This window comes from Oncorhynchus mykiss, chromosome 2 (genome assembly GCF_013265735.2).
Source record: "Oncorhynchus mykiss isolate Arlee chromosome 2, USDA_OmykA_1.1, whole genome shotgun sequence".
NCBI lineage: Eukaryota > Metazoa > Chordata > Actinopteri > Salmoniformes > Salmonidae > Oncorhynchus > Oncorhynchus mykiss.
In genome coordinates, this window is record NC_048566.1 from 45,174,569 (window position 1) to 46,302,461 (window position 1,127,893).

Consider the following 1,127,893-nt stretch of genomic DNA (forward strand, 5'->3'; position numbering starts at 1 on the left):
TGGGTTCAATTACAGGCTCAAAATGGCCAGAAACAAAGACTTTTCTTCTGAAACTCGTTAGTCTATTCTTGTTCTGAGAAATGTAGGCTATTCCATGTGAGAAATTGCCAAGAAACTGAAGCGCTCGGACAACACTGTGTACTACTCCCTTCACAGAACAGAGCAAACTGTCTCTAACCGGAATAGAAAGAGGAGTGGGAGGCCCCAGTGTACAACTGAGCAAGAGGACAAGTACACTAGTGTATAGTTTGAGAAACAGACGCCTCACAGGTCCACTCTAATGTACTTGCCTCCCACTCCTCTTTCTAGAGTCTGCAATACCACTAAGCAAGGGGAACCACCAAGCAAGCACTATGAAGACCAATGATCTCTCCAAACAGGTCAGGGACAAAGTTGTGGAGAAGTACAGATCAGGGTTGGGTTATAAAAAAATATCTGAAACTTTGAACATCCCATGGAGCACCATTAAATCCATTATTAAAAATGGAAAGAATATGGCACCACAACAAACCTGCCAAGAGAGGGTCGCCCACCAAAACTCACGGACCAGGCAAGGAGGGCATTACTCAAGAGAGGCAACAAAGAGACCAAAGATAACTCTGAAGGAGCTGCAAAGCTCCACAGCGGAGATTGGATTATCTGTCCATAGGACGACTTTAAGTTGTACACCCCACAGAGCTGGGCTTTACGAAATAGTGTCCAGAAAAAAATCCTTGCTTAAAGAAAAAAATAAGCAAACACGTTTGGTGTTCGGCAAAAGGCATGTGGGAGACTCCCCAAACATATGGAAGAGACAAACATTTTGGGCCATCAAGGACAACATTGTCTGGCGCAAACCCATCCCTACAGTGAAGCATGGTGGTGGCAGCATCATGCTGTGGGGATGGTTTTCATCGCAGGGACAGGGAAACTGGTCAGAATTGATGGAATGATGGATGGCGCTAAATACAGGGAAATTCTTGAGGGAAACCTGTTTCAGTCTTCCAGAGATTTGAGACTGGGACGGAGGTTCACCTTCCAGCAGAACAAGGACCCTAAGCATACTGCTAAAGCAACACTTGAGTAGTTGAAGCGGAAATATTTAAATGTATTGGAATGGCCTAGTCAAAGCCCAGTCCTCAATCCAATTGAGAATCTGTGTGTCACGGATGACTAGGAGTGGAAGTAGGAATCAGGTGCAGAGAGCAGAGGGTTCACGGAAAAAAGCACTTTATTCCGGCACAAAATGGTCATGCCCAAAACACAGGGTGGAAAACACTGACCAATCCAAAACACAGGGTAACACGGTCCAGAGCACAATAACACCTCCGATTCAAAACGTGAACACAAAAATAATCCCACACAAACAAGGACGGGCTTCACAAGCTTAAATAGGTAAGCAAATCAAGAAAACACAAATAGGAACAGGTGCAACTCAAAAGACTAAACTAACAGAAAAGGGAAAAGGGATCGGTGGCGGCTAGTGGCCGGTGACGATGACCGCCGAGCACCGCTCTAACAGGCAGGGGAGCCAACTTCGGCGGGAGTTGTGACAGTACCACCCCCTGACTCGCGGCTCCCGCAGCGCGCCTCCACCGGCCTCGAGGGCGACCTGGGAGGTGAGGTGCCAGGCGATCCGGGTGGAGGCGGTGGAAGTCCCTCAAGAGTGAAGGGTCCAAAATGTCCCCCACCGGTACCCAGCACCTCTCCTCCGGACCGTACCCCTCCCAGTCCATGAGGTACTGTAGGCCCCTCGCCCGGCATCTCGAGTCCAGAATGGCACGTACTGTGTACACCAGGGACCCCTCGATGTCCAGAGGGGGCGGAGGGACCTCAGGCACCTCACCTTCTTGTAGGGGACCAGCCACCACTGGCCTGAGGAGAGACACATGAAACGAGGGGTTAATACGATAACAAGTAGAAAGTTGTAACCTATAACACACCTTGTTTATCCTCCTCAGGACTTTAAATGGCCCAACACACTGCGGCCCCAGGTGCAGGGCAGGCGGAGGGGCAGGTTTCGGGTCGAGAGCCAGACCCGGTCCCCCAGTGCGAACACAAATTGGTCTTCTGATATTGTTTGTTGCGTCCGATAGTTTGTAGGTTAAGCCAACAAACTATTATGACTCTTCTATGGAACAATGAGACTCTCACAAATAAAATGGTGTTCACCGTTTTGCTGTACTACCCCCACAAGCGTCTTGGGACTTGTCTATAGTCGGTACTGCAGAACTTCTGTCTGTAGCGTCCGAACAGTTTGGGCTACACACTAATATGTCCCCTTTGTGGAAAGGTGAGACTCTCACAAACACATACATGTCGGTTGATTTTCTCTAGGAATCTTCTGAAGGTCTCCCGGTACCACTTCATTTTTTTTCTATTACTATTGTACAAATTTGGTAGTTGATATTTTATTAGGATCCCCATTAGCTGTTGCAAAAGCATTAGCTACTCTTCCTGGGGTCCAAACAAAACATGAAACATAATACAGAATTGCATAATACAGAACATCCATAAACAAGAACAGCTCAAGGACAGAACTGCATACATTCTTTAAAAAGGTACACGTAGCCTACATATCAATGCATACACACAAACTATCTAGGTCAAATGTATAGAACGTTTTTTTATCCAAAAATTAAAAGAGCGCCCCCTATATCGAAGAAGTTAATATTTGGTACAGAAACCTTTGTTTGCAATTACAGAGATCATACATTTCCTGTAGTTCTTGACCAGGTTTGCACACACTGCAGCAGGGATTTTGACCCACTCCTCCATACAGACCTTTTCCAGATCCTTCAGGTTTCGGGGCTGTCGCTGGGCAATACTGACTTTCAGCTCCCTCCAAAGATTTCCTATTGGGTTCAGGTCTGGAGACTGGCTAGGCCACTCCAGGACCTTGAGATGTTTCTTACGGAGCCACTACTTAGTTGCCCTGGCTGTGTGTTTCGGGTCGTTGTCATGCTGGAAGACCCAGCCAGTCGTCCTGTCCCCTTTGCAGAAAAGCATCCCCAAAGAATGATGTTCCCACCTCCATGCTTCACAGTTGGGATGTTGTTCTTGGAGTTGTACTCATCCTTCTTCTTCCTCCAAACACGGTGAGTGAAGTTTAGGCCAGAAAGCTAAATTTTTTTCTCATCAGACCACATGACCTTCTCCCATTCCTCCTCTGAATCATCCAGATGGTCATTGGCAAACGTCAGACGGGCCTGGACATGCGCTGGCTTGAACAGGGGGACCTTTCGTGAGCTGCAAGATTTTAATCCATGACGGCGTAGTGTGTTACTAATGGTTTTCTTTGAGACTGTGGTCCCAGCTCTCTTCAGGTCATTGACCAGGTCCTGCCGTGTAGTTCTGGGCTGATCCCTCACCTTCCTCATGATCATTGATGCCCCACGAGGTGAGATCTTGCATGGAGCCCCAGACCGAGGGTGATTGACCGTCATCTTGAATTTCTTCCATTTTCCAATAATTGCACCAACAGTTGTTGCCTTCTCACCAAGCTGCTTGCCTATTGTCTTGTAGCCTATCCCAGCCTTGTGCAGGTCTACAATTTTATCCCCGATGTCCTTGAACAGCTCTCTGGTCTTGGCCATTGTGGCGAGGTTGGAGTCTGTTTGATGGAGTGTGTGGACAGGTGTCTTTTATACAGGTAACGAGTTCAAACAGGTGCAGTTAATACAGGTAATGAGTGGAGAACAGGAGGGCTTCTTAAAGAAAAACTAACAGGTCAGTGAGAGCCGGAATTGTTACTGGTTGGTAGGTGATCAAATACTTATGTCATGCAATAAAATGGAAATTAATTAGTTAAAAATCATACAATGTGATTTTCTGAATTTTTGTTTTAGATTCCGTCTCTCACAGTTGAAGTGTACCTATGATACAAATTACAGACCTCTACATGCTTTGTAAGTAGGAAAACCTGCAAAATCGGCAGTGTATCAAATACTTGTTCTCCCCACAGTATGGGATACATCCATCCCAGCTCTGTAGATTTTCCTGCTGAGACAATCATTAGAATCAATCAATCAAACTGGTTTTGGTACTGTCTATAAGTAGCTTGTTTTTGGTTGCAGGTTCAGGAATGCCTATGGAATTTCAACCTTTCCCTGGAGCTAACTCTGCAAATAGCACTACTGGGTGATTTAAAAAGTTTAGGTCAATCGATAAAAAATATAATAATACTTTTAGTAAAAAAAATTGTCTTTCATTTACAATCTGTATAAACTAGGAAAATAGAAATGTTCAGAACATTTGTGAAACATCACAGCAGAGTCGAAAAATATAGTCCAAACAGAAATCAAAACTGGATGGTGTTCAGAGATTGATGGGAGGTTGAGTGGAACTGAAGGGTGTGACTAAAAACAACATAACTAATGTGAAATATACTGTGTCCTTAACATGTATATATTTTAAGACCTTTTGGGAATGAGCACAGTTATAAATATATGGCAAATAGATATCAAAACTGGATAGTCTTCAGATATAGATGGGAAGGGTTGAGGGTAGCTGAGTGGGTTGAGGTACTGACGTGATCTTCCTGCCCCGGTTGGTGCCCCCCTCGGGTTTGTGCCGTGGGCTATACTCAGCCTTGTCTCATGATGGTAGGTTCGTGGTTGAAGATATCCCTCAAATGCTGTGAGGGCTGTGCTTTGGCAACGTGGGTGGGGTTATATCCTGCCTGTTTGGCCCTCTCCGTGGGTATTGTCAGACGGGGCCACAGTGTCCCCTGACCCCTCCTGTCTCAGCCTCCAGTATTTATGCTGCAGTAGTATGTGTCTGGGGGCTAGGGTCAGTCTGTTATATCTGGAGTATTTTTTCTGTCTTATCCAGTGTCCTGTGTGAATTTAAGTATGCTCCCTCTAATTCTCTGTCTCTCTTTTCTCTCTTTCTCTCTCTCTTCTCCCGGAGGACCTGAGCCCTAGGACCATGCCTCAAGACTACCTGGCCAGATGACTCCTTGCTGTCCCCAGTCCACATGGTCATGCTGCTGTTCCAGTTTCAACTGTTCTGCCTGCGACTATAGAACCCTGACCTGTTCACTGGATGTGCTACCTTGTCCCTGACTTGCTGTTTTGGACTCTCTCTCTACCGCACCTGCCTTCTCTGTCTCTGAATGATCGGCTATGAAAAGCCAAATTACATTTACTCCTGAGGTGTTGACCTGTTTCACCCTCTACAACCAATGTGATTATTATTATCTGGCCCTACTGGTCATCTATGAACGTTTGAACATCTTGGCCATGTTCGGTTATAATCTCCACCTGGCACAGCCAGAAGAGGCCACCCCTCATAGACTGGTTCCTCTCTAGGTTTCTTACTAGGTTCTGGCCCTTCTATGGAGTTTTTTGAAGCCACTGTGCTTCTATATCTGCATTGCTTTCTGTTTGGGGTTTTTGGCTGCGTTTCTATACAGCACTTTATGAAATTGGCTGATGTGAAAAGGGCTTTATACAGTGCCTTGCGAAAGTATTCGGTCCCCTTGAACTTTGCGACCTTTTGCCACATTTCAGGCTTCAAACATAAAGATATAAAACTGTATTTTTTTGTGAAGAATCAACAACAAGTGGGACACAACCATGAAGTGGAACAACATTTATTGGATATTTCAAACTTTTTTAACAAATCAAAAACTGAAAAATTGGGTGTGCAAAATTATTCAGCCCCTTTACTTTCAGTGCAGCAAACTCTCTCCAGAAGTTCAGTGAGGATCTCTGAATGATCCAATGTTGACCTAAATGACTAATGATGATAAATACAATCCACCTGTGTGTAATCAAGTCTCCGTATAAATGCACCTGCACTGTGATAGTCTCAGAGGTCCGTTAAAAGCGCAGAGAGCATCATGAAGAACAAGGAACACACCAGGCAGGTCCGAGATACTGTTGTGAAGAAGTTTAAAGCCGGAATTGGATACAAAAAGATTTCCCAAGCTTTAAACATCCCAAAGAGCACTGTGCAAGCGATAATATTGAAATGGAAGGAGTATCAGACCACTGCAAATCTACCAAGACCTGGCCGTCCCTCTAAACTTTCAGCTCATACAAGGAGAAGACTGATCAGAGATGCAGCCAAGAGGCCCATGATCACTCTGGATGAACTGCAGAGATCTACAGCTGAGGTGGGAGACTCTGTCCATAGGACAACAATCAGTCGTATATTGCACAAATCTGGCCTTTATGGAAGAGTGGCAAGAAGAAAGCCATTTCTTAAAGATATCCATAAAAAGTGTCGTTTAAAGTTTGCCACAAGCCACCTGGGAGACACACCAAACATGTGGAAGATGGTGCTCTGGTCAGATGAAACCAAAATTGAACTTTTTGGCAACAATGCAAGACGTTATGTTTGGCGTAAAATCAACACAGCTCATCACCCTGAACACACCATCCCCACTGTCAAACATGGTGGTGGCAGCATCATGGTTTGGGCCTGCTTTTCTTCAGCAGGGACAGGGAAGATGGTTAAAATTGATGGGAAGATGGATGGAGCCAAATACAGGACCATTCTGGAAGAAAACCTGATGGAGTCTGCAAAAGACCTGAGACTGGGACGGAGATTTGTCTTCCAACAAGACAATGATCCAAAACATAAAGCAAAATCTACAATGGAATGGTTCAAAAATAAACATATCCAGGTGTTAGAATGGCCAAGTTAAAGTCCAGACCTGAATCCAATCGAGAATCTGTGGAAATAACTGAAAACTGCTGTTCACAAATGCTCTCCATCCAACCTCACTGAGCTCGAGCTGTTTTGCAAGGAGGAATGGGAAAAAATGTCAGTCTCTCGATGTGCAAAACTGATAGAGACATACCCCAAGCGACTTACAGCTGTAATCGCAGCAAACGGTGGCGCTACAAAGTATTAACTTAAGGGTGACGAATACTTTCGCAAGGCTCTGTATATACTGCACTCTAAGGTCTCTAAGGTCTCTAAGGTAGTAGTTTTGGAATTGTTAGCTAGATTACTTGTTGGTTATTACTGCATTGTCGGAACTAGAAGCACAAGCATTTCGCTACACTCGCATTAACATCTGCTAACCATGTGTATGTGACAAATAAAATGTGATTTGATTTGATTTGCTCCCGGACAAGCTAAACATCTTCTTCACCCGCTTTGAGGATAGCACAGTGCCACCGACAGGGTCCGCTCCCAAGGACTGTGGGCTCTCGCTCTCCGCGTCCGACATTTAAACGTGTTAAACCTGACGAGGCTGCCGGCCTAGATGGCATCCCTAGCCGCGTCCTCAGAGCACGCACAGACCAGCTGGCTGGAGTGTTTATGGACATATTCAATCTCTCCCTATCCCTGTCTGCTGTCACCACTTGCTTCAATATGTCCACCATTGTTCCTGTACCCAAGAAAGCAAAGGTAACTGAACTAAATGACTATCGCCCGCCCCATAGCACTCACTTCTGTCATCATATAGTGCTTTGAGAGGCTAGTTAAAACCTGTTATGGCAAGGCGATCCCCTAGGGGAACGTCCCCCCCATTCAGCTGAAAAGGTGGCGCAGGGAATTAAAAAATATTCTTTAGAAATATTTAACTTTCACACATTAACAAGTCCAATACAGCAAATGAAAGATGAACATCTTGTTCATCTACCCATCATGTCCGATTTTAAAAATGTTTTATAGCGAAAACACAACATGTATTTACCACCAAATCAACAAAAAAACACAGCCATTTTTCCCAGCCAAAGATAGTGTCACAAAAGTAGGATTAGAGATGAAATGAATCACTAACCTTTTGAAAATCTTCATCAGATGACACTCATATGACATGTTACACAATACATTTATGTTTTGTTCGATAATATGCATATTTATATCCACAAATCTCAGTTTACATTGACGCCATGTTCAGAAATGCCTCCAAAATATCCGGAGGAATTATAGAATGCTACACCAGATAACAGAAATACTCATCATAAACTTTGATTAAAGATACATGTTCTACATATAATTAAAGATACACTGGTTGTTAATGCAACCGCTGTGTCAGATTTTTTAAAAACGTTACAAAAAAAGCCTACCATGCAATAATCTGAAACAGCGCTCAGACGTAAATATGTTTCTCCGCCATGTTGGAGTCAACAGAAATACGAAATTACATCATAAATATTCCCTTACCTTTCATGATCTTTCATCAGAGTGCAGTGCAAGGAGTCCTAGTTCCACAATAAATCGTTGTTTTGTTCCATAATGTCCAATACTAGTGTCCAATAAGCTGCATTTGCTAGCACTTTCAGCTCATGTGCCCAAAAGCTGACGCTGGTCCAGGAGAACTCGGACGAAAACTTCAAAACTATATATTCCAGGTCGAATAAACTGGTCAAACTAAGTAGAGAATCAATCTTCAGGATGTTATTTTCATATATATCCAATAACCTTCCAACCGGATCATACGTCTTCATCTGCAGTCAAATGGAATGACGGTGACACCCACAGACAAATGTGCCACAGGGAAATGGCATTCTGCTAAGACAGTGACTATTTCCCCTCCCATTCGGTCACACCAGAGGCTCCATTCCACGTTCTACTGAATGAGGACATCTAGTGGAAGGCATCGGAAGTGCTACCAGATTCACATATTATTTGGAAGGGAAGGGGCGATGACGTCAAATTTGACCCACATTCAGAATTTCACTTCTTGTTTGGAAGATTGCCTGCCCTATGAGTTCTGTTATACTCACAGACATAATTCAAACAGTTTTAGAAACTTCAGAGTGTTTTCTATCCAATAGTAATAATAATATGCATAGCAATCTAGGACAGAGGAGAAGTTAACTATGGGCACGCAATTCATCCAAAGTGAAAATATTGCCCCCTATCCCCAACAAGTTTTAAGCATCATATCACCTCTACCTTACCTGACACCCTAGACCCACTTCAATTTGCATACCGCCCCAATAGATCGACAGACGATGCAATCGCCATTGCACTGCACACTGCCCTATCCCATCTGGACTAGGGGCCCTGGGTCTGAACCCCGCCCTGTGCAACCGGGTCCTGGAATTCCTGATGGGCCACCCACAGGTGTTGAAGGTAGGAAACAACACCTCCACCTCGCTGATCCTCAACATAGGGTGCCCCACAAGGGTGCTGCTCATCCCCCTCCTGTACTCCCTGTTCACACATTACTGTGTGGCCATGCATGCCTCTAACTCAATCATCAAGTTTGCAGACAACACAACAGTTGTAGGCCTGATTACCAACAATGACGAGACAGGGGGTGAGGGCCCTGTGGTGCCAGGAAAATAGCCTCTCCCTCAACGTCAACAAAACAAAGGAGCTGATCGTGGACTTCAGGAAAGAGCAGAGAGAGCACACCCCTATTCACATCGACGGGACCGCAGTGGAGAAGGTGAAAAGCTTCATGTTACTCTGTGAAATAGTCCACCCATACAGACAATGTGGTGAAGAAGTTGCAACAGGAGGCAGAAGAAATTTGACTTGGACCCTAAGACCCTCACAAACTTTTACAGATGCACAATCTCCTGGTATGGCAACTGCACTGCCCACAATCACAGGGCTCTCCAAAAGGTGGTGCGGTCTGCCCAACGCATCACTGGGGGCACACTGCCTGCCCTCTAGGACACCTTCAGCACTCGATGTCACAGGAAGGCCAAAAAGATCATCAAGGACATCAGCCACCCGAGCCACGCCTGTTCACCCCGCTACCATCCTGAAGGCGAGGTCAGTACATGTACATCAAAGCTTGGACAGAGAGACAGAAAAACAGCTTCTATCTCAAGTCCATCTGTTAAATAGTCATCACTAGCCGTTTACCACCCAGTTACTCAACCTTGCACCTTAGAGGCTGTTTCTCTATATACATAGACATTAAATCACTGGTCACTTTAATAATGGATCACAAGTCACTTTAATAATGTTTACATACTTTTTTAGTATTTTCATATGTATATACTGTATTCTATTCCACTGTATTTTAGTCAATGCCACTCCAAAGCTAGTCCTAAAATGCTAGTCCTAAAATGTATATATTTTTAAACTCCATTCTTTTACTTTTAGGTTTGTGTGTATTGTTGTGAATTGTTAGAAAGTACTGCACGAGGAACACAAGCATTTCACTACACCCGCAATAACATCTGCTAAATATGTGTATTTGACCAATAAAATTGTATTTGATTTGATACTGGTACTATAGAAACATACATTGTATTTTGCCAAGTCCTCTCTGTGTTAATCTTGTTGCCCAAATATAGCAGGTAACTTGTGTCTGTGTTGACGATGTTATTGAGTTCAATTTAATATACGCTTTGACCAATTTCACATAACCTTGATGTTTGACTCACTAAAGCTGCTTTGAAAGAACTGTCCAGTCGTTTGTGCTTTACATTCCGACTTCACATTCGAACTTGTACTTTTGAATGTCTCTTGAATGGAAATATCTAATAATGTCTAATAAAAAGAGCAATGTATTTAAAGCATGCATCTGTTTTAAGGTTAGTGTGTGTGTGTGTGTGTGTGTGTGGTGTAGTTCCTCTGGATGTCCACTAGGTATCAGCACAGTTTCAATGTTTTTACACCAGGTTCAGAATGACCTCATATGTAACAATGTTGCTTTCAAGTCCAGTGATGTAAATTACTTAAGTAAAACAACTTTAAAGTACGACCTTAGTAATTTTTTTGTGTATCTGTAATTTACTTTACTATTTATATTTTACCAACTTTTACTCCACTACATTAAGTTTAGATATATACAATGCTCAAAAAATAAAGGGAACACTTAAACAACACAATGTAACTCCAAGTCAATCACACTTCTGTGAAATCAAACTGTCCACTTAGGAAGCAACACTGATTGACAATACATTTCACGTGCTGTTGTGCAAATGGAATAGACAACAGGTGGAAATTATAGGCAATTAGCAAGACACCTCCAATAAAAGAGTGGTTCTGAAGGTGGTGACCACAGACCACTTCTCAGTTCCTAAGCTTCCTGGCTAATGTTTTGGTCACTTTTGAATGCTGGCGGTGCTTTCACTCTAGTGGTAGCATGAGACGGAGTCTACAACCCACACAAGTGGCTCAGGTAGTGCAGCTCATCCAGGATGACACATCAATGCGAGCTGTGGCAAGAAGGTTTGCTGTGCCTGTCAGTGTAGTGTCCAGAGCATGGAGGCGCTACCAGGAGACAGACCAGTACATCAGGAGACGTGGAGGAGGCCGTAAGAGGGCAACAACCCAGCAGCAGGACCGCTACCTCCGCCTTTGTGCAAGGAGGAGCAGGAGGAGCACTCCCAGATCCCTGAAAAATGACCTCCAGCAGGCCACAAATGTGCATGTGTCTGCTCAAATGGTCAGAAACAGACTCCATGAGGGTGGAATGAGGGCCCAACGTCCACAGGTAGGGGTTGTGCTTACAGCCCAACACCGTGCAGGTCGTTTGGCATTTGCCAGAGAAAACCAAGATTGGCAAATTCACCACTAGCGCCCTGTGCTCTTCACAGATGAAAGCAGGTTCACACTGAGCACGTGACAGACGTGACAGAGTCAGTCTGGAGACGCCGTGGAGAACGTTCTGCTGCCTGCAACATCCTCCAGCATGACCGGTTTGGCGGTGGGTCAGTCATGGTGTGGGGTGGCATTTCTTTGGGGGGCCGCACAGCCCTCCATGTGCTCGCCAGAGGTAGCCTGACTGCCATTAGGTACCGAGATGAGATCCTCAGACCCCTTGTGAGACCATATGCTGGTGTGGTTGGCCCTGGGTTCCTCCTAATGCAAGACAATGCTAGACCTCATGTGGCTGGAGTGTGTCAGCAGTTCCTGCAAGAGGAAGGCATTGATGCTATGGACCGGCAGGCCCGTTCCCCAGACCTGAATCCAATTGAGCACATCTGGGACATCATGTCTCGCTCCATCCACCGCAGACTGTCCAGGAGTTGGCGGATACTTTAGTCCAGGACTGGGAGGAGACCATCCGCCACCTCATCAGGTGCCTGCCCAGGCATTGTAGGGAGGTCATACAGGCACGTGGAGGCCACACACACTACTTTACTGTTCCTGTGTCATGTCTGTGCATTGTTCGTGTCTCTTATTTTGTATTATGTTGTGTTTTGTTATTAAAACACTAACTCCCTGAATTTGCTTCCTGACTCTCAGTGCACATTGTTACAGAAAAACGCCTGCCCTAAGGGAAGCATCAGGGAGTGTTTTTTTTTTTTTTGTTGGTGGGAATGGCGTCGGGTCAGGGAGCTGCTACAGGCTCTCATGCCTCAGACAGATCGCCAGGCTCATCTGCCTCCGTCGGTTTGTCAGGCTTTCATGCCTCAGCCGGATTGCCAGGTTCCCCTGCCTCAGCTGGCTCGTCGGGCTTTCATGCCTTCGCCGGATCACCAGGCTTCCCTGCTTCCACCGGCTCATTAGGCTCTCATGCCTTAGCTGGATCGGTAGGCTCCCCTGCCTCAGCCGGTCTGTCAGGTTCCCATGCCCCAGACAGATTCTGCGCATTAGCAGGGGTAACTGGTCTGCTCCTGATCCCAGGGATCGTCCCTTTGGTTGGCGTCCTGCGGCTGGAGCCAAAATAAACCGTGAAGGGGGTACCTTCATGTATGCATTCTAGGTCGTCAAGCTCCCGCATCTCAGCTGGACTGACAGGTTTCCCACGCCTCAGCAGAGGTGACCGGTCTGCTCATGATCCCCGGGATCGTCATTTTGGTTGGCGTCCTGCGGCTGGAGTTGCGTGTAGGGGAGGAGTTACTGTCATGTGTACTCCCTCTTCATCCTCTTGGTCACCAGGCTGCTCATTATGGAGCATACCTGTCACCAGCGTTACACGCACCTGCGAATCATCAGACTCACCTGGACTCCATCACTTCCCTGATTACCTTTCCCATATAAAGTTGAAGTCAGAAGTTGACATACTCCTTAGCCAAAAACATTTAAACTCAGTTTTTCACAATTCCTGACATTTAATCCAAGTAAAAATTCCCTATCTTAGGTCAGTTAGGTTCACCACTTTATTTTAAGAACCTTCTGATAGGCTAATTGACATAATTTGAGTCAATTGGAGGTGTGCCTGTGGATGTATTTCAAGGCCTACCTTCAAACTCAATGTCTCTTTGCTTGAAATCATGGGAAAAGAAATCAGACCTCAGAAAATAAATTGTAGACCTTCACAAGTCTGGTTCATCCTTGGGAACAATTTCCAAACGCCTGAAGGTATCATGTTCATCTGTACAAACAGTAGTACGTAAGTATATCAATCTACTAATAATATGCATGTCTTATATTCTTGGCATGAGTAGCAGGAAGTTGAAATTGGGCACGCTATTTATCCAAAAGTGAAAATGCTGCCCCCTATCCCAAAGAGGTTAAAAACTTCTAGCGACCTCCTATCCCGCATGCGGGAGCGTAATCATCGACTGACACTAATTAGCATAAGCAACGGACATAAATATTCCTAGAAAATATTCCTATTCATGAAAATCACAAATTAAATATATTGAGACACAGCTTAGCCTTTTGTTAATCACCCTGTCATCTCAGATTTTCAAAATATGCTTTACAGCCAAAGCTAGACAAGCATTTGTGTAAGTTTATCGATAGCCTAGCATAGCATTTTGTCCAGCTAGCAGCAGGTAGACTTGGTCACGGAAATCAGAAAAGCAATCAAATTAAATCGTTTACCTTTGATGAGCTTCGGATGTTTTCACTCACGAGACTCACAGTTAGATAGCAAATGTTCCTTTTTTCCCAAAATATTATTTTTGTAGGCGAAATAGCTCCGTTTGTTCTACACGTTTGGCTGAGAAATCGCCCGGAAATTGCAGTCACGAAAACGCCAAAAAATATTCAAAATTAGCTCCATAATATTGACAGAAACATGGCAAACATTGTTTAGAATCAATCCTCAAGGTGTTCTTCAAATATCTATTCGATAATATATCCCCCGGGACAATTAGTTTATCAGTAGGACCGATTGGAATAATGGCTACCTCTGTATTTTACGCGAGAGTCACTCTGGGAGCCATCAGGTGACCACTTGCGCAATGTAGCCGCTTATTCTTCAACATAAATGCGTAAAACTACGTCACAATGCTGTAGACACCTTGGGGAATACGGAGAAAGAGTAATCTGGTTGATAGCCCATTCACTGCTCAATAGGGACGCATTGGAACGCAGCGCTTTCAAAACATGAGGCACTTCCGGATTGGATTTTTCTCGGGCTTTCGCCTGCAACATCAGTTCTGTTATACTCACAGACAATATTTTTACAGTTTTGGAAACTTTAGAGTGTTTTCTATCCTAATCTGTCAATTATATGCATATTCTAGCATATTGTCCTGACAAAATATTCATAAAAATGAAAATACTGCCCCTAGTCACTTAAACATAGACGAGAAATCATGCAGCTGACGATATAGGCCATTAGACTAGAAAACATGTAGCTATGATGGCCTATAGAATTGTAGCCATTTCAACGTGGGGAATCCGTCCCGACATTCTCTGACTTAATGTACATTTTGAAGGAAGTGGTTTTATACTCTATGGAAAAATGGGCAATTCCATGATGCCTGATGTAATGTCTGGCCTCAAGGGGGCGTGGCCACTGACTAGTTAAACTTTATATGAAAATCCATACTCTCATTTAGAAGGCTAACATTTACTCATTCATTTTATCCAACATCTAGATGTAAATCTGATAATTGAAAAGTGTACACGAACAGAGATACAGCAATGTGTGTTTCCTGTCTTTCATGAGATCACCAAATGAAACAACTTTGGCAGGATTGTTCTTTAAATACCCACGGACTATTCCCACATTCTCAAAAATAGAAACATTGTTTAATTATTCAAACTTTTGATTGTCCAAGTGTCTCTCTGTGTTCCAATCTCGAACACCACAGAACATAGAGGCAGTGTATTTTACTACTGCCATAAAACAGCTCACACCGAACAAGAGGAGACATAGAGCCTCGCGTCCTTGGCTAAGGACCCCACACTGTCCTCGCAATCCCCGGATGAACTGAATAAGGTAGTGTGTGAGCCCACCGAATCAATTGATCACGGACACCAAGCGGCACGTACCTGAGACCGGCCGGACACTGTGAAAGCGTAGGTTCCAACCGCAACGCCCGCTCAATGTCCGCGTCCACCTCCCATACCACCGGAGCCACCAGCCTAGAAGCTGGAAGGATGGGAGTAGGATCGATGGACCGGTCCTCAGTGTCACCTAGCCTGACGCGGATTCAGTCTCCTCGCCGCCCGGATATACTCCAGATTGCGGTGGTCAGTCCAGATGAGGAAAGGGTGTTTAGCCCCCTCAAGCCAGTGTCTCCACACCTTCAGGGCTTTTACCATAGGTAGCAACTCCCGGTCCCCCATATCATAGTTCCACTCCGCTGGACCCAGCTTCTTAGAAAAGAAAGCGCAGGGGCGGAGCTTCGGTGGCGTGCCCGAGCGCTGTGACAGCACGGCTCCAAACCCAGCCTCGGACGCATCCACCTCCACTATGAATGCTAACGAAGGGTCCGGATGCGCCAACACGGGCGCGTCAGTAAACAGCGCCTTCAACTGGTTGAAAGTTCCATCTGCCCCGGCCGACCACCGTAAACACACCAGCCTCCCCTTCCGCAGTGAGGTAACTTGGCCGCCACTTGGCCAAAACCCCGGATTAACCTCTGGTAGTAATTGGCAAACCCTAAAAACCGCTGCACCTCCTTTACCGTGGTCGGAGTCGGCCAATTACGCACGGCGTTAACGCGGTCACACTCCATCACCACCCCCGATGTGGAAATGCGATAACCCAGGAAGGAAACGACTCGTTTGGAGAGCACACATTTCTCAGCCTTGACGTATAGGTCATGCTCCAGCAGTCGCCCAAGTACTTTGCGCACCAGGGAGACATGCGCGGCATGTGTGGCAGAATAGATCAAGATGTCATCAATGTATACCACCACACCCTGCCCGTGCAGGTCCCTGAGAATCTCATCTACAAAGGATTGAAAGACGGCTGGAGCCTTCTTTAACCCATACGGCATGACGAGGTACTCATAGTGGCCTGATGTGATAATAAATGCTGTTTTCCACTCGTCTCCCTCCTGAATACGCACCAGATTATACGCGCTCCTGAGGTCCAGTTTTGTGACAAAAAACGTGCTCCGTGGAAGGATTCCACCGCCGTAGCAATGAGAGGTAGCAGATAAATAAATCCCACTGTGATCGAGTTTAGACCTCGGTAATCACTGCACGGACGCAGTCCTCCCTCCTTTTTCTTCACAAAAAATAAACTTGAGGAGACAGGTGACATGGAGGGCCGAATGTACCCCTGTCTCAGAGATTCCGTGACATATAGCCAACATCTCCTCCTGAGACAATGGGTACACTTGACTCCTGGGAAGTGCAGCGTTCTCCTGGAGGTTTATCACGCAATCCCCCCGTCGATGGGATGGTAATTTGGTCGCCCTTTTTTTACAAAAAGTGATAGCCAAATCGGCATATTCTGGGGGAATGCGCACAGTGGAAACCTGGTCTCGACTCTCCACCGACGTGTGACCAACAGGGAGCTCTGGATGAGTTTGGTGCCTACTCACCTGGGGTGGCCGAGAAGTGTTCCGCCTGCCATCTCGACTCCCCGACGGACTCCTCCTGCACCTACTGCGGCCAGAGAGGACACACTTCGGACCGGTGCTGGAGGAGTCCGTCGGGGAGTCGAGATGGCAGGCGGAACACTTCTCGGCCACCCCAGCCTCCTCCTCCGGTCCCCCTAGATGCAGCTCCTCCCAACTCCATCGGAGATGGAGCGGGAGGGCTGGGAGGTGGAACTGATAGGACCCCCTCTGAACGCCCACGGGCAGCTAGAAGGTTGTCCAGTCGGATCGACATGTCTATAAGCACGTCGAGGGAGAGTGTGGTGTCCCGACAAGCCAGCTCTCTGCGGACGTCTTCCCGGAGGCTGCATCGGTAGTGGTCCATCAGGGCCCTGTCATTCCACCCTGCACCAGCAGCCAAGGTCCGGAACTCCAAGGCGAAGTCCTGCGCGCTCCTCGTCTCCTGTCTGAGATGGAACAGTCGCTCCGGGTAGTGGTCCCGAGCCGAGTCTGGGCCGTTCCAGACAGCGTTGGCCCATTCCAGGGCTCTACCCGTCAAACAGGAGATGAGGAGGCTCACACTCTCCTCGAGGGAGTCGCCGCTCCATCGTACTCCCTCGGGGGCGCGAGACGCAACGCGCCGGTACCAGACGATGACGTTGGAGGAGTGGGTTGCGTCGTCTGTGGGGGAGCCGGGGTGGATTTCGGGAGACCACTCCTCTCCCATCGCTCCATCCTCTCCATCATCAGATCCATCGCCGAACCGATCCGATGATGGATGGCTGTGTGATGGATGACGGTGCTCCTGCTGACTCCATAGTGGTGCGGGCTTCTGTAATGGCTTCAATAAGTAGTGAGTGCAGGAGTCAGGCTCAGAGAGCAGGGTAGTTCAAAAGATGTGGATCTTTAATATTCCAACAAAACCAGAGGGAAGGTCACGCCACACACACAAGGGCGCGTAAAGTCCCAGTCCAAACAAACAGGACGAAACTGATCGGAAAAAAGAAACCACAAGAATAATCAAACACCATAAACAGAAAAACAAGCCCGCACAAAAAACGTTGGGCCTACTGGGTTTAAATAGCCCACAACCAAACCTAAACACAAAACAAATATATCTGATATTGCCCTTTGATCAACGTAAAGAAAACATAAGTTCTCAATTTTAATTTGATTATATTTTAAGTCATTTAATTTAATTTCAGAGCAAAGCAACCATAGTTTTCCAGGATAATGTCACGATCGTTGTATGGAGTAGACCAAAGCGCAGCGTGGTTAGAACACATTATTTTTTATTGAATGAAGAACTCGAACACTTAAACAAAAACAATAAAACGAATAAGACGAACGAATAAACAATGTGCTAACGTGCAACATTACAGAGACAATAACCCACGAAATACCCAAAGAAGATGGCTGCCTAAATATGGTTCCCAATCAGAGACAACGTTAAACACCTGCCTCTAATTGAGAACAAATCTAGGCAACCATAGACTAACATAAACAACCCCATAAATCTACAAAAAAACCCTAGACAGTACAAACACCCTAGAATAAGACAAAAACACACATATTACCCATGTCACACCCTGACCTAACCAAAATAATAAAGAAAAGAAAGAATACTAAGGTCAGGGCGTGACAGTACCCCCCCGTCTGGACTCCAGACGCAAAACCCTAATCTAAAGGGGAGGGTCCGGGTGGGCCTCTTTCACGGCGGCTTCTCGGGTGCTGGACCTGGACCCCACTCCACCATAGTCTTAGTCCGCTTTTGTGGCCTCCTAGGAACGGCGACCCTACTAAAGGACCCCACTGGACTGAGGGGCAGCTCCAGACTGAGGGGCAGCTCAGGACTGAGGGGCAGCTCAGGACTGAAGGGCAGCTCAGGACTGAAGGGCAGTTCTTCACATTTTCAACAGTCCATTTATATTTTCCAACAGGGCTATACATTTGGGTGAGCTTTTTTCTCACCTGAGTAGCCTCGTTTCACTACCAGAAATTAAATTAAACCATCTCGTTTTCAGCGAAATAACACAATGTCAAATACAGGTAGCCTAGTCAAATAATTAACATCCAATCACATTAACTGCTATTCTCTCGTGGGAATTCCACTAACGGTTCGTATGTAGTCAAACGTAACTGCGGCTCATTCCGTTTGCTGAAAATGGATAAATAGTGAAAATAAGTGAGAGACACATACCAGCTCAACTGGTAGTACTGCTACTACCAGCAGCACTACACCTGCACCTGTCGACAACACAAGTTGTTCTGCTTCCAAGAGTACATCCAATGCTAGCATCAGTAATTCTACATTTGTTGTTAACCCAACTATCATGGACACTGACAGTTGTGAATCTGATGCAGCCAAAGAGCTACTGCCCCCTAACCCGGGAGAAGCCCTGAACAACAGACACGGACGTTGTTGGACCATCGAAGAGGCGCAAATATGATGAGAACTAAATTGATTTGGGGTTCATATTGGGAGTAGTGCCTTTCCTCAGCCATAGTGTGTTATATGTGCAAAAGTACTATCTCACAACTCAAAGAAACCTTCACTTTTGGGCAGACATTTAGAAACATAACATGCCAATTTGAAAAATAAGTCACAGGAGTTTTTTTAGCAAGAATAAAGATGACTTTCAAATAGTAAGACATGTATAAAAGCAACAGATACCATTAATAAGAAGGGGCTAGCAGCATCTTATATGTTGAGCTACCGAGTGGCTAGGACAGGCAAGCCCCATACTATTGCGGAGGACTTAATTCTTCCTGCTGCCTCCAATATGGCTGGGACAATGCTGGGGGAAAAGGCCCTAAAATGTATACAGGCAATGCCTTCATCAAACAACACTGTTTCATGACGCATCTGTGACATGGCAGGCAATGTTTTGAAACAATTACTGCTTCACATACAAGCCAGTGAGTTCTATGCGTTACAGCTGGATGAGTCAACAGACATGACGGGCCTGGCACAGCTCCTGGTATATGTCCGTTACATTTATGGGGGGTCAATTAAGGAAGACATCCTCTTCTGCAAACCACAGGACAACAGGAGAGGATATTTTTAAAGTATTGGACTTTATGACATTTTATGACAACTTTGTGACATCAAATGGACTTTGGTGGACAAGGTGTGTTGGTATCTCTACTGATGGTGCAAAAGCCATGACAGGGAGATATAGTGAAGTGGTAAAGCACGTGCAAGGAGTTGCTCCCAACGCCACTTGGGTACACTGCAGCATCCACGAGAGGCTCTTGCTGCCAAGGGAATGCCTGACAGTTTAAAAGACAATTTGGACACTACAGTGAAAATTGTTAACTTTGTTAAAGCAAGGCCCCTGAACTCTCGTGTATTTTCTGCACGATGTAACGCTTTTACAACATACAGAAGTGTGCTGGTTATCAAAGGGCAAAGTATTGACATGTTTTTTTTATTTTGAGAGATGAGCTTAAAGTTGTCTTTACTGACCATAATTATCACTTGTGTGACCGCTTACATGATGACGAGTTTCTCACACGACTGGTCTATCTGGGTGTTGTTTTTTCTCGCCGGAATGATCTGAATCTAGGATTACATGGACTCTCCGCAACTATATTCAATGTGCGGGGAAAAATGTAGGCTATGATTAAGAAGTTGGAGCTCTTCTCCGTCTGCATTAACAAGGACAGCACACAGGTCTTTTCATCATTCTATGTTTTTAGTGTGCAAATGAACTCAAGCTTACGGACAATGTCAAATGTGATATAGCAAAGCCCCTGAGTGAGTTGGGTGCGGAATTACAGAGCTTCTTTCCCGAAACAGATGACACAAACAACTGGATTCATTATCCCTTTCATGCCTCCAGTCCACTTACTGATATCTGAACAAGAGAGCCTCATCGAAATTGCAACAAGCAGTTCTGTGAAAACTTTTTTAATCAGAAGCCACTGCCATATTTCTGAATTGGACTGCGCTCAGAGTATCCTACCCTTGGCAAATTGCGCTGTTAAGACACTGATGCCCTTTGCAACCACGTACCTATGTGTACCTATGTGAGAGTGGATTCTCGGCACTCACTAGAATGAAAACTAAATACAGACACAGACTGTGTGTGGAAACTTAATAAAGATTGAGACTCTGTCCTATACTACCCAACATTGCAGAGTTATGTGGATCCTTTCAAGCACACCCTTCTCATTAACCTGTGGTGAGTTATTCACAATTTGTGACCTGGTCCTAAAAGAGCTCATTGTCACTTCCCACGTGCCAGGTTGTGACAAAAAAAACACTCATACTTATGTTTAATAAATATATTGTATAGTGTGTGTGGCAGGAGTACAATGATGGCAAAAAACAACATTTGAGAGTGCGACCCTGGTGCTAGAGGGGATATGCAGCTGGGGGTTGAATGTTTGAAGGGGTACGGGTCTATTAAAGTTTGGGAACCACTGATATAGACGTTATCGCCATATTCAATAACCGGAATAAATGGTGACTGAATTATTTTGTTTTTGCTGTTCTCGAAATAGCATTTTAGAGTTTTTAAATTGTGTTAATGAGCTTCAACTTTCTTAATTAACATTCTTTAACCGAACCCCACTAAAACAGACCCTGGTTACAGCCCTGAGGGCACCATCCAAAGTACATATGCATAAATCATCAGATACATTTTTACATTATTTGGAAAACACATACTTGGTTTTACCTAAATTATTAAATATATTCTAACATTTTGAATAGGCGACATGCCAATGCATTTAAATGCTGCTTTTGTTTACCACTTGTCCCTGTGCCACAGTGCAATCACAGGCATTTTCATTTGTTTTTAATTAGCAGTGCATAATGCCATTGTCCTCAGATGGAGCCTGAGCTAAGTGTTGCACAAACACTACTGCAAATAGCTCTTTGACAAATGCTATGACAGCTGGCTAGCTGTAGACTTTTTTTTGGTTCTTCACGCTGCTATCTATCAATGGCATTTCATTTTCTTTTTGAAGCATGATACCACTCTAAGATATTTAAAAGATACAGTGCCAAGGAAAAGTCGCCACAGTTGTCACATTTTGTTGCCTTAAAATGAAATCTAAAAAGATATTGCATTACATTTTCTTCCTTCATAACTCCACAACCTTCTCCACATTTTCAATGTGAAATTAAAGTATATAACATTTTCTAAATTAATAAAAAATAAAAAACAGATGTCTTGATTGCATTTGTCTTCACACCTCAGAGTTAATACTTGGTGGAAGCACTTTTGGCAGCAATTACAGGTGTAAATAATTTTGAATAAGATTCTGCCAACTCTGCATTCATTTATTTTTATTTTACTAGGCAAGTCTTATTTTCAATGACAGCCTAGGAACAGTGGGTTACTTTGAAAGATGAAAGATTTGTACCTTGTCAGCTCAGGGATTTGAACTTGCAACCTTTCGGTTACTAGTCCAACACTCTAACCACTAGGCTACCCTGCCGCCCTCTTAGGGCAACATATATTAATTGATATTGTCAAAACTGCTCAAGCTCAGTACATTTATTTGGAAATCATAGATGGACAGCAATATTTAAACGGTGTCTGATTTTCAAGCAGATTTAAGTTCAGGACTGAGACTGGACCCACCTGGAACACTCAACACCTCTTGGAAAGCCATTCTGGTGTGTCTTTGGCATTAAAATGTGTGCAATTGTCACGCTGAGAAATTGTATCCTATTCCAAGTGTCACGCCTGCTCCCACTCTTCCCCCCTGGTGCTCGAGGGCACCAGGCTCCCCAGCATTACGCACTCCTGCACCATCATTATGCACACCTGCCTTCGCCGGCACACGCATCAGCAATTATTGGACTCACCTGGACTCAATTAGCTCTATCATTACCTCCCCTATATCTGGCTGTTCCCCCGCTCTGTTCCCCGCTTCAGCATTAATTGTCATATGTCCTTGTATACCCATGTGCTGACGCTGTTCCTGTCTTGTTCCAATTAAATATTTGACTCTCCATACCTGCTTCTCTACTCCAGCGTCGGTCCTTACACCCAAGGTTAGGTATTCAGAGGACTGAGACAGGTTTAACTTTTTACCTTGGCTTTGCTCCTTTCATATTTCTTTTGATCCTGACAAACTCCCCAGCCCCTGCTGGTGACAAGCATACCCAAACATGATCCTGCTACCACAATTCTTGAAATTACCCATCACTTCAAACCACAACTGCCATTCCCTCCATCTCTCATCCACTGCAACTCCTCCCCCTCCAACTCCTCCTCCTCAGATAAACACTCAACTCATTCTTTCCTATTATCCTCTCTCATTCTCACTCTCTCATTCTCTCATTCTCTTGGGAAGCTCAACACTGTTATGCTTGAACTTCTCAGTCTAGATGGTAAGTCTTTTCTATTTAGTCATCCAAATAACTCACAATGATTCTAAGCTTCGTGATGATAGTTTTATCATGAGAGTGTAGATCTGAAATGTACATTGAGTTAAATTATTCAAAATATGCAGATAATGTATATATTTTTGTCGTGGGTGGGATTGGGAGAAGAGGTTTGCAGGGGTGAAAATGCATTCCTGTGCCGTCTTTTCCTGTAAAAAAATGTCCTGTCCTGTCCTGAACCAGCAACAGTTCTATTACCACTGAACTTTCCTGTCCCTTCTGATAAAAATCACTCCCATCCCATGCTAATTTCTATGCACAGAAATATGTAGACTATTGTTTGTGTTTAGGAAGTATTGAACATATTTCAGTAATGCAATATAGTTGTCTTACCTTTCTTAGTAAAATGCACTGACTGTAGTCACAGAGCATGTTATAAATTATTCCCGGTTCCGGGCTAATTTCTATGTGCAGAAATATGTAGGCTATTATGTATTTTTAGGAAGTATTGAAAATAATTTCATTAATGCATTAATGGTTGTCTTACCTATCTTAGTTAAATGCAATGACTGTAGTCAGTCTGGATGAGTATCTTTTAAATGACCAAAATGTAGATGATTAAGGCTTGGTGATGAGGACAGAGACCCCAGTATTATGGTCTGCTCATCATATAAAATCACAGCCTACAGCTGAGCACTGCACAGATATAAACATTTAGGCTACAACATTTACAACAAGAACATTAACATTTACAACAGCAGTACTGTATCAGTCAATCTATTTTTTTATTTATCTCTTTACTTCAGATGGCACATGTTTAATTAAAAAGCAAACAATTCAGCTTGACCGGTAAAGTTGTTGGGAGTAGAGCAGCTAAGCGCTTCAGGTCGCATGTCCCGCTCTCCGGTTGGTAGCCTAGCCAATTTGATTAAACCACAGCCATGTACTCGGTTCCTTCATTGTCAAAGACAACTCTATCAAATGCAGCTAAAACATCGCTCTTTCCTTGGCTCTAATGTTTATGTTAGTGATAGGTCCTTGGCTGCAACTAAATGATGCATTACCTCTCTTGACTGCTTCATTATTCACAGACATAGCCTACATTGGCATTGGCATCTGAGGTAAAGTAGTGACTGGCTCCAACTGCAAGGTAGGAGCGAGAGTGAGTCGAAGGGGGATCATTTATTTTGTATAGATTTTTTATTTTTTTTAAATGCCCCCTGTCGATCCTGTCCCATCTCAAGCTTGACTAGAACTTTAGTCCCATTCCTGCCAGAATCCCACAGGGCCGCAGTAGCCACGTTCACGCATCAACCTCTAATTGGGAGACCAGCAACAGGTAACCCTCACTAACTCTTGTTTCAACCCACGTCCTTGCTAGAGGCATACTGTAGGCCAAATGGTTCAGTTCTAGACAATCTTGTGCCTATACCAATTCAAAGCAATCCCATGGTATTTTCTAATAACGGGTTACCTTGTATTAGAGACTCCATCTGACCTGAAATCCCGCAGCTGCGGTTTTGGATTTGTTCATGTAAATGCCAGAAGTTTGATTTCAAATAAGGATGTTATTGAAATTCTGGCTTCTCTATCCAATGTGGATATTCTGGTAATTTCTGAATCTTGGTTGAATATTCTGTGCTGGACTCTGACGTGTCTCTGTCTGGTTATAATGTTTACAGATCAGACAGAATTGGCAGAAGTGGGGGTGTTGCCATGTTTACAAAGGGCAATTGAAGTGTTTCTGTATCTCTTGCTACCTCAATCCCTAAGAAGTTTGATTGTCTCATTGTTAATGTGAGCCTTGGTCATGATAACCAGCTGACACTAATAGAAGAGTATCACCCTCCCTCTGCTCCCTCATGTGCTCTTAGCAATTTTTTCTGAATTGCTATCTAAGCATGGTTAATCTGAACTACTAATTATGGGGGATTTTAATATTGATTGGAGGACGCCAGTGCCAGAGACGGTGAAGGATATTTGTTCTGAGCAAAACCTACCTCAGTAACCGAGCCTCCATGCCTGAATCCTAATCTGCTCTGATCTTATTTTGACGAATACACTAGATGAATATGTTGCTAGTGGAGTTTTCACACTGGATTGTTGTGACCATTGCCCAGTTGTCTGTGTCAGAGATGTGAGAATGCATACATCCATGTGTTTAAGAATATTTTTTTTACAAGCTTTTTTACATTATCTTTATTTTAATTTAATTTATTTCAGCTATCCCTGAACATGATTTACCTTTAAGCTTTTTTGCAAATGTCTTCAATACTATTGTAGATAATCATGCCTCCTTCAAAACTCTGAGAGTTTAAGGTACTGTAGATCGAATGCCTGGTTCACTTCTGACTTATTCATAAGAGAAATGTTGCCTGGGACAAGGCCAGAAACACAGGCTTAGGTCCGGAATGGCAATCGTTTAGGCATTAGAGGAATCAATGTGTAAAACTAATCAGAAAGGCAAAATCTGATTAATATGTAACCACTCTTTCTAATTGTAAGGGGAATCTGGCTAAATTCTGGAAAACTGTACAATCTCTGAAGGATTGCACTTCCTCCTCTCTGCCTCAACAAATTAATTCAGACTCATCATTGATACATTTTAGCTTCATTTAATTTAAATGGGCCATCTTTTGGAAATATCGTCTAACTCTACTTTATCTAAGGGTGGCTTAAATGCTGTTTCTGGAATTTTCAATACAATTATGCAATTTTCTTCCTGTAAAACCTGTCATTTAACCTTTATTTAATCAGGGAGTCCTGCTGAGACCATGGTCTGTGTGTGTTAATATGTGGTCTTTCCCACTTTACTGAGTTGGTAACACTTTATAATAACTTACACGATTAATCCATTATAAATATATATATACAATTTAAAAACTCTAAAATGCTATTTGGAAAACAGCAAAAACAAGCAAAAAATTACCCCAGCCATGATGTTACATTCTGACCTTTATTTCCATTGTTTTGTTTTTATTTAGTATGGTCAGGGCGTGAGTTGGGGTGGGCAGTCTATATTTGTGTTTCTATGCTTTTCTATTTCTGTATTTGGCCTGATATGGTTCTCAATCAGAGGCAGCTGTTTATCGTTGTCCCCGATTGAGAACCATATTTAGGAAGCCTGGGTTTCGCTGTTGGTTTGTGGGTGTTTGTTTCCGTGTGAGTGTTTTTCGCCACACGGGACTGTTTCGGTTTGGTTATTTCACGTATTCGTTTATTGTTTTTGTATTTCATAGTGTTCAGTGCTTTTCTTATTAAAATCGTCATGAACACTTACCACGGCGCATCTTGGTCCGATCCTTGCTACACCTCTTCTTCAGACGAAGAGGAGGAAATCTGCCGTTACACATGATCACATTGGTTGCTGTAGCTTCATTCACATGGCTGATTAGCTATGCAATTAGCCGCTACACATTATCTCACATTACAAACAATAATAGAATACATACAGAGGGATCTGTTAGCAGAAAAAAATATATTAACAAAAAAGTTGTCAGGGTTTTCGCTGCTGGTCATTTGAGTCAAGTGCAGGAGAGCAGAGATAGGTGATCAGGCAACTTTATTTGCCAAGAGCAATAACAGACAGGCGCAAACAGCTACAACTCAAGCCAAACGACAAAAGTGACAAGCGCAGAACACCGTCACGAATACAACCATAAGTTTCACCAAAATTTCCCCAATAGGGTACAGGCAATGCCCAGGGTGAAAAACCCAGAGTGGCGCGATACAATAAACACAAAACAAAACAATTCCACACAAAGGCATGGGGGGAACAGAGGAATATATACTGTATATGCAGTGTGATTAGGGAAATGTAAACCAGGTGTGCGGGAAACAAGACAAAACAAATGGAACAAATGAACAATGGAGAGGCGATGGCTAGTAGACCGGTGACGTTGACTGCCGAACGCTGCCCGAACAAGGAGAGGAGCCAACTTCGGCGGAAGTCGTGACAAAAGGGAACAAATGAGTTTGCTTCACCGAACAATATTTTTTGCAGTTTTACAGCTAGTTTCCTGCAATTCTACAAATGTTGCAATGGCTCATGCCATGATATCTGAGTGAGAGTCACTAGCTAAATCAATAAAGCCATATTTACTACAAGTTTAGATTCTGTAGCTAGCTAGATTAACTAGACTAGGGCCTGGTGAATCTAGACCTTAGTCTAGTTAATCTAGCCAGCTACAGATCAAGGTAACCGGCGATAGCCGACACCCGCATAGCTGATGGTTTGGTGGTGTCAGAGGTGTAACTGCATTGGAGCTGTCAAATCGGTGAGCAGCTGCTCTTGATCATTGTCACGAAGCCACACTCATCCCACTCATGTTAGAAGGTCCCACTAGTTCAGAACGAGAAAGTGTAGTCTATATAGAAATAATTATGCTTAAATTGAAATTATTAAATAAAATAATTTGGAGTTTTATCAGCCTAATCGAGGCGATGTAGATTATATCCCACATTCCAATGTTCAAACTTGGCTCTTAATGTGATTCCATGCAGCCAATGGCAATGTCCGCTTTAGGTATAATGTCAATTGCTAAGCATCATAAGTTTAAGCATCATTATCTCTATATAGCCTACACTTTCTTGGTATGAAATTCCCCTTCTCCTTTCATCTGGTAAGGCTCCTCCTGCTACCTTCTGCCACTCAGAAAAACAATATGGTTTTCACTTTAGCCAGCATGTTTGAGGCAGAGGAGGCAGGTGAAGGGAGAAATAGGGAGGAAGGGCTCATTGTAATTGCTACAATGGAATGGACAAACAGTACCAAACACATGCAAAAGTCTACCTCACTGGTTTAAGACATATTTCAAAAGTCTGATGATACTGGGTTTGTGCTAGCATGGAACTGTGATTATACCACAATGGTAGTGGGTTGGTACTGGGATGATACTGGCAAAATCCTGGATGTGTCCTTTCATTTCAGGTTCTGCAGGCAGCTAAGATATTACTCCAGCAGCAACAGAAGACGAGTGGTTTGAACTCTGCAAAGAGCCACACTAAACCACGGCCCCTACAGATGTGTATTAAATCAAATTAAAACCAAAATCAAATTGTATTCATCACATGAGCCGAATACAGCATGACCTTACAACCTTACAGTGAAATGCTTATTTTCAAGCCTTTAAACCAACAATGCAGTTTTAAGAAAAATAATTGTAAAGAAAGTATTTACTAAAATAAACTGAAGTAAAAAATAAAAATGTCAAATAAAAAAATAAATAAATAAGAAAAGTAGACATTTAAATGATTTAATTATACTGAAATTATATTATTATTATTATACCAAATATTCGTTTTTATTTTATTTAACCTTTATTTTAACAGGGAAGACTGCACTGTATAATATAACAAAACATACACATTATACTATATTGTCACACCCTGACCTTAGTATTCTTTGTTTTCCTTGTTATTTTGGTTAGGTCAGGGTGTGACATGGGTGATGTACAGTGGGGCAAAAAAGTATTTAGTCAGCCACCAATTGTGCAAGTTCTCCCACTTAAAAAGATGAGAGAGGCCAGTAATTTTAATCATAGGTACACTTCAACTATGACAGACAAAATGAGAAAAAAAATCCAGAAAATCACATTGTAGGATTTTTAATAAATGTATTTGCAAATTATGGTGGAAAATAAGTATTTTGTCAATAACAAAAGTTTATTTTCCACCATAATTTGCAAAAGTGTTTTTAGCTTGTCTAGGGGTTTTTTATGTTTATGGGGCTGTACCCTTTCTAGGTAAATTGTATGTCTATGGTTGCCTAGATTGGTTCTCAATGAGAGGCAGCTGCCTATCGTTGTCTCTGATTGGGAACCATATTTAGGCAGCCATATTCTGTGGGTATTTTGTGGGTGATTGTCTATGTTAGTTGCTTGTGGTCTCTCAGTGTAATTGTCTGGGTAAATATATAATATATTTATATATGTTTTTTAATATTTTCCTTCTTTATTATTTTCCCTCTTTGTAGCACCTGACCCCGCGACTGAACAGTAGTCCAGTAAACTAATCGACAATGATACTTAAGCTTACACTTCCAGCTTATACGTACTACATACATTTCACGGACAGTATATTTTACATGAGTCATTCTTTGTTCGTTTTTAGTCTGAGTCCTCAGCTACCCTCAACCCCTCGCATCTCTGAAGACCATGGAAAAGTTTTGAATCTGGCGGCGCTTTATTTATCAGTTCATACACCATGTGCTATCGAATCAGTACATCAAAAATCTCCTCCCAACTTCAAATTTTTGGCCCTTATCCCTTGTGTAGTCTTAACATTATGTATACTCCCCTAGTGTATACTCCCCTAAAAATGACCCGCCTTCAACAAACCCCTAAAATGAAGCAGCTTAATTGAATTTTAAACCCCAAATCTATTTTGCATGAAGAAACAACCTGTTATTCATCGCAAACTTTGTGAATATCTATGTTTTCCCTCTTCACAATGCAGAAAGACTGCATTTAATCAGTGGAAACCACTCATTTTTATTACAACACCTGTCATAATTGTTTTCTTTACTAAAGTACAGGTTTATTAGTATTGCTAAAGGTACTGCATAGGTGTAAACATACTTTTTTGTAGCAAGCGATAGCACTTGTATAGCCTAAGAAAGGAGCAGAAATGTGCAGAAATGTGTTTTGCATGCATTTTATTGAAGGGAAACATTGTCTTGAACTTTTTTGGCAACATAGTGATATTTTCTTATATAATGTACAATGAGGAATTCAACTACAAAATTCTAGTCTTCTCCCATATTTTTAAACATTGCCCCCATCCAAAAGGTGTGTAAACAACAACAATAAATAAGAAAAAAGTTAGATAATAGATAAAAAACACAAACGGGAAGAACATAAATCAAGCAACTCTAATTAGCACATTGTACGACAGTATGCAAGTGTGTGTGCATGGACTTTGCAGATTTATTTCTCACATGTGCAGCACATAGTATTTATTTTACAGTCCTTCTTTGGGGGACAGATTTGGAATCCTGTCCTCTTGCCTGCCCCAGCTGCAGTCTCAAGTGGATCAGGACAAGATTCAGCCCCCTGAACAGCTTTCACAAGCTCTGCAGAGGCTGCTGTGCGGGGGAGGCGCTCCCTTCTTTGAATGTGTGGGTTACAATTGCCTTTCCCAGCTGCTTCAGGAACACCCTCCTCTTGTTCCGCTTATCAGGCATCCAGGTAGGGTTAATCTTGTTCCATATCACGAAGGCATTGTATGAGGACACATCAATGATGTCATGTAAGATGACCAGGGGCTAGCAGGCAGTCATCCTCCTGCAGCTGTAGGTGCCAATCACCTTGTCCATGTTGTCCACGTCTCCTTTGTTGTGGTAGTAGTCCAGGATGATGGCTGGCGCCCTGTCCTCATGATCACTGATCTCAGACGTTTTGTGCAGTGTTCTCAGGAGGACCACATTCTTGTTCCTCTTTGGGAGGTAAGAAACTAGAGTGGTGGTGGGGTTGAAGGCAAACTTTGATGAGAAGGCCTCTCTCCCCCTTGTCGCGCAGAGGGGAACTAAGGCTTGTTCTTTCTAACTGTGCCAACCATGGTGATTTCCTATTCAGGAGCTGCTGGCTGAGTTCAATCAGTAGCACACATAATCTCAATTTCTCATTGTGTGTGTGTGTGTTTATGGTGTGTAAATAATTTTATAACTGCCGGGTAAAAAATGACCCTAAGACAACATTTGTACCCTGGTGGTGTACAGCTTTCATGAAAATATGAACAAAGGCGATGTTTCACTTTCCCTCATTTTGGGTTCACTCTAAGAAAAGTCAACAAATGTGAAGTTGATAAAATATCAGTTTTCTCTGCTGTTAAACATAGTGGCAGGTCATTTTCTACCCTTAAGACAACACAAGGGAAACTTTTTTATCATAATTTTTATTAGCCAATTTTGGTCTTTAATGCAGGGCCGACCTTTCTACTTGCCTACTCCATTTTTGCAGCAATGCTGTAATCAGTTGGTTGTAATTTTGGATAGAGCATTACCATATACTTTGTTAACTCCATGTGTGACATAACTCCACCATTCCCATTTATTATTTAATTTACCAAGATTATACGTAAATATCTCCACAATTTTTTTTAAAAATCTATTTGTATATTTCAGTTTCTTATTGCTAGTTTTAAAAATAGCGATATTTTGGAGATTATTTCATTTTCAAATACCCCGAAAGTGAGAGGTTATAATTTGAATGAAGGGAAACAGGACATTCTTGAACAAGGGGTGAGCTATTCTTACTAATCTTCTGGAGAACCAGTTCAAATTTAAGTATAGTTTTTGTTTGACTGAAACCTTTAGTGAGAGGTCAAATGCTTAAATGTTTAATTATTTCTGCCCTCAGAATTCATATTCCTTGTATAAATAGGCCTGGTTCATTTTGTCTGGCTGGTCTTTCCAAATAAAGTTGAATATTTTTTTCTCATATAATTAAAACAAGTCGTTAGGTGTAGGCAGGGCAATACGTTCATAGGTAAACAGGGATATGACTAAAGAATCAGGGTGATTTTTCCACAAATGGACAGGTGTTGTCCTTTCCACTGTAGCAAAATTGTGTACAACTTTCTATAAAAATGTATTGTAGTCAGATTATTTATTTATTTTGGGATATGAATACTGAGTATGTCCACTTCACCTCGGACCACTTTATTGGTAAATTACACGGTAATGTAAAAGTACTATTTTTTAGAGATCCAATCTTGCATTTATCATAATTAGTTTTTAATCCAGAGAGGTTAGGGATCCAAATTGCGGATTTAAAAGAAAACATGAATTGTCAGAGTACAATTTTAACCACTGGATATTTTGTCCCTTGATATTATTGTTGGATCTGATTTTAATAGCTAACATTTCAATGGTCATAATAAATAGATATGGCAATAATGGACAGCTTGTTTTACTCCTCTTGACAATTTAATACCTTCTGAGAAGGAGCCATTATTTACTATTTTACACCTGGGGTTAATATATATAATTTTAACCCATTGTATAAGAGATTCTGCAAAATTAAAATAGTCCAGGCATTTATATATATATATATATATATATATATTCCAGTCATACTTCATCAAAGGCCTTTTCAAATTCAGCTGTGAATACCAGGCCTGGTTTCCCAGATTTTTAATAGCGTTATAGTCTTTCCAGTACTTGTCTAATATTATCTCCATTTAAAAAACCTGTCTGATCAGGATGAATAATAACCGACAATACCTTTTATATTTCTATGAGCTATGCATTTTGCTAGGATTTTGGCCTCACAACACCGAAGTGTAAGGGGTCAGCAGTTTTTTGATTGACTGCACCTTTATATTTACCATCTTGGTCCTGTTTCAGTAAAAGTGAAATCAGACCTTCTTGCTAGGTATCAGATAGTCTACCATTGTTTTAGGAGTGGTTTAAAATTCTTTAATTTGCGTCTACAATTTCCTCCTCTGTAATTAGTAATTAGGCCTTTTCATGAGTCTTTCTGCATAGCTGTTCATTTTACACTATTAATATAAGAAAAATCCTTACAATTCACTTCAGTTAGTGGACATGGAGGAGACTGAAATTAAAACATATACTTAAGGCACTATGCTTCCCCTTTCAAAATATTGTTTAAGGAATCATGGATTACTCTGTCATTAGTAACAAGGTTCTGTATATTCTTTTTGGTAGTAATTATACGTTGAAAATTAAACGTTTTTTCTGTATTTTTCACCATATTCCATGCAGTTCACTTTATTCCACTTGATCGTTCCTCCATTTTTTTATTTTTTTTTCATCTAACTTATTCTGTGCCTCTGTTAGTTTTTATTGCAATCTATCTGAACTCTTTTGACTTCAATAGTTTTTGTTTTAAATATGAGTGTTGACTTGTATGGCCTCTAAAGGCACATTTTAAAGTGTCCCATACAATAAGGGGATCTGTTGTACCTATGTTACACTATATATACAAAAGTATGTGGACACCCCTTAAAATGTGTGGATTCGGCTATTTCAGCCACATCCGTTGCTGACAGGTCTATAAAATTGAGCACACTCCCATGCAATCTCCATAGACAAACACTGGCAGTAAAATGGCCTTATTGAAGAGCTCAGTGACTTTTAATGTGGCACCGTCATAGGATGCCACCTTTCCAACAAGTAATTTAGTTACATTTATTCCCTGCTAGAGATGCCCCGTCCTCTATCAACACTCTTAACTTTTGGTGCCAGCAAAAATTACATAAGAAAGTAGTCAAGACGACTAGCTTGATTGAGCCTCCGCCATGTATATCTCAGTAGGTAAGGATTTTTAAGCCTCCATATATCCAGTAGTTACAATATATCCATAATATTCATAATTTCCTTAAGTGCATGAGGGTGATATTTTGTAGTGATTTCCTTTCTGGTCTATTGAGGTACTTAAAACTGTATTATAATCTCCCAACATAATTATTGAGGCCTGTATTGCCTGTAAACTTGATAAATTATTATGCATATTTTCAAAGAAGCTTGGATCATCATTATTTGGGCCGTATAGATGAATGAGCCAAATCTGTTTATAGGATCCACCTTCCTTGCGGATCTGTTTGAACAGTTTGCACATTTGGACCAAAATAATTTTAAATTGATATCATCACTCCTATTGAGTCCCCCCCCCCCCCGCCCTTGCTTTTTCCATACAACTTAATCTAAAGGTTTAGAATGAGTTTCTTGTAAACAATAGATATTATATTCCTTATCTTTAGGCCAGGTAAAAACGGATTGTCTTTTCTTATTATCTGCTAAGCCATTACAATTATAACTACTTATTTCACACCACTTACCATAATGTAATAAACGTTTTGATTGTACTTACCATAATATATATTTGTAAACTTACCATAAGAAAGTAACTTAAGTTACTTAAGAAGTAACATGATGTTTAAGTGTCCATATAGCTGCACTGTTAAGCATACTGCAGCTGCAACTAAGTAAACCTCTAATTGTCCTCAAATATTCCACCCTCTAAAGCCTCCCCCTCATGTCAAGTTGGGTTGTCATTCCAGTGACTGGCTGACCTGAACACATGGATCCTAGGGCCTTTAGCCCATCCTTTAAAAAAGAGCACATAGTGCCACCTATAGTACAGAACCAGATCTGCAGCCAACATAATTTTGAATGGCTTCGCCTCGGGTATAGTATATCTAGTGATTTAAAAAAACATATACACACACAGGCACACACACAGGCACACACACAAGCACAAACTCAAATATTTAAGTTGTTCAATCCCCGAGCCCAACTCAACAGAAGACTTGATGTGTTAATGCGTATACAGTTATGCTGTTTAAGAAGGCATGCCAAATTGAGCAGAAATGGAAAGATTTGATTAACCAATATTTGATTAACCAATATCCTAGTTGATGGAGCTCGGATACCCCCCAACAACCACACACGTTGGTCCCTCATTGTGACAAATTTTTCCAAGTACCTGTGTGCAGTCAGACCGTTTGCCTATTCTGTACCGCCAGGGCCACAATAAATGTTGCCAGCACTGCCATTGCCTTGGTATGGTACTCCACTAGAATTCCTAACAGCTAGGTACAAGGTTATCAAGGTTCTCATTAGCAGCTTTAAGATAATCCTTGTATATTATGCTCACCCATCTGGGGACTTTGGCTTTTGGACCAGGCAGGCTCAGACTCTTGAGGGGGCGGTGCTGCTTTAGTGGGTCTCTGACCGCGTCCACCTTTCTGTCATTGCTGCACAAGTTTAAATTACCAAGGGATTCCTGCATAGCTATAGAATCGGACTGTAGTTTTGACACAGACAGATCAACAGTCGGGGCATTAGCATACATAATAGTCTCATCCGCATATAGATTAACCATTTTTTACATAATGACCGCTGGTTTTAATACAAATAGTGACGAGAACAAGTCCCAAAATTGACCCCTGTGGTACACCTTCATGTACTTCAAGAAACTCCCATGAAACCATGATCAGGCCTATAGAATACAACTTATTCAATAAAATACCATGATCAACAGTATCAAAAGCTTTTGACAGGTCCTCAAACAAAGCAGTACATTTTTTTTTATTTTTTTGTCTAAAGCATTGTCAAGATCATTAACAGCTAAAGTGGTTGCTGTAATAGTTGCTGTAATAGTGCTATGCCCAGGCCTAAACCCTTTAAATAAAAAAAATGACATTTACTAGATAAAGAGCAAAGTTGTACATTTACCAAGGATTCAAGAATTTTAGCTAGACAAGGAAGCCTTGAAATGGGGCGATAGTTATGAAGATCACTACTATCCCCGCACTTATGGAGTGGCAGCACAATAGGTGATTTCCATACTTTCAGAATATTTCATGATATCAATGTTAAATAAAATGATTGAGTCAACAATGATTATTATTTCATCATACCAGAATCATAGTTTGCATCATTTGTGTGTTTTCTTAAACAAAAAAGTACATTTTAAGTGTGTTTGCATTACCAAAATATTGACAGTGTACATTTTTATTTGATATTCTGTTTTGCAGTCTGATGATTTGATGTTTTCTTGCAATTGAAACACTGATAAAATATTTATTTCCAATTGGCATAAGATCTGTCGAGGTGTAGTTTGTCCTCAGATTGCATAAGACATACATTTAATTTAGTCATGTCAGTTGTTTAGGTTCCTGATGCAAAATAAGATAAAACATGCTGCTGTTTATTCTTTATCACTGTGGCCATTCACCGGTGTCATTGGGCACTGGTCAGTTAGTATTCATTGTGTATTTGTCTCGAATAATGTCCATAAATTCCCATTAGGAGTGACATCATGCATGTAATTATGTTGTTAATTAACCGGTGAACACAGCTCCTTCTCATTCTAGGGTCACCTTTAGAAATAGACGCAACCTATTGTTATGCAGTCATATAGTCAGACATTTATGAATATGTCTGTTCTCTTGTGCGCTACCCCTGTGTCTTAAAAATTCCATACTATTCCATATGGTTTATAGGTGCAAATTCAAATAAAATAAAATCTAAAATAAAATTGTATTTGTCACATGCGCCAAACACAACAGTGAAATGCTTACTTACAACCAATAATGTAGTTTTAAGAAAAAAAGTGTACTAAAAAAACAGTAGCAGCAGAGTAGAAATGGGGGGGACAATGCAAATAGTTCAGGGAGCCATTTTATTAGCTGTTCAGGTGTCTTATGGCTTGGTGGTAGAAGATGTTAAGAAGCCTTTTGGGCCTAGACATGGTTCTCCGGTACCGCTTGCCATGCGGTAGCAGAGAAAACATTCTATGACTAGGGTTACAGGAGTCTTTGGCTATTTTTTGGGGCTTCCTCTGACACTGCCTGTTATAGAGGTCCTGGATGGCAGGAAGTTTGACCCAAGTGATGTACTGGGCCGTATGCACTACCCTCTGTAGTGCCTTGCGGTCGGAGGCCGAGCAGTTGCCATAGAACTTTTTGAGGATATGAGGACCCATGCCAAATCTTTTCAGTCTCTTGAGGGGCATTGTCCTGCCCTCTTCACGACTGCCTTGGTGTGTTTGGACCATGATAATTTGTTGGTGATGTGGACACCAAGGACTGCTTTAGTTTTTGCTTGTATACAGGATAATGTTATGAGTTATGGTCAGATTTGCCAAATGGAGGGCGAGGGAGAGCTTTGTACACGTCTCTGTGTGTGGAGTAAATGTGGTCTAGAGGTTTTTTCCCTCAGGTTACACATTTAACATGCTGGTAGAAAATAGGTCAAACGGATTTAAGTTTCCCTGCATTAAAGTCCCTGGCCACTATGAACGCCGCCTCTGGATGAGCATTTTCTTGTTTGCTTATGGCCTTATACAGCTCATTGAGTGCTGTCTTAGTGCCAGCATCGGTTTGAGGTGGTAAATAGACAGTTACGAAAGATATAGGTGAAAACTCTCTTGATAAATAGTGTGGAGTACCACTTTTCATGAGATAATAAACATTGAGACTTCCTTAATATTCAATTTTGTGCACCAGCTGTTATTTACAAATAGACACAGACCACCACCCCTAGTCTTACCGGAGGCAGCTGTTCTATCTTGCCGATGCACTGAAAACCCAGCCAGCTGTATGTTATCATTCAACCACGGCTTGGTGAAACATAAGATATTACAGTTTTTAATGTCCCATTGGTAAGATTGTCTTGATCGGAGCTCAACCATTTTGTTATCCAATGATTGTACGTTGGCTAATAGGACTGATGGTACAGGGGGATTACTCACTCCCCGTCGGATCCTTACATGGCACCTCGAGCTATCTCCGTCTCTTCTTCATGCAAATGAATGGGATTTGGGCCTTGTCGGGTGTCTGAAGTAAATACTTTGCGTCCGACTCATTAAAGAAAAAGTCTTTGTCCAGTACAAGGTAAGCAATCGCTGTCCTGATATCCAGAAGTTCTTTCCAGTCATAAGGGATAGTGGCAGAAACAATATGTATAAAATAAGTTACAAATAATGCGAAAAAACATATAATACACATAATAGCACAATTTATTAGGAACCCGTAAACGACAGCCTTCTCCTCCTGCGCCATCATATGCATTTTGAGTAAAGTAGTGCATTATACAGGGAAAGGTGGTATTTTCTGTCAAAATGAGTGGACAATATAATGAATATATGCACGTGAAAAGTCCACAAGAGCATGGTACAATGTTTTCAATTCTAGTCAAGGTAGTGCACTATATACGGCAGCGTTCTCCAACCTTGTTACTGGAAAGCTACAGTCCTGTAGGTTTTCGCTCCAACCCTAATCTAGCAGACATGATTCTAATAATTATCTGGTTGATAAGCTGAATCAGGTAACATACAACTGGGGTTGGAGAGAAAACATACAGGTGGGTAGCTCTCCAGGAAAAGGGTTAGAGACCCCTGATATAGGAAATAGGGCATTTGTAGGTGCTGCAAATTAGTCCAAGCCAGGAGGTGCTGCTGGTTTTGTGTTCTACCTGATAATAAATTGCACTGACCTGCTGTCCCAGGTCTAAATCAGTCCTTTATTAGTGGGGAAGAATACATATTTGCCGTGGAACTGGCTTTGAGGTCCAGTTTTTAATTTGCCTGGAATAGGGTGTAATTTCCTATGCAAAACTTTTACACTGAATACGCTCTCTCTCCTCACCTTTGTGTATGACAGGGGCCATGGAACGCATGGCGCAAATTAGTCTGAGTCATCGAGGAACATGTATTGGTTGACGGGATTAGCCAAAGGGATTAATTATCCTGAGGTGAATTACTTCATGAATGTGTATTGTGTGACTTAAAGAAGTTATGGCACAAGTTATTGAAGTCTTTGTTTATGTAAAACTGTTGTTTAGGATGTTATATGTCCATGAGAAATTACATATTTATGGTAGAACTGTGTTATAAGGCTGTCATAGTGGAACATTCCTACTTGAAGGGAGTTCCTAGAAAGAATACTAGGTGCTAAATTGATTTTGCCTGAGGGAGAGCAGTCGAGGCAGGTAATATTTTCTGTACGAAGTTTATGGGCCAATTAGTCCAGCACCTGTTAATATTGTAAATAAAAGCCTCTAAGAGAGGTAAGCACCAGAACATCCTGTCTCCTCAATGTCTGATCCGATGCTTCTTCTTCACACAGGTCTCAATGACTATGATGAGTCCTCAGCAGATGCAGCAGCTTCTGTCCCCGGGTCAGCTCCAGGCTCTGCTCCAGCAACAGCAGCACGCTATCCTGCTCCAGCAGGTACAGCACGATCCAATCCAAATTACTATACTATACTATACTATACTACAAAGGTCTTCAACCTTTTCTTGCCCAGGGACCACCGCCCAGGCAATTTGTCGACCCAGGGACCCCCATCATATGTTTTTTTTCCACGTCTTGTCTTATTGTCCGGTGAATGGTAATGGCAAAGACAAGTAATCAACATTTTAAACTGAATATATTTGGTTTTCATTATTTTGACCTCCCCACACTATAATTGGAAGAAGTGTAAAGTCTAACAGCCTGCTAGAACGGTAACTCGGGCTGTGACGATTATGTAATTTGGGGTAACGATTAATTGTCATGCAAATGCCCACAATTATTGTCATAATTGTCATTTTTGTTGAAAAAAGTTTTGAGCTTGTAATGCATCTTTGAAAATTAGCAAATTAGACACTCCTGTCTCATAAACCAATGGTTTTGACCGCTTACAACTTTTGGAAATGAAGCTTCTCCTCCCAACTGAGCCACTCTGCGTGTTAAATGAATACCAACTTCACCCACTTGAAAAACTGAAATTGGGTAAACTATATCTACTTGATTATAAAGTTGAATCCACCTGTCTCCTAAACGAATGTATTAATATCAGCCCAAACACATCTTCACTAATAGCAGCTGTTTAGCTTGTTAAGCAAGGTTAGTATTTTTATTTGTATTTATTATAGGCAGCTAGTCTTCCTGGGGTCCGGCAAAATTAAGGCAGTTACTTATACAATTTTAAAAACATTACAATACATTCATAACAGATTTCACAACACACTAAGTGCGTGCCCTCTGGCCTCTACTTGAGGATTTCATTCCTATGCTGTTTGTAACTACCCTGGTTAGCAATGTGTATGTCCAACTGAAGAGTTTTTGCCAAAACGCTATACACTGAGTGCACAAAACATTATGAACCCCTGCTCCTTCCGTGACAGACTAACCAGGTGAATCCAGGTGAAAGCTAGTCAGTGTATATGATGGGGAGGAGACAGGTTAATAAAGAAGGATTTTTAAGCCTTGAGACAATTGAGACATGGATTATGTTTGCCATTCAGAGGGTGAATGGACAATACTAAAGATTTAAGTGCATTTGAACATGGTATGGTAGGTTATAGGCACACCGGTTTGTGTCAAGAACTGCAACACTGCTGGGTTTTGCAACACTCAGTTTCCCTGTGTCTATCAAGAATGGTCCACCACCCAAAGGATATCCAGCCAACTTGACACAACAGTGGGAAGCATTGGAGTCAACATGGGCCAGCATCCCAGTGGAACACTTTTGACACCTTGTAGAATCCATGCCCCGATGAATGGAGGCTGTTCTGAGGGCAAAAGGGGGTACAGCTCAATATTAGGAAGGTATTCCTAATGTTTTGTACACTCAGTGTACATCAATTTTCGGAAATGTTGGTAAATGAGCTTTTATTGTTTAAAGAACTTATGAAAGAGATTGGTGTGTTTTTTAAGTATCAAATCACGGCATGGGGTTGTTCAATGAAAGATATATTTGTTTGAAATCTATCACTTGATGGTTAAATTTCAGAGAGACAAATGTTTTTAACAAAACACTATATATATCTGCCTCACTCTCAGAGAAATACATAGTTCTGCTGGGTTTTACACAGTCAAATGTATCAAATAACTACATTTGTATATGTAGTTGGGCTCCCGAATGGCGCAGCGGTCTAAGGCACTGCATCTCAGTGTTAGAGGCGTCACTACAGACACTCTGGTTTGAATCCAGGCCAGCCATGATTGGGAGTCCAATAGGGCAGCGCACAATTGGCCGGTGTAGGTCGTCAGTTTAAATAAAAATTTGTTCTTAACTGACTTTCCTGGTTAAATAAAATACATAAATAAAGAACTGTACAAATAATACATTTGTGATGGCAACATGTTTATTTAATCAATCAATACAGAAATGAGATATGTACATAAAACATGTATATTTGACATTTTAGTAATTTAGCAGATGCTCTTATCCAGAGTTACTTAGTTAGTGCATTAATCTTAAAATAGCTAGGTGGGACAATCACATATCACAGTCAAATATAGAGTAAATGAAAATGCCATTGTATTACAAAACGTATTTAAAAAAATCTGAGCACATACTTTACACACACATGAAGGTACCCATAAGTAGGTACCCTGTGTTCTGCCTTTCACCCAGGACAACGGAATGGATCCCAGCCGGTGACCCAAAAAAACGACTTCGTAAAAGGGGGAAACGAAGCGGTCTTCTGGTCAGACTCCGGAGACGGGCACATCGTGCACCACTCCCTAGCATTCTTCTCGCCAATGTCCAGTCTCTTGACAACAAGGTTGATGAAATCCGAGCAAGGGTAGCATTCCAGAGGGACATCAGAGACGGTAACGTTCTTTGCTTCACGGAAACATGGCTCACTGGAGAGACGCTATCGGCTATCGGAAACCAGCTGGTTTCTCCACGCATCGCGCCGACAGAAACAAACATCTTTCTGGTAAGAAGAGCTTCATGGTTAACGTGACGTGGTGTGGCCACAACAACATACAGAAACTCAAGTCCTTCTGTTCACCTGATTTAGAATTGCTCACAATCAAATGTCGACCGCATTATCTACCAAGGGAATTCTCTTCGATTATAATCACAGCCGTATATATTCCCCCCCAAGCAGACACATCGATGGCTCTGAACAAACTTTATTTGACTCTTTGCAAACTGGAATCCATATATCCGGAGGCTGCATTCATTGTAGCTGGGGATTATAACAAGGCTAACCTGAAAACAAGACTCCCTAAATTGTATCAGCATATCGATTGCGCAACCAGGGCTGGAAAAACCTTGGATCATTGCTATTCTAACTTCCGCAACGCATATAAGGCCCTGCCCCGCTCTCCTTTTGGAAAAGCTGACCACGACTCCATTTTGTTGATCCCTGCCTACAGACAGAAACTAAAACAAGAAGCTCCCGCGCTGAGGTCTGTTCAACGCTGGTCCGACCAATCTGATTCCACACTCCAAGACTGCTTCCATCACGTGGACTGGGATATGTTTCGTATTGCGTCAGTCAACAACATTGACGAATACGTTGATTCGGTGAGCGAGTTCATTAGAACGTGCGTTGAAGATGTCGTTCCCATTGCAATGATTAAAACATTCCCAAACCAGAAACCGTGGATTGATGGCAGCATTCGCGTGAAACTGAAAGCGCGAACCACTGCTTTTAATCAGGGCAAGGTGACCGAAACATGACCGAATACAAACAGTGTAACTATTCCCTCCGCAAGGCAATCAAACAAGCTAAGCGTCACTATAGAGACAAAGTAGAATCTCAATTCAACGGCTCAGACACAAGAGGTATGTGGCAGAGTCTACAGTCAATCACGGATTACAAAAAGAAAACCAGCCCCGTCACGGACCAGGATGTCTTGCTCCCAGGCAGACTAAATAACTTTTTTGCCCACTTTGAGGACAATACAGTGCCACTGACACGGCCCGCAACTAAAACATGCGGACTCTCCTTCACTGCAGCCGATGTGAGGCAAACATTTAAACGTGTCAACCCTCGCAAGGCTGCAGGCCCAGACGGCATCCCCAGCCGCGCCCTCAGAGCATGCGCAGACCAGCTGGCTGGTGTGTTTACGGACATATTCAATCAATCCCTATCCCAGTCTGTTGTTCCCACATGCTTCAAGAGGGCCACCATTGTTCCTGTTCCCAAGAAAGCTAAGGTAACTGAGCTAAACGACTACCGCCCCGTAGCACTCACTTCCGTCATCATGAAGTGCTTTGAGAGACTAGTCAAGGACCATATCACCTCCACCCTACCTGACACCCTAGACCAACTCCAATTTGCTTACCGCCCAAATAGGTCCACAGACGATGCAATCTCAACCACACTGCACACTGCCCTAACCCATCTGGACAAGAGGAATACCTATGTGAGAATGCTGTTCATCGACTACAGCTCGGCATTTAACACCATAGTGCCCTCCAAGCTCGTCATCAAGCTCGAGACCCTGGGTCTTGACCCCGCCCTGTGCAACTGGGTACTGGACTTCCTGACGGGCCGCCCACAGGTGGTGAGGGTAGGCAATAACATCTCCACCCCGCTGATCCTCAACACTGGGGCCCCACAAGGGTGCGTTCTGAGCCCTCTCCTGTACTCCCTGTTCACCCACGACTGCGTGGCCACGCACGCCTCCAACTCAATCATCAAGTTTGCGGACGACACAACAGTGGTAGGCTTGATTACCAACAACGACGAGACGGCCTACAGGGAGGAGGTGAGGGCCCTCGGAGTGTGGTGTCAGGAAAATAACCTCACACTCAACGTCAACAAAACTAAGGAGATGATTGTGGACTTCAGGAAACAGCAGAGGGAACACCCCCCTATCCACATCGATGGAACAGTAGAGGAGAGGGTAGTAAGTTTTAAGTTCCTCGGCGTACACATCACAGACAAACTGAATTGGTCCACCCACACAGACAGCATCGTGAAGAAGGCGCAGCAGCGCCTCTTCAACCTCAGGAGGCTGAAGAAATTTGGCTTGTCACCAAAAGCACTCACAAACTTCTACAGATGCACAATCGAGAGCATTCTGTCGGGCTGTATCACCGCCTGGCACGGCAACTGCTCCGCCCACAACCGCAAGGCTCTCCAGAGGGTAGTGAGGTCTGCACAACGCATCACCGGGGGCAAACTACCTGCCCTCCAGGACACCTACACCACCCGATGTCACAGGAAGGCCATAAAGATAATCAAGGACAACAACCACCCGAGCCACTGCCTGTTCACCCCGCTATCATCCAGAAGGCGAGGTCAGTACAGGTGCATCAAAGCTGGGCCCGAGAGACTGAAAAACAGTTTCTATCTCAAGGCCATCAGACTGTTAAACAGCCACCACTAACGTTGAGTGGCTGCTGCCAACACACTGACTCAACTCCAGCCACTTTAATAATGGGAATTTATGGGAAATGATGTAAAATATATCACTAGCCACTTTAAACAATGCTACCTAATATAATGGTTACATACCCTACATTATTCATCTCATATGTATACGTATATACTGCACTCAATACCATCTACTGTATCTTGCCTATGCCACTCTGTACCATCACTCATTCATATATCTTTATGTACATATTCTTTATCCCCTTACACTTGTGTCTATAAGGTAGTAGTTTTGGAATTGTTAGCTAGATTACGTGTTGGTTATTACTGCATTGTCGGAACTAGAAGCACAAGCATTTCGCTACACTCGCATTAACATCTGCTAACCATGTGTATGTGACAAATAAAATTTGATTTGATAAGCAATGCCATTTCTTGTTAAAAAAAATACATTTAACATTTCGGAAATAAACTCAAGTCAAGAAAGCTTGCCAGTAGCCAGCATCACTTCGGGTGCTTTTTGAAAGCCTAATTCAGATACTCCAGTGAGTGCAATTAGCTCCAATAAGTGTAATTGCTCAATATTCAGAGTTGAGAAATAAAGTTGATGTCATTAGAAATTATATTCCCCTCTTTTATACTGTAGGTATGTAATAAAAATATATTTTTCTGTTGTTGCTAGTGATATTCATAAAAACATTGCAATAAAATAAATCCACTATATATATATATATATATATATATATATTATTATTATTATTTTTTCTTTTTCGCGGACCCCCTGCAGTACCTCCGCAGACCCCCAGTTGAGCCCCCATGCTATACTATATGATACTATAATGTAATGTCCCTGTCCCAGGCTGTAGTCCCCACCTGCTTTAAGGAGACTACCATCATCCCAGTGCCCAAGAAAAAAAATGACATGCCCAAGTGACTATCGCCCCACCTCGCTCACCTCGGTCATCATGAAGTGCTTCGAGAGGTTGGTCATGGCCAACATCAAGGCCAGGATGCCAGGCACACTGGACCCACTCTAATTTGCCTACCACTCCAACAGATCCATGGAAGATGCCATTTCCATCTCTATTAATTCGCTATTGACAAGAGGAACAACTACTGTATATGAGCATGCTGTTCGGCATTCAACACTATTGTTTCCTCCAAGCTCGGGGCGGCAGGTAGCCTAGTGGTTAGAGCATTGGAACAAGGCAGTTAACCCACTGTTCCTAGGCTGTCATTTGTTCTTAACTGACTTGCCTGGTAAAACAAAAAATAAATGATACGCTCGTCACCAAGCTTAGAGCCCTGGGTCTGGACATCACCCTCTGCAACTGGATCCTGGACTTCCTGAAGGGCAGACCGCAGGCTGTGAGGATTGACACTTCCTCCACACTGACTCTTAACACAGTCCTCTGTTGTACTCCCTGTTCACCCACGACTGCGAGGCTTTGCAGGCCTGATAACCAACAATGACGAGGGATTGAATGCAGCATCATCAAGGATCCCACACACCACTGCCATGAGCTGTTCTCTCCTTTACCGTGGGGCAGATGGTATCAAAGCATGAGGTCTGATAAGAGGCTTTGAGAAAGTTCCTACATACAAACCATCAGACTGCTGAACATGCTCTGATGCTCCACACATTAGCACACATGCACTCATTCATACATATACATTGATGCTGCACACACATCACAACTGCTGCTAACAGACTCTTATTATAATGCTCAGTTTATGCACTGCCCCCTATTCCCCCTTTCTCCAATACACATGTAAATATTGGACTATAAATGGTGCCTTCCTGTATTATACTTATGCTAAAATGTTTATTCTATTCTACTAAGCCATTTACTTTATGTTCGTATTCTCATAATGTATAATTTATTATTGTTGTGGCATTGTTGAGAAGTAACCTACAAGTAAGTAGGTGTTGCAGTACTTGGAACTTGTCTCGCATAATCTATCCAAGTAAAATGTTATAGTTATTTTGTGTGTGTTTCTATGCTGATGGACAATGTAGCCAAGATGTGGTGTCTATATATGAGTTCAGAGTCACAGCACCTGCTTCAAACTCCAAGTGACACAACTTCTATGGATGTGTGAATATGAGCACTGTAAACATAGACACTGAACCCTTAGCATGTCTCACTCACTCTCTCACTCAGCTCTCTAGGCAGCAGCTAGTGTTCCAGCAGATCCTCCAGCAGGAGCTGTTCAAAGTGCAAAGACCAGGCCTGGCCTCCCACACCTTGTTTCCAGGTAAATCCTCTCTACTCTAGCTAACTCCTTGGTTTACTTAGTGCAGGGGTTCCCCAAACTTTTTTGGTCCATGACCATATCTTGATATTTAAGAAAAAATTGAGACCACACCAAAAAATGTTGATGAAATCAACAGCGGCTATGAGAGTCTATAACAAATCAGTCTGACAGTACTTTCAATCAGAAGAAAGTATGGTTTGAAGAGTAACGTTTTACTTTGACCTCATAGCCATAACGCATTCAATACATATCTATAAGCATTTCATTAACGTGATATAAAAGATCCCAACCGCATTATTAAAGGTTCATTAAATATTTCCAAAGCATATCTATTGCGTATTCATGTCATGCTATGCAAGAGCTCATATTTAGGTATCTTGATACATGTAGTGTCATCATTATGGCTGTTCTCAAAAGTTTTTTTATTTTTATTATGTTGATACCAGCCCCATTTCCCCCACCGGCCAGTTTACCACTACTACTACTACTCCTTGAAGTCAATTGTGGATGAAGATCCGCACAAGGTTACATCTTCAGGACAAATTTTACAGATCAAATCGCAAAGTTAAGGATCACATCAAAACTCTTTCGGAAGTCATTACCAGCCCTCCTCCTCATCACAAATTAGTTGGTCATACTAGTCTAAAGTAAAATCTATTTTCCCATTCATAAAGCATTTATAAACATTACTCACATATCAAAAAAGAATATGGACACAACACAGAATGTTAATAAAATATTAACTTTTCCTTACAATTTTCCAGATGTAACATAGGTAGTGTTGAGGACTTCACCAAAGACTCCTAACTACTATTGACATTTTGGGGTTTTATTTTCTTACAGCTAGCTAAGCCCCTGGCACAATGTCAACACTTGTTTTAACTCTCAAAATGTAATACAACTCATGAGGCATTTAGTTAGTGATGTTTTTTCACTATCTCCATTGTGCATTTGCACATTGTGACAGTTATTTAAAACGGGACAAATTAAGGGACTGGTATGGTAGAAACACACATTTGAGAACAGCAATTATGATGACACTACACTATCATTGAAATAATGCAGCTATTAGGATGCCTAAATATGAGGTCTTTCATAGCATGACATGAATGCACTATGCTATGGATATATTTCATTAACCTATAATAATGCGTTTCGGACCTGTTATTAGATGTTCATGAAAATCTTATAGATGTGTAATGCATGCGTTTTTGATGTAGTCAAAGTAAAAAATCATTACCTCAGAATATAACCCGGCATTTGTGTATGAACTTCTGTGTAGAAATGAACACAATCATTGTTTTCAATTATGATGTTTTCTTTCCCCCAATCTGATTTGGTGCTGTCCACTCTGTTCTAGCATTATAGAGGGAAACAGCATATATTCCTGAGAGTCCTTGCTTTCAGGAAATGGGTCATAATAGTGTATAGCTACAACCGATCAAAAGTTAGAGCCACATTTGTCATTTAGTGGATATCGGAGGTTACTCACGGTACCCGAGTTCGATGAACCAAGCAGTCCATTTACATTTTTTTTCTTTCGCAGACCCATTTTCAAATCAGGCGACCCAAAATATTCTCATCAAGCATACTCTTATATCTGCCCTTACTTTGACGGCTCAGAAATACTCAAGTAAAGCTATACCCCTACCTACACATACTTTCTCCCTGAAGCTACAGTGCCTTGCGAAAGTATTCGGCCCCCTTGAACTTTGCGACCTTTTGCCACATTTCAAGCTTCAAACATAAAGATATAAAACTGTATTTTTTTGAAGAAGAATCAACAACAAGTGGGACACAATCATGAAGTGGAACAACATTTATTGGATATTTCAAACTTTTTTAACAAATCAAAAACTGAAAAATTGGGCGTGCAAAATTATTCAGCCCCCTTAAGTTAATACTTTGTAGCGCCACCTTTTGCCTTTTGATTACAGCTGTAAGTCGCTTGGGGTATGACTCTATCAGTTTTGCACATTTCGAGAGACTGACATTTTTTCCCATTCCCATCCCTTGCAAAACAGCTCGAGCTCAGTGAGGTTGGATGGAGAGCATTTGTGAACAGCAGTTTTCAGTTCTTTCCACAGATTCTCGATTTGATTCAGGTCTGGACTTTGACTTGGCCATTCTAACACCTGGATATGTTTATTTTTGAACCATTCCATTGTAGATTTTGCTTTATGTTTTGGATCATTGTATTGTTGGAAGACAAATCTCCGTCCCAGTCTCAGGTCTTTTGCAGACTCCATCAGGTTTTCTTCCAGAATGGTCCTGTATTTGGCTCCATCCATCTTCCCGTCAATTTTAACCATCTTTCCTGTCCCTGCTGAAGAAAAGCAGGCCCAAACCATGATGCTGCCACCACCATGTTTGACAGTGGGTATGGTGTGTTCAGGGTGATGAGCTGTGTTGCTTTTACGCCAAACATAACGTCTTGCATTGTTGCCAAAAAGTTCAATTTTGGTTTCATCTGACCAGAGCACCTTCTTCCACATGTTTGGTGTGTCTCCCAGGTGGCTTGTGGCAAACTGTAAACGACACTTTTTATGGATATCTTTAAGAAATGGCTTTCTTCTTGCCACTCTTCCATAAAGGCCAGATTTGTGCAATATACGACTGATTGTTGTCCTATGGACAGAGTCTCCCACCTCAGCTGTATATCTCTGCAGTTCATCCAGAGTGATCATGGGCCTCTTGGCTGCATCTCTGATCAGTCTTCTCCTTGTATGAGCTGAAAGTTTAGAGGGACGGCCAGGTCTTGGTAGATTTGCAGTGGTCTGATACTCCTTCCATTTCAATATTATCGCTTGCACAGTGCTCCTTGGGATGTTTAAAGCTTGGGAAATCTTTTTGTATCCAAATCCGGCTTTAAACTTCTTCACAACAGTATCTCGGACCTGCATGGTGTGTTCCTTGTTCTTCATGATGCTCTCTGCGCTTTTAACAGACCTCTGAGACTATCACAGTGCAGGTGCATTTATACGGAGACTTGATTACACACAGGTGGATTGTATTTATCATCATTAGTCATTTTAGGTCAACATTGGATCATTCAGAGATCCTCACTGAACTTCTGGAGAGAGTTTGCTGCACTGAAAGTAAAGGGGCTGAATAATTTTGTTTTATATCTTTATGTTTGAAGCCTGAAATGTGGCAAAAGGTCGCAAAGTTCAAGGGGGCCGAATACTTTCGTAAGGCACTGTATAACCTTTAACCCCAGTGTTGCAAGGTAATATTGTACATGTATGTCTGTGTTTCAGCTGGCTTGAATACTATTGAGCTCCAGCAGATATGGAAGGAGCTAACCAACAGCACAATGGAAGATGAAAGCACAAAGGATAGCTGTCCAGACCGTATCATCACTCTGTCCCCTACTGAACCCGTAACCACAGCCAAAGCATCAATGTCAAACACCCACAACTTCCCTACCAACGGCCAATCTCTTAGTTCCAGCCCAAGAGAAGGGTAAAGCCTTCTCCATAACACTTTACAATAAAGGTATATGGATTAGAATCCTTAGGGCACGTGTCAAGCATAGGCCAGCTGGCCAAATCCGGCCCATAACACATTTCTCTCCGGCCTGCGCAATTATATGGGTTGTCAATTAATTTTGCCCATTTACTATATAGCCAGCAATAGTCTCCTCAAAAATCACAGCAAGCACTGCCGATGTGCTGCACGCCAAATTGCAGTGCATTGCCACACACACATGCCAGCCATCCAGTGCACTGTGTCATATCATCACTAATGGCACTGACGAAATCTTCTACCAGACCGAAGTTTAAAGATGTTGTAGGGTAAGTGTCCATGCCAAATTTCGATTCCAGCAGTAGCCTACAGCAAATATAATCTTGGTTGTCAAAAAGTTAGAAGATACAGTAAAGGACTAACAGTAAAGGACTAAATTACTATACTACTAAAGGACAATAGGACACCCAAGTGAGTATAAATGAGTCAACAGTTGAGTCATTTACTTTATGACATTACAGCCTGATGTGCTCACATCTGTGTATTCAACATCAATTGTGCTGCATTCACGTGTCCTGTTTACATCACGCAGTGGTGCAGTCCACATGCCACAGTCCTAGCTATGCTACTAAAATGTTGCACTCCGGCTTTGGTTTTTAAAGCATGACAATGAATAACCAAAAAACTAAACCTGCAACAAAACACCATGCAACGAAGAAACATCTAGGCCTATTACAGCAACATTTGAGAAGTAACCTAGGCTGGCTAGTCAACGACAAGACATTTTGAGTTCACCATACAGAAATGCTGCAGTCAACCACACCAGTGATCAATGCAGTGCAATTTTTTTTCTTAATGTTACACCAACCTAGCAACATTTGTTATTTGGAGTTAAATACTTTTTTATTAGGGTCGCAGCACTTTATGCAAGTATAGCAGCAAAGGCTGGACAAATAGTATTGATATTATTAAAATATATTAATTGTAATATGTTAAATGATTTATGCAACAGGTGGATCTAATACTGAATAATTATTGGTTAAAATCACATTGCAGCCGATGTCTATTCCACAAGAAACCAAAGGCTAAATCTATGACGTTAAAATGCCTATTTACTATGTTCCATCTGACTGTGCAATCCACTGTCTCACTTAATAAACTTGATCTCCACTATAAAAAGCATCTAGACATTATCTCACATTTCTTTTAGACTATTTAGTTTTCATGATCATCCTATTGTCAGGCTGTGGGTAACTGGTGGTGAATGGAATCAGGTGCAGGAGAGCAGAGATGAGTGTACAAGGTGATTTATTCTACGAAAAGTTCCAGTGTTTCAATTACTAAAGGTGCATGAAAATACCGGTCACTCGTAAATAACGGGCGTAAAAACGAACCTGGCAAACAATACCAGCCAACAAGTAAAGCATCGACCAAGCACCTTGCGCACCAGGGACACATGCTCGGCACGTGTAGCGGAGTATATCAAAATGTTGTCGATATACACCACTACACACTGCACGTGCAGGTCCCGGAAAATCTCCTCTACAAAGGCCTGGAAGACTGATGGAGCATTCATCAACCCGTACGGCATGACGAGGTATTCATAGTGCCCTGAGGTGGTACTAAATCCCGTCTTACACTCGTCCCCCTCCCGGATACGCACCAATTTTGTGAAGAACCACGTCCCGTACATTGACTCGATAGCACTGGCGATGAGAGGCGGGTAACTGTACCTCAGTGATTTGGTTGATGCCTCGATAGTCAAAACACGGACGCAGACCTCCATCCTTCATTTTAACAAAAAATAAACTTGAGGAGGCAGGTGAAGTGGAGGGCCGAATGTACCCCTGCTCCAAGGATTCCGAAACATATGTTTCCATAGCCGCCGCCGTCTCTTGCGACAGGGGATAAACATGACACCTGGGAAGTGCTGCGTCTACCAGGAGATTTATTGCACAATCCCCCAGTCGATGGGGTGGTAATTGAGTCGCCTTCTTTTTACAGAAGGCGAGAGCCAAATCGGCGTATTCAGAGGGGATGCGCACTGTGGAGACCTGGTCTGGACTTTCCACCGTAGTAGCACCAATTGAAACCCCTAAACACCTCCCCCAGCACTTTCGTGACCACCTGTGAGAGCCCTCTGTTGCCACGAAATAGTGGGGTCATGACAGGCCAACCAGGGTAGGCCCAGCATCACGAGAAACGCAGGAGAATCAATAAGGAAGAGACTGATTCTCTCCTTGTGACCCTGCTGCGTAACCATGCCCAGTGGAGCGGTGGCCTCCCTAATTACCCTGACCCTAACGGTCGACTATCTAGGGCGTGCACAGGGAAAGGCATATCCATAGGAACAACGGGGATCCCTAAACTATGGGCAAATGATCTGTCAATAAAATTCCCAGCTACGTCTGAATCTACGAGCGCTGGGAATGTGGGGAAAACTCAGAAAAATTAATAAACAAAAACATGTGAGCAACAGGGGGCTCTGGGTGAGCCTGGTGCCGACTCACCTGGGGTGACACGAGAGTGCCCTGCCTGCTGCCTCGACTCCTAGAGGAACCTCCCCAGCACCGACCGGCAATGTGCCCTCTGCGGCCACAGATGATGCATGGATCGGCCCCTCCTCCGGTCGCCCTAATTGCAGCACCTCCCAGCTCTGTAATGGTGCATGGAATCAGGCGCAGGAGAGCAGAGATGAGTGTACAAGGTCATTTATTTAACGAACAGCACCAGTATAAAACAAATACTAAAGGTGCGTGAAAATACCGGTCACTCGTAAATAACGGGCGTAATAACGAACCCGGCAAACAATACCAGCCAACAAGTAACCACCTGAACATTATATACAAACACGTACACAAACATGGGGGAAACAGAGGGTTAAATAATGAAAATGTAGTTGGGGAATAGAAACCAGGTGTTTAGAAAACAAAGACAAAACAAATGGAAAATTAAAAGTGGATCGGCGATAGTTAGAAAGCTGGTGACCGAACGCCACCCGAACAAGGAGAGGGACTGACTTTGGTGAAAGTCGTGACACCTATATACATAAGAGGACATTATAAAGGGCCATATTTTTTTTAAAATTAAACAATGGCCAGTTTGGGTAGCAGTTGTATGCAATAATAAAAAAAAAATACATGTCTGGCAAACAAATTTGTTGTATTTTTTCAATTTGGCCCTTGCGCTGATTGATTTTGACACCCCTGCCTTAGGGTAAAGTACTACCACTTTCTCTGTGCAGCCTACTGAAAAAATACATTTAAAACGGTCTGTTTTTTAAACATCAATTAAACTGTTAGCCACAGACAGCTTCACTTCCCCAAGTCGTTTGTTCTCAATTTTAGCAAGAGTCCCACTGGGACAACTTATTTTGTTTGTTTGTTGTTTTGCTTTAGGTTTTTTTTTATCAGCAAAATCTGTAGTAAAGTTTATAGTAAAGCACTGTAGCAGCTTGTTAAAATCAAAAGCAAGGTAATTTTCATTTTTATTTTAACCCCTCCCTCTTTGTTCCTCAGACTGTAAAATAACACATTTTTTTCTGTATTTTTTTAATATGATGGTGATGCTCTTCTGTATGTGTAACCCTTAAACCTTCCTCCTCTACCTACAGCTTGCTGGATGTGGATCAAACACACTCACTCTATGGATATGGTGTGTGTATTTGGCCGGGCTGTGAGACTGTTTGTGAAAACGTCAGCCAGTTTATCAAGTAAGTTTTCCTATGGAGAGTGTATGTATAGTGTATAAAGCAGTTTCTGCGTGTGTGTATCACCCCAGTAACTCATGTGAGCGTTCTCAGGCACCTAAGTATTGAGCACATGCTGGATGAAAGGAGCACAGCCCAGTGCAGAGTCCAGATGCAGGTGGTGCAGCAGTTAGACCTCCAGGTAGGTGTGTGTGTGTGTGTGTGTGTGAGAGAGACTGTGGTGACGGCGTACCTCAGCTCAAACTACTTTGGGGTTTCTTCACCTCTTCTTGCTCCCTCCATCCCTTGGTACCTCTCTCTCTTTCCTCTCTCTCTCTCTCTCTCTCTCTCTCTCTCTCTCTCTCTCTCTCCTCTTCTTGCACTCTCTCCTCCTCCTCTCTCCTCGATCCGCCTCTCCTCTATCAGCTCTCTAAAGAACGGGAGCGTCTCCAAGCTATGATGGCCCACTTACAACTGCCAACTTTGCAACCACAGTCCCCTTCCAAACCTGTAAGTATACAGACACACCACACCTACAGTGTCTCACAGAAAATGACCTATTCAGTCAACATGTATAACGTGCTTTGAAGAATGATGAGTTGTGAACAACAGATTCTAAATAGTATGGTTCTTTAGAAATAATGCCATACCATAAAAGTTCCATCAGAAATCCAATTGTAAGTGTAGGTGACAGTACACATGAGCATGAGCAGGCAAATTATATTTCTGGAGTCCTTTGGTATATTGCTCTAGCTATAGTATGTGTCCCAAATAAAATTAAATAAAATGTTATTGGTCACATTCACATGGTTAGCGGATGTTAATGTGAGTGCAGCGAAATGCAGTAATATCTGACAAGTAATCTAACAATTTCACAATAACTACCTTATACACAGTGTAAAGGAATGAATAAGAATATGTACAAATAAATATATGGATGAGCGATGGCCGAACGGCATAGGCAAGATGCTGTAGATGGTATAGAGTACAGTATATACATTTGAGATGAGTAATGTAGGGTATGTAAACATTATATAAAGTGGCATTGTTTAAAGTGACTAGTGATACATTTATTACATCCAATTTGTAATTCTTAAAGTGGCTAGAGATTTGAGTCAGTATGTTGGCAGCAGCCACTCAATGTAGTGATGTTCTGTTTAACAGTGTGATGGCCTTGAGATAGAAGCTGTTTTTCAGTCTCTCTGTCCCAGCTTTGATGCACCTGTACTGACCTTGCCTTCTGGATGATAGAGGGGGGAACAGGCAGTGGCTCGGGTGGTTGTTGTCCTTGATGATCTTTTTAGCCTTCCTGTGACATCGGGTGATGTAGGTGTCCTGGAGGGCAGGTAGTTTGCCCCCGTGATGCGTTGTGCAGACCTCACTACCCTCTGGAGAGCCTTGCGGTTGTGGGCGGAGCAGTTGCGGTACCAGGCAGAGATACAGCCTGACAGGATGCTCTCAATTGTGCATCTGTAAAAGTGTGGGAGTGTTTTTGGTGACAAGTCAAATTTCTTCAGCCTCCTGAGGTTGAAGAGGCACTGTTGCGCCTTCTTCACTACGCTGTCCGTGTGGGTGGACCATTTCAGTTTGTCCATGATGTGTACACAGAGGAACTTAAACTGTCCACCTTCTCCACTACTGTCCCGTCGATGTGGATAGGGGGGTGCTCCCTCTGCTGTTTCCTGAAGTCCACGATCATCTCCTTTATTTTGTTGATGTTGAGTGTGAGGTTATTTTCCTGACACCACACCACACATTAAGAACACCTGCTCTTTCCATGACAGGCTGACCAGACCTCGCTCAACAGTTTCCAGGGTGTATCAGGAATAGTCCACCACCCAAAAGACATCCAACCAACTTGACACCTGTGGGAAGCATTGGAGTCAACATGGGCCAGCTGCCTTGTGGAATGTTTTTGACACATTGTAGAGTCCATGCCCCAAAAAATGGAGAATGTTCTGGGGGCAATAGTGGGTGTTTTAGATTAACTGTCTTCAAAGTATTGACTCGGGACGTCGGGTTTGATATGAAAGCTTCTTTTAGTAATAATCCTTGTTCACGTTACGATTAACAACTTTAGATTCTACAGAGCAATGCAAACAAGATGCTAACAGAAAGTCAGCTTAATCAACTTTGCACCTGCACATAACTGGCGCGTTATCTCTCTCATTCCTGTCGCAAGGCATTCTGGAACTTGCAGTCAAAAGCGTAATTCAATACTAACCAATACAATTACATATGTAAATAACTGTATAGAAATATCTTTAGATACAGCTCAATTAATTAACTTAAACATTAACTCTGTAACACATTAAAGTTACAACAGGGTGCAACTCAATAATAGGAAGGTGTTCCTAATGTTTTGTACACTCAGTTGATATGAGTCCAGATCTATAATAAGTGAGGTTATATCTGATTTTAAAAGGTGCAGCATGGGATGAAAGCACATATAGTTCTGACCCTTTGGCCTGGAGTGAATGAGGGAAACCATTGTAGTCCTCGTGAATCTCTCAGCAGCCTATAAGGGGAGTCAGACGTCGTGAACACTAACAGAAGCTATTGTAAAGATATGATGTGTAAGCAATTGTTGAGCAAAAGGTGCTTGTGTGTGTGTGTGTGTGTGTATGAAAATCTAAGGTGACTTTTGACCTCTCCCAACCCCATCAAGAATGTTTTTGAATGGACTCAATAGGTTACCCACACTCAATTGGTATTGCTTTTTCATGAGAAAGTAGATGTTACGGTGCGTGAATGAGGACCCAAAAGCGAATCAACTAAAACAGAGCTTCTTTAATTACCAAACATAGGTAGGCTCAGATGGACCGGCAGATTCCGACAGGACAGGACAAGGTTACAGCAAACATGACGACAGTCTGGTTCAGGCATGAATGACACAAACAAACAAGAATCCGACAAGGACAGGAGCAGAAACAGAGAGAGATATTGGGACCTAATCAGAGGGAAAAAAGGGAACAGGTGGGGAACGGGGTGAATGGGTAGTTAGAGGAGACAAGGGACAGCTGGGGGAAAGCGGGGGAGAAAAGGTAACCTAACACGACCAGCAGAGGGAGACAGGGTGAAGGGAAAGGACAGAGACATGACAACATGACAGTACATGACAGTACCCCCCCACTCACCGAGCGCCTCCTGGCGCACTCGAGGAGGAAACCTGGCGGCAACGGAGGAAATCATCAATCAGCGCACGGTCCAGCACGTCCCGAGAGGGAACCCAACTCCTCTCCTCAGGACCGTACCCCTCCCAGTCAACTAGGTACTGATGACCACGGCCCCGAGGACGCATGTCCAAGATTTTACGGACCCTGTAGATAGGTGCGCCCTCGACAAGGATGGGGGGGGGGGGGGGGGGAGACGAGCGGGGGCGCGAAGAACGGGCTTAACACAGGAGACATGGAAGACCGGGTGGACGCGACGAAGATATCGCGGAAGAAGAAGTCGCACTGCGACAGGATTAATGACCTGAGAGATACGGAATGGACCAATGAACCGCGGGGTCAACTTGCGAGAAGCCGTCTTAAGGGGAAGGTTCTGAGTGGAGAGCCAAACTCTCTGACCGCGACAATATCTAGGGCTCTTAGTTCTACGCTTATTAGCAGCTCTCACAGTCTGCGCCCTATAACGGCAAAGTGCAGACCTGACCCTCTTCCAGGTGCGCTCGCAACGTTGGACAAAAGCCTGAGCGGAGGGGACGCTGGACTCGGCGAACTGAGATGAGAACAACGGAGGCTGGTACCCGAGGCTACTCTGAAAAGGAGATAGCCCGGTCGCAGACGAAGGAAGCGAGTTGTGGGCGTATTCTGCCCAGGGGAGCTGTTCTGACCAAGACGCAGGGTTGCGAAAAGAAAGACTGCGTAAGATGCGACCAATAGTCTGATTGGCCCGTTCTGCTTGACCGTTAGACTGGGGGTGAAAGCCGGAAGAGAGACTGACGGAAGCCCCAATCAAACGGCAAAACTCCCTCCAAAATTGAGACGTGAATTGCGGACCTCTGTCCGAAACGACGTCTGACGGAAGGCCATGAATTCTGAAAACATTCTCGATGATGATTTGTGCCGTCTCTTTAGCAGAAGGAAGCTTAGCAAGGGGAATGAAATGAGCCGCCTTAGAGAACCTATCGACAACCGTAAGAATAACAGTCTTCCCCGCTGACGAAGGCAGTCCGGTGACAAAACCTAAGGCGATGTGAGACCACGGTCGAGAGGGAATAGGAAGCGGCCTGAGACGGCCGGCAGGAGGAGAGTTACCGGACTTAGTCTGCGCGCAGACCGAACAAGCAGCCACGAAACGACGCGTGTCATGCTCCCGGGTGGGCCACCAGAAACGCTGGCGAATGGAAGCAAGCGTACCCCGAACGCCAGGGTGGCCGGCTAACTTGGCAGAGTGAGCCCACTGAAGAACGGCCAGACGAGTAGGAACGGGAACGAAAAGAAGGTTCCTAGGACAAGCGCGCGGCGACGGAGTTTGAGTGAGTGCTTGCTTTACCTGCCTCTCAATTCCCCAGACAGTCAACCCGACAACACGCCCCTCAGGGAGAATCCCCTCGGGGTCAGTGGAGGCTACTGAAGAACTGAAGAGACGAGACAAAGCATCAGGCTTGGTGTTCTTAGAGCCCGGACGATAAGAAATCACGAACTCGAAACGAGCGAAAAACAGCGCCCAACGCGCCTGACGCGCATTAAGTCGTTTGGCAGAACGGATGTACTCAAGGTTCCTATGGTCAGTCCAAACGACAAAAGGAACGGTCGCCCCCTCCAACCACTGTCGCCATTCGCCTAGGGCTAACCGGATGGCGAGCAGTTCGCGGTTACCCACATCATAGTTACGTTCCGACGGCGACAGGCGATGAGAAAAATACGCGCATGGGTGGACCTTGTCGTCAGAGAGGGAGCGCTGAGAAAGGATGGCTCCCACTCCCACCTCTGACGCGTCAACCTCGACAACGAACTGTCTAGAGACGTCAGGTGTAACAAGGATAGGAGCGGATGTAAAACGATTCTTGAGGAGATCAAAAGCTCCCTGGGCGGAAACGGACCACTTAAAGCACGTCTTGACAGAAGTAAGGGCTGTGAGAGGAGCTGCCACCTGACCGAAATTACGGATGAAACGACGATAGAAGTTCGCGAAGCCGAGAAAGCGCTGCAGCTCGACGCGTGACTTAGGGACGGGCCAATCAATGACAGCTTGGACCTTAGCGGGATCCATCTTAATGCCTTCAGCGGAAATAACAGAACCGAGAAATGTGACGGAGGAGGCATGAAAAGTGCACTTCTCAGCCTTCACAAAAAGACAATTCTCTAAAAGGCGCTGGAGGACACGTCGAACGTGCTGAACATGAATCTGGAGTGACGGTGAAAAAATCAGGATATCGTCAAGGTAAACGAAAACAAAGATGTTCAGCATGTCTCTCAGGACATCATTGACTAATGCCTGAAAGACAGCTGGAGCGTTAGCGAGGCCGAAAGGAAGAACCCGGTATTCAAAGTGCCCTAACGGAGTGTTAAACGCCGTCTTCCACTCGTCCCCCTCCCTGATGCGCACGAGATGGTAAGCGTTACGAAGGTCCAACTTAGTGAAAAACCTGGCTCCCTGCAGGATCTCGAAGGCTGAAGACATAAGAGGAAGCGGATAACGATTCTTCACTGTTATGTCATTCAGCCCTCGATAATCTATGCAGGGGCGCAGAGACCCGTCCTTCTTCTTGACAAAAAAAAACCCCGCTCCGGCGGGAGAGGAGGAGGGGACTATGGTACCGGCGTCAAGAGCTACAGACAAATAATCTTCGAGAGCCTTACGTTCGGGAGCCGACAGAGAGTATAGTCTACCCCGGGGGGGGGGTGGTTCCCGGAAGGAGATCAATACTACAATCATACGACCGGTGTGGAGGAAGAGAGGTGGCCCTGGACCGACTGAACACCGTGCGCAGATCGTGATATTCCTCCGGCACCCCTGTCAAATCACCAGGCTCCTCCTGTGAAGAAGAGACAGAGGAAACAGGAGGGATAGCAGACATTAAACATTTCACATGACAAGAGACGTTCCAGGAGAGGATAGAATTACTAGACCAATTAATGGAAGGATTATGACAAACTAGCCAGGGATGGCCCAAAACAACAGGTGTAAAAGGTGAACGAAAAATTAAAAAAGAAATGGTTTCACTATGATTACCAGAAACAGTGAGGGTTAAAGGTAGCGTCTCACGCTGAATCCTGGGGAGAGGACTACCATCCAGGGCGAACAAGGCCGTGGGCTCCTTTAACTGTCTGAGAGGAATGTCATGTTCCCGAGCCCAGGTCTCGTCCATAAAACAGCCCTCCGCCCCAGAGTCTATTAAGGCACTGCAGGAAGCTGACGAACCGGTCCAGCGTAGATGGACCGACAAGGTAGTGCAGGATCTTGAAGGAGAGACAGGAGTAGTAGCGCTCACCAGTAGCCCTCCGCTTACTGACGAGCTCTGGCCTTTTACTGGACATGAAGTGACAAAATGACCAGCGGAACCGCAATAGAGACAGAGGCGGTTGGTGATTCTCCGTTCCCTCTCCTCAGTCGAGATGCGGATACCTCCCAGCTGCATGGGCTCAGCACCCGAGCCGGCAGAGGAAGATGGTAGTGATGCGGAGAGGGAGGCGACGGAGAGCGCGAGCTCCTTTCCACGAGCTCGGTGACGAAGATCAACCCGTCGCTCAATGCGAATAGCGAGTTCAATCAAGGAATCCACGCTGGAAGGAACCTCCCGGGAGAGAATCTCATCCTTTACCTCTGCGCGGAAACCCTCCAGAAGACGAGCGAGCAAGGCCGGCTCGTTCCAGCCACTGGAGACAGCAAGAGTGCGAAACTCAATAGAGTAGTCTGTTATGGATCGATTGCCTTGACATAGGGAAGACAGGGCCCTGGAAGCCTCCTCCCCAAAAACAGATCGATCAAAAACCCGTATCATCTCCTCCTTAAAGTCTTGATACTGGTTAGTACACTCAGCCCTTGCCTCCCAGATTGCCGTGCCCCACTCACGAGCCCGTCCAATAAGGAGAGATATGACGTAGGCGACACGAGCAGTGCTCCTGGAGTAAGTGTTGGGCTGGAGAGAAAACACAATATCACACTGGGTGAGGAACGAGCGGCATTCAGTGGGCTCCCCAGAGTAACACGGCGGGTTATTGATTCTGGGCTCCGGAGATTCGAAAGCCCTGGAAGTGGCCGGTGGATCGAGGCGGAGATGGTGAACCTGTTCTGTGAGGTTGGAGACTTGGGTGGCCAGGGTCTCAACGGCATGTCGAGCAGCAGACAATTCCTGCTTGTGTCTGCCTAGCATCGCTCCCTGGATCTCGACGGCTGAGTGGAGAGGATCCGAAGTCGCTGGGTCCATTCTTGGTCGGATTCTTCTGTTACGGTGCGTGAATGAGGACCCAAAAGCGAATCAACTAAAACAGAGCTTCTTTAATTACCAAACATAGGTAGGCTCAGATGGACCGGCAGATTCCGACAGGACAGGACAAGGTTACAGCAAACATGACGACAGTCTGGTTCAGGCATGAATGACACAAACAAACAAGAATCCGACAAGGACAGGAGCAGAAACAGAGAGAGATATTGGGACCTAATCAGAGGGAAAAAAGGGAACAGGTGGGGAACGGGGTGAATGGGTAGTTAGAGGAGACAAGGGACAGCTGGGGGAAAGCGGGGGAGAAAAGGTAACCTAACACGACCAGCAGAGGGAGACAGGGTGAAGGGAAAGGACAGAGACATGACAACATGACAGTACATGACAGTAGAGGCCATGAGTATCTTGGTCAAAAATAATGTCACTGATTGGCCTATAGCTGGTGTAGTTATAAGCAGTCTCACTTAAAACCTCATATCCGCTGCCCCATTTGACCTAGAGACTTGAAACGTTGTATGTCTTTACTCATGCTGAACCAATTTGGCCATAAGGTCCGAGAGGATAAATTTTCCTCCATATTGGACATTTTGGAAAACATTTGAAAAAAAATATTTTCATTATCCATTAGTCTAATTAACACAGGTATGGTAGATCTCTTAACTTAGTTTGAAAAAATATAAGGGATTGGTTCAGAGATGGCTGTTATTGATATATCAGGAAATTTGATTTTACATGTCACGTTAAATCCTTTGTTAATCCAATCGATAATGGTCTATCAACTTGAAACTTTTTATGGTAATCAAAGACATGATGAACGATGTTAAGTTTGGCATTGATATCATACAAAATAAGGTAACTAAAAAAGTGCTCCTTTGAAAATAACATTGATGCATTCAATGATGTCCACACTATACCAGTATATGCACTTCTTCTCATGAGCCATAGGACGAAATTACACCAAATTTGAATCAGTGGAGGTTCCTCAGAGGAGGAAGGGGAGGACCATCCTCAGTGAATTTATTTAAAAATTGCAAGAACTTAAAAAGTTAAACTTTTTAGATAAAACTATACTAAATATATTAATGTCACCCAATAATTGGTTAAAACACACTGTTGTGTAATCACAGTAGCCTCAACAGCACTCTGTAGGGTAGCACCATGGTGTAGCTGGAGGACACCTAGCTTCCGTCCTCTGGGTACATTGACTTCAGTACAAAACCTATGAGGTTCATGGTTCTAACCCCCTTCCACAGAATTACACAGTAATTATGACAACTTCCGGAGGATGTCTGCCAAACTATCAGAGCTCTTGCAGCATGAACTGACACGTTGTCCACCCAATCAAAGGATCAGATAAGGATCAGAAAACAGCTTACTGAGTATACACTGCAACGTTAATGCATGTTTGTAGCGGGTTTACTTTGATGTTAATTTAGCTAAAATGGTGACAACTACAGTGCATTCAGAAAGTATTCAGAACCCTTGACGGCCTTACTAAAAATGAATTAAATTGTTCCCCACCCCCTCATCAATCTACACACAATACCCCTTAATGACAAACAAAAACAGTTTTAGAAATGTTTGGAAATGTATTACAAATAATAAACTGAAAAATCATATTTACATAAGTATTCAGACCCTTTACTCAGTACTTTGATGAAGCACCTTCGGCAGCAATTACAGCCTCGAGTCTCTTGGGTATGAAGATACAAGCTTGGCACACCTGTATTTGGGGAGTTTCTCCCATTCTTCTCTCTTCTCAAACTCTGTCAGGTTGGATGGGGAGTGTCACTGCACAGCTATTTTCAGGTTTCTCCAGAGATGTTCGATCAGGCTCAAGTCCGGGCTCTGGCTGGGCCTCTCAAGGTCTTTCAGAGACTTTTCCCGAAGCCACTTCTGTATTGTCTTGGCTGTGTGCTTAGGGTCATTGTCCTCTTGGAAGGTGAACCTTTGCCCGAATCTGAGGTCCTGAGCGCTCTGGAGCAGGTTTTCATCAAGGATCTCTCTACTTTGCTCCGTTCATATTTTGCTTGAGCCTGACTAGTCTTTCAGTCCCTGCTGCTGAAAAACATGACACTGCTACAACCATGCTTCACTGTTGGAATGGTGCCAGGTTTCCTCCAGACATGACACTGGGCAGTCAAGCCAAAGAGTGGAATCTTGGTTTCAGCAGACCAGAGAATCCTGTTTCTCATGGTCTAAGAGTCCTTCAGGTGCCTTTTGGCAAACTCCAAGCAGGCTGTCATGTGCCTTTTACTGAGGAGTGCCTTCCGTCTCTCCACTCTACCATAAGGCCTGATTGGTGGAGTGTTGCAGAGATGGTTGTCCTTCTGGATGGTTATCCCATCTCCTTTGGTTATCTCATTTTTGGTACCCTTCCCCAGATCTGTACCTTGACACAATCCTGTCTCAGAGCTCTACGGGCAATTCCTTTGACCTCATGGCTTGGTTTTTACTCTGACATGCACTGTCAGATATGGAACCTTATATAGACAGGTGTGTGCCTTTAACACAGGTGGACTCCAATCAAGTTGTAGAAACATCTCAAGGATGATCAATGGAAACAGGATGTACCTGAGCTCAATTTCGTGTCTCAGAGCAAAGGGTCTTAATACTTATGTAAATAAGGTATTTATTTTTTCTATACATTTCTCAAAATTTCAAAAACCTGTTTCCACTTTCATTATGGGGCATTGTGTGTAGATGGATGGGATTTTAAAAAATCCATTATAGAATAAGGCTGTAACCTATCACAATGTGGAAAAAGTCAAGGGGTCTGAATCATTTCTGAATGCACTGTATGTAGGTTGTGTGTAGCGGTTATGATATGGTTTGGCTTGTAAAGGTTTTTTGCCTAGTCACATGCAGCTGATGTGTTGTACATTGAAGTCCACAAACAAAGGGGAGAGAGCATAGACGCAAGAAGGAATACAACGTTTATGCTCTGAAAGTGAACTGTGTTTACAAATGATCAGTGGTGTATTTATTCCGCTGATTCTGGTGAAAAACATTTCTTAAACGGATGCAAATGGAACGAAACTGAGAATTTCCATTTGTCCAATAAACACTCTCGTTTGCAACTGTTGGACTAACAATTACACACAAGATCAGCTAGATGCAGGCAAGAGTGTGCAATGTAGTACTGAGTCAATATTGTCTGTCCATGTGTCACCAAAAAAATGTATCTCGATCTGTGTGCACCTACAATGTAAACTTTCATTCATAGGCTAGGTTGTAGCAACCTTGTGATGGGTATAGGGAAAATTTGAGTATCATGTTGAAGCCTAAACCTATCGATGTTACACACTGGGTGAATGGAATTTGAATGACAGTCATCCAAAATGCTATAATATAAATAATGCCATGCAAAGGAGAAAATAAAATCACCCTCCCTCATCAACTTCTTCGGGATAGGGGGCAGCATTTTCACTTTTGGATAAATAGCGTGCCCAATTTCAACTTCCTGCTACTCATCCCCAGAATATAAGATATGCATATTATTAGTAGTGTAGCGACCTGCACAGACAGCTGTGTGTTATGTGTTAGGCTAGTAGGTGGTTGTGTTGTACTTACCAGTACCCAGTGTTAGCGGGGTCCGACATGCCAATCAACCTGCTATCTGCCAATCTCGGGAATGCCTGGAATGTTCTGATGCCGGGCATCCTGGCGGTTGGCAGAGTGGCGTGGAGGGGGGTTGGGCAGGGGGATGGAGCATTGGAAGTTAAGACCAGGTTTAGCCTTTGTTCTCTCTTGTATGTCTGGCCTTCACAAGAGAAGGTCATGGTTGGCTTGTGGGGTATCTTTCGTTTATTTGGCGTGGGCTACGGCCAAACAGTAGCCTGTGTAAAGTTGGGTTAATAAACCGTCAATTCGTAAACTCAACCCTTTGTCTGGACAATTGTTCCTTTATGATCTAGTCAGGTCATTACAGTAGATAATATTAGTAGATAATAATTAGTAGAAAACACTCTGATGTTTCTAAAACTGTTTGAATCATGTCTGTGAGTATAACAGAACTTATGTAGCAGGCAAAACCCAGAGGACAAACCATTCAGAATTTTTTTTTTTAAGGTCAATGAGGTTTCATTGGGAAACTAGATTTCTAAGGGACTTGTTCGCAGTTCCTACCACTTCCCCTGGATGTCACCAGTCTTTAGAAATTGGTTGAGGATATTCCTTTGTGTAATGAAGAAGTACAGCCATCTTGAATGAGTGTCATTTGAAGTGTACTTTTTGAGGGGCGCATGACTCGAAAAATAACGTCAGTTTGTTGTCCCCCTGTATTGAACACAGATAGTCCCGTCTTCAATTTGATCGATTATTAACTTTTAAAAATACCTAAAGTTGTATTACAAAAGTAGTTTGAAATGTTTTGGCAGGTAACTTTTGAGATATTTTGTAGTGACGTTGCGCAAATTGGAAGCTATTCATGAAAATCGCAAATGAAATGAAATAAATATGCCATCTCTCAAGCTTAGCCTTTTGTAAACAACACTGTCATCTCAGATTTTCAAAATATGCTTCTCAACCATAGGAAAACAATCATTTGTGTAAAAGTAGCTAGCTAGCGTAGCATTTAGCGTTAGCATTAGCATCCAGCACGCAACATTTCAACAAAAACATAAAAGCCTTCAAATAAAATCATTTACCTTTGAAGAACTTCGGATGTTTTCAATGAGGAGACTCAGTTAGATAGCAAATGCTCAGTTTTTTCCAAATTAACTCCATAATATCGACTGAAAACATGGCAATCGTTGTTTAGAATCAATCCTCAAGGTGTTTTTCACATATCTCTTCGATGATATATCGTTCGTGGAAGCATGGTTTCTCCTCTCAATCAAATGGAAAAATACTTGCACGTGGCTTTGCGCACCAGTTTCGACGCAGGACACCAGGCGGACACTTGGAAAATGTAGTCTCTTATGGTCAATCTTCCAATGATATGCCTACAAATACGTCACAATGCTGCCGACATCTTGGGGAAACGGCAGAAGGTCTAAGCTTATTCCTGTCGCATTCACAGTCATACAAGGAGACATTAGAAAACAGAGCTTCAGAAATTCTGCTCATTTCCTGTTTGACGTTTCATCTTGGTTTCGCCTGTAGAATGAGTTCTGGGGCACTTACAGACAAAATCTTTGCAGATTCTGAAACTTCAGAGTGTTTTCTTTCCAAAACTGTCAAGAATATGCATAGTCGAGCATCTTTTCGTGACAAAATATCGCGCTTAAAACGGGAACGTTTTTTATCCAAAAATGAAATAGCGCCCCTAGAGATGCAACTGGTTAATGTTGTGCTATCCACAGATAATAGCATCTCATGCCTTTTTTAAATCTGGCATGTTGGCTGGATTCACAACAAGTGTAGCTTTAATTTGGTATCTTACATGTGTGATTGAATGAAAGTTAGATTTTTTTGGTATTTTTTTTTTATTTGGCGCTCTGCATTTTCTCTGGCTATTGGCCAAGTGGGACGCGACTGTCCCGCCTATCCCAGAGAGGCTAAATGGCATGAAGCCTATAGAACACTTCTTAAAATCTTCATAGGGATAGGCATCCCGTCTAAGAGATAGTTGTAAATCATGCAGCACCTTGTGTCGCAATCGCAGATTTTAGAGAAACAACGGAATTCATCAAACTAAACTAATATTTGTAATGTTTATGGGACATATTGGAGTGCCAATATGTCATACAAGTGTACATATAAGTGTCTTATATCAGCTGAAAGCTTAAATTCTTGATACTCTTGGAACTACCCATCCCGGATCCGGGGGAATTGTCATCAACTACACTAATTAGCATAGCACCATGGTCAAAAAATATTACTAGAAAATATTCATATTCATGAAATCACAAGTGAAATATAGTGAAACACAGCTTAGCCTTTTGTTAACCTGTTAGATCTCTAGGGGCGCTATTTCATTTTTGGATAAAAAACGTTCCCGTTTTAAGCGCGATATTTTGTCACGAAAAGATGCTCGACTATGCATATTATTGACAGTTTTGGAAAGAAAACACTCTGAAGTTTCAGAATCTGCAAAGATTTTGTCTGTAAGTGCCCCAGAACTCATTTTACAGGCGAAACCAAGATGATGCATCAACCAGGAATTAGCAGAATTTCTGAAGCTCTGTTTTCCATTGTCTCCTTATATGGCTGTGATTGCGCAAGGAATGAGCCTACACTTTCTGTCGTTCGCCCAAGGTCTTAGCAGCATTGTGACGTATTTGTAGGCATATCATTGGAAGATTGACCATAAGAGACTACATTTTCCAAGTGTCCGCCTGGTGTCCTGCGTGGAATTCGGTGCGCAATTGCCAGCTGCTTGTACTTTACCATTTGATTCAGGGGAGAAACCATGTGTCCAAGAACGATGTATCAATGAAGAGATATGTGAAAAACACCTTGATGATTGATTCTAAACAACGTTTGCCATGTTTTCAGTCGATATTATGGAGTTAATTTGGAAAAAAGTTCGCGTTTTGAGGACTGAATTTTCGTTTTTTTTTTTGGTAGCCAAATGTGATGTATAAAACGGAGCTATTTCTAATACACAAAGAATCTTTTTGGAAAAACTGAGCATCTGCTATCTAACTGAGAGTATCCTCATTGAAAACATCAGAAGTTCTTCAAAGGTAAATGATTTTATTTGAAGGCTTTTATGTTTTTGTTGAAATGTTGCGTGCTGGATGCTAACGCTAATGCTAACGCTAAATGCTTTGCTAGCTAGCTACTTTTACACAAATTATTGTTTTCCTATGGTTGAGAAGCATATTTTGAAAATCTGAGATGACAGTGTTGTTTACAAAAGGCTAAGCTTGCGAGATGGCATATTTATTTCATTTCATTTGCGATTTTCATGAATAGTTAACGTTGCGTTATGGTAATGAGCTTGAGGCTGTAGTCACGATACCGGATCCGGGTTTGGGAGATCAGAGAGGTTAATCACCCTGTCATCTCAGATTTTGAAATTATGCTTTACAGCCAAAGCAAGACAAGCGTTTGTATAAGTTAATTAATCGTTTACCTTTGATGAGCTTCGGATGTTTTCACTCACGAGACTCCCAGTTAGACAGCAAATATTCCTTTTGTTCCATAAAGATTATTTTTATACCCAAAATACATTTGTTGGTCACGTTATGTTGAGAAATCCACCAGAAATAGCGGTCACGACAACGCCAAATTTCTTTCCAAATTATGTCCATAATATCGACAGAAACATGGCAAACGTTTTTTATAATCAAGCCTCAATGTGATTTTCAAATATCTATTCGATAATATATCAACCGGGACAATTGGCTTTTCAGTAGGAGCGAGAGGAAAAATGGCTACCTCTGTCTTTTATGCAAGAATCACTCTGAGAGCCCTCAGCTGGCCACTTACGCAATGTAGTAATTTTACGCTCATTCTTCAACATAAAGGCGTGAAACTACGTCAAATGCTGTAGACACCTTAGGGAATACGTAGAAAAATGAATCTAGTTGATATCCCTTTCAATGGCCAATGGGATGTGTAGGAACACAACGGTTTCAAAACATGAGTCACTTCCTGATTGGATTTTTCTTAGGCTTTCGCCTGCAATATCAGTTATTTTATACTCACAGACAATTTTTTTTACAGTTTTGGAAACGTTAGAGTGTTTTCTATCCTAAGCTGTCAACTATATGCATATTCTAGCATCTGGTCCTGAGAAATAGGCCGTTTACTTTGGGAAACTTATTTTTCCAAAATTGAAAATAGTGCCCCCTAGCTTCAAGAGGTTTTAATATAACTGCACTGTTCACTTTATAGTAGCTAGTTCTGTGAAAAAAAATGCCATGCTATTGTTTAAGGAGAGTTCCTAACAACAAAACACTTTTTCACCGCGATAGGTTTGATAAATTTACAGCTGAAGGTGAAATGTGTACTTACATTCTGAAATCTTGCTCTGATTTATCGTCCAAAGGGTCCCAGAGATAACATGAAGTGTCGTTTTAGATTTAAAAAAAATCATTTTTCATATCCTAAAAAGGTTCATGTATCATGCACGATTGATTTTGTATGTCCACTCATTCAATTTGTAAAGAAAGGAATCTGTGAAAATCTAAACCTAAACTTTGTTTCAACCAGTCAAATCACATTCGTATTTATTCCTCAGAGATCCTAGAACGTAACCAGACTTCACTATATCAGTACGGGTGTAGTATATCCTATAGGATACCAAATTTGGTCAGAGAGCAACGTGGCACACCGATGACGCGGGCGGTCTTCACTTAACCGGGGTCCCTTTAGCGGGATCATTTTCATCAACACCCGCTGAATTGCAGTGCGCCAAATTCAAATTAAATTACTAAAAATATATAATTTTCATGAAATCACAAGTGCAGTATTGCAAAACCCAGTTTAGCTTGTTGTTAATCCACCTGGCGTGTCAGATTTTAATGAGCTTTTCGGCGAAAGCATAACAAGCATTTATGTGAGAACATCTCTCTCAGTAGACAAAATATTACAAACACTAGCAGCCAAGTAGATTGGTCAAGAAAGTCAGAAAAGCAATATATTAAATCACTTATCTTTTATGATCTTCTGATGTTTGCACTAACGAGACTCCCAGTTACACAATAAATGTTCCTTTTGTTCCATAAAGATTATTTTTATATCCAAAATACCTCCATTTGTTTGGCGCGTTATGTTCAGAAATCCACAGGCTCGAGCAGTCAAGACATCGCAGACAAATTCCAAATAGTATCCGTAATGTCCACAGAAACATGTCAAATGTTTTTTATAATCAATACTCATGTTGTTTTTAAAATATATAATCGATAATATATCAACCGGGACTGTCGCTTTTTCAATAGGAGAGGGAGAGACAATGGCTGCCCCACTCTGTTGCGCAAGCAAAACTCTGCGAACACCCAGCTATCCACTGACGCGATGTTATAAATAAATAAAAATAAAGAAGAAAAATAACAAATAATTAAGGAGCAACAATATACAGGGGTACCGGAATAGGGAGGAGGTTACATTATTATGTGGTCTGAACGTAGTGTAAGTGGATATTTTATTAGGGAAAATTTTAAACCGGCAGTCTTGCCACTTCAACAGTCAGTGTGTTACATATGTATTGAAGCATTTTGAAACGCTAATGTAGAGTGTACAAACTGAGATTTAAATCCTTTACGAACAGATTGACAAAATAAAGTCCCAGAATTCAAAGATGACCGCAATATACCAATACACTAATGCTGAAATTATTTCACTAATCTTAACATAAACCACCAATCAAATTGACCCCAGAATTGGTATATAAACCCAATAATGAACTATTTTAACAATCGTTACCTGCTGCATTCAAAGAACCAACCTACAGCACTATACTAAACTTCCCTTGCATCCTCCTTGTGGTACTGAGAGATAAACATGGTAATAATTCCACTGATTGCACCTAAATGAAGATAGTTCCTACATGATAGAGTGCTTGCTTTGTTATCCAACTGATCTTGCGTCCTTTTAGTCATCCTGTGAACCCCATTCATTGCTGCTGCTCACAGCTATATTTGATTTTTATTGTCTGAATGATATTTAGAGGGATGATATTTTCAACCTGAACATGACATAGAGTGCTTAAAATATCAGCGATGCAAAAATAAAGCTGAAATAAAGCTGACATTAAATTAACGTGATCACAGTAACATTTCGTTTTTGTGAATTCTGTTTACATCAGACATTGATCAGACATTTTGAAGACAGCAGGCTAAGTCACAAGCTTGGATAATAGAGAAGCTAATTATTAACTAATCAAGCTAACATGACGCTGTAATGACAATACTTATGATACAATTTCACCCTTTAATTACTGACGATTGACTTCCTTCTCCAAAGGATATTAGTGGAAACACCAATGAAGAGGCAAATCCAATTGCATTGGTCACACCCATTTAAAGAGCTCCCTCTCCCTCTGGTCTTTTTCTTTCCTCTCCTCTCCTTTTCCACCCTGGTCTGTGTTTCTACTTCTTCTTCTGTGTGCAGCTGAGTTCTGGGTCCGGTGTCACCATGTCCAAGAGCCTTCCACCACTGTCCCCTCAGATGCCCCCAACGGCCCCTGTCACCTCCCCATCCTCACCCCGGGGGCCTGTAGGACTCTGCCCCACAAGTGTGGGGGCAATGCAAAGACACCACTCAGACAAGCACCCCTCTCTATGCTCTCTGTCTTCAGGTAACAACCCGCACAGATGTCAACACAGTCCATACTGAATAGATGTACATAGCTTTGTCCCTGCTTCACTGTTGCTCCAGTCTTGTACTATGAAAAACTCAATATTGGCCTTTGCATGTCCTTTTCAATATCATCTTTGACACTTATTTAATACTCAGGATTTTTGCTGAATATTAACCAACCTGGTTGAAATATCTGTGTGAATGAAATTAACCAATTGTACAATGTATTTTTTAAAAAAATAGAATTGAACCCAAATCATGAGATGTACAGAAATGCAGATATCAGGCCACCTTTTACCTATGCTACTCTGATAAGACAGGTAAGAAGACATGGATTTAACTTATAGTTTCCCCTGTAATCCCTGCGTAAAAAGGGGTATATCAGCATTCACCCCATTTGATGGATTACAACCTACATGTTTTTTGTGGTTATCGTTTTAGGCTATAATGGATGCATCAGACATGCAGTTAACACTTAATGAGATATACAGCTGGTTTACACAGACCTTTGCCTACTTCAGACGCAATGCTGCAACGTGGAAGGTACTGTATTGACTTAATCTTTGTTATAATGTTGATTGTGACTTACAAGTTGAAACAAAGTGTACAGCATCCATATTAGGAAGTCATCAGTTTTCAGTTTTGTCAGACTTCCTAATAGGGTAGCCATAACTGTAATAACGCCTCCCTTGAGTTCTGTACGTGAAGCCTTTTCTGGCCCTATTGCCTGTCAAACACACACAGAATGCAGTCCGCCACAACCTGAGCCTGCACAAGTGTTTTGTGCGTGTGGAGAACGTGAAGGGGGCCGTGTGGACAGTGGACGAGATGGAGTACCAGAGAAGGTCTCAGAAGATCACAAGGTATTGTATATTGGGTTGATACCTTTATAAAATTATATAGAGCATACAGTTATTTATTTATTTATTTCACCTTTATTTACCCAAGTATGTCAGTTAAGAACACATTCTTATTTACATGAAGAGTGTTATATCTCCAAATAGGTATTTTATACAGTATTTTGTACACATACTGTATGTATTTCTGTTAAGGATGTCTATTCTAGAAATCTGGCTTTTCAGATTTTTTTAACTTTGTTTTGAAAAGGAAAGAGATCGTACCAGTCAGATTTAATTAGTGTTAGCTAAACCTTGCCTCTAACTACATCAGTTGCTTGGAATTGTATTGATTTATGAGAATACATTACTATAAGACCTTGTCATTTTGTAGAAGCCCAACGCTAGGGAAGAACCTTCTCTCCAGCCTTGCTTATTGGACTGCTCTTAATACCAGTTTACAAGTGAGTGTACCTTTATTATTAATCTTCAGAACTGTTACAAAAGGCATTTCACCATACTTGTGCATGTGACATTTAAAACTTTAAAAAGCAAAACTATACAAACTCCTACTCTGGCAAAAAAAAAATAACAGGGAGACAAGGAGTCAAAGCTGAGACCAAGGTCTCGTTTTCAGATGAGCTCTGTATAACACAACGCAACGATACAGATCAAGATCTTATATACACCTCAAACTACACATCCATAGACACATTAATATAAACAACACAAAACCCCAAATAAAATCAATCATAAAAAAAACATTATTCTTCCATAAAAAGGTATCGTACCCCCTATAAAAATACCAATCCAAACTCATCTCTCAGCATGTCCAGCCCATCCATCCTCTCAGCCAATCATGGCTAGAGTTAGGATTCCGTCTTTTTCTGTGGCTAAACGAACTAGGCTTTTAATTTAACAATTGTATTCTTATTTACGGATGGAATACAAGTTTGTTATCAAGGCACATGAAAGTTAACATGTTCCAGAAGGCATTTCTGCCCCAAAACAGATAGAGATATATATATATATATATTAATCCTCAATTACCTAATAGATTGCCAATCTGGGTCCAAGACTTTGTTCCTGGCCTTGATTTAGGCAACAATTATTTTATGAATGATTTCAGATAATTCAGGAATTAACCAGGCATGCAATCTATTTAACTCTTGAGTTTTGAAGGGGGAATGATTATCTACAATTGTATTGAATACATTTGCAAGAAGCTTAAATTAGGTTCAGGGATAGATGAGATACAATCAAGGTCACTAAAATAAAGATAATGTAAAATAATATATATATATATTTTTTAAAAAGCTTGTTCACTAAAGTTTTTAAAGTTCCTCTTAGTGTTGACATGAGGTTCATGAGTGATACATTGTGTCATCCATTCCCACCCAATCACATCTACTCAGGCTCCACTGACTGAGAATGCTCTGGCTGTATTAAAGAACAGGAGCCCTGCAGGCCTGATAGGCAGCAGTTATTTGGGTCTGGTACACCGGACCAAGTCACTAAAACATCTGGACCTCCAAGACACCAATGGACAACGCAGCACACACTCCACTTCACTGGCCCAGCTGTGAGTATGTCACAGTATATCACTGTTATGGTAAAGACATGACAGGTGTCATGTTGTCCCGGAAATCCCAGACCTGGGAGTTTTATTGGCTACTTGGACAGACAACTCCCCAAAGAAATCATGATTTTGGGTAGGGGTTTAATAAAATGTGGGCAGGAATTGGGCTTTTTGAAAAATGATTGCACCAGAAACATGACAGAGGCGGACACAATACGGACGCAGAAAGCTAGGCTAATTATAGCCCCAGCCAGTCAGTGGTGATAAACTTGTAATACTAACGTTAGCTGTCCATAGCGCATGTGAAATACACTAATTGAAAATATCCTCCATGATTTCCATTTAGCTAGCTATCAACTTTGTATCCGGTGGGGATGTTTATGCCAGGGCATAAAGCTGTGGACAGATTTCCTGCACGTCTATTTAGGACTATAATAACCGGACTTTAGTATCTGATCAGACGTGTATGCTGGAACAATGCAATTGCCCCTTGTTTTTAAACAGTTTGGGTGGCATCTATATGAGCCAGAAACATTAATTACAGTGTCAAAATGAACTACAAAGTGTTAATAGGATAACTTTGGTCATACAGTCAGTCTCGTTCAAATGTTGTTTTGTGAGTTCGTCGCGATTTACTGGAGGGTTGGGTAAGAATTACTTACTTGCCCACTTTTGCCAATGATGCCCCAATTGCCCAGAGACAAACCGTTGTGGTCTGCCCCCAGCTGCCATGTGGACATTTGTTGTGAAGTGTGCATATGGATGTAATGCAAGAACATTTCATTCGGCAAATAGGAGTGAAAATGGGCTTCCATAAAGTTGGTGCAAACTTCCAATTCATTTGGTCTAGAATGGATTACATCCGACAGAGTCACTTCTGCTGCCTGTCAACTGTCAAACCACTGGTGTTGGTGAGTATGTTAGCTAAGTAGATATCTGGTTCAAGCTAGCTAGTGCTACTTTTGGTTATACAATATTATATGATATACTGTAGACCTCGGCTACCCGACCACGGCCCGACATTATACAATGGATTAGGGCCTCTTTTTCATAAATAACTAGGGTACGTACAGGGCTCTGATATCACCGAATTGATCACTAACATTTTGAAGCTGACATTTGCACATGTTCTGCTGCGCAGTATAGTCATATCTGACAAAGAGCAGAACATGGTGTCAGAAGTGCTTCAACCTCAAATATAGAACAGGGGAGATTATTTCACAGAAAATAAAACTGTTCCTTAACTTTTGTCTCTGCTCTCTCTTCACAAAGTCAGTGCACCATGAGCTGCGTGCAGGGAACAAGTCACAGACCGAGAGGAACAGCTATTGGATTTACTAACGGGGAAGTTATTTCTGATTTTGTGTTTCAGGCAGGGCCTTAAATTTGGCAGAAGCAATTGGGCCTGCGGAGGGTAGGGCCTGAATATTGCGGGCAAGGGTAGGGCTGAGGGTTTAAAATTCATGCCCGTGCAGGTTTCTTGTAATCCAAGATAGCGTAGCAGTGAAGATGTGTTTGTTTTGTCCTTTGTATTTTTTCGTATTTTTTTGTATATATATTTAAATGTATTTTCAATCTCTTCTCGATTTTTTTATTCGATTATACCTTCCGGTAACCTGCCTCACCCAATGTGATATGGAATCGCTATTATTTTCAATTTTGGAACACATTCAAGAATCTCCAGAAGCTAACCAGCTAATTAGCTACAAGCTATTTAGTCATTGTTAGCCACTGCTAGCGGCATTTACCTTCTGCACAGATACCAGCCCTGTTTTTAGCCTGGACAATACTCGCCTGTCTACCAATATCGCTTGTCTACCAATATCGTACTGTCTCTCCACAACAACACCGGATTCCGTAATCCCTGGACCACTACTTCTGATCTTCACAGCTAGCTAGCTAGCTCACAGCTTGCAGCTAGCTAGCTCACAGCTAGCTTTCACTCACCGTGGCACCTAATACCGAAGCTATTCCCTGAGGCCCACCTCCCGGTCTACTCAGCTGTTCACCTGAACCCCACTCATACACGGCTAGAGCCCTAACTCCACCGGATCCTTGCTGTAAACTCTGGACCTTGGCACCGGATCACCGCTGCTATCAATTGGATATGGTGGCTAACGCCACTGCCACGAAGCTAGCACCAGTTAGCCGTGAGCCGTGAGCCACGCACATCTCCCGGCTAGCAAATTAAATTCCACAATACCTCTTTCGCCATCTGGCTTGGATTCTCTGTCGACACGGCACCCCGCCGCACCACCACGACTGGTCTGTCGATGAATACTCCCCATCCGCTGTGCCTTCATCCGGCCTCCGTCGGAGCAGACGCTACTAACTTTAAACGCCGTGTCGCTAGCGTAGTGGGGCTCCTCTGTTCCATCTACTGCTGCCCCTGGAAACTATGATCACTTGGCTACATAGCTGATGCCTACTGGACTGTCCATTAATCACGGTACTCCTTTCTGTTTATTTATTTTTTATCTGTCGGCCCCAGCCGCGAACTCAGGCTCTGTGTGTAGTTAATCAGACCCTCTGTCTAGTCATCGCCATTTTACCTGCTGTTGTTGTGTTAGCTGATTAGCTGTTGTTGTCTCACCTGTTGTTTTAGCTAGCTCTCCCAATCAACACCTGTCATTACTTTATGCCTCGCTGTATGTCTCTCTCAAATGTCAATATGCCTTGTATACTGTTTTTCAGGTTAGTTATCATTGTTTTAGTTTACAATGAACCCCCTAGTTCCGCTCTTCATACCTCTGATACCTCCTTTGTCCCACCTCCCACAAATGCGGTGACCATTACAACCAGCATGTCCAGAGATACAACCTCTCTATCATCACCCAGTGCCTGGGCTTACCTCTGCTGTACCCGCACCCCACCATACCCCTGTCTGCGCATTATGCCCTGAATATATTCTACCACGCCCAGAAATCTGCTCCTTTTATTCTTTGCCCCCAACACTCTAGGTGACCAGTTTTGATAGCTTTTTTGACCAGTTTTGATAGCACCCTCATGACCTAAACTGGGATATGCTTAACACCCCGGCAGTCCTACAATCTAAGCTAGATGCCCTCAATCTCACACAAATCATCAAGGAACCCACCTGGTACAACCCTAAATCTGTAAACAAGGGCACCCTCATAGACGTTATCCTGACCAACTGGCCCTCCAAATACACCTCCGCTGTCTTCAATCAGGATCTCAGCGATCACTGCCTCATTGCCTGTATCGGGTCCGCAGTCAAACGACCACCCCTAATCACTGTCAAACGCTCCCTAAAACATTTCTGCGAGCAGGCCTTTCTAATCGACCTGGCCCGGGTATCCTGGAAGGATTTTGACCTCATCCCGTCAGTTGAGGATGCCTGGTCATGCTCCGTTTAAAAAATGCAGAACTAAGAACAGATTTAGCCCCTGGTTCACTCCAGACCTGACTGCCCTCGACCAGCACAAAAACATTCTGTGGCGGACTGCAATAGCATCGAATAGTCCCCGCGATATGCAACTGTTCAGGGAAGGCAGGAACCAATACACGCAGTCAGTCAGAAAAGCAGAAATTTGCATCCTGTAGCTCTAACTCCAAAAAGTTCTGGGATACTGTAAAGTCCATGGAGAACAAGAGCACCTCCTCCCAGCTGCCCACTGCACTGAGGCAAGGTAACACGGTCACCACGGATAAATCCATGATAATCGAAAACTTCAACAAGCATTTCTCAACGGCTGGCCATGCCTTCCTCCTGGCTACTCCAACCTCGGCCAACAGCTCCACCCCCCCCCCACGCCCCCGCAGGCTTTTTACACGCAGCTGTATTTCGGAAAGTTGTAGTTTCAACAATTTCATTGAAGATATCATGGCGAATAAATCATGTAAAGCGAAGTCAAACTCTAAAGTGAAAAAGTGAAAGTGAGACAGATTTTTTTGTTTGAGGAATCTTGGAGTGTTATGATTCAAACGAACTGAGGAGCTGTTTCTGCAAGGACAGGACGTACTTCTGGACGGGTAAGTGCTAATGCAGTTTTATGAAATATAAAAATATATATATTTTAAAAAATATTTTAAATGTTTTTGCAATGAAATGTGTAGTTTGTGTGTGTGTTGGTTTGTTTGGGTGTGTATGTATATATATATATATATATATATATATATAAATACATATATACATACAGTGCCTTGCGAAAGTATTCGGCCCCCTTGAACTTTGCGACCTTTTGCCACATTTCAGGCTTCAAACATAAAGATATAAAACTGTATTTTTTTGTGAAGAATCAACAACAAGTGGGACACAATCATGAAGTGGAACGACATTTATTGGATATTTCAAACTTTTTTAACAAATCAACAACTGAAAAATTGGGCGTGCAAAATTATTCAGCCCCCTTAAGTTAATACTTTGTAGCGCCACCTTTTGCTGCGATTACAGCTGTAAGTCGCTTGGGGTATGTCTCTATCAGTTTTGCACATCGAGAGACTGAATTTTTTTCCCATTCCTCCTTGCAAAACAGCTCGAGCTCAGTGAGGTTGGATGGAGAGCATTTGTGAACAGCAGTTTTCAATTCTTTCCACAGATTCTCGATTGGATTCAGGTCTGGACTTTGACTTGGCCATTCTAACACCTGGATATGTTTATTTTTGAACCATTCCATTGTAGATTTTGCTTTATGTTTTGGATCATTGTCTTGTTGGAAGACAAATCTCCGTCCCAGTCTCAGGTCTTTTGCAGACTCCATCAGGTTTTCTTCCAGAATGGTCCTGTATTTGGCTCCATCCATCTTCCCATACATTTTAACCATCTTCCCTGTCCCTGCTGAAGAAAAGCAGGCCCAAACCATGATGCTGCCACCACCATGTTTGACAGTGGGGATGGTGTGTTCAGCTGTGTTGCTTTTACGCCAAACATAACGTTTTGCATTGTTGCCAAAAAGTTCAATTTTGGTTTCATCTGACCAGAGCACCTTCTTCCACATGTTTGGTGTGTCTCCCAGGTGGCTTGTGGCAAACTTTAAACGACACTTTTTATGGATATCTTTAAGAAATGGCTTTCTTCTTGCCACTCTTCCATAAAGGCCAGATTTGTGCAATAAATGACTGATTGTTGTCCTATGGACAGAGTCTCCCACCTCAGCTGTTGATCTCTGCAGTTCATCCAGAGTGATCATGGGCCTCTTGGCTGCATCTCTGATCAGTCTTCTCCTTGTATGAGCTGAAAGTTTAGAGGGACGGCCAGGTCTTGGTAGATTTGCAGTGGTCCGATACTCCTTCCATTTCAATATTATCGCTTGCACAGTGCTCCTTGGGATGTTTAAAGCTTGGGAAATCTTTTTGTATCCAAATCCGGCTTTAAACTTCTTCACAACAGTATCTCGGACCTGCCTGGTGTGTTCCTTGTTCTTCATGATGCTCTCTGTGCTTTTAACGGACCTCTGAGACTATCACAGTGCAGGTGCATTTATAAGGAGACTTGATTACACACAGGTGGATTGTATTTATCATCATTAGTCATTTAGGTCAACATTGGATCATTCAGAGATCCTCACTGAACTTCTGGAGAGAGTTTGCTGCACTGAAAGTAAAGGGGCTGAATAATTTTGCACGCCCAATTTTTCAGTTTTTGATTTGTTAAAAAAGTTTGAAATATTCAATAAATGTCGTTCCACTTCATGATTGTGTCCTACTTGTTGTTAATTCTTCACAAAAAAATACAGTTTTATATCTTTATGTTTGAAGCCTGAAATGTGGCAAAAGGTCGCAAAGTTCAAGGGGGCCGAATACTTTCGTAAGGCACTGTATATATATACAAACAACAATGACCGGAGTTGAATGGAACACCTTAGTGAATGTTCCCTCTGCTCTATATAATCAATATATATCTGTTTATTTCATGTGATGATAAAAGACTCATACAATACAAATATTTTTTTAATGTTTTCTTTCACAGTGATAGCGACTCCGACTGGGAGCCCCCGGTGCCCGCTCTACCTGTGCCCACAGTGGTGTTCATATGCCACAGTTCATTACTGCAGGCATGACTGTGCCTCAGGGCCAAAAGGGCACAGCATGGAGGCGTTGTTGTGTTATGTGTCGCATGAAATGCACCACTTGTTCAGTTTGCCTCTGCTTTACATCAGAAAGAGACTGCTATGGGACATGACACAGGCAGCAAAATATTATGACGGGGACTTCCAAGGTGTGTACTGTTTTTGTTTTTTTATATTTATTTTCTAATATTTTTTTTAAACATTTTTTTTTGTGTGTGTGTGTGTTACAATTGCTTTTTGATATGTTGTATATAGTTATAGGTCATTTCACCAATTCGGCCACTTGAGTACATTTGGGCAACTTGTGTGGGACACCTGGGTGACTTCATGCTAAATGTCATGTAGCTCACCCATTCCTGAAGTTATCAGTCTGAAACTTTGCACACCTACAGTTGCCCCCTTGTGTTATCCATCGAAATTATCTCCAGCATCCTATCTGACTGTGTGGCTATTCTAGTACATGTGAAAGATGATACTACAACAATAAAAAACTGAAAACGTATGCTCTTTCTTTCTCTTTTCTTCCACCAGATCTACTGTGTTATATTCTCCTACATTCAATTAACATTTCCACAAACTTCAGAATGTTTCCATTCAAATGATACCAAGAATATGCATATCCTTACCTCTGGGGCTGAGCTACAGGCAGTTAGATTTGGGTATGTCTTCAGGCGGAAATTGAGAACAAAGGGATGCAGCCATAACAGGTTGATACTGATGTCTGAATTGGGAGAGACCTTGCCCTCAGCATTAAACATTTAAAGACTTACTTTTGTTATTATTTAATCATAGTACTATCAATGTGTTTGAGGGGGGTGTATTCTTCAAACCTGTCAGAGAACTCCTATTTTAAATGGGACACCATACAGGAAGGTATAATATTTGCACATTGTTGTATTAACAGAACACTGCTTCTACAATATTGTGGCGTATGGTTTACATGAAACTGTTCAACTTGAAAGTTATCAAAACACTTTTAAAAATATCTACATAACTTTAGCAATTGCACTCATTTTACTAGGTAGGCTACTGAATGATGCAAAGTTTCCTCTTGCTATCTTGCCATAACTGATTTGACAGAGAAATATCAGTTAGATAGGAAATAGCTGCAGCTGGTTATGCTTGCTAGCTGCTGCAAAACGCAAGGTCAGTCCAGGCTTTAGCCTACACATAGAACTGAATTAGCTGACCATCTTGATATGGTGAGTCAGGAGGGGAGAAGTCCAACTTCAAAACTGTGTTCTCTCCATAGCAAAGCAATCTTTGCTTACCTTGCTGTACTCACTACTGCTTGTTTGTTGTGATTGAAAGGCAAACACACACCCAAGAAACACCCACTGGGCGTGAGACACGCATTTGACCCTCTTCACATACAGTAACAAATTTAAACGTGATTGGTTTAGGAAGGGTTCGAGACCCAAGGCACGTTTGTAAAGAAATGCCCCTCACAATTAGAGTGGAGCAGGCTGCCATGCAGACTGGACAGGCATGTTCATTTTCCGCTGAACGTTTATGAACTCAAAATGTTGTCAAAAGAGCAGCATGGCAACTTTTAGCGCTGTTTTGTACACATACTTGTCAACAAATTAATTTGCTGTCACTCCTGTTCCTGTCGCAGAATGCTTCCTTATGTCAGCAGGTGATGATAGGCTATAGCCTAATACTAGTGATTTAATCCACCACTTGCATGAGCCCAGATACATAGGCTACATAATTTACCTTGTTTGGTCAATGTAAATTTAGCAATAGGTTCATTAGGCTGTAACATCAAAAAGGCAGCATTCAGCAGGAATTTTGGTAGGATGACCAGATTTGTAAAACTGTTATGAACGTAACAAATTCTTATTTACAATGACATCCTACAAGACCAAACCCTAATGATGCTGGGTCAATTGTGCGCCACCCTATTTAATGTCCCTCAGTTAGCATACTCTAAATGGCCAAATAATGGCCAAATAATGGCCAAATAATCTCAAAGTAACTTCAAACAAAGTGGTCAAATTTGTAGTGTGTATTCAACTTTAAAATAATGATTTTTAACATGTTTATTCCACCCTGGTCAAGGGCCTAAGCAATGTGAAAATATGTAGAATTGGAGGAAATTATAGTGACCGCACTATAACTTTCCCAGTTGGGACAATACATATATTGATTGACACACATCGGTTGGTTGGTTGATTGATTGAGAAGAACTAAGTCATCTTGATAATGTATGTTGTTTTTTTTATCGCAGGCCCCTCGTTGTCAAGGAAGAGGAGACACCACCAGTGATTAAGAATTTGGAGGATAAAGAATGTCTGATGTAATTGCTGACAACAGCAAATCCCAGTCCAGAGATGCAGCAGGACATGGAGCAAAAGAAGGGACATCAATCAGATCTGGAATAACAATGGGAACCTCAATGATTGAATATAGCTACAACTCAACATCCTGACTCTGACACCAACGCCTTCTAACTCTGAAGCTGTCCTAATATGGACACCATAATCTGGAATGGACTCCACCCTACGGTCAGAAACCTTACTGACTGGCCTTTGTTGCCCAACTCTATTTTATTGTTAATAAGACTTACATTCCATGACAGTGAGAACTCTCAACTTCCAGTGTGTCCAGTTTGCATTTGTTTCTCTAACTGGAAAAAAATATCCTTTATAATCACTTAATGTAATAATGGCTCACAGATTATGTTCATTTGTTTACAATATTATGAGACGTGCAAACTATTGCATTGTAGTGATTTTTTTATTCATGATTGTCTTCTCTGTCAGTGTTTTTTGCAGAACTGTAAACATATTATTGTAACATCCACCCAAGGAATACATCAAAACAATATATTGAATATGATTGCTTCTCTTGAAATCTTTAGCCCACAACACAAAATACATGCAAACCAAACATAATAAAATCTGAATGAGCCGCAGTGGTTTGACCAGGACCGTGTTCTTTAGGCACCATACAGAAAACGTTTTAAAGCGCATTGCAATGGAAAGTGTAAATGAGACTTTCTTATTGGACATGTCCAGGTATTCTATCCCTGTTTCAGTCCATTTGGTGCCTAATGAGCACAACCCAGATGCAAATATGTGATTCGCAGAGATATGTAAGCTTGTTTAATGTTTAATCGTTGTCTTTGACTTGCTTCTAAAAGTAAGAGATGTAAATGTGACAAGTATGTCCTATGTCTACTTCTGTTTGGCTCATGCAATATAGTAGTTACACAAATGCAAAAACAGTTTTTTACGACACAATAAATTAATGTGAACTACAGTGTGTGTTTGAACAGTGGGGAACCATAATGGCCTATTTTTTTATTTTACCTATTTAAATAGGCAAGTCAGTTAGGAAAAAATCTTATTTTCAATGACGGCCTAGGATCAGTGGGTTAACTGCCTGTTCAGGGGCAGAACGACAGCTCGGGGATTTGAACTTGCAACCCTTTCGGTAACTAGTCCAATGCTCTAACCACTAGGCTACCGTGCCGCCCCATCCCCCAAAAATGTTTGTTTTTATTTCATTTTAGTCTTTGATGTTTTAAATTATATTATGATTTCTTCACTTCAGTTTGTGTTGGAAAAACACTGAAGAGAAAATAAAATATCCAATCAAGATTTTTCTTTGGTGCCCTTTGGGGAGAAAAATTTTGATGGTGGTGGGGGCCACAAAAAAATCTAAACTCATCATGAGGGGCCGCAGTTGCTCACGGTTTTGTGTACCCATATCCCCAAAATGTTACGATTTAGAGTTAAATTCGTGCAATCTAAACATTTTGCAAAGGGGTGTAAAGAAAAACTTGCCATTTTAAAGAAATGTTGCTACTATTCTGACCTGTTTCAGGAAACCAGGCGTATGTCGCAGGTCACTTATTCACAGGAGAGCCATTTGAACTTAAACCTTTCTGGCAGAAATGCCTTCTCGAACATGTGAACTTTCATGTGCCTTAATAACAAACGTGTATGCCATCTGTAAATACAAATAAAATTGTTAAATTATGAGCCTAGTTGGTTTTGCCGCAGAAAAAGTTAGCAACCTTCCCGCTAGCCGTGATTGGCTGAGATAAGGAGTGGGCTGGACATGCTGAGAGATGAGTTTGGACTGATCTGCCATATAGCACACTTCTGTCTATTTGAGCTGGTGTAGGTAATCCGGTTTAACGTGGCTTTTACATTTTTTGATCACGTAGTAAAACTGCATGAGTGTTGCTCTCCACTTTCTGGAGGACCGAGTTTTGAAATCAGTGGAATTTGAGTATGATGGCTATAGAGATGGAGAAAACACCTGTCTCCAGATTACATCTTTGAACTAAGGCATCCGTGACAGGAGACGCTAACCCCATAGGATAACCCAGGCATAACCGTTTTGGTTCCATGTAAATCCCTTTCCACAGAGGGTTCTACATGGAACCCAAAAGGGTTTCTACCTGGAACCAAAAAGGGTTCTCCTATGGGGACAGCCAAATAACCCTTTTGAAGTGTATACACAACTGTAATCCCGTCCCCTGACAGGAAAAGTGGAAGAGTTGCACAATTATTGCATCGACACAATTACACTTAGCTCCTCAACAAAAACTTGTTTGGTGGAATCCTAAAATCTACCTGAGAATAGATCTTTAGGAATCTCCAGGTGGTGACCACGGCCCCTACACAAATGTGTATTCAAATAGTCATCCAGTCAAACACAGATAGACATAGCCCCTACCAATTTACAATTCCTACTAATTCCTTATAGGGCATGGTTTAACCACTACACTCTGAAAATAATTATAGGACAGGAAAATGTTCTGCCAGGACTTGGTGTGGGTGAGAAGTCAGCAGGTGGTGGTTAAAAGTGGTCTGGTTTGAATCCCTGAGCCGACCTTGGTGAAAGCAAGGCACTTAACCATAGCCGCAGGATGATGTATGGAGGTGGGTGTGGAAGAATATATTTTTCTGCATGTGCTACAGATCGCTATATCAGTCCGCTACTGTAAATTGCTCTGGATAAGAGCATCGGCTAAATGACTAAAATGTACATGTAGAAGTCTGGCTGCAGAGTTTTGAACCATTTGGAGTTTAAGGAGGGAGCTTGTGTTGATTTCAAAGAGTAGTGAGTTACAGAAGTCTAGTTGTGCAGAGATTAATATATGAATGAGGGTTTTAGCGCCAGGACAGGAGAGGGAGGACCTGACTCCAGAGATGTAGCAGTGGTGGAAGAATGAGGTTGACAGTCTGTCAGATGCTAGGGGGAGGGGCTGCTGCAATTTTTTTGCCCAAGCAACAGACAACAGATATTAGACGGCTAAAACAGGACTAGTAATACCTTTGTGAGAAATAAATAAATAAAAATGCAATTAAATATACATATATATTTGACCGACCAGTTCGATTCGGTCTTATATTGAAAAATTTGAAATTGTATTTTTTACATTGGATAAAAGTAGAGACTGAGCTACAAAATGGTATATCATCCACTACAGTTGAGGAACAATGGGAAAGTTATTCTGCTGTGAATGTTGATAAACTTGTAACCCCACTTTTGAGAAAATGGCACTTCAGTGTTTTGGTACACCTATAGTCACTTCGCCCTCACCTACATGTACAGATTACCTCAACTAGCCTGTACCCCTGCACACTGACCTGGTACCGATGCCCCCTGTATATAGCCTTGTTATTGTTGTTCTTATTGTGTTACTTTTTATTTTAGCCTACTTGGTAAATATTTATTCTTCTTATATCTTCTTGAACTGCACTGTTGGTTAAGGGCTTGTAAGTAAACATTTCACGATAAAGTCTACACTTGTTGTATTCGGCGCAGGTGGCAAATAAAGTTTGATTTGATTTGTATAGTACACTATTACTTATACAGCTGATATAAGGACAGGACATGAGACAGGAGTAGAAACTAATGTGGGCATATTTAATGCTTTCCACAGGACAAAAAAATCCAAGCATTGCAATGTACGTAAAAAAGGGGGGTGTTAGAGATCCATAAAGGGACAAACTAGAACACAACATATTCCTCCCCCTTTACTTTTGATACCTTGTAAGGAAAACGTAAATATTCACTGTTTTTCATATTATTTTCTTTTCAACATAACTGTTCTCTTTATGTACATAAAGGAACTTTTCAGACTAACCTTTTCTGACCTAGGGAAAGAGGGAAGACTGCCTCATTTCCCAGACTTAACCCTGGGGTGTATTCTGCCCCAATTTCGGAGATTAGTCTGAACTAAATATTAAACCTTTCACCTTTCAGGGGTCGTCTTTCTTTTGCAGGGTAATGGCGACGTACAGGTGAGTCTACAGTCCCATTGACTCTGACTCTGAGTGGTGATGGTGTATGCCCAGAATGGTGTGTAACAGTACCCTGAATAGGCACTCTGGCTGTTTCAGGTGAGTCAGGTGCACTTTCCACATTTGTGGTTGCTGCTGAGGATGTTCAGGTGATGGCTCGTAGTCATGGTAGGTCTCCAGTAGCTGATCTTGGTTTGCCACTTAACATGAGTCATCTCTGAGGTTGGTTCCTGGCAACATTTGATCCACATGTCTCCTCCAGATTATGTTCTCCGGTATGGGAACTGTGTAGGACACAGGCCCTGTTTGTGCGACTACTGTTGCTGGTACTCACTTTGAACTTTTGTAGTAGCTCCGAACAAGAACTCTCTCTGAAGCTTCTGTCTTTTGTCTCTCCACCTGTGCTCTCTGTTGTGTCTGTACAACCTGTTTAGTCTTTGGAAGTCTCAGGACATCGAGTCGCGTGTGAAGCTGTCTTTTCATCATGGCTGACACAGGTGTCACTTTGATTGTAGCATGGGGGGTGTTTCTGTAGGTCAACAGGAAGGTGTTTAGGCACCCATTGAGGGACCTGTTGTCTTGTGATGATTTGAAAGCTTGCTTCATCGTCTGAATAAATCTTTCAGCTAGGCAGTTCGTTGCAGGGTGATACGGCGATGATTTGATGTGCTGAATTCCATTTGCCTCCATGAATGACCACAACTCTTCAGACACCAGTTGGGGGCCGTTATCGCTAACAAGTTGCGTTGGCAATCCGAAGCGACTGAAGATTGACCGTAGTGCTTCGATGGTTCTCTCTGCTGAGGAGCTCTTCATCATTGTGACCTCAGGCCATTTGCTGTGAGAGTCAACTATGACAAAGAACATACCAGGGCCTGCATAGTCTGTGGCCTCGCTGCCAAGGCTCCTCTGGGAAGTCTCATGGGTGTAGTGGTGCTAGCTGAGGCATGTTAGCTAATAGGTCCATCAGCCAATTTCTCGTGCCACTATTTCTATTTTGCCAATCGGCCTGGGCCCCTTTTACCACACAAAGCCCTGCTTATCCATCACGACTGGACTACTGACGTAATCTAACCGAGGTTTTTCTTTCCCAACAGGCCCCTTCGTTGCGACGTCCCCTGAATGCCCATCTGCTAGCCGCTAGCTGTCTAGAGCATATTGGACTGTTAGCTGAATAGATCCATTTGCCAATTGGACTGGACCCCTCTGCTACACGGAACTCTACTAATCCATCACGACTGGTCTATTGACGGAACCGCACGAGGAGGCTAAAACAGACTTCTCTCCGTCGCGACGTCCCTCTAAGGTCCTTTCTGCTAGCTTGCTAGCCCTGGCCTGCTAGATGTCTGAATCGCTGTGTCTCCAGCCAGCCCAACCATTCACTGGACCCTTATGATCACTCGGCTATGCATGCCTCTCCCTAATGTCAATATGCCTTGTCCATTACTGTTCTGGATAGTGATTATTGTTTTATTTCACTGTAGAGCCTCTAGCCCTGCTCAATATGCCTTAACCAACCATTTTAGTTCCACCTCCCACATATGCAATGACATCACCTGGTTTAAATGTTTCTAGAGACAATATCTCTCTCATCATCACTCAATGCCTAGGTCTACCTCTAATGTACTCACATCTGACCATACCTTTGTCTGTACATTCATTATGCCTTGAATCTATTCTATCACGCCCAGAAACCTGCTTCTTTTACTCTCTGTTCCAAACGTACTAGATGACCAGTTCTTATAGCCTTTAGCCGTACCCTTGTCCTAGTCCTCCTCTGGTGATGTAGAGTTTAATCCAGGACCTGCAGTGCCTATCTCCACTCCTATTCCCCAGGTTCTCTTATTTGTTGACTTTTGTAACCGTAAAAGCCTTGGTTTCATGCATGTTAACATTAGAAGCCTCCTCCCTAAGTTTGTTTATTCACTGCTTTAGCACACTCTGCCAACCCGGATGTCCGAGCCATGTCTGAAGGCCACCAAAAACCCTGACATTTCCCATCCCTAACTATAACATTTTCCAACAAGATAGAACTGCAAAGGGGGCGGTGTTGCAATTTACTGCAGAAATAGCCTACAGAGTTCTGTCTTACTATTCAGGTCTGTACCCAAACAATTCGTGCTTCTACTTTTAAAAATCCACCTTTCCAGAAACAAGTATCGCACCATTGCGCTTGCTATAGAACACCCTCTGCCCCCAGCTGTGTCCTGGACACCATATGTGAATTGATTGCCCCCCATCTATCTTCAGAGCTCATGCTGCTAGGTGATCTAAACTGGGACATGCTTAACACCCTGGCCATCCTACAATCTAAGCTTGATGTCCTCATTCTCACACAAATGATCAATGAACCTACCAGGTACAACCCCGAATCTGTAAGCATGGGCACCCTCATAGATATCATCCTAACCAACCTGCCCTCCAAATACACCTCTGCTGTTTTCAACCAAGATCTCAGTGATCACTGCCTCCTTGCCTGCATCCGTAATGGGTCTGCGGTCAAGCGACCACCCCTCATCACTCTCAAACGCTCCCTAAAACACTTCGGGGAGCAGGCCTTTCTAAATCGACCTGGCCAGGGTATCCTGGAATGATATTGACCTCATCACGTCAGTAGAGGATGCCTGGTTATTCTTCAAAATTGCTTTCCTCACCATCTTAAATAATCATGCTCCATTCAAAAAATGTAGAACCAGGAACAGATATAGCCCTTGGTTCACTCCAGACCTGACTGCCCTTGACCAGCACAAAAACATCCTGTGGGGTGCTGCAGTAGCCCCCTGTGATATGCAAGTTAGGAACCAATATACACAGGCAGTTAGGAAAGCTAAGGCTAGCTTTTTCAAGCAGAAATGTGCATCCTGTACCACAAACTCAAAAAAGTTCTGGGACACTGTAAAGTCCATGGAGAATAAGAGCACCTCCTCCCAGCTGCCCACTGCATTGAGGGTAAGAAACACCGTCACCACCGATAAATCCACTACTGTTGAGAATTTCAATAAGCATTTTTCCACGGCTGGCCATGCTTTCCACCTGGCTACCGGTCAACTGCCCGGCACCCCCCACAGCAACTCGCCCAAGCCTCCCCCATTTCTCCTTCACCCAAATCCAGATAGCTGATGTTCTGAAAGAACTGCAAAATCTGGACCCCTACAAATCAGCCAGGCTAGACAATCTGGACCCTCTCTTTCTAAAATGATCTGCCTAAATTGTTGCAACCCCTATTACTAGCCTGTTCAACCTCTCCTCCGTATTGTCTGAGATCACCAAAGATTGGAAAGCTGCTGTGATCATCCCCCTCTTCAAAGGGGGAGACCTACCCTGCCTTTCTAAGGTTTTCGAAAAGCCAAGTTAAACAGATGACCGACCATTTAGAATCCCACCATACCCTCTCCAGTATGCAATCTGGTTTCAGAGCTGGTCATGGGTGCACCTCAGCCACGCTCAAGGTCGTAAACGTTATCATAACCGCCATCGTGAAGAGACATTACTGTGCCGCTGTATTCATTGACCTGGCCAAGGCTTTCGACTCTGTCAATCACCACATTCTTAGCGGCAGACTAAACAGCCATGGTTTCTCAAATGACCGCCTCACCTGGTTCACCAACTACTTCTCTGATAGGGTTCAGTGTGTCAAATCGGAAGTCCTGTTGTCTGGACCTTTGGCAGTCTCTATGAGGGTGCCACAGGGTTCAATTCTCGGCCCGACTCTCTTCTCTGTTTACATCAATGACGTCGCTCTTGCTGCTGGTGATTCTCTGATCCACCTCTACGCAGACGACACCATTCTGTAAACTTCTGGCCCTTCTTTGGACACTGTGTTAACTAACCTCCAGACGAGCTTCAATGCCATACAACCTCCAACTGCTCTTAAATGCAAGTAAAACGAAATGCATGCTCTTCAACCAATCGCTGCCTGCACCTGCCCGCCCGTCCAGCATCACTACTCTGGACGGTTCTGACTTAGAATATGTGGACAAATTCAAATACCTAGGTGTCTGGTTAGAATGTAAACTCTCCTTCCAGACTCACATCAAGCATCTCCAAAATTAAATCTAGAACCAGCTTCCTATTTCACAACAAAGCATCCTTCCTTCATGCTGCCAAACATACCCTCGTAAAACTGACCATCCTATCAATCCTCGATGTTGTCATTTACAAAATAGCCTCCAACACTCTACTCAACAAATTGAATGCAGTCTATCACAGTACCATCCGTTTTGTCACTAAAGCCCCATATACTACCCACCGCTGCGACCTGTACGCTCTCGTTGGCTGACCCTCTCTTCATACTCATCGCCAAACCCACTGGCTCCAGGTCATCTACAAATCTCTGCTAGTTAAAGTCCCACCTTATCTTAGCTCACTGATCACCATTGCAGCACCCACCCGTAGCACGCACTCCAGCAGTTATGTCTCACTAGTCACCCCCAAAGCCAATTCCTCCTTTCCTTCCAGTTCTCTGCTGCCAATGACTGGAACGAACTGCAAAAATCACTGAAGCTGGAGACTCATATCTCCCTCACTAACTTTAAGCACCAGCTATCAGAGCAGCTCACAGATTACTGCACCTGTACATAGCCCATCTGTAATATAGCCCATCCAACTACCTCATCCCCATACTGTATTTATTTATCTTACTCCTTTGCACCCCAGTATCTCTACTTGCACATTCATCTTCTGCACATCAATCACTCCAGTGTTTAATTGGTATATTGTAATTACTTCGACACCCTGGCCTATTTATTGCCTTACCTTGCACACACGGTATATAGATTTTTTTCTACTGTATTATTGACTGTATGTTTGTTTATTCCATGTGTAACTGTGTTGGTGTATGTGTCGAACTGCTTTGCTTTTTTCTTGGCCAGGTCGCAGTTGTAAATGAGAACTTGTTCTCAACTAGCCTACCTGGTTAAATCAAGGTGAAATAAAAAATAAATAATAATACAAATGTTTTTTTGTTGACATGCGGAACTTGACTTAGCCTTGTCTTCGATAGCTGCGTCCAAACCTGGACACCAAAAGTAGCTGCGTGCGATCTCCTTCATTCGCACCATGCCACAGTGCCCTGAATGGAGTTCTTCAAGCGCCTGCCTTCTCAGTGGCGGCGGTGTGATGACTCGAAAGCCCCATAGCAAGCACAAAGACTGAACTGTGAGCTAATTTCTCCTCACTTGGTAAGGTTTTAGACTAGTCAGAATTGGGGTAAAGATGAACGGAGCAAAACACAAAGGTCCTTGATGAAAACCTGCTCCAGAGCGCTCAGGACCTCAGACTGGGGCGAAGGTTCACCTTCCAACAGGACAATGACCCTAAGCACATAGCCAAGACAATGCAGTAGTGGCTTTGGGAAAAGTATCTGAATGTCCTTGAGTGGCCCGGCTGGAGCCGAAACTTGAACCCGATCTAACATCTCTGGAGAGACCTGAAAAGATCTGTGCTCCAAAGCTCCCCATCCAACTTGACAGAGTATGAGAGGATCTGCAGAGAAGAATGGGAGAAACTCCTCAAATACAGGTGTGCCAAGCTTGGGGGAAAAGTCTGAAAAAACAACAAAAAACAATAGATTAGATTCATAGAAATAATAACAGCACAATATTATAAACTCATGCTCATATTTAGAAAGTCCAAGCAAGCCTTTAGGCATGTCAGCCCAGCCTGCTCATTTCAGTGGATCCAATTAAGAGAAAACTACCTATATACTGTATATCACAAGACCAGTTCTTTATGTTGATTACATGCAAGGAATATGTCATGTAGTCCTCATTATATCCTGTTTTATTTCGACAAAAAAAGGAAGGAGGAAAAAGGAACATAGATTCTACTGGCCACTAATGACTGCCAGTAGAAATGTGTCTTAAGCATCACACTACTTATAAAGGAATACGTAAGTTTAACTTACAACCAACCCAGACACAGCCATGGCACAATAGCCAAGAAGAGATGGAGTTATGACAATCCAAAGCGAATAAACATGTAAAAAAACAATCCTCTCTCCACCCACACACATTTTGTTTTTATTCCAGGGTCGTTGCTTTATCACCTTGGCTGTTTTACATCTAGGCCTATGTCATTAGGATCAAGAAAATAAAAAGTAGTTTAAACAGCTTATATAGAGTAATAACCTAGGTGGTTCGAGCACTGAATGCTGATTGTCGGAGAGGTGTGGCACATCAGACCTTTTACCACGGGTATGACAAAGCATCATATTTTTACTGCTTTAATTACATTGGTGACCAGTTTATAATAGCAATAAGGCACCTTAGGGGTTTTGGGTATTTTGCCAACACACCACGGCCCGTAACCAGGCACTTCGCGTTGTGTCGCTTCGCGTTGTGTCACGAAGCAAAAAAAAGTGTTAAACAAATCAAACTATATTTTATATTTGAGATTCTTCAAAGTAGCCACCCTTTGACTTGATGACAGCTTTACACACCCTTGTAATTCTCTCAACCAGCTTCACAAGGAATGCTTTTCCAACCAGTCTTGAAGGAGCTCCCACATATGCTGAGCACTTGTTGACTGCTTTTCCTTCACTCTGCGGTCCCACTCATCCCAAACCATCTCAACTGGGTTGAGGTCGGGTGATTGTGGAGGCCAGGTCATCTGATGCAGCACTCCATCACTCTCCTTCTTGGTCAAATAGACCTTAAACACCCTGGAGGTGTGTTGGGTCATTGTCCTGTTTAAAAACAAATGATAGTCCCACTAAGCGCAAACCACATGGGATGGAGTATTGCTGCAGAATGCTGTGGGAGCCATGCTGGTTAAGTGTGCCTTGAATTCTAAATAAATCACTGATAATGTCACCAGCAAAGCAACCCCCACACCTCATCCCCCATGCTTCATGGTGGGAACCACACAGATCATCAGGTCACCTACTCTGCGTCTCACAAAGACACGGTGGTTGGAACCAAAACTCTCAAATTTGGACTCATCAGACCAAAGGACAGATTTCCACTGGTCTACAATCCATTGCTCATGTTTCTTGGTCAAAACAAGTCTCTTCTTCATATTGGTGTCCTTTAGTAGTGGTTTCTTTACTGCAATTTGAAGCAGGCCATGAAGGCCTGAATCACACAGTCTCCTCTGAACAGTTGATCTTGAGATGTGTATGTTACTTGAACTCTGAAGCATTTATTTGGGCTGCAATTTAAAAAATATATATTTGGGCTGGTAACTAATGAACTTATCCCCTGCTGCAGGGTTAACTCTGGGTCTTCCTTTCCTCTGGCCGTCCTCATGAGAGCCAGTTTCATTATAGCGCTTGATGTCTTGAAATTTTCCGGATTGACTGACCTTCATGTGTCTAAAGTAATGATGGACTGTAATTTCTCTTTGCTGAGTTGAGCTGTTCTTGCCATAATATGGGCATGGTCTTTTACCAAATAGGGCTATCTTCTGCATAATCACCCCTACCTTGTCACAACACAACTAATTGGCTGAAACGCATTAAGGAGGAAAGAAATTCCACATATGAACTTTTAACAAGGCACACTTGTCAATTGAAATGCAATTTTTGGGCACCAGTAGAGTAGCGATCTAGCTATATAAACCACGATTTGTTTAACACTTTTTTTGGCTACTACATGATTCCATATGTGTTATTTCATAGTTTTGATGTATTCACTAAGCACACAGCCAATACAACGCAGGAGTGGCTTCGGGACAAGTTTCAGTGTTGTTGAGTGTCCCAGCCAAAGGCCGGACTTGAACCCAATTGAACATCTCTGGAGAGACCTAAAATTAGCTGTCCAGTGATGCTGATGTCCAGTGATGAATACTTATGTAAATATGATATTTCAGTTTTGTAATAAAATTTCAAACATTTCTAAAAACCTGTTTTTGCTTAGTCATTCTGGGGTGTAAATTGATGAGGGGAAAAAAACTATTTAATCAATTTTAGGATAAGGCTGTAACGTAACAAAATGTGGAAAAAGTCAAGGGTTCTGAATACTTCCCGAAGGCACTGTATTTTTGGTTATGTGTTGTACCTTTGCAAAACACCCTTTTATAATTTCCATGTGCCATGTATGTTTCAACTGTGCTGTGATGTTTCACATAAATTCTGAACCTTTCTAATCGCATTATATCTACAGATTGTAAGTTAAAGATAAATATTTGTACTAAAAGTGTTATTATTTTGTTGACGGAGTCTTTCCAAACCTCCCAACCTTGCTATTTGTAGGGTAATTTTAGATAAATGTTAATTTTTCAACCATTCCTGAACCTGTGACCAGAAAAAACTACATAGTGCCAATACCACAATAAGTGATATAACGATTCTGTCTCTTCGTAGAAAAATCTGCAGAGATGAAATGGTTCTTTGCTCCATACACATAATTATCTATGTGGCAGGAATTTTGTATAATAATTTCATTGTTTTTTGTGTCGGTTTATAAACCATGTGCTACAGAATTGGTACATCGAAAATCTCTTCCCAACTATTTTGCAACCTGTATGGCACCGCTGTCAACATTTTGGTCCAAGTAAAATTGGTATATTTTTTTTTATGCCAATTTGTCTTCAATAAAGGGCAGACATACAAGTTCTCCACCTCCTCCCCGTTCCACTTGCCTGCTCCATTTTTGTTGTAATTTTGTATAGAGCTAACATTTCCATATATTTGTGTTAACTGCACGTGACATAACACCACTTTTCCTATTCATAATATCATTAACAAAGATAATTCCTTTTTTCAATGTTTCCATAAATAATGTTTTTTTTAATCAATTAGTATATTTAAATTTAACCATAATATTTGTTCTGACTTCTGGAGGATTAAACTGCCTTTCTATGGCTTCTTTTAGAAAGGGCAATATTTAGAAAAAGGTTCCATTTTCAATTAAATTAAAGTGAGAGGTTGTAATCTGGATAAAAGGAAAAAGGCACGTTTTCAACAAGGGGTGAGCCATTCTTACTAATCTAATGGACAGTATAACTTTTGTATGACTGATGTTTTTAGTGAGAGGTTTAATGCTTTAATATTTGAATTGAATCATTTTAGCCCCCCGAACTCATATTCATTATATAAATAAGCATGTTTAATTTTGTCTGGTTTGCCGTTCCAAATAAAAGTGAAATATATTTTGCACTAATAATTTCAAAAACAAATAATTCAGTGTCGGCAGGGCCATAAGCAAATATGGAAAACAGGGATATGACTAAAGAATTCATCAGGGTGATTTTTCAACAAATAGAGCTTCCCATGGTAGCAAGATCTTACCTTTTTTTGCTAACTTTCTATTGAAATTTGTTTAAGTAAATTCATTTATTTCTTTAGGGATATAAATACAGAGTATGTCAACTTCACCATCAGACTATTTTATTGGGAAACAACATGCTAATGTAAAAGTTGTATTTTTTAGTTGTCCATTAAGTAGTATGGTCCCGTGTGGCTCAGTTGGTAGAGCATGGCGCTTTCAATGCCGGGGATATGGGGGACCAGTATGAAAAAGTACACAAATGTATAACTGAGCAATCCTATTGAATTGCATTACATCTGAAGGCATATTTAGAAGTGTCACATACAATAAGGGAATCTGCTCTACCTACAGTATGTTACGCAGGAAAAAGTCATTTATAAAATCCTTTGTCTTGGTTAAAAACAGTTTGTCATTCAGTAGCCTTTTATTACATTTCCAATATCCTCGCCCATGTGGAAATTCTGTAAGAGTGATGTGGATGCCAATTATTTGATGGTCCGACAACATTCTGTCCCCTATCAAAACGTGTTTTACTTTTGGTGCCAGCACGAAGGAGTACAAGAAAGTAATCAATGTACTGTATACATAACTAGGTCTGGATTTTTATGCTACCATATATCCACTAGTTCTGATGTGTCCATGAAATTCATTATTTCATGTGGGTGATAGTTTCTAGTGTGACTTCCTTTTAAACCTGTATTATCTCCCACCATAATAGTAATTTGTTGCTTGTGAGCTCGATAGATTAGTATATATATTTTCGAATCAGTGTGCATCATCATTATTTGGATCATATAGATAATTAGCCAAATATGTTTATAGTCCAATAGCATATTTAAGGGATTCACCTTCCTTGCGGATCTGTTTGGACAGATTGCCCATTCGGATCAAAAACCTTTACAATTATAACTACTGTAGCTATACTTATTTCACCACTTACCATAATGAGTTTCAATTATGCTTACTGTAATATGTGCCTGTAAAATTACTACTGACAAGTACCATGATGATCAAGCTGGTAGACACCCTGAATGTATCCATACTTACCAATACTACCAGAATCAATGTCTGACATCTATCCATGTAGCTGTACCTTAATATATACACTACTAAGCATTATGTAGCTGCAAATTAGTAACCCTCCAATTGTATTGCAATATCTCTCCCGTCATAGCCTCCCCCATCCCAAATAGGGGTGTTGTCCCTGATACTATCATACCACCCACGTACACGGAACATGCCTTTAGCGTCCTAAAGCACACCTTCAACCATCAATTGGCGTGGCCCGAGTAAGAAATTGTGACTGTCCCAAAAAGCTTTTTCAATGCTGCCACCCCTCAAACGTAAGCCCATGGCATGACCATGAGGGGAGTATCATTTTTTTGGAATTAGCTACAAAACAAATGGGAAATAAAAATAAAAAAACGAAATAAAGAAATGGATAAATCAATTAGATAGTACTGAGGACAACAAGACAACCAGATATCAGCAAAAAGTGGAACATAATACTAATGACAATAACTAATTGTATCAATAGTGATAATCATACTAACAATATTAGCCATTAAAGAAATATACCAACAATAATATAACAGTACTCACCTTCCCAATATTCAACAACATCCAATTATGGTTTTCACCAATTACAGCAATTTCAATAATAATAATAGCAATAATGATAACAATAAACATATCACCATTACTGCTGTTAGATCAATTCCAATACTGACAATGACAATAACAATCATAGACACCAAGATCCTACCAATTATTCCTTTGTGATCTTCGTCAATTAGTAATAATAACAATATTTATGATAATGATACTTATATTGGTATTAATCATAAACACTATCATATTAATAGCTACAAAAATAGTAATAAATTGTAAAAAGAATAATAACAACAATCCAATCATCATCCTCATCACTGGATTTTTTTGTTGTTGCAAAAACAGGCATGTGCAAATATCCATATACAGCGGCTCATTATTGTCTCACTTTGCAAGTTGTCAGTTGTCAAATTCAACAAAAGAAAGGCATGTCGAGCCATTTCGTTCAGCTCATTAGATCCGTTTGCAATTCTTCTTTAAAAGTTCAGTAAAACATTAGGCTCACTTATTCCCATTCCTACAATCACAATAGAGGTAAAATAATTTGTTAACTTCTTTAGATCAGAATTTCAGTAAAACCAGATTTTTATTTTTTTAACAACAAGAAAAGTTCTTGAATTACTCACACATTTCCAATTTGGCAGAACATAAATATAAATTAAAAAATCCACGTTATCCTTCTTATATTCTAGCATTACAAATATAATTTGAAGAACCTGCAATAATTGATGATGGGAATCTGATTTACACATCACAAAACCCTTGAAAATAATACATAATCCTAATTTTCTAATTGCACTTGACCCTAAATGTCACGTACGTGAGGAGAGACGGACCAAGGCGCAGCGGATGTTGAGTTCCACATATTTATTATAAAGTGAAACTTAGCAAGAACAAAACAATAACTCATAACGAACCGTCGACGTGGTGCACATACACAAAACAATATCCCACAAATGCAGGTGGGGAAACCACCTACCTAAATATGATCCCCAATCAGAGGCAACGATAAACAACTGCCTCTAATTGGGAACCATATTAGCACCCACATAGAAATATCTATACTAGATCACCCCCTAGTCACACCCTGACCTACTACACCATAGAGAACTAAGGACTTTCTATGGTCAGGGCATGACACTAAAGGACAAATAGCACTGTATGCAGATCTGGCAATTATAGTGATTGTTATATACAGTACCAGTCAAAAGTTTGGACACACCTACTAATTCAAGGGTTTTTCTTTATTTTTACTATTCTACACATTGTAGAATAATAATGAAGACATCAAGACTGTGAAATAACACATATGGAATCATCTAATAATCAAAAAAGTGTTACACAAATCAAAATATAAAGTTGAGATTTGAGATTCTTCAAAGTAGCCACCCTTTCTCAACATCAACTGCTCAGAGGAGAATGCGTGAATCAGGCCTTCATGGTCACATTGCTGCAAAGAAACCCCTACTAAAGGACACCAATAATAAGAGACTTGCTTGGGCCAAGAAACACCAGTAGTGGAAATCTGTCCTTTGGTCTGATGAGTCTAAATTTGAGATTTTTGCTTGCAACTGCAATGTCTTTGTGAGACACAGAGTAGCTGAACAGATGATCTCCTCATGAGTGGTTTCCACCGTGAAGCATGGAGGAGGTGTGATGATGCTTTGGTCGTGACACGGTCTGTGATTCATGGGACTATCATTTGTGTTTCAACAGGACAATGACCCAAAACACACCTCCAGGCTGTTTAAGGGATATTTGACCAAGGAGAGTGCATCAGATGATCTGGCAGCCAACAAGTGCTCAGCATATGTGGGAACACCTTAAATACTGAAAAGCATTCCTCATGAATCTGGTCAGTCTCGTTAGTTTTCTTATATACTGCTCACAGACACATGACATAGGCATAGTTCATAGGGTTGGTTCCGGCATGTGTCCGGCACCGTCTCCTATCTTAAATTAAAGAACATATTCTGGGCGTTCTGCCAGATGGTCCTATGTAGGGGGTCATGTCACCCCCCCATATCTTTACCAAGCACAGGCAGGAACCAAGGATTATTTTGAAGGCTGACTTTTCACAGGATAACATTTTCCATCACAAGGCCTAGGTGCATTGGTTGTGTTCAGGCATGTCTTAAGAAAAGGTATACCAAATGTTTGTTTTTCAAAGAATCTCTAATATGATAATAACCATGCGTCTTGCGATAGGTTATGAAAATGTATAAAAGGGGCAATGGATAAAAAGCTGAAAGGTGCATGCATGTAAAGCAAATACCATGGCTTTATAAAGGAATAAAGTGTACGTGTAAATATGAAAGTAGCCTAAAGTGTCCATCTTATTGTACAACATCATATTGGACAGTGGCCTCAAAATCATGCTTACAGAAAGCTATGGACTTTACGCATCAGTTCAAATTAAATGTTTCTCTGTCACATGCTTTGTAAACAGGTGTGGATGAACAGTGAAATGCTTACATACGAGCCCTTCCCATCAATTAAGAGAAAGAAAATAGAGAAATAACATAAAAATTAACACAAAATAATAAAAGTAATTATACACAAGGAGTAACAACTTGCCTTCAGAAAGTATTCATACACCTCAACTTATTCCACATGTTGTTGTGTTACAGCCTGAATTCAAAATTGATTAAATATTTCTCTCTCACCCATCTACACACAATGCCCCATAATGACAAAGTGAAAACATGTTTACATTTTTTTGCAATTTTATTGAAAATGAAATACAGAACTATCATCTAATTTACATAAGTATTCACACCCCTGAGTCAAAACTTTGTAGAAGCACCTTTGGCAGCGATTACAGCTGTGAGTCTTTCTAAATAAAGAGCTTTCCACACCTGGGGCGGCATGTTCGGTATGTTAGTTGGCCTTTCTGTACAATGTCTTTAAAATATTAGATTTTGCGCTGGAATTGGATTTGGGAACCATTTCTCTCTCATTCGAGACAATATCTCTTCATTAATATCTTTATTTTCTATATGCGTGATCAACACTGAACAAGAATGTAAACGCAACATGTGTTGGTCCCATGTTTCATGAGTTGAAATAAAAGATCCCAGACATTTTCCGTATGCATAAAAAGCTTAATTCTCAAAATGTTGTGCACAAAATTGTTTACATCCCTGTTAGTGAGCATTTCTTCTTTGACAAGATAATCCATCCACCTGACAGGTGTGGCCAATCAAGTAGCTGATTAAACAGCATGATCATTACACCTTGTGCTGGGGACAATAACAGGCAGTGGGGTTATGGTATGGGCAGGCATAATTGTCATGCCATTCATCTGCCGCCATCACCTCACGTTTCAGCATGATAATGCACGGCCTCAAGTTGCAAGGATCTGTACAAAACTCCTGGAAGCTGAAAAAGTCCCAGTTCTTCCATGGCGTACATACTCACCAGACATGTCATTGAGCATGTTTGGGATGCACTGGATCAATGTGAGGGGGACAACATTCCACAGGCCACAATCAACAGTCTGATCAACTTTATATGAAGATGTGCCGTGCTGCATTAGGCAAATGCATTTTTTTGTGTGACCAACGGATGCATATCTGTATTCCCAGTCATGTGAAATTCATAGATTAGGGCCTAATTTATTTATTTTGATTGACTGATTCCCTTATATGAACTGTAACTCAGTAAAATCTTAGAAATTGTTGTATGTTGCTTTATATGTTTTTGTTCAGTATTTCGATTGGACTGAGGCATCCGACCACAGTGCCAGTAGGTACTTGGTTTCTAATGAAGACATGATCTTAATTCTGGAGGAATTGTAGGTGTCATTGTCCATAATTACTCCAATAAAATGTTATTTGTCACATACACGTTTAGCAGATGCTATTGTGGGTGATGCGAAATGCTATATGCGTCTTCAACTACATCCAGAGGTGGTCAGGAAGCTCTATCACATCTTTTGATTGTCTACACCTGTTGTAAAATGTGGGCACAATCAGAATGTGGACAAGATCAGGACAACAGACATATGTTAGAACCAGGTATTAATGGGGCTTTAATGACCAAAAGGGTTGTGTGCAAGTTGGGCATATGAGACCTATGCATTAGGCCAAATTGGTACCATAATAGAGAGAATAAAGTAGACGGCACGGGTCAAAATGTCGATTTATGGCCCTGTGTCCAGGTGACATATCCAAATATGGGCATCCGGCCAGGACATCCTGTTCCTGTTGTCACGTCTTAGAGGGTGTGTTATTTTAAATCTATATTGCATCTATTCCTTTGAAGTTGTCATGCTGATTGATGTCTAGGGACCTGGTTGAACTGGGGGGGTTCTGTGTTTGAACTTTTGAAAGAGTATGGCCCCACACCCCCAGTTTTATTGCCTTATGGTTGCTATCTATGAAGCAGGAATGTCTGGGAGGGTGATTGTGTGTGTGTGTTAGAAACAAGGTCCTCTTTATATGTACATGCACAGAGCAAGCAGAACAAACAGAGCAATGTACATGCAAGGTTCTCTTTATATGTACATGCACAGAGCTTCCAGATGGCTCCAGCCTATGGATGTTCGGTGCATGTACACCGGGGAGATTAGAACCCCAAAGAAAAGATCCTAAAGTTAATTTCAGATTCAGGTTTAGGGTGTAATAACTTTAGGGAAACCACATTTCACACTATGTACAGACATAGAAAGCCAACACATAAATGTGTAACAGGGATGAATGGATATTCAATGTACAACAGTAGTCTTTGGTAACAAGCAATACGTGTTAAATATGTGTCACAGTCAATCATGACAGCCTCTTCATGAAAGGCCTTTACTTATGGCTAAACAGTTTCTACCCAGCTTATTAATTAATGCTGTGGGATAAATCAGGTGCTTCTAGGTGGGCTTAAACAAATCTACAGTGAAACAAACGTGTACACTTTACACACGTTTATTGACTTTTAAAAAGACCACAGTAACATGACAGATATAGTGCAAATGCGACGAAATCTGTCAGTTCATATGTATTTTCCAAAGCATGCAAGGATGTCAACTTTTTTATACCTGTGTTCAGTTTTAAAGGGCGTGATGAATGAGCTGGACAGTCTTTTCCAAAATCGTGAACAATTAGAGCGAAAACGTCCGGAGCAAAAACGTCCGGAGCTTTGATGGAGCGGGCAAGCGTCTTTGCGATGGTGAATTGTAAACGGATAATGGTCAGGGCTAACCAGACCCTTTATCTGTAAGAAATAGTAAAAATGTTGAATTATAACGTGTGTTAAAATGTATGTAGTAAATATTTTGAATTAAATCATTGGTTTTAAAAATGGACACAAGTGATTGGGAAGCGACTGTTAGACGGGGATTCTCAGAAGCAAAACCTCTGCAGCCAATCGCCATCACACAATTTTACCAAATTCAACCATTGGTGGATGGTAACTAAAATAATGGCAATGCGTGTAGTCGTGTTAAGGTTTTCATTGTTTTCTTGTCAGAGTTTTATGGTTTTGCATATGACTTATGAAAGCCCTTTCATAAAGAGGTTGTCATGATTGACTGTGACACATATTTAACACGTATTGCTTGTTACTGAAGACTACTGTTATACATTGAATATCCATTCATCCCTGTTACACATTTATGTGTTGGCTCTCTATGTCTGTACATAGTGTGAAATGTGGTTTCCCTAAAGTTATTACACCCTAAACCTGAATCTGAAATTACCTTTAGGATCTTTTCTTTGGGGTTCTAATCTCCCCGGTGTACATGCACCGAACATCCATAGGCTGGAGCCATCTGGAAGCTCTGTGCATGTACATATAAAGAGAACTAAATAGGAAGCTCAACAGTGTGTTAGGCTGAGAAACATTATTTAGATGGCTGTTTTATTGTTGTTGAAAGCTTGAAATGTACACAATGCCAAGGGACCTTGTTTCTAACACATACACACATACCCACCCACCCACACAATCACCTTCCCAGACATTCCTGCTTCATAGATAGCAACCATAAGGGCAATAAAACTGGGGGTGTGGGGCCATACTCTTTCAAAAGTTCAAACACAGAACCCCCAGTTCAACCAGGTCCCTAGACATCAATCAGCATGACAACTTCAAAGGAATAGATGCAATATAGATATAAAATAACACACCCTCTAACACGTGACAACAGGAACAGGATGTCCTGGCCGGATGCCCATATTTGGACATGTACGCATCATCTGGACACAGGGCCATAAATCAAAATGTTGACCTGTGCCGTCTACTTTATTCTCTCTCATAAACCATTGGACCATGGGTGAGACAAATTGAAGGGGACAAGTGAAACAAACATGAGTGTTTATTTTCTTGTATATGGTCATCAAGCTCTAAATTAAATGTCATCACTGTTATTTGTCATTGGCAGAAAGCAGAATTAAGATGTGTTGTGTGTAAAAGGGATGCTTTGATTCAATATTTTTGCTCTAACGTGCCTTTAAATGAGCCTCTTTCAGCTAGCCTGGGACAGCTTGACAGTGTTGTCTTTTGGTTGGGCTTTGTTGTATTTTTGGCTATTTACACCTGCCTCTTGGCTGTCATCATTTGCAAAGAGCTTAAAGGAGCTGACATCGATCTTCAAGCTTTCGCATTTTCAAAAGACCCCTTGATGTTTAGGAATTGATCTCCCAAAAATCACACACAGGATAAATATTACATTTATTGCTGCTTCTTGTCAGCCTTTTGCGTTGACGCAAGGCGTCCTTTCATGTTTTAAGTGCTTTATCTGACACATGAAAAGGAATTAAAAACTGAGCTGACACGTTCGACATTGCTCCATCCCATAGCTGTTAAGGATTGTGAAGGTAGGAGTCAAAGCAGGTATCGTATATGGAGAGAACCCAGACTGAACCACAGTGAAGGGAGCCCTTTCTTTCTACTGGGATACATTGGGGTCAGAATCATTACAATATTTTAATTGCTAATTTGCCCCAACATTATTTAATCAGCATTACAAGATGCATATTTCTTGATGTTCAGTTGATCCCACAACAGTTAGAACATTCCAGTTGCTGATGTTCGTGGGAGGTAAATAACATTATTCACAATAACTTTCCACAAAGTCACACGGTATGTTTGATTGATAGTGTTTATACTCCATTTTACCCATAGTGAATACAGATATTGACATATACACTACATGACCAAAAGTATGTGGACACCTGCTCGTCGAATATCTCATTCACAATTCATGGGCATTAAAATGGAATTGGTCCCCCCTTTGCTGCTTTAACAGCCTCCACTCTTCTGGGAAGGCTTTCCACTAGATGTTGGAACATCGCTCCGGGGACTTCCTTCCATTCAGACACAAGAATTAGTGAGGTCACTGATTGTTGTGCGATTAGGCCTGGCTCGCAGTTGGCATTCCAATTCATCCCAAAGGTGTTCGATGGGGTTGAGTTCAGGGCTCTGTGCAGGCCAAGTTTTTCCATACCGATATCGAGAAACCATTTCTGTATGGACCTCACTTTGTGCACGGGGGCATTGTCAATTCGGGCAGGTCTCCTGGAAACCACCAAATCCAGATTTTCCGTCAAACTGCCAGAGAATGCGTTTCCACTGCTCCAGAGTCCAACGGCTGCGAGCTTTACACCACTCCAGCCGACGCTTGACATTGCGCATGGTGATCTTAGACTTGTGTGTGGCTGCTTGGCTATGAATAGCCATTTCATGAAGCTCCCGATGAACAGTTATTGTGCTGACGTTGCTTCCAGAGGCAGTTTGGAACTTGGTAGTGAGGGTTGCAACTGAGGACAGACAATTTTTACACGCTACTTACTTGGAGGTCCCGTTCTGTGAGCTTGTTCTGTGAGCTACCACATCGCGGCTGAGCCATTGCCACTCCTAGACATTTCCACTTCACAATAACAGCACTTACAGATGACCGGGGCAGCTCTAGCAGGGCAGAAATGTGATAAACTGACTTGTTGTAAAAGGTGGCATCCTATGATGGTGCCACCTTGAAGGTCACTGAGCTCTGTAAGGCCATTGTACTGCCAATGTTTGTCTATGGCGAATGTATGGCTGTGTGCATGATTTTATACACCTGTCAGCAATGGGTATGGCTGAAATAGCCAAATCCACTCATTTGAAGGGGTGTTCACAAACCTTTGGTGATGTAGTGTATATCAAGTGACCTTAACAAATGGCAGAGAACATTAATGAGAGGGTATTTCCTTGTTGACATACATAAACTGACTCAAAAATTGTAGATGTTGGGAAGCCCTGTCATGTACCCCACCAGTAGGTCTGTGTCACTGTAATGACCAATGTCTCTGTGATGCGGACATATAGACCATTTTCTAAGTAAATTTGTCCACTGACTCAATTACCTATAGCAATTACTCATAGTTCAATACATTGGCTGTACGTTCACTTTAGCTGTAGAGTTAAATCTCAGACCACTACCCACACGTTGACCAGTGCCACTAATAATAGATTCTGACCATTTAAGTTTTTGTTGATCTGTCCTCTTGAAATTAAGTGAAGTCATAGTGAATTGGTTGAACTGGGTGTATGATTGTACGTAGCTAGCTAATAACTAGTTCCAAGTCTACATTATGTCACGTGAGAAAGCCGGAAATTGAGGTTCAAGACTAACTAACTCTTGTGGCAGAGCTCACAACATTCCAGAAAGAACTCCAGACACTCGGTGGGCTCGCAGCAGGACTCGAACAGGATCTGGTGGCAGTGGGTGTGGCAGTGTAAGGCCTTACACAGGTGCTTCCTGGAGGGCAGCACAGCAGCAGGAACAGCAGCAGAAGCAGGAGGAGCAGAAGGTGTGGAGGCAGGAGGAGCAGGCCTCTAACAGGCCCAGGATCAGTGTGGAGCACTGGCAGGACAGACAGGCCAGTACCAGGGGCAGACAGCAGCCTACAGGCAGGCAGCGAGGGAGAGAGAGAATGGGAGGGAGAAAGAAAAGGCTTTGATTTAGTGACATACAGTACATCCAGTGGGAGAGCCAAAGTAGATCAGGTCAGATTGAGTGCATGCATACAAATCTACAATATAATCTAAAGTAGAATCCAATGTAGAACAGGTCATATTCTGTGTTCATACAAAATTGCAATATAATCATACAAAACTACAAATAGAATCCTTTGAAATCCACCGACATGCATAAATGTCAGTACTGGGGTTAACAACTGCATTATTCCCAATTAATATGATATTGTATTAACAATATATATGCCATCCAGAACTTAAAAGAGATTTTACCAGAGTGTGATTGTATTTACATAAACTCAGTGCTTGATTACAGTCCACAGGGAGAGTAAAAAAATAAAAGTGCACTGGTAATGAGCCACTGGTGCTGTCATGGAATAATTGCTACAAAATTTAAACTAAGTACATATGAAACTGCATATATTAACCTCTGTAATTATCATAATAGTGCGTACGTTTTTGGCAAATCCACTGTATTGTTGGTGTATTGCTGTTTTATCCCTACAAGGAGCGGGGTTATGCAAATTAAGGCATTTTATACTGTTTACTCAAGTGAATAAATGAAATGATAATAGATCACTCCTGGGAGAGGGAGTTTAGCTCGTCACTGCTTTACACACACACACACACACACACACACACACACACACACACACACACACACACACACACACAGTTATGGTAATGATGCTTATGAACATGAAAAGGGCTCATGTATGAGGCTACAGTTTTGATTTTGTACAAAATACTTGTTAGTACATAACTCTATAAAAACAACAACATGAACACAGTGGTAAACAAGACCTTGACTACAACAGACTTTTTCATAGTTATGTAAGAATTATTGTTTCAAATGATTAGTGTGTCTCTGGCATCTTCATTGTGGCACAGGGGATGTGACGTATAAGCAGGCAAGTCTGGCAGCAGGTGCAGAAGGTTTTAATAAAAAAATTAACCTGAAGTTGTTACAAAACAGGAGATGCATACTGAATGAAATTAAAACCAATACTGCCTGATGACTGAGGAAACTGGGGGCTATATGAAGGGCGAGTAGGTTTTTTCTCCCTCCTTGAGATCAACATTTAAAATGTTTGCCAGAGCCAGATTAGTTAAAATCGAACGAGGAGTAGATAAACCCTCTCAAACATTTTCAGTTTGTAGCTGGCCGTCAGATTTGCACTGATAAACGATGGGGATGAGTAGCATGACTGACTTGTGACCATTGCCCTTGCTAGTTTGATCGTAGTGACATTCCCAGCATTAGTTACATGTGTCTGTTTTTGTCCAAAATATTGAGTAATTGAAACGGATACAGTGCAGCACGAATGGGTGGAGGCAGCAAACTATGTACCAAGCCAGCTGTGATTTACGACCTGATAACAATATTTTTGTGACTACCAAGAAATGTATTGGTATTTATTACTCATGCATTGAACTGCATCAATCTATTCTACCAACAATGCCTTACTCTATGTCATGAAATGGAGTCAAATATAACCCATTTTTAAAACCTCTTAGAAAGTTGGTTTTGTAGCATAAACTAGGAATTTTATATTTTTGACATATATTATGATTGTCTGTTTGTTTCATATCTGCAAAGTAGTTAAAATGCTGTCAGTTCCACAGTAAATAAGGGTGTTAATTGTCACCATGAAAGGTGAATGATGGGCATCTTTCAGGCAGAATTATAATGCTTGTTCACCCATGCACTCTGCTCATGGCCAGGGAGAGGAGGGACATCCTGTGGTCCGTACCTCTCTGGGTCTCTGCCTCCGGGAGCACCAGAGCGGAGGCTGCAGGCCCAGTGTGGAAGTCTGTATGGAGATCACTGTGGCTCCTGGTGGTAGCCCCTCTCTCCTCCAGAGGACCCCAGAGTGGAGGTTACAGCCGGTAGAGCCAAGGCCTGAGGCTGGGGTGGAGAGATCTGTCACATTACGATAAGAAACATGCCTTTTTCATTTGTTTTTATGGCAGATTTAGTGGAGTAAGACGGGAAGGAGACATATGGTTCCCCAAGCTGCAGAGTTAAGTTAACCATCCATATGGTCAAAACAGCCTTTTCCTATGGGTCTTCCATTAGATCTGAATGGTATGAGTTGAGTCACTACTCAGTCTTGTTAATGACTAAATCTCTGAGCAGTTTTAGAATATGAATGAATTGGAAGCCTCCCTCACATTTTTCTCACTGATTGACTGAGCTGACACACTGATGATAATTACTTCCCTTTCAATCAACCTCAGCCCAGGGTGAAAGGCCACTTTAATATTAACCTGTCTAACATCGATATGATTTATGAAACATCATAATTTAACAGTTGATTAAGGCTAGTGCTAGACCTAGTCTAAAAGCATACAATGGAGATTTATTCATTGAAAGTGCAGTTGGTTTGTCTACATGCCTACTGCCAATATGTCACTTACTTGTGATGAGGTTATTGTTGGTGGTGTTTTCCCTGGTCATGCGACCTTGTGCTGGAATTTTCCTCTGCAGTGGGATCGGAAGTGTGTTAACTTGAAGGAGAGCCAACAAAAAAAATGTTTAAAAATGTATGGACAGTACAATGAGTACACAATTATGGATATTTGATAAGTTCACTATCCATTGTCCGTGAACACATTTGTTTCCATTTTGCAAAATATCAGCCTGGGTGCTGGACTGTTTCTGTATTACAACGCTATATTGCCATCTCACCAAGACAGCGACAAATCATTTTACTAAAGCAGAAATAAACTGTCACTTTGGCTAGTAAATTACTTCATAATACCATTCTAATTCATAGAGCTATGTTTTCCGTAAAAATATAATTACCATGTTACCATAACATCGTCGTATTGAATTTGACACTATTTGTTAATTTGTAAATGTACACATTTATAATATATTCTTACCGTGTTCCTCCATTGAAGGTATTTCAACTGTCACGTCCACAGGAGAATGTTCTTCTATCTATGGACATGTCTTCTCATGACTGGTAGCTCACAAACACACTTTCTAACAGGTTTAAAGAAGACAATATTCAAGATATTCAAACTAAAATGAGTAATGTCCCTGCAATGCTTCCCATTAAGTTTTTCTCTTTCTCTATCAGTCACAGACAAGAAGTCAGTGCACCTCTTCACAACTCAATGCTTCCAGCCAACTAGAGTGAGTCATAACTGAACTGCCCCGCGTGCGTGTGTATGACTTCTGTACGTGTCTGTCACTTTTCATAGACACTGGGGTAACATGCCTTTGGTTCCTATTTAGTAAATGATCAGTGTAACTGAAGACTGTATATTCTTTAGGTTAGGTTTTACTGTATGTGTTCGCTCCTGTGTGCTGGTAAGGGCACAGATAACAGACAGGTAGGATTCCTGTTGAGGTGGTTTAATAACGCTGACTATGCACAGGCACGGAACAGCACCGCACAGTGTATGTAGTATGAATGGGCTAAGGCACTTAGTGGTCTGGTAAATATCAACAAGGACGCACACTGGCCTTGTCTAACACAATGAAAGGTACCTGGTGAGAAAACACTTTCTCTCACTTGACTTCTCTTGAGCTGATCTTCTCTGAGCTGGAGATCGCTTCACCAGTGGGCGGAGCTACAGCTGTGAAATTATTAATTAACATTACTGATATGATTACAAAAGGCTGTGAAGTATTTGTAGTTACAATCAGTGAACTTCATTTGGGCCCCAATAACAGAACAGCTTGATCATGGAATAGGGAGGACAGCGAAGGTACAACTGTATGTATGACCAACAATAATTCCTTCACCGTTCTGCTTTAAGTCATCTAACACAATGCAGACTTATACCCCATGGTCTTGTTAGTAGAGCAAGAGCGCCCAAACCCTCACTCAACCCACCCAACCTCACTCACCTCTCCAGAGCATCGCAAACAGTTGAACACAAATGGAAAGATACGTGCAATAACAATCAACACCTACAAACTTTTCATTAAAAAAATGATGATATACTTATTTCTGTAATGTCAGTCTTCCTGTTGATAAACCACTGTCATTATCATAAGAAAGACTAGAGCTTTTCATGGGTTAGAAACAAAATGTGGATGATTTCATCATTAGAATCACGACAGGTCACAGCATCACAAACAGTACTGCAAAGGTTAAGTGGACTAAATGATGAATCTTTTAAGTTAGCTTATGATATTTATAGCTCACCGGACATCTTCAAACAGAAAAGGGCTGGCTGTTGGTGGGAAAACAAAACATTGAGGCCAGTCCTTTTTACCGTTACTAACAATGCTTGTCACAGCTACGGATGTTACACGGCCAGCAGAAGACAAAAGTAGGGCAAGGTGAGAATTTAGGAAAAAATCTTCCAAGACCCATGTTCAAAAGAGGATGTCTACATAGCCTATATTTTGCACACTTCATAGCCGGTTGTATATTGGTTTGCTGCTTCAAATAACATGTACGCCCTGGTGGGCACAATTCTTGAAATGATTAATTTATTTCATCCTACAACCTGGAGTACATTTTAAGACACCTTCAGCCTCACACCTACCCCTTCTTTGAGTCAATCATACTGTATTGATGATATTTTTTGTATTCTTCAAAACAATAGAAAATGTGCCGTTTGAATAAATAACAGAGTACAATATTATATATAATGCATGATTTTTCTAATCATAAATAATATTTGAGTACTCATAAAAGAAAAGTGCATTTTGAACATTTATTTTATCTAACCTTCATTTAAGAAGAGTCATGCTGAGACTACAGTCTCTTCCGCAGATGAGCCCTGATGAATACATCAATAAACAACAATTACACTATACAGTGCATTCAGAAAGTATTCAGACCCTTTGACATTTTCCACATTTTGTTACGTTACAGCGGTATTGAAAAATAGATTAATCCCCCCCCCCCCTCATCAATCTACACACAATACCCCATAATGACAAAGCAAAAACGGTTTGCAAATGTATACAAACAACTAATGAAATATCACATTTACATAAGTATTCAGACCCTTTAATCAATACTTTCTTAAGCACCTTTGGCAGCGATTACAGCCTAATGTCTTAAGTATGACGCTACAAGCCTGTCACACCTGTATTTGGGGAGTATCTCCCATTCTTCTCTGCAGATCCTCTCAAGCTCTGTCAGGTTACAAGGGGAACGTCGCTGCACAGCTATTTTCAGGTCTCTCCAGAGATGTTTGATCAAGTTCAAGTCTGGGCTCTGGTTGGGCCACTCCTGTGTTGTCTTGGCTGTGTGCATAGGGTCCTTGTCCTGTTGGAAGGTGACCCTTCGCCCCAGTCTGAGGTCCTGAGCAGGATTTCATCAAAGATCTCACTGTACTTGCTCCGTTCAGCTTTACCTCGATCCTGACTAGTCTACTAGTCCCTGCCACTGAAAAACATCCCCACAGCATGATGCTGCCACCACCATGCTTTACCGTAGGGATGGTGCCAGGTTTCCTCCAGCTGTGACGCTTGGCATTCAGGACAAGGAGTTCAATCTTGGTTTCATCAGACCAGAGAATATTGTATCTCATGGTCTGGGAGTCCTTTAGGTGCCTTTTGGCAAACTCCAAGCGGGCTGTCATGTGCCTTTTTACTGAGGAGTGGATTCCGTCTGGCCACTCTACCATAAAGGCCTGATTTGTGGAGTGCTGCAGAGATGGTTGTCCTTCCGGAAGGTCCTCCCATCTCCACAGAGGAACTCTTGAGCTCTGTCAGAGTGACCATCAGGTTCTTGGTCACCTCCATGACCAAGGCCCTTCTCCCCCGATTGCTTAGTTTGGCCAAGCAGCCAACTCTAGAAAGAGGCTTCATATTTCCAAACGTATTCAATTTAAGAATGATGGAGGCCACTGTGTTCTTGGGGACCTACAATGCTGCAGAAATGTTTTGGTACACTCCCCCAGATCTGTGCCTTGACACAATCCTGCCTCGGAGCTCTACGGACAATTCTTTCGACCTCATGGCTTGGTTGTTGCTCTGACATGCACCATCAACTGTTGGACATTATATAGACAGGTGTGTGCCTTTCCAAATCATGACCAATCAACTGAATTTACCACAGGTGGACTCCAATCAAGTTGTAGAAACATTGATCACAAGGGTGATCAATGGAAACAGGATGAACCTGAGCTCAATTTTGAGTCATAGCAAAGGGTCTGAATACTTATGTAAATGATTTATTTCAATTTCTAATAACCTGTTTTTTGCTTGGTCATTATGGGGTAGTATGTAGATTAATAAGGAATATTCATTTGTTTTAAAATAAGGCTGTAAAGTCACAAAATGTGGAAAAAGTCACTACATATCTACAGTTGAAGTCTGATTGTTTACATACCATTAGGTTGGAGTCATTAAAACTCGTTTTTCAAAAACTCCACAAAAAAAAAAAAAACTCCACTTCTTGTGAACAAACTATAGTTTTGGCAAGTCGGTTAGGACATCTACCTTGTGCATGACACAAGTCATTTTTCCAACAATTGTTTACAGGCAGAATATTTCACTTATAATTCACTGTATCACAATTCCAGTTGGGTCAGAAATTTACAAAAAAAAGACTGTGCCTTTTAAACAGCTGGGAAAATTCCAGAAGATGTCATGGCTTTAGAAGCTTCTGAGCTAATTGACATAATTTGAGTCAATTGGAGGTGTACCTGAGGATGTATTTCAAAGTCAGTGCCTCTTTGCTTGACATCATGAGAAAATCAAAAGAAGTCAGCCAAGACCTCCACCAGTCTGGTTCATCCTTGGGAGCAATTTCCAAACGCCTGAAGGTACCACGTTCATCTGTACAAACAATAGTACGCAAGTATTTATACTTGCGTACTATTGTTTGTACAGATGAACGTGGTACACCATGGGACCACGCAGCCGTCATTCTGCTCAGGAAGGAGACGCATTCTGTGTCCTAGAGATGAACTTACTTTGGTGCGAAAAGTGCAAATCAATCCCAGAACAACAGCAAAGAACCATGCGAAGATACTGGAGGAAACAGGTACAAAAGTATCTATATCGACATAACCTGAAAGGCCACTCAGCAAGGAAGAAGCCACTGCTCCAAAACCTGCATAAAAAAAGCCAGACTACAGAATGCAACTGCACATGGAGACAAAGATCGTACTTTTTGGAGAAATGTCCTCTGGTCTGATGAAACTGTTTGGCCATAATGACCATCATTATGTTTGGAGGAAAAAAATGAAGAACACCATCGCAACCATGAAGAACTGGGGTGGCAGCATCATGTTGTGGGGGTGCTTCACTGCAGGAGGGACTGGTGCACTTCACAAAATAGATGACTTCATGAGAAAGGAAAACTATGTGGATATATTGAAGCAACATGTCAAGACATCAGTCAGGAAGTTAATGCTTGGTCGCAAATGGGTCTTCCAAATGACAATGACAATGACCCCAAGCATACTTCCAATGTTGCGGCAAAATGGCTTAAGGGCAACAAAGTCAAGGTATTGGAGTGGCCATCACAAAGCCCTGACCGCAGTCCTATAGAAATTTTGAGGGCAGAACTGAAAAAGCATGGAGGCCTACTAACCTGACTCAGTTACACCAGCTCTGTCAGGAGGAATGGGCCAAAATTCACCCAACTTATTGTGGGAAGCTTGTGGAAGGCTACCTGAAATGTTTGACCCAAGTTAAACTATTTAAAGGCAATGCTACCAAATATTAATTGAGTAAACTTCTGACCCACTGGAATGTGATGAAAGAAATAAAAGCTGAAATAAATAATTCTCTGTACTATTATTCTGACATTTCCCATTCTTAAAATAAAGTGGTGATCCTAACTGACCTAAGACAGGGAATTTGGCGTGTGCCATCGTGAGCTATCATGCATAAATTAATTTTGTCCCCGTACACCAAACGCGATCACGACACACAGGTTAAAATATCAAAACAAACTCTGAACCAATGACATTCATTTGGGAACAGGTCGAAAAGCATTAAACAGGTACGGCAATTTAGCTAGTTAGCTTGCACTTGCTAGCTAATTTGTCCTATTTAACTAGCTTGCTGTTGCTAGCAAATTTGTCCTGGGATATAAACATTGAGCTGTTATTTTACCTGAAATGCACAAGGTCCTCCACTCCGACAATGAATCCACACATAAAACAGCCAACCGAATCGTTTCTAGTCATCGCTCCTCCTTCCAGGCTTTTTCATCTTTGAACTTATATGGTGATTGGCACTTTCAAAGTATTACCACGACAACCGGCAACAGTTAGTCTTTCAATCACCCACGAGGGGATAACCAATGAGAAGATGGCACGTGGATACCTGATTCTATAAACCAATGAGGAGATGGGAGAGGCATGACTTGCAGCGTGATCTGTGTCAGAAATAGGAATGACTTCTAAATCCATGAAGAACATGGATTTTTACATTTATTTTGCGACGCTTGCGCACACGACGTGTCCGGTCTGGGCAGCATGTAAATGAGGCCTGACAGAAGAGCATAAGTGAGGCCTGGCACTAATTTTGGATGATTAGGCCTGGCTCACAGTTGGCGTTCCAATTCATCCCAAACGTGTTCGATGGAGTTGAAGTCAGAGCTCTGTGCAGGCCAGTCAAGTTCTTTCACACCGATTTCAACAAACCATTTCTGTATGGACCTCGCTTTGTGCACGGGGGCACTGTCATGCTGAAACAGGAAAGGGCCTTCCCCAAACTGTCCCCAAATGCACAGAACCGTCTAAAATGGAATTGTATGCTGTAGAGTTAAGATCTCCCTTCATTGAAACTAACGGGCCAACCATGAAAAACAGCCCCAAAATATTATACCCCCTCCACCAAACTTTACAGTTGGCACTTTGCTTTGGAGCAAAGTAGTGTTCTCCTGGGATCCGCCAAAACCAGATTCATCCCTCGGATTGCCAGATGGTGAAGCGTGATTCATCACTCCAGAGAAGGTGACATTACATTTCATAACACTTTTCAAAACAGAGTGAAGACCCCCTTGTCTGGTTTTGAAGAGAAGGCTGTAGAGGGTATAGACTAAGTTCACACCCCACAGTGTTAAAGTACCATATTCTCCCGTTTTCTTTCTTTTGACATGGAAAACAAAATTCAAAAGGCACTTGCACATCTGAGCAATTTTTTTGCAGGTGCATGGCAACAGTTGAACAAGATGAAGGAAAACGGAAACCGCACACTGCTCTTTATAGTATCACTGATATTTAATAAGCTTATGTATCGGCCTCACGGCTTTTGTGAATTTTTTTAATTCGCACCCTTATGTAGACCTAGCCCCACCCACATCCGTTCCACACATCGAAAGGGGTTGGAGGCAAAGGAAAAACAAATAAGTGTCCACAATGAGGACATAGCAAGTTTTAATTAATCATTGGGAACATCGTACGAAAAACAGAGTAATCTTAAACAGACAGGGGAGGTGATATTAATAATACTCCTAGCAAAAGAGAATGTTTTTGGATTTTCACCATCCAGACATTATTTCCTAAAGGACTTAATGATGAAATGCCTATGTATGTTATGTTGTGAATTTGAACATGAATTATGTCCCTATTTAAGATTACACTGATTTTTTTCATACGACGTACCCAATGATTAATGAAAACTTGCTATGTCCTCATTGTGGTTTTACAGACGTGTAAGTCTTATTTATACACTTTTGTAATATGTATGAAATGCATATTGTTATATTTGGCAGCACTTATTTGTTTTTCCTTTGCCTCCAACCCCATTCGATGTGTGGAACGGATGTGGGTGGGGCTAGGTCTACATAATAAGGGTGCTAATTTTTTTTTTTAATCACAAAAGCTCTGACAAGGCCGTGAGGCCGATACGTAAGCTTATTAAATATCAGTGATACTATAAAGAGCAGTGTGCGGTTTCCTTTTTCTTTTGACATGGAAAATTGAGTATGGTACAGTATTGTGACAGCACTACTATCAAACCCCCTGGAGCTGACTGCAATGCATTGCTTGTCTGTCATACAATATACAGGAAGATCCACTGTGTTTTTTTACGTGTTATTTCTTACATTAGTACCCCAGGTCATCTTAGGTTTCATTACATACAGTCGAGAAGAACTACTGAATATAAGATCAGCATCAACTCACCATCAGTACGACCAAGAATATGTTTTTCGCGACGCGGATCCTGTGTTCTGCCTTACAAACAGGACAACGGAGTGGATCCTATGCAGCGACCCAAAAAAACGACTCCGAAAGAGAGGGAAACGAGGCGGTCTTCTGGTCAGACTCCGGAGACGGGCACAGCGCGCACCACTCCCTAGCATTCTTCTTGCCAATGTCCAGTCTCTTGACAACAAGGTTGATGAAATCCGAGCAAGGGTAGCATTCCAGAGGGACATCAGAGACTGTAACGTTCTTTGCTTCACGGAAACGTGGCTTACTGGAGAGACGCTATCCGAAGCGGTGCAGCCAACAGGTTTCTCCACGCATCGCGCAGACAGGAAAAAACATCTTTCTGGTAAAAAGAGGGGCGGGGGCGTATGCCTTATGACTAACGTGACATGGTGCGATGAAAGAAACATACAGGAACTCAAATCCTTCTGCTCACCTGATTTAGAATTCCTCACAATCAAATGTAGACCGCATTATCTACCAAGAGAATTCTCTTCGATTATAATCACAGCCGTATATATCCCCCCCCAAGCAGACACATCGATGGCTCTGAACAAACTTTATTTAACTCTCTGCAAACTGGAAACAATTTATCCGGAGGCTGCATTCATTGTAGCTGGGGATTTTAACAAGGCTAATCTGAAAACAAGACTCCCCAAATTTTATCAGCATATCGATTGCGCAACCAGGGGAGGAAAGACCTTGGACCATTGTTACTCTAACTTCCGCGACGCATATAAGGCCCTGCCCCGCCCCCCTTTCGGAAAAGCTGACCACGACTCCATTTTGTTGATCCCTGCCTACAGACAGAAACTAAAACAAGAGGCTCCCACGCTGAGGTCTGTCCAACGCTGGTCCGACCAAGCTGACTCCACACTCCAAGACTGCTTCCATCACGTGGACTGGGAGATGTTTCGTATTGCGTCAGATAACAACATTGACGAATACGCTGATTCGGTGTGCGAGTTCATTAGAACGTGCGTTGAAGATGTCGTTCCCATAGCAACGATTAAAACATTCCCTAACCAGAAACCGTGGATTGATGGCAGCATTCGTGTGAAACTGAAAGCACGAACCACTGCTTTTAATCAGGGCAAGGTGTCTGGTAACATGACCGAATACAAACAGTGCAGCTATTCCCTCCGCAAGGCTATCAAACAAGCTAAGCGCCAGTACAGAGACAAAGTAGAATCTCAATTCAACGGCTCAGACACAAGAGGCATGTGGCAGGGTCTACAGTCAATCACGGACTACAGGAAGAAACCCAGCCCAGTCACGGACCAGGATGTCTTGCTCCCAGGCAGACTAAATAACTTTTTTGCCCGCTTTGAGGACAATACAGTGCCACTGACACGGCCTGCAACGAAAACATGCGGTCTCTCCTTCACTGCAGCCGAGGTGAGTAAGACATTTAAACGTGTTAACCCTCGCAAGGCTGCAGGCCCAGATGGCATCCCCAGCCGCGCCCTCAGAGCATGCGCAGACCAGCTGGCCGGTGTGTTTACGGACATATTCAATCAATCCCTATACCAGTCTGCTGTTCCCACATGCTTCAAGAGGGCCACCATTGTTCCTGTTCCCAAGAAAGCTAAGGTAACTGAGCTAAATGACTACCGCCCCGTAGCACTCACATCCGTCATCATGAAGTGCTTTGAGAGACTAGTCAAGGACCATATCACCTCCACCCTACCTGACACCCTAGACCCACTCCAATTTGCTTACCGCCCAAATAGGTCTACAGACGATGCAATCTCAACCACACTGCACACTGCCCTAACCCATCTGGACAAGAGGAATACCTATGTGAGAATGCTGTTCATCGACTACAGCTCGGCATTCAACACCATAGTACCCTCCAAGCTCGTCATCAAGCTCGAGACCCTGGGTCTCGACCCCGCCCTGTGCAACTGGGTACTGGACTTCCTGACGGGCCGCCCCCAGGTGGTGAGGGTAGGCAACAACATCTCCTCCCCGCTGATCCTCAACACTGGGGCCCCACAAGGTTGCGTTCTGAGCCCTCTCCTGTACTCCCTGTTCACCCACGACTGCGTGGCCACGCACGCCTCCAACTCAATCATCAAGTTTGCGGACGACACAACAGTGGTAGGCTTGATTACCAACAACGATGAGACGGCCTACAGGGAGGAGGTGAGGGCCCTCGGAGTGTGGTGTCAGGAAAACAACCTCACACTCAACGTCAACAAAACTAAGGAGATGATTGTGGACTTCAGGAAACAGCAGAGGGAACACCCCCCTATCCACATCGATGGAACAGTAGTGGAGAGGGTAGCAAGTTTTAAGTTCCTCGGCATACACATCACAGACAAACTGAATTGGTCCACTCACACAGATAGCATCGTGAAGAAGGCGCAGCAGCGCCTCTTCAACCTCAGGAGGCTGAAGAAATTCGGCTTGTCACCAAAAGCACTCACAAACTTCTACAGATGCACAATCGAGAGCATCCTGGCGGGCTGTATCACCGCCTGGTATGGCAACTGCACCGCCCTCAACCGTAAGGCTCTCCAGAGGGTAGTGAGGTCTGCACAACGCATCACCGGGGGCAAACTACCTGCCCTCCAGGACACCTACACCACCCGATGTCACAGGAAGGCCATAAAGATCATCAAGGACATCAACCACCCGAGCCACTGCCTGTTCACCCCGCTATCATCCAGAAGGCGAGGTCAGTACAGGTGCATCAAAGCTGGGACCGAGAGACTGAAAAACAGCTTCTATCTCAAGGCCATCAGACTGTTAAACAGCCACCACTAACACTGAGTGGCTGCTGCCAACACACTGACACTGACTCAACTCCAGCCACTTTAATAATGGGAATTGATGGGAAATGATGTAAATATATCACTAGCCACTTTAAACAATGCTACCTTATATAAATGTTACTTACCCTACATTATTCATCTCATATGCATACGTATATACTGTACTCTATATCATCGACGGTATCCTTATGTAATACATGTATCACTAGCCACTTTATACTATACTATGCCACTTTGTTTACATACTCATCTCATTTGTACATACTGTACCCGATACCATCTACTGTATCTTGCCTATGCTGCTCTGTACCATCACTCATTCATATATCCTTATGTACATATTCTTTTTCCCCTTACACTGTGTACAAGACAGTAGTTTTGGAATTGTTAGTTAGATTACTTGTTATTACTGCATTGTCGGAACTAGAAGCACAAGCATTTCGCTACACTCGCATTAACATCTGCTAACCATGTGTATGTGACAAATAAAATTTGATTTGATTTGATTTGATATGGAAAAAAAAAAAAAACAGACTACTGAGGAAGTAAATTATTTTCTGTCATGTTCAGTCCCAGTAAGCATTACATATACTTGAACTGTGTAGGCAATGCCGGCCATGTCTGAAGCTGTCTATAGCAGACACTATGAATTATGTACAGTGGCACTGCCACATTTCTTTATTTGTAAAAAAGTGTTTAATTAGTCCAGGTTTGACTAATTTGAGGCCACATTATTAATTTACCAACAAGATAGGGGAATGTCTATCAATGTTAAAAAATATATATATATATTTGCACAGTATTGAGGTAGACCAGTTGAAGATGTTAATCAAAACAAAAAAAACTTTTGTGACTTTTGCCTATCGACTTGCTAGCTCGTTATGGGGCCATTGGGTGGGAAATAGATATCTTTTAGTTTTCCCGAAGTCTATTATTGGTTTGACTGGCAAGCGGAGAGAACAGAGTGGCAATCAACAGAACGGCATTATAGAAACAGAATGACCGACTGTGGAAATTATTTGTTTTATGCATGCGATTATTTTCAAAACAATCTCTCCAACATGTCTTAATCACATTCCGTCTCTATTTGTATGGCTCCCTGTTCTCCAACTTGATAATAATGTTTGAAGTTGTGTCTATAAAAGGATGAAAAAAATAATTATAAAGCAGTCAGTCTGTCAGATGTGCCCATCAAACTGTAAAGGAAACAAGTAAATGTAACCAAATTTGAATATAGCAACATCAGAAGATGACAGAGGACTGATCAAAGGAGAGAGACACACGGGATGGGGGCATCATAAACACACTACAGACCCTAATTTTAAGAAGTAGAGGGGAATGCGGTTTTAGGTGTATAACATCAAGTTTCAGACATGAATGATTTGTGGTGTGTGTGTTAGGAGTGGGGAGGGTGTAAAATATGTCAAATGAGCTAACGAAAGTTGGGATCACAAATGTGTGTACAATCTATACATGAAAAATGAACAAATGTTTGTAGACTTTTATTCATAAATTTACAGATCTTCTGTAATGTACTGTACAAGGGTTCAGATGGCTATTCTCTTTTTCCTTAAATATATTTTTTTTATAGCAACTGTTGACCTTAAAAAAATACTGAAATGTTAATTTTTTTCTCCCATGTAATATTTTTTGTAACTAAGATCAAACAAAAACTAATGTAACGAGGTACAACAAAATATGGGTACCCTGTTTAACTACAGAATATCCTCGTTTGTCTCATTCAAGTATATGTTGTGCATTACAACAACAACAACAAAAAAACAGGAAAAAACATATTGAACCATTACACGGCACATACCAAAAAAAGTGATATCTTGGTAATGTTACTCATGGTACATACATCCAATACTATAAAATATCCAATAAATCAATACCATAAAGTAAATGGCAAACAATTTTCAAGACAATCTGTACGCAGGAACCTATAGTGTATACACACTGTACTGAAAAGGACTGAACCATAGAAAAAAACAGATCATACAAGAGTAACAATACTTAAGAACTTATATGTATGTATATATGTATACATGTCTATATATACACACACGTCTGCTACTAGCCCATTGAAACGCATTGAATAACAGATTTGTATATGGAAAAAGGTAAAACATTTTTTAAAGGAAGCTTGTTTTGAAGTGTCTGTCCTATTTATGAGATAAGATTATTATAATATCTTTCAGCAAATATTTAACCCCTTTTTTTACACACTAAACTACTTCCATATACTCACTGGACAGTTTATTTTAGGTACATCCATCTAGTACCGGGTCGGACCGCCCTTTGCCTCCAGAACAGACCGAATTATTTAGGGTATTCTTCAAAGGGATGTTGGTCCATGCTGATGCGACGGAATCACGTAGTAGCTGCAGATTGGACGGCGATACATTCATACTGCCCAACAGCCTGTTCCATCTCATCCGAAAGATGCTCTATTGGGTGCTCTAAGATGCTCAGTCTGGGGACTGAGCCAGGCCACTCAAGTAAACTCTACTCACTGTCATGTTCCATGCAATGTTTTTCCACTCCTCAGTTGTCAAGTGGTGTAGAAGGCATTTTTTAAACTGCTACTGGGCGAGTCTTGTGGTACCGGGTGAGTCTTCGGGCGAGTCTTGTGGTACCGGGTGAGTCTTCAGACGAGTCTTGTGAGGTATGTGGGCATCTCAGAGCAAATCATATATGTTTTCGTTAGAGTCTCACCTTTACATAGAGGGGTCATAATAGGGATGTCTCATGGTTTGACAAACACAGCTGTAGCGCTGCCATCTTTCACCGTAGATGATGAAGGCTGACATCGGTGAATGTTGGATTGAGAAGTAGCCCATGAAAAAAAACAGATATTTTTATGAAGATGTTTAGATTATATGTCCAAAGGGGCGCAGACATTGTCTCCAGGAGGTTAATAACAAATATGTAAAAAAATATGGCTTTGAAAAAAAATATCATGCCATCTTTCTCGTGTATACAGTACATTCCGAAAGTATTCAGACCACTTGACTAACATTTTGTTAGGTTATAGCCTTCTAAAATGGTTTAAATAAAACATCTCAATCTACACACAATACCCAATAATGACAAAGTGAAAACAAGTTGAGAAATGTTTGCAAATGTATGAAAAATAAAAAACTGAAATAACTTATTTACGTAAGACCCTTTGCTATGAGACTCGAAATTGAGCTCAGGTGTACCTTGTTTCCAATGACCATCCTTGAGATGATTCTACAACTTAACTGGAGTCCACCTGTGGTAAATTAAATTGATTGGACATGATTTGTAAAGGTACACACCTGTCTATATAAGTCCCACAGTTGACAGTGCATGTCAGAGCAAAAAACATGTCATGAGGTCGAAATGTCAGTTGAGCTCCGAAGCAGGATTGCGTCAAGGCACAGATCTGGGGAAGGTTACCAAAACATTTCTGCAGCATTGACCATAACCAAGAACACAGTGACCTCCATCATTATTAAATGGAAGAAGTTTGAAACCACCAAGGCTCTTCCTGGAGCTGGTCGTCCAGCCAAATTGAGGAATCAGGCGAGAAGGGCCTTGGTCAGGGAGGTGACCAAGAACCTGATGGTCACTCTGACAGTGTTCCTCTGTGGAGATAGGAAAATCTTCCAGAAGGACAACCATCTTTGCAGCCCTCCACCAATCAGGTTTTTAATGGTAGAGTGGCCAGACGGAAGCCACTCCTCAGAAAAAGGCACATGACAGCCTGCTTGGAGTTTGCCGAAAGGCACTGAAAGGAAACAAGAATATCTAGTTTGATCAAACCAAGATTTAAATCTTTGGCCTGAATACCAAGTGTCATGTCTGGAGGAAACCTGGCAACATCCCTATGGTGAAGCATGGTGGTGGCAGCATCATGCAGTGGGGATGTTTTTCAGCGGCAGGGACTGGTAGACTAGTCAGGATCGAGGGAAAGACGAATGGAGCAAAGTGCAGCGAGATCCTTGATGAAAACCTGGTCCAGAGCGCTCAGGACCTCAGACTGGGGCGAAGGTTCACCTTCCAACAGTACAACGACAACGCAGGACTGGCTTTGGGACAATTCTCTAGATATATCCTTGAATGGCCCAGCCAGAGCCCGGACTTGAACCCGATCTAACATCTCTGGAGAAACCTGAAAATAGCTGTGCAGCGACACTCCCCATCCAATCTGACAGAGCTTCAGAGGTTCTGCAGAGAAGAATGGAAGAAACTCCCCAAATACAGGTATGCCAAGCTTGTAGCGTCATACCAAACAAGATTCGAGGCCATAATCGCTGCCAAAGGTGCTTCAACAAGTACCGACTAAAGGGTCTGAATACTTATGTAAATGTGATATTTCAGTTTTACATTTTTAACACATATGCAAACATATCTAAAAATCTGTTGTTGGTTTGTCATGATGGGGCATTGTGTGTAGATTGATGAGGGGGGGAAAAAAATCGATACAATCCATTTTAGAATAAGCCTGTAATTTAACAAAATGTAGAAAAAGTCAAGGGGTCTGAATACTTTTCGAATGCACTGTAAGTGCAATGTGAAACGTCTGTTTCCTTTCTTAAAAGACGTAGAATAAAGAGTAAACATTTTTTGGGGGGAATGTGTTATAGTGGAGTGGCTTTACCCTTTAGTGTTTTTCTCAATGTGCATGTCCTTTTTATATAAGCATGCATTGATGAGGCCCAGGGTGATGTTCATTAGAGCACCAAACGGGAGAAAACAGAATGAAACGGAAGGAATACCCTGGACCTAAAAATGTCATTTTTGCCTTCGATTGCAAAACGTTTCCCACCGCGTGCCCTAATAAACACCACCAAGGTCATGGTAAAGCGGACAGTTGTGGCTCCCTTTGGGTAGCCCAGAAGCTGCCTGGCCCTGCTATGGGTTGGTCAAATCATATAGTTTTTCTTGAGCACTTCCAGGTACTGCTGTGTGGCCCTGCTGACCGGGTCCTCCACCACACTGAGACCCCAACCCAGGCTAGTAGGGGAGCCCGAGGCAGAGCCCACCGGAGACATCCGGGCAGAGCACTCAAGCTCTGCTGTTGCTGAAGAGAGAGAAGGCAGTGAGGGGAGAGAGAGAAACAAGGAGAGAAATAAATTATTAAAGGTAATGAAATGTCAAAATCATGTTTTTCATGGAATTGGATGATATTTGGATGAAACCAGATCAAAGTATGAAAATTGACTGTTTCTACATTACTAAAGTTTGATCATAAAGTTACTGGTCCCCTCCCCCATGTCAAACACTTGGATTCAGGAGTCGGGATTATTAAGGGGATAGAGTGGCATCTCCCTAATGCTTGTTTAAATACACCAACGGTAAAATCATATTCTATTACCTAATTTAAATAAAGATGTAACCAACATCGAAGGTGTGTTTTCAGAGGGGTGTGGTTTATAAAGCTAGATACAGTTGAAGTCGGAAGTTGACATACACTTAGGTTGGAGTCATTAAAACTCGTTTTCAACCACTCCACAAATTTCTTGTTAACAAACTGTATTTTTGGCACGTCATTTAGGACATCTTCCTTGTCCATGACAAGTAATTTTTCCAACAATCGCTAACAGATTATTTCACATAAAATTCACTGTATCACAATTCCAGTGGGTCAGAAGTTTACATACACCATGACTGTGTAAATTCCAGAAAATGATGTCATGGCTTTAGAAGCTTCTGATAAATGATGTCAATTAGCCTGAGTCAATTGGAGGTGTACCTGTGGATGTGTTTCTAGGCCTACCTTCAAACTCAGTGCCTCTTTGCTTGACATTGGGAAAATCAAAAGAAATCAGCCAAGACCTCATACATTTTTTTTTAGACCTCCACAAGTCTGGGTCATCCTTGGGTGCAATTTCCAAACGCCCGAAGGTACCATGTTCATCTGTACAAACAATAGTAAGTATAAACACCATGGGACCACGCAGCCATCAAACCGCTCAGGAAGGAGACTCGTTCTGTTTCCTTGAGATGTACTTTGGTGTGAAAAGTGCAAATCAATCCCAGAACAACAGAAAATGACCTTGTGAAGATGTTGGACCACCTGAAAGGCCGCTCAGCAAGGAAGAAGCCACTGCTCCAAAACCGATATAAAAAAGGCAGACTACGGTTTGCAACTGCACATGGGGACAAAGACTGTACTTTTTGGAGAAATGTCCTCTGGGCTGATGAAACAAAAATAGAACTGTTTGGCCATAATGACCATCGTTATGTTTGGAGGAAAAAGGGGGAGGCTTGCAAACCGAAGAACACCATCCCAACCATGAAACACAGGGGTGGCAGCATCATGTTGGTACGCAAGTATAAACACCATGGGACCACACAGCTGTCATACCGCTCAGGAAGGAGACGCGTTCTGTCTCTTGGAGATGAACGTTCTCTGGTGCGAAAAGTGCAAATCAATCCAAGAACAGCAACAGCATCATGTGGGGGTGCTTTGCTGCAGGAGGGACTGGTGCACTTCACAAAATAGATGGCAACATGAGGGAGGTAAATTATGTGGATATATTGAAGCAACATCTCAAGACATCAGTCACGAAGTTAAAGCTTGGTCGCAAATGGGTCTTCCAAATGGACAATGACCCCAAGCATACTTCCAAAGTTGTGGCAAAATGGCTTAAGAACAACAAAGTCAAGCCCTGACCTCAGTCCTATAGAACATTTGTCGGCAGAACTGAAAAAGCGTGTACGAGCAAGGCGGCCTACAAACCTGACTCAGGTACACCATCTCTGTCCGGGGGAATGGGCCAAAATTCACCCAACTTACTGTGGGAGGCTTGTGGAAGGCTACCCGAAACATTTGACACAAGTTAAACAATTAAGGCAATGCTACCAAATACTAATTGAGTGTACGTAAACTTCTGACCCACTTTGAATGTGAAGAAAGAACAAAGCTGAAATAAATAATTCTCCACTATTCTTCTGATATTTCACAATTTTCTCTACCACATCTCCGGATTCATACTGCAAGCTCTGAACCTTAACACCGGTTCATCGCAGCTAGCAAGCTGCTATCCGAGTGGCTACTCCTGGCTAACGCCTCTGTCCTAAAGCATACACCAGTTACCCTGGAGCTAGCCTCAAGCTAGACCCATCTCCCAGATAGCCGAAGAGATTCCATCAGACAATTCCTGGGCTACAATACCTCTCTTGCCAATTGGCCTGGAACCTTTACTGCCGACACGATCCATCATGACTCGTCTGCCGACGTAACCGTCCGAGGGGGTTTCTACAGGCTCTTCCGTTGCGACGTCCCCCGCAGGCCCATCTGCTAGCCCCAGCCTGTTAGCTGTCTGAATCTCTGAATCGCTGTGTCTCCAGCTCGCCTAGCTACTCACTGGACCCTATGATCACTCGGCTACACACGCCTCTCCCTAATGTCAATATGCCTTGTCTACCTGGCTTAGGAAGGCCACCAAAAATCCTGACATTTCCATCCCTAACTATAACATTTTCCGTCAAGATAGAACTGCCAATGGGAGCGGAGTTGCAATCTACTGCAGAGATAGCCTGCAGAGTTCTGTCATATTATCCAGGTCTGTGCCCAAACAATTCGAGCTTCTACTTTTAAAAATACACCTTTCCAGAAACAAGTCGCTCACCGTTGCCGCTGGTTAAAACCTTTTTGGGATGCAATCCCGTTAACGGGATTGCATGACAACTGCCAGTGAAAGTGCATGGCGCCAAATTCAAAACAACAGAAATCTCATAATTAAAATTCCTCAAACATACATGTACCTTATACCGTTTTAAAGGTAGTCTTGTTGTTAATCCCACCAGTGTCCGATTTCAAATAGGCTTTACGGCGAAAGCAGCACAAACGATTATGTTCGGTCACCACCAAGCCACAGAAAAACACAGCCATTTTCCCACCCAAAGAGAGGAGTCACAAAAAGCACAAATAGAGATAAAATGAATCACTAACCTTTGATGATCTTCATCAGATGACACTCATAGGACTTCATGTTACACAATACATGTATGTTTTGTTTGATAAAGTTCATATTTATATAAAAAAAATCAGAATTTCCATTGGCACGTTACATTCACTAGTTCCAAAAACATCCAGTGATTTTCCATAGCCACATCGATTCAACAGAAATACTCATCATAAATGTAGATGATAATACAAGTTATACACATGGAATTATAGATTTATCTGTCCTTAATGCAACCGCTGTCAGATTTAAATAAAAACGGAAGAAGCAAACCATGCAATAATCTGAGACGGCGCTCAGAATAATCAAGTCAAAATAGTCGCCATGTTGTAGTCAACATAAACCATAAATTACATGCTAAATATTCCCTTACCTTTGATGATCTTCATCAGAATGCACTCCCAGGACCACAATAAATGCTTGATTTGTTCGATAATGTCCGTTATTTATGCCCAATTAGCTACTTTTGTTAGCGCATTTGGTATACATATCCAAACGCTTGTTCTGGTCAGAGTTACGTCGGACAAAAACTTCAAAAAGTTATATTACAGGTCGAAGAAACAATCAGAATGTTTTATCATTAATCTTCAATAAAGTTCCAACCAGAGTATTCCGGAGCCATGGAACGCAGGTAGCTATCATGTGAAATGCGCATGACTAGGAAATGGCTGACTGGCAGACACCTGATTCATTCTGCTGTCATTCAGTCCCATAACACAATAGAAGCTTCATTCAAATTTCTATAGATGGTTGACATCTAGTGGAAGCCCTAGGAAGTGCAACTTCATTAATATCCCAAGGGGATTTCAATGGGAACTGTGTTGAATACATACCAACCTCGTCAGTAGAATATGCCTGGTGCTCTTCCAAAGGGTTTTCCTCACCATCTTAAATAAGCATGCCCCATTCAAAAATGTAGAACTAAGAACAGATAAAGCCCTTGGTTCACCCCAGACTTGACAGCCCTTGACCAGCACAAAAACATCTTGTGGCGTTCTGCATTAGCATCGAATTGCCCCCGCGATATGCAACTTTTCAGGGAAGTCAGGAACCAATATACTTAGTCAGTTAGGAAAGCTAAGGCTAGCATTTTCAGACAGAAATTTGCATCCTGTAGCACTAATTCCAAAAAGTTTCCGAACACAAGTCCATGGAGAATAAAAGCATCTCCTCCCAGCTGCCCACTGCTCTGAGGACTTATAGATCCAGCAAACTGGATGTAGTCTATCACAGTGCCATCCGTTTTGTCACCAAAGCCTCATATACCACCCACCACTGCGACCTGTATGCTCTCGTTGGCTGGCCCTCACTACATAGTAGTCGCCAAACCCACTGGCTCCAGGTCATCTAGAAGTCTTTGCTAGGTAAAGCCCCACCTTCTCAGCTCACCATAGCAACACCCACCCGTTGCACACGCTCCAGCAGGTATATTTCACTGATCATGCCCAAAGCCAACACTCACTTTGGCCGCCTTTCCTTCCAGTTCTCTGCTGCCAATGACTGGAATGAATTGCAAAAATCACTGAAGCTGGAGTCTTATATCTCCCTCTCTAACTTCAAGCATCAGCTGTCAAAGCAGCTTACTGATCACTGTACCTGGACACAGCCAATCTGAAAATAGCACACCAAACTAACTCATCCCCAAATGATTACTTACCCTCTTGCACCCCAGTATCTCTACTTGCACATCATCATCTGCACATCGATCACTCCAGTGTTAATGCCAAATTGTAATTAATTCGCCTCTATGGCCTATTTATTGCCTTACCTCCCTACTTTTCTACATTTGCACACACCGTACATAGATTTATCAATTGTGTTATTGACTGTACGTTTGTTTATTTGTAACTGTGTTGTTGTTTTTGTTGCCCTGCCTTGCTTCATCTTGGCCAGGTCGCAGTTGTAAATGAGAACTTGTTCTCTACTGGCCTACCTGGTTAAATAAATATAAAATAAAAAAATGTGGAATGCATTTCAATTGCTAAAAGTTATTTTTGTGGACTTGATCTCCTTCTTAATGTGTTTGAGCCAATCAGATGTGTTGTGACAAGGTAGGGGTGGTATACAGAAGATGGTCTTTCACCAAATAGGGCTAAGTCCATAAGAACAGCAAGAACAGCTCAACTAAGCAAAGAGAAACGACAGTCCATTACTTTAAGACATGAAGGTCAGTCAATCCTGAAGGACACCAATAAGAAGAAGAGACTTGTTTGGGCCAAGAAACACGAGCAATGGGCATAAGACTGGTGGAAATCTGTCCGTCGGTCTGATGAGTCCAAATTTGAGATTTTTTTTGTTGAACGGATGTTCTCTGCATGTGTGGTTCCCACCGTGAAGCATGGAGGAGGAGTTGTGATGGTGTGGATGTGCTTTGCTTTGCTGGGGACACGGTCAGTGATTTATTAAGAATTCAAGGCACACTTAACTAGCATGGCTACCACAGCATTCTGCAGCGATACGCCATCCCATCTGGTTTGCGCTTAGTGGGACAATCATTAGTTTTTCAACAGGACAATTACAACACACCTCCAGGCTGTGTAAGGGCTATTTGACCAAGAAGGAGAGTGATGGAGTGCTTCATCAGATGACCTGGCCTCCACAATCACCAGACCTCAACCCAATTGAGATGATTTGGGATGAGTGGGACAGCAGTTCAAAATTATGACGCAGTTGTCATGTCAACACATCTGTCAGTGTTGCTGTGAACCGCATCACAATAGACATGCCAAACGGGAGACGTATAAACAAATTGACATCAATAACCACATTTTCATCCACAGTTTTTATGCAAGTATAAAAAAATACTTCAGTTTCGGTGCAATTTTAAAAACGGGGACAGAATTTGTTCGTTCGACATGGTGGGATCTTTGTGTCGGTAAAACGTATAATGCAAGAAATGGAGGTGGAAACGCCGAATATGTGCAGACATTGATATAATAACCATCATATCGAAGTCAACTTGGAGTCACGCAATGACATGCTGTCTGTGATCCTTCCACTACGACTCGGGAATCCATGTAGTTTAAATTAGGCTACAGATCAAATAAAATATGATTAACTTCACAGGGTGGTGAAAGTGGCACCAAACGGAGCTTGATGCTCATTTCCAATAAATGTTTTAGGGTCTTATTCTGGTGACATGATGATCAATGCTTTACTGCCATTTTGACAAATAAAAACATCATTGCTCTTTACCACAATCCACCCGCAGATCCTACACACACCGTATCTGCGAGCTCTTGTCCAGCGTAGGCACATTTTCTTTTAATGTGGATTTTTGCATGAAACTCTGTTGCCAATTGGATTGAAACCTAGCTATTGATGGAATATTAATGCTGTTTGAGTTTGAGTTGCTTAGTGTATCACCAAATTGGCTCCCCACCCACTAAGCCAGTCTTTGCAAACTTCCTGGCATTTAGCCATGAGAGAATGTACTTGATATTTATAGGTGATGTTTTAGTCACTCAAAAGGCTATTTTACATGGAAATCAGAATGACTGTTCGGGAAGCTAGTGTGTAAAATGTATATTTTTTGCAATAATCTGGACTTGTTCTTCTAGTATTATAATTTAAAAACAAATACATAATTTCCAGATCTGAAAATACAACCCTGTTATTTTGTGTTATGATATGAGCTTAATTAAGTCCCTGCATAAACACTTACCATGGTCCAACTCCTTTGATATGTTTCTCTCCAATTCATTCTGCATCTAGAAAAGAAGAGGAAGCATATTCTGAGATATTGTGGTATAACCAAAATCTTTATCACTGCTGTGGGCTTATAAACAAGAAACAAGTTCACATTTTTTTAATTTTTAATAATGGATATCCTTATAAAACAAAAATAACTTGTACCATCTGAAAAGTAGAAGACCACTTTCCATAAAAAGAGGGAAATTGTTTGCTTTACTTGTTGGTATTAAATCCACTTAACATAAGCTAATGTTGGTAAATTGTGCTTGATGAAAAAAGGCATACAGAACTGCATGAGAAAAAGCACTGCAATTTAGCAACACAACAGAGCATGCAAGCAAAGCTCTGCTTCAGCCTAAATGGAAACCGAATGGTGTTTCTATAGTGATTGAATTACGCCAACTGAACAGTGTTCACTGTTAGATTCAATTACTGGGATGTCAGTGGCAGTCGGTGACGTTTAAGATGATCATTGTTTTTATGAGCATGGCCTTATTTCTATTGCAACATATTGGATGACTGTCACTCATATTCCATTCACCAAGCTCGATGTAACATCGATAGGTTTAGGCTATGAACATGATACTGATATTTTCAGTTTAAAAAAGGATTTTCAACAGAATCGGAGGAATGAATAGACCCCTGATTACACACAAACAGTTTTCATAGCAGCCACATACAAAGAGCATGATCATTTTGCCGTTGTGTAATTCCTTCTCGCATCTAAGCACTCTCCTCCTTTTACCTTTTCCATTCGCTTTTGGACTTCAGTACACAACCCATCAGCTGTGACCAGGAAAAAAATACTTTCCAAGCCAAAACATATAAGCTAACGTCATAGTCAACATAGCTACTAGAACTAAGACGTTAGTAAACCCGCTACAATCACACAGTACAGTGTCCTGCAGTTTTGCAGTTGCAACAGCGGGCCCCGGTGGCAAGAAATTAATACAACCAAAACCTTAACTTGTAAGAGTTCCAGTGTTGGATAGCCATAGCCACCTAGCTAAGATAGCATCCCTCTCCATTTGATACAGGTGTTTGAATAAGCTAAACTAGCTAGCTGCATTTGCTAGCTAAGCAAGATGTTTTTTTATAACTAAATATAGCTAGCTCTCTCACTCTTGCTTCTACAATTTTAAAGAAATATATTGCTGTGCTAACTAGCTGTAGCTTATGCTTTCAGTACTATATTCATTCTCTGATCCTTTGATTGGGTGGACAACATGTCACTTCATGCTGCAAGAGCTCTGATAGGTTGGCAGACATCCTCCTGAAGTTGTCATAATTACTGTGTAAGTCTATGGAAGGGGGTGAGAACCATGAGCCTCATGGGTTTTGTAATGAAGTCAATGTATCCAGATGACAGAGGCTAGGTGTCCTTCAGCTACACCATGGTGCTACCCTACAGAGTGCTGTTGAGGCTACTGTAGACTTTAATTGTGCAACAGTGTGTTTTAATCAATTATTTGGTGACATGAATATATTTAGTATAGTTTTATATAAAAACGATAACTAATGTTTTACTATTTTATAAAAAGTCTGAGGAGCCTCTCGTTAGATAATTTCAACAAGCACAACACCTCAGCAAGACAATACAGTAGCTGCATTTGCTGCAGTTTTATTTAACAGATACAGAACACATTGTATTTAATTTAAATCTAGTCAATTGTTTCTGAAACATTTGTGTGCAAATGAATGATATCCCAAACCATCAAATCGTTACTAAAGAATAGTAGTATTGACATCTGTGACAACTGGCCTGCGTTGAGTGGGACAACGCTGCGGGAGGTTCAGATTTCAAATATAGGCCTATAATGTAGAGCAGAGTCTCCAACCCTGTTCCTTGAGAGCTACCATCCTGTAGGTTTTAGCTCCTGATTCTAATAAATAAGCTGAATCAGGTTAGTTGCAACTGGGGTTGGAGCAAAACCTACAGGAGCATAGCTCTCCAGGAACAGGGTTGAGAGCCCTGATGTAGAGCAACCATGCCTCTCTGACATGTAGAATAAGGAATTACACCTGGTCTATACATGCCATTTCTGTGTAACGTTTGCCAAACTGAACGTGACCCTGTATTACTTGATTGGACCCTGGTGCAGCTGCAATGGGTAGCCTTAAAGCTAACTGAACTAGCACTGGGTGAATACACTGTCACCCACCCGGTGCCCCAGATTTTTGACCATTCTATTTCTCATAGAGAAATCTCCCCCCACCTGGGGCACTGGCCAAGCTAAAACAAATTTACCCGCTCTCACATGCTGTGAAACCACGGTTGTGTGTGGAGTGTTGCAAGCTTGGGCCAATGGGAAGGTGAGGGGAGAGGCCCAATGTGAGGGGGAGAGGGGAGGGTCAGAGGAGAGTGAAGCAGCAGCATGAGCTAACACACACCTACACACCTGGTCATGAGTCTGGCTGAAGAGAGGAGAGATGAGAGACAGACTTTTGAGCTAGAAGCTGAAGGATTGAGAAATAGAGAGGTTAGGCACAAAGTCCCACTATAAGAAAACTCTAAAAGAATAGGAAGGAAAGATGGCAAGAGAAGAATAGAGGTGATACAGGATGGACATTTAGTCATATATAGGTCTAGTGAGAAAAGGAAGAAAGACAGCATTTGGAAAAAAATGTAAGCAAAGCATTAGAAGAGTTTTGTCATTCAGCTTCATTTAACGACAGACACTTATACATTTTTTAAATTACAATGTAACTACACTGCATGTTACATAAAAACAACATAAAAAGTACACTGCTAACTAACAATTATGACACCATGGAGATGGGATATGTTACAAAAATGGTCAAAAGTAAACCAAGGCAACCTGAATGCATGGAAACCCAATGCAACATCCCTGCAAGTCAAAAAGGTTAGTTAAGTCAAGTCAAAAATATACTAAATCTCCAAAAACGTAAACTATCCCTTTAAGCAATGTGGAGCACAGTCCCTGTATATTTGATATTGCCATTAAAAATTCAGACAGCCTGTTACCTTAGCCAGGTAAGCCTCCACCCTGCTGCTCTGACCCCCATCCCCCAGGGGGCTAAGGAGAGGCCCTCCCAGGCTCCTGTTGAGGGGCCCCAGCGTTGCCCCGTAGGCCCCCACCGGCCCCAGGGAGCCCATGTCCAGAGGTCCGCCCAGGCTGCCGTTGACAATGCTGCTGGCTATCAGGGACTTGCTGCGGTGGCGCTCGCTCATCAGCTTGGTGTTGGCCTCCGCCAGCCGCTCATTGGACCTGGGAGGGATGACGCAGAGAAGCACCATGACTGGGGGTTCAGCTTTCAGATTTGGGGTTGCAAAATTCCGGAAATGTTCCCAAAATTCCCAGGTTTTTCAGAAATCCTGGTTGGAGGATTCCTGCGAATCAGGAGGGAAACCTTCAACCGGGATTTCCCAAAAAAAACTGTAATTTGGGGAAAGTTTGTGGAATACAGTACAACCTCAGAGACAAAACTGTGGTTTTGCAGCGTGTCAGAGGGTGAGTGGGTGAGTAACGAACTGACAGGTCAACCAAATAGGCAGTTCAACCCGGGACATTAAGCCTATTCAGTGCAACAACAACAAAAAACTTTGGAAACACTTTACTGTAGGTGTCCTTATGCACACGTTTATAAAAGCCTTTATAACATCTATATAACACATAAGAGGGGTGAGCAAACGTTTTGGCTTGAGGGCCACATTAGGATTTAGAAAATCAACGGAGGGCCGTACAGATACTTTTTTTTACTGATCTCTTTGTCAAAAAAAGGGCATCTAGTTTTAGACATTCATGAGTTTTAACCCATAATGATAATTTCAGTATTTCGGAAAAGTAGGAGAGATTTTTTACTTTTCCAAAATCTCACCTCACTTGTCCAAAAATACAAAATGTTTTGTAACAGCATTTTTACATCAATGTAGGATGCAAGGAACCACTTTACAAAATGAAATGCATTACTATTTTTATTTTTCATACCATAATCAGACAAAAATGTAGGCTACACCATGGCTATTAGATTAAGGCTCCCCTGGAGAACAATTGGCTACAATTGGTAGCCTACAAAAAAAAGCAACATTTAAATTACAACCTCGAAATTAAGGGCGTCCCGCCATCGATCGGGCGAAACAAAGTATGTCTACGGTTCAAAACAGACTCTGGGACAGTTCTGGAAGAACAGATCTAAAATTCATACAACCACTGCACATTAAAATATTTAAGAAAAGCAAAAGGCTGATGAAACAGATCAGACCCTTTATCTTAAAATATTGAAGTTTTATTTATTCATATTATCAGCTCAATAAAGCACACATGGGTGTAGGCTAGAATTAAGCCTTTGGCAGCAGTACAAAAAAAGAATGTTGATTTGAAAACCAATAGATGAGAAAAATGCTTGTTTCAAAGGCATATTAAGTATTTCTAAAATAATTCCCTCAAAGTGCGGTGCATTCGGAAAGTATTCAGACCCCTTGACTTTTTACACATTTTGTTATGATACAGCCTTATTCACAAAGAAGTTTGTGAATTTGTAAAAAGGTAATAACATACATATTAACAACCACAACAGTGATGAATGTCGTTGGGGTGGAGGGTGGTATTCAGCAGCCTGATGGTAGAAAATATTGGCCAGTCTTAGTTGTTTTCCATGATACTCCTGTACTGCCTGCATCTGAGTGACTGAAGCGGGGAGAACAGGGCATGGGCTTGGGTGGCTGGTGTCCCTGATGACCTTCTTGGTCTTCCTGCGACACCTGGTGTTGTAGTTGTTCTGCGGAGCAGGCAGTGTGCACCCAACGGTGCACCCTCTAAAGAACCTTGCAGTCTGTGGCGGTGTCCGTTGCCATACCAGGCCGTGATGCAGCCCGACAGTATGCTCTCGATGGTGCTCCTGTAAAACACTGCGAGGGCCCTCTGGGACAGGCCAAATCTCTTCATTATCCTGAGGTTGAAGAGTCGCTGTCGTGCCTTCTTCACGAGTGTCCGATTGGTTAGACCATTTCAGTTTCGCTGAGATGTTTATGCCAAGGAATTTTAAGTTATTGACCATCTCCATGGCAACGCCATTGATGAGCATGGGGGAGTTTCCAGCCTGGTTCCTCCTGAATTCCACAATCAGCTCCTTTGCTTTGCTAACATTAAGGGACAGGTTGTTTACCGGGCACCATGCCGTCAGAGTGCCTACCTCCTCCATGATGGCTGTCTCATCGTTGTTGGTGATCAGGCCTACTACTGTCGTGTCGTCAGCGAATTTGATGGAGTTGGAACTGTGTGAGACCACTTTGTCATTGGTATACAGAGAAAACAGGAGGGGACTGAGGACACATCCTTGTGGGGTCCCCGTGTTGAGGATCAGTGTCGAGGTGGTAATGTTGCCTACCTTCACCACCTGGGGGCAACCTGTCAGGAAGTAAAGGACCCAGTTGCATAGGGAGGAGTTCAGACCCAGGGCTGTGCGCTTTGTAATGAGCTTATATGGTATTGAAGGACGAACTGTAGTCGATGAACAGAATCCTCACAAACATTTATTTTGTCCAGGTGGGTAGAGGTAGTGTGCAGTGCAATGGTGATTGTGTCATCCATGGATCTGTAAGGTGGTAGGCAAATTGGAGGGGGTTGAGTGTGTCAAGGCGGGAGGAGGTGATATGGTCTTTGACTAGCCTCTTGAAGCACTTCATGATGGCGGAAATAAGTGCTACTGGTTGGTAGTCATTCAGTTACTTTCCCTTGGGCACAGGGATGATAGTGGACATCTTGAAGCAGGTGGAAATAGAGGTCTGAGCTAAGGAGAGATTTAAAATGTCTTGCGAGGGTTAACACATTTGAATGACTTACACACATCCTCAGTGGAGACTGGGTGTGTAGCCATCGGGGGCTCTCCTCGGCAGCTTAGGGTCATTGTACTCGAATCTTGAGTAAAAAGGTGTTTCACTTCTTGGTGACAGGGGGCAGTATTTTCACATCTGGATGAAATGCATGCCCAAATTAAACTGCCTTCAACTGACGGTGAGTACCCAGCAATTCGTATTCCAAAAGTTCTACCCGGGTGTGTGTAATAATGCACAAAACAATCAGATTAAGAAAATTAGAGAAAACCACCAGAAAAAAATACAAAAAAGTAGAAACCTGCAATGTTATGTCGGAGCTCGAGGCAAGGGGCCCTCTGTCGGTGTCATCTTAGCCAAATTATATGGTTATGATGCTCATCATTCCATTCAATGTAATAATGTGACACAGGAGGTTGTAAATTACACCTTGTTATAGCATTGTAATGTAGTAGTGTTGTGCAGTTCATGAACGATTCACTCAACTCTTTTTACTGACTTGAGTGTCACGATTAGTTTTTCTGAGTGACTAGTTCATTTCAGTCGTTCGTTTGACCTGCGGACCACAATGAATACTTCAGCAGGATTAATACATGCTCCACCGGCTCAGCAGCTCCGGGCACGTGCTCAGTCCAGCAACTGTCTTGTTTAGTCTATCATGTGCACCAAAGGGGAATAGATCATGCTGTTGTCATGACGTGCCCTGGGGGGTATCATAGGTCTCTCTCGTTTTATGACTGAACGACAGGTGGTAAGAGAGTGTTGAGAGAGAGAGAACAAAGGACTTCACTTGGCCAAACTGCTAAATCCCCAAAATGGGAGAATTAAATCATATTTAGCACTTCTGGGACCTGTTGGATCAGACGGTGAGGGCTAGGGCCATTCCTCACAGAGATGTCTGGGAACTTGCAGGTGCCTTTGTGGAAGAGTGGGGTAACATCTCACAGCAAGAACTGGCAAATGTGGTGCAGTCCATGAGGAGGAGATGCACTGCAGTACTTAATGCAGCTGGTGGCCACACCAGATACTGACTGTTACTTTTGATTTTGACCCCCCCCCCCCCTTTGTTCTTTGTTCAGGCACAAATTATTCCATAATAATTAGTTAGTCACATGTCTGTGGAACTTGTTCAGTTTATGTCTCAGTTGTTGAATCTTATGTTCATACAAACATGTTAAGTTTGCTGAAAATAGTTTGCTGAAAATAAACACAGTTGACAGTGAGGACATTTATTTTTTTGCTGAGTTTATATTGCAATTATTCTTGAATGAGTGGCCATTCATGTGCAAAGGATTAGCATTTCAATGAATATAATTATAGACTGTGTAGTGAATACATTTGTCTATACCGCTCTCTCAGTCCCCACCACTCTCCTTTTGTCTACCAAGCTGTCATATAGGCATAGCCCACTAGCGACTTTTCTATCTCTGTTAGTAACCAATATCTACTGTTTGTGATGTATTTCTGTGATTATTTAGTTAGTAAATAAATAATTAAGCCAATGTTTATATTGCTGATTCATAATGGAAATTAGGGTTTGTGCATTAACCAAGAATTTTACGACGTTCAGATGAGACTGATAGAGGGAAAGAAAAATTCATGACTGATTGATGACTGAAATGTAAGAGATTTTTAGATCTCTAAGAGTTCATTCGGAAGATGGAACTCCTTAAATAAACTTGTCTGTGGTGCCCCAGGTTATTAATGAGTTAATTGTTGCATGATTGAATTCAATCACGTAATCAATTAAACGTTAGATAATCGATTTGATAAAATAGCATGTCATCACATTGATGATAGTCAGACTGTAAGCAGCAGAGAGGAGGAAAATACATGTTTAGAATTGATAGTTGATCGCATAGTAAAAGAATGAACACAATTAATTGATTATTGAATATTACTCGATGGACACAGCGTTTATTAGAACCGAAACATACACAGCCTGCCTCTGCTCAACACTCGAACTAGAGAACAAATCGTTCCGGGGCAGCTGCAGTTCGCGACTGAAATTGTGCTGATCTGCCTCGCTGCAGTCAAGCAGTGTCATTCCGCCAAGAGCCGTTCACAATCTAGTCCGGTTGCGGCCACAACTAGACCTCGTTTCAAAGGTATCAATAAATAATCTTATTTGTATGCCTACCAATCACAAATGTACAATGCTTGAAGAACACTTTTATTAGTCTCAGTCACAAAGAACAGCTCCAATAACAAGCCTTCTATGGCGAATGAGAGACTTGTAGAATCTAAGTTTTTAGTTCATTGTTCGCCGATAGGGGACCCTGCGTGCTCTGGGCGTTACCGAATCAAATGAACAAAATGAGTCGAAAGATTCATTGTTTTGACTGAACAAGTTGAAAAGATCTGAGAGAGTAAAAGGAGGCGAACTTGCCATCACTAGTACGCAGATTCTTAATTAGCATGTAGTTACATAAGTTGTCATGAAGACTTCATAATAGCAGTTGTTAGTAACAGTTGACAGAGCATATGAAAATAGGATGAACAGTAATTTTAACACCCATTACAACCGATTTTATAACGTCATGCCGTGACTCATAACTATTTAAAACTACTAATGACAGCTTTTGACAAAATGTTATGTTATATAGCTGTTATAAAGGCTTTATGAATGCCTGTATAAGGACACATACAGTACATTTTAGTCATATCCAGAGCGACTGGATCAAGCAATTAAGGTTAGGTTCCTTGCTCAAGGGCACATAGACATATTTGTCACCTAGCTCGGGGATTTGAAACAGCAGCCTTTCGGTTACTGGCCCAATGCTCTTCACCGTGAGAATACCTGCTACCCCAGTAAAGTGTTACCAAAACTTTTGTAGGCTGCAGACAGATAACAGTTGCGTTCATGTGCTTCAAATCATGTCAGACATTAACATTATCTGCAATTAAAATACAGACCATTTCAAAGTCACAATGACCTCCATTTGGTATCTCTGAGGTCCAACTGCACAGGTAACTCCATACATACTAACAGCACACAGCCATGATCTATCACATCTCTACGGTTATCAAAGAGATGACACACCCAAACTAAGCACACATAACCACAATGAAGTTAAAGGGAGAGTTCACCTAAATAACAAATGCACATATCCTTACCTTGAAAGTAGTCTACGGGGCAGGAGAGGAAGGGAAACGTAAGTAATTTTTTCATTCAGGCAATCTATCCTTTTAAGCTTGAAATGATAACATGTCCTATTTGTCTGGTTGCCACAGAGCTACACTATGGTTGTGTTCATTAGGTAAACAGTGAAAAAGTCCAGGTTGTCCCTCCCCTGTTCTGGCATAAATAAACACGACCTACATCACCTTGCTTTCCCTCTTAACCTATCTAGGCCGAATCCCAAATAAACACCTAGTTACTACGCACTTGTGGAAATCTGGGAGGATTTGACAGGTGTAAGCAATATGGTAATAGCGCCACTTGCTCGCTGATGGGCTAGGAAATAGTCTCTCCATGATACTTACACCTGTCAAATCCTCTCAGATTGCCACAAGTACATAGGGTGTAGCGTCTAGGGGTCATTTTGGGATTAGGACCTAGATATATGCAGCCAGTACTTGGTCTCACCTCTCTAGTTTGACAGCCAGGGCCTTGCGGAGACGCAGCTCCTCAGTGTAGAGCTCCCGGTAGCGATCCAGCTCTGTGCGGGTGGAGTCTCGCAGGCTCATGCTGTCGTGCTGTGTGGAGTGCGCTCTGCCCAGCTCGCCCTCCAGCTCCCGGATACGCTGCTCCAGCGTGGAGCGCAAGCTGGCCTCGTTTGCTGCCTTGATCTGCTCCAACGCTTCCTGGGACGCCGCCTGGGTCTGAAGGAGGGATGTGTTCAACAGGCAGCAACAGGAATGGGTAAAAAAATGTGTATACACACTCTCACCAAGTGAGTGCCATTCATCTGTTAATTAACTGCCAGGCAGAAATGGAAAACCAGCAGGACTAGCAGCCCTCAAGGACAACTTCCTTCCTTGAGGAAATCACTGATCTAACACGGTAAGGCTGATGATAGTCACAGGCTAGAAACCATGTTGAAACCTTTCCACGTCATTATTTCAAGGGAGGGAGGGAGGGAGGAAGGATCATTTTTTTTATTTTACCTTTATTTTACTAGGCAAGTCAGTTAAACCTCTTCAGTCTACCCCCTACTTTTTCGAACTTTCTGTTAAAAATCGCGCAACATTTCAGCGTCCTGCTACTCATGCCAGGAATATAGTATATGCATATGATTAGTATGTGTGGATAGAAAACACTCTGAAGTTTCTAAAACTGGTTAAATCACGGCTGTGACTATAACAGAGCGTGTGTTTCATCGAAAAGCGCAAGAAAAACTGGTCACTGAAAACTGAAAAGAATATCCATGCGCCACTTGCATGTATTGTTTAAGGGACACCAAATTAAATGGGGATTGCAATTCCTACAGCTTCCACACGATGTCGCCAGTCTTGTCAATTTCCTGGGAGTCATTTCTTGGTCAAACAAAGGATAGAGATTCCATTCCATCCGGTCTCCGACAGGACGTCTTGGAAGAGAGATTTCCCAAACATGATTTGAAGACATGGAGCTATTGAATACACATCGCCCCGTGTTCAATTTGATAGATTATTAACGTTTACTAATACCTAAAGTTGGATTACAAAAGTATTTCGAAGTGTTTAGTGAAAGTTTATCGTCAACTTTTTTAATTTAAAAAAATGGCGCTGCGTTTTGAAACTGTGTTTTTTTCTGAATCACACAGTTTCCATAGATGGATATTTTGGGTATATATGGACCGATTTAATCGAAAAAAAGACCCAATAGTGATGTTTATGGGGCATATAGGAGTGCCAACAAAGAAGCTTGTCAAAGGTAATGAATGTTTTATATTTTATTTCTGCTATTTGTGTAGCGCCGGCTACGCTAATTATTTTGTTTACGTCGCCTTCAGGTATTTCGGGGTGTTGCATGCTATCAGATAATAGCTTCTCATCCTTTCGCCGAAAAGCATTTTAAAAATCTGACTTGTTGGCTAGATTCACAACGAGTGTAGCTTTAATTCAATACCCTGCATGTGTGTTTTAATGAACGTTTGAGTTTTAACGAGTACATTTAGCATTTAGCGTAGTGCATTTGCATTTCCAGGTGTGTAGTTGAGAAATCTGCGTCTCAGGTAGGAGCAAGAAGTTAAGAACAGATTCTTCTTTTCAATGACGGCCTAGGAACAGTGGGTTAACTGCCTGTTCAGGGGCAGAACGACAGATTTGTACCTTGTCAGCTCGGGGATTCGAACTTGCAACCTTTCGGTTACTAGTCCAACGCTCTAACCACTAGGCCAAGTTCTAGAATGTATCTTGTGTCCCCCCCCACCTGTAGGAATAGGTTGACCTCCTCCAGTTTCTGTCTGATCTCCTGGCGCGCCCTCTCCTCTGCGTCTTGTCGGTACTGATCCACCAGGGTCTGGTCCATCACCCCCGACTCCACCTGCCGCCGCAGGCCCAACAACTACAATACAGAATATTACTTTACTAATAGACCTTGTAAATGCTTTACTTACTGAATATTTTACATATTAAAATGAAATACTTCATTGCACAGCCCTTTTTGTTTTTTTTGTTGACCCCCCTGGGATATGAACCGCCGACCTTCCGGCTACTGGATCATCTCTAACCTCTGGGGCTACCCACCTCCTCCTCCAGGTGCCTCTTGCTACGCTCGAGCCGCTCGTTGCTGCGGCCCAGGCCCTTCAAGGAGGTCAGTTTCTCCTTGAGCTCCCCGTTGACCCTCTCCAGCTGGCTGCAGCGAGACACTTCCTTCTCCAGCTGCACCGACAGGTCATCCACCTGGGGACAGAGGGTCATTGAGATGAGAGGATGTGTATGAAGTGGTGTAGGGTGAAGTTGTCCCTAAATGCTGATCTTGGACCGGTTTTGCATTTTCCAGATTGGGAGAGCAGAAGGTGATCCTAGATCTATACCTTGGGGAAACTTGAACCCAGAGCTGTATGAAGTACAGGGTTGTGTTCATTCGGAACCAAACAGAAGAAAATAACCTGAAACAGGGAGGACTACCTGGACTTCTCTAATAAGACACATTTTTGTTTTAAGTTGCAAAACATTTAAAAAGGTTTTCCGTAGCGTGCCCTAATAAACACGACCCAGGAAATTGTAGAACATGAGATAAGATAGATAAGATGTCAAATAAGAGGAAGATAAGGATCTGTGTGGGTCTAAACTTAACTTGATGAGTCGTCAATGCGTCCCAAATGGCACCCTAATCTCTATATAGTGCACTAGTACTTTACTTATTATGTCCATTGCACACATTTCCAGAGGAGCACAGATTCGAGAGTCAGCAGCAGTGCAGCACCCTTGGAAGTGAAGTAGTAGCACACTTTATAATGAATAGGGTGCCATTCGGTACACATCCTTGGTTTCAGGATCAATTGGGCTTAGTACCTTGTCCTTCATCCTGCTGATGTCAGCCTCAGTCTGTCTGTGGCCCATCTCCCCTCTCATGCTGCTCATTGGCGATCCAAACTCAGCCCCGGCACCGTCCTGCTCCCGCAGCTTCTTCTTAGCCGTCTTCACCAGTGTCCGCAGCCTGTACAACATTCCACACAGAGACAGATACACACATATAATCTTAATGACACATGGGTCGTTCCACCAATTTGGTTCCTTGAGTACTGTAACTTGGAGAAAAATATTTTTCTTTGTTTCACTTTATTTTAACATTGTATAAAGAACACAACGTAATAAAAATATATCATCCCATCCCATCTCTTACTATACTATTAAGTGCCAAGTAAAGAAACAGGATTGACGATTTAATCTTAAAATCAGCCATAAATCCTCTTGTGATAGGGGAATAGAAGCTTGTTGTCTGCAACAGCATGGAGGGGCAATTGAATGAAAGCTTCACAATTGTTAAAAAAATGTTGATTGTTAAAACATTTCTTGCCTGCAACAGTATTATGCTCGACCGTGTTCCACCACAAAACGGTGAAAGAGTGTAGAACCAGCTCACCTGCTTTTACACTAGGGTTTGACTATTCTTTTTAAAAATAATTAAGGAATAGTTTCATCGTATTAAAACAAGAGTTCAGTAAGAGGGTTAAACTTAAAATGAGGGACAGGTGTTTTTTGTTACCACTTATTACATTAAATAAATAATAGTCAGAAATGACTGTCAATGCTTTCCAATGAAAGTGAAAACCTAGAAGTCACACAGAGGGACATGTCAAAATGCTACATTTTTGCACTTTATTCTTTATTCATATAAAAAATCTGATTGAATTTTCCATGCGGTCTATATTAAAAAGGGCACTACATTTAATATAACAAGCATTTAAAATGTCTACTTAAAAGATCAAAAGGCACTAATTTCATAGAACGACCTAGATGCACTAGATCAGTCTGACTGATCAGACACCGAAACATCACACCACTGATGGGAAAAACCCCCACATCTAACTCACAAACCCAGACACACAAATCATATCACAAACCTATAGACAGCAAAACACATCTAACCCATAAACACAAGGCATCGGCTAACTCACAACACACCCACAGAGAGGTGCACCAGACAAAAGCCGGGAATGAATGCGCTGGGTCTACTTTAATTGGGCTCTATAGTAGTACTACCGTCCTGAGGAGGGTGCTGTGAAGAAGGGAGGTTGTACTGTCACCTGTACATTTCTTTCTGTAGTTCTGTGTTTCTCTTCATCTCCTGGTCCAATCTGGTGTCCACTGACTTTTTCTGCTCCCCTATCTTCTTGGCCTTCTTCTTCTCTAACTCCATCTGGAACACACAGGACAAACAGGGATGAAATACTGAAGTCTTATTTTTAATCTTCATCCAGATAAGTCAATTAAGAACAGATTCGACCTGTCAACAATGACGTCTTCACACACCCCTACAGTGTAATAAGGTAGATTAAGGATGTGCATCTTTCCTTTTCAAGACGATTCGATACGTATCTAGATACATGGGCTCCGATACGATAAGTTTTGAAACGACTCGGTGTGATTCAGTTTGGTCAACTGGCAGCCCGCGGGCCGGCCCCATTTTGTAGGCCAGCGGATCAATCCAGTTTTTTGGAACTCAGTCGGATTCTCAACTTACTGTTGAGCGTTAAAATAGTAGAATAGTAGAAAATCACTTATATCTTAAACATTTGAACCAGGGAGCAATGCAAATTGGTGAATCCCTATGGTAGATCCCTTTATCTGTGGCTTTTTTTCTATATGGCCTGTTGAATTAGACGGTAGTATTGTGACTTTCGACATAAAACATTCAATAGAAGCGATGCTGGGGATTGTTTCTGAACAGGGCCTTGGTTTAAGGCAGTGCTTTTTATGTTCACAGGTGAGGTGTTAATGGCCAGCTGTGCGTTTGTGTGTATGCCAGTGGTCGTCTTGATTGGTCACCTGGCTGCTGAGCTCTCCTTTCTCCTTCTCCAGCTCAGCCAGACGCAGACCCAGCTTGGAGCGGCTCTTCAGCTCCTCCTCCCACAGCGCATGGGAGTCCTGGGCGTTATGGGACAGCATGCTTTGCTTCTGCACCTGAGGGTAGAGGGGTAGGGTTACGCTACTAATGTAGAGCTGAATGTTAGTGGTCCATATCAAGACTAAAAACGAAAACCCTTTGCCCGTCTCTGAATTTGTGAAGCTAAACACGTAAAGATATATTGCGGGGCACCTGGCATATTGAGTTAATATTTTTGCAGCGTTGACATATTAGCGCAAATGACGGAGAGATGTGGTATGTGGAAGCATCTTTAGACGATGAAGACACAATACAAATTTCAACAGAGGAAGTAGTAAAGTAATCAACCAACCTCCTGACTGAGCTGGTCCTCCAGGGTCATCTTGCTGCACTGCAGGCCAGTCACCAAATCCTCCAGACGGTTCCTGACCTGAGGGTTGAAGAGTAGAAGAGTGATGCAACATGTGGACAAGAGATGCGGCTCCTCATCCAAATAAGATAGGATCAACTTAATTGTCCCAGAGGAAGAATCAATCCCGAAAAGACACAAGAGGGAGAAAATAAATAAATACATCCAAAGCATGTAACACCATGCAGCTCTAGAGAGAAACAAAAAAATAGGTCCCAGACCACACCGAGATGATATACCGGTATAGGGAGAAAAAAGAGATCAAAAGACCTCCGACTTGCAAAGAGACCACCACCAATCAAAAACAACACAACCAGAAGAAAACTCAAAGACATTTATAAAAAAACAACTCATTCAAGCAATGTTTTTGAATTTCTGGTGTAGAAATAGTGCCCAAACGGCAGATCAAATCTAAAAGCAGTGGCTAAAGTGTAGGGAGTCTTGATCATTAATTTATTTTTCCTTTTGAGGGGATCTTTCTTCAGAGAAGAAAATCAAACGCAAAGAAATGTATACAGCTACTATGTCTGAAATACCAACCCCTCCTCCTGCTGCAGAGTCAGATGGCTGTGAAGAGATTGAATACCTTTAAAGTCAATATTAATTTAATTACAACTAATTTACCCTTATATCTCCTGTAAAACAGTAACTTCTCTACTGTAAATTATAATTTCATGTCATAGCATTAGTAAGACCACAAAAAGACAGCCAGGGCTTATAAAGATTAAAATCAGCACTAAAGTATAGTTCTGCAAAGTTACTCAATGTTTATTTACCTTGAAAGGCAGTCTCCCCTTGTCCATAGACTACTTTCAAGATAAGTCAACAATATGAATACATACATTCTCTGAAATAGCCCTTTAACATGGCACATTATATCTAAACATGGTGCTTTTTCCCAACCCTATGCAAAGACCATATGGAAAACTGACTGGGGGATGAAAATGTTTGGATGCAGATTGACTAGACTCACCATGGCAGAGTCTTGGACTCCTTTCTGCAGTGCCTCAATCTTGTTGGTCTGCTGCTTTGCTGCTGCCTCCAGCCTGGCATTCTCAATCTCCAATCTGCAGTCACACAACATTAATACGAAAGTCACAACGTTCACATTCCTATAGTATGTAGTCATATTCAGAAACAGTTTAATTTAACATTTTCCCCCAAAATATGACAGATTAAATTTCATACAACCCTAAATTGGTGACTGAGTTTGTGTGCGTGCGCTCACGCTTTTATGTGAGAGTACAGTCGTGGCCAAATAGTTTTGAGAATGACACAAATATTAATTTCCACAAAGTTAGCTGCATCAGTGACTTCAGATATGTTTTGTCAGATGTTATTATGGAATTCCTTAAGTATAATTACAAGCATTTCATAAGTGTCAAATGATTTTATTGACAATTACATGAAGTTGATGCAAAGAGTAAATATTTGCAGTGTTGACCCTTCTTTTTCAAGACCTCTGCAATCCACCCTGGCATGCTGTCAATTAACTTCTGGGCCACATCCTGATTGATGGCAGCCCATTCTTGCATAATCGATGCTTGGAGTTTGTCAGAATTTGTGGGGTTTTGTTTGTCCACCGCCTCTTGAGGATTGACCACAAGTTCTCAATGGGATTAAGGTCTGGGGGGTTTCTTGGCCATGGAACCAAAATATCGATGTTTTGTTCCCCGAGCTACTTAGTTATCACTTTTGCCTTATGGCAAGGTGCTCCATCATGCTGGAAAAAGCATTGTTCATTACCAAACTGTTCCTGGATGGTTGGGAGAAGTTGCTCTCAGAGGATGTGTTGGTACCATTCTTTATTCATGGCTGTGTTCCTAAGCAAAATTGTGAGTGAGCCCACTCCCTTGGCTGAGAAGCAACCCCACACATGAATGGTCTCGGGATGCTTTCCTGTTGGCATGACACAGGACTGATGGTAACGCTCACCTTGTCTTCTCCGGACAAGCTTTTTCTGGATGCCCCAAACAATCGGAAAGGGGATTCAGAGAAAATGACTTTACCCCAGTCCTCAGCAGTCCAATCCCTGTACCTTTTGCAGAATATCAGTCTGTCCCTGATGTTTTTCCTGGAGAGAAGTGGCTTCTTTGCTGCCCTTCTTGACAACAGGCCATCCTCTAAAAGTCTTCGCCTCACTGTGCGTGCAGATGCACTCACACCTGCCTGTTGCCATTCCTGAGCAAGCTCTGTACTGGTGGTGCCCCGATCCCGCAGCTGAATCAACTTTAGGAGACGGTCCTGGCGCTTGCTGGACTTTCTTGGGCGCCCTGAATCCTTCTTCACAACAATTGAACCGCTCTCCTTGAAGTTGTTGATGATCCGATAAATGTTCGATTTAGGTGCAATCTTACTGGCAGTAATATCCTTGCCTGTAAAGCCCTTATTGTGCAAAGCAATGATGACGGCACGTGTTTCCTTGCAGGTAACCATGGTTGACAGAGGAAGAACAATGATTCCAAGCACCACCCTCCTTTTGAAGCTTCCAGTCTGTTATTCAAACTCAATCAGCATGACAGAGTGATCTCCAGCCTTGTCCTCGTCAACACTCACACCTGTGTTAACGAGAGAATCACTAACATGATGTCCTTTTGTGGCAGGACTGAAATGCAGTGGAAATGTTTTTTTGGGGATTCAGTTCATTTGCATGGCAAAGAGGGACTTTGCAATTAATTGTAATTCATCTAATCACTCTTCATAACATTCTGGAGTATATGCAAATTGCCATCATACAAACTAAGGCAGCAGATTTTGTGAAAATGTATATTTGTGTTATTCTCAACTTTTGGCCACGACTGTACTTTAGTGTTTGCTTGTGTGTGTAAGTACAAGTGTACCTGTGTTCCTGCATGCTGTTGTGTGTGTGTGTGTGTGTGTGTGTGTGTGCGCGTGTGCATGCACGTGTATACCTCTGCACTGCCTCCTCCAGCTGTTTAATGGTGGTGTCTGAGCCTGCAAAGGCAGACAGCACCTCCTGCAGTTTCTGAGAGGCGGCGACCACCTCTCGCTCCTTCTCATCTAGACTGCTCTTCAGAGCTTTGATGCGCCGCTCCGCCTGAACGTACTGGTCCTCGCTCTCCTCCAGCTGTGAGGTAGCAAGTTCACAGAGTTAACGTGATTCCCTATTCTACTTGACAGACAATGACATTTGTTCTGCACAATATATTTATATCTGAACATTCTGATAGAATAGGGAATCATGCTATTATATCTGTCATATCTATTCTATACAATACTTTCAATCAAGGTCAATCTTTCAGAAGGTCAATCTCAGGTCACTAGCATCACTGTGAACATCGTTTAACCTATTATACATTGAACCATAGTTCTTACCGTAACCCTAACCCGGTCAGTAGCCAGCTGTACACAAAAAAATCCAACTTCATCAGTGAGCTGTCTAATCTAAGACAGGTTGATTGATGCCACAGCATCCACCACCAGCCAGTCTACATTGGAGAGACTGTAGATACCATCACCTGCCACAGGGAGGCACTGTCTCACTCCTACCAATATGGCTCCTTTAGAAATATAATTACTAGACTTGAACTTGAATGGGGATGTAAGTTCTAGTAAGTCTGGTTCTACAATGCTTCCAACCTTCTCCGGGGTGACGTTTCCCCAGATCTAGGATCATATTCCCGTCACCTGATCATAACCTAAACCATTTGTATTCGCCCACCTTCCCCTTAAGGCGGTCCATGTCCTTGAGCAGTCGCGCCTTCTCCTCCTCCAGGTCATTGCGGTAGCGTGTGTTCACCTCCAGGGAAGCCTCGCTCATTGACAGCTTCTTCAGTGAGTCGGCAAGTTCTTGCTGCAGCTGCCTCAAACTGGTCTGTGGGCCATGAAAAAGTAAGAGCAAAATAACGTTTTCTTTGTGAAACAGAGAGACTGAACTTTTCCGGGCTGGTAGAGAGAGAGAGTGCAGGGGGGTGATTAAGACAAGCTAATCCTCTTATGTAGTAGAAAACGGGAGGATGGGAAGCGCCACAAAACTACACTAGTAGATCATGAGAAGCGTAGGTTGAAGGTGCTCTTTGACTTGCAGCTATTAGTGGCTAAAGTTAGCTTCAGTTTGTAGTGGATGTTATAGAGGTGACGTGATTACTTATTCTACATGTCTGAGGCATGTTTGTTCTACATGAAATAGTTATATCTGTACATTCCACAGCGTAGTGTCCTGCTGAATGCTATCCTGTTCTCTATCCTGGGCCCTGTTCAAATTCTATCAAGCTGCATCCTTCCTCCCTTTTTGACGTGGTCACTGATTAGAAATTACTGAACAGGTGAAAACCATGCGTTTGGAGGCCTTGCATTCACCAATCTAATATCTAATCAGTGATTATTTCAATGAAGGAAGGATGCATTTTTTAGGGCTTTACATCAAAGCGTTTTTCTGTGACTCCTTGAATCCTATCTCCTTGCCTCCTTCTCAACCGTATTGTAGGAGGAAAGTTTGAGGTCCCTCCCCTTATTCTTCTCCAATACCTTTTTGATGTGAGGAGAGAGAATGTGAGGAACCCAGGAAAGATGAAGTGAGAAAGAGCCTTTATTCTACATTATAGATTTAAACCGTTCCACAACATTGTGCCTTGCTGAATGCACCCCACCCCTATATCACACCTCTCTGTCGTTCTTCTCCTCCTCCAGCTTGTAGACCTGGTCGCGGAGGTCGGCAGCCTTGGTGGCCAGCTCCTTGCTCCTCTCCTCTACCAGCTGCACACGCTCCTCCCCGTCCGAGCGCAGCTTAGCCAGCAGGTCGCCAAAGCGCTCCTGGGCGTCCGTCACCGCCTTCTCCTTCGCCATCCCTTTGAATTTAATAAACTGTATTACTCCCATGGCACTCATCGTAAGAGTAGGGGGTGTTTACACTGGTGCCCTGGCTAAATTTCCAACCCAACCTGGCTTCATTTTTATCATGGCCACCTAATCATCCCCCTCATTCCTAATTGGCATATATCTCTCCACCATGCTAGCTGTGTGGTGAGTGTTCTGGCACAAATGGTTGCCATGCATCACCCAAGTGGGTGCCACATATTGGTAGTGGATGAGTCGAGTTAATCTCAATAATTTTGAGCACCTAGGTGGAAAAGCACTTTTTCCATTTCATTATTATTGTAAATCCCCAAATGGGAACATGGATGTGTCACCAGCATGACAAAGTGAAGACATATTTTTAGAAATCTTTGCAAATTTATTGAAAATGAAATTCAGAAATCTCTCATTTACAAAAGTATTCTCACCCGAGTCAACACTTTGTAGAAGCACCTTTGGCAGAGATTACATCTGAGTCTTTCTGGGTAAGTCTCTAAGAGTTTTCCAAACCTGGATTGTGTAAAATTTGCCCATTATTCTTTTCAGAATGCATCATTGCTAGACAACCATTTCCAGGTCTTGCCATAGATTTTTCAAGTAGATTTAAGTCAAAACTGTAACTCGGCCACTCAGGAACATTCACTGTCTTCTTGGTAAGCAACTCCAGCATAGTTTTCGTCTTGTGTTTTAGGTTAATGCCACCACTATGCTTGAAAATATGGAGAGTGGTAACCAGTATTGGATTTGCCCCAAACATATGACTTTGTATTCAGGACAAAAAGTTAATGGCTTTGCCAAAATTTTTTGCAGTATTACTTTAGTGCATTGTTGCAAACAGGAAGCATGTTTTGGAATATTCGTATTCTGTACAGACTTCCTTCTTTTCACTCTGTCAATTAAGTTGGTAATTGTGGCGTAACTATAATGTTGTTGATCCATCCTCAGTTCCCTCCTATCACATCCATTAAACTCTAACTGTTTTAAAGTCAATCCATGAGCGGTTTCCTTCCTCTCTGGAAACTGAGTTAGGAAGGATGCCTGTATCTTTGTAATGACTGGGTATATTGATACACCATCCAAAGTGTAATTAACTTCACCATGCTCAACGGGATAGTCAATGTCTGCTTTTTAATATTTACCCATCTAACACTAGGTGCCCTTTGTGAGGCATTACAAAACCTCCTTGGTCTTTGTGGTTGAATCTGTGCTTGAAATTAACTGCTCGACTGAGGGACCTTGTAGATAATTGTATGTGTGGGGTACAGAGATGAGGTAGTCGTTAAAAAATTATGCTAAAATCCATGCAACTTATTATGTGACTTGTGAAGGACATTTTTACTCCTGAACTTATTTAGGCTTGCCATAACAAAGAGGTTGAATACTTATTGACTCACAGCATTTCAGTTTTTCATTTGCTTCTACAAATCTAAATGTAATTAATTTTAAATTCAGCCTGTAACAACAAAATGTGGTAAAAGTCAAGGGGTGTGAATAGTTTCTCAAGGCACTTAGTGTCAGAAGACTTAGCACTGGCGGCTGATGAAACAAGAACAATACATGATGTTGCCAATAGATTCAATAGGATAAACTTCAAGCAAATTAATTAAATTGAATAAGTTAGATCAATACATTAGAAAATCATCAGGGATCTCAGCTCATATAAAGTAACCAGTACCGATGCAAAGTGCAAGTACATAATTATAGCAACACCTGGATAATATGCATTAAAAAGCAAGGGAACTGTACAATACAATATCAACACATTAAATATCAACACATTCTTCCCAGTCAGTGGTGTCATGTCAGCTGAAGCTAGGGGTTGGCAGAATGATGTCTGGACCTCTGTCTCCTCCCATCACAAATCAAGACACAGGCTGAGGCAGGCAAGAGAGATCAGGGAGTTTTTCAATAATGGACTACTGGAATAACTATTGAAGTCTATTCAAAATTGTTGGTCTTGAGCTAGGGGATGGTGAATTCAATTGCTTGCCACTCCTAAAAGACATGGTCCACCTTAGGATACACCTAAAATACATTGGTTAAAAACTCTGCAATTGCATGCACCTTTGTTCTGGGCCTCCTCCAGCTGTTGCCTCAGCAGCATGGCCTCGCTCTGTGCCGCCGCCAGCCTCTCCTGCAGCGTCTCCTGCCGGGCGCACACTCTCCCAGCCTGCTCCCTCTCCGTCTGTAGAGCTGCCTCAAGCTCCTTCACTCGCCCCCCTATTTGCTCCTTGTCCCTCTGCAGCGTGGCGACCACATGCTCCATCTCGGCAAGCGACATTGTGACGCGGTGCACCTCATTTTCGAGGCCGTTTGCACGTGATTCTGCCTTAGCGAGTTTCTGCGACAGCCCACCCACCGCCTCGCGTTTGTTCGCTGCCTCGCCCGTAAGCTTGTCCTGGGCACGCTGGTGCCCCTCACGCTCGCGATGAAGAGCTCTTTCGGCGTTAGCGCGTGCCACCTGGCATCTCTCTGCCTCCTGAAGAGCGCCAGTCAGCCGCGTCCTCGCTGACTCACCTTCGGCTTCCAGCTGCTCCCTCACCTGGCGCTCGTGCTCCAGCCGTGTGGAAGCCACAGCCAGTTCGGCCTTGACGGCGGTCACCTGGCTGGTGTACTGGTAGACTGTCTGGGCCAGCGCCTCCTCGTTGAGTTTGAGGTCGCGCCGGGCATCCTCTAGGCGCTCCCTCAAAGCCTCGCTCTTCTCGGAGCGGCGGGACTCCTCCTGGCGACTGTGGGAGCAGGAGCGCTCCAGCTCAGCTCTCAGGGAGCTCAACTCGTCCTGGAGCACAGAGCTCTGTTGCAGCAGCTCCCTCTCTCGGTCAGTGGCCTCCGTCAACTGGGACAGGGCCTGACAAGTGAGAACAGCAGCAGAGGTGACACAGCACACTAAACATCACTTTCAATGGCGAACATGAAAAAAGACGGCAGAATTCAGTTATGACATCATTGTTCTAGCATTATCCAATGAGTTTTTAAAACTAAAGCACATGATATGGTTCAATGTGCCAATAAAATGATCTCCATCTACTTTAGTTGAATTTAATTGCCGTCATCTTGAAGCTAAAATTGGGATCATGTAAACCTTGCTAATGACCATACAAAAAAAAAAAAAGTGTAACGGTACAATACTGAGAACTTTGGAAAATTGCATGGGGCCGCCATCTTTATGCACCTCTGCTATTAGAGCCGGACCGGAATCTCTGCTTCAAGATTGTATTGATCACCCAGACTGGGATATGTTCTGGGTTGCCACTGAGAATAACATTGACGTACACTACCGTTCAAAAGTTTGGGGTCACTTAGAAATGTCCTCGTTTTTGAAAGAAAAACAATTTTTTTTGTCCATTAAAATAACATCAAATTGATTAGAAATAAAGTCTAGACATTGTTAATGTTGTAAATGACTATTGCATGTTACTGCAATACAGATAGATTGTGAACAATGCAGTTTCAGATTTACTTTAAGACTAAGTTTAATTCATTCAGCCAGCAGACTCCCCATTCTTGTTAATTAGTGTGCTTGTGTTTGATCAAACATTTCCACATAAATCTAATCCACTGCCATAGATGAAAACATTTTTAGTTTAGATTACCTTCTTAGGTAGAACTTAGTGTTTTGTATTAACTTTCGTATTTTTGTGGTTATCATGTAAATGTTCTTCAATTATGTTAATTTGAATATATAGTTAAGGGCCCAGTGCAGTCAGAATAAATGTTTTGCTGTGTATTGTGTCATATTTTTATTTCCTGATAGTTGCTGGTTGAAAATACAATCTACACAGGACCTTCTAATCAGCAGGTCTGCATGGGCGGCAGTTTCAGCTTTCAATGGTGACATCACCATGCAGTAAATTGTGCTCCTGGGTGACGCAGCGGTCTAAGGCACTGCATCCCAGTGCTAGAGGCGTCACTACAGACCCTGGTTCGATTCCAGGCTGTATCACAACCGGCTGTGATTGGGAGTCCCATAGGGCGGCGCACAATTGGCCCAGCGTAAACCGGGTTAGAGTTTGGCCGGGGTAAATAAGAATTTGTTCTTAAGTGACTTGCCTAGTTAAATAAAGGTTAAATAAAATAAATAAAAAATGGTTAATAGACTAACACCAAAGAGAGATCCAAATAACAGCTCGTTATTCCCCCCTCCCCCCAATCCGACCCTGGGTTTATAAGCGCGGATATTGACTCTGCCGCTCGAGCATGCTTTTGGGGCACAGTCGATAGCGCGCTGGACTTCGGGCTAGAAGGTCAAGGGGTCGAGGCCTGCTCCCTGCCCATTTCATTACAGTATGTTACCTCGTTGCTCTTACTGATGGTCCTCCTGTTCTCCTCCTCGATCTGCTGCTGCTTGCGGAGGTGATTGTTGAGGAGGGTCTCCGACAAAGCTCGGGCACCTCGCTCCTGGGTCAGCAGCCTATGGGTCTCGCTGCGGTCCTCCTCCGACTAGGGGATGACACAAACACATAGGCTACATTCATACTCATTCACGTCATAAATGATGTGTGCTCAATAACAGACTATTAAAGAGAAGATATGGAGAAAGGTGTATTGATGTGGTTCTGAGTGATTGTTTATAACACTCTTATGACACCTGTGGTATGTGTGTGGCAATGGCAGAATAACATTAAAAACTCGCTAAATATGATTGATGGTGATGGTCATTTTTGCTCGCTGTAACCAACAAAATAATACATGGTAACAGGAGTGGAAATCATGTTTTTTCTGTGAATGTTGGAGTTTAATTTAATTTTGTAGACCTAACCTCATATATATGTCGAGATCAGATTGCGTTTGATATAAATTACTCCAGAGTTGGAGAAAGATTTCTGCGGGAAAGTAAGTTACATTTGGACAGTGCAGTAAAAATGTCAGGCAAATGAGCTGGCACAAATACATATTAACACCTTTTGCTCCACACCAGCAAACACTGCTATGGAGGTAGAAAGCGGAGCAGTGGATTTTGTAGACAAGGAAACGAGGGGGCACAATGAGCAAAGGAGCCACAAGCAATATGACTTTGACCAAAGAAGTCACAAGCAATATGATTGTAATAGGTGTGGCACCAGGCCATGAAGTGCCCTGCTGTTGGAAAATGTTGCAACAAGTGCAAGGGGAAGTAATTTTGGAAAAATGTGTTTAGCAAAGGACAAGTATGGGACTTTGTGGGCACTGTGGATTGCATGGAGGATGTGCAAGAACCATCACAGGTCCATACTGTAGCTAGTGACCACTTGGTTGTACCACTCGTGGTCAATGGTACAATTTTGACCTTAAAGCTGGATGCAGGGGCTAAAGCCAACCTGATCAATGAGGGATTTTCATGAGCTAAAGCACAAACCAGAAATCATGCAAAAGGATGTCTCTCTGGCCAAGCAATTGAGACTAAAGGTTTGTGTCGGCTAACTGTAAAGAGGGAAAACAAGAAGCCACACACTTATGTTTGATTGTACCAGAGGGGCATGATTCTCTTTTGGGGGATAAAGCATGTGGGTCGTTGGGAGTGGGTAAGCGAGTGTACACCATTAATTTCTGACTGGCTGCACAGTGTTCAACAGGTGACAAGTAATCAAAATGGTGAGTAGATTGCACAAATATATTCTAATGTGTTCACAGGATTTGGAGCAATGCCTCTCATTTACTCTATTACTCTCACAGAGAATGCCAAGCCAGTGATTCATGCACCACGCAGAGTTCCAGTGCCAATACGGAAGGATTTAAAGACGGAGATCGGGAAGAATAGTGAAACTCAATGTGCTCGTGAAAACAGAGGAGCCAACAGACGGGGTCAATTCCATGCTGTGTGTTCGGAAAAGGAACGGAGATCTGAGAGTCTGTATGGACCCCAAGGACCTTAATAAATGCATCAAAAAGGAGCATGTTCAGATACCTAAGAGGGAGGACAGTATGTGAAATGGCGGGTGCACACTATTTCTGAAAATTGGATGCTTCAAATTAGAGGTTGAGTGATTCAGCGGAATGGCCGATTTCAAGTTTTCATAATCGGTATTTTTGGACACCGATTATGGCCGATTACAATGCACTCCACAAGGAGACTGCGTGGCAGGCTGACTACCTGTTACACGAGTGCAGCAAGGAGGTAAGGTAAGGTGCTAGCTAGCATTAAACGTATCTTAAAAAACAATCAAACATAATCACTAGTTAACCACACATGGTTGATGATATTACTAGTTTATCTAGCTTGTCCTGCGTTGCATATAATCGATGCGGTGCCTGTTAATTTATCATCGAATCACAGCCTACTTCGCCAAATGGGTGGTGATGATGATTTAACAAGCGCATTCACGACAAAAAGCACCGTCGTTGCACCAATGTTTACCTAACCATAAACATCAATGCCTTTCTTAAAATCAACACACAAGTATATATTTTTAAACCTGCATACTTAGTTAATATTGCCTGCTAACATGAATTTAGTTTAACTAGGAAAAATTGTCTCACTTCTGTTGCGTTCTGTGCAGCAGTTTGGGCTGCCTGGCTCGTTGAACTGTGTGAAGACCATTTCTTCCTAACAAAGACTGTTATTAATTTGCCAGAATTGTACATAATTATGACATAACATTGAAGGTTGTATAATGTAACAGCAATATTTAAACTTAGGAATGTCACCCATTAGATAAAATACGGAACGGCTCTGTATTTCACTGAAAGAATAAATGTTTGTTTTCGAAATGATAGTTTCTGGTTTTGACCATATTAATGACCCAAGGCTTGTATTTCTGTGTTATTATATTATAATTAAGTCTATGATTTGATATTTGATAGAGCAGTCTGACTGAGCGGTGGTAGCGAGCAGCAGCCTCGTAAGAATTCATTCAAACAGCACGTTCCTGCATTTGCCAGCAGCTCTTCGCTGTGCTTTAAGCATTGCACTGTTTATGACGTCAGGCCTATCAACTCCCGAGATTAGTCTGGCAATACTAAAGTGCCTATAAGAACATCCAATAGTCAAAGGAATATGAAATACAAATGGTATAGAGAGAAAAAGTCCTATAATTCTTAAAATACCTACAACCTAAAACTTCTTACCTGGGAATATTGAAGACTCATGTAAAAAGGAACCACCAGCTTTCATATGTTCCGAGCAAGGAACTTCAATGTTAGCTTTTTTACATGGCACATATTGCACTTTTACTTTCTTCTCCAATACTGTGTTTTTGCATTATTTAAACCAAATTGAACATGTTTCATTATTTATTTGAGACTAAATAGATTTTTATTAATGTATTATATGAAGTTAAAATAAGTGTTCATTCAGTATTGTTGTAATTGTCATTATTACAAATAAAAAATAAAAATTGGCCGATTAATAGGTATCGGCTTTTTTTGGTCCTCCAATAATCGGTATTGGCGTTGAAAAATCATAGTCGGTCGACCTCTAACCTGTGGTATGTGTGGCAATGGCTGAATAACATTAAAAACTTGTTAACTATGATTGATGGTGATGGTCGTCTTTGCTCGTGGTAACCAACAAAGTAATACAGAAGGTTGTACACTACTAGATGTTGTAGACCAGTCCTTATTGACGTTTTACCACTGACCAATATAAAGCGCTAGGTCAGGGGTCATCTACAAAGTACAACATAGTATAAAACAATTATGTTATTATCATAATTTAAATAGGAAGAGGAGGACTTAGAGAAAAAGAGTCAGAGTGCATTCTACCTGTTTCATGTTGTTAAGGATGGCCCTCATCTCCAGCTCCAGGTTCCTCATGGCCAGTTCCACCTTGTGCTTCTCCTCTGCCTCGGCCCGTAGCTCCTCCTCCTTCCTCCGCAGCATCTCCCGGTTCTTGTCATACAGCATGGAGGCGTTCCGGTGCTTCTCCTGCTCCTGCTTCAGCTGGAACCTACAGCACATAGGGCAGAGAGATGGAACACAGAGAAAGCAGTGGGTCACATCTACACTTAGTGTGTTAGCAGAGACAGAGTGAGAGGAGAGATGATAAAAATTAAGGTGAGAGAGAAAGATTTGAAAGAGCATAAAAATATGAAAAAGGTTAATTGAGAGGGAGAGAAAAAAAACATATTGTCTCACAGAACGACAAAAAAGACCTCAACTCTTTGGCTAACTTACTTAAAGTTGTTGAGGTCCGTGTCCAGCTCAAGCTGCCGGTGATCCAGGGCCTGCTTGCTGTCCCGGCTTTCCTCCAGTGAGGCCATCAGCTCGCGCTTCTCGACCTCCAGCTGGCTCACCTTGTCAGAGAGGTGCCCATGGCGGCCCCGCTCCCTCTGGATTGTGCGCTCATACTCGTGGAACATGTTCTGGAGCTTCACGATGCTCACAGAGTCTGAGGGGACAGAGGGGTGGGAGGGGAATAGGGTTAGAGCCTTGGGGTCTTCCTCAATTCATCTTTCCTAGATTTCTCGCCTTCTCCTCAAATATGAAGGAGGCAAGGAGATAGAATGCGAGGAATCATGGAAAGACAGTTTGAGATAGAGCCTAGGATACAAAGTCTACATTGTGCTTATAACATATCAGCTGATATTATCTACAGAGATGGATTTAGACATACATGTGTTACAGCAATTTAGGCACTGCACTACCCCCAAACATAAACTTTAGTCCCCAATCATCACAAAAAAGACTTGGTTAAAGTGGTAGGTTTTGGGCCATGTGTACCTAAAGTGGCAGAATCGAGCTGTTTGATGAGAAAAGAGGCGTGACGGTAGCCAGAGGTGGGGTCTTCGAGGTCAGATGTGGCCGTGTCCGATGACTGTGTGAGCTCATCAAAGTCCTCCGCCATCTCAATCTCACCAGCAGTCTGAGGTTGGGGACGCAACATAAAACAGATCAAAGATTTACACTACATACTAACTTTTACACATGGATATAGCGTATGTTTGAATGTAATTTGTTAATTCTTTACTAAACTCATGATATTTTCTTTAAGGGACACTGCACTCCAAAATCAACATTTGTCAGATTTTTTCAGACCTCAAAAGTCCACATCCCAAGTCATCAGTTTAGAACTGAGGGGTTTGACATTAAACTCTCAAGTATCTAAAATTGATTGTGTAACTCAATGAAGTCACTTAAAGTCACGTAAAAAAAATATAGCACACTAATTGGAAAGGAAATGCAGAGATATTTCATTTACATAAGTATTCACATCCCTGAGTGTCAGAATCATCTTTGGCAGTGATTAAAGCTATGAATCTTTCTGGGTACGTCTCTAAGAGCTTTGCACATCTGGATTGTACAATATTTGCCCATTATTATTTTCAGAATTCTTCCAGCTCTGTCAAATTTGTTGTAGATCATTGCTAAACAACAATTTTCAAGTCTTGCTAAACATTTTCAAGCAGAATTAAGTCAAAACTGTAACTCGGCCACTCAGGAACATTCACTGTCTCTTGGTAAGCAACTCCAGTGTCGACTTGGCCTTGGGATTTAGGTTATTGTCCTACTGAAAGGTGAATTAATCTCCCAACGTCTGATGGAAAGCAGACAACCAGATTCTCTTCTAGGATTTTGCCTGTGCTTAGCTCCATTCCGTTTCTTTATCCTGAAAAACTTCCCATCATCAAACCTATAGCACAATAAATAAATTACACATTGTGAACATCAGTTTTTTGGACCCAACTTGCTTACAACTTATTCCATGTGGTTTATTCCTTCAGACTCCATGAAATGACTAAGTCTTCTAAATATTTGGTCACATGATTCATTTTGTGTATGATTTCCTAGAAACAAGGGGTGGTTCAACTTACCCTTTGGCACAACTTACCCAACTCTCCCCAAAAGGTACTACTGATTTGCATTGGATTTTTGCCACAAACCCTAAAATGTAAAAAAAGAAAATAAAAAATTCCCTGTGCCAAGTAAGAAAATGTAGATGATAGCCTATAATTAAAGTAACCTAATAATACAAAATGTAAAAAAATATAACCAGGGAATGCATGATTGATATTTTGATGTGCAACCTGTCAAAATAGGATCCAGAATTATCAGATTTCCTTTGATCTCTTTAGAGATTAATTTGCTTACATCTTTGTGCATAGGCTATAGGCTACAGCTGTCTCCACATGCTTCAAGATGTTCCTTGTTCCTGTACCCAAGGCAAAGGTAACTGAACTAAATGACTATCACTAATAGACTCACTTCTGTCATCATGAAGTGCTTTGAGAGACTAGTCAAGGATCATCTCCACCTTACCTGTCACCCTAGACCCACTTCAATTTGCTTAACGCACCAATAGGTACACAGACGATGCAATCGCCATCACACTGCCCTAACCCATCGGGACAAAAGGAATAACAATGAGAGGTCGATCGATTTATCGGAATGGCCAATTAATTAGGGCCGATTTCAAGTTTTCATAACAATCGGTAATCATCATTTTTGGAATACGATTATGGCCGATTACATTGCACTGCGTGGCAGGCTGACTACCAGTTATGCGAGTGCAGCAAGGAGCCAAGGGAAGGTGCTTGCTAGCAATAAACTTATCTTATAAAAAACAATCAATCTTAACATAATCGCTAGTTAAACTAGTAATATCATCAACCATGTATGGTTATCTAGCTTATCCTGCGTTGCATATAATCGATGCGGTGCCTGTTAACTTCATATGGCTGCAGGGGCAGTATTGAGTAGCTTGGATGAAAAGGTGCCCAATTGTAAACGGCCAGCTCCTCAGTCTCAGTTGCTAATATATGCACATTATTTTTAGTATTGGATAGAAAAACTCTCTGAAGTTTCCAAAACTGTCAAAATATTGCCTGTGAGTATAACAGAACTGATATTGCAGGCGAAACCCTGAGGAAAATCAAAACAGGAAGTGGCTTCTATTTTGAAAACTCCATGTTTCATAGCCTCCCTTTGCTGGATTTAAAGGGATATGAACCAGATTCCTTTTCCTATCGCTTCCTCAAGGTGTCAACAGTCTTCAGACATAGTTTCAAGCTTTTATTTTGAAAAATGAGCCAGAACGATAACATCGCATCAAGTGGTCACATGAGTTTTTCCCTCTCCTACAGTGAAAGACATTTGCGGTTGATATATTGATATATTTTATTATTTGGAATTTCCGTCTGCGTTGTCGTGACCCCTTTTTCCTGTGGATTTCTGAACATAACGCAACAAACAAACAGAGGTATTTTGGATATAAAAATGTGTAACTGGGAGTCTTGTGAGTGAAAACATCCGAAGATCAAAGGTAAACGATTAATTTGATTGCTTTTCTGATTTTCGTGACCAAGCTTCCTGATGCTAAGTGTACTTAATGTTTTGTTGTGCGATCGATAAACTTACACAAACGCTTGGATTGCTTTCACTGTAAAGCATAATTTCACACGACAGATGTGAAATTGACACGACAGGTGGATTAACAAAAGGCTAAGCTGAGTTTTCCTATATTGCACTTGTGATTTCATGAATATAAATATTTGTAGTAATATTTATTGAATGTAACGCTATGCTATTCAGCGGTTGTTGATGACACTTATCCCGATAGTGGGATTGCAGCCATAACAAGTTAATGTATCATTGAATCGCAGCCTACTTCGCCAAACAGGTGATGATTTAACAAGCGCATTCGCAAAAAAAGCACTGTCGTTGCACCAATGTGTACCTAACCATAAATATCACTTCCTTTCTTAAAATCAATACACAAGTAAATATTTTTAAACTTGCATATTTAGTTAGTATTGCCTGCTAACATTAATTTATTTTAACTAGGGAAATTGTGTCACTTCTCTTGCGTTCTGTGCAAGCAGAGTCAGGGTATATGCAGCAGTTTGGGCCGCCTGGCTCGTTGTGAACTGTGTGAAGACCATTTATTCCTAACAAAGACCGTAATTAATTTGCCAGAATTGTACATCATTATGACATAACATTGAAGGTTGTGCAATGTAACAGCAACATTTAGACTTAGGGATATCACCCGTTATATAAAATACGGAACGGTTCCATATTTCACTGAAAGAAGAAACATTTGTTTTCGAAATGATAGTTTCCGGATTTTACCATATTAATGACCCAAGGCTCGTATGTCTGTGTGTTATTATATTATAATTAAGTCTATAATTTCATAAAACAGTCTGACTGAGCAGTGGTAGGCAGCAGCAGCCTCGTAAGAATTCATTCAAACAGCATGTTCCTGCATTTGCCAGCAGCTCTTCACTTTGCTTCAAGCATTGCACTGTTTATGACTTCAAGCCTATCAACTCCCGAGATTAGGCTGGCAATACTAAAGTACCTATTAGAACGTCCAATAGTCAAATGTATATGAAATAGTCCTATAATAACTACAACCTAAAACTTCTTATCTGGGAATATTGAATACTCATGTTAAAAGGAACCACCAGCTTTCACATGTTCTGAGCAAGGAACTTAAACGTTAGCGTTTATACATGCCAAATATTGCACTTTCTCCAACACTGTGTTTTTGCATTATTTAAACCAAATTGAACATGTTTCATTATTTGAGACTAAATTGATTTTATTGATGTATTAAGTTAAAATAAGTGTTTATTCAGTATTGTTGTAATTACCATTATTACAAATATATGTATATAAAACTTAATTTTTTTGTTCAATGAAAAAATAAATACATTTGGCCGCTTTAATCGGTCCTCCAATAAAATCGGTATCGGAGTTGAAAAATCATAATCATAATGCCAATGTAAGAATGCTGTTCATTGATTTTTGCTCAGCATTCAACACCATAGTACCCTCCAAGCTTATCATTAAGCTTGATGCCCTGGAGCTCAATCCCACCATGTGCAATTGGGTCCTGGACTTCCTGACGGGCCGCCGCCAGGTGGTGATCTACAGAATAATCATGTCATATTGTTTTTCATTTTGTGATGTCATTAAAAACTATCACGAAAATACTGTAACTTGAAGAGCTTTCACACTGTGTATGTCAGGTTAACGATTAAACTATTTTTGTTAAGATAGGAATGTGATTTTAGTTTTCTAACGAGATCCTAGTTTTCATGTCTTTTGCACATTAACTAAGCCACGTCACAAATGAGGTCAGAAGAGTGTATCAGTGTGATGGAACCGCCCTTTTCGTGTACAGTGCTTGAAATTATTTTAATTAATGAATTACTTAAAAATCATACAAATGTTATTTTCTGGATTTTTGTTTTAGATTCCGTCTCGCACAGTTGAAGTGTACTTATGATAAAAATTACAGACCTCTACATGCTTTGTAAGTAGGAAAACCTGCAAAATCGGCAGTGTATCAAATACTTGTTCTCCCCACTGTACACACATAAATATATAACATACATATATATATATTCTTGAGTTTAATTCGGGAGATGGTAACTCGTTAAACAATGGGTTAATTGTTAAATTATTAATTTAAAATCGGTTAACAATTAAACGTAGTTGGTTGATTCGATAAATAACAATCAGTCATCACAATAATGCAAGTCACAATGAATAATGTGGAAATTGAGGAGTTGAGGAGACAAAACTGCTTGGAGTAACCCTGAATTGTAAACTGTCATGGACAAAACATATTGATACAACAGTAGCTAGGATGGGGAGAAGTCTGTATATAATAAAGTGCTACTGTGCATTCTTACAGCACAATCAACAAGGCAGGTCCTACAAAACTAGGACTACTGTTCAGTCAGGTGCCACAAAGAGGGTCTTAGGAGAACTGCAATTCGCTCAGAGCATGGCTGGTTCTTGGATGTACACAGAGAGCAAACAATAATATGCATGTCAATCTCTCCTGGCGCAAAGTGGAGGAGAGATAATCTTAAATCCCTACTTGTATTTGTGAGAGGTATTGACATGTTGATTGCACCCAACAGTAGTTTGAACTACTGGCACACAGCTCGGACACCCATGCATACCCCACAAGGCATACAACCAAAGGTTTCTTCACAGTCCCCAAGTCCAGAAGAGACTACGGGAGGCGCACAGTACTACATAGAGTAATGACTACATGAAACTCTATTCCACATCAAGTAGCTTATGCCAGCAGTAAAATTTGATTTAAAAAAAACCTTATAGAACAGCGAAACTATGAAGCAACACAAACAGACACATGCATACAAACACACTTTTATACTATACACACACGTACAAATGGATTTTGTGTTATAGATATGTGGCAGTAGAGCAGAGGCCTGAGGGCACACACTTAATATGTTGTGAAATCTGTTATGACTGTATTGTAATGTTTTTAAAAAAATGGATAACTGCCTTAATATTGCTGGACCCCGGGAGGAGTAGCTGTTATCATCTTGGCAGCAGCTAATGGGGATCCATAATAAATACAAATACTTGATGAGGCCTATTCACCGTAAATGACGCGCTCCACTCTGCGGGCACATCAAAACCATACTACATAGCCTAAAGTGGTGCCATTCCTTCAATATTAATTAAGAGTTGATAAATGATACACTCACAGAAAGCTGTGCCTCTCCTCTATGTCACTAGAACAACAGTAGTTGCTTTGAATACTGTATTTTTCCTGTAATTCTATTTTGAGCAACGGTCATATGCTTGTGCATATCAAAATACAGCTCTCCCTCCGTGGGCACTCTAGTGGGTAGAGGGAGTGAGAGTGCCTCGAACACACAGCAGTCAAAAGGGAAATGGGGACAGGCTGATACTTTTATAGTAGGAATCAACATCATGCATAGGCTATTACTGTTGACCAAATAATGGTTTTAAACAGTCTACAGGAACGTTCTGTAGCAAAATCACTGAACATTACCAACGTAAGCAAAATGATTTGGTAAGAGGAAGGCAGTGTCGGTGTCTGTAATTTTTGGTTAATCGTCCCAGCTCTAGTGAACTAAGTGTTTATCATTTCCATTAATTTTGTACTGTGGTAGATCTACAAAACAGATAGCCTAGATATGAATTCACAACCTTTGATTTTGGAGTGTAATGTACCTTAAAAAAAAAAAAAATCATAACATTTTCTCAATGAATGAACATTCGGGTGCACAAAGAAAGCCATGGTAATAGTGGAGGGGAAAAAAGACCAAAAGAAAAATGACGATGCCAGAAGTTTACCTTGTCTTTCTGATGCCATGCAGATAGAGCCCTGACAACGACAAACAAACACAAACAGAACAAGAGTTGGAAAGATTATTTTGGAAAATGTCACGAATGCTCGCTCCTCAAGCTCTCCGACGAGCAGCATGACTTATTTCGTAGAAGCGCGATGGTATAACACAGTAAACCTTTCAAAATGATCAGTTTAAGAGTTTGACATGCAACATATTTGAAAGCAGAAGATAGAGCGATAACAGATTAAGTCAAAAGAAAAGTCCAGATCATATCCCACCACCAATCATTAAACTGTCAGAGTTAGTGACATCATCAGTTATATAAAATGGCATACTGCATATATACCTTCCATGATCGTCCGACACTTCACTTAAAGTACTATCGTCAAACACTGAGAGGGGGTCTCCTGCGTTAACATGGTTAGCTGTCTGGGGGGCTCGGCCATGCCTGGCTCCCCCCAGAAAGGGACACTGTAAGGTGGCCTCGTTAGATACAGCTCTCCCCTCCTCCTTCTTCTGCTGTTGATGTAGTTGGTCCTCCAGGGCCCTGTCAGCGCATTAGGGAGAGCATAGACCTAGCGGTGAACGTCATGCCCCATGACATGTAGCCGTAGCCAATAGCTGGGAATATGGTTGATTGCTCTGAAGTGGGAGGTGTCATTTAAGCAGTGGCAGCAAGGTAAAGGACAGGGGATGGAATCAAAACTAAACCAAAGTACAGCTGTAACAAGGGATTGTCTTAGAGTGGACCAGGGTATGATAATGGAAGATGCCCGTCTGCCAGCTGGTATCAATTCGACCCTTGGATGAGTATAAGCAAGGAAGTGGCAGTATTTCCACTATATTGCTTTCACCTTACAGAGCTGCATTTATCGAAATGGGTTGGGCCAAGGGTGAGCGGTAGGGAGATAATTGTAACCGAATGTCTTTGGTTGCCTTTGGACTGCTGGTCTTTAGGTGACAATTACAACTAATATCTGAGCTCATTTGATCCCACTCTTGCAAATAACTGCTCCAAGCCTTATAGGCCTCTTGATTCTGTCAGTTATGTTTTGATTGTCCTCTGTCCTTCAGGAACCTTATTGCCTGGCTCCTAAATCTATGCACAATAACAAAGCAAAGGGTATTAATTGGGGTGGGGCTAAATCTAAACAAAGAGGCATACCTCTTTGGACTTTTGGACCCGTGTCTTTGGGTAATACGGTCTGTTGCTCTGAGCTGATGTTCACTGTCTGTTGCTCCATTTCCACTGCGTGACACTTTAGGGTGTCCTAAACTGGTCTCAGGTTTCTCCTCTTCTTCTTTGTCTAGTTCACGTTCACATCGCCTGCTCATTGATCCTCCAGCAACCCGTGAGACACTTGATTTTTGCAGCACCTCCATGTTGGCCTTTGTCTTGTCTTCGCCCACCTGAAAAGACAGGGTAAATGTTTAATGATCAAAGCTGCAGAATTAACATAACACATACTATTTGAGAATGGTAAGTTTAAGCAGGCCTTTAAAATGTGTTTTGGAGCAGGTATACTACCAAACATAATTGAGTCTGTCACCCCTCTCCTGAGAGACCTAACACCTTCATGTAATATGCTCCAAATAGCACCATATACCCTAGATAGTACACTAATTTAGACCAAAAGTAGTGCACCGTAGGGAATAGGGTTCCATTTGGATGCAACTATTAGTTAGGCTTAATTACAGGGATGCCACAGCTTTACAGGCAGCTCCATTCCTATGCAATACTATACAGCTACGTTAACCTTTCACAGAGCAGACATTATCCAAAATGCCTGGAAAAACACATTCAAAAGGCTGGCCAAAATGTTTTAGTTAAGGGTGTATTCAAATTAATTTAGTTGGATTTGAAATTCTAACTTGAAATACCTTACACTATTAGAACTGAGTGGATGGAACTGCTTGCTGTTTGAGGTTTAAGGCTGGATTTCGGTACAGCACTTTGTGACATCGGCTGATGTATTTATAAAGCCTTATTTACGTTTGATTGATTGATTTATTGCATCTACTGAGTGAGAAAGGGGAGTGCAGAAAGGGCAACGGTCTGGTTTCAGTCACAGATAAGGTAGAACAGCAATGAGTTAGGGGGGAGAGAGGAATTCGGTCCGAGGTCAGATGAAGTGAGAAAGAACAATCACCACTAAAGTCCTGCCTAGCAACAGATGTATTGGCTGTCCAGATGTGCAAGGAGGACACAGCCTCGAAGGAGGGTGTAAATAAATAAAAACATATAAATATATGTACTTGTGTAAACATGTGTAAACTTCCTTACCTAGAAATCATCAGCATTTTCATACAAAAACAAACGGATAAGGACAGAAAGCAATCCATGCTTTGGTTTTGTTAAACTAGCCACTGCCCCAAACGCTAATATTAGCATTTGACCAATGTAAGTCAATGTCCTCCAGTTAGCATGCCCAAATCATCAAACATTATTTTTGATTTTTTTTAATGATTTATTAACTCAACAACGTGGTTTGAAGATACTTTGAGATGATTGGAGCATGCCATCTAGGGGACATTGGCTTACATTGGGCTTTGTTCGAAAATGTAACATTAGCTAATATTTGCAGATTTGGCTGAACTAACGCTTTAATGTCATCACAAAAACATGCACAAATGAAACAACCGCTACACCAAAACATCAGTCCAACTTGGCTTCTTTTCATAGAAAAGAAAGGTGTTTCTATAGGTAAACTTTTACCACTTCAAATCACACCAGCTAGGGAAAATAAGCAAATGAGAAATGACCAGAGTAGCAAACAACTGTTTTCTCAACATGTGGCTGCATGCAAAGCACACCGATGGAGAAAAAGACCCAACAATAAACAAAACAAATCACTACAAGAGAAGATGGATGGACGATGCCCCTTTGAGTGTGGATGATGAGGCGTTGGTGAAATCGTGGGAGTACACACTACTACAGCTGAGAGAGAGAGAAAAAGAAAGAAAGAAAAAAGAAGGAAAGAGAAAAAATAAAAAATAAAAAGCTTCCTGAGGCCTGTGTATAACTGACATTTATAGTGCTGATCTTTAATGTCAATCAGCTTAAAGCAGGAAAGGAGAGAGGAGATTTAAACGAGGCCAATGCGGTGTTAAATGTCACTCTGCACCTCATTAGGTGAGGGAGTGGTTGATGAAGTGAAGAACTGGCGCGAACAATGAGAAAAATAACGCTCACTTTGCTTCATGAAAAAAATTATTAAATGTCGACAATTTCCAATCAAATAAAAGAGGAATGGCAGGAAGTAGAAAAAAAAAGAAAAAAAGAGTGAAATAGGTTGTCTACAAGAGGTATTTCCCTGGCATTGTTTTTTTTTCTTCACATAGACTCAGCTGAGGTGATGGAATGGAAAAAGCGGAGAAAGAAAAAGAGAGACAGAACAAGAAAGAGTTGGGGGGACTATAACGGGAGCGAGGGCAGTCATAATCCTCTACCTCTTTCCAGAGCAGGGCCTTCTCTTTCTCCAAATCCAGGAACACAACCTTCAGCATCCCTACCTCATGCTTGAACCTCTGTAGGTCCTCTTCCAGCTCTTCGTCTGAGGGAAGTAAAGGAGCTGGGGGACACACATTGCTCAATGAGGAGGGCTGAGACAGGGAGGGACACACTTCGGGTTCTTCTTCGTACATGGAGGGGCTCGTCTCATCGCCCTGTTGGACTTGCCCTGGCCAACGTTCCTCTGCGGCAGGCGTTGGTTTGGTAGTGGCATCTTTGTCTGGCCTAGGGTTGGACTCTCCTTTGTTCAAGGACAAATCCATATGAACATTGTCTGATTTGAGTTCCACTGAGGCTGCATTGCAATCTGTGAAAGTCTTGGTGACATCATCGACATTGTAGTCTACTTCTCGCTCTCTGTCGATTTCCCCAAACAGTTGAGGCAAAACAGACCTGTTGTCTGGCTCAATGCCACAGAGGAGCTCCAGGTCCCCCATCTCACTGTCCTCGGCACTGGGGGAGAGGTCGGGACTCCCGGGGGTGTCACCATGCTGAGTCCTGTCTTCGCATAGGGAGTTGTCAGCCGACTCGGTCAGAGAGTCCTCCAGCCCGGACCCCCTCTGCTCAAGAATGGTCAGCAGGACTGCATTGCTGCTACTCCTCCTTGCCCTGCTCAACAGACAGACTTTAGGCTCCCCCACCTCTTCGTTGCTCGACTCTTCCTCAGTGGTTCTGGCGGGAGATTCAACTATCTCTACGTTCTCCTCCTGTTTTTCTTCTTCTGTAGTTTCGTCAGAGGCGGATTCAGCTGGAAGTTTTCCAAATTTCTGCTTCAGTTCGGCCGCCACGTTCCTGTAGGAGGACTTAACCTCCCTCTTCTCTAACTCCACCCAGATCTTCCCATAACGTTTCTCCCAGCCTGGCTCTTCCTCTTTACCGTCTCCCTCTCTTTCTCTAACTACATATCTCCCTTCTTTCTCTTTGTCCTCCTCCTCCCCAGTTTGGGACCCGACAGGGACAAGGTGGTACGGGTTACTTACGTCTAACTCTGATGCAACGTCTTTCTCCTTTGATGGCATGAGTAGACAAAGGAAATGGTGTTAACACAGACGCCTACAATGGGATCTACAATTAGGGTATACAAAGCATGAATGTTCTCAAAAACACTGAAAACGGCAACATTAAAAAACAATTGTGTGTAGGGGCATGCAGGTAACATTCAAACTTGTACCACTTTGCCACAATAACAAGACTAATATTTCATACATTTCATAAAATAGTCAGTGGCCAGCAGTCAAAATTTGGAACATTATGTACTAATGATATACATTTTCTGATTTTAAACGGGTTCTGGTTGAAAAGATGGGAAGTCATATAGCCGTTAATACAACCAGAGAGAACATATATATTTTGGTTATTATCTGTTCAGATAATTAGTTTACACCAGATAAATATGTATTTTTTGGATGCTAAAAAGACGTCCACAAAATGTCCTTATACAAGCAATGAACTCAATGATGTCATTGCAATTAGTTTTGCCGGTGAGGGCCTACGCATATAGTCACAATGGACCTCAGGATCTCGTCACAGTATCTCTGTGCATTCAAATTGCCATCGATAAAATGTAATTGTGTTCGTTGTCCGTAGCTTATGCCTGCACATACCATAACCTCACCTCCAACATGGGACACTGTTCACAATGTTAACATCAGCAAACCACTCGCCCACATGACATCATACACGCGGTCTACCATCTGCCCGGTACAGTTGAAACCGAGCTTCATCTTCATCATACTTCTCCAGCTTGCCAGTGGCCATCGAATGTCAAAATCTTCCCACTGAATACCGTTACGACGCCGAACTGCAGTCAGGTCATGTTGCATTTATATTTGTGTTCAGTATAGTTTTGCCTACTGTGTCAGTTAGGGGCTACATAGGGTGTTCATAAGGCAGTTTGTGGTGTAGTGGGTCATGAGAGACGAGATGCTGTAGAGGTGATGTAGATTATTTGTAACTATGCCGTGGGTATGATAGGCTATATTGTAAGATGGGGATTATACACTACTGTGAAGTAGCAAATGTGACGAGGTAGGTTAGAGGTGGTAAAGTAAAAACGTTAGATATATTTTAAAGCAGGGAATATGTAGTGATTTGGAGGAAGGATGAGATGAGGTAAGCTGGAGAAGGTTTTCCCTGACTAAGGCCCCCACCTCCTGTGTCTGCTCCTCAGGCTCTGGACTGCTTTCGCTCTCTTGCTTTACTGGCGAGGGCTCACGCAGAGGGTTATCTGCAGGGAGATAGAACCTGTTTTAACAAGGGCAGCAGTGGATGTACGTCTGCAAATAGTCAGTCTTAAATCAACGCTAATTAATTAGGTAAACTTTAGGTTACTCACTAGGTTTCAACACTGCGACGGTCTCTGTTACGTTTGGTAGTTGCTTCCCAGTCCTGACTGGGCTGGGGGTGGAGGTATTCACGTGGTTGGAATCCCAATTAAAGTCTAAGAACAAGGAAGAAAAAGTTAATTTATGCACTGCTTACATCCTTGGCACCAATGGACAAAAAGCCCATCTAAAGTTAGCCAGAAATACACTCAAAAGTACACTCAAAAGTACATGCAGTATCTATAATCTCCTTACTCCCTTACCTTCCTCACTCTCTGTTCTCTGGAGCAGCATCTTCCGAGCACAGGGCTGGGGTTGGGTTTGAGGGGTAAGGGAGCGCGGGCTGGCCAATGGCAGGGGTCTCTCCGAAAGAAAGTGTCTCTTCTCCTCAGGACCGCTCCTCTCCGCTATTAATGCATCTGGCTCCTGCTCCTGGACAGCTGGCAGAGGGACGGGGGATCGGGAAGAGGCCTCCTCCCTCAGCTCCTCGCCACCGGGGGAAGGCACTCCGTGGCCGGGGAGGGTTCTCCTGCTGGAGGTGCTGGCCGTGTCCCAATCAGAGGCATCTGCATCAGCAACACGGAGACAACAGTCAGAAAATCAGCATGTCTGAGGGGATCAATTTTCGCAAAGTAAGTAGCCTTACACGGGCCTTGGCTTGTTTGAGCCAGAACAGCTCATAGCAAGAGCCTATCTCCTGTTTCTGTAGCGTGAGGCAGCTTTATGTACACCCCCTGGACAGGACGCTAGTCTAACACAGGGCCTTACCCCAAATCTAAAGTGGGGTCTGAAATTATTGACACCCTTGATAAAGATAAGCAATAATGACTGTATAAAATAAATAATTCAAATACTTAGCTATATTGTACACCAAAAATTGGAAATTATATTATTTTAATTCTAATACAAATGCTCAGAGAAAGATATTTTGTTTAACTTCTTATGGATGGGGGGCAATATTGAGTAGCTTGGATGAATAAGGTGCCCAGAGTTAACTGCCTGTTACTCAGGCCCAGAAGCTAGATTTGGATAGAAAATTAGATTAGATTAGTAGATTTGGATAGAAAACACTATGAAGATTCTAAAACTGTTTGAATGATGTCTGTGAGTATAACAGAACTCATATGGCAGGCAAAAAACCTGAGAAAAAATCCAAACAGGAAGTGGGAAATCTGAGGTTTGTAGGTTTTCAAGTCTTTGCCTATCCAATATTCAGTGGAAATTTGGTCAGATTGCACTTCCTACGGCTTCCACTAACTGTCAACAGTCTTTAGAACCTTGTTTCAGGATCCTACTGTGAAGAGGGAGCGAATAAGAGCTGTTTGAGTCAGGGGTCTGGCAGAATGCCATGAGCTAAGTCATGTGCGCTGCCGTGAGAGCTAGCTGCGTTCCTTTTCATTTCTAAAGACAAAGGAATTGTCTGGTTGAAATATTATTGAAGATTTATGTTAAAAACATCCTAAAGATTGATTCTATACATCATTTGACATGTTTCTATGAACTGCAAAATAACTTTTTTGACTTTTGGTCTGGACTAAGTGTGCCTGCGCCTCATGAATTTGGATGTGTGAACTAAACGTGCGAAGAAAAAGGAGGTAGTTTGACATAAATGATGGACTTTATCGAACAAAACAAACATTTATTGTGGAACTGGGATTCATGGGTGTGCATTCTGATGAAGATCATCAAAGGTAAGTGAATATTTATAATGCTATTTCTGACTTCTGTTGACTCCACAACATGGAGGATATCTGTATGGCTTGTTTTGGTGTCTGAGCGCTGACACAGAGGTTGCATTGAGAAGTATATCTTTAATTCCATGTATAACAGATGTATTTTAATCAACATTTATGATGAGTATTTCTGTAAATTGATGTGGCTCTCTGCAAAATCACTGCATGTTCTGAACATAACGGCGCCAATGTAAACTGAGATTTTTGGATATAAATATGCACTTTATCGAACAAAACATACATGTATTGTGTAACATGAAGTCCTATGAGTGCCATATGATGAAGATCCTCAAAGGTTAGTGATTGATTTTATCTCTATTTCTGCTTTTTGTGACTCCTCTCTTTGGCTGGAAAAATGGCTGTGTTTTTCTGTGATGAGGTGCTAACCTAACATAATCGCATGGTATGCTTTCGTCGTAAAGCCTTTTTGAAATGGGACACTGTGGCTGGATTAACTTCTTGGTGACGGGGCAGTATTTTCATGTCCGGATGAAATGCATGCCCAAATTCAACTGCCTACTACTCATCCCCAGAAGATAAGATGTGCATAGTATTAGTAGATTTGGATAGAAAACACTCAAGTTTCTAAAACTGTTTGAATCGTGTCTGTGAGTATAACATAATTTTTTAGCAGGCGAAACCCAGAGGACAAACCATTCAGATGTTGTTTTTTGAGGTCACTCTTTTCAATGGGTTTTCATTGGGAATCCAGATTTCTAAGGGACCTTCTTGCAGTTCCTATCGCTTCCAGTGGATGTCAACAGTTTAGAAATTGGTTGAGGTTTATCCTTTGTGTAATGAAGAAGTACGGCCATCTTGAACAAGGGTCACTTGAAGTGTACTGTTAGATAGAGGCGCATGACCAGAAAGCCAGCTACAGTTTGTTTTCCTCCTGTATTGAACACAGATCATCACGTCTTCAATTTTAGAAATGATTTACGTAAAAAAATACCTAAAGTTGTATTACAAAAGTAATTTTAAATGTTTTGGCAAAGTTTACAGGTAACTTTTGAGATATTTTGTAGTCACGTTGCGCAAGTTGGAACCAGTGTTTTTCTGGATCAAACGCGCCAAAGAAATGAACATTTTGGATATATATCGATATATTAATCGAACAAAAGGACCATTTGTGATGTTTATGGGACATATTGGAGTGCCAACAAAAGAAGCTCGTCAAAGGTAAAGCATGAATTATATTTTTATTTCTGCGTTTGTGTCGCGCCTGCAGGGTTGAAATATGGTTTCTCTCTTTGTTTACGGAGGTGCTATCCTCAGATAATAGCATCGTTTGCTTTCACAGAAAATACATTTTTAAAATCTGACATGTTGGCTGGATTCACAACAAGTGTAGCTTTAATTTGCTATCTTGTATGAGTGATTTAATGAAAGTTAGATTTTTATAGTAATTTATTTGAATTTGGCGCTCTGCATTTTTCCTTGCAGAGAGGTTAACAACACGTTTCTTTAAAATGGTGTATAATACTTGTATGTTTGAGGAATTTCAATTCTGTTTTGAATTTGGCGCCCTGCACTTTCACTGACTATTGTCAAATCGATCCCATTAACGGGATTTAATCCGTAAGAAGTTAACAAGTAGTACCTTTTTTCAGTCAAAAATGTAAAAGTCTAATTTATTGACACCCCCCGATTCTTATAAAGTAGTCAAAGGTTTAGTATTTGGATCCATATTTCTTGCACGCAATGACTAGAATAAGCTTGTGGCTCTTAAAATCTCTACAGGATCAGTGTGTCCCCCACGGGACGGTTGAGCTAATGTGATTAGCAGGAGGTTGTAAGCAACAAGAACATTTCCCAGGACATAGACATATCTGATATGGGCAGAAAGCTTAAATTCTTCTTAATCAAACTGCACTGTTCAATTTACAGTAGCTACTAAAATGAAAGAAAACCATGCTATTGTTTGAGCAGAGTGCACAGTTATGAACTTGAAAATGTATCAATAAACCAAATTAGGCAGACTTTTATGACATCTACCTTGTGGGTAGACTTGATAAAACATTTTGAACAGAAATGCAGTGGTTCATTGGATCAGACTAAAACTGTGCAGAACTTTGCTGCCAAAATTTTCGTGACCAAAATCGAAAACGCGCCTAACCTGGAACAGTACATTGCAACCTTTCTCTAGCATTTCAAAGATGGGCGCGACACGTTTTTTTTTCTTTGTTTTATCTTTTACCAGACTTAATGTCTTAAATTCTCCTACATTAATTTCACATTTCCACAAACTTCAAGGTGTATCCTTTGGTATCAACAATATGAATATCCTTGCTTCAGGTCCTGAGCTACAGGCAAATACAGTCGGAAGCTAACATACACTTAAGAGTCATTAAAACTCATTTTTCAACCATTCCACACATTTTTTGTTAACACACTATAGTTTTGGCAAGTCGGTTATGACATCTACCTTGTGCAAGTAATTTTTCCAACAATTGTTTACAGGCAGATTATTTCACTTATAACTGACTGTATCACAATTTCAATGGGTCAGAAGTTTACATACACTAAGTTGACTGTGCTTTTAAACAGCTTGGACAATTTCAGAAAATTATGTCATGGCTTTAGAAGCTTCTGATAGGCTAATTGACATCATTTGAGTCAATTGGAGGTGTACCTGTGGATGTATTTCAAGGCCTACCTTCAAACTCATTGCCTCTTTGCTTGACATCATGGCAAAATCAAAATAAATCAGCCAAGACCTCAGAAAAACAAGTAGACCTCCACAAGTCTGGTTCATCCTTGGGAGCAATTTTTAAACGCCTGAAGGTACCACGTTCATCTGGACAAACAATAGTACACAAGTATAAACACCATGGGACCACACAGCCGTCATACCGCGCAGGAAGGAGACGCGTTCTGTCTCCTAGAGATGAACATACTTTTGTGCGAAAAGTGAAAATCAATCACAGAACAACAGCAAAGGACCTTGTGAAGATGCTGGAGGAAAAAGGTACAAAAGCATCTATATTCACAGTAAAACTAGTCCTATATCAACATAACCTGAAAGGGCGCTCAGCAAGGAAGAAGCCACTGCTACAAAACCACCATAAAAAAAGCCAGATTATGGTTTGCAACTGCACATGGGGACAAAGATCGTTCTTTTTGGAGAAATGTCCTCTTGTCTGATGAAACTGTTTGGCCATAATGACCATCATTATGTTTGGAGGAAAAAGGGAGGCTTGCAAGCCGAAGAACACCATCCCAACCGTGAAACACGGGGATGGCAGCATCATGTTGTGGGGGTGCTTTACTGCAAGAGGGACTGGTGTACTTCACAAAATAGATAGCATCATGAGGAAAGGAAAATTATGTGGATATACTGAAGCAATATCTCAAGACATCAGTGAGGAAGTTAAAGCTTGGTCGCAAATGGGTCTTCCAAATGGACAATGACCCCAAGCATACTTCCAAAGTAGTGGCAAAATGGCTGAAGGGCTACAAAGTCAAGGTATTGGAGTGGGCATCACAAAGCCCCGTCCTCAAACCAATAGAAAATGTGTGGGCAGAAATGAAAAAGTGTGTGCGAGCAAGGAGGCCTATAAACCTGACTCAGTTACACCAGCTCTGTCAGGAGGAATGGGCTGAAACTCACCACAATTATTGTTGGGAGCTTGTGGAAGGCTACCAAAAACATTTGACCCAAGTTAAACAATTTAAAGACAATGCTACCAAATACTAATTGAGTGTATGTAAACTTCTGACCCACTAGGAATGTGACACAGTGAATGATAATTTAACTTATCTGTCTGTAAACAGTTGTTGAAATAAACTGAAATAAATTATACTCTACTATTATTCTGACATTTCACATTCTTAAAATAAAGTGGTGATCCTAACTGACCTAAAATGGAATTCTTACAAGGATTAAAATGTCAGCAATTGTGAAAGATTGAGTTTAAATGTACCTTGGCTAAGGTGCATGTAAACTTCCGACTTGAACCGTAGATTTGGGTATGTCATTTTAAGCAAACATTTAAAAAAAGGGTCCGATCCTAAAGAGGTTGTTAACTTGTTGGATGCATTTGCAGTTCGTTTTGGTTGCGTTTCAGATTATTTCGGGCCCAAAAGAAATGAATGGTAAATAATGGATTGTCATTTTGTAAATAAGAAAGCTATACGTTTCTAAACACTCATACATTAATATGGATGCTACCTTGATTACAGATAATCCTGAATGAATAATGATGATGAGTGAGAAAGTTACAGAGGGTCAAAGATCATACCCCCAAGACATGCTAACCTCTCACCATTACCAATGACAGGGAAGGATAGCATTACTTGGGGGTATTATCTTTGACACTAAATTTCTCATTCATCATTATTCACAATTCATTCAGGATAATCCGTAATCATAGTAGCATCCACATTAATAATTATTATAATTGCACCTTTTTTTGCATACCACATAGCTCAGTATTTGAATAATTTATTTGATACAGTCATTATTGCTCATCTTCATCAAGTGTCAATCATTTCAGACGATGAAGTAGCACTACAAGTAGAAAAACTATATAGAATCACAAAACATTGAATCTATTCCTACTGGAGGTATGCACTGACCTGCAATATTTTTTTTAGCTTCTTAAAAGTGTTTAAATGAAAGAAAGAAATTGTTAACATTAATTATATGGTAGATTCAAGGTATTGAACTTGGTAAATTTACTAATTTAGTTGTGAAATTACCTTCAAGATCATCAACATCACCCAACCCAAGCTCCTCCATTATGTCTGTGGAAGAGAATATGGGAAAACGTTGCACAAATAGAAGGGCTTATTTTTAAAGTATATAATACATAAAATTGACAAATAAATAAATACTAAAGCACACAATAAAAAATGTTTCCTTACCAGTCTTTTTGTCAGCATCTTTTTTGGACAGTTCAAGCTTGGTCAAGATCGACAGAGTTTCCCTTTTGATTTTCTCTGGCTGTTGAGACCGAGAGGAAAACATTGTTACATTTCACACCAAGAATAGTGGCCCTTAACTTTGAGTGTTTTCCCGACATCTGTACTCACCTTTTCTGGGACATTGTCATTGTCGGCATCATTATCATAATTTCTTAAAACTGCAAGAGAACAAATGGGAATGTGGTGAAACATTGTGATTGGCTCCTGTGCTCTCTCAGCCTCAACAGTCAGGAGGACAGCACAAGGCCAGTTGGATGAGCTGGCTTGGCCATGCTAAATGAAGCCAGAACAGTTTTGTCTCTCATGCAGATGAGATCATGGTTAATACACTGAGAGACAGTAGGTGGTTAGGGGAATGGACGATCATAACAAAACAGATCTGGGTCCGTATCCACAGTCTCACGAAAGGTCCTAGGATTCCTGTTGTTTTAAAACTTTAATATTTTTTTATGACAATGTGGTGAGTGATGAACATTAATTTATCATGTCCTTCAATGTTGCAATCATGACAAGTGGAGCAAGGTTGTCAAATCCTCCCAGGTGTTTCTTGTACGACCAGCTGTTTTCAGCCACTGGTATTGTTGAATTTGGTTGTCATATTGGCAGATTTCCTACAAACTATTTAGCTGCTAGTTGAGGACTTTGTTTCTCAAACTAGACACTAATTGACTTGTCCTCTTGCTCAGTTGTGCACCGAAGCCTCTCACTCCTTTCTCTCTTCTGGTTAGAGCCAGTTTGCCTTGTTCTGTGAAGGGAGTAGTACACAGCGTTGTACGAGATCTTCAGTTTCTTGGCAATTTCTCGCATAGAATAGCCTTCATTTATCAGAAAAAGAATAGACTGACGAGTTTCAGAATAAAGTGCTTACTTTCTGGCCATTTTGAGCCTGTAATTGAACCCACAAATGCTGATGCTCCAGAAACTCAACTAAGTCTAAAGAAGGCCAGTTTTATTGCTGCTTTAAATCAGCACAACAGTTTTCAGCTGTGCTAACATAATTGCAAAAGGGTTTTCTAACAATCAATTAGCTGATAACGGGCCTCTGTAAAGCCTATGTAAATACTCCAGCTACAATAGTCATTTACAACATTAACAATGTCTACACTGTATTTCTGAACAATTTGATGCTATTTTAATGGACAAAAATGGGCTTTTCTTTCAAAAACAATGACATTTTTAAGTGACCCAAAACTTTTGGACGGTAGTGTATACCAATAAATGTCACTAGAAAACAGCATAAACAAACGCAAATGCAGCTATTTTGCCGTTATTATGCCTGCACTGTTTGACCTGATCGTTAGCAAGCAAGGGATAAGAACTTTTCCAGCCTGCAATGGCAACGGAACAAAAAGAACGAAAGACTGGGTCGTGTCCATAGAGAGAGAATAAAAAGTATAACCAACTGCTTCTCTGGCAACCAAACCAATAGAACTAACAACAAGGAGTATGAAAAATTAAGAATTTACTTTAAAATGAAAATATAATTTATAACCTAATTTCTAACGATAAAGGTGTGCTTTCGTATTGTTTTCCTTGGCAACTGTGGTATAAGCGGGATAAACGTCTCTGTTATGTACATTACCTTGGATCTAATGAACTCATCTGAGAGACTCGGCTCAGCCTTGTCCATTACTTCCACTGTAAGGTACAGAACTTTGGCGTTTATCCCTTACATGTAGGTCTAGAATATTTATGGGTTGAACATATAAATATACTCCAAAGCAACTGCATGTGGTGCAGGAACCACTGACTCGTTGCATTTTTCTATTATCAAGACATCTGCTGGTAACTCTTAACTGGTTAGAACAGCTTATGAAAATGATTATTGTCTATCAACAATGACAAGCCACCTGGGACTGACAACTTGGATCGAAAACTACTGAGGATAATAGTAGACGATATTGCCACATCTTCAATTTCAGCCTAGTAGAAAGGGAAGCAAAAGTCATTTTGCTACCTAAGAATAGTAAAGCCCCCTTAACTGGCTCAAATAGCTGACCAATCAGCCTGTTACCAACCCGTAGGAAACTTTTGGAAAAAAAATTGTTTGACCAGATACAATGTTATTTTACAGCAAACAAATTGATAAGACCTTCAGCACGCTTATAGGGCAGGCCATTCAACAAGCACAGCACTTATACAAATGACTGATGATTGGCTGAGATAAATTGATGCTAAAAATATTGTGGGGGTTGTTTTGTTAGACTTTAGTGCGGCTTTTAAAATTATCGATCATAGTCTGCTGCTGGAAAAACGTATGTGTTATGGCTTTACACCCCCTGCTATATTGAGAATAAAGAGTTATCTGTCTAACAGGTCACAAAGGGTGTTCTTTAACACAACATAATCCAGGTAGAATCAGGAATTCCCCAGGGCAGCTGTCTAGGCTTTGAGTAAAGACGATGTGTCTATGTATACGGATTACTCAACACGTCAGCTACTACAGCAACTGAAATGACTTCAACACTTAACAAAGAGCTACAGTTAGTTTCAGAATGGATGGCAAGGAATAAGTTAGTCCTAAATATTTCAAAAACTAAAAGCATTGAATTTGGGACAAAACACTCACTAAACCCTAAACCTCAACTAAATCTTGTAATAAATCATGTGGAAAATGAGCAAGTTGAGGTGACTAAACTGCTTGGACTAACCCTGGATTGTAAACTGTCATGGTCAAAAACATTGACAACAGTAGCTAAGATGCGGAGAAGTCTGTACATGATCAAGTGCTTCTCTACCTTAACAGCACTATCAAATCAACAATGCAGGTCCTACAGGCCCTAATTTTGTAACACCTGGACTACTGTTCAGTCGTGGTCAGGTGCCACAAAGCAATTGGCTCAGAACAGGGCAGCACAACTGGCCCTTTGATGTACGTAGAGAGCTAACATTAATAAAATGCATGTCAATCTCTCCTAGCTCAAAGTGGAGAGATTGACTCAAAAATCATCACTTCCTTTTGAACACGGAATGAGGAAGAGCTCGGTTTTGAAGTTTTGAAAAGTTTGTTGTTACAAAGTGTATTGAAAGTTCTTGGTAGGGTACAACTTCTTAGTTTGGATCCCATGACGCAGTTGGGATTTGTTGCTGGGACTGCTAGTCTCTGTCCAGTGATCCTGCCGACCAAGGGCGGGTCTGAGGAGCTATTTGGTGTCACAGCAAGCCTAGCTGCATATCAAGCTAGTGGGTTTATCTTGAACGCAGCCTGCGACGCGGTTAGCCATTGTGGCTGGGTCTGCGGATTGTACCAGGTTTGTGGCTGTCTAGATCTCGGCTGTTTGTTGTTTTCAATCTTCTCTGTGACCTGCCCTGTCTGGAACTGCGAGGAGTAACAGCGTAACCTACGTTGCTAGCTACCATGACAAAGACCAAAGTCGGGGGGAGTACCATTGAGGACAGTGGTGTCTCTGTATCACACGTGAAGGATCTTTTAAATGAACAAAAAGAGACCTGCAAGCAGTTGTTAGAACAAGAAAATAGCTTAAAGTGTTTTGTCCAAATACTTGTGGATTCCACTAACAAAAGAATAGACAACCTGACCAGAGAGGTCCAGGACCTGAATAACAGTTCGTAGTTATGTCGGAGAGGCTTCCATTAAAGAATAACCTCTATGTTATGTTAAGACAGGTAACTCTTTATCCACAATAGAGCAGGGGATGTAAAGCCATTACACATACGTTTTTACAGCAGCAGACTATGATCAATAATGTCAAAAGTCGCACTGAGGTCAAACAAAACAGCCCCCACAATATTTTGTTCATACATTTCTCACAACCAGTCATCAATCATTTGTGGAAGTACTGTGCTTGTTGAATGTCCTTCCCTATAAGCATGCTGAAAGTCTGTTGTCAATTTGTTTCCTGTGAAATAGCATTGTATCTGATCAAACAACCATTTTTTCAAAAAGTTTCCTAAGGTTTGGTCGGCTATTTGAGCCAGTAAAGGGGGCTTTACTATTCTTAGGTAGCGGAATGACTTTTGCCTCCCTCCAGGCCTGAGGGCACACACTTTCTAGTAGGCGATCCCGGTTGGTTGTCACTGTTGATAGACAACAATCATTTCTTAACCTCCACCACACATACTTTACAGAATTCTAAATTACAACGCTTGTCTTTCATAATTTGGTCAGATATACTTGGATGTGTAGTGTCAGCTTTTGTTTGCTGGCATGTTCTGCCTAAATTTGCTAATCTTGTCAACTAACAAATCTAAACAAATAGTTGGCAATATCAGTGGGTTTTGTGATCTGATTCAATGAATGATGGAACCGAGTTTGTCTTTTTACCCAAATTTTCATTTAAGGTGCTCCAAAATGTTTTACTATCATTCTTTATATGACTTATCTTTGTTTCATAGTGTAGTTTCTTCTTTTTATTCAGTTTAGTCACATGATTTCTACATTTTCAGTGCATTTGCCAATAGGTTCCTCATCAATCCAAGGGGATTGAACAGCTTTTAGTCATTTTCTTAATGACGGCATGCTTATTTAGTAACTGGAATAAGCAATTTCATAAATGTGTCAAATGCAGTGTCTGGCTGCTCCTCATTACACACCACAGACCAGCAAATATTCTTTAATCCTCAACATAAAAATCACAAAAAAACATAACCATATTAGGCCCAACATTTTCCTAGATATGGCTACTATATTGTGATCATTACATCAGATGGATTTGGATACTGCTTTAAAGCACATTTCTGCTGCATTAGTACAGTGCCTTGCGAAAGTATTCGGCCCCCTTGAACTTTGCGACCTTTTGCCACATTTCAGGCTTCAAACATAAAGATATAAAACTGTATTTTTTTGTGAAGAATCAACAACAAGTGGGACACAATCATGAAGTGGAACGACATTTATTGGATATTTCAAACTTTTTTAACAAATCAAAAATTGAAAAATTGGGCGTGCAAAATTATTCAGCTCCCTTAAGTTAATACTTTGTAGCGCCACCTTTTGCTGCGATTACAGCTGTAAGTCGCTTGGGGTATGTCTCTATCAGTTTTGCACATCGAGAGACTGAATTTTTTCCCATTCCTCCTTGCAAAACAGCTCGAGCTCAGTGAGGTTGGATGGAGAGCATTTGTGAACAGCATTTTTTCAATTCTTTCCACAGATTCTCGATTGGATTCAGGTCTGGACTTTGACTTGGCCATTCTAACACCCAGATATGTTTATTTTTGAACCATTCCATTGTAGATTTTGCTTTATGTTTTGGATCATTGTCTTGTTGGAAGACAAATCTCCGTCCCAGTCTCAGGTCTTTTGCAGACTCCATCAGGTTTTCTTCCAGAATGGTCCTGTATTTGGCTCCATCCATCTTCCCATCAATTTTAACCATCTTCCCTGTCCCTGCTGAAGAAATGCAGGCCCAAACCTTGATGCTGCCACCACCATGTTTGACAGTGGGCATGGTGTGTTCAGGGTGATGAGCTGTGTTGCTTTTACGCCAAACATAACGTTTTGCATTGTTGCCAAAAAGTTCAATTTTGGTTTCATCTGACCAGAGCACCTTCTTCCACATGTTTGGTGTGTCTCCCAGGTGGCTTGTGGCAAACTTTAAACAACACTTTTTATGGATATCTTTAAGAAATGGCTTTCTTCTTGCCACTCTTCCATAAAGGCCAGATTTGTGCAATATACGACTGATTGTTGTCCTATGGACAGAGTCTCCCACCTCAGCTGTAGATCTCTGCAGTTCATCCAGAGTGATCATGGGCCTCTTGGCTGCATCTCTGATCAGTCTTCTTCTTGTATGAGCTGAAAGTTTAGAGGGACGGCCAGGTCTTGGTAGATTTGCAGTAGTCTGATACTCCTTCCATTTCAATATTATCGCTTGCACAGTGCTCCTTGGGATGTTTAAAGCTTGGGAAATCTTTTTGTATCCAAATCCGGCTTTAAACTTCTTCACAACAGTATCTCGGACCTGCCTGGTGTGTTCCTTGTTCTTCATGATGCTCTCTGCGCTTTTAACGGACCTCTGAGACTATCACAGTGCAGGTGCATTTATACGGAGACTTGATTACACACAGGTGGATTGTATTTATCATCATTAGTCATTTAGGTCAACATTGGATCATTCAGAGATCCTCACTGAACTTCTGGAGAGAGTTTGCTGCACTGAAAGTAAAGGGGCTGAATAATTTTGCACGCCCAATTTTTCAGTTTTTGATTTGTTAAAAAAGTTTGAAATATCCAATAAATGTCGTTCCACTTCATGATTGTGTCCCACTTGTTGTTGATTCTTCACAAAAAAATACAATTTTATATCTTTATGTTTGAAGCCTGAAATGTGGCAAAAGGTCGCAAAGTTCAAGGGGGCCGAATACTTTCGCAAGGCACTGTAAATATGTTATCAATACATGTTGATGATTTCATTCCTGTGCCGTTTGGAACAACCCTGGTAGGTTGACTGATAACCTGAACCAGGCTGCAGGCACTGGTTACAGATTGAGACTTTCTCTTGAGTGGGCAGCCTGATGAAACCAATCAATATTGGAAATCACCGAGAAAATATAACTCTTGATATCACATAAATTATCAAGAAATTCACACATATTTTCCAGATAATGACCGTTAGCACTTGGTGGTCAATAGCAGCGTCCCACAAGAATGGGCTTTATGTGAAGCAGATGGGGTGGCAGGTAGCCTAGTGGTTTGAGCATTGGGCCAGTAACCGCAATTACAACCATACTGAATGAACAAGTATTTTAACTTAATACAATGCATCAATCAAATCAATTTAGCCTCAAATATATAATGAAACATGTTCAATTTGGTTTAAATAATGCAAAAACAAAGTGTTGGAGAAGAAAGTAAAAGTGCAATATGTGCTAGGTAAGAAAGCTAACGTTTCAGTTCCTTGCTCAGAACATGAAAACATATGAAAGCTGGTGGTTCCTTTTAACATGAGTCTTCAATATTCCCAGGTATGAAGTTTTAGGTTGTAGTTATTATAGGAATTATAGGACTATTTCCCTCTATACATTTGTATTTCATTAACCTTTGACTATTGGATGTTCTTATAGGCACTTTAGTATTGCCAGTGTAACAGTATAGCTTCCGTCCCTCTCCTCGCTCTTCCCTGGGCTCGAAACAGCAACACAACGACAACAGCCACCAACTCGTGATTATGATTGATTGTTTTTTATAAGATAAGTTTAATGCTAGCTTGGCTTACTGCATTCGCGTAACAGGCAGTCTCCTTGTGGAGTGCAACGAGAGAGAGACAGGTCGTTATTGCGTTGGACTAGTTGGCGATGACGAAGCCTCTGCTGGAGTCAGTGTACTTGGAGTCAGCACCGTCGTTGCAGACACAGGCAATCCCAGCAATGAAAGTGCAGGTAGATCAGGCACCAGTGCAGCGACACGACTTCTTATGTCAATCTGCTCCGAACCTATTGCAGTCAATCTTGTCCACTTAGCAGCATGCCGCTGCGTTTGGTTTCCACAACTTGGGACATTGGACCAGCGCTGATTGGAACAGTCTTCATTACAAGATTGAGGAGGAGAAGCAAATGGAGACGACTTCTTTGGAACACAAATTCCAGGCAGCACAGACCATTTGGATAGGGACAGATGACAAGTCAGGCCCGAATGGCGTCAAGCCATAGGAGTTGAGAACGAAAACGTTCTAATTTGCGTTTTCCTCAAATTCATGCAAAATTGAGATTTGCTTGCTAAGCATAGCCACCTCATTCCCGTAATCCTCCACGAGCAAACAATTGCCACATTGGCACTCTGGATTGTCATTACTGTCCCGGACCAGCGCATAATAAAACACAGCTTCTACAGCGCTGAAAATGTTTGTTAGATATTCCAGGTGTTCCATTGCAACCTAGCTAGCTAGCTGGCTAGTTGGTAGCAGGTGTTGACACAAACACTTATAAAATTTAAAATAACACCAAGTAAAAAAAACTTTGGAAGTAACAGGTAGATGAGCAGGAGGTATAAGAGTTTATGACAGGAAATGACGGCAATATATTTACCTGTATTTACCCCTCAAAAATGAAATGCTAATTAGCTGCTAATGTGGATATCATAAATAACTACAAACGCCATGATGCTCTGGATGAGACTGACAAATTGTGGCAAAGGTAAGAATCTCTGGATTAACTATCTAATGTTAGCTCAATTTTGTTGAATTGAAAATGCCATATAACGGTCTTGAGCAACTAAATTGACACAATACCTGTTAGCAAAGATGTTAGATAGAGATGACGTGCAGGAGCTTGCAGGGATTTGTAGTCTTGCATGTCTACTTTGATGCTGTTGAGCATTTTCGAATCTGAAGAGTATATAGGGCCAAATACATTGATAAAAGTCAACTTGTCGGGGATTGACATGGTTATTAAAACGTCACCCGAGGGTAAGCCTACACGAAACACAGCCCTTATTCTAAAATGGTGGAAAAACGATAGGAACCATTTCCATGTTTAATATGGGTAATATGACACCTCCACTGTGGGGCTCTATGGGCACAGGCATAAACATTGGACTAACTACTAAAGTGAGACTTTATCCTCGTGTTTCTTGGGTATTTACATTATTTGTTCACAAGTTAGGTTGTTTTTCATTGTTGGAGTCTGCTACCACTGCTAGCGAAGAAAAGAGACATCGTAGGCCTCTACTAGTCAGATTCGCACAGGCACAACTCAAGACTCGAGTGGCCCTGTTACCACAGCAACCATAAAGGGGCAGCTGAAATGTTTGGTCTCATCTGTGATATTTTGGTTAAAATAAATACAACAATATACCACATCAGTTCTTAATAGAAAGACATTCCCTGTTTTAGAAACATTACTAAACATGATAATCCGTTTTGTTGTGTTTTTTTGTTGTAATTAATGCAACAAAAAATATTTTGTCTGGTAAAATTTTTTTGTGACTGGTAATTTTTTTAATCTACCTGCCACGGTGGCTGGTCGACAAAAAAGTCTATATTGTTTGAAGGATAGTCATAATTGGAGTCAAATTATAGCTAGAATGATTGCAAAGCTATAACGGCAGTCATCCATCCATTTGCTAAGAGATCATCAAGTGCTGATGGGGTTAAACATTTTACAGATAAATGTGGGAATGAGAATTACCTTCTTTGTTCTCCCCTGAAATAATGGAAACATGTGGCACCTTTGCAGGATCTCGGCCATGATGTTTTCTGGGACTGACAGAGCCAGACTGGAAGAGGAGTTTGTATGTTAGTAAATCTGACAGTATGGCCATTGGCCAATGCTACCAGGGAGTCCAAAAAAATTCCTTGTTTTTTTACAGTACCTCAGTGTCCCATGAGTCTTCCTCATCATCTCCCTTCTCCAAACCCAACTCAGAAAGGAAATCTAAGAAGGAATTGTTTTCAAATGTTGCATTTAAAAACATATATACAGTGGGAGAATAAGTATTTGATACACTGCCGATTTTGCAGGTTTTCCCACTTACAAAGCATGTAGAGGACTGTAATTTTTTTAATCATAGGTACACTTCAACTGTGAGAGACGGAATCTAAAAATCCAGAAAATCACATTGTATGATTTTTAAGTAATTAATTTGCATTTTATTGCATGACATAAGTATTTGATAACCTACCAACCAGTAAGAATTCCGGCTCTTACTGACATATTAGTTTTTCTTTAAGAAGCCCTCCTGTTCTCCACTCATTACCTGTATTAACTGCACCTGTTTGAACTCGTTACCTGTATAAAAGACACCTGTCCACACACTCAATCAAACAGACTCCAACCTCTCCACAATGGCCAAGACCAGAGAGCTGTGTAAGGACATCAGGGTAAAATTGTAGACCTGCACAAGGCTGGGATGGAATACAGGACAATAGGCAAGCAGCTTGGTGATAAGGCAACAATTGTTGGCGCAATTATTAGAAAATGGAAGAAGTTCAAGATGATGGTCAATCACCCTGGGTCTGGGGCTCCATGCAAGATCTCACCTCGTGGGGCATCAATGATCATGAGGAAGGTGAGGGATCAGCCCAGAACTACACGTCAGGACCTGGTCAATGACCTGAAGAGAGCTGGGACCACAGTCTCAAAGAAAACCATTAGTAACACACTACGCCGCCATGGATTAAATTCCTGCAGCGCACACAAGGTCCCCCTGCTCAAGCCAGCGCATGTCCAGGCACGTCTGAAGTTTGCCAATGACCATCTGGATGATCCAGAGGAGGAATGGGAGAAAGTCATGTGGTCTGATGAGACAAAAATAGAGCTTTTTGGTCAAAACTCCACTCGCCGTGTTTGGAGGAAGAAGGATGAGTACAACCCCAAGAACACCATCCCAACCGTGAAGCCTGGAGGTGGAAACATCATTCTTTGGGGATGTTTTTCTGCAAAGTGGACAGGACGACTGCACCGTATTGAGGGGAGGATGGACGGGGCCATGTATCGCGAGATCTTGGCCAACAACCTCCTTCCCCCAGTAAGAGCATTGAAGATGGGTCGTGGCTGGGTCTTCCAGCATGACAACGACCCGAAACACACAGCCAGGGCAACTTAGAAGTGGCTCCGTAAGAAGCATCTCAAGGTCCTGGAGTGGCCTAGCCAGTCTCCAGACCTTAACCCAATAGAAAATCTTTGGAGGGAGCTGAAAGTCCTTATTGCCCAGCGACAGCCCCGAAACCTGAAGGATCTGGAGAAGGTCTTGTATGAAGGAGTGGGCCAAAATCCCTGCTGCAGTGTGTGCAAACCTGGTCAAGAACTACAGGAAACATATGATCTCTGTAATTGCAAACAAAGGTTTCTGTACCAAATAGTAAGTTCTGCTTTTCTGATGTATCAAATACTTATATCTTGCAATAAAATGCAAATTAATTACTTAAAAATCATACAATGTGATTTTCTGGATTTTTGTTTTAGATTCTGTCTCTCACAGTTGAAGTGTACCTGTGATAAAAAGTACAGACCTCTACATGCTTTGTAAGTAGGAATACCTGCAAAATCGGCAGTGTATCAAATACTTGTTCTCCCCACTGTATATTTCAAGTAAAGTACTCTCTGGACAGACAGATTTTTATCTCTAGATTTAGCAAGTTACCTCTTTGTTTTTCTTTGGAGGTGTCTTGACTTCCAGGGACTGGTGAATCATCAACAAGGGAATCATCTTTCTCCTCTTCTGTCTGATATTTTGTCTTTCCCATCTCCTCGAAGCTTTTCTCTTCCTCATCTTCTTCATCACCACCTCTGTCTTCATCATAATCTTCTTCATCCTCTGTGGAATCTTTTTCCTGAGTGGAGAAAATAATTTGTTCAGGCTCTGTTAACTGCAACAAGCACCTTTTCGATGATGATTAGTTTATAATATTGGTTTGTGTTTGTGTGTGAAAACATTGAACTACATGCCTAAAGCCTAGTTGTTATTCTATAACTCACCACCTATAACTCTTACCCATTTGATAGGCAGATTGATGCCTTTGACTGGGTCTTCATTGTCTCTAACCTCTAACGTTGCCCTTTCAATGTACTCTGGCTCGTCCTCAAAGGGCGAATCAACATCAACATCATCAATGTCTGTTTGAGGCAATTCTTCCTCTTGATCTGAAAATCCATCGCTCATGTCAGACTCATGCTGCTGAACAGCAGCGACATAAGTACGGTCTTTGCTGTGGGTACTCTGTAGCTCCACATCATCCTTCTCAGGTTTGTCCTCATGAGTTTCACCAGGGTCATTCTGGTCAATAGTCTCCTGGTCAAGTCCACCTTGTCCGTCAGAGATTTCATCTATATCCTCTATTGGAGTGTGAGCAGCATTCATGGCATCAGGCGTTGGGTCATCCTCGGAATCAAGGTCTGAGGCAGCCTCGTCTTCACTTGAAGTATTTCCAAACATTTTACGAGTCTCAAGACTATGTTTTATTGGTGTCACTGGAAGTCTTCCTGATTTCACATTGTAGTTTTCACCAATGCTCTCAATGTCCTCTTCTCCTAGAATTTCTTGTGTGTTATCAGAATCGTTTCCCTCATCAGGAACTTTGATAGTACCACTGGCAAAATCATATTGCAGTTTTTGGTATTGGCTGTCAGGGTCTTCGCTTCTCTCTTTGTCTTTGTCACTCATAGCAGACGACAAGGGACAGGATAATGCCATCTCTTTTTCATCCTGCCAATCATCAATCATTGACACAGGAACTGACTCGTCTGACACAACACAATTTTGGGGTTGAGAGAGATCCAGTTCATCAGCCGCTTTACTTAACATCTCGTTTGCAGTAGTAGGTCTGGATAATGCACTTGTAGACCTGGATATTGGTGATCGTGAGTCTCTTGGCTTCAACTTCTGCTCATCTGCACTCTCTGGCCTGGATATAGGTGATCGTGAATCTCTTGATGTCAACTTCCGCTCATTTGTAATGGCAGGCCTAGATACTTTACTCGTAGGCCTTGATATTGGTGATAGCAAGTCTCTTGATGTCAACCTCTGCTCATTTGCACTCGGAGGCCTGGATATTAGTGATAGCAAATCTCTTGGAGTTGAAGGCCCTCTCTCCAAATTGTCCATGTCCTTTATCTCTCTTCTGGGGGACCATGGAGGGCTTGTCCATTTACGAGGAGAGTTCTCATCTGTCTTGTGTTGAATGGGAGCAATGGCTTCTTCGGGTTCAGGAGATCCTGTAGCTGCTACATCCCTATTCACATAGTAATCATCATCCGAACCATCATCATCATACATATTTTTATCCTCAACTTGTTCACCATTTCCTGGTAAATCATCATCAAATGATTCTTTAATGGCAGCCTTTTTCTCTCCTGGTTCTGGAGACTCTGCAGGAGAGGCATCGTCATTTGGCATCTCCTCAACTTCATCTACCACATCTTCGTCTTCCCATGAATCATCAGAACACTGTTGGTCCTCGGCCCGGATTCTTGGTGATGCGACACTCAGGCTTGGTGACAACTTACCTGCCTCTACTGAAACATGAACCTCTAAACATCCATCTCTAATGTGTGAGGCACCTTTTTTGACATTGTCATCTGATGAAGAATTCCAGAAGGACTTGGGTTCATCTACCTTTGGTTTTAGTGAGATGCACTTTGGTGATATGCTTTGCACGGGGGAGGTCAACGGTTCTAGTTGGAAATCTGATATTAGATCTTCTCCTTCAAGATGGGGAATCTCATCAATTATCTCATCTTCTCTAGTTGTTGAGGCACCATTGACTTTATCATGTTCATCTGATGTGGAATCCCATGAGGATTTGCATTTATCTACCTTCGATTGAATGCAATCCTCATTTAGCTCATCATAATCATCTTTAGTGGATGAGGGGCCATTGTCTTCGTCATTTTCATCTGAATGGGAATACCATGAGGATTTGCATTTATCTACCTTTGGTTTAGCAATGTCATCATCATCTTTGGAATCAAAGGAATCGTCTGAAGAACTTGGCCTATGCGTTTCACCATGAGAAACTGTGTTCGTGTTTTTTGGCTCCCCAAGAGTTGAGGTATGATCTAAAGCTTCTCTGATATCTTCATCATCAGCAATAAGCTTTTCTTCATCACTCCAGTAGTCTGGAGGTGCATCTTCATCACCAATCCCTTCTTCATCATCATCATCAAAATCATCTAATTTTCTCTGTGATGGAAGAACTCCTGTGCTGTGTGGGGGAGTCTTGGGCACTGCCGGAAAACCTGGCTCTGGAACAAAATGATGATCTGATGTCCCATTTAGCTCATAACCTAAACTGTCCTCTTCATCTGAAAACCTGGACTCTACCCTGATGGCTGACACCACACAGTCCTCCTCTACATCTAGAGTTGCTGGGATACCATAGTTTGATGTTCCAAATAGAATCTCAAGAACCATTCTCTCATTGGCTTGGCTCTCCGCATTGAAAACCTTCTTAGGAGCCCCCATCTCTCCAGCTGTATCGACATGTTCTGAATCAGCTACTACAGTATCAGAGACCTTAATACCGGGAATAGTTTGATCATCCTCATCAACAATATGAACAGCTTCAGCACTGGACGTTTTGGGCACTTCCTCTGCTCCAATTCCTTCTGCCTTGACCGAAGTTGCAGCAACGTCACACTCTTCCTCCTCTTCGCCTTCCTGCTCTTCTTCATAGTCATCTTCATCATCCTCATCTTCCTCCTCATCCTCATCGTCATTGTCATCATCATCTTCCTCCTCGTAATCTTCATCGTCTTCGTCATCATCTTCGTCCTCCTCTTCATCATCCTCATTATCTCCCTCAGGGCTTTCCTCAGGTGAGTCTCTACCTCTCGCCTGACTACCAGATGGCTGCTCGGAGAGCAGCTCACTCCCCTGAGTCTCCTCCAGCTCCGTTCCGTCGCCTTCTGCTTGTAAATGTGTTAATGGATGAGTAAAAGGAGAAAAGGGAGAGAATAGAGAGAAGGGTGTCACACAGAAGCTCAAGTTAACAGTGTTAGCTACACTACATTACCTTTCTGGAACTCTGGAGACAGGTAGAGATCATCTGGGCAGGTTTGGAGGTAAAGGAGGCAGAGGGTGAGGGGGAGACTAGGTGCTGGGGGGCACTGCTGGGTGGGAAAGCCTTGGGGAGGGATGGATTTCTCTGGACTTGGTTCTCGCTCTCACGCTTGGCCTCAGGGCCGCTCCATGGCTTTTCGACATCGGTTACAGCTACAGGGCAGGGGTGATAAGTTACTACACAGCCACAGACTAACGGAGGGTTACTAATAAGTGAACAAACTTAAATTATTACCGTCATTCTTTCCCTTTTTGGAGGCATTCATCAGATTCTTTAGGTTTAGCTTTGGATGTTTCTGTAAGATACAAGGAAAATCATACAGCTAGTCAAACTCAAAATGAATCAACAGATGGTTGTGCAAATAATGGATTCATCATAAAGACCTTTTGGGTTATATCCAATTCGTCCTCTTCATCTGAGGATGGCCAGGAATAGTCTGCCGCACTTTTTGACGCCCTAAAATGTAAGTCAATTTGATGCAGAGAAGTAATGAGGTTCATGGTTGTGCAAATTGACTTACTATATCAGAGAAGATGTAGCCTATTCCCCCATCCTGACCACTGCGCTTGATACAGAATGTAAGCTCGCGAGATAAGGATGGTCGAACGAGGCTAAGATGATCATTGCTTACCGACTTATTGACTCCGTTTGCGAATTGTCTTCAACATCTGCAACACGGTAAGCCAAATTAGTATTGTCAAGGATCACTTTCAACAGTTCTAGGTGTGATAACATTTAAAATCAGCTGATGATCACAAATAACAAAATACATACATCTACAGCTTCACCATGAAATGATTAATCTTACACTGCAGATTTTCACACCCTAACTATCTTACATGAAAAAAGCCACCGGGAGAAAAGCTCACTACAAAACACTGCAATCAAGTGTATAGAACAACAAGCTCAGATGTCTATCCTCGTTGGGATCAAGAAGGCCAACACTAGCTGAACACAAATTAGTCAGTTAAATACCAAAGTTAGACCTTAGATAGAAGATACTTTAGCCTAAATGCCTCACAAACACGTTCCTTTCATCTCTGAAATTACACAATGCTTTACAAGTTTGTCTGATCTTGTTGTGCTATTTTCACTGCTGGCAATACCTCTCCCTCCTTCACTCGCTCCTTGCTCTAGATCCAGCCAAGTGGTATTGCATGAGGGGTAAATGAAACAATCGAGGTGAATGAATAATATTAACATGGAAATGAACATGAAAAATTGCACATTGCCTTAACCTGTTACAGAAGACAATACATACAGTAACTTACATTTGCATTATAGTCATTAGTAAACAACACACATAAATCAATGTAACATTATGAGATGAAATGGAATCCTTTATGTACCATCTTTGTCAGTTGCTGGTCCCCCCAGAGAGAAGCCTGCTTCTTCGGAAGGGCTGCACAACATGGAAGCTCGCTTCTTTTTGGCAGGGGCGTGGGCGGGAGACGGCATGGACTTCCTCTTGGTGCCATGCTCAATAATGAGATGGGAACAACTGAAACAAGGATGACACAGGATTGGAAATGCATCTACTGTTAAATAAACTTTATTGATCCCCAAAGAGGAAATTGGATTCGTCACCAGCATAAGTCACAAAAAAAACAAGACATAATCACAGGCTTACATCAGAACAAGCAGAAAATATGGCTGGTGGAACAAGAATAGAAAATCTGTTAACTGTGCTAAACAACTAAGAAAAGACAACGGACAACAAATAAAATGTTATTTGCCACATGCAACGAATACTTACATGGCTTTAACCAACAATGCAGTTCAAGAAACAGTTACATTAACTAAATAAACTAAAGTAAAAAAATAAATAATCTAAAAGTAACAAGAAACTTACATATCAATAATGAGCCTCTATAAAAAGTTAATGTGCGGGCCTATAGGTTAGTCGTGGTCATTTGTAAAGTGACTATGCATAGATAATAAACAGCGAGTAGCAGCAGTGTAAAAACTAAGGGGGGGTGTCAATGTAAATAGTCCGGGCGGCCATTTGATTAATTGTTTAGCTGTCTTATGGCTTGGGGGTAGAAGCTGTTGAGGAGCCTTTTGGTCCTAGACTTGGCGCTCTGGTACCGCTTGCCGAGCGGTAGTAGAGAGAACAGTCTATGACTAGGGTGGCTGGAGTCTTTGGCAAAATGTAGGGCCTTCCTCCGACACCACCTAGTATATAGGTCCTGGATGTCAGAAAGCTTGGACCAAGTGATGTACTGGGCCGTACGCACTACCCTCTGTAGCGCCTTATGGTCAGATGCCGAGAACTTGCCATACCAGGGGGTGATGCAACCATGGTGCAGCTGTCAAACTTTTTGAGGATCTGGGGACCCATGCCAAATCATGTCAGTCTCCTGATGGGGAAAAGGTGTTGTCGTGCCATCTTCACAACTGTCTTTGTGTGTTTGGACCATGACAGTTTGTTGGTGATGTGGACACCAAGGAACTTGAAACTATCGACCTATAGCCCCGTTGATGAGAATGGGGGCCTGTTCCGCCCTCCTTTTCCTATAGTCCATCTTCAGCTCCTTTGTGTTGCTCACATTGAGGGATAGGTTGGCATCACCCGGCCAGGTCTCGAACCTTCTCCCTATAGGCCATCTCATCGTTGTCGGTGTACAGGCCTACCACTGTTGTGTCGTCAGCAAACTTAATGATGGTCTTGGAGTCGTGCTTGGCCACGCACCCATGATTGCGTGCTTGGCCACGCAATCATGGGTGAACAGGGAGTATATTCAGACATAATACTCAGACATAATTTTAGTGTTTTCTATCCAAATCTACCAATTATATGCATATCCTAGCTTCTGGGCCTGAGTAGCAGGCAGTTTACTTTGGGCACACTTGTCATCCGGATGAGAAAATAGTGCCACCTAACTTTAGGAAGTTTTAAAGCAGCAAAGGGGGGGACCAACTCCATATAAAATGCCAATGATTTTGGAACAAGATGTTTGACAAGCAGGGATCCACATACTGATGACCATGTAGAGTACATAGTGCATTTGGAAAGTATTCAGACCCCTTGACTTTTTACACAATATTCCTTGACTTATTCCAAAAATTATCCAATTACCCCCCCCCCTCCCCTCATTTTAAACACAATCTCCCACAATGACAAAGCAAAAACAGGTTAAGCCATTTTAGAAAGTTTATTAAATATAAAATAACTTAAATATCACTGACATAAGTATTCAGACCCTTTACTCTGTACTTTGTTGAAGCACCTTTGGCAGCGAAGAGTCTTGAGTCATCTTGGGTATGACGCAACAAGCTTGGCACACCTGTATTCGGGGAGTTTCTCCTAATCTTCTCTGCAGATCCAATCAAGCTCTATCAGGTTGGATGGGGAGTGTCGCTGCACAGCTATATTCAGGTGTCTACAGAGATGTTCGATCTGGTTCAAGTCCGGGCTCTGGATGAGCCACTCAAGGACATTCAGAGACTTATTCCGAAGCCACTCTGCAGTGTCTTGGCTGTGTGCTTAGGGTCGTTGTTCCTGTTGGTAGGTGAACCTCCGCCCCAGTCTGAGCGCTCTGGAGCAGGTTTTCATCAAGGATCCCTCTGTACATTGTTCCGTTCATCTTTGCCTCGATCCTAACTAGTCTCCTAGTCCCTGCCTCTGAAAAACATCCCCACAGCATTATGCTGCCACCACCATGCTTCACCGTAGGGATGGTGCCAGGTTTCCTCCAGATGTGACGCTTGGCATATTAGTCCGGTGGAAATCTGTCCTTTGGTCTGACGAATCCTAATTTTAGATGTTTGCTTCCAACCGCTGTCTGTGTGAGACGCAGAGTAGGTGAATGTATGATTTCTGCATGTGTGGTTCCCACCGTGAAGCATGGAGGAGGTGTGATGGTGCTTTGCTGGTAACACGGTCTGTGATTTTTTTAGAATTCAAGGCACACTTAACCAGCACGGCTAACACAGAATTCTGCAGCGATACACCATCCCATCTGGTTTGCGCTTAGTGGGACTATCTTTTGTTTTTCAACAGGACAATGACCCAACACACCTCCAGGCTGTGTAAGGGCTATTTGACCAAGGAGACTGATGGATCAGATGACCTGGCCTCTACAATCACCCGACCTTAACTTAACTCAATTGAGATGGTTTGGGATGAGTGGGACCACGGAGTGAAGGAAAAGCAGCCAACAAGTGCTCAGCATATGTGGGAACTTCAAGACTGTTGAAGTTAAATGCCAGGTAAATGCCAAGAGTGTGCAAAGCAGTCATCAAGGCAAAGGGTGGCTACTTTTTAGAATCTCAGATATAAAATACATTTTGATTTGTTTAACACTTTTTTGGTTACTACATGACACCACGCACCATGTGTAAGGAATTGACAGTTTGAGTACTTACGCGTGGTGTCCGTTCATCACAGCATAGTCATCGGACGACCATCCATTATTGTCCTTTAAGGTGATGTCTGCGTCGTACTGCAGGAGTAGTCGCACCATACTGATTTGTCCATTGCAAGCAGCGATCATCAATGGGGACCTAAAGGTAGCATAAGATGAAGGTTACATAAACGTGCACATATCTGTCTGTGCATTCTCCAATATCGGAATCAAGCATTCCAAAATTCCATTCCCTTTCTTGAAGTAACCTAATCACAGATATGACAAAAGCTAAGTAATGGAACCCTTGCCGTCACCTAATAATGTGTGTCAGACCACAGATTACATCAAGGCAGGGAAGAAAGAAGGAAGAGTTGCCATGGTGCCCTAGGGGGGAGCCTAGCTGGGCAGTTAAGAGCTAGCAAATGTTATTATATTTAGTGTTTTTATGTTCAACTATTTTTCTGCAAGCTATTTGTAGACAGAGATCAAGTAAATCTGGGATCTGTTATTTTCAATAGCAGCAGGAAATGTATTAGAGCTATTGGACTGCCAAGATAGCTGCTAGCTTTGCCAATGCGGTTTTCATTTGAACATACTGTCTTAGGGGAGCTCATGCCGTGGCGCTGTAATGGAAGCATGCTACACCGGGACTGGGAGACCATTCAGCCACTGGAGATCACTTGGGAAGGTTTAGAGTAATGACTGATCCGACTCGACTCAGCGAGGATGGCGAGACAATGACAAAATGTGCAAGGCAAGGCGGAGCCAGGCTACTTGCAAGTCGTTGCAACCAAAACGGATTGGACAGTGAATGATGCTGGCTGGCTAGTTCTGCCATCTATACCCAAGGACAGCAACCATTGTCATCTGGAGGACTATACAAATGTGTTGTGTTTTGCAGTTAAATTATTTTGGCTGCGACTTTTACTGCAATTTAGCTTTTAGCTGTGAATGTGTAACATGTTTGAAGTTTGGCCAAATGTATTTAGGTTGCTGACAAGTCTTTAAAATCGAGCACACAGCCATGCAATCTTCATAGAGAAACATTGGCAGTAGAATGGCCTTACTGAAGAGCTCTGACTTTCAACGTGGCACCGTCATTGGACAGCACCTTTCCAACAATCAGTTTGTCAAATTTCTGCCTTGTTAGTGCTGCCCCGGTTGGCTGTAAGTGTTGTTATTGTGAAGTGGAAAGGTCTAGGAGCAACAACAGCTAAGCCACAAAGTGGTAGGCCACACAAGCTCACAGAACAGGACTGCCGAATGCAGAAGCGCGTAGCTTTTAGAAATTGTCTGTCCTCGGGCTGCAACACTCACTACCGAGTTCCAAACTGCCTCTGGAAGCTATGTAAGCACAATAACTGTTTGTCGAAAACTTGATGAAATTGGTTTCCATGCATAAGATCACCATGGGCAATGCCAAGCCTCGGCTGGAGGAGTGTAAAGCTCACCACCATTGGAGCAGTGGAAACGCGTTTTCTGGAGTGATGAATCACGCATCACCATCTGGCAGTCTGACAGACAAATCTTGGTTTGGCGGATGTTAGGAGAAAGCTACCTGCCCAAATGCATAATGCCAACAGTAAAGTTTGGTGGATGAGGAATAATGGTCTGGGGCTGTTTTTCGTAGTGCCAGTGAAGGTGAATCTTAACGCTACTGCATACAATGACATTCTAGACAAATCTGTGCTTCCAGCTCTTAGGCAACAGTTTGGGGAAGGCCCTTTCCTGATTCAGGATGCCCCCGTTCACAAGAGAGGTAGATACAGAAATGGTTTGTTGAGATCAGTGTGGGAAGAACTTGACTGGCCTGCACAAAGCCCTAACGTCAACCCCATCGAACACCTTTGGGATTAATTGGAACAGCAACTGCGAGCCAGGCCTAATGGCCCAACATCAGTGCCAGACCTCACTAATGCTTGTGGCTGAATGGAAGCAAGGCACCACAGCAATGTTCTAACATCTAGTGGAAAGCCTTCCCAGAAGAGGAGGCTGTTATAGCAGCAAAAGGGGGGACCAACTCCATATTAATGACATTGATTTTGGAATGAGATGTTCGACGAGCAGGTGTCCACCTACCTTTACATTTAACTTCTTTGGCTCATCCTCGACAAATGCTTAAATGCATTGTATCCACATTTGTGCTTGTGTTTTTAAAAATGGGTCAAATAATGAATTTCTTTGATATCATTTATTTGTTTACTATTCAACCAGATCTCTCCATCTCAGGAAAATGGATTTGATCTTTAAAAGCATCACACAAACCCACCTGTGTCCCTGGTCCTTAGTGTTGACGTCGGCCCCCTCCTTGAGGAGGAACTCGGCCATCTCGGCATGATTCTCCTTCACTGCCATAGTCAGAGGGGAGTATCCCTCCTGCAAGATCATCAAAACATGCATTGTCAAATATCTTGTATATCCACATAGCTTAGTCATGTTTGTACCACAGTAACAGCTCTCCTACCCTCAGCTTCATCCTCTTTCTCTATCAACCTATGAGTCAGGATTACTCTTCAGCAATCTGGGGCCTTGTTAAGATCTCTCTCTCGGACCAGTGCCTTAGCAGTGACAGTCCTGAGTGGTGCTAGAGGATCTGTGAGCAACAAATTGACTCATCTGTAGGATTGGGTTGGTGTACGCCAGGGGTGTCAAACTCAAATCCTGCAGGGCCGTGTCCTGTGTGTCTTCTGGTTTTTATTATTTCCTTTAAAATGTGTGTCCAATTAAGATCTAGACAACCAGATGAGGGGAATTCCTAACTAGTAGATTAAGTACAAGGGAGGCGCGAAAACCCGCAGATGCTCAGCCCTAAAATAATTGAGTTTGGCACTTCTGGTGTAACCAACAGAGAGACAATTCAACCTGGCCTATCATAGTGCAAGATGGAGCTACCACCATATTGCTCCTACTACAAGTTGGAGCTACCACCATATTGTCACTTATGGACCCACGGCTCACCTTGTTCTGGGCGTTAACATTGGCCTCGTGCTCCAGCAGCAGCATAGCGGTGGAGAAGGCAGGTATGCAGGAGGCCAGGTGCAGGGCCGTGTTGCCGTTGATGTCCACCAGATTAGGTTCGGCATCATGCTCCAGCAGCGTGGCCACGCAGCGTTCCTGCTGGCACTGCACTGCCTGCCAGGGGTACGGAGGAGAGGAACATTATGCACAAAAAACATCACTCTGACATATAGAATTAGGAATCACATCAGTTCCATTCATGACATTTCTATCTGCAACAATCCACAACGTTTGCCATTGCAAGAGTTTTGCAAAATTTAAAGGTAGATGGACAAGTTGAAGATTATAGTGATACTAATTTATCAAATTGCAGCTGCCACTACCACTCTTCGAGGGAAGCAGAAATTAAAGAGAACTTTACAGATGTTAACTATATTGTTGATGATGCATTCGCTATATGGATATATGACATTCTGGTGAGCAAGGCTTTATCAGTATTGTAGAGCATCAAGTAAGGACAGAAGAGAAGCTGCATGTATCTAATTATAAATAAATTGACAAACAAATTGCCTACTAAATAGTGCTGCTCAGTATACCGAAACGGTGGTACTTTTTCGATACCAGGATATTAAAAACTTCAGTCAAATGTGTCTCACAGATCACGCATATCTATCAGCTCAGCCGACCCTTTATTATAGTAAGCACCGTGCCTGCGCCACTTAATCATTGCTAGCTTGCAATGGGAGTCTGGGCTGCATCATGTTAACTTCTTTGTAGCATGAGTAGGAGGCTAATACACTTGTGACACAGCATGTAAAAATGTTGAAACTGTTACGGTTCAAAAAACAATGTCCATACAGGCTAGAACACTTTGCAATTTAGGAAGATACATAGATACACGCATAGATAATAACAGAGAGTAGCGGCAGCGTAAAAGGGGGGGGTAGTCTAGGTAGCCATTTGCTTAGCTGTTCAGGAGTCTTATGGCTTGGGGGTAGAAGCCTTTTAGAAACCTCTCAGACCTAGACTTGGCGCTCCGGTGCCGCTTGCCGTGCAGTAGCAGAAACTAGGATGGCTGGAGTCTTTGGCAAATTTTAGGGCCTTCCTCCGACACCGGCTGGTATATAGGTCCTGGATGGCAGGAAGCTTGGCCCCAGTGATGTACTGGGCAGTACGCACTACCCTCTGTAGTGCCTTGAGGTCAGAGGCCAAGCAGGTGCCATAGCAGGCAGTGATGCAACCAGTCTCAGTCTCCTGAGGGCGAATAGGTTTTGTGCCCTCATCACGACTGTCTTGGTGTGCTTGGACCATGATAGTTTGCTGGTGATGTGGACCCTATGGAACTTGAAGCTCTCAATCTGCTCTACTACAGCCCTGTCAATGAGAATGGGGGCGTTCACGGGCCTCCTTTTCCTGTAGTCCACAATCATCTCCTTTGTCTTGATCACGTTGAGGGAAAGGTTGTTGTCCTGGCACCACACGGTCAGGTCTCTGACCACCTCCCTTTTTTGTCCATAAAAATAACATCAAATTGATCAGAAATACAGTGTAGACATTGCTAATGCTGTAAATGACTATTGTAGCTGGAAACAGCAGATTTTTTTATGGAATATCTACATGGGCGTACAGAGGCCCATTATCAGCCACCATCACTCCTATGTTCCAATGGCACGTTGTGTTAGTTAATCCAAGTTTATCATTTTGATAGGCTAATAGATCGTTAGAAAACCCTTTTGCAATTATGTTAGCACAGCTGAAAACCTCCCTCTCCCCTGATTGCGCAGTTTGACCAGGCGGCCAGCTCTAAGAAGAGTCTTGGTTGTTTCAAACATCTTCCATTTAAGAATGATGAAGGCCACAGTGATCTTGAGAGCCTTCAATGCTCCAGATATTTTTTGGTACCCTTCCCCAGATCTGTGCCTCAACACAATCCTGTCTCTGAGCGCTACAGACAATTCCTTCAACAATATGGCTCTAGAAATCATTGAAAAGTGAAAGACTAAAGTTACATACATGGGATACTTTAGTGAATTTCAGAATGTCTGGAATAGAAAAGGCAGAAATAAAACTATTCAATAAACATTCGCAGCCAGTCATCCAAAATTAAAGAAGCAATAAAACTGGCCTTCTTTAGACTAGTTGAGCATCAGCATTTGTGGGTTCGATTACAGGCTCAAAATGGCCAGAAACAAAGACCTTTGTTCTGAAACTCATTAGTCTATTCCTGTTCTGAGAAATTAAGGCTATTCCATGCAAGAAATTGCCAAGAAACTGAAGACCTCATAACGCTGTGTTACAGAGCAAACTGGCTCTAACCAGAATAGAAAGAGGAGTGGGAGGCCCCAGTGCACAACTGAACAAGAGGACAAGTATATTAGAGTGTCTAGTTTGAGAAACAGATGCCTCACAAGTCCTCAACTGTAAAACACCAGTCTCAACGTCAACAGTGAAGAGTGAAGAAGCGACGCCAGGATGCTGGCCATGTGTCCGTGTTCTTTTGCCCATCTTAATCTTTTATTTTTATTGGCCAGTCTGAGATATGGCTTTTTCTTTGCAAATCTGCCTAGAAGGCCAGCATCCCGGAGTCGCCTCTTCACTGTTGACATTGAGACTGGTGCTTTGCGGGTAAAATGATAAACTTGGATTAGCTAACCCAACTGGATTGGAACACAGGAGTGATGGTTGCTGATAAATGGGCCTCTTCACGCCTACGTAGATATTCCATTAAAAATGCAGTGTCCAGCAACAAGTCAATTACAACATTAGCAAAGTCTCCACAATATGTCTGATTGCTTTCATGTTATTTTAATGGACAAAAAAAAATGTTTCTCTTTCAAAAACAAGAACATTTCTAAGTGACCTCAAACTTTTGAACGGTAGTGTACATTCCCACAGCTCCAGATATTTTTTGGTACCCTCCCCCAGATCTGTGCCTCAACACAATCCTGTCTCTGAGCGCTACGGACAATTCCTTCAACAATATGGCTTGGTTTTTGCTCTAACATGTACTGTCAACTAGAGGTCGAACGATAACGATTTTTCAACGCTGATACCGATTATTGGAGGACCAAAAAAAGCAGATTCTGGTTAAATCGGCCTATTTTTGTTTATATATATGTATATTTGTAATTAATGACAATTACAACAATACTCAATGAACACTTATTTTTGCTTAATATAATACATTAAATAGATTTATATTTGTCTTAAATAAATAATGAAACATGTTCAATTTGGTTTAAATAATGCAAAAACAAAGTGTTGGAGAAGAAAGTAAAAGTGCAATATTTGCATGTAAGAAAGCTAACATTTAAGTTCCTTGCTCAGAACATGAGAACATATGAAAGCTGGTGGTTCCTTTTAACATGAGTCTTCAATATTCCCAGGTAAGAAGATAAATGATAGTTATTATAGGAATTATAGGACTATTTCTCTCTATACCATTTGTATTTCATATACCTTTGACTATTGGATGTTCGTATAAGCACTCTAGTATTGCCAGCCTAATCTCGGGAGTTGATATGCTTGAAGTCATAAACAGCGCTGTGCTTCAAGCATTACGTAAAGCTGCTGGCAAACGGAGGAAAGTGTGGTTTGAATGAATGCTTACGAGCCTGCTGCTGCCTACCACCGCTCAGTCAGACTGCTCTATTAAATATCAAATCATAGACTTAATTATAATAAACACACAGAAATACGAGCCTTAGGTAATTAATATGGTCATATCCGGAAACTATCATTTAGAAAACAAAATGTTCATTCTTTCAGTGAAATACGGAGCCGTTCTGTATTCTATCGAACAGGTGGTAACCCTAAGTCTAAATATTGCTGTTACATTGCACAACCTTCAATGTTATATCATAATTATGTAAAAATCTTGCAAATTAATTACGGTCTTTGTTAAGAAGAAATGGTCTTCACACAGTTCGCAACGAGCTAGGCGACCCAAACTGCTGCATATACCCTGACTCTGCTTACACTGAACGCAATAGAAGTGACAGTTTCAGGCACCGCATTGATTATATGCAACGCAGGACAAGCTAGTTAAACTAGTAATATCAACCATGTGTAGTTAACTAGTGATTATGTTAAGATTGATTGTTTTTTTATAAGATAAGTTCAATGCTAGCTTGCAACTTACCATGGCTCCTTGCTGCCTGCACTCACGTAATAGGTGGTCAGCCTGCCATGCAGTCTTCTCGTTGGATTGCAATATAATCGGCCATAATCGGCATCCAGAAATGCTGATTACCGATTGTTATGAAATCTTGAAATAGGCCATTCCGATTTGGCCTTCTGACACCGTCATGTATAGATGTCCTGGATGCAGCAAGATTGGCCCTAGTGATGTACTGGGCCGTACGCACTACCCTCTGTAGAACCTTGCGGTCGGAAGCCGAACAGTTGCCATACCAAGAGGTAATGCTCTCAATGGTGCAGCTGTAGAACTTTTTGAGGATCTGGGGACCCATGCCAGATCATATCAGTCTCTTGAAGTGGAATAGGACCTTTTCAACTGTCTTGGTGTGTTTGGACCATGATAGTTTGTTAGTTATGTGGACGGCAAGGAACTTTAAGCTCTCGACCCGTTCCACTACCGATGTGAATGGGGGCGTGCTTGGCCCCCCTTTTCCTGTAGTCCACGATAAGCTCTTTAGTCTTGCTCACGTTGTTGGAGAGGTCATAGTCCTGACACCACACTGCAAAATCTCTGACCACCTCCATGTAGGCTGTTTCATTATTGTTGGTGATTAGGCCTACCACCATTGTGTTGTCGGCAAACTTAATGATGGTGTTGGAGTCGTGCCTGGCCATGCAGTCGTGGGTGAACAAGGAGTACAGGAGGGGACTGAGCACGCACCCCTGGGGGGCTTCAGTGTTGAGGATCAGTGTAGTAGATGTGTAGTTGCCTACCCTTACCACCTGGGGGCGGCCCATCAGGAAGTCCAGGATCCAGTTGCAGAGGGAGGTGTTAAGTCCCAGGATCCTTAGCTAGGTGATGAGCTATGAGGGTACTATGGTGTTGAAAGCTGAGCTGTTGTCAATGAATACCACTCTCACATTTCAAAACACTTCATGGCTATAGACGTGAGTGCTACGGGTCTGTAGTAATTTAGGCAGGTTGTGTTCGTGGGCACAGGGACTATGGTAGCCTGCTTGAAACATGTTGGTATTAGTCTCTGTCAGGGACAGGTCACAAATGTCAGTGAAGACCCCTGCCAGTTGGTCAGCACATGCCCGGAGCACATGTCATGGTAATCCAACTGGCCCCGCAGCCTTGAGTATGTTGACCTGTTTAAAAGTCTTACTCACGTCGGCTACGAAGAGAATGATCACACAGTCTTCCGGAACAGCTGATGCTCTCATGCATGCCTCAATGTTGCTTGCCTCGAAGAGAGCATAGAAGTGATGCAGCTCATCTGGTAGGCTTGTGTCACTGGTCAGCTCACGGCTGTGCTTCCCTTTGTAGTCTGTAATAGTTAGCAAGCCCTGCCACATAAGACGAGCGTTGGAGCTTGTGTAGTACGATTCAATCGTAGCCCTGTATTGATGCTTTGCCTGTTTGATGGTTCGTCAGAGGGCATAGCACTATTTCTTATAAGCTTCCGGGTTAGAGTCCCGCACCTTGAAAGCGGCAGTTCTACCCTTCAGCACAGTGCGAATGTTGCCTGTAATCCATGGCTTCTGGTATGTACGTACAGTCGCTGTGGGGACGACGTCCTCAATGCACTTATTGATAAAGCCAGTGACTGATGTGGTGTACTCCTCAATGCCATCGGAAGAATCCCGGAACATGTTCCAGTCTGTGATAGCAAAACAGTCCTGCAGTTTAGCATCTGCTTAACCTGACCACTTTTTTATAGACTCACTGGTGCTTCTCACGAGTCACTGGTGCGTCCTACTTTAATTGTTGCTTGTAAGCAGGAATCAGAAGGATAGATTTGTGGTCGGATTTAACAAATGGAGGGCGAGGGAGAGCTTTGTACGCGTCTCTGTGTGTAGAGTACATGAGACCTAGAATTTCTCGCTCTCTGGTTGCACATTTAATTGAAACTAGGGGGCACTATTTTTATTTTTGGAAAAATAACGTAAAGTAAACGGCCTATTTCTCAGGACCAGATGCTAGAATATGCATATAATTGACAGCTTAGGATAGAAAACCAAAACTGTCAAAATATTGTCTGTGGATATAACAGAACTGATATTGCAGGCGAAACCCTAAGGAAAATCCAAATCAGGAAGTGCCTCTTATTTTGAAACCGTTGTGTTCCTATGCATCCCTATAGCCAATGAAAGGGATATCAACCAGATTCTTTTTTCTACGTATTCCCTAAGGTGTCTACAGCCTTTAGACGTAGTTTCACACCTTTATGTTGAAGAATGAGCGTAAACGACTACATTGCATAAGTGGCCAGCTGAGGGCTCAGAGTGATTCTTGCGTAAAAGACAGAGGTAGTCAGTTGATATATTATTATTATTTTATTTTTATTTTTTATTATTTATTTATTTATTTATATTTTTTTCACATATCTTTAAAACCTTTTGCTGAACCTCAACTTCTTCTAAATACTCTCCTGCAATCCGCCTCACCCAACGTAGCTATTTTTCCTAAAGTATTTATATTTACTTCGGATCTGGAACCCCTCAACTGAAGCTAGCCAACTAGCCAACTAACTACCAGCTTCAGCAAAACATTGCTAGCGGTCTTCAGCTAACCGGTCATCAGCTAACCTTTAGCTCGGAAAGCTCTCGCCAGTTCGAACAACGCGACTCTACCAGAGCATAACGGACCTATTTATTATTTCATTTTTATTTTTCATCCCCGGATTCCCATCGCAAACGGAACATTTTGAGCTCCTGGGCTACAATATCCAGACCCACGACCGGTCCATCGATGTCACCGCATGAAGAGGAATAAACAGACTCCCCCCATCGCGACGTCCCCAAAGGCTAACTCTCTAGCCCTTGCTATCTCCTTGCTTGCAAATTCGGCCTGCTAACTGCTAGCTTGTTTAGCCCGGTCCACTAACTGCTACCGTGTTTAGCACCGTCTACTAACTGTTAGCTTGTTAGCACAGGCCTGCTAACCGTCTGAATCGCCGCGTCCCAAACACTCACTGAACCCATATTTACTTTCTATCCCTTTTCGATTTTTAATTTGTTTATACCTTCCGGTAACCTGCCTCACCCAATGTGATACGGAACCGCTATTATCTTTACATTTTTAGAACACACTCAAGAACCTCCAGAAGCTAACCACCTAACTGGCTACAAGCTATTTAGTCATTGTTAGTTTTCTAACCTGGATAACACTCGCCAGTCCAGCTTCCCTGCCCCATCCACCGCTGCCCCTTGGACACTCATCACTCGGCTACATAGCTGATGCATGCTGGACTGTCCATTAATCACGGTAATCCATTCTGCTTGTTTATGTTTTATCTGTCGGCCCCAGCCGCACTTAGGCTCTGTGTGTAGTTAATCCGACCCTCTCTGCCTAATCAATCGCCATTCTACCTGCTGTTGTTGTGCTAGCTGATTAGCTGTTGTTGTCTCACCTACTGTTTTAGCTAGCTCTCCCAATTCAACACCTGTGATTACTGTATGCCTCGCTGTATGTCTCTCTCAAATGTCAATATGCCTTGTATACTGTTGTGCAGGTTAGTTATCATTGTTTTAGTTTACAATGGAGCCCCTAGTTCCACTCTTTATACCCCTGATACCTCCTTTGTCCCGCCCCCCACACATGCGGTGACCTCACCCATTACAACCAGCATGTCCAGAGATACAACCTCTCTCATCATCACCCAGTGCTTGGGCTTACCTACGCTGTACCCGCACCCCACCATACCCCTGTTTGCGCATTATGCCCTGAATATATTCTACCATGCCCAGAAACCTGCTCCTCTTATTCTCTGTCCCCAACGCCCTAGGCGACCAGTTTTGATAGCCTTCAGCCGCACCCTCATACTACTCCTTCTCTGTTCCGCGGGTGATGTGGAGGTAAACCCAGGCCCTGCATGTCCCCAGGCACCCTCATTTGTTGACTTCTGTGATCGAAAAAGCCTTGGTTTCATGCATGTCAACATCAGAAGCCTCCTCCCTAAGTGTGTCTTACTCACTGCTCTAGCACACTCTGCTAACCCTGATGTCCTTGCCGTGTCTGAATTCTGGCTCAGGAAGGCCACCAAAAATTCTGAGATTTCCATACCCAACTATAACATCTTCCGTCAAGATAGAACTGCCAAAGGGGGAGGAGTTGCAGTCTACTGCAGAGATAGCCTGCAAAGTAATGTCATACTTTCCAGGTCCATACCCAAACAGTTCGAACTACTAATTTTGAAAATTACTCTCTCCAGAAATAAGTCTCTCACTGTTGCCGCCTGCTACCGACCCCCCTCAGCTCCCAGCTGTGCCCTGGACACCATTTGTGAATTGATCGCCCCCCATCTAGCTTCAGAGTTTGTTCTGTTAGGTGACCTAAACTGGGATATGCTTAACACCCCGGCAGTCCTACAATCTAAGCTAGATGCCCTCAATCTCACTCAAATCATCAAGGAACCCACCAGGTACAACCCTAACTCTGTAAACAAGGGCACCCTCATTGACGTCATCCTGACCAACTGGCCCTCCAAATACACTTCCGCTGTCTACAACCAGGATCTCAGCGATCACTGCCTCATTGCCTGTATCCGCTACGGAGCCGCAGTCAAACGACCACCCCTCATCACTGTCAAACGCTCCCTAAAACACTTCTGTGAGCAGGCCTTTCTAATCGACCTGGCCCGGGTATCCTGGAAGGACATTGACCTCATCCCGTCAGTTGAGGATGCCTGGTCTTTCTTTAAAAGTAACTTCCTCACCATTTTAGATAAGCATGCTCCGTTCAAAAAATGCAGAACTAAGAATAGATATAGCCCCTGGTTCACTCCAGACCTGACTGCCCTCGACCAGCACAAAAACATCCTGTGGCGGACTGCACTAACATCGAATAGTCCCCGCGATATGCAACTGTTCAGGGAAGTCAGGAACCAATACACACAGTCAGTCAGGAAAGCTAAAGCCAACTTCTTCAGGCAGAAGTTTGCATCCTGTAGCTCCAACTCCAAAAAGTTCTGGGACACTGTGAAGTCCATGGAGAACAAGAGCACCTCCTCCCAGCTGCCCACTGCACTGAGGCTAGGTAACACGGTCACCACCGATAAATCCATGATTATCGAAAACTTCAACAAGCATTTCTCAACGGCTGGCCATGCCTTCCGCCTGGCTACTCCAACCTCGGCCAACAGCTCCCCCCCCCCCCCGCAGCTACTCGCCCAAGCCTCTCCAGGTTCTCCTTTACCCAAATCCAGATAGCAGATGTTCTGAAAGAGCTGCAAAACCTGGACCCGTACAAATCAGCTGGGCTTGACAATCTGGACCCTCTATTCCTGAAACTATCCGCCGCCATTGTCGCAACCCCTATTACCAGCCTGTTCAACCTCTCTTTCATATCGTCTGAGATTCCCAAGGATTGGAAAGCTGCCGCAGTCATCCCCCTCTTCAAAGGGGGCGACACCCTGGACCCAAACTGTTACAGACCTATATCCATCCTGCCCTGCCTATCTAAGGTCTTCGAAAGCCAAGTCAACAAACAGGTCACTGACCATCTTGAATCCCACCGTACCTTCTCCGCTGTGCAATCTGGTTTCCGAGCCGGTCACGGGTGTACCTCAGCCACGCTCAAGGTACTAAACGATATCATAACCGCCATCGATAAAAGACAGTACTGTGCAGCCGTCTTCATAGACCTTGCCAAGGCTTTCGACTCTTGTCAATCACCGTATTCTTATCGGCAGACTCAGTAGCCTCGGTTTTTCGGATGACTGCCTTGCCTGGTTCACCAATTACTTTGCAGACAGAGTTCAGTGTGTCAAATCGGAGGGCATGCTGTCCGGTCCTCTGGCAGTCTCTATGGGGGTGCCACAGGGTTCAATTCTCGGGCCGACTCTTTTCTCTGTATATATCAATGATGTTTCTCATGCTGCGGGCGATTCCCTGATCCACCTCTACGCAGACGACACCATTCTATATACTTCCGGCCCGTCCTTGGACACTGTGCTATCTAACCTCCAAACGAGCTTCAATGCCATACAGCACTCCTTCCGTGGCCTCCAACTGCTCTTAAACGCTAGTAAAACCAAATGCATGCTTTTCAACCGTACGCCTGACCAGCATCACCACCCTGGATGGTTCCGACCTTGAATATGTGGACATCTATAAGTACCTAGGTGTCTGGCTAGACTCTAAACTCTCCTTCCAGACTCATATCAAACATCTCCAATCGAAAATCAAATCAAGAGTCGGCTTTCTATTCCGCAACAAAGCCTCCTTCACTCACGCCGCCAAACTTACCCTAGTAAAACTGACTATCCTACCGATCCTCGACTTCGGCGATGTCATCTACAAAATTGCTTCCAACACTCTACTCAGCAAACTGGATGCAGTTTATCACAGTGCCATCCGTTTTGTCACTAAAGCACCTTATACCACCCACCACTGCGACTTGTATGCTCTAGTCGGCTGGCCCTCGCTACATATTCGTCGCCAGACCCACTGGCTCCAGGTCATCTACAAGTCCATGCTAGGTAAAGCTCCGCCTTATCTCAGTTCACTGGTTACGATGGCAACACCCATCCGTAGCACGCGCTCCAGCAGGTGTATCTCACTGATCATCCCTAAAGCCAACACCTCATTTGGCCGCCTTTCGTTCCAGTTCTCTGCTGCCTGTGACTGGAACGAATTGCAAAAATCGCTGAAGTTGGAGACTTTTATCTCCCTCACCAACTTCAAACATCTGCTATCTGAGCAGCTAACCGATCGCTGCAGCTGTACATAGTCTATTGGTAAATAGCCCACCCATTTTCACCTACCTCATCCCCATACTGTTTTTATTTATTTATTTTTCTGCTCTTTTGCACACCAATATACATAACCATATGGTCATTTATCACTCCAGTGTTAATCTGCATAATTGTAATTATTTGCCTACCTTCTCATGCCTTTTGCACACAATGTATATATAGACTCCCCTTTTTTCTACTGTGTTATTTACTTGTTAATTGTTTACTCCATGTGTAACTCTGTGTTGTCTGTTCACACTGCTATGCCTTATCTTGGCCAGGTCGCAGTTGCAAATGAGAACTTGTTCTCAACTAGCCTACCTGGTTAAATAAAGGTGAAATAAAATTTTAAAAAATCAAACAGATATTTGAAAAACACCTTGAGGATTGATTATTAAAAAAAACGTTTGTCATGTTTCTGTCGATATTATGGATATAGTTTGGAATATTTTTTTCGCCATTGTCGTGACCGCTATTTCCGGTGGATTTCTCAACATAACGTGACCAACAAACGGAGGTATTTTGGGTATAAAAATTATCTTTATGGAACAAAAGGAACATTTGCTGTCTAACTGGGAGTCTCCTGAGTGAAAACATCCGAAGATCATCAAAAGGTAACCGGTTAATTTGATTGCTTTTCTGATTTTCGTGACCAAGCTTCTTGCTGCTAACTGGACATAATGCTAGGCTATCGATAAACTTACACAAACGCTTGTCTTGTTTTGGCTGTAAAGCATAATTTCTAAATCTGAGATGACAGGGTGATTAACAAAAGGCTAAGCTGTGTTTCACTATATTTCACTTGTGATTTCATGAATATGAATATTTTCTAGTAATATTTTTTGACCGTTGCGCTATGCTAATTAGTGTAGTTGATGACAATACTCCCAGATCCGGGATGAGTAGTTCCAAGAGTTATTAACATGTTGAAAGAAATTAGGTAGAACTGATTTAAGTTTCCCTGCATTAAAAAGTCTCCAGACACTAGGAGCGCAGCCTCTGGGTGAGCGGTTTCCTGTTTTCTTACTTCTTTAAACAGCTGACTGAGTGCGGTCTTAGTGCCAGTGGTAATTAAACAGCCACGAAAAGTAAAGCTGAAAACTCTCTAGGTAAGTAGTGTGGTCTGCAATTTATCACAAGAAACTCTACTTCAGGCGAGCAAAATCTAGAGACTTCCGTAGATTTCGTGCACCAGCCGTTGTTTATGAATATGCACAGACCGCCCCACCTCCTCTGCACCGGCAAGATGGAACGGCACACTCCGGTAAGACAATATCCCACTAGCTGAATATCCATGTCATAATTCAGCCACGATTCCATGAAACATAAGATATTACAGTTTTTGATGTCCCGTTGGTAGAATATTCATGATCGTATCTCGTCTGATTTATTATCCAATGTTTGCACGTTGGCGAGTAATATTGACAGTAATGGCAGCTTTCCCACTCACTTTCTGCGGGTCCTAACGAGGCACCCCGCTCTGTGTCTTCTGTACCTGCGTCTCTTCCTCTTGCAAATAACTGGGATGTTGGCCTTGTCGGGTGTTCGGAGAATGCCCTGTGCGTCCTGCTTGTTGAAGAAAAAATCTTTGTCTAATCCGAGGTGAGTGATCGCTATTATGATATCCAGAAGCAATTTTTTGCCGTAAGTTACGGTTGCAGAAACATTATGTACAAAATAAGTTACAAATATCACTGTATCACAATTCAAGTGGGTCTGCCTCCTAGAGATGAACGTACTTTGGTGCGAAAAGTGCAAATTAATCCCAGAACAACAGCAAACAACCTTGTGAAGATGCTGGAGGAAACAGGTACAAAAGTATCTATATCCACAGTAAAACGAGTCCTATATCGACATTACCTGAAAGGCCGCTCAGCAAAGAAGAAGCCACTGCTCCAAAACCGCCATAAAAAAGCCAGACTACAGTTTGCAACAGGACATGGGGACAAAGATGGTACTTTTTGAGGAATGTCCTCTGGTCTGATGAAACAAAAATAGAACTGTTTGGCCATAATGACCATCATTATGTTTGGAGGGAAAAGGGGGAGGCTTGCAAGCCGAAGAACACCATCCCAACCGTGAAGCACGAGGGTGGCAGCATCATATTGTGGGGGTGCTTTTCTGCAGGAGGGACTGGTGCACGTCACAAAAAAAAGAAGGCGTCATGAGGAAGGAAAATTCAGTGGATATATTGAAGCAACATCAGTCAGGAAGTTAAAGCTTGGTCGCAAATGGGTCTTCCAAATGGACAATGACCCCAAGCATTCTTGACAATGACCCCAAGCATTCTTGAACTTGTTCTCAACTTGCCTACCTGGTTAAACAAAGGTGAAATAAAAATAAATAAATACAATTCTTCTAAAGTTGTGGCAAAATGGCTTAAGGACAACAAAGTCAAGGTATTGGAGTGGCCATCACGAAGCCCTGACCTGAATCCTATAGAAAATTTGTGGGCAGAACTGAAAAAGCGTGTGTGAGCAAGGAGGCCTACAACCTGACTAGGTTAAACCAGCTCTGTCAAGAGGAATGGGCCAAAATTCACTAAAGTTATTGTGGGAAGCGTGTGGAAGATTACCCAAAACTTTTGACCCAAGTTAAACAATTTAAAGGCAACGCTACCAAATACTGAGTAAACTTCTGACCCACTGGGAGTGTGATGAAAGAAATAAAAGCTCAAATAAATCACTCTACTATTATTCTGACATTTCATATTCTTAAAATAAAGTGGTGATCCAAACTGACCTAAGAAAGGGAATTTTTACTAGGATTAAATGTCAGGAATTGTGAAAAACTTAAATGTATTTTGCTAAGGTGTATGCAAACTGTATATACCGTATTCTTTTCTACAGTATTTAGTCAATGCCACTCCGACATTGATCACCCTAATATTTATATATTTCTAAATTCCATTATTTTACATCTAAATTTCTGTATTGTTGTGTGTTGTTAGATACTACTGCACTTTTGGAGCTCGGAACACAAGCATTTCACTACATCTGCAATTACATCTGCTAAATATGTGTATGTGACAAATAAAATTTTATGTAAGTCAGAACTGTAACTCGGCCACTCAGGAACATTCACTGTCTTCTTGGTAAGCAACTCCAGTGTAGACTTGGCTTGTCACGTTCTGACCTCTATTTCTGTTGTTTTGTATTTATTTAGTATGGTCAGGGCGTGAGTTGGGTGGGCAGTCTATGTTTGTTTTTCTATGTTTTGGGGCATTTCTATGTTTTCGGCCTAGTATGGTTCTCAATCAGAGGCAGGTGTCATTAGTTGTCTCTGATTGAGAATCATACTTAGGTAGCCTGGGTTTCACTGTGTGTTTGTGGGTGATTGTTCCTGTCACTGTGTTTGTTGTCACAGGATAGGACTGTTTTGCGGTTTCACATTTCTTGTTTTTGGTAGTTTGTTCATGTGTAGTGATTTATTAAAGCATGAATAACCACCACGCTGCGCTTTGGTCCGCTTCTCTTCCTCCTACAGACGAACGCCCTTACAGAATCACCCACCACAACAGGACCAAGCAGCGTGTCAACAGGCAGGAGCAGCAGGAGAAGCAACAGCGGCAGCAGGAGATACGTAGTAAGGAATTCTGGACATGGGAGGAAATCCTCGACGGGAGAGGACCCTGGGCTAAGCCAGGAGAATATTGCCGCCCCAAGGCCGAGCTGGAGGCAGCAAAAGCAGAGAGGCGGCATTCTGAGAAGCAAGCACGGCGGCGCGGACGGAAGCCCGAGAGTCAGCCCCAAAAATTTATTGGGGGGGGGGCACAGGGGGAGTGTGGCAGAGTCAGGAGTCAGACCTGAGCCAACTCCCCCCGTTTATCGTGAGGAGCCAAGGAGGAGCTCAGAACCAGAGCTGGTGTTGGAGGTGAGCGAAGCAGAGACTGTGAAGGAGTTAATGGGGAAATTGGAGGAGAGTGATATGAGGGATTTGCTGGTTTGGTGCATGAGGCACGACATTCGCCCGACGGAGCGTGTCAGGGATTTAATGGCACCGGGGTCAGCTATCCATACTCATCCTGAGGTGCGTGCGAGGGGTCTGGTGAAGACTGTGCCAGCCTCACGCACCAGGCCTCCTGTGCATCTCCCTAGCCTTGCACGTCCTGTGCCATCTCAGCACTACAGTGCTCCTAGCAGTGCTAACTGTGGCGGGCATGGTGCTGGTCAGGCACCGTGTTATGCAGTTGTTCGCACGGTGTCCCCAGTACGCGTGCTTAGCCCGGTGCGCTACATCCCAGCTCCCCACATCTGCCGGGCTAGGGTGAAGATCCAGCCAGGGCGGTTGGTGCCAGCCCTGCTCTCAAGATCTCCAGTACGCCTTCACGGTCCGGTCTATCCGTCACCACCTCCACGCACCAGCCCTCCGGTGGCAGCCCCCCGTACCAGGCTGTCTCTCCGGCCCATCCTTACAGGGGCTTCCTCCTCTCCAGCTCTGCCGGAGCCTCCCGCCTGTCCGGCGCCTCTGCCGGAGCCTCTCGCCTGTCCGGCGCCTCTGCCGGAGCCTCCCGCCTGTCCGGCGCCGCTGCCGGAGCCTCCCGCCTGTCCGGCGCCTCTGCCGGAGCCTCCCGCCTGTCCGGCGCCGCTGTCGGAGCCTCCCGCCTGTCCGGCGCCTCTGCCGGAGCCTCCCGCCTGTCCGGCGCCGCTGCCGGAGCCTCCCGCCTGTCCGGCGCCGCTGCCGGAGCCTCCCGCCTGTCCGGCGCCTCTGCCGGAGCCTCCCGCCTGTCCGGCGCCGCTGCCGGAGCCTCTCGACTGTCCGGCGCCGCTGCCGGAGCCTCCCGCCTGTCCGGCGCCGCTGCCGGAGCCTCCCGCCTGTCCGGCGCCGCTGCCGGAGTCTCCCGCCTCTCCGGCGCTACCAGGGCCTTCCTCTTCTCCAGCGTTGCCTGAGCTTCCCGTCTGCCCAGCGCCAGCTGAGCTTCCCGTCTGCCCAGCGCCAGCTGAGCTTCCCGTCTGCCCAGCGCCAGCTGAGCTTCCCGTCTGCCCAGCGCCAGCTGAGCTTCCCGTCTGCCCAGCGCCAGCTGAGCTTCCCGTCTGCCCAGCGCCAGCTGAGCTTCCCGTCTGCCCAGCGCCAGCTGAGCCTCCCGTCTGCCCAGCGCCGCCAACGCCGCCCGTCTGCCCAGCGCCGCCCGTCTGCCCAGCGCCGCCAGTGCCGCCAGTCTGCCAGGAGCCGCCAGTGCCGCCCGTCTGCCAGGAGCCGCCAGTGCCGCCCGTCAGCCAGGGGCCGCCAGTGCCGCCAGTCAGCCAGGGGCCGCCAGTGCCGCCAGTCAGCCAGGGGCCGCCAGTGCCGCCAGTCAGCCAGGGGCCGCCAGTGCCGCCAGTCAGCCAGGGGCCGCCAGTGCCGCCAGTAAGCCAGGGGCCGCCAGTAAGCCAGGGGCCGCCAGTGCCGCCAGTCAGCCAGGGGCCGCCAGTAAGCCAGGGGCCGCCAGTGCCGTCAGTCAGCCAGGGGCCGCCCGAGCAGCTGCCCCTCTGTCCAGAGCAGCTGTCGCCCCTCTGTCCCAAGCTGCTGCCGCCCCTCTGTCCCGAGCAGCTGTCCCTCTGTCCCGAGCAGCTGTCCCTCGGTCCCGAGCAGCTATCGCCCCTCTGTCCCGAGCAGCTATCGCCCCTCTGTCCCGAGCAGTTGTCCCTCTGTCCCGAGCAGTTGTCCCTCTGTCCCGAGCAGTTGTCCCTCTGTCCCGAGCAGCTGCTTCACCTCTGTCCCGAGCTGCCCCTCTGTCCCGAGCAGCCCCTCTGTCCCGAGCAGCCCCTCTGTCCAGTGGGGTCATTGAGAGGGGTGGCCATGGTGAGTAAGCCAGGGAGGCGGACAATAAGGCGGACTAAGACAATGGTGAAGTGGGGTCCGCGTCCCGTGCCAGAGCCGCCACCCGTGACAGACGCCCACCCAGACCCTCCCCTATAGGTCAAGGTTTTGCGGCCGGAGTCCGCACCTTTGGGGGGGGGGTACTGTCACGTTCTGACCTCTATTTCTGTTGTTTTGTATTTATTTAGTATGGTCAGGGCGTGAGTTGGGTGGGCAGTCTGTTTGTTTTTCTATGTTTTGGGGCATTTCTATGTTTTCGGCCTAGTATGGTTCTCAATCAGAGGCAGGTGTCATTAGTTGTCTCTGATTGAGAATCATACTTAGGTAGCCTGGGTTTCACTGTGTGTTTGTGGGTGATTGTTCCTGTCACTGTGTTTGTTGTCACAGGATAGGACTGTTTTGCGTTTTCACATTTCTTGTTTTTGGTAGTTTGTTCATGTGTAGTGATTTATTAAAGCATGAATAACCACCACGCTGCGCTTTGGTCCGCTTCTCTTCCTCCTACAGACGAACGCCCTTACATGGCTTTTTAGGTTATTGTCCTGCTGAAAGGTGAACTCATCTCCCAATGTCTGTTGGAAAGCAGACATTCAGGTTTTCCTCTAGGATTTTGCCTGTGCTTAGTTCCATTCCATTTCTTTTTTTATCCTGAAAAACTCTATAGTCCTGAACAATTACAAGAACACGCACAAAATGATGCTGCCACCACTTTGAAAATATGGAGAGCGGTACTCATTAGTGTGCTGTATTGGATTTGCCCCAAACATTACACTATTTATTTAGGACAAAAAGTGAATTGCTTTGCCACATTTTTTTTGCCTTGCTGCAAACAGGATGCATGTTTTGGAATATTTGTATTCTATACAGGCTTCCTTCTTTTCACTCTGTCAATTAGTTAGCATTGTGGAGTAACTATAATGTTGTTGATCCATCCTCAGTTCTCTCCCACCACAGCCATTAAACTCTGTAACTGTTTTAAAAAGTCACCATTGGCCTCATGGTGAAATTCATGGGAGGTTTCCTTCCTCTCCGGCAACCATGTTAGGAAGGATACCTGTATCTTTGTAGTGACTCAATTTTAAATTAAACAAAATGTGAAACAAGTCAACAGGTGTGAATATTTTCTGAGCGCACTGTATCTAAATGCATATCAAATTGTGCTTGAAAGGAACGATTCACTTCCCAGTGTGACCTAATGAATACCACCCAGGTGTAAATGTATATGGAAGACTCACAGGTAATACATAAGAATTAGGCTACACATAAGCCTATAATCTCAGCAACATGTCTGAATTGAGATGGCCAATCAACTATCATATTCCATCCTCAAATCTTTTTGAAAATGATGGATAATTCCACCCACTGACAAAGCAAAAATAGGACACAGTACCTTCATCAACGGGGATCTGTTTTGATTGTCGCATAGGTTGAGCTTGGCTTTGCTCTCAACCAGGAACTGGACCACATCTGTATGTCCATTGGCACAGGCAATGTGAAGTGCTGTTCTGAAATGTGAACAAGGGTGACATAAGTGGCAAACAGTCCTTTGGCCCTCCATTTCAAGTCATTGCATCATAATTTCCGGTTACACTGGTGCGAGCTGCACATTCTACCTGGTCCCCATCAAATCAAAACAACTTATTATTAAGAAGATAAAACCTTGAATTTGTTCAACAGTAAAGTGCATTATGATTCCTGTAATAAAAGTGTCTGTCCTGCCACTGTGCATGCCTGTTTCGTCCCTCACACTCGCTCTCCCCCTCATGATTGCATAACATTTCAAAATGTAAAAACTACTTTGGAAGCAACTAAAAGTCTATATTAAAAAGGAGGGTCTCAGCTTTGTGTAGGTATAAATATATTGAGCTCAAACCACACTGATTTACAATCGAGATATTTGATATGGCTTTCAAATACGAAATTGCACATCGGCAATCGCGAGTGTACTAGGTCTTATTGCAAAGTTTTTTTTAGGATATTACATGGCTACTAGCAGTTTATAATTTTATAATTTAACTAGGCAAGTAAGAACAAATTCTTATTTACAATGACAGCCTACCAGAAGGCAAAAGGTATTCTGCGTGGACAGGGGCTGGGATTAAAAATAAAAATGTAATAAAAATATAGGACAAAACACACATCTCAACAAGAGACACCACAACACTACATAAAGAGAGTAGTAAGAGTAAGTATTATATTTAGAGTAAACGATCTAGCTAATGTGTTGTTTCCACTTCCTAAAGTGGTGAATTAGCACCAATTGAATTAGGCCTATAAATATTATTAGTGCACATAAAGATGAAGGAAAATAAATATATTTAACCAAAAAAATCTGAAAATTCTGGAGCCCAATTTTGACCATAAAATAAAAACAGCCTAATTGTCAACCCAAAATTCAAGACAATCACTGGATTAGGTCGCATATTAAACTATTTTGAATCATGCACTTCTGCTTGGACATGATATTCAATACATAACTAATCTCAAAAGTCTATTACACTTCTTAATAAAGCATTATGAATGACTATAATGACTTTATAAGATTACTAAAATGTATTATATTGTGCGACGCTGCAGATTTTTTACTTTTTGGTGTGCCACCAAAATTTGGGCTGGTGCCACCAACTGAAAAAGTAGGGGAAAATGTTAATTTGGAGCCCTGCAAAAGCCACGAAATGTTATCACTCCAGCTTGATTTGTAGCTACACTTAGCCTACACCACACACACACAACTGTTCAAAAGTTTGGGGTCACTTAGAAATGTCCTTGTTTTTGAAAGAAAAGCACACAAAAGTCAATTAAAATGACAAAAAACATCACTCTATTCTTGCTCTGAGAAATTAAAGCTATTCCATGCAAGAAATTGCAAAGAAACTGAAGATCTCGTACAGCGTTGTGTACTCCTCCCTTCACAGAACAGCGCAAGCTGGCTCTAACCAGAATAGAAAGAGGAGTGGGAGACCCCGGTGCACAACTGAGGAAGAGGACAAGTACGTTAGTGTTTAGTTTGAGAAACAGACGCCTCACAAGTCCTCAACTGGCAGCGCCATTAAATAGTACCCGCAAAACACCAGTCTCAATGTCAACAGTGAAGAGGCGACTCCGGGATGCTGGCCTTCTAGGCAGAGTTCCTCTGTCCAGTGTGTGTTCTTTTGCCCGTTTGTCAACGCTATTTTTATTGGCCAGTCTGAGATACAGCTTTATCTTTGCAACTCTGCCTAGAAGGCCAGCATCCCAGAGTCACCTCTTCACTTTTGATGTTTTTATATTTGAGATTCTTTAAAGTAGCCACCCATATTTTGGCCATCATACTTTGATTTGGTTTTATTCAAATATCATCCAATTTCATGAAAAACATGATTTTGACTGTTCATGACCTTTAAAAGGTCAAAAATAGCATATAAAGGATAAACTGTGCTGCCTGCTGCAAGCACAGGGATATGGATAGAAGTATCATAGAAGTATCCTAAAGTTTAAGGACAGTGACAGAAAGGGTTTTCTAAAGCTAGCCAACTAAAATAGGGTGGCAGTATGAGTAAGTAGTCTAAGTAGCCTCATCCAGTATCTGTGGCGCAAAGTACCTTGATCCACAAGTGCACCCCCTGCCCTGGAAAGAACGGTAGTCTATCACAGGTTGGTAGAGACTGGAGAAGTCATACTCCAACACTTGTCACACATACAGTACATTACACAAGGACTGTCTAAGTACAGACCTCAGAAAGTAACAGTGGCAATACCAGCTACTAACTGGTAATAGTCTCATCTTTCATACCTGTTCTCCTTATCAAGCTGATTGATGTCATTCTTCTTGGCCAGATGCTTCAGTTTGGCCAAGTCACCCCCATAAGCAGCCTTGTGTACCTTTCCAAGGTCCTTCTCCTTCAAGTCATAGCCCACAGACAGCACACTCCCAGTGTCTGAGGTGTTAGGTGAGAATCCTTTCTTTTTCTTGGTGAAGTTGAATATCTTCTTCATTGTATATGGTGGATGCCCAGATGACAGTTAGCAGACTGCATTGCCTTTGGCCTTCACTACCTGACACTGAGGTGCCGCCGGAGGATCACCACAGCATGCGTCTTTCCCATCCCTAAAAATAAAGCACAGCAAATCGGATTAAGTCATGTCAAAGTCGAGAGAAGGTTGCTGCTGCACCATCGCCGTTGCAAAGACAGACGAGGAACTCGCATCAAACGTACTGTGTATATAGCTACAGTACATTTCGGATCAATTAGCAGCTAAAAAGCCATGGCGATTTTTGGTGCATGGGTTATCATTAATAGGTCACCATATTGGTCTTCAGATTATGCTTATTCGTATGCTGCATACGATTGACAGGAGATCGTAGTACACATTGGCCATGACAAATAATGTACTGCTAAAATAATACGATAATGGCATCATGCACAACAACACAGTTGATATATTCTATAACCAAGGCTAGCTAGCTAACGTTAGCTAACAGCTGGCTATAAGATTGTGGTTACACACGCTCACACACGTTGACAGATCAAGCATATAGATCCGTCCTTACCTTGACTAGTAACTTTAGTAGAATGCCAAAACACCAATATTAATATAACATGTTTCAACCGGCATTAAGCCATATTAACAGAGCATGGCTTGCAGGAAGATAATTCACTAGAACCGATGTTATTTTGGATGGCTCACTCGCTCACTGTCATTACAGTCAGGAAGAAACGTTGATCCAGTCTGTTACCAAGGCGGCTACCCACAAATATCAGTAACAAGTATCAGAAAAACAAATAACGTTACGTTCAAATTCTAATATTATTGTTCATTTCATATGAGCAAATATTACATATCTAGCCATTTCAAGTCGATTCATACAGTTTTAACCCATAATAACATATTCAATCAAGTAAAAACCGATTCACATTTTTTTCCTGGAGTCTAAAGAAGCAATTCAGCTGGCTAGTTACACTAGTTAACTATGCAAACTATCATTAACGTGTTGGTAACCCGTAATCGCAGCCAACGTCGTCACCTCCCAAACGTGAAGCAACCGCGACTTTTAAATTTGTAACAGTCAGCACAGGCAAAGCAAAAAATGTTAGATTAATCCGGTAGTTGGTCCCTAACTAAATCACTAAATTACATTATTGTTTTGCGCTAATAAGGTAGCTAAACAACCTACAATTAACAAGCTAACGTTAGCTAGTTCCGACAGAGAAGTGATTGTAAAAATGTAACGTTATGTCTACAGTAGCTAGCTAGGCAGTTACTGGTTAGCTAATGTGTATTTAGTTAGCAGAATGCCCTGTGCGCTATCTTGGCTGTCGCATGGTAGCTATAATAAATTTTACTACAAAATGTACATGCAGAAAATAGGTCTAATTTAGATAGTTAGCTAGCTGACCTGTTGATCGCTCCTGCTGCCAGCTGCTTCTTCTTCGGGATCGGGTTGGCGGACCGCAGCCAACTGAAAGTTGTAAACAACGCCACCTACTGTACAAAATCATGAATACCCATGTTTGTTGACATAGTTTCTCGTCGGGTGATTGGTTGAGCATTCGTGAGTGTGTGATGTCAGATAGATGCTCTACCAATGCGCCTGTTTATCGAGATCGTGTCGCCTAAATGAGCAGAAGCACCAAAGATTATGGATAAACTAACAACATTTACGTGTCTCTCCGCCCTAACAATGAGAGTCCTCGTCCACAAAGCAGCACGGATGGCTTTCTAGATCCCGCCTTTCTTTCTGTTTTGTTGATAATGCCCAGTGTTCTTACCGGGCCAATATATCCTCCAAACACCGGCTTCGAGGGCATTATCACTTTTATACAACGGGTTACCAACATATTGAAATAATGATTCACATATTTTAATTAAAAACTTTATTTTGATTAATTTATTCATATTATTTAATCCTTCCACAAGATATTGTATCGACCCTGGGTTTATAAACGCGGATATCGACTCTGCCGCTCGAGCATGCTATTGTGGCACAGTCGATAGCGCGCTGGATTTAGGTCTAGACGGTGGAGGGTTCGAGACTGTTTCCTTACAGTATATTCCCGATGAAAATCTGGGGTTACTACCCAAATCGGCTGGTCAATCGTTTTATCGGTTCAGTTGCCAGAGTGGAGTCCCAGTCCCAGTCGTTCTGAGAATATGGATGTGACTCAGTCGTTCAATCAAAACGTTCCATTGCCATAACGAGCCAACTATGACTAATTTACAGTCACGTCAAACAGTGCAGCCAGAATAACAACAAAATAGCTGCATTTGTTTAAACTGTTTTCTAGGGACATTTATTTGGATACATCTATAATAATGAGCTAATTGAGGCGCAATTTCGCTAAGCATAGAAAATGTGCTCTCTTGTCAGAACACTTTTGCTCAGATGAGCTATATGAGGATTCTGTGTTATGCACTATAGCCCGTTACCATATATGTGATTGAATATTATCTGCTGTTGGCTTGTGTGGATGTATGTATGTGTTTTGCAACATAGCTGACTTGAAACATTGTTAACAGTTTCAGGGCCATGGGCCTTTCTCATGATGGAAAAATACAGAATAACATGAAGACAGGACCTGTGCAATGAGTTGGGGGGGCACATTCAGAACGTAGTGTTGCGAGAACAAACAGTCTTTTGTTAGATAACAGGAGCCAGGTGCGAGATAACGGTATCGAGCATGAGAGCATAGATATTCTTCACAGCAACAGTTACATCTATCAACTGAAGCGCTTAGGGGTCTGGGACCAGCCTCTGCGCCAACAATCAACGATAGGCTGGGTGAGTTTAAACCACGCCCAGTCTCTACTCTGACAGGCCGGCTCGGAAGCAGGAACTATTTCTGTCAGGGTATATATATAATATCTTTGTCAAGAACAAGTCAGTTCTCTGTTTGCCCTGCGAGGTGGGACAGAGTGCCCGTATATACGAAAATTGCATTTACCACTTATTGCTTAGCTAATAAAAAATACATAGTATACAATCGGTGACTCATTGTCATATTTATCCTGATACCAGATTCAAATTGACGCAAATCTAACTAACAGCTAGCCAACAACACATCTACTGTAACACAATAATTTCATACTGAAGCTGGAAAGACTGCAAACTAGCTGCATTTCGTTTCATTTTTATATTTTTTTCAATTGACATTTCTTTGTATATATCCATCAAAATGATGATTTCAATTGGATGAGAAAGCTGCCTATCTGTCTCTTCCAACAAGTTCATTACTATGGGACAGCTGGAGATCGAATTTAAATATTGAAACAATGTTGCAAATGTCGGAGAGCTGGACAGCAAGTTTACTACAAAACTCCACTGTTGAATACTAAATGTTAGTCTAAAAGAAATGTGAGATAATTTCTAGATGCTTTTTATCGTGGAGATCAAGTATTTTTTAAATGGGCTGATGAGACAGTGGATCAGATGGAATAAAGTAAATAGACATTTTAACGTCCTAAATTTAGCAGACGGTAACTTGTGGAATAGACACTGTCTGGAATGCGGTTTTAACCAAACAGCATTCAGGATTAGACCCACCATTGTATTAATCTCATTATTGTTATCTTTTTTTTGAATATTTGATCATGGTTGTTGACATCAACCTCCTGTATTCAAGAGAGAGATGCTCTGCTACTCTCCTGACATTTTTCTGTTTATTTTATTTGAAGTACTTTAAAAACACTGTTGTCACTGGTAATACTATGTCTAATGATTTTTATTTAGTGTTTTTGTTCATTTGCTTTACATTAATGTTATTTTATATTTCTAGAGAGAAAATATACTTGTAGTGATGTCCTATGTTTTTGTTATTGAACTGTTTTTGTACTGTAATTTGACATTACATAAGAAAAAAAATGAGAAAAAAAGATGCTATGCTATTAGGCTCATTCATGAATAGTCATCTGGAGACAATGCTGATATAACACTCCTTTTAGAGCAACTTACAGCAGGGAATGCATACATTTTCATACTGGTCCCCCTGTCGCGGTAGGGCATTTTGCTATAGGACCGTTAAGGTACCCCCGTCGAGAGTGATACAAGTCGTCTCACTCAAGTTCTTATGTCACCCGGCGGGGCGGACTGACCTGGTTATGTATCCTGCCCTTTTATTCGGAGATTGGCCTTATGTGATGCCGTTAGGCGTGTTTCGGGATCTTAGATAATATCAATCAGACTTAGAGTACCTCTTGTTTTACTTTCTCTTTCCCTTTGTATGCTCATATCTAGACTCACGCAAGCTATACCTTGGTTATGATTTACAGTCTATGTCCGTCGACTAATACTACTTGAGTATTAATATAGAGGATACCTGTTACAATAACATGATTATTCTGTCCAAACCATCATATTGTCTTTAGTGTAGAAAAAATACTTGTTTGCCTAGACTGGGACTGTCAGAGGTGTTCTCTCCCCTAGGGTTTTGGGTCTAGTTTCAAATTTTTATTTAATGTTTGCAATTCACAGTTGTACACGTCATTACAGTTTCTTTTTAGTCCTTAATATATATAACATCAACAATCATCAAAACACTTACTACTATTACTACTATTAATGCCTTATTACAACAAGTGGTTAATTAACTTAGCGTAGGCTGACCTGGTTGGTTCCCAAAGAGTATGTTCTTCCACTTACAATTGCTCTAGAGGTTTATCCAATCACTCAGTATCTGTTTCTCCTACTAGAAGTTTGTACTATTGTCACGTTCTGACCTTTATTTCCTTTGTTTTGTCTTTATTTAGTATGGTCAGGGCGTGAGTTGGGGTGGGCAGTCTATGTGTGTTTTTCTATGTTGGGGTTTTGAGTTCAGCCTGGTATGGTTTTCAATCAGAGGCAGGTGTCGTTAGTTGTTTCTGATTGAGAATCATACTTAGGTAGCCTGGGTTTCACTTTTGGTTGGTGGGTGTTTGTTTCTGTGTGAGTGTTTGTTGCCACACGGTACTGTTTCGGTTTCGTTCATGTTCACGTTTATTGTTTTGTATTTCATAGTGTTCAGTTTATGTCTTAAAATAAACGTCATGGACACTTACCACACTGCGCATTGGTCCTCCGATCCTTCTCGCTACTCCTCCTCAGAAGAGGAGGAAGAATGCCATTACAACTATGATTTACTGATTAGCGAAGAGAACGGTTCGAGACAAAAAAAAAAACGTATAACACCACTGATGCTATTTATCCACTTTGGTTAGGAGGTGGATGTATTCAGCACGAGGAGCGTGGAGGGTAGTTGTCTCAGTATGTCTCGTTCAGAAATCAGAAGTCAAGAGATACACTTGTTCTAGAGTACGAAAGTCAGATATGTATCTGTTTCTCCTACTAGAAGTTGTACTATGATTTACTGATTAGTGAAGTGAACTGTTCGAGATCAAGACCCAATACCACTGATGCTATTTATCCACTCCGGTTAGAAGGTGGATGTACTCAGCACAAGGAGTGTGGAGGGTAGTTGTCTCAGTATGTCTCATTCAGAAATCAGAAGTCAAGAGATACAATTGTTCTAGAGTATGAAAGTCAGATATTACCTTTTAGGTTGATGATAGTTGAAGTATCACGAGCTGTCTGCAAGTCAAGTAGCACTATCATGCCCTCTTAAGGAAGGCATTCGCCTTTTATGCTCTTTTCGGGACCAGGTCAGTTTTAGCACTGAGTCATATTCTAACCTTGTGGCAAGCTTTTTCTGTAAAGGGTCAGTTTGACATGTTACTGTGAAACATTACTAATGACAGATGCATCCTCTATCCCCAACTCTCGCATCAGTTTAACCCATTCAAATTCTACTGCTAGTTTAGCTTTTCTTCCTTCCGTTGATGGCCCGCTCTCTCCCCCTTCTTGGGGCAGTGCCCGAATGCAAGGCATCTCATAGAGCCAGCTATCCGGCCCCCACTCAAGAGGCGGAGCCGGTGGTGACAGTGTGTGCTGATCCAGCAAAGGAGATGTCATCAGAGTCCTTTTTTGGGCTACCGCATCACCCCGTGGGAATCAAACCCGCAATCCTTGTGTTACAAGTGCAACACTTTACCAACTGAGCCACATGGAACTCAGACTACACCATGAGGACGGCACCCTCAAGTCTGCGTGTCTCTCAGTTCACTTCCTCACTCTACCGGAGGTCCCACTTCGGTAACATACACATAAAACACATTTAAATTATTGTATATGGACATAGCTCGTCTTTTTTTTCTCTCACTTCCTTCCACTGTCTGTAAATCTCTTCCTCTCTGTGTCTGGTTGGTCTCTAGGGAAGATGATTTCAAGTTTGAACGTCTGGATGGCAGTATAAGAAAGAAGAGAAAGGAGTTCCAGAGAGACACACCCACCAGCCCATTGAAAAAGCAGCTTTCATTTAAAACTTGGGAGGTGGGCCTAAAGTCAACCTCACATTTGCCTCTCATCTTCCTCATGGACCCAGCCTGGAACTTAACAGAGGACCGCTGTAACCACTTTGGCCAGAAGAGGGACATTGTCATCATTAAGTTTATATAGTAGAGGACAACATGGTGAGGATTCAGAGGCAGAAGTAGGATTTGGTAGAGGAGGCTTTCGGGCCTCCCCAGTGAGAGGGTGATGTCTCATATAGCTGATATTCAAGCCCTAAAGGCAAATGGTATTTTGATTATTGTTCCAATTCACCTTTCACCAAAGTTTAGAATATCAAAGAATAGGGAATAAAACCTGATTATTTCAACTGCAAGCACTGTTTTGGGAGTCCTGGTTATACACCACATGACCACACAATCGGAGCGGGATAAATATTTGTGTGTTTTTGACTCCCTCTATTATTAATTTACTTTATGTAATACCTGTGCTTCAGGATTGTTTACCTTTCTTTAGCTTAACGGAATAGGTGATATTAAGTTTAGTTGGCAAGGACAATCTAAAAAAAGTAGAATGTGAGAAGTGATGCTTTGCACCAGATATGTCCTTAACATATATAGCCCACCAAATCATGATTTATATCATATATGCATGTTTATAAACTGGGTGGTTCAAGCCCTGAATGCTGATTGACTGACATAGCACAGGTATGACAAAACATTTATTTTTACTGCTCTAATTGCATTGGTAACCAGTTTATAATCACAATTATGTACCTCAGGGTTTGTGGTATATGGCCAATATACCACGGCTAACGGCTGTACCCTGACAATACTAAATAATGACAAAACAAAGGAAATAAAGGTCAGAACGTGACAACCCCTTCATGCCTTATTGCTTAAGTATATACTGCACATGTCCTTATCACATTGCACATTGTCTCTCCCTACTTATTGCTGTTTAGGAGTATTACTAACTATCTGTCCAGCTTACATTGAGAAACTGTTGCATCTGCCTGAGAAAAGAAGTTGAAACTTTGGGTGGAGTACATAGGATGGGTCTGAGATTATTTTATTTGGCTGTCCCATGATTGTTCGCACCCATCATATTCATTGATGTCTGGACAGTAATTTTAAACTAACTGATAATTTCACTAACCAGGCTAAAATGCCATATAATAGAAAGCTCTATATAACAGTCCGGTGGAATAGGAGCATGACCTTGGGTTTGACTCCAAAAACCCTGAATCTACCCTGAGTAAAGTCCACATTATGTAGCACCACACCATAGGTCACCAATGGATTTTAAATTAAAAAACATTTTCTTGACATGTATGAGGTGGTGGTGATCACAACACGCTCACACATGGTGCTCGTTCCATGGGTAAGCGAATGCTCCTACCACTGTCTCTCTCAAGCATCTTTGACTGGTGTTTTGACTTACTGCCCCCGCATATTGCTTGAATACACAGCACTAACTTGGGAGTTGGTAATCTCCCACTAGTTTAGTAATGTGCCGCCAGGATCCCCATACAGTGAGCAAGTTCTCCACTTTCTCTCTGTTTATCATACTGGTGCATGTGTCATCAAGTGTGTGTTGTTTGTGTATGTTTGCCGCTGGCGGAGCTTGTGTTCTGGAGGCGGGTGTGAACTAATTTTAGCTCACAATAAACTTGTAGAATGGCTACTAGACAACAACAAAAACTGCAAAGCTCAATGCGGACGAAGAATACTTATCAAGCACTACACTCCATGAACTACTCAACAAATAGTTACATAAAGATTTATTAGATCTGCAGGAAAATTACTTCAAGTCCTGAAACTCTTTATAGATTCTACCAACAGAATGGTTGATGATCTGTTCAAGGCTGTAATGGAATTTGAGCAGTCTGAGGAGGACGAGCAAAAATCAGTCATTCAAAACCATGTCTGAGGATTTCGCATGGAATTGGGGAGATGGAATTGGGAATTAAAGACTGAAACTTGTCACAGAAGCCAAGGCCAAGAAACTCCTGGCAGATCAATTCAAGCTGGACCCTAAACTCATCGAGATGGAGAAGGCTCATTGGAATGGCTTATAGGAATGGCACATTCTTCCTCGATGGACGGCCCAGTTCTATAGCGGTAAAACTGCATCTTTCTGATGGACGGCCCAGATCTATAGTGGTAAAACTGCATCTTTCTTTTTCCCAACGCAGTTACGCCAAAACTACACCCCGTTATTCAGAGGGGCGTTCTACTACTCTCCCATTGGCCTTCTAGAGTTGTCTCACTCACAGGCGATCAGCGCAAAGACAGTGACCTTCCAAGGTAAGGATGTAAATGTGTTGTCATAACTGCGTTGGTAAAAAAGAAAGATGCAAGGATGGAAAGTGTCATTTACAACTAGCTGCCTATCGTAATGCCGGCTTATTATTATAATGTTTGGTAACATTTGCCGATGTATTTATTTTCAGAGTTGCAATGGGTTGTAAAAATGTCTCAGAAAACTCTGCTGAATTCCCTCAATTGAAGGTCAGGTAAGTTAACCTAGGCTACTTAACATCACTAGCACGGTATTTGAAGTTGTTATATTATCATAAGTAGTCTATTATCAGATAAAAGCATTTACTTATTGTTCATAATTTGTCAAATATTTTTTTTTTAATCATTCAGTCGAAAACTCTATGCTCCAGCCGTTGAATCTGTCCTTGAGCGTTAAGGGACGTTAATGGCTAGCTCGGTCCACGACATTATGTTTTTATATTTTTCAATCTTGAAATACAAGGGCAACTGTTATTAATCAGTGACAAAAATTTTGCGCTACGTGATATTCACTTCCGGACTTGGAGAGCGCTCAAAGTATTGTAGAACGCCCTTCTGGTATTGGCTTAACTGTGTTGGGTAAAAGAAAGACGCGGTAAAACTGTTCAGGTTCAAAGACAAGGAGGAGATTCTCAGGAAAGCCAAACGCCTGAAGGTAACCAAAATCTTAATCAATGAATATTTCTCCAAAAAGGTACGCCTCAAAATAAAAGAACTGCTGCCACGACTAAATGAAGAAGGAAAAAAGGGAACATTGCATCCCTGAAGTATGATCAGCTGGTCGTTCACCCCCCTCTCATAGCCCTATGGCAAGTGACTCCGCTATAGTCAAATTATTTGAAACACAGATTTATTCTATGCTGCTCATGCATTTCACAAAACATTGCTCTAAATGTCATAACCCTCTGAAGTCTTCAGTGGTATTACGTGGACTGTGTCAATGTGCATTCAATAGGAAGTGTACCCCTATTGATAAAACAAACAAAATATATGGTTGTATTGGACACGTGAGGCCTTCACTTCTATGTTTCCGTTCCACTGTGTATCTCTCTTAGTTGAGCACGATCAACCCTGATAACATGGTCTTTAACCCATTAGATATTAATGAAGCAAATTATAAATATAATGATTGTGTTGATCCAAATTCAAATTTCCTAAGATTTACCAGAGATAACTATAATGTTAAGCAATTTAACGACCTGTATAGCAGCTTATCTAATTCCAAGACAAGCTTATTTTCTTCCTTTCATTTGAACATTCAGTCTTCCTAAAAAATCATTACAACCTTGTTCATTATCTGTCTTCTCTCAATCATGAATTTTCCATTGTTGCTCTTTCAGAAACATGGTTGACTGAAGAGACAAACAAGAGTGACCAGTTCATCTGACACCCTTACTGATAATATTTGTACAAATGATTTGAATAATGTGGCTAATACAGTTATACTTTATACTGACATTTGACCAGTTTTCAATTTTCCAACTTTCCTTGGCAGCTGGACATTAACAGATGGGAATGATTAGTAGCATTAAGGGTAGAATATTTAACAAAAGTAATTGTGAGTGCTTTAAGATGTTGATTGATGCTATTTCATGGGAAAATGTTTATAATCAGGCTGATGTGGAGTCTGCTCACCAGATTTTTCTCACATCTTTCAATTCTGTATTTCACCACTACTTTCCCTTAGTTAAATCCCATAAACAGCAGAAACCAAGGTTTCCAGAACCTGTCTAAAAGGTTGTATAAAAAAATTCTCTCACATCACTCTCCTCTGAATTCTGTAAATTACAAAAAGTATAAGAACAAACTCACTTTTGATATCCCCAACAATATCTTTTACTAACAAATTCCATGAATCCTCAAATAATATAAAGTAAACTTGTAAAATCATCAATCAACTGTTGAATAATGAAAAATACTTCTACAACCATCCCATCTCAATTTATTGTTGAAAAAAGAAGTCGGAAGTTCACATACACTTAGGTTGGATTCATTAAAACTCGTTTTTCAACAACCACAAGTCATTCTTGTTAACAAACTATAGTTTTGTCAAGTTGGTACGGACATCTACTTTGTGCATGACACAAGTCATTTTTCCAACAATTGTTTACAGACAGATTATTTCACTTATAATTCACTGTATCACAATTCCAGGGGGACAAAAGTTTACATACACTAAGCTGACTGTGTCTTTAAACTGCTTGGAAAATTACAGAAAATGATGTCATGGCTTTAGAAGCTTCTGATAGGCTAATTGACATCATTTGAGTCAATTGGAGGTGTACCTGTGGATGTATTTCAAGACCTACCTTCAAACTCAGTGTCTATTTGCTTGACATCATGGGAAAATATAAAGAAATTAGCCAAGACCTCAGAAAATAAATTGTGGACCTCCACAAGTATGGTTCATCCTTGGGAGCAATTACCAAACGCCTGAAGGTACCACGTTCATCTGTACAAACAATAGTACACAAGTATAAACACCATGGGACCATGCAGCCGTCATAACACTCAGGAAGGAGACGCGTTCTGTCTCCTAGAGATGAACGTACTTTAGTGCGAAAAGTGCAAATCAATCCCAGAACAACAGCAAACAACCTTGTGAAGATGCTGGAGGAAACAGGTACAAAAGTATCTATATCCACAGTGAAACGAGTCCTATATCGACATAACCTGAAAAGCCGCTCAGCAAGGAAGAAGCCACTGCTCCCAAACTGCCATAAATAAGCTAGACTACAGTTTGCAACTGCACATGTGGACAAAGATCATACTTTTTGGAGAAATGTCCTCTGGTCTGATGAAACAAATATAGAACTTTTTGGCCATAATCACCATTGTTATGTTTGGAGGAAAAAGGGGGAGGCTTGTGTCGTGGAAATTTCCTCTATTTACCAAATCATGGGAGCAAATCACAACACAAGTCAGAGTTAGTTATCAAAGTCCATCTTTAATTATATGAGCTCTATCACAACCCTGTGACTCTCAGATCAATTCAGTGTCTATCAATGAATTCTCTGACAGCCCCCTCTACATTGCAACTGAGATCCTTTAATAGCAAAAAACACACACATATATATCAAATTGTCATTTAGATACAACCAATTCTAAATACAACCAATCCTGGACAAGCTCACGGGGAGCATAGAATGATTCCAGACACTGCCATCCTCCTCTCCCCGATGGGAAAAGTAGGGCGTGACTGGCACACAGACACAGTGGAGCAAAAGATATGTTTACACATGATGACACCTTGACCTCTCCCCTCTCTGCGGCCCATGCAACTTAGTCTTGACATAGAACAGATACTGCAACCCTGCCACAGTATTATACAAAAATAACATTCTTGATGAGAAGTAACTTACAAACATATGATGAATATAAAACATCTTACCTATGTTACCAACCAATTCTGATTATTCCCCAACATTCCCCTCTCAAGGGACTCAGTCCCTTCTGAAGAATCAGAATAGTAACATGGCACCTTACTAACATATAGAATAATACATTTGTTGAGTAAAAATGAAAATAACAAAACATATAAATGCTCCCAAAATTACAAGAGAACCCAGTCTAAACACAGGCATCATAACAACCTATAGGACAGTCATCCCTCTAAATCCTCATGCTTAGAATTAGGTTCCCCACTATCAGAGATATAGTCAGGAATAGGGAATAGGTCATTGAAATCATTCATATTCCAAATCATAAGTAACAACCCAACTATTTATCAAACCAATATTTAGAATAGCATTCCTCAGTGATTCAAATTTGTCTTATCACTCAAAGTAAAAACCTCAATTTAACACACATCAATATTAGCAGATTTACATACAGTATAATTATCCCATAATTCTACTATTAACTTTTTTAATCATGATTATAATACAGATCAGTATCTCAATGCATTCTTAATCTAAATTACTACAATTTACATGGTGTAGACCTCTTCAATCAACCTGATACCACAAAAGTATAAACAATTTTAATGGCACAGTTGACCAACCCCCCCCCCCCCCCCCCCCCCAAACCCCCCCGGCCCATGATAATGTCTCAATTTCAATGTCATCTTTACCACTCATGTCTTGTCCATTCGTCAACCAACATACCAGCATCATAAGAAAATGTTAGAACAGATCTTTCTCCATGATCACTCCAAGTGGACTCATCACAGTATGAGAGAACCATGAAAGAAAAGCAGTTGATAGCTTAGATCTGAGACTGTACACCAATTTCTGGCTTGGTTCTTTTCTCTCGGTAGAAGTGGCTTGGAAAGCCTTCAACGCCTTTATCACTCTTCTTCAGCCAGTTAGAGGGGGTTTTGAGGTACACACACCATATGGTCCAATTATCTCTTCCATGCATTAAGATACCATCTGATGTCACTTTTCATGATAACCTCGAAAGAACAGATCAGAACAACAGTTTAGTTCAGTTCAGTTCATTAACTACATGATAAATTATTACTTTTACCAATTATTCTTAACACACATATCTAAACATATTTCACAGAGAATATCAAAACATTCTATTGAAACTATTCTTTCAAATTGGTTTATACTCCCCATCTCACTGTCAACTCCATCGTAGAGCCAAGGATCAAGAAGTTAGACCTATACCCCTCGGGAATAGGTAATAATAACAATACAATACACTCCTTCACATATCACTTAAGTTGTATAACTTCAATTCAAACCCTCAAAAAACTGGATCCTCCCCCATGTTTTACACACATCTCTCCGTATGAGAGTAATGTAAAACAAAATTTCAGCTAACCTAATCAAATTAAAATCACTAAACTGAAAAAAAACTCCACAAAGAAAAATTATTTAACCCCTATGGTCATAGGAAAATAGAATTAAAGCAGCATACCCTTAGTTAAAAGCAATGCCCTTCACAGTGGTCCAAATTACAAATATGGCTAAGAAACATATTTACCAATTACACAAATTATTTTGAAAGCAGTATTACAAATGACCATATATTCATTATCCAAATGGCTTTCCAATGCGGGTGATCAAGCCACAACGGAAAGTCATCAGAAGGTCATAGGTCATACAAAACCCTTCAAAGCAGTGTTTTTCACTATATAAAACAATTTGCAAACAATAATCAACAAGTTCCAACATTTTTGTATTTCCAAGTTCCCAGAACATTCCTTTATCGAAAGAATTTGCGTGTGTAATGAAAAGTCAGAAAATAAAAACTCATTAAAATCCCAATGTGGTAGTTTATGGCCTCAATTTCACTCACTCTCCCCCAGAGTATAGTCCCTGGAAACATTCCAGAGAGAGACAGTGAAATATCCATTTTCCCGGAGAAAACACAAAAACACTTAGTATTCATTACACTACATCGATTCAGATACTCAAACGTGAAACTATAAACCAAACCTAATGATAATTCCACTGTATCTCAAATCATTAATCATAAGTTTTAATCAACATCAATGTATATGTATGATACAATGTTTAATTAAGTTAAATCAACTCCTAAAAAAACTTTTAATCAGCAACCTAATAATTTCAACCTGTTGATATAAATTTAGTAAAAACCAATCCTGATTTTTTTAAACACATCTAACATCTTTCAAAAATCGGTGCCGTCTCATCATCGTAAAAATAAAAATACACTTTTTTTTTTCTCCCCCCCACTGATATCCACAAAAAGTCAATACTGTTCAGCACATCCATTAATTATCTTCCTTTAGTCTGTACAGGGTCTGAAGTTCCAATGTATGCAGATGATACAGTGATAAATTCAAGCAAATAACACACACAAGAACTCACTACTATAATGATTCAGATGACAAAATTGCTCAGAGACTCATGTTTACATCTCAATAAAATGAAACAGTCTGCATGTTCCTCAAAAAACAACTACTGATGGAAAAAGCTCCTGGTGGTATCTGATTTTAAGTGCCAAGGCATCATACTTGATTCCAACCTTTCTTTTAAAAAGCAAATAATAAAGGAATTCAAATACCAAATTTAACCTAGCTAATTTCCCAAAACATATGAATTGTTTTTGACTATTGCGGTAACAACACTATAATTAAAATCTACGATACTCCCCCACTTAACATACTAGTTTACTAGTTTGGCCCAAGCTTGCTTTTCAACATTCATACCCATTCAGTCTTCTGTCAACAGGCTCTCATACTATTCAATCCAGCAATCACCTTTAATGACCTGACATTGTTCCACATAATGGAAACATACTATAATGTTAGACTACATGAACTTTCCTGCTCAAATTAACTGGTGTTACTTAAACAATCAAACCAAGAATCAATAACCATCAGAATCTATTCTTACGATGTTTTATGATTCAGACATCCAGTCTCCCACAAATCTATGATGCCCACCTAGCGAATCAGTTGCTAGAAATACAGATATTGTTTTTACCTGAACAACGGTCAAAACAATTAGAGTAAGGTTATTGTATATTCAAACTAATAACGCAAATTTACGTTATTCTACAACAATCTACCTGCCTCCAGCAACTTTCCCTGACAATTAGTAGCCAACATAGCAACTAACTCTCTTCCATACTTTCAGCCCAACTTTCCTATTTCTTTTTCCCCCAGTTGGGCAAAAATATATAACCCCTCTCATGTCAATGTTTTTCCTTACCTCTATCGTAAGATTAAAAACCCAACTTTATAACTTCCTCTTCTCTTTGCTCTGCCCACTTATGAAATGTATCCTATTTCTTTAAAAATAACACACGCAGCGCCAAAATTATAACATGCGTCAGTCAATCTATAAGAATGAAAAACATTTCGGTAACCACTTTCTATTGCCATTCTCTCCCCGCTATTATTCTGAATTTCTTTAACTTAGGTAACTGTCTTCTCTATTGATACAGTAATTTAAATACGACCCAATTCTCAATACATTATTCCAGCAGATAATTTATTGAACAGACATCGTCTTTCATCAGAATTCGCTTCATTATTATTTTAAGTTGAATTAGTCTATCAATTTAACCTAAACAATCTATTGAAAACGTTCAATTTATCCCTTATACAAACACTAGCGACCATAACTTTCCAGGCAAAACATTCAAATAGATTATTTACAATCAAAAACTCAGAATTCAACCAGCGCAATGACTGGGATTGGAACCCGGGCCTCCCGCATTGCAGGTGTAAATTCTACCACTGAACCACGAATGCTATTGTGAAAAACTAAGATTCTCCGCATATAAACCCAATTTCTAAGTAAAATCAAAACAAGTCACAATCGGTAATTCCCAGAAGAATAATAGCCCAATTTTGATAGTGCAAACGTTACTCCAGCTATGATTCTCAAATTCCAAATGAATTTATTAGCAATCAAAGAATAAAATCGACAGTTAATGACTAAGAAACAGATATTGCGCCTTTTAATAAAAGTAGATTATGTTTACTTATGCAACGTATTTCAATTACTTCACTACATCACATTAATCACGCAATGATAATTAGTTTGATGGAAAACCTTAGGCTTTGTACGACATTATAAATTACATCGAGCATCCCTCAAATTATCTTTAACTTTATTTTTATATATCCCGCAACTTCTCTCATACTGGGAAGAAAAAATATAACATGTTCAGACCTTAAGGGCAGTTAAATTTCAAATGTTTCACCCAGACGGAGATAATCCAATATGCGTTTTATCGTTACATCGTTAGGGTAAGATAACCAAAAGTGGACACACTCTAATCAGTTTCTAGAGCTCAATTTCCCAGATTTTGTAGATTATTTTAATAGTGCTTAAAAACTTAATCTTTATCAAATTATCCATTTAAGATATCAACTCAAAACCTACGTATGTCTACAAATGGGTGGTTTAAATTGTATCTAATCATTCTCAGCATTACTTGATCAAATCTCTAGTAATTGATTATACACACATACAATTTATCATCATTTCAAATAATTCACAGAATCCATATAAAACTTAAGAAATCTTAGGTACTCACACAGAACTTTCAGGATCATCCACACAGGATTGGTCAGATGTTCACATAGAACTGGTCAGACGTCCACAAAGAACATCAGAAAAAAGGTTTGCCCACACAGAGTCAACCCTACCCCGCTCACACAGAACGGTCCGACAACTATTACCTAGTGATCCTATAACAAAATACTCACACAGAGTAACCCAGGGCATACCTGGCTAGCACATTTAAAATAATTGGAATTCACCACATCTGAGGGTCACTTAGACAAATCACACAGACGCACAGAATGAGGTCCTTCTTCCAATAGGGCTTCACCAAGTGCCGTGTTTCACCTAGAACACACAGTCCCCCTGGCCCCTCACCCCGACAGACGACCTCACCAAATCCCCACTGTGATCAATTCAGTGTCAGGAGGGCTCTTGGTCACTGGCAACCGGACAGTGCAGAGTATCTTTTGAGTCCACAAAACCCCCAGATTACTCTCCTCTGATTCGGCCCTGCTTACGCCGCCAAGGTGCCTTCCTTACAAAGGAATTCAGGCTCAGAGTATACGTAACAGGCATAATTAAAAAACTTGACTTCAAATCTGTGTGTGGTTCGCTCACCTTTTTCTTTAAAAAAAACTCAGTTCGAGATGTGGTATCCACTCGGCTCGCTTCCTCTTAGATCAAAGGTTGGTCCATCTGCTTAGTTCCCAAAGTGTGGTTTCCCTTGAGATCCCAAGTTTAGGGGATCCCTCGTACACAATTTATTTACCTAAATCGTAAGAACGGTCACCGAGTGAAGATTCACATCCCCTCCTCGTCGCCAAATGTTGTGGAAATTTCCTCTATTTACCAAATCATGGGAGCAAACCACAACACAAGTCAGAGTTAGTTATCAAAGTCCATCTTTAATTATATGAGCTCTATCACAACCCTGTGACTCTCAGATCAATTCAGTGTCTATCAATGAATTCTCTGAGAGCCCCCTCTACATTGCAACTGAGATCCTTTAATAGCAAAAAACACACATAGTCAGACAGCATAGACATAATAAATCGTTCAGCTTTGTCTCCTTACTCAAACCCAGAACCATAAACCAATCCTCCATATCAACAGGCATATATATCAAATTGTCATTTAGATACAACCAATTCTAAATACAACCAATCCTGGACAAGCTCACGGGGAGCATAGAATGATTCCAGACACTGCCATCCTCCTCTCCCCGATGGGAAAAGTAGAGCGTGACTGGCACACAGACACAGTGGAGCAAAAGATATGTTTACACATGATGACACCTTGACCTCTCCCCTCTCTGCGGCCCATGCAACTTAGTCTTGACATAGAACAGATACTGCAACCCTGCCACAGTATTATACAAAAATAACATTCTTGATGAGAAGTAACTTACAAACATATGATGAATATAAAACATCTTACCTATGTTACCAACCAATTCTGATTATTCCCCAACACTTGCAAGCCGAAGAACACCATCCCAACCGTGAAGCTCGGGGGTGGCAGCATCATGTTGTGGGGGTGCTTTGCTGCAGGAGGGACTGGTGCACTTCACAAAATAGATGGCTTCATGAGAAAGGAAAATTATGTGGATATATTGAAGCAACATCTCAAGACATCAGTTAAAGTTAAAGCATGGTCGCAAATGGGTCTTCCAAATGAATAATGACCCCAAGCATACTTCCTAAGTTGTGTCAAAATGGCTTAAGGACAACAAAATCAAGGTATTGGAGTGGCCATCACAACGCCCTGACCTCAATCCTATAGAAATTGTGTGGAAATTACATTAAGGGACATTGCCCTTTTCTGCTTCAGTTTTATCCTCCTGATGTAATGGAGGTGATGGAGGTAATTGGTAACTTAAAGATATCACCAGCAGGTCATGATGAGATTGGTGCCTCTTTGGTGAAAGCAGTGTTTCTTCCTTGATTACTGAGTCTCTAACGTATATCTTCACCAAATCAATATAAATTGGTATTATTCCTAAAATGTGAAAATTGCCAAAGTTATCCCATCTGCAGATCTGGGGATCCCAGATCTTTTATAAATTATCACCCAATATCTGTAATACCATATTCTTTCTAAAATCCTAGAATAATTGGTGTATAAGAGAATGACGAAACGTTTAAATCAACACTGTATACTATATGAGCACCAATATGGTTTTCGTAAAAACTATCCCACAGATATGGATCTTTTGCAACTTGTGGATAAAATCTTTATAGCCCTGAACAACAATGCATATGCTCCTGGCATGCTTTTAGATTTATCCAAAGGGTTTGACACGAGAGAGAATTCAGTAGACGGCACACGTCAAATGTGTGATTTATGAACCTTTGTCATGGGTCACGTGTGTTTAACCATATATGGGCATCCTGGCAGGAAGTTATCACGGGAGTTCATAGGGAGTTCCCATATATGGGCATCCTTTCGTTCCCGTTCTCACACTTTAGAGGGAGTGTTGATTTATGCATATACAGTGCCTTGCGAAAGTATTCGGCCCCCTTGAACTTTGCGACCTTTTGCCACATTTCAGGCTTCAAACATAAAGATATAAAACTGTATTTTTGTTGTGAAGAATCAACAACAAGTGGGACACAATCATGAAGTGGAACGACATTTATTGGATATTTCAAACTTTTTTAACAATTCAAAAACTGAAAAATTGGGCGTGCAAAATTATTCAGCCCCTTTACTTTCAGTGCAGCAAACTCTCTCCAGAAGTTCAGTGAGGATCTCTGAATGATCCAATGTTGACCTAAATGACTAATGATGATAAATACAATCCACCTGTGTGTAATCAAGTCTCCGTATAAATGCACCTGCACTCTGATAGTCTCAGAGGTCCGTTAAAAGCGCAGAGAGCATCATGAAGAACAAGGCACACACCAGGCAGGTCCGAGATACTGTTGTGAAGAAGTTTAAAGCCGGATTTGGATACAAAAAAATGTCCCAAGCTTTAAACATCCCAAGGAGCACTGTGCAAGCGATAATATTGAAATGGAAGGAGTATCAGACCACTGCAAATCTACCAAGACCTGGCCGTCCCTCTAAACTTTCAGCTCATACAAGGAGAAGACTGATCAGAGATGCAGCCAAGAGGCCCATGATCACTCTGGATGAACTGCAGAGATCTACAGCTGAGGTGGGAGACTCTGTCCATAGGACAACAATCAGTCGTATATTGCACAAATCTGGCCTTTATGGAAGAGTGGCAAGAAGAAAGCCATTTCTTAAAGATATCCATAAAAAGTGTTGTTTAAAGTTTGCCACAAGCCACCTGGGAGACACACCAAACATGTGGAAGAAGGTGCTCTGGTCAGATGAAACCAAAATTGAACTTTTTGGCAACAATGCAAAACATTATGTTTGGCGTAAAAGCAACACAGCTCATCACCCTGAACACACCATCCCCACTGTCAAACATGGTGGTGGCAGCATCATGGTTTGGGCCTGCTTTTCTTCAGCAGGGACAGGGAAGATGGTTAAAATTGATGGGAAGATGGATGGTGCCAAATACAGGACCATTCTGGAAGAAAACCTGATGGAGTCTGCAAAAGACCTGAGACTGGGACGGAGATTTGTCTTCCAACAAGACAATGATCCAAAACATAAAGCAAAATCTACAATGGAATGGTTCAAAAATAAACATATCCAGGTGTTAGAATGGCCAAGTCAAAGTCCAGACCTGAATCCAATCGAGAATCTGTGGAAAGAATTGAAAAAATGCTGTTCACAAATGCTCTCCATCCAACCTCACTGAGCTCGAGCTGTTTTGCAAGGAGGAATGGGAAAAAATGTCAGTCTCTCGATGTGCAAAACTGATAGAGACATACCCCAAGCGACTTACAGCTGTAATCGCAGCAAAAGGTGGCGCTAAAAAGTATTAACTTAATGGGGCTGAATAAATTTTGCACGCCCAATTTTTCAGTTTTTGATTTGTTAAAAAAGTTTGAAATATCCAATAAATGTCGTTCCACTTCATGATTGTGTCCCACTTGTTGTTGATTCTTCACAAAGAAATACAGTTTTATATCTTTATGTTTGAAGCCTGAAATGTGGCAAAAGGTCGCAAAGTTCAATGGGGCCGAATACTTTCGCAAGGCACTGTATTTCATCTGTTCCTTTGAAGCTGTCATGAGGATTGATGTGTAGGGACCTCGTTTGAACATTTCAAAGAGTATGGCCCACACCCTGTTTTAGTGACCTTAGGGCTGTTGTCTATGAAACAGGAATGTCCGGGGGTATTTGTGAGGCATAAATAAGCCCCAGAACACCACAAGCGCCCCAGAACACTAAACAAGAAATTAAAAATAAACCCAGAACATTAAACCGAAAATTAGACATGTCTCCTAGGCCAATTCTGGGTGTACTTTGTGCCTAGTGTCAAGAACCCAATGACAAAAGCATCAAGGACAGTTTATGTGAGGCCCCTGAATGTTTTAAAGGAGTTTTGGATATGAGTGATGGACATATGGCTAACATATTCCAACCGGAGTATTCAACTGTGAAGATTTTCACAGACCGCGGCCCCAGTCCCCTTTATCAAGCAAAATCCGGGAGTTTTTCTCCTGCGCTGCGTATGAGAGAATGGCTTAAGATACGGCTAGCGCTATGTCAGATCGAACACGCCCTGAGTTGTACATCCCTGCCCGGCTACACGTTGGAAGAGGTGGTGTGTGGGCGCGTTGATTTGAAAGCCATAAGAATCTATTCAATGGTGTATTGCCCCGACTCCAAAGTGACAATTTTTAGCTTGTGAACAATATGATAGTTCAAATGCTACAAAATCAGTTAGTTCATATGTATTTTCCAAAGCCTGCAAGGATGTGAACTATTTTATGCCTGTCTTTAGCTTTAAGTGGGCCGATTATTACATATTTATGGCCATGATGAAAAGCAGGAAATCATTACCAAAATCGTGAACGATTACGCCACTGGGCACTTCTATCCTTAAGACATACCTAGGGTCTACATGCACAATGTTTGATCTATCCATGGAATGAAAACTTACGGAATGTGGAAGGTGTTGGACATCTAGCGAGCAAGAGAGCCTGTCTTGACGATGGTGAATTGGAAACGGATGGATGTCAGGAAAGGAATAGTACAATTTTTGTACTAATTATAGCATGTTTTAAAAGGTCTGTACTGGTTTCAAAATTGCATCTCACCTTTAAGTCCTGGAATATCACGCTCCCTCTCTCAGAAAAAAAGGCTTTCAGGAAAGACGGGTGTGTGTGCGTGTGTTTGCGTGTGTGCGTGTGCGGGCGTGTGTGTGTGTTTCAAAAACAATGGGTTTTTCGAGGGTGTGTGTCTGCATGGGGGTGTTTGAAACCAGGTAGGCACTTTCGTGTCATTAGCACTCAAGCCTCTCAAAATAAAATGTATTCCCCCCCCCAGAGGATGTGGGGGCTCAAAAGTCAAACCCCACAGCCCCAATATAAACGGTCTAGACATCCCCTAAGTTTTAAAAACAATGTTATTTCTAATCAGCACCGGTACTAACAGTTCATTATGCATACTGGGTGTCACCAAAAACAGCAGGTGTTATATGCCAGGAGGATGTAGGAAGCAAAAGGCAATGCCGCCATCCCTGCATATAATAGGTCTAGACAGCCCCCCCCAAGGTTGAAAAACAATGTTTATTTCTAAACAACACCGTTACTATTGGTTCATTTTTGCAAATAGGATGTCGCCCGAAAAACACTAAACTTACCCATCGCTCTGTAAATTCATTCCATACTTTGTCTCAGTCAGGGCACAGAGGCCCAGCTGAAAACTATTTTCCTGCATTTTTGCAAGCCTATATGGAGAATTTCGAAGGTGAGGATATTAATATTTTCGCTTTTGGGTGCGTTAGGTAGTTTCAGGGAATTGTTTGATCTTACCAAATGAATGTCCTGTTGGGAACTCTCTCTCTCTCTCTAATATTAAACCGGTGTTAGATATGTTTTTACAGATATTCTAAAACGGGTGGACATCGATTTTTCAGGTATGTATTTATGACAATTGCACGTATTTTTACAAGTTAAAATGTATATATTTCGTATAAATATATGTTAATATTATCTAACGTCTATAGGATACCCGTCATTTACGCAGTTGCTACCGGGAATAATTGATTTGGATCATCCAACATTAGATGAGAATTCCGAGGTTCAAACCGAGACCATGTCTTCTTTATGAAGCCCGTCCCCATCACGCTATTTTCGACGTAAGTCCAAAAATAAAATCCATAATAATATTTATACATTATTAAAAACAAAAAAGTGTGTACCCTATTTTAAAAGACAATCTTGTGTTTACAGCGTAGGATACTTGATGCATTATGGATGAAACAGACAGTATTCTGCCATTTTGTACAAACGTTTTTTCCAGAATTCCAAACACTCCAAGAACCACGGCTGTAACCGGTAGTTATACACCCCCAGGAACCTCAAGCCAATCGCGCCATAATCTAGCATTTACGACGCATCACAGTCCTTCACGACTCCGCACAACTGTGGTCCAAGTGCATTGCGCAGAATCACCCCGGCCCGAGAAGGGCTACTGGGCTGAAAACGTACGGATTCAAGAATAGGAGCTCTATGGATACGGTATGACCCCAGTATACATTTGTTATTAGTTATATATTTTTTATTAGTTATACATTTTTTGATAGAATATGTTAAAACAATGTCAAATAATGTTTTTTTTCAGACTTCAACGATACACGCCCGGAAGAATATGTAAAGCCATGTGAAAATATTCTAGAACCCCCAGTATCCATAATTCCACAGAACAGCCTGCGTCAAAAAGCAGAGGTAATTTAACTATGTATATATTGTTAATATATAGTATTATATCTGAAATGTATTTGAAATTTTTATCTAAAATAATTTATTTTTAATACCCTAATTTGTATGAATATTTTCTTTCAGACTCCCCGGCGTATACCGGCACAGAAGGCACATCGAGAGCATGTGTTCGTGGAGGAATTCGGCGCCCAGGACATGCACAGTAAAACACTGAAACGGGATGATTTCAACGCTTTAAATGACAATTCTGAGCTAGAAAATTTGCTGTTGTGGCCAGCCACATTGATAGAGCCAATTCTGAGGTAGAAACACCAGATCCTGAAATAGAACAAGATAGGATTCTCACAGCCTTTTACAGGGCTCTAAAATCCAGAAAGGTCTTGCTACACAAACGTATGGTGGCTTTACTCAAGCGGCAATACAGTCAAGATTATCCTTCTGGCATAGAACAATGCCTAATTTGTTAAACAACAATCTGATTAAAAAACGCAAATACAAGCGCTAAAATCTATATGTAAAATGGATCCTTCCAGAATACCACAAGAACACACATCCTCAATTAACCAAATGATTGAGACCGGGGTGACAGATCCCATAATTCAGACACTTGGAAACCTGTTATCACAGATCCCAGAAGAACTCCTATCCTTAATTAACCAAATGAATGAGACTTGGGCGACATCTCCCATAACTCCGACAGATGAAAACCTGTTATCACAGATCCCCACCAAACTCATATCCTTAATTAATCAAATGAATGAGGCAGGGCCAACAGATGAAAACCTGTTATCACAGATCCCCACCAAACTCATATCCTTAATTAAACAAATGAATTAGAGCACAAGATCTTTGACAGCAGACCACCCACACACACCTACTTTAACTCCCATATCCAAGGAGTCTGAACCACAATACAATGTTTTTGAGGAATTTGACAATTGTATAATAAATCAGAGGGGCGATGGTCTTGATAGAAGTGTTCGGGTTGGGTACCGAAATAAATTCAGCAATACAGATTCGACAGTTTTTTAATTTCACATGGCTGAATCAGAACCTTGATTATGCAGTTTTTTTCTGTGATGATCTTGGATACTCTGAACGAACTGTTAGACAGGGCAACAGATTTTGCCGAACCTCGTGATGTCTTACAGCTTGAAATTTGTGGAGATAGCATGCAAAACACTGTATCTCTTGTTTTACCCAATGGCACAGCAGATCTTGAACAATTTATAGCCCTTCTGGAACAACTTGTTCAATCTAAATAATCCATCCTAGCTGATAGGAGCCTCGAGCTCATAGTACAAATAGTACATCAACCCTTAGGTGGAGGGGGTCAGAGAAGGAAACTTGATAATGTCATGCAATCAGAAATCATAAGCAATAAAAGGGCATATCTCATAAACATTCAATGCAGTGGGTCTAGGTATACAGGATGCTGTGGCTTTCTCTGACATAGTCAAATTTGAAAAATTTCTGAACATCAAGATTGTGGTTTTGTACCACAGTAGAGCTAATGCAGCTCTCTTGAAATTCCAGAACAACCCACAACCTCATCCTCAGATTCTGTGCTTTTATGTGCAAAACACCCATTATTATGCTATTACCAACATCACCGCGTTTTTAGGAGCGCCATCATGTCATACAGGCTACACCCAAAAGGAGGGTGCTCTTGTCGTTATAACTGTTCAGTATGTCTGGATGAAACATGTCCGATGCAACCCTTAAACCTAACACCCTGTGCGGATTGTCAACGCACATGTCGTTCGGGCCTACTGCTACGAAAAACACAAAATTGAGACAGGGCACCCCAAGCATGTAAATCTGTAAGCAGTTGTGACATTAACAAGAAATGTCCAAAATGCCATTGCAATTACAACCTTAAAATAGACAAGAAGTGCCACACGAGTGTTGTATTCAGCCCTTGGCTGAAGATGAACATTCAGAGAAATATGTGTTCTATGATTTTGAGACTAATCAGCAATCAGGTGTTCATTTGCCTATTTTTGTATCTACCATGACTTTCAAGGGTGAAAAGTGGTCGGCAGAGGGGCCCAATTGTGCACTACTATTTCTAAAACACTTCAGAAAACCCCAGTACAGAAACTTCACGTTTATAGCTCACAATTCTACAGCCTATGACTCCAATCTTCTTTTGAACCCTCTGATAAAACAAGGCGTTGCACCCAGTGTCATAGCTCAATGTAGTAAAATCTTGTGTTTTGTAGACCCCGCCTTCAACCAGAGATACATTGACAGTTTAAGTTTCTTACCCATGAGATTGGCTCAAATGCATGAGGCCTTGGGTTTTGAAAACTCTGTGAAAGGGTGGTTTCCTCATTTCTTCACATCTGAGGAGAATCTACATTATATTGGATCTTATCCTAGCCCCGAAATGTACGGGTGGAATCAAATGTCTCCCAAAGAGCGAGAGAGATTCATGACATGGTATGAGACAGTATGTCATTGCACCTTTGATTTCCACAAAGAGATGGAGTCATACTGTGACAACGATGTGGTTATACTTTGTGAAGGATGCTTCAGATTCAGATTCAGAGAAGAGGTAATCAAAGATGCCGGCATTGACCCCTGGAGTTGTACAACTATTGAATTGGCGTGAAAACCTATCGTACACACTTTTTACCTGCAGCATCTATAGCTATTCCATCGCCGGACAACGACCAACGCCAATTCAAGTCATACTCTAGTGGGTCCATTCAATGGTTGGAGTACTTGGCCCAACATGCTTTGAATAGGAGTGAGAAGGCATTTGGGGCTTATCACGTAGATGGATAGACACAGATTGACGGTGTTGAGACCGTGTTTGAGTACAATGATTGTTTCTTCCACAGTTGTAAATCTTGCTTTGTGCCCCAGGGCATGTGTGTCCTAACCCAAAAGACTTTGGGGAAAATGTTCCAAGAGTTCCAAGATAAATTGGAATCTTTACAGGCCACTTACGGGTTAAAAGTGAATGTGATGTGGGAGCATGTATGGATTGCACTCAAAAAGTCTGATCCTCATGTTCAAGCTTTCCTTTCCAGCTTTAACACACCAGAACCCTCGGAACCATGACAGGCCTTGTATGTAGGCCCTACCAATGCTTTGACATTGCGGTATGTAGCGCAACCCAACGAGACAATAGGATATGTAGATTATACATCCCTTTATCTTCATGTAATGAGTTCTTCATGCTATCCTATGGGATATCCTGAAATTATTCACCGCGACTTTGACTTACCCCAAAACTATTTTGGTCTGATCAAAGCAACTGTCTACCCTCCTAGGCGTTTGTTTATACAAGTGTTGCCTTACAAGGGACCTCAAGGAAAACTTTTCTTTCCCCTTTGACGCACCTGCAGTGAAAACAACAACCAGGAAAAGCCTTGTGATCACTCAGATCAAGAAAGAGCCCTGACAGGTGTATGGGTCACAGTTGAATTCTCTAAGGCTCTAGAGATGGGGTATTGCGTGGCCAAAATCTTTGAAGTGTGGAACTTTTCCAGGAAATCAGACACTCTTTTTAAAGAGTACATCAAGACCTTCTTGAGATGCAAGCAAATGGCTTCAGGCTATCCTGCATCGGTCACAGATCAAGAGAGCAAAGTCAAGTATATTCAAGACTATCACGACAGAGAAGGCATACCTCTTGACCCAGACAGATTAGAGGTCAACAAAACAAAAAGAAATGTGTCGAAATTGTACTTAAACTATCTTTGGGGGAAGCTTTCCCAGGAAAGCAATATGCTAACAACGTAGATCAAGACTTTTGGAATATGTTTTTTTCGTACCGATGCGAAATTTCAAAATGTTCATTCATCAAGACATTGCCCTGGTGCAATGGAGACGTAACAAGAAGTGGGTTCTACCCCCGGGTAATGTAAATGTGTTTCTTGCAGCATTTACCACGGCATATGGCCGACTTGAACTGTACGCCCTCATGGAGCAGCTTCAGAGGCGGGTTCTTTACCACGACACAGACTCTGTGGTCTATGTAAGCAAACAAGGTGATTGGAACCCCCCACGTAGCAACTATCTGGGTGGTTTAACCTCTCTGGGATATGTGGGATGCTAGCGTCCCACCTGGCCAAAAGCCAGTGAAAATGCAGAGCGCCAAATTCAAATAAATTACTATAAAAATCTAACTTTCATGAAATCACACATGTAAGATACCAAAGTAAAGCTACACTTGTTGTGAATCCAGCCAACATATCAGATTTCAAAAAGGCTTTTCGGCGAAAGCAAACAATGCTATTATCTGAGGATAGCACCTCCGTAAACAAAGAGAGAAAAACATATTTCAACCCTGCAGTTGCGACACAAAACACAGAAATAAAATATAATTCATGCCTTACCTTTGACAAGCTTATTTTGTTGGCACTCCAATATGTCCCATAAACATCACAAATGGTCCTTTTGTTCGATTAATATATCGATATATATCCAAAATGTTCATTTCTTTGGCACGTTTGATCCAGAAAAACACCAGTTCCAACTTGCACAACGTGACTACAAAATATCTCAAAAGTTACCTGTAAACTTTGCCAAAACATTGCCAAAACAAAACTACTTATGTAATACAATAGGTATTTTTTAACGTAAATAATCAATAAAATTGAAGACAGGATGATCTGTGTTCAATACAGGAGGAAAACAAACTGTAGCATGCTTTCTGGGCATGCGCCTCTATCTAACAGCACACTTCAAGTTACCCTCGTTCAAGATTGCCGTACTTCTTCATTACACAAAGAAAAAACCTCAACCAATTTCTAAAGACTATTGACATCCAGTGGAAGCGATATAAACTGCAAGAAGGTACCTTAGAAATCTGGATTTCTAATGAAAACCCATTGAAAAGAGAGTGACCTAAAAAAAAAACTGAATGGTTTGTCCTCTGGGTTTCTGTGGTTGTCCTCGGGGTTTAAGTTCTGTTATACTCACAGACATGATTCAAACAGTTTTAGAAACTTCAGAGTGTTGTCTATCCAAATCTACTAGTAGCAGGCAGTTGAATTTGGGCATGAATTTCATCCAGACGTGAAAATACTGCCCCCTGTTACCAAGAAGTTAATGAGACTCACTTTGGCATCGTTTGCAATATTAGTACTATCTCTTTTGGTCACTTTGAGACGTAAATGCAATAAGGTGTTGTTGAGGTCCAGAGAGTTGTCACCGTGGACTGGTATGAAAAATTATATAGGACCGTTTTCTGTAATGGCAGAGAGTGGGGCTATCTCCACATAACTGAACCTCTCTATTGAAAATTGGGTTAAAGGGGCCGTGAAAAGATCGAGCTCTGTCTTTAAGGCTTCAGAGAACATGCGGTGTAAAAGAGCCATGTTGCTTGTTCTTTTAGAAAATACCTCCGAATATTATTTTTGCCATTTTTGGTCCAGACCTCCTCACTTTACCTCATCTTTGACTTACTGAGTTTCTTTTAACGGTTAAACTCCTGCTTTTTACGGGCTGGCCTTCGTCTTATACCCTGAGGTCTCTTTTTTGGTCTTCGAGACAACAGCATATGATACTCGGCATCTAATGACGCCCTTCTGGTCTTAGCATTGGCTACAACCTCACAATATTTTTAGCCGCTGATTTTAAATGTGGTTTGGCTATGCTGAGGCCTCTTTTCATAAACGGTAAAACCATCCTAAAGAGGTTACGAAATATGCCTCCTATCCCCGAACCGTACATGGTCGGGGATCTGTGACAGCCGGGTAACCCATTACCCACTTAATGAACATAGTATGAGACATATCGGTTAGGGTCAAGATGGTGGTTGTGTTCCATAACCATTTTAATTTATTTGTATTATATTTATTAAAAATATATATATATATATAATACTAATAATATATTAGATATGTAGAGAGGTTTTGGTGGGTCTAAAGTGGATAACTCAAAACACAAACTCCAAAACCAAAGTCCATAATAAAAAAAAGTGAAACAAGTCACACACCAATCCATAAAACATGAACAAAGCAATAAACAATCTCTGACAAGGACATGAGGGGAAACAGAGGGTTAAATACACAACATATAATGAATGGGATTGGAACCAGGTGTGTAAGAAGACCAGACAAAACCAATGGAAAATGATACATAGATCAATGATGGCTAGAAGACCGGTGACGTCGAAGTCGTGACAGTACCCCCCCCCCCCGACACGCTGCTCCAGCAGCGCATCGACACCGGCCTCGAGGACGACCCGGAGGACGAGGCGCAGGGCGATCCGGATGGAGACGGTGGAACTCTCGTAGCAGGGAAGGATCTAACACGTCCTCCACCGGAACCCAGCATCTCTCCTCCGGACCATACCCCTCCCAGTCCACGAGGTACTGAAGGCCCCTCGCCAACGTCTCGAATCCAGGATTGATCGAACGGAGTACGCTGGGACCCCCTCAATATCCAGAGAGGGCGGAAGAACCTCCCTCACCTTAGCCTCCTGGGTCGGGCAAGCCACCACCGACCTGAGGGGAGACACATGGAACGAGGGGTTAATACGGTAATTGGGGGGAAGCTCTAACCTATAACATACCTCGTTCACTAGCCTCGGGACTTTAAATGGCCCCACAAACCACGGACCCAGCCTCTGGCAGGGCAGGTGGAGGGGAAGGTTTCAGGTCAAGAGCCAGGGTGGTTTAACTTCTCTGGGATATGTGGATGACTGGTTCCAGCGTGCGGAGGAAACATGGGACGCTGCCCACGTCCACCCAGAAAGTTGGCGCAGACCGTCACCACAGTGAGGCCGTGTTCGCACCGGGGCCTCACTGCGGTGACGGTCTGCGCCAACTTTCTGGGTGGACGTGGGCAGCGTCCCATGTTTCCTCCGCATGCTGGAACCAGTCATCCACCACAGGAGCCTCTGTCTGACTCTGATGCCATGGAGCCAGAACCGGCTGATACACCAATACACGCTGAAATGGAGAAAGGTTAGTGGAGGAGTGGCGGAGCGAGTTCTGGGCCATCTCTGCCCAGGGCACGAACGGCGCCCACTCCCCCGGCCGGTCCTGGCAATAAGACCTACCCACATCCTGGTTAACTCTCTCTACCTGCCCGTTACTCTAAGGGTGAAAACCCGAGGTAAGGCTGACAGGGACCCCCAGACGTTCCATGAACGCCTTCCAGACCCTTGACGTAAATTGGGGACCACGATCAGACAATATATCCTCAGGCACCCCGTAGTTCCGGAAGACGTGTGTAAACAGGGCCTCTGCAGTTTGTAGGGCCGTAGGGGGACCGGGCAAAGGGAGGAGACGACAGGACTTAGAGAAACGATCCACAACGACCAGGATCGTGGTGTTACCCTGTGAAGGTGGAAGATCGGTTATAAAATCCACCGACAGGTGCGACCACGGCCGTTGTGGAACGGGTAAGGGTTGTAACTTACCTCTAGGCAGGTGTCTAGAAGCCTTGCACTGGCCGCACACTGAGCAGGAGGAAACATAAACCCTTACATCTCTTTCTAAAGTGGGCCACCAGTACCTCCCACTAATACAGCGCACTGTCCGACCGATCCCAGGATGACCAGAGGAGGGTGACGTGTGGGCCCAATAGATCAGCCGATCGCGGACAGCAGATGGAACATACAGACGCCCAGCTGGACACTGATGGGGAGTGGGCTCTGCACGTGACGCCCGCTCAATTTCCGAGTCCAGCTCCGCGTCCAGCTCCAGTACCTCTTGGTACAGGCACCACCAAGCACGAGGCTGGGAGTATGGGAGTGGGATCCATGGACCTCTCCTCTCTGTCATACAGCCGGGACAGTGCGTCTGCCTTGAAGTTCTGGGAGCCTAGTCTGTAAGAGAGTGTAAACACAAAACGGGTGAAAAACATGGCCCACCTTGCCTGACGAGGATTCATTCTCCTCGCTGCCCGGATGTATTCCAGATTGTGGTGGTCAGTCCAGATGAGAAAGGGGTGTTTAGCCCCCTCTAGCCAATGTCTCCACACCTTCAAATCTTTAACGACAGCCAACAGCTCCCGGTCCCACACATCATAGTTCCGCTACGTCGGGCTGAGCTTCTTAGAGAAGAAGGCACAGGGGCGAAGTTTCAGTGGCATAACCGAGCGCTGAGAAAGCACAGCTCCTATCCCAGCCTCGGAGGCATCCACCTCCACTATGAAGACCAAAGAGGGATCTGGATGTGCCAACACAGGAGCCGAGGTAAACAGAGCCATCAAGTGCCTAAAATCCCTGTCCGCCCCAGCTGACCAATGCAAGCGCACCGGGGCACCCTTCAGCAGTGAGGTAATGGGAGCTATCTGACCATCTCCTTCACCGTGGTGGGAGTCGGCCAATTACGCACAGTTGCAATGCGTCACTCTCCATCTCCACTCCTGACGTGGAAATGCGATGCCCTAGTAAGGAGACAGACTGTTGAAAGAACAAGCATTTCTCAGCCTTGACATACAGGTTAACAGGTGACCAAGCACCTTGTGCACCAGGGACACATGCTCGGTGCGTGTAGCGGAGTATATCAGAATGTCGATATACACCACTACACCCTGCCCGTGCAGGTCCCTGAGAATCTCGTCTACAAAGGATTGGAAGACTGATGGAGCATTCATCAACCCATACGGCATGACGAGGTACTCATAATGTCCTGAGGTGGTACTAAATGCCTTCTTCCACTCGTCTCCCTCTCGGATACGCACCAGGTTGTACGCACTCCTGAAATCCAGTTTAGTGAAGAAGCGCGCCCCGTGCATTGACTCAATCGCTGTGTCAATAAGAGGTAACTGTACCTCACCGTGATATGTTTTAGACCTTGATAATCAATGCACGGGCGCAGACCTCCATCCTTCTTCTTCACAAAAAATAAACTTGAGGAGACTGGTGAAGTGGAGGACTGAATGTACCCCTGACACAGGGATTCAGAGACATATGTCTCAATAGCCACCGTCTCCGCTTGCGACAGGGGATACATGTGACTCCTGGGAAGTGCAGTGTCTACCAGGAGATCTATCGCACAATCCCCCCGTCGATGGGGTGGTAATTGAGTTGCTTTCTTTTTACAGAATGCGAGAGCCAAATCGGCATATTCTTGGGGGATGCGCAAGGTGGAGACCTGGTCTGGACTTTCCACCGAAGTAGCACCAACGAAAACCCCTAAACACCTACCTAAGCACTCTTGCGACCACCCCGTGAGAGCCCTCTGTGACCAAGGAATAGTGGGGTTATGGTAAGCTAACCAGGGTAGGCCTAGCACCATTGGATAAGCAGGAGAGTCAATAAGGAAAAGACTCCATGTGACCCCCCCCCGCGTCACCATACTCAAAGGAGTGGTGGTCTCCCTGATAAGCCCTGACCCTATTGGTCGACTATCTAAGGCGTGAATAGGGAAAGGTACATCCACGGGAACAACAGGGGCCCCTAAACTATGAGATAACACTTTATCAATGAAATTCCCAGCCGCTCCTGAATCTACTAGCGCCTTAAGCTGGGAACGAGGGGAAAAAAATCAGGAAAAGTGACAGACACAAATATATGTGCGACAGAGGGCTCTGGGTGAGAATGGTGCCGACTCACCTGGGGTAACGCAAGAGCGCCCTGGCTGCTGCCTCGATTCCCAGAGGAACCAACCCGGCACCGACCAGCAGTGTGCCCTCTGCGGCCACAGATGGTGCACGAGCGGGAGCCCCCTCCGGTCTCCCTGCGCACCATCCCTCCCAGCTCCATGGACATCAGAGAGGGGGTGCGGGAGGATGGAACCACTAGGCGCCGATCTGGACGTCCACGAATAGCCAGCATGTTGTCCAGCCGGATGGACAGGTCCACCAGCTGGTCGAAGGTGAGGGTGGTGTCTCTGCAGGCCAGCTCCTGACTGACTTCCTTGCGTAGACTGTAGTGGTAATGGTCGATCAGGGCCGGCAGCCAGGGTCCTAAACTCCAGAGCAAACTCCTGCGCGCTCCTCGTCTCCTGCCTCAGATGATAGAGACGCTCACCCGCCGCTCTGCCCTCGGGTGGGTGGTTGAAAATTGACCAGAAACGGCAGGTAAACTCCTCAAAATGGTCCAGCGCCGCATCTTACCCTCCACACACGGCGCTGGCCCACTCCAGTGCTTTCCCGGTGAGGCACGAGACGAGGTCGAAAACCTTTTCATGGTCTGCTGGTTGGATCGTGGCCAGAAATATTTATATATTGGACCGTGGCCAGAGATATTTTTTATCGAAAACACCCCTCAACTTGGATATACGTACCAAGTCCCCCACTATGAATATAAAATCCATTTTTTTCTTAAGACGAAGGGGGAACAAACCATACAGATTTTTAAAGACTTGAAAAGAGTTTTCAGAAGAGTATACGGGCTTCATCCGTATACTCTTTTGGTAGCTGTAGTTGTAACCCTTTACTAAATCTTGAACTATATTGATATATCTATGTTTGTTATGAGCTGTAAAATATTTCCACATCCTCTCCTTCAAAGTTCTGTTAAAGCGTTCAACAACTGAAGCTTTCAAATCCAAACCTGTAGCAAAATGTACGATATAACATTAATGAGCCCCTTTCAAATAATGACAACATTTCATTTGAATTTAGAATTTTTATTTTTGCAAACATCAAGTATTAAATATACAGTCGTGGCAAAAAGGTTTGAGAATGACACAAATATTAATTTTCACAAAGTTTGCTGCTTCAGTGTCTTTAGATATTTTTGTCAGAAGGGAAAAAGAGATGACTGAGAGTTTGATTTTGAGTATGCTAACACACTTTTTCAGTCAAACGTCATGTAGAATTCATTAGGTTAATCTGACAATATTTTCATAATATTTGGATTTACATTGGATTTCTGGTAGGGGTAATATTGATGGATTTAATTTTTGATATAATGTCTAGATGCTTTTAATAGTGGAGATCAAGTTTACAAATTGCTTGGCTGGGCAGATAAGACAGTCAATTGCACAGTCAGATAGAACAGAGTAAATAGTAATTTTAACATCATAGATTAAGACAGTGGTCATTTGTGGAATAGGCTGTTTTAACCAATCAGCATTCAGGATTAGACCAACCCACTGTATAAAATGAGCCCAGTAGTTCCCATTCTAAAATGGATTTGCTGCCAGATTCTACAAGAGTAGATTATTGAGCAAAAAACAATTTTATTGTCATCCTATGATGTTAGCCATGTTATAATAAGGAAATATAGATTTACTGGTAAATGAAAAACCTGTATAGTCTGTTTGCTGACAAAATAATAAGCCTATGAAGAACCCTTTTGGGTTACAGATAGAACCATTTGGAGTTCCATGTAGAACCCTTTACACAGACGGTTCTACATGGCAACCAAAAGAGTTCTAACTGTAACCAAAAAGGGTTATCCTTTGGGGACAGCCGAATAACCCTTTTTTCTAAGAGTAGATTATAAAGCGCCTATCCACTGTTAGGTCCCTGAGTTTTACTTTTACAAAAAAATTAAAAGTAAAATAAGACTGCTCACTGTTCGCTGTGGACATTTCTCTGCGTTGCTTTCTGTATGCCTCTTCTTCCTTTTGTATTGTGCTACATTAGCCCGGTTGAAGCAGACTGAACACTGTGCTGACCATTGTTTCACTTGTGCGCAGAGTTCAGTCTAGTTTTGTTCCCTTCCCTTTATTATCCCCTTTTCTGTGCCAGACTGAGTGTGACCTGTTTAGTCTGATCCAGGCTACCTGTAAGTATTACTCATTCACACACATTCAGCCGCTGTTTATCACACACAGGTTATCAACATAACAAAGGTACCACATTGCTCTCACTATATATTTTACTCTTCAATTTAATATATTCCAATTTCTAGGGAGTTTGGTATAAAGGTTCCCTTTAAAACAAGGAATAGGTGGCAAAGATCTGACTGGGGCAGAATCTGAAATCATATGCTGTAAAATTTGTACAACATAATACATAGAGAGAAAGCAGTACACAAAAACACTCACTCACATACTGACTCAAGTCAGGTTATTTCTGTCTGGAAACTGATAGCAAGGCCCTATGTTGTACCATTACAGCTTCATTAGTGTCCCTGGTCCAGTTAGATAAGGGAGATCCACGATGCTGATCATGGTCACACCCGACCTGTCAGGGTGTGGAAGCAAGGTTCAACACACTGAGATCTGGGCCTGAAAAACAAGTAGTACTCGAAAGTAGGGCCACGACTCCAACGTGGAAACACTTGGTTTTTTTTGTGATAGGTTATAACTATCCCTATATCCATAAGACGCTATCCTATCCTCAGACCAATTTTTATTTTACCTGTACTGTATGTATGGACTACTATACCTGAGCAGAGAAGATGGTCAATCTTTTCAGCAAGTGGTGGCAGGCAGGTCATAAGGTTTATCAGATACTGCAACCAATCAGTTGTCCTGGCTTTGGTGCTCTACTGTTGCCGTGTAGAGGGAATTGTTGTCTTTCTGATGCTATCTAACTTTTAGGCATTGACATGTTATGAATAAATAAAATTATATAAACAGAAAATGATAGCCATTATCAGTGTAACTATGGCAGTGGTGGTGACAACCATTTTAAGATTTTGGGATTATTCTTACATGTGGTGATAAAATTGAGTGTCACTGTGCTATCACAATCATTGTATGGTCTATCTACTGCATATGTATACAGTGCATTCGGAAAGTATTCAGACCCCTTGACCTTTTCCAAATGTTGTTATGTTACAGCCTTACTTTAAAATTGATTAAATAAATACAAATCCTCATCCATCTTCCCGAATGCACTGTATACTGTGATTATTGTTAGAATCAGTTAGATAAAGTTAAAATGTATTAAGGACAGTCCATCCTATTCATTGTAAATGCTAACATTAAATTCATGTGTCTCAAGTCTATTTGGCCTCCATCATTCTCGCATGATAAAAGTGCTGTCTTCTTATTCAACCTTTAATGTCTTATTGAGATAAAAATCTATTTGACAAGAGAGACCTGCTCCAAAATAGCAGCAGGGTTAGCAATGTAACAACTATTATGATCAAATTACTAATTACAGATGTATGATCTTAATTTGACCAGTATTGTCACAGCAACGGGATTTGAACATTTTGTCCATAATCTTGTTTTATCAGTTGTTAGGCTATTAGCTGGTTAAAATTAGGCTACATGAAAAGTGCAATTCTGTTAATATAACCATGTGTTATTGCATGTTTTTTGTGAATTTATGTAAATCAATCAGCTCAACTGCATTTCCTGTTGTGCAGGAAACCTCTCCGCAGTAAAAGAGTGATCATATTAAGATCCTATATCTGTACTACATTTGAAACAGTAAATACTATATCAAAATATGTATAACATTTAGCAATTGCTTACTCATCAAACAGTGTCCAATGGCTTCAATACAGTAGCAGCTGCATTCATATAAACATTCACCATAATCTATAACTGGTATGGTCGAATGTAACTGGTCGACTGAATGATTTGTTTTCTGTTTTTCTTTTATTGAAAGTCATGCCTTATTCCTATAAAGGAAGCAAATTTAATGATTAAATCATCAGATACATCTTCAATCTTTTTGGAAAATAATGTCACGGCCGTCAAAGGAAGTGGACCAAGGTGCAGCGTACAATTATTTTTATTAGGATGATGCCGACAAAAACAATAAACAATACAAAAACAACCGTGAGGCTTACAGGGCCACAAACAAAGTTAACTTCCCACACTGAAAGGAGGGAAAAGGGCTACCTAAGTATGGTTCCCAATCGGAGACAACGATAGACAGCTGTCCCTGATTGAGAACCATACCCGGCCAAAACTTAGAAATACAAAATCATAGAAAACAAAAACATAGAATGCCAACCCCAAATCACACCCTGACCAAACAAAATAGAGACATAAAAAGGCTCTCTAAGGTCAGGGCGTGACAAATAAGGTATATCACCTTTTCGCGACAATTTATCGCTCCTACTGACAGAGTCACATGGTCGTGGCTTGCTATATAAAGCAGGCAGATAGGAATCGAGGCATTCAGTTACTGTTCGATTGAACATTAAAATTGGCAAAACAAGTGAGTTAAGAAGATCCGGTATTTCAGAAATGGCCGCCCTCCTGCGCTTTTCACAAACGACTGTGTCTAGGGTTTCGCGAGAATGACAAATAAAAAACATCCAGTCAGCGGCAATCCTGTGGGTGAAAACAGCTCGTTGATGAGAGAGGTCGAAGGAGAATTGCAAGAATTGCCACAAACAGGACATCAGTGGTGTGCAGAACGGAATCTCTTGTTTTCATCTCAGCTGAAAACAAAAAGAAGCAGCTCCAGTTGGCACACATGACAGTATCACATTTCAGATGAAGACCCATATGCAGACAGTGTCGAAGTAACAACATTTTATTACTAGAACAGGAAAAATGACAGGTCAAGGGCAGGCAGAGGCCAGTAATCCAGATCAGAGTCCATAAAGTAAAGAACAGCAGGCAGTCTTGGGGACATGGCAGGCAGAGTGGTCAAAACTGGGAAACTACAAAACAGGAACTCGAACAAAGACAGGAGCAAGGGGGAAAACGCTGGTAGGCTTGACGAACAAAACGAACTGGCAACAGACAAACAGAGAACACAGGTATAAATACACTGGGGATAATGGGGAAGATGGGAGACACCTTGAGCGGGGTGAAGACAAGCACAAAGACAGGTGAAAAAGACCAGGGTGTGACAGACAGAGAATACAGTTTCAGACTAAACAAATAACTATTGTTGTTATTTATATTTATATACAGTACCAGAAAGAGATGACAGTCCATCATTACTTTGAGACATGAAGGTCAGACAATCCGAACAATTTCAAGAACTTTGAAAGTGTCTTCAAGTGCAGTCACAAAAACCATCAAGCGCTATGATGAAATTGGCTCTCATGAAGATCGCAACAGGAAAGGAAGAACCATAGTTACCTCTGCTGCAGAGGATAAGTCCATTAGAGTTACCAGCCTCAGAAATTGGAGCCCAAATTAATGCTTCACAGAGTTCAAATAACAGACACATCTCAACATCAACTGTTCAGAGGAGACTGCATGAATCAGGCCTTCATGGTCAAATTGCTGCAAAGAAACCACTACTAAAGGACACCAATAATAATAAGAGACTTGCTTGGTCAGGAAAGATGAGAAATCTCCAGTCCCACATCTTATCATCCTGCTACTCTGTCCTGGATTCCCCGCTCTACTACTCCTTTGGATTCCTCTCTGGACCTGCTAACCCTCTCAACCCTTCTCGCTCCAGCCTCCGCACCTGGTTTCCAGCAACCCGTTAGAGCTTCCCCCGATCTGCACTCCATCTCCTCCCTGTGTTTCAATAAATATCTTGGTTACCTCGTCCCAGTCTCCTCATCTGAGTCTGCTCTTGAGTTCCACTCAGCTTAACAAAGATGGATCATTTATCAAAAAACACACTGATATTGCCAACTACTTTAATGACTTTCTTTGGCACGATTAACAAACTTAGGTATGACATGTCAGCAACAAAAGCTGACAATACACATCCAAGTATATCTTGCCAAACTATGAAAGAAATATACTTTTTAATTTCGTAAAGTCAGGGTGGAAGAGGTGAGAAAATTATTGTCTATCAACAATGACAAGCCACCGGAGTCTGACAATCTGGATGGAAAATTATTGAGGATAATAGCGGACAATATTGCCACTCCTATTTGCCACATCTTCAATTTAAGCCTAGTAAAAAGTGTGTGCCCTCAGGCCTGGAGGGAAGCTAGTCGTTCCGCTATCCAAGAATAGTAAAGCCTCCCTTACTGGTGCAAATAGCTGTTACCAACCCTTAGTAAACTTCTGGAAAAAATTGTGTTTGACCAGATACAATGCTATTTCACAGTAAACAAATTGACAACAGACTTTCAGAACGCATATAGGGAAGGACCGTCAACAAGCATGGCACTTACACAAATGACTGATTGGCTGAGATAAATTGATCAAATGATTTCGGGTGGCTGTCTTGTTAGACTTCAGTGCAGATTTTGACATATCGATCATAGTCTGCTGCTGGAAAAACTTGTGTTATAACTTTATACCACATGCTATATTGTGGATCAAGAGTTACTTGTCTAACATAACACAGAGGGCGTTCTTTAATGGAAGCCTCTCAAATATAATCCAGATAGAAGCAGGAATTCCCCAGGGTAGCTGTTTAGGCCCATTGCTTTTTCAGTCTTTACCAATAACATGCCACTGGCTGTGAGTAAGGCCAGTGTGTCTATGTATGCTGATGACTCAACACTATACACGTCAGCTACTACAGCGACTGAAATGACTACAACACTTAACAAAGACCTGCTGTTGGTTTCGGAATGGGTAGCAAGGAATAAGTTAGTTCTACATTTTTACAAAACCTAAAGCATTGTATTTGGGGCAAATCATTCACTAAATCCTAAACCTCAACTACATCTCGTAATGAATAATGTGGAAATTGAGCAAGTTGAGGTGACTGCTTGGAGTAACCCTGGATTGTAAACTGTCATGGTCAAAACATATTGACACAACAGTAGCTAAGATGGGGAGAAGTCTGTCCATAATAAAGCGCTGCTCTACTTAACAACACTATAAACAATGAAGGTCCTACAGGCCCTGGATTTGTCGCACCTGGACTACTGTACAGTCATGTGGTCAGGTGCCACAAAGAAAGACTTGGGAAAATTTCAGTTGGATCAGAACAGGGTAGCACAGCCGGCCCTTAAAAGTACACTGAGAGATAACATTAATGACATGCATGTCAATCTCTCATAGCTCAAAGTGGAAGAGAGATTGACTTCCTTATTATTTGTTTTTAAAGAGGTGTTGACAAGCTGAAGGTTCCGAACTGTCTGTTTAAATTACTAGCACACAGCTCGTTCACCCATGCATACCCCATAAGACATGCCACCGGAGGTCTCTTCACAGTCCCCAAGTCTAGAACAGACTATGGGAGGCGCACAGTACTACATAGGGCCATGACCACATGGAACTCTATTCCACATCAGGGAACTGATGCAAGCAGTAGAATCAGATTTAAAAAGCAGGCAAAAATACACCTTATGGAACAGCGGGATCTGTGAAGTAACACAAACATAGGCACAGACACATGCACACACACACACACACGTGTTAAGATATGCACTATACACACTCGTAAACATGGATTTTGCCTTTGTAGATACAGTGGGGCAAAAAAGTATTTAGTCAGCCACCAATTGTGCAAGTTCTCCCACTTAAAAAGATTAGAGGCCTGTAGTAATTTTCATCATAGGTACACTTCAACTATGACAGACAAAATTATTATTTTTTTCTCCAGAAAATCACATTGTAGGATTTGTAATGAATTTATTTGCAAATGATGTATGTGGTAGTGGAGTATGTGCCTGAGGGCACGCACATAGCGTGTTGTGAATTCTGTAATGAATATTTTTTTAATTCTTAACCGTCTTAATTTTGCCAGACCCCAGGAAGAGTAGCTGCTGCCTTGGAAGGGACCAGAGTCAGAGCGGGCAGAAATTTAGTGGAGAGGAAAACAGTGTCAGGCAAGGACAACAGGCACAACAGGATATGACTAGTAACAAACGGCTAGAAGTGTAGACTGACTGAGCAGAGATTACGATCTGGCAGCGTGGAAGTGGCATCGCTGAGTATTTGTAGAGGTCTTGATTATGGAACAGATTGCAGCTGTTGGGGATCTGCTCTGATTCCAGCACACCTTTCTCTGCCAACACAATCACACACAGAGAGAGAGGGAGAGGGAGAGGGAGAGGGAGAGGGAGAGGGAGAGGGAAAGGGAGAGGGAGAGGGAGAGGGAGAGAGTATTGGGGGAGTGGCGGCAGGTCAAGGAGACACAGGATGAGTAGTAGAGGACGTTGCAGGAGCAGATGTGACAATCTGATTCAATGAATGATGGAGTCGAGTTGGCTATTTTACCCAAAATTTCATTTCAGGTGCTAACAGTGTAACCCTGGTTCATAAGCTCATGATTACTGCATCCAATAGCTGTAGGACTAACAAAGGTATTTAGGGCAATTAGGTGGACACAGTGGCGTAGCTTCAGCCGGTGTGGTTGCACCAGGGCCCGTTATGTACATGGCCCAGTGTTGGGCCTGGATCTGTGGAGCCGCGGGCCCCATATGTTATTTGAATACTGCCCCACCATGCCCAAGCATTAATTGTTGACACGGGTCCATTACGTCTATGGTTTGATGAGAAGATCTTTCTTTAACGTAGGCTATATGATAAATTATCCCACTGATGGTTTCACCAACAAAATGTTTTTTTGCCACTACATAAGTCAGCATGATGTTTTAGAGTACCGATGACAATAAATCAATTTAATTTGCTAAATAAATCATATTAATCAATGGTTTCAATACCATGTTAAGATAATAAAATACATTATTGGATTCATTGTGCAAATACTCTCCAAACCGTTGTTGTTTCTGTCATCGTTTTAAGCAACAGTTGAGCTAGCTATCAAGAGACAACGGCCGAGAACAAAATAAAGAGAGAAAGTCAAGAATAGAAAATTACAACAATGTATCAACACGAAAGTGGAAGGCCAAAAAGAGGAAGGCCAAAAATGAGAAAGCAAAGGAGGTATCAAAATTAGTAAAATTAGATTCCTTTTTCAAATGCAGTTCAAGTGCAGCCATTGCTAGCACAAGCAATGTGGTGGGACCAGAAGAGGATGTAGGTTTATCATCGCCAGCAGTAGCTTTTAGAGGCTCAGGTGAGCCAAGGCCAAGCTGTTCCGTCATGCCAGAAGAAGCAACTTTGACAGAGGAGGATACAGGTTGTCAGGTATCGGCGGATACGACCCTGAACACAAGCAAAGCCGGACAAGCTATCCACGGGCCGGGCGGGGAGGAAGAGGAGCAAGGCGAGGCTAGAATCATGGCGGCTCAGGAAGTGGAAGTGGGACAAACAGCCTTTTTACCTATCCAACTGACAGGGGGCATTATGCAACAAATGTGGATGCCAAAGTTAAACTGCACGTTATTGCATTAGGCTTGTGTGAGCCTACTAGCCCATTCCCAAGAGATGACGGAAGGCGGTGTTTTTCCGAGTAGCATTACACCACTACAACCAAGGCTGGAATCAAATTACCACGTACATGGCTATGTTATTCGGCCAAGCTAGATTGTCTTGCTGGCTGTTCGGAGATTGGAGTGCCCCTTTCTTCCCTGATGCGTGGGTGAATGGGGTGAGAGATTGGCGCCATCTAACACCCAAAATAGCATGTCATGATACATCCCAGATTCACATGGGTGCCTGTTTTGTATATGAGCAATGGAAGCTCAATGGCACTAATGACGCAGAAATGGAGAGAGGCATGCGTAACGCAGCAAATTTCTGGCGACAGGTGTTGGAGCGCATAGTTAATGTAACTCTCACACTTGCATCATGTAATTTGGTGTTCAGAGGGCACCGTGAAAAGCTGGGTCAGGCCAACAGTGGGAATTTTGTCAGGGCAATTGAACTGCTGTCATTTTACGACCCAGTTCTGAAAGAACTTTTAGAACACTGCAGGATCCGTTAATTAACTATCTCAGACCTCAAATCCAAAATGAGCTGATTTATATCTTAGCCAAGCGAGTGAAGTGTGACATTCAGGGAGAGATGCAGGCAGCTCCATTTTTTTCTATTATTATGGACAACACACCGGATGTATTCAAAGTAGACCAGTTAAGCCAAGATTATCGCTATGTGAGAGTGATAAGGGACGCAAATAATGTCGCCACAGATCTGACCATCACAGAGTCGTTTTGGGGATTTTTGGAGACTGCTGGCACATCAGCAGCTGAGCTTCTACATAAAATCCTGGCCAGAATAGAGGATAATGGACTGGATATTTCAAAATGTTGTGGGCAGGTGTATGATGGAGCTGCTAACATGAGAGGCATTGCGCAGCGCACAATATTAACCTGGCTCTCAACGACTCTGTCAAAAATGTGCCAGAGATTAAACAGTTTTATGATACTGTTGAACTGTTATACACCTTCTTCGGGCATAGCATAAAGAGATGGTCAATGTTGAGTGGTATATTTCATTTTGCATCAGAAAAAGAAAATGTAACTCTAAAACGACTGTGTCCACATGCTGGTCATCTACTGTAGATATGAGTCCCTTGCCGCCCTGAGATACAGATACGTGGGCGTAATGAAGGCCCTCATTGTGCTTTTAAGTGACAAGAAGGACGAGAGGAATGATGCAGCAGCACTGAAAAAGAAAAAGGAAAATTTGTATATATATATTTTTTGTCTTCCTGCAGACTAAGGTTTTAGAAAATGTGAACGTCATCTCCAAAATGTTACAGGCCAAAGACACAGACCTGCACAGAGTGTTTAGCCTACTCAATGAAATGATAGAGGTCCTGTCCGGATTCCGACAGGATTTTGAGAAGACCAAAGACACTGCGAAGACCCTTGCCGACAAATGGGGAGTTCAGAATGCATTTGAAGACACTCCGAGAAGGAACGGGAGGTGTCATTTTGATGAGGCGACGACGAGCGACTGTCTGATGGGGAGAGAAGTTTTAGAATCAACGTCTTTAATGCGAACCTTGACATCATTATCCACCAGCTGTCAAACAGATTTAAAAGTCTGTTGACTCCATCCATCCCACTACCCTGGCCAATGCAGATGATGATGCACTCTACGTGGCCACCAGCCGGCTGGCTGAACATTACAGAAAAGATATATCAGCAAGCTTCCCTGGCCAATTACTCTCTTTCAGGGTCTGTTTTAAGAAGGAAATAGCAAAGCACATTACAGTGAGAGACTTGGCCAAGATGCTTATTGTGGATTACAATTCAATCACTGCTATATTTGGAGAAGTTGTTACAGCGATGCTCCTTTTTATGACTCTGCCTGTAACGGTATCCAGTGCAGAGTGCTCCTTTTCCAAAAGGAAAATAATTAAATCATACCTGAGGAGCAGCATGGGACAGGAGAGACTGAGTGGTTTGGCCATTCTGTCCATTGAAAATACCAGGGCCTGCACCATGGATTTGAATGCCAAGGTCAATGACTTTGCAGAGTGCAAGGCCTGTCGAATGCCAATCAAATGAGTGAGTAAGCTTAGATTTTTTACAGGGCAGGCTACCCAGACAGCCTATATAAATCAAGCTTTATTGAGATGAATTTACATTGCTTGTCAATCTACGACTATAATCGATCACTCTTTGGAAACCATGTTCTGGTGCACGGTTGCTGAGCCATTTCATTGTCATCATAGCCTACATGTTTAACTGGGTTATAAGAATAATAGTAAGCACATACGCATCATATACTTTTAAAATGCATTCTGCCATTTAAGCAATCTGTTTGATTGCTCTACTTGATTGATTTGCTGGTGTTTTTGCTATAGCCCTCTGCGGCAGCAGATCATGTAAAATACCGATATGTTAGTTTTGCCGCCGTGCATAACTACAGAGAGCATGTACTGGGTCATTAGCTGTATTTCTGTCAAGAGATTGATCTATATATTTGTGTTTTATAATATTGGCTATTACCTATTATTTGCAGCTAAAATAGGGTGTTTTTTGACCGCTTTGTGCTTTCTGTGGTGCTGATCGATTTATACAGGTTAATTTCTGACCGCCGTCCATGGTGCTGAATGTTTATTTATTTTTATTTATTTCACCTTTATTTAACCAGGTAGGCAAGTTGAGAACAAGTTCTCATTTACAATTGCGACATGGCCAAGATAAAGCAAAGCAGTTTGACACATACAACGACACAGAGTTACACATGGAGTAAAACAAACATACAGTCAATAATACAGTATAAACAAGTCTATATACAATGTGAGCAAATGAGGTGAGATAAGGGAGGTAAAGGCAAAAAGGCCATGGTGGCAAAGTAGATACAATATAGCAAGTAAAACACTGGAATGGTAGATTTGCAATGGGAGAATGTGCAAAGTAGAAATAAAAATAATGGGGGTGCAAAGGAGCAAAATAAATAAATAAATTAAATACAGTAGGGAAAGAGGTAGTTGTTTGGGCTAAATTATAGGTGGGCTATGTACAGGTGCAGTCATCTGTGAGTTGCTCTGACAGTTGGTGCTTAAAGCTAGTGAGGGAGATAAGTGTTTCCAGTTTCAGAGATTTTTGTAGTTTGTTCCAGTCATTGGCAGCAGAGAACTGGAAGGAGAGGCGGCCAAAGAAAGAATTGGTTTTGGGGGTGACTAGAGAGATATACCTGCTGGAGCGTGTGCTACAGGTGGGAGATGCAATGGTGACCAGCGAGCTGAGATAAGGGGGGACTTTACCTAGCAGGGTCTTGTAGATGACATGGAGCCAGTGGGTTTGGCGACGAGTATGAAGCGAGGGCCAGCCAACGAGAGCGTACAGGTCGCAATGGTGGGTAGTATATGGGGCTTTGGTGACAAAACGGATTGCACTGTGATAGACTGCATCCAATTTGTTGAGTAGGGTATTGGAGGCTATTTTGTAAATGACATCGCCAAAGTCGAGGATTGGTAGGATGGTCAGTTTTACAAGGGTATGTTTGGCAGCATGAGTGAAGGATGCTTTGTTGCGAAATAGGAAGCCAATTCTAGATTTAACTTTGGATTGGAGATGTTTGATATGGGTCTGGAAGGAGAGTTTACAGTCTAACCAGACACCTAAGTATTTGTAGTTGTCCACGTATTCTAAGTCAGAGCCGTCCAGAGTAGTAATGTTGGACAGGCGGGTAGGTACAGGTAGCGATCGGTTGAAGAGCATGCATTTAGTTTTACTTGTATTTAAGAGCAATTGGAGGCCACGGAAGGAGAGTTGTATGGCATTGAAGCTTGCCTGGAGGTTTGTTAACACAGTGTCCAAAGAAGGGCCAGAAGTATACAGAATGGTGTCGTCTGCGTAGAGGTGGATCAGAGACTCACCAGCAGCAAGAGCGACCTCATTGATGTATACAGAGAAGAGAGTCGGTCCAAGAATTGAACCCTGTGGCACCCCCATAGACTGCCAGAGGTCCGGACAGCAGACCCTCCGATTTGACACACTGAACTCTATCAGAGAAGTAGTTGGTGAACCAGGCGAGGCAATCATTTGAGAAACCAAGGCTGTCGAGTCTGCCGATGAGGATGTGGTGATTGACAGAGTCGAAAGCCTTGGCCAGATCAATGAATACGGCTGCACAGTAATGTTTCTTATCGATGGCGGTTAAGATATCATTTAGGACCTTGAGTGTGGCTGAGGTGCACCCATGACCAGCTCTGAAACCAGATTGCATAGCAGAGAAGGTATGGTGAGATTCGAAATGGTCGGTAATCTGTTTGTTGACTTGGCTTTCGAAGACCTTAGAAAGGCATGGTAGGATAGATATAGGTCTGTAGCAGTTTGGGTCAAGAGTGTAACCCCTTTGAAGAGGGGGATGACCGCAGCTGCTTTCCAATCTTTGGGAATCTCAGACGACACGAAAGAGAGGTTGAACAGGCTAGTAATAGGGGTGGCAACAATTTTGGCAGATAATTTTAGAAAGAAAGGGTCCAGATTGTCTAGCCCGGCTGATTTGTAGGGGTCCAGATTTTGCAGCTCATTCAGAACATCAGCTGAGCAGATTTGGGAGAAGGAGAAATGGGGAAGGCTTGGGCGAGTTGTTGTGGGGGGTGCAGTGCTGTTGACCGGGGTAGGAGTAGCCAGGTGGAAAGCATGGCCAGCCATAGAAAAATGCGTATTGAAATTCTCAATTATGGTGGATTTATCAGTGGTGACAGTGTTTCCTATCTTCAGTGCAGTGGGCAGCTGGGAGGAGGGGTTCTTATTCTACATGGACTTTACAGTGTCCCAGAACTTTTTTGAGTTAGTGTTGCAGGAAGCAAATTTCTGCTTGAAAAAGCTAGCCTTGGCTTTTCTAACTGCCTGTGTATAATGGTTTCTAGCTTCCCTGAACATCTGCATATCACGGGGGCTGTTCGATGCTAATGCAGAACGCCATAGGATGTTTTTTTGTTGGTTAAGGGCAGTCAGTTCTGGGGAGAACCAAGGGCTATATCTATTCCTGGTTCTAAATTTCTTGAATGGGCCATGTTTATTTAAGATGGTTAGGAAGGCATTTAAAAAAAATATCCAGGCATCCTCTACTGACGGGATGAGATCAATATCCTTCCAGGATACCCCGGCCAGGTCGATTAGAAAGGCCTGCTCGCTGAAGTGTTTCAGGGAGCGTTTTACAGTGATGAGTGGAGGTCGTTTGACCGCTGACCCATTACGGATGCAGGCAATGAGGCAGTGATCGCTGAGATCTTGGTTGAAAACAGCAGAGGTGTATTTAGAGGGCAAGTTGGTTAGGATGATATCTATGAGGGTGCCCGTGTTTAAGGCTTTGGGGAGGTACCTGGTAGGTTCATTGATAATTTGTGTGAGGTTGAGGGCATCAAGTTTAGATTGTAGGATGGCTGGGGTGTTAAGCATGTTCCAGTTTAGGTCGCCTAGCAGCACAAGCTCTGAAGATAGATGGGGGGCAATCAGTTCACATATGGTGTCCAGAGCACAGCTGGGGGCAGAGGGTGGTCTATAGCAGGCGGCAACGGTGAGAGACTTGTTTTTAGAGAGGTGGATTTTTAAAAGTAGAAGTTCAAATTGTTTGGGTACAGACCTGGATAGTAGGACAGAACTCTGCAGGCTATCTTTGCAGTAGATTGCAACACCGCCCCCTTTGGCAGTTCTATCTTGTCTGAAAATGTTGTAGTTTGGAATTAAAATGTCTGAATTTTTGGTGGTCTTCCTAAGCCAGGATTCAGACACAGCTAGAACATCCGGGTTGGCAGAGTGTGCTAAAGCAGTGAATAGAACAAACTTAGGGAGGAGGCTTCTAATGTTAACATGCATGAAACCAAGGCTATTACGGTTACAGAAGTCATCAAAAGAGAGCACCTGGGGAATAGGAGTGGAGCTAGGCACTGCAGGGCCTGGATTCACCTCTACATCGCCAGATGAACAGAGTAGGAGTAGAATAAGGGTGCGGCTAAAAGCGATAAGAATTGGTCGTTTAGAACGTCTGGAACAGAGAGTAAAAGGAGGTTTCTGGGGGCGATAAAATAGCATCAAGGTATAATGTACAGACAAAGGTAAGGTAGGATGTGAATACAGTGGAGGTAAACCTAGGTATTGAGTGATGAAGAGAGAGATATTGTCTCTAGAAACATCATTGAAACCAGGAGATGTCATTGCATGTGTGGGTGGTGGAACTAATAGGTTGGATAAGGTATAATGAGCAGGACTAGAGGCTCTACAGTGAAATAAGCCAATAAACACTAACCAGAACAGCAATGGACAAGGCATATTGACATGAAGGAGAGGCATGCTCAGTCGAGTGATCAAAAGGGTCCAGTGAGTGGAGAGGTTGGTTGGGGGTCACGGCGATTTAGACAGCTAAATCGGTAGCAAGCTAGCATAGGAGCAAGCTAGCATAAGTTATGTTACTAGCCAACTCTTGCGTTCCGTCAGTAGATTAGTGGGTTTCCGTGTGGTAGAGGGGATGAATCCAAATCACACAACAACAACAAAAATAAAAACAATAGATATAGTTATAGAGGCCCAACAAGAAAAATAAATAAATAAATAAAAATAAAATAAAAATTGTCAGATTGTCTATTCAGATAGCAGCCGATAAGATAGCCAACGGCTAGCAGGCCGCAGATGGGCGCCCAGGCAACGTTGCGCCGGAGGAGCCAGCCGGACAGTTCCCTCGAGTAGACAACGTCGGCAGTCTAGCCGTGAAGGCCCGGTGGGGCTCCGCGTAGGCAGCAAAACGGGTCCGGATAGGTGACTGCAGCCCAGGAGTAATTGATGGAACTCTTCAGCTGGCTAGCTCCGGAACAATTGATGTTAGCTCCGGAATCAACGAAAGCCTATAGTCACAGACAAGGTGGGGACACTTCCACCAGACCAGAGCGGCGTCCGGCTACTGGGTTGGAAGAAAAATAAAAACTAGGCGGGCGTGGATTCCCCAGTAGCTTGTGTATGTTTGCTACTTGCTTTCTAAGAGTAGCCACTTCGCCCAGGTAGTAGTTGCAATATTGTCCCGGAACAAATTGAGATGGTTTGGGATGAGTTGCAGAGTGAAGGAAAATCAACCAACAAGTGCTCAGCATATGTGAGAACTTCAAGACTTTTGGAAAAGCATTCCGGGTGAAGCTGGTTGAGAGTGTGCAAGAGTGTGCAAAGCTGGCATCAAGGCAAAAGGTGGCTACTTTGAAGAATCTAAAATATATGTTATATTTTGATTTGTTTAACACTTTTTTGGTTACTACATTATTTTGTTATTTCATAGTTTTGATGTATTCACTGTTATTCTACAATGTAGAAAATAGCAAAAATAAAGAAAACCCTTGAATGAGTAGGTATGTCCAAACTTTAGACTAGTACTGTATGTTTTAACTTGTTACGGAGGTGGTCCCTGCACAGGGACAGCTCAGCGGAAATTTCAGAGCGCCACCTATAGTACTCGAGTATAGTACTCGATAAATCTCAAACTTTCATAAAAATACACATGCAAGGTACTGAATTAAAGCTACACTCGTTGTGAATCTAGCCACCGAGTCAGATTTGTAAAATGCTTTTTGGCGAAAGCATGAGAAGCTATTATCTGATAGCATGCACCCCCCAAAATACCAGCACAGTAAACAACAGATTTTGCGGTAGCCGGCGCTACCCAAAACTCAGAAATAAAATGTAAAACATTCATTACCTTGGACGAGCTTCTTTGTTGGCACTCCTATATGTCCCATAACATCACAATTGGGTCTTTTTCCCGATTAAATCCGTCATTGTATACCCAAAATGTCATTTGCTGAAGGCCAGTCTGATACTGCAAAAAGCCCATTTACAAGACGCAACGTCACTTTTTAAAATTACAAAAGTCGCCTATAAACTTTTACAAATCACTTCAAACGACTTTTCTAAACCAACTTTAGGTATTAATAAACGTTAATGATGTATCAAATTGATCACGGGGCGATCTGTATTCGATAGCAGCAAGTCTGGAAATCATCGTCCATTTTTTCAGTTTCACAACATACTGTGGTGCGCCTCAAGAAAGGAGGGGCTTATTCGTGTTGTAACCAAGGATAAATAAATCAGAAAATGACAGCAATGGCGACATCGTGTGGAAGCTGTAGGCGTTTACAGGGGGTCCTCATTTATTTTAGGTCGATTTTTAACAAAAAGCTGCGAAAATTCGCATCATCCATAACAGGTTTTAAAGGGCCGTTGTTAAAGAGCCTTTGTTTTCTTCAGACAAGAAGATACAACAATGCCCCAGTCTAGTTGGTGGCGGTAATGCAACATTTATTGGATGTGAACCGCCGTTTAACCTCATCGAAGAAGAAGACCCGGAAGTACTTTTTTTAATTGTTGCTGACGAGACGCTGTTGCTCATAGCAGTGATCCTTGAATCTCATCGGTATTGCATTACTGCTTACTGATTATTGCATTACCTTTGTGTCTTCAGAAATATATATTTTAAACAGGTAACGTTTAGCTAAACATAACAATTATACACGCTACTCTTCGTGTCGAAATTAGTATTTTCTTTGACCGGAATCATACGCCGAGGGCCAGCTCACGCTAGCAAGTTGTCGTTTTCAAATAAACAACGTTAACGTTACAGTAGTTAGCTAAACCTAGGTAGTTCATCTGAAGTACATCATATTACACCATCAATCATGGCAGTTGTCAACGAAGGCGCATTGAAGAAAATGCTCAAGGTAAGCATCGATTTTACCTAACGTTAGCTAACAATTGTTTTTATTAACATTGTTAGCCTTTCAGCTAGCTAAGCGCGCTAACTAGCTAATGTTAGCCAACTCTACAAATATTTGTCTAACGATAACTATCTCGGTTACCAAATAACTAGTGTTAGTGTTAGACAGTTAGACCTGATTTATAACTTATGTTTGATAACGTATGCTTATAGTTAGATAACGTTAACTAGCTAGTGTTTTCTAGCCAGATAACTAACGTTAACTAACTAACCTTAGGTACCTGGCTGAACCAATCAGTGTTAAGACATTGACATTCAGCAATATTAATCACCATGTCCACTGTTCAGCAATACAAATACAGGGACCTGACTGTTCGTGAGATAACCAACGTCATCTCCCAGTACAAGGACCTGAAACCTGTTATGGATTCATATGGTAAGAACGTGTACAGTACATGGGTCACCGCAGTGGCCCATATCACAAAACATGATATATGTGTTATTGTATGCTTGTCTGATTTGTTTTATTGAGTGATATTTTCTGTCCTCAGTTTTCAATGATGGCTCCACTAGAACTCTGGTGAGCTTAACAGGAACAGTGCCAGTCAGCTACAGAGGTAGGCTAAGTTTGGGTGTATGTCACTATCATCTGACAAAAAAGTAATGACAAGGGTTGTGTTCATAGGCACCAAACAGAGAGGAACTACCTGGACTTGTTCAATAAGAAACACACATTTCCATTGTCTGTTGCAAAACCTTTCCTGTTGTGTTCTATGATTTTGTCTATTAAAGTATTTGAGCAATTTTGTCTTCTAGGAAACATATATAACATCCCAGTGTGTCTATGGCTGCTGGACACCTACCCATACAACCCTCCCATCTGTTTTGTGAAGCCCACCAGTGCCATGATGATCAAGACTGGCAAACACATTGATGCCAACGGCAAGATCTACCTGCCCTATCTGCACGAGTGGAAACATGTCAGTAACAGCGTTGTCTCCAGTATTTTAGCATTGGCTATATTATACCTCTGTTTTTCTGCGTGTGAATTTTTTTGCGACGCACACTGTATTACTCTTCATTTATTACTGAACCAATGTCTCTGTACCTAGTTTCTGATGGATTTCACACAGATAATATGGATTAAGTAAACAAAATTAATGTTGGACTGCTTTAAAGGGGCAATATACAGTTCAAACAATAATAGTCCACCCCACCACTGTTTTGGGCAAAAACTGAGGGATGGGGCTTGAGTATTGATTTATTTAACCTTTATTTAACTAGGTAAGTCTGTTAGGAAGAAATTCTTATTTACAATGACTGCCTACTCCGGGCAAACCCTAACCCAGACAACGCTGGTCCAATTGGCACACAATTGTAACCACTCAAATTCATAAACCGTCCACTGGATGCAAGGACTGGATACAACATCCATGATATCAAAATTATAGTTTGAGGCTATACAGTGTTTGTTTACAATTACATTGTTTACAAACATTGGAGTAAAACTAGCTATCATATTTTGGTTTGTGATGGGGTATGACAGTTGAACTAAGCTCATTTTTTAAAATGTAACCTTTATTTAACTAGGCAAGTCAGTTAAGAACAAATTCTTATTTACAATGAAGGCCAAACCTGGACGACGCAGGGCCAATTGGGCGGCGTACAATGGGACTCCCAATCACGCCTGGATGGGATTCAGCCTGGATTCAAACCAGGGACTATTGATGCCTCTTGCACTGAGATGCCGTGCCTTTTACCGCTGCGCCACTTGGGAGCATGAGTTATATACATTATGTTCTTAAAGAATCGAAGGGTATATCATTCATTTAAATGCCTAACATTTTTTTTGTAGCTATCGCAGATTGCCCCTTTGACAGGGCTCCAGACTGTGGCCATTTAGTCACGTTTTTCAACCCTTTAACTTGGCTGTGCAAGTTCCATTTTTTAGTTTGGGCTGGGACTTTCCAGTGACCTCCCGTTACGATATCACGATACTTGGGTGCCGATGTGTATTGCGATTCGATATTGCGATTTGATGTTCCAAACATACTGCTCTCTATACGTGTTTTGGTCAGTCAGAGAAATAAAAGTGCTGAAAACATGTTGGCTCACTATTTAAAAAGATTGAACAGGTATAACCGACTAGCGCTAGCTAACGCCACCTACAGTAGCAAAGCGATACTTTGAATAAATATCGATACAACGTCGTCCCAAAATAATATTGTGATATGTAACTATTCCCCCCCCCCATTACTTTTTAAAACTGGTTGCACTGGTGCGAGCTGCACATTCTACCTGGTTACCTTGAAACTTCCCATTTTGGGGGGGAGGATAAAACCAAACCGAATTTGTTAAACAGTAAAAGTGCATTATCCTCATGATTCCTGTAATGAGTTTCTGACCTGCCGCTGTGTGCCTACCTGTTTCGCTGGGGCCGGCTGCTGTAATGAGCGAGCCCCTCGCACTCTCTCACCCCCCCTTGTTTACCCCTCGTGATTGTATAACATTTAAAAATGCAATTGTGGGGGAAACACAGCTTTGGAAGCAACTAGTTGTCTATATTAAAGAGAGGAGGGTCTCAGTGTTCTGTAGTTACACTTTTTCTAAACATATCTGATATGGGTTTGAAGTACGGAGCTCACAAATTTGCGCATCGTCCATCGTGAGTGCACTCGGCTTCATTGCAAAGTTTTTGGGAGATGTTACATTTACTCTTAGATTAATACATGGCCACTAGCAGTAGGTGTTATATTTTGAGTTAGCGATCTAGCTAATGTGTTTTGCGTTTCCACTTCCTTGGGTGCTGAACTAGTACCAATTGAATTTGACCTATACATAATATTAGTGCACGTAAAGATTTTACGTGCCCTGTTTTGACAGTAACAAAAATAGCCTAATTGTCAACTGAAAATTCATGACAATCACTGGATTAGGTTTACATATACAAATATTTGGAACCTTGCATTCCTGCTTGGACTTTTTAGATCAAGGGTGTCAAACTCATTCAATGGAGGGCCTAGTAATCTGCAGACGCCCGGCCATCCGTGGAATGAGTTCGACACGTGTTAATGTAATGTTTTTATTGAATATCATGTCCGAAGTCTATTACACTTCTTAGAATGTACATTTTGCTGCCGACTAACTTACCCTCATTAACCCGTCAACAAACGGCTACATTTTTCCTAGACAGTAAAATGATGTGACCAACAGAAAGTACTCTGAGATCTGTATATAATGACGAGATGCATATGTTTCCGCCCTAACAATGCGAGTCGTCCCAAGGCGCGAAGGCAGGCCCAAAATAAGCCCATAGAAACACATTGGACTTATTTTGGACAGATTTTGGCGAGAGTGAAACCTCTCACTTTGTCTCTTCCTCTATGATAGTATACATACAAGGGCTGGGCATTTTTCATTGCGAGCTTAATAGAAACAGGCTTGCTATTGTTGCATATCTTATTACAGTCAAAAGGCTATAGCCTATTATACAACGGGTGGGTCTAATCCTGGATGCTGATTGGTTAAAACACCATTCCAGCCAGTGTTTATTCCAGAAGTTACCACAGGCTAAATCTGACTTTGAAAAGCCTATTTTCTCGGTTCCCTCTTACTGCGCAATCCACTGTCTCATCAGCCCAGCCAGGCAATTTATAAACTTGAACTCTTGAGCATCTAGACATTATCTCACATTTCTTTTAGACTAACATTTAGTTTTCAACAGCAAAAATTTGTATAAACCTTGCAGTCTATCTCAGCAACACTGTTTCAATATTGCAATTTGAACTCCAGCTGTCCATAGTAATGAATGTGGCGGGAGTCGAGAATAGGCAGACAGCCAGGCAGCATTTCTCATCCAATTGAAATAATTAATCAGCAGGCATTATTTTTCTGGGTGTATACAAAGAAATGTCAATAGAAAATAACAGGAAAATCAAAATGAAATGCAGCATGTTTGCTGTCTTTCCAGCTTTAGTTTGAAGTGATTGTGTTAGCTGTGTCTTTGGGTAGCTCCTATGAACAACAGTGTCCTGACGAGAGCACAATATCTGTGCCTGGCGAAATCGCGCCTCATTAGTTCATTGTTATGGATGCATCCAAATAAATGTCACTTGAAATCTGCTTGAACAACTGCAAATGCAGCCACTTCGCTGTTATTCTGGCTGCATTGTTTGTCGTGACTATGAGAACGTTGCCAGCCAGTATGGCAATGGAACATTTTAGACTGGGTCTTGTCCATAGATACAGAACTGAAAGACTGAGTCGCGTCTTTGGCAACCGAACCGATAGACAACTACCAGCCGGCTTGGGCAGCAACCTCAGATTTGTGTCGGGACTATATCGCATGGAAGGATGAAATGGCATGAATAAATTGTTGTATGAAAGTGATAATGCCCTCAAAGCCGGTGTTTGGATGATATTGGCACGGTTTCGAATGCCGAATGAACGGCGTGCTTTGAGTTGAGATTGAGAAATCGTGGCCACAAGTTTTTAACATGCAATTGTGTTTCGCATTGTTATTTGTTGCGCAATGACTGGGCTTACAAAAGCAGGTTTCACTCCAGTGGCCTAGAGGCTTTTTGAGGAGATACTCTTGCACTGTCTGACATGTGGTAGGCTATTCTGGTCCTCAAACTAGGCTCTGTGTATGTGTGAAATAAAATGCATGAGGACTAACAGAAATATACATGCGGCAATTAAATTCCCCCAAATCATGCAAATTAACCTATAGATCGATTAGCATCAAATGTATTTTCGATGTAACGGTTAGCATCCTTCTTAATAAAGTATTGTGAATGACTTTCTAAGATGAGTCAAATGTATTTTGTGTGACACAGAAAAATATGTTTTGGGGTGTCACAATCTAGGGCCCTATAAAATCTGTGATGCAGAGAACACGGATGGAATCCAGACATTTTAAAATGGAATTCAACAATATTCAAACGTATTGAACTAAGTAGGGAATCAACTAAATGTATTCAACATTTATTAATTTGCTCAAGGTCATCATAAGACATGAACAAAATGCATCAGTTATTTGTATTTCCTGCAACTTCCTGAGGAGGCAACAAGAATTTCCCCTGTCTATGTGCGGTGCGCTCGTTTACCACTTTGTGTAGATGAAAAGGCTTTCCCAAAAACCTTAATAAAATGTTGACTACAAAGTAGGATATGCTTACCTGGCAGAATATCACAAAAACTCTGCTTGACAGCAGCATCTTGCTAGGTGCACACTGGAATTAAACTAAGCCCCAAAATCTACATTTCTAAATAATTTCCAGACCTCAAAAGTTGTCTCCCGATGTGGTGTAAGTATTGTTGTGGATGTAGAACATCCAATTTAGTTGTTTGTGATAAAAAAATATTTTTGGGCTGGTGCCATCAAGGTTAGTGCCACTAGGGGGAATGTTAGCCCTACTTAACATGAGCTCATTTCATCACGCTGTTATCTGTATGAGGTGAAGCCTGTCACAGTTGTCCATCTCCATGTGGACAATAAAGTTCTGTTGTACTTCTGTTGATTTCTCTTCCTCCCAGCCCCAGTCGGACCTGTATGGTCTGATCCAGGTGATGATCGTGGTGTTTGGGGAGGAGCCCCCCGTATTCTCCCGCCCCACCACACAGGCCCCCTACCAGGCCTTCCAGGCTGCAGGACCCCCCAACCGTAAGTTACCCGTTCAGTCTGACATTGTTTGTATTCCAGACCTAGCATTCCTGTTTCAACTTGTCAACTAATCAAGCCCTCGACTAGTTGAATCGGGTGTGCTAGTTCAGGCCTACAACATAATTGTGAAACGTCTGGGTGTCTTCAAGGAATCATTTTTGGAACACTGCAGTATGGATAGCATTAGTCAGTTATTTTCACTGTATGGATAGGTTGGTCATTGTAATAATGGGAATTTTGTATCTGCATAAACATGAACTCTGTTTCTCCATATAATACGTGAGACTTTGGGCGCCATTTTCATAGTGCAAAAACACTTAACGTCATCTTGCATTGTAATTGAAATTCAAACATTTCTTTAACTGCATTATAAGCAAGCGACTATTGAACTAGAGTTTTAACTGAGCAATACATCGTCTCGAACATTGTTAAATGTTTCAAATTTAATTATGCCTCCAGATTATGAGGTTTATGGTCATTTTTGCACTTTGTAATTCTTCTGCACTACTAAAATGTTGCCCTGAATCGTTCTTGCAAACACGTGCAGTACCTCCTATTGGACTCCAGATGGTATCCACGCACATTGTGAAAGATGGATAACTGAGATGACATGTCCAATGTAATCTGACCCTCACACTGTCAATCCCTCCCTCCCATCCATAGCATCCTACATGCCAGGTATGCCAGCGCTCTCCCCGTACGGACCAAACCCCACCCCTGGGTAAGATGTCTGTCTTCAAGGCCACAATTTCCTCTGACACTGCCTCTCTCAGCCAGTCCCTCTCAATCTCATCAAACCAGTTCTGACATGTTTGTCTTTGGGTTTACATAAGCAACACAGCCACATAAGCATGTCTGTCTGGTGGAATCATCACACTCAATGAACAAATGAATGAAGCTGTTCCTTCTCTTACAGTGCCCCATATAGTTCAAAAGATTTACAGCTTTGATTAACAGATGGCTGTTGGTTGATGATGCATGGTTTGTTTTTTTCTCTCCAGTGGCTATCCAGGGTACCAGTACCCTAGTGCAAACTCGTATCCTGCCACAGCTGGCACTACACACTACACTTCCCAGATTCCTGCCTCCACTGTGGGTATGTATCACACGGCATTGCCTTCTGGATATTGTAATCTCAAGGCCTGGCTTAATCGGAGCTATTGAAGTATCAAAGGGAAAAATGCACACACCCCTAGGAGAATCACAAACGTTTTCTATACACAATATTGGACACCATTATGAAGTCCTAACACTGCCTTGTATAGCAATTTTAGGTCTGTGAAGTGTAACCGAAGGTTATGGATGAAGACCGTCCTGACAATAACCATTGAATTATTTTTTATGAATAAGCTTGTGAAGCATACTGCATACTTCAATGACTTATTAGGTATTCCCTATGCAATGCTGCGCAGAGACGCAGGAGATTGAACTTCACTGAGTTCGCCCCATTGGTTTGCACTGTATAGATCAGTGTTTTTTCTGTGATCGAATCAGCATTATATCAGCCCCTTTTCAATGCAACAAACCAAAACAAATCTAACTTTGCAAGATTGAGTCTGGTTTTGTTGCAGGCAGAGCCAGTGCACAACGGAGTAGAATTCTATTGGCGGGGGTAGCTCATGAGCGGTCTTTCAATCACCCATGAGTGAATGTGCTTCCTGCAAGAGCACAAAACATGTAGGCTACATTTTCAGCGGTCTTTGAAAAGCCATTCAGGTAAAAAGCATATGTCTTAATTAAAGGGGCAGTGTTGAATTTTGAGACAGGCTAGCCTACTTACGGTAGCCTACTTTGTCTTATTCTCTGTATAGTAATAATACATTTTATTTTCGAAAGTGGTTTCTTGCATCATACAATGCAATTTACACTAACCTATTTGGCACATAGTGTTAAATAGTAACAAATCATTCATGTCAAGCCCTTCATAATGTAAAGAAGTTTAGTCTCATGCAATGTAGGCCTGCATTGAACACCACATATAGGCTACTGTTAGACATGGCTATATCATAGAAATCAAAACTATTTGAACATGTTATGGGATTTTCTCCGTTGGCTTTGCTGGTAGGCCTATGTTCTGCACAAATAGCCACAACTGTAAGGTTCACTCTAAACCTGCGCCGGAAGTTGCACAAAATTCTCACAATGTTCAAGTTTCTGCTTAATTTGTTCAGTGGCCCAAAAAATTAGGGAACATTTGACTGGAAACCTATTATAATTGTAAACATTATTATTAATGAACATTTCATTTAAAAAAAGTCTGCCCTACCTTCTCATTTGACCTAGTCTCTGAATTTGAAACAGGTTCCACTCTACCCAATGAACACATTTGCATTTAGGACTGATGACATCACCATGATGGATCTGGCATTTTGAAAAAGTTGTAATTTCTCAAACTTGTTATACAGCATTTATAGACCAGGATCTTTAAATTCATTATAAATCAAGTTAATATCTTAAACGTCATGACCGCTGTGAGCCAATGAAATTTAGTTAGGTTGGGCTTGACCTTTCAAGTCGCTCTTGAAGGGAATAGAGCCCCCTGCTGGCCATGCATCTCAATAATCTATAATGTTTCCTGAAGTGTGCGGTTGTCCACTACCCAGATAGATTCAAAAGTATAGAATTGATGTGAGTACCAGAGATGAAGTCAAGACCGAAACCCTTTAGATCCAGCCCCAGACAGACATTCTGAGACTCAGACCAAGTTTTTAAAATGGGGAAACAACAAGTACACTCTAGTAGAGTGCAGTAAGTATAGTTCAGTACAGAATAGTTCAGTAAAGTACAATACAGTAGAGTATAGTTCAGCCCAGTAAGGTAGAGTATACATTTTGAGTGCTCCAACTCCTTTCTGCCTCAATTTAGTCCTTTTGGAAGTTTGTCTTGATAAGGCCTTCTCGTGATTTTTGTCGTTGTTGAGCACCCCTCCTTTCCTTTGTTTGCTGAAGCAAGAAGGCCCACCTGAACTCTTACCAATAGTGTTGTGGAAATTGCCACCAGATACCCCTGACAATATTAAATGTATCCTTTTTTTATCAGCAAGCCGGAGAGGTTCCAACAAACTTTAAGCATCAAGAGGAACACGTCTGTCAGGAGCTCTCCCGGGGCAGTTCCGTTCTCTTATATACGGCTATACAAAAAAAGCTACATTAAGCATGGTCCATAGGGTTGGTTCCTACATGTGACGGGCACCGTCTCCATTCTTAACTTATAGCATATTCTGGGCGTTCTTCCAAAAGATCTGACAGGGTCATGACCGTCTCCCCTTCATCGCTCTACCCAGCACCTACAGGATCAAATGATTGTATGAGACAAAATGTACAATTCAAGGCTATCTCTACAGACAACAATAGTTTAGTATAGTAATGTAGAGAACAGTACATTATTTATATGTTTGGGCTCTTGGAGGGTTTGAACTCACTTCTGGCTATGCATCTCAATTGTCTACAGTTTTTCCTGAAGTGTGCACTTGTCAACTACCCATATGGTGATCCTCTGTAGTTCATTTGGTAGAGCATGGCACTTGCAATGCCAGGATAGTGGGTTCGATTCCAGGGACTTGTTTTTATTTGACTTTTTGTATGTAGTCTTTAACTAGACAATTTATTATTATATACAATGACTGCCTACCAAGAGGCAAACGGCAGGGATGGGGGCTGAGATAAAACATTTAGGACAAAACACACATTATGATAGACACCACAACAGACCTTAGACAACACAACATGGCAGCAATACAACATGGCCACATAACATGGTGGTAACAACATGACAACACTGTAGTAACACATGGCAGCAGCACAAACATGGTACAAACAATGTTAGGCACAGACAACAGCACAAAGGGAAAAAAAGGTAGACAACAATCAGGTGAAGCAGCCTCAAGTGTAAGGAAGAGTGTCCATGATTTGAATCTTTGAATGTAGAGATGGAGATAAAACACTCACATTGGACAGGGTTTTTTTTGAAGGTCCTTCCAGTCACTAGCTGCAGCAAACTGAAAAGAGGGATGTGTGTACTTTGGGTACCTTTAACAGAATGTGACTGGCAGAACGGGTGTTGTATGTGGAAGTTGAGGTTTGTTGTAGGTATCTCAGATAGGGGGGAGTGAGGCCTAAGATGTTTTTTATAAATATCAACCAGTGGGTCTTCCCCTGGGTATACAGAGATGGCCAGTTGACAAAGGGGTATAGAGTGCATTGATGTGTCCTATAAGGCAGTGTTTCCCAAACTCGGTCCTGGGAGCATGTTTTTTTTCTTTTCTCTAGCACTAGACAGCTGATTCAAATAATCAAAGCTTGATGATGAGTTGATTATTTGAATCAGCTGTGTAATCATCTGTAACGTCCCTTAGCCGAGCAGTGAATTTCAAACACAGATTCCAGCACAAAGACCAGGGTGGTTTTCCAATGCTTTGCAAAGGGCACCTATTGGTAAAGGAGTAAAAAAAACTAGAGGCATTGAATATCCCTTTGAGCATGTTGAAGTTATTAATTACGCTTTGGATGGTGTATCAATAGCCCCAGTCATTACAAGCTTCAGACGTCATTCCTAACTTATTTTTTATTCAATGTTTTTAGCTAGACAAGTCGGTTAAGAAAAATGATTTACAATGACGACCTACCCTGGCCAAACCCTCCCCTAACTCGAACGACTCTGGGCCAGTTGTGTGCTGCCCTATGGTCTGTAGTAGCGAGTCTAGTACTGTGATGCAGTGCATTAGACCGCTGCGCCACGCGGGAATACTAGTTGCCGGAGAGGAACTCTCAGGGATTTCAACATGAGGCCAATGGTGCCTTTAAAACAGTTACAGAGTTGAATGGCTGTGATAGGAGAGAACTGAGGATCGATCAATAACATTGTAGTTACTCCACAATACTAACCGAAATGACAGTGAAAAGGTCACCTATACAGCATAACAGTATTCCAAACATGCAGCATGTTTGCAGTAAGGCACTAATGAGTAGCACTCTTCATATTTTCAAGCAAGGTGGTGGCTGCATCATGTTATGGTTATGCTTGTCATCGGCAATGACAGTGTTTTTTTATTTTGGAATGAAAATAAATGTAATGGAGCCAAATATACACGTTCACATTGAATGTTCCTGAGTGGCCTAGTTACAGTTTTGACTTGAATCGTCTTAAATCTATGGCGAGACGTGAAAATGGCTGTCTAGCAATGATCAACAACCCACTTGACAGAGCTTGAATTATTTTTAAAGGATATGCTGTTATTGTACAGTTCAGTTGTGCAAAGCTCTTAGAGACTGACCCAGACAGACTCACAGCTATAATCACTGCCAAAGGTAAGCCTAACATGTATTGGCTCAGAGGGTTGAATACTTAAGTAATCAAGATATACAGTGCATTCAAAAAGTATTCAGACCCTTTGACCTTTTCCACATTTTGTTACTGCCTTATTTTCCTCATCGGTCTAAACACAATACTCCATAATGATGAAGCGATAAGTTATTTTTTTGTTTTTTTTGCAAATGTATTAAAGTAAAAAACACCTCATGTACACAAGTATTCAGACCCTTTGCTTAAGCTGGCCGCCCGGCCAAACTGCACAATCGGGGGATAAGGGCCTTGGTCAGGGAGGTGACCAAGAACCCGATGGTCACTCTGACAGAGCTCTAGAGTTCCTCTGTGGAGATGGTAGGTTCTGGAAGATTCTCCCATCTCTGCAGCACTCCACCAATCAGGCCTTTATTGTGGAGAGGCCAGATGGAAGCCACTCCTCAGTAAAAGGCACACAACAGCCCGCTTGGAGTTTGCCAAAAGGTGCCTAAAGGACTCTGACCATGAGAAACAAGATTCTCTGGTCTCTTCGAGCCTGAATGCCAAGCGTCACGTCTGGGGGGAAATCTGGCAACATCCCTATGGTGAAGCACGGTGGTGGCAGCATCATGCTGTGGGTATGTTTTTCAGCGGTAGGGAATGGGAGACTAGTCAGGATCGAGGGAAAGACGAACGGAGTAAAGTACAGAGAGATCCTTGACGAAAACCTGCTCAGGACCTCAGTCTGGGGCGAAGGTTCACCTTCCAACAGTACAATAAACATAAGCACACAGCCAAGACAATGCAGGAGTGACTAAGGGACAAGTCTCTGAATGTCCTTGAGTGGCCCGGCCAGAGCCCGGACTTGAACCCGATCGACCATCTCTGGAGAGACCTGAAAATAGCTGTGCAGCGACGCTCCCCATCCAACTTGACTGAGTTAGAGAGGATCTGCAGAGAAGAATGGGAGAAACACCCCAAATACAGGTATGCCAACCGTCATACCCAAGAAGACTTAAAGCTGTAATCTCCGCTAAAGGTGCTTCAACAAAGTACTGAGGTACAGGGTCAGAATACCTATGTAAATGTGATAGTTTTTTAATTTTAGAAATTTGCAAAAAGTTCTAAAAACCTGTTTTTGCTTTGTCATTATTGGATGTTGTGTATAGATTGAGGAAAACACAATTTAATCCATTTTAGAATAAGGCTGTAACGTAGCAAAATGTGAAAGTCAAGGGGTGTGAGTACTTTCTGAAGGCAATGTATAAATTATGTCTCTGTAATCTAGCATGCGTAGGATGGTCGTCTGAATCGGGGTTAGATTCGTAGCAGGGGTGAAAGGAGCGATCACAATAGTGGAAACCAAGTCTAGATTTAACCTTAACCTGCAGCTTGGATATTAGTTGAGAGGACAGTGTACTGCCTAGCCATACTTGTACGAGCTGACTACCTTAAGCTCTAAACCCTCAGCGATGCTAATCACACCGGTGGGGGTTGGATTATCTTGGCAAAGGACAAATGCTCACTAACATGTATGTGACCACATTTTGAGAAATAAGCTTTTAGCGCTCATTACATTTTTTGGGGATCTTTTATTTCAGCTCATGAAACATGTTGCGTATATATTTTTCTTCAATGTATTATTCCCACACTACTCCTACAGCTTTTACTCAACCTACCCTTACAACTTTATAACATGCAGAGGTCTAACTTGAGTTGCTTACATTTTTGTTTTTGATACATAATACTTTTTTAAAAATATAAGCACTTAAACATGCAAAACTATTTTTACATGGAGGTCTATGGTGACCAAAATATGCAATTTTTGAAACTGCTGTACGTACATTTACTTTTTAAGAAACACACTCCAAACCAACTTTAAAATGTGCAGAACACTCCAAATGACAAACTACTGAACCACCAACACGACAACAGACCTCAACGATTTACCAAAACAGCTGACAACAGTAGTCAGCAGTTGTGTTGTACGTTCAGAACTACAGTATATTTTCTTAATTTATAGACTAATCAACGTTAATAAATAGGCTATGTGTGTATTTTGTATCCATTTGAATGATTGTCAATTTCACCTTCAAATATTGCATAGCTGTCTCTCCCCTTCATACTTTCCTTATCAATTCGTTCTTATGGCCTACTTTTGGAAAGCCTAAGGTAGGTCTAGGTTTTTTAATACGTTTTAAGGGAAGAGTAAATATTATCTCTTGTGTCCGACACGCTGAATGATGAGTCATTTTACGGGGTGTGCGTGTGAAAGTAGCATGTCTGGACTCCATCTCTATAATAAGAATCAAACCCTCCTGTCATGATTTCATCTCGTAAAAGGCCTGTTTTCAGTAGCTTAGGCTCCATTATTTATTTAATTAGTGCATCCTCTCTTTGAAGAACATACGCTAATGCCACTGCCTTCAAATGACCGCAGTAGAAGGTTTTGATTTGATGCAACTATTTCGGGAAAAGACCATTGGTATTAGAGTGGTTTAGACCATCGAAATGGGATCCGAATTGAATTTTTGATTTTGCAGAAAAGCCAACAGACAAGGACAAGATAGGCATATCTTTATTTTATTTATTTTATAAACAAAGTGTAATGGCTTGTTTCAAATAGGTTTTTATTAAGAAGCATATACTGCCTGCCATTCTGTTGACCTTTAATTGACCCTGACCTCTAGCATTCTGGCTGGGGTCTGTTCCCCTCTGTGACCTCACTGCCTGGTCGCCTCTGAAATGTCGCCCCGTAACCAGACTCTGGTGACGAAAGGTCAAGTGGTGTGGTGGTCCCAACCCCCTCAGCACAGACACAGCTATTTTTAACCTCTGGGTTGACATTTCCCTTATGTGCTATTCTATGACCAGTTTACTCATACACTTCACTATAAATATCAGTGTCTTATGGAAATGTTGTCCTACTACTTTATTTAGACCAGGGGTAGAGGGGAAAAGAGGAGGGGTGAAAGAGGAGAGGCTATATGGACACTCGTGGTGCCCAAATTGATGTGCGTCGCGCAGCTGAGAGGCAAGTGTAGACTAATGGATGCGGTTTAGTCAGTTGTCCTGATGAGCCCTATTTTGATGAGCCCTATTATTTTGAGTAGGACAGCAGCTCACACACTAAATAACTTGTAATGTTTGTAGTGAACATGTCAATGTCACCGTGATATAGTCTACTGCTCAATGGGGAGAGTTTGCGCTGCGTGTTGTGTTGCCGGCTTGAAGTGTCCTTCGCTCCCACTTGCCGAGCACTAACAATTACTCTGATAAAAACTTTGGCAGAAAAGTTTAAAATTCTCACTGAAGTTTCTAGCCACAAGCATAATCTAGCTAGCTGGGGAGGGCTCATTAGGATGACTGACTGAACTGACCAGTTTTGCCAAGTCTAGCAAAAATGTACAGCCCAATGACCACTCAACCTGGCCACAAGGCCTGAAAACTAGCGTCCCCCCCCCCAAATGGGGAAAGAAAGGGAAAAAAATAATATACACACACTAGATGCTTATTTTTTAGTTGAATTTTTTAGTTGAAATGCTTATTTTTTAGTTGAATGTTTCGCAACGAGGAGTTATCACGAGGGAGAAAGATGTAGCTAGCTAGTGCTATTCATTGATATCACATCACTTGTCATGAAGTGTGTGCATGCTGGTGCTGCTCTCCACTGACTCAGCTGCCTACAGCGCTCTCTCAACACACAAACGCACATCCTTCTGGCCCTCCCTCCCTGCCAGCACTGGTTCCGCAACAGCCTGCCTCACTGCTTGATAGTTAGCTGCAGCAGGTAACGGTGAAATTAATCTACCTTTTTTGAAAGAGAAATGTCATGGAGGCCGTGGTTAACTTTAGAAGTAGCCCAAATATCTGGAACCGTCATTTTCACCTGCAACAGTTTTCAAAGTAGCCCAATTTTTGGGGAAACCGCCAACATGGCAACTGGAACTGACTGAACCGAATCCGTTCACCCCCACTCAACTCTCGCTGCGCAACATACTTGATCAATTTTGAGGTTCACTATGAGATTAATCATACATTCACATTGCTGACTCCAGCCTGCTAGTTCTAATATTGTACAGAGCAATGATATCTAGGCATCTCTCTTTTCAGCAGATTTCTACTACTTCCTCAAATGCTAGACTAAAGTTCGGGCAAACAGTTTGTTTACATGAAAGAAAATACCATGGAAAATTCCACAACTACAGTCAGTTTTCATATGTTATATAGTGAGTATAAGACTGCTAGGTGGAATGCTTTGACACTGTGGATTGTTTTATGAGGAAAATAACCTCCATACACTTTAATGGCAGACCATCACCTGTATCAAATCAAGCTTTATTTATACAGCACATTTCAGGCATGGAAGCAACGCAATGTGCTTTACAGGAAAAAAACAATGGAAATGAAAGCTGAAATATTTACTACAACAAACTTAAGATAAAAAAACAAAAAAAAACAAGAATGACAACTGAATGACTAAAAAGCACCCTAAGGAAAAGCGAAGCTAAAAAGATTTTTCAAGATCTTTTTTAAATATGTCCTCAGTTTTGTCTTTCAGCTTTTTTTAGGGTAGTAGCAACACAATAACATGAACTCATTGGCATTGAAACATGTTTTTATAACTTTCTGTAAAATGTTGCTGGTGTCATTCCATATACATTTGAGAAATGAACATCCTGGAGATGATGCATCCCAACTTCCTCCGCCATTGTTTGTCTGAAATCATAAGGGTCATATAAGATCACGAACAAGGACACTGTGATGCAAGGATTGTAAATGCTGTGTAAAAGCAAATGTCTTTTTGCATAAATGATCAAATATAGTGTGTGGAACAGATTTTCTAGTGTAGCGTCTTGCTAGTTTACTCTTCTCTCCTCCCTGTCCATCCCTCTCCTCCTTTTATTTGCATTTGAACTTGCTATGTAAGTTTAATTGTGCCAATACAGGCTGTTAAATTTTTTTTTTTTAAATATTAATCTAAATATAATCATTCTCCTCCTCCAGGCCCCAGTAGGGATGGTACCATTGGCGAGGACACCATCCGTGCGTCGCTGATCTCGGCGGTGAGCGACAAGCTTCGTTGGAGGATGAAGGAGGAGATGGACCGGGCGCAAGCCGAGTTGGACGCGCTGAAGAGGACCGAGGAGGACCTGAAGAAAGGACACCAGAAACTGGAGGAAATGGTCTCACGGCTAGACCAGGAAGTGGTGAGGGAGGATATAGGGATATATTAGACACATTTCACTTCTGTTCTCTCTTTCCTCTTTGACTCTAGGTCCTTTTCTATTCCTCGCTCTGTCTTTCGCTCTTTCATTCCCTCTTTGCTCATTCTCTTCATTCCCAAGATGGCATAGCAGTTCAGATGCATTTTTGTCCTCGTCCTGTCGTGTATATAAATATATAGATATATTTACAACTTTTTTTTCACATACATTTTTAATTTTCCAAAAACTCATCTTCAGAACACTCTCCTGCAATCCGCTTCACCAATTTTATATTTATATAAAAAAGTATTATTTACCTCAGATCTGTAATCCTCCGAGAGGCTAGCCAGAAATTAGCCAGAAGCTAGCCGGGAGCTAGCCAGAAGCTGGTCCAGAAGCTACTCTGAAGCTGGTTCAGAAGCTAGTTAGCTTATTTACTGGCTAATCGTTAGTACTCAGCTAACCACGGTTTGTGGTCATCGGCTGTCCTTTGGCTCGAGAATCTATCACCAGTTTTGTACGGCGCGGTGCAGCGCGGCTCGGAACGGAACATACTGGATTTCGGCCACTGGCTCTGGACATCCATACCTGGATCTCACAGCTAGCTAGCTGCTATCCGTGTGACTATCGGCTTTCGTCGATTCCGGAGCTAACATCAATTGTTCCGGAGCTAGCCAGCTGAAGAGTTCCATCAATTACTCCTGGGCTGCAGTCACCTATCCGGACCCCGTTTTGCTGCCTACGTGGAGCCCCACCGGGCCTTCACAGTTGGACTGCCGACGTTGTCTACCCCAGGGAATTGTCCGGCTGGCTCCTCCGGCGCAACGTTGCCTGGGCGCCCATCTGCGGCCTGCTAGCCGTTGGCTATCTTATCGGCTGCTATCTGAATAGACAATCTGACAATTTTTATTTTATTTATTTATTTTTCTTCTTGGGCCTCTATAACTATATCTAGTGTTTTTATTTTTGTTGTTGTTGTGTGATTTGGATTAATCCCCTCTACCACACGGAAACCCACTAATCTACTGATGGAACGCAAGTTGGCTAATAACAGACCTCAATTCTATGCTAGCTTGCTCCTATGCTAGCTTGCTACCGATTTAGCTGTCTAAATCGCCGTGACCCCCAACCAACCTCTCCACTCACTGGACCCTTCTGATCACTCGACTGAGCATGCCTCTCCTTAATGTCAATATGCCTTGTCCATTGCTGTTCTGGTTAGTGTTTATTGGCTTATTTCACTGTAGAGCCTCTAGTCCTGCTCATTATACCTTATCCAACCTATTAGTTCCACCACCCACACATGCAATGACATCTCCTGGTTTCAATGATGTTTCTAGAGACAATATCTCTCTCTTCATCACTCAATACCTAGGTTTACCTCCACTGTATTCACATCCTACCTTACCTTTGTCTGTACATTATACCTTGATGCTATTTTATCGCCCCCAGAAACCTCCTTTTACTCTCTGTTCCAGACGTTCTAAACGACCAATTCTTATCGCTTTTAGCCGCACCCTTATTCTACTCCTACTCTGTTCCTCTGGCGATGTAGAGGTGAATCCAGGCCCTGCAGTGCCTAGCTCCACTCCTATTCCCCAGGCACTCTCTTTTGACGACTTCTGTAACCGTAATAGCCTTGGTTTCATGCATGTTAACATTAGAAGCCTCCTCCCTAAGTTTGTTCTATTCACTGCTTTAGCACACTCTGCCAACCCGGATGTTCTAGCTGTGTCTGAATCCTGGCTTAGGAAGACCACCAAAAATTCAGACATTTTAATTCCAAACTACAACATTTTCAGACAAGATAGAACTGCCAAAGGGGGCGGTGTTGCAATCTACTGCAATGATAGCCTGCAGAGTTCTGTCCTACTATCCAGGTCTGTACCCAAACAATTTGAACTTCTACTTTTAAAAATCCACCTCTCTAAAAACAAGTCTCTCACTGTTGCCGCCTGCTATAGACCACCCTCTGCCCCCAGCTGTGCTCTGGACACCATATGTGAACTGATTGCCCCCCATCTATCTTCAGAGCTTGTGCTGCTAGGTGACCTAAACTGGAACATGCTTAACACCCCAGCCATCCTACAATCTAAACTTGATGCCCTCAACCTCACACAAATTATCAATGAACCTACCAGGTACCTCCCCAAAGCCTTAAACACGGGCACCCTCATAGATATCATCCTAACCATCTTGCCCTCTAAATACACCTCTGCTGTTTTCAACCAAGATCTCAGCGATCACTGCCTCATTGCCTGCATCCGTAATGGGTCAGCGGTCAAACGACCTCCACTCATCACTGTAAAACGCTCCCTGAAACACTTCAGCGAGCAGGCCTTTCTAATCGACCTGGCCGGGGTATCCTGGAAGGTTATTGATCTCATCCCGTCAGTAGAGGATGCCTGGATATTTTTTTTAAATGCCTTCCTAACCATCTTAAATAAACATGCCCCATTCAAGAAATTTAGAACCAGGAACAGATATAGCCCTTGGTTCTCCCCAGACCTGACTGCCCTTAACCAACACAAAAACATCCTATGGCGTTCTGCATTAGCATCGAACAGCCCCCGTGATATGCAGCTGTTCAGGGAAGCTAGAAACCATTATACACAGGCAGTTAGAAAAGCCAAGGCTAGCTTTTTCAAGCAGAAATTTGCTTCCTGCAACACTAACTCAAAAAAGTTCTGGGACACTGTAAAGTCCATGTAGAATAAGAACCCCTCCTCCCAGCTGCCCACTGCACTGAAGATAGGAAACACTGTCACCACTGATAAATCCACCATAATTGAGAATTTCAATAAGCATTTTTCTATGGCTGGCCATGCTTTCCACCTGGCTACTCCTACCCCGGTCAACAGCACTGCACCCCCCACAACAACTCGCCCAAGCCTTCCCCATTTCTCCTTCTCCCAAATCTGCTCAGCTGATGTTCTGAATGAGCTGCAAAATCTGGACCCCTACAAATCAGCCGGGCTAGACAATCTGGACCCTTTCTTTCTAAAATTATCTGCCAAAATTGTTGCCACCCCTATTACTAGCCTGTTCAACCTCTCTTTCGTGTCGTCTGAGATTCCCAAAGATTGGAAAGCAGCTGCGGTCATCCTCCTCTTCAAAGGGGGTGACACTCTTGACCCAAACTGCTACAGACCTATATCTATCCTACCATGCCTTTCTAAGGTCTTCGAAAGCCAAGTCAACAAACAGATTACCGACCATTTCGAATCTCACCATACCTTCTCTGCTATGCAATCTGGTTTCAGAGCTGGTCATGCACCTCAGCCACGCTCAAGGTCCTAAATGATATCTTAACCGCCATCGATAAGAAACATTACTGTGCAGCCGTATTCATTGATCTGGCCAAGGCTTTCGACTCTGTCAATCACCACATCCTCATCGGCAGACTCGACAGCCTTGGTTTCTCAAATGATTGCCTCGCCTGGTTCACCAACTACTTCTTTGATAGAGTTCAGTGTGTCAAATCGGAGGGTCTGCTGTCCGGACCTCTGGCAGTCTCTATGGGGGTGCCACAGGGTTCAATTCTTGGACCGACTCTCTTCTCTGTATACATCAATGAGGTCACTCTTGCTGATGGTGAGTCTCTGATCCACCTCTACGCAGACGACACCATTCTGTATACTTCTGGCCCTTCTTTGGACACTGTGTTAACAACCCTCCAGGCAAGCTTCAATGCCATACAACTCTCCTTCCGTGGCCTCCAATTGCTCTTAAATACAAGTAAAACTAAATGCATGCTCTTCAACCGATCGCTACCTGTACCTACCCGCCTGTCCAACATTACTACTCTGGACGGCTCTGACTTAGAATACGTGGACAACTACAAATACTTAGGTGTCTGGTTAGACTGTAAACTCTCCTTCCAGACCCATATCAAACATCTCCAATCCAAAGTTAAATCTAGAATTGGCTTCCTATTTCGCAACAAAGCATCCTTCACTCATGCTGCCAAACATACCCTTGTAAAACTGACCATCCTACCAATCCTCGACTTTGGCGATGTCATTTACAAAATAGCCTCCAATACCCTACTCAACAAATTGGATGCAGTCTATCACAGTGCAATCCGTTTTGTCACCAAAGCCCCATATACTACCCACCATTGCGACCTGTACGCTCTCGTTGGCTGGCCCTCGCTTCATACTCGTCGCCAAACCCACTGGCTCCATGTCATCTACAAGACCCTGCTAGGTAAAGTCCCCCCTTATCTCAGCTCGCTGGTCACCATTGCATCTCCCACCTGTAGCACACGCTCCAGCAGGTATGTCTCTCTAGTCACCCCCAAAACCAGTTCTTTCTTTGGCCGCCTCTCCTTCCAGTTCTCTGCTGCCAATGACTGGAACAAACTACAAAAATCTCTGAAACTGGAAACACTTATCTCCCTCACTAGCTTTAAGCACCAACTGTCAGAGCAGCTCACAGATTACTGCACCTGTACATAGCCCACCTATAATTTAGCCCAAACAACTACCTCTTTCCCTACTGTATTTAATTTATTTATTTATTTTGCTCCTTTGCACCCCCATTATTTTTACTTCTACTTTGCACATTCTCCCATTGCAAATCTACCATTCCAGTGTTTTACTTGCTATATTGTATCTACTTTGCCACCATGGCCTTTTTGCCTTTACCTCCCTTATCTCACCTCATTTGCTCACATCGTATATAGACTTGTTTATACTGTATTATTGACTGTATGTTTGTTTTACTCCATGTGTAACTCTGTGTCGTTGTATGTGTCGAACTGCTTTGCTTTATCTTGGCCAGGTCGCAATTGTAAATGAGAACTTGTTCTCAACTTGCCTACCTGGTTAAATAAAGGTGAAATAAATTTTAAAAAATTTAAAAAATTATCTCTTTCTAACTAATATTCTGTCCATAGAAATATAATCATTCTAATAAGTCATTCTAATTTCATTATTCTGCCTCTCCCCTCTTCACCCCAGTTCTATTAAGTTTAACCTGTGAGTCCCCAAGTTCTCTCAAGTATTACCTGTCTTCAGAGCTTAATTATTTGGTGGAATGGAACATTGGGAGGTGGGGGTGTACTGTTCATGTGTTTATTCGTCTTGTGTTTTTTTGAAGGCGGAGGTGGACAGGAACATTGACCTACTGAAGCGTAAGGACGAGGAGCTGAGCGAGGCCCTGGAGAAGATGGAGAACCAGTCGGAGAACAACGACATCGATGATGTAATCGTGCCCACGGCGCCACTCTACAAGCAGATCCTCAACCTGTACGCTGAGGAGAATGCCATTGAGGACACCATCTTCTACCTGGGAGAGGCGCTGCGCCGCGGGGTCATAGACCTGGAAGTGTTCCTCAAGGTGAGGGTTGGGAAACACGCATGCAGACATGCATGGACACACGCATACAAAAACACACAGGTGAACTCACTCAAATAAACCACACACTGCACGCACACCTTTTCATAAAGATCATCACAACTAGGCATTGTGCCCTTGTATGTCTTCTCTAACGCGCTGTCTCCCTATCTTTCTCTCCTGTTACAGCATGTGCGTCTGCTCTCCCGAAAGCAGTTCCAGCTGCGAGCCCTCATGCAGAAAGCCCGCAAGACCGCCGGCCTTAGTGACCTCTACTGACCCCGCGGACACCCATACACACTCCCTTTCTCCCAGTCTCTCCTTCTGTACAGGTCCTCCTCTTTATATCTGTCTTTTTGTCTCTCTCTCTCGGTCTGTCCTCTTCTCTCTAAAAGACGTGCCCTAAAATTGTATGAAAAGAGCTAACAAATCTGTTTTGTTTTGAACATCTCCTAAACATGCATCTTTTTGGATAACTAATGTGGAAAATATGCAGTTTGATATGGAGCAAATGTCTGCCAACATTGATTCTTGCATTTATTTTTTATTTTTTTTATTAATATTGGCAGCCATATGCTTCCATAGTCACAATGTTGGAGTGGTATCAAAGGAGAGGTGTGAGAGTATGTGCTCTGACATTGTGTGACAGTTGCTGGTGTGAGTTTGTGCTACTTGTCTCACTGTAAAGGAAAGCTTACACTCTGATATAAATATACGTCTCAACTAGGGATGTGCATCTCTCCTTTCATGAAAGATTCTAGATACATGGGCACTGATACGCTACAGGAATGATGCCTTTTTGTTTTAAAAGATTCCTTTTGATTAGGTGAGCGAATTAATGTGATTTGGTTAGATACGATATGCTTCAATGCACAAATGTTTTGCATGAACACATTTCATTTTCTATTTTAAAGATATATCTGCTGCTGTTGGGATGACTTCTCTAAGCTGAGTGGCTGTGTGTGTGTGTTAGTCGATGTGTGTGTGTGTGTGTGTGTAGGCACCTGAGCTGAGCAATAGGGAAGACTGAGCATCTACTACCCCACTATCAGATTAGGGATGGAAGGCAATTTCTGCTTTTTGTACCCCCCCCCCCCCCACTTTATCAGAAATCACCATCACCCACTGATTAACTTGTCATTTTTTAAGAAAATGTTTGAGCTAGTAAGTACTATGTCAATATGTGTCTTTAGAAATGAACATAGCATTTAGCCAATTAAGATAATGCAGTTTTGGATTTTACCCTGTCTAAAAAGCAAATTTATTGGACCATTGATTGCAAAAATGATTGCTGTCCATTATGAAGTTACCTTCTTTGTTTAAAAATGACCAAATACACCGACTGTTGAAAGCAAAATTACCAAAACCTGAACAATTGAAATACAATCTGAATGAAAACCCCAATCAACAGTTGGATGTGAGTTGTCCACAACTCACATGTGAGAGGCTACACAACTCCGGTAAAGCACAATGTTCTTGTAACAATGACCCAGCAAATTACATTGGTTGTCACTCAACTAATAAAGCCTATGATTTGACATTGTAAAAGCCATTGTGCAAGCATCTGAGTGCTGAAGGTGTGCGCAGATGTATCCTATTAGAACAGGGATAGGCCTGCCTTTTGTTGGCATGATCAGTTGTCTCTCGCACTATGCCACAGTTATATGACAGCACATACGCAGTTACATGCATAAAAGTTTGATAGGCTACTGAACTGAAGGAGAGGCAGCATCAATTGTCACAACAGATAAGAGGTATTTTTGGTATAAAACAATATGGAGTAAAAACAAAAATTGTGAACTTGCGATTTGAATCGGTTTTCTGACCAATGTATGATGGATGCTTAATTTGGATTGCTTTGGAATCCCGCAGACCGATGCACAAGTGTCTTTAACATTTGAACCAAGGACCGATGCGCGTCAGTGAATCGTTACATCCCTAGACTCAAACTTTTAGAAAATGACAAGGGTTCATCTAGTCGGAGCATACTTTCTCAAAGCAGGGTTCATGTTGGCACAAAACTGTTTGGAAACCTTTAGAGGTACAATTTGAATTATATTTTTTTGTATTAAAAAAAATGAATAATGGCAGCCATTTGTTCCATATCCAACTGCATCAATGCTGAATGATGTGAGCAGGTGACCCTGGCTTGTGCTCACATTCCCCCTACTCTTTATCTCGGCTATTCTGTCTATTGCTCCCATTGGCATCTGGAACAATTGAGAAACGGCTTTCCACGTTAGCTGTTTAGGATGATCCTTCAGTCTTGAGCTGTGTCGTGCTTATTATGACACTCAATAAACAACGTTTTCAAAGTTTCGCAACGGAGAAGGAAAATTATAGTCCGTTCTTCTGTTTGGTGCCTAATGAGCAGAACCATGATGGTCAGTCGATCATGTCCATTGTTTCTCAAGACTCCCCTAAGCCCCTGTACAGTGTCTGTATGTTCATGTTTGAATGTGTCACTTAACGTGTTTCTATTCAAAGGCGTCAAAAGGAAAATGTTAATGTTTTTCTCTTGCTTCGCTTAGTTGTTTATTTTCTGTTTTCTTTCAAGTTTTCAGCTGTTCTAAGAGATCAATGTCTTTACCCTTTCGGTTTATATAAAGGTTGTTAATTAGAAACAAGTGAAGTTTTTTTTTTCTTTTTTTTACTAATCAGAAATGTATGTAGACAGGTCTCTTTTTAAATGAGCTTTTACTAAATGCACTTTGAATTGTATGATATGCTGTAGTTTTTTTTTCAGATTACTTTCATTTTCAACAATAGACCATCTGTTCTTTTTATCTGTAGAATTTTATGTAAATCAGCACAATAAAACTAGTCTGGTTTGCCAAAAATTACTCCTGTGGGGGTTCACTTTGGTGATGGTGTAGATCTAAAACACGTGTACCCTTTTCACACTGTTGTGCGGAGCCACCCCTCCCAAAAAAATCATTCGCCTCGTAAGGCTGACCATTGACAAGTCAAACATTGGTCTAACTTTTCTGACTTGATAACCTAGAGCAGCCGATGCTTGTTGTATGCAAAGAGACTGTCATGTTTTAGTTCTACAGTTTAGTTCTGCTATGTCATAATATGGACCCTATCGTTGATATCCCACCCTCTGACCTCAGTTGAGAGGAAGACCAGGGACCTCCATTTCACCTCATTGAATGAGATCTCTAATCTGCGAATGTGTAAAACCCTGCCTCAAACAACTGAATCGGATGCAATTCTAACATGTAAACACAACTACCATACAGGCATAGCATGCGCACACACGGAGAGAGAAAACAGATTGGTTGTTTCATTATCCTGGTAGTTTTATTTGGTTGGAGTAAATCGTATCGTAAGTATATCCAGATGGCACAGGGGGCTCTTTACAAAGTTTTTTTTGTTGTAATTTCGTCCTGATAAGTAACTTATCAGTCGACCATGAATGTCCATTATAGCCTCACGTGGAAGTCTTGTCACATTTTCGTAGACTAAAATGAAAAGTAATTTGCATTTGTCATAGTTTCAGGACATCTCATTATCATTGGTTTTAGTCTGGGAAAAATAGGTGATTGAGTATTGTCTCATTGCTGATAAAATTAACCCTCCGCTTTACAATGTGAGCTCTTTCTGTACGCCCCACAGGGTCTCGGCGCTGTTGATTAGTTGCTTCTCTTCCTCGGGCTTCAGGGTCATGTGGATGACGTCGGTCAGACCACTGTTGCCCAGCACGCATGGCACACTGAGGAACACCTCATCTTTCACACCGTGCATCCCCTGAGAGGGAGGGAAGAAGAGAGTCTGATTAGGGATGGATCACAGGTGGACTGGTGTAATATTAGTGTGTGTGTCAAGTCCATACATCTGTGACCTTGACCTGTTTTGACTATGGTTGGCCCAAATAAAGCTATCAGATATGTCTGTATTTATGTGTAAAGAAGAGCCAACTTAATCCTTATCTCTTCAGTCATAACACACATTAGGTATACAGTGTAGCAAATAGTTTTCTTGAAAAACATTCATATAAATACTTTATTTGTGAGTGCTGGCTGTGTTTTTCATTCAAGTTGAGTTCACCCACTGCTATGCTACAACAACCAAAGATCCATCGATCTTCTTTAAACCCTCTTAGACCTGTTTGGTAATATATTATACCATTTACTCTACTGTATTTTCCCCCTGATTGGAACCACCAGGAGTGTTATGGATTCAGCACACTCTTAGCTATGAGTAGTATGGTAGTATCTAAATTAATGCACTCGCTGTAAGTCACCCTGGATAAGACTGCTATAAAATGTAAATGTTTGGTATCAAGGCACATGTAGAGCATGGCTGATGGACTTCTTACCTGGACCAGGGTGGACACAGGGTGAACTTTGTGAAGGTTCTTCAGGATGCTCTCAACCAGGTCAGCGACAGACATGCCGATAGCCCAGGAGGTGTAACCCTTCAGCTTGATGACCTCATAGGCACTATATGACAGAGAGAGACACGAGGAGAAGAGTTTAACACATTTCAAATGTAATTTCGTAGGAAAAGTGCATAGGTTTTCCTATTGTGAATGCTAAGAACTACTACAGGAAAATACATTTAGAAAACAGCAGGGACAAATTCCCTTGAAACTAGTTAAAGTGGGTTGTGAATTACTTGTACTAACTTGTAATTAATAGTTATACCTTTACAGTCTGCAGCATTACATATCAACTTATCTGCTTTAGACCTAGATGCCAGGTAAAGATGTAACACAATGGCGTAGTCAGTACTTACTGGGCTAGTTCCAGTATGTTTTTGGCTCTTAGCCTAGGGCCAAATTCCATCCTCATTCCTCCAAACTCTATCGGATTTGATTGGGAGTGAAGTAATTTATTCTCTACTTCCATTATTGTTATTTATTGATTCATTTGGAGTCAAACTCTAAGGACCAGTTTCCAATTAGGCCTAATTCTGAAAATATAATATATTTTTCGGTGGGGAAGGAGGGGTATCTATCGGAACTTGTCCAATAAGAAATGGTAATTTTCCTTTTTAAAACGATCCTCGACAGATGTACATTATATATGTACAAGTATGTGGACACCCCTTCAAATTAGTGGATTTGGCTATTTCAGGCACACCTGTTGATGACAAAAATCGAGCACACAGCCAGCAATGCTATCTCCATAAGAGATTCTGCCCTGCTAAAGCTGCCCTGGTCAACTGTAAGTGCTGTTATTGTGAAGTGAAAACATCTAAGAGCAACAACGGCTCAGCCGCGAAGTGGTAGGCCACACACACTCACAGAGTGGGACCGATGAGTGCTGAAGCGCATAGTGTGTAAAAAATTGTGTCCTCGGTTGCAACACGGACTACCCAGTTCCAAACTGCCTCTGGAAGCAATGTCAACACAAGAACTGTTCGTCGGGAGCTTCATGAAATGGCTATCCATAGCCGAGCAGCCACACACAAACCTAAGATCACCATGCGCAATGCCAAGCGTTGGCTGGAGTGTTGTAAAGCTCGCCGCCATTGGACTCAGGAGCATTGGAAATACGTTCTCTGGAGTGATGAATCACGCTTCACCATCTAGCAGTCCGACGGATTTGGCGGATGCCAGGAGAATGCTACCTGCCCCAATGCATAGTGCCAACTGTACAGTTTGGTGGAGGACGAATAATGGTCTGGAGCTGTTTTTCATGGCTCAGGCTAGGCCCCTTATTTCCAGTGAAGGGAAATCTTAACACTACAGCATATGACATTCTAGACAATTCTATGCTTCCAACTTTCTGGCAACAGTTTGAGTATGGCCCTTTCCTGTTTCACCATGACAATGCCCCCGTGCACAAAGCAAGGTCCATACAGAAATGGTTTGTCGAGATCGGTGTGGAAGGACTTGACTGGGTGGCACAGAGCCCTGACTTAGACTGCGACCCTGGGCTAATCGTCCAACATCTGCTGCCTGACCTCACTAACGCTCTTGTGGCTGAATGGAAGCAAGTCCCTGCCGCAATGTTCCAACATCTTGTGGAAAGCCTTCCCAGAAGAGTGAAAGCTGTCATATCAGCAAACGGGCCACCAAATGTATATTAATGCCCATTATTTTGGATTGAGATGTTTGACGAGCAGGTGTCCACATACGTTTGGTAATGTAGTGTAATTGAACAGATAGCGATGTGTGTTTTATAAGACTCACCCATCGACCACCATCTTGTGGAGATGCTTCCAGTCCTCCTTGTCTGCGTCTGTGCCCATGTGTGGGTTTAGGCCTTTCAGGGAAACACCAGCAACATTCACGCCACTCCATACGGGCACTGGGAGTAAGAAAAGAGACAGGTATCCAGTCAGTTACCTTTCTGTCATAGATACCAATGTCCATGAAGGTTTTCCATAATATGGTATGGACATAGAGACGGTTCCGGAGTGGATTTGAAGCCATAGCCAACATACCACTGGAGTCTCCGTGCTCTCCAATGATCCAGCCGTGGCAACTGGAGGGGTGAAGGTGCAGCTTCTCGCCCATAAGGTGGCGGAAACGACCGGAGTCCAGGTTGGTGCCGGAACCGATGACGCGGTGACGGGGGAAACCGCTCAGCTTCCAGGCCACGTAGGTCAGGATGTCAACTGGGATAGACAGAGGAGAGAAAGGAGAAAGGGGGGGTTACAAATGTTATCACAATTTGAGATAAGAAAACAAACCCTAACCATACCCCTTAAATTACATTTTCATATGTATGAAGCCAGCATTGACTTTGCTAATTGGAGTATGGACTGTAGTTGTATGCAAAAAGACCATGCAGTTGTTCCTGATAATGTAACCTGGCCCTGGAGAGCTATGGAGTGAGCAGGCCAGCACTAACATCTAATTCAAACCTGTCAATGACTTCGCACAATTCTAGAGTAATGATCAAGTCACTAGATCATGTTCAACCAAATTACTCCCTCCCTCCCGGCCTCCTCTTGTACCGGGGTTGGAGACGACCAGCAGGATAGCGTTGGGGCTGTACTTGACGATCTGGGGGATGATGAACTTGAAGATGTTGACGTTACGCTGCACCAGGTTCAGACGACTCTCGCCCTCCTGCTGACGAGCACCGGCGGTGACCACCACCACCTTGGAATGGGCGGTTGTACTGTAGTCTGGAGTGGGGGAGGACACACACACAATGTAACCAGGGATTGATTATATAACAGTGAGCAACTCAAGGTAAGATGCACATTAAACACACACAAATACAACCTAGGGTTCTGAGCACCTCCACAACAAATCAGTGTGTGTGCACAACTTGTTTGTGCATATGTGTGTTTGTGTCTTTGTGTGTGTGCACAACTAATTTGTGCGTGTGTGTGTGTTAGTGTGTGCGCATAAGTGTATGACTCCTCACTCACCCTTATCGCCCACGATCTTGTGGGTCTTGCAGAAGAGGCTGCCATGCTGCAGGTCCATGACCTCACCCTTCAGCTTTTCCTCCATCACATCAATCAGGCACAGCTCATCGCACAGGTCCTGGTCAACACAAGGCTTGTTAGGGTTCAGGAATATAATCCATATAGAAAAGGATATGGATATACAGTGCCTTGTGAAAGTATTCGGCCCCCTTGAACTTTGCGACCTTTTGCCACATTTCAGGCTTCAAACATAAAGATATAAAACTGTATTTTTTTGTGAAGAATCAACAACAAGTGGGACACAATCATGAAGTGGAACGACATTTATTGGATATTTCAAACTTTTTTAACAAATCAAAAACTGAAAAATTGGGCATGCAAAATTATTCAGCCCCTTTACTTTCAGTGCAGCAAACTCTCTCCAGAAGTTCAGTGAGGATCTCTGAATGATCCAATGTTGACCTAAATGACTAATGATGATAAATACAATCCACCTGTGTGTAATCAAGTCTCCGTATAAATGCACCTGCACTGTGATAGTCTCAGAGGTCCGTTAAAAGTGCAGAGAGCATCATGAAGAACAAGGAACACACCAGGCAGGTCCGAGATACTGTTGTGAAGAAGTTTAAAGCCGGATTTGGATACAAAAAGATTTCCCAAGCTTTAAACATCCCAAGGAGCACTGTGCAAGCGATAATATTGAAATGGAAGGAGTATCAGACCACTGCAAATCTACCAAGACCTGGCCGTCCCTCTAAACTTTCAGCTCATACAAGAAGAAGACTGATCAGAGATGCAGCCAAGAGGCCCATGATCACTCTGGATGAACTGCAGAGATCTACAGCTGAGGTGGGAGACTCTGTCCATAGGACAACAATCAGTCGTATATTGCACAAATCTGGCCTTTATGGAAGAGTGGCAAGAAGAAAGCCATTTCTTAAAGATATCCATAAAAAGTGTTGTTTAAAGTTTGCCACAAGCCACCTGGGAGACACACCAAACATGTGGAAGAAGGTGCTCTGGTCAGATGAAACCAAAATTGAACTTTTTGGCAACAATGCAAAACGTTATGTTTGGCGTAAAAGCAACACAGCTCATCACCCTGAACACACCATGCCCACTGTCAAACATGGTGGTGGCAGCATCAAGGTTTGGGCCTGCATTTCTTCAGCAGGGACAGGGAAGATGGTTAAAATTGATGGGAAGATGGATGGAGCCAAATACAGGACCATTCTGGAAGAAAACCTGATGGAGTCTGCAAAAGACCTGAGACTGGGACGGAGATTTGTCTTCCAACAAGACAATGCTCCAAAACATAAAGCAAAATCTACAATGGAATGGTTCAAAAATAAACATATCCAGGTGTTAGAAAGGCCAAGTCAAAGTCCAGACCTGAATCCAATCGAGAATCTGTGGAAAGAACTGAAAACTGCTGTTCACAAATGCTCTCCATCCAACCTCACTGAGCTCGAGCTGTTTTGCAAGGAGGAATGGGAAAACATTTCAGTCTCTCGATGTGCAAAACTGATAGAGACATACCCCAAGCGACTTACAGCTGTAATCGCAGCAAAATAAAGTATTAACTTAAGGGGGCTGAATAATTTTGCACGCCCAATTTTTCAGTTTTTGATTTGTTAAAAAAGTTTGAAATATCCAATAAATGTCATTCCACTTCATGATTGTGTCCCACTTGTTGTTTATTCTTCACAAAAAAATACAGTTTTATATCTTTGTTTGAAGCCTGAAATGTGGCAAAAGGTCGCAAAGTTCAAGGGGGCCGAATACTTTCGCAAGGCACTGTAATTAAGCGGCAGGATTCCCAGACACAAGATGAAGGCTAAATCTTAGCCTAAAAGCAATTTCACCATAGAAACTGCTTGTTAGTCCCTGACAAGGCTTAATCTGTGTCTGGGGAAACTGGCCCTACAAATCCACTCCATTTTACCACAATATTTAATCAAATAAAATATACAGTTCATTTCAGACATGGAGTGCAACGCTATATGGGTAAAATGAAGCGCAAATTAAAAGTAAGAATCTCTGAGCATCGTAGCACCATTAGGTGCAAAAACTCAACGTATCCAGTTGCGGCCTACTTTTTGGAAGCGAACCACTCTATTTTGTCCCTACGTTATATCGGCATCGAACACCTCACCCTTTCTAGGGGGTGACCTTGACAATTAATTGTAAAAACGAGAGGCTGCCTGGATCTTTAATTTAAAGACCCTTGCTCCCTTCGGTCTCAATGTAGACTTTGATCTGAAGCCATTCTTGTGATTATTGTGATTTTGCTATTCATTGTAAATGTTTGTAGGCCTATGTAGCCGAATTGTATCTGTGATCGTATGGTATCCATTCATGTTTTTTACATGTTCTATTTTTATTTGTAAATTAACCAGTGATATCAAGCCACACCCGGCCATGATTACAGACACCTGTGTGTCCTTTGAAACTATATAAACTAGTGACCTGCAGGGTTTGTTGTTATACCGTGATGAAGACAGCTTGTCTGTTGAAAAGTTGGTTATTAGGTTATTAAATTATTGCGTCAGAGCTCCTAGTGTGTGCGGCTCTCCTTTTCTTTTTAAAGTTATGTAGCTGTGGCCATCTGACGAGTATCAACAAGGGTTTTCTACAAAATAGCAACAACAGCGCAGATAGTTTGGAATCTAGACCATGAGCAATATGAACCGAAATGCATTGCCAAACAATGCTGCCACATTCTGGTTTGAAGTATTTTAGCAAGTCTGCGTGGCTGATGACTTCAAAAGTCTTGCTCTGAGAAAACTAAAGAGATTGACTGCTAACACTCTGTCCAGAGGTGCGTAAGTACTGTCGGTATGCAAACAATTAACAGTCCCAAGGGTGTGTCTGACCTTTTAAAGTTGGTTGTGTTGGTGCCTCTTGGGTAATCCAGGCAGATATTAGAGGGCCTTTTTACTGAAGAATGTTTGTTTTATATGATTTTATCTTGTTTTCATGTTTTGTGTATGATTTTCATGTATTGTGTAATTTAATTATATAGATATTTATAGAGTAATTGTGGTTTATTAATGTGTTCATGCAGGGCTCATCTGCAAAAGACACCGTGGTCTCTGTGACTTCCAGGCTAAATAACAACAAAAAATCTCCCCCCATCCCCAAATTCAGTCATTATTGCTATCTACCTAGCACATTGCTGTGAATCACAGGGAGTTCCTCTCTTCTAAACTTCTCTGTGATATTGTGCTCCATACTGTCAAAAATGAGTTTCATTTAAGAAGACCACGAGTGGGGCTTTAATTGCTCAATCTAATTTCATGATGATTCAAAGAAAATATGTCCGTAGGCCTAACATAACATGCTCAAACACTTTTGCAAAGACTTAAACACCTGCAAATTATCGCAACATCAAAGTGTCACCAAAAAAAATGTCAAAAATAGGCCTATAGCAAATGCAGCATATGACATCAATACATTTTTATGTGCAAATTGCACTTTTCGGTAGTTCTTAATTAAAGCATGCCATTCCATGAGAGCAGCATTTATTTTTCAACTTTAAGCAATGAGCCCAATCAGTCCTCCATGACAAAAAAAATTAACAGAGTAGGCTAATAAGCCCTTAGCTGACAAAACTCCGCTCTGTGGAAGTCAGATCTTAGTTCTTAATTGTTGGCTTATGGCAAATCTATATTTCAATATTTCCAAGACCTATTCTTAAAGATCAAGTGATATCAAAGTCATTGGAATGACTGAAAATCTGACAATTTTTTTTATGTAAAAATATTATCTGTAGTAGAAAGCAATGGGTTAAAATAAGCCTACATAACCAACCCATAAATTAATATGCAACATCCATTTATGGCCAGCTATGTAAACTCTAACACTGATTTATCCTGCAATAGATGTGATTCAATTGGTAATATTCATTATTGTATTCTTCTAATGCCTCGTAAGGGAAAGTAATCTAAAAGTAATCAGATTACGTTACTGAATTTGTGTAATCCAAAAGGTATGTTACTGATCAACATTTGGGACACGAGTAATTGTAACGGATTACATTTACAAAGTCACATACTCAACCCTGATCACACCTTACCCCCTCCATCGGTCTTACCTTGAGCAGGACGCTGACTGCGGAGGCCATGCCAACCATGCCGACGCCAACCACTGTCACCTTGCTTCGGGAGCCAACGGGCTCACCAGCCAACACATGGGTGATCAGCTTCTCCTTAGTGGTCATCTGAGAGACATAAAAAGGAAGAGAGAGGGTCAGTCTGATCCCCTCAGTTTTCCTTCAGTACATCCTCTCAGAGCAAGAAACAGCACTGTGCTCTGGTACCTACTTTTCTCTACTGCTAATACGAATAACTGCTAATACAACTCATTTTTTTTCATTGGTGTAATGTATATCACTCCACGCCTCTTCACCATGCTAGCTAATGTGTGGTGAGCATTCTGGCACAAAATGGTTGTGTGCATCATCATGGTGGTGGGTAAGGTGAGTTTCCCCCTTACTATGTAAAGCAGTTTGAGTACCTCAGTTCGTAGAAAGACCAGAACAACAGCAAAGGACCTTGAAGATGCTGGCAGAAACAGTTACAAAATTATCTATATCCATAGTAAAACGAGTCCTATATCGACATAACCTGAAAGGCCGCTAAGCAAGGAAGAAGCCACTGCTCCAATCCGCCATGAAAAAAAGCCAGAGTACAGTTTGCACATGGGGACAAAGACTACTTTTTGGAGAAATGTCCTCTGGTCTGATGAAACAAAAATAGAACTGTTTGGCCATAATGACCATTGTTATGTTCGGAGGAATAAGGGGGAGGCTTGCAAGCCGAAGAACACCATCCCAACCATGAAGCACGGGGGTGGCAACATCATGTTGTCGGGGTGCTTTGCTGCAGGAGGGACTGGTGCACTTCACAAAATAGATGGCAACATGAGGAAGGAAAATTATGTGTATATATTGAAGCAACGTCCGAAGACATCAGTCAGGAAGTTAAAGCTTGATCGCAAATGGGTCTTCCAAATGGACAATGACCCCAAGCATACTTCCAAAGTTGTGGCAAAATGGCTTAAGGACAACAAAATCAAGGTATTGGAGTGGCCATCACAAAGCCCTGACCTCAATCCTATAGAATATTTGTGGGCAGAACTGAAAAGGTGTGTGCGAGCAAGGAGGCCTACAAACCTGACCAGCTCTGTCAGGAGGAATGGGCCAAAATTCACCCAACTTATTGTGAGAAGCTTGTGGAAGGCTACCCAATACATTTAACCCATGTTAAACCATTTAAAGGCCATGGAAGACTATTGCCGCAGCTGCCAGGGGTGTCAAATCACCTCCCCAAAAGCAAATTTCTGGAACGCATTGGTTCCCCTGCCAATCATCAGAGTGCCGTTTTTGAATTCATCACTATTCATTGCCATCTCCAAAACGTCCAGAGAACACCAGTACATGGATGTGGATAGGGGCTGCTCCTTCTGCTGTTTACTGAAATCCACGATCAGCTCCTTTGTTTTGTTGACATTGTGTGAGAGGTTATTCTCCTCACCTCCTCCCTGTAGGCTGTCTCGTCATTGTTGGCATTCAGGCCTACTACTGTTGTGATGTTTGCTAACTTGATGATTGTCCCTAGAATTTCTAAGCAAACAGCTGGAGGCAGGTCTTTCTCCTATAGAGCTCCATTTTTATGGAATGGTCTGCCTACCCTTGTGAGAGACGCAGACTCGATCTCAACCTTTAAGTATTATTGAAGACTCATCCCTTCAGTAGGTCCTATGATTGAGTGTAGTCTGACCCAGGAGTGTGAAGGTGAACGGAAAGGCACTGGAGCAACGAACCACCCTTGCTGTCTCTGCCTGGCCGGTTCCCCTCTCTCCACTGGGATTCTCTGCCTCTAACCCTATTACAGGGGCTGAGTCACTGGCTTACTGGTGCTCTTCCATGCCATCCCTAGGAGGGGTGCGTCACTTGAGTGGGTTTAGTCAGTGACGTGGTCTTCCTGTCTGGGTTGGCGCCCCCCCCTTGGGTTGTGCCGTGGCTGAGATCTTTGTGGGCTATACTCGGCCTTGTCTCAGGATGTTAAGTTGGTGGTTGAAGATATCCCTCTAGTGGTGTGGGGGCTGTGCTTTGGCAAAGTGGGTGGGGTTATATCCTGCCTGTTTGGCCCTGTCCGGTGGTATCATCGGATGGGGCCACAGTGTCTCCTGCAGTGTCTGCTGCAGTAGTTTGTGTCAGGGGGCTAGGGTCAGTCTGTTATATCTGGAGTATTCTCCTGTCTTATCCGGGGTCCTGTGTGAATTTAAGTATGCTCTCTCTCTAATTCTCTTTCTTTCTTTCTCTCTCTCGGAGGACCATGCCTCAGGACTACCTGGCATGATGACTCCTTGTTGTCCCCAGTCCAACTGGCTGTGCTGCTGCTCCAGTTTCAACTGTTCTGCCTGCGGCTATGGAACCCTGACCTGTTTATTGATTACTATTATTTGACCATGCTGGTCATTTATGAACATTTGAACATCTTGGCCGTGTTCTATTATAATCTCCACCTGGCACAGCCAGAAGAGGACTGGCCACCCCTCATAACCTGTTTCCTCAGGTTTTGGCCTTTCTAGGGAGTTTTTCCTAGCCACCGTGCTTCTACACCTGCATTGCTTTCTGTTTGGGGTTTTAGGCTGGGTTTCTGTACATCACTTTGATATATCAGCTGATGTAAGAAGGGCAATATAAATACATTTGATTTGAGGCGTGCGTGGCCACTCAGTCATGGGTGAACAGGGAGTACAGGAGGGGGCTGAGCACTCATCCTTGTGGGGCCCAAGTGTTGAGGATCAGGGAAGTAGAGGTGTTGTTTCATACCTTCACCACATGGAGGCAGCCTGTCAGGAAGTCCAGGACCCAGTTGCACAGGGCGGGGTTCAGACCCAGGGCCCTCAAGCTTAATGATGAGCTTGGAGGGTACTATGGTGTTGAATGCTGAGCTATGAACAGCATTCTTACATAGGTATTCCCCTTGTCCAGATGGGATATGGCAGTGTGCGATGGGGATTGCATCGTCTGTGGATCTATTGGGACGATAAGCAAATTGAAGTGGGTCTAGGGTGTCAGGTAAGGTAGAGGTGATATGATCCTTGACTAATCTTTCAAAGCACTTCAGGATGACAGAAGTGAATGCTATGGGAAGATAGTAATTTAGATCAGTTACCGTTGCTTTCTAGGGTACAGGAACAATGGTGGATATCTTGAAGCATGTGGGGACAGCAGACTGGTTTGGGAAGAGATTGAATATGTCCGCAAACACTCCAGCCAGCTGGTCTGCGCATGACTGAGGATGCGTCTAGCAATGCCGTCTGGGCCGCCAGCCTTGCGAGTGTTAACACACTTAAATGTTTTACTCACGTCAACCACATAGGAGAGCCCACAGTCATTGGGTAGCGGGCCGAGTCTGTGGCACTGTGTTATCCTCAAAGCTGGCAAAGAAGGTGTTTAGCTTGTCCGGAAGCAGGACGTCGGTGTGGCTGGTTTTCCCATTGTTGTCAGTGATTGTCTGTAGGCCCTGCCACATATGTCTCGTGTCTGAGCCCATGAATTGCGGCTCCGCTTTGTCTCTATACTGACTTTTTGTCTCGAAACTGACACTGTTTGTATTTGGCCACATTCCCAGTCACCTTGCCATGGTTAAATGTGATGGTTCACGATTACAGTTTTGTGCAAATGCTGCCATTTATCCATGGTTTCTGGTTAGGGTAGGTTTTAGGGTAGGCACAGTGTGTACAACATCTCCTATACACTTCCTGATAAACTCAGTCACCATATCAGTATATACGTCAATGTCATTCTCGGAGGCTACCCGGAACATATCCCAGTCTGCATGATCAGAACAATCTTGAAGCGTGGATTACTCACCACATTTTATACACTGCAGTGCTATATAGCTGTAGCTTATGCTTTTAGTACTTGAATCATCCTCTGATCCTTTGATTGGATGGACAACATGTCAACTCATGCTGCAAGATCTCTGATAGGTTGGAGGACCTCCTCCAGAAGATGTCATAATTACTGAGTAAGTCTATGGAAGTGGGTGAGAACCATGAGCCTCCTAGGTTTTGCATTGAAGTCATTGTACCCAGAGGAGGATGGAAATTAGCTCTCCTCCAGCTACACCATGGTGCTACCCTTTCCATTATGGATACATTTAAGGAAAGTGGTTCTGCTTTCGTGGTTTTCACTTTTACCCAAGATGGTGATTTTGAGTAACTTATATATCATTATGATTACAGCTTTAGTTTTGATTGTGGCTGATGAAAAAGCAGCCAGTTTGTACAAATGGTTTCTTCTATGTGTGTCCTTTTGGAACAGGTGTGTTTCTTGGACCATTGCTATATTAATATGGTTTCTTGCTAGGATATCAAGACTGATGGAATATTTGATCAAACTATTAAGGCCTTTCAAATTCCAAGAGATAATAGCTGGCGGTGCCATTTAAAAAAATATGTATAATGTATTATTAATGATGTAAATGTTATCTTTAGTGTTAATAAGCCCATGGATGTGAAACAAAAAACAGGACCCACAGGGAAACTCACACATTAGTCGTTCCCCACCCAGAAACCCTTCCATGTTAACCATTCCCCCCTTCCCTTCAGTAGTGTAAATGGAGGGGGACAACCATTAATATAAAAAAATAATTGTGTGGAAGACCATATGGGACTGGACATCTATCCTTAACAGTAGTACAATAAAAATAGTAATGGAATAGCTTTGCATCCCTATATTTAGCCCATATAGGGATGCAATGCACTGTAGACCCACAAGGAAGCAACACCAGTCTGTATGACACATCAATATAATGTCCATTGTTCAGTAATTGGCGTGGTGTCATCATTGTCTAAAGGTCCTGGACCATAGGCAATATAATGAAAACAAAGGCCAATTTCAGCAATAATAATAACGATAAAAATAACAGTGTTCCTTTTACCCAATTGATGGGGTGTCTTCATAATTGTCTTATGCTGAGGGCAGCATCACTTCCATAGGCTAGGCTGTGTGATTGTGCATAGATAGCATACCTGAATATTGAGCCAGTCAAACTGGGGTTAACCTAGATCTGTCGGCTCGTCCCCTTGTGTGATGGGCTTGATGTGATTCTCAAAAGTCTTGAGCCTCATTGGCAGTTGAAAGTGTGTGTGTTGTATTCTGAAAGATGAAAATACATTTTGCAGAGTGGATGAAGCCGCATCTCAGGTTTAGCTTGTGTAGCTGGGATCTCACCTCGTTGTAAGTCGCCCTCTATTTCAACAGTTCGGCACTCAAATCTAGGTAGATGCTAATCCTCTTCTCCACATAGGTCAGAGCCGTCGATTCTGCTGCAAGGTGAACACTTTGCATTTTGACTTAAACTGTGGATAAGTACAATCAAACACTGGGATAGGTTATAGAGAGGACCTGTGCGTTGTGCAATGTTTATCAGTGGCATTGGACCAAACTTCTACTGCCAAACAGTTCATAGAAAAGATTCCCGCCTCCACACCAGTTTCAAGTCCTGTGACGGGAATACTGAATTTACAGGAATGATTTGAGTAATTCTGGTGAATTTTTTAGGAGAATAATTTCCAGGTCATGGAGTCACCACTCGGTCACATTTGCCGCTGTCTCCAAACTTTCCACTTTTGTTGAGTAGGTATCCACTTTAGAAGTGAGCAGTGCAAGCGATTCATTTACTGGCTTAATTGCAAGTTTAGGGCAGAGGCACTTTCCTCACGAACAATCTCTCGGATAGTAGTGGGCAACTCTTTCTGTTGTCGGTTGTTGATAGCAGCTATGTTCCCACAGGTGAATTGTTAACGGACATAATATGCCAGCTGCTGGAGCGAAATAGACTTGCTTTGTTCATTTAATACAGTGAACGTCCCACACCTTAATATGGTGTTATACACTGACAATATCTTTCCATGAATTAGACTGACCAGGTCAATGAAGGTGAAAGCGATGATCCCTTATTGATGTCACCTGTTAAATCCATTTCAATCCGTGTAGATGAAGGGGAGGAGACAGGTTAAAGGATTTTTAAGCCTCAGTGGGTGAATGGGCAAGACAAAATATTTAAGTGGTATGGCAGTATTTGTTTTAGGGATCCCCATTAGTTACTGCCAAGGCAGCAGCTACTCTTCCTGGGGTCCAAACACATTAAGGCACTTTCATTACACATAAAATAAAAGATTAAACAGTACATACTATAACGTTATTACGCCACTTCAAATATACAATACAAAATGTATAATACCACCATACAAAAATGTTACTATGTGTGTGTTGAGTCTGCGTGCTAGCGCCTGTGTGTGTCTGTACCTGTGTGTGTGTGTCTCTCTTCAACAGTCCCGCTGTTCCATAAGATGTTTTTTTTATCGTTTTTTAAATCTGATTCTACTGCTTGCATCAGTTACCTGATGTGGAATAGAGTTCCATGTAGTCATGGCTCTATGTAGTACTGTGTGCCTCCCATAGTCTGTTCCAGTGGTGGAAAAAGTACCCACTTGTCATATTTAAGTAAAAGTAAAGATACCTTCATAGAAAATGACTCAAGTTAAAGTGAAAGTCACAGAGTAAAATACTACTTGAGTAAACGTCTAAAAGTATTCGGTTTAAAATTTACTTAACTATCAAAAGTACAAGTATAAATAATTTTTAAATTCCTTATATTAAGCAGTGCTTTTCTTGTTTTTTAAATTTACGGATAGACAGGGGCACACTTCAACACTCAGACATCAGTAACAAACTAAGCGTTTGTGTTTAGTGAGTCTGCCAAATCGGAGGCATTAGGGATGACCAGGGATGTTCTCTTGATAAGTGTGTGAATTAGACAATTTTCCTGTCCTGTAAGCATTCAAAATGTAGCTAGTACTTTCGGGTGTCAGAGAAAATGTAAGGAGTAAAAAGTATAATATTTTCTTTAGTAATGTAGTGAAGTAAAAGTTGTCAAGAATATAAGTAGTAAAGTATAGATACCCCAACAAACTACTTAAGTAGTACTTTAAAGTATTTTTACTTAAGTACTTTCCACCACTGGTCTGTTCTGGACTTGGGGATTGTGAAGAGACCTCTGGTGGCATGTCTTGTGTGGTATGCATGGGTGTCTGAGCTGTTTGCTAGTAGTTTAAACAGACAGCTTGGTGCATTCAGCTAGTCAACACTTTTTTACAAAAATAAGTAGTGATGAAGTCGATCTCTCCTCCACTTTGAGTCATGAGAGATTGACTTGCATATCATTAATGTTAGCTCCCTGTGTACATTTACTGGCCAGCCGTGCTGCCCTGTTCTGAGCCAGTTGTAATTTTCATTAGTCTCTCTTTGTGGCAGCTGACCCGACTACTGAACAGTAGTCCAGGTGTGACAAAACTAGGGCCTTTAGGACCTGCCTTGTTGATAGTGTTGTTAAAAGGCAGAGCTGCGCTTTATTATGGACAGACTTCTCCCCATCTTAGCTACTGTGGTATCAGTATGTTTTACAGTATCTGGTAAAACACAATTTTTCCCAAAAGTTTACTAAGGGTTGGTAACAGGCTGATTGGTCGGCTGTTTGAGCCAGTAAGGTGGACTTTACTATTGTTAGGTGACTTTTGCTTCCCTCCAGGCCTGAGGAGACGAACTCTCTAGTAGGCTTAAATTGAAGATGTGGCAAATAGGAGTGGCAGGTGATCTTGTTTGTGTCAAGAACTGCAACGCTGCTAGGTTTTCACACTCAAGTGTTGGCTGCTTTTCCTTCACTCTATGGTCCAACTCATCCCAAACAATCACAATTGGGTTGAGGTTGGGGGATTGTGGAGGCCAGATCATCTGATGCAGCACTCCATCACTCTCCTTCTTGGTCAAATAGCCCTTGCACAGCCTGGAGGTGTGTTGGGTCATTGTCCTGTTGAAAAACAAATGATTGTCCCTCTAAGCCCAAACCAGATGGGATGGCGTATCGCTGCAGAATGCTGTGGTAGCCATGCTGGTTAAGTGTGCCTTGAATTCAAAAATAAATCACAGACCGTGTAACCAGCCAATCACCCCCACACCATAACACCACCACCTCCACGCTTTACGGTGGGAAATACACATGCGGAGATCATCCATTAACCCACACAGTGTCTCACAAAGACATGGCGGTTGGATGCAAAAATCTCCAATTTGGACTCTAGACCAAAGGACACATTTCCACCAGTCTAATTTCCATTGCATGTGTTTCTTGGCCCAAGCAAGTCTCTTCTTCTTATTGGTGTCCTTTAGTGGTGGTTTCTATGCAGCAATTTGACCATTAAGGGCTGATTCATGCAGTCTCCTTTGAACAGTTGATGTTGAGATGTGTCTGTTACTTGAACTCTGTGAAGCATTTACTTGGGCTGCAATTGCTGAGGCTGTTAACTCTAATGAAATTATTCTCTGCAGCAGAGTTAACTCTAGGTCTTCCTTTCCTGTGGTGGTCCTCATGAGAGCCAGTTTCATCATAGCATCAATAACCATTCATTGATGGTTTTTGCAACTGCACTTGAAGAAACATTCAAGTTTCTCTTTTCTTATTTGAGCTCTTCTTGCCATAAATATGGTCACATTGGTCTTTTGCCAATTATGGCTATCCTCTGTACACCACACCTACCTTGTCACAACACAACTGATTGGCTCAAACACATTAAGAAGGAAAGACATTCCACAAATTTACATTTAAGAAGGCACACCTGTTAATTGAAATGCATTCTAGGTGACCACCTCATGAAGCTCGTTAAGAGAATGCCAAGAGTGTGCAAAGCTGCCAAGGCAAAGGGAGGCTATTTGAAGAATATCAAATATAAAATATATTTGTTTAACACTTTTTTTTGGTTAGTACATGATTCGATATATGTTATTTCATAGTTTTGATGTCTTCACTTATTCTACAATGTAGAAACTAGTAAAAATAAAAACAACCCTTGAATGAGTAGGTGTTCAAAAATGTTTGACCGGTAGTGTATATATTCATTTTGTATTTTTAGTCCTTAGATTCTGTCATTTCAGAGGCTACTATGAATTGGATATTGTTAGCTTTAAAAAAATAAAAGCATGAGCTTTTTTATATTTTCTATGGAGTTAGCATCCCCACATTGTTTAGTAACAAGGCATTTTCAACTCAATGACTTTCCTTTTATCATATTTAAAATGTCTTGGTTGCGAACAGTAAGTTATTTTGCCCAACTCTGCAGGCCATCATTCAATCCTCATCTTCCGTTCGACCGACAGCGATGCTGGGTCTCCATAGCAATGCTTATCTGTCTCTCACCCTCTGCCTGGACCTGTTTCTGGTTGCCTAGGCTCACTGTTATGGGGTGGCGATTGCATCATGGGCACTATTTATTCTTCCTGGTTTTTGATGACTTAGCCACTCCAGCATTGTGTGAATATGGACACAGGCATGTACAGATCTTAATTATCACAGAAAATATTCCTGAGCAAAAGCAAATTCAAATGTTGAAACGGTCAAAAAACATAGTTCTCCTTCTCTCCATGCGGGGGCAGAGCAAAGCCAGTGGCATGTCGTTAGGAAATATTGAAAAAAGGAAGAGACCTAGACAGCTGCCTTGGAAGTCTTGATTCTACCTAGATTATGTTGGAGATCTGAGGACTGAGCTCACACACTGGAGGGGCTGGTTGTTTCTTTGTCAGCACGGAGCACACGATTAGGCCTATATCAGAGACTACAGAGTGGATAAAGAAAGGGAGAGAGTCTAATACCAAAACACAGTAGATTCTGTGGCTGTGAAATCATTGAGCAATATAGGTAGCCATTTTGTGTCCTGCTTCTTTATAACATGAAAATGCCCACTACAATAGAAGCTTTATAAAAGAGTAACTACAGGGTGCCATTTAGCTATTACTTGGTGCAATTTGGAAAAACAGTACTTTCAAAAGAATAGGCATTTAAGATAAGTTCCTGTTTCTACATTGCTTAGTGTTGCACAAAGTGTTGATGTCGACATAACATTACCCATTGGAGAAGAGGTGTATCCAGTAGTAAAAATAATACTTAGAGCTTTAATAACTGAAAGTGGTACTGTACGAGAGAGAAAGTGGACAAGAGAGGGAGGGGGAAGAGAGAGTATGGGGTATCCATGTGCTGGCACCAAACTTCACCATCAGTCTAAGTTCAAATCTTGAAGCCATCACACCTGTTACCATACTATTAATTCACTACTCGTCGAATGAGCCGGGGGTATTCAGGTCTGATCTTCCTCTGGTGAAGGACCGTTGCACGATGACATTATCATATATCGCGGTACAGTATACTGTGACATTCACTTTACTTGAAAATGAGAATATTTCCCAAATGGCACCCTATTTCCTATATAGTGCACTACTTCTGACGAGGGCCCATATGGCTCTTGTCAAAAGTAGTTCACTATGTAGAAAATAGGGTACCATTTGGGACAATCTCATAGCCACTGTCGCTCGCATGTGGCTGGTAACAAGAGCACTTGAAAACCCAACCAACATGCCAGTGAGCACTCAGCGAGCTCCAATTGGTGTCAAGTGTCGCAGCAGATGTTCACAGTAGGTCATTCATGTGCTCTGACCCTCAAGGCCCATGGGTTTGAATACTCGTGTTATAGGTCATATGTCACCCATATGGTAAGAAGTCTAAGAAGATTATTAAGGACCTTAGCCACCCGAGTCACAGCCTGTTCACAGTACAGGTGCATTCAAGCTGGGAACAAGAGACTGATAAACAGATTCTGTCCCCAGACCATCAGACTGTTAAACAGCCACCACTAGACGGCCTCCGCCCAGTACCCTGCCCTCTGCCCAGTACCCTACAGCCGTGGCCAAAAGTTTTGAGAATGACACAAATATTAATTTTCACAAAGTCTGCTGCCTCAGTTTGTATGATGGCAATTTGCATATACTCCAGAATGTTATGAAGAGTGATTAGATGAATTACAATTAATTGCAAAGTCCCTCTTTGCCATGCAAATGAACTGAATCCCCAAAAAACATTTCCACTGCATTTCAGCCCTGCCACAAAAGGACCAGCTGATGTCAGTGATTCTCTCGTTAACACAGGTGTGAGTGTTGACAAGGACAAGGCTGGAGATCACTCTGTCATGCTGAGTTCGAATAACAGACTGGAAGCTTCAAAAGGAGGGTGGTGCTTGGAATCATTGTTCTTCCTCTGTCGACTGTGGTTACCTGCAAGGAAACACGTGCACATAAAGGGCTTCACAGGCAAGGATATTGCTGCCAGTAAGATTGCACCTAAATCAACCATTTATCGGATCATCAAGAACTTCAAGGAAAGCGGTTCAATTGTTGTGAAGAAGGCTTCATGGCGCCCAAGAAAGTCCAGCAAACGCCAGGACCGTCTCCTAAAGTTGATTCAGCTGTGGGATCGGGGCACCACCACTACAGAGCTTGCTCAGGAATAGCAGCAGGCAGGTGTGAGTGCATCTGCACACACAGTGAAGACTTTTGGAGGATGGCCTGGTGTGAAGAAGGGCAGCAAAGAAGCCACTTCTCTCCAGGAAAAACATCAGGGACAGACTGATATTCTGCAAAAGGTACAGGGATTGAACTGCTGAGGACTGGGGTTATGTCATTTTCTCTGATGAATCCCCTTTCCGATTGTTTGGGGCATCCGGATAAAAGCTTGTCCGGAGAAGGCAAGGTGAGGGCTACCATCAGTCCTGTGTCATGCCAACAGTAAAGCATCCTGAGACCATTCATGTGTGGGGTTGCTTCTCAGCCAAGGGAGTGGGCTCACTCACAATTTTGCCTAAGAACACAGCCATGAATAATGGTATCAACACATTCCCGAGAGCAACTTCTCCCAGCCATCCAGGAACAGTTTGGTGACGAACAATGCCTTTTCCAGCATGATGGAGCACCTTGCCATAAGGCAAAAGTGATAACTAAGTGGCTCGGGGAACAAAACATTGATATTTTGGGTTCATGGCCAGGAAACTCCCCAGACCTTAATCCCATTGAGAACTTGTGGTCAATCCTTAAGAGGCGGGTGGACAAACAAAAACCCACAAATTCTTATGAACTCCAAGCATTAATTATGCAAGAATGGGCTGCCATCAATCAGGATGTGGCCCAGAAGTTAATTGACAGCATGCCAGGGCAGATTGCAGAGGTCTTGAAAAAGAAGGGTCAACACTGCAAATATTGACTCTTTGCATCAACTTCATGTAATTGTCAATAAAAGCCTTTGACACTTGTGAAATGCTTGTAATTATACTTCAGTATTCCATAGTAACATCTGACAACAATATCTAAAGACACTTAAGCAGCAAACTTTGGAAATTAATATTTGTGCCATTCTCAAAACTATTTGGCCACGACTGTACTCTGCCACTTTGCCACTGTCACTAGCCGGCTACCATCGGGTACTCTACCCTGCACCTTGGGGACTAAACACTGGTCACTTTAATAAGGTTGACATATTATTTATCCACATCAAGTGGACTACTGTACTAAATGTTTGATTTTATTAAAATTGTTATTATTGTGTGCTTATTTGACATTTACTGCATTGATTGATAGGGGCTAGGAACCTAAGCTTGTCGCTGCACCTGCGATAACACCTGCTAAGTGTGTATGCGACAAATTAAAATGTAATTTATGAACTCGTCTTCAGGCAGTGCCGGTCATTAAGGAGTGGGATATTCCCACTCCCTTTGTGTTTTTCTGTGTTTCTTGGATAGAGAGCAAAGTAGATAGGAGGAGAGAAAAAGTGCTGTGTGAGATTCAAACTCATGCTCATAATGCTAGTACACTGCACAGTACATGTTATCCAGAGGCAGCGGCTTAGCCCACTGAACCACCCCAGGCCACAGTGTGCCAGTTCTGACTCAGAGTCTGACGACTGTCAATCTATCTGTTGCTCCAAACATCTGGGTCAAAGTCTTGCCTATCTCCCAGCCTCTAATTTGTTTTTCTGCTGTGGGTCATAAAAGACACCTGACAAGACTATATGACGCCGCTTGTTGACATGAAAGCAATGAGAGACTGGCCCAGTTCAAATAGTCTTGATATCATTCCTATAAAATCATGTTAGATCAGTTACTTTTGTAAGGATTGGAGGAAAGAAGGAAAAATGCATTTTAGCATATTCGAACAGAGACAACATTTTTAGCCGGGTCCCAAATCTGTTTGTGCTCTTGCTAAATTCTTTGCTCATTTTTCAAGCCAAACATGGCGTGGATGCTAGAGTTCTTTAAAAGGATACATTCCATGGCTACCATTATTTAATTACCCAAGTAAAGTTATAAAACAATGTCTGGCATAAACTCAGTGCAGAACTATGATTTAAGGATACACACATCAAACAAAGTGGTCTTGTGCAGGAAAGCTAATAAACTAACATTACCAAGATGCATTGCAACTCAGATGGGCATGGCTCTTGGCACAATCTAGTCCTTTTTTTTATTGTCTGAAAAGATATAGCAAGCTCTTCATATCTGTCAGTTTGTGGCAGTCCCAGATGAAATAAAACAATTTAGCAAATTAGTAATATATGTTATATTTGTCAACTTTAGTGGATAGGTGGAAATGTACAGAGCTTAGAAATATTAGCAAAATAAGCTGGATAATAATTAAGACCTTCCATAATAAGGACATGTTGTACTATTAGACAGTAGCCTAGTTGGCCATTTCACAAATGTATCCTTTGATCAATATTTACTAGGTCTAAGGCCTATTACTAGTCTTATTCAAAATGTTTAGCATAAACAATTAAAATGCTTAATACAGCAACAGGCTGCATACAGATTGAGGTAGAGCAGTAGACTATTCAGAGTGATATACATTGCCTCTAGGGTACCATAATTACCAATATTACTGTACATCTAACCTTTTCGCTGGTTATGACCAGACTGAAGTTGCCCAAATGAACCACCGTAAAGACAAATCACAAAAGTCTGGCAAACATGTAATGCTCTGTATCAAGAGCCTCATATTCTCACACTCTTTCCACATTCAAAGACTTGCGCAACTGGAGGAAATGTGTATGCCTACTTTTACAACAATTTGTGATAATCTAGTTTTCAATCATCTGCTTCCTAGAAACCAATCACTGAATATGCTTAAGAAACTGCTAGCTAATTGATAAATGTGACACACCCCTCTCTGTGAGCACAAGGCATCTCCATCACTTAACATTGTAGCAATAAGTAAGCAGAGTATACTTCTCAAGTTCAAGTCCACCTAGTCAACCTCAAGTCACCGTAAACCTATCAGCTGTAAAACATGACCATTGATCATGCCCTTATAAAACTTTTATATTTCACTTCATAAACCAACTACTGCAGGCCATTATTCCCCAAATTTCGCCAAAACAAATAACATCTTGTCTGACGTTTTCCCATTAGGCCTACTTGATCACAAAATCCGATGTCTCACCTTGTAAGGTTTCGTGAAAGTGACGTGGAAACAACACTGAAATGCGAGTTGGAATGTCTTTGGCTGGCCTCTTCCCTGGCTGGATGCAGCTTTTCTATGGCACTGGTGTGTGTGAGGGAGGTTCCCGGTATTTAAGCAGCAGAGCGGTGCACGGTAAACGCTGCGTGATTACATGACACACTGGGAGGGTCCCGGGTGTCTCGTGTTAAATGTCATGTCCATGCAGAGCGAATGTGCTATGGGATGGAGAAGCCACTCACTGTGGCACAAGGAACGGGGTGGGGTCAGCTGTGGGCAGGCTCACCAACGACTAGCACAAAGCTCAGACACCAATGCATACCGTACATGCCACTAAGGGTCTCTTCACAGTCCCCAAGTTCAGAACGGACTCTGAAAAACGCACAGTAGTACACAGCGACATGACTACATGGAACTCTATTCCACATCAAGTAACTCATGCAAGCAGTAAATTCGGATATTTTTTTGTTGTAAAACTACACCTTATAGAACAATGTAAAGCATATACTGGAAAAAATGCAGCAGCTAATAGGGACTCTTAATAAAAATAAAACAATTTTTAGGCACTAACTCCGCCATTCTTAGTTGGACAAAGCCTATGTGGAAATGAATTATGTTTTTGGATTAACACAGACCACACAACTACTGACCACAACCATACAATTAGGTAGAACAAAAGATAAGACCTCCTAATCCTGTGTTTACCACAGATTTTTTTTATAAAAAAAAAAACGGATAAAACTACACCTTATAGAACAATGCGGACTGTGAGCGGACACACACACAAACAATCATATGCACACACATCAGGACACACACTCTACACACATGTATGTAAGTTGGTATTACAGATGTTGTATTTTACATATGTGGTGGTGTGATAATGCAATATCTAATGTTTTATTTAATTGTCATTTTTACCTTAATTTGTTTGGACCCCAAGAAGTTGTTTGGACTGCCTTGGCAGCAACTAATGGGGATCCTTAATAAATTAAATAAATAAAAAATTGTAGACACTAACTCCACAATACTTAGTTGGACAAAGCCGATGTGGAAATTAATGGCGTTTCTGTAGGGTTTTTGGACAAACTCTGGGGAAAAAAAGGTCTGTAGTCAACACAGGATTAGGAGAACTCATCTTTTGTTCTACCTAATTGTGTGGGTGTGGTCAGCAGTTGTAGTCAGCAGCTGTGGTCAGTAATTGTGTAGTTATGATCACTAGTTGCTTGTTCAGTAGTTGAGTTGCCAACAGTTTTGTGGTTGTGGTAAGTGGTTGTGTGGTCAGTAGTTATGGCCAGTAATTGGTGTTCAGTAGTTGTGGTTGTGGTAATTAGTTGTGGTCAGTAGTTATGTGGTTGTGGTCAGTAGTTGCGGGTTGTGGTCAGTAGTTGTAGTCAATATATGTGTGGTCTGTTGTTGTGTTGTCAGTAGTTGTGATTGATTTAACACTTTTTTGGTTACTACATGATTTCATATGTGTTATTTCATAGTTTTGATATCTTCACTATTATTCTACAATGTAAAAACATGTAAAAATAAAGAAAAACCCTTGAATGAGTAGGAGTGTCCAAACTTTTGACTGGTACTTCCTGCGTTTTTGTATATCTCCTAGATATAGGACAGACAGTTAAATATCTTATTTGTCATGTATTTTTTTACTTTCTTTTTTTGCCATTTATTAATGTGCTTTTCAATGTGTTTCTTTGGAGTACAGTAGTAACATCCAAATTCAATTAATTTGGAAAATGTTTTTTTGTTTTGATACCCAAATGGGGTACTACAATTCAAAGTCAAATAGCTAAATGATCCATAGTATGACCATCTTAAAATAAATCAATTTTTTCAGCTTATAAAGTGAAAGAAGATGTATCATTTTAAGTTCAAATGTTTTTTGGTCCTTTTTTATCAAATATATCAAAAAGTATATTACAAGCAACTTAACCCAGACCAGTCTAATTGTAAAGTTTGCACTGCGATTTTAGCTTAAAGTTGAGTGCTTAATAATAATAATAACAAGATGGTAAGTTTACAAGCAAAGTTGTGGGGCTTGCTAAAGCTCTTTAAAATTATTGTTGCAAGTAGTGGAAGAAGTTTAAAAAGTTGTACTTTAATTATATTATTTGAATAACTTTATAATGTAAAATGCCATTGTCATTCGTTTTGGTCGATAGTTGTGGTCGATAGTTGTGGCGGCAGTTGTGGTTGGTAGTATTGGTCAGTAGTTTTGGTAAGTAGGTGTGTGGTCAGTAGTTATGGTCAGTCGTTTTCAGTATCTGTGGTCAATAGTTATGGTTTTGTCTTTGTGGTCAGTAGTTGTTGTGGTCAATAGTTCTGTGGTCGTGGTAAGTAGGTTAGGTTAAAAGTTATATGTTTATTTTTTTCACATTTTCAAACGGTACATTTACATTTTCCAATGGGGCTATACATTTGGGTGAGGTTTTTTTCTCGCCTCAGTTGCCTCGTTTCACTGTCCAAAAAATTGAAATAAGTATAATAACACAATGTCAAATACAGGTAGCCTAGTCAAATAATTAACATCCAATCACATTAACCGTTACTCTCTCGCGGAAACCTTCACTCTTGTGCAGACATTTCGGAAATGAAACATGATCACTTGAAAAATAAGCAACAGGAGTTTTTTGAGCGAGAATAAAGTAGTAAGATGTATAAAAGCAACAGATACCGTTAATAAGAAGCGGCGTCTTATATGGTGAGCTACTGAGTGGCTAGGACAGGCAATCCTCATACTATTGTGGAGGACTTAATTCTTCCTGCTGCCACGGATACGGCTGGGATAATGCTGGGGGAAAAGGCCCCCAAAAATTATGCAGACAACGTCTTCATCAAACAACACTGTTTCATGACGCATCTGTGACATGGCAGGCGATGTTTTGAAACAATTACTGCTTTGCATACAAGCCAGTGAATTCTATGCGTTACAGCTGAATGAGTCAACAGACATACCAGGAGCTGTGCCAGGCCTGTCACATGTCCATTACCTTTATGGGGTGTCAATTAAGGAAAACATCCTCTTCTGCAAACCACAGGACAACAGGAGAGGATATTTTTAAACTACTGAATAGCTTTGTGACATCAAATGGACATTGGAGGTCAAGATGTGTTGGTATCTGTACTGATGGCGCAAAAGTCATGACAGGGAGACATAGTTGAGTGGTAACCTGTGTGCAAGCAGTTGCTCCTGACGCCACTTGGGTACACTGCAGCATCCACGGAGAGGCTCTTGATGCCAAGGGAATGCCTGACAGCTTGAAAGACGTTTTGGACACTACAGTGAAAACTTAGTTAACCCCTCTGGGATATTCGGGATGGTAGCATCCCACCTCAACAACAGCCAGTGAAAGTGCAGGGCGCAAATTTCAAAACAACAGAAATCTCATAATTAAAATTCCTCAAGCATACAAGTATTTTACAACATTTTAAAGATACATTTCTCGTTAATCCAGCCACAGTGTCCGATTTCAAAAAGGCTTCACAGCGAAAGCAAACCAAAAGATTTTTAGGTCAGAGCCAAGTCACAGAAATACACAGCCATTTTTCCAGCCAAAGAGAGGAGTCACAAAAAGCAGAAATAGAGAAAATCACTAACCTTTGATGATCTTCATCAGATGACACTCATAGGACTTCATGTTACACAATACATGTATGTTTTGTTCGATAAAGTTCATATTTATATCCAAAAATCTGAGTTGACATTGGCGTAATGTTCACTAGTTCCAAAACATCTGGTGATTTTGCAGAGAGCCACATCAATTTACAGAAATACTCACCATAAATGTTGATGAAAATACAAGTGTTATACAGTGGGGCAAAAAAGTATTTAGTCAGCCACCAATTGTGCAAGTTCTCCCACTTAAAAAGAGGAGAGAGGCCTGTAATTTTCATCATAGGTACACTTCAACTATGACAGACAAAATTAGAAAACAAAATCCAGAAAATCACATTGTAGGATTTTTTATGAATTTATTTGCAAATTATTAACACCGGTCTTTCCATCATTGTATGATTTTTTTTTTGTGCAATTGAACTCAAGCTTACGGTCAATGTCAAATGTGATATAGCGACGCACCTGAGTAATCTGTGTGCGCAATTACGTGTAACAGTACTCGTCTTGCGTTGTGTACAATCAGTCATCGACACGGAACTCCAACATGTAGCACCAGTCATGTAGCTTTATTCTGATAAGAACGACACAAAATTGCACGTCATGCAATGCACGTCTCACCATACAACTCTGCACTCACGCACGCTGGTTTGGTGCTTGTTCACTGGGATGATTCTAACTGGAACATCCCCCCTCGTAAGCAAGCTACGCAAACCAGCCAATAAGATGCCATGTTGAGTAGGTGAAGGCAAAACAAACTCAAACCAAAAACCCATTGGCTTAACAATAAAGTGGCAAGGGGAATCACCAATATAACCCTGTTACACTCCCCCCTACTGAATTCCACTTGCCAAGAAAAATAACAAAATACAAAACGGCACTGTGCAAACATACCAGATACGGAGACACTCAACATATGTACAGAATAATCCAGAGAAGAAAAAAATATATATATATATATATATACTACCTAATAGAGAAAACTAAAAGGTAAAGCTGTGTATATCAAGGATGCAGACCCTGCTTGAAATCAGTCACTAAATATTCCAGTCATTAGACTATTCTCCTTGAGAATTAGAGTGAAAAGCAGTTGATCAAACCCCTTAGCCCTCATAGGTAAACATGCCTGTCACATGTTAAGTACACTCGGTGACTTTAAAACATCCAAGTAATAAAATAAACCACCATAAGAGACTTTATCATATCCGTCACATTACCATCCTGCAACCTCTAATCATGGTCACAATGATGTAAAAGCAAAACAAATAAAAGATGTCAATACCATTGACCCTCTATTCACATATTTAACCTTCAAGAGCTAACTTTCTGCTGATTCATAATCTCAATCAGTCTTGACACTGGTTTAACTAGCCTTCCTGCCCTTGACCTAATATGACCCCAACTACCTTCAACTGTATAAGGGGTAACAGTGTTGTGTACTGTTGCAATAGTGTGTCCGTCAACACAGTCAGTACGTAACTTATCAGGTAAGGAATGGTCTGCGTTTGGTAGGTCAGTACAGATATCGTAAGCAGACTGGTCAATTAGCTCACTCACTACACTGTTTACAGTCTCGGTCAGATTCTTGAAGGCTCTCTGATCGAGGCAGACCTTCCAGCTGCAGTATATCATCCACGGAATCCAAAGGTGGAATATCCTGAGCATCCAAGGATCGCACATCACCCTCCAAGCTTGTGTCACCTGTACCTTCAGAAGACAACTCTGACACCCACACTCTGGTTCTGTACTCAGCACCATCATCCACTGCAGTGTCCATGGCAGCTGAGACCACAAGGCTGTCATTCATGTCCTCAGACTCTGTTAATCCAGACATGTCTGTTCCCTCCTCAACAGCAGCATGGGGAAGAGGAAGAAAGTTGACTGGCATTATCAGGTTGCGATGTACCGTCTTCTCCCGTCCAGTGGAGCTGTTCTGAATCTTAAAGGTGTGACTTTCAGCATTCAATCCAGTGACAGTATCCTCCCAATGGTCAGCGAGCTTCCGCTTTCCCCGCTCCCCCTTGTTAGCCAGCAATACTCGATCCCCAATCTCCACTGGTGCTCCTCTGACTCTTCTGTCATAAAGGTCAGCATGCTTCTTCAACTGCTTCGCTGCAGATGCTTGTGCTGCATTCATGGCTTCTTTCAGATCTCTCCTCAAAGACTGAACAAACTGGTCATAGTCGACAACTTCTGGGTTCTCTATGACAGAGCCAAAGACTATGTCAACAGGCAGTCTTGGCGTCCTCCCAAACATTAGCAGGAAAGGGGCAAAGCCTGTGGTCTCGTGGATTGTACAATTGTATGCAAACGTAAGGGACTTCAGCGCCTGAGGCCATCTGTGCTTTGCTCTCGTTGGCAGTGCCCGGATCATATTTCCCAAAGTCCTATTCATCCTTTCGCAGGACCCGTTCCCCATCGGATGGTACGGCGTGGTGTGAGACTTCTGAACGCCTGCAACACTCAACAGTTCGGCTATTAAAGCGCTCTCAAAGTTGGCTCCCTGGTCTGAGTGTATACGTTGAGGCATCCCGTAGACACAGAAATAGTTGTTCCACAACTGATGAGCTACTGACTTAGCAGACTGGTTCGGACACAAGAAGGCATGAGCCAATTTGGTAAAGTGGTCAGTAACAACGAGCACATCCAAGGATTTGTTTGAAGAATCTTCTGCAGACCAGAAGTCTATGCACACTAGTTCAAGAGGCTCAGTTGTTATTATGCTCTCAAGAGGAGATCTTGCTTCCGGATCAGGAGTCTTGCTCACCACGCATCTCCTGCAGCACTTCACATAAGCTTTTACCTCCCTTTCCAGGCCATGCCAGAAGAACCTCTGTCTTGTCAGGTAGACTGTTCTCTGTTGGCCCTGGTGGCCAGCTTCATCATGGACACCCTTCAACACCATTGCTTTCATGGAGGCAGGAACCACATACGGATACATTTTCCTCTTTGTAACCACATTCTTCGAAACACGATACAGTACACCCATCTTCATGGTCAACTTGTCCCAACTTCTGAGAAGACACAAAACCTCAACACTCTCATGGGCACGCTCTCTCCGGGATGGTCTTCTCCCCCTCTCCACAAAGAAGATGACTTTGCTGATCACGTTGTCATCACGCTGCTTACTCATCAGTAGGTCGTGTGGCAGAACATCGACATCGGTCTGCTCTGATGGCATAACAGCCTGTGGGAGCTGTGGCAACAGCAGTGCATGTGAGCACACTTCCCCCACCCAGCACCTGTGTGAATGAAGAACAGCTGCAACTTCATGTCTTGATAAAGCACCAGATGGGGGGTCAACAGTAGCCTGACAGCTAATGACCACTTCGTTGGAGTCAGAGGCTTTGTCAAAGGGGTGGCTGGACCAGCGAAACACATCTTGCACTCTGTCTGTGCGCACAGCGTCGGCTTCAGCTAGTAAGGTCTCGTACGGAACCCTTGTCAGGCGATGGAGTGCACTGGGTCGTACAAAGGGCTCTCTGCTCAAAGCATCTGCAACAACATTTATTTTTCCAGGGATGTACTTGATGTCAAACTCGTACGGTGCCAGCTTGGCGACCCATCTCTGTTCACAAGCATCAAGCTTTGCTTTGGTCAGAATGTATGTCAAGGGATCCATACTGTGAACTGCTGTCCCCGTAGCCAGTGGTGGAACTTGTCACAGATAGCCCATTTCATGGCAAAGAACTCAAGCCTGTGCGCAGGATACCTCAACTGTGCATAACTGAGGGACTTGCTCGCGAAGGCTATAGGTCTCACTGTAGTTCCTGCACCTGAGATAGCACAGCACCTAAGCCATTGCTGGATGCATCCACCGAGAGTAGAAAGGGTTTTTCGAAGTTGGGGTGGGCCAACAAAACCTGGTCCAGTAAGGCTTGCTTTAGCTGGAATAAGGCCTGTCTGCATTCTGTTGTCCAGTCGGCAGCCGTCAACTTCCTGACAGGTGAGCTTCACTTCTTTTTCCAGCGTGGAGCCTTGTGTCCAGTAGTCAATCCAAAGAGAGGCTTTGCAATGGTCGAGCAACCTTCAATGAACTGTTGATAATACACCACCATCCCAAGGAATGACCTCAATTTCTTCTGAGATGGAATGTCAGTGCCATCTTTCATCAGATCAGCTTCTGTTACTCCTGTAATGGCCCTCACCTTCTCAGGGTCTGTAGCTACACCATCCGCACTAATGATATGCCCCAGAAACTTCACAGACCTCTGCAGAAAGTTACACTTTTTTGGCGCCAACTTCAGGTTGTGAGCCATGAGACGCTCAAAAACCATTTCCAGGCGCTGTATAGCCAGATCTTCAGTGGGCGCATAGACCAAGACATCGTCAAGGTAACACAGCAGGCTAAGAAAGTTCTGATCCCCAAAGATGTTTAGCATCATCCTCATAAAGGTTGCCAGACTATTACATAACCCCTGAGGCATTCGATTATATTCGTACAATCCAAATGGCGACGTAAAAGCTGTGAATCTCCGGTCATCCTCATGCACTTCCACATTGTAGTAGGTGAGGTCCATTGTCGAGAAAAAGGCATTTCCACCTAACGCAGCCAGCGCGTCAGCCTGGTGAGGGAGTGGGTGGGCGTCTTTGATGGTGCGAGCATTGAGCAAACGAAAATCAGTACAGAGTCTCAGGTCTCCAGACTTCTTCCATACAAGGACAAGGGGAGAGGCGAACTCACTACTTGACTTCCTTATGATATCACGTTCTTCCATCTCATTCAATGCTTGTTTGAGCTTCTCATAATTATTTGGTGAAAGGCGTCGGTAGGGCATCCGAAAGGGTTTCTCATCACTCAGTTGAATGCGGTGAAGACATCCGGAAGCTTTTCCACAATCCAACTTGTGCCTGGAAAAAATAGACTGGTACTCAGCTATGAGCTGGATGAGTTTCTTCTTACCAGCAGGAGACGCTTGACAGGAGGAGACATCAATATCAGTCAAACCTAAGTCACGTAAGACCTCAGGATCGCTTGAACTGTCAGGTCCGTCAGTATCGTGAAGTTGACTGGAACCGTCAGTCAGTGTCAAGTCATCTTGGCAGTCAGTGAGTATATCAGCCGTTCTCTGCACTTGCTGCTGGAAAACTGCTGATGAATCATCATTCACACACGAACAGTCAAAGTCCTCTAGAGCCATGCAAGGAAAGACATTGGCTAAAGTGGCGTTTCGTCTCAATGTCACTGTCTTCTGAGAAGGGTTTATCACTCTAACAGGGAGCCACCCATCCCCCCGCAATAGAGCTACTGTCCTCCCTACCAGTATTGACCTTGGTGTTGACCTTGAACTGCTGGGCTCAATGACAACAGCACTGCCAGCAGATAGACTCTGAGTGTTTCGTAGTCTGCCCCAGACTAAGTGCTCCTGCATAGGCTCTAGAGTCACAGCCCCTTTTAGTCTCACAGTTCCAACTTTGTCAGGTACTTCACTGTCTCTCCATCTCTCCACATTAGCCATCATATCGATTAGCTTGCTCTCCTCACCCCCGTCACACACAGGAGTATAAACCCTCTTCCAGAGATCTCCATCCGTCTTCAGGTGGCGAATCAAGTGCTTTAGGAGATTGCTGCCCAAGATGAGGTCATCACTCTGGCCTTCCACCACCAGTGTAGGCACAGCAACTCTACATCCGTACACCTCCATCTCCAGCTCACATACTCCCAAAGGCCTCGTCTTCAACCCACCACAACCAACCAAGACTACCTCTGTAGGACTCAATGATGGACTTTTCAACACTCCTGCATGCAACAGTTCAGGTAAGACACTAGAGCTCAAGGTACAAGCCATGGATCCACTGTCAAGCATAGCTCTCACTTCTACTTCTCCTCCTACCTTGGCATAGAATAAATCATCATACGGGGTAAGTCTCTGTGTGTTCTGCATTATGATACTCTTCTCAGTCTCCATTTCGTCACAAACACTTTTATATACAGACTCCAAATCAACAGCTCTCACTGATGGGGACTCTACAAAAGGCCCAACACTCTCCCCTTCTACATGCAGGCCTACTAGTTTTCCGGAAGCTGAGCAGTGATTACTGTAGGGACTCCACCAGCTGTGCTCAGAGCTGCGGCCTTGGGGCACTGAGAGCGTGCGTGGCCAGCTACATGACAAAGAAAGCAGAGGTGATTGGCCCTGCAGTGAAAGTAAGTATCATGTCCAGCATCCCCGCACACGTTACATGGCCCATTAGACTTCACTTTGCTCCTATTCCCTTTTTGGAACTTACGGTCAGACTGTTGTGGCCTCTGCTCCAGCACACGCTCCAGCATTGCAAGGATACGTTCCATCGGCTCAGCTGAGCCCTGAATAGTCTGGGCTGGGTCAGGCAACGTATTGGGTACTTCCATGTGGGTTCTCACAGCAGGCATGGTGATCGGCATGACAGCACCAACTTCCTGCATCATTGTTGCGGTGGCTGGGGTCAACTTAGATAAGTGAGAGTACCTCCGCTCCCTCCTGTATTCATCCAGCCTCTCATGAACATCTGCAGCAGTCCACTGCTGTAATGGCTTGCACTTAAAGATAAGCGACAGTTCAGCATTAGGGCAATGTCTGATAAACATGACTGTGAGCTCACGAGATGGGTCTTCAACACTTTTTCCTTGTCTCTTTAGACAATCTTCAGCAACCTCCATAGCCCTGTTCAGTCTGATCCAATATTCAAATGGTTGTTCATCAGTCAGAGGTAATGTGGCATAAAAGTCAGCAAGGGGCATGCTTGAAAAAACAGTGTCACTAAAATGTTGTTTCAGTATGTCAAAGATGGGACTCGGGCCTTTAGATAAATCAATGGAGGGATTGCTGCGTATGCCAACTTTAACAACATCGCGGCCCCTTCCCATAAGCCTGCCCATAACCTCAACTGCTTGGTCCATCACAGACACGCCCCTGTTACGCATGTAAACCATTACCATATCCTCCCACTCATGCACTGTGCACTTTTCAGAGCCATCCCCCCGAAAGTACACCGGTTCCCTGATATCAGACTTCAATACCAGGTTCAGGCCTGACACATCCATACCCCTCGAGCTGCATACACTCCCCATAACATTGTCCCCAACATGCCCATCAATTGCCTTTGACTCCAAACAGGAGGCAATGTTCTCCCCAATGGAATGACCAATCTGCTGTACTATGTCTGCTATCAAATCCATGGAGACCTCCCCACTCCCTGTATTTGGCAAAACTCTTTCATACACATCCTTGGGCGTGTCCATGGGTAACCTATCATCAAAACCCTCCAGTTTGGGCATAGGTGTAGAAGTAACTGGAATTTTGGCTGAACCCCTACCAACAGATGGTGATAGATTAAATGACAGGAAACCCCTACCTCTCCCAACACCTTCCATTTTAACAATGGGAAATCAACACCCTAATAAAAATGTAAATAGCAAAACATGTATATATATATATATATTTTAAACCTCACGTCAAAATCTAACCTATATCTAGTACACTGGTAAAACTCACCCTACTTATATCAGATATACATTAGAATTGCTATTAAACAAGTAACACAAAAGTTCATAAATTTCGATAATAAAACATTATAGTGGCGCCCTCTTGTGGCGAAATGCGATATCGCCATAAACTGCACCAGCAACGTCTTATCTGATTCTTCAACGGCAACCACGGCAAAGTTCTGAGATGGAAATCCAGCGAAGGATGATCCGATCCAGAAGAACGGTCACGGCACCACTGTAACAGTACTCGTCTTGCGTTGTGTACAATCAGTCATCGACACGGAACTCCAACATGTAGCACCAGTCATGTAGCTTTATTCTGATAAGAACGACACAAAATTGCACGTCATGCAATGCACGTCTCACCATCCAACTCTGCACTCACGCACGCTGGTTTGGTGCTTGTTCACTGGGACGATTCTAACTGGAACATCCCCCCTCGTAAGCAAGCTACGCAAACCAGCCAATAAGATGCCATGTTGAGTAGGTGAAGGCAAAACAAACTCAAACCAAAAACCCATTGGCTTAACAATAAAGTGGCAAGGGGAATCACCAATATAACCCTGTTACATACGCATGTACTTTCCCGAAATGGACGGCACAAACAACTGGATTCGTTATCCCTTTCATGCCCTGCCTCCAGTCCACTTACCGATATCTGAACAAGAGAACCTCATCGAAATTGCAACAAGTGGTTCTGTGAAAATTGAATCTGATCAGAAGCCACTGCCTGATTTCTGTATAGAGATGCACTCAGTTTCTTGCCTTGGCAAATCGCGTTAAGACACTGTTGCCCTTTGCAACCACGTACCTATGTAAGAGTGGATTCTCGGCCATAACTTGCATGAAAACTAAATACAGGCACAGACTATGTGTGGGAAATGATTTAAGACTGAGACTCTCTCCAATACAATCCAACATTGCAGAGTTATGTGCATCCTTTCAAGCACTCCCTTCTCATTAACCTGTGGTGAGTTATTCACAATGTTTGGTGAACAAATAAGGTTTTATATATAAGATGGCTAAATAAAGAGCAAAGTTGTTGATTATTATTATTTGTGCCTTGGTACTATAGGAGCTATTTGTCACTTCCCACGAGCCGGGTTGTGACAAAAACTCACACTCATTCTTATGTTTAATAAATGTATAGTATAGTATGTGTGTGGCAGGCTTACAATGATAGCAAAAAACAACATTTGAAAGTGCACTGACCCTGGTGCTAGAGGGGGTATGCAGCTGGAGGTTGAATGTTTGAAGGGGTACGGGACTATAAAAAGTTCGGGAACCACTGCTCTAAATCAACAGAGGCGGCATTAACATTCAATTATCTGGCAACAGCTTTGGTGGACATTCCTGCAGTCAGCATGGAAATTGCACGCTCTTTCAAAATGTATGACATCTGTCGCATTGTGTTGTGTGACAAAACTGCACATTTTAGAGGGTCCTTTCATTGCCTCCAGCATAAGGTGCACCTGTGTAATGATAATGCTGTTTAATCAGCTTCTTGATATGCCACAGCTGTCAGGTGGCAAAGGAGAAATGCTCAGAAGCTATATTTTTGTTCAGTGTAAAAGTGTTCGGAAACATTCTATTCTTACTTACAATAAAAGTGACTGCAAAATGCTACAATTGATTTGCAAACCTTTTGACTACTTTAATACATACTGTATATAAGTGAATATGTCCCAATACTTTCAGTTCTCCTGATATGGATGAACATACCCTCAAATTAAAGCTAACCATCAGCACTTCACCTCAGTCATTTTATCATCTCATGGGCACTGCTTGAATATTTCCACCTGAGCCACATCCCATTATTTAACTCAGCCAAGAACACATTTTTTCTTATTTTCAATAACAGCCTAGGAACAGTGGGTTAACTGCCTTGTTCAGGGGCATAACAACAGATTTTTTACCTTGTTAGCTCGGGGATTTGATCTTGCAACCTTTCAGTTTTTAGTCCAATGCTCTAACCACTAGGCTACCCCCATTCTTTCACTTTTGGTTGGGTTGGAGACTTGAATCCAACAAATAATGTATTAACTTGTTGAATGGTTAATATGCTAGTTATTGTATTTCAAAAGTGATATTGAATTGTGTTTGGTTGTCAACACAACAAAATAACATTTAAAGGGGATTATCTTCTGCTTGGATAGCCATTGACTTGGGTCTGGCTTTAATTCCAGTTTAATTCCAGTTTCTCTACAAATTAGTTTGAGGTGTAATGATATGAGAGGTGAGATGTTTAAGATAACTGACTGTGGGGAGGGAAAGCTCATCAACGCATCCTCTGCCACCTGTATGATTAATAGTTCACCACCTCCTTCCAGGGATGGGAGGGAGTCTAATCTAACTCAATATCTCCCCCTTGTGACATTTGCTTGCAAATGCAGTTGACATCATGTCTGCTTTTTCTAAAATACACTTTTAGTATTCAAAAAAACAAATAGGACCAAGGCACTCTTCAAATAATGAAAATGCCTTTATCAAGATTTTTTTTGTTGTCAAGACATTTGTTCAACCCCGAGACAACTCCTCCTTTAACCTCTCCATTGAGCAATGTAACGGTTTTCTTGAATTTTTCCAATTCAAAATCAAAGGGGATCTATTGCACTGTACAATCGACCCCTTTGCTTCATACTGAGCCTCCTAGCTGCAGTTTCACCAAATTCTCATTGACAACCTCAACATCTGTCCCTGAAATTGTAAAAAAAATATTAGGTCAACTACCTGCCCCTTGGACGATAATCCCACAGGACTCCAGCCTCATTCTTCTCAACTATTACCAAAATCATAAATTACTAACTTCGGCCCTGTGCCTTATTCCCTCCTACCTGCACTTTCTATCAAAGGTCCTTGAATGTGTGGTCTCAACACAGCTACAGAACACAGTAACTACACCAACAATCTAGGTTAACCCTTCCAGTTTGTCTTCCAAGCACGGCACAGAACAGATGACTTGCTAATGGCACTTGAATGAGACAGTAGTAGCCATTTACTTCTGGACATGACAGCTGCCTTGACACAGCGTACGTTTACATGAACAGGAACAATTTGATATTAAACTGATTATGGCAGTAGGCAGATTATGCAATAGTCACGTAAACTTACTCTGCTTATTTTAAATTGAGGCCTGAGAATTCTTTCGAATTATTAGGACATTTCTAAGCAATCTTTCGATTCACCTGTGTATTTGATCTGCGCATGTGCCAGCACCGGTAGCTCAAGCCTTCCTCTTTTGTGTGAGTGAAGTGAGTTCGAAACAACTGAATTTTTGTGTCTTATAAAGTTTGTATGTGAAAACTATTATGTCCAACTCAGAATCAAATACACTTCCCAAAAATAACATGGTTGCTGTGGTATAAAGTTTTTTTGATTGACGATTTTCTACCTTTATCAGAGTGCCATAAGGTAGCATGAGTTCATAGGTGTCCATTTAAATATGATTATTAGGGAAATTGTTCTTGCAAAGCATGTACATGTTTTAACTGAACTATTATATTGCGAACAGTACCAGTCAAAAGTTTAGATACAAGGGTTTTCGTTTAGTTGTACTGTTTTCTACATTATAGAATGATAGTGAAGACATCAAATTATTAAATAATACATACTGTACAGTTGAAGTTGGATGTTTACATACACCTTAGGAAAATACATTTAAACTTCTTATGGAGGTGATCCCTGCACAGGGATAGCTCAGCGGAAATTTCAGAGCGCCACCTATAGTACTTTACTTAGTACTCGTTAAATCTCAAACTTTCATTAAAACACACATGCCAGGTACTGAATTAAAGCTACACTCGTTGTGAATCTAGCCACCAAGTCAGATTTGTAAAATGCTTTTCGGCGAAAGCATGAGAAGCTATTATCTGATAGCATGCACCCCCCAAAATACCAGCACGACACGTAAACAACAGATTTTGCGGTAGCCGGCGCTACCCAAAACGCAGAAATAAAATATAAAACATTCATTACCTTGGACGAGCTTCTTTGTTGGCACTCCTATATGTCCCATAAACATCACAATTGGGTCTTTTTCCCGATTAAATCCGTCATTGTATACCCAAAATGTCATTTGCTGAAGGCCAGTCTGATGCTGCAAAAAGTCCATTTACAAGACGCAACGTCACTTATTAAAATTACAAAAGTCGCCTATAAACTTTTACAAATCACTTCAAACGACGTTTCTAAACCAACTTTAGGTATTAATAAACGTTAATGATGTATCAAATTGATCACGGGGCGATCTGTATTCGATAGCAGCAAGTCTGGAAAACATCGTCCATTTTTTCAGTTTCACAACATACTGTGGTGCGTCAGAAGAAGGGAGGGGTCTATTCGTGTTGTAACCAGGGATAAATGATTCTGATATTGATAGCAATGGTGACATTGGGGGTTCGGGGGTTCGCATATATTTTCTCTCGTCTTAAACAATTCATTGAATGGCGGACGAATATTTTTGTTTTGTTTTTGGTAAACAGTTTTACCAGGGATTTTTACTCCTAAACACGTTCTGTTATAGCCACAGACCCGATTTAACCAGTTTTAGAAACTTCAGAGTGTTTTCTATCCACACATACTTATCATATGCATATACTATATTCCTGGCATGAGTAGAAGGACTTTGAAATGTTGCGCGATTTTTTAAAAAAAAAAGCTGCGAAATATTTGCATCATCCATAACAGGATTTATTAATTAAACACAGTTTTTCCCAATTCCTGACATTTAATCCTAGTAAAAATTCCCTGTTTTAGGTCAGTTAGGATGACCACTGTATTTTAAGAATGTGAAATGTCAGAATAAAAGTAGAGAGAATGATTTATTTCAGCTTTAATTTCTATCATCACATTCCCAGTGGAGCAGAAGTTAACATACACTCAATTAGTATTTGGTAGCATTTCCTTTAAATTGTTTAACTTGGGTCAAATGTTTCAGGTAGCCTTCCACAAGCTTCCCACAATAAGTTGGGTTTATTTTGGCCCATTCCTCCTGACAGAGCTGTTGTAACTGAGTAACTTAATCTTAATCTTAATCTTAATCTCTTCCCACATTGATTACAACTAAATGATCTCTCTCCTGTGTGTGTCCGCCGCCCAATTTTTTTTTGTTTTTAACATAAATCTTCAGATTGCTAGATGTATTAAAACTCTTCCCACATTGTTCTTCCCACACATTTTCTATGGGATTTAGGTCAGGGCTTTGTGATGGCCACTCCAAAATCTTAACTTTGTTAACCTTAAGCCATTTTCCATAACTTTGGAAGTATGCTTGGGGTCATCCATTTGGAATACCCATTTGCGACCAAGCTTTAACTTCCTGACTGCTGTCTTGAGATGTTGCTTCAATATATCCACATAATTTTCCTACCTCATGATGCCATCTATTTTGTGAAGTGCACCAGTCCCTTCTGCAGCAAAGCACCCCCACAACATGATGCTGCCACCACCGTGCTTCACGGTTGTTCTCCGGCTTGCAAGCATCCCCCATTTTCCTCCAAACATAACGATGGTCATTATGGCCAAACACGATTGTATGTAAACTTCCGACTTCAACTGTATATGTAGTACCCCAAAAAGTGTTAAACAAATCAAAATAGATTTCATTTGAGATTCTTCAAATTAGCCACCCCTCTTTAATGACAGCTTTTCACACTCATGGCATTCTCTCAACCAGCTTCATGAGGTAGTCACATGGAATGCATTTCAATTAAACTTCTTAGGGCTGAAATCCCATTAACGGGATCGATATGACAACAGCCAGTGAATGTGCAGGGCGCCAAATTCAAAACAACAGAAATTTCATAATTGAAAGTCTTCAAACATACAAGTATCTTATACCATTTTAAAGGTCATCTTGTTGTTAATCCCACCACAGTGTCCGATTTCAAATAGGCTTTACATCGAATGCATCACAAATGATTATGTTAGGTCAGAGCCAAGTCACAATAAAACACAGCCATTTTTCCAGCCAAAGAGTGGAGTCACAAAAAGCAGAAATAGAGAGAGAATTAATAACTAACCTTTGATGATCTTCATCAGATGACACTCATAGGACTTCGTGTTACACAATACATGTATGTTTTGTTTGGTAAAGTTCATATTGATATCCAAAAATCTCAGTATACATTGGCGCATTATGTTCAGTAGTTCCAAAAACATCCGGTGACTTTTCAGAGAGCCACATCAATTTACAGAAATACTCATTATAAATGTAAGGGAATACCCCCCTGATTTGGACAAAAACAAATGGCGGGATATTGGCATTGGACAAACCATATACACGATGGCCAATACCACCCAATTTGGCGTTGATTCATGCAAAGTATATTGCAAATGCCATATGGCAATTGCCAATTGTAACACTTCAAAATTCCAATAGGGGGCGTGTGCGTTCCACCGGGGCATTTCATATTGCAAATGGCACCCAAGTCAACATCCAAAAGCCAAATTTTGAAAAATGAAATAAAAAAAAAAAAACTTAAAACCCCTTAAAAAAGTGCTTTCTGGACCTTTTTTCGAAATTCTTTCGAGTTTTTTGTCAATTACACATGTGTAAGAACTGTATGAGTATACTTTTGTCATCATATATATATATTTTTTAAGTACATGCGCATAAGGCATATGTTTTGTCCATTTGCAATATGATTTCATAGGAAGTCAAAAGTCAAAAGTCAAAAATGTCAAAATTTGGTAAAAAACTTCACACATCCTTAAAAAAGTGCTTTCTGGACCTTTTTTCAAAATTCTTTCGATTTTTGTGTCAATTACACATGTATAAGAACTTTATCAACATACTTTAGTCATACTTTATTATCATATATATATATATATTTTTACTTGTGCATAAGGCATATGTTTTCTCCATTTGGAATATGATTTCATAGGAAGTCAAAAGTCAAAAGTCAAAAATGTCCAAATTTGGTACAAAACTTCATACATCCTTAAAAAAATGCTTTCTTGACCTTTTTTCAAAATTCTTTCGATTTTTGTGTCAATAACACATGTATAAGAACTTTATCAACATACTTTAGTCATGCTTTATTATCATATTTTTTTTACTTGTGCATAAGGCATATGTTTTCTCCATTTGCAATATGATGTCATAGGAAGTCAAAAGTCAAAGTCAAAAGTAACGATTTTCCTCCGTGCAACTGATGATCTAAAATGTGCAACAAAATTTTTTTGATTTTTTTTGTTTATGTTTCCTTACTTTTTCAAAGTCACTGTGCATTTGCAATATGTTTTAATGGGCAGATACCATCACGAATTTGTCATGCTCAAAATTCAAACTTTACTTTGCTCAAACTATACCTTGGTCAACTTGTATTACATATTTCTTTTTGTTTTACTTGTGCATAAGGCATATGTTTTCTCCATTTGCAATATGATGTCATAGGAAGTCAAAAGTCAAAGTCAAAAGTAAATATTTTCCTCCGTGCACCTGGTGATCTGAAATGTGCACCTGGTGACCTGAAATGTGCACCTGGTGATCTAAAATATGCAACTGGTAACCCCCAAAAAAAATTTTGGGATGTTTTTTTGTTTATGTTTCCTTACTTTTTCAAAGTCACTGTGCATTTGCAATATGTTTTAATGGGCAGGTACCATCACGAATTTGTCATGCTCAAAATTCAAACTTTACTTTGCTCAAACTATACCTTGGTCAACTTGTATTACATATTTCTTTTTGTTTTACTTGTGCATAAGGCATATGTTTTCTCCATTTGCAATATGATGTCATAGGAAGTCAAAAGTCAAAGTCAAAAGTAAATATTTTCCTCCGTGCACCTGGTGATCTGAAATGTGCACCTGGTGACCTGAAATGTGCACCTGGTGATCTAAAATATGCAACTGGTAACCCCAAAAAAAATTTTTGGGATGTTTTTTTGTTTATGTTTCCTTACTTTTTCAAAGTCACTGTGCATTTGCAATATGTTTTAATGGGCAGGTACCATCACGAATTTGTCATGCTCAAAAATTTTTAGATGTATTTTTTTTTGTTTCTTACTTTTTCAAAGTCACTGTGCATTTGGAATATGTTTTAATGGGCAGGTACCATCACGAATTTGTTTATCGAATTTGTTTATGTTTCCTTACTTTTTCAAAGTCACTGTGCATTTGCAATATGTTTCAATGGGCAGGTACCATCACGAATTTGTCATGCTCAAAATTTTTTAGATGTATTTTTTTTTGTTTCTTACTTTTTCAAAGTCACTGTGCATTTGGAATATGTTTTAATGGGCAGGTACCATCACAAATTTGTTTATCGAATTTGTTTATGTTTCCTTACTTTTTCAAAGTCACTGTGCATTTGCAATATGTTTCAATGGGCAGGTACCATCACGAATTTGTCATGCTCAAAATTTTTTAGATGTATTTTTTTTTGTTTCTTACTTTTTCAAAGTCACTGTGCATTTGGAATATGTTTTAATGGGCAGGTACCATCACGAATTTGTTTATCGAATTTGTTTATGTTTCCTTACTTTTTCAAAGTCACTGTGCATTTGCAATATGTTTCAATGGGCAGGTACCATCACGAATTTGTCATGCTCAAAAAATTTTAGATGTATTTTTTTTTGTTTCTTACTTTTTCAAAGTCACTGTGCATTTGCAATATGTTTCAATGGGCAGGTACCATCACGAATTTGTCATGCTCAAAAAATTTTAGATGTATTTTTTTTTGTTTCTTACTTTTTCAAAGTCACTGTGCATTTGGAATATGTTTTAATGGGCAGGTACCATCACGAATTTGTTTATCGAATTTGTTTATGTTTCCTTACTTTTTCAAAGTCACTGTGCATTTGCAATATGTTTCAATGGGCAGGTACCATCACGAATTTGTCATGCTCAACAAATTTTAGATGTATTTTTTTTTGTTTCTTACTTTTTCAAAGTCACTGTGCATTTGGAATATGTTTTAATGGGCAGGTACCATCACGAATTTGTTTATCGAATTTGTTTATGTTTCCTTACTTTTTCAAAGTCACTGTGCATTTGCAATATGTTTCAATGGGCAGGTACCATCACGAATTTGTCATGCTCAAAAAAATTTAGATTTATTTTTTTTTGTTTCTTACTTTTTCAAAGTCACTGTGCATTTGGAATATGTTTTAATGGGCAGGTACCATCACAAATTTGTTTATCGAATTTGTTTATGTTTCCTTACTTTTTCAAAGTCACTGTGCATTTGCAATATGTTTCAATGGGCAGGTACCATCACGAATTTGTCATGCTCAAAAAATTTTAGATGTATTTTTTTTTGTTTCTTACTTTTTCAAAGTCACTGTGCATTTGGAATATGTTTTAATGGGCAGGTACCATCACGAATTTGTCATGCTCAAAATTTTTTAGATGTATTTTTTTTTGTTTCCTTACTTTTTCAAAGTCACTGTGCATTTGGAATATGTTTTAATGGGCAGGTACCATCACGAATTTGTTTATCGAATTTGTTTATGTTTCCTTACTTTTTCAAAGTCACTGTGCATTTGCAATATGTTTCAATGGGCAGGTACCATCACGAATTTGTCATGCTCAAAATTTTTTAGATGTATTTTTTTTTGTTTCCTTACTTTTTCAAAGTCACTGTGCATTTGGAATATGTTTTAATGGGCAGGTACCATCACGAATTTGTTTATCGAATTTGTTTATGTTTCCTTACTTTTTCAAAGTCACTGTGCATTTGCAATATGTTTCAATGGGCAGGTACCATCACGAATTTGTCATGCTCAAAAAATTTTAGATGTATTTTTTTTGGTTTCTTACTTTTTCAAAGTCACTGTGCATTTGGAATATGTTTTAATGGGCAGGTACCATCACGAATTTGTTTATCGAATTTGTTTATGTTTCCTTACTTTTTCAAAGTCACTGTGCATTTGCAATATGTTTCAATGGGCAGGTACCATCACGAATTTGTCATGCTCAAAAAATTTTAGATGTATTTTTTTTTGTTTCTTACTTTTTCAAAGTCACTGTGCATTTGGAATATGTTTTAATGGGCAGGTACCATCACGAATTTGTTTATCGAATTTGTTTATGTTTCCTTACTTTTTCAAAGTCACTGTGCATTTGCAATATGTTTCAATGGGCAGGTACCATCACGAATTTGTCATGCTCAAAAAATTTTAGATGTATTTTTTTTTGTTTCTTACTTTTTCAAAGTCACTGTGCATTTGGAATATGTTTTAATGGGCAGGTACCATCACGAATTTGTTTATCGAATTTGTTTATGTTTCCTTACTTTTTCAAAGTCACTGTGCATTTGCAATATGTTTCAATGGGCAGGTACCATCACGAATTTGTCATGCTCAAAAAATTTTAGATGTATTTTTTTTTGTTTCTTACTTTTTCAAAGTCACTGTGCATTTGGAATATGTTTTAATGGGCAGGTACCATCACGAATTTGTCATGCTCAAAAATTTTTAGATGTATTTTTTTTTGTTTCCTTACTTTTTCAAAGTCACTGTGCATTTGCAATATGTTTCAATGGGCAGGTACCATCACGAATTTGTCATGCTCAAAATTTTTTAGATGTATTTTTTTTTGTTTCCTTACTTTTTCAAAGTCACTGTGCATTTGGAATATGTTTTAATGGGCAGGTACCATCACGAATTTGTTTATCGAATTTGTTTATGTTTCCTTACTTTTTCAAAGTCACTGTGCATTTGCAATATGTTTCAATGGGCAGGTACCATCACGAATTTGTCATGCTCAAAAAATTTTAGATGTAGTTTTTTTTGTTTCTTACTTTTTCAAAGTCACTGTGCATTTGGAATATGTTTTAATGGGCAGGTACCATCACGAATTTGTTTATCGAATTTGTTTATGTTTCCTTACTTTTTCAAAGTCACTGTGCATTTGCAATATGTTTCAATGGGCAGGTACCATCACGAATTTGTCATGCTCAAAAAATTTTAGATGTATTTTTTTTTGTTTCTTACTTTTTCAAAGTCACTGTGCATTTGGAATATGTTTTAATGGGCAGGTACCATCACGAATTTGTTTATCGAATTTGTTTATGTTTCCTTACTTTTTCAAAGTCACTGTGCATTTGCAATATGTTTCAATGGGCAGGTACCATCACGAATTTGTCATGCTCAAAATTTTTTAGATGTATTTTTTTTTGTTTCTTACTTTTTCAAAGTCACTGTGCATTTGGAATATGTTTTAATGGGCAGGTACCATCACGAATTTGTTTATCGAATTTGTTTATGTTTCCTTACTTTTTCAAAGTCACTGTGCATTTGCAATATGTTTCAATGGGCAGGTACCATCACGAATTTGTCATGCTCAAAAAATTTTAGATGTATTTTTTTTTGTTTTTTACTTTTTCAAAGTCACTGTGCATTTGCAATATGTTTTAATGGGCAGGTACCATCACGAATTTGTCATGCTATAAAAATCCTGCAGGAATGTGAAATTGACTGGCCCGATGAACTCGGGATGGCTTTGCAGTGATTCTGGGTCATCTCAATCGCTCGTTTGGGTTGATTTCAGAATGTCGCTTTTGGTGATGTTTTTTCACTATAGAATCATATTGCAAATGTACAAGAGTCAAGTGGACAAGAGTCCATCAGTCAATTAGATATCATTCTGACCACCAAACTGATACAAACTGACACCAAACCCACTTTTTCCAACTCGTTTAGTAGCCAACTATTACATACTTCAGAGCTGGCCCAAAATTCACAACGCCTTCGGTTCAAACCATAAAAAAACCATAAAACACGTAGTTACGTTCTAGCTGCGGGTCCATTTCTTATGTTATGTGTTGGCCTAGCTGAGGCGACCCCGAATCCCAAGTTTCGGCTCGATAGGTCATTTGGTGTCCGAGAAAAACCCTAATTGGTGCTGAAAATCCACTATTTTCCATGACTTGCTACGGGGTCCTTGAATGAGATATCGGACAGAAACGTTGGGGTCTGTCTATATGGGCCGAGACGTTCGCAATGCACCTAGTCTTGCGACTCTGGGACATTTCTAAATGTCGTCATTTTCGTGATGCAAAAATGAATTGAAGTTATTTCAAATGTACGAGGCTGTTTCTCGGTCCGAGAACCTTCTAGAGCCACGTAACTCACCACGCACCATCTACGGGAGGTCTAGAACAGGTTTCTAAAGTTTCGGAACTCTAGGTCCGACGGTTCTTTTTTAGCTCCAACAAAGCTAACTATTGCAGCCACTGTCTGTCTCTACGCACCCCAATACGTCCCTCCATCCAAGTTGTGTTTTAGTGCAATTTTTTTTTCCTTTGATTTTTTTTGGGAAAAATGACTGATTTACAGTTCATGGGGGTTGCCTAATCACATATATGAAGTTTTGGACAGATCTGAATTTTTTAACCCTTCGAAACAGCCCCTGAGACACCAATTATGGCACTTCCGGTTGGCACAGGAAGTTATAAATCAACACATATCCTCATTGGGGTATGCTGTTACAGAATCCTGAGTTTTAAGTCCTTACGTTAAGAATTGACTGATCTACACAGGGTTGAATGCACTATGTCTATCAAACTGCATGCAGTGTATGGGTAAACACTTTTAGGGGCATTTTAACCACTTCCGGTTGGTCCAGGAAGCTTAGAATCGACACAGGTAGACCTCATAGTGGCCTGATGGACTGGTACCGAAGACAGGTTCATACGGCATTCATAACCCACATAGGCCTCAGGTTGAAATTAGGGGTGCAGGCAATGTATTCCTATGGGGAGAGATGACACTGTAATCTGTGAGATCAAAAAACCCTGTTTTACTGTTAAGGGTTAATGCCACACGGTCAAGGTTAGGCTTGTTCAGATCGGGAGGACCTTAGGAACATCCATGTGGTGCAATTTTTCTTCTCACTCTAACGGTTCTCTCACTGTCACCCAAAAGCAAATGACACTGTGGTGCAGGCTTCATTTTGGGCCTACTATTCTAATGCTCGCTGCGCCTAGACCGAGCGAGCTACGGTCAAGCGGGATATCTCGCTGAACTCGGTACGGCCTAGGGATTATGGTAATGCCATTTCCTGCTCTCTGTGTCTTTAAGCACCGCACTTTATCACTCCATCCTTCCTGTGTGTGTGTGAGGGAGCTTTTCTTTGACATCTTTTGGGATTAATGACTGAATTACAGTTCAGAAGGGTTACCTAGTCACACATATGAAGTTTTGGAGAGATGTGACTTTTTTAACCCTCTGAAACAGAGAGTGTGACCCAATTAAAGGCACTTCCGGTTGGCACAGGAAGCTATAAGTAAACACATGTCTTGATTTACATAGCCACTTACAGAATCCCGAGTTTTAAGTCTTTACGTTAAGAATTGACTGAACTACACAGGGTTGAATGCACAATGTCTATCAAACTGCAGGTGGTGTATGGGTAAACACTTTTAGGGGCATTTTAACCACTTCCGGTTGGTCCAGGAAGCTTAGAATCGACACAGGTAGACCTCATAGTGGCCTGATGGACTGGTACCGAAGACAGGTTCATACGGCATTCATAACCCATATAGGCTTCAGGTTGAATTTTGTGGTGCAGGCTATGTATTCCTATGGGGAGAGATGACACTGTAATCTGTGAGATCAAAAAACCCTGTTTTACTGTGAAGGGTTAATGCCACACGGTCAAGGTTAGGCTTGTTCAGATCGGGAGGACCTTAGGAACATTCATGTGGTGGAATTGTGCTTCTCACCCTAACGGTTCTCTCACTGCCCCCCAAAATCAAATGACATTGTGGTGCAGGCTTCATTTTGGGCCTTCTTTTTTTCAAGTTTGCTGCACTCAGAACGAGCTACGGTCAAGCGGGGCGTCTCCTTGAACTCGGCACAGTCTGGAGACTATGGTGATGCCATTTTTTGTGTTGATTTCAGAATGCCATTTTGGTGATGGTCCCTCTCCGTTTAAACATATTGCAAATGTACAAAAGTCAACTAGCAAGTCAGTGTCCATCAGTCAATTAGATGTCATTATGACACCAAATGGATATCAATTGACACCAAACCCACTTTTTCCTACTCATTTAGTAGCCAACTATCACATATGTCAGAGCAGGCCCATAATTCACAGCGCCTTCAGTTGAAAACATAATAAAAAGGTAAAACACATAGTTACGTTCTAGCTGCGGGTCCAGTTCGGACATTATGTGAAGTCCTATGTGAGGCGACCCCGAATCCCGAGTTTCGGCTCGATAGGTCATTTGGTGTCCGAGAAAAACCCTAATTGGTGCTGAAAATCCACTATTTTCCATGACTTGCTACGGGGTCCTTGAATGAGCTATCGGACAGAAACGTTGGGGTCTGTCTATATGGGCCGAGACGTTCGCAATGCACCTAGTCTTGCGACTCTGGGACATTTCTAAATGTCGTCATTTTCGTGATGCAAAAATGAATTGAAGTTATTTCAAATGTACGAGGCTGTTTCTCGGTCCGAGAACCGTCTAGAGCCACGTAACTCGCCACGCACCATGGCCCGGAGGTCTAGAACAGGTTTCTAAAGTTTCGGAACTCTAGGTCCGACCGTTCTTTTTTAGCTCCAACAAAGCTAACTATTGCAGCCACTGTCTGTCTCTACGCACCCCAATACGTCCCTCCATCCAAGTTGTGTTTTAGTGCAATTTTTTTTTCCTTTGATTTTTTTTGGGAAAAATGACTGATTTACAGTTCATGGGGGTTGCCTAATCACACATATGAAGTTTTGGAAAGATCAGACTTTTTTAACCCTTCGAAACAGCCCCTGAGACACCAATTATGGCACTTCCGGTTGGCACAGGAAGCTATAAATCACCACATGTCTTGATTGACATGGCCACTTACAGAATCCTGAGTTTTAAGTCTTTACGTTAAGAATTGACTGATCTACACAGGGTTGAATGCACTATGTCTATCAAACTGCATGCATTGTATGGGTAAACACTTTTAGGGGCATTTTAACCACTTCCGGTTGGTCCAGGAAGCTTAGAATCAACACAGGTAGACCTCATAGTGGCCTGATGGACTGGTACCGAAGACAGGTTCATATGGCATTCATAACCCACATAGGCCTCAGGTTGAATTTTGTGGTGCAGGCTATGTATTCCTATGGGGAGAGATGACACTGTAATCTGTGAGATCAAAAAACACTGTTTTACTGTTAAGGGTTAATGCCACACGGTCAAGGTTAGGCTTGTTCAGATCGGGAGGACCTTAGGAACATTCCTATGGTGGAATTTTTCTTCTCACCCTAACGGTTCTCTCACTCTCACCCAAAAGCAAATGACATTGTGGTGCAGGCTTCATTTTGGGCCTAATATTCTAATGGTTGCTGCGCCTAGACCGAGCGAGCTACGGTCAAGCGGGATAGCTCGTTGAACTCAGAACAGTCTGGAGACTATGGTGATGCCATTTTTTGTGTTGATTTCAGAATGCCATTTTGGTGATGGTCCCTCTCCGTTTAAACATATTGCAAATGTACAAAAGTCAACTAGCAAGTCAGTGTCCATCAGTCAATTAGATGTCATTATGACACCAAACCCACTGTTTCCTACTCATTTAGATGCCAACTATCATATATGTCAGAGCAGTCCCATAATTCACAGCGCCTCTAGTTTAAAACATAATAAAAAGGTAAAACACATAGTTACGTTCTAGCTGCGGGTCCAGTTCGGACATTATGCGAAGTCCTATGTGAGGCGACCCCGAATCCCGAGTTTCGGCTCGATAGGTCATTTGGTGTCCGAGAAAAACCCTAATTGGTGCTGAAAATCCACTTATTTCCATGCCTTGCTACGGGGTCCTTGAACGAGCTATCGGACAGAAACTTTGGGGTCCGTCTCTATGGGCCGAGCCGGTTTCAACGCACCTAGCCTTGCGTCTCTGAGACTTTTCTAAACGTCGTCATTTTCGTGATGCAAAAATGAATTGAAGTTATTCCAAATGTACGAGGCTGTTTCTCGGTCCGAGAACCGTCTAGAGCCACGTAACTCGCCACGCACCATGGCCCGGAGGTCTAGAACAGGTTTCTAAAGTTTCGGAACTCTAGGTCCGACCGTTCTTTTTTAGCTAGAACAAAGCTAACTATTGCGGCCACTGTCTGTCTCTACGCACCCCAATACGTCCCTCCATCCAAGTTGTGTTTTAGTGCGATTTTTTTTTTCCTTTGATTTTTTTTGGGAAAAATGACTGATTTACAGTTCATGGGGGTTGCCTAATCACATATATGAAGTTTTGGACAGATCTGAATTTTTTAACCCTTCGAAACAGCCCCTGAGACACCAATTATGGCACTTCCGGTTGGCACAGGAAGCTATAAGTCACCACATATCCTCATTGGGGTATGCTGTTACAGAATCCTGAGTTTTAAGTCCTTACGTTAAGAATTGACTGATCTACACAGGGTTGAATGCACTATGTCTATCAAACTGCATGCAGTGTATGGGTAAACACTTTTAGGGGCATTTTAACCACTTCCGGTTGGTCCAGGAAGCTTAGAATCGACACAGGTAGACCTCATAGTGGCCTGATGGACTGGTACCGAAGACAGGTTCATACGGCATTCATAACCCACATAGGCCTCAGGTTGAAATTAGGGGTGCAGGCAATGTATTCCTATGGGGAGAGATGACACTGTAATCTGTGAGATCAAAAAACACTGTTTTACTGTTAAGGGTTAATGCCACACGGGCAAGGTTAGGCTTGTTGAGATCGGGAGGACCTTAGGAACATTCATGTGGTGGAATTTTTCTTCTCACCCTAACGGTTCTCTCACTGTCACTCAAAAGCAAATGACATTGTGGGGCAGGCTTCATTTTGGGCCTACTATTCTAATGGTCGGTTATTGTGTTATTTCATAAAATCATAGAAAATCACAGAAATGTCGCAGAGCTCCGCAGCACACTTTAAAAAGATTCGTATGAACACCCTGCAACTGGATCTGTAACCGTTGAAAAAAAAAAACGCCTATTTGTGACCATCACCAATTTGTCATTGTTCCGTTTCTCTTAAATGACGATAGATAAATGGCTGGTTCTTTTTTTATTGACACCGGAGGCTCCTTGGCTTTGACCCGAAGTGGAAAAATAATTTCTCTACTTCCATTTTAAGCCTTTAATCCCAGACAAATGGCCGTAGCTCAAAAACCGTCGAGGCCTAGACGCCATCCCGTTCGGGGCCAACTGCCCGTTACGCCAACCCTACGCTCGCCAAGTTTCGGCTTCGAAATATTTTCAGTTTTTGAGATAAGGCCCCGTCGCGATTCGTGATGTTTTGCCAAATTGCCATATGATTCCGTATGCCATCTGGTGGGAGTGTCCGGGACGGCGGAAAAACGGTCCGAAACTTTTTTTTTTTTTTAAACGGAAACCGAAAGTCCGACAAAGTTCATTCGATGACTTCCCGGTAGGTCCGGCCCTACCGCACGTCCCGATGCCGACCGCGAATTTTACAAACGATTTCGGACGTCGGGTAAGGGACCGTACATTTGCAATATGGACTTTCTCACTGATCATACACGAAATGCCGAAATGTTCCCTTAAGGTATGTTGATGAAAATGTTTCATACATGGAAATATAGATATACTTCTCCTTAATGCAACCGCTGTGTCAGATTTCAAAAAAGCTTTACGGAAAAAGCAAACCATGCAATAATCTGAGTAAGGCGTTAAGACAAACAAATACATATATCCGCCATGTTGAAGTCAACAGAAGTCAGAAATAACATTTTAAATATTCACTTACCTTTGATGATCTTCATCAGAATGCACTCCCAGTTCCACAATAAATATTTGTTTTCTTCGATAATGTCCATCATTTATGTCCAAATAGCTACTAATTTTGTTAGCGCATTTGGTAAACAAATCAAAACTCACAAAGCGTGTTCACTAGTTGCAGACGAAATGTCAAAAAGTTCCGTTACAGCCCGTAGAAACTTGTCAAACGATGTATGGAATCAATCTTTAGGATGTTTTTAACATAAATCTTCAATAATATTCCAACCGGAGAATTCCTTTGTTTTCAGAAAAGCAAAGGAACGGGAGATACCTCTCATGTGAAATGCGCGTGACCAGCGCGTCACATCTGGTTTGTGTTTAGTCCCACTATCATTTGCTTTTCAACAGGACAATGACCAACACACCTCCTAGCTGTGTAAGGGCTATTTCACCAAGAAGGAGAGTGATGGAGTGCTGCATCAGATGACGTGGCCTCCACAAAATGCCAACCTCAATTGGAAGATGGCGCAGACAGAGATGGTCGCCTTGCTTCGAGTCCTAAGGAAACTATGCAGTATTTCGTTTTTTTATGTAATATTTCTTACATTTTCACCCCAGGAAATCTTAAGTCTTATTACATACAGCCGAGAGGAACTATTGGATATAATAGCGACGTCAACTTACCAACATCACAACCAGGAATACGTCTTTCCTGAAGCAGATCTCTGTTTGGACCACCACCCAGGACAATGGATCTAATCCCAGAAGCTGACCCAAAACAACGGCGCCGCAGACGGAGCGGCCTCCTGGTCAGGTTCCATTGATGTGCACATCGCCCACCGGTCCCGAGTATACTACTCACAAATGTCCAGACTCTTGACAACAAGGTAGACGAAATTCGAGCAAGTGCTGCCTTCCAGATAGACATCAGAGATTGTAACATTCTTTGTTTCACAGAAACATGGCTCTCTCGGAACATGTCAGAAATGGTTCAGCCACCGGGCTTCTCCATGCATCGTGCCGATTGAGATAAACACCTCCCTCTAAAGAGGAAGGGCGGGGGTGTATGCTTCATGATTAATGACTCATGGTGAAGTCATAACAACATACAGAAACTCAAGTCCTTCTGCTCACCTCATCTAGAATTACTTGCAATCAAATGCAGGCCATATTACCTCCCAAGAGAATTCTTGTCAGTTATCGTCACATCTGTGTCTATTCCCACTCAAGCAGACACCAAGACGGCCTTCAAGGAACTTCACTGGACTCTATGTAAACTGGAAACCATATATCCTGAGGCTGCATTTATTGTAGCTGGGGATTTTAAGAAAGCAAATTTTAGAACAAGGCCACCTAAATTCTATCAGCATAATGATTGTACTACGTGTGGGGGTAATACACTTGATCACTTCTACTCTGATGCATACAAAGACCTACTCCGCCCTCCCTTTCGGCAAATCCAAAAACAAGGTATTTGTGACACTTGGCAATTACAAATCCAACCCTGCCCCTATCACTCAAAGGGTCCCACGGGGCTCTGTCTGGGGCCACTCCTGTTTTCTATATACAGTATAGAATATATAATAATCTGAAGATTTGGACTGAATTTAAAGTTTTATGCTTCTGACACACAACCATCTGAAGTCAGACGTCAGGAGAGTGCGCAGCTGAACCCTGTATACTGGACACATTCAGTTTGTTAGTTTAAATAAAACATAACCAATTTTTGTTAAACATAAGTATAAAACTTGTTTTGCAAGGACTCCGCTATTTTTTGTTCACGGTGTTTTTCAAATATCTATTCGGTAATATATCAACCGGGTCAGTTGGCTTCTTAGTAGGAGCGAGAGAAACAATGGCCGCATTAGTCTATTACGCACATATCACTCTGAGAGCCACCAGCTGACCTCTGACGCAATGTTGTCGCTCACGCTCATTTTTCAAAATAAAAGCCTGAAACTGTCTTCTGACACTAGACACATTAGGGAAGTCATAGAAAAAGGAATCTGGTTGATATCCCTTTCACTGCTCAATAGGGACGCATAGGAACGCAAAGGTTTCTAAATAAGAGTCACTTCCTGATTGGATTTTTCTCAGGCATTTGCCTACAATATCAGTTCTGTTATACTCACAGACAATATTTTTTACAGTTTTGGAAACTTAAGTGTTTTTTTATCTGGTCCTGAAAAATAGCCCGTTTACTTTGTGAATGTTATTTTTCCAAAAATGAAAATAGTGCCCCCTAGTTTCAAGAGGTTAAGGGATGGGTAGTGTCAAGAAGTTAAATGACCCCAGCCCAGCTCAGCTAATCCCGTTGTGTGCTGAGTCAGCATAATGCTTTACCAAATGTACATTATACCAGGGGCATTGGTAAACACAATGTATGTAAGCTAATGTAGAGTGGCTTGTGAAAGTATTCACCCTATTGGCATTTTTCCTATTTTGTTACCACCTGGAATTAAAATAGATTTTGGGGGGGTTTGTATCATTTGATTTATTCAACATGCCTACCACTTTGAAGATGCAATATATTTTTCATTGTGAAACAGACAAGAAATAAGATTTTAAAAACTGAAAACTTGAGTGTGCATAACTATTCACAACCCCAAAGTCAAAACTTTGAGAGGCACCTTTTGCAGATGCAAGTCTATTAGGGTATGTCTCTATAAGCTTGACACATCTAGCCACGGGGATTTTTGCCCATTCTTCAAGGCAAACTACTGCAGCTCCTTCAAGTTGGATGGGTTACGCTGGTCTACAGCAATCTTTATGAAGTCCTACCAAAGATTCTCAATTGGATTGAGGTCTGGGCTTTGACTAGGCCATTCCACGACATTTAAATGTTTCCCCTTAAACCACTTGAGTGTTGCTTTAGCAGTATGCTTAAGGTTGTTGTCCTGTATTTAAAATAAAACAAGAAGTACCTTATTAACATAAGTATTCAGACCCTTTGCTATGAGACTCGAAAGTGAGCTCAGGTGCATCCTGTTTCCATTGATCATCCTTGAGATGTTTCTTCAAATTGATTGGAGTCCACCTGTGGTAAATTCAATTGATTGGACATGTTTTGGAAAGGCACAAACCTGTCTATATAAGGTCTCACAGTTGAAAGTGCATGTCAGAGCAAAAACCAAGCCATGAGGTTGAAGGAATTGTCCGTAGAGCTCAGAGACAGGATTGTGTCGAGGCACAGATCTGGGGAAGGGAACCAAAAAAATGTCTGCAGCATTGAAGGTCCCCAGGAACACAGTGGCCGCCATCATAAATGGAAGATGTTTAGAACCACCAAGACTCTTCCTTAGGGATGACATGTCAGCAACAAACGCTGACACTACACATCCAAGTATATCGGACCAAATTATGAAGACAAGAATTGTACTTTTGAATTCCGTAAAGTCAGTGTGGAAGAGATGAAAAAAATATTTTTGTCTATCAACAATGACAATCCACGGGGGTCTGACATTCTGGATGGAAAATTACTGAGGATAAAAGCAGACGATATTGCCAGTCCTATTTGCCACATCTTCAATTTAAGTCTACTAGAGAGCGTGTGCCCTCAGGCCTGGAGGGAAACTAAAGTCATTCCGCTACACAAGAAGAGTAAAGCCCCTTTTACTGACTCAAATAGCCGACTAATCAGCCTGTTACCAACCATTAGAAAACTTCTGGAAAAAATAGTGTTTGACCAGATACAATGCTATTTCACAGTAAACAAATTGACAACAGCATGTCAGCATGCTTATAGGGAAGGACACTCAACAAGCTTACACAAATGACTGGTGATTGGCTGAGAGAAATTGATGATAAAGTGATTGTGGGAGCTGTCTTGTTAGACTTCAGTGCAGATTTTGACATATCGATCATAGTCTGCTGCTGGAAAAACTTATGTGTTATCGCTTTACACCCCCTGCTATAATGTGGATACAGAGTTACTTGTCTCACAGAACACAGAGGGTGTTCTTTAATGGAAGCCTTTCAAATATAATCCAGTTAGAATCAGGAATTCCCCAGGGTAGCTGTTTAGGCCACATTATGGAACTGAGAAAATACTAAAATCTCCCAGCATCTCTGCTCAGCGACTTGAAGTTTTGATTTATCTCCAAGGATTCATAAAAAATATCATCCGTCACTGCCTCGCCAAGAGGTCTTGTATCTCCCTAAGAGTTAAGTCAAGCAACAAATGTATTGTTGTAGCAAATCTAGTATCAAGCAGTACAAAATATGTGTAACATAAGGCAGTTCAATTTCAAAAATACTGGTTATGCAAGAAACCCAGTAGGGTATTGGCATGTGGATGTCTCCATCATCAGCACAACAACTGAAGTTTTTGGCCCACACAACTCATTTGCATGTTGCTAATTATTTATGTGCTTGGTAAGTGAGGCATATGCATTCACAGACAATGCCACACCACAGAAAAATGAAAACGCGCATTCAGTAGGACACAATGTTTTTTCGAATGTTCAGATTTAAGTATGTAATGTAGATCGAACATGCCTCTGACATGTAAACCAAGGAATCATGTCGGCTCTATTCATGTAATTTCTTTCTGCAACGTTTGTCAACTGAACGTGGCCCTGGTATCAGGAAAATTCAAGGCTACAATTGGTGTCATGCTGAAGTACAGAAAGTTAAAACTGCCTTAAGAGTAAATTCTGCACTTAGTTTTTTTTTTAATATATTTTTTATTAACACGTTCCCCTGGCCCAGTTCAAGCCATGAAGCAGCTCTTAAATTAGCTGGCTGTAGCCAGTGTAATGCTCTTCCCAACTGAGCCACACAGGACCAGAAACAGGTGGATACAGTGCCTTGCGAAAGTATTCGGCCCCCTTGAACTTTGCGACCTTTTGCCACATTTCAGGCTTCAAACATAAAGATAGAAAACTGTATTTTTTTGTGAAGAATCAACAACAAGTGAGACACAATCATGAAGTGGAACGACATTTATTGGATATTTCAAACTTTTTTAACAAATCAAAAACTGAAAAATTGGGCGTGCAAAATTATTCAGCCCCCTTAAGTTAATACTTTGTAGCGCCACCTTTTGCTGCGATTACAGCTGTAAGTCGCTTGGGGTATGTCTATCAGTTTTGCACTTCGAGAGACTGAATTTTTTTCCCATTCCTCCTTGCAAAACAGCTCGAGCTCAGTGAGGTTGGATGGAGAGCATTTGTGACCAGCAGTTTTCAGTTCTTTCCACAGATTCTCGATTGGATTCAGGTCTGGACTTTGACTTGGCCATTCTAACACCTGGATATGTTTATTTTTGAACCATTCCATTGTAGATTTTGCTTTATGTTTTGGATCATTGTCTTGTTGGAAGACAAATCTCCGTCCCAGTCTCAGGTCTTTTGGAGACTCCATCAGGTTTTCTTCCAGAATGGTCCTGTATTTGGCTCCATCCATCTTCCCATCAATTTTAACCATCTTCCCTGTCCCTGCTGAAGAAAAGCAGGCCCAAACCATGATGCTGCCACCACCATGTTTGACAGTGGTGATGGTGTGTTCAGGGTGATGAGCTGTGTTGCTTTTACGCCAAACATAACGTTTTGCATTGTTGCCAAAAAGTTCAATTTTGGTTTCATCTGACCAGAGCACCTTCTTCCACATGTTTGGTGTGTCTCCCAGGTGGCTCGTGGCAAACTTTAAACAACACTTTTTATGGATATCTTTAAGAAATGGCTTTCTTCTTGCCACTCTTCCATAAAGGCCAGATTTGTGCAATATACAACTGATTGTTGTCCTATGGACAGAGTCTCCCACCTCAGCTGTAGATCTCTGCAGTTCATCCAGAGTGATCATGGGCCTCTTGGCTGCATCTCTGATCAGTCTTCTCCTTGTATGAGCTGAAAGTTTAGAGGGACGGCCAGGTCTTGGTAGATTTGCAGTGGTCTGATACTCCTTCCATTTCAATATTATCGCTTGCACAGTGCTCCTTGGGATGTTTAAAGCGTGGGAAATATTTTTGTATCCAAATCCGGCTTTAAACTTCTTCACAACAGTATCTCGGACCTGCCTGGTGTGTTCCTTGTTCTTCCTGATGCTCTCTGCGCTTTTAACCGACCTCTGAGACTATCACTGTGCAGGTGCATTTTTACGGAGACTTGATTACACACAGGTGGATTATATTTATCATCATTAGTCATTTAGGTCAACATTGGATCATTCAGAGATCCTCACTGAACTTCTGGAGAGAGTTTGCTGCACTGAAAGTAAAGGGGCTGAATAATTTTGCACGCCCAATTTTTCAGTTTTTGATTTGTTAAAAAAGTTTGAAATATCCAATAAATGTCGTTCCACTTCATGATTGTGTCCCACTTGTTGTTGATTCTTCACAAAAAAATAGAGTTTTATATCTTTGTTTGAAGCCTGAAATGTGACAAATGGTCGCAAAGTTCAAGGGGGCCGAATACTTTCGCAAGGCACTGTATTTACTAAGATAACTGTCACGACTTCTGCCGAAGTCGGTCCCTCTCCTTGTTCGGGCGGCATTCGGCGGTCGACGTCACCGGTCTTTTAGCCATCGTCGATCCACTTTTCATTTTCCATTTGTTTTGTCTTTATTTTCTACACACCTGGTTTCTATTCCCCAATTACATGTTCATTATTTAACCCTCTGTTTCTCTGTTATTGTGCGTGTTTGTTAAGGGAATTTTTTATCAATAATGACTAATTATGTATACATTTTAATCAGGACTGACTAATCAGAATACTATTATATTACTGTATATGTATGACATTTCTTTATAATCCTAGTACTGAATATAATGTGTGTAAATATAATCAAGAATTAGAACAATGACTGTCTGTTCCTTGGTAGAAATTAATTAACTTATAGCCAGACTGGCTAGAATGCTTATTTACACAGGCAGACCTTCACTCTGTTCATAAATTATCTTAATAGGGAGAGACGATGTGAGAAAGCTTGAGAACCATACAGCCATTGTACTGGAGCGGAGATGAGACGGGCTAGTACTAAAACTAATGACGTCATTTTCAGTTTATAACCTGTGATAAAATGTATCATGTGCTGTACTCTCGAGAATAAACGCTGCTGGTTGACTTTTAAGACTGGTCTCTGTCCATTTTATACAAATAAGAGTCTTACAAATGTTTATGAATTGACAGTGTTTAATTTTAATTGGGTATTAAAACATAGAGGAATATAATTCCTGTAACAGTGTTTATTGATTGTCCATGTCGGTTCTTGACGGCTGGTTATTGTTTGCCGGGTTATGTATTGACCGGTATTTCGCCGCACCTTGAGTATTGTCTGTATACTGGTGCTGTCGTGGAATTAAATACCTTGTACACTCATCTCTGCTCTCCTGCGCCTGATTCACTGCACCAGTTACCCACCACCTGACAATAACATTTGATCACCTCTCATAGTCAGAACAGTTTTGCAGTTTCTACCTATCTTCATTTGAACAAAAACACTAACTGGTCTAGACTGATCCCTTCCAACATAGCGAAAAGTGTATACTGCAAATTAAAGAGAGAAATCCTTTCAAGTTTTCAGTCAATGGACCCTGGTTAGGTGCATTTCTAATGGGCAGTTATCACTGCTGTCCATCTATGCCATGGCATAATATAATAATATTGTATTTTACACTAACCTCTGCCCGTGCCTATAGTTACTTTAACATGAACTCATAATCGGACATTGAACTTCAAACCGGAAATGAGCTTGGACGGTACTGATAGAAGACTCTTCAAATCATATAGTAATTATTAATATTGAAGGTTCTGAAGGTTTTGTCATTAGTCATTAGCAATAACAACGTTGCCACCCTTTGCCTTGATGACAGCTATGCACAATCTTGGCATTCTCTCAACCAGCTTCAGGTGGTAGTCACCTGGAATGCTTTTCCAACCGTCTTGAAAGAGTTCCCACATATGCTGAGCACTTGGCTGCTTTTCCTTCACTCTGCGGTCCAACTCATACCAAACCATCTCAAATGGGCTGAGGTCGGGTGATTGTTGAGGCCAGATCATCTGATGCAGCACTCCATCACTCTCCTTCTTGGTCAAATAGCCCTGACACAGCCTGGAGGTGTGTTGGGTTATTGTCCTGTTAAAAAACAAATGATAGTCCCACTAAGCCCAAACCAGATGAGACGTGGGAGCCATAATGATTAAGTCTGCCTTGAATTCCAAATAAATCACAGACAGTGTCACTAGCAAAGCACCCCCACACTATTACACCTCCTCCATGCTTCTCAGTGGGAATCACCAATGCAGAGATCATCCGTTCATGCGGAGATCATGTCTCACAAAAACACAGCGGTTGGAACCAAAGATCTCATATTTGGACTCATCAGACCATATGACAGATTTCTACCAGGTCTAATGTTCATTGATCGTGTTTCTTGGGTCAAACAAGTCTCTTCTTCATATTGATGTCCGTTAGTAGTGGTTTCTTTGCAGCAATTCAACCATGAATGCCTGATTCACACAGTCTCCTCTGAACATTTGATGTTGAGATGTGTCTGTTTCTTGAACTCTGTGAAGCATTTATTTGGGTTGCAATCTGAGGGGCAGTTAATTGCCGATTTCTGAGGCTGGTACTTCTCATGAACTTATCCTCTGCAGCAGAGGTAACTCTGGATCTTCCTTTCCTGTGGCGGTCCTCATCAGAGCCAGTTTCTTCATAGAATGTATTGTTTTTTGCGACTGCAAAAATGTTACACATTGACTGACCTTTATATCTTAAAGTATTGATGGACTGGCACACCTGTTTGTTGAAATGCATTCCAGGTGACTACCTCATGAAGCTGGTTGAGAGAATGCCAGTGTCAAACCCTGATCTGTTGCACCTGTCTTTGTGCTGGTCTCCACCCCCCACCAGGTGTCTCCCATCTCTCCTCATTATCCCCTGTGTATTTATACCCGCGTTTTCTGTTTGTCTGTTGCCAGTTTGTCTACCAGGGTATTCCCTGTGCTCTAGTTTTTTATTTTCTTAATCTTCCCAGTTCTGACCTTTCTGCCTCTCCTGACCCTGATCCTGCTCGCTGTCCTGTACCTGCCTGATTTGGATTATGACCCATTTCCTGTCTTGATCTACCAACTGCCTGCCATCCTATGCCTGTCTGATTTGAATTACAAACATGTGCCTGCCTTGACTTACTTTTTGCCTGCCCCTTGAACTATAATAAAATCTGAGACTCGTACTATCTACCTCCTGTGCATACATCTGGCTTTGCCTGAGCCGTGATAGTACGAACTGGCCATGACTGACACAGCAGACTCAGACCAGCTCCACAACACTGTCTCCCAACAAGGAGCCACAATTGGAAGACACGAAGAGTCACTACAATGCTTATGTAGGGACTCCATACTCTGGCAGAATGCCATGACCATGCGTTCAATACATTGCTGGAGCAATTCCTCGAATTCCCTACTAGGCAGCAAGCCACACAAGCAATCCCAGACTCTCAGCAACAACGCCACTAGCGACGCTTCTTCCCAGCCTACCCCGGTGTCCCAAGAACCTTGAGCGCTACGCTTTGAATTCTGGAACCTCCCTGGCCTTTCTCTCCCAGTGCTCCCTCATCTTCGAGCTGCAGCCTTCTTCATCCCCCCTGGCCACTCGAATATAGCGTACCTCATAAAGCTGATGTTCGGGAGGACACTCGCCTGGGCTACAGCGGTGTGGGAGCATCAGTCTGCCATTTGCCTCAGTCTGGAGGAGTTCGTTGCGGAGGTACTGTTACTGTAATTTAGTTACTCCAATATGTTTTCATTAATTGAATTTCCTTAATCTATTTGATGAGAATTTGTAAGATTCTTGTTTGCATAAAATAGACGGAGACCAGTCTTATCAATAAAAGGTAACAGAATTTATTCTCGGAGCGTGCTCCCACATTACCACGAGCAACAGTTTACATACAATAACATGAGGTCATTTCATTGCTTCTAGAATGAATCTCCTCCTCTCGACCAAGACAAAGGAACTTTAAAAGTCCATTCTGACCCACTAGCACATACACAGGACACACAACACAACTAAATTAACTTTTGACCGCTCACCATTATTGACCACCACTTAGCTGACAGTTCTAATTAACAGAGAACCTAGAAATGCACTCACTGCCTTATCTAAAACACCTCAGAGCTCAGTTTTGTCGGTTCAACCATAGGTTAACCAGTTATGCATTTGTAGGCGCTAAAATTTTGGATGAAAAACGTTCCCGTTTTAAACAAGATATTTTGTCACGAAAAGATGCTTGACTATGCATATAATTGACAGCTTTGGAAAGAAAACACTCTGACGTTTCCAAAACTGCAAAGATATTGTCTGTGAGTGTCACAGAACTGATGTTACAGGCAGATAAAAATCCAACCAGGTACTGCCGCATTTTTTGAAACCGCCTCATGCCAATGACTCCTTATATGGCTGTGAATGAGCTACGAATGAGCTTACGTTTTCCACGTATTCCCCAAGGTATCTACAGCATTGTGACGTCTTTTTAGGCATTTCCATTGAAGAATGGCCGTAAGGGACCATATATAGCATGTGGTCACATGGTGTCTCCCGCAGAAAATCTTGCGTAAAATACTGAGGTAGCCATTTTTCCAATCTCTTCTTATGAGAAACCAATTGCCTCGACGGATATATTATCGAATATATATGTTAAAAACACCTTGAGGATGGATCCTAAACAACGTTTGCCGTGTTTCTGTCGATATTATGGAGCAAATTTTGAAAAAAGTTTGGCGTTATAGTTGCAGCATTTCCGGTCGATTTCTCAGCCAAGCATGATGAAGAAACGGGAGTTATTTCGCCTACAGAAATAATATTTTTGGAAAAAAAGGAACATTTGCTATCTAACTGGGAGTCTCCTGAGTGAAAGCATCTGAAGTTCTTCAAAGGTAAATGATTTAATTTGGTTGCTTTTCTTATTTTCGTGAAAATGTTGCATGCTGCCAGCAGAGCATAGCATTATGCCATGATAAACTTACACAAATGCTTGTCTAGCGTTGGCTGTAACGCATATTTTGAAAATCTGAGATGACTGTGTTGTTAACAAAAGGCTAAGCTTGTGTTTGAATATAGTTATTTCATTTCATTTGCGATTTTCATGAATAGGAAAAGTTTCTAAGGGTATTTATGTCCGCTGCGTTATGCTAATGCGTTTGAGGCTATGATTACGCTCCCGGATACGAGATTGCTCGTCGCAAGAGGTTAACGACCCTATCTGCTTACTTAACCCACTCCTCTCCAGACTAGTTTTGGAATGGTGTTCGTTATATTTAATTACTCCTTGTCCGTGTCACACAATCCCTTCTTATGAACTCATATTGTTAATCAGATATAATAAAACAGAGTATAAGTTTACTTTGTTACAGTTCCATTTAAAATGAGAATATTGTTCAGTCATTTATTCATTATATTCCTAACAGGTGCATAATGGGTTCAACTCTCTGTTGTCCGGGAGCGAGGCTGTTCGTAAGCTGCTCCAGCTACGTAAAGACTCCCGTAGTTTGGCAGACCACGCAGTGGATTTTCGCACGTTGGCGGCTGAGGGTACATGGAATCCGGAAGCCTTGTTCCACATGTTCCTTCACGGATTATTGGAAGTGATTAAGGAGCTGCCCATGGACCTCGATTCCCTCATAGCCTTGACGATCTGGATTGATGGGTGGCTACAGGAATGTTGGAGGGCGAGTGAATCTGTTCCCTGTCGCCCTCGCTCGTTCTCAATTCTCACCTCGCCTCCGAGAAATCCTGGAAAACCCAGAAGTCTACATTTCCGAATGAATCCAACGTCACCCGAGTTCTCTCGGGAATCACCGAGGGCTGCCGACTCCTCCAGAGCCTATGCAATTTGGCAGGGTTAGATTGTCTCCAGCTGAGTGCTTATGCAGACTAAACACCAAGAGCTGTCTGTATTGTGGCACTACTGGACATTTATCATCTACCTGCCCATTAAAAAGACCAGGCTCATCAGTAGGTATGAGTACATTGGTGAGACATACAGGGATTTTTTCCAATCCCTTACTACTGGTAACCACCTCTATGCTACCCTGTTGTGGGGAGGCCAGTCAAAATCCATCCAAGTGCTTAATGACTCTGGCCCAACGAGAGCTTTATGGACATTACCCTGGTGTTGGAGATGGGCATCTCCACCCATCCCCTTTCCATTCCGATGGACGTAAAGCACTGGATGGGCACTCTAGAGCACTGGATGGGCGCTCTAGAGCACTGGATGGACGCTCTATAACCATAGTACGGTTCCCATCCACCTGCAAGTGTCAGGCAACCACAGTAAATCCATGCAGTTTCTGCTCCTGGAGTCTCCTCATGTACCTATGGTTTTAGGGTTTTCATGGCTCCAGAGGTACAATCCCCTTATTTACTGGACTATGGGGTCCATCATGGGTTGGAGCCTGTTTTGCCATGCTCATTGCCTGCCCTGGGATGTCTCCCTACTGGATTGGGAAAAACCTTGGATCTCTCTGCCGTTCCTGTGGAGTACCAGGATTTACAGGAGGTTTTCACCTCTGCCCGAGCCACATCTCTTCCGCCGCATCGGCCCTACAACTGTGCTTCTCCCAGGCACCGACTCGGGGGCAACTTTGTTCCCTGTTAGGTCCGGAGACCAAAGCGATGGAAGGGTATATTGAGGACTCTCTCACAGCAGGGATTATGAATCCATCTTCCTCCCACGTCGGCACAGGATTGTTCTTTGTGGAGAAGAATGATAAGACCCTGCGTCCCTGTATCAACTTCCGGGGTCTCAATAACATTACGGTTAACCTGTTTGGGATAGGGGGCAGCATTTTCACGTTTGGATGAAAAGCATGCCCAGAGTAAACTGCCTGCTACTCAGTCCCAGTTGCTAATATATGCATATTATTAGTATATTTGGATAGAAAACACTCTGACGTTTCCAAAACTGTTTGAATGATGTCTGTGAATATAACAGAACTCATATGGCAGGCAAAACCTGAGAAAAATCCATCCAGGAAGTGGGAAATCTAAGATTTGTAATTTTTCAACTCTTGGCCTATCGAATACAGTGCCTATGGGGTCAAATTGGACATAAAGATTAACTTTATTGAACAAATCAAACATTTATTTTGGACCTGGGATTCCTGGGAGTGAATTCTGATCAAGATCATCAAAGGTAAGTGAATATTTATAATGCTATTTTTGACTTCTGTTGACTCCAACATGGCGGATATCTGTTTGGCTTGATTTGTTGCCTGAGCGCCGTACTCAGATTATTGCATGGGGTGTTTTTTCTGTAAAGTTAAAAAAAATCTGACACAGCAGTTGCATTAACCTCTCTGTAATATGTGGGACTCGTCCCACCTGGCCAAAAGCCAGTGAAAATGCAGATTCAAATAAATTACTATAAAATCTAACTTTCTTGAAATCACACATGTAAGATAGCAAATTAAAGCTACACTTGTTGTGAATCCAGTCAACATGTCAGATTTCAGAAAGGCTTTTCGGCGAAAGCAAATTATGCTATTATCTGAGGATAGCACCTCTGTAAACAAAGAGAGAGAAGCATATTTCAACACTGCAGGCGCGACACAAAACACAGAAATAAAATATAATTCATGCCTTACCTCTGAGCTTCTTTTGTTGGCACTCCAATATGTCCCATAAACATCACAAATGGTCCTTTTGCTCGATATATATACAAAATGTCCATTTATTTGGCGCATTTGATCCAGTTAAACACCGGTTCCAACTTCCGCAATGTGACTACAAAATATCTCAAAAGTTACCTGTAAACTTTGCCAAAACATTTCAAACTACTTTTGTAATACAACTTTAGGTATTTTTTAACGTAAATAATCGATAAATTTGAAGACAGGATGATCTGTGTTCAATACAGTAGGAAAACAAACTATAGCTAGCTTTCTGGTCACGCACCTCTATCTAACAGTACACTTCAAGTTACCCTCGTTTAAGATGGCCGTACTTCTTCATTACACAAAGGAAAAACCTCAACCAATTTCTAAAGACTGTTGACATCCACTGGAAGCGATAGGAACATCAAGAAGGTCCATTAGAAATCTGGATTCCCAATGAAAACACCTTGAAAAGAGAGTGACCTCAAAAAAAAAACATCTGAATGGTTTGTCCTCGTGGTTTCACTGATAAATAATTTCTGTTATACTCACAGACATGATTCAAACAGTTTTAGAAACGACAGAGTGTTTTCCATCCAAATAATACCAATAACATGCATATCTTATCTTCTGGGGATGAGTAGCAGGCAGTTGAATTTGGGCATGCATTTCATCCGGACGTGAAAATACTGCCTCCTGTCACCAATAAGTTAAGGAGAAGTATATATTTAATTCTGTTAATAACACTTGTATCTTTTATCAATGTTTATTATTAGTATTTCTGTAAATTGATGTGGCTCTCTGCAAAATCACCGGATGTTTTGGAGCAAAACATTACTGAACGTAACGCACCAATGTAAACTGAGATTTTTGGATATAAATATGCACTTTATCGAACAAAACATACATGTATTGTATAACATGATGTCCTATCAGTGTCATCTGATGAAGATCATCAAAGGTTAGTGATTAATTTTATCTCTATTTCTGCTTTTTGTGACTCCTCTCTTTGGCTGGAAAAATGGCTGTGTTTTTGTGACTAGGCTCTGACCTAACATAATCATATGTTGTGCTTTCGCTGTAAAGCCTTTTGGAAATTGGACACGGTGGGTAGATCAACAAGGCTAGCGGGCACTACGAGTACCTGGTGATGCCGTTTGGACTGACCAACGCTCTCGCAGTGTCCCAGGCCCTGATCAATGACGTGAGACAAGTTAAACTGATTTGTGTTTGTCTACCTCAACGTCATCCTCATCTATTCCCGGTTAGCTCACCGGCAAGTCCTCCATGTCCTACAGGTCCTCAAGTATCTCATGGAGAACCAGTTTTCATGAAGGCAGATAAATGTGAGTTCCATCGCTCCACCATCTCCTTCCTACGATACATAATTGCTGCAGGGAACATTCAGTTGGACCCTGACAAGGTGAGAGCGGTGGTGGATTGGCCTCAACCCATATCCAGAGTGCAGCTGCAATGTTTCCTGGGGTTTGCCTATTTCTACCATCGTTTTGTCTGGGGTTACAGCATCTTTGCTTCCCCCCTCTCTGCATTCACTTCTCCCAAGTTTCCGTTCATATGCTCTCCAGAAGCTGACCGGGCGTTCTCAGACCTCAAGCAGAGATTCACAACAGCCCCCATCTTAATCCATCTGGACCCGTCCCATCAGTTCGTGGTGGAGTTCCCAGCATTCTGCCCAGGACAGGAAGCTGCATTCCTGCGCCTTCCTTTCTCATCGCCTTAAACCCCGCTGAGAGGAACTAGGATGTGGGAAATCGAGAATGAATTGCTGTCAAGATGGCATTGGAGGAGTGGAAGCACTGGCTAGAAGGGGTTGACCAGCCATTCTTGGTGTGGACGGACCATAAGAACCTGGAATATCTCTGCACTGCCAAGCACCTCAACTCCAGGCAGGCGAGATGGGCCCTGTTATTCACTTGTTTCTATTTCACTATCTCCTACCGCCCGGGGTCAAATAATGTGAAGCCCGACGTACTCTCACGCCTGTACAGCCCCGCTACTACACCATCGGATCCCGAGACCATCCTCCTTACTTCCTGTCTAGCGGCTGCTATCATATGGGTAATCAAGAATCTGGTCTCACAAAGCACAGTGTTCCCAGTTTCCATTCCTCGAGACTCACCTGTCATCCTGGCACCCGTTGGACCATGGCTTTCGTCTGTCAACGTTTTTGGTGGCCCACCATGGTTCCTGACATCTCTGCATTCGTTGCTGCCTGTATTGTGTGTGTGCAGGACAAGACTCAATCACTCCCTGTCCCTCAACGCCAGTGGTCCCATATATCCTTGGACTTCGTCAATGGCCTCCATCCGTCAGATGGTAACAACGCCATCTATATGGTGATGGACAGGTTTTCCAAAGCCGCTTATTTTATTCCCCTTCCTACGTTGCCATCAGCTAAGGAGACGGCCAGGCTCATGGTGCAGCACATTTTCCGGATCCATGGATTGCCGGTTGACATGCTCTCCGGTCTGGAAGGCGTTCTGCACCCTCATTGGGTTGTCAGCCAGCCTGTCTTCTGATTTTCATCTCCAGTCTAATGTCCAGTCGAAGCGAGCCAATCAGGACCTAGAGATGACTCTTCGCTGTCTCATCTCCACCAATCCCACCACCTGGAGCCAGCAACTTGTGTGGGTGGAATATATTCACAACTCCCTTCCCTGTTCTGCTACGGGTCTCTCGCCTTTTGAGTGTTCCCTCGGATATCAGCCCCCGGTCCTCCCAGAGCAAGAGGAAAAGGTCAGCATACCTTCTGCCCAGATGTTCGTTTGTCGCTGTCACCGTACCTGGAAGAGAGCCCGTGCTTCGATTCTCAAGACCACCTCCAGGTATCGACGACAGGCGGACCGCCGCCGGAACCCTGCTCCCTGCTACCGTCTTGGGCAGAGGGTATGGCTGTCCACTCGGGATCTGCCCCTCCTGGTGGAGTCCCGCAAACTTTCCCCCCATTTTATCTGAACTTTTTCCCATCTCTAAGGTCCTTAGCCCTTCTGCTGTTCGCCTTCTGTTGCCCCGCACTCTCCGATTATATCCCACTTTTCATGTGTCTAGGATTAAACCTGTCTCACAGCCCTTTGTCTCATGTTTCAAGGCCCACCCCTCTCCCCCGTCTCATTGACTGCCAACCGGCATACACAGTGAAGGTTAGACCGCGGGGCAGGGGATTCCAGTACCTGGTTGACTGGGAGGGTTATGGAACGGAAGAGAGGTGCTAGGTCCCCGCTAGGGACATCCTGGACCCAGCCCTCATCGCTGAGTTCCACCACCGGCACCCCGGTCAACCAGGTATGCGCCCAGTTAGGATGCCAGGTGGCGTCCCTAGAGGGGTGTACTGTCACACCCTGATCTGTTTCGCCTGTCTTTGTGCTGGTCTCCATCCTCCCATCAGGTGTCTCCCATCTCCCCTCATTATCCCCTGTGTATTTATACCTGCGTTTTCTTTTTGTATGTTACCAGTTCGTCTTGTCCTTCAAGCCCTACCAGAGTGTTTCCGGTGCTCTAGTTTTATTTCTTAGTCTTCCCAGTTCTGAACTTTTTGCCTGCCTTGACCCTGATCCTGCCCGCTGTCCTATGACAGCTTGACTCTGATTTGGATTACAACCTTTTGCCTGCCCCTTGAACTATAATAAATCTGAGACTCATACTATCTGCCTTCTATGTCTGCATCTGGGTCTTAGCCTGAGCCCTGATTGCTAATAGTGTGCAAATCTCACATTTTCCTTTGGTTATTTCCTTTTTGGTTAGTACATGATTCCATATGTGTTATTTCATAGTTTCGATGTCTTCACTATTATTCTACAATGTAGAAAATAGTATAAATAAAGAAAAACCCTTAAATGAGTAGGTGTGTCCAAACGTTTGACTGGTACTGTATATATTTTAATAAGTGCAACATGACTACAAGATACATGTTGGAATGTCTGATTGAAATATGGAACAAATCCCCCCCCAAATTCTAAATTGGTGGAGTTTGAATTTGTTGATAAAATGTGGGACATGATTGTTTGGTTGCGGGACGCAGGACACAGAGTCAGAATATGAGACGTGAAAACAATATATACTGAACTAAAACATAAATGCAACATGTAGGTTTCCTGAGCTGAAATAAAAGATCCCAGAAATGTTCCATATGCACAAAAAACATATTTTTCTTAAACATTGTGCACAAATTTGTTTACATCCCTGTTAGTGAGCATTTTTCATCCACCTGAAAGGTGTGGCATATCAAGAAGTTGATTAATAACCTGTTGAATCTAGGGGCCATTTTTTTTATTTTTGGAAAAATAACGTTCCCAAAGTAAACAGGCTATTTTTCAGGACCAGAAAATAGAATAAGCATATAATTGACAGCTTAGGATAGAAAACACTCTACAGTTTCCAGAACTGTAAAGATATTGTCTGTGAGTATAACAGAACTGAAATTGAAGGCAAAAGAATTAGAAAAATCCAATCAGGAACGCAGCGGTTTCCAAATAAGAGTCCCTTCCTATGCTTCCCTATTGAGCAGTGAATGGGATATCAACGAGATTCCTTTTTCTATGGCTTCCTTAATGTGTCTAGTATCACAAGACATAGTTTCAGGCTTTTATTTTGAAAAATGAGCCTTAGCGACAACATTGCGTCAGTGTCCACCTGATGGCTCTGTGTATTTCTCGTGCAAAAGACAGAGGTAGCCATTTTTCCACCCGGTCTTACTGAAAAAAGCTCTGTCCCGGTTGATAAATTATCGAATAGATATTTGAAAAACACCTTGAGGATTGATTATAAACCACGTTTGCCATGTTTCTGTCGATATTATGGAGCTAATTTGGAATATTTTTCTGCGTTGTTGTGACCTCAATTTCCAGTCGTTTTCTCAGTCAAACGTTAACCTCTCTGATCTCCCCATCCCGGATCCGGTATCAGGAATACAGACTCAAGCTCATTACCATAACGCAACGTTAACTATTCATGAAAATCGCAAATGAAATGAAATAAATATGCCATCTCTCAAGCTTAGCCTTTTGTAAACAACACTGTCATCTCAGATTTTCAAAATATGCTTCTCAACCATAGGAAAACAATAATTTGTGTAAAAGTAGCTAGCTAGCGTAGCATTTAGCGTTAGCATTAGCGTTAGCATCCAGCACGCAACATTTCAACAAAAACATAAAAGCCTTCAAATAAAATAATTTACCTTTGAAGAACTTCTGATGTTTTCAATGAGGATACTCTCAGTTAGATAGCAGATGCTCAGTTTCTCCAAAAAGATTCTTTGTGTATTAGAAATAGCTCCGTTTTATACATCACATTTGGCTACCAAAAAAAACCCGAAAATTCAGTCCTCAAAACGCGAACTTTTTTCCAAATTAACTCCATAATATCGACTGAAAACATGGCAAACGTTGTTTAGAATCAATCCTCAAGGTGTTTTTCACATATCTCTTCAATGATATATCGTTCGTGGAAGCATGGTTTCTCGCCTCAATCAAATGGAAAAGTACAAGCAGCTGGCAATTGCGCACCGAATTCCACGCAGGACACCAGGCGGACACTTGGAAAATGTAGTCTCTTATGGTCAATCTTCCAATGATATGCCTACAAATACGTCACAATGCTGCTAACACCTTGGGGGAATGACAGAAAGTGTAGGCTCATTCCTTGCGCAATCACAGCCATATAAGGAGACAATGGAAAACAGAGCTTCAGAAATTCTGCTCATTTCCTGGTTGACGCATCATCTTGGTTTCGCCTGTAGAATGAGTTCTGGGGCACTTACAGACAATATCTTTGCAGATTCTGAAACTTCAGTGTTTTCTTTCAAAAACTGTCAAGAATATGCATAGTCGAGCATCTTTTCGTGACAAAATATCGCGTTTAAAACGGGAACGTTTTTTATCCAAAAATGAAATAGCGCCCCTAGAGATCAAAGAGGTTAACTAATGGAGCTATCTTTGGCTACAAACATAATTTTTCTGGAAAAAAATAACATTTGCTATCTAACTGGGAGCCTCGTGAGTGAAAACATCCAAAGCTCATCAGGTAAAGGTAAACGACTTAATTTGATTGCTTTTCTGATTTTTGTGACCAGATTGCCTGCTGGTAGCTAGGCATAATGCTATTCTAGGCTATCGATAAACTTACACAAATGCTTGTCTTGCTTTGGCTGTAAAGCATATTTTCAATCTGAGATGACAGGGTGATTAACAAAAGGCGTGTTTGAATATATTTCACTTGTGATTTCATGAATATGAATATTTTCTAGTAAGATTTTTTGTCCGTTGCGTTATATTACTTGTCAGTTGATGACAATTTTCCCAGATCCGGGATGGGTAGTTACATTAAACAGCATGATCATTACAGAGGTGCACCTTGTACTGGTGACAGTAAAAGTCCACTCTAAAATGTGCAGTTGTGTCACACAACACAATAACACAGATGTCTCAAGTTTTCAGAGAGCGTAAATTGGCATGCTGACTGCAGGAATGTCCAACAGAGCTGTTTCCATAAGCTACCTCCAACATAATTTTAGAGAATTTGGCAGTACGTCCTACCGGCCACACAAGCGCAGATCATGTGTAACCACGCCTGCCCAGGACCTCCACATCCGGCTTCTTCACATGTGGGATCGTCTGAGACCAGCCACCCAGACAGCTGATGAAACTGAGGAGTATTTCTGTCTGTAATAAAGTCATTTTGTGGGGAAAAACTCATTCTGATTGTCTGGGCCTGGCTCCCAAGTGGGTGGGCCATATGCCCTCCCAAGCCCACCCATGGCTGCGCCCCTTCTGAAATCCATAGATTAGGGCCTTATGAATTAATTTCAATTAACTGATTTCCTTATATGAAATGTAACTCAGTAAAATAATTTATATTGTTGCATGTTGCATTTATTTTTTGTTCAGTATACATGGTGGAAGCTCCTAATTTGGTTGGCTTTCACCTAGTCAGTTCTTTCAGATCAGGTATGCCCCAAGTTTGAATAAGCATGGTTTTGTTTGAGTATGTTTTTGTTTTCTAACCCTAAGCCATAACCTTAACCACTCGGTAGCACGCCTGAGCTGAACTTCTCATATATGCATGTTTTTTTAACATTTTTTAAAACTTTTAACTTGGCAAGTTAGTTAAGAAATAGAAATAAAGAAAAACACTTGAATTAGTAGGTGTGTCCAAACTTTTGACTGGTACTGTATATATTTTAATAAGTGCAACATGACTGCAAGTTACATATTGGAATGTCTGACATGTTGGAATTTACTAACTAAAAAAGTATAAAAAAAATCAAAATCCCAGTGCCTCTAGCACTGAGATGCAGTGCCTTAGACCGCTGCGCCACTCGGTAGCCTCAAGTGACGGTCAGTGCCGTTTAAGATGAGGGAGGACGGTTTTCTTTTCATGAGCACAGCTTTTTATATATTTTAAATGTTTTTATTTCTAGTAGAGCATATTGGATGACTGTCATTCATATTCCATTCACCCAGTTCAATGTAACAGTGATAAGTTTAGGCTACTAAAATGACTCTCAAATGTCCCCTATACCCATCATGAGGTTGCTACAAACTAGCCTATGAATGAAAGTTTACAATGTAGGTGCACATAGATCGAGAGACACATTTGAGGTGACAGACAGTGAAACATGGACTGACCCCTTGTACACTCTTGCCTGCATCTAACTGATCTAGGGTGTAATCATTAGTTGCTACAGTTGCAAACAAGAGTTTCTATTGAACAAATTCAGGTATGTTTATCGCCATTTTGTTCAGTTTGCTTCTGTTTAAGATTTTTTTTCAACAGAATCAGCGGAATGATAGCACCCCTGATCACGTGAATCAACCTTTCCGAGCCAAACCACTACACACAGCCTACATCGTTGTCATCATATTTGCTAATGTACCGTCATAGTCAGCATAGCTAATAGAACTAACGCGTTAGTAAACCCACTGCAATCTCGCAATAACTTTACAGTGTACAGTCAATAAGCTTTTACATTGGCGGGCCCTGTGGCAATAAATTTGTGAAACCAAAAGGTTCCCTTGACTTGGAAGAGATCCAGTGTTGTGTTGGATAGTCATAGCCAGCTAGCTAACATAGCATAACTCTGTTTGAGCATGGTGTTTCAGTAGGTTGAACTAGCTAGCTGCATTTGCTGATGTCACAAAGTGCTGTACAGAAACCCAGCCTAAAACCCCAAACAGCAAGAGATACAGGTGTAGAAGCACGGTGGCTAGGAAAAACTCCCTAGAAAACCCTTAAACTAGGAAGAAACCTAGAGAGGAACCAGGCTATGAGGGGTAGCCAGTCCTCTTCTGGCTGTGCCAGGTGGAGATTACAACAGAACATTACCAAGATGTTCAAATGTTCATAGATGACCAGCAGGGTCAAATAATAATAATCACAGTGGTTGTAGAGGGTGCAACAGGTCATCACCTCAGGAGTGGGCTTTTCATAGCCGATCATTCTGAGTATCTCTATCGCTCCTGCTGTCTCTAGAGAGTTGAAAACAGCAGGTCTGGGACAGGTATAACGTCCGGTGAACAGGTTAGGGTTCCACAGCCGCAGGCAGAACAGTTGAAACTGGAGCAGCAGCATGACCAGGTGGACTGGGGACAGCAAGGCGTCATCAGGCCAGGTAGTCTTGAGGCATGGTCCTAGGGCTCAGGTCCTCCGAGAGAGAGAATTAAATAAAGAATTAAGGAAGGAAAAGAGAAAGAGCAAAAGAGAGGGAGAGAAAAAGAGAGAGAATTACAGAGAGCATAATTAAATTAACACAGGACACCGGATAAGACAGGAGAAATTCTCCAAATATAACAGACTGACCCTAGCCCCCCCCCTTAAACTATTGCAACATAAATATGCATATACGTGCAAAGCATTTGATCTCTGGTACCACGATAAAGAACTTGTTCCATTTTAGTGCTCTGTGAGAGGACATCCTTATATTCAATAGCTTTTCAAGCATTCTCCACTTTTAAATTGTACATGGTGTCAGGGGGTGGGTGTAGCTGGTGCATGAAGTCAGGCGCAGGAGAGCAGAGATGAGTGAACAACTCACTTTACTTAAGAAATATCACAAAGGAAAAATACCAATGTGCGAACAATAATGGTTGCCACAAAGCACGGGTGTAAACAGCACCCAGAGAAAAACAGCCGGAAATGTACCGACCTGAAAAGCAAACAACCACACACAAAGACATGGGGGAAACAGAGGGTTAAATACATGACCAGTAATTGCGAAATGACAATCAGGTGTGTGGGAAACAAAGACAAAACCAATGGAAAATGAAAAGTGGATCGGCGATGGCTAGAAGACCGGCAGCGTCGACCGCCGAGCGCCGCCCGAACAAGGAAGGTTGCAAGTTCAAACCCCCGAGCTGACAAGGTACAAATCTGTCGTTCTGCCCCTGAACAGGCAGTTAACCCACTGTTCCTAGGCCGTCATTGAAAAATAAGAATTTGTTCTTAACTGACTTGCCTAGTTAAATAAAGGTTACAAAAAAAACAAAAAAAAAGGAGAGGAACCGACTTCGGCGAAAGTCGTGACACATGGTCGCTGTCTCAGCATGTTACAGTGCCTTGCGAAAGTATTCGGCCCCCTTGAACTTTGCGACCTTTTGCCACATTTCAGGCTTCAAACATAAAGATATAAAACTGTATTTTTTTGTGAAGAATCAACAACAAGTGGGACACAATCATGAAGTGGAACGACATTTATTGGATATTTCAAACTTTTTTTTAAAATCAAAAACTGAAAAATTGGGCGTGCAAAATTATTCAGCCCCCTTAAGTTAATACTTTGCAGCGCCACCTTTTGCTGCGATTACAGCTGTAAGTCGCTTGGGGTATGTCTCTATCAGTTTTGCACATCGAGAGACTGACATTTTTTCCCATTCCTCCTTGCAAAACAGCTCGAGCTCAGTGAGGTTGGATGGAGAGAATTTGTGAACAGCAGTTTTCAGTTCTTTCCACAGATTCTCAATTTGATTCAGGTCTGGACTTTGACTAGGCCATTCTAACACCTGGATATGTTTATTTTTGAACCATTCCATTGTAGATTTTGTTTTATGTTTTGGATCATTGTCTTGTTGGAAGACAAATCTCCGTCCCAGTCTCAGGTCTTTTGCAGACTCTTCCAGAATGGTCCTGTATTTGGCTCCATCCATCTTCCCATCAATTTTACCCATCTTCCCTGTCCCTGCTGAAGAACAGCAGGCCCAAACCATGATGCTGCCACCACCATGTTTGACAGTGGGGATGGTGTGTTCAGGGTGATGAGCTGTGTTGCTTTTACGCCAAACATAACGTTTTGCATTGTTGCCAAAAAGTTCAATTTTGGTTTCATCTGACCAGAGCACCTTCTTCCACATGTTTGGTGTGTCTCCCAGGTGGCTTGTGGCAAACTTTAAACGACACTTTTATGGATATCTTTAAGAAATGGCTTTCTTCTTGCCACTCTTCCATAAAGGCCAGATTTGTGCAATATACGACTGATTGTTGTCCTATGGACAGAGTCTCCCACCTCAGCTGTAGATCTCTGCAGTTCATCCAGAGTGATCATGGGCCTCTTGGCTGCATCTCTGATCAGTCTTCTCCTTGTATGAGCTGAAAGTTTAGAGGGACGGCCAGGTCTTGGTAGATTTGCAGTGGTCTGATACTCCTTCCATTTCAATATTATCACTTGCACAGTGCTCCTTGGGATGTTTAAAGCTTGGGAAATCTTTTTGTATCCAAATCCAGCTTTAAACTTCTTCACAACAGTATCTCGGACCTGCCTGGTGTGTTCCTTGTTCTTCATGATGCTCTCTGCGCTTTTAACGGACCTCTGAGACTATCACAGTGCAGGTGCATTTATACGGAGACTTGATTACACACAGGTGGATTGTATTTATCATCATTAGTCATTTAGGTCAACATTGGATCATTCAGAGATCCTCACTGAACTTCTAGAGAGAGTTTGCTGCACTGAAAGTAAAGGGGCTGAATAATTTTGCACGCCCAATTTTTCAGTTTTTGATTTGTTAAAAAAGTTTGAAATATCCAATAAATGTCGTTCAACTTCATGATTGTGTCCCACTTGTTGTTGATTCTTCACAAAAAAATACAGTTTTATATCTTTATGTTTGAAGCCTGAAATGTGGCAAAAGGTAGCAAAGTTCAAGGGGGCCGAATACTTTCGCAAGGCACTGTATGTGGGAATTGAAGAAACCTCATCTACTGCCTCCCACCCCCTCAGCCCTCAGCAGTGGCACATGATGCAGGTACTGAGTCTGTTGTTGGTGGCTGACCAGTAAATAGTTCAAACAAAGGATATGTTAGACATGTCTTTACTTCTACAACTCAATACAAGAAAACACATTTATAACCATCACCAGTATTAATTTTTGTTGGATTAAATTACAGGTCAATCGCTATGTTAGCTAGCGGTTGGCTGATGTTTGCTAGCTAGCTACCGTAACATCAACCAGTGTTTGCAGCTATTTTAGTCAATGAGAGAAGCTAGCAATGCAAGGTAGTATTCCTTAGCTGGCAAGGTAACAGAGGGTTCGTGTCTACCATCTGAAAGGCACTCAATGCACGCAACTAACGTGAGGTTAATCCAATCAATCGCACCATAGTGATTTTGTTTTATATTGGGAGGGTTCACACACACGATAGCTGAATTTGCAGAGCTAGCGAGCAAACATTAGCTAGCAAGCTAGCTAGTACCTATTCCATTTATGTGGGGTCGTCAAAGATGGAATCTTTGCTATCTATCGTCAGTTTATTCCAAGATTAGCATGCAGCTGTAGTGCTTCAAAATCCCTGTGATAAGGTTAGCGATAAACTGAACTCCAAACTGAACAGAACTACACGCTCTTCTACCAGTGTCTTAAATATCTTTAATGGTCTCGTTGCAAAAGCTAAATTGTTGCTAGGGGACTTCGAAGCACATGTGTGCCGATCGTGGAGTAAAGTGACGATAGCAAATTTTATAGCAAACACCACAGAAACAGAATTGGTGCTCGCTAAGTCTGCAAATTCAGCTATTGTTGGAAGCCAGCCAATATAACACATAAACTATATTAAAATTACAAAAGGTTGCAGCATACGTTGTGTAAATGGTGATCTCGTACAGCTGTCAACGCTTGTCACTGCAATCCGTTTCACATTTGCTAGCTGACTAGTGTCGTGTCTTTGGCTATGCTGGATTAAGTGATATGACATGCTATTCTATAAAATAATTTATCCGTAATTAATTTCACCTGATTGAGCTAATCATGTCAATGTAGAAAAGCTAGAGAGTCGGGCACCACAAAATAATATTTATAGAGCTGTTATCTTCCGAATAAACTCTTAAAGACCTAGTAATATTTTACATCAATAGCAGTCAACATTAACCTTCATCTTACTTCAGTCTCATCTGAAAGTTGTACATTCTTGGTTATCTGCAAGAACCCTGGCTAACAAGTTGAATCACCAAAACAAAATTGGGTTTAATTATTTATTTACTAAATACCTAACTGATCACACAGAATTCACATACACACAATTAATCATAACTTGATAACTTGAAATTACTTCATAAAGAAAAACGTCCCTAGCAGGCGGAACAGATATGACAGCTTGTTACACAAAGGAAAAGGGGCTGGGTTGATTGAAAGAGCGGGAAGACAGGAACAAAGGCGAAGCTGTGCTATCATAAATACAGTATCTTATGCATTCTAAATTACTGCCCATTTGGAAAAGGAAAATGCAATAAATATTTACTCTGAGCTGCGCTTCAGTAGGTTGGTGGTAGATGGAAGGCCGTGTTGCCAAACCGAGTCCTCTGTCCTTTGAAGAATGTCTCTGGTTGTCAATTGGATACGTTGTAGTAACGTCATTGTGTGATATACGGGATACTCTGTCTGTTCCTTCCTAACCTGCGTTTGCAGCTGCGGTCGCTAACTCAACAGCTAGGAGGCATCACTTCTGTAGTGAATAAGAGTTCAAAATTCATACCATTCTCAACCAAAGCTCTTGCTGATGTTGGCTTCGTTCTGTAGTTATTATCTGAACCATTCTGACATAGGACTGTCGGCCTCATATCCTCGGAACAAGAAGTTATGTTGTCGTCAAGGGCTTATTTAGGAAGGGAGAGGATGGTGTGCTTGAAAAGTTTTATAGCCCTTGTCCCTTCACAGGGGAGGGCCACTGATTGAGCAGCCCTATCTTATCTTTCCACTGTAGAGTTTATGTCATCTTATCATTGATGAGAATGTCTCAGATGACAACCGAACTGACATCATATTCATTAAGTACCACCGCATATGTTCAATTGTTCAGATTACCAGAATATAGGTCATTTCCCCCCACCTACTGATGTTCCCAGAATCTCTATGTTAACCAAGTTTTTTTTATTTTTATGTAAACTCAGTAGGTTAGAGAGAGGAAAAAGTGGGGAAGAGGTATTAATGACTGTCATAAACCTATCCCCCAGGCCAATGTCATGATAGAATGATAGAAGATAATAGATAACATAAGCCAATTTCCTACTGTAAATAACCTGCCCACTGTGTGTGTGTGTGTGTGTTTATTTTATTTATTTAATTTAACCAGGTAAGTCAGTTAAGAAGAAATTCTTATTTTCAATGACGGACTAGGAACAGTGGGTTAACTTGCCTGTTCAGAGGCAGAATGACAGATTTGTACCTTCGGGGGTTTGAACTTGCAACCTTCAGGTTACTCTAACCACTAGGCTGCCGTGTGCGTGCGTGCGTGCGTGCGTGCGGTCAGCCAGGTAGAAAATGGCAGAAAAGAATACGGACATCAGGGTATTTTTGGGGGTTTGAACTTGCAACCTTCAGGTTACTAGTCCAACACTCTAACCACTAGGCTGCCGTGTGTGTGTGTGTGTGTGCATGCGCGTGCGTGCGGTCAGCCAGGTAGAAAATGGCAGAAAAGAATACGGACATCAGGGTATTTTTTTAGTACACCAAAATGCAAAGTAAGAACCCTAGTAGCCTAATATCTCAAAGGCTAGTTGATAAAATGTTCATAAGAAAGAAGTGAAATGCTAATGGAAATGTTTCACAATGATGTCATTAGGCAGAGAAGGCAACAGATGACACACAGACTGGCAGACACAGTCTCAGGTAAGTTTGTTGAATCTTTGTTCGGCAACATTATGAAAGGTTCTCTCTTTATTTAGATTTGTAAAATAGGAACATAATTGGAAAATGCCATGGATACTCCCAATCTCAATTTAAACTGGTCACTGAACTAAGATTTGTTTAAGGTAATGGTATTGCTGTTGTGATTAATTGTGTAGTTTTGGCTACCGGTAGTTAGGAGTATGGCAAACACCTTATTTATTTTCTAGGAGACAGACTGTGAGTCAGTGAGGGTGAAGAAAGGGAAAGAGCCAGGGAGAGAGACTTCTGAGGACAGTGTCACAGCCACGGCAGGACCAGGTGTCAACCTTGTTGCCAGCAGCACCCGTATAGGGGACAGTGGCACAGCATTGTCCAGTTACCTCAGTGATGGCACAAAACCATATCATCCACACCCACAATTTATAGAACCGCAAACTCTTGCCAACAGAGTGTTGACGTTTCAAGAGAGGTGGTTTCACGATTTCCCTTGGCTACATTATAATCCATCAATAAAAGGAGTGTTGTGTTTTCACTGTAGTGAAGGGTTTTCAAGACAGTCATCTTTTGGCCAAAGAGCAGATGCTGCCTTCATTAGTGCAGGATTTAGAAACTGGAGAAAAGCCATTGAAAAATTCACAGCACATCAAAACTGTCAAACCCACCACCACTTTGTAACTTTAACAGCACACCAGCTAAATCCAATTAGTGCCCAGTTATCCAGCACATGGGGCAAACAGCAGGAGGACATAAGGCATTGCTTGATGAAAATTGTTAGTTCAGTGTGGCATGTAGTAAGACAGGGACAAGCCTTTAGAGGCCACACGGGATGACAGTGGGAATTTATACCAGCTTTTGAAACTTAGGGCAGAAGAGGATGAGTAACAGAGCGTACCACAATGTACACAGGCCCCAAAGCACAGAATGAAATTCTTAACATTATGGCCAATACAGTCATTCGAGGCATATTGGATCTGAGATACTCAAGATGTCTCTGGTGCTGAACAGGAGCGTGTCTGCCTGCGTTACTATGACCTTGTCCCTCACGAGGAGATTATTGGGCTATACAGGGTGTCGGAGACAACAGGCAAGGGCATTGCAAAAATGGCAACTGATGTGTTGTTGAGGCTCAATTTGCCCATGTCTGGCTTACGTGGGCAAAGTTACGATGGTGCCTCAAGCATGGCAGGAAAATACATAGGTGCACAGGCAATTGTGAGGAGGCAGCAGCCATTAGCCCTCTATGTACATTGTGGAGCACACTGTGTAAATCTGGTTACACAGGCTGGCTGCTCAGCCTCCCCACTGATCCGGGATTCCATTTCTTGGGTCCATCAGTTAGGTGTCCTCTATGGCCAGTCAGGAAAGTTTAAGAGCATGTTTGAATCAATATCAGCCTAGAGGAGATGATGAAAACTGCCACCAAGACAGCTTCATCTGCCAGTGGCTTATTTGAGCACTTCAGCAAAGGCAAGACTGCGTTGGGCCTCACACTTGCTTCTGCTGTTCTTGGAGAGCTTGAATGCCTAAACATTTCACTACAGAAGACAACTCAGACTGTCTCTGGTATGCAGGCTGCAGTTGAGTGTGTGCGGTCATCTCTTAGGGGCAAGAGAAATGACGAAAGCTACCTTGCCCTGTATGAGAAAACAACAACATTGATTAAAACTATTTTGTGATAGGGGGCAGCATTTTAACTTTTGGATGAATAGCGTGCCCAGAGTGAACTGCCCCCTACTCTGTCCCAGATGCTAATATATGCATATTATTAGTAGTATTTAATAGAAAACACTCTGGCGTTTCTAAAACTGTTTGAATGATGTCTGTGAGTATAACAGAACTCATATGGCAGGCGAAAACCTGAGAAAAATCCAACCAGGAAGTGGGACACCTGAGGATTGTAGTTTTTCAAAGCTTGGCCGACTGAATACACAGTGGGATATGGTTAAAGTTGCACTTTCTACGGCTTCCACTTGATGTCAACCGTCTTTAGAAACTTGAATGAGGATTCTACTATAGAGGAGGGGCTCATGAGACCTCTTTGAGTCAGTGGTCTGGCATAGTGCCTTGGTCTCATGACGCGCGCTCCCGACAGAGTTACCTCTCGTTCCAGTGCTTTTCTTCAGACAAATTAATTCTCCGGTTGGAACATTATTGATGTTTTATGTTAAAAACATCCGAAAGATTGATTCCATACATCGTTTCACATGTTTCTAAAGGACTGTAATGGAACTTTTCGAGTTTTTGTCTGGACGAAGTGCCTGTGCCTCATGAAGATGGATTACTGGGCTGAACACGCTAACAACAAGTGGCTATTTGGACACAAATGATGGACTTTATGGAACTTTATGGAACAATCAGTAATTTTTTTGTGGAACTGGGATTCCTGGGAGTGCCTTCTGATGAAGATCATCAAAGGTAAGTGAATATTTATGGTGTCATTTCTAACGTCTGTTGACTCCAAAATGGTGGATATTTCTCTGGCTGGATTGGGCTCTGAGCGCCGTACTCAGATTATGCTTTTTCTGTAAAAAATAAGAAAAAATTGAAAACTTAACGGTTGCATTAACTCCATTGAATCCATTGAATCCATTGGGACACACTCAAGACGATTTGCTTGTAAAGCAGTGGATCACTATAGGGCAGAATTTTTTAAGGTGTTGGATGGTGTGGAGGTTCAGTTTGGCGACCTTTTTGACCAGGACAGTCTAACTTCTTGCAAAAGTTGGAAAGAGCGATTCTCACGGGGGAGTTGAATGAGTCTCTAGAACAGCACCCTGAGCTGAACATAGATTCCAAGTTGAGGTGCTGTTCAGAATTTTGTTTGTGGTGCCAGTGTATTCATGTGAGGCTGAGAGGAGTTTCAGTGCACACCGCAGGTTAAAGACTTGGTCTACGGGGTAGCATGGGCCAAGAGAAACTGAACGGCGTAGTTGTCTGTAATGTACATAAAGACAGGCTGGACAGTCTCAAGAGGGAAAATATCTGCCAGCAATTTGTTGGTTCCATTAAAACCCGCAAACATATGTTTGGTTCTTTTGTTCAGTAGTCTGTATAGCAGTGGTTCTTAACCTTTTTTGGGTACTGGAACCCCTGCATATTTTGAGGCAAGGTGGGCAACGTTTTGAGTGGGACTCTGGGACCTCCGCCCCCTATTATGTGTAAATTTACTGGAATCGTCGTGGTGCTGAATACGTTCATTACACTTTTTTATTTCACGGACCCCTTGCAATTACACCATTGACCCTAAGGGTCCACAGACCCCTGTTTGAGAACCCCTGGTGTATAGTAGGATATTTGTTATTTTGTTTAGTAGTTTTCCGTGTTTAGTGCATGACAGTACACTTACTAATTATTTATTTTGTTATTTTATTTAAAATTGCATATTTGTGTGACATGCTTGTCCATACCTGCTGTTTGAAGATTTGAGACACTGACTGAACAATAAATACGTCTTTTTGAAGGACATTTTGGTTGATTTATTTGGGTCATTCATTGAAGTAGTTCTTTCAGTTTTAGAACAGTACTTATTTGCAGCTTTTTGTTCTTGTAAAGCTATTGTAGTACACTCAAGCCAGTGGCACATATTTAATGACTATATACATTTATCAGAAAAAGTCAAATAAAAAGGACAGTTCAATATGGAGAACAACTTTGTGATGGTTCTCAATAGAGATTATTTTAGATGAGATCACACCATGTTCAATGTATTTACGAAAACTGCACCCATACAGTGTACAGTTCCATTGCCACCTGTTGGCCTTTCTTGGTATTGCTGGTTGTAAATACAAATACCTGCATACATACTGAACTGATAAGGAACACTGCTATAACTATTATTAGTAGTAGTATTATTATAATGATTGGAACAAGTTGGGACAGCCCTTCAGTTAACTACTGTACCTATCAATTATCCAGTAGTAGTAATTATGGTTCCTCAATATTAAATTTAACATATTACAACGTAGGCAACGTAGGCTTCCTGTCCCCTCAGGAATTGCCCTTGAGAAAATTTAACGTAATTGTCCCCTCAAAAGATTGTATATTTTTGCCCCTGCTTTATGCAAACATTCTGTCTCAAACCCTATGTACTTTGCCTCCGGCCTCAAATACATATGCACATAACTCATTACATCTAACTCATGTTTGTCACTACTGCTAGGCCACTGATATCATTAGAAACATACTAAAACATGCTAAAGTCAATTTGTCAATTTCTAACAATCCCTCATCTGGAATTATGATCCCTCATGTTCCTCGACACCTAGAAAGCATATTGACTTGAACAGGGAAGAGAGAAAATACATGTTTAAGAATTTCACAACACACTTGATGTACTGTATATATGATTGGGGCAAGAACCGCCCATCCATTATGTTCTATGCCATTGGGATGATATTCTCCATGCCAGTCTCTTTCATCCTCATCCTCAGGTATCAAAACAAGACACAAACTATAAGCCTTCTATGTAATTAATTGTACTGTATCATCCAGAAAGCCATATGTATTGATGCGCTTAAACATCAGGATTCTGATGACACGGTAAAAGAAAACCCCTACTATCAATGTCCCCATCATGGTTAGCCCAAGCTACCTTCGAGTGGTTTCTCTAATAACCTCCCTCTTGGAGGACACGAAAAGATAAGGTTTCCTGAGAGGAAACCATCTCCAGACTTAATAGATCCGAGTAGTGCACCCTCCCCTCACATTGTACTCCCTCCCTTCTCGCCTTTTCGAATCATCATAAGAACTATTGATAACTTATTCAACCCAAATTTAGAATGACAGTTGAGTCTATCACACAAATTCAAGACCCTCAACTTAGCACATACCGACACAGTTGGAATGTACATTTACAAACAGGGAAAATATATAGACCAGTGGAGGCTCTTCAGAGGAGGGAGGAGAGAACCATACTCCTTAGTGAAATTTCATAAAAATAAAAACAGTAGAAACATAAAAAAGTTATCCTTTTAAAATGAAACTATACTAAATGTATTCATTGTTAGAATTGCTCCTGCCACGCCCTCTACTGCTCATCCTGTGTCTCCTTGACCTGCCTCCACTCCCCAGTGCTCTCTCCCTCTCCCTCTCCCTCTCCCCCTCTCGCTCTCTCTCTGTGTATGATTGTGTGGGCGGAGACAGGTGTGCTGGAGTCAGAGAAGATCCCCACCAGCTGCAAACTGTTCCATAATCAAGACCTCTACAAATACTCAGTCCTGCCACTTCCACACTGCCAGATCGTAATCTCTGCTCAGTCAGTCTACATTTGTAGCCATTTGTTACTATTTAGATCCTGTTATCCTTTTGTGCCTGTTTTCCTAGCCTGACACGGTTTTCCTCTCCCCTACAGTTCTGCCCATTCTGACTATGGTCCCTGTCTCCAGTCCCACATCCTGCTACTCTGCCCTGGATTCCCCACTCTACTGCTCCCTTGGATTCCCCTCTGGACCTGCTTACCCCGTCCCAACTCCTCTCGGTCTAGCCTTAGCCTCCGCACCTGGCTTCCTGCAACCTTCCCGAGCCTCCCCTGGCCTGCACTCCATCTTCCCCTGTGTTTCAATAAAAACCATGGTTACTTCATCCCAGTCTCCTCATCTAAATATGCTCTTGGGTTTCCCTGTTCCAGGCCGCGTAACATTCATACTGTATGCCCCCAAATAATTGACTCAAATACACTGTTTTGAAATGAAGGTCTACAGTAACTTAAACAGTACTGTCTGGGGTAGCACCATGGTGTAGCTGGAGGACAGCTAGCTTCTGTCCTCTGTCTACATTGACTTCAGTACAAAACCTAGGAGGCTCATAGGCATCACTTCCTTCCATAGACATACATGGTAATTACAACCACTTCCGGAGGACGTCCTCCAACCAAATAAAGTTTTTGCAGTATGAAATGACACGTTGTGCATCCAATCATAGAATTAGGATCAGAGAATTAACCTAGTGTGTTGTATTGGGATTGCCCCACAGAGCATTAAGGGGGTTCTGTGTTGAGAAGCTTGGTGACATTGTTGAATAGAGTGGAGAGTGATAGTTGAGCAGTTTTTTTTTTAATTCAAATTAGTTTTTTCAAATTACAGGAGACAAGAGGTGTATTATACATTGTTTTCTTGGTTTTATAACTTTATTTTTGCTTCCAGTTAGTACAATTTATTTAGCATTTTTAAAAGTTAGCCTTGCTAACTTCAGTATCTAGCTAGCTACCAGCGCAGTGTGTAGTTTTCTCTGCCAGAATGGCCAACACTGCCGAAGATATTGTGGACTTTTTGTTGAAGAACCCCTTTCATTTTCTGGGGTACATGGAAAAGGTGTGAATTAAAAGCGAGGGTCGACTTCTGCCTGAGATCAATTTCATGAAGAAGGATGAAAAGGGGAGGGCACACAATACCAACTGTAATGCTGGCCTTGCCTGCTTTTTGGAAAGTCTGAGCCTTGGTCGAAAGGTGGGTACAGTGACCTGAAGAACATCGATCGTTCAGTTAACCTCACTAGGGTAGGGGGCAGCATTCGGAATTTTGGATGAAAAGCGTGCCCAAAGTAAACTGCCTGTGACTCAGGTCCAGAAGCTAGGATATGCATATAGATTTGGATAGAAAAGACTCTAAAGTTTCCAAAAATGTTAAAATAATGTCTGTGAGTTTAAATAACAAAACTGATATGGCAGGCAAAAACCTGAGGAAAATCCATCCAGGAAGTGCTATTATTTTGAAATGTCTCTTTTCCATTGAAAGCCTATCTACCATACAAAGACATATAATGCAGTTCACGATCTCTATGGCTTCCACAACATGTTTCAAACTTTTACTCTGAAAAATGAGGGAAAAACATCACTTTCAATGAGTGGACAGTGGAAATTTCCAGACATGAGTCCAGCGCGTGACCGGGATTGAGCCTTTCCTGTTTCACCTTTTCTATTGAGGAAGCTTTTGTCCGGTTGACATATGATCGATAATTTATGACAAAAACAACCTGAGGATTGATTAAAAACATTGTTTGACTTGTTTCTACAAACTTTTATGGTACTTTTTAAAACATTTCGTCTGTCTGCTGTGACCATGCTTTGTTCCAATGTATTACTGAACAAAACGCACCAACAAAACGGAGGTTTTTGAATACAAAGAGGGACTATATCAAACAAAACGAACAGTTATTGTGTAACATGGAGTATTCGGAGTGCAACCATATGAAGATCATCAGGTAAGTGATACATTTTAACGCTATTTCGGACTTTTGTTAATCCTCCAGCTGGGCGCTGTTCTCAAATAATCGCATGGTTTGCTTTCACTGTAAAGCCTTTTTGAAATCTGACACAGCGGTTGGAATAACAAGAAGTTTATCTTTAAGCTGGTGTATAACATTTGTATCTTTAATGTATGTTTATTATGAGAATTTCTGTTTTGTTGATTTTCACGCTCTGCAATTTCAACGGATGTTTGAGACAGTGTTTTACTGAACAAAGCTGAGGATATAAAGAGGAACTTGATCGAACAAAATGAACATTTATTGGGTAAGTGAGTTCTGTGAGTGTAACCATATGAAGATCATCAAAGGTAAGTGAATAATTGTATCGCTATTTTTGACTTTTGTTACGCGTCTACTTGGCTGGATAATGTTTGTAATGATTTGTATGCTGGGCACTGTTCTCAGATAATCGCATGGTTTGCTTTTGCGGAAAAGTATTTTTGAAATCTGACACCGTGGTTGAATTAACAAGAAGTTAATCTTTAAACCGATGTGTAACATTTGTATGTTTCATGAATTGTTATAATGAGTATTTCTGTTTTTGAATTTGGCGCTCTGCAATTTCACTGGATGTTGGCCAGGTGGGACGCTAGCATCCCACACCCCCTAGTGAGGTTAAACGGCAAAACAAAAGCAGGGAGCACATAAATGCCAACATCAGATTCAAGCTTCTGGTATAAAGCTGCATCGATAAAGGACATGACGAGAGGTAAAGTTCCGCCAACAAGGGCAACTGCAAGGAGCTTGCAGAGGTAATTGCACGCTACGACGCTTTACTTGCTGAACATTTCGAACTTTCAACTGTCTTTTCTAGGATATCGAAAACAATTCCGAATGATTTGATAGCTTCCGTCGCATCATCAGTAAAAATGTAGATTGAAGAGAGAGATTGACGCAGCTGTAACGATGTCTGAGGACTTCACAGAGTTCACCCAACGTATCCGGGCGGTCTTCAACCACCCGCCCGAGGGTAGAGCAGCGGGTGAGCGTCTCTTCCAGCTGAGGCAGAAGACGAGGAGTGCCCAGGAGTTTGCCCTAGAGTTTAGGACCCTGGCGGCCGGCGCCGGATGGAACGACAGGGCCCTGATCGACCACTACCGTTGCAGTCTGCACGAGGATGTCCGTCGGGAGTTGGCCTGCAGAGACACCACCCTCACATTGGATCAGCTGTTGGACCTGTCCATCCAGCTGGACAACCTGCTGGCTACCCGCGGACGTTCAGATCGGGTCTGGTGTTTCCATCCCCTCGCACCCCCTCTCCTGAACATAGAACTGGGAGGAGCGGTGTGTAGGAAGACCAGAGGGGGTTCCAGTTCGTGCACTATCTGTGGCCACAGAGGACACACTGCCGGTCGGTGCCGGGTTGGTCCCAGGTGAGTCTGCACCACTCTCATCCAGAGTCCTCTGTTGTCCAACTGTTTGTACCTGTTTGTTTTCCTGATTTCCCCCCGCATTCCCTGCATAAGGTGCTCGTCGATTCAGGTGCAGCTGGGAATTATATTGACAGAGCGGGCTCTCTTAGTCTTATGATCCCCATTATCCCTGTGGCTAGACTTATCCCAGTGCACGCTCTGGATAGTTGACCATTGGGGTCCGTGCTAATCAGAGAAGCCACTATCTCCCTGGCAATGGTGATGCAGGGGAGTCACGAGGAGAGAATCAGTCTCTTTCTCATTGACTCTCCTGTGTTTCCCATGGTACTGGGCCTTCTCTGGTTAGCTCATCATAACCTCACTATTTCATGGCAACATAGGGCTCTCACGGGGTGGTTGCGAGAGTGCTCGGGGAGGTGTGTAGGGGTTTCTGTTGGTGCTACTATGGTGGAGAGTCCAGATCAGATCTCCACTGTGCGCATCCTCCCCGAATATGCTGATTTGGCTCTCGCCTTCTGTAAAAAGAAGGTGACTCAATTACCACCCAATTGACAGGGGGATTGTGCAATAAATCTCCTGGTAGACGCTGCACTTCCCAGGAGCCACGTGTATCCCCTGTCGCAAGCGGAGACGGTGGCTATGTTTCCGAATCCCTGCATCAGGGGTACATTCGAGATGATTATCGAGGTCTCAATCAAATCACGGTGGGGTACAGTTACCCGCTACCTCTTATCGCCATGGAGATTGAGTCAATGCACGGTGCACGCTTCTTCACAAAACTGGATCTCAGGAGCGCATACCACCTGGTGCGTATCCGGGAGGGAGACGAGTGGAAGACTGCGTTTAGTACCACCTCATGGCATTATGAAAACCTCGTCATGCCGTAAGGGTTGATGAATGCTCCATCAGTCTTCCAATCCTTTGTATATGAGATTTTCAGTGACCTGCACAGGCAGGGTGTAGTGGTGTATATCGATGACATTCTGGTATACTCCGCTACACGTGCCGAGCATGTATCCTTGGTGCGCAAGGTACTTGAACGACTGTTGGGACATGACCTGTATGTCAAGGCTGAGAAATGCCTGTTCTTTCAGCAAGCCGTCTGCTTCCTAGGGTAACGCATTTCCACATCAGGGGTGGAGATGGAGAGTGACCGCATTTCAGCCGTGCGTAACTGGCCGAATCCCACCATGGTAAAGGAGGTGCAGTGATTTTTAGGGTTTGGTAATTACAACCAGAGATTTATATGGGGTTTTGGTCAGGTGGCTGCTCCCATTACCTCACTGCTGAAGGGGGGTCCTGTGCCTCTGCAGTGGTCAGTTCAGGCAGACAAGGCTTTTGGGCAACTAAGGGCAATGTTTACCTCGGTGCCCATGCTGGCCCATCCGGATCCCTCTTTGGCGTTCATAGTGGACGCGTCCGAGTCTGGGATAGGAGCGGTGCTCTCTCAGCGCTCGGGTACGCCACCGATGATCCGCCCCTATGCTTTCTTCTCGAAGAAGCTCATCCCGGCGGAGCAAAACTATGACGTGGAGTCCCGGGAGCTGTTGGCTTTATTCAAGGCCTTGAAGGGGTGGAGACATTGGCTTGAGCGGGCAGCGAGGACACCCTTTTCTCATCTGGACTGACCACTGCAATCTGGAGTACATCCGGGCAGCGAGGAGACTGAACCCTCACCAGGAAAGGTGTGCCATGTTTTTCACCCGCTTTGTTTTCACCCTTTCGTACAGACCTGGTTCCCAGAACGTTTAAGGCAGACACACTGTCCCAGCAGTATGACACAGAGGAGCGGTCCATGGATCCCACTCCCATACTCCCCGCCTCTTGCTTGGTGGCGCCGGTCGTGTGGGAGCTGGACGCGGACATTGAGCGGGCGTTACGTGCAGAGCCCGCCCACCCCCGGCTGGGCGTCTGTATGTTCCGTTTGCTGTCCGCGACCGGCTGATCTGTTGGGCCCACACATTAACCTCTGGTCATCCTGGGATCGGTAGAACAGTGCACTGTCTTAGTGGGAAGTACTCGTGGCCCACTTTGGCTAAGGATGTGAGGGTTTATGTTTCCTCCTGCTCGGTGTGCGCCCAGTGTAAGGCTCCTAGGCACCTTAGCCGTTCCAACCCTTAGCCGTTAGCTGTTCCACCCTTAGCCGTTCCACAACGGCCGTGGTCGCACCTGTCGGTGGATTTCATAACCAATCTTCCACCTTCACAGGGAAACACCACGATCCTGGTCGTTGTGGATTATTTTTCTATGTCCTGTCGTCTCCTCCCTTTTCCCAGTCTCCCTACGGCCCTACAGACTGTGGAGGCCCTGTTTACTCACGTCTTCTGGCACTATGGCGTGCCTGAGGCTATAGTGTCTGATTGGGGTCCCCGGTTCACGTTCCAGGGTCTGGAGGGCATTCATGGAACGTCTGGGGGTCTCAGTCAGCCTTACCTGAGGTTTTCACCCCGAGTGTACCGGGCAGGTGGAGAGAGTTAACCAGGATGTGGGTAGGTTTATTGCCAGGACCGGCCGGGGGAGTGGGCAGCGTTCGTGCCCTGGGCAGAGATGGCCCAGAACTCGCTCCGCCACTCCTCCACTAACCTCTCTCCCTTCCAGTGTGTGTTGGGGTATCAGCAGGTTCTTGTTCCTTGGCATCAGAGTCAGACCGAAGCTCCTGCGGTGGATGACTGGTTCCGACGCTCGGAGGACACATTGGACGCCGCCCATGTCCATCTTCAGTGCGCCGTGCTGCGCAGACCGTCACCGCAGTGAGGCCCCGGTGTTCGCACTGGGGGACCGGGTCTGGCTCTCGAGTCGGAACCTGCCCCTCCGTCTACCCTGTCAGAAGCTGGGTCCACCGTTTGTGGGGCCATTTAAAGTCCTGAGGAGACAGAACAGGTATGTTATAGGTTACAGCTTCCCCCCGATTACTGCATTAACCCCTCGTTCCATGGGTCTCTCCTCAGGCCGCTGGTGGCTGGACTGCTCTGGGAAGCTGAGGTGCAGGAGGTTCCTCCACCCCCTCTGGATATCGAGGGGGCCCCGGTGTACTCCATTAGATCCATCCTGGATTCGAGACGTCGGGCGAGGGGCCTTCAGTACTTCGTGGACTGGGAGGGGTACGGTCCGGAGGAGAGATGCTGGGTTCTGGAGGAGGACATGCTGGACCCTTCTATGCGGCTATTTACGGCTATTTACCAAGTTCTGCTCTCCTGCTTTTTAGTTAGGTTAACATATAAGGACAAACTCCAAGCCCCAGAGGGTAAAAATTGCCCAACCGCTCTGGGACCTGTGATGCCACCAGTCTGCTTGCAGTTGTCAGTTATCGTCAGGTATGTGGATGATCAGGGCTTTATTCAGGAACGTTTCTTGGGCTACTTGGAAGTGTCAAGTGGGCTAGATGTGCAGTCTGTGTTTGACTTTATTAATTTTGAGATGTCTGAGTTTAAGAGAGGTAAATCTATAATTCCATGTGTATAACTTGTATTTTCATCTACATTTATGATTAGTATTTATGTTGAATTGATGTGGCTATGCAAAATCACTGGATGTTTTTGGAACTGGTGAACGTAACGCGCCAATGTAAATTAAGATTTTTTTTCATATCAATATGACCTTTATCCAACAAAACATACATGTATGTAACATGTGTAACATGAAGTCCTATGAGTGTCATCAAAGGTTAGTGATTAATTTTATCTCTATTTGTGCTTTATGTGACTCCTCTCTTTGGCTGGAAAAATGGCTGTGTTTTTCTGTGAGTTGTTGGTCACCTAACATAATCGTTTGTGGTGCTTCGCTGTAAAGCCTATTTGAAATTGGACACTGTGGTGGGATTAACAATAATATTTCCTTTAAAACAGTATAAGATTTGTATGTTTGAGGAATTTTAATTATGAGATTTCTGTTGTTTTGAATTTGGCGCCCTGCACTTTCACTGGCTGTTGTCATATCATCCCGTTAACGGGATTGCAGCCCTAAGAAGTTTTAAGTTTCCAGACGAATATTCACCGTATGACAAATTATTACATGCCCAATTTTCTTAATACCAACATTTCTAAGACAAATGCTAAAGAGCATAACACACAAATTGGCATATACTCCTTTATAATACCTTTTTATCCTTTATAGAGTCAGGGAGAAATCCCAAACATACAGCAGACCCAATCTGGTGAGATTTGTATCGTAACAAAGTCAAAAACTGGAACCAAAACAACAACAGCAACACACTTCTTCTTCTTCTTACATCAATATATATCAATATCTTTATCCTTTCTAGTGAGATTGATCAGGCCTCTCCAGTATTTCAGGACAAAGGTCATTCAACACCATTAAGCTGTTTCTTTCCCTGTATTTCAGACTACTTACTTACATTTCAAACATTTCCATCATTCTGCAGACCCTGTTTTGATTGGGTTTTTCTGAACCTTTCTTACCAGGAGAATTTACATGGGTGCAACCAACATTAGATACCAGCTATAGATACTAAAGCAAATGTAATTTGTGTGCCCTCACTAGGGTACATAGGGCGCTAGCGTCCCACCTGGCCAACATCCAGTGAAATTGCAAGTCAGAAATAGAGATACAATTAATCACTTACTGTACATTTGAAAGTCTTCTTATGGTTGCACTCACAAGACTCCCATTTACTCAATGAATGTTCATTTTTTTCGATAAGGTTCCTGTTTATTTTGAAAAACAGCTTTGTTCAGCAAAACACTGTCTCAAACATCCGGGCTCAAATGCAGTCACAACAGGCAGATGAAAAATCTAAATAGTTTCCATAAAATTCAAACGATGTTTATAATCAATCCACAGGTTGTTTTTAGCCTAAATAATCAATAATATTTCAACCAGACAATAACGTCGTCAATATAAAAGGTAAACAAGAAAGGCGCGCTCTCGGTTTTGCGCATGAAAAAGCTCTTTGACACTGCAGTGTCCACTCATTCAGAGTGGTTTTACTCCCTCATTTTTCATTATACAAGCCTGAAACAATTTCTAAAGACTGTTGACATCTAGTGGAAGCCATAGGAAGTGTAATTTGAGTCCTAAGTCAATGGATACTGTAATGGCATTCAATAGAAAACTACAAACATAAAACAATCCCTCTTCCTGGACGGATTTTTCTGATATTATACTCACATTATTTTAACAGTTTTGGAAACTTTAGTGTTTTCTATCCAAATCTATCAATTACATGCAGATCCTTGCTTCTGGGTCTGAGTAGCAGCCACTTTTCTTTGGCCACGCTTTTAATCCGGAAGTGAATATAGTGCCCCCTACCCAAGTGAAGATAGGCTGCATCCTTTCTCACCCATGAAGAGCGTACTATAACCAAATTAAAAAGATCCCACACAATCATTCAAACCACGGTATTAACACCACTAACAAATATTCATAACTAGTGGGTTGTGTGTGCATGTGCTGTTGTATGTTGTAAAACATAGGGCAAAAACAAACAAATGGCCAGGCCTGACTTATTTGGGAGCTCCCTTTATGGCCAGTTCCAAGGACCTTTACACTTTATAAAACTGCTGAATTTCATTAATTGCTCTCACAAAGCATTTCAAAAGGAGAGATAAGGACATCCCATCCTCTACTGGAAGAGAAAGTGCAAATTTCATTAGTATTCACTATGCAATATCTAACTCAGCAACACAAAAGTTTTAATTACAAACAAAGCAAACATGATAATGTTAAGTCCACTGTCCTCCCACCAATCATTAATTGTTTGTTTCAATCCATCCCAACGTTTATGTACCCTTTATGTAGCCTGTACTACTCTTAGACACGATGGCAATTCTCTCACCGCAGAGTCTAACAATTTACTCCCATATATGACTGGTCTCTCTTTTCCCCATCATTTTCCTTAACCCCGGCACTACAATGCCCTTCCTGTTTATGAAAAAAAATATAGATTTAGGTTAGGCAACCCCAATTCTGGCGCCTGACACAATTGCATCTTTAATTCGACAAACGCTTCCTCACACTTTTGACTACACTCTTTTCTTGTGACACCTCCAGCCGTTTGTCAATTCTACAAAGATACAGTTGAAGTCGGAAGTTTACACTTACACTTACTTAGGTTGGAGTCATTAATTCAATCTCTCCACAAATGTCTTGTTAACAAACTATGGTTTTGGCAAGTTGGTTAGGACATCTACTTTGTGTATGACACACAAGTAATTTTTACAACAATTGTTTACAGACAGATTATTCACTTATAAATCACTGTATCACAATTCCAGGGGGTCAGAAATGTACATACACTAAGTTGACTGTGCCTTTAACCTGTCTAGGACTGGGGTTAACCCCGTTCCGCTAGCGGAACCCCTCACCAACAGCCAATGAAATTGCAGGGCGCCAAATACAAATCAACAATTCTCATAAATCAAATTTCTCAAACAGTACAAGTATTAGGCACCATTTTAAAGACAGAATTCTCGTTAATCCAGCCACAGTGTCTGATTTAAAAAATGCTTTACACCGAAGCTCCACAAACGATTTTGTTAGGTCACCACCAACTCACAGAAAAACAAAGCCATTTTTCCAGCCAAAGAGAGGAGTCACAAAAAGCACAAATAGAGACAAAATGAATCACTAACCTTTGATGATCTTCATCAGATGACACTCATAGGGTTTCATTTTACACAATACATGTATGTTTTGTTCGGTAAAGTTCATATTTATATCCAAAAATCTTATTTTACATTGGTGTGTTATGTTCAGTAGATCCAAAATATGCAGTGATATTGCAGAGAGCCACATGAATTCACATAAATACTCATTATAAATGTTCATGAAAATTCAAGTGTTATGCATGGGACTTTAGATACTTAATGCTGTGTCAGATTTCAAAAAAACTTTACGGAAAACATAATCTGAGTAAGGTGCTCAGAGCCCAAACCAGCCAAAAGAAATATCTGCCATGTTGGGTAGTCAACATTAGTCATACATAGCATTATAAATATTCACTTACCTTTGATTAGCTTTATCAGAATGCACTCCCAGGAATCACAATTCCACAATAAATGTTTGTTTTGTTCGATAATGTCCATAATTTATGTCCATTTATGTCCAAATAGCTTCTTTTGTTAGGGAGTTTGGTAAACAAATCCAAAAGTCGGACGAAAAAGTTCAAAAAGTTAAATTACAGGTCGAAGAAACTTGTCAAACTAAGTATAGAATCAATCTTTAGGATGTTTTTATCATAAATGTTCAATAATGTTCCTACCGGAGAATTCCATTGTCTGTAGAAAAGCAATGGAACGAGAGATACCTCTCATGTGAAATGGGCTTGATTGAGAAGGAGGCTGCTAGCAGACCCCTTAGTCAAACAGCTCCCATCCGGCACCCCTTCACAAGAGAAGCCTGAAACAACGTTCTAAAGACGGTTGACATCTAGTGGAAGCCTTAGGAAGTAACATAACCCAACATAACCCAATTCGATAGGGGCTGAGTTCAAAAACTACAAACCTCAGATTTCCTACTTCCTGTTTGGATTTTTTTCTCAGGTTTTTGCCTGCCATATGAGTTATGTTATACTCACAGATATCATTCAAACAGTTTTAGAAACTTCAGAGTGTTTTCTATCCGATACGCATATATTAGCATCTGGGACTGAGTAGGAGGCTGTTTACTCTGGGCACGCTATTCATCCAAAAGTGAAAATTCTGCCCCCTATCCCAAAGAAGTTAAACAGTTTGGACAATTTCAAAAAATGATGTCATGGCTTTAGAAGCTTCTGATAAGCTAATTGACATAATTTGAGTTAATTGGAGGTGTACCTGTGGATGTATTTCTTGGCCAACCTTCATGTATGTACAATATGTACAATGTACAATATTTGCAATATATTTCAATGGGAATTTACCATCATGAATTTGACATGCTCAAAAATACTGCAGAAATGCCAAATTGACTGGCCCGATGAGCTCGGGATGACCGAGTGGTTCTTCTCCATCGCTCGTTGTGTTGATTTCATCATGTCAATTTGGTGATGTTTTTTCACTGTTGAATCTTATTGCAAATGTACAATATTTGCAATATGTTTCAATGGGCATTTACCATCACGAAATTTGACATGCTCAAAAAAATTGCAGGAATGAGAAATTAACTGGCCCGATGAACTTGGGATGGCCGGGCAGTGATTCTGGTCCTCTCCATCGCTCGTTGGTTTTGTTTTCAGAATTTCAATTTGGTGATGGTCTATCACTGTTTAAACATATTGCAAATGTACAGAAGTCAGCCAGCAAGTCAGCGTCCATCAGTCAACTAGATATCATTCTGACACCAAACTGATACCATCTGACACCAAACCCACTTTTTCCAACTTGTTTAGAAGCCAACTATAACATATTTCAGAACAGGCCCATAATTCTCAGCACCTTCAGGTTAAACCATAATAAAAACATAAAACACGTACAGTGGGGCAAAAAAAGTATTTAGTCAGCCACCAATTGTGCAAGTTCTCCCACTTAAAAAGATGAGAGAGGCCTGTCATTTTCATCATAGGTACACTTCAACTATGACAGACAAAATGAAAAAAAAATCCAGAAAAATACATTGTAGGATTTTTTATGAATTTATTTGCAAATGATGGTGGAAAATAAGTATTTGGTCAATAACAAAAGTTTATCTCAATACTTTGTTATATACCCTTTGTTGGTAGTGACAGAGGTTAAACGTTTTCTGTAAGTCTTCACAAGGTTTTCACACACTGTTGCTGGTATTTTGGCCCATTCCTCCATGCAGATCTCCTCTAGAGCAATGATGTTTGGGGGCTGTTGCTGGGCAACACAGACTTTCAATTCCCACCAAAGATTTTCTATGGCGTTGAGATCTGGAGACTGGCTAGGCCACACCAGGACTTTGAAATGCTTCTTACGAAGCCACTCCTTCGTTGACCGGGCGGTGTGTTTGGGATCATTGTCATGCTGAAAGACCCAGCCACGTTTCATCTTCAATGCCCTTGCTGATGGAAGTTTTCACTCAAAATCTCACGATATATGGCCCCATTCATTCTTTCCTTTACACGGATCAGTCGTCCTGGTCCCTTTGCAGAAAAACAGCCCCAAAGCATGATGTTTCCACCCTCCGTGCTTCACAGTAGGTATGTTGTTCTTTGGAAGCAACTCAGCATTCTTTGTCCTCCAAACACGACAAGTTGACTTTTTACCAAAAAGTTATATTTTGGTTTCATCTGACCATATGACATTCTCCCAATCTTCTTCTGGATCATCCAAATGCTCTCTAGCAAACTTCAGACGGGCCTGGACATGTACTGGCTTAAGCAGGGGGACACGTTTGGCACAGCAGGATTTGAGTCCCTGGCGGCGTAGTGTGCTACTGATGGTAAGCTTTGTTACTTTGGTCCCAGGTCTTTGCAGGTCATTCACTAGGTCCCCCCGTGTGGTTCTGGGATTTTTGCTCACCGTTCTTGAGATCATTTTGACCCCACAGGGTGAGATCTTGCGTGGAGCCCCAGATCGAGGGAGATTATCAGTGGTCTTGTATGTCTTCCATTTCCTAATAATTGCTCCAACAGTTGATTTCTTCAAACCAAGCTGCTTACCTATTGCAGATTCAGTCTTGCCAGCCTGGTGCAGGTCTACAATTTTGTTTCTGGTGTCCTTTGACAGTTCTTTGGTCTTGTCCATAGTGGAGTTTGGAGTGTGACTGTTTGAGGCTGTGGACAGGTGTCTTTTGTACTGATAACAAGTTCAAACAGGTGCCATTAATACAGGTAATGAGTGGAGGACAAGAGGAGCCTCTTAAAGAAGGTCTGCGAGAGCCAGAAATCTTGCTTGTTTGTAGGTGACCAAATACTTATTTTCCACCATAATTTGCAAATAAATTCATTAAAAATCCTACAATGTGATTTTCTGTCATAGTTGAAGTGTACCTATGATGAAAATGACAGACCTCTCTCATCTTTTTAAGTGGCTGACTAAATACTTTTTTGCCCCACTGTAGTTACGTTCTAGCTGCGGGTCCAGTTCTAACGTTATCTGTAGGCCTAGCAAAGGCGATCCCGAATCCCAAGTTTCGGCTTGATAGGTCATTCGGTGCCCGAGCAATGACCTTAATTGTTGTAAGGGAATACCCCACTGAAATGGACAAAAATGAATGGCAACATATTGGCATTGGACAAACCATGTACACGATGTCCAATACCACCCAATGTGACGTTGATTCGTGCAAAGTGTATGGCAAATGCCATATGGCAATTGCCAGTTGTAACACTTCAAAAATCCAACAGGGGGTGAGTGCGCTCCGCCGTGGTTTTTCATATTGGAAATGCAACCCAAGTCAACATCCAAAAGCAAAATTTTGAAAAAAATGATTTTTTCCTTAAAAAAGTGCTTTCTGGACCGTTTTTCGAAATTCTTTCGTTTTTTTTTGTCAATTACACATGTGTAAGAACTGTATGAATATACTTTTGTCCAATTTTGTTATCATCATTTTTTTTTATTACATGCGCATAAGGCATATGTTTTGTCCATTTGCAATATAATTTCATAGGAAGTCAAAAGTCAAAAGTCAAAAATGTCAAAATTTGGTAAAAAACTTCACACATCCTTAAAAAGTGCTTTCTGGACCGTTTTTCAAAATTCTTTAGATTTCTGTGTCAATTACACACGTATAAGAACTGTATCAACATACTTTATTCGTATTTTATTATCATATTTTTTTTTTACTTGTGCATAAGGCATATGTTTTGTCCATTTGCAATATGATTTCATAGGAAGTCAAAAATCGAAAATGTGAAATTTAAAAAAAAACGTATCACCCTCGTACAAAAAGTGCTTTCTGGACCGTTTTTTCGAAATTGTTTTGATTTTAAATCAATTAATCATGTGTAAGAACTGTATGAATATACTTTTGTAAAATGTTATCATCATGTTTTTTTTTTTACTTGTGCATAAGGAACATGATTTGTCCATTTGCAATATGATTTCATAGGAAGTCAAATGTCAAAAGTCAAAAGTCAATTTTTTGGGGGCCAAAATTGACTGAACTGATGAACTCGGGATGGCCGGGCAGTGATAGTTGTTCATTTCCATCACTCGTTGTGTTGATTTCATCATGTCCATTTGGTGATGTTTTTTTCACCATTGAATCATATTGCAAATGCACGTGCATTGTTGTGCAACTGGTAACACAAAAATAAAAATATGGTGATTTCATTATGTCCATTTGTTTATGTTTCCTTACTTTTTCAAAGTCACTGTGCATTTGCAATATGTTTCAATGGGCATTTACCATCACGAATTTGGCATGCTATAAAAATCCTGCAGGAATGTGAAATTGACTGGCCCGATGAACTCGGGATGGCTGGGCAGTGATTCTGGTTCATCTCAATCGCTCGTTAGTGTTGATTTCAGAATGTCCATTTGGTGATGTTTTTTCACTATAGAATCATATTGCAAATGCACGTGCACTGTTGTGCAACTGGTAACACAAAAATAAAAATATGGTGATTTCATTATGTCCATTTGTTTATGTTTCCTTACTTTTTCAAAGTCACTGTGCATTTGCAATATGGTTCAATGGGCAGGTACCATCACAAATTTGTCATGCTATAAAAATCTTGCAGGAATGTGAAATTGACTGGCCCGATGAACTCGGGATGGCTTGGCAGTGATTCTGGTTCATCTCAATCGCTCGTTAGGGTTGATTTCAGAATGTCACTTTGGTGATGTTTTTTCACTATAGAATCATATTGCAAATGCACGTGCATTGTTGTGCAACTGGTAACCCAAAAATAAAAATATGGTTGTAAATGCATTGTCCATGCCCGCTATGGGAGTACCCTACTACGGCCCTCTATCAGTGGGGGCCATCCTTGAGTGCTTTATGGACAGTTTAAAATATGACGATGGGTGCAGATTGTGATTTTCCTCCGTGCAACTGGTGATCTGAAATGTGCAACTGGTAACCCAAAAATAAAAATATGGTTGTAAATGCATTTACCGGGACTCCTAATGTCCATGCCCGCTATGGGAGTACCCTACTACGGCCCTCTATCAGTGGGGGCCATCATTGAGTGCTTTATGGACAGTTTAAAATATGACGATGGATACGCATTGTTTTCATGATTTCATTATGTCCATTTGTTTATGTTTTCCATACTTTTTCAAAGTCACTGCGCATTTGCAATATGGTTCAATGGGCAGGTACCATCACGAATTTGTCATGCTATAAAAATCCTGCAGGAATGTGAAATTGACTGGCCCGATGGACTCAGGATGTCTGGGCAGTGATTATGGTTCATCTCAATCGCTCGTTAGGGTTGATTTCAGAATGTCCATTTGGTGATGTTTTTTCACTATAGAATCATATTGCAAATGCACATGCATTGTTGTGCAACTGGTAACCCAAAAATGAAAAAAATTGTGATTTCATTATGTCCATTTGTTTGTTTCCTTACTTTTTCAAAGTCACTATGCATTTGCAATATGTTTTAATGGGCAGGTACCATCACGAATTTGTCATGCTATAAAAATCCTGCAGGAATGTGAAATTGAATGGCCCGATGAACTCGGGATGGCGTTGCAGTATTCTGGTTCATCTCAATCGCTCGTTAGGGTAGATTTAAGAATGTCACTATTGGTGATGGTACCTCACTGTTTAAACATATTGCAAATGGACAAGAGTCAAGTGGACAAGAATCCATCAGTCAATTAGATATAATTCTGACACCAAACTGATACAAACTGACACCAAACCCACCTTTTCCAACTCGTTTAGTAGCCAACTATTACATACTTCAGAGCTGGCCCAAAATTCACAACGCATTCGGTTCAAACCATAAAAAAAACATAAAACACGTAGTTACGTTCTAGCTGCGGGTCCATTTCTTATGTTATGTGTTGGCCTAGCTGAGGCGACCCCGAATCCCAAGTTTTGGCTCGATAGGTCATTTGGTGTCCGAGAAAAACCCTAATTGGTGCTGAAAATCCACTATTTTCCATGACTTGCTACGGGGTCCTTGAATGAGCTATCGGACAGAAACGTTGGGGTCTATCTATATGGGCCGAGACGTTCACAATGCACCTAGTCTTGCGACTCTGGGACATTTCTAAATGTCGTCATTTTCGTGATACAAAAATGAATTGAAGGTATTGCAAATGTACGAGGCTGTTTCTCGATCCGAGAACCTTCTAGAACCACCTAACCACCTAGGATTCTAAAGTTTCAGAACTCTAGGTCTGACGGTTCTTTAAAAGTTCCAACAAGGTTAACTAATGCAGGCAGTGTATGTCTCTACGCACCCCAATGGGTCCCTCCTTCCAAGCTGTGTGTGTGAGTGATTTAGTTTTCCTTTGAAATTTTATGGGAAAAATGACTGATTTACAGTTCATGGGGGTTGCCTAATCACACATATGAAGTTTTGGAAAGATCAGACTTTTTTAACCCCTCGAAACAGCCCCTGAGACACCAATTATGGCACTTCCGGTTGGCACAGGAAGCTATAAATCAACACATATCCTCATTGGGGTATGCTCTTACAGAATCCTGAGTTTTAAGTCCTTACGTTAAGAACTGACTGATTTACACAGGGTTGAATGCACTATGTCTATCAAACTGCAGGCAGGGTATGGGTATACACTTTTAGGGTAATTTGAACCACTTCCGGTTGGTCCAGGAAGCTTATAATCAACACAGGTAGACCTCATAGTGGCCTGATGGACTGGTACTGAAGACAGGTTCATAAGGCATTCATAACCTACATAGGCCTGAGGTTGAAATTAGGGGTGCAGGCAATGTATTCCTATGGGGAGAGAAGTCATTGTAATCTGTGAGATCAAAAAACCCTGTTTTACTTTTAAGGGTTAATGCCACACGGTCAAGGTTAGGCTTGCACGGATCGGGAGGACCTTAGGAACATTCCTGTGGTGGAATTTTTCTTCTCACCCTAACGGTTCTCTCACTGTCACCCAAAATCAAATGACGTTGTGGGGCAGGCATCATTTTGGGCCTACTATTCTAATGGTCGCTGCGCCTAGGCCGAGCGAGCTACGGTCAAGCGGGATATCTCGTTGAACTCGGCACGGCCTAGGGATTATGGTAATGCCATTGCCTGCTCTCTGTGTCTTTAAGCACCGCACTTTGTCACTCCATCCTTCCTGTGTATGTGTGAGGGAGCTTTTCTTTGAGATCTGTTGGGAGAAATGACTGATTTACAGTTCAGGAGGGTTCCCTAGTCACACATTTGAAGTTTTGGAGAGATCACACTTTTTTAAACTTTAGAAACAGAGAGTGTGACCCAATTAAAGGCACTTCCGGTTGGCACAGGAAGCTATAAGTAACCGCATGTCTTGATTGACATAGCCACTTACAGAATCCTGAGTTTTAAGTCTTTACGTTAAGAATTGACTGATCTACACATGGTTGGATGCACTATGTCCATCAAACTGCAGGCAGGGTATGGGTATACACTTTTAGGGTGATTTTAACCACTTCCGGTTGGTCCAGGAAGCTTAGAATCAACACAGGTAGACCTCATAGTGGCCTGATGGACAGGTACTGAAGACAGGTTCATAAGGCATTCATAACCTACATAGGCCTGAGGTTGAAATTAGGGGTGCAGGCAATGTATTCCTATGGGGAGAGAAGTCATTGTAATCTGTGAGATCAAAAAACCCTGTTTTACTTTTAAGGGTTAATGCCACACGGTCAAGGTTAGGCTTGCACGGATCGGGAGGACCTTAGGAACATTCCTGTGGTGGAATTTTTCTTCTCACCCTAACGGTTCTCTCACTGTCACCCAAAATCAAATGACGTTGTGGGGCAGGCATCATTTTGGGCCTACTATTCTAATGGTCGCTGCGCCTAGGCCGAGCGAGCTACGGTCAAGCGGGATATCTCGTTGAACTCGGCACGGCCTAGGGATTATGGTAATGCCATTGCCTGCTCTCTGTGTCTTTAAGCACCGCACTTTGTCACTCCATCCTTCCTGTGTGTGTGTGAGGGAGCTTTTCTTTGAGATCTGTTGGGAGAAATGACTGATTTACAGTTCAGGAGGGTTCCCTAGTCACACATTTGAAGTTTTGGAGAGATCACACTTTTTTAAACTTTAGAAACAGAGAGTGTGACCCAATTAAAGGCACTTCCGGTTGGCACAGGAAGCTATAAGTAACCGCATGTCTTGATTGACATAGCCACTTACAGAATCCTGAGTTTTAAGTCTTTACGTTAAGAATTGACTGATCTACACATGGTTGGATGCACTATGTCCATCAAACTGCAGGCAGGGTATGGGTATACACTTTTAGGGTGATTTTAACCACTTCCGGTTGGTCCAGGAAGCTTAGAATCAACACAGGTAGACCTCATAGTGGCCTGATGGACAGGTTCATACGGCATTCATAACCCATATAGGCTTCAGGTTTAATTTATGAGTGCAGGCAATGTATTCCTATGGGGAGAGAAGTCAATGCAAACTGTTTGATGTAAACACCTTCTTTGAACTATTAAGGGTTAATGCCACACAGTCAAGGTTAGGCTTGCACGGATCGGGAGGACCTTAGGAACATTCCTGTGGTGGAATTTTCTTCTCACCCTAACGGTTCTCTCACTGTCACCCAAAATCAAATGACGTTGTGGGGCAGGCTTCATGTTGGGCCTACTATTCTAATGGTCGCTGCGCCTAGACCGAGCGAGCTACGGTCAAGCGGGATATCTCGTTGAACTCGGCACAGCCTAGGGATTATGGTAATGCCATTGCCTGCTCTCTGTGTCTTTAAGCACCGCACTTTGTCACTCCATCCTTCCTGTGTGTGTGTGAGGGAGCTTTTCTTTGACATCTGTTGGGAGAAATGACTGATTTACAGTTCAGAAGGCTTACCTAGTCACACATATGAAGTTTTGGAGAGATGTGACTTTTTTAACCCTTCGAAACAGACAGTGTGACCCAATTAAGGGCACTTCCGGTTGGCACAGGAAGCTATAAGTAAACACATGTCTTGACTGAGGTAGCCTCTTACAGAATCCTGAGTTTTAGGTCTTTACGTTAAGAATTGACTGATTTACACAGGGTTGAATGCACTATGTCTATCAAACTGCAGGCAGGGTATGGATATACACTTTTAGGGTGATTTTAACCACTTCCGGTTGGTCCAGGAAGCTTAGAATCAACACAGGTAGACCTCATAGTGGCCTGATGGACAGGTTCATACGGCATTCATAACCCATATAGGCTTCAGGTTGAATTTAGGGGTGCAGGCAATGTATTCCTATGGGGAGAGATGTCACTGTAATCTGTGAGATCAAAAAACCCTGTTTTACTGTTAAGGGTTAATGCCACACCTATTTGTGAACATCACCAATTTGTCATTGTACCATTTCTCTTAAATGACGATAGATAAATCGCTGGTTCTTTTTTTATTGATAATTGATAATTTCTCTATTTCCATTTTGGACCTTTAATCCCAGAAAATTGGCCATAACTCAAAAACCGTTGAGGCCTAGACGCCATCTTGTTCGGGGGCAACTGCCCATTATGCCAAACCTACGCTCACCAAGTTTCGGCTTCAAAATATTTTTCGTTTTCGAGATAAGGCCCCATCGTGATTCGTGATGTTTAGTCCAATTGCCATATGATTCCTTATGCCCTCTTGTGGGAATTTCCGGGATAGCGGAAAAATGGTCCAAAACTTGTTTATTTTATAAAACGGAAACCGAATGTCCGACAAAGTTAATTCGATGACTTCCCGGTAGGTCTGGCCCTACCACACGGCCCGACGCCGACCACGAATTTTACAAATGTTTTCGGACGTCTACTAAGGGACCGTACATTTGCAATATGGACTTTCTCACTAACCATACACGAAATGTCAAAATGTTCCCTTAAGGTATGCTGAAAATCTACTTTTCTGGGCATTGCTACAGGGTCCTTGAATGAGCTATCGGACAGAAACGTTGGGGTCCGTCTCTATGGGCCGAGGCGCTTCGAATGCACCTAATCTTGCTACTTTGGGACTTTTCTAAAAGTCTTAATTTTCGTGATGGTTAAAAATGGTCTAAAATAATTGAAGTTATTGCAAATGTACAAGGCTGTTTCTCGGTCTGAGAACCTTCTAGAGCCACATAACTCACAACGCACTATCGACTGGAGCTCTTGAACAGGTTTCTAAAGTTTCAGAGCTCTAGGTCTGACGGTTCTTTGATAGTTCGAACGAAGGTAAGTAATGCAGGATCTGTGTGTCTGTAAGCCCCACACTGTGTAACTTCGTCCTTGCTGTTGGAAATCTGGAAATCTGGAATGGGAGACATGACTGATTTACAGTTCATGAGGGTTGCCTAATCGCATATGTGAAGTTTTGGAAAGTTGTGACTTTTTTAACCATTCGAAACAGCCACTATGACCCTAATTTAAGAGACTTCCGGTTGGCACAGGAAGCTAAAAGTAAACACATATCCTCATTGGGGTAGGCTTATACAGAATCCTGAGTTTAAAGTCTTTAAGTTCAGAATTGAATTCAGAATTGCTAACTGCAGGTTTGGTACATCAAAACACCTTTAGGGTGTTTAACCACTTCCGGTAGGTCCAGGAAGCTTAGAATCAACACAGGTAGACCTCATAGTGTCCTGATGAATTGTTATCGAAGACAGGTTCATAAGGCATTCATAACTCACATAGGCTTCAGGTTAAATTTAGGGGAGCAGGCAATGTATTCCTATGGTCACTGTTAAGGGTTAATGCCACACGGTCAGGGTTAGGCTTGCACGGATCGGGAGGACCTTAGGAACATTCCTGTGGTGGAATTTTTCTTCTCACCCTAACGGTTCTCTCACTGTCACCCAAAATCAAATGACGTTGTGGGGCAGGCATCATTTTGGGCCTACTATTCTAATGGTCGCTGCGCCTAGGCCGAGCGAGCTACGGTCAAGCGGGATATCTCGTTGAACTCGGCACGGCCTAGGGATTATGGTAATGCCATTGCCTGCTCTCTGTGTCTTTAAGCACCGCACTTTGTCACTCCATCCTTCCTGTGTGTGTGTGAGGGTGCTTTTCTTTGAGATCTGTTGGGAGAAATGACTGATTTACAGTTCAGAAGGCTTACCTAGTCACACATATGAAGTTTTGGAGAGATGTGACTTTTTTAACCCTTCGAAACAGACAGTGTGACCCAATTAAGGGCACTTCCGGTTGGCACAGGAAGCTATAAGTAAACACATGTCTTGACTGAGGTAGCCTCTTACAGAATCCTGAGTTTTAGGTCTTTACGTTAAGAATTGACTGATTTACACAGGGTTGAATGCACTATGTCTATCAAACTGCAGGCAGGGTATGGATATACACTTTTAGGGTGATTTTAACCACTTCCGGTTGGTCCAGGAAGCTTAGAATCAACACAGGTAGACCTCATAGTGGCCTGATGGACAGGTTCATACGGCATTCATAACCCATATAGGCTTCAGGTTGAATTTAGGGGTGCAGGCAATGTATTCCTATGGGGAGAGATGTCACTGTAATCTGTGAGATCAAAAAACCCTGTTTTACTGTTAAGGGTTAATGCCACACCTATTTGTGAACATCACCAATTTGTCATTGTACCATTTCTCTTAAATGACGATAGATAAATCGCTGGTTCTTTTTTTATTGATAATTGATAATTTCTCTATTTCCATTTTGGACCTTTAATCCCAGAAAATTGGCCATAACTCAAAAACCGTTGAGGCCTAGACGCCATCTTGTTCGGGGGCAACTGCCCATTATGCCAAACCTACGCTCACCAAGTTTCGGCTTCAAAATATTTTTCGTTTTCGAGATAAGGCCCCATCGTGATTCGTGATGTTTAGTCCAATTGCCATATGATTCCTTATGCCCTCTTGTGGGAATTTCCGGGATAGCGGAAAAATGGTCCAAAACTTGTTTATTTTATAAAACGGAAACCGAATGTCCGACAAAGTTAATTCGATGACTTCCCGGTAGGTCTGGCCCTACCACACGGCCCGACGCCGACCACGAATTTTACAAATGTTTTCGGACGTCTACTAAGGGACCGTACATTTGCAATATGGACTTTCTCACTAACCATACACGAAATGTCAAAATGTTCCCTTAAGGTATGCTGAAAATCTACTTTTCTGGGCATTGCTACAGGGTCCTTGAATGAGCTATCGGACAGAAACGTTGGGGTCCGTCTCTATGGGCCGAGGCGCTTCGAATGCACCTAATCTTGCTACTTTGGGACTTTTCTAAAAGTCTTAATTTTCGTGATGGTTAAAAATGGTCTAAAATAATTGAAGTTATTGCAAATGTACAAGGCTGTTTCTCGGTCTGAGAACCTTCTAGAGCCACATAACTCACAACGCACTATCGACTGGAGCTCTTGAACAGGTTTCTAAAGTTTCAGAGCTCTAGGTCTGACGGTTCTTTGATAGTTCGAACGAAGGTAAGTAATGCAGGATCTGTGTGTCTGTAAGCCCCACACTGTGTAACTTCGTCCTTGCTGTTGGAAATCTGGAAATCTGGAATGGGAGACATGACTGATTTACAGTTCATGAGGGTTGCCTAATCGCATATGTGAAGTTTTGGAAAGTTGTGACTTTTTTAACCATTCGAAACAGCCACTATGACCCTAATTTAAGAGACTTCCGGTTGGCACAGGAAGCTAAAAGTAAACACATATCCTCATTGGGGTAGGCTTATACAGAATCCTGAGTTTAAAGTCTTTAAGTTCAGAATTGAATTCAGAATTGCTAACTGCAGGTTTGGTACATCAAAACACCTTTAGGGTGTTTAACCACTTCCGGTAGGTCCAGGAAGCTTAGAATCAACACAGGTAGACCTCATAGTGTCCTGATGAATTGTTATCGAAGACAGGTTCATAAGGCATTCATAACTCACATAGGCTTCAGGTTAAATTTAGGGGAGCAGGCAATGTATTCCTATGGTCACTGTTAAGGGTTAATGCCACACGGTCAGGGTTAGGCTTGCACAGAGCGGGAGGACCTCAGAAACATTCTTGACGTCGAATTGTGCTTCTAACCCTAACGTTTGTTCTGCTGTCACCCAAAAGCACCTGAAATTTAGTGCCAGGCTTCATAGACCGTGTGAGCTACGGTCAAACACGGCATCTCGTTGAACTCGGCACTGCCTAGAGATTATGATAATGTCATTGCAGGCTCTGTGTGTCTTTAAGCCCCGCATCGTGTCACTCCATCCTGTGTGTGTGTGTGTGTGTGAGAGAGTTTTGTATTTGACATCTGTTGGGAGAAATTACTGATTTACAGTTCATGAGGGTTGCCTAATCACACATATGAAGTTTTGGATAGATGGGACCTTTTTAACCCTTCAAAACAGCCCCAATAACCCAAATTTAAGGCACTTCCGGTTGACACAGGAAGCTGAAAGTGAAAACATATCCTCCTTGGGGTAGGCTCTTACAGAATTTTGCTTTTTAAGTCTTTATGTTAAGAACTGACTTATTTACAGAGGGTTGAATTATTGAGTGTTATTTCAGAAAATCACAGAAATCACGTAGAGTACCGAAACCCACCTTAACGGATTCGTCTGAACATGCTGGATCTGTAACTTAAAAAATAAAAAAATATATATATATTTGAACATCACCAAGTGTACATTGTACTATTTCTCTTAAATTACGATAGATAAAAGACTGTTTTTTTCCTTACACCGTAGGTTCATGTACTTTGACGTGAAGCGGTCACATTAGCGCTCTATTTTCATTTTTGACCTTTAATCCCAGAAAAATGTCCGTAACTTCTTTGGGAACGGGGGGCAGTATTGAATAGCTTGGATGAATAAGGTGCCCAGAGTAAGCTGCCTACTACTCAGGCCCAGAAGCTAGAATATGCATATAATTAGTAGATTTGGATTGAAAACACTCTAAAGTTTCCAGAACTGTTAAAGTAATGTCTGTGAGTATAACTGAACTCATATGGCAGGAAAAAACCTGAGAAAAATCCAACCAGGAAGTGAGAAATCTGAGGTTGTAGTTTTTTTTAAGTGATTGCCTATCCAATATACAGTGTCTATGGGGTCAGATTGCACTTCCTTAGGCTTCCACTAGATGTCAACAGTCTTTAGAAAGTTGTTTCAGGCTTCTACTATGAAAGGGGAAAGAAAATAACTGTTTGAACCAGGGGTATGGCTGAAAGCCATTAGCTAAGTATTGCGCGCGGCCTTGAGCGCGAGCTCTGTTCCCTTTAATTTCTAAAGACAAAGGAATTGTCCGGTTTGAATATTATTGAAGATTTATGATAAAAACATCCTAAAGATTGATTATATACATCGTTTGACAGGTTTCTACAAACTGTAATGGAACTTTTTGACTTTTCATCTGGACTTAGTGCCCGCGCCTTGTGCATTTGGATTACTGGACTAAACGCACAAACAGAAAGGAGGTATTTGGACATAAAAATGAACATTTATTGTCTAACATGGAGACCTGGGAGTGTCATCAGATGAAGATCATCAAAAGTAAGTGATTCATTTTACCGCTATTTCTGTCTTTTGTGACACCTCTTCTTGGTTGGAAAATGGTGTATGGTTTTCTGTGGCTAGGCGCTGACTTAACATAATTGCAAAGTGTTCTTTCGCCATAAAGCCTTTTTAATGGTGTATAATACTTGTATGTTTGAGGAATTTTAATTATGAGATTTCTGTTGTTTGTATTTGGCAGCCTGCAATTTCACTGGCTGTTGGCGAGGTGAGACGCTACCATCCCACGTATCCCAGAGAGCTTAACCCAAAAAGCATTTAGGCTATGACACCATCTTTTTTTTGGGGCTAACAACCCATTATTCCAAACCTATGTACACAAGTTTCGTCTTCGAAGTCTTTTCCGTTTAGGAGAAATGGCCATGTTGTGATTGGTGATGTTTTGTACATTTGCAATAAGATTTCATACACCATCTGGTGGAATTTACCGGGACAGTGGAAAAATGACAAAAACTTTATAAAACGGAAACCGAATGTTGGAGAGACTTCGTTCGATGACTTCCCGGAAGATCTGGCCCCGGTCCACAGCCACAGACCGCTTTATTTTGGTCAGGTCGCAGTTGTAAATGAGATATTGTTCTCAACTGGCCTACCTGGTTAAATAAAGGTGAAATACATTTTTTTTTAAATAAATGACAATGGGCCTCAGGATCTCATCCCGGTATCTCTGTGCATTCAGATTGCCATTGATAAATGGCAATCTGAATGCACAGAGATACCGGGATGAGATCCTGAGGCCCATTGTCATTTATTTTTAAAAAATGTGATAAATGATGAAAATGCATTTGTATTTGTTGTCCATAGCTTATGCCTGCCCATACCATAACCCCACCCCCACCATGGGGCACTTTGTTCACAACGCTGACATCAGCAACCCCCTCACCCAGTCTGATGTGGAGGGACTTGGTCTGGTGTGATTATACGTGGTCTGCGGTTATGAGGCATGTTGGACGTACTGCCACATTCTCTAAAACGACTTTGGAGGTGGCTTATGGTAGAAAAATTAACAGATTCTCTGACAACAGCTCGGGTGGACAATCCTGTAGAACATTTCTGGGATCTTTTATTTCAGCCCCATGAAACATGGGACCAACACTTTACATGTTGGGTTTATATTTCTTTCAGTATAAATCTAGGTCATTACCTTGAATACATACTGAGGGAACAAAACATTTTGGAACACCTGCTCTTTCCATGACATATATGTGGACCCTGTATGGGTGTAGAGAAGAGTGTCAGAAAGGAAAGATGAGTTGGAGAGAAAGATAGAGGAGATGAGAGACATTGGTCAAGGCAGGGGGTACATTGGAGAAGAGGAATAGTAATTACCCCCTGTGCCCAGAGAGGGGACACCCAAACCGCTGGTTTCAGTCCGCCTGGTTGAGTGTGTGTGTGTGGACATTTCTGACGTAATGATGTGTTGTGTGTGCAAGTGTTTTTGTTCATGTATGTGGAGCAGTGCATCTGCCACCGTCGCTGAGATGTTTGATGAGCAGGTGTCCACATACTTTTGGTCATGTATAGTATTTGATCTCAGGTCTGCAGCCAACAGCCAGACATTTTTATTGTTACAGTATATCCCACGGACCACTCCTTCCTTGTTTATCAGTGGACTGATAGAGCTTGACTTTGTACTGTAGAGCGTAGCCCTTAAAACACTATCGTGTGGCCCTGGTGCTTTAATGCTTGGTGGAGCTATAGATACAGTACATTTATGAGACTGTGTGAATCTTCTCAATTCTGATCTCTTTTAATGCTGCAGCATAAGGGTGAAGTGACCTTGACCATCCACTTGTGCTCAATGCAGATTTAGTAACGCACACACACACGTAGACAGGGAGGCACACATGTACACTTGCACGGGCACACATACTTGCACACACACTCCAAAGCAGTCTTTCCTCTTTGGTCAGGGAGAATGAGTTTGTGTGTGCTCCCGTGCCTGTGTGTGTAAGCCATTGAGCCATTTTCTAGGGAAGATGCTTTGTACTCAGCCAGTGTTGGAGGACAAACAATCAATCGGAAAGGTCACCCATGTAACCACATGTGCTACTGCTTTACCATAATCTCTTTGGCTGTATGTCCATGTGGGGTGCAGGATTCAGTGGGAGGAAAGGAAAAGGAGGTCGCCAAGGGATGTTGGAGGGGCAAGTGTTAAAGAATAGAGGAAAAGGGGTATGGGCATAAGCCAGAGGAAGTCTGTAGGGAGTGGAATGGAACTGGCCAGCACTGTATTACTGCTCACAGTGCACTTATTTAATGCAATATCAATACAGTAGTTTTAACCTTGGAGTGATAAGCTAACATATGGAATTTCTTTAAGATGATCATACCATAGACCATTTAGCTATAGGATTTTAGGACCCCAGTTAGGTTTACAAACAAAAAAATAAAAAAATATTTGATAAAATTGCATAACCTGAATAACATTCATAAATGGCAGAAAACATTGATATTTTTTACAATCATAAGGAATACGATTTTGAAGTGTCCGTCCTATATATAGGAGCTATAAGAAAGCTCAGGAAATATTTTTGTTTTCTTGGACACATATTTAACCCCTTATTTTTGGGGCACAAAACTACCTCCATACTTCCACTAATTTGTATAGGTTACCTTCAGACGAGAATACCATCGTGTTCATGAGCGTCTCTTCTTTCCACAGTGAGGTCATATTAGTTTGTAGGCCAAACCTTTTTCGTGAGAAGACTGATTTTTGCGATGACTCATGGTCTGACAAAACCGCTGTAGGTCAGCCACCTTCCATCACAGATGCGGAAGGCAGACATAGGTAGATGCAGTGGTTCTCTAGCTTAAATTGACCAATTTGATTTTGATTGTTTTATTATCTTACTTAGATTGACGCATGGGTGTGACAATAGACTCTTAAGGATTAACTTAACTCTGTTAAAGAGATTCATAATTTATATGTGATATCACCTAAAAACAAATGTTTGCTTGAACTCATTTTTTGTACACATTTTTGTACATAGATGTCCTGCGAGCTTTTGAATAATAACTACTTATAAAGTTAATGCTCAATAAACAATATATTTTATTGTTGTGTCAACAATCAAGTTGTTAAAAGTTATAACTTGTTGAAAACAGTTCTCATTTAGTTTTGAGTAAGTTCTACATCAACATTAAACATTAATAAATACTTTTCATTGACTTTGAGTTCAACTTGCTAGAAGTATTTGAGGTAAAAAAATCTTTGAGGTTTACGGTGTTCTTAGGGACTGTACATTTTTTATAGTAAGGGGTACATGGAGAAAATCGGACCTTTGAAAATAAAAAAAAACTAGTTGACTGACACACCGGTGCATCAATCTAAGTAACATAGTAAAAAAATCCCCATCAAAATCTGTCAATTAAGCTACAAACTAATGTGACACCACCATGGAAAGGAGAGATTCTCACGAACACAAGAGTGTTGTTTTACGTTTTGTTCTACGACCGATTTGTTCTACGACCGATTTATCTCCTAAATATAGGAAAAACACATAAAAACCTTGTTTTATAAGTTACATTGTTTTACAGACATGTTTGCCATTTATATTTTCTCACTGCCAAAATTAGCAACCCCTTATCTATAATTTTGGTATATTTTGATGTTCCCTGACGATCCAGCTTTCGTTTCAGCGATTCTTAGCAACCTATAAAGAGTGAAGAGACTGTATAAATGTAGGTCTAATATAATTTCAATGCAGTTTCGAATTGGTTTAAAAAAATATATAACTCAAACCACCTGCGGGCTGCATTGAATGGGCTTGCAGGCCAGATCCAGCACGCGGGCCTTATGTTTGGCTCATGTGCATTAGACTATCTAACAGGGTCGACCCTGATAACTAGTTTTACATGTTATTCATTTAGTAGATGCTCTTATCCAGAGCGACTTAAAGGAGCAATTAGGGTTAAGTGTCTTGCTCAAGGGCACATCAACAGATTTGTCAGGTTTGGGGATTCAAACCAGTGACCTTTCAGTTACTGTCCCAACGCTCTGAACCGCGTTTCCATGTAGACCTATTTCGCATTTGTGCTATCTTCATTGGGCAAAATCACCCCTTTGTCACATTCTTCTTTTGCAATTTTATTCCAAATTTGTGCATAGCATGTCTGAAAAAGAAAAAGCATGACCCTCCTCCAAATTCCTACATGTACCCCGTTCTGTAAATTCCAAAAGGGCCATAATTGTAACGCCCTGACCGTAGATTGCTTTGTATGTTGACTTGTTAATTGTTTACTCCATGTGTAACTCTGTGTTGTCTGTTCACACTGCTATGCTTTATCTTGGCCAGGTCGCAGTTGCAAATGAGAACTTGTTCTCAACTAGCCTACCTGGTTAAATAAAGGTGAAATAAATAAAATAAAAATGTTTCTATTTTTAGTTTGGTCAGGGTGTGATGTGGGTGGGTATTCTATGTTGTAGGTCTAGGTTTTCTTTTTCTATGTGTTTGGCCTGGTATGGTTCTCAATCAGAGGCGGCTGTCTATCGTTGTCTCTGATTGAGAGCCATACTTAGGTAGCCTGTTTTCCCATTTTGAGTTGTGGGTGATTATTTTCCGTTTCAGTGTTTTCACCATACGGGACTGTTTCGGTTTTCCTTTATTCTTTTGTTTGTTTGTATTCCGTGTTCAGTTTATTAAAGGCATCACATACACATACCACACTGTGCTTTGGTCTACTCCTTCTTCCACCAATGAGAATCATTACAATAATACAAAACATAATATGCCATTTAGAAGATTTTTTTGCATAGGTGTTCACAGCGGGAATTGAACCTGCATACGTGATGTTGCAAACACCATACTCATAGCAACTGATCCACATATGACCACTCCAGCACCACCACAAATAGCATTGATTATAAATAAGTAATAATCCCAGTGAAAATAGCTGTGTCATAACACAGTGATCATAGCTTTCTGGTTAAAGGGATACTTTGGGATTTTAGCAATGAAGCCCTTTATCTACTTCTCCAGAGTCAGATGAACTCATGAATACCATTTATTATGTCTCAGCTTCCAGTATGAGGTACTTTTCTGCGTATGCTTCCATTTTTGTTTACATTAAACCCACCACTGGTGTGCATGGCCAAACAGCTCTATTTTCATGTCATCTGACCATAGCACCGGCTGGTGTACATTTGATAAGAAATGTCAAGGAACCCATCGCACTTGTCTGTAGACTTGTAGCTCATATTGATAGGAAAGTATTGAAAACTTGAAATATTCATGTAAAATCAGTGCAATGAAAAATGGCTATTTTAATGGGTATACTATGGAGCAGGAAGGTTCAGTGACCAAACTCAAGGGGTTTTAGATGAATAAGTAATTTGGACTGGAAGCTATTGAAAATTAGATATATTCTTGAAGTAATAACCACAGCTGTAATAGGATAACTATTTGTAGAAAACACAAAATTGGTTCAAGATCACTAGATCATTTAAATGAGACAAAAAAAAATGTTGATCTGTATACACCAGGTTCTGCTACACTTTTAACACGGCCCATTAGCCGCAAGTGCATAATATTCCTCCATTGAAACCAACGTACAGTAACTTTTTGGAAATGAAACTGAGAAAACAAAACTTTACCTTGCTCTCTATCATTATCTGATTCTAGATATATCACTCTAACCATCCTAAGGCATTCCATTGGAGAGTTATTAACAAGCAAACTCAGAATATCAAACAAATGTTGGTTTCTGATATGTCTCTGTTCTTCTTGTTGTGGACCATACACAGCCAGACTGCAGACATGAATCTGTTTTTAATCTTGTTTACTTCTACAGGCTGGTGGCAGTGTGTAAACACACACACACAGATTAATTCCACTGCAGCAGAAAGCGTGCACGAGAGAGAGAGAGATGGTGGGAGAAAGGGATGGAGGTGCAGGTGATTAAAAACACCAGGTACAGATGTTTCTAGAAACTTCAAAGTGGTTTGATGCGATTGCTGGGCAATGCATTATTGAGATATGTGTGTGTGTGTGTGTGTGCTCGTGTGTGCGTGCGTGACTGCGTGCGGGTGCGAGCTAGTGCCACCTGGCTATGGCATTATATGCCCACTCCACTTGGCACAGTCACATGGACACTGCTTAGGGTCACAACCCCAACAGGACACTTGGCCAGTCACCTTGTCTCATTGGTATAACTGCATTATGCATAGGCACACTCTCTCTACACAAAAATGCTATTAAGAGTCTCTATAGCATGGGTATTCAAATCTTACTCTATGAGGTCTGGACTACTGCTGGCTTTCTGTTCTACCTTATAATGAATTGCATCCACCTGGTGTCCCAGGTTTAAATCATTCCCTGATTAGAGGCGAAGAATGAAAAGAGCCAGTGCTGGCTCTAGCCTTTTTGGGGCCCTAAGTGATATTTGGGTTATTGTCGGTATTCGGCCATGATTACTACAACTTTAGATAGCTGGCTAGACTAGCTTACCAATATAACATTTGTTAGCTGACTTGGCTCATTGATTGACTGTCGGGGACTGACATAACATGAGAAAAAATGCTGATGCTGCACAACTACATTTCAAACTTGCACCTTGTGTATTCTACTAATCCAATTTTTAACAATAAGTTGAAACTCCAACTGAGTTCCAAAAATTATTTTTTACATATGTGTTTAGTTGCAGTTTTAAAGCAAGTTTCTGCAGTTCTGCAGATTTATTATCAAATTTCAATCAATCAAATGTATTTATAAACTTACATCAGCTGATGTCACAAAGTGCTGTACAGAAACCCAGCCTAAAACCCCAAACAGCAAGAGATACAGGTGCAGAAGCACGGTGGCTAGGAAAAACACCCTAGAAAGGCCGGAACCTAGGAAGAAACCTAGATAGGAACCAGGCTATGAGGGGTAGCCAGTCCTCTTCGGGCTGTGCTGGGTGGAGATTATAACAGAACATGGCCAAGATGTTCAAATGTTCACAGATGACCAGCAGAGTCAAATAATTATAATGACAGTGGTTGTAGAGGGTGCAACAGGTCAGCACCTCAGGAGTGAATGTCAATTGGCTTTTCATAGGAGATCATTCTGAGTATCTCTACTGCTCCTGCTGTCTCTAGAGAGTTGAAAACAGCAGGTATGGGATAGGTAGCACAGGTCAGGGTTTCATAGCCGCAGGCAGAACAGTTGAAACTGGAGCAGCAGCACGACCAGGTAGACTGGAGACAGCAAGGAGTCATCAGGCCAGGAAGTCATGAGGCATGGTCCTAGGACTAAATTATAACACATTTAATGTAATTCTACTCATTTTCCCATGGGGCAGAGAGAAGAAAATCACAGTTTTAAAGTTAATTTCTTGAAATTCAACACATTTTGCCATGCCTTATGCCATGTTCATGATATCTGAGTGAGAAGGATTAACAAAATCAATGGGGGCCCCCTGGAAGCCAGGACTCCTGGGCAGGTGCCCTGTGGGACATATCGATATTTGGCCATGATTACTACACGTTTAGATAGATGGCTAGTCTTTCACCATTTAAAAATTGTTAGCTGACATGGCTAATTGAGTAACTGACTGACATAACATGAGAAACACTTCTGATGCACAACCAAATTTCAAACTTTCACCTTATGGACTCCACTGTTTTAACTATCAACAGTAAGTTGACACCTGACTGAGTTCCTAAAACAACTCTGTTTTGGGGGGGTTTAGGTGCCCCCTAGCGGCCTGGGGCCCTATGTCACTTATGCCTGGAGCCGGCCCTGAAAAAGCAGTGGAACTGGCTTCGAGGTCCAGACTTGATTTTAAGGGCCTCTATAGCAACAACTCTTATCCAAAACCCAAATGTAAAAATAATAAATTTGCAATCAAATGTGTGCAGCCATATAGGATTTAAATATGCGTTTTATATTCGCTTACTGGTTGGTGTGTGTTTACATTTACTGTATTTGCTCTAATGATGTTTCTTCTTCACAGCCTGGGGAATACAAATGTCAATTAGTTGTAATATCTCTTCCAGCTATAAGGCTGTTTGTTCTTTATCAAATAAATTATTACAAAAATAAAATTAGTCAAATGAAAAAATTCCCAAGCCAAGGAAAATCGATGAAATGAAACCCCAAAAGCTCAACAAGCTACAAAACTTTGAAGTTACTTTTATTTAATTTGTTTAGCATACAATGCCGACAATTCTTTATTGAGTATATTGAAACGTGATGACTTTCTGTTATGTGTAGAATGACCCAATAGACTTCAGAACCATGGAGGCGTTTATGCAGGCAACCAAAGAGCTCATTATGACTTTGGGCCTGAGAGCGGAGTCGGAGCCAAAGGTCCCCCCACAGATGAAGAGCCAGGACCCTCCCAGCTAAGTAGACGAACAGTCACATACCATAAGTTCTCTGACTGGGAAAGTGGAACAGATATTACGCCCACTCAAGATCACTGGAAAACTAAATAAAACAATGTGGCAGTCAAACTCGACGCCAGTAGACCAGGCACTGTTATGTTGTTGTGGCAGGCACAGAGATTTCAGTTCCCTGCGCTCAGCAACCTTGCCTGCCATTTCTTCAGCATCCCAGCATCCAGTACCTCCTCCAAACAGGGGTTCAGTATGTGTAGATTGATTTCAGGTGCGGCGACATCGTCGAATGAACACCTTGGCTGATGGCAGCCCCGCTTTCGCCTCTTGTTCAGGAAACAGGGAGTGGGGGGCGAACACGAACTGACACTCAAACGGCAACAGTCTAGTGGGCGAGTTCGGCAGGGTGTTATGAGCATACTCTTCCCAGATGAGGAACTTGCTCCAGTTGTTGGCCTGAGTGGACACGAAGCAGCGGAGGAAATTCTCCAGCTCCTGGTTGGCTTGCTCAGTTTGCCCATTCGACTGAGGGTGGAACCCCGAGGAGAGACTCACTGATGCCCCCAACAGGGAACAGAAGGCCTTCCAATACCGCGTGACGAACTGGGCCCATGATCTGAGACAATGTTCTGGGTAGTCCTTGTAGTCGAAAGACATGGATAATCAAATCTAATTCAATCAAATGTTATTTGTCACATGCTCCGAATACAACAGTGAAATGGTAACTTACAAGCCCTTAACCAACAATGCAGATTTAAAAATAAGTGTTAAGTGAAAAAATAGTTAAGTAAAAAATAAAAGTAACTAATAAATTAAAGAACATTAGTAAAATAACAATTGCATGGCTACATACAGGGGGTACAGAGTCAATGTGCGGGAGCACCGGTGGGTCGAGGTAATACGTACATGTAGTACATGTAGGTAAAATTTAAAGTGACTATGTCGAGATAAACAGAGAGTAGCAGCAGTGTAAAAGAGGAGGGGCAATGCAGATAGTCTGGGTAGACGTTTGATTGGCTATTCAGGAGTCTTAGAAGCTGTTAAGAAGCCTTTTGGACCTAGACTTAACGCTCGAGTACCGCTTGCCGTGCGGTAGTTGAGAGAACAGTCTATGACTAGGTATTCTTGTAATTCTTAAGGAATGGGGAGTTTTTCCCAATAAAAAATAAACAGAATGGAGCTAAGCACAATCCTAGAAGAAAACCTGGTTTAGTCTGCTTTCCACCAGACACTGGGAGATGAATTCACCTTTCAGCAGGACAATAACCTAAAACGCAAGGCCAATTTTAAACTGAGTTGCTTACCAAGAAGACAGTGAATGTTCATGAGTTACAATGATCAACAACCAATTTGACAAAGCTTGAATTATTTTTTAAATAATAATGGCCAAAGGTTGCACAATACAGGTGTGGAAACCTCTTAGAGACATACCCAGAAAGACTCACAGCTGTAATCTCTGCCAAAGGTGCTTCTGTTTACTCAAGTTTGTGAATACTTGTAATGGGTCCTAGGTGTAGCTGGTGTAGAGAGTCAGGCGCAAGACAGCAGATATGGGTAATCAAAGGTACTTTACTCAAAAATGAGAATATACAAAGTAACAAATACACGCACACCATGACAGACCGAAAAATACAAAATAAAAACCATGAGGTGAACAGTCACAAAAACCATGTGGTGAACAGAGGGTTAAATAATGAACAGGTGATTGTGGGATTGTAAACAGGTCTCTGAAACAAAGAGTGTGAAACAAAGACAAAACAAATGGAAAATGAAAAGTGGCTCGGCGGTAGCTAGAAAGCCGTTGACGTTGACCGCCGAACGCTGCCCGAACAAGGAGAGAGACCGAATTTGGCGGAATTCGTGACAGTACCCTCCCCCCCCCTTGACGCGCGGCGACACTGACCTCGGGGACGACCTGGAGGGCGATCCGGATGGAGACGGTGGAAATCCCTCAGCAACGAAGGGTCCAGGGCGTCCTCCACCGGCACCCAGAATCTCTCCTCCGGACCATACCCCTCCCACTCCACTGAAGGCCCCTCGCCCAACGTCTCGAGTCCAGGATAGCTCGAACAGCATACGCCGGGACTCCCTCGATGTCCAGGGGGCGGAGGAAACTCCCACACCTCAACTTCCTGTAGTGGACCAGCCACCACCGGCCTGAGGAGAGACACATGGAATGAGGGATTAATACCATAATCTGTGGGAAGCTGTAACCTGTAACATACCTTGTTCAGTCTCCTCAGGACTTTAAATGGCCCCACAAACCGTGGACCCAGCTTCCGGCACATGGGCGGTGTCACAGGTCTCCTCCGAGCGCTTGAACCATTCATCCACCGCAGGAGCTTCGATCTGGCTCTGATGCCACGGTGCCAGAACCGGCTAATACCCCAGTATGCACTGGAAAGGAGAGAGGTGGTGGAGTTTTGCGCCATCTCTGCCCAGGGGATGAACGCCGCCCACTCCCCCGACCGGGCCTGGTAATATGACCGCAGAAACCTACCCACATCCTGGTTGACTCTCTCCACCTGCCCGTTACTCTTGGGGTGAAAACCTGAGGTGAAGCTGACCGAGACCCCCCCCGAGACGCTCTCCAGACCCTGGACGTGAACTGGGGACCCCAATCAGATACGATGTCCTCAGGCACCCTGAGGAACTTGCCTGAGAGGCAGGAGACAAGGGCGGACACACCCCGAAGGAGCCGGGTGAATGGTCGCCAGGTAGAGCTCTAGCTGTAGTAGAAAACCCTGTCATCCGTCAGCCGTCCCATCATACTCCCTCGGGAGCGCGAGTTGAATCCCACTGGGACAAGGGGAAAGAGCGGTGGACAGTGAGACCTGTTGTAGTGGAGCTGGTGGAGGCTCTGAAAAACCTCCTCTCTCCAAACGATCCATAGTCTGTAGCACGCGATCCATGGCAATGCCCAGATGTTGCAACATGGTCGCTTGCTGCTGAACGTGCTCCTTCTCTGGAACAGGGGGCGTCTGCTCCTGCTGACTCCATTTTTCGGGTGAGTGATTCTGTAATGGGTCCTAGGTGTAGCTGGTGTAGACAATCAGGAGCAGGACAGCAGATATGAGTAATCAAACCTACTTTACTCAAAAATGAGAATATACAAAGTAACAAATACACGCAGACCATGACAGACCGAAACATACTAAATAAACAATCACTCACAAAAACCACAAGGGTAACAGAGGGTTAAATAATGAACAGGTGATTGAGGGATTGTTAACAGGTGTGTGAAACAAAGACAAAACAAATGGAAAATCGGCGGTAGTGTCACGGCCTATTTTGGTTAGGTCAGGGTGTGACTAGGGTGGATACGCTAGTTTTTGTATTGTCTAGGGGTTTTGTATTGTTTAGGGTTTTTGTATGTCAAGGGTTTTGTAGGTCTAGGTATTTGTATGTTTATGGTGGCCTGATATGGTTCCCAATCAGAGGCAGCTGTTTCTCGTTGTCTCTGATTGAGGATCATATTTAGGTAGCCATTTCCTCTTTGGTGTTTGAGGGTTCTTGTTCTATGTTTAGTTGCCTGTCTGCACTATTCATATTAGCTTTACGGTTAATTTTGTTGTTTTGCTAGTTTGTTCAGTGTTCATTATTTTAATAATTAGAATGTACGCATACCACGCTTGGCCTTGGTCTCATTCGTATAATGAACGTGACAGAAGAACCCACCACAAAAAGACCAAGCAGCGTGGAGGACATCCTGAACCTGTGGGGAGGTAATGGCAGGGGACAAGACCCTGCCATGGAAGCAGGTGGCGATAGCGCAGGAGGAACGGTGACGATACAAGAGGACACGGTTAGCACGGAAGCCAGAGAGTCAGCCCCAATAAAAAAATTGGGGAGGAGCACACGAGGAGATTGGCTGAGTCAGGTTGGAGACTTGAGCCAACTCATTGTGCTTACCACGGGGAGCGTGTGACTGGTCAGGCACCGTGTTATGCAACGATCCGCACAGTGTCTCTAGTTCTCATTCATAGCCTGGTGCACTATTCATATTAGCTTCACGGTTCGTTTTGTTGTTTTGTTAGTTTGTTCAGTGTTCAGTGTTCATTCTTTTAATAAATTAGAATGTACACATACAGTACCACGCTGCGACTTGGTCTCATTCGTATAACGAACATGACGGGTAGCTAGAAAGCTGGTGACGTCGACCGACGGATGACGCAAGAACAAGGAGAGGGACCGACTTCGGCGGGATTCGTGACAATACTTAAGCAAATTAGATATTTCTGCATTTCATTCTCAAAAAATGTGCAAAAATTTCACAAAACATCCTTTCACTTTGTCATTTTGGCGTATTGTGTGTAGATGGGTGAGAGAAAAAAATTGAGTTAATCCATTTTGAGTTCCGGCTGTAATACAACAAAATGTGGAATAAATCAAGGGGCATGAATACTTTTGGAAGATACTGTATTATGCATTTACGTCTCTGGGTACAGCCATTCATTGTGCAATAGCTCGCTACAAGGTATGTGAACTGAATGAGATGCTGATTTGATCGACTTTCCCTGACTGACATTTTGCCTTGCATTTATGACCATGACTACAATAAACAAACTGACTGACCCATCTTACCATCCAACTTTATTAACCCTGAAATAATCCCATGTACATAAATTTGTAGTTAAAATGAACATGCAATCGCATAAAAAATGTAATGGCAAACTTGAAAAGCTGTCATATGAAATAGAAGTGACCATTGCAAGAAATGCCCAAGTATATGATCTACGAAAACTGTTTCTAACAATGTCTCTGCCAGTGATAAGAATTTGAAGGGGACTGTACTGAATTGTTCCATCATCATGTCCTGAGTTCACACAACAGGACGTTTCCATTGCTATTTGTGCATGAGTCGCTGTCCATTTCAGCACCATGGCACTTTGTTACTTGATGTCAGAATTAGAAGTCGGCCTTGTTGTGCTTAGACTGTATTTAGTGGCTCTAATATGCATATATTAGTTTCGTAACGTTGTCTAGAAATTAATGGTTTAGATTTCTGAGTAAATTTCTTGTCATTCATTCGATTTATCCAAATAGCATGTCATTGTTCTGAGATACACTTTTTCTTTGACTTCTAACTTGTATTTAACAGACAATTTGTTTTTTATATAAAGATTTTGTTATTATTTAGATGTTTATAGATTAAATACTATTCATTGATTGAACATTATTATTGTTCATTTCTCTGAAACTGCCTTTTCCCCTCCCTTTTAGGAACCATGGCAGAAAATGTTCTTGAAAATAAAACAATGGTTCGTCTAAATCTTTTGACTCCTGTGTGTGTAATTGTGTAGGTGTATTTGAACTGCAAATCTACTTCAGGGACATTCATAGCTGTGACTGGAGAAGCAAACTTATAGGCAGCACACCTGCAAGGAATGTGTACCTCACAGCAGCCATTGTCTTCTCAGCCTCATCTGTACAATCAATACATGGACATACATGTAATAACATCAACATGTTTTGTCTAAATCTGTGAAGACACCAAGAATGGCAAAGATTCAAACATGTTTTAACTTACAAATCTGATGGAATATTGCTATAATGTTCTTATGTTCCTGCTTTAAAGCTTATGTAATAGCCTAAAATTAAAGCATTGACAGGTCAATATTTACACTTATCCTACTTCATGAAGACACAATGAACAATGTTATTTTTGAATTAAATTATTTTATTTAACCAGGCAATTCAGTTAAGAACAAATTATTATTTACAGTGACGGCCTACACCGGCCAAACCCGGACGACGCTGGGCCAATTGTGCACTGCCATATGGGATTCCCAATCACGTCTGGTTGTGATAATGATTCGAACCAGTGTGTCTGTAGTGACACCTCTAGCACTGAGATGTAGTGCCTTTGACCGCTGTGCCACTCAGGAGCCCATTATAGTGTGGTTATAGTGTGGTTAATGTACTGTGTTTATATACAGGCATTATAACCCCCACCTTGACAGGTAGTAAAAAGTGCAGGGGTCCTATTAGTACAGTGGCTATTATATTCTGGAGTGAATTACATTAACTGTTAGGAACTGAATTAATCAAGCTTTCACAGGCCTGCAGGCATTAGACATGCATTCAAGAGTCACACTTTGAGCTGGGGAAGTGATAAGATTAGAAAGGGCAGGTCATCCAGTTCTAGGCTGTTTTTTATTTATTTTAATTTTATATTATTTCACCTTTATGGCTGCGATCCCTGTACAGGGATCAACATCAGGGGAAATTTCAGAGTACCAACTAAAAATACAACGTCGTAACATTAAACATTCTTGAAAATGCAAGTGTCTTACACCCTTCAAAAGATTAGAATATTGGTAATCAAACTACGTTTTCCAATTTAAAATAGCTATTACAGAGAATAAATACTATGCTTTTGTTTGCTCTTCTCAATCAACAACAGAAACATTTTCCGCCATGACAGTTTACACATTCACATCTGAAGGTAAAATTATGACTTATATTCTGATATCTTGCTCTTATTTCTCTTCCTGAAGGTCCCAGTGATCAAATGAAGTGCCGTTTTCTTTGATAAAATCAATTTTTATAGGTTAAATCGAAACATTTTGTAACCTGTTTGTGCCGTGAATTCTCTCTATCAATTTTCTATGGAGCATTCAACGTAATTACACACGGTAAAACATTGTTTATCTAGTCATGTTTGGTTTCAGTGCATTCCTCTGGATGTTTGCAACACAGCCAAATTGCAGTGTTTTTCTTGCAGGGAGTATTGACCGAAGTGAACTGATTTGAAGACAACGAGCAATGACTACCTGGCGCACCAATCGTTTTAGCGAAGCTTCGTTGATGGACTGTATTTCTGCCCAATGACCACTGATCTTCTTGAAATCTAGCTGGGTAGATAGCCAATGAGCTGAGGTAAACGCCAGTATGTAATGGTTTTGGGTTGGAGCACCATTCCTTCTTTGATATCGCATGCGTAACGAACTCCATTCTCGCCTTGACGATTAGAGGAGTTGCTGCGAGGCTTGTTATGAGCAGTTGTATTTCGGAAAGTTGTATTTTCAACGATTTCATTGAAGATATCATGGCGTTTCATGAAATATAAATATATATATATATTTAATAACAAAAGTTTCTCAATACTTTGTTATATACCCTTTGTTGGAAATGACAGAGGTCAAACGTTTCCTGTAAGTCTTCACAAGGTTTTCACACACTGTTGCTGGTATTTTGGCCCATTCCTCCATGCAGATCTCCTCTAGAGCAGTGATGTTTTGGGGCTGTTGCTGGGCAACACGGCCTTTCAACTCCCTCCAAAGATTTTCTATGGGGTTGAGATCTGGAGACTGGCTAGGCCACTCCAGGTCTTTGAAATGCTTTTTACAAAGCCACTCCTTTGTTGCCCGGACGGTGTGTTTGGGATCATTGTCATGCTGAAAGACCCAGCCACGTTTCATCTTCAATGCCCTTGCTGATGGAAGGAGGTTTTCACTCAAAATCTCACGATACATGGCCCCATTCATTCTTTCCTTTACACGGATCAGTCGTCCTGGTCCATTTGCAGACAAACAGCCCAAAAGCATGATGCTTCACAGTAAGTATGGTGTTCTTTGGATGCAACTCAGCATTCTTTGTCTTCCAAACAGTTGAGTTTTTACCAAAAAGTTATATTTTGGTTTCATCTGACATTCTCCCAATCTTCTTCTGGATCATCCAAATACTCTCTAGCAAACTTCAGATGGGCCTGGACATGTACTGGCTTAAGCAGGGGGACACATCTGGCACTGCAGGATTTGAGTCCCTGTCAGCATAGTTATTTATTTTACCTTTATTTAACTAGGCAAGTCAAATTCTTATTTTCAATGACTGCCTAGGAACAGTGGGTTAATTGCCTGTTCAGGAGCAGAACAACAGATTTGTACCTAGTCAGCTCGGGGATTTGAACTTGCAATCTTCCAGTTACTAGTCCATTTCCTAATAATTGCTCCCACATTTGATTTCTTCAAACCAAGCTGCTTACCTATTGCAGATTCAGTCTTCCCAGCCTGGTGCAGGTCTACAATTTTGTTTCTGGCGTCCTTTGACAGCTCTTTGGTCTTGGCCATAGTGGAGTTTGGAGTGTGACTGTTTGAGGTTGTGGACAGGTGTCTTTTATACTGATAACAAGTTCAAACAGGTGCCATTAATACAGGTAACGAGTGGAGGACAAGAAGAGCCTCTTAAAGAATAAGTTACAGGTCTGTGAGAGCCAGAAATCTTGCTTGTTTGTAGGTGACCAAATACTTATTTTCCACCATAATTTGCAAATAAATTCATAAAAAATCCTACAATGTGATTTTCTGGATTATTTTCTCTCATTTTGTCTGTCATAGTTGAAGTGTACCTATGATGAAAATTACAGGCCTCTCTCATTTTTTTAAGTGGGAGAACTTGCACAATTGGTGGCTGACTAAATACTTTTTTGCCCCACTGGATATATATATATTTTTTTGCAATGAAATGTGTGGTTTGTTTGTGTGTGTGTGTGTTGGTTTGTTTGGGTATGTGTGTGTATATATATATATATATATATATATATATATATATATATATATATATATATATATATATATATATATATACTGTATATATATATATATATATATATATATATTCCATGTCAGATATATATCTTTTCCATGTCAGATATATATATTTTCCATGTCAGATTATTTGTTCAATTTTTTTATTTAAATTGAATGGAGTAGAACAGCAAACACACACATGGCCACTGCGCCTGCTACTCCTCTTCATTTCCATATGAAATGTTGTCTGTGTGCTTGTGCATAAGTGTATCTGTGCATGTGCTGTCAGACCTGAAAAGCATGACATTGGACAGGCGTCCATCCCCTGACACCTGCACCTCTCAGGGTGTCGGCCGACACAGGACCAGGTCACAGTCACAGGTCTTAGACCAGTGGGTTGTGAAATTAAACCCAGGGCTGACACGCACACACAACACCGTTCCCAGGCTATATGGGTTCAAAGGAGGACCTTGCTGCTTTGTTGAGGTACATTTTCATGGGATGTGGGAATTGTGGGTGGCAAATTCAATTAGAACTGAATGGTAATGCTGGTACCGTGGTAGTAGATTTATTACATTCAATAGCACCTATAGGCCCATGCTTACTACACTTTTCAGATATTGGAAAACATTGACAATACCATACAACAGAAACTCAGAATGTAGCCTACGGTATGATTAATCAATTTACATTTTAAGAGGAATACTGGTCTGAGAGTCTGAGACTCTGAAGTGAAAACTGTGGAAAAAAATGTGTCTCCCTGAGATTTCATAAAATGTCTGCAACTATTGTTGCAAATAGAAGTTGCTTCAGCAACAAGGTGGGTGGTGCGGCAGGGTTTTCGAGCTACGTGTTTGTTCGGATTCCCTGTCAATCATTCTAAAAATGCTGCGGACCTCCCTGTCTGTACTTTCAGCGAGTGTTCCAACCGCATCTACAGCATCCCGACAGGCGAACACTGGCACTGCAGGCTCAACCAACAATGATTTTCGGATCCTCGGCAAAAGCACTCTCCGTACATCTGCAGGAAACCGAGAGGAAAGGGGTAGAGAGAATCCTTCGTACCCAAACAGCGCGAGAGAGAGAGAGAGTCCGAGTGAGTGCAGAGCGAGAGAGAGACGGGAGGATAGGCAAGTGGGTTTGTGGAGTAAAAAAAGAACGCCTGGACCTGCCAAGATCAAGAGGATTGTGTGTTATTCTCGGAATAATTGCAACTGCGCTTATTTGCAAAGTGTTTTTTTCGCCAATCAAAATGTCATCGTCTGGGAAAGACAACAGTGGTGCTCAACATGCCAATTACGTGGGACCGTATCGCTTGGAAAAGACGCTCGGCAAAGGACAGACAGGTTGGTTGAGCTTTCTCATAACCTAACGGTATCCACCTCTCTCGCTTTCACTAATTGCATAAACATGGCATAGGCTGGGCTGTCGGACCGCTCTCTGCAGTGAGTTAATTTCGTCTGGTGGGTTGACAAAGCTGATGATTGTGTTTGCGGACAATTATCTGCCCCCCTATTAAACGAATTTGGGTTTTTATTTTCGAGCGCAGTGCTTCTCACACGATTGTGCTGGAACAGTGTGCGGGATAGGAGAGGGTATTTGGGCGCTTATGATGCTGGCTGCTCAGTTGATATGCGTTCTGTTTGTGAAGCCCTGGTCGAGATTGGGTGTGTTTCCAGTCCTCGCACAGCGAAAGTGTGTGTGTGTGTGTGTGATTAAAACGAACTTGTTCCCTGCTCTCTCCTTGTCCGCCTCATTGCCTTTCAGTGTGTCCTGTGATTTCAGCACACAACGCAGAGCTAATCCTGATCTGCCTTGATACCTTGATCTATTCTTAGTAGGCAACGCAACGTTTCTCCTGGCTGTTTATTTGTCCATGGTGAGCTCTCCCATAGAATGCCCAGCGTATAGGACTGGTATTGGAAGGAGGCAAACTGTTCAACGGTTTATTTTAAGGGCTATATTCCGTTGTCAAATAGGAGTGGATATGAAGGCTATATACCTGACATGTTAAAGGATCATATACGAACGCATTAGTTTTAGTCTGTATAGGCTATACCTGTCATAGATAATAATGGCTATGCAGAAGTCTATTTTGGTGGTCTATTTAGCAGAGATTGACATAAATGACCAGCAGCCTTCTTGTTTCACCAAGGCTTCTGTTTTATTGTCTCGTTGAAATACACGTATATGGATGTCATTAGGTTTATCCTACAGTAGCTATGGATGTTTGCTAGAGTCCTTTGCAGTCAGTGACTTGCTACAGCAGCGTGGTGCTGGGAACAGACCCAAAGGCAGGCGCAGACCCTACCCGGCAGAGATGAGAGGGGGAGAGTGATGCAACACGCTCTGTGCGCTGCCCCAAAAATGAGAGAGAGAGATTTTCTCTGTCCATCTGTTGTCTAAAGCGGCCACAACAGGCGTCACTTCTCCTACCCAGGCCAGCCGGTCCTGCTGTGACGCTTGATACTGTATGCTCTGACTCCTGAGTTAAGTTTCCCCTATGTACAGATCTAGGATCAGCTTCCCCTCACCCAATCCGCATCTTTACCATTGGAAGGGGAAATGCAAAACTGACCCAAGATCAGCATATAGGGGCAACTATACCCTACAACATAGGCTATGTAAACTCAGCAAAAAAATAAATGTCCCTTTTTCAGGAACCTGTCTTTTAAAGATAATTTGTAAAAATCCAAATAACTTTGCAGATCTTCATTGTAAAGGGTTTAAACACTGTTTCAAATGCTTGTTCAATGAACCATAAACAATTAATGAACATGCACCTGTGGAACGGTTGTTAAGACACTAACAGCTTACAGATGGTAGGCAATTAATAGAGCAACAGCACACTATCATTTATCTGAGTGGGATTTCTCTGGGCTAACACACCACACGCTAACCAAACACCATCATACACACACATAGTCCAGCTGCAAAGATGCAACACATGCATGCATGCAGAATTACACACACATAGACAGGAACACAGACATGTGCAAAGACAGACAACCATAGCATGGAAATGCTGAGATGCACACATACACTCTCTATTTATGTTTACACCTAGCAGACCACTGCTACATAGTTGGTTACCAATAATCTGTATAAACACAAAGTAACCCTGCCTAGTGCCTTAATTAGAAGACTGGGTTGTATCTATATGATTCAATATAAACTCAATATCAACACAGGGTGGACAGTGGGAGTCATGCTAAGATGTTAAAAGTGCAGGTCACACGCGCGCACACACACACAAATACCAAATAGGCATGCATGCACGCACACACTTACACTGTGAGAGAGTAGTTTCATATCCACAAGTACAGTACTAGAATCAAACTGCATAAGACAATACAATCACCGTTACATATTTGATATCCATCAAACAGAAGCTAAGGATGAGATAAGATTTACCATGTCCCACTGACATCATATGCTATAACAAATCTACCAAAATGCTGAAATAAAATAAGTCTTATCATTCATAACTCTGAGGAGTCCGACGTGGATATTCCCTGACTATTTTTTTAGAAAGGGGCATCCATATATACTCAGCAAAAAAAGAAGCGTCCTCTTACTGTCAACTGCGTTTATTTTCAGCAAACTTAACATGTGTAAATATTTGTATGACCATAGCAAGATTCAACAACAGACAAAAACTGAACAAGTTCCACAGACATGTGACTAACATAAATTTAATAATGTGTCCCTGAACAAAGGGGGGGTCAAAATCAAAAGTAACAGTCAGAGGTCGACTGATTACGATTTTTCAATGCTAATTCCGATACAGATTGTTGGAGGACCAAAAAAAGCCGATACCGATTTATTTAACTAGGCAAGTCAGTTAAGAACAAATTCTTATTTTCAATGACGGCCTAGGAACAGTGTGTTAACTGCCTGTTCAGGGGCAGAACGACAGATTTGTATCTTGTCAGCTCGTGGGTTTGAACTTGCAACCTTCCGGTTACTAGTCCAACGCTCTAACCACCTGCCGCCCAACAACTCTTATTTTAACTTAATATAATACATTCATAAAAATCTATTTAGTCTCAAATAAATAATGAAACATTTTCAATTTGGTTTAAATAATGCAAAAACACAGTATTGGAGAAGAAAGTAAAAGTGCAATATGTGCCATGTAAAAAAGCTAACGTTTAATTTCCTTGCTCAGAACATGTCCCGTTCTGACCTTTATTTCCTTTGTTTTGTCGTTATTTAGTATGGTCAGGGCGTGAGTTGGGGTGGGCAGTCTGTTTGTTTTTCTATGATTTTGGGATTTCTATGTTTCGGCCTAGTATGGTTCTTTATCAGAGGCGGGTGTCATTAGTTGTCTCTGATTGAGAATCATACTTAGGTAGCCTGGGTTTCACTGTTTGTTTGTGGGTGGTAGTTTCCGTGTCTGTGTTTTTCACCACACGGTACTGTTTCGGTTTTGTCATTTCACGTATTCGTTTATTGTTTTTGTATTTCATAGTGTTCAGTATTTTTGTTATTAAAAAACGACATGGACACTTACCACGCCGCATATTGGTCCTCCGAATCTTCTCGCCTCTCCTCTTCAGACGAAGAGGAGGAAAACCCTTACAGAACATGAGAACATATGAAAGCTGGTGGTTCCTTTTAACACGAGTCTTCAATATTCCCAGGTAAGAAGTTTTAGGTTGTAGGTATTATAGGAATTATAGGACTATTTCTCTCTATACCATTTGTATTTCATATACCTTTGAATATTGGATGCTCTTATAGGCACTCTAGTATTGCCAGCCTAATCTCGGGAGTTGATAGGCTTGAAGTCATAAACAGCGCTGTGCTTCAAACATTGCGAAGAGCTGCTGGCAAAGGCAGGAAAGTGCTGTTTGAATGAATGCTTACTAGCCTGCTGCTGCCTAACACTGCTCAGGCAGACGGCTCTATCAAATACCAAATCATAGACTTAATCATAATATAATAAATTCACAGAAATACAAGCCTTAGGTCATTAATATGGTCAAATACGGAAACTATCATTTCGAAAACAATACGTTTTATTCTTTCAGTGAAATACAGAACCGTTCCGTATTTTATCGAATGGGTGGCATCAATAAGTCTAAATATTGCTGTTACATTGCGCAACCTTCAATGTTATGTCATAATTATGTAAAATTCTGTCAAAATAATTACTGTCTTTGTTAGGAAGAAATGGTCTTCACACAGTTCGCAATGAGCCAGGCGGCCCAAACTGCTGCATGTACCCTGACTCTGCTTGCACAGAAGGCAAGAGAAGTGACACAATTTCCCTAGTTAATATTGCCTGCTAACATGAATTTTTTAACTAAATATGCAGGTAAAAAAATATACTCGTGTATTGATTTAAAAAAAGGGATTGATGTTAATGGCTAGGTACATTGGTGAAACAACAGTTTTTTTCGCGAATGCGTTTGTTAAATGATCAGCCGTTTCGCAAAGTAGGCTGTGATTCGATGATAAATTAATAGGCACCGCATTGATTATTTGCAACGCAGGACAAGCTAGTTAAACTAGTAATATCATCAACCATGTGTAGTTAACTAGTGATTATGTTAAGATTGATTTGTTTTTTATAAGATAAGTTTAATGCTAGCTAGCAACTTACCTTGGCTCCTTGCTGCACTCGCGTAACATCGTGCCATGCCGTCTCCTCATGGAGTGCAATGTAATCGGCATCCAAAAATGCTGATTACAGACTGTTATGAAAACATGAAATTGGCCCTAATTAAATCGGCCATGCCGATTAATCGGTTGACCTCTAGTAACAGTCAGTATCTGGTGTGGCCACCATTTGCATTAAGTACTGCAGTGCATCTCCTCCCCATGGACTGCATCAGATTTGCCAGTTCTTGCTGTGAGATGTTACCCCACCCAAGGCACCTGCAAGTTCCCGGACATTTCTGGGGGGTATGGCCCTAGCCCTCACCCTCCGATCCAACAGGTCCCAGACGTGTTCAATGGGATTGAGATCTGGGTTCTTCGCTGGCCATGACAGAACACAGACATTCCTGTCTTGCAGGAAATCATGCACAGAACGAGCTGTACGGCTGGTGGCACTGTCATGCTGGAGGGTCATGTCCGGATGAGCCTGCCGGAAGGGGACCACATGATGGGAGAGTATGTCTTCCCTGTAACACACAGCGTTGAGATTGCCTGTAATAAAAACAAGCTCAGTCCGATGATGCTGTGACACCCCGCCCTAGACCATGACAGACCCTCCACTTCCAAATCGATCCCTCTCCAGAGTACAGGCCTCGGTGTAACGCTCATTCCTTCAACGATAAACGCGAATCTGACCATCACCCCTGTTGAGACAAAACCGCGACTCGTCAGTGAAGAGCACTTTTTGCCAGTCCTGTCTGGTCCAGCGACGGTGGGTTTGTCCCCATAGGCGACATAGGCGACACCTGCCTTACAACAGGTCTACAAGCCCCCAGTCCAGCCTCTCAGCCTATTGCGGACAGTCTGAGCACTGATGGAGGGATTGTGCGACATTGCAATTTATTGCCCTGGCCACATCTGCAGTCTTCATGCCTCCTTGTAGCATGCCTAAGGCACGTACGTTCACGCAGATGAGCAGGGACCCTTGGCAACTTTGTTTTGGTGTTTTTCAGAGTCAGTAGAAAGGCCTCTTTAGTGTCCTAAATTTTCATAACTGTGACCTTAACCCCTTGTTAATCTCTCCTCTCTCGGGAAATGGTCACTGGGCTGAGTTCAGCCAATGGCATTGTTTTTGATGAGGAAGGTGACAGTTTCTGTCCACTGGGATTGACAGGTCTCTGCTGAGAATAGCAACAGGGTTTTACTAATGGGTTGGACTTTGGTGAATGTCCCATGCTCTGATTGGTGACTATTTGTTCAAGGATTTTGTCTCTGGTGAGATTGACTGTTGTGTTTAGCCAATGAACGTGTCTTTGTTAAGATTGACGGTTGCCTTCAGCCAATTAGCTTGTCTCTGGTGAGATACAATTTTGCTCAGCCAAGGATCTTGTCTCTGGTGACTGTCCCAGCCAAGCTATGAGGTATTAATTGAAAAGACCGTGGAAGGGAGGCCTAGGGTGTCTTGCTGGCCTGCACTGAGCCATGGAGCTGGTTCCTGTTCATTAAGTGATTAGGGCTGGACACGCATGCGCGCTCGCACACACACGCACTGGCTCTAGCTCTGCTTCCTGGCCTAATCCCCTTCACTGCTAAAGTCCCCTCAGCTCTCACTTACGCACTCACATGGTACACAGGGGACCAAGGCTGCTACAGTACACTGCTATAGTGCTACACCAAACACACTGATACATTGGCTACAATAATACACCACTAAACTAGTACATTGATACACAGCTACACCCATGACACCGTTCTACAAGGGATCACAGACCACTTTCCCACTTTTCCTTTCTCTGTCTTTTTTTTCTTACTCTCTCTCTCTTTCCTCTTGATATCTCTCTATTTTTCTTTCTCAGTCTCTGTCGATATCAGTCTCTTTCTTTCTTTACCAGCCCTCCATGTAGACACGAGGGTCCTCCTCCAGGTTTATTGCTTTTCTGTGTCCTGAGTACCAGAGCCATTCTGGCTCTAGCCGCTCTGTTTTCTGGGGCCTGAAGGATCCATAGATGCTGCCTTCCTGCTTGGCTGGGTCCTGATTGGGGCTGAAGCCACAGAATCATGGAAGCCATTTTGAAGCCACTGATACAGTTGTCGTGCTCGAGTGCCGGAACCATGGTGGAACCTAGGGCTAGGGCTGTGGCGGTCATGACATTTTGTCAGCTGGCAACTGTCATGTGAATGACTTCTGGTCTCTCAGTAATTGACCATTAATTAACATAAACACACTTAGCATCTCCAGGCCTCCACGCATAGAAGTTGCTGTTGCACACCTTTGGAACATCTACATTTAAAAAAAGTATATTAAATCCATTTAATATACACCATCTCAATAAATCCATGATTTATTTGAAGCAGGTCTAAAAAAAACTTTATTATATGAAGAAAATTAATTCCTAGAAGAACAGAATAGCATATTCTGAGTCAGCCTACTGTATGTTATCATGCTATGTACCATTCCAATGGCAGCCTAGGCTGTAGGCTAGTTCATTTAGCAGACAAGATATAGTTATGTATTCTGTGCCACTATTTTATGTGATTTTATAGTAAGAATCTAATTTAACTGAGATTTATTAAATAGGAAGGATATTATTCCTGTTCCCGAGAGCTGTACGCATATAAAGTGGCAATGTAGAGCATAAAAGTTCAAATTGGAAGCAGGTCATATATGCTAGAGTTAGCGTTATGTAGCAACATTAGTTGTGAATGATGCAAACCTTTTATGCTTTTATAACCTTTTAAACCTTTTCTGACACCGGCCATATTCAACGGGTGATTTGCGTTTGTAAATTCAGCAGGTATTCTGCACTCTGGCATACTCAGACTGAATTTACGAATGTACCCAAAATGGTTAGTTGCGTACACAATGAACCTAGCTAGGTAAACAATATGTAAGATCATGCACGTCATGTAAGATTACCTAGCGAGCCAGCCAGCTAAAATTAGCTAGTTAAACAACAATGAACATGGTGCCAAATCATGTCGTTACTACCCTGCATGAATCTGCTGGGAGCTAACCAACCAGGTTCAGCGTTAGCTAGCTAACATTAGGCTTTAACTAGCAATGCAAACGGCTCTGTTATATGAATAATAATAATGAATAATAACAGCTAGGGAGACAGCCAACCAGCTAGCTAACATTAGGCTCTAACTAATCCAGAAAACGGCTCTGGGATACAAATAATAACAGCATACACATATTGTTAGCTAGGGAGCCAGCCAGCTTACGTTAGCTAGCTAGCTAAAAGTAAACTTTAGCTTGAAATGGAACCCCTGTCTGTCAAAATTAGAAACGTGTAATATCAGAAAATGTAGCTAGTTAGACTATCATCAAGCATGATGGACGCGTCTCCCTGTCACGGATGCCATGCCATGGTTGCCCTTAGTTTGAGAAAACACCTGTCTCCAGATTACATCTTCAATCTCTTTAGCCATCGTACTCTAATTCCACTGATTTTCAAAATTGGATCCTCCAGAAAGTGGAGATTAACACTTATGCAGCTCCTCTACACAAAACATATTTAAAAAAAGCTGAGTACGACAGGATTACCAACACAGACTGACCAGCTCAAATATACAGAAGCCTTCTATATGGCAGACCAATCTGAACTTTCTCGGCATGTCCAGCCCACTCATTATCTCAGCCAATCATGACTAGTGGGGAGGTTGCTTACTTTTTCTGTGGCTTAACCAACTAGGCTTGCAATTTAACAATTATATTCATATTTACACATGTCATACACGTTTGTAATTAAGACACATGAAAGTTCACATGTTCCAGAAGGCTCTCCTGTGAAGTAGTGAACCGCGACATACGCCTAGTTTCCTGAAATTAGTCTGATGGGTGCAAATGGGACTCTTCTCAATTTTTTTCTGTCTTTACTAATACACTACATGACCAAAAGTATGTGAACACCTGCTCCTCGAACATCTCATTCCAAAATCATGGGCATTAATATGGAGTTAATAGCGATAATATGTGTGTATAGCCTCCACTATTCTGGGAAGGATTTTTACTCAATGTTGGAACATTGCTGAATAGACTTACTTCCATTCAGCCACAAGAGCACTAGTGAGGTTGGGCACTGATGTGGGGAGATTGGGCCTGGTTTGCAGTCGGCATTCCAATTCATGCCAAAGGTGTTCGATGGGGTTGAGTTCAGGGCTCTGTGCAGGCCAGTCAAGTTCTTCTACACCGATCTCGACAAACCATTTCTGTATGGAACTCACGGGGGCATTGTCATGCTGAAATAGCAAAGGGCCTTCCCCAAAGTTGGAAGCACAGAATCATCTAGAATGTCATTGTATGCTGTAGCAATAAGATTTCCCTTCACTGGAACTAAGGGGCCAAGTCCACCGAACCATGAAAAACAGACCCACACCATTATTCTTCCTCCGCCGGTATCGTTCTTCTGGCATCCACCAAACCCAGATTAGTCTGTCGGACTGCCAGATGGTTCATCACTCCAGTGAACGCGTTACCACTGATTTCAACGGCGGCAAGCTTTACATTACTCCAGCTGACTCTTGGTGTTGTGCATGCTGATCTTAAGCTTGTGTGAGGCTGCTCGGCCATGGACACCCATTTCATGACAAACAGGTCTTGTGCTGGAATTGCTTCCGGAGGCAGTTTGGAACTCGGTAGTGAGTGTTGCAACCGAGGACACTCAGCTTTCCTGTTCTTGTGAGCTTGTGTGGTCTACCACTTTGCGGTTGAGCCATTGTTGCTCCTTGACGTTTCCACTTCACAATAACTGCACTTAGAGTTGACCGGGGCAGTTCTAGCACTTGTTGGAAAGGTGGCATCCTATGACGGTGCCACGTTGAAAGTCACTGAGCTCTTCAGTAAGGCCTTTCTACTGACAGTGTTTGTCTATGGAGATTGCATGGCTGTGTGCTCGATTTTACACACCTGTCGGCAACGGGTGTGGTTGAAATAGGTGTATCCACTAATTTGAAGTGATGTCCACATTTCTTCATACACACATATATATATATATATATATATATGTGTGTATGTGTAATTCGTTTGTGATTTAGAATGGGCCATTATCAAGTGGGCAGGGGAAAAAAGTAATCCTCATGCACTCGAATAGCAATTGGAGGATGCGCTTTCCCGTGGTTCCTTTCTCGATCATGCCGGGTAGGCTAGTCCGGTTTCACAGCAGAGCAATGTGCTTAATATTAGCAACTGAGAAATATATTTGCAGTAGAAAGCTGAGATCCTTCTCTTTTTAGTGGCAACCATCAAAACTCTGTTTTCACATAGGATTGCATATAGACATTTCGGGGTATATTTCACTACATGCATCAAACACTGTTTGAGGAGCAGCCTCTTGCTATACTCTGTAAGCCACCCTGCACAATACATTTGACATTTTAGTCATTTAGCAGACGCTGTTATCAAGAGCGACTAGGGCACATCAACAGATTGTTCACCTTGTCGCCTCTGGGGTTCAAACTAGCGACCTTTCAGTTACTGGCCCAATGCTCTTAACCGCTAGGGTACCTGCCGCCCTACAATAGGCCTATACGTTCTTTCACAGACTCCTAGATAGGTTTGGAGCGTAGCATAAGGCAACCATTCCATTCAGAATGCATAATAATACAGTCCACACTCGAAGGAAATTACTAGAGTTTAGGCTAAACCAATTATGTACCAAAGCATCTTAAAAAAATATATATATATGTTTTTGTCGTACGTATATGCAGTAGGCTATTAGGCTATGCATTTTATAACGGCATAATCATTATTTTAACTCAGGCTTTTTTGGGCCTTGGGCTCATACTGTATATAGGGTTATGCGTATGCATAAGCTCTAATATGCGTTTGTGTCTTCTACATGCAACGTCTCAAATGCTTTAAATTGATCATCATCTTAGAAAGCGCTTTGGCTTTGAAACAAAATTCACAACAACCATGTTTTCCATTCAGTTTCAACTTTTTGTTCAACTTCTATCACAGTGAGGTAACACAATGTAGCTGAACGGTGAGCGTCAAAAGCATGATGCTGTTTTGGTAATACGTGTTATTTTCAATCGCATTTGTATTGATGTGGGACAAGAGCGGGCTGAGAACCAGGCCATTTGCGATCTGGGAGTCGTTAGCGAGTTGGGTACTACTAATGCATCAGCGGCATTCATGTGCAGAGCGCATAGGATGAGATTACTGTGACTCAACGGTCACATGGAATTTGACTGAGGTCATAACTGCCGGTGTGGCGGTAATACAGTCATTGCAACAGCCCTACCTAGGGCAATTGTGACAGTGATCTTCACTCCTGTGTGTGTGTGTGTTAGAGAGATATAGTGTGACTCCATGTACAGTGCCTTGCGAAAGTATTCGGCCCCCTTGAACTTTGCGACCTTTTGCCACATTTCAGGCTTCAAACATAAAGATATAAAACTGTATTTTTTTGTGAAGAATCAACAACAAGTGGGACACAATCATGAAGTGGAATGACATTTATTGGATATTTCAAACTTTTTTAACAAATCAAAAACTGAAAAATTGGGCGTGCAAAATTATTCAGCCCCTTTACTTTCAGTGCAGCAAACTCTCTCCAGAAGTTCAGTGAGGATCTCTGAATGATCCAATGTTGACCTAAATGACTAATGATGATAAATACAATCCACCTGTGTGTAATCAAGTCTCCGTATAAATGCACCTGCACTGTGATAGTCTCAGAGGTCCGTTAAAAGCGCAGAGAGCATCATGAAGAACAAGGAACACACCAGGCAGGTCCGAGATACTGTGAAGAAGTTTAAAGCCGGATTTGGATACAAAAAGATTTCCCAAGCTTTAAACGAATACTTTCGCAAGGCACTGTATGCCAGTCAACTCAATCAAATGTACTGTATTTATGAAGCCCTTTTTTACATCAGCTGATGTCACAGTGCTATACAGAATCCAGCCTAAAACCCCAAACAGCAAGCAATACAGATGTAGAAGCACAGTGGCTATGAAAAACTCTCTAGAAAGGCAGGAACCTAGGAAGAAACCTAGAGGAACCAGGTTCTGCACGGACCCTATCTTGCACATGAATAACATAGAGCTGGCGGGTTAAGCTTTTTCGGCAGGATAGAACAGCAGCTTCTGGTAAGACAAAGGGTGGCCGTCTATGTATATTTGTAAACAACAGCTGGTGCACAAAATTTTAAGGAAGTCTCAAGGTTTTGCTCGCCTGAGATAAGCTATAGACCGCACTATTTACCAATAGTTTTTTGTTGCTGTCTATATACCACTTCAAACCAATGCTGGCACTAAGACCACGCTCAATGAGCTGTATACAAACATAAGCAAACAGGAAAACGCTCATCCAGAGGCAGCGCTCCTAGTGGCCGGGTACATTAATGCAGGGAAACTCATCCATTTTACCAAATTTCTACCAGCATGTCAAATGTGCAACCAGAGGGAAACAACTTTTGACCACCTTTAATCTATACCCAGAGACGTGTACAAATCTCTCCCTCGCCCTCCATTTGGCAGATCTGACCATAATTATATCCTGATTCCTGCTAACAAGCAAAAACTAAAGCAGGAAGCACCAGTGACTCGGTCATGAAGAAAGTGGTCAGATGAAGCAGATGCTAAGCTACAGGACTGCGTTGCCAGCACAGGCTGGAATATGTTCCGGGATTCTTCCGATTGCATTGAGGAGTACACCACCACATCAGTCACTGGCTTCATCAATAAGTGCATTGATGACGTTGTCCCCACAGTGACTGTACGTAGTACCCCAACCAGACGCCATGGATAACAGGCAACATCCGCACTGAGCTAAAGGGAAGAGCTGCCGCTTTCAAGGAGCGGGACTCTAACCCGGAAGCTTATAAGGAATCCCGCTATGCCCTCCGATGAAACATCAAGCAGGCAAAGCGTCAATACTGGACTAAGATTGAATCGTACTACTCCGGCTCCAACGCATGTGGCAGCACTTGCAAACTATTGCCGAGCCATAGATTGTTCACTCTGCTACCAGCAAACAGTGCCGGAGCATTGGCTCTCAGACCAACAGGCTCCGAGGCAGCTTCTACCCCCAAACCATAAGACTGCTAAATAGTTAATTAAATGGTTGCCCGGACAATCTGCAAGGACCCTAACTTGCATTGACTTTATCTAGATGACTATATATACACACTATATGCACACACACACTCACACACACTACACTGATACTCTCACACAAAACCCACACACATTCACATACACTACAAACACACACGCATACTGACACAACACAAACACACACGGATGAATAAGCAGCTGTGTGCTTTGTTTGTGCATGCACCTGTGTGTGTATGTGCATTCCAACCTGCTTGCCGCAACAGGAGTGCATTGCTGGAACAGATGACTGAGTGTGTGTTATGTAAACGAGAGAAGATCTTTACATGCATAACAGCGCCTGTCCTTTTACTCACCAGTCGAATTGAGAAATTTGACATTAGTGTTCAGACGTAGCCTACAAACGTCAATGGAAAAGGTGAACCGTGTGTTCTACCATTCAACTGCACTTCTTATCGCATAGAGAAAAATACTTGAAATAGCTTATCTATTTACTACTGTGAAGTGGGTCCAATTAAATGAGAGGCTACCATTTGTCCTATATCTTAACTTTCGTAGGCCTATAGGCTATTTTGTGAGTATGAAACCATCACAGCCAGAAAAGGTGAGGAATTCCATGTTTATTCCATCCAGCTATTATATTTGGTTAACTTTTTTATTTTTATGAATATGAGTCATCATATATTCCTGCACAAGGCTAGGCTGCTTTTGCCTTAATTGCAATGCAATACTTCAATCACTAGGAACTGTGCATACACATGGTCTAAAGTTTGCAGGAGGATAAGCACATTCTCACTTCAAGCTTAGGTTTTTATAAATTCCAACTTTTGCGTGAAAAGTGGCTCACGCATATTTTGGACGTACTCAATGTTTATGAACGAGGCCCTTTGCTTTGAGCACAGACACAGAAATAGCCCTGAACTGCTCTCTCCTTTAACTTGTCACTTCAAGGCCATTGTTATGCTGCTTCACACACAAACTCACACACACACACACTACTGTCCTGAACTCTCATGCTTGGGCCTCCCTGCATGTTTCTCAGTGAATCTGACAGTGAATGAGCACCCCTCGCTCTGTCTGCCACTTCATCAGATATTACATAACCAAGGTCTCTGTCATTGACTGTTACACCCTCTTCCCTCCCTCGATCCCTCTCTTTTCACAGTCGGGATTCATACAGCAACCCAGTGGTGCGTTAAATCAGACAAGGTCTCTGCGGGATAGTATCGATTAGAGTGATTTTATGTAGCCAAGGATTCTCCCAGATTAATGATGGTGGAAAGAGTAGTAGGGAGAAGAATCTTGAGGCGTGAAGTGGTCTTGCTCGTCAGTTCTGACTGGCTTTGTCCCAAATGGCACCCACTTCCCTATATAGTGCACTATATAGGGAAGAGGGTCCCATTTGGGACGCCACTGACTAGCGGATTGGAGGTTATTACTTCGAGCACTTTATTGATAATTTTCTTCATTATTTTATCACTCCTCCCCCCCCTTATACCCTTTCTCTTAATATGTCCATCCTTATGGGTGAAGGTCATAGGAGGAGTTAGAGGTGGGTTAATGTGTGTCTGAATGGGTGTATGTGGGTTTGTGTGGGTGTATTTGAGAACCCATAAGTTCAAGTATCTTCAATGACGTCTGAAATATTTGGGTCCTTTGAAATCACAAAGTTTAATGTGCTTGTATGTGTTTTTTGTTGTTGTTTAGAGTGTGCATGTGTTTGCGGAGGCTTGGTCGCTGTCAAACTCCATTGTGTTCTATTTGGGCCCTAACTCAGCGCATCCACAGCCTGTTTTTGTCTCACCTCTTCTAAAGCGAGGCGAATAAGAAAAGAACGAGAAGAAGCTACGGTCCATTTTACAAAACACACACACTGTGCTGTGGAGTGTTGTTGATCAGTTATTGCCTTTTAAGGTAGCTTTCTTTGGACACAGCAGAGAGAATGGTAAACACATACATTATCTGTGTCCCGATTGGCACCCGATACCCTAAAGAGTGCACTGGGATCTGGTCAAAAGTTGTGCTCTAAATAGGAATTAGGGTGCCATTTGTGAGGCAGTCACAACGTTTTGCCTTTCCATTCTCTGGCGAAATGAATTGCTACATTTATTTAGGAGCACACTTTGTTGCCTCAATAATATATGGCAGGAGTGACAGTCCCGCAATCGGTGTGTTTGAGACTGCCAATCAGTTGGTGTGTGTGTGTTTGAGACAGCCAGTAAGGTAGTCGCTGGTATTTCTTTGTGTGTGTGTGTATAGTGTTTGTGTGTGCCATTTAAGAACTAGTTTTCAGTCCTTGCTGGCATTTCTCTTGGTGTGTGTCTGTGTGCCCGTCACTGCTAGTTCCTAGTAGCTGGTATATGTTGGCAGTGTGGACATCCAATGTTAAATATCTGTGCACTTGGCAGTGGCGTTAATGCCTTTAAGACCCCCCCCCCCCCCCACACACACACACACTCAGTCTTTAAGACCCTGTCTTACACACATATTAACCCTGAAAAGGCTTACTGTCTGTTTGGGTCTGTGAGAAATGCTGGGTTGGTTGCTGAGGCTGGTTGTCTGGTTGTCATGGTTTCCTTGCTGATTCTCCTCTCTGGTTCCCAGTCTTGGCCTCACATAAGCACATCTCTCTCTCTCGATCTGTCTCTGAAATCCTCTGTCTGAATGTGTGGTGTGTGTGTTTTGGGCATGTGTGTATGGATTTTTCAATATGGTTTTGCATCAGTGTGTCTGTGACTGAGTATTTGTGTGTGTGTGTGACAGACTATTTGTGTCTTGTTGCAGATCAGGCTGGCCGGCCCTGCTCTCTGCGCTCTCTCAGTGCCGTGTGTTCTAGTTAAAGCCCTCAGATTAGCACATGCAGGGAGCCCAGGCTTTGGCTGCTGTCCTGTCAGCTAGCATTTAGCATTGGCTTGTTACTGACGGCCTGCCTGGCTGTCCTCAGATTAAGGGGTTAGCACAGGGAAGAGGCAAAGGGGAAGAGCTGAAAAAGGAGGGTCTCTTATAAGTCAATATTTAATTAATCAATCCAACAATCAATCAATCAAATTTTATTTGTGCAAAACAGGAAAACTAAAACAGAACTAAAATCTTGCACAATTGCGTCAAATGTTAGATTAGGTTTTTGGGGAGATGTATGAGAAAAGATGCTAACGAGACTAGCAAAGTCTCTACCCCCTAAACAAAAACTGTCAGCCAAAGTATGGGCAAAATGTTCCCTTTCTTTATGAAATGTTGAAGTTCGAAAACTTTTTATAATCGTGATTTGTCCAAATGTTGAGTGACTAAAAAAATCTCTGCACCGCAACAAAGTTCCTCGCTAGTCGTCGCATCCATCAGTCTGACAATCGCTACAATACCACCCTTTGTTAAATGCATCTATCCATGAGAAATTACAAATACACAACCATTTGTTGCAAAGTGCAGTAACCTGTGTCAGGGACATTGCTAGGATTTGAGGACATTAGGGAGGGGAACCCTAGTAGCCCTCCCCCCAAAATAATACAATTATTTAACTGCTAAATGCATCAATATCAAATCAAATTATATTGGCCACATGTACCGAATACAGGCCACACCCGGCCATGATTACAGACACCTGTGTGTGTCCTTGACACTATATGAACTAGTCACCCCGCAGTGTTTGTCATTATACCCTGATGAAGACAACTTGTCTGTCGAAACATTGGTTATTAAATTATTGCATCTGAGCTCCTAGAGTGTGCGGCTCTCCTTTTTAATTTTACATGTGCCGAATACAACAGGTGAAATGGTGAAATGCGGTGAAATACGGTGAAATGCTTACTTACAAGCTCCTAACCAACAATGCAGTTTTAAAAAATTCAAGAATAAGAAATAAAAGTTCAACGTAGTTTATAGAGCAGAAATAAAATAACAATAGCGAGACTATATACAGGGGGTACCGGTACAGAGTTAGTGTGCGGGGGCACCAGTTAGTCAAGGTAATTGAGGTGATATGAAGGTAGAGTTATTAAAGTGACTATGCATAGATAACAGAGAGTAGCAGCGGTGTAAAAGAGGGGTCAATGCAAATAGTCGGTATCCATTTTGATTAGATGTTCAGGAGTCTTATGGCTTAGGGGTAGAAGCTGTTTTGAAGCCTCTTGGATCTAAACTTGGCGCTCCGGTACCGCTTGCCATGCGGTAGCAGAGAGAACAGTCTACGACTAGGGTGGCTCGAGTCTTTGGTGCACTTTGAGATTAACATTGAGATTAAATCTACTAAGAATGAAAAAATACAAAAATGTCCCACTCATGTCAATTCTATTCAAAAGCCAATGCAATATAAATGCAATACAAGACATTCAGGTAACTTGCACCTTCCCACCTGCCATAGCAGACACTGCCATAGCACTGCCATAGCAGTTTCAATGACAGTAGCTACTGTGGATCTCTCTACTCAAAAACCTCCATACCACTCAACAAAACTATATTGGTCCGCTAAAATAGGACTAGTAAAGGTCCAGTGCACAACTTTTGTGAGGAGAAAAAGTGTAAATCATTGTCTTCATGATTCAGCACCCCTACTTCCCACGGCTAAGCTCAAGTATATGTGTTTTAGTAAAATTTTCAGTGGCAATTTTTCAATGTAGACCTGCATATAGGTGTATGGTTTGTTAAACTTTGCAATCAATGGTTTTCCTTGGAATACATTTTAAAGTGAAAATGTGATTCTCAGTGTCACTCTGTTACATGGAATTGCCCAAATGTTTTTACATCCAGCAGGTCTATAATAATGAACATCAATCAATTCCCAGCAATGTCCAATAAGACTTGATGCAGTGTAAAAGTCAAATATGTTACATCAAAATCCATTTACTCATTTGCAATAGTTGTTCATTATGGGTTTTAGTACTGCTGAAAAACAGCGTCGCTATAGAGAAAGGAAGAAAGCCCAGATTGGAGAAAAGGCCTGGAAGATAAAGGATGCAGAGGGGCAAGGCCATGCAGTAATGCTGTTACACTTCCACTATAAAAATGGGCATACATTTTATATAATCAGTGCCAATTCTTAATGCTATACACAGGTATATATTTATAGGCATGTTAATGCTGTAATACAACTATCAAGTAATTGTTCATATACACTGAGTACACCTTCCTAATATTAACTCTAAAGGAATATTCATTAACAGCTCAAATAAATAAACCTGAAAGACAATTTTAAACCATCCATTGCCTTTTATTTGTAATTTTTTTAAATTATACAAGCACATCAAGTTTCAAAGTCCCGCAATGCAGTTACATTGTGTAACTTGTCCCTGAGCTGGCGGATTAATTGTTCTTGCCTCGCTGCCTGCTGGAGGTACTGCATGTTGGTTCCAACCTTAAAAGTAACAACAAATAAAGTTGGCAGGTCTGTTAGCTAGCTAGCAATTGCTGTGGAAACACCAAAATGATTTGAAATAACAATTGAGGTATATATGTAATCTTACTCAACACTTAGATAACTACTACAAACTAATGGAAATTACAATAAATAAAGGTTAATTTATTAGTTTTTCACTGTCCAGAGGCACCACACGTAAGCATTTTATTTGCAAACTCCATCACATGTACGCTTACTGCGCTACAGAAACACCGCTAACCAAATGGTGCATGCACACTGAATTAAAGGTAACTACACTCAAAATCTAAGTTTATGCATTGTTATTAACACAGAAAATCCAATGTTGTTTTTATATTAAAGTGTGATATAACTGGAGGGAAACCAGAAAAAACTGGGAAAAATCCAAAACCTGGAAGAAAAAAAAAAGAAATACTAATTTTAACCTTAACACGTACCAACAAATGGGTGTGACCATTCTATAATGGTCCCTGCAGCGTACGCTAAAACCGGTGTGATTAGAATGCATATTTAGAACGTCCAGTTTCGATTGACTCTACAGTCAGCATTTAAGCTAGCCACGCTGTTTTTTCACAGAAACATTTTGCACAAACACAGTCCTTACAAAGTTACGTCCAGAATGTGACCAGTTTATTTTTGGATGCAATGTTCAGACACTAACAGAAGTAGCAACAGCACACAATCATCCAAACCGGAAAATGTAGGCTACATTAGTCCTAGTGCTAACTGAGGAAAGATTGACAAGCCATCATATTTAGATAACTCTCAGCCGTCTGAAACCACAATATGAATTGGCTAATAACAATTACTATTTATATTTCATCACATCTCACGTGAGCTCACCAATGATCAAAATAATTGAGGAAAACACTTTCTAAAAATCAAAGTATAATAATGGGTAGTTTGTGTGGGTCGCCATGTTTGTTTTTTGTTGTCAAAACAAAGATGATAAGAGGAGACAAGATGAGTTTGGTCTGTTTGCTGTATGCATGTAGAAGGGGGTTTGTCATCTATGATCATTCAGTTCCTTTTATTCACTTCTGGAAATTTACCCTTCACCTCATTATAACATCTTTGGTCTGACAGACGTTTACGTGACAGCCAGAATGCATTGTATAATGTAAACAAACATGGTGCCACACAACTGTCAAATAGCTTAGCATTGGCTCATTATAATCATTATAATCAGTACCACCTTCAAAAAAGTATTTTACAAACATCACAGGTGGCCATTACAATCTATGCAATAATCAGAATGCATTATTTGTCAGCAGTACTTGAAAAGCTTTTGCTAAAAACATTTTTTTAAAGACTACCACACTGGTTGTAACCAGTATGAACATTAATAAAAAAAATCCATTGCAGATCTGGGGCCGTATCCACAAAGCATCTCCGAGTAGAAAATTGTCATAAGAGTTCCACCTAGTCAACACATATTTAGGAGACCTCATGCTGTCCTAACAAGTAAAGAGTTACCAGCAGGTGTCTTGAAAGTCGAGTCAGTGGTTCCTGTGCTATATACAGGCAATTGAATTAACGTTTAGATATTTCTGCAGTATCTTAAAGTATTCACACCCATTGACTTTTTGCTACATTTTGTTGTGTTACAGCCTGAATTTAATAAAATGGATTAAATTGAGATTTTGTGTCACTGGCCTACACACAATACCCCATGTTAATGTTGAATTATGTTTTTAGAAATGTTTACAAATTAATTTTAAAATGAAAAGCTAAAATGTCTTGAGTCAATAAGTATTCAACCCCTTTGTTATGGCAAGCCTAAATAAGTTCAGGAGTAAAAATGTCCTTCACAAGTCACATAATAAGTTGCATGGACTCTGTGTGCAATAATAGTGTTTAACATGATTTTTTAATGACTACTTCATCTCTATACCCCACACAAACCTGTAAGGTCCCTCAGTCAGGCACGAGTACTTCCTGTTCAAGTTTCTAACCATAGGAAGGGAGGAGCAAAGTTAATTTGTCATCATATTTGGGGCATGTTGGCATTTCGAAAAGTTTAGTATTTTCTATTTTATTTAACCTTTATTTAACTAGACAAGTCAGTTAAGAACAAATTCTTATTTACAATGACGGCCTACCAAAAGGCCTTAAAAAAAAAAAAAAAATGCAGTATAAATATAGGACAACACACACATCACAGCAAGAGAGAACTCAACACTACCTAAAGAGAGACCTAAGACCATAACATAGCAAGGCAACAACACATGACAACACAGCATGGTAGCAACACAACATAACAACAACATGGTAGCAACACAACATGGTAGCAGCACAAATAATGGTAAAAACATTATTGTGCACAGACAACAGCACAAAGGGCAAGAAGGTAGACACAACAATACATCACACAAAGCAGCCACAACTGTCAGTAAGAGTGTCCATAATTGAGTCTTTGAATGAAGAGACTGAGAACTGTCCAGTTTGAGTGTTTGTTGCAGCTCGTTCCAGTCCCTAGATTCAGAGAACTGAAAAGAGGAACGACCCAGGGATGTGTGCGCTTTGGGGACCTTTAACAGAATGTGACTGGCAGAACGGGTGTTGTATGTGGAGGATGAGGGCTGCAGTACATATCTCAGATAGGGGGGAGTGAGGCCTAAGAGTTTTATAAATAAGCATCAACCAGTGGGTCTTGCAACGGGAATACAGAGATGACCGGTTTACAGAGGAGTGCGTTGATGTGTCCTGTAAGGAGCATTGGTGGCAAATCTGATGGCCGAAAGGTAAATAACATCTAGCCGCTCAAGAGCACCCTTACTTGCAGATCTATAAATTATGTCTCCGTAATCTAGCATGGGTAGGATGGTCATCTGAATCAGGGTTAGTTTGACAGCTGGGGTGAAAGAGGAGTGATTACAATAGAGGAAACCAAGTCTAGATTTAACTTTAGCCTTCAGCTTTGATATGTGCTGAGAGAAGGACAGTGGTTTCCTAGTCATACTCCCAAGTACTTGTATGAGGTGACTACCTCAAGCTCTAAACCCTCAGAGGTAGTAATAACACCTGTGGGAAGAGGGGCCTTCTTCTTACCAAACCACATGACCTTTGTTTTGGAGGTGTTCAGAACAAGGTTAAGGGTAGAGAAAGCTTGTTGGGATTAGCAATAGCAGTGGTCCAATGTTTTTCCAGCGCAGGTACTACAGTCAATGTGTTGGTAGGACTTCGGTAGTGTTTTCCTCAGATTTGCTTTGTTAAAATCCCCAGCTACAATAAATGCAGCCTAAGGGATATGTGGTTTCCAGTTTGCATAAAGTCCAGTGTAGTTCTTTGAGGTAATCTAGGTCGGGAAAACAAAAGGACTTGAGTTTCTGTATGTTATCACAGTCACACCATGAGTAGTTAATCATGAAACATACACCCTCGCCTTCTTTTTCCCGGAGAGTTCTTTATTCCTGTCTCCGTGATGTACTGAGAACCCAGCTAGCTGCATGGACGGGGACAGTATTTCCCGAGATAGCCATGTTTCCATGAAACAGAGGATGTTACAATCCCTGATGTCTCTCTGGAAGGAGATTCTCGTCCTGAGCTCATCTACTTTATTATCCAGAGACTGAACATTAGCGAGTAATATACTCCGAAGCGATGAATGGTGTGCACGCCTCCTGAGTCAGACTTGAAGCCCACTCCGAATACCTCTTCTCCGCCGGCGGTGTTTTGGAGCAGCCTCTGGGATTAGTTAAATTGCCTTAGGGGGAATGAACAAAGGATCCAATTCGGGAAAGTCATATTCCTGGTCGTAATGCTGGTGAGTTACAATCGCTTTAATATCCAAAAGTTTTTTCTGGCTGTATGTAATAACACAAACAATATTCTGAGCTATTAATGTAAGCAATAACACACAAAAAAACGGCAATACTGCAATGTTGCTTAGGAGCTAGAAGCAGAGCTGCCATATCTGTCAGTGCCATCTTGTTAACATGTAGACTATTTACCATTTAAAGGCCCAATGCAGTCAAAAATGTGATTTCCAATTATTTTATATACATTTCCACACTATGAGGTTGGAATAAAACTGTGACATTGTGAAGATTATGATCATGACCTTTTAGTGTAAGAGCTGTTTGAAAATACTGTTTTGGTGAGATGGACTTTTGGCCTTGCATGGTGACATGGTTTGTTTTATTGTCTCAAATTTCCTCAAATTGAAGCTGATTATACATGTAGATAGCTTTTAAAATGGCTGCATTAGAACTTTAACTCTATATTAATAATAGTAATACTCATTATATTGATCATTTCTCTCTATAGGCCCGACTGAAGGATGTTGGTGCTGACTTCAGGCAACCAATTAAGGTAAACTGGATTAAATATCTGAGATTCACGAAGTAATGCCCTGTTGTGACATTGCTTTTTCAAAAGGATTGTACAGAGGAGAATCTCAATTGCATTTCCTTGATTTCTCACGTCCCCTTTCCTCACCTTCTTCTCAAAACCCATTGGACGATGAAGAAAGTGGTCCCACCCTTCTGACCTTCTCATCCAATGGGTTTTGAGATGGAATCGAGGAGAGAGGTGAATCAAGGAAATGCAATTGAGATTCTCCCCATGACATTCATAACTTCAAGAAGACATTGGCAAACAGACACCCATACATGATGGCCTATCCCTATCATCTCTGTGCACCATCATTTTTCAAACTGTAGACACATACATGTACTGTTAGCTCTGTCCCAGTTTCAACACTACCAAGAGTATCTCAAGTATATGCAGACCACATTTGCCCTGCGGTCCAAGGGCATAGTCACCTACACCTGTGAAGGAGTTCCTTGATCGCAGGTAAAATTGTATGGCCGTTTTTTTTTTACACAAGTATGACATGCTTTAATATATTAGGTATAGTGTGTTGCCGAAATTGTGATAATACTGCTAAATACTGTCCTTTTGCGGTCTGTCATTTCCAAGTGTTAGCTGTATGCAGAGTTCTGCCGAATCAGGAACCAGAACTTGCCGAACTTCTTCTATGCTGCGCTCAACTGTCACACCCCTCGTTTGATGAACTTTTACCAACAGACAGCATCCAAGACTGGAAGGATCGCTTATGCTTTGGGTGACATTCTGAGGTGTCATGATCTAGGACATGGGTAAGACAGAGGACTCAGATCTTTAGGGCACTGCACATAATGCTGGAATCAGATCTGGGTCTAATGAAAATTCCAACTACTTGTTGAACCTTGAAAGTATAATAACAGTATCTGAAAGGCAGCTAAGAGTTTGCTATTCCGTTTGTTCCATTGTACCAGGCAAATGAAACCAAGCCCAGCATTTTTTGGGGCTAAATATACGAAGGTTTCTCTGGTGGATATTTTGTCAATTTTTAACATTGACATACTGTTGATTTACCAGCTTATGTGTCATAAAATTGATTTATGATTATTTATCTTCTTAGGTACTACATGATGTTCTCCACTGTTCTCTGTGCTCGTCCTGTGTTGCTGCGTGAGGAAGTCTTAGGAGTTTTCAAAACATGCAAGGTAGGTTTCTTGTCATTTTGGTTACTATTGATTATTGTGCCCATTCACAATTTACCCACCTGTAGTGATCTGAGAGGATTAGATAGGCGGGTATGGTGTTTTAACCAACCATTAGGTCAGGGTGGATATATTTTTAGTGTCTTCAGAAAGTATTCTCACCCCTTGACTTTTTCCACATTTTGTTGTGTTAAATGAAAAGCTGAAATGTCTTGAGTCAATAATTATTCAACCCCTTTTTTATAGCAAGCCTAAATAAGTTCAGGAGTAAAAATGTGCTTAACAAGTGTCACACTGTGCAATAATAGTGATTAACATGATTTTTGAATGACCACCTTATCTCTGTACCCCACACATACACTTATTTGTAAGGTCCCACCATGAATTTCATACACAAATTCAACCACAAAGACCAGGGATGCCTCGCAAAGAAGGGCATCTATTGGTAGATGGTTGACTGGTCAATGGCGACTTTACAACAGTTACAGAGTTTAGTGGCTGTGATAGAAAACTGAGGATGGATCAACAACATTGAAGTTACTCCACAATACTAACCTAAATTACAGAGTGAAAAGAAGCAAGCCTGTACCTAATACAAATATTCCAAAACATGCATCCTGTTTGCATTAAGGCACTAAAGTAAAACTGCAGAAAATGTGGCTAAATATTTTACTTGATGTCCTGAATACAAAGCATTATGTTTGGGGCAAATCCAACACAACACATCCCTAAGTACCACTCTTAATTTTTCAAGCATGTTGGTGGCTGCATCATGATATGGGTATACTTGTCAATGGCAAGGACTAGGGAGTTTTTCAGGATAAAAAAAACAGAATTGCGCTAAACACAGGCAAATTCCTAGAGGTAAACCTGGTTCAGTCTGTTTTCCAACAGACACTGGGAGACAAATGCACCTGTCAACAGGACAATAACCTAAAACACAAGGCCAAATATACACTGGTTTTTTTTACAAAGACAACATTGAATGTTCCTGAGTGGCCAAGTTGACTTAAATTGGCTTGAAATTGAATGCAAGACATGAACATGGCTGTCTAGCTATGATCAATCACGATATTGACAGAGCATGAAGAATTTTGAACAATCCAGGTGTGCAAAGCTCCTAGAGCAGTCCTGGGCAATTCCAGTCCTCGGGGGCCTGATTGGTGTCACATTTTTCCCCCATCCCTAGCAAACACACCTGATTTTAAACTTAATTGCATTTTTAACTGAAGCTTATGATTTAGTTGATTATTGGAGTCAGGTGTGTTAGCTGGGGCAGGGGGAAAAGTGTGACACCAATCAGGCCCCCGAGGACTGGAGTTTCCCAGGCCTGTCCTAGAGACTTACCCAGAAAGGCTCAAAGCTGTAATTGCCGCCAAAGGTACTTCTACAAAGTATTAATTAACCCATGGGTGTGAATACTAATGTAAATTAGATATTTCAGTATTTCGTTTTCAAAAATGTCTAAAGACATGTTTTCACTTTGTCATTATGGGGTGTTGTGTAGATGGGTGAGGAAAAAATAATATTTTAATCAATTTCGAATTCTGCCTGTGGAATAAGTCAACAGGAATGAATACTTTCTGAAGGCACTGTATATAACGTCTGTCTAGTATTCTCATCTCAAGTGCATTTGTGCATTTCAGGGGGTGGATTCCCGATGAGCCAGATATTGTTGACATACCGGTATCCCTACTTACAATTGCCAGTGACAACACCGAAATGTCGTCTAAGTCCATTAGTGTCAAGAACTCCGTTGTCCTGGAGAGTGAAGTTGTGGTGACCGACCTCCCCAGACTGGCTGACACTTAACTAGTAATGTTCGGTCTGATCTGTGCTCTACATCTCAGTTAAATTGTTACCCAGAAAGGATTAGATATTGATATGAAAATGGCTGCATTGGGCCTTTTTAAGTTGCTGCAACTTAACAAGTTTAAGGCAATAATTTTTCCTTAAAGCATTTGAGTAGCAAGTTTTCATGTTCAAGTGAGCTTAATTCATTTGTGTGTCAATTCACTCGCAAGGATTTTGTTTCAAAACATAGTATATTCAAGTAAAGTCAACAACATCATTTAATTAAGCTTCACTTCATAGTGTTATGTTACATTTACATTGTTTATTCAAGTAAGGTTAACAAGAACACTTGTTGTGCTTGCTCAAACATTGTTTTTTGCCGATATGACCGTGCATTTGTACATGTGTATCTAGGCACATAGTCAGGTATGAATCTATAGTAATGTGTGTGAGAATCATACATATGTATTGTATATGGCTAAGCACTGTATGTGTACTACTGTATGGTACTCTGTTTCCACCCCTTTCAACCTGTCCTCCCCCCATAGACATTGCATGTAGGCACAGATTTAGGATCAGGTTTTACTCTCAAAATCCTAACCTTTATTATGGAAAAAATGCCAAACTGACCATGGATCAATGTCTAGTAGTGGTGCGCGGGTCAGCTGTTTGTTCACCCAAACCCACCTGCAATTGCTAATAACCCATCCGCAACTGCCGACTATGTGATAAGGTGAAAATCTGAGGCTGGCACCCGAACCAAACCCACACAAATAGAACATAGGCTGCAGCCAAAATAAAAAAAATCCCCTCATATATACTTTTGGTAAATATTGATATTATTTTAAGTATACAGTACCAGTCAAAAATTTGTACACCTACTCATTCAAGGGTTTTTCTTTATTTTACTATTTTCTACATTGTAGAGTAATAGTGAAGGAATCAAAACTATGACATAACACAAATGGAATCATGTAGTAACAGAAAAGGTATATACTCGACTAGCTACCCTTTGCCTTGTTGACAGCTTTACACACTCTTGGCATTCTCTCAACCAGCTTCTTGAGGTAGTCACCTGGAATGCATTTCAATTAACAGGTGTGCCTTGTTAAAAGTTAACGTGTTTGAGCCAATCAGTTGTGTATGGGTAGGGGTGGTATACAGAAGATTGTCCTATTTGGTAAAAGACCAAGTCCATATTATGGCAAGAATAGCTCAAATAAGCAAAGAGAAACTGCAGTCCATAATTACTTCAAGACATGGTCAGTCAATCCAGAAAATTTGAAGAACTTTGAACGTTTCTTCAAGTGCAGTCACAAAAACCATCAAGTGCTATGATGAAATTGGGTCTCATGAGGAAAGGAAGACACAGAGTTACCTCTCCTGTAAAGCACAAGTACTTTACAGTTACCAGCAACTCGGATTGCAGCCCAAATAAATGCTTCACAGAGTTCAAGTAACAGACACATCTCAACAACAACTGTTCAATGGAGACTGCGTGAACCAGGCCTTCATTTGTTTCCTTTATTTAACTAGGCAAGTCAGTTAAGAACAAATTCTTATTTACAATGACGGCCTAGGAACAGTGGGTTAACTGCCTGTTCAGGGGCAGAACGACAGATCTGTACCTTGTCAGCTCGGGGGTTTGAACTTGCAAACTTCCGGTTACTAGTCCAACACTCTAACCACCTGCTACATGATCGAATTACAGCGAAGAAACCACTACTAAAGGACACCAATAATAAGAAGAGACTGGCTTGGGCCAAGAAACACGAGCAATGGACATTAGTCCGGTGGAAATCTGTCCTTTGGTCTGATGAGTCCAGATATGAGATTTTTGGTTCCAACCGGCCTCAACTAACTATGTTTATTATTGATACTCGATTAAATTAATAATGTAACAATTAACTCATGGGGAATTTGGGGCGCCACGGGAAAAGTTATTTAACGAGTTCTCTCCCGACTTATGCTCAAAAGATATACAGATATCTCTTACATCAATAACAGTCAATTACTTCGTAAATTTTTGTGCAGACTTCGTAAATCTGCACCAGCCTGAGTCTCACTCACTGATCATTCCGTAAACACAAATTGATTTGATTATTTATTTACTAACAAACTAAATGATAACCTAGGATACACACACACACAGTATAGGTTATTGATTAGAAACTTAATACGATGACAACAGGTCCCTAGCGGACTAACACAATATGACGCTTGTTACACAAGATGTAGAGTTGGAGATAGAAAGAGAAGCAACACTTGCATACATTTGGAAAGTATGTTTATGATAGCCCTAATACCTTGCCCCGAACTGCCGCTACTTTAGGTAAGAAGTAATGTATGCATTTATGTGTTAGAGGTCTTCGTTGGGTATCTCTGTTGGGCCCAGGCCTTCATGGGCAGGGTTCCGCTTGGTGAGAAGGGCTTGATTGGGCCCCCGCTTTTCGGACTTCTCCTTCACTCTCAGGTGTAAGTCTTTGATTGTCCACATGGTCACAATGTCCTTCTCAGTTGTCTGTTTACTTGCACTCCTTCTGGAAGAGTGGACTCCTGAGGATGGCTAATCAGTCGTGTCGATGCTGACACTGGTATACTTCTTTTATAATTATAATTTTCTCTAACCAATTTTGGTCTTTAATGCAAGGCTGACAGACAACTTCCGTTTTTGCAGTAAGCTGAAATCAATTGGTTGTAATTTTATAGATTTTATAGATATAGCAGACTTTTCCATATATTTTTGTTAATTGCATATGTGACATAACTTTACCAGTCCTATTTAGGATTTAATTTATAAAGATTATACTGTTTTTATTTGTATTTCTCCCTAAATATATATTAGTTCAGTTTTTTTTAAGTAGATTAAACTTTTAATTGCAACCAGCCTTCTATGGCTTGTTTTAAAAATAGCGACATTTTGAAGATTATTTCATTTTCAAATAGCAGAAAGTGAAAGGTTGTAATCTGAATAATGGGAAAAAGGCCATTTTTGAACAAGGGTTGAGCCATTCTTACTAATCTGCTAGAGAACCAGTTAGGATTTAAGTATAGCTGTTGTATGACTGAAGCCTTTAATGAGAGCTCCAGTGCCTTAATATTCAGCTTCACCTGAAATGTTTTTACAACAGTCTTGAAGGAGTTCCCACATATGGTGAGCACTTGTTAGCTGCTTTTCCTTCACTCTTTGGTCCAACTCATCCCAAACCATCTCAATTGGGTTGAGGTTGAGTGTTTATGGAATCCAGGTCATCTGATGCAGCACTCCATCACTCTCCTTCTTGGTCAAATAGCCCTTAAACAGCCTGGAGGTTTGTCAATCAATCAAATGTATATATAAATCCCTTTTTACATCAGCAGATGTTACAAAGTGCTATACAGAAACCAGGCCTAAAACAGCAAGCAATGCAGATGTAGAAGCACGTTGGGTCATTGTCCTGTTGTTTCATTGCAGCAATTCGACCATGAAGACCTGATTCACACAGTCTCCTCTGAACAGGTGACGTTGAGAAGTCTGTTACTTGAATTCGGTGACACATTTATTTTGGCAGCAATGTCTGAGGCTGGTAACTCTAATGAATGTATCCTCTACAGGAGAGGTAACTCTGGGTCTTCCTTTCCAGTTGCAGTCCTCATGAGAGGACCGCCACATTACACAACACTGCTATCATCTTTCCCAAACATTACTGTTCTGGCTCTTCCTTCTCAACTGTCCATTTCACAGCTTTTCTCTTATTGAATTAAACTATGACATTGTCTTTTTTGCCTCAGTGGATCTACATTAACTTTTTCTGCCCGTTCCTTTAAGCATTTGATTAGTATAGACTATTTGGCGTGTACAGTTAGGCCGTAAAGCTTACACTTACGCAGTAATGACAGATAGCCTAAAAATAATGAATATATTGTCTTCTCTTTACTATACCAGTCCTTTATGCACACAATATTTCATGACTCTAAACCCACCCACCTCTCTTGATATAACCAAAGGAACTGCGGGTTATGATTCAACCGCGAATCAATAGTGTCTAGGGGCAATTATCCTCTGTTGTGTAGTGGAGGTATCCCCTGGAGGCCAAAGATAGTCATTCCTTGTTGCCCTTATGCCCAAATATCTAGAACCATTTTTTTTCTCCTCAAATTACATTTACCATTGGGCCACAACACACCAAACTGATCTTAGATCAATGTCTAGAGGCATCTCCTTTGTGTTGTGCAATGGTATCCCCTGGAGGCTCAGGTAGCCATTTAACTTAGGTACGTTTAATTTCATGGAGGCCGATTAGATCTCACAGGCAGCAAATGGGAATTTTAGAGCTGGGTGAGCCTCAGTGTCTTGAGCCTGCAGAGTGTTCAATAGACAGGGATTCAATTAAAGCTTATACACGCACATGCGCAGGAAGGCAGGCATGCACACTGATGCCCACCCCACCCCGCACGCATATTATCACACACTCGTCATCTCTTTTTCCCATAACATCTTTCCGCTCAGTATGTTCTTACTGAGTGCTGTTCGGGCAATTTAAAGTATTGATTGGGGATTGTTTTGTGGAGGAATGTAACTGATTTTCTGGGTCATTTGTGATGTTATATATGTGCTTACCATGACTGTGTTTTTGTATTTTAATATATACAGTGCCTTCAGAAAGTATTTACACCCCTTGGCTTTTACCACATTTTGTTACGTTACATCCTTATTCTAAAATTGATTAAATCAATTAAAATTGTAAAAAAAATTCCTTCATCCATCTGCCCCATAATGACAAAGCTAAAACAGTTTTTACAAATATTTGTTAATTTATTAAAAATAAAAACAGAATATTACATTTACATAAGTATTCAGACCCTTTACTCAGTACTTTGTTGAAGCACCTTTGGCAGCAATTACAACCATGAGTCTTCTTGGGTATGACTCTACAAGCTTGGCACGCCTGTATTTGGGGAGTTTCTCCCATTCTTCTCTGCAGATCCTCTCAAGCTTTGTCAGGTTGGATGGCGAGTGTTACTGCACAGCTATTTTCAGGTTTCTCCAGAGATGTTCAATCAGGTTTAAGTCCGGGCTCTTGCTGGGCCACTCAAGGTCTTTCAGAGACTTGTCCCGAAGCTGTATACTGTATATCAAATCAAATTGATTTATATAGCCCTTCGTACATCAGCTGATATCTCAAAGTGCTGTACAGAAACCCAACCTAAAACCCCAAACAGCAAGCAATGCAGGTGTAGAAGCACCGTGGCTAGGAAAAACTCCCTAGAAAGGCCAAAACCTAGGAAGAAACCTAGAGAGGAACCAGGCTATGAGGGGTGGCCAGTCCTCTTCTGGCTGTGCCGGGTGGAGATTATAACAGAACATGGCCAAGATGTTCAAATGTTCATAAATGACCAGCATGGTCAAATAATAATAATCACAGTAGTTGTCGAGGGTGCAGCAAGTCAGCACCTCAGGAGTAAATGTTAGTTGGCTTTTCATAGCCGATCATTAAGAGTATCTCTACCGCTCCTGCTGTCTGTAGAGAGTTGAAAACAGCAGGTTTGGGACTGGTAGCACGTCCGGTGAACAGGTCAGGGTTCCATAGCCGCAGACAGAACAGTTGAAACTGGAGCAGCAGCACGGCCATGTGGACTGGGGACAGCAAGGAGTCATCATGCCAGGTAGTCCTGAGGCATGGTCCTAGGGCTCAGGTCCTCCGAGAGAGAGAAAGAAAGAGAGAATTAGAGAGAGCATACTTAAATTCACACAGGACACCGGATAAGACAGGTGAAGTACTCCAGATATAACAAACTGACCCTAGCCCCCCGACACATAAACTACTGCAGCATAAATACTGGAGGCTGAGACAGAAGGGGTCAGGAGACACTGTGGCCCCATCCGATGATACCCCCGGACAGGGCCAAACAGGAAGGATATAACCCCACCCACTTTGCCAAAGCACAGCCCCCACACCACTAGAGGGATATCTTCAACCACCAACTTACAATCCTGAGACAAGGCCGAGTATAGCCCACAAAGATCTTTGTAGGTTAGCAGTAAAACCTTGAAATCAGCCCTAGCCTTAACAGGAAGCCAGTGTAGGGAGGCTAGCACTGGAGTAATATGATCAATCTTTTTGGTTCTGGTCAGGATTCTAGCAGCCGTATTTAGCACTAACTGAAGTTGATTTAGTGATTTATCCGGGTAACCGGAAAGTAAAGCATTGCAGTAGTCTAACCTAGAAGTAACAAAAGCGTGGATAAATTTTTCTGCATCATTTTTGGACAGACAAACATTGATTTTTGCAATGTTACATAGATTGAAAAAAGCTGTCCTTGAAACAGTCTTGATATGTTTGTCAAAAGAGAGATTAGGGTCCAGAGTAACGCCGAGGTTTTTTTATTTTTATTTTATTTTATTTCACCTTTATTTAACCAGGTAGGCTAGTTGAGAACAAGTTCTCATTTGCAACTGCGACCTGGCCAAGATAAGGCATAGCAGTGTGAACAGACAACACAGAGTTACACATGGAGTAAACAATTAACAAGTCAATAACACAGTAGAAAAAAAGGGGAGTCTATATATACATTGTGTGCAAAAGGCATGAGGTAGGCAAATAATTACAATTATGCAGATTAACACTGGAGTGATAAATGATCAGATGGTTATGTACAGGTAGAGATATTGGTGTGCAAAAGAGCAGAAAAATAAAAATAAATAAATAAAAACAGTATGGGGATGAGGTAGGTGAAAATGGGTGGGCTATTTACCAATAGACTATGTACAGCTGCAGCGATCGGTTAGCTGCTCAGATAGCAGATGTTTGAAGTTGGTGAGGGAGATAAAAGTCTCCAACTTCAGCGATTTTTGCAATTCGTTCCAGTCACAGGCAGCAGAGAACTGGAACGAAAGGCGGCCAAATGAGGTGTTGGCTTTAGGGATGATCAGTGAGATACACCTGCTGGAGCGCGTGCTACGGATGGGTGTTGCCATCGTAACCAGTGAACTGAGATAAGGCGGAGCTTTACCTAGCATGGACTTGTAGATGACCTGGAGCCAGTGGGTCTGGCGACGAATATGTAGCGAGGGCCAGCCGACTAGAGCATACAAGTCGCAGTGGTGGGTGGTATAAGGTGCTTTAGTGACAAAACGGATGGCACTGTGATAAACTGCATCCAGTTTGCTGAGTAGAGTGTTGGAAGCAATTTTGTAGATGACGTCGCCGAAGTCGAGGATCGGTAGAATAGTCAGTTTTACTAGGGTAAGTTTGGCGGCGTGAGTGAAGGAGGCTTTGTTGCGGAATAGAAAGCCGACTCTTGATTTGATTTTCGATTGGAGATGTTTGATATGGGTCTGGAAGGAGAGTTTAGAGTCTAGCCAGACACCTAGGTACTTATAGATGTCCACATATTCAAGGTCGGAACCATCCAGGGTGGTGATGCTGGTCAGGCGTGCGGGTGCAGGCAGCGAACGGTTGAAAAGCATGCATTTGGTTTTACTAGCGTTTAAGAGCAGTTGGAGGCCACGGAAGGAGTGCTGTATGGCATTGAAGCTCGTTTGGAGGTTAGATAGCACAGTGTCCAAGGACGGGCCGGAAGTATATAGAATGGTGTCGTCTGCGTAGAGGTGGATCAGGGAATCGCCCGCAGCATGAGAAACATCATTGATATATACAGAGAAAAGAGTCGGCCCGAGAATTGAACCCTGTGGCACCCCCATAGAGACTGCCAGAGGACCGGACAGCATGCCCTCCGATTTGACACACTGAACTCTGTCTGCAAAGTAATTGGTGAACCAGGCAAGGCAGTCATCCGAAAAACCGAGGCTACTGAGTCTGCCGATAAGAATACGGTGATTGACAGAGTCGAAAGCCTTGGCAAGGTCTATGAAGACGGCTGCACAGTACTGTCTTTTATCGATGGCGGTTATGATATCGTTTAGTACCTTGAGCGTGGCTGAGGTACACCCGTGACCGGCTCGGAAACCAGATTGCACAGCGGAGAAGGTACGGTGGGATTCAAGATGGTCAGTGACCTGTTTGTTGACTTGGCTTTCGAAGACCTTAGATAGGCAGGGCAGGATGGATATAGGTCTGTAACAGTTTGGGTCCAGGGTGTCGCCCCCTTTGAAGAGGGGGATGACTGCGGCAGCTTTCCAATCCTTGGGGATCTCAGACGATATGAAAGAGAGGTTGAACAGGCTGGTAATAGGGGTTGCGACAATGGCGGCGGATAGTTTCAGGAATAGAGGGTCCAGATTGTCCAGCCCAGCTGATTTGTACGGGTCCAGGTTTTGCAGCTCTTTCAGGACATCTGCTATCTGGATTTGGGTAAAGGAGAACCTGGAGAGGCTTGGGCGAGTAGCTGCGGGGGGGGGGGAGCTGTTGTCCGAGGTTGGAGTAGCCAGGCGGAAGGCATGGCCAGCCGTTGAGAAATGCTTGTTGAAGTTTTCGATAATCATGGATTTATCGGTGGTGACCATGTTACCTAGTCTCAGTGCAGTGGGCAGCTGGGAGGAGGTGCTCTTGTTCTCCATGGACTTCACAGTGTCCCAGAACTTTTTGGAGTTGGAGCTACAGGATGCAAACTTCTGCCTGAAGAAGTTGGCTTTAGCTTTCCTGACTGACTGTGTGTATTGGTTCCTGACTTCCCTGAACAGTTGCATATCGCGGGGACTATTCGATGTTAGCGCAGTCCGCCACAGGATGTTTTTGTGCTGGTCGAGGGCAGTCAGGTCTGGAGTGAACCAGGGGCTATATCTGTTCTTAGTTCTGCATTTTTTGAACGGAGCATGCTTATCTAAAATGGTGAGGAAGTTACTTTTAAAGAAAGACCAGGCATCCTCAACTGACGGGATGAGGTCAATGTCCTTCCAGGATACCCGGGCCAGGTCGATTAGAAAGGCCTGCTCACAGAAGTGTTTTAGGGAGCGTTTGACAGTGATGAGGGGTGGTCGTTTGACTGCGGCTCCGTAGCGGATACAGGCAATGAGGCAGTGATCGCTGAGATCCTGGTTGTAGACAGCGGAGGTGTATTTGGAGGGCCAGTTGGTCAGGATGACGTCAATGAGGGTGCCCTTGTTTACAGAGTTAGGGTTGTACCTGGTGGGTTCCTTGATGATTTGAGTGAGATTGAGGGCATCTAGCTTAGATTGTAGGACTGCCGGGGTGTTAAGCATATCCCAGTTTAGGTCACCTAACAGAACAAACTCTGAAGCTAGATGGGGGGCGATCAATTCACAAATGGTGTCCAGGGCACAGCTGGGAGCTGAGGGGGGTCGGTAGCAGGCGGCAACAGTGAGAGACTTATTTCTGGAGAGAGTAATTTTCAAAATTAGTAGTTCGAACTGTTTGGGTATGGACCTGGAGAGTATGACATTACTTTGCAGGCTATCTCTGCAGTAGACTGCAACTCCTCCCCCTTTGGCAGTTCTATCTTGACGGAAGATGTTATAGTTGGGTATGGAAATCTCAGAATTTTTGGTGGCCTTCCTGAGCCAGGATTCAGACACGGCAAGGACATCAGGTCCTTCACAGTTTTATTTGAGACTTCTGTACAACCATCAAGATTAATTGTCAGATTCAACAGAAGATCTCTTTGTTTCTTGGGACCTAAAACAAGCACCTCTGTTTTGTCCGAGTTTAAAAGTAGAAAGTTTGCAGCCATCCACTTCCTTATGTCTGAAACACAGGCTTCCAGCGAGGCGAATTTTGGGGCTTCACCATATTTCATTGAATTGTACAGCTGTGTGTCATCCGCATAGCAGTGAAAGTTAACATTATGTTTTCGAATGACATCCCCAAGAGGTAAAATATATAGTGAAAACAATAGTGGTCCTAAAACTGAACCTTGAGGAACACCGACATTTACAGTTGATTTGTCAGAGGACAAACCATTCAGAGACAAACTGATATCTTCCCGACAGATAAGATCTAAACCAGGCAGAACTTGTCCGTGAAGACCAATTTGGGTTTCCAATCTCTCCAAAAGAATGTGGTGATCGATGGTATCAAAGCAGCACTAAGGTCTAGGAGCACGAGGACAGATGCAGAGCCTCGGTCTGACGCCATTAAAAGGTCATTTACCACCTTCGCAAGTGCAGTCGCAGTGCTATTATGGCGTCTAAAACCAGACTGAAGCATTTTGTATATATTGTTTGTCTTCAGGAAGGCAGTGAGTTGCGTGTGTTTTTGAGAGGAATGGAAGATTCGATATAGGCCGATAGTTTTTTATATTTTCTGAGTCAAGGTTTGGCTTTTTCAAGAGAGGCTTTATTACTGCCACTTTTAGTGAGTTTGGTACACATCCGGTGGATAGAGAGCCATTTATTATGTTCAACATAGGAGGGCCAAGCACAGGAAGCAGCTCTTTCAGTAGTTTAGTTGGAATAGGGTCCAGTATGCAGCTTGAAGGTTTAGAGGCCATGATTATTTTCATAATTGTGTCAATAGATATAGTACTAAAACACTTGAGTGTCTCTCTTGATCCTAGGTCCTGGCAGAGTTATGCAGACTCAGGACAACTGAGCTTTGGAGGAATACGCAGATTTAAAGAGGAGTCCGTAATTAGCTTTCTAATGATCATGATCTTTTCCTCAAAGAGGTTCATGAATGTATTGCTGCTGAAATGAAAGCCATCCTCACTTGGGGAATGCTGCTCTTTAGTTAACTTTGCCACAGTATCAAAAATAAATTTTGGATTGTTCTTATTTTCCTCAGTTAAGTTGGTAAAATAGGATGATCGAGCAGTAGTGAGGGCTCTTCGGTACGGCCTTTCCAAGCTAGTCGGAAGACATCCAGTTTGGTGTGGCGCCATTTATTTTATTTATGTTGAAGAATAGCCGTAGGCGGCTACATTGCGTAAGTGGTCACATGATGGCTCCCAGGGTGACTCTCGCGTAAAATACAGAGGTAGCCATTACTCCAATCGGTCCTACTGAAAAACGAATTGTCCCGACGGATATATTATCGAATAGATATTAGAAAAACACCTTGAGGATTGATTATAAACAACGTTTGCCATGTTTCTGGCGATATTATGGAGCTAATTTGGAATATTTTTCGCCGTTTTCGTGACTGCAATTTCCGGGCGATTTCTCAGCCAAACGTGAAGAACAAACGGAGCTATTTCGCCTACAAAAATAATCTTTGGGGAAAAATGAACTTTGGCTATCTACCTGGGAGTCTCGTGAGTGAAAACATCCGAAGTTCATCAAAGGTAAACGATTTAATTTGATTGCTTTTCAGATTTTCGTGACAAAGTTGCCTGCTGCTAGCAAGGCATAATGCTATGCTAGTCTATGATAAACTTACACAAATGCTTGTCTAGCTTTGGCTGTAAAGCATATTTTGAAAATCTGAGATGACAGGGTGATTAACAAAAGGCTAAGCTGTGTTCCAATATATTTCACTTGTGATTTTCATGAATAGGAAGATTTTCTAGGAAGATTTATGTCCGATGTGTTATGCTAATTCGTGTCAGGCGATGATTACGCTCCCGGACCCGGGATGGGGAGTCACAAGAATTAGATTTTTGTCCTCTGACGTCCTTGGGTAGGCAGAGGGAGTCTGGAAGGGCATCAAGGAATCTTTGTGTTGTCTGAGAATTTATAGCACGACTTTTGATGCTCCTTGTTTGGGGTCTGAGTAGATTATTTGTTGCGAATCTAAACGTAATAAATGGCTACATCTGTAGCCATGAAGTGCTTTGAAAGACTGGTCATGGGCTCACATCAGCACCATCATATCAGAATCCCTAGACCCACTCCAATTTAGATATCGCCCCAACAGATCCAGGGATGATGCAGTCTCTACTGCACTCCACACGGCCATTTCCCACCTGGACAAAAGGAACACCTATGTGAGAATGCTTTTCATTGACTACAGCTCAGCGTTCAAAACCTTAGTGCCCTCAAAGCTCATCAATAAGCTAAGGACCCTGGGACTGAACACCTTCCTCTGCAACTGGATCTTGGACTTCCGGACAGTCCGCCCCCAGGTGGTAAGTGTCGGTAACATCACATCCGCCATGCTGATCCTCAACACAGGAGCCCCTCAGGGGTGCATGCTCAGCCCCCTCCTGTACTCGCTGTTCACTCATGACTGCACGGCCAGGCAGGACTCCAACACCATCATTCAATTTCCTGATGGCACAACAGTGGTAGGCCTGATCACTGACAACAACGTGAAAGCCTATAGGGAGGAGGTCAGAGACCTGGCTGTGTGGTGCCAAGACAACAACCTCTCCCTCAACGTGATCAAGACAAAGGAGATAATTGTGGACTTCAGGAAAAAGAGGACCGAGCATGCCCCCATTCTCATAAACTTCTCATCGAAGTCTAGGTCCAAGAGGCTTCTAAACAGCTTCTACCCCCAAGCCGTAAGACTCCTGAACATCTAGTCAAATGGCTAGATTAACTCTAGATTAACTCTATCTCATGTACATACTACCTCAACTAACCGAGAGTCGATGTGTCCATGCACATTGACTCTCTACCGGCACCCCCCTGTATATATAGTTATTTTTTCCTTTTCCTTTTAATTACTTGTTACTTTTATCTCTTATTCTTATCCGTATATTTGAAACTGCTCTGTCGGTTAGGGGCTCGTAAGTAAGCATTTCACTGTAAGGTCGACAGCTGTAATGTCGACAGCTGTTCTATTCGGCGCATGTGACTAATAAGGTCTTCCCTGTTAAAAAAATTTATTAATTAAAAATACCTTTCACAAAGGGCCTCTCTCTCATGGCACAATAGGGACTGTGAAATGACACACAAACAAACACAGACACACTCTATCACACTAACACACACAATCTACACACAGTATTTTTCTATGGTAGTATTTGTATATCGTTGTATTTCAAATTTGTGTTTTGTTACTTGTCATGTCTTGTGTTTTTTGTGGATCCCAGGAAGAGAAGCTGCTGTTTCTGCAAAATCTAATGGGGAGACAAATAAACAAATAAATACAAATATCAGCTATCGGCCCTTGAGTATCTGCGCAGCCAATGTCCCCTATGTAGCACTAGCCTCATGTCAAACGGTTGCAAGTCTGTACCACTTACATGGTTAGCTGTCCTCAAGGAACCTCTGGCTGGACTGCCTTTTGTTAATGCTGCTTAGAATTTATCTTAAGCACACTTTAATAATGACACACGACATGTAGGCATATTGAAAGTGTTCATTACTTTACTGTTTGGCAAAACAATGTCCATATACAGGCTACAGCAATTTAGTAACACGGGAACATACTGTATGGCTGCGTCTTGCAAGTCTCTCGTAACTGCAATATTCTCTGCTTTTCTGAAACATCGTTTTCGGACAACATACCCACCCCCCCAGGAATGCTTTGCTAGTGTTGACTAGAATATGTTCTGGTACTCCGCCGATAGCATCGATGAGCTAACCACCTCCGTCACCGGCTTCATTAGGAAATGCTTTGCCGACGTTGTCCCCACAGTGAATGTTCGCTGCTTCCCCAATCAAAAGCTCTGGATTAACACTGAGGTTGGCACTAAGCTAAAGGACACAGGGCTATCACAGCCAGCTCCAAGCCTACAAGTTTTATAAGTCGTAAGGGATTTTTATTTTTTATTTAACAAGACAAGTCGGTTAAGAACAAATTCTTATTTACAATGACGGCCTAGAAACAGTGGGTTAACTGCCTTGTCAGCTCGGGATTCAATCTAGCAACCTTTCAGTTACTGGCTCAACGCTCTAACCACTAGGCTACCTGCCGCCCCAAAATGATATGCATTATATGAATCATCCAATGAAATGCTTACTTGCAGGTTCCTTCTTGACAATGCAACAAGAATGACAAATAATAAAAGAGGTGGCGGTATATAAACTGAGCAGTATGATAAGAGTCTGGTAGCAGCAGTTGTGTGTGTGTGTGTAGCATGAATGTACAGTTGAAGTCGGAAGTTTACATACACCTTAGCCAAATATATTTAAACTCAGTTTTTCACAATTCCTTACATTTAATCCTAGTAAAAATTCATTGTCTTAGGTCAGATAGGATCACCACTTTATTTTAAGAATGTGAAATGTCATAATAACGGGAGAGAGAATGATCTATTTCAGCTTGTATTTCTTTCATCACATTCCCATTGGGTCAGAAGTTCACATACACTCAATTAGTATTTGGTAGCATTGCCTTTAAATGGTTTAACTTGGGTGAAATGTTTCGGGTAGCCTTCCAAAAGCTTCCAACAATACGTTTGGTGAATTTTGGCCCATTCCTCCTGACAGCTGGTGTAACTGAGTCAGGTTTGTAGGCCTCTTTGCTCGCACACGCTTTTTCAGTTCTGCCCACATATTTTATATAGGGTTGAGGTCAGGGCTTTGTGATGGCGACTCCAATACCGTGACTTTGTTGTCCTTAAGCCATTTTGCCACAACTTTGGAAGTTTGCTTGGGGTCATTGTCCATTTTGAAGACTCATTTGTGACCAAGCTTTGACTTCCTTTACTGATGTCTTGAGATGTTGCTTCAATATGTCCTTAATGAGCCATCTATTTTGTGAAGTGCACCAGTCCCCCCTGCAGCAAAGCACCCCCACAACATGATGCTGCCACCCCGTTCTTCACAGGGATGGTGTTCTTCAGCTTGCAAGCCTCCCCCTTTTTCCTCCAAACATAACGATGGTCAATATGGCCAAACAGTTCTATTTTGGTTTCATCAGACCAGAGAACATTTCTCTAAAAAGTACAATTTTGTCCCCATGTGCAGTTGCAAACCGTACTCTGGCTTTTTTATGGCGGTTTTGGAGCAGTGGCTTCTTCCTTGCAAGCCCTTGTGGGCTTTTAGGCTATGTCGATAGAGGACTCATTTTACTGTGGATATACAGTAGATACTTTTATACCTGTTTCCTCCAGAATCTTCACAAGGTCCTTTGCTGTTGTTCTGGGATTGATTTGCACTTTTAGCACCAAAGAACGTTCATCTCTGGGAGACAGAAAGTGTCTCCTTCCTGAGCGGTATGACAGCTGTGTGTTCCCATGGTGTTTATACTTGCGTACTATTGTTTGTACAGATGAACGTGGTACCTTCAGGCGTTTGGAAATTGCTCCCAAGGATGAACCAGACTTGTGGACTTCTAAAAAAAAATTCTGAGATCTTGGCTGATTTCTTTAGATTTTCCCACGATGTCAAGCAAAGAGACACTGAGTTTGAAGGTAGGCCTTGAAATTCATCCACAGGTACACCTCCAATTCACTCAAATGATGTACATTAGCCTATCGGTAGCTTCTAAAGCCATGACCTAATTTTCTGGAATGTCCAAGCTGTTTAAAGGCACAGTCAACTAAGTGTATGTCAACTTCTGACCCACTGGAATTGTGATGCAGTGAATTATAAATGAAAATAATCTGTCTGTAAACAATTGTTGGAAAAATGACTTGTGTCATGCACAAAGTAGATGTCCTATCCGACTTGCCAAAACTATAGTTCATTGACAAGACATTTTGTGAGTTGTTGAAAAAGGAGTTTTAATCACTCTAACCGAAGTGCATGTAAACCTCCGACTTCAACTGTATATGTGTGTGTGGGTGTGTGCATCTCTAACCTAAATGCATGCCTATGAATCAGAGTAAAACTGTTAGCACTGAGATGGTGTGCCATAGTAGGAAGTTCACTGTGTGCAGCTCACCCTGCTATACTAAAAATAACCTGAGCATGTCTACCTCTGCCAAGCTTCCCAGTAAAGCAAGAAGAACAATCACGTATCCCAGAAAAGTGTTAACATACGTAATAACATACGTAGCCCATGTTAACATACGTAGCTAAAGAAACAAGGTTCATGAAATCAATAATTTTGTAGTAACAGATTTCATTCATATTTTGACAATCTCTGAAACACAATTAGATAATACCTGCAGTGCCTTGCGAAAGTATTCACCCTCCTTGGCATTCTTCCTATTTTGATGTCTACAACCTGGAATTAAAATAGATTTTTTGGGGGGTTTGTATCATTTGATTTACACAACATGCACCTTGAGGATGACAAATATTTTTTTATTTTGAAACAAACAAGAAATAAGACAAAAAAAACTGAACTTGAGCGTGCATAACTATTCGTGCGTAATTTAACTATTCATCCCCCCAAAGTCAATACTTTCTAGAGCCAACTTTTGCAGCAATTGCAGCTGCAAGTTTCTTGCTTATTTCTTTCTTTAGGCAATGGCTTTTTTCGGGCCACTCTTTCATAAAATGTGCTTATTTTAAGAAACCAATCGATTCAGATATCACACTGGATTCCAGTCTCCTAGTAGTCTCATCAGTGTGCTTTTCCCCTGAGATGAGAACTGAGGTCTGATGTTATGAAGCCTAACCAGGTGAAGATGGGGCTTACACCAGTCTGCTTGGGTTCTTTATGATGGGGATTTAGAGTTACTGAAAACAAATTAACAAAACTGTTAATTGGTTAATGTGGCGGCCAAGCGTTCATAGCGACGTCGCTTTTTGATCCTTCGATGTCGGCTCTTCCTATCATTGTGAAGCAGAATTCACCAAGCGTTGGATTGTTCACCCACTAATAGGGAGCGTGAGCTGGGATTAGACCGTCGTGAGACAGGTTAGTTTTACCCTACTGATGATGTGTTGTTGCAATAGTAATCCGTGGAGTGTACGACTTAAAGTGGTCCTATGGACAGATACTCCAATCTCCGCTGTGGAGCTTTGCAGCTCCTTAAGGGTTATCGTTGTTCTCCTTGTTGCCTTTCTGATTAATGCCCCCCTTGCCTGGTCCGTGAGTTTTGGTGGGTGGCCCTCTCTTGGCAGGTTTGATGTGGTGCCATATTCTTTAAAAATTTTAATAATGGATTTAATGGTGGTCAGTGTGATGTTCAAAGTTTCTGATATTTTTTTATAACCCTACCCTGATCTGTACCTCTCCACAACTTTGTCCCTGACCTGTTTGAAGACCAAGGAGCTCTCCAAAGTGCCGCTTGCCTGGTGGTGCCCCTTGCTTAGTGGTATATACACTGAGATCATGGGACAGATTATGTGACACTTAGATTGCACACAGGTGGACTTTATTCAACTAATTATGTGACTTCTGAAGGTAATTGGTTGCACCAGATCTTATTTAGGGGTAAAAGGTGTGAATACATATGCATGCACCACTTTTCTGTATTTTTTTATAATTTCACTTCACCAATTTGGACTATTTTGTGTATATCCATTACATGAAATTAAAATTAAATTACAGGTTGTAATGATACAAAATAGGAAAAATGCCAAGGGGGTGAATACATTTGCAAGGAACTGAAAACAGAACTTCAAAGGTGGAGGTGTGGCTGTTTTTTATTTAGAACCACATTCCTGTAAAGTTTAGAGAGGATCTCATGTTAAATACTGTTGAAGTACTATGGCTACAGGTTCTTCTGCCTCACCTAAAGCCCATTCTGGTGGGAAGATGCTATAGACCACAAAGTGCCGACAGTCAGAATCTGGATAGTGTGAAATGCTTGATAATGTATGTGATATGCATAGAGATATTTCATGGGTGATTTAAATATGGACTGGCTTTCTTCAGGCTGCCCACTCAAGAGAAAGCATCAAACTGTAACTACTGCCTGCATCCTGGTTCAGGTTATCAATCAACCTACCAGGGTAGTTAAACAGTACAGGAATGAAATCATCAATATGCATTGATCATATAAATATAAATGATATCTTAACCGCCATCGATAAGAAACATTACTGTGCAGCCGTATTCATTGATCTGGCCAAGGCTTTCGACTCTGTCAATCACCACATCCTCATCGGCAGACTCGACAGCCTTGGTTTCTCAAATGATTGCCTCGCCTGGTTCACCAACTACTTCTCTGATAGAGTTCAGTGTGTCAAATCGGAGGGTCTGCTGTCCGGACCTCTGGCAGTCTCTATGGGGGTGCCACAGGGTTCAATTCTTGGACCGACTCTCTTCTCTGTATACATCAATGAGGTCGCTCTTGCTGCTGGTGAGTCTCTGATCCACCTCTATGCAGACGACACCATTCTGTATACTTCTGGCCCTTCTTTGGATACTGTGTTAACAACCCTCCAGGCAAGCTTCAATGCCATACAACTCTCCTTCCGTGGCCTCCAATTGCTCTTAAATACAAGTAAAACTAAATGCATGCTCTTCAACCGATCGCTACCTGTACCTACCCGCCTGTCCAACATTACTACTCTGGACGGCTCCGACTTAGAATACGTGGACAACAACAAATACTTAGGTGTCTGGTTAGACTGTAAACTCTCCTTCCAGACCCATATCAAACATCTCCAATCCAAAGTTAAATCTAGAATTGGCTTCCTATTTCGCAACAAAGCATCCTTCACTCATGCTGCCAAACATACCCTTGTAAAACTGACCATCCTACCAATCCTCGACTTTGGCGATGTCATTTACAAAATAGCCTCCAATACCCTACTCAACAAATTGGATGCAGTCTATCACAGTGCAATCCGTTTTGTCACCAAAGCCATACTACAATACTACCCACCATTGCGACCTGTACGCTCTCGTTGGCTGGCCCTCGCTTCATACTCGTCGCCAAACCCACTGGCACCATGTCATCTACAAGACCCTGCTAGGTAAAGTCCCCCCTTATCTCAGCTCGCTGGTCACCATTGCATCTCCCACCTGTAGCACACGCTCCAGCAGGTATATCTCTCTAGTCACCCCCAAAACCAATTCTTTCTTTGGCCGCCTCTCCTTCCAGTTCTCTGCTGCCAATGACTTGAACGAACTACAAAAATCTCTGAAACTGGAAACACTTATCTCCCTCACTAGCTTTAAGCACCAACTGTCAGAGCAGCTCACAGATTACTGCACCTGTACATAGCCCACCTATAATTTAGCCCAAACAACTACCTCTTTCCCTACTGTATTTTATTTATTTATTCATTTTGCTCCTTTGCACCCCCATTATTTTTATTTCTACTTTGCACATTCTCCCATTGCAAATCTACCATTCCAGTGTTTTACTTGCTATATTGTATCTACTTTGCCACCATGGCCTTTTTGCCTTTACCTCCCTTATCTCACCTCATTTGCTCACATCGTATATAGACTTGTTTATACTGTATTATTGACTGTATGTTTGTTTTACTCCATGTGTAACTCTGTGTCGTTGTATGTGTCGAACTGCTTTGCTTTATCTTGGCCAGGTCGCAATTGTAAATGAGAACTTGTTCTCAACTTGCCTACCTGGTTAAATAAAGGTGAAATAAAAAAATAAAAAAATATCTTTAGTCATTTTACAGAAGTTTGTTTGAAAGCAGTATCCAAATCCATCGGATGTAGTGATCACAATATATCATCCATATCTAGGAAAATGCTGGGCCTAATATTGTGTATAAGAGGTCATACAATACGTTTTGTAGTGATTCCTTTGTTTTTTATGTGAATAATATTTGTTGGTCCGTGATGTGTGATGACGACTAACCAGACGCAGCACTTGACACATTTATGAAATTGCTCATCGCAGTCACTAATGAGCATGCACCCTTTAAAACTTCTTGTGACTCTCAAACCCGGATCCGGGAGCGTAATCATCGCTTCAAACTAATTAGCATAACGCAGAGGACAAATCTTCCTAGAAAATCTTCCTATTCATGAAAATCACAAATGAAATATATTGAGACACAGCTTAGCATTTTGTTAATCACACTGTCATCTCAGATTTTCAAAATATGCTTTACAGCCAACGCTAGACTAGCATTTGTCTAAGTTTATCATGGCATAATGCTATGCTAGGCTCTGCTAGCAACAGGCAACATTTTCACGAAAATAAGAAAATCAAATCATCTTTGAAGAACTTCGGATGTTTTCACTCAGGAGACTCCCAGTTAGATAGCAAATGCTCCTTTTTTACAAAAATATTATTTTTGTAGGCGAAATAGCTCCCGTTTGTTCTTCACGTTTGGCTGAAAAATTGACCGGAAAATGGTCACTACAACGCCAAACTTTTTTCCAAATTAGCTCGTTTAGAATCAATCCTCAAGGTGTTTTTCACATACCTATTCGATAATATATCCGTCGGGACAATTGGTTTCTCATTAGAAGCGATTGGAATAATGGCTACCTCAGTACTTTACGCAAGATTTTCTGCGGGAGCCATCATGTGACCACTTGCTCACTGTGGTCCCTTACGGTAATTCTTCAACATAAATGCGTAAAAAGACGCCACAATGCTTTAGACACCTTCGGGAATACGTAGAAAGCGTGAGCTCATTTGTAGCCCATTCGCAGCCATATAAGAAGTCATTGGCATGAAGTGCTTTCAAAAAATGCGGCACTTCCTGAATGGATTTTTATCTGGATTTCACCTGTAACTTCAGTTCTGTTGCACTCACAGACAATATCTTTGCAGTTTTGGAAATGTCCGAGTGTTTTCTATCCAAAGCTGTCAATTATATGCATAGTCGAGCATCTTGTCATGACAAAATATCGTTTTTTATCCAAAAATGAAAATACTGCCCCCTAGTCGCAAAAGGTTAAGAAAATGACTGTAAAAACTGTTAACTCCCTGTGGATTGATTGGGAATTGAACATTTGTACAGTTGAGAGGGATGAACCGATCAGAAAACCTACTGCAATTTGAGAAATCGTGACTAAACTGAATAAAAAGAAGAAACTACAGTATGAAATAAAGATAAATGACACAGAATGATAGTAAAAAGCCTTGGAGCAGCTTAAATTATATTTTGGGCAAAAAGGCAAATGAATTTAATCACAAAATCCACTGATACTGCAAACTACTTTAATGATTACTTCATTAACAAGATTAGCACACTTAGGCATGACATGCCAGCAACAAACACTGACACTACACATCCAAGTATATCTGACCAAATTATGAAAGACAAGCGTTGTAATGTTGAATTCTGTAAGTAAAACATTATTATTGTCTATCAACAATGACAAGCCTCCGGTGTCTGACAACTTGGATGGAAAATTGAGGATAATAGTGGCCGATCTTGCCACTCCTATTTACCATATCTTCAATGTACATCTACCACAGTGACTGAAATGACTGCAACACTTAACAAAGAGCTGCAGTTAATTTCAGAATGGGTGGCAAAGAATAAGTTAGTCCTAAATATTTCCAAAATGTAAAGCGTTGTATTTGGGACAAGTCATTCACTAAATCCTAAACCTCATCTAAATCTTGAAATGAATAATGTGGAAATTGAGCAAGTTGAGGAGACTAAACTGCTTGGAGTATTCCTGGATTGTAAACTGTCATGGTCAAAACATATTGATATAACAGTTGCTAGGATGGGGAGAAGTATATCTATAATAAAGTGATGCTTTGCTTTCTTAACAGCACTATAAACAGGGAAGGTCCTATAGGCCCTAGTTTTGTCTCACCTGAACTGCTGTTCAGTCGTGTGGTCAGGTTCCACAGAGGGACTTTAGAAAATTGCAATCGGATCAGAACAGAGCAGCACAGCACAGCTGGCCCTTGGATGTACACAGAGAGCTGACACTAGTGTTATGCATGTCAATGTCTCCTGGCTCAAAGTGGAGGAGAGATTGACATCATCACTACTTGTATTTGGAGAGGTATTGACATGTTGAATGCATTGAGCTGTCTGTTTGAACTACTGGCACACAGCTCGGACACCCATGCATACCCCACAAGACATACAACCAGAGGTCTCTTCACAGTCCCCAAGTCCATAACAGACTATGGGCGGCGCACAGTACTACATAGAGCCATGACTACATGGAACTCTAATCCACATCAACTCATGCCAGCAGGAAATGTGATTTTTAAAAAACAATTAAAAATAAACCTTATGCAAAAGCAGGGACTGTGAAGCAACACAAACATAGACACATGCATACAAACACACAATAACATACGCACTGCACTGTACACACATGTACGCATGGATTTTGTGTTATTGATATGTGGTAGTAGAATACAAGCCTGAGGGCACACACTTAATATGTTGTGAAATCTGCTATGAATGTATTGTAATGTTTTGTAATGTATAACTGCCTTCATTTTACAGGACCCCAGGATGAGTAGCTGCTGCCTTGGCTATTGGGGATCCATAATAAATACAAATGCAAAAACAAATGGAAGCGAGTCCCCACAGCAATGATCCAACATCTAGTGGAAAGCCTTTCAAGAAGAGTGGATGCTGTTTTAGCAGCAAACAGGGGACCAACTCCATAATAATTCCCATGATTTTGGAATGAGATGTTTGACAAGCAGGTGTCCACATACATTTGGGTGAGGGCTAGGGCCATACCCCCCAGAAATGTCCAGGAACTTGCAGGTGCCTTGGTGGAAGAGTGGGGTAACATCTCACAGCAAGTACTGGCAAATCTGGTGCAGTCCATGAGGAGGAGATGCACTGCAGTTCTTAATGCAGCTGGTGGCCACACCAGAATCCAATCAGTATTACATTTGGTCATGTAGTGTATTCCAATCAGTATTACATTTGGTCATGTAGTGTATTCCAAATCTCAAAATTATCCTGCAGCATTGAGTCTGCCTCCTCTGTCAAATGCCTCACTATTCTCTGTGTTGGTGGCTCCCTCTTGAGTTGCTGCTTGTAGGTGGGTTGTAGTAGCAGAGCGATTGTCTGAAGTGGGGACGGGGATGGGTTTGTACCCACCATGGATGTTTGTGTATACATGGTCAAGCGCTCTGGATCCTTTTGTGGGGCAGGATACATGATGGTGATAATTTTGGATTTTGGTGGGTAGATCTGTTTTAATATTGCAGATATATTGTAGCTTCCATCAATGTAATTGTCTGCATCACTTCCAATACCCATATCTTTTTTTGCAAATATAAAGTACCAGTGAAAAGTTTTAACACACCTACTCATTCAAGGGTTTTTATTTATTTTCTACATTGTAGAATAAGAGTGTGCAAAGCTATCATCAAGGCAAAGGATGGCTACTTTGAAGAATCTAAAATCTATTTTTTTTAAAATGTATTTAACATTTTTTGGGGTTACTAAACTCAGCAAAAAAGAAATGTCCCTTTTTCAGGACCCTGTCCTTCAAAGATAATTTGTTTATAATTTGTTTATAATTTGTAAGGGTTTAAACATTGTTTCCTATGCTTGATCAATGAACCATAAACAATTAATGAACATCCACCTGTAGAGCGGTCGTTAAGACACTAACAGCTTACAGACGACGGTAGACAATTAAGGTCACAGTTATGAAAACGTAGGACACTAAAAGAGGCCTTTCTACTGACTCTGAAAAACACCAAAACAAAGTTGCCCGGGGTCCCTGCTCATCTCTGCGAACGTGCCTTAGGCATGTTGCAAGGAGGCACGAGGACTGCAGATGTGGCCAGGGCAATGCATTGTAATGTCCGTACTGTGAGACGCCTAAGATGGCGCTACATGAAGACAGGACAGACAGCTGATCTTCCTTGCAGTGGCAGACCATGTGTAACAACACCTGCACAGGATCGGTACATCCGAACATCACACCTGCGGGACAGATATAGGATGGCAACAACAACTGCCCGAGTTACACCAGTAACGCACAATCCCTCCATCATTGCTCACACTGTCCGTAATAGGCTGAGAGGCTGGACTGAGGGCTTGTAGGCCTGTTGTAAGGCAGGTCCTCACCAGATATCCCAGCAACTATGTCGCCTATGGGCACAAACCCACCGTCGCTTGAACATACACGAATGGCAAAAAGTCCTCTTCACTGACGAGTCGCGGTTTTGTCTCACCAGGGGTGATGGTCAGATCGCATTTATCGTCGAAGGAATGAGCATTACACCGAGGCCTGTGCTCTGGAGCGGGATCGATTTGGAGGTGGAGGGTCCGTCATGGTCTGGGGCGGTGTGTCACAGCATCATCGGACTGAGCTTGGTGTCATTGCAGGCAATCTCAACGCTGTGTGTTACAGGGAAGACATACTCCTCCCTCATATGGTACCCTTCCTGCAGGCTCATCCTGACATTACCCTCCAGCATGACAATGCCACACTGCTCATTCTGTGCGTGATTTCCTGCAAGACAGGAATGTCAGTGTTCTGCCATGGCCAGCGAAGAGCCCGGATCTCAATCCCATTGAGCACATCTGGGACCTGTTGGATCGGAGGGTGAGGGCTAGGGCCATACCCCCCAGAAATGTCCAGGAACTTGCAGGTGCCTTGGTGGAAGAGTGGGGTAACATCTCACAGCAAGTACTGGCAAATCTGGTGCAGTCCATGAGGAGGAGATGCACTGCAGTTCTTAATGCAGCTGGTGGCCACACCAGATACTGACTGTTACTAGAGGTCGAACGATTAATATGGACGCCGATTATGGCCGATTACATTGCACTCCACGAAGAGACTGCGTGGCAGGCTGACCAAGTTGTTACACAAGTGCAGCAAGGAGCCAAGGTAAGTTGCTAGCTAGCATTAAACTTATCTCATAAAAATACAATCAATCTTAACATAATCACTAGTTAACTACACATGGTTGATGATATTACTAGCTTGTCCTGCGTTGCAAATAATCAATGCGGTGCTTGTTAATTAATCATCGAATCACAGCCTACTTCGCGAAATGGGTGATGATTTAACAAGCACATTTGCGAAAAAAAGCACTGTTGTTTCACCAATGTACCTAACCATAAACATCAATGCCTTTCAGAAAATCAATACACAAGTATATATTTTTAAACCTGCATATTTAGTTAAAAAATTAATGTTAGCAGGAAATATTAACTAAGGAAATTGTGTCACTTCTCTTGCATTCTGTGCAAGCCGAGTCAGGGTATATGCAGCAGTTTGGGCCGCCTGGCTCATTGCGAACTGTGTGAACACCATTTCTACCTAACAAAGACCGTAATTATTTTGACAGAATTTTACATAATTATGACATAACATTGAAGGTTGCGCAATGTAACAGCAATATTTAGACAGTTCCGTATTTCACTGAAATAATAAACGTATTGTTTTTGAAATTATAGTTTCCGGATTTGACCATATTTATTTATTATATTTTGATTAAGTCTATGATTTGATATTTGATAGAACCGTCTGCCTGAGTGGTGTTAGGCAGCAGCAGGCTAGTAAGCATTCATTCAAACAGCACTTTCCTGCCTTTGCCAGCAGGTCTTTGCAATGCTTGATGCAGAGTGCTGTTTATGACCTTAAGCCTATCAACTCCCGAGATTAGGCTGGCAATACTATAGTGCCTATAAGAACATCCAATAGTCAAAGGTATATGAAATACAAATGGTATAGAGAGAAATAGTCCTATAATTCCGATAATAACTACAACCTGAAACGTCTTAACTGGGTATATTGGAGACTCATGTTAAAAGCAACAACCAGCTTTCATATATTCTCATGTTCTGAGCAAGGAACTTAAACGTTAGAAGAGAGAATACAGTAGACGGCACATGTGAAACGTGTGATTTATGACTCTATTTTATGGGTCACGTGCTTATGCCCATATATGGACATCCTGCAGGACTTCCTGTCCGGAAGTTCTCACGCTCTCTAGCTTCTCTAGGATAGGGGTTAGCATTCAGAATTTTGGATGAAAAGCGTGCCCAAATTAAACTGCCTGCTGCTCATGCCCATAAGCTAAGATATGCATATTATTATTAGATTTGGATAGAAAACACTCTGACGTTTCTAAAACTGTTTGAATCATGTCTGTGACATGAGAAGCTCGTCAAAGGTAAGACATGATTTGTATCTTTATTTCTGCGTTTTGCGTTCAGCCTGGAGGGTTGAAATATGATGGTCTGTGTTTGTTTGTTTAATAGCATTGTTTGCTTTCGCCGTAAAGCATTTTTGAAATCTGACACGATGGCTGGATTCACAACAAGTGTAGCTTTCATTTGGTATATTGAATGTGTGATTTCATGAAAGTTGAATTTTATAGTAATTTATTTGAACTTGGCGCTCTGCATTTTCACTGGATGTTGGCCAGTTGGGACGCTACCGTCCCACATATCCCAGAGAGGCTAGGGAGTGCCCATATATGTACATCCTGTCAGGAAGTTCTCACGCTTTAGAGTGAGTGTTTATTTAACCAGATAGTGCATCTGTTCCTTTTGAAGTAAAGCTGTTATGATGATTGTTGTGTAGGGACCTAGTTGAACTGGGGAATGTCTTTGAACATTTCAAAGAGTATGGTCCCTGTTGTATCAGTAGTTGTCAAAAAGTGTTTTACAGATATCCAGTCTATAAAATCTAAGACCTATCAATGCATATGCCGCAGCACAGCATCTAGGAAACACTCCCTTGAAGTCATAAACATAGGAACAAAATTATAGAGGAATCATGCTCTGAGGGCTGTGCTGAGTGGACATTTAAGAGTACATGTGCCCCTTATTGTTATTCAAGATGTTCCAATGTTCGTAGATGACCCTCAGGGTCATATAAAAACCAGGGTGGCTGTAGAGTGGGCACAAGTTCAATACTCAGGAGTCAATGTCATGTCTTTTTGTCTTTTTCATAGCCTGAGAGTCACTGCCTGGTAAACACACTGGTAAACACATTCTTGTAAGTTGGAGCTACTGTATGTGATTATATGGGGCTGCTGTACAGATTTGAGCACTAGACAAAGTCTCGCCTGTAACATAATAATAATAATATTAATAATAATAATAATGTTATATTTTTTTATAATAATACAAATCTGTAAATCAAACAAATTTATTTCTTAAAACCCATTTTTAATAGTTATAACTGCCAATGTTGGATGACCCAAATCAATTATTCCCGGTAGCAGCTGGGTGTCCTATAGACGTTTTTTTAAATAATATTAAAATATATTTATGCAAAATATATACGTTATATCTTAAAAAATACATACAATTGACATAAAGACATCGGAAAATTCGAGGTCCTCCAGTTTTAGAATATCTGTAAAAACCATATTTAACAACGGTTTAATATTAGAGAGAGAGTTCCAAACAGTGCAGTAATTTCTAATATCAAACATTTCCCACAGACTATCTAACGCACACAAAATCTAATATATTATTTCCACCTTCAAAATTCTCCATGTGTTTAGGCTTGCAGAAAGGCTTGAAAATAGTTTTTAGATGAGCAGCTGTGTCCTAACGGACAGCCTATGTGCAAATAACCCGATAGTATCGGTATTGTTTAGGAAAAAAAATGTTTTGAAACCTTAGGGGTGTCTAGACCTATTCTATGCTGGTTGGTGGGATTGACTTTTGATGCCCCCCATATCCTCGGGAAATAATGCCTGTTTTGAGAGCCTTATGTGCAAATGACCCCTAATTTTGAATTGTATCATACAGAATTGCAGATACACACGTAACCCCCATCCTCTGGAAATAACGCCTGTTTTGAGAGCCTTCTGTGCAAATGCCCCGCTATTGTTGAATTTTTGCAAGCATAATTGTCGAGACACACAGACACACATCCCCCGAAAACCCTATTGTTTTGAAACACACACACGTATTTCCTGAAGCCTTTCTCTGAGACACACACACTCATAGAGAGAGCGAAAAACTGAGATTCCATTCGTTAAAGGTGAGTTAAAATTTTAAAACCCTTTATTTAATTCTAAATCTTTAGTACAGACCTTTTAAACATGTTATAATTAGTTAAATCATTTTACTATTCCTTTCTTACAGAAAAAGGGGAGGCTATATGGTTAACCCAGACACCCGTCCGTGTCTATTTCCCTATCTTCCCGCAAGTGTCTCTTCCCTGCACGATGTCCAGCACACTCCAGGTTCAGTATGTTTTCTTTACCTGGATAGATCAAACGTCTTGCCTTTAGACCCTGGGTCTGTCTTAAGGATAGAAGTGCCCAGCGGCGTAATTGTTCACGATGTTGGAAAAGATTGTCCAGCTGTTCTGGGTTTATTTAAATTTCTTGTTTAGTGCTTTATCAAGGTCGCTTGTAGTGTTCAGCTCTTACTTATAATGCGGCTGCCCCAATAACCCCGGACATTCCTGTTTCATAGACAAAAGCCCTACGGTCACTACAACATACTCTTTGAAATGTTCAAAGACATTCCCCAGTTCAGCGAGGTCCCTACACATCAATCATCATGACAGCTTTACTTCAAAGGAACAGATGCACTATCTGGTTAAATTATCACTCACTCTAAAGCGTGAGAACTTCCTGACAGGATGTACATATATGGGCACTCCCTAGAGAGCATGAGAACTTCCGGACAGGATGTTCTGCAGGATGTCCATATATGGACATGCACATGTGACGTGTTTGACGTGTGCTGTCTACTGTATTCTCTCTGTTCAATTTTTTACATGTCACATATTGCACTTTTACTTTCTTCTCCAACACTATGTTTTTGCATTATCTAAACCAAATTGAACATGTTTCATTATTTTGTTGAGACTAAATTGATTTTATTTATTTATTATATTAAGTTAAAATAAGTGTTGATTCAGTATTGTTGTAATTTCATTATTACAAATATATTTATCGGCTTTTTTTGGTCCTCCAATAATCTCTATCAGTATTGGTGTTGAAAAAATTATAATCGGTCAACCTCTAACTGTTACTTTTGTTTTTGAACCCCCCTTTTGTTCAGGGACAAATTATTAAATTTCTGTTAGCTACATGTCTATGGAACTTGTTCCGTTTATGTCTCAGTTGTTGAATCTTGTTATGTTCATACAAATATTTACACATGTTAAGTTTGCTGGGAAAAAAACGCTTCTTTTTTTGCCGAGTTTACAGGATTTCATGTGTTATTTCATAATTTTGAAATCTTCTATTATGCTATGATGTGGAAAATAGCCCTATTTGGTCCATACAAAAGTTGTACTATATTCTCTATACCACCCCTACCTTGTCACAACACAACTGATTGGCTTAAAGTCATTAAGAACAAAATAAATTCAACATGTTAACTTTTAACAAGACACACCTGTTAATTGAAATGCATTCCACGTGACTATTTCATGAAGCTGTTTGATACAATGCCAAGAATGTGCCCCTAGTGGCGAAGGAGACGTGTTGAGGAAAGTTGGGCACGTGTCTTAATGAAGCGGAATTAAAATCGCCGGCAACAAGAAATGCAGGCTCCAGGTGGAAGTATTCCTGCTTGTTTATAGCCTCGTACAGTTCGTTACTTGAGAATTTATATTTTTTTTACAGGTAAATATGTACTTTTACTCCCATAAACTATTTCAAATTCCTTATGTTACGCAAACCAGATCGGATATTTTTTTTAAATTAATTGACGGATAGCCAGGGGCACACTCCAACACTCAGACATAATTTACAAATTAAGCATTTGTGTTTAGTGAATCCAACAGATCAGAAGCAGTATGGATGACCAGGGATGTTCTCTTGGTAAGTGTGTTAATTGGACCATTTTCCTGTCAAAATGCATTCAAGTACTTTTTGGAGTCAGGGATCATTTATGTAGTAAAAAGTACATTTATTTTAGGGATGTGGTGAAGTAAAAGTCAAAGTTGGCAAAAATATAAATAGTAAAGTATAGATACCCTAAAAAATGACTTAAGTTGTACTTTAAAGTATTTTACACCACTGCTCACTAGGTACATGCCAGCAACTACTAGTAAAGTTACAACCACAGAGCCCCCACCCTTCCTGGCCCTGTCCCCCATCTACTTGTGGCAGGGAGCTAGCTGGACTGGGCGGGTTGGGCCCCCTCCCAGAGGGTCGTCCCAGCCTCCCCGGGGGTAATACTAGAGCCACCCTTCCTGGGTCGGCCCCAGCCCTCCCTGTCCGTCTCCAAAGGTTCCCGGAACTCACATTCATTGTTACAACAGGGCAACTAAGTTAGCTTTGAAACTAGCTAGCTATTTAAAAAATATCTATATTGAGTCCTGGCAAGTGTAGACACGTGTTACATAGCTAGCTAACTGAAGGCAGCAAGGCTAACCCAAGGCTAACAGCGATTCTAGCCACCACGTGTTATAACAACTAGCTACTTACTGTTATGTTCCTCGGGAGATGCGCGCTGTCGACGTTGACGTCCTTGACTTCAAAGTCTGTGTGCTCTCTTCTTCCCCTTCTCCCCCATAGATTTAGAAGGAGTTTGTAGCTTGCCTGATCTGGTAACTGGCATAACAGCCATTGCAGTGACTAATGCAGATGAAAGATGATGAATGGAGGATGTGCATGTTGTGTTCGTGGACCACAATACCTATCTTGGCTATGAAGTTCTATTCACGTCATCATAGTTCCGTTGTTGTTGGCCATTTTTCTTATGGATATTTCAGCATTTGTTGGATATGTTTTTATAGATGTATTATTTTATGCACTTAAGAGGAGATGCAGAACTGGCCAAAAATTAAACAATGTATTGACAATGTTTGAAAAATCAGTATTCTGGAGGGGTAAATATGTGTCCGGTTTACTTGTCCACACATCAAAAATCCAGAAAATCACATTGTAGGATTTTTAAGTAATTATTTTGCATTTTATTGCATGACATAAGTATTTGATACATCAGAAAAGCAGACCTTAATATTTGGTACAGAAACCTTTGTTTGCAATTACAGAGATAATACGTTTCCTGTATTTCTTGACCAGGTTTGCACACACTGCAGCAGGGATTTTGGCACACCCCTCCATACAGACCTTCTCCAGATCCTTCAGGTTTCAGGGCTGTCGCTGGGCAATATGGACTTTCAGGTCCCTTCAAAGATGTTCTATTGGGTTCAGGTCTGGAGACTGGCTAGGCCACGCCAGGACCTTGAGATGCTTCTTATGGAGCCACTCCTTAGTTGCCCTGGCTGTGTGGTTCAGGTCGTTGTCATGATGGAAGACCCAGCCATGACCCATCTTCAATGCTCTTACTGAGGGAAGGAGGTTGTTGGCCAAGATCTCGCGATACATGGCCCCATCCATCCTCCCCTCAATACGGTACAGTCGTCCTGTCCCCTCTGCAGAAAAGCATTCCCAAAGAATGATGTTTCCACCTCCATGCTTCGCTGTTGGGATGGTGTTGTTGGGGTTGTACTCATCCTTCTATTCCTCCAAACACGGCAAGTGGAGTTTAGACCAAAAAGCTCTATTTTTGTCTCATCAGACCACATGACCTTCTCCCATTCCTCCTCTGGATCATCCAGATGGTCATCGGCAAACTTCAGAAGGGCCTGGACATGGTCTGGCTTGAGCAGGGGGAACTTGCGTGCGCTGCAGGATTTTAATCCATGACGGCTTAGTGTGTTAATAATGGTTTTCTTTGAGACTGTGGTCCCAGCTCTCTTCAGGTCATTGACCAGGTCCTGCCGTGTAGTTCTGGGCTAATCCTTCACCTTCCTCATGATCATTGATGCCCCACGAGGTGAGATCTTGCATGGAGCCCCAGACCGAGGGTGATTGAACTTCTTCCATTTTCTAATAATTGCGGCAACAGTTGCTGCCTTCTCACCAAGCTGCTTGCCTATTGTCCTGTAGCCCATCCCAGCCTTGTGCATGTCTACAATGCTATCCCTGATGTCTTTATACCCTCTCTAGTCTTGGCCATTGTGGAGAGGTTGGAGTCTGTTTGATTGAGTGTGTGGACAGGTGTCTTTTATACAGGTAACACGTTCAAACAGGTGCAGTTAATACAGGTAATGAGTGGAGAACAGGAGGGCTTCTTAAAAAAACTAACAGGTCTGTGAGAGCTGGAATTCTTACTGGTTGGTAGGTTATCAAATACTTATGTCATGCAATAAAATGCAAATTAATTACTTAAAAAAGAGATTTTCTGGATTTTTGTTTTAGATTCCGTCTATTACAGTTGAAGTGTACCTATGATAAAAATTACAGACCTCTACATGCTTTGTAAGTTGGAAAACCTGCAAAATCGGCAGTGTATCAAATACTTGTTCTCCCCACTGTATATTTAGATTTGTGGGGAGACCACTGTAAATATGTTGCTTGTGGGGTATTCTCGCTGGATTTTAGTGACCATTGCCCAGTTGTCTGTGTCAGAGATGTGAAAATGCATAAGTCTAAATATTGTTTATCACTAAGAAGGAGACACATAAACCGATAAATAAAATTGCCATTGAGAAGAAAAAAATGATCACATTGTGAAATAATGGTATTTAGCCTCTTCATTGATAAACAATGCTACCTAATATAATGTTACATACCCTACATTATTCATCTCATATGTATATGTATATACTGTACTCTATATCCTCTACTGCATCTTTATGTAATACATGTATCACTAGCCACTTTAACTATGCCACTTTGTTTACATACTCATCTCATATGTATATACTGCACTTAATACCATCTACTGTATCTTGCCTATGCCGCTCTGTACCATCACTCATTCATATATCTTTATGTACATATTCTTTATCACCTTACACTTGTGTCTATAAGGTAGTAGTTTTGGAATTGTTAGCTAGATTACTTGGTTATTACTGCATTGTCGGAACTAGAAGCACAAGCATTTCGCCACACTCGCATTAACATCTGCTAACCATGTGTATGTGACAAATAAAATTTGATTTGATAGAAATACCAGTTGATGTAAATGCATTTGACTATTCATGCTTATCGGCCTATTGGTTAATTTGCATACTTTATTGGAATTAAATTGCGTCATGTGTATATTCATTGTGTATCTTATCACATGCGCACAGCTTACATATACAGAGCCTATGAGCTGGAAATCTGTCAGACATCGCTTTTATAATTGAATTGAATTTATTTTGGGTAACAGACATATACAACAAAATGTACAATGTGGACCCAGAGGATATCATTTGAAAGTATTAATTAAAACACTTGTTTCCAAAGTGGTCCTCGATGGTAAAAACATTAACACATATAATGATTAAAATATAATGATTAAAATACAATAATACATATAATGATTACAAACAACCATAAATACATTAATTTATTTTAACATCTTAAAAAGTGGCACTATTTACTGCACTTCTTCCTTACCTTAAAAATCAGCCATATTCATATTACATTAAAACAATCTATTAATTGCACATCATACCGATAATAAATACACCTGACCAGCAGTAGGGGGCACAAGGGGCAGTGGAGTAGTTTATCTTACTTCGACAACCTTGTCCAAATGAAAACCTTTGCCTTCTTTTTAAAGCTATTTTTCACTTTTTCTTTGCTTGATCTCCAAAGGAAGACTATTCCATAGACAAATGCTTGTATGGAAAAACGTGCACCTCGCAGTACTGTTTACTCTTGGGATTTTACAAGATACAACACTGGCTATGGTATTGTGACTGTGTTGGTCATAGACCATATCAATGTGGTTTTTCATGTAACCTGGGGCACGATCATTTAAGATGTCAAACATATGATTAAGTTTAAGTGGGTCCACTCTGGACTCCAAAGGCAAAAAGCCAACCTCCTGGAACCATATGTGGGTCCTAGGGGTGACATTAAGCATATACCTGATAACATTATTTTGCATGACCTGCATTCTTTTTTTCAGCTTTTTGATAGCCCACTAAACCAACAGAACAGGCATAATCAAAATGACACTGATTGAGTCAAGATGGCACCGAAGAAGATGACTGACGTTTTACATCCTAACCAATTGTGCTATTTTGTACGTTTTTTTTTGCATTGTTTGTAACTTTTTTAAAACTTATTTTGTACATAATGCTGCTACGATCTCTTATGACCGAAAATAACTTCTGGACATCAGAGTAGCGATTACTCACCACGAACTGAAGAAGCTTTTTCCTTTAACGTGTCCGACGAGAAGGATATACTACACTCCCGGGAACAGGTCCAAATACCTGTCATTTGCGTGAAGAAAAGACGGAGGAAAAAAGGATGCAGATCGGGCTACCTTCTTAGAATCCATAGTTGAGCGAGTAAACTCCCATTGCCATCAATTCTACTTGCAAACATGCAATCATTGGAAAATAAAATTGATGACCTATGATTACGATTATCCTACCAAAGGGACATTAAGAACTGTAATATCTTATGTTTCACCGAGTCGTGGCTGAACAACGATACGGATAATATAGAGCTGGTGGGAAGTTCCATGCACCGGCAGAACAGAGAAGCTACGTCTGGTAAGACGAGGGGTGGGGGGGGGGGTGTGTTTTTGTCAATAACAGCTGGTGCGCGATGTCTAATTTGAAAGAAGTCTCAAGGTATTGCTCGCCTGAGGTAGAGTGCCTTTTGATAAGCTGTAGACCACACTATCTACCAAGAGAGTTCTCATCTATATTAGTCATAGTCATCTATTTACCAGCACAGACCGATGCTGGCACTAAGACCACACTCAACCAGCTCTATAAGGCCATAAGCAAACAAGAAAATGCTCATCCAGAAGCTGCGCTCCCAGTGGCCGGGGACTTTAATGCAGGCAAACTTAAATCAGTTTTACCACATTTTTACCAGCATGTCAAATGTGCAACCAGAGGGGGAAAAAACTCTAGACCACCTTTACTCCACACACAGAGATACATACAAAGCTCTCCCCATTTTACAAATCTGACAATAATTATATCCTCCTGATTCCTGCTTACAAGCAAAAACTCTAAATCTAAAGCAGGAAGTACCAGTGACTCGCTCAATACGGAAGTGGTCAGATGCTACGCTACAGAACATTTTGGCTAGCACAGACTGGAATATGTTCTGGGATTCATCTGCTTCTTCAATAAGTGTATTAACAATGTCATCCCCACAGTGACCGTACGTACATATCCCAACCAGAAGCCATGGATTACAACATCCGCATCGAGCTAAAGGCTAGTGCTGCCGCTTTCAAGGAGCGGGACACTAATCAGGACGCTTATAAGGAATCCTGCTATGCCCTCAGACGAACCATCAAACAAGCAAAGGATTGTACAGGATTAAGATTGAATCCTACTACACCGGCTCTGACGCTTGTTGGATGTGGCAGGGCTTAAACTATTTTGGACTACAAAGGGAGAGACAGACGCGAGCTGCCCAGTGACGCGAGCCGAGCTAAGTGCCTGAACTAAGGACCCTGGGACTAAACACCTCCCTCTGCAACTTGTTCCTGGACTTCCTGATGGGCCACCCCAAGGTTGTAAGGGTAGGCAACAACACGTCTGCCACAATCCTCAGCCCCTCAGGGGTGTGTACTTAGTCCCCTCCTGTATTCCCTGTTCACGCACGACTGCGTGGCCAAACATGACTCCAACACCATCATTAACTTCTTAGGGATCCGGTGATATTACAGAGCGCCAAATTCAAACTACAGAAATATAAATATTTAACATTCATATAAATACAAGTGTAATACATCAAAATAAAGCTTAAGTTTGCTGATGACACAACAGTGGTAGGTCTGATCACCGACAACGATGAGGCAGCCTATAGGGAGGAGGTCAGAGAACTGGCAGTGTGGTGCCAGGACAACAATCTCTCCCTCAATATGAGCACGACAAAGGAGCTGATCGTGGACTACAAGAAAAGGCAGGCCGAACAGGCACATGGGGGCCTGTGTCCACATCACCAACAAACTATCATGATCCAAATACACCAAGACAGTCGTGAAGAGGGCATAAAAAAACCTTTACCCCCTCAAGAGACTGAAAAGATTTGGCATGGGTCCCCAGATCCTCAAAAGGTTCTACATCTGCACCATCGAGGTCATCCAGACCGGTTGCATCACTGCCTGGTATGGCAACCGCTCGGCATCTGACCGTAAAGCGCTACAGAGGGTAGTGCGTACGGCCCAGTACATCACTGGGGCCAAGCTTCCTGCAATCCAGGACTTATATAATAGGTGGTGTCAGACGAAAGCCCATTCAATTGTCAGAGACTCCAGTATCCCTAGTCATAGACTGTTATCTCTGCTACCACATGGCAAGCGGTACCGGAGCGCCAAGTCTAGGACCAAAAGGCAGCTCCTTCACAGCTTCAAGCCATTAAACTGCTGAACAATTAATCAAATGGCCACCGAACTATTACATTGACCCCCGCCCCCTCTCCATTTGTTTTGTAAACTGCCACTACTCGTTGTTAATTATCTATGCATAGTCACCTACATGTACAAATTACCTCAACTAACCTGTACTCCGCACACTGACTTGGTACCTGTACCCCCTGTATATAGCCTCGTTATTGTTATGTTACGTTTTACTATTCTTTTTTTTTTTACTTTAGTTTATTTGGTAAATATTTTCTTAATTCTTCTTGAACTGCACTGTTGGTTAAGGGCTTCTAAGTAAGCATTTCATGGCAAGGTCTACACTTGTTGTATTCGGCGTATGTGACAAATAAAGTTTGATGTGATTTGATAAATATGCCCAATTATGGCGCAACAATTGGAGGCCGTGATTAAAAAGAGCCACTATTTTTAAATATATATTTTTTTCATTTAAATTTCTCAAATGTCCGGCAAATTAAAATGCTGCCGGTCAAATGTCCGGCACCATATTTTCATAACGGAAACCCTGTGGTGATCATGGGTCATTTTATATAGAAATGACCTTGACCTTCTTCTAACAAATATCCCCGCAAGTACTTCTTCAGTGGTGTCTTTGCTAATGATAATCACTGTTCTATTGCATGTGTTATTGATACCAAGCAGATTAACCTAGTATAATTATTAGGGAAAAAAAATCTGTTCTTCATGATATCCTGAGTGGCACAGTGGTCTAAGGCACTGCATCTCAGTGCAAGAGCCGTCACTACAGTCCCTGGGTCGAATCCAGGCTGTATTTCATCCAGCCGTGATTGGGAGTCCCATAGGGTGGGGTACTATTGGCCCAGTGTCGTCCTGGTTTGGCCGGGGTAGGCCGTCATTGTATATAAGATTTTGTTCTTAAATGACTTGCCTAGTTAAATACAGGTTAAATAAAAATAAATAAATAAAATGTATTACTAAGAGAAAAAGTAAATCAGCTGTATCCCTGATCCTGAATTAGCTCTAGAATTTAATATATTTCTGTCTCACACACTCCCTTTAAACGCCTTCCAGTACAACAAAATATATATAAGGTCTTGTTATGATGAGAAATTTCACCTGGGCCAAGACTAGAAAACAGACTCTGTAGCTGATTGGCAGCTTTTCAGACAATTGAGAAATAGATGAACTTATTCAATCAAGAAAGCTAAATCTAGCGCTTTCTAGGTTCGATCTCAGACTGCACTGGTGATCCGTCTAAATTTTGGAAAACAGTTAATGCACTGAATCGTGGAAATTCATCTCATTCCCTGCTTAAGCAAGTTGTGTCAGGGGTGTTGAGTAGTATTTTTAGTTATATATATATTTATTATTATTTTTTCTTCTTCTAAATATGATTGGGTGGGCCTGGCAGGGCTCCCAAGTGGGTGGGCCTGTGTCCACCCAGCCCACCCATGCCTAGGTCCCTGGCGTCATTACCAAGAAAAATTATAGAATTGATTATTTTAACTGTTTACACTCATGGGAATTAGCCTATATGGATAGGGCTAAATTGAAATGTTTCTTAAAGATGAAATATGATCTGCATAAGCATGGTAGCAATTGTAATTAGATTGAAAAATTATTAAATCGAAGTTGAGAACACAACAGTTCATCTGACACAAGACTGAATCAAAAACATTACACCCTTAATTGTATGTGCATTTTACATTTACTGTACATGTTGCCGAATTTGTTGATAACGAAATCAGAAAATACTCTGTATACATTCAATAACATAAGAATATTCCTTGAAAATGTGGGGTAGGTGCAACATAAGACAAAAAAAATTCAAGGGTTTAACTGAGAGGACAAAATCTTGTCTTCAAGTGGCCACACACCTAAGTAATTTCAATGCACTTGTATGACTTTAAGAAGAGTCTTCAACTATAAGGTGCTTTTTTGAGCTCTCCTTGCTTTGCCATTGAGGAACTCAAGCAAACACAATTGTAGTTGTTTTTTGTGGAACACAACCCTGCATCCCCGCCATCACACATTTACTGTTGTTGTTTACGCAGTCCAAGTCCATTATAAATTTCTGTCTGGGTCAGGTGGGGGTCATTTGAAAGCTTGTTCTATTGCCAACATGAATAGCCAAGTCATAACAAACAATCTTACAGTGTTAGGCTTTCACAAGGCAATTCAGAGAAACAGATTGTAATTTTGGTGCGCATAGTCATTGGTGCATTCAGGTGCATTTTCTGCAGCAAGTCTTTCAAAATTCCAAGATGGCGGTTCCAAGATGGCGGTTCCAAGATGGCGTAGCAGTGCAGATGTGTTTGTCGTTGTCCCATGTAAATGTTGTCTTTTTTCATTTTTTTGTATACATTTCAATCTCTTTTCCCATTTTTAAACTAAATATACTTTTCGGCAACCCGCCTCACCCAATGTGATACGGATCTGCTATTTTTAGACCTTATTGCTAGAACCTCCATCAGAAGCTAGTCATCAGATGCTAACCAGCTAATTAGCTACTAGCTATTGAGTCGTTGTTAGCCACTGCTTGTGGCCTTTACCTCTAGCTCAGACACCAGCAGCTTTTACCCTGGATAACACCTGCCAGTCTGCACAGCGCAATATCAACCCTGAGCATATCGGACTGTTTTTCTCCACCATTACTCCAGATTACTCCATTACTGGACCATTACTCCAGATCATCACAGCTAGATAGTTGCTATCGAGTGGCCCAGCCCCGAAGTTAGCCTTTGAGCCAGACCCATCTCCCAGCCTGCTCTCTGGACCCTATGCACACTCGGCTACACAGCTGATGCCTCCTGGACTCTTCACTAACACTACTAGAAGCCACTACATCGCGGGATTCCTGCCGTAAGCTCTGGACCTTTGCATCGGATCATCGCAACTAGCTAGCTGCTACCGAGTGGCTATAGTGGATAACGACCTTGTCCCAAAGCTATCACCAGTTAGCCTCGAGCCAGGCACTTCTCCCGGCTAGCAAACAAAATGACTCAAGCTACAATACCTCTTTTGCCAATTAGCCTGAACCCTTGGCGAACACGGAGCCCCACCGATCCATCACGACTGGTCTGCCGACATAATTCCGTCAACCGGCCGTTGTCGAATGTCGGTGAAGACGTTTCTGCTAGCCAAGGCCTGCTAACTTTATGAACGCCATGTCTCCCGCTTACTAGCGTAGTAACGACTTTCCTTTTTCATCTATTGCTGTTCACTGGACCCTATGATCACCTGGCTACATAGCTGATGCCTGTTGGACTGTTCATTTATCACAGTACTCCATTTTGTTTATTTTGTTTAGGTCGACCGATTATGATTTTTCAACGCCGATACCAATACCGATTATTGGAGGACCAAACAAGCCGATACCAATTAAATCACCCATTTTTTTTTATTTTTATATATATATTTTTTTATGTATTTGTAATAATGACAATTACAACAATACTGAATGAACACTTATTTTAACTTAATATAATACATCAATAAAATAAATTTAGCCTCAAGTAAATAATGAAACATGTTCAATTTGGTTTAAATAATGCAAAAACAAAGTGTTGGAGAAGAAAGTAAAAGTGCAATATGTGCTATATAAGAAAGCTAACGTTAACGTTCCTTGCTCAGAACATGAGAACATTTGTATTTAATTAACCGTTGACTATTGGATGTTCTTATAGTCACTTTAGTATTGCCAGTGTAACAGTATAGCTTCCATCCCTCTCCTCGCTCCTCCCTGGGCTCGAACCAGCAATACAACGACAACAGCCACCACATCAAAGCAGCGTTACCCATGCAAAGCAAGGGAAACAACCACCCCAAGGCTCAGAGCGAGTAGCGTGCGCTAACTAGCCAGCCATTTCACTTCGGTTACACCAGCCTCATCTCGGGAGTTGATAGGCTTGAAGTCATAAACAGCGCAATGCTTGAAGTTCAACGAAGAGCTGCTGGCAAAACGCACGAGAGTGCTGTTTGAATTAATGTTTACGCGCCTGCTTCTGCCTACCACCGCTCAGTCAGATACTTAGATACTTGTATGCTTGTGTGCTCAGTCAGATTATATGCAACGCGCAGGACACGCTAGATAATATCTAGTAATATCATCAACCATGTGTAGTTAACTAGTGATTATGATTGATTGTTTTTTATAAGATCATTTTAATGCTAGCTAGCAACTTACCTTGGCTTACTGAATTTGCGTAACAGGCAGTCTCCTTGTGGAATGCAACGAGAGAGAGGCAGGTCGTTATTGCGTTGGGCTAGTTAACTTTAAGGTTGCAAGATTGGATCCCCCGAGCTGACAAGGTGAAAATCTGTCGTTCTGCCCCTGAACGAGGCAGTTAACCCACCGTTTCTTAGCCGTCATTGAAAATAAGAATGTGTGCTTAAACTGACTTGCCTAGTTAAATAAAGATTAAATAAAGGTGTAAAACATTTTTTTTTTTTTAAATCAGGAAATCGGTGCCCAAAAACACCGATTACCGATTGTTATGAAAACTTGAAATCAGCCCCAATTAATCGGCCAATCCGATTAATCGGTCGACCTCTAGTGTGTAGTTAACTGACCCTCGCTGTCCATTCAGCACCATTTTCCCTGTTGTTGTTGTCTTAGCTGATTAGTTGTTGCTGTGTTACCCGTTGTCTTAGCTAGCTCTCCCAATCAACACCTGTGATTGCTTTATGCCTCGCTTTATGTCTCTCTCTGTCAATATGCCTTGTATACTGTTGTTTGTGGTAGTTATCATTGTTTTATTTTACTGCGGAGCCCCTAGCACCACTCAACATGCCTCAGATACATTTTTTGTCCCACCTCCCTCACATGGGGTGACCTCATCTGGCATAACTAGTGCCTCCAGAGATGAAGCCTCTTTTATCGTCACTCAATGCCTAGGTTTACCTCTACTGTACCCGCACCCTACCATACCCCTGTCTGTACATTAAGTCCTGGATCTATTCTACCACGCCAAGAAATCTGCTCCTTTTATTCTCTGTCCCCAACGCACTAGACAACCAGTTTTGATTGCCTTTAGCCACTCTCATCCTACTCCTCCTCTGTTCCTCGGGTGATGTAGAGGTTAACTCAGGCCCTGTGTGTCCCCAAGCGCTCTCATTTGTTGACTTTTGTAACCGTAAAAGCCTTGGTTACATGCATGTTAACATCAGAAGCCTCCTCCCTAAGTTTGTTTTACTCACTTCTTTAGCACACTCCACCAACCCTGATGTCATTGCCGTGTCTGAATCCTGGCTAAGAAAGGCCACCAAAGATTCTGAGATTTCCTTCCCCAACTACAACATTTTCATCAAGATAGAACTGCCAAAGGGGGCAGAGTTGCAAAGTTCTGTCATACTTTCCAGGTCTATGCCCAAACAGTTCGAGCTTCTATTTTTTAAAATTAATCTCTCCAGAAATAAGTGTCTCACTGTTGCCGCCTGTCATAGACCCCCCTCAGCTCCCAGCTGTGCCATGGACACCATATGTGAATTGCTTGCCCCCATCATTCTTCAGAGTTCGTTCTGTTAGGTGACCTAAACTGGGATATGCTTAACACCCCTGACGTCCTACAATCTAAGCTATCTCACATAAATCATCAAGGAACCCATCAGGTACAAACCTAAATCCGTAAACATGGGCACCCTCAGATATTATCCTGACCAACTTTCTCTCCAAATATACCTCTGCTGTTTTCCTCGTCACTGTCAAATGCTCCCTAAAACACTTCTGCGAGCAGGCCTTTCTAATCGACCTGGCCCGGGTATCCTGGAAGGATATTGAGCTCATCCTGTCAGTAGAGGATGCCTAATTGTTCTTTATAAGTAATTTCTTGACCATCTTAAATAAGCATGCCCCTTTCAAAAAATGTAGAACTAAGAACAGATATAGCCTTTGGTTCACTCCAGACCTGACTGCCCTCGACCAGCACAAAAACATCCTGTGGCGTACTGCACTAGCATCGAATAGTCCCCGCGATATGCAACTTTCAGGGAAATCAGGAACCAATACACACAATTAGGAAAGCAAAGGCTAGCTTTTTCAAACAGAAATTTGCATCCTGTAGCTCTAACTCCAAAAAGGTCTGCGACACTGTAAAATCCATGGAGAATAAGAGCACCTCCTCTCAGCTGCCCACTGCACTGAGGCTAGAAAACACTGTCACCACTTATAAATCCACAATAATCGAGAATTTCAATAAGCATTTCTCTACGGCTGGCAATGCTTTCCTCATGGCTACCCCAACCCCGGCCAACAGCTCTACACCCCCCGCAGCTACTTGCCCAAGCCTCCCCAGCTTCTCCTTCACCCAAATCCAGATAGCAGATGTTCTGATAGAGCTGCAAAACCTGGACCCGTACAAATCAGCTGGGCTAGAAAATCTGGACCCTCTCTTTCTAAAATGATCCTGTATGCTCTCGTCGGCTGGCCCTCGCTACATATTCGTCGCTAGACCCACTGGCTCCAGGTCATCTATAAGTCTTTGCTAGGTAAAGCTCCGCCTTATCTCAGCTCACTGGTCACCATAACAACACCCACCCGTAGCACGTGCTCCAGCAGGTATATCTCACTGGTCATCCCCAAAGCCAACACCTCATTTGGCCACCTTTCCTTCCAGTTCTCTGCTGCCAATGACTGAAATGAATTGCAAAAATCGCTGAAGTTGGTGACTTATATCTCCCTCACTAACTTTAAGCATCAGTTATCTGAGCAGCTTGCCGATTGCTGCAGCTGTACATAGCCCATCTTTAAATAGCCCATTCAACTACCTACCTCATCCCCATATTGTTCTCTTTTGCACACCAGTATTTCTACTTGCACATCATCATCTGCACATCTATCACTCCAGTGTTATTTTGCTAAATTGTTAATATTTCATTACTATGGCCTATTTATTGCCTTACCTCCTTACTCCATTCATACACTCTGTATATAGATTTTTCTATTGTGTTATCGACTGTACTTTTGTTTATCCCATGTGTAACTCTGTGTTGTTTTTTTGTCGCACTGCTTTGCTTTATCTTGGCCAGGTCGCAGTTGTAAATGAGAACTTGTTCTCAACTGGCCTACCTGGTTAAATAAAGGTGAAATAAAAAAAATAAAGATAAACAAATTAAATGCACTGTGCAAAAGTTGCTCAATTAGCGGGAGGGATGGGGGTAACGTCTTGTGGCATTTGGTTCTCAAGTTCAGAACGTGGGTTATTCAAAACCATACAGCGCTGAGAAGCGCCGACCATGAGTTCTGAAGTCATGTATAGCATGTTACTGTACTGCTTTCCAATTTAGGCTCTTATCAGTGCCATTTTCAATCCGTATACAGGAACGAGTGGGATAATCAGAATTTTATCTCGGTAAGCTTTTTATTTGAAATGAATAGTGGTTTAATTGAACCTGGTCAGCCAGTCGACTGCATGCCCCTGTATCAGCCTCAAGTTGGCTCGATTGAAGTTCCGATCAACTTCTAGTGAATCTTTATTCTCTTTTCAATAACTTTCTACTTGTGATGTGCTAGACGCCTTGTGCAAGATTGATGTAAAACAAACACTGGGGCTGATTTGGTTGAGCTGTTCTTGCTGCAGCTTTCTGCTCGTCTGATTGTAGAATCTTTAACACATTATTTACCTTAAACTATTTCTGGTACCATCCCCAGGGTCTGTAAGGCGGCCCATTTACTCTCCCTTTACAAAAGTGGTGTCCCGTGTTATTATTGCATCAATTGGCCTGGCTGCGTGTAGCTGGTTAGAAAATTAGGACAGAACACAGTGTGTCCCACAGGGACTGATTCTATGTCCGGTTCTTTTCACTCTTTCCATTAACCGCCTATGAACGCGGCCCCGGCGCAAAACTAATTAGCATAATTAAACAATCCAGATTAAAATGTGTAATTTACACTAGATATAGTCAATACACCTATGTCACACTTCAGCATCTGCGGTGAAATGTGACAGAGCTAGAGCGGTGTTTGTCAGACCATGAGACATCCCAAAGATCTGTCTTCTCATAGAATCGTCTGTAGCGGCTGAATGGTTTGCCCTACAAACTGTTATGACCCCTCTATGAAAAGATAAGACTCCCTCGAACATGATGGTGGTGTTGTCAATTAGGCCCTTTATCTACTTCCCCAGAGTCATACCATTTTTATGTCTCTGTGTGCAGTTTTAAGGAAGTTGCTAACTTGCGCTAGCATTAGCATAATGACTGAAAGTCTATAGTATATGCAAAAAGGTATCTGCTAGCATGCTTATATCCTGCATTTTCCCTTTAACCTTCTGACATATAAGTTACCAGACCCAAACTCAGGGATGGCTAACTCTGGAGATCCCTTCAATCTCCACCAAGTTAGGTAAATCTGCTTTTTGTGTTTTTTCACCTCTTGCGTGTAATGATCTCCAAAATTTGATGCCTCTAGGGAAATTCAGACAGATATTAGAGGGCCTTTCTACTGAATAATGTGTTTGTTTCATCTGATTGTGTTTTGCTTTTCGTGTTGTGTAATTGATATTTTTATAGAGATGTATAGTGTAATTGTTGTTTATTGATGTGTTCATGCAGGGCTCATCTGTGAAAGAGACCTAGTCTAAGCATGACTTCCTGCTTAAATAAAGAACTACAAAAAAATAGAGGCCTGTGAGATGCCAGTCCTTTACATTAAGATACAGTCTGTAATTGATAAAAGTGAAGCACCGAAGGGATGTTTCAGAATAAGAAGTGATCTTTTCTAGCATTATGCATAGAGGATCAGGACTCGGATGAATAAGGGTTTCAAAGGATGATTTTATGTGCTAACTGACACAGAGAGGGATGTGGAGAGAGAGACGTGGAGCGAGAAAGACGGGGTGAGAGAGAGAGGATGAGAGAGAGAGCGAAAGTGAGCTGAATGGAGGCAGGGGGAGAGAGGGAAGACTTGACTGGGGGAGAGAGGGAAGATGAGAGTGGCTGAGAGAGGAAGAGGGAGAGCGAGAGAGAGAGGAACTAGGCATGTTTGCTGGGACTAGATAGAGAGAAGGGGGCAGCTAGTAGCTAGCTAATGTGATTACTTCTGCCTGGCCTAGTGAGAATGCTCAGGGATTACCCACTCTGCTGCAGTGAGAATGCACTTGGATTACAAACACACACCAGTGGCGGTCGGTGGCGTTTAAGATTAGGCAGAATTTTTTTTTATGAGCATGGTCTTATTTTTGTTACAGCATATTGGATGACTATCATTCATATTAAAATCACCCAGCTGTAACATTGATAGGTTTAGGCTACTACATGATACTCACATTTTCCCTATACCCAATGGATGCCGGGTGTTGTCCTTCTTTTCCACAAAGAAAAACCCTGCGCCAGCAGGGAATGCAGATGTACAGCCTCCAGTAGCCAGAGAATCCTCAATATACTCCTCCATTGCCTTGGTCTTTGGAGACAAGAAAATCCCAAAACAACAGGAACATGGGGGGATTCGATGAGGAGGAACTGTATTGTTTCACTGTGATTTCCCAAAACCCGTATGTGAACGGGTACTGTGCTATGGGTGACTCTTCCAATTACGCTGCAGTCCAGTGCCCTCGCATCCATTGCTACAGAGAGAAGTTGAGTGGGAATACATAATTCAGAAACTATGGTAGCATCCATAAAACTGTCATCAGCCCCAGAGACAATGAGCACCCAGAGAGACTTAGACTGGTCTTCCCACAGCAGAATCACAAAAAAAAGGTGTGCGGGTGATGGGAATTAGGGGACTCTGTCTGGCTCACTAGAGTATTTGTACCCGCTAGAGAAAAAGGTTTCTTAAAAGGGCAGATGGATATATAATGTCATGCACCCCCACAGTACAAAAACAGTTAGAACTCAGGCTATGTGAGCGTTCCCCAATCGATCATCTAGCTCTTCTCCAGTTGCATGGGCTCAGAAGTAGCAAACTCACCCTTCGCCAATGATTCTCGGGGGACCTTGTTTGTTTTCTGCTCTCCTCGGGAATACACACTTTGGGGATTTCCGGATTCCTTAGGACGTGTGCCAGGCCCGACCTCCTCTCACACCGGCGTTCTCATAGGCGCCCATCAATCTTAATCGAAAGGGCAAGGAGGGAATCGAGGTCCAATGGTATTTGATGCAAGCTGCAAATTCGTCCTTTATCCCCTCCGACAGTCCATGGAGGAAGGTGTCGAACAGAGCCTCCTGATTCCAGGATCTCTTGGTGGCTAATGTACGAAAATCTACTGCATAGGCTGCCACACTACGGGAGTTCAGATGTACTTGCAGTAGTTTTCGAGCTGCTTCCTTCTCGGGTACCGGAGAATCGAATACCTTATTCACCTCTGCCATAAATTCCTGTAGGCTATGGCACACAGCGGATTGCTGCTCCCACACAGCCGTCGCCCAGAAGAGCTCCCGTTCAGATATTAGCGTAATTAAATACTCTATCTTTGATTGGTCCAACGGGAACGAAGAGAGCTGAAGTTCAAAAATGACGGAGCACTGGGAAAGGAACGCCCGTCAGGTACCAGTATCACCAGCATAACGCTCCGGAGGAGGTAAGCCGGGGTAGGTTGAACAAATCGATCACTAGTAAAGAGGTTACGGAGTGGTTGGGAGGTCTCAGATGTGGCGTGCTGCCTAAGCTAATTCGCGGATTTGTTCCGTTACCGCTTGAACCCTTGGTCGTGGCGTTCCGCCAGAGAACAAAGCCCTTCCAAAAGGTCCCGAAGTAGCTCTTCATGCTTCCCAATGGTGTCTCCCTCAGGGAGACAGCGTGACGGAGCTGGTCCAAGTCTGCTGGTTCTGTCATGGCCAGTTCGTGCTATAAGGGCAAAAGGCAGAAACAAGAGGTAGATGGTTGAGCTCAGATATTTATTATAACACAAGGGATAGGCAAAAAGTAGGTTGGGTTCAGGCGAGAGTTCGTAAACCAGGTCAGAGTCCAAAGAGTACAGGGCGTTAGGCAGGCTCGAGGTCAGTGCAGGAATAATGGTCAGGACAGGCAAGGGTCAAAACCAGGAGGACTAGGAAAAACAGAGACTGGGAAAAATAAGAGCTAAACACTGGTTGATTTGGCAAACAAGACGAACTGGCACAGAGAGACAGAAAACACAGGGATAAATACACAGGGGATGATGAGCGACACCTGGATGGGGTAGAGACAAGCACCTGGAGAGGTGAAACAGATCTTGCCTTGCACACTTTTGCCTAGATATAGCTGAACTAGGGTGTAATCATTAGTCCAAACAGTTGCAAACGAGAGTTTCTATTGGACAAATTCTGGTTGATTTATCCTCCGTTTGATTCCGTTTAAGAAAAGTTTTTCAACAGAATCGGCGGAAGGAATACACCCCTGATCACCATTGTATAATTCCTTCTCACATTTTGTTTTTTCTTTTCCATATGATGTCTATCTCTGATAAGCTACCCAGGAAAGGGCTGAAAATAGCCCATATTAATTTATGTAGCCTTAGAAATAAGGTTCATTAAATCAATAACTAACATTTATCTTTTAGCCATTTCTGAGACTCACTTAGGTAATTAATTTGATGATACAGCAGTAGCAATACAAGGTAATAACATCTATAGAAGAGACAGGAATGCTTATGGGGGAGGTGTTGCTATATATATTTAGTGCCATATCCCTGTAATACTTAGAGAATATCTTCTGTCAGGTGTTACTGAATTGTTGTGGTTGCATGTTCACCTGGCACATCTAAAGCCTTTTGTTTTGGGGTGTTGCTATTTTACATGTTTTTTTATTTGTATTTTTTAAGTCATTAAAGAACAAATTCTTATTACAGTGCCTTGCGAAAGTATTCGGCCCCCTTGAACTTTGCGACCTTTTGCCACATTTCAGGCTTCAAACATGAAGATATAAAACTGTCTTTTTTTGTGAAGAATCAACAACAAGTGGGACACAATCATGAAGTGGAACAACATTTATTGGATATTTCAAACTTTTTTAACAAGTCAAAAACTGAAAAATTGGGCGTGCAAAATTATTCAGCCCCCTTAAGTTAATACTTTGTAGCGCCACCTTTTGCTGCGATTACAGCTGTAAGTCGCTTGGGGTATGTCTCTATCAGTTTTGCACATCGAGAGACTGACATTTTTTCCCATTCCTCCTTGCAAAACAGCTCGAGCTCAGTGAGGTTGGATGGAGAGCATTTGTGAACAGCAGTTTTCAGTTCTTTCCACAGATTCTCGATTGGATTCAGGTCTGGACTTTGACTTGGCCATTCTAACACCTGGATATGTTTATTTTTGAACCATTCCATTGTAGATTTTGCTTTATGTTTTGGATCATTGTCTTGTTGGAAGACAAATCTCCGTCCCAGTCTCAGGTCTTTTGCAGACTCCATCAGGAGTCTTCCAGAATGGTCCTGTATTTGGCTCCATCCATCTTCCCATCAATTTTAACCATCTTCCCTGTCCCTGCTGAAGAAAAGCATGCCCAAACCATGATGCTGCCACCACCATGTTTGACAGTGGGGATGGTGTGTTCAGGGTGATGAGCTGTGTTGCTTTTATGCCAAACATAACGTCTTGCATTGTTGCCAAAAAGTTCAATTTTGGTTTCATCTGACCAGAGCACCTTCTTCCACATGTTTGGTGTGTCTCCCAGGTGGCTTGTGGCAAACTTTAAACGACACTTTTTATGGATATCTTTAAGAAATGTCTTTCTTCTTGCCACTCTTCCATAAAGGCCAGATTTGTGCAATATACGACTGATTGTTGTCCTATGGACAGAGTCTCCCACCTCAGCTGTAGATCTCTGCAGTTCATCCAGAGTGATCATGGGCCTCTTGGCTGCATCTCTGATCAGTCTTCTCCTTGTATGAGCTGAAAGTTTAGAGGGGCGGCCAGGTCTTGGTAGATTTGCAATGGTCTGATACTCCTTCCATTTCAATATTATCGCTTGCACAGTGCTTCTTGGGATGTTTAAAGCTTGGGAAATCTTTTTGTATCCAAATCCGGCTTTAAACTTCTTCACAACAGTATCTCGGACCTGCCTGGTGTGTTCCTTGTTCTTCATGATGCTCTCTGCGCTTTTAACGGACCTCTGAGACTATCACAGTGCAGGTGCATTTATACGGAGACTTGATTACACACAGGTGGATTGTATTTATCATCATTAGTCATTTAGGTCAACATTGGATCATTCAGAGATCCTCACTGAACTTCTGGAGAGAGTTTGCTGCACTGAAAGTAAAGGGGCTGAATAATTTTGCACGCCCAATTTTTCAGTTTTTGATTTGTTAAAAAAGTTTGAAATATCCAATAAATGTCGTTCCACTTCATGATTGTGTCCCACTTGTTGTTGATTCTTCACAAAAAAATACAGTTTTATATCTTTATGTTTGAAGCCTGAAATGTGGCAAAAGGTCGCAAAGTTCAAGGGGGCCGAATACTTTCGCAAGGCACTGTATATGCTGCCAAGTGTTAACAGCCAGTATCTACATAATATGTGTGAAATGCTTGATAGTGTATGTGATGTAAACAGAGAGGTCTACTTTCTTGGTGACCTGAATATTGCTGTCCGCTCAAGAGGAAGCTTCTCACTGTAACCAGTGCTTGTAATCTGGTGCAGATTATTAATCAACCTAACAGGGTATTTACAAACGCTACATGAACAAGATCATCCACATGTATTGATCACATTGGATGCAGTGATCACAATATAGTGGCTATATCCAGGAAAACCAAAGTTCCAAAAGCTGGGCCTAAAATAGTGTATTAAAGATCATACAAAATATTTTGCTGTGACTCTTATGTGGATGATGTTAAAAATATTTGTTGGTCAGATGTGATTAATAAGGAGCATCCAGATGCTCCACTTGATGAATTTATGAAATTGCTTCTTCCAATTATTGATAAACATGCACCTGATAAGAAACTGACTATTAGAACTCTCAAGGCTCCATGGATTGATGAGGAAGTGTATGGTTGATATAGATGGGTCAAAGGGAGTGGCTAATATGTCTTGCTGCACAAATGATGTGACTAAACTCAACAAAAAGAAGAATAAACTGTATTTTGAAGCCAAGATCAATGATTTGAAGAATGATGGAAGACATTTTTGGAGTCATTTGAATGAAATTGCGGTCAGAAAGACAAATTCAACTCCATATTTCATCTAATCAGATAACTTATTCATCACAAAAACATTTGATGTTGCCAATTATTTTAATGATTAACTTCATTGGCAAAGTGGACAAACGTAGGCAGGAAATTCCAACAATGAACTGAAACTGAAAGAAAAACATTGCAAGTTTGAATTTTGTAAAGTTGGGGAAGAGGTGAAGCATTTTTTGTTATCGATCATTAATGACAAACCTCCTGGCATTGACAACTTAGATTGAAAGCTACTGAGTATGGTAGCTGACTATGGCCACTCCTATCTGTCATATCTTTAATCTGAGATTAGAGGAAAGTCTTTGTCGTCAGGCCTGGAGGGAAGCCAAAGTCATTCCGCAACCCAAGAGTAGTAAAGTGGCCTTTACTGGCTCTAACAGCAGACCTATTAACTTGCTGCAAGCTCTTAGCAAACTACAATGCCATTTCTCTATAAACAAATTAACATACTTTCAGCACACTTCTAGAGAAGTGTACTGCACTGACACAAATGACTGATCATTAGTTGAAAGAAATTCTTAATAAGAAGATTGTGGGAGCTGTACTGTATAATTTCAGTGCAGCCTTTGATATTTTTTACCATAACCTGTTGTTTAGAAAACGTACAGTATATGTTATCTGCCATATCATGGATTCAGAGCTATCTATTTAATAGAAGCGTCTCTAATGTCAAACATGTAAAGTGTGGTGTTCCGCAGGGCAGCTTTATAGGCCCTCTACTCTTTTATTTTTTTTTACCAATGACCTGCCACTGGCAGTAAACAAAGCAGGTGTGTCCATGTATGCTGATGATTCAACCATATAAGCATCAGCAACCAAAGCTAATGAAGTCACTGAAACACTTAGAGTTGCAGTCTGTTTTGGAATTGGGTGGTCAGTAATAAACTCTAAAACTAAGAGCATTGATTTGGTAAAAATGATTTCCCAAGTTATGGGCCTCAGCTGAATCTGCTAATGAATGTTGAGGACTAAATTGGTGTTACCGTAGATTGTCAACTGTTATGGTCAAAACATGTAGATTCAATGCTTATACAGATGGGGAGAGGTCTGTCTGTAATAAAGAGATGTTCTGCTTTTTTGACACCACACTCCACAAAGCAAGTCCTGCAGGCTCTAGTTTTATCTTATTTTGATTATTGTCCAGTCATATGGTCAAGTGCTGCAAAACACACACACACACACACACACACACACACACACACACACACACACACACACACACACACACACACACACACACACACACACACACACACACACACACACAGGACCTTTAAGTTGTTTGGGAACACTTTGTCTAAATTCAAGGTCCTCAATGTCTTTTTAAAGGAATCTTGCCCTTGGAATGACAACTTTGACATTGAGGAGGGTTTTAATGTGAGAAAGAGGATACCCTGGATTTTTCTGTGTGCTTGATTTTGAGAGATATGCAAAAATAAGGCACTAGTGTCCTTTGCAGGTGATGTTGTCAACTTGGTTTTTCACGGGGGACAAATCCCAGAACTAATATCCCTACCTTTGAGTCATGTCCCTACAGGTGTTAGCTCTGGAGAGTAATGTTTTGTGGTCATACTGTTGAGAAATGTCTTACTGTAAAGCTGGCTTAGTAAAACAAATATTGGGTTAGGCATTAGTGAAGGGTGAGGGGAGTTGAGACTGAGAGAAGAGGATGTGTGTTTGTGTATGTTTGCCTATGTATAAAAGGACTGTCTGTATTTGTGTTTGTTGCATTAGAAGGTGTGTTTTTGAGATAAATGTCCTATGCTAATCTGTGTGGTCAATTCTCAGAGCTTTTCCAGCGATACAGTTCAATTCGACATGAAAAAGATTGAAGGATCAATTGAAGTAGAAGATGAGTGGAGAGGGAGGGATGGAGTCAGAGGAGAGCAGACAGACAGGCCTTCAGGTGGTGGGAGGCTGTTGGCAGGAAACCAGGCTGTTGGCTTAACGCCAGACTTGCAGATCTCACACACACACAGGACCTTTGAGGTGTTTCGGGACACTTTGGGGACCTTGAATCTAGACATTTGAATGTCTTTTTGATGGAGTCTTGCCCTTGGACTGTATGTTGACAACTTTTACATTGAGTAGGGTGGTAGAGGGGGACTGTATGAGGGGGATTTTAAGGTGAGACAGGTTTAGGATACCCTGGAATTTCTTTGTGTGCTCGATATTGGGTGATATGCAAAAATAATGCACTGGTGTCTTTTGCAGGTGATGTCTACTGTACAATTCCAGTTGAAAATTAGGTTTCAACAACAGAAAGAAACAGAAATGCTTTTCAGAGCGGGCTTCCATTAGACATTAGACAAATGCATGCAACCAAAATGGGGTGAATTCTTAATTGTCAGCATTCACTGTCGTTTCATATACCACCTCGGTCTCCTTATCATGTCCCAAGTTAGTAGCCGATGGGAGTTTATAGAGAAGCCTGTCCCCATCATCTGATCCCTACAGGTTTACCAGAAATGCAGGAAACAAATTAGACACTATGTATCCATTACAGATGACACATAGACAGCAGAGGGATTCATCCCACAGGTCTGAACTTGATTTAGTTTCCCTGTCTGGTACAATGGAACCAGTGGAAGTCCCAAAGTGCAAAGTCAAGCTCACCTAAAACCATATGTTTTTAAAGTATTTATTGACATCTTGTTGACCATATTAACTCTTATTACAATCTGAGAATGAATAGATGATTTTGCTTCTTGACATGCTTCATGTTTTGACCCATGTGTGGGAAGAACATGTTCTTAAGGTGAACTGCACAGGGCTCATTAAGAAAGGCGGCAGCCATTACTGAAGCCCAAACAAGAGTTGTATTAGGGTGTGGTTTAATGTGGATGATTCTTGGGTGTGGATTTGATATTCAATCACAACAAACAACAAGGGCAGTAGTGAGTAACTTAGTGACAGCGAGGTGAGCTAAGCTAGCTTTGCTCTGGAGGACTTCTCCCCTCCTTACTGACTTGCCATCTCAAGATGATCTGCTAATTCACTTCTAAATTCTATACTGATCTTGTGTTTAGCCAACCTGATAGTAGCTATCTAGCTAGCATAACTTAGGCTAGCCAGCTGTAGCTATCCCCATCTAGCTAGCTGATATTTCTTGTCAAATCACAGTTATGCCAAGATAGCAAGTACCAGTGTCTGGAATGTGTTTCATCAGACACTCATTCTACAACACATTGCTATGAATGTAGCTTGCAACTTCAAGTTTGATTACGTTGTGTCTCTCCTTATGTCCGCTGTTACATCTTTCCTAGGGGACAAATCCCAGAACTAATATCCCAACAGGTGTAGGCTACATGTGAGTCATGTCCCTACAGGTGTAAGCTCTGGAGTGTCTTGTGGTCATACTGTTGGACATTCTCTGAGAAATGTCAGACTGTAAAGCTAAGCTTAGTTTTAAAAATATTGGGTTAGGCATTAGTGAAGGGTGAGGGAAGCTGAGACAGACAGAAAAGGATGTGTGTTTGTCTGTGTATAAAATGACTGTGTGTTTTTGAGACGTGTTTTATCAAGTTTTAGCACATCATGCAAAGACGTGGTACTGTGCAAACAATATCAACAACTGCAAGTTAAATGCCCTGTCATCAGTCAGCTCAGCTGTCAACACAATATTCCATAACTGGCTAGTTTTGTCTCGTCTCTCCTTATGTTCGCTGTTAGATCTTTACCTGGGTACAAATCCCAAACTGATTATCCATACAGGTGTAAGCTACATGTGGACATTGCACAAACATTGCCAGCTTGAGTGTAGATATACATTTATCAACAACAAAAAATCGATGGGTGTGTTTGTTACAAAGTTACAACATTTTCTGCTGTAAATAGGCTATCATTGATTTGCTTATAAAGACAGTATGCCTACACTTTACATCAAATTAATATCAAATCTCTACACACAACAATAAATTGTGTGTAGAGTACAACCACATAAAAAATGCATAAAAATTGTTGGTACAACTTCAGCGGTCCCAGAATTAGCATTCTATTGTATTCCTTTGGATTTGGCTGACATGCACATCTCTCTGGGTGAGGTTCTGTCTTCAAGTCTCCAGTGGCTGATGAAGTCCCTTCCATCTATGTATTGTATTACAGGTAATGGACAGGTGCAGTCAAATGGCATAAGAGGTGGAGTGCATGACATTCCATTTTGGATATGACAGAGTTGTGAGAGTATGTGAGATGCAACAATATGGCACTCTTGTCCTACCACTCTGTGGCTACTGACCAAACTTCCTCCAAGAGGATGCTTTGAATCAGTCCGTAGCCTACAGAGTAATATGAGAAGAGTTCAATTGCTGAACTTCTGTAGATATTCGAAACAAAGTGTAACAGTTCCATGTAGAATAAACCATCTTTCACATAATACTGTGGAAGCAGTGTTCTGCTAATATAACAATGTACAAATATTACACTTTTGCCTTCTATTGTCATTCACAGCCGGTACAGATACTGTACCTATCAGCATTTTGTCTGGTGGTACATGTTAGTTGTCATCCCTTGATGTGGTTTTGCATTTAAGGCAGTTCCCTGACATGGTTGTAGAATACACAGGGTCCCCCCTACCATTCAATTCAATAATAACAAAATATGATGAAAAGTCATAGATATGTCTTGTGTAATTGTATTGCTGAGTGCAAGGTATCTCCCAATTCAGACATCTGTATCAACTTGTCTTTTAGTCAGGGGACTCCATGACAAAACATCTCTTCTGTCCTTCATCTGTAGAAAAATAAGGTAGAGTTGATACACAGCACTGATTACATTATCAATGTTTGTTAGGATAATTCCAGGACAGACAAGTGATTGTTTTCTGACCTATGACCAGATCAAATGTGACCAACCTTGAAGTGGAACTGGTGCCTACCACGTGAAGTGCCTTCGGCTTCTGATATGTTATTGTGCATGATGCTAAGATCAGCATGCACAATGCCAAGCATTGGCTAAAGTGGTGTGAAGCTCGCCGCTATTGGACTCTGGAGCAGTGAAAATGCGTTCTCCGGAGTGATGAATCACGCTTCACCATCTGGCAATCCGAGGGATGAATCTGGGTTTGGCGGATCCCAGGACAAGGCTACTTGCCCCAATCCAAAGTGCCAACTGTAAAGTTTGGTGGAGGAGGAATAATGGTCTAGGGCTGTTTTTCATGGTTAGGGCTCCTTAGTTCCAGTGAAGGGAAATCTTAATGTTACAGCATACAATGACATTCTAGACAGTTCTATGCTTTCAACTTTTTGGCCACAGTTTTGGGAAGACCATTTCTTGTTTCAGCATGACAATGCCCCCGTGCACAAATCGAGGTCTATATAGAAATGGGTTGTCAAGATCGGTGTGGTAGAACGTGATTGGCCTGCACAGACCCCTGACCTCAACCCCATCAAACACTTTTGGGATGAATTGGATCTGCGACTGCGATCCAGGCCTAATCGCCCAACATCAGTGCCCCGACCTCACTAATGCTCTTGTGGCTGAATGGAAGCAAGTCCCCGCAGCAATGTTAAAACATCTTACTAAAGTGGGATATAATACAACACTTAATGATATAGATCCCTTAATTAAATATATAGCTAAGACTCATAAGGTAAATGCATAGAATGTGCTGGGGCACATATACAGAATTACCGAAAAAATTAACTAAATATGAGTTATAGCGGTAACTAATTGGGAAGATGAGCTGAAAATAGTAGTAACCCAAGAGGGCTGAGAGGACATATCTAGAAACACTTCCAAGGCAACCAACTCTCTACTCTGGAGGGAATACTCTTGGAAAATTCAATCAACATTTTTATAACTCCTATAATACAATCAAAATACAACTGTGACATCACACCAAGTTGCTGGTGTAACTGAGGGGACAGCATAGCTAACCATCCTTTCTGGATCAAAGTATACAAAGTATTGGATGATATGTTTGAACATTCGCTTTCTCTAAATCCAAAAACACATACTCCAGTGGAGAACCCCTCGTGCACTGGTCCTCGACTCTAGATGACTTAGAAACTGGCTTAAACCGCTGGCACCACAAATAAGCAATTGGAAGGAAACAATTCATGAAATATATAGTGTGGAAATGATAACTCATAGAATAAGAAACCAAATGACTCTATTTGAGATACGCTGATTTAAAAAAAATAATACAGACATTATAGTATGAAATATTTATAGGCCCAAACAGGAGATAAAATGTACATGTTTTAAATGGACAGGTGTGGGTGGAAACGTGTGTGTGTGTGTGTGTGTGTGTATGCGAGTGTAGAAGGGCAAGTGTGTGTATGCATGAGTGTCTGTCTATCTGCATGTGTGCATGTGTGTGCCATGCACGAAAAGATGGTGAAAACATAATGTAGATATGGGATGCCAGGACACCAACACAACACAAGGCAATTTTAACCAACAACAAAAATAAATACATAAATGCATTTTTCTATTATTTTAGTATTATTATTATTTCTTAGAGTCAACAAAGATTTAGTACCAATTGCAGTGTCTTATGAAATGCTGATTGTTGACCTGTTTAGGTCAAATCTTTTCTTTTTAGGTTGGGAGGGGGGGGGGGGGCAGATAAAAGTATATATAATTTGTTGTCATTTGGATTTGATCTAAAACCAATAAATAAAAATTTTTTTTTTTTAAAACTACTTTGTGGAAACCCATTTTCACTCCTCTGCCGAGCAAGTGTGCGTGCAGACTTGACAACATGTCATCAACACATGGCAGCTGGGGCTGGACCACACCTCTGGCAAATTGGACATCAACATTGGGCATGTAAGTAACCCATACCCAACCATTCCAGCCACGTTATGACCAAAATCATCTTATTTACACTTTGTAGTTCATTTTGAGACTAGAATTAATGTTTCTGATTCATATCGATGCCACATAAGCCTTTTATAACCAGAGAAGTTGGTTCTAGGAGGCAGTTCGCCTTACAATAGTAAGGTTATTTTGCGTTTCGTCTTTCATCATCTCCCTGTGTGTGAGCTCCCTAGGGGAGGCGGGAGACTTAATTTAGCAGGCCTCCCTATGCTCCCTTTCTCTCCCTCTATCCCTCTGTCTGACTGCTACTAGTCTACGCTCATCTCAGCTTATTTAAAGGTACATACAGTTGAAGTCGGAAGTTTACATACACCTTAGCCAAATACATTTAAACCCAGTTTTTCACAATTCCTGACATTTAATCAGAGTAAAAATGCCCTGTTTAAGGTCAGTTAGGATCACCACTTTATTTTAAGAATGTGAAATGTGAGAATAATAGTAGAGAGAATGATTTATTTCAGTTTTTTATTTCTTTCATCACATTCCCTTTTGGTCAGAAGTTTACATACATTCAATTAGTATTTGTTAGCATTGCCTTTAAATTGTTAAACTTTGGTCAAACATTTCGGGTAGCCTTCCACAAGCTTCCCACAATAAGTTGGGTGAATTTTGGCCCATTCCTCCTGACAGAGCTAGTTTAACTGAGTCAGGTTTGAAGGCCTCCTTGCTCGCACACGCTTTTTCAGTTCTGCCCTCAAATGTTCTATAGGATTGAGGTCAGGGCTTTGTGATGGCCACTCCAATACCTTGACTTTGTTGTCCTTAAGCCATTTTTCCACAACTTTGGAAGTATGCTTGGGGTCATTGTCCATTTGGAAGACCCATTTGTGATCAAGCTTTAACTGATGTCTTGAGATGTTGCTTTAATATATCCACATCAACTGTACATACTGAATACACACATATTCAGATCAGAGCTGGGGCTGAGATGGTAGTGTCTCACATTGCCTTACTCTCATGGTGCAATGCGTTCCTAACACAAAACAGCACTGAACTGTGCAAAAAAATATTGTAAAACACAATACCCTGCAGCATGATCTGCAGCATGATCTAAGTTGTAACTTTTCTTATGAAGCAGTCCATGACCAGGACATGATGATGTATCCATTAGCAATCATTAGTTGAAGTATTTTAGAACCTGCCTTGGATAATGGGCCAACAGTAATATACTTATTTTGCGTATGAGGTACACTGAACCCCTATACAGTGTCTCTTCTCCAAAGGAGTCACCACGTCAGTCTAATAAAGATGACAAGCTAAACCTACAGATCCCTAGCACCTAGATCAAACCCTGCCCTGTGTGTGTGTGTTTGCAAATAGTCCAGGTAGGCATTTGATTAGCTGTTCAGGAGTCTTAAGGCTTGAGGGTAGAAGCTGTTAAGAATCCTTTTGAACCTAGACTTGGCGCTCCAGTACCGCTTATCGCGCGGTATCAGTGAGAACAGTCTATGACTAAGGTGGCTAGATTCTTTGGCGATTTTTAGCATAGAGGTCCTGGATGGCAGGAAGCTTTCCCCCAATGATGTACTAGGCCCATAGACTGTTCTATATGCTACTGCATGGCAAGTGGTACCAGTGCACCAAGTATGGAACCAACAGGACCCTGAACAGCTTCTAAACCCCAAGCCAAAAGACTGATAAAGAAGGCTGCTAAATAGCTATGCAAATGGCTACCCGGACTACCTGCATTAACAATACAGGTATTAACTAACTTTCTTGGACTGACTCTATGCACACACACTGGACTCTAACCACACCAACACACATACTTACAGTACACTGACACCTCAACAGACATATACACACTACATGCGCCCATACATAACATGCGTCACACCAAATGCTGATGCAACACACTCACTCTCACACACACACACACACGACATACGCTGTTGCTCCTGCTCAGTCTATCTATCCTTTTGCCTAGTCACTTTACTCCAACCTATATGTACATAGATGGTAGGCCGTCATTGTAATGAATAATTTGTTCTTAACTGGCTTGCCTAGTTAAATAAAGGTGAAAAAAATAAATAATAATTATACAAAAATACTGGGTATACCAAACATTGTATACCAAATATTGAGTTGCAACCCATCTACAAAGTGTCGAAAGCACTCCACAAGGATGCTGCCCCATGTTGACTCCAATGCTTCCCTCAGTTGTCTCAAGTTGGCTGGATGTCCTTTGGGTGGTGGACATTCTTGATACACACAGGAAACTGTTGAGTGTGAAAAACCCATCAACGTTGCAGTTCTGACACAAACCTGTGCACCTGGCACCTACTATACCACACCCGTCCAAAGCCACTTAAATCTTTTGTCTTGCACGTTCACCCGCCAAATGGCACACATACACAATCCATGTCTCAATTGTCTCATGGCTTAAACATCCTTTAACCTGTCTCCCCTTCACTAACAACGATTGAAATGGATTTAACAAGTGACCCCAATAAGGGATCGCAGCTTTCACTTGAATTCACCTGGTCAGTTTATGTCATGGAAAGAGCAGGTGTTCTTAATGTTTTTTATACTCAGTGTATATAAGGTGATTTAGTTAAAAGTGAGGTTCTCCACTCTCGTTAGTTGCTCATTCAAAATGTGCTGCTACTTCACTCAATGCTGTTTTCAAAGTTTTAGATGCTGTTTTCACAGATTTTCACAAAACAACCACACGTTTGAACATTGTTTCTGCATGAGCAAATGTTGCATGAGGCAAAGGAGTAGCCTATAGTTGAGCTTCAATTAGCAGCAGGAGTTTTGTGGGAGGGAGGGAGGGGAGTGCTGCCAAAAATATATATATTCACTGTCCCGCGAAATCATCCTTTTGTCTCGTATTTGGTTATTTTAAATGTGGTCACCCTACTCATTCTCCACACTCCCCCCCACTGCCCCTCTCCTCTCATCCACAGCCCTCTAGCTCTAGAGACACAAGCACCAAGCTGAGCGTTGGGCCAGCAACCAAAATGTTGCTGGATCAAATCCCAGAGCTGACAAGGTAAAAGAAATCTGTCACTCTGCACCTGAGCAAGGCAGTTAACCCACTGTTCCCTGGGCGCCGAAGAAGTGGATGTCGATTATGGCAGCCCCCCGCACCTCTCTGATTCTTTCCTCTCATTCCCTCTTCATCCTAATCTATCCTTCTCTCCTCCCCATTTGAACTGCTTTTCCCACTGTTTATTTACTGTCACACTGACACCCTAACACACAGACAGACACACACACTCTATCACCCAGGTAGAGTCCTAGAGCTGTGCTTAGACACTTGGTCAACCTTAACCCCTCAATCACTGTGGTGCTCCAGGGCTTGACAGGAAAGACATCACATCTCTCTTCCCTTGCCTTGGGGCTTATATACACACAAACACACACTTGATCTCGGACAAGGAGACAAATCCTTTGCAAGAGGATTCTCTCCCATCAAAGACTCAATCCACCCAATTTAACTTGTCCTTATTGGACATAGTAAACCACCCAATGCCTCTCTGAAATTGCAAGTCAGTTAACGTAAACTGAGAAAGCCAATAGAACAATAGGCCAAACTTTTGTTTGACCGTGTGTGTCTGTCTGTGTGTGTGTTTGAGTGTGTGTCAAATAAAATAAAATGCTATTTGTCACGTTTTGTAAACAGTGAAATGTTTACTTATTGGTCCTTTTCCAATGATGCAGAGTTAAAGATACAAAAATAAAAAATAAAATAGAGATAGTGACACAGTGAATAACATTAACGAGTAAAAATAACGTGGCTATATTCAGGGAGTACCATTACTGAGTCTATTTGTTTATTTGTATCCCCATTAGCTTTTGCAGAAGCAGCAGCTACTCTTCCTGGAATCAATGTACAAGGAGTACAAGGTAATTGAGATAAAAAAATATATATTTGTAAAAAAGTAGTTAACAACCTTTATTTAACCAGGTGGGCTAGTTGAGAACAAGTTCTCATTTGCAACTGCGACCTGGCCAAGATAAAGCGTTCGACACATACAACAACACAGAGTTACACATGGAATAAACTAAACATAGTCAATAATACAGTAGAACAAAAGAAAACAAAAAGTCTATATACAGTGAGTGCAAATTAGGTAAGTTAAGGAAATAAATAGGCCATGGTGGCGAAGTAATTACAATATAGCGAATAAACACTGGAATGGTAGATCGGCAGATGATGAATGTGCAGGCAGAGATACTGGGGTGCAAAGGAGCAAAATAAATAAATACCAGTATGGGGATGAGGTAGGTAGATAGATGGGCTGTTTACAGATGGGCTATGTACATGTGCAGTGATCTGTAAGCTGCTCTGACAGCTGGTGCTTAAAGCTAGTGAGGGAGATGTGAGTCTCCAGCTTCAGAGATTTTTGCAATTTGTTCCAGTCATGGGCAGCAGAGAACTGGAAGGAAAGATGACCAAAGGAGGAATTGGCTTTGGGTGTGACCAGTGAGATATACCTGCTGGAGCGCGTGCTACGAGTGGGTGCTGCTATGGTGACCAGTGAGCTGAGATAAGGCGGGGCTTTACCTAGCAGAGACTTGTAGATAACCTGTAGTCGGTGGGTTTGGCGACGAGTATGAAGCGAGGGCCAACCAACAAGAGTGTACAGGTCGCAATGGTGGGTAGTGTATGGGGCTTTGGTGACAAAACGGATGACCCTGTGATAGACTGCATCCAGTTTGTTGAGTAGAGTGTTGAAGGCTATTTTATAGATGACATCACCGAAGTCGAGGATCAGTAGGATGGTCAGTTTTACGAGGATATGTTTGGCAGCATGAGTGAAGGATCATTTGTTGCGATATAGGAAGCTGATTCTAGATTTAATTTTGGATTGGAGATGCTTAATGTGAGTCTGGAAGGAGTATTTACAGTCTAACCAGACACCCAGGTATATGTAGTTGTCCACGTATTCTAAGTCAGAGCCGTCCAGAGTTGTGATGCTGGACGGGGGAGCAGGTGCGGACAGTGATCGATTGAATAGCATGCATTTAGTTTTACTTGCGTTTAAGAGCAGTTGAAGGCCATGGAAGGAGAGTTGTATGGCATTGAAGATCGTCTGGAGGTTAGTTAAAACCTGTTACGAATTCTCGCAACTTTTTGTTAAAAATCGCGCAACATTTCAACGTCCTGCTACTCATGCCAGGAATATAGTATATGCATATGATAAGTATGTGTGTATAGAAAACACTCTGAAGTTTCTAAAACTGGTGAAATCATGTCTGTGGCTATAACAGAACGTGTTCAGGTGTAAAAATCCCAGGGAAAACTGTTCACCAAAAACACCAAAAAAACATTCATCCGCCAGTCTTTGAATTGTCTAAGGCGATAGAAAATAGATGAGGTTCCGTTTACAACGCCTACAGCTTCGCCAATACTGGCATTTCATTGCAAGTTTATCCTTGGTGGGATGACGTATAGGCACTTCCTGTCTTGGGGTGCACCCAGGAAATTATGAAAGTGAAAAAAATGGACGATGATTTCAAGACTTGCTGCTATCGAATACAGATCGCCCCGTGATCAATTTGATCAATTATTAACGTTTATTAATACCTAAAGTTGGTTTACAAAAGTAGTTTGAAGTGTTTGTAAAAGTTTATAGGGAACTTTTTTAATTTTAAAAAGTGACGTTGCGTCTTGTAAAGGTGAATTTTCCTTGGATCAGACGGCCTTCATAAATGGACATTTTGGGCATACTTTGACGGATTTAATCGGGAAAAAGACCCAATTGTGATGTTTATGGGACATATAGGAGTGCCAACAAAGAAGCTCGTCAAAGGGAATGAATGTTTTATATTTTATTTCTGCGTTTTGTGTAGCGCCGGCTACCGCTAAATCTTTTGTTTAAGTCTCGTTCAGGTATTTTGGGGGGTGCATGCTATCAGATAATAGCTTCTCATGCTTTCGCCGAAAAGCTTTTTACAAATCTGACATGTTGGCTAGATTCACAACGAGTGTAGCTTTAAATGAGTATCTTGCGTGTGTGTTTTAATGAAAGTTTGAGTTTTATCGAGTACTATAGGTGGCGCTCTGAAATTTCCGCTGATTTGGTTCCTGTGCAGGAACCAACATCCGTAAATGAACAGAGTGTCCCAGGAGGGTCCAGAAGTATACAGAATGGTGTTGTCTGCGTAGAGGTGGATCAGAGAATCACCAGCAGCAAGAGCAACATCATTGGTGTATACAGAGAAGAGAGTCGGCCCGAGAATTGAACCCTGTGGCACACCCATAGAGACTGTCAGAGGTCCGGACAACAGGCCCTCCGATTTGACACACTAACCTCTATCAGAGAAGTAGTTGGTAAACCAGGCGAGGTAATCATTTGAGAAACCAAGGCTGTCGAGTCTGCCAATAAGAATGTTGTGATTGACAGAGTCAAAAGCCTTGGCCAGGTCGATGAATACGGCTACACAGTAATGTCTCTTATTGATGGCAGTTATGATGTCATTTAGAACCTTGAACGTGGCTGAGGTGCACCAATGACCAGCTCTGAAACCAGAGTGCATAGCAGAGAAGGTATGGTGGGATTTGAAATGGTCAGTAATCTGTTTGTTAACTTGGCTTTCGAAGACCTTAGAAAGACAGGTTAGGACAGGTCTGTAGCAGTTTGGGTCTAGAGTGTCTCCCCCTTTGAAGACGGGGATGACCGCGGCAGCTTTCCAATCTTTGGGAATCTCAGACGATACGAAAGAGAGGTTGAACAGGCTAGTAATAGGGGTTGCAACAATTTTGGCAGATCATTTTAGAAAGAGAGGGTCCAGATTGTCTAGCCCGGCTGATTTGTAGGGCTCCAGATTTTGCAGCTCTTTCAGAACATCAGCTATCTGGATTTGGGTAAAGGACAAATGGTGGGGGCTTTGGCGGGTTGCTGTGGAGGGTGCCGGGCAGTTGACCGGGGTAAGGTTAGCCATGTGGAAAGCATGGCCAGCCGTAGGGAAATGCTTATTGAAATTCTCAATTATAGTGGATTTATTGGTGGTGACAGTGTTTCCTAGCCTCAGAGCAGTGGGCAGCTGGGAGGAGGTGCTCTTTTTCTCCATGGACTTTCCAGTGTCCCAGAACTTTCTTGAGTTAGTACTACAGGATGCAAATTTATGTTTGAAAAAGCTTGCCTTAACTTTTCTAACTGCCTGTGTATGTTTGTTCCTAACTTCCCTCAAAAGTTGCATATCACAGGGGCTATTCGATGCTATTGCAGAACGCCACAGGATGTTTTTGTGCTGGTCAAGGGCAAACAGGTCTGGAGTGAACCAAGGACTATATCTATTCCTAGTTCAAAATTTTTTGATAGGGGCATGCTTATTTAAGATAGTGAGAAAGGCACTTTTAAAGAATAGCCAGGCATCATCTACTGACGGGATGAGGTCAATGTCATTCCAGGATACCCCGGCGAGGTCGATTAGAAAGGTCTTCTCACAGAAGTGTTTCAGGGAGCGTTTGACAGTGATGAGGGGTGGTCGTTTGGTCGCAGAACCATTACGGATGCAGGCAATGTGGCAGTGATCGCTGAGATCTGGATTTAAAACTGCAGAGGTCTATATGGAGGGTTAATTAGTTAGGATGACATGTATGAGGGTGCCCGTGTTTACTGATTTGGGGTTGTACCTGGTAGGTTCATTGATCATTTGTGTGAGATTGAGGGCATCAAGCTTAGTTTGTAGGATGGCCGGGGTGTTCAGCATGTCCCAGTTTAGGTCACCTAGTAGCACGAGCTCAGAAGATAGATCAATTCACATATGGTATCGAGGGCACATATGGTATCGAGGGCACAGCTGTGGGCAGAGGGAGGTCTATAGCAAGTGGCAACAGTGAGAGACTTGTTTCTGGAAAGGTGAATTTTTAGAAGTAGAAGCTCAAATTGTTGGGGTACATACTTAGCCTGCAGAGTTCTGTATTACTACCTATCTTTGCAGTAGATTGCAACACCGCCCTCTTTGGCAGTTCTATCTTGGCAGAAAACTTTTTGTTAGCAATGGAGATTTCAGGGTTTTTGGTGGTTTTCCTAAGCCAGGATTCAGACAAGGCTAAGACATCTGGGTTGGCAGAGTTTGCTAAAGCAGTGAGTAAAACAAACTTAGGGAGTAGGCTTCTAATGTTAACATGCATGAAACCAAGGTTTTTACGTTTACAGAAGTCAACAAATGAGAGCACCTGGGGGGTGGGAGTGGAGCAAGGCACTGCAAGACCTGGATTAACCTCCACATCACCAGAGGAACAGAGGAGAAGTAGGATAAGGGTACGGCTAAAGACTATACGAACTGGCCGTCTAGCATGTTCAGAACAGAGTTAATTAAAGGAGCAGGTTTCTGGGCACGATAGCATAGATTCAAGGCATAGTGTACAGACAAAGGTAAGGTAAGATGTGAGTACATTGGAGGTAAACCTAGGCATTTTGTAATGAAGAGAGAGATTTAGTCTCTAGAGTTGTTTAAACCAGGTGATGTCATCGCATATGTAGGAGGTGGAACAACATGGTTGGTTAAGGCATATTGAGCAGGGCTAGAGGCTCTACAGTGAAATAAGATAGTAATCACGAACCAGGACAGTAATGGACAAGGCATATTGATGTTAGAGAGAGGCATGCATAGCCAAGTGAACATATGGGTCCAGTGAGTGGTTGGGCTGGCTAGGGACATGGCGATTCAGACAGTTAGCAGGCTAACAAGCTAACAGCTAACAGCTTGTTAACATTAACAAGCTATACAGTGTATTGTCTGTCTATTCTCTTAATTTATTAGCTCTTCATCAGAAGCCCGCTTTTTGTAAGTAGTTACCTGTCCTCTCCAAGTTTAGCTGGAATTTTAACCCAAAAGGATTGGACAAATGGGGTTGGTTGACGATATTACATTGGCCTACATATCGCCTTCAGCCGCCGAGTATGCCCTCGAGTTCTGCACCATGGCTGCAGGGAGTGGATGGAGTGAGGCTGCTTTACTTACCGTCTACTGAAGAGGGTTCAACAGGGAACTTCAGGCGGAGCTGGCCTGTAGAGGTGACCTTCAGGATATAAATAAATTCATTCGTATGTCCATCTCCATTGACCACCTCATCGCCGACTGCCGAAGAACCCAGGAATCCAAAACCTTCTCTTTCCATGATTTCGTTATCCTGTCCGAGTCTTCCAGAGCCCATGCAGTTGGGCCATGTTCCTCTCCCGTGTATCGAACGTCAAAGGCGGATCCAAGAAGGCTCTGCCTATACTTTGGAGAGAATGATCATCACCCTGTTTGCCCCCTATGGAGAGATGAGAAGGGTCCCTCCGCAGCCATGCAGGTAGGTGTGTCCTTATTTCTAAATATCTCCCAGAAGCAATTCTCCATCCCAGTATTGATAACCGTGAAGGGGGTTATCGATTCAGGAGCAGCAGGTAATTTTATCGATCACCAGCTTGTACAAGAGCTTGACATTGATCTAACACCTGTCACCCGTCCCTTAAGAAATAACACCCTGAATGGGCAGCCATTAGGCACAGGCTTCATTACGCACCTGACACAGAGCGTCACCCTCCAGATTGGAGTCTTACACGGAAAAACCATTCAACTCATGGAACTCTCATCTCCCAGACAGCCGCTCACTCTCGAACACTCCTGGCTTTGTCGTCACGACCCTGCCATCTCATGGCGACAAGGTGAACTACTGTCCTGGTCTTCTACCTGCTTTACCAGTTGTCTCTGCCTACCCTGCAGAGCCACCACCATTGAGGACTCTGCCTCTCCAGTGCCACCCGCCATACCATCTGAATACGCCCAGTACAGCAATGTCCTCAGCAAAATCAAGGCCTCCACTCTGCCACCACATCGCCCAGGGGACTGTGCTATTGACTTACTCCCTGGACTGTCCCCACTAAGGGCAGTGTTTAACCCCTATCTTTCCCGGAAATGAGGCAATGGAGAACTACAGTGATGAAACACTCAAACGGTTTCTTTCATCTTTCTTCTTCCCCGGTTGTGTCCAGCTTCTTCTTGGAAGAGAGAACGGTGGTCTCCGTCCATGTACTGATTACTGTTCCCTGAATGACGTCACGGTCAAGAACCGTTTCCCTCTTCCTCTTATCCCAGCGACCCTTGAACAAGTGGGCCGCGCCAACGTCTATACAAAACTCGACCTGCGAAGTGCATATAACCTTGTCCATATACGTGAAGGCGACGAATGGAAGGCGGATTTTATCACCGCACAAGGGCACTACGAATACCTGGTCATGCCCTACGGCCTTACCAACGCCCCTGCTGTCTTCCAATCCTTTATGAACAAGGTTGTCCAGGTTATGATCAACCGCTTTCTCATCGTCTACATTGATGACATCCCAATTTACTCCCTGAAGGAACACATACAGCATGTGCAAAAGGTTCTTCAATGGCTCCTTGACCATAATTTTATGTGAAGACTGAAAAGAGAACCTTCCATGTAACCTCGGTAAACATCCACGGTTTCACACCTGGAGGGGTCAGCATGGATGAGAACAAAGTCACTGCCGTCAGTAACTGGCCCAAACCCACCACTGTTAACCTTGAGTGTAGGGGGCAGTATTTTGATGTTTGGATGAAAAACAGATTAGTATAGAAAACACTCTAAAGTTTCCAAAACTGTCAAAATACTGTCTATGAGTATAACTGATATTGCAGGAAACCTGAGGAATTGTAGAAAACCTGAGGAAAATTAAAGCTCCCTGTTCCATTGCATGCCTTCCCTCCATTTAAAGGGATATTAACCAGATTCCTTTCCCTATGGAAAGCCTTTTCAGCCTTTAATTCTGAAAAATGAGAGATAAGGATCACATCGCGTCAGCTCTGCTTTTGCTCCCTGTTGTGTCCCCAGAGTTTTTCATGCACAACAGCTTGGAGCAGACATTTTCTCTTTCTCTCCTATTGAAAAAGCTACGGTCTGGTTGAAATATTATCAATTATTTATTGTAAAAACAACCTGAGGATTGATTATAAAAAACGTTTGACATGTTTCCACGAACTTTACGGATACTATTTGGAATTTTCGTCTGCCCGTCATGACCTGCAAGAGCCTGTGGATTTCTGAACAAAGTGTGCCAATATAAAAGTAATCTTTATCGAACAATAGGAACATTTATTGTGTAACTGGGAGTCTTGTGAGTGCAAACATCCGAAGATCATCAAAGGTAAGCGATTCATTTTATTGCTTTTCTGACTTTCGTGACCAATCTACTTTGCTGCTAGCTGTTTGTAATGTTTTGTCTGCTGAGACAGATGTCCTCACATAAACGCTCGGTTTGGTTTCGCTGTAAAACAAAATTGAAATCTGACAACCCAGTTGGATTAACAACAAGCTAAGCTGTGTTTTGCTATATTGCACTTGTGATTTCATGAAAATGAAATATTTGTAGTAATTTAATTTGAATTTGGCGCTCTGCAATTCAGCGGATGTTGACCAAAATGATCCCGCTAACGGGATGTGTGCGCCAAGAAGTTAACCTCTTGGCCCCTCTGTTATATTCCAGATTATGATGATCTGTTAGGACAAGAAAGGGATGTAGTGCGCCCTCCAACCAGTGGTGCCACTTCTCGAGGGCCAGCTTGATAGCAAGGAGGTCTCTGTTCCCCACATCGTAATTCCTCTCAGCGGAGAATAACTTCCTGGGGAAGAAGGCACAGGCATGTGATGTGGGAGGGGTTCCCACTGCTGAGAGTATGGCTCATACTCCTACTCCGTAGGCATCCACCTCCAGGGTGTAAGGAAGGGTCGGATTAGGTTGGCGAAGGACAGGAGCTGAGGTGAAGAGGCGTTTCAAGGGCAGTGAGGGGAGTGGCAGTAGAACTGAAGTTCCAAATGAACCCGGCGTTAATAGTTGGAGAACCCAATGAATCGTTGGAGTTCCTTAAACTCCAGACAAGCCCGCCGGGCTCTCTTCATATGCTTCCATTTTCATGTTACTTACATCCCTGGAAAGAAAAACGTAAAAGCTGATGATCTCTCCCGCCAGTTTGACCTTCCGACCAGTAACTCAGACCCTACACCCATTCTTCCTTACTCTTGCATTATGGGGCCGTTACAGTGAGAGGCTCACTCTGCCATACATGAAGCCCTAACCTCAGACCCGGCTCCTCCTGAGACACCAGCTGGGAAGAGTTACATACCAGCAGCTGTTAGACCCCAACTGATGCAATGGTGTCACATGTCCTTGGGGTCAGGACATCCGGGCATTACACGAACCACCGAACATCCAGCCCATAAGTTCTGGTGGTTCTCAATGGCATCCGACGTAAGGGATTACGTACTCTCCTGTCCAGTCTGCGCCCAAATCAAAAGCCCTCGTCATCTCCCTTCCGGTAAGCTTAAACCTTTGCCAATCCCTTACAGACCCTGGTCCCACATAGCTGTTGACGTCATCACAGACCTTCCTGAATCCTCTGGTAACACCACCATCCTTGTCATAGTAGACCGTTTTAAAAAAATGTGTCGTCTGGTTCCTCTTCCTCATTTACCTAACGCCATTGAATTGGGTGAGTGTATGTTCCAGCAGGTGTTCCGTCTGTATGGGATTCCGGAGGACATCGTCTCTGACCGCGGGCCCCAGTTTGTCTCCCGGGTGTGGCGAGACTTCTGTGACCGACTGGGGGTCGCACTCAGCCTCTCCTCCGGGTACCATCCCCAGACCAATGGGCAGATGGAACCCCTGAACCAAGAAATAGAGAAGTACCTCCGCCAACAATGTTCTGCCTCTCCACACGACTGGAGTCGGTATATGGCCTGAGCCAAATACGCTCAGAACTCACTCATGCATTTATCCCTCTGCCTTACTCCGTTTCACTGTGTACTTGGTTACCAACCCCCCCTGGGAGGCGGAGCCTGGTACTGTTCCAGCTGTCGATGACTGGTTTCGGCGTATTGAGCGGGTATGGGAGACCGCTCACCGGCATCTGCAGAAAGCCTCTAATGCCCAGAAATGCTTTGCCGACAGAAGCCGCCGACCTACGCCACTCTTTCACCCCGGATAGCGTGTGTGGCTCTCTACCAGAGACATCCTGCTCCGCCTCCCCTGCAAAAAGTTCTGTAAGGTTCTATATTTATTTTCTTAGTCAACCTAGTGTTCTGTTTCATTGTGTTCTTGAACATAGCCCTGTCTTTCATTTTTGTTCATTGATTTCACCTGTGTTAGTTACTCACCTGGTCTCATCAGATCCTTATTTAGTTCAGTTCATTCTGTTTGTGCCTTTGTCAGGTATTGTTCGTTTTGACTCTACTAAGCCTTTTCCTAGCTCGTTTGTGAGAACCAGTTATAGCATTCAGTCCTAGTTTTGATTCACTTGCCTGTTTGCCTACCTGTGTATGACCATTGCCTGCCTGTGACCACGATTTCTGCCTTCTGCGAAGGCGAAATAAACACCTGCCACGCTCTGCTTTTGCTCCCTGAGAATTCATTACAGCGTACGTGCATGCGTGCATGTGAAACAGCTGTGTGTAAAGAAGTATTGAACACCAGTTCTATGTTGGGCTAATAGGGCATTTGTGTGTGTGTGTGATGAAATGGATAAAAGTGTGAATATGCAAATAGTATTGGTTGTTCTGTGTGTGTCTCTCTTAAATTAGACTGCTGCTGCACAATTTAAATGATAATGGAGGCATTGACACTGAGAAGTGTTGCATTTTCTTGATTGCCTTTCTGTTACAATGATGAAGAACAGGAGTTTGTGTGTTTGACTGTCAGAATCCAGATCTCCTTAAAAAATATATATATAAACGTTGTATTGAATATCAACAGAATTCCATACATGCATGTGTGTTTTCATTATTTTTCTTAAATAGTGTGTGAAAGAAAGAATGTGGGTGTGTGTTTGGCTGTATGTTTTTATGTTAAAACACAAATGAACTCTGGTGTAGCAGACGGCTGGCTAGTATAGTACGCTACAATCACAATGTAGTTACATATATTAAAACAATTAGTGATGTTGATAGCACAGGACTATTGTGGCATGTGTGTGTGGTTCTGTATCTCTTTTCTGCTCTGTGTCTTTGGAGACACACACACACACACACACACACACACACACACTACACACACACACAATGTAATTCACCCTTGAGTCACCTTGACACTTTCCATTTTCTTTCTACCTCTCTCTGTATTGTCTGTCTTTCCTACCCTCTTTTCTCATATACACTGGCTTTCCTTCTTCTCCTTCATTTCTCGCTTCCATTCCTCCGATTCTTCCTTACTCCTCTTTTCATTTGAACACCCAGACTCTGTCTCTTTCCCTTTCTTTTTCCCCCCCATTGGATGTTTGGACAGTACATAATTTTACGGAGGTACTCACATTTTCTCTTCCCTCAATTAAATTCAAAAGGCTTTATTAGGATTGAAGGTGTTACTACATACAGTTGAAGTCGGAAATGTACATACACTTAGGGTGTAGTCATTAAAACTAGTTTTTTTTGGCAAGATGGATAGGATATCTACTTTGTGCACAACACAAGTAATTTTTCCAACAATTGTTTACAGACAGATTCTTTCACTTATAATTCACTGAATCACAATTCCAGTGGTCAGAAGTTTACATACCTTAAGTTGACTGTGCCTTTAAACAGCTTGGACAATTCCAGAAAATGATGTCATGGCTTTAGAAGCTTCTGATAGGCTGATTGACATCATTTGAGTCAATTGGAGGTGTACCTGTGGATGTATTTCAAGGCCTACCTTCAAAGTCAGTGGCTCTTTGCTTGACATCATGGGAAAATCAAAAGAAATCAGCCAATACTTTAGAAAAAAAATGTAGACCTCCACAAGTCTGGTTCATCCTTGGGAGCAATTTCCAAATGCCTGAAGGTACCACGTTCATCTGTGCAAACAATAGTACGCAAGTATAAACACCATGGGACCACGAAGTCGTCATACTGCTCAGGAAGGAGACGCGTTCTGTCTCCTAGAAATGAATGTACTTTGGTGCGAAAAGTGTAAATATACCCCAGAACAATGGCAAAGGAACTTGTGAAGATGCTGGAGGAAACAGGTACAAAAGTATCTATATCCACAGTAAAATGAGTCCTATGTCGACATAACCTGAAAGGCCGCTCAGCAAGGAAGAAGCCACTGCTCCAAATGTCCTCTGGTCTGATGAAACAAAAATAGAACTGTTTTGCCACAATGACCATTGTTATGTTTGGAGGAAAAGGGGGAGGCTTGCAAGCCGAAGAACACTATCCCAACCGTGAAGCACGGAGTGGCAGCATCATGTTGTGGGGGTGCTTTGCTGCAGGAGGGACTGGTGCACTACACAAAATAGATGGCATCATGAGGCGGGAAAAGGATGTTGATTGAAGCAAAATCTCAAGACATCAGTCAGGAAGTTAAAGCTTGGTCGCAAATGGGTCTTCCAAATGGATAATGTCCCCAAGCATACTTCCAAAGGACAACAAAGTCAAGGTATTGGAGTGGCCATCACAAAGCCCAGACCTCAATCCTATAGAACATTTGTGGGCAGAACTGAAAAAGCCTGTGTGAGCAAAGAGGCCTACAAACCTGAATAAGTTACACCAGCTCTGTCAGGAGGAATGGGCCAAAATTCACCCAACTTTTTGTGGGAAGCTTGTGGAAGGCTATCCGAAACGTTTCACCCAAGTTAAACAATTTAAAGGCAATGCTCCTAGATACTAATTATGTGTATGTACACTTCTGACGTACTGGGAAATGTGATGAAAGAAATAAAAGCTGAAATAAATAATTCTCTCTACTATTATTCTGACATTTCACATTCTTAAAATAAAGTGGTGATCCTAACTGACCTAAGACAGGGAATTTTTACTCTGATTAAATGTCAGGGATTGTGGAAAACTGAGTTTAAATGTATTTGGCTAAGGTGTATGTAAACTTCCGACTTCAACTGTACATTGCCAAAGCGAACATATAGAAACATATTAAATCAATGATGATGGAAACAAATAATATGAAACATAATACTCAAGTAATAATAATGATTAACAGGACAACACAGTAATGTTCTCTCTCTCTTTCTATCTCTCTCTTCCTCCCTGTTTCTTTCTTTCATTCTCTCTCAGGAATTCAGCCTGTTTGAAGCAACAAACAAAGGCAAAAATACCTGCAGCACCTGTTTGAGGTGCTCAACAGGATCCAGGCCACCTCAGTGGAGGCTGGGAGAGCCATCTCAGTCTGTAGCCAATTTGTGACGAAGATCAGAAACCTCCTTAGTCCCTACTTAGTCCGGGAAGCATTAATGCACTGTGTTTTTGAGAGGCCACTTCAGCATAAAGAAAAGTTACACAGGTACGGCCTATAGCCTACCAGGTTATTTTACGTAGCCTATAGCCTAAGTTTGTGTGTAGGATGTAATTCTACATTTGTTTGTCTGAGTCTTGAGAATCAGTCAGCTGGGTAAATCCATTTGAATTCAATCACTTTTTTTTGCAGTACAGTTCCATGGTTTACTCACAGTGACATCATTGTTGACCAGTGTACTCCTGTCTACTACAACGACATAGAAGCCTCTAGACTAGTCATTCTATCTCTTGAATGTTTTGGCATTCAGGTCCAAAATGTTACTTTCTGAGCACTTCTATAATGGGCAAATACTGTATGTATGGAAGAGATAGAGGTACTCAAAGTAGACACATTTTGCATATCCCACAATACCATGAGACATCCATGTCTTCATCACTGGAAAAGATAATCCGTTGAGATTGCCATCATTTAAAAGTTTACAAATAGGGTTGTCAAACTATTATACAGTACAGTAAAATGCCTGAGTCTGGTCGAACGGTAGTGCTCTCGACTCCCGATCACATACGCCCACTTTGCCGAGAGGGGCTTGAGCCCTGTCTCTGCCTCTTCATGTCTGTACCCCTACTATCTGTCTCCTATGTCACTTTACTACTGTACCTTCTAAAAAAAAAATGTTTTTTTTTAAATACAGAAGAGGGCCAGAATCCTGATCTCCTTAAAAACAAAGTAAACATTGTATTGAATTTCAGCAGAATTCCATACACAAGGGCCTTACATATAGGAAGCATGTATGAGCAATGTAGTATGTTGGCCTCTTCACTCAATACGGCATTGGTAATCAGACAATGTAGAGCTTGTCAGAATACATTGATTTCTTGGAGAAAACACCCTCCCTTCGACTCATCAACCCCCACCCGAGGGCCGTGTGTGTGTGCGCGCGTGGGCATGCATGCTTGTGTGTGTGTGACAGAAAACATCAACTCCCCTCTCCCCTTGAGGCCTACCCGTTAAATCTTTAGAGAATGGCCATCACTGACAACGCGTCGACAGGGTCAGACAAAGCATCTGCTGTAGTGAAGACTGACACTTCGGATGACAATATCAGAGCATCACACCTCCACATGGGGCCAAAGGCATCCGATCACCATCAGTGTGTGTGTCTGCACATGAGTCAGTGTGTGTTGTGCCATTGACATTGATAGGATTGGGGCTATCAGTTTGTAGTATAGTCCATAGAAGCCTCTAGACTAGTCATTGTGGTAGACAGGAGCACATTGGTCTCTTTCTGGCTGGTGAACAATGATAAGGTTACTGGAAGTAAACTATGGAGCTGCCAATGGAATAAAAGTAGAGGAGGAGGGAAGGTGGTTGTGTGTTTGTGCAGAAGGATCACTCCAGATCCAAGGTGAAATTCAACGTTTGTGCAGGTCTCCCGCTAGAGTGCAGGAGCTCGCGGCTACCACTCTACCATCCATCCACAACAATTTAGCAAGCCCATTCGGAATTCATGCCTAAAGTTTTAACCCAATCACAAACCTTTATCCTTAACTTAACCAGTTGGAATTTATGCCTAAATTTAACCCTAGAGTTGTTTATGTTTTAACCCTATCTCAAAACTTAACTCTTAACTTAACCCAGTCGGAATGAATGCATACACCTTGCCGTAGAGTTGTTTCTGTGTGCCTAAATTTAACACATTTGTCACATAATGTCAGGAGATGAAGTCAGTATACGTTTGTGCAAGGACATCGGGACATGAAGTCAGACTGTGATATCTTGTTGGTGTGTGAGTGTCATCATGACCATTATATTTGTGATACTATACAGAGAACTTTCAATAACCATGTTTTTCATCTGGTGAATAGAAACTGGAATTGGTAGTAGTTAAATGGGTTGTATTGGAATTGGTTGTGTATTGGAATCCGTTGAACCAGAATTGGTTATGTGCTGGCATTTTCTTGTACTGGAATTGGTGGTATAGTGGAATTTGTGAAACGAGTGGTACAGTATACACAATGCTGCCTTTATCCATTGTGTGGGGACAGACCTCATGCATGTTTGAGTAGGCACGTGAATGATCATTGCATATTTCCTGTGTGAACACTAATGGAGGTCAGAAAAGTCATTTCCTGTCCAGTATAAATGAAATTATATATTATGTTGTTTTGTTGAGATACATTTTTCTGGAAGCCTCATCTGTTCTTGGTCATTCATGATAAATTGGAACAAGCTGCGAGCTTGTAATGTATCAAATGTAAGCCAACACCTAGGGACTTTACTGTAGCAACCTTGTTTCATCATTTGGGAAGAAAGAAGCCTGAAACCTTGAACAAAGACTGTTGACATCTAGTGGAAGCCATAGGAATTGAAATCTGGGGGCTGGAATTGCATATGACCCATAGCTTTCCATTGTAAGAATTTGGGCTCTCCAAAAAAAATAATTTAGGATGCTTTTTCTTTGAATTTTCTCCTACCATATCAATTGTGTTATAGTCTGATACATTATTTTAACATGTCTACAAACTTCAAAGTGTCCAATGGTACCAATTATATGCATATCCTGGCTTCTGGGCCTGAGTAACAGGCAGTTTACTTTGGGCATGTCAGTCAGACTGGTAGTGGAGAAAAATAGACCCTAGCCTGAAGAAGTTTTAATTAAGTGACGCCATCAAAGGCATGGCTGAGAAAAATCCCTTCACACAGGGAACACTCCACAATGTTCTCCTGTGTAGACGGATTCATTATGTTTGGAGTCGACGTAGAGTCAAGCTGCTTTTCGCAATCGGAGAACTGTTTTCCTAATTTCAGATAAATTAGCTATTTTCCACATCAGTCGACATACACTTAGCATAGTGTGTGTCTTCTAAATGTGTGATAAGTTAAAAGCCCTCTGTTAAAGGGGCCATCTGGGATTGATACAGCAGTTTTTTTACTTTTAAATTAATGAGATATAGCCATTGATTCCTGAAGAATATAACTTATAAATGAGTGGTTATATTTCTCAAGCCACATCCCTCAGCTTAATGCCCCAAAAAGTGACGTGTTGGCTGCTTTGTTGTTTTCCGAATAGCAGATTGCCCCTTTAACATGGTTCCTGTTAACTGAGAAACGGCACAACAGAAAGGCTGATTTAAGTAGACAATTACACAGCAGAATGAGTGCTCTGATGCGTTTTGCTTTCACGCAGACGAGTAAGTATTTCAAAGGTTTACTAAACATTAGTCTGGGCTAACACAGTACATTGTTTAAAAAATGTAACCCCTTCACTGCTCAATTGATAACACATTTTAACCTCTTCACTGCTCAATGGATAACACGTTTACCCCTTCGCTGCTCAGGATGCGTGACATCACAATGCACTGTTTGCTGTGCATTGTGCTCTCAAAGATATACAATTTAAAAATTAACTTTACATTTAATTAACAATGTTTCTGTTCATTTTGGGCACCCCTTTTGGCTCAAGAGCACATTCAGGGGCTAAAGTTAGGTATAGCCCCTGTCGTCCTTTACACTCATACCCGTATATACTGTAGGTTGAAAATGGCAGATTTGGGCACTAATAACCACATAAATTGGAATGTAGTGGCTGTACAGTAAAATTCTATACATGATGTCAGAGCTCTGGCTCTGCGCTACACAGCATTGTATGGGTTTTGGCTGACAGCCGTTCATAACGTGAGCACTGCATGTGACAAGAAGTTGCCCCATCCCTCCCGGTAATTGAGCAACTTTTGTGGGTAAAATATGTAAATTATGATGAATCTATGTATTTTGAAAGATGAGATGTTGGGGATTATAATACATATCGCTTTGATGTCATACAAACAAGTCAAATACCCATGAGTTCAAATGTGCACTTAACATTTCCAAATCATAAAACTCATGCAATTTACAGTGTCAAAGTTTATGATCACTGTGTTTGATGTTCAGTTACAAAATTACGTTGCTTCATACTCTGGGTTGTTCAGAGCCTATGTTTGTTTTTTTGTGAAGAAAATGTGTGAGGCACATGCAACTGAATGCACTCATGACTCCGATCTATGCACGCCAAAACTACTTAGCTAGTCATGTTGGCAATAGAACAAGCTTTCAAATCATGCCCACCTGACCCTGATTGCAATTTATAATGGGCCGTTTTTGGATAGTATACACACCAGTTGGTCCTCTCAGTCAAACCCTTGTAATTGTTTTGTCTACCACACATTTTCCAGGAATGGTGTTATCATGTTACCGAGTGTATCGAGAGTATTTTCAGATTTCTTTATCAACTAACTTAGCAAAAAGTAAAATGCACATAAAATCAACAGTGTAATGTTTGGATTCAGTCTTGTCAGGTGAACTGTTTTGTCCTCAACTTTGGTCTAATCATTTTTACATTATCTCCAAATTGTTCCCTTTCAATTGCTACCATGGTTATAAAAAAAGTAATTAAGCTTAATCTAACTCGGTAAGGCAGTTAAGAACAAATTCTTATTTACAATGATGGCCTACCCCGGCCAAACCCTAACCCGGACGACGCTGGGCCAACCCTATGGGACTCCCAGTCATGGCCGGTTGTGATACAGCCTGGAATCGAACCAGGGATTGTAGTGATGCCTCTAGCACTGAGATGCAGTGCCTTAGACCGCTACTTTTCATATTTCTTCTTTAAGAAATGTCAATGTAGCCCTTTCCATATAGGCCAATTCCCACAAGTGTAAAGGGTTAAAAGCTTAAAATGGGATATGCCAGTAGAATATTCAGAGAGCAGTTACACCAACTAAAGTGAAGGGTGAGTTAATGGGGTAATTTCCGTTAAAAACTGTGACGGACCTGAATTTTTCTGAACCGTCTCAGTGCTTCTCCTTCCAATAGGGCGCTTTCCCTTTAATTCCCAATTAAATAGCCAGCATCAGCTGCGCAAAAGTGGGGTTGTGATGGAGACGTGTTCAACCCTCAGTTCCGAAGCTTCTCTATTCCGGTTGTTTTGTTGCCTTTAAAGTGTGTTTTATAGCCTAATAGAGTTTACCTAGGATCGGATCCACTCTTTGCGTCCGTGGACTACACCTCTCTGTTCTTCGTGGCCTTTCTCCACTGGAAATCTGTTGGAGGCTTGGATTTTCTGACTGACCGACTACAACATTTTGTATACGGTATTTCATTTGTTTTGATGTGAGGTATACTGTGATGATTTGTGTAGTTAGGTGTAGGGGAGGACTTAGTTAGAGTTGATTGGCTTTATATTGTTTGTATGATTTAATACTGGGTTTACGCTACTACACTGAATGAACGGACAAACATTGCGTGAAGAAAGTCACTTGAGTTCCCTGAACTCCTTTACTAGGCTGGACTCTTTAGGCCCGAGGTGCAGGACATTTCTGGATGAACCAGAACTCATTGTGTTATATGTGTGTGTAATAATTTGTTGGTAATACAACCCACGCAAAATAATAGTTGTTTTTGAAGTTCTTTCCAATGTTTTAAGGGTTTATGAAACGTTTATTTCCATCCTGACTTTTACATAAGTCCTTTGTATTGGTGTAGACTTGACGGACCAGATGGGACTCATTCCCTCCCAAACCAAAATGAGAAACGAATGTTTTCTCTGGTAGGCACAACCTAACTGGCACCCCTATAAAAAATAATAACCTCAAGTCAAAACCGTTACAGCACGGGACCTTTGATAGCTTAGTGTGCTAGGCTAGGCGCTAGCACGAGTGAACGTCAATTAGCTCTGATTTGCTTTCCGTTTCATGTGTTCACAAACCTTGATCAGCGCTCATTAATTTCAAGACATTACCACCTCTTCTCGCTATCTATCCCTTCACTCTCTTTCCTTCTTTCTCCTCACCGTTTTCCCCAAGCTTATTGATGTTTAAATTAACAGGGTAATAACTAAGGGAGTGTAGGGGATATAAGAAGAAAAAGCGAAAGAGTGAGTGAAAGAGACAGACAGAGCCTGAGCACAGAGCTCCTCCTCTGTTCAGTATACCTGTATTTATCTGTTCTTCCTAATGGGTAAATGTTTTCCCTGTTTCCTTCCGCCAGCTCAGGAAGCTCTCCTCGACAACAGCATTTTAGGATGAAACAGGGAATTAAGCACCCGTAATCTGTTTTCCTGAGTGAAGTAATTTAAGTTTAATTAAACCATAGATAAGAGGCTATCGGATATGGTGTACAGAGAGAGGGGAATAATGGGAGATTAACACAAGCGGAAATGAACACACATGCAGGTATGCACAGACGGGTGGCACGTAGCCTCAAGGTTGCTGGTTTCGAATACCGGAGCCAACCAGGTGAAAAAAATAAAATAAATATAATCTGTCTCTGTGTCCTTGAGCAAGGCACTAAACCCTAATTGCTCCAGGGGCACTGTACAATGGTGATCCTGGCTGTGACCCCACTCTCTGCAGGTGTCTCAAACAGAAACTGTTTAGCCTTTTATTCATGCAATTCTACTACACTTTATATGATTTATATAATACCACGCAAAATAGTAGCCTACTCTGCTGACACTGACAAACAGAGCAGTAAAAACAACCTTGTCTTAAATGCAACTATCTAATCTAGGCATATGAAAAGGGGAGACACATTGTGCAATATGACATCCATCTAGCCTGGAGGAGGGAATTATTGTCCCGCCAAAAACTTTCCAGTGGTAATGATCCAATGATCAAGACGGTGAATATGGGTAATGGCTGATGCTCTCCGCTGGTGCCAATAAAATAGGCTACTGTTCGTGCAATTGGGAGTTAAGAATTTTGATAACTATTTAACTGCTTTTCACTGACAGCTGCAACTCAACAATCAGCTATTTGGTAGGCTATTTGCTGCGAGCTACCAGCTATTTTTAAAAATAAGCTAACGATCCTCTTTGGCCAAATCATGCTTTCTGGTGTAGTACTTTGAATTATAGTATTTTTCTGTTTCGGCACAAATTTTGGCAATTAAATTTACTTTAGGGGAAGCTTATCATCCCCTGCTTATTAGATGCACCGACATAACCTGTGCATAAAACAGCTGGCTGCAAGGCAGTTCATATGCTTGCAATCAGCACACCTCTCTCTGCTGAGAGATGCTCCACATGTTCCTAAAGCCAGCCAACACAAAACACTAAACAGCCATGGCATTTTAATCAGGATTGGAAAAATTTAGTGTGCTTGCTGAAAGAAAAGCACACCTTTAGAAACATTTCATAGTTTTTATTATTATTCCGCTGCCACCTGTAGTGTCAAAACCGTAAAAGCCAAAACCACTTTAAAATGTCAAGACTGCAATGTCCAGACTGCCACTGGTCAGTTTGCTTTTCACAGTACGACCATATTTCCATGAATCCCAATGCATTTCAGGTGCCATAGACAGATTCTGTGCAGTGGTCTGGAATACTGTGCTTGTATACTGACCACTAACACACACCTACTGAACCACACAACTCCTGACCACACAACTCCTGACCACACAACTCCTGACCACAACCACAGAACTACTGACCACTGCTACAAACACCACCCCAATGTTGACATGTGCTGACTGACTCAACTTAGATGCCGTCGACACAGCTTTTTACTATCATTCCTACTTCATAAAATCTAAAGCTTGTTGTATCCCCATTCATTTCAAAGGCGGAATGCAGGCTTCAACATTTAAAACTGAAATCACTGTGACGATACCTTTAGAATGTTCAAACAAACATTTTGAGAGCTTAAAACACATGATATGCTTTGATATAGTACCAACTCTTGCCTATTAAACTAAGCAAAAAAACAAACGTCCTCTCACTGTCAACTGCATTTATTTTCAGCATATTTAACATGTGTAAATATTTTTATGAACATATCAAGATTCAACAACTGAGACATAAACTGAACAAGTTCCACAGACATGTGACTAACAGAAATGGAATAATGTGTCCCTGAACAAAGGGGGGGTGAAAATCAAAAGTAACAGTCAGTATCTGGTGTGGCCACCAGCTGCATTAAGTACTGCAGTGCATCTCCTCCTCATGGACTGTATGAGATTTGCCAGTTCTTGCTGTGTGATGTTACCCTACTCTTCCACCAAGGCACCTGCAAGTTCCCGGACATTTCTGGAGGGGAATGGCCCTAGCCCTCACCCTCCAAATCCAACAGGTCCCAGACGTGCACAATGGGATTGAGATCCGGGCTCTCTGACAACAAGCTCAGTCCGGTGGTGCAGTGACACACCACCCCAAACCATGATGGACACTCCACCTTCAAATCGATCCCACTCCAGAGTACAGGCCTCAGTGTAACGCTCATTCCTTTGATGATAAATGCAAATCTGACCATCACCCCTGGTGAGACAACTGCGACTCGTCAGTAAAGAGCACTTTTTGCCAGTCCTGTCTGGTCCACCTACGGAGGGTTTGTGCCCATAGGTGACGTTCTTGCCTGTGATGTCTGGTGAGGACCTGCCTTACAACAGGCCTACAAGCCCCCAGTCCAGCCTCTCTCAGCCTATTGAGGACAGTCTGAGCACTAGAAGGATTGTGCATTACTGGTGTAACTCGGCCAGTTGTTGTTGCCATCCTGTACCTGTCCCTCAGGTGTGATGTACCGATCCTGTACAGGTGTTGTTACACGTGGTCTGCCACTGCGAGGACGATCAGCTGTTCATCCAATCTCTCTGTAGACCTGTCTTAGGCATCTCACAGTACGGACATTGAAATGTAAAAGCCCTGACCACATCTGCAGTTCTCATGCCTCCTTGCAGCATCCCTAAGGCACGTTAACACAGATGAGCAGGGACGCTGGGCATTTTTCTTTTTGTGTTTTTCAGAGTCGGTAGAAAGGCCTTCTTTAGTGTCCTAAGTGATCATAACTGTGACCTTAATTGCCTACCATCTGTAAGCTGTTAGTGTCTTAACGACCATTCCACAGGTGCATGTTCATTAATTTATTTATGGTTCATTGGTAAACAGTGTTTAAACCCTTTACAATGAAGATCTGTGAAGTTATTTGGATTTTTACGAATTATATTTGAAAGACGGGGTCCTGAAAAAGGGGCTTTTTTTTTGTTGCTGCGTTTATAATAGCCCACTATAATAACTCCATACCTACAAGCCACCCCAAAATAGGTCACTATAATACTAACACATATCCTTTGAAAACCCTGCTACTACTAACTGTACTATTGCCGTCACTGCTACTTACTATTTCACAACCATAAATACTTAAACACTAGCAAGCACACCACATTTACTTAACCTAACTGCTTAACTATCATCTGTACATGGAATTGTATTTCTGTTTTTTTCCTACTCATATTTACAGGAAAACACCACAGGCACTATCTGATGTCTGGAGACATTTCACTGCAGCTAATATAGAAGCAAAAGCTGTGTACATTTGAAAATACAATGCCAAATCATATGTGAAGAATGCAACAAAGATGCAGAATCATATGGCAAAGTGTATAAAGTTCCCTCAGCGCTCACAACAAGCGTCCTCCTACTTCTATTTGAGGTGAAAATTAGGAATCCGACACCTTATCGACAGTAACAGCTCATTGTCCTCCTGGAATCAGAAGTTTTTTTTGACTCAATGGAGGAACATAGTCAGAGAAATGCTGATGAATGTCTTGCTCGAGCTGTGTATGCAAATGGCTCACAGGCAATGTGTATTTCAGAATTTTCTTCGCCCAGCATACACCCCTCCAACCAGACATGCTTTATCTACTCATTTGCTGAATGCAGAGTTCAACAGAGTTCAAGTGATGGTCAAGCAAATCATAGAGAAAACAATCATCTCTGATGTGTGGTCGAATGTTTGTGGGCAAGGAATAATTCACTTCACCTCTACCCCTCAACCAGTATTCTACAAGAGCACAGACAAAAGGGACAACAGACACACCGGTCATTACATTGTAGATGAGCTGAAGGCAGTCATCAATGATCTTGGACCACTGAAACTATTTGCACTGGTTAGACAATGCAGCGAACATGAAGGCTGCTTGGTCTAAAGTGGAGGAGTCCTACCCTCACATCACACCCATTGGCCGTGGTGCTCATGCACTGAATCTGCTCCTCAAGGACATCATGGCACTGAAAACAATGGATAAACTCTACAAGAGTTCCAAGGAAATGGTTAGGTATGTGAAAGGTCATAAAGTTATAGCAGACAATTACCTCATTAAGCAAAGTGAGAAGAATAAGAGCATCACATAGAAGCTGCCCAGCAACACCCATTTGGTGTTGTCATCATGTTTGACAGTCTCCTGGAGGGAAAGGAGTCTTCAAGAAATGGCCATATCACAGTCTGCCGATATGGACAGCCCCATCAAGAGGATCCTCCTGGATGATGAATTTTGGGAGAGAGTGGTAAGCAGCCCGAAACTCCTGAAACCGATAGCAGTAGCCATTGCACGGATTGAGAGAGACAATGCCATCCTGTCTGATTTTCAGACTCCGCTTGCAGATGTAAGAGGAGAAATCCGTGCTGTCCTAACCACTAAACTGTTGCTCCAAGCAGAGGAAACTCTAGTTCTGAAATACATCCAAAAAGCATGAAGACTTCTGCCTGAAGCCCATACATGCTGCAGTGTACATGTTGGACCCTAAGTATGCTGGCAAGAGCATCTTGTCTGGTGCAGAGATCAACAAGGCCTATGGTGTCATCACTACCGTGTCACGCCACCTTGGCCTGAATGAGGGCAAAGTTCTTGGCAGTCTGGTGAAGTATACTTCCAAGCAAGGGTTTGGGATAGAGATGCAATATGGCAGTCGTGCCAACATCTCATCAGCCACCTGGTGGAAGGGACTTTGAGGATCTGAGGCTCTTTCCCCTGTTGCCTCCATCCTCCAAATCCCACCAACATCAGCCGCCTCAGAGTGCAACTGGTCCTTGTTTGGGAACACACACAAAAGCACGCAACAGGCTGACCAATACAACGGTTGAAAAATTGGTGGCCATCTGGGCAAATTTGAGGCTTTTAGAGCCTGACTTTGAGTCATACTCAACAAGGTTAGAAAGTGACAGTGAAGATGAGGCCTCAGTCTGATGTTCAAGAGGTGGACATTGAGAAGGTCCCTGGAGAAGACATGGAAGCCTGAGATGAAGACAACGGAAGCTTTAGTTTCACGATGGATCATTGAGGATCATTCAATATTCCCTTTCTTTTGTTCAGTGAAATCATCCCATGTGAAGAGTCAACTCATTTAATTCAAGTTATATTTTTATTTGGGCACCCTGAAGCCTTCTTCACAACAATTGAACTGCTCTCCTTGAAGTTCTTGATCCGATATATGGTTGATTTAGGTGCAATCTTACTGGCAGCAATATCCTTGCCTGTGGAGCCCTTTTTGTGCAAAGCAATGATGATGGCACGTGTTTCCTTGCAGGTAACCATGGTTGATAGAGGAAGATCAATGACTCCAAGCCCCACACTCCTTTTGAAGCTTCCAGTCTTATTTGAACTCAATCATTATGACAGAGTGATCTCCAGCATTGTCCTTGTCAACACTCACACCTGTGTTAACCTCTTGGAGCTCCCCCCCCCCTCCCCCCCCTGCAATTTCTGCCTGAAGAAATACCCAAATCTAACAGCCTGTAGCTCAGTGTGGGGCGGCAGGGTAGCCTAGTGGTTAGAGTGTTGGACTAGTAACCGGAAGGTTGCGAGTTCAAACCCCCGAGCTGACAAGGTACAAATCTGTCGTTCTGCCCCTGAACAGGCAGTTAACCCACTGTTCCCAGGCCGTCATTGAAAATAAGAATTTGTTCTTAACTGACTTGCCTGGTTAAATAAAGGTAAAATAAAAATAAAAATAAAAAAGGCACAGAACCAAGGATATGCATATTCTTGGTACCATTTGAAAGAAAGCACTCTGAAGTTTGTGTAAATGTGAATTGAATATAGGAGAATTCAGAGGATGATGGGGACAATTTCAGTGAAGAGGGCAACAGTACTTGTGCAAAGTTTCAGAATGATAACTTCCAAAATGAGTGTGCTACATGACATTTATCATGAAGTCACCCAGGTGTCCCACACAAGTAGCCCAAATGTACCCAAGTGGCCAAATTGGTGAAGGTATACATTTTGAAACAAAACTATATACAAAAATGGTATACTAACCCCCCCCCCCCCCCCCCCCCCAAAAAAAAAATGGGGGGGAAAAAAATAATTATTGATTTAAAAAAAAGATATACACATTTACAAAATAACATGGGTAACTATTTATACACTTTCAATATTTGGAAAACCCTCAGTCCTCTATCAAATCTATTTATATAGCCCCAGCCTAAAACCCCAAACAGCAAGCAATGCAGGTGTAGAAGCACGGTGGCTAGGAAAAACTCCCTAGAACGGCAGAAACCTAGAGAGGAACCAGACTGAGGGGTGGCCAGTCCTCTTCTGGCTGTGCCGGGTGGAGATCACAATGGTTGTAGAGGGTGCAACAGGACAGCACCTCAAGAGTAAAAATGAACAGTTTAGGGTTCCATAGCCGCAGGCAGAACAGTTGAAATTTGATCAGCGGCAAGGCCAGGTGGATTGGGGACAGCAAGGAGTCTTCATTGCCAGGTAGTCCTGACACATGGTCCTAGGGATCAGGTCCTCAGAGAGAGAATTAGAGAGAGCATACTTAAATTCACACAGGACACCGGATAAGACTCCCATTCGGAGTCAGTGTCCCTGTGAAAGAAAATGTTCAGTTAGAATAGTTTCACATATGAGCCCTGTATCAACAGGTATAATAAACAGATGTGTGTGTGTGTGTATATAGAGAGAGTACAGGGAACATAAGGTTGAATACATTCATGACCAGCTAGATCTGTCTTTATTATATTACAACAGACCAGCTGTATCTACTGTCTCCATTTCACTTTGGCCATTGTGTGGGCCTGTCCTCCCCTCAACAGCCTCAAATAGGCTATTTCATGTGGGTTGGGGTGGCAGACACACGCATCTCACATCTCATGACATTACATGTTTATATATTGCTTCTAAAATAAATAAAATTAAAATATTTTATATTAATTACAAACAAGGGCATTCGCATGGTAACTTACCAGTCCAAAACGATGTCCTCTCCCGTTCAAAAAAGATTCCTCCACAATCGCTAAATGAAGCGTCCTACAACTCTCTCTCACCTTCCCAATCAATTTATTCTAAAATTGTGTGTACATCTGTATTTCTAGACTTAGATGTAGCTTTCCCTGACTTAGTCGCCATAATGATTGATATATAAACAGCTGAATCTGCGCGTTTACCAAACAATACTGTGCGTAATATGTGTTTCTCCTTCCGGTATGGAACTTCAATAGCAAATGACTCACTTTACGCTGGAGATTACTACATGGGTTGGTCTTGCAACACATAAACCTGGCCTATTGCCACTTAGCTCAGCTCATTGGCTATCTACCCAGCTAGATTTCAAGACGATCAGTGGTCATTGGGTTAAAAGACAGTCAATCAACGAAACCGCTGGTAAATCATTGGTGCACAATGATGTCATGGCTTTTCTTCAAATCAGTTTCTTTCAGTCAATACGTCCCGCGAAATGGCCCATCAGGTTTGATTGTGTTACAAACAAACCAGTTGATTGCAGTGAAACCAAACATGACTGGAAAAGTCACGTTCTGTGTGGGCTATTTACCTGGAATATGTTGTCAAATGGAATGAGACAGAATTCACGACAAGCGGTTCACCAAATGTTTCGTGTTAGGCTATAAAAACGGATTTTATCAAACAAAAGATCATTCATTGTGTAACAATGCGCATTGGAATTGCAAACAGAAGAAGATCGTCAAAGGTAAACAATTTAATGCAGTTTGAATGTTACGCCTGTGCTGGTTAACTTTTTTTTTTAATGGGCTCTATGCTCAGATAATCGCATCGTATTATTTCGCAGTAAATCCTTTTTTAAATCTGACAACGCAGTTGGATTCGCAAGATTCTAGGCTTTCGAAAATACATGTGAGATACTTGTATTTTCATGAATGTTTAATGACTATTTATGTAGCGATCACCGTATGTAGTGGAATTTCAGCCCGCTAGCGGGTTCCGTGCGCAGAGGGGTAAACCTCTAGCGTCGAGCAATCCCGTATCCGGGAGCGTAATCATAGCCTCAAGCTCATTAGCATAACGCAATGTTAACTATTCATGAAAATCGCAAATGAAATGAAATAAATATATTGGCTCACAAGCTTAGCCTTTTGTTAACAACACTCATCTCAGATTTTCAAAATATGCTTTTCAACCATAGCTACACAAGCATTTGTAAGAGTATTGATAGCTAGCATAGCATTAAGCCTAGCATTCAGCAGGCAACATTTTCACAAAAACAAGAAAAGCATTCAAATAAAATAATTTACCTTCGAAGAATTTTGGATATTTTCAATGAGGAGACTCTGTTAGATAGCAAATATTCAGTTTTTCCAAAAATATTTTTTGTGTAGGAGAAATCGCTCCGTTTTGTTCACGTTTGGCTAAGAAAAAACCCCCAAAATTCAGTCATTACAACGCCAAACTTTTTTCCAAATTAACTCCATAATATCGACAGAAACATGGCAAACGTTGTTTAGAATCAATCCTCAAGGTGTTTTTCACATCTATTTGATGATAAATCACTTGTGGCAGTTGGGTTTCTCCTCTGAAGCAAATGGTAAAATACACGCAATAATTGCAACGGAGGACACCAAGCGAGCACCTGGTAAATGTAGTCTCTTATGGTCAATCTTCCAATGATATGCCTACAAATATGTCACAATGCTGCAGACACCTTGGGGAAACGACAAAGTGTAAGCTCATTCCTGGCGCATTCACAGCCATATAAGGAGACATTGGAACAAAGCGCATTCAAAATCTGGGGCATTTCCTGTTTGAAATGTAATCTTGGTTTCGCCTGTAGCATCAGTTCTGTGGCACTCACAGATAATATCTCTGCTGTTTTGGAAACGTCAGAGTTTTCTTTCCAAAGCTGTCAATTATATGCATAGTCGAGCATCTTTTCGTGACAAAATATCTTGTTTAAAACGGGAACGTTTTTTTTTTTTTATCCAAAAATTAAGAGCGCCCCCTATATCGAAGTTAAGGAGAGAATCACTGACATGACGTCAGCTGGTCCTTTTGTGGCAGGGCTGAAATGCAGTGTAAATGTTCTTTGAGGATTCCGTTCATTTGCATGGCAAAGAGGGACTTTGCAATTAATTGCAATTCATCTGATCACTCTGCATAACATTCTGGAGTATATGCAAATTGCCATCATACAAACTAAGGCAGCAGATTTTGTGAAAATTAATGTGCCATTCTCAACTTTTGGCCACGACTGTACAATGGCTTGTAGACAGGGGGATGGGGTCAAGGGGAGAGGAGTAGAACAGAAGATGAAAAGAAAAAATACATAAATAAAATAAACGGAGACAAATAAAATAGGAAATTGAACTGTGAAACACCCACCCCAGAAACGCACACAATCAATTGCAAACAGTCTCCTTGGTTGAGAAACAACTGTCCACCCACCTATAGAGCTTAGTGGGGAGGGCATTTAATGAGGATGGAAGGGTGTACTAGCTGTCATGTGCATTTCCATGTAAAAGGTCCAATGAGCACCAACATTTGAAGTTCACAAGAGTGTGTCAAATGAGAGCTAGGAGTCTATACTTTTGAGAAATTAAGGCTTATACTTTTTTTCAATCATTTTCTATCTGAAATATTAGGAATAAGCAAAGGCTTTGACTTCTGGTCAAACAGATGGAAAAGGTGTTTTTAGAAAACATCCACCAGAAAAAGTCTTAAAAGGTATTAGAAATACATCAACACACAATGTTCAAGTAAAGATCATATATTTAGTTTTATAGAAATTATTTGCCTTGCGTTCATTTTGAAATGTATTTCCCTCATGAGGGAGGATAATAAAAGCAGGGTCAGTTTGGTATGGCTATCGCCATAAGCTAGCTCAAGGACAAAAAGGAAATTTACTATAACAACTCCTTTGTAAGATAAATATTTTACATATTTCATTTTATGGAAACAGGTGAATTAACACTCAGTTAGCAGGCTCAAGCAAGCTAAAACCCACATGGTAGTAAAACCTGACTAGCAGAAATCGTTAAATTAGATTTGATTTAAACACACTTTGCTGTAGGCTACTATTTACTAGTTAACAAAAAAGTTAAAATATATTCACCCCACCCGGTTTTGTAATCAAAACATACCAGAAAGCATGTAGTCCTTGGCTCAGATAGTTTAGTAGTGTGGGCTCAATAGCATCTCATTAGTGTGCAAGATCTTGAGAATCAGCTGTACATGTGATGGGATAATGCACTGTGCATGCAGAGGGTTGCAATTCCATTGAATTGAGGATAGATTAACCTCTCTGGGGTATGTGGGACCCTAGTGTCCCACCTGGCCAAAAGCCAGGGGAAATGCAGAGCGCCAAAATCAAATAAATTACTATAAAAATCTAACTTTCATTAAATCACACTTGTAAGATAGCAGATTAAAGCTACACCTGTTGTGAATCCAGCCAACATGTCAGATTTCAAAAAGGCTTTTCGGCGCAATGAAACAATGCTATTATCTGAGGATAGCACCTCCGTAAACAAAGAATTCATAATTCAACCCTGCAGGCGCGACACAAATATAATTCATGCCTTACCTTTGACGAGCTTCTTTTGTTGGCACTCCAATATGTTTGATAAATATCACAAATGGTCCTCTTGTTCGATTAATTCTGTCTATATTTCCAAAATGTCAATTTATTTGGCGCATTTGATCCAGAAAAACACCTGTTCCAACTTGCTCAACGTGACTACAAAATCTCAAGTTACCTGTAAACTTTGCCAAAACATTTCAAACTACTTTTGTAATACAACTTTATGTATTTAATGTAAATAATCGATACAATTGAAGACTGGATGATCTGTGTTCTATACAGGAAGATAAACTCAAGCATGCTTTCTGGTCACGCGCCTCTATCTAACAGTACACTTCAAGTTACCCTCGTTTAAGATGGCCGTACTTCTTCATTACACAAAGGAAAAACCTCAACCAATTTCTAAAGACTGTTGACATCCACTGGAAGCGATAGGAACTGCAAGAAGGTCCCTTTAGAAATCTGGATTCCCAATGAAAACCCATTGAATAGAGTGACCTCAAAACAAAAAATCTGAATGGTTTGTCCTCTGGGTTTCGCCTGCTAAATAAGTTCTGTTATACACAGACATGATTCAAACAGTTTTAGAAACTTCAGTGTCTTCTATCCAAATCGACTAATAATATGCATGTCTTCTGGGGATGAGTAGCAGGCAGTTGAATTTGGGCATGCATTTCATCTGAATGTGAAAATACTGTCCCCTGTCACCAAGAAGTTAACAAATGTCACATTACCTATAATTGCCTTGTGTATCCTACAAAAAAAGGTTCACTGTTATAAGCTAACTTTTTTGATGAATTTTAAGAAAAATTCCAGAAATATACCCAAAAGGTTTCCCACCCTTTGCAATCCTAGTGGTGTCTGCATTTGTTGCTGGCATGTCATGCCTAAATTTGCTAATCTTGCCAATGGAGAAAAAAAAACATTAAAGTAGTTAGCAATATCATTGGGTTTTGAAATGAAGGAGCCATCTGATTCTATGCATGATGGAGCTGAGTTTGCCTTTTTGCCCAACTTTAAGGTGCTCCAAAGCTTTTCACTATGATTCTTTGTATTATTAATCTTTGTTTCTTCTTTTTATTCAGTTTAGTCACATGATTTCTCAATTTGCAGTATGTTTGCCAATCACTTGTGCAGCCAGACTTATTTGCCATTCCTTATGCCCTATCCCTCTTAACCGTACCATTTTTCAATTCCTCATCAATCCACGGGGATTTAACAGTTTACAGTCATTTTCTTAATGGGTGCATGCTTGTATCTGGAAATAGCAAATTAATAAATACGTCATGTGCAGCGTCTGGTTGCTCTTAATTACACATCACAGACCAGCAAATATTCTTTACATCATCAACATATGAATCACTACAAAACTTATTGTATGACCTCTTATACACTATATTAGGCCCAGGCTTTGGAACTTTGGTTTTCCTAGATATGCCTACTGCATTGTGATCACTACATCTGATGCATTTGGATACTGTATTAAATCAGATTTCTGCAGCATTAGTAAAGATGTGATCAATACATGTTGATGATTTCATTCCTGTGCTGGTAACACCCTGGTAGGTTGACTGATAACCTAAACCAAGTTGCAGGCACTGGTTACAGTTTGAAGCTTTTCCTGAGTGGGCAGCTTGATGAAAGGCAGTCAATAATATGGTCACCCAGAAAATATACCTCTGTTTATCACATTATCAAGCATTTCACATATTTTCCAGGAACTGACTGTTAGCACTTGGTGGTCTATCGCAGCTTCCCACAAGAATGGGCTTTAGGTGAGGCAGCTGAACCTGTAGACATTACTTCAACAGTATTTAAAGTCATCTTTAGACATGTTGGACTTTTCTTAAATGTAGTTTTGTAATTGACTAAACCAAGCAGACAAGAAAATTGCATTTGAAAAAGGTCAAGTTTTTGCCGCAAGCCAATGGGGTAACCTAGGTAACCACAGGTTGGTTTCCCCACATGTGGGCAGGATCGTGGCTGAAAACAACATGAAACAGAACATGGAGCACAGCATTTTCTCTACATCACTTTCCCGACCAGTAGCTCTATTACAGTGCCTTCGGAAATTATTCATGAGTGCATTTATAAATGTGAGTACATGCACTTACTAATACCTCAGTTGATGATTTATGTAGATCCTTGTAAATAATTTACTAATTATTAGTAAATTATTTTGCAGCCCCTAGTCCAAAGTGGTTAGAACTCAATCTCAACGAGGTAGAGATGATAACGTCACCTCCCGGACAATCACCGGTACGTGTCACGTTCGTTGGAATGAATATCAGACCAATGTTGAGTTCCACATTTTTTATGATAAAGTGAAACTTAAAAGACAAAAACGAACAACTAACCATGACTACAGAGATTCTACGTGCAATAACTCAAAACAATATCCCATAATTGTTACGAATCGCTTTGGCCCGGCAGTCTAGGGGGGGGGGATGGTAACGAGACCCGTAACAACTCATGCAAAGTATAATAGTGAAAAAGTAACCTTTGGAATGAAAAACCACAGACCACTAAATTACCGTCACACTTATTTTATTTTTTTATTTTTTTAACACGGTAAAGGGGGGCAGGAAAAGGGGCTGAGCTGGACCCAAGGAAAGAAACAAATATCCAAAAACACCCCTAAGCTAGACTACTTTAATACAGCTAACTAACCAAACAAAAATACAGCGGGTGGTCCGCCCAGTTCTAACGAGGGTATTTAGACAACGTGTTCCTACGGGTAATGTATGCCCATGGGCAACTTGTCTTTGTGCCCCCTTTCCCACCATCAAACAAACAGTCAAACACCATAACCAAAACAATACTCACAGGTGGGGACAAAGTGACATGTAGTTGCAAATACAAAAGAGAGCTCAATCCAAAGAGGGAGAGAGTGATATAGAGAGAGACACAGAGATCGAGCTCCAGAGGAACCAACTGAATGGGTTTTTAAACCAAGGGAAAGGGGATGTGATTGGGTAATGGAAACAGGAGGAGGTGTGTCTTCTGGTTGATGACTGCATGGTGACTTATTGGGGAATGATTGCCACCTGTGAGGGGAGAAGGAGAGAAAAGAAATACACACAGGATACCTGTATCCGTAACAATAACACACAGGTGGAAAAAATTCTACTTAAGTATGATCCACAATTAGAGACAACGATTACCAGATGCCTCTAATTGGGAATCAAACACCAACAGAAAAAACAAACAGAACCCCACAGAAATAATAAACTAGACTAACCCCCCAGGCACACCCTGACCTACTCTACCATATAAAATAAATACTTTCTATGGTCAGGACGTGACAGTACGACTGATTAGGTGTCCTAGGTAAAGTATCTAGAAAAGCTAATTTAAGTGGAGCAATTATTCTACTCTCTTCAAAACATCATTCTACTACTCTCATCACCCCACTGGGAACCATAGGCTAGCTAGCCGTGTCGACAAGTCAATGGATATGGGACGGCGGCAAAGGAGGACAACAGTAGAAGACTGGTGGGGACCCCTTTTGGACAATCAGAACATTACAAGCGTGCCGTGGAAAGGCCCAACCAAACCCCCTTCAAAGGAGGCTTGGTTTCAACAGATACACGGCGAACTAAGGCATTTACATGTAAATACAGTCATGATTTCATTTAAATCGGGGAACAATTAAACATGTGGATCAACATCATCTTCTGGGCTGCCAAAAGTGGGGAAAAGTAGTTTGATAGGGAGGGAGCGCTCTAGAGGAGGCATGACAGTGGCAGCGGGAGTTCTGTTGTTTAACAGTATCTTCAGAGGGGTTTTTGTAGTACTACCTGTTCCTATTACCTTACTGGCCAAGCCAGTGGCAGAGGTAAAACCTGAGGGAGGTGCAGAAGATTTGTCCAGAAGGGAAAAGCACTGCATTACCTCCTGGTGCAGCCCTTCCAGTTGAAGGTCTGTGGCCTTCTGTGCTTTTTCCATCTCATTAACGGTGTCCTTTTGAGTCTGTTCAATCAAAAATCGTAGTTCCCCTGTGAGAGAGTTCTTCATGTCCTCCATAACTTCCTTCAGATAAGAACACACTCCCTTCACAACAGAGGCTGACTCCTCTGCTCTCTGTTTTTGTTCCTCCTCAAGATAGATTATGACTTGATGATGGTTAGATTCCATTTGTGTTTTGAACCGGTGCAGTTTTCCTTGAATATCCTGCTTCAGAGAATCTTGTAAATATTTCTGTCTCTGAACAATTTGTTGTGCACAACCTGCGCTGCACATCTGTCTGATGAGCCTCCACACATTCACTGAGTTTGCGAATGGCGTTCTCCTGCATTGTCAAACTATGATTGATGTGTGTCCATTGATGTTCCAGTTGTCCAGGGATCACAGAGACACCTCTCCCAGTCTCTCTGGACAGGGTAACCGGAAGGGTTTGAGGGGAGGGTGATGGTGGAGATGTTATAGGTGAGCCAGAAACCTGGGGATTAGGGTCAGTGCTATCCAACTCCATTAGTTCATCAAGTCCTTCCACAATGAAAGAATCCCGAACATGATTACCATCAGGTGTGTCCACATTGACACAGTATGGGGTTCCAACAAAAGACATGATTCAACCTTGTGCGGATGGTGTCATGGATGTTTCCAGGGTTCAAGTCCCTGTTCGTGCGCCAATTCTGTAGCGGTATTTATTAGAGAGGGGTAAAGAAAGCTTTTGTTCGGGCGCCAAGCAGGTATTAACCATGCCGAAAGGAAAAGAGTAGAATAGAGAGAACCACTACCAGACCCACACACATCAGCAGAAGAGACTGCCTAGAGTGTAGCCTGTTTACCAGATAGCCAGTGGAGAGAAAAAAGAATACACACCATATAAAATCCACACCACAGCACAGGGGTAACCCCAACAAGAATACCTCATACAATAATACTAATAATGGCAGAGCAATTCAACAGCAACTTCATACAAGAATGAACCCAGTCATCAACATAGGATTTGCAATAATCTGTATTATTTTCTAGTGGATGAGTGCAGAGGGTATGAATGTGGGGGGTGTTCATCGACACAACAAAGGCCTTAAAAATGTCCAGTCTTCTCGGCCACATGTCATTAGTACATCTCAATACAGTTCACATAACAATACACAACTTGCAGGCAACCTCCCTTTTAACTAAAATCTCCAAATACTTCTGGCAGGGCAATAATAGTCCAGCTCTAATGAACTTCAATGGGAAGTGCATTGGAAAAATAGAGAGTCTGTTGCAGGGTAAAGCACTGGAACGATAGAGGGAAGAGAAAAAGAGAACAAGAGATCTTAGCTGTGGTCTTCAGGTGTACTGTCTGACTGTCCGATGGTTTGTATGTTAAAGCTTCGCAACAATGTTGCTACTAATCCATGCGATCCACAACGGGCGCGGTCCCAAACGAAAACCACGACCTAGAGCGATTACACCGATGATTGAGTTAAACACTCTATAAACTACACACGCTGAAAACGAACAAAACTTCTGCAGCACAGCACACACAATCAAACTGTCGCGCCACCAAAGAGCCCCTCCCCAAAGAGCTGAACGAGCTCTCTTTATTTTCTCCTTCCTTACTGCTCATGCGCTCTTAAAGTGGCAGTGCACGGTGAAGGCTCCGTGCAGATTTCGCCACAAACATAGTCGATTAGATAAATTTAACAGTAATCAGATTAATGAAAGTAAAGTCACGACAAAAGTGTGGACTATATGCATTGCCTTCAGAAAGTATTCATACCCCTTACTTTTTCCCCATTTTGTTGTGTTGCAGCCTGAATTTAAAATGAATGAAATTGAGAAGTTCTGTCATTGGCCTACACACAATACCACATAATGTCAAAGTGGAATTAAGTTTTTCAAAATGTTTACAAATTAATAAGAAATTAAAAACTGAAAAGTATTGAGTCAAGTATTCAAACCCTTTGTTATGGCAAGCCTAAATAAGCTCAGGAGTAAAAATGTGCTTAACGAGTGACGTAATAGGTTGTATTGACTCACTGTATGTATGGTCTCATGTCTGTAGACCATACATACAATTATCTGTAAGATCCGTCAGTAGAGCAGTGAACTTCAAACACAAAGACCTGGAAGGTTTTCCAATGCCTCACAAAGAAGGGCACCTATTAGATGGGTAAAGAACAAAAGCTGACATTAAATATGGTGAAGTTATTTATCACACTTTGGATGGTGTATCAATGCACCCAGTCACTACAAAGATACAGGTGTCCTTCCTAACTCAGTTGCCGGAGAGGAGGGAAACCGCTCCGGCATTTCACCATGAAGCCAATGGTGACTTTAAAACAGTTACAGAATTTAATGGCTGTGATAGGAGAAAACGGAGGATGGATCAACAACATTGTAGGTACTACACAATACTAACCTAAATGCGAGTGTGAAAAGGAGCCTGTACAGAAAATATTTCAAAACATTCATCTTGTTTGCAATACGGCACTAAAGTAAAACTGCAAAAAATGTAGCAAAGTAATTAACTTTGTCTTGAATACAAAGCATTATGTTTGGTGAGAATCCAACATCACTGAGTACCACTCTTCATATTTTCAAGGATGGTGTTTTGCTGCATCATGTTATGGGCATGCTTGTCATCAGAAAGGACTAGGGAGTTTTTTTAAAGATACAAATAAATGGTATTCAGCTAAGCCCAGGCAACCTGCTTCCCAACAGACAATGGGAGACAAATTCACATTTCAGCAGGACTATAAACTCTTACCCAGAAAGACTCAGCTGTAATCACTGCCAAAGATGATTCTAATGTTTTTTGACTCCGGGGGTTAAATTATTATGTAATCAACATATACAGAAGGTGTTTTATGTATCTTTTTTTAAAATTCTAGAATCTTTCTTCCACTTTGGCACGAGTATTTTGTGTAGATCATTGACAAAAAATGTACAATTCAATACATTTTTATCCAACCTTGCAGCACAACAAAAAGTAGAAAGAGTGTGTGAATACTTACTAAAGGCACTATAACATTTCCCAATATCTCCTTTGTTGTGCTGAGATGTAGACAGCCCCTGTGACCAAGCGTGTTTGTCTGTGGGCGTTTGAGTAGGTATGACCTTACCAGTCATTTCCGTCACTCCCACTGAGGTGGGATTTATCCTTGAATATGTTTGTAATTTAGTGTGACGTTATAATCTCTTAATTCACACTGCAATGTATAAGGGGGAAGAGGTAGGATGAGGAGAAGAATGAGATTATAGTCATCTTTCCAAAGTGTTGACTGTAGGTCAGAAAAGCCGGCCTGTTTATCATCAGGGTTGTCACATCAGACCTAGTGACCTAACAGGAACTTAGAGGTCAGAATGGGGTTAAGGATGTCACGCACGCACACCCACGTCTTTAATAGGTACTCCCGAAGGGCACTTCCTGGCTTGTCTCTGTGGCTAAAGATGACTTAGAGGAGCACGGTGAATGAAGAGGGTGGATGGGTGGAAAGATGGACAACTGAGAGGGATGGAGGGGCCAAGGGTGCAGGGTTCTGTAAAGGTCCCTGTCTCTGTAGCTGTCTCAGCCACAGTAAGAGGCTCTGCCCCCTCTCTGGTCCTCAGGCCTGGAGGTCCTCAGGCCTGGAGGTCCTCAGGCCTGGAGGTCCTCAGGCCTGGAGGTCCTCAGGCCTGGAAGTCCTCAGGCCTGGAAGTCCTCAGGCTTCTATATCACATCATCTGCCATCATGATCACATCCATTGTTTTGAGGGAAGTGCATGTGCTGGCTTGGTACATAGAGCTATGGAAATGCATTAATTACAGTAGTTTGTGTTGGAACGTTTAGCCATGTGTAGAGAAAGGAGAGTTTAGTAATGGAAGGATTCCTGCGTGGTCTTACCTCCATAGCTCCATCTATGAATTTGAAAGTGGTTGCATTGCTCCAGACCATCACTCAGCTTTCTAGCAAACCAGGTGGCAGGGCTGCAGTTTTGTTGTGTTTCAAAGCAAGGAGGGGGCCTGGGTTGAGGTTAAACTGCATGCTAGCTCCCACACTGTAGAGCTTTTAGCACCACTGCTTCTCTAGCCTCTCCCTGTGTGTTTGGCTTTGTATTTGGAGGACTTAGACATTTCATAATCACACACGTTGAACTCTTTAAGAGGAGATTTGTTTAGAGCAGGGGGCCAGTGAGGTGATTTTCCAGGGCCTGGGCAGAAACAGCAGGGGTTATATTAGAGCTTAGTGTGAATCAGGAGGGTGGTCTCTCCACTAAACGCCACTGCCCCAAGTGTTTATGTGCATATGCTATAAGCATGGAGGAAATTAAGGATTTTGGGCAGTGGCCAGCCAAGGCTAGTAGACCTAAGTGTGCGTTTTAGCCAATTAACCAAAAGAGGTTCTGTGAATGTTCCCAGAACATTTCATTAGGTTGTGGGAAAGGTGTAGGAAGATCCTTCCAAGTGGTTTATTCGTGTGTTTTATTTTAAATAATTTTTTGTTTTTGTATTTTTAAATCAGCCCCATTTAGCTTCTGCCAAGGCAACAGCTACTCTTCCTGGGGTCCAGCAAAATTAAGTCAGTTTTATACAATTAAAAACATTATTACACAACAGATTTCACAACACATTAAGTCTGTGCTCTCAAGCCACTATTCTACTACCACATACACTACCGTTCAAAAGTTTGGGGTCACTTAGAAATGTCCTTGTTTTTGGGAAAAGAAAAGCAAAATTTTTTTGTTCATTAAAATAACATAAAATTCATCAGAAATAGTGTAGAAATTGTTATTGTTGGAAATGACTATTGTAGCTGGAAACGGCAGATTTTAAAAAAAATTGAATATCTGCATAGACATAGACATTATCAGCAACCATCACTCCTGTTCCAATGGCACATTGTTAGCTAATCCAAGTTTATCATTTTAAAAAGGCTAACTGATCATTAGAAAACCTTTTGCAATTATGTTAGCAGAGCTGAAAACTGTTGTCCTGATTAAACAAGCAATAAAACTGGCCTTTAGACTAGATGTGTATCTGGAGCATCAACATTTGTGGGTTTGATTACAGGCTCAAAATGGACAGAAACAAAGCACTTTCTTCTGAAACATGTCAATCTATTCTTGTTCTGTGAAATGAAGTAACTGATATAATTTGAGTCAATTGGAGGTGTACCTGTGTATGTTTTATAAAAAAAAAAATGTTATTTCACCTTATATTTTACCATGTAGGCTAGTTGAGAACAAGTTCTCATTTGCAACTGCGACCTGGCCAAGATAAAGCATAGCAATTCGACACACAACAACAGTTACACATGGAATAAACAAAATATACAGTCAATAATACAGTGGAAAAAAGAAAACAAAATGTCTATACAGTGCCTTGCGAAAGTATTCGGCCCCCTTGAACTTTGCGACCTTTTGCCACATTTCAGGCTTCAAACATAAAGATATAAAACTGTATTTTTTTGTGAAGAATCAACAACAAGTGGGACACAATCATGAAGTGGAACGACATTTATTGAATATTTCAAACTTTTTTAACAAATCAAAAACTGAAAAATTGGGCGTGCAAAATTATTCAGCCCCTTTACTTTCAGTGCAGCAAACTCTCTCCAGAAGTTCAGTGAGGATCTCTGAATGATCCAATGTTGACCTAAATGACTAATGATGATAAATACAATCCACCTGTGTGTAATCAAGTCTCCGTATAAATGCACCTGCACTGTGATAGTCTCAGAGGTCCGTTAAAAGCGCAGAGAGCATCATGAAGAACAAGGAACACACCAGGCAGGTCCGAGATACTGTTGTGAAGAAGTTTAAAGCCGGATTTGGATACAAAAATATTTCCCAAGCTTTAAACATCCCAAGGAGCACTGTGCAAGCGATAATATTGAAATGGAAGGAGTATCAGACCACTGCAAATATACCAAGACCTGGCCATCCCTCTAAACTTTCAGCTCATACAAGGAGAAGACTGATCAGAGATGCAGCCAAGAGGCCCATGATCACTCTGGATGAACTGCAGAGATCTACAGCTGAGGTGGGAGACTCTGTCCATAGGACAACAATCAGTCGTATATTGCACAAATCTGGCCTTTATGGAAGAGTGGCAAGAAGAAAGACATTTCTTAAAGATATCCATAAAAAGTGTCGTTTAAAGTTTGCCACAAGCCACCTGGGAGACACACCAAACATGTGGAAGAAGGTGCTCTGGTCAGATGAAACCAAAATTGAACTTTTTGGCAACAATGCAAAACGTTATGTTTGGCGTAAAAGCAACACAGCTGAACACACCATCCCCACTGTCAAACATGGTGGTGGCAGCATCATGGTTTGGGCCTGCTTTTCTTCAGCAGGGATAGGGAAGATGGTTAAAATTGATGGGAAGATGGATGGAGCCAAATACAGGACCATTCTGGAAGAGAACCTGATGGAGTCTGCAAAAGACCTGAGACTGGGAGGGAGATTTGTCTTCCAACAAGACAATGATCCAAAACATAAAGCAAAATCTACAATGGAATGGTTCAAAAATAAACATATCCAGGTGTTAGAATGGCCAAGTCAAAGTCCAGACCTGAATCCAATCGAGAATCTGTGGAAAGAACTGAAAACTGCTGTTCACAAATGCTCTCCATCCAACCTCACTGAGCTCGAGCTGTTTTGCAAGGAGGAATGGAAAAAAATTCAGTCTCTCGATGTGCAAAACTGATAGAGACATACCCCAAGCAACTTACAGCTGTAATCGCAGCAAAAGGTGGAGCTACAAAGTATTAACTTAAGGGGGCTGAATAATTTTGCACGCCCAATTTTTCAGTTTTTGATTTGTTAAAAAAGTTTGAAATATCCAATAAATGTCTTTCCACTTCATGATTGTGTCCCACTTGTTCTTGATTCTTCACAAAAAAATACAGTTTTGTATATTTATGTTTGAAGCCTGAAATGTGGCAAAAGGTCGCAAAGTTCAAGGGGGCCGAATACTTTCGCAAGGCACTGTATATATCAATTGTCATTTTAGACACTCCCATTCTGGACAAGCTCACGGAGACACAGTGACTGGCACACAGACATTGTGGAGCCAAGAGATAATTGGTTCCCCCTCAATCACCCCTTCACATGGTTTAAAATATATGTTTACATATGAAGACAAGCTTGACCTCTCCGCTCTCTGCGGCCCAAGTAACTGAACCCTGACAGAGAACAGATAACTGCAAACCGCCACCACTATAGTACAACAAGATACTTCTCATGTAGAATGTAACTCACAAGCTTACAATGAAAATAAAACATTATCTATGTTACCCAATTATTCTGATTAATCCCCAACACTAGGCATATGTTGCATGTCACTACTTCACAGGAAAGGCATTTGAACCTTCTGGAACATGTGAACTTTCATGTGCCTTAATTAAACGTATACGCCATCTGTAAATACAATTGTGAAATCATGGGCCAAGTTGGTTTAGCCACGGAAAAAGCCAGGAACCTTCCCGCTAGCTATGATTGGCTGAGATAATGGTTGGGCTGGACATGGCGAGAGATGAATTTGGATTGGTCTGCCATGTGGCACGCGTCTGTCTACAATATGAGCTGGTCAGCATGTGTAGATAATCCTTTCTAACGCAGATTTTTTTTTTTAAAGATATCACGTAGTGGAACTGAAAAAGTGTTGTTCTCCACTTTCTAGAGGATGGAGTTTTGAAATGAGTGAAATCCCAAGGCGAATTAGAGTATGATAGAGCTAAGGAGATGGACATAATTCTGATGTTTGATTGCAAATATGTGACCGACCGGCTTGATCCGGTCTTATGTAGCAAAATTAGAAATTGTAAAAAACACAATGGATAAAATTAGAGACCAAAGCTAGAAAATGGTATATCATATACTATAGTTGAGGTACAATTGGAAAGTAATTCTGCTTTGAAAGTTGATAAACTTGTAACCTCACTATTGAGAAAATGGCCCTTGAGTGTTTGGTACTTACTGGAGAGCCCTTCTTTGTCTACACCGATTCAGCATCGTTCACACTCTCAAGATTTAGCCCCACCCATCTCTTTAAGGATTCACATCTGAGGCTATGTACTAAAAAAAACAAATATTTCAAGACTAAAGGCTGGTTTATACTATGGGTGTGTTCGTAAATTTAATCCGGAGTGCCAGAGTTTGCTCTGGGCGTTCGTAAACTCAGCGTTATGTTGTGCATAATGTTGCTGCTACCGTCTCTTATGACCGAGCTTCTGGACATCAGAACAGCGATTACTGGACAAAGATTATTTTCTTTGATGTGTCTACGCGAAGGATATACTGCTTTGAGGTCCAGGCCCAAAATCCATCATTAGCATGAAGAAAAGACAGAAAAAGGAGGAGAAGGGCGGGGTGCCTTGTAATAATTTGTTGGAAACCACTACTACTCTCAGTATTATTGGCCAATGTGCAATCCTTGGAAAATAAACTGGACGGTCTACAATTAAGACTATGCTACCAACGAGACATTAAAAACTGTAATAACTTATGTTTCACAGAGTTGTGGCTGAACGACGACACGGATAATATAGAGCTGGCTGGGTTTTCCATGCATCGGCAGGAAAGAGTAGCCATGTCTTGTATGACGAGGGGCGGGGGTGTGTGTCTATTTGTCAATAACTGCTGGTGTGCGATGTCTAATATTAAAGAAGTCTCGAGGTATTGCTCGCCTGAGGTAGAACACCTCATGTTAAACTGTAGACCACACTATCTACCAAGAGTTCTCATCTATATTATTTGTTGCCATCTATTTACCACCAAAAACCGATGCTGGGACTAAGACCGCACTCAACGAGCTGTATAAGGCCATAAACAAACAAGAAAATGCTCATCCAAAAGCGGCGCTTCTAACACTAATTAGAAATCCCGGTAAGCCCTCAGACGAACCATCAAACATGCAAAGCTTCAATACAGGGCTGAGATTGAATCCTACTAAACCGGCTCTGATGCTCATCGGATGTAGCAGGGCTTTCAAACTATTTTGGACTACAAAGGGGAACCAAGCCTCGAGCTGCCCAGTGACGCAAGCTTACCAGATGACCTAAATGCCTGTTATGCTCGCTTCAAGGCAAGCAACACTGAAGCATACATGAGAGCACGAGCTGTTCCGGTGTGTGATCAGCTCTCCGTAGCTGATCTGAGCAAGACCTTAAAACCTCTTTGGGATAGGGGGCAGCATTTTCACTTTTGAATAAATAGCGTACCCAATTTCAACTTCCTTCTACTCATGCCAAAAATATAAGATATGTATATTATTAAAACAGGTCAACATTCACAAAGCCACGGGGCCAGACAGATTACCAGGACGTGTACACAAAGCATGCGCAGACCAACTGGCAAGTGTCTCCACTGACATTTTCAACCTCTCCTTGACCGAGTCTGTAATACCTACATGTTTCAAACAGACCACTATAGTCCTTGAGCCCAAGAAAGACGAGGTAATTTACCTAAATGATTACTGCCCTGTAGCACTCACGTCAGTAGCCACCGGGTGCTTTGAAAGGCTGGTCATGGCTCATATCAACACCATCATGCTGGAAACCCTTGACCCACTCCAATTTGCATACTGCCCCAACAGATGATGCAATCTCAATTGCACTCCACCTGGACAAAAGGAATATCTATGTGAGAATGCTGTTTATTGACTGCAGCTCTGCATTCAACAACAACATAGTGCCCACAAAGCACATAACAAAGCTAAGGTCCCTGGGACTAATCTCCTCCCTCTGCAACTGGATCCTGGACTTCCTGACAGCCGACCCCAGGTGGTAAGGGTAGGCAACAACACATCTGCCACGCTGATCATCAACACTGGGGCCCCTCAGGAGTGCATGCATAGTACTCTGCTGTACTCCCTGTTCACCCACAACTGCATGGCCAAGCACGACTCCAAATCATCATTAAGTTTGCTGATGACACAACAGTGGTAGGCCTGAACACCGACAACAATGAGACAGCCTATTTTGAGGAGTTCAGAGACCTGGCAGTGTGGTGCCAGGACAGCAACCTGTCCCTCAATGTGAGCAAGACAAAGGAGCTGATTGTGGACTATAGGAAAAGGAGGGCCGAACAGGCGGGGGGCCTGTACATCAAGTTCCTTGGTGTCTACATCTCCAATGAACTATCATTGTCCAAACACACCAAGACAGTCATGAGGGCTCGACAACACATTTTCCCCCTCGGGAGACTGAAAAGATTTGGCATGGGTGAGCACTCTGGAGCAGGTTTTCATCAAATATCGCTCTGTACATCTTCCCCTTGATCCTGACTAGTCTCCCAGTCCCTGCCGCTGAAAAAAATCCCCAAAGCATGATGCTGCCATCACCATTATTCACCATAGGGATGGTGCCAGGTCTCCTCCAGATGTGAATGGTATTGAGGCCAAAGAGTTCAATCTTGGTTTCATCTGACCAGAGAATCTTTTTTTTGTTGGTCAGAGTCCTTTAAGTACCTTTTGAAAAACTCCAAGTTGGCTGTCCTGTGCCTTTTTTATTGAGGAGTGGCTTCCGTTCTGCCACTCTAGCATAAAGGTATGATTGTTGTCCTTCTGGAAGGTTCTCCCATCTCCACAGAGGAACTCCGGAGATCTGTCTCCCTGACCAAGGCCCAACTCCCCCGATTGCTCAGTTTTGGCCGGGCGGCCAGCTCTAGGAAATGTCTTGGTGTTTCCAATCTTCTGCCATTTAAGAATGATTGAGCCTACTGGGTTCTTGGGGACCTTCAATGCTGCAGAATGTTGTTGGTACCCTTCCCCAGATCTGTTCCTCGACACAATCCTTTCTCGAACCTCTACGGACAATTCCTTTGACGTCATGGCTCGGTTTTTGCTCGGACATGCACTGCCAACTATGGGACAGGTGTGTGCCTTTCCAAATCATTTCCAATCAATTTAATTTACCACAGGTGGACTCCAATCAAGTTGTATAAACATCTCAAGGATGACCAATAGAAAAATGATTCACCAGAGCTCAATTTTGAGTCTCATAGCAAAGGGTCTGAAAATAAGTTATTTTTGTTTTACATTTTTAATACATTTGCAACATTTTCTAAAAACCTGTTTTCGTTTCAAAATGATGGGGTAGTGTGTGTAGATTGAGGATGTTTTTTTTTCCCCCTTTAAAATTTAAAAAGTCAATGGATCTGAATACTTAACGAATGCATTGTATTTATATGGTAGCGTTCATGTTACCCCATCAGCATAGCCGGTATTTACAGTATATGGTAGTGTTAATAATGTTACCGCATCAGGATAGCGTCATATCACTCCTCCTTTTTACCATTAACAAGCATGCGAATTGCCATTCACCTATTAACTTCAGCCACTAAGACTGCGACAATGCTTGCTGATTAACCTATGGGCTCACTCGTGCAATAATACTAATATGTCAACTCACCCCTTGTCTCTCAATTGCTGTTTTGCAGCACCAGTCTTCCAACGATCATCCACCTTCCTACCACCAGCAACTGAAGGCCCGTCATCAGAACCTGTCATTAGGATCTGGCTCAGAGGAGCATACCTCGGAGACAAGGCCATACCCCAAACTGTTGAATAAAATGTGTTTCTGTACTCGATTGCCTAATTTGTAAGGTGGAAAACTTTTATTTATGCCTTTACTTCCCCAAAATGTAGACGCTTTCATTTGACATGCGCCAATGAACTTCACCTGTTGGTGGTAATGGTTCCTTTTACATGGATTGTGTCTCAGATTAAATTATGTCTACATCCCAAATGGCACCCTATTCCCAATATAGTGCACTACTTTAGAACAGAGTCCTCTGGGCCCTACGGGGTCATTTGGGACACAGCCTAGCTAAATGTAAACAGTGCTGATAATGTTTTTGAAAGGAGGCTGTGGGGGAAGGGACGGCTGAGGGGAGGCTGTGTTGGTGTGTTTTGTGTGAAGAAAGTCTTCCGGCAGTCAAATTAGTGGTGCTTTTAGAGCATTTTTATGTTAATACTGCCAAATATAGTTCCTTAATCTGGTGTAATTCCCAGAGAGGCTGTTTAAGAATACCCTGATTACTCTCCAAAAACTTACAATGACTTTTAGAGCGAGAGAGAGCACCTGGATCTTCTGCACAGTAAGACAAAAATAATGGTGTTCCAAAAAAGGTTCAGTTGTCAGGATCCATCTAGACAAATTCCATCTAGACACCGTTGCCCTAGAGGACACCAAAAACAATATATACCTCAGCCTAAACATCAGCACCACAGGTAACTTCCACAAAGCTGTGAACGATCTGAGACAAGGCAAGAAGGGCCTTCTATGCCATCAAAAGGAACATCAAATGTTGATATACCAATTTGGATCTGGCTAAACATACTTGAATCAATTGCCCTTAATGGTTGTGAGGTCTGGGGTCCGCTCACCAACCAAGAATTCACAAAATGGGACAAAAAACAAATTGGGACTCTGCGTGTATAATTCTTTAAAAAGATCCTCCGTGTACAACGTAAAGCACCACATTATTGCATGCAGAGCAGAATTAAGCAATACCCGCTAATTATCAAAATCCAGTAGAGACGTTAAATTCTACAACCACCTAAAAGGAAGCGATTCCCAAACCTTCCATAACAAAGCCATCACCTACAGAGAATGAACCTGGAGAAGATTCCCTAAGCAAGCTGGCCCTGGGACCCTGTTCACAAAAGCAAACAGAACCTACAGAGCCCCAGGACGGCAACACAATTAGACCCAACCCCAAAGGCAGATCTGGCTCTCAAAGGAAGACAGGATATGTGCATACTGCCCAGAAAATGAGGTGGAAACTGAGCTGCACTTCCTAACCTACTGCCAAATGTATGACCATATTAGATACATGTTTACACAGAACCACAAAGAATTTGAAAACAAATACAATTTTGATAAACTCCCATTCTATTGGGTGCAATCACAGCACCGAGATTTGTAACCTGGTGCCACAAGAAAAGGGCAACCAGTGAAGAACAAACACCATTGTAAATACAACCTATGTTTATTTAATTTCCCTTTTGTACTTACACATCATTACAACACTGTATATAGACATATATTTGAAATATCTTTATACTTTTGGAACTTTGGTTTATTATCCCTTTCACTTGCTTCGGCAATGTAAACATATGTTTCCAATGCAAATAAAGTCCCTTAAATTGAAATTGAGGAAAAAGGAGATGAAGCCATCACTAAGAGGAAGAGAAAGAGGTAGTGGCAGAGTCAGAATTGGAGAGGAAGAGAAGATGAAGGAATGAAGGTGGACTGACAAACATGGAAGTTAAAGGGGGTGTGGACTTTTCACCTATAGGTGGTTCCATTTAGCTATAGCTAACTGTATCTCAGTGTGTTAGAAGATATAGGGTGAATCCAATCAAAATCCCTTTTGATTTAAAAAACTTTAGGGCTAGGTTTCCCATCAGCAGGACACCTGTCGACAACTTCCGGTGAAATTGGAGGGCGCGCAATTCAAATAACTAATCATACAAATGATGGATATTAAACATTTAGGTACATACAAGTGTCTTATATTGGTTAAAATCTTAAAAGTCTTGTTAATCTAACTGCATTGTCCGATTTACCATAGGCTTTACAGAAAAAGCATGCCATGCGATTGTTTGAGGACGGCGTCCCACATCAAAATATTTTTCAACCAGCACAGGCTGGTTCACTTACTTTTTGAAAATCTTCCTCTGATTTGCAATACAAAGGGTCCCAGCTACAACATGCATGGTCGTTTTGTTAGATAAAATCCTTCTATAAATCCCAAAAAGTCAGTTTAGTTGGCGCCATTGATTTGAGTAGTCCACTCATTCAAAATGCAGAGAAAGGAAACCAAAAAGCTACTGCTAAAATTCGTTAAAACAAGTCAAAATATGTTTCGATTTCATTCTCAGGTACCCTAAAATGTAATTTTATATAACTATAATATTTCATACGGAAAGTAGTATGTTCAATAGGAAAACAAAATTAGCAGGTGCGCGTCCTCTTCGTCACGCTCGCACAGACTGATTTCCAACTCTGACTCCCAGTACTAAAACTCAAAATCCTTACTCGTTTGGGAAGAAATAAGCTTGAAACCTTGAACAAAGATTGTTTACGTCTAGTGGAAGCCATAGGAATTCTAATCTGGGAGCTGGATTTGAATATGACCCTAATACGTTCCATTGGAAGAGCATGGGCTCTCCCCCCAAAAAATCGGGTTGGTTTTTCTTTAGATTTTCTCCTACCATATCTATTGTGTTATAGTCTCATACATTATTTTAACATTTCTACAAACTTCAAAGGGTTTTCTATGCAATGGTACCAAGTATATGCATATCCTGGCTTCTGGGCCTGAGTAACAGGCAGTTTACTTTGGGCACGTGAAGAAGTTCAAAACTTTCCATACATGTTTGCCGTAAAAGAAGAAGTGGTCAAATAGTAACTTTTTGGACCTGAATGCCGAAATGTTCAGGGGTAAAAGGAGCTCAAAGTTGACACATTTTGCATACCCCACCATAACTTACAGTTAGTGCATTCATCTTAATATAGCTAGGTGGGACAGCCACATACCACAGTCATAGTAAGTGCATTTTACTCAATTAAATAGCTATCAGCAAAGTCAGAGCTAGTAAGGGGTGGAAAAAGTAAAGTACGAGTGTTAGTTCACAACAGTGGGGGGCGGAGGGGAGGTGTTGCCAGGGGTGTGTAGGGTTTGAGCATACCCTGGAGGTAGGGAGGGGCAGTTCCTCTTGCTCCTCCGTAGTCAAGTACCATGGTCTTGTGTGCAGAGGAGCGGGTGACATGGGTGAACTTGGGAAGGTTGAACACCAGGCAGGCTGCAGCGTTATGGATAAGTTGCAGGGGTTTGATGGCACAAGCAGGGAGCCCAGCAAACAGCAACCTGCAGTAGTCCAGATAGGAGATGACAAGCTCCTGGATTAGGACCTGATCCGCTTTCTGTGTTAGGTAGGGTCGTATTTTATGGCTTTGTTAGAGCATACACCTGCAGGAGCGAGTCACTGCTTTGATGTTTGCAGAGAACTACAGGGTGTTTGTTGTCCAGGGTCATGCCAAGGTTCTTTGCACTCTGGGAGGGAGACACAAAAGAAAGTGAGAGGGTTGGTCAAAAGCATGCTCAAGTGTTTTGGAAAGAAATACCGGCCTGTAGTGTTTTTTGAAACCGCCTCATGCCAATGACTCCTTATATGGCTGTGAAGGAGCTTAGGAGTCAGCTTACGTTTTCCACGTTTTTCCCAAGGTGTCTACAGTATTGTGATGTCTTTTTAGGCATTTCCATTGGAGAATGGCTGTAAGAGACCATATAGGGCGAGTGGTCGCATGGTGTCTCCCGGAGAAAACCTTGCGTAAAATACTGAGGTAGCCATTTTTCCAATCGTTTCTTATGAGACCAACTGCCACGACGGATATATTATCGAATATATATGTTAAATCACCTTGAGGATGGATCCTAAACAACGCTTGCCGTGTTTCTGTCGATATTATGGAGTTAATTTTGAAAAAAGTTTGGCGTTGTAATGGTGGCATTTTCCGGTCGATTTCTCAGCCAAGCATGATGAACAAACGGGAGCTATTTCGCCTACAAAAATAATATTTTTGGAAAAAAGGAACATTTGCTATCTAACTGGGAGTCTCCTGAGTGAAAGCATCTGAAGTTCTTCAAAGGTAAATGATTTAATTTGGTTGCTTTTCTTATTTTTGTGAAAATGTTGCCTGCTGCCAGCAGAGCTAGCATAGCATTATGCCATGATAAACTTACACAAATGCTGGTCTAGCATTGGCTGTAACGCATATTTTGAAAATCTGAGATGACAGTGTTGTTAACAAAAGGTGTTTGAATATATTTATTTCATTTCCTTTGCGATTTTCATGAATAGGAAAAGTTGCATTATGGTAAAGCGCTTGAGGCTATGATTACGCTCCCGGATTGCTCGTCGCTAGAGGTTAAGCAGGGGGACATGTCTGGCACTGAAGGATTTGAGTCCCTGGCGACGTAGTATGTTACTGATGGTAGGCTTTGTTACTTTGGTCCCAGCTCTCTGCAGGTCCTTCACTAGGTCCCCCTGTGTGGTTCTGGGATTTTTGCTCACCGTTCTTGGGATCATTTTGACCCCAAGGGGTGAGATCTTGCATGGAGCCCCAGATCGAGGGAGATTATCAGAGGTCTTGTATGTCTTCCATTTCTTAATAATTGCTCCCACAGTTGATTTCTTCAAACCAAGCTGCTTACCTATTGCAGATTCAGTCTTCCCAGCCTGGTGCAGGTCTACAATTTTGTTTCTGGTGTCCTTTGACAGTTCTTTGGTCTTGTCCATAGTGGAGTTTGGAGTGTGACTGTTTGAGGTTGTGGACAGGTGTCTTTTATACTGATACCAAGTTCAAACAGGTGCCATTAATACAGGTAACGAGTGGAGGACAGAGGAGCCTCTTAAAGAAGAGGTGTGTGAGAGCCAGAAATCTTGCTTGTTTGTAGGTGACCAAATATTTATTTTCCACCATAATTTGCAAATAAATTCATTAAAAATCCTACAATGTTATTCTCTGGATTTTTTTTCACATTTTGTCTGTCATGTCTGTACCTATGATGAAAATGACAGGCCTTTCTCATCTTTTTAAGTGGGAGAACTTGCACAATTGGTGGCTGATTAAATACTTTTTTGCCCCACTGTATCTACAACACAAAATCCATGTGTACGTGTGTGTCAGTGGAGGCTGGTGACTTGAAAATTGAGGATGATGGGAGACCCACGGTATAGGTGCGGAACGCACAGACGACAAAGTTTATTTCAAAAATCAAAGACTAATTATTTTAACCTAAACCATTTAATAAAGATATTTAAAGTACAATATTATGGGGAATGGGATTGAGAGGGCTACTTACACCGTGTTGGAAAGGGATCACAGCAGTGATTGAATGAGGGTATGAGGCATGATTTTAGGTGTTCAGAGGCTTGAAAATCTATTTTTATTGGTCACATACACGTTATTAGCAGATGTTACTGCGGGTGTATCGAAATGCTTTGTGCTTCTAGCTCCGACAGTGCACTACTTATCTAACAAATTACACATTATATACCCAATACACACACATCTAAGTAGGAATAAATTAAGAATATATACATATATGGACGGGCGATGTCAGAGTGGTACGGACTAAGATACCGTAGAATAGTATAGAATACAGTATATACAAATGAGATGAGTAATGCCAGATATGTAAATATTATTAAAGTCTCTAGTGTTCCATTCCTTAAAGTGGCCAGTAATTTCTAGTCTATTTCTAGTCTTTAGGCAGCAGCCTCCAATGTGCTAGTGATGGCTGTTTAACAGTCTGATGGCCTTGAGGTAGAAGCTATTTTTCAGTCTCTCGGTCCCAGCTTTCATGCACCTGTACTGACCTTGCCTTCTGAATGATAGCGGGGTGAACAAGCAGTGGCTCAGGTGGTTGATGTCCTTGATGATCTTTTTGGCCTTTATGTGACATTGGGTGCTGTAGGTGTCCTGGAGGGCGGGAAGTTTGCCCCCGGCATTGCGTTGGGTAGACCGCACCACCCCCTGGAGAGCCTTGCGGTTGCGGGTGGTGCAGTTGCCGTACCAGGTGGTGATACAGCCCGACAGGATTCTTTCAATTGATCATCTGTAAAGTTTGAGAGATTTAGGTGACACAACAAATTTCTTCAACCTCAGGAGGCTAAAGAGGCTCCGTTGTGCCTTCACCACACTGTCTGTGTGGGTGGTCCATTTCAGTTTGTCAGTGCACCAAGGAACTTGAAGCTTTCCACCTTCTCCACTGCGGTCCCTTTTATGTACAATTGAAGTCGGAAGTTTACATACATTTAGGTTGGAGTTATTAAAACTCGTTGTTCAACCACTACACAAATTTCTTGTTAACAAACAATATGTTGGCCATGTCGGTTAGAACATCTACTTTGTGCATGACACAAGTAATTTTTCCAACAATTGTTTACAGACAGATTATTTCACTGTATCACAATTCCAGTGAGTCAGAAGTTTACATACACTACGTTGACTGTGCCTTTACACAGCTTGGAAAATTCCAGAAAATGATGTCATGCCTTTAGAAGCTTCTGATAGGCTAATTGACATTTCTGAGTTAACTGGAGGTGTACCTGTGGATGTATTTCAAGTCTTACCTTCAAACTCAGTGCCTCTTTGCTTGACATCATGGGAAAATCAAAATAAATCAGCCAAGACCTCAGAAAATAAATTGTAGACCTCCACAAGTCTGGGTTGTCTTTGGGAGCAATTTCCAAACGCCTGAAGGTACAACGTCATCTGTACAAACAATAGTACGCAAGTATAAACACCATGGGACCACGCAGCCGTCATACCACTCAGGAAGGAGAAGGGTACTGTCTCCTAGAGATGAACATACTTTGGTGCGAAAAGTGCAAATCAATCCCAGAACAACAGCAAAGGACCTTGTGAAGATGCGGGAGGAAACGGGTACAAAAGGATGTATATCCACAGTAAAATTAATCCTATATCGACATAACCTGAAATTTCGCTCAGCAAGGAAGAAGCCACTGCTCCAAAACCGCCATAAAATGAGCCAATCTACAGTTTGCAACTGCACATGGGGAGAAATATCGTACTTTTTGGAGAAATGTCCTCTGGTCTGATGAAACAAAATTAGAACTGTTTGGCCATGATAACCATCGTTATGTTTGGAGGAAAAAGGGGGAGGCTTGCAAGCCGAAGAATACCATCCCAAACGTGAAGCACGGGTGTGGCAGCATCATGTTGTGGGTGTGCTTTGTTGTAGGTGGGACTGGTGCACTTCACAAAATAGATGGCATTATGAGGCAGGAAAATTATGTGGATATATTGAAGCAACATCTCAAGACATCAGTCATGAAGTTTAAGCTTGGTCGCAAATGGGTCTTCCTGTCACGCCCTGACCTTAGACATCTGTTTTCTTTATGTTTTGGTTAGGTCAGGGCGTGACTAGGGTGGGTACGCTCATTTTTGTATTGTCTAGGGTTTTTGTAGGTCTAGGTGATTTGTATGTCTATGGTGGCCTGTTCCTGTTCCCAATCAGAGACAGCTGTTTATCGTTGTCTCTGATTGGGGATCATATTTAGGTAGCCATTTCCCTTTGGTGTTTGTGGGATCTTGTCTATGTGTAGTTGCCTGTCAGCACTCGTTTGTATAGCTTCACGGTTCGTTTTGTCATTTTGTTCAGTGTTTCATTCTTTAAATAAATAATAATGAACGCATACGACGCTGCGCCTTGGTCCAATCCATATAATGAACATGACACTTCCAAATGGACAATGACCCCAAGCATACTTCCAAAGTTGTGGTAACATGGCTTAATGACAACAAAGTCAAGGTATTGGAGTGGCCATCACAAAGCCCTGACCTGAATCCCATAGAACATTTGTGTGCAATCCAGGAGGCCTATAGACCTGACTCAGTTACACCAGCTCTGTTAGGAGGAATGGGCCATAATTCACCCAACTTATTGTGGGAAGCTTGTGGAAGGCTACCCAAAACATTTGACCCAAGTTAATTAAACAATTTAAAGGCAATGCTACCAAATACTAATTGAGTATGTAAACATCTCACCCACTGGGAATGTGATGAAAGAAATAAAAGCTGAAATAGATAATTATCTGTGCTATTATTCTGACATATCACATTCTTAAAATAATGTGGTGATTCTAAATAACCTAAAACAGGGAATTTTTCCTCTGATTAAATGTCAGGAATTGTGAAAAGCCGAGTTTGAATATATTTGGCTAAGGTTATGTAAACTTCCAGCTTCAACTGTAGATAGGGGGGTGCACAATCATCTCCTTTGTTTTGTTGAAGTTGAATGTTTTCCAGGCACCACACTCCCAGAGCCCTCACCTTCTCCTTGTAGGCTGTCTCGTTATCATTGGTAATCAAGCCTACTACTGTTGTGTCGTCTGTTGTGGTTGGCCACACAAGCTCACAGAATGAGCCAGGAGAAAGCAGTCTGCACGAATCCATAGTGCCAACTGTAAAGATTGGTGGTGGAGTAATAATGGTCTGGGGCTGTTTTTCATGGTTCGGGCTAAGCCCCTTAGGTCCAATGAAAGGGAATCTTAATGCTACAGCATATTTTGACATTCTAGACGACTCTGTGCTTCCAACTTTGTGCAACAGTTTGGGGAAAGCCCTTTCCTGATTCAGCATGACAATACCATTGTGCACAAAGTGAAGCACACACAGAAAAGGTTTGTTGAGATCAGAGTGGAAGAACTTGACTGGCCTGCACAGAGCTCTAACCTCAACCCCATCAAACACCTTTGATGAAATGGAACACCGTCTGCGAGCCAGGCCTAATCGCCCAACATCAGGGCCCGACCTCACTAATGCTCTTGTGGTTGAATGGAAGCAAGTCCCTGCAGCATTGTTCCAACATCTAGTGGAAAGCATTCACAGAAAGGTGGAGGCTGTTATAGCAGCAAAGGGGGGACCAACTCCATCTTAATGCCCAAGATTTTGGAACGAGATGTTCGACGAGCAGGTGTCTACACAGCTTTGGTCATGTAGTGTATCTGAATATGACCAAAAACATTGAGTTGACCAATGTTAAGATAAAGGTTAAAAAAAGATAGTTATAAAACAATATTTGTTTATATAAAATTATGAAATAGTTCGACAACCCTGTTTGGAAGCTTTTAAATTATATCAATTGAAACCGTTTATCTTGTCCAGTGATGAAGACCTGGATGTCTCATGGTTTGGTAGGGTATGCAAAATGGGTCAACTTTGAGGACCTTTTAGCATTCAGGTCTAAAAAGTCACTTTCTAGTCACGTCTACAATGGGCAAATATACAATACCTTCAGAAAGTAATCATACCACTTATCTAAAGTGTTTAATATACAGTACCAGTCAAAAGTTTGGACACACCTACTACTCATTCAAGGAATTTTATTTTTACTATTTCCTACATTGTAAAATAATAGTGAACACATCCAAACTATGAAATAACACATATGGAATCATGTAGTAACCAAACAAGTGTTAACTTCTTATGACTGGGGGCAGTATTGAGTAACTTGGATGAATAAGGTGCCCAAAGTAAACTGCCTGCTACTTTGTCCCAGTTGCTAATATATGCATATTAGTAGTATTGGATAGCAAACACGCTGAAGTTTCTAAAACTGTTTGAATGATGTCTGTGAGTATAACAGAACTCATATGGCAGTCAAAAACCTGAGAAAAATTCAACCAGGAAGTGGGAAATCTGAGGTTGGTTGATGTTCAACTCATTCCCTATTGAAGATAGTGGGATATTGGTCATGTTGCACTTCCTAAGGCTTCCACTAGATGTCAACCGTCTTTTGAAACTTGTTGTAGGCGTCTACTGTAAAGGAGGGGCTCATAAGGGCTCTTTGAGTCAGTGGTCTGGCAGAGTGCCACAGGCTCGTGACGCTCGTTCATGTGAGAGGTAGCTCCCGTTCCATTGCTTTTCTGAAGACAAAGGAATTCTTCGGTTGGAACATTATTGAAGTAATATGTTAAAAACATCCTAAAGATTGATTCTATACATCGTTTGACATGTTTCTACGGGCTGTAACTGTAATTCTAACTTTTTGACATTTCATCTGCAACTAGTGAACGTGCTTCGTGACTTTGGATTTGTTAACAAAACGCGCTAACAAAAGTAGCTATTTGGACATAAATGATGGACATTATCAAACAAAACAAACATTTATTGTGGAATTGAGATTCCTGGGAGTGCATTGTGATGAAGATCATCAAAGGTAAGTGAATATTTATAATGGTATTTTTGACTCCTGTTGACTGCACAATATGGCAGATATATTTTTGGCTTGTTAGGTCTCTGAGCGCAGTACTCAGATGGGTTTGCATGGTTTGCTTTTGCCGTAAAGCTTTTTTGAAATCTAACACAGCGGTTGCATTAAGGAGAAGTGCATCTAAAATTCCATGCATAACACTTGTATGGCTCTCAACTAACAATCGTTTGTGGTGCTTTCGCTGTAAAGCCTATTTAAAAATTGGACACTGTGTTGGGATTAACAACAAGATCACCTTTAAAATGGTATAAAATACTTGTATGTTTGAGGAATTTTAATTATGAGATTTCTGTTTGAATTTGGCGCCCTGCACTTTCACTGGCTGTTGTCATATCGATCCCATTAACGGGATCTCAGCTCTATCAAAATGTTTGATTCTTAAAAGTAGCCACCCTTTGTCTTGATGACAGCTTTGCACACGCTTGGCATTCGCTCAACCAGCTTCATGAGAAATGCTTTTCCAACCGTCTTGAAGGAGTTACCACATATGCTGAGCAGTTGATGGCTGCTTATCCTTCATTCTGCGGTCCAACTCATCCCAAACCATCTCAAATTGGGTTGAGGTTGGGTGATTGTGGCGGCCAGGTTATCTGATGCAGCACTCCATCACTCTCTTTGGTCAAATAGACCTTACACCGCCTGGAGGTGTGTTTTGGTCATTGTCCCGTTGAAAAACAAATGATAGTCCCACTAAGTGCAAACCAGATGGGATGGCGTATCGCTGCAGAATTCTGTGGTAGCCATGCTGGTTAAGTATGCCTTGAATTCTAAATAAATCACAGATGGTGTCACCAACAAAGCACTCCTACACCTCCTCCCCATTCTTCACAGTGGGAACCACACATGCAGAGATCATCCATTCACCTACTCTGAGTCGCAAATTTGGACTCGTCAGACCAAAGGACAGATTTCCACCAGTCTTATGTCCAATGCTCATGTTTCTTGGCCCAAACAAGTCTCTTCTTCTTATTGGTGTCCTTTAGTAGTGGTTTCTTTGCAGCAAATCAACTGCAAATGCCTGATTCATGTAGTCTCCTCTGAACATTTGATGTTGAGATGTGTCTGTTACTTGAACTCTGACATTTATTTGGACTCCAATTTCTGAGGGTGGTAACTCTAATGAACTTATCCTCTGCAGCGGAGGTAAATCTGTGTCTTCCTTTGCTGTGGCGGTCCTCATGAGAGCCAGTTTCATCATAGCGCTTGATGGTTTTTGCGACTGCCCTTGAAGAAACTTTCAAAATTCTTTACATTTTCCAGATTGATTGATCTTCACGTCTTAAAGTAAAGATGGACTGTCATTTCACGTTGCTTATTTGAGCTGTTATTGTAATAATAAGGACTTGGTCTTTTACCCAATAGGGTTATCTTCTGTGTACCACCCCTACCTTGTCACAACACAACTGATTGGCTCAAACACAATAAGGAAAGACATTCCACAAAATAACATTTAAGAAGGCACACCTGTTAATTGAAATGCATTCCAGGTGACTAACTTGTGAAGCTGGTTGAGAGAATGCCAAGAGTGTGCAAAGCTGTCATCAAGGCAAAGGGTGACTATTTTTATTTGTTTTACACTCTTTTGGTTACTACATGATTCCATATGTGTTATTCCATAGTTTTGATGTCTTCCCTATTATTCTACAATGTCGAAAATAGTACAAATAAAGAAAAAACCCTGGAATGAGTAGGTCTGTCCAAACTTTTGACTTGTACTGTATATGTTGTTTTTTCTTTCACATATTATGTTCTGTAGATTGTTGACAAACAATGACATTTAAATACATTTTAATCCCACTTTGTAACACTTCAAAATGTGGAGAAAAGTAACGGTGTGTGAATAATTTCTGAAGGCACTGTAGGTATATCTAAAACAAGGTGTTGTCTCTTGAATGTTCTCTATGAGTATCTCTGGTGCATGTGTTCAGTTGGGCCACAGGCATGGTACTGTTACTGACATTGGGATGTGGGCAGAGTGAGAACGGGTGGTGTGAGCAAGTAGGAGTGTTTGTGTTGTGTGTTTTGTGTTCCGTTTCTGTCCACCCTAATGCAGCTGAATAGTAAAAAAAACATAGCAAAAGCTTTAGAGAGGTTAAGACATGAGAGAAGAGAAAACCTCCCATAGTGTTTTCAGACAGCAGTCAATGCAGCTGGGCTTTGAGTGTGAGTTTACTCGTGTGTGTGTGTGTGTGTGTGTGTGTGTGTGTGTGTGTGTGTGTGTGTTTCATATAGCAGCAGTGTTACTCAGTCGTGGTCCTTATGGTCCCCTCTCCAATCAGCTTCCTGATCCATCCAATCATGGGCTGGATTGAATCAATTTGTCCTCTATCTGTGATTACAGAAGAGAGGAGCAGCATAGGAGGGAGGGAGAAGTGGAAAAGATATGAAGGAGAGAGAGCGGGAGAGCGAAAGAAAAAGGGAGGGAGGGAGAGGTAGGGAGTAGAGGTCTTCACGGATTCACCTTTACCCAAATACCCGTGACCCGAGCGGGTCCGAATCCAGAATTCTAAATAACGTCACGGGTCTGGGTCAGATCTGATATGATTTTCATGGGTCCGTACAGATCCGAACACGACTGCTGCAGTGGGCAGAGAAAGATAAATTATAAAAGGTATGCTGCTGCTCTTGCATTTCACAAGAGTTGAGCATGGCAAGTGTAGCTCAAATCAAAATCAAATCAAATGTATTTGTCACATACACATGGTTAGCAGATGTTAATGCGAGTGTAGCGAAATGCTTGTGCTTCTAGTTACGAGAATGCAGTAATAACCAACGAGTTACTTATTTTCCACCATAATTTGCAAATAAATTCATTAAAAATCCTACAATGTGATTTTCTGGATTTTTTTTCTAATTTTGTCTGTCATAGTTGAAGTTTACCTATCATGAAAATTACAGGCCTCTCTCATCTTTTTAAGTGGGAGAACTTGCACAATTGGTGGCTGACTAAATACTTTTTTGCCCCACTGTATGTACATAAAGATATATGAATGAGTGATGGTACAGAACGGCATAGGCAAGATGCAGTAGATGGTATCGAGTACAGTATATACATATGAGATGAGTAATGTAGGGTATGTCAACAAAGTGGCATAGTTTAAAGTGGCTAGTGATACATGTATTACCGTAATTTCTGGACTATTAAGTGCACATAAGCCGCACCCACTGAATTTTTAAAAGTTATGTATTTTGTACATAATTAAGCCGCACATGTCTATAAGCCGCAGGTGCCTACCGGTACATTGAAACAAATTAACTTTACACAGCCTTTAAACGAAACATGGCTTGTAACAAAAATAAATAGGCTTTTAAACTAAACACGGCTTGTAACAAAAATAAATAGGCTTTAACGAAACACGGCTTGTAACAAAAATAAAATACATAGCAGTAAACAGTAGCCTACCAAGAAAGTTATTGGTCACTATCTTCCTCCTCCTGTTCACTGAAACCACTGAAGTCATCTCCTTCGGTGTCGGAGTTGAATAGCCTCAGAATTGCTTCATCCGATGTTGGATCCTTTTCATTGTCACTCTCGTCACTTTCATCCGGAGGCAAATTCCCCGCTGAGCTCATGCTGCCCACTTCAACACGCAGCTGTCCAGCCTTTCGAAACCCGTTGATGATAGTGGATTTTTTTGACAATGCTCCATGCTGTCAGGACCCACTGGCAGACTTGACCATAAGTTGCTCTTTTAGTGAAGGATTTCTCCCCACTTGTCATCCAAGCCTCCCACTGAACATGGAGCGCCACCTAAAATGCACGATTTACACTGATGTCAAGTGGCTGCAAATACTTTGTTGTGCCCCCAGGAATCACAGCTGGAATTTAGTTTGTCCTCTTGATGGCTTCTTTCACAGAATCTGTTATGTGGGCCCTCATGCTGTCCAACACGAGCAATGCCTTGTTCTTGTGAAAGAATCCTCCCGGTCGCTTGCCGTAACACTCCGTATGCCATTCATGCATTAGGCCTTCCGTCATCCATCCTTTCTTATTGACTTTCACAACAGTTCCTCCCGGGAATCTTTCTTTTGGCATCGGTGGAAGCTTTTCTCCCGATGCCGTGCAGCTCAGAACACAGGTGAAGTGCGTTTTTTCATGCCCAGTTGTTTTCAGCATGACGGATGATTCGCCTTTCCTGTTGACAGTCCGAGTGAGAGGCAGGTCAAACATCAGAGGAACCTCATCCATATTTATGATGTCGTGCGGGACGATGGAATGCTCCTCTATCTTTGCATCAGTGAATTTGTGGAAGTTTGACACGTTTTCCTCCTAGTCGGGAGGGAGCTGCTGACACAGACTCGTCCGTACCCTGATGGACAGGCCTTTACGTCTCATAAATCTTAGACACCACGATGGTCCACCTCTAAAATCCTCAAACTTCATTGCGGTGGTGATTGTTTTGGCTTTCAGTCGGATCTGCACAGTTGAAACACCTCGGCCGTCTGCTCTCTGTGTGTTGAAGCTCATTTTCTAGTTCGGGCCATCTGCTTTTGTTGTCCTCACGCTGCTGTTTCCAACGTCTTATCATCGACTCATTAAGGCCAAGCTCCCGTGCAGCAGCTCTATTTCCTTTTCCAATAGCCAGATCGATCGCCTTCATATGCATTTCTCTGTGTCTTTGCCATGATGAGGGTGACAAAATGACTACCGCAATCAGAATGATGGGAAGTTTGAGCGCACTCGATTTACGTCACATTATGTGACGGTGCTCAGTTTTTTGGCGGCATGAATCTTGTGAAAGTTGGAAAAATCCATAAATTAGCCGCGTCATTGCGAGGTTCAAAGTGTGGGAAAAAAGTAGCGGCTTATAGTCCGGAAATTACGATACATAAAGATGCAGTAGATGATATAGAGTACAGTATATACATATGAGATGAATAATGTAGGGTATATAAACATTATATTAGGTAGCATTGTTTAAAGTGGCTAGTGGTATATTTTACATCAATTTCCATCAATTCCCATTATTAAAGTGGCTGGAGTTGAGTCAGTGTGTTGGCAGCAGCCACTCAATGTTAGTGGTGGCTGTTTAACAGTCTGATGACCTTGAGATAGAAACTGTTTTTCAGTCTCTCGGCCCCTGCTTTGATGCACCTGTACTGACCTCGCCTTCTGGATGATAGCGGGGTGAACAGGCAGTGGCTCGGGTGGTTGTTGTCCTTGATGGTCTTTATGGCCTTCCTGTGACATCGGGCGGTGTAGGTGTCCTAGAGGGCAGGTAGTTTGCCCCCGGTGATGCGTTGTGCAGACCTCACTACCCTCTGGAGAGCAGTTGCCGTACCAGGCGGTGATACAGCCCTACAGGATGCTCTCGATTGTGCATCTGTAGAAGTTTGTGAGTGCTTTTGGTGACAAGCCGAATTTCTTCAGCCTCCTGAGGTTGAAGAGGCGCTGCTGCGCCTTCTTCACAACGCTCTCTGTGTGGGTGGACCAATTCAGTTTGTCTGTGATGTGTATGCCGAGGAACTTAAAATGTTCCACCTCTCCACTACTGTCCCATCGATGTGGATAGGGGGGTGCTCCCTCTGCTGTTTCCTGAAGTCCACAATCATCTCCTAAGTTTTGTTGACGTTGAGTGTGAGGTTATTTTCCTGCCACCACATGCCGAGGGCCCTCACCTCCTCCCTGTCGGACGTCTCGTCGTTGTTGGTAATCAAGCCTACCACTGTAGTGTCATCCGCAAACTTGATGATTGAGTTGGAGGCATGGCCACGCAGTCGTGGGTGAACAGGGAGTACAGGAGAGGGCTCAGAATGCACCCTTGTGGGGCCCCAGTGTTGCGTATCAGCGGGGTGGAGATGTTGTTACCTACCCTCACCACCTGGGGGTGAGGAAGTCCAGTACCTAGTTGCACAGGGCGGGGTCGAGACCCAGTGTCTCGAGCTTGATGACAAGTTTGGAGGGTACTATGGGGTTAAATGCTGAGCTGTAGTCGATGAATAGCATTCTCACATTGGTATTCCTCTTGTCCAGATGGGTTAGGGCAGTGTGTTTGAGATTGCATCGTCTATGGACCTATTTGGGCGGTAAGCAAATTGGAGTGGGTCTAGGGTGTCAGGTAGGGTGGAGGTGATATGGTCCTTGACTAGTCTCTCAAAGCACTTCATGATGACGGAAGTGAGTGCTACGGAGCGGTAGTCGTTTAGCTCAGTTACCTTAGCTTTCTTGAGAACAGGGACGATGGTTGCCCTCTTGAAGCATGTGGGAACAGCAGACTGGGATAAGGATTGATTGAATATGTCCGTAAACACACCAGCTAGCTGGTCTGCGCATGCTCTGAGGATTAGTGAGGTCGGGCACTGATGTTGGGAGATTATGCACGGCTCGCAGTCGGCGTTAAAATTAATCCCAAAGGTGTTCGATGGGGTTGAGGTCAGGGCTCTGTGCAGGCTAGTCAAATTCTCCCATACCAATCTCGCCAAAACCATTTCTGTATGGATCTCACTTTGTGCACGGGGGCATTGTCATGCTGAAACAGGAAAGGGCCTTCCCCAAACTGTTGCCACAAAGTTGGAAGCGCAGAATCGTCTAGCATGTCATTGTATGCTGTAGCGTTAACCATTCCCTTCACTGGAAGGGAAGAATGCTCCCTTCACTGGCCTAGCTCGAACCATGAAAATCAGCCCCAGACCATTATTCCTCCTCCACCAAACCTTGCAGTTGGCACTATGCATTCGGGCAGGGAGCATTCTCCTGGCATCTGCCAAACGCAGATTCATCCGTCGGACTGTATAGCGTGATTCATGCAGTGGCGGTCAGTGCCGTTTAAGATGGGGGACGACAATGAATACATTTCATGAGCATGGCCTTATTTCTAATACAGCCTATTGGATGACTGTTCAATTTCTATTCCTTTCACCCAGTTCAATGTAACAGCAATAGGTTTAGGCGACTACATGATACACCATTTTTCTCTGTACCTATCATGGGGATGCTACAACCTAGTGTCGTGACTACCATTAATGCAAGGACTTCTATTCATCGAATAATTACATATGTCACGTATACTCCCTCTCCGGCCTCTAGGTCATCAGGCTGCTCATTATCCCGCACACCTGTCACCATCATCAAGTGCACCAGCACCTCATGACACTCACCTGGACTCCATCACCTCCTTGATTATCTTCCCTATATCTGTCACTCCCCAGCTGTTATTGACTTTGTGTCATGTCGGTGCGTTGTTTGGGTTTCGTGTTTATTATTTTGTTTATTTATTTTAATCACTTACTCCCTGTACTTGCTTCCTGACTCTCAATGCACTCGTTACAGAATAACACCTCACCTAAGGGAAGCATCAGGGAGTGTTTTTTTGTGTGTCAGTGTTCGGGATCCTCTACAGGCTCTCATGCCTCAGCCAGATCGACAGGATCCCCTGCCTCAGCCGGCTTGTCAGGCCCTCGTGCCTCAGCCAGATCGCCAGGCTCCCATGCCTCCGACAGCTTGTCAGGCTCTCATGCCTCAGCTGAATCGCCAGGCTCCCCTGTTCAGCCGGCTTGTCGGGCTTTTATGCCTCCGCCGGATCGCCAGGCTCCCCTGCTTCCACTTGCTCGTTAGGTTCCCCTGCCTCAGCCGGTCTGTCAGGTTCCCGCGCCCCGGCTGGGTCGACAGGTTCCTGCGCCTCAGCCGGCATGAAATGTTCCCACGCTTCAGCAGGGGTGACCACTCCGGATCTCCGGGTTCGTCCCCTTTGTCGGCGTTCTGTGGCTGGAGACGCGCATCGAGGAGGGGGTACTGTCATGTATACTCCCTTTCCGGCCTCTAGGTCACCAGGCTGCTGATTATCCCGCACACCTGTCACCATCGTCAAGCACACGAGTGCCTCATGACACTCACCTGGACTCCATCACCTCCTTGATTATCTTCCCAATATCTGTCACTCCCCTTGGTTCTTTCCTCAGGTGCTATTGACTGCTATTGACGTTTCATGTCGTTGCGTTGTTTGTGTTTCGTGTTTATTGTTTTGTTTATTTATTAAACACTCACTCCCTGTACATGCTTCCTCGATACAACATACCACATTCAATGATTAAATGATTAAATTAATCACTTAAGCAATTAATGAAGTAATAATCTGGGGCACAACAGGAAAAGTTTATTTAACAAGTTACCATTTCCCAAATTAACTCAAGAATATCATAATATCTCAATATGCTGTACTATCCATCATCCATCAATCATTTGTTCCTATTTCAGTCTCATTATGATCGTCGTAATATCCTATAAATCTGCATGAACCCTACTCTCAATGATGAATCAGCATACACAAATTGGCTTAATTATTTACTAGCTAATGAAATAATCACACAAACATACATAAACACACAGTATAGTTATGACTATTAAAATAATGCAATGAAAAGTCCTTTGTGGACTAACCCAATATGACGGCTAGTAACACAGTGAAAGGGGATGGGGAACGAAGAGCGAGAGAAGGAGAGACAAAGGAATTCAACTATTGTACATACAGTTGAATAATACGCTCATCGTAAACATGGATATTTAGCACACTAACAACCGCTCATTCGGATTTAGAAATGCAATGCACATATTAATGCTTGTATGTCTTTGTCTTCTCTCTCGGTTGAAATCGCAGTCTGTCTGTGGGGAGTAATTCGACAGAAAGTCTCTGGTTGTCTGTTAGTCTGGATCGTTCAGACATTCCATTGGTCGTTTGATGAAATATCCCTTGTGTCATTTGTAGTAGTTGTAGGTTTTCTTTTTTCTGGAAGTGTCTGTTAGAGTAGATACATCAGACATACCAATGGTCATTTGATAAGATCTTCGTGTCTTTGGTCAAAGTTCTAGATTACTTTTCATGCAGAGCTGCAGGCGGTGCATGTCAAAGTCGTCTTCACTCATAGAGTTTCAGAGGGTCATGTAGTTTTAGAAACATTTTCCACATTCAGCACGTGCTGTACGTTGAACGTCTTTAGTTTTAAACCATTTCTCAGCCGTGTAGCCTCCGCTCCACGCTGTCTGGTCTAATATACATTTTGTTAGGAGTCCTTTTATAAACATTCTGGGAAATAGGGGCGTTCCATCCTTTTGGCATAATGTCTGTGCTCACGGAGGCGTGGTTACTGACTGGGTAAAACTTTACATGAGAAACAATTATCTCATTTAGAAGACTAAAATCACATTTCATCTTCTCACCACAAATAGTTCCATATTTACTCATATAAGTTCCTCAACATTTAGATGTACATTTGGTAACTGGGATGTATACATTTGTAGAGTTACCGTTATTTGGTTATACCATCCTTAAATTCTTGTTAATCTAACTGCACTGTCCAATTTACAGTAGCTATTACAGTGAAATAATACCATGCTATTGTTTGAGGAGAGTGCACAATTTTGAACATGAAAAGTTATTAATAAACCAATTAGGCACATTTGGGCAGTACTGATATAAAATGTTGAACAGAAATGCAATGTTGCATTGGATCAGTCTAAAACTTTGCACATCCAGGGGCCAAAATCTAAATTGCACCTGGGCTGGAGTAATGCTTTATGGCCTTTGTCTTGCATTTCAATGATGATGGTACAAAATAACGGTTGTTTTTTTCTTTGTATTTTCTTTTACCAGATATATTGTATTATTTTCTCCTACATTCCTTTAACATTTCCACAAACTTCAAAGTGTTTCCTTTCAAATGGTACCAAGAATATGCATATCCTTGCTTCAGGGCCTTAGCTACAGGCAGTTAGATTTGGGTATGTCAGTTTAGGCGAAAATTGACGGAAGCCAGCTGTACTCCGGCTACACTATGGTGTCACCCTACAGAGTGCTGTTGAGGCTACTGTAGACCTTCATTGCAAAACAGTGTGTTTTAGTCAGTTATTTGGTGACTGTAATATATTTAGTACTTTTTAAATGTTTTACTATTTACATTTTTATGAAATTCACTGAGATGGATGGTCCTCCCCTTCCTCCTCTGAGGAGCCTCCACTGGATTCATCACACCCGAGAGAACGCATTTCCACTGCTCCAAAGTCCTTTGACGGTGAGCTTTACACCACTCCAGCCGACTCTTGGCATTGTGCATGGTGATCTTAGGCTTGTGTGCAGCTGCTTGGCCATGGAAACCCATTTCATGAAGTTTCTGACAAACAGTTCTTGTGCCGACGTTGCTTCCAGAGGCAGATTGGAACTCGGTAGTGAGTGTTGCAACCGAGGAAAGATTTCAGCACTCGTCGGTCCTGTTCTGTGAGCTTGTGTGGCCTGCCACTTCGATGCTGAGCCGTTGTTGCTTCTAGACATTTCCACTTCACAATAACAGCACTTAGTGTACCAGAGCAGCTCTAGCAGGGCAGAAATTTGACAAACTGACTTGTTGGAAATGTGGCATCCTATCACTGCAAATGTTTGTTAATGGAGATGTCATGGCTGTGTGCTCGATGTTATACCCCTAAAGACAAATCCACTCATTTGAAGAGCTGTCCACATACTTTTGGCCATGTAGTGTATGTAGCAAACATACAGCAGAAGAATACACCGTTTATGTCCCGGGTCAATTTGATCTGAACAGTAAGTACAATAAGTATATCAATATCATAAAAATATGATTTTTAACCTCCCACAATGTATTTCCAGTAGCTGAGAATGTCCTCTTTCATATGCTTTTCCCCCTTAGTTGATAGACCCAACTGTAAACTTCTTATGGGCGCGAAATTCAAACTACAGAATTATAAATATTTAACTTTCATAAAATCACAAGTGTAATACATGAAAATAAAGCTTAACGTCTTGTTAATCGAGCCGCTGTGTCAGATTTCAAAAAGGCTTTACGGCGAAAGATCACCATGTGATTTTCTGAGGACAGCGCTCTGCATACAAAAGCATTGAAAACATATTTCAACCAGGCAGTTGTGCCAAGAAAGTCAGAAATAGCGATATAATAAATGTCTTACCTTTGATGATCTTCTTCTGTTGGCACTCCAAAAGGTCCCAGATACATCACAAATGGTCCTTTTGTTTGATAATGTCATTCTTTATATCCATAAAAACTAAAAAAAGTTTAGCTAGCGTGCTTCAGTCAAAAATCCACCCAGTTTCCCTCCATCAAAATGCATACAAAATGAATCCCAAACATTACTGATAAACTTTTCCAAACAAGTCAAACAACGTTTATAATCAAACCTAAAACGTAAATAAACGATCAAATTTAAGACGGAGAATCTTTATTGTCTTTAACGGAGAAAATAACAAAGAATGCGCTCTCTTCTACGCACTTGGAAACACTACAGACAAAATGGGAGCCACCCAGAAAAGCTACAATTTCTTGCTCATTTTTCCAAAAACCAGCATGACACTCTTTCTAAAGACTGTTGACATCTAGTGGAAGCCATAGCAACTGCAATCTGGGAGGATTTCGCCTTGTAATAAAATTGACAGCCATTGAAAACAGTGGTAGGCTGAATTATCTTTTCTTTGGATGGTTTGTCCTCGGGGTTTTGCCTGCCAAATAAGTTCTGTTATACTCACAGACATTATTTGAACAGGTTGAGAAACTTTAGAGTGTTTTCTATCCAGACATGCCAATGATATGCATATGGTTTCCAGTTTGTATAGAGTCTAGGGAAGTTCCCTGAGGGCCGTCGTGGTATCGGCTTGAGGGTGGGATATACACAGCTATGACAATAACTAACGAGATAATACGGTCGGCATGTGTGCCATTCAGAGGGCGAATGGGCAAGACAAAATATTAAAGTGCCTTTGAACAGGGTATGGTAATGCAAACAATATGGGCATTAATGGTATTTACATAGGACGATGGCCGCGAGTCCTCATCGTCACAATTAGGCTATACTGTAAATGGAAAGAAATGCTCATATACAATATATACTGAATATACCCTTTTGACTATATGCATGGAAACCACAAGTACGTATGGATGGATTTCATTTCTGCAGGTATGTGTAAGTTGGACTATACAGAATATGAGCATATCAGTATTCATCAATGATATCTATGTATGAATTGTGTGTGCTGTGTGATTGGATGATATATACAGTGGGGCAAAACAGTATTTAGTCAGCCACCAATTGTGCATGTTCTCCCACTTAAAAAGATGAGAGAGGCCTGTAATTTTCATCATAGGTACACTTCAACTATGACAGACAAAATTAGAAGAAAAAAAATCCAGAAAATCACATTGTAGAATTTTTTTTATGAATTTATTTGCAAATTATGGTGGAAAATAAGTATTTGGTCAATAACAAAAGTTTATCTCAATACTTTGTTATATACCCTTTGTTGGCCATGACAGAGGTCAAACATTTTCTGTAAGTCTTTACAAGGTTTTCACACACTATTGCTGGTATTTTGGCCCATTCCTCCATGCAGATCTCCTCTAGAGCAGTGATGTTTTGGGGCTGTTGCTGGGCAACACGGACTTCCAACTCCCTCCAAAGATTTTCTATGGGGTTGAGATCTGGAGACTGGCTAGGCCACTCCAGGACCTTGAAATGCTTCCTACGAAGCCACTCCTTCGTTGCCCGGGTGGTGTGTTTGGGATCATTGTCATGCTGAAAGACCCAGCCACGTTTCATCTTCAATGCCCTTGCTGATGGAAGGAGTTTTTCACTCAAAATCTCATGATACATGGCCCCATTCATTCTTTCCTTTACACGGATCAGTCGTCCTGGTCCCTTTGCAGAAAAACAGTCCCAAAGCATGATGTTTCCACCCCCATGCTTCACAGTAGGTATGGTGTTCTTTGGATGCAACTCAGCATTATTTGTCTTCCAAACAGTTGAGTTTTTACCAAAAGTTATATTTTGGTTTCATCTGACCATATGACATTCTCCCAATCTTCTTCTGGATCATCCAAATGCCAACTTCAGATGAGCCTGGACATGTACTGGCTTAAGCATGGGGACACGTCTGGCACTGCAGGATTTGAGTCCCTGGCGGCGTAGTGTGTTACTGATGGTAGGCTTTGTTACTTTGGTCCCAGCTCTCTGCAGGTCCTTCACTAGGTCCCCCTGTGTGGTTCTGGGATTTTTGCTCACCGTTCTTGGGATCATTTTGACCCCAAGGGGTGAGATCTTGCATGGAGCCCCAGATCGAGGGAGATTATCAGTGGTCTTGTATGTCTTCCATTTCTTAATAATTGCTCCCACAGTTGATTTCTTCAAACCAAGCTGCTTACCTATAGCAGATTCAGTCTTCCCAGCCTGGTGCAGGTCTACAATTTTGTTTCTGGTGTGATTTTCTGGATTTTTATTTCTCATTTTGTCTCTCATAGTTGAAGTGTACCTATGATCAAAATTCCAGGCCTCTCTCATATTTTTAAGTGGGAGAACTTGCACAATTGGTGGCTGACTAAATACTTTTTTGCCCCACTGTGTGTGTGTGTGTGTATATATATATATATATGTATTTATAAAATCAGTACCAGTCAAAACTCATTCAAGGTTTTTTCTTTATTTTTTAATATTTTTTACAATGTAGAATAAAAGTGACTACATCAAAACTATGAAAGGACCTACAGTGCCTTGCGAAAGTATTCGGCCCCCTTGAACTTTGCGACCTTTTGCCACATTTCAGGCTTCAAACATAAAGATATAAAACTGTATTTTTTTTGTGAAGAATCAACAACAAGTGGGACACAATCATGAAGTGGAGCGACATTTATTGGATATTTCAAACTTTTTTAACAAATCAAAAACTGAAAAATTGGGCGTGCAAAATTATTCAGCCCCCTTAAGTTAATACTTTGTAGCGCCACATTTGCTGCGATTACAGCTGTAAGTCGCTTGGGGTATGTCTCTATCAGTTTTGCACATCGAGAGACTGACATTTTTTCCCATTCCTCCTTGCAAAACAGCTCGAGCTCAGTGAGGTTGGATGGAGAGCATTTGTGAACAGCAGTTTTCAGTTCTTTCCACAGATTCTTGATTGGATTCAGGTCTGGACTTTGACTTGGCCATTCTAACACCTGGATATGTTTATTTTTGAACCATTCCATTGTAGATTTTGCATTATGTTTTGGATCATTGTCTTGTTGGAAGACAAATCTCCGTCCCAGTCTCAGGTCTTTTGCAGACTCCATCAGGTTTTCTTCCAGAATGGTCCTGTATTTGGCTCCATCCATCTTCCCATCAATTTTAACCACCTTCCCTGTCCCTGCTGAAGAAAAGCAGGCCCAAACCATGATGCTGCCACCACCATGTTTGACAGTGGGTATGGTGTGTTCAGGGTGATGAGCTGTGTTGCTTTTACGCCAAACATAACGTTTTGCATTGTTGCCAAAAAGTTCAATTTTGGTTTCATCTGACCAGAGCACCTTCTTCCACATGTTTGGTGTGTCTCCCAGGTGGCTTGTGGCAAACTTTAAACTACACTTTTTATGGATATCTTTAAGAAATGGCTTTCTTCTTGCCACTCTTCCATAAAGGCCAGATTTGTGCAATATACGACTGATTGTTGTCCTATGGACAGAGTCTCCCACCTCAGCTGTAGATCTCTGCAGTTCATCCAGAGTGATCATGGGCCTCTTGGCTGCATCTCTGATCAGTCTTCTCCTTGTATGAGCTGAAAGTTTAGAGGGACGGCCAGGTCTTGGTAGATTTGCAGTGGTCTGATACTCCTTCCATTTCAATATTATCGCTTGCACAGTGCTCCTTGGGATGTTTAAAGCTTGGGAAATCTTTTTGTATCCAAATCCGGCTTTAAACTTCTTCACAACAGTATCTCGGACCTGCCTGGTGTGTTCCTTGTACTTCATGATGCTCTCTGCGCTTTTAACGGACCTCTGAGACTATCACAGTGCAGGTGCATTTATACGGAGACTTGATTACACACATGTGGATTGTATTTATCATCATTAGTCATTTAGGTCAACATTGGATCATTCAGAGATCCTCACTGAACTTCTGGAGAGAGTTTGCTTTACTGAAAGTAAAGGGGCTGAATAATTTTGCATGCCCAATTTTTCAGTTTTTGATTTGTTAAAAAAGTTTGAAATTTCCAATAAATGTCGTTCCACTTCATGATTGTGTCCCACTTGTTGTTGATTCTTCACAAAAAAATACAGTTTTATATCTTTGTTTGAAGCCTGAAATGTGGCAAAAGGTCGCAAAGTTCAAGGGGGCCGAATACTTTCGCAAGGCACTGTATATGGAATCTGATGCAGCACTCCATCACTCTCCTTCTTGGTCAAATAGCTCTTACACAGCCTGGAGGTGAGTTGGGTCATTGTTCTGTTGAAAAACAAATGATAGTCCCACTAAGCATTAACCAGATGGGATGGCGTATCACTGCAGAACGCTGTGGTAGCAATGCTGGTTCAATTTGTCTTGAATTCTAAATAAATCACTGACAGTGTCACCAGCAAAGGACCTCCACATCATCACACTTCCTCGTCCATGCTTCACGGTGGGAACCACATATGCAGAGATCATCCATTCACCTTCTCTGCATCTCACAAAGACACGGTGGTTGGAACCAAAAATCTCAATTTGGACTCATCAGACCAAATTACAGGTTTCCACTGGTCTAATGTCCATTGCTCGTGTTTCTTTGCCCAAGGAAGTCTCTTCTTGTTATTGGTGTCCATTAGTAGTGGTTTCTACACAGCAATTTGACCATGAAGGCCTGATTCACGCAGTCTTCGCTGAAAAGTTGATGTTGAGATGTGTCTGTTTCTTGAACTCTGTGAAGCATTTAATTGGGCTGCAATCCTGAGGTGCAGTTAACTCTAATGAACTTCTCCTCTGCAGAGGAGGTAACTCTTCTTTTCCTGTGGCAGTCCTCATGCGAGCCATTTTCATCAGAGCGCTTGACGGTTTATTATTCGACTGCACTTGAAGAAACTTTCAAAGTTCTTGATATTTTCCGCATTGACTGACATGATGGACTGTCATTTTTATTTGCTTATTTGAGTTGTTCTTGACCTAATATGGACGTGGTCTTATATACATATACCCTGGAATGAGTAGGTACTCATTCCAGGGTTTTTCTTTATTTTTACTATTTTCTAGAATAGTAGAATAATAGTGAAGACATCAGACATATGAAATAACACATCTGGAATCATATAAGTTGAGCAGTTCTCAAATGTCCCTGAGCAGACAGTGTTGAAATATACTTTTTCTGAGAAAATGTGCAAAAATTTAAGCTGCGAACACATTTTACATTAAGCATAAGAATATTTCATATACAAAAAATCAGCGCCTCCCTCGACATAGATTGGTCAACTTCACTGTTTGATCAACTTCACTGTTTTCGGCGTCGGCCCACCACCTGCTTGATCTCATATCCGCTGATGAGGCTGATGAGACACACAGGGAATAAGTAGAGAGGATTGGGAAAACACATACACAGTGGGAAGGGAGAGGTGACATGGGAGATCTGTAGAGATAAGGGATACATCGTAGATGGTTGGAGTGGTAGGAGATGGCATGGGGAATTTCGGTAATCGCCATCAAGTCTTATAGAGGAACGAACCGGTTGAAAGATGGCGCATTGGGAATTCTGTATAGGGAATGTCAGATATAGGTGAGCGGTCTTCATGATTTAGTTTTTTTCCCCTAGCACTACACATCGGATTCAAGTAAATAATGTTTGATGATGAGTTGGTTATTTCAATCAGCTGTGTAGTGCTAGGTCAAAAACCAAAATGTGTAGCCAGGTGTGGCCCCAGGACTGAGTTCGGGAAACCCTACTGTAAGGAATGCCAGAAGTAAGTTGGAGGGAGATTGGTGGGAGACACATCAGACGTGAGTGTGGTGGAGGGTGGAGGTAGTGATGGGGACTTAGATGTGTGAGTGAGGGGTGTAGAAGACCTTTAGGAACTGTTGATGGGAATTCACTAAAAGGGGCACTGTGACTGCCCTGAGATCTGTAAGGACCCTATTGAGGTGGGAAGGGAGTATTGGGAGATCCATAGGGACTTCCAGGGGCAGAGGGCCAATTCTTACCTGAGAAAGGAGGGCTCTGGATGAGCTTGTTGGATGTGTGATTCCCCATGGGCTTGGTCCATATACTGAACATAATCATAATGAAGTGAGGATGGAAAGAGGACACATATGGGTGATCTTGTAGTTATTCTGTAATGAAAAGTGCCATACAAATTCCATACATTTATAAAATGTGAAAACGTGATGGATGTTTTTAAATCATAGTGCTGTAATTAATTGTTGCTCTCTCCCTCTCTTACTTTTCCTCTACCTCTCCTGTTTGGATGGGATCCTTCACCTGCCTGATCTCCTGTCTCTCTTCACTACAGGTAAGACCAACAAGATTTCATTAATTCTCTTCGAAATTCAATGAATGTGGATGATTGTCTATTTTTTATGCATTAATTCTGCATGGTTACAGGATTAATTCCATGTGGTTACAGGGTTAAAACAGAAACAACTCAAAGTTAAGGTTATGGCTATGGTTTGGGGAAGGGCTTAAAATAAAAGAATAAAAAACAATGCGCTATTGCCATTAAATATCATCATTATTTCGGTTTGCTGGAGCAATATGAACTGTGGTAACTCAGTGGTTTAAGAATAGATATCTGGCTCTAAGCATCACAAGTTCGCTCCCAGTGCTGGGCAATTGTTTTTATTTTATTATTTCTTCACAGAGAAAGGTGTTCTGGGGACCTTTTCAAATGTCTGAAATCGCCATCTATTTCTAGTGATCAGTCAGGGTAAGACACCATCCTCCATTAGTAAACGATAAAGCCAAAAACAGTAAGAGAATTGTTGTGCACATTTATGCTATGTGGTGTGGTCTAAAGTGGTTGTGGTACAGTGGCACTGACACAAGACGGAATGTGTCACAGTGCTTCTGAAGTGATCGTGTTCGATAGTCCTTCACTCAATAGTCTTTCATGTCCATTTGCTTTATTGTTTGTGTTTGTGTGTGTGTGCTGGGCCGGATTAACGCAGGGGCTTAACGGGGCTGAAACTTCCTGGGCCCAGGCCTGTGGGGGTCCTAAGATGCAGCAACAAAAAAAAGGAAACATATACTGTAAATTATATGTATACATTTATATTTTGTTCACTGCAACCACCAACCACAGGAAAACTCAGGAGCCAGCTCTGAATAAGTGTAGACAGCCTGCTGCTGCCCGCTACCGCTGTGCTAATCATCAGATGAGGGGAGGAGAGGAGGTAGGGTTCCCAAATCAAATGTTTTTTTGTCACATGTACTGAATACAACAGGCCTTACCAGTGAAATGCTTACTTACAAGCCCTTATCCAACAATGCAGAGTTTTTTTTAAATGTAAGAAAGTAAGAAAATTTGCTAAATAAACTAAAGGAAAAATAGTAAACCAATAAAAGAACAATAATGAGGCTGTATAGAAAGGGTTCCGGTACAGTCAATGTGCAGGGTATGGGTTAGTCGAGGTAATATGTACATGTAGGTAGGGGTGAAGTGACTATGCATAGATAATCAACAGAGAGTGTAGTGTGTGTGTGTGTGTGTGTGTGTGTGTGTGTGTGTGTGTGTGTGTGTGTGTGTGTGTGTGTGTGTGTGTGTGTGTGTGTGCGCGCGGGGCGTCTCTCAACCTGCTCCACTACAGCCCCGTCGATGTAAATGGGGGAGTGCTCGGACCTAGTCCAAGATTAGCTCCTTTTTCTAGCTCACGTTGAGGGAGAGGTTGATGTCCTGTTACCACACTGTCAGGTCTATGACCTCCTCCCTATAGGCTGTCTCATCGTCGTGTTTTCGGCAAACTTAATGATGGTCTTGGGAGTCGTGCGAGGCCACACAGTCGTGGGTGAACAGGGAGTAAAGGACAAGACAAAGCACCCACCTATGAGTGGCCCCTCTGTTGAGGGTGAGCGTGGTGGATGTGTTGTTGCCTACCCTCACCACCTGGGGGTGGCCCATCAGGAAGTCTAGCATCCAGTTTCAGAGAGAGGTGTTCAGTCCCAGGTCCTTAGCTTAGTGATGAGCTTGGAGGGCACTATGGTGTTGAATGCTGAGCTGTAGTCAATGAACAGCATTCTGATGTATGTGTTCCTTTTTTCCAGGTGGGAAAGGGCAGTATGGAGTGCAATAAAGATTGCGTCATCTGTGGATCTGTTGGGGCAGCATTTGAATTATATGGTGGGTCCAGGGTTTCTGGGATGATAATGTTGATGTGAGCCATTACCAGCCTTTCAAATAATTGAATGGCTACAGATGTGAGTGCTACAGGGCGATAGTCATTTAGACAGGTTACTTTGTCAATCTTGGGCAACTGGGGGCCCCTGCCTTGATTGGGTAACTGATTAATAAAACTATTCAAATAAACTGCATAATAAATGAATGTGACTGGTCAATTGTTTGAGTCAGGACTGGGCCGAAGCCCGTAAGGGGCCCAAGAGGCAATGTTTATCTTTATCCAACCACATTTCTATATTGCTTTTCATAACAATCTCAAAGTGCTTCAAAAGCAAAAAACAAACAAGCAATACAGGTACATCATCATGAGCCTCGCTACAGTTTGGTCAACCAATATACACCAAATACACCAGAGAGCATCATTTACCAACATAGGATCTATAGTTTATGAAAAAATAATTGTGGATTAAGTTTTATCACAAACACATATGTCTTAACCTCTTGAAGCTAGGGGGCACTATTTTTATGTTTGGAAAAATAATGCTCCCAAAGTAAACGGCTTAGTCCTCAGGACCAGATTCTAGAATATGCATATAATTGACCAATTGGGATAGAACACACTCTAAAGTTTCCAAAACTGTCCAAATATTGTCTGTGAGTATAGCAGGACTGATATTGCAGGCGAAACCCTGAGGAAAATCCAATCAGGAAGTGGCTCTTATTTTGAAACCCTTCTGTTCCTATGCATGCCTATCCTCCATTTAAAACCTCTTAAGGCTAGGCAGAATACTGCCCCCTTTGGAGGAATTGCGTGCCCATAGTAAACTGAAAAAAAATCTGTCCAAAATTGCTAATATATGCATATAATAATTATTATTGGATAGAAAACACTCTAAAGCTTCTAAAACCGTTGGAATTATGTCTGTAAGTATAGCAGAACAGGGCAGGCATTCTTCCAAACTAGTTTTGGGATCATGAAAGTTGGGGCAACTTTGACGTGATCGCCCCCACCCTTCCAACCAGCTATGGATCTGGGGACACTTTCTATGTCTTCCACTAGATGTCCTCATTCAGTAGAGCGTTTAATCGTTCAAATCCCGCGAGTTTTGGCAGTAGGGGGGTGAATTGAGTGCGTGTCGCGAGAAAATACCTGTGCGTTAGGGCGCAAATTGGTTACATTCATTCCTTTGCTCCAGCACTCCGGAGGAGAACTAACAATGACCGGTTGAATTGAAAATTGTTTTGTACGTTTAGAACATCCTAAAGCTTGATTCTGCACTTAGTTTGACCTGTTTAGTCGACATATAATATGTCATTTTGAAGTTAAATCTAAAAAGGGATTACATTTGATAATTTTATAGAACGTTTTTCAAATTAATAATAAATACATTAAAATGTATTGATTGCATATGTATTCACACCCCAGAGTTAATACCTGGTGGAAGCAACTTTTGGAGCCCATGCAGTGGTAAATAATTTCATATAAGATTCTACTAACCTTGCAGACCTCTTAACAACACATCCATTGTTTTTGTCAAAATGACTCAAGGGCAGGAAATTTGGTAAGGAATCATTGATGGACAAAATAATAAATGCTTGTCACAGATTTTTAAGCAGATGTAGGTCAGGACTGAGACTACTAGAATGCGATTCTGGTGTGTTTTGTATTATAATTTAGTTATTTACACTCTTATCCATTGTGACTTACAGGACCAATTCGGGTTAAGTACCTTGCTCAAGGGCACATTGACAGATTTTTGACCTCGTCGCCTCAGGGATTCGAACCAGCAATCTCACCCAACACTTTGTACCGCTAAGCTACCTGCCACCTGACATTAACTTATTAACCTTTTGTGTGAGTGAGGAGGAGAGTGTATGATGGGGTGTTAATTCTCAATTGATTACATGTACTGTATTTATGTGGAAGCAGCAGCACTCAATGTTGTCTAAGTCAAATTTCTCCTAAGCAACAATAATGGGGTGTGAATAATTAACTATGGGGTGTGAATACGCAATCAGGACATCTTAGTTTTTAGAAAACATTTCTATAATTTTTTTGACTTTAGAAATGTATCAAATTCAATTCATTTTTAGATTATATTTTAAGGCAACAAAATGTGAAGACTGTCTCTCGGTGCTCTCTCCACCCCCCTCTTCATTAACATTCAAGGCACTTTATATAAAAAAAAATTATACATATATATTTTTTACATATAAAAATGGAAATACGCATATAAAAAAATTGTTTTTCCATTGAATCCCATGGGGAATTATTAATATGTAATTCCATATATGTAATTACATATTAATGCAGCTTTCTATAGCTTTCCATAGTGTGTGTGTTAAATGTGGCGGCGGGTTGCAATCGTCACGCTGTAACACATTATTTTCCATTTCTGATTTGATTAAAAATGAATGCTCTGCCTCTGCTCTTGTCTCTCTCTCTCTTTCTGTTTCTCCCCCCTCATACACTTTTTTCACTATCTCACAGTCTTCCTATTTCTTTCTTTCTGCTCTTCCTCACTCACTCTCCCTCCTTCTCTCCTGCCCTGCATTCTGTGGGATCCAAAGCCAGATGAGAGGAGGGGAATGAGAGAGAGAGAGAAAGGAGGAAGGCAGACCCTCTCTTACATAAACCAGTGAATAATTAAGGTGCTGATGATGTGGCAGCACGGGGCGGGGTAGAAGCCGTGTGCCGTCTCTCGGCCAATCATGTTACAGCGCGGCTGTATTTAGGTCATAGCAATGAGTTGCTGTCGCCCGCCTGGCAGATGCATTGTGGATCTGTAATCTCAGAAAAAAATGCTTGTCAGACATCACATTCCAAAACCATGGGCATTAATATGGAATTGGTCCCCCCTTTGCTGTTCCACTCTTCTGGGAAGGCTTTCCACTAGATGTTGGAACATTGCTGTTTGGACTTGCTTCAATTCAGCCGCAAGAGTCAGAAAAGGGTGATTAGGCCTGGCTCGCAGTTGACGTTCTAATTCATCCCAAAGGTGTCGATGGGGTTGAGGTCAGGCTCTGTGCAGGCCTGTCAAGTTCTTCCACACCGATCTAGTCAAACCATTTCTATATAGATCTCACTTTGTGCACATGGACATTGTGCTGCTGAAACAGGAAAGGGCCTTCCCCAAACTGTTGCCATAATGTTGGAAGCACAGAATCGTCTAGAATGTCATTGTGTGCTGTAGCGTTAAGATTTCCCTTTACTGGAACAAAGGGGCCAAGCCCGAACCATGAAAAACAGCCCCAGACCATTATTCCCCATCCACCAAACTTTACACTTGGCACTATACATCGGGGTAAGTAGCGTACTCCTGGCATCTGCCAAACCCAGATTCTTCCGTCGGACTGCCAGATGGTGAAGCAAGATTCATCACTCCAGAGAAGCTGTTTCCACTGCTCCAGTCCAATGGCGGTGAGCTTTACACCACTCCAGCGCTTGACATTGCACATGGTGATCTTAGGCTTGTGTGTGGCTGTTCGGCCATGGAAATCCATTTCATGAAGCTCCTGACGAACAGTTCTTGTGCTGAAGTTGCTTCCATAGGCAGTTTGGAACTGGGTAGTGAGTGTGGCAACCGAGGACAGACGATTTTTACGCGGTACACGGTTCAGCATTCGTCAGTCCCGTTCTGTGAGCTTGTGTGGCCTACCACTTCGCAGCTGAGCCTTTGTTGCTCCTAGACATTTCCACTTCTCAATAACAGCACTTACAGTTGACCTGGGCAGCTCTAGCAGGGCAGACATTTGATAAACTGACTTGTTGGATAGGTGGCATCCTGTAACTGTACCACGTTGAAAGTCACTGAGCTCTTCAGTAAGGCCTTTCTACTGGCAGTGTTTGTGTATGGAGATTGAATGGCTGTGTGCTCAATTTTATACATTTGTCAGCAACGGGTGTGGCTGAAATAGCCGAATCCACTAATTTGCAGGGGTGTCCACATACTTTTGTGTATGTAGTGTACATATAGATAGTAAAGGAGAGATAATAGAAATAGTGTAACGGTTTTCTTGGTGAGAAGGAGAGTCGGACCAAAATGCGGCGTGTCTATTGCAATCCATGTTTAATGAAGTGACACACTAAACACAAACACTACCAAAACAATAAACTTAACGAAAACCGAAACAGCCTATACTTGTGTAACCTAACACAGAACAATGACATCAGGACACTAAGGACAATCACCCACCACAAACTCAAAGAATATGGCTGCCTAAATATGGTTCCCAATCAGAGACAACGATAAACACCTGCCTCTGATTGAGAACCACTTCAGACAGCCATAGACTTAGCTAGAACACCCCACTAGCTACAATCCCCATACATACACACCACATACAAAAACCCATGCCACACCCTGGCCTGACCAAATAAATAAAGATAAACACAAAATACTTTGACCAGGGTGTGACAGAACCCCCCCCCTAAGGTGCGGACTCCCGAACGCACCTCAAAACAATAGGGAGGGTCCGGGTGGGCGTCTGTCCATGGTGGCGGCTCCGGCGCGGGACCTGGACCCCACTCAATCAATGTCTTAGTCCCTTCTCCTCGCGTCCCTGGATAGTCCACCCTCGCCGCCGACCATGGCCTAGTAGTCCTCACCCAGAACCCCACTGGACTGAGGAGCAGATCGGGACTGAGGGGCAGCTCGGGACTGAGGCAGCTCGGAACTGAGGGGAAGCTCAGGAGTGAGAGGAAGCTCAGGAGTGAGAGGAAGCTCAGGAGTGAGAGGAAGCTCAGGCAGGTTGATGAATCTACCAGATCCTGGCTGGCTGGCGGTTTCGGCAGATCCTGGCTGACTGGCAGATCTGGAAGAGTCTGGTCGACTGGCAGATCTGGAAGAGTCTGGTCGACTGGCAGATCTGGAAGAGTCTGGTCGACTGGCAGATCTGGAAGAGTCTGGTCGACTGGCAGATCTGGAAGAGTCTGGTCGACTGGCAGATCTGGGAGAGTCTGGTCGACTGGCAGATCTGGGAGAGTCTGGTCAACTGGCAGCTCTGGCTGCTCCATGATGACTGGCTGCTCCATGCTGACTGGCAGCTCTGGCTGCTCCATGCTGACTGGCTGCTCCATGCTGACTGGCAGCTCTGGCTGCTCCATGCTGACTGGCTGCTCCATGCTGACTGGCAGCTCTGGCTGCTCCATGCTGACTGGCTGCTCTGGCTGCTCCATGCTGACTGGCTGCTCCATGCTGACTGGCTGCTCCATGCTGACTGGCGGCCCTGGCTGCTCCATGCTGACTGGCGGCCCTGGCTGCTCCATGCTGACTGGCGGCCCTGGCTGCTCCATGCTGACTGGCGGCCCTGGCTGCTCCATGCTGACTGGCAGCTCTGGCGGCTCCTTGCAGACTGGCAGCTCTGGCGGCATCCTGCAGACAGGCAGCTCTGGCGGCTCCTTGCAGACTGGCAGCTCTGGCGGCTCCTTGCAGACTGGCAGCTCTGGCGGCTCCTTGCAGACTGGCAGCTTTGGCGGCATCCTGCAGACAGGCAGCTCTGGCGGCTCCTTGCAGACTGGCAGCTCCTTGCAGACTGGCAGCTCTATGCAGACTGGCAGCTCCTTGCAGACTGGCAGCTCTATGCTAACTGGCAGCTCTATGCTAACTGGCAGCTCTATGCTAACTGGCAGCTCTATGCTAACTGGCAGCTCTATGCTAACTGGCAGTTCTGAACAGGCGGGAGACTCCGGCAGCGCTGTAGAGAAGGAAGGCTCTAACAGCGCTAAACAGGCGGGAGACTCCGACAGCGCTGGAGAGGAGGAGGGCTCCGACAGCGCTGGACAGGCGAGGCGCACTGTAGGCCTGATGCGTGGTGCTGGCACTGGTGGTACTGGGCCGAGGACACGCACAGGAAGCCTGGTGCGGGGAGCTGCTACCGGAGGGCTGGGGTGAGGAGGTGGTACTGGGTAGATTAGACCGTGAAGGCGTACTGGAGATCTTGAGAGCGGTGCTGGCACAGGACGTGCAAGGCTAGGGAGGTGCACAGGAGGCCTGGTACGTGAGACTGGCACCATCTTCACCAGCCGACTAACACGCACCTCAGGACGAGTATGGAGCGCTGACCCAGGTGCCATCAAATCCCCGACACGCTCCGTCGGGCGAATTCCATGTTTAAAACACCAACACAGCAACTCCCTCATTTCTCTCTCCTCCAATTTCCCCATTAACTCCTTCACAGTCTCAGTTTCGCTCACCTCCAACACCGGCTCTGGTTCTGGTCTCCTCCTTGGCTCCTCACGATAAACAGGGAGAGTTGGCTCAGGTCTGGCTCCTGCCACAGTCTCCCTGAGCCCCCCCCCAAGAAATTTTTGGGGCTGACTATGGGGCCTCCGTCCGCGCCGCCTTGCTTGCTTCGCAAACTCCATTCTCCTATATCCTTCCGCGCACTGCTCCATCAAATCCCAGGCGGGCTCCGGCACTCTCCCTGGGTCGACCGCCCACCTGTCTATCTCCTCCCAAGAAGTATAGTCCATACTGTACTCCACTTTGGGCTGTTCCTGCCTGTTGACACGCTGCTTGGTCCCTTTGTGGTGGGTGATTCTGTAACAGTTTTCTTTATGTGAAGGAGAGTCAGACCAAAATGCGGCGTGTCTATTGCAATCCATGTTTAATGAAGTGACACACTAAACACAAACACTACCAAAACAATAAACTTAACGAAAACCGAAACAGCCTATACTTGTGTAACCTAACACAGAACAATGACATCAGGACACTAAGAACAATCACCCACCACAAACTCAAAGAATATGGCTGCCTAAATATGGTTCCCAATCAGAGACAACGATAAACACCTGCCTCTGATTGAGAACCACTTCAGACAGCCATAGACTTAGCTAGAACACCCCACTAGCTACAATCCCCATACATACACACCACATACAAAAACCCATGCCACACCCTGGCCTGACCAAATAAATAAAGATAAACACAAAATACTTTGACCAGGGTGTGACAAATAGACAAAGGTATATAAAACTGTACATAACTAAAAAAGAGCAAGTGTGGCAGCTGGATAGTAGACCATCTTACTGTGTGGAAGAACCACTCAATACAAATTGATTGCTCACACATTCATGTTTTACCGACATCACTCATTAGACTTTCTTGTCTGACATAGTGGTCTACCCATGCTGTAGTTTCACTATCCGACAACTCTGTTCCTTGTGACTGGGCTTTATGACCGTGTTAACTGACCTCAAATGCTCTGTCTAAGCACACTATCCCTATCCCTGTGCCCTCTCACCTGTTTTATCTGTGTGTGTCCGTGCTCAGGTGAGGATGGACAGTGAACCACTCACTCATGCACGTGTAGTGATCAAAGTTGGACTCACAATGTCATGAGATCAGTGTAAAATCAGTGTCACCCCTGGCCTGAGGTGGCACAACCGGTTCAAAAGTGATGTGGTAGAATTTGTACGTGTCATTTCTGGCGACTGGAGTTTTTTCTGATCTCATGTCCTGGTCAGGTCAAACTCTGGATCCTGTTCGTAGGCTATGACAAAATATTAATATTATTATTCATAGCTTCCCTTTTCATCTGGGCTCACTATAGGGCTGTTTTTTTTCTCGTCGGTGAATTGGAAACACTGCTTGCCTAAGCAGGATCAAACCCTTTCAAACTACCACAAACCATGTTAGTATTCATTGAATCTGTAATCAAAAGAGAGACAATTTCAATGAACAACACTGTGTAGTTTAGTGAAATACTATAGCAGGCCTTTGCGTTATGCAAAGAATGGTTACAATGTATTTAAATATACATTTCACTCTACACTCTTAGAACAAGGTGTTGTTATCTAGAACCTAAAAGTTATTCAGTTGTCCCCATAGGAGAACCCTTTGAAGAACCCTTTTTGGTTCCAGGTAGAACCCTTTTGAGGTCCATGTAGAACCCTTCACATAGAGGTTTGTATCCGGAACCAAAAAGGGTTCTACCTGGAATCATAAAGGGTTCTCCTATGGGGACAGCCGCAAAACCCTTTTGGAACCCTTTTGGATCCCTTCATTGTAAGAGTGTATACACACAGGCAGTGTGGTTTCAATGTTGAAAAGTATGAAAATGTTATGTCATTAAACCTATTATTTGTCCATCTGATTACAGTGCTCTTCTGCAATTAGTCATTCTGTAAGCTTTATGTAAAGGCAGGGTTACATTTAACACTATACACAGTAGACTTTGTAACAAAGTCATACATCTTTGTATAAGGAATCAAGGTAAGACCCATATGCAGACTGTTGAAGTAACAATGTTTATTGTAACAATAGAGGCAGGCAAAGAAAGGTCAAGGCAGGCAGGGGTTGAAAATCCAGGGTAAGGCAAAGGTACAGGACGACAGGCAAGCTCAGGGTCAGGCAGAGAGGTCAGGCGGGCGGGTACAGGGTCAGGACATGCAACAGTCGAAAACCAGGACAAGGAAAGAGAGGCTGGGACACGATAGGAGCTCACAGGAAAAACACTGGTTAGCTTGAACGAACAAGACGAACTGGCAACAAAAAGACAGAGAACACAGGTATAAACACACAGGGGATAATAGGGAAGAAGGGCAACACCTGGAGGGGGGTGGAGACACAAGACAGGTGAAACAGATCAGGGCGTGATACTTTAAGGTGTTGTTCTGGGCATGTTCTGGGCGTATCCACAAAGTATCTCAGAAAATCAAATCCTGTTTAAACCTGTTTTAACCCCCGGGGGACGATTGAGCTAATGTGTGCTAATGTGATTAGCTTGACGTTGCAAGTAACAAGAACATTTCCAGGACATAGACATATCTGATATAGGCAGAAAGCTTAAATTCTTGTTAATCTACCTGCACTGTCCAACTTACAGTAGCTATTGCAGTGAAAGAATACCATGCTATTGTTTGATGAGAGTGCACAGTTATGAACTTGAAAATGTATTAATTAACCAATTAGGCACATTTTGGCAGACTTGATACAACATTTTGAACAGAAATGTAATGATTCATTGGATCAATCTAAAACTGTGCATATACACTGCTGCCATCTAAGTGGCCAATATTTAAATTGAGCCTAAACTGGAATAAGACATTGTGGCCTTTCTCTTGAATTTCAAAGATGGAGGGAAAAAATAAAACTTATTTTTTTCTTTGTATTATATTTTTCCAGTGTTATATTCTCCTACATTAATTTCACATTTCCACAAACTTCAAAGTGTTTCCTTTCAAATGGTATCACGAATATGCATGTCCTTGCTTCAGGTTCTGAGCTACAGGCAGTTGGATTTGGGTATGTCATTTTAGGCAAAAAATAAATAAAGGGTATAATCCTTAATTAAGACCAAAAAAAACTCCCAACCCAGTAGGTTTTAGGATGTTGTTAAAATACTGCCCAGACAAAGTCTGAGCCAGGAGTTAGGTAAACTCAGGACAGTTTGAGGTACCGCAATGGAAAGATAGTGATGACGCTCATTGACATTGTCATGTCTTTGGCATCATTAAAGGTGAAGACTATTATTTTATCAAATCAATTCTCACATATTACTATGTGATTAAACTAATCATGTAAATGTAATTAACTAGGAAGTCGGGGCACCAAGGAAAATCTTCAGATTACAAAGTTATAATTTTCCTAATCTAACTGATATTTTAATATCTGATCAATTCGTTTTCTTATTTATGAATTAATTTTCTCATTCCGAAGGTCGTAAATTGTTGGTTATCTGCACAAACTCAGCCTTTACTATGAATCATTCGTACACCATTGGCTTAATCATGTATTTACTAACTAACTAAATAATCACAGAAATGCATAAGCAAACAACACAGTAGATATGGATACAAGGAAATGATAGGAGAGGTTCCCTAGTGGGCTAAGCCAATATGACGGCTTGGTGGACAAAGGGAAGTGGGTGTGGACTGAGAACAGGCGGAAGATCCGAGGGATCACTACACACAGCACTAGTATAATTATATTAATTGAAATGCTAATCCTTTGCACATGAATGCTCATTCATTCGGGAATAATTACAATCAATATATATTCATGCCCAGTGTGTCGTTGTGATCTCTATTGGAATCGTCAGTCCTTATGTTGGATGGTCAGTTAATCAGCATCTCTCTCTCTGCTTCCCTGAAGATCAAAGTTTTGGTGGTTAGAATGGATACTTCAGTGTACCATTCCAGAAATGTTCTCGTAGAATAGATGTTTGTAGAATAGATGTTTTGGTGGTTGTCGGTCTTCGCATCCCAGGTTGACATAATTTCTAGCTGCAGACTAGTAATTAGCATCTAAGATTTGTTTAAATGGTTTAACTTGGTTAACTTGGGTTAAACGTTTTGGGTAGCCTTCCACAAGCATCCCACAATAAGTTGGGTGAATTTTGGCCCATTCCTCCTGACAGAGCTGGTGTAACTGAGTCAGATGTGTAGGCCTCCTTGCTGACACACGGTTTTCAGTTCTGCCCACAAGTTTTCTATGGGATTGGGGTCAGGGCTTTGTGATGGCCACTCCAATACCTTGACTTTGATGTCCTTAAGCCATTTTGCCACAACTTTGGAAGTATGCTTGGGGTCATTGTCAATTTGGAAGACCCATTTGCGACCAAGCTTAAACTTCCGGACTGATGTCTTTAGATGTTGCTTCAATATATCCAGATAATGTTATTTCCTCATGATGCCAACTATTTTGTGGAGTGCACCAGTCCCTCCTGCAGCAAAGCACCCTCACAACATGATGCTGCCACCCCGTGCTTCACAGTTGGGATGGTGTCCTTTGGCTTGCAAGCCTCCCCTTTTTTCCTCCATTCATAACGATGATCATAATGGCCAAACAGTTCTATTTTTGTTCCATCAGACTAGAGGACATTTCTCCAAAAAGCACGATCTTTGTCCCCATGTGCAGTTGCAAACCTTAGTCTGGCTTTTTTATAGCGGTTTGGAGCAGTGGCTTCTTCCTTGCTGAGCGGCCTTTCAGGTAATGTCGATATAGGACTCATTTTACTGTGGATATAGATACTTTTGTACCTGTTTCCTCTAGCATCTTCACAAGGTCTTTTGATGTTGTTCTGGGATTGACTTGCACTTTTCGCACCAAAGTACGTTCATCTCTAGGAGACAGAACACGTCTCCTTCCTGAGCGGCATGACGGCTGCAGGGTGACATAGTGTTTATACTTGCATACTATTGTTTGTACAGATGAACGTGGTACCTTCAGGCCTTTGGAAATTGCTCCCAATGATGAACCAGACTTGTGGATGTCTACCAACCAGACTTGAGGTAGGCCTTGAAATACATCCACAGGTACACCTCCAAGTGACTCAAATGATGTCAATTAGCCTATCAGAAGCTTCTAAAGCCACAACATCATTTTCTGGAATTTTCCAACCTGTGTAAAGGCACAGTCAACTTAGTGTATGTAAACCTCTGACCCACTGGAATTGTGATACAGTGAAATATTCTGTCAATAAACAATTGTTGGAAAATGTATTTGCGTCATGCACAAAGTAGTTGTCCTAACCGACTTGTCAAAACTGCAAAACCATGCGTTCTAATGACTCCAACCTAAGTGTATGTAAACTTCCAACTTCAGCTGTATGTGTGTTTCCTGTCCTCTCTGAGGTCACCAAATAAAACAAACTCGTCATAACCGTCCCTTAAATGTCCACGGACAATTCCCACCTTCCCACAAGTGGACATTTTGAATCAAATTCACATTTTGGAGTTTGCCATGTGAAATAATTTTTTCTCTCGATGTGTCTCTCTTTCTGCATGGCCTTGGGGAGAGAGTCTCTGCCAGGAATTTACAACCTTAGATAACAGAACCTGTGTGTGTGTGTGTGTGTGTGTGTGTGTGTGAGAGAGAGAGAGAGAGATCTATACCCAGAAAGGGCCATGTCATGACAACATTGTTGCAAATAATTGGGAATAACCAATCGCGATAATACATCGCCAGCTGTGAACTCTATTGCACGCTTCCAACAACTATGGTTACTGTGACTGTAGGCCTATATCTGATGTTGCAATGGAAAAAACATTTGATATAATTTTTGGCCTTTTAGTCACTCCCGTTTAACAAATATAAATCGGTTTGGCATAGCTAGGCTACTCTGAAGCTAACGTTAGTAGTTTGTTGCCTAGCTAGAGACCGGATCATTCTAGCTTGTGATAGAGGATGACTAAAGAGCTTTTATGAACTGCTTTTATTAACATACATACCTTGTTTTCCATGAAAATTGGTGTTCGCTCTCTGTAGCTAGGAGACCAATGTGACTGACAAGTGAATATACCTGTTGCAGCGAGCGTGGGGATTACTGTGTAAAATACGGGGTTGTATTCACTAGATAAAACAGAGGCAAAAGGGGCTGAAATTGAGGAAGGTACTATGTCAACTTGTTCAATAAGAAATGTCTGCTTTCCCTTTCGCTGTAAAACATTTTTATGATGTGAACTCATGAATATGTCTGGTAAAAGTGTCAGTGCTGATGCTTTGAAACCTCTCTCTCCTCTCTTCCCCCTCTCTCACCCTCCACATCCCCCCTCTCTCTCTGGGATGTTGGTACCACTCCATGACATATACCTGCCTCAGCACTCACTTTGGTGGCAAAGATAATGAGCGAGGGAGAGTAGAGGAGAGGAGGGAGGGAGGGATTGAGGGACTAGCCCTCTACAGCAGTGACTGCCAATGAGTGCATTAGGCTGCAGTCTCACTGACACCGAAGTGCCAGACATGTTATCTGCTCTCTGTTGACGCATTTGTGTCTGTGTAAGAGAGCGACTTTGTGTTTGTGTACATGTGTGTGTGCACATGGAACATTGAATCGCAATAAAATCACAGTATCGAAATGCGATACATATATAATTGTGAGAATCGTGAGAATTGCAATACTCATATCGGCACCTAAGCGTCGTGATGATATTTTATTGTGAGGTCCCTGGCAATTCCCAGCCCTACTCACCACGGTGGGGGTACATCTCCTCTCACACCCCCCTGGGCCTGAAATCTCCAGCTAGTTTTATCAACTCCCTATTTCAATTTTATTTGACCTTTATTTTGACAGGGAGTCAATGCTGATGTCTTTTTTCCATATCAGCCCAGTATAGCACCACAATACACATCAAAATGCAATGAACACATTAAAATACACATTTATATACACATTAAAATACAATCATAAAAAACAGACACTTCAGTAAAAAGGTCCCCTAACAGCCAGCTGAAATGCCCTAGAGGCACCAGTTCCTCCAATTGTAAAGTGTATTGTAGAACATTGTACAAGTAAGTTGCAAAAAAAAAAAAAAAAGCAGATCTACCCAACTCAGTGGAGATGTAAGGGATCTCCAGAGTTAGCCATCCTTGAGCCCAGGTCCTGTAGCCCGTACATCTATATGTTAACAATTAGGTAAGGTATGGTGGAAGTTTATGCAAGAGGGCTTTATAGGCGCAAAGGACGCAATGCAACAATCTACGATACTTCAATGAGTGCCAGCCCACTTTCTGATACAAAATGCAATGATTTTTACTGAACCTATCGCACTTTGATAAACTGCATTCAATGGCTTCACTACAGTGGCAGCTGCATTCATATAGACAATATCGCCCATAGTCAATAACAGGAATGAAATTTGACTGAATTATTTGTTTTCTGCTATTTAACAAAAGACAGGACTTGTTCCTATAGAGGAAGCATAATAAAGTAGAAAAAATAGGGATAAAAAGAGGAATAGAGAGTGCTTTGTTTTCCCAATCAATTCGATTTTTATCAGGAGAGTCTGTGTTGTGATGGGACATACTTGTGTTTTTGTTGTTGATTTGGATATGTCTTCTTTGGATATGTCTGTATGTCTTCTCTTATCTGATGGGCACGAACTGTTCTGCTCACTCCTTTATTCTATTTCTACTTCCCAATCATTGGTGGGTTTGTTGAGACAGCCTGTGAATACTAACTGCGAACGTGGGATGAAATTATGCATTTAGGTGTGTGTGTTTGTGTGTGCTCGCACGTCTGTGTGTGTCTGTGTTTGTGGTTCAGCGTGTCCTTTCATTTTGTTTTGCCTCAGCGACAGAGGAAAGGAGGAGAAAAGAGGACTAGATCCAAATTAAACATCGTGTGACACCAAGTTGGGTGACATATCATTCCCGATGCTGTGTATGTTGTCACAACATTCCCTGAGATCCCTTTGAATTTGTTTCCTTTAATTGTCACTATTGTGACTCTTGTTGTTGTAGTGGTGTTTTTTGTGTGCTGATGTTTTCTGTTCCTCGTTTAGGTGTGAATATTGAAAGAATGTGGATAGATGAAATGGGTCAAATAAAAACAGGTTTGGTTCTGGCTTGCGGAGAACACACACACAGGAGTGAGATAACCTCTGACCCTGTTCTCTCCCCCTACCCCCTCACTGGTCACCAGGGAGAGAAGGAGGGATGGAGGGAGTGAGGGATGAGGAGGGTGGTAGAAGAGGGTGGTGGTAGACAAGTGCAGACACCATGATGAATATTTTGGCCTAGTCCCAGTTTCCCTCACTTGCTGGGGTTGGTCAAGTTCACAACTAGTACAATTTCCTGGCCTAGATGTGTGTGAAATCCCTGAAAACCGCCTCCTCCCTTCTTCCCTACTATATTCTCTCTCTCCATATATCCAACTCAACCCCTCATCCATACTCCCCTCTCCTCACTCTCGTCATCTGTCTCCCCTTATCCTCATTCTCCAATCACCCCATTTCCTCTTCTGTACTTTCTATCTTCTATCCCCCTTCATCCTTTCCTCCCCCATCTTCCTTACTTCCTCTCCTTTCTTCCTTACTTCCTGTAACTCCTAGCCTCCCCTTCCTTCCCCTTCTCCACCTTCTTCCTTACTCCCTCTGTCCATCCCACTTCTTCCTTTCCTCCTTATTTTCCTCTTCTCCCCTACTTCCTTTACCCCCTATTCTTCCCTAGTTCCTCTCTCCTCGCCTTTTCCTCCTTCCTCCATATTTCCTCTTTCATCCCCCTTCTTACTTACTTCCTCTTCTCTACACCCTACCATTAAACCCATTGACCCCAGGTAGCCAGTGCAGTGGAGGATGCACTTCCCTGCACTGGTTCACTGTTGGTTGGTTATATTTGGTGCTGTGTTATAAGGGCTTGATGATACTGTGCTAGATGGTTGTGTTAGACTGGTTCAATTTGTTAACCCAGCTTGAACTGGAGACTGGCAGAGTGTGTGTGTGTGTGTGTGTGTTAGGTTTAATATTTCCCTGTATTTTACAAACGTTCCATCCTGAAATGAAATCCCCTTTCTCCCAGGGAAACTGGTGTGTTATGCATCAAATCTAGCATTTTCTTATTGCATTCATTAGCCTAAAAATATAATATTAATTTGAAAGCAATAAAGTCATTGATAATCTCACGTCTTGTTTTAAAATGTGTATTTATGTCATTGGGGTTTGAAGTCATCGAGGCACTTTATAAAACATTCAGGGTACGTCAGGGCATTCTTTGCTAATGTAGGCATAGGCTATTCACAGGAGTGCTATGATAATACATTAAATAAATAAATCAACACAGTAGACTTACAGTAGGCCAATAATAAATCAGGCTTTTTACAAAAGAAAATGTTGGTGAAAACACATTGGCTAGCCTATATCATATGCAAATACAGCCACAATATAAAATGAATTAAACATGAGCCATCTGGCTACATGAACTTGATGTTGATGCTGAAAAAGATGGGGAGCGAGAAGAAACAGACACCCAGGCTACGAGCTGAGAGGGGTCTGCGCAGAACAGTTGAGAAAGTGATTTTCACAGCTATGCCCTCCGTAAGGCAACAAAAGAGGCCAAACGACAGTAAGGGATGAAGTGGATTCACAATTCTACTGCTCAGACACTAGACGTATGTGGCAGGGACTCCAGAAAATCATGGATTATAAAGGGAAAGCCAGCCGCGGTGCGAAAACCCACTCCTCACTCCCAGACAAGCTAAACACCTTCTTCGCCCACTTTGAGCCGCAAATGTGGGCCTCCGATGCGGGCCACCGACACTCACGAGGACTGAGAGCTCAACCTTCAACACCATAGCACCCTCCAAGCTCATCACTAGGCTCGGGCCCTGGGTCTGAACCCTGCACTGTGCAACTGGGTCCTGGACATCCTGACAGGCCGAACCCAGGTGGTGAAGGTAAGCATCAACACCTCTACTACGCTGATCCTCAACACGGGGGTCCCACAAGGGGGCGTGCTCAGCCCCTCCTGTACACCCTGTTCACCCATGAGTGTGTGGCCATGCACATCTCCAACTCAATCATCAGGTTTGCTGACAACACAGCAGTGGTAGGCCTGTTACCAACAATGATGAGACAGCCTACAGGAAGGAGATGAGGTCCCTGGTGAATTTGTGACAGGAAAATAATCTCTCCCTCAATGTCAACAAAACGAAGAAGCTGATCGTGGACTTCAGGAGACAGCAGAGAGCACACCCCCATGCACATTGACAGGGCCGCAGTGGAGAAGGTGGAAAGCTTCAAGTTCCTCGAGGTGCACATGACTGACAACCTGAAATGGTCCGTTAGCACAGCATTTTAGAGAAGCGCAAATGTGCTTCTAATTGGAACATTTGATAAACTTGTGAACAAAATTCATAACACAGTCCTGTGAAAATAATTAAGGAGTTTGAGTTTGGAAAACACTGAGATCCTCTGTGCAATGTAATCTAATCAAATATCTAATGGTAGGTCTAATGTAAAAATGAAATTCATTAATGGAACGCAACTAAATGATCTGCATAAACTGTGTTTAAATGCAATTAAAGAGGACAAAATGGGATGACATTTTTAAACACATCTAAAATGCTGAACTTGCTAATTTCAATGCAAAATAGGTCAATATTCGGACACAAATCACTGTCTTTTAAAGCATTAAAGGAGCTCTAAAGTGCATTGTGTTTAACAATCAAATCAACAAGAGTGTAATTGTAAATTTAGTGAATTAAAAGTGAGCTATTGCGGACCAAAACCTGCATAAGACTCAACTGCAAAGGACATAGAAGCATTTAAATTCACTCTGCAGGCCAGAGAAGCAAACTTGGAGTGTGTACACACAACATATATTAAATAAAACATCATTCTTGTTGGTGGAGGAAATTGTGAATGAAATTCTTGGAATATTTTATGTTGTTTTCAATGCTCATGAATCTGTGTCAATGCTGTTCACAGAGGAGGAAAAGGAATAGGAGAGCATGAACTATTATCAACCAAGAATGAATACCTACAGTGCCTTCAAAAGTATTCACACCCCTTGACTTTTTCCACATTTATTGTGTTACAGCCTGAATTTAAAATGTATTCAATTGAAATTTTGTGCCACTGATTTTCATACAATACTGTCAAAGTGAAATTGTGTTTTTAGAAATTGTTACAATTTTCTTTTTTTTAAAGCTGAAATGTCTTGAGTTAATAAGTATTCAACCCCATTGTTATGGCAAGCCTAAATACTGTACGTTCAGAGGCAAAAAAACTTTTTTTGAAGTATATTGCTTAGTAGTTCTGCATAAGTGTTGCTCTCCACTTTCCAATTTTTGAAATCAGTGGAATTAGAGTTTGATAGCTAAGGAGATGGAGAACACACCTGTCTCTGGATTACATCTTAAAAGGCATCCGTGACAGGGAGAAGCATCCAACCATGACGTACGGGTAAGATAGTCTAGCGAGCTACATTTTCAGATATTACAGATATTACATTTTGACGAAGTCATTTTCATTTCAAGTTAAAGTCTACTGTTAGCTAGCTAGCTAATGTTATCTGGCTGGCTCACTAGCTAACGTTACGTGTATGTTCTTATTATTCATAGCTCAGATTAATTTGCTTGGCTAGTTATAGCCTAACGTTAGCTAGCTAACATTGAACCTGGTTGGTTTGCAGCCTGCAGATTCATGCAGGGTAGTAACGTCATGGGTTGGTATTATGGTTCATCGTTTACCTAGCTGGTTCATTGTTTACTTAACAAAAGACTCTAAGCAAGACACCATTCCGGGTGCATTCGTGAATTCAGTCTGGCCGTCTACATTCTCGTCTGAGTGTGCCAGAGAGCAGAATAACTGATGAATTTATGAACACCTGTTGAAAATAGCCGTTATCAATAGACAAAAAATGTGTAATTAAATTGTTGCCAGCAGCACAGTTACAGTCACCAACGCTCTGAATAACATGAAAACAACCTAACCAGCTCTGCTAGGGCAAGTAAAATGGTCAGAGTGGGGTGTTCTCTCATTTGTTTCTGGAAGTAGCTAGCACGCTAGCCAATGTTACACAATTAGCTTGGGTGCTTGACTGCCATTATGAGGTCAGAACGTTTGCATCAACCCAGCATCCAGTGTGCTCTATAAACTCTCTGAGAGCAAAACGCTCTGAATTTACTAACGGACAATCTGACAGCACAGTTGCAATCACCAAAGCTCTGGATAACGTAACAGCCTAACCATCTACCATGGCGAGTAATATTCAGTGAGCTGTTCTGTAATTTGTGTCTGGAAGTAGCTAGCAAGTTAGCTTGGGTGCTTGACTGCTGTCGTTAGTACAGAACGCTCAGATCAACCCTTAAATAGATAACTGAGGCTAAAGCTTAAGAGGGAGTGAATGATGTTGAATGGGTGTAGAAAAAGAAGGGCTCTCCAGTAGTACCAAAACATTCAAACGGCATTTTCTTAAAAGTGAGTTTACAAGTTTATCAAATTTAAAAGCATAATTACTTTCCCATTGTTCCTCTCTACTTTTATCGAATGTAAAAAACACAATTGAAAATGTTGCTACATAAGACCGTTTTGAGCCGGTCGGTCACAAATGTGCTTAACAAGTCACACAATAAGTTGCATGGACTCTGTGTGTAATTGTAATCCAAGATGGAGTAGCAGTGAAGACGTGTTTGTTTTGTCCTCTCGTGTACTTTTGTATTTTTTCGTATTTTTTGTATATATATTTCAATTTATTTTCAATCTCTTCTCGATTTTTTAAAATCCGATTATACCTTCCGGTAACGTGATACGGAATCGCTATTATTTTCAATTTTAGAACACATTCAAGAATCTCCAGAAGCTAGCCAGCTAATTAGCTACAAGCTATTTAGTCATTGTTAGCCACTGCTAGCGGCTTTTACCTTCTGCACAGATACCAGCCATGTTTTTAGCCTGGACAGTACTCACCTGTCTACCAATATCGCTTGTCTACCAATATCGGACTGTCTTTCCACAACAACGCCGGATTCCTGCCGTAATCCCTGGACTACTACTTCTGATCTTCACAGCTAGCTTGCAGCAGCTAGCTAACCCCACTCATACACGGCTAGAGCCCAAAACTCCACCGGATCCTTGCTGTAAACTCTGGACCTTGGCACCAGATCACCGCTGCTACCGATTGGATATAGTGGCTAACGCCATTGCCACGAAGCTAGCACCAGTTAGCCGTGAGCCAGGCACATCTCCCGGCTAGCAAACTAAACTCCACAATACCTCATTCGCCATCTGGCTTGGATTTTCTGTCAACACGGCGCCCCGCCGCACCACCACGACTGGTCTACCGACGAATACTCCATCCGCTGTGCCTTCTTCCGGTCTCCGTCAGAGCAGACGCTACTAACTTTAAACGCCGTGTCGCAGGCATAGTTGGGCTCCCCTGTTCCATCTCCTGCTGCCCCCTGGACACTATGATCACTTGGCTACATAGCTGATGCCTACTGTACTGTCCATTAATCACGGTACTCCATTCTGTCTATTTATTTTTTATCTGTTGGCCCCAGCCGCGAACTCAGACTCTGTGTAGTTAATCCGACCCTCTCTGCCTAGTCATCGCCATTTTACCTGCTGTTGTTGTGTTAGCTGATTAGCTGTTGTTGTCTCACCTGTTGTTTTAGCTAGCTCTCCCAATCAACACCTGTGATTACATTATGACTCGCTGTATGTCTCTCTCAAATGTCAATATGCCTTATATACTGTTGTTCAGGTTAGTTATCATTGTTTTAGTTTACAATGGACCCCCTAGTTCCACTCTTCATACCTCTGATACCTCCTTTGTCCCACCTTCCACACGTGGGGTGACCTCACCCATTACAACCAGCATGTCCAGAGATACAACCTCTCTTATCATCACCCAGTGCCTGGGCTTACCTCCGCTGTACCCGCACCCCACCATACCCCTGTCTGCGCATTATGCCCTGAATATATTCTACCACGCCCAGAAATCTGCTCCTTTTATTCTTTGTCCCCAACGCTCTAGGCGACCAGTTTTGATAGCCTTTAGCTGCACCCTCATTCTACTCCTCCTCTGTTCCGCGGGTGATGTGGAGGTAAACCCAGGCCCTGCATGTCCCCAGGCACCCTCATTTGTTGACTTCTGTGATCAAAAAAGCCTTGGTTTCATGCATGTCAACATCAGAAGCCTCCTCCCTAAGTTTGTTTTACTCACTGCTTTAGCACACTCTTCCAACCCTGATGTCCTTGCTGTGTCTGAATCCTGGTTTAGGAAGGCCACCAACAATTTTGAGATTTCCATACCCAACTATAACATTTTCCGTCAAGATAGAGGGGGAGGGGGAGGAGTTGCAGTCTACTGCAGAGATAGCCTGCAAAGTAATGTCATACATTCCAGGTCCATACCCAAACAGTTCGAACTTCTAATTTTAAAAATGAATCTCTCCAGAAATAAGTCTCTCACTGTTGCCGCCTGCTACCGACCCCCCTCAGCTCCCAGCTGTGCCCTGGACACCATTTGTGAATTGATCGCCCCCCATCTAGCTTCAGAGTTTGTTCTGTTAGGTGACCTAAACTGGGATATGCTTAACACCCCGGCAGTCCTACAATCTAAGCTAGATGCCCTCAATCTCACGCAAATCATCAAGGAACCCACCAGGTACAACCCTAAATCTGTAAACAAGATCACCCTCATAGACGTTATCCTGACCAACTGGCCCTCCAAATACACCTCCGCTGTCTTCAATCAGGATCTCAGCGATCACTGCCTCATTGCCTGTATCCTCTACGGGCCCGCAGTCAAACGACCACCCCTAATCACTTTCAAACGCTCCCTAAAACACTTCTGTGAGCAGGCCTTTCTAATCGACCTGGCCCGGGTATCCTGGAAGGATATTGACCTCATCCCGTCAGTTGAGGATGCCTGGTCATTCTTTAAAAGTAACTTCCTCACCATCTTAGATAAGCATGCTCCGTTCAAAAAATGCAGAACTAACAGATTTAGCCCCTGGTTCACTCCAGACCTGACTGCCCTCGACCAGCATAAAAACAATCTGTGGCGGACTGCAATAGCATTGAATAGTCCCCGCGATATGCAACTGTTCAGGGAAGTCAGGAACCAATACACGCAGTCAGTCAGGAAAGCAAAGGCCAGCTTTTTCAAGCAGAAATTTGCCTCCTGTAGCTCTAACTGCAAAAAGTTCTGGGACACTGTAAAGTCCATGGAGAACAAGAGCACCTCCACCCAGCTGCCCAATGCACTGAGGCTAAGTAACACGGTCACCACCGATAAATGCATGATAATCGAAAACTTCAACAAGCATTTCTCAACGGCTGGCCATGCCTTCCTCCTGGCTACTCCAACCTCGGCCAACAGCTCCACTCCCCCCCCCGCAGCTACTCGCCCAAGCCTCCCCAGCTTCTCCTTTACCCAAATCCAGATAGCAGATGTTCTGAAAGAGCTGCAAAACCTGGACCCGTACAAATCAGCTGGGCTTGACAATCTGGACCCTCTATTTCTGAAACTATCCGCCGCCATTTTCGCAACCCCTATTACCAGCCTGTTCAACCTCTCTTTTATATCGTCTGAGATCCCCAAGGACTGGAAAGCTCCAACTACTTTGCAGACAGAGTTCAGTGTGTCAAATCGGAGGGCATGTTGTCCGGTCCTCTGGCAGTCTCTATGGGGGTGCCACAGGGTTCAATTCTCGGGCCGACTCTTTTCTCTGTATATATCAATGATGTTGCTCTTGCTGCAGGCGATTCCCTGATCCACCTCTATGCAGACGACACCATTTTGTATACTTCTGGCCCTTCCTTGGACACTGTGCTATCTAACCTCCAAACGAGCTAGCATCACCACCCTGGATGGTTCCGACCTAGAATATGTGGACATCTATAAGTACCTAGGTGTCTGGCTAGACTGTAAACTCTCCTTCCAGACTCATATAAAACATCTCCAATCCAAAATCAAATCTAGAATCGGCTTTCTATTTCGCATCAAAGCCTCCTTCACTCACGCCGCCAAACTTACCCTAGTAAAACTGACTATCCTACCGATCCTCAACTTCGGTGATGTCATCTACAAAATGGCTTCCAATACTCTACTCAGCAAACTGGATGCAGTTTATCACAGTGCCATCCGCTTTGTTACTAAAGCACCTTATACCGTGATCTTCCCCTGTTGTCACATGATACCGCCTTAACACTTACGGGGTAAGAGGGCTGTAAAATGAAGCTGTTGCTAATACCATGTAAATACCAAGTACTTTCAAGTTTTTGGCAAATGATCCACTCTCAAGCACAACTTGAGAGCAAAGTTTATTTATTAAAAATCAAGGAGAAGCACATTGTATTAGTGGGCTATACAATCATATCAAAGAACTAGCATAACAATACCAGTGAATTGCGTTAATTTCTATGTTCATATTTTTTATTTATTTTATTTTTATTTCACCTTTATTTAACCAGGTAGGCAAGTTGAGAACAAGTTCTCATTTACAATTGCGACCTGGCCAAGATAAAGCAAAGCAGTTCGACACATACAACGACACAGTTACACATGGAGTAAAACAAACATACAGTCAATAATACAGTATAAACAAGTCTATATACGATGTGAGCAAATGAGGTGAGATAAGGGAGGTAAAGGCAAAAAGGCCATGGTGGCAAAGTAGATACAATATAGCAAGTAAAACACTGGAATGGTAGATTTGCAATGGGAGAATGTGCAAAGTAGAAATAAAAATAATGGGGGTGCAAAGGAGCAAAATAAATAAATAAATAAAATACAGTAGGGAAAGAGGTAGTTGTTTGGGCTACAGTACCAGTTAAAAGTTTGGACACACCTACTGATTCCAGGGTTTTCTTTATTTTTGCTATTTTCTGCATTGTAGAATAATAGTGAAGACAAACTATGAAATAACACATATGGAATTATATAGTAATCAAAAAGTGATAAAGATCTCAAAGTAGCCACCATCTGCCTTGATGACAGCTTTGCACACTCAAAAGTATGAGGACACCTGCTTGTCAATTCCACAATCATGGGCATTAATATGAAGTTGGTCCCCCCTTTGCTGCTATAAAAGCTTCCAGTCTTCTGGGAAGGCTTTCCACTAGATGTTGGAACATTGCTGTGGGGACTTGCTTCCATTAAGCCGCAAGAGCATTAGTGAGGTCGGGCACTGATGTTGGGTGATTAGGCCTGGATTGCAGTCGGCGTTCCAAATCATCCCAAAGATGTTCAATGAGCTTGAGGTCAGGGCTCTGTGCAGGGACAGTCAAGTTCTTCCACACCGATCTCGACAAATCTTCTGTATGGATCTTGCTTTTTGCATGGGGGCATTGCAATGCTGAAACAGTAAAAGTCCTTCTCCAAACTGTTGCCGCAAAGATGGAAGCCCAGAATCATCTAGAATGTCATTATATGCTCTAGCATTAAGATTAAGATTCACCGGAACTAAGGGGCCTAGCCCGAACCACGAAAAACAGCCCCAGGCCATTATTTCTCCTCCACAAACTTTACAATTGCCACTATGTATTGGGGCAGGTAGTGTTCTCCTGGCATCTGCCAGATTCATCCATTGGACTGCCAGACGGTGAAGCCTGATTCATCATTCCAGACAACAAGTTTCCACTGCTCTAGAGTCTAATGGCGCCAAGCTTTACACCACTCTAGCCGATGCTTGGCATTGCACATTGTGATCTTAGGCTTGTGTGTTGCTGCTTGGCCATGGAAACACATTTCATGAAGCTCCGGATGAACAATTATTCTGCTGACATTGCTTCCAGAGAGGCAGTTTGGACCTCAGTATTGAGTGTTGCAACCGAGGGCAGACGGTTTTTACTTTTTAATGCAAACATACATGGTAACTAAAGGCAAAGTACTTAGAAATCACGTAAGAGAATAACAATGTCAGGATGATTGACCTGAAGGTGTTTATGTGATAATAAATAAATAAAATATCATATTGTGACTAGGTATTTACATAGTAAGTACTTATAAGGTTCTAAATACTAACCTTTGGGACAAACAATATACTATATAAAAATTACATTTTGTTAATTTGTATTTACCAAGAACTGTATGTAGTACTTATTTGCTTGGTTCCTAGCAAGTACGTTTGGGACTAAATAGTTACTAATTTCTATTTACTTTTTGTTCCTGGGTATTTACTTAGCTATTACCTAGTAATTACCATGCTGCAAAATGAAGGGTTACAGTATTTCCCAAATTGCACACTATTCCTTATATAGTGCACTACTTTTGACCAGAGCCCTATCAAACTCCAACCTGGATATATACAGGTTGAATTCATAAGATATACATTTAGAGGCTTGGAGCTGTATTCATAAAGCAACAGGTTATGAGTGTTGTGAGTGTTATGAGTGCACTATATAGGGAATAGGGTGCCATTAAGGATGCAAACTAAAGGCGCCAGCATGTTCTCATACTTCCTTAAAAGAAAGACCTTCGCTTGAAAAATTAGAAAAAAGCGTAAATAGCACTGTTTGTCCATGACAACCAAGATTTTACGGAAGAATCCCTACTGTTGACCAATGACCGATGAAGTGGTGTAGACTTTGGCTACTGACTTCGGCTTGCCTCAAGAAAAACAAATGGTGTGCCAGAACAACCAAAAAAATCCTTACCCAAAACAAACAAAAAATTCACAAATGTCTATATGCACAAACTCTTCCAAAATGTTTCAGATGGGAAGCATGCGGACCCCTTTAAGGCATTGAATATAATGGTTAGAGGTGGGGGGAAAAGTCCTCACGGATACAGTGGGGTTGTATGGAATTGTGTGTGTGGACTGTTGAAGAAAGGGGGCTATGGAACAGTGCTAGTCGGTGTAATTTACATTATGTCAGCGATTGGGTGCAGAGTTATAGCGGAGTCAGGCGCAGGACACAGTGGGGTGTAACATAACTGAGTTTACACAAAATATCAAGAAAAATTCCAAATAGGAACATACAAAAAACACTAGCACAAAACACAACCACTAACAACATAAACAATCACGGACAGAACAGGAATGTATGTCAGAGGGTTAAATAAGGAACTTGATATGTAATAGAAACCAGGTGTGTAATACAGACAAAACAAAACAAAACTGAAACATGGCTCGATGGTGACTAGAAAGCCAGTGACGACGACCGCCGAACACCACCCGAACAAGGAGAAGGGCCGACTTCGGCGGAAATCGTGACACATTAGCACTAGTTAGTGACTCCCATGGCCTCCCATGGCCACCTGCACAAACACACACTTATAAACAATTCACTTCATAATGTTCAAACACACTGCATATTATTCATACAACTATGCATATCACACACAAACATAAAAAAAAGTATCCACACAAACTCATACTAACGCTTCAGGTAACAAATGCACACACGCAAGGCACACACACACCTGACATAATTATGCAGGTGTGATAATTTGCCATTATACATGGAACTGAATCCAAATTGCATTCCTCACTTACCTTTTTACATTTGCATAAAAATACAGATTTTAATTGAAAACAAAAAAATACTGTGCTCCATGAAACACAATGACTGAGCAGAGGACAAGCTTTGTCGCTGTGTGTGTGTGTGTGTGTGTGTGTGTGTGTGTGTGCGCGTGTGTGTGCGCGTGTGTGTGTTTTACAAACACAGTAATATTGGAACACTAGACTAAATATTGTCTGTCATGAGACGTGTGCTTAATTATGTATGCCATGCACTTTCTCTTACATACACAAACTAACAAACAAATAGTCACTCACACAGTCACACATACACACACCTTTTGTGGTTAAGCAGTGTTAATGAAGCCCTCCACTGGAATGGTCTTTGGATAAGCTGTGTGTGTGTGTGTGTCTGTCACCCCCCTCTCCACTCCTCCAGCCCCCCATCATTATAAGGACACCATTTTAACCAATTAGCCCAACTCTTAGGCCCTAATGGTGCCCATCACACACACAAACTTCCTACCCGTACCTCTCGAGTCTAATTTGGGCCTGAAAAACAGTGCAGGTAATTGGTGCCATTAGACCCTCTGTTAGCCTTCCCAGGCCAATATAGTCCAGTTGTGTTATTGCTCAAAGTTCTGTGTTTCCATGGTGAGTGATTATTCTTCTTCACTGTGTGTGTGTGGCACAGTAGGGAATCCCATCTCCCAGTAGTAGTCTGTGTTTTTCAGTGGGACACACCTTAGCCTCTCTCATAACCAATCAGGCTTCGGATTCAGGTCATGCTCTTCACCTCAGGTGGCCTAGCAACAGAGCTGTAGTGGGGGAGGAATCACTTGAAGCCATTGCTTCTGGACAGTTTTTTCAGTTTTGCCCAAATAATTATTGTTCGTGTCCTCCTCCTTTTCAAAAAGCCCGCCTTGGGGGAGAGACAGGGGCCAGAGCATGAAGTACCTCCCCCCCCAAAAAGGGTATGCTTGTATATTTAGTAATGAATCCCCATCAATACACTGGAAGCTGTCATAGGGTGCATCATTCAGTGCACAAAGCCATGACCTGCTTTCTTCCTGGGCAATTATGTCATAGAAATGCCTCAGGCATGATGCAAACAAGCCCAGATTCTCCCAGGGTAAAATTCCACTTTAAGGTTAAGTTCAGGCATTAACTGCAAAAAAACCAAAAATATCTACTACTTTTTATCGCTGTATTCAAACCTGTGGAATCAGAAGCAGATTCTTACGCCCATCCACCATCCCTTTCCACTATTACCTAGCAAAACCGAAACCTACTTGAAGGTAACAGCACTCACTGTTGCCCCTTGTGGCTGGTTTCCACATCATCTCCCGACGTCCTCAGACATTGAGTCGAATACTGACTTGTATCACGGGTGAGCTGGCTGTAATAATCACTTTCAATCCAACATTGTGGATGTGTCGAGTGCCAGGTCTCTCTCCATTCAGAGGCGTCAGTATAAAGCCTGTCTGTCAGTCAGGATTCCAGCAGATCATCTTGCAAGTCTCCAAGTGTTGGCTCCATAGATGCATCTGTGAACACATACTGTACACTGTCACTTTTTTTTATTACCAATGGCAGTTAGGATCAGGGTTGGAACCAAAACTATTTTCCAATAGTTTTGTTGTGAACGAAAACATAGTTTTTTGTCCTGTTCCACTGATCAGACTAGCAAAATAAAGTTCTGAACTGGTTCGAACCCTGTAAAAGAACCGGTATATATTGTGCTTTTCTGTTCCTTTTTTAAACTGTAAAATATATATATTTTTTTATATTTAGCTCATTAAATTACTTCACTAATCAGTGTTGAAAGAGCTGGCAAGCTAGTTATTTACATGCATGAGGAAGAGGCTTGAAGCACTGGGCATCTTGTTATGACATGCATTATCTGAATTAGGTCCAGAGAATTATACCTAGGAGGAGCAACTTCTATGGAGGAACTTTTGAATATCCTTTGAGCTAGCTAGCGAACAAGCTTGTGTGCGCAGAGCGGCACCACAAATAAAAACACATCTTACCTTTTTGTAGTTTATAAATCCAACGTGAAACGTGAAAACTAGGCCTATAGTATCCTTATCTAGCATTGAACAAGTTAATTCATTCTTCTCTAGCTAATAAATAAATATCTCTCACTATCTTCTGAATCAGCTTGTATCGTCAGTACCTTAGCCAATGCTTTGGAGGGGCAGGTAGCCTAATCATGCACACACACTGGCAAAGATTTTCAGCTTGCAGGCGTACACTGGAATAAGTTTCTGAGTGACTGAGGGACTAGAAAAAAAATCATTGGAATGTAAAATAATGTTATTAACCGGTTCCCAAGTTTTTAAAATAACTTTTTTGTTCCGGAACCGTATGGATCAATTTTGTTCCCGGTTCCATTTCTGTTCCTTGAAAAATTTACTTATTTTCTGGTTTTTGGTTCTGTTCCTGAACAGGTTCCAACCCCTGGTTAGGATAGGTGATATCTGACAAACAAACATATAATATGTTGAAGTTTCAACAGTTTCTCCCCATTGTCGACCATTAGTGAGCAGGCAAGCAGCATTGATGGGCATGGCATCGTAGATCAGCTGGACCCTCATCAAAGATACCTGTCAGTCACACACAAACACATACACAAAGCGATGATTACATTATCAAGGGTTGTTATGATTAGATTTCATGGTATGAAGTGAAATAGAATGGTAAACGCAGAAATCACGCTGGCTCCACCAGGCTTGGTTATGAAGGTGAATTGGGACAAAACCCTAAACTGTTTCGACCTTTGACCAGATAAAATGTCACCAACCTGCCCCACCTATTTCTACATGTTCGCTTCTATAACATAAGGCCGATGTCCATGCCTCCGTGTAAATCAAATTAGCATAAAAAACAAATCCCATCAAAAGTTGTCAGTTTAAGCCAGAGATACATGTATCTCAATCCTACAGATCTGTCTATGTCGCACTTCCGCATCTGCGGTGAAAGGTGACTGAGCTACAGCTGTATTTGTCAGGCCAGGAGACCCCCAAAAAATCGGTATTTTTGCTAATTCCAAATCAAATAGCTAAATTATCCTTGGTATGGCATTCTTAAAACAATTCCATATGTGGCTGACCGGCTCAAATCGATTTTATGTAGCAACATTTTAAATTGTGTTTTTTTACAGTGGCTAAAAGTAGAGTCTCAGAGCTACAAAATGGTATATCATACACTACAGCTGAGGAACAATGGGAAAGTTATTTTGCTTTGAAAGTTGATAAACTTGTAAACTCAGTTTTGAGAAAAGGACCTTGTAATGTTTTGGTACTACTACTAGAATCAAATCAAATGTATTTATATAGCCCTTCATACATCAGCTGATATCTCAAAGTGCTGTACAGAAACCCAGCCTAAAACCCCAAACAGCAAGCAGAAAGGCCAAAACCTAGGAAGAAGCCTAGAGGAACCAGGCTATGTGGGGTGGCCAGTCCTCTTCTGGCTGTGCCAGGTGGAGATTATAACAGAACATGGCCAAGATGTTCAAATGTTCATAAAATACCAGCATGGTCCAATAATAATAAGGCAGAACAGTTGAAACTGGAGCAGCAGCACGGCCAGGTGGACTGGGGACAGCAAGGAGTCATCATGTCAGGTAGTCCTGAGGCATGGTCCTAGGGCTCAGGTCCTCCGAGAGAGAGAAAGAAAGAGAGAATTAGAGAGAGCACACTTAAATTCACACAGGACACCGAATAGGACAGGAGAAGTACTCCAGATATAACAAACTGACCCTAGCCCTCCGACACAAACTACTGCAGCATAAATACTGGAGGCTGAGACAGGAGCGTGAGCCCTTCTACTAGAGAGCCCTTCTTTGTCTACACCCATTCAGCATTGTTCAGACCCTCTTAAGCTTTAGCCCCACCCATCTGTAAGGGTTTATCTGAGCATTCTGTACTAACAACAGCACCCAAGCTAACTTGCTAGCTACTTCCAGACACAAATGAGAGAACAGCTCACAGAACTTTACTCGCCTTAGCAGAGCTGGTTAGTCTGTTACGTTATCCAGAGTGTTGGTGACAACAACTGTGCTGTCATATTGTCCATTCGTAAATTCAGAGCATTTCGCTGCCAGAATGTTCAGAGCGCACACTGGATGATAAGTAGGGTTGATCCGAACGTTCTGACCTCACAACGGCCAGCTTGCTAGCTACTTCCAGACACATAATGAGAGAACATCCCCGCTTGGACATTTTAACTCGCCCTAGCAGACCTGGTTAGGCTGTTTTCATGTTATCCGAAGCGTTGGTGACTGTAACTTTGCTGCTGGCAACAATTTAATTATGCTTTTTTGCCGACGTTTACTGATATATCATATCAAAATCAAATCAAATTGTATTTGTCACATGCGCTGAATACAACAGGTGTAAACCTTACAGTGAAATGCTTACTTACAAGCCCTTAACCAACAATGCAGTTTTAGGAAAATACAAAAAAAAGAGATAAGAAAAATAAGTAATTAAGAGCAGCAGTAAATAACAATAGCGGGGCTATAGACAGAGGGTACGGGTACAGAGCCAATGTGTCAATGTGTGGGGCAGCGGTGTCGAGGTAGTTGAGGAAATTATTAATGTGGATATGCATAGATGATAACAGCAAGTAGCAGCAGCGTGTGTGTGTGTGGGGGAGGGGGTGCAAATGGTCTTGGTAGCCATTTGATTAGCTGTTCAGGGGTATTATGGCTTGGCGGTAGAAGCTGTTTAGAATCCTCTTGGACCTAGACTTGGTGCTCCGGTACTGCTTGCAGTGCGGTAGCAGAGAGAACCCTCTATGACTAGGGTGGCTGGAGTCTTTGACAATTTTTAGGGCATTCCTCTGACACCACCTGGTATAGAGGTCCTGGATGGCAGGAAGCTTGGCCCCGGTGATGTACTTGGCCGTACGCACTACCCTCTCTAGTGCCTTGCGGTCAGAGGCCGAGCAGTTACCATACCAGGCAGTGATGCAACCCATCAGGATGTTCTTGATGGTGCAGCTGTAAAACCTTTTGAGGATCTGAGATTGTATCATTTGTGGATCTGTTGGTGCGGTATGCAAATTGGAGTGGGTCTAGGGTTTCTGGGATAGTGGTGTTGATGTGAACCATGATCTGCCTTTCGAAGCATTTCATGGCTACAGATGTGACTGCTACGGGTTAGTAGACATTTAGGCAGGTTACCTTAGTGTTCTTGGGCACACGGACTATGGTGGTCTGCTTGAAACATGTTGGTTTAACAGACTCAGACAGGGAGAGGTTGAAAATGTCAGTGAAGACACTTGCCAGCTGGTCAGCTCATGCTCGGGGTACACGTCCTGGTAATCCGTCTGGCTCAGAAACCTTGTGAATGTTGACCTGTTTAAAGGTCTTACTCACATCGGCTGTACAGAGCGTGATCACACAGTCATCCGGAACAACTGACGCTCTCATGCATGTTTAAGTGTTGCTTGCCTCAAAGCACGCATAGAAGTTATTTAGCTCGTCTGGTAGGTTTGTGTCTCTGGGCAGCTCTCCGCTGTGCTTCCCTTTGTAGTCTGTAATAGTTTGCAAGCCCTGCCATGTCCGACGAGCGTCAGAGCCGTAGTACGTAGCCGTTGTACGATTCAATCTTAGTCCTGTATTGATGCTTTGCCTGTTTGATGGTTCATTGGAGAGCATAGTGGGATTTCTTATAAGCCTCCGGGTTAGAGTTCCGCTCCTTGAAAGCGGCAGCTCTACCCTTTAGTACAGTGCAAATGTTGCCCGTAATCCTTGGCTTCTGGTTGGGGTATGTCATACAGTCCCTTTGGTGATGACGTTCTCAAGTCAGAATGAGAACAGAAATGAGGTAATCATTCATCCTACCCCCTCCTTTTTTGAACATTCTGTTAAAAATCGCGCAACTTTTCAGCGTCCTGCTACTCATGCCAGGAATATAGTATATGCATATGATTAGTATGTGTGGATAGAAAACACTCTGAAGTTTCTAAAACTGGTTAAATCACGGCTGTGACTATAACAGATCGTGTGTTTCATCGAAAAGCGCAAGAAAAACTGCTCACTGAAAGCTAAAAATAATATCCATGCGTCACTTTCATGGATTGTTAAAAGGGCACAAAATTAATTATGGACCTGCATGCAATTCCTACATATTCCACACGATGTCGCCATTGTCGTCATTATCCGGGGAGTTTTTTGTTGGTAAATCCAACTAACTGGATTCCATTTCTTCCGGTCTCCGCCAGGATGTTTTGAAGTGCACATTTTCAGCCATTGATTTGAAGACGAGGAGCTATTGAATACACATCGCCCTGTAATCATTTTGATAGATTATAAACGTTTACTAATACCTAAAGTTGGATTACAAAAGTATTTCGAAGTGTTTTGTGAAAGTTTATCGTCGACTTTTTTAATTTAAAAAAATGACGCTGCGTTTTAAAACGATGTTTTTTTCTGAATTACACAGCTTCTATAGATGGCTATTTTGGGTATATATGGACCGATTTAATCGAAAAAAAGACCCAATAGTGATGTTTATGGGTCATATAGGAGTGCCAAGAAAGAAGCTCGTCAAAGGTAATGAATGTTTTATATTTTATTTCTGCGTTTTGTGAAGCGCCGGCTACGCTAAATCTTTGTTTACGTCGCATTCAGGCATTTTGGGGTGTTGCATGCTATCAGATAATAGCTTCTCTTGCTTTCGCCGAAAAGCATTTTAAAAATCTGACTTGTTGGCTAGATTGACAACGAGTGTAGCTTTAATTCAATACCCTGCATGTGTATTTTGATGAACGTTTGAGTTTTAACGAGTACATTTAGCATTTAGCGTAGTGCATTTGCATTTCCAGGTGCCTACTTGAGACATCTGCATCTCAAGTAGGAGCAAGAAGTTAATAAGTCACTGTTATCGATATACTGTATAACTTATATATTCTTGAGTTTAATTCAGGAGATGGCAACTTATTCCGTGGTGCCCCAAATTCCTAATAAGTTAACTGTTATATTACTAATTTAACCAGGTAACAATTAAACATAGTGGATTGAATAAATAACAGTCATCAGATTAATGCAAGTCACATCACGACACAGTGCTTGGGTAGCTTTGCTTTACATGGAAGTCAATACGACTAGAACTAACGACCAGAGAACGCCTAAAACTAGTGTTAGTGAATGTAGAATCACGTTAAAAAAATGTATAGGTTGGGAAAGAATATTGCTTCTCAAAACCTGTTAAGGATATGGCAGACATACGCCCCCTTTGGAGAGATTGGGTACCCCTAGTAAACTGGAAAAAAAATCTGTCAAAAATTGCTAATATATGCAAATAAATAGATAGAAAACACTCTAAAGATTCTAAAACCGTTGGAATTATGTCTGTAAGTATAGCAGAACTCACAGGGCAGGCATTCTTCCAAACTAGTTTTTGTGGCCATGAAAGTTGGAGCAACTTTGACGTCATGGCCCCCACCCTTCCCAACCAGCTATGATTCTGGGGACACTTTCTATCTCTTCCGCTAGATGTCCTCTTTCATTAGAGCTTCAAATCGTTCAAATCCCGCGAGAATTAGCCCTATGGGAGTGAAATTAGTGCGTGCCACGAGAGAATAGGCTGTGCGTATGGGCGCGAATTGGTCCCAGCCATTCCTTTGTTTCCAGCACTCAAGAGAAGGGCAGACGATGGCCGATTGAATTGAAGTTTGTTTTGCACGTCTAAAACATCATAAAGCTTGCTTCTGCACTTAGTTTGACCTGTTTAGTCGACATATAATGTGTAATTTTGAAGTTTTGATGCGCAACTTATCCGGACCAGAGGACGTTTTGGGTGCATTTCAGCTGATGTTATTAGCAGTAGCTAATACAAAGACGCAAGACTTGAAACCAAACGATGTATTGGGTAAGTATGAAGCCTTCCAGAACATTCTGAACGAAGACCATCGAAGGTAAGGGAATATTTATGCTTAAATCTGTGTTTCTGTTGACTCCAACATTACGTGGAAATGTAGCTTGGAACTGAGCGCTGTCTCAGCATATGGAATAGTGTGCGATTTCTGTAACGTTAAAAATAAATCTAACACAGCGGTTGCATAAAGAAGCAGTGTATCTTTCTAACTATATGTAGAACATGTATATTTAGTCAAAGTTTATGATGTCTATTTACGTTATCTTGCCGCGCTACATAGATTTCCTGCGGGCATTTTTGAGTAATTTCTGAAGGTGAACTCACTGTAAATGGACATTTATGGATATAAATGGCATATTATTGAAAAAAAAAATATGTACTGTGTAATATGTCATATTACTGTCATCTGATGAAGATTTTCAAAAGGTTAGTGAGCGATTTATTTTTTAATCCTGCGTTTGTTGATTGCATGTTTTGGCTATTGAAATGAGCTGTGTCTGGTGGTGGTTTTACATATATATGTGCTATGTTTTCGCCGTAAAACATTTTAGAAATCTGACTTGCTGGCTAGATGAACAAGATGTTTATCTTTCATTTGAGCTATTGGACTTGTTAATGTGTGGAGGTTAAATATTTGTAAGAATATTTTTGCGTTCCATGCGCCACCGTTTCAGCTGAACGTGGGAGGGTTGATTCCCAATTGGGAACCAGTATCGTAGACAGGTTAATGCTGGTAACCCGTTGTATAAACCAATAACACACTTGAATCTATGTGTTAGGAACTGTTTTTCATGGCTGTGACATGGTCTTAGCCATGTGGCAAAGCTGAATATATTATGGCCTCTCAGGTATTATTGCTTAATTGCATCTGCACAGTTCTTCCATTAAATTAGTTTTTGTACATTTCTCAATGGAAATAGCTAAAAGTAGTTATTGTGCATAGAGTTGTATGGTTTTCTAAAACCTCTTGTAACTACCCATCCCGGATCCGGGAGCGTTGTCATCAACTGACACAATAATTAGCATAACGCAACGGACATAAATATTACTAGAAAATATTCATATTCATGAAATCACAAGTGAAATATATTGAAACACAGCTTAGCCTTTTGTTAATCACCCTGTCATCTCAGATTTTGAATATATGCTTTACAGCCAAAGCAAAACAAGCATTTGAAAACGGGCTATTTTGTCAGGACAAGATGCTAGAATATGCATATAATTGACAGCTTAGGATAGAAAACACTCTAAAGTTTCCAAAACTGTAAAAATATTGTCTGTGAGTATAACAGAACTGATATAGCAGGCGAAAGCCTGAGAAAAATCCAATCAGGAAGGGACTCTTATTTAGAAAGCTCTGTGTTCTTATGCGTCCCTATTGAGCAGTGAATGAGATATCAACCAGATTCCTTTTTCTATGGCTTCCCTAAGGTGTCTAGTGTCACAATACATAGTTTCAATGAGCCTGAACGACGTCAACATTGCATCAGTGGTCAGCTGGAGTCTCTCAGAGTGTTTTGTGCGTAAAAGACAAAGGAGGCCATTGTTTCTCTCTTTCCTACTAAGAAGCCACCTGTCCCGGTTGATATATTGCTAGCTAGGCATAATGCTATGCTAGGCTATCGATAAACTTACACAAATGACCTGAATCCAATTGAGCACATCTGGGACATCATGTCTCTCTCCATCCACCAACGCCACGTTGCACCACAGACTGCCCAGGAGTTGGGGGATGCTTTAGTCCAGGTCTGGGAGGAGATCCCTCAGGAGACCATCCGCCACCTCATCAGGAGCATGCCCAGGCGTTGTAGGGAGGTCATACAGGAACGTGGAGGCCACACACACTACTGAGCCTCATTTTGACTTGTTTTAAGGACATTACATCAAAGTTGGATCAGCCTGTAGTGTGGTTTTCCACTTTAATTTTGAGTGTGACTCCAAATCCAGGCCTCCATGGGTTGATAAATTTGATTTTCATTGATAATTTTTGTGTGATTTTGTTGTCAGCACATTCAACTATGTAAAGAAAAAAGTATTTAATAAGAATATTTCATTCATTCAGATCTAGGATGTGTTATTTTAGTGTTCCCTTTATTTTTTTGAGCAGTGTATATACAGTGCCTTGCGAAAGTATTCGGCCCCCTTGAACTTTGCGACCTTTTGCCACATTTCAGGCTTCAAACATGAAGATATAAATCTGTATTTTTTTGTGAAGAATCAACAACAAGTGGGACACAATCACGAAGTGGAACGACATTTATTGGATATTTCAAACTTTTTTAACAAATCAAAAACTGAAAAATTGGGCGTGCAAAATTATTCAGCCCCTTTACTTTCAGTGCAGCAAACTCTCTCCAGAAGTTCAGTGAGGATCTCTGAATGATCCAATGTTGACCTAAAATGACTAATGATGATAAATACAATCCACCTGTGTGTAATCAAGTCTCCGTATAAATGCACCTGCACTGTGATAGTCTCAGAGGTCCGTTAAAAGCGCAGAGAGCATCATGAAGAACAAGGAACACACCAGGCAGGTCCGAGATACTGTTGTGAAGAAGTTTAAAGCCGGATTTGGATACAAAAATACTTCCCAAGCTTTAAACATCCCAAGGAGCACTGTGCAAGCGATAATATTGAAATGGAAGGAGTATCAGACCACTGCAAATCTACCAAGACCTGGCCGTCCCTCTAAACTTTCAGCTCATACAAGGAGAAGACTGATCCGAGATGCAGCCAAGAGGCCCATGATCACTCTGGATGAACTGCAGAGATCTAAAGCTGAGGTGGGAGACTCTGTCCATAGGACAACAATCAGTTGTATATTGCACAAATCTGGCCTTTATGGAAGAGTGGCAAGAAGAAAGCCATTTCTTAAAGATATCCATAAAAAGTGTCGTTTACAGTTTGCCACAAGCCACCTGGGAGACACACCAAACATGTGGAAGAAGGTGCTCTGGTCAGATGAAACCAAAATTGAACTTTTTGGCAACAATGCAAAACGTTATGTTTGGCGTAAAAGCAACACAGCTCATCACCCTGAACACACCATACCCACTGTCAAACATGGTGGTGGCAGCATCATGGTTTGGGCCTGCTTTTCTTCAGCAGGGACAGGGAAGATGGTTAAAATTGATGGGAAGATGGATGGAGCCAAATACAGGACCATTCTGGAAGAAAACCTGATGGAGTCTGCAAAAGACCTGAGACTGGGACAGAGATTTGTCTTCCAACAATACAATGATCCAAAACATAAAGCAAAATCTACAATGGAATGGTTCAAAAATAAACATATCCAGGTGTTAGAATGGCCAAGTCAAAGTCCAGACCTGAATCCAATCGAGAATCTGTGGAAAGAACTGAAAACTGCTGTTCACAAATGCTCTCCATCCAACCTCACTGAGCTCGAGCTGTTTTGCAAGGAGGAATGGGAAAAAATGTCAGTCTCTCGATGTGCAAAACTGATAGAGACATACCGCAAGCGACTTACAGCTGTAATCGCAGCAAAAGGTGGCGCTACAAAGTATTAACTTAAGGGGGCTGAATAATTTTGCACGCCCAATTTTTCAGTTTTTGATTTGTTAAAAAAGTTTGAAATATCCAATAAATGTCTTTCCACTTCATGATTGTGTCCCACTTGTTGTTGATTCTTCTTCAAAAAAATACAGTTTTATATCTTTATGTTTGAAGCTTGAAATGTGGCAAAAGGTCGCAAAGTTCAAGGGGGCCGAATACTTTCGCAAGGCACTGTATTTAATTGAGACCATACTTGCAACTGATCTCTCACACCTAAGAGAGGTAAGGCTACGGAACTTGAAGCAGCAAGAATGATGAGAGTGGACACTTGCACTTTATAATTGAGCCTACCTTTTAGGAGCAGGACGATTTGTAGGCAGTGACAAATAAATGGGTAATCAATATTTATTGAAAAGGAAAATGTGCAACACTTGCTCACAATGGTATGCATGCGTTGTGACTTTTCTTTGGCTGCGTGCCCTTCACTTATTTCCATTATTAATATGTATAGAAACTGTAGTAAACTATATATCCTAATCATATAATCATAATCCTTGGAAAGATTACTGCCACGTGATTCTCCGCTCATGCATAGGCAGCCTACTCTATTTCATTGAGACCACTTATATACTGTAGGCGCACTTAATCTCTCACGCCCAGCTAGGAGGGGAATTTGTGTGTGAATAATGACACAAAGAGGTGCTTTTAATACAATCAACAAAGTGGTGCTTTTAATATGAGCTAGGCAAACGCATACAAAGCAGAAAGATGACCGTTTCCAAATCATCTGTGAAAAAAATCAAAAATTGTCTGATCTGCCCGCAGAATGAAAAATGCCAACCGCACTGCTATGATCTCTGCAGGACCTAAAGCGGGAATTCATCCCTCTAGTGGAGACCAAATGACAATCATTACACTTTTTGTTGTTTCGTTAAGGATATCTCTTTATTCCATTTATCAAATGGCACGAGTGCACAGTGTACTGTTTGAATGCTAGAATTATTTTGGAGTGGATGAACCAGCCAGGTCACCCATGATACAAGTCAGTACTCGAAGTCCATCCATGTCTGAGGATGTCGGGAGATGATGTGGAAACCGGACACTATGGGCAACAGTGAGCGCTGTTACCTTCAAGTAGCTTTCGGTTTTTCTAGGGTGTTGTGGACAGGGAGGGCCAAAAGCATTTGCTCCAAAGGTTGCAAGTTCAAATTCAGCCACATGAAGTTGCTTTGGAGATTTTGTTTTAAACCTTTGCAAAACCTTAACCCTTACCTTAACCAGTATGAGTTAATGCCTAACCGTAATATTTCGGAGTTAATGCCTAAGCTTAACCTTAAACACTTTGAAATATGACATTTGCAACAACTTCCAAATTTGACGTTTGAGAAGCATGGATCAAACATGCAGAGTTTGCCTACTTTTTGAAGAGATTTGTTTGACTATAAGATGGAAACATAATGACTAGTGGTGTTAATACCAAATTAATAGGTCATTTAAAAAATACAGTTAATTTACATCTTTACAATTAGACCCATGAAAAATGCACATAGGAGGTCCTGTGAATTATTGTATTTTTTTATTTTGCAAATGTCACAGTGTAATTTGCACTCTGGCCCAGACTATAGAACTTTCACTATAATGTATGAAGAGAGGACAGCTATAGGAAGGACACCTTGCTGCATGAAGCAGCAACATATCTGAAGATCAGAAGGTAAGAGAAAGTGACAGCTGTCATGACTGTCCTGATCAGGTCAGGTTACAGGAGACCACAACCCTACAGATTATCTCTCAACCCCAACAGAGGAGGAGAGATCTAGGGGTCTGAAGATGTGGGGGTTTTATGACCCCTCACGCCCCTGGTAAATCTCAGGCCACAGACAAATTCCTTTGTCCTGTTGCTATGGAGAACCAGCCTCAGAACATTAAACATGAACTAAAGGGACTTTGGAACAATGATTTTCGTTAGCCACAATGGTGGTCATGACGATAGATGGAATATGAAAATGTATGTCATTTTTGTTTTATTATTAAAGGTTAATAGATGAAGTTATTATGAAAACGTAACGTGAAGAGTTTTCCTAGTATATGTTTGATGTTTATACATTGTACGCTGTGTGGAAAATGTCCAAATCAAAGGGAATGTTTTGGTAAAGATGAAATGTTAAGTTAGTTGTCTAAAATCGGATTTGAGAAAAACCTAGACCTTGCTCTTAACTGGGTACGCCCAGAGAATTGCCCTAAAGGCGGTTACACCCACTTCTGACCCAAGGGTATAAAACCTGTGAGTAAAGAATTTCCAAGGAAGACTACGTGGCCCAAGCTGCAGCCAAGGTCTAAAAAGTAAACGAACCCAGAACGCAACACAAGTTTGAAGACAAAGAAATATTTTCCTACCCAAGCTACGGATGAGTAGCTGTGTCTAAGCGGGTGAATTGAAGCCGAACCCCCTTAGCATCCAAACCCAGCGAATCGTGGTATCTAAAAGGTTTCATTCCTATGCTGTGAGCTCTGAGCTACAGAGCTGTCTGTCCTCAGAAGACCCCTTCCATAGCAAGGGTGAGGGAACAGACTCTTAAGCCAAAAGGACACTGACATCGTGGGGACGACCAGAAAGGCATGCCGGAGAAGTGCATCATCGAGCAGCCTGAACGGTCCACGCGGAGGATCCACAGATAACTTCCCCACGTAATTACATCATTATATTCTGACCCATAAGAGCGGCAGTTTGGGGCAAGGCTAGGGTTAGAATAGCATAGCTGACAAATTCATCCAAATGTATATTTATCTCGTGTACTTTCTTTTTTCTCTCTCTCTTTGAAATCCCCATTTTGGGTAACACGCGCCATAGTGTGTTGGCCCGTTATACTAAGTTCTAATCAATAACCTGTAATGTGTTTTGTCTATGTGTATCTTTTATCATCATTTTAGCTTTTTTAGTAAATAAATATTCAACTGAGATTGGTGTGGTACGAACTCATTGGTGAGACCCGGGTCCGTGCAGAATCAATGGACTATACGACGTTCAGAACGAGATGGTAGTGGTAACTGGTTAATTAGCGGCTGTTGTAAAATCGATATTCTGATATTCTTTGAGTTCATTTGGGAAATAGAAACTCAATAAAAACTAGTTTTCCCATGGTGCCCCAGGTTAACGAGTTAATAATTGCTTGATTCAGTTAATCACGCAATTAGAAACTTTAATCATTCGATGAGCAACAGTCATCACATTAACTAATACAACGTCACGACACAGTTTATAGAAGGTGAGCTTCACATTGCACTTCAATGGTTCACTTCAATGGTTCAATGGTTCTCTGCTCTCTGTCAAAGTGACAACAGGTCTGCATGTTTTCTATTTTTCTATGCATACATTCTGTGGACCAGATCTGTTTTGAAAATATGGTAAGGGAGAGAGGAGAGAAAAATATGGATGGAAGGTAAGGTTTCTTGTTTGTTGGTAGTTCTGGATCTGAGAATAGGGTGCTGCTGGCTCTCATAGCTAAATCATCTACGACTAGCCACCACCATCACAATGCAACTCTCTCTCTCTCTTGCAGTGCATGCAGGGAGTTTTTTGGAGATTGAGTGTTTGGTGTGGAGGGCTCTGTCCTAACTTATTTTCTTGATTATTTCCTTCTTTTCTTTCAATTTTTATTTTCTATGGTGGAGGGTTAATGTACTGTTTTAGTGGTACACACAGTTTTTTTCCAAAGTTATGGAGGAAGAGGACAGAGTTTCCTGGGGTTTGGAAGATGTGGTGTGCGCGATTGCGTCGCAGCCTAGCATGGAGGAGACGCTGTCGGCATGGATTCAGGTGTGTTCCTAAGTGTAACGGCGTTCGTCTGTTGAAAGAGGAGCGGACCAAAATGCAGCGTGGTGGTTACTCATGTTCTTTAATGTAGAAGAACAAACAAACAAATACAAAACAACAAACGTAACGCGAAAACCTATACAGCCTATCTTGTGACAACAAACACAGAGACAGGAACAATCACCCACAAACACACAGTGAAACCCAGGCCACCTAAATACGGTTCCCAATCAGAGACAACGAGAATCACCTGACTCTGATTGAGAACCGCCTCAGGCAGCCATAGACTATGCTAGACACCCCACAAAACCCTAAGACAAAAACGCACCACAAAAACCCATGTCACACCCTGGCCTGACCAAATAAATGAAGACAAACATAATATACTACGACCAAGGCGTGACACTAAGAATGGAATTAAGGTGGAGGAGGTTCAACTCGCTGTCGGCAAACAGGTAGGAGCTGAATGAACAAAGCTGTGGTTGTGTTCATGAAAAGAGCACATTTGATATGTAGGCTTATTACTAGTGGAATATTTGTACAGGGTGTGTTGGTGCCAATTTCTCCTCTTTCTACCCCCTCGACCAGGGTGGTAGTAGCAAATTTGCGTCTGTTTATTACGGACGATCTGAGTCGTTTTGGTAAGTTTGCTAGTAGGTTTCGTATACTGTCTGCAGGTTTTTAGTCAGATGCCGTCAAACAAGTTGTTTCGTTCCGGAGGCAAGTGTTCATGTTTCTGACTAACAATGAGCAACAGAGACATGTGCATTTTAAAGTGAGGCATGCGGAGGGCCTCTAGGCAGGGTTTGCCAGCACAGATAGTCTACAGTGCTTTGAGTGTCGGGATTTGGGGCATAAGAGCTTTGCGTGCCTACATAAAGGCCACAGACAAGGTGAGGGTACAAGTGCCAGTTGGGGAAATCAAGGTCAAAGTGCAGGGGGCCATGAGACGCAGGCAGCTGAGTCTGGGCCTAGTCATGCTACAGATGGTGGGGTAGATAAGGCTGGGTCTAGTCATGCTATGGATGGTGGTGTAGATTAGGCTGGGACTAGTCATGCTTGAGATGGTGGTGTAGATGAGGCTGGGTCTACTCAGGCTACAGATGGTGGTGTAGCTGAGGCTGGGTCTAGTCATACCATGGATGGTGGTGTAGATGAGGCTGGGCATAGTCATACCATGGATGGTGGTGTAGATGAGGCTGGGAAAAGTCAGGTTATGCAAGTGGATGAAGAGAGGATAGTGAGGAAGGGTAAGCGACTAAGGGGGTGGAGGACGGTGTCATGCAGAAGAAGAAAAAGTGGGAGAAGAAAGGAGTCGGGAGGGGAGAGGCTGGTGTTGTCAAAGGCATTAAGAAAACTTTGCCTGGTGCTGGGGGGAGGCCCCGACTAGAGAGAAAGCGCAGGTGATCAGGATGGGAGATGGAGATGAGGAAGAGGAAGGTGAGGAAGAGGACGATTAGGAGAATTTATTTTCAGACTCCTCCTTAATGGGTCCAGAGCTGATAGCCAGTCAGGCAGAGGGGTCAAAGTATGAGGTGAGGGAAAAGTCAAGGTTCATGAATGAGACGAATGGGAAAAAGTTAATCTTGAGGCTTTTTTTTGCGATCCAGTAAAGTTTGTAAGATCAATAAAACACGCTATGAAAAATGAGGGGTATGGTGTTCTCTCACCCAGGAAACAGTTGGGGAAGTGGGTCACAACAGTGCGTAAAGGTCTACCTTCAGATGTTGTTTAGATTAATAGTTTATTTCTGGCACCGGTGCTTTTTGAGCTTTGCTATTGGTCTCTTACCTTGATGGCTTTTCTCCGACTTCTTATGGAGACTCTTCGGCTAGGCTCGCCTAATAATATAAACGGCGCCAGAGATACGGGAAAGAGGAGTGTGTTGGTTGAATATGTAAAACAAAAAAAGTACAGGTGTTGTTTCTGCAGGAGACGCATATTGATTTGGTGAATGAAGTCGATTGGGTACTGGTGGAAGTGTGCTGAGCCATGGGACAAATGTTAATGCAGAGGTGGAAGTCATTTTTGTACCTGGTCTGTCTGTACAAATTTGCTCCTCAAAGCGGATGTGTACGGGTAGACTGCTTGTAGTAAAAGTTGAAATGAACAGCGGTTTTGTCTTTATAAATGTGTATGCGCCTTACACAGGGAGAGAGAGGGGACCTCTATTTGGGTGTTTTAGACAGGAACTCTCACAGGTAGCGCCTGAGGAGATGCTGGTGGTCGGCAGGGACTTGAACTGCACAATGGATTTTACAGAAGACAGAAATGGGGAGGAGCCTCATTCAGGCTCAGTGGGTGTGTTAAAGGACATCATTAAGCAGTTGGACCTAGTGGCTTTTCTGTTAACAGTATACACCTCTCTCATCCTCAGTTGCTAGGAGAGTTTTAGGGGAACTTGAGCGTAGTATTAGTGAGATGGAGGTAGAGCTGGTGGGGCAAGGCAATGTAGGCCTCCAGGCTAATTTAGCTGATTTACGTAGGGACCTGGGCAGATTTTTCCAGGTTAAAGCAAATGGAGCACTTGTAAGAGCCAGGTTCTCCATGCTCAATTGGATGGATGCTCCTAGCTCCATCTTCTTTGGTTTGGAAACACAGAGTGGTGAAGCCAAGGTTATGCATTGTCTACAGCTTTCGGATGGGCGGGTGACCTCTGTGGTGGGGGAGCTGCAGGAGCGGACTGTGGAGTTTTATACTGAGTTGTATAGGGCAGAATTGTTTGATCCTATGTATGCTCAGGTTTTGTTTGCAGAACTCCCTAAGCTCTCTCTGGCACAGAGGGATGAAATGGACATTCCCCTGTTCTCCCATGAACTGGCAGAGGCCGTAACCCAGATGTCCCCCGACTGTGCACCGGGGGTCGATTGACTCCCAGTGGAGTTTTATACAAAAATATTGGGAATAATTGGACTGGATAAATTCTGCATGTTGCGTGAGTGCGTCGGGGTAGCAGAGTTGCTGATGAGCTGCCGTCGGGCGGCTCTGACTCTCCTGCCCAAAAAAGGGGACTTGTGTGAACTTAAGAACTGGAGGCCTGTGGCATTGCCCTGTGCAGGCTACAAGATATTTGCCAAGGTCCTCAATAATAGACTGAAATCCCATCTGGACTCTATAGTACACAAGGACCAGACATATTGGGTGGTCAGGAAGAACTGGGAGTGGCTGTCACAGGCAGTGGTGGCAAGACTGACCAGGTGGAGGTGGCTCCTGTCCCAAGTGTCATAAAGAGGGAGGGTGCTGATAATCAACAACGTGGTGGTATCTTCCCTGTGGCATAAACTGGTTGTCCTCAGCCCCCCCGCTGGTCTGCTCGCAGATTTTCTGGTCGGGCCATCACTTACTGAGGGCAGCAGTGTTGTACATGTCCGTCCACGAAGGAGGACAGGGCCTGGTGGAACTGGGGAGCAGGGTGTCTGCTTTCAAACTAAAAGCGGCACAGAGACTGCTGTACCATACTGATGTCGGCTGGAGGGAACCAGCATGCGCGCTGCTGAAGAGAGCTGGCGGATTAGGGTTGGACCGGCAGCTGTTCCTCATGAAGCAGGAGAGGCTGAGTACAGCAGGTCTCTCACATGGTTCCACATGGAGCCCTGGCCACTAACAGCTGGTTGGCACGTGTTGAACCGGGAGTCGGGCAGGGGTGTCCTTTCTGTGTTATGAGTGAAACTGTGATTCATGTGTTTTCTGTGTGCTCCAGGTTAATGCCATTAGTGTCTCTGTTGGAATGTCTGTGTGAGAGGTTGGAGTTGGGGTTTACTGTTGGGATGTTTAATGGGGTACAGGTATTCAAATAAGGAGAAGTCCAAATGTATTTTGGTGAATTTTCTGTTTGCTCAGACAAAGTTGGCTATTTGGCTAACAAGGAGGAACAGCGTCAAAGGTAACAGCCCCTGTACTATTATTTAATGGGTGCCTTAGGGTGGAATTTGAGTTCTACAAAATGATACAAAGTGTGTGTGTGTGTGGGGGGGGGAGTCTTCATGAAAGACAGACAGAGAGAAAGAGAGAGGTGAACACTGTCCCTCCCTCATACCTACAGTGCCTTGCGAAAGTATTCGGCCCCCTTGAACTTTGCAACCTTTTGCCACATTTCAGGCTTCAAACATAAAGATATAAAACTGTATTTTTTTGTGAAGAATCAACAACAAGTGGGACACAATCATGAAGTGGAACGACATTTATTGGATATTTCAAACTTATTTAAAAAATAAAAAACTGAAAAATTGGGCGTGCAAAATTATTCAGCCCCCTTAAGTTAATACTTTGTAGCGCCACCTTTTGCTGCGATTACAGCTGTAAGTCTCTTGGGGTATGTCTCTATCAGTTTTGCACATCGAGAGACTGACATTTTTTCCCATTCCTCCTTGCAAAACAGCTCGAGCTCAGTGAGGTTGGATGGAGAGCATTTGTGAACAGCAGTTTTAAGTTCTTTCCACAGATTCTCGATTGGATTCAGGTCTGGACTTTGACTTGGCCATTCTAACACATGGATATGTTTATTTTTGAACCATTCCATTGTAGATTTTGCTTTATGTTTTGGATCATTGTCTTGTTGGAAGACAAATCTCCGTCCCAGTCTCAGGTCTTTTGCAGACTCCATCAGGTTTTCTTCCAGAATGGTCCTGTATTTGGCTCCATCCATCTTCCCATCAATTTTAACCACCTTCCCTGTCCCTGCTGAAGAAAAGCAGGCACAAACCATGATGCTGCCACCACCATGTTTGACAGTGGGGATGGTGTGTTCAGCTGTGTTGCTTTTACGCCAAACATAACGTTTTGCATTGTTGCCAAAAAGTTCAATTTTGGTTTCATCTGACCAGAGCACCTTCTTCCACATGTTTGGTGTGTCTCCCAGGTGGCTTGTGGCAAACTTTAAACGACACTTTTTATGGATATCTTTAAGAAATGTCTTTCTTCTTGCCACTCTTCCATAAAGGCCAGATTTGTGCAATATACGACTGATTGTTGTCCTATGAACAGAGTCTCCCACCTCAGCTGTAGATCTCTGCAGTTCATCCAGAGTGATCATGGGCCTCTTGGCTGCATCTCTGATCAGTCTTCTCCTTGTATGAGCTGAAAGTTTAGAGGGACGGCCAGGTCTTGGTAGATTTGCAGTGGTCTGATACTCCTTCCATTTCAATATGATCTATTTGCACAGTGCTCCCTGGGATGTTTAAAGCTTGGGAAATCTTTTTGTATCCAAATCCGGCTTTAAACTTCTTCACAACAGTATCTCGGACCTGCCTGGTGTGTTCCTTGTTCTTCATGATGCTCTCTGCGCTTTTAACGGACCTCTGAGACTATCACAGTGCAGGTGCATTTATACGGAGACTTGATTACACACAGGTGGATTGTATTTATCATCATTAGTCATTTAGGTCAACATTGGATCATTCAGAGATCCTCACTGAACTTCTGGAGAGAGTTTGCTGCACTGAAAGTAAAGGGGCTGAATAATTTTGCACGCCCAATTTTTCAGTTTTTGAATTGTTAAAAAAGTTTGAAATATTCAATAAATGTCGTTCCACTTCATGATTGTGTCCCACTTGTTGTTGATTCTTCACAAAACAATACAGTTTTATATCTTTATGTTTGAAGCCTGAAATGTGGCAAAAGGTCGCAAAGTTCAAGGGGGCCGAATACTTTCGCAAGGCACTGTGCGTGCGTGCGTGCGTGCGTGTGCCAGCGAGTAATATCCGGTTGGTGAATGGAAATGAAAGGAATTCTGGACCCTGGCCAAGCCTCTGATTGCCCGCTTGCTTTCAGAGAGATTGAGCCCACGTCACTGTGTATGGAACCCAGCTTCCAAGAATGAATGTATGTAAATTGTAAAGTCTTTTGTGTCCAATGTCTTTTTCATTATGTGTCAGACACAAGTAAGATTAGCTCACACACACACACACACACACACACACACACCAGGGGCACTTCAACACTTTAGTAGCCTGACTTTTTTCCACCTGTCGATTTCCAACAAGAGAAGAGGAAAAAAGGCACAATAGGAGACATCAAGAAAACAGGAAAGACACAAAAGCGAGGATGATGAACTGAGAGTGGAACAAGGACAAACATTATGAGACGTTAAAAAACATGAGTGAGGGAGGGAGAAGAATGTCTATGGAGGGAGGAAATTGCATGATGGAAAAGAGGGAAGAGAAAATATTTATAGAAGTCGGGGACACAGAGAGAGAGGGTGTATGAGAGAGAGAGAGAACGAAAGATAGAGGGGGGGGGGGGGAGAAAGAATGAGCGAGTAATCGCTCATGGAGAGATACATCTGCTCAACAGGACTTCAGGGGGCTTTCACTCTGATGTCTATCAATCTGCCTGTGTCACACACACACACTGGTTTTCTCTCTTTCTCTCCAACAACGTAACAAATTCCACTGCAGCCAGCTAACAAGGCTTTTTTCTGTTTTGATTCTCCACTGTTTTCTCATAGCAGTAAACTATTCCAGTTTGTTCTGCATCCCAAATGGCACGCTAACTCACAATGGGCCCTGGGCAAAAGTAGTGCACTATGTAAGGTTTAGCGTGTCATTTGGGAAACAGACGATCATATGGTATACTTTATGAAACAACTACATTACAACAACGGAACCTACAGTTTGAAAGTTAGTCCTTGTGACTTGGTACATCTGAGTCAGATGTGAATCCCAAATTCCATGTATAGTGCATTACTTTTGACTAGAGCCCATAATGACATATTCCAATTTAGGAATTTACACCTTTCCTACGCACTTCTCAGTATTTGGTATTCAGACTTACCTTATTCAGGCGTGTTGTGCAGGTGTGGCTACCTTGCACACTCTAAATAAATTCCATTAAACCACTGGAAACCCTCCCACTTGCTGCATAATACATGTTTTCATGGCGTTTTCATTCAAAGAAGTTTTCAGTACATTTATCTTATTAAGCCATCCCTAAATATGCTGTACTTTTTCAGTTTGAATTTTGTCTGCATACTAGAGCGAATGGGTTCAGAATATTAGGAACAAATGAAAGAAAGCCATCTAAATATATGCATTTTCCTAACCGTTTCAACACAAATTGGTAGATTTTAAAATATTGATCTTGTAGGTGATTTAGGCTTGTATGTATGAGTCATAAAAAAACAGGTTTGGAGATCCTTTGCGCACAAAAGTAAGAAAACTGTGCTTTGATTCATTCTGAAAATTGCCACATTCAGTTCTTCAACCCATGGTAATGTTGGAAGATTAGTTTACAAATAATTATAATTGGGAGAATAGTGTACAATAGTATGCTATACCCTCGTCTATTGCCTGCACTAACAATGGAACTGTGTGATGACGCAGCCAAATATTGCGCAATGCCTAGGGTTCAAAGAGTTACGACTTATACTGTGCACCACTACATAACTATTTAAAATAGCCTACATGTCTTTTTTTATATTATCAACTGTTACTAATGATCCTCAGCAACAACCACATGGCTGTGATGGCATTTACAGAGGAGAAAATGCAAGTAAACAGAACTGCGTAATTAAATTTAATGACAATGTAGGCTATACCAACTGAAGGGAACTAACAATAAATTGGCTGTTGAATATGTGTGGTTATTAGGCCTACTGACAGTCAACATTTATAATATTTAACATGCTAGAAATAGGAGAAATAGGAGACAATTAGAGGCTACCCAACTTTTTCTAAGATATTCGATAGTGTCCATCCCTGTAAGCCAAAAGGCTGATCAATTACAATTCTGCATAATGGAACAGCATTTCATAAACTTTACTGTGGGAAAGATGATAGGTTGATATGCTTCAGTTTGCTGCCATATGGACTGGTTTCCCTTTTGTTTCCAGCAATTGTAAGGTAAATAGTTCTAAAACAAATGGATTACCAAGCTCTTATCAATAGCTCTTATCAAGTTGTAAATTACAGCACACAGAGAATGGTGTTATTTCTATAGGAAATAATAAAGTTTATATTTTTCCACTTGGAACTGGCAGGTTAGCTAGACCTTATTTATGGTTTCCTTGCGCGTAAAGGTAGTGAAAGTATATCGGGTTGTTTCTGTCTACCAGAATACACAATTACCCAATTTAATCATTTTAAATATTACTATTGTAGGCCATCATTGTAAATAAGTATTTGTTCTAGCTGACTTGTGTTGTTAAATAAACGTTAAATAAATATTATACATTTTATACGTAGAAATGATACTCATCTGTTAGCAATTGATGTTATTCTTCAATAATACAAACTCCAAAGCAAATCAGGGAGAGAAAAATAGGTTTATTTTTAAGAAGGAGAAGTCAAGATGTTATTCTGAAAAGTATACGTTCAGTCTTCCCTGTCCTCAGTTTTTCTGCACTGAAAAAAGGAACAGGATGGCATTGATAACCCCCCCACCCTAGCCTGGGGTTGACCAATCAGAAGTCATTGCAGTACAATTGGCCAATGGCCACATAACAAGTATCCTGCCCCAGACTCAATGTATAGAACGTAACACACGTCGCTCTGGGTGACATTCCACAGATACCAACAGATGTTGAACTGAAACCCAACTCCTATTCACAATTCCTTATTGACCATTCGTACTCTAGTTTTTAGTCCTCTCATCCTCTGCATTGTGTATTTATCTTTAAATAACATTATTGGAGGAAACACCATACACCTGGTGACTGCATGTGCCTGCCCCGCCACAGTAGTCGCTACAGCGCGATGGGGCAAGGACATGCCGGCCAAACCCTCCCCTAACTCTGACGACACTAGGCCAATTGTGCGTCGCCTCATGGGCCTCCCGGTCACGGCCGGCACAGGTCTCGAACCAGCATCTGTAGCAACTCAGTTTTAGACCGCTGTGCCACTCAGGAGGTTCCATCCAAAGTTTTTAATGCTGATCAACTGTCTTGCACAAAGTATCTAAATACAAAAATACCACACATGACTCTTAAAGGATTTTATTTAAATGTTAATTGTATATTTTGATCACAGAAATAATGATGATAAATATTGAAAAATAAATAATGAAATGTTATATAAGAAAATAATGAAATTATATAAAGCAGCCGGTGTAATCATCTGCCAGAGAGTAGCCCCAATCGGCACGAACCCCAAGTAATACATTTGGGCCAGATAACTCACACCGGAATTGGGCCGAGCTCAATCCCCGCATCCTAGCCATAAGTAATACTGCCGAAGTCTGCCCAGACTTGGGCCACATGACGTCAGCCGAGTCCCCCGACTCTCTCAGCCGGAATCGTGCTATCTCGGAAGAGAGAAAAGTGCATGAAAAGTGAATTACGTTCCACTTACCCGCGCTTAACTCTGGTCGGAACCGGGCCCATAGGGAGCAGGGTGCATTTGGGACGCAGACAGAATACAGTACAGTCTGCTAGGCTGAGAAAAGTACTCAGTGGATTGCAATGAAAGCATTGAAAGCATTAAGGAAACAAACACCATACATCTGGTGTTACATAAATGTCCAGATTACATAAACTTTCATCCATGATTAGAGCTATTGCCACAAGCTCGTAATCATTCAAAGACTGAAGAGGAAATTTAAGAATGGAAATCGAACAGAAGCACTTTTGTTATTGACCAAATACTTATTTTCCACCATAATTTCCAAATAAATTCATAAAAAATCCTACAATGTGATTTTCTGGATGTTTTTTTTCTCATTTTGTCTGTCATAGTTGAAGTGTACCTATGATGAAAATTACACGCCTCTCTCATCTTTTTAAGTGGGAGAACTTGCACAATTGGTGACTGACTAAATACTTTTTTGCCCCACTGTATTAAGGTCGCTACACCATTCAATATGGTACACCACATGACCAAAAGTATGTGGACACCTGCTCGTTGATCATCTCATTCCAAAATCATGGGCATTAATATGGAGTTGGTACCCCCCTTTGCTGCTATAACAGTCTCCACTCTTCTGGGAAGGCTTTCCACTAGATGTTGGAACATTGCTGCGGGGACTTGCCTCCATTCAGCCACAAGAGCATTAGTGAGGTCGGGCACTAATGTTGGGCGATTAGGCCTGTCTCCCAGTCTGTGTTCCAATTTATCCTAAAGGTGTTCGATAGGCTTGCAGGTAGTGTTCCCCATGGCATCCGTCAAACCCAGATCTGTCCGTTAGACTTCCAGATGTCTGGCTGAAATAGCCGAATCCACTAATTTGAAGGGGTGTCCACATACTTTTGTATATATATTGTATATTGTCCTACTCCTCTCTCCACTCTCTTTCAGAGCACATCAACAGAGAAAATACTGCAGTCACTACTTTGATAACAGCTCCTGACGCCGTATTGATCACTCACAACACATCTTCCCTCATCTATGGCCCTACAGTGTAGTACCATATGTGTCACCCCGCCGTTTTATGAGCAGTCGTTAAAGAAAGAGAGGGTGTGTGTGTATGTGTTTCACTACTTTTGTTCAGTATTTTATATGGGTAAGATCATACACACGCACGCTACACACATAGACATACATACACACACACACACACACACACTCACACACTCACACATGCACACCTACACACACACGACTGCTCAGAGCAAACATTGGAGGAGTATAAATCAATATGATGATTGTGATCATGGGTTTTAATAGATCATACTAATATCTATTCACGTGTCATATGAGCAGAGCAGAGATGGATTCTTGACATGCTTATACAGTAGTGTGCTGTAAATCATACGTGTGTTTGTGTGTGTGTGTGTGTGTGCACGTTTGTAGCAACACACATGCCCCGCCCACCTGAGTATCTCCCCAGCAAATCAAAACTGGTTCTGCGAATGTTCCCAGAACATTTGTTAGGTTGCGGCACATGTTCTCATAACACAACAATTGTCGTGCTGATGATTATAGAATATTTGAATAAAACATTTGCCTGATGTCGCAAGTTCCTAGAACACATTTATTAACTTGTTCTTTAAAGATTCCCATAATATTTCATTAAGTTTTGCGAACAGTCTGGTGGGAACATTGTGGGAACATTTTAAAATATATGTGCCCAAAACACAAAAACTGTCCAGTTGTGTGGATGATTCTACAATGTTTCTTTTAGGGTGCAAAAAATATTCACCTAATGCTAGAAGAATTTTCCCAGAACACATTTCCTCTGTACTTTAAAGTTTCCCAGAATGTTTCATTAGGTTGTGGGAACAGTCTGGTGGGAACATTGTTGGGACATTACAAAATATATGTTCCCAAAACACAAAAACTGTCCAGTTGTGCGGATGATTCTACAATGTTTCTTTTAGGGTGCAAAAAACATTAACCTGTCACGACTTCTGCCGAAGTCGATGCCTCTCCTTGTTCGGGCGGTGTTCGGATGCCAGGCAAGGTGGGCCATGTTTTTCACCCGTTTTGTGTTCACACTTTCTTACAGACCAGGCTCCCAGAACGTGAAGGCAGTCGCACTGTCCCGGCTGTATGACACAGAGGAGTGGCCCATGGATTACACCCCCATTCTCCTGGCCTCCTGCCTGGTGGTGCTGGTAGTGTGGGAGCTGGAAGTGGACATTGAGCAGGAGTTGCGTACAGAGCCTGCTCCACTCCAGTGTCGCACTGGGCATCTGTATGTTCCGTCTGCTGTCCGTGACCGGTTGATCTATTGGGCTCACACGTCACCCTCCTCTGGTCATCCAGGCATTAGTTGGACGGTGCCCTGTCTGACTGGGAAATACTGGTGGCCCACTTTGGCTAAGGACATGAGGGTTTATGTTTCCTCCTGCTCGGTGTGCGCCCAGTGTAAGGCTCCTAGGCACCTGCCCAGAGGTAAGCTACACCCCTTACCCATTCCCCAACGGCATGGTCACACCTGTCGATTGATTTCCTGACTGATCTTCCCCCATCACAGGGAAAACACTACGATCCTGATTGTTGTGGATCGTTTCTCTAAGTCCTGCCATCTCCTTCCTCTGCCCGGTCTCCCTACGGCCCTACGGCCCTACAGACTGTGGAGGCCTTCTTTACACAGTCTTCCGGCACTACGGGGTGCCTGAGGATATAGTGTCTGATCGGGGTCCCCAGTTCACTTCGAGGGTCTGGAGGGCATTCATGGAACGTCTGGGGATCTCGGTCAGCCTTACCTCAGGTTTTCACCCCGAGAGTAACGGGCAGGTGGAGAGAGTTAACCAGGATGTGGGTAGGTTCTGAGGTCCTATTGCCAGTGCCCTGGGTAGAGATGGCCCAGAACTTGCTCAGCCACTCCGCCACTAACCTCTCCCCCTTCCAGTGTGTATTGGGGTGTCAGCCGGTTCTGGCTCCTTGGCATTGTCATCAGAGTCAGACCGAGGCTCCTGTGGTGGATGACTGGTTCCGGCGTGTGGAGGAAACATGGGACGCCACCCATGTTCACCTTCAGCGCACCTGTAGTGCGAACACCTGGGGACCGGATCTGGCTCTCGACCCGAAACCTGCCCCTCCGCCTGCCCTGTAGGAAGCTGGGTCCGCGGTTTGTGGGGCCATTTAAAGTCCTGAGGAGAGTGATCGAGGTTTGTTACAGGTTACAGCTTCCCCCGATTACCGCATTAACCCCTCGTTCCATGTGTCTCTCCTCAGGCCGGTGGTGGCTGGCCTGCTCCAGGAGTCTGAGGTACGGGAGGTTCCTCAGCCCCCTCTGGACATCGAGGGTGCCTCGTTCATACTGGATACGAGACGTCGGGCGAGGGGCCTTCAGTACCTCGTGGACTGGGAGGGGTATGGGCTGGAGGAGAGATGCTGGGTACTGGTGGAGGACGTGTTGGATCCTTCAATGTTGCGAGTCGGGTCGTCCCAGAGGCCAGTGTCAAGGGGGGGGGGGGGGGGGGGGGTACTGTCATGACTTCTACCGATCTCAATGCCTCTCCTTGTTCGGGTGGTGTTCGGCGGTCGACGTCACCTGTCTTCTAGCCATCGCTGAATCATTTTTCACTTTCCATTTGTTTTGTCTCGTTTTTGGGCTATTTAAGCCGGTTTGGCCCGCCTGTTTTTGTGCGGGCTTGTTTTCTGTTTGTCTGTGGATGGTAGCGTGTAGTATGTTCTTTTAGTATCCCGTTTTGGGTCGGTCATATTTTGTCGCCTGTTGTGTTTGCGTTGACCACTTACTCATTTTCCAAAATAAAGTCGGTTTTCTATGAATCCTCTGCTCTCTGAGCCTGACTCCGCACCCACCACTCCTAGCTGTGTGACAACCTAATACAATAAGAATGTTCCCAGAACACATTTTGACTGTTCTTTAAAGGTTCCCAGAATGTTTCATTAGGATGTGGTGTGGGAACATTGTGGGGATATGACAAGAGATAGGTTCCCAAAACACAAACTATCAGTTGTGCTGATATTTAGATTATGTTTATATCAGGGTGCACCAACATTCCTTGATGTTGCAAGAATGTTGACAGAACAGCCTTTCTAAATTCTTGAAATGTTCCCAGAACATGTAGTCATTACATTATAATTTACAAATAAGTACGTTTTTATGATATTCATAGCATATGTGTTTTAGGTTTAAGATTATATTCCATTGATGATCAAGCAATATTTTACCTGGTCTTGGAGGTCCTCAGAACATTAAGAAAATTTAGAAAATGTTATATTTAAGTTTTCCCTAATATTACCACAACATTCTCAGCAACATTTTTAGCTCCTTAAGATTGAAATACATCCCTGTTATGTTTCTCTCCAGATTTAATTAATGGCAACTCACATTTGAGGACTATAGAGACACATGGCATTCTAATTTCATTCATAGGACAGCATTTAATCATGCAAACACAACCATATGTTTTACACTTCATATGTTGACAATCTGCACATTATTTAATTCGTAAGACATTTGAATAGAATATATATTTCATGATGTCACCACAGTGTTCTCATCAGACAGTTCAAAGGTCAAATAAGGCTGCTTATATTGTCCTGCCTTCACACATGAACAAGTGGGTAACCTGTAAAAGTATGTGGTGTGTAATTTATTTATTTATTTGCCTATTTTGGGGAATGGTCCGTTGTGGTTGTTACATTTTCGTGAATGTTAGGAGAACATTCCAAAGATATTTCACTTAAAACATAAAAAAATGTATATATTTAGTTTGGATGTTATCATCCGATGTTAGATAAACCCTAACTAGAACTTATTGGGAATCTTAGCTAATGTTCTGGGAATGTTCCTGGGTGCTGGGTCTCCTTTTCAGCCATCTATTGTCCTTGTTTGAAGGGTGCAGAATCCAGTTGTCACTTAATCTTGCTGGATTGATTGCTTTCATTTTACTCTGGTGACACTTTCCCACTCTTGCTTGTTAACATTGCCGTTAACGTTGCGACGTGGAAACGTTTGTAATGACCTGTCAAAGATACTCCGGTAATGGCTGAAATGGTCTCAATTGAAACAATGTTTTCGTTGCATCTATAATAACGTCAATTCTTGGTCGGGGATTTAAAGCACTGTCTCGACACTTATATCACAAGATGGAAAAGACAGATAACTTTATTTAGGTGGCTGTTGGGTATTTTTGCAAATGAAAAAAAGTTTATGATTTAATACAGTTCAAATGTTTACAATTTAGATGAGGCATCCATGCAACACTCGGATTACAGTGATAATCTCTGATCTCGCAAACAATGTAAAGTATGTATAGATAGGTGTGATCTAGAGGCAAGCGTTCTGATTTTAAATCGCTGGGTAAACTTCTTTTGACCTGCTTGCCTGAATTATGCAAGAGAACATACAACAGTAATAATAAATGAGGCAGACAAGACAGTGCAGATGAGTGCAGATCATGATTAGAGATAGCCATAGACAGAGGAAGTTTTGGTGGTTGCAACCCGGTCCCCAACCCCCTCTTTATATAAATTGCATTAATGTCTACAAATACACCCAGAATATATTTCCTATTTCTCAGGACCAGATGCTAGAATATGCCTATAATTGACAGTTTAGGATAGAAAACACTTCTAATGTTTCAAAACTGTAAAATATTGTCTGTGAGTATAACAGAACTGATATTGCAGGCGAAATCCTGAGAAAATCCAATCAGGAAGGACTCTTATTTGAAACCCCTGTCTTTCTATGCATCCCTATTGCCCATTGAAAGGGATATCACCATATTCTCTTTTTCTGTGGCTTCCCTAAGGTGTCTACAACCTTTAGACATAGTTTTCAGGCCTTTATTTTGCAGAATGAGCGTAAGCGTCCACATTGCGTAAGTGGTCTCTTGCTGGCTCTCAGTGTGATTTTTGCGCCAAACAGAGAGGTAGCCATTTTTCCTCCCGGTCCTAGTTGAAAAGCCAACTGTCCCGGATGATATATTATCGAATAGATATTTGAAAAACACCTTGAGGATTGATAATAAAAATGTTTGCCATGTTTCTGTCGATATTATGGATATAATTTTGAATTTTTGTCTGCGTTGTCGTGACCGCTATTTCGGTGGATTCCTAGGCATAACGCATCAAACTAACAGAGGTATTTGGATATAAAACATACCTTTATGGAACAAAGGGAACATTTGCTGTCTAACTGGGAGTCTCGTGAGTGAAAGCATATGAAGTCATCAAAGGTAAACAATTAACTTGATTGCTTTTCTGATTTTCGTGACCAAGTTACCTGCCGCTAGGTGTACATAATGTTTGCTTATGCTATCGATAAACTTACACAAACGCTTGTATTGTTTTCACTGTAAAGCATAATTCAAAATCTGAGACGACAGGGTGATTAACAAAAGGCTCTGTTTCGCTATATTTCACTTGTGATTTTCATGAATATGAATATTTTCTAGTAAGATTATTTTGACCATTGCTATGCTATTAGCGTAGTTGATGACCATTATCCCGGATCCGGATGGGTGGTTCCAAGAGCTAATAAGAAAATGTATATATGAGTGCATATAAGGGAGCATCTGTTGACATTTAAAACATGCTGCAGATACCAGATACAGTCATAAAACAAGCATATTGTGTTATAACACTATCACGGATCCCTCCGGAACTGTCATTATACACACCTGGTCCCTATTCCATTAGATTAATAATGGTATAAGTGTGCCCTTTGTTCACCATTGAACGATTATTATTCCAATGTCCGTTGGTCGTGTGAGAACCTGTGCTATGCTGTTTTGGCTTTCGTGCCAAGTTATTGTGCAGATGATTACGGGTCTCGTCCCGTATGATAATCAGTTGGCGCTTGTTGTTATTTATTCAAGGTACTCCTCGCTCTTTTTTGGGGTTCTACCTTGCGTTTTGTATATGTGTTTGTCTTGGTCCTTCGTCCCCGTGTCCTTTACACGACACGCTGTAATTTGGGTAAAGAAATTTTAAAAAACTATTACGCATTCCTGCGCCCGTCTCCCGATCCTTCATACCAGCGTGACACACACAGTGTTCAAGCAATTCCTTTGAGCCTCAATATATATTTAGGATCATCACTGGTACACATCGTTGAACTTCTCTGAGATGCAGCACCAAATGTTCACGGAAAATAAATCCAGGCACACATTTCACAGAACTAAGGCTATGGGTTTCTTGGACCCATTAAGCCCTATCCTTGGAATTAAACTGGATGGTAGGGTGGAAAATTTCCAATGGACAATACTTTTAGTCCAGGGCTAGAAAACGTGCACTTGACCTTTAAAGGCAATTCCCGGCCGTTTGCGGAGATCACATTCACGGAAAAACATTCACATCCTGAGCTGACAAGGTAAATATCTGTCGTTCTGCCCCTGAACAAGGCAGTTAACCCACTGTTCCTAGGCCATCACTGTAAATAGAATTTGTTCTTAACTGACTTGCCTAGTTAAGTAAAGGTTAAAAAATAAATTATATATATATATTTTTTTTAAATGCTGTGGTGGATGTCGGCTCAAGTGTAAATACCTATATAAGTAAAGTGGTGGCACTATGTTGGCACAGTGTGGTTAGTTTGAATCCTGGTTTTAAACCTATTTCTGAACAAAAAAAGGGCTCAATGGGAAATCTCCAATGATGGCTTTTAAGTCCATGGGTTGTATTCGCTAGGAACAAAACAGAAGCAACTGGCCGAATGAGGACGGACTAACCTGAACTTGTCCAATAAGGAAAGTTAGTTTTCATTGCGTAAACAATTTCCATTGCAAAGCATTTTTGCTATGTATGCACTAATGAATACACCCCAGGAATTGGTTGAATCGGAGTCAAGAAAGCATGCACCTGTTCACATACTAAATATCCTCTACGATATCTTCAGAATAACATCCCCTGCCCACACTCTGTCCTATTTCAGATCTGGAGGCCTTAGGAGTGCATGAGTAAGCAGCGGCTGCAATGAAAGTGTCAGAGTGATTGATGACTAGATGATGACAGATGACAGATGACAGATGGAGGGGTTCAGGGGGGCGGGCCAGGTTCATGTCAAGGGCCTCTTCAGCGGCTGGCTGGGTCAGCATTGGGGTTGCTATGGGGGTTGTCAAGTGGTTGTCAAGTGGTTGCCATGGAGACAGAGCAGTGGGTGAGGTGATTTGTTGATGGATGCTGGAAGGTGGACCACAGAATGGATGTGGACACTACTTTCTCCGACAAACAGCCTTGTAACCCTGCCCAGGTACTACGTTCTCTCACACAGGACCCTGGCCTAACTGCCTTTGATGTACCTTTTCTGATCCTTCTCCTCTTTTCTCTGTTCGAGTTGCCATTATATCACTATCGCTTCAAATCCAAACACATTCCTACACATGAATTACTCAACAAATAAACACGTTTTTACAGAAAACAAAGCCAAACTAAGGTGGGCACAGAAAGACAGCTGCTTAGTTCATACTGAACACGCTCTTGCACGCACGCAGGAAAGCACACTCACACGCATGTACACACAAACACAGTGTCAATATCATGCTTGATCTGCTGTGAAATCTCCGGTGTATTAATCCCTGTGGGACAGTTTGCTTTCCCCTGAGTAGGTTGGCGTGTGTGTGTGTGTGTTAGAGTTTATGATTCACAGCCTTATACGCCTGAGCACAAAGCAGCACCGCAACATATAGAAAGAGAGAGAGATGAGGGAGAGCTGGTATGATAGCAGAATATAAGAGAATACAGCAGTTGCAATAAATACACACACACACACACACACACACACACCACACTTTCCCTCAGTTGAGCAGATTCCGATTAGGAAGCCTAACCATAAAATGCATGGGAATATCATCTGTGACTGTGCACAACACTGTGTCATCTGCCCTATGAATACACACACACACAGACAAGGACAGAGCAAGCAAGGGAAAATATGGAAAGAGAGAGAGAGATGGGTAGGGAGAGCGAGAAAGAGAGAGTTGCCAGCTCTATCCAGAAGGGGGCTCAACCTAACATGCACCTTTCACTAATCCCACTCTGTTTGTCCCTAAGTACCTCTCCCACCAACACTTGGCTTCCCGCATCACCCCCCCCCCCTCCCCCCCTACTACCTCTTCTCTCTCCAACTCTCTCTTTTCATTCCCCCCTCTCGCTCTCTTTTACTACATCCACTGCAATCCCAGTGCTTTGATGCTGCTGAAGTGGAACGAAAGAGAGAGAGAAAAGAGAGACAGGGGAGGGAGAGAGAGAGGGAGATAGATAGATGGGAGGGTTGAGAGGGAGAGAGAGCGGGAGAGAGAAAGAAAGCAGCACCTCTTCAGAGAGTCCGAGAACACACACAAGAAATTATACACACAATCTTACATACACTGATGCAAACCCTATATGTCTATGATTTTGTTTTGTTTTTGGTAAATCAAATAAAAATACAAAATCACCAGGAACTGAGCTAAATTTAATTTAGGAAATATTTTCATCAAGTCTTCCACAAATAAAAAAGAGACATTGCTCATCCTAATATATATATATAATATGAAAAAAATTATTCTTGTGTGTAATGTTGTGAATTGTTAGATATTACTTTACCGTTGGAGCTAAGAACACAAGTATTTTGCTACACCCGCAATAACATCTGCTAAATATGGTGTGGCCAATAACATTTGATTTGATTTGCTGGTCAATGATTATACCTTCTGTGGATTTATAATTTAAGAGGGTGTGTTTTACCTGAGGTAGAGAGAGAGGAGAACAGGCAGGTGAAGGATCCCATCCAGATAAAGAGGCAGAGGAGAGAAGAGAGAAAGAGGGTGAGAAAAAAAACAAGGTTTTGATACAGTGCAAATATACTATTTCAAAATGGCTGATCGTCAATGTCCATCCACCACACGCTACAAAACCAGAAGTGTGGCCAAAACATCATGAAGCCGTAGACTATAGACAACTCAAATTGCAAATTATATAAATTTTTATTGGTCAGAAACAACAATACACAAATCTAGAAGTAAATAACTATATATAAATATTAGGATGAGTAATATCGGAGTGGCATTGACTAAATACAGTAGAATAGAACACAATATACAGTGCCCTGCGAAAGTATTCGGCCCCCTTGAACTTTGCGACCTTTTGACACATTTCAGGCTTCAAACATAAAGATATAAAACTGTATTTTTTTGTGAAGAATCAACAACAAGTGGGACACAATCATGAAGTGGAATGTTATTTATTGGATATTTCAAACTTTTTTAACAAATCAAAAACTGAAAAATTGGGCGTGCAAAATTATTCAGCCCCCTTAAGTTAATACTTTGTAGCGCCACTTTTGCTGCGATTACAGCTGTAAGTCGCTTGCGGTATGTCTCTATCAGTTTTGCACATCGAGAGACTGATTTTTTTCCCATTCCTCCTTGCAAAACAGCTCGAGCTCAGTGAGGTTGGATGGAGAGCATTTGTGAACAGCAGTTTTCAGTTCTTTCCACAGATTCTCGATTGGATTCAGGTCTGGACTTTGACTTGGCCATTCTAACACCTGGATATGTTTATTTTTGAACCATTCCATTGTTGATTTTGCTTTATGTTTTGATCATTGTCTTGTTGGAAGACAAATCTCCGTCCCAGTCTCAGGTCTTTTGCAGACTCCATCAGGTTTTCTTCCAGAATGGTCCTGTATTTGGCTCCATCCATCTTCCCATCAATTTTAACCATCTTCCCTGTCCCTGCTGAAGAAAAGCAGGCCCAAACCATGATGCTGCCACCACCATGTTTGACAGTGGGTATGGTGTGTTCAGGGTGATGAGCTGTGTTGCTTTTACGCCAAACATAACGTTTTGCATTGTTGCCAAAAAAGTTCAATTTTGGTTTCATCTGACCAGAGCACCTTCTTCCACATGTTTGGTGTGTCTCCCAGGTAGCTTGTGGCAAACTTTAAACAACACTTTTTATGGATATCTTTAAGAAATGGCTTTTCTTGCACTCTTTCAATAAAGGTGCACTAAGAAATAGGCATGCTTGAATATACGACTGATTGTTGTCCTATGGACAGAGTCTCCCAACTCAGCTGTAGATCTCTGCAGTTCATCCAGAGTGATCATGGGCCTCTTGGCTGCATCTCTGATCAGTCTTCTCCTTGTATGAGCTGAAAGTTTAGAGGACGGCCAGGTCTTGGTAGATTTGCAGTGGTCAGATACTCCTTCCATTTCAAATTATCGCTTGCACAGTGCTTCTTGGGATGTTTAAAGCTTGGAAATCTTTTTGTATCCAAATCCGGTTTTAAACTTCTTCACAACAGTATCTCGGACCTGCCTGGTGTGTTCCTTGTTCTTCATGATGCTCTCTGCGCTTTTAACGGACCTCTGAGACTATCACAGTGCAGGTGCATTTATACGGAGACTTGATTACACACAGGTGGATTGTATTTATCATCATTAGTCATTTAGGTCAACATTGGATCATTCAGAGATCCTCACTGAACATCTGGAGAGAGTTTGCTGCACTGAAAGTAAAGGGGCTGAATAATTTTGCACGCCCAATTTTTCAGTTTTTGATTTGTTAAAAAAGTTTGAAATATCCAATAAATGTCGTTCCACTTCATGATTGTGTCCCACTTGTTGTTGATTCTTCACAAAAAAATACAGTTTTATATCTTATGTTTGAAGCCTGAAATGTGGCAAAGGTCGCAAAGTTCAAGGGGGCCGAATACTTTCGCAAGGCACTGTAGAGTCGGCTCAGGCTATAGCCACATGCATAGGCGGAGAAGCACGTGTCAGTTATCGTTCCAAGGAAACTGACTTCCTAAATATGATTAGGCTATAGTTTACTACATTTCCTAGAAATAAGTATTGATCACTCATATTTGACTCAAAAAAAGTCCTGCTCTTATAAGATAATATGCAAAACATAGCTCAAGAGAAAGTACAATTGCGAACTCTCTCCAACTCTGCTCTCTGCAAACTATGTCTAGCCTATTAGCTGAAATAGCCCAGTAATACCATAAACTAACACAGTGGACTACATGAGAATCTCTGGTAATCTAACCAATGTTTTATATGGTTCAGTTTGTAGAGCATGCCACTTGCAACACCAGGATTGTGGGCTCGATTCTCACTGGAACCAGTAAGAATGCAAATGTATGCACTCACTACATACTTTAAGTTGCTCTGCTAAATTACTTAAGTGTAAAAATGTATTATTTGTGCATTTTGATATTGCCTGTAGGACACAACATTTATTCGACCATGGCTGGCAAGTGAGCTGCGTCACATACGCCTAAAATAACATTTAGAGATTGCTGTTGGGTTCAAGACCAGTTCTTGCGGTAGTGGGTGGAAGTCAAACAGAAACCCAGCTGGTCGGGCAGTTGCAGTATGAAAAGCTGCAAGTGCAGGTGGGAGCGCAGCGCAAACCACTACTCTTCACTCTCTCTTCAACCTGAATTAATTGATTTGTCTTGCTAACAAAAGGACATTTTTTGTAGAAAGTTGGAAAACCAGAAAAGGGGCTGAGATACTGGACGGCCTAGGCTAAGAAGTGCAGCCACATGGATTTCTTTGTTTTTAAACCAAAAGACAGAGGTGGGGGTGTTAGTTTATTTTAATATTTACCACTGTAGTAGTAAAAATACAATTTTAAACAGATAGGAGAATGGTGAGATATGCATTATTTAGAGACTCCCCAATAGTTGTACTTTGTTGCATTTAGGGGTACTCAAGTCTCATTCAGGGACTCTGTGACCCTCCTGGCCCCCGTAATTCTCACTCTGGTCTGGGTCCCAGGCTCACATGCAGCGCATACTAACAACATACACAATTAGAGCCCAATCGCGATTTAGGAATTTATGCCTTTCCTTCTCATGTCTTTCCTACACACTTCTCAATATTTGGTATTCAGACTTAACTTATTCAGTTGTGTAATGCACTCTGCAAGTGTGGCTACCTTGTGTGCTCTGAATACATTTCATTAAACCGCTGAAAACCCTCCCATTTGCTGGCCAACCACTTTTCCTCGTGGAGTTTTTTATTCAAAGGGGTTTATTCAATTCTGTACATTCATCTTAAACCACCCCTTTAAATAAGGTGTACCTTTCAGATATAATTTCTTGACAGACTCAATAGAATACATAGAGAAACCGGGGTCAGAATATAGGGATCAATTAAAGAAAGAAATCTATGTGTTACAGCACCAACTGGTAGATAATACATTCTCTAATCTTCAAATCAAATCACATTTTTTATTTGTCACATACACATGGTTAGCAGATGTTAATGCGAGTGTAGCGAAATGCTTGTGCTTCTAGTTCCGACAATGCAGTAATAACCAACAAGTAATCTAGCTAACAATTCCAAAACTACTACCTTATAGACACAAGTGTAAGGGGATAAAGAATATGTACCTAAAGATATATGAATGAGTGATGGTACAGAGCAGCATAGGCAAGATACAGTAGATGGTATCGAGTACAGTATGTACAAATGAGATGAGTATGTAAACAAAGGGCATAGTTTAAAGTGGCTAGTGATACATGTATTACATAAGGATACAGTCGATGATATAGAGTACAGTATATACACGTATGCATATGAGATGAATAATGTAGGCTAAGTAACATTATATAAGGTAGCATTGTTTAAAGTGGCTAGTGATATATTTACATTTCCCATCAATTCCCATTATTAAAGTGGCTGGAGTTGAGTCAGTGTCAGTGTGTTGGCAGCAGCCAATCAGTGTTAGTGGTGCTGTTTAACAGTCTGATGGCCTTGAGATAGAAGCTGTTTTTCAGTCTCTCGGTCCCAGCTTTGATGCACCTGTACTGACCTCGCCTTCTGGATGATAGCGGGTGAACAGGCAGTGGCTCGGGTGGTTGATGTCCTTGATGATCTTTATGGCCTTCCTGTGACATCGGGTGGTGTAGGTGTCCTGGAGGGCAGGTAGTTTGCCCCCGGTGATGCGTTGTGCAGACCTCACTACCCTCTGGAGAGCCTTACGGTTGAGGGCGGTGCAGTTGCCATACCAGGCGGTGATACAGCCCGACAGGATGCTCTCGATTGTGCATCTGTAGAAGTTTGTGAGTGCTTTTTGGTGACAAGCCAAATTTCTTCAGCCTCCTGAGGTTGAAGAGGCGCTGCTGCGCCTTCTTCACGATGCTGTCTGTGTGAGTGAACCATTCAGTTTGTCTGTGATGTGTATGCCGAGGAACTTAAAACTTGCTACCCTCTCCACTACTGTTCCATCGATGTGGATAGGGGGGTGTTCCCTCTGCTGTTCCTGAAGTCCACAATCATCTCCTTAGTTTTGTTGACGTTGAATGTGAGGTTTTATTTCCTGACACCACACTCCGAGGGCCCTCACCTCCTCCCTGTAGGCCGTCTCGTCGTTGTTGTAATCAAGCCTACCACTGTTGTGTCGTCCGCAAACTTGATGATTGAGTTGGAGGCGTGCGTGGCCACGCAGTCGTGGGTGAACAGGGAGTACAGGAGAGGGCTCAGAACGCACCCTTGTGGGGCCCCAGTGTTGAGGATCAGCGGGAGGAGAGGTTGTTGCCTACCCTCACCACCTGGTGTAGATTATTTAATGTAATGATATTACATTACTGAGTTTGGGTAATCCAAAGTTATGTTACTCATTACAATTGTGGACAGGTAACTAGTAACTGTAAATGATTACATTTGAAGGTAACCTACCGAACCTGTGTGTGCGTGTGCTCACTCAGTTGTGTGTTTGTGTGTGTGTGTTCTCTCTCAGATGTGTCTCAGCTGTCTCTTAATCATGTCTCAGATAGAAAAAAGTCATTGGGAGCAGCTCTTTTTCTTGCTCTCTCACCCCTTTCCCCACACTGTTTCTCTCTGTTTATCTTTCTCTCTGTCCAAACTTTCTCATCTCTCCATCTGAGTTTAATTGAATCTCCTGTTTGGTAATTAAAGCTAATGAAGACAGATTGAGAAAAGAGACAAAACCAATATCCCCAAACACACTCTGTGCCAGGCAGCAATTAACTTTAAATTAAGGACAGCCAAGATGAGGGGAGTGGAAGATGTAAACAGCCAACTTCCTCTCTATGAGTGCGTCCCAAATAGTTCCGGCCCATATGGCTCCGGTCAAAAGTAGTGAAGGGCAATTCCATGATAACGGAATTACACTGAGACTCATATTTTTCACTTTAACATCTACACCAGACAAACACTATTGATTTAAAAATGTATGCACAAGGACTGCTTTAACAATTTCCACACAACATTTTACAAAATACATTTACAGAGGAACAGTGCAGATACAAAGTTTAGTAACATAATAAAGCTGAGGGAGATGTTACCTTAATTCTGTTACCAAATGTATTGTTATTTGAGGGGGTACGTCAGCTTTAATATTGCAGATAGCATGTGGCTTCTATAAGTGTAATTGTCTGCATCAATTCCAATCCTCCATATATTTCTGTAATTATATATAATTTCAAATATTTTATAATTTTCCCCTAACATCACTCCCATAATTGGAGTAAACTAATTCAATATATTTTACCCTAACACTGCCACCCTCCCCTAATTGGAATAAACTAATCGACAATAATACTCAGACTTCCACTTCCAGCATATACAGTTGAAGTCGGAAGTTTACAGTGCCTTGCGAAGTATTCGGCCCCTTGAACTTTGCGACCTTTTGCCACATTTCAGGCTTCAAACATAAAGATATAAAACTGTATTTTTTTGTGAAGAATCAACAAGTGGGACACAATCATGAAGTGGAATGACATTTATTGGATATTTCAAACTTTTTTAACAAATCAAAAACTGAAAAATTGGGCGTGCAAAATTATTCATCCCCTTTACTTTCAGTGCAGCAAACTCTCTCCAGAAGTTCAGTGAGGATCTCTGAATGATCCAATGTTGACCTAATTACTAATGATGATAATACAATCCACCTGTGTGTAATCAAGTCTCCGTATAAATGCACCTGCACTGTGATAGTCTCAGAGGTCCGTTAAAAGCGCAGAGAGCATCATGAAGAACAGGAACACACCAGGCAGGTCTGAGATACTGTTGTGAAGAAGTTTAAAGCCGGATTGGATACAAAAAGATTTCCCAAGCTTTAAACATCCCAAGGAGCACTGTGCAGCGATAATATTGAAATGGAAGGAGTATCAGACCACTGCAAATCTACCAAGATCTGGCCGTCCCTCTAAACTTTCAGCTCATACAAGGAGAAGACTGATCAGAGATGCAAGCCAAGAGGCCCATGATCACTCTGGATGAACTGCAGAGATCTACAGCTGAGGTGGGAGACTCTGTCCATAGGACAACAATCAGTCGTATATTGCACAAATCTGGCCTTTATGGAAGAGTGGCAAGAAGAAAGCCATTTCTTAAAGATATCCATAAAAAGTGTCGTTTAAAGTTTGCCACAAGCCACCTGGGAGACACACCAAACATGTGGAAGAAGGTGCTCTGGTCAGATGAAACCAAAATTGAACTTTTTGGCAACAATGCAAAACGTTATGTTTGGCGTAAAAGCAACACAGCTGAACACACCATCCCCACTGTCAAACATGGTGGTGGCAGCATCATGGTTTGGGCCTGCTTTTCTTCAGCAGGGACAGGGAAGATGGTTAAAATTGATGGGAAGATGGATAGAGCCAAATACAGGACCATTCTGGAGAAAACCTGATGGAGTCTGCAAAAGACCTGAGACTGGGACGGAGATTTGTCTTCCAACAAGACAATGTTCCAAACATAAAGCAAATCTACAATGGAATGGTTAAAAATAAACATATCCAGGTGTTAGAATGGCCAAGTCCAGACCTGAATCCAATCGAGAATCTGTGGAAAGAACTGAAAACTGCTGTTCACAAATGCTCTCCATCCAACCTCACTGAGCTCGAGCTGTTTTGCAAGGAGGAATGGGAAAAAATTTCAGTCTCTCGATGTGCAAAACTGATAGCGACACACCCCAAGCGACTTACAGCTGTAATCGCAGCAAAGGTGGCGCTACAAAGTATTAACTGAAGGGGGCTGAATAATTTTTCACGCCCAATTTTTCAGTTTTTGTTTTGTTAAAAAGTTTGAAATATCCAATAAATGTCGTTCCACTTCATGATTGTGTCCCACTTGTTGTTGATTCTTCACAAAAAATACAGTTTTATATCTTTATGTTTGAAGCCTGAAATGTGGCAAAAGGTCGCAAAGTTCAAGGGGCCGAATACTTTCGCAAGGCACTGTACATACACCTAGTTTTTTTTAAACTCAGTTTTTCCCAATTCCTGACATTTAATCCTAGTTTTCACTAGGATTAAATGTCAGGAATTGGGAAAACTGAGTCCCTTTTTTAGGTCAGTTAAGATCAACACTTTATTTTAAGAATGTGAAATGTCAGAATAATAGTAGAGAGAATGATTTCAGCTTTTATGTCTTTCATCATTTCCCAGTGGGTCAGAAGTTTACATACACTCAATTAGTATGTGGTAGCATTGCCATTAAAATGTTTAACTTGGGTCACACGTTTCGGATAGCCTTCCACAAGCTTCCCACAATAAGTTGGGTGAATTTTGGCCCATTCCTCTCTGACAGAGCTGGTGTAATTGAGTCAGGTGTATAGGCCTCCTTGCTCACACACGCTTTTCATTTCTGCCCACAAATGTTCCACAGGAGGACATTTCTCCAAAAAGTACAAACCGTAGTCTGTCTTTTTTTATGGTGGTTTTGGAGCAGTGGCTTCTTCCTTGTGAGCGGCCTTTCAGGTTGTCGATATAGGACTATTTTTTATTGTGGATATAGATACTTTGGTACCGGTTTCCTCAGCATCTTCACAAGGTCCTTTGCTGTTGTTCTGGGATTGATTTGCACTTTTCGCACCAAAGTACATTTCTAGGAGACAGAACCCATCTCCTTCCTGACCGGTATGACGGCTGTATGTCCATGGTGTTTATACTTGCGTACTATTGTTCTACAGATGAACGTGGTACCTTCAGGCATTTGGAATTGCCCCCAGGATGAACCAGACATGTTTTTTTCTGAGGTCTTGGCTGATTTCTTTGATTTTCCCATGATGTCAAGCAAATAGGCACTGCTTTGAAGGTAGGCCGTGAAATACATCCACGGGTACACCTCCAATTAACTCAAATGATGTCAATTAGCCTATCAGATGCTTCTAAAGCCATGACATCATCTTCTGGAATTTTACAAGCTGTTTAAAGGCACAGTCAACTTAGTGTATGTAAACTTCTGACCCACTGGAATTGTGATACAGTGAATTTAAGTGAAATAATCTGTCTGTAAACAATTGTTGGAAAAATGACTTGTGTCATGCACAAAGTAGATGTTTTAACCGACTTGCCAAAACTATAGTTTGTTACAAGAAATTTGTGGAGTGGTTGAAAATGAGTTTTTATGACTCCAACCTAAGTGTATGTAACTTCTGACTTCAACTGTACATACTATGTACATTTAATGGACAGTATATTTTACATGAGTAATGCATTGTTTGTTTTTAGTTGCAGCCTCAACCCCTCCCATCTACTGGATCTCTGAAGAACATCCCATATTGATTTCTAGCTGCCATATATTTTTCTTCTGTGCTGTGATTTTTCTCAAAGTTCTGAACCTTTCTATTTTCACAGTTTCTACAGATTATATATCTAGATTATTATTATATTATTGATCGATTGACTATGACTTTTCAAAGCACCCATTAGTGTTATTGCAGAGTTAGCTCCAAGTAAATGTTACAATTTTTCAGCCATTCCTGAATTTATGACTAAATACAAGATACATGTTTGCATTACCAAAACAAATCAAATCACATCCAATTGTATTGTTCACATACACATGGTTAGCAGATGTTATTGTTAAATCCTTGTGCTTCTAGTTCTGACAGTGGAGCAATATCTAACATGTTATCTAACAATTCCACAACAACTACCTAATACACACACATCTAAGTAAAGGAATGGAAAAATAATATATACATATAAATATATGGATGAGCAATGACAGAACGGCATAGGCAAGATGCAATAGATGGTATAAAATACAGTATATACATATGAGATGGGTAATGTAATATATGTGGATAGAGGGTGCTCCCTCTGCTGTTTTCCTGAAGTCCACAATCATCTCCTTTGTGGACGTTGAGCGAGTGGTGGTTTTCCTGATTCCACACTCCGAGTGCCCTCACCTCCTCCCTGTAGGCTGTCTCTTTGTTATTGGTAATCAAGCTTACTACTGTTGTGTCGTCTGCAAACTTGATGATTGAGTTGGAGGCGTGCATGACCACACAGTCTTGGGTGAACAGGGAGTACAGGAGGGGCTGAGCAAGCACCCTTGTGGGGCCCCAGTGTTGAGGATCAGCGAAGTGGAGATGTTGTTTCTACCTTCATCACCTGGAGGCGGCCCGTCGGGGAGTCCAGGACCCAATTGCACAGGGCCTCAAGCTTAATGATGAGCTTGGAGGGTACTATGGTGTTGAATGCTGAGCTGTGGTCAATGAACAGCATTCTTACATAGGTATTCCTCTTGTCCAGATTGGATAGGGCAGTGTGCAGTGCGATGGCAATTGCATTGTCTGTGGACCAACATCACTACTCTGGACGGCTCTGACTTAGAATACGTGGACAACTACAAATACCTAGGTGTCTGGTTAGACTGTAAACTCTCCTTCCAGACCTACATCAAACATCTCCAATCCAAAGTTAAATCTAGAATTGCTTCCTATTTTGCAACAAAGCATCCTTCACTCATGCTGCCAAACATACCCTTGTAAAACTGACCATCCTACCAATCCTCGACTTCGGTGATGTCATTTACAAAATAGCCTCCAATACCCTACTCAACAAATTGATGCAGTTTATCACAGTGCAATCCGTTTTTGTCACCAAAGCCCCATATACTACCCACCATTGTGACCTGTACGCTCGCGTTGGCTTGCCCTCGCTTCATACTCGTCGCCAAACCCACTGGCTCCATGTCATCTACAAGACCCTGCTAGGTAAAGTCCCGCTTATCTCAGTTCGCTTGTCACCATAGCATCACCCACACTGTAGCACGCGCTCCAGCAGGTATATCTCTCTGGTCACCCCCAAACCAATTATTTCTTTGGCCGCCTCTCCTTCCAGTTCTCTGCTGCCAATGACTGGAACAAACTACAAAAATCTCTGAAACTGGAAACACTTATCTCCCTCACTAGCTTTAAGCACCAACTGGCAGAGCAGCTCACAGATTACCACACCTGTACATAGCCCACCTGTAATTTAGCCCAAACAACTACCTCTTTCCATACTGTATTTATTATATTTATTTATTTATTTTGCTCCTTTGCACACCCTTCTTTTTTTCTACTTTGCACATTCTTCCACTGCAAATCTACCATTCCAGTGTTTTACTTGCTATATTGTATTTACTTTGCCACCATGGTCTTTTTTTGCCTTTACCTCCCTTATCTCACCTCATTTGCTCACATCATATATAGACTTGTTTATACTGTATTATTGACTGTATGTTTGTTTTACTCCATGTGTAACTCTGTGTCGTTGTATGTGTCGAACTGCTTTGCTTTATCTTGGCCGGTCGCAATTTGTAAATGAGAACATGTTCTCAACTTGCCTACCTGGTTAAATAAAGGTGAAAATTATTTTTATTTTTTTTAATGGGGCGGTAAGCACATTGAAGTGGGTCTAGGGTGACAGGTAAGGTGGAGGTGATATTATCCTTGACTAGTCTCTCAAAGCACTTCATGATGACAGAAGTGAGTGCTGCGGGGTGATAGTCATTTAGTTCAGTTACCGTTGCCTTCTTGGGTACAGGAACAATGGTGGCCATCTTGAAGCATGTGGGGCAGCAGACTGGGATATGGAGAGATTGAAATATATCTGTAAACACACCAGCCAGCTGGTCTGCTCATGCTCTGAGGACGCGGCTAGGGATGCCGTCTGGGCTGGCAGCCTTGTGAGGGTTAACACGTTTAAATGTCTTACTCACGTCAGCCATGGCGGAGGAGAGCCCAAAGTCCTTGGTAGCGGGCCGCATCGGTGCCACTATATTGTCCTCAAAGCGGGCAAAGAAGGTGTTTAGTTTTTCTGGAAGCAAGACGTCGGTGTCCTTGACGTGGCTGGTTTTCCTTTTGTAATCCGTGAGTCTGTAGTCCCTGCCACATACGTCTTGTGTCTGAGCCATTGAATTGCGATTCCACTTTGTCTCTATATTTGCTTTTCACTTGTTTGATTGTCTTGCAGGGAGAATAACTACTCTGTTTGTATTCGCCATATTCCCAGTCGCCTTTCCATTGTTAAAGTGTGGTGGTTCGCACAATGCCGGCATCTATCCATGGTTTCTGGTTAGGGTAGGTTTTAATAGTCACAGTAGGTGCAACATCTCCTATACACTTCCTTATAAACTCCCTCACCGAATCAGCATATATGTCGATATTATTCTCTGTGGTACTACCCAAACATTCCCAGTCCGTAACACAATCTTGAAGCGTGGATTCCGATTGGTAAGACCAGCGTTGAATAGTCTTTAGCACGGGTACATCCTGTTTGAGTTTCTGCCTATAGGAATGGAGTAGCAAAATGGAGTCGTAGTCAGATTTGCAGAAAGGTGGGCAGGGGGAGGCCAGTGATCCAGTGTTTTTTCCAGCGCACATGCTACAGTCAATATGCTGATGTTCTCAAATTTGTTTTTTAAAATCCAGTTGCATAAATTAAAATTCAGTTTGCATAAATTCCAGTGATTCCTTGAGTGCCGTTGTGGTTTTGCTTGAGGGGGGATATACACGGCTGTGACAATAACCGAGGAGAATTCCCTTGGGAGATACTACCGTCTGCATTTGATTGTGAGGAATTATAGGTCAGGTGAACAAAGGACTTGAGTTCCTGTATGTTGTTGCAATTACACCATGAGTCGTAATCATGAAACATACACCCCTGCCGTCTTCTTCCCAGAGAGATGTTTATTTCCTGTCGGCGCGACGCACAAAGAATCAAGGTGGGCTGTATCGACTCCGACAGCATATCGAGAGCCATGTTTCTGTGAAACCTTTATGTTACAATCCTGGTGTCTCTATGGAAAGCAACCCTTGCCCTAATTTAATCTACCTTGTTGTTGTGTAGAGACTGGACATTAGCGAGTAATATACTCGGAAGTGGTGGGTGATGTGCGTGCCTCCAAAGTCTGACTAGAAGACCGCTCCGTCTATCTCTCTCTGGCGCATTGTTTTGGGTCAGCTTCTGGAATCAGTTCAAATGCCCTGGGTGGTTCGGACAAATGATCCGCTTCGGAAAAGTCATATTCCTGGTTGTAGTGCTGGTAAGTTGACGTCGCTCTGATATCCAATAGTTCTTCCAGCTGAATGTTATAAACACTGAAGATTTTTTTTTAAACTCAATACTGCAAAGTTTCCTAAAAGACTAGGAGCGAGGCAGCCCTCTCTGTCAGTGCCATCTTTTTATTTTTGGAGACAATGATGAGGACCAAACAATGTTACAAAACATGTTTCTATGTGTCCTAACAGATGAGGATTTTTAACCTCACTTCTCAGCCTAAATGTGTCCACTCATGTCGCCGAATTGCTAGCTTTCAGTGATGCAACTGAAAGTTTTAGGAGGACGGTCGCGTGTGTTTATGAGACAGAGGTCCAGTTCTAGTCACAGTGTGAGTGGAAGCGGGAGGACGTTTACGGCTAATGAAGGGCAATTACTTCCACCACACTTATTGTTCTTCCATTCTAATATTCATAACAGCTCATTTTTCCCCAAATGTTTTTACACATTTTACATGAAACACTCATGTTTGTGTAACACTGTGACCATTGTGAGCTGTCCAGTAGGGCTTGGAAGTGAGTAGAGAAACTATTGGGTGAATATTGAAATGGCCAGTGGCAGTTAGAGTTTGAGACTGGATGGAAGCTATCTGTGTGAACAGTGAAAGGGCAGAGGAAGAGGGAAGCCGAGATAGTAGTGGAAGAGCCTGACTATCTGTGTGAGCGCTGAAAGGAAGAGGTAGAGGGAGGCAGAGACTGTAGTGGAGGGGCCTGTGAAGAAACTTCCTGCAGACACACACTGTGATCTCAATGGCTTTAATTTCATGAAACTACAGTGCCTGCGAAAGTATTCGGCCCCCTTGAACTTTGCGACCTTTTGCCACATTTCAGGCTTCAAACATAAAGATATAAAACTGTATTTTTTTGTGAAGAATCACACAAGTGGGACACAATCATGAAGTGGAACGACATTTATTGGATATTTCAAACTTTTTTAACAAATCAAAACTGAAAATTGGGCGTGCAAATTATTCTGCCCCCTTAAGTTATACTTTGCAGCGCCACCTTTTGCTGCGATTACAGCTGTAGTCGCTTGGGGTATGTCTCTATCAGTTTTTGCACATCGAGAGACTGAACATTTTTCCCATTCCTCCTGGCAAAACATTTCGAGCTCAGTGAGGTTGAATGGGAGAGCATTTGTGAACAGCAGTTTTTCAGTTGCTTTCCACAGATTCTCGATTGGATTCAGGTCTGACTTGGCCATTCTAACACCTGGATATGTTTATTTTTTACCATTCCATTGTAGACTTTGTTTAATTTTTTGGATCATTGTCTTGTTGGAAGACAAATCTCCGTCCCAGTCTCAGGTCTTCCAGAATGGTCCTGTATTTGGCTCCATCCATCTTCCCATCAATTTTAACCATCTTCACTGTCCCTGCTGAAGAAAAGCAGGCCCAAACCATGATGTTGCCACCACTATGTTTGACAGTGGGGATGGTGTGTTGCTTTTACGCTAAACATAACGTTTTGCATTGTTGTCAAAAAGTTCAATTTTGGTTTCATCTGACCAGAGCACTTCTTCCACGTTTGGTGTGTCTCCCAGGTGGCTTATGGCAAACTTTAACCGACACTTTTTATGGATATCTTTAAGAAATGGCTTTCTTCTTGCCACTCTTCCATAAAGGCCAGATTTGTGCAATATACGACTGATTGTTGTCCTATGGACAGTCTCCCACCTCAGCTGCAGAGTGATCATGGGCCTCTTGGCTGCATCTCTGATCAGTCTTCTCCTTGTATGAGCTGAAAGTTTAGAGGGATGGCCAGGTCTTGGTAGATTTGCAGTGGTCTGATACTCCTTCCATTTCAATATTATCGCTTGCACAGTGCTCCTTGGGATGTTTAAAGCTTGGGAAGTATTTTTGTATCCAAATCCTGCTTTAAACTTCTTCACAACAGTATCTCGGACCTGCCTGGTGTGTTCCTTGTTCTTCATGATGCTCTCTGCGCTTTTAACGGACCTCTGACACTATCACAGTGCAGGTGCATTTATACGGAGACTTGATTACACACAGGTGGATTGTATTTATCATCATTAGTCATTTAGGTCAACATTGGATCATTCAGAGATCCTCACTGAACTTCTGGAGAGAGTTTGCTGCACTGAAAGTAAAGGGGCTGAATAATTTTGCACGCCCAATTTTTCAGTTTTTATATGTTAAAAAAGTTTGAAATATCCAATAAATGTCGTTCCACTTCATGATTGTGTCCCACTTGTTGTTGATTCTTCACAAAAAAATACAGTTTTATATCTTTATGTTTGAAGCCTGAAATGTGGCAAAAGATCGCAAAGTTCAAGGGGGCCGAATACTTTCGCAAGGCACTGTATGTGTAATGGCATTGTTTGCGTGTGTCAAGAACTGCAACGCTGCTTGGTTTTTCACGCTCAACAGTTTCCCGTGTGTATCAAGAATGGTCCACCAGCCAACTTGCCACAACTGTGGGAAGCATTGGAGTCAACATGGGGCAGCATCCCTGTGCAACTCAATATTAGGAAGATGTTTCTAATGTTTTGTACACTCAGTGTATATCTCCCCAATGTTTCAGTAGGATCAGTGTAGAGCATAAACTGCATTTTGCTCCTTTGTAGGTGATGAGCAGCGTTTACACACAAAATCTGCATGTTTGCGTTTCTTACTTTTTGCCCTGTGTTTGCCTAATTTTCTACTCGGGTTGTCATGATACCAGAAGTATCATGGCAAGCAAAAAAACATGAAGCAGACTTGAATTATTGAGGAAAACAGTCTTGATGTTGGAAACAAAGAGTCTTATGTTGTCACAGAGCCTTTTTGCCATTGGAAATCAATGTCGTAATATCACAATACTAGTATTTTGACAACCCTACTTTCTACCACTACATTCCTGAGTAGGATTCTACAATATTTGCTAAATCTGCTAAAATATCTAGCTTGCTGAATGTTCAATAATTCATATGTAAAGCTTGTCTAACAAACCACAGACAGACAGTAGCAGTAGAAGTCAGACAGAGTAAGTGGTGTCTGGGGAATGCTTCTAGTTTGTCGACTGTATGAAGTCTATCACAGGATCATCAATAGGCATTCTGCTAGACTGACTGGACTGTTAGACTGCTATAATGTTGATTGATCTGTTGCTCATCTTCTCCTTGGGATGTGTGTGTATTTGTGCGTGTATGTGTGTGTGTGTGTGTGTGTGCGTGTGTGTGTGTGTCTGTGTGTGTGTGTGTGTGTCTCTGTGTATGTGTCTGTCTGTCTGTGTGCGCGTGTATGTTCATTTGTGCGTGTGTGTGTGCGTGAGTATATGTGTTTCTGTGGGTATGTATGGGTGAGTGTGTGTGTGTGGGGGGGGGTTAACATGTCTGTGTGTGTGCCTACCTCAATGTATTTAGGCTAGATGTTACTGTAGATAATATCACGTGCAGGTTGAACACACACAACACACACATGCACAGTCTAAAGTAGTGTACCTGTCCTCTCTTGCCCCTTTTGTTCATATGTGTGTGTCTATGTCTCTATACATGTCTGTGTGTGTGCCTACCTCAATGTATTTAGGCTAGATGTTACTGTAGATAATATCACGTGCAGGTTGAACACACACAACACACACATGCACAGTCTCAAGTAGTGTACCTGTCCTCTCTTGCCCCTTTTGTTCATATGTGTGTGTCTATGTCTCTATACATGATTGTGTGTGTGTGTGTGTGTGCGCGTGCGCGTGCGCGCATGCGCTTGTTTATGCCGTCTGGTGCGATTGGTGCTCGGCTGTATAATTAAAGAATTCTAATTGCATATTCACGAGTATGGTAATTAGGAATTCCTTTTGCTTATCCACAGTTAGAGGCATTAAAAATAGATCAAACTGCAAACCCTGCCGCTACAGGCCTCCCGCTCCCTCTGTTATGACTGCATCTCTCCATCCTAACTCAATCTCTCTTTCCATCCATTAATCTCTTTAATTCCCGTTATCCAGTTGTCTACTAATGCCTCCATCCTGTCTTATTTCCAGCCCCCACATTCCCTCTGTTCTTCTGTCTCTCTCTCTCTCTTTTGTCTCTCTCCTTCTGGCGTCCCCATTTCGTTTTTTAGGAGAACATTCCGTCTGACAGTGCCTGACTCAGTCCTCTCTGTCTCCTGGCCCCAGTCAGGACCAATTCTGATAACCAGGAAATTGTACAGCCTCAATTTCTAGTGCCCACAACTGTACTCTTTCATGTTTTTGTTTCTGTTTCAAATTAAATTACACACATCTGCTCACACAAATTTGTCACTTGATTACATGCCCTGTCAAGTAGCTGCCAATCCCCCTCACCTTTAAACTGCCAATTCCCCCTCTCTGTTCTCCCCCTCTCTCTGATCTTTGGTTGGCATGTTTCAGGCGCACGCCCCATGCAGCACCCAGTCAGCAAAGCCTGGGAAACTTCTCTCTATGCACTGTCACTGCAACTTGAACTTCCTGAGAAAGAGAGAGGAGACATGGCTCTCAACGGAAGAAAAAAAATATATTGGGAAAATCCTGGGAGTTGTTGTGACAGGGTAGGAACCATAGTGTTGGTCAGTGTTTTCCAGGGGACCCTCATTCCTCATTACATTTGAATACATTTTTCTCTACAGTCTCTGATTCATGTAACATTTACGCTTCACCTATTCAGAACATGCCGTTGCACAAACAACATGCTGATCTAGGCACTGGTATTGGGCTATTTTAGCTAGCCAAGCTAACATTTGCTCTGGCTCACTTCATTTAGCTAGCTAGCCAGTTAACTAACGATTATTAGTGTTAACACAAACGTTTTGGGCACAACTTGCTATGAAAATACTAACTAAGTAGCTTTCTACAGAGAGTAAGATACACAAACAAATAGAATAATATAGATATTTAGATTATGAAGCAGTGTGGAAAGCAGCATAGTTTTCACCAACATCTTGTTCCATCTGTTGCATTGACCATGTACGCCAAGTGGTTGAGCAAATTCACTGCTTGACTGACAGGGGTCAGGGTTTGTTGTATGGGAAGCATACTCAAGTAGCAAACAAAGTCAACTATAATGCTGCGTTCATGAAATATGGTAAATCCGTAAACACGAGCTTATACGACTCGGAAAAATACACTTGAACCCCCTCCAACTTGTAATTACTAGTGGGAAACTGGTCTATCATTCCTGTGCTTCGACTTCTCCCACATGCTGACGTCTAAGGAAATTACCTTGATGACAGCATTTTCAGCAATTAAATGCAACAACAAAAATACAGTATTTTATAAAAACAAACAAGCTATTTATGTCACGTTCTGACCTTAGTTCTTTTGTTATGTCTTTGTTTTAGTATGGTCAGGGCATGAGTTGGGTGGGTTGTCTATGTTTGTTTTTCAATGAGTTGGTATTTCTGTGTTTGGCCTGGTATGGTTCTCAATCAGAGGCAGCTGTCAATCATTGTCCCTTGATTTGTGGGTGATTTTTTTTCTGTGTCTGTGTGTTCCACACGGAACTGTTTCGGTTTTTGTTATTTCACGTTGTTATTTTGTATTTTTCAGTGTTCTATTAAAATAATCATGAACATGTACCACGCGTTTTGGTCCTCCAATCGTTCCTACTACTCCTCGTCAGAGCAGGAAGAAGACCGTTACAATGTATATGTTTTGTGAACACTATAATTTGTTTATGAGCATGAAAGCTGTACTTTATGTTTATGGTTGACACATCTCATTTGCCACTTGTTTTCAATTTGTTCAAAGCATGTGAATGCAAACAACTTGTTGCCCCATGTAGCAAAAAAACTGACATTTCATGCAGCATTTCAAAATATGGCAGATTAATAGCCCCTTGCAATATGGATATTGCATATGTCAACATCACAATTTCAATATGAATTAAATTAATCGTGCAGCCCTAAGCGGGCGTCAGTTAAATAAGTAGCCTATGTAGGCTACCTGCAGGCTACAGCAAATCTCGTGTGAATTCTTATGTGGATTATAATAAATTGACAATATTTGTGTATTTTTCGTTAGTTTTTTTAATCAATTGTTTTATGATACAGTATTATACAAGTCAAAAGATTGGACATACCTACTCATTCAAGGGTTTTTCTTTATTTTTCTATTTTCTACATTGTAGAATAAAACTATGAAATAACATGTATGGAATGATGTAGTAACCAAAAAACTGTTAAAGAAATCAAAATATATTTAGTACTTTAGATTCTTCAAAGTAGCCACCCTTTGCCTTGATGACAGCTTTGCACACTCTTAGCTTTCTCTCAACCAGCTTCACCTGGAATGCTTTTCCAACAGTCTTGAAGGAGTTCCCACATATGCTAAGCACTTGTTGGCTGCTTTTCCTTTACTCTGTAGTCCAACTCAACCCAAAACATCTCAATTGGGTTGAGGTCTGGTGATTGTGGAGGCCAGGTCATCTGATGCAGCATTCCCTCACTCTCCTTATTGGTCAAATAGCCCTTACACAGCCTGGAGGTGTGTTGGGTCATTGTCATGTTGAAAAAGAAAAGGTTGCAGGATTGAATCCCTTAGCTGACAACATAAACATCTGTTGTTCTGCCCATGAACAAGGCAGATTTGTTCTTAACTGACTTGCCTAGTAATATAAAAGCTGGTTGAGAGAATGCCAAGGCAAAGTGTGGCTACTTTGAAGAATCTCAAATAAAAAATATTGCTTGATTTGTTAAACACTTTTTTGGTTGTTACATGATTCCAAATGTGTTATTTCATAGTTTTGATGTCTAAACTATTATTCAAAAAAAACTTGAATGTGTAGGTGTGTCCAAACTTTTGACCAGTACTCTGTTTGAGACAAGCAATAGGAAAAAATAGATTAATGGTTAAGTTAGTGCCTGTGTGATCCAGTGGGTACAGCTCCTGACAATGGCACACATATGTAAGAGTTGGCATGGGTTTTAAAATGGTCCACTAATGCCCTTTTAATTTTTGGAAGAGCTAGTACTTTTCTGGGTACTCTCTGTGGGCTGTGCTTGTACTCTTACTCAAGTAATTTTTGAAGGAAGTAACTTACTTTTTTCTCCTTTACATTTGACCAAATCACTTTAGTTACATAGATGTATATTATCATATCATCACTGTCGAATTAAAACCACCTAAGCAAAGTAGTGATTTTCTTTTTTTACATGATACTATTGGTTCCCCTTAGGTTGGTTTTACATTTTGCAATCCCTTAACCAATCAAATTTATTCAAAATAGCTTGTCATCAAAACTCTTTAAGTCCATTGGCTCTCTAAGTTGTCCGTCAAATTCAGTTTTATCTCCACCTTGACTTTTGAAGTGATGCTCATATCTTTTGTTCTTGGCTTCTTAGCAAAACGCAATCAGAGGTAAGTCACACTTTAATTACCTTATAATATTATATATGACTGGAGAAATATAAGTATTTCCAAAATATAATTATGTTGTTATTGTGTTTTGAGGACAAGTGCAAATCAAAGGGCTAGTTAGCTAGCTTTGGCTAACCCAGAATCTGACAGATAATGTTTACTGTTTTTAGCTCTCCATATAATCTCTGTTTGTTGGCCAACTAGCCAATTTGTCATTGGCATAAAGAATTAATAGATTAATCAGATGTGTGTGGAAATAGCTGCAGTGTCAACCATGTAGCTAGCTAACATTAGCTAGATCAATGGGTCAGTCCACTGTAGCATTTTCCCACACATTGCTCTCACTCTCTCTCTCTGTCTGTGTGTGTGTGTAAATATCATTCTGTTTTTATGACAAAGTATAAGCATGTTTGTCAAATAATCAGTGTATCATCTAAATAAGCTTTTTGTGTTATATAGAAATCTTGATTTTTTTGTCTGTCTTATTTACAGCTTGTAGCGGCACAACTGAGGGGGGAGGAGAATGGACCAGCCAAGAAATGAAAATACCCTTCAGAGTGGAAAAGAGAGGTTAGGAAGAGAAGGAGAATGGAATGTAAATCTGGTTTTGTCTAGAAGGGATACAGCTTTTGTAAAAAAATAAAATAATACTTTTCGTTGCAGTTTAGGAAAATTAACATAGCAAGTTACGAGGAGTAGGTTAAGGTTAGGTAACAGGTTAGGGTTAGCAAAAATTTACATAAAACATTTTTAGACATCAATTTAAACCATGTTGAAATGTGTCTGGTTTGCATACTAGTAACATGATTGATGGTGACATTTCGATATTGGTTGTTTGACTGTTGTAACACTTACCTGTTCATGTGAAAAAAGTGAAAAATTAAACATCGGACTTGGTGTAAATATTTTTAGTAAGCATTTCCCATCACATGTACTTGAAATTATATTATGAAATACATTTTCATTAATGCTATTGAAATTGGAAAATTATTCCATTGTCTCGAGTACCATACACCTTTTTATGAAATTGTGCACATTCAAAGATATTAAGTCAACTTTGAATGACCTGTTAGCAGTTGATGTTACTCTTCAATAACACAGACCCCAAGACAAATCAGGGGGAGAAAAATAGGTTTATTCAAAGAGGACAAATCATAGATGTTATGCTGAGAGGTAGTAGATGTTCATTCTCTCCTGTCCTCAGTGATTCTCTTCACAGCACAAAGGTACAGGATGTAGTTTTATAACCCAACCCTAGCCTGTGGTTGACCAATTAGAATTCCTTGCAATAAAACTGGGCCAATGGCCAAATAACAAGTATCCTATTTCAGCCTTAATACTCAATGTATAGACAAATTCCCCCCATGTCTCTGACCCATTGATCTTTAATTTCATATTACAAAAAAAAAAAAAGATTTCCATTGATCGTTAGTACTCCGTTGACTTTTAGTCCTCTTGACCTTCAGCTTCTGCATTGTGTATTTATCTTCAAAAAAACCTTAAACTCCCCCCTAGACCATTTTAAAAAGAAATGTCCTTTGACATGAAACAATAGACAGTTTAAAAAACATTATCAATAAGTTGGGTGGGGTGGCTGGTAGCCTCATGGTTGGAGTGTTGAGTCAGTAACTGAAAGGTTGCTGGATCAAATCCCCAAACTGAGAAGGTAAAATCTGTAATTTTGCCCCTGAACAAGGCAGTTAACCTACATTAGCACGTGCACTGATGATATCCCTTACGATACCTATCACATCCTGTATTAGGAGGAAACTCACAAAATAAATAATTGTCTACAAGGCAATACTATTCAATGACCCTATTGGCAAGGTAGTCATTCACCAAGTCCTTTAAAAGTGACCAGCTCTTCCACACTGGTATCAGTCCCACATAGATCCCAAAAAGTTCTGGGACACCGTGAAGTCCATGGAGAACAAGAGCACCTCCTCCCAGCTGCCCACTGCACTGAGGCTAGGTAACACGGTCACCACCGATAAATCCATGATTATCGAAAACTTCAACAAGCATTTCTCAACGGCTGGCCATGCCTTCCGCCTGGCTACTCCAACCTCGGCCAACAGCTCCGCCCCCCCCGCAGCTACTCGCTCAAGCCTCTCCAGGTTCTCCTTTACCCAAATCCAGATAGCAGATGTTCTGAAAGAGCTGTAAAACCTGGACCCGTACAAATCAGCTGGGCTTGACAATCTGGACCCTCTATTTCTGAAACTATCCGCCGCCATTGTCGCAACCCCTATTACCAGTCTGTTCAACCTCTCTTTCATATCGTCTGAGATCCCCAAGGATTGGAAAGCTGCCGCAGTCATCCCCCTCTTCAAAGGGGGAGACACCCTGGACCCAAACTGTTACAGACCTATATCCATCCTGCCCTGCCTATCTAAGGTCTTCAAAAGCCAAGTCAACAAACAGGTCACTGACCATCTCGAATCCCACCATACCTTCTCCGCTGTGCAATCTGGTTTCCGAGCCGGTCACGGGTGCAACTCAGCCACGCTCAAGGTACTAAATGATATCATAACCGCCATCGATAAAAGACAGTACTGTGCAGCCGTCTTCATCGACCTTGCCAAGGCTTTCGACTCTGTCAATCACCATATTCTTATCGGCAGACTCAGTAGCCTCGGTTTTTAGGATGACTGCCTTGCCTGGTTCAGTGTGTCAAATCGGAGGGCATGCTGTCCGGTCCTCTGGCAGTCTCTATTGGGGTGCCACAGGGTTCAATCCTCGGGCCGACTCTTTTCTCTGTATATATCAATGATGTTGCTCCTCGCTGCGGGCGATTCCCTGATCCACCTCTACGCAGACGACACCAATCTATATACTACCGGCCCGTCCTTGGACACTGTGCTATCTAACCTCCAAACGAGCTTCAATGCCATACAACACTCCTTCCGTGGCCTCCAACTGCTCTTAAACGCTGGTAAAACCAAATGCATGCTTTTCAACCGTTCGCTGCCTGCACCCGCACGCCTAACCAGCATCACCACCCTGGATGGTTCCGACCTTGAATATGTGAACATCTATAAGTACCTAGGTGTCTGGCTAGACTGCAAACTCTCCTTCCAGGCTCATATCAAACATCTCCAATCGAAAATCAAATCAAGAGTCGGCTTTCTATCCCGCAACAAAGCCTCCTTCACTCACGCCGCCAAACTTACCCTAGTAAAACTGACTATCCTACCGATCCTCGACTTCGGCGATGTCATCTACAAAATTGCTTCCAACACTCTACTCAGCAAACTGGATGCAGTTTATCACAGTGCCATCCGTTTTGTCACTAAAGCACCTTATACCACCCACCACTGCGACTTGTATGCTCTAGTCGGCTGGCCCTCGCTACATATTCGTCGACAGACCCACTGGCTCCAGGTCATCTACAAGTCCATGCTAGGTAAAGCTCCGCCTTATCTCAGTTCACTGGTCACGACGGTAGCACGCGCTCCAGCAGGTGTATCTCACTGATCATCCCTAAAGCCAACACCTCATTTGGCCGCCTTTCGTTCCAGTTCTCTGCTGCCTGTGACTGAACGAATTGCAAAAATCGCTGAAGTTGGAGACTTATCTCCCTCACCAACTTCAAACATCTGCTATCTGAGCAACTAACCGAGCGCTGCAACTGTACATAGTCTATCGGTAAACAGCCCACCCATTTTTACCTACCTCATCTCCATACTGTTTTTATTTATTTACTTGTCTGCTCTTTTGCACACCAATATCTCTACCTGTACATGACCATCTGATCATTTATCACTCCAGTGTTGTTAATCTGCAAAATTGTAATTATTCGCCGACCTCCTCATGCCTCTTGCACACAATGTATATAGACTCCCCTTTTTTTTCTACTGTGTTACTGACTTGTTAATTGTTTACTCCATGTGTAACTCTGTGTTGTCTGTTCATACTGCTATGCTTTATCTTGGCCAGGTCGCAGTTGCAAATGAGAACTTGTTCTCAACTAGCCTACCTGGTTAAATAAAGGTTAAATAAAATAAAATAAATAAATAGATAACTATTAGAAATGATGTTCTGACAGTCTGCCGGTAGTGAGGAATTTTTCTTCCATTCCACTGGTTGATAAGGACTTCTGTAATGAACACTTCACCGGTGGTCTTGTATCATTTCAGGTACAGTCCTTGGGTCAAGGGATATTACTGCAACTTCAGACTGTAGATTATCATAACCTGTAATGTCTTGGTTTGTGAGAAATGTATATTTCACATAGATTTCCCTAAGTAAGCATGTCCCAATTTGCAGGAAAAAGTTGGACATTTCACCTAGATATCCCTAATATGATGACTGCGGTGTACAACATAGAAGCTCATCAGGTTCTGATCATCTTACTATGCTTCTTCATCTCAGATTGGCCCCCGATTGCTAATCAATCAGTTCTTTATTCTCCAGGCTCCGCTTTGTCATCAAAATGGACAACTTTGCAATGAGTGACATGTATCCATCATGATTTTCCCTGGACTTTTACTGCTGACCTCGTTATGAGCAAAACTTGATAAGGACCTTCCCATTTTGGCCCTAATGTCTCTAGTACATAGTAAAACAATTATCACCTACTGTCCTGGCACTACGTCAAGTCCCCCCTCGGGAGTTATTCCCCACGCCTATTTTACTTGTCTGTCCATGATTTTTCCATGTGCTTTCATCTTCAAAATTGCAACTTGTCCAGTTAACTGGGGAGCATTCAGTTGAGCCATCACCTCCGGTCCATTCTTCACCGGCGCTCCCAGTGATGTCATGAAACCTCTATTTTCCCATATTTCTCCAAAGTCATGGATAATGCCAAAAGCATACCTTGAGTCTATGTAGATATTAGCTGTTTTTCCTTCATCCTGTTTGCATGCTTCTGTCAAAGGCACCAAACCCGCCACTTGTGCTGATGTTCCTGCAGGGTAACATGCCTGTCACTATCACATTGTCCATTGTAGTAACTGCCCAGCCTGCCTTCCTCACACACCCCTCCACAATGCTTGAACCACCTGTGTATAAGATAAACTCAGGGTTTTCCAAAGGATGACTCTTAATAAACCCATCAGAGAGCTGATCCAAAACCGACTCACAACAGTCGTGTTCAAGTAATGTGGTATCTGGAGGAAGCATCAGAGTAGCTGGATTACATGGTGTGCCACGTTGTATGATGATGGTTGGAGCCTCCAACACAGTTGACCATTTGTTCCAAAGAGCAACTATGACCTGTGCAGCTCGATTCATTGTCAAAATGAACAGTATGTTGTATGAACAGCATGTTGGCAGAATGTGTCTTTTCAACTATACCTATGTCCCATAGATCTTTAATCACTACTTTAGTAGCAGCCATTGCTTCCTTTCTAATGATATATTGTCTTGTGCAAGGTGGGGCAACACCTGTCAAGCACACTGGTTCCATATCCAAAGTTCCACACACATTTTTCATCATAGGCCAAAGAAGATGAACTGTAGATCCCTGCAGTTGTCTAATTTGCCATGTCACCTTCCCTTCAGAGATCTTCAATGTTGAGGCAAGTTGCATAATAACACCAAGGCCTAAAATAGGTTGTTCAAATGAGCCTATCCACAGCCCTGCCTCAATCTTCATTTGACCAACATAAATTGATGATGGTTCTTCTTGCCTGTGTACTGGGGACATATGTTTTGCATAACATATGGGCAATACAGTGACTTCAGCACCCGTATCTACAAAAAAATGACTGCAACGTTGTTAACCATCATGTTCACATATATTCCATCCACCAGCTGAGATGGGACATATGAGGCGGTCTGTTAGTTTCCCGCCATAGCATCCAACAAACTGCTGCTGTGCTGGAGAGAGCTTCTTAAATTTCTGCATCAGCATTGTGTCGTTGGGGCTGTTGTCCTGTTTCCATTCTCCCTTAGATGTACCCTGCTTCTCCTGGCCATTCCTCATAAGGACACGTTTTATTTTCCGAATGGCTTGTTGCCAGTGACCAGAAATCACAAAATACTGACATTCACCAGGTCTCTCTTCTGCTGAATGAATAATGTGGTTGATTACACTCGGAACCTGCACAACTCTGATATCAGCCCGTTTATTATGTTTATTGATGCTTCTGTCCAGTTGTGACAACCTGACGATGATGTCACCGTAGTTTTGTCTCTCCCAATCAGTAGTTGTGTAAACAAAAGTTTTTCGCAGATCCTTGTGTATGGATTTCATCAGCTGATGGGTGATTGGACCATTTTTGGAGGAATTGAGTGCTGCTTCATCTTCCACGTTGGGTATCCCACTGTCCCTCTGCGCTAAACCTTTCTTCACATTCAACAAACGGTTCTTTCGGTTTTTGAACACATGTTGTTCTCTCTCCCTAATGGGTGGTCAGAACCTTAAGGAAATCATGTATGGTTTTCCATCCATCGGCCACATATTGCTCTTCACCACCCACAGCTATATAAAATCTTTCTTTAAGTATGCTGTGTTCACGGTTGTTCAAAACAAAGGCTAATAACTGGAACCCATCATAAGGATGTAGATTGTAGAGTTTCTTAAATGGTCAAATGGTCCCAAGTCTTCATACCCACATCTCGTGGATGCTGCAAAGTTTTTGACCATTCATCCAACTGTTTTGGAGATGCTGATTTATGTGTGATTACTGTCACCGGGGGTTTGTCTTTACTACCTTTTACAGCCTGTGTTCTGGTTGGCCTAAGACATAATTTGTCACCGCTGTCAGTATCTATTGACTCAAAGCTTGAAACCCGATCAACCTTGCGCAACTCAGGTGGGGGCCAAGTCTGTTTTTATGATCCTTGCCTGTAATTGTTGAATTTCTTATTTTAAGTATTTGATCTGTTCACCAAGAGCCCTGAAACATTCTTTATCTCTCTGCAATGTTCTATCACGGATATCAAGACATAATTTCTCATCCCTCTTCCTTACTTCGGCTAATACAGTTAAAGACCATATTGTTTTTTTCAACGAGTTGGACATTCCCTGTATTTTTCCTCAAGCTTTTTATATATCAGACAGATTACATATTCCATCATTGTCAACAATGACATAATATTTCTTTATTATCTCTTGCCTACACTTCTCTACTTTGAAATTGATCTTTATATCACTAGACAGTGAATTTAAAATGTTTTTATTTTTTATGTTCACATCCGGAGGAGCTGTTCCGGCCTTCTCCCGAGTGGTTTTCTCACATTAACTAAAAAATGTGTATAATTTCAAATCAAATTGTTTTTTGTCACATTCGCCGAATACAACAGTGAAATCCTTACTTAAAAGCCCTTAACCAACAATGCAGTTTTAAGAAAATACCCCACAAAAAGAAGAGATAATAAAAACAAATAATTAAGGAGCAGCAGTAAATAACAAAAGCGGGACTATATAGAGGAGGTACCGGTTCATAATCAATATGTCAATGTGCAGGGGCACTGGTGTCGAGGTCAATGAGGTAATTATGTACATGCAGGTAAGGTTATTAAAGTGGCTATGCATAGATAATAACAGAGAGTAGCAGCAGCGGGGAGGGGGGGACAAATAGTCTGGGTAGCCATTTGATTAGCTGTTCAGGAGTCTTATGGCTTGGGGGTAGAAGCTGTTTAGAAATCACTTGGATCTAGACTTGGCGCTCCGATACTGCTTGCCGTGCGGTAGAAGAGAGAACAGTCTATGACTAGGGTGGCTGGAGTCATTGACAATTTTTAGGGCTTTCCTCTGACACCGCCTGGTATAGAGGTCCTGGATGGCAGGAAGCTTGGCCCGGTGATGTACCGGGCCATATGCACTACCCTCTGTAGTGCCGAGCAGTTGCCATAGCAGGCAGTGATGCAACCTGTCAGGATGCTCTCGATGGTGCAGCTGTAAAACTTTTTGAGGATCTGAGGACCCATGCCAAATCTTTTCAGTCTCCTGATGGGGAATAGGTTTTGTCCTGCCCTCTTCACGACTGTCTTGGTGTGCTTGGACCATGTTAGTTTGTTGGGGATGTGGACCCCAAGGAACTTGAAGCTCTCGACCTGCTCTACTACAGCCCCGTCGATGAGAATGGGGGCGTGCTCGGTTCTTCTTTTCCTGTAGTCCACAATCAACTCCTTTGTCTTGATCACGTTGAGGGAGAGGTTATTGTCCTTGCACCACACGGTCAGGTCTCTGACCTCCTCCCTATACGCTGTCTCATCATTGTCGATGATCAGGCCTACCACTGTTGTGTGATCAGCAAACTTAATGATGGTGTTGGAGTTGTGCCTGGCCGTGCAGTCATGATTGAACAGGGAGTACAGGAGGGGACTGAGCATGCACCCCTGAGGGCAATAGGGCAAAAAACAGCTTAATACATTTTTGAATAAGGCTGTAACGTAACAAAATGTGGAAAAAGTGAAGGGGTCTGAATACTTTCTGAATGCACTGTATACACTGAGTAATACAAAACATTAGACATACACTGCTCTTTCCATTACATTGACTGACCTGGTGCATCCAGGAGAAAGCTATTGATGTCACTTCTTAAATCCACTTCAATCAGTGTAGATTAATAGGGGGAGACAGGTTAAAGAATGATGTGTAAGTCTTGAGACAATTAAGACATGGATTGTGTACGTCTGCCATTCAGAGGGTGAATGGGCAAGACATACATTTTAAGTGCCTTTGAAAAGGGTAGGTATTAGGTGCCAGGCGCACAGGTTTGAGTGTGTCAGAACTGCTACACTGCTGGGGTTCTCATATTCAACACTTCCCCATGTGTATCAAGAATGGTCCACCACCCAAAGGACATCCAGCCAACTTGATACAGCTGTGGCAAGCGTTGGAGTCAACATTGACCAGCATCACTGTGGAGCGCTCTTGACACCTTGTAGAGTCCATACCCCAACGAATTGAGGCTGTTCAGAGGTCAAAAGGGGGTGCATCTTAAATTAGGATGGTGTTCCTAATGTTTTGTACATTTAGTGTATTTGGCAGCAGTATAACGGTGAGTGGACATTCCCCTATTCTCTTTACATTGGACATTTTTCCAGCTCCTGCGAAAAAGTTTGGATCTGTGTAAAATCCTAGTCTACATTATCTTAGGCCTAATATTATTTGCCAATGGGAGCAATTATGGTGCCTGTAACTGTATTTAGACATAGCCTAATTTTTAAAATTTTATTAGAACTTTTTAGGTGTTATCAATATTGAATTGAATCTTTCTTGTTGACAACGTTTGGCATGTTCATGGCTCAGAATGTATGCATTTTATAGTAGGCCTATATCAGAGTGAATGCTATGTTGATAATATATTTTCATATTGAAGCCATGCAATTACTGTTCAAAAACATATTTAACATTTTTAGCAAATATGGGATACATTTTGTCATATGTTTCTGTCGGCTATTTGGGCTCCCAAGTTGTACAGTGGTCTAAGGCACTGAATCTCAGTGCTAGAGGCGTCACTACAGACCTTGGTTCGATCCCAGGCTGTATCACAACCGGCCATGATCGGCAGTCCTATAGGGCGGTGTACAATTGGCCCAGCGTCGTCCGGGTTAGGCCGGGGTAGGCATTCACTGTAAATAAGAATTTGTTCTTAACTGACTTACCTAGTTAAATAAAGGTTGAATAAAGAAAGTATCTATAAATTCGAATTGGAGGAGTTGATGACAACACAATACATAATAAACGTAAACAACTTGAAGCAAAACATATCTAGCCATGGCGCACGTTCTGACGAACCAGTGAGGGGTCAAGTCTTGACAAACCTTCAACTTGTTCATTCATCAAAACCCAGCCATTTTTTCGCCAGCTACTGTGCCAATAATTCTGGTTGTGACAATAGCTAAACTATTTCTGACACACCCCCAAACTTATGGTTGGTGAATGGGCAAGACATACATTTTAAGTGTAAGCAGCGCTTAGATTTTTTATTGTGTTAGATTTGTTAAAATAGAACCCTGAGAGTCTTTCCTCCCTCTGTATGAGAGAGGCAGCTATTTGATGACCTCTATGTTGACGTTCCTCCTCCTAAGCACTGTGACTCAGCAGCTTTCGACTGGATTAGCCTCTCTCTCTCAATTCAATTTCAATTTAAGGGTTTTATTGGCATGGGAAACGTATGTTTACATTGCCAACGCAAGTGAAATAGATAATTAGCTAAATTGAAATTAACAATACAAAATTAACAGTAAACATTACTCTTACAAGGAGGGCCTGTTGTCCGGACCTCTGGCAGTCTCTATAGGGGTGCCACAGGGTTAAATTCTCAGGCCGACTCTTTTCTCTGCATATATCAATGATGTCTCTCTTGCTGCTGGTGATTCTCTGATCCACCTCTAAATAGACAACACCATTCTGTATACATCTGGCCGTTCTTTGGACACTGTGCTAACAAACCTCCAAATGAGCTTCAATGTCCTACAACACTCCTTCCGTGGCCTCCGAACAGTTTTTAAATGCTAATAAAACTAAGTGCATGCTCTTCAACTGATTGCTGTCCGCACCCTCCCGCCCGACTAGCATCAGTACTCTGGACGGTTCTGACTTAGAATATGTGGACAACTACAAATACCTAGGCGTCTGTTTAGACTGGAAACTCTCCTTCCAGACTCACATTAAGCATCTCCAAACCAAAATTAAATCTAGAATTTCTTCCTATTTCGCCTCCTTCACGCCTCCTAGCCTCCTTCACTCATGCTGCCAAACATACCCTTGTAAAACTGACTATCCTACCAATCCTTGACTTTGGCGATGTAATTTACAAAATAGCCTCCAACACTCTTCTCAGCAAACTGGATGGAGTGTATCACAGTACCATCCGTTTTGTCACCAAGCCCCATATACTACCCAGCACTGCGACCTGTATGCTCTCGTTAGCTTTCCCTCACTTCATATTCGTCGCCAAACCCACTGGCTCCAGGTCATCTATAAGTCTATGCTAGGTAAAGCCCTGCCTTATATCAGCTCACTGTCACCATAACAACACCCAACTGTAGCACACACTCCAGCAGGTCTATTTCACTTGTCATCCCCAAAGCCCACACCTCCTTTGGGTTGCCTTTCCTTCCAGTTCTCTGCTGCCAATGACTGGAATGAATGGCAAAAATCTCTGAAGCTGGAGTCTTATATCTCCCTCTCTAACTTTAAGCATCAGCTGTCAGAGCAGCTTACACTGTGCCTGTACAGCCAATCTGTAAATAGCACACCCAACTACCTCATCCCCAAATTGATACTTATCTTCTTGCTCTTTTGCACCCCAATATCTCTACTTGCACATCATCATCTGCACATCTATCACTCCAGTGTTAATTCTAAATTGGAATTATTTCACCTTCATGGCCTATTTATTGCCTTACCTCCCTACTCATCTACATTTGCACACGCTGTACATAGATTTTTCAATTGTGTTATTGACTGTTGACTGTACAGGTACAGTGACTGTACTGTGTGTAACTGTGTTGTTGTTTTTGCCGCACTGCTTTGCTTTATCTTGGCCAGGTGGCAGTTGTAAATGAGAACCTGTTCTCAACTGGCCTACCTGGGTAATTAAAGGTGAAATACATGTTTTTATAAAAAATAAAAAAGTTCCAAAAGAATAAAGACATGTCATATGTCATAGTATGTCTATAAACAGTGTTGTAATGATATGCAAATAGTTAAAGTACTAAAGGGAAAATAAATAAACATAATTATACTGTGGGTTGTATTCACAATGGTGTTTGTTCTTCACTGGTTGCCCTTTTCTTGTGGCAAAAGATGACAAATATTGTTGCTGTGATTGCACACTTTGTTATTTCAACAAATAGATATGGGAGTTTATCAAAATTTGATTTATTTTTGAATTCTTTGTGGGTGTGTGTAATCTGAGGGAAATGTGTGTCTCTAATATGGTCATACATTTGACAGGAGGTTAGGAAGTGCAGCACAGTTTCCACCTCAATTTGTGGGCAGTGTGCACATAGCCTGTCTTGAGAGCCAGTTCTGCCATTCTCAATAGCAAGGCTATGCTCACTTAGTCTGTACATGGTCTTAGATTTCCTTCATTTTGGGTCAGTCACGATGATCAGGTATTAGAATGTAACTGCTCTTGGATTTTGATAGTTAGTGGATATCGGCCTAATTCTGCTTTGCATGCATAATTTAGGTGTTTTACGTTGTAAACTGAGGACATTTTTGCAGAATTCTGCATGCAGAGTCTCAATTTGGTGTTTGTCCCATTTTGTGAATTCTTGGTTGGAGAGCAGACCCCAGACCTCCCAACCATCAAGGGCAATGGGTTCTCTGACTAATTCAAGTATTTTTAGCTGGATCCTAATTGGTATGTCGAATTTTACGTTCCTTTTGATGGCATAGAGGGCCCTTCTTGCCTTGTCTGTCAGATCGTTCACAGCTTTGTGGAAGTTACCTGTGTCGCTGATGTTTAGGCCGAGGTATGTACAGTTTTTTGTATGATGTAGGGCAACTATGTCTAGATGGAATTTGTATTCGTGGTTCTGGCAACTGGACCTTTTTTGGAACACCATTATTTTTGTCTTACTGAGATTTACTGTCAGGGCCCAGATCTGACAGAATCTGTTCAGAAGATCTAGTTGCTGCTGTTGGCCCTCCTTGGTTGGGGAGAGAAGCACCAGATCATCAGCAAACTGTAGACATTTGACAGATTCAATTAGGATGAGTCTGGGTGCTGCAGACAGTTCTAGTGCCCTCACGAATTCGTTGATATATTTGTTAACAGCAGACTCGTACATTTCCTCAGTGAAAACATTGTAATGAGCAATGGGAGACATATTGAGACAGCTGATGTACACGTTTATGAAGAAGACACTGTTCTCTATTCCATTGGCAGCAGTTTGACTGACTGATTCAACAGAATCTGTATGATTTTAAGCTTGTTCTGAATTCCTCTAAAACATAATGCCTGGCATTTTTCAATGCTAATACTATGAAAACCATGTAAGTACTACCTTAGAAGGGCATTCTATAGACCAAGTCAAAACATACTAATATCTGGGAGTTTGGGTGGCTGAGAAGTTGAGCTTCACCACCCATGTAGAGAACATTTTCAGGAAACTTAATGTGCGTATTGGGTTTTATTACCGGCACCAAACTTGTTTTGCCTTTGCTGCCAGAAAATAGGTCATTCGTTTTACTTTTCTCTCTGTGTTGGACAATGGTGATTTTATGTGCAACCATCAAGCTCATCCCTGAAGGCTCTTGACTGTGTATCATACAGCCCTTCACTGTGTCACCAATCAGTGTTGTCAGGTGGACATCCCTAGAAACATGCAGACTCCAACATTATTATTTTTAAGCCCATTTGAGGGAAAACTGCCATTTTATCTATCCTCTCTTCTCGCTCAAAATTAAAACACATACAATCTCAGATCTCAATCTTGTTTTATGCTAACAGTCCTGAAAATTAGAACCGAGCATGGAAAAAACTATTTTCATTACTCAGCCCATTGTAGTATCTTGAATAGACCAAGGACACAGGATATAATCTTTACTTGTCATTTCTTAGCAACTGATTTACACCACTATCATGGAGACCATACTCAACTAACTATTTCGCTCACAGAACAGTTACCAAGCTAGGACTGGTGATAGCGCCGCCTATTGGTGAGAGGAGCCAGCATCATTTCTCACTTTATAACACCAACGGTCTTGGGATTCCTTTCAAGCCAAACTAAAACTCCAGGACATGGTGTCCCTGGAGAGTTCAAAGGTCAAATAGATGAAACATAGTTGTTACCCAATGTCACTAGTTTGCATTGTCTTATGTAAAGAAGCATGTTGTTAAACTTCACACAAACCACACACACATCCACTGTTTTGTTTGCTGTTGTATTTGTGCTGTAGCCAGTGTCTTCTGTCTGTGTTGTCCGTTTTGTCTTACCCCCGTCCCCACAGGAGACCTTTTGCCTCTTGCCAGGCCATCATTGTAAATACAAATGTGTTATTTAATCGACTTGCCTGGTTAAATAAAGGTTAAACAAAAAAATATATACCACACAGTCAGGGTGTTCCTCCTTCCTCCGTCAGATCGATGAGCATGCAGGGATGTAAGGCCTACAGTCGGTGTTCTCGTCTTCACCCTGGGCATTTCCACCACAGCCTGGTGATAATCATAATCAGCGTTTTTCTTCAGAAATATAACTAGGAAGAGGTCCTACAAACATGAGAGCTTTATCCTCAGTGAAGTGAGGATAATTTCTAAATGTTTATGGGCTGCTCTGCCTGACTCCCATGGCTTCTGGTTTTGGCAGGGTTGGAAGTAAAAGGGGTACACGGAGAGGGCTGGCCACGCCCAACACAAATCAGGACTCTCCCATAGGCATTACACATATGGGTGAAGGGTGGGCCAAACCAGTATTTTTGTCCAGAGCCCCCCAAGGGTAGCTGTATAATTCAAACTTTTGAGGTTTCCAAAGAAAAATCTTCAGAGGTTGCAGCACCAAGCCTCTGATAAAGAGCTCTCTTTGTTATCATACTCAAGGTCCCCCAAGGGGAAAGTATATTTACTCACAGCTTTCATATCCGTTTCGAGGACTTTCATTTCATTTGGAGCCTTGCTGTAATTTACTTTGCAACCAATACAGTAATCCATTTAACCTGGTCTCTTTTATGGACATAATCAATACTCACTTATGAGTCCAAAAGGAGAGTCTTGGGAGTGGATGTGGTACTCAGTGAGGCCGTCTAACATTATGTCTTTACCCTTTTTCCTTCCAGCTTTTATGGCGTAACACTGAAACCACACCGGTCATGTTGCGTGTGCGAGCATTGCAAAATAAATGCAAACATTTCACCCAGACTGCTTGAGCGTGTGAACGAGTGTCTGCGTAGCCAAGCGTTAAAATAGAGCTTGATTCTACTTGACACTTTCAATGTGGAGCAGCCTTCTGCAAGTCCCGCCTCTCCCATCTCCTCATTGGTTCTCACAACGAACATACTCTCTGTAAACAAAACCAATGTGGGTGCTTGAAAGATGGACAGGGAGGGATTAAAGTAGAGAAGTGCACCCTTTTATGACCCGGCTTAAAAATTCTACAAGGATCCGGCGAAAAATGCAAAGAGACCATGTTCATTTCAGGTAAAGTAAAACAAGTTAGCTAGCTAAATGTGAATGTCATGTGTGCTGTATTCCCTCTTTTTCCTTTTACAGAAATCCTCTATAGCCAAAAGAGTCATGAGTCATGGTGTCAAATTACAATGCTGTATTTAAATTGTTTACATTTCATGGGTAGATTTTTTGTTGGTGGAATGGTAGTTGCAAATTGTAGAATGAATACACTAAACAAATAAAAGAAGTGTAGCTTATAGAAAGTTGGTTATATTCTCAAGGATCTGCCCCTTTTTTTCAATTTTCACCTAAAATAACACACCCAAATCTAACTGCCTGTAGCTCAGGCCCTGAAGCAAGGATATGCATATTATTGGTACCGTTTGAAAGGAAACACTTTGAAGTTAATGGAAAAGTGAAAGGAATGTAGGAGAATATAACACAATAGATCTGGTAAAAGATAATACAAAGAAAAAAACAACCGTTCCTTTGGATTTTTTTGTATCATCATCTTTGTAATGTAAGAGAAAGGCCATAATGTATTATTCCAGCTGAGGTGCAATTTAGATTTTGGACACTAGATGGCAGCAGAGTATGTGCCAAGTTTTAGACTGATCCAATGAACCATTGGATTTCTGTTCAAAATGTTGTATCAAGACTGCCCAAAATGTGCCTAATTTGTTTATTAATAACTTTTCATGTTCAAAATTGTGCACTCTCCTCAAACAATAGCATGGTATTATTTCACTGTAATAGCTACTGTAAATTGGACAGTGCCTTTAGATTAACAAGAATTTAAGCTTTCTGCCAATATCAGATATGTCTATATCCTGGTAAATTTTCTTGTTACTAACAACCTCATGCTAATCACATTAGCCTACATTAGCTCAACCATCCTGTGGACGGGACACCAATCTGAATACATTTTATGTATAGGCTAAACAAAGTTTTCAGTTACTAAACTGTGACTCCCACGGTAGGATAAAGTAGAGGCTTTTCCAAACAGAATGACTAGAATGGCATTGTATTTCTAGTGTGATGGTTCTGACTGGACACACACAGCACAGGCACAAACACACCCTGTGCATCTAAGTGGGCCTAGCTCCAATCACTCTGTCCTGGAAGGCAATTCTGCCTGCCACAGAGGTGAAATACATTGTCAACTTTTCCCTGACCGAGCCTCTTGACCTGCTCTGTTGGCCTAGATGGAAATGCCTCTCATCCCTTGCCTCATCCCTTCCCCACTCTGCTGTAGCCAACACAAGGCTTTGTGTGGAATTTATGGAGGTTGCACATTGCAACCACTAAGGTATCAACATTGCTTGGCAGTAGGTTGATATTCTTGTTGAGGATCCTCCATCTGGCCACAAGGATCCCAAATGTCTTCACCACTCTCATTCTAGCTTGACAGAGATGATAACTGAATATGTCTTTCGTGTAGCTGATGTTGTGCCTGGCATATGGTCTCATGTAGGGCTTTAGTAGGATGGCAGCATCCCACCATTGTGTATGGCATCTCTCCCAACTCTTCACCCCCTGGCAGACAGGCATCTTGGGTTACCTGCATGATTTTTACTCCCAAGTACAGAGTTGGCATAAACTCTGCCGTCTCTGTTTCTCCCAAAATCCCCAACTTGAATAGCTGGGAAGTGGTAGTTGGCATCCACGAGGCGAGTAGCACAATTGAGAACGTTGCTTTATAGTTAGAGAAACAGCACCCTAGGTTTGAATGTTTTGTGATCATATTATTTTTTCCGGCAACCAATCCCAAGTCCCATTTTTCCTTAAACACTTGGGCAATTTGTCTCCAAGTTTCCTCAGTGGGTTGTGGAAGATAGGACCTCAGCATCTTCCTTTATATCCTCACAGGTCTCAATAATGCACTGTGACACTGTCTTGAATCCAAGACGTTATGTGAAGGCCATGCTGCAAATAGAGTTTCCAAATGTCAAGTACCTGGTAATGACAAAATACATGTTTTGTTATTGGTTAACAATTACAGATATTGAATTGTACAAAACCAGATGGATGTCCCTCCGTTAAACTTTCATAAGGCAGTTCTGAAAGACCCAACCCAATGTTTCTGGGAGAGCCAATCAGAAAGAACAGTATAATATAATACAGTATAAATGAGATGAGTAAAGCAGAAATATGTAAACATTATTAAAGTGACTAGTGTTCCATTATTAAAGTGGCCAGTGATTTCATGTCTTTGTATTTGGGGCAGCAGTCTCTAAAGTGCAGGGTCACGTAACCAGGTGGAAGCAACCTAGCGATGGCTTTTTAACAGTCTGATGGCTGTTAGAAGCTGTTTTTCAGTCTCTCAGTTACAGCTTTGTTGCACCAGTACTGACCTCGCCTTCTGGATCTTAGCGGAGTTAACAGGCAGTGGCTAGGGTGGTTGTTTTCCTTGATAATCTTTTTGGCCTTCCTGTGACATCGGGTGCTTTAGGTGTCCTGGAGGGCAGGTAGTTTTCCCCCGTTGATGCGTTGTGCAGACCGCACAACCCTCTGGAGAACCCTGCGGTTGTGGGCAGTGCAGTTGCCGTACCAGGCGGTGATACAGCCCAACAGGATGCTCTCAATTGTGCATCTTTAGAAGTTTGTGAGGGTTTTAGGTGACAAGCCAAATTTCTTCAGCCTCCTAAGGTTTAAGAGGCACTGTTGCGCCTTCTTTACCACATTGTCTTTGTGGGTGGACCATTTTAGTTTGTCCGTGATGTGTACACCGAGGAACTTGAAACTTTCCACCTTCTCCATTGCTGTCCCATCGATGTGGATAGGTTTGTGCTCCCTCTGCTGTTTCCTGAAATCCATGATCACATTGAGTGAGAGGTTGTTTTCCTGACACCACACTCCGAGTGCCCTCACATCCTCCCTATAGGCTCTCTCGTCGTTGTTGGTGATCAAGTCTACTACTGTTGTGTTGTCTGAAAACTTGATGATTGAGTTGGAGACGTGCATGGCGACGCAGTCATGGGTGAACAGGGAGTACAGGAAGGGGCTGAGTACGCACCCTTATGAGGCCCCATGGTTGAGGATCAGCGAAGTGGAGATGTTGTTTCCTACCTTCACCACCTGGGGGCGGCCCGTCAGGAAGTCCAGGACCCATTCACACAGGGCGGGGTTGAGACCCAGGGACTCATGCTTAATGATGAGCTTGGGAACTATAGTGTTGAATGCTGAGCTGTAGTCAATGAACAGCATTCTTCCAAAGATAATCCTCTTGTCCAGATGGGATAGGGCAGTGTGATGGCGATTGTATCGTCTGTGGACCTATTGGGGCGGTATGCAAATTTCTTTGGGTCTGGGGTGACAGGTAAGTTGGAGGTGATATGATCCTTGACTAGTCTCTCAAAGCACTTCATGATGACAGAAGTGAGTAATACTGGGCGATAGTCATTCAGTTCAGTTACCTTTGCCTTCTTGGGTACAGGAACAATCAATGGTGGCCATCTTCAATTATGTGGGGACAGCAGACTGGGATAGGGAAAGATTGAATATGTCTGTTAACACACCAGCATGCTAGTCTGCACATGCTCTCAGGACGCGGCTAGGGATTCTGCCATATTCCAGGTCATCTTTCCGTGAATAAATGCGGTGGTTCGCGCTTTCAGTTTTGCACGAATGCTGCCATCTATCCACGGTTTCTGGTTAGGGTAGGTTTAAATAGTGACAGTGGGAACAACATCTCCTATGCACTTCCTTATAAACTCACTCACTGAGTGAGTGGTCAGATTTTCAGAACGGAGGGCAGGGGAGGGCCTTGTATGCAGTGATCCAGATTTTTGCCAGCCCGGGTACTACAATTAATATGCTGATAGAATTTAGGTAGCCTTGTTCTCAAATTTGATTTGTTAAAATCCCCAGCTACAATAAATGCACCCTTCGGATGCAGTAAATGTTTTTCAGTTTGCATGGAGTCCAGTGGAGTTCCTTGACGGCCATCGTGGTGTCAGCTTGGGGGGGACGTACACTGCTGGAAAGCAACCCTAGCCCTAATTTCGCCTACCTTGTTATCTAGAGACTGTACATTAGCGAGTAAAATACTCAGAATCGGTGGGTGGTGTGCGCGCCTCCGAAGTCTGACCAGAAAGCCGCTCCGTCTACCTCTCTTGTGGCGATGTTGTTTTGGGTTAGCCTCTGGAAACAGTTCGAATTCCTTGGGTGGTTCAAACAAAGGATCCGCTTTGGGAAAGTCGTATTCCTGGTTATAGTGCTGGTAAGTTGACGTCGCTCTGATATCCAATAGTTATTCCCGGCTGTATGTAATAACACTTAATATTTTCTTGGCTAACAATGTAAGAAATAATATATAAAAAAAACGAAATACTCCATAGTTTAAGGACTAGAAGCGAGGTGACCCTCTGTCGGAGCCATCAAGATAATAGGCCTATGTTCTGTTTTAGAAGGCTCTGTGAAACAGTAAAACAAATATGTAATGCACTCTTGCACCTCTTTGTTGGGACAATTATAGTTGTATTGCATATTGTGTTGAACTGTTTTGCGATTCAGCGGCTATGTAAATGGGATAGTTATGGCTCCTTTTTGTTTACATGCCTTGCTGTGGCTTTTTGTGTCACCTTCAACAGGCAGTTTTTGTTTATATACCTTGATGTGGCTGTTTGTGTAACCTACAAGAGCTGCACCATGCCTTGACTGTTCATGTCACATATAACATGCCTTGATGTGACTGTTTATGTTACCTACAACAGGTGCACCATGCACCTGGGGACGCTACCGTGGGACGTTAATGTGACTGTTTATGTTCCGCACCCACAATAGTGTGGCAATGGTTGAAGCTCTGTTATTTTCAAATCTCCCTACCATCATATCTAAGCCAATATGACCTTAATGTCGATGAAAAAAATGCAAATCAACACATTTCCCACCTCTCGTCATGAGCCATCAGTCCGTTACCAAGAACCACATACCAGATTTTTAATCAGTTTTGTATTTTCTGCTCCCACCTAGCTCAAAGTCTAGATGTTGGATTAAAACGAGACTATAAAGTTCATAAACTGACGGATTTACAAAATGTTCAGGTGCAACAGCTATGAAATGTATCATTTATCGCTCTCACATGTTCATTTCTGTCCATTAAGAACCAAGAATGTGCTACCTTTTTGTAGCATTTCTGACCATGCTAACATATTTTTTAGCCTAAACTCAGAGTTCTATCTAACCGGGTACAGCAACTCCGTTGCTCGGCAGTAATAAGAAGTGAAGGAGAACAAACTTAGATATGTTTTGTGAAAAAAAGCACTGGCTAGCTACATCAGTTCAAAACCAACACCCAACTTTGGGCAAATTGTCATGCTGCCACCTTAAAATGCATGCAATGGGCTTTTGCAAAACTAGCTAGCCTCTCCATAGTCCAAGCTATGGTAAGAGCTAACCAGATTTCACTGTCCGACAGGATACAACTCAAACTGTGGCTGAGAAAACAAATTGGTAGTTAGAGCCTAGTGGTTGGGCCAGTAATCAAAAGTTTGCTGGATCAAATCCCAGAGCTGACAAGGTAAAATTATGTTGTTCTGCCCCTGAACATGGCAGTTAACCCTCTGTTCCCTGGTAGGATGTCATTGAAAATAAGAATTTGTTCTTAACTGAATTGCCTAGTTAAATAAAGGTTAAATATACAGTTGAAGTCGGAAGTTTACATACACTTAGAGTCATTGTTGGAGTCATTAAAACTCGTTTTTCAACCACTCCACCAATTCCTTGTCAACAATCTAGTCGGTTAGGAAATTGACTTTGTTCATGACACAAGTACTTTTTCCAACAATTGTTTACAGACTGTATCGCAATTACAGTTGGTCAGAAGTTTACATAAACTAAGTTGACAGTGCCTTTAAACAGCTTGGAAAATTCCAGAAAATTATGTTATGGCTTTAGAAGGTTCTAATTGACATCATTTGAGTCAATTGGAGGTGTACCTGTTGATGTATTTCAAGGCCTACCTTCAAATTCAGTGGATCTTTGCTTGACATCATGGGAAAATCAAAATAAATCAGCCAAGTTCTCCACAAGTCTGGTTCATCCTTGGGAGCAATTTCCAAACATCTGAAGGTACCACGTTCATCTGTAAAAACAATAGTACGCAATTATAAACACCATTGGACGACGCAGCCGCCATACCGCTCAGGAAGGAGACGCGTTCTGGCTCCTAGAAATGAACGTACTTTGGTGCGAAAAGTCAATCCCAAAACAACAGCAAAGGATCTTGTGAAGATGATGGAGGAAAAACGCACAAAAGTATCTATATCCACAGTAAAATGAGTCCTATATCGACATAGCCTGAAAGGCCGCTCTGCAAGGAAGAAGCCACTGCTCCAAAACTTCCATAAAAAATCCACACTACACTTTGCAACTGCACATGGGGACAAAGATTGTACTTTTTGGAGAAATGTCCTCTGGTCTGATGAATCCAAAATATAACTGTTTGGCCATAATGACCATCGTTATGTTTGGAGGAAAAGGAGGGAAGCTTGCAAGCTGAAGAACACCATCCCAACCGTGAATCATGGGGGTGGCAGCATCATGTTGTGGGGGTGCTTTGCTGCAGGAAGGTGGTGCACTTCACAAAATAGATGACATCATGAGGTAGTAAAATTATGTGGATATATTGAAGCAACATCTCAAGACATCAGACAGGAAGTTTAAAGCTTGGTCGCAAATGGGTCTTCCAAATGGACAATGACCCCAAGCATACTTCCAAAGTTGTGGCAAAACGGATGAAGGACAACAAAGTCAAGGTATTGGAATGACAATCACAAAGTCCTGACCTCAATCCTATAGAACATTTGTAGGCAGAACTGAAAAAGCGTGTGCGAGCAAGGAGGCCTACAATCTGACTCAGTTACACCAGCTCTGTCAGGAGGAATGGACCAAAATGCATGCAACTTATTGTGGAAGCCTTATGAAGTCTACCCGAAACGTTTGACCCAAGTTAAACAATTTAAAGGCAATGCTACCAAATACTAATTGAGTGTTAGTAAACTTCTGCCCCACTGGGAATGTGATGAAAGAAATGAAAGCTGAAATAAATCATTCTCTCTACTATTATTCTGACATTTCACATTCTTAAAATAAAGTGGTGATCCTAACTGACCTAAGACAGGGCATTTTTACTAGGATTAAATGTCAGAAATTGTGAAAAACTGAATTTAAATGTACTTGGCTAAGGTGTATGCAAACTTCTGACTTCAACTGTAAACTATATATTTTGTAAATGTAGCTAGCGATGTTAAACCCCTAATGCACATGTAAACTGCACCTTGGTTGTGCAAATGCATGCTTGCTAGCATCCGAAAAACTCAACAGTTTTGAACATCCAGAATAAATTCCAGTACACTCCTTTTTCTGTCTTCTTTAAACATTTTTAATCCAAATATGTCACAAATATACAGTGCCAAACTAACTCAGTGGCCAACTATCTCCATTTAACCATCTTGATTGTATTTACAGCTCCGGTCTGGATGCTGAACTAGCCCATGTGTTTTGTATTTATCAACATCTCTGCTTTGCATTGCCCTTCCAGTGGTGAGGCGATAGTGGTGGGGTAGGGCTCTAATTCCTACCCCCAAACTCAGATTATATAAATGTAGTGGATGCATAACTCTTCAATGCTTTAGTTTCACAATCAATTCCAGAATGCCCCTTCTACTGTCTATTTGACATTTTAATCCAAATGTCTGCTGATCAACAGTGCCAAACTAACAACTCTGTCATTTGACTGTCTTGATTCTTATCGTGTTCACGTGCTAGTCGGAACTATCTAACTCTGAAATGTATGAGTTGATTAATGGTTGAAAGCAGCACGTGTACAACTACAACCATTTAGCAATTTGGAATACGTCAGTTTCCTAGTTCTGACAAGCACGTGAACGCGACATGTATTTACAGCTCTGATCTGGATACTGGACTAGCCCATGTGTTGGCTATTTGTGACTCGTTTCAGGAAACTAGGTGTATATCTCACGTCAATACTTCACAGGAGAGGCATTTGACATTTATATATATATATATATATATATATATATATATATATATATATATATATATATATATATATATATATATATACACAGTATACAAGTATAAGTATAAAAGTTTCCATGATTTCCATTTATAAATAATTGGGAGTTTGGATCAGCAATTTCATTTTGATCTATCAAATAACTGATGGACACAGTAATATTTCAGTAGTGAAATTAGGTTTATTGGATTAACAGAAAATGTGTAATATGCATCAAAGCAAAATTATACAGGTGCATACATTTGGGCACCCCAATAGAAAAATCACATCAATATTTAGGAGAGCCTCCTTTTGCTAAAATAACAGCCTCTAGACGCTTCCCGTAGCCTCTAATGAGTGTCTAGATTCTGGATGAAGGTATTTTGGACCATTCCTCCTTACAAAACATCTCCAGTTTAGTTAGGTTTGATGGTTGCCGAGCATGGACAGCCCGCTTCAAATCATCCCACAGATTCTCAATGATATTCAGGTCTGGGGACTGGGATGGCCATTCCAGAACATTGTACTTGTTCCTCTGCATAAATGCCCGGGTAGATTTTGAGCCGTGTTTTGGGTCGTTCTCTTGTTGAAATATCCAGCCCCGGCGTAACTTCAACTTTGTGACTGATTCTTCAACATTATTCCCAAGAATCTGCTGATATTGAGTGGAATCCATGCAACCCTCAACTTTAACAAGAATACCAGTACCATTACTGGCCACACAGCCCCACAGCATGATGGAACCCCCACCAAATTTTACTGTGGGTAGCAAGTGTTTTTCTTGGAACGCTGTGTTCTTTTGCTACCATGCATAACGTCCCTTGTTATGACCAAATCTTTGTTTCGTCAGTCCACAGCACCTTATTCCAAAATGAAGCTGGCTTGTCCAAATGTGTGTTTGCATACCTCAAGCGACTCTGTTTGTGGCGTGTGTGCAGAAAAGGCTTCTTCCACATCACTCTCCCATACAGCTTCTCCTAGTGCAGAGTGCGCTGAATTGTTGAACGATGTACAGTGAGTGACACCATCTGTAGCAAGATGATGTTGTAGATCTTTGGAGGTGGTCTGTGGGCTGTTTTTGACCGTTCTCAACATCCTTTGCCTCTCCGATATTTTACTTGGCCTGCCACTTCTGGCCTTAACAAGAACTGTGCCTGTGGTCTTCCATTTCCTCACGTTGTTCCTCACAGTGGACACTGACAGCTTAAATCTCAGTGATAGCTTTTGGTAGCCTTCCTTTATACCATGTTGTTGAACAATCTTTGTTTTCAGGTCATTTGAGATTTGTTTTGAGGCCCCCATGTTGCCACTCTTCAGAGGAGAGTCAAAGAGAACAACAACTTGCAATTGGCCAACTTAAATACCTTTTCTCATGATTGGATGCACTTGTCTATGAAGTTCAAGGCTTAATGAGCTCACCAAACCAATTGTGTGTTCCAATTAATCAGTGCTAAGTATTTACAGGTTGTAACGGCTTTCTTCTGTGGACGAAGGAGAGGACCAAAGTGCAGAGTGGTTCGTGTTCATCATGTTTAACCCCTGGCGACGAGCAATCCCGTATCCGGGAGCGTAATCATAGCCTCAAGCTCATTACCATAACGTAACGTTTCCTATTCATGAAAATCGCAAATGAAATGAAGTAAATATATTCAAACACAAGCTTAGCCTTTTGTTAACAACACTGTCATCTCAGATTTTCAAAATATGCTTTTCAACCAAAGCTACACAAGCATTTGTGTAAGAGTATTGATAGCCTAGCATAGCATTAAGCCTAGCATTCAGCAGGCAACATTTTCACAAAAACAAGAAAAGCATTCAAATAAAATAATTTACCTTTGAAGAACTTCGGATGTTTTCAATGACGAGACTCTTAGTTAGATAGCAAATGTTCATTTTTTCCCAAAATATTATTTGTGTAGACGAAATAGCTCCGTTTTGTTCATCACGTTTGGCTAAGAAAAAGACCGGAAAATGCAGTCACTTACAACGCCAAACTTTTTTCCAAAGTAGCTCCATAATATCGACAGAAACATGGCAAACGTTGTTTAGAATCAATACTCAAGGTGTTTTTCACATATCTATTCGATAATCTATCAGTGGTGGCAGTTGGCTTCTCATCAGAAGCAAACGGAAAAATACTGCAGCTGGCGATTACTCAATAATTGTGACGGAGGACACCAAGCGACAACCTGGTAGATGTAGTCTCTTATGGTCAATCTTCCAATGATATGCCTACAAATACGTCACAATGCTGTCGACACCTTGGGGAAGCGACAGAAAGCCTAAGCTCATTCGTGGCCCATTCACAGCCATATAAGGAGTCATTGGCATGAGGCGGTTTCAAAAAATGCGGCACTTCCTGATTGGATTTTTATCTGGGTTTCGCCTGTAACATCAGTTCTGAGGCACTCACAGACAATATCTTTGCAGTTTTGGAAACGTCAGGGTGTTTTCTTTCCAAAGCTGTCAATTATATGCATAGTCGAGCATCTTTTCGTGACAAAATATCTTGTTTAAAACGAGAATGTTTTTCATCCAAAAATTACTGTTACGTTTTTTTCACATTTGTTGTTTTGTATTTTGTGGTGTTCACGTTTATCATCGTTATTAACTTCTTGGATATAGGGGATATCCAAGAAGTTAATAAAGATGATAAACGTGAACACCACAAAATACAAAACAACAAATGAGAAAAAAACGTAACAGTTCTGTCTGGTGCAGACACACGAAGACAGAAGACAACCACCCACAAAACCCAACACAAAACAGGCTACCTAAATGTGGTTCCCAATCAGAGACAATGACTAACTGATTGAGAACCATATCAGGCCAAACATAGAAACGGGAAAACTAGACACACAACATAGAATGCCCACTCAGCTCACGTCCTGACCAACACTAAAACAAAGAAAACACAAAATAACTATGGTCAGAACGTGACGGTACCCCCCCCCAAGATGTGGACTCCGGCCACAAAACCTGAACCTATAGGGGGGGGGGGGGGGGGGTCTGGGTGGGCATCTGTCCGCAGTGGCGGCTCTGGCGCAGCACGTGGACCCCACTCCACCATAGTCTTTGTCCGCTTTAGTGTCCTCCTAGGAACGGCGACCCTCGCCACCGACCTTGGACTGGCAACCCTACTAAAGGGCCCCACTGGACTGAGGGGCAGCTCGGGACTGAAGGGTAGCTCGGGACTGAAGGGTAGCTCGGGACTGAAGGGTAGCGGCTCTGGCAGCTCCTGGCTGGCTGGCGGCTCTGGCAACTCCTGGCTGGCTGGCGGCTCTGGCAGCTCCTGGCTGGCTGGCGGCTCCTGGCTGGCTGGTGGCTCTGGCAGCTCCTGGCTGGCTGGCGGCTCCTGGCTGGCTGGCGGCTCTGGCAGCTCCTGGCTGGCTGGCGGCTCTGGCAGGTCCTGGCTGACTGACGGCTCTGGCAGCTCCTGGCTGACTGACGGCTCTGGCAGCTCCTGGCTGACTGACGGCTCTGGCAGCTCCTGGCTGACGGCTCAGGACAGACTGGCGGCTCTAGCAGCTCAGGACAGACTGGCGGCTCTAGCAGCTCAGGACAGACGGGAGACTCTAGCAGCTCTGGACAGACGGGAGACTCTAGCAGCTCTGGACAGACGGGAGACTCTAGCAGCTCTGGACAGACGGGAGACTCTAGAAGCTCTGTACAGACGGGATACTCTAGCAGCTCTGGACAGACGGGAGACTCTAGCAGCTCTGGACAGACGGGAGACTCTAGCAGCTCTGGACAGACGGGAGACTCTAGCAGCTCTGGACAGACAGGAGACTCTGGCAGGTCCTGGCTGACTGACGGCTCTGGCAGCTCCTGGCTTACTGACGGCTCTGACAGCTCAGGACAGACGGGAGCACCTGTAGGGAGGAGACAGAGAGACAGCCTGGTGCGTGCGGCTGCCACAGGGCCCACCAGACTTGGGAGACCTCCAGAAGGCTTGGAGTTAGGAGGAGGCACCTGAATGACCGGGCTGTGGGGGAGCACTGGAGCTCTGGTGCGCAGCCTTGGCACCACGCCCCCAGGCTGGATAACTACTCTAGCCCGGACCCTCCAGAGTGCAGGCACAGGTTGAACTGGGCTGAGGGTAAGCACGGGAGATCTAGTGCCTACTACGCGCACCTCACCCTTAGGCTCCACTCCCACATTTGGCCGGCACGAGCGGAGCGCAGGCATAGGACGCACTGCACCCTCCCAGCACCCCGGAGACACAGCACGCAGAGCCGGCGCAGGATACCCTGGACCGAAACGGCGTACCAGCAACCAGACACGCTGAGCAGGCACCATACGCCCTGGCTGGATGCCCACACTCGCATGACACTTTCGGGGGGCTGCCCTATAGCGCACCGGGCTATGGGCACATACTGGCGACACCGTGCGCTTAACTGCATAACACTGTGCCTGACCAGTAACGCGCTGCTTATAATAAGCACGAGGAGTGAGCTCAGGCTTAGCCACACCCCTCGTGTGCCTCCTCCTCAATTTTTGGGGGGAGTTGCCTCTCGTACCTGTACCTGTCGCGCTGCCTCCTCATATCACCGCCGCTCAGCTTTCGCTGCCTCCAGCTCTGCTTTGGGGTGGCGATATTCCCTAGCCTGTGCCCAGGGTCCTTCTCCGTTCAAAATCTCCTCCCATGTCCAAGAGTCTTGTGATGCTGGCCGCTGCTGCTGCTGCCTCTGTCTGTTACCACGCAGCTTGGTCCTTGGTTGGTGGGTGTTTCTGTAAGGGTTTTCCTCCTGCTCTTTGTCTGAGGAGGAGAAGCGAGAAGGATCGGAGGCCCAAAGCGCAGAGTGGTTAGTGTTCATTATGTTTAACCTGTCTACGATGCTGGTTCCCAATTGGGAATCAACCCTCCCACGTTCAGCTGAAACGGTGGCGCATGGAACGCAAAAATATTCTTAAAAATATTTAACCTCCACACATTAACAAGTCCAATAGCTCAAATGAAAGATAAACACCTTGTTCATCTAGCCAGCAAGTCAGATTTCTAAAATGTTTTACGGCGAAAACATAGCACATATATATGTAAAACCACCACCAGACACAGCTCATTTCAATAGCCAAAACATGCAATCAACAAACGCAGGATTAAAAAATAAATCGCTCACTAACCTTTTGAAAATCTTCATCAGATGACAGTAATATGACATATTACACAGTACATATTTTTTTTTTTCAATAATATGCCATTTATATCCATAAATGTCCATTTACAGTGAGTTCACCCTCAGAAATTACTCAAAAATGCCCGCAGGAAATCTATGTAGCGCGGCAAGATAACGTAAATAGACATCATAAACTTTGACTAAATATACATGTTCTACATATAGTTAGAAAGATACACTGCTTCTTTATGCAACCGCTGTGTTAGATTTATTTTTAACGTTACAGAAATTGCACACTATTCCATATGCTGAGACAGCGCTCAGTTCCAAGCTACATTTCCACGTAATGTTGGAGTCAACAGAAACACAGATTTAAGCATAAATATTCCCTTACCTTCGATGGTCTTCGTTCAGAATGTTCTGGAAGGCTTCATACTTACCCAATACATCGTTTGGTTTCAAGTCTTGCGTCTTTGTATTAGCTACTGCTAATAACATCAGCTGAAATGCACCCAAAACGTCCTCTGGTCCGGAAAAGTTGCGCATCAAAACTTCAAAATTACATATTATATGTCGACTAAACAGGTCAAACTAAGTGCAGAAGCAAGCTTTATGATGTTTTAGACACGCAAAACAAACTTCAATTCAATCGGCCATCGTCTGCTCTTCTCTTGAGTGCTGGAACAAAGGAATGGCTGGGACCAATTCGCGCCCATACGCACAGCCTATTCTCTCGTGGCACGCACTAATTTCACTCCCATAGGGTCAATTCTCGCGGGATTTGAACGATTCAAAGCTCTAATGAAAGAGGACATCTAGCGGAAGAGATAGAAAGTGTCCCCAGAATCATAACTGGTTGGGAAGGGTGGGGGCCATGACGTCAAAGTTGCTCCAACTTTCATGGCCACAAAAACTAGTTTGGAAGAATGCCTGCCCTGTGAGTTCTGCTATACTTACAGACATAATTCCAACGGTTTTAGAATCTTTAGAGTGTTTTCTATCCAATAATAATTTTTATTTGCATATATTAGCAATTTTTGACATATTTTTTTTCCAGTTTACTAGGGGTACCCAATCTCTCCAAAGGGGGCGTATGTCTGCCATATCCTTAACAGGTTTTAATAAAGATGATAAACGTGAACACCACAAAATACAAAACAACAAATGTGAAAAAACCGAAACCGTTTTGTTTGGTGCAGACACACGAAGACAGAAGACAACCACCCACAAAACCCAACACAAAACAGGCTACCTAAACATGGTTCCCAATCAGAGACAATGACTAACACCTGCCTCTGATTGAGAACCATATCAGGCCAAACATTGAAACGGGAAAAATAGACACAAAACATAGAATGCCCACTCAGCTCACGTCCTGACCAACACTAAAACAAAGAAAACACAAAATAACTATGGTCAGAACGTGACACAGGTATTCAAATCAATATAATGACAAGGGTGCCCAAATTTTGCATAGCCTATTTTTCAAAACTGATTTAATTTCATGCAATTTAATGTTGCTAAAAATCTTTGTCTGGAGAATACCCCAGTACTCAGCTTTTATTAGAAAATGAATGGCATGCCAATGTGATAATTTTCTGTGACGACAGAGTAAATTATTATACAGGCTCAGAGGGGTGCCCAAACTTTTTCATGCGACTGTGTATGTATATATATATACAGTGCCTTTCGAAAGTATTCGGCCCCCTTGAACTTTGCGACCTTTTGCCACATTTCAGGCTTCAAACATAAAGATATAAAACTGTATTTTTTTGTGAAGAATCAACAACAAGTGGGACACAATCATGAAGTGGAACGACATTTATTGGATATTTCAAACTTTTTTAACAAATCAAAAACTGAAAAATTGGACGTGCAAAATTATTCAGCCCCCTTAAGTTAATACTTTGTAGCGCCACCATTTGCTGCGATTACAGCTGTAAGTCGCTTGGGGTATGTCTCTATCAGTTTTGCACATCGAGAGACTGACATTTTTTCCCATTCCTCCTTGCAAAACAGCTCAAGCTCAGTGAGGTTGGATGGAGAACATTTGTGAACAGCAGTTTTCAGTTCTTTCCACAGATTCTCGATTGGATTCAGGTCTGGACTTGGCCATTCTAACACCCGGATATGTTTATTTTTGAACCATTCCATTGTAGATTTTGCTTTATGTTTTGGATCATTGTATTGTTGGAAGACAAATCTCTGTCCCATTCTCAGGTCTTTTGCAGACTCCATCAGGTTTTCTTCCAGAATGGTCCAGTATTTGGCTCCATCCATCTTCCCATCAATTTTAACCATCTTCCCTGTCCCTGCTGAAGAAAAGCAGGCCCAAACCATGATGCTGCCACCACCATGTTTGACAGTGGGGATGGTGTGTTCAGGGTGATGAGCTGTGTTGCTTTTACGCCAAACATAACGTTTTGCATTGTTGCCAAAAAGTTCAATTTTGGTTTCATCTGACCAGAGCACCTTCTTCCACATGTTTGGTGTGTCTCCCAGGTGGCTTGTGGCAAACTTTAAACGACACTTTTTATGGATATCTTTAAGAAATGGCTTTCTTCTTGCCACTCTTCCATAAAGGCCAGATTTGTGCAATATACGACTGATTGTTGTCCTATGGACAGTCTCCCACCTCAGCTGCAGAGTGATCATGGGCCTCTTGGCTGCATCTCTGATCAGTCTTCTCCTTGTATGAGCTGAAAGTTTAGAGGGATGGCCAGGTCTTGGTAGATTTGCAGTGGTCTGATACTCCTTCCATTTCAATATTATCGCTTGCACAGTGCTCCTTGGGATGTTTAAAGCTTGGGAAATCTTTTTGTATCCAAATCCGGCTTTAAACTTCTTCACAACAGTATCTCGGACCTGCCTGGTGTGTTCCTTGTTCTTCATGATGCTCTCTGCGCTTTTAACGGACCTCTGAGACTATCACAGTGCAGGTGCATTTATACAGAGACTTGATTACACACAGGTGGATTGTATTTATCATCATTAGTCATTTAGGTCAACATTGGATCATTCAGAGATCCTCACTGAACTTCTGGAGAGAGTTTGCTGCACTGAAAGTAAAGGGGCTGAATAATTTTGCACGCCCAATTTTTCAGTTTTTGATTTGTTAAAAAAGTTTGAAATATCCAATAAATGTCGTTACACTTCATGATTGTGTCCCACTTGTTGTTGATTCTTCACAAAAAAATACAGTTTTATATCTTTATGTTTGAAGCCTAAAATGTGGCAAAAGCTAGCAAGGTTCAAGGGGGCCGAATACTTTCGCAAGGCACTGTATATACATATATATATATATATATATATATATATATATATATTTTTTTTTTTTTTGAGCAGTATATATATACACTGCTCAAAAAATAAAGGGAACACTAAAATAACACATCCTAGATCTGAATGAATGAAATATTCTTATTAAATGCTTTTTTCTCAGTGGAAATCAAATTTATCAACCCATGGAGGTCTGGATTTGGAGTCACACTCAAAATTAAAGTGGAAAACCACACTACAGGCTGAACCAACTTTTATGTAATGTCCTTAAAACAAGTCAAAATTAGGCTCAGTAGTGTGTGTGGCCTCCACGTGCCTGTATGACCTCCCTACAACGCCTGGGCATGCTCCTGATGATATGGCGGATGGTCTCCTGAGGGATCTCCTCCCAGACCTGGACTAAAGCATCCATCAACTCCTGGACAGTCTGTGGTGCAACGTGGCGTTGGTGGATGGAGCGAGACATGATGTCCCAGATGTGCTCAATTGGATTCAGGTCTGGGAACGACCGGGCCAGTCCATAGCATCAATGCCTTCCTCTTGCAGGAACTGCTGACACACTCCAGCCACATGACGTCTAGCATTGTCTTGCATTAGGAGGAACCCAGGGCCAACCGCAATAGCATATGGTCTCACAAGGGGTCTGATGATCTCATCTCGGTACCTAATGGCAGTCAGGCTACCTCTGGCGAGCACATGGAGGGCTGTGCGGCCCCCCAAAGAAATGCCACCCCACACCATGACTGACCCACCGCCAAACCGGTCATGCTGGAGGATGTTGCAGGCAGAAGAACGTTCTCCACGGTGTCTCCAGACTCTGTCACGTCTGTCACATGTGCTCAGTGTGAACCTGCTTTTATCTGTGAAGAACACAGGGCGCCAGTGGCGAATTTGCCAATCTTGGTGTTCTCTGGCAAATGCCAAACGTTCTGCACGGTGTTGGGCTGTAAGCACAACCCCCACCTGTGGACGTCGGGCCCTCATACCACCCTCGTGGAGTCTGTTTCTGACCGTTTGAGCAGACACATGCACATTTGTGGCCTGCTGGAGGTCATTTTGCAGGGCTCTGGCAGTGCTCCTTCTGCTCCTCCTTGCACAAAGGCGGAGGTAGCGGTCCTGCTGCTGGATTGTTGCCCTCCTACGGCCTCTTCCACGTATCCTGATGTACTTGCCTGTCTCCTGGTAGCGCCTCTATGCTCTGGACACTACGCTGACAGACACAGCAAACCTTCTTGCCACAGCTCGCATTGATGTGCCATCCTGGATGAGCTGCACTACCTGAGCCACTTGTGTGGGTTGTAGACTCCGTGCTACCACTAGAGTGAAAGCACCGCCAGCATTCAAAAGTGACCAAAACATCAGCCAGGAAGTATAGGAACTGAGAAGTGGTCTGTGGTCTCCACCTGCAGAACCACTCCTTTATTGGGGGTGTCTTGCTAATTGCCTATAATTTCCACCTGTTGTCTATTCACTTTGCGCAACAGCATGTGACATTTATTGTCAATCAGTGTTGCTTCCTAAGTGGAAAGTTTGATTTCACAGAAATGTGATTGACTTGGAGTTACATTGTGTTGTTTAAGTGTTCCCTTTATTTTTTTGAGCAGTGTGTGTGTATATATAATGTGTACAGATGAATGTGGTACCTTCAGGTGTTAGGTCTACAATTTTTTTTCTGAAGTCTAGGCTGATTTCTTTTGATTTTCCCATGATGTCAAGTAAAGAGGCACTGAGTTTGAAGGTCTTGAAAAAGGCCTTGAAAAACATCCACAGGTACACCTCCAATTGACTGAAATTATGTCAATGAGCCTATCAGAAGCTTCTAAAACCATTACATAATTTTCTTGAATTTTCCAAGCTGTTTAAAGGGACAGTCAACTTAGTGTATGTAAACTTCTGACCCACTGGAATTGTGATGCAGTGAATTATAAGTTAAATAATCTGTCTGTAAACATTAGTTGGAAAAATTACTTGTGTCATGCGCAAAGTAGATGTCCTACATGACTTGCCAAAACTATAGTTTGTTAACAAGACATTTGTGGAGTGGTTGAAAAACGAGTTTTAATGACTCCAACCTAAGTGTATGTAAACTTCCGACTTCCACTGTATATGCAGTACCACCTACTCATTCCAGGGTTTTCTTCATTTTTTAAATATTTTCTACATTGTAGATGTCACGCTCGTCATAATGATTGGACGAAGGCACAGCGTTCGTAGAGTTCCACATATTTTAATTGATAGAAACTCACCAAACAAGCACAAACGAAATGTGACTCTACTGGTGTGCACACAGGCAACTATCTTTAGACAAGATCCCACAAAGCACAATGAGGAAATGGCTGTCTAAATATGATCCCCAATCAGAGACAACGATAAATAGCTGTCTCTGATTGGGAACCATACCAGGCCAACATTAATCACCTAGATGACCCACCATAGTCACTATCATGCCCCAACCAACAGAGAATAAATAAGATCAAATGTATTTATATAGCCCTACATACATCAGCTGATATCTCAAAGTGCTGACAGAAACCCAGCCTAAAACCCCAAACAGCAAGCAATGCAGGTGTTGAAGCACGTTGGCTAGGAAAAACTCCCTAGAAAGGCCAAAACCTAGGAAGAAACCTAGAGAGGAACCAGGCTATGAGGGGTGGCCAGTCCTCTTCTGGCTGTGCCGGGTGGAGAGTATAACAGAACATGGCCAAGATGTTCAAATGTTCATAAATGACCAGCATGGTCAAATAATAATAATCACAGTAGTTGTCGAGGGTGCAGCAAGTCAGCACCTCAGGAGTAAATGTCAGTTGGCTTTTCATAGCCGATCATTAAAAGTATCTCTACCACTCCTGCTGTCTCTAGAGAGTTGAAAACAGCAGGTCTGGGACAGGAAGCATGTCCGGTGAACACGTCAGGATTCCATAGCCGCAGGCAGAACAGTCGAAACTGGAGCAACAGCACGGCCAGGTGGACTGGGGACAGCAAGGAGTCATCATGCCAGGTAGTCCCGAGGCATGATCCTAGGGCTCGTGTCCTCCGAGAGAGAGAAAGAAAGAGAGAATTAGAGAGAGCATATTTAAATTCACACAGGACACCAGATAAGACAGGAGAAGTACTCCAGATATAACAAACTGACCCTAGCCCCCCGACACATAAACTACTGCAGCATAAATACTGGAGGCTGAGACAGGAGGGGTCAGGAGACACTGTAGTCCCATCCGATGATACCCCCGGACAGGGCCAAACAGGAAGGATATAACCCCACCCACTTTGCCAAAACACAGCCACCACACCACTAGAGGGATATCTTCAATCACCAACTTACCATCCTGAGACAAGGCCGAGTATAGCCCACAAAGATCTCCGCCACGGCACAACCCAAGGGGGTTTTGCAGCTCTCTATGGTCAGGGCGTGACAGTAGAATAATAGTGAAGCCATCAAAACTCTGAAATAACACATATGGAATCATGTAGTAACCAGAAAAGTGTTAACAAATCATAGAAATAGCCACCATTGGCCTTGATGACAGATTTGCACACTCTTGGCATTCTCTCAACTAACTTCATGAGGTTGTCACCTGGAATGCATTTCAATGAACAAGTTTGTCTTGTTAAAAGTTAATTTGTGGATATTCTTTCATTCTCAATAACTTTGAGCCAAGTAGTTGTGTTGTGAAGAGGTAGGGGTGGTATACAGAAGACAGCCCTATTTGGTAAAAGACCAAGTCCGCATTATGTCAAGAACAGCTCAAATAAGCAAAGAGAAATGACAGTCCATCATTACTTTAAGACATGAAGGTCAGTCAATACAGAACATTTCAAGAACTTTGAAAGTTTCTTCAAGTGCAGTCGTAAGAACGAACAAGTTATATGATGAAACTGGCTCTAAGGAAAGGAAGATGAAGCGTTACCTCTGCTCATTAGAGCTAACTGCACCTCAGAAATTACAGCCCAGTAACAGACACATCACAACAACAACTTTTCAAAGGAGATTGGGTGAATCAGTCCTTCATGGTAGAATTGCTGCAAAGAAACCATTACTGAAGGTCACCAATAAGAAGAAGACTTGCTTGGGCCAAGAAACACAAGCAATGGACATTAGACGGGGGGAAATCTGTTCTTTGGTCTGATGAGTCCAAATGTGAGATTTATGGTTCCCACCGCTGTGTCTTTGTGAGACCCAGAGTAGGTGAACAGATGATCTCCATATGTGTGGTTCCCACCGTGAATCATGGAGGAGGAGTGAATTTAACCGGAACCAGAATGGCTACCACAGCATTATGCAGTGATAAGCTGCAGAATTCCTCTGTCCAGTGTCTGTGTTCTTTTGCCCATCTTAATCTTTTCTTTTTATTGGCCAGTCTAAGATATGGCTTTTCTTTGCAACTCTGCCTGGAAGGCCAGGATCCCGGAGTCGCCTCTTCACTTTTGACTTTGAGACTGTTGTTTTGCAGGTACTATTTAATGAAGATGCCAGTTGAGGACTTGTGAGGCATCTGTTTCTCAAACTAGACACTAATGTACTTGTCCTCTTGCTCAGTTGTGCACCGGGGCCTCCCACTCCTCTTTCTATTCTGGTTAGAGTCCGTTTGCGCTGTTCTGTGAAGGGAGTTGTACACAGTGTTGTACGAGATCTTCAATTTCTTGGCAATTTGTTGCATGGAATAGACTTAATTTCTCAGAACAAGAATAGATTGACATGTTTCAGAAGACAGTGCTTTGTTTCTGTCCATTTTGAGCCTGTAATCGAACCCTCAAATGCTCATGCGCTAGATACTCAACTAAGAAGAAGAAGGACAGTTTTATTGCTTGTTTAATGAGGACAACAGTTTTGAAACAGTGCTAACATAATTGCAAAAGGGTTTTCTAATGATCAATTAGCCTTTTAAAATGATAAGCTTGGATTAGCTTACACAACGTGCCATTGGAACACAGGAGTGATGGTTGCTGATGGGCCTCTGTACACCTATATAGATATTCCATAAAACATCAGCCGTTTCCAGCTACAATGGTCATTTACAACATTAACAATGTCTACACTATTTCTGATTAATGTTATTTTAATGGACAAAAAAAATAATAATCTTTGTAAAACAAGGACATTTCTAAGTGACCCCAAACTTTTGAATGGTAGTGTGTGTTACCACTTCTCAATCATGGTGAAATCGTAAAATCTAATCAAATGTTATTTTTCACATGCTTTGTAAACAACAGATGTAGGCTAACAGTGAAATGCTTACTTACGGGCCCTTCCCAACAATGCAGAAAAAAGAAAATAGAGAAATCATAGAAAGGTATTAAAATACACAATGATTAACAAAAACTTGGCAATATTTTTTTCAAATCAAAAACTGAAAAATTGGGCGTGCAAAATTATTCAGCCCCTTTATTTTCAGTGCAGCAAACTCTCTCCAGAAGTTCAGTGAGGATCTCTGAATGATCCAATGTTGACCTTAATGACTAATGATGATAAATACAATCCACCTGTGTGTAATCAAGTCTCCGTATAAATGCACCTGCACTGTGATAGTATCAGAGGTCCGTTAAAAGCGCAGAAAGCATCATGAAGAACAAGGAACACACCAGGCAGGTCCGAGATACTGTTGTGAAGAAGTTTAAAGCCGGATTTGGATACAAAAATAATTCCCAAGCTGTAAACATCCCAAGGAGCACTGTGCAAGCGATAATATTGAAATGAAAGGAGTATCAGACCACTGCAAATCTACCAAGACCTGGCCGTCCCTCTAAACTTTCAGCTTATACAAGGAGAAGACTGATCAGAGATGCAGCCAAGAGGCCCATGATCACTCTGGATGAACTGCAGAGATCTACAGCTGAGGTGGGAGACTCTGTCCATAGGACAACAATCAGTCGTATATTGCACAAATCTGGCCTTTATGGAAGAGTGGCAAGAAGAAAGCCATTTCTTAAAGATATCCATAAAAAGTGTCGTTTAAAGTTTGCCACAAGCCACCTGGGAGACACACCAAACATGTGGAAGAAGGTGCTCTGGTCAGATGAAACCAAAATTGAACTTTTTGGCAACAATGCAAAACGTTATGTTTGGCGTAAAAGCAACACAGCTGAACACACCATCCCCACTGTCAAACATGGTGGTGGCAGCATCATGGTTTGGGCCTGCTTTTCTTCAGCAGGGACAGGGAAGATGGTTAAAATTGATGGGAAGATGGATGGAGCCAAATACAGGACCATTCTGGAAGAAAGCCTGATGGAGTCTTGCAAAAGACCTGAGACTGGGACGGAGATTTGTCTTCCAACAAGACAATGATCCAAAACATAAAGCAAAATATACAATGGAATGGTTCAAAAATAAACATATCCAGGTGTTAGAATGGCCAAGTCAAAGTCCAGACCTGAATCCAATCGAGAATCTGTGGAAAGAACTGAAAACTGCTGTTCACAAATGCTCTCCATCCAACCTCACTGAGCTCGAGCTGTTTTGCAAGGAGGAATGGGAAAACATTTCAGTCTCTCGATGTGCAAAACTGATAGAGACATACCCCAAGCGACTTACAGCTGTAATCGCAGCAAAAGGTGGCGCTACAAAGTATTAACTTAAGGGGGCTGAATAATTTTGCACACCCAATTTTTCAGTTTTTGATTTGTTAAAAAAGTTTGAAATATCCAATAAATGTCGTTCCACTTCATGATTGTGTCACACTTGTTGTTGATTCTTCACAAAAAATACAGTTTTATATCTTTGTTTGAAGCCTGAAATGTGGCAAAAGGTCGCAAAGTTCAAGGGGGGCGAATACTTTCGCAAGGCACTATATGTACATATAACTAGGAATAAAGGCACAGGATAGATAATAAAAGCAGCAGTGTCAACACCAAAAAAAGGTTGTGTAATAAGGGCCAATGCAGATTGCCTGGGTAGCTAATTGGTTAACTATTTAGCAGTTATGGCTTGGGGGTAGAAGCTGTTCAGGTTCCTGTTGGTTTCAAACTTGGTGCATCGGTACCGCTTGCTGTGCGGGAGCAGAGACAACATTTTTTGACTTGAGTCATTGACCATTTTTAGGGTCTTCCTCTGACACCATAGGTCCTGGTTGGCAGGGATGTTATGTGGCTGTACGCACTACCCTCAGTAGCCCCTTGCGGTCAGATACCAAGCAGTTGCTATATCAAGCAATGATGCGGCCAGTCAATAACTTTTTGAGGATCTGAGGGCCCATGCCAAATATAGTCTCCTCAAGGTGAAGAGGCATTGTCGTGCCCTCTTCACAACTGTGTTGGTGTGTGTGAACCATGATGTATCCTTAGTGATATTGACACCAAGGAACTTTAAGCTCTCGACCCGCTTCACTATAGCCCAGTAGATGTGAATGTTTCCTTTAGTCCACGATCAGTTCCTTGGTCTTGCTGACGTTGAGGTAGAGGTTGTTGTCCTGGCACCACACTGCCAGGTCTCTGACCTCCTCCTCCTGTCTCATCGCTGTTGGTGATCAGGCCTACAAGCGTTGTGTCATCAGCAAATATAATAATTATGTTGGAGTCGTGCACGGCCACACAGTCAAGGATGAACAGAGAGTACAGGAGGGGAATAAGCACGCACCCCTGAGGGGCCTCTGTGTGGAGGATGTGTTGTTGCCCACCCTCAACACCTCCATCAGGAAGTCCAGGATCCAGTTGATGAACTTGGAGGGCACTGTGTTGTTGAACACTGAGCTGTAGTCAATGAACAGCATTCTCAAATAGGTGTTCCTCTTGTCCAGGTGGGAGAGGGCAGTGTGGAGTGTAATAGAGATTGCATCATCTGTGGATCTGTTGGGGCGGCTGCGAATTAGAGTGGGTCCAGGGTGTCTGGGATAATGGTGTTGTGAACCATGACCACCCTTTCAAAGCATTTCATGGATGTGAGTGCTACGGGTTGATAGTCATTTATACAGGTTACCTTGGCATTCTTGGGAATAGGGACAATGGTGGTCTGCTTGAAACATGTAGGTATTACAGACTAGGTCAGGGAGAGTTTGAAAATGTCAGTGAAGGCACTTGCTAGCTAGTCAGCACATGCGCTGAGTACACATCCTGTCAATCTTTTTAGCCCTGCGGTATTGTGAATGTTAACCTGTTTAAAGGTCTTACACACATCAGCTATGGAGAGTGTGATCACACAGTTGTCTGGGACAGCTGCTGCTGTCATGCACGGTTCAGTGTTGCTTGTCTCAACTCAAGCATGCAAGGCATTACATTTTACATTTTAATCATTAGCAGACAGGTTAAGTGCCTTGCTCAAGGGCATATCGACAGATTTTCACCTAGTCAGCTAGGGGACTCAAACCAGAGACCTGTTGGTTACTGGCTCAACACGCTCAACCACTAAGCTATCTGCCCCCATTAACCTCTTGAAGCTAGGGGGCACTATTTTTATGTTTGGAAAAATAACGTTCCCAAAGTAAACAGCCTATTTCTCAGGACCAGATGCTAGAATATGCATGCAATTGACAAATTAGGATAGAAAACACTCTAAAGTTTCCAAAATTGTCAAAATATTGTCTGTGAGTATGACAGAACTGATATTGCAGCAAAAGTCTGGGGAAAATCAAACCAGGAAGTGGCTTCTATTTTGAAAACTCCATGTTCCATAGCCTCCCATTACTCCATTTAAAGGGATATCAACCAGATTCCTTTCCATTTCGCTTCCTCAAGGTGTCAACAGTCGTCAGACATAGTTTCAGGCTTTTATTTTGAAAATGAGCCAGAAGGATAACATCGCGTCAAGTGGTCACATGAGTTTTGCACGCGGAACAGAGTTTGGATAGGTATTGTTTTCCCTCTCCTACTGTGAAAGACATTTGCGGTTGATATATTATCGATTATATATGTTAAAAACAACCTGAGGATTGATTATAAAAAATGTTTGACATGTTTTTGTGGACATTACGGATATTATTTGGAATTTGTCTGCGTTGTCGTGACCGCTCTTTCCTGTGGATTTCTGAACATAATGCGCCAAACAAACTGAGGTATTTTGGATATAAAAATAATCTTTATGGAACAAAAGGAACATTTGTTGTGTAACTGGGAGTCTTGTGAGTGAAAACATCCGAAGATCATCAAAGGTAAACGATTAATTTGATTGCTTTTCTGATTTTCGTGACCAAGCTACCTGATGCTAAGTGTACTTAATGTTTTGTCATGCGATCGATACATTTGGATTGCTTTCGCTGTAAAGCATAATTTAAAAATCTGAGAAGACAGGTGGATTAACAAAAGGCTAAACTGTGTTTTGCAATATTGCATGAAAATGAATATTTTTGGTAATATTATTTGACTGAGGCGCTATGCTATACAGCGGTTGCTGATGACAATTATCCTGCTTAAGGGATGGGTAGCATCAAGAAGTCTGGTAAGCTTGCATCACTGGGCAACCTGCGGCTGGGTTTCCCTTTGTAATCCATGATAGTTTGAAAGCTCTGCTACATCCAATTAGCATCAGTGCCTGTGTAGTAGGATTCGATCGTATTCGTGTATTGACACTTTGCTTGTTTGATGGCCCGTCAGAGGTCATTGCAGGATTTCTTAAAAGTGTTCGGATTAGTGTCCCACTCCTTAAAAGTAGCAGCTCTAGCCTTTATCTCAGTGCGGATGTTGCCTGTAATCCATGGCTTCTGGATGCGATATGTACGGTCTCTTTGGGGACACCATCGTCAATGCACTTATTAATGAAGCCGGTGACTGGTGTGGTAAACTCATCAATACCATCGGATGAATCCCAGAAAAATATTCCAGTTTGTGCTAGCAAAACAGTCCTGTAGCTTAGCATCCGCCTCATCGGACCACTTCTGTATTGAGCACCTCACTGGTACTTTCTTTTTGAGTTTTTGCTTGTAAGCAGGAATCAGGAGGATGGAGTTATGGTTAGATTTGCCAAATGGAGGGCCAGGGAGAGCCTTTTATGCGCTTCTATGTGTGGAGTAAAGGTGATCTAGAGTTTTGAGGCCTCTAGTTGCACAGGTGTCTAGTGTCCCTGCATTAAAATCACTGGCCACTAGGAGCGCTGCCTCTGGACAAGCAATTTCTTGTTTGCTTATGGCCCTATTAATCTCGTTGAGTGTGGTCTTTAGTGCCAGCATCGGCTTGTGGTGGTAAATACAGCTACGAAAAAATATATAAATAAATAGCATGGTGTACAGCTTATCATGAGATACTCTAACTCAGGTGAGAAGAACCTCGAGACTTCCTTAATATTTGAGATTGCACTCTAGCTATTGTTAACAAAGAAACACATGCCTCCCCCCTTGAGGTTGCCCGAGGCTGTCGTTCGGTCTTGCCGATGCAAAAAAAAAACAGCTACCAGTATATTATTTATTTATTTATTTAACCTTTATTTAACTAGGCAAGTCAGGTAAGAACAAATTCTTACAATGACAGCCTACCCTGGCCAAACCCAGACGACGCTGGGTTAATTGTGCACCACCTTATGGGACTCCCGATGACAGACGCTTGTGATACCACCCAGGATCAAACCAGGGTCTGTAATGACACCTTTAGCACTGAGAATCAGTGCCTTAAACCACTGCACCACTCAGGAGAACAAATAGTAGAAGTAGAAATCTTCATCCAAATCAAGGTTTGTGATTGCTGTTCTGATCTCCAGGAGCTGTTTTCAGTCATAGGAAACAGTGGCGGAAACATCATGTACACTTTTTTTTTAAGATCACCTAAAAACCACCGGAAACCTTAAAACAGCAACTATCCATTGCAGTGCTATTCCTTTCCACAAATCAGAGTTAATTTGAACAGGGCCCCTAAAGTAATATAATTGGTTCAGAGTTTCTTTTGAAATTTCAACCTGCATGTCCAAATCATGGCTGGTGCGAGTAGACAAAAGTAAAGTGTGTACGTTATCGAACCAGTAGTGAACCCATGCCACGAGGTCGAAATAATTGTCTCTGCAGCACTCCACCAATCAGGCCTTTATGGTAGAGTGGCCAGACTGAAGAAACTCAGTAAAATGCACATGACAGCCCGCTTGGAGTTTTCCAAAAGGCACCTAAAGGACTCTCAGACCATGAGAAACAAGACTCTCTGGTCTGATGAAACCAAGATTGAACTCTTTGGCCTGAATGCTAAGCTTCACGTCTGGAGGAAACATGGCACCATCCCAACTGTGAAGCATGGTGGTAGCAGCATCATGCTATGGGATGTTTTTCAGCGGCAGAGACTGCGAGATTAGTCAAGATCGATTCAAAGATGAACGGAGCAAAGTACAGAGAGATCCTTGATGGAAGCCTGCTCCAGAGCGCTCAGGACAGACTGGGGCGAAGGTTCACCTTCCAATAGGACCCTTAGCACACAGCCAAGACAATGCAGTGGTGGCTACAGGACAAGTCTCTGAATGTCCTTGACTGGCCCATGCTCCCCATCCAATCTGGTAGAGCTTGAGAGGATCTGCAGAGAAGAATGGGAGAGACTCCCCAAATACAGGTGTGCCAAGCTTGTAGCGTCATACCCAAGAAGACTCGAGGTTGTAATCGCTGCCCAAGGTGCTTCAACAAAATATTGAGTAAAGGGTCTGAATACTTATGTCAATGTGATGTTTCAGTTTTTTATTTTGAATAAATTAGCAACAATTTCAAAACAATTGATTTGGTTTGTCATTATGAGGTATTGTGTGTGGATTGATTTAGAAAATAAACTATTTACAGTTTCCAATAAGGCTGTAATGTAACAACGTGGACAAAGTCAAAGGGTCTGAATACTTTCAGAATGCACAGTATCTATGATTCAAACCATTAATCCGACATTGCTTATAACCCAGCAGATTCCAATGCTTCTTTTCTCCTCTTCAAAATGCTTTTCTGCGTTGAAGCTCATTGAGCCATGCGCTAAAGTTCCCTTTTTGTGTCTTACCCACGCCAGCAGTCGCTCCACATCAGATCATTAAAGGGGAACTGCCTCCTAGAACCAACTTCTATGGTTATAATCAGCCTATATGGCATCGATATGAGTCGGAAACACTAGGTCCAGTGTCAAAATGTACTACAAAGTGTAAATATGATCATTTTGGTCATAAAGTCAGTCTCGTACAAAACGAGATTTGGAAGTGAGTGCGTCACGATGCGTATGGATAGGTTGGGTATGGATTACTTACATGCACACTTTTGCCAATGATATCTGATTGCCGAAAGACAACATGGTGTGGCAATAGAAATGCCGGCAGGGTCACTGGCCTGCATCTATTCTGTACTTTCAGTCACACTATTAGTTTAATCAATTATTTGGTGACATATATTTAATATAGTTTTATCTAAAAAGGATAACTTTTTTAATGTTTCACTATTTTTATTTTTTCATGAAATTTCACTGAGGAGGATGGTCGTCCACTTTCTCCTCTGAGGAGCCTCCGCTGACACACACGCACACACACACACACACACACACACACACACACACACACACACACACACACACACACACACATTCTCTCTCTCTCTCTCTCTCTCGCTCTCTCTCTCTCTTTCTCTCACTCTCTCTCTGTTCCTCTCCCCTGCAGCAGTGCAGCAGTAATCTTCTCTGTATCTCCCTGTGCTCTGCTCTCAATCAGAGTTGAGTGTTTGAAGCTCTGTTCAAAGCCAGCAGTGCTACTGAGCCCGCTGTGCTCCTTGGGCTTCCCTCTGCATATTCCCCCTGTCTACTCCTGGTTCACCCTGCCTCTCCCTGGCTCCCCCAGCCACAGAGCCGGGGCTCACCCAGGGCTCAGTGGAGGTTCATCCAGGGATCAGTGGGCTACCCTGGGAAAAAACACTGACAGGTGAAGAGGGCACCTGAGCTATCACTTTATTGCACTCATTGTAATGAATTAACTGAAGGGTCTAGTCTAGGTTAGACAGAGAGAAATAGAGAGAAAGGTACTGTACGTGTGTATCTGTGTCTGTAACTATGCTTATTGGCACTTCCATGCCAGGAAGGCCCCAAAATATTTTTGGTATCTAAGATTGTTCTGGCAATCCTCATAGAAACTGCATTGGGAGGATTTTTCTATTTATTTTTTAATCATGATGAAAGTGTCCATTTTAGGCCCTTTTTTGTTTGTTGATCTATACACAGAGTTTACCAAACTTTAGGAACAACTTCCTAATATTGAGTTTCAATATTTGAAAAACCCAGCAGCGTTGCAGTTCTTGACACAAACCGGTGCCTGGCACATACTGCCATACCCTGTTCGAAGGCACTTAAATCTTTTGTCTTGCCCATTTACCCTATGAATGGCACACATACACAATCCATGTCTCAATTGTCTCAAGGCTCAAAAATCCTTCTTTAATCTGTCTAAACACGGGACGGGACACACTGCTGCCAGATCTGGTCTTTCATTACTGGATGACATAATACAACTGCAGTGAACAAGTGCAGTGCAAAGCAATGACATGAAATGGCTAACCTCTCTCTGCTGCACACACCTTTCCTCTGCATGCATAAAATCAGACTCATATAATACATTCGCTAGACAACAATAAAGGTATTTTATTAGGTGTTTTTATTCAAAAGTAATACAATGTCCTGTTGCATAGTCTGAATACATTCATACATGTTTTATGTGTCACCCATTTTACATTCCAAAAGACCACCGGCTAAAATAAATGCATAAAGCAATGGAAAGTAACCAAAAATACCAATAGGGTCTGACGCCAGCAGATACCTTCTCAGGGCAAAGACGCTGTGAGACATACAAGCTGAGACAGGATGTTGAATGGTGCCAGAGAGGATGGTACGTTGCAGCCACCACCAAACAGTAAGGGTTTTGAAATGCCATAACTAGCTAGCTATCCCTGGACCAGAGCTAGTGCAGACAAGAGTCAGCTAGCTATTCAGGCCTTCCTGGGGTGGAATCACTCTTGCTTGAGACCTTCCGATGCACGGTTACTTACTAGTGCCTATGCTTAAGTTCAGTGGACTAATAGTTCAGTTGCTGTATTCTTACCTGGTCATTCACATCTTTGAAAGGTATTTTATGTGCATGTAAAAATGCATTACCACTGTTGATGCTTTATTACTGTTGATGCATTATCGCTGTTGATAGCCTACATTATCAGTGCTGATGCATTACCACTGTTATTGCATTATCACTGATACTACAGGTCAATGTAATGGAAATATATAAAGTGTCTTAAAACCTCTTACTCCCACCTGAGATGCAGATGTCTCATCTAGACACCTGGAAATGCAAATGCGCTACGCTAAATGCTAAATGTACTCGTTAAAACTCAAACGTTCATTAAAACACACATGCAGGGTATTGAATTAAAGCTACACTCGTTGTGAATCTAGCCAACAAGTCAGATTTTTAAAATGCTTTTCGGCGAAAGCATGAGAAGCTATTATCTGATAGCATGCAACACCCCAAAATACCTGAAGGGGACGTAAACAAAATATTTAGCGTAGCCGGCAGTACACAAAACGCAGAAATAAAATATAAAACATTCATTACCTTTGATGATATTCTTTGTTGGCACTCCTATATGTTCCATAAACATCACAATTGGGTATTTTTCCCGATTAAATCCGTCCATGTATGCCCAAAATATCCATTTGTATAGCCTGTCTGGTTCAGGAAAAAGCTCCCTTCCAAAACGCAACGTCATTTTTTAAAATTATTTTCCACCATAATTTGCAAATAAATTCATAAAAAATCCTACAATGTGATTTTCTGGATTTTTTTCCTCATTTTGTCTGTCATAGTTGAAGTGTACCTATGATAAAAATGACAGGCTTCTCTCATCTTTTTAAGTGGGAGAACTTGGTGCACTTTGCACAATTGGTGGCTGACTAAATACTTTTTTGCCCCACTGTATATGTCAAGGTGCATTGAAGCTGTTCTAGAGGCTCATGGTGGCCAACATCCTATTAATTAATTAATTAATATGTTTTACATTGTTTTCATACTCATCAAACCATTCAATGACCACTTGTGTTCTGTGGATGGGGAGCATTGTCATCCACTCTCATCAGGATAGAAATGATTCACCATAGGTTCAAGGTGATCACTCAGAATGGCTGTGTATTTGCATTTATCTTGCCCTCTAAGGGGTTGAGTGGACATAAACCTTGGCAGAAAAATCCACCCCACACCATAGCCCTAATTTACTCAAGTGTTTCCCTTATTTTGGCAGTTACCTCTACATTATCAACTTTGATTCATTACCACTGTTATATTTTAGTTATTTAGCAGACACTCTTATCCCAAGCCATTTACGGGAGCAATTAGCGATTAAGTGCCTCGCACATCAACAGATTTTTCACCTGATAGGCCCAGGGTTTCGAACCAGCGACCTTAGGTTACTGGCCCAACACTCTTAACCGCTAGGCTACCTGCCAGCCTTGTTCATACAGTTTTTAGGGGCACTAAAGGATTTTCATATATGCTTAAACTCATTTTCTTTTTCTTTTTTTTTTTTTTTTCTTTTACCCCTTTTTCTCCCCAATTTCGTGGTATCCAATTGTTGTAGTAGCTACTATCTTGTCTCATCGCTACAACTCCAGTACGGGCTCGGGAGAGACGAAGGTTGGAAGTCCTCCGATACACAACCCAACCAGCCACACTGCTTCTTAACACAGCGCGCATCCAACCCGGAAGCCAGCCGCACCAATGTGTCGGAGGCTACACCGTGCACCTGGCAACCTTGGTTAGCGCGCACTGCACCCGGCCCGCCACAGGAGTCACTGGTGCGCGATGAGACAAGGACATCCCTACCGACCAAGCCCTCCCTAACCCGGACGACGCTAGGCCAATTGTGCGTCGCCCCACGGACCTCCCGGTCGCGGCCGGTTACGACAGAGCCTGGGCGCGAACCCAGGGACTCTGATGGCACAGCTGGCGCTGCAGTACAGCGCCCTTAACCACTGCGCCACCCGGGAGGCACTAAACTCATTTTATAAACTGGTACCGGGCTACCTTCAGACGAGGCTTGTAGGCGCCCTAGTGCAAAACATCCGACATTTCGGACGCTACAGACATTTTTGTGAAAATACAGATTTTCAGCATGTCTCCCCTTTTGACAAACATTGCTTTTGCTCTGCCACCTTCCACCGCAGGGGACAAAGGGCAACAACGGTGGATGTTGTGGATTGAGATGCAGACCATGCAAAAAAAACAGATATCTTTAACTTAAACAGATATCTTTAGCTTAAAAAAAAAAAGAAGCTAATTAGATTTCCGGGGGGCCTTGGATGTCGACTCTAGTTAATGTATTAATCATTATTATGCCTGTCTCCCTGTCACCCATTAACTTGTGATTACCATCTCTGGCCTAATGGTTCTCTTGTGTTGTAGTTCTCTCTTCCTTTGCCCCTCTCTTCCTCTCTCTCTCTCTCTCTCTCTCTCTCTCTCTGCCTCATCTCTTCCATGTGTTTCTACTCTGAGCCCCTGCGATCCACAGGCCCTGGAGTCATCCTAACTCCCACACTCTGCTCTTCATTATTGCTTAATTTTCTATGGCCCGGCCATTTATCTTGTCTCCATCTCCTTATCTCTTCTATCGCTCTTTCCCTTTCTTCCATCTCTCTCTCTCTATTTCCCTCTCTTTCTCTCTCTCTCTCTCTCTATCCCTTACTCTCTTTCCTTCCTTTCTTGATCCTTCTTTCTTTCTCTCTCTATCTCTCTCTCTCTCTCTCTCTCTCTCTCTCTCTCTCTCTCTCTCCGTTTTCGAATTCTTTGTTGATCTGTGTAGTCTGAGGGAAATATGTATCTCTAATATGGTCATACGTTGGACAGGAGATGAGGAAGTGCAGCTCAGTTTCCACCTCATTTTTTGGGCAGTGTGCACATAGCCTGTCTTCTCTTGAGAACCAGGTCTGTCTACGGCGGCCTTTCTCAATAGCAAGGCAGTCACAGTGGACAGGTATTCTGCCACTGTGTACTCTCTGTTTAGGGCCAAATAGCATTCTAGTTTGCTCTGTTTTTTTGTTAATTCTTTCCAATGTGTCAAGTAATTATCTTTTTGTTTTCTCATGATTTGGTTGGGTCTAATTGTGCTGCTGTCCTGGGGCTCTGTGGGGTGTGTTTGTGTTTGTGAACAGAGCCCCAGGACCAGCTTGCTTAGGGGACTCTTCTCCAGGTTCATCTCTCTGTAGGTGATGGCTTTGTTATGGAAGGTTTGGGAATCGTTTCCTTTTAGGTGGTTGTAGAATTGAACAGCTCTTTTCTGGATTTTAATAATTAGTGGGTTTCTCTCTCTCTCTCTCTCCCTTACTCTCTTTCCTTACTTTCTTGATCCTTTTTCTCTCTCTTTTACTGTCCACCTACTTTTCCTTGTCACTGCCAGGGAGTCAGAACAGAACAACAAAACACTTAGCAGTCTCTCTCCCGTATCTCCCGTATCTCACAACCTCCTCCCTCTCTTTCTCTCATTCTTCCTCTCTCCCCCTCGCTCCTTCCAATTAGAACAAACAATTAGCCGTCTCTCTCTCTCCCCTATCTCACCACCTCCTCAAAGCCCAATGACTGTCTTTTTCCGTTGCTTCATAAAATAAATCACACTAACTAGGAACAGAAGAGAGGAAGCTCCCCACGCTTTAATATGGATACATCCAAAATGGCACCCTTTTCTCTATTTAGTACACTACTTTTGACAATGGCCCATAGGGATCTTGTCAAAAGTCGTGCACTATATAGGGAATAGGGTGCCATTATCGACAATCTACAAGCCTTTCTATCACATCCCTTCATAATTTTAGCGTTGGGTTTCTGTGTTTCTTTCTGCTCATCATTCGCTGTCATTCCACCATACATGTGTCTCTCTCTGGCAATTATGTAGAGATAAAGTATTCATTATCTATGCACACACACACATAACTGCACGGACACATAACTGCAAGCACACCCGCAGGATGCTGATGATATATGGGCATTTCCATGTGAAAAGCTTCATAAGTTCTAACATCTGAAGTTCATAGAAGCATGTCTAAATTTGGTCTAAAAATTTAAGCTAAGAGTCTACGTTTTTTTTAAAGTTAATGCATATATACAGTACCAGTCAAAAGTTTGGACCCACCTACTCATTCCAATAGCGAAGACTAAAAAAACTATGAAATGACACAGGTGGAATCATGTAGTAAGCAAAAAAATGTTCAACAAATCCAAAGATATTTTATATTTGAGATTCTTCAAAGTTGCCACTCTTTGCCTTGATGACAGCTTTGCACACTCTTGGCTCCTGTAAAACTCCTATAAAATACAGTTTAGCAATCTCCTACGAATGCATCTTTACCAGAACAACAGGCGATTTCATTGATCATTTTCATATTTCGGATAGGTCTTATTCGGGTGGGTTTTAATGATGTACCTCAATGGTGGTGCTGGCTACACTGTATGTCTAAAGAGAGCTGTAACATCGCATACATTCAATATTTTTGTGATGAAGATCAAGACGTAACATATTCTGACAAATTAATTCTGATATTTGCGAGGAAATAAAAGGCTACAGATAGATTATGCTTTCCATCTGATCCTGCAACCCCCATTGCATACAGGTAGGCTTTATGATCCTGCTTGCTCAGGACTCCAGTGCAATTACAATGTGACATTATATTCCTAGTCGGTATTGACTGCTAACATGAATGACTTTCAGATCAAAATGCAGGTGTAAAACGCAGTTTATTTTTGTATCTTGCGTTCAAAAACGGCATCACCGTTTATGGCTGTAATCACAGGCTACATCTGCGCAGCATTTGTGCACGTGTTCGCCCTGTGCGAGTGTACATGTGCATGCACTGGGGTCTCAAGCTTTGAACCACTCCTTTTTGGTGTTTGCCGGTCAAAAATTTGAGAACCACTGAGCTAAGAAATCAATAGCTAATTTTGGGAAATCGGTTCAGTTGTACAACGGAATGCCTTCAACATTTAACCCAACCCCTCTGAATCAGACAGGTGCGGAGGGCTGCTTTAATTGACATCCACATCCACGGGGCCCAGGTAACACTGGGTTAACTGCCTTGCTCAGGGGCAGAATGGCAGGTTTGTACCTTGTCAGATCCAGCAACCTTTTGGTTACTGGCCCAGTGCTCTAACCACTAGGCAACTGGAGTGCAAATGCAAAATGTAGGAAGAGAGGATTGCCATAAATAAATATGCAGCTCCAAAAACGTTGGGTGATCAGGAATACCAGCTGTTCACTTTGCAAGCTCACCAATAATGTGGCAAGCAACAATTACTAGCATTCACTTGGCTGTGAGTGTTTCCTTGGCACGTTGACCTGTCCATTCCGTCTGTGCTGAAATAAGAAAATGGCAAGGTTCATAGATCTTATGATGAACAGGGGGTTTCAAACTGAGAAAAATCATTCAATCTACAAGTCCAAAAAGGGAAAAACCAGTCAGTTCTTGCCATTTTTACCACTTAAAAAATGAGGATTACAAAAAATAAATTAAATTGCAATGTATATTTTGGTAAGTCAACATTTCTTGAAATTGATAATTTACTTATGAAGTTTGGATTTGGAATTTGTTGGTAAAATGTATTATTACGTAATCAAAATGTGTTGTAGGCAAAATAATAAAAAGGACTGTCTAGTAGCTTCAATAAACAGACAAAGATTTGTAGATGAACAAGTCATTACATTTTTTTTTACCTTACTTGAAAAAACTCCTCTCGACTTGACTTGCTCTTAGAATGTATGACTTGGACTTGACTCGAGACTCAACCCATTGTGACTCGACTTGATACTTGCTTGTGACTTATAGTGACAACCTCTGGCTCAACCATCTACCCATGAGCCCCCTCTGTTTTCATTTACTGTAATCAGCCCACTCACCCACTGAGCACTGACCGACATTGGACATCCATGGACCTTGAAAAGTAGTTGAAATTTGGTCAGTTGAAATCTGAACCAATCATAGGCATCTGTTTCACAAGTTTGTACAGCACAGTACAGTGCAGTAGAGCACATGAAAGTACAGTACGGTAAAGGAAAATATATTATAGGTCAGTATAATACAGTACTGTACAGTAAAGTAGAGTTTAATACAGAACAGTACAGTACATTAGACTACACTACACTAGAGTAGAGTACAGTATAATTTAATGTATTGTACTTTACTAAACTCTATTCTACTCTACTGAACTATACTGTGCTGTACTGAACTGTACTCTACTCTACTCTAGTGTGCTGTACTCTACTGTGCTGTATTCAAATCTAATTTTATTTGTCCATTGCTTTGTAAACAACAGGTGTAGACTAACAGTGAAATTTGTACTTTTCCATTGCAGAGTTACAGATAAATAAATATTTTAAATAGATTGTCACGTTCTGACCTTAGTTCCTTTGTGATGTCTTTGTTTTAGTATGGTCAGGGCGTGAGTTGGGTGGGCAGTCTATTTTCTTTTTTCTATGATTTGGTATTTCTGTGTTTGGCCTGGTATGGTTCTCAATCAGAGGCAGCTGTCAATCGTTGTCCCTGATTGAGAACCATACTTAGACAGCCTGTTTTCACCCTTGAGTTGTGGGTGATTCTTTTCTGTTTCGTATCTGTACCAGACAGAACTGTTTCGGTTTCATTTCGTTCTCTTGTTGGTTTTGTATTTTAGTGTTCTGAGTTCTGTTAAAGAATATCAACACTTACCACGCTGCGCATTGGTCCTCACATTCTTCCACCACAGACAGCCGTTACATAGATAGTGAATAACAATAACAAATAAAAAATACTTTGATGTCCGAACTCAGACATCTATGGTTGCTACAGATTTGGTCCAGCCCAGACCAGCCACATTTGGTCTTGTTTGGGGCAGAGCACATTCGAATAATAGCCAGTGTGTAGATTAATACTGAAACATGCAAAGGAGGATATTAAATGTTTCTACCTTTGTATACCTATTTAGGATATATCACCTTGAAGATAATGTAATTTCTGCATAGTACAGATCAGAGACCATGACGACATTCTTTTCAAACCATTGTGTTAGCGGGTGTTAATCCACTTCACTTACTGTAGTTCAATAACAAAATATATTGTTTGTGTAGACATCTTATAATTTTAATTCAGAGTACATATTTAGCTGAGTTGTTTGAAAAATGTGGCCACATTAAAAACTGAGGGAGATTTTACTGTCATTCTGTTACCGAACGTTACATCTGCACCATTCTTCGAATAAGTGTGTTTTTGTAAAGTTTTCAGCGGAAATTGTTGAAGTCCCCATGCAGTATTTTTTGTAAAAAAAATAACAATACTGTACAGTGCCTTGCGAAAGTATTCGGCCCCCTTGAACTTTGCGACCTTTTGCCACATTTCAGGCTTCAAACATAAAGATATAAAACTGTATTTTTTTGTGAAGAATCAACAACAAGTGGGACACAATCATGAAGTGGAACGACATTTATTGGATATTTCAAACTTTTTTAACAAATCAAAAACTGAAACATTGGGCGTGCAAAATTATTCAGCCCCCTTAAGTTAATACTTTGTAGCGCCACCTTTTGCTGCGATTACCGCTGTAAGTCGCTTGGGGTATGTCTCTATCAGTTTTGCACATCGAGAGACTGAAATGTTTTCCCATTCCTCCTTGCAAAACAGCTCGAGCTCAGTGAGGTTGGATGGAGAGCATTTGTGAACAGCAGTTTTCAGTTCTTTCCACAGATTCTCGATTGGATTCAGGTCTGGACTTTGACTTGGCCATTCTAACACATGGATATGTTTATTTTTGAACCATTCCATTGTAGAGTTTGCTTTATGTATTGGATCATTGTCTTGTTGGAAGACAAATCTCCGTCCCAGTCTCAGGTCTTTTGCAAGACTCCATCAGGTTTTCTTCCAGAATGGTCCTGTATTTGGCTCCATCCATCTTCCCATCAATTTTAACCATCTTCCCTGTCCCTGCTGAAGAAAAGCAGGCCCAAACCATGATGCTGCCACCACCATGTTTGACAGTGGGGATGGTGTGTTCAGCTGTGTTGCTTTTACGCCAAACATAACGTTTTGCATTGTTGCCAAAAAGTTCAATTTTGGTTTCATCTGACCAGAGCACCTTCTTCCACATGTTTGGTGTGTCTCCCAGGTGGCTTGTGGCAAACTTTAAACAACACTTTTTATGGATATCTTTAAGAAATGGCTTTCTTCTTGCCACTCTTCCATAAAGGCCAGATTTGTGCAATATACGACTGATTGTTGTCCTATGGACAGAGTTTCCCACCTCAGCTGTAGATCTCTGCATTTCATCCAGAGTTATCATGGGCCTCTTGGCTGCATCTCTGATCAGTCTTCTCCTTGTATGGGCTGAAAGTTTAGAGGGATGGCCAGGTCTTGGTATATTTGCAGTGGTCTGATACTCCTTCCATTTCAATATTATCGCTTGCACAGTGCTCCTTGGGATGTTTAAAGCTTGGGAAATCTTTTTGTATCCAAATCCGGCTTTAAACTTCTTCACAACAGTATCTCGGACCTGCCTGGTGTGTTCCTTGTTCTTCATGATGCTCTCTGCGCTTTTAACGGACCTCTGAGACTATCACAGTGCAGGTGCATTTATACGGAGACTTGATTACACACAGGTGGATTGTATTTATCATCATTAGTCATTTAGGTCAACATTGGATCATTCAGAGATCCTCACTGAACTTCTGGAGAGAGTTTGCTGCACTGAAAGTAAAGGGGCTGAATAATTTTGCACGCTCATATTGTTAAAAAGTTTGAAATATCCAATAAATGTCGTTCCACTTCATGATTGTGTCCCACTTGTTGTTGATTCTTCACAAAAAAATACAGTTTTATATCTTTATGTTTGAAGCCTGAAATGTGGCAAAAGGTCGCAAAGTTCAAGGGGGCCGAATACTTTGGCAAGGCACTGTATGTCTAGTAAATCACTGTGTGTGTTTATTTCATAAAATAAATATATGTTTTATTATTTATTTCCCTGATCCTCCTTTTGCCATTGAAATGCTCAGTCTGATCATATTGGCATGCTGAATTTTTAAAAAAATCATTTACATACACAGCCCTGATTGGTGAATAGGATCATCTAGACTTTAGAGCCTACCTTGCTTAACCTTTCAAAGTAGGAGGATACATATGCAAATAAAAGGTTACTGGTCAGAATAATGAGATCAGACTGTGATCATGATGTGTGCTAAAAACTTCATCCCACCTGAACAGGCTGGAATTCCAGGCATTTTTTTTCTCCAAAAGCTCAAACGAAAAGGGCATTATCATAATTTTCACAAGGTCCGAGAGTCATTTCAACATCATAGTATGGAAATATAATAAATAAAAAAAACAGGATAATCACATTTTGACTGCACTGCCCATTTTAAAGGTAATCATTGTGCATAGAGTTGTATGGTGTGTTTAACTTTGCAATCAATGGTTTTGGTTTGGTATACTATTAAAGTAAAATCGAAGTCTCAGCGTAATTTTTTTATGGTGGAATTGCCCATGTCTCATAGTGAGAAATTGAAGTCACACTTTATTTGGACTATCAAAGTGTTACCAAAAATGTAACTATGGAGATACATGAAAATGTAATTGCTCCCAATATGAGGTTATTCCATTTTACCTTGGATTTTGAAAACAAAAGATGCAATATAGTATGTCTGAAGCACCTTGAGATTTCACACTTTCAAGTTTGCTGAAATGTTGTCATTATTGTGGTATGGTGGACATTCTGGGACGGGAAATTATTGTCAATGACTATCATCAGAGCCCCAAAGAGGCAACTATCCACTGCCCAAAGTTATCTTGGGTAAAACCAAGGGAAATCAACAGTGGAAAGGTGATATGTGTTATATACGTGTGTGTGTGTGTGCCTGGGTGCAGTCGTGTGTGCATGTGTTTGCCACCTATGCAGTGTGCATGTGTGTGCCATCTATCTGTATCTGTTTGAGTCGTAAACATGTGTTCTGCTCTGAGTCTGAGACTCTAGTGAACAGTGGGAAATGGATTGGCTCAGCCAGCATGCTATCCACAGACAGAACACACATTCCCCTCTTTGTGTATTTCCGACATTAATGATGATTATGTGTGTATCTGCTTGAGTGTGTGTGTGTATCTGCTTGTGTGTGAGTGTTTTTCTCTGTGTGTGTGTGTTCTGCTGTGTGTATGTGATAGAACAAGGATTTCCTTCTCAGTGTAGTTCACAGTTTTTGGTTAGTAAACTGTAAACTCATTCAGCAATTCTTAAATTTATTGTGTTGTCTGTCTTATCTTATCTAGTGTGTGTATGTGTGTTGTGTGTGTGTTTGCTTATTTACCTGATGACATTTGATTTAAGATGCTGTATTCTCTGCTTGTAGTCTACCAGGGGAAATGTCTCTGTGTCTGGTGGTGAGCAAGGGAATTTAAAATGAAAAGTTATCTTTTCTAACGCTGATGCGTATCTCGAATGGAATATGATGTTGTCTTTGTGAGGAAGTCCCTGTTGCCTTGCCAGAATAGCTGTTGTTGAACGCTTGAGTGCCTCTAGGTACTTGACAAAGAAGCCATAGTTAGTGTGCTTGCTTCAGGAAGAACAGTATTGTTATCTGACATAGTCAAGCTTACTAACGTAGATAGAAACTTTGTTAAGTGACTACAATTACAGATACTTTTGGACAGATGAAGTTAGCACAGCGTTTTCTATTGAGGACAATTACCTTTTTGTAGTTTTTCTCCATTGCTGTAAATGAAACAACACAGTGTTATTTCTGTACATTATTTAATATTATAGAATAGAATAGTAATGAATCTGAAAGGGGTATTTTCTTCCTTTATTAACATGGCAGGATGTCAGTCTCTCTCACTCTCGCTCACACGCATGCACACACGCACACAGAAGCCTGTACAGAGTGCTGAATGTGTGTGTCTCCTATAACCTGTGTCTTTCTTTTCCAGGCCTGGTCAAGCTGGGGATCCACTGTGTCACATGCCAGAAAGTTGCAATTAAGATTGTCAACCGAGAGAAACTCAGCGAGTCGGTACTAATGAAGGTAAGACTACAGCCCTGAATATAATCTTCTCCGTTCAGTAGGCACAACATGTAGGGATTTGGGGAGGTACTATCTGAACTTGTCCAATAAGAAATTATTGTTTTCATTTTCTTCTGCAAAAGGCTTTGATGCGGTGTGCCCAGATGAACACGATCCAAATCTACATATCTGCGTGTTGGTACTCTTGCACTCAGGCCTATACAGTATTTGGTCCCAATTGGTTTCTCTCTCTTTACTAGGGTTGCAAAATTATGGGAACTTCCAATAAATGCCCTGTTTTTTCCGAAATCCCGGTTGGAGTCTGCCCGGAATGAGAATGGAATAAGCAGGAAATCTGGATTTCTCCAACCCGAGTCTTGCCCTATCATTCTGTTTGGACATCTCCTAATGTCCCCCAATATCTTTCAGGTTTCCTAGCTTCCTCTATAGCCTGTACACAGGTATGGAGCATATCAAATAGTCATTGGAAAAATAAGATTACTTACTACCTGCTCACAATTAGACTCTTTCTGGAGGCTTTCCCTATAATTGGCCCCTCTGCTGTTTTCAGGAAGAGGGGGATGGAAAGGGCAGGGAGAGGCGGAATGGAGAGGGTCATGACCTGACCTGATGAACTATAATTGTCTTTCCTGGGACACATAGAGAGAGAGGAATGGCTGTAATTCTTTAGAAATTTGGTTTGAGAGGGGCACGTGAGGGTTTGATTTGCAAATTTAATCCAGTCGATTTGCAAAATGGAAATGCCTCCATTTGAAACTGTTGTATTAGAAAACCAGAGAGATAGAAACCAGAATCTTTGATTTTTCTGTTTAATATTTCTCCATCTCTCTCTCTCTTTCAAGCGTTTCCCTTATATTTTGTTTTCTAGGGAAGATATAAAGGCCCCTGAAGCAACTACCATGGCTGGTCACAATGACATTGTCTATATAACAGTAGAGTAGACATGGCTGACATAATATGGTCATGGTCAAGCAGACGACACACACACGCACACGCACGCGCATGCACACACACATCTGTACACTCACATACAGTCTCTCTCTCTCTCTCTCTCTCTCTCTCTCTCTCTCTCTCTCTCTCTCTCTCTCTCTCTCTCTCTCTCTCTCTCACACACTCTCTCTCCTCTCTCTCTCTCTCTCAAACACACACACAAACACATACTCTTTGTCTTCTCAATTCAATTCCAAGGGCTTTATTGGCATGAGAAACATATGTTTACATTGTCAAAGCAAGTGAAATAGATAATAAACAAAAGTGAATTAAACAATACAAAATTAACAGTTAACATTATTCTCAGAAGTTTCAATGCAATAGACACATGTGATATTTCATATTATGGCTATGTACAGTGTTATAATGATGTGAAAATAGTTAAAGTACAAAAGGGAAAATAAATACACATTAATATGGGTTGTATTTACAATAGTGATTGTTCTTCACTGGTTGCCCTTCTCTTGTGGCAACAGGTAACAAATCTTGCTGGCTCAAGCTGCATCCCTGTCTCACACCAAGACCCTGTGGAAAGAAATGTGTGTCTTTTTGTTTGTGTACATGGATTTTATAATATCATATGTTTTTCTTCCAACACTGCTTTCCATCAATTTCTATAGCTGCCCCTCATGCGAAATTTGTGTCAAAAGCATGAGAAGACATTGTCTTTGTTTTGCTATGTTTATTTGTCAATGAGGGTGTGCAGGGTAGGGTGTGCTCTCTCTCTCTCTCTCTCTCTCTCTCTCTCTGTCTCTCTCTCTCTCTCTGTCACATCAGCTCCTACTGAACTTTGAGTCTGCCAGTCCGTCTCGCCAGCTCCAAATGTCACCTTTTAATATTCTAATGTACTCCTGTCCCTGCGGTGCGATTAGAACAGAATGTGACACTCCTGACCAGGTGTGTGTTACAACCTCCAGCTCCTCTAGCCACCGTCACACACCTTCCACCCATCCCCAGGGTCCTTCCTATGATTTCATACGACTATGATTGGTCTTAGGGGTCTGGAGGTTTTGCTGACATAAGGAAATTAAGACTTAAGGGGAAAATGAAGGACAAAGGGGAAGTAAGGAAGACATTTCACTGTCAAGGCTGTAAATTATTGAAAAGGTGGACATTGCACTGTAAGTGCAGTAAAGGATTCTCCTTACACGGGGAACCATTTCTGTAGGGTATTCACGACACATCACAACAACACCTTTCTGTGGAAAGAGTGCATTGCTGAAACTAAAATGACAGTCACTGTTTTACCCCATGGATAGTTTAATTCGTGTTTCCCTTTTTTGAATGTAATATTTTTTTAAAGTATTTTTTGGTTATTCAGGCAGGATATAAAGGAGAGACAGATGAGGGAAGAAAGGCAGATGAGAAATTGTCAACCTAGACCAGGAAGCGAATCCTGGTCTCTGGCACGGGGATAACATGTGGACTAGAGTCAGGCAGGGAACCTTCCTACCGCATCTCTGTACTGTATGTAGATGGAGAGAAGAATGAAAGGCCTATTGTAATTGCTTCTGTGTATGACTTGGTGCAAGCGAGAGTCTCTTAGTCATGTTGAATGACTGTGAGTAATTAAAGTACTGACTCACCACATATATGAATTGGAGAATGGATAGTTTGTTTGACTGACTGTGTGTCAGTGCTCTGGAGTGTGTAAGTGGGGTTTACTCTGTGGCTAAGCAGATAAGGTCAATGTGAGATAGGGATGGGGAGTGAGTGGCATGTGAGTGAGTGAGTGAGTGAGTGAGTGAGTGAGTGAGTGAGTGAGTGAGTGAGTGAGCGAGTGAGCATACTTACGTCCAAGTGTGTGCTCGCTTTCTTTTGTCCAGGGACGGCAGTTAACATTTGTGAAACTCGTCCAGCCTCTCTCTGTCTCCGATGCTGAGCTGAGAGGCCAGGGGGGTGAGGAAGGAAAGGGGAAGGTTGCAGGGAGAATCCTGCTGAAAATAGATTACACAGACACTTTGGTAGTGACACCATATCTGTGTGTGCGTGTGTAGAGAAGAGTTTTAAACATTGAACAGAGACAGATCTTTTGCTCTGAACCAGTACACTGAAAACAATCTCTCTCTCTCTCTCTCTCTCTCTCTCTCTCTCTCTTTCTCTTTCTCTTTCTCTCTCTCTCTCTCTCTCTCTCTCTCTCTCTCTCTCTCTCTCTCTCTCTCTCTCTCTCTCTCTCTCTCTCTCTCTCTCTCTCTCTCTCTCTCTCTCTCTCTCTCTCTCTCTCTCTCTCTCTCTCTCTCTCTCTCTCTCTCTCTCTCTCTCTCTCTCTAAAGTCCTCTGATGGGAAAAGAAAGGTTGTTCCTATCTCTCTTTCTCTTTCCCCCCATGTCCCTTTGCTCTTCGGCTTCTCATGACCTATGAGATATTAACTATGTCGTGTGTGTTTGCGGGTATGGGTATGTGTTTGAACACCAGGCCTTTATTGTGAGAGTGAGAAGGCTCGATCTCCAGTGATCTCCCTCTGAGTTTGGACTCCGATCACTTGTCTACCCTTTATGGTAGATACGTATGTCATCTGTTCTGACTAATTAAAATATTGAAGTTGTAAAGACATGCACTAGTAATTGACTAGCTAAATACTGCAATCAAATTAAAACAATCAAGTAAAAAAAATGATTCCAATTGTTAATACTAGTCAATTAATTTAGTGACTTAGATGATTATATGTTTTGCAGTGTATCTCCCCAACAGACTCTACTGTTCTATCGTTGGTGTGGGGTCAAGCATGGGAATGACATTACTTAGCCATTAAGGCTAGATTGTTCTTCAAGTTTCATAGCAGGGTTACATATTAATCACAGTGGTTATAGAGGGTGCAACAGGTCATAGCCTCAGGAGTAAATGTAATTTGGCTTTAATCCCCTAGAGTCGATAGGCACACCAGTGTGTCAATCTAATTAACATGAAGAAAAATAATCCCCATCATAATCTGTCAATTTAAGATAGAGATATCTGGGTTTTTGCATTGGATTTATCTCAATCCACCGCATCCACCAGTGTTGCACTTCCACATCTGTGGTGAAAGGTGGCAGAAGCTAGAGCGATGTTTGTCAGACCATGAGACTTCCCGAAAATCTGTCTACTCACGTAAACGTCTGTAGCGTCCGAACGTTTTGACCTACAAACTTTTATGACCACCCTATGGAAAGGGAGACGTCGGTACCTGCGATGTGCCAACTTCTGTTTGGAAGTGTTTTAACCGCTTGGGCTACAAACGAATGGGACCCCGCTATGGAAAGGGGAGATTCTCACGAACACAATGGTCCATTTAGCTATACATCCCCCACAAGTGTCACGGAACTTGTCTGAATTTAACCGACATTGGCATTCTCTCAACCAGCTTCACCTAGAATGCTTTTCCAACCGTTTTGAAGGAGTTCCCACATATGCTGAGCACTTGTTGGGTGCTTTTCTTTCACTCTGCAGTCCAATTCATCCCAAACCATCTCAATTGGGTTGAGGTCGGGGGACTGTCGGAGGCCAGGTGATCTGATGCAGCACTCCATCACTCTCCTTCTTGTTAAAATAGCCCCTGCACAGTCTGGAGGTGTTTTGGGTCATTGTCCTGTTGAAAAACAAATGATAGTTACACTAAGCCCAAACCAGATGGGATGGCGTATCACTGCAGAATGCTGTGGTAGCCATGCTGGTTAATTAAGTGTGCCTTGATTTCTAAATAAATCACAGACAGTGTCACCAGCAAAGCACCCCCACACCATCACACCACCTCCTCCATGGTTCAAGGTGGGAAATACACATGCGGAGATCATCCGTTTACCCACACCGTGTCTCACAAAGACACGGCAGTTGGAACCAAAAATCTCAAATTTGGACTCCAGACCAAAGACAAATTTCCGCTGGTCTAATGTCCATCAGTCTCCTCTGAACAGTTGATGTTGAGATGTGTCTGTTACTTGAACCCTATGAAGCATTTATTTGGGCTGCAATTTCTGGGGCTGAACTTATCCTCTGCTGCAGAACTAACTCTGGGTCTTCCATTCCTGTGGCGGTCCTCATGAGAACCAGTTTCATCATAGCGCTTGGATGGTTTGTGCGACTGCACTTGAAGAAACTTTCAAAGTTCTTGAAGTTTTCCGTATTGACTGACCTTCGTGTCCTAAATTATTGATGGACTGTCGTTTCTCTTTTCTTTTTTGAGCTGTTCTTGCCATAATATGGACTTGGTCTTTTACCAAGTCTTCTGTAAGAAGGCACACCTGCTAATTGAAATGCATTCCAGGTGACTACCTCATGAAGCTGGTTGAGAGGATGCCAAGAGTATGCAAAGCTGTCATCAAGGCAAAGGGTGACTATTTGAAGAATCTCAAATATGAAATATATTTTGAATTGTTTAACTCATTTTTGGTTACTACATGATTGTGTTATTTCATAGTTTTGACATCTTCACTATTATTATACAATTTAAAAAGCAGTAAAACAAAACAAAAAAACTTGAATGAGTAGGTGTTCTAAAACCTTTGACCGGTAGTGTATATATTTTCAGTTTTCTATATCTCCTAGATATAGGACAGACACTTCAACATATTTTTTCTTATGATCCATAGTATGACTATCTTGAAATAATTCCATATAACAATTCCCCCCCCCTCCCCCAATGTCTTACTGTCTCTCTCTCTCACTGTCTATTGTGTTGAGTCTTTTGGTCTGTTTGTTTTTGTGGAGCAGGAAATTTGAATGGGTGATTAGTAATGTCAGTCATATAATTGCAGAATGAGAAAGGGAGAGGAGAAAGAATGAAAATAGGCAGAGAGCGAAAGGGAGAGAGGGAGGGGAGAGAGAGACAGAACAGGAGGTAGAGAGACGGAAAGACAGAAAGAGAGAGAGTGAGAGAGGCAATCTGCAGAGACTGATATAATTGCCCCCTGAAGCAAATAATTGAAGGAGCTGAAGAGCTCCACATGCGAGATTGGAACATGAAGCATACCCTCATACACCAGAACACACAAGTGCACATGCACCCACAGACACATGCCAGTGTGTACTCGCTCACACACATATGAGCATGTGGGTACTGAAGATAATTAAGTTATGAGGGGTGGATGTGCTTGTATCTACACCTGGAATTGTGTGTGTATGTTTGGCACCTTGAAAGTGGTACAGTATGTGTTACAGATGATGTGTGTGGAGATGGTGCAGATATCTGTGTGTGTGTGTGTGTGTGTGTGTGAGACACACAGTGATATAAATGGGTCTCATATGTTTCCAGTCTGAGCGTTGATCCATGGAGCTTTGTACGGAGCTCAGAAAAGAAGCCAGGGCTTAGGACACAGTTTGAGTCTGACAGAGAACATAGCTCTCTCCCTCTGTCTCCCGTCCTCTCTCGCTCTCTGAGTTTATTTTACTCCACACGTTACCTTCCTGTCCCTCTCTGTCTTTCTTTTTCTCCTCTTTTTTGTCTTTCCGTTTCCTTCCTTTTCTCTCTCCTCCGTTCTTCTTTCTCTCCCCTCCCTACCTGCTTCACTTTGTCTTTCTCCTCTTTTCTCTCTTTTTTTCCCTCTTTCTCCTGTTCTCTCTCTATCACTTTCCCTCTTCTCTGGATTTGTATCTCTGTCTGATAATTCATTGCACTCCATCTATTGCATTGGATTTCTTCAAAGGTACTTTTTGGTTTCCGTATTATATTTTCAATTCGCTTTTTTACCCTCCCTAAAGGTTTCATTTGTGCTGTTACCATATGATCTAATTGAGAAATGTTCCCAAAACATTTAAAGGGTAGGTAGCAGAAACCTAACATGTAAAATATGGATATGCATTAGTATATGCATCAAAAGTCCCGATGTAAAGAAATTCACTTGATCCCTTTTTGCTGCAGCTTTCTGCCCCGCTTATTGCAGAATCATAAACCTATATTTTTTAGTTGACAATTGTTTCTGGGGTTATCCATAAGATCTGGAAAAAGACACAAGTCCTCCCCCCCTACACAAAGGCGGAGATCCTTCTGACTTGGATATCACCGTCCAAGCTATCCTGGTTAACTCCTAACGTATAACTTTTTTTACTTCACATTCTATTCTTAATGAGCACCCATCTGGTTTTCGACCTGGACATAGCGCTATATTGTTTTGACCATAAAAATAATTGTGCTGCCTTATTTATTGACCTGTCGAAAACATTTGATATGATTGACCATGTTTTACTTGTTCAAAGTTTCTCTGAAATAGACCGTGATCAGGCATCTTGCAATTGGTTCAAGAACTATCTAACGGACAGGACACAATGTGTGCTTACTGACGGTATCAAATCTAGTTTCCTTAAAATTACGAAGGTATGCCGCAGAGGGTGATTTTAGGCCATGTTCTCTTCACTTTATATAAATTATATTGATATATCTGTTAAAACCTGTAACATTCATCTCTACGCAGATTATACAGTTATTTGTATTTACGTATATTTATTACGGATCCCCATTAGCTGCTGCCAAAGCAGGGGGTTCAGCAAAATTAAGGCAGTTTATACAATTTTAAAACATTGCAATACATTCACATATTTCACAACACACTGTGTGCCCTCAGGCCCCTACTCCACCACTACCACAAATCTACATTACTAAATCCATGTGAATGTATAGTGCATATGTTATCGTGCGTGTGTGCGTGTGTGTGTGTGTGTGTGTGTGTATGCCTGTGTCTGGGCCAATGTTTGTGTTGCTTCACAGTCCCCACTGTTCCATAAGGTGTTTTTTTAATCTGTTTTTTTTTTTATCTAATTTTAATTGATGTGGAACAGAGTTCCATATAGTCATGGCTCAATGTAGTACTGTGTGCCTCCCATAGTCTGATCTGGACTTGTGGACTGTGAAGAGACCTCTTGTGGCATGTCTTGTGGGGTATGCATGGGTGTCCGAGCTGTGGTGCCAGTAGTTAAGACAGCTTGGTGCATTCAACATGTCAATCAATACCTATCATAAATAAAAGTAGTGATGAAGTCAATCTCTCCTCCACTTTCAGCCAGGAGAGATTGACATGCATATTATTAATATTAGCTCTCTGTGTACATCCAAGGCCCAGCCGTGCTTTCCTGTTCTTAGCCAATTGCAATTTTCCAAAGTCTTTTTTTGTGGCACCTGACCACACGACTGAACAGTAGTCAAGGTGCATAAAACTAGGGCCTGTAGGACCTGCCTTGTTGTTAAGAAGGCAGAGCATCTCTTTATTGTAGACTGACTTCTCTCCCTCTTAGCTACTACTAAATCAATATGTTTTGACCATGACAGTTTGGTCATGGTCAAAACATGTGACAGTAACACAATCTAGTGTTACTCCAAGTGGTTTAGTCATCTCAACTTGCTCAATTTCCACAATATTTATTACAATATTTAGTTGAGTGTTTTGTTCCAAATACAATGCTTTTAGTTTTAGAAATATTTAGGGCTAACTTATTCCTTACTACCCACTCTGAAACTAACTGCAGCTCTTTGTTGAGTGTTGCAGTCATTTCAGCCGCTGTAGTAGCTGACGTGTATAGTGTTGAGTCATCCGCATACATAGAAACTCTGGCTTTACTCAAAGTCAGTGGCATGTCATTAGTAAAAAATAAATAAAAGCAAGGGGCCTAAACAGCTACCCCAGGGAATTCCTGATTCTAACTCGATTATATTTGATAGGCTTCCGTTAAAGAACACCCTCCGTGTTCTGTTAGAAAAGTAACTGTTTATCCACATTATAGCAGGGGGTGTAAAGCCATAACGCATACCTTTTTCCAGCAGTAGACTATGATCAATAATTTCAATAGCTGCACACAAGACAGCCCCCACAATCATTTTATCATACATTTCTCCTTTGCCCCCTCAGTACAGCAAGCTATTCATGATCTTCAGCATGGTTTTGACTAAATTGTCATGGTCGTTGTATGGAGGAGACCAAGGCTCAGCGTGGTGGGCGTACATACTTATTTTATTAAAGAAAGAACACTGAACAAAATGAACAAAAAAACCGTAACACAAATATGAGAAGTGCAGACAGTCAACTAAACATAGAATAAGAACCCACAAAATACCCCAGGAATATAGCTACCTAAATATGGTCCCCAATCAGAGACAACGATAAACAGCTGCCTCTGATTGAGAACCAATCTAGGCAACCATAGATATATAAACACCTAGACTTACAAAACCCGCTAGACATACAAAAAACCCCAAACAATACAAAAACTAAACAAACCACCCTCGTCACACCCTGACCTAACCAAAATAATAAAGAAAACAAAGATAACTAAGGTCAGGGCGTGATATCAATTGACTCAAAAATCACTTACTGATCTTAAACTAGTGTTAAATGATACTAAAACCATGTTTATGTTGTCCTCTAGGTCTCGTAATATTGACCCTGAGGACCTGCATATTTGAACATTGAAGGGAGCCCAAATTGAGCAACTTTCCCATTATAAGTACTTGGGTATTTGGATTGATAATAAGCTCTCTTTTAAAACTCACATTGAAAAACTGACAAAAATGTTGAGAGTTAAGGTTGGTTTATTTTATAGAAATAAATCATGCCTCTCTTTGGAAGTAGAAGGACGTTTGTTCAAGCAACTCTTCTCCCAGTACTTGATTATGGTGATATAATCTACAGTACTTGCATGCGGCAGCCTCCGCTTTAAAACCGTTAGGTTCAGTCTATCATTCAGCACTGAGTTTTATCACTTGTGACAATTTTTGTACACATCACTGCATTTTGTAAAGTGCTGTTGGCTGGGAGTCTCTGACTACCAGAAGGGCCGAGCACTGGCAAATTTTTGTATATACAGTGCATTTGGAAAGTATTCAGACCTCTTGACTTTTTCCACATTTTGTTACCTTACAGCCTCATCAATCTACACACAAATCACCATAATGACAAAGCAAAAACAGGTTGTTATAAATAAATAAAAATATCAAAATTATGCACTCATGATTAGTGGTTTCAATTTCATTTTCAGCCGACTTACAAGAAAATAAGTTTTGAATATTGTTACAAATAAACTTACAAGGTTGCTAGTCAACTAGACTGCTAACAATATACCTACTAGCCTGCTAATGTTAGGCTAGCACTGAATGAGTCAGCCAGTAGCTATCAACAAGTAAAGTTTTGGAAAAACATAATGCCATCTAGCCAGTTATCAAAGAACGTTAGCTATGTGCAGTTATCTAAACCAACAAGCTGGCCAGCCAGCTAACGTTAGCTATTTAGCAAAACTAGCTATTAGCCTAGCAAGCCTAGCCAACCACTACGGTTATGGTTGACAAGCTAGAGCCCAACTACTGGAGATCAGCTAACAAGAGCAGAAACTTACAGTTTGATGGTTGTGGCTCATTCTAAGATAAAACTTTGGAAAGAGTGCAGGCTGAGTTAGCTATGAGCTAGCTACCGAGCTAGCATATGAACTCAGTAGCAAAGAGTAGATCCTCCATATGATGTTGAGAAATGGTGCATTGTGGGTAGTATAGATGTTATCTGGGAATAAGTTAAGAAATATGTAATAACCCAAAAACATTTATGTTTGTACTTCTAGGATTCTGGAGTTTTTCAGGATATTAAGAAACGGAATAGAGCTAAGCACAGGCAAAATCCTAGAGGAAAACCTGGTTCAGTCTGCTTTGTGTGTGTGGGAAGAAATATTGATTTGGGGATCAGAAATTGGAAAATGTATTAGGTGGAAAAATATGACTGACCTTATTATTGACTGAACCCCTGCATATAGACAACCCAGTCTTAAGAGCTTAACATTAAAACTCACCTGAATTTAAAGGGTAGGAAGCATAACAACACAGGGTGGTCAAACAACTTAAAGGGTAGGAAGCGTAACAACACAGGGTGGTCAAAGACTTAGTTGTAGTCACAATCTGTTTACCTGTAAGTACAAACATAATAAGTTCAGGTGAGTTCTAATGTTAAGCTCTTAAAACTGGGTTGTCTATATGCAGGTGTTCAGTCAATACTAAGGTCAGACATCTTTTTCCACCTAATACATTTTCCAATTCCTGATCCCCAAATCAATATTTATTCCCACACAAAGTAGTTATGGTTTAGTTATAATTATCCATGAGTTTTTACTCTGTTTACTAGAACCTAACAGTAATCAGGACACGAAGTTAATTTCTTTGCCACATTTTTTGCAGTATTACTTTAGTGCCTTGTTGCAAACAGGATGCATGTTTTGGAACATTTTTGTTATGTACAGGCTTCCTTCTTTTCATTCTGTGAATGAGGTTAATATTGTAACTACAATGTTGTTGATCCATCCTCAGTTTTCTCCTGTCACAACCATTAAACTCACAGCCATTAATGATTTTAAAGTCACCATAGACGTCATGGTGAGATCTTTGAGCGGTTTCCTATCTCTCCGGCAACTGAGTTAGGAAGGTGTCGGTATCTTTGTAGTGACTGGGTGCCCTTCTTTGCGAGGCATTGGAACATCTCCCTGGTCTTTGTGGTTGAATCTGTGTTTGAAATCACTCTCGCTCTATCTCTCTTTGTCAATTTTTCAATTTAAGGGGCTTCATTGGCTTGGGAAACATATGTTTACATTGGAATAAACAATACAACATTTACAGTAAACATTACACTCACAAAAGTTCCAAAAGAATAAAGACACCCCCAGTCAGGTGAGTCGAACCTATATGCAGAGATCAAAGGAAGCGCAACAACGGCCATGTGTCAGATGAAACTCTACAATGCTCTCTGTGTGTGTGTGTGTGTGTGTGTGTGTGTGTGTGTCTGTGTGTGTCTGTGTGTGTCTGTGTGTGTCTGTGTGTGTGTCTGTGTGTGTGTCTGTGTGTGTGTCTGTGTGTGTGTCTGTGTGTGTCTGTGTGTGTCTGTGTGTGTCTGTGTGTGTCTGTGTGTGTGTGTCGTAGTAGCGTCACCGCAGCTACACACAGAAGTCTAAGTTAGCCTATCACTATGATGAAACACAGAAGGGGAGAGGGGAAGAGAGAGATGGAGAGGGAGAGAGACGAAGAGAGAGGGAGAACGAAAAACAACAGAGAGATAGAGAAACAGAGCGAGAAGCAGGAGACACTGATAGATAGGCAATGAATCAAACAGAGAGAGAGGAAAAGAGAGAGAGAGACAGACAGAGAGAGATATAGATAGACAGAGAGATGTACTGTAGTCAGAAATGTTTTTGCGACTGCCCAACTTGTGTGTGTGTGTGTGTGTGTGTGTGTGTGTGTGTGTGTGTGTGTGTGTGTGTGTGTGTGTGTGTGTGTGCGCGCACGTGCCATCTTTTCATGGCTGAAGGTCTTTGGCACCTGTTTAGGGATGGGTGTCATGGTTGATTAATCCAACCACTACAACATGTGTCTGATAGCTCTGTTAATGTCTTGGGGATGCAGAGCTCTGCTATGTGTCAGACAGACGGACTGCTGTAACCAGTGGAGACAGATGGATGAGGGCAACACTGACAGTGTCAAGGACAAAGAGAGAAAGTTTTTTTTTTTAACTGACGGATATGTTTCATGTACAGCCTCAGGTTCCCTCGAAATCACACTGTTTCCACCAGTATCTCCCTAAGAAAAACATGTTTATGTGATGTTACTGTACTGAATTATATAGCTAGATGCATTTTTTGGGGTGTTCCTGGTCAGAAAATGCTGTCGGTCACCTAGCTAGCATTATCATCTACATAAAAACACTACCATCTCAACAATCTGCATATTTAGGTTTGGCAAGCTAAAGTTAGCTAGTTGAAATAAAAGCACTGGGCATCTTGTTGGGTTTAAGGAAGAGTAGCTACATGATGTTGTCGTTAGATTCCTTTGCGTACAAAACAGTCTGAATACAGAAGATGTTAGCTAGGCAACTATTTAAGTAGCCTTGTTGGCTAACTTGAACATTTAAAACACTAAGGTTAGCAGCTAACATAGCTAGCAGGCTACAAACGTATCTCAACACTTATTGTACCTAACGTTACCAGTCCATGACAACCGTGGCCATTTCGGCGCCACTCTTCCACCCTTCAAAATGAATTCCACTGTTTATCCAGTTCATAGATGCGTCATTAGCAGTTTTTTTCTCTCTTCTTTTTCTCTTTTGGGGACAAGTTGATTCAGATCCAAGAACAGAGAATGATGCTTGGCTTCATCTGCTCTCTTTGTTTCTGGCGGCTGTATCTGTCACACGCTGATCTGTTTCACCTGTCTTTGTGCTTGTCTCCACCCCCCACCAGTTGTCTCCCATCTACCCCCATTATCCCCTGTGTATTTCTGTTTTCTATTTGTCTGTTGCCAGTTTGTCTTGTCCCGTAAAGTCCTACCAGCCTGTTCCCGTGTTTCCTGTGCTCTAGTTTTTGTTTTTCCTAGTCTTCCCAGTTCTGACCGTTCTGCCTATTCTGACCCTGATCCTGCCTGCCGTCCTGTACCTGCCTGACTCTGATTTGGATTATGACTCTTTTGCCTGCCCCTTGTAAAATAATAAACTCTGAGACTTGTATTATCCGCCTCCTGTGTCTGCATCTGGGTCTTAGCCTGAGCCGGGATAGTAACGTTAGGTTGCAAGTGACTTTTACTTCCTCTCCAGCTCTGGAGCAGCAGGGTCATTCGAGTAGGCATGATTAGCGCAAAGACACTCCTAACCCAGAAGGCCAGCCCAAGGCAGCTTAGGGCTCAACCGCCTTTTTCATGAAAAATTCAAACACCACACAGGAAGTGGGGCGGCATACAGTCACCCACAACCTGCTGATTTCTGCTGTAAGGATGTTGTTGGTCTTCTGAGTATTTATTTGCCTTTGATGTTTGTATGCTTGACAGTGAAGGAGGACGTGATCTGTAGTTTCTGCTGCTGGACAGTTGGGACATGAGCCTATTTTACAGGCGATGATATATTATTATATTATTATTTATGATCGTCTTGAGTGTCTTTTGTAGTTGAAGTGAAACCAGTGGGAGGATAGAAAGTAAATGCCAATCCTTTTCCCCTTCTGTCCATTCCTTTTGCAATTTGTCGGTGATACTGATTCTGGTGAGTGCCTGTAATATGTTTTATACTAGGTCTGACTCCCATGCAGTGTTTGTAGAACTGAGATAGAGACAGTACAGATGAATGTGCTAGGGGGTTTGTGTTCTATCTAGGATAGGGCTAAGATACAGGCCATGAGTTCGGAGGTGAATACTGAAAGGTTATTTGTTAGTCTTTTTTTCTGGCTAATCTGTATGTCTGAGACATGTCCTGTCACCAGGTCCTTGGAACAGTATGTGTAAGTGTGTGTTGTTGTCATGTCCTGACCATAGAGAGCTGTTTATTCTCTATGTTGGTTAGGTTGGGGTGTGATTAAGGGAGGGTTATCTAGGGAAATTGTATACCTATGTTGGCCTGATTATGGTTCCCAATCAGAGGCAGCTGTTTATCGTTGTCTCTAATTGGGGGTCATATTTAGGTAGCCATTTTCCCCATTGTGATTTGTGTGATCTTGACTATGTTTGTGTGTAGTTGCTTTCTGCACTGAATGTAGCTTCACATTTTGTTTATATGCTTTATTGTTTTGTGCTTTAAGTTTTCTTTTCCAAATAAAAGGATGGAAACATACCACGCTGCATCATGTTTTGCGGAGATTCGCAATGTGTCTCCAGTGCGCATCCAGAGCCCGGTGCGTTCTGTGCATCCTCCCCCCATCCTCTACCACCTGTACCGGTCCCATGCATCAGGTCTCCAGTGCGCCTCCACAGTCCAGAGCTTCCGGAGACAGTTCCTAGTCCACTGCTTCCGGCGACAGTTCCTAGTCCAGAGCTTCCGGAGACGGTTCCCAGTCCAGAGCTTCTGGCGACGGTCCACAGTCTGGAACCTCCTGAGACGGTCCGCGGTCCAGGACCTCCTGAGATGGTCAACGGTCCGAACTACCCGCGACGGTCGGCGGTCCAGAGCCTCTAGCGATGGTCTGCGGTTCAGAGCCTCCAGCGACGGTCTGCGATCCAGAGACTCCAGCGACGGTCGGCGGTCCAGAGCCTCCAGCGACGGTATGTGGTCCAGAGCCTCCAGCGACGGTCTGTGGTCCAGCGTCCCCAGCGACAGTCTGTGGTCCAGAGCCTCCAGCGACAGTCTGTGGTCCAGAACCTCCTGCGAGCGTTCCCAGTCTCCGACGAGGAACCACGGTCCGGAGTCCCCGGCGACAAACCACGGTCCGGAGGGGAGGCAACGGGGGGCAACGATCTATTGTCCCGAGTCCCCGGCGACGATCTATGGGCCGGTTCCTCCGGCGATGATCCAGGGTCCGGAGCCTCCGGCAACGATCCACGGTCTGGTTCCTCCGATGACGTATCCACGAGCGGAGTGGGTACTTCGCCTCACCCGGACCCTCCCCAAGTGAGTCAGGTTTTGCGGTCGGAGTCTGCACCTTTGGGTGGGGTACTGTCTCGCCCTGACCATACAGAGCTGTTTATTCTCTATGTTGGTTAGGTCGGGGTGTGATGAAGGGTGGGTTATCTAGGGGAATTATATACCTATGTTGGCCTGATTATGGTTCCCAATCAGAGGCAGCTGTTTATCGTCGTATCTGATTGGGGATCATATTTAGGTAGCCATTTCCCCATTGTGATTTGTGGGATCTTGACTATGTTTGTGTGTAGTTACTTTCTGCACTGCATGTAGCTTCACGTTTCGTTTATTCACTTTATTGTTTTGTACTTTAAGTTTTTTCTTCCAAATAAAAGGACGGAAACATACAGTGCCTTGCGAAAGTATTCGGCCCCCTTGAACTTTGCGACCTTTTGCCACATTTCAGGCTTCAAACATAAAGATATAAAACTGTATTTTTTTGTGAAGAATCAACATCAAGTGGGACACAATCATGAAGTGGAATGAGATTTATTGGATATTTCAAACTTTTTTAACAAATCAAAAACTGAAAAATTGGGCGTGCAAAATTATTCAGCCCCCTTAAGTTAATACTTTGTAGCGCCACCTTTTGCTGCGATTACAGCTGTAAGTCGCTTGGGGTATGTCTCTATCAGTTTTGCACATCGAGAGACTGAAATGTTTTCCCATTCCTCCTTGCAAAACAGCTCGAGCTCAGTGAGGTTGGATGGAGAGCATTTGTGAACAGCAGTTTTCAGTTCTTTCCACAGATTCTCGATTGGATTCAGGTCTGGACTTTAACTTGGCCATTCTAACACCTGGATATGTTTATTTTTGAACCATTCCATTGTAGATTTTGCTTTATGTTTTGGATCATTGTCTTGTTGGAAGACAAATCTCCGTCCCAGTCTCAGGTCTTTTGCAGACTCCATAAGATTTTCTTCCAGAATGGTTCTGTATTTGGCTCCATCCATCTTCCCATCAATTTTAACCATCTTCCCTGTCCCTGCTGAAGAAAAGCAGGCCCAAACCATGATGCTGCCACCACCATGTTTGACAGTGGGGATGGTGTGTTCAGCTGTGTTGCTTTTACGCCAAACATAACGTTTTGCATTGTTGCCAAAAAGTTCAATTTTGGTTTCATCTGACCAGAGCACCTTCCACATGTTTGGTGTGTCTCCCAGGTGGCTTGTGGCAAACTTTAAACAACACTTTTTATGGATATCTTTAAGAAATGGCTTTCTTCTTGCCACTCTTCCATAAAGGCCAAATTTGTGCAATATACGACTGATTGTTGTCCTATGGACAGAGTCTCCCACCTCAGCTGTAGATCTCTGCAGTTCATCCAGAGTGATCATGGGCCTCTTGGCTGCATCTCTGATCAGTCTTCTCCTTGTATGAGCTGAAAGTTTAGAGGGACGGCCAGGTCTTGGTAGATTTGCAGTGGTCTGATACTCCTTCCATTTCAATATTATCGCTTGCACAGTGCTCCCTGGGATGTTTAAAGCTTGGGAAATCTTTTTGTATCCAAATCCGGCTTTAAACTTCTTCACAACAGTATCTCGGACCTGCCTGGTGTGTTCCTTGTTCTTCATGATGCTCTCTGCGCTTTTGACGGACCTCTGAGACTATCACAGTGCAGGTGCATTTATACGGAGACTTGATTACACACAGGTGGATTGTATTTATCATCATTAGTCATTTAGGTCAACATTGGATCATTCAGAGATCCTCAATGAACTTCTGGAGAGAGTTTGCTGCACTGAAAGTAAAGGGGCTGAATAATTTTGCACGCCCAATTTTTCAGTTTTTGATTTGTTAAAAAAGTTTGAAATATCCAATAAATGTCGTTCCACTTCATGATTGTGTCCCACATGTTGTTGATGCTTCACAAAAAAATAGAGTTTTATATCTTTATGTTTGAAGCCTGTTATGTGGCAAAAGGTCGCAAAGTTCAAGGGGGCCGAATAGCATCATGGTTTGGGCCGAATTTTCCAGTAGTCCCTTAGGCTTTTCAGCTTCACCAGCCCCATGTAGACGACCAGTGAAAGGTAGCAGAAAAAAGTCTGACATGGATATGGGCTTCCATGCTACCTTTTTGCCTGTTTGCTTCTTCTCCCCATATTTATTTGTGTTAGACACGAGCAACTCGACAACGGATTGGGTGAAAAACAGCTGAAAAAGCTGAAGGGGGCTGTAAGTTGATGTCATACTCACCTGAGGTCCTGGCTCCCTTTTCGGCTTAAATGTTGGTTGAGGTGGCTCCACATCATCTTCTAGGACAGTGTGCCAACGCCCTTCTGTCCCTTCGTTAGCAGGTGGCACACTTCCCCTCCTCCGCTTCTTTGTCAGTGCCTTCACACCTCTAGATGGACCGGGAGGTGTGGAGCCGGAGACAACAGGTGTCTGGGTGGATGAACCAGCTTCAGTGGGGGGTTGACACCTTGGCACCGGGGGCTCCCATTCGGAGTCAGTGTCACTTTGAAAGAAAATGTCCAGTTGGAATAGTTTCACATATGAGCCCTGTATCAACAGGTATAATAAACAGATATATAGAGTACAGGGAAATAGCCATTTCACTTTGGCCATTGTAGTGGGCCTGCCCTCCCCTCAACAGCCTCAAATAGGCTATTTCATGTGGGGGTGGGGTGGAGCGGCAGACACACGCATCTCAACCATGCTCCCTCTAATCCATAATATGTAGATTGAGAGGAGGAAGCATGGTCGCTGTGTTGCGATGTGTGGGTTTGCTGTTACATTCTACTCCATTCTATATAATATATATTTCTATATAATATATATATATATATATATATATATATATATATATATATATATATATATACACACACAAATATAGGCGAAGGGTCATTCACATACATACCAACATACCCCCACCCCACTTTACACATTTCATTAAATTGTTATATATTGCAAATAAAATGTTTTTAAAAATCACAAATAATATTTTATATTATTAATTTCAAACAACGGCATTAGCATGAGAAGAACTTACCAGTCCAAAACAATGTCCTCACCGTTCAAAAAATATGCTTCCATTTTGGAGTCAAAGCTATGGTCGCTAGCTGAATCTTCTTCCAAAAGAAGATTTGTTTCACTGTCACGATCAATTTCCTCTATAATTTTGTCTACATTTGTATATCTAGTCTTAGATTTAGCTTTCCCTGACTTATTCGCCATGGTGTTCGATATATAAACAGCTGAAGATGCACGTTACCGAAAAAGGGCTGTGCGCCACAAGCTTGGCTCCTTCCAGTATGACTGTTCAATGGCGAATTACCGTCTTTACGCAGGAGTTTCCTACATGGGTTGGTCTTCCAACACATAACCATTGCATATTGCAGTGTTCCTCAGCTCATTGGCTATCTACCCAGCTAGATTTCAAGATGATAAGTGGTCATTGGGTTAAAATTCAGTCAATCAACGAAACAGCGGGCAAATCATTGGTGCACAATGATGTCATGACTTGTTGTCTTCAAATCGGTTTCTCTCAGTCAATACGTCCCGCAAAATTACCCATCAGGTTTGATTGTGTTACAAACAACCCAGTTGATTGCAGTGAAACCAAACATGACTGGAAAAGTCACGTTCTGTGTGGGTTATTTATCTGGAATGTGTCGTCGAAAATGGAATGAGACGGAATTCACGACACAAGCGGTTCACAAAATGTTTCGTGTTAGGCTACAAAAACAGATTTTATCAAACAAAAGCTCATTCATTGTGTAACAGTGAGCACTGGGATTGCAAACAGACGAAGATCGTCAAAGGTAAACTATTTATTTTAATGCAGTTTGTGTTTTCGTTACACCTGTGCTCGTTGAAATGTTTGTTTTTTATGGGGCTCTATGCTCAGATAATCGCATCGTGTTCTGTAGCAGTAAATCCTTTTTTAAATCTGACAACGCAGTTGGATTAGCAAGATTCTAGGCCTTCGATACATGTGAGACACTTGTATTTTCATGAATTTTTAATATGACTATTTATGTAGCAGACGGCATCCCTAGCCGCGTCCTCAGAGCATGAGCAGACCAGCTGGCTTGTGTGTTTACAGACATATTCAATCAATCCTTATCCCAATCTGCTATTCCCACATGCTTCAAGAGGGCCACCATTGTTCCAATTCCCAAGAAAGCTAAGGTAACTGAGCTAAATGACTATCGCCCCGTAAGCACTCACCTCCGTCATCATGAAGTGCTTTGAGAGACTAGTCAAGGATCATATCACCTCCACCCAACCTCACACCCTAGACCCACTCCAATTTGCATACCACCCCAATATGTCCAAAGACGACTCAATACAGGGAGGAGGTGAGGGCCCTCGGAGTGTGGTGTCAGGAAATTAACCTCACACTCAACGTCAACAAAACAAAGGAGATGATCGTGGACTTCAGGAAACAGCAGAGGGATCACCCCCTTATTCACATCGACGGGACAGTAGTGGAGAGGTGGAACATTTTAAGTTCCTCGGCGTACACATCACGGACAAACTGAAATGGTCCACCCACACAGACAGCGTGGTGAAGAATGCGCAACAGCGCCTCTTCAACCTCAGGATGCTGAAGAAATTCAGCTTTTCACCAAAAACACTCACAAACTTTTACAGATGCACAATCGAGAGCATCCTGTCGGGCTGTATCACCGCCTGATACGGCAACTGCTCTGCCCACAACCGTAAGGCTCTCCAGGGAGTAGTGAGGTCTGCACAACGCATCACCGGGGGAAAACTACCTGCTCTCCAGGACACCTACACCACCCGATGTCACAGGAAGGCCAAAAAGATCATCAAGGACAACAACCACCCGAGTCACTGCCTGTTCACCCCACTATCATCCAGAAGGCGAGGTCAGTACAGGTGCATCAAAGCTGGGACCGAGAGACTGAACAACAGCTTCTATCTCAAGGCCAACAGACTGTTAAACAGCCATCACTAACATTGAGTGGCTGCTGCCAACATACTCCATCTCTAGCCACTTTAATAATTCAAGATTGGATGTAATAAATGTATCACAAGTCACTTTGAAACTTTGCCACTTTATATAATGTTTACACACCCTACACTACTCATCTCATATCTATATACTGTACTCTATACCATCTACTGCATCTTGCCTATGCCGTTCGGCCATCGCTCTTCCATATATATTTTTATGTACATATTCTTATTCATTCCTTTACACTTGTGTGTATAAGGTAGTTGTTGTGAAATTGTTAGATTACTTGTTAGATATTACTGCGTGGTCGGAACTAGAAGCACAAGCATTTCGCTACACTCACATTAACATGTGCTAACCATGTGTATGTGACAAATAAAGTTTGATTTGATCCTGTCTCGGAGCTGTAAGGACAATTCCTTCGACCTCATGACTTGGATTTTGCTCTGAAATCATGTCCTGTGAATTGAATTTACCACAGGGGGTATTGTGTGTGGATTGAGGAGGTAAAATGTTTTATTTAATACATTCAGCCTGTAACGTAACAAAATATGGAAAAATACTTTCCGAATGCACTGTATATCATCAAAACCAATATCCCAATATGTAAGCCATCCATTTTTTTCTTCCCATCACTACCACAACTTTGTCTCAGGGCAGCAGCTTAGATGACATCCAGTTTTTGTAATAAGGCCGCAGATCCATTGTCGAATTTGGATCTAATGAGAGCAATATTAACATTCATGAGTGCGGACCGGGATGCCCCGCATGAATCCCCAGTTAAACATCTCATTGCACGAAGAGCTTTTTTACAGGATAATATAACTTGTTTTATGTGGTGCTACCATGTACATTTGCTGTCAAATCACATTCCTAGATATTTAATACTGGTACACGTTCAAGAATTTGTCCATATAATGAGAGGACACATTTTACTGGTGTGCTCTTCCCGTTGAAGAAGAGTCTTGGTTTTGAGTATGGAAAAAACATAGAGAATCATAGAAGCCTCTTGTGGCCAAAATGCAGTTTTAGCATGGGCAGTGCTATTGATGGCTTCCAACATACTTCCGCAATTTTAAAGTAGTCAAAGTAGTCAACTGGGTGGGATTCCTAGGGGTTTTAGCCTCTTTAGTGGCCTCTTATTCATATTGCTCCACCGTAAGTGTAGTGTGACGTCTTGATCCAAGGCACGACAGAGTCCAAAAAAGTATTAATCATAACGTTCATTAGAAGTCCTTCTCGACATATTGTCAAGGTCTTTTTCCATGTCGAAGAAAACAGCAACTAGGCTTCCTTGTTAGCCTGTGCTTTACGGATATCTGTTTATAGACACATTATTCCATCTAGAGTGGACCGACCATTTCGGAATACACTTTGACTGGCTCATAACTAGTGGCACGTTTCTGCTCTCCAGGACATATAGCAGGAGAGTCTGTGACCAAATATTCCATGAGTTTGCATGTGATTGATGTGTTGAGAGTTATTGGCCTGTATTGGTTGTAAGTGTTGTTTATTTTCCTGTTTTTTCTATGGGAACTACTACAGCATGTAATATACCTGTTACCCGTACTCTGTTTATGAAATTAAGAATAATCTGTAGAGAGCTGTCTGATAGGTGTAGGTTTATTTCATGGGGTTTTCGGTCTGCTCCCGGGTTGGAGCAGCCGGCTTCATTTCATTTCAGCCATGGAGAATTCAGCATCCTGTCACGTATACTCCCTCGCCGGCACTCAAGGTCACCAGGCTGCTCATTATTACGTACACCTGTCACCTTCATTACGCGCACTAGCGCCTCATCAGACTCACCTGGACTCCATCACCTGCCTGACTACCTTCCCTATATATGTCAATCCCTTTGGTTCTTTCCCTGGGCAGTATTGTTTCTGTTTCTGTTTCATGTCTGTACGCTGATCGTGTTTCTTGTTTTGTCCATGTTCGTATATTTATAAAATTATTCACTCATTATACTTGCTTTCCGACTCCCAGCCGACACGTTACACCTTAAACATGTTGATGGTCATGGCCAGTGTGAGATCTATACAATAAAATATGCCATTTGTTTTTTTTCAAAGCCACTTCCAGTACATTTTATTTTGGGGGTCCTCGGAATTAAACTCACTATACTGGCGTAGCAAGCACCATGACCTACCAACTGAGCTGTATTAATTATTGTTCTGGAATCATAATTTCTGTAACCGTCAATTAGGCAGACTAAGTCACAGGAATCCATTACATCCTCCAAAATACCCCACAGTGTGTCATTTGCAATGTAATGGTTCACGAAACCCATGGTTCGGTATGTTTTGCAGCTTTGGGGTCACAGTTCGGTTTCGGGAGGTCACATGCCCCGAATACAACAGGTGTTACCTTACAGTGAAATGCTTACTTACAAGCCCTTAAAACCTCTTATGGACAGGGGAGACGCTAGCGTCTCAACTGGCCAATTGCCAGGGGAAATGCAGAGCGCCAGATTCAAATAAAATGCTACAAAATTCAAACTTTCATTAAATCACACATGTAAGATACTCAAATAAAGCTGCACTCATTGTGAATCCAGCCAACATGTCAGATTTTAAAAATGCTTTTCGGCGAAAGCATAAGAAGCCATTATCTGATAGCCTGCACCCATCTGCACCAGCAGTAAACAAAGGAGCTAGCGTAGCAGGCGCTACACAAAACGCTGAAATAAAATATAAAATATGCATTACCTTTGACGAGCTTCTTTTGTTGGCACTCCAATATGTCCCATAAACATCACAATTGGTTATTTTGTTCGATTAATTTGCGTCCATATATATTGAAAATGTCCATTTATAAAGCGCGTTTGATCCAGAAAAAAAACAGTTTTACAAAACACAACGTCACTACAAAATATTTCAAAAGTTGCCTATAAACTTTGCCAAAATATTTCAAACTATTTTGTAATACAACGTTAGGTATTTTTAAACATTAATAATCGATCAAATTGTAGATGGGGCAATCTGTATTCAATACAGGAACAAAACCAAACCAGCACTGCCGTTCACGTCTTGCGGAACTCACAAATGTGTCCCCAGTTCCGAGTTGGCCTACTTCTTCAATGCACAAAGGAATAACCTCAACCATATTCCAAAGACTGGCGACATCGTGTGGAAGCGGTAGGAACTGAAAATGGGTTCCTATTAAATATCCATTGACAAAGACAATCTAGTCAACAGAGAGAGGAAAAAATAAATAAAAAGAGTCAATGTGTGGGGGCACCGGTGTCAAGGTAATTGGGGTAATATGTACATGTAGGTAGAGTTATTAAAATTGACTGTGCATAGATAATAGCAGAGAGTATCAGCAGCTTGGAAGAGTGGCGGCTATGCAAATAATCTGGGTAGCCATTTGATTAGCTTTTCAGGAGTCTTAGGGCTTGGGGGTAGAAGCTGTTTAGAAGCCTCTTGGACCTAGACTTGGCACTCTGGTACCGCTTGCCATGCTGTAGCAAAGAGAATAGTCTATGACTAGGGTGACTGGATTCTTTGACAATGTTTAGGGCCTTCCTCTGACACCGCCTGGTATAGAGGGTCTGGATGGCAGGAAGCTTGGCCCCAGTGATGTACTTGGTCATACGCAGTACCCTCTGTAGTGGCTTGTGGTCTGAGGCCGAGCAGTTGTCATACCAGGCAGTGATACAACCCGTAATGATGCTTTGTACGCATCATTTCCACAAGGGGACACGTTTTTATCACATTACCTCCTATGTGTGTAATGGGTTTTATAGTAAAGACGTAATTTAACATGAACACAACCATGATGTTTTCATCTGATTGTCAAACAAATCACTTCAAAAAGTAGGTTATCTTCGCAAATTCCTTCAAAATAATTCCAGCATCTGAACAGTGCACTGTGCAATAGCCAACTTTCCATCAATTCACAAGAGGCTGAAACTATTCACAACCGTCAACTTTTTCAAAATGTTGTTGTGTTACAGCCTGAATTTAAAATGGATTAAAATGAGATTTTGTGTCACTGGCCTACACACAATACCCCACAATTTCAAAGTGGAATTATGTTTTTAGAAATGTTTACAAATGAATTAAAAAGGAAAAGTTGAAATCTTTTCAGTCAATAAGTATTCAACCCCTTTGTTATAGCAAGGGAAAATACCTTCAGGAGTAAAAATGTGCTTAAGCCAGCCCCACCCATCTCTTTAAGGATTGGTAGTAGCCTACAATAAGGAAAAATTCCAGGTAAACAAAAGGTGTTCAGATAAAAAATATGTTATAAATATTAGATGATGCTTACCCAGACATACTTGTCTAAATTGATGGGTCATGTGAAAGAAATTTCATTACCCCCAGCCACATCCAGTGGTGGAATAAGTACTAAATTGTCATACTTGAGTAAAATCATTTCAAATTCCTTATATTAAACCATATTTCTTTATATATATATATATATATATATATATACATGTATATATTTTTTCACACACTTCATACACGTAAGTTAATTTTTTTATTTTTTATTGACAGATAGCCAGGGGCACACTCCAACACAAGCAAAGCATTTGTGTTTAGTGAGTCTGCCAGATCAGATGCAGTAGGGATTAGACCATTTTCCTGTCAAAATGTAACGAGTACTTTTGGGTGTCAGGAAAAATGTGTGGAGTAAAAAGTACACTATTTTCTTTCTGTATGTAGTGAAGTAAATGTAAAATAGTAAAGTAATGTACAGATACCTCAAACAATACTTAAGAACTTTAAAGTATTTTTCCTGAAGTACTTTACACCACTGCCCAAATGCCTTCACACCAGTACATTAGCATTCTTTATATACTGTTACACACGCACTTATCACATAGTATTCCATACCTAAATTAAGGCCATGCAACCTGAGTTGAAACCTGAGTGAGGTGCACATGAACAGTACATAAACAGATGTGTGCGCCATATATGCATGTAGTTGACACTTGATACGGTCACATGCTATTGTTGTGGTATCACACAAATCATGCTACGACCACACATATCAATATTCATTTTATATATCAATATTTTTCTGTCTTGCTAAGTGGATGGGTCTCTACAGAAGGTGTAAACAGTACAGACAAATGGCTACTTGCATAGTAACAATATCAGAAATAGATAGTGTCAATATAAATAAAATAATATACAGTATGTACAAGAACAATATCAATAACAATATCAGTGATAGACGAGGTAAAGTGGCTGAGCAGATGGATAAATAAATAGTAGCATGGCGTGTGTGTTAGCAGAGAGCCTGTTTCTGTCTTGCCCTTGACTTTGGAACAGGGCATGTGATGTCCATAGCCTCTTCGTTGCAAAACTCCCATATCTTCTCAAAAATATAAGTTTTGTATTTTATTTGTACCCCTTTTTCATGGTATCCAATTGTTTTAGTAGCTACTGTCTTGTCTCATCGCTACAACTCCCGTACAGGCTCGGGAGAGACGAAGGTTGAAAGTCATGCGTCCTCCGATACACAACCCAACCAGGCCGCACTGCTTCTTAACACAGCGCGCATCCAACCCGGAAGCCAGCTGCACCAATGTGTCGGGCCAGCCGCACTGCGCCCGGCCCGCCACAGGAGTCGCTGGTGCACGATGAGACAAGGATATCCCTACCGGCCAAACCCTCCCTAACCCGGACGACGCTAGGCCAATTGTGCGTCGCCCGACGGAACTCCCGGTCGCGGCCGGTTACGACAGAGCCTGGGCGCGAACCCAGCTGGCGCTGCAGTACAGCGCCCTTAACCACTGCGCCACCCGGGAGGCCTCAAAAATACAAGTTTGTCTAGCTGTGTCCAGCCCAGGTGGCGCTTGTACAGGAAGACCATCTATGGGCGGAAGGATGTCAGCGTTGTGCAACAGCTTAAATCTGGTCCCGACTGTCTGAACGCTCCTTGGTGACAATCTGTAAAACAGGGAATAACAACAAAAAATCAGATTACGTTACAACCCTGCACAACATCAATTCACCTCATACAATGCAATTAAAATTATTTTCACCTGAAGTGCTGGTACTGATTGATCTGTGGCAGTGGCCTGAAGTACGGAGTCAGGTGTTGTTGCCAGCCATATCTTTCCACCAGCATCGTACCATCCTCCAGTCCAACCAGCTGTGGGATGTTGACCCCTGTCACAGTGCTGTCCTTCACAACACCAGCAATCTCAGACAAAGTGCTCACTCTGGTCTTTTTGAAGTGCTGCTTGATGAGGCCGAAGCACCTATCGGGGACAAACTTGGTGTGGCTGTGATCAGGAAGTGAAGGGCAAGACTGTGGTGGAGCTTGTGCATGTAGTTGATGACTGCGCTGCTGCCTTTGCTTGCTTGGGCGAGCTCTCTTTTTGATGGGAGGCATTAGACCATTCTCATTGTATGACTGGTCGAGGAGAGTCAGGCGTGTTCTACTGATGCTAAAAGACAAATTCCAGACACAAATAATTCAGCATTATTATGCAATAGATGCAAAATGGCATTCTAAGATAACATCACTGCACACTGTTCATACAAATAATGCCATTTAATGTCAGCTGGCTAGCTAACAGCAAGCTTTAACTAGCAATAAAAAACAATTGTCATAGCTAGCTAAAGTTAATCAAATAGGTTCAATGTTAGTTAGCAAGCCAGCCATCAAACTTCAGCTGACTAGCTAACAGAAAGCTTTAACTAGTAAAACAAAATGATTGAAAAATGTTAGCTAGTTAGCTAGCTAATATTAGGCTATAACTAGCAATGTGAAATGGCATTCTGAGAAAACTATCACTAACGTTTCACACACTTCATACACGTAAGTTAATGTTATCTAGCAAGCCAGCTATCTAACCTCAGCTAAAGTTAGCTAGCTAACAGCAAGCTTTAACTTGGGGTATTTGTTTAGACATGTCACATTCTAAAAAATGAACTATAATCCCAATCCATAGAGTAACGTTATTAGCAATACAAACCGTTTGTCATATCTAGCTAAAGATAACCAAATACGTTTAATGTTAGCTAGCAAGCCAGCCATCAAACTCCAGCTGGCTAGCTAACAGCAAGCTTTAACTTGCAATGAAAACAACTTTCTGACAAAATTAGAAACGCATAATATCTGAAACTGTAGCTAGATTCTTACCTGTATACATGGATGAAAGCTTCACGGCAGACTGCAACCCCTTTTATTAAATAAGACGTCCTGTGTCATTTCCGTTTATTTTGGACAGCTTATATTCCCCATTGCGTTCCAATGATTTCAAAACTCTGTCAGCTTCTTCCTTGACAACAAAACCATTGATCGTCCTCCAGAAAGTAGTCCATCGCAACTTTTTCCCACTGACCTTTGTCGATAGCGCCTGATAAATTCAGGGCAGCAATTTTATTGAAAGCAGTAGCAACATATTTGCAGTTATCTATGGCTAACGTTATATCTTTAGAAAAATGCAGTAGAAAGGTTTATCTACGCATATCGAGCAGCTCATTTTATAGATACAAGATGCTCCACCGCAGACCAATTTGAAACTAATTTCTCGGCATGTCCAGTCGACCCATTATCTCAGCCAATCAAGGCTAGCGAGAAGGTTCCGGATTTTTCTTTGGCTAAACCAACTACGCTCGTAATTTCACAATTGTATTCGTATTTATAGATGGCATAAAAGTTTGTTAGGCACATGAAAGTTCACATGTTCTAGAAGGCCTAGTTTCCTGAATCGAGTCACATTTACTTAATTTGAAGGAGCCTTCCTCTTAGACTGCACCTTCATGCAGTAAGCAGATCTTGGATATTGGTCTTTCTATAATGTTGGTTCTTGTCTTCAGGCGTACTGCACATGCTAACCCCTTGGAATCAGGCTGGTCTCAAGAACCTTTCCAAGTATCCATGCACTACGTTGTGCCGTGGAGTCCATGACCAGAACCACATCTCCTTCACTGAAGCTGTGTTTCACTTTACCCTACTTTTGTCTTTCCTTTAAGAGTGGCAGGTACTCTTAAAGTAACCATTGTATTCCTTTCCTGACGTAGAGCATGTTGGATATTGCCTTGGTTAAAAGCAGATAGAGTTTCTCTGAGTTCTCTTTCAGTACCAATGAAGTTAGTCCCATTATCAGATGTTACATGCATGTTGTACTTGTCCTCTTCTGCACATACATCTTCTTATGGTTTTCCGAGTCTGTGTCAAAAGAGTAAGCAATTTCAATGTGTATTGCTCTACTGAACATGAATGTAAAGATCAGTCCATATCTTTTAACATTTCCTCTTCCTTGTTTTATTTCTATAGGACCAAAGTAATTCACACCTATGTTGGTAAATGAGCCTTCAAGTGGCAAATCTGCCATCTTATGCTCAATCTTGCCTCTTTGCTTTCTGCTCACTCTGAGATGATCTTCATGCTACAGAGTTTGAATTGGTGATACAATACCTTTGACGGAGAAGTGAGAACATGTGATTCTTTCCACCATGTCCTGTTAGTTGATGTATGTGGCGGATAAGTGTAGATATGTGAAGATTTTGGAAAGAATGACAGGGTGCTTGACTTCAGGCATAGCTGCCATACACAGCCGTCCTTCGACTCTGAGAACTCCACCCACCAACACTGGATTCAATTTATAAGTGCTACTTCCTTTCTTGACTGTAGATGGCGTATTTGTCAAAGTCAAGATCTCCTCTGGGACTCTGTTTTTGGGTGAAGCGAATGATCGCCTCCTCTACATTCAACAGTTCGGCCAGACTTACAGCTTGGCCACCGCATGTTGTATTGTAGGCTTGAATCTTGTATTTCACCTTCTGGTTCTGTGAGCGTGTGTGTATACTGGTGAGATTGAGATTTAACTGGATTTATTTTCTGTCCTGTAGAAGTGATTGTAACACTTTTTTCACTTTCAGGAACCAAGTCACTGCAGTCTTCAACTTCATCCAAGTGGAGAAATAAAATAGCAGCTTGTTGGTGGGAATTTCAATCTCATTGACAGTAGCACTGCACACAACAATACCATTTTTGATCTCAGGGTCATTAAATGTGAGGGAAACTGAGTTAATGTGTTCCAGGGGCCACTCGAACTTCTGATTTCCATATAAACATTGGGCAATGGATCTTCCTTTTGCACTCCAGAAACGTGTTTCCACTCAGTCCTGAGGCATAATCAGCAGTATTTTTCCTAGTATCCACATACCTCCACTGTGATACGGATGTGTTCTCTCTGATAACAGATATCCTATTGGCCACAAATGTTTAAAACATTGTATGCTCATTGGCTATGTACTTGAGCACTGACTGGCTGTCTGTCCAGAACACAGAGTCTTCCAGCTTCAGCTGTAGCTCTGTACGCAGCATCTTGTCCACCTTTATACTTAGTACTGCAGCAGCCATCTCCATGCGAGGGATTGTTATCTGCTTCAGAGGTGCAACTCTGGCCTTCCCCATGACAAGAGATACATGAACATCCCCCCTTTGATTCATCAATCTTACATAGCTTACTGTTCAATAACCTAGGTAACTGGCATCTGAGAAATGGTGCAGTTGAACTTGAGTGATTGGGCCAAAGTTAGTTGGCTTAATACACCTTTCATCTTAATTTTTTTCTCTCCAAATCCCTAGTCCTTTTCATCCACTTTTCAGAGAAACACGTGGGGATATTCTTATCCCAGCCACAGCTCCTTCTGCACAGCTATAATAGCAGTTTGGCAGTTTGGCAGGCAGGGTGAAGGAAGCCTAGGGGATCATATATAGAACTCACCATGGATATAATTCCTCTATTTGTGTGGGGTTGGTCTTTGATGGTAACATTAAAAGTAAATGTGTCAATCTCCACACAAATCAAATCAAATGTATTTATATAGCCCTTCGTACATCAGCTGATATCTCAAAGTGCTGTACAGAAACCCAGCCTAAAACCCCAAACAGCAAGCAATGCAGGTTTAGAAGCACACACCATTGTACTCCCAGTGCTCTTTCAATGGAAAGCTTGTCTATGTCCAAATTCAAGCTCTGTCAGCTTCTGAGAAGGAGGCTAGTACAGTTCAGCTATTGCTCACCAACTTGGAGAGATGGAATCCTCCTTTATGACAAGTAGCTGTGATATCTCTTCAGTGAACACTGATTTCAGGTAGTCATCAACATAAAAATGATTTCTAACTGTGTCAACCACCTCCGGATGACAACATTCCTCTGCAGTCTTCTTTAGTGCATAGATGACACAGCTCGGTGAAGAGGCACCTCCAAACAGATGTACAGTCATGTGATACTCAACAGGTGAGAGGTTAGTGTCACCTCCAAGCCACCACAAGAACCTCAGGAAATCATCACTGTGTGATACCTTTACATGGTGAAACATTGCTTGTACGTCAAACATCATTGCTACAGGCTCCCGAGCACACCTGCAAGACTGTTAATCCCAGATCTGGGCCTTGAAGAAGCTCTGAGTTCAGTGATGTGTCCTTATATATAGCAGCACAGTCAAAATCAACTCTGATTGTCCCTTTCTTTGGGGGATATACCCAATGGTCTGGAATTTAACATTCTTAACAAACTAGTAATTTAGCAAACTAGTTGCTCTTCTGGCACTCTCAGCGTACACCTTGTCAATGAATTCAGAGACGAAACCTTTGTACACCTCATGGAAGTGTTTATTTCTCTTGAACTTGCATTTCAGGTTTAGGAGGCGCTGTTCAGCAACATGACGGTTGTCGGGTAAGGTGACGTTAAACTTCCTGAAAGGTAACCTTAGGCTGTAATGGCCCTTCTGTTACTGACAGAATCATTCATAATCTTCATAAACCGTTTGTCTTCCACTGACATTTATTTTTTCTCCTCGTAGGACTTCTCATTGAAATCTGTGTTGTATTTACTTATCAACATTTCTTCCAGATTTGAAACTGAGATTCTGTTAGCTGTAACAGAAGGACAGTGACTCTTGTCCTCATTATTATATATTCTAAGGGGACCGGTGACAACCCACCTCAGTAGGGTCCTTACAGCATATGGTCCATTTTCACAGCTGTTAACCGCCTCCAATGGTTCCATGATTTTGGGAGCGTTGGTTCCTATCAACAGCTCCATTCATTTCAGGAATCTTACTCAGGTATGGCCACTTTTTCTCTGTTGGGATGTTTTCTGTACTCACTGAGATGTTGTTCTGAGTGTAGACTTCAGGTAATTCGATGAAGTTGTGGCTGTGCTACCTGGGTCTAGGAAGGTGTATGTCTGGATAACCCTGTTGCCTTTACTGTGTTTGACCTGTACTGGTACAAAGTACTAATTCTTGGTCCCCGGCCCAAGTATGCCCATACAGTATGTGTTCAGAGAAACCAGTGCACTACTCACTGGTGCTTTTGATGACTGCTCTACTGTTCATCTGTTTCTCTGATTAATATGAAGCACACTTGGTTTGGTTACATACACAGCAGTTGAGATGCCTTTTGTGGTCTCTTGACATGTGCCCACTTGATAAGCAATCAAAATAATTTCCCTGAGGCTCCTTTTCCTAAGTTGTGGACACAGCTCCAATGTGTGACCGTCGTTATAGACCAGACATCTGATGCATTGGGTTTGGGGGGTTTGCTGTGGTGATGGCACACTGGTAGCAAAGCTGCTCTCTGTGGATTTGAGAATAGATGTGTGAATGAGCCTTGACTGTGCCCTTTGATTCTTGTTTCTAGACTGTGTGGGATCTTGAATATCACCGAACCCTGGATGTGTTGCTATTATCACCTATTTTTCAATGAACAGGATGAGATCAAGGAGTCTAGCACGCCCACCATGGTGCTGCTCCTTTAACTCACAAGCTCCTCTCCCTGAGTTTGTAGGGTAGTTTCAATATGATGTTCTTTAAGCTGGAGGCCAGATCCATCTCATCCATGTCTTCCATATCTTCCATTGCATTACAACAAACTCTGAGGTATAATGCATAAGCCTGTAATGCCTTGTGGTCTTCGGGTTTTGATGCTTGGCCAGCTAAAAGCCTTCTCCATGTATGCATGGGCAATCTTGTGTTCATTACCATAGTGCTCCTGTAATAAGCCCTTGGCTTTCTGATAGCCCCTATCCGGGACCATATGTTGGCAGCTCCTAACTAGCTATTAAGCCTGCCCTCTGGTGTACTGTTTGAGGAAGTGTTGTTTGTCTTGGCTAGTTTGGGCTCTATTCTCTATACCATGTACTGTACTGTAAAATGTCATCATCAAAAACGGTATTGTCTCGGGGGCAGAAAGGAATGATGTTGCTGTTTGACTAACATAGCAGTAACTTAATTCTGTCTTTGGAGAATGGTGATGAGAGGGTTTTCTATGTTTTCCTGTGAAATGTCCTGATCACTGTCCTGTGAATTGGAAAGTCTTGCCTGTTCTCCCTGTGGCCCTCTATATGAGTTGGTCTGCACAGAGGGGCCTTGTCCTGTATAGGCCTTGGGTTAGATTCTTGTGCAGCAGTGTGCTCTCCATGAGCTGCTGTCTGAATCCCACTGTGTCCTGACTGTTCTGATTGAGCTGAAATACTTTGAGTCTGGGCTGATTGAATGTCATTATGCTCAATGACTTGGGATCCTTCTTTGGGATGCAGGCTTAGGGCATGTCTGGCAGAAGTGCCCCTCTGCCCTGTGTGAAATTCAAGGTCTGAGATGCTGTATTTCTTTGGCATTTCCTCAAAGTATACATTCATGCCATTTATTGTTGTTCAGTTGGCCATTCTTTCTTCTCCTGCAGATGTCAAAACCATGAGCTTTGCTGAGGCAGCTGCTATTTCAATTTACAGCTAAAGTCTCCCTTCTTTTACTCAGTTCCATCTTTTGTTGGTTTAATTCCTCCTCCCTATCCTCTAGATGGTGTTTGAAGTTGAGAGCTGCAGCCTTGATATAAATGCTGCTCTTTCAGCCTCTGCTCGGATGCAGGCTCAGGATATGGAGGATATACCTGACTCCTGTTAGACCTGCGGCTGGAGGTTTGGGACACTGTCAGTAGGTTTAACATAATATTTTTCATCAATGCATTCATAAGGCTTCTCTGTTGCTGGGGCTGCACCTGAAATCCATTGAGACACAGTAACAAGAAATGCCTTAATATGCTGACATTTGGGTTCATACTAATTAAACATATCATTTTTTCTTTCATCCTCAGGTATCATGTGATGATAGGAATCAATACATTCTTTCAATCGATTCAACGTTTAACTGAACTGGAGTAGGTTTTATTTAACAATTTAAATATTCTTATTGTCAGTCATCAGATCAATAACAATGTTAATTTTGAGAGTCAGCTTTCCCAGTTTACCCGTTCTGAATTTAAGCATTTGGGAAGCTTTCTCTTTCACGCTTCCCCCATATACAACACTATCTGCAGTGGTAGAATTATCTTCAGCCATATTCCCTCAATAGGCTAACACAACATGTTTTTGCGTGAATTCCACGACGCAGTTAGCTAGTACCGCCATTTCTTGTCCCGGAATCCCGCTTAACAGACAGGTTGAAGCCTGCTTGACAGAGACGCTAAGCTGCTAGCCATCAAGCTAACGAAGTTGGTACTGGAGGAGTTTTGCAATGGAACCTTAATTGTCTGGAAAAATAAATGAACGGGTCCAGCGCTGTAGGAGCTGTATTTGCTACGCTTTGTTTTGGAACAAATCGGAACACTCGGAGTCCAATGTGGCAATTGTTTGCTTGCCGAGGATTATAGGCTTGAGGTGTCTTCCTTGATCATGCAGGTCACCAGCCTACATAAGAAACCGGGGAAAACGCAGAGTGGAATGTTTACATTGTCTACGCCGGTGGCTGGATGGCGTTCGTGCTTGTTGGATGCATCTCCGCCTTGTCATTTGTCATTATCCGACTGGCCGGTGCTGATAGCGGAGTCGATGGGGCACAGCAAGAGGAGCAAGGCAATCAGTGATGGATGTCATGAGCCGTGGACACCGAAGACAGCCTCCTCCCGCAAAGCTGTCTACAACAAATAGTTTTGCCATCCTGGAGTCTGATTTTCCTGCACCTTCGTCGCTCTGTGTGCCTGCATCTGCGGCCGCAGTGCCTACTACTATGAATTCGATGTCCACGTTGGCAACCTTCCTTCCCTGCTCTGGATCGTGCGGGGCTTCTCCATCTGTCGGAGGCCTGCACCAGGCTCGTGAGCAACGTGCTCAAGTTATCCTGCCTCTCGCCCATCCATAAAAGGTTCTCCGAATCCTGTGAAGCATGGGAGTGGGCGTATTTCCTCGTCCTCATCGCCAGCCATGATTTTGGGCAGCTCCATGGTAACAATGTCCTATCCCAGAGCGCAAGTAAATGACATTACTTAGATGCTCCTGAATGTGCTACATCAGTACATGGAAATAAATTATATCGTAGTCCATGTGGGTTTTAATGAATTTATGAAGGGCAGCTCTGAACAGTTGAAACTGGATTTTAAAGAGCTGATTGACTCTCTGATAGTCACTAACAAAAGACCCATCATATCTGGCCCTGTGCCCTCTCTGAATTGTGGCATTGAACACTTTAGCAGTATTCTTTCTCTTCACAACTGGCTACATGATTATTGCACCTCAATGGGTGTGACTTTAATTGACAATTTTGAGCTCTTTTGGAAACAAAACACGTTTTATAAGGAGGATTGGATGCACCCAAATAATTTTGGTTCCAGGATCCTTTCACAGCATTATAATGCTGTGTTGAGATAATGACTTATCAATGACCCAAGCCCAGCTCAACTAATCCCTAATATTGTGAAGCAGAGTTGTCAATCAGCAAATGTACATTACACCAGGTGCGTTGGAAGAGACAATGTAAGCAACCTAATTTATGTCCTTATATCTGTCCTGAATGCCTCTGCTAATCCACCAGCTGTTGTATGCAGTAATCATGTGCCTATGAACCAGGTGTAAACTGTTAGCAGTGAGGCGGTGTGCCCTAGGAGGAAGTCCACTGTGTGCAGCTCACCCTGCACTAACATAAATAACATGAGCATATCTACTTCTGCTAAGCTTCCCAGTAAAGCAATGAAAACAAGTAAGCATCCCAGAAGAAAAGTGCTCAAAATAGTCTACGTTAAAATATGTAGCTTAAGAAACAACGTTCATAAAATCAATAATTTCCTAGCAACAGATGACATTCATATTCTGACTATCTTTGAAACTCACTTAGATAATACCTTTGATGATACAGTGGTAGCAATACAAGGTTATAACATTTACAGAAAATATAGAAATGCCAATGGTGGAGGTGTTGCTGTTTATATTCAGAACCACATTCTTGTAAAGATTAGAGAGGATCTCATGTTAATTACTGTTGAAGTAATATGGCTACAGGTTCATCTGCCTCACCTAAAGCCCTTTCTCGTGGGAAGCTGCTATAGACCACCAAGTGCTAACAGTCAGTATCTGGATAACATGTGAAATGCATGTGATATAGAGAGGTATAATTTCTGGGTGATTTAAATAGCGCCTGACTTTCATCAAGCTGCCCACTCAAGAGATGATGCAAAAGGAAAGGAAAATATGTCTGGCTGCACAAAGATAAAATTCTGCGAAATTCAGACTTGTGCTCTGATATATGCTTCACTGATTTCTGCTCTAGTAAAAGCCTGGGTTTTCCTCACGTTAACACTTTAAGCTTATTACCTAAAATTGGACAATTGAAAGTTTGGGTTCACAGCTCCAATCCAGATGTGTTGGTCATTACTGGTTAAGAAAGAGTGTTTTGAACACTGATGTTAACCTTTCTGGCTATAACTTTTTTCAGCAAGACAGATCTTCTAAGATGGTGGAGTGGCAATCTTTACCAAGGAACACCTTCAGTGTACGGTTGTCTCCACCAAGTATTTCCCCAAACAATTAGATTTGCTGGTTTTAAGCAGTAAACTTTTAAATAGCCATTTGTTGACTGTTGCTGGGTATTATTGTTCACCATCATCACCAACCTGTACACTAAATGCCCCAAGCTCTCTCCTGGCCCCTTACACTAAGTTTGAATTTGTCCTGCTAGGTGACCTAAACTGGGACATGCTTAAACCACCTGACCAAGTCCTAAAGCAATGGGACTCCCTAAATCTTTCTCAGATTATTACCAATACCAAAAGGCATGACTCCAAACACCCAGAAAAGGCTACTCTCCTTGATGTTATCCTTGCAAATCAGTCTGGTGTTTTCTGTAATGACCTTAGTGATCACTGTTTTACTGCCTGTCCTGATTTGTCTTCGATACTTGCTAAAAAACTTTAATGAGCAAGCCTTGCCTCACGACCTGGCCTCTGTAAATTGGTATAGAATCAGTTTGATCCCATCTGTCGAAGACACTTGGACCTTTAAAAAAATATTTTTGTGGTATTGTTAACAAACAATAAAGAACAAGATAATTAAAAATAGGTTCTGTCTCTGGTTCGACCGTGATCTAGCAGAGTTACTCCACCGCAAGAATTCCATTAGGCAAAAGGCTCGGCACACGCATACTCAGGCTGACTGGCTCTCGTTCAGGCAAATGAGAAATAAGTGCACTCAGGCTATCCGGAAGGCCAAAGTTAGTTACTTTAAGGAGTAATTCTCTCTCTGTGGGTCTAACGCAAGATGTTCTGGAAAACAGTTAAAGACCTGGAGAATAAACCCTCCTCCTCACAGCTGACCATGCCCCTTAATGTTGATGATGTGGTTGTTACTGACAAGGAGCACATGGCTGAGCACTTCATTAAGTCTGGATTCATATTTGACTCAGCTATGCCTCTTGGCCCGTCCAACATTTCCTCATCTCCCACCCCTTCTAATGCAACTAGCCAAGATGCTCCTCCCTCTGCCCCGCTACAAAGTTTCTCCCTGCAGGCGGTCACTGAGTCTTAGGTGCTAAAGCAGCTCCTTAAACTTGACCCCCAAAAACCATCTGGGTCAAGTTTATCTCTCCCTTCTGGGGAGGTTCCCATTGCTTGGAAGGCAGCCACAGTGTGTCCTTTATTTAAATAAGTCGTCAAGCTGATCCTAACTTTTATAGGCCAATTTCTATTTTTATTGTTTATCAAAACTGTTGGAAATGCCTGTCAATAATCAACTGACTGGCTTTCTTGATGTCTATAGCATTCTCTCTGGTATGCAATCTGGTTTCCGCTCAGGTTATGGATGTGTCACTGTAACCTTAAAGGTCCTAAATTGCCCATTGATTCTAAGCAATGTTGTGCTGCTATTTTTATTGACTTGGCCAAAGTTTTTGATACAGGAGTATTGGTGTCTCTGAGGGGTCTTTGGCCTGGATTGCTAACTACCTCTCTCAAAGAGTGCAGTTTATAAGTCAGAACATCTGCTGTCTCAGCCACTCCCTGTCACCAAGGGAGTACCCCAAGGCTCAATCCTAGGCCCCACGCTCTTCTCAATTTACATCAATAACATAGCTCAGGCAGTAAGAAGCTCTCTCATCCATTTATATGCAAATGATACAGACCTATACTCAGCTGGCCCTTCCCTAGATTATGTGTTAACTTCTTGGTGACAGGGAGCAGTATTTTCACGTCCAGATTAAATGCATGCCCAAATTCAACTGTCTGCTACTCATCCCCAGAAGATAGGATATGCATATTATTAGTAGATTTGGATAGAAAACACTCTGATGTTTCTAAACTGTTTGAAACATGTCTGTGAGTATAACATAACTTATTTAGCAGGCGAAACCCCAAGGACAAACCATTCAGATTTTTTTTTTGAGGTCACTCTCTTTTCAATGGTTTTCATTGCGAACCTTCTTGCAGTTCCTATCGCTTCCACTGGATGTCAACAGTCTTTAGAAATTGGTTGAGGTTTTTACTTTGTGTAATGAAGAAGTACGGCCATCTTGAACATGGGTAACTTGAAGTGTACTCTTAGATAGAGGCGCGTGACCAGAAAGCTAGCTATAGATTGTTTTCCTCCTGTATTGAACACCGATCATCCCGTCTTCAGTTTTATCGATTATTTAAGTAAAAAAATACCTAACGTTGTATTACAAAAGTAGTTTGAAATGTTTTGGCAAAGTTTACAGGTAACTTTTGAGATATTTTGTCATGACGTTGCGCACGTTGGAACCGGTGTTTTTCTGGATCAAACGCGCCAAATAAATGGACATTTTGGATATATATCGACGGAATTAATTGAACAAAAGGACCATTTGTGATGTTTATGGGACATATTGGAGTGCCAACAGAAGAAGCTCGTCAAAGGTAAGGCATGAATTATATTTTTATTTCTGCGTTTTGTGTCGCGCCTGCAGGGTTGAAATATGCTTCTCTCTCTTTGTTTACTATGGTGCTATCCTCAGATAATAGCATCGTTTGCTTTTGCCGAAAAGCCTTTTTGAAATCTGACATGTTGGCTGGATTTACAACAAGTGTAGCTTTAATTTGCTATCTTGCATGAAAGTTTGATTTTTATAGTCATTTATTTGAATTTGGCGCTCTGCGTCCCACGCTAGCGTCCCACATATCTCAGAGAGGTTAAACGCTCTACAACAAAGCTTTTGTAGTGTTCAAAAAGCTTTCTCTGCCCTTAACCCTGTTCTGAACACCTCCAAAACAAAGGTCATGTGGTTTGGTAAGAAGAATGCCCCTCTCCCCACCGGTGTGATTATTACTTCTGACAGTTTAGAGCAGGCCTTGGGCAATTCTAGTCCTCGGGGGCCTGATTGGTGTCACATTTTTCCCCCATCCCTAGCAAACACAGCTGAGTTAAATTAATTGCATTTTTAACTGAAGATCATGACTTGATTAAAAAAAATCTAATAAAATAAATACAATTTTATTTGTCACATACACATGGTTAGCAGATGTTAGTGCGAGTGTAGCGAAATGCTTGTGCTTCTAGTTCCGACAATGCAGTAATAACAAGTAATCTAACTAACAATTCCAAAACTACTGTCTTGTACACAGTGTAAGGGGATAAAGAATATGTACATAAGGATATATGAATGAGTGATGGTACAGAGCAGCATAGGCAAGATACAGTAGATCGTATCGAGTACAGTATGTACAAATGAGATGAGTATGTAAACAAAGTGGCATAGTATAGTATAAAGTGGCTAGTGATACATGTATTACATAAGGATACCGTCGATGATATAGAGTACAGTATATACGTATGCATATGAGATGAATAATGTAGGGTAAGTAACATTTATATAAGGTAGCATTGTTTAAAGTGGCTAGTGATATATTTACGTCATTTCCCATCAATTCCCATTATTAAAGTGGCTGGAGTTGAGTCAGTGTCAGTGTTAGTGGTGGCTGTTTAACAGTCTGATGGCCTTGAGATAGAAGCTGTTTTTCAGTCTCTCGGTCCCAGCTTTGATGCACCTGTACTGACCTCGCCTTCTGGATGATAGCGGGGTGAACAGGCAGTGGCTCGGGTGGTTGATGTCCTTGATGATCTTTATGGCCTTCCTGTGACATCGGGTGGTGTAGGTGTCCTGGAGGGCAGGTAGTTTGCCCCCGGTGATGCGTTGTGCAGACCTCACTACCCTCTGGAGAGCCTTACGGTTGAGGGCGGTGCAGTTGCCATACCAGGCGGTGATACAGCCCGCCAGGATGCTCTCGATTGTGCATCTGTAGAAGTTTGTGAGTGCTTTTGGTGACAAGCCGAATTTCTTCAGCCTCCTGAGGTTGAAGAGGCGCTGCTGCGCCTCCTGAGGTTGAAGAGGCGCTGCTGCGCCTTCTTCACGATGCTGTCTGTGTGGGTGGACCAATTCAGTTTGTCTGTGATGTGTATGCCGAGGAACTTAAAACTTGCTACCCTCTCCACTACTGTTCCATCGATGTGGATAGGGGGGTGTTCCCCCCTATTATTGGAGAGAGGTGTGTTAGCTGGGGCTGGGACAAAAGTGTGACAGCAATCAGGCCCCCAAGGACTGGAGATGCCCAGGCCTGGTTTAGAGCTTGAGGTAGTCACCTCATACAAGTACTTGGGAGTTTGGCTAGACGGTACACTGTCCATCTCTCAGCACATATCATAGCTGCAGGCTAAGGTTAAATATACACTTGGTTTCCTCTATAGTAATCGCTCCTCTTTCACCCCAGCTGCCAAACTAACCCAGATTCAGATTACCATCCTACCCATGCTAGATTACAGAGACGTAATTCATATACCAATTGACCATCAGATTTGCCAAAAATGTTCCTTACAAGGACACACCTATAATCCTTTGTAAATTGGTCATCTCTGTATACAGTGCCTTGCGAAAGTATTCGGCCCCCTTGAACTTTGTGACCTTTTGCCACATTTCAGGTTTCAAACATAAAGATATAAAACTGTATTTTTTTGTGAAGAATCAACAACAAGTGGGACACAATCATGAAGTGGAACGACATTTATTGGATATTTCAAACAAATTCAAAAACTGAAAAATTGGGCGTGCAAAATTATTCAGCCCCTTTACTTTCAGTGCAGCAAACTCTCTCCAGAAGTTCAGTGAGGATCTCTGAATGATCCAATGTTGACCTAAATGACTAATGATGATAAATACAATCCACCTGTGTGTAATCAAGTCTCCGTATAAATGCACCTGCACTGTGATAGTCTCAGAGGTCCGTTAAAAGCGCAGAGAGCATCATGAAGAACAAGGAACACACCAGGCAGGTCCGAGATACTGTTGTGAAGAAGTTTAAAGCAGGATTTGGATACAAAAATATTTCCCAAGCTTTAAACATCCCAAGGAGCACTGTGCAAGCGATAATATTGAAATGGAAGGAGTATCAGACCACTGCAAATCTACCAAGACCTGGCCATCCCTCTAAACTTTCAGCTCATACAAGGAGAAGACTGATCAGAGATGCAGCCAAGAGGCCCATGATCACTCTGCAGCTGAGGTGGGAGACTGTCCATAGGACAACAATCAGTCGTATATTGCACAAATCTGGCCTTTATGGAAGAGTGGCAAGAAGAAAGCCATTTCTTAAAGATATCCATAAAAAGTGTCGTTTAAAGTTTGCCACAAGCCACCTGGGAGACACACCAAACATGTGGAAGAAGGTGCTCTGGTCATATGAAACCAAAATTGAACTTTTTGTGGCAACAATGCAAAACGTTATGTTTGGCGTAAAAGCAACACAGCTCATCACCCTGAACACACCATCCCCACTGTCAAACATGGTGGTGGCAGCATCATGGTTTGGGCCTGCTTTTCTTCAGCAGGGACAGGGAAGATGGTTAAAATTGATGGGAAGATGGATGGAGCCAAATACAGGACCATTCTGGTAGAAAACCTGATGGAGTCTGCAAAAGACCTGAGACTGGGACAGAGATTTGTCTTCCAACAAGACAATGATCCAAAACATAAATTAAAATCTACAATGGAATGGTTCAAAAATAAACATATCCAGGTGTTAGAATGGCCAAGTCAAAGTCCAGACCTGAATCCAATCGAGAATCTGTGGAAAGAACTGAAAACTGCTGTTCACAAATGCTCTCCATCCAACCTCACTGAGCTCGAGCTGTTTTGCGAGGAGGAATGGGAAAAAATGTCAGTCTCTCGATGTGCAAAACTGATAGAGACATACCCCAAGCGACTTACAGCTGTAATCGCAGCAAAAGGTGGCGCTACAAAGTATTAACTTAAGGGGGCTGAATAATTTTGCACGCCCAATTTTTCCGTTTTTAAATTTGTTAAAAAAGTTTTAAATATCCAATAAATGTCGTTCCACTTCATGATTGTGTCCCACTTGTTGTTGATTCTTCACAAAAAAATACAGTTTTATATCTTTGTTTGAAGCCTGAAATGTGGCAAAAGGTCGCAAAGTTCAAGGGGGTCGAATACTTTCACAAGGCACTGTACTCATCGCAAGGCCCACTCGTTGATGCTTATTTATAAAACCCTCTTAAGGGGAGTGAGGCCTAAGAGGGTTTCATGAGGCCTATCTGAGATATCTACTGCAGCCCCCATCCTCACCCTGCAACACCTATTCTGCCTGTCGCATTCTGTAAAAGGTCCCCAAAGCACACATCCATGGTGCGCTCCTCTTTTCAGTTCGCTGCAGCTAGCAACTGGAACGAGCTGCAACAAACACTCAAACTGGACAGTTTAATCTCAATCATAGACATTCAATCAAAGTCTTAATCATAGACATTCTTACTGACAGTTGTGGCTGCTTCGCGTGATGTATTGTTGTCTCTACCTTCTTGCCCTTTGTGCTGTTTTCTGTGCCAAATAAAGTTCTTACCATGTTTTGTGCTGCTGCCATGTTGTGTTGCTGCTATGTTGATGTCATGTTGTGTTGTCATGTGTTTCTGCCATGCTATGTGGTTGTCTTAGGTCTCTCTTTATATAGTGTTGTGGTTCCCGCAGGAGACCTTTTGCCTTTTGGTCAAACATTTTTCTTAACTGACTTGTCTATTTAAATAATGGTTAAAAAAATGCTAAAAAAAATGTATGAAGAACAATAGTAAAAAGCTTTGGAACACCTTAACCTTTTCACATGTGAGTTCCAAATATCTCTAACGGTTGCCCCAGTGTGAGTTGTTTTATGCACGTGATGTCAGAATGCACTCACTGTTCCAAAATGTGATTATTACGCGCAGGACAGTTAACACGTGCTGCTTTTTTTAAAACAATTTTTATTTTATAACAACAGTTTGAGTTGAGGTGTGTTCCGCCTTCTCATTAATTCACAAAGAAGTAGCCGATTTCAGCGCTGTGGACAATTTATATTGGAGGCTTTACTGAGCCGGATAAAGCTCTCTCTTCTAGGAGAGCCCACTGCACTTCACTCATGTTTGCGCAGATCAAGTAAGCATATATTTGCGCAGTCTTGCAAGAATTGGAACATTTCCTTACTGGCGCTCGCTTTGCCTTCCTTGTTGTTTTCCTTACAAATAATACACTTTGGATATGTGTGCGTTCCTATCAAAGTAAGTTCCTTATTTTCTGTATATCGTGTTGTCGTTTCTACTGTAGGAGCATATAGTATGCATGTATGTATCTATGTATCTATGTATGTAGCATAATGTATTTACAGTTTTCAAATAATGCATTCCGATTATTGCATTTATTGTAATCGACACCTACGATGTGTGTAAAATACTTTTTGGAAGGTTGTACTGATTATAATGAGCTAATGCAAAGCTATTTTCCAGCTATGTGTGGCGCCATGTTTGTTGACATTATACATTGCATTCTGGGTAAACGTCTGTCAGACCAAAGATGTTATAATGAGGTGAAGGAATGGTTCACTCATCTTTCGGGTAAACTTCCAGAAGTGAATGAAGGGAAGTGGATGATCGTAGACGACACACCCTCTTCAACTATAAACAGACCCAACTCATCCTGTCTCCTCTTATGGCTCTTTTGGTTGATGCGAAGAAATAATAATTCCGCCGCGCACAAGCTACTCATCGTCGGATTACTTTCGATTTCTAGAAAGTGTTTTACTCAATTATTTTAATCAATGGTGAGCTCACCCGTGATGTTATTAATTACAAATAGCAATTGCTATTATTAGCTAATTCATAATATAGTTTCTGTCAGCCGAGGGTTATAAAATTTATAAAACATTTTCTGGTTTGGATGATTGTGTTATGCTGTAGCTACTTCTGTGAATGTCTTTACATTGCATCGAAAAATAAACAGGTCACATTCTGGACATACCTTTGTAGAGACTGTGTTTGTGCAAAATGTTTCTGAAAAAACAGTGTGCCAATTCAAGTGCTGATTGTTGCGTCAATCGAAACTGGACGTTAATAATCATTCTAATCAAGCGTATTAATCTCACCGGTTTTATCATACGCAACAGGGATCACTATAGAACAATCACACCTGTTTCTTGGTTCGTGTGAAAAGGTTCAATTTCATTTTGGGAAAAAAGGCAAACTCAGATCCATCATTCATTGAATCAAATGGCTCATTCATCACAAAACGAACTGATATTGCCAACTACTTTAACGTTTTTTTTCATTGGTAAGATCAGCAAACTTAGACATGACATGTCAGCAACAAACGCTGACACTACACATCCAAGTATATCTGGCCAAATTATGAAAGACAAACATTGTAATTTTGAGTTCCGTAAAGTGAGTGTGAAAGAGGTGAACAAATTATTGTTGTATCTTAAAAATGACAAGCCACCGTGGTCTGACAACTTGGATGGAAAATTACTGAGGATAATAGCGGACGATATTTGCCACTCCTATTTGCCATACTTTCAATTTAAGCCTACTAAATATTGTGTTTGACCAGATACAATGATATTTTACAGTAACCCAATTGACAACAGACTTTCAGCATGCTTGTGGGAAAGGAGGTTCAACAAGCACAGCATTTACACAAATGACTGATGATTGGTTGAGAGAAATTGATGATAAAAAGATTGTGGGGGCTGTTTTGTTAGACTTCAGTGCAGGTTTTGACATTATCGATCATAGTCTGCTGTTGTTATCACTTTCCACCTTCTATATTGTGTATAAAGAGGTACCTGTCTAACAGAACACCGAGGGTGTTCTTTAATTGAATCCTCTCCAACATTATCCAGTTAGAATCCGGAATTCCCCAGGGCAGCTGTCTAGTCCCTTTACTTTTTTTAATCTTTACTAATGACATGCTTTGAGTAAAGCCAGTGTGTCTATGTATGCATATGACTCAACACTATACATGTCAGCTACTACAGCGACTAAAATGACTGCAACACTTAACAAAGAGCTGCAGTTAGTTTCAGAGTGGGTGCAAAGGAATAACTTAGTCCTAAATCATTCTAAAAGCATTGTATTTAGGACAAATCATTCACTAAACCCTAAACCTCAACCAAGGTGACTAAATGAGGTTGAGGTGACTAAATATATTGATACAACAGACATTAAGATGGGGAGAAGTATGTCCATAATAAAGTGTTTTTCTTCCTTCTAAAGGCTAGGAGTGCCGCTAGTGACCCACCTCGACAACATCCGTTGAAATTGCAGAGCGCCAAATTTAAAATACAAAAATCGTAATATTAAACATTCATGAAAATATAAGTGTCTTACATCGTTTAAAAACGTCATTTCTTGTTAATCCAACAGCTTTCTCAGATTTCAAAAAGGCTTTACGGCGAAAGCATACCATGCGATTATCTGAGGACAGCGCCCCGCTCACAAAATAATTAAAAACATTTTCCAAACCAGCATAGGCATCACAAAAGTCAGAAATAGCGATAAAATATATCACTTACCTTTGAAGATCTTCCTCTGTTTGCAATCCCAAGGGTTCCAGCTACACAACAAATGGTTGTTATGTTAATAAAGAAAGTCCTTCTTTATATCCCCAAAAAGTTAGTTTAGTTGGCGCGCTTGATTCAGTAATCCACTTGTTCCACTCGTTCAAAATGCATACAAATGAATCCCAAAAGTTACCAATAAACTTCGTCCAAACAAGTCAAACAACATTTCTAATCATTCCTCACGTACCCTAATTTGTAAATAAACAATACAATTTAAGACTGAGAATAGTGTGTTCAACACCGGAGATAAATAACAAAGTACGCACCTTCATCCACAAGACTGCAGTCAAAATGATAGCCACCTTGACAAACTACAAATTCTAGCAAATTTGTCAAAAAACAAGCCTGAAACCCTTTCTAAAGACTGTTGACATCTAGTGGAAGCCATAGGAACTGCAATCTGGGAAGTTTTCCTTTGATTTTCCCATAGACAAGCATTTCAATGGGTGGTCACCTCAACCAAAAAAAATTCAGATGGATTCTCCTCGGGTTTTCGCCTGCCATATCAGTTCTGTTATACTCACAGACATTATTATTTTTAAAGTTGTAGTTTTTTCTATCCAATGCTACCAATTATATGCATATCCTAGCTTCTTGGCCTGAGTAACAGGCAGTTTACTTTGGGAATGTCAGTCATCCGAACTTCCGAATACTGCCCCCTATCCATCACTACCAACAAGGCAGGTGCTACAGGCCCTAGTTTTGTCGCAGCTGGACTAATGTTCAGTCGTGTGGTCAGGTGCCACAAAAAGGGACTTAGGAAAATTGCTATTGGCTCAGAACAGGGCAGCATGGCTGGCCCTTGGATGTATACGGAGAGCAAATATTAATAATATGTATGTCAATGTCTCCTGGCTCAAAGTGGAGGAGAGATGGACTTTATCACTACTTGTATTTATGAGAGGTATTTACATGTTGAATGCACCAAGCTGTCTGTTTGAACTACTGGCGGACAACTCTGACACCGATGCAAAAGCCACAAGAGGTCTCTTCACAGTTCCCAAGTCCAGAACAGACTATGGGAGGCATACAGTACTACATAGAGCAATGACTACATGGAACTCTATTCCACATCAAATAACTGATGCAAGTTGTAAAATTTGATTTAGAAAACAGATACAAATACATCTTATGGAACAGCGGGGACTGTGAAGCAACACAAACATAGGCACAGACACGTTCATACACACACACACACACGATACATATGCACTATACACACATGTACACATGGATTTTGTACTGTATATACAGTATGTGTTAATGGTGGAGTATGGGCCTGAGGGCACACAGTGTGTTGTGAAATCTGTGAATGTATTGTAATGTTTAAAAATTGTATAAACTGCCTTAATTTTGCTGGACCCCAGGAAAAGTAGCTGCTGCCAATGGGGATCCATAATTAATACAAATACAATAAGTTCTGTATTTCAATATGCAATCATGAACATGGATCAATAAGCACTCCGGTGCGGTCCGCTCATTTAACGGTGTCGCTTATGTCATTAATCTTCACACTTCAATGAATTAGGCAGCGGAGATTGGAAATCGGGTTCTGTACATACAATTCTTTGTACAAATAAGTCACTCCAATAGCAAACTTTCTATCACTTTGAATGCATGATAAATGTAGCCATACACTTACATTTACCCATTAATCAATCCAAAAGTTTGGGCGCTTGTTAGGCAACTTTACATACCCGAGTGCTTCTTTTCTACACTGTAGTCTTGAGGCTGTGTGAGTCCTTAGTTCCTTGGTTAGGCGTCTTTCCAAACAATCCAGTTTTCAATTCCAACTAAGTATTTTCCAGCAAAGTCTTTGACTAAATGTATTTGCTAATTTGTCCAATATAATTGTCCCAATACAATTTCCATTCTAATCCTTTAGACACAATGGAGAGGGTTGAAATGTTAGTCTTGACGCATACAAATCCAATTTCCAGAGTTTGATTCAAGTTTAAAAATAATACATTTATTTGTAATTCCTCTGTATAGAAAAATGAAAATAATTCTACCAAAACAAATTATGATCATTAAAACTAAAGAAACAAACAGCATGGTTAACATGGTCTGGTATGCTAAAAAAGACTGTATGCTGCCATTCCAGTCACTCCAAGTATACCTTGAAGCATGTATGCCTTTTAACTTTATTCTCCATTGGCCTTTAGAAGGAGTACACACACTTGACAGGGAATTAGTGGCAAACACATGTACAACAGAAATGCATCATGAATTGGAAACATACACATTTACAATATGACCTATTTGGCTATTTGGGGTCAATTGCAGAAAGTAAACTGAAATTCCAATCCCACAATTTTCTCATATAAGAAAGAATTGAGGAACATTGACATTTAGTTTACTTTCTGAATTGTAAGGTAATTGCCCCAACCTTGCCAGAGAGTGCACACCTGGCGACGGCTGCAAGTCACTGCTTGCATTTGAATATAAACCGATTTTGAGTATTGCTTAACACCATCTGAATGAATGAATAAGGTGAGGATTGGTGAAAGGGAAACCTCATTTTGACTGATTCAATGACATACTGTACATGTTCACCTCGAGGAAGGGTGAAAAGAAGGATGCATTCTCGAAGGGTTCCATCTGGATATTCTTAAATTGTTTCCTCTCCTCGCCACAATTCCCTAACTGCATTTACATGATAGTAAAGGGTTGTGTTTATTAGGAACCAAAACAAAATAAAATATATTGAATCGTGGAGAGAATAATTTGACATCTTCAATAAGAAACATACATTTTCTGTTCCAAACATTTTGAAACATTTCCCATTGCATGTCTTGATGAAAATGACCTAGGTGTGTGCAAGTAAGTGATTACCTCATGGAGGGGAGGAAAGGAAGATGGAAAGAAAGAAGAAACAAAGGAAATAGGTGTTTTTTTTAGCAGGCTTCCTGGCTTCCTGGAACAGCTGTGGGTATGGGACTGCCATGCTTTATGTGTCCACATAGACCCATTACCATCCACAGACACACGCATGCACACACACACCACATGTGGCATTTTTCTGCACCCATATTACCAGGCAATCTGCAGCAGAAAATGAATTACTCCATAATTTAGCATATTAAATCACAATGGATCCATTATAGAACACAACAACAATAACAAAAATAAAATCCGGGGTTGAGAATTTGGTTGTTTAACCTGTAATTTGTTTTAACAACATTGTTGGAGCTGTACTGTTAGATTTCAATGCAGCCTTTGATATTATTGACCATAAAGTGTTGAAAAAACATATGTGTTATGGCTTTTCAACCTCTGCCATATCATGGATTCTGAGGTATCTATCTAATAGAACACAGAGGGTTTTCTTAATTGGAAGCTTCTCTAATGTTAATCATAATAAGTGTGGTGTAATGCAGGGCAGCTCTCTCGGCCCTCTTCTCTTAAAAAAACAATATATGCCACTGGCATTAATCAAAATCTGTGTCTATGTATGCTGATGATTCAACCCTACACGTCAGCAACCACAGCTAGTGAAATCTCTGCAGTTGCAGTTAGTCTTAGAATGGGTTGCTAGTAATAAACTAGTCCTGAACATCTCTGCAACTAAGAGCATTGTATTTTGTACAAATCATTCCCTAAGTTCTAGGCCTCAGCTGAATCTGATAATGGATAATGTCGCTGTTGAGCAAGTTGAGGAGACTAAATTACTTGGTGTTACCTTGGATTGTAAACTTTCATTGTCAAAACGTGGGGTAGGGTCTGTCCGTGGTAAAGAGATGCTTTGCTTTTTTGATACTACACTCCACAAAGCAAGTTCAGCAGGCTCTTGTTTTATCCTATCATGATTATTGCTTTGTCATATCAAATAAAACAATCTAATCAAATGTTTTTTGTCAAATGCGCCGAATGCAACAGGTGTTGGTAGACCTTACCGTGAAATGCTTACTTAAAAGCCCTTAAAAAAAACAGTTAATAACAGTTAGTAAATTAACTACAGTAAAAAATAAAAGAGCAACAATAAAATGCCAATAACGAAGCTGTATGTATAGGGGGTACCGGTACCGAGTCAATGTGCAAGGGTACAGGTTAGTCAAGGTAATTGAAGTAATATGTATATGTAGGTAGGGGTAAAGTTACTATGCATAGATAATGGATCATAAACAGTGAGTAGCTGCAGCGTAAAAAAAGGGTAGCCATTTGGGTAGCCATTTGATTAGCTGTTCATCAGTCTTACGTTACGAAGCCTTTTGGACCCAAACTTGGCGCTCAGGTACCACTTGCCGTGCGATAGCAGAGAGAACAGTCCATGACTAGGGTAACTGGATTCTTTGGCAATTTTTAGGGCCTTCCTCTGACGCTGCCTGGTATAGAGGTCCTGGATGTTAGGAAGCTTGGCCCCAGTGATATACTGGGCCGTACGCAGCACTCTCTGTAGCACTTACAGTCGGAGGCCGAGCAGTTGCCATACCAGGTGGTGAAGCAACCATTCAAGATGCTCTCGATGGTGCAGCTGTAGGATCTGAGGACCCATGCCAAATCTTTTCAGTCTCCTGAGGGGGAATAGGCATTGTTTTACCTTCTTCACGAATGTCTTGGTGTGCATGGACCATGATAGTTTGTTGGTGATGTGGACACCAAGGAACTTGAAGCTCTCAATCTAATCCATTACAGCCCCGTAGATGAGAATGGGAGCATTCTCGGCCCTCCTTTTTCTGTAGTCCACGATCATCTCCTTTGTCTTGATCACGTTGAGGAAGATGTTGTTGTCCTAGGACCACACTTCCAGGTCTCTGACCTCCTCCCTATATGCTGTCTCATTGCTGTCGGTGATCAGGCCTAACACTGTTGTGTCGTCAGCACACTTAATGGTGTTGGAGTTGTGCTTGGCCACACCATCATGGGTGAACAGGGAGTACAGGAGGGGACCAGCACAATCCCCTGAGGGCCCCCTGTATTGAGGATCAGCGTGACAGATGTGTTGTTGCCTACCCTTACCATCTGGGGGTGGCCCGTCAGGAAGTCCAGGATCCAGTTGCGAGGTTTTTTGTCCCAGGGTCCTTTCTGGGATGATGGTGTAAGAGCCAGGTTGAGAGAGCTACTATGTTGGAGCTGCGTGCTGGTGTTACATGAACCAACTCGCTTCGGGATTCAATACACACTTCACAACACAGAGATCCTTTTAAATAACAAATTTGCTTATTAATTTATGCATGTTTTTGTTTGTTCTATATGTAATTATATACTTCACAACAACACAAAGATCTGACCGAAGTCCCTGAGTGGTAGTGTCAGTTCTTCAGGGTCACATACGATTAGCCTTCACCACCATTTCCTCTTCCACAGACACAGACTCCATTCCAGTTATCAGCTCATCCATTCGTTGACCAGTAACTGTGTAGGAAGCGTCCAGCCATCGACCATTCTGGCTTAATTTCCCCAAGCGTGGAGCCAAGGATCCATTGCAGTTTCCGGCCCATTGATTCATTTAGTGAGACAGGATATGACGCTGATAGCAGAGCCCCCTAGCCAACCAATGCCAATCGGTTATTCCACAGCCAGACTTCCTCTATTGACCAACAAGGCTAATGATGGCCATTGGATAATGATAACCACATTAATCAACAAGGCAAATTATCTCCCTGTCAAATAACCAATTTAGATTAGTGTCAGTCTCCCCACTCCTCTCTGACCTTGGGGTTTCTGGCGGGAAGAAAGAGTTTAGGTTGTTATTTTCTATCGCTCGTTCTCTCTATCTGTGAATCTTTCTTTGTCACTTTCTCAGAATCTTTCTCTCTCTCTACTTGGCTTACCTCTTCACCTCCTTTCAACTTTTCTCTTTCCTTTCCCCATCTCTGTTTATCCTTCCTTCCTCTCTATCACCTTCCCTCCAAATCCCCCTTATCCTCACCCCCACCTCCCCCTCTCCACACAGCAGGTTGTCTGGGCGTGGCCATGTGGCCCTGCAATAAATCCTTAATTATGTGCTATGGAGAGGAAAAGGTTGGAGGGGTGTAACACACACAGATGTAGAAGTTATTTTACGCACGCCTCTCGGAAGAGGGAACGCAACACCCTGCTACAACTCAACTCCCCTTGGTGTGAAAGAGGTATGGGACTGTAGGTGCGAGTAAGGATGACAAAAGGCAGAGAATTTACCGTTTACTAGGAATTTATTCCTTCATACAGTAATATGGGGAAAAGGGGCTGGACGGAACCAAAACAAAGAAAGTAAATATCAAAGCCCCCTCTCCTATCTTACCTGCCTACCCACTACTTATCTAACTTAGCACCACCTGGTGCGCTAACCAAAATACAGGGGGTGGTCCACCCAGGTCTTACCTAGTGTGCATAAACAGAGTATATACTACGGGTATTTGTATGCCCGCGGGCCTCTTGCCTAAGCAGTCCCTAGGTGCCTTCCCCTTACCCCCTGGGAACAACTGAAATGTAATTTAACAATTTCAGGAATCAAAAACACAGTTCTATTAACACACACATAACTCAAATCAACGGCTACAAAAATACTTAACAAAACCTGTCTCTGTCTCTGTCTCTTTTAGCAAATCTAACTTACTAACGTAAGCAGCAAAGCCAATTCTATCAATGCAGTCATCTAAGCGAGGTAGAGGAAAATAATCAGACTTTGTAACTGCATTTACGCGACGATAGTCCATACATAAGCAGGACGTACCGTCAGGATTAGGAACAAGAATACATGGGGAACTCCAGGAGCTGTTACTGGGTTTTGCCATGTCATTCTGTAATAAATAAGCTACCTCACTTTTCATTACCTCCCTTTTCTTTGGATTAACCCGGTACGGATGCTGATGTATAGGAACAGCGTTGCCCACATCCACGTCATGTTCCAAGATGGACGTGCAACTTGTAACATCCTGAAACACATTGAGAAAACTGTTTATCAAAAGGATAAGCTCCTTAGTTTGATTGTTATCCAAATGTTCCATTTGAGAGGGTAACTTCTTCAGCATCTCTGAATTACATAAGCGTTCACACTGCTGTAACGTATGGTGTAACTCCAACCCGTCCTCCTTATCCTCCTCTAGGTCCCAGCCAGGCTTCAGCACCACCGCAGCCACACTGGAGACGGCGGGCTGGACTGTCTTTCCTGAGGAACTGTTGGGAGAATCACGCACATAATATGTTTTCAGCATGTTAACATGACACAAACGGGAAGAATGCCTTCGATCTGGTGGTCTTTATCACATACTTGGTGTCACCGAGTTTATTTTCCACCAGATATGGTCCAGAAAAACGTGCCGACAGAAATGAGCCAGGGATTGGCAACAAAATTAAAACTTGATCCCCTGGTGCAAAAGAACGGCCAACAGCCTTTTTGTCATAATGCAACTTCATGCGTTTATTGAGATGAGGAGAGAGACTTTTGGGCTAACGCACAGGCGGTGTGCAGTCTCTCCCGCATCTTACTGACATAATCCCAAACATTTTTAGTGCCGCTACTGGGTGTAGGAGATAAGATATGCTCCTTCAAAACCTTCAGAGGACCCGGTGGGGTGTGTCCAAATACAAGGTCAGCAGGGCTGAACCCTAAGGACTCTTGTATCGTTTCCCTTATAGAAAATAGGACAAAGGGCACCCCCTCATCCCACTCGGTACTGGTATCCATGCAATACTTGCGTAGCATTGCCTTCAGCGTCTGAAGCCAGCGTTCGAGAGCCCCTTGACTCTCTGGATGATACCGACTGGAGACCTGATGGGAAATACACAGCTTCTTTAACACATTTGAGAACAGTTTTGGCATGACGTAGGATCCCTGATGAGTTTGGATTACTTTAGGGAGTCCAAACGTAGAGAAGAACTTCACTAGTGCCTTCACCACAGTCTTAGCCGTTATCGTACGGAGAGGAATAGCCTCTGGGTATCGAGTAGCACTGCACATTATTGTTAGTAGGAACTGGTTACCTGACCTGGTTTTCGGCAAAGGACCTACACAATCAATTATCACTCTTTCAAAGGGTTCTCCCACCACAGGAATCGGGTTGAGAGGCGCTCTAGGAATTGTTTGATTCGCTTCCCCAGTGAGTTGACATACATGACATGTTTTACAAAATTGGACTCAAACCTGGCCAGAAAAAATGACTAAGGACTCGGTTATAAGTCTTTGTGATCCCCAAATGTCCGGACCACGCCTGGTCATGGGGGAGTGACAGCACCTGCTGTTGGAACGGTGTTTGAACAACCACTTGACACACTTCACTCCAGTCACTAACGGTGTCATGAGCTGCCCATTTACGCATCAAAACTCATGCTTCCATAAAGTAGGCGGTCTCCTTAGTTTTAGCTTCCTCAATGGAAATTACCGAAGCAAAACACTTGCGAAGACTGGTGTCTCCTTTTTGACATTCAATCACCTTCTCGGGGGTGACATTCAAAAGACATGTGACATGGGTGACATGTTCTCCAGTTAAGGAAACACAACCGGCAGAGATAAACGGAGCATAGACAGGATCCGGTTTTTCAAATGCTGAATCATTAACTCGGGCCAACGGACGAGCCAAAGACTTGACTAAACCCAAACTTTTCATTTTTGGGGACGGTGACTGGGACTGTTTCGGTTTATTTTTCAAAACTGGGCAGTCCGCAATCACGTGACCCTTTTGGTGAGAGTAAAAACATTCACAGATTTCATGAAAAGGAGGCACTGATGACGTAATCGTTCAGCCTTTAAAACGAGGCGCACCAAAGACAGTCTTGTGTGTCAAAGCATACTCATCTGCCAACACTGCTGCTTGGGCCAATGTCGCCACTTTCTGTTCATTTAAATGAACTACAATTCTATCAGGGAGGTTGCTTTTAAAATCCTCCAACAGCATCAATTCCCGAATATCAGCAAAGGTGTTAGCTTTGCTGGCTGAACACCATCGATTAAACAGAGACTCTTTGTCCCTCGCAAACTCAACAAACGTACGGTGAGAGGGTTTCTTGTGGTTCCTGAAGCACTGTCGATAAGCTTCAGGCACCAACTCATAAGCCCGCAACACGGTAGTTTAACTGTATCATAGTGTAAACTGTCTTCCAGGGAGAGAGCAGCTACTACTTCCTGGGCTTTTCCAGACAATTTACATTGCAACAGGAGAGGCCGAAGGGTAGCCATTTGGGTAGCCATTTGATTAGCTGTTCATCAGTCTTACGTTACGAAGCCTTTTGGACCCAAACTTGGCGCTCAGGTACCACTTGCCGTGCGATAGCAGAGAGAACAGTCCATGACTAGGGTAACTGGATTCTTTGGCAATTTTTAGGGCCTTCCTCTGACGCTGCCTGGTATAGAGGTCCTGGATGTTAGGAAGCTTGGCCCCAGTGATATACTGGGCCGTACGCAGCACTCTCTGTAGCACTTACAGTCGGAGGCCGAGCAGTTGCCATACCAGGTGGTGAAGCAACCATTCAAGATGCTCTCGATGGTGCAGCTGTAGGATCTGAGGACCCATGCCAAATCTTTTCAGTCTCCTGAGGGGGAATAGGCATTGTTTTACCTTCTTCACGAATGTCTTGGTGTGCATGGACCATGATAGTTTGTTGGTGATGTGGACACCAAGGAACTTGAAGCTCTCAATCTAATCCATTACAGCCCCGTAGATGAGAATGGGAGCATTCTCGGCCCTCCTTTTTCTGTAGTCCACGATCATCTCCTTTGTCTTGATCACGTTGAGGAAGATGTTGTTGTCCTAGGACCACACTTCCAGGTCTCTGACCTCCTCCCTATATGCTGTCTCATTGCTGTCGGTGATCAGGCCTAACACTGTTGTGTCGTCAGCACACTTAATGGTGTTGGAGTTGTGCTTGGCCACACCATCATGGGTGAACAGGGAGTACAGGAGGGGACCAGCACAATCCCCTGAGGGCCCCCTGTATTGAGGATCAGCGTGACAGATGTGTTGTTGCCTACCCTTACCATCTGGGGGTGGCCCGTCAGGAAGTCCAGGATCCAGTTGCGAGGTTTTTTGTCCCAGGGTCCTTTCTGGGATGATGGTGTAAGAGCCAGGTTGAGAGAGCTACTATGTTGGAGCTGCGTGCTGGTGTTACATGAACCAACTCGCTTCGGGATTCAATACACACTTCACAACACAGAGATCCTTTTAAATAACAAATTTGCTTATTAATTTATGCATGTTTTTGTTTGTTCTATATGTAATTATATACTTCACAACAACACAAAGATCTGACCGAAGTCCCTGAGTGGTAGTGTCAGTTCTTCAGGGTCACATACGATTAGCCTTCACCACCATTTCCTCTTCCACAGACACAGACTCCATTCCAGTTATCAGCTCATCCATTCGTTGACCAGTAACTGTGTAGGAAGCGTCCAGCCATCGACCATTCTGGCTTAATTTCCCCAAGCGTGGAGCCAAGGATCCATTGCAGTTTCCGGCCCATTGATTCATTTAGTGAGACAGGATATGACGCTGATAGCAGAGCCCCCTAGCCAACCAATGCCAATCGGTTATTCCACAGCCAGACTTCCTCTATTGACCAACAAGGCTAATGATGGCCATTGGATAATGATAACCACATTAATCAACAAGGCAAATTATCTCCCTGTCAAATAACCAATTTAGATTAGTGTCAGTCTCCCCACTCCTCTCTGACCTTGGGGTTTCTGGCGGGAAGAAAGAGTTTAGGTTGTTATTTTCTATCGCTCGTTCTCTCTATCTGTGAATCTTTCTTTGTCACTTTCTCAGAATCTTTCTCTCTCTCTACTTGGCTTACCTCTTCACCTCCTTTCAACTTTTCTCTTTCCTTTCCCCATCTCTGTTTATCCTTCCTTCCTCTCTATCACCTTCCCTCCAAATCCCCCTTATCCTCACCCCCACCTCCCCCTCTCCACACAGCAGGTTGTCTGGGCGTGGCCATGTGGCCCTGCAATAAATCCTTAATTATGTGCTATGGAGAGGAAAAGGTTGGAGGGGTGTAACACACACAGATGTAGAAGTTATTTTACGCACGCCTCTCGGAAGAGGGAACGCAACACCCTGCTACAACTCAACTCCCCTTGGTGTGAAAGAGGTATGGGACTGTAGGTGCGAGTAAGGATGACAAAAGGCAGAGAATTTACCGTTTACTAGGAATTTATTCCTTCATACAGTAATATGGGGAAAAGGGGCTGGACGGAACCAAAACAAAGAAAGTAAATATCAAAGCCCCCTCTCCTATCTTACCTGCCTACCCACTACTTATCTAACTTAGCACCACCTGGTGCGCTAACCAAAATACAGGGGGTGGTCCACCCAGGTCTTACCTAGTGTGCATAAACAGAGTATATACTACGGGTATTTGTATGCCCGCGGGCCTCTTGCCTAAGCAGTCCCTAGGTGCCTTCCCCTTACCCCCTGGGAACAACTGAAATGTAATTTAACAATTTCAGGAATCAAAAACACAGTTCTATTAACACACACATAACTCAAATCAACGGCTACAAAAATACTTAACAAAACCTGTCTCTGTCTCTGTCTCTTTTAGCAAATCTAACTTACTAACGTAAGCAGCAAAGCCAATTCTATCAATGCAGTCATCTAAGCGAGGTAGAGGAAAATAATCAGACTTTGTAACTGCATTTACGCGACGATAGTCCATACATAAGCAGGACGTACCGTCAGGATTAGGAACAAGAATACATGGGGAACTCCAGGAGCTGTTACTGGGTTTTGCCATGTCATTCTGTAATAAATAAGCTACCTCACTTTTCATTACCTCCCTTTTCTTTGGATTAACCCGGTACGGATGCTGATGTATAGGAACAGCGTTGCCCACATCCACGTCATGTTCCAAGATGGACGTGCAACTTGTAACATCCTGAAACACATTGAGAAAACTGTTTATCAAAAGGATAAGCTCCTTAGTTTGATTGTTATCCAAATGTTCCATTTGAGAGGGTAACTTCTTCAGCATCTCTGAATTACATAAGCGTTCACACTGCTGTAACGTATGGTGTAACTCCAACCCGTCCTCCTTATCCTCCTCTAGGTCCCAGCCAGGCTTCAGCACCACCGCAGCCACACTGGAGACGGCGGGCTGGACTGTCTTTCCTGAGGAACTGTTGGGAGAATCACGCACATAATATGTTTTCAGCATGTTAACATGACACAAACGGGAAGAATGCCTTCGATCTGGTGGTCTTTATCACATACTTGGTGTCACCGAGTTTATTTTCCACCAGATATGGTCCAGAAAAACGTGCCGACAGAAATGAGCCAGGGATTGGCAACAAAATTAAAACTTGATCCCCTGGTGCAAAAGAACGGCCAACAGCCTTTTTGTCATAATGCAACTTCATGCGTTTATTGAGATGAGGAGAGAGACTTTTGGGCTAACGCACAGGCGGTGTGCAGTCTCTCCCGCATCTTACTGACATAATCCCAAACATTTTTAGTGCCGCTACTGGGTGTAGGAGATAAGATATGCTCCTTCAAAACCTTCAGAGGACCCGGTGGGGTGTGTCCAAATACAAGGTCAGCAGGGCTGAACCCTAAGGACTCTTGTATCGTTTCCCTTATAGAAAATAGGACAAAGGGCACCCCCTCATCCCACTCGGTACTGGTATCCATGCAATACTTGCGTAGCATTGCCTTCAGCGTCTGAAGCCAGCGTTCGAGAGCCCCTTGACTCTCTGGATGATACCGACTGGAGACCTGATGGGAAATACACAGCTTCTTTAACACATTTGAGAACAGTTTTGGCATGACGTAGGATCCCTGATGAGTTTGGATTACTTTAGGGAGTCCAAACGTAGAGAAGAACTTCACTAGTGCCTTCACCACAGTCTTAGCCGTTATCGTACGGAGAGGAATAGCCTCTGGGTATCGAGTAGCACTGCACATTATTGTTAGTAGGAACTGGTTACCTGACCTGGTTTTCGGCAAAGGACCTACACAATCAATTATCACTCTTTCAAAGGGTTCTCCCACCACAGGAATCGGGTTGAGAGGCGCTCTAGGAATTGTTTGATTCGCTTCCCCAGTGAGTTGACATACATGACATGTTTTACAAAATTGGACTCAAACCTGGCCAGAAAAAATGACTAAGGACTCGGTTATAAGTCTTTGTGATCCCCAAATGTCCGGACCACGCCTGGTCATGGGGGAGTGACAGCACCTGCTGTTGGAACGGTGTTTGAACAACCACTTGACACACTTCACTCCAGTCACTAACGGTGTCATGAGCTGCCCATTTACGCATCAAAACTCATGCTTCCATAAAGTAGGCGGTCTCCTTAGTTTTAGCTTCCTCAATGGAAATTACCGAAGCAAAACACTTGCGAAGACTGGTGTCTCCTTTTTGACATTCAATCACCTTCTCGGGGGTGACATTCAAAAGACATGTGACATGGGTGACATGTTCTCCAGTTAAGGAAACACAACCGGCAGAGATAAACGGAGCATAGACAGGATCCGGTTTTTCAAATGCTGAATCATTAACTCGGGCCAACGGACGAGCCAAAGACTTGACTAAACCCAAACTTTTCATTTTTGGGGACGGTGACTGGGACTGTTTCGGTTTATTTTTCAAAACTGGGCAGTCCGCAATCACGTGACCCTTTTGGTGAGAGTAAAAACATTCACAGATTTCATGAAAAGGAGGCACTGATGACGTAATCGTTCAGCCTTTAAAACGAGGCGCACCAAAGACAGTCTTGTGTGTCAAAGCATACTCATCTGCCAACACTGCTGCTTGGGCCAATGTCGCCACTTTCTGTTCATTTAAATGAACTACAATTCTATCAGGGAGGTTGCTTTTAAAATCCTCCAACAGCATCAATTCCCGAATATCAGCAAAGGTGTTAGCTTTGCTGGCTGAACACCATCGATTAAACAGAGACTCTTTGTCCCTCGCAAACTCAACAAACGTACGGTGAGAGGGTTTCTTGTGGTTCCTGAAGCACTGTCGATAAGCTTCAGGCACCAACTCATAAGCCCGCAACACGGTAGTTTAACTGTATCATAGTGTAAACTGTCTTCCAGGGAGAGAGCAGCTACTACTTCCTGGGCTTTTCCAGACAATTTACATTGCAACAGGAGAGGCCGAACCTCGAGGGGCCAATGCAGAGAAAAAGGAATCAATTTCTGACTCTCGGAATGGAGGGACTAAAGCTATATTTTTACTCACATCGAAGTGGGCTTGATGATGAGCAGTTTGTGGAGTTGCACTGAAGCCAGCGTCTAGCTCCAGTTGTCGGATCCTCACCTCCTTGTCGGCTTCTATTTTCCTAATTTCAAGATCAAAATTCATCTGTCTCTCCTTATCTTTTTGCTGCATTTCTAAACGGGCCAGCCTCACCTTCAGCCTAGCGGTCCCGTCTGAACGACCCAAAGAAGAAGATAAAGGGTCAAATCGGGGCAATGTAAAGAGAGTGGTGGTGGGCTGTGAACAGGAGGGAGGGCGATTAGGTGGGTGGGCGGGATGGACGGGATGGACGGACGGAGGGGGGTAAGGAGGGATGAAGCATGGACAAGAAGGAGGAAGAGAGGGAGGGAGAGAGAGGGAGAGAGAGAGACAGAGGGAGGGCGGGAGGATGGGACAGACAGAGGGAGAGAGTTCGCTGCATTTTAGAAAGTGGGTCTCCACTATAGTACTGGATGGACCGATGGTAGAGGAGAGGGGTTGTGGGAAGATGAGGGATTGAAGAAGAGCTCAGAGTTAATGGCCAATGATGTTGTTTTTCCAATAGAAGCCATTTTGAACACCATCCATTGAGTTACTGGTCTCCTGGTAAGAGACAAAAGCCCTTACGCAGAAAAGAGTGAGATTGTGGACTCCCTATGCTCCTAAGGGATCTAAGAGTACTAATGAAGCCTTGAAGTACATGTGAGCATTATATTGCACTATATTTGACTAGCAGCCATAGGGAACAGGGGGCCATTCAGGACACAGATATGTTACTTTAAGTCCTTGCTTACTTCTCTCATTTCAATTAACTGAAACAGCGAAGCTGTTCGGTTTAAGCTAAGCAGTCTATTTCTCAGACAGCTCATCTTTCACAGTCATACAAGAGTGGGGAACTAAGTGTTACAGGGAACTAATACTCACACTATACCCCTGCCTCAGGTGGTGAAGGGCAAGGTGTAGCGCTGCTGATAGCGCCTGTTAGCAGAGGAATTAGCCCTGATTAGCCTAGCCCAAATTCCCAGTGATACAGCATGAGTCCACTAATGCTGATAAGTGACACGACTTTCGCAAGATGTTCGCAAAAGCTGGGTTCCTATTCTCCTGTGTGGAGATCCCTATCTTTGTACTGGGTGTTGTTTTTCCCTCACCAGCACTAATAACTATAGTAAAATAGGACTTGCCTAGTTAAATAAAGGTGAAATAAAATAAGTAATTTCCACATTTCCACTGTAGGTGTATTGTCCAATAAAATCAATGTTCTGTTCTCAGCCAAGGTTCTGAACCCAACCATCTGTCTCGTATGTGAAACGATGCCTTGTTGCATGAGTGAATAGCAGACGATGTGTAAGCTACCCTCCAAACAATAGTTATACTAATAGAAATGTCCATGAAGTCAGCTGTGTGACACAAAGGAGAGAAGGGAGGGTAACATAGGGCAGAGGGGAGACAACTAGAGGGTAGCAATGGAGAGATGAAAGGAGGGTAGTCGAGGGAGCATGAAAGCAGGGTCATAGGGTCATAGACACGAGGGATGAGGGATGAGTAGGCGAAAGGACAGAGATGCGAGGGGAGCGTTCCAAATCCGTTTGGCTCTGTGCTTCCGTGCTGATCCCTCATGGCAGGTTCACGCACTGCCGTTGCCCACTCAGCCGCCTCCAAATCCAGCCCATGTCTCCAAGACTTTGCTTTGTAAACAAAAATGTCCAAATAACCAAACACAAGCGTTTCTGCTTCTACACTGCTGTCAACTTTCTCCTCATGTTCCAAGAAGTCTTTCTCTGTTGTTTGTATAGTGTTTTTCTCCTGTAGTGTACAAGGAATAGCCTGCTTAGAGGTTTGAAGAAATTGAATAGACCTAGGTGGACATCTGAACCTCTCCTCAGCCATAAGGCTGTACTTTACATAGACAGTTTGATTATGGTGGCGCATTGCGTTAAGAATCTACTGGGTGCTTTGTGTTTTGGTTTGTTTGACCTGCATTTGCAAATGTATTAGACAGCACAGTCAGAAATGTGAGAGTGTGGAGGGATAGACAGAAGAAAAGGGCTGAGACAGGATCTGTACCCACGTCACCACAGGTAAATAATGTGTTCTGGAGTCAAGGGGCTAACCACTACGCTGGACTCCTCCACATTTGCACCATTTCCGTTCAGCTACGTTTCAGAAGATTTGTTTGGACAGGGATATTTCAGGAACTCCTGAGTTGTCGGTTCGAAGTCTACAGCGTTGTCACATAACATGAGCTAATTCCCAAGATTTGTTTCGACGGGTTATTTTAGTAACCCCTGTATTGTCGCTTCGTTTAGGAGACCTTGTGACCTCCCTTTTATACACACATTTTTGTGGTCACCCTCCATTTCTCACTGTCAATCGTAAATGATACTTAGTCAAGATTGTTTGGTGAAACGTTCATACAGTGTCTTTACGACAACCATTTTATCTCAATCAGTTTCATGGGGATATGCATTTAAACCTTCTTGAGTTATACAGTGTTGTTTCAAAGTAGCTTTTATCCCTTTCACACTAAGATGTTTCCCGACAACTTTTCCATTCTGATACTTTTTCACGCCTTTTCTTTATATCTGACAGTTATTGCCGGTATCGTCAAACGAGCTAATAAGAATTTTGGTAAAGTTCTGCCTAGGGCTGCTGACATCAGTCACAAGTCATGAAGGCAGTCAAATTCCATTTGACCGTTTAGTCATGGTAATTAGGCTTCTCCAAGTTCTGATGCTGCTGATGGTCCTTAGTTGCCTACCAAACTTGCAAACTGCCTTGTACTCAGTACTCTATTGTCCCTCTAATCACTCTGACATCAATGCAAATGTATTCAAAAATGTAATCAAACTTAATAGGCTCTACACCCCTTGTAAAGCTTAACTGGCATACATAAGCAGTATGTGAGTTTCAAGTTTGGGGAATAATATTTTCACCATAAAAATGCACCTTTATAATAAAAGCATTACATGCATAATTGCATTTGCGGCCACTTTTGATGAGGGTGTTTTCTGCTAATGGAACATTCTTATAGCCTACTACCATGTGCCCATTGCTGCACATATAATGTGAAGAAATTATCAACATTTTAAGCTAAATGTTCTGATCTGTTGCGTCAGCCACATTTTGTAAAATAGTTTTTGGGATGTTAGTGGTTGTATTAATTTGGCATCTATCACATCCCACAACTGTCCCAGACTATGTTTGGAATATTTATTTCTCGCACAGAATAGAAGAATAGGTCAACCTATTTACAATGGGGGATAGTAGATTGACATAGGCTAGTGCTTTTGTTGTTCGTTAGGCCTACTCATCTTGTTAACTGACGAAAAGTTAATGTGGACAGTTCTTCCAATATCTTCAATATGCACCTCGGAATTGGATAAGGACGTGCGCAGTTGCGTTCCAATGTGTATGTCTTCACTTGTAGCCTGTGAGATAGACTTGATTACGTGATGGTTTTCGACTCTCTCTCTCTATTGCGCCAGCTGTCTCTAGATATGAATGCTAGGCTATGAAAAGCCAACTGACATTTACTCCTGAGGAACCCTCTACAACCACTGTGATTATCAATGAACGTTTGAACATCGTTTGAACATCTTGGCCATGTACTGTTATAATCTCAACCCGGCACAGCCAGAAGAGGACTGGTTCATCTCTAGGTTTCTTCCTAGGTTGCAGCCTTTTTAGGGAGATGTTCCTTGCCACAGGGCTTCTACATCTGCATTGCTTGCTGTTTGGGGTTTAAGGCTGACACTTTGTGACATCGGCTGATGTAAAAAGGGCTTTCTAAATACATTTGATTGACTGAGCAGGGAGAAGGGCACAATGGCCACTGGCCTCAAACAGAATGGATTTTTTGGGGGTGCATTACAGCCACACAAAGGGGTTGCACTGTGAAATTCTAGGCTTTATCAAATTGTGAATATATTTTTATTTAACTAGGCAAGTCGATTCTTATTTTCAATGGCAGCCTAGGAACAGTTGGGTTAATTGCATTGTTCAGGGGCAGAACAACAGATTTGTACCTTGTCAGCTCAGGGATTCGATCTTGTATCATTGCAGTCACAAGTCCAACATTCTAACCACTACACTACCTGTCTCCCAATGAGTGACTGATGTAAAAAGAAATCAGAGCTCATGCTGTTCAAGCAAATCATCATTAGAGTCGCATCATTTAGCCTTAGAATGTATTTAAAAAATCTAAACATATAGCCCAACGTTTGCAGAACAACTAAAGTTACATTAACAACTCTAAGTTAAGCATAAAGGAATGCCTATTTATTTGTTAACCACTCAACACAAAATAGTGGCATGTGGCACTCCCTGAAATTGTTTGGAAAAATATCCTTTCTATTTTATTCTGCTTTTTTCAATTGTATTCTTCATACTTTAAAATAATGCCACGGAAATCTAAACAAATCTTGTCTGCTAAATTAACTAGTGTAGCCCATAGCCACTTGGCATCGGCAGATCAGGACCTGACACAAGTACAGTGCATGGCGAAAGTATTCGGCCCCCTTGAACTTTGCGACCTTTTGCCACATTTCAGGCTTCAAACATAAAGATATAAAACTGTATTTTTTTGTGAAGAATCAACAACAAGTGGGACACAATCATGAAGTGGAACGACATTTATTGGATATTTCAAACTTTTTTAACAATTCAAAAACTGAAAAATTGGGCGTGCAAAATTATTCAGCCCCTTTACTTTCAGTGCAGCAAACTCTCTCCAGAAGTTCAGTGAGGATATCTGAATGATCCAATGTTGACCTAAATGACTAATGATGATAAATACAATCCACCTGTGTGTAATCAAGTCTCCGTATAAATGCACCTGCACTGTGATAGTCTCAGAGGTCCATTAAAAGCGCAGAGAGCATCATGAAGAACAAGGAACACACCAGGCAGGTCCGAGATACTGTTGTGAAGAAGTTTAAAGCCGGATTTGGATACAAAAAGATTTCCCAAGCTTTAAACATCCCAAGGAGCACTGTGCAAGCGATAATATTGAAATGGAAGGAGTATCAGACCACTGCAAATCTACCAAGACCTGGCTGTCCCTCTAAACTTTCAGCTCATACAAGGAGAAGACTGATCAGAGATGAAGCCAAGAGGCCCATGATCACTCTGGATGAACTGCAGAGATCTACAGCTGAGGTGGGAGACTCTGTCCATAGGACAACAATCAGTCGTATATTGCACAAATCCGGCCTTTATGGAAGAGTGGCAAGAAGAAATTCATCACACACCATCCCCACTGTCAAACATGGTGGTGCATCATGGTTTGGGCCTGCTTTTCTTCAGCAGGGACAGGGAAGATGGTTAAAATTGATGGGAAGATTGATGGAGCCAAATACAGGACCATTCTGGAAGAAAACCTGATGGAGTCTGCAAAAGACCTGAGACTGGGACGGAGATTTGTCTTCCAACAAGACAATGATCCAAAACATAAAGCAAAATCTACAATGGAATGGTTCAAAAATAAACATATCCAGGTGTTAGAATGGCCAAGTCAAAGTCCAGACCTGAATCCAATCGAGAATCTGTGGAAAGAACTGAAAACTGCTGTTCACAAATGCTCTCCATCCAACCTCACTGAGCTCGAGCTGTTTTGCGAGGAGGAATGGGAAAAAATGTCAGTCTCTCGATGTGCAAAACTGATAGAGACATACCCCAAGCGACTTACAGCTGTAATCGCAGCAAAAGGTGGCGCTACAAAGTATTAACTTAAGGGGGCTGAATAATTTTGCACGCCCAATTTTTCCGTTTTTAAATTTGTTAAAAAAGTTTTAAATATCCAATAAATGTCGTTCCACTTCATGATTGTGTCCCACTTGTTGTTGATTCTTCACAAAAAAATACAGTTTTATATCTTTGTTTGAAGCCTGAAATGTGGCAAAAGGTCGCAAAGTTCAAGGGGGTCGAATACTTTCACAAGGCACTGTACTCATCGCAAGGCCCACTCGTTGATGCTTATTTATAAAACCCTCTTAAGGGGAGTGAGGCCTAAGAGGGTTTCATGAGGCCTATCTGAGATATCTACTGCAGCCCCCATCCTCACCCTGCAACACCTATTCTGCCTGTCGCATTCTGTAAAAGGTCCCCAAAGCACACATCCATGGTGCGCTCCTCTTTTCAGTTCGCTGCAGCTAGCAACTGGAACGAGCTGCAACAAACACTCAAACTGGACAGTTTAATCTCAATCATAGACATTCAATCAAAGTCTTAATCATAGACATTCTTACTGACAGTTGTGGCTGCTTCGCGTGATGTATTGTTGTCTCTACCTTCTTGCCCTTTGTGCTGTTTTCTGTGCCAAATAAAGTTCTTACCATGTTTTGTGCTGCTGCCATGTTGTGTTGCTGCTATGTTGATGTCATGTTGTGTTGTCATGTGTTTCTGCCATGCTATGTGGTTGTCTTAGGTCTCTCTTTATATAGTGTTGTGGTTCCCGCAGGAGACCTTTTGCCTTTTGGTCAAACATTTTTCTTAACTGACTTGTCTATTTAAATAATGGTTAAAAAAATGCTAAAAAAAAATGTATGAAGAACAATAGTAAAAAGCTTTGGAACACCTTAACCTTTTCACATGTGAGTTCCAAATATCTCTAACGGTTGCCCCAGTGTGAGTTGTTTTATGCAGGTGATGTCAGAATGCACTCACTGTTCCAAAATGTGATTATTACGCGCAGGACAGTTAACACGTGCTGCTTTTTTTAAAACAATTTTTATTTTATAACAACAGTTTGAGTTGAGGTGTGTTCCGCCTTCTCATTAATTCACAAAGAAGTAGCCGATTTCAGCGCTGTGGACAATTTATATTGGAGGCTTTACTGAGCCGGATAAAGCTCTCTCTTCTAGGAGAGCCCACTGCACTTCACTCATGTTTGCGCAGATCAAGTAAGCATATATTTGCGCAGTCTTGCAAGAATTGGAACATTTCCTTACTGGCGCTCGCTTTGCCTTCCTTGTTGTTTTCCTTACAAATAATACACTTTGGATATGTGTGCGTTCCTATCAAAGTAAGTTCCTTATTTTCTGTATATCGTGTTGTCGTTTCTACTGTAGGAGCATATAGTATGCATGTATGTATCTATGTATGTAGCATAATGTATTTACAGTTTTCAAATAATGCATTCCGATTATTGCATTTATTGTAATCGACACCTACGATGTGTGTAAAATACTTTTTGGAAGGTTGTACTGATTATAATGAGCTAATGCAAAGCTATTTTCCAGCTATGTGTGGCGCCATGTTTGTTGACATTATACATTGCATTCTGGGTAAACGTCTGTCAGACCAAAGATGTTATAATGAGGTGAAGGAATGGTTCACTCATCTTTCGGGTAAACTTCCAGAAGTGAATGAAGGGAAGTGGATGATCGTAGACGACACACCCTCTTCAACTATAAACAGACCCAACTCATCCTGTCTCCTCTTATGGCTCTTTTGGTTGATGCGAAGAAATAATAATTCCGCCGCGCACAAGCTACTCATCGTCGGATTACTTTCGATTTCTAGAAAGTGTTTTACTCAATTATTTTAATCAATGGTGAGCTCACCCGTGATGTTATTAATTACAAATAGCAATTGCTATTAGCTAATTCATAATATAGTTTCTGTCAGCCGAGGGTTATAAAATTTATAAAACATTTTCTGGTTTGGATGATTGTGTTATGCTGTAGCTACTTCTGTGAATGTCTTTACATTGCATCGAAAAATAAACAGGTCACATTCTGGACATACCTTTGTAGAGACTGTGTTTGTGCAAAATGTTTCTGAAAAAACAGTGTGCCAATTCAAGTGCTGATTGTTGCGTCAATCGAAACTGGACGTTAATAATCATTCTAATCAAGCGTATTAATCTCACCGGTTTTATCATACGCAACAGGGATCACTATAGAACAATCACACCTGTTTCTTGGTTCGTGTGAAAAGGTTCAATTTCATTTTGGGAAAAAAGGCAAACTCAGATCCATCATTCATTGAATCAAATGGCTCATTCATCACAAAACGAACTGACATTGCCAACTACTTTAACGTTTTTTTTCATTGGTAAGATCAGCAAACTTAGACATGACATGTCAGCAACAAACGCTGACACTACACATCCAAGTATATCTGGCCAAATTATGAAAGACAAACATTGTATTTTTGAGTTCCGTAAAGTGAGTGTGAAAGAGGTGAACAAATTATTGTTGTATCTTAAAAATGACAAGCCACCGTGGTCTGACAACTTGGATGGAAAATTACTGAGGATAATAGCGGACGATATTTGCCACTCCTATTTGCCATACTTTCAATTTAAGCCTACTAAATATTGTGTTTGACCAGATACAATGATATTTTACAGTAACCCAATTGACAACAGACTTTCAGCATGCTTGTGGGAAAGGAGGTTCAACAAGCACAGCATTTACACAAATGACTGATGATTGGTTGAGAGAAATTGATGATAAAAAGATTGTGGGGGCTGTTTTGTTAGACTTCAGTGCAGGTTTTGACATTATCGATCATAGTCTGCTGTTGTTATCACTTTCCACCTTCTATATTGTGTATAAAGAGGTACCTGTCTAACAGAACACCGAGGGTGTTCTTTAATTGAATCCTCTCCAACATTATCCAGGTAGAATCCGGAATTCCCCAGGGCAGCTGTCTAGTCCCTTTACTTTTTTTAATCTTTACTAATGACATGCTTTGAGTAAAGCCAGTGTGTCTATGTATGCATATGACTCAACACTATACATGTCAGCTACTACAGCGACTAAAATGACTGCAACACTTAACAAAGAGCTGCAGTTAGTTTCAGAGTGGGTGCAAAGGAATAACTTAGTCCTAAATCATTCTAAAAGCATTGTATTTAGGACAAATCATTCACTAAACCCTAAACCTCAACCAAGGTGACTAAATGAGGTTGAGGTGACTAAATATATTGATACAACAGACATTAAGATGGGGAGAAGTATGTCCATAATAAAGTGTTTTTCTTCCTTCTAAAGGCTAGGAGTGCCGCTAGTGACCCACCTCGACAACATCCGTTGAAATTGCAGAGCACCAAATTTAAAATACAAAAATCGTAATATTAAACATTCATGAAAATATAAGTGTCTTACATCGTTTAAAAACGTCATTTCTTGTTAATCCAACAGCTTTCTCAGATTTCAAAAAGGCTTTACGGCGAAAGCATACCATGCGATTATCTGAGGACAGCGCCCCGCTCACAAAATAATTAAAAACATTTTCCAAACCAGCATAGGCATCACAAAAGTCAGAAATAGCGATAAAATATATCACTTACCTTTGAAGATCTTCCTCTGTTTGCAATCCCAAGGGTTCCAGCTACACAACAAATGGTTGTTATGTTAATAAAGAAAGTCCTTCTTTATATCCCCAAAAAGTTAGTTTAGTTGGCGCGCTTGATTCAGTAATCCACTTGTTCCACTCGTTCAAAATGCATACAAATGAATCCCAAAAGTTACCAATAAACTTCGTCCAAACAAGTCAAACAACATTTCTAATCATTCCTCACGTACCCTAATTTGTAAATAAACAATACAATTTAAGACTGAGAATAGTGTGTTCAACACCGGAGATAAATAACAAAGTACGCACCTCCATCCACAAGACTGCAGTCAAAATGATAGCCACCTTGACAAACTACAAATTCTAGCAAATTTGTCAAAAAACAAGCCTGAAACCCTTTCTAAAGACTGTTGACATCTAGTGGAAGCCATAGGAACTGCAATCTGGGAAGTTTTCCTTTGATTTTCCCATAGACAAGCATTTCAATGGGTGGTCACCTCAACCAAAAAAAATTCAGATGGATTCTCCTCGGGTTTTCGCCTGCCATATCAGTTCTGTTATACTCACAGACATTATTATTTTTAAAGTTGTAGTTTTTTCTATCCAATGCTACCAATTATATGCATATCCTAGCTTCTTGGCCTGAGTAACAGGCAGTTTACTTTGGGAATGTCAGTCATCCGAACTTCCGAATACTGCCCCCTATCCATCACTACCAACAAGGCAGGTGCTACAGGCCCTAGTTTTGTCGCAGCTGGACTAATGTTCAGTCGTGTGGTCAGGTGCCACAAAAAGGGACTTAGGAAAATTGCTATTGGCTCAGAACAGGGCAGCATGGCTGGCCCTTGGATGTATACGGAGAGCAAATATTAATAATATGTATGTCAATGTCTCCTGGCTCAAAGTGGAGGAGAGATGGACTTTATCACTACTTGTATTTATGAGAGGTATTTACATGTTGAATGCACCAAGCTGTCTGTTTGAACTACTGGCGGACAACTCTGACACCGATGCAAAAGCCACAAGAGGTCTCTTCACAGTTCCCAAGTCCAGAACAGACTATGGGAGGCATACAGTACTACATAGAGCAATGACTACATGGAACTCTATTCCACATCAAATAACTGATGCAAGTTGTAAAATTTGATTTAGAAAACAGATACAAATACATCTTATGGAACAGCGGGGACTGTGAAGCAACACAAACATAGGCACAGACACGTTCTTACACACACACACACACACGATACATATGCACTATACACACATGTACACATGGATTTTGTACTGTATATACAGTATGTGTTAATGGTGGAGTATGGGCCTGAGGGCACACAGTGTGTTGTGAAATCTGTGAATGTATTGTAATGTTTAAAAATTGTATAAACTGCCTTAATTTTGCTGGACCCCAGGAAAAGTAGCTGCTGCCAATGGGGATCCATAATTAATACAAATACAATAAGTTCTGTATTTCAATATGCAATCATGAACATGGATCAATAAGCACTCCGGTGCGGTCCGCTCATTTAACGGTGTCGCTTATGTCATTAATCTTCACACTTCAATGAATTAGGCAGCGGAGATTGGAAATCGGGTTCTGTACATACAATTCTTTGTACAAATAAGTCACTCCAATAGCAAACTTTCTATCACTTTGAATGCATGATAAATGTAGCCATACACTTACATTTACCCATTAATCAATCCAAAAGTTTGGGCGCTTGTTAGGCAACTTTACATACCCGAGTGCTTCTTTTCTACACTGTAGTCTTGAGGCTGTGTGAGTCCTTAGTTCCTTGGTTAGGCGTCTTTCCAAACAATCCAGTTTTCAATTCCAACTAAGTATTTTCCAGCAAAGTCTTTGACTAAATGTATTTGCTAATTTGTCCAATATAATTGTCCCAATACAATTTCCATTCTAATCCTTTAGACACAATGGAGAGGGTTGAAATGTTAGTCTTGACGCATACAAATCCAATTTCCAGAGTTTGATTCAAGTTTAAAAATAATACATTTATTTGTAATTCCTCTGTATAGAAAAATGAAAATAATTCTACCAAAACAAATTATGATCATTAAAACTAAAGAAACAAACAGCATGGTTAACATGGTCTGGTATGCTAAAAAAGACTGTATGCTGCCATTCCAGTCACTCCAAGTATACCTTGAAGCATGTATGCCTTTTAACTTTATTCTCCATTGGCCTTTAGAAGGAGTACACACACTTGACAGGGAATTAGTGGCAAACACATGTACAACAGAAATGCATCATGAATTGGAAACATACACATTTACAATATGACCTATTTGGCTATTTGGGGTCAATTGCAGAAAGTAAACTGAAATTCCAATCCCACAATTTTCTCATATAAGAAAGAATTGAGGAACATTGACATTTAGTTTACTTTCTGAATTGTAAGGTAATTGCCCCAACCTTGCCAGAGAGTGCACACCTGGCGACGGCTGCAAGTCACTGCTTGCATTTGAATATAAACCGATTTTGAGTATTGCTTAACACCATCTGAATGAATGAATAAGGTGAGGATTGGTGAAAGGGAAACCTCATTTTGACTGATTCAATGACATACTGTACATGTTCACCTCGAGGAAGGGTGAAAAGAAGGATGCATTCTCGAAGGGTTCCATCTGGATATTCTTAAATTGTTTCCTCTCCTCGCCACAATTCCCTAACTGCATTTACATGATAGTAAAGGGTTGTGTTTATTAGGAACCAAAACAAAATAAAATATATTGAATCGTGGAGAGAATAATTTGACATCTTCAATAAGAAACATACATTTTCTGTTCCAAACATTTTGAAACATTTCCCATTGCATGTCTTGATGAAAATGACCTAGGTGTGTGCAAGTAAGTGATTACCTCATGGAGGGGAGGAAAGGAAGATGGAAAGAAAGAAGAAACAAAGGAAATAGGTGTTTTTTTTAGCAGGCTTCCTGGCTTCCTGGAACAGCTGTGGGTATGGGACTGCCATGCTTTATGTGTCCACATAGACCCATTACCATCCACAGACACACGCATGCACACACACACCACATGTGGCATTTTTCTGCACCCATATTACCAGGCAATCTGCAGCAGAAAATGAATTACTCCATAATTTAGCATATTAAATCACAATGGATCCATTATAGAACACAACAACAATAACAAAAATAAAATCCGGGGTTGAGAATTTGGTTGTTTAACCTGTAATTTGTTTTAACAACATTGTTGGAGCTGTACTGTTAGATTTCAATGCAGCCTTTGATATTATTGACCATAAAGTGTTGAAAAAACATATGTGTTATGGCTTTTCAACCTCTGCCATATCATGGATTCTGAGGTATCTATCTAATAGAACACAGAGGGTTTTCTTAATTGGAAGCTTCTCTAATGTTAATCATAATAAGTGTGGTGTAATGCAGGGCAGCTCTCTCGGCCCTCTTCTCTTAAAAAAACAATATATGCCACTGGCATTAATCAAAATCTGTGTCTATGTATGCTGATGATTCAACCCTACACGTCAGCAACCACAGCTAGTGAAATCTCTGCAGTTGCAGTTAGTCTTAGAATGGGTTGCTAGTAATAAACTAGTCCTGAACATCTCTGCAACTAAGAGCATTGTATTTTGTACAAATCATTCCCTAAGTTCTAGGCCTCAGCTGAATCTGATAATGGATAATGTCGCTGTTGAGCAAGTTGAGGAGACTAAATTACTTGGTGTTACCTTGGATTGTAAACTTTCATTGTCAAAACGTGGGGTAGGGTCTGTCCGTGGTAAAGAGATGCTTTGCTTTTTTGATACTACACTCCACAAAGCAAGTTCAGCAGGCTCTTGTTTTATCCTATCATGATTATTGCTTTGTCATATCAAATAAAACAATCTAATCAAATGTTTTTTGTCAAATGCGCCGAATGCAACAGGTGTTGGTAGACCTTACCGTGAAATGCTTACTTAAAAGCCCTTAAAAAAAACAGTTAATAACAGTTAGTAAATTAACTACAGTAAAAAATAAAAGAGCAACAATAAAATGCCAATAACGAAGCTGTATGTATAGGGGGTACCGGTACCGAGTCAATGTGCAAGGGTACAGGTTAGTCAAGGTAATTGAAGTAATATGTATATGTAGGTAGGGGTAAAGTTACTATGCATAGATAATGGATCATAAACAGTGAGTAGCTGCAGCGTAAAAAAAGGGTAGCCATTTGGGTAGCCATTTGATTAGCTGTTCATCAGTCTTACGTTACGAAGCCTTTTGGACCCAAACTTGGCGCTCAGGTACCACTTGCCGTGCGATAGCAGAGAGAACAGTCCATGACTAGGGTAACTGGATTCTTTGGCAATTTTTAGGGCCTTCCTCTGACGCTGCCTGGTATAGAGGTCCTGGATGTTAGGAAGCTTGGCCCCAGTGATATACTGGGCCGTACGCAGCACTCTCTGTAGCACTTACAGTCGGAGGCCGAGCAGTTGCCATACCAGGTGGTGAAGCAACCATTCAAGATGCTCTCGATGGTGCAGCTGTAGGATCTGAGGACCCATGCCAAATCTTTTCAGTCTCCTGAGGGGGAATAGGCATTGTTTTACCTTCTTCACGAATGTCTTGGTGTGCATGGACCATGATAGTTTGTTGGTGATGTGGACACCAAGGAACTTGAAGCTCTCAATCTAATCCATTACAGCCCCGTAGATGAGAATGGGAGCATTCTCGGCCCTCCTTTTTCTGTAGTCCACGATCATCTCCTTTGTCTTGATCACGTTGAGGAAGATGTTGTTGTCCTAGGACCACACTTCCAGGTCTCTGACCTCCTCCCTATAGGCTGTCTCATTGCTGTCGGTGATCAGGCCTAACACTGTTGTGTCGTCAGCACACTTAATGGTGTTGGAGTTGTGCTTGGCCACACCATCATGGGTGAACAGGGAGTACAGGAGGGGACCAGCACAATCCCCTGAGGGCCCCCTGTATTGAGGATCAGCGTGACAGATGTGTTGTTGCCTACCCTTACCATCTGGGGGTGGCCCGTCAGGAAGTCCAGGATCCAGTTGCGAGGTTTTTTGTCCCAGGGTCCTTTCTGGGATGATGGTGTAAGAGCCAGGTTGAGAGAGCTACTATGTTGGAGCTGCGTGCTGGTGTTACATGAACCAACTCGCTTCGGGATTCAATACACACTTCACAACACAGAGATCCTTTTAAATAACAAATTTGCTTATTAATTTATGCATGTTTTTGTTTGTTCTATATGTAATTATATACTTCACAACAACACAAAGATCTGACCGAAGTCCCTGAGTGGTAGTGTCAGTTCTTCAGGGTCACATACGATTAGCCTTCACCACCATTTCCTCTTCCACAGACACAGACTCCATTCCAGTTATCAGCTCATCCATTCGTTGACCAGTAACTGTGTAGGAAGCGTCCAGCCATCGACCATTCTGGCTTAATTTCCCCAAGCGTGGAGCCAAGGATCCATTGCAGTTTCCGGCCCATTGATTCATTTAGTGAGACAGGATATGACGCTGATAGCAGAGCCCCCTAGCCAACCAATGCCAATCGGTTATTCCACAGCCAGACTTCCTCTATTGACCAACAAGGCTAATGATGGCCATTGGATAATGATAACCACATTAATCAACAAGGCAAATTATATCCCTGTCAAATAACCAATTTAGATTAGTGTCAGTCTCCCCACTCCTCTCTGACCTTGGGGTTTCTGGCGGGAAGAAAGAGTTTAGGTTGTTATTTTCTATCGCTCGTTCTCTCTATCTGTGAATCTTTCTTTGTCACTTTCTCAGAATCTTTCTCTCTCTCTACTTGGCTTACCTCTTCACCTCCTTTCAACTTTTCTCTTTCCTTTCCCCATCTCTGTTTATCCTTCCTTCCTCTCTATCACCTTCCCTCCAAATCCCCCTTATCCTCACCCCCACCTCCCCCTCTCCACACAGCAGGTTGTCTGGGCGTGGCCATGTGGCCCTGCAATAAATCCTTAATTATGTGCTATGGAGAGGAAAAGGTTGGAGGGGTGTAACACACACAGATGTAGAAGTTATTTTACGCACGCCTCTCGGAAGAGGGAACGCAACACCCTGCTACAACTCAACTCCCCTTGGTGTGAAAGAGGTATGGGACTGTAGGTGCGAGTAAGGATGACAAAAGGCAGAGAATTTACCGTTTACTAGGAATTTATTCCTTCATACAGTAATATGGGGAAAAGGGGCTGGACGGAACCAAAACAAAGAAAGTAAATGTCAAAGCCCCCTCTCCTATCTTACCTGCCTACCCACTACTTATCTAACTTAGCACCACCTGGTGCGCTAACCAAAATACAGGGGGTGGTCCACCCAGGTCTTACCTAGTGTGCATAAACAGAGTATATACTACGGGTATTTGTATGCCCGCGGGCCTCTTGCCTAAGCAGTCCCTAGGTGCCTTCCCCTTACCCCCTGGGAACAACTGAAATGTAATTTAACAATTTCAGGAATCAAAAACACAGTTCTATTAACACACACATAACTCAAATCAACGGCTACAAAAATACTTAACAAAACCTGTCTCTGTCTCTGTCTCTTTTAGCAAATCTAACTTACTAACGTAAGCAGCAAAGCCAATTCTATCAATGCAGTCATCTAAGCGAGGTAGAGGAAAAGAATCAGACTTTGTAACTGCATTTACGCGACGATAGTCCATACATAAGCAGGACGTACCGTCAGGATTAGGAACAAGAATACATGGGGAACTCCAGGAGCTGTTACTGGGTTTTGCCATGTCATTCTGTAATAAATAAGCTACCTCACTTTTCATTACCTCCCTTTTCTTTGGATTAACCCGGTACGGATGCTGATGTATAGGAACAGCGTTGCCCACATCCACGTCATGTTCCAAGATGGACGTGCAACTTGTAACATCCTGAAACACATTGAGAAAACTGTTTATCAAAAGGATAAGCTCCTTAGTTTGATTGTTATCCAAATGTTCCATTTGAGAGGGTAACTTCTTCAGCATCTCTGAATTACATAAGCGTTCACACTGCTGTAACGTATGGTGTAACTCCAACCCGTCCTCCTTATCCTCCTCTAGGTCCCAGCCAGGCTTCAGCACCACCGCAGCCACACTGGAGACGGCAGGCTGAACTGTCTTTCCTGAGGAACTGTTGGGAGAATCACGCACATAATATGTTTTCAGCATGTTAACATGACACAAACGGGAAGAATGCCTTCGATCTGGTGGTCTTTATCACATACTTGGTGTCACCGAGTTTATTTTCCACCAGATATGGTCCAGAAAAACGTGCCGACAGAAATGAGCCAGGGATTGGCAACAAAATTAAAACTTGATCCCCTGGTGCAAAAGAACGGCCAACAGCCTTTTTGTCATAATGCAACTTCATGCGTTTATTGAGATGAGGAGAGAGACTTTTGGGCTAACGCACAGGCGGTGTGCAGTCTCTCCCGCATCTTACTGACATAATCCCAAACATTTTTAGTGCCGCTACTGGGTGTAGGAGATAAGATATGCTCCTTCAAAACCTTCAGAGGACCCGGTGGGGTGTGTCCAAATACAAGGTCAGCAGGGCTGAACCCTAAGGACTCTTGTATCGTTTCCCTTATAGAAAATAGGACAAAGGGCACCCCCTCATCCCACTCGGTACTGGTATCCATGCAATACTTGCGTAGCATTGCCTTCAGCGTCTGAAGCCAGCGTTCGAGAGCCCCTTGACTCTCTGGATGATACCGACTGGAGACCTGATGGGAAATACACAGCTTCTTTAACACATTTGAGAACAGTTTTGGCATGACGTAGGATCCCTGATGAGTTTGGATTACTTTAGGGAGTCCAAACGTAGAGAAGAACTTCACTAGTGCCTTCACCACAGTCTTAGCCGTTATCGTACGGAGAGGAATAGCCTCTGGGTATCGAGTAGCACTGCACATTATTGTTAGTAGGAACTGGTTACCTGACCTGGTTTTCGGCAAAGGACCTACACAATCAATTATCACTCTTTCAAAGGGTTCTCCCACCACAGGAATCGGGTTGAGAGGCGCTCTAGGAATTGTTTGATTCGCTTCCCCAGTGAGTTGACATACATGACATGTTTTACAAAATTGGACTCAAACCTGGCCAGAAAAAATGACTAAGGACTCGGTTATAAGTCTTTGTGATCCCCAAATGTCCGGACCACGCCTGGTCATGGGGGAGTGACAGCACCTGCTGTTGGAACGGTGTTTGAACAACCACTTGACACACTTCACTCCAGTCACTAACGGTGTCATGAGCTGCCCATTTACGCATCAAAACTCATGCTTCCATAAAGTAGGCGGTCTCCTTAGTTTTAGCTTCCTCAATGGAAATTACCGAAGCAAAACACTTGCGAAGACTGGTGTCTCCTTTTTGACATTCAATCACCTTCTCGGGGGTGACATTCAAAAGACATGTGACATGGGTGACATGTTCTCCAGTTAAGGAAACACAACCGGCAGAGATAAATCCGTTTTTTCAAATGCTGAATCATTAACTCGGGCCAACGGACGAGCCAAAGACTTGACTAAACCCAAACTTTTCATTTTTGGGGACGGTGACTGGGACTGTTTCGGTTTATTTTTCAAAACTGGGCAGTCCGCAATCACGTGACCCTTTTGGTGAGAGTAAAAACATTCACAGATTTCATGAAAAGGAGGCACTGATGACGTAATCGTTCAGCCTTTAAAACGAGGCGCACCAAAGACAGTCTTGTGTGTCAAAGCATACTCATCTGCCAACACTGCTGCTTGGGCCAATGTCGCCACTTTCTGTTCATTTAAATGAACTACAATTCTATCAGGGAGGTTGCTTTTAAAATCCTCCAACAGCATCAATTCCCGAATATCAGCAAAGGTGTTAGCTTTGCTGGCTGAACACCATCGATTAAACAGAGACTCTTTGTCCCTCGCAAACTCAACAAACGTACGGTGAGAGGGTTTCTTGTGGTTCCTGAAGCACTGTCGATAAGCTTCAGGCACCAACTCATAAGCCCGCAACACGGTAGTTTAACTGTATCATAGTGTAAACTGTCTTCCAGGGAGAGAGCAGCTACTACTTCCTGGGCTTTTCCAGACAATTTACATTGCAACAGGAGAGGCCGAACCTCGAGGGGCCAATGCAGAGAAAAAGGAATCAATTTCTGACTCTCGGAATGGAGGGACTAAAGCTATATTTTTACTCACATCGAAGTGGGCTTGATGATGAGCAGTTTGTGGAGTTGCACTGAAGCCAGCGTCTAGCTCCAGTTGTCGGATCCTCACCTCCTTGTCGGCTTCTATTTTCCTAATTTCAAGATCAAAATTCATCTGTCTCTCCTTATCTTTTTGCTGCATTTCTAAACGGGCCAGCCTCACCTTCAGCCTAGCGGTCCCGTCTGAACGACCCAAAGAAGAAGATAAAGGGTCAAATCGGGGCAATGTAAAGAGAGTGGTGGTGGGCTGTGAACAGGAGGGAGGGCGATTAGGTGGGTGGGCGGGATGGACGGGATGGACGGACGGAGGGGGGTAAGGAGGGATGAAGCATGGACAAGAAGGAGGAAGAGAGGGAGGGAGAGAGAGGGAGAGAGAGAGACAGAGGGAGGGCGGGAGGATGGGACAGACAGAGGGAGAGAGTTCGCTGCATTTTAGAAAGTGGGTCTCCACTATAGTACTGGATGGACCGATGGTAGAGGAGAGGGGTTGTGGGAAGATGAGGGATTGAAGAAGAGCTCAGAGTTAATGGCCAATGATGTTGTTTTTCCAATAGAAGCCATTTTGAACACCATCCATTGAGTTACTGGTCTCCTGGTAAGAGACAAAAGCCCTTACGCAGAAAAGAGTGAGATTGTGGACTCCCTATGCTCCTAAGGGATCTAAGAGTACTAATGAAGCCTTGAAGTACATGTGAGCATTATATTGCACTATATTTGACTAGCAGCCATAGGGAACAGGGGGCCATTCAGGACACAGATATGTTACTTTAAGTCCTTGCTTACTTCTCTCATTTCAATTAACTGAAACAGCGAAGCTGTTCGGTTTAAGCTAAGCAGTCTATTTCTCAGACAGCTCATCTTTCACAGTCATACAAGAGTGGGGAACTAAGTGTTACAGGGAACTAATACTCACACTATACCCCTGCCTCAGGTGGTGAAGGGCAAGGTGTAGCGCTGCTGATAGCGCCTGTTAGCAGAGGAATTAGCCCTGATTAGCCTAGCCCAAATTCCCAGTGATACAGCATGAGTCCACTAATGCTGATAAGTGACACGACTTTCGCAAGATGTTCGCAAAAGCTGGGTTCCTATTCTCCTGTGTGGAGATCCCTATCTTTGTACTGGGTGTTGTTTTTCCCTCACCAGCACTAATAACTATAGTAAAATAGGACTTGCCTAGTTAAATAAAGGTGAAATAAAATAAGTAATTTCCACATTTCCACTGTAGGTGTATTGTCCAATAAAATCAATGTTCTGTTCTCAGCCAAGGTTCTGAACCCAACCATCTGTCTCGTATGTGAAACGATGCCTTGTTGCATGAGTGAATAGCAGACGATGTGTAAGCTACCCTCCAAACAATAGTTATACTAATAGAAATGTCCATGAAGTCAGCTGTGTGACACAAAGGAGAGAAGGGAGGGTAACATAGGGCAGAGGGGAGACAACTAGAGGGTAGCAATGGAGAGATGAAAGGAGGGTAGTCGAGGGAGCATGAAAGCAGGGTCATAGGGTCATAGACACGAGGGATGAGGGATGAGTAGGCGAAAGGACAGAGATGCGAGGGGAGCGTTCCAAATCCGTTTGGCTCTGTGCTTCCGTGCTGATCCCTCATGGCAGGTTCACGCACTGCCGTTGCCCACTCAGCCGCCTCCAAATCCAGCCCATGTCTCCAAGACTTTGCTTTGTAAACAAAAATGTCCAAATAACCAAACACAAGCGTTTCTGCTTCTACACTGCTGTCAACTTTCTCCTCATGTTCCAAGAAGTCTTTCTCTGTTGTTTGTATAGTGTTTTTCTCCTGTAGTGTACAAGGAATAGCCTGCTTAGAGGTTTGAAGAAATTGAATAGACCTAGGTGGACATCTGAACCTCTCCTCAGCCATAAGGCTGTACTTTACATAGACAGTTTGATTATGGTGGCGCATTGCGTTAAGAATCTACTGGGTGCTTTGTGTTTTGGTTTGTTTGACCTGCATTTGCAAATGTATTAGACAGCACAGTCAGAAATGTGAGAGTGTGGAGGGATAGACAGAAGAAAAGGGCTGAGACAGGATCTGTACCCACGTCACCACAGGTAAATAATGTGTTCTGGAGTCAAGGGGCTAACCACTACGCTGGACTCCTCCACATTTGCACCATTTCCGTTCAGCTACGTTTCAGAAGATTTGTTTGGACAGGGATATTTCAGGAACTCCTGAGTTGTCGGTTCGAAGTCTACAGCGTTGTCACATAACATGAGCTAATTCCCAAGATTTGTTTCGACGGGTTATTTTAGTAACCCCTGTATTGTCGCTTCGTTTAGGAGACCTTGTGACCTCCCTTTTATACACACATTTTTGTGGTCACCCTCCATTTCTCACTGTCAATCGTAAATGATACTTAGTCAAGATTGTTTGGTGAAACGTTCATACAGTGTCTTTACGACAACCATTTTATCTCAATCAGTTTCATGGGGATATGCATTTAAACCTTCTTGAGTTATACAGTGTTGTTTCAAAGTAGCTTTTATCCCTTTCACATATCAAAATACTTAAACCTACATGCAGAATACCTGCTGTTAACTTTTAAATGATTGGAATGAATTATCCAAAGCGAGTGTAAAGATTTTTTTTTAAAACATTACATTGCACAAAAACAGGACAAGGTTATCACTTTACATCAGCGAAGCACTTTTACAGACACCATATCATCTACTCTACTTAATGTTTCCCGACAACTTTTCCATTCTGATACTTTTTCACGCCTTTTCTTTATATCTGACAGTTATTGCCGGTATCGTCAAACGAGCTAATAAGAATTTTGGTAAAGTTCTGCCTAGGGCTGCTGACATCAGTCACAAGTCATGAAGGCAGTCAAATTCCATTTGACCGTTTAGTCATGGTAATTAGGCTTCTCCAAGTTCTGATGCTGCTGATGGTCCTTAGTTGCCTACCAAACTTGCAAACTGCCTTGTACTCAGTACTCTATTGTCCCTCTAATCACTCTGACATCAATGCAAATGTATTCAAAAATGTAATCAAACTTAATAGGCTCTACACCCCTTGTAAAGCTTAACTGGCATACATAAGCAGTATGTGAGTTTCAAGTTTGGGGAATAATATTTTCACCATAAAAATGCACCTTTATAATAAAAGCATTACATGCATAATTGCATTTGCGGCCACTTTTGATGAGGGTGTTTTCTGCTAATGGAACATTCTTATAGCCTACTACCATGTGCCCATTGCTGCACATATAATGTGAAGAAATTATCAACATTTTAAGCTAAATGTTCTGATCTGTTGCGTCAGCCACATTTTGTAAAATAGTTTTTGGGATGTTAGTGGTTGTATTAATTTGGCATCTATCACATCCCACAACTGTCCCAGACTATGTTTGGAATATTTATTTCTCGCACAGAATAGAAGAATAGGTCAACCTATTTACAATGGGGGATAGTAGATTGACATAGGCTAGTGCTTTTGTTGTTCGTTAGGCCTACTCATCTTGTTAACTGACGAAAAGTTAATGTGGACAGTTCTTCCAATATCTTCAATATGCACCTCGGAATTGGATAAGGACGTGCGCAGTTGCGTTCCAATGTGTATGTCTTCACTTGTAGCCTGTGAGATAGACTTGATTACGTGATGGTTTTCGACTCTCTCTCTCTATTGCGCCAGCTGTCTCTAGATATGAATGCTAGGCTATGAAAAGCCAACTGACATTTACTCCTGAGGAACCCTCTACAACCACTGTGATTATCAATGAACGTTTGAACATCGTTTGAACATCTTGGCCATGTACTGTTATAATCTCAACCCGGCACAGCCAGAAGAGGACTGGTTCATCTCTAGGTTTCTTCCTAGGTTGCAGCCTTTTTAGGGAGATGTTCCTTGCCACAGGGCTTCTACATCTGCATTGCTTGCTGTTTGGGGTTTAAGGCTGACACTTTGTGACATCGGCTGATGTAAAAAGGGCTTTCTAAATACATTTGATTGACTGAGCAGGGAGAAGGGCACAATGGCCACTGGCCTCAAACAGAATGGATTTTTTGGGGGTGCATTACAGCCACACAAAGGGGTTGCACTGTGAAATTCTAGGCTTTATCAAATTGTGAATATATTTTTATTTAACTAGGCAAGTCGATTCTTATTTTCAATGGCAGCCTAGGAACAGTTGGGTTAATTGCATTGTTCAGGGGCAGAACAACAGATTTGTACCTTGTCAGCTCAGGGATTCGATCTTGTATCATTGCAGTCACAAGTCCAACATTCTAACCACTACACTACCTGTCTCCCAATGAGTGACTGATGTAAAAAGAAATCAGAGCTCATGCTGTTCAAGCAAATCATCATTAGAGTCGCATCATTTAGCCTTAGAATGTATTTAAAAAATCTAAACATATAGCCCAACGTTTGCAGAACAACTAAAGTTACATTAACAACTCTAAGTTAAGCATAAAGGAATGCCTATTTATTTGTTAACCACTCAACACAAAATAGTGGCATGTGGCACTCCCTGAAATTGTTTGGAAAAATATCCTTTCTATTTTATTCTGCTTTTTTCAATTGTATTCTTCATACTTTAAAATAATGCCACGGAAATCTAAACAAATCTTGTCTGCTAAATTAACTAGTGTAGCCCATAGCCATTTGGCATCGGCAGATCAGGACCTGACACAAGTACAGTGCATGGCGAAAGTATTCGGCCCCCTTGAACTTTGCGACCTTTTGCCACATTTCAGGCTTCAAACATAAAGATATAAAACTGTATTTTTTTGTGAAGAATCAACAACAAGTGGGACACAATCATGAAGTGGAACGACATTTATTGGATATTTCAAACTTTTTTAACAATTCAAAAACTGAAAAATTGGGCGTGCAAAATTATTCAGCCCCTTTACTTTCAGTGCAGCAAACTCTCTCCAGAAGTTCAGTGAGGATATCTGAATGATCCAATGTTGACCTAAATGACTAATGATGATAAATACAATCCACCTGTGTGTAATCAAGTCTCCGTATAAATGCACCTGCACTGTGATAGTCTCAGAGGTCCATTAAAAGCGCAGAGAGCATCATGAAGAACAAGGAACACACCAGGCAGGTCCGAGATACTGTTGTGAAGAAGTTTAAAGCCGGATTTGGATACAAAAAGATTTCCCAAGCTTTAAACATCCCAAGGAGCACTGTGCAAGCGATAATATTGAAATGGAAGGAGTATCAGACCACTGCAAATCTACCAAGACCTGGCCGTCCCTCTAAACTTTCAGCTCATACAAGGAGAAGACTGATCAGAGATGAAGCCAAGAGGCCCATGATCACTCTGGATGAACTGCAGAGATCTACAGCTGAGGTGGGAGACTCTGTCCATAGGACAACAATCAGTCGTATATTGCACAAATCCGGCCTTTATGGAAGAGTGGCAAGAAGAAATTCATCACACACCATCCCCACTGTCAAACATGGTGGTGCATCATGGTTTGGGCCTGCTTTTCTTCAGCAGGGACAGGGAAGATGGTTAAAATTGATGGGAAGATTGATGGAGCCAAATACAGGACCATTCTGGAAGAAAACCTGATGGAGTCTGCAAAAGACCTGAGACTGGGACGGAGATTTGTCTTCCAACAAGACAATGATCCAAAACATAAAGCAAAATCTACAATGGAATGGTTCAAAAATAAACATATCCAGGTGTTAGAATGGCCAAGTCAAAGTCCAGACCTGAATCCAATCGAGAATCTGTGGAAAGAACTGAAAACTGCTGTTCACAAATGCTCTCCATCCAACCTCACTGAGCTCTAAAGGACACCAATAATAAGAAGAGACTTGCTTGGGCCAAGAAACACGAGCAATGGATATTATACTGGTGGAAATCTGTCCTTTGGTCTGATGAGTCCAAATTTGAGATTTATGCTTCCAACTGCCGTGTCTTTGTGAGACGCGGAGTAGGTGAACGGATCATCTCCGCATGTGTGGTTCCCACCCTGAAGCACGGAGGAGGAGGTGTGATGGTTTGCGATGCTTTGCTGGTGACACTGTCAGTGATTTATGTATTATGCAAGGCACACTTAACCAGCATGGCTACCACAGCATTCTGCAGCGATACGCCAACCCATCTGGTTTGCATTTAGTGGGAATTTAATTTGTTTTTCAACTAGACACCTCCAGGCTGTATAAGGGCTATTTGATCAAGAAGGAGAGTGATGGAGTGCTGCATCAGATGACCCGGCCTCCACAATCACCTGACCTCAAACCCAATTGAGACGTTTGTGATGAGTTGGACCGTAGAGTGATGGAAAAGCCTACATTCACAATATTCTCTGGGTGATGTTTTTCTAGGTTGCACAGCTAGATATTTAGGATCAATTTAGAGCAGACCAAAAATGGCTTTTGTTAACTTGAGCTAGCTAGCTGTTGAGCTAGGTTAGCTAAGGAAACTCGCAGTAGTTCAACGTTGGCTAGCAATTAATATACTTATAGACAAGGCAAGGTACCTACCTAGCAGCTGCTGGAAATATTCTTCCACCTCACAGCCTCTTCAATAAGACATTTACTAAAATAGTCTGAGCTTCATGTGTCTCACCGGACAGCATAAGTTTGGCGCCTGGAATGGATCATTTGAATCTACAGTAAGCATAAGCTATTACTGTAAAGAAATACAGTATGTTAGAGTATTTTTTACAAGCGACTTTCAAATTACAGTTAAACACAATATTTTTCAGCATGTTACCCATAATGCAGTGCAATCTACAGCATGAATGCTGTAAAACACATTTATGGTATTATACTGTGCATCCTACAGTGTTTTACTGTTGAAAGTACAGAAAGGTCTTACAGTGTAGGTCTACTAAGCTACCACTCGTGCAAGGGAGGTAGAAAAGGCTTATGCAGACAAGCATGTGCTTAAAATGAGCATGTTTGTAAGGGGGTCATATAAAAATAAAATTACAGGCAAAATACCATCAATCCTACAGTATGTGGAAGCAGTACTACAGTGTTGTTTAGAATTATGTATAGAGAGTACATTTTAGAGTAGATGGTCTTAACAAACTGTAGCATACCCCTGAAGCCTGTGTGCTCAGTTGTCAGTCCCCTGTATAGGTTTGAGGAGGATAAACTAGTTTTTCTGTGTCCGTGTTTTGTTTTTCTCTTACAGGTTGAGCGGGAAATAGCGATTCTGAAGCTCATAGAACACCCTCACGTTTTAAAGCTGCACGACGTCTACGAAAATAAGAAATACTTGTGAGTATTGTTATCGCCTCTATGAATTCAATCAAATTGTTATGTTCCAACATGGGGGAGGGTATTAGCATCTCAAATCAAATCAAATCTAATTTTATTTCTCACATACACATGGTTAGCAGATGTTAATGCGAGTGTAGCGAAATGCTTGTGCTTCTAGTTCCGACAATGCAGTAATAACCAACAAGTAATCTAGCTAACAATTCCAAAACTACTACCTTATAGACACAAGTGTAAGGGGTGATGGTACAGAGCGGCATAGGCAAGATACAGTAGATGGTATTGAGTACAGTATATACATATGAGATGAGTATGTAAACAAAGTGGCATAGTTAAAGTGGCTAGTGATACATGTATTACATAAAGATGCAGTAGATGATATAGAGTACAGTATATACGTATACATATGAGATGAGATGAATAATGTAGGGTATGTAAACATTATATTAGGTAGCATTGTTTAAAGTGGCTAGTGACATATTTTACATCATTTCCCATCAATTCCCATTATTGAAGTCTACTTAGCGTCCAATTCGTAATTGTATTGGTATAGTAATATTGAAGATAGCAGAAATGATACACAACTTCACATGATACAATGAAACATCATGATACACCTCTTCATCCTTAAGAGTCAGGGGCTACTTCCTGTTTCACCTGCCATTGTGTCGGTCCCAGTCATCTGTAATAATAGTGGATATTATGACAGGGAATGATATTAACTGTATGTCTCCCCCAACACGTGACAGTCAACAAGATCAAACCCTCTGAGCTTGACAGCCAAACAGCCAACCCTTTCTGTTAGGCTCCGCACTCAGATATCAAAGCGAACCATCTGATTGGTTACAGGCAACATTGAATGTGACAGAAGGGTAGATGGCCCATTAGTGTGAAGCTAGTCGTTTATTCATGCTCGTTTGAGAGTTTGCTAATAGGGCCAGAAACCCTATATTATGTAAACACTACGACATGCTTATCAGAGTTTGCCTCTCAAATGGCACCCTATTTCCTATACAGTGCACTACTTTTGACCAGAACTCTACGAGCCATGGTGAAAATAAGTGGTCTTAATAAACAAAAGAGTGCCATTTGCGACACAGTCAGTGAAGGCACTGCATTAGTGAACATTAGCCATGGAGAGTGACACCCTCATCAGTCTGGTCCAGCAACACACACACACACACACACTCACACACACACACACACACACACACACACACACACACACACACACACACACACACACACACACACACACACACACACACACACACACACACACACACACACACACACACACACACACCCCATTGCTGACAGGTGTGTAAAATTGAGCACACAGCCATGCAATCCCCATGAACAAACATTGGCAGTAGAATGGCCTTACTGAGGAGCTCAGTGACTTTCAACATGGCACCTTTTCAACAGGTCAGTTTGTAAAATGTATGCCCTGCTAGAGCTGCCATAGTCAACTGTAAGTGCTGTTGTTGTGAAGTGGAAACGACTAGAAGAAACAATAGCTCAGCAGCGAACTGGCAGGCTACACAAGCTCACAGAACGGAACGGCCGAGTGCTGAAGCATGTAGTGCGTAAAAACAATCTGTCCTTTGTTGCAACACTCAGTACCAACTTCCAAACTGCCACTGGAAGCAATGTCAGCACAATAACTGTTTCATGAAATGGGTTTCCATGGCCGAGTAGCCTCACACAAGCCTAAGATCACCATGCACAATGCCAAGTGCCGGCTTGAGTGGTGTAAAGCTTGACACCATTGGACACTGGAGCAGTGGAAACGTCTTCTCTGGAGTGATGAATCACACTTCACCATCTGGCAGCACAACGGACAAATGATGCCAGGAGAACGCTACCTGCCTAAATGTGTAGTGCCAACTGTAAAGTGTCGTGGTTCAGGATTGGTCCCTTAGTTCCAGTGAAGGGAAATCTTAACACTACAGCATACAATGACATTCTCGACGATTCAATGCTTCCAACTTTGTGGCAACAGTTTGGGGAAGGCCCTTTCCCTGTTTCAGACAAATACACCTCTGCTGTTTTCAATCAAGATCTCAGCGATCACTGCCTCATTGCCTGCATCCGTAATGCTTCTGCAACCAAACGACCACCCCTCATCACTGTCAAACACTCCCTGAAACAATTCTGTGAGCAGGCCTTTCTTATCGACCTGGTATCCTGGAATGACATTGACCTCATCCCGTCAGTGGATGATGCCTGGATATTCTTTAAAAGTGCCTTCCTCACCATCTTAAATAAGCATGCCCCTCTCAAAAAATGTAGAACTAGGAATAGATAAGTCCTTGGTTCACGCCAGACCTGTCTGCCCTTGACCAGCACAAAAACATCCTGTGGCGATCTGAATTAGCATCATCGAATAGCCCCCGTGATATGCAACTTTTCAGGGAAGTTAGGAACAAATATACACAGGCAGTTAGAAAAGCTAAGGCAAGGTTTTTCAAACAGAAATTTGCATCCTGTAGTACTAACTCAAAAAAGTTATGGGAAACTGTAAAGTCCATGGAGAATAAGAGCACCTCCTCCCAGCTGCCCACTGCTCTGAGGCTAGGGAACACTGTCACCACGATAAATCCACTATAATTGAGAATTTCAATAAGCATTTCTCTACGGCTGGCCATGCTTTCCACATGGCTACCCCTACCCCGGTCAACTGCCCGGCACCCCCCAAAGCAACTTGCCAAAGCCCCCACCATTTCTCCTTTACCCAAATCCAGATAGCTGATGTTCTGAAAGAGCTGCAAAATCTGGAGCCCTACAAATCAGCCGGGCTAGACAATCTGGACCCTCTCTTTCTAAAATGATCTGCCGAAATTGTTGCAACCCCTATTACTAGCCTGTTCAAACTCTCTTTCGTAGCGTCTGAGATTCCCAAAGATTGGAAAGCTGCCGCGGTCATCCCCCTCTTCAAAGGGGGTGACACTCTAGACCCAAACTGCTACAGACCTATATTTGTTCTACCCTGTCTTTCTAAGGTCTTCGAAAGCCAAGTTAACAAACAGATTACTGACCTGCTTTCGAATCCCACCATACCTTCTCCGCTATGCAATCTGGTTTCAGAGCTGGTCATGGGTGCACCTCAGCCACACTCAAGGTTCTAAACGACATCATAACCGTCATCGATAAGAGACATTACTGTGCAGCTGTATTCATCAACCTGGCCACGGCTTTAGACTCTGTCAATCACAACATTCTTATTGGCAGACTCGACAGCCTTGGTTTCTCAAATGATTGCCTTGCCTGGTTTACCAACTACTTCTCTGATAGAGTTTAGTGTGTCAAATCGGAGGGCCTGTTGTCCGGACCTGTGACAGTCTCTATGGGTGTGCCACAGGGTTCAATTCTCGGACCGACTCTCTTTTCTGTATACATCAATGATGTTGCTCTTGCTGCTGGTGATTCTCTAATCCACCTCTACGCAGACGACACCATTCTGTATACCTCTGGCCCTTCTTTGGACACTGTGTTAACTAACCTCCAGACGAGCTTAAATGCCATACAACTCTCCTTCCATGGCTTCCAACTGCTCTTAAACTATAGTAAAACTAAGCGCATGCTTTCAATCGATCACTGCCCGCACCTGCTCGCGCGTCCAGCAGCACTACTCTGGACGGCTCTGACTTAGAATACGTGGACAACTACAAATACCTGGGTGTCTGGTTAGACTGTAAATACTCCTTCCAGACTCACATTAAGCATCTCCAATCCAAAATTAAATCTAGAATCGGCTTCCTATATCGCAAAAAAGCATCCTTCACTCATGCTGCCAAACATACCCTCGTAAAACTGACCATCCTACCGATCCTCGACTTCGGTGATGTCATCTATAAAATAGCCTCCAACACTCTACTCAACAAACTGGATGCAGTCTATCACAATGCCATCTTTTTTGTCACCAAAGCCCTATACACTACCCACCATTGCAACCTGTACGCTCTCATTGGTTGGCCCTCGCTTCAAACTCGTCCCCAAACCCACTGGCTACAGGTTATCTACAAGTCTCTGCTAGGTAAAGCCCTGCCTTATCTCAGCTCACTGGTCACCATAGCAGCACCCACTCGTTGCACGCCCTCCAGCAGGTATATCTCACTGGTCACCCCCAAAGCCAATTCCTCCTTTGCTCGTCTTTCCTTCCAGTTCTCTGCTGCCCATGACTGGAACGAATTGCAAAAATATCTGAAGCTGGAGACTCACATCTCCCTCACTAGCTTTGAGCACCAGCTGTCAGAGCAGTTTACAGATCACTGCACCTGTACATAGCCTATCTGTTAAACAGCCCATCTATCTACCTACCTCATCCCCATACTGGTATTTATTTATTTATTTTGCTCCTTTGCACCCCAGTATCTCTACCTGCACATTCATCTTCTGCCGATCTACCATTCCAGTGTTTAATTGCTATATTGTAATTATTTCGCCACCATGGCCTATTTATTTCCTTAACTTACCTCATTTGCACTCACTGTATGTAGACTTTTTGTTTTCTTTTGTTCTACTGTATTATTGACTGTATGTTTTGTTTATTCCATGTGTAACTCTGTGTTGTTGTATGTGTTGAATTGCTACGCTTTATCTTGGCCAGGTCGCAGTTGCAAATGAGAACTTGTTCTCAACTAGCCTACCTGGTTAAATAAAGGTGAAATAAAATAAATAAATAAAATGCCCTCATGTACAAAGCGATGTCCATACAGAAACGTTTTTTTCGCGATCGGTGTGGAAGAACTTGACTGGCTTGCACAGAGCCGTCACCTCAACTCCAGTGAATACCTTTGGGATAAATTGGAACGCTGACTGCTAGCCAGGCTGAATTGCCCAACATCAGTGACCGACCTCACTAATGCTCTTGTGTGTAAATGGCACCCTTTTAGGCACATTGGGCAGTCTTGATACAAAATGTTAAACAGAAATGCAATGGTTCGTTGGATCAGTCTAAAACTTTGCACATACACTGCTGCCATCTAGCGGCCAAAATCTAAATTGCAACTGGGCTGGAATAATACAGTATGGCCTTTCTCTTGTATTTCAAAGATGATGGTACAAAAAAATACAAAATAACGGTTGTTTTTTTCTTTGTATTTTCTTTTACCAGATCTAATGTGTTATATTCTCCTACATTCCTTTCACATTTCCACAAACTTCAACGTTTTTCCTTTCAAATGGCACCAATAAAATGCATATCCTTGCTTCAGGGCCTGCGCTACAGGCATTTAGATTTGGGTATGTCATTTTCGACGAAAATTGAAAAAAAAGGGGCGGATCCATAGTTATGCAACACCCAATTCCCCTGTTTGTAAAAGTATTCGTTCTCCTTACACTCAATAACTGGTTAGCCACCTTTAGCTGCAATGACTGAAACCAAATGCTTTCTGTAGTTGTTGATCAGTCTCTCACATCGCTGTGGAAGAATTTTGGCGCAGTGTTTTTTTTCCATTATTGCTTAAATTTAACTAGGCAAGTCAGTTAAGAACAAATTCGTATCTACAATGACAGCCTACCCCGGCCAATTGTGCACAGCCCTATGGGACTCCCAATCCCAGCCAGATGTGATGAAGTCTGGATTCAAACCAGGGACTGCAGTGATGCCTCTTGCACTGAGATGCAGTGCCTTTAAACGCTACGCCATTCGAGAGCCCAAGTCTTTCGGAACTGCTTTAACTCACGACATTTGTGGGTTTTCAACTCCTCATTTCAAGTCCTGCCAAACATCTCAATTGGGATTAGGTTTGGACTTCCAAAACCTCAAATTTGTTTCTTTTGAACCATTTTCATGTAGACTTTATTGTGTGCTTTGATTCATTGTCTTGCTGCATGACCCAGATGCCTGACATTCTCCTGAATAAGTAAAATACATTTTTTTAAAAATTAGAATAAGAAATTAATAACTAATAACAAATAAAAATGACAAATTATTGAAGAGCAGCAATAAAATAACAATAGCGAGGCTATGTACACTATGTATAGATAATAACAGAGAGTAGCAGTAGATTAAAAGACTGGGGGGGGGGGGCAATGCAAGTAGTCTGGGTAGCCATTTGATTAGATGTTCAGGAGTCTTATGGCTTGGGGGTAGAAGCTGTTAGAAGCCTCTTGGACCTAGACTTTGTATTCTAGTACCACTTGCCGTGCAGTAGCAGAGAGAACAGTCTATGACTAGGGTGGCTGGAGACTACAATGTTTAGGGCCTTCCTCTGACACCACCTGGTATAGAGGTCCTGGATGGCAGGAAGCTTGGCCCCAGTGATGTACTGGGCCGTACCGATTACCCTCTGTAGTGCCTTGCGGTCGGAGGTCGAGAATACCAGGCAGTGATGCAACAAGTCAGGATGCTCTCGATGGTGCATCTGTAGAAACTCTTGAAGATCTGAGGACCCATGCCAAATCTTTTTAGTCTCATGAGGGGGAATAGATTTTGTCGTGCCCTCTTCACAAATGTCTTGGTGTGCTTGGACCATGTTAGTTTGTTGGTGATGTGGACACCAAGGAACTTGAAGCTCTCAACCTGCTCCACTACAGCCCCGTCAATGAGAATGGGGGTGTGCTTAGTCCTCTTTTTCCTGTAGTCCACAATCATCTCCTTTGTCTTGTTCACATTGAGGGAGAGGTTGTTGTCCTGGCACCACACGGCCAGGTCTCTGACCTCCTCCATATAGGCTGTCTCGTTGTTGTTGGTGATCAGGCCTACCACTGTTGTGTCATCGGCAAACTTAATGATGGTGTTGGAGTCGTGCCTGGCCGTGTAGTCATGAGTAAACAGGGAGTACAAGAGGGGACTGAGCACGCACCCCTGTGGGGCCACTGTGCTGAGGATCAGTGTGGCGGATGTGTTGTTACCTATCCTTACCACCTGGGGCGGCTCGTCAGGAAGTCCAGGAGCCAGTTGCAGAGGGAGGTGTTTATTCCCAGGGTCCTTAGCTTATTGATGAGCTTTGTGGGCACTATGGTGTTGAATGCTGAGCTGTAGTCAATTAATAGCATTCTCACATACGTGTGAAGGAAGGAATGAATGGGGCCATGTATCGTGAGATTTTGAGTGAAAACCTCCTTCCATCAGAAAGGGCTTTGAATATGAAATGTGGCTGGGTCTTTCAGCATGACAATGATCCCAAACACACCGCCCGGGCAACGAAGGAGTGGCTTTATAAGAAGCATTTCAAGGTCCTGGAGTGGCCTAGCCAGTCTCCAGATCTCAACCCCATAGAAAATCTTTGGAGGGAGTTGAACGTCCATGTTGCCCAGCAACAGCCCCAAAACATCACAGCTCTAGAGGAGATCTGCATGGAGGAATGGGCCAAAATACCAGCAACAGTGTGTGAAAACCTTGTGAAGACTTACAGAAAATGTTTGACCTCTGTCATTGCCAACAAAGGGTATATAACAAAGTATTGAGATAAACTTTTGTTATTGACCAAATACTTATTTTCCACCATAATTTGCAAATAAATTCATAAAAAATCCTACAATGTGATTTTCTGGATTTTTTATCTAATTTTCTCTGGCATAGTTGAAGTTACATATGATGAAAATTACAGGCCTCTCTCATCTTTTTAAGTAGGAGAACTTGTACAATTGGTGGCTGACTAAATACTTTTTTTTGCCCCACTTCAGGTGTTCTTTTTGTCCAGGTGGGAAAGGGCAGTGTGGAGTGCAATAGAGACTGCATCATCTGTGGATCTGTTGGGGCGGTATGCAAATTGGAGTGGGTGTAGGTTTTCTGGGATACTGGTGTTGATGTGACCCATGACCAGCCTTTCAAAGCACTTCATGGCTACAGACGTGAGTGCTACGGGTCGGTAGTCATTTAGGCAGGGTACCTTAGTGTTCTTTGGCACAGGGACTATGGTGGTCTGCTTGAAACATGTTGGTATTTCCAACTTAGACAGGGAGAGGTTGAAAATGTCAGTGAAGACAGCTGCTAGTTAGTCAGTGCATGCTCGGAGTACATGTCCTGGTAATCCTTCTGGCACTGCGACCTTGTGAATGTAGACCAGTTTAAAGGTCTTACTCACATCCCCTGCGAAGATCACACAGTCGTCTGGAACAGCTGATGCTCTCATGCATGTTTCAGTGTTACTTGCCTCGAAGCGAGTATAGAAGTAATTTTGCTCATCTAGTAGGCTCGTGTCACTAGGCAGCTCTTGGCTGTGCTTCCCTTTGCAGTCTAATGGTTTGCAAGCCCTGCCCACATCACAGATGCCTGATGAAGACCTAAGGGTCGAAATGTTGTAAATAAATATATTCTGGGAGCATGAGCAGCACTGTGTGACGTTTTCCTTTCAGTTTTCTTTGAAAAGTGTCCCAGAGGAAAACATTTATCCTTTGGATGTCTCTCAAGTGTGATGTTTAAAAAAGCCCCCACTTCTTAATTCACTCTCTCTTCTTAATTTCTTACTTTCTTTCCTTCTTTCTTCCCTCTTGCTTTTTCAGTCTCACTTATTTCATTCATCTTTCTAATTTCTCTGTCCCCCCCACCTCCCAGGTATCTGGTGTTAGAGCACGTCTCAGGGGGAGAGCTCTTTGACTACCTGGTAAAGAAGGGACGATTAACACCCAAGGAGGCCAGGAAGTTCTTCAGACAGATCATCTCTGCACTGGACTTCTGCCATAGTCACTCCATATGGTAAGCACATTCTATATTCATATTATCCTTAATACTTACTGAGAACCCTTTTGGTTCCAGGTAGAACCCTTTTGGGTTCCATTTAGGATCCTTTCCACAGAGGGCTCTACATGGGACCCAAAATGGTTCTATGTGGAACTATAAAAGGTTCTCCCTTGAACCAAAAATGGTTATCCTTTGGGGACAGCAGAAAACCATTTTGGAACCCCTTTTTTCTAAGAGTGTATAGAATCAATATTTTAGTTGATTTTTCATCATTGGAGACATGATGTTGCAAAGGACAATTGAAATGTCATAGGAAGAAGCAGTCCTTAGTCCAATGGGTGTTGTTGTTTGGTTGCTATCTGTGCTAGGGTTTGACCAGTCCTTTTCTTTTGATATCATGTTTCTTCAAATTTCTTCTTCAGTAGAAATGTACCCTAGAGGATCGTATTCCTCAAATTTTAAAGTGCTTTGGATATCATTACACATGTAAGGTGATAAAAACTAAAAGCAGATCTAGCAAACTCAGTGGAAATCGAAGGGCTCTCCAGAGTTAGCCTGTGATCAGGTCTGGTGACTCGTATGTCTGTTATTTAACAATGAAGTAAGGTATGCAATCTTATAAAAAATTGTTCCAAAGGGTTCTTTGAGGAGGAATAGGGTTCTACCAATAACTGTTTTGATCTGAAGATTTTGGAAGACAATGGTTCTTTGTAAGGCAAACGGTTCTACCTAGAACCTTTACATCCTAAGAACCATTTTTGGAGGAAAGGGTTCTTGACTTATTATTTGTAAGGCAAGAGGGATTCTTTAGATGGCAAGAAGGGTTCAACATAGAACCATATATCATATTTCCCAGGATGCTCTATTGCAGGGTGATTTTCTGTGTAATATATGTGTTTTTGTATGTACATTGATTGGTTGATACATTTTATGCTACACAGTGATATTGTATATAACATACATTTTTCCAATCTGTTAGTTGTTACTGAGATGGTTGTTCCAGTTTAAGTGATTGATGTAGTCCTAATTCTGTCTCGGTGCCAGACATCACTTTGCCAGACATCACTTTGCAAGCCAGCATAATGTGACTTGCAGGCTTGATGTGGCATGTATAAAGCAGGAGTTTTCTAACACCACTGGTTTGGGTATAACTAGGCCCTCAAAGAAAGGCTTTATGATGTATGTAATGTATTGACATAAAGAAAACAACTTTTAAAGCTAATAAAGCGGATGGAATCATACATAGAGGCTATTCAGACCTCTTGACTTTTTCCATATTTTGTTACGTTACAACCTTATTCTAAAATGTATTCAATTGTTTTTTCCCCTCATCATCCTACACAAAACACCCCACAATGACAATGCAAAAACAGTTATTTTTTTTTTGCAAATGTATTAAACATAAAAAACTAAAACATCACATTTACCTAAGGATTCAGACACTTAGTACTTTGTTGAATCACCTTTGGCGGCAATTACAGCCTTGAGTTTTCTTGAGTATGACGCTTCAAGCTTGGAAAACCTTTATTTGTGGAGATTCTCCCGTTCTTCTCTGCAGATCCTCTCAAGCTCTGTCAGGTTGGATGGGAAGTGTCGCTATACAGCTAATTTCAGGTCTCCCCAGAGATGTTCAATCAGGTTCAAATGCGGACTCTGACTGGGCCACTCAAGGACATTCAGAGACTTGTCCCGAAACCACTCTTGCGTTGTCTTGGCTGTGTGCTTAGGGTTGTTGTCCTGTTGGAAGATGAACCTTCGCCCCAGTCTGAGGTCCTGAGCGCTCTGGAGCAGGTTTTCATCAAGGATCCCTCTGTACTTTGTTCCGTTCATCTTTGCCTCGATCCTAACTAGTCTCCCAGTCTCTGCCGCTGAAAGACATCCCCAAAGCATGATGCTGCCATCACCATGCTTCACCTTAGGGATGGTGCCAGTTTTCCTCCAGACGTCATGCTTGGTAATTAGGCCAAAGAGTTCAATCTTGGTTTCATCAGACCAGAGAATCTTGTTTTTCATTGTCTGAGAGTGAGCAGCATACCACCCAGCATCCCACTGCTAGCTTCCTTCTGAAGCTCAGTCAACTTACCTGGTAAAGTAGGGGTTAAATAAATTAGTCTTTAGGTGACTTTTGGCAAACTCCAAGTGGGCTGTCATGTGCGTTTTACTGAAGAGTGGATTCTATTTGGCCACTCTAACATAAAGGCCTGATTGGTAGAGTGCTGCAAAGATCGTTGTCCTTCTGGAAGGTTCTCCCATCGCCACATAGGAACTCTGGAGCTCTGTCATAGTGACCATCGGGATCTTGGTCACCTTCCAGGCCAAGGCCCTTCTCCCCCGATTGTTCAGTTTGGCTAGGCGGCCAGCCCTAGGAAGAGTCTTGGCGGTTCCAAACTCTTGGGGACCTTCAATGCTGCTGAAATATTTTGCTACCCTTCCCCAGAGCTGTGTCTCGCACAATCCTGTCTCGGAGCTCTACGGATAATTCCTTCGACCTCATTGCTTGGTTTTTGCTCTGACATGCACTGTCAACTGTGGTACCTTACATAGACAGGTGTGTGACTTTCCAAGTCTTGTCCAATCAATTGAATTTACCACAGGTGGTCTCCAATCAAGTTGTAGAATCATCTCAAGGATGTTCATTGGAAACAGGATGCACCTGAGCTCAATTTCGAGTCTCATAGCAAAGGGTCTGAATACTTATGTAAATAAGGTATTTCTGTTTTTTTTTAATACATTTGCTAAAATGTCTAAACAGTTTTTGCTTTGTCATTATGGGGTATTGTGGGTTCTGAATACTTAAGGGAAGGGGGTCTGAATACTTTCCGAATGCTTGATTTTCTTAAACATGTGTGCTTATTTATTAGCCATTGTTATGTTCATTTTGAGATCTTAAGGAACATCAGGTACTGCTGGAATGTCTACCAATGGCATATCCATGTTTTTGTGAGACATTACACTGGTCACTCAAAACATTTATAAAGAATTTATGAAGTAGATGAGGAAATGCAGAAACACTTAAATAATGATAAGTACATGGTTTATAAAGACCTACTGTACATTAAACATCTTATGAATGATCTTATTAATAATTATTAAATACTTCAATAGATGTTTATAAATGTGTGAATAACTAGGTTACTAACATTTACAAATGAGGGAATGATTATTAATACATGTTGAATAAACTATTTATTAATCCATTATAAATGCTTTATTATCTGGAGTTATTACGAAGTTCTACAAAATAAAGAATTGAAATACTGAGCTATATTGTATGTTCAAAACAATGAGGAAATTATATTATTTTATACTAATAAGATTGCTCAGAGAATTACATTTTGTGAACAAGTATTTATTTTTTCACCTTGTGAGTATAATGCCCCTGAGCCTTCTTCAGAAAATGTTTTATGAGTTGGAGAACACATTTCGAGGGATCTTAGACCATTCCTCCATAGAGAATCCATCCAGATCCTTGATTGAATTTCCCGGTACTGGGTAAAGTTCATGATGCCGTTTGCTTTGGCAAGGGCCCCAGGACCAATGGAAGCAAAATAGCCCCATAACATCAAAGATCCACCACCATATTTAACAATAGGTATGGGGTTATTTTCTGCTCATGTATTCTCATTTCGATGCTAAACCTACCACTGGTGTGCGTTTCCAAAGATCTCTATTTTCACGTCATCCAACAAATGTAAACAGCATTGGCACATGAAAATGGAGCACATGGAATTGTTTTGAGATGGTCCTACCATGGATAATTTAACTATTAGATTTTTAATTTTAGGACTCCTTTTAGGTATAAAAACTAATATTAAAAAAATTATTTGATTAAATATTGATTTTGACCTTTACTAATATAGCCCAAAGAACCGCATTGAATAAAATATTAATAATTGGCAAAAAATACATGAAAAAACATTATCATAAGGAATAAGGTTTTGAAGTGTCTGTCCTATATCTAGGACATAAGAAAGCTCAATAAATATTTTTGTTATTTTGGACACAGAAATTTAACCCCTTATTTTTGATGGCACAAAACTACCCCATACTTCCATTAGTTTGTATTGGTAACCTTCAGACGAGTCCTGTGACACTAGTGGGGGTTGTAGAGCAAAACTGTTCGGGAGAATCTGCCATTTCTATAGTGGGGTCATATTAGTTTGTAGGCCAAACTTCGGATGCTACAGACGTTTTCGTGAGAAGACCGCTTTTTGGGATGTCTCATGGTCTGACAATCACAGCTGTAGTTTGGCCACCTTCCACTGCAGATGCGGAAGGCCATCATAGGTGGATGTAGTGGTTTGAAACAGAGCCCATGCACAAAAAACTGATAGCTCTAGCTTATTCTGTTACTTAGATTGATGCACTGGTGCGTCAATAGGATTCAACTAATTATCAACTGATTATCATTGTGGATCTGAAAAGATTACTCTCTTCCTCAATAGTGTGCAACGAATTCTAATAGATGAACAGCTGAAATTAGTATGACATCCTGGTAGTCAAACGTGATTTTCCTGTATTGTTTTACGATATTTCTACAATATGAAGTCAAAATAACACTGACATTGGGGAAATTATGATAAAGCCCTTTTTGTTTAATAAGTTGTTTTTTTTTACCTCTGGAATATCAGCCAGTTCAGGTGGACTGGAGTTTTTGGCCCACAGCATGATATCACAATCTAATCTGATTATTCTGACCAATGACCAGTCAGCTTTTATTTGCATATGTATCCTCCTACTTTGAAGGTGTATGCAGAGTAGGCTCTAGAGTCAATCGTATCTGTGTATGTAAATATATTTACATTTGTATCAACTCTCAATCATGATCAGACTGAGCATATTAGGCTCAGGGGAAAAAATTATATAAATTATATAGAAAATATATATATATATGGATTTATTTTTATGAAAGCAACACAAACAGTAATGTATTAGCCGTAGAGTGATGAAAAAATAAAACATTTTCTAAATTTCACATACTATAAAACATTCTATTTTCACATACCCAAATTGCCTGCTATTTAGAACACAATTAAGGATATTCGACTCCAACTTTTCTTTTAAACCACCTTCTTGCGCTAACATCTTTTTTTTAACTTACTGTCAAGCATGTAATAAATGACAAACATATTTGTTATATCTCAGGCTACCTTCAAGTTTCCCCTTTCTATTAAATGTTAGCCCTAAAACCCTGTGTCCTGTAAGCCTGCTGTACCTCAAGGGGAAGGACAGTGTTCTGTTTTGGGAGTTGTCTAGCTCACAATAGGCACACTGTCCAGGGGTCCAAGCTATTATTTGCTGCTGGCATGTACATGAGATATATAGGTAGAGTGGGGAAGGCAGGGGGTAATGTAGAGAGAGGGAAGGGGGAGAGGGTGACAACAGTGGGGGAGAGGAGTTGATGGGTGAGCGGGCGATGAGTTGGCAGGGAAAAGGGGGAGGTACTGGGTAACAGAAAGAGGAGACAGGGAAGAGAGGAAGCTGTTACTGTACATTAAGAAAAAGGAGTGGGTGAGGGAAAAGTTATAAGAAGATGCAGAGAGGTGTGGGAGTACCCCAGCCAGGCTGTGGATGGGTGGGGTTGAGTAGGGGCTGCTCTAGGTCTGGCCTTAGGGAGATAGAGGGGATTTTGCTGGGGGTTGCGACTGTGTCTGCCTTTATGTCTGTCTATGAGAACCAGAGAACCTACTTATTTTCTCCCAGCAGCAGACAGCTGTCAGCAACCTCAGTCTGAGACTCAGGCCCTGTTCGAATACTTCAGAAAAGCATCCTTCCTTCCTACTTTCCTCAAGGTAATCACAGATGTAAATTGGTTGGATTGGTGGAAGTAATAGGGTGGTAACCTTGATTTAATCTATCCAATCAGTTATCAGGAAGATTACAAGGACAGATTAATGAATAATCGAACAGGGCCTCCGCCTGAACCTGAGTCAAGTAGGGCCAAACAACAGTAATGAACAACAGACAGGGGAGGGAAGGGAGAGTGTCAGTTACTCTAACATCCCCGGGCCAATTGGATCTGCCTAGTGGTTGGGTCAAGGAGTAAACCAATTATTTATCTTTCCTCGATTCCTTGGGTGAACGTATTGTAGGAGAAAATCAGATGGCAGGTCTTCTGCTCCAATGTGTTTTGAGAAGGTGACAAAGAGGGAGGATGTGAGGAATCAAGGAATTAAACATTTAAATCACCTCTTGCGTCCTCTCGCCTCCTCCTCAAACAGCATTGGAGTAGAAGATTCAGGGTCCCTCTCCTTGTAGTAATTGGAAGTTAAACTATTTTTACTGACTCTGATCTTTTGAAGTCCTTTAGTCAAACGAACAAATCTTTTGACATATTTCATTAATTTGAGTCAGTAATGCCCAGAGCATGCAGGACCCCAGAAATTGGAAAATGCTCTAGCTTTAGAAAACATTTTGTGATGCAATCTCTATTGCACTCCACACTGCCCTTTCACACCTGGACAAAAGGAACACCTTTGTGAGACTGCTATTCATTGACTACAGGTCAGCGTTCAACACCATAGGGCCCTCAAACATCACTAAGCTAAGGACCCTGAGGCTATTCACGATGAACTGAAAATGTGAAGGAGTCATGATTCTACAAGCCACTCGTTCACATCTTGTTCAGCTTTTTGGAGCTGCCATTCGTGACTGAGACTTGTAATAGTGTGCTTTAAACAATGTACTGATTGTGTTGATTGGTAGGCATACAAATAAGATTATTTCTTGATACATTTAAAGTGAGGTCTAGTTGTGGCCCAACCAGACAAGCTTGTGAACAAAGTATAAAGGTAGTTTTGTGCCTACACAAAAAAGGGGTTAAATATGTGTAAAAAAAAAAAATCTGTCTTTTTTGCCGTTTATGAATGTGTTATTCAATGCGTTTCCCTGGGCTATAGTAGAATAGGCCAAATTCAATATTGTATGCCTAAATGGGTCTTAAAATTCAAAATGATCCATAGTATGACCATCTTAAAACAATTACAATGGGGCAAAAAAGTATTTAGTCAGCCACCAATTGTGCAAGTTCTCCCACTTAAAAAGATGAGAGAGGCCTGTAATTTTCATCATAGGTACACTTCAACTATGACAGACAAAATGAGAAAAAAAAGAAAATCCAGAAAATCACATTGTAGGATTTTTTATGAATTGATTTGCAAATTATGGTGGAAAATAAGTATTTGGTCAATAACATAAGTTTATCTCAATACTTTGTTACACTGTATATACCCTTTGTTGGCAATGACAGAGGTCAAACGTTTTCTGTAAGTCTTCACATGGTTTTCACACACTGTTGCTGGTATTTTGGCCCATTCCTCTATGCAGATCTCCTCTATAGCAGTGATGTTTTGGGGCTGTTGCTGGGCAACATGGACTTTCAACTCCCTCCAAAGATTTTCTATGGGGTTGAGATCTGGAGACTGGCTAGGCCACTCCAGGACCTATTTGAGAATGCTATTAATAGACTACAGCTCAGCGTTTCAACACCATAGTGCCCTCAAAGCTCATCACTAAGCTAAGGACCCTGGGACTAAACACCTCCCTCTGCAAATGGATCCTGGACTTCCTGGCGGGCCGCCCCCAGGTGGTAAGGGGAGGTAACAACACATCCGCCACGCTGATCCTCAACACGGGGGCCCCTCAGTGGTGTGTGATCAGTCCACTCTTGTACTACCTGTTCACTCATGAATGCACGGCCAGGCACGACTCCAACACCAACATCATTAAGTTTGCTGATGACACAACAGTGACCATGATGAGTCAGCCTATAGGGAGGAGGTCAGAGACCTAACGCTGTGGTGCAGAGCAACAACCTAGCTCTCAACGTGATCAAGTCAAAGGAGATGATTGTGGACTACAGGAAAAGGAGGACTGAGCACGCCCCCATTCTCATCGGCGGGGTTGTAGTGGAGCAGGTTGAGAGCTTCAAGTTCCTTGGCCTCCACATCACCAACAACCTATCATGGTCCAAGCACACCCAGAAAATAGACCTAATGTTAACTTTACACATATTACTAAGCATTGCACACTTATTATCCTGATAATTCATTTTGACACTTGGTGGCCTATAGCCACACACCTAAAAAAAAGGCTTTAAATGAGGCAGGTGAACTTGCAACAACAACACATTAACAAAATTAGATATATTTGAAAAGTCAGAAAATTCCATTACAGTTCGTAGAAACATGTCAAACGATGTATAGAATCAATCTTTAGCATGTTTTTAACATAAATCTTCAATAATGTTTCAACCGGAGAATTCCTTTGTCTTTAGAAATGCAATGGAACGCAGCTACCTCTCATGGGTGCGTGCCTCCCTGAGCTCATGACATTCTGCCAGACCTCTTAATCAATCAACTCTTATTCTATCCTCCTTCACAGTAGAATCCTGAAACAAGGTTCTAAAGACTGATGACATCTAGTGGAAGCCTTAGGAAGTGCAATATGACCCCATAGACACTGTATATTGGATAGTCAAAGACTTGAAAACATACAAACCTCAGATTTCCCACTTCCTGGTGGGATTTTTTCTCAGGTTTTTGCCTGCCATATGAGTTCTGTTTAACTCACAGACATTATTCAAACAGTTTTAGAAACTTCAGAGTGTTTTCTATCAAAATCTACTAATAATATGCATATGTTAGCTTCTGGGCCTGAGTAGCAGGCAGTTTACTCTGGGCACATTATTCATACAAGCTACTCAGTACTGCCCCCAGCCATAAGAAGTTGTATGAAAGTTGTATGAAAGTTAAATATTTCAAAAAAATATTTTTGAATTTCGTGCTCTGCCTTTTCAGCAGATGTTGTCGAGGGGTTCCGCTAGCCTTTTAACAAGAACTTTTCCGGAGTCGTTGAAAAACAAGTTTGAATGACTCCAACCTAAGTGTATGTAAACTTCCGACTTCAACTGTATCTAGCTAGCTAAACAATGAATCATAATCCCAACTCATGACGATACTACCCTGCATGAATCTGCAGATAGCTAACCAACCAGGTTCAATGTTAGCTAGCTAACATTAGGCTATAACTAGCAAAGAAAATGGCTTTGAGATACAAATAATATTACTGCACAGATCAACACGTAACGTTAACTAGCGAGCCAGTCAGCTAACGTTAGCTAGCTAGCTAACAGTACACTTTAACTTTAATGAAAATTACTTTCTGTCAAAATGTGTAATATCTGAAAATGTAGCTAGATAGACTCTCTTACCTGTATACATCATGGATGGATGCTTCTCCCTGTCACAGATGCTATGGTTGCTCTTAGTTTGATAATGTAATCCAGAGACAGGTGTTTTCTCCATCTCCTTAGCTATCATACTCTAATTCCACTGATTTCAAAACTCGGTCCTCAAGAAAGTGGAGAGCAACACTTGCAGTTCTACTACGCAATATGTACTTTTTTAAAAGCCATGTTAGACAGGATGACCTAGACATACTGATCATTTCAAATAGACAGAATCTCGCTACATGGCAGACCAATCTGAACTCATCTCTCGTTATGTCCAGCCCACTCATTATCTCAGCTAATCATGGCTATCGGGAAGGTTGCTGACTTTTTCTGTGGCTAAACCAAGTAGGTTCGTAATTTAACAATTACATTTGTATTTACAGATGGCATACACGTTTGTTATTAATGCACATGAAAGTTCACATGTTACAGATGGCATTTCTGCCAAAAAACACATTTTGATAAAACAAAAATGTGTACTTTCAAATGGCTCTCCTGTGAAGTAGTGACCCGCGACATTACACCTAGTTTCCAGAAACGAGTCACATATCTAGTAAAGCCAAAGTTCCAAAAGCTGGGCCTAAAATAGTGTAATAGAGATCATACAAAACGTTTTGTACTGATTCCTATGTTGAAGATACAAAAAATATTTGTTGGTCTGATGAGGAGCATTCAGATGCTGCACGTGACGCATAAAAAAATGGTTTCTTCCAGTTATTCATAAGCATGCACCTATCAAGAAACTGTTTGAACTGTTAAGGCCTAGTGGACTGATAAGGAAATTAAAAGTTGTTTGGTTTGGAGTAGGGATGGGCAACAATCTCAGATCTCAGATCAATTTCCCAAAAAAACCAAACCTCCCTCAAAACCCGCCCGGTAATTCGACCACGATCACATGTTTAGATAGCTGCCCACTAAACTAATTTAGCAATCTAAAAAATGACATGGGCTAATTGACAGACTGCCAGTGACTGACGTAACAAGAGAAAAACTGCACAACCAAATTTCGAAATTGCACCCTGTGTATTCTACTATTCTAACTTGCAACAGTTATTGTTGTCCATCAATAATTAGAAACCACCTTGTACTGACAACTTTAGATGGAAAGCTAATGATATTGCCACTCTTATTTGTTATAGTTTTTGTCTGGAGATTTTTCTAATCCTTAGACCTGGAGGGAAAATTCCGTTACCTGGTAAAGCACCCTTTACTGGTTCTAAACAGCAGCCCAATAGAGCTTGCTGTCGACTCTTAACAAACTTTTTGGGAAAAAAAATTGTTTGTCCAGATAATTTGTTTACAGAGAAATATAACTAAGAACAGACTCTCAGCATGCTTAAAGATAAGGGCACTCAACATGTACTTTACTTACACAAATGACAAAGAAATTACTAATAATAAGATTGTGGGAGCTAGTGTTTTAGTACTTGACACCGGTCTCGGTTCCGGTCTGGAGACCACATATTGAGTGTCTCTGTCTTGTCTAGATGTTGGTGTTGGATACATTTGTACTCTGTCTTGACTTGGTGTCGGACATTGAGGACTGGTAATTTCTTCTCGAGATCAGCAGAGTAAAAAACTCATAATTATTAGCTTCCATTCAGTCACTGCATAAAACCACTTCGCCAGGCCAAAAATATACATTTCTTTTTTGAAAGGAATATCTTTACAGCCTTGTCTATTATAGACATGTTTGCACAGTGGTGAACCTATATACCTTCAGTGTGTGACAGGTTCGTGATTCTGAAAGGACAGTAACCGTAATACCTGCTCACTCATGTAGGAGAGTGCACTTTTTGTAAAACATAAAGGGCCAGTGATGTAGTGGAGGGTATACACAGGTATAAACCGTATACCCCCTTTTTTTCCCAGTGGGCATTGCGTACATTCACTTCTTAATGCCTGCTGATATATCAAAGTAATGTTTGGGAAGTATACAACTTATTAGTTAATTAGCCTACACAATCGCAAAGCACGTGAAATATATTCACAGGCGTGCCACGCATATAGCCTAATTTCAAAGGAATATAATCTGCAGGCTTCAAGAGTGTGCAGCTCTCAATTGGTTTTGGCATGGAGCAGCACACAGAAGAATGGAATCTGTAGCCAGTAGGGTAGGAAAGACATTTGAAAGTATGTACCAGTAAATGCTAACTAAGGCAAAAATCTGTATATAAATCAGGTATTGAATAAGTTTAGTCAGAAGTATTGGATAGAAGGCTATTTATAATGTGCAACTGTCACCGTGTGCTGTTTGCATCAAGAGTTGTAGAGATGGCAGGCCCACCTAATCAGATTGATTTGTTGTGGACTTAGACCATCAAATTTGTGTCTTAATTTTTCTTCAGAAAGTGTGATTGAAAATTTGACAAATCTATAGGAAAAATCATTTTTCACACAGGGTGCCTTTCCTTCGCTGGGCGGGCTGTTTGGCAACCTTTGGCAAAATTACAGTATACCCACTTCTCCAGGAGCCACTACACCATTGCATAGGGCCGATGGAAAGACAGTAGTCACACACAGTATGATGTTAAAGGATAAGCAATCCATAAACTCTGACATAATAAGCCAGTTGGTCCCAATCATAAAAATACAAAAACACAACCATTAAGAATTACACAATCAAAATGTACAACTATTGCTTCACCTTGGGAAAAATATTTAATGTTTAGCACACAAAGTAACCCTAGACCTAATTCAGGAGTCACCAACCGGTTGACAAGTCGATCTTGGATGCTAGTAAACTAGTGGACTTGTCTCATGTCATGACACTTGTTGTTATGATTGTTAACTTGATTCGCGCAAAAGGACTTCAGCACCGCTTGTGTAAATCTTTATTACATGAGCTTGATGCCACATACGGTGACTTAATTCTCCACGCTTGCGTAAGGTGGTTGAGTCGCGTGAAAGTACTGCAGCGATTGGTTGACTTGCTGCCCGAGATCAAATCGTTTCTGGAGTCACGAAATGTGGAGCTTGAGGAACTGTCTGATGATGCATGGCTGCTAGAATTAGGTTTCCTCACGGACATAACAGCAAAACTGAACGATCTCAACCATGAGCTTCAGGGAAAAAACCAAGACGTGGCACTCATGATCAGCGCTGTCAATTAATTGTTTTATTTTATTTCACCTTTATTTAACCAGGTAGGCCAGTTGAGAACAAGTTCTCATTTACAACTGCAACCTGGCCAAGATGATAAAGCAAAGCAGTGCGGTAAAAACAACAACATAGAGTTACACATAAACAAAAGTACAGTCATTAACACAAAGGAAAAGAAAAGTAGAAAAATCTATGTACAGTTTGTGCAAATGTAGAAGTGCAGGGAGGTAGGCAATAAATAGGCAAAAATAATTACAATTTAGCAAACAATAATGGAGTGATAGATGTGCAGATGATGATGTGCAAGTAGAGATACTGGGGTGCAAAAAAGCAAGAGGGTAAGTAATAATATGGGGATGAGGTAGTCGGGTGTGCTATTTACAGATTGGCTGTGTACAGGCACAGTGATCGGTAAGCTGCTTAGACAGCTGATGCTAAAAGTTAAAGAGGGAGATGTAATACTGAATCTTCAAAGATTTTTGCAATTCGTTCCAGTCATTGGCAGCAGAGAATGAAGGAAAGGCGGCCAAAGGAAGTGTTGGCTATGGGGATGACCAGTGCAATTTACCTGCTGGATTGCGTGCTACGGGTGGGTGTTGCTATGGTGACCAGTGAGCTGAGATATGGTGGGGCTTTACCTAGCAAAGACTTATAGATGACCTGGAGCCAGTGGCTTTGGCGACGGATATGAAGTGAGGACCAGCCATGAGAGCGTACAGGTCGCAGTTATGGGTAGTATATGGGGCTTTGGTGATAAAACGGATGGCACTGTGATATACTACATCCAGCTTGCTGAGTAGAGTGTCGGGGGCTATTTTGTAAATTACATCGCCGAAGTCAAGGGTCGGTAGGATAGTCAGTTTTACGAGAGTATGTTTGGCGGCATGAGTGAAGGAGGCTTTGTTGCAAAATAGGAAGCCGATTCTAGATTTCATTTTGGATTGGAGATGCTTAATGAGATGCTTAGAGTCTGGAAGGAGAGTTTACAGTCTAACTTGCGCTTAGTTTTACTAACATTTAAAAGCAGTCAAAGCCGTCCGACCTGGGTATAGGAGCGAAAGACTAATCGAACCATCTAGTAGCTGGTTCCCTCCGAAGTTTCCCTCAGGATAGCTGGCGCTCGAAGTCTCGCAGTTTTATCTGGTAAAGCAAATGATTAGAGGTCTTGGGGCCGAAACGATCTCAACCTATTCTTAAACTTTAAACGGGTAAGAAGCCCGGCTCGCTGGCTTGAGGCCGGGCATGGAATGCGAGCCCAAGGGTGTGTGGGCCTCTCAGCTGAGGAATGGAAGGCTGGTGCACTTCCCAAACCTGGAGAAAATGTTACAAAACATAGGAAACAAAGATGCTTTTCTCCCACAAGAATTATGTGCCCACCTGGAGAAACTTTTCAGGAGTTAAATGACAGAGGACGTTGTTGCATTTATCTCAAACCCTTTCCTCCCCATTGAGATTGATGAGGTGTCCGCCAAATTCCAGCAAGTATTTGCTTTACCAATCGGAGTTGACATGGAGATAATTGAATTGCAAAATTACATCGAGTTGAAAGCAAGATCACGAGACAGTGACTTTGGGGTCTTGTAAACACTGAAAAGTTTCCCCTCCTTTCATCCTGTGCACTTAAGGTGAAGGCCTACTTTGGATCAACATATCTCTGTGAGATGGCCTTTTCACAGATTAAAATAATCAAGTCAAATAACAGGTCTTGTCTAACTAATAGACATCTCACAGACAGTGTAAGACTTGTTGTGTCAAACTATGACCCAGACTAGAGAGCACTTGCTTATAGTGTGCACATTGAATGTGTGTGTATGGGGAGGGGATCTCATCCACAGCCATCAGAGTGAGTAAGTATTGCCAGTTTGAAATCTGTTGAAGGCTATATTGTAGGCTATATTGTTTACAAAAGGATGTGATCTGTGTAGTATGTTGTTCAAAAATTGAAAGTGAAACAGTACTGTACATGATTGGCTTAGGCCTGTAATTGACTGATTATTGAGGTAATGAAGAACTGTGATTTGTGTGAAAATATCTTTCAACAAATGAATGATGTGACTGTTGTCATAATATTTTGAATGCTAGTTGCACTTACTTGAGTATTGTCATTTTAAAGTGTCTTGAAATATGATGTTTAAAAAGGGAAAGTGAAACCGTAGTGTACATGATTGGTTTAGGCCTGTAATTGACTGATTATTGAGGTTATATATGAATGGTGAATGAGTAATAAGCCTGTGGAAATATTGAAAAATTTAATATGATGGTTAGAAAATGTTGAATGATAGTTGTACTTACTTCTGATTATACTATTTGTATAATTAAATTAATACTTTGCTTGTGACTGACAGGTAACAAAATGAAGAATGTCAAAGTGGAACTCCAATGTGGCCTTGTTATTTTGTCATTTTTTGCAAGTGGTAGAACTTGGTTTACATTTGGACTTGGGATGTGATCTTAGGCTTGAAAAGGTTGGTGACCACTGACCTAAAGTTTAAAGTGCAACTGACAGCATTTTAAGTACTTTGCAGATATGAAACAAACAGACAATCATAATATCAGTAAAACATATCAAATTCCCAGTTTATGCTACAAAACCAACTTTATAAGGTTTTAAAAATAGGTTATATTTGACTCAATGTTCCATGACGTACACTAATGCATTGCTGACAAAATAGGTGGATGCAGTTCAATGCATGATTCATATATTTCACCAATACTGTAGAAAAGCCCCATGGAGTTGGTGGGATCGTCCTTCAATTCATGTCCACTTGCTCAGCTGGGCCAGGGACTCTTTAATAATTAGGTCAGGTGGAAATGTCAGACAGATCTCAACTCACTAAAAGGAGGAAATCGCCCGACCTTCTAATCCAGACATTCTGTGCATCCATGAATCAATGTGAATCCACCGAATCTGTTACCTTTCATCTGAACTATCTGTTGCGATAGGGAGAGAGGGCCATCAGTTATTGTTTATAGTTATTACCTCGGAGTGCAGCTGGGAGCGCACGCTTCAAACCTATTGTGTAATGTAAATACACAATGATTACGGCCCTACAGATCATCACAGGCCAATTATGCCATCGATACATGGTTAATATGTAATGAAATTACATGTACATATGAAGAATAACCTGAAAGGATGAAAAATGAAACATCATTATTGTTTGCTGAACTGATCAATTCTGATACCAAACTGATGGAAATTATAGATTGAATAACCGATAACTGATTGAATTATTTGTATTATTATTCTCATAATTATGATGAATGAGCTTAAATGACTCAATGACGATTCATATTGACTTCTTATTGAACTGAATTGCTAAATTATGTTAATAATGAGAATGATTGTTGTGATTTAACCTTCGTGATAATGAATTTAATTGGATACATGTTATTCTGTTTCCTTTGTTATGCAGCACAGACAAACTACCCAGTAAATATACCACTTTGTGGTTAAAGGAACTCCTGCCTCAGTCTCATCCATTCCTCTGTCACCTGACCCATGACCTCATGTTCACCTTCACTGTCAGTCATCCTACCTGTCCAGCTACCCACACAGATTCCAATAATATTTCAAATACATTTCTTGGTAGGTTGCCTGGTACATTGTTACAAACTGCCTATTGATAAGAGGACAGCTGACCTCCAATGGAGGATAATACATGGAGCTATAGCCACCAACATGCATCTGGTACACCTGGACCCTACTGTTGGGGAGCGGTGTCCATTCTGTGCTGAGTCTGAATCTCTGGCACATCTGTTTTTACTGTGTCCCAGGTTGGTCGGGATGATTGAACTGGTCACTGATTGGTTCTCAACGTTGGGAGAGGTTTTCTCTTCCCAACTGTATACATTTGGGCCAAAGTACAGGTTCAGTCAAAAGGGTGTAGTTGTGTTGCTTAATTTTGTGTTAGGGGCAGCAACATTAGCGATATGGAAGACCCGAAAGAACAGTATTCGGGGACATGGGTCTGTGGATGTGGTGGGAATGCTGGAGGGAATGTTGGCGGCAAGACTAAGGGTTGAGTTTGCCTATTATAAACTTGTCAACAATATTGATCTGTTTTTGAGTACATGGGGTATTCAGAGGCTGTTGTGTTTAGTTACTGTGGAGGAATTGGAGTTGTGTTTTTAATTGATGTGTAACTGGTTTTGTATGAGCATTTATTGTGTGGTGGGCCCCCAGACCCAATAAAGATTATTTAAATCTTTCTCTCTCTTCTTCCTCCCACCTCCCACCATTAACTCCATATTGAGCCAATCTATGGTGGCTTTGTCCTTGGGTGGTACCTAGGTAAAGCAATGCTGACTTTATTGACAGCGGAGGTTTTCTCCCTGGATGTGTTTATGTCCTATCATCATTATCTCTGATAGGCCTCAGAGCTACATAATGGGAAATAATTTCCCCCTGTTGTTTCCTTCCCCCCTTCCTTATCTTCCTTCTTCCAGAACGCCTGTTGGGGCATCAAGGTGAAACACATGGAGGATGAGTGGTGGTTGAATGGAGAGATGCCAGGGAGGAAGTTAGAGGGGTTATTGTAGGGGGAGGAGGGAAGATGGAGTTGGTAATTGGATTTTGTGCAAGTAGGAGTACAAGCACAGGTTGGGAGTCTGGTTGGGTGGAGGAATGGGGAGAGGGCAAGGACAGGTTACATGGAAGAGATGATGAGGAAGGGAGCCTCTGCACGGAGCACAAAACAAGACAGAGAGAAGGGCTGAAGATTAACCAAATGTATCAATAAAAAAGGAAGTAGCCTAATTTATTAAATTACCACAAGGATGATACTGACCAGTGGCACACAGTGACATTGAAACACCAACCAACTCTAGCTGTAACTGCAAGCTTAGGTCCACTCTCCTTGCTTCCATTTTATTTTAACACAAGAGAAGATCCTGTGTCTATCCTGGTCCCAGATCTATTAGTGCTGTCATGCCAACTCAGTGACATTGACCATGCACAAACAGATCTGGAACCAGGCTAAAGAGTCTTGCCACTCGTTCACTCAATCTCCAGCTCCCCTGACAGCTCATCCTCCTGTGGAGAGGCTTTTGATAGCTCCTCTCATTCCCTCTAAATCAAGCTCTGATTCCCTCTACATTGAAAAGAGAGCCTGTGTGGCATGTACTGTATACAGGAAGGCTTCAGTCAGACAGCTAGCGCTAGGATTGCAAAATTCTGGTAACTTTACCAACATTTCTAGGTTTTCCAGAAATCCTGGTTTGAGGATTCAGGATGTCCTGCTTGTTCCCTCCTAATTCCGTGAATCTTCCAACCAGGATTTCTGGAAAACCTGGGAATTTTGGTAAAGTTCCAAGAATTTTGCAACCCTACAAGCACGCTGACTGATTGATCTGACTAGCTGGCTGGAGGTCCTCTTAAGCAAGATAGTGCTTTGAAGATTGGCTAATATTGTGGGTTAAATGGTTCAATATAAATTCAGAAAAAAATAAACATCCCGGTCTTTCAAAGTTCATTCGTAAAAATCCAAATAACTTCGCAGATCTTCATTGTGAAGAGTTTAAACACTGTTTCCCATGCATGTTCAATGACCCATAAACAATTAATGAACATGCACCTGTGGAACGGTTGTTAAGACACCAACAGCTTACAGATGGTAGGCAATTAAGGTCACAGTTATGAAAACTTAGGACACTAAAGAGTCCTTTCTACTGACTCTGAAAAACACCAAAAGAAAGATGCCCAGGGTCCCTGCTCATCTGCGTGAACGTGCCTTAGGCATGCTGCAATGAGGCATGAGGACTGCAGATGTGACCAGGGCAATAAATTGCAATGTCCGTACTGTGAGACGCCTAAGACAGCGCTACATGGGTTGCTGATATGAAAGACAAACACCCTACACATCGTGCCAATAGAGTTAAACCACTTGGTGGGATTTGTAAAATGACTCATAGCCAACTAGCTCTCACAGTCTCATGCCAGAATTAAACCTTCATCTTCGTTTCTCAAACGTAAAATTTAAAAATGCTTAAAGTTAAGTTTGGGCATGAACTCAGAATTTTTATGGATAGGATTAAGTTTAGCCATTAACTCTGAAATCTTAAGGTAATGTTTGGTTTGGGCTTATCAAAAACAACTTCTTATCGCTGGATTTGAACTTAGCACCTTTGGAATCAGAGGCAGGTGCTTGCTCCCATCTGCCCTCCCCGTCGACAATCGAAACCTACTTGAAGGTAACAGCACTCCCTGTTGCCCATAGGGGCCGGTTTCCACATCATCTCCCAATGTCCTCAGACATGGATGGACATCGAATACTGACTTGTATCAAGGGTGATCTGGCTGCATATAGCGAGGATCGCTACAACATGTACCAATGATAGGCTAATCCCATGTAAATCATATAGCCATATATGATATGCTTACTACAAGCCAGCTGAGGATTCTTATAACAATAGAATATAAATACAATACAATACAAAATGATTGTTGATTGGTTACAACAGAAATGTATCTCCTACCTTTCCCAACACCCCCAGATATACACACACATTGAGAGGCACAGGGTCAGCAGCAGTGCAGCACCCCTGGATGGAGAGTAATTGTGGGGGGTTAAGTGCTTTGCTCAGGGGCACAACGGCAGGAGATGGTACATGGGATCAGAGACTTGCAGCATCCCAGCTGCCATTTCAGTTCCATTCCCATCAACTTCAGTTCCATTCCCATCAACATTGCTCTAATCTGCAGCGGCATGTGAATCTAGCAAAACCTAGAAAACTCATCAAGAGGTTTGGATTTCTTGGCGTAGTGGCTAAAGGGTTGGTTTGACTGTCATTTGACCTGGGTTTGAGTCCCAATTGGGAGTACCCGGGAATTCATTGTTGGCATTTCTAGAACAGTGAGCAGACTTGGTTTGAGATTTTGGTTTGAGATGTTAGACTTCTGTGATGCTCTTCTATGTGTGTGTGTATTGCTTGTGTTGGGGAAACAGGTAGGTATACCGTTGTACAGCATGAAATAGAGGGTGTTCATGCAGGCAACGTTGACGTTGACTATTCAGGTTTTTACAGTGTTGTTTAGTCTCTGTTTGTCTGATTAGGGTGGGTACTAAGGTCTATTTAGATTTGTAGTATATCACTTACAGTGAGGGAAAAAAATATTTGATCCCCTGCTGATTTTGTACGTTTGCCCACTGACAAAGAAATTATCAGTCTTTAATTTTAATGGTAGGTTTATTTGAACAGTGAGAGACAGAATAATAATAAAAAAATCCTGAAAAACACGTCAACACTGTTATAAATTGATTTGCATTTTAATGAGGGAAATAAGTATTTGACCCCTTCACAATCAGAAAGGTTTCTGGCTCCCAGCTGTCTTTTATACAGGTAATGAGCTGAGATTAGGAGCACACTCTTAAAGGGAGTGCTCCTAATCTCAGTTTGTTACTTGTATAAAAGACACCTGTCCACAGAAGCAATCAATCAGATTCCAAACTCTCCACCATGGCCAAGACCAAAGAGCTCTCCAAGGATGTCAGGGACAAGACTGTAGACCGACACAAGGCTGGAATGGGCTACAAGACCATCGCCAAGCAGTTTGGTGAGAAGGTGACAACAGTTGGTGTGATTATTCACAAATGGAAGAGACACAAAAGAACTGTCAATCTCCCTCAGCCTGGGGCTCCATGCAAGATCTCACCTCGTGGAGTTGCAATGATCATGAGAACGGTGAGGAATCAGCCCAGAACTACACGGGAGGATCTTGTCAATGATCTCAAGGCAGCTGGGACCATAGTCACCAAGAAAACAATTGGTAATACACTACTCCGTGAAGGACTGAAATCCTGCAGCGCCCACAAGGTCCCCCTGCTCAAGAAAGCACATATACATGCCCATCTGAAGTTTGCCAATGAACATCAATGATTCAGAGGACAACTGGGTGAAAGTGTTATTGTCAGATGAGACCAAAATGGAGCTCTTTGGCATCAACTCGCCGTGTTTGGAGGAGGAATGCTGCCTATGACCCCAAGAACACCATCCCCACCGTCAAACATGGATGTGGAAACATTATGCTCTGGGGGTGTTTTTCTGCTAAGGGGACATGACAAATTCACCGCATCAAAGGGACGATGGACGGGGCCATGTACTGTCAAATCTTGGGTGAGAACCTCCTTCCCTCAGCCAGGGCATTGAAAATGTGTCGTGGATGGGTATTCCAGTATGACATTGATCCAAAACACACAGCCAAGGCAACAAAGGAGTGGCTCAAGAAGAAGCACATTAAGGTCCTAGAGTGGCCTAGCCCGTCTCCAGACCTTAAATAAATATGTAGAGGGAGCTGAAGGTTCAAGTTGCCAAACGTTAGCCTCGAAACCTTAATGACTTGATTAAGGTTTCGAGGCTGACGTTTGGCAACTCGAACCCTCAGCTCCCTCTACATCTGCAAAGAGGAGTGGGACAAAATCCCTCCTGAGATGTGTGCAAACCTGGTGGCCAAAACCAAGAAACATCTGACCTCTGATTGCCAACAAGGGTTTTTGCCACCAAGTACTAAGTCATGTTTTGCACAGGGGTCAAATACTTATTTCCCTCATTAAAATGCTAATAAATTTATAACGTTTTTGACAAGCTTTTTTCTTGATTTTTTTGTTGTTATTCTGTCTCTCACTGTTCAAATAAACCTACCATTAAAATTATAGACTGATCATTTCTTTGTTAGCTGGCAAACGTACAAAATCAGCAGGGGATCAAATACTTTTTTCCCCTCACTGTACAGATGCAGTAAAGATTGAAGGGTATTCTTACTTTTAAAACACATTTAACATTTTGTTCAGTCTAGGCTGTTATTTACCCATATAGCTTACAATAATAATCTGCTGTAAACAAAACAACCAATCACTCTCACAAATCTTTAACTTCAAATGCTGAAAATAAGATATTAAACTGTATGGGTATTACAATGTTATTTCCATTACAAAGTATTTTAACTATGCAATATAAAACCGACTATCATAATCCGACTATCATAATGCACCAAATAGATACATAAAAACATATCGGCTGTGCTACAACTCTGGTTTTATGAATGAAGCACGATCCAGCTAACACAGAACATTCCTGTAATGTTCCCTAAAAGTTGTCCTTTGGTTGAAGAAAAATGTTCCCTGACTGTTCTTGGAATGATAATGTGTTAGCTGGGAAAAGTTCTGACAGCAGAATGAATCCCCTTGAGGATTCACCCCAGCCAGAAATTATGTCATAGGAGGTTAAACGTCCATTTTGATGAGCCACTCTTCAAAGAGATTTGTCAGGCAGTCATGGCAGCCATTGTTGCTCCCTCTATCATTAGCTCAGGAAAAGATTAAAGCGCTTCCATGACACCCTGACATCCTGTCCTGTGGCAGTATCTCTCACCATCTCTTTGATCTCGGCAAAGATACATATCTGTTTAAAGCATCGAGACCAGCCTAGAGGAAGAGAGAGAGGGAGTGTGTGTACGTGTGGGTGCACATGCGTGCTTGCGTTTGCATGGGCCTGTGTTTGTGCTTGAGTGTGTTTTGTGCATGTGCCGCACACATACAGTCAGACAGCTCTCAGCTGTGGCTTGGCAGACATCCTCACAGCAGCACAGTATGATGTCGTGTCGGGAAAAATGCTAACCAGGAATAGATGCTAAACGGATGATCAAGAAACGGCTCACTGCCTTTGAAAGTTCTCACATCAAAATGTCTCTTTAACCTCAAGATCACATCATCCAACACTGTGGTCACTCAATCCCAGTCGTAAAGGGATTCAACGTCTGCTGCTCTTCATATCTACTTACGCGGAGTATACAAAACATTTCGATCACCTGACAGAGACTGATCTGGTGAATCCAGGTGAAAGCTAAGATCCCTTATTGATATCACTTGTTAAATCCACTTCAATCAGTGTATATGAAGAGTAGGAGAGAGGTTAAAGAAGGAATTTAATCCTTTGCGGGGGTGTAAAGTACTTAAGTAACAATACTTGAAAGTACTACTTAAGTCGTTTTTTGGAGTATCTGCACTGTACTTTACTATTTATATTTTTAACAACTTTTACTTCACTACATTCCTAAATAAAATATTGTCCTTTTTACTCCATACATTTTCCCTCACAATGTATGGAATGCTTAGCAGGATAGGAAAATTGTGAAATTTTCACACTTATCAAGACAACACGTTGTCATCCCGACTGCCTATGGTCTGGCAGACTCACTAAACACAAATGCATCTTTTGTAAATAGTATCGGAGTGTTGGAGTATGCCCCTGGCTATCCATACATTTTAAAAACAAGAAAATGGTGTCTGCTTCGCTAAATATAAGGAATTTGAAATTATTATACTTTTGATACTTAAGTATATTTTAACAATTACATTTACTTTTGATACTTAAGTATATTTAAAACCGAATACTTTTACTCAAGTACTATTTTACTGGGTAACTTTCACTTTTACTTGAGTAACTTTCTATTAAAAGGTATCTATACTTTTACTCAAGTATGCCAATAGGATACTTTTTCCACCACTGAGCCTTGAGACAATTGAGACATGCATTGTGTATGTGTGCAATTCAGAGGGTGAATGGGCAAGAAAAGATTTAAGTGCCTTTGAATGGGGTATGCTAGTAGGTGCTATGCGCACAGGTTTGTGTCAAGAACTGCAACACTTTTGGATTTTGCACACTGAACAGTTTCCTGCGTGTATCAAGTATGGTCCACCACCCACATGACATCCAGCCAACTTGACACAACTGTGGGAAGCATTGGAGTCTCTCTCCCTGTGTCTTAAGGCCTGTTCAGAGATGAGCGAGAGGGACACAGCAGCTGTATGCTCGGTCGTCTCCCACACCAGGATTGTATTCAGTAGGAACGACTTGGGCTGAAAACGGGAGGTACCTAGCTGAATTGTCCAATAAGTGATGTTTGTTTTTGGTTTCCATTACAAAACATTTTGCTATGGGGCAAAATGTTTTATTACTGTGCGCACTAATTGCTTAAAAGTGCATCCTTCCCTAGCTCTTCCCTGAACAAGTCACTGTTTAGACATGGCTTTTGTCTGTTCACTCATTTCTAATCGGTGATTACTTTAGTAGTAGTGGAAGGTTTAATTGGTTTCTCGTACTCATGGACTGAATTTGCTTGGCTACTCCAGGCTCCTTGCTCCGGCCAAACGCAAAACCATGCTCACGGATGTTAGTTTCTTCTCTGAATCTGATTACCTCCCCGAACCTTCACTGAATGTGAATACATTCGCGGCCGTCTGATTGGTCCGGAAACTGATGGGTTGGGCCAGAATACACGTGGGTAAAGCGGTGGTTTGAAAATTCATCGTTGGCTTTGATACTCTGATTGGTTAGAGACGATTCAATCACTGATTACTTTGTTTTGTACGATGCCCCTTGTCACCACAAACAACTTCAATGATAGCATTTGTGTGTGTCTGTGTGTGTGCACTAATCCATAGGATGTTTGATTAATGCCAAAGCTAAAACATAATTGGCTCATACTCAATGTATTGTACATTTGCTTTCTCTTACTCTCTGTCTCCCTCCCTGTCCTTCGTCCCCTCTCTCCCTCCCAGCCACAGAGATTTGAAGCCAGAGAACCTGTTGTTAGATGAGAAGAACAACATCAGGGTAGCAGACTTTGGCATGGCCTCTCTACAGGTCGGCGACAGTCTGCTGGAGACCAGCTGTGGGTGAGTACAGAATAAAATGTTAGTACAGGAGTATAAGGACAGAGCATCACAGGAGTCAAACAATTGAAAACAAAAACTTCATTTTAAGTGATAAGTAGACATTGGTCTGAAGCCGAAAAGGAAAGGAAATTCATGAACACCACAGTGCCTACATCACCCATGCTCTACCAAGGTTTTCCAGCACACAGTTTTGACATACTATAGTAGCTACGTATGTATGTTGGTCTATTGTAGTTCAAACAATGTGTATGTTGCTTAGGACTCAAACCTTCTCAAACATTGTAACGGCTTTCGTAGGTGGAAGAAGGTGTGGACCAAAGCGCAGCGTGGTACGTGTTCATGATTTTAATAATGGAACACTGAAATACAAAACAACAACGTAAAAAAAAAACAGTCCTGTAAGGTGCAGAAAAACACTAAACAGAAAATGAAACACCCACAACCAAAATGGGGAAAACAGGCTACCTAAGTATGATTCTCAATCAGAGACAACGAACGACACCTGCCTCTGATTGAGAACCATACCAGGCCAAACACATAAACACAACATAGAAAAAAGAACATAGACTACCCACCCCAACTCACGCCCTAACCAAACTAACACAAAGACATAATAAAGGAACTATTGTCAGAACGTGACAAACATATTATACTCAATTGGGGCTACTCCCACAATATTGTGATTTGTACTGCATAGAAGTTAAAATATTGGATTCTTCACACAATAATCCCATTCCACTACTTGTAAGACAAGACCATCATGCTTGATTGAGTGAGTGGTTTTGTCTTGTAGTAATGTGGCTCTTCCCTGTATTTCCTTAAACTTTTTAAATTTAGCACTACATGTCCTTGAGAAGAAAATAAAAAAATACATATTTTTGGGGTCAGTAGGTGCCCAATATAATACCAGGTTGTGGTGTGTTGGACACAGTCGCTCATACATTACCAGTCAAAAGTTTGGACACACCTACTCATTCAAGGGTTGTTCTTTATTTGTATTATTTTCTACATTGTAGAATAATAGTTCATAGTTTTGATGTCTTCCCTAACACATATGGAATCACCAAAAAAAGTGTTAAACAAATCAAAATATATTTTACATTTTAGATTCGTCAAAGTAGCCAACCTTTGCCTTGATGACAGCTTTGCACACTCTTGGCATTTTCTCAACCAGCTTCATGAGGTACTCACCTGGAATGCATTTCAATTAACAGGTGTGCCTTGTTAAACGGTCATTTGTGGAATTTTTTTCCTTCTTAATGCGTTTGAGCCAATTAGTTGTGTTGTGACAAGGTAGGAGTGATAACCTATTTGGTAAAATACCAAATCCATATTATTGCAAGAACAGCTCAAATAAGCAAAGAGAAACGACAGTCCATCATTGTTAAGACATGAAGGTCAGTCAAATCGGAAAATGTCAAACTTTGAATGTTTCTTCAAATGCAGTTGCAAAAACCACGAAGCGTTATGATGAAACTCGCTCTCATGAGGACCACCGCCACAGGAAAGGAAGATCCAGAGTTACCTCTGCTGCAGAGGATAAGTTCATTAGAATTACCAGCGTCAGATTGCAGCCCAAATAAATGTTTCACAAAGTTCAAGATACAGACACATCTCAACATCAACTGTTCAGAGGAGACTGCGTGAATCAGGCCTTCGTGGTTGAAATTCTGCAAAGAAATCACTACAAATTTTTGTGACGAATTATACCAATCAATCCAAACTGTGCAGTGGCCAATTAATGAATGGACAGAGACATCTCTTACAAAACAACAAAAAGTTGAATGACATTCAGAGATTGTCATGTCATGATATTGAAGTTCCCAAAGTCGGTATACTTTATTTATCATTTTGTGTGGTTGGCACAGAACCCTGTTGGTGGAAAATCCATTGCATATATTTTATATAACTGTAAACATGGTATAAAAATGTTGAACATCTGATATCCCCCTAGCTGATCATTGTTTGCAGCTAGCTCTGATTGTAATGTAATGAAACAAGCAGGGAGAGTGAGCTCGTCTGTGGGTGTCGGCGAACCCTAAACCTTCTGGCCCGTAGCCCTGCATGGCATCAACTGTGCCGCGAAAGTATCCACGTTTATAAACCCAATAAATGTGCCTAATCATAGTCACATAATCTGCCATAGTGTATTGTTGATTTCGGGCCAGATAGCACTGCAATTTGCTTTGTATTTGTGATCCCAATAGGTAAGACAGTTGTGTTTTTACAATGCTGTAATGTGTTGGTCCGGTGTAAGATGCCCTCGTGTTTTTTTGTTTGTTCATTTGCGTTGTTTGTAACTTATTTTTTAAACTTATTTTGTACATCAATCAATCAAAAAATATCTATAGAGCCCTTCTTACATCATCTGATGTCACAAAGTGCTGTACAGAAACCCAGCCTAAAACCCCAAACAGTAAGCAATGGAGGTGTAGAAGCGCGGTGGCCAGGTAAAACTCCATAGAAAGGCCGGAACCTAGGAAGAAACCTAGAGAGGAACCAGGCTATGACGGGTGGCCAGTCCTCTTCTGGCTGTGCCGGGTGGAGATTATAACAGAACATGTTCAAGATGTTCAAATGTTCATAGATGACCAGCAGGGTCAAATAATAATAATCACAGTGGTTGTAGAGGGTGCAACAGGTCAGCACCTCAGGAGTAAATGTCAGTTGGCTTTTCATAGCCGATCATTCTGAGTATTTCTACCGCTCCTGCTGTCACTAGAGAGTTGAAAACAGCAGGTCTGGGACAAGGTACCGCGTCCGGTGAACAGGTCAGCCACAGACAGAACAATTGAAACTGGAGCAGCAGCATGACCAGGTGGACTGGGGACAGCAATGAGTCATTAGGCCAGGTAGTCCTGAGGATTTATCCTAGGTCTCAGGTCCTCCAAGAGAAAGAAAGAGAGAGAGAATAAGAGAGAGCATACTTAAATTCATACAGGACACCGGATAAAACAGGAGAAATACTCCAGGTATAACAGACTGACCATAGCCCCCCGACACAAACTATTGCAGCATAATTACAGGAGGCTGAGACAGGAGGGGTCGGAGACACTGTAGCCCCGTCCGACGATAGGGCCAAACAGCCAGGATATAACCCCACCCACTTTGCCAAAGCACAGCCCACATCACTAGAGGAATATATTTTACCACCAACTTACTATCCTGAGACAAGGCCAAGTATAGCCCACGAAGATCTCCCCCACGGCACAAACCCAAGGGGGGCGCCAACCCGGACAGCAAGATCACATTAGTGACTTAACCCACTCAAGTGACGAACCCCTCCTAGGGACGGCATGGAAGAGCACCAGTAAGCCAGTTACTCAGCCCCTGTAATAGGGTTTGAGGCAGAGAATCCCAGTGGAGAGAGGGGAACCGGCCAGGCAGAGACAGCAAGGGCGGTTCGTTTCTCCAGTGCCTTTCCGTTCACCTTCACACTTCTGGGCCAGACTACACTCAATCATAGGACCTACTGAGGAGATGAGTATTCAGTAAGACTTAAGGGTTGAGACTGAGTCTGTATCTCTCACATGGATAGGCAGACCATTCCATAAAAATTGAGCTCTATAGGAAAAAGCTCTGCCTCCAGCCGTTTGCTTAGAAATTCTAGGGACAGTAAGGATGCCTGCATCTTGTGACCATAGCGTACATGTAGGTATATACGGCACGACCAAATCAAAAAGATGGGTAGGAAAAAGCTCATGTAATGCTTTGTAGGTTAACAGTAAAACCTTGAAATCAGCACTGGCCTTAACAGGAAACCAGTGTAGAGAGGCTAGCACTGGGATAATATGATCACATTTTTTGGTTCTAGTCAAGACTCTAGCAGCCGTGTTTAGCACTAACTGAAGTTTCTTTAGTGCTTTATCCGGGTAGCCGGAAGGTAGAGCATTGCAGTAGTCTCACCTAGAAGTGGCAAAAGCATGGATTAATTTTTCTGCGTCATTTTTGGACAAAAAGTTTCTGAATTTTGCAATGTTACGTATATGGAAAAAAGCTGTCCTTGGAACAGTCTTGATATGTTCGTCAAAAGAGAGATTAGGGTCCAGAGTAATGCCGAGGTCCTTCACAGTTTTATTTGAGACGAATATACAACCATCAAGATGAATTGTCAAATTTAACAGAAGATCTCTTTGTTTCTTGGGACCTAGAACTAGCATCTCTGTTTTGTCTAAGTTTAAAAGTAGAAAGTTTGCCACCATCCACTTCCTTATGTCACAGGCTTCCAGAGATGGCAATTTTGGGGCTTCACCATGTTTCATCGGAAAGTATAGCGGTGTGTCGCCCGCATAGCAGTGAAAGTTAACATTATGTTTCCGGTTGACATCACCAAGAGGTAAAATATATAGTGAAAACAATAGTGGTCCTAAAACGTAGCCTTGAGGAACACCGAAATATACAGTTGATTTGTCAGAGGACAAACCATTCACAGAGGCAGACTGATATCTTTCCGACAGATAAGATCTAAACCAGGCCAGAACTTGTCCGTGTAGAACAATTTGTGTTTCCAAATTGATGAGTGACACCGGTGGAGCATTCCCACAGCATTTCCTTCCAGAAGCCATGAGAGAATTGTCCGGCTGTGGGGACTGTGCGAGTGGATTTATACTACTATCTGTACTTATTTGTGGCACAGATGCTGTTTCATCCATTCCTACACTTAAATTACCCTTGCCTAATGATGGCATCTGAAGCTGGGCTTGCAACACAGCTATCCTTGCCATAAGGCAACCGTTCTCATGTATATTATGAGTACAGCGACTGCAATTAGAAGAAATAATGTTAATGTTACTTCTTATCTTCGGCTGGTGGAGGTCCTGATGAACCACATCCAGATAAAGCTTCCGGGGTGAAAGAGTTGAATGAAAGAAGTAGAGCGAGGGGAAAAAATGTAAATATAAAACGTAATTAAAAAGTAAAAACCGTGAAGTTGGCAGGTAGAAAAGTAAGGTTAGCAATAAATCGCACAGCAACACATAAACAAGTTGTGACCGGAAATGAGGTCAAGCCCTTACATAATGTTGCCTCTACCATTTCTTATGCCTGAAAAACCTTCTGGACATCAGGACTGCGATTATTCACCACGGACAGGCAGTTAACCCACTGTTCCTAGGCAGTCATTGAAAATAAGAATTAGTTCTTAACTTACTTGCCTAGATAAAACCTCTTGCGACTCTAGGGGCAGTATTTTCATATTTGGAAAAAAAACGTTCCCGTTTTAAACGGGATATTTTGTCAGGACAAGATGCTAGAATATGCATATAATTGACAGCTTAGGATAGAAAACACTCTAACGTTTCCAAAACTGTAAAGATATTGTCTGTGAGTATAACAGAACTGATGTTGCAGGCGAAAGCCTGAGAAAAATCCAATCCGGAAGTGCCCCAGGTTTTGAAAGCGCTGCGTTCCAATGAGTCCCTTTTGAGCTGTGAATGAGCTATCAACCAGATTACGCTTTCTACGAATTCCCGAAGGTGTCTACAGCATTGTGACGTAGTTTTACGCATTTATATTGAAGAATAGCCGTAAGTGGCTACATTGCGCAAGTGGTCACCTGATGGCTCCCAGGGTGACTCTCGCGTAAAATACAGAGGTAGCCATTACTCCAATCGGTCCTACTGAAAAACTAATTGTCCCGATGGATATATTATCAAATAGATATTTGAAAAACACCTTGAGGACCTTGAGGATTATAAAGAAAGTTTGCCATGTTTCTGTCGATATTATGGAGCTAATTTGGAATATTTTTCGCAGTTTTCGTGACTGCAATTTCAAGGCGTTTTCTCAGCCAAACGTGAAGAACAAACGAAGCTATTTTGCCTACAAAAATATTATTTTTGGAAAAAAGGAACATTTGCTATCTAACTGGGAGTGTCGTGAGTGAAAACATCTGAAGCTAATGAAAGGTAAGCGATTTAAATTGATTGCTTTTCTGATTTCCGTGACCAAGTTACCTGCTGCTATCTGGACAAAATGCTGTGCTAGGCTATCGATAAACTTACACAAATGCTTGTCTAGCTTTGGCTGTAAAGCATATTTTGAAAATCTGAGATGACAGGGTGATTAAAAAAGGGCTAAGCTGTGTCTCAATATATTTCATTTGTGATTTTCATGAATAGGAATACTTTCTAGGGATATTTATGTCCGTTGCGTTATGCTAATTAGTGTCAGGCAAGTATTACGCTCCCGCATGCAAATAAAGGTAAAAAACATTTTTTCTTCCTTTTACGCCTCTGACGAGCCCGACGTGAAGGATATACCGCTTCCTCTGAAACAGTCCCTGATCCCTGTGATCTGCGTGAAGAGGAGGCAGAGAAACCGGATCCGAAGGGGGTGCTGCCTTCTGAGAATTCGTAGGCGGTCGAATAAACCCCCACTTCCCTCCATTCTGCTAGCAAACGTAATCCTTGGAGAATAAAATTGAGTTGCGCGGAAGAATAAACTACCAACGGGACATTAACAAGCAGACCACCATAGTGCCCGTGCCCAAGAACACAAAGGTAATCTACCTAAATGACTACCCACCCATAGCTCTCACGTCTGTAGTCATGAAGTGCTTTGAAAGCCTGGTCATGGCTCACATCAATACCATCATCCCAGAAACCCTAGACCCACTCCAATTTGCATACTGCCCCAAAAGATCCACAGATGATGCAATCTCTATTCCACTCCACACAGCCCTTTCCCACCTGGACAAAAAGAACACCTACTGTATGTGAGAATGCTATTCATTGACTATAGCTCAGCGTTTACCACCAGAGTGCCCTCAAGCTCATCAGTAAGCTTAGGACCCTGGGTCTAAACACCTCCCTCTGCAAATGGATTCTGGACTTCCTGATGGTCCGCCCCCAGGTGGTAAGGGTAGGTAATAACACATCTGCCACGCTGACCCTCAACACAGTTGCACCTCAGGGGTGCGTGCTCAGCCCCCTCCAGTACTCTCTGTTCACTCATGACTGCACGGCCAGGCACGACTCCAAGACTATCATTGTGGTAGGCCTGATCACCGACAATGACGAGACTATAGGGAGGAGGTCAGAGACCTGGCCCTGTGGTGCCAGGACAACAACCTCTCCCTCAACGTGATCAAGTCAAAGGACATGATTGTGGACAACAGGAAAAAGAGGACCAATCACGCCCCATTCTCATCGACGGGGCTGCAGTGGAACAGGTTGACCAACAAACTAACATGGTCCAAGCACACCAAGTCAGTCTTGAAGATGGCACGACAAAACCTATTCCCCCTCAGGAGACTGAAAAGATTTGTCTTGGTTCCTCAGATCCTCAGAAGGTTCTACAACTGCACCATCGAGAGCATCTGGTTGCATCACTGCCTGGTATGGCAATTGTTTGGCCTCCGACCACAAGCCACTACAGAGGGTAGTGCGAAGGGGTTCTGGAGGGATTCTGGTGCACTAGAACAGCACTGCCTCGACTCCTACTTCGGAGGCATATTCGATCTTCATCTACTTCGACGATGAAGGGGAGTGAATGGATCGGGATGTGCTAGCACGGGAGCAGTGTCTCGAATGCCCTCTCCACCTCCGCCATCCAACAAAGCCACTGGGGACCTCCTGTCAGCAAAGATGTAAGAGTCGTGAGCACCGTGCTGAAGCCCCGGATGAAACTCCGGAAATAGTTGGAAATTTAATCTTGTTTAACATATAGATTGTGCTCCAACAGTCTTCCCAGCACAGCGCTGACTAATTTTTTTATTTTTTATTTTACCTTTATTTAACCAGGCAAGTCAGTTAAGAACAAATTCTTATTTTCAATGACGGCCTGGGAACAGTGGGTTAACTGCCTGTTCAGGGGCAGAACGACAGATTTGTACCTTGTCAGCTCGGGGGTTTGAACTCGCAACCTTCCGGTTACTAGTCCAACGCTCTAACCACTAGGCTACCCTGCCGCCCCAGGGTAATGAGACATGCTGGGCGCGGTCAGCAGAAGAAACCAAAATGTAATCTACATAAACCACTATGCCCCATCCCAACATGTCCTGAAACACTTTGCTAATAAAGGCCTGAAAGACTGAAGGAGGATTAGTCAGGCCAAAAGTCATTACGAGATACTCGCCATGCCCCTTGGTCGTGGAAAAGGACGTTGCCTGCACGAATGTGCACCAGATTGTAGGCACTCCACAAGTCCAGTTTCGTGAAGTACTGCTCCCCGTGAATTTGTTTGATGGTGGTTGGGATGAGGGGTAAAGGATAGCTGAACTTAACGGTGGCTTTATTCAGTGTTCGATAATCAATGCAGGGGCACCCATCTTCCTTCTAAACAAAACAGAAGTTCAAGGAGGCTGGTGACGTATTGACATGCAAGGTATTTATGAGATGTATTGACATGTTGAATGCACCGAGCTGTCTGTTTGAACTACTGGTGCACAGGTCGGACACCCAAGCATACCCCACAAGACATTCCGCAAGAGGTCTCTTCACAGTCCCCAAGTCCAGAACAGACTATGGAAGGTGCACAGTACTAAATAGAGCCATGACTACATGGAACTCTATTCCACAAGTAACTCATGCAAGCAGTAACATTTCATAAAAGAAACTGATAAAAATACACCTTATGGAACAGCGGGGACTGTGAAGCAACACAAACATAGGTGCATACACACACACGCATGATAGCATACGCACTATACACACACTTACACATGGATTTTGTACTATTTACATGTGGCAGTGGTGGAGTATGGGCCTGAAGGGCACACAGGCTGAATGTATTGTAGTTTTTTTTATTGTATAAACTGCGATAATTTTGCTGGACCCCAGGAAGAGTAGCTGCTGCCTTGGCGGTCCTAGATCCCTGGCGTAGTCGGAGTAGGTGCTCACCCCTCTTTCGACCCTCCACAACATGATCAAACACAGAGCGGAAAAGAGGGTGAAGCACTCGCAGGACTCGACCTCGGGTCCGCCCGTTTCCCAGACTGCAGCACCCCAATCCAGAGCCCGTCCGGTCAGTGCAGAGATGACGTTGGCGACCCTGTCTCTCCCGGAGACAGCCTCGGTGTTGCGAGCGAGGTACAGGTCGTATTGCAGAAGGAATCGCTTGCATCTCGCTGGCGCGCCATCAAAGCGCCAACGGACAAGGGACAATAAACGACAAGGGCAATGGGGAACAGAGGGCACATATATACACATACTAATCGGGGAATGGGAACCAGATGTGCGTAGTGAGACAAGACAGTCCAGGGTTGGTGGTAATTATCTAGTTAACAAGAAGTTCATCTTTCATTTGGTGTATTGCACTTGGTCATGTGTGAAAGTTAAATATTTCCCAAAAATATTTTTGAATTTCGCGCGCTGCCTTTTCAGGGGAATGTTGTCGAGGGGAACCCCTAGCCATAAGAAGATAACATCTTAGGGATAGGGGGCAGTATTCGGAAGTTCTGATGCCCAAAGCTAGGATATGCATATAATTGGTAGCATTGGCTAGAAAACACTCTGAAGTTTCTAAAACTGTTAAAAAAGTATAACAGAACTGATATGGCAGGCAAACACCCGAGGATAATCCATTTTTGAGGTGACCACCCATTGAAATGCCTGTCTATGGGAAAATCTAAGGAAATCCTCCCAGATTGCAGTTCCTATGGCTTCCACTAGATGTCAAGTCTATATAAAGTGTTTCAGGCTTATTTTTTGAAAAAGTAGCTAGAATTTGTAGTTTTTCAAGGTGGCTCGCATTTTGACTGTAGTGTTGTGGCTCGCATGGACAAGGGCGTGCACTTCGTTATTCATCTTTGGTATTAAACACACTATTCTCCGTCTTCAATTTGATTGTTTATTTACACATTAGGGTACCTGAGGATTGATTTGAAACGTTGTTTGACTTGTTTGGACGAAGTTTATTGGTAACTTTTGGGATTCCTTTGTATGCATTTTGAACGAGTGGAACAGGTGGATTACTGAATCAAGCGCGCCAACTAAACTGACTTTTGTGGGAAAAGGACTTTATCGAACAAAACAAACATTTATTATGTAGCTGGGACCCTTGGGATTGCAAACAGAGGAAGATGGTGATTTATTATTTATTTTATTGCTATTTTTGACTTTTGTGATGCCTCTGCTGGTATGGAAAATGTTTTTAATGTTTTGTATGCGGGGCGCTGTCCTCAGATAATCGCATGGTATGCTTTCGCCGTAAAGCCTTTTTGAAATCTGACAAAGTGGTTGGATTAACAAGAAGTTAAACTTTTAAATTATGTATGACACTTGTTTTTTCATGAATGTTTAATATTATGATTTTTGTATTTTGAATTTCGTGCACTGCAATTTCACCGGATGTTGTCTAGGTGGGTTGCTAGCGGGCACGTCTAGCCCAAAAAAACAAATAAAAATATATTTTAGATTTTTCAAAATACCCATCCTTTGCCTTGATGATCGCTTTGCACACTCTTGGCATTCTCTCAACCAGCTTCACCTGGAATGCTTTTCCAACAGTCTTGAAGGAGTTCACACATATTCTGAGCACTTGTTTGCTTCTTTTCCTTCATTCTGCGGTCCAACTCATCCCAAACCATCTCAATTGGGTTGACATCAGGTGATTGTGGAGGCCAGGTCATCTCATGTAGCACTCCATCACTCTCCTTCTTGGTCAAAAGCCTTTACACAGCCTGGAGGTGTGTTGGTTCATTGTCCTGTTGGAAAACAAATGATTGTCCCACTAAGCGCAAACCAGATGGGATGGCGTATCCCTGCAGAATGCTGTGGTAGCCATGCTGGTTAAGTTTGCATTGAATTCTGAATAAATCACAGACAGCGTCACCAGCAATGCACCCCCACAAAATCATACCTCCTCCTCCATGCTTCACGGTGGGAACCACACATGCAGAGATCATCTGTTCACCTACTCTATCTCTCAAGACACGGAGGTTGGAATCAAAAATCTAAAATTTGGACACTTCAGACCAAAGGACAGATTTCCACCGGTCCAATGCCCATTGCTCGTGTTTCTTGGCCCAAGCAAGTCTCTTCTTCTAATTGGTGTCCTTTAGTAGTGGTTTCTTTGCAGCAATTTGACCATGAAGGCCTGATTCACACCGTCTCATCTGAAGAGTTGATGTTGAGATGTGTCTGTTATTTGGGCTGCAATTTCTGAGGCTGGTAACTCTAATGAACTTATCCTCTGCAGCAAAGTTAACTCTGGGTCTTCCTTTCTTGTGGTGGTCCTCATGAGAGCCAGTTTCATCATACCGCTTGATGGGTTTTGCGACTGCACTTGAAGAAACTTTAAAAGTTCTTGACTTTTTCTGTACTGACTGACCTTCGTGTCTTAACATAATGATGGACTGTCATTTGTCTTTGCTTTTTGGAGATGTTCTTGCAATAATATGAACTTGGTCTTTGACCAAATAGTGCTTCTGTATACCCATTCCTACCTTGTCACTACACAACGGATTGGCTGAAACGCATTAAGAAGGATAGAAATTTCACAAATTAACTTTAACAAGGCACACCTGTTAATTGAAATGCATTCCAGGTGACTACCTCATGAAGCTGGTTGAGAGAATTCCAAGAGTGTGCAAAGCTGTCATCACGGCAAAGGGTGGCTACTTTGAAAAATCTCAAATATAAAATAGATTTTGATTTGATTAACACTTTTTAGGTTACTACATGATTACATGTGTTATTTCGTAGTTTTGATGTCTTCACTAGTATTGTTCAGTGTAGAAAATATAAAAAATAAAGAAAAACCCTTGAATGAGTATGTGTCCAGACTTTTGACTGGTACTGCATGTGTGTGTGCCAGCCTTGCCACCTGCGTGTGTGTGTGTGTGTGTGTGTGTGTGTGTGTGTGTGTGTGTGTGTGTGTGTGTGTGTGTGTGTGTGTGTGTGTGTGTGTGTGTGTGTGTGTGTGTGTGTGTGTGTGTGTGTGGTCGTTCTGAGAAAAGGCAAGTAGACAATGGAGAATGTTAGACAAGAAGCTAGCTGTCAACTCATTGTCCTGAAATCCCTTGAAATATCAAAACAGTTATACTCCAACCATATTATCTCAGCCATTTCTACTCTACGGCTATATAGCAAATGTTCTTGTGGCCAGCCCTGGCAGTTGCTTTAGGGGCCGTTCTATCTTACATATAAAACAAAATCTAAGGGAAATGCTTGGTAGAGATAAAGAGAGAGCGAGATACCACTTGCATTGTCATGGATCCTCCCGGTACTGCTACTCATTTCGTGCACCAGCTCCGGAGGTCTAAGTTACCGGCCTTCTAGGCATCACTTAACACTTTTTTGTTTACTTTATTGGACATATTTTGTAAAGGCACACACCTGTCTATATAAGGTCCCACAGTTAACAGTGCATGCCAGACCAAAAACCAAGCCATGAGGTCGAAGGAATTTTCCGTAGAGCTCCGAGACAGAATTGTGTCGAGGCACAGATCTACTGAAGGGTACCAAAACGTTTCTGCAGCATTGAATGTCCCCAAGAACACCTCCATCATTCTTAAAAGTAAGAAGTTTGGAAACACCAAGACGCTTCTTAGAGTTTGCTGCCTGGCCAAGCTGAGAAATCGGGGCAGAAAGGCCCTGGTCAGGAACCCGATGGTCACTCTGACAGAGCTCCAGAGGTCCTCTGTGGAAATTGGAGAACTTTCCAGAAGGACAACCATCTCTGCAGCACTCCACCAATAAGGCCTTTATGGTAGAGTTGCCAGAAGGAGGCCACTCCTCAGTAAAAGGCACATGACAACCAGCTTGGAGTTTGCCAAAATGCCTCTAAGGACTCTCACACTGTGAGAAACAAGATTCTCTGGTCTGATGAAACCAAGATTAAATTCTTTGTCCTGAATGCCAAGTGTCACGTCTAGAGTAAACCAGGCACCATCCCTACGGTGACTCATGGTGGTGGCAGCATGCTGTGGGGATGCTGTGGGGATGTTTTTTAGCGGCAGGCAGTGGGAGACTAGTTAGGATCGAGGTAAAGATGAACAGAGCAAAGTACAGAGAGATCCTTGATTAAAACCTGCTCCAGAGCACACAGGACCTCAGACTGGGGCAAATGTCCACCTTCATGTCTGAGGACATCGGGAGATGATGTGGAATCCAGCCACTAGGGGCAACCGTGAGCACTGTTGCCTTCAAATAGGTTTCAGTTTTGCTTGGGTGTTGTGGATGGGTGTAAGCATCTGCCTCTGATTCCAAAGGTTGCATGTTTGAATCCAACAATAAAACGGTGTTTTTGATATTTTTGGTTTAATCCTATCCCTTACCTTAAACATTCGTAGTTAACACCTAACCTTTGAAATTTGATGTTTGAGAAACATTTTTATTTTATTTATTTTTTTACCTTTATTTAACTAGGCAAATCAGTTAAGAACAAATTCTTATTTTCAATGACGGCCTAGGAACAGTGGGTTAACTGCCTGTTCAGGGGCAGAACGACAGATTTGTACCTTGTCAGCTCAGGGATTTGAACTCGCAACCTTTCGGGTACTAGTCCAACACGCTAACTACTTTCCACCGCAAATGCGTGATGCGGACATAGGCGGAGGTGGTGGATTGGGACGCATCAATGCAAAAAAACAGATATCTCTATCTTGAATTTATAATGGGGATTTTGTTAATATGTTAATTAAATTGACGCATGGGTGGGTCAATCGACTCGTAAGGATTTTAATAAACAAAAACTGCAAACATCGGCCATCTGACACTCCAAGCAGGCTCAAAGTATTTGATGAGATTTTTAAAGTCTTTTATCCCAGATCCGGAGAGAGGAGTGGACACAGAAAAATGCCACAGCTGTCCTTGTATTGACAAATTAATATCCAATATCCAATATCCAATACTAATTATTTGTAGTTCTCTGTTCCTTAGATTCCCTGCAAGTCACCTACGTACGTGGATAACCAGCTCCCATTCACCCATGCTTCGCTGATGTTTTGTGTGTTTTGACATTTGCCTCGGCTTAACCTAGTGTATCAGCGAGCGCGTGTTCTCTCTCACTCATTTGCATAATGCAGTATGACATCTGCAATCACGGCGGAAGTATTTGCATAAGGTGCTTGTTTGCATTATTGCCAAACACTATCGGCCCGGTGGCGAGGTTCATTATCAGCACACCTGACAGTGCGTCAGGCAGGAAGTTCAGCTGTCAACGGTGTTATTCATGGGCAGGTAATGGGCTCTGTGTTTACAGGCCTGTGATAGAAGCTTTCAGTAGGATCCAATATCCTGCTAGTTAGACGATGCAATATAGGAACAGGAGTGGTGGGAGGGCAAACGTCACTTAGATGTCACCTCGCTGGGTTGTGTTCATTAGGCACCAAACAGAAGAAAACAGACAAACAGGGAGTAATCAAAACATTTTCTGTTGCGTGCCCTAATGAGCAAGGCCCTAGTTGAGGTCGCATGAGCCTGTTAATTTAACTTACAGCTAGCATCCATATGCAAACACTGGTCCTGTTCAAATACAGTACACTAATATTCTCTAACAATCCATACTTCTTTCTTCTGCTCCTTGATTGTGTAACTAGTCTGACTTGACCAGATTGTTGGAAAAATCTGATTAGTGGAACCCTTGCTTACAGGGTAATAAATCATGGCCATTTAAAAAAATCCATCCTTCTTTGGAGACTATAAGAACAAATGTTTCCTCAAGCATTTTCTACTCATTACATACATTGAATATACAGGTACACTACCTTTCAAAAAATGTGGGGTCACTTAGAAATGTCCTTGTTTTTGAAAGATTTTTTAAAAATTGTCCATTTAAAATAACATCAAATTGATCAGAAATACAGTGTAGACATTGTTAATGTTGTAAATGACTATTGTAGCTGGAAATTACATATTTTTTTTTATTGAATATCTACATATGCATACAGAGGTCCATTATCAGCAACCATCCTGTGTTAGCTAATCCAAGTTTATAATTTTAAAAGGCCAAATTGATCATTAGAAAACCCTTTCGCAATCATGTTAGCACAGCTGAAAACTGTTGTCCTGATTAAAGAAGCAATAAAACGGGCCTTCTTTAGACTAGTTGAGTATCTGGAGCATCAGCATTTGTGGGTTTGATTACAGGCTCAAAATGGCCAGAAACAAAGGAACTTTCTTCTGAAACTCATCAGTCTATTATTGTTCTGAGAAATGAAGGCTATTCCATGCGAGAAATTGCCAAGAAACTGAAGATCTCGTACAACGCTGTGTACTACTCCCTTCACAGAACAGCGCAAACTGTCTCTAACCAGAATAGAAAGAGGAGTGGGAGGCCCCGGTGCACAACTGAGCAAGAGGACAAGTACATTAGAGTGTCACAAGTCCTCAACTGGCACCTTCATTAAATAGTATCCTCAAAACACAGAGTCTCAACATCAACAGTGAAGAGGCGATTCCGGGATAACTATTGTAGCTGTGAAAGACAATGTTGAAAAGGTGATCATGTTAGCTAAGTTCACTAGGAAGCATATGTTGGTTGGAGAAAAAGTGCATTTGGTCTACTTACCACTGTTTAGCCAACTGTACAAAGTTTCTACTGGTAGGTTGCAAAGTAAACATTACCAGCTAACAGTACATCAGCAAATAAGCCCCTCTGCACGTTCTGCTGCTTGACAGGCAGAGCCTACAAAGGATGGAAAATTAATCTAAACCACTCATACTTGTCATATATCCAATTTACCTTACGTATCTGAAATTGCATAATCAACTGATGTTTACTGATCATGAGAAGCATGCAGTTATTTGCTGTATAACTCTGATGATAGAGTAAAATGTGTTTTGCATTGAATAATTGAATACAATTTGTAGTTCTGACTATGATATTACAACAAAATAGTTAACATTTATTTAACAATCCCTTGAAAACGGCACTCAGTTGTCAATGGTTTTAGCAGAGCTGGGGGGCAAATCGAATGCTCTGCAATCTATTATATGGTGACATCATAATAGAAATGTGTAGTGTAGTAGAAAGATAGTGTCTGGAAAATCACTTGTTTCTTCTTTCACAATCACATACTACCTGGGGTAATAACAAAGTGAAATCATTGTAAAATGTAAAAAAGCAGCAAGCTGAATTACAAGTACAACAAAATTGAAAGGTGTCAAGAATGGTTTCTGTTGGTTGTAATTTGTGTGAGTGTTTATGCGTAAGCCATCATATAAGTGAGGTTACAACCCTGCAAAGTGCAGACTGTACAATCCACATGGGAATGTTGTGTAAACGGCAGGGTAGCCTGGTGGTTAGAGCGTTGGTTCAAACCCCCGAGCTGACAAGGTACAAATCTGTCATTCTGCCCCTGAACAGGCAGTTAACCCACTGTTCCTAGGCCGTCATTGAAAATAAGAATGTATTCTTAACTGACTTGCCTAGTTAAATAAAGGTAAATAATTAAAAAAACTCACAGTAAAGACTTAATGATGAAAGAACGATCCTGTAAAATCAATTGTTTCTTCTTCACAATCACATACTACGTTGGGTGATAACAGAGTGAAAGTGATGGATGTTCCAAATGACACCCTATTCAATATATATATGGTGGGGAATTACTTTGGACCAGAACTGTCTCTAAACAACAGTAGTGCACTATATACGGAATAAAGTTTTTATGCACCGTTTTTTTAGTAGGATTTTTTTGCATTGATGTTGCCACGTAGAATTTTGCCAATAAATGTTGTTTTCTGTGTCTCTTCACAGATCTCCACACTATGCATGCCCAGAGGTTATACGGGTGAGTATGTATTAGTTTACTCTTCAAGGGCACGATTCAGTCCTAGCAACTGTATGCCTTTCCTATGAATGCCTTTCCTATGAATGCCTTTCCCACGCACTTCTCAGTAGTTGGCATTCAGACTTACCTTATGCAGGTGCTCGTGCTGAATAAATTGAATTCAACCATTGGAAAACCCTCCAACATGCTGACCAACAGATTTTCTCACTGAGTTTTCATTCAATAGGGTTTTCTTGACAGACTCACTAGAATATTCTATAGAAACGGTTCAGATAATTAGGGATCAATGAAAGAAAATGTGTAAATACATGCATATTGTATTTGTGTCCTATTCAGCGCCAATTGGTAGATTTAAAAATACTCTGATCTTGTATATTATTTACGGTTGGGAAAGAATTTATGAATAATACTTTTAAGTTTGGAGAGCCGCTACGCACAGAATATGTTGGTGAATCAAGAATACATTGGTTTGATTCATACTGAAAGTTGCCTTATTCAATTGTTCAATCTATTTGGGGCTCCCGAGTGGCGCACCGGTCTAAGGCACTGCATCTCAGTGCTTGAGGCATCACTACAGACACTATGGATTAAATCCAGGCTGTTTCACAACCGGATGTGATTGGGAGTCCAATAGGGCAGCGCACATTTGGCCTAGCGTCGTCCGGGTTTGGCTGGTGTAGGCCGTCATTGTAAATAAGAATTTGTTCTTAACTGACTTGCCTAGTTAAATAAAGGTTCAATAAAAAAAATGTAAACCAAATAAAAAAATATATTTGAAGGTGAGACAAGTGTTGCGCTAGCCTAATATGATCCCCTTTTGCAAGGGATCCTCAGGAACAACCACATGAACGTGACAGAGGAAAGAAAGGTAAACCGACAATGTAATGGAATGTTGCAAAATGTAAGGAACCTAACACTAAAGTGAAGTGTAGGCTATGTGGGTAGCTGCCTGTGGCTACTGATAGTGGCTAATTTTACCGCATACAAATTGTAGAAATACAGTGATAAGTCTGGTCATATAATTAAAACATTCTAGAAATCATAAATAAACTCGGTAGGTTTGGCGCTATACTGTCATTTGCGTATGGCTACAGAAGCCTATAGCTTGGGTCTCCAAATTTCACCCCTGCAAGTTATAAGGCCAGCATGTAATAAAATGCCCTATGGAAAAGCTGATATGTTGATATGCTTCCATTTGCTGACATATGACTGGTTTCACATTTCTCTCCAGCGAAAGGTAAAATATATCTAAAACAATAATCATATATATTTACAATCCCCTTATCCAAACAGCATACTACACTCAACAAAAATATAAACACAACATGTAATGTGTAGGTCCCATGTTTCATGAGCTGAAGTAAAAAATCCCAGAAATGTTCCGTACGCACAAAAAGCTTCTCTCAAATTTTGTGCGCACATTTTTTACATCCCTATTAGTGACCATTTCCCCTTTGCCAATATAATCCATCCACCTTACAGGTGTGGCATATCAAGAAGCTTATTAAACAGCATGTTCATTACACAAGTGCACCTTGTGCTGGGGACAATACAATTGTTTTATTTCAATCGACTTATACGAACTGAGTAAACTCAGTAAAATCTAAAAAAATTGCATGTTTAGTTGATATGTTTTTTCAGTATAATTTACCTAGCTCATATCAATAGCTCTTATTAATTTGTAAATGACAGTGCATGGAGAATTATGTCATTTCTATCCGAAAAAATAAAGTAGACGTTCCACTTGAAACTGACAGGTTGCTTGACCTTATTCATTGTTTCATCACGAGTAACGGTGGAATTATGAGGGATTTAAATCAAGGTCGCTTCCACCACACCTTCTTTTGTTTGATCTCCACCCCAAACAAATAACGGGTGCTATTCTCATGCTTAAGAATACACGTAGAGAGAAAAGGGCATAAAAAGGGAATTACATTCCCATTAACTCGGAATTACCCCAAATGAGGTTGATCCATGATCCTCCTCTGAGATATTAGCCTTCACTTAAAAATTCCTATATTTCTCTTAATTTTTTTCTCTCTCTTTGTCTTTCTCTCTCTCTTAGGGGGAGAAGTATGACGGCAGAAAAGCAGACGTGTGGAGCTGTGGGGTCATCCTCTTTGCCCTATTGGTGGTGAGTGTCAACTTTCACCCTTTGAATTGAATAAACTATTAATCCCACAAGGGGAAATTGGATATGCCACCAGCAAGAGACGTACAGAAACAACATGCGCTTGCATACATCAGAGTGCACTGGTGGCTGGTTCAACAGCCCCAACGCATGACTTGGATTACTAGCTAATGGATTACTAATGGAATGGACTAAAATCCTGACCCCAACCTTAGATATACTAGCGCAACAACAATACCATCTGAGCACTTTGGTCTTTTCTAGCCTGACCATATGTAACAGTATAACTTTAAACCGTCCCCTCGCCCATACCCAGGTGCGAACCAGGGACCCTCTGCACACATCAACAACAGTCACCCATGAAGCATCGTTTACCCATCACTCCACAAAAGCCGCGGCCCTTGCAGAGCAAGGGGAACCACTACTACAAGGTCTCAGAGCAAGTGACGTCACCGATTGAAATGCTAGTAGCGCGCACCACCGCTAACTAGCTAGCCGTTTCACATCCGTTACACATAGGGACTACTTTGTATGGCCACAGTTAGCCTCCCATTCTCTCCCTGTGTTTTGGCTATAATATAGAAGGCCCTGAAGCCTGGTGCCTTATTTCATAATCTAGGACTGTAGTTTCTCCACGTCCCTCCACTATGAATAATGGATACAGCCACACAGACACTCTGCTTACTGAAATAAATACTAACTCAGACTGACTGTTTTTTGGCCACAGACCACTGTGTGTGTGTGTGCGTGCGTGTGCATGCATATATGTTGGTGGGTTGGTGTTCGTGTTCGTGTGTGTGCGTGCGTGCGTGCACATTCATGCATGTGTTACACCAGGCCACTTAAACAAAGAACGACAAGTGCCGATGCAACTTCTAAGTCCCGTTCTCTTTCTATTCACATATGATTTGGTTTGTCATTATCTTTATCAATTTCTTTACTTTCCACCTTCCAAACAAAGTTTATTTCCATTTGTTTGAGTGTAAATAAATGCTCTCTCTCTCTCCTGTCGAGCTGTGCTTAATCTGGGCTCCCTCTGTCCTGTTGCTGGCTAGGAGAGCACCATTTTTTGGATTGGATGAGACACTCTCATTCCCCTGCAGTTAATTTGTTACACAAGTCTTCCCCATCTCTGTCTTTCTCTCTCTCCTTTCTTCCTTCTCTCTCTCGTATTCTTGATGTTCCTGTTGTATATCAAACAACCACATCTGCAGGGTGTCAGTCCGTCTTGATAACCGGTGTGAGTGTTAAAGTAGGGAGGTGGAAAGAGAGAGAAGGCAGAGTAATTATTACCACTGCAGCCCTCTTCTCTGTTTACCCGTTTATTATTTATTTAGTATCACGTAGGAGGGCAAATCTCACTAATTGGAGTGTTGCTGCATCATGTCAGAAACTCAGTTGTTTTTGTTTTGGGGAGTCTTGTTATTTTATTTCCTTGCCATCGCTTGATCTTTTTGATGAACTCTCAGCCATTGTGTTCCAAGTTAACACGTTTGGTCTGATGGCAACTTTGCCTCATAACTTTGCCACTTTGCTACTTCCCTCTTTCCCCTGTCTCTCCCCCTACCCCCTTTCTGGTCTCCCTCATCCCCCCCCCCCCCCCCCCTCTCAGGGTGCCCTTCCATTTGATGATGACAATCTGAGGAACCTGCTGGAGAAGGTGAAGCTAGGAGTGTTCCATATGCCCCACTTCATACCCCCAGACTGTCAGAACCTCCTCCGGGGCATGATCGAGGTAGACGCCACCAAACGGCTAACGGTCAGTTAAATGCTTGGTTGTTTAAACACGGGCTCAGAGAGATTTCTTTGCTTTGGCCTAATGATTTTGCTGTCACAATAGGTCAGCAACCTTACACAACGAACATGGGATTAGCACAGCATCAGGTGCAAAGCAATTTCAAGGGTTACAGGCATTTCTTCCTCTCAAGGCCCCCACACCAGTCCATTTTCCCCCTTGAAACCCCCACTATTAAATAATGGCTATTCTGGGCCAAAAAAGCTGTAAGGTTGCTGACCTATTTTAACAGCCCACTGGCATTTGCCAGAACTACCCTATGGCCAGTCTGTACTTTTTTTTTTACCTTTATTTAACTAGGTAAGTCAGTTAAGAACAAATTCTTATTTACAATGACGGCCTAGGAACAGTGGGTTAACTGCCTGTTCAGGGGCAGAACGACAGCTTGTCAGCTTGGGGGTTTGAACTTGCAACCTTCCGGTTACTAGTCCAACGCTCTAACCACTAGGCTACCCTGCTGCCCCAACCACACCTAAACCATGAGTGATTAACCATCTGAGTGGTTAACCACCTGAGTGGCTATTGTTCCACCTCTCTAACCTCTAGGCTACCCTACCACCCCACGCTTGGCTCGGAGGGAAACATGATGCCAGTAGTCGTTCATTAAATTTGCTAATACAACCTTCATTCTGCCAAGCAAACCTTCTTTATAGTCATGCAGTTCCACATCTGTACTTGTGAATATGTGAATATGCAAATTGACCAATACATTTACCCATTAATTGACCCATAAACTAGGACTATAAATTATTTAAGCAGGGTTCATACAGACATTGGCAAGTCAAATTCAAGGACTTTCACAACATAATTGTCCTTTTCAAGGACCTCAACCTCAATATCATTTATATAATTCTTCAGGTTAAAAAAAACCTGGTTATTTTGGGGGGAATGGATTTGTATGGAAATCCAAGTTGAAGCCAACATTAGATCCACCCATGGTTTTACCGCAACAGAGTAGCTCAAGACTGAATTGAAGCGGTGGAAAACAAACTAAATCTCTCAAAAACTGATATAAAATTAAATCACAGATAATTCAAATGGAGCAGGAGAATTTATACATTGGCTACAATAATTTAATATAAGGACTTTTCAAGCACCAAATTGAGGAAATGTCTGATTTTCAAGATAGGCCTATTCCAGTGCTTATTCCAGTGCTCCAAATTCAAGTTTAATTAGGCTACTTCAAGCCCCTGGTATTGTTTAAAATTGTGTATGTAACATGGAAAACAAAATGCATTTATCATGTTATTTCATTGCCAGGTCATATTGTGAATAAGCCCACTAAGCTATGTAATTTGTTGTCATTGTATGCCGAATAATTTATAGGAATAGCGTTGAGTGTTGCACAATAGTCTATCCTACACAATTGTATACAGTAGACTCGATGTCCAATCCCAGGCACAAAAACATATGAAAACATGAACCCATTATCTTAATGCTTTATCTGTTAAATATAACTAGACCCTGCTGTAAATCAAGCAGACACCAACTGATGATCAATATCAATTCACTCTGAGTGTACAAAACATTAAGGATACCTTCCTACTATTGAGTTGCACCACCCCCTCACCCCTTTCCCTCAGAACAGCCTCAATTCATTGGGGCATGGACTCTACAAGGTGTTGAAAGTGTTCCATAGGAATTCTGGCCAGTGTTGACTCCAGTGCTTCCCACAGTTGTGTCAAGTTGGCTGGATGTCCTTTGGGCGGTGAACCATTCTTGATACACAAGGGGAAATATTGAGTGTGAAAAACCCACTAGCATAGCAGTTCTTGACACAAACCAGTGTGCCTGGCACCTTCTACTGTCATTGCACAAGGCGTGACCCAAATGCAGACAAAGGAGGCAGATGGTTGGAGTCTTACAATGTTAATTCAATCAAAGGGGTAGGCAAGAGAATGGTTGTGGACAGGCAAAAAGGTCAAAACAAGATCAGAGTCCAGGAGGTACAGAGTGGCAGACAGGCTAGTGGTCAAGGCAGGCAGAATGGTCAGGCAGGCGAGAACAAAGTCCAGAAACAGGCAAGGGTAAAAACCAGAGGACTAGAAAAAGGAAAATGCAAAAAGAAGGAGAACGGGAAAACCGCTGGTTGACTTGGAAACACACAAGACGAACTGGGATCCCTGTGTGTCCTGTCTTTCTGCCCCAGAAAGACACCGGTGAAAATAAGCGACACCTGGAGGGGGTGGAGACAATCACAAGGACAGCTGTAACAGATCAGGGCGTGGCAGCTACCATACCCCATTCAAAGGCACTTAAATATTTTATCTTGCCCATTCACCCTCTGAATGGCACACATACACAGTCATTGTCTCAATTGTCTCAAAGCAATTGTCAATTGTCTCAAAATCATTCCTTAACCTGTCTTTTACCCTTCGCCTACAATGATTGAAGTGGATTTAACAGTTGACATCATTAAGGGATCGTAGCTTTCACCTGGATTCACCTGGTCAATCTATGTAATGGAAAGAGCTGGTGTCCTTAAGGTTTTGTACACTCAGTGCAAGTTTTGAATTACATTACATTTTTGGGAGATTACTATCAATAACTCATCAACAGCTGTAACAAGTTGTCCAGCGTAGGAAATCCTCAATGGAATTCTTTCTGAAGGGACTGTACATACGGTATGCCACAATAGAAACCACAAGATAATAAGGTACTTCCTTTGATAGGAACGCACACATGTCCAAAGTTATTATTTGTAATGAAAACAGCAATTAAGGCAATGCGAGCACCAGCCAGAAAATGTGCCATGGGGAAAAATATCTGCATACTTGATCTGAGGAAACACTGCTGAAGTGTCTGGGCTCTCATAAAAGTGAGAAGTTTGTCCCGCTCAGTAAAGCCTCAAACATAAATTGTCTATGGGCTACTTCTATGTCAATTAATGAGGCGGAACACACCTCAAGTCAAACTGTTGTTAGAAAATAAAAAACATTGTAGAACTTGTTAGAGAAAAATTTGTTGAAACATAGCCCATAGATACAGTGCCTTGCAAAAGTATTCGGCCCCCTTGAACTTTGCGACCTTTTGCCACATTTCAGGCTTCAAACATAAATATATAAAACTGTATTTTTTTGTGAAGAATCAACAACAAGTGGGACACAATCATGAAGTGGAACGACATTTATTGGATATTTCAAACTTTTTTAACAAATCAAAAACTGAAAAATTGGGCGTGCAAAATTATTCAGCCCCCTTAAGTTAATACTTTGTAGCGCCACCTTTTGCTGCGATTACAGCTGTAAGTCACTTGGGGTATGTCTCTATCAGTTTTGCACATCGAGAGACTGACATTTTTTCCCATTCCTCCTTGCAAAACAGCTCGAGCTCAGTGAGGTTGGATGGAGAGCATTTGTGAACAGCAGTTTTCAGTTCTTTCCACAGATTCTCGATTGGATTCAGGTCTGGACTTTGACTTGGCCATTCTAACACCTGGATATGTTTATTTTTGAACCATTCCATTGTAGATTTTGCTTTATGTTTTGGATCATTGTCTTGTTGGAAGACAAATCTCCGTCCCAGTCTCAGGTCTTTTGCAGACTCCATCAGGTTTTCTTCCAGAATGGTCCTGTATTTGGTTCCATCCATCTTCCCATCAATTTTAACCATATTCCCTGTCCCTGCTGAAGAAAAGCAGGCCCAAACCATGATGCTGCCACCACCATGTTTGACAGTGGGGATGGTGTGTTCAGCTGTGTTGCTTTTACGCCAAACATAACGTTTTGCATTGTTGCCAAAAAGTTCAATTTTGGTTTCATCTGACCAGAGCACCTTCTTCCACATGTTTGGTGTGTCTCCCAGGTGGCTTGTGGCAAACTTTAAACAACACTTTTTATGGATATCTTTAAGAAATGGTTTTCTTCTTGCCACTCTTCCATAAAGGCCAGATTTGTGCAATATACGACTGATTGTTGTCCTATGGACAGAGTCTCCCACCTCAGCTGTAGATCTCTGCAGTTCATCCAGAGTGATCATGGGCCTCTTGGCTGCATCTCTGATCAGTCTTCTCCTTGTATGAGCTGAAAGTTTAGAGGGACGGCCAGGTCTTTGTAGATTTGCAGTGGTCTGATACTCCTTCCATTTCAATATTATCGCTTGCACAGTGCTCCTTGGGATGTTTAAAGCTTGGGAAATCTTTTTGTATCCAAATCCGGCTTTAAACTTCTTCACAACAGTATCTCGGACCTGCCTGGTGTGTTCCTTGTTCTTCATGATGCTCTCTGCGCTTTTAACGGACCTCTGAGACTATCACAGTGCAGGTGCATTTATACGGAGACTTGATTACACAAAGGTGGATTGTATTTATCATCATTAGTCATTTAGGTCAACATTGGATTGTTCAGAGATCCTCACTGAACTTCTGGAGAGAGTTTGCTGCACTGAAAGTAAACGGGCTGAATAATTTTGCACGCCCAATTTTTCAGTTTTTGATTTGTTAAAAAAGTTTGAAATATCCAATAAATGTCGTTCCACTTCATGATTGTGTCCCACTTGTTGTTGATTCTTCACAAAAAAATACAGTTTTATATCTTTATGTTTGAAGCCTGAAATGTGGCAAAAGGTCGCAAAGTTCAAGGGGGCCGAATACTTTCGCAAGGCACTGTAATTAGCAGGCAGTGTGTCTTGGTTTGAGGGTTCATCTGGTTAACTGTCCTGTTGCGTAAAAATCACATTTTGGAACAGTGCATGCATTCTGTCATCACGCACATAACAACATGTGTGCTGGGAGCGACAGTTAGAGATAGTTGGAACTCGCACGTGAACAGGTTAAATATACAAAAAAACTATATAATAATAGTATACTTCAAATATGAAACTCTTCTAGTTTGTCTTAAGTATACTATAAATATACTATCATTACACTTCAACACACTTATTAAAAGTGTACTTTATATAAAAAAATAAAAAATAATTGTATAATCTATATATGCTATCATCTGCCTTCAATACACTTATTTACAGTCTTTTAGTATTATAGTCTTTGATTGAAGCTCAGTGTTAAATTCAAAGCTCCATACCATCATATCTAGGATAATATGACACCAATCTCAATGAAATCATCTTGATTGGAGGTACACAACACACTCCCCTCCTCCCTTCTTGAGCCGTCTGGCTGTTACCGAGAACCACATACCGGATTTTGGAAAAGGGTTGTTAGCAATTGATTTTTTAAGAGTATTTCTTGTTTATTTCTACCTACCTTTATTTCTACCTAGCTCAATTCTAGACATTGAATTAAAACTAGTTCATAAAGTGACCATTGCCGGATTGACTACATTTGTAGCTGCAACAGTTTTTATTAAATGTATCATTTTATCGCTCCCACGTGCACATTCCTGTCAGTTAAGAAACAACAATGTGCTACCTTTTTGTTGCGTTTATGACAATGCTAACATATTTTTTCCCAGCATAATCTCAGAGTTCTAATACCAGGTTGGTTGCTCAGCAACAACATAGTTGCTTGCGCCATGATGCCAGTCATAAGAAGTGAATCAATAAATGCAAACAAATATTTTGATTAGCTAGGTAGCCAACTAGCTAACGTTACATAGCTAACATTAGCTTGTGTCTACAGTCCATCAGGTCGGAAGTCATCATGCGTAAACTGTTGATCTAAACACTTGCGTGTAATCGGAGCACAAACAAATATTCACAAATAAACTAGCAATCGTCCTTGGCTGCTATGATAACCAATTAACTTTAGCTAGCTAAGTAATCTTTGCCAAAGTATGATTCTAATGTTTGCTAACATGTACTGCAATGCAAGTTCATCTGCCACAAAAGATCATACATTCTTACACACAACGTATCTAGTTAGTTATGTTAAGTTTAAAACAACCTAACTTTGGGAAACTTCCACTCTACTCATGTTCATTCGTATTGCACCGGCCAAGCTATGGTAAGATGAGATAGTTAGAAATCAGACAGTTAGGACAAACACTGCGCTACATTTCCTCAAAGAGCAACCAAGACCACACAAACCATAGCAGAGAAAACAAATTGTTTTGTTAAGAAACAGTAAGCTACCACACATAGTAAAGGGTTGAATCCCAAACACACATGTAAACAGAACAACAGTTGTGCATGCTAGCTAGCATCAATTTACCAAACTCGACTGACAGGATGAAATATATATATATATATATATTTATTTATTTCACCTTTATTTAACCAGGTAAGCTAGTTGAGAACAAGTTCTCATTTACAACTGCGACCAGGCCAAGATAAAGCAAAGCAGTGTGACAGAAACAACAACACACATGGAATAAACAAGAGTACAGTCAATAACACAATATAAAAAAAGAAAGTCTATATACAGTGTGTGCAAAAAGCATGAGGAGGTAAGGCAGTAAATGGGCCATAGTTTCAAAGTAATTACACTATATCAGATTAACACTGGAGTGATAGATGAGCAGATGATGATGAGCAGATGATGGTGTGTAAGTAGTGATACTGGTGTGCAAAAGAGCAGCAAAGTAAATAAAAACAATATGGGGATGAGGTAGGTAGATTGGGTGGGCTATTTACAGATGGACTATGTACAGCTGCAGCGATCGGTTAGCTGCTCAGATAGCTGATGTTTAAAGTTGGTGAGGGAAATAAAAGTCTCTATCTTCAGCGATTTTTGCAATTTGTTCCAGTCACTGGCAGCAGAGAACTGGAAGGAAAGTCGGCCAAAGGAGGTGTTGGCTTTGGGGATGACCAGTGAGATATACGTACCTGCTGGAGCGCGTGCTACGGGTGGGTGTTGTTATCGTGACCAGTGAGCTGAGATAAGGCAGAGCTTTACCTAGCATATACCTCTAGATGACCTGGAGCAAGTGGGTCTGGCGACGAATATGTAGCGAGGGCCAACCGACTAGAGCATACAGGTTGCAGTGGTGGGTGGTATAAGGCGCTTTGGTAACTAAACGAATGGCACTGTGATAGACTACATCCAATTTGCTGAGTAGTTTATTGGAAGCTATTTTGTAGATGACATCGCCGAAGTCGAGGATCGGTAGGATAATCAGTTTTAATTGGGTGAGTTTGGTGCCGTGAGTGAAGGAGGCTTTGTTGCGAAGTAGAAAGCCGATTCTAGATTTGATTTTGGATTGGAGATGTTTGATATGAGTCTGGACGGAGAGTTTACAGTCTAGCCAGACACCTAGATATTTGTAGTTGTCCATGTATTCTAGGTCAGAACCGTCCAGAGTAGTGATGCTAGTCGCACAGTAGTGTCTTTTATCGATGGCTGTTATGATATCGTTTAGTACTTTGAGCGTTCCAGAGGTGCACCCTTGACCAGCTCGGAAACCGGATTGCACAGCGGAGAAGGTACGGTGGGATTCGAAATGGTCAGTGATCTGTTTATTAACTTGGCTTTCAAAGACTTTAGAAAGGCAGGGCAGGATGGATATAGGTCTGTAACAGTTTGGGTCTAGAGTGTCACCCCCTTTGAAGAGGGTTCTCGGACAAAACAAAAGAGAGGTTGAACAGACTGGTAACAGGGGTTGCAACAATGGCGGTGGATAATTTTAGAAAGAGAGATCAAACGTGTAGAATAAATTCCAGCTCCAGCACAAACTCTTTCTCTGCTGTCTTGTCATTTTTATAATCCAAATTTGTGCTGACTGATCAACACATTGTCAAGTTATTTTCAGTATGTTCACAGAAAATCTGAAGTCGCCATGCAAAAGTGAAACTTATTCAGGGGGCTGCACATGGTACAACAACAATATCACTCAGAACCACTGCTTGCAAGACATTCTGTGTGCCAGTCTGGTCTCATAGACTCGATGTAACATGGTAAACATAAAGCTGGGGCACTGATTTTATTATAATATGTTAGGTTTGGTATGATATGATATGGTTACGTAAGACAGAAGGTTACTTAAAACACTTTCCTGCAGTCAAGTGACCAAATTACCCTCTAGTGTGCACAAGACAATAATCCAAAACACACAATCAAGTCTACATGAAAATATCTAAAAAGCAACAAATATGAAGTTTTGGAATGACTAGTCAAAGTCCAGACCTAATCCCAATTGAGATGTTGTGGCAGGACTTGAAATGAGCAGTTCATGCTTGAAAACCCACGAACGTCGCAGTTTTAAAGCAGTTCTGCATACAAGAGTGGGCCAGAAGTCCTCCACAGCGATGTAACAGACTGATCAACAACTACAACAAGCATTTGGTTGCAGTCATTGCAGCTAAAGGTGGCACAACCAGTTATTGAGTATTACGGGGAAATTACTGTACTTTTCCACACAGGGAATTCGGTGTTGCATAACTTTGTTAATTACGTAAATAAAATATGTATAAATAGATTTTGTTATTTGTAAACTCAGGTTCCCTTTATCTATTATTAGGTTTTGGTTGAAGAGCCGATTACATTCAAATATATGCAAAAATAGAGAATATCAGGGGGCAAATACATTTTCACGGCACCGTATGTCACTGTATATAATTTGGCTGTATATATTTTTAGATATAGGCCTATTGTAAATGTGTTTTATTGTTGCATTGCAATCTTTATTTCTAAAATAACATACAAGTGCTAAAATAACTTTCATCTACATACTATTTTGACCGAGGCAATGAACTGTCCATGGATTAGCATAGCAATTGATATAACGGGACCATATTTGAGCGTAATTCAAAATTACACAGGTAAATTAACAGTTACAGAAATCAGGGATGCAGACAGGCTCTCTCTATCTGAGATACTGTGTCCAACACACCGTTTTTTTTATGCTGGGCACCTTCTTACGAAAAAAGGATGTTATTATGATATATATTTTTCAATAAAATACTTTGCTAAAATAAAAGTTTAAGGAAGAACGGGCATGCACCACATTACTACAAGACAAACCAGCAAAACGTGTGTTCATTTAATTTCAAAAAGCATGAAAAGGTAGCATAATGGGATAATGTCTTATTATGGAGTGTGAAGAATCCAATTCTTTACCTTGTATGCAGTACAAATCACGTTATTGTGGAAGCACCTCCTCTAAGAGTATGAACTAGGCCGTTTGAATCCTAAGCAAACTGCCTACACATCATACTTCAAATGTATTATTTTTCAGTATACTATATGTTCACTATCATTAAACTTAAACACACTCATTAAAAATGTACTTCAATTTCAAACGCTTTACTTGTAATTTAGTATATTCATTCAACATATACCTGGAGCTGTTTTTAAGTTGACACGTTGATTTTTCTTCATGAAACTCTGCTTGTGAGTGATCAATTACACTATAAGTATACAGTGCCTTGCAAAAGTATTCATACCCCTTGTATTTCTTCAAATGTATTGTGTTGCAAAGTGGGATAACTTTATCTACTTGTCATTTGTTGTCAACAATGAACTCAAAATACTTGTAATGTCAAAGTGAGAGAAAAAAAATAATAGTAATGATTACGATTAATACAATTTGGTAATTACAATACTGTTGTTGCATAATTATTCAGCCCCTTTGTTTAGGCAAGCCTAAATTAGTTCAGGAGTAAAATCTGACTTAACAAATCACATAAAATGTTACATGGACTCTGTGTGAAATAATAAGGGCTGACATTATTTTTGAAAGACTAACCCTTCCTCTGTCCCCAATACATAAAACATATGTAAGGGAGCCTTTTGAAAGCTTTATAATGTCACAGCAGATTTCCTCCTCTTCGTCTGAAGAGGAGTAAGGATCGGACCAAGATGCGGCGTGGTAAGTGTTCGTCATTTTAATGGAAAACTGAACACAACAAAGTGACAACCGTGACACTAATGCAACACTGTGCTAACAAGTAACATAACATAGACAATCACCCACAACCCACAATGACAAAACAGGCTACCTAAATATGGTTCCCAATCAGAGACAATGACTAACACCTGCCTCTGATTGAGAACCATATCAGGCCAAACACAGAAACAGACAAACTAGACATACAACATAGAATGCCCACTCAGATCACACCCTGACCAAACAAAACATATAAACATGCAAAGCAAACTATGGTGACATATAAAGAAGGGCAGTGATTGGTAGATGGGTAACAATATCAAATCAGACATTGAATATATCTTTAAGCATGTCTCGTTAATAATTATGCTGTGGATTATGTATTAAACCACCAAGACACATCACAGACACAAGTCATCCTTCTGAACTGCAGGACAGGAATAAAGATGCTCAGGGATGTTACCATGATTTTAAAACAGTTACAGAGTTCAATGGCTATGATGGGAGAAAACTGAGGATGAATCAACAACATTGTAGTGACTCCACAATAATGACTTAAATGACAGAGTGAAAAGAAAAATCTAAATATACAAAACATGCATGTTGTATGCAACAAGGCACTCCCGAGTGGCGCAGCGGTCTAAGGCACTGCATTTCAGTGCTAGAGGCATCACTACAGACCCTGGTTTGATTCCAGGCTGTATCACAACCGGCCATGATTGGAAGTCCCATAGGGCGGCGCACAATTGGCCCAATGTCGTTTGGGTTTGGCCAGGGTAGGCCGTCATTGTAAATAAGAATGTATTCTTAACTGACTTGCCTAGTTTAATAAAGGTTAAATAAAAAAATCAACTAAATTAAGTAATACTGCAACAACAAAAAAACAGCCTCCCGGGTGGCGCAGTGGTTAAGGGCGCTGTACTGCAGCGCCAGCTGTGCCATCAGAGTCCCTGGGTTCGCGCCCAGGCTCTGTCGTAACCGGCCGCGACCAGGAGGTCTGTGGGGCGACGCACAATTGGCCTAGCGTCGCCCGGGTTAGACACTTTATTCCGGCACAAACAAACAAGCCCAAAACACAGGGCGTGGAAATATATGGACCAACCAGGTCCAGAACACAAACACACCTAACTAACGCAACACCTAACTAACGTAACACAAAATAAATCCCGCACAAAACAAGGGCGGGTAAACGTACTTTAAATAAGGAAGCCCATCAAGCACACACAAAAGGTCACAGGTGAAACTTATAAGACAAACCAAACAGACAACGAAAACAGGGTGCCAGGTCCAGAACACACCACCACCGGCCTTAGGAGAGACACATGAAACGATAATACCTAGGAAGTTGTAACCTGTTACACACCTCGTTTATTCTCCTCAGGACTTTAAATGGGCACTGCGGCCCCAGCTTCCGGCAGGGCAGGTGGAGGGGCAGGTTTTGGGTCGAGAACACAGGGGCCTCACTGCGGTGCTGGTCAGCGCTCCTCTTCTGCCGTTCCCCCGCCAGTCTCAGCGACTCTCAGGATCGTAGTACCTCCCTGGGACGGGGGAAGGTCGGTAAGAAAGTCCACCGATAAGTGTGTCCACGCCCGTTGTGGAACGGGGAGGGTCTGTAACTTCCCTCTAGGCAAGTGTCGAGGAACCTTGCTCTGAGCGCACACCGAGCAGGAGGAGACATAAAATATCACGTCCTTAGCCAACGTGGGCCACCAGTATCTCCCTCTAATACACCGCACTGTCCTTTTGATGCCAGGATGACCTGAGGAGGGTAGAGTATGAGCCCAATGGATTAGTTTATCACGGACCCCCCTCGGCACGTACTGAGCCCCTGCTGGACACCCCTGCTGGACACTGGGGGGGGGGCAGCTCTAACCGTGATGCCCTCTCTATTTCCGCGTCCACCTCCAATACTACCGTGCCATGAGACATGAAGGTGGAATGATGGGAGTCGGCTCAACCGACCGCTCCTCGGTATCATAGAGGCGGGACAGCGCGTTGGCTTTGGTGTTTTGAGAGCCTGGCCGGAACGAGATGGTAAAACGAAACCGGGTAAAAAAACACATGGCCCATCTAGCCTGATGCGGATTTAGCCTCCTCGCTGCCCGGATATACTCGAGATTACGATGGTCAGTCCAGATGAGAAAAGAGTGCTTAGCCCCCTCAAACCAATGTCTCCACACCTTCAGAGCCTTGACTACAGCTAACAACTCCCGGTCCCCCACGTCATAGTTTAGGCCGGACCGAGCTTCCTCGAAAAGAAGGCACAAGGGCGGAGCTTTGGTGGCACACCCTAGCGCTGCGACAGCACGGCCCCGACCCCAGCCTCGGACGCGTCCACCTTCACTATGAACGCTAAAGAGGGGTCCGGATGCACCAACACGGGCGCATTGGTGAACAGCTCCTTCAGACGACTGAAAGCTCTGCCCGCCTCTGCTGACCAACGCAAGCGCACCGGTCCTCCCTTTAGCAGTGAGGTAATGGGAGCAGCCACCTGACCAAAACCCCGGATAAAGCTGCACCTCTTTCACCGTGGTCGGAGTCGGCCAATTACACACGGCTGTAACGGCGTCACACTCCATCACCACCCCGGAGGTGGAAATACGATAACCCAGGAACGAAACGGTCTGTTTGAAGAACACACATTTCTCGGCCTTGCAATACAGATCATGCTCCAACAGTCGCCCAAGTACCTTACGCACCAGAGACACGCGCGCCGCGTGTGTGGCAGAATAGATCAAGATGTCATCTATGTACACTACCACTCCCTGCCCGAGCAGGTCTCGGAGAATCTCATCTTCAATGGATTGGAAGGCGGCTGGACCATTTTTCAACTCATAATGGCCAGATGTAGTACTAAATGCGGTTTTCCACTCATCTCCTCCCCGGATACGCACCAGATTATACGCACTCCAGTTTTGTGAAGAAGCTCGCCCCGTGAAATGATTCCACCACCGCAGCGATGAGAGGTAGTGGGTAACTAAACCCCACTGAGATAGAATTTAGACCTCGATAATCAATGCACGGACGCAGACCTCCCTCCTTCTTCTTCACAAAAAAGAAGCTAGAGGAGACGGGTGATGCGGAGCGCCGAATGTACCTCTGTCCAAGCGATTCAGCAACATATGTCTCCATAGTTACTGTCTCCTCCTGGGACAATGGGTACATGGGACTCCTAGGAAGTGCAGCGTTCACCAGGCGGTCTATCGCACAGTCCCCTCCATGGGAGAGGAGGTGCGGCTGCTCCTGCTGATTCCATGTAGGAGTGCGGGATTCTGTCACGCGGGACTAGGTGTGTGAGGAAGGAATCAAGTGCAGAGAGTTCCACAGGGAAAAAGTGCACTTTAATCCAGCACAAACAAACAAGCCCACAACACAGGGCGCGGAAATATATGGACCACCCAAAACACAGGGTGCCAGGTCCAGAACACGAACACACCTAACTAACGCACACACGTAACACAAAATTAATCCCGCACAAAACAAGGGCAGGTAAACTTTAAATACTTTAATTAAATAAATGTGTCTAAAAAAAAAAGTTCTAAAAGGTAGATATCACACCTTTAGTATGCTTCGCAAAATATAAAAAAAATTGTTATGGGAGCTTGCCTAAGCTACCCACAAACATTTTTACACTATTCTGCCTCCACATTTTTGGCGCCTTGGCGATTCACCCAACAAAAAGCAGCTGTACTAGTCTTCTCGTACAGAAAGACTAAAAACCATTGCATATGAGAAATGCACACACAAAAGGACACAGGGGAAACTAATAATACAAAACAAACAGACAACGAAAAAGGGATCGGTGGTGGCTAGTAGGCCGGTGACGACGACCGCCGAGCACCGCCGAACAGGCAGGGGAGCCAACTTCGGCGGAAGTTGTAACAGGGATGGAGCTAATCACAGGCAAAATCCTTGTGGAAAACCTGCTTCAGTCTGCTTTACAATCGACACTGGGAGAGGAATTCACCTTTCAGCAAGACATTAACCTACATCTCAAATCTCCACTAGCTGCTTACCAAGAAAACATTGAATGTTCCTAAATGGCCAAGTTACAGTTTTGACTTACATCTTTAAATCTGCTTGAAAATCTATGGCAAGACTTGAAAATGGCTGTCTAAACATTATCCCCAACATCTTGACAGTGCTTGAAGAACTATGAAAATAATAAATGGCTAATATTGCACAATCCAGGTGTGTACAGCTCTTAAAGACTTACCCAAGAAGACTAATTTCTGTAATTGTTTCTACCATTTATTAAATCAGGGAGCTGAACAATTATACATTTTTTATTTAATTTAAATCAATCTTTAATATTTTTTATTTTATTGGATTGTTGCCAAGAACATTGTAACAATACAAGGGATAATACTTTGCCAGGTACTGTACTTTCAGTGCCAATAATGTGTTATGAAGTTCAGAGAAAGTTGACATTGATAACTCTTGTTTAGTCCACATAAGGAAACATGCAGAGAGTATACTTTTTCATATCTAAAAAAAAAAATGTTTAAGTGTACTTTAAAAAATAAGTATATTTAACTTAAATATCCACAAAATATATTTCAAGTATACTTTCAAAAACTCATGTGCAAAAAAATGTATATTACCCAGCCTCCTTTTCTGCAGCTGAAGTTTTGGCTGTTATTTTTTGACCTTACTGCAAAACAGCCCATACAAATGCAATGAGCAACGTATTCACTACATGGAACAGCAGATAGTCCATTCCCGAAATCTGAAAGAAGTTTGTTCTGAAGTGTCTGTCCTATATCTAAGATATACCGTACTTAAATATATACAAAATATATGAATGAAGTTCGATTTAATTATATTTAAAATTATCTAAATTGGCCCTGAAGCAAACATCCTAGCGTCTCTTCCAATCATCTCATCCTGTCTGTCTGTACACCCAAATTAAGTGTTTGTGTATGACTTCCAGACTTATTAGACTATCATATCATAGAGTGGTTCATCATGGGTGGAATAATACCCTCATCAAGACGACAGGAGAATTAGCAGACACACACACATACACAATATTTCAGTTTGAAATGCAGGGTCAAAATCAATCAGTTAATCCAATGAACCCAGATGCTCTTAGTCAATCACATACTCAACGTATATAAATTCAAGAAGACTATACTTCCAGAGGGGCCATAAAAAAGGCACTGTCAATTCACCTCTCAGGGTTGTCTTTGTGCTTCAACATTGAGACTCTCTCTCGTTCGCTCTCACACACGCACATGCACGGCACACACACACTCACAAATCTTTGGATTCGATCACTTTGTGAGGGAAAGCAACAAGTTCCTTGAGAGATTACTTAATAGGTACCTTGATCTGAAACCTTAGAATAGCAAGTTGCTATATTGAACTATGTCCTCTTTAAAGTCTATGGCAGCAGCAATTGCTATAAGGGCACAGAGAATCAGACGAAAAAGCAATTCATATTGACAATGACATTCATAGTCCACTGCACCGGTCACACCTTGGGTTCATTCTATGGGTTGTCTTCTTTTCTTTTTATTGTTTTCTTCTCTGTTTAGCTCTTTCTCATAGTCCTCTCAGACAATGAGCTGTAGTCTTTCTGCCCACGGGGTACTGGGCAGAGGCCAACTCATGGCACTGCTCACCAGCACAGAGAGAGAGAGAGAAATAGTGAATGAAATAGAGACCACTTTTGAGCCAGAGGGCTTGGCAGGGTTAGAGCAGTGTGTATGACTGTGTATAATGCTCTGGTCTGACTTCATTCTCTCTCTCTCTCTCTCTCTCTCTCTCTCTCTCTCTCTCTCTCTCTCTCTCTCTCTCTCTCTCTCACATTTATTTATTTACATATATATAGCTGTAGGGCTGGGATAGATCAAGAGACCTGCCATCTCCATCTCCATCTGCCATTACTGTTTAATATTACAGTTTTTCTCAATTGCTAAAACACAATTTCTGAAACCTTGCTCCATTTCCTGAAAACATTAAACACAAAACCTCATCTTCAAGCACTATTTACAAACCTCTGACTCCTCTTGCAAAATGAAACATTCGCCTCAAAACAGTTTTACCTGTGTTCAAAATCAAACACTGCTCTCAAATCATAAACAAAGTGATCAAAATGATATACACTCTCAAGCAGTCAGTAAACAATACACCGAAAAATAGAAAACACATTGCTCAAAACATACAATTCTCAGGGAGAAGTACATTTTTAATCTAAAAAAATATTCATATTTTTCCGTCATTGTCTTTTGATGAACGAAAACATGTTCTATCATAGTAGCTCAAAATTGATCAGAAATTACTACTCTGCTTTGCTCTTTGCAATTTTGTTTTTGGTTCTTCCTCCTCCTTGTACCCCTATTTTTACAGTACTGTACCCTGCATCTCACAAATGTGTCCTTTGTCTCTGTGATACTGTAATTCTTGTTCTTTGTTGATATGAACCTGCAACCAGTCAAAATCTATTGAGCAGTCAGTACTGTTAATAAATGGAATGCACAATGTTCAGGGCCATAAAATGTGTCCATTTTACAGTATACAGCCTACTGCACTGTACTACAGTATCCATTCTCAGACTTTCACCTTCCCACCTTCAACAACCTGTTTGCTCTCTGAACTGGCTTATATTGGTTGTGTCGCATCATTTGAAACAGGTTAAATCAATTTTGAGTGGTTGTGTTCAATCAATGACATACAGTGCCTTGCGAAAGTATTCGGCCCCCTTGAACTTTGCGACCTTTTGCCACATTTCAGGCTTCAAACATAAAGATATAAAACTGTATTTTTTTGTGAAGAATCAACAACAAGTGGGACACAATCATGAAGTGGAACGACATTTATTGGATATTTCAAACTTTTTTAACAAATCAAAAACTGAAAAATTGGGCATGCAAAATTATTCAGCCCCTTTACTTTCAGTGCAGCAAACTCTCTCCAGAAGTTCAGTGAGGATCTCTGAATGATCCAATGTTGACCTAAATTACTAATGATGATAAATACAATCCACCTGTGTGTAATCAAGTCTCCGTATAAATGCACCTGCACTGTGACAGTCTCAGAGGTCCGTTAAAAGCGCAGAGAGCATCATGAAGAACAAGGAACACACCAGGCAGGTCCGAGATACTGTTGTGAAGAAGTTTAAAGCCGGATTTGGATACAAAAAGATTTCCCAAGCTTTAAACATCCCAAGGAGCACTGTGCAAGCGATAATATTGAAATGGAAGGAGTATCAGACCACTGCAAATCTACAAAGACCTGGCCGTCCCTCTAAACTTTCAGCTCATACAAGGAGAAGACTGATCAGAGATGCAGCCAAGAGGCCCATGATCACTCTGGATGAACTGCAGAGATCTACAGCTGAGGTGGGAGACTGTCCATAGGACAACAATCAGTCGTATATTGCACAAATCTGGCCTTTATGGAAGAGTGGCAAGAAGAAAGCCATTTCTTAAAGATATCCATAAAAAGTGTAGTTTAAAGTTTGCCACAAGTCACCTGGGAGACACACCAAACATGTGGAAGAAGGTGCTCTGGTCAGATGAAACCAAAATTGAACTTTTTGGCAACAATGCAAAACGTTATGTTTGGCGTAAAAGCAACACAGCTCATCACCCTGAACACACCATGCCCACTGTCAAACATGGTGATGGCAGCATCATGGTTTGGGCCTGCTTTTCTTCAGCAGGGACAGGGAAGATGGTTAAAATTGATGGGAAGATGGATGGAGCCAAATACAGGACCATTCTAGAAGAAAACCTGATGGAGTCTGCAAAAGACCTGAGACTGGGACGGAGATTTGTCTTCCAACAAGACAATGATCCAAAACATAAAGCAAAATCTACAATGGAATGGTTCAAAAATAAACATATCCAGGTGTTAGAATGGCAAAGTCCAGACCTAAATCCAATCGAGAATCTGTGGAAAGAACTGAAAACTGCTGTTCACAAATGCTCTCCATCCAACCTCACTGAGCTCGAGCTGTTTTGCAAGGAGGGATGGGAAAAAATGTCAGTCTCTCGATGTGCAAAACTGATAGAGACATACCCCAAGCGACTTACAGCTGTAATCGCAGCAAAAGGTGGCGCTACAAAGTATTAACTTAAGGGGGCTGAATAATTTTGCACGCCCAATTCTTCAGTTTTTGATTTGTTAAAAAAGTTTGAAATATCCAATAAATGTCGTTCCACTTCATGATTGTGTCCCACTTGTTGTTGATTCTTCACAAAAAAATACAGTTTTATATCTTTACGTTTGAAGCCTGAAATGTGGCAAAAGGTCGCAAAGTTCAAGGGGGCCGAATACTTTCGCAAGGCACTGTATTTGATTGTTGCCACTTGTGTTTACCAGTATGGATGACATGTGCATTAGAGTGCAGAATGTGTTTTGAGAATGAGAATGTGTTTAGAGTTTTGCTGAAAATTGTAAGTGAGATCTGCAAATTGTGTTTTACCATGTGAAATGGTTTAAGGTATTGACAACAGACTGCATAATTAGCTAAATGAGTCTTTGTTCAGTCAATGGGTTTTAGTGTTTTAGCAATTGAGAAAAACTATAATATTGTATTGTATTTTAAAATCGATAATGTTGTGATAATTTTGTTTGATTTACTCATGAAATGGCTAGTGTTTTTTAGGCAACAGTCTGAAACAGGGAGCTACTTGTCCAATAAGAAATGCACATTTTAGTTTTCCAAAACGTTTTAAAGCATTTTGCTACTGGGTGCCCGGATGAAAATGACCAGACTTGTGTATGCGTAAATGGCTTGTGTATGTGTAAATGGTTTGTGTGTTTACATTTCTCCTTTCTTTCTCTCCTACAGTTAGAACAGATTCAGAAGCACAACTGGTACATGTGAGTGTACTTTTCTTTTCTCTCTTTTCATCCTAATGTTCTCTCATTGATTCGGGATTTCAAAGGGACAAAGGAAGAGTTAGAATAAATTGGATAAAAGTAGTCAAAGGTGGGGAGACGAGGGTGATGGGAGGGAGGGATGTCTCAGTTGGTCTGGGTTAGAGGAGGAAGCAAGGGAGCGGGAAGCGCGCATTAGTGAAAAGTTTGGTTTTTGTGTGAGTGCTTTTGCGCGTGTGTGCGTCTTTTCTGATGAATGGCCTCGCCATATCAGCAGCAAGGACAGAGATCCAACACATCTACTGGCTTCGGAGGGAGGGAGCGGGCGAGGGAGAGAGAGAGAGAGAGAGAGAGGATAATGGGGAGAGAGAGCAGAGGAGAGATAGAGAGAAAGAAACACTAGAGAAGCCGGGCCTCAAGGGACCCCACTTTGAGGCAATGAACAGTCACTTTGACTGCAACAAATTGGAACAGTCTAATATATACGTTTCATTTATGCTATCAGAAAAATTATATTTTGCTTGTGTTTCTAAAGGTCTTTGGTAAAAAATAAATAAATCATAGAACACAATGGCATTTTTATAAGTTTATGTTACTGTAGGCAATCTGCTGCCTCACATGTGGAGGGCATGGAACAGCGGTTAATATTGGAAAAAGTTTTTAAATAGAGTTCATTTCTTTAATTTCGAGAGTTACTTGATGAAGGTACGTGTTTTGGAAACCTCAGAATTTGCTGTTTCTGATACCATATAGGAATCAAAATGTCTTACCTGAATGTAACTCTATGGGAAGATAAATGAAAGTTAATGACTGCCGGTGAATGAGGGGTGTGGCAGAAATTTTTGTTTCCACTTAAAACTGCTTATGACGCTAATTCTGTTTGTGATATCAAAATTCTAACAACATACAGAGCCTTCAGAAAGTATGCACACCCATTGACTTCTTCCACATTTTGTTGTGCTACAGCCTGAATTTAAAATGGATTCAACTTTTGTGTCACTGGCCTACACACAATATCCGATAATGTCAAGTGGAATTATGTTTGTCGAAATGTTTAAAAATGAATTACAAATGAAAAGATGAAATGTCTTGAGTCAATGATTATTCAACCACGTTGTTATTGCAAGCCTAAATAAGTTCAGGAGGCAAAATTTGCTTAACAAGTCACATGACATCTGTCGAACAGTGAAACACAGATTCAATCACAAAGACCAGGGAGGTTTTCCAATGTCTCGCAATTTTTTATATATTTTTTTATTTTACTAGGCAAGTCAGTTAAGAACAAATTTACAATGACGGCCTACCGGTGAACAGTGGGTTAACTGCATTGTTCAGGGGTAGAACGACAGATTTTTACCTTGTCAACCTCGGGGATTTGATCCAGCAACCTTTCAGTTACTGGCCCAACGCTCTAACCACTGGGCTACCTGCCGCAAAGAAGGGCACCTATAAAAAGCAGACATTGAATATCCCTTTGAGCATGGTGAGCACCCTAACAACAGAGAACCCTTACAACGCAAGAGTGTATTTTATCCCTGGAATTCAATCCAGATTAGGATGGGATTCCTTTGGCTGAACCTTGCACTCTGCGTCCTTGTCGAATCCAAACAACCATATGTACTAACAAGCGGATCCCCAGTGGATATCTTCCTGCGCTGCGAACCAGAGAGTGTACATCCGCATAGACGCTGAGAACGTGTACCACAAACACATTCCCCCCAGCGCACACTTGAGTTGGGCTGGGACTGATTGGACCGGACAAGCAGTTAAAGGTTCACCCTTTTAGTCGCTCTCACTACACTGGAAGTTAATAGGATGACTTTTAGATAGCGAAAACGTCTATCATACATGTCAGATTTCAATACCGGCATATGCCTTAACGGGAGGGTGTATTTTTTCGAATGAGCCATGGACCATATTTTTGCAATATTCCTACCTCGAGAAATGTTTCATTTTAAAGGAGCGTCTTGCACATTTTTCATATTTGTCTGCCTCTTCAGTCCAGGGTGCATTGCATAGTCCAGTTGCCAGAGATGTTATGGAAAGGAGATAGGAATCCACAGAATGAAGGAATGTATAATGCACCACCCAGCAGACAGTTGACCAATCGCGTTAACGTTGTCATGCTGCGTCACACGGTTGCTCAAATCAAATCAAATGTTATTGGTCACATACACACGGTTAGCAGAGGTTATTGCGAGTGTAGTGAAATGCTTGTGCTTCTAGTTCCGACAGTGCAGCAATATCTAAAAAGTAATATCTAACAATTCCACAACAAATACCTAATACACACAGATCTAAGTAAAGGAATGGAATATGGATGAGCAATGACAGAGCGGCATAGGCTAAGATGCAATAGATATTATAGAATAGAGTATTTACATATGAGATGAGTAATGCAAGATATGTAAACATTATTAAAGTGGCATTATTAAAGTGACTAGTGTTCCATTTATTAAAGTGGCCAATGATTTCAAGTATTTATGTAGGCAGCAGCCTCTCTGTGCTAGTGTTGGCTATTTAACAGTCTGATGGACTTGAGATAGAAATTGTTTTTCAGTCTCTCGGTCCCAGCTTTGATGCACCTGTACTGACCTCACCTTCTGGATGGTAGCGGGGTGAACAGGCAGTGGCTTGCAGTTGTGGGCGGTACAGTTGCCGTGCCAGGCGGTGATACAGCCCGACAGGATGCTCTCAATTGTGCATCTGTAAAGGTTTGTGAGGGTTTTAGGTGGCAAGACAAATTTCTTTCTTCAGTCTCCTGAGGTTTAAGAGGCGCTGTTATGCCTTCTTCACCACACTGTCTGTGTGGGTGGACCATTTCAGTTTGTCAGTGATGTGTATGCCGGGGAACTTAAAACCTTCCACCTTCTCCACTGCTGTACCGTCAATTTGGATTGGGGGGTGCTCCCTCTGCTGTTTCCTGAAGTCCATAATCATCTCCTTTGTGTTGTTGATGTTTAGTGAGAGGTTATTTTCCTGACACCAACTCCGACAGCCCTCACCTGTCTCGTCATTTTTGGCAATGAAGTCTAATACTGTTGTGTCGTCTGCAAACTTGATTGAGTTGGAGGTTTTCATGGCCACACAGTCATGGGTGAACAGGGAGTACGGGAGGGGGCTGAGCACGCACCATTATGGTGCCCCAGTGTTGAGGATCAGCAAAGTGGTGTTGTTGTTTCCTACCGTCAGGAAGTCCAGCACCCAATTGCGCAGGATGGAGTTGAGACCCAGGGCCTCAAGTTTAATGATGAGCTTCGAGGGTACTATGATGCTGAATGCGGACCTTTAGTCAATGAACAGCATTCTTGCATAGGAATTATTCTTGTCCAGATGGGATAGGGCAGTGTGATGGTGATTGCGTCGTCTGTGGACCTATTGGGGCAGTAAGCAAATTGAAGTGGGTCTAGGGTGATATGTAAGGTGGAGGTGATATGATCCTTGACTTGTCTCTGAATGTTCTTCATGATGATAGAAGTTCAATTACCTTTGCATTCTTGGGTACATGAACAATGGTGGCCATATTGAAGCATGTGGGGACAGCAGACTGGGATAGGGAGAGATTGAATATATCCATTAACACACCAGCTAGCTGGTCTGCACATGCTCTGAGGATGCGGCTATGCTGGCGTTTGGGCCGGCAGCCTTGCGAGGGTTAACACATTTACATGTCTTACTCACTTTGGCCTTGGAGAAGGAGAGCCCACAGTCCTTTTTAGCGGGCCGTGTCGGTGGCACTGTATTATCCTCAAAGCGGGCAAAGAAGGTGTTTAGTTTGTCTGGAAGCAAGACGTCGGTGTCCTTGACGTGGCTGGTTTTTCTTTTGTAGTCTGTGACTGTCTGCAGATCCTGCCACATATGTCTTGTGTCTGAGCCGTTGAATTGAGAATCCACTTTGTCTCTATACTGGCATTTCACTTGTTTGACTGCCTTGCGGAGAGAATAACTACACTGTTTGTATTCGGCCATATTCCCAGTCACCTTTCCATGGTTAAATTCAGTGGTTTTCACTTTCAGTTTTGCGCGATGCCGCCATCTGTCCACTATTTCTGGTTAGGGTAGGTTTTAATAGTCACAGTGGGTACAACATCTCCTATACACTTCCTTATAAACTCACTCACCGAATCAGAGGAAACATCAATATTATTCTCTGAGGCTACCCGGAACATATCCCAATCTATGTGATCAAAACAATCTTGAAGCGTGGATTCCGATTGGTCAGACCAGAATAGTCCTTAGTCCGTGAACTTCCTGTTTGAGTTTCTGCCTATAGGAAAGGAGGAGCAAAATGGAGTAGTGGTCAGATTTGCAGAAAGGAGGGCGGGGAGGGCCTTATATGCATTGCGGAAGTTAGAGTAACAGTGGTCCAGTGTTTTTCGAGTGTGAGTGTTACAGTCGATGTGCTGCTAGAATTGAGGTAGCCTTGTTCTCAAATTTGCTTTGTTAAAATCCCCAGCTACAATAAATGCAGCCTCAGGATCTATGGTTTCCAGGTTGCAAAATGTCCAGTCATGTTCCGTGAGGGCCGTCGTGGTATCGGCTTGAGGGGGGGATATACACGGCTGTGACAATAAGTAAAGAGAATTCTCTTGGGAGATAATACGGTCGACATTTGATTGTGAGGAATTCTAGGTCAGATGGACAAAAATACTTGGGTTCCTGTATGTTGTTACAATTACACAATGAGTGTTTAATCATGAAACATACACCCTTCTTCTTCTTCCTGGAGAGATGCTTATTCCTGTCGGTGCGACACACTGAGAATCCAGGTGGCTATACCGACTCCGACAGCATATCCCGAGAAAGCCATGTTTCTGTGAAACTGAGTATGTTACAATCCCTGATGTCTCTATGGAAAGCAACCCTTGCCCTATTTTGGTCTACCTTGTTGTCTAGAGATGGGACATTAGCGAGTAATGGGTGGTGTGGGTGGTGTGGGTGGTGTGCGCGCATACGAAGTCTGACCAGAAAACCGTTCTGTCTCCCTCTTCTCCGGCGGGGTAGTTTTTGGTAGGCCTCTGGAATCAGTTTAAATGCCCTGGGTGGTGCAGACAAAGAATCTGCTTCGGGAAAGTCGTATTCCTGGTTGTAGTGCTTGTAAGTTGACATCGCTCTGATATCCAATAGTTCTTCCCGGCTGTATATAATAACCCTTAAGATTTTCTGGGCTAACAATGTAAGAAATAATACATAAAAAACAAAATACTGCAAAGTTTCCTAAGGACTAGAAGCGAGACTGCCCTCTCTGTCGGCACCATCTTTAAGGGGAAAATAGACATGTTTCTCAACATATACACTGACTTTGAGAAGAGATTGCATGACTATTAGCTTAGCAGCCCTATCCCCCTGATAGATCTTCTCATAGTCAGTGTATATGTTGTGAAACATGCCTATTTTCCTTGAAAATACATAATGTCACGATTTCAAAGCTTTAGGATATTACAGATAGCAAGTTAATTATGTCAGATCTCTGAAAAGATTTGTTATGTTGTACTTCTTGTTGACGAAATATGTGCTAATGTTGTGTTTTTGAGCTAGCACCCAATAGATTCCCATTCACTCCTTGAAGAAGAGCGCTCCTTGTCCCAGAATCGCTCAGTATGCACCGTGCGGCCCATTGGCGTAGCATGGGCAATGTTTCCCATCTCCTCAAAAGTATATCTGCCGATGCGAATATCAGGCTCCACTCTGTGAGGCACATCAATCTGTCGATTGAACATGGTGGGATTGTTTAGGCGATTTTACAGTCAACTAGCTACTTTACATGCTGATATTGTCTTTGCTATTATTGTGTGTAGCTATGTTTGCTTGCTAGCTAGCTAGCCAGCCAGTCCTTAGAAAGAGCATTGCATTGTGGATTTTGTGGTCGACTTGAGCTACAACAATGTTTCATATTGCTACCAACCTTGTTGTAATGCTAAAATGAAAAATTTGTTCACAAACACTATTGTTCTCACATATTAGTGTTATTTGGCACTATAAATTAAAGGAATGAGTGGTTTTGGGTGGATTTTTCCTTTAAGCATGCCCTGCTAGACACCGATCACATGTTGGCACAACTTAAAAAATTCACCAGGATTAGCAGAGCCCAGACGCGATTCTTTTGAGTTTTACTCTCAATAGGGGCAGCGGTAGGGACACTCCTCTTTTTAGGTACCACTGCCATCAATACAGTCAGGCTGGCCACTGTCAAAAAGAATGTTAGAGAACTAACAGATGAGCTGGCCCTAATCCAACAACAGCTGAAGGCCCAGTCACTTAGGTTGCAACATGTGGGAAAGAATTTCCAAGACACTATTCTTAAACCCTTATCCAGTGATGAGCGCTGCCGTGCAAGACTGACAACCAGGGATAATGTGACCACCATTTAGGTGGAGATGGTAGAGACATGTGGCTTGTTAACACACCATTCACCTCCGCACAGAAGGTTGGTGGCATCTTAATTGGGGACGACGGGCTCATGGTAATGGCTGGAGTATAGGTGGAAGGGTATCAAATACATGGTCTCCATCTGTTTGATGCCATTCCATTTGTTCCGTTCCAGACATTATAATGAGCTCTCCACTCCTCAGCAGCCTTCACTGCACCTCCAATTCCATGACCTCCTGTAGGACCGTCATGACTCAATCACCCAACATGCCATTCCAAACTAGACAGTCTTTGTTAATGAGCCAGAGGGACTAATTGTCCACATAGAAGACCTAGCGCTGTACCAGCTCCCCAGGGATAGGCTGGACACAGAGATTGAAATTGCGAAGCGATGTGAAGCGCACTCTTGAACCTACTGCTCAAGACCAAATTCTTTGAGGGACAGATGGTCGTTGATCTTAGTCTTCTTAATCACGGCCTGATAATCAGTCCCGCTCATGGACAATGCCTGACAGTATTTTGAATGCTACCATGATCCTTGGTTTCATTGCCCGTGGCATGTGCTCTTACTACTTTCGTAAGCACACACACGCAATGGTGGATGTGATGAGGACTTATACTAGAATCTCTAGTGTCGGGCCTGAGTTAATACCAATCTTTGGTCTGTTAGCGTGGGTTCCTGAGACCCTATAACTGTTACAGCTTCTGCTTCCCTAGCTGCTTTCCCAGAGGTCTCCAGGTCAGCACTGTAGGCCTCCCTAAGGTGATGCCCCTGGGCCTTATGACCTTATAAGTAATCAACAATTTATATTAATGCCAGGCACAACTGGCTGAAATGACCTTTTTGCATCTACCTATCAATTTTGAGATTTGTTGGTGTTTTGGTCCATTATTTTAAAAAAGTATATTTTCTTTATTTTATCACACTACTGTCATCAACATTTTTATGCATTTTAACCACTTTAAAATGGACATTCATCAATCATTTTAAAGCTCACTGCATTCAATTAAGCATAATGTAAAAGCCCATTTCACAGAGAGTGTTACAAACTGGACTATATTTAGTAATTTATTTTAAAGAGAGGGTGATTGGGTCTAATTAGGCGTTTGGCACTACGAATTCAGTGTACTTGTCTTTAATTGCCATTTCCCAACAGTCCCACACTGTAATGATCCTGTGTGTGTAGCTGGTGTAGAGAGTCAGGCGCAGGACAACAGAATTGAGTAATCAGCGTATTTTACTCAAAATACAAAAAATTCACAGCAACATAACGAGCCCAGAAAAAGGACCGATGTACAAAGAACAATCACTCACAAACCAAACATGGGGAACAGAGGGTTAAATAATAAACAAGTAATTGGTTGAGTGAAGCCAGGTGTGAAAGACAAAGACAGAACAAATGGAAAATGAAAAATGGATCGGCGGTAGCTAGAAAGCCGGTGACGTCGACAGCCGAACCGTCGCCCGAACAAGGAGAGGGAGCGACTTCGGCGGAAGTCGTGACACACAACGCCAACTGATTTTTCTCAGCTTCAGAAGCATCTGCATTCAGCAAATATTGTGTGGTTATCCTTAGATATTTTCTCCAGATTTACCCACAGGGCATTGTTGATATGTTATAATTTTTTATTCTAGATAACATTTTCTTTGAAAAAATGCTCAAACAATGCATTTTACGTGCATGTCTTTAGTATTTAAGATTTTTTTTTAAAGTATTAATCCATAATCTGCGCTGGACAAGTCCGGTCCTGGAGTGTTTTAACAAATTGAAACTCAAAAATGTAGGCATCCAGTCTCCAGAAAAAGATATTTGCACGATATGCAAATATGCACATATTTAATGGAATAGTGGCTCGTTTGCATGTTTTAATACAAAATTTAAGAAAAGTTGTAATACAAACAATTATTATATTTGATTATTTACATTTACATTCAACTGGTAAAAGTTGTTTGTGATATGAATAACGGAAAAAAACGTACCTTATGAGAGTGAGGACTTAAGCAACACACCATTTAAGTAGGATCGCCCTAGGCAGGGCACATTAGACAAATGTCCTAATAGAGTCCTTTAGCCAAATGTATGGATGATATAAAAATAAATGAGACAAATGAGACAAAACAATATGAGAATATTGTCCCTACTGGAAGACGAGGAAAAGGAGACCTTTCCAGCTACATGATCAAGCTGATATCGGAGGAGCTTAGCGTGGATGTATCACTTGAGGATCTGGAGCAATGCCATCGGACCGGTGTGAAGCAGAAGAACATTAAGTACTGTACCCTCGCATGGTAATCTTTAAGCTGTGGAACTATCAGACCAAAGTCAATATTCTGAAGGCACTGTGGGAAAGGAGATTAAAATCCATGGCCAGGCCATTTGAGTTGTCCAGGATCTGTCTGCTAAACTGAGAAAAAACGTAAGAATTTCATTCTGATCAGGCAGTCACTTGAGGTCTCAACTCTGATTCCCTGAGTGCTATGGGTATGGAAGGGAACACAGAGGATGGAGTTCACAAGAGCGGATGAAGCCCTGAACAGGCTTCAGGAAACGTTTCCAGTTAAAAGAGAGCCCAATGCCCTCAGGAGAGGAAGAAACAGAAAAAAGCATACAAGGCTACATACAGTTGAGACAATATTCTTTACCCCTTCTCCCAATACAATCTAGATTCTATTGTCCCCCAAAAAATATAAATGCAACAATTTGGCTGACTTACAGTTCATATAAGAAAATCAGTCATTTCTAAGAAATTCATTAGGCCCTAATCTATGGATTTTACATGACTGGGAATACGGATATGCATCTGTTGGTCACAGATACCTTTAAAAGAGGCGTGGTAGAGGCGTGGATCAGAAAACCAGTCAGTATCTGGTGGGACCACCATTTGCCTTTAGGCAACGCGACACATCTCCTTCACATAGAGTTGATCAGTCTGTTGACTGTGGCTGTGCGAAGTTGCTGGATATTAGCAGGAACTGGAAAACCCTGTGGTACACGTCAATCCAGAGCATCCCAAACATGCTCAATGGGTGACATGTCTGGTTCGTATGCAGGCCATGGAATAACTGGGACATTTTCAGCTTCCAGAAATTGTGTACAGATCCTTGTGACATGGGCCGTGCATTGAAACACAAGGTGATGGCGGAGGATGAATGGCACGACAATGGGCCTCAGGATCTCGTCACGGTAACTCTGTGCATTCAAATTACCATCTATGAAATGCAGTTTTGTTCATTTGTCCGTAGCTTATGCCTTCCCATACCATAAAACCCCGCAACCATGGGACACTCTTCACAATGTTAACATCAGCAAACTGCTCACCCACCAGATGCCATACGCTGTCGGCCATCTGCCTGGTACAGTTGAAACCGGGATTCATCCGTGAAGAGCACACAAATATGTAGTCTATCACCTTCTATGCCAGTGGCCATAAAGGAGAGCATTTGCCCACTGAAGTCAGTTACAACGCCAAACTCCAGTCAGGACAAAACCCTGTTGAGGACGACGAGCACACAGATGAGCTTCCCTGTGACGGTTTCTTTATTATTTTTGCGATCAACATTTTATTTTATTTCATATTACACAAAATATACAAGGCAGGATTACATTACAAGTATTTGCTGACATGACAACACTAAAATACAATACAACTATTTACATACTGTCAGGAGCCCATTAATTGAGTACACATATGTCAGGAAGGAAGTAGGGTTTACAATATTATTCTCAGGAAAGAAAATGTCATCCCCCCATTCTCTTACCATGTAGTGTAGGTCCATAGCTTGGTCAAGAGTTGTTGATATCTGATAGAGATGTACATTATACATCCCCATGCATTAACTGTATTTGCCCAAGCTTTGTTTATCACGGCCACTGATCGCTCTATACGAACAATATCTTGAAAATATGATGAACATGTTTGAGTCAAGAGGATTGGAGGGGTAATCCAAGCACTAATCATAACTGTTTTAACCCCGCATAAATTATTTATTTCTGAACCAGTTGCAGTACAAATGAAGAGTCATCATTGAACAAAAATAAAAGTGCATCTTTGTTTACAGGGAAACCCATAATTTTTGTAAGGAACTGTGGAACATGTGACCAGAATTGGGACACCACAGGACATTCCCAAAACATGTTACCCTTCTCCGCCCACAATGGGTACACAAAAGGTTTATTGTTTGTCAGCAGGTTATGGTTATGCAATATAGAAGAAGATTCACAGAACTTCTTAGTGTTGCCTATATGTTTCTCAGCGTAGTACCATATTTGTAGTGAGTTGGAAATAATTTAACCACATTTTTTGAATGCTGTTTTTACCTTGATACCGGATTTTTTTTTTATATGTAAGTCTATGCAGTGCAACAAGTGCTTCCTCTATGTCTCTCCAAGAAGCTGCAATAGAATCATTGCAGAATACTCTCAAGGATTTTATTTGGAAAGATCAGTAATGTAATTTGTAATCTCGAAGAAATGAACCTCCTAATCCCTTTAACCGCGTAAGAGTATCATATCGAATGTGTGACTTTTTATCATTCTAAATAAACTTTGAGGTCATGACTTTAATTCCTCAAAGTATTTTGTCAGAGGAGATATAGACAACATAGAGAAATACAATTTTGTCGACCGAGTACATTCATTTTTTTAATAGAAATCTTACCTTGTAATGAGATTTTAAGATAGGGCCATCTCTGCAAATCAGGGGTGATCTCCTCTTTTAGTTTTACATAGTTCCCTCTGTAAATATGGTGGGTATGCATATGCCCAAATAAATAAAGTCTGCCTCATGCCACTGCACTGGAGAATGCAGTATGCAAAGTAATTAATTTCGCAGGGCTATTAAGGGGCACCAGTATAGATTTCCCTGTTTTTTTATATCCAGAAAATTAACCGAACAGAGTAAATCATTTCAGAATCTGTGGAAGGTAAATTGAGATCTGAGAAATACAATATCATCATCAACATAGAGGGACAATTTATGCAGAGTACCTTTTAATATTGATGGGTGAAATAAGTGGGTTCAATCTAATCGCTTGGGCAAGGGGCTCCAAAGACAGGGCAAAGAGCATTGGTGATAATGGACATCCTTGTTTTGTGGAACGTTGTCTTAGATATAATTTTTCCTGTCTAGAAAACTGCTTGGGATGCAGAATACAATGTTTGTAACATGGAGATAAATTCTTTACCAAAACCACAGAACTCCGAAACACACCATAAATAGTTCCATTCTAGCCGATCAAAGGATTTTTCTGCATCCAAACTAAAAGGTGCAGCAAGGACTAGGTCGTTTTCGGACTCATGATATATACACATCTAATATTGTCTGAGGTTAAATTACCCTTTATAAACCCAGTTTAATCATAGCTAATTAGATTTCCTACAAGCAGTTCCAATCTGATGACAAGTATCTTTGCAAACAGATTGAGTTCTGTTGTATTAATGCTTAAGGGTTTTTGCAGGTGATACGGTTATGACTGTTCAGAATGATGAGAAGATGACTGTTTAATGATGAAATAGATATACCTTTATAGAGATTAATTCGGGAGATGGTAGCTCTTTAAACAACCTCTTCTGTGGTGCCCCAAATCATAATAAGTTCATTGTTACATGATTAATTTAATCGGGTAACAATTAAACATAGTTGATTAAATAAATAACAGTCATCAGATTAATGAAAGTAAAGTCACGACACATCTTAGAGTGATTTATAACCATAGTTACAAATACAAAACGTTCTGTATCATCATTATCAGAAGCCTCAACCTGAACACAGTTTTCTATCAAATAATATTTGTGAGCAGACAAAGTAATTGGGCGTCACTCTAAAGCGGGAAGGTGGAATAAACGAGTCAGGAGTAGGTTTTCTTGATTGAACACAGTTCTCTATTGAGGGCATTTGGTCAACACAAACACTCCAACATAATCAATGAAAATCTTCCAAGGAAAAACATACATCTTCTTCTCCAGATGAAACAGGAACACAATCAAAAGTCACGGGACTGTCACCGTCTTAGTGGTTCTTCCTGGATCCTCTCTCTCTCTCTCTCTCTCTCTCTCTCTCTCTCTCTCTCTCTCTCTCTCTCTCTCTCTCTCTCTATCTCTATCTCTATCTCTATCTCTATCTCTATCTCTATCTCTATCTCTATCTCTATCTCTATCTCTATCTCTATCTATCTCTCTCTATCTTCCAGAGATAGTTTTCCCCTCGTCCCTGTGCTGGTTCCATTCTCTCTCTTATAGGGGAAGGAGAGTATGTCATTAGTATCGTCAGCTGTGCTTAATTGCCTCTGGTTACTTTGTCTCCCATGCCTTGTTGGGGTACTATCCGTGAGCCCAGCCTGCCCTCTGGTGGTCCTTCCACATATTAAAACACCTTTCGTTTTGTTAGTGGCTAAGAAGTGAGCAACACATTTAAAGTATCTGTTTTGGATTCTATAGACATCAGAATGTTTTAGGTGGGTTTCTTGTATTAGGGCAATATCAACGTATTTACATCTGATGTATTCTAAGCATTTGGTACACTTGATAGCGGAATTTCAACCATGGGAATTTAACAACATTAAGATGAGCTCACGGTTCATTAAAAACCTTTGTCATATAGAATGTATGGATAAGTGTATGACAAAAACCAACAAGAAAATACATTTAAAAAACACCTGTTCAATACAAACAGGAAAAAATATTTGCGCACCATTATACATATTTCTGAACAAACTCTGACAGCTGGGGTTTAACAATAAAATAAACAAAAAGAGTAACCTCCCTCAAGTCGGGAAGTCTATAGCTTGTCTGGTAGGAACTCAAATTCTCAAATCAGGAGGATCCAAAACAGGGATGCACGTCCCAAGTCCTGTCCCATTATGTCAGCCACTTGTTTTTATCCAACATGACATAAATACGTGGCAAAATTACTTTTCACAGAACACGTATCCTTAAGATATTTAATTTCTCCCGAAAGCAGTTCCTCCAGGGATTCCTTAACTGCTTGTTTGACCATTGCCTGTATCAAAGTTTGTTGATTCAAAGCCTTCAATGTGGCAGAGTTGGTTGTATCCTTAATGGTCTTAGTTGGCTCAGTGTCTTTGTTTGAGATGCATTTAGGCTTCCCTGTGCCTTGAGTGTCCTCGGTTGCATAGGTCCATCTTATTAAGCATTTTGAAGGTTCAGAGGCCAGTTGCCAGGAATTTATTACGGCTTTTGGTCTTTAGAGACCTCAGAACTACACAAATCTAGAATTGGGATGGAGTGACTGGGAGGACATCAGACACTTGTCTGGGGTGTGTGTGTGGGGCCTCCACTCATCCCATTTCACCCCAAGTACACCCCCACTAGCCACTATACCTTCATTTTTAAGGTAAAACAAACCAACCACAGTACCTAAGTGGCTTCAGTGGTCTTTCTTCAAATGCATGTACAATGTATGTATCCACATACTGTGTTTAGTTTTACCATTAGGCGAAAAAAAGGCAGTACAGATATGTACTTTGCTTTATTTTGTTTTTCTGTGCATTTCTTTGTGTCTTGATACATGTCTGCTCAGCCCACATTCCCATACTCTATATATGTAATGTTTACAATAACTATGAATTTATACTATGATGATCCCATTCTAAGGAATGCCCACCGCTCTCAAATGCCATATCTGCTAAAAATGTTTTACTTTGTTCTTCAATAATAGATGGAACAGATAAGGTTAACTTTGATTCTATACAAGTAAAGAACAACACAATCCAACTTATCACATGGAATGTGCATGGGCTCCATGATGGGGTAAAAAAGCATATGGTTCTCGAACACTTAAAGTCAGCAGATGTGGTTCTCTTGCAATAGTCAATGTACATAAACAAATTATAATTCTTGAACATTTAAAGAGGAGTCTGCCAAAAGGCACCTCAAGGACTCTCAGACCATGAGAAACAAGATTATCTGGTCATGTTTTAAGTGTAAAACTAACAATGACTCAATAACCCATGCCTTCTGGGAATCCTATGAAGTCTAAAACTTGTGGGCGGAGCTAGAATGTTGGCCGTCAGAAGTATTACAATGTTAACTTACTTTTAATCCGTCTGTCTGCATATTTCAAGACATAGCATATGGGGGTGTAGTGAGATACCCAATGGACTGGACGATTCTCTTCTCATCACTCATCTTGACAAAACGTATACTAAACTTGGAAATCATTAAATCCACCATTATTAACACAATGGAAAAAACAAATTATTTATTATTGAAATAGCATGGGTGACCTGGGAGACTGAGAACAACTAATTGGTACAATTTAAGGCCATGTGGCAAACAATAATGCAGGCAATAGGGATGGGGTTGTGAGCATGCAGATCTGGGCAAATGAGATGTAGTCATTGTTTGTGTGCATCTGTAAATTGATGTTCGTATATGTATGTTTGTATCTGGTTTAAAAAATAAAAATGAAACACTTTTTTTGTAAATTATATTATCAAGAAATACATTTTAAAAAGATTCACGCTTGGGGACCATTAGAGATATTTGAAACTCACGTGTGAAAAAGTTAAATGACTCCCGATTCTCATCTGATTCTTGAAATAGTCCAACTGGGATTTCCAGAAAACCTGGGAATTTTGGGAAAGTTACTGAAATTTTGCGACCATAGTCCTCCAATATTTCCTCATCTTAATTAAATCACTTATTGATGTAAATGTGTTTGCTTTGCATCCCAAATGGCACCATATTCCGCATATAGTACTCCACTTTGACCAGCTCTGGTCAAATGCGGTGAACCATAAAGGAGCAGGGAATTAAACTCTGGACTCCCGCGTATCAAGTGGCAACACCACTATACTAACACTACCCTCTATGCTGTTTCCTCAGAGGGGGTAAGAATGAACCCGAACCAGAGCAGCCTGTTCCCAGGAAGGTGGCTATACGGAGCCTGCCATCTACAGACGACATAGATCCGGATGTACTGGACAGCATGCATTCTCTGGGCTGCTTCAGAGACAAGAACAAACTGATGAAGGACCTGCTCTCGGACGAGTGAGTAGTGAAGGAGGGATGGATGGAGGGGTGAGGAGGGAGGAAGGGGGGCAAGGAGGCTGGAACAAAGGGGGGCGGGAGAGAGTGAGGAAAGATGGATGGAAGGGATGGGGAAGAGGGAGTGAGAAAGGATGGAGGTGGGAGAAGGGAGGGAGGGGAGGACAAATTAGGATATGGTGGGAGAACAATGGGGGAAAGAAGATCAGAGAAAGATGGATGAAGGAAGGAGACAAGATTAGATGAGATGATAGGGTGGTGGATGGTACAAAATGAGAAGGGACATAAGAGAGAAAGGACAGGAGAAGAGAGGAGAGGACCATAAGGACTCAAGGACATGAGCACAGAAGGCAGAGGAGTGGAGAAAGAGGGAAGGTTGTTGAATGGAGGTGTGAACATTGGGGAAGGTGAGCGGAGGAGAGGGATAAAGGGAAAGGGGAGAGGGGAATTGTCTCTAAGCTCCAGAGGCCTTGGGTTCTTATGAAATCCTTTGAACCTGTTGCTTTGGATGTCAGCAGACATACGTCACTTTGCTGTTATCACACGACTTTGGCAGCAGTGCTTAATACCACCTGCTTGCACAGGTGTTTCATGTCTTGTTTGTCTATTTCTATGTTCAGCCTGATATGGTTCTCAGTCAGAGGCAGGTGTTCGTCATTGTCTCTGATTGGGAACCATATTTAGGTAGCCTGGGGTTCACTGTGTGTTTGTGGGTGATTGTTCCTGTCTATGTGTTTTTCACCAGATAGGCTGTTTTAGGTTTTCGTTACGTTCATCACGTTCTTTATTTTTGTAGTGTTTGCATTGATTCGTGTTTTACGTTTGTTCATTAAAACATGGATCGCAATCTACATGCTGCATTTTGGTCCGACTCTCCTTCTCATAAAGAAAACCGTTACAGAATCACCCACCACCAACGGACCAAGCAGCGTGTCAACAGGCAGCAGCAGCAGCGTAAAGAGGAATGGACATGGGAGGACGTTTTGGATGGCAAGGGCTGTTACACTTGGGAGGAGATACTGGCTGGAAGAGATCGCCTCCCATGGGAACAGGTGGAGGCACTTAGGAGAGCAGAGGCAGCCGGAGAGAGGAGCCGGCGATATGAGGGAACACGGCTGGCAAGGAAGCCCGAGAGGCAGCCCCAAAAATTTCTTGGGGGGGGGCTAACAGGGAGTATGGCTACGCCAGGTAGGAGACCTGGGCAGACTCCCTGTGCTTACCGGGGGGCTAGAGAGACCGGACAGGCACCGTGTTATGCAGTGGTGCGCACGGTGTCTCCAGTGCGGGTGCATAGCCCGGTGCGGTATATTCCAGCTCCGCGTGTCGGCCGGGCTAGATTGAGCGTCGAGCCTAATGCCATGAAGCCGGCTCTACGCAGCTGGTCCCCAGTGCGTCTCCTTGGGCCGGTTTACATGGCACCAGCCTTGCGCTCGGTTTCTCCGGTTCGCCTGCATAGTCCAGTGCGGGCTATTCCACCTCGCCGCACTGGCAGGGCGACCGTGAGCATTCAACCAGGTAAGGTTGGGCAGGCTCGGTGCTCAAGAGCTCCAGTGCGCCTGCACGGTCCGGTTTTTCCAGTACCACCTCCACACCCCAGCCCTCCGGTAGCAGCTCCCCGCACCAGGCTTCCTGTGCGTGTCCTCGGCCCAGTACCACCAGTGCCAGCACCACGCATCAGGCCTACAGTGCGCCTCGCCTGTTTAGCGCTGTCGGAGCCTTCCTCCTCTCCAGCGCTGTCGGAGTCTCTCACCTGTTCAGCGCTGCCAGAGCCTTCCTCCTCTTCAGCGCTGTTGGAGTCTCCCGCCTGTTTAGCGCTGTCGGAGCCTTCCTCCTCTCCAGCGCTGTCGGAGTCTCTCACCTGTTCAGCGCTGCCAGAGCCTTCCTCCTCTTCAGCGTTGCCGGAGTCTCCCGCCTGTTCAGAACTGCCAGTTAGCATAGAGCTGCCAGTTAGCATAGAGCTGCCAGTTAGCATAGAGCTGCCAGTTAGCATAGAGCTGCCAGTTAGCATAGAGCTGCCAGTTAGCATAGAGCTGCCAGTTAGCATAGAGCTGCCAGTCTGCAAGGAGCTGCCAGTCTGCAAGGAGCTGCCAGTCTGCATAGAGCTGCCAGTCTGCAAGGAGCCGCCAGAGCTGCCTGTCTGCAGGATTCCGCCAAAGCTGCCAGTCTGCAAGGAGCCGCCAGAGCTGCCAGTCTGCATGGAGCCGCCAGAGCTGCCAGTCAGCATGGAGCAGCCAGGGCCGCCAGTCAGCATGGAGCAGCCAGGGCCGCCAGTCAGCATGGAGCAGCCAGGGCCGCCAGTCAGCATGGAGCAGCCAGGGCCGCCAGTCAGCATGGAGCAGCCAGGGCCGCCAGTCAGCATGGAGCAGCCAGGGCCACCAGTCAGCATGGAGCAGCCAGTCAGCATGGAGCAGCCAGTCAGCATGGAGCAGCCAGAGCAGCCAGTCAGCATGGAGCAGCCAGAGCTGCCAGTCAGCATGGAGCAGCCAGTCAGCATGGAGCAGCCAGAGCTGCCAGTCATCATGGAGCAGCCAGTCAGCATGGAGCAGCCAGAGCTGCCAGTCGACCAGACTCTCCCAGATCTGCCAGTCGACCAGACTCTCCCAGATCTGCCAGTCGACCAGACTCTCCCAGATCTGCCAGTCGACCAGACTCTCCCAGATCTGCCAGTCGACCAGACTCTCCCAGATCTGCCAGTCGACCAGACTCTTCCAGATCTGCCAGTCGACCCAGTCGACCAGACTCTTCCAGATCTGCCAGTCGACCAGACTCTTCCAGATCTGCCAGTCGACCAGACTCTTCCAGATCTGCCAGTCGACCAGACTCTTCCAGATCTGCCAGTCGACCAGACTCTTCCAGATCTGCCAGTCGACCAGACTCTTCCAGATCTGCCAGTCGACCAGACTCTTCCAGATCTGCCAGTCGACCAGACTCTTCCAGATCTGCCAGTCGACCAGACTCTTCCAGATCTGCCAGTCGACCAGACTCTTCCAGATCTGCCAGTCGACCAGACTCTTCCAGATCTGCCAGTCGTCCAGACTCTTCCAGATCTGCCAGTCGACCAGACTCTTCCAGATCTGCCAGTCGACCAGACTCTTCCAGATCTGCCAGTCGACCAGACTCTTCCAGATCTGCCAGTCGACCAGACTCTTCCAGATCTGCCAGTCGACCAGACTCTTCCAGATCTGCCAGTCGACCAGACTCTTCCAGATCTGCCAGTCGACCAGACTCTTCCAGATCTGCCAGTCGACCAGACTCTTCCAGATCTGCCAGTCGACCAGATTCTCCCAGATCCGCCAGTCGACCAGATTCTCCCAGATCCGCCTGTCGACCAGATTCTTCCAGATCTGCTAGTCGACCAGGATCTGCTGAAACCGCCAGCCAGCCAGGTTCTGGTAGTTTCTACTACCTGCCTGGGCTTCCTCTCAGTGCTGAGCTTCTTCTCAGTGCTGAGCTTCCTCTCAGTGCTGAGCTACCCATCTGTCCCGAGTTACCTCTGTCCCGAGCTGTCCCTCTGTCCCATGTTATCATTGTGGTGGGTAACCTATTTAGGGACGTTTAGGAGGGGGATTAAAACTGTCATGGAGGGGGGTCCACGTCCAGCGCCAGAGCCGCCACCGCGGACAGATGCCCACCCAGACCCTCCCCTATAGGTTCAGGTTTTGCGGCCGGAGTCCGCACCTTGGGGGAGGGGGTACTGTCACGCCCTGACCATAGTTTACTTTGTATTTTCTATGTTTTGATTGGTCAGGGTGTGATCTGAGTGGGCATTCTATGTTTCATGTCTTGTTTGTCTATTTCTATGTTCAGCCTGATATGGTTCTCAGTCAGAGGCAGGTGTTCGTCATTGTCTCTGATTGGGAACCATATTTAGGTAGCCTGGGGTTCACTGTGTGTTTGTGGGTGATTGTTCCTGTCTATGTGTTTTTCACCAGATAGGCTGTTTTAGGTTTTCGTTACGTTCATCACGTTCTTTATTTTTGTAGTGTTTGCATTGATTCGTGTTTTACGTTTGTTCATTAAAACATGGATCGCAATCTACATGCTGCATTTTGGTCCGACTCTCCTTCTCATAAAGAAAACCGTTACAGTTGGAGCATTTTAGAGCGTCACAAATAAAGCAAAGCGGCGATGCCTTTAGGGCAGGGGTTGTGTGTTGAGATTGTGTTACCTATGACCTTCCTAAGGGCCTGTGAAAGTTTCAGTGTGGTTCTCTGAAGGTTTAGTTATGATTCACTGTGAAGGGCCCATGCATCATCCCTAAAGTTACCTTTTTTCACATTTCAAGTGCTCTTCAGTTTTCTGTTATCTCTCCTCTTCATTTTCCTTTCTTCCCCATTTTATTATTTGCCCTCTCATTCGTTTCTCACCCTTTCTTCCGTCCTCTCCTCTCTTTCCTTACTCTTTGCTTTCTTTATTTCCCTTCTCTCCTCTCTACTATTCTTATCATCTCTCTGCTCTCTCTCTCCTCCTCTGGGTCTGAAAGCAAAAAGAAAGTCGGAAGCGTTAATTCCATTTATTCTTCTTTTCTTTTTTAGCTGAAGTTGCAGGTCTTCATCTATCGCTGCATTCCCCAGACCCTTCCGTTTTATATGCCATATTACAACCAGGGCTCTGAGTTTCACAGCCAGAGGAAATCGATCCTTCGTCTGGACAGGCCAGAAAATGTGACTTGTCACCTCCTATGCAAATGAGGAGTCAGATTTCACATACTCCATCTCAGCTACGGGCGTAGAGTGGCATCTGAAACAGGATACTGAGCTCTTTCACAGAGTGTACAGCATTTGACGTTGCACCGTTCACAGAGCATTCTGTACATGAAAATGTCAGTCAGAACAGGTCCAGAATATAAGGGCACAAGGTGAGACCCAGATGCAGACACAGGAGGCAGATGGTTAGCGTCCAAGATGTTTATTAACAATCCAAAAGGAGTAGGCAAGAAAATGATCGTGGACAGGCAAAAGGTCAAAACCAGTTCAGAGTTCCAGAGGTACAGAATGGCAGGCAGAATGGTCAGGCAGGCAGGAATGAAGTCCAGAAAAACAGGCAAAGGTCAAAACCGGCAGGACTAGTAAAATAGAATAGAAAAGCAGGAGCACGGAAAAAAACATGGTGGTTGACTTGAACATACAAGACAAACTTGTACAGAGAGACAGGAAACACAGGGATAATACACTGGGGGAAATAAGCGACACCAGGAGGGGGTGGAGACAATCACAAGGACAGGTGAAACAGATCAGGGCATGACACAGAATCATTACATTTTCAGATAATTTTTATTTAACTGTTATATGGTCATAGCTGGAGCTGTTTCAATGTGCTAATTGTGGTTGAAAAAGACATGCGTGAAATTGACAGATGAATTAACTCAATGTGCATTGAAGACGTTGTACGTAATGAGCTTGGAGTGGCTGAATTGAAAAAATATACAGTGGGGAGAACAAGTATTTGAAACACTGCCAATTTTGCAGGTTTTCCTACTTACAAAGCATGTAGAGGTCTGTCATTTTATCATAGGTACACTTCAACTGTCAGAGACGGAATCTAAAACAAAAATCCAGAAAATCACATTGTATGATTTTTTTATGATTTGCTTGTTTGAAAATATATAATTTTATCGATGTCTAGTGAGGTAATAAAAAGTATATTTTCGTCTGTCATGGAGCATGAAGTCTTTAAAGGAGTGACAGTTGCTCCATTGAGATTATTGGCTGCTATTAGCTATACACTATTAGTTTTGGTTTATGTAGTATCAACCAACCTGATCCTCCACTTTTTGCTCAGATCAATCCCCTTTTGTCATCTTTCTTCTGCTCTGCAGAGATAACCAGGAGAAGATGATCTACTTCCTGCTGTTGGACCGTAAGGAGAGGTACCCCAGCCACGAGGACCAGAACCTGCCCCCACGCAATGAGATTGGTAAAATAAAATGACCACGCCCAAAATCACAAGACAGTAGCAATTGTAAAATCTATGTTGACGGTGAATCTTCTCACAGAAAGGTTCTCACAGAAATTTTCTCACGGAAATGTTGACGGTGTTAACTCACGGAAATGTATTACATCAAGCACTATGGGAAGAAGCCCTCCCCACCTGATTCAACTAGTCAAGGGCTTGATAATGAGTTAAATGAGGTGTGTTAGCTCTGGAATATATCAAATACATGGGGAACCAGGGAGAGGTTTGAGTGTGCGCTAATGCATGTGCTTGACTGTCAAACTGCACTGTAGCTAGTGTGTGATCTTCTCTCTCTCTATCTCGCTCTATATACAGTATATATATCCTTTCTCCCCTCTCTCTGTCTCACTCCCCCTCCTCTCCTCAGACCCCCCCAGGAAGCGTGTGGACTCCCCCATGCTGAACCGCCATGGCAAAAAGAGACCGGAGAGGAAGTCTATGGAGGTGCTGAGTGTCACAGACGGAGGCTCCCCCGTACCCGCCAGAAGGGCCATCGACATGACACAGCACGGACAGAGGTACACAACCACACAGGAACAGAGGTACACACACAACCACACCCATGCACACACACACACACACATATACAGCACACATATACAGCACACATACAGTACACACACTTTGAATGTGTTTGACCATGTTTCCTTATCCCATCACACCAGCACCCATCAACTCTGCATGGCATCATTGAGACACCATTAGTCTCTTACCATCTCCACTCTTCAATATTTTGGATATTGTAAATTGACAAGATAGTGGTAAGACAGCAGACAATAGGGCTAGTTCTATCAGTGAGCAGTGTTGTGGTCTGACACACAAACATGTACACAAGCATGCACGCACACACACACACACACACACACACACACACACACACACACATAGGCAAACTGACAGATGGACGGACCAATGTCCGTCCATCCATCCGTCTGTCAGTTTGTCTATGGGTGTGTATGTCATCAAGGCAAAGGGTGGCTATTTTGAAGAATCTCAAATATAAAATATATTGTGATTTGTTTAACATTACTTTGCTTACTACATGATTATATTTGTGTTATTTTGTAGTTCTGATGTATTCACTATTATTCTACAATGTAGAAAATAGTAAAAATAAAGAAAAACCCTGGAATGAGTAGGTGTGTCTAAACTTTTGACTGGTGCCATATGTGGATTTTACATTGGAAAAACCTGCACATTATTAAGGGGAAAAAATACATTTTAGTTTTACAAAAATTATAACTAATTGTAATTTGGATATCATCTGTTTTGGTAATTTTTTATTTCAGATAGTATTATATACACACTGCCTTCTGAAAGAATTTAGACCCCTTGACTTTTTCCACATTTTTTTAGGTTACAGCCTTATTCAAATATGTATTCAATAATTGTTTTCCACTCATCAATCTACACACAATACATGACAGAGCAAAAACAGGTTTTTAGAATTATTATTGAAATATCACATTTACGTAAGTATTTAGACCCTTTACTCAGTACTTAGGTTGAAGCACCTTTGGCAGCGATTACAGCATCGAGTGTGCTTGTTAATGACGGTACAAGTTTGGCACACCTGTATTTGGGGATTTTTTCCCCATTCATCTCTGTAGATCCTCTCAAGCTCTGTCAGGTTGGATGGGGTGCGTTGCTGCACAGCTATTTTCAGGTCTCTCCAGAGATGTTTGATCGGGTTAAAACCTCTTGGGGCCAGGGGGCAGAATTTTCACTTTTGGATAAATAGCGTGCCCAATTTCAACTTCCTGCTACTCATGCCAAGAATATAAGATATGCATATTATTCATAGATTTGGATAGAAAACACTCTTCTAAAACTGTTTGAATCATGTCTGTGAGTATAACAGAACTTATGTAGCAGGCAAAACCCAGAGGACTAACTGTTCAGAATTTTTATTTTATTTTTCTCTCTCTGTTCCCTGACTTGTTATTGCCAAGGGATATTTCATAGGAACTTGTTTTCAGTTCCTACCGCTTCCACTGGATGTCACCAGTCTTTGGAATTTGGTTGAGGTTATTCCTTTGTGCAATGAAGGAGTAGGCCAACTCGGAACTGGGTACACTTTTGTGAGTTGCTTAAGACGTGAAAAGTGGCGCTGGTTTGTTTTCTTTCCTGTATTGAACACAGATTGCCCCGTCTACAATTTGATCGATTATTAACATTTAAAAATATTTTGGCAAAGTTAATAGGCAACTTTTGAAATATTTTGTAGTGACGTTGCATTTTTTGTAAGCTGTTTTTTTTCTGGATCAAACACGCTTTATAAATGGACATTTTGGATATATATGGACGAACAAAAGGACAAATTGCGATGTTTATGGGACATATTGGAGTGCCAACAAAAGAAGCTTGTCAAAGGTAATGCGTGTTTTATATTTTATTTCAGCATTTTGTGTAGCGCCTGCAGGGTTGAAATATATTAACTCCTTTGTTTACTGCTGGTGCAGATGGTGCAGGCTATCAGATAATAGCTTCTTATGCTTTCGCCAAAAAGCATTTTTAAAATCTGACATGTTGGCTGGATTCACACCGAGTGTAGCTTTAATTGAGTATCTTACATGTGTGATTTAATGAAAGCTTGAATTTTATAGTATTTTATTTTAATCTGGCGCTCTGCATTTTCCCTGGCAATTGGCCAGTTGAGACATTTGCGTCCCGCCTATCCCTAACTAGTTTTAAAGTCCGGGATCTTGCTAGGCCACTCAAGGACATTCTGAGACTTGTCTCAAGCCACTCCTGCGTTGTCTTGGCTGTGTGCTTAGGGTCGGTGACCTGTTGGAAGGTGGACCTTCTCCCCAGTCTGAGGTCCTGAGCGCTCTGGAGCAGGTTTTCACCAAGGATCTCTGTGTACTTTGCTCCGCTCATCTTTACCTCTATCCTGACTAGTCTCCCAGTCCCTGCCGCTGAAAAACATCCCATAGCATGATGCTGCTACCACCATGCTTCACCGTTGGGATGATGCCAGGTTTCCTCCAGACGTGACACTTGACATTCAGGCCAAAGAGTTAAATCTGGGTTTCATCAGACCAGAGAATCTTGTTTCTCATGGTCTGAGAGTCTTTAGGTGCCTTTTGGCAAGCGGGCTGTCATGTGCCTTTTACTGAGGAGTGGCTTCCTTCTGGCCACTACCATAAAGGCCTGATTGGTGGAGTGCTGCAGAGATGGTTGTCCTTCTGGAAAGTTCTCCCATATCCACAGAGGATCTCTAGAGCCCTGTCAGAGTGACCATCGGGTTCTTGTTCACCTTCCTCACCAAGGCCGTTCTCCCCAATTGCTCAGTTTGGCCCAAGGCGGCCAGAACTAGGAAGACAAGTGACTAGTACTGAGATTGAACCCGCTATCCTCGGTGGGTGTAACAAAAAAACTGTCTTAAATGGTAACAAATCTGCCCAATTAGCTGTTCGCTTTCCGTACACCCACTTGTGTTGATACGCCTATTTATGTTGACAAACATGTTCCAGCAGCTATGTTGAGTTGCAGTTACCCCAGACTCCTCTTTTGCTTAATTTGGGCTCCCGACTGGCGCAGCGGTCTAAGGCCAACTGTATCTCTGTGCTAGAGGCGTCACTACAGACCCTGGTTCAATTCCAGGCTGTATCACAACCAGCTGTGATTAGGAGTCCCATAGGGCGGTGCACAATTGGCCCAGTGTCGCCTGAGTTAGGGTTTGGTCGGATCAAATCCCCGAGGTGACAAGGTAAAAATCTGTCGTTCTACCCCTGAACAATGCAGTTAACCCACCGGTAGGCCGTGATTGTAAATAAGAATTTGTTCTTAACTGACTTGACTAGTAAAATAGAAAATAAATAAAACATTTGATTTCAATGTTTTTAAATTTAACATCCTTCTCCCCTTATTACAGGGCTGAAGCTAAGCTGAGCTGTGTATGGGGAGAAGGATGTTGGTGAGAGAAGTCAGTGTGGGTTTCTGGTTTATCTATGTCTTGTGCGTTTTGTCATATCCTTGATTGAACAGTATTCTCTGCTGGGGGAGGTGTGTGGTTGTTAGTTTGTGCACAAACGTGTGCGTGCGTGCGTGTGTGTGAACGTAACTTTATCTCTCCCCAGCAGCAAACTTTTATCGACAGTTTTGAGAATCAGGAGAACTTTACATCAGAGTGTGTCAGAAAGAAGACTGGCTTTGAAACATATATTATGACAAGCCAAATCTCGGCGTGTACACTGACGGAAGGGAAAGATAAGTATTTTGGAATGGAATGCATTTTAACTCAAGCTACATAGACGAAACAATACATATTTTAGTATGATCTGGATATATTTTTCTTGCATGAATGACCAATTCATCTTGTATATAATAAAGTGGGCTGGAAAATCTTTAAAAAATCACAGAAACACAGCTTCATCTTAATCCTGAAGGTGTGCGAGGAGAAATTGAGGAGAGGTTGATTGATTGATTGAATTTATTAGACCATTTAAGAGAATACATAAGGGAGCTTCAGCCGGTGATGCCTCCACATAATTTTTTTTTTTAAATCATCAAGGATAACACTATATAGCTTAAAAGCTTATTTCCATTGTGGTCCTTTTGTAAAGGGAAGAGGATGCAGCAAGGTTAGGCAGAAATTGAAGCGACAAGAAACAATGACAGACAAAATTGTTGTTTGTTATTTAACATGAGATTAAAAGTACAATTGCCTTTCCTAATAAAAAACTATGGACAGGTACATCTCCCTTGTTAATACTATGGGGGAAAATATACAGCTGTAATATATAAATGTGTTTTTTTTTTGTTTCGTTTTGCCGTTTCTTACAGTGCCTTGCGAAAGTATTCGGCCCCCTTGAACTTTGCGACCTTTTGCCACATTTCAGGCTTCAAACATAAAGATATAAAACTGTATTTTTTTGTGAAGAATCAACAACAAGTGGGACACAATCATGAAGTGGAACGACATTTATTGGATATTTCAAACTTTTTTAACAAATCAAAAACAGAAAAATTGGGCGTGCAAAATTATTCAGCCCCTTTACTTTCAGTGCAGCAAACTCTCTCCAGAAGTTCAGTGAGGATCTCTGAATGATCCAATGTTGACCTAAATGACTAATGATGATAAATACAATCCAACTGTGTGTAATCAAGTCTCCGTATAAATGCACCTGCACTGTGATAGTCTCAGAGGTCCGTTAAAAGCACAGAGAGCATCATGAAGAACAAGGAACACACCAGGCAGGTCCGAGATACTGTTGTGAAGAAGTTTAAAGCCGGATTTGGATACAAAAAGATTTCCCAAGCTTTAAACATCCCAAGGAGCACTGTGCAAGCGATAATATTGAAATGGAAGGAGTATCAGACCACTGCAAATCTACAAAGACCTGGCCGTCCCTCTAAACTTTCAGCTCATACAAGGAGAAGACTGATCAGAGATGCAGCCAAGAGGCCCATGATCACTCTGGATGAACTGCAGAGATCTACAGCTGAGGTGGGAGACTCTGTCCATAGGACAACAATCAGTCGTATATTGCACAAATTTGGCCTTTATGGAAGAGTGGCAAGAAGAAAGCCATTTCTTAAAGATATCCATAAAAAGTGTTGTTTAAAGTTTGCCACAAGCCACCTGGGAGACACACCAAACATGTGGAAGGTGCTCTGGTCAGATGAAACCAAAATTGAACTTTTTGGCAACAATGCAAAACGTTATGTTTGGCGTAAAAGCAACACAGCTCATCACCCTGAACACAACATCCTCACTGTCAAACATGGTGGTGGCAGCATCATGGTTTGGGCCGGCTTTTCTTCAGCAGGGACAGGGAAGATGGTTAAAATTGATGGGAAGATGGATGGAGCCAAATACAGGATCATTCTGGAAGAAAACCTGATGGAGTCTGCAAAAGACCTGAGACTGGGACGGAGATTTGTCTTCCAACAAGACAATGATCCAAAACATAAAGCAAAATCTACAATGGAATGGTTCAAAAATAAACATATCCAGGTGTTAGAATGGCCAAGTCAAAGTCCAGACCTGAATCCAATCGAGAATCTGTGGAAAGAACTGAAAACTGCTGTTCACAAATGCTCTCCATCCAACCTCACTGAGCTCGAGCTGTTTTGCAAGGAGGAATGGGAAAAGATGTCAGTCTCTCGATGTGCAAAACTGATAGAGACATACCCCAAGCGACTTACAGCTGTAATCGCAGCAAAAGGTGGCGCTACAAAGTATTAACTTAAGGGTGCTGAATAATTTTGCACGCCCAATTTTTCAGTTTTTGATTTGTTAAAAAAGTTTGAAATATCCAATAAATGTCGTTCCACTTCATGATTGTGTCCCACTTGTTGTAGATTCTTCACAAAAAAAAATACAGTTTTATATCTTTATGTTTGAAGCCTGAAATGTGGCAAAAGGTCGCAAAGTTCAAGGGGGCCGAATACTTTCGCAAGGCACTGTATGTATAACATTGCTCTGGGGAGGCGATTGAGTGTGTTGGACTGATGTTAAAGTGCCCTTAATATGAATACACAACCATGTCTTGGTTCATTTGGAGGTTTGTTGGGGTGAGCATTCACTCCGTGTCAGAGTCATGGAGAAAAATAACTAGATGAGGAGAGAATGAGACAGAGAAAGGGTAGATAGAATACTCTTTTTCCATTTTCCTTGAGGTCCTGAGTCCCCTCAACTCGAACTCTCACTCACACATGCACACCTACAAAGACTGACAGACAGGCCGACAGACAGACACAAACAAACACAGCCCTCAATTTTTCGGACCCCTTGTCTCAGACCTCCTTTGGTTCTATTACCACTGACCATTTACTTTGGTTCCGTTGTGTTTTTGAAGACTTCATGCCCCCTTCCCAGAACCTCTTGTACTCATTCCATCCCCCACAGTGCACCACTACACCCCTGTGGATGTGTTGGATGGACCTCAGATGCAGCGATTTGTCACATACACACACACACCTCCACAAAGAGTGTATGGGAAAAGTTTGGACTTGAGGAGTTTCCCAGACAAGGTATCAGTACAAAACCCAGCCACACACACACACATTTTGTCTCCAGTATAAGCCCTAACTCTCCATACAAGGGCCCTTTGTTTCCATTTGGGAAATGACAGATTGGTTAGCTACAGAATGTGTTTTTACCCCGACAAACACACACACACACAAACAAACGGGAAATATTTTTGTACAGAAGTGGATGTAACACCTGGACAGCCTGAGTATTATGAATGCTATTCATTGACTACAGGTCAGTGTTCAACACCATAGTACCCTCAAAGCTTATCATTAAGCTAAGGATCCTGGGACTAAACACCTCCCTCTGCAACTGGACCCTGGAATTCCTGACGGGCTGCCCCCAGGTGGTGAGGGTAGGAAGCAACACATCTGCCACACTGATCCTCAACACTGGAACCCCCCAGGGATGTGTGCTCAGTCCCTTCTTGTACTCCCTGTTCACCCACGACTGCATGGCCAGGCATGACTCCAACACCATCATTAAGTTTGTAGACGACACAACAGTGGTAGGCCTGATCACGGACAATGACGAGACTGCCTATAGGGAGGAGGTCAGAGACCTGGCCTGGTGGTGCCAGAATAACAACCTATCCCTCAACGTAACCAAGACTAAGGAGATGATTGTGGACTACAGGAAAAGGAGGACCGAGCACGCCCCCATTCTCATCGACGGGGCTGTAGTGGAGTAGGTTGAGAGCTTCAAGTTCCTTGGTTTCCACATCACCAACAAACTTGAGTGGTCCAAACACACCAAGACAGTCGTGCAGAGGGCACGATAAAGCCTATTCCCACTCAGGAAACTAAAAAGATTTGGCATGGGTGCTCAGATCCTCAAAAGGTTCTACAGCTGCAACATTGAGAGAATCCTGACTGGTTGCATCACTGCCTGGTATGGTAATTGCTAGGCCTCCGACCGCAAGGCACTACAGAGGGTAGTGTGTACGGCCCAATACATCACTGGGGCTAAGCTGCCTGCCATCCAGGACCTCTACACCAGGCGGTGTCAGAGGAAGGCCCTAAAAATGGTCAAAGACCCCAGCCACCCCAGTCATAGACTGTTCTCTCTACTACTGCATGGTACGTTTTTACCCCCAAGCCATAAGACTCCTGAACAGTTAATCAAATGGCTACCCGGACTATTTGCATTGTGTGCCCCCCCAACCCCTCTTTTATGCTGCTGCTACTCTCTGTTTATCATATATGCATAGTCACTTTATCTATACATTCATGTACATACTACCTCAATTGGCCCGAGCAATCAGTGCCCACGCACATTGGCTAACCGGGCATTTGGCAATGTGTCCCACCACCTGTCAACCCCTCTTTTACGCTGCTGCTACTCTCTGTTTATCTTATATGCATAGACTCTTTAACCATATCTACATGTACATACTACCTCAATCAGCCTGATTAACCGGTGCCTGTATGTAGTCTCGCTACTGTTATAGCCTCGCTACTGTATATAGCCTCGCAACTGTTATTTTTTTGTCTTTTTACTGTTGTTTTTATTTCTTTACTTACCTATTGCTCCACTAATACCTTTTTTACACTGTTGGTTAAAGCCTGTATGTAAGCATTTCACTGTTGTATTCGGCGCACGTGACAAACAAACCATCTGTAATGTTATCTTTATTTAATGTCTGGTCTAACAGACACAGATGCTACCCTTGTTTAGACCAGAGGGGACTGCTTTTAGGCTATGTTAGGATGGCCTGAACATGAGAAAGTTGGTTTGCTTGAACGGTTCAAGAGTTACTGTTGGTTAGTTATTTTATGCAAATGTGTGCAATTTTACAATGCCTTGCAAAAGTATTAATCCCCCTTGGCATTTTTCCTATTTTGTTGGATTACAACCTGTGATTTCAATGGATTTGTATTTGGATTTCATGTAATGGACATACACAAAATAGTACAAATTGGTGAGGTGAAAAAAAAAAACTTGTTTCAAAAAATTTGAAAGCATAAACAACAGAAAAGTGGTGTGTATTGTATTGTGTATTGTGTGTATGTATTCACCCCCTTTGCTATGAAGCCCCTAAATAAATTATGTCGAAACCAATTACCTTCAGAAGTCACATAATTAGTTACCCTCTCCTCTCACGGAACCCGCTAGCGGGCTGAAATTCCACAACATACGGTGATCGCTACATAAATAGTCATATTAAACATTCATGAAAAACAAAGTGTCTCACACGTATCGAAAGCCTAGAATCTTGCTAATCCAACTGCATTGTCAGATTTAAAAAAGGATTTACTGCGAAAGAATACGATGCGATTATCTGAGCATAGAGCCCCATAAAAAACAAAAATTTTAACCAGCAATGGCGTAACATATTCACAAACTGCATTAAAATAAATAGTTTACCTTTGACGATCTTTGTCTGTTTGCATTTCCAATGCTCATTGTTACACAATGAATTATCTTTTGTTTGATAAAATCCGTTTTTATAGCCTAACACGAAACATTTTGTGACCGCTTGTGTAGTGAATTCCGTCTCACTCCATTTTCAACAACACATTCCAGGTAAATAACTCACACAGAATGTGACTTTTCTAGTCATGTTTGGTTTCACTGCAATCAACAGGTTTGTTGAGGGGAGGTTTGTTTGTAACACAATCAAACCTGATGGGCCATTTTGCGGGAAGTATTGACTGAAAGAAACCAATTTGAAGACAACAAGTCATGACATCATTGTGCACCAATGATTTGCCCGCTGTTTCGTTGATTGACTGTCTTTTAACCCAATGACCATTGATCGTCTTGAAATCTAGCTGGATAGACAGCCAATTAGCTGAGCTAAACGGCAATAGGTCATGTTTATGTGTTGCAAGACCAACCCATGTACGCTCCAGCGCTATTGAAGTTTCATACTGGAAGGAGAAACACATATTACGCAGTGCATTGTTTGGTAAACGCGCAGATTCAGCTGTTTATATATCAATCATTATGGCGACTAAGTCAGGGAAAGCTAAATCTAAGTCTAGATGTACAGATGTACACACAATTTTAGAATAAATTGATTGGGAAGGTGAGACAGAGATTGTTGTAGGACAATTCATTTAGCGATTGTGGAGGAATGTTTTTTGAATGGGAGAGGACATAGTTTTGGACTGGTAAGTTCTTATCTTGCTAATGCCCTTGTTTGAAATTCATAATATAAAATATAATTTGTGATTTATTTTTTATTTTAGAAGCAATATATAAACATGTAATGTCACGAGATGTGAGATGCGTGTGTCTGCCGCCCCACCCCAACCCACATGAAATAGCCTATTTGAGGCTGTTGAGGGGAGGGCAGGCCCACACAACAATGGCCAAAGTGAAATGGAGACAGTAGATACAGCTGGTCTGTTGTAATATAATAAAGACAGTAGATCTAGCTGGTCTGTCATAATATAATAGAGACAGTAGATGTAGCTGAAATGTCATAATATAAAAGAGACAGTAGATCTAGCAGGTCATAATAATGTATTCAACCTTATGTTCCCTGTACTCTCTCTATATATATCTGTTTGTTATACCTGTTGATACAGGGCTCATATGTGAAACTATTCTAACTGAACATTTTCTTTCACAGTGACACTGACTCCGAATGGGAGTCTTATCCGGTGTCCTGTGTGATTTTAAGTATGCTCTCTCTAATTCTCACTTTCTCTCTCTCGGAGGACCTGAGCCCTAGGACCATGTGTCAGGACTACCTGGCATGATGACTCCTTGCTGTCCCCAGTTCACCCTGGCCTTGCCGTTGTTCCAGTTTCAACTGTTCTGTCTGCAGCTTTGGAACCCTAAACTGTTCATTTTTACTCTTGAGGTGCTGTTCTGTTGCACCCTCTACAACCACTGTGATCTCCACCCGGCACAGCCAGAAGAGGACTGGCCACCCCTCATAGCCTGGTTCCTCTCTAGGTTTCTTCCTAGGTTTTTGCCTTTCTATGGAGTTTCTCCTAGCCACCATGCTTCTACACCTGCATTGCTTGCTGTTTGTGGTTTTAGGCTGGGGCTATATCAATAGATTTGATTTGATAGATGACTGAGGGTCTTCCAAATATTGAAAGTGTGTAAATAGTTACCCATGTTATTTTGTAAATGTGTATATATATATTTTTTCATATATTTTATTATTTTATCAATAATTATTTTTTTTCCCATTTGTTTTTTTTTTTCATTTATTTTTCTCAATTTTTGTGTTAGAATACCATTTTGGTATTTTGTATATATTTATTTGTTTCAAAATGTATACCTTCACCAATTTGGCCACTTGGGTACATTTGGGCTACTTGTGTGGGACACCTGGGTGACTTCATGATAAATGTCATGTAGCACACTCATTTTGGAAGTTATCATTCTGAAACTTTGCACAAGTACTGGTGCCCTCTTATATTTTTCACTGAAATTGTCCACATCATCCTATCTGAATGTTTGTTTTATCTTGTTCATTTTAAAGATGATACAAAAATACGTATGTTTTTTTTCATTGTTTTATCTAAACCAGATCTATTGTGTAATATTCTCCTACATTCAATTCACATTTACACAAACTTCAGAGTGTTTTCTTTCAAATGGTACCAAGAATATGCATATATATATATGCATATATACATTATTTCCTGTTTTATTTCACAATAAAAAATATTTTGCATCTTCAAAGTGGTAGGCATGTTGTGTAAATCAAATGATACAAACCCCCCAAAAAATCTTAATTTTAATTCCAGGTTGTAAGGCAACAAAATAAGAAACATGCCAAGGGGGTGAATGCTTTCGCAAGCCACTGTATATGGTTAAAGTTGATTAAAGAATTGGAAGTTAAGATAACCTGAACATGTGGTAGTTGGTTTGGTGTCTCTAGCTTGAATAGTTCAAGAGTTACTGGTTGTGAGTCATTTTATGCTAATTTATACTAGTTTCAAATCAAATAAAATGTATTTGTCACATACACATGGTTAGCAGATGTTAATGCGAGTGTAGCGAAATGCTTGTGCTTCTAGTTCCGACAATGCAGTAATAACCAACAGGTAATCTAAAGTAACAATTCCAAAACTACTACCTTATACACACAAGTGTAAAGGGATAAAGAATATGTACCTAAAGATATATGAATGAGTGATGGTACAGAACGGCATAGGCAAGATGCAGTAGATGGTATCGAGTACAGTATATACATATGAGATGTGTAATGTAGGGTATGTAAACAAAGTGGCATAGTTTAAAGTGGCTAGTGATACATGTATTACATAAAGATGCAGTAGATGATATAGAGTACAGTATATACATATACATATGAGATGAGTAATGTAGGGTATGTAAACATTATAGCATTGTTTAAAGTGGCTAGTGATATATTTTACATCAATTTAAAGTGGCTGGAGTTGAGTCAGTGTGTTGGCAGCAGCCACTCAATGTTAGTGGAGGCTGTTTAACAGTGATGGCCTTGAGATAGAAGCTGTTTTTCAGTCTCTCGGTCCCTGCTTTGATGCACCTGTACTGACCTCGCCTTCTGGATGATAGCGGGGTGAACAGGCAGTGGCTCGGGTGGTTGTTGTCCTTGATGATCTTTATGGCCTTCCTGTGACATCGGGTGGTGTAGGTGTCCTGGAGGGCAGGTAGTTTGCCCCCGGTGATGCGTTGTGCAGACCTCACTACCCTCTGGAGAGCCTTACGGTTGTGGGCGGAGCAGTTGCCGTACCAGGCGGTGATACAGCCCGACAGGATGCTCTCGATTGTAGAAGGACAATGACCCAACACATCTCCCCACTATACCAGTGCTCCAGTTGTCTAGATAGATAGGTAGGGTTAGCAGCTTTTTTTTATCTCTCCATATTTTTCTTTCTAGACAAACAATCCTTTATCCGATTTTGTTTTGCTACACATTCGTAGTTTGCTTTCTGTCTTTAAGTTTGGTGTGGGTTTTGTTCATAGTGAACTTTCTTTGGAAATCCCCAAAGTGTCTTTCAGAACCCCTCCTAAAACCTCACCTGTTTAGTTTTTGTTGTTGATCAGGGTCTCTTTTTTAGTTTCCGCTTCTGTTTGAGCGACATTTTTGGTTTTGAGGAACAAAAGAAAAAGTTTATGAATTTGAAGTTAGAATAGCCTGAACATGAAAACGTTGGTTTGGTCTGTCTAGCTTGAATGGTTCAAGAGTTAATGTTGGTTGGTTATTTTATGATCATTTTTATACAGTACACTCGGAAAGTACTCAGGCCCCTTGACTTTTTCTACATTTTGTTACGTTACAGCCTTATTCTAAAATGTATTAAATAAAACATTTTCCTCATCAATCTACACACATTACCCCATAATGACAAAGTGAAAACTGTTTTTTTTTATGTTTGAAAATGTATAACAAATAAAGAACATAACTTATTTACATACCTATTCAGACACTTTACTATGAGTATGATATTTGAGCACAGACAGGTGCATCCTGTTTCCAATGATAATCCTTGAGATGTTTTTACAACTTGATTGGAGTCCACCTGTGGTAAATTAAATTTATTTGACATGATTTGGAAAGGCTCACACCTGTCTATATAAGGTCCCACAGTTGACATTGCATGTCAGAGGAAAAACCAAGCCATGAGGTCGAAGGAATTGTCCGTAGAGCTCTGAAACAGGATTGTGTCAAGGCACAGATCTGAGGAAGGGTACCAAAACATTTCTGCTCTATTGAAGGTCCCCAAGAACACAGTGGCATCTGACATTCTTAAATAGAAGAAGTTTGGAATCCCCAAGACTTCCTATAGCTGGCTGCCGGCCAAACTGAGCAATCGAGGAGAAGGACCTTGGTCAGGAAGGTGACCAAGAACCCAATGGTCACTCTGACAGAGCTCCAAAGTTCCTCTGTGGAGATGGTTCTCATTCAGGCCTTATGGTAGAGTGGCCAGACAGAAGCCACTCCTCAATAAAAGGCACATGACATCCCGCTTGGATTTTACCAAAAGGCGTCCAAAGGACGCAGACCACAAGAAATAAGATTCTCTGGTCTGATGAAACCAAGATTGAACTCTTTGGCCTGAAAGCCAAGAGTCACGTCTGGAAGAAACCTGGAACCCTCCCTACGGTGAATCATGGTGATGGCAGCATCAGGGACTAGGAGACTAGTCAGGATCGAGTGAAAGAAGAACAGAGCAAAGTACAGAGAGATCCTTGATGACAACCTGGTTCAGAGAGCTCAGGACCTCAGAATGGGGTGAAGGCTCACCATCCAACAGAAGAACGACCCGAAGAACACAGCCAAAAATAACACAGGAGAGGCTTCAGGACAAGTCTCTGAATGTCCTTAAGTGGCCCAGCCAGAGCCCGGAATTGGATGCAATCGAACATCTCTGGAGAGACATGAAAATAGCTTTGCAGCGACACTCCCCAGTCAACCTGACAGAGCTTGAGAGGATGTGCAGAGAAGAATGGGAGAAACTCCCCAAATACAGGTGTGCCAAGCTAATATCATCATACCCAAGTAGACTCAAGGCTGTAATCGCTGCCGAAGGAGCTTCAACAAAGTACTGAGCAAAGGGTCTGAAATAAATGTGATATTTCAGTTTTCTTAAAATAAATTAGCAAACATTTAAAAAAAACTGTTATTGCTTTGTCATTATGGGCTATTGTGTGCAGATTGATGAGGGAAAAGTGAAGGGGTCAGAATACTTTCCGCATGCGCTGTAGATGGGAAAGAGAGAAAATTGACATGGTATTATCAGTAAGTAACCAGTATAAATACAGGTATTCTGGTTGGTAATGGTGTACTTGTCGAGTAACATACTGCCTAAGACATTGAGGAGACATTGAAGAGCCGAGTGGAGGATATTCACGTGTACATGTAGAGGCAACCATAGGTGGAGTTGACTCCTTACGTCTCGTAGTTGAACATCTCACTGGCATCTCAGACATTAGACTAATGGAGAGAGATTACAAGGGAATGGGGGTTGGTGTGTGTGTCACAGTGTGTGACTCAATGTGTGTCACCAGAGTGGTATACTATGAAGCAAGCTAGATCTAGTCAGTCTTTTATAAAAGCTAGCCAACTTTAGTTAGCTTCCCATTCCAGGTCAGGCGTCATCCATACTACAATGTTATCACTTGCATATTATGAAAAACTGCTCCTGGTCTTCTTCTTCTAAGATATCATGGTGGTCCGTAAAGAAACGTTAGAGGTGCATGCCAACACCTACTGTACTGGAGTGTGTAGTCTATCACAGCTTACAGACTAAATTAATACAAATAAAAAACATTAACAAAAACTAAACCTAATTATGTACTACTAAGAAAATTAAAAAGAGCCCTATTAACGACTTTGAGCTGTACCATTTTGAAAACCAACCACTTTAGGCTGCCATTGACAACCTTGTTGTATCATTCCATTTCAAATTGTTCTAGTGCACAGTAATACTTGTGGTGGCAGGTTATGTGCTATTATCAGACCTTCCAGGGAAAAAAACATGGAAATTAACAGAAAACTATGTTTTAAGTGAAAAATGAGTGTTTGTCTGAAGCCAAAAAAGACAGGAAATTCTAAGCTAATTTGAGTTTAGCACTAACAAGGCATTTTAGCATCAGCAGCTTGACTGCTACTAGAGTACTGTAGCTTTATTGATCTCCTGTACCTCAACAACAGATGTACTCACATTGGATGTGTTGATTAGGATTCAAACCTCTCAAACAGCCTAATGCATACTCTTAGAGTACGTTTACCCAATTAATGTACTTGTTAATGTAAACTTATTTTTTTTCATGTAAGATGCATATCTGCCATTAGGGAATCTGTGCAATGATTCTAATCTTAATATATGCAAATTGGTTCTTAAAGGGGCAATCTGCAGTTCAAACAACAAAGCCAAACCCACCACTGTTTTGGTAAAAATCTGAAGAATTGGGGGTGGAGAAATATTACCACTCTCAAATTCATAAGCACTCTGGAAACAAAATAAAAATTTGGACCATGTTCAGAGGCTAACTTTTTTTTTCTTAAAAATTACATTGTTTACAAACAATTGAGTTTATCAAGTAAATATTTTGGGTTCTGATTGGGTATGACAATTGGACTAAGCTCATGAGGCATTTATCATAGAAGTTATAACTTCAAGAATCAATGGGTGTGTGTAAATAATTGAAAAATTTATGAAGCAATTATGATGTATGAAGCAAATACTATACTTTATAAATGTTTTGGGCATAGTGTCTTACCCTTTCATAACACACAATATAAGGTTGCATTACTCCATTGTTTATAACAGGAACATAAACCATGTATAGCTTCGAAATATGTTGAAAAGCTGTCAACTACACTACTGTTCAAAAGTTTGGGGTCACTTAGAACTCTCCTTGTTTTTGAAAGATCTGCAAAAAAATGTTGTCCATTAAAATAACATCAAATTGATCAGAAATACAGTGTAGACATTGTTAATGTTGTAAATTACTATTGTAGCTGTAAACGGCAGATTGTTATGGAATATCTACATAGGCATACAGAGGCCCATTATCAGCAACCATCACTCCTGTGTTCCAATGGCACGTTGTGTTAGCTAATCGAAGTTTATCATTTTAAAAGACTAATTGATCATTAGAAAACTCTTTTGCAATTATGTTAGCACAGTTGAAAACTGTTGAGCTGATTAAAGAAGCAATACAAATGGCCTTCTTTAGACTAGAGTGAAGAGGCGACTCCGGGAGTTGGAAAAAAATGCCATATTTCAAACTGGCCAATACAAGGAAAATATTAAGATGTGCAAAAGAACACAGACACTGGACAGAGGAACTCTGCCTAGAAGGCCAGCATCCCGGAGTCGTCTCGTCACTGTTGACTTTGAGACTCATGTTTTGCGGGTACTATTTAATGAAGGGGTCATTTGCGGACTTGTGACACTCTAATGTACTTGTCCTCTTGCTCAGTTGTGCACCGGGGCCTCCCACTCCTCTTTCTATTCTGGTTAGAGACAGTTTGAGCTGTTCTGTGAAGGGAGTGTTGTACAGTGTTGTACAGTGTTGTACGAGATCTTCAGTTTCTTTGCAATTTCTCGCATGGAATAGCCTTAATTTCTCAGAACAAGAATAGACTAACGAGTTTCAGAAGAAAGTTCCTTTGTTTCTGGCCATTTTGAGCCTGTAATCAAACCCACAAATGCTGATGCTTCACATACTCAACTAGTCTAAAGGAGGCCAGTTTATTTGCTTTTTTAATCGGGACAACAGTTTCAGCTGTGCTAACATAATTGCAAAAGGGTTTTCTAATGAATTAGCCTTTTAAAATGGTAAACTTGGATTAGCAAACACAACGTGCCATTGGAACACAAGAGGGATGGTTGCTGATAATGGGCTTCTGTAAGCCTATGTAGATATTCCATAAAAAAGCAGCCATTTCCAGCTACGATAGTCATTTACAACATTAACAATGTCTACACTGTATTTCTGATCAATTTGATGTTATTTTAATGGACAAAAACAAAAAACATGGACATTTCTAAGTGGCCGTAAACTTTTGTCCATTTCCAATCTTAAAAAGCTTATGTGTAAGGCAAGGTCAAATGTAGCGGTAAGGAGCGGTTTCCCCCGATAAACATTACACATAGTCTACGACCAGAAGTAATTTTGGGCTTAATCTGTGTCCGGGATAACCTCTCAATAACGTTTTAAATACATTTGTGGAATGGGATGATTTCTTACATGAAAAAGCACATTTACATTAAAGTACATTAATTGGGTAAACATACTCTAAGAGTATGCATTAGGCTGTTTGAGAGGTATGAATCCTAATCAACCCATCTAATGTGAGTACATCTGTTGTTGAGGTACAGTAGATCAATAAAGCTACAGGTCTCTAGCAGTAGTCAAGCTGCTGACGCTGAAAAGCCTTGTTGGTGCATAGGTCAAATTAGATTTACAATGTCCTGTCTTTATTGGATTTTATTGGACAAAAGCTAATATTTCAGTAAACTGTTTTGTATTAATATGTAGATGATTGGAACTGTCAGGGTCAGCTGTTTGAATAAAGCAGAAAAGGGCATCTTAACTGACAAGGTGTCATCCCCACCCACCCATACACAGAAATACACTCAGACACACACAAATGTTTGTTTTAACAATAGCGAGGCTATGTGTACAGGGGGTACCGGTACAGAGTCAATGTGCGTGGCACCGGTTAGTCGAGGTAATTTAGGTAATATATACATGTGGGTAGAGTTATTAAAATGACTAATGCATAGATAATAACAGAGAGTAGCATCAGTGTAAAAAGAAGGGTGGCGGGGCAATGCAAATAGTCTGGGTAGCCATTTGGTTAGATGTTCAGGACTCTTATGACTTGGGGGGTAGAAGCTGTTAAGAAGCCTCTTGGATCTTAATTTGGTGCTCTGGTACCGCTTGTTGTGCTGTAGCAGAGAGAACAGTCTATGACTAGGGTGGCTGGAGTCTGACAATTTTTATAGCCTTACTCTGACACCGCCTGGTATAGAGGTCCTGGATGGCAAGAAGTTTGGCCCCTGTGATGTACTGGGCCGTACGCACTACTCTTTGTAGTGCCTTGCGGTCAGAGGCTGAGCAGTTGCCATACCAGGCAGTGATGCAACCAGAATGCTCTCGATTGTGCAGCTGTAGCACCTTTTGAGGATCTGAGGACCCATCAGTCTCCTGAGATATCAAATCAAAAGAGCGAAAAAGAGGGAGAGCCAAATAAAGGAGACAGACATTCTTCTGGCAGAACATGAACAGCTGTGCTGTCTCGGAGTTGATATAGTTGTGTGTGATGGAGACAGACTGTCCTGTAATTGTTCATTTTGGAGCACAGGTTACTGATGTCATCTGCTGGAATTTTTGAAATAACAAAAACAAGACAAATAGAAACCAAATGAATAGATGAGCTTTACTTCATATGTGCCCCAGGAACCTTTTCACTGCCACAGAGAGAAAACATATTAAAAACAGCTTTGATTTGTTTGATTGGTCAAACAGCAAATACATAGGGGATACATTTGAGATAAATGTCAGATTTCCAGAGTGTTTTTGTTTTTGGAAAGCACACTAATAATAAAACTCAAGATATGTGGGGAATGTTTTTCAGCAAATGTCTAATTGACGTCAAAAGTTGAATGTTAGATTTGAGTGAAGTTCACATTCAATGTAACATTCTATGAATGTCCTGGTGTGAACCTGTTTGAATAGCTCAATGCTTCTAGAAAGCTTTGTAGCATCCTAGCTGTAATGGTTAGTCTCATGTAATGCTTTTGCCAACTCCTTACCCTCTCACCTCAAACGCTGCCGTTTTCAATGTTTCTTCCTCTCTTAACACTGAGAATTTGATGTGTGTGTGTGTGTGCATGTTCGTGCATGTGTGTGTCTTCCACAGGTCAAGGTCCATAAGTGGAGCATCTTCCGGTCTCTCCACTAGCCCTCTCAGCAGCCCACGGGTAAGTACCTCTCTCCAATCCCCCCCAACCCACCGCCCGTCTCACCCTCTTTATCAGGACCCCTGTGTTTTCCCTCAGGCATCACACAGGCCACCCTTAAACCTGCTGCCTGTCTATGCCTTGATTGGTATTTGTTTTTATGTCATCACATGAGACAAACACAGTCAGCGTAGCTAGATGCTCCTGACCAGGATACTGAGGATAGGAGCTTGGCCTGAAACAAATATAGGATCTACACTGGAATAACTTAGGCATTAGTCATACATGCATGTGCCAGAGGCTGGTCTGGTGGTAGCGCTGCAGCCCCTGGACCACATTATGTCTCAGGTGGCAGGGGTTCGGTTTACCAACGTTCTCGAGATCTTATGGCAATTTACGGTAACTTTGGTAATTTACACAAATAACTTTAAAGAATGTATTCCTATATAGTATAAATATATATATATCTGTGTATAAATTATCCATGAATGTCTAGTGGATACCCCATACGGTTCTAAAAAAAACGGCATAATTAATAAAATAAAAAATTGCATTATTTTTCAATTAACTCTGCAACTCTTCCAACTGTTGACTTTTTTCACAACTGCCACCATGTCACGGTTTTCTAGGTGTGAAGGAGAGTCGGACCAAAATGCAGCGTGTAGATTGCGATCCATGTTTAATAACACAACGTAAACACGAATCAATACAAAAACTACAAAACAATAAACGTAACGAAAACCGAAACAGCCTAATACTGGTGCACATACACACAGAACAAGGACATCAAGACACTAAGGACAATCACCCACAAACACACAGTGAAACCCAGGCTACCTAAATATGGTTCCCAATCAGAGACAATGACTAACACCTGCCTCTGACCTGCCTCTGACCTGCCTCTGATTGAGAACCATATCAGGCCAGACAAACAAGGCCAGACAAACAAGACATCCAACAAGACATCCAACATAGAATGCCCACCCAGCTCACGTTCTGACCAACACTAAAACAAGGAAAACACACACGAACGATGGTCAGAACGTGACAGTACCCCCCCTCCAAGGTGCGGACTCCGGACGCACAACCTAAACCTATAGGGGAGGGTGTGGGTGGGCATCTATCCGCGGTGGCGGCTCTGGCGCTGGACGTGGACCCCACTCCATAATAGTCTTAGTCCACCTCCTTAGCGTCCCTAGATAGGCAACCCTCCTTAATGGCTGCTCGGGACAGAGGGGCAGCTCGGGACAGAGGGACAGCTCGGGACAGGGGTAGCTCGGGACTGAGGGGTAGCTCGGGACTGAGGGGTAGCTTGGGACTGAGGGGTAGCTCGGGACTGAGGGGTAGCTCGGGACTGAGGGGTAGCTCAGCACTGAGAGGAAGCCCAGGCAGATAGTTGGCTCTGGCAGATCCCGGCTGGCTGACAGTTCTGGCAGATCCCGGCTGACTGGCGGATCTGGAAGAGTCTGGTTGACTGGCAGATCTGGAAGAGTCTGCTTGACTGGCAGATCTGGAAGAGTCTGGTTGACTGGCAGATCTGGAAGAGTCTGGTTGACTGGCAGATCTGGAAGAGTCTGGTTGACTGGCAGATCTGGAAGAGTCTGGCTGACTGGCAGATCTGGAAGAGTCTGGCTGACTGGCAGATCTGGAAGAGTCTGGCTGACTGGCAGATCTGGAAGAGTCTGGCTGACTGGCAGATCTGGAAGAGTCTGGCTGACTGGCAGATCTGGAAGAGTCTGCTTGACTGGCAGATCTGGAAGAGTCTGGTTGACTGGCAGATCTGGAAGAGTCTGGTTGACTGGCAGATCTGGAAGAGTCTGGTTGACTGGCAGATCTGGAAGAGTCTGGCTGACTGGCAGATCTGGAAGAGTCTGGCTGACTGGCAGATCTGGAAGAGTCTGGCTGACTGGCAGATCTGGAAGAGTCTGGCTGACTGGCAGATCTGGAAGAGTCTGGCTGACTGGCAGATCTGGCTGCTCCATGCTGACTGGCTGCTCCATGCTGACTGGCTGCTCCATGCTGACTGGCAGCTCTGGCTGCTCCATGCTGACTGGCTGCTCTGGCTGCTCCATGCTGACTGGCGGCTCTGGCTGCTCCATGCTGACTGGCGGCCCTGGCTGCTCCATGCTGACTGGCGGCTCTGGCTGCTCCATGCTGACTGGCAGCCCTGGCGGCTCCATGCAGACTGGCAGCTCTGGCGGCTCCTTGCAGACTGGCACCTCTGGCGGCTCCTTGCAGACTGCCATCTCTGGCGGCTCCTTGCAGACTGGCACCTCTGGCGGCTCCTTGCAGACTGGCAGCTTTGGCGGCATCCTGCAGACTGGTAGCTCTGGCGGCTCCTTGCAGACTGGCAGCTCCTTGCAGACTGGCAGCTCCTTGCAGACTGGCAGCTCCTTGCAGACTGGCAGCTCCTTGCAGACTGGCAGCTCTATTCAGACTGGCAGCTCTATGCAGACTGGCAGCTCTATGCAGACTGGCAGTTCTGAACAGGCGGGAGACTCCGGCAGCGCTGTAGAGGCGGAAGGCTCTGGCAGCGCTAAACAGGCGGGAGACTCCGGCAGCGCTGAAGAGGAGGAAGGCTCTGGCAGCGCTGGACAGGCGAGGCGCACTGTAGGCCTGATGCGTGGTGCTGGCACTGGTGGTACTGGGCCGAGGACACGCACAGGAAGCCTGGTGCGGGGAGCTGCTACCGGAGGGCTGGGGTGTGGAGGTGGTACTGGGTAGATCGGACCGTGCAGGCGCACTGGAGCTCTTGAGCACCGAGCCTGCCCAACCTTACCTGGTTGAATGCTCACGGTCGCCCTGCCAGTGCGGCGAGGTGGAATAGCCCGCACTGGGCTATGCAGGCGAACCGGAGACACCGAGCGCAAGGCTGGTGCCATGTAAGCCGGCCCAAGGAGACGCACTGGAGACCAGATGCGTAGAGCCGGCTTCATGGCACTTGGCTCGATGCTCACTCTAGCCCGGCCGATACGCGGAGCTGGAATGTACCGCACCGGGCTATGCACCCGCACTGGAGACACCGTGCGCACCACAGCATAACACGGTGCCTGCCCGGTCTCTCCAGCCCCCCGGTAAGCACAGGGAGTTTGCCCAGGTCTCCTACCTGGCGTAGCCATACTCCCTGTTAGCCCCCCCAATACATTTTTGGGGCTGACTCTCGGGCTTCCGTCCGCGCCGTCGTGCTTGCTTTGCCAACTCCATTCTCCGATAACCTTCCGCGCACTGCTCCATCGAATCCCAGGCGGGCTCCGGCACTCTCCCTGGGTCGACCGCCCACCTGTCTATCTCCTCCCAAGTAGTATAGTCCATACTCTTGCTGTCCATAACGTCCTCCCATGTCCTTTCCTCCTTTCGCTGCTGTTGCCTGTTGACATGCCGCTTGGTCCTGTTGTGGTGGTTGATTCTGTCACGGTTTTCTAGGTGTGAAGGAGAGTCGGACCAAAATGCAGCGTGTAGATTGCGATCCATGTTTAATAACACAACGTAAACACGAATCAATACAAAAACTACAAAACAATAAACGTAACGAAAACAGCCTAATACTGGTGCACATACATACAGAACAAGGACATCAAGACACTAAGGACAATCACCCACAAACACACAGTGAAACCCAGGCTACCTAAATATGGTTCCCAATCAGAGACAATGACTAACACCTGCCTCTGATTGAGAACCATATCAGGCCAGACATAGAAATAGAAAAACAAGACATCCAACATAGAATGCACACCCAGCTCACGTCCTGACCAACACTAAAACAAGGAAAACACACACGAACGATGGTCAGAACGTGACACACCAATTTGGCAGCAAAACATTTACAATAAAGACATAAAAGTGAAAGAAAAAAAAGTGTGTACATTATCTTTATTGGGGATATTTAATATGGCTAGGGGTTCCGCTAGAGCCACCCTCCCCCCCAACATTCCGCTGAAAAGGCAGCACGGGATATTCAAAAATATTTTTGGGAAATATTTAACTTTCACACATTGAAACGTCCAATACAGCAAATGAAAGATAAACATCTTGTAAATATACCCATCGTGTCCGATTTTTTTAATGTTTTACATCAAAAACACAACATATATTTATGTTAGATCACCACCAAATCCACAGCCATTTTTCCCAGGCAAAGATAGTCACAAAAGCAGAAATAGAGATTAAATTAATCACTAACCTTTGATAATCTTCATCCGATGACACTCATATGACATCATGCTACACAATACATTTATGTTTTGTTCGATAATATGCATATTTATATCCACAAATCTCGGTTTACATTAATGCCATGTTCAGAAATGCCTCCAAAATACCCGGAGTAATTACAGAGAGCTACGCCAGATAACAGAAATACTCATCATAAACATTGACGAAAGATACATGTTTTACATATAATTAAAGATACACTGGTTCTTAATGCAACCGCTGTGTCAGAGTTTTTAAAAACGTTACGAAAAAAGCATATCATGTAATAATCTAAAACGGCGCTAAGGCGTAACAATATTTCTCCGCCATGCTGGAGTCAACAGAAATACGAAATTACATCATAAATATTCCCTTTGATGATCTTTCATCAGAATGCAGTGCAAGGAGTCCTAGTTCCACAATAAACCGTTGTTTTGTTCCATAATGTCCATTACTAGTGTCCAATTAGCTGCTTTTGCTAGCACGGTTAGTTCACATGTCCAAAAGCTTCAAAAAGTTATATTCCAGGTCGAATAAACTGGTCAAACTAAGTAGAGAATCAATCTTTAGGATGTTATTTTCATATATATCCAATAACGTTCCAACTGGAGCATTCGTTTTGTCTGCAGAGTCATGGAACGCAGGCGATATCAACAGAAATGTGCGCAACCAAGAACTGTCATTCTGACAGACCAGTGACTCATTCCCCTCCCATCCGGTCATACATCACACTAGAGGCTTCATTCCATGTTCTACTGACTGTTGACATCTAGTGGAAGGCATAGGAAGTGCGAACATATCCATATCTTGTTTGGATGTGAATAGGCGATGACCTGAAATTCAACCAGCTTCAAAATTTTCACTTACTGTTATACTCACAGTTAGTGTTTTTTTCCCACTTACTGTTCTGTTATACTCACAGACATAATTCAAACAGTTTTAGAAATTTCAGAGTGTTTTCTATCCAATAGTAATAGTAATATGCATATATTAGCATCTAGGACAGACTAGGATGCAGTTCACTATGGGCACGCAATTCATCCAAAGTGAAAATGCTGCCCCCTAGCCCTAACATACCTACAGGTTTTAATGCTGAACTCCTCATCAAACACCAATGGTATTCATTAAATGTATTCATTTTATTTAGGATAATGTTTTACAACTTCATCATTTTATTTTATTATTTAATATAGTATTTATATATAATACATAATAAATATATAATAATTATAAAATAACTATACCATAAATATATAATAATAAATATGTATTATTTATATATTATTTAAATATTATTTATGTGTTGTTATATGTGAGAAAGCCACACAGAGGTTCAGAGATAATTGAAGACACCTGTGATAATCTGAAGTCCCCAAAAAATCCACGTGATGTCATCTGATAAAAAGATTTTTAAAAGTTACCAAATACCTGGTAGTTTACTGGTAAAGTTTCCAGCTGCCATTGCAACCCTACACCACTCACTTCCTGTACTAGTTCCCTCTCACCTACAGTGCCTTGCAAAAGTATTCATCCTCCTTGGCGTTTTTCCTATTTTGTTGCATTACAACCTGTAATTTAAATGGATTTTTATTTGGATTTCATGTCATGACATTAACAAAATAGTCCAAATTGGTGAAGTGAAATTTAAAAAAATAACTTGTTTCAAAAATGTATACAAAATAAAAAGCGGAAAAGTTGTGCATGCATATGTATTCACCCCTTTGCTATGAAGCCCCTAAATAAGATCTGGTGCAACAAATTACCTTCAGAAGTCACATAATTAGTTAGATTGCACACAGGTGGACTTTGTTTAAGTGTGACATGATCTGTCACATGATCTCATATACCTGTTCTGAAAGGCCCCAGAGTCTGCAACACCACCAAGCAAGAGGCACCATGAAGAGCAAGGAGCAATCCAAACAGGTCAGGGACATAGTTGTGGAGAAGTACAGATCAGGGTTGGGTTATAAAAAAAATATCCTAAACTTTGAACTTCCCACGGAGCACCATTAAATCCATTATTAAAATGTTTTAAGAATATGGCACGACAACAAACTTGCCAAGACTCACGGACCAGGCAAGGAGGGCATTAATCAGAGAAGCAACCAAAGATAACCAAGAAAGAGTTGCAAAGCTCCACTGCAGAGAGCTTCATCTCAAGATATACAATTTATGTAACCAAATCAACCCTTCTGCCTCTCAAGACTCCCATCTCCACTTACCTGGTGTTTCTATCACTGCTCGATTTTGGTAACACTTTACTTGACACCCAGCGTCATAACACTTTATGACATAGTCATAACCATGCCTTAATATGTCATAACAGCTGACATAACTTGTTATAATATGGCCATAACACTGTCATGGCATATGTATTTAGATCTGTTGTGACATATTGTGTTATTTTATGGCTAGTTATGACACCTACATAAACCCACAAAACCTACCACACTCGGCAAAACATCCATTGCACCATTGCCTACGTGTCAACAGTATGTTTATGTTATATCCATTTTAAATGTATTAAATTATAATTGTAGGTGTACACACATTGATGTCAGACATGCACCTACCCTAATGATCTGTTGCTGATGTCTGGGATGAATGCAGGAACATTGTTATAACACTGGGTGTCAAGTGTTACCACAATTTATTTTAATATCTAATAGAACTGGTCTATGTTTTATAATAATATTTATTAATAAGAGCTGTCATTATATTGTGAGGAACTGCAGTTTTAGATATATAGATTTAGATATATTAGTAGATATATTTCCTTCCTTAGATAAAACCGACATATTATGTTCTTATTTACAATAAAAGTAACTCTAAAATGACACAATATATTATTTACCATTAATTTCTATTTGGCACAACGTAATCTGAAAGACACCTAAAACAAACAGCAAATGCATTCAACAAGTTTGTAAATTCGCAAGCATGACATAATCATTGCGTGCTAGTAATATTGTGCCAAATACTAAACTTTTGACTACCTTAATACACATATAAGTGCATTTGTCTGAATACTTTTGGTCCCCTAAAATGTGTACAAAAAGTGTTGTGATTTCTAAACTGTTCACCTAATATCTATGAAAATACCCTTAAATTAAAGCTGACAGTATGCACTGTAACTTCACAATCATTGTATCATTTCAAATCCACAGTGCTGGAGTACACAGCCAAAACAACAACAAAAATGTTATATATAGAGTATATAAAACATTAAGGACACCTGCTCTTTCCATGACATGGACTGACTAGGTGAATCTAGGGGAAAGCTATAGATCAATCAGTGTAGATGAAGGGGAGGAGACAGGTTAAATAAGGAATTTTAAGCCTTTCAACAATTGAGACACGGATTGTGTACGTGTGCCCTTCAGAAAGTGAATGGTCAAGGCAAAATATTTGAGTGCCTTTCAACGGGTTATGGTAGTAGTGCCAGGTGCACCGGTTTGTCAAGACGTGTTGGCTGGGTGGGGTTGGGGGAATGGGATAGGATTGGAGGCTGGGGGAGGCCCACTTATTTTTTTTTTATATAGACTGTTTATTGAATTTATTACTACTGGAACTTTATAATATGTTCCTAATGATCAAATACTTTGTAGTTATGTACCTTTTTGTAAAACAAATGTTGGTAACAATTTACATGACACCAGCATCATAACACAATATGACATGATCATAACCATGTCCTAATATTTCATAACAGCTGACCTGTCACCTGTTGTGACATATATTGCATAATTATATGGCTGATTATGACACCTACATTCATTCAAATTATTTTTTTTAAATGAAGGTTTATTTTTGTTTCTTTCTTAAAAGTCCTTTGTTGTTGTTGGAATTTTTTTTGTCATGATTTTAAAAAAATCATAATTTAAATAACTTGCAGAAAATACACTTTATGACACTGTCATGAAGCATTATGACCATCTTGTGTCACTTGGACTAAGAAACTGCACTTTATGACACTGTCAAGACGCATTATGACCATCCTGTGCCATTTTAATTGGACTAAGAAAGTGCAATTTATGACAGCATTGGGGAGGTGCATGTCTCACATCAATGTGTGCGTAATTACAATGATAATTTAACATGGTCAATTTCAGAAAGTGTTATATGTCATAAACGTACTGTTGACAAGTAGGCTATGGTGTAATGGAATGTTTTGCCATGTGTGGAAGGATTTGTGGGTTTTGACACTCTTATGTAGGTGTCATAACAACCATAAAATAACTACCATGGTAGGTTTTGTGACATTTGACACTTTTATGTAGGTGTCATAACCAGCCATAAAATAATGCAATATATGTCCCAACATATCTAAATATTTGTGTCATGATAGTATTATGACCATATTATGACAAGTTATGTCAGCTGTTATGACACATGTTGACATGGTCAAGTAAAGTGTTACCATTTGGAAAGAAATCTTCTTCTTCTTCTGAGTGGCAGCCCACAGGTACAATGTGTGAAGTAATTCATAGAAAATGCTGTATACGAACAGAATATGAATTAAATACACATTGTCACAAAATAAATGTAATTACTTAAAGACACCTTTTTAGCTTTTACTTAGGGTGCTTTTAGTCATACTATCTATTTTGTTGCAGATTAAAATCAGTGCCTGACGATGTGGTGCACACAAAGTTTTTAGGTACCGAATAAAAATCAAAAGTTCAATGTGTTTCCATCGCACTTTCAACTCTACTGATAGTTTTGTCACAAAAACTGTGTTTAATAGCAAATGTGCTTGATGCGGTATTCACTGCCAAAGGTGCTTCAACAAAGTACTGAGTAAAGGGTGTAAATACTTATGTAAATGTTATATTTCAGTTTTCTTTTTCATAAATTAGCAACAATTTCTAAAAACATGTTTTTGCTTTGTCGTTAGGGGGTATTGTGTGTAGATTGATGAAGGAAAAAAATTATTTAAGCAATTTTACAATTAAGACTGTAATGTACCAAAATGTGGAAAAGTCAAGGGGTCGTGAAGGGAGGACCACAAACCATATCATTGTGTGACTCCAAGTTTACTTTTACATGAAGGTTATTATATCAATATTTGCCCATAAAGTCGTTTCCATTGCCATTTCTCGCATAATGCATTTTACAGACACAAAAAGAGATCCCACCACGTCAAACAAACAAATGATTTGTCTGCAATTATAACATTTTACCAAAACTTCCTGTTTCCATCATAGCTGTCTTGATTTGATTTTATACAGTATGACTTTATTCACATTAAAACTGTGGATGGAAACGTGGTTTGTGTCTCACTTGAGAGTGTTTGTTACCACATAATCAGAAGAAGCGTTGCACTCATAATAACTATGAAGTGTTTTAAAAAGTTTTTAAAAATTTAAAAGCGGAAAACCAGCAGTTGAAACAATAGCAAAACATTTTCCCCGCCTGTTTCAGTAAAAAGCTAAGGGACTGGGCTGGAGAAATGTAACCACTCTTAAATTCATAGTCAGAGCTATGAATGCAAGGACTGACCATCCATCATTTAAAAATAATAATTTGAACCATATTTTAAAGCTTTATGGTATTTGTTTACATTTACTTTGTTTACAAACATTGGAGTTAAACAAGCTCAGGCCTAGATTAAATTAAGCTTTAACCGGTGATACACCTTGCCACGACTTCCGCCGAGGTCGGTCCCTCTCCTTGTACGGGCGGCGTTCGGCGGTGGACGTCACTGGTTTTCTAGCCATCGCTGATCCATCTTTCATTTTCCATTGGTTTTGTCTTTATTTTCTGCACACCTGGTTTTCATTATCCAATTACATGTATTTAACCCTCTGTTTCCCCCATGTTTGTTGTGGGTGATTATTTCTATGTTCAGTTCGGTTCATTATGGCTGGTTTTTCGACGGGTGCTGTGTTCACCCGTACGCAATATTTACCGTTGGTTTTTGGTCAAGTGTATTTGTTTACCTCGTGCCTTTATTGTTTGAGTAAAGTACGTTACTCACTCATTTTGCTCTCCTGTGCCTGACTGCATGCTCCAGCTACACTCACCTTCTGACAGAATCACGCACCCAACCATATTGAGTCAGCAGGAGCAGACAACCCTGGATTAGGGGTTGAGGAGCGCATCCAGCAGCATGCTGCCATTTTACAACATCTCAGCAACATCTCGGCATCGCCATGGATTGCAGAATCTGGACCGCTGGGAGAGAAGAGGAGATCCTCCAGTGCCTCCACCATCACCACCAAGGACCCAACTAACTCCTTCACCCGGTCACAGTGGGATTCAGCTCGATCTTCCGAAGGAGTATGATGGGATGTCTGCGGGTTGTCAGGGGTTCCTACTCCAGCTGGAGCTATGCCTAGCAACTGTCCACCCGGCTCCATCGGGCCGAGAGAGCATGTCCGCCCTCATCTCAGGGAAAGCCCTGGAGTGGGCCAACGCCATATGGGAGGAAGGAGAAGCGGTGTTGGACCAATTCAAAGATTTCACCCAGTTTTTGACTACCCGTCTGAGGGTAGAGCGGCGGGTAAACGGCTCGTCCAACTTAGGCAGGGGACGAGGAATGCACAGGAGTTCTCTCTGAACTTTCGCACCCCACCACTCTCACCTTTGACCAGCTGGTGGACCTGCCCATCCTGTTGGATAACCTGCTGGCTACCTGCGGACGTCCAGATCGTGGTCTGTCGATTCCATCCCCCAGTACCACAGCTCCTGTAAGGAGCTGCAAGTAGGGCGATCAGAGGAGGGGCCGGTCCATGCACCATCTGTGGCCCCAGAGGGCACACTGCCGGTCGGTGCTGAAGAGGTTCCTCTGGGAGTCGAGGCAGCAGGCAGGGCACTCTTGTGTCACCCCAGGTGAGTCGGCGCCAGGCTCACCAAGAGCCCTCTGTTGCACATTCCCAGCATAAGGTGCTCGTAGATTCAGGGGCAGCTGGGAACTTTATTGACAGATCATTTGCCCATAGTTTAGGGATCCCTATTGTTCCAGTGGATATGCCCTTCCCAGTTCACGCCTTAAATAGTCGACCATTGGGCTCGGGGCTAATTAGGGAGGCCACCCTCTCCACTGGGTATGGTGACGCACAAGGAGAAAATCATTTATTTCCTTATTGATTCTCCTGCGGTTCCCATGGTGCTGGGTATACCCTGGTTGGCCTGTCATGACCCAACTATTTCGTGGCAACAGAGGGCCCTCACGGGGTGGTCACGAGATTGCTCGGGGAGGTGTTTAGGGGTTTCCGTCGGTGCGACTACAGTGGAAAGTCCATACCAGGTCTCCGCCGTGCGCATCCCCTCTGAATATGGCGATTTGGTTCTCGCCTCCTGTAAGTATAAGGCAATTACCACCCCATCGGCGGGGGGATTGTGGGATAAATCTCCTGGTAGACGCAGCACTTCCCAGGAGTCACGTGTGTCCCTTGTCACAAGAGGAGACGGCGGCTATGGAAACATATGTCTCCAAATCCCTGGAGCAGGGGTACATTCGGCCCTCCACTTCACCTGCCTCCAAGTTTATTTTTTGTGAAGAAGAAGGATGGAGGTCTGCGCCCATGTATTGACTATCGAGGCATCATCCAGATCATGGTGAGGTACAGTCACCCCCTACCTCTCATAGCCAGTGCGATTGAGTCAATGCACCGGGCGTGCTTCTTCACAAAACCTGGTTTGTATCCGGGAGGGGGATGAGTGGAAGACGGTATTTAGTACCACCTCTGGGCACTATGAGTACCTCGTCATGCCGTACGGGTTGATGGATGCTTCATCAGTCTTCCAGGCCTTTGTAGACAAGATTTTCAGGGACCTGCACGGGCAGGGTGTAGTGGTGTATATTGATGACATTCTGATATACTCTGCTACATGCGCCGAGCATGTGTCCCTGGTGCGCAGGGTGTTTGGTCGACTGTTGGAGCATGACTTGTACGTGAAGGCTGAGAAATGCCTGTTTTTCCAACCATCCGTCTCCTTCCTAGGGTACCGCATTTCCACTTCAGGGGTGGAATGGAGAGTGACCGCATTACAGCTGTGCGTAATTGGCCGACTCCCACCACGGTAAAGGAAGTGCAGAAGTTAGGGTTTGCCAACTACTACCGTGGGTTTATCCTGGGTTTTGGGCACGTTACGGCTCCCATTTCCTCACTGCTGAAGGGAGGACCGGTGCATTTGCAGTGGTCAGCTGAGGCGGACAGGGCTTTTGGTCAGCTGAGGGCTCTATTTACCTCGGCTCCCATGCTGGCCCATCCGGATCACTCTTTGGCGTTCATAGTGGATGTGGACGCGTCGGAGGCTGGGATAGGAGCAGTGCTCTCTCAGCGCTCGGGCACGCCACCAAAGAGGAGTGGAGGTCCGGAAGATGTTGGCTGTCATCAAGGCTTTGAAGACGTGGAGACATTGGCTTGAGGGGACTGACCACCGCAATCTGGAGTACACCCATGCCGCAAGGAGACTGAATCCTCGCCAGGCAAGGTGGGCCATGTTTTTTACCCGATTTGTTTTCACCCTATCCTACAGACCAGGTTCCCAGAACGTAAAGGCAGAAGCTCTGTCCCGGATGTATGACACACAGGAGCGGCCCATGGATCCCACTCCCATACTTCTGGCCTCTTGCCTGGTGGCACCCGTAGTGTGGGAGCTGGACGCGGACATCGAGCGGGCGTTGCATACAGAGCCCACTCCCCCCCAATGTCCAGCTGGGCGTCTGTACGTTCTGTCTGCTGTCCGCAACCATTTGATCTATTGGGCCCATACGTCACGCTCCTCTGGTCATCCGGGCATCGGTTGGACAGTGCACTGTCTTAGTGGGAAGTACTGGTGGTCCAAGGCCTCTAGGCACTTGCCCAGAGGGCAGTTTCAACCCTTACCCGTTCCACAACGGCCGTGGTCGCATCTGTCGCTGGATTTCCTAACGGGTCTTCCTCAATCACAGGGTAACACCACGATCCTGGTCGTTGTGGATCGTTTTTTTAAGTCCTGTCCTCTCCTCCCTTTGCCCGGTCTCCCTACGGCCCTACAGAATGCAGAGGCCCTGTTTACACACGTCTTCCGGCACTACGGGGTGCCTGAAGACATAGTATCTGATCGAGGTCCCCAGTTCACGTCAAAGGTCTGGAGGGCGTCCTGAGGAGACTGAACGAGGTATGTTACAGGTTACAGCTTCCCCCCGATTATCTATTTAACCCCTCGTTCCACGTGTCTCTCCTCAGGCCGGTGGTGGCTGGTCCGCTCCAGGAGTCTGAGGTGCGGGAGGTTCCTCCGCCCCCTCTGGACATCGAGGGGGCCCCGGCATATGCAGTTCGATCCATACTGGATTCGAGGCGTCGGGCGAGGGGCCTTCAGTACCTCGTGGAGTGGGAGGGGTACGGTCCGGAGGAGAGATGCTGGGTGCTTGTGGAGTAAGTGTTGGACACATCGATGCTGCGGGAGTTCCACCTCCGGGTCGTCCCCGTGGCCGGTGTCGGCACGCTGCTGGAGCGTACTGTCACGACTTCCGCCGAGGTCGGTCCCTCTCCTTGTACGGCGACGGTCAGCGGTCGACGTCACCGGTTTTATAGCCATCGCTGATCCATCTTTCATTTTCCATTGGTTTTGTCTTTATTTTCTACACACCTGGCTTTCAATATACAATTACTTGTTCATGTATTTAACCCTCTGTTTCCCCCATGTTCATGGATTATTTCTATGTTCGGTTCGGTTCATTATGGCAGGTTTTTCGATGGGTGCTGTGTTCACCCGTGCGTTATATTTACTGTTGGTTTTTGGTCAAGTGTATTTGTTTACCGTGTGCCTTTATCTTTTGAGCATAGCACGTTGTTCACTCATTTTGCTCTCCTGCGCCTGACTTCATGCACCAGCTACACTCACCTTCTGACACACCTGCATAGCTGTTTTGGCGGTGTCGGAGGTGTAACTGCTTTGTTGTGCAGCTGCTCTTGATCATTGTCACGAATCCACACCCATCCCACTCATGTTAGAAGATCAGAACGAGAAAGTGTAGGCTATATAGAACCCGGCTTAAGATCAATAGAAGACAGAACTTAGGACCAATAGAATTTGACGCTCAAATTGACTATCATTCAACGAAATATTGAGGATTTCTATCAGCCTAATAGAGGTGTAGATTACATCTTACATTTCAGTGTTCGCTTGAAAACAAGGCTGCGTTGGATTTATCTTAATGCGACTCCGTGCTGCCAATGTCAATGTCAGCTTTAGGTATAATGCCATGAGCTGCTTGTGAAAGTAAATTCCAACTCGGACACCGTCAAAACATCAGCTATGCGGATATAGGCTAAAACGGATCTGATTGAATTAAGCCCTTATATTTTGGGTTCTGATGGGTTACAACAGTTGAGCTAAGCTCACGAGGCACTAATAACTTATGTTCTTCAAGAATCAATGGTTACATATCATTCATTTATAAGTCCAAAAATGGATTGCCCCTTTAGGTTTACCAGGCCAAGTGTCCATGGTTTTCATGTCTCAGCAAAAGCCTTGCTCAGACAGCTAGCCTGCCTTGTCTTTCACCTTTCTGTGTGTGTTTGCTTGCTTTGGTCACTGACAGCACATCACCTTATATCACATTGCACTTTTTTTAACATCTGTCTGTTTTGAATGCTTGCGATGTTGTTGTTTTTTTGTTTTGTTTACACTGTCCCATGGTCTTGTTGCCTTTCTACTTGGCCGATTTGCTGAATGAGCTAACCGACTCCATGTTTGTTCTTCTTTTTGTCTTTTTCTTTATATACCCCTCCCTCCATCCATCCATCATTACTGTATCACACCTCACCTGCCTATCTGTGCCTGGCTGTCTCTCTCGCTGCTGGTTTTGTGGCTGTTTGCTCTGTGTTGCATCTGCATGTGTGGGCATTTGTGTGTGTATTCGTCTGCGCGTGTTGTGTGTATCTGTGTGTCTTTGTGCACCCCCTGCTTTTGGTACTGTTCATATTATGTGTATGCTCCCTTCTTTCTACCCAAAATGTAGCCTCTCAGAAAGTTCTGTGTACCCCCCCCGTCTCCAGACTTCTCCCAGTCGCCCAACTCCAGCCCCTGCCCCTCCCCCGAGCCCCTTGCCCCCCACACCAACTGGACAGTTGTCCATCGCGCCCCCACCCCCAACTCCCTGGCCCCGGACAGCGGGCAGCTGCTACCACCCGACCCCAGAAACCAAACCCTCCCGGCCAAGCCCAAACTGCTGCCCAAGCCCCTTGCATCCACCCACTCCAACCCCCTTCCGGAGACCCCCTCCCTCAGCCCAGTGATTGTGCCCCCCAAGTCGGAGACCTCTACCCCCTGCCAGGCCCCATCCCCCTCCTCCTCCGCCACCTCTGTCACATCTCTCAGTGCACCCCCGAGCAGCCCCATGGGGCAGCGGCGCCCTGCTCTCACAACGCCCTCCCCCACAATCCCCCAGCTCTCTGTCACCCATGCCCCCGACGCAGTGCCCCTCTCGCCCATTCGATGGCACCCCTTCCACCCAGTGGCGCCCTCACCCACCCCCTCGCCCACACCCTCTCCCTCTCACTCAGGCACTGACTACGGTCCCAAATCTATCCCCCTCATACAGGTTACCCCTCACCCATCCCCCCGGGGCAGCCCCCTCCCCACCCCCAAGGGCACCCCTGTGCACACACCCAAGGAGAGCCCGGCGGGCACGCCCAACCCCACGCCGCCCCCCAGTCCATCTATCGGCGGTATGCCCTGGAGGACACGCCTCAACTCCATCAAGAACAGCTTCCTGGGCTCGCCGCGCTTTCACCGCAGGAAACTACAAGGTACTGAGAGAGGGAAAAGAAATGGGTTTCCTAAAGCCTTCAAAGTGAAAATAGTAATTCCTTTTTTGTTCAGAACTCAGCTGCACAGCTGTGAGAAAACAATTATAAAATCAATGTTTGACAGTCAATCTTTTGCGAGTGGATGAACAACATTCGTTGCATTAGGAATTTTGTTGTTCCGAGTATAGATCTGCAAGAGAAATAAAGTACTACTGTAGCTATGAAGGCTTTGGGATACCCATCTCTGATTGTTGCTTTATGAGAGCAGGCTGCATGCATTTCGGCTCCCGAGTGGAGCAGCGGTCTAAGGCACTGCATCTCCATGTTAGAGGCGTCATTACAGACCCTTGTTGGATTCGAGGCTGTGTCACAACCGACTGTGATTGGGAGTCCCATAGGACGGCGCATAATTGGCCAAGCATTGTCTGGGTTAGGGTTTGGCCGGGGTAGGCCGTCATTGTAAATAAGAATTTGTTCTTAACTGTCTTGCCTAGTTAATAAAGGTTAAAAAAAATGCAACAAGCTTTTGATCCCCTCTCTAACCTTTGCGCTTTCTCTAACCTGTGACCTTGCTTCTCTCTACCCAGTTCCCACACAAGAGGAGATGTCCAGCCTCACACCAGAGTCTTCCCCAGAGTAAGTGCCTTTACCTATCCTCTTCATGTCAACACAACTCAGTCCTTACATACGACACAGTGACTAACGTAACACACACACACGCACACAAACACAGCATCACCCTGGAGTAAGTACCTTTACCTGTCTTCTCCAATTCCACACAATACAGTACACACACACACCAACAAAGTAGAGTATCAATAGATGGTCGGGTGGCCGGCACATAATTACAAATCATTTGTTAAACTGCAAATTGACCGCAATAAGCCCAAACAGATGTAATATTTGATTAAAACGCAATCATTTAAACCTTGCTTACATTTATATACAATCACGTGTTTCTCTATTATGCATTGGAATACTTGGGAACAGGTTTCCAAATTTCTCACTTGGAGCCGATATCCTGGTGTCTTTTCTGTCCAACAATGAAAATAAAATCAAAGGTTATGTGTATATATATATAAATAGAAAATACCTTAGGAGTGATAATAGAGCCCTTAGGAGCAATGTAAGAGTAAATAAAATATAAAAATGCTGTTGTATATCCTACCCTAGGAAATACAAAGGCAGCATCTCACCAGACTCATCCCCAGAGTAAGTATTCAGACTCATCCCCACTTCAACTCCCTCACTCACTTAGTACCTATTTCTCCCGGTCTCTCTCTCTCTGTCCATCACTCAGTACCTATTGCTCTAGGTCTCTCTCTCTGTCTCTCTCTCTCTCTCTCTGTCCCTCACTCAGTACCTCTTTCTCCCGGTCTCTCTCTCTCTCTCTGTCCCTCACTCAGTACCTATTTCTCTCTGTCCCTCACTCAGTACCTATTTCTCAATTAAATTAAATTAAACTGACTTTATTGACATGGCAAATTCATTATTACTTATATTGTCAAAGTATACATATCGAAAAAATAAAAATACATATTTATATTAAAGATATATATATTTATATATAAATAAATGGTGGGACCAACAGCAATAATAATAGTAGTAGTGGACATGGGATTACCATTAACTACAACAACAATATTAATGAGAACAACAATACATTAAAGCAATAGTAGTAGACCAGTGTAAACATGACTGAGAAGACACATGACATTACTTTGCACTTTTCACTGGCTGTCCCTCAGGTTGTGGCTGCCAAAACTGCACATTTGTGCTTTTGAATTATAATTTTGGTGCAGCTCTGTCTTTACCTCTCTCCTGGAGCAGAGTGAGCACAGCCTGTCCTCTCTGGGCAGCCAGGTTTGTCTGTGACGACCGGACTCTATAGTCTATTTCTCCCTGTCCCTCACTCAGTACCCATTTCTATTTGGTCTCTCTCTCTCTCTCTCTCCCTCTCTCTCCCTCTCAGGGGCTTTATTGGCATGGGAAACATGTGTTAGCATTGCCAAAGCAAGTGAGGTAGATAATATACAAAAGTGAAATAAACAATAAAAATTAACAGTAAACATTACACATACAGAAGTTTCAAAACAATAAAGACATTACAAATGTCATATTATATATATATATATATATATATATATATATATATATATATATATATATATATATATATATATATATATATATACAGTATATATAGAGTGTTGTAACAATGTCTCTCTCTCTGTCTCTGTGTGTGTGTGTGTTTGGGGGGGGGGGGGGGGGGGGGGGCTTTATTGAGATGGCACACTATTTCATCCAACAGATACGGGAGTTTCTAATATGGTCATACATTTGGCAGGAGGTTTCCAACTCAGTTTCTTGGCAGTATGCACATTGCCTGTCTCTCTTAAGAGCCAGGACTGCCTACAGCGGCCTCTCTCAATAGCAAGGCTATGCTCACTGAATCTGTACATAGTCAAAGTGTTCCCCTTAAGGATCAGACCCTTTTTTTCAATTATCGCCTAAAATGACATACCCAAATCTAACTGCCTGTAGCTCAGGACCTGAGGCAAGGATATGCATATTCTTGATACCATTTGAAAGGAAACACTTTTAAGTTTGTGGAAATGTGAAATTAATGTATGAGAATATAACACATTAGATCTGGTAAAAGATGATACAAATAAAAAACATGTGTTTTTTCCCCCCCCCCATCATCTTGAAATGCAAGAGAAAGCTTTTGGATATCAGACCGTTGGTAACTCACCAGCATTACTACCAGAAGTACGACTTTCCCGAATTGGATCCTTTGTTTATACCCCCCAGGGCAATTGAACCCAGATGCCACCGGCGGAGAAGAGGTATTCGGAGTGAACTTCTAGTCCGACTCATAAGGCCCGCACACCATCCACCGCTTCCAAGTATATTACTCACTAATGTTCAGTGCCTGGACAATAAAATAGACAAGCTCAGGGCGAGGATCTCTTTCCAGAGAGACATCGGGGACTGTAGCATACTCTCTTTCATGGAATCATGGGTCTCTCCAGATATACTGTCCCTGTCAATACAGCCAGCTGGGTTCTCAGTACATCGTGGAGACAGAAATAAAGACCTCTCTGGGAAGAAGAAAGGCGGTGGTGTATGGTTCATGATTAACTACTCATGGTGTGACTTTGATCATGTACAGGAACTCAAGTCCTTTTGTTCATCTGACCTAGAATACCTCACATCAAATGCCGTCTGTATTACCTCCCAAGAGGTTATAGTTACAGCCGTGTATATTCTCCCTCAACCTGATACCACGACGGCTCTCGAGGAACTACACTGGACTTTGTGCAAACTGGAAACCACATATCCTGAGGGCACATTTATTCTAGCATGGAATTTTAACAAGGCAAATTTGAGGAAAACGCTTCCGAAGTTCTAGCAGCACATTGCCTGTACTATTCACGCTTCAAAAATTCTCCAAATGTGTTACTCTCTCTTCCGGGATGGCTACAAGGCCCTCCCCACCCTCCCTTTGGCAAATCAGATCACGACTCTATCAGATCACGCAGACAGGGATATGTTCCAGGTTGCCTCTGAGAATAACATTGACGCATAAACGGACACAGTGACTGAGTTCATCAGGAAGGGGATGTTGTTCCCACTGTGACTATTAAAACCTACCCAAACCAAAAACCGTGGATAGATGGCAGCATTCGCACAAAACGGAAAGCGCGGGCCATCGCATTTAGTCACGTCAAGGTGACTGGGAATATGGTTGAATACCAACATGTGGTTATTACCTCCATAAGGCAATCAAACAGGTACAACGTCAGTACAGAGACAAAGTGGAGTCTCAATTCAATGGCTCAGACACGAGACGTATGTGGCAGTGTCTACAGACAATAACAGATAACACAGGGAAAACCAGCCACGTGGCTCCCAGACAAACTAAACATCGATGTGAGTAAAATATTTAACCCTCACAAGGCTGCCGGCCTAGACAGCCTCCCTAGACGTGTCCTCGGAACATGGGCAGACCAGCTGTCTGGAGAGTTTACAGACATATTGAATCTCTCCCTATCCCAGTCTGCATTTGCTTGAAGATGTCCACCATTGTTTCTGTACCAAAGAAAGCAAAGGTAACTGAACAAAATTACCATCCCTCTGTAACATTCACTTCCGTCATCATGAAGTGATTTGAGGATCTAGTTAAGGATGATATCACCTCCACCTTACTTGACACCCTAGACCCACTTAAATTTGCATATTGCCCCAATAGATCCACAGACGAAACAATCACCATCGCACTGCCTGGCGTCCTATCCCATCTGGACAAGAGGAATACCTACAGTGTGTAAGAATGCTGTTCGTTGACTATAGCTCAGCCTTCAACACCATAGTACCCTCCAGCCTCATCACTAAGCTCAGGGTCCTGGGATTGAACCCCGCCCTGTGCAACTGAGTACTGGAATCCACCCCCAGGTGGTGAAGGTAGGAAACAGCACCTCCACAACGCTGATCCTCAACACAAGCCCCATGTGATTAGCCCGCTCCTGTATTCCCTGTTCACACATGCCTGCGTGGACACGCACGCCTCCAACTCAATCATCAAGTTTGCAGACGACACAACAACAATGACAAGATTGCCTACAGGGAGGAGGTGGGCACCCTGGCAGAGTGGTGTCAGGAAAATAATCTCTCCCTGAACATCAACAAAACAAAGGAGCTGATCATGGACTTCAGGAGACACCAGAGGGAGCACGCCCCTATCCACATCGACGGGACCGCAGTGGAGAAGGTGAAGAGCTTCAAGTTCCTCTGTGTACACATCACTGATAATCTGAAATGGTCCACCCACACAGACGGTGTGGTGAAGGAGGCGCAACTTAATAGGGTTTCTACGGCCAAGTTTACACCTTCACTTTTAAAGTGAAATGTTTTGTCCAGGTAGTTGTCTAAAAGGGATTGAATTTGTTGTTGCCTAATTGTTTTTTGGTAAGTTTCCACACTACATTCCTTCCATCTTTATAATTTCTTAATATTATTCAGTTCCTTTGGCTTTGATGCCTCATGATTGAGTATTGGTCTGTTCAAGTAGACTGTGATTTTTCTGTGATCTTATAGGGGTGTCAGTGGGCTAACTGTGAACGCTCTGAGAGACTGGGTTGAGGTCAGTGATAAAGTAGTCTGTAGTACTACTGCTAAGAGATTAGCTATAGGTGTACCTACCTTAGGAGTCCCCTCAAAGTCTACAATTGACTATATACATACCCTGCTGAGCATCTGGTACATGCCATTAGCTTGATCTAGTGTAAGAGTCGGGGTTGGGCCTGTTTGCCTGCTCACGGCTGGTCGTATGAGTGACTTTCATGTTGAGGCCCTCCTTGCGGGAGTGGGGTCTTGGGGTTAGCAGAAGGTGCATAGGTCTTATTTGAGGGGGCCAATATGGGGTGTGGGAATGGTTGGTTTGCGGGGGTATTGATTGGTTGGGGGTGGGGGTGGGGATGTGGCTGGTGGTGCTGTGGTCTGGATGTAGGTCCTCCCGGCGTGGATCCTCTAGTGTAGGTCCGGTGGGGTGGTTCCGCAGGTCTGGTAGAGTGTCTCGCTGGTCTGGGCGGGGTGTCCATTGATCTGTTGCTCCTGTGTGAGGTGTTGGGGCTGCGGTTAAGGGCGATGTCCTTTAGTCACTCTCTCTCTCAATTCAATTTGGCATAGAGGACATGTGCAGGTTGGTTGGTCTGTCAGACACTGTGCCTCGTCTTATTGCAGGCAGCAATGTAGTGCGCTGCCAACCCACAGCTCTCTGCGTTTTCCCCCAACAGGATGGGTAGCTTATTCTCATCAGAGAGGTCTTTGAAACCTTCAATAACGGTTTAAAATTTAGGGAAATGACACTGTCTAATTGTTTTATATTCTTTACATGTTGACAGGAAATGTGGCTCTGTCTCCGGTTCTGCTGTGTTTAAGTGGTTGCACAGCCTTACCTCTACAGGGAGACTGCCATTCTCAATGGATTGGCTGTGCTCATTGAGCGTGTACTTTGTCAAAGTTTTTCTAAGGTTTTGATCAGTAACCATGGTCAAATAGTTTGCCATGATGTACTGTCAATTTAGGGCCAGATAGTGCTGCATTTTGCTTTGTGCTTGTGTTTCTTGTGTTGCAATTTAGTTTGTTCTGATTGATTGGATGTTCTGGTCCTGAGACTTCAGTGTGTTAGTAAAACAGGTTTGTGAACTCAACCCCAGGACCAGCTGGATGAGGGGACTCTTTTCTTTGCTCAGGTCTTGGCATTGCATGGCTTGGTAATGATTTGAGAATGGGTCACTGTATTTTAGATGTTTTCAAAATTGAATTCTGCCTGCATGCATTGTTTGTCATTTACTTCTGGACATGTAGGATTATCTTACAGAACCCTGCATGCAGGGTTTGAAAGGGGTGTTTGTCCCCTTGACTAAAATCTTGTTTTGCAAGTGGACCCCACACCTCGCTGCCATAAAGTGCAATTGGTGCAATGACACATTCAATTCGTTTTAGACACAGTTTTATAGGTATTTCAATAATAATTATTTTAATGGCATAGAATGCCCTGTGTGCTTTCCCTCTCAGTCCCTGAGATCTCTGGAAATCGTTACTTGTGTCTTTTGGGGGTTTACTGCCAGGGCCCAGGTTTGACTGTACTGTCCTAGCAAGTCCAGGCTCTGTTGTAGGACATGTTCTCTCAATTCAATTTCAATTCAATTTAAGGGCTTTATTGGCATGGGAAACATGTGCATTACCGAAGCAGGTGAAGTAGATAATGAACAAAAGTGAAAATAACAACAAAAATTAACAGAAAACAAAAAAAATACAAAAATAAAGATGTTTCAAATGTCATTATGTCTTTACACAGTGGTTCTTCCTTTAAAGGGTATGAGTTTATGCTGCGACTGTCAGTGGTAGATGGTGGCATTCTGTCATTGCACCACACTATCACAAGGGGGAGTTAGAACGCTGATCTATCGGTAGTCTAAATTGTGGCAATTTTCATTCTGAGAGTTTCTCTTCTCTGGCACTAGAGTCCTTGCATCATGCAACAACAAAAAAACTGTTGGGGGTCCTGGAGTTAAGAGAGAACTTGGGTAAATACAATGAGGGAAAAACACGTGACTCATGGACTGACAATTTTTGAAAAATAGGCACAGTGGGCTTTTGGTTTCTCGCCCTTTAAAAACGGGGGGGGGGGGGGGGGTAAAGGAGCTTGTCTGTCAGCCCTGCATTAAAGACCAAAATTGGTTAAAGAAAATTGTGATAAATAAAAATATATACCAGTTTCATTTAAGGACAAAAAAAATGACAGCTGTGCCATATAGATTGCAAAATAGTTGGGAAGAGGTTTCCGATTTACCCATTTATGAATTGACATGCAATTTTCCATTCCTCCTGAAAGCCCTAATATCTCTCCGTCGCCCACACACACTTTATACATTTGCATAATAAAGGACTTAAAGGCTAATTTAATTTGATTTTAATACTTCTGACAGCCAAAAAACTATGTACAAAAGGGAGAATAAATAAACATAAATATGGGTTGTATTTACAATGGTGTTTGTTCTTCACTGGTTGCCCTTTTCTTGTGGCAACAGGTCACAAATATTGCTGCTCTTATGGCACACTGGTATTTCACCCAGTAGATATGGGAGTTTATCAAAATTGGGTTTATTTTTGAATTCTTTGTGGATCTGTGTAATCTGAGGGACATATGTGTCTCTAATATGGTAATACATTTGGCAGGAAGTTAGGAAGTGCACCTCAGTTTCCACCTCATTTTGTGGGCAGTGTGCACAGCCAATCTTGTCTTGAGAGCCAAGTCTTCCTACGGCGGCCTTTCTCAATGGCAAGGCTATGCTCACTGAGTCTGTACATAGTCAAAACTTCCTTAAGTTAGAGTCAGTCACAGTGGTCAGGTATTCTGCCACTGTGTACTCTCTGTTTAGTGCCAAATAGCATTCTAGTTTGCTCTGTTTTTTGTTAATTCTTTCCAATGTGTCAAGTAATTGTCTTTTTGTTTTCTCATGATTTGGTTGGGTCTAATTGTGTTGCTGTCCTGGGGCTCTTTGGGGTCTGTTTGTGTTTGTGAACAGAGCCCCAGGACCAACTTGCTTAGGGGACTCTTCTCCAGGTTCATCTCTCTGTAGGTGATGGCTTTGTTATTGAAGGTTTGGGAATTGCTTCCTTTTAGGTGGTTGTAGAATTTAACAGCTCTTTTCTGGATTTTGATAATTAGCAGGTATCAACCTAACTGCTCTGCATGCATTATTTGGTGTTTTACGTTGTATACAGAGGATATTTTGCAGAATTCTTAATGCAGAGTCTCAATTTGGTGTTTGTGCCATTTTGTAAATTCTTGCTTGGTGAGCGGACCCCAGACCTCACAACCAAGGAAATATGGTTCTATAACTGCTTCAATTATTTCTAGCCAGATCCTAATTGGTATGTCAAATTTTATGTTCCTTTTGATAGCGTATATGGCCCTTCTTGCCTTCTCTCAGCTCGTTCACAGCTTTGTGGACAGTTACCTGTGGCGCTGATGTTTAGGCCGAGGTATGTATCGTTTTTTGTGTGCTCTAGGGCAATGGTGTCTAGATAGATGGAATTTGTATTTGTGGTCCTGGCAAACATACTTTTTCTGGAGCACTGTTATTTTTGTCTTACTGAGATTTACTGTCAGGGCCAGGTCTGACAGTGTCTGTGCAGAAGATCTTGGTGCTGTTTGTAGGCTCTCCTCGGTTGGTGACAGAAGCACCAGATCATCAGCAAACAGTAGACATTTGACCTCAGATTCTAGTAGGGTTAGGCCGTGTGCCGTAAACTCTTCTAGTGCCCTCGCCAGTTCGTTTATATATACACTAGCTTTCAAAAGTGGGGTCACTTAGAAAATGTCCTTGTTTTTGATAGAAAATAAAAACAATTGACCATTAAAATAACATCAAATTGATCAGAAATACAGTGTAGACATTGTTAATGTTGAAGGGGATCATCCCGGAGTTGCCTCTTCGCTGTTTACGTTGAGACGGATGTTTTGCGGGTACTATTTAATTAAGATGCCAGTTGAGGACTTGTGAGGCGTCTGTTTCTCAAACTAGACACTCTAATGTACTTGTCCTCTTGCTCAGTTGTGCACCGGGGCCTCCCACTCCTCTTTCTATTCTGGTTAGAGCCAGTTTGAGCTGATCAATGAAGGGAGTTGTACGAGATCTTCTGTTTCTTTGCAATTTCTCAAATGGAATATCCTTCATTTCTCAGAACAAGACAAGAATAGACTGACGAGTTTCAGAAGAAAGTTCTTTGTTTCTGGCCATTTTGAGCGTGTAATCGAACCCACAAATGCTGATGCTCCAGATACTCAACTAGTCTAAAGAAGGCCAGTTGTATTGCTTCTTTAATCAGAACAACAGTTTTCAGCTGTGCTAACATAATTGCAAAAGGGTTTTCTAATGATCAATTGGCCTTTTAAAATGATGAACTTGGATTAGTTAACACCACGTGTCATTGGAACACAGGAGTGATGGTTGCTGATAATGGGCCTCTGTACGCCTATGTAGATATTCCATAAAAATCTGGCGTTGACAGCTACAATAGTCATTTACAACATTAACAATGTCTACACTATTTCTGATCAATTTGATGTTCTTTTAATGGACAAAAAAAAATTCTTTAAAAAACAAGGACATTTCTAAGTGGCCCCAAACTTTTGAACGATAGTGTCTACATTCCTATTTATTGAACAAGTAAACTTTTAGTACAATAGGTGTGTGTGTGTGTGTGTGTGTGTGTGTGTGTGTGTGTGTGTGTGTGTGTGTGTGTGTGTGTGTGTGTGTGTGTGTGTGTGTGTGTGTGTGTGTGTGTGTGTGTGTGTGTGTGTGTGTGTGTGTATTGCAGTTTAGTGCAGATGTGATGGAGAAGCTGTTTAATCTCACTCAATTCTACAGTGTTCCCCTGTACTCTGATGGCCTCTGCTTAGCTGCGCTGGTCCTGCTGTTGGCCCTTTTGGAATGGAGCAGGGCCAAGTCTGGGCCCGGGGGCTTCCTCTCTGGTCTGGTAGAGGTGGTGGTCTGGGACAGGGTAACAGGCTGGACCCGGTCTAGTCTGGCTAATCCGATGGAAGTGGTGATGCTCTGGTGGTGTGCGGGGCATGTGGGGTGTGCTGGGTCTGGTGGGGCGTTGAGGGGGCCTGGGGCTCTTTGGTGGGGCTCTCTCTCTCTCTGTGTTGAGTAAGCAATGCTCAATCATGAGATTTGATACTTCATAATGGAGGTTGCTAGGCAGCGCCTGTTACTAGGCCTTTACCATCCTCGTGGCAACTGAAGCAAATAAACGCCTGGCCATTAATTACATTTTACAGAATGGACACATGAGTGCATTTAGGTGCGTGTTCTGCGGCAAATTCTCTTAACAATAGACAAACATAGGCTCATTCTGTTCAGAACATCCCAGGGTATGACACCGTGTAATATTGTAACTGTACATTAAACATAGTGATCATAAACATTGACATGAGTTTTATGATATGGAAATTTTGAAGTGCACATTTGAACTCTTTATAATTTGGCTTGCTTGTGTGACATCAAAGCAGTGTTTATTGTTATTCTCTTTAACGTCTCATCTTTCAAAATACATCAATTCCTCTTAATTTACAGCATTTCACTCAATCAGACAACAAAACAAAAGTTGCCCAATTAGTGGGAGGGATGGGGCAACTTATTTTTGCGTGAGGTGCTCAAGTTCAGAACGGCTGTCAGTCAAAACTCATACAGCGTTGTGAAGCGCAGAGCTTGAGCTCTGACGTCATGTATAGCATGTTACTTTTCCATCCCAGCGTTCCAATTCAGTGCCAAAATCTGCCATTTTCAACTGATATAGAGGTACAAGTGTAAAGGGTTAAATGTATGTCAAACATGCAAACAGTCCAAATGTGAGGTTATGAATCTTCAGCCCATAGTGATTTGTTTCAATAAAACATGTACTTTGATCAACTGTGTCAATCTGCCGTTTTCTCCCCTCCTTGCAGACTTGCCAAAAAATCCTGGTTTGGTAACTTCATCAACCTGGATAAAGAGGAGCAGATCTTCATCTTGATCAAAGACAAGCCTCTGAGCTCCATCAAGGCTGACATCGTCCATGCCTTTCTTTCGGTAGGTAAAACCTCTCTACCCCTTTCTCTCACTGTCTTTTTGCTCTCCTCCCTCTTTAGTTCCTCTCTCTAGTTACTCCTCCCTCTCTCCTCCCTCAAACCTTCTTCTCCTTGTGCCCTCTTACTCTACCTCTCCATGTATATTTCCTTCTCCTTTACTGATCTTATTTTCTGCTCTCTGCCACTTCTCATTCAGTCATTCATTCACTAAATTTTCTCACTCCTACTTTGCTTTCCCGCCTCCTTCCTTCTCTCCGGCCTCCCTTACATCTCTTCTTTTCCTCACTCTCACTCCCCTCCACTCTGCTCTCCCTCTCCTATCATTCTCTCCTCCTCTCCTCTTAACTTCTCCTCCTTTCTACAGAATGTATTCCCCATATCATTATGGATATGCTCTTTCCATGAGATAGCTTTCACTTGGATTCACCTGGTCAGTCTATGGTCCCTTATTGATGTCACTTGTTAAATCCGCTTCAATCAGTGTAGATAAAGGAGAGGAAACGGGTCTAAGGGGTTTTTAAACCTTGAGACAACGGAGACATGGATTGTGCCATTCAGAGGGTGAATGTACAGGACAAAAGATTTAAGTGCCTCTGAACGGGGTAGGGGCCAGGCACACCGGTTTGAGTGTGTCAAGAACTGCAACTCTGCTGGGTTTTTCACGCACAACAGTTTCCAGTGTGTATCAATAATGGTTCACCACTCAATGGACACCCTGCCAACGTGACACAACTGTAAGAAGCATTGGAGTCAACATGGGCCACCATCCCTGTGGAATGCTTTCGACACCTTGTAGAGTCCATACCCCAACAAATTGAGGATGTTCAAAAAAGGGGTGCAACTCAATATTAGGAAGGTATTCCTAATGTATTGTACTCTCAGTGTATATGCATATGTTGCAGGTATGTTGCAGTATAGCCCCAATACTGTAGGTCAATGGAAAACCAATATTCTATTCCTATGAGGTAGCTATTTTGTCCCCTAGTTTATGCTTGGTGTCCCAGAGAGTAGATGGACACTTGAATAGATGGAACTATACTCCTCAGCACTCTAGGATTAATCAAACTCTTGGCAGCAGTTTGGTGAAACATGACAATTTGGGTGTTGGCAGGGTTGACACTGCATTAGCCTGAAATATGCGTTCCAAATGGCATCCTATTCCTTATGGTATACTACTTTTGACAAGAGCCCTATGGGCCCTAAAGTCTCTGTGCCGCGTGTCAATCTCAGATGTACTGACGTTGTAATCTGGTTAGAGTTGAATCTGTGCTTGGTTGCATCAGGGTAATTTTAATGACGTTTTATTCAACCTGTTATTTATATAAGAGGTATGTGGCAAAAAGCTGAAAGTCACTCTCAATTTGTTATCTCTTTACTCACTTGAGCGAGTGAGTCTTTCTCTGTGACACTTTTTCTTCCTCTCTCTGTATGCTCCTCGCTCTCTATTCCCTCTCTATGATCCTCTATCCCTACTTCTTTCCTCAGGAACCACACAATCAGCCGCTCCAAATCAAATCAAATCAAATCAAATGTATTTATATAGCCCTTCGTACATCAGCTGATATCTCAAAGTGCTGTACAGAAACCTAGCCTAAAACCCCAAACAGCAAGTAATGCAGGTTCCACCTCTTTCTCTCTCCCCCATTTTTCTCCCTCTCTCACCCTCCCTCCTTTTCTTCAGTCTCTCTTTCCTCTCTCTCTTCTTGATTCGATCTTATATTTTGTATCTCTTGATTCAGAATGTCCTCTTCATAACTACAAAATAAAACAACAACAACAAAAAAGATTTATCGCTCTTCCAGATCCCTAGTCTCAGCCACAGTGTGATCAGCCAGACGAGTTTCCGGGCAGAGTACAAGTCCACAGCCGGCCCCACGGTCTTCCAGAAGCCAGTCAAGTTCCAGGTGGACATCACCTACACAGAGAGCACCACCGCCCCCAAGGAGAACGGCATCTACTCTGTCACCTTTACCCTGCTCTCAGGTACACGTACACGCATTCATGCATGCACACACACATGCACACAAACACGCACACACATGCAGGCACACTGCTGCTAGGTGTTTGTGTGTGCATGTTTACGTGTGCGTGTATGTGTTTGTGTCTTTCACAGTGTGTGTGTGCTCCATGGGACCAGATTGGAGGGAGGGGACACTTTCCCTTGTACTAATCATAGGCCATTTGGATCCCGCTGCTTCTCTGATGTTAGTGGTTACAGGAGACCGCACGCAGCCACACTCTCTTTTTCATCTCCATGATCTATCCTAACACTCTTCCCTCCTCCCCACACTAACCCCCTTGTTATCTTATTTTCTCTCCACCCTTCTCCTTTCCCGTCCTCTCCTGACCTCTCCTCTCTTGACCCCTCCTTTGTTTTTCCTTTTTATTCCTTTTATTCCTTACTTTTCCTCTTAATTTCTTTACCCTTTTTCCTCCCCTCTCTGCCTTTCTCAATTTTTCTCCTCCCCTGTTCTGCCGTTTTCATGTTCCTGTGTACAGTACCTTTGTGTATGTGAGTACAGAATGACTAACCTTGTTCTCCCCTTGTCTATTGCAATCATGTGTGTGTGTGTGTGTGCGTATTTGCCTGTTTGTGTGTGTGTGTATAGGACCCAGCCGGCGCTTCAAGCGGGTGGTAGAGACAATTCAGGGCCAGTTGCTAAGCACACATGACCAGCCGGGAGTTCAGCAGCTTTCTGGTGAGTTGAACACGCCCCCTTCCCCCCCACCAATACCCCCATCACCCTCTCTCCTACAACCCCTCACTACTAAAGCTAAGCTAGCACTCCTCCCCCACTCTCACGCCCTTTCCTTCCCTTTCACCCCCTCTCTGCTACAGCCTCCATATATTGCATGGCCCTCACTCCACCAAGTATGGGTAGAGTTTGCTCCATAACTACTGATCTAAGGTCAGATGTTTTTTTATGGTCCCTTAATTGTTATAAAGGATCAGGGGTAGGGTAATCTGATCTTGAGCCCTAATTGCCACTGCTCCACGGCTCCTCACCATGGTAATGTCAAAGCAACCACAATGCACCTCAATGAATTGCACTGCTACTACATTGAGATGTAGAGGGGTCACACTCTCTAGCTACCGCTATCTTTTTTAAACCCTTGTCACTCAAAATCCATACCTCTTGTAACCATTTTTGCTGCCCATACCTGCCATTGACTAGACCACAGCTATCTGGTTAGACAGTGAACTTAGAGAACAGGTCAATTTAATCCTGGTGCTAGGATCTCCTCCTCCCTCATCCAGAGAGGTTTTACTATGCCCAAAATATGTCAATGAAAACAAGCCCACGAAGTGAGGAATTTGTATGGAGGTCAATGAGAGAGTGTCAAATTTGGTCAACAACAAATGTAATTGCTCATTTGCTACATGAGGCTTATTTGATTGAATAGAAGTTTAGTAATGGTTAGGTTGTTACGAATACACGGATATAGTAAGTGGACGCACGTGACATTTCGGCAACATACAGTAGTTGTCATAGAAATAGATAGAGGACTCATCATGGATATAACCCATTTTAGCATGGACATTGCCATTGAGGGCTTCCACCATTTTAAAGCTGTCAACTGGGTGGGAGTTCCAATGAGTTGGGAGCAATCCGCCAAAGAAGAAGAAAATAATCACCTGATTAAAAATGGAGATGGCACTGCCCATGCTGTCACATATGCTAAAATGGCACAGATGAGACCTCTATCTATCTCTATGGCCTGTTGTTCTAACGCATATCTGCCTTCTTAATGGCCCCACCTGATCTCGTCTCCCCCTGTTTTTCCATTGTTAGAGCGGTCACTTGAATATCTTGTCAATATATAATAGACAATCTTCGCTCATCTCTTGTTTTATCCATGAGCCATTTAGCCAATAATAAGTCATCCTGTCCCAAAGTGCCCACCACATAGATCTCTTATAGACAATAGAGATGTCTATAAAGATTGAGAGAACAAAAAAGGAAGAAAGTAAAAGACTCTGTCCTCCTACTCACCCTCCTCATGGCCTTCCTCATGTCTTATCCATCCATCTATCGCCGTCTCTCGTGTGTGTGTGTGTGTGTGTGTGTGTGTGTGTGTGTGTGTGTGTGTGTGTGTGTGTGTGTGTGTGTGTGTGTGTGTGTGTGTGTGTGTAAAACATAGTATCACAGTTTGACTTAGAAATTGAATGTTTTGTCCACGTTTTTCCAAACGTCTATGGGTGAGGTCAAGGCAAATGTTGGTTTTTGACGTTTAGGTTGAGACACTGTTACTAAACTCAGCAAAAGTGAAACCAAAAACACTGCAGTTGGGCTGGGAGTTTCACATTTCGTTAAGGGTTAAATTATGGAAAAATAGAAGAGGCAAGTGGAATGGGGAGAAATGCATTAAAGACCATAATTGCTTAAAGGAAATTGTGATTAATAAAAAAGTATTCCAATTTCATGTAAGGACCAAAAAATTGACAGCTGTGAACCCTAAGTGTTGTGGTGCATTAGTTTACTTCAATTAGGGGTAGGGGTAGGGGAAATACATTTACAGAAATTTCTAAACTTGTTTTCGCTTTGTCATTATGGGGTATTGTGTGTAGATTGATGAGGGAAAAAATTAATTTAATCGATTTTAGAATTCAAAAAGTCAAGGAGTCAATACTTTCCGAAGGCACGATATCTATTTTATTTATATATATTTCCCCCAAAAGATATATGGGGGATTGGAAATGATGCAGACAATTACATTAATGGAAGCCACAATCTATCTGCAAATATTTAAGCTGATCTACCCCCTAAAAATACATGTAGAAAAGTTGAAGTTAAGGTTTGGGATATGGTTAAAATGGGGTCGTTTAGGAATTTATTCAGAGTGGTTAAGATAAAGGTTAAAGTTTGGAAAAGTTTTAAAACAGAAAAACAAATAACTATTGCCTAGCACTGAACACGCAACCTTTGGTGCCAGAGAGCAGCTTTTTTACACCCATCCACCATCCCCTAGCAAGCTGCCAGCCTACTTGAAGGTAGTAGTGCTCACCTTTGCCCATAGTGGCCGGTTTTGATGGCAATTCTAGACGTTCTTGGGACCTGGATGGTCATCTAACTTTGACTTCAAACTAGAGCAATCTCCCTGGTGTGTATTCCTTGTTCGCCATCCTCCTGATACCAGTACCATCTGCTGGCCAGACAGAAATACCACTAACATGTCTCTTATGAGTTCACTTACATTTTTTGGATGTGTACTACTATTTTAAATGTATTCTAAGTAACTAATTCTGCACCTATACTAACATTTTAACAATCACTGAATCAATACGTTAAAAGGAGGAGTGGTAGATGTTGAAAATGGTTAAGTGTTGAACAGTGAGAGTTTCCCTGTTTGTCTGAAATCCGAAGTCAGATCCTTTGGTATCTATGATTGTGTTGATAAATGAATTTGCATATTGATATATTGCTACATCTGGCTGATATTAGGAGTTTGAGACCAGGCAGTCACCCTTCAGCCCATCCCCATGTAGATATATCATGTCCACTGCAACTCACTAAGCTTTATATTTTTTTGTCTTTCATTCCTCTCTCTCGCTCTCACACACAAACAGTATGCACGTGCAACACAAACACAACGACATGCCATTCAAGAGTATTGGAACAGAGCCACTGTTCATTGTAAGGTGGAATGTCGTTAAGGCGAGTTGGTGTTATCAGTGGACTCTTAGAAAAAAGGTTCAGAAAGGGTTCTTTGGCTGTCCCAATAGAATAAACCCTCTTTGGTTCCAGGTAGAACCATTTTGGGTTCCATGTAGAATCCTCTGTGGAAAGGGTTTTACATGGAACCCCAAATGGTTCTACCTGGAACCAACAAGGGTTCTTCAAAGGGCTCTCCAATGGGGATAGCCGAATAACCCTTTTAGGTTCTAGATATAACTTTTTTTGCTAAGGGTGTGTCTTCTGATTTAGTATACTTTTTGTATCATTAGTAATTCAATTGTTATCCCTGTCGCACCTGAAACATCTCAGTGTTTAGAATGCCAGCTGAAAACTTACCTTGAGGTTAACATGAGTAGATTTGATGTCATAGGCCAAAAGCCTGTGTGTGTGTGTGTGTGTGTGTGTGTGTGTGTGTGTGTGTGTGTGTGTATATATATATATCCTCTCCATCCCAAACAGAGAGAGTGTGGAAGTATTTTGGAGTGACTCAACATCTCTCCCTTCTGTTGACCCCCAGTGCACGGGCACTCTTGTCAACTTCCACTTAAAGTAGACTTTACTTTGACACCTTTCACATCTGGTGCTACCAACTCTCTCAAGTAAATGCACTCCCACTTTTCTAGTCATCGCACACACTTATAAAACTCTTGGAAGAACTGATTTCATTTAACATTAAGCACAGATAGTAAAATACTTCAAATTGTACAGGATGCGAAAAGATGACTGACATTTCGACTCTCAGGAACACGTCAGTAATCTGTCCACATCCTGTACAATGGATTAAAGTGAGCAAAAATAATGTGGAGTACTCCAACTCCTTTTTACCTCAAATTAGTCATTTTTTACGTTTTTCTTGGTAAGCCATTCTTAGAGAAATAGTACAATTAAAATAAACAATTAATCTAGAATAAAGACTATTGTCATGGATTTTTGCCAGCACTTTAAAAGCAGCATCCCATAGCAGGGGTTTTACTGGACTTAGGACCAAATGGCACCCTATTTCCTATTTATTGCACTACTTTTGACCAGGGCCCATAGAGTGCACTATATGGGGAATAGGGTGCCATTTGGGACTCAACTAAGGTGTAGTAGAGCCACTGGGTCAGTGGCACTATCTGAAGTGGCAGGGGCCAGTAATTAGCAGAGAACTTGGCTTTGCATAACAATAGGTGCAGGACAAAATACTTCATTAAGGCAGCTCGTTATGTCTATTAATCACCAATAAGAGCAGTCTCGAGGAGTGTGTGTGTGTGTGTGTGTGTGTGTGTGTGTGTGTGTGTGTGTGTGTGTGTGTGTGTGTGTGAGTTTGCGTGCATGCATGTGTTTGCATGCTTGTGTGTGTGTGTGTGTAGCATACCTGGCAGGGATTTAATGTGTTTCTCAGAACAGAGGGTGATAAAAGGGGGAAAAGGCAGAAGCCTCTAATGTGCAGCGTTGAGTAACCGGGTGCTAGCCGACTAGTGACAGTGACTAAGTTCAGGGCAGGATTCTGGGTGGAGGCTGTCCCGTCGATGTGGATGGGGGAGTGCTCGCTCTGTTGTCTCCTGAAGTCCACAATCAGCTCCTTCGTTTTGGTGACGTTGAGGGAGAAATTATTTTCCTGGCACCACTCCACCAGGGCCCTCACCTCCTCCCTGTAGGCTGTCTCGTCATTGTTGGTAATCAGACCTACTACTGTTGGGTCATCTGCAAACTGATGATGAAGTTGGAGGCGTGCGTGACCACGCAATCAAGGGAGAAATGGAGTACAGGATGGGGGTGAGCATGCACCCGTGTGGGGCCCTGTGTTGAGGATCATCTTAGCGGAGGTGTTGTTGCCTACCTTCACCACCTGAGGGAGGCCCGTGAGGAAGTCCAGAACCCAGTTGCACAGGGTGGGGTTCAGACCCAGGGCCCCAAGCTTAATGATGAGCTTGGAGGGTACCATTGTGTTGAAGGCTGAGCTGTAGTCAATGAACAGCATTCTTACCTAGGTATTCATCTTGTCCAGATGGGAAAAGGCAGTGTGTAGTGTGATGAAGATTGTATCATCTGTGGATATATTGGGGCGGTATGCAAATTGAAGTGGGTCTAGGGTGTGAGTGGTACGGGATGATAGTCATTTACAGTGCCTTGCGAAAGTATTCGGCCCCCTTGAACTTTGCGACCTTTTGCCACATTTCAGGCTTCAAACATAAAGATATACAATTGTATTTTTTTGTGAAGAATCAACAACAAGTGGGACACAATCATGAAGTGGAACGACATTTATTGGATATTTCAAACTTTTTTAACAATTCAAAAACTGAAAAATTGGGCGTGCAAAATTATTCAGCCCCTTTACTTTCAGTGCAGCAAACTCTCTCCAGAAGTTCAGTGAGGATCTTTGAATGATCCAATGTTGACCTAAATGACTAATGATGATAAATACAATCCACCTGTGTGTAATCAAGTCTCCGTATAAATGTACCTGCACTGTGATAGTCTCAGAGGTCCGTTAAAAGCGCAGAGAGCATCATGAAGAACAAGGAACACACCAGGCAGGTCCGAGATACTGTTGTGAAGAAGTTTAAAGCCGTATTTGGATACAAAAATATTTCCCAAGCTTTAAACATCCCAAGGAGCACTGTGCAAGCGATAATATTGAAATGGAAGGAGTATCAGACCACTGCAAATCTACCAAGACCTGGCCGTCCCTCTAAACTTTCAGCTCATACAAGGAGAAGACTGATCAGAGATGCAGCCAAGAGGCCCATGATCACTCTGGATGAACTGCAGAGATCTACAGCTGAGGTGGGAGACTCTGTCCATAGGACAACAATCAGTTGTATATTGCACAAATCTGGCCTTTATGGAAGAGTGGCAAGAAGAAAGCCATTTCTTAAAGATATCCATAAAAAGTGTCGTTTAAAGTTTGCCACAAGCCACCTGGGAGACACACCAAACATGTGGAAGAAGGTGCTCTGGTCAGATGAAATCAAAATTGAACTTTTTGGCAACAATGCAAAACGTTATGTTTGGCGTAAAAGCAACACAGCTCATCACCCTGAACACACCATCCCCACTGTCAAACATGGTGGTGGCAGCATCATGGTTTGGGCCTGCTTTTCTTCAGCAGGGACAGGGAAGATGGTTAAAATTGATGGGAAGATGGATGAAGCCAAATACAGGACCATTCTGGAAGAAAACCTGATGGAGTCTGCAAAAGACCTGAGACTGGGACGGAGATTTGTCTTCCAACAAGACAATGATCCAAAACATAAAGCAAAATCTACAATGGAATGGTTCAAAAATAAACATATCCAGGTGTTAGAATGGCCAAGTCAAAGTCCAGACCTGAATCCAATCGAGAATCTGTGGAAAGAACTGAAAACTGCTGTTTACAAATGCTCTCCATCCAACCTCACTGAGCTCGAGCTGTTTTGCAAGAAGGAATGGGAAAAATGTCAGTCTCTCGATGTGCAAAACTGATAGAGACATACCCCAAGCGACTTACAGCTGTAATCGCAGCAAAAGGTGGCGCTACAAAGTATTAACTTAAGAGGGCTGAATAATTTTGCACGCCCAATTTTTCAGTTTTTGATTTGTTAAAAAAGTTTGAAATATCCAATAAATGTCGTTCCACTTCATGATTGTGTCCCACTTGTTGTTGATTCTTCACAAAAAAATACAGTTTTATATCTTTATGTTTGAAGCCTGAAATGTGGCAAAAGGTCACAAAGTTCAAGGGGGCCGAATACTTTCGCAAGGCACTGTAGTTAAATTACCTTTGCTTTCTTGGGTACAGAAACAATTGTGGTGCAGGGCTCTCTAACCCTGTTACTGGAAAGCTACCTTCTTGTCAGTTTTCACTCAAAACCCATCTGTAACAAACCTGATTTAGCTTATCAACCAGCTAATTATTAGAATCAGGTGCATATATTCAGGTTGGAGAAAAAACCTACCAGATGGTGTCTCTCCAGGACCAGGGTTGAAGAGCCCTGCTCTAGTGTGCATCCACTCAGTTAACTGTTCCAAGTTGTAAAATGTTCAACCTAGAGATTTTTCAAACTATTGCCTCAATATTTTGGAGTGACTCGGGCTTTCTGTAATAGGGGTTGGAAGACAGTCTGAAACTGTGTTACTGAAGTCATAAAAGGCTAGTGAAAGTTAGTGTCCTCCCAGGTTTTAGAGCCTAGTATAGTAGCAGTGTGTGTGTGTGTGTGTCCTTCAGCCTGCTTCACAGTATATGGCTGTCACAGTTGTGTCTGGCTCTAAAAAGTTAGTGGTGCAGGGTTTTTAGAAAACTACATAAAAAGGCCCACTAACACCGGCCTGAATTGCCAACTTTTAAGTAGTTTTGGAGATCATTCCACATGAGGCGAAAAAAAGCAGATTTCACTAACTCTTTGGAGATTGAAGGGATCTCCAGGGCACAGGAGGTTGGTGGCACCTTAATTGGGGAGAACGAGCTCATGCTAATGACTGAAGCGGAATTAGTGGAATGGAATCAAATACATGGTTTCCATGTGTTTGATGCCATTCCTTTTCCTCCGTTCCAGCCATTATTATGAGCCGCCCTCCCCTCACCAGCCTCCACTGCTTCAGGGGTAGCCGTGTCTGAGTCCGGGTCTGGTAACTTATACGTCTGAAGGTTAACAATTTTATGCAAGAGGACTTTATAGGCAAAAAGAGAGCAATGCATCAAGACTTCATTAGAGGGCAAGGTTACGTTTTGATACAAATTGCAATGATGTGTGCCGAACCTATCACTCCTAATAAAGCACTATGACAAACTGTGTCCAATGGCTTCAATACAGTGGCAGCTGCATTCATACAGATGATTTCGCCATAGTCAATTACTGGAATGAATGTTGACTGAATTATTTGTTTTCTGCTATTTAACAGAAGACAGGGCCTGTTTAACTAATTCATCAACATGCTTTTTGAAAGATAGATTTTCCATCAACTCAGATTCCCAGATATTTATAAGCGGGGACATGATCAATGAGGTCACCTTCCAAAGTACGAATACATTTTTACGTGATTTGGAAAATAACATGTACTTGGTTTTACCTGCAATAAGTACTAATTTCAAGTCAATAGATGCTTTCTGCAGGGCAATAAAGGCAGATTGAAGCTCTGACAGAGCCTGGTCAGCTGTGGGAGCAGTAGAATACACCACCGTGTCATCTTCATGCATGTGAAAGTAATAACAAAATATGAACTGTTAATGTAAATAGTGGAAAGAACTGGACCAAGATTCGATCCCTGTGGGAAACCCCTGAATGTTAAAACCAGCTACACGTACAACCATATAGACAAACATTGGCAGTAGAATGGCCTTACTGAAGAGTGACTTTTCAGTGACTTTCAACGTGGCACCGTCATAGGACGTCACCTTTCCAACAAGTTAGTTCGTAAAATTTCCACCCTGCTAGAGCTTCCCCCCGGTCAACTGTAAGTGCTGTTATTGTGACGTGGAAACTTCTAGGAGCCACAACAACTCAGCCACGAAGTGGTAGGCCACACAAGCTCACAGAAAGGAACCGCCGAGTGCTGAAGAACATAGCGCGTAAAATAAATCTGTCCTCGGTTGCAACACACACTACCGAGTTCCAAACTGTCTCTGGAGGCAACGTCAGCACAAGGACTGTACGTCAGGAGCTTCATGAAATTTGTGTCCATGGCCAATCGGCCACACACAAGTCTAAGATCACCATGTGCAATGCCAAGCGTTGGCTGGAGTGGTGTAAAGCTCGCCGCCATTGGACTCTGGAGCAGTGTGAATGGAGTGATGGCAGTCTGACAGACACATCTGGGTTTGGCAGACGTCAGGAGAATGCTACCTGCTTGAATGCATAGTTCCAACTATAAAGTTAGGTAGGGGAATAATGGTCTTGGGCAGTTTGGGGAAGGCCCTTTCCTGTTTCAGCATGACAATGCCCCTGTGCACAAAGCGAGATCAATACAGAAATGGTTTATTGAGATCTGTGTGTAAGAACTTGACTGGCCTGCACAGAGCCCTGACCTCAACCCCATCGAACACCTTTGGGATGAATTGTAACGCTGATTGCCAGCCAGACCTAATCGCCCAACATCAGTGCCCAACCACACTAATGCTCGTGGCTGAATGGAAGCAGGTCCCCGCAGCAATGTTCCAACATCTAGTGGAAAGCCTTCTCAGAATAGTGAAGGCTGGTTATGGCAGCAAAGGGGGACCAACTCCAGATTAATGCAGAGAGGAGCAGAAATCTGCAGCAAGAAAGGATCAAGCAAAGGTGTCTAGAAAGGTGTCTAGCACATCAGAAGAAGACATTTGTTGAAATGAAAACACAGATTAACTAGAAGTTGACAGAACTTTCATCAAGACAACTAGAGGCTGATACAACTTGCTTAGGTAGGGAAAGAGAGGAATTTCCATATTTTGGTGCGTTAACTGTTTTCCAAAATTTAGATGGATCACCGGCAGTCGGAGATAGAACTTAAAAAGTAGAAGTTGACACAACTTCCATCGAGGCAACTAAATTCTGGGAGAGGGGCATGCAGTCAACTGGCTAACCAGGGTCAATTAAACCACAATTTATTTCAAATAAAAAGCCCACCGACATAAAATGCTGATTAAAAGCATCACTTATCTAATTTTTCTCAGTAATGGTGCCAGAGTCTTAAACAACTTTCTTAGGCAGGGAAATAGGAATTTCCATGCTTCAGTGCATTAACTGTTTTCCAAAATTTAGATGGATCACCAGCAGAGTCATAGATTGAAAAAAATATCTAGATGTAACTTTATTGAGGTAGTGCATCTACAGAGTCAGTTTTTCTAGCCTTGGACCAGACGTGATTACTCATCAGAAGATCTGAAAGTTTTATGGAGAACCAAGGATTTGTTAAATTTTTTTACTCTAAGGCGTTGGCAGTGTTTGTTTGCCAGAGGGATAAAAATAGATGAGAACAATTCTAGAGCTAATTTAGGGTCAAGCATTCAGCTGTCAGAGTAAAACATATCATAGAGAAAAATGTTTAAAATTAGTGTTAATGTGTTTGGTATCTCTAATACATGCAATAGAACAGTGATCACTGAGATCATTAGCAAATACTTCACTGTACTTGTGGGCGATATTTATCAGAATCAGGTCAATCAGCAATACGTTTGCTGGATTTTTTATATTAATCTGGGTGGGTTTTGCAATCAGTTGAGTTAGATTAACGTCATGACAAATATTGTTAAAATGGTCTGAGCCCGGGGTAAGCTAATCTAAGTTAAAATCCATAGAGTCGACTAATTCAGATGACAGAAATGGGGGGGTGGGGGGAGTTAGCTAGCTACTCTGGATAAAGTCAGTCATGAGAATATGCTGATCATATTTAGGTTATAATAGTTAAATGTATCATTGGTCTGCTTTTTTAAAATGACTTTTTAACCCTAATTGGAGGTTACAGTCTTATCCCATTACTTAAACTCCAGCACGGACTCTGGAGAGGCAAAGGTCGAGAGTCATGGGTCCTCTGAAATACGGCCCTGCAAAGTCGCACTGCTTCTTGACTCACTACTCGCTAAACCCGGAAGTCAGCTGCACCAATGTGTCGGAGGAAACACGGCACAACTGGCGACATGCATCTGCCTGGCCCGCCACAAGGAGTCGCTAGAGTGCAATGGGATAAGGACATCCCGCCCCTAACCAATTGTGCGGCGCCTTATGGGTCTCCCGGTTGCAGCTGGCTGCATCACAGCCCAGGATCAAACCCGGGTCTGTAGTGACGCCTCTAGCACTGCGATGCAGTGCCTTAGACCGCTGCGCCACTCAGGAGGTTTCAGGTTGAATTTTTACTGATGATAATACCCACGTCCAATTTCGAATCACTTGAGCGATCTGGCTAAGGATAGCACTCAGTATAGCTTAAAGAGCTGGATTTGCTAATACGTTACAAAACAATACACTGCAGTTGTTCAGATAGCGTTTGTGTTTTATATTAAATTATATTTTTCGAATAAAAGATTGATTCAGGCTGTCATTCGCTGGCATGCTTCGGAATGTTGATCACGTGATCACCTATTTTGTTAAACAACTGCTAAAATATGAAATATTGTATTTATAATTACCATTGGATTGTACTGTATATGGTAAATAGCAGTCCAAATTGTTGCTTTCTCTATAATGCTCCAATCTTTACCACTGACCTAAATTGACCTACATCCCGCTTCTCATTGGCTAGACCTGACAGTGATATCATATTGTGGTGTCTTTTATATGTTGAACACACACACACATTCACCCGACGTGGCTGTCACAGTGGCCCTCACCCTCCCTCCATCTCTCTCCCTCTTTCTCTTCCCCACCTTCTGTCAGTCTCTCTAGCCTCCTCTTCTCACATAAACCCTAATGTTCATTGTTGGTTCTCTCTCTCTTCCTCTCCCTCTCTCCCCGTTTTCTTTGCTTCCCGTTTGTGTACCTAGGTAGCCCCTTGAATAACTTCTTTGACGTAATTGAAAAACTTTTTTCAGAGGAGAAGAACGGCCAGGTGCCTCACCACCAACCCCCCGCTACCCCAACCACCCGACATTGCTCCTCTTCCATGCGAGAAGATACAAAATGTCCGCCCGCCACGGGCCGAGACAGAGTCAGGATGGCGTCCATTGGGACACTGGAGGAATCCTAGACCAGGAAACTGTAGTAGCATTAGAGCCAAAATGTTAGTTAGAGCTAAGATGAAGCATTAAAGATCCAAACCCGAGTATCACTTTACCCATTCTTATCAGGGGTTTTGGAAAAGTGGTCAGAGACTTGACAATGAAATTGCTAGCAGTACTGTAACTGAACATACCCTCTTTGGACTCAATATACTTTTTGTATGAAAGAATGACTGTATAGAGAATTTGAATCAAACAGATATTTTACCAAACCCACACACACAATCTCCCCTCATCTTAACACACACACACACACACACACACACACACACACACACACACACACACACACACACACACACACACACACACACATCACCCCATCTAAGCGTCCGTGGCATTTTGTGTGCTCTCCCTCCCCCACTCTTTTGATCACATATTGGCACTGTTCCAAATATAAATACATCCTTGAAGTAATCACAGATCTGAATAGGTTAGATTGGTGAAAGTAGTAGGGTGGTAACCTTGCTTACATCTATCCAATCACTGTGCTTACCTCAAGGAAACGAGGAAGGAAGGATCCATTTCTGTATTTAGTACAGGGCCATTGTGTTCTCTCTCCTCTGCTCACCTGTGTGATGACTTGACTTGTTTCTACTACCAGGAATTATCCAGAAAACCTATTAGATCCTCCTCCTGCCTCCCTGCTCCACTCCGCCTATCCTCTTCCTCCTTGGCCATCACTTCAACCCCACCGTCTGCACACCAAGAGATGGACATTTGTTGACGGAGTTGGGGACCGCTTTTCAAGGGGCCTCCTTCGCTACCCCGAGCAGCAGTCCCCGAGGGAGAAAACAGCAATCCATATCCCTCCGATACACAAGCATGTTATACACATACAAATGCACACACACACACACACTTTTATGCCTTCACATGTATATACACACACACACCTTGAGATTATTAAGCATTTAACACCCAAACACACAATCTCATTACACAAATAAAAACACGCTCCCCTTCTCACACACTATTGCACAGTATTTATAGACAAACTCTGGGATGTAATAAGAACAAAGAATAAAAAAATGGACAGAACAATGAAGTGACCAAAAGGAGAAGCGAAGGAGGATGAGTTTGTTGATCTACTGTAGTATCAACATCCGACGCGGACGCTTGCTGGATTGTATCGTTTCTCTTTATAATGTACTTCCTCTTTCTTCGTGAAGAAACTGGATTTAAAAATACTAAATGGACATTTATTAGACTCAATACCATTGCTGCAAATTGACTGGAATTGCTATTTCAGAAAGCAAGGGGTGTATGCAGTATGGGTTGGGGGGGGGGGGGGGGGGGGGTACGACTTGATCTGGGGTTGTGGGGAGGGGTGGAGGGAGTCAGGGTGGAGGTGGGTATTGGGGTATTGGGGGTTATCTAAATGAATGATCTACTCTGTTGTACAGACTGAATTCATTTCTTATGTAAAAAGGAAATGTCTAGTTGTGACAGTGTTTAGATATACCAGTAGGACCAGGTTTTACAAACTTGCGTTGCCACACTTCCCTTTTTCCCCCCTTTATTTCGCCCTGTATTTTTGTTCATATGGTCATTTAGGATTATGAATTTGTTTGATTTGATCTGAGTAAGGTGTCATGGTACAAACATTACTGTATTCACCAAGTTTCTACCCCTTTTCCCCAGAGCACTTTGTGTCATTTGTCATGTACAGTATACCTATTTTAGTCTTAACTACCAGCAGTAGGAGTTTGAGGAGAAAAAAAAAAAGTGAAACGCAATTGTGGATATTTTTGTATTTTTTCCTTATTTATTCATATTTGTTCATTTTCTCTGTTCCGTTTCATAATTTGTTATTGTAACCTCATTCTTTATGTGAAAGAAAAGCTGTTAGATCAGTTGAATGTTATTTATTTATTTACCTGCTTGTATGTTTGTAAATGAGGCAACAAGCTTTTGTTCAGTCAAATATTTAATTTTTTTCATTCCTTTGTCTGACTGTATTTCTTTCCTAGTGTTCAAGAGGGAGGGGGGAATACTTGTGTTGTATATGTTTAAAGGTCCACTGCAGCTGTATTTTTTTTCTCAACATCAAAACATTTCTGGGTAACAACCTTAATGTGATTGTTTTCAATTAAAATGATCAAAAACAAAATAAAAATAGCTTCTTAGCAGAGATACATTTCTCAAGCAACAATTTTACTAGGACAGTCTGGGAGTGGTCTGAGTGGGGAGGGGAAACTGAAAACTAGCTGTTATTGGCAGAGAAGTTTGGGACACTTTCTTATGGGTCTATTAACTCATTTACCGCCTGGTGATGTCACCAGGCAGGCCAATACTCCATCCCACTCAAACAGGCTGAAATTTCAGGCAGTCTTTTCAAACAGCTCTTACATTAAAAGGGCATTATTATCATTTTCACAATGTCACAGTATTATTCTAACCTCATAGTGTGGAAATATATATAACATACAGTAAATCTAGATTTTGACTGCACTGGGCCTTTAAGAAAAATGATTTTACCAGTCATTTAAGAATGTAGAATTTAGCCTCTTTTGGGGAGAAATATTGCTTCTATTGATATTTGTCAGTTTCATCTAATCATCATGTGTGTAGACCAGTTAGAGGTGTCAAACAACTTCCTCATCCATCTTCTTCTCTTGTACAGTGCATAGACAAACATGGGGGTTGAAATGCTTCTTCTTCTTCTACACTGGAGATATTCCTGCTCTTATGCTTTTATCTTGTATTGCTGTGTGCATGTAAACATGAGCTTTTCTTTGCATGGCTTTAGTGTTAATGCTCCATAGAACTCTCTCACTTTCTTTCCCTCTGCCCTTAGCCTAACAATTCTCTCTCTTTCTCTTCTTATGTTTAGCCTCCGCCACCTCTTCTTCTCCACTCTTGTTTCTTTTCCTCTATCTTTCCTTGCCCCCTCCTCTCTCTCTTCTTCTCCCCCCTTATCATCTATCTTGTGCACAGCATTGAGTGATGCTTCCTCTTGCTCTGTCCATCACTCTGTACGGCTGTAAGGGAGGAAGCGCTGAGGGCACCGGGTGCTAGGGGAATCACACAGTCCTGGGTGGTGTCCCAAATGGCACCCTATTCGCTACGTAGTGCATTACTTTTGACCAGAAACCTATGGGTCTTGGTCAAAAGTAGTGCCCTATATAGGGAATAAGGTGCCATCTGGGACACACTCTTAAAGCGTTAACCAGTGAAAAGGGGCACCCGCATTGCTGATGTTTTGGCGGTGTCGGAGGTGTAACTGCGTTGGAGCTGTCAAATCGGTGAGCAGTAACTCTTGATCATTGTCACGAAGCCACACCCATCCAACTCGCGTTAGAAGTTCAGAACAACAGCGAATATTTGTATAAACCTTGCTGTCTGTCTCTCCGACATTTGCAACATTGAATTAGAATATTGAAACAATCTCCAGCTGTCCCATAGTATTAAACGTGTCAGGAGTCGGGACGACAGGCAGGCAGCTTTTCTCAGCCAGTCGAAATCATGAGCCAGCATAGTTCTTTGTATATATCCATAAAAATGATCAATAGAAAACAGGTCAAACAAAATGAAGTGCAGCTAGTTTAGAGTCTTTCCAGCTTCAGTTTGAAGTGATTGTGTTAGGTGTGTTCTCAGCTAGCTCTCGAACAACAGTGTCCTGACGAGGTGAAATCACGTATCATTAGCTTATTATTATGGATGTAGCCAAGTAAATGTCACTACAAAACAGCTTAAACAAATGCTAATGCAGCTATTTTGTTGTTATTCTGGCTGCACTGTTTGACGTGACTGTAAATGAGTCATAGTTGGCTCGTTAGCAAGCAAGGGATAAGAACGTTGCCAGCCAGTATGGCAATGGAACGTTTAGATCGAACGACTGAGTCGCATCCATAGATACAGAACAAAAAGACTGAACGACTGGGTCTCTTCTCTGGCAACTGAACCGATAGAACAATTGACCAGCCGACTTGGGTAGCAACCCTAGATTTGTTTAGGAACTATATCTTGTGGAAGGATAAAGTAGTATGAAAAAATTCATCAAAACAAAGTTAATGAAATATGTCAATCATTATTTGAATATGTTGGTAATAAGGAACAGCCTCTATTCATCTTGTGTACAGTAGTTACAAATCTCTGAACTCATTGCTATGCAATTAAAATACAATTACCGAAGTATTATGTAACACAACGCTAATAAAATGTTGCTCCAAATGTAACTGAAATGTTTTACCCAGGCACAAGGACAGTTTCATGTTAAGTGTTACTGAGAAAGCTAACACTAACATAAACATTTCTATTAAGTGTCGAAAGGAAACTAAATAGTACAAAACTGCCTTCGTAAATCAACTACAGCCAAGGTAGATTGAAAATTGTTAGTTTGTATTCAGTATTCTGTTAGTTTGTATTCTAAACTACCCCTTTAAAGATGGTGCATTGTGTGTTTGAAACAAGAACACTTACCCTCAGATGGACAAAGAGGTTCAACGTTGTTTTTGCTAAGCATCCAACTTGTTGTTTGCAATGTTTGCAAATGGTTTTGAATTCTCTGCAGTATTTTCAGGTATGCTAAAATGTATTACAGTTTTCAAGCTTTTCAGTGGCATGTTGAACGAATCATACTTGAGTTAACTTATTTACACTTATCTGTACAATTAATTAGCTGGTTAATTGGTTTGACATCTGGGGCAATGGACATTTAGGAGAATGGACATTTACAGAATGGTCAGATAGAAATGTATTGTGTAGATCAAATAGGACTGTTAGATAGATTGGAATAGTATAGGAGATTGTGTGTGCTTTATTAATTTTATTTCCATCTTCAACATGCAGCTACAAATTCATCCCTGACCATAGTTGAAGGTAGCCAATCCAATAGTTCCTGAGATCTGTATTCAAATATTTGCTTAAAGTTGTTGCTTTCTCAGATTTGTAATCAAATAGTGTAAAACAGTAGTTACTTTCAGGAGATGTGTATTCAAATATTTGTAAAAAGTAGAATTTTTTGGGGGGGGGGGTCTGTATTCAAATTGTTTTAATCACCTACAAAGAAACTAGTTATCCCAGGTTTGCAAGGCTGCATGGGATTTCTGCACGCAGAGACATAAAAGTTCATCTGACTTGTTAATGTGACTGTGCAGCCAATGGCAATGTCCACTTTAGGTATAATGCCAAAAGCCACGTGTGGATTTGACAGCTCTAATGCAGTTCCACCTGTGACACCACCAAAACAACCTCTATGCTAAAGCAATACCCTACTGTTAGTTACCTCTTCACCCTCCCTATTTTCTACAGTGGAAAAACTAGCGACATTAAGGTCATCCGATGATACCAGTTATGGTTACAGAGCATTTTGGGTATTGTAGTTCTCATGCTACATCCGGGGCCGCAAGCACTCCTTTTATTACCAGAGCGGGATACAAGCAAATAAACAATGTCATCCTTCTTGTAACATAACTGTGAGCAACTTCAGTATGGAAAACTCCAATAAACTCAGTTAAGGGTTTTGTGTTGCCGTGTGTGTGTGTGTGTGTGTGTGTGTGTGTGTGTGTGTGTGTGTGTGTGTGTGTGTGTGTGTGTGTGTGTGTGTGTGTGTGTGTCTCTCTCTCTCTCTTAAGGCAGTTAATGCAGAAATCAAAGAACCAGCATAGTTGTTTGTATATATCCATAAGAATTATCAATAGAAAACAGGTCAAACAAAATGAAGTGCAGCTAGTTTAGTCTCTCTCTTAATGCAGTACCTTTCCACACCAGCAGAGAGAACCAGATCGCTTCAATACATATACTGGACCTTTTCTCAGGTAAGCTATCTCCTATGGTGTTGTTGGGTGTCGAACATGTCGTCCTAAGGCTTACATACATTAAAAACACTCACTCCAATCAACTAAAACTCTTATTCTCACCATCTCTGTGAACCGTCCATATAGTTTTCTGCATTGCTTATATCCTGTTGGAATTCCAAGCTACATAACAGGGGACACTCTGGGATAATCCCAATTGCATACTCCTTGCGTCCTCTCTCTTCTCTCGTCTGCATCTCAAAACCATTGGATGAGAAAGCCAGAGGTCCCTCCAATCTCAACTTCTCCTCCAATGGGTTTTGAGAAGGAGGCGAGGAGGACACAAGGAGTATGCAATTGAGATCTTCCCATTTTAAGAATAAAAAGGGCATAAGTGACACTGGGTCAAATTTAGTACTTTTTAGTTGAGCATCATATAAGTATTATATTTAAATAGTCATCTAAAATAGGGGCTCAATTGAATCCATAACGCTGAGCGCTATAGGGCAATTGAAATTTAAAGGCAACGCTCCCACGTTTGCGGAGACTGCGTTCCCCATAAACACTGTATATGTCAGTGCAATCGGAAATTGGCTTTATATTTCAAGCGCTCTATAGCGCTGAACTTCGGCGATAAGGAATGAATCGAGCCCTAGATCTATCCAGTGGCAAAATAACCTACTCAAATCTACCCTGGTCTCAGATCTGTTTGTGCTCTTGCTAATTCCATTGCTGTCAACGGCATGGCAACTCCATAAGGAGTTGGCAACAGAGAAGAAACAGACAGGCACCCAGGCTAACAAATACTTACCTGCATTGAAATAAAAGGTAAAAACATAAAGACCATTAAAACCAATTGCTTGCCAGGCTTGATGCTTTATTACAGTATTTATTACAGTATTGAGCAGTAAAGCAGAGTTTACGTAGGAGGTTGCAGTTCCAAATCCCATGTTGGCTACTGTTATATCCTTTTCATACTATTGTGCCTAACCAACCAAGCTGCACTGGCCTGGTTCCTCATCCACCATAGTTTCTGGAACTGTGCTGAAAATGAGAATAATAAAATAGCCTGGGCCAGCACAGTGTGGTTCAGGTCAGCACAATAGTGTGAAATGATATTATTGTACCTTGCCAGGGTTTTGTTCATTAGGGCATGTGACAGAAAACATTTAGCAATGTAAAACAAAACATTTGAATTCTCAGGTACTCCCTACCTGTTTCAGTCTGGTTTCTTCCATTTGAACATGACCCAGTTTACTTACAGTTGAAGTCGGAAGTTTACATACACCTCAGCCAAATACATTTAAACTCAGTTTTTCACAATTCCTGCCATTCAATCCTAGTAAACATTCCCTGTTTTAGGTCAGTTAGGATCACCACTTTATTTTAAGAATGTGAAAAGGCAGAATAATAGTATCGAGAATGATTTATTTCAGCTTTTAGTTATTTCATCACATTCCCAGTGGGTCAGAAGTTTCATTCACTTAATTAGTATTTGGTAGCATTGCCTTTATATTGTTTAACTTGGGTCAAACGTTTTGGGTAGCCTTCCACAAGCTTCCCACAATAAGTTGGGTGAATTTTAGCCCATTCCTCCTGACAGAGCTGGTGTAACTGAGTCAGGTTTGTAGGCCTCCGTGCTCGCACACGCTTTTTCAGTTCTGCCCACAAATTTTCCATAGGATTTAGGTCAGGGCCTTGTGATGGCCACTCCAATACCTTGACTTTGTTGTCCTTAAGCCATTTTGCCACAACTTTGGAAGTATTCTTGGGGTCATTGTCCATTTGGAAGACCCATTTGCGACCAAGCTTTAACTTCCTGACAGATGTCTTGAGTTGTTGCTTCAATATATCAACATAATTTTCCTTCCTAGTGATGCCATCTATTTTATGAAGTGCACCAGTCCCTCCTGCAGCAAAGCACCCCCACAACACCGTGCTTCACGGTTGGGATGGTGTTCTTCGGCTTGCAAGTTTAACCCCTTTTCCTCCAAAAATAACAATGGTTATTATGGCGAAACAGTTCTATTTTTGTTTCATCAGACCAGAGGACATTTCTCCAAAATGTAGCATCTTTGTCTCCATGTGCTGTTGCAAACCGTAGCCTGTCTTTTTTATGGTGGTTTTGGAGCAGTGTCTTCTTCCTTGCTGAGCGGCCTTTCAGATTCTGTCGAAATAGGACTAATTTTACAGTGGATATAGATACTTTTGTACCCGTTTCCTCTAGCATCTTCACAAGGTCCTTTGCTGTTGTTCTGGGATTGATTTACATTTTTCGCACCAAAGTATGTTCATCTCTAGGAGACAGAACTAAATTACTCCCAAGGATGAACCAGACTTTTTTGGTTTTGGCTGATTTTGGCTGATTTCTTTTGATTTTCCCATGATGTCAAACAAAGAGGCTTGAAATCATGAGTTTGTACATCCACAGGTATACCTCCAACTGACTAAAATTATGTCAATTAGAACCTTCTAAATGACTCAAATGATGTAAATTAGACTATCTAAAGCTTATAAAGCCATGACATCATTTTCTGGAATTTTCCAAGCTGTTTAAAGGCCCAGTCTACTTAGTGTATGTAAACCTCTGACCCACTGGAATTGTGATACAGTGAATAATAAGTGAAATAATCTGTCTGCAAACAATTGTTGGAAAAATTACTTGTGTCATGCACAAAGTAGATGTCCTAACCGACTTGCTAAAACTATAGCTTGTTAACAAGACATTTGTGGAGTAGTTGAAAAATGAGTTTTAATGACTCCAAGCTAAGTGTATGTAAACTTCCGACTTCAACTGTAATGGTTAGTGTGTAAAAGGCCTGGAATTGTCCAGCTACACAAAGCTTTATCTTACATTAATAATAATAATAATAATTTGCCTAAAATTATAAAAACACAATAAAAAGGGAACTCCCTGTTAAATACTCTCACATCTTTTTTTCTTTAAATAGAAAACGTCCATTCCATTTAGTGTTTTTCTTTCCTCTTCACTCTGGCAAAAAAAGAAATTAAAAAATAGAACTACTATGTATAAAGAAAATACACTTAGTAAAACCAACTTCTTTGAATCCACTGTGGGGGCTCTCAAATCCACCTCTTCTCTCACAGTCTTCACCACTCTGAAGGGGGCAGAAGGAAAAGAGAAAAGTCCAGCCCCTTCATATCAGTGGCCCGTTAAAATAACGTTCCAGACTTTCTATATTCCATCAGAACCTTTTTACCTTTATTTGAGGCATAGAAACATAATCTAGTCACTCTATTTCTATAATCTGAAGCCTTTACGGGCTTTGTCCACTGGGCGGCAGCAGTGTTCTAGAAATCCTAAATGTTAAAGTTCTCACTGCCTCATTCCGCTGTCTTGTCCGTCTCTGTACACAAGCTTCCAGAGCCTTTGTGACAAACAGAAAGACAGATGGATAGACCATTCTGTCTACTCTTCCACTGCGTATATATAGCTACTGTAATAGACAGCTAGAGGTGAGTACTTCAGGTCAAACACTGAATTGTCCGTGTAGCAAAATAAATTGTCCAGGAGTCAAATTTGGGAACAGGCCATCACGGTACCCATCACACCCACTCTCTATCCAGCCTTATCTCTTTCATCCTCGTCTTACCCTCCACCGAGAAATAATGATTACGGATGACGATGCCCTTAGATGCTGAGCTAAGGTCAGTTTCTGTGGTTTTCCACTAATGGTTCAGGTTAGGATCGCAGGACGGCAATCTGATCCTAAATCTGTATCTAAGGGCACTCGTGATGTCCTCGGACACTTGAGACGTCCTCCTCCCAGGAGGAAGAGAGTGTGCACCGATCGCACACTCTCTTCCTCCTTCTCCTCTTCTCCTCTGCATTCCATCCTTCTCCCTTCCCCGTCAGACACGGGAGGTGATGTAGAGAGAGCGTAGCCGGCGAGCCAGGGTTGTCTCGAGTTCCTCCAGTGGCGAGTCTCCCCTAGGAGGCACCATTTTAGGCCCAGAGCCCATCTCCGTCACCCAGCGGGCCCCCATAGGCCCCAGGAGCAGGGACCGGAAGGCCTCTCTCTCCAGGAGCCCTGCCATGTGCTGCAGGAAGAAGCCCTCGCAGAACGAACTCAGCACTGAAGCAGCGTGGGCCTGGGTTTGACAGAGAGAGAGACACACAATTATGGCTCAATTCACTACAAAACCAGACTGCAGTATTTACGCAGTAGCTATTTTTCCCATGGTACTGTTTAACAAACCACTACCAGATAGACCCCAGTCACAGCTATTCTTTACCTTTTCAGAATAACACGGAACCCAAACCGCCTGCGCGCGTGCGCCATTGTGCGCTATCGTGCATAAATTTATTTTGTCCCCCTACACCCAATGCGACCACGACACGCAGGTTAAAATATCAAAACAAACTCTGAACCAATGACATTCATTTGGGGACAGGTCGAAAAGCATTAAACATGTATGGCAATTTAGCTAGGACTTGCTAGCTAATTGGTCCTATTTAGCTAGCTTGCTGTTGCTAGCTAATTTGTCCTGGGATATGAACATTGAGTTGTTATTTTACGTGAAATGTACAAGGTCCTCTACGACAAGTAATCCACACATAAAACGGTCAACCAAATCGTTTCTAGTCATCTCTCCTCCTTCCAGACTTTGTCATCTTTGAACTTATATGGTGATTGGCATCTACACTTTCATGGTATTACCACCACAACCGGCAAAACAGTTTGTCTTTCAATCACCCACGTGGGTATAACCAATGAGGAGATGGCAGGTGGGTACCTGCTTCTATAAACCAATGAGGAGATGGGAGAGGCAGGACTTGCAGCGCGAGAGTCAGAAATAGGAATTACTTCTATTTTAGCCCTTGGCAAAGCAGACGCTCATTGGCGCGTGCGAGCAGTGTGGGTGCAATAATTGAATAACATGGATTTCTACATCTATTTTGCAACGCTCGCGCACGTGACGCGTCCGGTCTGGTCAGCATGTAAGAAAGAGTGTAGTGTGACATTTGGGTGAAATTTGTAAACTGAGACTCTTAATACATGACGGTATCCAACAAACAACTGAGATCCAGAATACACAGTGAGAGTCTATATCTAGGGCCTTACCTTGGCCGTCCTGTAGATGCTGACAGCATTTTCAAGATCGATGCTCTGGGAGCAGATGATCTCACAGTGTCTCTGTAGGGCCCCCAGCTGAAAGACGCTGGCTGCTGAAAGCAGCTGGGGGACACCAACCACATAACAAAATACAGCAGATTAGATATTGCTACAAGTTCTCAGGCCTGTGATCCATTCAAAGCTTTTTTTTTGCCCAACAAATCAAGCAAATTATGTGATCTCAGTATGAATATGTGAAGAAAAAAAAAACTGTGATTTACTGCTATGGTGAATTTGGTTGTAGATTTAGTACAAGTGACATACAGTTTGGCTCGATTTCAATGTCTTATAAATCTGTCCTGTCCTCACCTACTCGCCTTCATCTGCACTGATTGGAAAAGGCTTGACAGGATTTGACCTTATCAGTGCCTTCAGATCAGTGCAATGAATGAGTAGGTGAGGATGCAAAATTGGGAAGGAGTCTATGTGTCTTTCTATGAGCATTTCAGAAACAAAATGGCTGAACTCTCACCTCCAACAAGTCAGACACGTTGGTCTTCAGTGATTCTGTCCCTCCGCAGTACAGGTATGACATCATCATCTGGACAGAGGTCAAATAAATGTCAGAGCTACCATCATCCAATATTCCATCAACTCATTGGTCCGCTATATTCCGATGTGATTTCAGATCATTGGTTAAAGGAAAGGGAAGGTAACAAGGATAGGAAACACATAGAGATAACTGTTATACTGCCTATGAGGAAACATTGTTTTGGAGTCTAAAGCCCCGCCAAGCTAGTGACATAAATTCTGGGATTCTGGGATTCTCTAGTCAATATGGGGCTATGTAGACACATAACTAAATATCTACATGATACTCAACAGTGAGAACTAAGGTTCAGGTTGAGAGCTCATTATCTGATTCAGTTACCTGGAAGACGTTGTACTTGACGTCACTGATCTCAATATCTTTAGTTCCGTCTGGTCCTGATGAGGCCAGCAGAGACTTGAACCTGCGCACCACAGAGAAAAGTTCAGGTTAGACAATGGTCATCAATTGGCAACTCCATGGTTGTAATTCTTTCACAAACACAACATTTCCGTAATCCCTCCTCTTGCCAATTCTAAACAATATCCTCCTCTCTCCCCTACCCTCCAACATGAACATTATCTGCATGAACATCACCTCCACCAACCCATCTCACCCTTCTGCACACCCCTCTCACCCTTCTGCACACCCCTCTCACCCTTCTGCACACCCCTCTCACCCTTCTGCTAACCCCTCTCACCCTTCTGCTAACCCCTCTCACCCTTCTGCATACCCCTCTCACCCTTCTGCTAACCCCTCTCACCCTTCTGCTAACCCCTCTCACCCTTCTGCTAACCCCTCTCACCCTTCTGCATACCCCTCTCACCCTTCTGCTAACCCCTCTCACCCTTCTGCTAACCCCTCTCACCTTTCCTCACCCTTTACTCTTCTCACCTGTCTGAAGCAGTGATCAGCAGGACTTTGTGGGCGTAGAAAGGTTTCCCCTCCACCAAAAATGTCACATCTGACATCTCCATGTTATTCAGAAAATGGGGGTCTGGAGGATCAGGAAAAAAACTTTGATTTCAACTAATATCCACTCCCTTGCAAATAAAAACTAAAACAATGAAAAACTAACACAGGAGTCGTTGGCCGGTTTCGGTTATGTTTGCTTGAACAAGAAGATAATTTTTATACAAATGTTTAATAAAATGTCATTACATTTTCTGTTCATTTATTACATCTATTTGACAGGAACAATGCATCAATCAACATTTCTATAAATGCCCTAAAGTCAGCTAGCTAACTAGTTTTCAACTGTAGTCCCAATTAGATAAAAACATTTAAAACAGTACACATAGAGCCGTTTAAAAAGTTTAGACATTAGAAATCAAATTTCTTAATACAAATTCGCAATGATTACATTCAAATTCAATGTCTGGTTGAGACAATATCACTCCATAGTAACGTCTGTTTGCACAAACATCATTAAAAAGGAGATCTCCATTACCCAGCTGTGCTGAGAGGGTGGCCTTCATCTCCGGAATGGCCGGTAGTGGAGCCGGGCCGAAGCAGTGGCTAAAGATGGCTGCAAGCTGCTGGGTGATGGCATCGTTCTGAGAGGGAGTGAGGAAACTGGTTAGACTAGATCCAATAGCCTACGCATGAAAAGAACAATGTATTACAATACTGTTATTTATTTATATTTGCTTGTTAATTTCTTTCATTTTACCCTTGTTGAGTTGTTCACTCATTTGTTTGTTTGTTCACTTTGTCTTTACTATGAAATCTGAGCCATGTGAAAGCACATCGATGCCAACAGAGAAACCAGATTTGGGACCAGGCTAGAGAGTAAATGAAAAAAAGCAGTGACCAGACCTGGATTCAAATACTATTCGAAATCTTTCATTTACTTTGAGTCTTTGCTCTAGTCTGCCTGGAGTAAGAGATGGGAAGAGTTTGCAGTTTTGGGACTATTCCATTGGTCCAATAAGCCAGGCCCGCTCAATCAAGCACAGATAACGTATTTGAACCCAAGTCTGAGAGTGACAAAGTGAAGTAAGGTGGCTGGCTCTACCTTGGTGGTTCGTAGGATGGTGAACATGAGGGGTAGGCCCAGAGAGACTAGCTCGTGGCAGTAGTCTTCCTCCCTGATGGAGGTGAACTCTCGAAGGAGGGACAGAGTGACCGAAGCCCTAGACTGCTGCTGGGCCACTCGCAGAGACTCCAGCCACACGTGCAGCTTCCATGGGACACCTGGACAAGTCACATTACACATGATGATAAAATCATTAGAAAGGGCATTTCCAAATACTGTGGAGTACCAGTCAAAAGTTTGGACACACAAACTCATTGAAGGGTTTTTCTTTATTTTGACTATTTTCTACATTGTAGAATAATAGTTAAGACATCAAAACTATGAAATAACACACATGGAATCATGTAGTAACCAAAAAAAGTGTTAAACAAATCAAAATATATTTTATATTTGAGATTCTTCAAAGTAGCCACCCTTTGCATTGATGACAGCTTTGCATACTCTTGCCATTCTCTCAACCAGTTACATGACATAGTTACTTGGAATGCATTTCAATTAACAGGTCTGCCTTGTTAAAAGTTAATTTGTGGACTTTCCTTCCTTCGTGTTTGAATCAGTTTTGTGGCGACAAGGTAGGGGCGGTTTACAGAAGATACCCCAATCCATAGATACCCCAAATCCATATCATGGCAAGAACAGCTCAAATAAGCAAAGAGAAAAGACAGACCATCATTGCTATAATTTTTTGTATTTAACCTTTATTTAACTAGGCAAGCCAGTTAAGAACAAATTCTTATTTACAATGACGGCCTTACCCGGTCAAACCCTAACCCGGACGATGCTGGGTCAATTGTGCGCCACTCTATGGGACTCCCAATCACGGCCGGTTGTGATACAGGGTCTGTAGTGACGCACTGAGATGCAGTGCCTTAGACCGCTGCGCCACTCGGGAGCTCTAAGACATGTCAACACGGAAAATTTCAAGAATTTCAAGTGCAGTCGCAAAAAGCATCAAGCGCTATGATGAAACTGAGGACTGCCACAGGAAAGGATGACCCATATTTACCTCGGCTGCAGACAATTTCATTAGAGTTACCAGCCTCATCAATTGCAGCCCAAATAAAATCTTCAAAGAGTTCAAGTAACAGACATCTCATCATCAACTGTTCAGAGGAGACAAGCGTGAATCAGGCCTTCATGGTCGAATTGCTGAAAAGAAACCACTACTAAAGGACACTAATACGAAGAAGATACTGGCTTGGGCCAAGAAACACGAGCAATGGACATTAGACCAGTGGAAATCAGTCCTTTGGTCTAATACAGTGCCTTGCGAAAGTATTCGGCCCCCTTGAACTTTGCGACCTTTTGCCACATTTCAGGCTTCAAACATAAAGATATCAAACTGTATTTTTTTGTGAAGAATCAACAACAAGTGGGACACAATCATGAAGTGGAACGACATTTATTGGATATTTCAAACTGTTTTAACAAATCAAAAACTGAAAAATTGGGCGTGCAAAATTATTCAGCCCCCTTAAGTTAATATTTTGTAGCGCCACCTTTTGCTGCGATTACAGCTGTAAGTCGCTTGGGGTATGTCTCTATCAGTTTTGCACATCGAGAGACTGAAATTTTTCCCATTCCTTCTTGCAAAATAGCTCGAGCTCAGTGAGGTTGGATGGAGAGCATTTGTGAACAGCAGTTTTCAGTTCTTTCCACAGATTCTCGATTGGATTCAGGTCTGGACTTTGACTTGGCCATTCTAACACCTGGATATGTTTATTTTTGAACCATTCCATTGTAGATTTTGCTTTATGTTTTGGATCATTGTCTTGTTGGAAGACAAATCTCCGTCCCAGTCTCAGGTCTTTTGCAGACTCCATCAGGTTTTCTTCCAGAATGGTCCTGTATTTGGCTCCATCCATCTTCCCATCAATTTTAACCATCTTCACTGTCCCTGCTGAAGAAAAGCAGGCCCAAACCATGATGCTGCCACCACCATGTTTGACAGTGGGGATGGTGTGTTCAGCTGTGTTGCTTTTACGCCAAACATAACGTTTTGCATTGTTGACAAAAAGTTCAATTTTGGTTTCATCTGACCAGAGCACCTTCTTCCACATGTTTGGTGTGTCTCCCAGGTGGTTTGTGGCAAACTTTAAACTACACTTTTTATGGATATCTTTAAGAAATGGCTTTCTTCTTGCCACTCTTCCATAAAGGCCAGATTTGTGCAATATACGACTGATTGTTGTCCTATGGACAGAGTCTCCCACCTCAGCTGTAGATCTCTGCAGTTCATCCAGAGTGATCATGGGCCTCTTGGCTGCATCTCTGATCAGTCTTCTCCTTGTATGAGCTGAAAGTTTAGAGGGACGGCCAGGTCTTGGTAGATTTGCAGTGGTCTGATACTCCTTCTATTTCAATATTATCGCTTGCACAGTGCTCCTTGGGATGTTTAAAGCTTGGGAAATCTTTTTGTATCCAAATCCGGCTTTAAACTTCTTCACAACAGTATCTCGGACCTGCCTGGTGTGTTCCTTGTTCTTCATGATGCTCTCTGCGCTTTTAACGGACCTCTGAGACTATCACAGTGCAGGTGCATTTATACGGAGACATGATTACACACAGGTGGATTGTATTTATCATCATTAGTCATTTAGGTCAACATTGGATCATTCAGAGATCCTCACTGAACTTCTGGAGAGAGTTTGCTGCACTGAAAGTAAAGGGGCTGAATAATTTTGCACGCCCAATTTTTCAGTTTTTGATTTGTTAAAAAAGTTTGAAATATCCAATAAATGTCATTCCACTTCATGATTGTGTCCCACTTGTTGTTGATTCTTCACAAAAAAAATTCAGTTTTATATCTTTATGTTTGAAGCCTGAAATGTGGCAAAAGGTCGCAAAGTTCAAGGGGGCCGAATACTTTCGCAAGGCACTGTAAGTCCAAATGTTCGATTTTTGGTTCCAACCGCCATGCAGAGTAGGTGAACGGATGATCTCCGCATGTGTGGTTCCCACCTTGAAGCATAGAGTATGAACTGTGATTTCTTGTGATTTGCTGGTGACACTGTCAGTGATATATTTATAATTCAAGGCACACTTAACCAGCATGGCTACCACAGCATTCTGCAGCATTACACCCATCCCATCTTGTTTGCGCTTAGCTGGACTATGATTTGTTTTTCAACAGGACAATGACACAACACACCTCCAGGCTGTGCTATTTGATCAATAAGGAGAGTGATGGAGTGCTGCATCAGATGACCTGGCCTCCACAGTCACCCGGCCTCAACCCAACTGAGATGGTTTGGGATGAGTTGGACCGCAGAGTGAAGGAAAAGCAGCCAACAAGAGCTCAGCATATGTGGAAACTCTTTCAATACTGTTGGAAAAGCATTCCAGGTGAAGCTGGTTGAGAGAATGCCAAGAGTGTGCAAAGCTGTCATCAAGGCAAAGGGTGGCTACTTTGAAGAATCTCAAATATAAAATATATTTTGATTTGTTTAACACTTTTTTTGTTTACTATATGATTCCATATGTGTTATTTCATAGTTTTGATGTCTTCACTATTAGAACATAGTAAAAATAAAGAACAACCCTTGAATGAGTAGGTGTGTCCAAACTTTTGACTGGTACTGCATGTTCTATCCATCTTGTAAAAAGAACAAATATGCCAGCCAGCACACCATGGTCCTGTCTGACTTGAAGTAGATCCCATGCGAATCAGAAAATCCTCACTACTAAAAGGTGATGGGAGCCTAATAGGTTGTGTGCCTCTTAGTCTTTATCATGTACAGTATATTCATTTGCCCGGTATCTAAGGGCTCTTTTCAATCCGCATTGTGGAAATTCAGCTTTACAGCGTGATTAAAATTTAAAGGCAATGTTCCCACTTTTAGCGGAGATGGTAAACGTTTGTTATGTCGGCTCAATCAAAAATGACCTTAAAATGTATATAGCGGAATCTGTAATGGTTCAGTTTTATAGAAGGTTATGAGATTTCCATCCATAATGTGACTATTTGGATTGATGATGAATTGATGCTTAACACAGCCTCTTTTATGTCACCATATTGAGGCGTGTTACACATTTTCTATCTGTGGTCCCATTCCCCACTTACCCAGTGCCCGTAGCTCCATGGTGACATCCAGGTAGCCGTGCTCGGCGCTGTAGTAGCTAGCCTCCTGAAGGGCCTTCATCCTGGCCTTGCACAGCCGTGGGATGCCCCCCTCAGACGGGCACCCAGGGGATGGAGGAGGCAGGCTGGGGAGAGGGTAGGCGTCCTCCCCTTCCACCCCTTCAGCTAGGATCTCTTCGAGGGAGAGGACGTCCTCTTTGACCTGCTGGGGCTGGGTGAGCAGTTTGCGCAACACGTTCCTGTTGGAGAGCGAGACAGGTGGAGGGAGGGAGAACGAGAAAGGGAGAGAGGGACGGAGGGAGGGAGAGAGGGCAGCAGGGGGAGTAGATGATAGGGAGGGCGAGGGAGAGAGAAAGTGAATCAGTGGAGGTTTACTTGGGCAAAAGCTATCATGCACATATAGCTACATTAATGGAGTCCGCTACACATAGCCACAATTTCCACTCAAAGTTCCATGAAATGCAAAGGTATAGCTTCTCTTAAATTATATAATATGTCACAATTATACAGGCATCCACGCGTTGAGTCTACATCCTGATCCCCTAACACACACACACACACACACACACACACACACACACACACACACACACACACACACACACACACACACACACACACACACACACACACACACACACACACACACACACACACACACACACACACACACAACAGGTGGAGCACTCTACACTCTTCAACAGTTGGTTTCTGACAGATGGGCTATGGATGGAATGAAGCCCCTGATCCCACCCCTACATCCCCTTAAACACACACACACACACACACACACCCTTCTTCTAACCCCCTTATCCCATATGCCAGGGGTAGTAAGTCAAGTATATGACAAATAACAGGGCTAGTACGGTTAACATAGGCTACATCTGACTACTCTCAAGTATTTCTTTCCTACCCTTACTTAGAATGACAACACATTATAGGGAATTCCAATTCCATGGTGTTGCTTTCACTTATTCCAACAATGACTTTTTACACTACTGAGCCAAACCAAGCCTAGTCAAACCAAGCTGTAGAGCAGTACTGAGCTGGCCTGGTTACGCGTTCACTATAGTTGCTGTGAAAAGAACATATCTGAGCCAGCATAGTTTGGTTGGGTTGGTACAATAGTGTGATAAGGGTTCTTCAGACGGTCCTCCTCGTACCTGTGTCCGTGCGCTGCGGCGTGACTGAAGCAGTTCATGTCCTCATAGAGTGATGATGTCAAAGCATTGCCATCATGGGTCTTGGACAGAGGGTCTGCCCCCCTGGTGAGGAGCAGGCTCACCATCTCATAGTTCCCTGGAGGCAAGGAAATCAAAGGGTTAATAGCTCAAAACGGATTTGTGCAACTCTGATCTGACAAAAACAGTGAAACACCTTTGAACTAGAATCAAGGATGATAAAATATCACACTTACAATGTACGACTTATAGACTTGCTCGTGTATATACACAAACATAAACACTCACTCACATACTTGTTGGGAGCGTCCAGACTGTCGCAAGCCGTGTGTGGTTTGTGTGTGTGTGTGTGTGTGTGTGTCCCTATCTGCAGCTTCTCAGATACCTGTGTGCCCCCCCTCCCCCCGCACACACACACACCTAACGACAGACAGTGTGTTCATTCACTCCTAAACACTTATTCCCTCCCTACCTAATTCCTTCCATCCCTTATTAATTATCTGAATTCATTCCTCACTATCCCTCCTTCAGTCAATCTCACACTCCTTCCCTCATATTCCTCCCTCGCACTAGTAACTGACCTCAGTAAATCAGAGCCAGCTTAACTTCTGTTGCTGTACAGAGTTACTGTACTGAGAAGAGCCCTATTCTACGAATGAGGTTTTCGGAGTTAGCAAGGTAACCTTTGTCAACTGAGTTCAACTCAGGATTAGTAGTAACATTAATTAACGTGATTCACCTTTCAGCAAGGAAACTGGAAGTGGTGTTGGAGGGCCAGTAGGAGGCACTCTTTCCTCTGGTCTAAAAAATATCCCAATGCCCCAGGGCAGTGATTGGGGACACTGCCCTGTGTAGGGTGCTGTCTTTCGGATGGGACGTTAAACGGGTGTCCTGACTCTCTACGGTCATTAAAGATCCCATGGCACTTATTGTAAGAGTAGGGTGTTAACCCCGGTGTCCTGGCTAAATTCCCAATCTGGCCATCAAACCATCACGGTCACCTAATAATCCCCAGTTTACAATTGGCTCATTCATCCCCCTCCTCTCCCCTGTAACTATTCCCCAGGTCGTTGCTGCAAATGAGAATGTGTTCTCAGTCAACTTACCTGGTAAAATAATGGATTAAAAAAATAAAAAATAAAAAAAACGAATCCTTCAGAACTAATCTGCTCCGGGGCAGACTAACTTGGGGCTTACTCTATTTATCCTGGGTGAAGTGTTGGAGCTGTGAGTTGAGGACCAATGAAATCAGATTCCCTCCCTCTCGCAAAGATGGTGTGATCATCGCCTTCTTTTTAATGTAATTTGAGGAAGATGGCAGATTAAATATTTTATTAATCAAATGTGGTTGTTTTTTGTGTTAAAAATAGTCATATTAAAATACCTATCACATAACACATTTAGAAATGAAAGAATGCATTTGAAACTTCAGCACAGTAAAACTTTTGCATGACTTAATACAATTATTTTATTGATAAGAGTGTGAAAAATGTGTTTGTGCTGTCGTGACTTCACTTTCATTAATCTGATGAGTTATTTATTTAATCCACTAACTATGTTTAATTGTTACCCGATTAAATTCATCAATTAACTCATTAAGAATTTGGGGCACCACTGAAGAGGTAATTCAAAGAGTTACCATCTACCGAATTTAACTCTACAAGGTCTTTACCTATAACATCCATAAAACAGTCAACATATTAATCATAACCTCTTATCATATCATCCTTCAAGAAGAGTCAACCTCCTGCATCTGCAAAAAACCCATCCTTACTCGTGAGTCAGTACTACACACATTTGTTGATTTATTTACTAGCTGACTAAATAATAACAGGATAACATACATACTTAATACATGAGACACTTGCGGACTTTTACAATATGGTGGCTTCTACACAATGCCATGGAGACGAAGAGAGAGAGAGAGAAAAATACACTTATTGTCGACACAGAACTATTCTCACAGTAATCATATAATTTGCACACGAATCGCCACCCATTTGGAGTAAGAAAACATTAATGTATTTATGTGTGAGTGCCTTTGTTCGGTCAGAACCAGCCCTCCTTAGGAAGATTGTTGGCCTTTCAGCAGCAAGCTGTGTGGCTCTGATTGTCAGAAAGTGGTCTCCCCTTTCCCTTCTTCTACTGTTGTTCACTCTGGAAGATAGCTAGCCAGCCGTGTCCACGGTACCCATCGGTGATGAGCGTAGTAGGATAGTCTCACTTAGATTTGCTTTTCTAGATATTTGACTCAAGACAGCTAATCAGCTGTCTCAGTGGTTGTCTGAGAGGAGAGTTAGTTAACCCCCCCGTGTTGGTATTCAGGATTCGGACCATGAGACTGCAGCTCGCAGTCTCTCTGGTCTAAAGGAAGGTGAGTTTATTTCTTCCCCTCGTGTTGAGGTTCAAAGTTAAAACCATTTCAAACATGTAGCTCCCGCCTCACATTTCCTGGTCTGAGATTCAGAGTTCAAACCACTTTAGACGTGGGCTGCAACTCCCCATCTTTCCTGGTCTAATGTTAATTTCTGTGGGCAATCCTTTTATGCTCTTTGGCTGAAGGGCACGGTTCCATCAGGCTGACACACTCTTCTGACCTCACTCATGGTGTGGCTACTTACTGTGCAAAGTTCATAGGAGATAGAATCTCTTATACCTCCTATAATCGCATTCATATCTTTACTTCAATCATTTTTCACATTATATGCACAACGGATTAGATGAAAACTTTACAGATAAAGGGGATATACTTTCCAAGTTATAGTATTTTGACAATTTTTTATGACATCACAAAATAAAAACCTATATGAAATTAGTTTTCTATAGCTCACCACTGACCCTTCCCCACATTCTTATGTTAGAATTATTGTTCCAGTATCCACTTTGACTGTGTTAGAGTTTCGGAGGGAAAAACCTGTTAACAAAGATATTCCTCTGGTGGATTTTACTGGAGGGGGAGAAGGAGCACAACAGGGTGTGAACTGTCAAACCAGCCCAGTTCCCTCTCGCCTCTTCTGTGGGTGAGAAAAGGTCTGGATATTGTCAACCATTGCCAAGCTGATCTGATCCATTGTGATCCTCACAGGACAGTCATGACAGTGCATTGATAAGCACACCAAAGACAGCATTAACAATATGTTATAAAAGAAAGACGGCAGCTCTAACAGCCTATTTCGCACCATAGCCTACTGAATTTGTAAGGTAACGTCTTTCATTTTGATTTCGACACTAATAAAACTGTAGCACTGACTCGCCTATGGATTGATGTTTCAGCATCGTCTCAATGAAGAGTTCGGCGTTCAACTAGACAAATGTGACATGAATGCGCAGTTACAAGCCCAACTCGAGCAGGCTTGAGTAAATGGCAGATGCACGATCAATATCCACCTTTGTAAGCCTGAGCTGGAATGTAAAGCTGACTGAAGCTGGCTTGCTTTAGAAAACACTGAGTAGATCGTACACTGAGTAGATCTGAGTAGATCTAGCCATGGTATACCTCTCAGGTCTGACATATATTTCCATCACACACTTTTGAATGGATGCTTGTGTGTAAAAGTGTATGTGTGAGTGTTGAGTGAGATCTATATTGTGGTTTGTGTGTACGTGTGTGCGTGCTTGTGAGTGTGTGTGCGCACGTGTGTATGCCATGTGGCTGTTCCCGCTCGTGCCCGTGTGGTGCCCACCTGCTGCAGATGCCAGCTGAAGAGGGGTGTCTGCTGTGCTCTCCTGCCCGTTTCGGACGGCTGCCCCTTCCACGTTAGCCCCTGCATCCAACAGCAGCTGCCAACGCACACACACACCACACAGGGTAAGGGTTAGGCACAACATATTCTAATCTACAGTATACACCCTGTCTGTTGAGGTGGAAGAAGGTGAAGCAAATGATGATAGGTGTTTCTGTGAAAAAAGACATAAGGCCGGGATGCCAAAAAATGCAGATTATAAAGCGGTAGTTTGGGTGCTGATTGGCTGAAATGTGTATATTAGACAATATACCACGGGTATGATGCAAAAACCTTTGTTTACTATTTCATTGATGTTTGTAACCCGTTTATAATAGCAATAAGGCACCTCTAGGGCTTGTGGTATATGGCCAATATACCACACCCCCTTAGGCATTATTGCTTAATTAAAAACCTGTGTACTGACATTGACTTTTAAAGGTGATTTCTGCTTGTGCCAATATCTGTAGCGTTTAGAGCGAACATGATCTCCATGAACATAGAAAATTGGACATTCAAAATTGTCTTTAAAAGTATATCCTTGTGTGCAAGTTGCTAATCTGCATTGGATTGAATCCTGGCCTTTGAAGTGAATTGTTTTTTTTTTTGGGGGGGGGGGTTCCCTTTCTTCATCTGGAACTACATAAGGTGTGCCAATTAATAACTGTCTTTTCAGTCATTCATACCTGCACCACAGAGATGTGACCGTGCAGCACAGCGAAGGTAAGAGCCGCCCAGTGGCGACTGTCTGGGTGGACAGAGGGTTGTTTGGAAGAACAGGCAGGCACCTGGGCAGAAGAGAGAGGGAGAAGAGGTTAGGTATCAATGTCATGATAGATGTTTACTGTAATGCATTGTTCACAGCTGCAATTTTACATTTTTAATTTAGGGCTCAATTCAGTATATAGTGCTGAAGATCTGCATTGTAGCGAGACCTTCAGCAAAACGGATTGAATCGAGCCTTTAGTCTTAGTCCTATTCAGAGTGACTTTCAATCAGCACATTCTACTGAGGTACACCAGGGCCAGCCGGTCAAGGCCCGCCCTTGTCAAATGAACATCAGATTTTACTTTTCACAGCAAGTTAGGAGAATTTACGCAGCAGGTTAGAATAATTAACGTAGCAGGTTAAAAGTCACGACCCCAACTATCATTTGGGTCGTCACTCGTTTCTTGTGTGATATATGTGGTTTATTGATAGCAACACTGTTCCCTACTATAGGCAGTTAGCTGCCTAGTGAATGCAACATTGTTACTCTCCGACGTGAATAGTTGGCAACGATGTTTAGTTTCCAATTGCTACACAATAAGCTCAACTGAAATGCAACAATTGCGCATGATACACAGCCCTGTTTCTTTGTCTTCAAGAAGGCGTGATCTTGAGGCCGTCTTTACTCTGCTTTGGAGAAAGAATTCCGTCTCGGAGAAACGGGGATAATCAATACAATCTTTTCTAATTTTGTTAAATTTGGGCACACTTAGCTGGCATTTACCAGCTACCAGAAACCCTGCTCAAGAGTAACCAATCAGAGCAGGGAAAAAAAGCCTTACCGCCACATCTAGGTTGGCCCCGGCATCAATCAACATCTGGACCAGAGCTTCATCTCCCGCTGAGCACGCATACATTAGAGGGGTCATACCCTGCAGAGAGAGAGAGAGGTCGAGAGAGGTCGAGAGAGAGAGAGGTCGAGAGAGAGAATGAGTGAGAGACAGAGAGAGAGAAAGAGAGAGACAGAGAGAGAGAAAATGAGAGAGAGAGAGAGAGAGAATGAGAGAGAGACAGTGAGAGAGAAAGAGAGAGAATGAGAAAGAGATAGAATGAGAGAGAGAGAGAGAGAGAGAGAGAGAGGATGTAATGCTTTGTTTAGAATATGATCTACCAACTGCAGCACGTTAGACCTCAAAGTTCACACAAAATGAGCACATCCACACACCTACCTTCAGCACACACACACACACAACCTGCTCAACCCCTCACTCTCTCTCAATACCTGGTCATCCATGCTGTTTACCCCGTCAGGCCCCAGCAGGTCGATGGCCTGGCCAATCAGGTCGGTGCGTCCACAGTTGAGCATGCGGAAGCCCAGGTCCAAGTGAAACTTATCAGTGGCCGCCTTGGAGTCCAGACGCTTGAAAGAACTAAAACAACACTCAGGCCTGGGAGAGAAACAGCGGGAAGGGGGAAAGACAGAAGAAGATGAAGAAAAAGAAGAAGGACAACAGAAAGAGAGGACGGGAGAGACAAATGGAGGAGAAAAAGGTTAGGGTTAGGTTAGTCAGTGTTCATCAACCACCTAATGTGGTGGAGCAGTTAAATACCTTAACAATGTTTATTTGAGGAGGATGATGTCTAGACTAGACATATGGTGTTAATCTAACTAGGCTGAGACCTTTTAAAGGGGACAGAAATAAAGTTTTGATGACTGATAAAGTAATGTGTTGATGATTTAACTAGCTAATTTGACAGAAGCAAAATATAAGTGAGAGACATATCTTTAAGCCTTTCCTCCATCAGTTGATCTACTGTAGCATCAGGTCTCCTCTGTCAATATAATCGTATTCATTGTGATCAAAAAGGCAAAACTGTTCCAAAATCAGAAGTATGGTGCAGCGAGCAGTATCAGTGTTTCCTGCCACGACCAATCAGATTACAGGGTCAGGAGGAAATTAACATTCAAAACTTGACAACATAATTTGAGGCAAAGGGCATTTCAATAGACTTTAAAAAAAATTACTTAGTACATTGTCCAGGACATAGATTAAAACAAGTAGTTGCACCGGAAAAACTGGGATAAAGTGGAAAAATATAATAAGTGTGGAGAACAACAGTAGTGATCTTGCTGACACAAGCACACTAATTACCCTATATGTTAGCATATTGCAAAGATTGAGAAAACTTACAATAGCTATTGTGAAAGACCAAATAAGTTCTATAGATATGCAGGAAATGTTACTTGGTCAAAGTCAAAAATATTTACCGGAGCCTGCATTTGGGCTTATTTTAATTATTGTTCATCAAGATACAGTTGAAGTCGGAAGTTACCATTCACTAATGTTGGAGATATTAAAACTCATCTTTCAACCACTCCACAAATGTCTTGTTAACAAACTATAGTTTTGGCAAGTGGGTTAGGACATCTACTTTGTGCACGACAAGTAATTTTTCCAACAATTGTTTACAGACAGATTATTTCACTTATAATTCACTGTATCAGATGTCTTGTGGGTCAGAAGTTTACATACACTAAGTTTTTTAAATTTAATTTACCTTTATTTAACTAGGCAAGTCAGTTAAGAACAAATTCTTATTTTCAATGACGGCATAGGTTAACTGCCTGTTCAGGGGCAGAACGACAGATTTGTACCTTGTCAGCTCGGGGGTTTGAACTTGCAACCTTCCGGTTACTAGTCCAACGCTCTAACCACTAGGCTACGCTGCCGCCCAGCGCTCTGCCTTTAAACAGCTTGGAAAATTCCAGAAAATGATGTCATGGCTTTAGAAGTGTCTGACAGGCTATTTGACATCATTTGAGTCATTTGGAGGTGTACCTGTGGATGTATTTAAAGGCCTACCTTCAAAATCAGTGCCTCTTTGCTTGACATCATGGGAAAATCAAAACAAATTAGCCAAGACCTCAGAAAAGAATTGTAGACCTCCACAAGTCTGGTTCATCCTTGGGAGCAATTTCCAAACGCCTGAAGGTACCACGTTCATCTGTACAAACAATAGTAGGCAGGTATAAATACCACGGGACCACTCAGCCTTCATACCGCTCAGGAAGGAGACGCGTTCTGTCTCCTAGAGATGCTATAAAAAGTTGTGCTATAAATTCTCAGACAGCCCAAAGATTCCTAGATGCCTTTCCAGACTCCCTCTGCCTACCCAAGGACGTCAGAGGACAAAAATCAGTTAACCACCTAACCGAGGAACTCAATTTAACCTTGCGCAATACCCTAGATGCAGTTGCACCCCTAAAAACTAAAAACATTTGTCATAAGAAACTAGCTCCCTGGTATACAGAAATACCCGAGCTCTGAAGCAAGCTTCCAGAAAATTGGAACGGAAATGGCGCCACACAACACTGGAAGTCTTCCGACTAGCTTGGAAAGACAGTACTGTGCAGTATCGAAGAGCCCTCACTGTTGCTCAATCATCCTATTTTTTTTCCAACTTACTTGAAGAAAATAAGAACAATCCAAAATTTATTTTTGATATTGTCGCAAAGCTAACTAAAAAGATGTATTCTCCAAGAGAGGATGGCTTTCACTTCAGCAGTAATAAATTCATGAACTTCTTTGAGGAAAAGATCATGATCATGAGAAAGCAAATTACGGACTCCTCTTTAAATCTGCGTCAGTCTGGTTTTAGACCCCATCATAGCACTGAGACTGCACTTGTGAAGGTGGTAAATTACCTTTTAATGGCGTCAGACCGAGGCTCTGCATCTGTCCTCGTGCTCATAGATCTTTGTGCTGGTTTGATACCATCGATCACCACATTCTTTTGGAGAGATTGGAAACCCAAATTGGTCTAACCGGACAAGTTCTGGCCTGGTTTAGATCTTATCTGTCGGAAAGATATCAGTTTGTCTCTGTGAATGGTTTGTCCTCCAACAAATCAACTGTAAATTTTGGTGTTCCTCAAGGTTCCATTTTAGGACCACTATTGTTTTCACTATATATTTTACCTCTTGGTGATGTCATTCGGAAACATAATGTTAACTTTCACTGCTAAGCGGATGACACACAGCTGTACATTTCAATGAAACATGGCGAAGCCACAAAATTGCCCAAGCTGGAAGCATGTGTTTCAGACATAAGGAAGTGGATGTCTGCAAACGTTCTACTTTTAAACTCGGACAAAACAGAGATGCTTGTTCTAGGTCCCAAGAAACAAAGTGATCTTCTGTTGTATCTGACAATTAAATAGTTGTCTCAAATAAAACTGTGAAGGACCTCGGCGTTACTCTGGACCCTGATCTTTTGACGAACATATCAAGACCGTTTCAAGGACAGTTTTTTCCCATTTACGTAACATTGCAAAAATCAGAAATCTTCTGTCTAAAAATTATGCAGAAAAATGTATCCATGCTTTCGATACTTCTAGGTTAGACTACTGCAATGCTCTACTTTCCGGCTACCCAGATAAAGCACAAACAGGTTATATCCTTCCTGTTTGGCCCTGTCCGGGGGTGTCCTCGGATGGGGCCACAGTGTCTCCTGACCCCTCCTGTCTCAGCCTCCAGTATTTATGCTGCAGTAGTTTATGTGTCGGGGGGCTAGGGTCAGTTTGTTATATCTGGAGTACTTCTCCTGTCCTATTCGGTGTCCTGTGTGAATTTAAGTGTGCTCTCTCTAATTCTCTCTTTATTTCTCTCTCTTGGAGGACCTGAGCCCTAGGACCATGCCTCAGGACTACCTGACATGATGATTCCTTGCTGTCCCCAGTCCACCTGGCTGTGCTGCTGCTCCAGTTTCAACTGTTCTGCCTTATTATTATTGGACCATGCTGGTCATTTATGAACATTTGAACATCTTGGCCATGTTCTGTTATAATCTCCACCCGGCACAGCCAGAAGAGGACTGGCCATCCCACATAGCCTGGTTCCTCTCTAGGTTTCTTCCTAGGTTTTGTCCTTTCTATGGAGTTTTTCCTAGCCACCGTGCTTCTACACCTGCATTGCTTATCACATTTTCAAGCCCGGGATCTAGTTGGGCCACTCAAGGACATTTAGAGACTTGGTGGAGTGCGGCAGAGATGGTTGTCCTTCTGGAAGATTCTCCCATGTCCACAGAGGAACTCTGGAGCTCAGAGTGACCATCGGGTTTTGGTCACCTCCCTGACCAAGGTCCTTCTCCCCTGATTGCTCAGTTTGGCCGAGGGGCCAGCTCTAGGAAGAGTCTTGGCGGTTCCAAACTTATTCCATTTAAGAATGATGGAGGCCCCTGTGTTCTTGGGGACATTCAATGCTGCAGACATTTCCCCAGATCTGTGCCCCAACACAATCCTGTCTCGGAGCTCTATGGACAATTCCTTCAACCTCATGGCTTGGTTTTTGCTCTGACATGCACTGACATGCACTGGACCTTATATAGACAAGTGTGTGCATTTCCAAATCGTGTCCAATCAATTGAATTGACCAAAGGTGGACTCCTATCAAGTTGTAGAAACATCTCAAGGATGATCAACAGAAACAGGATGCACCTGTGCTCAATTTTGTGTCACAAAGCAAAGGGTCGGAATACTTACGTAAATAAGGTATATGGTTTTTTATATGTTCTAAATTTGCATTGTAATTATGGGTTAATGTGTGTAGATTGATGATGAATTTTTTTATACATTTTAGAATAACGCTGTAACGTAACAAAATCTGGAAAAAGTAAAGGGGTCTGAGTACTTTCCGAATGCAATGTAAATAAACTCAGCAAAAGAAAAACGTCCCTTTTTCTGGACCCGGTCTTTCAAAATTCGTAAAAATCCAAATAACTTTACAGATCTTCAATGTAAATGGTTTAAACACTGTTTCCCATGCTTCACGGAAACATGGCTCACTGGAGAGACACTATCGGAGTCGGTGCAGCCAACTGGTTTCTCCGCGCATTGCGCAGACAGAAACAAACATCTTTCTGGTAAGAAGAGGGGCAGGGGCGTATGCTTTATGGTTAACGTGACGTGGTGTGATCATAACAACATACAGATACTCAAGTCCTTCTGTTCACCTGATTTAGAATTCCTCACAATCAAATGTCGACCGCATTATCTACCAAGGGAATTCTCTTCGATTATAATCACAGCCGTATATATTCCGCCCCAAGCAGACACATCGATGGCTCTGAACGAACTTTATTTGACTCTTTGCAAACTGGAATCCATTTATCCGGAGGCTGCATTCATTGTAGCTGGGGATTTTAACAAGGCTAATCTGAAAACAAGACTCCCTAAATTTTATCAGCATATCGATTGTGCAGCCAGGGTTGGAAAAACCTTGGATCACTGCTATTCTAACTTCCGCGACGCATATAAGGCCCTGCCCCGCCCTCCTTTCGGAAAAGCTGACCACGACTCCATTTTGTTGATCCCTGCCTACAGACAGAAACTAAAACAAGAAGCTCCCGCGCTGAGGTCTGTTCAACACTGGTCCGACCAATCTGATTCCACACTCCAAGACTGCTTCCATCACGTGGACTGGGATATGTTTCGTATTGCGTCAGACAACAACATTGACGAATACGCTGATTCGGTGAGCGAGTTCATTAGAACGTGCGTTGAAGATGTTGTTCCCATAGCAACGATTAAAACATTCACAAACCAGAAACCGTGGATTGATGGCAGCATTCGCGTGAAACTGAAAGCCCGAACCACTGCTTTTAATCAGGGCAAGGTGACCGGAAACATGACCGAATACAAACAGTGTAACTATTCCCTCCGCAAGGCAATCAAACAAGCCAAGCGTCAGTATAGAGACAAAGTAGAATCTCAATTCAACAGCTCAGACACAAGAGGTATGTGGCAGGGTCTACAGTCAATCACGGATTACAAAAAGAAAACCAGCCCAGTCACGGACCAGGATGTCTTGCTCCCAGGCAGACTAAATAACTTTTTTGCCCGCTTTGAGGACAATACAGTGCCACTGACACGGCCCGCAACTAAAACATGAGGACTCTCCTTCACTGCAGCCGACGTGAGGAAAACATTTAAACGTGTCAACCCTCGCAAGGCTGCATGCCCAGACGGCATCCCCAGCCGCGCCCTCAGAGCATGTGCAGACCAGCTGGCTGGTGTGTTTACGGACATATTCAATCAATCCCTATCCCAGTCTGTTGTTCCCACATGCTTCAAGAGGGCCACCATTGTTCCTGTTCCCAAGAAAGCTAAGGTAACTGAGCTAAACGACTACCGCCCCGTAGCACTCACTTCCGTCATCATGAAGTGCTTTGAGAGACTAGTCAAGGACCATATCACCTCCACCCTACCTGACACCCTAGACCCACTCCAATTTGCTTACCGCCACAGACGGTCCACAGACGATGCAATCTCAACCACACTGCCCTAACCCATCTGGACAAGAGGAATACCTATGTGAGAATGCTGTTCATCGACTACAGCACGGCATTTAACACCCTAGTGCCCTCCAAGCTCGTTATCAAGCTCGAGACCCTGGGTCTCGACCCCGCCCTGTGCAACTGGGTACTGGACTTCCTGACCGGCCGCCCCCAGGTGGTGAGGGTAGGCAACAACATTTCCACCCCGCTGATCCTCAACACTGGGGCCCCACAAGGGTGCGTTCTGAGCCCTCTCCTGTACTCCCTGTTCACCCTGCGTGGCCACGCACGCCTCCAACTCAATCATCAAGTTTGCGGACGACACAACAGTGGTAGGCTTGATTACCAACAACGACGAGACGGCCTACAGGGAGGAGGTGAGGGCCCTCGGAGTGTGGTGTCAGGAAAATAACCTCACACTCAACGTCAACAAAACTAAGGAGATGATTGTGGACTTCAGGAAACAGCAGAGGGAACACCCCCTATCCACATCGATGGAACAGTAGTGGAGAGGGTAGTAAGTTTTTCCTCGGCGTACACATCACAGACAAACTGAATTGGTCCACCCACACAGACAGCATCGTGAAGAAGGCGCAGCAGCGCCTATTCAACCTCAGGAGGCTGAAGAAATTCGGCTTGTCACCAAAAGCACTCACAAACTTCTACAGATGCACAATCGAGAGCATCCAGTCGGGCTGTATCACCGCCTGGTACGGCAACTGCTCCGCCCACAACCGTAAGGCTCTCCAGAGGGTAGTGAGGTCTGCACAACGCATCACCGGGGGCAAACTACCTGCCCTCCAGGACACCTACACCACCTGATGTCACAGGAAGGCCATAAAGATCATCAAGGACAACAACCACCCGAGCCACTGCCTGTTCACCCCGCTATCATCCAGAAGGCGAGGTCAGTACAGGTGCATCAAAGCTAGGACCGAGAGACTGAAAAACAGCTTCTATCTCAAGGCCATCAGACTGTTAAACAGCCACCACTAACACTGAGTGGCTGCTGCCAACACACTGACTCAACTCCAGCCACTTTAATAATGGGAATTGATGGGAAATGATGTAAAATATATCACTAGCCACTTTAAACAATGCTACCTAATACAATGTTTACATACCCTACATTATTCATCTCATATGTATATGTATATACTGTACTCTATATCATCTACTGCATCTTTATGTAATACATGTATCTCTAGCCACTTTAACTATGCCACTTTGTTTACATACTCATCTCATATGTATATACTGCACTCAATAACATCTACTGTATCTTGCCTATGCCGCTCTGTACCATCACTCATTCATATATCTTTATGTACATATTCTTTATCCCCTTACACTTGTGTCTATAAGGTAGTAGTTTTGGAATTGTTAGCTAGATTACTTGTTGGTTATTACTGCATTGTCGGAACTAGAAGCACAAGCATTTCGCTACACTCGCATTAACATCTGCTAACCATGTGTATGTGACAAATAAAATTTGATTTGATTTGATTTGATTTATTCAATGAAGCATGAACATGCACCTGTGGAACAGTCGTTAAGACACTAGCAGTTACAGATGGTAGGAAAGGAAGGTCACAGTTATGAAAACTTAGGACACTAAAGAGGCCTTTCTACAGACTCTGAAAAAAAACAAAAGAAAGATGCCCAGGGTCCCAGCTCATCTGCGTGTACGTGCCTTAGGCATGCAACAAGGAGACATGAGGACTGCAGATGCGGCCAGGGCAATAAATTGAAATGTCAGTACTGAGATGCCAAAGACAGCGCTACAGGGAGACCCCAAAGACAGCACTACAGGGAGACAGGACTTACAGCTTATCGTCCTCGCAGTGGCAGACCATGTGTAACAACACCTGCACAGGATTGGTACATCCGAACATCACACCTGCGTGACAGCTACAGGATGGCAACAACAACTGCCTGACTTACACCAGGAATGCACAATCCCTCCATCAGTGCTCAGATTGTCCGCAATAGGCTGAGAGAGGCTGGTCTGAGGGCTTGTAGGCCTGTTGTAAGGCAGGTCCTCACCAGACATCACAAGCAACACATGGGCAAAAACCCACCGGCGCTGGAACCAGACAGAACTGGCAAAAAGTGCTCTTCACTGACGAATCGCGGTTTTGTCTCATCGGGGGTGATGGTTAGATTCGTGTTTATTGTCGAAGGAATGAGCGTTACACCAAGGCCAGTACTCTGGAGTGGGATCGATTTGGAGGTGGAGGGACTGTCATGGTCTGGGGCAGTGTGTCACAGCATCATCGGACTGAGCTTGTTGTCATTGCAGGCAATCTCAACGCTGTGCGTTACAGGGAAGACATCCTCCTCCCTCATGCTGTACCCTTCCTGCAGGCTCATCCTGACATGACCCTCCAGCATGACAATGCCACCAGCCATTCTGCTCGCTCTGTGCGTGATTTCCTGTAAGACAGGAATGCCATGGCCAGCGAAGAGCCCGGATCTCAATCCCATTGAGCACATCTTGGACCTGTTGGATCGGAGGGTGAGGGCTTGCGCCATTCCCCCCAGAAATGTCCGGGAACTTGCAGGTGCCTTGGTGGAAGAATGGGGTAACATCTCACAGCAAGAACTGGTAAATCTGGTGCAGTCCACGAGGAGGAGATGCAGTGCAGTACTTAATGCAGCTGGTGGCCACACCAGATACTGACTGTTACTTTTGATTTTGACCCCCGCTTTACTCACGGACACATTATTCAATTTCTGTCTGTGGACCTTGTTCAGTTTATGTCTCTATTGTTGAATCTTATGTTCATACAAATATTAACACATGTTAAGTTTGCTGAAAATAAACACAGTTGACAATGAGAGGACATTTACATTTTTTGCTGAGAATACAGTGGGCAAAAAAGTATTTAGTCAGCCACCAATTGTGCAAGTTCTCCCACTTAAAAAGATGAGAGGCCTGTAATTTTCATCATAGGTACACTTCAACTACGACAGACAAAATTAGAAAAAAAATCCAGAAAATCACATTGTAGGATTTTTAATGAATTTATTTGCAAATTATGGTGGAAAATAAGTATTTGGTCACCTACAAACAAGCAAGATTTCAGCCTCTCACAGACCTGTAACTTCTTTAAGAGGCTCCTCTGTCCTCCACTCGTTACCTGTATTAATGGCACCTGTTTGAACTTGTTATCAGTATAAAAGATACCTGTCCACAACCTCAATCAGTCACACTCAAAACTCCACTATGGCCAAGACCAAAGAGCTGTCAAAGAACACCAGAAACAAAATTGTAGACCTGCACCAGGCTGGGAAGACTGAATCTGCAATAGGTAAGCAGCTTGGTTTGACGAAATCAACTGTGGGAGCAATTGTTAGGAAATGGAAGACATACAAGACCACTGATAATCTCCCGCGATCTGGGGCTCCACGCAAGATCTCACCCCATGGGGTCAAAATGATCACAAGAACGGTGAGCAAAAATCCCAGAACCACACGGGGGGACCTAGTGAATGGCCTGCAGAGAGCGAGACCAAAGTAACAAAGCCTACCATCAGTAACACACTACGCCGCCAGGGACTCAAATCCTGCAGTGCCAGACGTGTCCCCCTGCTTAAGCCAGTACATGTCCAGGCCCGTCTGAAGTTTGCTAGAGAGCATTTAGATGATCCAGAAGAAGATTGGGAGAATGTCATATGGTCAGATGAAACCAAAATGTAACTTTTTTGGTAAAAACTGAACTCGTCGTGTTTGGAGGACAAAGAATGCTGAGTTGCATACAAAGAACACCATACTTACTGTGAAGCATGGGGGTGGAAACATCATGCTTTGGGGCTGTTTTTCTGCAAAGGGACCAGGACAACTGATCCGTGTAAAGGAAAGAATGAATGGGGCCATGTATCGTGAGATTTTGAGTGAAAACCTCCTTCCATCAGCAAAGGCATTGAAGATGAAACGTGGCTGGGTCTTTCAGCATGACAATGATCCCAAACACACTGCCCGGGCAACGAAGGAGTGGCTTCGTAAGAAGCATTTCAAGGTCCTGGAGTGGCCTAGCCAGTCTCCAGATCTCAACCCCATAGAAAATCTTTGGAGGGATTTGAAAGTCCGTGTTGCCCAGCAACAGCCCCAAAACATCACTGCTCTAGAGGAGATCTGCATGGAGGAATGGGCCAAAATACCAGCAACAGTGTGTGAAAACCTTGTGAAGACTTACAGAAAACGTTTGACCTCTGTCATTGCCAACAAAGGGTATATAACAAAGTATTGTGTGTATGTATATATATGTATATATATATATATATATATATATATATATATACATATATACATATATATACTGTATATACACAAATCAATAATGACTAACTCAAGAATAAGTGAAAATTAGACAATGGATTCTGTACATTTTCTGGTAAAAAAATGGAAGTTGCAAAAACACAAGTTTTGCACCACTTATTTTAATTTGCTCTATGGCTCAGGTGGCCAAGTGTAGGCTATGGCGAAGATCTGTTTGGCTCAGTTGTGACTCACGAAGAGGTAGATATTTGCAGGTGTTTCTGATTAATAAACATGCTGGTGGGTGATAACATTCAAAGAAAACCCATCCCTGAAAAGAAATGTAGACCACAAAGTATTAGCACGTCATATCAGAGGGAAACACAAGGCATTGACATAAAAAAATCAGAAGCCCCTACTTCAATCCCAAATACACTGAACAAAAATATAAATGCAACATGTAAAGTGTTCATCCCATGTTTTATGAGTCGAAATAAAATATCGCAGAAATGTTCCATATGCACAAAACGCTGATTTCTCTCAAATTTTGTGTAAAAATGTGTTTAAATCCCTTTTAGTGAGCATTTCTCCTATGCCAAGATAATCCATCGACCTGACAGGTGTGGCATATGAAGAAGCTGATGAAAAGCCATGATCATTACACAGGTGAACCTTGTACTGGGGACAATAAAAGGCCACCTTAAAATGTGCAGTTTTGTCACAGATGTCACAAGTTTTGAGAGAGTGTACAGTAGGCATACTGATTGCAGGAATGTCTACCAGAGCTGTTGCCAGAGAATTGAATGTTCATTTCTCTACCATAAGCTGCCTCCAACATCATTTTAGAGAATTTGGCAGTACGTCCAACCGGCCTCACAACTTCAGACCACGTGTAACCACGCCAGCCTAGGAACACCACATCCAGCTTCTTCACCGTGCTGAGGAGTATTTCTGTCTGCAATAAAGCCCTTTTGTGGGGAAAAACTGATTCGGATTGGCTAGGCCTGGCTCCCCAGTGGGTGGGCCTGGCTGCCAAGTGGGTGGGTCTATGCCCTCCAAGGCCAACCAATGGCTGCACCCCTGCCCAGTCATATGATATCCATAGATTAGGCCTAATGCATTTATTTAAATTTCCTTATATGAACTCTAACTCAGTAAAACCTTTGAAATCGTTGCATTTTGTGTTTATAGTTTTGTTCAGTATATATCATACTTTGACTAATATGATGACTTAATGACTTCAATCATTGTCCAACATCATGAGTAATCTCTGGGCATCGTCTTGTGGTACTTTAAACCACATCAGGCAACCACTTTTGAGGTCTTGGAAAAATACCCCCCAAACATTTTTTTGGAGGCTGTTTCTGCCCTTTAATTTAATTGTACACCAGCAAGAGACCATTTATTTGGCTGGCTTTGCTTTTGTACTGTACAATGTACAGTATTGTACATATGATGGCAGAGTTTGCAAAAACAAATGACCACCCGATTGATAGGCTATAAATCTTAATGGAAAAAACAATTGGCATGCTAACTGGCTACACAACACACACGGGCACACACAAACAGGCTTTACTTCTTCAGAAAGTTGCAGGAAATACAAATCACTGATTTCTTTTTATGAATTATGCGAAACGAGTTACATTTAAATAACCTACCGCTATTTTTCGTCTGTGAGCTGCACCACATGACAACCAACTTGGGGTATGGCCTTGCTGCCTGACCAATGATGTTCTGCTCAAACTAAGCTATGAGTGCGGTGTGTGTGTAACACACATTATGTAACACACACATTATTTCACCTTTATTTAACTAGGCAAGTCAGTTAAGAACAAATTCTTATTTATAATGACTGAACCCTTCCCTAACCCGGACGACACTGGGAAATTGTGCGCCGTCCTATGGGACTCCCGATCACAGCCGGTTGTGACACAGCCTGGGAATGAACCAGGGTCTGTAGTGACGTCTCTAGCGCTGCAATCCAGTGCCTTAGACCGCTGTGCCACTAGGAACATAGTAAGGTGTATGTTGATCGGCTACTGCTGCCACAATTGCCCATTTTCTCCCTCCCTCCTCTCCATCTTTGCTAGGGATTTCTGAGATTTTTGATATGTAAAAAAATCTTAAGCTAATAAGTGTTTTTTGCCTTTTTTCTAACAAGGGGTATGGCCTACCCCCACGCACCCTCTCAATTCGAGCCCTCTTTTTGGACAAGTCTGAGAGTGAGCTACCTGCATCTCTGCTATCTATTTAACTGCGTGTGTGTGTGTGTGTGTGTGTGTGTGTGTGTGTGTGTTTTTGCTCTCTCTCTTACTTCAGCTGTCTGGGTTCACAGTCCATGCCTGGGAGGAGCTGTCTAGCGGTCTGTCTGACATCATCGCTGTCCACCAATAGGCTGCGGCGGTGCTCAGCGTGCACAATAGCCACTCGCATCCACTCCATCAGGGGCGGCAGCAGCAGGAAGGGCCTATGGAAGACACAGAATGGTGTTACAGAACAATTCACACCCCATCAATACCTGTATCCATCAGAAAGGGGCTATGGAGAGAGAAATCCTCTATTCCCTATTAAGTGCAGTAATTTTGACCAGGACCCATAGTGCTCAGTGACAGGGTGCAATTTGGGGCGCTTGATATTATATAGCTCCCTTAATGCAATATCTTCTATTTTGCCCCAAATATGAGCTCCAGGGAGAACCGGTTAAGGAAAGAAGGGCTTGTGTCCCAAATAGCACCAATAGGAGAAAAGTAGTGCACTATTTAGGGGATAAGGTGCCATTTGGGACACAGTCAGGGGCTGGATGGGAAACCAATCTGTCCCAAATAACATCCTGTTTTGAAAGAGGAACTCCAACTTTCCAGTCTAAATATGCATTTACTAAATGTAGCAAGTGATTTAGCTACCCAGGAGAGTTCAGGAAGAGAGAGAAAAGAGAGAGAGAGAGAGAGAGAGAGAGAGCGTGTTCTTTCCTTTTTGAGTATCTCTGGCTCAGACCTGACCAGCATTCAGCAGGATAACATCTCCTGACCCTGAAGAGACTTATACAGTGGGGCAAAAAAGTATTTAGTCAGCCACCAATTGTGCAAGTTCTCCCACTTAAAAAGATGAGAGAGGCCTGTAAATGTATCATAGGTACACTTCAACTATGACAGACAAAATGAGAAAAAAAATCCAGAAAATCACATTGTAGGATTTTTTATTGAATTTATTTGCAAATTATCAGCTATCTGAGCAGCTATCTCTGCAGCTCACCGATCGCTGCAGCTGTACACAGCCCATCTGTAAATAGCCCATTCAACTACCTACCTCATCCCGATATTGTTTTTATTTACATTTGTTTTGCTTTTTTGCACACCAGTATTTCTACTTGCACATCATCATCTGCACATCTATCACTCCAATTTTCTAAATTGTAATTACTTCGCTATTATGGCCTATTTATTGCCTTACCTCCTTACTCCATTTGCACACACTGTATATAGATTTTTCTATTGTTATCGACTGTACTTTTGTTTATCTCATGTGCAACTCTGTGTTGTGTTGTTTTTTTCTCGCACTGCTTTGCTTTATCTTGGCCAGGTCGCAGTTGTAATTGAGAACTTGTTCTCAACTGGCCTACCTGGTTAAATAAAGGTGAAATAAAAATCAAATTAAAATTATTCTGCCTGCTAGCCATGTAATAGAGATGGAAGCGGTCAAGGGGGTGAGACCAGTATAGAACCAGAGTGTCATTGATTCCCGCCCCCCTTCTTCACCCACCACTTAACCCCCCCCTAAACCTGAGCCTGTTAGCAACTACCAATTCCCCCTAAAACCTTTTAAAATCCCACCAACACCCTACCCCCTATTTCCTAATCACCTGCCCATCAATTGCCTACACACACTCACAGAACTTCCATCCCCCGCCCTCAGCTCCCACCTACCAAGCCAACCCATAGCTGCAACCCCCAACTTCAATTATTCAAACCCCCCAAGCCCCCATTGGGCCCCTGGCTGCCTCTCAACTGTCAGACCTCGGTGACAGCAACAGAAACTTTCCCTGTTCTGTCACTCTATGTGAATGCACTGGAGCATCTGTCCCTCTTTCTGTCTCTGTCACTAGAGGTTGATAAGACAACTGAATGACAGTATCAATGCTAGCCAACAATGCTATTGAAGTTTAAGAGTGCTAACAATGAGAACAATGTGAATGAGACCACCTTGGAGTTGCCTGCTGTGCCAGAGTGTAGATGCATGAATGACACCACAGGTGTTCGGGTGCTCATTATCCACAGTCAATACACACTACGGAGACGGTGTGTGTGTTCGTGTGTCTCCAGGGCGTTGCTCAGAATAACATCACAGCAGGAGTGTGTGTGATAACACAATCTTTAGAGATGAGGGAGACAGTGTTCAAAACACTCATTACTATCACTGTTGCTGCTTCACACGATCAAAGACTGCAATAAAACAATACAACTCTTCCTATATTGATGTTTTATTGTCACATACACCAGATACATGCAGTGAAATGTGTTGTTTTACAGGGTCAGCCATAGTAGTATGGCGCCCTGGAGCAAATTAGGGTTAAGTGTCCTTTCTCAAGGGCACTTCGAAAATATTTTTAACCTTTAAGGCTTTTCGAACCCTCTAACCACTAAGCTACGTGCCACATATACTCCTATTGTTTCCTACTGGCTCTGTAATCCCATCTATATTTAAATATAACAGCAAACACTTAGACAATAATATACAAGAATCCAGATACGGCAAGTAGTGATATTGCTGATGTGTTTGGGAGTGAGGGAGGGAAGGAAGGAATTAGGGAGGGAGAGAGAGAGAGATATTACCATAAGACAGACCACATATTCACCCGGCACACCATAATTGACAAACAAACCAAAATAAAAGCAGAAAAGTCTTCTCATGCATTGTTGATTTCAAAAAAGCATTTGACTCAACTTGGCATGATGGTTTGCAATATAAATTGATGGAAAGCGGTGTTGGGGGAAAAACCTACAAATGATAAAATGTATGTACACAAATAACAAGTGTGCAGTTCAAATTGGCAAAAAACACACAGATTTCTTTCCACGGGGTCGTGGGATAAGACAGGGAGCCTAAACCTTGAGCCTAAACCTCTTCAACATATATATCAACAAATTAGCGAGTGCACTAGAACAGTATGCAACACCCGGCCTCACCCTACTAGAATCTGAAGTCAAATTGTTTGCTAATTATCTGGTGCTTCTGTCACCAACCGAGGAGGGCCTGCAGCAGCACCAAGATCTTCTGGACAGACACGGTCATACCGGGGCCCTGACAGTGAATCTCAGTAAGACAAAAATAATGGTTTTCCAAAAAAGGTCCAGTTGCCAGGACCACAAATACAAAATTCCATCTAGACACTGTTGCCCTGGATCACACAAAAAACTGTACCTATCTCAGCCTAAACATCAGCACCACAGGTAACTTCCACAAAGCTGTGAAGAAACTGAGAGACAAGACAAAAAGGGCCTTCCACGCCATCAAAAGGAACATAACATTCAACATTCCAATTAGGATCTGGCTAAAAATACTTGACTCAGTTACAGAATCCATTCCCCTTTATGGTTGTGAGGTCTGGGGTCCACTCACAAACCAAAAATTCACAAAATGGGACAAACATCAAATTGAGACTCTGCATGCAGTATTCTGCAAAAACATCCTCACCAAATAATGCATGCAGAGCAGAATTAAGACGATACCCGCAAATTATCAAAATCCAGAAAAGAGACTGTAAATTCTAAAACGATTCCCAAACCTTCCATACCAAAGCAATTACCTACAGAGAGATAAACTTAGTGAAGAGTTCCCTCAGCAAGCTGATGCTGGGGCTCTGTTCACAAACAAATCCAACAGAGCCCCAGGACAGCAACACAATTAGACCCAACTAAATCATTAGAAAACAAAAAGATAATTACTTGACACATTGAAAATAATTAACCAAGGAAACTGTGCAAACTGGAATGCTATTTGGCCCTAAACAGATACTACACAGTGGAAGAATACTTGACCACTGTGACTGACCCATAAATTAAGGAAAGCTTTGACTATGTACAGACTCAGTGAGCATAGCCTTGCTATTGAGAAAGGCCACCATAGGCAGATCTGGCTCTCGAGAGATGACAGGCTATGTGCTCACTGCCCACAAAATTATGTGGAAAATTAGCTGCACTTCCGAACCAAACGTATAACCACATTAGAGATACATATTTACCTCAGATTACACAGACCAACAAATAATTTGAAAAATCAAATCCAATAAAGTCATATATCTATTATGTGAAATTTCACAGTGTGCAATCATAGCAGCAAGATGTATGTGTGTGTGAGTGTTTGTCTGCTGTAGATAATTTTTCTCCAGTAATCCCACTTGACTTTTAGAAGACCATGCACACAGGTAAACACTCCTGCTACCAGACCATGCATGTGGTGCTTTCTCTTTTGCTCTCTCTATTGCCTGTCTCTGACCCATGCCATGACAACAAAATTAAATCAGAATGCAAGCAACAACATTTGTTATAGCACTTAGGCTACAGTCAGCAAACATGGGGAGTTGAGGCGATAGTTCCTATGTACGTTGTAATCTATGTACGTTGTAAATTGCTGTGCAATGTGCTTTGCCTTATAACTCAAATTCCAAATTCACACCTGTTAGTCCTCCCCCTGCTTAAACATGGGCGGTAAACATGGGCGGTTCTCTCTCTCTCTTTCTCGCTTACTCTATTGCCTGTCTCTGACTCCTGCCATGACAACAAAATGAAATCCGAATGTAGGAAATACATTTTTTGTTATAGCACTTGGGCTACAGTCAGCAAAGGTGAGTAGTTAAACAGATAGAGAATTCAAACTAAAATTCTCAATTGATGACCTGTTCGTCCTCTCCCTGCCTTAACATGGGTGTTGCTCTCTCTCTCTCTCTCACTACCGCCATAATCATATGACCAAATACTATTATCATATGACAAGAATGGCTAGCCTTAACCATGATGGGGTTAGCTTATTAATATTAATTAGATTCTGCTTTTATTATTTAGATCATGTATTTACTGGCTGGCAATATGTATAGCTAGCTAGCTGATTACATAAACTCAGCAAAAAAAGAAACAACCCTTCTACAGGACCCTGTCTTTCAAAGATAATTCATAAAAATCAAAATCACAGATCTTCATTGTAAAGGGTTTAAACACTGTTTCCAATGCTTGTTCAATGAACCATAAACAAGTAACGAACATGCACCTGTGGAATGGTTGTTAAGACACTAACAGCTTACAGACGGTAGGCAATTAAGGTCACAGTTATGAAAACTTAGGACACTTAAGAGGCCTGTCTACTGACTCTGAAAAACACCTAAAGAAAGATGCCCAGGGTCCCAACTCATCTGCGTGAACATGCCTTAGGCATGCTGCAAGGAGATATGAGGACTGCAGATGTGGCCATGGCAATAAATTGCAATGTCCGTACTGTGAGACGCCTAAGACAGCACTACAGGGAGACAGGACGGACAGCTTGATCGTCCTCGCAGTGGCAGACCACGTGTAACAGCACCTGCACAGGATCGGTACATCCGAGCATCACACCTGAGGGACAGGTACGGGATGGCATCAACAAATTGACTGTTTTTTATTGTTGTCTATCACTTGTTTACTTTGGTGCAAATAAATAAACTGTGCATGTGTCTGTATCCATAATTGTCACCAGGATCACTCTCTGTGTCACTTTACTGCATATTAGTTATGACAGCACAAACAACACTCTGGCTCTCAGCCCAGAGCAGTTTCAAATAAAGCATTTTCATCTCCAATACTAAACACTTATTGATTCACCAAAAAGCTGCTATCTAGATTAAACCAATCAGAAACCAGTTCCACATTCCCAGAGGTGCTGTATAAAAGGAACAAAATCCCCCTATCCTGGTTTATTGAATGGACTACTTAATTTATGGCCCTCTCGTATCTGAACAAGAGGCCTGAAATGGGACACTCTCAGCAGCTTTAAGACAAGAATGGTGTGTGTGTGCACATGTTTGTCCTTGTACGCATGAGTGTGTGTGTGTGTGCATCGGTGTGTATACACACCACTGCCAGTGACCCACACAGGAAATTAGATGGAGCGTGTCTGTCTGTATGTACCCCACCCATCATGTACCCCACCCATCATCACCCTCACAATCTGTCCCCATCACCATGTTACTCCACAACAACACACACACATACAGACCAGCCCCCAACCTTTCACAGGAAACGGTGTCCCCTCTGTCCATCACAACCAGATGCCCACATTGGACTGAAACTAAATAACACAAGGGCTAACCCACTCTAAATAACACAAGGGCTAACCCACTCCACTAACCCACTTCCAAACACTATCCCCCACACTAGTGTTGTCACGATACCAGAATTTCCACTTTGATACCGATACCAGGTTTAGTATCACAATTCTCAATACCGTCACGATACTTGATACCGGAACGAAACCACAACAAAATAAATAAAAGGCATATTAGCCAAAAGTCAGTTATTGCTCTGTTCTCTTAATGGGAATCTTTTGAGATAAATATTTGACCATTTTTATGTGTATTTTTTTTGAGACAGCCATGTATGCATTAATGAATAGATTATACAATCATACAATCAATTTGACTTTGTTTTTACCAATCTAACAACAAAACAACATAATGATAATAATTTATTTGAATGGTAAATCTCCATTGATAAACTGGGTAAATCAAGATGTAGCCTAAGTCTATTCAAAATACAGGTGAATGCATATTATTCAAAAGGATTGTGTGAATGCATTATTATTTTGTTATTTGAGCTTGTTTTAGCTGATTTCATGGGGCTACAAAATCCCTTCTATTTAGGACACGTTTTATTGGCAACTGCGAGGATAACAATATTATTTTATTGAAGTGATCAACAACATTTGCATAGAATAAGCAATCTCTTCTTATATAAAAAGTGTGCACTGTCTCTTTAAGAAAAAAATTACGTAATTTGCGAGGCAAATAATCTGACTTTGTGTAATCTGACTTTGTGGCTATGGAATTTTGTGGAAACCAGACGGGAGGCGAGGGAGACTAAAAAGTTAATGAGTTTTTGGTGGCGAGGGAGACTAAGTGGCGTTTTGTTGACAATCGGCAAATTTTGCGTTACGGTTAGCATATTATCACAAACAAAGTACTAGGGTACTGAATTGATGTTTGCTTCAGTTGTAAGCTAGCAAGGAAAGGTAGCCTACAATTAAAACTGAAAGCTACCGGTATCGTCCTGTATTGTAAAGTGTTCTAGGCTGGTCGGACATTGTTTTGCGAACAGTAATGAACAGTTTCAACATTTGTACATGCCGTGTTGCATTATTCAAGTGCGTTAACTTCTGTGCATAATGAGTGGGGAGCTAACACAGACTCTGGGCTCAGTTAAAACAGGCCTAAACACCATTCTCTTTAGGATGGCTTTCTGTGGATAGATGTGCTCCTTGGTTTCCAAGTCCCTTGTAGCGTCACCGGTGTTCTTTGTGTCAGTTGCAATGTTAAAATGTCATGCACTTTGAGATTATTCTATATAATGAAAAGTGTTTTTCAAATGTAATAAATTGTTATTATTATTATTAACAATGCAGACAGCACTATTATTATTAACAAACCAGACAGCACTAGCAATAAACTGGAGCAGGCACGCTCTTCGCGCTATAAAGGGCTGTGCTGATAGACCTGATCCTCTCAATCACGAGACACATTTTACAGAAGTTTTTTTTGTATCGAAAAAGTACCGAAGTTTCGGTATACCGTGCAGCACTACCCCCCACACACACACAAAGCTGGTTTTGTACTAAAATCACAGATTACAAAAACTCTTGGAGACAGTAGATGTTGACTTCGCATACACGTTTTTAAACAAATATATACAGTGCATTCGGAAAGTATTCAGAACCTTTTGACTTTATCAACAAAAACATTAGGTTACAGCCTTATTCTAAAATTGATAAAACATTTTCCCCAGCAATCTACACACAATACCCGATAATGACCAAGGAAAAACAGGTTTTTCTAATATTTGTATCAAATGTGTTAAAAATAAAAAACAGAAATAACTTCATATAAGTATTCAGATGAATTGGACATGATTTGGAAAGACACACACCTGTCTATATAAGGTCCCACAGTTGACAGTGCATGTCAGAGCAAAAACCAAGCCAAGGTCGAAGGAATTGTCCATAGAGTTCCGAGACAGGATTGTGTAGAGGCACAGATCTGGAGAAGGATACCAAAACACTTCTGCAGCATTGAAGGTCCCCAAGAACACAGTGGCCTCCATCATTCTTAAATGGAAGAGGTAACGAACCACCAAGACTCTTCCTAGAGCTGTCCGCCCGTCCAAACTAAGCAATCGGGGGAGAAGGGCCTTGGTCAGGGAGATGATCAAGAACCTGATGGTCACTTTGAAAGAGCTCCAGAGTTCCTCTGTAGCGATGGGAGAACCCATCTAGAAGGACAACCATCTCTGCAGCACTCCACTAATCAGGCCTTTACAGTAGAGTGGCCAGACGGAAGCCACTCCTCAGTAAAAGACACATGACAGCCCGCTTGGAGTTTCCAAAGGCACCTAAAGGACTCTCAGACCATGAGAAACAAGATTCTCTGGTCTGATGAAACCAAGATTGAACTCTTTGGCCTGAATGCCAAGTGTTACGTCTAGTGGAAACCTGGCACCATCCCTACGGTGAAGCATGGTGGTGGCAGCATCATGCTGTGGGGATTTTTTTCAGCGGCAGGGACTTGGAGACAAGTCAGGATTGAGGGAAAGCGAGATCATTGATAAAAACCTGCTTCCGAGCGTTCAGGACCTCAGACTGGGGCGAAGATTCACCTTCCAACAGGACAACGACCCTAAGCACACAGCCAAGACAACGCCAGAACCTGGACTTGAACCCGATCAAACATCTCTGGAGAAACCTGAAAATAGCTGTGCAGCAATGCTCCCCATACAACCTGAAGGAGCTTGAGAGGATCTGCAGAGAAGAATTGGAGAAACTCCCCAAATACAGGTGCGTCAAGCATGTAGCGTCATACCCAAGAAGACTTGAAGCTGTAATCACTGCCAAAGGTGCTTCAACCAAGCACTGAGTAAAGGGTCTGAATACTTATGTAAATGTGATGTTTCAGTTGTTGCTGATTTTTTTTTACATTTGCAGAAATGTAATAAAACCTGTTTTTGCTTTGTCATTATGGGGTAGATTAATGAAGGAAAACAAATATTTAATCAATTTTAGAATTAGGCTGTATTGTAACAAAATGTGGAAAACCTCAAGAGGCATGAATACTTTCCGAATGCACTGTATATCCATTATCAGTGTATTTTACATTGTAATAAAGCCAATGCAGGCTTATCACAGTAAGGTGTTTGACTCCTCATCCTACCCCTCAACGGCTGATCTTAGCTCAGAGATCCTAGATTTACAGCCAATGAGATGTAAATACAAACAGGCCAGCCAGAGTTTAACTGACCTCTTGATTTGTACACAGCATGTGTCTGGACTCATGTAGATCCGGGTCCATTACAACTACAACAGATCTGATAGCAATCTAATAACGAGACAGACTCAGACCTTGGTGTTAACAATATTAAGTTGCCCTCAATCACAGATCTAGGATCATATTATCTTGCTTCCACGCATAAATGTAAACACTACAAAATGGAAAATATCTGACCTTGTATCAGTGTTTAGGGGCAACATTATCTCCCCACTTTGTATCATCACTACACATTGTCCAATTAGACAGCCACTTTCTACAGCTAGAGCATGTGTGTGCGTGTGTCTGCATGTGTGTGTCTGCATGTGTGTGTCTGGGTGTGTGTGTTTAGGGTGGTCTGGGGAGTCGAATTACTCATTCTTTGGAAGCAGAAAATATTGGTCTGGGAAGGGAGAGGTAAAGAAAGGGTAAAGTAAATTGTCATTAACATCTCTCACTGATGAAAGTTGTTGTTTACATTAAATATATTTAGTGGGATGACTCGGTGTCATTAAAATATACCACACATGTACGAAAGAATGCGCACACACATGCCCTCACACACACTTGTAACAGACGCACACAAAACACACACATATTAACACAATGCTTTCATGGCATTGTCTGTTGAACGTTGAATTAAGTATGTTCCTGTGATAAGACGTGTTGAGTTGAGTTAGGTTCTGCTCAAATGTCTGATGTCTTGGTCCACACAGAGTTGTGGTTAGAGTTTACAACAAAATGTTAATGGAGGTTTCTAGAAAGAGAGTGAGAGAGTGAGTGAGTGAGTGAGTGAGTGAGTGAGTGAATGAAACCAAGAGAGAGTGAGAGAAAGAGAGCGAGGGAACATTATGGTGGCATCACACTATAATTATTGTCAGATACTAATTGTACCTCCCATCTCTCACACACACACGCACACACACACACACACACACACACACGTAGAGGTCTGGTGGAATGGAGAGTTGTGTGTGGTGTTCTTTTCTGAGAAGAGCATATTTGCTCTTTCATCTCTTCAGTAGGTCCTATGATTGAGTGTAGTCTGGTGTGAAGGTGAACGGAAAGGCACTGGAGCGACAAACCGCCCTTGCTGTCTCTGCCTGGCCGGTTCCCCTCCACCGGGATTCTCTGCCTCTAACCCTTTTACGGGGGCTGAGTCACTGGCTTACTGGTGCTCTTTCATCCCGTCCCTAGGAGTGGTGCGTCACTCGAGTGGGTTGAGTCACTGACGTGATCTTCCTGTCCGGGTTTGGCGCCCCTCTCGGGTTCGTGCCTTGGGGAAGATCTTCGTGGGCTATACTCGGCCTTGTCTCACTTTGGTAATTTATACTTGAATAACTTTGTAAAAAATATATTCATATATAGTGTTAATTTATTATTTCTGTGTCATTATTGTCCATGACTTTCTAGTAGATAGAACATATGGTTCAAGAGAAAATAGCCTAATTAATCCAAAAAGAATCTAATCAACAATGGCATTATTTTCAATTAACTCGTCCAACTATTGACTTTTCACAACTGCCACCGGTTTGATGCCAAAACATTCACAACAAATACATATTGACATTGTAAAATAAATAAAAGTTTGTAAAAAGAAAAAAAATAACCTTAAAAGGAGATTTCATGCTGACACCCTCATTCTAAACACCAATGGTATTCACCAAGTTGATGGTTTATATTTAGGATAATGTTTTACAGCTTTACAGACACCTGTGATAATCTGAAGTACCCAAAAGAGCCACTAGATGTCTTGTGATATATTACATTTTTGAGATACCAAAATTCTGGTCGTTTCCTGGTAAATGTAGAAGGTTCCCAGCAACCCTAGTCAAGAAGCGCACACACAAACACACACACATGCCGCTCCTACCATAACCAAACACAAACATTCCCTTGGATGCATATACAATCAAACTCAAATGAAAAACACACACAGCCCACTAAGCACAGACATCAATTCAACATCTATTCCACATTTGTTCAGCAAAATTGTATTGAAATGATTTCAAAACAACATTGATTCAATCAGTGTGAGCAACTCGGAGATTGACATGCCTAAAAACACTAGTGACTAGTGAGTGAGAGCAGCATCCACTTTGTATGCAAGAGTGCATAGATACCTTTACACAGCTCACCATAACATAACTCACAAGTGTGTCATTAACCCTTGAATATACAGGAGAAATGTATCCTGAACCTCACGCACGCACGCATATCATTTAGATTTGAGATTCTTCAAAGTAGCCATCCTTTACCTTGATGACAGCTTTGCACACACTTGGCATTCTCTCAATCAGCTTCATGTGGAATGCTTTTCCAACAGTCTTGAAGAAGTTCCCACATTTGCTGAACACATGTTGGCTGCTTTTCCTTCACTCTGCGGTCCAACTAATCCCAAACCATCTCAATTGGGTTGAGGATGGGTGATTGTGGAGGCCAGGTCATCTAATGCAGCACTAAATCACTCTCCTTCTGGGTCAAATAGCCCTTAAATAGCCTAGAGGTGTGTTTTGGGTCATTGTCCTGTTGAAAAACAAATCATAGTCCCACTAGGTGCAAACCAGATGGGATGGCATATCAATGCAGAATGCTGTGGTAGCCATGCTGGTTAAGTTTCCCTTGAATTGTAAATAAATCACTGACAGTGTCACCAGCAAAGCACCCCCACACCACCTCCTCCATGCTTCACGGTGGGAACCACATATGCGGAGATCATCTGTTGACATACTCTGCATCTCACAAAGACACAGTGGCTGGAACCAAAAATCTCAAATTTGGACTCATCAGACCGAAAAGACAGATTTCCACCAGTCTAATGTTCATTGTTCGTGTTTCTTGGCCCAAGGAAGTCTCTTCTTATTATTGGTGTCATTTAGTAGTGGTTTCTTTGTAGAAATTTGACCTTGAAGGCCTGATTCAAGCAGTCTCACCTGAACAGTTGATGTTGAGATGTGTGTAGGGTTGCAAACTTTCTTGTAAATTTCTGAAATTCTTCATGGGATGTTAAGCCCGGGATTTTGGGGAATTTTGCTTAAAGTCATCAAAAAAGTTAGCTTATAACAGTGAACCTTTGTAGTGGGATACACATAAGGCAATTCTATATCTTGTGGCATATTTTGGCTAAACTATCCCCAATTCAATGGAATTGCAACCCTCTGCATGCACAGTAAATTCTTCCATTACATGTGCAGTGCACCCTTCCATCACATGTACAGCTGATTCTCAAGATCTTGCACACTAATGAGATGCTATTGAGCCCACACTACTACACTGTCTGAGCCAAGGACTACATGCTTTCTGGTAAGTTTTGATTACAATACTGAGTGGAGTGAATATATGTAATGTGACATAAAAGCTTTTTTGTTCATTAGTAAATAGTAGCCTACAGCAAAGTGTGTTTAAATAACTAGTTTTTGCTACCATATGGGTTTAGCTTGCTTGAGTCTGCTAACTGAGGAGTGTTAATTGACCTGTCTCTATAAATGTTTCATTTTAAAACATTTATTTTACTAAGGAATTGTTTAATCTAACTGCTTAACTATTTATCTGCACGTGGAAAGGTATTTTTACTCATTTTTTTCTAATCTTTACAGGAAAATGCCACGGGCACTATCTGATGAGGAGAGACATTTCACTGCAGCTAATGTAGAAGGAAAAGCTGTGTACAATTGCAAATATTGTGCCAAATCATGTGAAGAACGCAACAAATATGCAGAATCATCTGGACAAGTGCATAAAGTTCCCTCATTGCTCACAACAAGCAACCTCTGACAAAAGTCCCTCTACATCTATTTGAGGTGAAAATGATGAATCCTACACCTTATCGATAGCAACAGCTCATGGTCCTCCAGGAATCAAAGGTTTTTTGACTCAATGGAGGAACGTAGTCAGAGAAATGCTGATGAATGTCTTGATCGAGCTGTGTATGCAACTGGTTCACGTCTGATGCTCACAGTAAATGTGTATTGGAAGAGATTTTTGAATGTTCTTGCCCAGCTTTATCTACTAAGTTGCTTGATGCAGAGTTCAACAGAGTTCAAGTGAAGGTCAAGCAAATCATAAAGAAAGCAGACTGTATTGCAATCATCTCTGATGGGTGGTTAAATGTTTCCGGGCAAGGAATAATTCATTACATAATCTCCACCCCTCAACTAGTATTCTACAAGAGCACAGACACAAGGACAACAGACACACCGGCCTCTATATTGCAGATGCGCTGAAGGCCGTCATCAATGACCTTGGACCACAGAAGATATTTGCACTGGTGACAGACAATGCTGTGAACATGAAGGCTGCTTGGTCTAAAAAAGTGGAGGAGTCCTACCCTCACATCACACCCATTGGCTGTGCTGCTCATGAAGCTGACTCCATTGGCTGACTCTGCTCCTGAAGGACATCATGGCACTGAAAACAATGGATACACTCTACAAGAGAGCCAAGGAAATGGTTAGGTATGTGAAGGGTCATCAAGTTATAGCAGAAATCTACCTCATCAAGCCAAGTGAGAAGAATAAGAGCACCACATTGAAGCTGCCCAGCAACACCCGTTGGGGTGGTGTTGTCATCATGTCTGATGTTCAGACTCTTCTTGCAGATTTAAGAGAATAAATCCGTACTGCCCTGCCCACTTCACTCTTGCTCCAAGCAGAGGAAACTGCAATTCTGAAATACATAAAAAAGCATGAAGACTTCTGCCTGAAGCCCATATACGCTGCAGCGTACATGTTGGACCCCAAGTATGCTGGCAAGAGCATCCTGTCTGGTGCAGAGATCAACAAGGCCTGTGGTGTCATCACTACCATGTCTCACCACCTTGGCCTGAATGAGAGCAAGGTTCTTGGCAGTCTGGTGAAGTACACTTCCTAGCAAGGGCTTTGGGATGGAGATGCAATATGGCAATGTGCCAACATATATCATCAGCCACCTGGTGGAAGGGACTTTGTGGATCTGAGGCTCTTTCCCATGTTTCCTCCATCATCCTCCAAATCCCACCAACATCAGCCACCTCAGAGCGCAACTGGTTCTTGTTTGGGAACACACACACCAAAGCACGCAACAGGCTGACCAATACAAGGGTTGAAAAATTGATGGCCGGGCCTCCCGGGTGACGCAGTGGTTAAGGGCCAGCTGTGCCATCAGAGACTCTGGGTTTGCGCCCAGGCTCTGTCGTAACCGGCCGCGACCGGGAGGTCCATGGGGCGACGCACAATTGGCCTAGCGTCATCCGGGTTAGGGAGGGCTTGGTCGGTAGGGATGTCCTTGTCTCATCGCGCACCAGCGACTCCTGTGCAGTGCGCGCTAACCAAGGTTGCAAGGTACACAGTGTTTCCTCCGGCACATTGGTGCGGCTGGCTTCCGGGTTGGATGCGCGCTGTGTTAAGAAGCAGGTAGGTTGGGTTGGGTATCGGGGGACGCATGACTTTCAACCTTCGTCTCTCCCGAGTCCGTACGGGAGTTGTAGCGATGAGACAAGATAGTAGCTACTACAACAATTGGACACCACGAAATTGGGGAGAAAAAGGGGGTAAAAAAAATTAAATGTGATGGCCATCCGGGCAAATTTGAGGCTTTTTGAGCCTGGCAATGAGCCATCCTCAACAAGGTTGGAAAATGACAATGAAGATGAGGCCTCAGAGTCTGATGTTTAAGAGATGTTCATTGAGGAAGTTCAGGGAGAAGACATGGACGTCTGAGAGGAAGACAACCAAAGCTTAAGTTTCTAGACTATCATTTTACAGATGTATGTTGAAAACGTTTTTGGGAGATGCGATGGATCATTGGGATCATTCAATATTCCCTTTCTTTTGTTGTTCAGTGAAATTATCACGTGAAGAGTCAACTCATTTAACATTCACCCATTCCTCCTAACAGAGCTGGTGTTACTGAGTCAGGTTTGTAGGCCTCCTTGATCGCACACGCTTTTTCAGTTCTGCCCACAAATTTTCTATAGGGTTGAGGTCAGGGCTTTGTGATGGCCACTCCAATACCTTGACCTTGTTGTCCTTAAGCCATTTCCCACAACTTTGGAAGTATGCTTGGGGTCATTGTCCATTTGGAAGACCCATTTGCGACCAAGCTTCAACTTCCTGACTGATGTCTTGAGATGTTGCTTCAATATATCCACATAATTATCCTCCCTCATGATGCCATCTATTTTGTGAAGTGCACAGAGAGAGAAAGAAAGAGTGTGTGTATGAACTGTGTGTCTCTGTGTGTGCGTGTGTGTGTGTGTATAAACATCCATATAACCCCTACCTCTCCTTGCTGAGGGCCATCCTGGGTGGGTCTAGGTTGGGGTTCTCCATGGACTCCATCTGTGGGCAGCGGAGGAAGTAGTAGAGGGTGTGGAGGGCGTCGGGCAACCAGGAGACAATCTGTTGGGGCCGGGTGTGGCGGGCCGGGCTGAGCCCCGGGCGTACGGAGCTCAACCGCTGCATGTGGTGCATGGCTCTGGACACCAGGTCACCTAGGAGAGAGACACAGGGAGATGGTGAGGGTGAAGGTGAGATTAGGGCTGTTGCGGTGACCGTATTACCACCACACCGGCGGACACGAGACATGAAGGCAGTCAAATTCCATGTGAAAGTTTAGTCAAGGTAATTAGGCTTCTACAAGCTCTGATGCTGCTGATGGTCATTAGCAGCCTACCAAACTTTCTAACTGCCTGGTATTCAGCATCTATCTATTGTCCCTCTAATTACTAGGACATCAATGCAAATGTAATCGAAAATCTAATCGAACACTTCATGAGAGCCCATAAGCTCATGTTGCGCAACATTTCTATAGGTTAAGCAATTGCGCGAGGAAACAAAGCAACGGCCTCTACTAAAAAGAGGAGGATCCCATCAGCTTTCTATAGACTAGGCCTACTATATTTATTTCTCAACTTTCCTAATATTAAGCACATTGTTTATCTTTACAACAGAAGTATAGCATAAATGGCTGGCATGAAAAGTGTGGCGCAGCAGTCTATGGCACTGCATCAGAGTGCTAGAGGCATCACAACAGACTCTGGTTTGATTCCGGGCTGTATCACACCCGGCCGTGATCAGGAGTCCCATAGGGCGGCGCACAATTGGGTAGGCCATCATTGTAAAATAAGAATTTGTTCTTAACTGAATTGCCTAGTTAAATAAAGGTTAAATAAAAAATGTATTAAAAAATGAACAACAGGGAAAGCATCCTGCATTTTCCCACTGCCCCTGTCTCGAGACAGGTGCATAATAACAGTCCATTGTAAATCAAAACAAATTTCTCACATGTATTATTTAGTATATGTAGAGAAAATATTAAATCAAGAATAGTGTGATGGGTGACAATATTAGTCTTTCAGTGAAATTATACAGTGGATTTGGAAAGTATTCAGATCCCTTGACTTTTCCCACATCTTGTTTTATTACTTCCTTAGTCTAAAATGTATTAAATTATGTTTTTTCCTCATCTACACACACACAATACCACATAATGAGAAATAAAAAACAGTTTCATACATTTTTGTAAACGTACTAAAAGTAAAAAGTAGAAATACCTTATTTACATACAGTGGGGCAAAAACATATTTAGTCAGCCACCAATTGTGCAAGTTCTCCCACTTAAAAAGATAAGAGAGGCCTGCAATTTTCATCATAGGTACACTTCAACTATGACAGACAAAATTAGAAAAAAAATCCAGACATTTTAGGATTGTAGGATCACATTGTAGGATTTTTAATTAATTTATTTGCCAATTACGGTGGAAAATAAGTATTTCGTCACCTACAAACAAGCAAGATTTCTGGCTCTCACAGACCTGTAACTTCATCTTTAAGAGGCTCCTCTGTCCTCCACTCGTTACCTGTATTAATGGCACGTGTTTGAACTTGTTATCAGTATAAAAGACACCTGTCCACAACCTCAAACAGTTTTTCTCATTTTGTCTGTCATAGTTGAAGTGTACCTATGATGAAAATTACAGGCCTCTCTCATCTTTTTAAGTGGGAGAACTTGCACAATTGGTGGCTGATTAAATATTTTTTTTGCCCCACTGTATACTCTCCTGCAACCCGCCCCACCCAATGTGGTACGGTTCTGCTATTTTTATACTCTAGAACCGGAACCCCCATCAGGAGCTGGACAGCAAACTAGCCAGTTAGCCACTGCTAGCGGTCTTCACAGTTAACTCGGACACCAGCAAGCCTCAGTTCGGTCAATACCTGCCAGTCTGCACAGCGCAATATCAACCCAGAGCATATCGGACTGCTTTTTCTCTACCACATCTCCGGATTCCTACCGCAAGCTCTGAACCTTTACACCGGACCCTTTTATTCCACCCCCCACACATGCAGTGACCTCACCTGTCTTAATTGGTGCCTCTAAAGACAAAACCTCTCTCATCATCACTCAATGCCTATGTACGTTTGTTTATGTGTAACTCTGTGTTGTTGTTTGTGTCGCACTGCTTTGCTTTATCTTGGCCATGTCGCAGTTGTAAATGAGAACTTGTTCTCAACTGGCCTACCTGGTTAAATAAAGGTAAAATAAAATAAAAATAAGTGCATCGATGGCGTCATCCCCACAGTGACCGTGCGTACATATCTCAACCAGAGGTCTGTTTTGCTAGACTGGAATATGTCCAGGGATTCATCCAATGGCGTTGAGGAGTATACCACCTCAGTCACTGGCTTCATCAATAAGTGTATCGACAACGTCATCCCCACAGTGACCGTACGTACATATCATAACCAGAAGCCATTAAAGGCAACATCCACACCGAGCTAAAGGCTAGAGCTGCCTCTTTCAAGCAGCGGGACACTAATCCGGACACTTATAAGAAATCCCGCTATGCCCTCAGACAAACCATAAAACAGGCAAAGATTCAATACAGGACAAAGATTGAATCCTACTACACCAGCTCTGATGTTCTTCAGAAATGGCATGGTTTGCAAACTATTACGGACTACAAAGGGAAACCCAGCTGCGAGCTGCCCAGTGACGCAAGCCTTTTATGCTCCACTTCGAGGCAACACTGAAGCATACATAAGAGCACCAGCTGTTCCGGGCGACTATGTGATCACACTCTCCATAGCCGATGGGAGCAAGATATGTAAACAGGTCAACATTCACAAGACCGCGGGGCCAGACGGATTACCAGGACGTGTACTAAGAGCATGCGCGGATCAACTGGCAAGTGTCTTCACTGACATATTCCATCTCTCCCTGTCCGAGTCTGTAATACCAACGTTTCAAGCAGACCACCATAGTCCCTGTGCCCAAGAAAGTGAAGGTAACCTGCCTAAATGACTTCCGTCCCATAGCACTCACATTGGTAGCCATGAAGATCTTTGAAAGGCTGGTCATGACTCACATCGACACCATCATCCCGGAAACCCTAGACCCACTCCAATTCACATACCGCCCCAAAAGATCCACAGATGACACAATCTCAATCGCACTCCACACTGCCCTTTCCCACCTGGACAAAAGCAACATGTGAGAATGCTGTTGATTGACTACAGCTTAGTGTTCAACACCAAAGTGCCCAAAAAGCTCATCACAAAGCTACGGACCCTGGGACTAAACACCTCCCTCTGCAACTGGATCCTGGACTTCCTGATGGGCTGCCCCCAGGTGGTAAGGGTAAGCAACAACACATCTGCCACACTGATCCTCAACACTGGGACCCTTAGGTGTGCGTGCTTAGTCCTGTACTCCCTTTCTACCCAGAACTGCGTAGCCAAGCACGACTCAAACACCATCATTACGTTTGCTGACGACACATCAATGGTTGGCCTGATCACCGACAATGATGATACAGCCTATAGGGAGGTCAGAGACCTGTGGTGTGGTGCCAGGACAACAACCAATGTGAACAAGACAAAGGAGCTGATCGTGGACTACAGCAAAAGGTGAGCCGAACAGGCCCCCATTGACATTGGCATGGCTGTAGTGGAGCAGGTCGAAAGTTTCATGTTCCTTGGTGTCCACATCACCAACAAATGATAATGGTCTAAACACACCAAGACAGTAGTGAAGAGGGCACGACAACACCTTTTCCTCCTCAGAAGACTGAAAAGATTTGGCATATGTCCTCAGATCCTCAAAAAGTTCTACAGCTGCACCATCGACAGCATCCTGACTGGTTGCATCACCGCCTGGTATGAAAACTGCTTGGCTTCTGACCGTAAGGCGCTACAAAGGGTAGTGCGTATGGCCCAGTACATCATTGGGGCCAAGCTTCCTCCCATCCAGGACCTATATACTAGGCGGTGTCAGAGGAAGACCTTTCACCTTTCACGGTAACCTGTTGTTTTTGGCGCACGTGACAAATACAAATTAATATGATTTGACCTACATTAAATATCTCAGGTCTTGAAATATGCGAAACCTTTTCTTTTTTGTGTGTGCACGCGGGATAGAGGAAGAGCAATTCTTACACTATTTTTCTAAATTCAATCACTCTTCTTTTTCATCCTCATCATTCAGTTAATTCAAGTTTTGAAGTTGTGCACAATTATCAGTTTGGTTTATATTGCCTATTCATTGACAACATTCATTCAGGTAGAGACACATTAGCACCTTGGGAACCAAAAGCATAATCAGCGCTCTAACTCCCCCCTGCGGTGGTCTGGAGCAATGAAGTAGTGACGCAGGGTAATGGACTAAACCACAAATTACCTCTAAAAACTTCAGCATAATCTCAAACCTTTTAACTGAGGAACCACTGTACATATGGAAGTAGTATCTATAAAAGGTATTTGTCAGCCCACGTTCAGAGTGGAGTAGGCCTAAACCACCACATGGAGACGGTTCATTCAGTAGCTGATGACTTTTCCCTATGTATGTACACTATGAAACTCACAGAGACACACACACATACACAGGTATCAGTGGTGGTCGGTGCCGTTAAAGATGAGCTATAATTAACTTTCCATTCACCCAGTTCAATGTAACATTGATAGGTTTAGGCTACTACATGATACTAAAATTTCCCCTATACCAATCATGAGGTTGCTACAACAGGTCGAGATAAAACAAATAAAAAAAATGTAATCCACACAGTGACCCATTCAATACCGTCTTGTACACTCTTGCCTCCATCTAGCTGATCTAAGTTAGATGCAGTTGTATAATTCCTTCTCGAATCTACGTGTTCTCCTCCTCTCACATCTTTCCTTCACTTGTGGATTCAGTGCACCATACAACAGTTGTCTCTGACCAGGCGAAAACCTTCATACCATAAACTCTAACCACTACACACAGCCTACATCGTTGCCACCTAACGTCATAGTCAACATAGCTAGCTACTAGAACTAACGTGTTAATAAACCCGCTACAATCACGCAGTACAGTGTACAGCAAGCAGTTTAGTAGTTACATCTGCGGGCCCTGGTGGCAATACATTGAAAAAACAAAAGTTTACCTTGGAAGAGTTCCAGTGTTGGATAGCCATAGCCAGCTAACATAGCATCCCTCTCTGTTTGAGCCAGGTGTTTGAGTAGGCTAATTTTGTTAGCTGCATCAGCTAGCTAGGTAAGTGAAAGTAAAAAAATAACACAAAATAAAGCTAGCTCTGTCTCTTTCTTCTCCTTCAGTTTGAAGATTTTTTTTTTTTTTTTTTAACTGTTCAACTATTGTCTTTCTCTGTCTTTGAGTCAACTACTCACCACATGTTATGCACTGCAGTGCTAGCTAGCTATAGCTGATAGCTGTAGCTGATACTTGATTGGTTCAACAACATGTCAGTTCATTCTGCAAAAGCTCTGATAGGTTAATGTGTCCTCCGGCTAACACCATAGTTCTACCCCAGAGAGTGATGTTGAGGCCAATGTAGACCTTCATTGCAAACAGTGTGTTTTAATCAATTATTTGGTGACATTAATATATTTAGTATAGTTTATTATTTTTTATCTAAAAAGGAAAACTTGTATTCACTGAGGAGGATAGTCATCCCCTTCCTCCTCTGATAAGCATTCACTGACAGGCATACATACACAAAGGAGGCAGGGTCATGTTTTGGATCATATAGCACACATTTAACATAATTACCCTTATAGGTTAATCTCAAACCTGATCACCGTTGAGTGGGAGGATGGCTGGAGGCCAGGACTGAGTGTAGGAAGAGAGATGGGCTGGTGAAGGGGTACCATAGGGAGTCAAGTCCTCCAAAAAAAGCCAGAGCCTACTTGTAGCTGAAGGGCTCAATTGTGTTCCCACCAACCGGCCCGCTCCATGGGGTCTCAGAGGAATTCTACCCCAGGACGGAGAGCCTCTCCCTGGCTTCCCAGCCCTGATATACCCCCTGGGGCTTCAGGGCTTAGCTCCACAGGTCTTGAGGATATGAAATACAGCATTATTGGATTACATGTAATATTGGATGGATTCCTGCCTCAGAACATGTGAGCCAATGAGGCTGTTTCTGTTCAAAACATGTCAACAACCCAACCTACCCAGTAACAGTAGGGTAAAGGAGCATAGGGTTTTAGAATCTTATGTTGTACTGCTACAAGGATACTAGTTCACAATGTTGTGGCTGTACTAGATATGATGGTAAGAAAATAATAACATAAGGTATTTGTTGATGTGAATTTTCAATTAAAGACACATATAGCCTAAATCTCTGTGATCCTATGCTTTACATGTAGTGCAAAAGCATTGTGCAATGTCCCAAAAATATCATAAACGTTATTATAACCTGGCAGTGTGAGCATTTGAAACTTCTCTTCAATAATGTGCACTATAAGCAGGTTTTAATCTGACTAAAGTTTAGTAAACTATGTTAAAAAAAAAGTAAAACAATAAAAAGTTGCCTCTTTATATTGTACATTGTTGAATAAAAGTTTGTAATTAAATCACTCTGCCATATTATATTGAGGTTTATGGTAATTTCTGTAGTATGAAAATATATCCCCATTGTCTCTTCTTATCTTAATATCCCTTTATCGTTAGCCTGTTTCAAGCACGCCATGTTCCACTAACAAAGTCATTCTCTTACTCTAACACCAGTGTTTACCAAATGGTGGATTGGAGAACCAGTGGTGGGCCGCAGCTAAATCCCTTTGGGTTGCCGCTGGTTTACAGCTGGGATTCTGGCTACAACAATTACTTCTGTTTGTTTACTCAGTGGTTTAAAAGAACATTCTAGTAGATTTAGTGGGATTATTTGCTACTACCCCAACCTACCTCATTATGTTATTCACTTTACCTCTCTGTGTCTCTCTCTGTCCCTGTCTCACCCTCTGCTTCTGTCATGTTAAACTTACTACAAGATCTATGCAGACACAAGATTAGGAGTGTTGCAGAATCCACCCAAAAATGTATTTTGTTTAGAAGTAATAACTAGTGATTACAGACTATTGTGAAATGGTAGAACCTGCTGTAGCCAGCTAGCTAGCCATGTGTTTTTTTTTCTCCATGACCAAAACAAGATGACATTCTATGTTTAGCTGATATGGGAATGAATACACAAGCAACATATCAAACTGGGATAATGTTTTAGGTTACACTGGCCGTATAAATCTGATATTTTACATGGGAAGCTAAAAAGGCTAGTTATCGTGCTAGATTTTTAGCCAGGATGCCAGATAGCTACTACTAGCAAAGGGACTCTTCCTTGCTTTCACAAAATTGAAAGAGACACATTTCTTTTTTGCTTTATCGTGTTACCAAAAGGTGGCCACTACTCCAAAAAATCCCACTCCACCCACATGCTCGCACACACATAGATCAACTGAGTGAAGCTTGTAGTAACCTTAGGATCATGCTTTAACTTATGTTTGCCATTGTACTAGTATACTGGTATATGCTAATATAACATGAGTTATTAACCTTTTTTGAATTGTGGCATACCCTTAAATACAATATAAAAACCAACTATTTCCCCTATCCACCAGCTTTTTAATTTTATTTCTCACTGGAGGAGAAAAAAGAAACTCTGCACACCACAAGGCCCCATGTTTAGTTTGTGTGTGCGCCCGCTCGGTCAGCTAAGTCCAGTTCAGTCCAGCCCAGGGCTCCAGCAGGACTGGCTGCTTCCATACAGATGCCCCAGTGTCTGCCCTGTCTCCTGGGCAAGGCGTGCCAACCCCATGTGTGTGTGGAGGCCTGGAGAGTGCCAGCTGAGAGCTCAAACCAGCGCCATAGCACAGGAGACACATTACACAAAGAGTGCACTCAGAGAGTGAAAGAGTGTGTGTGTTTTTCTTAAACACCCGACTACCGGCCAGAGAGAGTGTGTGTGTGTGTGTGTGTGTGTGTGTGTGTGTGTGTGTGTGTGTGTGTGTGTGTGTGTGTGTGTGTGTGTGTGTGTTTCAAGTTGTATTGTCACATGCACAGGATACAGTACAGTGACATGCTTATCTTGCGAGCTCTTTCCCAAAAATGTACAATAAAGGAAGTAATATAGATAACAAATAAAACAAATGTGAACTGCGAGAGAAGTAAAAAAGAAAAGAAAGGAGAATGCAGTTACAGGTGTTATAGTATATACAGTTCAGTGCAGTGCCAGTAGCGTTACTACAATGTGCAGGGGTAGGGTTGCAAAGGGAAGTTATATTAATTGAAACTTTTGAAGTTTACCAGTAAACTTCTAGGATTTTGGGATATTTCAAGGATTTTATGTAATCTATCACACGCAATCAAGTGGCCATTTTAGGTACTTCCGGTTATCACAGGTGTCTGCAATAATCTTTGGCCCTCTGTGTGCCTTTATCAAATGTAAAATGAATGAATTAATTAAGATAAAACAATATACAATAATAATAATGACAAAGCTGTAAAACATTATCCTAAAAATCAACATTCAACTTAGTGAATACCATTGGTGTTTAATATGACGAATTCAGCACGAAATAGTTGGAAGAGTTGCAGAGGTAATTCCATTGTTGATTAGATGCTTTTTTCATTAAATAGGCTATTTTCTCTTGAACCATATGGTCGATCTACTAGAAAATCATGGACAATATGGACACAGATATAATAAATGAACACTATACTGTATATGAATACATTTATTGAAGTATAAATTACCAAAGTTACAATAGATTGCCATAGATGTTGTGTTAATTACCCAAATTACTGAAGATTCTGGTAACTTTGGTAAATTACCGGTGGCTTTGCAACCCTATGCAGTGGTACTGGAGTGATTGAGGTGTGTTAGTATGTGGGTATGTGTGTATGCGTGAATGTGAAGAGTGTCAGTTTAGGTGTGTGTGGCTGAGTGATAGAGACCTGAGTCCGTGCAGGTAGTCAGTGCAGATAGTCTGTGGGAGAGAGGGAGGGCAGGGATCGTTAGCTATTCAACAGTTTTATGCTATTTAACAGTCTTATGGCCTGAGGAAAGACACTCTTTCGGAGCGCTGGTCCACATCCCGATGCTCAGAAACTGCCTGCCAGATGAGAGCAGAGAGAACAGTTCATGGCGGAGAGCTCGCACCCAGTGATGCGCTGGGCCATCAGCACCACCTTGCGGTTGTGGGCAGAGCAGTTGCCCTACCAGGTGGTGATATAATCAGTCAGGATGCTTTCGATGGTCCACCTGTAAAAGTTCCTGAGGATCTGAGGTGCCATGCCAAATCTCTTCGGTCTCCTGAGGGGGCAGAAGTGCTGTCGTGCCTTCTTTACGACTGTGCTTGTGTGAGATGACCATGTTAAGTGGTGTGGATGCTGAGGACCTTGAAGCTCTTGACCCTCTCCACTGTATCTATTTCCTGTAGTCCAAAAGCTCCTCCTTGGTCTTGCTGATGTTGAGGGAGAGATTGTTGTCCTGACACCACGCAGCCAGATCTCTGACCTCCTCCCTGTAGGCTGTCTCATTGCCGTTAGTGATCAGTCCAACCACCATCGTGTCGTCAGCGAACTTGATGGATTTGGAGTCGTGTGTGGCCATGTGTGTAGGTAAACAGGGAGCACAGGAGGAGGCTAAGCACACACCCCTGGGTGGGTCCCTGTGTTGAGGGTCAGTGTGGCGGAAGTGTTGTTGCCTTCCCTCAACATCTTGGGTCAGCCCGTCAGGAAGTCCAAGGGAGGTGTTCAGTCCCAGGGTCCCGAGCTTGGTGACGAGCTTGGACAGCACTATGGTGTTGAAAGCTGAGCTGTAGTCGACGATAAGCATTCTCACATAAGTGTTCCTGCAATTGAGATCGCATTGTCTGTGGATCTGTTGTGGCGGTATGCAAATGTCTGTGTCCAGGGTGTCTGGAATGATGTAGTTGATGTGTGCCATTCTAAGCACTTCATGATTACAGATGTGAGTGCCACAGGGCAGAAGTCTTTGTGGCAGATTGCCTTAGAGTTTTTGGGAACAGGAATGATGGTAGTCAGCTTGAAACGTGGGGATTACAGACTGGGAGAAGGAGAAGTTGAAAATGTCAGTGAAGACGCCTGCTAGCTGGTCAGGACATGCCCTGTGGACATGTCCTGTGGACATGCCCTGTAATACCGTTATGAGTGTTAACCTTTAAAAATTCATTACTAAAGTCAGCCTCAGACAGCGAGATCAAATCGTCTGGTAGAGAGCAATCGTTGGGTAGCTCACGGCTAGGTCCTCCTTTATAATCAATAATAGAATGTAGTCCTTGCCACATGCGACAAGCGTCAGAGTCGGTGTAGTAGGATTTCACCTTATTCCTGTATTGTCTTTTTGCGTGTTTGGTGGCTCTGCAGAGCTCGTAGAGGAACTTCTTGTACGTACTCGTGGCATCGACTGTTCAGTCATGGCCAAAAGTTTTGAGAATGACACAAATATTAATTTTCACAAAGTCTGCTGCCTCAATGTCTTTAGATATTTTTGTCAGATGTTACTATGGAATACTGAAGTATAATTACAAGCATTTCACAAGTGTCAAAGGCTTTTATTGACAATTACATGAAGTTGATGTAAAGAGTCAATATTTGCAGTGTTGACCCTTCTTTTTCAAGACCTCTGCAATCCGCCCTGACATGCTGTCAATTAACTTCTGGGCCACATCCTGACAGAAGGCAGCCCATTCTTGCATAATCAATGCTTGGAGTTTGTCAGAATATGTAGGTTTTTGTTTGTCCACCTACCTCTTGAGGATTGACCACAAGTTCTTAATGGGATTAAGGTCTGGGGAGTTTCCTAGCCATAGACCCAAAATATCAATGTTTTGTTCCCCGAGCCACTTAGTAATCACTTTTGCCTTATGGCAAAGTACTCCATCATGCTGGAAAAGGCATTGTTCGTCACCAAACTGTTCCTGGATGGTTGGGAGAAGTTGCTCTCGGAGGATGTGTTGGTACCATTCTTTATTCATGGCTGTGTTCTTAGGCAGAATTGTGAGTGAACCCATTCCCTTGGCTGAGAAGCAACCCCACACATGAATGGTCTCAGGATGCTTTACTGTTGGCATGACACAGGACTGATGGTAGCGCTCACCTTGTCTTCTCCGGACAAGCTTTTTTCCGGATGCCCCAAACAATCGGAAAGAGGATTCATCAGAGAAAATGACTTTACCCCAGTCCTCAGCAGTCCAATCCCTGTACCTTTTGCGGAACATTAGTCTGTCCCTGATGTTTTTCCTGGAGAGAAGAGGCTTCTTTGCTGCCCTTCCTGACACCAGGCCAACCTCCAAAAGTCTTCACCTCACTGTGCGTGCAGATGCACTCACACCTGCCTGCTGCCATTCCTGAGCAAGCTCTGTACTGGTGGTGCCCCAATCCCGCAGCTGAATCAACTTTAGGAGACGGTCCTGGAGCTTGCTGGACTTTCTTGGGCGCACTGAAGCCTTCTTCACAACAATTGAACCGCTCTCCTTGAAGTTCTTGATGATCCAATAAATGGTTAATTTAGGTGCAATCTTACTGGCAGCAATATCCTTGCCTGTGAAGCCCTTTTTGTGCAAAGCAATGATGACGGCACATGTTTTCTTGCAGGTAACCATGGTTGACAGAGGAAGAACAATGATTCCAAGCACCACCCTCCTTTTGAAGCTTCCAGTCTAATAATCAAACTCAATCAGCATGACAGAGTGAGCTCCAGCCTTATCCTTGTCAACACTCACACCTGTGTTAATGAGAGAATCACTGACATGATGTCAGCTGGTCCTTTTGTGGCAGGGCTGAAATGCAGTGGAAATGTTTTTTTGCGATTCAGTTTATTTGCATGGCAAAGAGGGACTTTGCAATTAATCACTCTTCATAACATTCTGGAGTATATGCAAATTGCCATCATGCAAACTGAGGCAGCAGACTTTGTGAAAATTAATATTTATGTCATTCTCAAAACATTTGGCCCCGACTGTAAACCTCATGTGCGTCGGCCCTGTCCTTTAGCTTGACAGGTATCTCAATATTAATCCAGGGTTTCTGGTTGGGAAAGCAGCTAACTTTCACTGTGGGGACAACATTGTCAATGCACTTTCTAATGAAGCCAGTGACGGAGGTCATAGGCTAGTCAATGTCATCGGCGGAGTCCCGGAACCTATTTCAGTCCGTGCAAGCAAAGCAGTCTTGTAACCTAGCCTCTGCTTCAATGGACCATTTCTCAATCAAGGGTACATCCTGCTTGAGCTTTTGAATGTAAACAGGAAGTAGCAGTATCGTGATCTGATTTGCCGAAGGAGGGCTTTGTAAGCTTGCTAGTGTGCCGTGTAACAGTGGTCTAAAACTTTAGCGCCTCTCGTGGAAAGGGAGACTTATTGGTAAAAGTTTGACATCGCTTATTTCAGTGACGCAGCATTAAAATCCCTAGATACAATCAGACCAGCCTCTGGGTGCGCAGTTTCCTGCTTGTTTAGAGATTCGTACAAATCATTGAGAGCCAGTGCAGTGTTGGCCTGAGGTAGGATATAAGAAACTGTGACTATAACAGATGAAAACTCTCTCGGGAGATAGAAGGGTCGACATTTGACCATCAGGTATTCCAAGTCGGGTGAACAGTAGGATGAGACCGTCACTACGCTAGAGTCTGCACCCCATCTGATGTTGATGTAGAAACAAACACATCCCCTCTGGATTTCCCTGAAGCCAAAGTCTTGTTCCTCGGGGTGCGTGAACAATTTGTTGAGAGTGGAAGCCATGGGGAGTGACTTATTCGAGATCTAAGTTTTAGTGAAACAGATGATATTGCAATTACGAATGTCTATTTGTGGGCAAATACGTGACCGAATGTCATCCATCTTGTTATTGGGTGACTGAACATTGGCCTGTAAAATGGACTGATGTGGTGGGCGGTTTTCCCTTCACCTTGGTCTCACCAATACGCTCGCTCTCCTGCCCCTTTCACGGTCGGAGCCTGCAAGACTGTAACCATACAATACAGCGCCATCTTATCTTGTGTGTGTGTGTGAGCATAATATTTTTTTCTAAATGCCTTACTAACCGTCAGTGTGTGTATGAACGTAGCCTTGTCTTGTAGGGACAAACAGCAGAGTGTTCAGTCAGTTTCGAAAGAGGAAACCTATCCCTCCCTCACCCTCAGCCCCCCTACACTCTCAATCCTCCCCCCTCCACCTTTCCATCACTTCCCCCCTCACTCTGTCCTTCCTTTCCTCCACACTCCCATCCTCTACCTTTCCATTGCCACCCCTCCCTCACTCTAATCTTCCCTTTATACACACACACCCTACTCCATCTTCTACCTTTACGCCTCAGCCTTCTATCCCCCCTCCCCATTATCCCTCTACTTCTCTTCCACCTTTCCATTCCTGTCCCTCCCTATGGACTCTTTTCAACCCTGCCAGCCCTGACTCTAAACAAACCTCAACAGGTACAGTAGAGTACAGTATGTGTGTGTGACGTTTACCGCGAACAGAGAGAGCCCTTCACACACCGTATCACATTTCCTGGCTTTCCTCACGACAAGAGCGCCTCGAAATTTCCAATGCCTGGAAAAATCACAACTCACTGTCCTCAGTTTATATCTCAACAGTACTCAACAGTTCTTCTAGATTTCCCTCACAGCTCACACTGGTTCCACAGATTCAGCTGGTTTTCTGCTGACACCAGAAAATGGATGTTCCAAATGGGCACTTTATTCTCTATGTAGTGCACTAGTTTGGACCAGAGCCTGTAGTGCACTATACAGTGAATTCTGAAAGTATTCCAACGTCTTTCCTTTTTCCACATAATATTATGTTTCAGCCTTATTCTAAAATGAATTATAAAAAATAAACTCAAAAACAAAAAAAATACACACAATTCCCCATAATGACGAAGTGAAAACAGGTTTTTAGAAATTTTAATTGAAAACAGAAATATATGAGACTAGAAATTGAGCTCAGGTGCATCCTGTTTCCATTGATCATCCTTGATTGGAGTCTACCTGTGGTAATTCAATTGATTGGACATGATTTGGAAAGGTGCACACCTGTCTATACAAGGTCCCACAGTTGACAGTGCATGTCAAAGGTAAAAGCAAGCCATGAGGTCGAAGGAATTGTCTGTAGAGCTCCGAGACAGGATGCACAGGGTACCAAAACATTTCTTCATTATTGCAGGTCCTGAGGAACACAGTGGCCTCCATAATTCTTAAATGGAAGAAGTTTGGAACCAACAAGACTCTTCCTAGATCTGTCCGCACGGCCAAACTGAGCAATCGGGGAGAAGGACCTTGGTCAGGGAGGTGTCCAAGAATCCGATGGTCACTAACAGAGCTCCAGAGTTCCACTGTGGATATGGGAGAACTTTCCAGAAGGACAAGCATCTCTACAGCACTCCAGCTATAAGGCCTTTATGTTAGAGTGGCCAGACGGAAGGCACACCTCCGTAAAAGGCACATGACAACCTGCTTGAAGTTTGCCAAAAGTAATCTAAAGGACTCTCAGACCATAAAAACAACATTCTCTGGTCTGATAAACTCTTTTGGCCTGAATGCCAAGCATCATGTCTGGATAAAACCTGGCAACATCCCTACAGTGAAGCATGGTGAAGGCAGCATCATGCTGTGGGGATTTTTTTCAGCAGCAGGGACCGGGAGACTAGTCAGGATCAAACTAAACAGAGCAGAACACAGAGAGATCCTTGATTAAAACCTACTCCAGAGCACTCAGGACCTCAGACTGGGGCAAAGGTTCACCTTCCAACAGGACAACAACCCTAAGCACACAGCCAAGACAACGCAGGAGTGGCTTTGGGACAAAAACCTGCTTTTGCTTTGTGATTATGGGGTATTGTGTGTAGATTGATGAGGGGGGGGGGGGGGGGGGGGGGGGGAACTATTTATTCCATTTTAGAATAAGGCTGTAACGTAACAAAAGGTGTTTTTATTTCACCTTTATTTAACCAGGTAGGCTAGTTGAGAACAAGTTCTCATTTGCAACTGCGACCTGGCCAAGATAAAGCATAGCAGTGTGAACAGACAACACAGAGTTACACATGGAGTAAACAATTAACAAGTCAATAACACAGTAGAAAAAAAGGGGAGTCTATATACATTGTGTGCAAAAGGCATGAGGAGGTAGGCGAATAATTACAATTTTGCAGATTAACACTGGAGTGATAAATGATCAGATGGTCATGTACAGGTAGAGATATTGGTGTGCAAAAGAGCAGAAAAGTAAATAAATAAAAACAGTATGAGGATGAGGTAGGTAAAAATGGGTGGGCTATTTACCGATAGACTATGTACAGCTGCAGCGATCGGTTAGCTGCTCAGATAGCAGATGTTTGAAGTTGGTGAGGGAGATAAAAGTCTCCAACTTCAGCGATTTTTGCAATTCGTTCCAGTCACAGGCAGCAGAGAACTGGAACGAAAGGCGGCCAAATGAGGTGTTGGCTTTAGGGATGATCAGTGAGATACACCTGCTGGAGCGCATGCTACGGATGGGTGTTGCCATTGTGACCAGTGAACTGAGATAAGGCAGAGCTTTACCTAGCATGGACTTGTAGATGACCTGGAGCCAGTGGGTCTGGCGACGAATATGTAGTGAGGGCCAGCCGACTAGAGCATACAAGTCGCAGTGGTGGGTGGTATAAGGTGCTTTAGTGACAAAGCGGATGGCACTGTGATAAACTGCATCCAGTTTGCTGAGTAGAGTGTTGGAAGCAATTTTGTAGATGACATCGCCGAAGTCGAGGATTGGTAGGATAGTCAGTTTTACTAGGGTAAGTTTGGCGGCGTGCGTGAAGGAGGCTTTGTTGCGGAATAGAAAGCCGACTCTTGATTTGATTTTTGATTGGAGATGTTTGATATGAGTCTGGAAGGAGAGTTTACAGTCTAGCCAGACACCTAGGTACTTATAGATGTCCACATATTCAAGGTCGGAACCATCCAGGGTGGTGATGCTGGTCAGGCGTGCGGGTGCAGGCAGCGAATGGTTGAAAAGCATGCATTTGGTTTTACTAGCGTTTAAGAGCAGTTGGAGGCCACGGAAGGAGTGTTGTATGGCATTGAAGCTCATTTGGAGGTTAGATAGCACAGTGTCCAAGGACGGGCCGGAAGTATATAGAATGGTGTCGTCTGCGTAGAGGTGGATGAGGGAATCGCCCGCAGCAAGAGCAACATCATTGATATATACAGAGAAAATAGTCGGCCCGAGGATTGAACCCTGTGGCACCCCCATAGAGACTGCCAGAGGACCGGACAGCATGCCCTCGATTTGACACACTGAACTCTGTCTGCAAAGTAATTGGTGAACCAGGCAAGGCAGTCATCCGAAAAACCGAGGATACTGAGTCTGCCGATAAGAATATGGTGATTGACAGAGTCGAAAGCCTTGGCAAGGTCGATGAAGACGGCTGCACAGTACTGTCTTTTATCGATGGCGGTTATGATATCGTTTAGTACCTTGAGCGTGGCTGAGGTGCACCCGTGACCGGCTCGGAAACCAGATTGCACAGCGGAGAAGGTACGGTGGGATTCGAGATGGTCAGTGACCTGTTTGTTGACTTGGCTTTCGAAGACCTTAGATAGGCAGGGCAGGATGGATATAGGTCTGTAACAGTTTGGGTCCAGGGTGTCTCCCCCTTTGAAGAGGGGGATGACTGCGGCAGCTTTCCAATCCTTGGGGATCTCAGACGATATGAAAGAGAGGTTGAACAGGCTGGTAATAGGGGTTGCGACAATGGCGGCGGATAGTTTCAGAAATAGAGGGTCCAGATTGTCAAGCCCAGCTGATTTGTACGGGTCCAGGTTTTGCAGCTCTTTCAGAACATCTGCTATCTGGATTTGGGTAAAGGAGAACCTGGAGAGGCTTGGGCCAGTAGCTGCGGGGGGGGGGGGGGGGGGGGGCGAGCTGTTGGCCGAGGTTGGAGTAGCCAGGCGGAAGGCATGGCCAGCTGTTGAGAAATGCTTGTTGAAGTTTTCGATAATCATGGATTTATCGGTGGTGACCGTGTTACCTAGCCTCAGTGCAGTGGGCAGCTGGGAGGAGGTGCTCTTGTTCTCCATGGACTTCACAGTGTCCCAGAACTTTTTGGAGTTGGAGCTACAGGATGCAAACTTCTGCCTGAAGAAGCTGGCTTTAGCTCTCCTGATTGACTGCGTGTATTGGTTCCTGACTTCCCTGAACAGTTGCATATCGCGGGGACTATTCGATGCTATTGCAGTCCGCCACAGGATATTTTTGTGCTGGTCGAGGGCAGTCAGGTCTGGAGTAAACCAAGGGCTATATCTGTTCTTAGTTCTGCATTTTTTGAACGGAGCATGCTTATCTAAAATGGTGAGGAAGTTGCTTTTAAAGAATGACCAGGCATCCTCAACTGACGGGATGAGGTCAATGTCCTTCCTATAAATGAGAGAGAGAGATTCACTCATTTTATCTAGCTAAATCAACCAAATTTGTTGTATATTTTTTTTTAAAGTTGAGGTGACGTATTAAATCAAATTGAATTAGCAAATAACTGTGTTTACCCAACTTACAGGCTGACTACATAGCTCATTTGTGCGCGAGTGTTACAAAATAAATTGAGAAATCTATATTATTAAATGATTGCACCCACTGCTCGCGCGCATCTACGTTGCCCAGGGCTAAAATAGAAGTCAGTTCTATTTGTGATGCAGATCGCGCCGCAAGTCCTGCCTCTCCCATCTCCTCATTAGTTTATAGAGGCAGGTACCCACGTGCCATCTCCTCATTGGTTATACCCATGTGGGTGACTGAAAGATGAATGAGGTCGGTGGCGGTAATGCACCTAATTTATGAAAGTTGCCAATCGCAATATAAAGTCAAGAGAAGAAAAACCCTGGAAGGAGGAGAGAGAGGAGGACCTTGTGCATTTCAGGTAAAATAACAACTCAATGTTTAAATCCCAGGATAAATTAGCTTGCAACATCAAGCTAGCTAAATAGGACAAGTTAGCTAGCAACTGCAAGCTAGCCAGCTAAATTGCCATACATGTTTAATGCTTTTCGACCTGTCCCCAAATGAATCTAATTGGTTCAGAGTTTGTTTTGATATTTTAACCTGCGTGTCATGATTGCGTTTGGTGTGGGAGGACAAAATACACCTCACGCACGCAGCCGGTTTGGGTTTCGTGTTAGAAATTGACAACCAAGAAGTCAAATCAACTGAAGCAACATAACAGCAGTGATGACTGAAAATGTCAAATTCAGATTACAATTTTAGGGGGGAGGATCGTTTTAGAATAATACCCAGCATGTTTTGCAATTGTTTTGTCATTTAGCAGACGCTTTTATCCAGAGTGACTTCAACGCAGGTAAATAAACAACCACATGTAAATATTAAGAATAATAGTAATGCACTAGGACAGAGTAATAATCATATAGAGCCATAATTCCATATAACAATACTACTAATGCAATCCAAGTATAATCATAATAACTTATAATGTACAGCAACACAGTGCATCATCATTTCTGGTCAACTTTTCCTCAAGGATCAAAGAGCATTATAATGACCATCAGTGTGATGCATTTCTAAAGTTTTTTGTCAACAAGCAGCACATCCTTATTACTGAGTCATGATCTTTGTTATGGTGTGTTGTAGCATACCTATAAACCACTATACAGTCATATTTAATCGCTTTAGGTAAAGTGATGAAATGCCTAAGGCAGACATACAACACACCATAACCTGTTACTAAACAATTTTAGACACATAAAATTTGCCAGGGTAAGACTGAAATTAACGTTATTTCTTTCATCACATTCCCAGTGGGTCAGAAGTTTACATACACTCAATTAGTATTTGGTAGCATTGCCTTAAAATTGTTTAACTTGGGTAGCCTTCCACAAGCTTCCCACAATAAGTTGGGTGAATGTCGTTCCATTCCTCCTGACAGAGCTGGTGTAACTGAGTCAGGTTTGTAGGCCTCCTTGCTCGCACACTTTTTTTCAGTTCTGCCCACAAATTTTCTATAGGATTGAGGTCAGGGCGTTGTGATGGCCACTCCAATACCTTGACCTTGTTGTCCTTAAGTCATTTTGCCACACTTTTGGAAGTATGCTTGGGTTCATTGTCCATTTGGAATACCCATTTGTGACCAAGCTTTACTTCCTGACTGATGTCTTGAGATGTTGCGTCAATATTTCCACATAATTTTCCTACTTCATGATGCCATCTATTTTGTGAAGTGCACTCGTCCCTCCTGCAGCAAAGCACCCCCACAACATGATGCTGCCACCCCCACAACATGATGCTGCCACCCCCGTGCTTCACGGTTGGGATGGTGTGCTTCGGCTTGCAAGCCTCCTCCTTTTTCCTCCAAACATAACGATGGTCATTATGGCCAAACAGTTCTATTTTTGTTTCATCAGACCAGAGGACATTTCTCCAAAAAGTACGATCTTTGTCCCCATATGCAGTTGCAAAACATATTCTGGCTTTTTTTATGGTGGTTTTTGAGCAGTGGCTTCTTCCTTACTGAGCGGCCTTTCAGGTTATATCGATATTGGACTAATTTTACTGTGGATATAGATACTTTTGTACCTGTTTCCTCCAGCATCTTCACAAGGTCCTTTGCTGTTGTTATGGGATTGATTTGCACTTTTCGACCCAAAGTATGTTAATCTCTAGGAGACAGAACGCATCTCCTTCCTGAGTGGTATGATGGCTGCGTGGTCCCATATACTTGTGTACTATTGGTTGTACAGATGAGCGTGGTACCTTCAGGGTTTTGGAAATTGCTCCCAAGGATGAACCAGACTTGTGGAGGTCAACAACAACAAAAATTCTGGGGTCTTGGCTGATATCTCTTGATTTTCTGATAATGTCAAGCAAAGAGGCACTGAGTTTGAAGGTAGGCCTTGAAAGACATCCGCAGGTGCACCTCCAAATGACTCAAATGATGTCAATTAGCCTAGCAGAAGCTTCTAAAGCCATGACATTATTTTCTGGAATTTTCCAAGCTGTTTAAAGCCACAGTCAACTTCGTGTATGTAAACTTCAGACCCACTGGAATACAGTGAATTATAAGTGAAATAATCTGTCTATAAACAATTGTTGTAAAAGTGACTTGCATCATGGACAAAGTAGATGTCCTAACCGACTTGCAAAAACTATAGTTTGTTAACAAAAAATTTGTGGAGTGGTTGAAAAACGAGTTTTAATGATTCCAACCTAAGTGCAGGTAAACTTCCGACTTCAACTGTAGGTACGTGGTTGCAAAGGGCATCAGTGTCTTAACAACGCGATCTGCCAAGGCAGGATACTCTGAGCGCAGCCCAATCCAGAAATCTGGCAGTGGCTTCTGATTAAATTCAATTTTTACAGAACCGCTTGTTGCAATTTCGATGAAGCTCTCTTGTTCAGATATCGGTAAGTGGACTGGAGGCAGGGCATGAAAGGGATAATGAATCCAGTTGTTTGTGTCATCCGTTTCAGGAAAGTATCTGCGTAATTGAGCACCTAACTCACTCAGGTGCTTCGCTATATCACATTTGACATTGTCCGTAAGCTTCAGTTCATTTGCACACAAAACAATCATACACAAATAGGCCAGTCATGTGAGAAACTCGTCATCAGCAAGAGGTCAGACAATTATGGTCAGTAAAGAAAACTTTAAGCTCGTCTCTCAATTCAAAAAAAGTATCAATATTTTGCCCTTTGATAACCAGCACACTTCTTCTGTACGTTGTAAAAGTGTTACATGGTCGCTGCCCATATCATTGCATAGTGCAGAAAATACACGAGTTAACCACTTTCACTGTAGTGTCAAATACATCTTTCAAGCTGTCAGGCATTCCCTTGGCAGCAAAGATACTCTCGGTGGATACTTCAGCATCTACTCTTCCTGGGGTCCAGCAAAATTAAGGTAGTTTATACAATGTTAAAACATTACAATACATTCAAAACACTGTGTGCCCTCAGGCTCCTACTCCACCACTACCACATATCTACAGTACTAATTCCATGTGTTTGTATAGTGCGTATGTTAACGTGTGTGTGTGTATGTTATCGTGTGTGTGACTGCTTCACAGTCCCCGCTGTTCATTAAGGTGTTTTTTTAATCTGTTTTTTAAATCTAATTTTACTGCTTGTGTCAGTTACTTGATGTGGAATAAAGTTCCATGTAGTCACGGCTCTATGTAGTACTGTGTGCCTCCCATAGTCTGGTCTGGACTTGGGGACTGTGACGAGACCTCGTGGCATGTCTTGTGGGGTATGCATGGGTGTCCGAGCTGTGTGCCAGTAGTTTTGACAGACAGCTCGGGGGATTCAACATGCATGAATAAAAGTAGTGATAAAGTCAATCTCTCCTCCACTTTCAGCCAGGAGAGATTGACATGGATATTATTAATATTAGCTCTCTGTGTACATTCAAGGGCCAGCCGTGTGGCCCTGTTCTGAGCCAATTGCAATTTTCTTTTTCAAAGTCCTTTTTTGTGGTACCTGACCACACGACTGATCAATAGTCAAGGTGCACCCAAAACAAGGGCCTGTAGGACCTGGTTTGTTGACACTTTATTATAGACAGACTTCTCCCCATCTTAGCTACTACTGCATAAATATGTTTTGACCATGACAGTTTACAATCTAGTGTTACTCCAAGCAGTTTAGTCATCTCAAATTGCTCAATTTCCACGTTATTTATTACAAGATTTAGTTAAGGTTTAGGGTTTTGGAATATTTAGGGCTAACTTATTCCTTGCCACCCACTCTGAAAATAACTGCAGCTCTTTGTTGAGTGTTGCAGTCATTTTATTCGCTGTAGTAGCTGACGTGTATCGTGTTGAGTGATCCGCATACACAGAAACTCTGGCTTTACTCAAAGTCAGTGGCATGTCATTAGTAAAAAATGCAAAAAAATAAGGGGCCTAAACAGCTACCCTGGAGAATTCCTGATTCTAACTGGATTGTATATGATAGACTTCCATTAAAGAACACAGGGTGTTCTGTTAGACAAGTAACTCTTTATCCACATTATAGCAGGGGGTGTAAAGCCATAACACATCAGTTTTCACAGCAGCAGACTAGAATCAATGATGTCAAAAGCTAGACTGAAGTCTAACAAGACAGCCCCCACAATCATTTTATCATCAATTTCTCTCAGCCAATCATCAGTGATTTGTGTAAGTGCTGTGCAAATGGACCACCAAAGTCCATTTGATGTCACAAAGCTGTCCAGTACTTAAAAAATATCCTCTCCTGGTGTCCTTCTTAATAATGGTATCGGTTGCTTTTATACACTTCTAACTACTCTAAAGTTGTCTTAATTCTCGCTCAAAAAACTCCTGTGGCTTATTTTTCAAATTGCCATGTTTTGTTTCTAAATGTCTGCGCAAGAGTGAAGGTTTCATTGAGTTGTGAGATAGTACTTTTGCACATATAACACACTGTGGATGAGGAAAGGCACTACTCCCAATATAATTGAACCCCAAATCAATGTAGTTCTCATCATATTTGCGCCTCTTTGATGGTCTGTTGTTCGTGCTTTCCCAGGTAAGGGGGCAGTAGCTCTTTGGCTGCATCAGAATCACAACTCTCAGTGTCCATGCTAGCTGGGTTAACAACAAATACAGAATTACTGATGCTAGCATTGGATGTGCTCGTGGAAGCAGAACAACTTGTGTCATCGACAGGTGCAGGTGTAGTACTGCTGGTAGTAGCAGTACTACCAGTAGAGCTGGTATGTGTCTCTATGGACGCAGACCTTACTTTTTAAAACCATTTATCAATTATTGAGCAAACGGAATGAGCAGCAGCTATGTTTGGTTACATACAGACCGTTCGTGGAATTCCCGTGAAATTGACATTTCACTGAACACTAGATGGTTTAATTTTATTTTTGGGAGTGAAATGAGGCTACTCTGGCGAGAAAAAAAACTGCCCCAAATGTAAAGCCCCGTTGGAAAATATAAATGGACTGTTTGGAAGATAGAAAAAAATATATATATTATACGGATCACATTTTTATTTGGCGTATCCCCGATGGCATTGCGTGTACCCCGTATTGGACTTGACAGCAGCCTGCTAACAAACTATTGTAAGTTGAAGCAACAAATATTACTGGTGTAGGGAATAGCGTGCCATTTGGGATGCAGCCAATGTTTCATTATTGGGCCCATCCCAGTCTGAGCATTTTCTATGTGGTTTGATGGGTTGGGATGTGGGACAACCAGGAGACAAACTCCAGATGTCTTTTGTTATCAAGGATAACGCAGTTGTCATCACAATGGAGTAGACACAGACTCCTTCCTCTATGTAGACTGAATACTTTGTCGCTGAGGTCCTGTGCTTCCTTCCATCTCTGATAAGAGGAATGCAAAGAGCAAGGTTCAATTCAATTTAATTCCAGAAATGTCCAATGAAATTCTAAATGAAAAGTGTTACTCATTTTCAACAAGGAACTTTAATTCCTTGAAATTGAATTTACTCAGACAAACCAAACATTTAAGAGAGATAGACAAACAGAAAGACCGAGAGAGAGGGACAGAGAAGGAGAGAGAAAGAGAGAAAGAAAGAAAAGATGGACAGAAAGACAAAGACAAGACAGACCCCTCTTACAGTATGTGGGAAGGTTAGCAACATCCAAACACTGTATCCTAGGCGTGGGCGGGATCCAGACGTTCATATCGTCATACCGTCGTTCTCTCATCCCGGGATTTACGGTACTATCCTTACACCACACAAGGAGGCGCTAAAAATGCAAGCAAATCCCATTGGGTCTACTACCAAAATGCTAACAAAACTAGCACAAACTAATAGCAAAATCACAGCTAAATGCTAATGACCGAAAACATAAACTGATTGCAAAGACAGGATAATCCAGCTCATAAAGTTATACAAGCATAGCTATTAGCTACCGAATGTCATTTTCGGTGAGCGTAGACATTTTCAAGTGAAATTGAACGAGACACATTGTGCAAATGAACAAAGTTGTGATATATGCTTTTCTGAAGGAAGAGCAGCATGTGTACACAGAGCAGAGGGGGAAGAAAAAAAATGCTAGTAGGAAGCACCGGGAAGAAATTGCAAATGTACAGATAACTCATCCAAGGCTCTTTGACTTCTGGCAGAAAGCCATTGTAAGATCCGATGGCAAACATTTAGCAGTGAATTGCATACAAATGTAACTTCATCACCTCGTGTACCGCACAACAGAAACTCACCGATAGATACAGTATAGAACGCTACGGACTCACCTGCTCCCACTTTCCCCCGTTGTGCTACTTACAAATAAACTCCTTACTGTTCTGGGGAACTATTGAATGCTGAAATGAAGAACACAATCTGCTTTATCTCGTAACGTATTGCACAAGTTGACTGCAGGTATTAACTTAAAAAGTAGCTACAAATATTCACATTTATTGAAAAACTTCAAAGAAACTATCCTGTGGCTTTTTAAAAAATATCCCGGTATACGGTATATACGGTACACCGCCCAAGCCTACTGTATCCCTTTAAACTACACCATCCTTGGAGACTAACCATGTACAGTAGACCGCTTATTCTGTACAGAGATATGATGGGCCTAATCTAGAGTCAGTGATAAATGTGTCTATATTATCACTGTTCTCCATTTCCCACACTTTGACTGGCTAAAATAACAGTTAATCTGGCACAAGGAATGCCCATATCTGGTTATTGTCCTAACAAGTTAGAGATAACAGGCAGGCAGAGGGAATGTTAAGCAAATGTTAGAAATGTTAAGGATTTATCCAAATAAATGTGTGATTTATATTATTCCTTTATTTGATCTACTTGATGTTTGAATGTTTCTTATTAAGTGTCCAAATAATAGAATAAAGCATTTTTTTTTGTTGCTTTGGAGAGAATTATATTCCCTGAGAGATCATTTTTCTGAAAAAAGAAAGTACTTTCACAAAGAGTTTTAACATTGTGTAAAACTTCAAAGAAATCTCATCACGTGAATAGAAGGAAATGAAAACACACACACGTAGATGACACACACAAACACACACACAACCCCCTACGCCTACCCCACAAACCCTACTTTCCCCACACTTACTGAGCTCGGAGATGCTGCCAACGCAGGTGGCCAGGAGGGACTGCTCCAGGGTGCGGAGCTCCAGTTGGGCGTAGGCGTCCTCTCTGCTCTCCACCCCAGCCTGGCCCTGTCCCTGCTGAACCTGGCCCTCTGTGTAAGGACTGAAGTGGGCCGGGAGGGACAGCACCCCTATGGGGTAAGAGAAAGAGGGAGAGAGGGAGGAGGAGAGAGATGTGTTTAAATCACCAATGGATCACAAATCAATCACGTGACATCTGCTGAAACTGGGCGATATAGGAGGTCCTGTAACGCTGCTGTATAACCCATACTGCTGAAGATAAATAAACATGCGCACACACACGAATGTGAGGCCTGCCCTGGCTGGACACATCCAGAAATAAGAAGCAGAGCCAACTTCAAAAATCAGGAGAACAGTTAAATACACTAACACAGGCATACACACACAAAGTCAGTCAGATTTTTCAATTGAATCCTACTCTCAACTACTGCCATGCACAGAGCAGGTTTGAATTACACATGTAATAAAATAGGCATTGCCAATCAGTTCTGACAAAACTTGCTCCAAGTCCTTTGGCAGTTTCATGGGCCCTGGTCAAAAGTAGTGCACAATATAGGAAATAGGGTGCCATTATGGAAGCATGCCATGTGAAATACTGAACTTTAGAGAAAGAGGAGGCAATGGGTACACAGGGGTATACCAGCAGTAAAACAAGCTTTGGTAGTTAGTGACTGTCGAGGGAAGTTTATCTGGAAAAAAGTTGTTTTTTTTAAATGGAAAGTTTGGTCATAAGAGGGTAGTTTAAGACAGTGTTCTATTTATTCATAAGCATCTTAGGCCCAAAGACATAGAATTACAGAACATTGACTTGAATGGAGATGTCCGTTGTAGTAATTATATCTCCATGGTTAGGCCTAGCTAGCTACTGTTGGTAACAGGTGGAGCAGTGCACTCTGGGTCTGGTTTCAGTCATAAATACCAAGATACCCTGCTGTCACCACTCACTGTCAGCTACCCACAGTCGGTGTTACACTGTGGTAGGGTGCGGGGTTAGAGACCACCTGACCTAAATTTGAACCCCAACATCCCCCTATCCTGCCATTGTGTTCCTAGTGCTCCCACATGCAATGGACACACGCTCACGCAAACACACGCACACACACTGCCTGAGATAGATGGGTTCTTTAAGGGACATGACTGGCATTTCCTCCTAAGAATGACCGTCTAGGAACCACGTCCACTCTTGTGTGTGTGTGAGAAACAGAGTGTGTGCATCAGCATAATTAGTAAGGGGAGGAAAGCATAGTTGTCATGGAAATCCAACACTTCCTGAGTGTGTAACCACTTGTTTGGTCAAAGCCGGGAGAGCAGCTGTTACTCAAACCTAGCCACACCCACTAAGAGTTTAATGACTGACTGGGTAAGAGAGAGACAGAGACAGGAAAAAGTGAAAGAACATTCCTTGTCCCCTCCTTCAATTCAATTTCCTCACCACATGTCAATGAAGTTATTATGATCGAGTGAAGTCGTTACATAACCCTTACCGCATAGAATTCGTTTTATTCTACATGACAGTAAAAGACATCAAGCATTTTTTTTATTGTATTTTTTTATTGAACCTTATTTAACTAGGCAAGTCAGTTTAGAACAAATTCTTATTTACATTGACAGCCTACCGGGAAATAGTGGATTAACTGCCTTGTTCAGGGGCAGAACGACAGATTTCTACCTTGTCAGCTTGGGGATTCGATCAAGCAACCTTTCGGTTACTGGCCCAACGCTCTAAACACTAGGTTACCTCCCGCCCCTAATCCTGGTTGAAAAGATGGTATAATATAATATTGAAATGTCACCCAAGGCTTTTTTCCCAGATGGTACCCTTTACTCCATTTTCGCCCTGGTAAAAGTAGTAAAGTGCCATTTGGGATGCAGACCTAGTCTTTCAATGCCTGGCTCCCACTGGCAGATTGCAAAATTGAGGAGTGACAAAGAGGGTAAATGGGTAAATGGGTCAAATTTAACACATTGTCCTCCTGCCTACAAAGATCCACTGTCTTTAAAAGTGTTTAAGTAAGTGCTTTTTCAGGTTCATCAGTTTGGGTTAGATCCAGGATATGTTCCAGAACCTGCAATTGTTTAGGCAATTGATAGCTCTACCCGCTCATTGCCAGAGCAAAATCATTCATGATGCGATTAGACTCTTCTGCAGTGGCACTCAAAATCGAATGAATGACACTGATTGGCAAGAGGTTCCACTGACTTGAGTCGTGTTCCATTAGGCACTAAATGAAACAAAATGGACTGAAACATGGAGGGACAACCTGGACTAGACTAATAAGAAACAGTAATTTTTGTTTTCAGTTTCAGTTGCCGGCCCTAATGAACACAACCTAAAAGTTCTGCGGACCTCAATGTCCAGTTTGAGAAAGGGGGCTGGCTCTACTATGCATGGCTGTGAGTTTGTTCAACTCTGTATCTATGGCTCTGGGGCCTGTCTCTGTGTGTGTTGGACCTCTTTTCTCAGAGCCCCAGGGAAAAACCTTTATTTTGGCACCAGAGCAAGCCCAGAAGAATCGAGAGGAGTGAGGAATGGCTAACGAAGGAAAAGAGAAGGACCGAACGAAAAGATGATCAGTGCAGGTTTGTGATTTATGAACGCAGCCCCGAGCAGAAATAAAGGAGATAATCTCCTCCTCTATTATTTTCTCCAGATGCCTCTCTCTTTCTCAGGAGATGCAGGGTGACTGGGCAGCATGCGGAATTCTGGCCAGTCACCCTGCATGCGGAACACTAGTTCCCATGTGCTTCCGGCATGCATGCGGAACACTGGCCAATCAAACTGGAACCTTGGAAGGCACGTCAATGAAGGATCTGAAAAAATCTGCTTATCATTATAAAAAAAAACTCCTGAAAAGTTCTAAAGCTGATGTCCTTTCTCTTTTTCTTTCCTGCAGCTTCTCCAACGATGTGTCCCAAATGACACCTATATAGAGCAATCATTTTGTAGTCTATTTTTGATTTTTTTAACATTTTATTTCACCTTTATTTAACCAGGTAGGTTAGTTGAGAACAAGTTCTCATTTACAACTGCGACTTGGCCAAGATAAAGCAAAGCAGTGTGACACAAACAACAACACAGAGTTACACATGGAATAAACAAACATACAGTCAATAAAAACAATAGAGAAAAAAAACAAGTCAATATACAGTGTATGCAAATGAGGTAAGGCAATAAATAGGCCAAAGTGGCGAAATAATTACAATTTAGCAATTCAACACTGGAGTGATAGATGTAAAGAAGATGAATGTGCAAGTAGAGACACTGGGGTGCAAACGAGCAAAAAAAAAATAACAGTATGGGGATAAGGTAGTTGGATGGGCTATTTACAGATGGGCTATTTACAGATGGGCTATTTACAGATGGGCTATGTACAGGTGCAGTGATCTGTGAGCTGCTCTGACAACTGGTGCTTAAAGTTAGTGAGGGAGATACGAGTCTCCAGCTTCAGTGATTTTTGCAATTCGTTCCAGTCATTGGCAGCAGACAGCTGGAAGGAAAGGTGGCCAAAAGAGGAAATGGATTTGGGGTGAACAGTGAGATATACAGTGGGGCAAAAACATATTTAAATCAGCCACCAATTGTGCAAGTTCTCCCACTTAAAAAGCTGAGAGAGGCCTGTAATTTTCATCATAGGTACACTTCAACTATCGCAAACAAAATGAGCAGAAAAAAAATCCAGTAAATCACATTGTAGGATTTTTAATGAATTTATTTGCAAATTATGGTGGAAAATAAGTATTTGATCACCTACAAACAAGCAAGATTTCTGGCTCTCACAGACCTGTAACTTCTTCTTTAAGAGGCTCCTCTGTCCTCCACTTGTTACCTGTATTAATGGCACCTGTTTGAACTTGTTATCAGTATAAAATATGCATACCTGCACACTTAATTTCACTTATTCAAGTATCAATCACCATCTCCAAAGAGTGCCTCATCCATTTACCAAAGACTATTAATTATTCAGTCCTGTAATGCAGTATCAACGGCAGGCCTAATCTACATTTCACTTATTTAGAATGTGCCTCACACATACAATACACTTTATGGGAGATAACGCAAAGAACATCGAAAACCTACAGAACTTGAGAAAAACGCATGCAGTACTAAGCCAAGGAACATGTTGATTGGCCAGTGAGTGGCCAAGCCCTCATCACACTTCCAACTTGTTTATTAATCAAAACCAAGCCCTTTTGCGCCACCACCAGCTATTGCACTCATAATTCCAGCTGTGAAAATAGCAACAATATTTCTTAGGGTAGGTTTGTTAAAATAGAATGCAGGAATTTGTGCATGTAAACACACACATGCATACAACGCTCTCACCACTCCCAACAGTATTTCAAAACCGGTAGAAAACGACAAGCTGGTATTGTATTTTTCCACCAGATGTATAAATCATGTTTAAAGAGACAGGTTTTGTATCTGAGAGTCTAAGAGACTAGCATAAGTCTAGACTACTAGGTCTATTTAGTGATATGGGATATGATAAGTTCACTTCCTCAAGGAAAGTGGAAGTGGACATATTGTGAGAGCGAGGGTGCCCACAAACTACAGCAGAGAGAAACACACCGTCTTAAAAGAAAGCACTTTCAGGAAGGCAGACATTAGGTTCTCTCTCATTATTATTAGGATACATCTCTCTCTCACACACACACACACACACACACACACACACACAGATCAGCTCACTTCAACCTGTCAATCCAGGCAGTTTAATTAAACCCAGATAACGAGCCTTAATCAGCTGAGCCCAGACCTCAGAGACTTATCCGTTACAATGCCTGTTAACGTTAGCATGGCTAAATCCTATAGAGTTGTAATTACTTTAATAGACCTGTGTGTGTGTATAGCTATACTTATAGCTAGACCTCTCTCTCCCTCACGTGGCATGACTTCTCATGCAGCTCTCAGAGAGATAGTGAGGGTAGAAACTCATTAAATGGATGAATGGTATACAGCCACACTACTGGAGGCATATTTGAGATCCTATTCACAAACCGTGAGATTGCTGCCCATGATTAAACAGTGATAGTGTCACTTAATGTTAACACAACATTCACTTTCGACAGTCGTAATTTTTTTAACTATTGTTATTTTAAACTTGACACTTTGGGACTGTTCTGAACAGCTTCAAAGCTCAATGTGATGTCTTCGGCTCAAACAAAATGCTGTGTTCTTAAAATACAGTACTATATCTGTCCAGATAAAGCACATTGTTGACAATTCCTTTTCTTCTTTATTGAATCCTCTCGAGGGGAATAACATTGTGGACGTTTCCTTTCTTTGGCTCGCTGAAAATATCCTAAATAATCACAATGTAGATGTGCCCTATTTTTAACAATCTTAATATAGTCCCTGGAATAATACTTCTCTTTGGCTCAGGGACGTTCTTTGGTTTGCCTTGCTCGCTCTTTCTTTTGTTCCTTCTTAAGCTTTCTCGCTTTCTCTCAAACATATGTTGAAATACCGAAGTAATGTGAGTTAACACATGGGACTGGACTGCAGTGATGCATACTTGACCTATAGTGTGACCTCTCTGTGTTTTGGTCCATTTAGGAAAAAGGAGGAGTGTGTGTGCGCACAGGGAGAGGGCCCACACACTTACATGCATACAAACCTATGTGCACACTCATATGTGCACTGCACACACACACACACACACACACACACACACACACACACACCACACTCCTGGCCTTTCCCACATCCCACCCCTGGTCGCCTTCACCACTGAACCCCAGCCTGCGTCATCCCTGCCGAGCCAGGCCATATCCCCGATACCGCCACTACCACTACCATCATCATCACGAAATGGACCATTTCACACTGGGACCGAGATAGGGTGGGGAAGAAATAGAGAGTCACACACACATCAGGCTGCATGCATAGCACACACACATCAGGCTGCATGCATAGCAATGATTACTGGATGAAGAATATGTAGAATATCCTGGGGTACTATGGGAGACAGGGGGAGGAGAGGGGGGCGGTTGTGGCCACACATTGAGGTTACCCTGCAAACGTCATGTGGGGATCACAGCTACAAATCACAGCTAAACATCACCGCAGTGCCTGAGACAACTCCACAAATCCAGTCCCCAAAACTTCTGCAACTCTGTACAAAGCTGGGAGGGGAGCTTGGCCAGAGGGTAAGGTTTAGAGTGCAGAGGTATTCTTTGGAGGCTGGATAAGATGCAGAGAGGATGTCAAAAAAGAGACCACGAAATATGGATGGTAGACAAGTGTCCCAATTATAAGAAACGTCTTATCCTTTTGATCTCAATCTATACTGAATGAAAACATAAACAAAACAGGTCCCATGTTTTATGAGCTGAAATAAAATATCCCAGAAATGATCCATATGCACAAAAATCATATACTCTCTCAAATGTTGTGCACACATTTGTTTACATCCCTGTTAGTGAGCATTTCTCTTTTGCCAAGATAATCCAGCCACCTGATAGGTGTGGCATATCAAGAAACTGATTAAGCAGCATGATCATTACACAGGTAAACCATGTGCTTGGGACAAACAAAGGCCACTCTAAAATGTGCAGTTTTGTCACACAAAAGGCAGCCTTGTGGTTAGAGCGTTGGGCCAGTAAATAAAGGTGCAATAATAATTTTTACAAATCCTACATTTTGAGGGAGTGTGCAATTGGCATGCTGACTGCAGGAATTTCCACCAGAGTTGTTGCCAGAGAATTGAATGTTAATTTCTATACAGTAAGACGCCTCCAATATTATTTTAGAAAATTTGGCAGTACGTCCAACCGACCTCACAACCACAGAACACATGTAATCAGCCCAGGACCTCCACATCCGGCTTCTTCACCTGCATGATCATCTGAGACCAGCCACCCGGATGTGGGTTTGCACAACCAAATAATTTCTGCACAAACTGTCAGAAACCACCTCAGGAAGCCTCATCTGATCTACAGGCTCGCTGTCCGCATCAGGGTCTTGACCTGTCTGCAGTTCTACGTTGTAACCAACTTCAGTGGGCAAATACTCACCTTCGATGGCCACTGGCATGCAGGAAAAGTGTGCTCTTCATGGGTTAATTCTGGTTCCAACTGTACCGGGCAGGCGGTAGACAGCATGTGTATTTGATTTGATTGAACCTTTATTTAACTAGGCAAGTGTATGGCGTCGTGTGGGTGAGTAGTTTGTTTTGCTCTGTCAACTTTGTGAACAGAGTGCCCCCGTGTTGGCGTGGGGTTATTTTTCATTTATTAAACCTTTATTTAACTAGGCAAGTCGGTTAATGCAACACCACTAATGAGCTGTGGAGCTTCTCAAAGTAATGTTTTCTTCACCTCAAACAGCAAGCAAACAAAGAATGTTTTTACATCCATTGAGAATGACAATAGTTCCTCAATCTATTTGAAAAACTTTTTAGCTCTCTCCCTTTTGATAAAAATGTATTCCTCTGATCCAAAGAAAACATCATAAAATAGGCCTACCGGGTTGCTTCTTATCAGTGCAATAAATAGGTTCTGGTACTTATTATGTGTGCTGGTACTGTTTTATATGTAGGTGCAGGAGCTCCACAGTACTTTTGAGCTAATATTCTAGAAGAGGAACAGGAGCTAAAGTAGCAGAAAATGTGAGGTGCTGGTACTCAGCTTGGTGAGTTCCTGCCCAAGTCAAACACTGTATCTTATCCCTTGCGCAAATAGCCTACAGCTGTGTCTGTCCGGAACACACTGGCACAGGAAATTCTTGAGGGCCCAAAATATTTTATACAATGTAGCAAGTTCTCTAGTGCAAGCTTCAGGGCTAGAGTATTTTTTTTCAATATATATATTGTTATAGGGGGTGGATCAGCTTTAATATTGTGGATAGATTGTTGCTTCCATCAATGTAATTGTCTACATCATTTCCAATCCCCCAATGAACAAGCATGGGAAACAGTTTTTAAACTCTTTACAATGAAGATATGTAAAGTTATTTGGATTTTTACGAATTATCCTTGAAAGACAGGGTCCTGAAAAAGAAACGTTTCTATTTTTGCTGAGTATACATACAAGTACAGTGGGGCAAAAAAGTATTTAGTCAGCCACCAATTGTACAAGTTCTCCCACTTAAAAAGATGAGAGAGGCCTGTAATTTTCATCATAAGTACACTTCAACTATGACAGACAAAATGAGAAACAAAATCCAGAAAATCACATTGTAGGATTTTTTATGAATTTATTTGCAAATTATGGTGGAAAATAAGTATTTGGTCACCTACAAACAAGCAAGATTTCTGGCTCTCACAGACCTGTAACTTCTTCTTTAAGAGGCTCCTCTGTCCTCCACTCGTTAAATGTTTGAACTTGTTAACAGTATAAAAGACACCTGTCCACAACCTCAAACAGTCACACTCCAAACTCCACTATGGCCAAGACTAAAGAGCTATCAAAGGACACCAGAAACAAAATTGTAGACCTGCACCAGGCTGGGAAGACTGAATCTGCAATAGGTAAACAGCTTGGTTTGAAGAAATCAACTGTGGGAGCAATTATTAGGAATTGGAAGACATACAAGACCACTGATAATCTCCCGCGATCTGGGGCTCCACGCAAGATCTCACCCCGTGGGGTCAAAATGATCACAAGAACGGTGAGCAAAACTCCCAGAACCACACGGGGGGACCTAGTGAATGACCTGCAGAGAGCTGGGACCAAAGTAACAAAGCCTACCATCAGTAACACACTACGCCGCCAGGGACTCAAATCCTGCAGTGCCAGACGTGTCCCCCTGTTTAAGCCAGTACATGTCCAGGCCCGTCTGAAGTTTGCTAGAGAGCATTTGGATGATCCAGAAGAAGATTGGGAGAATGTCATATGGTCAGATGAAACCAAAATATAACTTTTTGGTAAAAACTCAACTCGTCGTGTTTGGAGGACAAAGAATGCTGAGTTGCATCCAAAGAACACCATACCTACTGTGAAGCATGGGGGTGGAAACATCATGTTTTGGGCTGTTTTCCTGCAAAGGGACCAGGACGACTGATCCGTGTAAAGGAAAGAGTGAATGGGGCCATGTATTGTGAGATTTTGAGTGAAAACCTCCTTCCATCAGCAAGGGCATTGAAGATGAAACATGGCTGGGTCTTTCAGCATGACAATGATCCCAAACACACTGCCCAGGGAACGAAGAAGTGGCTTCGTAAGAAGCATTTCATTGCCCTGGAGTGGCCTAGCCAGTCTCCAGATCTCAACCCCATAGAAAATATTTGGAGGGATTTGAAAGTCCGTGTTGCCCAGCAACAGCCCCAAAACATCACTGCTCTAGAGGAGATCTGCATGGAGGAATGGGCCAAAATACCAGCAACAGTGTGTGAAAACCTTGTGAAGACTTACAGAAAACATTTCACCTCTGTCATTGCCAACAAAGGGTATATAAAAGTATTGAGATAAACTTTTGTTATTGACCAAATACATATTTTCCACCATAATTTGCAAAGAAATTCATTAAAAATCCTACAATGTGATTTTCTGGATTTTATTTTCTCATTTTGTCTGTCATAGTTGAAGTGTACCTATGATGAAAATTACAGGTCTCCCTCATCTTTTTAAGTGGAAGAACTTGCACAATTGGTGGCTGACTAAATACTTTTTTGCCCCACTATACGTACGTACAGTCGAAGTCGGAAGTTTACATACACTTAGGTTGGAGTCACTAAAACTCGTTTTTCAACCACTCCACAAATTTCTTGTTAACAAACTTTAGTTCTGGCATGTCGGTTAGGACATCTACTTTGTGCATGACACAACTCATTTTTCTAACTATAGTTTACAGACAGATTATTTCACTTATAATTCACTGTATCACATTTTCAGTGGGTCTGAAGTTAACATACACTATGTTGACTGTGCCTTTACACAGCTTAGAAAGTTCCCGAAAATGGCCTTAGAAGCTTCTGCTAGGCTAATTGACATCATTTGAATCAAATGGAGGTGTACCTGTGGATGTATTTCAAGGCCTACCTTCAAAATCAGTGCCTCTTTGCTTGACATCATGGGAAAATCAAAAGAAAACAGCCAAGACCTCAGAAAAAAAATTGTAGACCTCCACAAGTCTGGATCATCCTTTGGAGCAATTTCCAAACGCCTGAAGGTACCAAGTTCATCTGTACAAACAATAGTAAGCAAGTATAAACACCATGGGACCACGCAGCCGTCATACCGCTCAGGAAGGAGACGCGTTCTGTCTCCTAGAGATTAACGTACTTTGGTGCGAAAAGTGCAATTCAATCCCAGAACAGCAGCAAAGGACCTTGTGAAGATGCTGGAAGAAACGGGTACAAAAGTATCTATATAGGACTCGTTTTACTGTGGAAAAACCACCATAAAATAAAGCCAGACTACGGTTTGCCATGGCACCTGGGGACAAGGAGGGTATTTTTGGGGAAAATGTCTTCTGGTCTGATGAAACAAAAATAGAACTGTCTTGGCTATATTGACCATCGTTATGTTTGGAGGAAAATAGGGGAAGGCTTGCAAGCTGAAGAACATCATCCCAACCATGAAGCACAGGGGTAGCAGCATCATGTTGTGTGCTTTGCTGCAGGAGGGACTGGTGCACTTCACAAAATTGATGGCATCATGAGGTAGGAAAATTATGTGGATATATTGAAGCAACATCTCAAGACATCAGTCAGAAAGTTAAAGCTTGGTCACAAATGGGTCTTCCAAATGGACAATAACCTCAAGCATACTTCCAAAGTTGTGGCAAAATGGCTTAAGGCCAACAAAGTCAAGGTCTTGGAGTGGCCATCACAAAGCCCTGACCTCAATCCTGTAGAACAGGGGTGTCAAAGTCAAATGGACGGAGGGCCAAATAAAAAAATCAGCTACAAGACGAGGGCCGGACTGTTCGAATGTTCATTGAAAAATTTTTAAATGACGCATATAGTCTAGTGAACCTAATTGAACCTACTGAAAACCTAACAAATATATTACAATATGATCAGATAAATAAAGCAATATTTTCTTATGGCTCTGTCAGTAATCTTTAATTTTCAACAGACACAAAAGACAAATTTCCTTTATATAAATATCCCCATAACATGAACATTAAATGAAAGAAACCGGTATTCAAGGCACCATCAGTAGACTATATTTTCTATTTTAGCAAAAGTGGGCTAAATTTACTTCAAAGAAAAAACAATAATAGCAATTTTCTATCATCCACTCAACTGAAATATTTTTAAAATATAATTGGATTGAAATACAAAAAAATAAAGTGCAAAAATCTATTAATCAAAAACAACACTTTGTTTAAGGAGAAGTAACATGCAGTGAAAACAAATATTACATTTTAACTTTTAAACTTGAACTGAGTAAAAACTCTAAATATGTGATTGCACAGTAATGTTCACTTGTTTGAGGTTGAGGGTGATACTTGGTGGTGTCCCATCTTTTCCACAAGTTCATCAATGTTCGGGGTAAGGCTCTGAGCTGAAGAAATCCTCAGAATTGAGTGGAGGTGTTCAGCAGTAAGTCGACTTCTGTGTGATGTTTTGTTCAGGTTCATCAAAGAAAACAGTTGTTCACACAGGTATGTGCTGCCAAACATAGACAACGTTTGAGCAGCCTGGATGCGCAGCTGGGGCATTGTGCCGGGGAGGAAACGGGCGAACTCCGCAGCACCCACTGCCGCATATTTTGCCCTCAGTGCATCATTGCATTGGAGGTCAATCAACTCCATTTGGAGGTTTGGTGGTGAGCTTTCCACGTCAACAGCAAATGGGTTACCGAGCAGTTCCAACCTGCTTTTTTGTGCTTCAAAGTCAGCAAATCGGCGTCGAAAGTCAGCGGCAAGCATACCTATTTTATCAGCCAACTGTGTGCTCGGGAACGCACTGGTAGAGAGCTTCTCTTTCATGGTCTGGCAGCTGGGAAAGTGGCTCAAATTTTCTTTCCGCATCTGCGTCTCCCACAGAGTCAGTTTGGTTTTAAATGCCTTCACTGTACTGTACATATCAGAGATGACACGATCCCGACCCTGCAGCTGCAAGTTTATTGCATTCAGATGACTCGTAATGTCACACAGAAAAGCCATTTCACACAGAAACATTTCGTCTCGGAGTTGTGTTGTGTCTTTCCCTTTGCTGTCCAAGAACAGACAAATCTCCTCACGAAGCTCGAAACATCTTTGAAGCACCTTTCCCTGGCTTAGCCATCGCACCTCTGTGTGATAAGGCAAATCACCATGCTCCGTTTCTAACTCCGTCAGAAATGCCTTGAACTGGCGGTGATTCAAACCTTTGGCTCTGATAAAGTTAACTGTGCGCGTGATGATGCTCATTACATGCTCCATTTTCAAGGCTTTACCGCACAACGCTTCCTGGTGTATGATACAATGATAAGCTGTCAGCTCACCTGTCGCGTTTTCCTCTTGCATCTTTTCCCGTATCTTCGCCACCAGTCCGCTCCTGTGTCCACACATCGCAGGTGCTCCGTCGGTTGTCAAACCCACGAGTTTTTCCCAAGGCAGCTCCATCTCATTTACACATCTTGACACCTCTTCATACAAATCATGCCCCGTAGTTGTGCCATGCATAGGACGTAAAGCCAAAAACTCCTCTGTCACGCTTAGGTTGGAGTCCACTCCGCGGATGAAAATTGACAACTGGGCAATGTCAGAAATGTCGGTGCTCTCATCCACAGCCAAGGAATATGCAATAAAATCTTTTCCCTTTTTCACAAGCTGCTCTTTTAGATTGATGGACAACTGGTCTACTCTCTCGGCAATGGTGTTTCTGCTCAGACTCACATTTAAAAAGAGTTGCCTTTTTTCTGGGCAAACTTCGTCACAAACTTTAATCATGCAGTTTTTGATGAAATCCCCCTCCGTAAATGGCCGGGCTGATTTAGCGATCTCTTCTGCCAAAATAAAACTGGCCTTGACAGCAGCCTGGCCTTGTGATTTGGCTTTTTTGAACAGAGCCTGTCGAGATTTGAGGCCTCGTTTTAATTCCTCTGCCTTTTGTAGCCTTTGTTCCATGTCCATATTCTTGTTTTTGTCCGCGTGTTTCGTTTCATAATGTCGTCTCAGATTATACTCTTTCAGTACCGCCACACTTTCTCCACACAGAAGACACACAGGTTTTCCAGCTACCTTCGTGAACATATACTCCGACTCCCACCTTGTTTGAAACCCCCGGTTCTCAGTATCCACCTTCCGTTTTGCCATTTTTGATGGGTATCTGAAAGTTAATTTTACTGTGATGCTGACGACTGCTGTGCCAATAAATATTGAAATGAAGCAGCCTACTGCTCGGTGCGTCACCTTTGCATTGTGGGAAATGTAGTATTGGTGCGTGTAAAAGATCTGCGGGCTGCCGGCTTGCTGCGGGCCGGTTCTAATAATAAATCAAGATCATCCCAGGGGCCGTAAAAAACCTTCTTGCGGGCCGGATGTGGCCCGCGGGCCTTGACTCTGACATATGTGCTGTAGAACATTTGTGGGCACAACTGAAAAAGTGTGTGCGAGCAAGGAGGCCTACAAACCTGACTCAGTTACACCAGCTCTATAAGAAGAAATGGGCCAAAATTCACCCAGCTTATTGTGGGAAGCTACCCAAAACGTTTGACACAAATTAAACAATTTAAAAGGCAAAGCTACCAAATAATAATTGAGTATGTAAACTTCTGGCCCACTGGGAATGTGATGAAAGAAATAAAAGCTGAAATAAATAATTCTCTCTACTATTATTCTGACATTTCACACTTAAAATAAACTGGTGATCCTAACTGACCTAAAACAGGGAATATTTAGTGGGATTAAAATGTCAGGAATTGTGAAAAACTGAGAGTTTAAATGTATTTGGCTAAGGTGTATGTAAACTTCCAATGTGTACTCCGAGCATGCACTGACCAACTGGCAAGGGTCTTCACTGACATTTTCAACCTATGTAATACCAACATGTTTCAAGCAGACCACCATAGTCCCTGTGCCAAATAACACTAAGGTAACCTGCCTAAATGACTACTGACCTGTAGCACTCACGTCTGTATCCATGAAATGCTTTGAAAAGGCTGGTCATGGCTCACATCAATACCATTATCCCAGAAACCCTAGACCCAATCAAATGTACATACCGCCCCAACAGATCCACAGATGATGCAATCTCTATTGCACTCCACACTGCCCTTTCACACCTGGACAACAGGAACAGCAATGTGAGAATGCTATTCATTGACTACAACTCAGCGTTCAACGCCATAGTGCTCTCAAAGCTCATCACTAAGTTAAGGACCCTCAGGGGTGAGTGCTCAGTCCCTTCCTGTACTCCATGTTCACTCAACACCGTCATTAAGTTTGCCGATGACACAAGAGTGGTAGGCCTGATCACCGACAACGATAAGTTCTATAGCTGCACCATTGAGAGCATCCTGACCGGTTGCATTACTGCCTGGTAATGCAACTGCTCGGCCTCTGACCGAAAGGCACTACAGAGGGTAGTATGTACGGCCCAGTACATCACTGGGGCAGAGCTTCCTGCCATCCAGAACCTTAATATCAGGCGCTGTCAGAGGAAGGCCCTAAAAATTGTCAAAGGCTCCTGCCACCCTAGTCATCGACTGTTCTCTCTGCTACTGCACAGAAAGCGGTACCGGAGCTCCAAGTCTAGATCCAACAGTCTTCTAAACATCTTCTATCCCCAATCCATAAAACTCCTGAACATCTAATCAAATGGCTTCCCAGACTATGTGCATTGCCCCCTCCCCCCTTCTATGCTGCTACTACTCTGTTATTATCTATGCATAGTCACTTTAATAACTCTACTTACATGTACATATTACCTCAATTACCTCGACACCGGTGCCCCCGCACATTGACTCTGTACCGGTACCCCCTGTATATAGCCCCGCTATTGTTATTTACTGCTGCTTTTTAATTATTTGTTATTCTTAGCTCTTACTTTTGGGGGGGTATTTTCTTAAAACGGCATTGTTGGTTAAGGGTTTGTAAGTAAGCATTTCACTGTTTTATTCGGTGCATGTGACAAATAAAATTGGATTCATATATTGAAAAATACATGTTTAAAACATTTAACCAATCGACTGGTTGAAATAGCAGATTACTTTCGGTCGATAAAGATTATTTTTTGGTCAGGGACAGCCCTTCGCCTACTAGCAAGAACAATGTACAGGTTAATTTTTTCTTTCAACTTCAAATGTTTACCATGCACCTGCAACAAGATACTCAGATGTTCGTGTTTTTTTGAATGTCGAAATTTTGAAAGTAAAACACATTACTTACTACAAACAAACACTTTTTAATGAGATTTTTTTTTTTAAGTGGATTTCTGTTAAGGGACTTAATCAAAAATAGTAGAATAGCATGCAAAATACATAAAACAACTTAATAATGGCCTCTAAAATGGCCAGAAGGCATGCTTCCCTGGCAGTCACCTTCTCTCGCCTCCACCTCTGGACTCTTCTGGGAGGAGATGATGACCGTTGGGGTGATGGAGTGGCAGCCCCTGCAGCACCTAATCCATCACCGCTTACCACTTCAAGTACAGCACAGTAAGAAATGTCAAAATAACATACAGTAGCGTACTGTGTATTTTTGCTCATGGTTCTTTCACTTGTTTTTTCACCCATGCATGTAACAGCTGCACCTCCAGGTAGATCTTGCAAATACATAAGATGAAGTACAACATTAACCAAAACATGAGCAAAGTAGAGTTGTGTGAACGGTCTGTAGATAGCTATACTGCCACATACTTTATAAAATTGGAATGCCAAGGTGAAACCGTAATGAGTGCAGCTTACCAGTACCTTCGCCATAACAGGTTATGTGCAATGAAACTAGCCAGACCCATTCAGGTTGTAACCATTCAGGTAGCATAAACTCTGCAATCAGTTCAATTAAGATAAACTGATGTGACAAATCAGGAAAACTAGAACAAAAGAGAAGTGTTGGGACCAAGAAAATAGGAATGTAGGCTACCGGGTTAGTAACGTTAGCTGTAACTAGCGGCACTGTATAGTGCAGTGGCAAGAGAGCTAACTAAAACCACATTCCTTACTGAAAACCTTTTTTTGCGTCATTTCTTCTGCCATGTTTGCCACTGAATGAAATGCCTGGTATTGTCATCAGACCCTGTAACAGTTTGAACACAAGCCTTGGTATTTACAACAAGTACCTAGCTAGCTAACTGGGCTAATTTTAAGTATGAAGTCACTCAACAACAAGCAAGTAACATAAACTCACCCCATTCCGTACAAATGTGCGCAACCGCAACATTCAAAAGAGGCTACAAAGAAAACTAATGGGACTGTAGTGACTGTGTTGAATTAAAAATCAGGGGTGTGAACTAAGTCTCTATTCAAGCGTTGATCAACATGGTAATGGCTCTATAGTATTGGAGAAAAGTTGAAAAAACGGACCGTCCGTTACATCGTGACATGTCGTAACGTACAGCACGCATAAAGCAACTATTTCTGTCTTACAATCTCTCTCCACCAGGTGTAGCACTTTTCTCATCCTTTAAAAACAAGAAATGGACAGTGACGGGGTAAGGGGGGGAAACCTGGTCATTTTTTGCATCATCGTTGCATGCGATCATCATTCTCAAATCAGCTGTTTACTTCTAAGATCACTTTAGCACCGCCCTAAAAACCCGATTCAACTTCAACACAAACCTTCAAATAGGTATGTAATGACACATTATAAACACTCTTTATAGTGTTTTATTTACATTTTAGAGTCGATAAGGTGATAAGTTGGACAGATCGAGTGAAAAAAAGCAATTTTCACACACAACAACATCTCTCCTTCTCACTATCACGCATTAGTTTCGCTTCCCCACCGGCCATTTTTAGAAAAGACCCGACGGGGCTCATTGTCTTCTTGAATTATGCAGAAATGGGCAGCGTTGGGGTCATGTAATTGATTCTGTTGGAAAGGGGAGAAATTGTGCTTACGTTTTTGGGGCGCTAAAATAAGGTAAATTGTACGGACCAAGGTGATGTACAAAAGTGAGTGAGTTTACGTTAGCTAACGTTCCTGTTCGAAACAGTTCTAACTTCTAGTCCTACTAAAGGATGTAGCTAGCTAAAGGCACGGCAGGCAGAAGGCTGCAGATCAGTTTTCTAAGACATAACATTCCGATGAAATAGTGGTGATTATTTTAAGAACAAAAACTAGCTAGCCACTTTGAACACCACCGTAGGAGCTTCTCTCTTTGCCATCTTCCAAGTTGTTTTGTTGTTTAGGTCTAGCTATCAAAACTCGCATCCCCGCTCTTCCAGTGTATTGTGACTGTTACATACACTTACGGTATACACTTCCTCTCAAAATATAAAACAGAATTTGGGAGAACAAAATCTAATTGACAGAACATAGTGATCTACTTTCTATTATACATTAAGACCTGGGGAAGAGTTGGAGAGGGGAGAAATTAAGAATAACTATTTGAAAGCTAGGAAAAAGTTAATAGCTCTCATGCTAGAAAAGGTTGGAGACCCATATGTTAAATGGTCCTTTGTCCCTCTGGACCTTTCTAAATGCCCTTTTGTAGAGATCTTAGGCAGGGAAAGGGTGTGTGTGTGTGTATGTGTGTGTGTGTGTGTGTGTGTGTGATCCAAAGGAATGGGAAATAGACTCACAATATCAGTCCAATCAAACACTGTGTCATTGTGTGGTTCTCCAGCTTCTGCAGGAGAAGAGACCCAGCCTCATGGCCCAGAATCAGAGCTCTTTCTGGAGAGTGGAAGTGGCTTTGAAGCCTACGCTCCCGGTTTTATCTAATCCCTCTGCACTGTGATGAATGAAGAGGTTGTTAGGTTGTTATGGGGGCGAGGCAGGTGTTCACTCCAGTGTGTGTGTTTGAAAACCCTTGTTAGGAATTTGTCCTTAGGGGTTGTGATACTCACGCCTACGGACATAGGTGGGAACAAACCACACACACACACACACTACATACATACATACATACATACATACATACATACACGCTCGCCACTGTAGACACAACAGTTCAGCAAACACAGACCAATTAGTCCCCAGGAATGTGTTTTTATCAGGGCTGGGGTTGAAAGGTGATGAGAACAGAGATCCAGTTCACTTTTAAAAAATCTCCCCTCCCTCACCCTCAAACAATGGTAAGACAGATAAAACCGGAGGGACATTTTACAACACTATCTTAAGTGTTCTGACCTATTGTGATGTAATCGGTTAGAGTTTACGGAACAGGATATTATAATGTTGTTCTTCCCCCTCAAACTACACTGAACAAAAATATAAATGCAACATTTTCAAAGTTACTGTGTTACAGCTCATATAAGGAAATCAGTCAATTTAAATTAATTAATTAGGCCCTAATCTATGGATTTCACATGAATGGGAATACAGATATGCATCTCTTAGTAACTTTGTTTTAAAGTTGTGGCGTGAATCAGAAAACCAGTCAGAATCTGGTGTGACCACCATTTGCCTCATGCAGCGCGACACATCTTGTTCGAATAGAGTTGCTCAGGCTGTTGATTGTGGCCTGTGGAATGTTGTCTCAATCCTCTTCAATGGCTGTGTGAAGTTTCTGGATATTGTTGGGAACTGGAACACGATGTTGTACACGTCAATCCAGAGCATCCCAAACAGATCAATGGGTGAATATGCAGGCCATGGAAGAACTGAGACATTTTCAGCTTCCATGAATTGTGTACAGATCCTTGCGACATGGGGCTGTGCGTTATCATGCTGAAACATGAGGTGATGCCGGTGGATGAATGGCACGACAATGGGCCTCAGGATCTCGTCACGGTAACTCTATGCATTCAAATAACTCGGGGCTCCAGAGTGGCACAGCAGTCTAATGCACTGCATCTCAGTGCTAGAGGCGTCACTACAGACACCCTGGTTTGAATCCAGGCTGTATCACAACCGGCCGTGATTGGGAGTCCCATAGAGTGGCGCACAATTGGCCCAGCGTCGTCCGGGTTTGGCTGGTGTAGGCTGTCATTGTAAATAAGAATTTGTTCTTAAGCCATTCAGAAATACTAATCAGATCCCCAAATGGGCACATGTATATTCCTACATTTGCATGCAGGCCAGGTAGCCTATAGGCCTACTTCTAAGCATAATTAGGTGTGCATACTTACTCAACATTGACAGGAACACTCCAAACAAAAGACAATAACTCAATTGAATTGACAAAACCTCGTAAATGGAATGAAATAAACCAACACTTGTTTCTCACAAGTATTGCATAGGTTGCGTGCTCCTCAAACAACATGTCCACTCCGACAATGAGAACAGAAAAAGACTGGAATAATAATATATTGAATGCATTAACAGAAATTAACGTGACCAAGCAAACACAGTATATTAGAAATTATAGGAATTAACAGAAAATGTAATAATGCTGATATATGGGGAATTGACATACACTAACAATCAAAGCAAACAACTCACACAATGAAGTTATGAAACAATAAATGTAGACACATTTGTGTGTGTGTGTGTGTGTGTGTGTGTGTGTGTGTGTGTGTGTGTGTGTGTGTGTGTGTGTGTGTGTGTGTGTGTGTGTGTGTATATATATATAGTGGGGCAAAAAAATATTTTGTCAGCCACCAATTGTGCAAGTTCTCCTACTTAAAAAGATGAGAGAGGCCTGTAATTTTCGTCATAGGTACACTTCAACTATGACAGACAAAATGAGAAGAAAAAAATCCAGAAAATCACATTGTAGAATTTGTGCATTTATTTGCAAATTATGGTGGAAAATAAGTATTTGGTCAATAACAAAAGTTTCTCAATACTTTGTTATATACCCTTTGTTGGCATTGACAGAGGTCAAACTTTTCTGTAAGTCTTCACAAGGTTTTCACACACTGTTGCTGGTATTTTGGCCTATTCCTCCATGCAGATCTCCTCAAAAGCAATGATGTTTTGGGGCTGTTGCTGGGCAACACGGACTTTCAACTCCCTCCAAAGATTTTCTATGGGGTTGAGATCTGGAGACTGGCTAGGCCACTCGAGGACCTTGAAATGCTTCTTACGAAGCCACTCCTTCGTTGCCCGGGCAGTGTGTTTGGGATCATTGTCATGCTCAAAGACCCAGCCACGTTTCATCTTCAATGTTCTTGCTGATGGAAGGAGGTTTTCACTCAAAATCTCACGATACATGGTCCCATTCATTCTTTCCTTTACACAGATCAGTCGTCCTGGTCCCTTTGCTGAAAAACAGCCCCAAAGCATGTTTCCACCCCCATGCTTCACAGTAGGTATGGTGTTCTTTGGATGCAACTCAGCATTCTTTGTCCTCCAAACACGACGAGTTCAGTTTTTACCAAAAAGTTCTATTTTGGTTTCATCTGACCATATGACATTCTCCCAATCTTCTTCTGGATCATCCAAATGCTCTCTAGCAACTTCAGACGGGCCTGGACATGTACTGGCTTAAGCAGGGGGACACGTCTGGCACTGCAGGATTTGAGTCCCTGGCGGCGTAGTGTGTTACTGATGGTAGGCTTTGTTACTTTGGTCCCAGCTCTCTGCAGGTCATTCACTAGGTGGTTCTGGGATTTTTGCTCCCCATTCTTGTGATCATTTTGACCCCACGGGGTGAGATCTTGCGTGGAGCCCCAGATCGAGGGAGATTATCAGTGGTCTTGTATGTCTTCCATTTCCTAATAATTGCTCCCACAGTTGATTTCTTCAAACCAAGCTGTTTACCTATCGCAGATTCAGGCTTCCCAGCCTGGTGCAGGTCTACAATTTTGTTTCTGGTGTCCTTTGACAGCTCTTTGGATTTGGCCATAGTGGAGTTTGGAGTGTGACTGTCTGAGGTTGTGGACAGGTGTCTTTTATTCTGATAACAAGTTCAAACAGGTGCCATTAATACAGGTAACGAGTGGAGGACAGAGGAGCCTCTTAAAGAAGAATTTACAGGTCTGTGAGAGCCAGAAATCTTGCTTGTTTGTAGGTGACCAAATACTTATTTTCCACCATAATTTGCAAATAAATTCATAAAAAATCCTACAATGTGATTTTCTGGATTTTGTTTCTCATTTTGTCTGCCATCGTTGAAGTGTACGTATGATGAAAAAAAAGATGAGGCCTGTAATTAAGTGGGAGAACTTGTACAATTGGTGGCTGACTAAATATTTTTTTGCCCCACTGTATGTGTGTGTGTGTGTGTGTGTGTGTGTGTGTCTATGTATGGTATATTTTGTATGGGTGTATGTATATATGTATATACAGTGGGGCAAAAAAGTATCAAAGTTCTTGAAATTTTCCGTTTTAACTGACCTTCATGTCTTAAAGAAATGATGTACTGTCGTTTCTTTTTACTTATATGAGCTGTTCTTGCCATAATATATAGATTTGGTCTTTTAGCAAATAGGGCTATCTTCTGTATACCCCCCCCCCCCCCCACCTTGTCACAACACAACGGATTGGCTAAAACGCATTAAAAGGAAAGAAATTCCACAAATTAACAAGGCTGCATTCCAGGTGACTACCTCATGAAGCTGGTTGAGAGAATGTCAAGTGTGCAAAGCTGTCATCAAGGTAAAGGGTGGCTACTTTGAAGAATCTCAAATATAAAATATATTTTGATTTGTTTAACCTTTTGCGTGTAGGGGGCAGCATTTTCGTTTTTGGCTAAAAAACGTACCCATTTGCCTATTTCTCAGCCCCAGAAACTACAATATGCATGTAATTGTCAGATTAGGATAGAAAACACTCTAAAGTTCCCAAAACTGTAAAAAAAATATTGTCTGTGAGTATAACAGAACTGATATTGCAGGCGAAAACCTGAGGAAAATCCAATCAGGAATTGCCTCTTATTTTGAAACCTCTCTGTTCCTATGCATGCCTATCCTCCATTTAAAGGGATATCAACCAGATTCCCTTTTCTATGGCTTCCCTAAGGTGTCAACAGTCTTTAGTCATAGTTTCATGATTGTATTTTGAAAAATGAGCGTGAAAGATCACATTGCGTACGTGGATAGGTGGGGGCTCTCCGAGTGAGTTTTGCGCTACAGAGTAAAGCGGCTATTGTTTCTCCCGGTGTTATTGAAAAACCTACACACCCGGTTGATATATTATCGAATATATATTTTAAAAACAACCTGAGGATTGATTATAAAAAAAACGTTTGACATGTTTCTGTGGATATTATGTTTTGTCTTGACCGCTCTTTCCTGTGGATTTCTGAACATAACGCGACAAACAAACGGAGGTATTTTGGGTATAAAAATAATCTTTATGGAACAAAAGGAAGATTTGTTGTGTAACTGGGAGTATTGTGAGTGAAAACATCTGAAGATCATCAAAGGTAAACAATTAATTTGATTGCTTTTCTGATTTTCGTGACATAGCTACCTAATGCTTAGTGTACATAATGTTTTGACATGCTATCGATAAACTTACACAAACGCTTGGATTGCTTTCACTGTAAAGCATAATTTCTAAATCTGAGACGACAGGTGGATTAACAAAAGGCTAAACTGTGTTTTGCAATATTGCACTTGTGATTTCATGAATATGAATATGTTTTAGTAATATTATTTGATTATGCTATTCAGAAGTTGCTGACGAAAATGATCCCGCTAACGGGATGGGTAGCGTCAACACTTTTTGGTTACTACATGATTCCATGTGGTATTTCATAGTTTATGTCTACACGGTTGTTCTACAATGTAGAAAAACTCTGGAATGAGTAGGTGTCCAAAGTTTTGACTGGTACTGTAAACAAAAATCTAAAGCCTATCAACCAAACAATAGACCAGTCGACTTTTTGAGGTCAGCCCAAAGTAGGCCTTCGACAGAGTGTTTTGCTCTATTATACTAAATAAACCATCTTTGGTATAATAACAATTATTAATAATTTCATAACAATCTCAAAGCGCATCAAAAGCCAAAAACAAAAACAAGCAATACATCATGAGTTATAGCTATAGTTGGCTAAGTCAACCAATAGAGGCCAAGTCATCCTCTAAAGATGGCGAGGGACAGTTCATGGCTTGATCAGAGTAAGGTGGTCAGTGAGATGGTTGATGAAGATGGAGTCTGGTGATGATGTTGTAGAGGGCTAGCTTCTCTGGGAACCAGCCTGAGTCGTGTAGCCACTGGACTTCTCCTTCACAATGTATGGCACCCATTTGGGTGATGCCTCAGCAGTTCCGGGCGCCAGAAAGCTCACCACACATAGTCCAGACTATTATCCAGTCATCCTTATTACGAGCCCTCTGCCTCAGCACTGCATTCCTAAACTCCATCTCCTACCATCTCCTCAAACTTCAGGTAGCTAGCTACTTAGCTAAATTTAGCCCCAAAAAACTACATGAAAAGGTCACACGGTGGGGCTACAGATGATCATTTCTGGTTCATATTCATTCTGCCAGCAGCATACCACCACTGTTGGCTTGCTTCTGTAGCTAAGCAGGGTTGGTCCTGGTCAGTTCCTGGATGGGAGACCAGATGCTGCTGGAAGTGGTGTTGGAGGGCCAGTAGGAGGCACTCTTTCCTCTGGTCTAAAAAAAATATCCCAATGCCCCAGGGCAGTGATTGGGGACACTGCCCTGTGTAGGGTGCTGTCTTTTGGATGGGACGTTAAACGGGTGTCCTGACTCTGAGGTCATTAAAGATCCCATGGTACTTATTGTAAGAGTAGGGGTGTTAACCTTGGTGTCCTGGATAAATTCCCAATCTTGCCCTCAAACCATCACGGTCACCTAATAATCCCCAGTTTACAATTGGCTCATTCATCCCCCTCCTCTTCCCTGTAACTATTCCCCAGGTCGTTGCTGCAAATGGGAACGTGTTCTCAGTCAACTTACCTGGTAAAATAACGGATATATAAATATTAAGCCGTAACTGATAGTGCGTTCAAGACGACAGGGAATTCTCGGAATTACAAGTCAGAAACTCTGGCATCATTCTAGAGCTCTGACTTCTCCGACCTGAAGATCACAATTTTTCCCAAGTCTAAATTGGACCTAATCCCCAGTTGTCTTGCAAAAGTAGTATGTTTTGGCCGTGGCATACTTTTGACTAAACGTAGTACGTTTAGCACACAGTATGCAGTTTAAGAAAGTAGTAGGCAACCCAGATTTTGGACATGGGCTGGCTCTCTCTCACCCTTCTCTTGTTTTCTCCCCTGCCCTCCCCCTCTGTCCCTCTCCCTCTTTATGTTTTACATTCCAGCCTCACTGTCGAGCCTGGGGTCTTCTCAATCTCCTTCGACGTTCCTTGTTTTGAAACGTAACACCACTTCACATTACACACACTGAAGTCAGGTCTGGGAGACAGTGGTGGATAGTAACACAGGCTTTTGGATAGGAGGCTTTTATATTTTATATGTGTCCCTGACATTGCACTGGAGACTGGAGTTGGCGTGGAGACACACTAGGCTGTTTTTGTTTTCCCTAATGATATACAGATACACTGACACGCATGTAGGTTCCCGCATTCATGGGCTCACACACAGTACCCCACCGCCCCACACACATACAAATTTTAACTCAAACACACCTAGTCATAATTAAATGAACTTTTTATTATTGGAACGATGTCGTCACTGATAAATATTGCCAAGAGAGTGTTTGACAAATAAAAATATCAAAATGCCCCCAAGGATGGAAATACAAGAAAAAGTGATTCCGTTTAGTTGAAAAGTGCTGACCTAGGATCAGGCAACACCTGTCCAGGCGATCATATTCATTGTGATCGAAAAGGCAAAACTTATCCTAAAATCAGCACTCCTACTCTGAGATGCTTGACACATAAGAACTAAGTTCTTTATTTTTCATTGTGAGAAGAACAAATCCCTTTAGTGGCATCTCCCTCAAGCCCCCTGGCCTCTCTCTGGCCATCGTAAAAGGATGTAGCTCATTGGCTGGAACATATCAAGGGGTGACTGTTTTATTTGCCTGTTTGAAAATGAACAGTGACCCCTCTCCCCTGAGAACAAGTGTCTTTCAATTCAGTCATAACGAGTGACACTGAGGAGTGCCCTGGACAAAGCACAAATAAGAACTACACAGATTGTTTCATTTAGTCATCCATGTTTGTGTGCGGGTGATAATTTCTGTAGAACAAAGGGGCAAACACCCCACTTGAATCAATCGACCCCCTTCCCTCTCTCCCTATCGCTCTCTCTCTCCCCCTCTTCTCACCCCCATTCTAATACCCTGTCAAGGTCCCACTCACCCCCTCATCACCCGTCCTTACTCTTCCCCTTTCTCCACTCCCACTCTACAGGATTGAAACCCCTTTCTCTCACCCTTTATTGGCACATTAAATGTATAGGTCTGGAATGAATGAATAAATTCATTATTAGACTAACAAACTAACAATTGAACAAACAAACATGTGTGTAGGTCTGTTCTCTATGGATGACCCACCACAGCTGAGATGGATAATAAGTACACGGACCTGTGGTACACAGTCAGAGGACTTCAGGCCTGGCAAAGCCTTCACTGAGTCAGATTCTCTCCAACACATTTGACACCTTTTTAGATCTCGGGATGAGGAGGCTGAGAAAGATGGAAATAACTCTGAGAAAAGACAACTCTGTCTGTCTACTGGCTGGAAGTGTGTGTTCCATTATCACTTCAACTATGTGACTTCCTTCCACTAGTGCAGTTTGTGACTCACAATTTACTGCTACACACACACACACACACACACACACACACACAACTAGGGACCAAGGGAATAACACCAATTACCATTCTTCAGACAGTGTCTTCCTAACCAAGAGACATTGTGAACTGACATCAATAGACATCACAGGTACTTTGTCAATTAAGGCAGCCCGCCCGCACCTCTGATTCAGAAGGGCTGGGTTAATTGCATTCAACATTTCAGTTGAATGCATTCATTTGTACAACTAACTAGGTATCTCCCCCTTCCCTTTCCATTTACAGAGCAAAACTAGAGGACACAAGATTAAACAAACACACAAACAACTCCCTCTTGTAGTTAGGCGAGACTCTTTTTCTCACAGGGTAAATAAAGTGTTGTGGATGACTTAGACTTAGTCTAGCTAGGCTGTTCGAGATGTCACTGACAGACACGGTTTCTAACTCCTAGCCAGCTTTGCAATATTTCATTTTTTGTGTCATTTCTTACAATATTTGTTCAGAACATTTAGTGTATTACAACCTATAGCCGGAATTAAACTTTTGGATATTAGATTGGCGTTACTCACCAGAAATTGAAGCAGAAATGTGTTTTCCCTGACCCAGATCCATTGTTTGAACTTCCCGAGGCAGCTCTATTCATCCCGGGGGCTGCACAAAACGACGACGTAGGAGGAAGAAGTGGGGTACTAGTCAGACTCAGGCAACATGCACACTATACACTGCTTCCGAGCATATTACTTGTTAACGTTCAGTCTAAATTTTGTTAAAAATCGCGCAACATTTCAACGTCCTGCTACTCATGCCAGGAACATAGTATATGCATATGATTAGTATGTGTGGATAGAAAACACTCTGAAGTTTCTAAAACAGGTTAAATCATGTCTGTGACTATAACAGAACGTGAACAGCAGGCAAAATCCCAAGAAAAACCTGTTCACAAAAAAAATATATATATATATATATAAATCCGCCAGTCTCTGAATTGTCTATGGCAAGGGAAAATAGATAGCGGACAGTTTAATTAATTAATCCTTGGTGAAATGAGAAATAGGCACTTCCTGTCATCCAGTACACAGGAGGAAGTTTATGGAAGAGAGAATATGGACCATGATTTCAAGAGTAGCTGCTATTGAATACAGATCGCACCGTGATCAATTTGATCGATTATTAACGTTTACAAATACCTAAAGTTGGGTTACAAAAGTAGTTTGAAGTGTTTTGTCAAAGTTTATAGGCAACTTTTTTAATTTAAAAAAATGACGTTGCGTTTTGGAAAGCAGTTTTTTCCTGGATCAGACGGGCTATATAAATGGACATTTTGGGTATACATGGACGGATTTAATCGAAAAAAAAGACCCAATTGTGATGTTTATGGGACATATAGGAGTGCCAACAAAGAAGCTCGTCAAAGGTAATGAATGTTTTATATTTTATTTCTGCATTTTGTGTAGCGCCGGCTACGCTAATTATTTTGTTTACATCCCCTTCAGGTATTTCGGGGGGTTGCATGCTATCAGATAATAGCTTCTCAAGCTTTCGCCGAAAAGCATTTTAAAAATCTGACATGTTGGCAAGATTCACAACAAGTGTAGCTTTAATTCAGTACCCTGCATGTGTGTTTTAATGAAAGTTTGAGTTTTAGCGAGTACTATTAGCATTTGGCGCTACGCATTTCCATTTCCTGTTGGCTAGGTGAGACGCTGGCGTCTCGGTGGCTGTAAGAGGTTTTAAAGGAATCATGTCTCTCTCTGGATATATTGTACCTGTCAATTCAGCCAGGGACTATCTCAGTCCATTGCGCAGACAGGAAGAAAGAATTCTGGAAACCTACAAATCAGCTGGGCTAGACAATCTGGAACCTCTCTTTTTAAAATGATCTGCCACCATTGTTGGAACCACTATTACCAGTCTGTTCAACCTCTCTTTCGTATCGTCCGAGATTCCTAAAGACTGGAAAGCTGCTGCGGTCATCCCCCTTTTCAAAGGGGGTGAAACTCTAGACCAAATTGCTATAGATCTATATCCATCCTGCCCTGCCTTTCTAAAGTCTTCGAAAGCCGAGTTAATAACAAGATCACTGACCATCTCGAATCCCCCCCAAACCTTCTCCGCTGTGTAATCCGGTTTCCGAGCTGGTCACGGGTGCACCTCAGCCGCACTCAAGGTAGTAAACGATATCATAACCGCCATCGACAAAAGACAGCACTGTGCAGCCGTCTTCATCGACCTGGCCAAGGCTTTCGACTCTGTCAATCACCGCAATCTTATCGGCAGACTCAACAGCCTTGGTTTCTCAAATGACTGCCTCGCCTGGTGCACCAACTACTTCTCAGATAAAGTTCAGTGTGTCAAATCGGAGGGCCTGTTGTCCGGACCTCTGGCAGTCTCTATGGGGGTGCCACAGGGTTCAATTCTCGGGCCGACTCTATTCTCTGTATATATCAATGAGGTCGCTCTTACTGCGTGCGGGTGGTTCCCTGATCCACCTCTACGCAGAAGACACCATTCTGTATACATCTGCCCTTCTTTGGACACTGTGTTAACTAACCTCCAAACGAGCTTCAACGCCATACAACACTCCTTCCGTGGCCTCCAACTGCTCTTAAAACGCTAGTAAATCTAAATGCATGCTTTTCAACCGTTCGCTGCCCGCACACGCCCACCCGACTAGCATCACTACTCTGGACAATTCTGACTTGAATATGTGGACAACTACAAATACCTAGGTGTCTGGCAAGACTGTAAACTTTCCTTCCAGACTCACATTAAACATCTCCAATCCAAAATGAAATCTAGAGTCGGCTTCCTATTTTGCAACAAAGCCTCCTTCACTCACGCCACCAAACAAAAAACGGACTATCCTAACGTTGCTCGACTTCGGCGAGGTCATTTACAAAATAGCTTCCAATACTCTACTCAGCAAACTGGATGCAGTCTATCACAGTGCCATCCGTTTTGTCACAAAAGCCCCATATACCACCCACCACTGCGACCTGTATGCTCTAGTCAGCTGGCCCTTGCTACATATTCGTCACCCGACATACTGGCTCCAGGTCATCTATAAGTACAGTATATGCTAGGTAAAGCTCTGCCTTTTCTCAGCTCACTGGTCACGATAAAAACACCCAACCGTAGCACACGCTCCAGCAGGTATATCTCACTGGTCACCACCTACTTTGGTCGCCTTACCTTCCAGTTCTCTGCTGCCAATGACTGGAACAAATTGCAAAAATCGCTGAAGCCGGAGACTTATATTTCCCTCACTAACTTTAAACATCAGCTATCTGAGCAGCTAACCGATCGCTGCAGCTGTACATAGCCCATCTGTAAATAGCCCACCCAATCTATCTACCTACCTCATCCCCAATTTGTTTTTATTTACTTTTCTACTCTTTTACACACCGGTATTTCTACTTGCACATCATCATATTTTCATCCATCACTCCAGTGTTAATTTAACTGTAATTACTTCGCTACTATGGCCCATTCATTGCCTTACCTCCTCAAGCCAATTGCACACACTGTATATAGATTTTTTTTCTTCTATTGCCTTATTGACTGTACACTTGTTAATTCTATGTGTAACTTTGTGTTGTTGTTTGTGTCGCACTGCTTTGCTTTATCGTGGCCAGGTCGCAGTTGTAAATGAGAACTTGTTCTCAACTAGCTTACCTGGTAAATAAAGGTGAAATAAAAAAATAACCTCCAGAGAGAATTTTCTTCGGTAATCGTCATCGCCGTGTATATTCCCCACCAAGCCAACACAGCGACACCTCTCAAGGAACATACTGAACTACGTGCAAATTGGAAACTGCAAATCCTGAGGCCGCATTTATTGTAGCTGGGGACTTTAATAAAGGAAATCTGAGAAAATTCTATCAACATCTCCTGTGCTACCCATGCAACACGGACCCTGGATCATTTCCTTCCGGGACAGCTACAAGGCCTTCCCTAGACCTCCCTTCGGCCAATCAGATCACACCTCCATTCTGCTCATCCCCACCTATAGGGAGAAACTGAAGCATGAAGCCCCCATGGCAAGGGCTGTTCAACGTCAGTCTGACAAATCGGAATCTTAGCTTCAAGATTGTTTTGATCACGCGGACTGGGAAATGTTTCCGTGTCGCCTCAGAATAGTAACTAAGTATACACTGACTCGGTGACTGGGTTCATCAGAAAGTGCATAGAGGATGTTGTTCCCACTGTGATGATTAGAACTTATCCAAAACAAAAACCGTGGCTATATGGCAACATTCACGCAAAACTGAAAGCATGAACCAACGCATGAACAAATCACCATTGCACTACACACTGCCCTATCCCACCTGGACAAGAGAAATACCTATGTAAGAATGCTGTTCATCAACTACAGCTCAGCCTTCAAAAACATAGTGCCCTCCAAGTTCATCACTAAGATCAGGGCATTGGGTCTGAACCCCTCCCTGTGCAACTGGGTCCTGTACTTCCTGACGGGCCAAACACAAGTGGTGAAGATATGCAAATCATCAAGTTTGCTGATGACCAAACAGCGGTAGGCCTGATTACCAACAACGACAGCCTACAGCAAGGATCATCAACTAGATTCAGCCGATGGTCGGGGGGCTGGAACATAATTACAAATCATTTGTCAATATCAAATTCACCTCAAAAAGCCCAAACAGATATATAATGAACAGAAATATAAATGCAACATTGTAAAGTGTTGGTCCCATGTTTCATGAGCTGAAATAAAATGTCACAGAAATGTTCCATACGTTCAATAGTTTTTTCACCGAACTCTTGACCTGAATCCAATGATTACACGTTGAATTCACATTAGTTGACAACTCAACCAAATGTAAATCAAAACTAGTCATTCAAATAATGGCTGTGCCCAGTGGGATGGTGAAATTTAACTAATGATTTGTTAGCCTAATATACATTTGGAGGACCACCCTCCAACACATACCACATGCAATAGCGTAGACCGAAGTAAATTATGGGGCACAGACACACCTGTGATATACAGCGCATTCAGAAAGGATTCAGGACCCTTGACTTTTTCCACATTTTGTTACATTATAGCCTTAATCTAAAATGTATTAAATAATAGATAATAATAATTCACTCAATTCCCCATAATGACAAAGTGTAAACAGGTTTTTAGAAATTTTGAGCAACTTTATTTAAAAAACAGAAATACCTTATTTACATAAGTATTCAGACCCTTTGATATGAGACTCGAAATTGAGCTCAGGTACATCCTGTTTCCATTGATCATCCTTGAGATGTTTATAGTGTTAATAGTCCACCTGTGGTAAATTCACACCTGTCTAGATAAGGACCCACAGCTGACAGTGCACGTCAGAGCAAAAACCAAGGCATGAGGTCGAAGGAATTGTCCCTTGAGCTCCGAGACAGGATTGTGTCGAGGCACAGATCTGAGGAAGGACACCAAACACAATTGCCTCCATCGTTCTTCAATGGAAGAAGTTTGGAACCACCAAGATTCATCCTTGAGCTGGCTGCCCGGATAAACTGAGCAATCGGAGGGGGGGCTTGGTCAGGGAGGTGACCAAGAATGCAATGGTCACTCTGAAAGAGCTCCAGAGTTCCTCTGTGGAGATGGGAGAATCCTCCGGAAGGACAACCATCTCTGCAGCACACGACCAAATCAAGCCTTTATGGTAGAGTGGCCAGACCAGACGGAAACCACTCCTCAGTAAAAGGCACATGACTCTCAGACCATGTGAAACAAAATTATCTGGTCTGATGAAACCAAGATTGAACTCTTTGGCCTGAAAGCCAAACATTACGTCTGGAGGAAACCTGGCACCATCCCTACAGTGAAGCATGGTGGTGGCAGCATCATGCTGTGGGGATGTTTTTCAGCAGCAGGGACTGGCAGACTAGTCAGGATGAAGGGAAGGATGAACAGAGCAAAGTACAGAGAGATCATTGATGAAAACCTGCTCCAGAGCGCACAGAAACTAAGACTGGGGCGAAGATTCACCTTCCAACAGGACAACGACTCTAAGCACAAAGCCAAGACAATGCAGGAGTGGTTTCGGGACAAGTCTCTGAAAGCCCTTTAGTGGCCCAACCAGAGCCTGGACTTGAACCCAATCGAACATCTCTGCAGAGACCTGAAAATAGCTGTGCAGCAACGCTCCCCAGCAAACTTAACAGAGATTGAAAGGATCTGCAGAGAAGAATGGGAGAAACTCCCCAAATACAGGTGTGCCAAGCTTGTAGTGTCATACCCAAGAATACTCGAGGCTGTAATTGCTGCCAAAGGTGCTTCAACAAACTACTGTGTAAAGGGTCTGAATACTTATGTAAATGTGATATTTCAGCTTTTTATCTTTAACAACAAAAAACAGTTTTTGCTTCGTCATTATGGGTTATTGTGTCTAGATTGATGAGGAAAACATAATAATTTAATACATTTTGGAATAAAGCTGTAACGCAAAAAATGTGGAAGAAGTCAAGGGGTCTGAATACTTTCCGAATGCACTGTATGTGCCCACACACATGCAAGCATTAAAAGACAATGATTGTGCATGGCCCTGTGTTGCCCTAACATAGGGACTGTGTTTGTATGTCATGCCTAAGGAGGACCTGTACTAAACCACCACTGGACAATTCCATGGTAGCAAAATGACTCACATTTTTTACTTTAAAAGTATGTAAAAAAAAAAAAAACATTGTTGGTTAAACACACCATACATAACTACGCACAAAACCTACTTTTAACAATTTCCACAAAAAATTTAACGAAAACATGTCAAGTTTGACAGTAAAATCTCCCTCAGTTTATTATGTGACCACGTTTTCAAAAGCTCAAATATCTACTCTGAATTAAGATTCAAAGACATCTGCAGAAAGAATGGGATGTCACTTATGATGAGACTGACACCTTGATTTAAAAGAAATCTCTTGGGTTATTAAACTACAGTAAATGAAGTGGATTAGCACCCGGTAACAGAATGATGGTAACAGAATAACATCATGGGGCCCTGATCTAGAAAAGCATAATTATGAATGTCATTCTCTTCATGGTGATGTTTTCTTGAATATATGTATTATCCTCCTTTGCATGTTTGGGTATTATTCTACAGACTGGCTATTATTCGAAAGAGCCCCGACCCCAAACAAGACCACATTTGGTTTGTCTGGACCAGACCAAATCTGTACCAATCATAGACATATATGTTTCACAAGTTTGGACATCACAGTAGAGTACAGTACGGTAGAGTTCAGTTCTGTATAGTTTATAGTGATGCAGCTACCCCCCCCCCCCCCCCCTCGGAGAGAAAGACACGCACACACATGTTAATATTTCCTGTCAGAAGCCCAGGTGTCATTTTGACTGGTAGTGGTAAAGTGAGACATCTTAACTATGTTTACCTTGGACCACGTGGTAAATATCTGTCCTTAGCAGATGATTTCAGATTCAATTCAGATGAGAGTCAGGGCTTCAAAAAGGCTAATGGTTTTACACAAGGGACACTACTGCTCTATCTGTCAATAGATTGTAAGAGGGAGTGGGAACACAGATCAATGTCTCGGTCTGTCTGTTGGCCAGTACCTTTACTGTAGACAGCGGCCAGTTTACTCTTCATTCCTATGCTGACTCGAAGCACACTATGTATTATCAGAATGACATAATAAAGACAACACAGATGGCTCTGTTACTCAGAGCCGGACATCCCACAGAGGGACTGACCTTGTCCAAATACCGATACTTGAGTCCTAAATATTAGGCAGTTGGAGTAAACAAAAAAAATAAGTTCAATAGTATGTGGATTTTTGGAATTCTAGCATAATTTCAATGCCCGGAGGTCATAATCATTTTGGCTTCAACGAGAGCTGATCAATTAGACATGGGGATACACAACCGAAATCAACGAATGGTGGGAAACAACGCAATCACGCATGACACATTCTCAGTATGCGAAAATAGAACGTATTATACATTGAACAAAAATATAAACGCAACATGTAGTGTTGGTCCCATGTTTAATGATCTGAAATAAAAGATCCCAGAAATATTGCATTCACACAAAGCTGGAGCTGAGTGGTAAAGGGTCTGAATACTTCAGTAAATGTGATATTTCAGTTTCCATTTTATTAATACATTTGCAAAAATTTCTAAAAACCTGTTTTCGCTTTGTAATTACGGGGTATTGTGTGTAGATTGATGAGAAAAACATAATAATTTGAATACATTTTAGAATATGGCTGTAACATAACAAAATGGGTAAAAAGTCTGGGAACCAGCCTGAGTCGTGTAGCCACTGGACTTCTCCTTCACAATGTATGGCACCCATTTGGGTGATGCCTCAGCAGTTCCGGGCGCCAGAAAGCTCACCACACACAGTTCAGACTATTAACCAGTCGTCCTTATTACGAGCCCTCTGCCTCAACGCTGCATTCCTCTAGTGCATCTCCTATTCCTCTCAAGCTTCATTCAGGTGACTCTTCAACTGATACATGCGTAGGACTACGGTATACTTAAGTTTACTCCAAATGTTGTTCCAAATGCTTCCTAGAGCTGTCACATCTCTAACCTTAAGATCACCAAGATCATGATTTTTCCCAGTCTGAGCTCATTTTGTTTTCGAATTGCCAGTTGTCTTGAACGCACCAAAAGTAGTATGTTTTGGCCGTGGCATACTGCATACTTTTTACTGAACAGTACGTGCTAAATAGTAGGTAGTACGATTAGTACACAGTGTGCAGTTTAAGTAAGTAGTAGGAAAGACAGATTTTGGACACGGCCAGTGAATGTCTGTGTGTGCTTGTATGTGTGTGCATTTAATCTGCAATCAGCTGCTAAAGCAGATATTTATCACATTGGCCAGTGAATGTCTGTTTGTGTGCGTGTGCATTTAATCTGCAATCATCTGCTGAGGACAGATATTTATCACATTGGCCAGTGAATGTCTGTTTGTGTGCGTGTGCATTTAATCTGCAATCAGCTGCTAAAGCAGATATTTATCACATTGGCCAGTGAATGTCTGTTTGCGTGCGTGTGCATTTAATCTGCAATCATCTGCTAAAGCAGATATTTACCACATTGGCCAGTGAATGTCTGTTTGTGTGTGTGTGAATTTAATCTGCAATCATCTGCTAAAGCAGATATTTATCACATTGGCCAGTGAATGTCTGTTTGTGTGTGTGTGAATTTAATCTGCAATCATCTGCTAAAGCAGATATTTACCACGTGGTCCAAGGTAAACACAGTTAAGTTGTCTCACTTTACCACTACCAGTCAAAATGAGACACACAGCGTGTGTGTGTGTGTGTGTGTGTGTGTGTGTGTGTGTGTGTGTATCTCCAGGGGGCACCTGTTCAGGCATTCCTGAGCCCAATTGTGCCAACAATTCAAACACAGGGGGAGATGTGTGTTTGTGTGCATTTAGAGGGGGGTACCTGCATCACTATGACTATAGCCTCTGTGAACACAGCTGTAACAGTGCAGGTGCCGAGTAGTGTGACTCACTACATATATTGTGTTTAGTTACCCAAAGGCAACAATGTAACTCCTCACGTCTCACAATACATCTACACCAACTCTAAGGGTTGCAATATTCAGCACTGCAGGCCATATGGGACTACTATTCATGTTCATATGACTTCAGTCCCTTCCCCTCCCTGCCCTCACCTCCCCTCTCTTCTCCCTTCCTAACTAGAAAACCAGAGAACTTGAACAAAACAGCACTCTCAGTCTCACTAGTGATGTACCTGCCAAAGTCCATTTGCCTTTTTACTGTTTCCCAACGAGGGCCATGTGTGTGTGTGTGTGTGCGTGCATATGTGTGTGCATTTCCTTCTGTTTAAAGGCTATAAAGGCTAAAGCCAAGTCAGCCCACTTGATCTGACTGACAACCTCTCAGCTCTTCCCAGAGCCATAATGGCTAAATAATAGCTGACAGACTGCTTTCTTTAACACACACGAACACGGACAGTGTTTTAACAAGCTGTGATGCCTGTCGGAGAAGGCTTGCCCAGAGCGTAACCAAATAAGTCAGTTTTCAGAAATGAATCCAAAGTCCTGCGGTGGACAGCATCTAATAAATAACAGAGACAGATAGTCTTCCATCCCTTATCCTTCTAGCCTAAACTTCAGTCAGAGTCTGAAGAGCGATTCAACATGACTTCTAAGTCATGTCCCTGTCAAATCTATGATTCCATTATGGATTATCTAGCTAAGTGCAATAGCACAGTAACAGAATTATGAAAACTGATTTTTCACTCTAAAATGTATGCCAAACAAAAAAACTATTGATTGCAGTTAAACAAACCATACAACTATATGCACAAGGAGTACTTTAAAAAAAATTCACCAATACTTTACAAAAACATATACTTAAAGAGCAGTGCAGATGTAAAGTTCCGTAACAGAATTACAGCAAATTATCCCTCAGTTTTTTTATGTCACCAAGTTTTCCAAAAACTATTATTAAATATCTACTCTGAATTAAGATTCAAAGTTGTTTGCAGAAATAATGGGTTGTCAGCTATGATATGATACCCTGACTTTGAAAAATAATCTATTATTTTGGGTACTGAACTACAGTAAGTGAAGTGGATTAACACTTGTTATACCACAGCATTGTTGAATACTCGTGTCTAATTGGCTAGAAGGGCATTCTAGAATGGACATTAACACCAGATAACGGGACAGTTGGAAAAGGACAGTTGGAAAAGCCACCTTGCAATCCTGACGCAATATGTGCCTACACATGCTACTTCCAACAAAGTTACAGAAAGCTAAACCAGCAACTACACAAACTGAAATGGGAAACATTGGAAACACAGGTCCAACGAGGAAACATATTTTTGGGGGGGGGTGCATCTGATGACCAACTTGGTGAGTGATGAACATGAACTTCTCCGGTTCCCTCCACCGCTAAAACTGTCAACTCTTCCCACATGTTTATGTTTCTAGTTTGACCAGCTGTTTTCAGCCACTGATAAGTTTCAATTTGGTTGTCATATTCTAGCCTCGTGTTAGATATCCAATGCAATCTCTTCATAATTAACAATCAGTGTTGACGAATGTCCTGACGAGAAGGCAGACTTTTCTATCTATGCCAGGCAAAAATCGGACATTATCAGCTCATCGTTATGGACGTATCCAAATTAAATGTCCATAGAAAACAGTACTTTGCTGTTATTCTGGTTGCAGACGTCATAATTGTGTTAACCGTGGCTAGCTGGCTAGCAAGCAACGGATAAGAGCGTTGCCAGCGAGAATGGCACAGAACAACTGGTTCGCATCCATAAATATCAAACTGATCCTCTGTTCTGTATATTATCATGGAAAAATGAACTACGCTGCGTCACCCATTAAGGTAATCAAATTGTATTTGTACATTATTTGGTCATGTACAGAACGTCACCGTTTATCCCTTACATAACAGAATAACGCTAACAGAATGACATCATAGGTCTGTATCTCTGATCTGTATTAACAGGAATGCATAATTATGGATGTGATGTATTCATTGTGATTTATCCTAAGTACACAAAGGTAGAAGAATGCAATATCCTCCTCTGCATGTTTGGGTATTGTTCCATACAGTGGCTAGTATTCTAATGCTCAATGGGTGAGGACGGTGGTTACAATAAATGAAAAGAGAGAGGGCTCATGGATAGGGGTCCGTGAGAGCCGGCAGAGGTGACATTAACTGGAGAGAAAAAAATTGAATCAAATGTTATTTATCACATGCTTTGTGAACAACAAGTGTAGACTAACAGTGAAATTCTTACTTATGGGCCCTTCCCAACAATGCAGAGAGGAAAATATAAAACAATAATAGAAAGATAATGACATGAGGGGAAAAAAACACAATGAGTGTTAAACTTGGCTATATACTGTACACAGGGTACCTCTACCGAGTAGATGTGCAGGAGTACGAGGTAATTGAGGTAGATATGTACATATGGGGAGAGAGAAAGTGACTAGGCAACAAGATCGAGGATAAGCAGTAGCAGCAGCATATGTGGTGAGCAATGTTCCCTCTAAACTCCACTGCTGCACAGATGGAATATCAGCGCGCGCAGAGAAGCACAAGGTTGAACTTCACTCAACTGTCTCGTTTTCCCCTTTAGTTAACACTATCAACATTTTGCTTCGCTGTGGGAATTGTGCTCAAATCAACACAATATTATCCCCTTTCAATGTAGCATACCGAAACAAAATGAACTACGCAGTCTTGCAGGCAGCACGCATTGGAGTATGATTCTATTGAATTGACATGCATGACTCAGCACACAGACCTGTGCACCAAAACCAATCAGAGCTGCAGTAGGCCTATATGCAAATAGCTATTACCAAACATGGACCTGTGCCATTCACTTTGAACTGGACAGCATGAGCAGTCGTGAGTAGATGCGCTTGTGCACATTTGTTCATATTCCTTGCTAGTTAGTGAGTTATTAGCCAAGTTATAGCTCAGGTAAAGAAGTTTTTTTATGTCTTAAAGGGGCAGTGTTGTATTTTGAGACGGTCTTGAATAAGCCAATAGGCAAAGAGTAGCATCATTTGTCTGATTCTTTGTAATAATGGAATAATAATTCATTTTAATTTGTATAGTGGTTTCTTGCATCAAACAAAATGTTCAGTCACCTCCTTGTCTGAAGGACAAGTGGATAAACAGGTTAATGTCAAGCCCTGCATATTTTTTTTTTCCAGAGGTCTCATGGAATGTAGGCCAACATTGAACACCACACATTTGCTGCTACTGTAGGCTGAATGATAGAACAGCAAAATGTTATGGGATGCATTTTTCTCCATTGTTTTTGATGGTAGGCCACTCTGGTAGGCTTACGATATGATCAAATAGCCACAGTAGCCTACTTGGCCACTTAAAACTGTAGCTTAAAGCGGGTAAAGCCTCAATTTTCACAGTAAACACTCGTCAGAAACATTTTCACAATATTCAAGTTTCGCTCAGCAGACTGGAAATTTGCTCAGTTCCGAAAAAATGTGAGGGAACATTGGTGATGAGTCAAAAGAGTCCGTGCAAAGGAGGGCCAATGCAGATAGTCCAGGTAGCTATTTGGTTAACTATTTAGCAGTCGTATGCCTTTGGGATAGAAGCTATTCAGGTTCCTGTTAGTTCCAGACTTGGTGCATTGGTACCGCTTGCTATGCGGTAGAAGAGAGAACAGTCTATGACTTGGGTGGCTGGAGTCTGACAATTTTAGGGCCTTCCTCTGGTATAGAGGTCCTGGATGGAAACGAGCTCGGCCCCTGTTTTATGTGTGGATTAATTGTCGGAGTAGAGGACCTTGTGCATTTCAGGTAAAATAACATCTCAATGTTTATATCCCAGGACAAATTAGCTAGCAACCGCAAGCTAGCTAAATAGGACAAATTAGCTAGCAAGCGAACTAGCTAAATTGCCATAAATGTTTAATGCTTTTCGATCTGTCCCTAAATTAATGTCATTGGTTCAGAGTTTGTTTTGACGATGGCAGACGGTTTTGCGTTCCGTGATAGGGTTGACGCGCTGTCAACAAAATACGGATGGTTCCGTATTTCACTGAAAGAATAAACATTTTGTTTTTGAAATGATAGTTTCCGAATTTGACCATTTTAATGACCTAAGGCTCGTATTTCTGTGTGTTTATTATATTATAATTAAGCCTATGATTTGATATTTGATAGAGCAGTCTGACTGAGCTGTGGTAGGCAGCAGCAGGCTCGTAAGCATTCATTCAAACAGCACTTTCCTGCGTTTGCAAGCAACTCTTAGCAATGATTGATGCACAGCGCTGTTAATGACTTCAAGCCTATCAACTCCCAAGATTAGGCTGGCAATAATAAAGTGCCTATAAGAACATCCAATAGTCAAAGGAATATGAAATACAAATGGCAAGGAGAGAAATAGTTGACGCGTCATAATTCCTATAATAACTACAACCTAAAACTTCTTAACTGGGAATATTGAAGAACTGGGAATTTTGAACCACCATATGTTCTCATGTTCTGAGCAAGGAACTTAAACGTTAGCTTTTTTACATGGCACATATTGCACTTTTACTTTCTTCTCCAACACTGTATTTTTGCATTATTTTAACCAAATTGAATTACTTTATTATTTATTTCAGACCAAATAGATGTATGTATTATATTAAGTTAAAATAAGAGTCATTGATCATTCAGTATTGTTGTAAATGCCATAATTTTATATATATATATATATATATATATATAAATAAATCGACCAGATTAATCGGTATTAATTGGTCCTCCAATAATCGGTATCAGTATAGGCACTGAAAAATAATAATGGGTCGACCTCTAGTGCAAACCCACAGTTTCATCAGCTGTCTGGGTGGCTGGTCTCAGATGTGAGGAAGCCACGTGGAGGTCCTGGGCTGGCATAGCTACACGTAGTCTGAAGTTGTGAGGCCGGTTGGACCTACTGCCAAATTCTCTAAAATGATGTTGGAGTAGTGTTATGGTAGAGGCGTCTTATGGATCCCTCTTCAAAGGGGAAGACATTCTATAGACCAAACTGTTATAGATCTATATCCATCTTGCCCTGCCTTTCTAAGGCCTTCAAAAGCCAAGTTAACAAACAGATCACCGACCATTTCGAATCCCACCGTACCTTCTCCACTATGCAATCTGGTTTCCGAGCTGGTCATGGGTGCACCTCAGCCACGCTCAAGGTCCTAAACGATATCATAACCGCCATTGATAAAAGACAGTACTGTGCAGCCGTCTTCATCGACCTGGCCAAGGCTTTCGACTCTGTGAATCACCTATCCTTATCGGCAGACTCAATAGCCTTGGCTTCTCAAATGACTGCCTCGCCTGGTTCACCAACTACTTCTCAGAGAGTTCGGTGTGTCAAATCGGAGGGCCTGTTGTCCGGACCTCTGGCAGTCTCTATGGGGGTGCCACAGGGTTCAATTCTCGGGCCGACTCTTTTCTCTGTATATATCAATGATGCCGCTCTTACTGCGGGTGATTCCCTGATCCACCTCTACGCAGACGACACCATTCTGTATACATCTGGCCCTTCTTTGGACACTGTGCTAACAAAACTCCAAATGAGCTTCAACGCCATACAACACTCCTTCCGTGGCCTCCAACTGCTTTTCAATGCTAGTAAAAACTAAGTGCATGCTCTTCAAACGATTGCTGCCTGCACCCTCCCGCCCAACTAGCATCACTACTCTGGACGGTTCTGACCTAGAATATGTGGACAACTACAAATAACTAGCTGTCTGGTTAGACTGTAAACTCTCCTTCCAGACTCACATCAAGCATCTCCAATCCAAACATGAAATCTAGAATCGGCTTCCTATTTCGCAACAAAGCCCCCTTCACTCATGCTGCCAAACATACCCTCGTAAATCTGACTATCCTACCGATCCTCGACTTCGGCGATATCATTTACAAAATAGCCCCCAACACTACTCAGAAAACTGGAAGTAGTCGGTCACAGTGCCATCCGTTTTGTCAGCAAAGCCCATATACTACCCACCACTGCGACCTGTATGCTCTCGTTGGCTGGCCCTCACTACATATCCGTCACCAAACCCACTGGCTCCAGGTCATCTATAACTCTTTGCTAGGTAAAGCCCTGGCTTTGGCTGCCTTTCATTCCAGTTCTCTGCTGCCAATGAGTGGAACGAATTGCAAAAAATCACTGAAGCTGTAGTCTTATATCTCCCTCTCTATCTTTAAGCATCAGCTGTCAGAACAGCACTGTACCTGTACACAGCCAATCTGTAAATAACACAGCTAATATGTAAATAGCACACCCAACTACCTCATCCCCATATTATTACTTACACTCTTGCTCTTTTGCACCCCGATATCTCTACATGCTTCCCACAATAAGTTGGGTGAATTTTGGCCCATTCCTCCTGACAGAGCTGGTGTAACTGAGTCAGGTTTGTAGGCCTCCTTGCTCGCACACGCTTTATCTGTTCTGCCCACACATTTTCTATAGGATTGAGGCCAGGGCTTTGTGATGGCCACTCCAATATCTTGACTTTGTTGTCCTTAAGCCATATTACCACAGCTTTGGAAGTATGCTTGGGGTCATTGTCCATTTGGAAGACCCATTTGCGACCAAGCTTTAACTTCCTGACTGATGTCTTAAGATGTTGCTTTAATATATCCACATAATTATCCTGCCTCATGATGCCATTTATTTTGTGAAGTTCACCAGTCCCTCCTGCAGCAAAGCTCCCCCACAACATGATGCTGCCACCCCCGTGTTTCACAGTTGGGATGGTGTTCTTTGGCTTCCTCCAAACATAATGATGGTCATTATGGCCAAACAGTTCTATTTTTGTTTCATCAGACCAGAGGACATTTCTCCAAAAAGTACGATCTTTGTCCCCATATGCAGTAGCAAACCGTAGTCTGGCTTATTTATGGCGGTTTTGGAATGGTGGCCTCTTTCTTGCTGAGCGGCTTTTCAGGTTATGTCGATAGAAGACTCGTTTTACTGTGGATATAGATAATTTGCTACCGGTTTCCTCCAGCATCTTCACAAGATCCTTTGCTGTTGTTCTGGAATTGACTTGCCAAAACAAGTTTGTTAACAAGACATTTGTGGAGTGGTTGAAAAACAAGTTTTAATGACTCCAACCTAAGTGTATGTAAACTTCCAACTTCCAGTCAGTCTCCAGACCTGAGCTCAATAGAACATCTTTGAAGGGAGCTGAAAGTCCATATTGCCCAGCAACAGCCCCGAAACCTGAATGATCTGGAGAAGGTCTGTATGGAGGAGTGGGCCAAAATCCCTGCTGCAGTGTGTGAAAACCTGGTCAAGAATTACAGGAGATGTATGATCTCTGTAATTGCAAACAAAGGTTTCTGTACCAAATATTAAGTTCTGCTTTTCTGATGTATCAAATACTTACGTCATGCAATAAAATGCAAATTAATTAACTTAAAAATCATACAATGTGATTTTCTGGATTTTTGTTTTAGATTCCTTCTCTCACAGTTGAAGTGTACCTATGATGAAAATGACAGACCTCTACATGCTTTGTAAGTAGGAAAACCTGCAAAATCGGCAGTGTATCAAATACTTGTTCTCCCCACTGTACATACACAAACACACACACTTTTTTACATCAGTGTGAGTCAATGCGTAACAGTCCTGTAGTTTAGCATCCACGTCATCGGACCACTTCTGTATTGAGCACCTCACTGGTACTTCCTGTTAGATTTTTGGCTTGTAAGCAGGAATCAGGAGGACAGAGTTTTTCATTTCTGTGTGTGGAGTAAAGGTGATCAAGTGTTGTGTCGCCTCTATTTGCACAGGTGACATGCTGAGACACAGGGAGACGTTGTCCAGACTGTTATCACAATTATGAGCTGAAAATAACAGTATGCAAGCGGGGGGGAGGACAGGGACAGATGACCCAACTGTGGTTTGTGACTACTATACTTTCCCATTTTAGCCAAATCAATTGCAATTATTCTGTTACAGATTTTTCGGCCATTCTGTTACAGATTTCGTAACAGAATTACATATTTCAATCACTTAATAAATCATAAAACAACATTATTACCAGTAAAAAAAAATAACTAATTGGTAGGTTTACCGTTGTTACTTCTGTGATTGTTCATTATCCTCCCTCCTCATGAAGGAGAGAAATTAGAAAATATCTTAAAGATAAAGGTTTTTGTAACAGAATGACAAGACAATAGGGAATATTTCTTAAACTTACAGAACGCAAATAATTTATGCAATATTAAAAATAAATGTTGATAGTAGTTGGCAAATGTATTCAACATTGTTGTGCTTTGAAGTATTTCTAAGAGAAGAGAAGAGGGGGTTGACCAACATTGTAACAGCTCTCAGACATCCCTCTTTAGGGAGTAGTAGAATGAAAACATGCTGCCAAACATATTTGTCACCCCAAGCCAGCGTCCCAAATGGCACCCATAGGGCTCCAGTCAAAAGTAGTGCACTATATAGGGAATACAGTGCCATTTGGAATGCAACGCCAAATCTGCTGTTTACACAGGGCCTGTGTGTGTAAAAATAGCCACCTAGCTCCCAGACCCTCTCCCACCCACCCCACTTTCCCCCCTTTCCTCCCCCACCCTCGAGTATCCTTTTAGGGCTTTGTTGGGTAGAGGACATGGATGACTGTTCTGGAAACATCACTTGTGTGGTCAGGATGTGGCTAGCACCTCTCAGAAGGCTCTCTAGTCATGATTTACTAAGTAGATCCACAGTGGACCTATAGCACATCGTTCTCAGATTATTCACCAGTGTCGTGTTACCAGTTACGTGTAATCGGCAATTAAGAAACGTACATTTTCAAGTTCTGTTGCAAACCGTTTAGATTTGTTTTTCTCCATTATGTGCCCAAATGAACACAACTCATGTAACTCGCTTGTTACCATTGAAGTTATATTCTCACGCTTTCTCACCAACCGAAACATGGTACTGTTAGCGCTGCCAATCTCCCTACTCTTTCTCTTCTCCAATCTGCCTTTCACCTCACCCCACGTCTGGTCACTCCAAACGCTAGCCCCTGCTCCCATTTTGGGGAATTCCCACATCCGCTGAGGGCTAGACAGAAGCTGAGGCTCATGGGAGAGTTCTCTCAGCTCCAGACCAAGTGGTCATGGTTAAGGTTTGGGCTGCCCAGAGTCTCCCCTAACGTACAGACAGACACACGCACACAGGTAGGCACACGCACAGACAGACAGGCACCCACACAGACACAGACGCTTTGGGCTGAACAGGCTAGGGCCAACACCCATTCCTATTTCCACCCTCAATTTCAAAAATAATTCTACCAGAGGCCTTGTTTAACCGAGGCCTAGGACAAAGTGATCATGAAAGAATGGAGCATGTGTGTGTGTGTGTGCGTGCGTGGGTGGGTGATGTAGTTCTGTAAAATGAAAGGTGACAATTGGCTACTATTCACTTCAAGGAAGATAGCGGAATAGAGAAAGAAAGGAGATTGAGAACATCAGACCATTGGACGACAGACAACCTGCCTCAACATCACAGCCAGGCATTCCTTGGTGATAGGAGGATGAGAGAGAGAAAAAAAAATAGAAATCTATCATGCCAATAAAGCACCTTGAGAAAAGGAGAGAATAATGTACCATGTGATACCCAAAGATTAGCTTCCCATTCTACACAGTTCCTATCCATTTTTAATAATGTCTTCCCCATACTAGTCCTGTGAAAGCCTTAATCTCCACTCTCGCCTCTGTATTTTCCCACGAGTTGGAGAGCAGCACTCTGAGCCAGTGTGGTTAGATGTGGGTCAGGAGAGAGAGGGTGGAGAAGAAAGAAGGAAAGAAAGAGGGGTGTACGAGAAGTAGAGCAAGAGAGAGAGAGAGAAAGAGTTAGAGAGATAAACACACACTCACGAGCACACACACTGTACAACACACACACACACACACACTGATTGGTTTTTCAGACCAGCGCAGCCTGCTACCCACACGCGCTAGCCAGGTCATACATAGTACTTGACCTCACTGTATCTAACTACACATCTCCATGGCGATCATAGGGTCATTATGGGATGTGGCGTACAGACAGCAGGTTGAGTTGAAGTTTTGCTTGATCTCCCTCTCTCACTTTCTCATCTCAAATTAAAATTACTTTATTAGCATGGCTTACATTTCATCCAAAATCCCCCCTCTCCCTGCTACTTCCCTCGACAGTGAGCAAGATGGATGTTCTTTGACAACTCTGCTGCACCACTCGGGAGTAAGCAGTGATCAACGTGTTGCCAAGAGTCCAACCCCACGCAAATTGCATTAGCACTAACATATACTGTCTACTCCCGAGTGGTGCAGCAGTCTAAGGTACTGCATCTCAGTGCTAGAGGCATCACTACAGACCCTGGTTCGATCCCGGGCACAACCGGCCATGATTGGGAGTCCCAAAGAGCGGCGCACAATTGGACCAGCGTCATACAGGCCAGGGTTTGGCCGGGGAAGGCATTCATTGTAAAATAAGAATTTGTTCTCAACTGACTTGCCTAGTTTAAAAAATACATATATTATAATAATTCTCCCAACTGGTAAAGTAGATAGCTTAACCTCTCACTTAGCATGCTGTAGTACAGACTTTGTAAAAGGCCTGTTGGATGCTTGTAAACATTTAGAAAACGTTTGCCGTTTGGAGAACCTTGGTCGGATTGGGACGTTACAGAGCCTTGATCTATTCTAAACCCTGGGGGAAGAGAATATATGCTATGGCATGCTGTCCATCTGTTATTATGATAAACACACACACACACACACACACACACACACGGCAATTGGCCTGCTCCACTCCGGGAAATGATGATGGCATTTCAAGACTGGCGTGCGGAACCAAAGGAGTAGCGTAGAGAGGGATTCAAGGATGGTGGAACAAGGGATGTGCGGGAATGATGGAACTCAAGGGAGGAATTCTAAATTCCATAGGGTTGGGATAAGAAGAGGCCTCCTCAAAGTTTGTCTCCGGGAACAGCAGAAGACCCCCCCCCCCCCCCCCCCCCACACACACACACACCAAAAGTCACACAGAAACACTAACACGGACACACACCATAAGGTGATAAATATCAACTCTCACACCTAGTCCTAATCAAAGCACTGTAGGCACCATGCAGAGGGCGAGAACAAATTATTCTCCACCTCTGTCTGTCTCTCTGTCTGCCAGATATCCGTCTGAGCTTCGACCCTATGTGAGTGTGTCAGACCTAGGATAACTATGGTTAACTATGCAGTGTGGAAACTAACCATTTTTCCAGGGGAACTATTTGAATACAGATCTGAGACAGAAACTACTTAAAAATATATATTTTAATTAGAGGATGACCGATTATGATTTTTTCAACACCGATACCGATTATTGGAGGACCAAATACTCCCTTAAAAGACATTCGATTGAAACATTTTGAGAAAAGCGTCAATAATACTGTTGTTTTCCCATCTTGAGACGCTGTAGCCACTATACACTTCCTCAGAGTCTGGAGTAATCTAAGATAACTCAATAAATCTGTCATTAATTTTGACAATTTGCTGAGAAGATCTTGGTAGCGCAATTTCACATCTAACTAAGATGTTTGGTGCAGTATTTCTCAGGTGAAAAAAAAAGTGCATGAAAATGAGTCGTCTACAATCGAATGACAACAAACACTTCATTGAAGAATATCTACTATTGACCAATCACAGACGAAGGAATGTAGTTTTCGATTTCCTCAAGGAAATATTTTGTGGCATGGACAGCCGAAAAAACCCTTGCCGAGGACCAAAACGAACAAAAAGTCAATGTCCTCATAATATATGCTCAAACTGTTCCGGATGGGAACTAGGGCTATTTACGATCCGCTAGTCTTGAAGCCTCCAGCCATAGTGTGCATTCCCTCCACCCCTCTCTGCCCCCCTCCACCTCTCCATCACCCCAAACACACCCCTAAACCGTTACAAGGCTGCTGAAAGGATCCCTCTGTAGGCTACTTCACTAGGAAAAGTTTTCCCTGGTAAACCAGGCCACTAAATGAGTCACAGACAAAGCGAGACTTGTTGGGCCACTGAGTTAACGGTCAAAAGGTATGGCGACCCCTCCACCGCCACTACTTCCTCTTCAGTGACCTCTGTCTTAGTGAGTTTGTGGCAGGGCTCATAATATACATTTAACTATTGCACCCTATTCCCTATGTAGTGTACTACTTTTGACCAGGTCCCATAGTGCTCCAATAAAAATATGTGCACTATATAGGTACAGTAATAGGGTCTAATTTGGGACATAGCCTATATTTATCAAGTATCACGCTGCCTTTGAGGCTCATTTTAAAGCACAATAACAGAAGGATATAACATAAGCAGTAGGGCTTTAATACTTACACAGATGTGCATCGGCCGTAAACTGTGTTGCCTAACGTAAAACAATGCGAGCAAAAATGAAAACATGTGTTGAAAACGTATGTTACATGCTTCTGTTACGGTGCTTTAAGATCTACCACATGCAGTATGTGTGCATCATATATATCACCCTTTGGGTCCTGGTCAAGAGTAGTGCACTAATATATATATATTTTTTTAACCTTTATTTAACTAAGCAAGTCAGTTAAGAACAAATTCTTATTTACAATGGCGGCCTACCCCGGCCAAATCCTAACCCGGACGACGCTGGGCCAATTGTGCACCACCCAATGGGACTCCCAATCACAGCTGGTTGTGATACAGCCTGGAATCGAACCAGGGTCTGTAGTAAAGCCTCTAGCACTGAGATGCAACTCGGGAGCCCCATATAGGAGATAGGGTGCCATTTGGGACAGACACATACTGTACATGGTACTGTGAAAGAGCCAGTGTGGAACTTACATAGTGAATTAAGACTTTTAGTAAGGTGTTACAGGAGAAGGCCTGTTTGTCACACTTGTAGGTCAGGGCGTAACTTTTATTTGAAATGTGGGGGGGACAACATTATGGTTGGGCAGTATCCAGATTTCCATACCGTGCCTGTGCAATCCTGGGATTTACGGTATTACTGGTAGTGCACACAAGGGGCAGCATATATTTTCTTCAAACGTGAAAAAAATCCCCAAAATCATCGCTTACCAGAATTCTAACAAAATCCTAACAAGTACTATGGAATTCTCGTAGGGTAAATGATAGGTAAATGCTAACTAGTGCATGCAAACATTTACAACTAGGAAAGACGACCCAGCTCATAAAGTTATGCAAGTATCTCAAAAACGCAGTTCGCAGCATGCACAAAACCAATAGTCTTTTTCGGGGGGAGGGGGGGGTTAACCCGGAAGCCAGCTGCACCAATGTGTCAGAGGAAACACTGTTCAACTGAAAACCGAGGTCAGTCTGAAGGCGCACGGCTCGCCACAAGGAGTTGCTAGAGCACGATGAGCCAAGTAAAGCTCCCCCCGGCCAAACCCTCCCCTAACGTGGATGACGCTGGGCCAATTGTGCGCCACCCTATGGGACGGTCGGTAATGACACAACCTGGGATCGAACCCCAGGCTGTAGTGACGCCGCAACACTGCGATGCAGTGCCTTAGACCGCTGCACCAGTCGTGAGGCCAAAACCGATATCATCTTAATCGAGGAGGGGATTGTCTCTGCTGCTGTTACCTAGAAGCTTGATCTTGCAAGCTAACATTAACCACTTAGCAAGTTAGCAAAACCCAGCTGGAGAGAATTTATGTGGCACATCCTAGATAGTTAACGTAATAGTTCTAAGATATATAGTTGGCAAACATTAGTAGTGAATTTCATACAAGTGTAACTTGATAACCTCACTTAAGTTGCGCTGCACAGATGACTCACCTTACGAAGCTCTGATTTTGCTCGTTGTGCTTCTTTGTAAACAAACACACACGACTGGCTCAAACGGCTGTTTTGGGAAACTAGTATCAGTAAGCATCATAATGAAAAATTATCTAACGGGCGAAATTATAAATGTGATATGCTTTATTTATTACCTAGTGCACAAGTTGACTTCAGGTATTTATGTGAAAAGTACTAATATTCAAAGTCCAAAAAACGTACCAGAATGCAAACAAAATGCTAACAAGTACTAAGGAATCCTCATCGAAAATGCTAACTAAATGCAAACGAGCGCATTGCGAACATTTTGTACAGTTTCTGACCTAAACTATACAAGTATAAAAGTAACTCAAAAATTCTACTCACAATTTGCTGCACACACAAAACAAATATTAGCTAGCAAGGATCTTAATACAGAAGGGGATTCTCTGCTGTTACCAAGCAAATCTTGATTTTGGAAGAAGCTAACCACTTAGCTAGATAGTAAACTAGCTACGAAATTAGCAAACCAAATGCACAACTGCAGAGGATTTAGCAGATTTTAGACAGTTAACTTAATAGTTATAAGATCTCTAGCTGGCCAACATTTAGTTGTGAATTCCATACTGTAATTAGATCACCTGACGCATGCCTCATCCCAGTAAGTGGCTCACAAGGCTCCGGTCTCTCATCGTTATGTGCTTGTAAACCAACACCACATGTGACTGGGGACTACCGTAAGATACATAATAATGTGACAGGTGAAATGAAGAAGGAAAATGTTCTTTATCTCCAATAATATTGCACAAGTTGACTACAGGTATTTACTTAAAAAGGAGCAATAACATTTGTATTTATTTAATTTAGCCTTATTGGCGATATTCAAAAAACATCCTGTGGCATCCTGGGACATGTCCCACCCAGGCCCTATTGGAAGTTACGCCCGTGCTTAGTGATAGGAGCAGAAAGTAAAGTTGTGTTTCAGAGGCTGTGACAGAGTGGAGGGCTACACACTTTTTAGGAACTGCTTTGTTTAACTACTGTCTGAGTGACTTCCTCTGCTGTCTCCCCCTTCTTCTACCACACACACACACACATTCCGAGTAGCGTTTCACCATCCCCAGAGTCCCTAGTTAACCCCTATGCACATTCTGCACGTGACAGAAATAGTGCAAATTTTTTAATTCAATTAGCGTAATAAAACAATAGTCTTTATTCATCCGTCTCGGGATGATGATGTCATAAACAGATTCACCGTGCGTCATCCTCTTCTTTCACTCAGTGGTCATTTCTTTCTATTTGAGACTAAAGGAAACTTGGCCTGCTCCATTGGCATTGACTCTCTTTCTAACTGGACCACAGCACAGACACACAGATGGCCCACACAACACACACACACAGACGAAGAGATGAATGGGGGAGACAGAGAGGGATACAGCAGATGTGCAAGAAAAGGAGGAACACACAAGGCAACAAACGCATTCCAATAGGCCTACAAAGACACTTGCATAAACACAGACACACACTCACAAAGTCGCACACAGTCACAGGGAAATTCTGAAGAAGACGCAGGGAAAACGCAGACTAACAAATTTAGAGACACTTGGGGATCGGTCTCTCTTTCACACTCACACACAAGTGCTTTGTCCTTATCATCAAAGCCTTAAGTGTGTGTAATCAAGCAACACGTGTGACAACCCCAGCCACCCCTCTACACACCACACACAAACCTCAGTGTTTTGGGGAGAAAATTAGACTAAATCGGGGCTCAGTGAAGAATTCACCGGATGCAATGGGGGACAGTTGGTGGCCAATGGCCATGCTAGCTGTCGATATTCCTGTCCCCAAACTATTAACAACTAAACACATTATACACATCTAAATGTGGAACGGGAACCAGGCTAAGGACATCTCTGACCTGAATGAAAGATGTGACTGTTCGATGCAACAAATGCTTTGGATTTATATGGATGTAGCGCACAGTGTAACAACATTTCCAGCATTATTAAATTGGTAAATTTGAGCTTTTTCTATTAAAACAATACGTCCGAGCTATATCAAGCCTTAATGCTTAATTAACTGCAATGCCGCATACAAGCCTGGACTGGCAGTTTCATTGACTAGGGGACAACCCTGTACTGTCCTGTCCATTGTATGTGGATGAGGCTGCGCTCGCATTTCAAGTGACAACACATTGGCATGTGGAAAAATGACTGACAAACAAACACTAACACACACACACACACATCGCCTGGAAACCCCACGCCCCATGAAAACCCAATGTGCTGACGAGATTAAAAAAAATGCAACCATAGTCATTCCACCCTAACAAAGTCTGTAGTGCTACATGTGTGTTCCATATGCCCTGGGTTCCAAACATTTCACTCTAACCACTGGGGAATTCCAGTTACATGTGCAGCCCCGTGGTGCTAGACTAGATCAGTACGCTGTGGTTATTTCTGTCCCTTCAACCAGACAACCACCACAAAGAAGGTGCTGTTTTGAAGTAGAAAAGGGTCATGTTCAATAGGCTTCAAACAGATGAAAATGGACTGAAAACAGGGACCTGTACTTCTCCAAAAAGAAACAACTATTAATTTTATTTTTTTTGCAAAACATTGAAATGTTTTCTTTTGGGTGCCCTTGGTACCATGTTTCATGAGCTGAAATAAGAGATCCCAGAAATGTTTCATAGTGAACATTTCTCCTTTGCCAAGACAAACCATCTACCTGACAGGTGTGTCATATCAAGAAGCTAATTAAACAGCATGATCATTACACAAGTGCACCTTGTGCTGGGGACAATAAAAGGCCACTAAAATGTGCAGTTTTGTCACATAACACAATGCCACAGATGTCTTAAGTTTTGAGGGAGCGTGCAATTGGCATGCTGTTTGCAGGAATGTCCACCAGAGCTGTTGCCAGATAATGTTCATTTCTCTACCATAAGCTGCCTCCAACATAATTGTAGACAATTTGGCAGTACGTCCAACCAGCCTCACAACTGCAGACCATGCGTATTGGGTCGTGTGGATGCAACATCGTTTTAGACAATTTGGCAGTACGTCCAACTAGCCTCACAACCGCAGACCATGCGTATGGCGTCATGTGGATGAGCGGTGTGCTGATGTCCACATTATGAACAGAGTGCCCCATGGTTGCGGTAGGGTTATGGTATGGGCAGGAATACGCTACAAACAACCAAAAAATTGCATTTTATCAATGGCAATGTTAATGCACAAAAATACAGTGACGAGATCCTAAGGCCCATTGTGAGACCTATTTTTTTAACATCTCTGTGACCATCAGATGCATATCTGTATTCCTGGTCATGTTAAATCCATAGATTAGAGCCCAGTTTATGTATTTGAATTGACTGATTTCCGCATTTGAACTGTAACTCAGTAAAATCAATTAAATTGTTGCAAGTTAATTTATATTTCATTTAAATTTTTGTTCAGTATAAATTAGTAGCTTATAAACTGCACAAGCACCAACATCTGTCAAGCGGTCACTCAAGACTGGAATTGATTAGCTTGTTCTACTGTAATCAATAGTGCCTGCAAATTAATCACTCAAATCGGAGTAGATAGCCAGAGTGAATTTACTAGCTATGTCTATCGACAGTTGTCGCAGTGACATTCTATTGAAATGGTTACTTGCATAGTGGAGTATTTTATTAAGACATAATCTTAACAAACATAATCCCAACTCGTGACTTTACTACCCTGCAGGTAGCTAACCAACCAGGTGCAATGTTAGCTAGCATTAAGCAAAGCAAATGGCTCTGAAATACAAATAATGTCATACAATGAAAACTATTTTCTGTCAAAATTATAAATGTGTAATATCGGAAAATTTAGCTAGCTAGTCTATCATGGATGGACCATTCTCCCTGTCACGGATGCCATTGTTGTCCTTAGTTTGAAGATGTAATCCGGAGAGAGGTGTTTTCTCCATCTCCTTAGCTATCATACTCTAATTCCACTGATTTCAAAAGTCAGTCCTCCATAAAGTGGAGAGCAACACTTATGCAGTTCTACTACACTATACATTTAAAAAAGACAGGATTACCTACACATACTGACCAGCTCAAATAGACAGAAGCTTGCTATATGACAGACCAATCCAAACTCATCTCTCGGCATGTCGAGCCCACTCATTATCTCAGCCAATCATGGCTAGCGGGAAGGTTGCTGACTTTTTCTGTGGCTTAACCAAATAGGCTCGTAATTTAACACTTTTATTTTTACTTACAGATGGTATACAAGTCTGTTATTAAGGCACATCAAAGTTTATATTTCTGCCCAAAAATGCATTTTAATTTTAAAAAATTAAAAAGTTTACGTTCAAATGGCTCTCGTGAAGTAGTGACCCGCAACATACGCCTAGTTAACTGAAACGAGTCACATTTAGCAACTTTTCTCCGGTAGATGGCCAACACGGAAAAGAAAACAATACTTTTTTGACTGGATAATTTCAACAAATCACCACCTCACATCTGTTTCTAAATAGTGACAGGGGTTGGCTTTCATTTGAATGGAAGCTTAACCCTAAAATCCACTAATTCATACGAGGACTGCCCAATTTCTTTCTAGCCACCATGGTCTGAAAATGACAGATCTAAGACCCAATACAGACTGGCACGTATGCCAGAAACACTAGTACTAAACCAAAGATATTGATTTGTTTTAAGCAATCCATTTTATGAGCTTGTGATGACTATATACTTTCATACTAACATCTTATGTATTTCCTGTAATTCATGTGTGGTGAAAACATTTGTCTGTGTAATGTATTAACACGTCATGTCCACCACAGGGAAATTAGCATAATATAACATCATTAAATATGTCACGGCTGTTCCCATAGACTTCCAGTCATTGCGCTAAAGCTAGTTTAGCAACTTCCTTGAAACTGCAAACAGATACATACAAATGGTATCCATGCGCTTGAATATCCCTTTAAAAGCTTGTCGTCAGAAATCCTATTTTTTGGAGTGGCACTAAATGACTGCAGGTGTGTGTGTGTGTGTGTGTGGCCGGCACACGTTTGACAGGGCTCACGTGGTGGCAGAGTCTAAGTCCATCAATGGCAAACTCTGTTATTCATATTTTCCTGCCAATAGACTAATAATGTCCTGCCGAGAACTTGCTTACTTTTACTCTTTGCACATGTGCACTCTCACACAAAAAAAACGTACACACTCCAGCAACACTATGCCTTGTACACTCGCATGTATTCCCGTCATAGAGGAAAGAACGTTGGCTTTTTCTGATGCTATTTGTTCAGGGGGATGCTATTTTCTCACTCCTCCCTAGGTCTCCAATTATAACCATTCAAGTCACTAGGCCCTTTAGCAAATTTAACGTGACAATATTACTCATATTCTCCTCGTTCTGTGGTATTCTGAGAGCAGTGTGAATAGCTAACAGAGAGGCTACAAATGAGTGTGTATTTGCTTTACCAGAGTGTGTGTGCATGTGTTAGCATTTCCAGTGTAGTATATCTAGGCTCGGGCATTGAGCTCCACACACACACTTCTGCTCTGACCAGACAAACAGGTCACTGATACTAATCACAAAAGCCCACTCATTCTGACCATTTACAAAAAAATACTTTAGGCTTGAAAGAAGAAAGAGAAAGACATCACTCTCCCCATGAAAAATAAACCAGGTTGCTTTTTGGTGTTCTCCGGCACTGGTTGGTGAGAAAAATTGTAGTCTGTCATTACACACCCACAAATAAATACACCCGTGCTAGCAAACACACACAAGAGCACACACACACACACAGTATTCAAAAAAGCATTGTGGTTGTTGCTTGCTCGACATCCCAGTCAGTGAAGGCTACCTAATAGACAGGGTTGAAGTAGCGGGGGTGGGCTGATTGTGATCCCTCTCCCCTGCCAAACCTCTCGTTCTACTATCTCTCCATCCATCCCTGTGTCCCTGCTCTGTCCGAACAGACTCAGATTTCATCAGAGAGCACAGCGAGGAGCAATTAGTGTAAATCCCCTAGACACGCAGATCTGTCTCCACTTAGACAGCACACTCCCCTCTCGCTCTCCCCTCCTCTCTCCCTCTGACTTATACAGCACACAGAAGATGAGTGTGCAAGTAGCGGTGCTGGGCTGCAAAGGAGCAAAATAAATAACAATATGGTGATGAGGTAGTTGGATGGGCTATTTACAGATTAGTTAAGTACAGGTGCAGTGATCTGTGAGCTGCTCTGACAGCTGGTAATTAAGGCTAGTGAGGGAGATCCGAGTCTCCAGCTTCAGTGATTTTTGCAGTTCATTCCAGTCATTGGCAGCAGAGAACTGGAAGGAAAGGCAGGGCGAAGGAGGAATTGGCTTTGAGAGTGACCAGTGAAATATACCTGTTGGAGTGACATCATTGATGTATACAGAGAAAAGAACCCTAAACCCTGTGGCAACACCATAGAGACTCCAAGAGGTCCGGACAACAGGCCCTCCGATTTGACACACTGAACTCTGTCTGAGAAGTAGTTGGTGAAACAGGAGAGGCAGTCATTTGAGAAACCAAGGCTGTTGAGTCTGCCCAAAAGAATGTGGTGATTGACAGAGTTGAAAGCCTTGGCCAGGTCAATGAATACAGCTGCACAGTATTGTCTCTCATCGATGGTGGTCATTCCAGGATACCCGGGCCAGGTTGATTGGAAAAGCCTGTTTGCTGAAGTGTTTTAGGGAGCATTTGACATTGATGCAGGGTGGTCGCTTGACCATTACGGACACAGGCAATGAGGCAGTGATCGCTGAGATCCTGATTGAAGACAGCAGAGGTGTATTTGTTTATGGATTTGGGGTTTTACCTGGTGGGTTTATTGATAATTTGTGTCAGGATTTGGCCAGGATTATTCTGGTTTTGGCCACTAGATGCCCCCATTGTGCTTTTTGACCCTTTTATTTTCCCTTGTTTCCAGTTATTATTTGCACCTGTGTCTCGTTTCCCTTGAACGTATTTAAACCCTTAGTTTTCGTCAGTTCTTTGCTCTGTGGTTGAATGTTAGCACCCAGCCCCAGCATGCTGTGAACATTTGTTGCTCCAGTTGTACTCTCGTGGTACTCTGTTTTTGTTCTCATTTATTTATTTTTGATTATCTTTTGAGGCTTTTTCCTGCTGTACCTACCACCTTGTGGATTTTTTTTTTTTTTTTTGACTTGGAAGATTACCTCTTTCTCTTGGAATTACTTTTGATGTTGTGGATTTATATTTTTCCCTTATTAAATCAAGTACTGCTGTGTCTGCCTCATCTTCTGGGTTCTGCCGACTATTAGTGGCTCAGTTTGCTAAGTGACTGTTTCTCACACCGGAGACCCGAGTTCTTAACCAGGTCCTGACAAATTTGTGTGAGATTGAGGGCATCAAGTTTAGATTGTAGGATGGCCGGGGTGTTAAGCATGTCCCAGTTTAGGTCACCTAACAGCACGAGCTTTGAAGATAGACGGGAGGCAATGAATTCGCATATGGTGTCCAGGGCACTGCTGGGGGCAGAAGGTGATCTATAGCAAGCAGCAACGATAAGAGACTTGTTTCTGGAGAGGTGGATTTTTAAAAGTAGAAGCTCAAATTGTTTGGGCACAGACCTGGATAGTAAGACAAAACTCTGCAGGCTATCCCTAAATGATACAATACAAAATTAACAGTAAACATTACACTCACAGAAGTTCCAAAAGAATAAAGACTTTTCAAATGTCATAATGTTTATATACAGTGTTGTAATGATGTACAAATAGTTAAAGTACAAAAGGGAAAATAAATAAACATTATGAGTTGTATTTACAATGGTGATTGTTCTTCACTGGTTGTCCTTTTCCTGTGGCAACAGGTCACAAATATTGCTGCTGTAATGGCACACTGTGGTATTTCACCCAGTAGATATGGGAGTTTATCCAAATTGGGTTTGTTTTCAAATTCGTTGTGGATCTGTGTAATCTGAGGGAAATTTGTGTCTCTAATATGGTCATACATTTGGCAGGAGGTTAGGAAGTGCAGCTCAGTTTCCACCTCATTTTGTGGGCAGTGTGCAACATAGCCTGTCTGCTCTTGAGAGCCAGGTCTGCCTACGGCGGCCTTTCTCAATAGCAAGACTATGCTTACTGAGTCAGTACATAGGCAAAGCTTTCCTTAAGTTAGGGTCAGTAACATGGGTAAGGTATTCTGCTACTGTGTACTCTCGGTTTAGGGCCAAATATCATTCTAGTTTGCTCAGTTTTTTGTTAATTCTTTCCAATGTGTCAAGTAATTATCTTTTTGTTTTTTCATGATTTGGTTAGGTCTAATTGTGTTGCTGTCCTTGGGCTCTGTGGGGTCTGTTTGTGTTTGTGAAGAGCCCCAGGACCAACTTGCTTAGGGGACTCTTCTCCAGGTTCATATCTCTCTAGATGATGGCTTTGCCTTATATAGCACACAGCCCTCTTTCCTCCTATCGCACTCTCTACACTACTCTCCCTTTCTCCTCTTTCCCACTCTGTGGTCGGAGTTGTAATAAAATATTACAGCCATGCCATCCACAAAATGGGCCCCTATTGACAGTAGTAACTGGCTGGGGTTTGGTTTAGGCACACACACACACTTTCAAAAACGCACACACACACACTGACACGCAAACAAATAAGATTATGTCCATCAGCAATTACAACTGTGGTTGGCATTAATTGTTCATAATGCAGCAAATGGGAAGGTCAACATGGGGTATAAAGAAAGACTTGTATGCATATGTATTAAATTAAATAAATGTGTTACTTTTGAAGAAAATCATGAAGACATGCGTGAAACCCCTGCCGTAAGGGTTAGAGGTCGACCGATTATGATTTTTCAACGCCGATACCGATACAGATTATTGGAGGACCAAAAAAGCAGATACCGATTAATCGGCCATTTTTTTTTATTTGTAATAATGACAATTACAACAACACTGAATTAACACTTATTTTAACTTAATATAAAACGTGAATAAAATAAATCTAGCCACAAATAAATAATGAAACATGTTAAATTTTGTTGGAGAAGAAAGTAATATGTGCCATGTAAAAATATGTGCCATGTAAAATATGTTCCATGTAAAAAGGTTAACGTTTGAGTTCCTTGCTCAGAACATGAGAACATAGGAAAGTTGGTGATTCCTTCTAACATGAGACTTCAATATTCCAAGGTAAGAGGTTTTAGGTTGTAGTTAATATAGTATTTATAGGACTATTTCTCGCTATACTATTTGTATTTCATTTTGACTATTGGATGACTATTGGATGTTCTTATAGGCACTATAGTATTGCCAGTGTAACAGTATAGCTTCCGTCCCCCTCCTCACCCCTACCTGGGCTAGAACCAGGAACACAGCGACAACAGCCACACTCGAAGCATCGTTACCCATCGCTCCACAAAAGCCGCGGCCCTTGCAGCGCAAGGGGAATGACTACTCCAAATCTAAAAGCGAGTGACGTTTTAAACAATATTAGCCAACACCCAGCTAACTAGCTAGCCATTTCACATTGGTTACACCAGCCAGTCATAAACAGCGCTGTGCTTGCGAAGAGCTGCTGGCAAAACCCATGAAAGTACTGTTTGAATGAATGATTACGGGCCTGCTGCTGCTCAATCAGACTGCTCTATCAAATCAGACTTAATTATAACATAATAACACACAGAAATACGAGCCTTTGGTCATTAATATGATCGAATACGGAAACTATCATTTTGAAATAGGTTCGCAATGAGCAAGGCAGCCCAAGCATATACCCTGACTCTGCGTGCAATGAACGCAAGAGAAATGACACAATTTCACCTGGTTAATATTGCCTGCTAAACTGGATTAGTAGTTATAACTAGTGATTATGATTGATTGTTTTTTATAAGATAAGTTTAATGCTAGCTAGCAATTTACCTTGGCTTCTACTGCATTCGCGTAACAGGCAGATTACTCGTGGAGTGGAATGGTTAGAGCATTGGACTAGTTAACTGTGCGGTTGCAAGATTGAAACCCTGAGCTGACAAGGTGAAAATCTGTCGTTCTGCCCCTGAACAAGGCAGTTAACCCACAGTTCCTAGGCAGTCATTGAAAATAAGAATGTGTTCCTAACTGACTTGCCTAGTTAAATAAAAGGTATTAAAAAAATATATTTAAAAAAAATAAATGTAAAAAATAATTGGAAATCGGCGCCCAAAAATACAGATTTCCGATTGTTATGAAAACTTGAAATCGGCCCTAATTAATCGGCCATTCCGATTAATCGGTCGACCTCTAGTAAGGATACAAATGCTATAGTTGCCTTATTTGAATAATCTACGTCAGTCAAACTCAAATCTGGACCTCAAGTCCAGCTACACATTGGATTGCAATTTGTTTCTGGTGGTTCATTGCACACATCCAGTGCCCAAGGTTTAAATCAGTCCCTGATTAGAGGGCATCAACAGTGGAGATGGACTCAAAGTCCAGATTTGAGTATACCTCATCTAGGTGGTTCCATTATAAAGAGCTAACAACCTTTTAGGTGCTATCCGGTTCACATTCAAGTGTCCACCCTCCATCTAAAGCTAGTGCTAAAAGCAGAATGTGATGAGGCACTTAAAACATAAATACAATTCTCAGAATTCTCAAAAAAATCGAATTAAATGGTTTCAATCTGTTACATAACAGCTTGTTTGACAGGAAAGCTGTGTGTGCTTATAGGGAAAAACGGGGCTCTCTTAGAACAACAGTACTCATACAGAGGAGACGTATGAAGGGGTGGATGAGGTTCCACCTGGTTTATGTAAAGAACTGAACCCATATTTTTCTTTCTCTTTCACCCTGGAAGCACAAAATGAATGGCACACGAGCATAAGGAACAAACGGCTAAAGCTATACAAAAAGCAGCATGATCATGCTTTAATCATCTCTGTCTTTCTTTTCCCTCTTACATCCCTCTTTCCTCCTCTTTCCATCCCCTCTAAGCAGTGAGGACAGAGCCTTTTCTCTCTCGTGCTCACTCTGCTTAGAACTCGTTCAAACTTCCAACCTAGGGTTGTGTAAATCATTGTTGGCATTCTTCCCATGCTGCCCCTGATTTCCTGTCTGGCTGGCGATGCCATGGTGACCGGCGGCATGCGAGAGGGGGCGGGGGACAAAGAGGTCTCTGGTAGTTGTGGGTAAGGAGGGCCAAGACCGAACGGCGTGTGCCGACAGGCTCATGACACTACCAATTCCAAGATGACCCCTAACCCTGTGACCCCTGAGAGGAAATACATACAATTACTTACTCCATCACATCCTACAGATGGACTATTGAGTGGGCTTCATCTGGGAGTGAGGGGGCTGATAGGGAAAAGGATGGAGACAAATGTGGAAAAATATGAGTTGTGCATTTTGTTTTTGGTGAGTATGGTCCTCCCATTGCCGGAACTGTCTCTTGGCAAGCATATACAGGCACATATGTCTTTCTCTTCTGTCTCTCTCTTCTCCCTCCCTCCCTACACAGGTGTCTCGGTGGCAGCCCTGTCTCCCATCCAGCCTCTACACAGAGGTTATGGGATACCCAGTACTAAACTCTCAGTTGAACCATAATGACATCCAGGAAAAATCCAACCAGCCAGCCAGATTCCAATCCAGACCCTCTGCTTCTCACATTAGCCATTAGCATTGGATCCTGAACGTGCATGTGCGTGTGCGTCTGTGTTGAACCTGTCTTAAACTGCTGCCGCAGAAGAACTCTAGAAATGGGACACTATGCCTTCCAGTTTTCCATTCACATAAAGTAAGCAAAACAGCATGCAATTGCTATTATCTCTGTCTTGGGTCTCTCTCTCTCCACTACTCTATATTTTAAGGAGGGGGGGGGATGTTTCACGGGGAGTGTTGTGTTTTTAAGTAAGTGGGAATGTCTCAATAGAAAGCATCAAAAGTATTTCTCTCACTACATCTCTGCCCAAAACCCTCCATCTTTTCTCTCTCCCCCTCTGGCCTATCGCTCACTCTCTCCCCCCACCTCCCTCTCTCCCCCTCTCTCTCGCTCCCTAGTTCTCCAGCATTAGTTGTCCTGTAGTGTAAACCGTGTTCAGAGTGAGTCATGGAGTCGTTATTTAATGGGAGGAAGAGACTGGCGTGAGATGAGATTAAACTAAACTGCTGGATAGCATCAGAAGGAAACGAAGAGTAAGACCACTTCTGTATCTATGGGCCCTCGTCAAACATTTTGCACTAGAGAATACGGTGCCATTTGGCACGCATCCCAAATAACATCAGAGGGCAATGGGAGGGTTCAGCTAGAGAGTGGAATATGAGAGAGTTTACGAAAGTTTATTTAGTGAAGTCTACAACAATGGGCTGCTTAGACAAATAATTAACATTCTAGACAAGTAGAGGGAATAGATTCTCAACTAATAGACTGGGTAAATAATGGTTGACTTTGTCGTTGAATCAAAATCCCCTGTTCACTGACTGCTTGTGGCTCTCAAAAAACACAGTTGATTGCACACACACACACACACACACGACTCCCTGAACCTTTGGGCCAGTGTTTCACAACTGAGATCGGACAGGAAGCAAGTATAAACAGTTATATCGACTATGTGTACTAGAGGTCGACCGATTAATCGGAATGGCCGATTAATTAGGGCCGATATCAAATTTTCATAACAATCAGAAATCAGTATTTTTGGACACCGATTTTGCAGATTTATTTTTTATTTTTTACTCCTTTATTTAACTAGGCAAGTCAGTTAGGAACACATTCTTATTTTCAATGACGGCCTAGGAACGGTGGGTTAACTGCCTTGTTCAGGGGCAGAATGACAGATTTTTACCTTGTCAGCTCGGGGATTCAATCTTGCAACCTTACAGTTAACTAGTCCAACGCTCTAACCACCTGCCTCTCATTGCACTCCACGAGGAGCCTGCCTGTTACGCGAATGCAGTAGAAGCCAAGGTAAGTTGCTAGCTAGCATTAAACGTATCTTATAAAAAACAATCAATCATAATCACTAGTTAACTACATATGGTTGATGATATTACTAGTTTATCTAGCGTGTCCTGATTTAACAAAAGTGCATTTGCGAAAAAAGCACAATCGTTGCACGACTGTACCTAACCATAAAACACCAATGCCTTTCTTAAAATCAATACACAGAAGTATATATAAACCTGCATATTTAGCTAAAATAAATCCAGGTTAGCAGGCAATATTTACCAGGTGAAATTGTGTCACTTCTCTTGCGTTCATTGCACGCAGAGTCAGGGTATATGCAACAGTTTGGGCCGCCTGACTCGTTGCGAACAAATTTGCCAGAATTGTACATAATTATGACATAACATTGAAGGTTTTGCAATGTAACAGGAATATTTAGACTTATGGATGCCTCCCGTTAGATAAAATACTGAATGGTTCCGTATTTCACTGAAATAATAAACATTTTGTTTTCGAAATGATAGTTTCCAGATTCGACCATATTAATGACCAAAGGCTCATATTTCTGCATGTTATTATGTTAATTAAGTCTATGATTTGATAGAGCAGTCTGACTGAACGATGGTAGGCAGCAGCAGGCTCGTAATCATTCCTTCAAACAGCACTTTTGTGCATTTTGCCAGCAGCTCTTCGCAATGCTTCAAGCATTGAGCTGTTTATGACTTTGTCTATCAACTCCCGAGATTGGGCTGGTGTAACCGATTTGAAATGGCTAGCTAGTTAGCGGAGTGCGCGCTAATAGCGTTTCAAACGTCACTCACTCTGAGACTTGGAGTGGTTGTTCCCCTTGCTCTGCATGGGTAACGCTGCTTCAAGGGTGGCTGTTGTCGATGTGTTCCTGGTTCGAGCCCAGGTAGGGGCGAGGAGAGGGATGGAAGCTATACTGTTACACTGGCAATACTAAAGTGCCTATAAGAACATCCAATAGTTAAAGGTGTATGAAATACAAATGGTATAGAGAGAAATAGTCCTATAAATACTATATTAACTACAACCTAAAACCTCTTACCTTGGAATATTGAGGTCTTATGTTAAAAGGAACCACCAGCTTTCATATGTTCTCATGTTCTGAGCAAGGAACTTAGACGTTAGCTTTTTTCCATGGCACATATTGCACTTTTACTTTCTTCTCCAACACTTTGTTTTAGCATTATGTAAACCAAATTGAACATGTTTCATTATTTATTTGAGGCTAAATTGATTTTATTGATGTATTATATTAAGTTAAAATAAGTGTTCATTCAGTATTGTTGTAATTGTCATTATTACAAATAATCGGTATCGGCTTTTTTTGGTCCTCCAATAATCAGTATCGGCGTCGAAAAATCATAAATCGGTCGACCTCTAATGTGTACCTTTTTATGTGCTTCTATTTGGAAATACCGACAGTATAATTTTCAATACAGTAAAAAAATAAGATTAAATATGGGGGGAGAGGCAGGTGAGGGTGCGAAGCCACTGCTTATAACTAACTATAGAAATCTAAGATGTGTCAAATAAATTATTTCCAACTCAGAGCTCCAGTTATGCATTTGGATTGCTAACTTGCTAGTGTCTAGATCTCGATCTATCTTCTTGGTTACAGCAGACACTCAATCCCCTCCTGGATCAAGATCCCTGTTGCCTAAATGGTTTTGTGGGTCAATTTTTTTTATAAATAAATAATAATATGTATAATAATATTTTTTCTAAATAGCGCCCCTTGTGTGCACATTCGGCACATTATGATACAGAAAAGGTATGATGGTATAAAAATCTGGATATTGTCCAACCCTACCATAGAAGGACACGCACAGAGAGAAAGAGAGAGAACTGCAGGAATAACCCTTATTATCCACTAAAGCTACATCACTTACAATTTTAACTCTGTACACACTGGTTTGGTGACACTGTTCATCAATCAATCAATCAAATTTATTTTATATAGCCCTTCGTACATCAGCTGATATCTCAAAGTGCTGTACAGAAACCCAGCCTAAAACCCCAAACAGCAAGCAATGCAGGTGAAGAAGCACGGTTCATAAAGTTAGCCTAAATTAATCTGCACAAATATTGGCTCAGAGGGAGAAATTGTCCCATAGTAACAGACCCCATATCAGCTTCCCCTCAATATTAACCTTAACCATTAGCAGGGAAAATGCAAAACTGACCCAAGATTAGCGTCTAGGTGCAACTTCACCCTACTCCCAAATATTGAGGGCCAAACTAAAAGCCATGTATATGCCTCAAACATAATATTTACAGTGCCTTCAGAAAACATTCACACCTCACATTTTGTTGGGTTACAGACAATTTCAAATGGATAAAATTTAGATTTTGTGTCACTGGCCAACACACAATACCCCATAATGTCGAAGTGGAATTATGTTTTTCATTCTTACAAAGGAAAATGTCTTGAGTCAATAATTATTACACTCGTTTGTTATGGCAAGCCTAAATAAGTTCAGGAGTAAAAATGTGCTTAAAATAAGTCACATAATAAGTTGCATGGACTCAGTCTCTGTGCAATAGTGTTGAACATGATTTTTGAATGACTACATCCTCTCTGTATCCCACACATACAGATAATTGCAAGGTCCCTCAGTCGAGCAGTGAATTTCAAACAGATTCAACCGCAAAGACCAGGGTGGTTTTCCAATGCCTCGCAAAGAAGGGCACCTATTGTTTGTTTTTTGAATATCCCTTAGAGCATGGTGAAGTTATTTATCACACTTTGGATGGTGTATCAATACATCCAGTCACTACAAAGATACAGGCGTCCTTCTTAACTCAGTTGCCAGACAGGAAGACAATGGTGTCTTTAAAACAGTTACAGAATTGAATGGCAGTCATAGGAGAAAACTGAGAATGGATCAACAATATTGTAGTTACTCCACAATACTAACCTAAATGACAGAGTGAAAAGAAGGAAGCTTGTACAAAAAAAAATCTTCCAAAAAATGCATCATGTTTACAATAAGGCACTAAAGTAAAACTGCAAAAAATGTGGCAAAGAAATTAACTTTATGTCCTGAACAAAAAGTGTTATGTTTGGGGAAAATCCAACACAAAACATCACTGAGTACCACTCTTTATATTTTCAAGCATGTTAGTGGCTGGATTACGTTATAGGTTGCTTGTCATCGGCAAGAACTAGGGAGTTTTTTTAGAATAAACAGAAACTGAACAGCGCTAAGCGCAGGCAGAATCCTAGAGGAAAACCTGTTAAATTCTTCTTTCCAGCAGACACTGGGAGACATATTCACCTTCCAGCAGGACAGTAACCTAAAACAGGAGGCCAAATATACACTGGAGTTGCTTACCAAGACGACATTGAATATTCCTCAGTGGCCGAGTTACATTTTTTACTTCAACTTAAATCTTGAAAATAGCTGTGCAGCAATGATCAACTTCACAGAGCTTGAAGACGTTAAAAATTGTGTGCAAATATTCTACAATCAAGGTGTGCAAAGTTCTTAGAGACTTACCTAGAAAGACCCACAGCTATAATTGCTACCAAAGGTTATTCTAACATGTATTGACTCAGGGTTGTGAATGCTTATGTAAATTCAATATTTTGAATTCAAAAAAAGTCAAAAAACATGTTTTCACTGTCATTTTGAATTCAGGCTGTAACACAACAAAATGTGAAATCAGTCAAGGGTTGTATTGGACAAACTGCAAGTGCCTTGACAGTGCCTTCGGAAAGTATTCAGACCCCATGACTTTTTCAACATTTTGTTACGTTACAACCTTACTCTCAAATGGATTAAATAGTTTTCCCCCCTAATCAATCTACACACTATAACCAATAATGAAAAAACAAAAACCGGTTCTCAATTATTATTTTTTTACATTTGCAAACATTTCTAACGGAAATACCCATCTACATAAGTATTCAGACCCTTTACTTAGTACTCTTTTGAAACACCTTTGGCAGCAATTACAGCCTTGAGTCTTCTTGGGTATGATGCCGCAAGCTTGGCATACCTGTATTTGGGGAGTTTCTCCCAATCTTCTCTGCAGATCCTCCCAAGCTCTGTCAGGTTAGATGGGAATTGTCGCTGCACAGCTATTTTCAGGTCTCTCCAGAGATGTTCGATCTGGTTCAAGTCCGGGCTCTGGCGGGACCACTCAAGGACATTCAGAGACTTGTCCCGAAGCCACTCCTGTGTTGTCTTGGCTGTGTGCTTAGGGTCATTGTCCTGTTGGAAGGCAAACCTTCACCCCAGTCTGAGGCCAACATCATGCTTCACTATAGGGATGGTGCCAGGTTTCCTCCAGACATCACGCTTGGCATTCAGGTGTCTGTGTTTGTGTGTTTTTTCTGTGTTTGTCACCACACGGGACTGTTTCGGTTTGGTTTTCGTTCATGTTCACATTTGTTTTGTAGTTCTTAGTGTTCAGTTTGTTTTATAATAAACGATAAGGACACTTACCGCGCTGCGTTTTGGTCCGATCCCTGCTACACCTCCTCTTCAGACGAAGAGGAGGAAATCTGCCGTTACACATAATCCTGTTTCGGAGCTCAAAGGACAATTCCTTTGACCTCGTGGCTTGATTTTTGCTCTAGAGGCGAAAGAAACGCACATCTATTTAGGCAAGGTGCTGGCTAGCGTAGTAGAACACTTCAAAAATAAAGGAGAGCCGCACACTTTAGGGGAGTGGTTGGTTTTTGTAAACGATCAAGGATGATCCATGGAAACAAGATGCACCTGAGCTAAATTTCAAGTCTCATAGCAAAAGGTCGGAATACTTATGTAAATAAGGTATCTGTTTTTTATTTGTAATAGATTTGCAAAAATGTCTACAACCCTGTTTTTCACCTTGTCATTATGGGGTATTGTGTGTAGATTGATGAGGAAAATTGTTTATTTAATCCATTTTAGAAATAAGGCTGTAACTTAACAAAATGTGGGAAAAGTCAAGGGATCTGAATGCACTAGCAATTGTTATTTATTGTGTTAATTGTTTACATTTTTTTTTTTTGTGATCATTTTCTTACTTTTTACTTCTGCATTGTTTGGAAATGGTGCTCATAAGTAAGCATTTCACAGTAAAGTCTGTCACAGTCAAGTCCTGTTGTATTTGGCCCATAAAATTTGATTTCATTTGAAAACAGTCCATCCAACAATGCAACCAACCTCGCCACTCATCTAGATCAATGCTACATTTTCCATCAATCAATACTCCTGTGCACACACACTAAAATGTACCAGACACATCGATCCCAATTATAATGGGAGGAAAGGCTTACTCATCCCATTTCGCTTGTGATAATAGCAATCAAATTGATCACATTGGGATGCCATATCATCTAGCAATGGAATCAAATAGTGCAAATGGACAACTATTACAGAGCAGCCAAACCAGCAATCTATGGCAGAACACGTGTGTGTGTGTGTGTGTGTGTGTGTGTGTGTGTACCCGTCTGCCTGTCTGGGCAGTATATTTCAATGCCACATAAGGCTGCTGCATGACACAGGAAAATAATAAATAAATAAAATCAAGGACCCTGCCTGAAAGTGAGGAGAATGGAGAGAGCGAGAGAAAAGAGAAAGGGAGAGGGTTTTCAGGATTGTTATTGGAGCTGTATAACTCATTTCTGCCTTAAAGAGTTCCAGATGTGGGACGAGAGAGAAAGAGCAAGCGGTGGTGGGGGGGGGGGGGCAGAGAAGGGGTGATGAGATGGGGCGGGCATTGGGGTAAGGTGGGAGAGGTGGGAAACATGCTCTGTTTTTGTATTGGTATGTACACACACTTTACAATGCAGTAGGCGGCCTAGTTAAGGATTTCACTGGCAGAAAAATCCCTGAGATTGTCACCATTGATGTTCTGACAAACGTTGACTTTTAACACTTGCTGAGGTAACTGGAGCAAACATGACAGACTTTGATTAAACCACTGACTGTGGTTCCTGCTGTGTGTGTCTGTAAGATATACATTGGCCATGCTGTGTTAAGTGCCGTTCGATCCTGACCGAGTCTCTTAACTGCCTAGCCTGACAATGCAGTGTCACAATGGAGTCGACAAATACCACTGTAATCATCATCATCAGTGATGGTCATTGATCCTGACTTTCAATGGCAAAGACTACCATCATCATTGTAAAAATACATACCGTTTATCTGAATGTTATCCAAAGCCACTAACATTAGTATCAATCAAATCAAACCCACAATCCTAACGTTGCAAGCGTTAGGTCTACCAACAGCTGGTCTGTTGGTCTACCAACAGCCACACAGGACCATATCAGGAGCACAGGACCATCATCATAATGATCACTGCTTGTACCACAATGGCTGTTGGCTCCAGTCCCAGCTAGGCGGAACTCTGCCACTGTGCTGCTGAGTGTGGTGTCTAACCCCTGACCTGCTTTCATCAATAGGCTCAGTCAAATGGATCCCTATTCACTACAAACAGAAAAAACAATACTGGAAGTTGTATCGGCAGCTGTTTGGTCCAGCACTGCTGTGGTCGTGTGTGTGCGTGCACCCGTTTCCTCATGCCTACGTCTGCGTGTGTGTTCATGCTTATGTCAGTGTGTGTGTGTGTGTGTGTGTGTGTCTGTGATAGTGTTTGTTTTCTCTGCGGAGGCTCACAGAAACAAAGGGCTATTGTGTGGCTGTGAAAAGAGCCCTGCTTTGGAGAACGGCAGACTGCCACAAACAAAACCTCATTACAATGTCCCAACACTGGTCCAACATTAGTGGTCAAACACTGGTGATCAAACACCAGACCGGCCTTAGATCAATGAGTTTACTGGCGGTATGGGATAGGGATGAGCGAGGAGACGGCAGAGAGAGGGATGAGAGACGGATAAGAGAGGAGAGAAGAGGGTAGGAAGGGAGGGAGAATGAGAAGGGGATGGGTGAGATAAAGGGGATGAGGGTAGAGAGTAGAGCAGAGCAGACAGCTGGAGAGGAGGAAGTTGACTTAGAAGCACAAACATAAGTGTTTTTCAAATGACTGTCTGCTTCCTGCTCTAACACTGATCTCCAATAAGGCCTAATAATAAACAGCCCTGCAGGGATAACATGAATTTCACACACAAACACTGATCACCAATCAGATCTTAAAAAGGTCCAATGCAGATGTTTTTATCTCAACATCAAAGAATTTTAAAATCACCTTACTGTGATTGTTTTCAATTAAAATGGTCAAAAGAAACAAAAATAGCTTCTCGGCAAAGAGCAATTTCTCAAGCAAGAATTTCACTAGGACTGTCTGGGAGTGGTCAGTGTCGTGAGGAGAAACTGCAAACAAGCTGTTATTGGCAGAGAACTTTTCTTATCGGTCTATTAGGGTAAATCCATTTAAATTCAATCACGTTTTGACAGCATTCCTTTTGATTTCAACAAAAGGGATGCTGTCCGTGGAAGAGGTGGCAAGAAAGTTACTTTTTGAACGTGAATGCCAAAACATTCAGCAGATTGACCCAAGTTGACCCATTTTGCAATTTTGCATTCCCTACCATACCATGAGACATCCATGTCTTCATTCACTGGAAAATATAAATGGTTGAGTTTGATATAACTGAAAAGCTTACAAACGAGGTTGTCAAAATATTATAATTTTTTATAAAAAATATATTTTTTTAAATCAGATTTTTTTTAAACCAATTATCTATATATTGTAGCCTAGACCCTACTTTTACATGATCTAAGGTTTTTGTGTTGTGCCCGCCATCAATTGAGACACAACATGCTCTTAAAAACAGGGTGGGTGGACCTATCCCTTCAGACCACTGAAATTGATCTTGTACACAATCGAAATTTCAATTGAATTAAAATATTTTCATCTAATTGCTTAGAAAGCCAGTATGAGGGTTTGCACTCAGGCTTGAATGAAAGGCGGGTGGTGCGTTCTCAAGCCACAGATGCCGCAATACCAATGAGCGTCTTCTCCAATGTGAAGTCCAAAGTCGTCTACTTAAAAACTGTACACCCCCAAAGGCTTAATGAGGAATTGGACCTTGTATGTTTCCCCTCTAATGTTGTCTACATGCACCAGCAGTATTACAAATGTTTTACAAATTAAAAAACAGAAATCATTTATTTATATTTACAGTATTCAGACCCATTGCTATGAGCCTCAAAATAAATAAAAAATCCTCAAAAAGATGTTTCTACAACTTGATTGGAAACCACCTGTGGTAAATTCAATTGTTGGACATGATTTGGAAAGGCACACATCGGTCTATATAAGGTCCCACAGTTGACAGTGCATGTCAGAGCAAAAACCAAGCCATGAGGTCAAAGGAATTGTCCCTTGAGATCCGAGACTGGATTTTGTTGAGGCACAGATCTGGGGAAGGGTACCAAAACATTTCTGCAGCATTGAAGGCCCCTAAGAACACATTGGCCTCAATCATTCTTAAATGGAATAAGTTTGGAAGCACCAAGATTTTTCTTAGAGCTGGCCGCCCGGCCAAACTGAGCAATCGGGGAGAAGGGCCTTGGTCAGGGAGTTGACCAAGAACCTGATGGTCACTCTGACAGAGCTCCAGAGTTCCTCTGTAGAGATGGGAGAACCTTCCAGAAGGACAACCATCTCTGCAGCACTCCGCCAAGCAGTCCTTTATGGTAGCGTGGCCAGACAGAAGCCATTTCTCAGTAAAAAGCACAACAGCCCGCTTGGAGTTTTCCAGAAGGCACCTAAAGGACACAATATTCTGGTCTGATGATACCAAGATTGAACTCTTTGGCCTGAATGCCAAACATCACATCTGGAGGAAACCTGGCACCATCCCTACGGTGAAGCATGGTGGTGGCAGCATCATGCCGTGGGGATGTTTTTCAGCGGCAGGGACTGCGAGACTAGTCAGGATAAATGGAGACATTTATACACAGTAAAGACAGATCATTGACAATAACCTGCTCCAGAGCTCTCAGGACCTCAGACTGGGCAAAGGTTCACCTTCCAACCGGACAACGACCATAAGCACACAGCCATGACAACGCAGGAGTGGTTTTGGACAAGTCTCTGAATGTCCTTGAGTGGCCCAGTCAGAGCCCGGACTTGAACACGATCGAACATCTCTGGAAAGACCTGAAATAGCTGTGTAGCAACGCTCCCCATCAAACCTTACAGAGCTTGAGAGGATCTGCAGAGAAGAATGGGAGAAACTTCCCAAATACAGGTGTGCCAAGCTTGTAGCATCATACCCAAGAAGAATTGAGGTAATCGCTGCCAAATCGGTTTCAACAATGTACTGAGTAAAGGGTCTCAATACTTAAAATGTGATATTTCAGTTTTGTATTTTTAATACATTTGCAAAAATGTATAAACCTGTTTTTACGTTGTCATCATGGTTATTGATTAGGGGAAAACTATTTAATACATTTTAGAATAAGGCTGTAACGTAACAAAATGTGGAAAAAGCCATGTGGTCTGAATACTTTCTAAATGCAACGTATGTGACATTTGAATTGTCCATTTTTGATACTCTTCTATATATTCCTTGTTATTAATATGCATTGACTCACTATTTGCCAGTTTCTAATCAACTATCTACCTGCACCTGTTGAGCCCGCTATGCACAGCAGGTGTGTCTTAAGTATGTCTTTTTAAATGTGTTAGTACAGTACTGATAAAAGGCATAAGACCGAAACGTATGCTCTGTTCCTTTTTATATAGCACCTTACACTTCCTGTATTCTTTCGAGCATGGATTAAATTAATTCTATTATTTTTACATCTTGGCCTCCTTGGGTTATTCCTTTTCATGGTTGAGTGTGAACCTTTCTGATCTCCCCATCCCGGATCCGGGATCGTGAATACAGACTCAAGCTCATTACCATAACGCAACGTTAACTATTCATGAAAATCGCAAATGAAATGAAATAAATATGCTAGCTCTCAAGCTTAGCCTTTTGTTAACAACACTGTCATCTCAGATTTTCAAAATATGCTTCTCAACCATTGCAAAACAAGCATTTGTGTAACAGTATTGATGGCTAACGTAGCATTTAGCATTTGCATTCAGCTGGCAACATTTACACAAAAAAACAGAAAAGCATTCAAATAAAATCATTTACCTTTGAAGAACTTCAGATGTTTTCAATGAGGAGACTCTCAGATAGCAAATGTTCAGTTTTTCCTGAAAGATTATTTGTTTAGGACAAATCGCTCCGTTTTCTGCGTCACGTTTTAGCTATGAAAAAAACCCTGTATCCAGGATTGTGTAAATCTATCAGCAAGCTCATTAGCATAACACAACGTTAACTATTCATGAAAATCGCAAATGAAATGAAATAAATATGCCATCTCTCAAGCTTAGCCTTTTGTAAACAACACTGTCATCTCAGATTTTCTAAATATGCTTCTCAACCATAGGAAAACAATCATTTGTGTAAAAGTAGCTAGCTAGCGTTAGCATTTAGCGTTAGCATTTAGCGTTAGCATTTAGCGTTAGCATTAGCATTTAGCGTTAGCATCCAGCACGCAACATTTCAACAAAAACATAAAAGCCTTCAAATAAAATAATTTACCTTTGAAGAACTTCTGATGTTTTCAATGAGGATACTCTCAGTTAGATAGCAGATGCTCAGTTTTTCCAAAAAGATTCTTTGTGTATTAGAAATAGCTCCGTTTTATACATCACATTTGGCTACCAAAAAAAATCTGAAAATTCAGTCCTCAAAACGCGAACTTTTTTCCAAATTAACTCCATAATATCGACTGAAAACATGGCAAACGTTGTTTAGAATCAATCATCAAGGTGTTTTTCACATATCTCTTCATTGATACATCGTTCTTGGACACATGGTTTCTCCCCTATATCAAATGGAAAAGTACGAGCAGCTGGCAATTGCGCACCGAATTCCACGCAGGACACCAGGCGGACACTTGGAAAATGTAGTCTCTTATGGTCAATCTTCCAATGATATGCCTACAAATACGTCACAATGCTGCTAAGACCTTGGGCGAACGACAGAAAGTGTAGGCTCATTCCTTGCGCAATCACAGCCATATAAGGAGACAATGGAAAACAGAGCTTCAGAAATTCTGCTAATTCCTGGTTGATGCATCATCTTGGTTTCGCCTGTAGAATGAGTTCTGGGGCACTTACAGACAAAATCTTTGCAGATTCTGAAACTTCAGAGTGTTTTCTTTCCAAAACTGTCAAGAATATGCATAGTCGAGCATCTTTTCGTGACAAAATATCGCGCTTAAAACGGGAACGTTTTTTATCCAAAAATGAAATAGCGCCCCTTGCAATTACTACCACAAGATGGCCGCCAGGCCACCCACCCACTATTATCTATATTTCTATGACATTAATAGGTTTATTTATGATGGATTGACAGTATAATTTAAAACAGATATTCCCTGATGTGGACCTCCAACCATCTTTGTGGTACCACTTGAAAGTTGAAATTTCAATTGTATTCCCATTTTAGCACATTTATCAGCCAAAACATGACACCCACCCTATGTATTCAAGAGCATGTTCAGTAATAAACCGATGGTGGGCACAACACAAAAACCTCAGATTATGTAAAATAGGTTCTGGGCTACAACATATTGGAATATGAAAAAAATCTGACTTCACGCATTTTTAGATAATTGACTTTGAAGGTTCAAATGTAAAAAAGTAATAATAATAATAAATAGTTTGACAACACTGTTTGTAAACTTTTAAATTATTTCAAATCTCAACCATGAATCTTTTCCAGTGATGAAGACATCGATGTTTCATGGTAGGCTTGGGTGGTATAGCGTATAACGATTAAATGGTTTGCTTGAACACTGATCTCTAATCAGATCGAATAAACAGTCCTACAGGGGACAACATTTGTACTTCCTGTTACACTGATCAAAAATCAGTTCTAGAAAAAAGATGGACATAAACTGAAATACAAGTCTGATGGAGACAAATTGGTGAGGTGGGTATGGTACTTGCAGAATGGAGTCTGATTAAGTCACTCTGGATGAGTGTCTACTAAATGACCAAAATGTAAAATGCAAAATGAAACAGTCACTTTGACAGTGACTATTCTATTCCCATACTTCCATTTTTTTTTTTTCGTCATAAAAAACATGACTTGTTAAGTGAGGGAAAAAAAATCCTATGTTAAGATTTCAAATGCAAATTGTACTGCTTTTCCCCCATCCTGACAAGTGAAATCACTTTGGACACATCTAAAGCCTTCTCACACATCTCAAGCTTTCTCAAACAAAGCAGACCCATTGTATCCTACCACAGGTTTGAGCATTACACCTTTTCCATCACATGTAGACATGAGTGAGTGCGAAGGGGAAAGGGGCGTGTAAGTGTTGCTCACTGGTGCTCTTAACTGAGGTGAGAGTTTGACTGCACTTTCAATCAGAGTGAATTAATGTTCTCCTGTCCAGATTCATGCACACATGCTTGTGCACACACACACACAAACCAACTTCAATTGCAGCAGCCAGGGCCGGCTCCAGGTATAAGCAACATAAGTGGTCGCTTAGGGCCCCTGGCCACAAGGGGCCCACAGACCAATTTATATATACGGTACCAGTCAAAAGCTTGGACACACCTACTCATTCAATGTTTTTTTTTTATTTGTACTATTTTCTACATGGTAGAATAAGAGTGAAGACATCAAAACTATGAAATAACACATTATGGAATCATGTTGTAACCAAAAAATATAAATAATATGTGAGATTCTTCAAATTAGCTGCCTTGATCACAGCTTTGCACACTCTTGGCATCCTATCAACCATCTTCATGAGGTAGTCACCTGGAATGAATTTCAATTAACAGGTGTGCCTTGTTAAAAGTACATTTGTGGAATTTCTTTCCTTTTTAATGTGTTTGAGCCAATCAGTTGTACTGTGACATGGTAGGGGTGTTATACAAAAGATAGCCCTATTTGGTAAAAGACGAAGTCCATATTATGCCAAGAACAGCTCAAATAAGCAAAGAGAAACGACAGTCCATTGTTACTTTAAGACATACATTTCAAGAACGTTGAAAGATTCTTCAAGTGCAGTCACAAAAACCATCAAGGACTATGATGAAACTGGCTCTCATGAGGACCACCACAGGAAAGGAAGCTCCCAGATTTACCTCTGCTGCAGAAGATAACAACACCTCATATTGCAGCCCAAATAAAAGTAACAGACATCCCAACATAAACTGTTCAGAGGAGACTTAGTAACTCAGGCTTTCGTGGTCAAATTGCTGCAAAGAAACCACTACTAAAAGGACACCAATAAGAAGAAGAGACTTGCGTAGGCCAAGAAACAAGAGCAATAGACATTAGACAGGTGGAAAACTATCCTTTGGTCTGAGGAGTCCAAATAAGAGATTTTTGGTTCCAACCGCTGTGTCTTAGTGAGACAGAGTAGGTAAACGCATGATCTCCGCATGTGTGGTTTCCACTGTGACGCATAGAGGAGGAGGTATGGCGGTGCTTTGCTGGTGACACTGTCGGTGACAGCATTCTGCAGTGATATGCCATCCCATCTGGTTTGCGCGTAGTTGGATTATCATTTGTTTTTCAACAGGACAGTGACCGAACACACCTCCATGACGGTGTAAGGGCTATTTGACCAAGAAGGAGAGTGATGGACTGTTGCATTAGATTACCTGGACTCCACAATCACCCAACCTCAACCCAATTGAGATGGTTTGGGATGAGTTGGAATGCAAAGTGAAGGAAAATCAGACAAATGCTCAGCATATGTGGGAACTCCTTCAAGACTGTTGGAAATGCATTCCAGGTGAAACTGGTTGAGAGAATGCCAAGAGTGTGCAAAGCTGTCATCAAGGTGGCTACTTTGAAGAATCTAAAATGTAAAATATATTTTTCTTTGTTTAAACACTTTTTTGGTTACATTATTCCATATGTGCTATTTCATAGTTTTGATGTCTTCATTATTATTTTACAATATAGAAAAAAACAATGAATGAGTAGGTGTGTCCAAACTTTTGACTGGTATTACATACTTACTTACATACATACATACATACATACAGTGGGGAAAAAGGGATTTAGTCAGCCACCAATTGTACAAGTTCTCCAACTTACAAAGATGAGAGAGGCCTGTAATTTTCATCATAGGTACACTTCAACTATGACAGACAAAATGAGAAAAAAAATCCAGAAAATCACATTGTAGGATTTTTAATGAATTGATTTGCAAATTATGGTGGAAAATAAGTATTTGGTCACCTACAAACAAGCAAGATTTCTGGCTCTCACAGACCTGTAACTTATTCTTTAATAGGCTCCTCTGTCCTCCACTCATTACCTGTATTAATGGCACCTGTTTGAACTTGTTATCAGTATAAAAGACACCTGTCCACAACCTTAAACAGTCACACTCCAAACTCCAATATGGCCAAGACCAAAGAGCTGTCAAAGGACACCAGAAACAAAATTGTAGACCTGCACCAGGCTGGGAAGACTGAATCTGCAATAGGTAAGCAGCTTGGTTTGAAGAAATCAACTGTGGGAGCAATCATTAGGAAATGGAAGACATACAAGACCACTGATAATCTCCCTCGATCTGGGGCTCCACGCAAGACCTCACCCCTGCAGAGAGCTGGGACCAAAGTAACAAAGCATACCATCAGTAACACACTACGCCGCCAGGGACTCAAATCCTGCAGTGCGAGACGTGTCCCCCTGCTTAAGCCAGTACATGTCCAGGCCCGTCTGAAGTTTGCTAGAGAGCATTTGGATGATCCAGAAGAAAATTGGGAGAATGTCATATGGTCAGATGAAACCAAAATATAACTTTTTGGTAAAAACTAAACTCATCGTGTTTGGAGGACAAAGAACGCTGAGTTGCATCCAAAGAACACCATACCTACTGTGAAGCATGGGGGTGGAAACATCATGCTTTGGGGCTGTTTCTCTGCAAAGGGACCAGGACGACTGATCCGTGTAAAGGAAAAAATGAATGGGGCCATGTATCGTGAGATTTTGAGTGAAAACCTCCTTCCATCAGCAAGGGCATTGAAGATGAAACGTGGCTGGGTCTTTCAGCATGACAATGATTACAAACACACCTCCCAGGCAACGAAGTAGTGGCTTCGTAAGAAGCATTTCAAGGTCCTGGAGTGGCCTAGCCAGTCTCCAGATCTCAACCCCATAGAAAATCTTTGGAGGGAGTTGAAAGTCTGTGTTGCCTAGCAACAACCCCAAAACATCACTGCTCTAGAGGAGATCTGCATGGAGGAATGGGCCAAAATACCAGCAACAGTGTGTGAAAACCTTGTAAAGACTTACAGAAAACGTTTGACCTCTGTCATTGCCAACAAAGGGTATATAACAAAGTATTGAGATAAACTTTTGTTATTGACCAAATACTCGCGGTATCTCTGTGCATTTAAATTGCCATAGATAAAATGCAATTGTGTTCGTTGTCCATAGCTTATGCCTGTCCATGTCATAACACCACCGCCACAATGGGGCACTCTGTTCACAACGTTCACAACGCTGTTCAAACCACTGTCTGCCATCTGCCCGGTACAGTTGAAGCTAGGATTCATCCGTGAAAAGCACACTTCTCCAGCGTGCCAATGGCCATCGAAGGTGAGCATTTGCCTACTGAAGTCGGTTACGACGCCGAACTACATTCAGGTGAAGACCCTGGTGAGGACAATGAGTTCGCAGATGAGCTTTCCTGAGACGGTTTCTGACAGTTTGTGCAGAAATTCTTTGGTTGTGCAAACCCACAGTTTGTCTGGGTGGCTGGTCTCAGACTATCCCGCAGGTGAAGAAGCCGGATGTGGAGGTCCCAGGATGGTGTGGTTACACGTTGTCTGCTCTTGTGAGGCCGGTTGGACATTCTGCCAAATTCTCTAAAACTTTGTTAGAGAAGGCTTATGGTAGAGAAATGAACATTCAATTCTCCGGCAAAAGCTCTGGAGGACATTCCTGCATTCAGCATGCCAATTGCACGCTTCCTTGAGACATCTATTGCATTGTGTTGTGGCAAAACTGCACATTTTCGAGTGGCCTTTTATTGTCCCCAGCACAAGGTGCACCTGTGTAATTATCATGTTGTTTAATAATCTTCTTGATATGCCACACCATTCAGGTGGATTGATTATCTTGGCAAAGGAAAAATGCTCACTAACAGGGATGTAAACAAATGTGTGCACAAAATATCCGTTTTTTGTTGTTGTTTTTTTAACTTTATTTAACTAGGCAAGTCAGTTTAGAACTAACTCTAATTTTCAATGACGGCGTAGGAACAGTGGGTTAACTTCCTTGTTCAGGGGCAGGACAACAGGTTTTCACCTTGTCAGCTCGGGGATCCGATCTGCAACTATTCGGTTCAACGCTCTAACCACTAGGCTACCTGCCGCCCCACTTCAGCTTATGAAACATGTTGCATATATTTTTTTTCCGTTTATTTTTTTAAAGACACTCGGGTCATTTGCATTTAACTATCATCTCGATGAAAACAGCTGGACGTAATGACATCACAAGCAAAAACCTACAGTGTCGAATAAAAATGTAGTGGCTGAAGTGTTTCCATTACCAATTTAAACAAATGGGGCATTAATAAATTGCTGACATCCTGTATGCCCTCCCATCTATCTGTTTCATGTCTCAGATAGCCAGCATTAAATGTGCCAACCACAATCCGTGCCATGGTGAAACTGGCACTCCTGTAGAGCTGTAATATTTGGATGGAGAAACTTCCCAGCCAACCAGAAACACAAGGCAAAGCAATTCAGGCATTCTTGAAAGTCAGGACAATCCTTGTCCTGTAATGATACATTGTTTTTCATAGTTGATAATATAGATTTTTGCAAACAGTAGGCATTTAGAAATAAATGTGGAGTGGCGCTTATTAATTACGCGAAGACATCCCGTGCACTGCTTACTTTCAAAATTATTGAGCAATCATCACTTGTTCGAAAAACACCATTTGTCGCTATAAAGAAAGTTTGACAAAAGAAAATCCACCCCTGTCGAACAGATTAAAATGTCGTCAATCTTCAGAACGTTTCCATTAAACACAAGGCATTGCTTCTGTCTAATAAAACTGGGTCAATGGAAACCTGCCTAGTGACAGTCACTCAATTAGCCATGTCAGCTAACCATTTTTAGATTGATAAATTAGTCGAGCCAGTTATCATCACCAAATACTGACTGGCCACACAGGGCACATGCCCAGGGCCCCTGACCTCCTCGGGGCCCCCAATGATTTTGTTAGTCACTCTCACTCAAATATAATTAACATGGAATAAGTCATGGCAAAATAAGTACAATAACATGAAATGTGTTACAATATTGCTAAATGTTCTCTCCACCCCATTGCAAAATGTGTAGAGATGCAGAAGACCTGTTTAAATTTTGCAAAAATTGCTACTCACCACGCTCAACGTGTAGAATTGCAGGAAGTGTACTTTTTCTTACATTACTTACTCCACCATCAAGAGCGGTGCTTGGTGGTGGGGAAACAGAGAGCTGGGCCTGGCAGTAACAACTTCAGTTGCAGCAGCAACTTTATTTAGAAGTATATAATTTTGAGCCCACTTTTATGCATTTTATAGTGCTTCCAACATTCATTCCACATTAGCTGGTCTACCTTTTGGGTACTTTGACAAACCCCTCTTGCCTTGAAGTGATAGAAATGTTCTTACCATTGGCGTTCTTGCCGCAGATGAGATGCTCATAGTGCTGCAGGACCCCCCACAGCTCCGCATCATTGTTCACCACCCCCTCCAGAGCTTCGACCGACACCGGGGCACAGCCTGACGCGGTGTCCACCCTGGAGTGCCCTCGCTCGGCTATCATTACCCGGGCGCCGGCCTCCTCCACCAGCGCCTCCATGCAGGCGGTAAGACAGATAGCCGCATACTCGTGGATGCGCACCGAGATGCGGGTGTCCACCATCCATCGAAAGAACCTTCCCACGGAGAAGGAGAGGCCGCAACGGGCAGATTTGCCCTTCCTCAGGAGCTCTCCGGCGCTCATACTGTACATGGAGATGGCCTTGACCGTGGCCGATATGCAGTGTTCGGCCAGAGCCCAGCTCAGCACCAGCCTCATGGCGCTCTGCACCTCGAAGCGAGTGCAACGGCAGTGCATGACGCTCAGCCTCTGAGCCTCCCTCGAAATGCGGATGAGGGCTCGACGAAGGAGCGTGGACAGCCTCCGGACTGCCTCATTGGATAATGTCGGCACCGGAAACGCACTGGCACCGGTAACGTTCCCGGCTACTTTACGCAGTATCTTTCCCACCTCGTCTTCGGTCCAAGGGAACTCCTCGAGCTCCGGTAAACGGGGACACTTGGAGAAGATGTCCTCGGGATCCTCGGGCAGCACCGTGTTGACCGTGTCCCAGCTGTTGTTGCGACTGTTCATGGAGCCGGAGTAGTACCACCAGTTGCCCCGATGCGGAGCCGTCACGAACGGCTGTGAGTTGGACTTGGAGGACGAGAGGCTCAGGGACTTGCAGGAGTCCCCTGCCCCGTAGCCCGAGTCTAGAGTCAGGTCCTCCAGGGTCTTCATGTGGGCATTGCTCATCCCCGCCATAGTTAGATAGGTATTTTATATAACAAGGATGACGTTGTGAAGAAACTTTGGGGAATGTAATGGTTTACCTGGGAGTGACTGTAGTATACGACTCCACTCACACGCAATCTGGTTCTACTGGTTTACGCAAAACTCTTTTCATGCGTGTCCATACATGTTCATTTGATCGTAACGCTAAACATGGCATTTATCAGAAGTATATTCTGTAATGTCTATGTTTTAAAGATATCTAAATCCTTTCATAAGTCATAGATGGTATGGAAAATGAAACCATACTGTACGCTCACCCCCCTCTCTCCATATAGTGCCTGTCGCGCAGTGATATAAACTTTTCTCTCGGACTCCCCTCTCCCCGGGACTCCCAAAATTGTAGTCGAATTATTCCAATCCCTGCAAAAATCTGTTAATTCGGTAGTCCATCAACGGAAACCAGAAACTGCAAATCCGTTGAGAGAAAGGAAAGGGTTTTGGAAGGTTTTAAAATAAGGAAATCGTCTATCATCGCTTGCAGCGAGCCTAGTGCCCCACCAGAAACAGACTACTGCCGCACAGACGTAGACGAGGGGCTGGGATACACGCCTGGAAATTCCCAAACACCAATCAGCAGCCGACAGAATTCTGAGATCCAATCAGCGATTGTTATACAGTACATTTACCTTTGGGTAAATAGAGTATAAACGTTGTTTTTGCAAAACATCACAATATATGGGCCAGGGGTAAACTAACATAAAATAGCAGGCGTAAAGTAGGTATCATTCCTAGGTATTAGCCGCTCTAGCATGGAGGTGGAAAATGGTGTTTCATAAAGAAAGTACACTTATTTTCCTGTTTTTTTTCAGCCTTCTCGCCATTAAATCTAGGTAAGGAGGAAATCGAAACCTTTGCAGCTTGAAGATAATGTTTTATGTACGAATCGGTCCCCGGGGGACATGAGCTGTCCAAAGGCTGATAGTGGAGATCACAGGTCGCTGGCACCTTAATTGCTGGAGGGCCAGCTGCCCAGGCTAGGTCAAGCTACAGTTCAGCTCCCCTGGATGGAGAGCATGTTGTGGGATTAAGAACCTATTCAAGGGCCCAACGATAGGGGAATGTCTTGAGAATAAGAACCAAGCAGCCCTCCACTTGCCAGATCAATTTGCCTTGCCAGGGAATCGAACCGGCCACCTTTCGGCTACAAGTTAAACTACTTAGCCACTCGGCAACTACCAACAATGAATTTGTTTTACATGTTTTTCTAAACTTTAAACAGAAGAAAGCATACTTAGGATGAACACCAAAACAGAACTATATGAGAACACTTTTGTGCCACAAAAATAATTTGTTTGAAATTGAAATTACAATTTCTTACAAAACCTCTGTATAAAATACAAGACTCTCAGAACCGTTTATGATTTCATATTATCAGTGGCGACTTGTCATTCAGGGCAGTTGTAGCAGAGCCCCACCTGTTTTGACCCCACCTGTTATACAGTGGGGCAAAAAAGTATTTAGTCAGCCACCAATTGTGCAAGTTCTCCCACTTAAAAAAAATGAGAGAGGCCTGTAATTTTTATCACTTCAACTATGACAGACAAAATGAGAAAAAAATCCAGAAAATCACATTGTAGAATTTTTAATTTGCAAATTATGGTGGAAAATACATATTTGGTCAATAACAAAAGTTTATCTCAATATTTTGTTATATACCCTTTGTTGGCAATGACAGAGGTCAAACGTTTTCTGTAAGTCTTCACAAGGTTTTCACACACTGTTGCTGTTATTTTGGCCCATTCCTATATGCAGATCTCCTCTAGAGCAGTGATGTTTTGGGGCTGTTTCTGGGCAACACGGACTTTCAACTCCCTCCAAAGATTTTCTATGGGGTTGAGATCTGGAGACTGGCTAGACCAATCCAGGACCTTGAAATGCTTCTTACGAAGCCACTCCTTCGTTGCCCGGGCGGTGTGTTTGGGATCATTGTCATGCTGAAAGACCCAGCCACGTTTCATCTTCAATGCCCTTGCTGATGGTAGGCTTTGTTACTTTGGACCCAGCTCTCTGCAGGTCATTCACTAGGTCTCCCCGTGTGGTTCTGGGATTTTTGCTCACCGTTCTTTTTGACCCCACGGGGTGAGATCTTGCGTGGAGCCCCAGATCGAGGGAGATTATCAGTGGTCTTGTATGTCTTCCATTTCCTAATAATTGCTCCCACAGTTGATTTATTCAATCCAAGCTGCTTACCTATTGCAGATTCAGTCTTCCCAGCCTGCTGCAGGTCTACAATTTTGTTTCTGGTGTCCTTTGACAGCTCTTTGGTCTTGGCCATATTGGAGTTTGGAGTGTGACTGTTTGAGGTTGTGGACAGGTGTCTTTTATACTGATGACAAGTTCAAACAGGTGCCATTAATACAGGTAACGAGTGGAGGACAGAGGAGCCTCTTAAAGAAGAAGTTACAGGTCTGTGAGAGCCAGAAATCTTGCTTGTTTGTAGGTGACCAAATACTTATTTTCCACCATAATTTGCAAATCAATTAATAAAAAATCCTACAATGTGATTTTCTGGATTATTTTTTTTCATTTTGTCTGTCATAGTTGAAGTGTACCTATGATGAAAATTACAGGCCTCTCATCTTTTTAAGTGGGAGAACTTGCACAATTGGTGGCTGACTAAATACTTTTTTGCCCCACTGTGTGTGTATACATATATATATATATATATATATATATATATATATATATATATATATATATATATATATGGTGTGTATATATTTGTTGTTTTCTGTTTTGCATGTTATTTTGGCATTAATACGTGTCACACATTAGTTTGCAAACAATGTAAAAAATATATATTTTTAAAGTAATTACGTTAATAAAGCCACATACAAACATGTTCTCATTTTTGCTTTCTTGATTAAGGCAGCTCCAAAATGCAGGTGTTTCAGCCTAGCTCAGTGCTTTCTGTGGTGGTGGGCCAGCCAGCGGAAAATACGGAGACTAGCGGTTTGTAATCTTCTCTAGATGCGCTGTGATTGGCTCAGTGTTCTGTCTCTCATGGGGACAACACGTCACTGCAAAATCTACGGGGAGAGCTTGACAATTCAGGCCCCTTGGGTGCTGCCATAGAGTTACATTTGAAGTGCCCATCCAAGAAGGCTCAAGGTCATTGGCCACAGATATAATGACGTCAAATACCATTATATCTACCGTAGCTTTGATTGGACTGATCATGTCAACGTCATAGTGTCAACCTTTTTGCAGCAAGCTAGATAAGCAGTCATCATCATCAATCAAGTCAATAATCTACTGGCATCATGACTTCTCCTGTGTTCAAAACAACTGGAAACTCAGAACTGGGAAATCTCAGACTTCATTGAGTTCAAGACAACTGGGAACTCTGAAAAAAATTGCTTCGACTGGGAAAATACATTTTGAACGGTCATCCAACTCGGAATTCCAAGTCGGGAACTAAGGCCTCTTTCTAGAGCTCCAACTTGAAGATAACTGACATCATTATTCAACCTTGTTTTTTTTTCCAAGTTCCCAGTTGTCTTGAAAGCACCATGAATCCAAAGAATGCCAGAGTTTGATGACAAAATTTGCCCACAAGAAGGACCGCCATGCCACCTTCCTGTTCAAGTTAGCACAGCACAACAAGGTGAGTCCAAAAATGTCTGGTATGCTGCTGCATAAATTATTTAATATGCCAGGAAAATAAGCATACTGTAGCTAAGAAAGTAATACTAAGTGTATGTTGTGTGCTAAGCTGTTAGTAGCCCGTGTGCCTCACCCTAATAATTTGGTCCCTTTCCCCCTCATAACTTTGCCTACCGTTCTGACTTGGTGGTGCACATGTAGCCTATAGCTTGTTTTAGATAAATGTAATCATCGAATATTGTAAGAGCTTTCATTGTCTGCTTTTATGTCCCTCTTATTAATCCTACGGTTCTGACTTGGTGCACAGGGAAAATGCTGTAACGGCCCATGTTCTGAATTCTGTTACTGTACATTTCAAAAGTTATATTGACTACGTTAGTCCTAGCTCGCTCATTAATGTCTTAATCGAAGTTACGGATTGCCTTTTGTCCGCTCGTCGTTCCCTTATGTCATAGTTTGTACATCTCAGTTGTCAGAAGAAACCACATTCGTTTAAGCAAGTCAGCGATACAGTATCAGCTATGATTTTTAAAAAGGTAGTAAATGAGGCTGAATGAACTGTTTTGCTGCAAGACAAGGCTCCGCTAATAGCCAGGTGCTGGTAAGGATTTACTCCATGGTGCTAAAAAGAAAGCTCTGCTGTTGGGACAGGTTTATGTAAGCCCTAACAGTTTGTGGGCCCCGTTTGTCACCATTATCGTGCAATTCATGTATTGTTTAATGTTGTGTTGTGTAGTGGTTTTGCTGGCATGCATCTAAAACATATTTTGGGGGTTTGCCCCACCAAGATTTACATGCTAAAATCACCACTGTGTAACGATTCTCCTCTTCGTCTGAGGAAGAGTAGTCAAGATCGGACCAACACGCAACTTAGTAAGTGTCCATGTTAATATTTTAATATATCAGAACACGAAACAAAAATAACAATGAGAATGTAAGAAACAAAACAGTCCTGTCAGGTGAAACAACACAAATCAGAAAATAACTACCCACAAACACAGGTGGGAACAGGCTAGCTAAGTATGCTTCTCAATCAGAGACAATGATTGACGGCTGCCTGAGGGGTATTTCATCATAAGGAATTCTGAGAGTCAATAAATTCAAATGGTCAGTAATTCCCTAACCAGGTTACTTTTCTTGACTAAATAAATCCTCAATTATTTAATGATGACTCTTTTCACTCTATGCTGCTGGTTAGTTTACTGGCTAAAGCCTGGACCAACACAAACCAGCACACCTCAGTTATTTCACTTTGCAGGCTTCTTGGGGGTGTTGGCTAGCTGGCAAAATATTATGTTAGCAGTTCCTTCAGCCTTCAATATAACCCGAATTTGCAAATCCCTTTGGTAAGAAGGGTATTTAATTTTTCAAATAGGCCTATCTTAAAATGAACAATGTTTTAGGCCTGAACGAAATTGCATTTAAATGGTATCAAGGATTACAAGGAAAGGAGCGGTCTCCCACGAGACAGGTCTTCTTATCTCAATAGGACTTCCTGATTGAATAAAGGTTGAATAAAACATATATAAAAAAATATGTGTTCGATTTTAGAATGTTAACAGTCATCCTTGACTGCTCAGAGTGCCTACATGAGCACTTCAGGCATCATGCATTTAATTCTAGATGTTTAGTTCAGGAGTTAATACCATTCATACAGTGCCTCGGAAAGTATTCAGACCCATTCACTTTTTCCACCTTTTGTTACCTTACAGCCTTATTCTAAAATTGATTCATTTGTCCCCCCCCCCCCCCCCCCCCCCCCCCCATCAATCTACACACAAAAACCCATAATGACAAAGCAAAACAGGTTTTTAGACATTTTGCCGAATAATTAAATATAAAAACTGAAATATCACATTTGAATACAGTACCAGTCAAAAGTTTGGACACGTCTACTCATTCAAGGCTTTTTATTTATTTTACAATTTTCTACATTGTAGAATAATAGTGAAGACATCAAAACTATGAAATAACAAATATGTAATCATGTAGTAAGCAAAAAATGGTTAAACAAATCAATATATATATATATATATATATATATATCCTGTATATAATTATTATTGTTTATTTATTTTATTCCTGAAAGTAGCGACTACTTTGAAGAATCTCAAATATGAAATAGATTTTGATTTGTTTAACCTTTTTTGGTTACTACATGATTCTATAAGTGTTATTTCATAGTTTTGATGTCTCCACTACTATTCTAAAATTGAGAAAATGGTCAAAATCAAGAAAAACCCTTGAATGAGAAGGTGTGTCCAGACTTTTGACTGGTACTGTGAATATTCAGACCCTTTACTTTGTTGATGCACCTTTGGCAGCAATTACAGCCTTGGGTATGACGCTACAAGCTTGGCACACCTGTATTCGGGGAGTTTCTCCTATTCTTCTCTGCATATCCTCTCAAGCTGTGTCAGGTTAGATGGGGATGGTCGCTGCACAGCTATTTTCAGGTCTCTCCAGAGATGTTTGATCGGGTTCATGTCCGGGCTCTGGCTGGGCCACTCAAGGACCAGACTTGTCCCAAAGCCATTTCTGCATTGTGTTGTCTATGTGCTTAGGGTTGTTGTCCTGTTGGAAGGTGAACCTTTGACACAGTCTGAGGTCCTGAGCGCTCTGCAGCATGTTTTCATCAATGATCTCTCTGTACTTTGCTCCGTTCATCTTTCCCTCAATCCTGATTAGCCTCCCAGTCCCTGCTGCTGAAAACCATCCCCACAGCATGATGCAGCCACCACCATGCTTCCCTGTAGGGATGGTGCCATGTTTCCTCCAGACGTGACGCTTGGCATTCAGGCCGAAGAGTTCAATCTTGGTTTCATCAGACCAGAGAGTTGTGTCCTTTAGGTGCCTTTTGGCAAACTCCAAGCAGGCTGTCCTATGCCTTTTACTGAGGAGTGGCTTCTGTCTGGCCACTCTACCATAAAGGCCTAATTGGTGGAGTACTACAGAGATGGTTGTCCTTCTGGAAGATTCTCCCATCTCCACAGATGAACTCTGGAGCTATGTCAGAGTCACCATCGGGTTCTTGGTCACCTCCCTGACCAAGGCCCTTCTCCACGATTGCTCAGTTTGGCTGGCCTGCCAGCTCTAGGAAGAGTCTTGTTGGTTCCAAACTTCTTCCATTGAAGAATGATGGAGGCCACTGTGTTCTTGGGGACCTTCAATATTACAGAATTTTTTGGTAACCTTCCCCAGATCTGTGCTTCTACACAATCCTGTCTCAGAGAGCTACGGACAATTCCAACATCATGACTTGTTTTATGCTCTGACATGCACTGTCAACTGTGGGACTGTCATGTACTGTCATGTTGTGTCTTGTCTCTGTCCTTTCCCTTCACCCTGTCTCCCTCTGCTGGTCGTTGTTAGGTTACCTTTTCTCCCCCTCTTTCCCCCAGCTGTGTCTTGTCTCCTCCTAACCACCTCGTCACCCCTTTTCCCACCTGTTCCCTTTTTCCCTCTGATTAGGTCCCTATATCTCTCTCTGTTTCTGCTCCTGTCCTTGTCGGATTCTTGTTTGTTGTGTTTCATGCCTGAACCAGACTGTCGTCATGTTTGCTGTAACCTTGTCTTGTCCTGTCGGAATCTGCCGGTCCGTCTGAGCCTACCTATGTTTGGTAATTAAAGAAGCTCTGTTTAAGTTAATTCGCTTTTGGGTCCTCATTCACGCACCGTAACAGAAGAATCCGACCAAGAATGGACCCAGCGACTTCGGATCCTCTCCACTCAGCCGTCGGGAACCAGGGAACGATGCTAGGCAGACACGAGCAGGAATTGTCTGCTGCTCGACATGCCGTTGAGACCCTGGCCACCCAAGTCTCCAACCTCACAGAACAGGTTCACCATCTCCGCCTCGATCCACCGGCCACTTCCAGGGCTTTCGAATCTCCGGAGCCCAGAATCAATAACCCGCCGTGTTACTCTGGGGAGCCCACTGAATGCCGCTCGTTCCTCACCCAGTGTGATATTGTGTTTTCTCTCCAGCCCTACACTTTCTCCAGGAGCACTGCTCGTGTCGCCTACGTCATATCTCTCCTTATTGGACGGGCTCGTGAGTGGGGCACGGCAATCTGGGAGGCAAGGGCTGAGTGTACTAACCAGTATCAGGACTTTAAGGAGGAGATGATACGGGTTTTTGATCGATCTGTTTTTGGGGAGGAGGCTTCCAGGGCCCTGTCTTCCCTATGTCAAGGTAATCGATCCATAACAGACTACTCTATTGAGTTTCGCACTCTTGCTGCCTCCAGTGGCTGGAACGAGCCGGCTTTGCTCGCTTGTTTTCTGGAGGGTCTCCGCGCAGAGGTAAAGGATGAGATTCTCTCCCGGGAGGTTCCTTCCAGCGTGGATTCCTTGATTGAACTCGCTATTCGCATTGAGCGACGGGTTGATCTTCGTCACCGAGCTCGTGGAAAGGAGCTCGCGTTCTCCGTTGCCCCCCTCTCCGCATCACTACCATCTTCCTCTGCCGGCTCGGGTGCTGAGCCCATGCAGCTGGGAGGTATCCGCATCTCGACTAAGGAGAGGGAACGGAGAATCACCAACCGCCTCTGTCTCTATTGCGGTTCCGCTGGTCATTTTGTCACTTCATGTCCAGTAAAAGGCCAGAGCTCATCAGTAAGCGGAGGGCTACTGGTGAGCGCTACTACTCCTGTCTCTCCTTCAAGATCCTGCACTACCTTGTTGGTCCATCTACGCTGGACCGGTTCGTCAGCTTCCTGCAGTGCCTTAATAGACTCTGGGGCGGAGGGCTGTTTTATGGACGAGACCTGGGCTCGGGAACATGACATTCCTCTCAGACAGTTAAAGGAGCCCACGGCCTTGTTCGCCCTGGATGGTAGTCCTCTCCCCAGGATTCAGCGTGAGACGCTACCTTTAACCCTCACTGTTTCTGGTAATCATAGTGAAACCATTTCTTTTTTAATTTTTCGTTCACCTTTTACACCTGTTGTTTTGGGCCATCCCTGGCTAGTTTGTCATAATCCTTCCATTAATTGGTCTAGTAATTCTATCCTCTCCTGGAACGTCTCTTGTCATGTGAAATGTTTAATGTCTGCTATCCCTCCTGTTTCCTCTGTCTCTTCTTCACAGGAGGAGCCTGGTGATTTGACAGGGGTGCCGGAGGAATATCACGATCTGCGCACGGTGTTCAGTCGTTCCAGGGCCACCTCTCTTCCTCCACACCGGTCGTATGATTGTAGTATTGATCTCCTTCCGGGAACCACCCCCCCCCCGGGGTAGACTATACTCTCTGTCGGCTCCCGAACGTAAGGCTCTCGAAGATTATTTGTCTGTAGCTCTTGACGCCGGTACCATAGTCCCCTCCTCCTCTCCCGCCGGAGCGGGGTTTTTTTTGTCAAGAAGAAGGACGGGTCTCTGCGCCCCTGCATAGATTATCGAGGGCTGAATGACATAACAGTGAAGAATCGTTATCCGCTTCCTCTTATGTCTTCAGCCTTCGAGATCCTGCAGGGAGCCAGGTTTTTCACTAAGTTGGACCTTCGTAACGCTTACCATCTCGTGCGCATCAGGGAGGGGGACGAGTGGAAGACGGCGTTTAACACTCCGTTAGGGCACTTTGAATACCGGGTTCTTCCTTTCGGCCTCGCTAACGCTCCAGCTGTCTTTCAGGCATTAGTCAATGATGTCCTGAGAGACATGCTGAACATCTTTGTTTTCGTTTACCTTGACGATATCCTGATTTTTTCACCGTCACTCCAGATTCATGTTCAGCACGTTCGACGTGTCCTCCAGCGCCTTTTAGAGAATTGTCTTTTTGTGAAGGCTGAGAAGTGCACTTTTCATGCCTCCTCCGTCACATTTCTCGGTTCTGTTATTTCCGCTGAAGGCATTAAGATGGATCCCGCTAAGGTCCAAGCTGTCATTGATTGGCCCGTCCCTAAGTCACGCGTCGAGCTGCAGCGCTTTCTCGGCTTCGCGAACTTCTATCGTCGTTTCATCCGTAATTTCGGTCAGGTGGCAGCTCCTCTCACAGCCCTTACTTCTGTCAAGACGTGCTTTAAGTGGTCCGTTTCCGCCCAGGGAGCTTTTGATCTCCTCAAGAATCGTTTTACATCCGCTCCTATCCTTGTTACACCTGACGTCTCTAGACAGTTCGTTGTCGAGGTTGACGCGTCAGAGGTGGGCGTGGGAGCCATTCTTTCTCAGCACTCCCTCTCTGACGACAAGGTCCACCCATGCGCGTATTTTTCTCATCGCCTGTCGCCGTCGGAACGTAACTATGATGTGGGTAACCGCGAACTGCTCGCCATCCGGTTAGCCCTAGGCGAATGGCGACAGTGGTTGGAGGGGGCGACCGTTCCTTTTGTCGTTTGGACTGACCATAGGAACCTTGAGTACATCCGTTCTGCCAAACGACTTAATGCGCGTCAGGCGCTGTTTTTCGCTCGTTTCGAGTTCGTGATTTCTTATCGTCCGGGCTCTAAGAACACCAAGCCTGATGCTTTGTCTCGTCTCTTCAGTTCTTCAGTAGCCTCCACTGACCCCGAGGGGATTCTCCCTGAGGGGCGTGTTGTCGGGTTGACTGTCTGGGGAATTGAGAGGCAGGTAAAGCAAGCGCTCACTCACACTCCGTCGCCGCGCGCTTGTCCTAGGAACCTTCTTTTCGTTCCCGTTCCTACTCGTCTGGCCGTTCTTCAGTGGGCTCACTCTGCCAAGTTAGCCGGCCACCCTGGCGTTCGGGGTACGCTTGCTTCCATTCGCCAGCGTTTTTGGTGGCCCACCCGGGAGCATGACACGCGTCGTTTCGTGGCTGCTTGTTCGGTCTGCGCGCAGACTAAGTCCGGTAACTCTCCTCCTGCCGGCCGTCTCAGGCCGCTTCCTATTCCCTCTCGACCGTGGTCTCACATCGCCTTAGATTTTGTCACCGGACTGCCTTCGTCAGCGGGGAAGACTGTTATTCTTACGGTTGTCGATAGGTTCTCTAAGGCGGCTCATTTCATTCCCCTTGCTAAGCTTCCTTCTGCTAAAGAGACGGCACAGATCATCATCGAGAATGTTTTCAGAATTCATGGCCTTCCGTCGGACGTCGTTTCGGACAGAGGTCCGCAATTCACGTCTCAATTTTGGAGGGAGTTTTGCCGTTTGATTGGGGCTTCCGTCAGTCTCTCTTCCGGCTTTCACCCCCAGTCTAACGGTCAAGCAGAACGGGCCAATCAGACTATTGGTCACATCTTACGCAGTCTTTCTTTTCGCAACCCTGCGTCTTGGTCAGAACAGCTCCCCTGGGCAGAATACGCCCACAACTCGCTTCCTTCGTCTGCGACCGGGCTATCTCCTTTTCAGAGTAGCCTCGGGTACCAGCCTCCGCTGTTCTCATCTCAGTTCGCCGAGTCCAGCGTCCCCTCCGCTCAGGCTTTTGTCCAACGTTGCGAGCGCACCTGGAAGAGGGTCAGGTCTGCACTTTGCCGTTATAGGACGCAGACTGTGAGGGCTGCTAATAAGCGTAGAACTAAGAGTCCTAGATATTGTCGCGGTCAGAGAGTTTGGCTCTCCACTCAGAACCTTCCCCTTAAGACGGCTTCTCGCAAGTTGACCCCGCGGTTCATTGGTCCGTTCCGTATTTCTCGGGTCATTAATCCTGTCGCAGTTCGACTTCTTCTTCCGCGATACCTTCGTCGCGTCCACCCGGTCTTCCATGTCTCCTGCATCAAGCCCGTCCTTCGCGCCCCCGCTCGTCTTCCCCCCCCCCCCCCATCCTTGTCGAGGGCGCACCCATCTACAGGGTCCGTAGAATTTTGGACATGCGTCCTCGGGGCCGTGGTCACCAGTACCTCGTAGATTGGGAGGGGTACGGTCCTGAGGAGAGGAGTTGGGTTCCCTCTCGGGACGTGCTGGACCGTGCGCTGATCGAGGATTTCCTCCGTTGCCGCCAGGTTTCCTCCTCGAGTGCGCCAGGAGGCGCTCGGTGAGTGGGGGGGTACTGTCATGTACTGTCATGTTGTGTCTTGTCTCTGTCCTTTCCCTTCACCCTGTCTCCCTCTGCTGGTCGTTGTTAGGTTACCTTTTCTCCCCCTCTTTCCCCCAGCTGTGTCTTGTCTCCTCCTAACCACCTCGTCACCCCTTTTCCCACCTGTTCCCTTTTTCCCTCTGATTAGGTCCCTATATCTCTCTCTGTTTCTGCTCCTGTCCTTGTCGGATTCTTGTTTGTTGTGTTTCATGCCTGAACCAGACTGTCGTCATGTTTGCTGTAACCTTGTCTTGTCCTGTCGGAATCTGCCGGTCCGTCTGAGCCTACCTATGTTTGGTAATTAAAGAAGCTCTGTTTAAGTTAATTCGCTTTTGGGTCCTCATTCACGCACCGTAACAGGGACCTTATATAGACAGGTGTGTGTCTTTCCAAATCATGTCCAATCAATTGAATTTAACACAAGTGGACTCCAGTCAAGTTATTTAAATATCTCAAGAATGATTAATGAAACAGCATGCACCTGAACTCAATTTGGAGTCTCATAGCAATGGGTCTGAATACTGTAAATGTAAATAAAGTATTTCTGTTTTTTAATTTGTAATACATTTGCTAAAAGTTCTAAAAACCTTTTTTGCTTTGTCGTTATACGGTATTGTATGTAGATTGATGAGTAAAAAAAATATATTGAATCAATTTTAGAATAAGGCTGTAACGTAACAAAATTGGTAGAAATCGAATCCCATGTCCAATTCAACACACAAAACTGGAACATAAATTGATCCCAAAATGTATCTATGTATAAGCAAAATATGTTCCTAAATGTCTTTAGAAAATTGCATGTTTAGGCATTTATCTCATATGAGTCCTATTCCAGCCTTGTCCCAGATCTGTTTGGACTTGCCAACTCTTATTGCAGTTAGCTATTGTGAGATGGCTGGCCACTGCCCTCTCACATTGAAGAGACAGAGATTTTATAATAAATAGCTTTCTTTTATTAAGAACTTGCAGACATACCAACATTAACCTCCTCACACAACAGAATCCTACATTTAAATAAACTTAGAGCTGAGGCTGGATCCCACAGGTGTGATCAATCATCTAATTAACAGGAAACCTACTCCTTCACAGCTATAGCACAAATAGATTGTGTTACATGTAGATGCTACATGTGTTATTCAAACCTAGTATTCAGAAAGTAAACCACAACATGCCAGCTACTGTCTATGTAAAGCAGTTCTACTAACCTGTACCTCATCCCTCACTCATCATCCTGCATGAGCACATCCAGAGACAAACAGGTTGGATGGGGCACACAACTAACATAGTGAGTCTGTAGAAACGTCAGTACACACATGGTGACTGCACTCAGAACAGTAACATTTGTCCGGAGTCAGCTGTGTATAAATTGAACAGGGAGTATGCAGCATAGACTAGTATCCAGGACCTGCAGCGTTACACATTTATGTTAGTGATAACTGAATCACACCCTGAGGTCAGCTGCAGCACATAATACAATGCAGGTAATGCCTGCATCATGCCATTTTTAACAACACTGGGAGTAACTGGTAGTAGGTACTGTGATCATATAAAGTACATTCACTCATACAAACACCAACACACACGCATGCACATACACACGCAAGTACTGTAATCATATACAGTGGGGAGAACAAATATTTGATACCCTGCCGATTTTGCAGGTTTTCCTACTTACAAAGCATGTAGAGGTCTGTCATTTTTATCATAGGTACACTTCAACTGTGAGAGATGGAATTTTGTGAGAGAATGATTTTTAAGTAATTAATTTGCATTTTATTGCATTACATAAGTATTTGATCACCTACCAACCAGTAAGAATTCCGGCTCTCACAGACCTGTTAGTTTTTCTTTAAGAAGCCCTCCTGGTCTCCACTCATTACCTGCATTAACTGCAGCTGTTTGAACTCGTTACCTGTATGAAATACACCTGGTCATATACTCAATCAAACAGACTCCAACCTCTCCGCAATGGCCAAGACCAGAGAGGGTGTAAGGACATCAGGGATAACATTGTAGACCTGCACAAGGCTGGGATGGGCTACAGGACAATAGGCAAGCAGCTTGGTGAG

General features: G+C 42.2%; 6 protein-coding genes and 1 long non-coding RNA gene across 22 annotated transcripts; 4 read left to right on the forward strand and 3 right to left on the reverse strand.

The window, feature by feature from the left end:
- The first annotated feature begins 28,740 nt into the window (after window positions 1-28,740).
- Window positions 28,741-81,275, forward strand: LOC110490546 (forkhead box protein P2). 2 transcript variants are annotated; one of them, XM_021563975.2, is made up of 15 exons: window positions 28,741-28,787; window positions 38,014-38,104; window positions 38,479-38,583; window positions 45,629-45,722; window positions 48,983-49,187; window positions 52,804-52,902; window positions 52,993-53,080; window positions 53,305-53,388; window positions 70,277-70,463; window positions 70,709-70,785; window positions 70,907-71,008; window positions 71,210-71,328; window positions 71,696-71,765; window positions 72,717-72,883; window positions 81,143-81,275. In XM_021563975.2, exons 2-15 carry the CDS (start codon window positions 38,060-38,062, stop codon window positions 81,213-81,215), a joined length of 1,515 nt encoding a protein of 504 aa, XP_021419650.2. In that variant the 5' UTR covers window positions 28,741-28,787; window positions 38,014-38,059; the 3' UTR covers window positions 81,216-81,275. The 2 variants fall into 2 exon arrangements, with proteins under 2 accessions (XP_021419650.2, XP_036805565.1); XM_036949670.1 differs by lacking the exon at window positions 38,014-38,104 and having other exon boundaries at window positions 28,752-28,787.
- A 22,550-nt stretch (window positions 81,276-103,825) lies between these two features.
- Window positions 103,826-220,400, reverse strand: si:ch211-272n13.3 (ankyrin repeat domain-containing protein 26). 15 transcript variants are annotated; one of them, XR_005036951.1, is made up of 49 exons: window positions 220,271-220,400; window positions 218,666-218,980; window positions 216,284-216,398; window positions 198,215-198,388; window positions 197,526-197,632; window positions 195,276-195,413; window positions 192,257-192,408; window positions 192,014-192,040; window positions 191,539-191,575; window positions 191,291-191,363; window positions 191,142-191,202; window positions 190,860-191,059; window positions 187,490-187,679; window positions 185,720-185,781; window positions 185,536-185,623; window positions 176,557-176,606; window positions 176,389-176,467; window positions 176,224-176,268; window positions 170,053-170,355; window positions 169,801-169,905; window positions 169,616-169,692; window positions 168,446-168,472; window positions 165,120-165,364; window positions 164,301-164,501; window positions 163,959-163,989; window positions 157,587-157,728; window positions 157,041-157,254; window positions 156,630-156,813; window positions 153,243-153,389; window positions 151,014-151,797; window positions 148,758-148,942; window positions 147,817-147,969; window positions 147,047-147,222; window positions 145,108-145,201; window positions 144,675-144,701; window positions 144,078-144,155; window positions 143,668-143,802; window positions 142,926-143,038; window positions 141,691-141,835; window positions 140,920-141,075; window positions 140,603-140,737; window positions 138,836-139,071; window positions 132,439-132,682; window positions 129,424-129,469; window positions 108,447-108,535; window positions 107,834-107,936; window positions 107,366-107,455; window positions 106,699-106,853; window positions 103,828-104,872 (listed from the first exon to the last, which is right to left on the reverse strand). XR_005036951.1 is itself a non-coding variant. In XM_021563982.2 (45 exons), the coding sequence occupies exons 2-45, from the start codon at window positions 218,866-218,868 to the stop codon at window positions 122,712-122,714; spliced, it is 6,342 nt and encodes a 2,113-aa protein (XP_021419657.2). In that variant the 5' UTR covers window positions 218,869-218,980; window positions 220,271-220,400; the 3' UTR covers window positions 119,303-122,711. The 15 variants fall into 15 exon arrangements, 6 of the variants coding, with proteins under 6 accessions (XP_021419657.2, XP_021419665.2, XP_021419687.2 ...); XR_005036954.1 differs by having other exon boundaries at window positions 103,829-104,872; window positions 107,366-107,429; XR_005036952.1 differs by having other exon boundaries at window positions 103,826-104,872; window positions 107,366-107,429; window positions 107,834-108,535.
- A 49,104-nt stretch (window positions 220,401-269,504) lies between these two features.
- On the forward strand, window positions 269,505-294,277 carry tsg101a (tumor susceptibility 101a). Its single transcript, XM_021564034.2, has 10 exons — window positions 269,505-269,905; window positions 270,250-270,337; window positions 270,453-270,518; window positions 270,718-270,881; window positions 275,440-275,566; window positions 276,230-276,287; window positions 276,568-276,662; window positions 285,854-286,056; window positions 291,157-291,396; window positions 291,583-294,277. Exons 1-10 carry the CDS (start codon window positions 269,864-269,866, stop codon window positions 291,670-291,672), a joined length of 1,173 nt encoding a protein of 390 aa, XP_021419709.1. The 5' UTR covers window positions 269,505-269,863; the 3' UTR covers window positions 291,673-294,277.
- Window positions 294,278-294,673: 396 nt separating this feature from the next.
- On the reverse strand, window positions 294,674-317,350 carry ldha (lactate dehydrogenase A4). The gene is made up of 8 exons (XM_021564046.2): window positions 317,123-317,350; window positions 302,828-302,953; window positions 298,732-298,849; window positions 298,309-298,482; window positions 297,793-297,966; window positions 297,539-297,656; window positions 295,718-295,841; window positions 294,674-295,146 (listed from the first exon to the last, which is right to left on the reverse strand). The coding sequence occupies exons 2-8, from the start codon at window positions 302,951-302,953 to the stop codon at window positions 294,982-294,984; spliced, it is 999 nt and encodes a 332-aa protein (XP_021419721.1). The 5' UTR covers window positions 317,123-317,350; the 3' UTR covers window positions 294,674-294,981.
- Window positions 317,351-421,434: 104,084 nt separating this feature from the next.
- On the forward strand, window positions 421,435-957,546 carry brsk2a (BR serine/threonine kinase 2a). Its single transcript, XM_036949734.1, has 19 exons — window positions 421,435-421,865; window positions 717,103-717,197; window positions 802,288-802,373; window positions 810,880-811,020; window positions 834,898-835,014; window positions 851,656-851,689; window positions 853,755-853,823; window positions 855,433-855,579; window positions 874,141-874,172; window positions 889,385-889,549; window positions 895,365-895,462; window positions 895,869-896,019; window positions 914,818-914,878; window positions 930,591-930,798; window positions 931,386-931,434; window positions 941,822-941,945; window positions 943,747-943,927; window positions 944,554-944,643; window positions 956,877-957,546. The coding sequence occupies exons 1-19, from the start codon at window positions 421,502-421,504 to the stop codon at window positions 956,897-956,899; spliced, it is 2,235 nt and encodes a 744-aa protein (XP_036805629.1). The 5' UTR covers window positions 421,435-421,501; the 3' UTR covers window positions 956,900-957,546.
- On the forward strand, window positions 524,629-581,415 carry LOC118940395. The gene is made up of 4 exons (XR_005036955.1): window positions 524,629-524,847; window positions 579,630-579,695; window positions 580,071-580,161; window positions 581,030-581,415. It is a non-coding gene; the product is annotated as an uncharacterized LOC118940395 (long non-coding RNA).
- Window positions 957,547-964,687: 7,141 nt separating the features above from the next.
- On the reverse strand, window positions 964,688-1,114,775 carry abtb2b (ankyrin repeat and BTB (POZ) domain containing 2b). The gene is made up of 17 exons (XM_021564060.2): window positions 1,113,325-1,114,775; window positions 1,033,846-1,034,013; window positions 1,008,796-1,009,006; window positions 993,319-993,471; window positions 980,693-980,858; window positions 980,253-980,342; window positions 979,389-979,490; window positions 978,664-978,760; window positions 974,963-975,098; window positions 973,782-974,038; window positions 969,698-969,876; window positions 969,131-969,236; window positions 968,575-968,677; window positions 968,023-968,104; window positions 967,624-967,692; window positions 967,101-967,214; window positions 964,688-966,126 (listed from the first exon to the last, which is right to left on the reverse strand). Exons 1-17 carry the CDS (start codon window positions 1,114,217-1,114,219, stop codon window positions 965,887-965,889), a joined length of 3,168 nt encoding a protein of 1,055 aa, XP_021419735.1. The 5' UTR covers window positions 1,114,220-1,114,775; the 3' UTR covers window positions 964,688-965,886.
- Window positions 1,114,776-1,127,893: the final 13,118 nt, after the last annotated feature.

Excerpts from the sequence above, each read along its gene's own strand:
- LOC110490546 (XM_021563975.2), top strand. The coding sequence starts at position 38,060 with ATGTATTGGTTGACGGGATTAGCCAAAGGGATTAATTATCCTGAG. Across the intron at positions 38,105-38,478 it reads AAGGGATTAATTATCCTGAG|GTCTCAATGACTATGATGAG; the intron begins GTGAATTACTTC and ends TTCTTCACACAG. Across the intron at positions 71,329-71,695 it reads AGGTCTCAGAAGATCACAAG|AAGCCCAACGCTAGGGAAGA; the intron begins GTATTGTATATT and ends GTCATTTTGTAG.
- abtb2b (XM_021564060.2), bottom strand. The coding sequence starts at position 1,114,219 with ATGGCGGGGATGAGCAATGCCCACATGAAGACCCTGGAGGACCTGACT. Across the intron at positions 1,034,014-1,113,324 it reads CTGCGGCAAGAACGCCAATG|GGGTGCTGTCCCTCCCGGCC; the intron begins GTAAGAACATTT and ends CTTACCCCATAG. Across the intron at positions 969,237-969,697 it reads CCATCCTACGAACCACCAAG|AACGATGCCATCACCCAGCA; the intron begins GTAGAGCCAGCC and ends ACTCCCTCTCAG.
- tsg101a (XM_021564034.2), top strand. The coding sequence starts at position 269,864 with ATGGCAGTTGTCAACGAAGGCGCATTGAAGAAAATGCTCAAG. Across the intron at positions 276,663-285,853 it reads GATTCCTGCCTCCACTGTGG|GCCCCAGTAGGGATGGTACC; the intron begins GTATGTATCACA and ends CTCCTCCTCCAG. Across the intron at positions 291,397-291,582 it reads ACCTGGAAGTGTTCCTCAAG|CATGTGCGTCTGCTCTCCCG; the intron begins GTGAGGGTTGGG and ends CTCCTGTTACAG.
- ldha (XM_021564046.2), bottom strand. The coding sequence starts at position 302,953 with ATGACCACTAAGGAGAAGCTGATCACCCATGTGTTGGCTGGTGAGCCC. Across the intron at positions 298,850-302,827 it reads CAGTCAGCGTCCTGCTCAAG|GACCTGTGCGATGAGCTGTG; the intron begins GTAAGACCGATG and ends TGTGTTGACCAG. Across the intron at positions 295,147-295,717 it reads CTGTGTCCACCCTGGTCCAG|GGGATGCACGGTGTGAAAGA; the intron begins GTAAGAAGTCCA and ends CCTCCCTCTCAG.
- brsk2a (XM_036949734.1), top strand. The coding sequence starts at position 421,502 with ATGATTTTCGGATCCTCGGCAAAAGCACTCTCCGTACATCTGCAGGAA. Across the intron at positions 896,020-914,817 it reads ATGACACAGCACGGACAGAG|GTCAAGGTCCATAAGTGGAG; the intron begins GTACACAACCAC and ends TGTCTTCCACAG. Across the intron at positions 931,435-941,821 it reads ACACCAGAGTCTTCCCCAGA|ACTTGCCAAAAAATCCTGGT; the intron begins GTAAGTGCCTTT and ends CCCTCCTTGCAG.
- si:ch211-272n13.3 (XM_021563982.2), bottom strand. The coding sequence starts at position 218,868 with ATGAAGAAGATATTCAACTTCACCAAGAAAAAGAAAGGATTCTCACCT. Across the intron at positions 216,399-218,665 it reads CAGCTTGATAAGGAGAACAG|AACAGCACTTCACATTGCCT; the intron begins GTATGAAAGATG and ends TTCACATTTCAG. Across the intron at positions 169,906-170,052 it reads GAGAACAGAGAGTGAGGAAG|ACTTTAATTGGGATTCCAAC; the intron begins GTAAGGGAGTAA and ends CCTTGTTCTTAG.